This window comes from Elgaria multicarinata, chromosome 22 (assembly GCF_023053635.1).
Source record: "Elgaria multicarinata webbii isolate HBS135686 ecotype San Diego chromosome 22, rElgMul1.1.pri, whole genome shotgun sequence".
Classification (NCBI taxonomy): domain Eukaryota; kingdom Metazoa; phylum Chordata; class Lepidosauria; order Squamata; family Anguidae; genus Elgaria; species Elgaria multicarinata.
In genome coordinates this window covers 5,887,873-6,955,719 of record NC_086192.1, presented here as the reverse complement: position 1 = coordinate 6,955,719, position 1,067,847 = coordinate 5,887,873, and the positions used below count along the sequence as shown (strand labels likewise).

The 1,067,847-nt window shown below is 45.9% G+C and overlaps 6 protein-coding genes, 1 non-coding gene and 1 pseudogene across 25 annotated transcripts; 4 read left to right on the top strand and 4 right to left on the bottom strand.

The window, feature by feature from the left end:
* Nucleotides 1–113,326: 113,326 nt before the first annotated feature.
* Nucleotides 113,327–113,934, bottom strand: LOC134412775 (lipid transferase CIDEC-like; annotated as a pseudogene).
* Nucleotides 113,935–131,299: 17,365 nt separating this feature from the next.
* MSI2 (musashi RNA binding protein 2) lies at nt 131,300–660,477 on the bottom strand. 15 transcript variants are annotated; one of them, XM_063146636.1, is made up of 16 exons: nt 660,339–660,477; nt 659,824–659,864; nt 659,159–659,240; nt 658,405–658,489; nt 653,941–653,982; nt 506,177–506,269; nt 384,086–384,134; nt 267,111–267,193; nt 243,870–243,984; nt 226,827–226,901; nt 201,473–201,511; nt 185,062–185,124; nt 157,126–157,302; nt 138,742–138,950; nt 136,148–136,225; nt 131,300–133,669 (listed from the first exon to the last, which is right to left on the bottom strand). In XM_063146636.1, the coding sequence occupies exons 1-15, from the start codon at nt 660,398–660,400 to the stop codon at nt 136,184–136,186; spliced, it is 1,257 nt and encodes a 418-aa protein (XP_063002706.1). In that variant the 5' UTR covers nt 660,401–660,477; the 3' UTR covers nt 131,300–133,669; nt 136,148–136,183. The 15 variants fall into 15 exon arrangements, with proteins under 15 accessions (XP_063002706.1, XP_063002710.1, XP_063002708.1 ...); XM_063146640.1 differs by having other exon boundaries at nt 138,742–138,896; XM_063146638.1 differs by lacking the exon at nt 136,148–136,225.
* TRNAA-GGC (transfer RNA alanine (anticodon GGC)) lies at nt 541,862–541,930 on the top strand. Its single transcript has one exon. It is a non-coding gene; the product is annotated as a tRNA-Ala (tRNA).
* A 75,932-nt stretch (nt 660,478–736,409) lies between the features above and the next one.
* Nucleotides 736,410–792,041, bottom strand: AKAP1 (A-kinase anchoring protein 1). 2 transcript variants are annotated; one of them, XM_063146833.1, is made up of 11 exons: nt 791,964–792,041; nt 762,039–763,674; nt 758,804–758,937; nt 756,003–756,129; nt 752,453–752,580; nt 749,370–749,547; nt 746,271–746,421; nt 743,227–743,294; nt 741,632–741,705; nt 740,364–740,429; nt 736,410–737,770 (listed from the first exon to the last, which is right to left on the bottom strand). In XM_063146833.1, exons 2-11 carry the CDS (start codon nt 763,648–763,650, stop codon nt 737,708–737,710), a joined length of 2,601 nt encoding a protein of 866 aa, XP_063002903.1. In that variant the 5' UTR covers nt 763,651–763,674; nt 791,964–792,041; the 3' UTR covers nt 736,410–737,707. The 2 variants fall into 2 exon arrangements, with proteins under 2 accessions (XP_063002903.1, XP_063002902.1); XM_063146832.1 differs by lacking the exon at nt 791,964–792,041 and adding an exon at nt 785,368–785,406.
* Nucleotides 792,042–809,496: 17,455 nt separating this feature from the next.
* Nucleotides 809,497–1,056,012, bottom strand: NF1 (neurofibromin 1). Of its 4 annotated transcripts, XM_063146839.1 has the most exons (59): nt 1,055,748–1,056,012; nt 1,040,607–1,040,750; nt 1,037,946–1,038,029; nt 1,034,953–1,035,143; nt 1,027,616–1,027,722; nt 1,024,811–1,024,878; nt 1,023,603–1,023,678; nt 1,023,064–1,023,221; nt 1,020,583–1,020,756; nt 1,018,195–1,018,317; nt 1,017,141–1,017,215; nt 1,014,749–1,014,880; nt 1,009,426–1,009,560; nt 1,005,278–1,005,391; nt 1,001,972–1,002,051; nt 996,846–996,969; nt 994,856–995,011; nt 992,651–992,897; nt 991,759–991,832; nt 991,559–991,642; nt 988,796–989,236; nt 987,269–987,408; nt 986,306–986,428; nt 984,360–984,443; nt 982,277–982,393; nt 980,143–980,324; nt 979,849–980,060; nt 974,049–974,210; nt 971,986–972,089; nt 971,288–971,423; nt 964,086–964,148; nt 959,322–959,480; nt 956,916–957,013; nt 954,426–954,572; nt 950,922–951,068; nt 948,368–948,478; nt 874,468–874,900; nt 873,588–873,928; nt 871,994–872,196; nt 868,695–868,888; nt 866,741–866,881; nt 864,319–864,598; nt 856,142–856,356; nt 854,309–854,370; nt 854,063–854,177; nt 851,760–851,861; nt 848,790–848,930; nt 846,938–847,064; nt 844,098–844,229; nt 841,920–842,037; nt 840,312–840,469; nt 839,142–839,264; nt 838,687–838,814; nt 836,985–837,085; nt 833,550–833,692; nt 831,724–831,770; nt 829,725–829,941; nt 821,748–821,798; nt 809,497–811,965 (listed from the first exon to the last, which is right to left on the bottom strand). In XM_063146839.1, exons 1-59 carry the CDS (start codon nt 1,055,805–1,055,807, stop codon nt 811,823–811,825), a joined length of 8,547 nt encoding a protein of 2,848 aa, XP_063002909.1. In that variant the 5' UTR covers nt 1,055,808–1,056,012; the 3' UTR covers nt 809,497–811,822. The 4 variants fall into 4 exon arrangements, with proteins under 4 accessions (XP_063002909.1, XP_063002908.1, XP_063002910.1 ...); XM_063146838.1 differs by lacking the exon at nt 821,748–821,798; XM_063146840.1 differs by lacking the exons at nt 821,748–821,798; nt 964,086–964,148.
* On the top strand, nt 881,223–886,912 carry EVI2A (ecotropic viral integration site 2A). The gene is made up of 2 exons (XM_063146532.1): nt 881,223–881,312; nt 884,960–886,912. Exon 2 carries the CDS (start codon nt 884,979–884,981, stop codon nt 885,753–885,755), a length of 777 nt encoding a protein of 258 aa, XP_063002602.1. The 5' UTR covers nt 881,223–881,312; nt 884,960–884,978; the 3' UTR covers nt 885,756–886,912.
* EVI2B (ecotropic viral integration site 2B) lies at nt 895,216–899,275 on the top strand. The gene is made up of 2 exons (XM_063146564.1): nt 895,216–895,362; nt 898,006–899,275. Exon 2 carries the CDS (start codon nt 898,035–898,037, stop codon nt 898,905–898,907), a length of 873 nt encoding a protein of 290 aa, XP_063002634.1. The 5' UTR covers nt 895,216–895,362; nt 898,006–898,034; the 3' UTR covers nt 898,908–899,275.
* On the top strand, nt 908,336–910,328 carry OMG (oligodendrocyte myelin glycoprotein). The gene is made up of 2 exons (XM_063146395.1): nt 908,336–908,436; nt 908,578–910,328. Exon 2 carries the CDS (start codon nt 908,584–908,586, stop codon nt 909,913–909,915), a length of 1,332 nt encoding a protein of 443 aa, XP_063002465.1. The 5' UTR covers nt 908,336–908,436; nt 908,578–908,583; the 3' UTR covers nt 909,916–910,328.
* Nucleotides 1,056,013–1,067,847: the final 11,835 nt, after the last annotated feature.

The following is a 1,067,847-nucleotide window of genomic DNA, read 5'->3' as shown; positions in this document are numbered from 1 at the left end:
ACAATAGCTCTAAAAATGCACAGGCCACAATTCAAAGGGCCAAGCATAGTGTGTGTCTCTGTGTGAACTTGAAACAGTTGGTTCTATTACTCATGATACAAAGGGTAGCTGAAAGTTCTCATACGGAGGAGAAGCCGGTGTGAAGTAGCTTGTATAAACCAGTTCTTCTCTATTGGTACTGGTTCCTCTCTATTCGGACCTGGTTAGGCCTCATCTTGAGTATTGTGGCCAGTTCTGGGCTCCACAATTCAAGAAGGACACAGACAAGCTGGAGCGTGTTCAGAGGAGGGCAACCAGGATGATCAGGGGTCTGGAAACAAAGCCCTGTGAGGAGAGACTGAAGGAACTGGGCATGTTTAGCCTGGAGAAGAGAAGATTGAGGGGAGACATGATAGCACTCTTCAAATACTTAAAAGGTTGTCACAGAGGAGGGCGAGGATCTCTTCTCGATCATCCCAGAGTGCAGGACACGGAATAATGGGCTCAAGTTACAGGAAACCAGATTCCAGCTGGACATCAGGAAAAACTTGCTCACTGCTAGAGCAGTATGACAATGGAACCAGTTCCCTAGGGAGGTGGTGGGCTCTCCCACCCTAGAGGCCTTCAAGAGGCAGCTGGACAGCCATCTGTCAGGAATGCTTTAGGGTGGATTCCTGCACTGAGCAGAGTGTTGGACCTGATGGCCTTCTAGGCCCGTTACAACTCTACTATTCTATGATTCTTAAACTGAAGAAGGGAGGTGTGGCCAAATGTACTTGATTTTTGATTGGACAGAGCCCATGGAATCTGATTGGCTCTTGGGCCTATAAGTTAGGGGTCTCCAACCCTTTGGGCACATTTGGAATTTTGAGTGTGTGTCGTGAGCGCTTTCATATAATGGCTGCCATAGGGGCGCCTTGCCCATTTAAAAATGGCTGCCGTGGTGGGCACGGCCAGTCACAGAACACTCATTTCCTAGAAGTCAAAATGGTGAAACTAAAAGAAACATAACTTGACGAAGAACCCATGTACAAAGAAGAGGTGGGCTCTGAGCTCCGAAACATTAAAAAAACCACTCTGTTGAGCCCAAATAAAGGTGACACTGTCGGGCAGAACTTCACTTTGCAGCATGCAAGCTTCACAGTTAAAAAATCAATCAATCAATTTGTTTAAAAGTCTTCAGAAATAAAATTAAAACCAGGAGGGCTACTGGACACCAGGAGAGGTGTCTGTGGGGACATCGGCACCCATAGGCACCATGTGGAAGACTCCAAAGTAGGGGAGAGAGATAGAAGAGCTAGCTTTCTATTCTTCCTCAGTCATGGATTATGTCCTTTTCTACATGTAGCTTTTATCCTACACCTTTAACAGGGCTTTTCTGGATTCTTTGCTGAGTTAAGATCGGCTCTTTTACACATCCTTTTTAAAGGGAGTTTTCTTTCTCTGCCTTTCTATATGTTTCATTATACAATCACTAGATGGCGCTGCGGTGTAGTGGAATTGCACAATTAGACGCTATAAATATAACAACCTTCAGAAAAATACTGCACTTTCCTCAATCTAAAAGCAAAAATGTGATAATAGTTGTAAAGCATGGGATTGGCCCTGGAGGATGACGACGTCATGTAAAGGACCTGCAAACTACCATAAGTGCACAATAAAAGCCTTGTGTAGAAAGCCTCTGAAGAGCCAAGCCTAGTGAATAGCAGAGGCTGAAGGGAACTGTAAAAGACAGTAGACTTTCCTTTCTATATTTTCAAGCTCTTTTTTAAAAAAAAAAAAATCTCAAGGCAAATATACAGCCATCAGAAATGTTTGTGCGCATTTAAAGAGCATGCAGATTTATTTCAATGTCATTGACTAATCTGTGAAAAGGCAGGTGATTAAGTGACTTGCAAAGTGGTTGATGAGCTTTTTAAAAAAGAGATCAGTAATAAAGGATAGAAAATGTTTGAGGTTGTAAACTGCTTTGTGAGAAGGGAAGGCGCTCTGAGAGGTGGGTTAAAAAAATCTGTGGAATAAATAAAACACAGCAATTTCCGGGGAGGCACCACATACGCACTGTGGACCAAACTGGACGTAATAGAAGCAGCCATGTTTATTCATGTGTCTGCCGTCTTCTCAAAAGAGGGGGTGGTGTATCTTGTTCTTGAATCAAATGGAAGGTGTGGGTACTGACCCTTCCACTGCCTTAATTCCCTGTGGCTCCAGGAATGTTTCTCCCAGCTGGGATCGAGTAACAGAAGTAACCCAAGCTGAAGAGAAAAGTTCCTGGAGAATTGTTCAGCTAAAAACAACCAGACCATGTGCTTTGTTCCTGAATGGAGTAGATCAGCATTCCCCAATCTGGTGACCTCCAGATATTCTGGACTACCAAATCCATCAGCCCCAACCAGCATGGCCAATAGTGAGGAAATTTGAGAAACATCTGAAAAGCACCAGGTTGAGGAAGGTGGGAGAAGACTTACGAACTAACAAATATGGCGGCCTCTGTTGTGTCAAGCTTCAAATAAATGCCAGAGAAAACGTAATGGCTTTAGAAGAGTGCTTAAAACTACTGTTGTTGTTACCTGACAAGCTTATTTTGTGGGGTTGGGTTGCAGCTGTGGGAGGGATCACCCTATACCCAGAATCCCCCTCTTCCCAATGCCAAGAGTTGCTGAAGGGAGATTGCAAAAGACGATTGCGTTGAGCAGACAAAATGTTTCCAGCGAGCGACCTGGAAGAGAAGGAAAATCTTGGACTTGATTGTAGTGGCTTGGGAGGAAATTAAAGTTGATCTCTCGGCTCTTCAGAAGAGCTTCCATCTTCCTGATGGGCTCTGATTCCGCATTACCAGAAGGACTCTGTTGTTATTCAGCGCAAATGAGAAATAATTCCACTGAAGCCAGAAGGGCTGCTGATTCAGTTGACTTTGTTGCCAGCGTAGTTAAATAAATGTACGGTGGCGCCTGTTTCCAGTTTACACTACGTATTATTGCCTCCCTTCACTTCAGCGTTTAGCCCCTACCATTTTGCTGCCTGAGGTGAAAGACAAGATGGTGCCCCTTCCCATTTTATGTCCAGAAGCCAATCGGACGGGCAGCTGAATCTTACTTTAACCTTTGAGATGGGATAGCGTCATCCAGCGCACCCGAGGCGGCAGGCTAGTTTAGGTACGGCATAAAATACCGCCTGAAGTGGTTGTATCACTCTACCTAATGGTAGGGCCGTCCTCTTCAGGCAAACAAGCCTGAGTTTGTGTAGATTCCGCCCCCAACTTCTGTTTTCAAAGAATTCAATATAAGATGAGTCTCCACCCCACCTCCCTGACACCTTCGGCCCAAATCCGTACATGCTGATAACGGCATCCTATATTTTGACATTTGCAAACTATAGAATCATTCAATTGGGGAGGAGAAGGATACGGGGGAATCTTGGACATGTTGCCAATTTCACGGATGAAATTCCATCCCCATCCAACTTTGAGTCCTAGTATTTTCAGAGAGAAAAATCAGGGATTCTATGGAGTTTTTATTTGGAATGCCAAAGAGGCAAGTTGCTTTGACAACAGAGGCTACTTGCCTCTTCAGCTTCCTAAGTCGCTGGTGCTCATGTTGTACTGGTTCAGAATATGGCAGGAATTCTGGGAGATTTCGAAGCCACCTTTTCAATGAATCATTTCCTTCTGCTTTTGAGGCTTTTAAATTTCTGTATATTTGTTTTGAATGTTCACTGTTTTTAAACTTTTGTAAACCGCCCAGAGAGCTTCGGCTATGCGGCGGTATATAAATATAATAAATAAAATAAATAAATCCTGGCTTTTCTTTTCTTTGTAAAATTGCAGACAGTTCACCAATGTTCATGTGTGGGTCTTGCCCGTATATCCACTTTCTGTTTGGCTTTTGGCCTATGTTTTTACTCTTATCTTGCTTTTAACTCCCTATCTCCACTTTATATCGCTTTGAGCTCTTCAATATTTGAATATTAAGGAATGCAGTACAAAGATCTTTAAACATACACACACACCCCAGACGGACGGCTCCTCGCCAGTCATAAAACATTGCTCAGCTCTTTTGTTAACCCTTAACGGATTTAAGAACGACGAAAGAGGTGGCAGAAAACACACGAGAGGGTTAAAAATGGAAGGCAAGCATTTCTGGACCCCATAAAATTATGTGAATGGGGCAAAGTGATTGCATAATAAAAAGCCTTCCTTGGAAACACCCATGCTTTGCAGTAAGTAGTGGTTGGCTTTATTTAGGTGAGAAGGAGAAAGAGAGGGATGTAGGGGGGGAGAGGGGAGGGGGAAGACCCTGAGCTTCCACCTTCTTTTCTCTCATTACTTCAAATTTGATTATTTTCTAAACCGAAGAGATTGCCTAAGTCCACGATTTATTCATCAGACACGCATCGGGGTGATGTGATTCCGAATTGCAAGAAGGCAGAGGCACCAAATCAGGATAATTCATTCCTCTCCTACCGACTTCAGGCCTCCTGCTGGAAAATCTGCACAGCGCTATCCCTGCAGAGTAGCTTAATTGTTTCACTGAGGCGGGCTGGGCTGGGTCTGGGGGAGAGAAGCGCCTTTCCTGTCCCTTTTCATGCGAGACCGCTGGCTTTCCCGCAGCTGTCTTTATGAGCCAAAATCTCCGAATCTCTAGTTTGCATGGCAGGTTAAAAAGTTTGGACGTTTGCTTAGCTTCAGTCAGTCGCATAGCGGTTACATGCAAACTGCATTGCTACAATATAACGCTTGCTGTGTGTGGCTGCCTTGGAAGGGGCCTATAAGGCCATCAAGTCCAACCCCCTGCTCAATGCAGGAATCCACCTTAAAGCATCCTTGGCAGATGGCTGTCCAGCTGCCTCTTGAAGGCCTCTAGTGCAGGAGAGCCCACCACCTCCCTAGGTCACTGGTTCCATTGTCGTACTGCTCTAACAGTCAGGAAGTTTTTCCTGATGTCCAGCCGGAATCTGGCTTCCTGTCACTTGAGCCCGTTATTCCAGGGACACTCTGCTCACGCCATCACCATCTATCATAGTAAAAGAGGATGAGTTTGTCTGTCCGTCAGTGCCATAGTGCTACTACTGCGTAACATAGACACTTGAACCTTGACATGCATCCTAAAAGGACCCTAGAGGTGTTCACCTATCCATGTTATTTTGTGTTTTAAAAAAGCATTAATTAATTTTAATAAGTGCCCATGTGGTTGAAGCTTGTAGTAACAACTTTAGCTACTAGGGGGCGACTTACTTAACCAACATGTTGTTTTGCAGGCTGTAGTTTGAAGCCGGAGGAGATTAATAGGCTGAGGGGCAAAGTTAGACACCTGGCCCCTCTCTCCTGCTGTGGGGCAACCCCCTCAGGGGAATGAAATGGGCACACCCTTCCGCCAGGGAGGGGTATAGAGGTGTATCATAGGAAGGGGTGTACCTAGAGGTGCGAGCATGCTTGGCTTCACTCATACTTAGCAGGCACAGTGTGTCCAACTCTGACAGCTGTGTAAGGTTGCTTGAAGGCTTTGTGCTATCAAACTGAGGGCTGTTGCAACCTGCGTGAAGCTCTCTAAAAGCAAACTCGTTCTCTTACTCTAGACCAGCCTTATCCAACCTGATGCCCTCTCAATATTTTGGACAATAAATCATAAGTGTTAAGCTAAAGATAAGCTGACATAAAATCAATGAATAATATTTATTTATAAAGAAAGAAAAAAAACCACCTCAGGGCAAGAAGCTCTTGCCAATGAGGAAAAGCAGGCTGGCATTGGCCGGGATCAGGGTCCTTTTAGTAAGGACGTTGCAAATAATTTAAAATGGGTTCATAAAAGTGAATTCTGCACTTTTAAGTACTCATGAGGAGATGTGGGTTGTGCAGGATATAAGCAGGGAGATTTCTTCCTTTTGCCTGCCCCCTTTGACTTCCACCATTGCTGAGAGCACATGTGTTTGCTCCCTTGTTCCTGCCTGTATAATGGAACACAAAATAGACTGAACAAACTCTCTCGAAACTCTATGCTGTACCTGCATTGTGTATGCAAGATTATTTGTGAGTAAAACGGTTCTTTTCCCTTCACTGACGAAAGATGTGGTCTCCTGTGTTATCATGCTAAGATAGCCTGCATGCATGTCAGACTGGTGAACATTCATTGTTTTGCCTTTTGCTTTTCTTTGCTAATTGCCTTTCTTCATTACTAAACAAAACCATCTATTTCTCACCATGCTCTAGAATGACGCTACATCAGGGGCATTGTGGGAAAATTAAAATGGCTGCTAATCTCAGCAGCTGGGTGCTGCTCTGAGCCCCGGGTGGGTGGTGGCGGGATTAATAAAGAGGCACCCAAGGATTGACCCTGGTAAACGAGCAGTCCAAGTATATGCTGGGGCAGATCCAGCCAGAGGGCTCGCCATGCATTGCCCCTCACCCCTGCCTGAACCTTTAATAATACACTATTTGCCCAGCTGCCACCAGCTTTGCTACAACTGCACTGGAGCTCCAAGCAGTGCAGCAGTTTCAAATCCTCAACTGAGCATGTGCAATCTTTTGCACAGAGCATTCCTGTTGCTCTAGAACCTTTCTTTGCACCAGAAAGGGTTGGGAGTCCTCCAGGCAGTGCAAACTCCTCTAATTAAGAGGGGAAGTGGGGGGAAAAAAAACAGGGTTACCTCAGGCTGGCCCTGTTCAGAATTATTTATTTATTTATTACATTTTTATACCGCTGAATAGCCGGAGCTCTCTGGGCTGTTCAGAAAAATTAAAAACATTCAAAGTAAAAAACAACAGTATAAAACCAGAATATAAAATGCAAAATAAAAGCTCAACCAGATAAAAACAGCAGCAATGCAAAATTACGAATTTAAAACACCAAGTTAAAATTTATTTATACTTTAAACCATGGCGTTAGCTACTTTAAACCAAGACACTTTAAACCATGGCTTTAACCACGGTGGTTAAACCAGAAAGCTGGGCTGTGTTCAGAAGACACCTTAAACTATGGCTTTATAGGGTGACCCTATGAAAAGGAGGACAGGGCTCCTGTATCTTTAACAGTTGCATAGAAAAGGGAATTTCAGCAGGTGTCATTTGTATGTATGGAGAACCTGGTGAAATTCCCTCTTCATCACCACAGTTAAAAGTGCAGGAGCTGTACTAGAGTGACCAGTTTTAAAAGAGGGCAGGGCACCTGCAGCTTTAAATGTTGTGATGAAGAGGAAATTTCACCAGGTTCCCCATATATACGAACGACACCTGCTGAAATTCCCTTTTCAGTACAACTGTTAAAGTACAAGAGCCCTGTCCTTCTTTTCATATGGTCACCCTAACCAACGGTGAATAAAGCAAACAGGCTTCTTCACCATGGTTAAAGCCATGGTTTAAGGTGTCTTCTGAACGGCCCGCTGTTACCTGGAGCTGGCCAGTCACATATGCCCGCTTCCCTCTGCAAGGGAGGGGTCACACAGAGGGAGAAGGTTGGCTGATTGACCGGCCAGGTGAGCCAAAACAGGAGTCGGTGGGTTCTTCTGGCTAGGAGCTACAGTTTGAGAGCGAGAGCACACGCCAGACAGCCAGGTGTAGTAATATGTTCTTTATTTTAAAACCTTTCTCAGTTTTGAGTCTTTGGAAAAACCTCATAGGTGCTGGTGGGGTACAAAATGCAACAAAATCCCTTGTTTCCACCATCTCTCTTCACCCAATGGCTGGGAAAAGCCATTGGGTTGTATGGAAAAAATATATATTTCATTTTGCCCTGTGTTCTGGAGGCTTCCCCCCCACTAAAGAATATCTTCCTGTGTGTTTCTCAAGCCTTCCCCCACCCCCTTCAATTCTGCAAGGGGAATTCACAGAAGTTAAATCTTTAAAAGAAAGAACGAAAGGGGGGAAAGCGTGCTTTGTGTAACTTCTGTAGTTACAGAACCCAAACTCAGCACTGAGTTAGATTGCCTCAGTTTTATTATGTGTGAAATGGGTGTATTGTTCTCTTCCTCCCCCCCCCCCCCCCCGGTTACCATTGCTTGAAATCTTGGAGAAACAAGCTTTTCTACAAATGGTTCTCTCTGTGTTGTTTCTTACTTTTGAGAAACTGGTGTTCCTTTGTGTGTGAGAGAGAAAGGGAGACAAATAGTTTTTCCCCTTTGCGCCCACCCCTCCCAATTGGGTTGTGGGTGGGAGTGGGTGGGTGGGTGGTCTGAATTGCTTTTTAAATTGGGGCCTGTTTTTGTCCTCCATTTTCTTGCTTTAAAAGTAATGAATTGAGGCCTGGGCCCGGCCTCCATTTTGTGGTGGTGCATAATGCTTCTCAGTCTGTTTTTTTTTTTTTAGCCTCTCCTTTCTTTTGGTGGTGCAAAGTAATGCCTTAGTTAGAACATGTATTTCTGGTTAAATTCCTCCTGTTTTCTATTTGCTGGGCAAAATTATTGTTTTAAACCCTAATAATTATGTAACCCAATTTCCTGCTGCCTCAGTTTTCCTGTGTTGAAATGGGTCTCCCCCCCACTTGCTTTCAGTCATTGTGAAGTGACCTCTGTCAGAAATGGCTTCTCTGTGGGTGCTATTCTGGATGAATTTGGGTGGTTGGTCGGTGTTATGAACTGCTTTTAAGTTAAGGCCTGGTTTTGTCCTCCATTTCCTTGCTTTAAGTAATGAACTGCGGCTCATGCCTGGCCTCCATTTTGTGGTACTACATCACGCTTCTCAGTTTGGCTTTTGTTTACTGTTTCCTTTCTTTTGGTGGTGCAAAGTAATGCCTATTAATACATATTCTTGGCTAAATTTCTGACTTGCATGAGCTAGGGTGACCATATGAAAAGGAGGACGGGGCTCCTGTATCTTTAACAGTTGTATTGAAAAGGGAATTTCTGCAGGTCTCATTTGTATATATGGAGAACCTGGTGAAATTTCCTCTTCATCACAGCAGTTAAAGCTGCAGGAGCCCTGCCCGCCTTTAAATCTGGTCACTGTAGTATAGCTCCTGCAGTTTTAACTGTTCTGTTGAAGAGGGAATTTCACCAGATTCTCCATATATACAAATGGCACCTGAAATTCCCTTTCTATGCAACTGTTAAAGAAACAGGAGCCCTGTCCTCCTTTTCATTGGGTCACCCTAGCATGAGAGGAGATATATGTAGCAGTTTACCTGTCCTTGGCTCCGCCCTCCTGGTGACGCGCTTTCCACCCCACCAGTTAGATCGACTATGAGCTTCCATTGAGTATATGGGAACTTACCTGGGTAAAAAGCTATTTGACCTTCCTCAAGATACGAACTCTAATGGTTACAGTCCCCTTTCTTGGACAGATACGTCCTTGTAATTCTTGGGCACCGATAAGAAATGACTTTTCCCTTTGAACTGGCTTTTCTTTTTTCTTTTCTTTTTAATGTTCTTTCCATGCCTGCCTTTTGGACATTGTCGCCGCCACCACAAATATAAGAGTGTGTGTAGATGTGTACACATGCAAGCCAGGGGATGGGGAGTTCGTCGTGGGGGTGTGAGGAGGCAGGTGGATCATGCAGAGGAGCCTTTTGTATGTCCTGTAATTTGTCTTGACAGGTCAATTCTATTGTTGCTGACCTGGAAAAAATTGATTACGGGAGACGCATTAGTTGTTGTTGTCATCTACTTCCCCTGCAAAACCTAGATTAGATTTCTGTTTAATATCATGATAAATTATTATTATTATTATTAACAACAACAACAACAAAACACAGAACCTATCTAGCCACAGAGTGGTTATTCCGTCCTGTTTAAGATATTGATTTCAACCAATCACAAGTATGTTAAACATGGCAATTGACACATGGGGTTTATTGCAGACTGAATTGCCCGGGTTTCAGGGTGGTGTGTGATCTGTGTTGGATGCAGAGGATTAACTGTGGTTAGTTACCCCTTAACACCCTTGTCATTGCTGCCATATCCACAGTCAAGGGGGGTAAAGAGTGGCGAGGCGATGGATTCTAAGCAGAACTAGCTCCAAGTTCTGGAGGGGCCCCGGGGCCCTCAGTGGGTTTCCTCCCCATGTGTAAATGGTCACTACCTGCTTTTGCTCCTTATCTTCTTTCTCATCATTGCTTCTGCTTGCTTGCTTGGCAGGCAAAGAACCAGTGTGTGACTAGGCTGTGGCATCTCCTCATCACTGCTGTTAACTGGGCCAGAGCGAGAGGCAGGTGAACAAGCAGCTTGCAGTGGGGAAGAGTAAGAGCGAGTCCAAAGGGCTCTTATCCGTGGGTCCCTGCTGGAGTGTAGGTCCTCAGCAGCTGCCTGACCATGCCTGTCCTTGGTGCCGACCCTGATTCTAAGCCTGATTCTGTGATGGCGTCTGTATAGGCCTGGGGTACTTCCAGACTGGCACCTCCCAGTCCTACCTAACTGCTGCTCTTCTGCAGTAAACCTCACAGAGAACTACAATGGACTTTCCATAGATAATTTAGTCTGTGTGTACATCCTGATATGTCCGGTCCACACTAGTAAGTCCTGATCCATAGGGAAGGGACAATTCATCTGAGCACACCTTTTAAAAATATATATATTTTGAAGGCATTTTTTAAAATTGTAGCAATTAATTACAATAATGCATGTACTACAACAAACTGTTGCAGTACGGAGTCCTCCGGTTCAAGATACTCCACTGAATTCCCCTTCCTTCCTTCCTTCCTTCCTTCCTTCCTTCCTTCCTTCCTGGTTTTTCACTCTTCCACCATACAATCAGCCAGTTTTTTGTGCACACTAAGAGATTTATTTATTTATTACATTTCTATAGCACTCAATAGCCAAAGCTCTAAGAATGCTCAAGTCTTCATTGGGCCGCTCAATTAGAATTCCCCCCTCCCCAAAGATTTTTTTACTTTTGCAAAATTTGGGATTCTGCTGAGTCTGCTGCTTCGTCCTCCTTGTTTGTGGGTGATGCCATTTTGACCGAATAAGGACTAGCATTGAGAGAACTGAGCAGGGGGGTTGGACTTGATGGCCTTATAGACCCCTTCCAACTCTACTATTCTACGATTCTTGTGGAGGCAAATTTAGCTTTCACATATGCTCAGTAGTAGATCCCAATTCCAGTCCATGCCAATGACTTAACAGAGGTTGATGTTTGGGTTATACTGAAAAGGGAGGTTGTGGGCTCTCCCACGCTAGAGGCATTCAAGAGGCAGCTGGACAGCCATCTGTCAGGTATGCTTTAGGATGGATTCCTGCATTGAGCAAGAGGTTGGACTAGATGGCCTTATAGGCCCCTTCCAACTCTACTATTCTATTAACCTACCTAGTGTTGCCCAGGTCCTTGAATAGCAATGATCTCTGTAGTCCACTCTACTCCCCAACTGACCCAAGAGCATTTTGAAATGAAAAGGCACAACTGGCAATTCAGCTGGAATTCAGAGCATTGTTGTGTAAGCCTGATTGTGACCTCAGAGATTCATACAGGTCTTTATTTTAAAGGGATACACCATTTCCCCCCCCCCCCTCTGCAGTTTACCAACATGAAATAAAAATCTGTCAGGGATGCTTTAGGGTGGATTCCTGCATTGAGCAGGGGGTTGGACTCGATGGCCTTAGAGGCCCCTTCCAACTCCACTATTCTATGATTCTTTGATTTGCCAGTGCTGCGATTGCATTCAACATTGGGGAAATGATCAAGAAGCATTTTCTTTAAAAAGGCGGGAAGACGTTAGAGTGGAGCGGTTTGGCAGGAATATCACCTGGATTCTCTGTGAAAACCTGAATGAGTGAGTGATCTCTTAAGCTGGGGGGGGGGGAATGGGTGCTGTGGAAGCAACGTTTAAAACAAAAAAGGAGGGGGGGAAACCATTTCCCTCAGTAAGGAATGAAAGCCAGAAACCAGCTAAGTACAGAATGTTCTTTCTCTGGTCTTTTTGAGTAAGGATTTCTGGTGTCCTGGGCTAATGTTCAGCAAGAATGATATGAGCTAATGTTGCTGTAAATTAGTCGATCGCTAGACAATGGCTCTTTCTTCTGTCCTTTTCATTTGTACTGCTCGCCTCGGGTGAGTCAACCACGAGTCATCTGAGGCTTTTGGGAAACCGAGCATCTCACAGCATTTTTTGATAGGAAATGATAGGCTGGAAACAAGCAGGACTGGAGGTTTTTTACTTTCGTAACCATCAGAAGTGAAGCGTACTTGTGATACAGAACTAAGTCAGCACATTTTGCCAAAAGAAGAAAAAGCAGCCCGAAAACAAAACATGGTTAAAAGGTAGACGCTATCTAAAAAGTAGGCACTGTGACGCGGTGTAGCACAGTGGCTAAGAAATTAAGCTGCGAAACAGGACATTTCCCCATTCGAATTTTATCAAGGATTATAAATTGAATTTTATTGATTATAAATCAATAAAGGATTGAATTTTATCAAGGATTATCAAGTCACGGGGACAGTGACTTGGGTTTATTTGTGGCCCAATTCAGAGCACCTGTAACACCCTAAAGGGCTTGGGTCTGGGATACATAAAGTGCCACGTTCTTCTGTGTGAGCTTTTTCCACTCATTAAGATATTCTGGTCAGGGCCGCCCCTATCATTAGGTAGGGTGAGGCAACCATCTCAGACTGCAGATTCTGAGGGGCAGGTGTGGAAGTCCCCTGGTGGTTGTTACTATTCTTATTCTTATATTTATATCCTGCCTTTTGCCCAAAGCAGGGCCTCAAGGTGGCATTACAAAACCGAGTCCATGGCTGTTTCCTTCTAAGGCAGCCTTCCTCAACCTGGGGCGCTCCAGATGTGTTGGACTGCATCTCCCAGAATGCCCCAGCCAGCTGGCTGGGGCATTCTGGAAGTTGTAGTCCAACACATCTGGAGCGCCCCAGGTTGAGGAAGGCTGTTCTAAGGGAAGACAGAACCACACAGCCTGTCCCATTACCTTAACTACAGTGGCCATGTGTCCTCTTTTACAGAGGACAGGCCTCTAGTTGAATGGCTGCCAGAGGACTGTCCTCTTATTTTGAAGGCATCCTCTATTTGAAACGCTGCCTAGTCCAAGTCCAGTTTAAAGGTAACGAACCATCAGAAGGGAGAGCTATGCTTTGATGTTGACCATCAACAGCACCTGGACTGTAGACTGAGCAAGCCACTCAGGTAACCGGGACACCGTTTAGACAGGTTGGAGATCACAAGCTGAATATGAGCCAACAGTGTGATGTGGGTGCAAAAAACCCGCAAATGCTATTTTAGGTTGCATTAATAGAAGTATAGCTTCCAAATTGTGTGAGGTACTACGTCCCCTCTATTTGGCACTAGTTAGGCCTCATCTTGAGTATTGCATCTAGTTCTGGGCACCACACTTCAAGAAAGATGCAGACAAGCTGGAGCGTATTCAGAGGAGGGCGATGAGGATGATCAGGGGTCTGGAAACAAAGTCTATGAAGAGAGACAGAAAGAACTGGGCATGTTTAGCCTGGAGAAGAGAAGACTGAGGGGAGACATGATAACACTCTTCAAGTACTTAAAAGGTCGTCACACAGAGGAGGGCCAGGATCTCTTCTCAGAGTGCAGGACACAGAATAATGGGCTTAAGTTACAGGAAGCCAGATTCTGTCTGAACATTAGGAAAAACTTCCTGATTGTTAGAGCAGTATGACAATGGAACCAATGACCTAGGAAGGTCGTGGGCTCCTCCACACTAGAGGTGTTCAAGAGGCAGCTGGACAGCTACCTGTCAGGCATGCCTTAAGGGATTATAGGCCCCTTCCACTTCAATTATTCTATGATTCCACATGACTATTTCTATTTAAATTATAATAATTATTTCTAAATTTGCATCTGTGCATATACATTCATATATGCAAATTTTATGCACATGAGTATCCTCTTTTGTCCTCTTTTTTTGGGCAATATTCACAAGTGGCCACCCTAAGCTAAACTGACCTGCTGCCCTCAGGTAAGGTGGAGGAAGGATGCTGTCCCATCACCAGTTCTGAGGTAAGATTCAACTGGCAGTCCAGATTCAACCGCCATCTTGTCCTTCACCAATTATTTATAAAAATACAACTATGCAGGTGGCCATCTTGTAATAATTAATTCTGTAAGTTTAATTATGTGTTGCTTGAGAAATCATTCCCTTTTAATTTACCTTTGGTCTTGGACCTCCTTCCAATCAGCTTAATTGTGTGATCCCAAGTTCTAGTGTGATGAGAGAGGGAGAAAAATAAATGTCCTCCTTTAATCATCTTTTTTCTAAGTGTGCTTCCAGACAGATTTCTCCTAGAGCTACCAATTGCAGCTATTCTGCCTTTTTATCCTTAATGGATTTTCTGCTGTAAGAAGAGAACGGTGGGAAAACACAGGAGGTTTATGAGCGGAACATGACAAAACAGGACCCCCACATTCTCGTAACATAGAACCTGAGGTGATCCCATGAAGCTGATGGGTGGGAGATTCAGGACACGGAAAAGGAGGTACTTCTTCACACAGCGCAGAGTTAAACTATGGAATTCACTACCACAAGATGTGGTGATGGCCACCGATCTGGGGGGATCAGGACATGGAAAAGGAGGTACTTCTTCACACTACCACAAGATGTGGTGATGGCCACCGATCTGGGGGGATTTAAAAGGGGGCTGGATAAATTCCTAGAGGAGAAGGCTATCAATGGCTACTAGTACAGATGGCTATGCACTACCTCCAGTATCAGAGGTAATATTTATTTATTACATTTTTATACCGCCCAATAGCCGAAGCTCTCTGGGTGGTTCACAAAAATTAAAATCACGAAGCGCATAAAAACAACCAACAATCTAAAAACACAAATACAAAGTACAATATAAAAAGCACAATCCACACAGCAAAAATGGATATGTAGGTTAAAATATGGAATTAAAACAGCAAAGTTTAAATTTAAGTTAAATTAGGTGTTAAAATACTGAGAAAATAAAAGGTCTTCAGCTGGTGACGGAAGGAGTACACTGTAGGCGCCAAGCGAAACTCTCTGGGGAGCTTGTATATACACCATTTGCTGGGGAACATGGGCCAGAGGGTGCTATTACACCATGTCTTGCTTGCGGTTCCCTGGTCGACAGCTGGTTGGCCTCTGAGTGAACAGAATGCTGGTCTAGATGGACTCTTGGTTTGATCCAGCAGGGCTACTCGTATGTTCTTAATATTTTGTGATGGTACAATAAAAGCACCTTAAATTAGTCTCCATCATAATGTGGAAGGAAGGAAGGAAGGAAGGGTGAATCAAGAATGAGGGTGAATCTAGATGAGGCCCTGGTTAGGCCTCATCTAGAGTATTGCGTCCAGTTCTGGGCTCCACAATTCAAGAAGGATGCAGACAAGCTGGAGCGTGTTCAGAGGAGGGCAACCAGGATGATCAGGGGTCTGGAAACAAAGCCCTATGAAGAGAGACTGAAAGAACTGGGCATGTTTAGCCTGGAGAAGAGAAGATTGAGGGGAGACATGATAGCACTCTTCAAATACTTGAAAGGGTGTCACACAGAGGAGGGACAGGATCTCTTTTCGATCCTCCCAGAGTGCAGGACACGGAATAACGGGCTCAAATAAAAGGAAGCCAGATTCCAGCTGGACATCAGGAAAAACTTCCTGACTGTTAGAGCAGTACGACAATGGAATCAGTTACCTAGGGAGGTGGTGGGCTCTCCCGCACGAGAGGCCTTCAAGAGGCAGCTGGACAACCATCTGTCAGGTATGCTTTAGGGTGGATTCCTGCACTGAGCAGGGGGTTGGACTCGATGGCCTTGTAGGCCCCTTCCAACTCTGCTATTCTATGATTCTATGATTCATTTAGGGCAGAAGCAGGGAATCAATTGCCAGCAGTGTGCAGGGCTGAAACGACCAGTGGTGGCCAGGACCAGAATCAAAGCAGAGCCACCCCCTTTTTCACATTCTCTCTCTCTCTCTCTCTCACCCTCACCCTCCGCCCTTTTTCTTCCCTCCCAGTGGGGCTGCTTGAAAAGGGACAGATCACTCTTGGTAGAGCTTTGAACTGGACTGTTCATTTGCAGAGTAAACAGTCCAAACGCCACATAAACTTAGGCGGAGGGTCTCTTGTCACTCTAGAGCCTCAGTTTACCTCCTTAGTTTATGGCTTGCGGCTCTCTAATTTGGCTCATTTCAGTCTTCGGTTCACTCTGTTAAAAAGTGTAAAGAAATCAGACGCTGAAGTGATTTTTTTTAAAAAAACATTTTTTATTATATAATTTCTGCAAAAAAAAAGCAAGCAAATAATGTGGCTACATAGATTTGAATATATCGGTTTGAATGCATATATATAATTCTTGCATTGAGCAGGGGGTTGGACTTGATGGCCTTATAGGCCTCTTCCAACTCTACTATTCTATGATTCTATGATGTATGTTTGTGTGACACACACACACTAAAAACTATACAAAAACTTCAAGAAAAGCTGTCCAAATATCCAAACTATTATCCATTCACAGGTGGTATCCATATATACCACCCATTCAAACGTTGAAAGCGTTGTAAGGTTTTCATTAGAGGAGTTGAGTGTTTATCCTTCCAATGTTGTAATATCAGTCTTTTAGCTGTCAGAAGGGTGCAGAGAATCCATTTGCACTGACCATGCGTTCACTTCCAGGAAGCTGGTAGATAATTTAAGATAGGGTGACCCTATGAAAAGGAGGACAGGGCTCCTTTATCTTTAACAGTTGTATAGAAAAGGGAATTTCAGCAGGTATCATTTGTATATATGGAGAACCTGGTGAAATTTCCTCTTCAACACAACAGTTAAAACTGCAGGTTTCCTTCCTTCTTTTAAATCTGGTCACTCTAGTATAGCTCCTGCAGCTTTAACTGCTGTGATGAAGAGGGAATTTCACCAGGTTCTCCATATATACAAATGACACCTGCTGAAATTCCCTTTCTATGCAACTGTTAAAGGTACAGGAGCCCTGTCCTCCTTTTCATAGGGTCACCCTAATTTAAGAGAGCATGTACATCGGTAAATATTAAGGAGTGTTCCAATACAAAATTTATCTGTATAATGAATGACCTACTCCCCAAAGGTGGCAACTACTGTGCATTGCCAAGACATATGATTCAAATAAGTGTTAGCTGTGTTACACCTCTAACAATCAGAGGCTGAGTTGAGTTGTGACCTCGAAGCAAATTGCATGGGTGTAAACAGCTCCCCGTGTAAAAGAGCTCAGAAGGCAGAGAGAGGTGCAAATTCAATGCAAAAATACTTCTGGCTTTAGAGCAATTATTAATGCAGCTTGGATAATGGGTGCTTTAATGAAAACTGAAATTTGCATGCAATATCCTTGTGATTTTCTTAGAGACACGAAAGGTCGCTCACTGGGTAGCAGAAAAGATTTTAAGCTAATTTTTCTTAATAAAAATCCTTTTACTTCGTATGTGCCTCAGAAACGGATGGTGCTGTGTGTAGCTAGGGTTGCATCAGTGTGTCTCATAAGCCTGATAGGCAAGTGACTCAACATTAGATAATGCTACAGTAATTGGAGGATTATATCGTTGTCAAACGGACTATCCACAGATGGGCCAGAATTTCGTTTGGTTCGCATTTTTGATGCAAACATTCTAATTTGCAGCCCCCAAACCAAACTGCGAATTGGAACGCAGTTGCACTCCGAAATCTGCACCTAGTCCTGCAGTTTTAAAAAAGTACTGAAAACGTGTCTCTGGAGAAAAAGCGTGCACAAACTGTGCACAAAATCGTGTTAGCTGACGGGGTGGAAATGCATGCCTTTCTGAAAATATGAGTTAAAAATGCACACGTTTGGAAAACTGTATCCCCCCCCCCCCCAAATGCAGATATTTGAAGAAATCTGCACCAAAACATGCATGAATTTTCAGGCAGATGTTGGTTTATTTTTATACGGTTTGCAAATCATGATGGAAATGGGATTTTAATTATTTTAACTGCGGAAATCAGATGACCAGGCTGAAAATGAACCTGACAGGTTTGCCTATCCCTCTCAACTATGCAGTAGAGGAAAGGCTGAGATGAAGGGGAATATAGAAGAAATCTCCCCTAGCAAGCGTCCATGATACCAAATCCACCAATCTACTCTGCCCTTTCTACCTTTTGTCCCCTTTACACCTAAATGTCGCCTGCAAAAACCTTGCTGATGCTATATCTCTCTTGCTCCAACCGCAGTAGGCAAACGCAATAGCTAAAACACACACTTTATCTAATAATTCGACTCCTTTGACCATATTTTACAATTCATGCCAGCAGAGGGTACTACACTCATACTTTTAGCAGGTCAGAAAATCTAGAGAAGGAATAGCAATATGGTTGGCATTCTGGGATCGCTGATATGAAAATGAAAATAACAAGACAACTTTATTATGCCACAGGTTTTCTTAATATTATTGTTATTAATATTTTCTTGCTCCCTCGCCAGCTGCTGTGGATCATGATGATATTAGGAATGACAGCTAAGATTTCTTTTTCCACCTGACATGACAAGAGACTTACATTTCACATTTCTGTAATCCGGTGACGAGAAAGATGTCCCCCCTTCCTGACCTCTGCATGAAAACCCAAGGAGAAAAGCATAAGTGTTGGCCAAATCTTGGGATGGCTGGGTGTCATCGCTGAGACACAGGGAGGGAGAATATGCCATATCTCTGCAGGACTCAAACCTAAGAGCAATCACGGGACCAAAATGGACACCCTTCTCAACGTTGTCAGCAGCTTAGAACCTGGAGAAAGTGGGGGAGAAATATCCTGTGATGGAGGGGCACATTTCCTGAGCAAGATGGCAGCCTTGGCCCATTTCTTTGGCCACATCTAGGCCAGAGTCCTGCTTTACACTTTTCTCTTCGCAATTTGGGTTTGTTACCTAAGTAGTTTCTAACTAGCAATGGACACTTTTTCTTCCTAGCAAGTGTTGTGGGGTTTTGTTTTTCGTAAACTCAATGCCAAGCTAAAGCAGTGGTTAATTTGAAACGGTTAATGCTGGTGGACACATTTGGAATTTTGAAGGAGTGTTGTGGGTGCTTCCACAAAATGGTTGCCGTGGTGGGTGTGGCCGGTCACAAAACTCCCCATTTCCCAGAAGGCAAAACAGTGAGGCAGAAAGAAGGGTAACTTGCCCAAGAAAAGTAATAGAAAAGACAGGAGGCCTGTCAGGCACCAAAGAGGCATCTCTAGGCATATGTGGGAACCTGAGGATGAATGAATGCAAATTTATTTTATTTATTCTCAGATGGGCACTCCTGTTGGTCAGTTACGTTACTTGAAGAGGTAGGGACCACACTGTTGATTGAAATAAACGCAAGGATCACTCAGGGTGAAATACTACAATCGGTTTTTTTTTCATGCTGATGACCCATGTTGATTTTCCCAGTGGATGTGGGCGTGTTTCACGGTTGAGACTTGTACACAAGATGTGTCCAACTTAGAACTTGCATTCCAAGGCCCCGTCTCCAGGCCTTTGGGGTAATAGCAAAGGAACCCTACTGAGATATTCGTTCAAGTGGTTGGGATGGTGGTGGAAGAAGTAAGGGCGAGGGCTGTAACGCAGTGGTAAAGCACTTACTTCACACACAGAAGGTCACTGCTTCAGTCCCAGGTTCTCTTCTTTAAAATGAGCAGATGATGAGAAAATCCAGCTGAGGTTCTAGAGCAGGTTCTAGAGCACCTTTTCTGGTCTGGGGCCCGAATTCCCCTTTGGGGAGGATCTTGGGTAGGGTTAAGGGCATGGGGTGGAGACAGAGAAAGCAAAATGGATCCACCCCGATGTGGTTACTACTAATTTGGCTGATTTCCCATGCATACAAGACACAGCGGAATTCTATGCACATCTGCATGTCTACTCAGGAGTAAGTCCCAATGCAACAGCTTTCATGCTTGCAAAAGGGCAGTTCAAATGCCTTTAAATCACGGATCAGAGGTAATTGCAGAAGAAGCTGGATGGGGAAAACGCTGTAGGCCAGATGTTTTCTATCCCACCCCTAGAGAGCCACTTCCAGAATAGACAATATTGGACTAGCTGGATCAATACATGGGCCTGGTATAAGACAGGATCCTAGAAATGCTGCTTTTGTGCTTTCTTGTCTACGCCCACAGTGCTGTTGTTTTTAAGCTGAACATTCAGGGAGGTACCAGGAATAAGGGGCTGGTACTGTTGAACATCTGCAAAGGCCCACACCTCAGCAGAGGGGCTGTTACTGACCTCCAGATCCCTTTGAGTCTGCTGTGTGACTGAGCGAGCTCCACGCACCTCTCCCTCTAGGTTGTTATGCAGATTGGACCCAGAAAGAGAATTGGACAGCTCTGATAATGGCGAAGACAATGGTGGGTCCAGGCACCTGATGATGATGATAATAATAATAATAATAATAATAATAATAATAATAATACAACATAATACAGAATCCACAAATAAATAAAGAATAATAGACAAATGGCTCAGGAAGAGTAAGCTATTTCCAGAAACCGAAGGATTCCTAATAGCCATGCAGGATCAAGTTATAGCAACCAAGAACTACCAAAAATACTTCATAAAAGATAACAGTGTAACAACAGATTTATGTATGAAATGTCATCTGTTCCACGAAACAATAGACCATGTAGCAGGAGGATGTAAAATTCTGGCAGGAAGGGACTATATGGACAGACACAATACAGCTGCAAAAATAATTCACCAACAAATGGCCGTCAAAGAAAAACGCGCGTACCTCATTGACGTAGCTATACCTAATGACAAAGGTGTTGCAGAAAAGGAAGAGGAAAAAAGAGAAAAATATACACCAGTGGCTATGGAAGTTAAAGAACTATGGCAACAGGAAAATGTCAGAATTATTCTGTTAGTCACATCAGTCAGTGGCATCACATCAAAAAACTATACAGAAAACCTTCAGAAACTGGACTTACCAAAATACATCCACACCAACACCCAAAAAGCAGTTCTAAATACTTAGAACATGTTCAATAGTCAGGAAATTCCTGAATCATTAAAAGACAGCATGATTTGGCAAACCCTGTCATGTTCATCTAGAAAAACCGCCATGAGTGAGAAAAGTGAGGTAATAATAAATGTAATTATTATGTCCTACCTTTTTTCCTCTTGCAAGGTCAGTGACTGTCCCAAAGTCAGCCAGTGAGCTTCATGGCTGAGTGGGGACAAGAACTCAGATCTCCCAAGTCATAAACCAACACTCTAACTGCTACACCACACTGTCTGTCCAACTGGAGACATCTTTCCCAAGCACTCCCTAAAACTCCAGCTGTGCACAGCCTGGAATATCTCAGGATGTGGCAAGAATGTCAGCCCTGTTTTGTAGGACACAGTTAAGCATGCTTTCTCTCTCTTTTTCACACATTTGTTATCCGGGCACAAAAGCTACATCCATATGTGCTTCCCTTGATCCCTTTCTGTGGTTGAGTGCAGGTGCTAACGTGTTTTTTGGACAACATACGATGGGTCTTTTTAATATAGTTATTTTACCCGGTCTTGTATTTGGTTGTTTGTTTATTTATTACATTTTTATACCACCCAATAGCTCTCTGTTAATTGTTTTTCAGTTGTTTTAATTTGTTTTACATTCCATATGTTTCATTTTTCGTTGTAAGATGCCTTGCATATTTTATTTTGAGAAAGGCATCTAATAAATTGAAATATAATGATGAGGATGAGGATGATCTGTGGTAATTTTCCAGTGCCCCAAAAGCACAAAGTGCAGAGACATCACCAAAGGAAAATGTATGAATCAAATTGATCCGGAACCATGCATGAAGTTCCTCAAACAGTGTTCAAGGGCAAAGCTTGGGTCAGAAACTCCTAGGGAACTGATTATATTTAGCCGTCTCTCAAATAGTCATTTGATGCAAAATGAGAAGTTATCTTTCTGTGTCATGGATGACATCTTATCGCTCCTGAGCAGCAAAAGCGGGTGTTTTATATAGGTGCTAGGGCGAAACGTAGTGAGTCAAGCTACCTGACCGTAGACACAGTCACAGTAAAGAATTTCACATCTCCTTGCAGTAGCTTGACTCCACTTGGGAGGGAATCTCCGGGAGGCAAATGTCTTTGTAATAGATAATATTTGCAGGTGACTGGCAAAGGAACATGCTGGGTTTGTGTCAGGTTGAAATATATAGCGCTATGCAGGTTTCTTTCTCTGGAGGGTTGTCAGAGAAAATAATACATCAGTTCACTTTGGGGGTGTTTTTCCCCTCCACTACAACCTTGACTATTTTCTTAGTAATACTATTTATGTGAGGTAAGAAATGCATGCAAATGGGCCCTGGAAATTCTCCGCCCGTATATTTGTGAGCAGAGAAATGGCGGTGATGGTGGGGGGACACACAGTTTCACCAAATTTCTCCATGGGGAGGAGAAATTCTCAACAGCTTTTCATGGGTAGGTTCACCCTTGGCTTGTAGCACAACTTCTCTCTGTGTGTTTTGTATTGGTTTTCAGACGTTTTGTGCAGCCACTTCAACTGGCAACACCATCACTTGTGTTGGCAGCCTAGCCGCCATTTTGTGTCCACCATCATTTACGTATGTGTAGGGGGCAGTGTTGTGTTTATGTTCAGGGAAGCGGTGAAACCATTGTCAAAATCTGCCCTCCAAATTCTTGAGTTTTCTTTCCTCATGAAAGAGGCTTCCATTTTTCTGCCTCATTCTTAGGGCATTTTCTAATTTATTTTGAATTCATTTTGGTGGGGTTCTTGAGCTTACCTAATCACTGCAAGGTGGCCGAGGGTGCTGTGTGTATTTTATCTTTCTATTATACATCTCCATTGCTGCCTGCCCAGGTGTGTCTGGCTTTCTGATCTGAAAAAAGCCCAGGGGGAGGAATTACCTGGGCTTTAACTGAATCATGGGAATCCAAACAGGCCACAAGCTGCCAGAGATACGATTGCATCACAGAAGACAGGACAATCACTCCTCGGCCACCTCAGAAGTAAGGTAAACACAAGAATCCTGAACCCAACCCATGAGAATTTCTCTGAATTTTCTCCTCCTTGAATTTCTTTTCTATCAAATTGAATGGAGGAAAAATGAGGGAGGAATTTTCTCCACAGCGCTGAAGAGGACTGGCCCTACCATTGGGCAGAATGAGCCCACCACTTCAGGCAGCAAAGGCCGGGGGGCAGCAGTGGTAGCTTTCCGGTCATCCCTTCTGATCAGTGACAGAGCTGTGCTACTTCACACAGCACTTACTTGAACTATGGAATTCGCTACCGCAAGATGTAGTGATGGCCACTATTTTGGATGGATTTAAAAGGGGATTGGATAAATTCTTGGAGGAGAAGGTTCCTGGAGGAGAAGGCAGGAAGCCTATATACACCAGTTGCTGGGGAACATGGGTGGGATGGTGCTGTTGCACTATGTCCTGCTGGTGGGTCCCTGTTCAACATCTAGTTGGGCCACTTTGGGAACAGAGTGCTGGACTAGATGGATCCTCAGTCTGATTGAGCAGGACTCTACTTATTGCATACACTGAACGTGTGCTCAATTCCTGCACCCCCTAAACTAGCCCTCAGGTCCAGTGGAATCCATTCTGTGTGTCAGTCAGAACTGTAAATGAGCTATCCAAGGTGCTGAACCCTTCCTCCAAAATTGTTCAGCACCTTGGATAAAAAGGTTGCTTTTTACCAAAGTGGCCAGGCAGAAGAAGGATAAATGATTGCTGCACTTCCCAGAGGAAAATATTTTCCTTCCTCCGCAGCTAGTGAGGAAATGAAGCAGACTGGATGAGGCAGGATGGAGCAATTCTGCCTTCCTCTGCTACCCCCGCTCACTCACCTGCCTGGAATTCCTGGTCATCTAAGGCTACCTAAGCAAGACTTTCATTCATTCATTCTTTCATTTATAGTACTTTTATACTGTTTAAGCCATTCACATTAAAATACAACATAATACGCAAACAAGATAAAAATAATTAAAAATTAAAAATTTAGGAACATTTTAAAACTTTGCAACAGCATAACAATAAAACGGTGGTAACAGAGTCCCTTGCTGGTCAGAGAAAACCTGTGAAGGTAGTTGTGTTTTCAGGAGTTTAAAACTTGCCACCGTTTCTGCCTCTCGAACCACATGTGGGAGAGTGTTCCAAGGTGTAGGTGCCAATACTGAGAAGACCCCGCTTACGTACTCCTATCTGGTGACAATTCATTGGCCACGGAACAACCTGTGAGGCCTCCTCAGGGGATCTCAGGAGTTGACTGGCTATATATAAGGGAAACTTGAGTCTATAAATACAAGGTTGTCTTAGCACTACTTTTGCATCATTCCCAAGGAGTGTTTTTAGATGTGTGAGGTGCAATATTGAACCTCTCGTCTTTATTTTTCTGGCTGTCACTTTTCCCGGACATGTTCAAAAAATGTAATCAATCTTTTAATGAGAGCTAAAATGCTTTTCCAGCTATATATATATATATATATATATATATCTTAAAATCACACATTGGTGCTTGAAATGAAAAAAAGGCATTACACTGCTAATTTGAACAATGATTTATTTAAAAACAGCCACTGTACACTGCAGCTTTTCTGGTCACTATTTTAGCAAAGCATTTCTTCCTTTCTCTGATATTCTCTCAAGCACTTTTATAACTTCTTTAAAACAAAACCATTTGAAACCATGCTTGAAAGTAATCAGGAAATAGCACTTGAAGAAGTACTTGAGCGCAAATTAAATAATTGGTTTTAAATGTTTCAAGGAATTTTCATGCAGGTGAATGGTCTCTTTCTCCACCCATACTGCTGTGTGTGTGTAAGGGAAAAATGCGTGTGTGTGCCAGGCCCAACGCGCACGCCATATCTGAAAGACATGCTCCAATTCAAGAGCGCATCAGAAGAGACTCTACATGTGTTCCAATGTATGTGCATAGAACTCATAGGAACATAGGAAGCTGTCTTCCTAACCACGGTGGCTACATAACCACGGTGGCTACATAACCACGGTTAAACCACGCTCACTAACCATTTGCTGCAAAAGTCTTAATAGCCTAACCATGGCTTAGTGTCAAAACAGGCCCATTGCTGTGTTTTCGGTGCCAAGTTAAGTCCTTCCTCTTCTATCAGGCTTTCGGCAGCATACAATGAAGTTTTAATCGAGTCCTTGATTTCTCTTATTGTTGATTGTTTAAAATTGTTTAGATATATGTCTGTGCTGTCTGTTAATGTGTTTGTGTGTAAATTAGGGGTTTTTTTATGTTACGTCTAATGTACTTTTAATTGTTTTTCATCTTTCTATACAGCCCAGAGAGCTTTGTGCTATTGGTCAGCATAGACATGTAATAAATGAAATGAAATCTATGTCTGGCAGGAGGGTGCTAGGATTTGAAGTATAAAGCCCTATATGGTTCGGGTCCAGGTTATTTGAAAGACCGTATTCTCCCTTATGAGCCTGTCCGTGCTTTGAGATCTTCTGGAGAAGCCCTTCTTTCAGTCCCACCTTCTTCACAGGCACACTTGGTGGGAACATGGGAGAGGGCCTTTTCGGTGGCTGCTCCGGTGCTCTGGAACTCTCTTCCCAGGGAAGCTAGGCTGGCTCCCTCCTTGATGGGCTTTCGGAAGCAGGCTAAAACTTTTTTGTTCCAGCAGGCCTTTGGAGAATAATCTGGTCCTCCATCTATGTTATTGTCTTATAATTTTGTTGTGTATTTTAAATGTTTATGGTTTTGTTTCCCCCCCCCCTGTATATTTTAAACTTTGTAAGGCCGCCTTGAGGCCCAGCATTGGGCAAAAGGTGGGATACAAATAAATATAATAATAATAATAATAATAATAATAATAATAATAATAATAATAGACCAATGGCCTAGCTTGGCTTCTTGTATTTGATAGGTGGCCAAAATTGTATTTATCCTTGAAGCCAGCGAGAGCTGAGCCATAGGTAATATACTCCGAGACCATGACAAGTTCTCATCTGCTTCAAAGTTTTGCCTTCGCCTTGACTCCTGCCATATCAGAATAATCTGTGGATTACCACCGGTTGGATTTATCAGCAGCAAAGATAATGTGTGTGTGTGTGTGTGTGTTTTGGTCGTACAGGGGGAAGTGGAGATAAGGGGAGGAGGAGAGCGGGAGGAGAACTTGACGGAGTGACTAAGATAAATTTAGTGTACTACAGGAAATCGAAATGGGAAATAAAGATCTCCTGGCGACTGAAATATTTAAAAAGATAGAGAAGTTGGGCACAGTTGCGAGCGGTTCCGTGCCCGGATCTCTCCAACCAGCTGACCCTTTATCAATCCATCAACCTCGCCAGACAGAATATTATAAAGGTAATAGGATGGATGAAGAATTGAAATAGAAGCCAGACGTTCTATGAAGTGGAATGAGAGAGTCCCTGAAAATTTCCATTATAATTAAGAAAAGATTTTCATCTTTGCCTGTTATTGCTCCACGCCCACTACAGGCCCTTCGCCTACGCTTATCCATATGCAACAAGAATGGCAGTGATGCCTCTGGAGATATGAAGGCCGCACACTTGCTTGGGAGTAAATCCCATTGGTTGGGATATCCAAAAGGCTGCTTTGAGAATGGCCCAAAGATTTGGATTCTCCCATTCTGGTTGGGTTCCCCCCCCTCTTTTACCCCCAATAGTAGAAGGCCACCCTCAAGGCAATTCCTAAAGCAGTTCTAGGGTGTCACATGTCACAGGACGGTCCTCTATTTTGGAGGGCTGGCAGACAACAGGTCTCTGTTTGGAGGTGTCCTCAATTTGAAGGGCTACCCAGTCCGAATGCGATTAAAGTAAAAAAACCATAATCAGCAAGACGTGCGACAGTCTAGAAGCTGTCCATCAGCACTTAGCACCTGGACAGCAGACTGAGTAGACACACAGTTCTCTCCACTACGATGGGATGTCTAGTATTTCTATTTATATGACAGCTACTGTTTCTAAATTATATGCATATGCAAATGCTCTGTAAATGGGCATTGTCTTTGGGAGCCATGCGTAAATGGCTACTCTACAGGGGGTGGGCACGGATGGGGAGCTGGGGGGGGGCTGCTAATTGAAAAAACAACAATTGACTTGTCTATACGCTCTATCTACCTCGTCATTGCTGCGCAGTAGCGCTGCCTTGTTTAAATGATGCAGCCGCTAATTTGCAGCCGCATCGGGCCTTTCCCCCCCAAAACTGCGCTTTTTCGCAGCGTCGTTTTACCGCAGCTTCTTCAATTGCCCCAAAGCATCCCAGGCACCCAGCAAGTGGCAACACGTCCTCGAAGTCACAGCATGCTTCTGCTCTCTGTTCAAAATGGGGCAAAGATTTTAGGAACCTCTGCGCCGCCCCTGTGTCCCCTCTGCTAACTCATTCTCTCCTCCACCGCTGGGTGGGGAGGGGGAAGGAGGAATTAGCTTCCTGCCATGTAAGTCTATTGCTGCTGCAACTGCTGCTTCACAGACGGGATGCTGTGGAGGGAGGGGGTTGGGAAATGGGGTGGCAGAACAGCGTTGTCTAGAACTAATTGCACATCTTCCGGTGTGCTTTTGGATCCTAGCTGTTGAATGCAGTGGAACTGACTACCACATAAACATGGATAGCAGTCTGTTTGCTAGTTTCTGGAGGACGGGGAAGGGCTACTGCCTCTGTGCCCACCTTGTTGGCAGCATCTGATTGGCCGCTGTGGAAAACAGGATGTGGATTAACTGATCCAACAAAGCAGTATCTATGTTCTGAGAAAGATCAGTCATGGCCCACCTCTCTACCAACAGCTTTAGCGAGAATGTAACCTCCCTGCTCAGAGCCAGTGTGCCCCTGCACAGGGTCAGCATGAAAAATTGGCATGGTTGGGCACCTGCTGAGGGCCTACACTACAGCATGCCCCCCCGACAAGAGCCCCCTCCTCCTCTTCATCATTGCAGCCTGCTTGTTCACCTGCTTCTGACCCAGGCAACGATGGTGGTGCGAAAGAGCAGTAGCAGATGTCATTGGCTTATTTGCTCACTACCTGTCAAGCAAGCAGGTGGAGTGATGATGATGATGAGGAGCCGGCACTGCCTCTGAATTTGAATTACTGAAGAGCAAAAAGTGTGGAAGGACTATTGCATTCAGGCCCTGCTTATGGACTCCACAGAGGCAACTAGCTGACCTCTGTTGGAAGCAGAGCACTGGGCTAGATTCACCCACAGTCTGATCCAGCAAGTGACTTACATTTTTTAAGCAGGAGTGCAGACTCAGGATCATTAAACCCCAATGTGTTGTGCCAAGATCCCCACCTGAGGAAGCTCTTTCGCTTTCCAAATTTAAGACCCGTCGGTTGGACCTGTGTATTTTACTGCGAAGCAAATTATGGCAGGGCCACGCTACTGCTTTATAACGGTACTGACAACTGTTGGGGCCCAGGACGTGTTCCATATGCCATTTTCAAACTGCTTTCAAAGTGTTATATCCTGTCTGGTGCAGAGCTGGCCAGAGGAGACAAAAGTAGACTCAGGACTACTTTGGGGCAAATTTACCTTTTGAGCCTCGTGTGGCGCAGAGCAGTAAAGCAGCAGTTACTGCAGCTGAAACTCTCCCCACGGCCTGAGTTCGATCCCAGCGGAAGCTGGTTTCAGGCAGCCGGCTCGGGTCGACTCAGCCTTCCATCCTCCCGAGGTCGGTAAAATGAGCACCCAGTTAGCTGGGGGGAAAGGTAACAATGGCCGGGGAAGGCAATGGCAAACCACCCCGCTATAAGGCCTGCCAAGAAAACGTCAGCGAAAGCTGGCGTCCCTCCAAGAGTCAGCAATGACTCAGTGCTTGCACGAGAGGTTCCTTTCCTTTTCCTTTTCCTGTTGGTAGCATCGCTCCATTTGGAGGGTTAGCAGAGCCATTTTCAGGAATGAACGCTGCAGGGTGTGTGTGTGTGTGTGTGTGAGAGAGAGAGAGAGAGAGAGAGAGATGTTTGTATCAGTTCCATCAGCAAAGCATTAACGAGGTTGGACAAGGCTGGATGTATTCTTGTGAGCCATCTGCTGCTGTGTAGATCAACTTGCGTTTCACACTGTGCTAATTGTGACAATGTTTTGCGAACCATCAGATGGGGCCTCTGCTTTCTTGTTCTTCTTCTTTTAAAATGTGTTCTCATAACATCCCACATCTCCGAAGCGCAGTCTCAAAGGATCAGTGTTCACAGGCGGAAGTTTCAGACAGTGATATCTAAACTGACTTCCTGACTTTAAAAGTCAGGGAAGGAGAACTGGAAAAGGAGAGGTCCGCTTATGCATCAGTCCCTGGTTAAAGAACACAAAACAAAACAAAACCCTTTTTATTTTCTCATGCGTGTTAGTCTTTGAGCTCCATTGTTTTAAATCTATCATTGTATTTTAAATCTCTGCTTCGCTTTGGGGCATCTGGTTGAGAACAGAGTGCTGGAATAGCTCTATGCCTTTGATCTGTAGCCCAAGGAAAGGCCCTTGCCGGAGACAGACCAGACCAGGGGTGTCAAAACCCTTTCACCTGGAGGGCCATATTTAATTTTGGAGAAGTGCTCAGATTCCAGTGGTGGGCGAGGCTGAAGTCCAAAGTGGGTGGTGCCACAAATACCTGCGTATTTCAGCTTAAAGCTCTTACTGCCAATAGCCAGCCCTTGGGAGAGAGGCATTGCAATAGTTTAGAATGCGAAAAGAACCATGCAAAGGGAAAATGCCAAACAAGGCAGCAGAGGCTGGTGGCTCCGATTCTAGTGGGGCTGTGACTCCAATCTAGCCAGGATTCTAAAGTAGTGCTGAACCCTGTTCCCAAAATAGGGTTGCCTGCACCACATTCTCAGAGTTAGGGAAAAAAGTGTTGGAAGCCAAGTTCTTGCCTCTCACGTTATAGAGAATATTGCAGGCCCAGGCTGTATACACTGTTAATTTCCTTCCTATGCAAAGCAGCCGTTAAGGCAGGAGATGGCTGAGATTTTAATCAGAGATCCAAAGGCAGTTCGAAGGAAAAGTGCCTGCCTTCTGCTATGCACACTCATCCTGCTTTTGGTTCTGTTAAACAGGTTTCTCAGTCTAGTCGGAATCTTGATTATTGCAGGCAGTTGGTGTTTCCATAAATACTTCCATACCTTTTAAACAGGATGGGACAGCTTAGTCAAAGAAGTGACTCACGCAGCAGATGTTAATAAAAGTAATACATAGCCATTATACAGCACTTTTTTAAAAAAGTGTTCATAGAGTTTTGCTTACGTTAGGGGTCCCAACTTTTTTGGACCTGTGGGCACTACTACAAAATGGCTTCCATTGGGGACGTGGCTGGTCATATAATGGCTGCCACAAAGGCCTGGTTTGTCAAGAGGGAGGGAGAAATGGAAAGAGATGCTTTCTGGCCCACTCAATCTTTTGTCCGTACAGACCTTTCCCCTTTGCTCTCTTTCTCCCTTGCCTCTAGCCTTGCACTTTCTCGCCCATCTTGCTGTTTTTCTCCCTTCCCTGATCTTAGCATTCTTTCTTTCCTTTCCTATCCTCTGGACGTACTCTTTTTCTCCCACTCACCCCTGTCTCGTGCCGTTATTCTCATACTCTTACAGTCGTAAGAACGGCATAATTTTCTGACGGGATTAGACACTCAGCATTCTGTTTCCATTCTGAGAGTCCCACCAGATGTCTCTAGATCATTTCCCCCAATATCGTATCCTGCAGCAGGGGGTATGATAGTAAATCTTGAAGTGCAGATGCTCATTATGACAGTCTCCATAGCCACGCCCCCAAGGAGAGTCCCAAAATGCAGGCAGTTGTGTTGATCCATATTAATAAAGCACTTCTAGCCATTCTCATCTCAACTGAAACCAGGTCTTTTATAAAGCCAATGTCTTAATGGCCTGGTCAATATCAAACCACCCCAAAATATGATGCATTGTAACAGGGAGAGCTCACAACTATATATTGTTGTTGGAGAAATCCATTCTCCCCCAGGTACGGTGAGGATTCCAGCTAAGCTCAGAGAGAACAAGGAAGTCGGGGGACGTGGGCAGGTGATGTCAGCAACCCTGCTTATCAAAAACTTGTGCTGCATCCTTGTGACAACATAAGAAGAGCTGTGATGAATCAAACCAAGGTCCATCTAGTCGAGCATTTTGTTCACACAGTGGCCAACACTACACCACTGCTGTCCAGATGATTTGCCCTACAATTTCCAGAATTCCTGACTATTGGCCATGCTGGTTGAGCTCATGGGAGTTTGCCCCGAACATGTCGGGAGCACAAGCTTGGGGAAGGGTGCTCTAGATGCTCATATGGAAGACACGAACATAATGGCCATTGTGTTCTTTCTCCCCAGCGTCTCTTACTTCAGAGCCAGCTTGGTGCAGTGGTTATAGTATTGGTCTGGGAGTCAGGAGATCCAGGTTCTAGTCCCCACTCAGCCATGGAAGCTGACTGGGTGTCGTGTACTGTAGCTGCTCCAGCTTCCTCTGGGAGACGAATGAGACAAAGTGCTAGGCGATTTACAAAGCTTTATTACAAGCAATAAACACTTCTGTAATACAAACTAGGTGCCTTCTGTGAAACTCCCCCTTAGGCAAAAACTATGCAAACTAAGTAAGACAATTGACTGTTCAAAGAAAAGGCTTTTCAAAAGTTCATAACTTCAAGGTGGTTGATGCGTGGACGATTTCTCACACAATCTGTCCGCCTGTCTCTTTTCCACTAACCTCGTTGAATGTTTTAGTTTCCGGTGATTCTTAGCATCAAGTAAGGTCTTTGAATGCTCACCCCCGGAAGTTGACTCTCTGTCTCCTGAAAGCATAGAATTTGGCCTTGAAGAGATAGACTCTGGAGGGGGCAGATTTTCAGCTAGAGTCTCTCCCATGTGAACCTCCTCCTCCTCCACTGGCTCTAACTGCCTGGCGTCTAGCTTGGCGTCTTCTGAGTCTAAATCTGTTTCTGATTGATTGCCTACCTCACCTACTTCCAATACAGGAGCAGTAGAGTTATACATGACACTGGGTGACTTTGGGACAGTCACAGACACTCAGCACAACCTACCTCACAGGGTTGTTGTTGTGAAAATAAAATAGAGAGGACGAGTCTTGGGTTCCCTGGAGGAAAAAAAAGCGGGATATAAATACAATAAATAAATATACTGTCTCTGGACATATGATTTCCATTTAGCCATCATGGTTAACAGCCAGCCGATGGTCCTGTCCTCCACGAACCTTTCTGGTTTAACCTCTAGTGGCCAGCACCGCATTCTGTAGTAGCAAATTCCATAAGTTAGCTATGCACGGTGACATACTTTTTGTAGCCTCTCCTGGAACCTAGTTCATACCATACACATCAAGCAAATTTTTGCGCTTCTGGCCCAGCTGTATAAAAACTGGCAAAAAGAAATCCTTGCTGCCAGCCAGCTTAGCGTCTAAGTAAGTTATTTGAAATTGGCTGTTATTAAGCGCCCCCTTGTTTTTCTGCTTGCTTCCATCACGTTGGAGGCAATCAAGAGCTCTGCCCTGTCGGAAGATTGCCTTGTCCGTTCCAATGATCTTTAACTGCCCGTTTTCACGGCAAAAATCACAAACGCTTTTCTCATTGTCCGGTTGCATTGCCACTCGCTTCCCATTTCTCTGCTTTCCAATCCCAGAAATCTGAGCCAGTCACATCCCATCAGGACCTTTCTACATCTCGCCTTCCCCCTCTTTTTTGGGGGCGGGGGTTGCTATCAGTTTTAGCGATGGCTTTACCTTCTAGAAACTTCACTATGAAAATAACCACATGCTATTGGGAAGTTTGGGGCGCTGCTGGTTTTGTTTTTTAGACTAGGTGCCTAAAAACAGGGAATGCATCACCCAACATAAGAAGTCAAAAGTCTCCACCAGTTTGCAAAAAATCTGCATGTGCTAAATTTTTTTTTGTATAGCTGCAAATGTAGAAATAATGATTATAATTTAAATAGGAATACAGTACTTCTCACTGTGCTGGTGAAGACCCTGTCCATGTTACCTGTGCACCTGCCTGTTCAGTCACCTGTCCAGGAGCTAAGTGTGGATGGGCAAATACAGGATCCTTTCAAATAGAGGACTGCTCTCTGTAAAAGAGGGCACATGGCCATTCTACAGCTCCCGCTGAATGGAGACGGAAGTTTCTAATTGTCAGGAATGTGTCAATAATCCAGCTGAACAGTCATGACAGAGTTTAGCCCTTGTTCTATTTTCGTCCTGCCAACAACAGGGAATCACTAAAAGTAGCAAAAAAGTAAAAAAAAAGTAATAGAAGACAAGAACAACTATAAGCTTTCACAAATACATTGCAAACGGTCAAGAAACTTCCCAAATAATGGATAGATTTGCCGTCATCTGAACGCGGAATGACAACCTTTCGTTAAGAGAATTTTAGTGGGCGGTTATGGTTAGCTTGTTTTGTTTTATATGCTTTATACATTTTAACTGGTTCGAAATAAACATACATGTAAGAGTTGTATTTGAGATTTTTCTCATGCTGAAAGTTTGTAATGTATTTGTGAATTCATATAGTTCTGGAGTCTCCAACGTCATCTCCGTGGACACTTTTCTTGGCATCCACCAAGTTCCCTGTCCCATTTTTTTTTTAATGATTTATTTCTTTATCTAACTGGGAATGTGGCATGCTTCAAAACAATGTTCTCCTCTCCAGCCCCATATTTATTATGATTAGGAGGAGTGGTTTTGTGTTTTAGAATTCAGACCCTGCCCCCCAGTCTGCCTTGTACTTAGGTTTGTGAGCAAGTCACTTTCAGTCTCACCAATTTGCCTTCTAGGAAAATGAGGGTTTTGTGACCAGCCTATGCCCACCATGGCAGCCATTTTATGAATGCTTAAGCCCTGCTCCCAATAGCAGCCGTTTTGTGAGAGCACCAACGACACAGTCTCAAAATTCTCATTGATTATTCTATGGTATGTTTTGTGTTGTGTATCCTACGTAGAGGTGGAAAGTGAGTAGAGTTAGCACACCACCACAGCCTGTTTTTGCACATCTGGTCTGTAATTAAACTCAAAGCATTTTATTATTCTCTTCACTTTGCATGTGGCTTTCTCACGCAAATGGGTGTAGAGCAGCTGAGAACAGAAGAAATAAGAGCCCAACACCACCACCACACATCAATACATCATTATAATAATAACAAACCAATAATAGTTCATATTACAGCAAGATGAAGGCAAGAATGCATCTCAAAACATGGATAGTGTTTTTCCCGTAGAGTTGCCAAGGATAGAGCAATGTCAATCTGTGGCTAGCATGGCTTTTCTGATCTGCTTATGTTGCCACAGGTGCTTTCAGTTGTAGTTTTACCCACAAGCTATCAATGGCTACTATCCCTGATGGTTGTGTGCTATCTCCAGTATTCGAAGCAGTAAGCCTGTGTGTGCCAGTTGCTGGGGAACATGGGTGGGAGGGTGCTGTTGCACCATGTCCTGCTTTGTTGATCCCTTGCTGATGGCTGGTTGGCCACTGTGTGAACTGAGTGCTGGACTAGATGGACCCTTGGTTTGATCCATCAGGGCTCTTCTGATGTTCTGATGTTCCTACCGAGAGGTGCATTTTCTCAAGGGTAATGTCAGGAGCCATATTTTAGTGGTGGGTAGGTCATTGTCCAGTGGAGGCTGGTGGCACTTCTTATGTTCTTACATTGCCACAGGTGCTTTCAGTTGTAGTTTCACCCAAGAAGTCCAGGCTCTGTCACTGTAACCCTTTCCTGCCTCTGTGGAGACTCATGCCGGTAGCCATTTTGAGATTAATACTTGCGCAGAGTTTTATAAACTTTTTTGTCCCACACTTCATTTTAAAAGTTCAGCCGCAGCAGCTTGCCTGGTCTGAACTCCCAGTTTGCTGCCTTCCTTATCACCACGTAGACTTGGGGAGGTGGAAGAACAGATATGTGATATATAGGTTGCCAAAATTCTCATTTGTGTTCTTTCGACTAAACCTAAGTCTTCCAATTCCTTGGTTGTTTACTTCCCAAGGTAGCTTCATAACTTCTTTTAAGTGTTTTGGAGGAACTGGTTGCTACTTCAAGTGACTGGATGTGTCCAGTCAAACACCTCATTTATCAAAGGTCGTCTTCTTATTTGGTAAACCTAGAGGTCAGCCCCTTGACACCATAGGTTTCCAGTGCTCTTTGCAGGACTTACGTGTTGTGTTCGTATCAAAGCAATCTATTTTGACTTTCTCTCTCTCACCCCCCCTCCACGGCACCTTCTGTGCATATGGCAGCTAAAGCAAAACAACAAAAAAAGCATGTAATAGAGATAGTTGGATTGTCAGGTTTCATAAAGTAGCCTGGGAATCTTCAAGCCAGCCTCTCTTCCCTAGCCTCGCTCTCCTCCCGTAACTGAGCTAACAAGATATCTCAAGGATATTCCGGTTAAGTGGTTGCAGCATGAGCAATTGGCAAAAGGAATGTTATTGCGTGCGTCTGTATGTATGTGTGTATGTGAGGGCTGGGGGGAATGGGGTGGAGAAATCACACCGTGCTTTTCTGGAGAGAGAGAGAGAGAGAGAGAGAGAGAGAGACAGAGAGAGATTTCTGCCATGTGGCAAAAGGTGAGATTTTGCAACCTCAGTAAAGCAGGTAAACTAAGCAGCAAGATGGAAATGAAGAGGGTCTTTGGCACCACTCAAATTTGGGTCACTCATTTGTATTTATTACATTTGGGTTCTATAGGGGCTTGGACCCCTCAGGGTAAGCCAGACCCCTTCTCTGCATTTTCAGGTGTCATTGAAGGGGTGGATGGGAAGTAAGTCTCTCTAGCCCTTTTATTCGAGTTAAGGAAAAGCATGCAAGCAGAATTCAACCCAGCGGCTCGCTACAAAGCAGTAAAAATAAATAACTTTACATATACTGGGCTATCTGCCTTTATAAGGGTGTGGGAGGAACCTGTGGCCCTCAGCCTACTTTTATGCGGCCTTTGGTCTAATTGCAAAAGCCTTCTGGCAACCTGTCCTTTTCCTGGTAGCCCAGTGCATATGAAAGAAGTGGGAGAAAGAAAAAGGGGTGGGCGACAGAGGAGGGGAAATGGAGGTGGGGAATGACAGTGGAGGCTGGTGGATCCAATGTCAGTGGGTGGTGAATTCGCTCTGGGTTTCAGTCAGATTTGTAAAGGAGCTATCCAAGATGCTACTCGGAGCGGATTCACCACCCCACTGACATTGGCTCCACCAGCCTCCACCAGACAATAACCTACCCACTACTAAAGTGTGGCTCCTGACATTACCCTTGAGAAAATTCACCTCTCGACAGGAAAATAACATCAGAAGAGCCCTGTTGGATCAGACCATGGGCCAACCAGCTGTCGACCAAGGACCAACAAAGCAGGACATGATGCGTTGTCCACCCATGATTTATATTCTGGTTCTACTGCAATTATTTTCTCATCCCCTTAGGCTCCTTCATGGGTGGGAGGGTGCTGTTGCACCATGTCCTGCTTGTTCATCCCTGGCCGATGGCTGGTTGGCCACTGTATGAACAGAGTGCTGGACTAGATGGACCCTTGGTCTGATCCAGCAGGGCTCTTCTGATGTTCTTATGACTTCATGTTTGGCTAGTTGGTGGATTATGTGTGTATCACACCTTTCCTCCTAAATTAACATATATGGATTCATACATTTCATCTTCTATGACGTAGGTTAACCTGAGAGTGAGTGACTAGGCCAAGGTAACTAGATAGTTTTAATGACTGTGCTGGGAATTAAATTCAGGTCACCTTGTTCCAAGTACTACACTCTAATATAACCGCCATATTTATAAGCAGCTCCAAAGGGTTCCGTTATCTCAGTAAATTCTTACAACAGCCCTGTAAAGTAGGTAGGACCATATTATTATCAGAACAAAAGTCCATCTAGTCCACCATATTGTTCTTCTAGTGGCCAAGCAGATGGCTCTCCGAAGCCCAGAGGTGGCCATCATATTCTCTCATGGTTGCCCACCAGGAACTGGTATATTCAGGGGTATACTGTCTTGGGACATGGAGGTTCCATTTAGCTGCTCAAGGATCTATTCTCTTTATATTGGCTAATCCCTATTCAAAATTATCTAAGTCAGTGACCATCATCACATCTTGTGGCAGGAAATTCTATAAAGTAATTATGCCCTGTGTGAAGAAGTACTTTTCTGATGTATCCTGAATCTGCTGCCAATCAGTTGCAGTAGGGATGTTGGAAAATTTGTTCCATTTCACAGATTTTCTGGTGCCTTTCATTCCATTGTCTGCTCATTGATGGAATTGGATTTTTTCCAGTTTCCTGAATTTGTGCAAATTTACAGTTGTTCATATTCATACTTGCGTAATTCCCCCCCCCCCCCCAAATGCGCATTTTCATGCTTTAGCTTATGGAGGAAATGCATATTTTCAGCTCTGTGGGGTTTTTAAAATCTATTTTCTGCTGAAAGCCAGTGTGGTGTAGTGGCTAGAGTGTTGGACTAGGAATCAGGAGATCTGGGTTCTAGTCCCCTCTCGGCCATGGAGGCTCACTGGGTGACTTTGGGCCAGTCGCAGACTCTCAGCCCAACCTACCTCACAGGGTTGTTATAAATAAATAAATAAATATGCGTAAAATTCCAGAAAGAAAAAAAATCTGCAAGTCACCAGAATCTGTGTGAATTGGGAAAAGCTGATCTGCTGAGGAATCTGTGGGTCAGATTCATAAAAATTTGAACTCATTTGATTCCGTTGTGGATTTCTCCTAAGTTCTGATATTATGAGAGAAGGGCGGTAGCCGGAGTGAGGTGCTAGGATGGATTTCTATCCCCTTACTTCACACAATGCATAAATCCTACATGTTGATTGGGGACTCTTGTGGATCCTATTCTTTATGTAGCCCAAAGATTCTCTGTTGAATTATCGTCCGGTTGTTTTTTTTTAAAAAAAACCCGTAAATAGAAATTTGCACAAATTGCAGCTGTAATCTGTGCAAGTTGGAGCCGCAATTTGTGCAAATTTCTATTTACAAAATGTAAAAAAATAAAACCACCAGAAAATCCGCAAGTCGGTCCAAATCAATGCAGAGAAAATGGGGCGAAATTTGGTTGGCCCAGTGGATGGAAACTCAGTAAGCTTCATTCCCTGGACGGATTCCTCTGACTTCTTTAGTTCATTCTGCAGCATAGTACTGTATTCACAATACCAGGTAACTCTCTCTCTAGTTGTCCTCCAGTTCTCTCTTTAAAGCCCACTGAAGAAATTTACCTGACTTCTTGCCACTGAAACTTAAATACCCGCCCAGTCATGGGCATCCATTATTGGGCTTCGTTTATCTTCACGACACATCGACTGAGGTGAATATCCCCTTACAGTTTTTGCTCCGTTGGAGGGTGATAGAACCAAAAAAAGAAAAAGAATGAAAAAAGGAAAAATTGAGGGAAACATCGATATTCTCCATCTCCTAAAACCTTGCAGCTAGCCTTTTGACACTTCATCTCCACAAAGCCCTTGCTCTCTGAAGATTAATTGATGTAGGCCGCTCGGCCTATTTCCAAATCCCTTTTGAGCCACCATTTTAAAACCCTCCTGATTTTTATTTTATTTTTTTAAATAAAGACACCCAGCTTTTCTTTTTTCCTTTTTTTAATGGATTCTAAAAATGATTGTCCGGCTTGACAAATTGGATTCTTAAAGCTGATTCTTGAAAGAAAAGGCTGCGGGTTTGACAAGACAAGAAACAGCTCATCCTCCGAGGCGAAAGGATAAATAAAAATAATAAAAAAGAGAGAAAAGAAATCCCATTCTTCCACTCTCGTGCTACTCAATGGCCACCCTGGCTTGTCGCTGATAATCTTATCTCTTCTATGATAGGCGGCAGAGGGGGACAATGGAGGCCTAAAGCGCGGGTTTGATAGCCCTCTGATTAATAGGACTGTCCAATGAGTACCTCAGCATCCGGGAAGAATGATTAATGGCATTTTATGTGACTTTTGACCCCTCCCTTTTCCCAAGGAAGCATTGGGAAGAGAAGGGTGATAACAGATGGCAAATTCTCTCCGGCTGACAACTGAGATTTGTGCCCATCCTTCCTTTTGTGTGTTGGAAATGGCAGCATTGACTAGAAGTGTGCAGCCCAGTTCCACAAAAATCAATATATTCTTTGCCAGTCCTTCCATTGAGATGTTGGCTTGGTCACGCACCATGAACTTGTTTCCAAAAAAGGCAGCCTTTTTCCAATCAGGTGTCCTTTTCTGCTCAGAAATCTGCTGGCCACCACCTGCAACAGGACTGCTTCACAAGTAATCCATATTATTTGGGCATAAAATGGATATAACATGTAGATCACTGAGGCTAATCTAACTGCATTGAGCCCAAATGAATCGATGCCTCTCTGAGGTCAAGCTCTGAAAACAACAGTTCTATGCGTTTGCAGTATTAGCCGGTTGTGCACAGCACTGAGTGGCTAGTGCTCGTACCATCACCAATAAATCCTCTCCCCCAAAAAACATAGAGCCATTTTGGTCTTTGATTTGATTGACTATCTACATGCAGGGGATTTTTTTCCAGCAGCAAAGCTGAGCTCAAACAATAGCCACCATCAGAAAGATGTAAATAACTTTTAAGTCAATATATCAATAATATATCCACATTGAAGGAAAGGGGCAACAGAGAGAGTTGCCAGTTAGATGAAGCAGCAGTGATCAACTCTCCCTTGCCTCCTTTTCCTGTTCTAGAGCAGGAGAACTCAGTGTGTGTGCGTGCCTGTTTAGCCCTGCCTGGTCAACTTGCTTTCCTCCCAATTTTCAAGCTGGGGAGGTGGTGGGGACCAGAAATGCAAACAGGAACGGCTGTAGCTCAGTGGTAAAACACATGCTTTGAATGCAACCCCCAACATTTCCAGGCTAGGAAAATCTCCTATCTGAAACCTTGAAGAACCACTTAGATGGAGCAATGATATGACAATGTAAGGTAGGGTTCTCAGTGGGGTGGCTATGTGTCCTACTCTACAGGGGGAAGTCCTCTATTTGAAAGTGTCTTCTATTTGAAGGGTTATCCATTCCAAGTCAAGTTTAAATAATAATATCCCACCTTTTTTCCTCTTGCAAGGAACCCATGGTGGCTTACCAAGTCCTCTGGCTCTCAGTTTTATCTTCCCAACAGCCCTGTGAGGTAGGTTAAGCTGAGAGCCAGTGACTGGCCCAAAGTCACCCATATAAGAACATAAGAACAGCCATGCTGTGTGAGACCAAGGATCCATCTAGTCCAGCACTCTGTTCACACAGAGGCTAACCAACTGTCGACCAGGGACCCACAAGCAGGACACAGGTACAACCACACCCTCCTGCCCATGTTCCCCAGCAACTGGTGTATATAGGCTTGCTGCCTCGGATACTGGAGATAGCACATAGCCATCAGGACTAGTAGCGATTGATAGCCTTCTCCAGGAATTTATCTAACCCCCAAACTGGTGGCCATCACCACACTTTGTGGTAGGGAGTTCCATAGTTTAACTGCACTGTTTGAAGAAGTCCTCCCTTTTATCTGTCCTGAATCTCCCACCAATCAGCTTTATGGGATGACCCAGGTTCTAGTATTATGGGAGATTTCCCAAGTTCTTGTCCAACACTCTAACCACTACACCACACTGGCTTTACCCATAAACCCTCCTCCATTTTGGTGATGCATTTCCTCTTTTTTGCATCTCTATTTCTCCCCTCCCAAATATATCACAGACGTCATTGGTGCATGCAGGGAGATTTGTATCTTAGGCAGTGTTTTGCCTTTGCTTATTTCTTAGATCTGGTTTAGCTGTGCAAAGCAAGGAGCCAGGAACCTCTTCTTCAATAAAGAGAATTTTCCATGTTGCTTGCAAAAACTATTAAGCCTTTGCAAACGCTTTGGGTTTTGCATATACACAAAAGCACCCCCCCAAAATCTACAAAAGGCCACCAAGGAAGATGCTGACAGAGGACCTCTAATGCAGAAGGAGCTTGTGAACTTTATGCTGTTACGCCCCCGCACCCCCTTTGCTTTCACTTTTTGAATTGCAAATGGAACTTCGCAGTTGGGAATAAGTCATTTGCTGGCTTGTTAGGCGATGTGTATAAGCAAAGCAGGGAACTACCAGCAGATTCCACTGCTCTTGCTGATCTCAAGGTGTTTACTTGGCTTTTCAGCATAGCTGGTCTTGTGCGAAATCTTCATCCCTGCAGAAATGGAGTGGTCTCCCATTTATGTTGGGTAGCATTTATGCCGGACAGTGTTTGAGTGCTGTTCCTTGGTGCCTTGGAGGGTCATAGAATCTTAAAATTGCAATGGTACCCCAAAGGTCATTTAGTCCAGCCCCCCTGCCAATGCGTAAGTCCTTTACTCACTGCATTCCCATCCTGCTCACTGGAAAAGGAAGTCAGTGGCCTGGTTCAGACAACACACTAAACCATGCTGCTTAACCACAAAATAGTTAAGGGAATGCAGCATGGTTTAGAGTGTTGTCTGAACCAGGCCAGTATCTTGGTATCCTCCGTACTTGGGTACCACCAAGACAGTACTGCAGCTTGCTGGTTCAGCCAGTGGTCAGCTGACAAAAGTAGCCAATGGGGTTTTTCTTGGCCTTATAAATCCTCAGACCAGGGGTTTCCGGTTACTAGGCCCCCAGGGGACCTGTCAGAGTGCCCAAGAAGCTCTCCCACTTCCTGCCTCCTTAAAAAAAAAAATTAAAGCATTGGGAAATGTCAGGACAGTCTTCTTTCTCTCCCTTTCTAGTCTTGTTATTTCTATCCCCCCAACCTCTTTGGCTCACTGTTTTTTCCCCTCGTAGCCTCTAGCCTTGCTCTCCCCCCCCCTCCCCTGGGCTCCTGTTAACCCTTGGCAAGGGCCATGCTCCAGTTAATTGATTTCTGGGACCCAGGAGAAGCTGACCATCAGTCCAAGAAGGCTAGAAGTATGTGGGTACTCCAAAACCCGCAGAGGTCAAGCCCTGAGAAGCAATCAAAGATAGGGGGAGGAAATTGAAACAGTATCCTTTCAGTGGTGGAATCCCATTTATGGAATGCTTTCCCCAAAGAGACTCGCTGGGCACCTGCATTGCGGCCTTTCCAGCTCCGATTAAAGACCTTTTGATTCTCCCAGGCATTTTAAGATCTGTTTTTAGCACTTTTGGTATTTTATTCTGCTTCTAGTTTTAATTGGGTTTCATGTGCTGGGATGGTTTTATTCTTTGCTGCTGTTTTTGTCTTTCGTTTTGTTTGGGACTGGGTTTTCTTTTTGGCTTTCGTGTTTGTATTGTATGTTTTTAATGTATGGTGCACCACCCAGAAAAACTTTGTTATTGGGTGGTTTGCTCAGACTGAGGAGCGAATCCAGAGGCTGGGACTTTATAGGGCCTGGTGGGCCACGATTGGCCCTTGGGATCACCTGATGGAATGTTCAGGCGTGCCGATACTGCAGCCTAGATGGCGCCTGTCCGCTAGGCTCGCCACCGAAATGGTTGGCCAATGGGACAGGAAGTTAGATGCCGGACAATGGGCGCGCTTCCTTTGAAACTCTCACCCCATTGCCGTACAGTTCCTCAAGCCAAACTCTCACCCCAATGCTGTATTGGGAAATGTATCAAGCCATTACCCCTTCTTTTCTCCCCTCCCCGATCTTAGATGAGCAGCCTTCCACGTTGACTCGTATATGACCGTATCAATAGAATCGTCCTTTTAAACAAGTCGTCGTGTAGGCAGGAGAGTGCTAGGTAAAATCAGGTCTCTCTTTATGAGCCTCCCTGAGAATCTGTGCGTGAACTAACCATTGCAGCCTGTGGTCTGTGTATTTCCAGACTCTCCCTTCCTTTTATTATTGTCCTTGTGGATTTATGTGGTATCACGAGCCGCTCACCGAGAACACGACATCCCTCTCGCAGATTACTGCTGTCAGCAGATGAACACAGTCACTCAGAAAATCTATTTATGGCCCTCTAATGCCATTCCCAGATGCTGTTTGTGGTCACTGGTACCACATCTAACTCTGGTGAAAACAAAGCCAAATGACGCAATTTTTGCTGCAAAGGTTTTGCTTCGAATCGCCGGACAAACTGCCCAGAGTTCTATTAATTAGAGGACTTTTTTAAAAAAAATCCTAGCGTGATACAAGCAGATGTTTTCAGTTCCCATGTGGGTCGGCGATGCAGCAGTCTCCGGATTTCTACCGTGGTTCAAACTCCCACAATCTCGGCTCTGGTGATATTGACAAGGAGAGCTGCTTATTTCTCTGAAGGTCGGCCGGCAGCCTCCGACAGCTGTTCAGCATTGCACGACCTCAGGAATGTTCTGAAAATAAGAGGTTTCACTCCCGATTTGCACATAACCGGAGGCTTTTTTCAACTTGATGTCTGGTAATGAAGTCTTTGTTGGATGTGCCTGCCGAACGGAAAGTACGTCAAGTTGACCATATGGCTGGGGAATAATGAAGGCCACAATCGTGACGTGGTGCTAATTAACTGGTATCTTTATCTGCCTGGCCTGCTTTATTTTTAAACATGAAAAGCCTTTAAAAAAAAATTAAGCTCTTATTAAATTGCCACTGCAAACAGGAAAAGAACAACAGAACTAACCCCAATCAAAGATCATGTCTTTTCTTACGTGCTCCCTTCTCAGCCATATGTAGAACAAAACTGCTTAGCTCAAAAGTCAAAAGAACAGGTTCCTGGCTGCCAAGATTACTTGGCATAGCTCAATTTCCTGCGCTCCATGTCGGATTCACCAGGAAAGGGAGTAGTAATAGGGCTTTGAAGGCTTACAGTACAGGGGTGGGTAACTATGGTATAATTTCACGTGGCCCTTGACCTACTTTCAAAAGCTCTCTGTAAGCGACCAGACTGCTCTGGTAAGAGCGTTCTATCCCACTGCTGATAGTCCACTGGATGGGGGAGAAGATAGAGAGAGAAGGGGGTGTCTGAGAGAGAGAGAAAGAGAAAGACAAAAGCTGTGTGTGTGTGTGTGTGTGTGAGAGAGAGAGAGAGAGAGAGAGAGAGAGAGAGAGAGAGAGAGAGAGAGGGGTGTCTGAGAGAGAAGCGGCTGTCTGTGATGGAGAATCAGAGAGAAAAGGGGTGTCCAAGGGAGAGAGAGAAGGGGGTGTCTGAGAGAGAAGGAGCTGTCTGTGATGGAGAATCAGAGAGAAAAGGGGTGTCTGAGGGAGAGAGAGAAAGGGGTGTCTGAGAGAGAAGGGGCTGTCTGTGATGGAGAATCAGAGAGAGAAGGGGTGTCCGAGGGAGAGAGAGAAGGGGGTGTCAGAGAGCGAGGGAGAGAGAAAGGTGGCATCCGAGAGAGAAAGAAATAAGGGGTGGCAGAAGGAGAGAGAAAAGGGGCCGCTTTTTTCTCTGTTCCTTCCACACACTGGCTTTAGCACCACCCACCACTGCCATGTGCCCCCCACAGAAAAAAAGGTTCCTAGTTCTCCCTACAAGAAGCAGCTATATGGATTTCAGAGTATCATTTTAGTCTCATAGAGACATTGGGTAGTGGAGATAAGATGAAGAGATTTGCCCAAAGCCACCTGTTGAGCTTTGCAGGTCTGGCATGATTTGCACCTGGGTTTCCCACATCCAGGCACCACTCACAGGACACACTTACACATTCTTTTCGAATTATGTACACATTATTTTTGTGTGGGTAGGAGAGTTGTGGCTACAGATCCATGAACTTGGGACCTTTGAGGCAAGTAGAATTTCACATACACAGCAGGTGGCATGGGCTAGGAAGAGGACTGATCCTGTGGTGGGCAGTGGACCACAAAAAAACCTTCTTTGTAGATTGAACATAGACCACTACAAGTGAAGCCATATATTTTGTGAGAGGCAGTGTGGCATAATGGTCATAGCACTGGACTATAAGGCTGCTAATGACTACAAGTCCTGATGGCTATATGCTACCTCCAGGATCAGAGGCAGTATGTACACCACTTGCTGGGGAACATGGGCAGGAGGGTGCTGTTACACTCCAGTCCTGCTTCTTACGTTCATGTGACTATAGATTGCTGGGTTCAGATCCCTGCTTGGCCCAGCCATCTCTCAACCCGATCCACCTCACAGGGTAGTTGTGAGGACAAAACAACAACAGACTTTTGTAAACCGCCCAGAGAGCTTCGGCTATGGGGCGGTATATAAATGTAATAAATAAATAAATAGAGGGAGAACCACTATACACACCGCTATACACAACTTGGAGGAAAGGTGGGATTAAAATGTAATGTATAACTTTATAGCTCTCCAGGCGCCGTGCAGAAAGCTCCCAAATTTGAGGTGTGCAGTCTGTAATTACAATTCACGAGCAAGTTTAGTGGACATATCTCGAGCTCTGAAACCAGTACCCTTTGGAACGTGGTGGTTCCTTTCTTTTTTTCTTTTCTTTTTATCAAAAACCACATAATTCACTCTTGGCATCCTGAGAGGAGGCTATTGGCTTCCACTGAGCTACCAGCTAGTTCGACATGCTGTTACGCAGTACAATGTTATAGGCGCTCCAGGCTAGAAAAAGCCTTACCCAAACATTCAGCTCTAACAGCTCTGCTGTCATTACGTTGTCGGCTTCCGGACAGGGCTCCAGCCCTGCCATTAGGCAGAGCGAGGTAGTCGCCTCAGGCAGCTGATTTTGTGTGTCATGAAAGGGCAGCAAATAGTTATTTAATTCATTATCTCATTTTTTAATCTCAGGGAGAAGAGCTTGTGGGATTTCGTCCCCCCAGGTTGTGGGATTTCGTCCACTTAGGGTTGGGTGATAATTTTGTTTCCGTTCATTTTTGACCAGAATTTACCAACATTTGCAAATTTCTTCATATACAGAGCGGGGAAAAACTTGAGGTTTTAAAACAATTGACTGTGAGGAAACGGAAGTAGACAGATTACGTCAGCCAGGGCTTTGAGCGCTTAGCTCTAGGTTTGAATTCCTGTCTATTCTCTATTTTGCTGACAGGCTTTTCATCTTTAACAGCAGGAAAGTACAACACGATTCTCTCTTCTGCTGGGGATAGCTGTACCTATTTAATTTGGCTGGGACAGATGGATGAGAATCCCATTTCATGTTTGGAAACTTAAGTTGGTGCAAAGGGCTGCAGCCAGGCTGTTCTGTGGCTGGTTACAGAGAGCGTTCAACTCCCTTGTTAAAACAGCCCCACTGGCTTCTGATTGGTTTCTGGGTACAATTCAAAGTGCTGGTTTTGACCTATTTTGTTTATTTATTTATTTATTTAAGGATTTTTATGCCGCCATTCAGCCAAAAAAGGCTCTCACGGCAGCTTACAAAAGTATTTCTTGACAGTCCCTGCCCATAGGCTTACAATCTAAAAGACATGACACAAAAGGAAAGGGGATTGGGAGGGAGGAGGAGGAGGGGGAAAAGGAAAGCAAATTCAGGCACTACAATCTTAGTTGCAAAGTTCAGCAGTTACAGTTGACAGCAGGAGGGAGGGGGCTCTGAGCTGGAGCTGGACCCAGGCACGGTGGAGAGATGCTTGGCTGCTGCTTCCTCCCTCACTGGTGGCCTCTCCAGAGACAGTTGGTGTCATATGAAGGCTTGACCTATAAAGCCCTATACGAGTCTGAAAACCTGTATCCTCCCTTATGACCCTGCCTGTGCCCTGAGATCTTCAGGGGAGGCCTTTCTCTCAGTCCCACCAACATCACAGATATGCCTGGTGGGAATGTGGAAGAGGGCCTTCTTGGTGGCTGCTCCAATGCCTCTCCAAGGAGGCTAGACTGGCTCGCTCCTAGCTATACTTCCAGAGGCAGGCAAAAACTTTCTTGTTCTGGCAGACCTTTGGGAATAGTCTGGACCTTTGTTAACGTTCTGGATTTTTTTTTTTTGTCATTTGCGTTTTAATCTTTTAGATATTATAGATGGTTTAATTAAATTTTTAATTTTTGTATATTCATTTATTTAATTTACAATATTTATATACTGCTCCCTGTTCAAGAATTTTGGAGCAGTGGACAAATAGAACAAAAGAATAAAAAACAGAATAAGAACACATGAAAATACATTTTTAAAAGAAGGTCCAGATAAAACCATGACTGCCCATTTCTAGTTATATGTTTCAATTGTATATGTTTAATTTTGTAAAGCCGCCTTGAGTCCCAGTATTGGGGAATACAAAATAAATATAATAATAATAATAATAATAATAATAATAATAATAATAATAATAATGAAGAAAAATAATATCATGCCACTTGCCTGGCCCCATCCTTTTACCCAACCATTTTTTGATTTCCTGGGTTTTGCGCATTTCTGCCCCATTCTAAAATATTAAAGTCCTCCTTCTATGACTAAGTTTCTAGCAGTAAGAGCTTCAAGCTATGAAATGTTTGTAGTTTTCGTCTTTTGACTCCGCCCTTTTGGCCCCACCCACCACTGTAATGTGGCCTCCAAGAGGTTCTCCAAAATGGAGGTTCAACACCCTGTCTTGTATCCCGCCTCGATCCAGAGAGAGAGAGGCGGGTAATAAATAAAATTATTATTATTATTATTATTGACGTGGTTCTACACTGCCCTGAAATCTGATTTGGTGAAGGGCAGAATAGTCATGTTTTCACCCAACAAATAAATACAAAACAAGACCTCTGCTTTGTTGTAAGGCAGCCTTTCTCAACCTGGGGCGCTCCAGATGTGTTGGACTGCATCTCCCAGAATGCCCCAGCCAGCTGGGGCATTCTGGGAGTTGTAGTCCAACACATCTGGAGCGCCTCAGGTTGAGAAAGGCTGTTGTAAGGGGACCTTGTTTCTTTGTTCTCCTCCTTATACGTTATTCTGTTGGCCACCAAATAAAGTTAGTTGAGACCTCTAAGAAAAAGAAAGAAAAAGCACACGTTTGACTGTGTCTCCCACAAGGACACCTTCCCTGTGTTAATTAATAAGGGTGTATTTCTGGATGATGAATGACATCAGTCTTGAATCTGAAAAGCTGCAATTCCCAGGAAAAATGTACAGATTCAGTGACCCCTCCTGTTTCATGATTAGCAGTGGAAAAATTATGAGCTGCTATAGAATAAGAATGGAGGGGAGGGTGGAAGTGTGTGTGTGTGTGTGTGTGTGTGTGTGTGTGTGTGTGAGAGAGAGAGAGAGAGAGAGAGAGAGAGAGAGAGAGATCATAAAGGTGGTGATGGGCATAAAGGCAAATGGTTGTTTGAAAATCTAAAAGGAAACTAGGCCAGGAGGAGAATGTGAGAGATTGAATCCCCCCCAAAAAGGACGATTCAGGTGGCTTTGATATGGATATGTTCACTACCTTGCAGAGACATGGCTCTAGAGAAACTCTTTATCAGTGTCAAATTATGACAAATGACACTGGGGGGAAAGTCACAAGGGCTGTGGAACATTGTCACTGCAGAAACACCTTAGAAATTACACGGGTATTTTTACTGCTCGGTGCCTTTGGGGGACCTTTTTTGTTTTCGTTCTTCCCCATTTCAGTATTAATTAATCAGAAGGAATAAAGGATTGTCTTCTTCTCTATTCATATTTCTTCTGCTCCTTTTAAGCCTAACAAAATGGGGGTGGGTGGGAAGGAAATTGACGCAAAAATGGGACGTTTGGGGAAGATAGCACTTCCCTCCTCGGATCGTACAAAAAGACGTTATTTGCCACTCTGACAGGACAAATTGCAAAATTTGTGACCTGCTGTCATGTCTGGCAGGATTGGGTTGGCAAATGCAGAAATATAAAATAAGTAGCAATTATGGAAAGACAATAAAAGCCAGGAGATTTTCGTTTTCTTCCACCCACCCGAACCGTCGTCTTTCTTTCGGCAGCAGCTTATGAGAAGTAATGTAGCAGAGAAGCTAAGAGCCTGAGCTGTAAACCGGAAGGTTGCTAGTTCAAATCGTACCTTTGCAACTGTATATCTCAGCCTTAGGGCATCTCTACACGAGGCTTTTATTAGGTGCTCATGATCGGTCACTTATGTAAGCTTGTGGGTCCTTTGCATGACATTATCAACCTCTGAGGCCCCTCTGGTACTTTATAACCTTTATCCCATTTTTTGTTAAGTTCAGGGGAAGTCTGGCATTTTTTGATGAAGCGCTGCAATGACTGTGTGTACTTCCGCAATTCCGCTATACCACAGCGTCATCTAATGGCTGCATAGTGAAACATATAGAACTTGCAGAGAAAGGAAATACCTGAAAAAAGCACATGTAAAAGAGCTGATCCTAATCGCACAAAGACTCTGAAAGCAGAAGCCCCGCTAAAGGTGTGGGATAAAACCCTAGTGTGGAGAAGCCCTTAGTCCTTGAATCTGCAATATGGGTATATTAATCCTGACTTGCCGTATAAAGATTGAGGTTATTTCTGAATTGGGGCTTGGACCTGGGCTCATGTACACCTAGAGCCCTTTCGAGGGACGGGGAGGGATTATCGTGAAGTTTTCTGCTTCAGCGATTGTTCCTCGCGAGGAAAGTTTCACGCAAGTAAAGGAGAGCCGTTGCGGGGGGACGTGCGCAGTTCCGAAGGTGCATTGGGAGAAGGGGGCGAGACTAGACAGATGGGTACGGGTCACACCAGCACAAATACACAGCAATGCAGGGGCAGGATAGGTACTGTGTCGAAAATGTGCTCCTGCGCAGAGATACGTTCATGCTAAAAAAATAATAATTTACGTTCGGCGCCAAAACACGCCAATAACCAATCAAAAAATGTGCTGAAAATGGCGGCCGTCCACTCACATCTGAAACAGCGGCCCTGACAGCGGGTTGGCTGTTTGCCGAGCTGGGTGCTTGTGTTGAACAGCAACAACTTTGGGAAGGGCCCCCACACCCACCAGCAGCGGATGTCGGGATTGTAGCAAGAGATCCAGAAAAGCTGTGGCAAAAGCAGTCAGCAGTATTCCTGAATAACTGAAGGGATGACCTGAGATCACTGGTAGGGACGACCTCGATATTATCCTGGAATAAATGGCTGGTGTAGACAAGGGTTTAGTCTGTATCCAAGGCATTATTTTTATCCTGGTTTCCGGCTAAATAAATCATAACCACATCGTCTTTTACTGGAGGACTTCTAGGTCTGATTGGTTCCGAACCCAATCTGAAGTTTGGAGCAATTTTTTGGGGGGGAGGGGATGCCCCATGGGTATCCGGAAAAGTCATCTGTTTACTTCAGATTAATTCCAGAGTGGACTTGGCTAGGTTCACCCATCGCTGCTTTAATACTTCTAATACATGAACTTATGACCTGGTGTGTTTGCAAAAAGGCGTTCAGGATGGGTTGGTGCCTGCATAGTTTCTATATCCCCACCCCACCCCGCAATATTTCACATAGCAGTCACCATTTGATCAGGCTGTTTCCATCCCAGTGTGTTGTTATAAAAATTGTAACATTAAGAATTTGTATCTGAACTTGCCTTCTTCCTCCTCCTGCCGCATCCCCTTTTCCTTTTGTGCAGTATAGGGATTTGTCTTATTCTTATTGATCTGTAAGCCACTTTGGGAGCCTTTTTCACTGAAGAGCAGGACAAAAATGCTACTACTAAATATATCTCTTTAAGTAAAAGGAATGAGTTTGAATTGATCCCATCTTGCATTTGATTCTGGGGCATGTTTAAGGTTGTGGACCAGCAGTTCCTGAGGAGACATCAATGTGGAAAAGATTTTCCGTAGGTGAAAATCACCAGTCTACACCAAGAAGGAAAGATTTCTTAACGTTGTCTCTTTGGTCTGTTTTATGTTTTCTAACAGCTCCCTTGAAGCCTTGTCTATATAAATGCTGAATTATGTGGTCCTTTGAGTCTTTACTAGAAATTGCTCTGTATTACCTTCTTTATGTAATCTGTTTCATTTCCCCCAATATTCTGCTATATCTCACAGAGGAATATCTATAACTGTCAGGAAGCAAGATTTTCCCATCAGTAGACTGCTGTGCCCGTTGCACCTAATAAAGACGTCCCCTCTTCAGCTATGGGGCAGTAATCTCAAATGAAAACGTTGCCAAAATGGGATTGGATTGAAATCTTCTGCATGGGTTTCTTTAGAATTCTGTGTGTGGGTGTGGATGTGCATACACACACACACACACACACACACACTGTGTTGGAGATGAGATAGGACACACACAGCGAGGGAAGATGGTTTATCAACTCGTTATATTTCTGATTTCACCTTCTGCCCCCATTTCTGATGGAGTTCCAGCTGGCTGGATCAGTGTAAAAGGTTTGAAGCTGAACGCTGTGGTGCCACGGCTCACAAGAACACACTCTTCTTGCCTGGTTTATACCACACGAGTGCTCGAACCGTGGTCCCGTGGACACACCACGGGCTCCCTACTGGGTCTGGGGTGGGTGGGGTCAGACCTGAGGGAGTCCATCAGACTCCTGGACCCGGTTGGGCATCTGCGACATCTCTAAGCAGGACTTCCTAGCAAAAGAGCGAGGCAGAAGCTTCCGGGCTGTTGGCAAAGTGCCCAGATAAACCGCGTGAGGTAACCTTGTGTGTGATACCATTCAGGAAGGGGCAGCTCATGGAGCTCAGCCTGCCTGTACTTTAAGATCAGCAAGAGCAGCTGTCCTCATTTGCCCTCCTGTGAGAACAGTGAGATGGGCAACCTCACGAAGGAGGGCCTTTTCTGCAGCGGCCCCACGCCTCTTGAATAAGGGGTCTGCCAAGCCCCATCATTGCAGGCTTTTAAGAAGGCGCTGAAAACATATTATTTCACTTCGACCTTCTCCTGATACATTTGCTGCTGTTGCTGTTCTTAATGTTATTTTTATTGCTGTTTGTTTTAATTGCTAAATTTATCTCTGTTTTTACTGAGTTTTTATTGCATTTCAAGACGGTATCGGGTTTTATTATATATATGTTTATTATTGTACGCTGCCTTGGGAGGGCTTCTGCCTGAAATTCAGCCAAGAAATATTTTAAAATCAATATTTAAAACTGTAGATGCCTCCCTATGGATCATCGCCCAGCTGAGAGCTAGAAAGGGGTGGAACTTTAGTCTCCAATATAGACGCCTCTCCTGAGCTAAACCATTGCTGAAGCAACAGCTCCCTTTAGGATCCCTGGCAAGCTCTTATAATCAGCCAGCTTTGTATCCGCAAACCCCTGCGAATGGACAGCAGAAGGGAAGCAAACTCTGATTTCTGCCATCAGTAAGGGGGCCTAGGAGAGCCACTGGGACACTGCCCCCCGCCCCCGCTTTCCAGGTATGGAGGAGGCCAGCCTGGTCCATCCATCAGACGTGTAAGGAGCAGTTGCAAGGAACTTTTGCAAGAGGCAGCTGGACAACCATCTGTCAGGGATGCTTTAGGGTGGATTCCTGCATTGAGCAGGGGGTTGGACTCGATAGCCTTGTAGGCCCCTTCCAACTCTGCTATTCTATGATTCTATGCTTCCCCCTGCTTGCCTGAAAGAACACACTGCTCTTCCAACTGCCTGTAGCCCTACGGCTTCAGTAAAGGAAATTATTTGGTATTGCTGCCTCTTGTTAAAAAGGCAGTTTGTAGAGAAAGACAAAGGCAGAACAGAATGAGCACTTACCTGTCCCACATGCACACCATGCTGTTGATTAGTGAAGAAAAGTAAAATGGTTTACTCACAGTTTCTTGCATAAAAATGCAGGTACAGCTTATAATTTCAGACAAGGTTTGTTTAGTCCATTTCTTTGCGTTCTATAACACTGACAGGAAAGAGAAAGAGAGAGAGGGAGGGGGAGAGAGAGAGCAAACACAACATGTTCCCAGCAATGGTGGAAGGTCAGAGGGGGGGAAGGCAGGTGAGGAGCAGGAAACCACACTTTAGGCTATAGAGACCTTAAGGCTATCTAGGCCGAAAATCCCCATGCATTAACTAACTGCAACACTGCCCCCTTCCTGTCCCTTGCAAACGAGTGTACAATATTCTCAACAGGGGGAAGAATGCTTTGGCCTCATTAAATAGCAAGCCACCAATTGCTTGCTATTTAAATAAATTAAAAAAATAAATCAAGAAGACCAGTATATCCCCTCAGAGGTTACCATCTTCTTCTGGCCTTGTAAAACTGACCTCTCTCCTCTTCCTCTCCCACCCCCTTCCCTTGTGTGTCTTGTCTTTTACTGCTGTGAGCCGCTTTGGAGACAGTAATTGCCTAAAAAGCTTTTTTTTAAAACATAAAATAAAAAATACAGTAAATAAATAAGCTCTCTCCAAAACCACGGAAACAAGAGGATTTGAACCCAGGTTTCCTCAGTCTAACATTCTGTCTATTGCACCACACAGGGATAGAAAAAAGCCATGCCCCATGAGGGAGTGCATACTTTTGCCACTTGCTCGTTGGCAAGGCTACGACATGGGCCTTGTTTTCCTCAGTGTGTGGAAGGATCAATCAAAATGGAATTAAAATGGTCAGAACACGAGCGCGTTTACTCAGCCTAATGGATCTGTTGATCCGTGGGGAGGGGACATTTCCATTTTAGAACACTGATGTCACCAGGATGCTATATTTAGGAACCTTGATCTACGTCAGGCAGAAAGAAAACTCACACCACCCTGCAGAACTTTCTTCCGAAGCATTTAGTTGCACTCTTGAGTTCAAGATACTATATTTTGAAAGCTCTGTGACCAACGGGTGTCTGCACCTCCAACCCTGCAAGGTCGGACATGTTTTTAAAAATGGTCTGTTTCAGACGTAGCACTGCCACCACTTCCATGATGAATAACTCTTATCCTCAGTTCCAGGTTTTTACGGTCCTTTGGGCAAAACACCCACAATGCAACACCTCCCTCAGTGAGTCTTCCTTCTTGCTGCTATCATCATCATCATCATCATCATCATTTAATACATTATTATTTATTACAATTTCTTGCATAAAAATGCAGGTACAGCTTATAATTTATATACTGCATATAAACTGCCCATAGCCAAAGCTCTCTGGGGCAGTTTACAAAGATTAAAACACTGAACATTTAAGAAAACATATACAAAATTTTAAACCCATAAAAACATAAAACAGATAATAGTCAAAGACAATATCCGTATAAACGATTGTCACCAGCTCCTCCTCCTCCTCTTCCTCGTCATTGTTCCCACTTGCTTGCTCAGCAGGCAGGGAGACCATGAGCAAGTAGGCCGTGGCTTCTCCTACTCTGCTGCTGTCTGGGCCAGAGCGAGAGTCAGGTGAACACACAGGATGCAAGGGTGAAGAGGAGGAGGAAGTCCAGGGGACCTTCGGTATGACAAGGACGCTTGACAGATGCCTAACCATTCCTACCCTTGATGTCGGCCCTGATTTCGGGATCAAACTCCACCTGTGCCTTGAACACAGTTCCTTGGTGAAGTTCTGTATCTCTGAGCCTCCTCCCTTTGCCTTCTGTGATACGGGTGTTGGAGCGGAAAACTGGGTTCCAAGAAGTGGTTTTGTGTACTTAGGTTCTTGAGTGAGCTACTTTTCTTCCAGTCTCACCAGTTTGCCTTCTGGGAAAGGAGTGTTTTGTGACTGGCCGTGCCCACCATGGCAGCCATTTTATGAATGGGCAAGGCAGCACCATGGCAGCCATTTTGTTTGCTTGACAGGCAGGGAGCCAGGGAGCAGGCAGGCCATGGTATCTGTTCCTCCTCCTCTGCACCACTTCCGGTGTCTGGGCCATAGCGAGAGGCAGGTGACAGTGCGGAAGAGGAGCCCCAGCACAAGTTCTCTCATTATCTGAGGCGGGAGAGGACATGGGGCGCTGTGGCATCACACCCCTTCCCTCTCGCTGCATTGCAACCCCTGCTGCTGCTCCTCTGGCTCTGCTACCTCCTGCGGGTGCCTCACCTTGCTTCTGATGGGATTATTTAGTAATGATGCCTCTTGTTAGAAAGGCAATTATCAGAGGAAAACAAAAAGGCAAAACAGAATGAGCATTTACCAGTCCCACGTCTTCTTTAGTGAAGAAGTGGGAAAACAGTTTTAGTCGCAAGTATTCTTGCATATATAATGCAGGTGCAGCCTAGAGTTTCTCAGGAGAGTTTGTTCTCTCTTGAGGAAGGGCAGGAGCTAAAGGAAGAAATCACAGGAAACCATGCTGTAGACTATAGAGATTCCAGGGCTAGCTGTGGCCCAAATTCCTATGAACTAGCTAACTGCAACACTGCCCCCTACCTGTAACTTGCAGACAAGGTTGCAATATTCCCAACAGCTTCATGGGAGGGCTGGAAATGCTATCTGAAACTTTGGCGAACCGCTGTCAGTCAATGTAAATAATTCAGTCAGTATAAGGGAGCTTTCCATGTTTCCATAAAGTTAGGGTTAATTCAAATGTGAACTATGCTTCATGGCACGTCTGTCACCAGATGGCTAAATAGCAAATTCTGGGGAGCTGTGGGTAGATGGAAAGAGAGAGAGAGAGAGAGACCCTTGATTAGATCAAACTATTCCTTCCCAGAAGTCTTTGCGTCTTTCTCTCTCTATTGCCAAAGTGTCCCTAAAGTAGCTGATCAGGCCCCCGGGTATGAAGAAGTTTCTGGAGTCAGACAAAAACTTTGCAAGGACTGCCTCTCACGGAGAAGGGAACTGTGGGGATTAAAGTCTTTCAGGCAGAAGCAAAACTCAGCGTTCCGATTATCCCTCCCACCAACAAGGGAGAAGAATTGCTTAGCGCAATACACAGGGGTATTAGTAGGGCTAATGGGATGAAACAGAAGAAAAGGACCATTTCGGCTTATAGTCTTGTGGAATTCCTGGCGGCAAGGAGAATTAGGCTGCCAAGCAGTCTTCATAGGAGAACAGCACAAGGGCTTTCTCCTCTCTCACACACACCCTCTTTCTCTCGGGACATTTACAATTAAGGAAGGACATTCTGAGGAGAACCCTTAGCTAACACGTACAGGATGGACCGCATTTGTGGGTGGTCCAAACTCACAGGCATTGGCTAACGGGATGTCTTTTTGAAAAGGGAATAATGGCATTGTCAAATTATTGAAAATTTGTTTGCCGATTAAACTGTCAAGCTTTCAACTGATTAATCAATTAAATAATTCTGTCCTTAGTTGACTTGGTTTTTTGGTGGGTGGGTGGGGTGGTTTCTCAGGGAAGGTGACCACCTCCCATTATGCACAATAGGATTTTCCATTAAAAAATGTCTACGCTTTAGGAAGTCCTCTTGTAAGTAGGTTAGATATATGCCCTGGAGGTTCTAATTTTAGTGGGGCTGGGAATCTACTCCAGATTTCAGCCAGAAACAGCCAAAACTCTGAAGGAGTTGTCCAAGGTACTGAAACTGGATGGGGTACAGAGTTCTGGCTGGTTCTCACTGAAACCCAGAATGGAATTCACAGCCCCACCGAAATCGGGCTACTGTTCCACGCCTGACAAAACAGCCTAAACATGATATTTCGGAAAGTAGTACTTATTTATTTATTTATTTATTTAAGGATTTTTTATGCCGCCATTCAGCCAAAAAAGGCTCTCACGGCGGCTTACAAAAGTATTTCTTGACAGTCCCTGCCCACAGGCTTACAATCTAAAAGACATGACACAAAAGGAAAGGGGATTGGGAGGGAGGAGGAGAGGGGGGGGAAAGGAAAGCAAATTCAGGCACTACAATCTTAGTTGGAAAGTTCAGCAGTTACAGTTGACAGCAGGAGGGAGGGGGCTCTCAGCTGGAGCTGGACCCAGGCACGGTGGAGAGGTGCCTGGCTGCTGCTTCCTCCCTCACTGGTGGCCTCTGCAGAGACAGTTGGTAGCAGGAGGGAGGGGGCTCTCAGCTGGAGCTGGACCAGTATATAACAATATAACAATACTTATATTGTTTGGAGTTTTCTTTTCTTGGAGTTTTTCTTTTCTCTTAACCCATATGTAGATAAGGTCATGTGAACACCTGTGTCACATTGTCTTGTCTAACTCTGAGGTCATAATCTCACAGCTCGGGTCCACTTGCCATGGGCTATTAGCCTAGGATGACTCCTAGAGGAGACACAGGCATTGCAGCTGCTGGAGGGTTTTCATTCTTCCTGTCCATGAACTGCCGTTGACGGCCTTCTCACACTTTTAAGATGGAAATTGGGGAGAATGTTGTGCTTCCTGAGAAGGGGGCAGGAACGCAGTCCAAAGGCGTTCCAATGACCATCCCTTCAGAGCCTTCATCTGGGAAAACAATCCTGATTGGCCCTGCTGAAACCACGGTGTATCTCCTTTCCACGTTGACACCTGCTGTGTGCAGTCCACATGCCCTGAATTTAGCAAAGCTGCATTACGAACTGAAGAACGTGGAGAAAGACGTTAAGAGCTTTCAAAAAGGAGTCATGGACACCTTGATCCAGCTAGAGAGAGCTCTCAGTTTCTTGACAGAGGTGGTAGCCCGACTCGAAACCAGAAGCCACGACGTGGAGCTACGACTCAAAGAAGAAGAGGACAGAGGCACCGCTCGGAACAAAGTCCTTGCCTTCCTGCTGCCCAGAGAGAAGGAGCTACGAAAAAAATGTGCGATTCTGGAGAAGATATTTTTCAAGAAGAATTGGCTAGAGGAAATGGTCAAAAGGTGGGCTAATGAATGAACCTCAATCTAGTTGGAACTCACCGTTAAGAAGAGAAAGTGTTATCTTTAAAACATGGGTCTGAGGACAAAGTCTTCAAAGGGGGATTTATGGCGGGACAAGAGAATCAAAATGATGATGAATAATCATAATAAAATTTAAGATACTGGCTTCCCCACCTTAAACACTCTCTGTATTTTATAGTACATCTCAGACCTGTCAACTCTCGGCAGGTTTCTTTCTCTTTCTTTTTTTGGCTCCTTAACTAGTTATCGGTTTCCTAATTATTACTTTTAAGGCGCAAAGAGAACTAGAGCTCGTGCAGAACGCAGCAGCTTGGCTGTTGTTGGGAGCCGCCCCTTTTCAGCATGCAACTCCTTTGCTGAGGGAAGCGGTTAAGCATTTTGCGCTATACTTCATGGCTTAGCGTGTTGTGTGAACCACTCCTAACCATGGCGGCTATATAACCATGGCTTAAACACACTCACTGGGCCTGTTCAGACCGCATGCTAAGCCATGGTTGGACTACTAGCCCTTTTGCAGCAAATAGTTATTGAGCGTGTTTAAACTGTGGTTATGTAGCCACCATGGTTAGTACTGGTTCACATGAAACACTAAATCATGCTTCATGCCATACTGTTTATCTCAAAATGCTTAACCACTAAAGGCTTAGTGTGTTGTCTGTACAGGGTCACTAACCATTTGCTGCAAAAGGGTTAGCGGCCTAACCATTGCTTAGTGTGTTGTCTGAACAGGCCCGGTGTGAAAGAGTGTCACCTGTGTGCCTTGTTTGGTCTACAGTCCAGGTGCGAATTGTTACCACTACTAGGGTGTCCAGCTGTTCCTTCAGACGGTGCGTTCTCTTTAAACCCAACGTGGATTGGACAGCCTTTGAAACAGAGGCCATCTTGAAAACAAAGGACAAGAGACATCCAGAGGATTGCACTGCAAATTCTTCATCAGAGTCCGGGCTAGAAAAGAAAAAAAGAAAAATACACATAGCCACCCCAATAGGAGAGTCACCGTTGAAAAATTTGCAGAGCAATCCTATCTGCTCAGACATCAGTCCCAATAAATTCAATGGGACTCATTCCCAGATAATTTCATATAGGATTGGAGCCTGGATTAAATAATTTCCTGCACCTTTGGGATATCCCTTTTTCTCTTCCTTGTTTTTGTGCGTCATAATTGTGTGTCATAATTGCCACCCACCCCAAATATGATATGTGTGTGTGTTTTTAAAAGACTTGATCATTCATCCCCTGCTGTTCCCCCCCACCCTTTCAGCCCTTTTTGACTAATCACTGATGTCATGGAAAATACTCCGAAGTTGCAGCTGGAATAAAAATAACTTCATGCCCCTCTGTCCCCTCCCCGCTGCTCTCATTAGTGTAGAAACAGACGGATTAAAAATAATAAAAGCGTCAGCATGATGAAATGAATAGTGATTTCCCACTCCTGACACACACGCACACACCCTCACTGCTTCTCTCTCAGGTTTTTCTCTCGGCTGAATATCTCTTCTCCTTTCAGACTCCCTCCCCACCTTACCCTTGTAAGTGTGAATGCCGCTGTAGATCTTATAGATATTGATTTCATCTCACAAAAGGATGTCACTGTAAAGGAAGTTCTCCCCTCTGACCTTCAGCTTTGGTTCTGTTGGGAGATGGTGAAACTTTGGCTCATGGTTAAAGCCACAGTGGACAGAGAGAGAGAGGGAAGTCTTTGTTATGTGTCACATTCAGTGCTGGCTCTAGGTTTTGGAGGATCCTTAGGGAAGACATCTTGAGTTAGTCTACCTTCTCACTACCATTGCTATTTCTATTTATTTGTTTATTTATTTATTAGATTTATATACCGCCCCAAGCCGAAGCTCTCTGGGCGGTTTACAAAAGTTAAAAACAGTGAACATTAAAAACAAATATACAAACATTTAAAAGCATAAAAACAATATCATTTAAAACAGCTATTCTGGGGTCAGTTAAAACAACCCGCAGCATATGTTGTTAACTGCCTGGGAGAAGAGAAAAGTCTTAACCTGGCACCGAAAAGATAACAATTCCATAATTGGGGGGCCACTACTGAAAAGGCCCTCTCCCTTGTTGCCATCCTCCGAGCTTCCCTCGGAGTAGGCACTTGGAGGAGGACCTTAGATGTTGAGCGTAGTGTACGGGTAGGTTCATGTCGGGAGAGGCGTTCCGTCACGTGTTGTGGTCCCAAGCCGTGTAAGGCTTTTCTGTGTTGTAGTGTACATGGTCATCTATTGTGGTATTTTAAATCCTCCATTCTGATAGCACAGGTCACATTTTCTTTAATTGAGTACTCATACTACAACAATAGGGTGGTCACCTCATGATCACTGCCCCTCAATTGTTTTTCGCGAAACCCTATGTTGTGCCATCGTTGTTATTATTTTTACATTTCATGGTGTCTGCACACCTGCGCATGTGCGACTTAATACTGCGCTTCGGTGTGGACTTCTGCGCAGCTGTGAAGGTGTGCAGAGAAAAGCTTTCCTTTCTTTTTTTTAATTAAGCAGCTAGGAAAAGGCTTCCGATCACTGCGGGAAATGGTGGAGACCACACAGAGAACTGCCCTAGCGAGTAAAGGTGAACCTGCCAAAAAAAACCCAAACAGGCCCACTTCACAGCAATTCGCTATTGGAAATACACAGAAGGATAGAACACACCCAAGACAAGTGACGTGAGTGTGCAGAAAGGACACGCACACAAGACAGACGGCACAATTAAAGCAGTAAACAGGCTATGTTCGTTAGAAATTAGGTTTGGGATAATACGGAATCAAAAGCAGAAAATACCACTACAGAAGCAGTGTACAGACAGCATCATGTACTCCCAACAGTTATCACTGCACTTCAATAACAATAAAAGGCACAAGTGTGTGGATCAGACATTGGCCCCGTTCAGAATGGTTAATGGAATGCATTAAGGTTAATAATGCATTCCGTTAAGCAGCATGGTTTAGCGTGTTGTCTGAACGGGGGCCCTGGCTGCATTTGTGTTGACGTTTTTGGGACCACACCATCTTAAACCAAGGATCTCTTTTAAATGAAGCCTAGATAGTTCTGCAACCACCCGTCTTTTCTTAAAAATATATTCTGTATGTACGTATGTAAAGGTTTTGAATTCATCTGAACATCTTAGAGCGCATACATTATACTTATTTTGCAACAAAGAGAAAGGATTATCATGTAGCAGCTAAGAGACTGAGCTAAGAATGAGGACGAAGAAATTCGAAGAAATACGGTAGTTTGAAAACAAAGATGACAACCATTTGCGATCTGATGTATTTTTTCTTCTTCTCGTTGGTTGCTTCCAAGATCTGCTTCCAGTATTTAACACCGGAACAACCCCGCAAATACTGATTAAAAAAATACAATCTTCCTTAATTAATCCTAGTATATTTCTATTCCAACAACCCGATGGGGGATTTTAATTCAGTATTGTACTATCATTTTCACACATTTTGTCTTTAAAGTTTACACTGTGGGGTACTTACCCACCCTGTCCCATAAATATTGGCACAAATTCATAGGAATATCTAAACAGTCCCTTAGTGCTATACAAACACTGTTCCAATTCTGACTTTTGGGGACAGGTGGGGATATCTTTAAACAATTTGTTAGTGTGTGGAAGTCTGTGTGTTTGGAAGGTTGTCTGAATGGAGCCGGAGTTTCATGTAATCTACCACGAGTGGAGGACTGAGTGGACTTGCTCTATCATACCAAGCACCCCCAAAACAGATTAATTCGATGTTCGTGGTTGGATTTGAGGAGGCTAGAAAAGTTGTTAGGAGCAGTGGTGTAGTGAAGTCAGGATTCGCAGGGACAGAGCACCAACACTTTTTTTATTAGCAGGGTTGACAGCATCTGCCATCGCCCTCAGAATTCAGATGACACGCTAATCCACAGTGGTTAAGAATTTTGAGCTAAACATTATAGCTTAGCGTGTCTTGTGAACCATTAATGCAGCCTTCCTCAACCTGGGGCGCTCCAGATGTGTTGGACTGCACCTCCCAGAATGCCCCAGCCAGGGAGTTGTAGTCCAACACATCTGGAGCGCCCCAGGTTGAGGAAGGCTGCATTAGTGTGTTGTGTGAACCATTCCTAACCATAGTGGCTTCATAACTATTGTTTAAAAACGCACACTAACCATTTGCTGCAAAAGGGTTGGCGGTAGGGTTGCCATACATCCTGGAAAACCGGGAATGTCCCGGTTTCCAGGAGATTCTGAAATGTCCCGACTGGCTGGGCAAGAATCCCGGATTCCTGGTCCAGCTGGCCGGAGAAATTCTGACCTCCAAAATGATTTGCTCAGTGAAGCGGCAGCAGCAGAGAAAAAGATGCATCCATCTGGCGCCTTTTCCAGAGCATCACCGCTCCTCCACAGGCTCATCTGAGTCACTCACCGAGACTCACCTTATTGCGCCTGCAGATGCGTAGAAGAGGAACCACAGGGAGGAAAGGCGCACGTGCGCTCCCCTGGTTACCTGAGTCCCATGCCATGTAAAGGAGTTTGGTGAGCTTGGCAGGTTGTGGTCAGACCTTTAGGGTAAGCGTGGGGCGGAGCTGCCGGGTTATTTGTGGGGGAAGAAAGAGAGTTTTGTGGGGGACAGGAGGGAGGGAGCGAGTGGGGCACGAAGGAGAGAGGGGAGAAAGCAAAGAGAAGTTACTCCTTGGATTTGGGTTGCAAGCCTCAAATCTGTTACTTGGAAGTAAGTTGCAGTGAATTTAAGATGTCTGGTTTTATAGTTGTTGATATTTTAATTGAAAAATTGGCTTTCCCTAGACCTTTATATATATTGCTCAGTTTTTTTTAAAAAATCCTACCCCCCCTACCCCCAAAATGTCGCGGTTTTGTGGATTCAGAATATGGCAACCCAGTGGCCTAACTATGGCTTAGCGTGTTGTCTGAAAGAAGTTCCATGGCTGCGATTATACCCTGAAACTGGGTTGCTGGGGCTTATGCAAACTTAGCATTGGCATAACATTGATGGCCATAAATAAACGATAACAATTGTTTAGGATTTAGTTTCGTTGTTCCCCTCATTTAACTAACCCAAGTGTTTGTGGGTGCCATTTTCATAAGGTTCTTTTTGCTCTGCTAAATTAAGGTTTTAAAGGTTATTACAGTGATTTTTGGTGACTTCCTTGATTGCTCAATTCAACTGAGTTGTTGTTGTTTTGGACTAGCCAAAAGGCCCGACGTGAATCCAGCACATTTCATGGCGCAGCAGGGATTTGAACTCTGCACTCTGTCACGCGGACCTTTGGCCTTGCTTCTGTGACCTGATTCACACAAGAGCCCTAAATATAGAACGGCCATGTGGCAGGAAGCCTCTGGGTGACTGTAGCAGCTATTGGTTTTGACAGCTGCTGCTGCATTTCTGTGCAAGAAAGCCTGTATCTGGCTCCCTTTTGATGTCGCTGTCCACATGCCAGCTTGCTAACTCCTCCGCAGGCAGTGTCCAGTTTCTTTCTGAAGCAGCACAGAAGATCAAGGAAGTTTCGGTGCTTTGCTGCAAAATCCTTCCTTATGTTCGTTGCTGCTAAAAGGAGCTAGAAAGGAAGTGCTAAGAGGTGATGCTTCGAACAGGCTAGAAGGGGACTCTGGTGCACGTCAAAGCAGCAGTTCTTGGAACTAATAGCTCCTACAATCATCCAGAGACCTTTTTAAAAAACTGCTATTTTTATTTTATGTATTTATTTATTAAAACATTTGTATCCCGACCTATATCACTGAGACCTCAGGGTGGCGTGCAGATAAAATCAGATCAATGTAAAACAATAAATAATCTACATGGCTAAAAAATGTATTAAATCGTTAACATATTAAAACCACAGTGTGGAGAGAGGAAGAGAGATCTTGTAACTGATGGCTGCTACTGTCAACCGGAGCCTGCAAACCAGGCTTGTGAACGCACCTATGCAACTTATTTGGGCACACCGACAGATCAGTCTGAAAAGAAAACTCCCACCACCATCATTGACAAAGCTTCCTTCCCTGGTCACCTCAAAGCAGTTTCCGCTCGCCCCAGGCGACCAGATGAACAGCCCAGGCGTCCCGATTTCCAGTTGCACACCAGCCGAACTGAACGGCTCCTTTCCGAACGCGATGCGTGTATGCTAAACATCCCATATTAAGGCTCCTGTCAGGCTGATCAATATTTAATGTGGAATTTACAAAGATTGACTCGGGATGCATTTAAAATTGGAGCATTAGCCGCAGGTGGCAATTTCAGAGACACAGCCGAAGCAGTTTGATTATTTAGTGAGCTGGCATTTCGTAAATTTTAAATCATAGGCAGGGCTATGGGGCCTTCTGCAGCCGGCGCGCGTCCCTAAATGTGTTGACTTTTCCGTTGTTTGTTGTTTGTTTGTTCTGGTATTAAACAGAGATGGAGGATTAATTATTTATCTGCCACGTATGATTAGCCTGCCTGATCTCTTGCCGCTTTATTTTATTTTATTTTAAAAACCCAGCTGATAGGGAGAGTCGTTTCTGTGTCAGGTAAGGAGGTGGAGCACAGCTTGGGTGCAGAGCAACGGAGGCTGGTGACTCCGATGTCAGTGGGGTGGCGAATCCGCTCCGGCTGGGTGTCTGTACACCGCTGCGCTAACGGTAGATGGCAGAAGGGAGCGCAGGCTATAAACTGCAGCGCCGGCCGCCGTTCGGCTTCTTAAGCCTGTTTCCTGCCCTGATGAGGAAGCGCTGATCGATCCGCCCACTTGCATAACCCAAACAAGGGCCACCAGTGTAGGGTGACCCTATGGAAAGGAGGACCGGGCTCCTGTGTCTTTAACAGTTGCATAGAAAAGGAAATTTCAGCAGGTGTCATTTGTATACATGCAGAACCTGGTGAAATTCCCCTCTTCATCACAGCAGTTAAAGCTGCAGGAGCCCTGCCCTCTAACGTATACTAGAGTGACCAGATTCAAAGGCCCACGGCAACCCAACTCCAAGCAAACCCTGCAGATGGTTCATCTGCCAGACAAAAAAAGCCCATCTCTCCTTTTGTCTCAGATTCATTTCTTCCGACCCCCTCAGGCTTTGTAGAACAAAAGGTTACTCACTTAGGAATTACAATGTGTGTGTTTGGGGAGGGGGGGAGATCCTCAGTTTCTTTTACTCAGAGACACTGAGTTGTAAGGGATCCCTAGAGGCTATTCGGACTGACCCCCAAACACATAACGATACTTTCCCTTATCGTTTCCCTTTGCTGCTTGCCTCAAATAATCTGACATTGCCCAGTAAGGTCATTGAATACGATGGTTCTTCCTGGCTCCCTGCAAAATGTGCCTCTCATTGGATTGGGCTCGGTCTGCTCTATCCAGATAAAGCTTTTCAGAGGTGGAAGGGAGTCCTTGGAGGAAGATAGAGGCGGATTATGCTAAAAAACAACACCCCCATGTTGTAATTTGTCTAAGACCTCACTTGGCAGCCTCAGGGTCTAAGACCTGACTAGCACTGTTCTGTGATTTCCAAAGTGTGAGATAGATGAGGTGTGAACAATTGCTCGTTGGAGCAAAAAGTTCTAACTTCAAGTATAAGCTGATGGGATCTGAGCTAGCTGTGACCAGTGATCTTAGGTTGCATTTGATTCAGTAAAAACTTTCGTTTCTTATCAAATTGGACACTGCAACATCTCTTTAATAAGGGGTGTATAATTTGGCTAATTGCTGGCGGTGCAATGCAGCTAATTCTTTTAAACAAACGTTTTGACAATGTCCAGTAATTGCTTCGTTTTGGGAGATTATTATATGGATAAATTTTGTATTGGAGCGATCTTTAATATTCACTGCTGTACATGCTCATTAAACTATCTTACCCACTTCTTGGAAATTAATGAACAGTCAGCCTAAATGGATTCTTCACGTCGTTTTGACAGCGTGGTCCACTTTTGTTGAAAGTTGTATTTTCATAAATATATGCATTGCATATGTATTCATTGCTATGGATATATACAAATCTATATATTGGGGTTCGCTGATAAAGGGAGCCAGTGTGCTTTACTCGAGATGGAAAACTAGTTCGGAAAGTTGTACCTAGTATCTTTTCTTCATCCTCTGAAAGTAGCTGTAATGCATTAAATTCCAGGCCTTAAGCTGTAGGTCTTTTGCAGTAATAAAATACAACTTCGACACCCAGAAAAGTGTTTTGCCAAGGGGAGAAAAATGCTGAATTCTGCCACTGTATGCAATATGTAAATTGGGGAATTTGGCACAATCTCTCTCCCCACCCCAACGAAATTTACTGTTTTGCATAATTTGGGCAGCAATTCTATACTCACTTATCTTAGACTTAGAGAAAGCCCCATTAAACTCAATGGAACTTACTGTGGAGGCTAAAGAAAGGGTGAGGGGAAATTAGATTGTAAGCTCACTGAGGCTACTTATTTTCTTGTTGTTTTGTAAAGTGCCATGTGCATTGTTATAAATCATAGAATCATAGAATAGCAGGGTTTGAAGGGGCCTGCAAGGCCATCCAGTCCAACCCCTTGCTCAATGCAGGAATCCACCTTAAAGCATCCCTGACAGATGGTTGTCCAGCTGCCTCTTGAAGGCCTCTAGTGTGGGAGAGCCCACCACCTCCCTAGGGAACTGGTTCCATTGTCATACTGCTCTAACAGTCAGGAAGTTTTTCCTGATGTCCAGCTGGAATCTGGCTTCCTGTCACTTGAGCCCATTATTCCGCGTCCTGTAATCTGGGAGAAATAATTCTTCTCAGCTGAATTTTAGATTTATGAGCACATTCAGTGCTGTCTCTCTCTCTCTCTTGAATATTCCATCATCACATGACGCCACAGAGATCCAACAAGCAGTAAAATTAAATAAAAATTGCATAGGATTTTTTTAAAAAAACGTTTCTTTATTATTTTGTGTTAAACAAACCATAATTGCTGAAAATTAATAGAACAAGTCAGAACTATGCCCCAGGGTGTTTGTAGTTTTACGGTTTGCTATGAATTCCTTCTCTGATATTTTCCGCCTGGTAAATTTATGGCGTTTGCAGTTTTGCCGCTGATGGATAAGGAGATGCGTTTATTTGTTTCATAGGAAGCTGCCACGTATTCAGCCGGGACATTGGTCCATCTAGCTTAGCATTGCTTACACTTAGGGATGTTGAAGAAATCCGTGACCCATTCAAATGAATTTGGATTTCTATGAGCCCTATGACTCTAACTTGCAGATTTTGCAGCAATCTGGCTTTTTCTGTCATGCAGATTGCATGGACTTGCTGACTGTTTTTTTGCTTTGGGGGGGGGATTGTGCAAGTAGAACGAAATTCTGATTTTTAAAAAACCTGGTTCCATCAGCGAGTGGCGGACGGAACGAAAGACGCCTGGCAACCCACGGAACGGAAAAGAGTTCACAAAATCCATACCTCCGGAACTACATTGGCAGCAGCTTTTCAGGGTTTCAAGTAGTGCTCTGTCAAATCCTACTCTTTATTTTCAGAAACCTTTTCTCTCCCTGGGAAAGAGGCATTGTTTTTTCTGCCTCTTTTGCAGGGAGGGGGAGCATTTTCTCCTTGGGGAGGGCGACAGTATTTCCACATACGTTTTAAAAGTGTAGCCGGTTCTTGGTGTGTGAGTGTGTGTGTGTGTGTGTGTGTGTGTGTGTGTCTCCTTTCTATTTTTATTTATTTATTTAAAAAAACAGCCCCAGCACTTGGAGGAGACAAGGTAGTTCTTCCTGTATGCCTGTTGGAGACCATGTGACCTCTCCCTCTCCAGTAGGCATTCAGGAAGAACTCCTGGGCTCCAGCAAGTGTTGGGGGCATTTAAAAAAATATAAACATAAAACGAAGACTCCTCAACAACAGCCTACACTTAAAATGGTATGCTGTCCCCCTCCCCAAGGAGAAAATCCTCCAAAATCCTCTCCCAGTCTCTTTTGCCAGAGTTTTCGTTTCCTCTCCACAAAATGCCAAAAATCGAATAATCGAAATTTTCGGCAAGTACTAGTTTCCCGCAGGGGTTGTTTCCAGCCTTGCACTGCAGTTGAATCTGGGAGCTTACAGGTGCAAAGCAGGTAACGTGGCAGTTTTTCCGGAACGTTGCTCTCAACTTCCTGTGCTTTCCCTACACATCTGGAGAATCGCCATACGCAGGGCCTTGATTTATAATGCCCTTCCATTAATGCACACTTCAAAATGTCCCTGCAATGTATTTGGGGTCTTTTCAAGGGTAGCCTCTAAAACGGTAAAGATAAATGAAAACCAACATTTAAAACACAATAAACAGCTTCCTCTCGAAAGGCCCCAGGTGGCAATTCAACCAAAATGGACGTCTTCTTCTTTTCCTCCCTATATGCGATGCCTGTTGCTTCTACTTATGTTTTTTTTATTGCATTTATAGTTCTCTGCAAAAACACACACAACAAATGCCTGGATTTCCATGTCACACTTAAGCCCAAGGCTTCTTTCTTCAAGAGGAAATTGCATTTATCGCAAATTCCAACGAAAGATTAAAAAATGGAGGCCCGACCTCTTCCTTCGCCATGCTCAGCTTGTGTCTTGCGTATGTTCTTTTGTTTGTGTTCGACTGGGTGGGCGAGGTGGGCTTCTAACCGGTGCTCACTGAGAGGTGGGTGAGCTGCCTGTGGCTGGCATTGGGCTTGTTTGGAATTAAGATGAACTATTTCTCCCCAAAGCGGTGCATTTCTGAGCCAATCCAAATGTTCTCCACTTGCTTAGCCTGTTCAAATCTCCCCCTATTTAACTGCACGGAGTGGCTTCTCTCCAGTTGATTGGTTGAACACCTGGGACCTGCAACAAAATGTTGCAGTCTGTGGAGGCTGGTGGCTCCAATGTCAGTGGGGTGAATCCTGTCTGGGTTTCAGTCAGAACTCTAAGGGAACTATCCAAGGTGCTTTGCACTTAGGACACGTTGCCATGCCCTCATTTGAGGAATCCTCCTTAGAGGAGGAACGAGAGCTTCCAGAAACTAGGGGAACACTAGATCAGTCGCTGGCACCAGACCGGGATACGCCTGGACCTTTGCGGCGGCGGGGGGGAGACCGCTGCAGGTCCTTCCCTGCCAGGGGGAGGGGGCTCGGACTCTGGAGCAGATGCTAAGCAACCCTTGACCCCCCCAGGAGCGTTGTCACCTCAAGCAACAAGCCAGGAGGCCTCCTGTGAGGAGTGCTTGCTTACAAAGAGGGTCTCCTTTGCAGAAAGTGACTTCTCTTGAGTAGGGCTCAGGCCAGAGAGCCCTAATGGACAGCAGCTGAGCCTGGGTGGGGCTTAGACGCTTTTGCCAGAGCTTGCTAGTGGCTGGACGCAGTGTCTCACCAGCTTCTCCTGGTTTCCTGACCCTGTTCTGTGCTTGAACCTCTGTGCTACAGACCTTGGACTCCTGCTTGACTTTCCCATGGAATTGTGTATGTATCTGGCTGCTTAACTATGCTTTGACCCTGTGCCTGTTATCTGGATCACTTCTGCCTGTGCCTGAACTCCCTTGAATTGAAACCTGTCAGCTGGAACATTGGGCTGGGATAATAATAATAATAATAATAATAATAATAATAATAATAATAATAATAATAGTAGTAGTAGTAGTAGTAGTATCCTGGCGTTTTTTCCTCCTAGGAACCCAAGGCAGTGTACATAATCCTCCCCTTCTGCATTTATCCTCACAACAACAACTCTGTGAGGTAGGTTGGTCCCTGCGGAATGTGCGGCAGGGTGTCCTGGTTTGTCCCGGTTCCTTGTGGGGAGGAAGGAAAGGAAAGTAACCTCTTGTGCAAGCACTGAGTCATTACTGACTCTTGGAGGGACGCCAGCTTTCGCTGACGTTTTCTTGGCAGGCCTTATAGCGGGGTGGTTTGCCGTTGCCTTCCCCAGTCGTGGCTACCTTTCCCCCAGCTAGCTGGGTACTCATTTTACCGACCTCGGAAGGATGGAAGGCTCAGTCGACCTGAGCCGCTGCCTGAGAACCAGCTTCTGCTGGGATCGAACTCGGGCTGTGGGGAGAGTTTCGGCTGCAGTAACTGCTGCTTAGCAGGGATTTTTTTTTTTTTTAAAAAAACACCCTTACCTTTTGTGCACGAGCGCTCGTGTGCATCTTCCCCTTTAAGAAAAAAAATGGCGGGCGCGACACCTCTCCCTCTGAGGTTGTCGCACGCCGCGTGTGAACAGACCAGTAGGTTTAGCTAAGGCCCAGGAGCACCTATGGCCCAACACTGGTTCAGCTGCCTCCTGTACCCACGGCAGGAAAACAGGCCGTTGCAGAACTGTCCCAGGGGGAAATGTTTTTGCAGGGACACCTACCCTCCTTCCAAGCCTCACCCGGCAGCATTTGCGGTGCGACCCGTCCTCAATTCTTTTCTGCGTCGCAGGGCAGGAACCCACACAAACATGTTGTTAAGCGAATCCAGGTTTAGGGGAATAAATGAAGTGTGTGGGGAGGGTGGGATTTCCCCCGAAGGGCATCTGAGTTTTAAATAAAACCTCTAATTGCCATTCCATATTCATGAAGCAGGTTCCTGTCAAAATTACACCTGTCATGGGATGTCTCTGCTTTGTTTTCATGCGGGCGAAGAGTGCTGTTCTCCATTATAGGTAGTTTGTTTGTTTCAGCTTTGCTTTCAATATATTTTTTTGGGGGGAAATATACATATAATTTATGAAAAGCGCCATTGTTTGCCATATGTTGTGCTCCATCTCTGTACAGGGAATGAGTAGCCTTTAATCTGTATAATTATAGTAAAGAGGAAAGAATAGCTTAGCAGGGTAATTATATTTAAACTGGGGAAAATAAGATAATTTCCCCACCGGTAAGAAATGCAGTAGTTGTGGCACATTTGGGCCGGTATTTCTTTTCCATTTAGAGTTCACGCGGCAGTGGAAATGGATGGACGTGCTGTTCAAAAACGTGCTAATGTGACTTTTCCTCTGATGTAAGCACAAGCACAATTTTGCACGGCTGCCGTGCCCCTCTGCCCCTCTTCCCCGTGTGAGCCACTGATCAGCTCCTCTTATAATCAAAATTTACCCAAATTAGTCTGCTACGGAGCTCAAGGTCGATCAGTGCCCTCGAAGACTAATCAATCAGACCAAAGAAAATAGAATAATACAAAAATGATAGATACGTTAAAGGCCGTGGTGGGCGACATACAGCCTGCAAGCTGCCCTCCAAGGCATTCACCATACCTTATTGTGATCTGAAACATCTTAAGTTTTAATTATTATTTATTTCGAGCCCTTGTTGTCCTCAGAGTCTGAAAGTTGTGGTGGCCCAAATAGAACAGACTAGATCTAGGGTAGGCCTCATCTAGAGTATTGCGTCCAGTTATGGGCTCCACAATTCAAGAAGGACGCAGACAAACTGGAGCGTGTTCAGAGGAGGGCAACCAGGGTGATCAGGGGTCTGGAAACAAAGCCCTATGAGGAGAGACTGAAAGAACTCAGCATGTTTAGCCAGGAGAAGAGAAGATTGAGGGGAGACATGAGAGCACTCTTCAAAGACTTAACGTCAGTGCTTGCACGAGAGGTTCCTTTCCTTTCCTTGGTCCAGAAAAATGAAAGTGGGTAAATCCTGACCAAACTCAAACTGAAACAAATTTCTCACATATTCCTACGTCATTACCAATTACTAAGCCATTCAGCCCTTTAATACCTCCTTCACTGCCATGATGTACATCTGATACAAACCCAGCATTTGACGGGCTGTGCGGGTGACATCCTTCAAAGAATGTGAATTATACACTGACAAAGACCTATTATTATTATTATTATTATTATTATTATTATTATTATTATTATTATTTTCTCCTTTCTCGCTCGTAGTAGGTTTTTCTAGACAGACATGACGGGCTTTGCCAAGTCATGCTTACTGATTCAGGAATTTCCTGACAATTGAGCATGTTTTAAATATGACTGGTTTCTGGATGCTGGTGTGGATGTGTTTTCGTAGGCCCAGTTTGTGAAGGTTTTCTGTATAGTTTTTTCTTTAATGTGATGCTGGTGACTGATGTGACTAACAGAATAATCACCAGTTTGGTGGCATCCTTCTTTTGGGCAGACCAATTTGTAAGGTATCGGTGTGACGTTTGCATACCGGCAGGGATCTTAGCCTGACCATTTCCTGCTGCAGCATGGCTGCCTGGGGGATTCTGGGAGCTGTAATTCAACACATTTGGAGGGCACCAGGTTGGGGAAGGGCGTAGGGTTTCCTCCTCTCCAGCTATTGTGAATTTGCAGTGTACCCGACACCACAAAGGAGCAAAGCTTTGTGTGTGTTCCGACCAAACATAGAGTGCTTTATAAATTCAAGCAACACCAAAGCGTGATTTGTTCTTGTTCAACATCCCCCAGGCTCCTGTGGGACGCTTTTGGGAACCAGATACAATCTCGTTGAGCTTATTCTGCAGCACTTAAAACGTTAAGCAAAGAGAAATGTTCCACGCGCCGCTGTATATAAAGAGAGCCAGGAATTAGATTTCGATTTGCTCCCTGTACAATGAACTGCCTTCCCTGTTTTTCTGTCTTTAAAATCGGATTTCCCACCGACCCTCTTGCGAGATAGCAGGCTATCTAATGAAAGCTCCAGAAGAATGTGTTTGTGAGGGGTGGGGGGAACTAGTGGAAGGTGCAGGCCAAATCCAGGACCTTTTTCAGCCTCAGGGCTGGCCCCAAACCAAATGGTGCCCTGGCGAATAGCATCTTCAGCATCACTTGTTCAACTTTTGAATACCTTCTCTTTTTATAACATTTGTTGCCTATTTCTCAACTTTGCACAATGTGTGTAAGAACATAAGAGGAGTCATGCTGGATCAGACCTTGGGGGAATCCGCACGTCGTTCTGAGATCGCTTCTAAGCGACCCCAGTGCGGCGTGAAAGCAAGCGTGTAACTTGCCTTTTGAAGAGTCGACGAAGAGACGTCCTTCCCGCCGCCGCCACCCGCAGACCTCCTCGCCGACCAGCGAGGAGAGCTCAGCTGAAGAAGGCGGGGTTGAGAGCGGAAGAAGCTCTCCACCCCGCCTTCTTCCCCCGAGCTCTCTGTCCCAGCTGGCGAGGAGGGAGTTGGGGGGCAGGGGCGGGGGCGGGAAGGACGTCTCTTCGTTGGCTCTTCAAAAGGCAAGTTACACGCTCGCTTTCACACCGCACTGGGGTCGCTTAGAAGCTATCTCAGAACGACGTGCGGATTCCCCCCATGTGTGCCCATGAAGCCCTATGAAGAGAGACTGAAAGAACTGGGCCTGTTTAGCCTGGAGAAGAGAAGATTGAGGGGAGACATGATAACACTCTTCAAATACTTAAAAGGTTGTCACACAGAGGAGGGCCAGGATCTCTTCTCGATCCTTCCAGAGTGCAGGACACGGAATAACGGGCTCAAGTGACAGGAAGCCAGATTCCGGCTGGACATCAGGAAAAACTTCCTGACTGTTAGAGCAATACGACAATGGAACCAGTTACCTAGGGAGATTGTGGTCTCTCCCACACTAGAGGCCTTCAAGAGGCAGCTGGACAAGCATCTGTCGGGGATGCTTTAGGGTGGATTCCTGCATTGAGCAGGGGGTTGGACTCGATGGCCTTATAGGCCCCTTCCAACTCTGCTATTCTATGATTCTATGATCTTGTCCAGAGCTCTGTTCACACAGTGGCGAACCAGCTGTTGCCCAGGAACCCCCAAGCAGGACATGAGTGCAACCAGCACCCTCTCACCCATGTTCCCCAGCAACTGGTGTACATACGCTTACTGACTCTGATACTTCAGGTAGTGTATAGCCATCACGACTAGTACCATCCAAATGGGTGGCTCTCACTACATCTTGCGGTAGTGAATTCCATAGTTTACCTATGTGCTCTACTTCCTTTAATCTGTCTTGAATCTCCCACTAATCAGCTTCATAGGATGATCCCAGGTTCTAGTATTTTGAGAGATAGAGAAATGTCTCCAGTATTCGAGGCAATAAGCCTGTGTGCACCAGTTGCTGGGGTCCATGGGCGGGAGGGTGCTGTTGCACCGTGTCCTGCTTTTTCATCCCTGGACGATGGCTGGTTGTGTGAACAGAGTGCTGGACTAGATGGACCCTTGGTCTGATCCAACATGGCTCTTCTTCCGTTCTTCTGTTCTAATGTCTCCCTCCCCACATTCTCCACACCATGCATGGTTTATTCTTGCAATTTTATCCCTGATTAAACTTTCACTCAAGGGTCTGATCACAGACACTCTCATGCACACCGTTTGCTCTTTTCCTATCTGAAATGCTACCACTGAGCACAGTATGCTTAGGACGGATCTCTGTGGATCTCTTAAGAAAGAAAGGGAGAGAAACCCACGAGGGCTAGAAATGTGACTTAAAAATGAAAACTATGATTTCCACCCCCAGCTATGGCACTTGAGATGTTCGTTATTACAGAAGATGCTATGATGCACAAGGAAAGGTGTTTTTTGCGGTTGCCATTTTGGTTTTGAGCACCTTTCCTGCAGAGGTCAAGCCAGACCTGAGGGGGAGAGGGGTTTGCTATTAATTTGCTTGCTGCCTTAAACTGTCTGATTCTAGTATTGCTTTTTATTGTTAATTTGAACCATTTGTGTTATTTTTTCTATTTTTATTGTGTATGTTAATTGCAGGCCTGGGTTTGGCCTGTATAATCGTATCTGTGAAATTGTCTTCAGCGCGGCTACAATCCTATATCTGCTTAGAATCCTAAAAGAGTTTACTTGGGAGTAAGCCCCAATTAACCCAGTGGGACTTATTTTTGATAAGAATAGGATTTTGCTGTTTGTGTATGATTTCTTTCTTTTTTTATTAAGGGGTGTGTGAGTCACACTTATTTGTTACTCCTTCTCAGCCTTCAAGCATGGTTTCCGGAGTTGTAACTATATGAGTCTGTTGTAGCAAAAATAATAAATGTGTTACTTTCTTTTGGGAATATTGCAACCTTGTCTGCAAGTTACAGGAAGGGGGCAGTGTTGCAGTTAGCTAGTTCATGGGAATTTTGACCACAGCTAGCTCTGGGAACTCTATGGCCTACAGTGTGGTTTCCTGTGATTTCTTCCTTTTGCTCCTCCCCTTCCTCCCCCACCATCTCTCTGGCCTCCTCCATTGCTGGGAGCAGTTCCGTTTGCTCTCTTGCTCCTGCCAGTATAGAACACAAATGGACTGATCAAACTGTTCTTTTGAAACCATTTTACCTTTTCTTCACCAAAGAAGGGTGTGATCTCTCTCTCTCTCTCTCTCTCTCTCTCTCTCTCTCTCTCTCTCTCTTTTAGCCTTGTGTGCTAAAAACAACAACTGGTAAATGCTCATTCTGTTCTGCCTTCTGTTTTTCTCTGCTAACTGTCTTTCTGACAGGAAGCAGCAATACCAAACAATTCCCATCCGTCTCTACGGTGCCACAAGACTCTTCGTATTTATTCAAGACTGATGATCCAAATGAAGCAAATATTGGAGGTTTTGTGGATAAGACAACATTTAGAAATGAACCAAACTTTGGAGGTGGGTGGGTAATCAAAGTCTTCTACTCTCAGGGTCTGTTGGGACATCACACTAAGCCACAATAGTTAAGTGTGTTGTGTTGACTGTGATGGTTTAGTGGTTTTTTTGGGGGGGCGAAGAAAAATGCAACAGCAGTGGTTACTGAATCACTCTGGGGCAGGATCTACACTATTCATTACACCGTTGTTTAAGTGCATTGTTGCGTCCTCCCTTGCTACGTTACAAAATGCAACTTGAGCCCAGTCAATCGAAATACCTTTTCTTCTATCGTTTTACCCGGGCACACTCTTCTTTAGAACGTTCTTCATTATGCTCATACCGGCTCTGAAGTAAACTTCCTTCTTCCGGTGACTCTGAGCTAGACCTGCCGGGATAAGCCGGCAGGGAGGCGGGGTGACGCGTAGGGACGAGGGAAGCCCTGCAGCGTCTTAAAGGGGCCACGTGCGCCCCGAAAGATAAGCGGTTTTTTTAAAAAATTAAGCCTCTGTCCCCTCTTTCACCGCCCTCCCTCCCCCTCCCCCTCCCCCTCCCCCTCGTCGCGTTGTGCCAGCTCTCCCTCCCCTAGAAAAGCCCTCACTTGTCCTAATCAGGAAGCAAAGACCATGGTCACGAGACATGACTTTGAAAGACGGCATTGAATACAACGAAAGGTTGGGGCACATTGTTAGTTTTAAAACGATTTTAACAGAAAGTGGAACGGTTTTAAAAGTCAGAAGAAACGTAACAACAACAGCATCACGTGACTGCTGACGTCATCTCTGCCAACTTGTTACGTTTCATCTAGACAAGTGTAGACGGGCTGTGGGTAACCACCACTCTGCAGTAGGGTTAAGGCCCCCCAGGGGTGGCTTACTGTTACGTGTGGTGGGCTCCCCAGTGGTTAAAACAGGTTCCAGGGTGGTTAAAAAGCTGCTACCACTGAGTCCACTAGGAAAGCAGCGGCCACTTCCAGCGACACTCCTGCCACCGTGGACTTTCTCTGTTTTCCTGCAGCCATTTCCCCCCTCCATTTTTTTTCAACGGAGCAACCGCCACGGGTCCATTCACGCCGCGGAGCACACGGGGGATGGTCAAACCACACGGAGGTATATGCGGTAACTACAGAGGAGGGAAGCGAAACTATGCGGCTCCCGGTCGTGTGGCGGGCCCGCTTGCAGTGGTTTTCCTAACCGCCCCTTCCTCCGTAGTTGCGCTGACCTCCCCCCTCCTCGCACATGGGAATAGAGCCTCAGTCTACTATTACAAGCATTTCTTAACTGTGACTCTGAAGCAGATGCGTTGTTTCTTCAACGCCCCAGAGAACTGCATGTGTCATAAAAAAAAATAAAACCCTCTTTCCCCCACCCCCACCCCAACACCACTGGAGACCTTTTGCAAAAGTCTGAGCGCTTCATAGTCGAGTGGCTAATTTGGATACCATCATGGCCAGCGGAACTGCTCTGCCCCCCCACCGACTCTCCAAGACGCGTTCCTTTCGCTCAGATAAATGTACTCGCAGCTGCATTTCGCAGGGAGAGGCATTGATCTACTGTGGACGGTTACTTTAATCCGAGGTATTGCATTCCCCCCCCCCCCCCCCCCCGTGGAGATTTCCCCTAAGGCTGTCTCCATTACCCACTCCTGACAGCTGAATGTGACAGCTCGAATTACCTCGGTAACACAATCGAAATGGTGACTCTCTCGCCCGGCACCCGGACGCCAACCTACATGCGCCTCCCCGGGTTGTCTCGTTTCTAATTAAGCAGTAATGTCTTCTGTCTGGATTGCTAAATGTCCAGGTCCAGAGACGGGCCGCGAGGAAACGTTATAAACAAACAAGCGGCACCGGTTCCTTTTCCCTAACCTTCACCGCCCCCCCTCTCTCTTCTCCCCCTGTAACATTATTGATCCTGATGATACACAGGCCTGCACAAGAGTGAAACCTGCCCCCGGGCGCTCTTCGCTTATGTCAGAGAGAGCCGAGAGAGCAGAAGGAGGCCAATTCATAAAAAGAAATGAAAAGAAAGGAGAAATATGCCGTATTGCCACATTTTACACTGACCTTGCTACATTCAAAGAGAGCAGCTGGCTCTCTTTGACCTGCCCTTGGTTATTAAGGTAGATGCTTTTGAAAGAGAGGCTGACCCATACACAGTAGTAGAGACCTTTCTGCAGCTTCCCCCCCCCCACACTGCTTTTTTCTTTCCGGGTGGGGGGAAGATAATAAACCACAGCGATGAAATATAGCTTTCATGTTCTGCAAATGAAAGCGAGGGGGCAGGAAGATTAAATTACGCACAGCTTATTGTTGGAGGTGGACAATAGTTTCCGTTTTTCCAGACGGATGTAGACGATCTGAAAGAGGGATCTCCGCTTATGGCAGGTCCGGCCCTATCATCAGGCAGAGTGAGGCAACTGCTTCAGGCAGCAGATGATGCTCAGCTGTTCTTCCTGTTCCCCTTTCTTGGAGGACAGCCTGTCTGGGACCCCCTAAATCAGTCTGTTGCCTGCGGGCAGAGGACTCTATTCTGTCACCAGTGTCAAAGTATGATTCAGTTGCTACTTCAGTTGGCTTCTGTATGTAGAGTGGGGAGGCATCTTCTCCTTTACCTCAGGCAGCAAAATTTCTTGGGCAGGCCCTGGCTCATGGTGCAGGACTCTTGTCCTGGTCTTGGTCAGATAGGTGTGGCAGGTTTTTGTGTTGCTTCAAAGAATCCTGCTAAACCAGTTTGATCAGATATGACAGTGGGTTAAAAGACATGATACTGAATGTATGTCAGAACCGCAAGCTATTACAAACTACTTTCAGATCTCTTGAGAAAAAAAATAAATTGATCAGTATTTCCCAAAATTTGCAAATGTTCTTAATATTTAGGAGAGAAAGACATGGGGCCTTTTCAGATGACATGCTAACTCACCGTGGATTGCTCAAAAATGTGATCCATGTTGAGTTAGTGTGTCGTGTGGGTCACCTATGCCCACTAACCATCTTCTGCAAGATGGTTAGTGGGTATCCATGGTAGTTCCTGTGTCATTTGATGGGAACCTGTGGGTATTTTGACCCGTTTCTGAGGAAAAAGGAGGAAACCTGGGAACTATAGACCATTTAGTCTGACATCAATCCCTGGGAAATTTTTGGAGCAAATTATATAAAAAAAAAAGTTAATCTGTAAGCACCTTGAAAACAATGCAGTGATTACTAGAAGCCAACATGGATTTGTAAGCAGCAAATCCTGCTAGACTAATCTGATCTCATTCTTTGATCGGGTAACTTGTGGACTGCGGGAATGCTGTGGACATAATTTATCTTGATTTCAGCAAAGCTTTTGACAAGGTACCACATGCCATTCTGATCAGCAAACTAGCTAAAAGTGGGCTAGATGGAACAACTATTAAGTGGATCCACAGTTGGCTACATAATCGGACTCAAAGAGTGCTTATCAATGATACCTTCTCAAACTGGGGAGAGGCAACGAGTGGGGTACCGCAGGGATCAGTCCTGGGCCCAGTGCTCTTCAACATTTTTATTAATGATTCAGACGAGGAGTTGCAGGGAACGCTTATCAAATTTGCAGATGACACAAAATTGGGTGGGATAGCTAATACCCTGGAAGACAGAAGGAAACTTCAAAGTGATCTTGATAGGCTGGAGCGCTGGGCTGGAAACAACAGAGTGGAATTTAATAGGGATCAATGCCAAGTTCTACATCTAGGAAAAGAAACCAAATACACAGTAACAAGATGGCGGATACTTGGCTCAGCAATACTACAAGTAAGAAGGATCCTGGAATTGTTGCAGATCACAAGCTGAAGATGAGCCAACAGTGTGATGTGGCTGCAAAAATGCAAATTCTATTTTGGGATGCATTACTAGAAGTATAGCTTCCAAATTGCACAAGGTACTGGTTCCCATGTATTCGGCACTGGTTAGGCATCATCTTGAGTACTGCGTCCAGTTCTGGGCACCACACTTCAAGAAGGATGCAGACAAGCTGGAGGGGGTTCAGAGGAGGGCAACCAGGATGATCAGGGGTCTGGAAACAAAGCCCTAGGAGGAGAGACTAAAAGAACTCAGCATGTTTAGCCAGGAGAAGAGAAGCTTGAGGGGAGACATGATAGCACTCTTCAAATACTTGAGGGCCGGGATCTCTTCTTGATCATCCCAGAGTGCAGAACATGGAATGATGGGCTCAAGTTACAGGAAGCCAGATTCTGGCTGGACATCAGGAAAAACCTTCAATTCCCAGCATTCCCAAGGCAGCCATGATGGCTTGGGAATGCTGGGAGTTGGAGGAACTTTTTCTGTCTAAACATGCATAGGATTGCACCCTTAAACACCCATGTAGGCTGTGACAATAAGACAGAACATGATAGAGGAGCAGAGACACATGGCTAGCTCCCAAATTCCCTTCCCAATCATAGCCTTCTTTTCTTGCAGCCCAGCCATTGCGTGGACCACCTGGTGGCTATCGATGGCTACTAGTCACGATGGCAATATATATTACCTCCACTATGGGTGGCAGTATATGTCTGTATACCTGCTGCTGGGAACACAAGCGGGCGGGTGCGAGTTATTTATTTATTTATTACATTTCCATGTCGCCCAATAGTCGAAGCTCTCTGGGCGGTACATAAAAATTAAAACGACAAAGTACAGCATAAAAAACAGTATAAAATACAAAAGCTTAAAACGACGGTATAAAAATATAACCAGAATAAAACCTCGCAGCAATGCAGAGACTTAAACTACAGTAACGGATTTAAAATAGCAAAATTAGAAGGCTATAATGTTAAAACTTTAACCTGCTGGGAAAATAAAAAGGTCTTCACCAGGCGCCTGAAAGAGTACGACGTAGGTGCCAGGCGAACCTCCCTAGAGAGCTCATTCCACAACCGGGGTGCCACAGCAGAGAAGGCCCTCTGGCTGGTAGCCACCTGCCTCGCTTCCTTTGACAGGGGTTCATGGAGAAGGACCCCTGAAGTTAATCTTAGGGTCTGGGCAGGTGTATATGGAAGGAGACGATCCTTCAGCTATTTCACCCATGCCCTGCTTGTCAGTTTCCCGTGGGCAGCCGGTCTAGATGGACCCCTTGGCCTCATCCAGCAGGGTTCTTCTTGTGACTTCCACTGGGGATGGTTCTGAGACAGCCCTATGTGAGCTGAAATGATGTGTTAGTGTGTACTCTCCTCTATTGGAGCGCCGGCACGTACTTCGGCTGTCGCATCTCTTCTAATGAATGTCATTCACACACCTGCCAAATCCAAGGTGGCTTCCGAGTGTCATTTATAAGCCGGGGAGGGCGAGGGAAAAACCCGGGCCGTTTCTGCTTTGCTCATTTCAATACAAATCTCTCGAGTAACTGTCAGCACGACTTCTCGTTTTCTTTGTCTTTTCCTCCCTCCGTCTTGTAATTCCCGGTTTTCTTCTATGCGGCCAGCCTCTTGTTGTTCAAAACATATTTTAATAGCGTTAAGAAAAGAAAAGGGGGGGGGGAAAGGGGGCCGGGTGGGAGCACTAAAGAAATCGAAGGCTGTTAGTAACTACTGAGAGGGGGCCGATGGTTTTTAATCTCACTTACGTTGTTGCTTATGCAGTAATGAGATTGAAATAACAGCGGGACGCAATGTTGTGTATCATCGCAAGTGCCGCTGTGTTTTTCCCTCCCCATGCAAATAGTCTTGGGTGGTGGCGAAGAATAGCGTGTGCGTCTGTGGGAGGCTGTTGTTGTTGTCTTAACAAAGGGAAGAAATGGAGCATGTAGGTCAACGCTGCGTCGTTGGGTTGGGTAGCACAAGGCAAGCAAATTATTGGGCCTAATAAATATATATACATATACTGTCTTGGTTTTTTCCCCTCTGCCCGCCTGGCCCTGATACTTCTTCCCTGCAGTGATATTTGGGTGTCTTTGAGGGGCTGAATGGGTCGCCCGAAAGCTTCCAGACACTCCCCCCCCGATTTGTCTTGTGGTTAGATATTAGCCACAAAGGGGATCCCCAAGTTTTTGCTGGTCATCTGCTGCTGTGTTAGCCTTAGGGCTACAAAGCCAGCTGGAATAAGAAACTCTCTTGAGCTGCAGAGGACATTGCAAGGTTACATGAGATGGATGTATTTATTTTAAAGGCTGCATTGGGTTTTTTTTCCATTTTGGTTGAACAGTATTGTGTATTCCATTTTGTGTAGACAGTAGGTTCCAAAGTCCAAACTTTGAGTTTGGTGAGGCTTTCATAAGGGTGCCCAGCTGTGGTTCAAAAGGTTGAATGTGCTGCTTCCGGATATTTGATTGCCATGAACACTGGGGCTGTTCACACATTACACTAACCCACGGTTGGTTGAACTGTGGGTTAATGTGTTGTCTAAACCCAGGACATTTTCTTCTGGGTGGCTGGTTAACCAGACAGTGTGGCTTATATTTGTGAACCGCCCAGAGAGCTCCAGCTATTGGGCAGTATAGAAATGTAATTAATAAATAAAATAAATAAATAAATAAATTATATTTCTCGAACAAGCCACCCTGAGAGCCCATAGTTTGTTGTTGGGTTGTTGAAGGTTGTTTCGGATACTTGAAAGGTTGTCACATAGAGGAGTGCCAGGGTCTCTTTTCGATCCTCCCAGAGTGCAGGACATGGAATAATGGGCTTAAGTTACAGGAAGCCAGATTCTGGCTGGACATCAGGAAAAACTTCCTGACCATTAGAGCAGTATGACAATGAAACCAATGGCCTAGGGAGGTCATGGCCTCTCCCACCCTAGAGGCCTTCAAGAGGCAGCTGTCAGGGATGCTTTGGGGTGGATTCCTGCATTGAGCAGGGGGTTGGACTTGATGGACTTATAAGCCCCTTCCAGCTCGACTATTCAATGATTCTAAGCCACACTGAAGAAAATGTCCTGGGTTCAGACAACACACTAACCCACAGTTCAACAAACAACCCGCGGTTCAACAACAACCCACATTCAACCACTGAGCGCATTGTGCGAACAGTCCCTGTATGTGCTGCTTCAGGATATTTGATGGCCATGGTAGACATTGGTAGAGTTCTTCAGTTCAGGTCCCACAATGCTGACCCTGCAGGGCTTTTACAGGCTGCTCAGTCCCCAAAGCTGGGAGGGGCTATTGCTCAGTGGCCAAACACATGTTTTGGGCTTTGGTTTGTCCCTTTCTTACAAGACGTATGTACTCCCTCTCGCAGCCTGCATAACCCAATGATGTAAGGCTGAAGGGAGTGGAGGGCACCATTGTGTGATACTGATTCCTTGTGATGACCTAATCCATATCCCATTGTTTGCTCAATGGCTTTAGAGGACTGTCTGATATTTGCTTATTCCCAGTCGGCCAAGGTGGGAGCTGACACCTGTGTCCTTCCTTCATGTGTGGCTGGAGTACGGATGTACGGATTTTATAAAACCCATTCTATCCGCGTTTCACGGATTGTCAGCTGCACTTTATTCCATCGTCTGTTCATTGGCAGATTCAGGTTGTTATTATTGTTATTATTTATTTATTTATTTATTTATTTATTTATTTATTTATTTATATAGCACCATCAATGTACATGGTGCCGTACAGAGTAAAACAATAAATAGCAAGACCCTGCCGCATAGGCTTACATTCTAATAAAATCATAATAAAACAATAAGGAGGGGAAGAGAATGCACCAAACAGGCAGTATAAAAGTCAGAACAAAATCAAGTTTTAAAAGCTTTAGAAAAAAGAAAAGTTTTTAGCTGAGCTTTAAAAGCTGCGATTGAACTTGTAGTTCTCAAATGTTCTGGAAGAGCGTTCCACGCGAAAGGGGCAGCCGAAGAAAATGGACAAAGCCGAGCAAGGGAAGTAGAGACTCTTGGGCAGGTGAGAAACATGGCATCAGAGGAGGTTTTTTCCAGTTCCCTAACTATGCACAAATTTGCAGTTGCGCAAATCCCCCCCCATGTGCAATTTGTCCCCCAAATCCACAAATCCCCCCCCCCCCAATACCTTTTCATACTGTTGTCTATGGGGGAAATGTGCATTTTCAACCTGTTTTTTTTAATAATTATTTGACATAACTTTCTACAACGAAATTTGTGTAAAATTCCGGAAACTAAAAAAATACCTGGTATATGGAATCTGTATGACTGAGGAAAAGCTGATCTGCTGGGGGAGTTTGTGGGGCAGATTCATAGAAATTCAGACTCATTTGACTCTGTTGTAGATTTCTCCAACATCCTGGGCGAGAAGTCCCAAATTCTTGCAGGCGTCCCAGGGGACTCCAGGGTATGTTTTGCTTTGCGGGAAGTAACGCTGTTAAAGATCTCGCATCGACAATCTAGGTCCTAAGCTGCTCCTTCCTTGCAAATAAGCCGGTATAACAAAGACGCTCCATAAATCCTCTGTGTGTTCTCCTTACAATTCGCTACCACAAGATGTGATGATGGCCACCCATTTGGATGGCTTTAAAAGGAGACCGGACAAATTTCCAGAGGGGAAGGCTATCAATGGCTACTAGTCCTGATGGTTACGTGCTACCTCCAGTATCAGAGGCAGTAAGCCTGAGTGCACCAGTTGCTGGGGAACATGGGCGGGAGGGTGCTGTTGCACCATGTCCTGCTTGTGGGTCCCTGTTCAACATCTAGTTGGGCCACTTTGGGAACAGAGTGCTGGACTAGATGGACCCTTGGTCTGATCCAGCAGGGCTCTTCTAATGTTCTTATAATTGTTTAAAATGTCCGTATGCATTGTTTATTTATTTTAACTTGGAGGCAGGCAGGCTACAAAGTGAAGCTCTGGGTTTGTGCTTTGCCTGAGAATGGGGCTGAGAATGTTATGTGTGGCTTGCCCCCCCCTCTCTTGTGTGTGTGTGGGTGTTGTGGGTATTTCATTGTGCTTTGTATGAACAAAGACGTGTTTTACCAACTGGGGTTCAGACCCGCCTTTACCTTGCGCTGAGTTTCTTGGCCAATTTACTTTTCTTTTAGCCTCACCAATTTGCCTTCTGGAAAATGGGTATTTTGCAGCAGGCCTTGCTCACCATGGTAGCCAGGTTGCAAATGGGGAAGCCCCCATACCATAACAGCCATTTTGTGAGAAAGCCCACATCACTCTCAAAAGATGCCCATTGGCCTAAAAAGGTTGGTCTACCTCCTTCATCATTTTGGGGGGGGGGCTTCCCCAATCACAAAATGGCTGCCACGGCACGCAAGTCCGGTCACAAAATGCCCATTTCCAGAAGGCACATTGATGAGGCTAGAAGTAAATGCTCCTTGCATTGCTTTTATTGTAATTGGAATTGTTTTTAATAGTGTGATTTTTATGTTTTGTTTTAAATGTGATTTTAATATTTATATGTGCATTGCTTAGGCGTTTTATGATATTTTGTGGTATATAAATATCTCAAAATAAATTCCTGCTGCCAAGTAGTGTGGTCAATACTGGGGTCTATGGACCAATGGTACGAACCAATAACTGGCCACTTCCTGTGTTACTAATGTGGACAAGGTCTTCCGTTATGTGACCAACGGAATGTTAGGGCAGCCAATCAGGGGCCGGTATTTAGCAGGCGTGTCACAGTGCCTCTTTCTGGCCGGCAGTTGGAAATGACCTTTGGGATGGGGGTGGTGGGCGAGGAGGCTGGTAGTGTCCTTCGAGGCGAGCGAAGACCTCAGAGTTGAGGAAGAGAACATGATGAAAGCAGGAAGCAATGTGGAAGAGCCGGTGTGGTGTAGTGGCTAAAGTGTTGGACTGGGAGTCGGGAGATCCGGGTTCTAGTCCCCACTCGGCTATGGAAACCCACTGGGTGTCTTTGAGCCAGTCACAGACTCTCAGCCCAGCCTACCTCACAGGGTTGTTGTCTTGAGGATAAAATGGAGAGGAGGAGGATTATGTAGGCCGCCGTGGGTTCCTTGGAGGAAAAAAGGCGGGATATAAATACAATAATGAAGCAGAAATTCAAGGCTGCAAAACAAGGTGAAAGCAGAAATAAAGAAGGCGTATTAAAAGGAGCTAATGGGCGTGGTGGTAAAAGCCGAGCCAACAAGTCAAAGTAGGCAAAGAAGATGGGAAATTGGCACAACGGAAATGGGTCTTTAAATACCGCTGCAGCTTTGAGGGAAGGCTGATTCAAACATGGCACCGAATTCTGGTTTGTGTTCACCTTGGTTTAGAGCCCAGGCCACGAATTTGCAAACACCTGGAATGCCCATGGCTTAAGACGGCATTGTCCGCTTTCCCGTTTGCTGATCCATCTCATCTTTAGCCTCCGTGCCAGAGCAACGTGAGCATTAACTACGGCTTGTCAATTCAGACCTCACACCAAACTCATGGTTAGCTCAAACAACGGTTTACAAGCCTGGCTCCTGATCCTCTTTGGGCACAATTGCAAGGCATAGTTAAAGCTTCCTTAACTAGGGTTGGGTGTGATTTGAATTGTGCCAGTGTCTGGCAGGCTGTGCTGTATTATTTGTTTATTTACAGTATTTGTATACCGTTTTTCCACCAAAAAAAGGCTTACAAAGACTAGTAATGAGACAGTCCCTGCCTTTTTTAAGCTTACCATCTAAAACACATGACGGAAAAGGGATTGGAAGGGAAAAGGAAAGGAAGGAAAACTCAGCCAAGTAAACCTGATATTATGAGGGGCTTCTAAATATGTTGGAGATAACTAAGATACATTATACTTGACACCATTTCGACTTAAATATGTTGGAAGGTCTGGTGTGACTTACAGCAGAGTTGCCTTATACAGAGAAAGCGTGGCAACACAGCATTTAGCATTGCCACGCTTTCTCTGTTTACGTCAACTCTGCTGGAAGTCACACTAGACCTTCCAACGTACTTAAGCTAAAGTGGTTTCAATGACAATGGCTCTTAGTTATCTTGAACGTATTTAGAGTACCCTCATAGACAAGAGGCTTCCTCGATTTGTTCATCATGTCTTAATCCTGCCCTGTCAGGCACCATTCTTAGATTCAAAGTTCTTTCTGGCAGGAAAGGCCGAAACAATACAAGCTCCCTGTGAGCTGTTCTTTCTTAGGGCTAGGTTGGTCACCCGCTTGCCACAATGTTTTTTTTTTTGGTGGGCCTTGGTTGTCAGGCCGATGGATGAGTCCCGTGTTCACAGTGCCAGATAACTGTCTGTTGAACTGTAGTCATTTTGTCTTGCCAACTTTGAGATGATTTGGTGGTGGCGTTGGGGAAACGGTCCTCTCTTTCTCTCTCGCCTGATTAAGCTCAAATTTGTCTTTGCAGTTCCTCTCAGCAAGGAGGTTTTAGAAGGACCAAGAGCAAAAGTTCAGAAACCGGAGGGGAGAAAAAAAAAGCCAAGGGGTAAATGTGGAGGAGAGAGAGAGAGAGAAAAACCTCAGCAAAAACGGCCGCGGAATTTGGGCAGCAGATGGCTGGCATAGAATGATGTTGACTTCTCGGCGTGACCCGCTATATATTGTGGAGTGGTTTTGGAATGTCCCTAAACTTTCAAAGTGGAAAAGAAGGATTACGTGGTGGATTGCTGCCTCAGCGGTTCCTGTGGCAAAGAGCTGAATCCAAAAGCTGCCCCAGCGATGACTAATGGGGACGGAAAGGAATAAATGAAGCCTGCTGGTTTCCTTCGCATCGCGTCGCTTCGCATAGTAAGTGCCCATGTTTCTGCTCGCTCTTTATCTCCGGGAGGAAAGGCTGTGTGAGGAGAAGCTTCGTGCACTCGGTTGAAATAGCAGTGCGTGTCTGATAGGCCTCGCAGGCATTAGGTCTGTTTCCCATTGGGTGCAATCCCCATTGTGATTACAATCGGGGGAACTTGCGGGGCAGGGTCATGCATTTCAGTGGGATTTGTGCAGGAGGCAGGGATAGGATGACGGAAATTGTGGTAGACACAATCAGGCCAGACTTGTTTTTGATGGGATTTTTTTTTTTTTTTTTTTTAGTGATGATGCCTCACTAAAGGCAATTAGCAGAGAAAAACACAAAAGGCAAAACAGAATGAGCATTTACCAGTCCCACAGGCACACAAGGCTATCTTAATAAAAAAAAGGATGCCGCAGCCTTCTTTAGTGGAGAAAAGGCAAAACGGTTTACTCACAATATTCTTGCATATAAAATGCAGGCACAGCGTAGTGTTTCAAAAGCGTTTGTTCAGTCTCTTTCGTGTTCCATTACACTGGCAGGAGTGAAAAAGCACGCACACGTACTCCCAGCAATGGTGGAAGTCGGGGGTGGGGTGGGGTGAGGAAGAGGAGGAGCAAAAGGAAGAAATCACAGGAAGCCACATTGTAGGTTATAAAGAGCCTAAGGCTCTTTTTGTTGTTTATTCGTTCAGTCGCTTCCGACTCTTCGTGACTTCATGGACCAGCCCACGCCAGAGCTTTCTGTTGGCCGTCGCCACCCCTAGCTCCCCCAAGGTCAAGTCTGTCCCCTCCAGAATATCCTCCCTCCATCTTGCCCTTGGTCGGCCCCTCTTCCTTTTGCCTTCCGCTTTCCCTAGCATCAGCCTCTTCTCCAGGGTATCCTGTCTTCTCATTATGTGGCCAAAGTACTTCCGTTTTGCCTTTAATACCATTCCCTCAAGTGAGCAGTCTGGCTTTATTTCCTGGAGTATGGACTGGTTTGATCTTCTTGCAGTCCAAGGCACTCTCAGAATTTTCCTCCAACACCACAGTTCAAAAGCATCTATCTTCCTTCACTCAGCTTTCCTTATGGTCCAGCTCTATTTATTTAACATCTATATGAAGCCGTTGGGAGTGGTCATTAGGGAATTTGGAGCTAAATGCCATCAATACGCTGATGACACACAGCTCTATCTCCCTGTGACAACTGAATCAGGTGAGGCTGTGCAGGTCCTGGACCAGTGTCTAGACTCAGTAATGGGCTGGATGAGGGCCAGTGAACTGAGACTGAATCCTGGCAAGACGGAAGCCCTGTGGGTGAGTGGTTCCCGAGTCCGGGAGACAGGCTCATGGCCTGTTCTGGATGGGGTTGCTCTGCCTCTGAAAGAACAGGTTCGTAGTTTGGGGGTACTCTTAGACCCATTTCTGTTGCTGGAGGCTCAAGTAGCCGCCACGTCTCGGAGTGCCTTTAACCATCTTCGGTTGGTTCGCCAACTACGGCCCCTCCTGGACAGGGATAGCTTGGCCACGGTGGTACAGGCATTGGTAACCTCAAGGCTGGATTACTGCAACGCGCTCTATGTGGGGCTGCCCTTGAAGCTGCTCCGGAAGCTGGAGCTAGTGCAGAACGCTGCAGCTCGGCTGTTGTCTGGAGCTGCCCCTTTCCAGCATGGAACTCCTCTGTTGAGGGAACTGCACTGGCTGCCTATTCGCTACCGGGCCAGGTTGAAGGTTCTTGAACTTGTGTACAAAGCCCTAAACAACTTGGGACCAGGATACCTGAGAGAGCTCTGCCTTCTCCCTTACCAACCTGCCTGGTCACTGAGGTCATCCTGGGGCCTGCTCCTGGTGGTTCCACCTAGATCCATCCTCCGATTGGAATCCACCAGGGGAAGAGCCTTCAGCGTGGTGGCCCCCCTCCTGTGGAACTCCCTGCCTCTGGAGGTCAGGCAGGCTCCAACCTTGTACTCCTTTCGGCGCCTCCTGAAAACATCTTTATTCCAAGAAGCCTTTCTCTAACATGCAGCCTTGGATTACTGTTTATTGCTTCTTTTAAATTTTGTTTTAACTGTTTATATTCTGTTTTTATTTTCATTTTACCTTGTACACCGCTCCAAAAATTTTCAATGGGGAGCGGTATATAAATATTCTAAATAAATAAATAAATAAATAAATATAAGGTCATAATTCCCACAAATTATCTGGCTGCAACACTGTCCCTTCCCTTAACTTACAGATGGGGTTGTAATATTCCCAACAGTTTTAGGGAGTTGAGGCGCAATCCTAGGCATGTTTCGCAGAGCCGGTCAAGACTTTTGGCTACCAAGTCAAATCTTACTTCAATAGTGGCAATGGTATAGCTTCCTCCACCACATCGAAGGACTGCAAGTTAACTTAGGGGGTGTAAGGCAGGCTGTGTAGTCCCCACAGCTCCGCCCTTCAACGCCTCATTGACATCTCACTGCATCTGCTACCTGAGGTAGCCACTTCACTCAGCCCTGATGGCTTAGGCTGGGCCTGGTGTTTAGGCAGGAAAAACCACTACAACTCCCAGCATTCCCTAGCCAGTATGGCTGGTCAGGGAATGCTGGAAACTGTAGGACTTCTTTCTGTCTAAACATACATAGGATTTGCACCCTTTGTATCTCTTGAATGAGGTGCGAACTTGCATGCTGTTACTAGTAACCACGTTAAGAGGTTTCAGAGTGTTTCCCATCTGTCAAACCTCAGCCAACCTGATGCCCTTTAGAACTTTTGGACCACTAATGCCAGGATCCCGAGTAACGCCAAGATCTTCTGAGGGGCCAAATGGCTCTGAAGGTCTGGCTCCTCCTCTGAAGAGGCGCCATGACACCTGGGACCGTGAGAACCAGGTCCTTGTGTGATTTTCAACAATGACATGAGACTCTCGAGAGACCTGAACATGCGAGGCCGTGGCTATGAATTAGGGTTGTGGCGAGCACCCGACTGGGTACGGGAATCTGGTGAACCCCCTCCCCGTGTCCGCCCTCCCCCGGACCCAGTGGGGTGCTCTGGTGCAAATGAGGACCCCGTTTGAGCACCCACGAGGCCCCTAGAGCACTCAGCAGCCGCCCGCCCTTGTACAGAAATTGCGTACTTCCCCTCTATCAATGGCAGCCACCACTGACACAGTGGGGAGGGGGGAATTGCACAGATTCTGGAATTGCGCAAATTCCTCCCTAAATTTCATGCTCCCCCACCACTTGTGTCAGTGGCGGCCGTAAAGGGCCCATTTATGCAAGGGTGAAGGCGCAAATGCAGCATTCGCACTTTTACCCTTGCATAAAGACAGAAACAAACTTCAAAGTGATCTTGATAGGCTGGAGTGCTGGGCTGAAAACCACAGAATGAAATTTAACAGGGATAAATGCCAAGTTCTACATCTAGGAAATGGAAACCAAACGCAAAGTTACAAGATGGGGGATACTTGGCTCAGCAATACTACAAACGAGAAGGATCTTGGAGTTGTTGTAGATCGCAAGCTGAATATGAGCCAACAGTGCGATGTGGCTGCAAGAAAGGCAAATGCTATTTTGGGCTGCATTAATAGAAGTATAGCTTCCAAATCGTGTGAGGTACTGGTTCCTCTCTATTCGGCCCTAGTTAGGCCTCATCTTGAGTATTGCGTCCAGTTCTAGGCTCCACAATTCAAGAAGGACGCAGACAAGCTGAAGCGTGTTCAGAGGAGGGCAACCAGGATGATCAGGGGTCTGGAAACAAAGCCCTATGAAGAGAGACTGAAAGAACTGGACATGTTTGGCCTGGAGAAGAGAAGTACTCTTCAAATACTTAAAAAGTTGTCACACAGAGGAGGGCCAGGATCTCTTCTCGATCCTCCCAGAGTGCAGGACACGGAATAACGAGCTGAAGTTACAGGAAGCCAGATTCCAGCTGGACATCAGGAAAAACTTCCTGATGGTTAGAGCAGTACGACAATGAAACCAGTTACCTAGGAAGGTTGTAGGCTCTCCCACACTAGAGGCATTCAAGAGGCAGCTGGACAACCACCTGTCATGGATGCTTTATGGTGGATTCCTGCATTGAGCAGGGGGTTGGACTTGATGGCCTTGTAGGCCCCTTCCAGCTCTACTATTCTATGATTCTAAATGGGGCTTTCATGGCTCCCCTTGATGCAGGGGAGGAAGTTCACATTTTGAGCCAAGCCACCCATCCCTACTACGAATTTGCTCTATCACCGGCTGCCTCCGTCTCCTTTCCAATCAAGACGGATTCTAATAACAAACCAGGAACCGCTTTTGGCGCCGGCTAGAAAATCTGTGGCCTTGGGAGAGCCAATTCTCTGGTACAACGCGGCCCTTTCCATGTGTCATCTCCGGCGGTGCTGGACGAGCAACTCTTTGAAGGACAACTCCTTACTCCATCTTACAGCCAGGTTCTGCCGCCGTTTCCAGGGCAGGCAAAGTTTATGCGCGTCCCCGTCTGACTTCCGCAAGACAGCAGGAAAGCCAGCTTTCGAAGTCTCCCTTATCTGATGGCTGTGCCCTCTCCCGTGCGTCAGAGCGCTCGGCGTTATAATTGGGGTTCACTTGTTAATCTTCCAGGGCCGGTATCTGCAAGGTGCTGCAAATACGCAGTATTCTGCTTTAATTGAAGGTCAAGTGTCTCTGTGGAATATGTGAGGATTGTAGATGGATCGTTGATGGGCTCTTGAAGCATCTAGATAACTCGGGAGCATTAATCGTTCTCTTCCTCCCTCCCTGGAACATACCAAACACGTCAGAGTCTCTCTTTTGGCCCTTGTGCTTTTACACCTTAGGAATTCTTTGAGACAACAACCAACAGCTAACTTCCAAGGTTCGTACTGCCGTATTTAGTTTACCTATAATAGTTTTGGGGAGGTGTAAGTGCTCATGGGGATTACTCCAGTGCGACAGGTAGCCTTGGATTAATAGATAAACAGGAAGCGAAACAATGATCCTTTTGGGGGGATTCTTGAAGTGCTCCACACGCTGTCTTACAAATGGTGGTTGGCCAACCGGGGCTCAAATTTGGAAATGAAAGGGGCTGAATGCGGCAGTCTTCCCCAATTCTGGCCTTTTGTTGGTTTGGACTACAACTCCTATCAGCCCCAGCCAGCATTACCAATGGCCAGGGATGGTGGGTGCTGTAGTTCAAAACAGCTGGCCCGCTCTGGATCGAATTGTCAGGTTAGCCTCCAAACACAGTACAAGGGCATTCCCCCCCCTCCGCTTTCCCACTACGTAACCCCCAAACCGCTGCTGCTGGTCTGCTCCTCCTGGCAGACCTCTGTTTCCCCGATCTGCCTAGCGACACATCGCGCTTGCCGCCCGGCCCTCCCCTAACTCTTTCCCCGTCAGAGTATTCTGCAAACTCCCCAAGTGTCCAAGTCCTTCTTGGTCAGGTGCCAGCGGCCATGCAGGGTTTGCATTGTGCATCGGGTGCGTTCCTAATAGGGGATGCTGTGTATGAAGTTTTGCCCCGCTCCTGCAAATGCCCAACAATTGACACCCTCCACCTCCTTTTTGGTGAAAAGCTGCTTTCACTTGCGCGGCTTTGTAATCATGCGGGGTTTTCATCGTGCACCGGACGCCTCCATCTAGGGGAAGCTGTGTATGAGACCCTTTTTGGTGCGGGAGGGCACGGGAAAAGCACAGATTTGCCAACTGCTTAACAGAAAAACAGCTTGGCGTGTTCTTATGCATCAAAGCACAGCATGGCATGAACACTCTAATCCGAGTTCATGGACACTGAAAGAAAGTTTACGTTGTACGGATGGCCGTGTGACAGACCACCGTGCTGGTGCAAGGAGAGGCAGGGATGCAGGTTGGCCAGCCTTTAAACCCCTAAATGGTTTGCCTGACCCCTACATTATTATTATTTTTTTGATGCGAGGTGAAGACCCTTTTATTTCCCCAGTATTTTAACATTTTATCATCTTCGTCTTTTAACTTGCTGTTTTAAATCTGTATTTCAAACTTGTATTTTAAATCTCTGCGTTGCTGCTTGGTTTTATTCTGGTTGTACTGTTTTATTGCACATTTTATAACGAAATGCAACCCCAACGCACACACAAAAAAGTAATAAGCCGTAATAAAAGCCAGTAACGAAACAATTTTAAAACAGGTGCAGTGAGAGACATCACAAAACATAATCAAGAGCTGAAGTTAAAACAAAACAGAAAAAATAAAATAAAAAGCCAGAAGAATTGCAGGTAATTACAGTAGGTAAGCTATAAAATCCTGCCTCTAAAGGCCTTCCTATATAGGGATTTCATAACACCGTGAGGCAAGGCCAAAAGATGTAGGGCAAAACCAACCTACCTAAGTAGTTTGAAAGTCTATGGTATAGAGGCAATGGTATAGAATCATGGAATAGCCGAGTTGGAAGGGGCCAAAAGGCCATCGAGTCCAACCCCCTGCTCATTGCAGGAATCCACCCAAAAGCATCCCTGACAGAGGGTTGTCCAGCTGCCTCTTGAATGAACCTTGTTTGCGTTTGGCAGCAGGAAGAGGGTCTTTGATGTAGGAATGTACAGAATTCATAAAATATGTTTGTCTGAGTTTTGAGGATTGTCAGGTGCCTTTCATTCCATCCATTCATTGATGGAATCGAATTTTTCCAATTTCCCAAATTTGTGCAATTTGCATGTGTGCAAATTGGCACTTGCACAAATCTCCCCCCCAATGTCCATTTTCATGCTCTAGCCTATGGAGAAAGTCACATTTTCAGCTGCCATTTTTTTTTAGTTTTATGTACTTTTCTACGACTACATTTGCATAAAATCCTGGAAAATGAAAAAAAAAAAAAGTCCGCAAGTCCACAGAATCCATGCGACTTGGAAAATCCTGGAAAATGTGTGTGTGGGGGGGGAGTCCGCAAGTCTGCGGAATCTAAGCGACTCGGAAAAAGACGGTCCACTACACAATCTACCAGTCAGATTCATAGAAATCTGAATCATAGAATAGCAGTTGGAAGGGGCCTACAAGGCCATCGAGTCCAACCCCCTGCTCAATGCAGGAATCCACCCTAAAGCATCCCTGACAGATGCTTGTCCAGCTGCCTCTTGAAGGCCTCTAGTGTGGGAGAGCCCACAACCTCCCTAGGTAACTGATTCCATTGTTGCACTGCTCTAACAGTCAGGAAGTTTTTCCTGATGTCCAGCTGGAATCTGGCTTCCTGTAACTTGAGCCCGTTATTCCGTGTCCTGCACTCTGGAAGGATCGAGAAGAGATCCTGGCCCTCCCCTGTGTGACAACCTGTTAAGTATTTGAAGAGTGCTATCATGTCTCCCCTCAATCTTCTCTTCTCCATGCTAAACATGCCCAGTTCTTTCAGTCTCTCTTCATAGGGCTTTGTTTCCAGACCCCTGATCATCCTGGTTGCCCTCTTCTGAACACGCTCCAGCTTGTCTGCGTCCTTCTTGAATTGTGGAGCCCAGAACTGGACGCAATACTCTAGATGAGGCCTAACCAGGGCCGAATAGAGAGGAACCAGTACCTCACGTGATTTGGAAGCTACACTTCTCTTAATGCAGCCCAAAATAGCATTTGCCTTTCTTGCAACTCATTTGATTCCGTGTCAGATTTCTCCCGCGTTTCTATATCTGTTGGTGATCGTAACACGTGGACAGACTCATGGGGGTGAAGGGGTTCTGTTGGATATGTACGTTCCTCATGCTCGGACCAACCCCCCTCTAACAAAATCCCCACATTGGGAGGGCCCTAAGTTTATGAAAAAAGCTAGTTCAATCCATCGCTAGACCCAATTTCTGTCTCCAGCAGTCCCTGAACAGAAAAGGGTGTCATGCTATTAATTCTGAGTTGTGAAAACACTGGTGATTGTGGCAGGACTGAATCCCTCAGAGTACCTGACAACATTTCGCACCAGACACAACAGGGCTGGTTCAGAAGTGAGGAGGATTATTTGTGCGAAGTGCTCTCGCTGTTCTTTTTGTCTGTTCTTTTTTTAAAAAACTGCAAGAACGCTGGCAACTGTAACGTGATTATTGAGGAATATGATGTACTGGAAGAAAGGTGAGCGAGAAAGAAAAAGTGTGTGTGTGTGTGTGTGTGTGTGTGTGTGTGTGTGTACATGGGGTGCCACTTAAATCGCAAGCTGCTTTTGAGCCTGAACAATCCAAATGAAAAAATAATTGCACTTCCATTTTTTTTGTTCCTCCGGCTTTTCTTATCCATGACTTTATCACCCTTTTGGTTTTATTTTACACATTATTTAGACTTTACCGTAATCCCTGCTATTCTACCATTGACACCTCCTTAATACCTTGTCTAACGCCTCTGACACGTCTGGAGTACGCCTGTGCCCTTTTATAATAGAGAACAGCTCCGGCAAAGGTGGGCAACAGAGGTGGGGGGGGAAGGATCGGGGGGGAAGGATCGGGGTGGGCGGGGAGGGGGTGTAAATCACAATTTGCTGCTCAGGGTGCGCAAATAATAAAAATTGAGAAGAGAAGCGTGCCGGTGGTGAACTCTTCTCCGTTGAGGCAAACTTTGCCATCTTGTGGTGTCCGTCTGTCTTCAGCCGCCTCCTGCAGTTTGAAGTTTGGGAGGAAGCTGGAGAAAATGGATCATGCGTCGGAAACGGCCCCCTATATGGAGGCCCAGCTTTGTGAACCAAAGCGAATTAACCTGTCTTGCCTAGGTCAGCTGTGCACCATCGTCTTCCGCCCTAGTGATGGGGCTCACCATTTTCTTGGCCCATGCTTACCTTGGTAGTTTTTGATGCCAAGCATCCTCTTCCCTTGTGAATCACCCACTCCTATTTTGTACTGATTTTTCAGCTCCAGATTCTTCCCGGGACAGAACTACGTGTGTAGTGCCCTGAGTGTGTAGTGGGGTGCCCTGAGCGCTCTCATCCTTCTCTTCGGCCACACCATTAGTCAAAGTGGGGCGGTTGTCTCAGGCTGCAAACACTAGGTGGCAGTGGCAAGGTATTGGAGGAGAGAAATGTGTGCCACGTGGCCTTCCCCACGCCCCCTACGCTAGCCTGCTGCCTTCAGGTATGGTGTCCCATCACCGGTGCTGAACAAAGATGTTCGGTCTTGAAGAAAGGCCTCAGATCTCGCCCTGGACTTCCCCTTCTCCAGTGTCGCTCCCGTCCTTTCCTCTCTGTAGCACCAAGGGCTTTTCCTTGTACCAAACAGCGAACGCATGCATGGTAAGAACTGAGAAGCTGCATATCTGCGTGTGCCCTGCAGATTGTGCAGTGATCCATTGTAATAAGCCACAGAGCTGCAGTTTGGAGCATCTCCCAGTGCAGTGAAATCTTCTCAGGCTCTTGACTGGTCCCACCCTGCTCTGTTGGCCATGGGGGCCTCCTACAAGGAAGAGCTACACAGACTTCCTGTTTGGGCTGAGCCTTTGCCTGAGTGACAGCCGTCATCCTGGCTCCGGTTGCTCCAGTGCGCCTCTTGGTTTTGCTTCCTTGTTCCTAGTTCCTGGCTCACCTTGGACAGTTCTCTATGACTCAGCGTTGACTAGGGGTCAGAGAGGAATTTGGGAGTGTCCGCATTCGGGAGCGAATTCGCCTGATCCACATCAAGTCCCATCAAGTACAGCGTGCTGTTTTCCCACTGGTGTCAACCAGTTGGCTCTTGGGAAGCCCATAAGCAGAACGTGAATCAACAGCTTTCCCCCTGTTGATTGCCTCCAGCATCTAGTATTTGAAGGGTATACTGCCTCTGACAATGGAAGGTCCATCTAAGGTGGGACCTCACCCAGAAGGAGGAAAAAAAGATGCCCCCCCCAAACCTCCAGGTAGGTATATCTCTGAGCGCCTTATGTGTTGCCCTAGGCCAGCCTTCCCCAACCTGGGGCCCTCCAGGTGTGTTGGACTGCAACTCCCATCATTCCAAGCCATGGCTGGGGATGATGGGCAATGTAGTCCAACACATCTGGAGGGCAGCGGTTTGAGAAAGGCTGCCAACCAACGTCACATAGGAGACATTTTGAAGCAGTGGAAACGGTTGTTTTCGTTTGCAAAGCCGCACCCCTAGATCGAAAGATATCGGCCACGTCAGAGGCCCCCCCATGAAATGCCTCCCTCCCCATCGCCACCTTTGCTCGGCAGAGAATTTGTGCAAAGTTGGCAAAGTTCGGCCGCTGAAGCGATCAGACGTGTAACCCGGCGAGGTATTGCCCAGATGTGCTGCCTACAATATATACCTGGATCTATTTCCCCAATAAATAAACCACATCTCTAAAGTGGGGACTGTGGCAGCTTTATTGTAAGTTTATTACATGCTAATTCGAGCAAATAAATTTGTCCTGACTGTGGAGCAGAAGTGATTAATAAGCCAAGTGATATATTCAAGATAGTAGAATATATTTGGGGAAGGCGCCAACCCGAAACTAGATGAGTGTACTCTCCCACCCCACCCCACCCCACCCCACCTTTTTAAAAAGCTTTAATTATTAGTGACACTGTGCAAACGTCTTCATATGACTGGAATACGAACTACTTAACTCCCTGACCTGATTATTCAAATAAACACTTCTTATTATAGCAACGTGGCTTCTTCGTCAACATATGAAATCTGCTGTTGCAGCAGTGGGCTTGAATGCCCCCGCTGCGTCAGCAGAGAGCACACGGACTCCGTTAAGAATGGAATGGCTTCTTTAAAAGCACCCCTCCTTCCCCAAACTTTAATTTAAACGCCATTGTGTGTGGCTGAATGTACGGATTAATGTCTTTGGGTTCCTATCTAGGAGGGCAGTTTGGCAAAGGAAGCTTCCCACATTTGTGTGTGTGGCCGTTCAAATACCCCCAAACTGCTGGAATGATGCTTGAAATGGCAGAGGCCAGTGGAGGCTGGTGGCTCCAGGATCAGTGGTCAGTTGGAGAGTATACTCCAATACTCATACAATGGTATTGTCTCTGATGTATTTAGCTATGTATATTCATTAATGAAATAACAATACACATGTATATTTTCTGTTAACTATAGCCCCTGAAGAAGGATTTCTAATATCCGAAACGTTGGGCCATCTGAAATATTTTTTTTAAAAAAAACTTTTTAAATTATTATTATTATTATTATTATTATTATTATTTATTTATTTATTTATATAGCACCATCTATGTACATGGTGCTGTACAGCGTAAAACAGTAAATAGCAAGACCCTGCCGCACAAGATCAATAAATAATAAAAATCTTTCCACCGGCACCAGAGACAGTCTCTCCCTCCAGGGCCAGTGAATTCGGTTCAGGTTTCAGTCAAAACCGGTCAGAAATGTAAAGGAGCTATCCAAGTTGTGAAGCAAAGTTGAAACCTGGAGTGGATTCACTGACCCACTGAGAACGGAACCACCAGCCTCCATTGTATAGCGTCCAAATCGCATGAGGTACTGATTCCCTTGTATTAGGCACTGGTTAGGCCTCATCTTGAGTATTGTGTCCAGATCTGGGCACCACACTCCAAGAAGGATGCAGACAAGCTGCAGCATGCTCAGGGGAGGGCAACCAGGATGATCAGGAGTCTAGAAACAAAGCCCTATGAGGAGAGACTGAAAGGACTGGGCACATTTCGCCGGGAGAAGAGAAGACTGAGGGGAGACATGAGAGCACTCTTCAAATACTTGAAAGGTTGTCACACAGAGGAGGGCCAGGATCTCTTCTCGATCCTCCCAGAGTGCAGGACACGGAATGACGGGCTCAAGTTACAGGAAGCCAGATTCCAGCTGGACATCAGGAAAAACTTCCTGACTTAGAGCAGTATGACAATGGAACTGATGACTTAGGGAGCTTGTGGGCTCTCCCACACTAGAGGCCTTCAAGAGGCAGCTGGATGGCCATCTGTCAGTATGCTTTAAGGTGGATTCCTGCATAGAGCAAGAAGTTGGACTCGATGGCCTTATAGGCCCCTTCCAACTCTTCTATTCTATGATTGGCAGAGGCCCATGGGGACTTTCCTTCACAGAGCACACAGGGTTTGCTAACCACATGATTCCTCCTCCTTTTGGGGTGGCGGTAGGAGGTGTTGATGGCTTTTCATTGCCCAAGGCACTCCCAATTATGGCCTGCTCCTGCTGGTGGCTTCGTCCATAGTCCATGAAAAAAGCCCTAGTGATGTCTCCATGGTCTAACCCCGTCCATACATAATCCTCACCTTTCTAGCAAGCCTCTATGTTACGAGTTTGCTATTGCGTTCAGAATTGCTTGCAAGCTTCGGAACATCCATAGACTGCAACCGAATAATGCCAAATTGTGAATGCATTGAGTGGATTACTTAAACTTTGAATGATCCTGTGCGCCCTCTGCTTCCATTGTCTTTGCCGCCACCACCACAGCTCTGGCTCCCTGAGGAGAGCTCTGCAGGTTCATCTTCTCTCCTCCATATAGCGGTGATTGGCGAGTAAACATCGCATCGTGGAGGCAGGCCACATGAAAATGGCCAATTCTGAAGGTGGCACATCATATAGAAGTAAAAGAGAAACAACCATTTTTTAGCATGCTTTAGGGCCTGTTCAGACGTCACGCTAAGCCATGATAGTTAAGCGTTTCGAGCTAACTATGTTGGCTTAGCATGATGTGCGGAGGAAGGAAAATGTGACAATGATGGTTCCTAAACCACCCTGGCTAACTATCCCCCTGCAACCAGGTTAAGGGCCTGGGGTGGCTCACCGTTTACAGGCCCTGACTATAAAGGCAGTGGCCTAGAGTGTCCCACACTTCCGGCGATGCTCTAGCCACTGCTGACTCCTTCTATGGTTTCCGCAGCCATGCGCCGCATAAGGCGGACGCTGAGAGACTACCTCGCCTCTCTCCGTAGTTACCGTGTGCGAATAGAGGCATAGTTCGCTTTAAACCACAAAATACCGTGAGGATGAATGTTAAAAGCTCAGTTATCTTGCTTGTTACATTTGGAGTGCCGGCTTAGTCCATTGCAATTCTTTGGCTTAATCTCATAGTTACGTTACATTCACCGCTGATAATGTAATGACAGAGGAAGTTTCTAACACCCATGTAACCACCACATTGCTACTTTCAATTTTATGATTTTCTTACACAAAGCATTTAATGGATTTTGATTTGGCTTTTTAGCCTGTGGTGATGTTTGCCTTTTCAGACTTAGCCTGGTTACGCACCAGAGTGTCTTCAACCCAGTTGGCGCAGGTTCTGGGGTTAAAACAGAGCTGAATTAACAATGAAGCGTGATGTCATGCTGAATTACACGATTCCAAACTACAGCTCTCAAGATGCACTTTGATATTGCACGTGCACACGCAAAAACTGTACACAGGCAACGAAATTGCATATGAAAAGACAAGGATTGTGAGGATCTCCAAAGTGGACAGGGAAACATTTTTCTCCTTCTCCCAGAATACTAGAACCCAATGGGGTCATCCCATGAAGCTGATCGGTGGGAGATTCAGGACAAATAAAAGGAAGGACTTCTTCACACAGCGCAGAGTTAAACGATGGAACTCTCTACCACAAGGTGTGGTGATGGCCACCCATTTGGATGGCTTTAGAATGAGGGTTGGATAAATTCCTGGAAGAGAAGGCTGTCAATAGCTACTAGCCCTGATGACTATGTGCTACCTCCAGTATCCGAGGCAGTAAACCTGTGTGCACTAGCTGCTGGGGAACATGGGTGGGAGGTTGGTGTTGCACTGTGTCCTGCTTTGTTGGTCCCTGGTCAACTGCTGGTTGGCCACTGTGTGGACAGAGTGCTGGACTAGATGGACCCTTGGTCTGATCCATCAGGGCTCTTCTTATGTTCTTAGAGCTCTCGTCCAAGCTCACGTGGATGAATTGCTTTCTGAGGAAATAATGAATTTCCTTGGGGTACGTTCTCGCATCACTAGAACACACCAATAAAGAACATTTATTACTGTTCTTTACGTTACTGTTCATTATATATGTACTCCTGAGGTAAGATGAAGTTGCATTAACATAGTTACAAAGCCCCAAACAACTTGGGACCAGGATACCTGAGAGAGGGCCTTCTCCCTTACCAACCAGCCCGATCACTGAGGTCGTTGGAGCGCATGCGCCTGGTGGTTCCACGTGGACCTGTGGCCCGATTGGAATACACCAGGAACAGAGCCTTTAGTGTAGTGGCCCCTTCTGTGTGGCACTCCCTGCCAGGGAGGCTCCAACACTAGGCTTTAGGGTGGATTCCCGCATTGGACTGATCTCCAGTTCCTGATCTGTGGGGCAGCACCCCTTAGCTCTCCAGCCTTGGACCCTGAGTCTCAGGTTCTTAAAATCGGAAAACGTTTTCTTTTCTTTTTTAAGGTAGGGTCTCGGAAGCGATCAATTTTTAACTTGGGTCGTCATCAGAAATTTCCAGTCCTTTCCTGTCTCTAGCCTTCGATCCGAACAAAGGTGATTTCTGTTGTATCTCAGGTGTAACCTGCTTCTTTTCTCTCCCATTTTTTTTAAACAACAAAACCTTGCCCCCCCCACACAAAAAAAGAAAAGAAAAGAAAGAAAAGAAAAAAGAAAACCCAGTGTTAAATTCAGCCTCTGCTGAAGCAGTGAATCAAATCAATTCTCCCTTTCTTCTTTTTGATTCCTCCAGCTTTTACATTTTCAACCCTGTCACAGAAGAACAGGACTGGAGAAGCTATCCCTTTTGTATTCCTATTGACTCAATTATTTTGCCTCTTGATTTTCTATGAAACGGACCAAGAATGGCAGCTGATTGCTAATGGCCATGTATTGTTAAAAGCGATGTGTTTTGAAGGAGCTAAGTAGAATATCTTTTGTCTTTTCTTCCCCCCGCCTCCCTTTTGAAGAAAGAACTTGTCTGCATTAGAGTTTTATTTTGATTGATACAAACCGTGGCGGACAAGGAAGGATATGCAAGATGAGCTTTTAACCATCTGGCGGCGAGCAATACACGCGGCTGCGGCATTAGCGGGTTTCACAATGAAAGGTCACACTTTGTCGGTCCCTGCCTCTGCATTCTGTTGCTGACCTTACTTTTTCTTTGACCCACTTGTACTAATAGACTCAGCCATGTGACATCCCGAAGAGCCAATGAGATTCATCCCCTGCCCGGCTTTGATCGATAGAGGCCTGGCACGGGGCATTCTGTCGATGTTGCATTTATACAGTGTCATTGACTATCAGTATTGACAGCCGAATGGGTGTTCTCAACACGGCAGAGGGAGCCGCTTGTCACAGAATGTTTAACTCAAACAGCGGCTCCTCTGAACAAGAAACCGGGCGTTAGGATCCGTCGAATGTGACAATATGTAATGTGTCTTTGCATCTTTTAAGAGCTCCATCACACCGACGATTGCCTGGTGTGCAGATTTGCCATGCCTGGTGTGCAGATTTGCAGCACGGTACTCACATGACGTCGTGCCTGTCCTACTGACACCCCGCCTTTTCCGTCTTTTCCTAGAACGCCTAAAGTCTGGATTATTTTCCCTGAGCGCGTTTTTCTTTGTTGGGGGCGTGTGCTGTGATAGGAGCCTTGCTGTTGGCTTGAATGGATTGCATCAGGTCCTGGCAGAGAAAAGCCATCTCTCCCAGCAGCTGTCTCCAAGCCTCAGTATAAAACCCAAACCTTGCATCCCAGGCTCAGAAGCATTTTTAATATCATACAACACCCGAATTCTGCAGAGGCAGGATTGTACTCCCTCGATGCCCCCAAAGAGCCAGACTAAAGGGTTGCCCCTTTTTGCCAGGCAGAAAGGCGGTCTGGTTGAAGTACTTATCTGACAGGACCTGTCTTGTTAAAGGGGGAGGGCGGGCGAAGGAGCAACCAATGAATTGGAGGGAGAAAGAGAAGGGGTGGAGCGGAAGAGCTAACAAGCGAAAGCGGGGGGGGGGGTATTACGTGTGATGGAGCCCTAACTACTACACGGGTGGCCTTAAGAGAGAAATTACTTTGCTCAGGTTGAGGGTCGCACAGGATGCAAATTCAATAGGGTGGGCAAACAATGGTCATGGAGCACTTGCAATCCACCACTCCTACGAGCGGCAGACCAACAACCCTACGTTTCCAATCCCTAGAGTAGCAGAGCCGACCTTGAAAATGTGGGGGCGACATTATAAACAGGAATTAAAGAAAACCACAGGGCATTATTGGATGTTCTCTGTTTGCAGCTTGCTGGCTGTGGAGTTGGGGCGAGCATTTAATTCCTCAAAAGAGAGGCGTCTGTCTGTGTGAGATGTACCATCACTCAGTAACCCTTTCTTTAAAACGTTCTCTGTGTATGGGGAACAGAAGGCTTCACTTGCTCAGCGATGAGGGAAAAGCACTTTGAGTATGATCAGATGCACTCTCTTTATTGTTACTTAACTGATACGTCCAGTTCAGTTCTGGGCTCCACAATTCAAGAAGGATGCAGACAAGCTGGAGCGTGTTCAGAGGAGGGCAACCAGGATGATCAGGGGTCTGGAAACAAAGCCCTATGAAGAGAGACTGAAAGAACTGGGCATGTTTAGCCTGGAGAAGAGAAGATTGAGGGGAGACATGATCGCACTCATGATCTTCAAATACTTAAAAGGTTGTCACACAGAGGAGGGCCAGGATCTCTTCTCGATCCTCCCAGAGTGCAGGACACGGAATAACGGACTCAAGTTAAAGGAAGCCAGATTCCAGCTGGACATCAGGAAAAACTTCCTGACTGTTAGAGCAGTACGACAATGGAATCAGTTGCCTGGTGAGGTTGTGGACTCTCCCACACTAGAGGCCTTCAAGAGGCAGCTGGACAACCCTCTGTCAGGGATGCTTTAGGGTGGATTCCTGCATTGAGCAGGGGGTTGGACTCGATGGCCTTGTAGGCCCCTTCCAACTCCGCTATTCTATGATTCTATGATTTGGTGATATTGCTGCTTAAGAGCTCTGTGCCATGGATTCACCTGCTAACCATGGGCTAGTCATTTATTCCTGTGTCTCGACTATAAAATGGGGCCGATGCCGTCCACCTGGTATGAATACAGCATGGCGCAATAATGTATTTATTACTGATCTGGTTGCAAAATTCGCCTTAGCTGCAAGTAAGTTGAAAGCTAGGCCCCAAGACTCCCAGCCAGTTTCATAACAGAGAGCTGGAGATTTCGTTCCGGTATCTGTACTGATCTAGTTTCCCAATCGCGAGTTCTTAATGTATGTTAATGTGAATTTTATCTTTATATTCCATTTGTGTTCATTATTTTCATTTTGCTTTATATTATCCATGTTTAACTTACTTAACTTATTTATTTTAGCTTATCTCTACTTGTTTTTCTTATGTCGAATTGTGACGGCTTATCGCTTTTAGCAATAAAGATTTCATTCATTACATGTAGTTGACATGCCAGATAGTGAGTAGCTTGCCTCAGACTCGGTTTTGCCATCTGGAACCATCTGCCTGCGCCCATTCGTAGTTCCCTCTTTCTGCTTGTAGCTCGTCTAGTGTGGGCATCCTTGGCCACAGGGTTGTACCATTGGGCTGCTGGACTCCGCGCACTCATGCGCAGGATCACCCTTGCTTCTGGTGGAATATCAGAGGATACATATTATGGCATGCTGATGAGCTCCTGATGTGTAGATTCCTTCCTGGTGGACGCCCATCCGACCCTAAAAATTTCAAACATAAATACTGCCGTACGACTTCCGACTTCAGAAAGGCTTCTCACAGGCAGGCATAAATACCTCGGGGGAATTGTGTTTTTTAAACATAGTCTACATTGTGAGTTTGTGTGTGGGGGGGGGGGGGCTGTTTGTGTTGGTATGATTAAGGCTTAAATGCTGAGTGAGTGGACGGTGAGCCCTTCTGAATCCCTTGGTGAAAGGACAAATAAACACTGAGATTTGAGATGCTCAAAATTTAGAGGGCAGGTCTAATGAAATGTTATACACTTTTAATCCCATTGATTTCAATGGGAAAGGCAAAGCACGTGCTGAAATCAATGAGATTTCAATGTGCTTAACATTTGACAGGATTGTGCCTGTAGCCATTTGGGAAATTGTCAGAGTTCAAGTGGCGAAATGCAGACAACATGTGTGCAAAGGAGGTGGGAAAATGCACTTCTTCGAAAGACTTGTGTTCCACTGAAACATCTTCTTTGCATCTTTTTCTTTGGTGGTCCAGTGCAGGAGGGTCCCATGTAACATCTACACGGTCATTATTTGGGTAATATTGTACAATTCAATCTTATGCGGGCCTACTGAGAAGTAAGCTGCACTGAGTTAAATGGCTGGAAAAAACCTTCCATGCAGCTGACGCCCATTGTAAAACAGACATAGACAGTTATACGGACCTCACAGTCTCTTTCTCTCTTGGTGAAAGGTGTCTGGTTGGCCACTTTGCGAACAGAGTGCTGGACTAGATAGACAACATGACTCTTATTATGTTCTTAGGATTTCCTTCAGAGGAAATACGTTCAGGGTGAGTGCACTAAAGTGAAACATCCTGACGTGGTCCGCATGTCATGGTGGCAATTCCTGGCTTGCCTAACCCAGGAATTCCTGGGGATGAATGAAGATGGGAGCATACTGCCTCCCATGTGCTTGTCTTTCCACTTTCAATTAACAACCCAGGAAAACCCAATCCTGGGTTGTTTTATGATGTGCGAACCTGGAACTGTGGTTGTTTATGAGTAAACTAACCCAGACTTAACCTGGCAATTGTCCATGATTTTTTGTTGGGTTAGCTCCGGGTTGTTTAACCCATAAGCAACCCAGAGTTTCTGGGTTTACACGTCATGAAACAATCTAGGAATTGGGGTGTTCTTGGGTTGTTAATTAAAAGCCAAAACGACGGGCATGTGGCTTGTGTGCTTTACTTGTCCTTGCAATTCCCGGGTTAAACAAGCCAGGAATTGCTGCCCTGATGTGCAGACCATTTATTTCTCTTTCTTATTGTTTATTTCTCTTTCAGAAATCTAAGATTTGGGACAAATCTCCCCTCTCCCCCCATTTGAAACGCACTTTGCTCTCTCTGTCCGCTGCCAGTATTATTACTTTTCCTTGATGCTGCCACTGGATTGTTGATGAGGTTTGAAGAGGCGAAAGGGCCGGGTGGCAGCTGGGCCAGAGTGGATATTTACAGCTGTCAATTAATGGTAATATTTTGCATCGCACAGACAAATCTGGCAATTCCGCAAGGCCGTGTTTCCACACACCGCAGCCGGTTGCGATGGCATATTATTCCGGTTATTAATACATGGGGCACAATGGTGGGAGCCATGCTGCCTCAGATAGCCTCGGACGGCCATTCTGTCTGCCGTGCTGACACTTTACTGGCTCTTTTGTCAGCATAAATCAAGGCCTCGTCGTTATTTTGATATCACCTTTTCACGATTACAGTCTCCATAGAGGGAGTGCATAAATCTCTCCGGTCATGGCTGCGGTACATTATAAACCTCAACGGTAATATATTTTCCTGTATATTCTGCACGTGGGCTTCTTTCAAACGGAGCTGGAGGGCTGCGTAGCAAAGACCCTTAGCTTAGCTGTCTTTTGAAAAAAAAAGAATTAGCCAAAACAAGGGAGGTTGATTCTACCAGCAACTATAATTGAGGAGGGGGGGAAGGCGGCGAAACTTTTTGGGGTCGGCGAGCACATTTGGATTTAGGAAAGAGTGTTGTGGGCATTCTCACAATATGGCTGCCATAGGGGCATAAAATGGGTGTCAGGGTGGGCATGACCCGTCGCAAAGCCCTCATTCCCAGATGCCAAACTGGTAATTTGCCCCAAGAAGCTAAGTACAAGTGCGTGTGTGTGCGCGCACTTGCGTCTGACCTCCAAAACACAAAAACCACTCTTTTGAACCCAATAAAGTTAGTGCTGGAAGGCAGAACTTTGCTTTGCAGCATGCAATAACCTATAAAAGATGTCCCACCTTCTTATAATACTATTGCCCTATGGGGTCATCCCTTAAGGCTGATAGTGGGAGATTCAGTACAGATAAAACGAAGCGTTTCTTAAGTACATAGAACTTAAGAAGAGCCCTGCTGGGTGAGTCCAAGGGTCCATCTAGTCCAGCCCTCTGTTCACACAGAGGCCAACCAGCTGTCAGCCAGGAACCCACAAGCAGGAGGGGATCTACACAGCGTCCTGAAGGCGCCTCCAGTGCGCCCCGAAACTCATTGTGTAGATCCTGCCCTACTTTCCGCGCCAGACTCGCCACGTGCCAGCCCCAGGAGCGTACGCGAGGAGCCGCGGAGCCCTTCGCCGCGCGCTCTCCCGCTTGGCCCCCGCTCCTGCTGCCCGCTCAGCCCCGCGCCAGGGCGGCCCACAGGCAAAGCGGGGAAGGCGCGGCGCACGCTCTCCAGCCTCCAAAGTCTCGCCCCACCCCCACCCCGGCCTCTCGTTGCACGCTGTGCTCCGGTCCCCGGGGCCGCCTGCTGCCACGCGCCCCTTCCCGCCGGCCGGGGCCTCTCGCGCACGGCCCTCGCTTCTCGGAGGGAGGTGCGTGCCTGCGCGCTCTCTCCTCCGTCCAGCCTCCGGCCAGCCCCGCCCCGCCGGTTCTTAGGGTGCCTTCAGTCAACTCTGAGTGGCCCGCGTGCATCTGAATGGCTTCTGCTTTCATGCCATTTCCTCTCTTATCTCCCTTTGAAGGGTAAAGAGGTGAAGTCTTATTTCTCATCGTTTGAGATCCCACCCCTCAATGGCCATAATCCTTCCTACATTGATGGTGCTATATAAATAAATAATAATAATAATAATAATAATGTTGTCCTTCTCTGAAGGCTTCCAAAAATGCTCCAGCATCTCATCTGCAGTCAGAAGAGTATTTGGGGAGGTGTGTCCCAGTTTGTGCTGTCCGTTCATTCTTGCATTTATTTATTTTTTACATCTTTACAAATGCCTTGGAAAGGACACACAAGAACCTGAATATGTTTTAAAAAGCTGCCTTGAGTGCCTTCTTCTTCTTCTTCTTCTTCTTATTATTATTATTATTATTGCCTGAAAGGCAGGGTATAAATAAAATAAATAAGTAACACATATTCCATGTAATCATTCCTAGGTATGGGTATTTATTTTCCTGCAGAGAAAAATGTTACAATAGAATTGATTGAATAAGGGATTGTCTTCAGGCAAAACATAGAACAAAACTAAACTGTTTGCCAAAACAAAGAAATGACTCTTTGAGCGGGGAAAAGAAATGTCACTTAAAATAACAAAAAGAAAACAGCATGTGCTTAAGAGTTAAAGGACATGGCATGTCTGTCCTGCATTGACTGGGTTCGTACCACACACTAATCCACAAACACTGAATGTGGCTTGTTGAACCGTAGGTTGTTTGTTGAACCGTGGTTTAGCATGTTGTCTGAACCCAGGACATTTCCCACAGGGTGTCTTGTTAACCAAGCAGTGTGGCTTGTTTTTCTTGAACAAGCCACCTTGAGAACCCATGGTTTGTTGTTGGGTGGTTAACAAGCCACACTGCATGGTTAAGAACCCACTCTGTGGAAAATACCTTGGGTTCAGACAACACGCGAACCCAGGTTCAACAAACAACCCATGGTTTAACAACAACCCACACCCAACCACTGAGTATGGGCTAGCGCGTTATGTGAACAATCTCTGGCGGGTTCACAAGCATGGCCACCGAATAATCCAAGTTGTTTTTCCTGGTCTTGTTAACCACTTTGCGTGTATTTTTAAAACCACCTCGGTGCCCCAAAGACAATGGTGCGCCTACGAGGCATGTGATTGAGCTAGCAGCTTTCGGAGGATTTTGTTCCTTTGAGCAGCCAGAGGAAGTCCACTGCCAGGGGGCTGGGCTGAATCGCCAGCCCAGGGGTCACTCCTGATGGGATCCTTCAGCCAGGTTGAGTGCCTCCAAAGCCGTGTGAGCACTTAGCACAGGCCAACCTAGACATCCTGATTCGCTTTTAACGCAGAGCCAAATGGAAGTCGGCGGCGAATCGCCCTTGTCAAAATAGGCACCAATACATTAACTTCGAGAGAGAATGGTCTCATTTGATCCAATTTGACAAACTGCACAGTACATCCTTTCCGTTTTTTGTCGGCAAATTATAGTGGGAAGAGAGTTGTACTTCTTTTCCAGCAGGGGAGTTTGCTTTCTGTAGTGTCTTTGTTGGACAGCTATCAAATCTCTCTTTATATATATTTTAAGTCTACTCTGGATTATGTTTTCACCGGTACTGTGGCAGCCCTGAGTTAAGCATGAACAGGGGACTATCTTCTGAAGAGCGAAATTGCTATAGTTTTATCATTAGAGCAAGCCGCTCGTCTCTTTGCTTCCCCCCTCCCCAGTATATCAGCTCCAGGCAGGCCTGTTATTGGGGGGAGGGGGTGTGCGTGCAATGGAAAAATGCTCTCCTCCTCATATTCTGAGCGAGTGTGTGTGTAAGTTGAAGTAATGGGAACTGGATATTCTTGGAGCGCAAGTCAATCAATCAGGATGACATGTTTTGCAAGGGGAAAGAGCGTACCAGAGAATGAAGCGTCGCGCGGAGTATCATTTTTGTCCTATAGGGATTTACTAATTGCCCCATTTTCTTTATTAGTACTGGAATTATGTCTCAATCCTGAAGCTAACTCCTTGCATTTCACAGCCTGGAATTCCTTGGAAGGGCCCTCGCTCACCCAGCACCAAACCTCCACACGGTTCGGCCATATATTTTGGTAGCAAAATGCACCGAAATGTCGCTTCTCTGAATTTCATGACATTTCTGTTTGGAAGCTGCAGGGATTTCCCAGTTTTGAGTTGAGCCGATATTTTCCAAGTTCGCATGCTTCTGCGCCTCAGCCGTTTCAAGGACGTGTGCGTATGGATGTGGCGTGCGTGCCGACTGTGCTTTCTGTGCTGCAGAAGAGATGGGCGTTAGCTATAAACCAGGCCGTGGAAATGGCTAGCAACGGATCAGTGGAAAAGGAGTCCATTGCTAACATGATACCTAGCACAGAATAGTGTGTGTGTGTGTGTGTGTGTGTGTGTGTGTTTGGGGGAGAGAGAGAGAGAGAGAGAGAGAGAGAGAGAGAGAGAGAGAAATTAAGTGGCCAAGAAACTTCTGCCTGTCGATTCGGACTTCTTCAGACATAGCTGCATCCAGAAGTACCTCTAAACAGTGTTAGCTCCAGAGAGCTTCGGCTATTGGGTGGTATAAAAATATAATAAATAAATAAATAAATAAATAAATAAATAAATATTTAAGGATCTTTGGGCAAGACATCATCATAGAATTGAGGGGAGACATGATCGCACTCTTCAAAGACTTAAAAGGTTGTCCCACAGAGGAGGGCCAGGATCTCTTCTCGATCATCCCAGAGGGCAGGACATGGAATAATGCGCTCAAATGACAGGAAGCCAGAATCCGGCTGGACATCAGGAAAAACTTCCAGTTCTGGGCTCCACAATTCAAGAAGGACGCAGACAAGCTGGAGCGTGTTCAGAGGAGGGCAACCAGGATGATCAGGGGTCTGGAAACAAAGCCCTGTGAGGAGAGACGGAAAGAACTGGGCATGTTTAGCCTGGAGAAGAGAAGATTGAGGGGAGAGATGATCGCACTCTTCAAATACTTGAAAGGTTGTCACACAGAGGAGGGCCAGGATCTCTTCTCGATCCTCCCAGAGTGCAGGACACGGAATAACGGGCTCAAGTGACAGGAAGCCAGATTCCGGCTGGACATCAGGAAAAAAGTTCCTGAGTGTTAGAGCAGTCCGACAATGGGACCAATGACCTAGGGAGGTGGTGGGCTCTCCAACGTGGGAGGCCTTCAAGAAGCAACCGGACAGCCACCTGTCAGGGATGCTTTAGGGTGGATTCCTGCATTGAGCAGGGGGTTGGACTCGATGGCCTTAGAGGCCCCTTCCAGCTCAACTATTCTATCACCACTATCTAGTCTCTTTTCAGCTAGATGCTTGAAGTAGTCCAGAAATCCAGGTGTGATCCTATGACCCCCTCCGTGCATTCAGTTTAGTCATTCTCCTTGGTGACCTTGATGGCCTTGGATCTGTTTTGGTAGGGCGTTACTCCTGGGGTGAAGTTAGCCCCTCATTATGCCAAGATGAGTCTTCATTCCAGCCGGTGTGGTCTAAACCCCCCTGCATGTTTATTTCGGCTTATATTGATTGCCCACATTGGTACAGGAGGACTCTCTAGGTTTTGTTTGCTGCTGTGTTTTAAATTGGAGGAATAGAAAAGATTGAATGCTTGTCTCAAATCAAGGCACAGAGGTGCCCCAAAGTGACTGCTGAGATAATGACCTCAAATTACCCAGATACTATACACAGAAACACTAAAACTTCCTAAATTATGGAGGAAAAGGGGGGTGGGGTGGATGAGAGACCGGAGAAGGGGGGGAGCAGCTTATTATACCCTTAGCATTAATGAACATTTCACTTGCGGCGAGCAACGCAGAGCGCGCACTGGCTTCCTGGTACATCTCTGAAGTTATTAATTTTGCTACTGGTGTCATTTTCCATTTACAAAACAATGAAGCAAAGGATTTAATTATGCAGGCTTAAAAATAGAAGGCGGTGTATTTTGCGGGCCCGGGGATTCAAGACAGGCATGCCAACAAAGGGGAGGGGCTGCAGGTTCTGCGTTCGAGGGGAAGCGGATGCGTCTCTGGGAGCGCAAGCGGCAGCCCAGGTGAAATTAGCCGCTCTGCTCGTAAATCTCTGGGAAATTCAAACAGCCATTAATGTTTGTAGACATTTTAAGCGATGATTTCATAATCGCGCCCATCTATCTGTGGCTTTGCTATAGATGAGGGTCGTTTGGTTTAATGTACGTTTCAGTCTTCATTGCCTTTTAACTAGTTTTTAATCAGTAATTATTGCCGAGCTGGAATGCGACGCGTAGTTCTTTCTGCCTGCTCCCCGGAAGAGTGCCAGTCAATATGTCATGTCAATTAGCCCGGCGTGCGTGGGCTGGCAGGAAGCGCTGGATCCCTTGCTAGCAAAGGGCGGCTGGATAACTAGCCTGCCTGTCTGATCAACCTTGGAGGGGTGGGTGGGATGGAGAATCCTTCCCCCCCTCCCTCCCAGCACCACTTGCAATTTCCCCCAGGCATTTCAGGGCAGAAACAGCCAGGACTTGCATAAATTAAAGGAATACGATTGCATCTGGATTTGCTTTCAACCAAAGCAAATGAGAAAGCGAACCAAGACTCCCTTCTCGTTTTAGACCACCCTAGTTTGGGTGATAATTTGCGCCGGTTCCAATGTGGCTTTTTGAAAATATAAGCGCCTCACGCACCCGTGTGTCCGTGACGCGCTGCACTGGCCTGGAGTGTCAGCACAACACACGCGTGGGAAGAAATGTCCGTGTTGCTCCCCTTCTAGTTATGCTCAAGCCTGCATTTTCATGTTTTCTTTGTGCCGAGACCTTTCCACATCACGCTACTTTGAGATTAGTTTCCGTGCCCCCTGCTGCTACATTTTTGTTGGTTTGCTCTTTGCAGACATGATTCTGGCTTAAAAATTTCCCTTGAGCGCTGTCACATTAAAATACAAGACTCCCCCAACAAAATTGTTGCACTGCCTCACCTTGTGGAACGGTTTCCTAAGCCTGGGGCCTGGGTTCCACACAGGCTTCTTTGTATGAACTGCCTGTTTCCTTGGTCAACCACAGAAGCCTTGCTCCATATTTCCCTCTAAGGTGGTGATACGGGACAGGTCCTTTTCAGTGGTGGCACCAAGATTCCTTGGTGCAGCTCTGTGAGGCAAGGCTCATCATTTCTTTAATACGTTAAGGTAATAATGTCAGGTGAAGACAGTTTTATTTCAGTTGAGTTTTGGGATCTATTAGTTTATGAACCTCTTGAATGCTGATGCTTTTGTTGGATGTCTATTATAAAGCTGATTTAAATATGGATTTGTACTCCTGTACAGGAATAATAGAATCATAGAATAGCAGAGTTGGAAGGGGCCTACAAGGCCATCGAGTCCAACCCCCTGCTCAAGGCAGGAATCCACCCTAAAGCATCCCTGACAGAGGGTTGTCCAGCTGCCTCTTGAAGGCCTCTAGTGTGGGAGAGCCCACCACCTCCCTAGATCATTGATTCCGTTGTCGTACTGCTCTATCAGTCAGGAAGTTTTTCCTGATGTCCAGCTGGAATCTGGCTTCCTTTAACTTGAGCCCGTTATTCCATGTCCTGCACTCTGGAAGGATCGAGAAGAGATCCTGGCCCTCCTCTGTGTGACAACCTTTCGAGTATTTGAAGAGTGCTATCATGACTCCCCTCAATCTTCTCTTCTGCAGGCTAAACATGCCGAGTTCTTTCAGTCTCTCTTCATAGGGCTTTGTTTCCAGACCCCTGATCAACCTGGTTGCCCTCCTCTGAACATGCTCCAGCTTGTCTGCATCCTTCTTGAATTGTGGAGCCCAGAACTGAACTGGACGTATCAGTTAAGTAACAATAAAGAGAGTGCCCTCCTCTGTGTGACAACCAGGATCGTGAAGAGATCCTGGCCCTCCTCTGTGTGACAACCTTTTAAGTATTTGAAGAGTACTTCTCTTCTCCAGGCTAAACATGCCCAGTTCTTTCAGTCTCTCTTCATAGGGCTTTGTTTCCAGACCCCTGATCATCCTGGTTGCCCTCCTCTGAGCCCCCTCCAGCTTGTCTGCGTCCTTCTTGAATTCTGGAGCCCAGAACTGGACGCAATACTCTAGCTGAGGCCTAACCAGGGCCGAATAGAGAGGAACCAGTACCTCCTGTGATTTGGAAGCTATACTTCTTTTAATGCAGCCCAAAATAGCATTTGCCTGAGTGCATGTTCTGAGTGCATTTGAGCAAGTAGACAAAACCCACCCATCAGTGATGAAGGGTTGAGCTTCCAGATCAGAGGATGCTGTATTCAGGCAGTAAAAGCCTTGGCTTCCCATCTGCTAGAAATTTCAACAATGTTTATATTGATTCTATACTTCTCGAACTGTTAAGCCTTCTCCCAAAGAATCCTACGCATTGTCTTTAGCCAGGGTGCTGAGGACTCTGTCGGAGAGATCCCTAGCCCTGAACTGTAAATGCCCAGGCTTCTTTGAGAGACAGGAATGACTACCAGACCACTTTAGACCTGTCCTGTAAGAACATCAGAAGAGCCCTGCTGGATCAAACCAAGTTTCCATCTAGTCCAGTACTCTGTTCACACGGTGGCCAGCTAGGAACCCACAAGCAGGACATGGTGCAACAGATGCACATAGGATACTGGAGATACATTTACAGCTGGGGAACCAGCAACTGCTGCATGTAACAGGAAGTCCCTAGCAGGGCTGACCGGTCGCTTGCATGGTGAAGAGCATCTAGCGTAAAGCTTCCTTTATTATCCTCTTGGCTCCATAGCATTGCATATCTTAGGACATGCTGTATGTACCCTAGAGTGTGGCCTTGACATTCACGCAGACGATAAAGTCTTGAGGATTGGTCTTGTAGAGGTCAAAGGTGACACAGGCCACATTGATCCTGCACTGGGGCTTGTGGGACAGCGCGAGCTGGTAACCAGCCGACTTTGCTGGGCGCCACACGTCTGTCCCTTGGTCAACACCAGCAGCGCCGTTCCCTCCTCGAGCATCTGGAAGAAGTCCTCCATCTCCACGCTGGTCCTGTCTTCACCCAGGACAACAGATAAGTTGCCTGCTGTGACCAGGGCACTGCGTACCTTCTCATGCAGTTCGCTCAGGCTGTCGGCCATGATCCCCTTGGGCAGGGTGCAATTGCAGTTGCTCACCCGGTAAGGCTGGGTGCGGGGAATGGGGCTGGCCAACAGACGCGCCCTGGGAAAGAGACCGCGGGGAGAGCAGGCACAGTGATGTCTTTGCATCATCCATCCTTGCAAGTGGAGTTTATTTATTTGTTTGTTTATTGCATCTATATACCGCCCCACAGCCGAAGCTCTCTGTTTACAGAAGTTAAAAACAGTGAACATTAAAAAGTATACAAAATTTAAAACCATCAAAAACATAAAAACAACAGTATAAAAACATCGGTATCCATTTTAAAAACAACAGTTCTGGGGTCCGTTAAAAACAAACAAACTTAGCGTTGTTAAATGCTGTTGAATGCCCGGGAGAAGAAAAAAGTCTTGACCTGGCGCCGAAAAGATAACAATGTTGGTGCCAGGCGAGCCTCATCAGGGAGATCGTTCCATAATTGGGGGCCACCACTGAAAAGGCCCTCTCCCTTGTTGCCATCCTCCAAGCTTCCCTTGGAGTAGGCACTCGGAGGAGGACCTTAGATGTTGAGCGCAGTGTACGGGTAGGTTCATGTTGGGAGAGGCGTTCTGTCAGGTATTGTGGTCCCAAGCCATCTAGGGCTTTATAGGTTAAAACCAGCACCTTGAATTGGGCTCGGAAGCGTATAGGTTCTGTGGTCTATCCAAGCGAGCGGTGGCTGCTTCTGCCAGCTCCTTTGCCGACCCAGCTGGGGAACCAAGGTGAATGTTACCTAGGGAGTTACCTAGGAGGTTGTGGGCTCTCCAGCTGCCTTCAAGAGGCAGCTGGACAAGCATCTGTCAGGGATGCTTTAGGGTGGATTCCTGCATTGAGCAGGGGGTTGGACTCCATGGCCTTGTAGGCCCCTTCCAACTCTGCTATTCTATCATTCTATGATTCTATGGTGCCTACCCAAGGTCACCCCTTTTCATGGGTGTGTGTGTGCCCCTCACCAGTTCATCTGACCATCCATCTGCCCGTTGCTGCAGACCTCCTTGCATTTGAGGTATAAGAGAATACCGAAATACTTAGGTCTGGTAGTAAACAAGAGTCCAACGCTGTTTTCTTCCCATGGATGGATAGTTGAAGGGTATTAATGGGCATAATTGTTGCAGGGGTGAGAATGATCGCTCACTCCCGAAAAGCAGATGTTGCGCCAAAGTTGAGTTATACATCATGAAAGCAAAGCGTCGACGGGAGAAATGGGGAATGGAAGCGACGTTTCTCCAGAGCGTAGAGCGTCTCTGAGCGTGGCAAGGATTTGTGGCTCTGCTTCCCCACCCCTACCCCCGCCGCAGATTTGCAATTTGGGGATAACAACTCTGACACAGAACTGATGGGAAAGGTTACTAAAGGAATGTGCATGTGATCTGAAGCCCCTTATTCAGAAGTCCCATCCTGCCCTGGTGCTGTGTACTTTGGCTGGCGTTCATTCTCCACAGTCTCGGACCGAGGGAAACCTTTCCCAGACCCTAGAAGAGATGCCGGAAATTGCAGCTGGGGCCTCCTGCATACGAAGGACACGTTCTGCCATCCTGTCTAACAATACATGGGCAGCAAGTTGGAACTTCTTAAAATGTTACCTAAATGCTCTCATTCAATGCAGGAAACAGATTGCTGATTCTATTGTGAATTCTAAGCCCTCCTGCCAAGATGCGGGACAATAAATAGGTCTGCCGTGCAATCCACAAAGTCTTTATTCAGTAACTGGACATCTCTTCACACCTGAAGGGAGTGTGAAGGCTAGGAGTTCTCCTCTAAGCTTAATTAGCCTAACGAAGCAAGGCAGTTGCCTATAAACTAATTGGGCCATTCCCGACAGTGCCTGATAGGCTTTTACCGAACCCCTCCTTCAGGGAGGGTCTTCAAGTTGAGACCTCTGGTGAGTGGCTAACCTAGCGGATCGCCTCCCACTTCCTCTCAGTTCCACCCACTTGGACCCTGCGGCGGACTCTGGGGTCTGTCAACTCCAATGTTCCCTGCCCCTCCGACAAAGACGGAGTTCCCAGGGGAACCATCTCTGAGCCTGGGCTTCCTGTCCGATAAGCTCCTGGGAAGATTCCTCCTTAACTCTGGGAGATTCTTGGAGAATCTGCTCCCCCGCTTCCTGTCTTGACTGGTGTTCATCTCCTTCTTCTTCTTCTTCTTCTTCAGCTTCCGAGTCCGGCTGAGGCTCTGAAAGCCCGTCCCCTACACTAGGGAGAACAGGCCTGATCCTGACAGTCAGTTGCATCCCGTGCGGATGACGGGGCAGAGTGGCTTGTACTGACCACTACAAGGGGCGTAATGGGCAAGGCAAGAGGGATTGCTTGGTACTTCTCTGTTGCCTTGTTGTAACTTGTTGCAATACGTGGGGGCGTTTTGGGATGCGCGGTCGTACCTGTGGCAGCACAAAGGATGTGCCTGTGTACCTATCGGAGCACAATGAACTAGGAGTTGTTGTCTCACTCTGTGTGTGTCCCTGCTGAAGGGAAGGTTGGTGGAAAACAAACACTCTTTCTCCTCCTCCTTTTCTCCAACATTCCCTTCTTTGGCAGGGGCAGCTCTGGTTTTGAGGGGGCTTTGTAGCAGAAAGTATCCTCTGACGTGCCCCCTTCTACATTGATCGGCTGCAGATGTGGCGGCAGCCACAGAAGTGCTCTGAATTAGCACTGGGCAGTTGGTTGTTTGCATTTGAATGTCCCATGAGCATCCTGGAGCGATGCTGCATCCCTGGGGGTGCCTATATGCTCTATTAAACCCGTAGTGCCTGCGCAGTGGCGCTGCGTTGTTTAAACGCCGCAGCCTCCAACTCGCAGCCGCATCAGGGTTTTACTTTCAGAACTGCCCTTTTTTTCGCGGTGTCCTTTTACCGTGATTTTCCCGTTTGCCGCGATGCCGCCACGTTGTTTTCCCCATCTGTCTGTGGAGGCTTCGGTTTGGGGGGGTTCCTAGAGGCGTTTCCCAGTGCAGGGAGCAGGCTTGAGAAGTGGGGTGGCCTCCGGACAGCCCGCGGTGTCCCCTGCCATCTAGATTTAGCATTCCCGCCCTGCTGCAGCGATGCTGCGGAGTTTTGAGGGGCCGCAACTGCACAGCAGCGGCGTATAGACCCAATGGAGACATCTCCTGTTGCCATTTTCTTCCGCTTGCACAAGGCCAGGGACACGGAGGCCCAGCTCCTGTGAACGCGTCGGCTCCCACCTCTCTCCCAGCACCCGTGCTGAAAGGGGGGCTCCTCCCCAACACGGTCCTGGGTTTATCCGACATCCCGTATTTCTCCATGGCTCTCTGATCCCCTCTGCCACGCACCGGTTTGCCAGCGGAGCTGCGCTACATCTATGGCGTTTGCTTGCATGCTGAGCCTGTGTGCAACATCAAAAGATGGCGAAGGTTGCGTCAGCATTGATCAGTGCTTTATTTTTGGAAATTTTATTTTATTTTTATTCCCCCCCCCCCCAGAGCCACCGAGTTAGAGAGTGTCCTTATGGCGCTGTTTCCACAATATAATGGAAACAAAGTCTGTGAGGATATGACACACACGGCTTTGCTACATTAAAAAAAAAAAAAGGATCTGTTTGCAGCACTGTGTCTATCAACACAAGAGGAACGTCTCCTTCTGGGCTTTGCAGATGGCTTCCCTTTCACACGGTAGCAAATTTACAAGATGCTACGGAAACACACTTCTTTAAATGGCAAATTAACGCAGACCCTGACAAACGGAGGTGCTATTTCGTGAAGAGAGTTGGAGCGCGGGCTAGAATGCCTTCCAAAATTGACCGCGACAAAGACACCGTAGTGTCGAGGGGGAAAGGAAGAGAGCAAATGCTTGTTTTGTTTATTTATAGTATTTATTTTGCGCTATACAAGATAGGATCATTTTATATTTTTTACATATAGTCGATGTGGTCTTCATTTTGCCGTATACGAACTGTGAAAAGGTGGCACGGTATACTAAAAACAAAACGAAACACAGAACAGACGTTGTAACAAGACAGTGCATAGGCAAGGAGCCTGTAATATTTTAGGATTGTAATTTGTACGATTATAAAATGAACCACAGAGAATGATTTAGAACGGGGGGAAACTTTACTTAACAGCGTGCTGCTACAAAACGGAACCTTGGTTCCTTTCCCTGCCAGTCCCACCCAGAACTGTTTCTAAATCACGTTAGTTCTTACACACATTACAGACCCGCTTCACCAGATTTAAATCCTGAGAGATTCCTCATATTGGTATCGGCCGACATCTGTCACTCTTTGTAAAAAGGGCCTGGAAAAGTTCCGCTCCCTGGATGGGCCCTGGAGGTGGAATCAACTGGGTCATAGGGCAGAGTCAATGCAGGTTTGGGATAGATCTAGGGAACTAGGAGCCAAGCCGTTTTTGGTGGAACTGGTTTGGTGCCAGTGGTTTCTGGGTGCATGGGGAGTAGTGTCTATATACCTTAGGTACTGTCTATGTAGTGCTGTCCAGGCTTGGAGGGACCCCTTGAACAAATCTCCTCCTTTGGCATTGCTGCTTCCTGTTAAAAAGGCGGTTAATAGAGGGAAAAACAAAAGGCAGAGCAGAATGAGTGTTTACCAGTCCCTCATGCACACAGAAGGCTAAAAAGGAGACCACGCATTTCTTTAGCGTAGAAAAGGTTAAATGGTTCACTCACAGTTTCTTGCATAAAAATGCAGGTGCCACATATAGTCTCAGAGAAAGTTTGTTCAGTACATTTCTTTGTGTTCTATAACATTGGCAGGAGAAAAAGAGAGAGAGAGAGAACGAGAGAGAGCGCAAACATGTATGCTCCCAGCAATGGTGGAAGGTCAGGGGTGGGCGAAGGAAGAGGAAGTGCAGGAAACCACACTGTAGGCTATAGAGTTCCTAAGGCTAGCCATGCCCCAAATCCCCATTCATTAACTAACTAATTGCAACACTGCCCCCTTCCAGCAACTTGCAGATGAGGTTGCAATATTCCCAATAAACAGGCCCTTTCCCTTCACCAGCATTGTCATCAGCTCCTCCTCCTCCTCCTCCTCCTCGCTCCCACTTGCTTGCTTGACTTCTCCTTCACACCACCACCATTGCCTGGGCCAGAGCATCATTTTGGGGCAGGCAGAGCAGCAGGCTGCAGAGACTCTAGTCAGTGGGCCCACCGTTTAGGCATGGGGCCTTGACAAATGCCCGGCCAAGCCTTGATGAAGTTGTACAGCTTAAAATTGCAGGGAGCAGGGAGAGAACCCCAGTTCTACTGGACCGAAAGCAACAAAAATGAACCAGCCGCTCTTTGGTTAGCAGCCCCACCTCCGTTCCTTCTCAAAAGCTTGCGTCAGTTTTGCAAAAGCACACGCCTGTCGCTCTGCCTTTATGACACAGGATCAGACAGGGGTTTAGGGTTCCTTACCCCATTGGGGGTGTGGGGTGGGGTGGCAAAGATGGCCGTCAGCTCTGAGGGCCCCACCCACCCTTTACCTCTGGACTGTGTGTTTGTTGAAAAGCTTGAATCTGACATTTTTATGACTGTAGCTGACAACAAGGCAAAGCATTTCTAAGCGGATTCATGCTATAATAGCAAAGGGCTTCTGTCTGCCCCAACAGCTGTTGCTAGAAAAAGAAAACAAAGCCAAGGTCTCTTGGAAATAGGCCCGCTTTCCCATCTTTCTTCCAGTAAAAAAGCTTGAAGAAGTGCTTCCCTTTTGAAGACAGTCGGCCCCAGAAATTGCCTGCGAGGGTTCACATTTTTCTCGCAGACCGTAAAAGGTTTTGTGGCAGGAATGGAAAATGATTACAGGGAGCTGGTTCAAGTGCCAGGCAACACTTGAGAATCCCTTGACCCGGGACCTGGGACCGCCTCTTCTTTCGCACTCCGCTTTGCTGGAGGGAGCCTGAATGTTGCCCCTTTCTGCAGATTTTAAGAGGGAGGGTGAATCCTTTAAGTGAGCCCAAACAGTTTATTTATTTATTTATTACAGTTAATAAACAGTTGGCTTTGTTCCATGTATCTCAGGACATAGGACTGAACTGCCATGCTTGTGTCACTGAACATGGGAAAATGTGTTGTACCCAAATGGATGGGGGACCGGTTTAATCCATGGTTATCAGCCTTAAGGGACCTCCATGTTTCAGGTAGTAGACCAGGGAAACAGGATGTGGAGCTGGGTGTACCTTTAATGTGATCCAATAGAGCTGCTCTTATCTCCTTATGGAAAGGGTGCTTAACTATGTCACAGTTAAAATCTTCTTGATTCTCCCAGAGTGCAGGTCACAGAATAAGGGGCCCAAGTTAAAGGAAGCCAGATTCCTGGACAGCAGGAAAAACTTCCTGACTGTTAGAGCAGTATGACAATGGAACCAGTTAGCTAGGGAGGTTGTGGGCTCTCCCACACTAGAGGCGTTTAAGAGGCAGCTGGACAACCATCGGTCAGGTATGCTTTAGTGGATTCCTGCATGGGGGGGGGGGTTGGACTTGATGGCCTTATAGGCCCCTTCCAACTCTACTATTCTATGATCTATGTTTCTATGAAAAGGAGCAACGAGCTGAAATCTTGAAGAAATTGTAGCAAATTGTAGCCACGGTACATTAGGGCTTAGCGTGTCATTTGAATCATTCCTAACCATGGTGGCTACATAACCATGGTTTAAACACGCTCACACCATTTGCTGCAAAAGGTTTAGCGGCCTAACCATGGCTTAGCGTGTCGTCTGAACAGGCCCTATGGTAGGCTAGATTGACCCGTAGTCTGACACGATGCAGCCGTTTCCTACGTGACCTGTGTATTTAGGGAAACGCTTGGTTTTGGGCCAGTCTACCAAGCAAGTGTGATTTATACAACATCTTGGGGCTAATAGCTCAGAAGAAAAGCTATTTAGAAGAAGCGGAAAAGCAGATTCCTGTGCTTGGAGGAGTCAGCCGTTGTTTAGGGCATTACAAAAAGCAAAACAGCCGGTTGATTTTTCCCATGTGTGTGAGTATTGGAAATATATTTTTAATAAATAAATAAATAAATAAAATGAAAGTTCTTTATAGTAATCAATCTGAACTACAGCTCCTAAAGTTAATACCATGCAGGGGAGGCAATAATGTGTGTATTTTATTTTATTTTTTAAATATCTGCACATGTTTTTCTCCCCCCTGTAATCAATACGCTGTATAACGAATGTGCTTTAATAAGCACACTCTGTTTTATTATTCTTGCTAATAATAATGAGGCCCTCCAAAACATCCATGAAAGGAGACACTTAAGTTCATAATTAATAAATGCTGGTTTCGCTTTCCGCTGCCACACAGCTCCTATGAGTGGGCTTGATAGGGGATCGATCTTAATTCTCACAGCAGAGGGGGGCTTAAAATGCGCGCGCGACGTGCAGATTAAGAAGCAAGTGTAGCAGAAAATATTTAACATGCTTAATGCAGTTGGAGTTCATTTCTTTTGTTCTCCAGTCAGGAAACAAGAGGTAAGATGATGTACTCAGCGAAAACGCGGTTAAGAGGGAGAGGGCACCGCTGCCGCTGGGTCAGATCATTTCTCTAACAAAAAGAAAACTTTTTTTAGAAGTGCAATGTCAGTTTGTCTGTCTTACGGCATCCCATTCTGGGCAGCTAAGAACGGAGCATTATAGATAGCGGAAAATGTTAGCAAACTGGCAAGCCCAGCACGGCTCTCTTTTTTGGTTTTCATTTAATTCCTTCATCTGTATAGTTCTGGCCGTGAATTGCCGGGTGAAATGACAGGTCTCGCAGACATTTGGGTAAACCTGCAAGAGAGAAGCCGTGTGGTAGTTGTCAACTACATACCAACAAAGTGCCCAAAGCAATTTGACCCGTCCCTTTCAACAGAGGGCAGCCGGCTTATAAGAGCCCTAAATGACTTGGGCCTTTATATAATTCCCTCTATTTCCGACGTTCAAGTTGTGAGTGCCGTTTCATTTATACCCAAGGTTTGCAACGGGGTGGGTGGGACTCCCCAAACAGCTCAATGAGAACTGGGTATGCTCAGGGGCCGTGAAATGATCGCTAGCTGTACCATTCTGTATAGTACAGAAAAAAAGAGGGAGCTGGTGGAATAGAGCAGGTGGGATCCTGGACGATAGCACTTCACAGTGCAACATTTTGTGGCAGGTCTCCCTTGTACCTTCGATTGGGATTGAACTGGTGCTGGAAGGAGTTGTACTCCCCCTGAAAGATAAGATTCGTAGTTTAGGACTGCTCCTTGAACCTGTGCCGTCCTTGGATTCTCTGGTGGTGATGGTGGCAAAGGGGTGTACTCACACAATTATGCTTAATGCACCGGGTGCGACCTTTCCTGAGTCAGTCTGATTTGGCAGCAGTTTTTGCATTATGTTTAGACTACTGCAATGCCCTCTTCGTGGGGCAACCCTAGAAGAGCGTCTGGAAGCTTTCACCGGCGCAAAATGTGGCAACCAGGTTGCTAGCTGTTGTGCAGTATCAGGACTATGTTCCTCTGATCTCAAACGGGCCGGTTGCCAGTTGGGTTTTGGCTCAATACAAGGTGTTGGATGTAAAGCCCTCAACGACTATGGGCCTGCCCGTCTCCTTATGGATGTGCCCAGTTAAGATCTGTAGGAGAAGCTCTTTGGGCCATGTTGCTACAAGCAGGCCTCTACATGAGAGGGATTTCTCCTGTGGCACTCCCAAATTGTAGAATGCTCTCCCTCTGGAGTGAGGTTCAGCCCTCTCCCGGTCTCCAGTTTGATTTTATCTGTAAGCTGCCCTGAGATCGTTGTGTTATAGGGCGGGATATAAATGTATAAATAAATAACTGAAACAATACCTGATGGAACGCCTCTCCCGACATGAATATACCCGGTCACTACGTTCAACATCTAAGGTCGTCCTCCGGGTGCCTTCTCCGAGAGAGGCTAGGAGTGTGGCAATGAGGGACAGGGCCTTTTCGGTGGTGGCCCCCAGACTATGGAATGATCTCCCTGACGAGGCTCGCCTGGCACCAACGCTGCTATCTTTCCGGTGCCAGGTTAAGACTTTCCTCTTTGCCCAGGCATATGGCTGCACATCTTAATCACCCACATGTTTAGTTTTTTTTAACGGTTTTTAATGCTTTATATGTGTATGTTCTGTGTTTTATAATTGTAAGTTTTGTATACTCGTTCTTATCTTAATTTTAGAATTTCTGTAAACCGCCCAGAGAGCCCTGGCTATGGGAGCGGTATATAAGTGCAATAAATAAATAAATAAATAAATACAGATTACAGATTAGATAATATCCATTTAAAACAACTATACTGGGTCAGTTAAAAACTCAACATATAGAAAGGCCAGTGGAGCTCCATATGTCATGTATCCTCCTAGAAGCTTAGAAGAAACTCTCTGCCACTTGACCATTACATGGTCTACCCATTTGTTCCTCCCTTTTTCCCACGGGGAATGAAGGTTCTGAAAGAGACGTCTATGTTTTTCTCTCCAACAATGAGGTCTAGAAACTTGCTTTGACTGGAGAAAGACACAAAAGCGTCATCGCTTTCTTCTCCCTAGAGCTGATAGTGGGCACGATAAAGGCACGGCCATCGCTTCAAAAAACAACAGATGCTACAATGGGATAAAAGAAACAAATGTGTAAGACAGAAAGGTTCCTTCGTCATGCCAACTTGAGCACACCGAAGGGGAAAAAAAGCCTGTTGTCTGTCTCCAGCCTTTGACCACAGTCCAGCCAAAGCTGAACACTCTGAAGTTTCATGGACTTCTAATTTATAAAAGTGCTCCCCCCGCTCAAAGCCTCATGGATTTCAATTGAAGAGGTTTAAGACCTGGCCCATAGACATTCATGGGTCCTAAGTGCTTAATTTTGGCTAGACTGTGCCTGGTTGATTTTGAAGTGAAATGATTTAATTCCGTGCTTGACTCCATTTCTGAAGAGAGGCGCAGAGTGCGCTCTGTTTAAAATACACTCACATAGGTAACAGTGCAGGCAAGCCCTCCATGCTGAAGACCAATCTAGATAGGATGTCTTCTGCTGAACAAAAAGCCAGGGAACAATCTTTTGAGTTGCACAGAGCTTTTCTTCAGAGACGATTTGCCACAGAATGTGGTGCGACCTGCAAGTTTACTCTCTTGACTATATTTGGTCCAATCAAAGGTCCCTCTGAATAATTTTGGAACCCAGTTATATTCTTTATTTAAAGAAAAGGCACTCCATGTCTATTAGCTAAAAACTAAATACATCTCCCGTTGCACATCTGCAGCTCAGATTATGCACTCAAAGCAGTTCAAAGAGCGTTTTAAACCCATTGTAATCCCCCATAAATGTTTATGGCATGAGGAAAAGGCCGTAAATTGCATTTCTAGGACCTTTTTGCTTTATCAAGGGTAGTAATTCGAAAGGGAAAAATATTTTTTGGGGCTTCATTTATAACGCTGGCTTTGGCTTCCGATTTGATTTTTTTTTTTTTTTCAGAAGCTGAGCGGTGAATCAAGATCTTATTTTGATTAGTATGATTTTTGGGGAGTAGCCTGTTATAATGATAATAAAAAAAACCCCATTTGTCGACACCAAATGCTCACGAGCATATTTTTAGCTGAGATATAGGAGGCCGTTGGGCATTTTGCAAACGCATAACCCAACATGTAACACGCTCATAATTCACTAATGTTTGCTGAATGACAGGGTTAAGTGGCTGTTATTCCCGGCCTCCCTCCACAGTAATGTATTCCAGACCTGCTCTCGTCCTCCTCTGGATGGAAGTCAAATGGTTGCCTGCCTGCCTGCCTGGATACAGCAGCAGCAACAGCCCTCCGCTGCGAAAAAGTCCCACTTCCTAAATGATTTTCATTTGTTTTTCTAATCTAATTTTTCCCTGGGTACCTCACTAATCATCAGTCCCATTAAGGCCTGATGGGTTGACTGCTTTCCAGAGACAGGGCGCTGACCTTCAGCCGCGGAAGCTGGGCGTCCATCTCCTCTTGTTAAGTAGCCTGGGGGCTGAGGTCTCTTTTTCAGCAATGCAGGCGCCCTGTCAGGGGAGAGACCTTCTTTGAGTCGACCCCCCCCCCACCAAATTCTTTTCCTACCTGAATTCTGTTCAAGTCGCCATCTAAGCCGAAGCCAGGGCTTTAGAAGAGTCTGTATTTTTTAAAGCGTCACGTTCCAAAGGTGTAGGAGGGCTATCACGCCCTCCCCTATTTCACTCATCAACTACGGAAGAGATCCTGGTGAGGCTTGTCGAGATGTACAGGGTGTGGGGTAGGGTGAGGTGTGAGAAAACTAAAGGTACTCTGAGGTGGTGGTACAGAGGAAGCAGCCTCAAAGCTGGTCAGACGGTTTGTCTGTCCGTCTGCCTGCCAATGCTAGGGCCAGGCCAGGAGTCCCACGTCACTGTGTGACAGGCAATGACTCTCCAAGGTCTCCTTGCCATCAGCAGCTGATTTAAGAACATCAGAATGTAAGAAGAGCTCGGCTGGATCAGACCAGGGCTTTCGCTAGACCTAAGGTTTATCCCAGGATCGTCCCGGGGTCATCCCTGTTCATGTAAATGACACACAGGATATCCCAGGAGCAGGCAGGGACGACCCCGGGATAAACCTTACGTCTAGCTAAGGCCCAAGGGTCCATCTAGTCCAGCACTCTATTCACACAGCGGCCAACCAGCCATCGGCCAGGGATGAACAAGCAGGACATGGTGCAACAGCACCCTCCCACCCATGTTCCCCAACAACTGGTGCACACAGGCTTATTGCCTCTAATACTGGAGATAGCACTCAACCATCAGCCATGGATGGCCTTCTCCTCCAGGAATTTATCCAACCCCTTTTTGAAGCCATCCAGATTGGTGGCCATCACTACATCTTGTGGTAGTGAGTTCCATAATTTAACGATGTGCTGTGTGAAGAAGGACTTCCTTTTATTTGTCCTGAATCTCATTGCACACTAGTGTGGTTCAGCGTTTGCAGGCACGTCTCCTCCTCCTCCTCCTCCTTTTAAACTAGAGATGCTAGTGGTTGGTAAGAGTCTGGTGGTTCCGCTGTCATTGGGGCAGCGAACCCTTTCCCGGGAACCAGTCAGACCTCTAATGAAGCGGGTTTCAGTCAGAACTCTAAGAATCCCCCAACAACCTGTAAGGATTGCAGCTAAACTCAGACCGAACAGGGAATCCTGCGGGCTGTGGCAGATGGCAACTGCATCCCTACGAATGAAAAGTCCCTGCAAGTAGGAATTGAGAGTGCTTAACTTTCAAAGCATGCCAATGATGTATAAGGCTATATAGGGCGAGGTGGTTGGGTGACGGAGCTCTTCCCATGCCCCGCCTCTCTGGCAGTGGGTAAAAATGGGGGCGTTGCTGCTGCCCCTTTACTTCTCCTTCCTGTTGAATTCCCCCCTTTGGTTTCATTGCCAAGAATTAATTGGTGCAGGTTGTTCCAAGTAGAGATGTGAAGGCCTGGGAAAAACCCGGAAAAATTCAGAAAAAAAAAACCAGTTTCTCCCCCGTTTTTTCCAAAGCCTCTTTTGGTTTTTTTCCTGAAAAATTGGAAAAATTGAAAAAAAAATGAAGGAAAAATGGATTACGGGATGTTTTATTTTAGCATGATGAATAAAATGTTTAAGACAAGGTGTTCAGATATTTACTTCTCCAAATGATTTCTAAAAACTGTACAGTATCAGATTATTACAATGTCTGTGCACCAAGGACAAGCAAGTCCTAGGTTGCAAACTGAGACTACAGCTCTCAAATGCAAGAGCAAGATGCATTACTGCCTCTAGGGGGCAGCACTGCCATGGAAGCAGAAACTGAAACTGATGATAGCTACAGCTCAGAAAATGAGTCTGATTAAATTGCATGCATATTCATTGAATCTTGGTTCCCCCTTTTTTCTCAGTTCTTTTTATGGGAATGGGGGCTTTATGTCTTGACACTGGAGGACTAGCGGAAACATAAATGATTTCCTTTGTTACTAATGTTGGTGGTTTCTTCTGTTATTGTTTTAAATTGATTTTTTGCCTGCTCATAAACTGGCAGAACCAAAGAGGTTCCTTGCAGTTCAGTTCGGGAGCTTGTAGCTCCATTTGTTAACCAAAAAAAGGTTAAAAAAAATGTAATAATTGTTTGAATACACTGTACTTTTAATATACCAAATGTAATAATTTTATGCCAAACCAACTTAGACATAATTACATTTTATGTTGCTAAAGTAACAAAGTGACTTTCAATTTGTAAAAAGTGCTAATATTGCATTATTTCAATTTTTCCGAAAATTTCTGTTTCCCCCCCGAAAAAAACCAGAAAAAAACCGGGTTTTTTCCATGGCTTCAAAATTTCCGGAAATCTTACATCTCTAGTTCCAAGTAGCGGCCACTTTCTCCCTCTGTAGCAGCCACTGGGAATTAACAGGAAGGTAACAACCTCCTTCCCATGGGGCAAAATGCTGATCACGCCTGGTCAGCCAAATCCCCCCCTCCTCTGGGCACTCAAGGTTGCAATGTGGGGCTGAAATAAACATCTGTAGTCCCATCTCCAGTACCGCTCTGGCAGGAGTCATGGTGTGCAACACATTCTATATGAGTTTGGCTTTTGAGGTCCCGTCTAGCAACGAATGACCATAGTTGGAATCCCACACAGTGACAGGCCCTCACCTGGTTCTCTTACTTTGCAATCCTATACCCACTGAGTTCAACAGGGCTTACTCCCAAGGAAGTGTGTAGGATTGCAGCCTTAATGTGCTTCTAGTATCTCTTGTTCAAAAGATGATTGCTAGGTTTAACTCATCAGTGTGGTGGTGCATGTTGCGATGTGTTGGTTTTAAAATTACAGCCAATAATTTTCTTTTCTTCTATTTTTTAATGTAATACACCACCAAACAAGTTGCCCAAAGTGCTAGGCCAGTTATAGATGGGAAGTTCTCAGAAAATTAAAAACTCTTCTTTACCAAAAGCAGAATGGCCAAGCGGGATACTAGTCCTCAATTAATGTTATGTCACTTTGGTTTTTACAGGGTACCACCGGAAGGAGAGGATGAAAAATATCCATGGATCCTGGGAGCTATAATGCCACACACATCTTGCTGAGCTTTGGGCATCTTTCTTGAACTTTCCTTTTCCAAGTTCTGATGCATAGGAGACTCGAATGATTAAAAAACACACACCTGAACATCTCATTATCAAGAGAAGAACTTTCATGCCAGGTAGGTTTTTGTCTCCTCCTTAGCAGATGTGGAAAAACGTAGAACACCTTGTCTGCTGTAACAGAGTAATTAAGAAATGATGGTTGACTACCAGGAGCATATGCGTACCTTTTGAGATGAATGCCGGCAAAGAAACGGAAAAACAGACATTAACAAGTAGGTGTCAAGTGATGGATGCAAATGACACATCACACAACGCTGTTCAAAACAGATTTTTTTTATTTATTTTTTTTCTGAGACAAACACATTGATTTTCTGGACCACAGTAGAGGATGGAAACCTTTCACAAACTTATTTATTTGAAAATACAAATATAAAATTATACTTTCCACATCTGTGATGTGAGAGACCCCCATCCATGTAGTATTTTACAACAGGGCTTCAGAAAGCCGTACACAGAGACCTGAAAGATGCTTGATATATATAGATACACGTATATATATATATGTATGTATATATATATTTATATATGTATATAAAAAGTCACTACCAAAGTTCGCATCAGTTCATACTAAAATATAAAAGGAACGGGCTAGGCCTGGCCACTGTGTCATTGTTGATTAAGTACATTTAGAACCACCTGAAAATGCCGTGATGTTGCATTGGATTACTGATGGAATTCAAAACGTGTACAACATATACAATGAGATTATTTGCTTTCACTAGAATTCAAAATGACACTCGCATCCCACACGTGGTGGTATTGGCATATGTACAGAACACGGGTTATATAGCACGGGTGACTTCTGTGTGTTTGCTTTTATTTTTTTTTGTCTGAAACAAAATTCTGTCAAGACAATACATTCTGATTGTTTGGTAACTGGTGAACAAATAACTTTGATTTTGAACTCCTTTTATTTTTTTTTGGTAAAATTTTTATTACAGTATTAAAGTATTGCTTAGCTGGCAGAATCTCATGTAGTGCTTGCACACCGCGGGGAAATGGATTGGAATTAGATTCTGCGCACTTTATGAAAGTCTACAGTGTATTGATGCAGATTTTGGGGGAAATCTGCGGGTGTGTCTAAGGCCCCCTGTCACTCAAAACATAGTTAGACCAGCTTCAGTTTGCTTTTCCAACTGTTTTGCTTTGCGGAAAGTAACCCAAAGGAAAACGAAAAAGGAAACCTTTCAAAACAAATACACCCAATAGTAAAAAATAAGTAGTTAGTGTTTTTTTTTGTAAACAATTTCATATGCAATATATATATACACACACACACATATATATATTACATAACCATGGCTGACCTTTGAGAAAACATGTAGTAAAACTATATTGCTTTAGTCTTGTATGTTGCATTGAATTAGATGGCAAATGAAACGTAATGCTTTGGGTGGCTGGATTCCCTGGCTCTCATTCACACAGTCAAGATCGAAAGAGACGTACAGGGTTAATAGCCGAGTGGAGAAGAAGAGAAAATAAAAGTCTGTACACCTTTCAGGTCATTATTATTATTATTTACCAACAGTTACCCAATGATTCAACTAGCCTAGCAGGATGTGTAACATTCATCAGCGTGTGTATATACTGCTGTACAAGGGGGGAAAAATTATAGCAACAGAGCCATGCTACCTTAAAGTCCAAGCTACAAATTCAAATCAAAATGAACATTATGCAGAATAGAAAGCCCAAAGGGACAAGTTGCGCTTCATTTTAATCAAGTCAGTTTCAACTTAAGACTGGATGGTGTGCGTGTTCTGTTTTCCCCCCGCTTTGGTAAGAGGAGAAACAAGCAAGGTGTTTTGGTTTTTTAAAAAAAACCTCCAGTATCCTGCGGGAGAAATTCTGGCCCTGTGTTCAAGTCAGTAGCAAAAAGAAAAAATAAAATAAAATAAAAAGACGAGTGTGCCGGCATTTCCGGCAAAAGTTCCAAACTTTTCAATCCAGCACCACGGGAAACAAGCTGAGAATCTCTCATCGAGTTTCCTGGTGCCTGGATTTCACAAGATGTTTTTATCAAGAAGTCACTTCTCTCGAGGCACAAAACAGCATTTTCCAATGCTGTCTACAGAGGTGCTTAGAGGATCCGCTGCTCTACACAAAAGATGCTTTTCAATCCCTTGCCTGCACCATTCAGCTACAATATTTTGGTTTTTTTTCTCACTCCAAGATAATGTTTATAAGGGGATGTTTAGAACAAAATGAGATGGGATGCCTGCTCTCCTTGACTAAAATAAAGTTGCAGTTGAACCTTCTGGGTTAAAATGAATTCCCCTCCCAAAAGGACCCCCAAATAAAACCAAAATTAAAAAGCAAACCAAATCCTTAAAAATGGACTTCTAGATGAGTGAGGGAACTAGAATGACCCTTAGCCTAGGATGCCACTTCAAAAACATACCGGATTCCACATGGGTTGTGCTACGGGCCACAGGTTTTTCACCCCCAAAAGGTATAGAAACATCTAAAACATATTCACACAGGTTATCCATTTTTTCTTCCGAGCGTTCTTTTTTTTAAAAAAATATTTTTTTTTCTCTTAGTAAAATCATTTTATTATACCATGCCTCCCTCTTTTTATTTTAAAAAATAAATTAAAGAAAAATCCAGTTTTGCATATCTAGCGTTAGCATTTAAGGTAGTATGGCACACCCTTTTTATAAAAGTCGAAGGGTGGGGGGAATCTATAGAATGCCGCAGGAGTTTTGCCAGCATTTCTTTTTCTTTCTTTAAACATCGTGAGACCTTTGGTTAGTTGAAACCACATGAGTTCAGCAGAAAGGAAAACTAAAACAAAATTAAACCCCAAAAAACCTGCCCCAAATTATTAGCATTATTTTTTTGCCTTAAATAAGAGAAAGTTCTATCCTTACTGGTCCTAAATTTGAATAACTACATCTATGTATTTAACCTTAATTACAATACAACTACCAATATGTACTAGAAGAGGAAGGAAGAAAAGAGAAAGCAAAGGGTGAGTCACTACACTAGCATCAGGACAGCACTCTTACAAGACAGTCATTTTTATACATTATTAACATACAACAATGATCAACAAAGAATCTTCTATGAGGTGACAAGGACTGAATGAGGAGGAGGAGAAACACATGGTAGCATACAATTCAGGCACACGTCCCCATGAACTGCCCCTGGGGAAACTCCACTGAAATGAATGGGAACTGCGCAGAGCACCTCCCCAATGAAATCTCTCCATCCTTTGAAAGGAGCTTCCACAGAAGTGGTTCCTGATAGCTTGTGCTCTCGTGTCATCTACGTTGATTAAAGAGGATTTTTTTTAAAAAAAAAAATATTCCCTGACGTTTGTTTGTTTGTAAAAACACACTTGACTCTCAGGGAATTTGGTTTGTGACGAATTACGTTTATTAATTAATTAATTAATTATTACTATTATTTTTTAGTGTATTACTTGATCAAGACTCAAATCATTTTAAAAAAGCGTCCAGCATGCTGGGTTTTAAACCTGGATGTTTTCGAAATAAGAAAAATAAAATAATAATTAAAAGACCTAAAACATAATACAACGACACCTTGCTCCCCCCCCCCCACAAACAAAGAAAAAACCTCCAATAAGACAACCCTATGATTTTTGTTGTTTAATTTAAAACAAGGAAAAAAGTAGGATTTTTCCCCCCTCCTCTCTAGTTCGCATTACTGTGCCTTGGTGAGTGATGAACAATGTCTTGCTCTAACTTGTCTATTGAACGTCTACGTTAGCCTACTTGTTAGTAAAATTTTACAAAAATAGGAGTGCAGCAGCTTTTTTTATTCCTCTCTTAACAAATGTCGCGTTCAGTGTCTTATTCTGGCTGTACCTAGAGTACCAAATTTATAAACGTAACAATTTAAAAAAATATTAATAAAACTTGTCAATATTAATGTTTTTTAAAAAAAGAATATATCCACACTACAGTTATGCTTGTAATATCACCTACTGTGTTGTACGTCGAGTTGCTGTTGCCGGCCTATTTGACCCATATTAAAAAAAATTAAATTAAAAAATATCCTTCATAAGTCTCCTCCCCAGCAGAGGACCACAAATATAACAGCCAAAACATTAAACATGTGCAAATTGGAAGTTGTCAGTTTTTCCCTACCAGTCACAGTGCAATGTTGTTTTTATACATTTTTTTTTTCAAATCTGTTCTCATCTACAATAAATTAAACTTCTCCTGCGTCTAGGGTGATAAAACTTGAAGCGCTGAGGTATTCAGAAGAATTTTCTTTTTTAAAAACCTTTGCTTTCCCCTAATTTGTTAATATAGGAAAGAATGGATAAAAGATGAGAAGATGCAAGCCTCGTCTGCCCCGCCCTGCGGCCTGGGAGTGTCCGAGACAAGCCACCACTTGGTCAGAGCGCCGTCGGAAACGTTGCGGCTGCTGAAATGAATGGACAGTCAGGTGATCTAAATAATGGTTAAAAATGTGTGCTTGAAAGTTTAAATACCTTTTTTTTAAATATTAAAATTGTAGCTTTTTCAATCTTGGGAAAAGCGGTTGTTTTTTTAACTTAAAAACGTAACTAGACTGTTACTTTAAAAGCTGTGCACAGATGTCTAGTTAATATGCTGGTATGACACTAGTACAGTTATAAGGTCTAATACCTACAGAGCAAGCTAAACAGTGTTGATCTAACTGCTACGGGCCAGCTCTGGCAGTTGATCTCAAAATGTTAGGGTGCAATCCATCGGGAACCGTGCCCGTGCATGCGCTTGCGAGATGGAGGGGGAGGTGCCGTGGGGGCACGCCCATCCCCTTTGGCTCATCTCCCGTTCAGTGTCCAAGAACATGCAGAAGAGACGGTTCTGGTGGACTGTATCCCCTCAGTCTTTATCTTTTTCTTCCATTCAGTACAGAAACTGCCTTAGTCTGACTCCATCACAAAAATATTATGCATTTCTCTTTTTTAATAGTTTATATGTAAGTTAATGGAGCTGTATTTACAGTATTATTATTATTATTAATATTATTATTATTATTATTAGAATTCACAATTTCAAAAAACCTTATCGCCTCTTTTTTTTAACCAAAAAAATGCACTTATAGAAAAAGGACGCACAAAGCATTGCAGTCCTTACCTTATTGCCGAAAATAGATATAATTAGGTTAACTAATAAAAAGTACTGCTAAAGATCCTGAATCCTATTCCCCATCCAGCATAAAATATAATTATTTCTGCTTGCTTGTCTTGCTTGCTCTACTTCTAAATTCAGTGTGTGCTAAATTCCACCTGAAAAAGGTTTTTTCCAGCTTCAGAATTGGTACCAGTCAACTGAGAATCGTGTTACCATTTCAGCCTCTTTTAAGCGACAAAATACATAAAAAGAAAGAAAGGGTGGGGAGAGAGGATTAAAAAGCAAAGCAAAGAAACCCTTAATATATAAACAGTTATATTATGATTAGGCTTTTTCCTAAATACACAAAGTAGCAGATCTACGTGACTATAAGCCTATGTCAAAATACTACTACCAAAAAAAAAAAAAAACCTGATTAAAATAGATTTCAAAGGGGAAAAAAAAACATCAAGAAAAATAATAAAAGAACAAAATGGATTATATATATACAAGTTTGTTTGTTTGTTTTTAAAAGCTGTTGTTCTATATAGTACAGCAGGTTCATGAGATGATAAAAGATTTTGGACAACCCAATCTGCTGAGTGCCACCTCCAGTTTGTGTGGGTTATTGGTGATGAAGTAATGCTGAAAGTCTGATGGTATATCACCTAAACATGGAACCATTCAGAAACTTCGCCCTGTCTTGCCTGGACATCCAGATATACTCTACAGTGGATTGAGAGAGAAAGAGAGAGAAAGAGAGAGGATAAAAAAACCCATAGTACTCAACCCAGACATATGCACATTCCTTTGTCTGAATGGGGTGAGTTATGGGTATTCAGAAATTACATTTGTATGTGGGGCACCTGGAATGCCATTTCCCTCCCAATAGGTCACCATCCAGTTGCCTCAAAGGGGGATTTGCATATTGTAGCCAGAGCTATGCTTAACTGAATGCGAAGGCTATCGAAATGCCACACCATGGCGACCCAAATTCCGCAACATGGAAAGCAGAATTCTGCGGCCTCCCTGTCGTCTGAACCTTGCAGGGCTGTTTTGAGGATGACTCATAATGCACGTGGAGCACTTCTGTGGGTTCTGATGCGAAGGGCTGACCCTGTTCAAATGACCCGCTAAGCCATGGCGGTTAAGCATTTCACGCTAAACAGGATGGCTTAGCGTGTCGTGTGAACCATGCCTAACCACGGTGGCTACATAACCATGGTTTAAACACACCCACTAACCATTCGCTACAAAAGGGTTAGCGGCCTAATCATGGCTTGGCGTGTCATCTGAACACGCTAAACACGCGTTGTTGTAACCGAATGGCACAAACCCTGCTTTGGTTGGGAATATGTGAGAAAAGGCGATTCCGAGCGCCGTCACGGCCCACCTTCCGCTCCAGGAGGTCTGTCTGCGCGTCTGAAATACCCCAACCAGAAATAACCTCCACGAGGCTGACAGAGGAGGGCCAGCGGTCCCTGAAGCTACAGTGTAAGCTATGTGAATATGGTCCCCTGTGAATTTCAGTTGGGGAAACGTTGCCATAAAATCTGTACACAAGGCGCCCCTGCTTTATAGGAAGCATTTCATTAGTAATAAGCAACGTTAAGGACTCTCACGGCTTCTTGCCTTGCTACGATGGTTATAGCTGCAGCGAGTATGAGACAAATTAATGCATTAAGTTAACCTGGTTAACCCTGTTCTCTTGTTAGCAGCAAGATGCCGTTTTTAACATTCACCTAATTTTCTGTTGAGAGAAACAAGACCCATCTTAAAACCTGCTTGCTCTGACTCACTGTAGCAGGACATACAGTGGAGGCTGGTGGCTCAGATGTCGGGGGCGGTAAATCCACAATGGCTTTGAGTGAGAATTCTAAAGGAGCTTAGTCAAGGTGCGTAATCACCTTTAGAGTTCTGGCTGAAAACTGGGGCAGGTTCATTGCCCCACTGACATTGGAGCCACCAACATTTTGATTACACGCAAAATGTTAGCTCAGACTTGACTCCAAATGGCGTTATACCCGAATTAACCTATGTGTGTGTGTGTGTGTGTGGGATCCCTTTTAACTATACCAATGACAAGTACAGAATGTCCTTTTATGGCTTGCCTTTCCTCCATCATTGAACTCTAGGTGGGACCTCGTTGTGGGTGGGGCTTGGATTCCTGGGCAGTCTCTCACCCAAATACTGACCAGACCCAGATCTGCCTAGCTTCTTCAGCAAGGTGGCTTCATCATGTGCCCTGAGTCTCAAGGGGTACCTCAACCTTGATTGTACATGAATGCTGCATTCATGTGACACCTGCCTGACGAGAGGGAATCACAGGGCGGTTGTGTTATATGTTTCTCAGCGGATACAATAAATGTAACTTCAACACCACTCCTTTGTTCCTGGACCAAAAACGGTTGGGTCACTTAAACCACAGCGTCATACACTTATTTCTCACGCCGCTGACATTAATAAAATCTTCCAGAAATAGCAGGCCAAATTCCATTAATTTCAGCAATTACGATTTTCATTCCGTGCATTGATTTGGAATTTAGAATGCATGTGACAAATCGGGCACGTAGTTACGGTTAGAGCAACATTTACATTTACTGTATTTACCACATTTAGTAGTTATTTAGTCATGTTTTTAAACCTGGTCATTGACTGTTTTGTAGGAGCTGTTTTATTCTCTAGGCTAAAAATTTATAATTGGAAATATGCAAAAGACCTCAACGTTGGGGTGAAAACCAACAGATCAGTTGAAAGGGAAGGAAACAGGCAGGAATCCAGACAGAGCATTAGTTAGTGAATGCTTTTAATTGTGAAACTTGTTCTGCGGACAGCACTGATCGTGCCACAATATTTGGTGTAACACTTAATTGAAGTTTTCATGCAATAAAGCACGGCTCTTTTGAAACAATCCACATTACAGGCCCTTTTCAAGAAAGTTTCCTGCCGCAAGGTTGAGGAACCCTCAACACTTCTCTGAGCTTGGATAATCATCATGATTGCAGAAAAGTGATCAATTAGCTCAGGATCCCTTTCAAGTTTCCATCCCAGAAAACTGGTTATAAACAACAACAAAACTTTTTAAGAAAAGGATGCTTAAAAGACAGGAAGAAATGAAAGGGGGTGAGTATAACAAAACATAAAATAAGCCATGGCAGGAGAGAAAGGACATAGTAGAAATACAAATGCTATATACTGGAATACCTCCGAGTGAGATGGCAACCAACCCTGTGTAACGTTTCAATGGTATCCATTTGTAAAAGCCGTTGCAATCAAGGGTCCCTAAAATTGCACAATTGTTAATGTCATCAGTGCGATACATGGGAAGAGAGGGTGATTTTTATTTATTTCTTTGCATGAAATTATCAAAAGTCTCAAATCTGTGTGTTGCCAGCATGAATATCGCTGCATTAGCATCGTTAGCAGGAATATTCCAGCCTGCTAACAGCTCTGCGGGTTCAATTCTTAGGGGCCCCTTTCTAAAGTGAGGTTCAAAAAGTGAATTTGGGGTAGCATTTCTGAAGCTGCTGTTAGTAAATGGCTGGTGTGAAACGTATTAACAAGGCAGGCAGCTTTCTGCGGAATGTTACTGGACATGAAATTAAGGAGCCAGAAGTGTGCAGGTGTACACAAAATAATTTTAAAGGCCACATTAGTGCAGACAAAGCATAATGTTGAGCGCCGTGTTATTCTTTGGAAACCAGTCCGCAGCAAAGGTCAGCAAAGCGCACACGTTTTTAAGAACCTGATCTTTTTCTTTAGGCGAAAAATGGAAATGTGGGGACGTCGTAAGTGGTGATAGATGGCAGTTTAAATTGATGTAGGTTTTAACAGAATAATAATAATCTGTATTTTACCATACAGCCGATCCTGTGAGATTTGCAAGTTACTCAGGTGACATTACGAAGGGAATGGAACAATAATTCAGTATATCAGATATCAGGGCATTGGGTGGTTTTTTTTTTTTAATGCAGTAAAATAACTTACATGGTGGGAACTTTGTCTGCACTTTGTTAATTAGGTTTTACTGTTATCTATATCTGTGTATACATGGAATCCTCCAAATTAGGCTTAAAATAATTTGTTTAACTGGCCACAAAATAGCATCAGGCATTCATGCTAACACACACAATTTCATCATAGTAGAATTGGAGGAAATAAACTTTGCATGCGATCTGTTAAGCAAAATTTCCACTCCCAAATTAGTAATTTTCTGCTCCTAAATTAGTAATCACACCGCATAAATATTAAAACATCTTCGACTCACTTGAGAAAATTTATGTTAAAAATTTGCTAACATTTCTGCAGATGATCAGATTACAAGGAACAACTTCACTCTCCTTGTGTAAATTGGATACACATGACCATTTCCCCCCTCCACTATACAATATTGTTCAGTTTCTAAACAGAGATTAGATTATGATTTGAACACAAGGCCCCGATGTATATGAACATAAGAACATCAGAAGAGCCCTGCTGGATCAGACCAAGGGTCCATCTAGTCCAGCACTCTGTTCACAGAGTGGACAACCAGCCATCGGCCAGGGACCAACAAAGCAGGACATGGTGCAACAGCACCCTCCCACCCATGTTCCCCAGCAACTAGTGCACACAGGCTTTCTGCCTTGAATACTGCATTTGGATACCTTGCCTTGGGATGGCTGGAGCAGCCTCCTTGTGGAAGGAAATGTTCTAATCTGGTCATGTGAATCCATCCACCCACGGCGTGTTCTATCAATGCTTAATTTCTAGCCTGGCTTAAGATTAAAAGAGGTATTCATCTTGCACAGTGCAATTACAAGACGTTCTTGGCTTCCCATTTTGAAGTCTTAAGAGTGCTCCTAAATCACTCTTGGCTCTATAGTAATACATCGTTTTTGGACCACGGCATGGCTCCTCCCAGATAGCACCTCTTTGATTAACACCCTTCGTAAGATATGCGTGTCACTTGCAGGTGGACTTTGGTGACTTAAAATTAGCTCAGGCCATGACCCACGTTTGTTGGTCCGGCTTGTTTCCTTCCCTCTTTATTGTTTACTACAACTTATTAGATTGTAAGCCTATGCGGCAGGGTCTTGTTATTTACTGTGTTATCTGTACAGCACCATGTACATTGATGGTGCTATATAAATAAATAATAATAATAATAATAATAAAGAAAATCTAAGCGCTCCTGCCCTTCTAGAACAGTGGCATTTGTGGAGGCACTAAAGTAAGTTGAATCACCTGGCTAGAGATTATTTTCTTTTACCAATTTTCCTAAATAGAAGCACACACATGTTGCTGAAAAGATACATTTGGTGTGCTACGCAGACTGATGGATCAGTAGAAATTTCTTTTTGCCCCTCCCTTTTGCAGATATGAATACCTCCGACAAATGGGCCCCTCTCAGCAGCTGATTTTTATCTGAAATAAGGGAACACACAATGCAGGTCCAGTATCGGGCAAAAGATCTAAATATGAGTCAGGCTGAATGAGGTTTTACTCTACTACAAGACAAGAGTAACCGTTTTCTGTTGCTATCAAAATGGGATACTTCAGTTATATGGAATCCACAGATGAGGTCGGTGCCGAGGAAGATGCACACAAATAGATTCAATTTAGCTTCTGATTCACAAGCAAGGTTCCGGAGTGCACTGCTTTAAAAGGCCTATTAGTAAATGGAGTAGCTTATATCCAAGACCCTCGTCTGAGAGCAAAAAGGGGGGGGGGGAGTGCACACCGCCAATGAACTCTGCTCATTCCAGAGCCCAAGACACTGCAGGAGAAGAAATGGGTAAATGAAGAAAGCTACTTACAGCAATTCCATGCCCAAAGCCGGAGCCAGGTTGAGGGCTCGCAGCACTTATGTAGTTACCAACACCGGAATCTTGGCTGGCTGTACCGTAGAGGTCTGCAACTGGACCCGGGCTGTTTGCCCCTGGGAATCCTCCGGGCCGGGCTGGGTTGGAGCCTGCCGGGGAAGCGGGTGCGCCAAAATTCGGTTGAGCACTGTAGCTATTCAAGACTGGTGTGCAGAGAATAAAGCTGGGTATGAGGCCGGAAGCCAAGCATGCACAGTTATTACAAAGCCAAACACTAATAATAATAAAAACAGCCTAGGTCCAACTTGTAACACTTAACCAAGGCCATGCGGTAAGAGAGCGAGTACTCAATAATAGTCAGCCCATACTACTAAGAAGCTTGGAGCTCCAAATATATAGAAATATGTATAAAGAGAGAAGGAGGGGAAATCATTCAACACACTACTGCAACCAGAGACTGTAGGTGCTCAGTTTCACCAAATTATCACAAATATATATATATATATGTATTTTCCGACATCTGATTTGATGCTCATGCAGTAGTAAAACGAGTTTTCTAGCTCTGGGCACGTCGAGACGGCATTCACATCCCATGCAAACTACAAAGGAACTAGTTTTAGACTACACATTGTGTTAATATTGATATTAAACGTTGACAGCAAAGAAAGCAAATCACAGCTAGGAAAACCGTTTTTTTGGTTTTTTTTGGATCCACTGAAAATACAAACCCACCCACCCTTTTTAGTTCTCAAGGTACGTGAAGATTTGGAGGTTTGAAATGTTTTTCTTTAAATAAAAACGAACAAACAAACAAATGATATGCAATGGAATATCGGGGAGTGTTTCAGATACAAAAAGAGGGCTAGATTCCTTTTCCTTCCCCTCTTAATTTAAAGAATTGAAGTGCCTGCCTCCATCTCCAAAACTGTTTGGACCCTGCCAGCATACGTGAAGAAATGAAGGGCTAGATGCAGAAATAATTATCTTAAGTACCATGAATCTTAAATTATTGAGAGAGAGAGAGAGAGAGAGAGAGAGAGACAGACAGACAGACAGACAGACAGACTGAGAGAGAGAGATGTAAATAGCAATCAAGAAGCCAGTTCCTACATCTCAAAGACTTTAAGCACCCTTTTTCTTACGACTATTTGGTGGAATAAGAGATGTTAGGAGATCCGGCAGAGGAAGGCTGAACTAGAAGCAGTTTGCTACAAAGGGGAACACACGCGCACACACATACCCCTTCCTTCAGATCCATATTAAGACAAGCAGTGCTATTTCTTCAGCTGATCATACTTGACCTTTCAAAGTCTATTGCTTAATTACGCTGAACAAGGCGCTCTCAAATCTCTCAAACTATAACCCAGAAACCTGCGTTCTAGCAAGACTGTTATTAAATAAACCTAGGCTATTTGCAATGCCTAGAGATGTTTGATTTGTAAAATAATCAATGGACGTATTTGAAAAAAGGCTTTAAAATAGTGTGTGTGTGTGGGGGGGGGGGGGAGAGAATGGGAATAAATGCTGAAACCCCATGGGCCCAGCCCTCCCTGATAACAGAGCCCTGTTCCGCCAATGTCTCTAGGCAAAGTGAAATTGGAGGTTGCAGAACGGCCTTTCTTGCAGCTTGCAAGTTTCCCCAGAGGTCAAAATGGCCCGTAGCCTGGAGGTACGGCTGGGACCCCTGCCTGCTTTCTTCTCCCCACTCTGCGCCTTTTCCCCTCCCCGGCTGTGTGAGGAACACTGGTGGTGCGTTCTGTGCCTGTGGCGTTTCACATTAGCTTTCTCCCTGCCTCGCGCGGACTCTTCATCTTCTTTAGAGGGACTCTTGAGATCAAGGAGCCATCGCTGCCGAGAAGCCGGGGGCCTCTCGCCAAAGCCCTGCACATCACCTGGGAGTCTTTCCACCTCTTAACAGCCGCCCATGCTAAAAAAGCCAAACACAAAAAGCACTATTGGAAAATCACAGGTAGGGATTTGGTACCGCTTGAGCGGAAGTCCTAAAATAAAGGGCAAACGTCAACCTGCTGCCCTGCAGATGTGTCGGGCCACAACTCCCATCATGCCCCAGCCTGTATAGCATTAGGATGACCCAGTTGCGCAAACATTAGTGTGTTTAGGTCATTTAGCGCTGAATTAGCATCTGAATTATTAATTAATTGTTATTATTAATTATTATTAATTATTATTGCATTTATAACCCGCCTTTTTTCCTCTAAGGAACCCAAGGCGGCATACATAATCCTCTTCCTCTCCATTTTATTTTATTCTCACAACAATAACCCTGTGAGGTAGGTTGGGCTGAGAGTCTGCGACTGGCCCAAAGTCACCAAGTGGGTTTCCGTGGCTGAGCGGAGCCTAGAACCTGGATCTCCAGACTCCCAGTCCAACACTTCAGCCACTATGCCACACTGGCTCTCGTAGCTAAATATCTGAATATCCGTAGCTAAATATTTGAAGTATCCCATCAGACAAAAAGTCTTGCCCGTTCAGTGAAGGGAACAATGATTTTATGTTGGGGAGGGGGATTTGTGCGCCGGCAACACGGAAAGGTGAGCGGGTTCGGTGGTGGTGGTGGGGCGGGGAACAGAGCCCACGAAAGTCAACTCCATCGTGCCAGACTGCATTAGAAAAACAGAGCCCCCTTTTAAAAAAATATTCGAGATGAAATGTCAAGCTAACATTTGGCGCTCTCACTCATGGAGAAAAAACACCCAGCTGAGATATTCAGAGGCCCTTTATTAACTTGATGGAGCAGACTTTTCTTTTTCCAGCTCAGTCAAGTGAAGAGAGAGCGGCCCTGCTGACAGCCCAATTCTGTCGGTAGCCCAATTCTGCAAGAGAGCTCTCTGGAAGGCCCTTTTTCACCCAGGCGAGAGCGACGGACACACAGCCACCTCCTCACGAGCTAACACAGGGCCAATGCGGGGAAAGACGGGGGGCGTCCCAAAGGGCCTCTGTGCGGAGGCCCCCACGGCGGAGCTGCCCTGACAGTGAGCCAAAGGAGGTGACCTGAGGTGACCTGAGGGGCAGGGGTGGCACGAAAGGCAATAGACTGGACAGATAATGGCAATTTATGACCTATTTGTTAATAGGGGTCTTGGGGGGAGGTCACGCTAGCCCCCACAGAAGCCTGGAGGGACCGCAGCCCTCCCTCACTGCCAAAATGGCAGCCATTTTGCTGGGAACCAAAGCACACAGGGCGCATGCGCCTTGATTCCCAGGAGAACGGGGCTCCCGCCAGCCTGCAAAACAGCTGGTTGGCCAGCTGCCGGTAGCCCAATTCTGCAGAGAGCCGGAGCGTGTGAGGGGAGCCCTCTGCACGGACCCTGTTTCTCTGCAGAACCAGGGATGCTCTCTGGGGCACGTGGGGCTCGCACACATTGTTTCCCAGCAGGATACTGGGATTTTAGGTGAGGGCCGGGGCAGGCTGTGTGTTGGAAGGTGACCTTTTGTAATGATGGGGGTGGAGGCGAAAAAACTGTTGAAGCCGGCGCTCGTGGTGGCTGCTGCTTAACTTTGCCCAACGATCTTTAGAAACGGACTTTTCGTTACATCGCTCTTTTGAAACCTAACTGCACCTTTGGTCGTTCGCCTTAAACCCCAAACCTATGGAGGATGAAAATATCAGATCGTTTAATGCTTTCAAAAATACCGAGCGTTATTGGACATGGTTGACCAGTCTTTTTCAGTGGGTCGAAGACTCAACCCTGCTTGAAGAGACGGGAGCCTCACGGGGCTGTGGGCCACCCCCACGACAGAGGAAAAGACGTGCCCAGCCCAGAAGCTTAAGTTGGCCGTTCAGCCGCCACTGGATTTGCGCCAGCAAAGGAGGAACCAGTCAACCACTCTGGGCAGGGAAGCCCTCCTCTTCGAAAGGACCTCCCCTGCCCCCATCGTCACAGGGAGCGAGACCATTTAACTGGTCCCTGCTCTGCTACCTTGAAGATCTAAATAAGATTGCTCAGTCTGTCAGGAGAATGTGGGAAGAGCTTTGAAATGAAAAATCTCTCTCTTGTTAATGGGAACAGCCGCCGCAAAACAGGCGATTTGCAAGAAAGCATGAGCAAACATGTCAGAGTCACGGGTTCTAGCTGTTTTTACTACTCAATGTTTCATCTTATTTTCCACCAGCTCCGATGATTTTTAGTTTAATAATTTTGGATCGCAATGTGCGAATTAATTTTAGATTGCAGTTGGCAAATCTTAGGAAGCAGCTGGTCCCACCTGGTTCCATGTCCCATTCTGCTCTACTTTGGGTCGGGAGTTTCTTTTTCTTGTGTGGTTCGCTTCCTGTCCCACTCAGAACCAAATCAAAACACTCAGAAAAGTAGCCCCGGCGGCTTCCTGCCTGTCTCTGCTGCCCTCCCACTCCCCAAAGGCCCCCTTCCTTTCCCTCGCTGTTGGAGATGGTGAAGGGCAGAAGAAGCAAAAGGAAAGTTTTCCTCTCTCCTCCCTCTGCCCCTTTCTGTCGCCTACAGTAAGTGACGGGTTGCAACAGGTGATGGGGGCCGTGGTTCTTTCACGGTTGGGGTGCAGAACCTCTTTCCGCCTGATGGCCAAATTCCATTTCAGACAGCTTTTTTTGGGTGGGGGGGCACATCCCAGTGAGGGTGGGGGCCAAAGGCAAAATGGGTGCAGCCAAGGCAAAGGGGTGGGGCTGAAAACGCCCCCAATACCAGCCCGTTGTAGCTTAAAGCTCCTACCTGCCAGTAATTAAACTTCGGAGAGGCAAATCAAGCCTATGGCTGCGAGAGCTGGACCATAAGGAAAGCTGAGCGAAGGAAGATAGATGCTTTTGAACTGTGGTGTTGGAGGACAATTCTGAGAGTGCCGTGGACTGCAAGAAGATCAAACCAGTCCATACTCCAGGAAATAAAGCCAGACTGCTCACTTGAGGGAATGGTATTAAAGGCAAAACTGAAGTACTTTGGCCACATAATGAGAAGACAGCATACCCTGGAGAAGAGGCTGATGCTAGGGAAAGTGGAAGGCAAAAGGAAGAGGGGCCGACCAAGGGCAAGATGGAGGGATGATATTCTGGAGGTGACAGACTTGACCTTGGGGGAGCTAGGGGTGGCGACGGCCGACAGAAAGCTCTGGCGTGGGCTGGTCCATGAAGTCACGAAGAGTCGGAAGCGACTGAACGAATAAACAACAACAAATACCACAAAATGATTGGCAGTTGGGGAATGGGGCGGGGCCATGTGGGGAACTGCGGAGGGCCAGATCGGGGTCCGCGGAGGGCCGAGGTTCTGCAGCTGTGTTTTAAACACAGCTACATTATATGCTTTTAGACGCCACCTTTTTATTCTCCCAGCATTTTAACAGTCTATAAATTTTAACATGGTGTTTTCAATTGGTAATTTTGCATTGCTGCTGTTTTGATCTGCTTGAGCTTTTATATTGTATTTTATATGATGGTTTTAGACTGTTGTTTTATACTTTGAATGGTTTTCATTTTTGTGAACCGCCCAGAGAGCTCCGGCTATTGGGTGGTTTAGAAATGCAATAAATAAATAAACAAGTAAAGGGCTTCCACACTGCCAAGAATGAGAGGAGGTGACAGGGGGAACGTGCAGGCCGCAGGGTGACAGAGGGCAGCCGTGGGGTGATGGGCAGCGGCCGAGGTAGGCAGAGAGAACGGCAGCACCTTCCCAAGCCCTTGAATGAATTGTCCTTTTCCCTTGAAAAACCAGGGGGAATTCTGATCCAATCTCAAGAGCGCCTCAGAGGGCTCACCCAGTTCTCGTTTTATCAGGAGCTTCCTTAGCGAAAGATTTGGGGGGGGGGGGAGTGTCCAATGCATTTTAAAGAAACAAATGAATGAACGGTAAAAGCTGCTCAAGCAATTGCAACCCTGCTTTTAGCCCCCCCCCCCGGCAGACTCATCAGACAACTCCCTTCCAAGGCTGTGGTGTCACCCCTCACGGCCTCGTACAGATTTTAAATTCACTTGCCTTGAAATAACTACGGGTTGACGCAATTGCAGCCATGCCAGTTAGCGATGCCTCAGTCAGTACGTTATCAGCAGCCGTCTGACCAGTCTACGTGTGTTGTGTGTGTGCGAGAAAGAGGAGGGGAGGGCCAAGGATGGATGGGCGTGAAATAGCAGGGTTTAACTTCTGCTCACATGTACGCAGGCGGAGAGCAGCGGTGGGCGACGTGTGACCCTCCAGCTACTTGGGCCTCTGAGTCCCATCAGCCCAGCCAGAGTAGAGCTAACGGTGAGTGGTCATGGGCGTGGTAGGCCAAAACAGCTAGAGGGCCACCAGTTGCCCACCCCTAGTTTAAAGAGAGCATATGTTTCAGCACGCCACCGACAAGTCACTGCGTTGCACAATACTCACTGGTGCCATTGTTACCAGCAATATGTATGCCAATTTCAAATGGGCCAGGGCTTTTATTTTTCATAGAATCATAGAATAGTCGAGTTGGAAGGGGCCACTAAGGCCATCAAGTCCAACCCCCTGCTCAATACAGGAATCCACCCTAAAGCATACCTGACGGATGGCTGTCCAGCTGCCTCTTGAAGGCCTCTAGTGTGGAAGAGCCCACCACCTCCCTAGGTCATTGGTTCCATTGTCATACTGCTCTAACAGTCAGGAAGTTTTTCCTGCTGTCCAGCTGGAAAATGGCTTCCTGTAACTTGAGCCCATTATTCCATGTCCTGCACTCTGGGAGGATCGAGAAGAGATCCTGGCCCTCCTCTGTGTGGCAACCTTTTAAGTATTTGAAGAGTGCTCTCATGTCTTCCCTCAGTCTTCTCTCCTACAGGCTAAACATGCCCAGTTCTTTCAGTCTCTCCTCACAGGGCTTTGTTCCCAGACCCCTGATCATCCTCATTGCCCTCCTCTGAATCCCCTCCAGCTTGTCTGCATCCTTCTTGAAGTGTGGTGCCCAGAACCATCCGACTGCTTTAAAACCTGAATAAAGATGTCCTGGTTGGCATCTGGGGCAAACCCAGATTGATGCATCCATTACATTTTATGCCTTGCTTACCCAAACGAGGGACAAGGGATGTGTTTACCACTCTATAGCTATCTCTACGTAGCAGCAATGGGTAATACTACCAGTTGTTGAAAAATCTCCTTTCACGGCCGTTAAACGCGCACACGCACACAGACGCACACACACAGACACACTGTTGTTTGTACATTCCGGATTTGGTTGCAAAGTCTGAACAAATATGGTTGAATATCTAAAGTCACAGGTAATTTCCCACTGTCAGTGTCTCACTTTGATCGTTTGCCGTGATCGCAGAACTAAGACGGTGTGGCAGTTCCAAGAACTATCTTCTTTCATTTATTGGGTCCAGTGTGCAAAATGCACTCTGTACCACTTTCCTCAAGCCCCTGCTGAGAACTGGATTTTAATCAGAATATGCTGATTAATAACACTCACAATACAAGCATCCTAATTCCTCCAAGACCTGAAAAATACTTCCAAGTCGGATGTGAAATAACCACAGAAAGAAAGGGAGTGCTCCTCCGATTTGGGGTGTGCGTGTTTTTCTTCAGTGGTTAGGGGTTAACCCTAAAGAAGCCCCCAAGAGGAGAGGTAAAAATGAGAAAATTCGCTGAATTTAAAAGCTCAAAATCAATTTGAGGCACAAGAGGAAATGTAGATCTTACAAGGAATGTTTTTTGTTTTTTTTAATCTCAACATTCTGGTTTAAACTGGATCACAAGACACGTTGAAACCAGTCAGAGCTGCTTTTGTCCAGAGGAAGTAAGTTCCACTAACTTTGCAACCTGAAGTAAGACAGGCAAGGATGCAGGCCTAATACTGCACGGGGAAGTACGGTCTAGAGTCAGGCACCATCGGAAGGTCTGCCGGTCTTGCAAAGCAAGACCCTAGTCTATGAATTGTAACACATCAGCCAGCAATGGGATATATATAATGCCCTCTTGCTCGCTAGCCACGCGCCTCTGACCGGTTGGCACATCAGCCAACTGACGAGGGCCTTCTCATTGGCTCAGTTTGTACTGGCTCCATTAACACTTTCTGGGAGGCACGTCTTCTTCCCTGGCAACTACGGAGCGTGTCCTGCCCTCCTTGCAAAGGCAGCACTTCTGCCACAGGTCCGACGTATGCGCCTTTGCCATTGGCACTAAAAGGACAGGGATTTGCATAGCCTGCTATTCCTCTTGGATCTTTCAACGGGACGCAGTCGAGGCAGGGCAAAACACTTCTACCTCGAAAAGCTAACAGTTGGGGCCGCCATCGCTCGGGTCCCTGGGAGGGTGACGACATGAAAAATGTTCCTGCCATTACCGACCTGCTTGCTTAGAGCAAGCATTCACTTGATTGCTGAGCTGCAGGCCTTGCCACCGGTGCGTGCCCGATGCCGGTTCGCTATGCAAGACTCACAATCCTTTGTCTACGCTGTGGAGTTTCCCTGCTCTTCCCTTTTGCTGATAAATGACACCTCGAACTCCTGCTAAAGCGAGAAATAACTTCTCCTTGGCTGACTCAGCTTCCCATGCTCCTGTAAGAGGCTGAACGAGCTGTATGATCTCTCCCTTAGGATGCCATTCCCAAAATCTCCAGTGCTGCTGAGAAAGCAGGAGAGTGGGTGGAAATGTGTGTGTGTGTGTGTGTGTGAGAGAGAGAGAGAGAGAGAGAGAGAAACAGACAAACCGACAGACACCTCCCCAAGGAGGCGCATGATGTGCCTGTGGGACTCTGAATGGGAGGGCCAGCCCAAGAATTTTTCCTGCCTGAAGCTAAGGACAAGATGGCAACACCCCCACACCCCCTTCACATCCATAAGCTGACTGGCTGGCAGTTGAACCTTCTCTCTACATTGGCAACAGGCGCGCGTCTTCCACCGCACCTGAGGGCAGCAGGCTTGCCAGGGCACGTGCCACAAACAGCTCTGCCCACCAACCCCTTGCCACCGTTGGCTCACCCTTCCATCCGGTGCCTGCGCAAAACAAATGCGGCAGCGGCAACACCTGCATGTGGCGCATGGGTGGCGTGGCGCATGAAAGTGGACAGCCCATGCCAGAGTGCATGGATGGGAGCCGGCTGCCTCTCTGCCTGAACTCTCGGTCAGGGCCCTCCTGAACTGTGACACGCTCGGAGAAGCTAGCCAGCCACAAGCCAGCATCCAGGCCACCATGGCATCGGAGGACGGGAATGGCTGGAGCAGTCCCCTCGCTTTGCCGAATGGTAGGTCTGACCCTGATGAAGGGACGCACTACAAGGACCAAATTGGCACAGTACTTAACCGGTGGTGTTGGGGACAGAAAGGAACGTATTCAAAGAAGGCTCAACGAGAGTGAGTGAACAAGGCCTATGGACTTGGGAAAGGGAAGGATACGGAAAGAGGAAACTGGGATAGCTACCTTACCTAGGACGCCTGGGCAGCTGGGTGGATGAGGTACAGTCCTTTGGGCATGACAAGCCACAGGGCTAGCAAGAAGAGTAAAAAGTTGCTAAGACCGGAAGCTGCAGGAGAGGAGGGCGGCCATGTTAGTATTCTGGACCAGGTGGATCCCCTGGTTTGAGGTTTACGGATCCCATTACTAATGCTGTCGTGAGCAGCCACAATGGGCTGGGGGCAGGGGGACAGAACCAGAAGCGAGATATTCCTCCAGACGGCGGCCGCGCGACACACCGTCGTCTTCCTCGTTCCCGAGTCGCCCGCTGTCTTGGGCGAACAGCCTTGCCGTGCGACTCGAGATGAAAACACGGCCTCTCTGCACCAGTACGCCAATTCCATTTGGCGGTCATGAAGTTTTATGAAGTACGGGGCAAAGCAATATTTTTGAAACAAGCCCAAACAAAAACGCACCGGCAAAAAGTGATGGATTACTATTTTGGGCTCTTTTTAAATTGGGGTCACGCAGGTTGATGACTGCAGTGGGAGGAGAAACACAATGGTAAAAGCCGCTGTAATCTCCGGGTTTATTGGACGGTGGATCTAACCTTCCTGTCAAAGGCAGCCTGCAGCTCCCAAATGAGTCTCCAGTGGGAAACTAATAAAGTAGTAAAAGTCTGTTTCCCACCTTCCCCTTTTAGGAAACGGCACTGGGCCACAGCCGGAACGGGCGCGGGGAGCTCCAGCCCCGGCTTTGTGCGCCCATTAGCCTAGATTCCACACAGAGGTCCAAGAAGTTCACATTCAATTAGGCGCTGAAAATAATGACACGGACTTGCAACCGTGGCCTTCGCGTCGCCGTCTCGGTATCTCCGACTGCTTAATGGAGAGAGTAAGGCGAACATGAGTCAGCAAAAGCGCGTGATTCAAAAGCAAACTCCCTCGCTCCCCCCCCTCCAACTGAAAGCACAAAAGCGCCGGGGGACACGTTCGTGAAAGTGATGGATCCACGCCATGGAAAATAAGAGCACTGCGCCAGTTGGGTCTCTGATGGCCGGTTTTGTGTTGTGGGGCTACCACAATTTAAGGCAGAGGCAGAACCACAGGAACGGGGAGGTTTTCGAGATATAAGCAAAGGGGGGAGCTGGAAGAACTGATTTCAAAGAGGGGAGCGACTGCCAGCATTCTCAATATCATTTAAGGCCGTTTAAAGCCATTCCGCACGTGACGCAGAGGCAGACCAGGTCCTGCCACTGAGTGGACGCTGGACACTGGCCTGCAGCCAGTCACTGAGACTGGACAAGAATGCCCGGAGGCTACGGGCGCTCACCGCCTTTGCACCTTACATTTTTAGGTGTCCACTTAAAACAGCAACTGCTCATTTAATATATTCATTAATTTGAATTACAGAAAATAGTAGCTATACCCCTCTCCTAAACAGAGGAGACCGGGATTAAGCCCATCAGACGGCAGCAGTTTGCTACCCCGGCCCGTGCATTTTGGGCGATCAAGAGGCTGCGAAGAAGCAAACAAAAACGCAGAGCCGAACGAATGAACGAAGACAAACGGAAAAATAGGAAATTACGAATAAAAGATGGACAAAAGGATGCCTAACTGAAGAGGAAAAACTGAGGAGACACTGAGAAGCTTCCCTCGTGATACTACCGGAGAGAGACTGAGGTAAATGCGGGAACCGTTGGGGCATGCGCAGTGAGCCGTGGGGGTGGGGTTCCCGCCTAAGCCGCCTTTCTTCCTAGCTGTAGAAGTCTCCCAAATGTGGTCTCCACACAGAGACCATATGTGTGATGCCCAGAGACCACGAGGAAGAATAGAAGATTCCCACTGATTTTAGAGATGAGCTAATAAAACACCCAGCCGAGTGCCCAAAAGTGTTTTTGGATGAGCTCAGGGGGCAACCCTAGTCTTCCTGTTGGTAAAAAGAGGCGGCCACCACACAGCCAGTAAATGAACTTTCTCCTTTACATCATGCTACTGCAAACAATTTCTACCTCCCCCCCCCCCCCCAATTTGATATCCCATTTTTCCTCCAACAACCTCACGGACACGCTTCTCCTCCATTTTTATCCTCACAACAACCACCTTGTAAGGCTGAGAGTCCGTGACTGGCCCAAAGTCACCCAGGCAGCTTCATGACTGAGGGCAGACTCGAATCCGGGTCTCCCCAGTCCAAGGCCCGAAGCGCTACCCTGGACCACACGGTTCATAAGAGGAAAAGACAACTACGGTTTCTATGGAGCAGGGGAGTCAGGAAGAGATGGGATAAAACAGAGCATGGTGGGATTGCGGGAGTTTAGGGAGAGAACCGAAGACACAGAGAACACAGGAAGCAGAACTGGCAGCAAAGGCTCCGTGCTCCATTCTTCTCACCACCATCACAGCCCTCAGCCTTCCATTCGTCTACAGATTTACCCGAAATTCTAATTCCTCCCATTCTGACGGGGATAAGAAGGACTTTGAAGGCTATCTGACAATGTGCTTCCAACAGCCCACTGATGGTGTTATATATGCTGCTGGGAATTATTATTATTATTGTTATTGTTATTGTTGTTGTTATTATTATTATCATTTATATACTGCCCCATAGCCAAAGCTCTCTGGGCGGTTTACAAAAGTTAAAAACAGTGAACTTTAAAAACAAATATACAAAATTATGCGAGTTTATTGTGGTACAACTCCCATTTTTTCTCAACTGGGACGTAGCACCACATTTATATGCTCTCTTTTCCCCACTGGGTCAGTTATTGTGCACGTCCAGCCTCCCTCTTTCTGTGAAGGTAGTTTCCCGCAATACAGTCAGCTGGGCGCAATTTCTAAACCCCATTAGGAGTATAATTATTTTAGCATATACATTACAAGCTAACACGTTCTCCATCCCAGAGTCCTTGATCACCTATAAATCCCTACCTACGGCTTTTAAATATTATTTCTCTAGCTATTAAGAGCGGATCTTTTGGGTAAAATAATCCTTTCTCTCACACCCCCAACACTGATTATAAGCTGAGCATCAACTGCAGTTTGGGCTATGGGACAGTATAGAAATAAAATAAATGACATGACATTTACACTCAAGTTGTCTCAAAGGCTTTCCTGGGGATATTTCAAAATAAGGAGCGTGGGAATGACGTCGTCAACGTCGAGGCCGACATCCAAAGAACAGCAGACCCATTCAAGAGCTTTGGTAGAGCGAGCGGGACCAGCAGTCTCATCTCTCTGTAGCCCAACCATTCTCTTGGCACAATGTCACAAGGTGCTGCTGAAATTCCTGTCAGGTTCATGCGCTGGGAAGAGCTGGGCAGTTTGGGGGGCAATGAGGCATTTTTCTTCTTTGGCATTTGAATCAGTAGGGTGATCAATAGGTCTCTCCCACCCTAGAGGCCTTCAAGAGGCAGCTGGACAACCATCTGTCAGGGATGCTTTAGGGTGGATTCCTGCCTTGAGCAGGGGGTTGGACTCGACGGCCTTGTAGGCTCCTTCCAACTCTGCTATTCTATGATTCTATGATTCTATGACTGTTAGAGCAGTATGGCAATGGAACCAGTGACCTAGGGAGGTTGTGGGCTCTCCCACACTAGAGGCCTTCTATGATTCTATGATTCTATGACTGTTAGAGCAGTATGGCAATGGAACCAGTGACCTAGGGAGGTTGTGGGCTCTTCCACACTAGAGGCCTTCAAGAGGCAGCTGGACACCCATCTGTCAGGGAGGCTTTAAGGTGGATTCCTGCATTGAGCAGGGGTTGGACTCGACGGCCTTGTAGGCCCCTTCCAACTCTGCTATTCTATGATTCTATGATTAAAATGCCTCACACTAAATAAGAACTGAGTGAGAAAGAGCAGGGACTCTTCTCTTTGCTACTATCTTTTGGGGTTTTGAGTGGGGTGGGGTGGACACACTGGTACCCAATTCCAACTACATCAAAATGGCGGACTTCTCCACTGAATGTCTAAGGGCAGCTCTCACTTTTATCCTGGGGAACAAAACTGTTCCTCTGTGTGCAGCCACCTTCTAGATCGGCCTTCTAGACCAGCCATCACCATCTAGATCAGCCTTCCCCAATTTGGTTCCCTCCAAATGTTTTGGATCACAATGCCCATCAGCCCCAGCCAACATGGCCGACGGTCACGGGATGACGGACGGTGCGCTGCTTGAGAAACAGATACCCAAAGCAGCAGGTCTGTTGCCGTCATGTTATGCGTGCACGGCCTCCTCCGGGATATTCCACGGCCTCCCCCTAAATGTCGACATTTGTTTTAAAAAGGGAAGTTTCTAGCCCCTTTTGACTTGCGGAGGCAGAATGGAAAGCGAGGGCAGGTGGACTTTTCCCCGACTGCTCACTAAGATATAATGCAATCAAATTATGTAGAAAAAAATAGCAAGCTGCTTGATTTTATATTTCGGGTGTTCTGCAAGGATCTCCTAGCCCTTGCATTACATCAAAGCACCCTTATGCTGGCATCGTTCTGGTTCTGGTCTGAGTATTCCACCTGCTGGTTTTAAACTCCTCCAAGAGTGGGTTTGCATCGAATATACAGTTTGATTGTAGGGCAGCCTCAAAGGGCGCAACCTGATGCATATTTAGACAGAGAAAAAAGTCCTACAATTTCTAGCATCTCCCAGCCATCTTATGCATGTTTAGATAGCAAAAAAGTCCTACAATTCCCAGAATCCCCCAGCCAGCCAAACTGGCTGGGGGATGCTGGGAGTTGTAGGACTTTTTTCCTGTCTAAATATTCATAGGATTGTGCCCAAAGCTAGCCATGTTTAGCTCAAGGCTAAACAAGCATAGGATTGCACCCAAAGCTAGTCAACATGCATAGGATTGCACTCAAAACTAGTCACTGGTGAGTTTGGTTTTTTTGTAAAAACCTTTTGTAAAAACAGACACAAGTGGGAAACAAGATTGGTCTGTCTGTCTCTCCCGGAACGAGGGGTACCGACTGCAGCCCCTCCTCTCCGCCGACGGCACTTTTAGCAAGCAAACGCAGCGCGCGTGCGAGCGGTGAGGTCTTGCACACGCCCGGGCCCGTTTGCATGGCTGCGCGGAAAAAGCCGGGCGCCGACAAGGAAACACGACCGGCTGGCTTATCTGGCACTTTGCCCTATGAACTGGCATGTTCACATAAAGCCCGCCCGCAAATTAATCCCGCGCTGGACAAGAAAAGGTCGCCACCGAAAGATAAACTCGCTTTCGATAAACCGGGAAGAAATTTCCCAGCCATGATTCATTATGACACCCGCCTTGGCGTTGCGACGCTGAGGTGGGGCTGGAAGGCCGGGGGGGGGGGGGGGAATGACGGCCTCCTGCTTCGTCGATTTCCTCAAACGGACCCTCTGTAGAAGTATTTGGGCCTTTCCTTAGAGCGAGGGAAGGAAGGGGGAGAAAATAACACACACCCCTTCTGTGAAGGTATTTTAAGTGAGTATAGGTTCAAAAGGGCGACCCATGCCTACGAGAGCAACGGTAGGGCAGTTCTGTTGTTTGGGGCCCTGCAACAAAATGTTGTAGCACATCCCTGACGCTTAAGTGTGGGAGGGAGCAGGAAAAACAAATATTACAACCGGCATGAAGTGTCCCTGTTCTTCTACTGCATGTACAAAATGAATCTATCAACAGAGCGGATCTCCATGCAAGTCAACAGAGCGTGAGTGTTTGAGTTGACCCAGGAGGGGGCATACGCAAGCGATTCAACTAGTGGGCTCTATTGTGGGGTCTGCTGCAAGCTATGATCTTCCACCACGGCCCTCCGACCTGCAGTCACAGTGGACTACAGTGCCGGATTGTGGCAGACTGCTTCCCCATTGCGAACTTTCTGCAATGTCAGGATAAAAGCATTGGATTATCCTGCGAGGGTTTCGTAAGCGAAACTCTCCGCTTCGGCCCAGCCTCTGCGGGAATGTTGTAAACCACTCAGACCTGCAATATTCAGGGTGAACTACACTGCAGGGCTGTCCTAAGTCACTCTCTCGCACTAACAGCTCCTTGCAACCTGCCGCTTGGGGAGCACTTCTTCGGCGTTTGCATTAATGAGAGCTATTTTCGAAATGTTCCACACTAGGGCCGGACCTACACTACTGCTTTAAAACGCTTTATAACAGTTTTATAGCTCATTAAAGCAGTTAAAGTGCTTTATAACTGTTATAAAGCGCTTTAAAGCAGTAGTGTAGATCCGGCCCAAGTAAGAACTGAGCTAGAAAGAGCAGGGATTCTTCTCTTTGCTACTATCTTTTGGGGTTTTCGGGGTGGGGTGGGGATTGACACACTGGTACCCAATCCTAGCTACATCAAAATAATGGCTTTCTCAACGGCTATCTATGGCCACCCTAACTTCTATCTGTGGGGACGCTGAAAAGCAGTTCCTCAGCGGGCTGTGACCACAAAGCCCATCAGCCCCAGCCAGCAGGGCCAATGGGCATTTCATGATGGATGTTGTGGTCCCAAAAAACCTGGAGGGCACCAGTTTGGGGATGGCTGTTCTAGACAATGTATCTTCCGACCCTCTTCAGCCATACATCTATAACCCTGTTCAGGTGTTTGACTGAACCCAGGAGGACTCAACATGTGTAACGGGCAGGATTGCATACCCAAGCCCACCTTATCGGGAGCGGGGGAAGCTGCTCCACAGACCTTTGCGTGTCGAACGTTTAGGTCCGAAGAGGGTTTCTAACCAGGTTCAGTGGAAATCCTCTTAGAAACCTCATTCAGACCTTCTTATGAGCAAGAGAAGAGTTGAATCAGGATCAGAGATAGCAGGCAACACCATCAGATATTTTGTATCACAGCTGCCATAATCCCGGACTATTGGCTGTCACTTGTGGGAGTTGTCTTCCAAATCATCTGGAGGGCAACAGGCTGCGGTACGGGTTGCCTGCCCCTGATTCCTCCTATCCTACTTAAGGCAAGGAGGGAACCGTTTCACACAGCAAGCAAACCCAAGTTTTCCAAAACCTCTTAAAAATATGTGTGAAGGGGGCCCTCAGAAGACGGTCAGATTCAAGGTAGAGCATGTTAAAAACCCAAATCATGCATACACGTTTGGACCCTTTGCAAGAAACCTTGGTAGGGTTTGGATGCAACTCTAAATCGTAGATTAATGCTACATTTATGAATCCCAAGCTACTGCATATGCATAGACTTTTCCCTCTCCAAAAGAAGTGCACAGATGCAACCATTTCTGTTTTCTTGCTTTGTCCAAACTGCAAATTGTGGTTAGTTTAAACAATAGTTGGTTCAAATAAGCAACAGTCAAACTACACTCTCTTTTCTTTGGTTATTTGGATTGAACCATCATTAAAACTAATAACAGCTCCTAGTTTGGACAAAATGACAGGATTGTTAGATGAAAATGGAAGTGGATAATTTCAGTCTCCTCCTTGAGGCAATGTCAGTTCCAGACAAGCCTGATAGATAAACAAAGGTGCAGTAGAGAAAGCCTTCTAGATTGGATCACTAAGGAAACGGCTCACCACAATTCATAAAGAAATGTCTGAGTTCCAAAGGGCTTTACTACACAAGGCATTTATTGTGTGCTCGACAACTCCCGGTTGTTTACGGCTTCTTTAGACAACGCCGGTGAGTTGTTTAAAGCACGGAAAGTGTGGCATTATTTGTGAAAGCAAAAGAAAATGCTTTTTCCACTTGAGTAATTGCACTATTCTGCTATACCACAGTGCCACCTAGAGGTTACATAGCAGAAAAGCAGGAAAGGAAATGCTCTTCATGTAGTGCAACGAAAATGAAAGTAAATACAGCAGATAAAAGCCTTGTGTAGAAAAGGTCAAAGTCAAAGATTAGCAGAAAGACAAACTCTCTATCCAAAATATGTATCCAGCCTTTTCTCCTCCTCTCCCCTTTTAGATTAACTTCCAGCCTGATGAAGAGTTCTGGAGGACCTGAAAACCTGCTCACTATTCAGTGACATGATGGTTGGTCTTAATAAATGTCTATTATCTATATTAAATCTATATTCAATTTCTATCACGTCTCTCCATAAGCAAACTCAGGGCAACTAAAAGACACTCCTAAGTGAATCTCTTTCACTTCAAACACCTGCACGATAATACTAATCTTCTTCATGCATTTATTTCGATGTTTTGCATCAAATCCTCTGCTGTTAAAAAAAGTCAAGACGGCCTTCAGTGTTCCAAGAAAGCGGCTACATTTTGATCCAAGCCCACGAAGAAGAAGGCTTTCTCGTGAGCCACCTCCACTGACTTGCCCTGCACCTAGGGTTGCCATACATCCCGGAAAACCGGGAATGTCACAGTTTCCAAGCATTTCCAAAACGTCCCGGCCAGTCAGTCAAGAATCCCAGATTCCTGTTCCAGCCGGCCGGAGAAATTCCAACCTCCGAAATGGTGCCTTGAGCCTGCTCAGTGGAGTATAAGTCTCCATACTGAAGTCTCCTCTAGCTTTTCAGAACTAGCGGAGAAATGTAATTTAGTGTCCTTTTTTTCTGTTTGTATGCTTAAACTGCTCTTTGCCTATTATTTATTTGCAGGCGCTTAAGTACTTTAGGCTGCAACTTAATAGGATTTGTTTCTGAGTAGACACACATAGGATTGCAGTGTTAGATAACTAAAACTTAGATAGCTTTCTTTCTTTCCCTAGACCTTTACATATTGCTCTGTTGTTGTTGTTTTTAAAAAAACCTCCTGCCCCCTTCCAAAAAAAAATTGTCCCGGTTTTGTGGATTCAGAATATGGCAACCCTACCTGTACCCCTAGCTTGCTCCCACCCACCCCACCGCCGCAACGGTACTAAATTCCCACTGACATTTCATTCGATCCGCTCTAGACCGGCCCGTGGGGGTGTGGGGGGGAAACGCCGTGCCCTTCAAAATTACAGCAGAGTCGATAAAAAATTCTGGAACGGAGGAAAAGGATGGCGTGAAGTTTGGTAGCCAACCGTGAAGTGGCACCGCATGCAGCCCTCTTTCCGCGCGTCATTAAATACGTGATGCTCTTATCGTAATTTTTTCTCATTTTTTTTTTTTTTTTGCTTCCCCAAAGGAATGAAATTCTATACAAACCTGGGCTTTTAAACTGATCCGGGCTGGGAAGGTGGTGAAGGGGGGAGTTACTCGCTGAAGCAGGGAGCTCGCTACGAAGCATCTGAGCCACCCGTGGCCCCATGGAACCATAGTCTGCGTACGATAATGGAGCCCGTTGCTCACCGGGCGGAGAATAGAAACCGTAATCAGGGAACCCTGGAGATACAGTGACTCTATCATTGTGGATACTGGATTGGTTGTTATTTTCAATATTAAATTGTACTCTCTTTTTTTTCTCTCTCTTTACACTTAGAAATAATGGAAACATAAAAGGGAAAAAAAAATAGAATTTAGAGAAGAGAATGGACCGTGGTTTGATCATACATGCTCCAGGGTCCGTACAGGTACAAAGGCATCAAGCCTGGATTTAAAAAACAAACAAACTGTAGTATTTACTAGATTTACTAGAGGATCTTTTCCGCAGCAGGCATAATAATACATAAATAGGAAATATAGTGCCTGGCTGATTAAAATAACAAGGAATACAGTATATAATGAGAAGTGCAGAGAAAAGCTGAACCAAGGTGGCTGGAGATAGTCTACCTGGATTCATCCACAAAAGAAATCCCCAACCCACAGGTGTATACAAATATATCGTCTGTGCACACGTTTTTATATATACATATATTCACACCAGGTGTGTGTAGGAACCAGAGGTTCTCAACTTTCTCCCTCCCTCTCTTTGCCTTACCTGGATTTTCCTGAAGTTCTGAATTCTCCAAGATCACCTCTCCCCGCACCCTCACCCCCATTTTAGTACTGCATCATTTAAGAATTGCAGTTCGTGGGCCGTTCCGTAATATTCCCCTGGCCACAAGAACTGAAGTCCAGGTGGCCCAAATCAGGCGAGTGAGACTCACCCCACACTGAACTATGGGCCGATTTCAGGCGAGTCCTATCCAATTGGTTTGGGTCATGCAAGAAGTAAAAACAAAGGGATGAAACACACTCACAACCTCCAGATGCCCCTACCCACGGGTTACCAAAATTAAAAAACCCCAACACAATGAGGCAAAGAGCACGAAGTTAAAGTACTCCGCGTTTATCCTGGCAAAATGTAGAGCAGAACCTGCCCCCAAAATGGCGTAGTTCAACATGGTGGGTTGGGATGTGGGCTATTGACTTTGTTCGAATCTCAAAATGCCACATCGCGAGCAGGGAGCATTCTAATGTGTGAAGGACAGCAATCCTCAAGCAGGTTGGCATATTTGCATACATTTGAACAAAACATTTGTTTCCGTCAACCCAAGCAGACTGGAGGTATATTTTAATATCTCTGTGGTCGCTAAGGAGGCAAGGCTGTTTGGTGCAGTGCACGCTGCCCGTGCCTCCTTAGAACACGGCAGCATCTAGAACCCTCGCGGCCCGCAACATTTCTCGTCACCCTCCCAGCTAAAGGAACGAGCAAGTCTGAGCATGCGTGTGAGAAAATACAAAGTTACATTAAAAAAGGAGGGGAAACGAGTTTGGTCCTATATTCTACACCAACCGTATCATCGGAATATATCACACCATTATGAAAACAGAGCCTGCAGATGAAGAACCAAAATTGATCGGGGGGGGGGTAACTCAGAAGAAATAGCTTTCGTACCCCAAACCTCCTTGATTCACCACACTACAGAGTAACTTTTAGGGTCATTTCTTTCTGTTCCTTTCATATCTGATTGCGGCATCAAAGCGCCTGCACTGTCCCCTCTTGTTGGAGGTTGGGTACATACTCTTAAGATGTGTGTTGAGGAGGTGCCCCACGACGCCTTTGTAACCCGGGCAGTGTCAGGCGGCTGCTTATATTAGCTCCCAAACATGCTCTGTGCCACTCCTGCCTGCTTCTCAACCCCCATCTTAACACTGCGCATTGAGAAATGTAGGAAGAGAAGTTAGGGGCACGCCTGGGCGAACTCGTGCAGAATTCATTCCCACGCCGACTTTGATACCAACAAAATTCCCTTTGGTGCCACCTTGTGTTCCTTACGGAACTGACAAGCCTTTGGACTTCTTGGACGGTTCCTCTTCCCAGCTGCTCCCGCCACTGTGAAGCGACCCCAGATCTGCTGGGAGGCTGCTTTCTCTAGGATCGTGCAGCCACATGGGGGAATGCCTGCCTAGGTGGACGTAAATAATTGGTCTCTATTGAGGAGCCGTCCGCATCGGAAGTCTACTTTCAAGCACCTCCAGGGGACACTTAGCGAGTGGGTGGGCCAAGCTGAGCTTAGCATTGTTTCGGCACGTACAAACCCTCCAAGGTTGAGGGGCATTTCTCAGAAGAAGAGTCCTACAGACACGGCCAGGGATTGTGCATGATCTTTTACCTTGCTGAGCCACTGAAAATATGGATGAGCAACGGACCCCACTTTGCCATCGCCAGAGATCCAAGCAAAACTCGAGGAAGACACCGTGTGCTGAAGTTCTCACTGACAACAACCTCCTGACACAGGCTCCTCGTCACTTTCTCTCTCTCTGCCTCCTCTCTTGCCACACGCAATTTGGCAGCCGTTTGCACCATCAGTGTTTATGATAATAACCGTGTGTGCTTGAAAGCAGCAGGAAATTTTCAATATAACTATCATTAAGACAAAACGCTTTAAATCAAAGCCATTACCGCTACTGAGAGTTAAAGCTCACAAGATTAGGCCGCTTTTTATCTTTATGAAAAATTCATAGAACAAGCTGCCAAACATCATCTTCCTGCTCGAGAGAGTAAATGATATAATAATATTTAATGCTGCCGATACAGATGAAAGTGGAGACGGAAGCTGCACGCGGTAATGTGTACATCGGGGAGACACCGTTGAACAAGACGTTCCGACGCCAAGCACATGTAGCGGTGGGCAGGCGTCGCTTTCCCCGGCTTTGACACGTCAGAGACATGTGGTGGCTGCTCTCGGATGTCTTTTACGCTCGGCTGCAACTGGAGACCCAACGCGCAAAAGTGTCGCCACGTCATTCCAAAGTGTGCTTTAGAAGGACCCAACGAAAAACAAATCGGAAGTCGGAAACGCTGAAATGGTTGACGCAGAAGTTATTCCGTTGCACCTTCAGTGGCCGACAAGGAGCCCCGGGGGGGGGGGGGGAGGAGGGCAGGCGCCTACTCCCTCCATTGGCTGGAGGAGAGAACTGCAGACAGTTTGAGCCAAGATACCAATACCACAAACCATCCTCCTGGTTCAGCCTAGGAATCAGGTGGTACTAAAGAGCCAATCCTGTGCCACTCGCTGCTGGAGAGCCGCCAAGGTCCACTGCGCTCCCTCAGTCCTGTCATCTTGTTGCTCAAGGGAGCCCTTGTGCTGCTCCTCTGGGTAGGCGGGTGGCCTTTTGCCTCAGATACTTGTCAACTCTCGCAGCATGGAGGATGGGAGTGGAGGCTGGGGCTTGGCAGAAGCGAACCCGAGCATCTGGCAATGTGTCTCGCAGTTTAGAGAGGTAACAGAACTCCTCTATGATGTCTGATTTCTAAAAAATCTGATGAGCTCAGGGGACCCCAGTCCTTTGCTGGCCTGTGAGCAGATATCTGGAACAAATACCACATTTGCACCATGTGAGCTCCCTGGAGGATGGCCAGGATAATCATAATTTAAAAACTGAAACAAACGAATCTGCATCATCATATGTTGTTATGCATGTCAACTGGAAGGAAATGTTTTGTGGAGAAAAGAGCAGTCCAGGCTACTGCAAGTAACGTTCATTTACCCTTGCAGAAACGCAATCGCCACACTACGCTCCCGAGATGAAATGGAAGAATAAAGGCACTAGATGTGAAGCGACTCGCTCTTTTCTCCCCCCCCCCTTGCTCAAATTCCACGTGGGGCAGGGGAGGAGCGCTGGGGCATTTTATTTAGCAGTCCATGGGGAAAGAGTTGGAAGTTCTGGCACTGCACTCTCGCACTGTGGCCAAGAGTGTGTCCAGCTAGAGAAGTGAGCCCATGTGACAAGGCACAGCAGGTCTTGCGGGGCTTGGCTGCAGGGTGTCAAACTGTCTCCGGAATGCCAACCGGCATTCCAACCTTACAGTCCGAAACCTCACCGTTTTTAGAAAGCACCGTCCTTCAGTTGCATGCCGATGCCTTCTTCTGTTTGAGCGTAGCTTCTCCAGTTACTTAAAGATGCCTGCCGGTTCGTCTTGCGTTCATTCCTCTGAAGCATGGGTTGGTCTGGAGGTAGGTAGACCATGATCCACTGGTGGGCCACTGGCCTAGTTACCTGCTGGTTGCTGGGATTTCTGCAAAGTATGGCGGACTAGGTAGGCCGCAGTCTGATCCAACGAGGTACTTCTTCGCTTCTTAAGTGTGAGTTCCGTACTCCGAATCCAGGAACACAATGAGAGGTGCTCAAATGTGCGTCGCAAACCGCAGAGGCATCCGCGCGGCCACAATTTGTTGTAGACTCTTTCCGTCACCTTCTGGAATGATCCAGAGTTGAATCCAATAGGGATGTGCTCCGCTCCGATTAGGAGCGTAGAAGCAGTAGCGGATTGGCCTGCTCCGCCTTACCCAGAGGCGGAGTAGGAGCGGACCGCGGACCCCCTAGAAGCAAGGCGAAGAGAAGCGACCATTTTTCGGAGCTCCGAGTTCAGTCGGAGCGCTCCGGTCGCCATCTTGAAAACATTTCGCCATAGGATTGCATTGCGGCAAATAATCGCGCATAACTACGTTGTTTTTGAAGCTATCGTTCTGGAAATTCTTGTGCACAGAGAGTCGTGGATGGGGGTCATTTTGAGACCACTCTCACCTCTCTGCGTGCTGTGGTTCACGTGCAATATTTTTTTAAAAATCGGGTCAACCGCGGGGCTCAAACTGCGTTTCGGCTTTTCGCCCATAGGATTGCATTGAGGGAAAGAATCGGGGATAACTGGGGGGGGGTTTAAGCTATCGTTCTGAAAATTCTTGTGCACAGAGAGTCGTGGATGGGGGTCATTTTGAGACCACTCTCAACTTTCTGCGTGCTGTGGTTCACGTGCAATATTTTTTTAAAAATCGGGTCAACCGCAGGGCTCAAACGGCGTTTCGGCTTTTCGCCCATAGGATTGCATTGAGGGAAAGAATCGGGGATAACTGGGGGGGGGGTTAAGCTATCGTTCTGAAAATTCTTGTGCACAGAGAGTCGTGGATGGGGGTCATTTTGAGACCACTCTCAACTTTCTGCGTGCTGTGGTTCACGTGCAATATTTTTTTAAAAATCGGGGTTTGGGTTTTTTTTTTTTATTATTATTATTTTTTTGGAAGCGATGACAGGCACATTCAACTCCCAATCCTGATGAGAATTCATCTCCTCAGAAAGCATCCTCCTCCAATCCCAGCGTTGGAGGGGGGACTAAGGCAGACCCACCCTGAGAACTTTCTGTTTTGTGTCTCTTTGTGGGTTGGCGTTCGTGGAGGGAACACTTACTTAGCTAGTGCTCCTGCTTTGGAGATAGATTAATTTAATATAGGTTTAGTTTGGCGCGTGTGTGTGTTTGTTTGCTTCTTTCTGACTTGTAGCTTAGTTTGCCCTGTGTTTTCCCCTTACTTTGATTTAATATAAACTTTATTTTTGAATTTTGGAGTGTGTGGTTGGGTTGGTTGCCCCCCCCTTCCCTGTATTAAAGCCTGACTGTTCTGCTTTTGTGAAAGCTTTCTTTTGAAAGCATACACACACTTTTTGTCCCATTTCCCTACATTTATTAGTAATATTCTAAAACATATTATTATATTCTTGTAGATATTCTTAGTAGTATATTCTCATACATATTAGTAGTAGTATATTTTATTGTTCTTGTCCCATTTCCCTACATTTAAACATATTATATTCTTCTTATACATATTCTTAGTAGTACCTTATACATAGTATTAGTAGTATTAATATTTTGTTAGTCATCATGAAAAGAGAAAGCAGGCGTGCTGAAAGCAGCAAGGCTCAGTCTGCCAGCAGGGCTTCCTCTCCTCCTGTGAAACTCAAACGGGCAACTCCTTGGCTGACTGCTCCAAAACAGAAGCAGGACAAGCAGCAGGCAGAGCCACTCTCTTCTGCAACTTGTGCCCGGCGTTCTCTTTTTGAGGGTGGGAATGGGAAAAGTGCCCGTTTGCAAGAGGCACGTGGCAGCAGTGCCATTAGAGGAGGAGGAGTATCCCCAACTCCTTCATTCTCCTTTCAGCCCACGAGCCCGCTGATGGACCTAGACGAGGTCCTCAGCACAGTGGAGGGGGGGGAGGAGGAGGAGGCGGTGGGCCTCCAGGATGTGGGGGCTGAGGAGGAGCAGCAGCAGGCCGAGGCTCTCTCCCCAGTCTCATCCCACACCCCTGTTTCTGTGGCAACACCAGAGAGCTCAGGCGGGCAATTGGTGGTGTCACCACAGAAACGAAAGACAAGCATCGTGTGGGACCACTTTGAGTTGGGAGCGGATCCCCGCTTTGCTGTCTGTCGCCACTGCAAACTCAGCCTAAGCAGGGGTTCATCGACAGGGCATTATGGAACCAGCAGCATGAAGATGCATCTTCATAGGCAGCACCAGGCGATCTTGCTGGGGAAAGAGGCGGGCAAGGCGACTGGTTCCAGGGGAAAGCCGAAGGCTGCTGCTGGCACTGCCACTCTAAGCTCTCCATCTCCCATCCCCACAAGGGTTAGGCAGGCAACCCTGCAGGACATGGGGTGGGGGAAGTATTGACCCACAAGATGGCGTTTTCCAATGCCCACCCAGGGTGCTACTGTGTTGGGGCATCTGCCGGGACTGACTCCTCCCCAATACTAGATCTATGACATGTCACTCTGCCTGCCCCTCTGCTAGCCTGTCCTCCTCGGTGACCGACTCGCTGGGATGGTTTGCGTTTGCAATGCGTGACTAACTGCAATGCTGGCTTAGAAACCAGCCATCACTTCCTTGTGCCCCCAGAAATGCCCGCAGCCTGCCTGCCTGCCTGCCCGCCTCCCCCGGGGTGCTGCTGTGGTGGGGCATCTGCCAGGACTGACTCCTCGCCTACTCTGCCTGCCTCTCTGCCCGCCTGGTGCCTGGTTTGCTCCCAATCGTCCTCCTCTGTGCCCCTCAAGGCGTAACTGCTGGCTTAGAAAGAAACAACCAGCCATCTTTGCCTCACTTTGCGCCCACTTATGGGTTGGTTTGCTATGCGTTAGTGCTCAAGCCATCCTTGCGGCACTACAATGCATGCTGCCTGCCTGCTTTCCATTGATGGTGCTATATAAATAAATAATAATAATAATAATAATTCTCCCCTTCCCGCCTTGCAGCGATGGTGTATGTGTCTTGCTTTGACTAAGGGGAGAAGTCCTTCCTGCGCTCACTTAGACTTTATCAAATTCAATAATCCCTTTTTCAAATGTGCCAGAAGATTTAGGGTTATCTCGTGGCATGTTGGGATTGCCTTGGAACTGGCCCCATTGAGCTGTCTGCAATTGCAACTTTAAATCCCTGACATACTGGAGTGTTCAAATTTCAAAAGTTCCCCTAACATCAGGGGATGATGGGATTGCCTTGAAACTTGGTGTCCATGGGGACACATGGGTAAGCTGTCATGGGACCAAAGGATAGGTTTCTAACGTGCAAATTGACGTAGTTGTAGAATGGGACTTGATTTGGGGTGAGTTAAAAAGTTTAAGCCGCGCCAAAAATCAGGGGATGATGGGATTTGCTTGCAACTTGGCGTGCATGTGGACACATGGATAAGCTCTCCTGGTGCCGAGTTTGAGGTTTCTAACATGCAAATTGACGGAGCTATCCCAAGGGGTGTGAATGGGGTGCCCGATTTTCATAAATTCCCCAAAAATCAGGGGATGATGGGATTGCCTTGAAACTTGGCGTGCATGTGGACACGTGGATAAGCTATCATGGTGCTGAGTTTGAGGTTTCTAACGTGCAAATTGACGTAGTTGTAGAATGGGACAATTTGGGGTGAGTTAAGCCATGCCAAAAATCAGGGGATGATGGGATTTGCTTGCAACTTGGCGTGCATGTGGACACATGGATAAGCTCTCCTGGTGCCGAGTTTGAGGTTTCTAACATGCAAATTGACGGAGCTATCCCAAGGGGTGTGAATGGGGTGCCCGATTTTCATAAATTCCCCAAAAATCAGGGGATGATGGGATTGCCTTGAAACTTGGCGTGCATGTGGACACGTGGATAAGCTATCATGGTGCTGAGTTTGAGGTTTCTAACGTGCAAATTGACGGAGCTATCTAAAGGGGTGTGAATTAGGGTTATGGGAGGTGCGTTAGAGGGTAGAGCCGCGCCAAAAATCAGGGGATGATGGGATTTGCTTGCAACTTGGCGTGCATGTGGACACATGGATAAGCTGCCCTGGTGCCGAGTTTGAGGTTTGTAACATGCAAATTGACGGAGCTATCCCAAGGGGTGTGAATGGGGTGCCCGATTTTCAAAAATTCGCCAAAAATCAGGGGATGATGGGATTGCCTTGAAACTTGGCGTGTGTGTGTATACGCCCATGAGGTGTCATGGTGCCAAACGTGAGGTTTCTAACTTCAACGGAAAAAAAGTTGTTTACTTTTTTAGCTTTCAATGCAAGCCTATGGGGGGGCAAAAACGGAGCTCCGGATCCGATCCGGAGCTCCGGGCGGAGCGGAGCGGAAGTGGGCGGAGCGGGGGCGGGGCGGAGCGACCCGCTCCGAAAAATGGCGGATCTGCAAGTGAAGCGGAGCGGGGGGTCCGTGCACACCCCTAGAATCCAATAGTGCTGTGAGCCAAACGTTAAAGCATAGGAAAAACAACAACAAGAAGAAGAACAACAACTAAATTTACAGCATGCAAGGAAAAAAGCAGCTACAAGCCAGGAGGTACCCTGAATATGGCGAAGAAACCAACCTGTGTTTCTCCCAGAGAGTAAGCAAAGAGGAGGCCTTGTATACAGATAGGCTAGAGTAGCTGGCCTCTCACCAAACTGGTAAGCGAATGGCACTGAAACGTTATGTATTTCCCCACTGACTGCAAGAGCTACTAATGACCATAAGCAATATCTAGAGTTTCTTATAACTTATTAAGGTACGGGCGGGTGACTTTTTCAATACTGATGGCCGCACGAGAAGTATGTCACAAGCCGGAAAGATACAACTATGAATCGCTGTATGAATCATTTACATAGCTACTTGCAAATGATTTATAGAATTTGCGTTACAATTCCCATCGACATAGCCGGTGTCAGAAGTACAGCGCCATGACACGTCACACTGATGGGCGGAGAGAAGAGGGGTGTCTTTGCAAACCGAGATTTCATGATCAAAAGTTGATACTTTTGGGGCGGAGCAAGTGAGGAATCTTCACATTTTCAAGTTTACATTTTAAAAATGGAAGCATATACTTGAGGAAGAAAGTCCTTCCCATTCCTGGATGATTTACTCTAGCTGGTAAACCAGCCTTCTCCAATCTGGTGCCCTCCAGATGTGTTGGACTGCAACTCCCATCATCCCCAGTCAACCTGGGATGATGGGAGTTGCAGTCCAACACATCTGGAGGGCACCAAGTTGGAGAAGATTGGCCTGGCTTATAGGGCCAGTGCAATGAACAGCTTCTTCAAATTCCAGACAGGTTCCCTGAATTGAACTGTAAACTATTATTATTATTATTATTATTATTATTATTATTATTATTATTATTATTTTTATTTATTTATTTATTTATTTATTTATATAGCACCATCAATGTACATGGTGCTGTACAGAGTAAAACAGTAAATAGCAAGACCCTGCCGCATAGGCTTACAATCTGTAATAAGTCTGGTGTAAGTGAGGAACTATTGCTAAGTAAGACTCCAGCAACCGCATCAGAGGTTTCCTTGATTAGGACTTAGGAAAACTGCACCATATTTTTTCTCTCGACATCCACTACGAACAATCTGGTCACAACACCCAGAAAACTCCCAGAAGTCACTTATTACGAAGCACTATTCCATGACATGATGTAGGCACTGTTTTTATATTTGAAATGACTTACACACAGACAGGCCTTTCGTCTCTAGGAAGATGCATTCTATACTATCAGGCCTGACGTAAAGAGGGTGCAAGACTGATGGAATGTTATTTATTTCTGACCGTTTTTCTTCAACAGAATGCGGGGAAATTGATGTAGGGTTCCCAGGCAGTCTCCTGTTCAAGCACTGACCAGTCGCAACCTTCCATAGCTTCAGCAATGTCGCTGCATCATGTCTGTTTTCAGACCATAAGCTTGGTCCAAATTTGTATTATTTTGATTTGAGATTGGGTTCATACAGCTTTAGCCAAGTGACCTGCAGAACTGGAATTATAAGCATGAGGCTGGACGGGCGTTCCTAAGCCAGAGGGCTCAGTGTTGTGAAAGGGAAGTTGTAGGTTTGGTGATGCTTTCAATGCAATGATTCTGACCAGAAAGGCTGTGAAGCAATTAATTGCACAATGAAGAGAATCTAAATGTGGAAATAAAACACTGCCCCAAGAGGCAAGACGTCCTTTTTAAAAATAATGAAATGAAAACCTGAAGATGTTTTTCTGGGATTAAGATTGAAACCCGGTCGCTCCCTAAATAGCAGGCAATGCCGTAGCGCACATCACAGGCCTCTGCTAAGTCATTTCTCACACAGGTGTCGTGCAATATCAGAGGATTCCCCACGTTCCACTTCTGAACGCACTCTTTGAAGGTAGTCCACCACCTCTTTGGAAATAGATTTGCTCATCTCGGAGCGGTTTTTCGCAATAGCAATATGAGCCAAACAGCAGCATAAGGTGTTCCGTTAGCACTGCAGGGCAGGGCATCCGAGCAAATCAGAAGAACAAGACTGTGTGCTCAAGCCCTTCTCATATTGCCTTCACTTAAAATCCACCTCCATCATGCCTGCAGCCTCCTGTGACCTCAAATTATTGTGTTACATCCATGGCCCTGATCTTGGGGAAAAGCTATTGGTGCTTTGTACAAGATGAAGATCATACGGATTTCAGAGTCTGCAGAAAAGGTTAGAACATTCCTTTGTAAGCGTTGGAATGTATCGATCACTTTAGGTACCTAAACTGGGTAGCATAATCACCAGGGAGGCGAAATGTAGCTCAGACATCCATTGTGCAGCCAGATTCATGATACATCTCAAGAGATAGTCGGATACGTTTGGAGCGGCCAAATCCCCATGGCAGGTATTAAAAGGAGCTGCAATGTCCTGGCTTCAGCATCCTGTTTTGTGAAATACGGATGCCAGCCAGTGACGGTTCTGCAAGATCAAATCCCACTGAAATCAATGCAACTCAAACGTTCACGGGATGCAGCGGAAATACAATACATCCATTCTGGCACAATATGGTCAGACGGGTGTGTTTTCAGTTGCATTTGTAGCATCAGCAAAAGGATGGATACATGGGACAGAGGGGTGAAGGAACATCTGTGGCGTCTCAATCCAGGACCATGGAATACCCCTGGTGAGCACAGCTCAAAGATATGGCTGACCGGAGGAAAAGTTGTGTAAGGAAAGAGCTAATGAACTGTGGAAATGGCCAACGATAGCCACTTTGCAGGTTGCCCGGTCTTATCAACAGTGATCTACAGGACAGGATGAAGACTTAAGAGAACAAAGAGAAGATGGTTAAAGTCCATGGCTTGTCTAACATGCACCTCTGAACTGGGGCCAAGGCTCATGATATGATAGCACTCTTCAAATACTTAAAAGGTTGTCACACAGAGGAGGGCCAGGATCTCTTCTCGATCCTCCCAGAATGCAGGACACGGAATAACGGGCTCAAGTTAAAGGAAGCCAGATTCCAGCTGGACATCAGGACATCCAGTACGACAATGGAACCAGTTACCTAGGGAGGTTGTGGGCTCTCCCACACTAGAGGCCTTCAAGAGGCAGCTGGATAACCGTCTGTCAGGGATGCTTTAGGGTGGATTCCTGCATTGAGCAGGGGGTTGGACTCGATGGCCTTGTAGGCCCCTTCCAACTCTGCTATTCTATGATTCATAATGATGATAAGTTATTCTCAAGAGACTTTGTCCTAAAATAGAGAACGCTTAGCATTTCCCAAAGCTCTGCTGAGGACAAAGGAATTGCAGTGAAGTGGAGGTTTAAGGAAAATGCTGATTTGCAATGCCAGATAGTTGGAGCACTGGGGTATTAACACACTTTAATCTAGTAAAACTGGGGCATTTCATCTCTAAGTTAGCTGCCATCCCAAGACCATAACTCTATTAGCAACAAGCGCACCATTAACAAAGCTTTTAGCTCAGTGTAAAGGTGACTGTCGACAAGTGATTGTGGACACATTAACGAAATACTTGACATGCGCCAATTATTAAAAAAGAAGAAAAGACGCACGCACCAACCAAAATCTACTGAAATCATCTCTTCAAGCCCTGCAACTGTTCACGGTAGCAAATAAACACATTTCTCATCTGAGCAGCGAGGTTTTGCGAGAGATCAATATTTATAGCGTAATCAAAAATCACGAATTAAACGCAGCGTCGCTCTTGCACGGGGCCGAGGCCGTCACGCACCGGGGGGGGGGGAGGGAGGGATGTGCAAGGCTTCGCCAAGAGAATCTGCAATCAGGGAGCCGTTTCTTCTTGCAGCATTTGACAAAAGAGTTTCCACTTGAGGGGCTCATCTTTAATCATTATAAAAGCACCGAAGTTTAATCCATTTTTGATGTAAGTGCTAATAGCTCTGTGTCCTTGAAGTTCAAAGTGGTCTTCGTGCATGTCACTAATTAGCCAAGCAAGCAGCCCGTCCGCTCCCTCTCATGCTTCTAATTAGATCCTTAACAACAAACAAATGCCGACCTTACGAAGACTGTGCTACATTTTTCTCCTTTTTTAAAATAGTTTTGGAGGGCAGGCACTGTCCTGCCGCCCCTTGGAAAACCCTTTGGTTTTGGAGAATTGGGAGCACACAAATTCTGCTTTGGATGAATGTAGAGGCTGAAGGTTACAAGACAACGTCATGGTGGACTATTCAAATCAGCCTGGTCACCCATATTGGTTCATGGGATAGAAAGGAAAAGTCAACCCAGAATGCCATACCACTTTCTATTAGAACTACTGGGAACTGCTTCAACACAATGGTTAATAACATAAGCAAGGACCTGGGAATTGCACTGAAGAAGACCTCTCCACCCTGTGGGAAATGGTACAACAGAACCTTCTGGGATCTGTAGCACATTCTTTTCTTCTTTGCTGACCCAGTGGGTTAGAGATCCTTTGACCCTGACATCAATCATTGGTTGCCTACCCTCAGTGGTAGAGTGGATGCTTTGCACACAGAAGGTCCTAGGTTCAATCCCAACAACTCCAGGTAGGACTCTTGTCTGAAACCGCTGCCAGTTGACATGGACAATACCGGGCTTGATGGTAAATGGTCTGACAGCACTTCCTACGTTCCCTTCCCTTTTGCCTCCTTAGTCCTTCGGCCGATGTTCTAATCCTTGAACGCTGGGCCTCCCATCTCATTGTGTTACCTTCTCTCTCAACTCTGTAGCATTTTACCGCTTTCCGCTGACAGCAAAGGAAAGCAAGGCTGCTCAACTTAGTGCAGCTCTGTGCGTAGCACTAGTCACCCATCCACTCCCTTGAAGCCACAAAATAGCATCTGCTCCCCACTGACAGACTTTCACTTGGGAGCAACCCAAGTAGCTCTTCCAATGAGTAAAAGAGGAGTAAGGAATACTATCAATATTTGTCCATTGAACAGATGAATATCTCACTGATCAAGATGAAGTCAATAAAGCATCAAGAGACTCCATAATCTTTAACACAGAAGCTTATCACAAATGAGTTGATGGCCTGCAGTAGTATCCAGCAGTGATTAAAAAAAAAAAAGTGGACTTCTGGAGAAAGGCACAACAGATGCTGGGAGAGGCCCAGGCCGCTTCAAAGACGTCTCTTCCCAATTAATGGCTTCACCGGGTCAGCAGGCAGCAAAATACGGTAGTTGGTATGCTCCAGACCTTTGCGAGGTTGATTATTACTGCCAGGTGTCCACAAAGCAATCTGTCTGCTTTTTTTCCTCTACGGGATCCCACCTATGGGAACTCTGAACCATACGGATGGCCACCTGTAGTCCAAGAGTCTCATGACATCACTGTCTTAGTTACATGGAACATTCCATGATCGCTCTGGGAAGGCTCATTATGAGGACATTACAGAACCCTCAAGGCAGAGGATAGTCTTTATGCTCCAGGGTGGAGTCATCGACACACGAGTGGCAGAGGGGACCGGAAGGGCAAAGATGATAACGTGAAGGAAGCTCCGAAAAAGCTACTGAGGAGAGGCTGCTGGTTGATGATGCTATAGGAGAAGCTTTGCAGCTGAACAGCTGGCTGGTTAGTTCAACCAACATGTGACACCCAGCCCTCCTCCCCCACTCTTTTGACTCTCGCTGCCCCTTCAACTTGCCAAGCAAGAATGCTGGAGAGAAGCCACCGAGCAGAGTTCCCTGCTGAGGCCGAAACTCAAGATGGAGCAACCCTATAACCTCTCCAGCCGCCTCGATCTTCCTTCTCCCCAATAAGGCGCAGCCCCTTCTGACCTTCCCTAGGCCTTGTAAGAGCTTTTGCCTCAGTCCTATTTTATCCTCCGTTCCTCCTTTCTTCAACATCATATCTCCATGACTCATTTCACACACACCCAAGTCCTGCTTTTCTTCTCCGTGCCTCTTTGGGCGCACTTCTTTTAACCCTCCTTCCCCTTGACTAGCATGCTCAAATAGCAGGCAGCCCTCTTTGACCTTGACCCATTACATTTCTTGAGAGCCTTTCCTCAATTCCTTGCCTCCTCTGCCATTTCCCTCTCGTCTTCTTCCCAATCTATCCTTCCCTCAGGTTTCTCTTTCTCAGCCCATTGTCTACTCTGAGCTTCCAGGGGCCTCTTCCCAATTCTCAGTCCTGCTACTGATCCCAGCCAAAGTGACAACTATCCCTTCCCACACAGAAGCGGGATTGCAAACTGCTAAACTCCCTTAGTAACTGACCGTTCTGTGATGCCACAGAAGCTTAGCCAATTAGTCCACAAGCACATTACAATAAAAATAATAATAATAATGTTCGCTTTTGGCAAGAATGCAGACTAGGAGAAGGGATTCCTCCCCACAGAACCCCTCTGCAGCGGGAAAAGAACTCAGCACTTCCCTCTAAGATCTTCCTAAAACCTCAGACTAGGTTCCTTTCCTTCAAATGCCAAAATAAATTATCTCCCATTCTAGATAGTGCTCTGCTGTTGATTCCGGTCTAGGAAGATGCATACTTCGCACCTGAATTTTTCTGGGGCTAACTCAAGATTTGCACAACTTCAGAGGTTTGGACTTCAATCTTAACCTTTCTCTTTCCTCACGGACAACTCCACGTCCACCACTTTTCCTATCTCCAGCTATCGCTTCTACTAAAAGCAGAGCGACGAGTCGCCTTACTCCAAGACAGAAACGCTTCTGAATCATTTTGCTTTTTTTTTTAACCGGAAGGAATGAAATCACCTCGCTGACTTTTTTCCGCTCCCCGTTCAGCATAAGGCTTCAGCCGCTACCTTTTCACCACTGGCGACCAGATTTGCATTAATTGTTTACCACAGCCTGGACAGGCCTTTTATTAATATTAATGAGTGAATGGGAAGAAAGGGACCCTTTATTTTTAGCCTGCTCTAATTGCGTAGTAATTATTCATCTACAAAACAAATGAGCCGAACTCCATTGCTATGGCAACTGAAACTCTGGCCTCCCGCTGTAGCACATTAACGGGCCCTCACTCCTGTTCTATTTGAAATTGAGGCCTTTTGTGTAACAACTGGGAAAAAGAGGCAAATTGAAATAAAGCCCAAGACTTAGGACTTAAGTTTAGGTCTCAATGGTCATTATCAGGTCGTGGCTTTAAGAGGCCGTTCACATTTTGAAATACATTGTGATTTATGTATGACGTACCGTTATATATTTATTTAGAATATTCATATACTTTTCAGTGTGAAGTTCTCAAAGCGGTTCACGCAGTCAAAGAGGGCGACAACTGGAAACCATTCTTAATGGAATCATCTCGATTCTAAACTTCCCACTACAGTTTAATGGGTCTTCGAAGGGAAACATTAGGACAACCTGCAATTAAGATTGGCCACTGCAAGGGATTGGGGAGGGGGAGATAATAATGCTGACCTACCTTACAGGGTTGTTGTCAAGATGAGTGAGATAAAGTATGTGATGTGCTTTGAACACTTAATTTATTACATTTGTATCCCACCTTTTTTCCTCCAAGGAACCCAAGGCGGCATACATAATCCTCCTCCTCTCCATGTTTCCCTCACAACAACAACCCTGTGAGGTAGGTTGGGCTGAGAGAGTCTGTGACTGGCCCAAAGTCACCCGGTGGGCTTCCATGGCCGTGTGGGGACTAGAACCCAGATCTCCCGACTCCCAGTCCAACACCTTAGCCACTACACCACACTTCAAGTGGACCAAGTAAGCTTTATTCTGTCAACTGACCAAGTACATTATCTCATATCAAACAGGAAAGGCAGCTGCACCCAGAGACAAATGAAGCACTAAAAATACCCTGGTTTTTGTGGCCGGTTTCCCTGTCATGTGGGTCATTTCAATCCATTAAAACAACTGCAGCAGCAGCAGATATTTATAACGGAGGATAATCTATGCATGGCTACTAGTCATTATGGCTGCAGGTGACTCCTAAGTTCCAAGGCAGCACCCCTCTCATTAGCAAGAGCCGGAAAGGGCTATTTGCCAGTGGGCCTCCTGGGGCCATCTTGTTGGCCACCGTGGGGAACAAGAGGTTGGACTAGATGGACCTTGGGTTCAATCCAGCAAGACTTGGTTCAATCTGCTTTAAGGTGGATTCCTGCACTGAGCAGGGGGTCAGACTCGATGGCCTTAGAGGCCCCTTCCAACTCTACTCTTCTATGATTTTATGATTCTGTGACTCTTCTTACGTTCTTCTAAGCATTTTCTCATGGCAAAGGATAAACAGGAGGGGACCGGGGCTGGAGAAAGGACCGGGACACGCTGTCTTCCCCACTCCCCTGTTGACAGGCCTTTAGCTGGCAGAGGGACCAAACTAATAGTTCCTGAGTGAGAAAAGACCTTCCCGAGGAAGAAAAATACCCTATAAAATGTGTGGGAACCACCAGTGGCTTCAATTAAAAGCTCTAGAATTGCTAGAGTGAAATACACAGAAAAATGAGCAATTGGTCACAGTCAGACAGGCAGCTGTCTGATGCATACTGAGGAGAGCAGAGGACCGTGAGCCGTGCTTCTTGGAGAAATGAGTCGTTGCACACGTAAAACTTTTGAGACGTTTTCTATCCCATCTTTACAGCAAATTCACGAGGGAAGGGCAGCTTATTTTCAACCTAAGGAAACACCAATCTGTGCCTTCATCTATCTACACTTAAAACATAGGAACATACGATTTTTGCCCAGAGAGGACTAGACTGTGGGTTGGTATAAAAATGTAATAAATGAAATGAATGGATGGATGGATGAAGAACGAAAGAGCGCTGCTGGATCAGACCAAGGGTCCATCTCGGAACCCACTAGCTGCCTGTGTGAAGCCCAGAAGTAGGACATGGCCGCAATAGCACCATCCCACTGATGTTCCCTATGTAACTGCTGTACATAGACCTACTACTGGAGGCAGCATGTAGCCATCAGGACTAGTTGTCATTGGTAGCCTTCTCCCACAAGAATTTGTTTAGTCCCTTTTTAAAGTTATCCAAACTAGTGGTCATCACTGCATCCTATGGTAGTGAATTCCATCGTTCCTGCACCAACTTGCTCTTTGAACAACTCAAGGCCACTTCGCCATGGTTTCCAATCTGACCTGCTCAGGTTTCATTTGCAAGTCTTCAGACATCCCGTTGGCCAATCCTTCTGGTAGAGATCCGAATTTGACATCTGGACCCAACACCTGACCTGCTGAATTACCCAGGCTCTCTGCCACTTTGCATCTGTCCACGCCTGTTTCGGGTAGAATCTTCTCTTAAGAAATGCCGGAATAGCTTTTGGGAGGACCAGTGCCCTCTTGGGACGGCTATAAGTGGAAAAACCGGTAACAACGGTAGGAAGGAAGAAGTGAAGACCTCCCTCTTCAGCGCCGTGCTCCACCAAGGGAGAAACGAGTTGTGTCGAGCGGGTGTCCCAAGGTTTGCCAAGGGTGGAGTAAAATTCATTCATGGAGTGAAAGAACCTTCAGTGCATGATTGGTCTGTTTGGCTCAGGGCCATTCAGGAGGATGTGGAGTGCGTGAAATGAGGCACCCTGCAAGTCAGAGCGGGTTCCGCGCAAGAGTGTTTGCCCATCGAAAATGATTCCGCTGATTGAGAAGACCATTAAAAGTTAGCGACTACATTCATTAAAGATTAACTTATACTGTACTTAAGTCTGCACTCCTGAGCTGGTCACTAATTGCGCTGGAGATGATTTATCAAGTGCCCTGGATTTTCTATTACAAAATAAGTGATTAAAAGCTGATATATTTTCCCCACAATAGAATCGAGTGAAATGACTCCAGCTGGGGTCAAAACGTGGCCGTGGCGAGGTCTGACAATTACAGATTTACAGAGAACCTCAGAGTGCTCGGCAGGAGAGACGGCGCTTCAACGGGTCGAAGAAGACAAACGGACGCGGTGCAGCTGGGCATCGTAGGAGACACTCACAGGTACCCAACGTCTGTAATGGGAGCTTTTCAAATGATCATTGATCAATGATGGGCTCCAGAAGGCGGGTGGACATCTTTCTACTTTTAGTCCTTCTTGAAAGAGCGACATAGGAGAGTAATAGTACGTAGCACAGGATGGCGGAGACCAGTAGCTCTAGGAATTTCTGCTCTCTCTGCATCTTTCACAAAGAGCCTAGTGACAACACGAATTTATATTTTTCTCTACCAACATATGCTCAAGGCTTACATTGCCATGCTACCATCCTTTTAAACAGAAGATTGATTGATTGAGGAATGGAATCCATGAACTACTGCACCAGACCAATTCCCCAGAGGTGATTTAGAAATTCTCACACAAGCACCCATCCTTAAAGAAGATTGCCAAAGCTGACTTCCCACGGCACCTTTTTCGGGCACTGAATGGAGGAAGCTGCCTTAGACAGTTCCTTGTAGACTATGTATTATTTAAGGGACCAACCCAATGCAAAGCTTTCTGATCAATGCAGCCCAAAGGACGCCTGTATACATGCATAGCAATGTATTCCATCCCAGCTAAAAGCGTCCTGGGTAGCAGGGCTGGGAAACGTCTCTGCCCAGACCTTGGAAAGCCACTGTCAGGCACAACAGACATCAGAGTCCATGTTCTGCATGCAGAAGCTCCAGGCAGGGTTTGGATAGACCCGTGATTGAAGCCCTGGAGAGCTGCTGCCAGTCTGTGTAGGTCAGCCTCCCCCAACATGGTGCCTTCCAGATGTGTTAGACTGGATGAAGGACGGGAGTTGTAGTCTGCCCTGGCTGGGAATGATAGGAGTTATAGACCAACCCCACTGAAGCAGGCCAGATTTTGAGGGGGCGGGGCTGGAGTAGATTGTAAAGCAGCATCCATTTCTCAGGGCTGCTTAAGACCTTGGAGGACAGGTGCTCGTCAGATGAGGTAGACGGACCAATCAGCTGACTCTGCTTGTTGCAGAGCAAATTACAATGGAAAGTCCTCAATCTCCGCCATTGTCCACTTCAAGGACTTGGAGGCTCTGCCCAAGTGTAGACCAGAGATAGATTCTTTGGACTACAACTCCTACAAGCACTGGGGCCCATGGGAGTTACAGTCCAAAGCACTAGGAGGGCTTCAAGTTGCCTACCCCCACTGCAGCCAGTAATCACGTTAGATGGGCCAGTTATCCAACTCTGTATACAGTAGTTTTGATATGTTTGCATAATATAGGCAGGGAAGTTTGGAAGAAAGCAAGGAGGCTGCTATACCACCAGTGCTAAGCTCTCTGTTTTTAAACACAGCTGTTCCATCCTATCTGCATTAACAGCTACTAGTAATGGCCATATACCATACTAACAGTCTATGTGCTGCACTATGTAGCTCTTGAGTAGCTCTTTCCATTCACAGATGTCAAGCCATATTTTAAAGCATTGGTCTTCGACTGGTGGGTTGAGACCCACTACTGGGTCGCAGCTTGGCCTTACTGGCAGCATCACTGCCACACAAAATTAAGGTGCAAAAATGAAGCCATGTTTCTCGGTCTTCAAAGGTTGAAGACCCCTTTCTTAAAGGTTGTTACTTTAGAGTTAACATGGCCAAAATTAAAAAGGGGACCTCGATTCTGCATGGGAGTTTTATGGCAGAGAGAGGACTGGAGTCTTGGCGCAACAGTCTGTCTAACGGATAACCTGGTTTCTCGGAACCTATAGCCAAAACATGCCTTCCCCAACCTGGCACCTTCTAGATATGTTGGACCATAACTCCCATCTTCCCTGGCCACAGGTGGGGATGATTAAAGTTGTACTTCAACACATCTGAAAGGGTGCCAGGTTCGGGGGGGTGGGGGAGTCGGTGATACAGCCTTTCCGGTTTCACCCTGCCGGCCAGGCAAGCAGGTGTATCAACAGACTACTTCTTTTCGCCACAGTCTAGAGTCAAAATGAGTAGGTGCGTCTCATACATCAGATTTTCACTTTCAGTTGCATCAGCTCTGCAGTTACTGAAATTATCGGCCTTTCCAAAGTCTGGATGGAAGTGCTGCTTGTTACTCTGGCTTTTGAGAGTACAAGACCTAGACAGTTAAGTAATTTATTTTAAGCATTCAAGGTTCCTTCTAGGCAACCACCCTGGAATCCAAGTGGCCATCTAAACTGTTTCAACATGTGGCACCATCACTCCGTGTACACATGCCCAACTGCTGCACCAGTCTTTTCTTTTTAATTGCGGCAATTTGCAAACAAGAGAGGTGCTTAACGGCACAACTAAATATTTGAAAGTACTGGAATTAAGCGTACGGCGCGGATTGTGACTTCCCGTGCAATTTTCCGCTCCGCTAAGTTTTAGATACGTTTCCGATCTAATTTGCCTGCTTCACACATTAAACAGTGGGCCCCATTTCTCGTGGTAGATTGCTACTTAAGGGGGCATGTTATGTATTCATACCTCCAGTGCATAAGATCTATAGATAGCTCCATGGTAGCAATAATGGAAGCAGAACGAAGGAGTGGTATGTGCTTGTCATGTAGGTCAACACATTTTGGAGGTGTGTTAGAAGAGATAGATATACTCATTCTTAATTACACACTGAAATGATGTTGTAGGTATGTTTGTTTCTTTCCGTAACATATGCTGAGTCAAGGGCTCTCATTAACAGTCTAGACCAGCCTTCCTCAACCTGGGGCGCTCCAGATGTGTTGGACTACAACTCCCAGAATGCCCCAGCCGCTGGCTGGGGCATTCTGGGAGATGCAGTCCAACACATCTGGAGCGCCCCAGGTTGAGGAAGGCTGGTCTAGACTGAGCATGCTCAGTAAACTGAATGTGCTCAAAACCAGCAATGCGTCTTGAGGCAAGATGTTGAGGTGGATGGAAGGGGAGCTGTACACTATATATCCCTCAGCAGGATATGCGCTAACAAAACAGCAGCCGCCACCAACCAAACGTAATGTGGCATTCAGGACTTGAATTACCAGCCGCCAACCCTATCCATTGCTACTCATTTGGAAAACGATGTTGAGAAGCTGAGTACGGAAAACTGGGTGCAGAAAAAGAAAAGGAAAGAAAAAAGGAAACAAATGAGAAAAAAAAATTGTAAAAGACGTTTGCTGGCTCAATGGTGGATGATGAAACTCGTCACGGGAAACCTAATATTGGCGGTTAATGAAATGTTCAGCCATACTTTTTAGAAAAAAGAATCTCCTGGAATTCGTCAAGGGGGATCGAATACAAGTTGTGACAAGTGCTGCTTTTATGCGGTCGCCCAATTTGCCTTTCAGGATCTAAAACCAATTCCCTTGTGCCTCAGCGTCATCTGACAGCCACCCAGTGTGCCTTCCCGTGAGCGGCTTTCCTGGTCTGCCGGCCTGGCTTAAGGCCTCCAAAAAGGATGCGGAACGCTAGTGCGGAATATCAAAACGGTTCACGTCTACAGGAAGCCATGATGGTGCAATGCTTGTGGAAATGAAAACTTGGCCTCGAACATTAAGACACTTACATATGAGTAACTCCCATCGACTTCAGGGGGAACTGCTCAAAGGTAAGTGTATTCAGAATTAAAACGCCATCACTTTTTTTCTTTTATAACGAAAGGCAAAATAGAAGAGCCTTTACCCATGGTCAATTGGCCACCGCCACCAGAGCGCAGAGGGCTCTCGCAGAAAGATGTGCCGAGTTGAATTTGTTAGGCCCAAGTTTGGGAATGAATGGACGTTGTACTATGGATCCAGGTATTTAGCACAGCTCTATACAGGTAGGCCTACTCTTCCAATCAAAACACGACTGCACTTTTGACTGCCATGCTCTTTCGAGTCGACAATAACCTATAATATCAACTCAACAATGCATGTTCTACAACTACGTCTACTGCTACCAGTAACGACTACTACAAGTGCATGCATTTAGTTCAGTCCCACAGATACAAAACACTCTAAGAACAGGCAAGGGGGGAATGTGAGATGTTTTACAAACGACAAGTGTTTCGTTTTATCAAGTAAGGGAAAGTAATAGAGAAAACCAAAGAGAGAAAGTGTACTAAAATAAAGCAAACAAAATAAATAATCGTAATAATAATTTAAAAAAAAGAAAGAGAGAGAGAGAGAGAGAGAGAGAGAGAGAGAGAGAGAGACATTTTTCAAGAGTTGGATATGAGTCGTTTCTTGAACCGTTTCATCTGAACAAGCAAAAAAAACATGCAGCCAGCTGCTACTAACAAGAAGCTGGACACAGAGAGAGGATTAATAGTTGTGGACAAACCTTCCCGCTGAGCGTGCTCAGAAGATTGTTTGAGAGGAGTGCACGTCCCAGTGTAAGAGAGGCCGGAAAGGGTGCCTCAGAGACCCCCTCTCTCACAGCAAGAGAGAAAACCAAGCAAGAGAGAAAACAACAAGAACATAACTGCTCACACTCACCATCAGGGTCAGTAGCTCACGTTAGGAGATTCGTTACAGCCGGCAAGTATAAAGGACAGTAAGGAATTGTGGAGCTTGGGATGGAAGAAGGCGTGGCACTGTGGCCAAGGTGACGGGGAGCAAAGGACGGATCCTGTGGTCCCTTCGCTTTCGGGTGTCCCTGCTTTGTGCTGAGCACAGTGGCTCATGGGCTTGGTGCCTCCCTGCAGCCGGGCGGCATCATCTTTGGCCAACTCATGGCGCGTTCTTCAAAATTCCAAATGAAGCCCTACAACTTCGCTTTTCCCCAAGTGAAACAAAGAAGCTAACGGCACTTCCAAGGAAGCGTGCCCCCGCCCCCCCCCCCGGATGCGGTTCATGGAGTGGAGGCGTGGAGATGTGCCACCCACCACCACCCACCTAAGTAACGTGCGAGGTGGGTGCTCCGCGTGGAGGCCTGTATGCATAACAGCCCAACGTGGAAGGATGGAGGCCGTTGTGTTTTACAGAACTCTGCATGGACCACTTGCCCTACACATGACCTTGGATACGTGGGGCAGGAGCAAGTCACGCACCCATTCCACGGACTAGAAGAAACCCCAAAACATTGATGCTTAAAGTATGCCAGGGGAAATCACCACCCCAATAGAATGACATCTTGCCAGGGAAGGGTTCTGAGGCACTCATGGCTCCCTTTTGGAAACATGCCCCCCCCTCCAAAAAAAGTTTATACACAGAGCTGCCACCTCCATCAAACTGAATGGGGAATCTGCCAATCGAGAGGGAAATGTGGCATTGATAGTGAAACTGCCTCGGGGGAGTTTGTTACAAAATGCAGATTGTCATATCAATGTGACTCCAGCCCTGATTCATTAAAAATAGCATCAAGGGTAAGTAAAAATGTTGTGAAGGGGGCCGGAAAGCCTGGCTTGTATGGAGAGCCGTAATTTCCTTACCAACAGTGTCTTGGCTAAAATACCACACACGGTCACTCCTGTAGTATTGATGAGAGACACGACTCAGTTGAGTGGGGGCCAAAAGTATATATATAGGGCCCAACTCGGAGACATCTAATGCTGGGATTTTCATGTCTCTTCACCCACAAGAAAAGCATGGGCTCTGGTCAGAGAGGGGCCATCTGCCTTTGGAAATAGATTTTCACGAATGCACGATTGCCCCTGCATGTGCAAGGCGGTTTGCCATGGCAAGGGGGACAGAATGGTTCTCACTCACAGGAAGTAAGATGGTTTTGACTCCAATCTAGAGATCCATGAACAGGGCATGCACTAAGGCTACACTCAGGGGCATCTCTCCAAGACCCTCCAGGAGTCAAGGAGGAATCTTCCCAGGAGCTTATCAGACAGGAGGCCCAGGCTCAGCAATCAACTTCCCTCTCCTCCCCGCCCCTGAGAAAGTCTTTGTCAGAGGGGAAGGGAGCATCGGGATCGACAGATCCCAGAGTCCACTGCAGGATCAAGCCGGCTTTGTGGAGAGAAGGTCGAAGGCGGTCCGCTAGGCCACTCGCCAGAGGTCACAGCTTGAAGACCCTTCCTGAAGGAGGAGTCCAGTAAAAGCCTGTCGGGGACAGAGGGAAACATCCATTTAGTTGCTTTGTTAGGCTAATTAAGCTTAGAGGATAGTTCCTAGCATTCACACTCCCTTCAGGTGTGAAGAACCCCCTTCCACATGATAATATCCTCTGCAGGGGATATCCTCTCAAAAGCGTTCGCTGAATTGAATGGGTGTCTTTCTGTTCAGATAGTAAACTTTCACACACCTTAGCATACAACTGTGACTTCGCTTAGTAGTCACTTCTGTGACCTTCCATGTGTGCCCGGAGTAATATTGCTCTAATCAACAAAAAATTGAAGGCAATTACTTCCATTTGTCATTTCCCACCTCCTGTAATGAATCAGTCCGGAGCCCCATTAACATGAAGCTGAGAATATTCCATTGCTCCTGAATACACTTCACTATCAATGCTGGTCCCCTTTGGTGGAAATGGTAGCAAATGGACCGCCACCCTGCAGCCAAAGAGGCTTCCTTATAAATGGAAACCACTTCTGTACATCACGGCACACTTTCTTCACCCTCGACAGACTTTTGGGGGTGGGTCTGCGTAGGCCGAGATATTTTGAAAACCCCCGAAGGCTTACGCAGGGCAACCCTACGGCTCTTTAAACTTGCCAGGTACGTCGGTGTTAATCTTGGGTTAGATTTAGTTTTGTATCACGTGTTAATTTGTTCTTTTTAAAACAAAGAAACAAATAAAAAAATTAAGAAATGAAATGAACTAAAAACCAAATGATATCAAGCAGAGAAATTGGCTAATGCTCGGTTCAGTTTCAACGGACACCCGACAGTACTCTAATTAAAACGGGACGTCAAGGAAGGTCAGCGCTAATCTGGTGGAACCCTGAGCTTTTCTATGGGAAAACTCGTCATCTGCGTTTAAAATAAGACTCGAGCCGAATTGGCGGGGGGCGGGGAGGGGGTGGAAGTATGGGGAAAGGACGTGGAAAATTGTCCATTCTTCCTCAAATAATAATAGATGAGATCTTTCTTTTTCTTTTTTTTTAAGGCAGAAAAGGAGAAGGAAAAAAGGGAAAGGAAAAATAATATTCCCGTTGTTACTTAGCGTGTCTCCCGCACCCCAACCGCGCCCTGGATTTCCCTTAAATACCACAACATTCAACTGCTACAGATGATCCTTTGTAGCCCCAGAAACAGTGCCAGTTTGCATGGAACGGAGTTCTCCAAGCGTCTAACTTTGGATCCTAAAGAATCCAGTCTGTTCCCCAAAGTCTGCTGGGGGTGGTTAAGGCTTGCTTGGTAGCCCTTTCCAATTCGGGGAGCTTTTTTTCCCTCTTTTCTTTTCTTTTTCTGGTGTTGGACTGAAGAGGCCTAGCCTAAGTACGCGTGTAGAAGTTCCACCCCAATGGCCATCATCATGAGAGAGCTGAATAAAACAGTTACCGCCAAGTTCTTTGCTATATGTCTCATCGTGTACAAATCTGGCAGGGGGAATTTGGGCTCAAGAGGCTGGTCTCCAATTGTCCCGTCCCCCCATCATCCAATGACCCACTTAAAATGAGCAAGAACAAACGGCCGGATGAACGCACAAGACAGGATACAGAGATGAGCAAGCAAGATAGATTGGGGAGCCGTTAAACCCACTGAAAAGCAGCAAGTCTGCCCTTTGTCCTTGCTCCGGCTTGAGGGTTCAGAGTTGCTAACAAGCAAACACAGCCCAAAAGGAGAGGCACTGGTACGTCTTAACAGCCCACTCATGATTAAATCAAACGCTCAGTTATGCCAAAGTGCAAATTCCACATTTTCCTAAATTGATAAGGTAACGACTTAATTCCCTCCTCTAACAGGAGGAGCTCTGGGGTTTGGAAGGGAGCAGAGCTCTTTATAGGTGGACACAAAAAGAAAAGAATTAATGTTTCTCGTGAAAAACGAGAGTCAAGAGTTTGCAGCAGGTAACAAAAGCTGAAACTATCCTGGCTCAAAGGTGTTGTTGTTTTTAAAAAAGATGCCTGGAAAAGGTTAGGGTCTTTGGCAGAGCCGTTCTGATTTATCCTGGGTGTAATGTTCATTGATTTAGGTTCCAGATTGCACTGTGGGACGGTTTTTACCCTTAAAGCTGGCCTAAAAATGATTGAAAACAAATTTAAAAACCTGCAATTGTCTTCTCACTACAGCACAATTTAAACATGCTGTATGTTTATGCTAGCCAAAGTTAAGAACCCAAACTATGGGTTGAACTTCTAAACAAACAAGCAGACCATGGTTTAGGGTTCCTTGTCTGCTGTCATCTTCAATCCGCTGCACACTCAAATTATAAATTCCTCCCCTCACTTCCATCTCCAGCACGCCACACCCTGTGGGGGTGGAGCAGTGGCCATGGTTTGACAATTCAGTTGTCAGCAAACCATGGTTAGCACAAACCATGGTTTGTAAACCTACTTTGTACTGGGTTGCTGGCCACTTGCAAAATTATGGTTTTGTCAGATCAGGCATAATTTCAAACCATGGTTAGCACAAACCATGGTTTGTAAACCTACATTGTACTGGGTTGCTGGCCGCTTGCAAAATTATGGTTTTGTCAGATAAGGCATCATTTCAAACCATGGTTACGCATCTCTAATTCTCGCTTGGCATGACTGGGGAGAACTATTTCCCTAGGATCCTTGGATATATCTCTGCAGTACCGTTCCTGCTGCCTGATTATGGTGGGTGACAAGGCAAAGCCACATTGGACTCACCCACATTAGCCAGATTTGGACTGCCACAGTTTTAAGTGACAAAGAAAAAACACTCTGCAATTCAGTTTTTCAAAATACTTGTCAAATACATGAATGAGCTATATCAATAACCAAGTCACTGAAAAAAACAGCTGATCTATTATGTTATTTGCTATGGTACCATACACAGATCAAGTCTGGACACAGTGTCTTACAGCCTGGTCCTGAATCCATGATTAGTCATCCTTGCTGATTTTCACAGATTCATGGATTTCTAAATAACTGCGTTTTGGATTGGAGCATCTCTCAGAGTAATGCTACATCCATTCCAAACTTTAAAGCTGGCGATGCAGGCTTTAACCGGGGAGGAAAGATGCATTGTTAGCCTAGTGCAAACTGTTGAGAAATGAAAACGTCGATAGTCCTTCCCAATTTCATTTTAAATAAAAGGTCCACCTTACAGCTCCTTGTGCTTTAAAAAGCTCTTTCGGTCTTACGCCCTTCCTCACTGCACCGAGACTCATGGCCTCTTGCTTGTCGTATTTGGTTTTGTGTCCCACCCAGGGAGAAGTGCGAGGAAAACCAGAGAGCGTGATGGACAGCTGCAGCCACATAGAATCCTGGCAGAGCTTTTACCTGGCCCTGCAATTCTGAGGGTATGCCCTGTAGCCGCCTCTACCACGGCCCCCCCTACCTGATCCTCTTGCTGCCGCCACTGCCGCCGCTGCTACAGGTCCGTAGGCTGCTGCCGGGAAACCTGGCCATGGGGAGAAACAAGAAGGGTAAGAGGAAAGATGCAACGGACAGCCAGCATCACGCCGGCCGCAAGGAGCGGGGCAGGTGAAGGGCGCAACCTGTAGTGGGCGCATGGCAGGCGCAGCGGTGTCCGCCTGGCTTGCGGGTTTTGCATTGGAAGGGGAGGGGTTCTGGGGGTTCTTCGAGTCAAGGTGCTTTCAAGGAGACAGTCCCCCTTCCAAAGAGCAGCTGTGCGCAGCCCATGCTGGACTTGCCGTGGGTTCCTGCCAGCCCTGCAAACTGGAAGGAGGCCATCTAGGACCAAAGCATCTAGGACCAAATGCACTCTAAGAGCCAAGCCACACCATCGGGGAGCCCTAGTCCAGCCTCCCCCCAACCCAGTTTCCTCTAGATGTGTTGGACCACATCTATTATGTCCAACGCATCTAGAGGCAACCAGGTTGGGGAAGGCTGGACTAGGGCTCCAATTCCATCATCTGGAGAGAGGGCTTCCTTGGCTATAGTTGATGCCTCTCCCATCACAAACCAGGGAGTGATGCAGGACGCCAGCACAGCCGTGACTGTACGTGTTCCCCCCTCCCTGCTCCACGGAAGAAGCAGAGGCAGCGCTTCACGTTCTCTTCAACTCAACTCTTGTTTTCCGCGCCCAAAACCAAAGGAGCAGTGGGTTTTCGCGGGAGATGGCGTACGAACGAAGCCCCTGGGTCCAACCGGGAGTCCGTGCGACTCCGGGGCCGCCTTCCCCAGGCCGGTGCCCTCCAGACACGTTGGACCGCAACGCCTATTGTCCCAGGGTTGCGAATGGCCATGCTGGTTGTGAATGATAGGCGTTGAGGTCCAAAACATCTGGACTGAAGCAGCTGGGGGAAGGCTGATGTCGGGGCGGAAAAGCGCCTGGCGTCATGCGTGGGGCAAGCCAAGGCAGGTGAAGGAGCAGGCGTCAACCCTTCTCAAGCTGTACACCCCGTTTATTATAGACGTCGGATCCTCCAACAGCCCCAGTACATAGAGAACATTCAGACAGCTCCTGCCCCACATCAAATGCATTTCTTGCACTCCAATGAGTAGGGGCGCGCGTGCACCACTCACCATTCCAAATGTACACAATGCCCTGGAGTGAGCCTACATCGGGGCATACCAGGAAATTAAAACAATGGTTTGCCCAGACCTGGGCACATGGTGCTCATCAGATGAGGCTGCTAACAGTTAAGCCTACTGGATGGTGGTGGGGTGCTGATGTGGGAGCCCCCCCCCCAAAGAAGGCACAAATCCGGAGTTGATCTTGGTCCCCGCTCTGGGATTTAGGCCTGGACAGGGCAGGCTGGGAGAAAGGGGGCGAAGTTTGTGGCGAGGCCTACACCAAGGGAGGAGTAACGTTCAGAAATGGTGCCCTGCCTCTCCTTTGGGGGCAAAAGCAATAAGGGATGGGCAGCCAAGGATTATCTGTGGCTGCGGAGACAGGGGTCGGGTGGAAAGGCGCTCCGTCCTGCGTTGGTGATGTCCTCTGAGCTCAGAAAGGGAACCTGGCGTCTCAGAAAAGCCCACCTCACACGAGAAGGGAGCTTTTACAGCCCCGACTTTCTTCCCCGGTTCAGATTAAATTCTGAGCAGAAGAAGAACACGCTCCCCCTCCTTTTTAAGGCTGAAACTGCGGCAGGACCAGCGGCAGAGGCGTGCGGGGGTGGTGGGGGTGGAAGCGAGGCGGAACCCCCCACCCCGCATGCAGGCGGTCACCCCGTCCCGATGTGCTGGGTCACAGCATTCTGGGGCACAGAGCAGCGCGGGAGACGCCGTTCTATTGCTTGAAGCATCCAGGCCTTCTATTTCTCCCCTGGAGCAAATTTATAACCACCGTCTTCCATCTAACGGAGCAGCTTTGATTGAATAATGGCAGAAGCAGCCCACTGCAGTACTACGTCCGCCCTGGTCCCCTATTGCCCATCATTTGGGGGAGAAAGAGCGGAAAGGGGGGGACGCGCCTCCGCCTCCTCTTGTCCCCCCATGCCTTTCCGTTGCTGTTCTGGCCCCTGTCGCACCCTCAACATTAAGGAAAGGAAAGCGGGGAGCATGTTTGGCGGACCGAGCAATCCTTTCTCTGAGCTCCAGGTTCGGGAAAATGACTCGGGTTCCTCCGATTTCTCGTCAAAGAATTCGGGTGGTTTCCAAGTTAACCTGAGGTGGGCTGCGGAGACGTTGCCCAGCTCTGCATTGCAACCGCCCATTCCGATCGGGGCGACAAGAGAAAGGGCACACTTCAGAGCGATCGATTCAGCAGCTCATAATCTGGCATTCAGACTACAATATATGAGGACTGGAAATGCAAAAGACGAGAGAGAGAGAGAGAGAGAGAGAGAGAGAGAGAGAGAGAGAGAGAGAGATCCAAAGAACTGAGCCAACTACAAGCCTGCTAACTCTAGTTCTATCACCGTAGCTACATGTATTGCTACCAGGGGGAAATTGGACAGCGGAAGTTAGAGGCTAAAGTGTCTCTAAGCTACTGTAAAATATCAATTAAGAGAGACATACTTGCATTTAAATATGGTAATAAGGCTGTTGGAGAAAAGAAAAAGATTCCAGGTAAATAAATGCAGAGCGACCTCCGGCTGTCCTTTGACACACATGCGCACGCGGGCACCCCGCTGAACATTCCCTCAAAGAGGCTCATCCCATTCCTGCTCTGGGCAAGGGGGATCCGGCCTGCGCTTCAGCACTGGTGGTGACTGGTCACCAAGGTTGGAGGGGCTGGATGGGAAGGAAAGAGGGGCGGGAGCCAAACCGCTTCCAGCGTGTCAACAGGGAACCCTGTGTTGGCTGCAGTGGGGGAGGATTGATTTGATTTGATTTATTACATTTATATACCGCCCCATAGCCGAAGCTCTCTGGGCGGTTTACAGGAGGTCCCCTGTTCTGGCTTTCTCCAACCTGGTGCCTTCCAGATGTATTGGTCTGCAGCTCCCCTCAAGCTGGGAATGATGGGAGTTGAAGTCGTGCTGGCTGAGAACGATGGGGGTCTAACACACCTGGAGGGCACCAGGTTGGGGAAGTGTCCTCTGTCCAATGCGTCCGCTTAGAGACGCGGCCCTACGCTACCAGGTTTTCTTGCCATCGGGATAGGGCCCCAATGGCCGCCTCGGACCACAGAGGAGGTGGGCGAGGGGAAATGAAACAGAGGGTCCTATTGGAGCGAATTTCATGAGCTAAAGGAAGGGGGAGTTGGGGAGATTTTCCCTGGTGCCACTCATCCAGGCCTGCCTGCATGACACCTCTGCCTTCTGGGCGCCACGATGCCAAGTTGGGTCAGCGCAGCGGACGGGGAAACACACGCTTGGACACTTTGAGAGAGGCCAATATTTTTTGACCCTGGCAGCTCTTCTCCAAAGGTTATTGTTTTAACCACCCTAGAGCAGAGGTGCTGAGCCTCTCTCAGCCCGAGGGCCAAATTAAATTTCGGAGCGACTCTCGGGTGGGTGGGTTGCTTTCCTGTGGTGGGTGGTGATTAAGGGCCGGAAGGCCAAAAATACCAGCTTATTTCGGCTTAGAGCTCTTCCGGCCAGCGTCCACGCCTCAGGAGAGGCATTTCAAGGTGTTAGAATGGGGCGGGGGGGGGGGGGCAGGGGAGTGCACAAAAGCACCCAACAACCGATGATCAGGGAAAGGGCGTGCAGCTAGTGGAAGGGGGTGCAGACACCTGGGGAACCTGGGAGGGCTGGATTGGGACCCCAGGTAGTCCAGATTTGACCCCTGGATCTGAGGTTTTGCACCCCTGCCCTGGACAGTACACAGCACGTCCCCTGGGGGCAGCCCAGAACCATTTATTGCTTTCTCACTTTAAAAATAAGTAAATCCTGGCTTTCCTCAAAGGAGATCAGGTCAGCATCCATGGGTCCGATCCCAATTTTGTCCTAACAACCAGCCTGTGAGGTAGGCTGAGCTGAGATACAGCTCAATGTCAACCTGCGACCCTATCCGAGGTCAACCTGCGACTCTGTTTTTATTCTTGCACATCACTTTCTGGGCATTTGCACACCTAACCGTACAGCAGCCGCAAATGATCACAGGAGTTGCTTGAAGGGAGGTCGCCTAGGGTGAAACATAGTCTTGGGGCCCTGGGCAGGCTCCGTGGATAACACAGCGTATTTAAGTATATGGAATACCGACACAAGGCCCCTGTTCTCTGGTTTAGTGCGCCGTATTTAATGTGGATAACTTCATTAATGGTCATGAGCGCCAATTCGCTAAACAGGCAAACTTACTTTAATGGAATGCAAGAGGAACATCTTACAATCTCAGGAAATTACAACCCATCACAGTATCTATAAATGTGATTTACTCTTGCCAAGATTAAGAGCAGAAATAATCAAACACTCATGTAATTCAAACAAAAAGTCCTTTATTACAATATTTAATGAATCATCTAGTACTTAAGCAGGTGGCCTACTCAAATGACATTTCCCTCACTTCCATTTTGGTGTATGTCTTAATTAAATTGTCCAAAAAAAATAAAAAATTAAAAATTACCCGGGAAGCTTACATTCTGCTGGGAGCAAGGCTTTCTTGGCCTCTGGAAGATCTTAGGTGATCCTTTACCAGGTCCGGTCAGCAGAAGGTTCACTCACGTGACGCAACGGATGCTGAGGATGCAAAGTAGCCATCTTGGGCAAATACCTATTTGTGGAAGGAGAACTTCTGAGCCGTTGGCTTCTGTTCGGTTCATGGCAATCAGTGTGGCAGGTTTCCCCCCCCCCCCCTCCATGGCTGTCACACAGTCCTGAATAAATGTAGCTAAGAACAAAGCTCTTCTCTGTGTTGTGTGAAATAAATTCATAGGCAGGATAGACTGCAGCCTGGCCAGGCTTCCTGGGCTGAGTCCTGGGGCCTCTTCTCTCCCACTCAAGGTCCCTGGAGGTGTTTGCCGCTTCTCACAACTTCCTTCATTCTTTCCTTCCTCCGGGACCGTTGGCAGCCATTTGCAAGGCCTTGTTCTGCAGCAGCCAACACGTTTTGAAGCGGGGTGAATGTGCGCAGCAGCGTCTACATTCCCCACTGGAAATTTGAGCTTTGGATGCCCTTGGAAGTCGTCAAGAGTAGCCATCTGGATCTGGGGTACCCCCAAACCACCATCAAAGTTGGGCCTTCCAAAATCACGAGGTCTGGACAGCATATTTATTGGTTGCTGCTTAAGAGGTAGGAAGCCGTTGCCTTTTTACAGACGGTCAAGGCACGGTCTAATACAAGATGGAAGACTATAAGGACAATGTTCAGAGACACCGTTCAGGGATGATGCTTAAAAGACCTAGTCCAGTGCTGTCCAGCTCTTTGCCTTTGCAAAGAGCCCCTGCAAATCCCCCCCTCCTCGGGGTGACTTAAGAGGTTTCTTTTATCAAAATACATTTTGTGACCCCGGCGATGAAAGGCACATTTCAAAGAAGGCCCAGAGCCACCTGCCTCATGCGGCTCAGCTGCTTCAGCTGCCAGGGCCTCCAGGAAAAGAGCGTGCAGTTTGGTCCATGCCACATCCCGTTCCCCAGCCCAGCCGGGGCTCCGGCCGCCACCCCTCGCCTCCAGTTGATCGGCTGCGACGTCCTTCCCAAATGAATGCAAACGCAATGCTGACAACGCAGATGCGGCTTCCTGTTCCAGTGGGTGTTTTGGGCAGATGCGTGAAAAATTCACCCGCAAACTCGAGAGCCGTTCTCTGCCTGGCGCCAAGTTCCAGACAAATGAGATTACTCATATGTGGCGCGGTGCAGCCAGATTTTCCGGCCCATTAGATGTAAGAAGTGGGGGAGGAGGACAGCTGGGCGCAAGGCGGAGAAGGCGCCTCATGTGCTCGTTAAACACCGGTGGCTCACGCAGCAGACGCATCTCACCTTCGATGGCCAGCTTATATTTTCCACTCACTCAAAAAGTAGCATCTTGTTCCTGGGAAAACGCACCTCACCATCAGAGAGAAGCCGTCTGTTGCAGTTGGGCGTTCCGCGTTGTCACAGAAACCTGTTTGGATACATTCCCTAGAGTGCAAGAGCCCTGGAAGGTAGGTTTATTATTATCTCCATATTGTCAGAACAAGCAGATGAGGTAGCTCAAAAGCAGCCCAGTGTGTGCTTGAGCAATAAAAAGAAGATCCCAGGCCCTGACTTCATAGAATCATAGAATAGCAGAGTTGGAAGGGGCCTACAAGGCCATCGAGTCCAACCCCCTGCTCAATGCAAGAATCCACCCTAAAGCATCCCAGACAGATGCTTGTCCAGCTGCCTCTTGAAGGCCTCTAGGGTGGGAAGAGCCCACAACCTCCCTAGGTCACTGGTTCCATTGTCGTACTGCTCTAACAGTCAGAAGTTTTTCCTGATGTCCAGCTGGAATCTGGCTTCCTTTAACTTGAGCCGATTATTCCGTGTCCTGCACTCTGGGAGGATCGAGAAGAGATCCTGGCCCTCCTCTGTGTGACAACCTTTTAAGTATTTGAAGAGTGTGATCACATCTCCGCTCAATCTTCTCTTCGCCAGGCTAAACATGCCCAGTTCTTTCAGTCTCTTTTCATAGGGCTTTGATAGCTGCATTGCTACCCTGCAGATTCCTGAAGTGAGGGAGCTTCCATACAGAAGAGAACTAAGACCTAAGCAGACGGTCAAGAGCTCCAAAAGAAACTCTCCAAACTGGGTGAAGAGGCAACCCAATGGCAAGTCACGGAGTGATGACGCCGTTATACAAATTTATGGCGAGAGCACGCTTAGAACGATGTGTACAGTCCTGGTCGCTCCATCTCAGAAACAATGTCGTAGAGCCGGAGGAGTTGCTGGAAAGGACGACCAAACCCACCCTGCATGGAAAAGCCAATGTGTCTATGGTTCCTCAGTTTTGAAAAGAAAGATGGAATGTGGGGAGGACATGATAAGAGGTTTAGAAAATTATGCAAGGTGTGGAGAAATGGGAAAGAGAGACACGTTTTCTCCCTCTCATAGAATACTAGAACATCACCCGATGGAACTGATTGGCGGGATATTCATTACCGGCAGTAGAAAGGACTTCTAAAGGTAATTGGCTTATAGAATTACGAGAAGATATGGAGATGCGGCTAGCTTAGATGGCTTTCAAAGAGGATGAGACAAAGCCATGAAGAGGTTTATCAACAGGTCAGTCACAAAAGCTAAAGGAGACCCTCACATTCAGAGGTGGCATGCCTCTAAGTACCAGATACTGGGGACATATAACTGGGGAGGGCTGTTGATCCTGTGACCTGCTTGAGGGCTTCCTAGAGGCATCCAGTTGGCCAACGTGGGGAAGAAGATCCTGGGCCTTTGGACCGATCCAGCAGTGCTCTTCTGTGGTTATGCTACAAGAGCAACTACGTATTTATAGAGAGAGCTTTTCCTAAGCATTTAGATGGTTTCACATAATGTCATCTCCATGACAAAGATCACTTGTTCCTTACAAAATGTGACTGTCGTTGCCTTTGGGACTTCCTGCAAATGGCCTCCAAAAATGGTCCAGCCCAGTAACAGGACCAGGAGGCCCTGCATGAGACGGAGCGCAGGCCGCCTCAGGGGACACGGTGACAAATCCCCTGAAGAACCTGCTCATGTGGCAGATGGAGCCAGTAAGCTCAAGTCAAATGGAGGTGAGGACAGATGCCCATTGGACAGGCTTGGCTCCTGGCCCGGAGCCTGCAGGGAGCCTCCACGCGTCGGCCAGCACAACCAGAGTTCCATTCGAGCCTGTGAACGGCGACCCTGGCTTTAACAGATTACAGGCAGACCCTTCCAGGAACGGTACTCTGGTGCCAGGGCAGCTGGGACTCTCTCTTGGTTTTCATGTGTCTCCAAGCACAACCTTGGTGGCCTTTTTCAGGGCTTGGCTGAGGGCCGAACTGGACATCAAGGTGGCAGAGGAGGAACGTTTTGTCCTAATCATGTAGAAAGAGCTGGGGGGGGGGGCATGTAGGGTTCATTATTTTTGTAAAGCACCAAATGGGGTACATCGCTGAGTTCCAAGAGCTTCCGCTGCGCACACATGCACATGTGCACACCAGGCCCTCTCTGCAAATGTTTTCCCCACACCTGAGCACATTTCCACTGTCAGAGCTTGGCTGAGAAAAGTGCCTGGGAAGAAGGGGGGGCAGAGTTGGGCGGGGGGGGCAGGGGGAAAGGGGAAGGAAGGTCCTGGACTCCCCAATGGCATATTCTTTTTTCTGCTAATAAATAAATAAAACATGGAGCCCCATTCCCTACTCCTGTGTCAGGGGTGGGGAAATCCTTTCGCCCCGAGGGCCGAATTTTCGGAGACATTCTCGTGGGCAGCAGGCCAAACACCAAAGCGAATTGTAGCTTCAAGCTCTTAGTGCTGAGGAAAGGCACCTCGTCCTTTTAGAATGGGGGGAAACTGCGCAAAAGACCACACGCCATCAAACCATCGGTAGTTGGGGAGCAAAGGGGTAGGGCCAGGGGAAACCCAGAGGGCCGGATTGGGCCCCAGAGGGGTTGGATTGGGCCCCGGGGGGCCCCACCCGTTCTATGGGGTTGTGGCAAATCCGTGTTTCAGTGCTGCTGCCGTCACTTCTAGGTTGATGAGCAGCACCACTAAGCCCGCAGCTGGGCGTCCCAACCAGGGGGTGGGGAGCACAACCCAACCCGCCGCCGGAAGGAAGTTTTGCTGAGCCAAGGGACGCCGCGGAGGGACCCACGTCGCCCTCATCCAAAGGCCCAGGAGCTCCTGCTCCGGACGGAGAGGGCCCTCCAGCGCTTTGCGTGCCTTGCGCTTCCAATTGCCAAGAGGAAAACAAGCCGGAGCCGTTCAGAAGCACTAAAGTGGATTTAGGCCTTCCAATTAGTGGATATTTTACAATTAGTGTTTTGAATGGGCTCCGGCGCTGCCCGGGAAAGCCCCCAGGATTCTGTTCAATTTCACGCTGCCTTTATTTGTCAGCGAGAGCGAAAGCCCACATTTAAAGTCCAATTTTTCACAGATCATATTCCCCCTCCCCTCCCAGCCCCGGTTCCTGCATCAACAGCCTCCCTAACTACTCAAGCCGCCGTACCGGGGAGAAGGACGCATCTGGTTTTGACGACGATGCCCTAAGGTCCCAATTTATGAGAGCGGCTCTCCACGCGAAAGTGTTCTCCCCAACACACAAACAACCGCACGAGGGGAGAGAGAGGAAAAGAAGGGAAAGCGTGGCCAACAAGCCGTCATAGTCATGGTGTGGGATATATACATGATTAATTCACTTCTGACCTCTCACTAAATTTGACTGATTTAAAATCACCAACTGTTTCCACTCCTGGGCTAGGAGAGCATATGATCTGCCCTTTTAGGAAGCAGCTATGTTCATAAATGCCTAATAATTTTAAAAATAAGTGGTGTAGTGGCTAAGGTGTTGGACTGGGAGTCGGGAGATCCGGGTTCTAGTCCCCACTCGGCCACGGAAACCCACTGGGTGACTTTGGGCCAGTCACAGACATTCAGGCCAACGTACCTCACAGGGTTGTTGTTGTGAGGATAAAATGGAGTGGAGGAGGATTATGTACGCCGCTTTGGGTTTCTTGGAGGAAAAAAGGTGGGATATAAATGTAATTAATTAATTAATTAATTAATCCAAAAGCTAGATTGCTGATTGGTACATCCCACAAAGACCATAACACTGGTCTTAAAGGAATAGTGATGGCTGCCTATATGCTTCCGGTTGGAATTCAAGGTGCTGGTAATGACGTTTAAAGCCCTAAACGGCTTGGGACCTCGATACTTGAGGGAGCGCCTCTCCTTATATATGCCCGCCCGAGACCTGAGATCTGTTGGAGGAGCCCTCCTCCGTGTCCCACAAAGGCGAGACATATGCTACGGCGGGATGTGGGAGAGGGCCTTCTCTGTTGTGGCACCCCGACTGTGGATTGCCCGACTGGCACCGCCGCTGGCCTCATTTCGGTGCCAAGTTAAGACATGGCTTTTTAACAAAGCCTTTGATGGCTAAATTCACACTGTTTTAATTGTTTCTACTGCTTTTAAATTCTATACTGATTTTAGCTGTGTATATTTATAGTTTTATACTGTTTGTATGATTTTATCTGTATGTTGCGCTGAGAGCCCAGTGATGTAGGGTGGGATACAAACGTTTTAATAAATAAAATTTAAAAATACCTTATTACAGTTAAAGCAAAACCTGATCTTCTGAAAATCACATACCGCTAACATTTTGACACCTGTCTTTTCTGTACGTTTTTTGCTTCTATTTGACTTATGTTTAGTCGTAGCTAATAGTTTGCTAGACTGAGCTCCATTGCCAACAAGGTTTGTACTCCAACAAGGTTTAGGTTTTTGTATGTGCAGGAATGAATCAGAAATATGAAGAGAATTTTACTTTTGAGAAGTATGCAGTGAACTGAAGTGACTTGAGTTAAAGTCCATACTAAGCAACTGTTTTCAAATGTTTTGTTTCACTTCTGAAACTTAGCTTTATTTTATAGCCTCTAATAAATCCCCGCTAGGAAGTGTTGCAATTGGTTGTGTCAGTGGCAACTCCTGTGTTCTCCATGAGTATATTTTATCTCCCCAGGATCTCTTCTCGATCCTCCCAGAGAGCAGGACACGGAATAACGGGCTCAAGTTACAGGAAGCCAGATTCCGGCTGGACATCAGGAAAAGCTTCCTGACAGTTAGAGCAGTATGACAATGGAACCAGTGACCTAGGGAGGTTGTGGGCTCTCCCACACTAGAGGCCTTCAAGAGGCAGCTGGACAGCCACCTGTCAGGGCTGCTTTAAGGTGGATTCCTGCATTGAGCGGGGGGTTGGACTCAATGGCCTTATAGGTCTCTTCCAATTCTACTATTCTATGATTCTATATATCAGGCAGTTCAAAATGATCTGCTGTTGGACTCCAGCTCCCATAATCCACTGGCTGTGCTGGCGGGGGCTGTTGGGAGTTGGAGTCTAATGACATCTAGTGGGCCACAAATTTCTCACCCTTGTTCACGAAACCAGTGCTGCCTGCACTGACTGGCAGCAGCTCTGCAAGGGGCAGGAGAGGATCCCTCTTTTTACCTGTTACCTGGTTGTTTTACTGGTGATGCTGAGGCCTTCCGAATGCAAATTAAATGCTCTACAACAGAGCTAGAAACCCTCCCCGCCTGTGAACTTAGCTAAATGGATTTAATTCTATCTTCTGTCGGAGAGTTGACTTAAGCCTGGAGTTCTTTGTGAATCAACACTGGCTATCTAGATGGATGGCTCTGTTTCGGATATCACCTGTTGTTTTAATTATTACTTTGAATCATCGGTCACTTGTGAATCAATCCTATTAGACTGCATTGATTGGAACGTTATCCTTTAGATTTAATTCGAGGCACGGTCCAGCTAAACTTAAGCACTTTCAAGCCCTGTAGTTTCCACTCGGAGAAAGGTAAGCACCCGCTTAACTCTTTCAGCGACTGTCTATTTTTTTTTGGCTGGAATAATTTGTTTGACATCTCTGATGGAATCTAGGGGAACAAACCCGACAGAAAGAAGTCCTGCAACTCCCAGCATCCCCCGCACCAGCATGGGTCCTGGCTGGGGAATGCTGGATGTTGTAGGACTTTTTTTTGTGTCTAAACATGCAAAGAATTGCACCCGAGAATTGATTCTTCTCAAGGCCCAGACCTTTGAGTACAGAAGCCCGAACTTCCAAATCACACACATATAAACCCTTCTATACATTGTTTTTATTTTACGCACACATTCAGATCCCTGCTAGTGGAGCCTGTGAGTGGTACTGGTTCTGTTCCAGTTCAGGGGAAAAAATAAAGGTTAAGCTCACCACCCCCTCAAAATAACGTTTCATTTATTTCAGGTGTTTTTTTAATTAAGAAGGTAAGTTAGTGGGTTTGTTCCTATAAAGTGTTTTTTAATGTCTCCGTGCAAAGGCTTTGGGGGGGGGATTTTTATGGTGAGATGGGTGGCTTAAATGATTACTGCTCTGTTTTTCATGTTAATATTTGTTTAAATATTGTTTAATAGTATCTTGTACGCAGCCTTGGGAGAATATTGCTATTTTAAAAGGCAGTTTCGACAGCTTTCAAATAAATAAATAAATAAATTTGACTGAACGGTGCCTATATTTTGGGGTGGAAATAAAATCACAGATGGGGAAGGGTACCTGAATGTCATCAAGTCCAGCCCCCTGCTCGATCCAGGAAATCCATCCCCAACACATGGCTCACAAGCCCATGCTTGAAGACCTCCAGGGAGGGAAAGCCCACCCACCCACCTTTAAATGTGAGTTATCTTTTCTTTGTTCTGAATATAATTCTTTAAAAGCCCTAGATGCCTCTAAATAGCCAAGGCCAGCTGTATAGCATTAACCTTTACTTTGCCATTGTGCTCCCAAACAGGGATTAAATATGATGGCAAAGGTTTCGAATGGACTTGGGCTTTAAGGGGGGGAAATATCAATAGAGTGAATCGTTTTAGCCCAGGCCTAATTTACATGGCAAGTCCACGGCTTAGAAAGGGTTGCCCTTTAGTGGCCAACAGCCGTGATGGATATGAAGCGAAACAGAATCTGCTGCCTGGAATTCACAGCATAAGACCTTTCATATGTCACAAAAGACGCGGCATGCGGAGAATTCTTTTTCATCGTCTGAAATTTCAGCTATATTTCTTAAAGGGAGATGCAAAAGGATTGGGGGAGCACCAATGTTCTCATCGATTTTATCCTTTTAAATACCGCTTCCCCCTCCCCACACCCCCAACCCCTCTCAGAGAATATGTCATCTTCAAAACATCAGCCAGCGGCTGAGTTCGAACAATATTATCCGCATTAGAAAAATGGTAAAGCAAAGAATTCAAGAATTGGTTGCAGGCTGAACAGAGGGAAAGAAAAACAAAGCCAAAAAAAGAAAGAAAACATCTGATAACCTTTTTCCCCAAACAAAAGTTACTAGTTCTTTTGATCGGCCCAGAAAAGAGTTAAGGGGCTCTCCTCTGTTATTGCAAATGGAGGTGTTCTTTCATGATTCCTTTTATCAGGCTGGGTTAAGGCTACATTTGGAAGAAGCAAAAGCAAACACAGGAAATATCTAGGGTGTGATATTATTACGGGCAATTTACGTTAAAAACCAGTACATTGATTTACAATCCTTGGGCAAACATGAAATACTACTGCTGGTTTTCTTTCTGCCCCAAATCGGTAATCTGCACAGCTCCAGCACAGTTGTAATTTCTCCGGAATGCCATATTAAAATTGCCACTGCAAGAGTTACAACAAATAACCATCTCAGGGCCTGGTGATGTATGAACACCCCAGCAGAAGTTACACGTACTGGTGATGCTGTCTGACAAGGCTGTGACTCCGGTGCATCCCTCCCATCAGATACGTGGTTGTTCACAAGACACAGAAGGAAACCAAGACCAAGAGGGAACGTGTGGTTTGATCACGACCCTCCCGTGAGATCCCAGCTGAGCTAAAATATAAATGTGGTTTTCTCAGGTCCACCTGCAAACATATTGCTGAAAGGGCTTTGCTATGGAGTGGACAGGGATAACCTGGCTTCAGTTGTCCATGCTCTGGTAACCTCCAAATTAGATTACTGCAATGCGCTCTACATGGGGCTGCCTTTGGAGACAGTTCGGAAGCTGCAGCTTGTGCAAAATGCAGCAACCAGATTGATAACCGAAACCAGAAGGTTCGAACATATAAGACCGATTCTGGCCCGCTTGCATTGGCTGCCTATACGTTTCCGAACCCAATTCAAGGTGCTGGTTTTAACCTATAAAGCCTTACACGGTTTGGGACCACAATACCTGACAGAATGCCTCTCCCGACGTGAATATACCCATACACTACGCTCAACATCTAAGGTCCTCCTCTGAGGGAAGCTCAGAGGATGGCAACAAGGGAGAGGGCCTTCTCAGTGGTGGCCCCCCGACTCTGGAATGATCTTCCCGACGAGGCTCGCCTGGCGCCAACATTGTTATCTTTTCAGCGCCAGGTTAAGACTTTTCTCTTCTCTCAGGCAGTTAACAACATATGCTGAATTTTTAATTGACCCCAGAATAGTTGTTTTAAATCGATATTGTTTTGAAATCAATATTCTTTTTTATGCTTTTGATGGTTTTAAAATTTTTGTATATCTGTTTTTAATGTTCACTGTTTTTAGCTGTTGTAAACCGCCCAGAGAGCTTCAGCTATGGGGCGGTATATAAATGTAAATAAATAAATAAATAAATATAGAAATATAAAATGAGAAAATTAATGGATTGCCCTCCGTGGCACCATGCTTGCTCTAGAGTTGCTTTCCACAACCTGGTGTCCTCCAGATGTGTTGGGGCTGCATCTCCCAGCATCCCCTCACCAGTGTGGAGAACATCTGCATGGCCTTTATTCTGGCATGCTCATGCAACATGAAAGATCCTCCCAGTCCACATGTCATAGGCAGCACTAGGGTTTTCCCTGCCGAAGCACATGGCTGACAACAATTCATTTTCATTCATTCATTCATTCATTCATTCATTCATTCATTTACACTGCCTTCCAGCAGGCTTGTTCCCTCTGTTGGTGCTAACTTGCTGCGTGGGAAATGGGACTTGCCTTTTTAAGAGAATCTTCTCTTACGTATTAGAGGTATTTTTAGCTCAGCCCAGTGGGTCTACAAAGCCGCATAGTTTTGACTATTTTTTTTAAAAAAATACAAATTAAAACAAACATAAAATGCAACACAGTATAACAAATGAACAGTATGGGATCAGCCAAAGCACAACCAAGCAGTCTTTCCAAGAGTTGAGAGTCCCAAAGAGGCCCACCATAGCTAACTTGTCTGAAAATCAGGAGGAAGGAAACAGAATGGATTTCTCCTTGGAAGGAGTTCCACTACTTTGGGGCCACTGCCCAAAAAGGCCCTGTCTCCAATTGCCAACCACTGTACTCCAGATATTAAAGATCTTAAGGTACAAGTAGGTAGATTTGGGGGAAGGCAATCTTTAAGGTAACCTGGGCTCAGAAAGATCAAATCAAGGCACTTTCCATTGAGCTAAGAAGCCCAGCATTCCAGTTCTGCTGTTCTTCAACAGTGATGATGACGATGATGATGTTTATTGCTCAATATTAATCTTATTTTGTATGACTACTTTAGTCACTGTTTGTTTTCTTTCGTACGGCGAATTGGTTGTGCATTTGTACACCACCCTAGTGTCCATAAGTATGAAGGGTGGTTTAGAAATATTTTAATGCGTCCATTTATCATCAATGACACTGTTTCAAAATTGGCATCATACATTCCCTAGGGCCAGCTTTGGTCAACATTCTGGAGGCCTGAAAGGCAGACCCACATAGGGCACATTGCAGTAATCCAATCCTGATGTTACCAAAGCATGAATGACCGTCATTCCTCTCCAGGGAAGGGTGCAATCAGAATGCTGAACTTGGTACTGTCTCTATTTTAGCATCCAAGAACAAGGTGGCATCAAAAAACAAACTCTCAGCCTTCTGGGGAAGGGCAACCCCCAGACTGCTAACCCAGTCTTCTCAGGGTTTCTACCATTTCAACCAGTCAATTAAGGCACCTCTTTATGGTTCCTACTGCCTCCCCAGGATTAGATGAAAAGGAGAGACAGAGACTGGGTTCGGACGACACGATAACCCATGATAACGGTGGGTTAACTAGTCAACGGTGGGTTAAACAGTCAGTGGTTGGTTATTGTGTTGCCTGTGTTGACTTTTTCACACCATGGCTGGTTATTTGGCCGAAATAACCAATGTAAATAACCAGTGCTGTGCAGAGTTGATTATTAGAACAACCATTGTTTATCGTGTCACGTGTTGGGCACCATTGACTATTTTGGCACACACAGTTGGCTATTTTCAGGGACCACAGAGTCCCCTGGCAAGAGTGACCAACGCGGTGGCTGCCACTCTAATCAGCCGGCAGAACTTCAAATGGGAGGACTGGGAGGGGGATATGTCATGGGGAGAGTATCCTCTCAATAATCAACCACGGAGTTGACTATTAACCTACCAATGACTAAATGACTATTGTGTTGTTCGCTTCCAGAGTGAAGTGACCAGATCACATCAGAGACCCCACGTAGAAGTTAAATACCACAACAGACAAGAGAGGACCACTACTCATGTTGCAGAAGGGAAGTTTCACTTTGGCCACAACTGAAAAAAAGCGTGATGCTCTAGTGCAAACCTTCCGAGCACCTTGGTGGGTATCGGTTTCCCCACTAACACAAAAGTTCACCCCCGAAAGGGGATCAATGTATAAAGATCATTCAAAGCACAACAGAGATGCCGGTGCTTGCATCGCGAGAGACAGAATTCTACCCAAACGTTCAGTGAAAGAAACAACGCGGTTTTAAAACTTAAGTGGAATGAACTTGCCTGGATAACTGGGTTTGATTGGAGATCCCACGGAAAGCACTAAAAATCCATAGAATCAGATACAGGCATTACTGGGCAGTACAGCAAGCTATAAACTGATTTAAGAAAAAAACCGACGACCTCCCAATTTAATCCATCCCCTCGCCCACCTCTCCAAATAAATAGTTTTACCCTGTGTTTAAAAAGCCAAACTTGAGGTAGACAAACAGGGCAACACACACACACACACACCCCTTGGGAAATGACAAAAGACTTTGGTTCTGCTTCTGATGGATTAATCCTATTAACATTTTTTAACATCTGCCCAAGAGTGCTTTATTTTGACAGCCCCGTTAAGTGTTTCCCTTTGTCTTCAAACGCTGCTTTTAGATCAAGCTTATTAAAATATATTTCACCAGGTCAGGAAATTAGTGCGTTTTCGGGCTCAGTAGTGGCACACATAATGAGGTCGTCATTAAAGCGCCTATTATGGTATTCCAGGCACAGGAACAGAGGCCCTGAAACTAGGGAGAGTACGAGAAAGAATTCCCGGGGGTCTGCGTTGGGGATTTATTAACTCTTGAGCCCTGGTATCATCCCAGCGTCTCACAGGTGGATGGCCTATGGGATGCTGGCCCTGTCAACGGGGCTGGACGCAGGAGTCCTCCTTTCTCAGTCTCAGGAGCAAAATACGGGCTTGAGAAGCATGCAAGCGTTTGGACAGTGCAAATTTTGCAGGGAGGCATCTCAAGACGGCAGGGAATTGACGCAAAGGCAGACGTTCCCCACGAGACAGCCTTTCAGCAAGGCGGCCGGAAGAGAACTGAGAAGAAAGGCGGGAACCCGGAGTCAGTGGACGGCGGGGGAGGGGTTCCCGCCAAAAAACCACGTTTGCCTCAGCTGTAGAAGTTTCCGAAACGCGCTCCGCGCAGGTGCAGAGCCCATAAGTGTGATGTGCAGAGACCACGAAGAAGAACAACATATTTCATTGCATTTGCTTCGTAGTGAGAAGTGGGGTGGGGTGGGGGAGGCCGCCTCAACCTTCCATATCCACTGGAGATGGACTCTTACAGACGCAAACTGAACGTTTTAGGAGTTTAGACTACCTGGCCCCTTCATGACTACATGTGGCTACAACCTTGTGATGAGAGACCACAGCTGCAGCTCCTCAGGGGACGTGCTAAAGCAGAGGATGCAGCGTCTGGCCCTTCCCCAAATAGTACCGCCCCTTCCTCTGGCTCCACCCCCTTTTCCTGGCCACCGATCATTTGGTGATGCCCCAGCTATTGTGCCTTTCCCCCCATTCTAAGAAGCTGAAATGCCTTTCCTAAGGCTTAGTTATTAGCAGTAAGCGCTTTAAGCTACGATATGCTGGTGTTTTTAGCCCCGCCCACCACTGGAATAGGCGCCCCCCAAGAGCAGGGCCAGCGCTACCATCAGGGCCGGTGCTACCATAGATGCCACTCAGGCGGCCGCCTAGAGCGCCAAGGTAAGGGGGGCGCCAAACGCCGCACCCGGAAGCCGCTCTCCCACAGCAGCTCTGAGAGGGCGGCTTCCAGGCACACCGTTCCGAAGCTGCCCGCCTGCCCCAGCGTCCTGGCTTCGCTTCGGCTGGGCACCCACCCACCCAGCCGAAGCGAATCTCCGCCCCGTCCCACTCCAGAGTCCTGGCTTCGGGCAGCTTCAGAATGGCACGCCTGGAAGTCGCTCTCCCAGAGCAGCTTCTGGCCAGGCATGCTGTTCCGAAGCCGTCCACCCCGACCCCAGCATCCTGCCTTCGCTTCGGCTGGGTGGGCGAGATGGTGCCCCGCGCCTAGGTACACTGGGATGGGTGTGGGTGTTGGTGGGTGAAAGCAGCTCACCTGCCTAGGGCGCAAAATAGTCTGGCACCGGCCCTGGCTACCATTAGGCCCACTAGGCAGCCGCCCAGGGCGCAGACCTCACAGGGGCTCAGTACTGCCCTTTAAGGGTCACAGTTTTATACAAATTAGCCGTTTTAAGGGCGGGGGAAACATAAAATATAATAGTTCAGAAACTCTTCTTGAACAGCTGAATCGAAGTTGGCAATTTTTTGAAGGGGGGTCGCAAGTAACTCTCCTTGCCTAGGGCGCAAAATAGTTCTGGCCCCGGCCCTGTCCGAGAGCTGGAATTCGGCCCTCAGGCTGAAAGCGGTTCAACAATAGTGTCAGGCCACACATGGGAATTTCAGCGTGGGACTGGATATGCTTTGCCTCTTTTACGTTCTCCCGCTTTCTAGTCACTCCGTAAATGTGACCAGCTCACTGGCTCACAAAGGCCCGTGTTAGTCATTTGCAGCCTCCAAGGGAAAGGAAAGCACTGACTGGGAACGGGGTGACCAGCTTTCCAGGTGGCTGTAAGCCCACCGTGGGAGGTTGGCGCTTAGCAAATGGTCCCCAGCATCCGCCCACTGGTACATGCTGCCCTCCTTGCAGTGTGCCACTGGGGACGTTTTATGCCCACGCCAGGCTGCAGTGTATTTATTCAGCATCTGTGTGTTTCTAATTCACTTCATTACGGGCAATTCAGGCTTGCCATCAGAATTAGTAAGTTCTGATCCCCCTCCCGTGATGGGGTAATCCCCTCTCTGCTCTCTGCGCATTGGTGTGCTCGCTTTATGCTGCTTTGCTCCAGTGAATGATTGTTTACGTCACATCTGCCGGCAGCTGCGTCTGTAGTCTCTTACACACACAAAAACGGGGGGGGGGGGAATGGGTGAACTGCCCCATTTGGAATGGAAAACGACGACGGCAAAATGGGATGGCAGCACAAACCAGGAAGAAGAGGGAGGAACTCCACAGGCCAGAAGAAGATCGATTTGTAAGCCCAACATGTTCCGGAAATCCTCCCTCAATGACGCGTTTTCAGTGACGACCCACCAGTGAACAGGGCACTGCAGCGACTCCTATGAGCTGGAGTATCGAGGAAGGTAAGTGAGTGAACAGGATGGAGAAGGGGGCGACGAGGAGGCGGAAGGGCTTAAAATTCTTCCCTGGCTTGGATTTTCAGTTTTTGACTTGGATTTTAACTTTTGGGGAGCCGTAGTACTCATCTCAGATTTAAGGTGGGCCTTATGGGCCGACAAATGCAGTCATTCCGAACCAGGAAATAAAGAAATAAAAAGTGGCTTCACAGGTAATTTTTAGATGCCATTTCCTAATTTGAGATGTGGTTTGTTAGAATATCCTTAGGATCTGGCAGGAGACATGAGCTAGGCTTTACGGAGGTCATGTGGGTACCGCAAAGCATAGAAACGCTGCATCTCATAGAATCACAGAATCATAGACTAGTAGAGTTGGAAGGGGCCTATAAGGCCATCAAGTCCAACCCCCTGCTCAATACAATCTCCCTTGCTCCAATCATTGCACTGAGCAACCAGCGGGGGAAATGGACTGAGTGGAGAAACCCTGAGCAGAAGAACCCGATGTTATACATTTTGTGTTAATAAATGTTATGGGGAAAAGGCGGAACAGACACGGGGCTGCTGTTTTCAGCAGCAGCTATGCATCTGCTATAAACATGTATTTACGGCCAGAGATAACCGACGAACCTGACCTAGGACAGATGCTAAGCAGACAGATTTCGGGCCAAGAACAAACCAGGCAAACCAAAGCCTTCCACACAACTGTTTGATTTAGCGTTGAGAATAAGTTATTTTACTGCCACTTTTTATTTCATGATGGCCCTTTATATTATGAGCATTTAATGATGCATTTATGGCTACAGGAAGTTTCCTATCAAGCTGCCAGGCAGCTATAAAGACCTAGCAGAAAATGCTTGTAAAACTCTTATTACCAGCAATGCCTGGCATTTAGGGAAAACTAAACAAGCACTTACATGGTTAGTTGAAGAAAACCATAGAAAATTAATCAGGACCAATAAAGGAAGGGGGGAGGGATTCAAAATTGCTCAGGGTTGCTCAAATCACATTTGAAAGCCACTTGTGAGTTCTTCTATCGTTACCGTAAAACACTCTTTAACTGAATCTTGGCTAGGAGAAACACCCACTTAGCGGGAAATGGCGGATCCTGCCCCCCCCCCCCCCCGTAGCCTCCCTTCAGCTGCACCCCCATTTATCTGAACATTTGGGAAGTTTTCCCCCAAAGGCCCTTCTAGAATAAAGAAGGCACTTAGTTCCAATGCAGCAAGCCTGGAGCGAACCCTGATCTGCAGTCAATGCCAAACAGCAATTATCGGAACAAAGACAACCCGAGAGGTTTACATTATAAAAGCCATTTCATTTATGAAAACACTGACAACATTTATGAATGCAACCAGGCCCGGCTTAAGGCAGCAGTCTGTGCAGCTGTGAACAGCTTGGGGCCAGGATACTCGAGTGGTCACTTGCGAATTGCCAAAAGAGAGGAAGGGCATCACCAAAAAACAAAACAAAAAAACCATTTGCATAAAATTTACATAGGCTAATTTATGTTTGGATTCAATTTTAGAAACCGTTGCTACCATTTAAACAGAAATATGGCACATCTCCCCAAAGTGTGGAAATCTATGTACATGGTGCTGTACAGAGGACTGTCCTCTGTAAAAGAGGACACCCAGTTGCCTTCTCACTTATCATCCTGCTCAACCTCTGAGCTTTTCAGAGAACCACCAGGAAACGGCTGTCACTGTGGCAGCACCCAACCTACGGAACGCCCTTCCTTCCTTCCAAGTGAGATCCAGGGATGCTGAAGACGTTCCTTTTCAGACACGCAGTTGCAGCTCGCTGACTGATCTATTTGCTTTTGCTGCCACTTTTGGCATTTTGCGTTTTATTTTACTGCACACTACGATGATATCTCTCCAGGTGGAGAGGTTCATAAATCCTAAAATAAATAAATAGATTTTATTGTAGTAACTTTTCTTCGTCAAAAAAGGCCAAGTGCCTGTCAATCACCCCAAGTCTTTTGGCCACTATACTGGAAGTCAGGAGTTGGTTTGTTTCTGACTGAGCGATTGACTAGAACAGGGATGGGGAACATGTCACTTGACTGCAACTAATCAGCCCAGCCAGTGGTATGGGATGATAATGCGAACTTCAGCCCAACATCTGGAGAGCCACATGTTCCTCATCCCTGGAATAGAGCGTTGCCTAGCCTGCTATTTTCACAAACGAGTGCAAATCTCATGTAACCACGGGGGCTAGTAGTCTGAGAATGACTGGATAACAATATGTTTGCCTTGCAGCTGGAACAATTTCACACTTTTAAAATAAATGTACTACAAAAAACTGGCAAAGGTGAAAACAAAACAAAAAAGACGTTCTTCTTTAAAAAGTCCATTGACTATTTCTTGGTTTGAGGTCGAAAACAACTGATGTGAGATTTCTCTCTCTCTCTCTCTCTCTCTTCTCCCCCGGCATCCTTTTAGTTCTTTTTCCTCAGCTTCTCTTCCTCCTCCTGTAACTATCACCAACTGACTTTTCTTCAGCCCCTCCCCAACATTCTGTGCCTGTCATTTCATTGTCCCAGCACTCGAAGAGCTCACAGGAGTAAGCATTATGACACGTACAGACACACACTGTGTCACATGTAATAACATGCACAGTGTGGGCCATAAGCACTAACCTCCCTTTGCCTCATTCCTCTCCCTTCTCCCTTTCTGAGCTGCGCAAAGCTTGAGCTTTGAACTTTTTCAAAGTTTAAACATTCTCTGCGAGTCTATACTGCTCAAGCTTCAGTTCAAAACAGAAATGAACAAACTCGGACTGGTAGGTCTCAAGTAATAAGACGTATACCACCGCATTCTTACAGAAGATAGAAGTCTTGCTAGTTTTGTTTCATCATTAAAAATTTTAAAAATAAAAATAAAGCTAAAAACTCCGAAAGGAGGCCTAGAACTCCTTGCGGACCCTAGAGCCCATCAATGCCATAGCTATGACTTTGACTACTCAGGCAGTTTGAAGAGGGCAACCAATCCTGTTCCCAGTTCAACATTTTCAACAGTTCAGCAATTAATACGGTTGCTGTCAAACCTCCGAACTGGCTGGATTGACATCTGTTCAACCGGGTATACACTATTATCCTAATACCACTGGCTGCCTGGGTTAGCCAAGGACATTTCAGGACAGGCTGAAGGTAGCCATGTGGTAAGAGAAGATCTTTTCCTTCTCTATCCTCCTCCCTCCCCCCCCTCCAGATGGGAGAGGGAAACTGGATTTGTCTTTAAGGGTGCAATCCTATGCATGTTTAGACCATGAACTGAGCGCAATCCTATGCATGTTAAGGGCACAATCGTATGTATGTTTAGACCGAGAAATGTCCTACAACTTCCAGTTGTATGACATTGTAGGATGTTTCTTGGTCTAAACATGCATAGGATTGTGACCTTTTTCTGTCTAAACATGCATAGGATTGCAGCCTAAGTGCCTTCGTTTTTATTCATGAATGAGCAGCTGAGTAGGGAAGCCCGAACATCACAGGGCTCGGGAGAAACAGACTTTCCCCAACGATACCACAGAGAGCAGCTACCGAAAGACCTGCTTATGGAATGAGAGGCACCATAGCTCAGAAGAAGAACACCGTCTCTGCGTACCAAAAGCCCCAGGTTCCACTCTTAGCTTCCCCAAGTAGTGCTGGAAAGAGCCCTCTCTGAACCCCGGAGGGCCGAAGAGCTCGACCGGCCAATGGGGAAACCAGCCCCCTCTACCATGCCCGCATCACGGAGCTTCATAAAGTGAAACGGTGCAAGCACGGAGCGCTGCTTTTGTCCGCCTGAACATCAGAAGAGCCCTGCTGGATCGGTCCGAGGGTCCATCCAGTCCAGCACTCTGTTCACACAGTGGCCAACCAGCTGTTGACAAAGCAGGACATGGTGCAGCAGCACCCTCCCACCCATGTTCCCCAGCAACTGCTGCACACAGGCTTACTGCCTGCCTTTCCCCCCCGTCCGCGAGATGCAAACACCATCTGAATGCCCGCCACATCCTGGTTCCATCAGTTTGTGCCAAAGAGAAACAAAGTTTGGGAACTGCTTAAACGACGGGAGAAGGAGGGGGCCCCGCAAAGTGCGTCTGCGCATGTGCGGAAGGAGGGCAAGCAGCCTGCGCCATTTCATTTCACACTGATGGAAATTAAAACGGAAGGGTCTGACGAATTATAATTAAACTCACTCTGGCTGATTTAATGTGCACTTTGAAAAAACCATTTGATGCCATGCAGATGTTGCCAGCACTTCTTAGATAAACAAAAGGGGGGTACGGAGAGGGAAGGATTAGGTCAGCATTTGAACAGCCAGCAATAAACTGGGAAAAGAGGGGGAAGGAACAGCGCGGGCCGGAGAACCCAAGCGAACGGCAAACGTTTGCAAGCCAGAGAAAGGGCTGGAGGCGGCGTTCTCCTGCAAATCAAAGTGGAGGTTCTCCTACATAAACTAGTTTCAACCCACAGAAATCGAGATGGTAGTCCGTTCACGTTGATCTTCAAGCAGGCTTTGTGCAGAACTTTGTTGTGGGCTGAGCGCAGGGACAGTGTCTAAGGGTGGGCATAGTCAAGGGCCCACACTCCAGCAGGGGCTTCACCCTTGCAACCTGCTTGTTCACCTACTGTACATCTCACTCTGGCTCAGAGAATGGTGGAGGCAAGTGAGAGCTATGATGAGCAAGAGGATGAGGCTCAATAGCAGCCGGGGAGGAGGCAGACTCTCAGAGAGAGAGAGAGAGAGAGAGAGAGAGAGAGAGGGCCTATTGAAATGGTCTTGCTGCAGGACCCTCAAAAAACTAGAGCCATTATTGGCTGCATCCGATCTGCTCAGTTTGCAGAGGATAGAGTCATCCTAGGTAGTGTTTCTGCTGTCTGGAAACAGCACAATCCCGGCCGTCAACATTCACTGGGAAAATGGGATTCTTCCTAAGAAGAGCCCTTCCGGATTAGGCCGACACTTTCAGTCAATATGCTTCTGCAAAGCTCACAAGCATGGCTTAGAGGCAGTAGCTATTTGTCCCAAGCATCTGATATTTATTTGTACATCGAGGACATGTGAACCCTAGGATTGCAAATGGGCACGGATAGACCTGTCATCCGGAAATATGCGTAATTTCTTTCTTTTCTAAAGCGAAGTTAATGATGCGCTGTGTGAAGAAGGGCTTCCTTGTGTGTGTCCTGAACCTACTTGTTAGTGGATAAATTCCTGGAGAAGAGGGCTATCAATGGCTACTAGTCCTGGTGGCTAAATGCAACCTCCAGTATCAGAGGCAGTAAGCCTGGGTGTACCAGTTGCTGGGGAACATGGGCGGGAGGGTGCTGTTGCACCATGTCTTGCGTGTGGGTTCCTGGTTGACAGCTGGTTGCCCCCTGTGTGAACAGAGTGTTGGACTAGATCAGCCTTCCTCAACCTGGGGCGCTCCAGATGTGTTGGACTGCATCTCCCAGAATGCCCCAGCTAGTCCAACACATCTGGAGCGCCCCAGGTTGAGGAAGGCTGGACTAGATGGACCCTTGGTCTCACCCAGCAGGGCTCTTCTTACGTTCACAATTCCCTCTCCCCACTTTGTTCGTGATTGTATAAAGCTCTTTATCCTTTGCACATCCTTCATCTTTCCCCCCTCTAAACCAAAAAGCGGAAAAGGCTTTACCCTCCTGCTGTAGAGAATGTGCTGGACCACTCTTTGCCATTTCGGTGGCCCTTTCCCACGTCTAAGATGATATCCCTTTGACATGGGGCAACTAGAATTGCGTGAAGTATTTATTTGGAATGCCAGGGAGGATGCTACTGTGTGTGACAACTGGATAGTATGCCTGTGACCTCTCTGGTATGAACAACACGTTTTCATCTATCATTCTCATCAATGGAAAAAGTTTAATTTCATTTGTGATTATAAGCAGAGGGAACCAAAGGTTTCCTTGGTATATTACTCAATTGCAGGAGTATGCAAGTAGCCATTTAAAGCAGAAACAAGACTTCCTCAAATCCATTACAGGTTCATTACTAGTGGTATTAAAGCACTAATATATATATATATATTTAAAAAAACACAGTATCTTGAAAGGCTCTCATTCTCTCAAAGTTTAACAAAATATAGAAGAAGAATTACTTGTTCGCAAAAACTGTAACTTATTCAGGAAATGTGTGTTCAGGACGGTTTCTGTCCTGCGAATTTTAATTCTTAGTGCAACTGATGCACACACACCCCCTTTGGGGTTGTGATTTCGTTTTGCTGGCAGGACATTCAGAGATCATGTTACCCCTTTGTATGTTCACCTGTCTACATGGTGGAGCGCATGGCACAAACCAAAAAGAAGCCCAAAGCTGTATGCATTAAACTGCCTAATCAAGCTTCCATTCCATTTTTGCTCAGTGCCTTTAACTCAAATTAAAGCTACGTTCGTCAAACTACGCCTTTAAATTAATTTAGGTTTGCTTGATGTAAAAAGAGATCCCTTTTCCTCTGGCACTGACTTAAAGTTCCCTTTTCAGATCTGGTCTGTCCTTTCCAAAAACGAATGTATTTATTTATTATTTATTTATTACATTTATTTATTACATTTTTATACCGCCCAATAGCCGAAGCTCTCTGTGTGAGAAAGTGATGGCAGCAGCACTGATGCAACCTACCTGAGCTTGGGGTGTGGTGCAATTGTAGGTCATGACACAAGTTGAAGACCAATATAATGGAGAACTCCCTAGTCATGCACCAGGTCAGTTTCATGTATCCTCTAAACATTTCTGTTGTTATGGGACTCCTTCTGGGGACAGGAGCTTTACTCAGATAGAACTCCTCAATGTTCTCTTGCACATCACCGTATCACTCCATGGTTTAAGAAGACGCCTTACACCCGCAATTGAGAACATCGCACAAAGTAGGGAATTGCTTTCAGAGATATCGGAGGTGTTGAAAATGTTGTGGACGCAAATGTGAAACTTCAACTGAGCTCTGATCTTTGACACATTTCACAAATTCCTATGAAATCTGCAACCTCCACCCCGATAGAGTGAAGTGAATGGATGAGATCTTACTGAGGGTGGAATACAGCCAGTTTGGCGTGTGGCAATTCCATCTGATCACCATCTTGTTTTCCATTTGCTCATTTTATACACACACACACACACACACAGACACACACAGACACCCCAGCAGTTCCAGCTGGGCCGAACCTGGGCAGACGTTGTGAAGTGTGAAAAAGGAGCATCTTAATGATTTTACGGTCTGCGTCCTCTGAAGTGATTGGTAAAATTCCTGTTAACTTCAGGATGAAACACTATAAACAAAGGTGAGCCGCTCATTCAGTGGCAAAGGAAGATATAATGAGGAGGAGAGAGGCCAGAGCAATTCCACCCTCCACCCCCTGGTAATTAATCTTATTTGGGCATTGTTTTGTTCAAAAGCTAGGAGCCAAACTTCCATGGATGGACAAGCTGCGTGTTTTTTACAGGAAGAAGTTACCTCTCCATGTGTTAAAAGATACACGCAGTCCAAGACACACGGAAGTCACACTTTCAAAAACCGTGTTGAGTGGGCCTGGAAACTACCAGAGTGTGACCACATCTGGTCTGTGTTTTCTTTTGCAGATGACTTTGACATCAATAGGCTTTTGGTCATCCCATTCTCCAAGATATGTCTGTGCCCATGAGGGTTAGAAGCTTATTTTTGTTTAACAATGACAGCTAGGACAATTGGGGTCACCATGGTCCATATGCTACTCCGCTCTCTGCTGGCATAATGAAGGAGGAGAAAACGGGAGAGGCAGGTGAAGGAAACTTCAAAGCCCCCGCCCCCCGCGCTGGCCTTCTCCACCCACTGTCCCCCCGGGCCATCTACCATCAACAGCTCTGTGGGAAGGATTCCAGGAGAGAGGTAGTGGGGTAGGTGAAGAAAATCTCAGGGCCTCCTCCAGAAGAGAGGGAGATGGGTGAGGAGGACACCAGACTGGATTCTCTTTGCCCCCAGGACTATCTTCCACCAACTGCTCTGGGGAGAGGATCCCAATGATTTATTTTAAATTTATTTTTATTTGTTACTACTTTTTTATTGTGGTTTTATCATTTTTATATTGCTGGCATATTACTGGTGTGGATTCCAAATCGGACTCTGAAGAAGAAGACCAGCCGAGACAGGAAGCGGAGGAGGAAATTCTCCAAGACTCTCCAGGAGTCAAGGAGGAATCTTCTCAGGAGCCTATCGAACAGGAGTCATCCTGGGAACTCAAGTCTTTGTTGGAGGGGGAGGGAGCATCAGAATTGACAGATCCCAGAGTCCGCCGCAGGGTCAAGCGGGCAGAGTTGAGAGGAAGTGGGAGGCGGTCTGTTAGGCTAGCCACTTGCCAGAGGTTTCAACTCGAAGACCCTCCCTGAAAGAGGGCATCAATAAAAGCCTGTCCAGATAGTTGATATTTAGTTGATAGGCACCTGTCTTGGTTTGTTAAGCTAATTAAGCTTAGAGGAGAGCTCCTAGCATTCACACTCCCTTCAGGTGTGAAGAGATGTCTAAGGAAAGGAAAGGAACCTCTCGTGCAAGCACTTGAATAATTGCTGACTCCTAGAGGGACGCCTGCTTTCGCTGATGTTTTCTTGGCAGACTTTGTAGCGGGGTGGTTTGCCATGGCCTTCCCCAGTCATGGCTACCTTTCCCCCAGCTAGCTGGTTACTCGTTTTACCCACCTCGGAAGGATGGAAGGCTGAGCCGACCTGAGCCGGCTGCCTGAGAACCAGCTTCCGCTGGGATCGAACTCAGGCCGTGGGGAGAGCTTCGGCTGCAGTAACTGCCGCTTACCGCTCTGCGCCCCACGAGGCTCTGAAGAGAAGTCTAGTTACTGAATTGTGGCTTCCACGGCAGACTTCTTTATTGTTCCACATCTCGCAGGAGGATTTGGAATCACAACAACTTGTAAGCCACCTTGGTAGGATTTGCATCGTAATAAATAAATAAATAAATAAATAAATACATACATAAACAAACAAGCTGATATGCCTCACCATTATTCTTCACGAGCCCATTACTTTTAGAGTGACGTAGACGCATCTGGGACTAAAAGGCACCGTTTGGTCTGTGGCAGAACAGGCGGAAGGGATTGCCACGCATTTTACTACTGATGTATTGTTTCATTACATTGTCATTGGTACTGGTTATCTGGTGTTGCCGAATTGAAAGAGTGAAGCTAAGACACCACGAACACAGCGTGTCTATTGTAACCATTTATTATCATTTTCTCTAACTTGGTTGCTTACAGGATTTTTTTTTTTTCCAAAAAGAAAAGAAAAAGGAAGAAAAGCACAGATGAACTACTTACAAAAAGAAACCAAAAGAAAGAAAGAAAACTCATACAACAGTTAAAATGTCTGCAAAATCATGCACTTTAAGGACAATATCGCAAATGCAAAGCAAATCATAGCAAAAAACCCAATAATAATAATAATAATAATAATAATAATAATAATAATAATAATTAAAAAAAAGCCATACAGGTTTTAAAAGACATAGCTTGCAAAAAAGAAAAGAAAAGAAGGAAAAGCTAAAAGCTAAAATAAAACTAAACAATTATTACATCAAGCACCATCAGTAAATGAACAGCACAGCTCTGTCTGCAGCGACTTTGACATTTTTAACAAGTGAATTAAACAAATATTTTAAAATGCATTACAGTCCTACTGTAAGCATGCAACCAATTTCTCACAAACTTAGAAAATAAGTAAGAGGACTTACATTTTCTTTGCCACTTTTTAAATGCCAGAGTGTGTCCAGTCTTGTCACACAGCCAGAAAACCGGCTCTCCCGGAAGTGCGTCGCACACTACACAGGTCCTCAACCTGGCGTCTTCCAGATGTGCTGGGCTGCAACCCTCATCATCTGCAGCCAGCATAATGGGGGTTGCAGTCTAAACATCTGGAGAGCACCAGGTTAGGGGATGTTGACCTAGGAGCATGGCTAACCGGAGGCATGCGCATGGCATAGGAGTCTCAAAGCTCCAGAGCAGCGAAACTGCGGCCTAGTTTCTCACCCAAGTTGAGCTCATATGTTGGAGATAGAGGATCAGGTGGTAGAACAGTCTTCCGCCCCGCTTCCCCCACCTCAACCACAAATCTCTGCACGTAGAAACCTAGCATGTCAACAAAAAGGCTAGGATCGGACCCTTCTCCCCAGTCACGCTAGCTTTCTATGTGCAGGGAATGCTTTCATGCTGTCTCCACCCTGGGAGAACTGACCTGCAGTCTGAAGGTGGAACAACCCAGGGCACAGGTTGACATGCTCTCCACCCCACCCTGGAAAAACTAGGCCTCAGCCAAACAGGGTGCTAAAGTGGTTCAGCCCAATAAAGATCGGTAGGGCTGGGGGCGCTTTCAGGAGGGGAAAAATACAATGTGATGACATCATAACATGGGGAAGCCCGTCTAAGCATTATGGGGGAGAACCCGCCACCAGGATCCCGCTGTTGGCAGCTGCCAGGCACGCGGTGTCGTCCGGCCTTATGACCAGTGTCCGGGACTTTTGTGTCAAGGTGACCTCACTTTTCAGAGTGGGCACAATTTGGTTTTCTAAACGGAGCTCTCAGTTCTTTCTCCAAACCAGTGTCCTATGATTTCGGGAAGGGGCAGAACAGGAGACTGGAAGAGCTAACCAAAGGAAAAAGAGACCTCTTACAGGTGTGGAAGAGGGGGACTGATCGTTATGCAGTTGCCAGCGATTTGGATTAATTTTCATGATTACTGGATCTAAGACAACTGGACTCATCCTCCTCATTTGTTGAACAGCCCTACCCACCACCATTCTCTAGGGCGGCAGAGATACCTGCTGTTGCACTCAGAGGAGGTACAGCAGCCCGAGACGTCCTTGCAGTTTTTTAATCCGGGCCAAAGTGTATAATTCCAGGAATACTAGTAAATTGTTCCTAAACGTTTGTGAGAAATTGTAATGCTGTCCCGTCCCGTCCCCGTCCCCCGGTGTGTAAGTTACATTCCATGTGGGTATTAAAAATAAACTCATACAAAGCAGAGGAAACAAAAATAAGAAAGCAAAATCAAAAAACAGGAAAAGATATGGAGGTTTCCTTTAAAATAAAAATATAAATAGTCCAGTCAGCCAAAGGAGTCAGTAAGAGCAGTATTTTTTTTTGCTTTCAGTGGATACTGATATTAATTTACGGACCACCCAGTCTTTCTCTCTCTCTCTCTCTCTCTTTCTCTCTCTCTCTCTTTCTCTCTCTCTCATTAGCACTGCAGTAAACCCCGATTAATTTGTTACGCATCTTTAAGAACTAGTTGATAAAAATTATGTCTTGTGAAATCGGCAAATAGTCTGCAAAGTGAAATAAGAAGAGAAATTAATAGATTAAAATGAAAAGATAAGTTCCAGAACTTTTTTTTTTTTTTAGAATTTAAGGGGAAACAGGATTGCAAGCAATTGCAAGTGGTTTCAGAAAACGTAATGGACAATTCAAGTCTGCAAGTTGGGCAAAGGGGATGAAACTTGGGCCGTAGTGAGACCCAAGGTTTATTCCAGGATCATCCCGGGTTTGTCCCTGCCTGAGCGCTGGATGCCCTGTGTGGCACTTAAATGAACAGGTTTGACTCCAGGACAATCCTGGGATAAACCTTAGGTCTAGCTACGGCCCTGGTGAGAGGAGCCCAATCCTATGTGTGTTTACTCAGAAGTAGGTCTCACTGAATACAATGCTTCTTCTTCCAAGGTTAGGTGGACACAGGCTTGAAGCCTTAGCTGCTAAAGCGTGGAACAACTTCCTAGCAAAAGTCTGTCACCAGTTCTAGGGTGAACAGCTGGCATATTTTTTGTATTTATTAAATGTGTATTTCAATTTCGAGGGGGGGAAAAAGTTCTCAAAGCAGCTTACAATTCAAGCAAGCAAACCACAATATAAAACAATTCACCACACAGCATTAAAAATAATAATCAGGCAATAAATTAATTGTGCTTCAGTAAAGTAACGCATTCCAGAAAACAGAGCTGAGCAAGCAACACTTACGGCGTTTGTAAGAAAAACAGTAATTGGAAAAGGATTGCTTTTACACCCCTCTTAAAGGCAGAGAGACACAGGGTATTTGAGGGTTATGTAACCCTCAAACAAGCCGCTACCTGGGTTCACACAACAGGGCAAGACACAGCAAGCTGAGCACCTATGGGTACAGTAAGTCACAGTGGGCTGTCATGTCGTACCGACAAAGGTCAGAGAGAGAGAGCATATGGGGCGCACCACCACCATCAAGTCCCTGCACAGGGAGGTCCAGGGCTATGGCACCACCTCTATGAAGTCCCTGGATTTTGTACCTCAGGTGGGTGGGACATTTGCAACAGGGCCTCCTCCTCTGATCTTGGAACCTGAGTAGGATTGTTTGCGAGAAGCCGTTCCTTCAAGCAACCCGGCTGCAGACCACGTAGGAAAGGGATGTAGAACTAGTTTAAGGTGGTGGGGAGCTGAATTGCCTCTCACCAGGCCCTCGGAAGGCCGGAGGATGTCGGTGGGTGTGGCCATGTCCACGGATGCTGGGAGAGGCACAGAGAAAGGGACTGGGCCAGTGTTGGCAGCAGCGTCTCCTCCCAGCGCCCTAGTTGAGCGCTTCCTTTGTATATCTCTCGCCATCCCCATTGGGGGCAGTGAGAGGCACGCGAGGAAAGATCTGGCTGGCTCTTTCTGTTGCCGGCCAAATCTCCGCCGACCCGTTTCCCTGATGCAAGAGAACAGCAGGAAATCCCTTGTGCACCAGTCCCCCTCCCAATTGAGAAGGGCGGCCATGCAGGAGGATTGGAAGTGATTGGAAGTAATAGGGGATTCCTTCAGGGGGCAGGGCTTGGGGGCCTAGCCCCACCCCCTGGAGGAATCCAAGGGGGCACCATGCACTGCATGCAGAACAATAGCCCATGCTTCCCTGATGTAGGGATTTAAACGTTAAACCAGCACCTTGAATTGTAACCGGTATCCGACTGGTAGCCACCAGCACCACTGCAATACATTCCAGTGACCTGGCCTGGCCACTGCATTGTGGACCACTGGGAGGGCAATCCCATGCACAGCGAATTAGAGTAAGCCCATCTAGAGGTTACCAAGATATGATGGATGGAGGTAAAGTACTGTTTTTCAAGGGGAAAGTGAAACTTCCACACCAGGCAAAACTGGAAGAAGGGGCTTCTGGCCATAGTAACTATAGTTACACTCCAGAAATAAAACTGGGTCTGGAACAATCCCACTGCCTTGCTAGGATTTGAAGAACAGAGGAAGTACAGCTGAACATACTGATGACAGATCTGCACATCTGTTTCCAGTGGTTCATGCAGTTGTTAGCTATCATGGGGGCCAGAATAGAGCCCTGTGGAACCCTACAGGATAAATCATTGGGATGGCACAGGAGTTCCCCCCACCTCCAGACACACACACACACTCTTCCTGGAGTTGACCTGAACGTTGTTTACTAGCACGTGTCCAAGCCTATTTAGTCACAAAGCCAGGCCTGAACCCAGATTAAATGGAGGTAGGGGTGGTGAAATTCGTTCAGTTTTAATGTGAACGTACCTAAGTTTGCACCCTTGAGCCCTCTACGTGAGCTGAAACCGTATTTCTTCGATTCTGAGACGCCATCAATTGTAAGACGCACACTAATTTCAGTACCACCAACAGAGAAAAAGCTTTGATTCGAAGAAATAATAAATGCACCCACGATTCTAAGACGCACCCCGTTTTTAGAGATGTTTATATGGGGGGGGGAAGTGTGTCTTAGAATCGAAGAAATAAGGTACTTCAAAATTCGCACAGGTCCGAATTTTGCAATGGGGTTCACCAGTCAAAAACATGCATGTATAAATGTGGATCTTTGGGAAAACAATGCTCAATTGTGCATTATATTAGGGGAACGAAGTGCAAAAATTTGGGGTGGGGGTGGGGAAAGTACACAAACAGGCTTATAAATTTCCATGCAAGCTTAAAAAATACAATTCTCAAAGTTTGGGATGAACAGAACTTAAAACTGGGGCAATTGTCAAAGTTTGAACTGAGCTAAAGATTGGAAAAACGAAGAGAAAGCGAAATGGACAAATTTGTCCATCCCTACTTGGAGGAGACTCTGCCAGCTTTGACCAAGGAAGGTAGATTGGGGAGATCTCACCAGGGATTGGGGGTCTTCAAAAGCAGCCACACAACTGCTTCCTTAGGAGGACCACACGCCTCTTCTCCCTTCAAAGAGGGTGCCCACGATAACCCTAATGGCTTCAGACCCTCTTTCACAGCAAGCTCATATCCACCATTGACGGAGGAGGACACAGAGTGGTTGGTTGGACATCTCCAAAGACCTTTTCCACAGCCTAAGGCAACCTACCCCATTGGGTGCCCTCCAGCTGTGTTGCATTGCAACTCCCATCATCCCCAGACATCGTGGTCAAAGGGGAAGGCTGTCCTAAGGCATCAATAATGGAAATTCTTCTGAGCAGTAAGAGGCAAGCAGAGATTCTGTCACCCCAGAGAAGCCCAAGTTGGCATGGATCCTGGAGGTTTTATCCGCAAAGCATTTCGCAAACTCGCCACAGCGGGAGACATCATAAAGAAAAGAAAATGGCTTCAGCTAAAAACAAACAAACAAACATCTTCCCCTCTCCCTAAATAATGAGAGCACATGTAAAGGAACAGGTGGATTGTGGCATTGTTTCACCTGACAGGAGTAAATATCACATTGCTAAGCAGTGTCAACTGGCATTTTATTTGCTTACAAAGCAAACAAGCAAAAAGCGAATGCCCTCAATTGAAGGAGAGCAGCTAGAACCGAGTCTGCTGATATTAAAATCTAAAAACCAATGGGTCCTTTGCAAAGCTCACCCCATGGCAGAATATTTCATTATTTCAATGCAAGCAAGAGTATAATTTCCTTGGGGTAAGCTGACTTTTACCATCCTATTTTAGCACAGGCTTCAGAACCATACTATATTTAGGTTCCGTGACACATCTGTACTGTAATAGAAACTGACACCAGGCCGTGCGCTATAATGAACGCTCCTGACACATAGTAATGAGGGTTAAAGAAAGCCACGTCCTAATCAATCCCAAACTTTGGGGGTATAGATACAAAGGTGTGTCCCAGCAATTGCTCTTTCTGAGTGACCCCAATTTACTTCCACGGGGGCTTGGGCAGACTCAGTCCTGAATGAAATGGATCCAGAGAGTTCTTGAGCTCACTCTCCATTATCCCAACGGCTGCTCATAGAATAGGCCTGCAGGTGCCAATTGTGAATTCCTCAAAAGCACGGCAATAAACGGACCACGGGTGGGTGGAAGGAATGAAATAGCCTGCCCTATTCCACTGCTTATGGTGTTAAAGAAGAGGCCCTGCATCATGGCCACCTGTAGTCAGCCAGCCAAAGGCTCCCGAATATGTCCACCCATAATCAGCCAGCCAAAGCATTTGCTGACGCCGTGTTGAACTTCTGAGGCCCTCCACGCACCTCCGAAACCCAACGCGACGATGGGAATGAGCCCCTGCCCTTCGCCCCAGATTTGGGCTGGCAGTAAGTCACCCCTCTGCTTTGCACTACGGACGATCTCCATGGCGCGGGGATTTGTAAGCCCCTGCTGATATGGCCTGCAGCAACCTTGCCCAACCTGGTGCCCTCCAGATGTGCTGCAAGTTGGGGAAGGCTATCCTTCCGGAAGGGGCGTATTATTATTATTATTATTATTATTATTATTATTATTATTATTATTATTATTATTAGTATTCCACCTTTTGCCCAATGCTGGGCCTCAAGGTGGCCTTACAAAGTTTAAAATATACATGGGGGGGGGGAAACAAAACCATAAACATTTAAAATACCCAACAAAATTATAAGACATTAACATAGATGGAGGGCCAGACTATTCTCCAAAGGCCTGCTGGAACAAAAAAGTTTTAGCCTGCTTCCGAAAGCCCATCAAGGAGGGAGCCAGCCTAGCTTCCCTGGGAAGAGAGTTCCAGAGCACCGGAGCAGCCACTGAGAAGGCCCTCTCCCATGTTCCCACCAAGCGCGCCTGTGAAGAAGGTGAGACTGAAAGAAGGGCTTCTCCAGAAGATCTCAAAGCACGGGCAGGCTCATAAGGGAGAACACGTTCTTTCAAATAACCTGGACCCGAACCATATAGAGCTTTATACTTTGAATTGAGCCCGGAAACAGACTGGAAGCCAGTGGAGCTGTTTTAACAGGGGCATTGTCTGCTCCCTGTAACCAGCCCCGGTCAACACTCCGGCTGCAGCTCTTTGAACCAGCTGGAGTTTCCGAACACTCTTCAAAGGCAGCCCCACGTAGAGCGCGTTACAGTAATCCAGTCGGGATGTAACTAAGGCATGTGTCACCGTGGCCAGGTCCGACATCTCTAGGAAGAAGCACAGCTGGTGCACTAGCTTTAACTGTGCAAATGCACTCCTGGCCACCGCCGAAACCTGGGCATCCGGGCTCAGGGCTGAATCCAGAAGGACACCCAAGCTGCGGACCTGCATCTTCAGGGGGAGTGTAACCGCATCCAAACGAGTAGAGAAGAAGATGAATGAAAAGTCATTCATGATACCAACGGCTACAGACAATACGAACAGCAAGGGTAGAAACAGGAATTTTATCCAGCTAGGCCAGGAGGGGCCACAAAGAGCTGGGAGTAGGCTGGTGTAAATGAGAGGAAATTGCAAGAACAATTTCTTGGCGCAAAGGGGTAACTACTTGGGATCTGGGTCATTTAAACATCCATGGCGGTGCCTATGAAGTTAAGTAAAGTCTTACAATGATCAATATCTGCCAGTGAAAGCAACGGTGGCAGAATCTCAATTTATGCTCCCATGCTTTTTTCCCCAAAACGAGTATTTCAGCCTATTTACTTGGGCCACGTTTCTACCGACTGGTGGCTGCCATGGTTACAAACTGCATGCACAAACCAATCACGTGGATTGCCCCCAAATATGGATCCCCAACCACCCTAGGTAGGCTTGCAGGCCAAGCGCTCTATCTGGTCATATTCAGCAGCTGAGGCTTGCAGCCCCCAAATATTACAACCTGAGAAATCTGCACTTGGTGATCAAAGAAGCAAACTGTGGCAATAGCTGTTATGCATCTGCAGCTATGAGCGTAGGCAGGCTTTTAAAGCGGCACCAAAGTCTTGGTCAAACGGAATGAAAAGTCGCGATTTCCCGACGACACAGAGAGCCGAGCTGACTTAGCAACGCAAGTTCACCAAAATGAAATGCTTAAAAAAAAAAAAAACGGAAATGGAACACTGTATGAAATGAACCAGACTGATTATTCCATCCTGAAAATGCCTTAACGCTTCAATTTTTCAACTACTTTGGTTTGGAGATGTTAACCGACTTCCACAGAAGAGCTTCAAAGTAGGCGTTTAAGAGGAACACGGATTCCCAACAACATACAACTGGCACCTTAACTCATCACGCCCTTTGCTACTGCTTTGAAATGTACTGGAAACAGACAATAATACGGTTACTATGGGTTGCCCTTCACAGAATGCTCAGATTTACAACTGGGCTCCAGGGGAACTGATGCTGCTGGACAGCCCCATCCCAGTACTGGACCCACCTACCACCGGCAGCCTGTGGGAAGGATCCTGGCGACTTGCTCTTTGTCAATATTGCTTACTGTGGTTTTTAAAAAAGGTCTTTTGATGTTAGTTGGAAGCTGCCCTGGAAGGATCTATATCATGAAAGGTGGGACATGCATAATTGAAAGTAAGTAATTTTATTTATTTATTTATTTATTACATTTATATCCCGCCTTTTTTCCTCCAAGGAACCCAAGGCGGCGTACATAATCTCCTCTCCATTTTATCCTCACAACCACCACCCTGTGAGGTAGGTTGGGCAGAGAGCCTGTGACTGACCCAGTGAGCTTCCATGGCCGAGTGGGGACTAGAACCCGGATCTCCCGACTCTCAGTCCGACACTCTAGCCACTACACCACACTGGCTCTCAGAAGCATCCTCGGTTAATATCCTTAAGCGTCAGCTAGGCCAGGCGTGGGCAGGAAGTAGATCTCCAGATGTTTCAGAGTCCAACTCCCAGAAACCCGTTCCAGCATGACCTATGCTCAGCAATGCTGGGAGCTGAAGTCCCAACATCTGGAGATTTATTTTCTACGCACCCCTGGGTTGGACTATGCCACATTTGACCAAAGGAGGCAACTGGAAGCTAAATAGACAGATATAAAACAGAAGGGGGAATGTATATAGCCATGAAATTCGATGAGACAACTCTTGAAGCGTTCCTCATGAACTAGTTGAGATAAAGGATGTCATGTTGGCCTTGACATACCAGAACTAATCCTAGGTCACAAAGACTTAGAGTGAGCTGAAAATGTTCTCGTGTTATCAGTTTGGGGAAAGGGAAGGTGCAAATGAGGGTTGAGGCAATGTGACAGTGCCCCTCTCCTCCCAATTTGCCAGGAGGGGAATTAGATTTACTTTGGAGTAAAAGCACTGCTAGACCAACGTATCTGTGGGCAGAGTCCATGACTTAATGTATGTTAATGTGATTTTTATCTGGTTCCAAAGGAATGACTAGTCTTAGAGTAGCACACATTTAGAATTCCATGTAGGCTGGGGGAGCAGCTGGAAGAGACCACCATAGTAGTAGTAAAAATATTATTATTATTATTATTATTATTATTAATATTAATATTATTATTATTAATAATAATAATATAATGAAAGGGTTAAGCACCCCCTTTCTTTTAAAAAAATCACCACCCTCTAAAGAAGGAATGGGATTTGTGTCACATCTGTTTGCGTATCATGTCTTGTTTGCCCCTAAGTTCTAAAGTCCATGATTGCCTAGGCTAACAGAGCTAACGAAAGATTCCACCCAGATCCCCAGTGCAATTTTGAAAATGCCCACGAAGGTCCATTTTATGAACACATCGCTCTGTGGGGCTCCTTTCCCTTTGGAGCAACGTCTTCATTCCAGGCTGACGCCGTCAGTGAAGATGAAGAGGCACCAAAGGTATTTTTCAGCTTATATTATAACAATCTGGTGTACACACATCGCACAATCCTTTTCCTGGGTAATCCTCAGAGTCTATGCTGACCGTTTTGCCTGAGGGTTCAAATATATTCAATGACTGAGCAAGTTTCAAAAAATTTAAATGTAGCTTTCCTGAACAGACCATCCGTGATTCAGGAATGTTGGCTGATCGTATCTTTTATATGCGTGTATCTTTTTAATTCAATTTTTCATATTTATGTATGCCTGTGGTCTGCTAACCGTAAATGAAATATTCAATCGGATTTACGTTGATAGTTCACTGACTCCCTCGGAATGAAGAAGAGGGCTGTAAACTGAAATAAGGGAACCCTGTTCAGAGGAAAAACTGCTCCTGCATATGCTCTAAGCCCATTATGGAGAGTCCTGGGTTTTTGAGCATGGACAAATGCCATTGATGGTCTGTGCTGAGCAGTATGTTTTCCCAGCAAACCTTTGTCTAAAGTAGGGATGGGCAATTTGTCGTCGTCCCCACCCAATGTTTTGGCCTACAACTAGTTGCCCACATCTGGTCTAAAGGAACAAACGAGCTTTTAACAACGTAGAACAGCAGTGGAAGGATTTTAGCCGTGAAGGTAGGGTAGGGTTGCAGCGAGCACAAAAAATCGTCCCCCTTTTAATCTCCAAAGGTTGGAGGGTAAAGGCCAAATTAGACAAAGGCTCAGGTCAGACAATACGTTTCTCAACGGTGGTTTTTGAACTCCACGGTGGAGTTTTTACACCACCGTTGAGAAACATGCTGTCTGGCAGGAAAACTCCATGCAATGATGGAGTTTTTTGAGGGGAAATTCCACGCAGAATATCCACACTGTGTAGAGGAGAGTTCCAGCACAATCGTTGTGTTGCACGATGGGCCCTGTGAAGTTTCCTGTTGCATTGAGTTGACTTTTCCCACTGGCTACCGAGTTTCCTGCCAGGATATATATTTTTTCCGGCAATGGCTGATGAAATACCATTGGGAGGACAGGAGGAGGAGGAGAGAGCAGAAGAACTGTCAATCAAACGTTGCATTGACTTTTACTCAACTCCATGGGAACCTACCATCACACAATGGTTGTGTGGTGAGTACCTCCTACAAACTTAACTGTTGAGTGGAGTTTTCCCACTGCGTAGAGAAACGTGTTGTCTGAACTGAGCCGAGATGCCAGAGATCCGCTGACAGATCTTTCAGCAACTTACATTTTTAGGAAAAGGCAGCCATGCTGGGCCATAACGTTGGCAGAAGGTTGGGGTTGATCCTTCAGTTCAGCGCCGTATGTCTGGATGGAGATCCCTCCCTCCCTTTCTGACACTTGTCTTGTAAGGAGAAACTTCCCTAATCACAGACCTCCGTCATCTCATCTAGTCAGGCCCTAAGTGTTTATGCAGGAATGGTAATAAGGGCAGGGGTGCGGGGTGGCAGCGGCAGTGCAACATTTGTAGCAATGAATGTATCAGGTCTCTGTGGCCTCAGCTAGACCTATGGCTCAAGCGCGATGGAGGGGTGAGGATCTCGCAATATTTTTATGGTGAGATCTCCCCCTCTGTTTACACGCGGTGCGCAACGACCTTGGAGGGAGAGGACATTGCGGCTTCCATTTTTTGTTGTTAAAGAAGGTGAGTTTTTAAAATTTAAAATTAATTTCCCCGCTCACCCCACCCCACCCCCAATGGGCGCAGAGCTCCTGAGGAGCTCTGTGCCCCGTGCGCGGGTCCCGGCTCCTCGCGAGGAACTGGGAAAAACCGCGACGCCCGCATGCATGTTCCGCGGCCTTGGGATCATCCCGAGACCATGGAAAAAGTGGGCTTGAAGGGGAGAGCGAGATCCTGGGGCAAGGAAGGGATCATACCTCCCTGCTCCCGGGATCCCCAGTGCGTCATGTGGACACCCAGGGATCGCCCCGGGATTTTGCCCCGTCTAGCTATGGCCTGTGTGTCAGTAGGCAAAAGCTCAAATACTCTTTAAGGATTTAGCCAGGCCTTATTCTATAAGGATAAAGTGGAATGACCGATCCTGTAGAATTCAGGAATTATTAACCAGGTAAACTCTGCCAATAGTGGAGAGGCCTGCTTTGGCAGTGACGCTCACCCCAGCATAGCTATCCCCTGCCGCGTGTCCTCCAGTTGTGTTGGGACTGCAGCGCCAATAACCCCGGCCAACATGACCAATTAGGAAGACAGGAGCTGTCGTCCAACGTATCTAGAGGCCACCAGGCTGGAGAAGACTGCCTTAAAGGTGGTTTAAGGTCGCACTGGCTTCCTTGAGACCTAAAATATTTCTCCAATAAGGACTAGTTTTCCTTTCTGTTCCTGCTGGGTTTTTTTTCCCCCTTTCTTTTAAATGAAAATGGCTGAACGTAGGTTCCTTAATTAACCCGAGCAAGGTTGTTTCCCTTGTACGCAATCACGGAGGGCAGGGCAAGGTAGCGTCACCTTGCACTTGCGACATGCATTCATGAATTTTAACACACAGAGCAAGAGTCCCCTAGCTGTGGTCTCCAGGTGGGCCTTGCTATTAGCAAGCTCACCAGCCAGAAATCGGCTGCTCAGCCCTCCCCAGAGATCCTGAGGCAGGGAGTGGGGAGGGGTGAGGAAGGAGGAGGGGAGCATCTGCACAGCAAAATCTTTCCGGCATCGCCGTCTTAAGCTTGAAACACTCCTGGCCTAAAACAAAATGCAGGGCGTTTGGTTTCAGTGACTGCCTGTTGATAGCGGCAGAGATGAAATGAAAGGGGCAGCTCATTTATCGGCAGGGGGGCATGTTTAAAAGCCAGCTAGCCTACCATTTCGAAACCTCGGGAGTTCGTAAAGTGACGACTGGCGGGATTAAACTCAGAGCGAATGGAGAGCGGTCAATGCAGCCGGCCTGACAGCTGCGCACAACGGAAGCCAAGGGTTAGGAGAAACACACAAGGGGAAAAGCGTGAGGCTGAAGTCTCGTCCCTACAAAGAGCGCCGGAGCGCTGATCTGCATCACACGACCAATTGACTTGACACCAGAAAATAGATCAAGTTTATAGAGCATATTCTGTACAAAGAGAAGTACAGGGACAACGTTTATTTATTTTTATTTTTAAGAAGGCTGTTTTTTAAAATAACCAGTACCAATTAACACCCAGATTAAAAACATTCTTCCCTGCTCCCACCCCCTCTTCCCAGTAAACTTTGTTTTCAGTTGAAATGGCTACTGGAAAAGAAAATATTTCTTTGTGAGTTACCTGAAAACGAACGGAACTTTTCATCTCAAACGGTCCCTCCTTTTAGAGATCCTTTTGTCTCAAGTTTTTACTCAGAAAGTTTTTACTCTGAAGTAAGTCCTAAAGGGATCACTGCCTAGTAAGTTCTCTTTGGGGTTGTAACCTTAACTGATTGGTTGTTGTTCGGCTTCCCCCCACCCCCTTTTTTTTTTGGATTGTGAAGTTAGAAGTATTAAAGATTCACATACCTGGGAACTGATAACTGTAACTGGGAGCAAATCCAGGATATCCTCGGCCGTAGGTGGCGACAAAATTCGGGTAACCTTGAATGTAGAAGTGGTTTTTTTAAAAAAAAAAAAGAGAGAGAGAGAGAGAGAGAGAGAGGGAAATTGGAGAGAGAGAGAGAGAGAGAGAGAAGATTTTAAATTTTGGTTCTCATGTCACATGCAAACAATTACGCCAAAGATAGGTGAAGAAGAAAATGGATTTCCGTACAAAGCATTAGGTAATTTACTCTTCCTCTACCCAATTAACGCTAAGTAAATGTTTATGGCAGTATCCAAGTCAACACTAGGACTAATGTAAATTATGTACAAAGTGATGGATGGTGTAGAAAAAGTGAAGAGGGAGACATTTTTCTCCCTCTCCCAGAATACTAGAACCCCGACGGGGTCATCTCACGAAGCTGATTGGTGGGAGATTCAGGACAAATAAAAGGAAGGACTTCTTCACACAGTGCATAGCTAAATTATGGAATTGGCCACCACAAGGTGTAGTGAAGCCACCAATTTGGATGGCTTCGAAAGGGGGTTGGATAAATTCCTGGAGGAGAAGACTATCAATGGCTACGAGCCTTGATGGTTGTGTGCTACCTCCAGTACCCAAGGCAGTAAGCTTGTGTGCACCAGTTGCTGGGGAACATGGGTGGGAGGGTGCTGTTGCATCATGTCCTGCTTTGTTGGTCCCTGGTCAATGGCTGGTTGGCCACTTTGTGAACAGAGTGCTGGACTAGATGGACTCTTGGTCTGATCCAGCCTCAGGGCACTTCTGATGTTCTTACGTTTTGCTAGTGTAAGCAACCTTTAGCAGAACACCAACAGTTTTTTGGGAGGGGGGATCCGTTACACTTGCTTACCGGTGTTGCGCTATAGATCCGTTACAGTAGTGTAACGTAATTTACATTAGCACTAGCATTGGCTTGGTTGCTGCCCTTTATATTTACATATGACTTAAGGGTGTTCAAAGTGCTTCACATAAAGTATACTGAATAATCCTTACACTAACAATTATTAATAAAGTCCGTGTCTTAAATCAAAGTCAATACATAGAACTTGTATTGTACAAGTTTAAGAGAACTTGTACAATATAAAATTCAAATGGAGCTGCCACAGGACGAGCTAAAATAAAATGTAATGAAATAACTAATCCATGCTTTTGTTTATTCGTTCAGTCGTTTCCGACTCTTCGTGACTTCATGGACCAGCCCACGCCAGGGCTAAGCATAAAAAGAGATAGTAAAAATTTAATAATTTAATTTTTTTGTTGGCATAAGAAATTGGTCAAAATTATAGCCCAAAACACTGAAAATATTTGTTAATTGTTCCATTCAGACCGGCATTTAGTGCTTTTTAGCTTCTATTTTGGAATAATTTTATGTTACATGTTAAATCACCAAATTTTTAAATTATTAAGCTCCCCAGAGAGGTTCGGCTGGTGCCTACACTGTACTCCTTCTGTCGCCAGCTGAAGACCTTTTTTATTTTCTCAGTATTTTAACACCTAATTTAACTTAAATTTAAACTTTGCTGTTTTAATTCCGTATTTTAATCTATATCTATTTCTGCTGTGTGGTTTTATCCTGGTTGTGCTTCTTATATTGTATTTTGTAGTTGTGTTTTTAGACTGTTGGTGGTTTTCTTGTGCTTTTCATGGTTTTAATTTTTGTGAACTGCCCAGAGAGCTTTGGCTATTGGGCGGTATAAAAATGTAATAAATAAATAAATAAATAAATAAATAAATAATTTTTTTACTATCTCTTTGTATGCCTAGCAGCATGGATGAGTTATTCCATTAGATTTTATTTTAGTCCGTTCAGTGGCAGCTCCAGTTGAATTTTGTACCGTACAAGTTGTCTTGTACCGTACAAGTTGAATTTTGTACTGTACAAGTTGTCTTTAACCCAGTTCGTTCTGCGTAATTCTTACAATAACCCTGTCAGGCGGGTCTGCATGGCATTGATCGTCCTGCCGTTGAGAGACGGAGGCGGCTTTGCCCCTCCGCCAACTGAACTGCGGCAAAAGGCTTCGTTTGCATCCTGAACGCACAGACCTAAAAAATGAACCATCCGGAGTTCGCTCTCGTTGGCTTGACGCTTTCCCCTCTCTCTTCACACCGGAGGCCTGCTACTCATAATTAAAATGCACCCCGGTAGCTCAAGTCCAAGGACTCTGCCTATTTTTCTCAGCTGGGAAGAGTAAATGCCAAACGCTAAGGCTAAGCACATAACACAGGTTTGCTCTGACATTTGAAAAGCTTACAACAAATGTACTTTGCTTCAGAACTATTGACAGTTGGAGATTAAGGTACTAGTAATGCTTCATCCCGAGAGTGTGAAGGACAACTGTTAACGCACCCAGGAGTCGGAGGCAGCAAGATCAAGGAGCCGGGATGACCGAGAGGTTTAATTTTACGGGATGCTAAAACTCAACAGGGGGACCCACAATGGTTTTCCGTGGAGCATCTCAAAAGCATATTCTGGGTTGTTGTTTTTTAGGGTGAAACTAAACCGCCGCAAGAGAAACAGGGGGTTCCTGTGGATCCCTCCTAGCGCTACTCTAGAGGCTGGAGCTGTTTACAATGGTGAATCTGCAAATCTCTCTCCCTCAGGTAGATCTGAGTGGGTTTGGCATCTGCTAAGGAGAAACTGGATGGGGAGAACTGGCAAGTGAAGGGGGTGGTTCCGCACTCTTCCTCCTGACCCGACCTGGCGGTGGGAACACGCCTTTGCAGAGAAAACCTCTAATCCCACTTGAAATCCGCGCGGTATTCGCATGGAAGGGGACATGGAAGCAATCCTTTTTGAGCTGATTAAAGTGTAGCGTAGGCCCTCCCAATATGGTGAGTTGGACTCCCAACTCCAATTATCCCCAGTCGGCATACAGTAGAGCACCCACTTTGCAGGCAGAAGGTCCTCGCATCTCTAGATAGAGTTGGGAAAGACCCCTGCCAGAAACCCTGGAGAGCCGATGCCAGTCAGCGTCGACAATCCTAGGCTAGATGGATCATAGAATCATAGTATAGCAGAGTTGGAAGGGACCTACAAGGCCATCAAGACCAACCCCCTGCTCAATGCAGGAATCCACCCTAAAGCATCCCCGACAGATGGTTGTCCAGCTGCCTCTTGAATGCCTCTAGTGTGGGGGAGCCCACAACCTCTCTAGGTAACTGATTCCATTGTCGTACTGCTCTAACAGTCAGGACGTTTTTCCTGATGTCCAGCTGTCTGACTTGGTAAAAGGCAGGGAGGTCCTCCTCGTTGCAGGCTGTCCTTCTGACGGAGTCTGGCCATTATCTCTGTGCGTGAGACCATGATTCTTATTGCCCTCTTCTTTTTGTTCAAACGTGTTATTAACCTTAGGCGACCCAAGTGCTTCCCTGATACTATGACTTCTGACACCTCACAATTCTCACTTCAGCTGCTGGTCCTCTGCTACTAGCTTCTGCTTTTTTTTTGCTGCTGCTGCTTTTATTCCTTTTGCAATTTCCCTTCGTATTTTGTGACATTTATATATTCTTTTTTGTTAGCTGGCTTGAATTTTTTAAGGATATAAAGAACCGGATGAATCCAGCTATTTCATATGTAGTCGACAGAGCCCTCGGTTTCATGTACCAGGTGTTCCACCATTGCCTACCCTTCTATTTTTATTTTAAATATAACCTGGTTTTCCAGAAAGCAAATGAAAGGGGCGAATAAGAGAAAGGAAGAGATATAAATCTATTTTAGGGTTGAGATTAACACTGGATGCCTTGTTCTGTGTGTCCCACTGCCGTCAGAAGTGCAACAAGCAGTCACCAGAGACAGGGCCTTTCTGGTTATGGCCCCAATGGAGTGCTGGAAGTCTGCTTGGTTCCTCTGCTTCCCATGGCTTTGGCAGGTAGTGAAAACATGACTGCCTCCAGGAGCCTCTGGGGCGATTTTATTTGAAAATGTGCTCCGGACTACTTTTGAGATGTGTTTTTGATAGTACCGGATGTTTATTATTCTGAATGTAGTTTGCCTACATTTGAGCCCGGCAGAGGCTGAATGGAAAGAGGCAAGCACAAAGCAGTGGGTCATAAAGGGAGGCAACGGGCATCCTCCTTTGAGAGTTGGTAAATCTGTGCAAATGCTGCATGGGGAGTGTTTGGAACATGCAACTGGGCCCACTACAGAACTATCTGCCCCCAGCAGTTGTGGTGACAGAGCAGTGAATCATGCAGAGAGACAGTAAGGAACCTCCTCCATTTAAGGGAGGAGGTTTAGCCTCCCAGGAGCCTTTAATCTTCACATTTATTTCTTGTGTTTCACCATGCTCAGCACGCAGTGTGGGCACTTCCAGCCTAGCATAACACACACACACACACAAACACACACCCTAAGAGGAATGTAGCCAACCTCTGTTCCTACAGAGGGCAAGCGCATAATACGAAAGTGCCTTCTGTGTTTTAGCAAGGATCTAATCCAGATCTGGGGGAATCTTTCTATTGATTTTCACCTGACTCAAGCTCTGAGCACACCGTGGCCTAATACAATATTTGTTCTTTTGCCGAGGGTTCATCCCTCCAGTTGCGTTCATTTTATTTTATTTTACAAAGCTGTTGTGCTGCAATGCAACATGCTCAATTATTTTGCCAACATTGCATGTCCCTTCCATTTCAGATGAGATTTAGACGTCCATATTGTTTGCTATTAATCATCATTTAGAGGTGGAACATTAAACGCTTGAATGAATTTTGATTACTAATTATGAAAGGATGGATCGGAGCACCCAACGCAGAACAGCGATGGGCAAACAAGCCGCTGTAGCTTTAAACACAGGCAAACGCTCCGTTTGTCTCCTTACGGTGCGGATTCACAAGGTAGTTCTGCCAGAAATTCATCGGATTGTTCAAAGGTACGTTTTTGCACAACGTTTCTCTTCAAGCAACAATATTGACGAATGCATTTCCAACAGCGGCAGCGACATCCAGCAGGACCGACGGGGTGGGTGGGTGGGGGATCACAATGAAATGCCATTTTGAATCAGATGCTGTTTTGCTCCTTAATAAGGACTCACTTCAGGGTCAGTGGAGTAATGAGTTTGCCAAACTGCATTTGAGATGGTGTTTTCCAACAATTAATAGCTGGATGATCGAACAATACAGTCGCTCCCAAAGTAAAGAGATGGAACATAAGAACATAAGAAGATTCCCTCATGGATCTGGTCCAGCGGTTCCCAAACTTTTTCTAAAGCTGGAGGTGGGCAACTCCCCCCCGCCCCCTTTTCAGGTGTTTTGGCCGACAACTGATGGGAAATGTAGGCCCCAATTTGCCTGCCCCAAGGGATCAAGGCAATTGGAATCATGGCGGTGGGGGTGGCGGGTGGGGGTGTTAACCCTTTCCCTGCTCCAAGGAGCTGCTCCCCAAGTGCCCCCTTCCTGTGGGGAAACACAGGTTTTGCCTCCTCCACAAACTTCTGGAACTCCACAAAGGGGAAAAGCCAAGATGGAAAGGGGAATGTGGAAGGACTGGCTTTCTCTGATCTTGATCCCCTCCCTAGAAATGGATTTCCCCCACTTAAAAGGGGTCACAGGGAGGGGGACATTACATAACCAATATGTTGTTCAGGCTGCAGACATTGCACTTTCTCAGGGTGCAGGACAAAGGCCACCAAGTTTCAGCTCCCAGTTGTGAAAGGGATGAATCATAGAATCATAGGATAGTAGAGCTGGAAGGGGCCTATAAGGCCATCAAGTCCAACCCCCTGCTCAGTGAATCCACCTTAAAGCATACCTCACAGATGGTTGTCCAGCTGCCTCTTGAAGGCCTCTAGTGTGGGAGAGCCCACAACCTCCCTAGGTCACTGCTTCCATTGTCGTACTGCTCTAACTGTCAGGAAGTTTTTCCTGATGTCCAGCCGGAATCTGGCTTCCTGTCACTTGAGCCCGTTATTCCGTGTCCTGCACTCTGGGAGGATCGAGAAGAGATCCTGGCCCTCCTCTTTGTGACAACCTTCCAAGTATTTGAAGAGTGCTCTCCTGTCTCCCCTCAATCTTCTCTTCTCCAGGCTAAACATGCCCAGTTCTTTCAGTCTCTCCTCATAGGGCTTTGAAGAGGACTTTTATCTATTTGGAGTCTTTACGTCGATGAGATAACCAGACTCAGAAGAACCATGGGCCCAGGAAGCACAAATGACAAAACTTTCTTCAATTTAAACGAGGAAGAGAGGCTTGAAGCCAATCAAACAGGATCAGCGAACACAATAAGGACACCTGTGTCACTGCCCCCCCGTGCCCCCACTAACGCGCTCCCCACCGCCTTGAAACTGCATCACTTCCAACAACAAAGACAAAATATACAGTTGAGTGGGCAGTGGTTCTCATCCATATATCCTATCACAGAACATTTCTCGAGGTCAGGCAGATGAAATCATAAATTTATAATACAACATTACTTCAATTTTCCTCTTCATTTGCCGCCGCGATGCCCAGCTCTGCTCTAACGAGTCAGAGCCTGATCTGCACGGGGGGAAATTGGCTGGCTGAATATCAATAGCACATTAACACCATGCCCATGTGGATGCTTCATCAAGCCAAATTATGGGCTGGCCGGCCTATCCGCCATTTCCCATTTAGCCGCCATCCTCGCCTTGCAATGGGTACTGAGCAATTTATTTGCTTCAGTACTTCTGGCGAATGATCAATCTTGCAGTAATTATCTCTTGTCACTAAACTGAAAAATCAAGGCTTTGCCTCGATTACCTCCCTTGAAGAGAGAACTTCCTACCCATGAAAGTACAGGCCTAAACCAACAATCAAACACGCTTTTCACAACATAACTTCTTCCCTCGCTCGGTTCTCCTTTGCTTATCGGGAACAGCCACGCTGGGGCAACCCTGCTCTTCTGTCAGCAGCAAAGGGCCCATGGTTGGCTGTGGTCTGACAGAACGTCCGCAGGTCTCCTGGGGTCACCGTTGGCGCTGATCCCTGGATTACAAAGGCCGTCGACAGACACCCCTGGAAGGCCGAGTCTTCAGATTCAACACCATTTCACTGCGAAGCTGGTGGGTCTTGTTCCTGAGGCCAGTGGGTGAGGCCAACGCGTTCTTTGCCCACGGCAACTGACAGCTGGAGCCAAGCGTCCTTTCTGGCGGGGAGGGGGAAGTGACCTGGTCAGGCTGGCCTCCCCCTTCGCTTGCACTGAGCATTGTGGGAAAACAAAACGGCTCAACCACCGGGCTCTGAGGCCCACCAATGCCTCCCACTGGTGCCAGCAGGTCAGCCTGCCAAGGGGCTCTTTGATATAGGAGGGTGGCACCAGAGGGCATCCCCTCCAACCTGGGGCAGGCCAGGTGCCAATCACCACAATGTCTGAGGTAAAGGCTGAAGGACGAGCCTTCTGAGGGGAATTCCTGGAAATGTTCTAAAGTCCGGGATTGCTCAGCACCGTCCCTGGGCCTACATCAGACCTCATGCCATCGGTTGCTGAAATGACCACAGAATCATAGAATCATAGAATCGCAGAGTTGGAAGGGGCCTACAAGGCCATCAAGTCCAACCCCCTGCTCAAGGCAGGAATCCACCCTAAAGCATCCCATGACCTGAGAGGATTATTGGGGAAGCCTCTCTCCTCCAGCTTCCCTGGGGCCACTTAAGGCTTGTGTGCACCAGTTGCTGGGGAACATGGGCGGGAGGGTGCTGTTGCGCCATGTCCTGCTTTGTTGGTCCCTGGTCGACAGCTGGTTAGCCCCTGTGTGAACAGAAGGCTGGACTAGATGGACCCTTGGCCTGATCCAGCAGGGCTCTCCTGATGTTCTTACGTTTCAGCGTGACTTGGAGAGTTCCGCGTTTGACGCCCCTTCCCGATGCCTCCCTCACCCTTCAGATCACAGATCGCAGCTAAGCAGCCAGGCGCCCGCTCCATTTTGTCGAGGAAGGAATAATTTGCTTGTATCGATTTTGAAATCAAGGATCGGGGAAGCCTGACATGTTCAGACCCTTTGGAACTGAACAGCTGAGTTAGTTTTACCTTTCCGTTCGCCGCAGAGCTGTTTCCCATAACAAGACCACTCGCAGCCTGTGCATGTTTACGTGGATGTACGCCTCGTCAGCGGGAATCACTCCCTAGTTATATGTGCATAAGAGGGCCGCCTTCATTGCTTAGTAAATGCACCGACTGTGAGTCACAGGGTTAGATCCGCCATTGGCAGACTTTACCCAGGAGAAGGGGGAATTCCAAGCAGTGGCAGAGCCGTTCAGCTGCACAGAAACCATTCTTTCATTCTTCTGCTCTGTTTATTTATGGGGCAGAGGAAATGTCCACCATCACCGTGAAGGGAGGGATCTTAGCACAGGTTCAATCCTGCTACATCCAGTTAAAAGGGTCAGGCAGCAAGAGATGGGGAAGACACCCCCCCCCACTACCTGAGAAGGCACCTGCCAATCACAGCAGACGGTCAACTTGGGCTAGCCTGGGGGTGGGGTCTGACCTAGGGGTGTCTTGGCGACGTTGCTTGGCCACTTCTTCCTTCAAAACCCCACGGCATCACAGCTACGGGGTGGGAACAGCAAATCACGGTAGGAGGGGAGTGTGGGCTTTCTGGGCAGCGCTGGTGGCCATTCAACTCAACCACCCCGCTCCCTGCCCGGCCTTGCTGTGTCCCCCCACAACCTATCCTGGGCCTCGAATACCCCTGGAATACCCCCAGCCTCAGTGCAAAGCGAGGCCACCACCAACAGACAGATCAAAGAAGGAGTAAAGGGAAAAGTCGCGGTCAATCAGTGGCTTTTTAAAAGCGTGGTCCTGGGGGAAAAGCCCAGGGTGGCTGCGAGTTTGCGGCTGCGTCGTAGGAGCAACGCAGCGCCACTGCGCAGCCACCATGGGATATACAGGGCATGCAGACAAGCTCCTGGCATGAAGCAGCTTCCTGTGTTCCAAAGGTCCTGGCAACTCTGGCTGAATGCAAGGTTTGCATTTGGTGGATGGGGTGTGGGCTTGCCTTAGGCACTCGCTGAAGAGAAAAGGACCCTCCACACGCAACTCCACCGGGAGGCAACTGCCCGTGTTTGCAAGCTGTTGGAACTCTCAAACTAGCAAAGCCTGACATATTCCTTCCACCGACTTAGAAGTCAAGCGTCGCCTTGTGACCATGCAAAAAAGAAATCACAGGGCCCTATTAACCCATTACGCAGAAGTGAACCTGAATTCCCCACATTCACGTTTTTTGGTGTGTGCATCACACATTCAGTTTCTTAGGGGCCGCAACCCTATGCATGGTTAGACAGAAAAAAAGTTCTACAGCTCCCAGCGTTCCCCAGACAGCATAGGATTAGACCCTTAAAGTTTTAAGCCGGGCCTCCCCGACCTGGTCCTCCCATAATCCTCCAGGAGCCTGGCTGGGGAATTTTGGGAGTTGCTGGCCAATGCATCAAAAGAGCACTACTTTGGGGCAGGCTCTGAAGCTGACCTCAAGAATACATTTTAAACATCTAAGCGCTCCCTCCTTCCCGTCTGAGGCACAGAAACTACACCCCTGGGGGCAGGCCAAGTACGGGAGAGGTTTCCACTTGGATTTTGCCAGCAGATCAGACCAGAACCCTCCGTCCCCCTTGGTCTTGGCTCGAGCGACCTTTCTGTTCCTTGCTCTGCAAAACCCACGATTTGGGTCCCTGAGCTGGTTTCCACTGGCACCCAGTGGAGCCCGTGCTATACCGGTCCCAAGCCCGCCTTCGCCTTTCCTCTGCTCTCGCGCCAGGGACCTCTCCTCTCCGGGGGGGGGGGGGGGGCGGGGAAATGACTTTCTTTGAAGGGCACAAGCCTCTTTTATGCATGAGCGCCGCCCGCACAGACCGGACGTGTGCACCAATGCAGAGCCGGGGCCAGGCTCCCACAGCAATATTAAAAAGCCGGCCAAAGATTTCCTGGAATTAGACACGCACCTCAGGTAGTATTTCAGTGGGTCCGGAGGTATAAATTTCACAGGCTGAGCTTTCTGCAGCCCGGAATGAAGCCGGGGAGTTCAAAGCGCCAGGTATTGTGTTTAAGATGATCACAGCGAAGAGGCCCGCCACTGCACAGAGTCTCACAAAAGGATGAAAAAAGACTTCGGATCAGCGGGGGGTGGCAGAAAGAGAAGCGCACTCTCGAAGAGCTACCTGGAGAATGGGACGGGGGCCCATTACTCAAAGGACGTCCTCCGTGTCGCGCTAGGTCCTCCGCTTCTTGAAGGATTAAGCAAACAGGACGTGCCTTTTGTTGCTCCGTACTCCCCTACAGTGCCGGAGAGGATGCTTAAAAAGCCTTGGGGGAATTTCAGCAAGGTGGGGCTCCAGAAACTAAGGAACGAAGTGGTCTTCCTCTGCATCTCCCAGGTTGGTTACACGACTTTGCGCAGCTGCAAAGCGTGTACGTTCACGGCCCCAAACTGGCCACCTTGCCTGGTTTTGAATTTCCTCGGGGCCAATATGCCAAATACTTTCTGCACTGACATGGTCCTGTATGAATAGTTCATGGTTGGGTGCGGTCGTCCAGAGTTTTGGAGTGCGTTGTCATCAGTACGCTGATGACACACAGCTCTGTTTCTCCTTCTCATCTTCATCAAGTGAAGCTGTGGATGTGCTGAACCAGTGCCTGGCTGCGACAATGGACTGGATGAGGGCTAATAAACTGAAACTCAATCCAGACAAGACTGAGATGCTGCTGGTGGGTGGTTCCTCTGATCGGATGGGGGGCGTTCAACCGGTTCTGGATGGGGTTGCACTCCCCCTGAAGGAGCAGGTTCGTAGCTTGGGGTTTCTCCTGGAACCATCTCTGTCCCTTGAGGTTCAGGTGGCCTCGGTGGCACAGAGTGCCTTCTACCAACTTCGGCTGGTGGCCCAGCTACGCCCCTATCTGGACAGGGATAACCTAGCTTCAGTTGTCCATGTTCTGGTAACCTCCAAATTAGATTACTGCAATGTGCTTTGAAGATGGTTCGGAAGCTTCAGCTTGTGCAAAATGCAGCGGCCAGATTGATAACTGGAACCAGAAGGTTTGAACATATAACACCGATTCTGGCCCGCTTGCATTGGCTGCCTATATGTTTCCGAGCCCAATTCAAGGTGCTGGTTTTTAACCTATAAAACCTTCCACGGCTTGGGACCACAATACCTGACGAAACGCCTCTCCTGACATGAACCTACCCATACACTGTGCTCAGCATCTAAGGTCCTCCTCCGAGTGCCTACTCCGAGGGAAGCTAAGAGGATGGCAACAAGGGAGAGGGCCTTCTCAGTGGTGGCCCCCCAATTATGGAATGATCTCCCCAACGAGGCTCGCCTGGCGCCAGCATTGTTATCTTTTTGGCACCAGGTCAAGACTTTTCTCTTCTCCCAGGCCATTAACAACATTCGCTGAATTTTTAATTGACCCCAGAATAGTTGTTTGAAATCGATATTGTTTTTTAATCGATACTGTTTTTACGCTTTTGATGGTTTTAAATTTTTGTATATCTGTTTTTAACGTTCATTGCTTTTAAACTTTTGTAAACCGCCCAGAGAGCTTCGGCTATGGGGTGGTATAGAAATGTAATAAAATAAATAAATAAATAAATGGTTGTGAGACCAAAAAGGAACCTGTGAAGGCCTAGGGGTCAAACTACATGATGCGCTAAATATATTTAACACAGAGTTTCAAACTGAGTGTGACAACGCTTCGATCCAGAACTGTCACTTGAGGCACAGGTGAACTCAGTGGCAAAGAGCACCTTTTATCAGCTTAGGCTGATATACCAACTGCGCCCTTATCTGGACAGAGATAGCCTAGCTGCAGTTATCCATGCTCTGATAACCTCTCGCTTGGATTACTGCAATGCGTTATACGTGGGGCTGCCTTTGAAAACGGTCCGGAAGCTTCAGCTGGTACAAAACAGGGCAGCACGGTTACTAACAGGGACTGGCTGGCGAGATCACATTACGCCAGTCCTTTTACAACTTCATTGGCTGCCAGTCCAGGTCCGGGCCCGATTCAAAGTGCTGGTATTGACATTTAAAGCCCTAAACGGTTTGGGGCCAGGTTATTTGAAGGAACGCCTCCTCCCATATGTACCTGCCCGGACCTTAAGATCATCTTCAGGGGCCCTTCTCCGTGAGCCCCTGCCAAAGGAAGTGAGGCAGGTGGCTACTAGGAGGAGGGCTTTCTCCGCTGTGGCACCCCGGTTGTGGAATGAGCTCCCCAGAGAGGTCCGCCTGGCGCCTACACTGTACTCCTTTCGTCGCCAGCTGAAGACCTTTTTATTCTCTCAGTATTTTAACACTTAATTTTAACTCAAATTTAAATTATACTGTTTTAACTCTGTATTTTAACCTTATATCAATTGTGCTGCGTGGTTTTATCCTGGTTGTGCTTTTTATATTGTATTTTGTATTTGTATTTTTAACTTGTTGGTTGTTTTATGATGGTTTTAATTTTTGTGAACCGCCCAGAGAGCTTCGGCTATTGAGCGGTATAAAAATGTAATAAATAAATAAATAAATAAATAAAATAAACGCCTAATCTGAACCCAGGTCATTCAGGCATCGACTCACATTGGACCTGCTATTTCACTTCTAAAAGGAGAATTTAACTCACGTTGGCCCTGCTATCAGGCGGTCCATAGAACTATCACGATAGTTCAATAAAATGGCCATTGCATATCCCGACCCTTTCAACAGCGGGAGGTTTCTCAAATCATTGGCCGACGGCTTGGTGTCTACCACATCAACCCCGAATGAGCCATGAGTTTTGTATTTCACAGGGGGGAGTTTTGTTTGGTCAAACAGTTATGCAACTTTGGTGAAAATCTAAACTGGTTTGCCATGATTTCTTTCAAGACACGGACACAAAGCATTGCTCTGAGTGATCTAGGCGGTACAAGGGTCCAGTGGGAGACCATCCAGAGCCAAATGGGGGAAGCCACTGACTGAAGAAAAGCTCAGGCAGCAATACCTCCTCGATAAAGAATCGTAGAACTGTGGAGTTGGAAAGGACCACAGGATCAGGGACCACAAGGCAGAAGGGACCACAAGGCTATCCTGCAGGCAAGCTATCCACAGCCCTTGTGGGCTAGGGCACGGATCAGTCCTTTCCATGGAAATTCCCTTACTTTTTCTATAGGCAACTGCCAGCAAAATGCTTTACGTCAATCATGTGGCTCTCTTGCAACGATTCCCGCAGAAGCAGCCTTGGAGAAGGCCAGAATGGGGATCACCCGGAATGGGTCACATACTCCGTTCCTTGAAAGGAAACCTGGCAACAGACTCTGCTTTTTTACTTGGTTTGTCACGTTAAGGCAATCATCTTTGGCTACGTTGCACGGATGAGCCTCTCTTCCCCTCACCAGCATCTGGAGAAGATGATCTCCAAACCTTGGAGACAAAGGCTTCCAAGGGTCTTTCAAATTCTCCTTGGTTCCCGTTCTCCTAGAATTAGCAATGGAATCGTGCAACGGAAGGTCTTTGGGATCCTGGCGAAATATCAGACCACATCACAGCCTCCCTATGCTAATTCTGCTTGATGAGTTAATTACGCCCTTCTTCTGTTCATGGGTGGGATTTCACCGCTGTGCAGCTGATGGGTCAGGAATGGAAGATTTTGATTGCACGCTGAGAATCCGCTGACAGCCGGCGACCTTGAAGCTGACTTGTTAGAGGCAACTAGGGATACGTGCACATAATGGACCAGACAGGCTTGGGCATATCTGCTGCAACTTGGCTGTTTCGTAACGATGCCACCATCACAGCAACCCAGAGCGCGGAATGGGGCGGAGGGGGCCGGCGAAGAGCTGGAGCAGATAATTAAGCATCTGGCCTTCATCATGAATCAATCACTCATTCAGAGCAAGTCAGGATGATTTAAAATCTAATAAGATCACATTAGGAGTCACCCTGCAAAAACCAGTGGAACAGAACCAATTTGGATCCCTTAATGAATCCGTGCACTCTACATGCACTAACAGGTACCTGTGCGGCAGGAGGAGGTCTGCCAAAACCCACACATGTCACTTCCTTTCAGCCGAGGGAGGCGCCAGCCTGCGGTTGCCACAATCAGCTCAATTTTAATGACTAAAATAATCCAAGAGCTAAATCCAAATGCAACAGAGTCATGAACATGCCCTCGGGGTTAAACTCGTCATTCTGATTAAGAGTGGTGAGTCCTGGCTTTTAACACCCATATTCCAACTGTTTGCCATCAGGGTATGAGATACAGAACAACATCGGGAAAAGGGAAATGTCTCCTGGCTTTCGTGGTGGGCCCTGCCTATAAAGGGTGTTCGTGGAGTTGGCCGAAGAGTTGGGAGAAGCTACAGGTCAGGGCTGCAAGCTTTTATGGAGAAGGGCTCTCAGATCCCTACCGCAGAAACCACATTCAAATCAAAGACAAATAGGGGGGAAATGAACATAAACTGCTACATTTAGGGGCTAATAGAACAGCAGGTTTCAGATCTAGGATAGAACCTCTGAACTATAGTCAGCAATCTTTACTTGCAAAGGCCTTTGTGTTTTTGCATCTGGCGAGACCAGTCTCCTCTCTGCTTCTCAGAAGTCTGGACAATCTCTTTTGTAAGAGAAGACATTTGAAATGGGCAAACCGAGATCAATGGGGCTGGCTGTATAGGAAGCATGGGGAGGTCAGCCTGATGTGTTCTGGACATGTGTAAGCGATCACCCCGTGTGAGAGGAGGGGAAACATCCGTTTTAAACTCACATCTGGAAGGCAGGAGCACAATGCTGTCGTTTTGATCCTGCCCCCCCCCCCGCCCCCCGCAGTGTCAAGGGGATTTAGTCCCCCCGTTTGGTTTTTCTTTGCCCGGTGGTCATCAGGCAAGACGCTTCGTTTGGCGAGGAGAATCCCCTTGGAACCATCTTCCCCACGTTCAAAGTTTGAGGAAAATCAAGCAGACAAATAGGTCTGTGATCTGAGGGGGCATCCTCACGTCGCAGGGCATTTGTGTGAAGCCATCGGCTGCCTAAATCAGAGAACTTTCCTCCCAATGGCGACTGAGCACACACCTTGCACCCAAGACCTCCAAGGCTCCATCCCTGGCGTCACCCTAACAGCAACGATGGGGTGGAAGGAAGCTCTGGCCTGACCTTGGAAAGCGTGTGCTCAGCAGAGCAGGTCACAACACGCTAGAGCAGCCTTCCTCAACCTGGGGCGCTCCAGATGTGTTGGACTACAACTCCCAGAATGCCCCAGCCAGCTCTGCTGGCTGGGGCATTCTGGGAGATGCAGTCCAAAACATCTGGAGCGCCCCAGGTTGAGGAAGGCTGCGCTAGATGGACTAGTAGGCTTCATCCACTCATTCCACGCTTCCAAAAGGAGGCAGCCCTAATGGCCATCTCTGTGGGACGTCCTGCTAAGCTGATCGTAAGCCCGGAGGCCTTAAAATGGGGGTGATCTACGGAAGGAAAGCCACACCTCAAAATGGAAGGGTCTCTCTGTAAAGGGTTATGTCTTTGGGGGAGGGGCCCAAGGACCGGTGCTTTCCCAGTACAGCCCAGCATTGGCTAGAACCACTTTCTGAGTATGACACAGGAATTGCCAAGGAACTAAATCAATGATACGAAGCCAAAAAAAAAAAAGGGGGGGGAGAGGAGAAACAATGAAAGATTTCTAGGGGAAAGAAAGAAAAATAGTGGTGGATAAGCAGCCTCTCAGGTGGGTAGATGTCCCTCTCCATTTTATTTATTTATTTATACAGTACACACACACACACACACACACACACACACACACACACACACACCAAGCAGTTGTCAGGTAATGTAAGAAGAAGAAACAAATGAGAGCCAATTATAACTGAGATGACCTGCCACACAAATAGAATTTCACCATTAAATACCATTTATCCTGTTTAATTAGTGCTTTCTGGACACAACGGTCTGGATTCAAATACCGTCCTTTTCCCTTGGAACTTCTAATTATTGCTACAACCTACGCTATTATGCCTCACTCTGGGCTTTCTCCATCTTGCATGCCATTTAAAGCCACGAAGATTTTTAATTATCTGTGCTGAACTGTCAAAGATACTTTTACGAACGTGTGACTCAATTCTTCTTCTTTTTTTTTAAAAAAAGGGAGAAATGAACATTTTTAACCATAATTCTGTTTTTTGTGTGAATGTGAGTGGAACGGCCTTTTGGAAACATCCATTTAAATGCAAATTTTGATATTCCAAAGGGTGTATGCATATGTGTTTGTCTTTTAACACAGAAAGGATTATTGGGCTCCATCGCCCACACAGTTGTCTCTTGCACAAATCAGGCAATTTTTGAACCTCTGAGTCTCGTTACATGTACCCCAAAGACAGGTATATTCTTGCTAATAGTTCAGTTATTGTACATTACAATTCAGGAATCTCAGATATTAAGAAAAAACTTGCAAGGACCTGCATCCTTACTGTGGCTTTCTGCTTTCGGGTTCTTTGCAGTATTAGAATGGGCTCCTTTATACTGCAGACATGTGGTTTGAATCAACGGGACATGCGCGTGGGTGGGTGGGTTTCTTGTTTTCATTGCTTAACTTGGGCTGCTCTGTTTCTTCCCAGCCCCCAGGAAAGCCAGGACTTACATCTGAGTAGTTGTAAGATTGTGCTGTAAGTCTGCAACCCTAGGAACACTTACTTGGGAGGAAGCCCCATTGAACACAATGGGATTTACTTCTGAATAGACACATGGGGATCAGATCTGCCTCCCTTTGATGTAGGGAGGCATTTTACCCCCTTCTCCCTCCATTTAAAGTCCTTCCTCCCCTCCTTGGCAACTTCATAGCACAATGCAAGTTTTACATGCTGATTTCGCATCGTTAAGGGTTTATTCCGGTTTATCTCCCATCTTTTTGGAAAACGGGATAATGGGGGGAAAGGACAGGAGACATCCTGGCTGTTGACAACATCATGTAATCGACCCACAAACTTCCGTTAGGGGCCAGTCATGCGCGTGCTATAAATCGCTCATTTAGAGAAGGCCAGAGTCTCGGAATATGTACAGAAGACATAAATACATTCTTGCCAGTTGTTCATCTCTTGCACACTTACCCAACATCCCCATCCCTAGCATAAAAGCATCCATGGTATATGGCAACCCACGAGCTCTTCCTCTCGTCCCTGGTGGAAACATCACTTCTTTAGGCTGTGCTTTCTTACACTCCACCTATTAAGCAGAAACACGTACAAATGAGATGCAAATGAATTCATGTAAAATGTCAAACGCTGAACTGATCTTGGTTAAGTTGCGGGGGAGGGGCGGAGTTATTTTTAGCATTGCTCTTCCGTAACATGTGAACTTTAAAAATAGGACAGCAGTGTAAAGTGATTTTCAAAGAGTAAATATGTGTAATGTGACTTCAAAAGGTGTACAGTACAAACCCAGCTAAGGCACAGAGAGTGAGCGTGGATAAGCCAAGCAGCTAAGGAGTTATCATCACAATTCACAAGGAAGGCTGCGTTGGAATTTAGGGCGTCTCTAAGCCCTGGTTTCTTTGCTGAAATAAACCTGCAGCTACTGCTCTCTTGTTGTGCAAGATCCAGGCATCTTTCTATCCGGTAGCAATTCTCCAACTACGATTATATTGATCATTTCTAATGCGACTGTCATATGGAAGGTGTCTGCAAAAATATAACAGCCACCTCCTATAACACCTGTGATATGCAGACCCAGAAAAAACACGGCGAAACAGCAGCAAGGTTACCTTATCTCCCTATACACAGACCCACCAGCAACGTCCTGCCGTCTCCCCAGTTGTTTTGAATGATTATCTGGATGTGCTCTTACACCGAAAACACTTTGGTTATTATGGAGAAGTCGAACGATAATTCCCAACACAACCCCATCGCAAGCAACTAACAGCCGCGGCCTCTCGGCAAAAATGAGCAAACCTTTTATTTTGCATGGGAAGAAAAATCCCATCCCTGCCGCGGAGGGGATGTTTGTGCAATGTACCAATAACGAGTTATTCACTCTACCTTTTAAAGCTTCGTACGATTTTCATCACATTACAAGCCTCTGGCTCTAATAACCTTGGAGGAGTGCACAAAACCAACCTGAACCTAGGGAAAATGGCAGGGTACTTGGTTGAATTGAGAACTCTTTCGAGTTGCACATACTGGCCGCGTCCAGACAATCGTGGGGGCGGAAGAATCCATCGCTGGTTTTCCCCCCGCCCTCCTGCTCCTAATATATGAACTGAAAGGTGCCGGGGTTTCCGTCCTTTTGCCATCCCCAGCCTTTGACACAGACGCTCCTTACCTGGCTTGGTGGGGTGGGAGAAAGGCCATTCATAGCAATGGTATTCCCCGTAGCAACCTTTGGCTGCGAGAGCTGGACCATAAGGAAAGCTGAGCGAAGGAAGAGAGATGCTTTTGAACTGTGGTGTTGGAGGAAAGTTCTGAGAGTGCCTTGGACTGCAAGAAGATCAAACCAGTCCATACTCCAGGGAATAAAGCTAGACTGCTCACTTGAGGGAATGGTATTAAAGGCAAAACGGAAGTACTTTGGCCACATAATGAGAAGTCAGGACACCCTGGAGAAGAGGCTGATGCTAGGGAAAGTGGAAGGCAAAAGGAAGAGGGGCCGACCAAGGGCAAGATGGAGGGATGATATTCTGGAGGGGACAGACTTGACCTTGGGGGAGCTAGGGGTGGCGACGGCCGACAGAAAGTTCTGGCGTGGGCTGGTCCATGAAGTCACGAAGAGTCGGAAGTGACTGAACGAATAAACAAAACAACAAGCTGCCCCGAGGCATTCTCCCTGCTAGCTAGCGGAAAGGTCTTTCTAAACGGGCTTCTCAAAAGGGGGCAGAGGTGCACCTACCACGAGGAACCTGCTTGTGTCTGTTCTCAGCTTGGTCGCAAGACTCAGGGCCACAACGGTGCACCTATTGAGCAGGGATGCACTGACCCGTGGCATAATGCAGCCAGCGGATTCTGGCCCGGCTTCCAGCCTGATCCACAGAAGGGATGGAGGGGCCAAGAGTTCAGCGCCGTCCTCATGAAAAGAATCAAGTCCTGACTCATCCAGACCAAGCTGGTTTTGCCGTTGCCCAAGAGGAATCTCAGGGCAATTCTCCAGAGCAATTCTCCATTCAGCCTAGCATTCTGTTTTGCTTACTAGCCAACCAGATGTCTCTGGAAGCCCGCAAGCAGGAAGGACGCCTGTCCGCTGTGGCTTGCCCCCACCATCTGGTATTCAGGTGTAGGTTGGACCACAGAGTTTCTACTTCTAAATACCACGTGAAAAACATCAGAACGGCCTAGATGGGCCAGAGCAAAATTCCACCTGGTAGTCTAGCATCCTGGCCTTTGGAACCATCAGGTGCATCAGGGCGTGGCGGGAACAGGGGATAACTAGCACAGCAGAGCGCTGAGGTTACCGGAGGTTGTCAAAGGCTTCTTTAAGGCACGCTTGCAACATGCCCGTCATCACGCAAGGCAGGATGCGTGCCTGTGGGTGTACAGACACACACACCAGCGTGGGTCAGCTACCCGCTCATCAGGGGAAGCAGGTGGGCTTTGCTCCCTCTGCAAAGCTATGCCTTGGAGAGCGCGTTCAGAGTTCTGACTGGAACTCGGAGCGGATTCACCACCCCACTGAGATTGGAGCCACCAGCCTCCGTTGCCCCTTCCCATCGGTTTCCCATCCCCTCCACAGTCCAAATAGATGCTCAGCGTTCTGTGACAGTCCTCCCTGGCCTGTTTTCCTTGGGTGGGGGAAGCGGGGGTGACACTTAGATCCCCCACCTCCCCCGGCCCCAAAGATATTCCCTCCTTGAGCTTCCTCCAATCCGTCGCTGTTTCTCAATAGCCCATTCTGGTTACAAGGACATCATAACTGAGCATCCGAATTCGCGACGGGAAGACAGACGCTCCTGCAAATGCATCCCAATTCACCAAAATCGCAGAAGATCTCCCAGATCTCTTACCCCACCACAGATCGGTTTCGCTTTGAGCGCTTGCGCGGCGCGGGAATCTGGCCACCGGAGCGACGAGGGAGGAAAAGTGGGCGTTCTTTGAAGGTGCAAAGCAGGTAATTATACGAGGCAGAACAGGGAACGTAGGATAATGATGCTAACCGGCTCTATTTCTAATAGCCCTATCAGTAACAGCGGATCCATTGTCTTATGGTATCCAGCCACCCGTTCCTAGGCAACTCGTCAGCGAAAATTTCAGGTTTGTGCAATTTTCATTTAGGTAACGTAAAGGTTAACTGACTGTAAATGGGAGTATTTTAAACAAAACCACCCACACTTTCCCCCTCCCCCCCCCCAACCAGCGCTACAAAACCTCACGGCATATCTTATTTATTCAGCTTGCAATATTTCACTGAGCAATAAAGCTTCCATTCTGCCAACAAACTTGTCAAAACACTGGTTTCTCAGAAAGCGCACTGCCAGAAAGCCAAGGCGCGTCAGAACGAAACAGCTCTGAGCGCCACCAATGGCCGTGTTTTGCCAAATAAATACACAGGCGAGAGGGCGCCTTCTGGGTTGGGAAGGCGGTGAACCAGGAGGGAAGGGAGGGGGAATATAAGAGCAGCTGTACTAGGATCCAGGGCCAATGGTCCATCTAGACCAGCATGCTGTTTCCAACAGTGGGCAGCCAGACGGGGGGAAGCCTAGAAGCAGAGCCTGAGAGCAACAGTAGCCCTAATGCTGGTTAGGTGGAATATGGCCTCAGCAGAAGGCAGTTGCATTTCACTATCAAGGACCGACAAGGAGCGTTGGCTTGTGCTGGAGTACCTGAGGGCAGGAAAGCCTAGCAGTGTCATTGTGGTGCACGGGGCAGAGCATCAGACCGTGGACTGAGTTCAAATCCAAACTCAGCTGGAAAGCCCCATCTCTCAGTCTAATTGACCTCACAGAGTCGCGGTGAGGATTTAAAGGGGGGGCGTTTAAGCTGCCCTGAGCATCTCGAAGGAAAGGCGGGATTGAATAATAATAATAATAATAATAATAATAATAATAATTCAAATAAATATAAAGAAAAAAAGGGACTCACAGTAGAGCAGGCTAGGTTTGCACCATCTAGGTCCTCCGGGTTTGAGCGGCCCTCAGCAAAGAGTCCTCCCTGAGCACCCCTCATGTAATGGGGGATGTTCATTATATAGCATGGCAAAGCGGCAGACCTTCTCCCCTTTGAAGCCACTGAAAGGCACAGCAGAGATTCCTCTGGGCAGAAACCGCCTGGCACCCACCATTTTGTCTCCCCCACAATGCCTCGGGCACTGTGTCCGGCTCGGGCATTTAGGGAGAAACAAAATGGCGGCAGCCACGAAAACATGGCAGCCCCCACGGTTTTCCCAGCAATGCCCAACGCCCAGAACGTTGTGAAAAACAGAACGGCACTCACTAGATGAATTTTGGCTGCCAGGGCCCAACACTTCCCGAGGACTGGAAGCCGAGAGCTGCCAGGCCTTAGCCTGGAGAAGAGAAGATTGAAGGAAGACATGACAGCACTCTTCAAATACTTGAAAGGTTGTTCCACAGAGGAGAGCCAGGATCTCTTCTCGATCATCCCAGAGTGCAGGACACGGAATAACGGGCTCAAGTTCCAGGAAGACAGATTCCAGCTGGACATCAGGAAAAACTTCCTGACTGGTAGAGCAATACGACAATGGGACCAGTTACCTAGGGAGGTTGTGGGCTCTCCCACACTAGAGGCCATCAAAAGGAAGCTGTACAACCATCTATCAGGGATGCTTTAAGGTGGATTCCTGCATTGAGCAGGGAGTTGGACTCGATGGCCTTATAGGCCCCTTCCAACTCTACTATTCTATGATTCTATGATCAATATATCAATATACTAGCTGATATACCTTGTGTTACCCTGGTCCCTGAATAACGTGAATATGTGACAGCTAACAATGATCTCCGTAGTCCACTCCACTCCCCAACTGAGAGCATTTTGAAATGAAAAGGAGCAACTGACAATTCAGCTGGAATTCAGAGCATTGTTGCGTAGGCCTGATTGTGACCTCAGAGATTCATACATGTCTTTACTTTAAAGGGATGTACCACTTTTTCCTCTGCAGTTTACCAACATGAAGTAAAAATTACAGCAATAGATGATTTCTGATTTTGGCTGGCTGGTGGACAGCAGGAAAAACTTCCTGACTGTTAGAGCAGTATGACAATGGGACCAGTGACCTGGGGAGGTGGTGGGCTCTCCCACCCTAGGGGCCTTCAAGAGGCAGCTGGACAACCACCTGCCAGGGATGCTTTAGGGTGGATTCCTGCATTGAGCAGGGGGTTGGACTCGATGGCTTTATAGGCCCCTTCCAACTCTACGATTCTATGATTCTATGGTGGGCCTGAAACAATTGCCCAAAGAGGCGGCGTGGAGAGGCCAAGCCCGGTCAGTCCCAGGCAGTTGGTGTCCTCTCTGGCACCTGAAGCTAAACTTTTCCAAAGCCCTCTTTCTTTTCACTGAATTAAAGAGGCATGTTTAGAGTAGCCGGCCAAATTTGTTTTCTTCAAAGAAAATGATGCCCGAACAAGCAGCTGTCTTCTTTTGCATGCCCACCCACCACTGCTTGTATGTCGTGGGGTTCGCCACTTACACCTCACAGGCATTCCTCTTTCAACGGATAAAACCAACCTAGCCTGCCTGGATGTGCAATTAAAGGAGAAATGAAGTCTGGATTAGCACGGTTAAAACAATGAGCTCCACAATTAGCTCCTGCAACCGCAGAAACGGGCTACTGCTGGTATCCGACAGACAAGCTTCATTTATGACGTTCGTGGCACGAGCGGACGACACGACGGGAACGCCAGTGAGCCAAGGAAGAAGTTTTAGGTCGCTTTTCAAACATAAAGCGAAGATGCTGTAAAAAGCTCTGGGTGATGTGGTTCCCCCAAGATAGGCACAATGGAAAAAGCACCCCTCCCTTAGCAAAGGCCGCAAGCTTTCATTTGGGGGAGGGCAGATTTAGCCCCCACCCAAGAAACAGGACTGGAACCTTGGGGCCGAAACGCCTTTGGCTTGTCAAGCCGGCGCACAGCGCAGGGCAGAGCCGTGCGCGCCGTCTCTCTCTGCAATTCTAGCAAACCTCTCGGCGCGCTGCAAGTCTGAGCCTGGGTGGATCACATTTAAGAACGGGACGTGATTAAACACCCTCCTTCCCCATACACAGATTTCAAAGCACTTTAATAACGCACGGGTGCACGTCATTAGCAGTTCTTTTAAACTCGTGGAAGGCTGGGACAGGAAACGGCTTGCCCAGGTGGCAGAGCCGAAAATCCAACTTCCACAATTCATTTTTTCCTCTCTTTCCAAATGACACCCGTCTATGCATTTTAGCTTGTCATTGGGTTCTAGGAGCCATTTATTTATTTAGCTATTTATTTATGAGCCACTCCTATTAGCCCGCCCACACTTTAAGATCAGAAAGAGAGGCCCTTCGCATTGGCCCACCTGTTGGCCTTCTCTGCGGTGGCCCCAAACCACTGGAACTAACTTCCATTGGAGGTCTGCCATGCATCTTCCTTGCAGGCTTTCAAGAAGGCCTTAAAAACATTCTGTTTTACCATGGCCTTCACATGAACGGAACAGCCTTCGTCAACTTAACAGCCTTTTAGCATTTAAGAAAGCTATAAATCTCTTCCGGCAGGCTTATCCAGTCAAATTTTAGGACGCTTTTAAGTATGGAAGTTTTAACAATGTATATTGTGTTTTGATTAATATGTTATGTATTTTATATTTCTTGTTGTTCCCTGCCTCGATCGGGATGGAGAGGCAGGTTAGAAATAAATTTACGATTGATTATTATTATTGTTATTGCTGTTATTGTTATGATTGGTTTAATGTTTTTAATATTTTATTGCTTTTATTATTTTAGGTATTTCATTGTAAGCCGCCTTGTGGGTCTTTGCCCTGAAAGGCGGCCAAGAAATGCTTTAAATAAATAAATAAAGAGCATTTTTACCTAACGCTTTCACTAAAACGGCTCCCAGAGGGGCTTGCAAAGTTCAGTATTAAGACAGTCCCAGCCCAAAAGACAAAGACGCTCTCAGAAAAAGGGGTCAGGGAGGTGCAGATAGGGCTGCGCGGGGATTTCGTTTCTGTTTGGAAATCATGTCCCGTTTGCAATCCCAAAACGTGAGCACTAGCAGGAGTTTGTGATGGCGCTAGAAAAACGGTTGTCTTTTTAAAGCGCAGTTTGGAACGCGCGTTTTCACGCTTTTTATCAATGGGTGGGGGGAAGTGCACACTTTTGGAAAGACATTGCACAGAAAAGGCTCACCCTTCCCTGTTCAAGCTGAAAGTCAAGCTGAAAACGAAAAAGGGAGGGAGACAAAATGAGCTTCAAAGGGTTTGGGGGGAGCGTTTGGGGGAGCTCGAAAACCGCTGGCTCCCCCATCCCTAGATGTAGACTGCAGGCATTTCTTTACACCCGGAGAGGCGCTTCCCTCTCCGTTGGGTTTCTTGAGACAGGCCGTGCAGAAAGAAGTGAGTCCCTTTCTTTCTTCTTTTTCTTCTTCTTCTTCTCGCCTTTTCATGCAGGGCCGGCGCCAGACTATATTGCGCCCTAGGCAGGCGCATTCTGAAGCCTCCACCCCCCCCCCGCTCACTCGCTCCCTCCCCCCTCGCTCGCCCACGCTCGCTCAACCCGCCGCCCTGCCCTGCCCTACCCCTCGCTTGCTCACTGCCCACTCGCCCGCTCCCCGCCCCCCCTGACTCGCCCACTGCTCCCCCCTCGCTTGCCCGCTCCCCGCCCGCTCACTCCCGCTCCCGGCTTTGAAGCCAGGACACTGGGGTTGGGGGGGGCGGGGCGGAGGCTTCGAAGCGGCGCTCCCGGAAGTGGCTTCCTGGCGCGCCGTACTGAAGCCTCTGCCTCCAACCCCAGCATCCTGGCTTCGAAGGAGCCAGGACGCTGGGGTTGGGCAGCAGCCGGGGCAGCGGCTTTGGAACAGCGCGCCCGGAAGCCGCTCTAGGAGAGCAGCTTCCGGGTGCGCTGTTCGGCGCCCTCGTTTGCTTGGCGCTCTAGGCCGCCGCCTGAGTTGCCTCTATGGCAGCGCCGGGCCTGTTTTCACGCAAGAGAAGGATCAGGAGGTGAAGGCCTGGGTCCACTCTGATCCCGTCTTTTGGTCATGCTAGAGTGTGACCAGAGGATGTTAGGGCCCAAGTATGCATACAACAGCCTTTGGGCAAAGAGTTTTACTGTGTCTAATTCAGCTGTGCTCGCTGGCTGCTTCCTATCTCGACCGCATAGATCTGAAAACTGACAGGTAAGGATTTTCAACAAAACTGACTCTCGATTATGAACAGAAGATAGCCCTGGAAATTCATCCCACAGCTGAATTCATCCTACCAAAGCATCAATCCTTTGAAAAAGCAGAAGCTACATTGCATTGGACACAACTGCCCAGCCTGGTATAAAATGGGCAGTTTGTTTGCATCAAGACAGGTCTCCCTTTGCCTTTCCCACTTGTTCCACCCATCAGAGCTTGAAGTCTCCTTTGCATGAAGAATAGTCTTCTGCTTTAAAACGTCCTTTGTTAGGCAGACCTAAGCCTATGGCCAAAACGGAATTGTAGCTAAAATGTTATGTTTCTGTTTAAGTCTGGGGACAAAAATACTCTCAGGTAAAAAAAAAAAAACTCTTCTGCATTGAATTGAAAGAAGAGGGGGGGAATCTTTTGTGGACACAGTTACAAAAAGAACTCTGCATTTATTTTTAGACTGATATCCCGCCAGTCTTCAGGGTGGACTGATTCATCGAATAGTTGGCAAGCATGGTCAGGGACTGCCAGGGCTAGAATTGGGAACCCAGGACTCGGTGCCTGGCTGCTCTCTGTGGCTGTGCGGCCCAAGGCATTTTGCCATCTGAGGCATAGAACAAGCTGACTGGACCAACAGATGAATCTGTCCTCAACACTGGTGCTGGGACAACATCTCACTGCTCCTCAAGGCAGCAGGCGGTGCAAAGCAGGCCACACCGCAAACAGGTCTTTCCTCCAACACCTTACTGCCATCCTCCAGAGTCTGCTGCTTGGGGCAACTGCTTCACCCTGTCTCATGGCAGGGCCGGCCGTCTTGATAAAAAATTCTTGATAAAAAATTCTGATGAACCGGAGTGTCTCTGCCCACTCCGTCTGGGCAGTGGCTCTCCTCACCAGAAGGGCTATAAAGGCTCTTCCCATTCAGGCCGTGGCCTTTCTTGCCTCTTGCCTTAACTTCCCAGCTCCAACCCCTGACTTGCCCTCCCCACCTTTGAATGGTTTTTAAAACTGCAAGCAGAGATTCTCAAGAACCCAAAGTTTAGCACTCCTGGAAGTTAGCCCAGTTTTATCTCGGTGGCCACATTTCCTCCCTTGGAGCAGCTCCGGGTAAGTTGCGATTGCTGGCTGCAAAATGGCGCCGCCTTGGAGCAAAGTTGTATCAGCCAAGGCTTACTCGTATTTCTTTATTTACAGTCAACAGACCAATATAAAACAAGAAGATACACCATTATATAAAACAGTACAAAGTAGGGATAAAAAATAGGGAGTGTTACAAAACCACTAAAGATACTAGATTGTTATTTGTTGGTTTCTGAAAAGGGAACAGAATTGGGTTATTGGGGCCTAGCATAGCGAAAAAGGGAGGGATATATAGATAATAAAATTGCTAATCTGTGGGTTTAAGCGCAATCAACATCCATAAGAGATCTGGTGCGGATGGCCAAATTCAGGAATTTGGCCACCTGCTCAGTGGTAGATTTACTGGAGTCCTGAAGTAGACTAATCAGGAGTGACTCAGGGGATCGTCCAGGGAGACGTTGCATAATAGAACATAATAGGTCTTTCCTTGCCTGTTGGTAAAAATTGCAATGGAAGAGCACATGCAGAATGGATTCCACCTCGATGTTATTACATGGGCAGTAGCTGTTTTTGGATGGAATTTTCTTATATCTGCCCTCCAGCAACTTGGAGGGGAGGACGTTAAATCTTGCTAGGGTGAATGCCTTCCTGACCGAGGCTTACTTACTCCAAAGTAAATCCCACCAGGTTTAATGGGGCTCCAGGTCGTGAGCCTGGGATTAGAGCCTTTAACTGCCATCTTGCTCTCACCTACACACACGATCGGCACACTGACTTGAGCTCAACAGAATACAGGTATCCGGCTGCAAGACTGCAGTCAAGCATTCTGCTCCGTGTCTGGTGCTACATTGCTTACTTCGGGGCCGGTGTCAAAGGCTGGCATGGCCGGGCGACTGCTGAGAGCCCACGCCTTATCAGGGGCCCCTCAGCCCGCTTCTCCTCTTCAGCATTGCAATCTGCTGGTCCACCCACCTCTCGCTCTGGACCAGAGGGAGCAAGCAAGCAAGCAAGCAAGCCAAAGTGGTGGGGAGAAGCCGTGGTCGCTGCCAAGGCCTGGATGCTCAACACCTTTCGGACTGGCAAGCAAGCAGAATGAGGAAGAGCAGCAGCTGGGGACAGCGGCCGCAGGAAAGCAGGTTGACTGAGTGAAGGGGGGATTGAGCAGGTCTTGTCCAAAGGCCCCTCGAAATCCGGAGCTGGCTTTCTTCATACGCATTGTCCGTGAGCATCTCATGCAACTGACTTTATTTAGGGCACAATAATATCCGGATGCCCGTCAGGCTCTAAGCTCAGATGCTGTGGAGCATCCTATGCAGAGCGGGAGGAGTGCGGAGGCGGAGGTATCAGGGAGGGGGAGAGAAGGAGGTTGGGGAGGCTGGAGGGTTCCTCATCCCCTCCCCTTGCCTGGGAACGTGCCCTATGCCTTCCCTCCGAAGTCATTTGGACGACCTCGGAGGTGCAGCCGGCGCGGGTCTCTCTGCGCCAGCTGCAAGGGGGCTGGGACAGGGGGCTGAGGTCAGAGCACTGTCCTTGACCTTGGATCCAGAAGTCCAAACTGTCCTCTGGCTCCCAGGATGTTGTCCCCAATATGTCAACCAGTTCAAAAGAAATAGCAGATGGGAGGGGTTTTATATATAATGTGAAGATGAAGGAAAATAAGATATTTCAGGCAAGTGAACTATGTTGCTCCCAATGAGACACTTCCAAACAGCTGGGTTCCACATTGCCCATCATCCCCTGCCTGCTCACTGTATGGGGGAAAAACCCCTCCATACAGGCCTTGATTTTGTTGACAGCTAGGCAGGATAAGGGAGGCTGAATGCCTTTCCTGGCTGATACTTACAGGCAAGCAGCATCCTCAAGAACAAGGAGGGAGGTCAAAACTTACGGGACACTTTTTGGAAGGATGTACATCTCTTCCTCCGTAAGAGGTGTGGAGGAGACAGGGCCTTGTCAGCAGTAGCCCCAAGATTGTGGAACTCGCTCCATCAGATAGTCTTGTCTTGCCCAGGGAGGCTCATCAGGTGAAGACAGTTTTATTTCAGAGGGGTTTCGGGATGCCCTGAACTTAGTTCAGGTGTTTTGTCCGCTTGTTTTTACTGTTTTTAATCTGCTTGTGTTTTTCTTGCTGCTGCTGATACATATGGACGTTGCGGAGTTTTTAAATAAATGCTTTAAATAGAATAATACATACAGATTCCTGTGGGCCAACAGTGAGAGAGAGAGAGCAGGGCTATTGCCTTCACGTCCTGCCTGTGGTCTTACTGGAAGCATTTGGCTGGCTACTGCGGGAAACAGAACGTTAGACTAGATGGGCTTTTGATCCATCCAGGCTCCTCGGTATTTCACGTCGCCTCCCGGCAGCTGGTATCTTCAGTAGAAAAACGTTTAAAAGCCTTACGTTTTGAAGAGCATCTTGACAACTGAGCACGTGACACTGTTGGGAAGGGTGCAGTCCTGAGCGATACAGCAAGGCCTGGCCTGAGAAGAAAAACACTCAGACGGGAACACTCCAAGGATCTGCAAACGTCCACGAATGCTAATCTTCTACCTTTCCCCCCTGCTCGGAACGATTTCACAGGGAAGCATCAGCCTCCCCCCTTCGCTACACACACAGCGACTGAGTGCCGTTTCTATTTCTGAAACGCCTTCATCTCACAGGAAGGCTATTTTAGGGCGGCTGTTGTGTTTTCTTTCGCGCCCGGCGAGAATCCTTCTTGCTCCCACGCAAATCACGGGTTTCACGTATTAAATGCCGCGCTGGCATTTGCTTTGCCACTTTCCCGATGCTTGTTTAATACGCCATTTGACATTCCGGCTTTATAAATGGTGACAAAGGTGGCACGGAGCCTCTAAAATTAGCTCCGTCGGCAAGAGGGGACGCTAGAAATAGGTCCGCCAACACAGTGGCTCGCAACAGCATCCCTCGCACTTTGGGGAACAATAAACATCTGAGCGGCGTCGAGAGAGAGATTTCGGAATGATGAGCTTCTGCTCAGAAGTCTAAAAAGGGGAAATGTCCCTCTGAGGATGGATTTCTAGCTGTTGCTGCTGTTACTAAGCCCCCTCCAGTGTGTGATAGAGAGAAACGGCTGGGGGCTGCCTCTCCGGCCGTTTTCCCTGCCCACGCGCTGGGCTCAGGCCTCTTGGATAGGCTGGGGAGTACATCCGCACGCACCCCCCAGGGAAGGGATGAGTCACTCCCATGCATGCCTGGACCACACATCCTGACCTCTCGTAGGCAGAAACTGAGATGAGTCTTCCACAGGTGGGAGGGAAAGGAGGAGATTCTTGAACAGAGGAGGCCGGCTGACAGAGGGCCCCTGTGGAGAGGCTGCGTGCACACAGCACGGGCCCGCCTTGGGCTTGCCGGCTCCCCCCATGCGTGGGAACGCTGACGGTCAGCCAGATCTTACATGCGTAGATGCCAGCGTGAGTCACCTCCAGTCAGGGAGGGGCCGTGGCTCAGGGGTAGAGCATCTGTTTTGCACGCAGAAGGTCGCAGGTTCGATCCCTGGCCGCTCCAGGTAGAGCAGGAAAAACACCTGCCTGGAACCCTGGGGAGCCGTTGCTGCCAGTCAGTGTCGATAATACTGGGCTACATGGAGCCAGGGATATGGCAGCTTCCTATGTTGATCTCAGCCGCTGATGCCTTTCCATCGCAAATGGATCACCTGAGCCGGGTCTACTTGCGCAAGTAAAGGTGCCAGATGACATGACGGGCGTAGTTACGCTCATTGGTGGGCCCACCCAAACCCAACGTTTGCTCCCAACTCCCCACATACACATTCTACCCCAGGAGTGAATATTTTTTCCACCCGGGGCCCTGATTCCATTCTGGAGATGCTCTCGGGGGTGGGTGGGTGTGCATTCCAGGGGTGGGCGGGGCTGAAGGGGAAATGGGGCGTGGCCAAAGGCAAAGAGGGCGGGGCAAACGAGAAACAATACGACCGGATTGCAGCTTAAAGGTCTTCCTGCCCGTAACGGAGCCTGGGGAGAACAGAGGGGGAAAAACCCGCATGAAAGCAAATAATTGGTCACCGGGCGCGAGAGTGGTCCTGTTCAGAAGACACCTTAAACCATGGCTTTGACCATGGTGGTTAAGCCAGAAATCCAGGCTGTGTTCAGAAGCCACCTTAAACCATGGCTTTAACCGTGGTGAATAAAGCAAAGGGCCTTATTCACTGTGCTTAAAGTCATGGTTTAAGGTGTTCTCTGGACAGGGCCGCTGTGAACTCCACTGCTGCTATGGACAAACCAGCCCATAGTAACGGATGGGTGCTGTGCTAATCATGAACACCCTCAAGTGACGTTCTCTTGCACGTCTCTCCGGAGCCCTGTCTTTCTTGGCAGAACGAAGACTGAATCTTGCACATGAGAATTGCACACAAGAAGGCGTTCGGCGAATAATTTTCGAGTGAAAGTGGTGCAAAGAAGCCACATCAGAGGAAAGGCAAGTGTTCAGACTTCTTGTCTGGCATGCTAGATTCCACCATTTTTCACACGAGGCCATTTCTTCCCCACGTAAAACTAAGGAGACGCAGCAGTGGGGGAAAGGACCATACGTGTAAACAGACAGTTGCCAGGGCGAAAGCACCTGCCGAAAGAGGGTGTCCTGAGCTGCCCTCCTGTTTCTATGAGCTCCCTAGAGAGGTTCACCTGGCACTGACGTTATACTCTTTTCGACGTTGTTATTTTCCCAGTATTTTAACATTTTTACCGTCTTAGTCTTTTTTTAATGTTCCTGCTTTAAAGCTGTATTTCAAATCTGTGTTTTAAATCTCTGTATTGCTGCTTGGTTTTATTCTGGTTGTACTTTTATAGAGTACTTTTACATTGTGGTTTAAATGTTATCCTTTAAATTGTGCTTTATGGTGTTGATTTTTCTTCGGCTATTGGGCGGTATAGAAACGCAATAAATAAATAAATCTTGCCCAGGCAGATTGTGTGTGTATGTACGTGTGTGTGTGTGTGTGTGTGGCAATGATGTCAGAAAGTAGAGATACAAAGGCAGCCTGGTTATCAGAGTGTGACCACAACTCTGTTCTTGTCCATCACGTCTTCTGCCTTGGTGAGGAATCTCCAAAGGAACAAGATCAGCCAGGCAAGATGGCTCTGCCACTTTCAGCATGCTTTTCTTCTGTTCTTATCCTTTCAGCTTGGCGATATTGTTCTGAAATGCTTCCTCCTCTAGTGCATTGGGCAAATCCTACTGAGAGGGACACAGCATATTCGCTCATGGTGAAACTTTTGCTTAGAACAGGTTCAACTTTTTGGTGGATGTTTTGTCCATCAATAACCAATGTGAAGAAGGAGAAGGAGGAGGGGGAGGAGGAGAGGAGGAGGAGGAGGAGAGGAGGAGGAGGAGGAGGAGGAGAGGAGGAGGAGGAGGAGGAGGAGGAGGAGGAGAAGGAGGAGGAGGAGGAGGAGGAGGAGAAGGAGAAGGAGGAGGAGGAGGAGGAGGGGAGGAGGAGGAAGAGGAGGAGGAGGAGGGGAGGAAGAGGAGGAGGAGGAAGAGGAGGAGGGGAGGAAGAGGAGGAGGAGGAAGAGGAGGAGGAGGAGGGGAGGAGGAGGAGAAGGAGAGGAGGAGGGGAGGAGGAGGAGGAGGAGGAGGAGAAGGAGGAGGAGAGGAGGAGGAGGAGGAGGAGGAGGAGGAGGAGGAGGGGAGGAGGAGGAAGAGGAGGAGGAGGAGGGGAGGAAGAGGAGGAAGAGGAGGAGGAGGAGGGGAGGAAGAGGAGGAGGAGGAAGAGGAGGAGGAGGAGGGGAGGAGGAGGAGAAGGAGAGGAGGAGGGGAGGAGGAGGAGGAGAAGGAGGAGGAGGAGGAGGAGAAGGAGAGGAGGAGGAGGAGAAGGAGGAGAAAAGCAGGCAGGGCTTGAGGTGGATGATTGGTCCATACAAGAGGAGAGAGAGAGCCCTTAGACAAGAACCACAGGAGTAAACTTCTTGGTCTAATTTTGCTTGTGAATCTTCAAGGTAAGGAAATGCCTTCCCTTCCTCCTAGCGATGTGGGAGAAAACCACAACGGAACTAAATGCATTTGAATTTTTATGAATCCAAGCTGAGGATTTCCCAATGGACCAGCTTTCCCCCTGTCGGGCAGATTCTGCTGACTCGCAGACCGTTTTCTAACCTTGGGAATTTCGCACAGATTTTGTTGTAAAAATAATAACACAAGAATAAAAACGAAACGGCCAAAAATGTGCAGGCTAATTCCCCCAAATGTGCATTTGGGGGAATTTGCACATCTAGGTGGAAACTGCACGTTTTTGCAAGTGTAAAACTGCGCAAATTTGCATGTACACGAATCTGGAAACAAACAAAAAATCGGATTCTGTAGGTGAGTGGAGGGCAGAACGAAAGGCCCGTCAATCTGCAAAACACAGACGGGGAGTATTTTATGCAATTCGTACATCCTTACTTCCTCCTAGGAAAGCCACCCCCCACAGAGCAAGGAAATGCACCCTATTGGTGTCTACTTATCTGCACATGCTAACTCATGTCAGTGAATCGAATCTCTCTACCTGTTGACGGAAGTGGAAGCTGAGCTGGAGGAGACGGGGGAGGGAAAATGGCTGCAGGGCGGAACAAAATGACCCAGCCGCAGATGGCAACCCTTCTTTCTGCCCCGAGACGCCAATTGCGCACTCACGTGGATGCACATTTGTTTGAATGTCTACAGCAGCTGTGACATTCACCCCAAAGGGACAGCGCGGTCGAAGTGTCTTGCGCTACAGGTAGCTTCTCGTGCCGCTTTCTGCTAGGCAGCCCAGAAGCCAACGGCGCTCAATATCATCGCATCCCCTCGCCTGCCCAACCCAGCAACCCAAGTTGAGCGCTCTCTCCAAGGACTGGCATCTGTATCAATGGCGCAAAGAAACCGATCAAGATCCAGGAGCCGAACTGCATCACCTACAACTGCTGGGGCTTTTTATGAGTCAAACACATTTCAGCTACGATGGTGTGATTGGCTTGGTCCTGGGACTACACTTGAAGCCTGGCCACATGCCATTCTCCAGGTAGGTAGAGCTTGACGGTAGATGCAGGATGCAGTCAAAGAATCATAGAATCATAGAATAGCAGAGTTGGAAGGGGCCTACAAGGCCATCGAGTCCAACCCCCTGCTCAATGCAGGAATCCACCCTAAAGCATCCCCGACAGATGGTTGTCCAGCTGCCTCTTGAAGGCCTCTACTGTGGGAGAGCCCACAACCACCCTAGGGAACTGGTTCCATTGTCGTACTGCTCTAACAGTCAGGAATTTTTTCCTGATATCCAGCTGGAATCTGGCTTCCTGTCACTTGAGCCCGTTATTCCGTGTTCTGCACTCTGGGACGATCAAGAAGAGATCCTGGCCCTCTTCTGTGGGACAACCCTTTAAGTATTTGAAGAGTGCTCTCATGTCTCCCCTCAATCTTCTCTTCTCCAGGCTAAACAGGCCCAGTTCTTTCAGTCTCTCTTCATAGAGCTTTGTTTCCAGACCCCTGATCACCCTGGTTGCCCTCCTCTGAACACGCTCCAGCTTGTCTGCGTCCTTCTTGAATTGTGGAGCCCAGAACTGGACGCAATACTCTAGATGAGGCATAACCAGAGCCGAATAGAGAGGAACCAGTACCTCACGCAATTTGGAAGCTATACTTCTCTTAATGCAGCCCAAAATAGCATTTGCCTTTCTTGCAGCCACATCGCACTGTTGGCTCCTATTCAGCTTGCAATCTACAACAACTCCAAGATCCTTCTCGTTTGTAGTATTGCTGAGCCAAGTATCCCTTATCGCTCCAGCTTGTCTGCATCCTTCTTGAATTGTGGAGCCCAGAACTGGACACAATACTCTAGATGAGGCCTAACCAGGGCCGAATAGAGAGGAACCAGGACCTCACGTGATTTGGAAGCTATACTTCTCTTAATGCAGCCCAAAATAGCATTGGCCTTTCTTGCAGCCAGTCAAAGACGACAGGCCCAACCGGCTGAGCTCCTTGCAATGAACACAGTCGTCTGGGCCTTCCAGAGCAACCTTCGGCACACAAGGAAAATGGAATGGAGAAGGAAGAGGAAGAACAACTTAAGAGCAACCTCAGGCTGGAGACGGACCACGGTCTTTGAGAGAGCTGAAAGAGGGTTGAGACGCAGCTGCTCCTTGCTTCCCAAATGAAGCCTGGCTGTGCATCAACGTCTGTCGCAGAGGCTCCTCTCTGTGTCCCAACCTCAGAGCCACAAAAGGTCAGGATGGGAGAAAGGGTCTCTTTTGAGGCTATGCCTAGGTTGCAGAACAGCCTGCCTTGCCTTGACGGTATTTTTGCCCCTTTTTTTATTTCAAAAGCCATTTGGCCTCCAGAGCTGCTGATGTTTTTGCTCCAAGGGCTTTCTACACTTTTACCTGCTTTCCCTACCTTCTTTTAAACTGGTTTCCTTTTACCATGTTTTGTTGCTGTTGCATTGTAAGCAGCCTTGGGTGTTTTAAAAACAAACAGAAAGGCAAGGTGTAAATGTTGTTAATATGCACAACATTTCTTTTATCCCATCTTGGCGCAAAGCTTTTGCAGGTTTTAGAAACAATGCAAAACCTGCTGAACCTGTTTACCAAAGGCAAAAGTAGAAAGAATGGACCACAAATGAAGATGCCTCTTCCAAACTACCTTCACCTCATTAGGGTGGATTGAGGAGGGGAGGGGGAGACACACTGGTGTTAGTTCTAGCCTTAGGTTGCAAACCATGAACCGCTTCTCAGTAGCATCCTTGAGTTTGATGGAGTGCCAGTACTTAAGATGAAGGTATTGCCAACCTTGGGGGAACTTCAAGAGTTCCAGAAGTACCAAAAAGCCTTAGGAGAATAAAATCCTCTAGAGGGATACCCCCACCCCTGAAAACAGACCTATAAGAACAGAGTATGCCCAAGGAGCATGAAATCATAGATTCATAGAATAGTAGAGTTGGAAGGGGCCTATAAGGCCATCAAGTCCAACCCCCTGCTCAATGCAGGAATCCACCTTAAAGCATCCCTGACAGATGGCTGTCCAGCTGCCTCTTGAAGGCCTCTTGGGTGGGAGAGCCCTCCACCTCCCTGGGTCACTGTTGATGGGGGAGGGGGCTGGAAATAAAGAATTTTAGCCAGCCAGCCACACAGAGGTTGTCACACAGAGGAGGACCAGGATCTCTTCTCGATCCTCCAAAAGTGCAGGACACAGAATAATGGGCTCAAGTTAAAGGAAGCCAGATTCCAGCTGGACATCAGGAAAAACTTCCTGACAGTTAGAGCAGTACGACAATGGAATCAGTTACCTAGGGCGGTTGTGGGCTCTCCCACACTAGAGTCGTTCAAGAGGCAGCTGGACAACCATCTGTCAGGGATGCTTTAGGGTGGATTCCTGCATTGAGCAGGGGGTTGGACTTGATGGCCTTCTAGGCCCCTTCCAACTCTGCTATTCTATGATTCTATGATTCTATGATAAACATCAACATTTGTCCCTGCAACAATTTGTTGCATATCCCACTTGTAAATTTCCCTATTTTGCATACTTTATTCTGACTAATCAATATGCCAAATAAAGAATTTGGGTATCATTGCGGCAGAAACTTGGTGGCTTGCTTTTTTCTTTCTTTTCTTTAAAGCGCAGGTCATTCTATGCAGCCACGTATTTAATAAAGGAGAAGGGAGGGCACTTAAAATTATAAAGCCTGTATTTGTTTCTAGCTGTGCATCTAAGTATTATTGGAGGCCACACGGGGAAATGTAGTTTGCGGCAAGAAAAATATAAATGAACAAGCCCGTCAGTCATCTCAGAACAGAAACTGTTGCTTGGCACATGGAACTTAATAGGGTCAGTGCATCAGGATTCCTTCCCTTTCGCAGCCGTACCTTTTGAGTCCAGCCTTGACATCTCAACATGGAGCATAAAAATGGGCCTGTTATTTTCATTTCAGCTGCATATTGTGCAGAGAGGAACAATGTGAGGGATATTATTTCAGAGCCCTGGGAAAAATTAGCAAGTCAAATATTGAATCAGCCTCTAGCATATGCTAAGGAGATTGCTTTGATCTTATCCAGCCTAAAAGCCCCATTATTGAATTTAAAGTCTGTGAACACATATCAGACCAATATATAAAGCCTATCCGAATACAAGTTTGAGAAACAGAAGATTGTTTTGACAAAAGGGGAAGGAGAGAATATTTTGCTGGAAATGTCAAAAGTTACTTGCTTAAAATACACATTCCAGTTTTCTGGGCCTAGTGATTCAAGGCAGCGGCTTCACCGAAAGAGCAGCCCATTCCCAAGACGAAAGCACAGAGAAGGGGAGACCATCAAAAAATTATCCCTGGTCCAGGACAGAAAGAAGAGCATGACTTATGAAGTAAAACGGCAGAGGGAAATGTATTCTTTTGTATTATTACCATATTTATTTTTTTATCCTGCCCTTCCTCCAAGGAGTTTAGAGCAGTGGACAACAACCCTGTGAGGTAGGTCAGGCCAAGAGATAATGGCTCAGTTCAGACAACATGTTAGTGAACATTGTGGAAAAACTCCACTCAACGGTTTGCGTTTTTAGGAGGTACTCCCCATGCAACATTTTCTAACTCCAGCACGGTGTGACTGTGGGCTACCATGGAGTTGAGTAAAATCCATTGCAATGTTTGACATTTCCTCCACCCTCTCTCCTCCCCCAGTTCTCCCGAAGGTATCCCATCAGCCATTGCTGCAAAAAACCGACAACCCCAGCGGCTCTCCTAGAGCGGCACTCGCGTCTTTCACTGCTCTTGCCAGGGAACTCTATAGCCAGTGGGGAAAGTCAACCCAACCCAACAGAAACGCCCCAGAGCCCTCCACACAACACAACGGTTATGCAGGAACTCTCCTCTGCAAAATGTGGATATTCTGCGTGGAGTGTTTTCCCCAAAAAAACTCCACCGTGGGGTGGAGTTTCTTCGCCGGACAACATATTTCTCAACGGTGGAGTAAAAACTCCACCATGGAGTTCTAAAACCACCGGTGAGAAACGTGGTGTTTGAACTGAGCCAATGACTTGTCCAAGATCATCCAGTGAGCTTTATGGCTGAGTGGGGCTTCAGTTGAAATCCAGCAGTCTAGTTACTACACAGTCAAGCTTCCCCAACTTGGTGCCCCCTAGATGTCTTGGGACTACAAATCCCATGCCAGCTGCACTACACCTTTGTGGCTCTGTGGACTACATTTGGGGTGTCCCTGGGGTGAATTTAGCGCTACACTTCTTCCTGTGTGCTTTCCAAACAGCAACATTTGGCCTTCCCCAATCAATTAAAAACAGCTTGGAATTTACAAGGGGAGGGCGGGGAAGCATGTGCTCCTCCCAGGACTGTACCACTTCGAAAAAAGCAGGTCTGAATGCTCCCTCAAATAAAACAAAAAAACACCTAGCACAGATAAAAAGTAAAATGTCAGGGGAAAGTCCTAATTAAACTCCTTCTCTCTGGCATGCTAGCTTCCAAATGCAGGTGATTTCATATTTACATGGGCGACCAGTCTGATATGTGAAATGTAATGTGCATCTGAAGTGTGTGTGACGTTGGTATGTTTGAATGAGCTTTTAGTTACACTAGAGAAGGTCAAATGATGTGTTTTCAGATTTGAGAAGACAGACAGACAATCCAAGGCAGGCCTACTCAGAAGTTAAGTCCTATTGAGTTAAGTGGGGCAGGTGTCTATAAGATTGCTGCTACAGCATCTGTGTAGGAGTACACACACACACACACACATGCAGAGAGAGAGAGAGAGAGAGAGAGAGAGAGAGAGAAGGGAACAGGAACTGTCTTGAGGAAATTTGATTTGAGAAGCATGAGGTAGCTTGATCCTACATTCATCCCCTAGTAGACAGAATGGTCTATGCTCTCAGGTATATGGTTCCAATTCTGGCTTAGGCTGCCACAACTCATCTCACCTAGTTGTGCTGGCGGAAGATTTCCTTCATTTTGCAGCCGTGCCCTATTCCAAGAACCAGGGTTAGCCCGAGGCGTTTTGCTGCTCGGTAGAGCCGCAAATGGCGCCCACCCAACGTGCGTAGGAACCACAGCTAGCCAAGTCCTCCGGGCGCCTGAGTCAGAAAACCCTGCAAGCATCATTGCCCCTACCTGACAGTCAACATACAAAGACGATACATTAAATAACCATTTGCTGTCCTCTCTTGGCACCCAAAATCGGCTGCTTGAGGCAGCCACCTCACTCTGCCTAATGGAACAGCCGGCCCTGCCAGGAACTCGACACTGCTCTTTTACACTGGCCAGGTCACAGGTGCCAGGTCAGCTTCACCGGTCCCCTAGATGTTTTGAAGTTCACGGGACAGTACCTCGGAGCCAAACAGGCACTGTTTATACCCCATAGCTTTCTGCAATCCACAGATGAACGGGTGTTTTCCATTCCATTACCTGATCCTTTAAAATCGAGGTAATGGGGATCGAAGCTGTCTTTACTGCTGATATATGGTCCCTCCCCAGGCTACTTCCAGTGCAATCGCCTTCCTTGGGCTGCTTCTCAAGCACGGTGTGTTAGTTAGCTGGGGAACTTAGGAAGGCCACCGGAAGGCTGTACTCCTTGGGGAGGCCTACCTGGCTCATTCATCCGCAAGAGAAGAAGCAGCTGCAGGGAGCTCACTTCCCCTTGCCTGCCAGAAAGAACACTCAGCTCCTCCACGGATTCCTGCTGGACATCAGGAAAAACTTCCTGACTGTTAGAGCAGTACGACAATGGAACCAGTTACCTAGGGAGGTGGTGGCCTCTCCCACACTAGAGGCCTTCAAGAGGCAGCTGGACAACCATCTGTCAGGGATGCTTTAGGGTGGATTCCTGCATTGAGCAGGGGGTTGGATTCAAAGGCCTTATAGGCCCCTTCCAACTCTACTATTCTATGATTCTACGATCCACCTACCCGTAGCCCCTGCGACTGCAGAAGGAAGACGATTCCACCAGCCCTACTGAAAGAATTGTTTTTCCTCTTCCCTCCCCATGCCTTTTTCCTTGTGTGTTGTGCCTTTTTAGATTGCAAGCCTGTTTTACTGATTATATGTAAGCTGCTCCAGGAGCTATTTTGGATGAGGAGCAGGATTATTATTATTATTTTTTTAAAAAACAAACCTCTACAGAAATATAAATAAATAAATAAAAAGTATACCGCCTCCTTTTAAACTGTTTCCGTTTTTAAAACTCAAGCATTTCACAATGTTTAATCTCATGGTCCAGCCAGATGTACTTTATTCTAGCAAAGCTGCCACTTAAATCACATTCAGCAACATGTAATATTCAGGTGGTGGTGGAAGGACAGAAGAGGAGTATGCGTACCTGGGCGTACAATGGCAACGTTTTTTTTTTTTTAAAGGCACTTCATCAGGTCCCCAAAAGGCAAAAACAACACTGATTTATTGGAGACTCCCCTGGTATATATGGTTAGATGAGGCCCGTGGAGACTAGTCGTTCTGATGTCAGTGGGGCGGTTTTAGTTAGAAACAGTCAAAACTCTAAAGAAGCTATCCCTTGGACTGGTTATGGCTGAAACCCAGAGCGGATTCACCACCCCACTGATATCAGAGCCATCAGCTTCTACTGGTTGGTGCCTAAGATGCCGTTGTGCCGTTGAGATTTGTCAACTTAACAGTCTTTTAGCATTTAAGAAAGCTATAAAGACTGGTCTCTTCCGGCAGGCCAATCCAGTGGAATTTTAGGATGCTTTTAGGATGTTTTTAGGAAGTTTTAACAATGTATATTGCGTTTTGATTAATGTTTTATGTGTTCTATGCTGTTGTTGTTCCCCGCTTTGATCAGGATGGATAGGGGTTAGAAACGTTTAAAAATAAATAAAAAATCAATAAAGCATCTGAACAGAATGTTGAGTCACACCACTGATTCATGAATATATGTCACAACACCACCCTCCCATCAAGGGCAAGAGAGAGACACCCCGCTAGGACCATTTAAAAGAGACGGATAGTCCTCGAAAACCGACGGGCCCGCTGGGAAAACTTACCATTTTGTTATTGATTTCATGAAAATGGATTTCGCAGACTTTTTCCACCACATCTTCGTTTTCAAAAGTTACAAACCCAAATCCTGTTTTAAAAAAAAACGAAACAGAGAAAAAGAAATATTAATTATGATCATAAGGGGCTTTTCTTCTTTTGAATGGCTTGCAAAATAAATTACCTTAAGGCACCTCGGTTATAGCATCCTATAAACTTGCATTCACAAATCAATGTGTGTGGGGCGGGTGTTGTTTTTCTGTCAAACCTTTACAGAGAAACTCTTTTAAGATTAATATGGATTAAATCAACAGGGGGTCGCTAGAGCTGAAAATAAGGACTGTATCCGTATTTGCCATTTCCCCCCAACACACACACACACACCCCTCTTCCTATAAATTTAAACAAGACATTGTTTTTTTGAGGGGGGGTTGGAACGGAAGAGATCAAACATGAAATAAAAGGGACATAAATCTTTCTTGCGAACGGTAGGTTCTGAGTAATAATTTTCCTCGTAGCCTTTCCTACTTGTCCATGAAGCCCTATTGGCTTCAGGTAGAGTGAAACCCGATGGGACTTTTCCTATTATGGATGTCTCATTAAGCAGCAAGGGACGGGTGGGAATGGGTCAGTGATACAAGAGATAATCATGAATCATCAGTTACCCATTGCCAGTAAGAGGGCAAACATATCAATAATTCTGCAAGCGCATGGCAGCTCTGAGCGTGGGTATTTGCCTCCAGGAAGACACCCACACACACCCAACACACACCCACTCCCCTCCGCAGCTCAGCTGTTATTGATAAGGGTTCAAAGAGATCAGCTTTGCTCTCCCCAGAAAGCAGTCGGGATAATACGCGCTCCTTGGATCTCCGCAGGTCCCCGGCTGTCCTTTCCGCTCGTTGCTGCGGTTCAGCCCTGCAGGTCAGCCAAGATCCAGAGGCGGTTATTTGTCTCTTTTCTTCCTGAATTACTTCCTCTAATACCTCATCAGGATATCCCGAGGCCTTTAAGGAGCTATGAAAGTCGCAGGTCTCTCATCTGATCGCTCGTCTGTTCTGCACTGCCACTTCAAACGCGGCGTCTGATTCGGGCCAGTTTAAGGTCGTTTGATGCCTGCTGTCTGCCCGTCAGCTATACGCTGTGTTTACCCTGTCAGGTTTCACCATCCTGGGCAAAACCGAGTTGAAGTTTTTTGGCAGCCGGCTCTAGAGCGGCGTAATGATTCAAACGCGTCTCTCTTTGGGGGAGCGGAGGGTGGTGGGGGAGTCTACCATCCCGTTTCTGGCACCCGCTCAATGGATGAATAAATATAGAAACCCATTAAAATAAAGTGACAGCTTTCCAAGTGAACCTATAGAACAGAAGCCGGTTCCCAAAATAGTGTCACAAGAGACTTGGCAGCTTCTAACGGGACAGAAATTCAGCACACATGACAGACGCCCAAACCTTCGCTCCACGCAGCAACGGCAGGCTCAGGAAGTAAAATGCAGGCTACGGCAACAGGAGCCACGTAATTCAAACTACGCACTCAAGCTGGCTGCACGTGGCAGAGTAAACATCGCGTCTACACCGAACCGGGGCCGTATCTGTGTTTAATCACTCTCAGAACAGGAGAAAAGGGCTGAAATAGACAGCCTCACTTGGTGGGTAAATAGACAAACCCGGAAGATCTGGGTTCAAATTCTCAACTCTGCTAAAGCAACATCCATTCCAGCATTCCACAGCAACCAACCAAACGTGTCTGGGGAAACCACAAGCAGGAAATGTTGTCGCTGCCCAGCAGCTGATTAGCTATTACTTTCCTTTCTTTCCTCCTCCTTCCCAAACACTTTTCCTTTTGTGTTGTGACTTTTAGATTGCACAGCTGAGGGCAGGGACATTATTAATTTTTCTTTGCAAACTGCCTTGGGATCTTTTTCGGTTGAGCAACAGAGTAAAAATTCTACAAACACATAACACTGAGGAGCTTTGGCCAATTTGGTGCTTCACATTCTGAATTCTCCACTTTTAAATTACAAAACATTTGTTATTTGCATTTGCAAGGTACGGTAAATGTACAAAAACCTCCCTCTCTTTCTCTCTCTCTCTCTCTCTAATATCCCACACTTGCAAGTCTGCCATCCTCCTCCTCCTGACCCACCATTAAGACATTCAGAGTCCCTAATAATCAGGATTATTAGGGATTCTGAATGCCAAAACCAGGTGCTGTTTTTGATCTATAAAGCCTTACACAACTTGGGACGGAACACCTCTCCCGACATGAACCTCCCCGTACACTGCGCTCTACATCTAAGGTCCACCTCCGAGTGCCTACTCCGAGGGAAGCTCGGAGGATGGCAACAAGGGAGAGGGCCTTTTCAGTGGTGGCCCCTCAATTATGGAATGATCTCCCCAAAGAGGCTCGCCTGGTGCCAACATTGTTATCTTTTCGGCGCCAGGTTAAGACCTTTCTCTTCTCCCAGGCATTTAACAGCATTTAACAACATATGCTGAGTGAATTTGTTTTTAATGGACCCCAGAATAGCTGTTTTTATAAGAATACTGTGTTTTTATGCTTTTTATGTTTTTAAAGTTTGTATATTTGTTTTAATGTTTACTGTTTTTAACTTTTGTAAACCGCCCAGAGAGCTTCGTCTATGGGGCGGTATATAAAATAAAGAAATACCTGTGAGATCTCCCCCCAAATGCTTCCTCCCCTTAGAAAACCATTGCAAGGCATATGCAAACGATACTCGCAAACATCAGCAATCATTGCACCATCCCTCTCTTACTTCTCACACCTATCTGCACAATTACAACACCCAGTACTGTCTAACAAGCAGCTGCTGCAGTCAAGCCCTTACAATGGGGGACCCCTGGAATTAATTACTGTGGCAAATTTCCAGAGGCTTGGACGGATGGGGTCGGGTGCAGGTCTGTGAAGTTTTGAAAATACACGTTTTCTGTTTTGAAAATAAGAGTTTAGGTAAGCAAATTGCATGCAATGCCTGAAGCTTTTGTGTTATGAGAAAGGAAATCTTTGAGATATAGCTTATGCAGCTTGGCTCTCTTACTTGAGCCATCTGAACAGCTATTATAAATATTATTATTTCTATAGCTTCAGCTATTTCTATAGCTTCGGCTATTGGGCGGCACAGAAATGCAGTAAATAAATAGCTTAGTCTCTCTGGGTGGCTTACAACAATTCTTAAAAATACAAAATAATAAAAACATAGCCTAAAAAATTTAATGTGGAAAAATTAAAACAATGTAAACAGCTGAAAACAATTCAAATAAGCAATGATTTCCCTAATAGACCTAAATGCCTCATCATACAGCAGTAAATGCCTGGGAGTTCATGATGGCTTTCACCTGGAATCAAAAAGATGACAGTGTTGGTGCCAGGCAAGCCTCAGTGGGGAGCTCTTTCCACAGTCAGGGGGCCACCTCTGAGAAGGCCCTCTCCCTTCTGAACCTCCTTTGAAGGTGGCACTCGGACGGAGGGGTAGATGTTGATTGTAGTGCCAACGTAGTTTAGGCTTTTCTAAACCATTCTTTGAGGAGGTGGCCTGAGTAGCCATTAAGACTCTCCTAACCCCCCACCCCACCCCCACAATTTCCCCAAAGGGCTGTTTCCATCTGGCATCACCTCCTATCCTCAACTTTTCCCCTTTGTCTGCTCTCTCACCCCCGCCCGTTTAATTCCAACGGCTCGGTTGCCGTCGGAATTCTGCAATTCAGTTGACTCACAATGACATTCCTGGAATTTGGGGACCACAGTGAGTTCAGCCATTAACGGTACGATTAGAATTGCATACCACAGGGACGGGTTTTTTTTCCGCCCAGCCCTAGGAAACTCCATTTCTGCAGGCCATTAATTGCTTGATCGCCAGAAACATCTTCATCATTAGTAACTCATTAGCAAATAACGCAGCAGAGGATTTCAGTTTCGATCCCCCCCCGCCCGCCTTCAGCTGCCAGTAACGAGAAGCAAAAGGGCATTTATAGGAGATTAGCAATAACCATGCTGAACACGCCAGAAAAGCCCGCAACGGTCATGAACACTTCCAAACTTCTGTGTTGCTTGGCCTTTTCCCCCTTTCCCTTCGCCCTGAAGATGAGCCTCTTCAGGGAAACTAGCAGCCTGATTCAAAGGTAGATACAGGCCTTGCTCTATTTAGAGACTACAAGAAAAGGAGTTTGAGGGCGGGGAAGAGAGAAATTGTGCATGTTTTGGAAGATCAGTGCCGTTTCAAACACATCTGGTTGCTTGGTTTGGCAAGGGGGGGGGGAAACTGGACTTGATTTCATCAGAGGATATTTATTTATGGGCTTGGGGAAGAGCCAAGGCTCAAGAAGAAAATATTCTGTTCCTCAACTATGTGATTGGTTTTGCCTGCTGGACATGGGCGTTATCAGACAACGATCCACGATTTGATGACGGTCACTGAGCCCTAGCTCATTACTTGGGCTCTCACTCCGGTCTCCACCTCTGCGTGCGAAAGGAAGACAGTAAAAATGTCCACTTTCGTTTTAGAACAAACCAGTTAGTTAACAAACCAGGATCTGAAATCATAGCTCGTCGGCGATCACCAGAAGTATGGTTTAAGTCGGTGGTTCCCAACTATGGCTCCTTCCAGATCTTGTTGAACTACAACTTGCATTGTATCCCCAGCCAACGTAGTTAATGGTCAGGGATGATGGCAGTTGTAGTCCAATTTCATCCGGGGATTCGGGTTTGGAAACCGCTGGTTAAGTGATTTTTGAATTGGGCCAGTATGTTGGCCAGGGATCATTTTAAGTAAACCGATTTCCCCAGGCAGGGCTGGTGCTACCATAGAGGCCGCTCAGGCGGCCGCCTAGAGTGCCAAGCTAAGGATTCAGCTGGGTCTGGGCGGGCGAGATGGTGTCCCGCGCCCGCCCAGCCGAAGCGAAGTCAGGGACGCTGGGGTGGGGGTGGGGCGGCTCCACGTTCGGACTTCCAGAACACACCCGGAAGAGAGAGAGAGAGAGAGAGAATGTATGGGTGAATGGGGTGCACGGGGTCTTTGAGTGAACGCATGTGTTCATGCGTGTGTTTGTTTGGAGTGAGTGATGCTGAGTGTGTGTGTGCGTGCGTGTGTGTGAGTTGGGAGGGGGATGATTTGGAGGTGATATTCCTATTAAATAATGCATTTTAGACCCATAGACGTTCCTTTCCAATTTGTTTGCTATAATTGGCATGACGTATTTCATGCACTTTAAAATAAATTTAGCAGTTTCAAGTTTTGTGCTTCTTATTTTTTCCAGGAAACATATGTTCTTAAAAATCAAAGTTGGCGTGTGTGTGTGTGTGTGTGTGTGTGTGTGTAAGTAGCTCACCTTGCCTAGGGCGCAAAATAGTCTGGCACCGGCCCTGTCCCCAGGGGTGAGAACTCATTCCCTCCAGCATTTCACAGGTGAAAAAAAGGGCATGTTTATTCTCCTATCAAGGATCACTTTGAAAGCCTTATCCCCGCCCCCACCATGATAGGTTGCCTAGGCTCTATTTGGACTGCTCTGTGCAATATTCATTTACTCTGCCATACTCTGTCCTCCATTGGTTTTAAAAGCCCAAGAGAATGCTTGTTCTGTTGGATAAAATACATACTATAAAAATAGTAATTGTCCCACAGTAGATTACCAATTCGAAATATAGATTAAAAACTGTAGTGTATGAAATAGCAGGCTGTGCACGGGGTAGTCATGTGCAATCACTGACATGCATGTGCGCTAGAGTGGGGATGGGCAGAAGGTGCTTTGGACTTCATCTCCCAGAAGCCCCTGCCAGCATAGCCCAATAGTCAGGAACGCTGGGAGCTGAAGCCAAAAACATCTGGAAATCTATTTTCTGCCCAGTACTAGAGGGGAAAACCCCCACATCTGTTCCTCACTCAGAAGAATCCTAGCAACCCACACAACATTATTATTATTATTATTATTATTTATTTATATAGCACCATCAATGTACATGGTGCTGTACAGATAACACAGTAAATAGCAAGACCCTGCCGCATAGGCTTACAATCTAATAAGTTGTAGTAAACAATAAAGAGGGAAGGAGAATGCAAACAGGCACAGGGAAGTGTAAACAGGCACCGGGTAGGGTGAAGCTAACAGTATAGAGTCAGAACAAACTCAATATTTGAAGGCTATAGGGAAAAGAAAAGTTTTTAGCTGAGTTTTAAAAGCAGTGATTGAGTTTGTAGTTCTCAAGTGTTCTGGAAGAGCGTTCCAGGCGTAAGGGGCAGCAGAAGAAAAAGGACAAAGCCGAGTAAGGGAAGTGGAGGTCCTTGGGCAGGCGAGAAGCATGGCATCAGAGGAGCGGAGAGCACGAGCGGGGCAATAGTGTGAGATGAGAGAGGAGAGATAGGCAGGAGCTAGACCGTGAAGAGCTTTGAAGGTCAGCAGGAGAAGTTTATATTGGATTCTGGAGTGAATTGGAAGCCAATGAAGAGATTTCAGAAGTGGAGTGACATGGTCAGAGCGGCGGGCCAGGAAGATGATCTTAGCGGCAGAGTGGTGGACAGAGACCATCGGACTGATGTGAGACGAAGGAAGGCCAGAGAGAAGAAGGTTGCAGTAGTCCAGCCGAGAGATAACCAGTGCGTGAACGAGAGTCTTGGCAGAAGAGACAGACAAGAATGGTCGAATCCTGGCAATATTATATAGGAAGAAACGACAGGATTTGGGCCTGCTCAACAGGCAAAAGCAGTATTTCCCAGGTACAGAGGAGAGAAAACAGAGGCAAATAGAAACAGCTGGAGCAAAAGAACGCCTTCCTGATTTTCACATTACTTGAGATTGAGACGCACACATTGATCACACTTTTGTGTGCTGCAAATAGACCGAATGGATTCGGAGCAAAGACAGCAGTTGCGAGAACAACAGACTTCTAAATTTGGCTCCTAAAATCTAACTTATTGTAGGCTACACAGCATGCGCGCTGCTCTTGGCTACCCATCCATAGCACGGAACAATCTGTCTCTATTAGCAAAATGCAACCTAGCAGTCTTAAAGGCTGCACAAAGGTCTCGTTCTGTTCCTATTTGTGGCAGCCTTTTAGAGAAAGGGAAGACAAACGTTCCTCGGTAGCAGGGAACAAGTTTTGCTGCCCTTCTAAAGGGAGAGGCACACAGCAATAATTAAAAAGCAAAGGAAAACGTGAAAAAATAGTCCCTGATGTGTCACACACCAACTCGTCGAGCGGTACAGACCCAAAGCTTAGCACCAGCGGGCAGTTTGTGTCTGAAAAGCTACGTTATTTATTTATTTAAAACATTTGTATCCCGCCCTATATCAAGATCTCAGGGCGGCGTACAGATAAAAGCATACAGTATAAAACAATAAATATACACAGCTAAAAACAAATTAAACCATGAACCAAGTTAAAACGATATATAATTTAAAAGCAGTAAAAACAATTAAAACGGTTAAAGCAATGTGCCATCTTAGTGAATTTAACCATTAAAGGCTTTGTTAAAAAAGCCGTGTTTTCGCTTGGTGCCAGAATAAAATCAGCGTTGGCGCCAGTCGGGCCTCCAAGGGGAGGGCATTCCACAGTGGACTGGGGTTTTTTAGTCTCTTACATCAACCTGTTTTTAAAATGCACAGACCATTCTCTAACCCGACTGTCTTCATTCTTTCGAAGTCTGGAACCTCTGCTGATTCTATGATCCACCGGTAGGTGGATCATAGAATCATAGACTAGTAGAGTTGGAAGGGGCCTATAAGGCCATCGAGTCCAACCTCCTGCTCAATGCAGGAATCCACCCTAAAGCATCCCTGACAGATGGTTGTCCAGCTGCCTCTTGAAGGCCTCTAGTGTGGGAGAACCCACCACCTCCCTAGGTAACTGGTTCCATTGTCGTACTGCTCTAACAGTCAGGAAGTTTTTCCTGATGTTCAGTGTCATCCTTCCCCAAGGTGGTGCCCTCCAGATGATGGATGCCACATCTGGAGGGCACCAGGTTGGGTAAGGCTGATCTACATAGCTCATTTCATCAGGAAGAAAACTTCATAACCTGTGATGGGCTTAAGCAAAAAGGGGGCAGAAATCTGTCCAGCTTCTAAAAAATACAATAAAAAAATACAAGTACAATTCATGCCCCAAAATGCATAATTCTTTTTTCCATGCCCCATTAGTCAAGGTAATGAATACACACTCATTTTTAAATTACCTCAAGTCTTAGAAACCTTTCTGGATTAAACAGACAATTGTTTCTTATGAGTGGTACAAAGAATCAACAACCAAAAAAAACGCCATTCCGCTGAAAGTGCACGAGAAAGATTAACACAAAACAAAAGAGGCTGTTTAAAATGGTGACATAAATAGGAATCTGGTTGTCAAGGAGCGCGCATTTTTAAAATGAAATTATACTGCATCCTCCTGAATGAAGCTATTATTGGAAGCTAACAAGCTCTATTTAAGAGATAAGCGTTTCACGGAGTCAAACAGGGTGGCTCCCCCCTCCCTCTTTATTCAAATGAATAAAAACTGCATATAGATTTGAATAATCATTTTTGAGAGAAAAGGGAAAGGGGAAAAAGAAAAGAAAACGGGGGTGTGGGGGGGAGGAGGATAAAACAAAGGGTGGAGGCAGAGAGAAAGAGGCCCTGAAATGTGCAATTTGAGCCAAGAGAGATGACTGAAGGAGAGGCAGGCAGGCAGGAGTGGATGGTTTTGGAGGCTTAAAAAAAAGAGGCAAATACAAGCAAAAATAATTTTGGAAATATATAAAAAGTCATCTCATTCACAGGCAAGTCAATAGTCCCCGAGGGACACTGAAACTCAGTGAATCATCAAGGAAATTGACTGATGTGCTCCACACTATTTTAGCTGCTTATATTGCTTCATGGTCCAAAGGAATTCTGCATCAACCCCATTAGCAGATCAAGTGCCGGGCAAACTTCAGAGCAATCCTTTGAAAGGGGGAATGACTAAAGAACCCCCACGGCACTGCTCCCAGAGACGTCTGTTTGATTTCCCTGGATCTACCCCAATGGAATGCCTTGTAGGTCCAAAAATGACAAAGACACTGTTCAGGCGACACACTAAGCCACAGTGGTTAAGCATTTTGAGCTGAACATGATGGCTTAGCGTGTCGTGTGAACCATTCCTAACCATGGTGGCTACATAACCACGGTTTAAACACGCTCACTCACCGTTTGTCGCAAAAGGGTTAGTGGCCTAACCATGGTTTAGCGTGTCCTCTCAACAGGCCCAAAGAATCAATTTTAATTTTTGTGAACCGCCCAGAGAGCTTCAGCTATTGGGCGGTATAAAAATGTAATAAATAAATAAATATTAACACGTTTCTTATGTAGGGTGACCCTATGAAAAGGAGGACAGGGCTCCTGTATCTTTAACAGTTGTATTGAAAAGGGGAATTTTAGGAGGTGTCATTTGTATATATGGAGAACCTGGTGAAATTCCCTCTGCTTCACAACAGTTAAAGCTGCAGGTGCCCTGCCCTCTTTTAAATCCTGTCACTCTAGTATAGCTCCTGCAGCTTTAACTGTTGTGACGAAGAGGGAATTTCACCAGGTTCCCCATATATACAAATGACACCTGCTGAAATTCCCTTTTCTATGCAACTGTTAAAGATACAGGAGCCCTGTCCTCCTTTTCATATGGTCACCCTATCTTATGGCATAAGTCATTCCAGCCTGGTGTGCTCCAGATGTGTTGGACTAAAACTCCCAGAATCAACCAGCCAGCGGCTGGAAGTTGTCATCTGACACATCTGGAGTGCACCAAGTTTGGGTTTGAGAAGACTGGCGCAAGCTTTCCTGGACCAGAACCAACATCTCAGTCTCGCAGGTCCAATAGTTCCAACTTGTATGTATACAATCTATCCTACCTCCCACTGGGTCTACTTTGTTCACGGGGGTTGCAATCCCTGTGCCCCTGAATACAGCCCTCCCCTTGTACACAACGAGACCTAATTTTGCCTTAACATGCATAGATTGCATGGTGAAATGTGCACACATGTCTGCATTTTGAGGCCTAGACAGGAAAGAACAAGTTTTTTAATTGCTAGCTAGTTGGTTTTATGGGAAAGTTTTTTAAAAAATGTCCGCCTAGTAAAACAGAATCATTGTCAATAGCCACTTCAGAACTGCTCAAGTACGGTGGATCCATTAACATACATACACCCATTTGAAATGTCAAGTAGGTTCAGTTTTCTCTACCAACATTTTGCGCACCTATTTAAAAACAATTTATAGGCTGCCTTTAAGGGTGGAACCTTCTCAATACATGCACATTCCCAAATACTTGATTCCACACTCGAGGTCCAACCCCATTTCATACAAACTCACATTTTCACAGCCCCAGCAGAGTTAAAAGTCAAATTGGAGCTCAAAGGCCCACCAGTGAGAGATATACTGTTCTGGCCGAATGACTGAAACCGTACATGATTAAAACAATTAAAGAAATTGGTAGAAGCCATAAATAAAGTTAACAAGGCGTGCCAGAGGCGCCAAGCAGCAATTGCTTGGAAAAGTTATGCTTCTGCATGCTGAATTTTGGTGGGCTTACCTCTCCCTCCCACCACTCAAAGTAAGCGATATTTCATGCTTGCATTTGCGGCTGGAGAGGCCCTGTGTTAGGTTAGCTGAGATATGGCCCTGACGATACTCGCAGCTATGAAATACTGCAGTGAGTACTTTGAACCTAGCGGAATTTATCTCTGCGCACGCCGATAATTGAACCACACATACAGAGTTCTACTTGGCTGTGTGAGTTGTGGGCAGACACCCATAGACATGTTGGCAGCTAACAGGCCAAATGAGATGTGGCATGGGAAATCCATCAATAGGAGCTCCCTTTTTTAAAAAAAAAGTATTTAAAATATGTACTGCAATAATAAAATAGCAGACAGCGTTAGCAATGCAAACAGATTTCAATAATTCACTCCAAGACCACAATATAAGAGAATACAAAAAAGTTTTCAATATAAAGTATTCAATATAAGAGAATACAAAAAAGGCAGTGCTCCGTAGCGCCCCCTAGTGGAGTGAAAGACTTTATTCCTCCAACAGGAGGGGAGGGGAGAATTCCTCAAGTAATTAAGACAAATAAATACCCAGATTTATATGTTAAAATAGACAACTGTTTCCCCTCAGCAATGAACAGCCAGCATTTCTAGTGCTAAGCATCCACACTTACTTTTATCCAAGGCATGGTAGCAGGCTGATCAGTGGGAGAAGGCCCCCAAGGAGATGGCTGAAGAGTACCATAGTGCAACGGTATTTTCCAAACATTCAATTGGGGAATGCCCCCCCCCTAAAATTGGAGTCCTGCTCCATTTTTAAAAAGAGAGATTCTCAGTTTCCAGACTAGCAACCGGTGATCATCTTGTAACCACAGAGTAGCCCAATGAGGTATAAGCAAAAATGTGTCCCCGTCCCTTTCGTGATTCCATTTGCCGGCCACAAAAGGGGAAGCATTTTGTCCGTTTCTAGGATTGGGGGAATATTTCAATGACAGGAGGCACAAGTTGCCATAGGGCTCCTTCTTGGTGTCAGAGGCCATTTGTTTTCCCTTTTCTAGAATGCCCCACTTGGATTGATGTCACATCGTGACCTAGGCTTCTTGAGAGTGGGAAAGCAGCTGGCAAAAGCAAGAAGCCATGGGTTTCCCCGCGGCCTTGAAATTCACCCCCAAAACATTAAAGTGGAAAAGCGGTTTTGGCCGCATTCACCAACAAATCCACGGAAAATTTATCTTTTCTGAACTTTCAGAAGTGAGAGGCCCAAAGTCACCCAGTGGCAACAGAGTTGGGAAGGGATATGGAAACGACGAGTGTTGAGAAATATGTCTGTGAGGCTAAAAGAAAATTATTATAAGATTGTATGGAGGTGGTACCTAACCCCGGTAAGATTAAATAAAATAAATAAGATGAATTCAGCAAGCTGCTGGAGAGGTTGTCAAAAGAAAGGAACGTATTTACATATGTGGTGGGAATGCGAATTTGTACAAAAATTATGGAAAATGGTGTTTAATGAGATAAAAGAAATTTTAGGAATGGAGATCGAAGAGACACCTATAGTGGCATTGTTATCATTATATGGAGAATTGAATTGTAACAAAGAGACAAAAGAATTGATAACGAATTTGTTAACAGCAGCAAGATTAATGATATCTAGGAACTGGAAGGTTCAAGGGGATTATCATATAGAAGATTGGTATAAAGAAATATGGGATATTGCTATTAAAGATAAATTAACATGTAATATAAAAGTTAGAAGAGGAATGATAAAAATGAATGATTTTGAGGGAATATGGAAACAGTTTCTAGAATTTGTATTATCAAAGGGGAGAGGGAAAACACCTCCAGAGGAAGCAATGAGATTTTGGAAACATGAATAAGATCCCGTGGTTGGGGGGAGCACTTTTATGTTAAGTATGATTATGTTTAGAAAATTAAGTTAGAATATATGTTATCAAATGTTTATTTTATATTATTGTGTATTATGTAGTATTGTTTTATATTGTATCGATGTATTGTTTGAAGTATTAAATAATTATTTTTTTTAAAAAAAGTCACCCAGCGAGCTTCATGGCGAGCATCAGAACCCAGGTATCTCTGAAGTCCCCGTTCAAACGCTACACCACACTGGTTCTCATTACGATTGATATTATGACATGTTGTTTTCTTATATTTTGTTCCGGAGTTCCTGTTCCCCCATAATGTAGTATGTAGTGTAGCCTTTATCAAAACTTTTTCAAACAGAGACATGGGCCTGGTTCATCAGACAACATGCTAAACCATGCTGCTTAACCACAAAATGGTCAATGGAAGGCTATTGGGCGGTATAAAAATGTAATAAAATAAATAAATAAATAAATAAATAAATAAAATTACGGTTAATGTATTCCCTTAACCGTCTTGTGGTTAAACAGCATGGTTTAGCGTGGTGTCTGAACCAGGCCACTGAAAAATAAAGCTGTTTTCACTGATCTGTTACCCTATTTATTTATTTAGAGTATTTTTATCCCGCACCTCAGCCAAAAGGCTCTCAGAGCGGCTTACAGTAGTACACTTTGCCACATAATACAATTTCAAATTGTGAACTGACAATTCTCCTTGCTTTTTCTCAACGTATTGGATAATAGCTTTAAACTCTAGGGAATTTGTTACCATTCCAAATAAACTTTTAACAAAAGTTACTGTCATTTGATAATTTGCTGAGTAGCTATCTTAATGGAAAGAAATTGATTTTCTCCCCAGTAGTAGTGCAATTTTTACTGCAGACATTTTCTCCATAAATCATGAATGCAATTTCTCCCATTGTTTAATTAATGAAAAACTCATTATATAAAGGCTCATAATTATACTTATATAATTTGTTTTCCTTATTTGTTATTTTTATTCCAAGGCACCTAATCGGTTTTGATTTCCAGCTGTAGCTGAACTCATCTCTTATGTGGTTGTGAGTTTGTTTGTTTGTTGCATTATTATTAAAATTGATGCCTAATATTTCAATTTTATCTCTATCCAGTTTGTATTACAACTAATGGTCCATAAATTGCAATAATATTCTCAATCTCTTTCAGAGATTTAAGAGGTTTTGTAACTGTTTATATCATCTGCATAAAATTTAAATTTATTTACATTATTTTTATTTGAACACCATTTATCTAAATATTTCCCCTCATTTTTATTGCAAAAGGTTCCAAAACTAAAACTAACAATAATTGCTGACAGAAATCATCCTTGTCTTGTTCCTTTACTCCAGCAGTGGACAGAAAGTAAACTTTAAGATGTTTTGAATGTCAGTACCCACCATTCCTGACTGGGGTGTCTGGAAGTTGAAGTCCAAAAGCATCTGGCGATCTCTACCTTTGGTCCACCCCAGCAAAGTTTTCTCAGCTCAAACATAAAAGTTATAATCTCATTTGTGCCCGTTTTGCTTTAAGATATATAGTGGGCATCCATTTTCTAAAGCTGGTCAAAGTTAAAAGATAGGTTCACATAAAAACACCCAAGTAGCCAAGGAGGGTTTTGCATATCCCTTAGCAACTGGTTGCATCTCCTCTTCCACCAAGAACTTTGATCTCCAGGAGATGGAAGAAGTAACCTACTGTGAAGCATAGTTTTTTCTGATAGCTACGCACCACAAGGAAGGCACACACATGACAGCACAGCTGGAGGACATGAGATGTCCTTCTCACAGCCCACAGAGTTCTTGTTTTCTGTGCATGGGGCAGGAAGGTGGTGCACATTGCGCTGAGCAACCAAAGAAACATGAGGCCAAAAGAAGGAATACAATAAATTAATCCTGAAGGCGAAGCTGTTACTGAGGCTGCAGTGCAAATCCCTTCGCATCCTTCCTAGACAGCCAAACTAATTAAGCAGCATCCGGCGCTCCCAAGAAGACACACTTTCTGCCGGTTCGCACAGTGCCTCACCTGCTCGGTAGCCAGGGTTGAAGGATGGCTTTCATCCCTAATGAGACCTGAAGCGCAAGACGGGTGTTGTCCTATTCCACACTCAACTCTGATACTCCTGGTCTTAACAAGTAATCCCACCGCCCCATCATCCCACAATGGAGGAAAACAACAGCACACAAATCCTCACAGGGATGCAATTTTACTATCTATTCTAAATTACCCAACTAGCTCTGCCAATATACACAGGTTAAATTTCATACCAGCCCAGCGGGATAAGACAGAGGTGAGACAGACTTCAGGCTTGTGGGATCTACATTGTTTATTTACTAAAGCCTGGAGGTCCATCAACTGTAGCCAGGTGCAGAATAGTGGCTCAGGTGAATGGGCATATGCGAAGTACTGACTAACTATTGAGCGTTCCTCTGAGCACACTCCCAGCTCAGGAATTTGTGATGAGAACCAGAACCAAGCTCCCACGTCCTTTCAAGCACAAATCCACTCCTGGATTTTCTGACGAAGCGTTCTTTTTCAGCAACCTCATTTAAGGTGAGCAAGAATTTTAGCTTAAATAATTGGGAGTCAGAAACCTTTGTTGATCTATTGCAAATAACCCAGAACACTAACACGAGATCCAAAGAACCTAAGAAGAGCCCTGCCGGATCAGATCAAGGGTTCACCTAGTCCAGCATTCAGTTCACATAGTGGCCAAACAGCTGTTGACCAGGGACCCACAAGCACCCTCCCACCCATGTTCCCCAGCAACTGGTATATACCGCCTCTGCGACTGGAGGTAGCACACAGCCATCAGGACTAGAAGCCATTGATAGCCTTCTTCTCCAGGAATTGATCCAGCCCCCTTTTAAAGCCCTCCAAATGGGTGTCCATCACTACTGCAACAGCCTATCCTTCATTGAAGGCCAAACTAGGCATCATATTATGTAAACATAAGAAAGTAAGCAGTAGTTTAACTCTCCCACCCACCGCCGTGGACCTGACACACAAACTGGTATCTACACCAGGAGAGAAACGTTCAAATAGCACCTTTGGGAAGGGGGAACTTTTGTCAGGTTTATGGGTGGGGGGGGGGGGAAGGGAGCATTAACTCTTCGCTCCTTCCCTCCTGTAGTCCTAATGCTGTTCATTCCCCATGCTTTAATGAATGTGGACGCTAATTCACTGCAATCAACATTACATCTACTTTAGCCAACAGGGTGGGTGTTCTTCAGCTAAAGCAGGCATGTTGAACCAAAGGTCTGCGGGCCAATTCCTTTCCACCTCGGGGTCCCAAACTGGCCTTACAGGGTTCCACGGATGACCACGGCCCTTCCCCTGGCTGCATCATTTACCTCTGACTGCTGATGGCTTGATGGCTTCCTGGTTTTGTGCAGTTTTCCCCAATCCTAAGGCCGAAATGTCTCTCCTAGGGTTTAGTTAAAGGCAGGAAGATCTTGAAGCTAAAATGTGCCGCTGATTATGATATTTTCCATCCTGCCCCTTTGGCCTACCCCCTTTTCACCCACCCAACGCTGCAATGCACCTCCCCCCCCCAAGATATTCTTATGTTCTTATTTTTTTGTAGGGGGTGGGTTCCTGCAAATCACACTGCAAGCTCAAAAACATATGGACTTTCACTGGAAGGTGTGAACTGGGTAAATCCCAGAGCGCAGGACATGGAATGATTTGGACAAGGAGGTGCAGGGAACGCTTATCAAATCTACAGATGACACAAAATTAGGTAGGATAGCTAATACCCTGGAAGACAGAAACAAACTTCAAAGTGATCTTGATAGGCTGGAGTGCTGGGCGGAAAACCACAGAATGAAGTTTAATAGGGATAATAAATGCCAAGTTCTACATCTAGGAAATAGAAACCAAAGGCACAGTTACAAGATGGGGGATACTTGGCTCAGCAAGACTACAAACAAGAAGGATCTTGGAGTTGTTGTAGATCACAAGCTGAATATGAGCCAATAGTGTGATATGGCTGCAAGAAAGGCAAATGCTATTTTGGGATGCATTAATAGAAGTATAGCTTCCAAATCACGTGAGATACTGCTTCCTCTCTATTCAGCCATGGTCAGGCCTCATCTAGAGTATTGCATCCAGTTCTGGGCTCCACCATTCAAGAAGGACGCAGACAAGGTGGAGCATGGTCAGAGGAGGGCAACCAGGATGATCAGGGGTCTGGAAACAAAGCCCTATGAAGAGAGACTGAAAGAACTGGGCATGTTTAGCCTGGAGAAGAGAAGATTGAGGGGAGACCTGATAGCACTCTTCAAATACTTAAAAGGTTGTCACACAGAGGAGGGCCAGGATCTCTTCTCGATCCTTCCAGAGTGTAGGACACGGAATAACGGGCTCAAGTTAAAGGAAGCCGGATTCCGCCTGGACATCAAGAAAAACTTCCTGACTGTTGGAGCGGCATGACAATGGAACCAATGACCTAGGGAGGTCATGGGCTCTCCCACACGAGAGGCATTCAAGAGACAGCTGGGCAGCCTCTTCACATCCTTGCAAGTTTGTCCCACAGAGGAGGGCCAGGATCTCTTCTCGATTCTCCCAGTGTGCAGGACACAGAAGAAGGGGGTTAAGTTACAGGAAGCCAGACATCAGGAAAAACTTCCTGACTGTTAGAGCAGTACGACAATGGAACCAATGACATAGGGTAGTGGTGAGCTCTCCCCCACTAGAGGCCTTCAAGAGGCAACTTGACAGCCATCTGTCAGGGATGCTTTAAGGTGGGTTCCTGCACTGAGCAGGGGGTTGGACTCGATGGCCTTATAGGCCCCTTCCAGCTCAGCTATTCTATGATTCTGTGATTCTGTGAGACCCACCAGGAGCAGTCACTGTTCCATTTGCACAACTCTACAACAGTTTGCCGAATCCTCTGGAAAAAACAGGGGCGAAGAAACTCTGGACAACTTCGAGGGGGACCACGACCCATATGGAGCGAACATCTCCGGTTCAGGCTCTCAAGCGCACGGAAAAGCTTTCCTTCCACCGAACCATTTGAAATTCCAAGCCGCTTGCTATTACAACCTTCTTACCCACATCGTCATAATCATATTTTTCTCAGTGTCTAAGCAGCGGGTTGGGAACGGCATCCACAACTTCCCATTTCTCCTCCCCGATATCAATGCAATATGTGGGACTTTTTTTATGATTATTATAAGGTAGCCTGACAGCCTCAGGTGCTAGATAGCTTACTAAGTAACATTTCCCCTCCTGATTATGGGGGATGTGTGAATAAAGCAGAGCCGTATTGATTCACACCAATCTATGCATCAACTGTGCGAAAGCCACTTGCAATTCCCAGCAGCACAAGAAAGCTTTGCAAACGAGGAAGGATATGACCAGGCAAGTTGAGAAAATAAATTAAAAGAGTGTCAACTTTTCTTGTTGCTTCCCTCGTTATTAATGGATGGAACGGGGGCCTCGTTTATTAAGGAGAGGAAAAATTAATTGACGCCGGCTTTAATATTATTATGCCCAGCTTGTCTGGTCACATTTCTTCATATTTTCCCCAAGGCATTTTATTACAGTTTACAGCGGCCAGCTGCCAAAACTAGCGATGTAAACAAGAAAGCAGGTGCATTAATAACGGGGTGGTGGGAACAGAGGATTTCTTTACGGCGTAAGCTCAGCTGACTTAAGTGCAGGCAAAGGGAGGGACAAGTAAATATAGACTTCGAAGAGTTCACCTGGCAAGAAATCACACGAAAGAGCACAGTGACAAGGGACTAATATTTCTTCATTATCTAGCTCAGAAATGCAGAGGGGAGGGCTATAGACGGTGGCGATGATGGGGTAACGCATACGCCTTTGGCCACAGACGGTGATTTTATTCATTTATTTATTACATTTATATACTGCTCCATAACTGAAGCTCTCTGGGCGGTTTAAGGAAAGGAAAGGAACCTCTCGTGCAAGCACTTGAGTCATTGCTGACTCCTAGAGGGACGCCTGCTTTCGCTGACGTTTTCTTGGCAGGCCTTAAAGCGGGGTGGTTTGCCGTTGCCTTCCCCGGCCGTTATTACCTTTCCCCCAGCTAACTGGTACTCATTTTACGGACCTCGGGAGGATGGAAGGCTGAGTCAACCTGAGCCAGCTGCCTGAGAACCAGCTTCCGCTGGTTTCGGCTGCAGTTAAAAACAGTAAACATTAAAAAATATACAAAATTTTAAAACAATCAGAAACATAAAAACAACAGTATAAAAACAACAGTATCCATTTAAAAACAACAGTTCTGGGGTCCGTTAGAAAACAAACTTAGCATTGTTAAATGCTGTTAAATGCCTGGAAGAAGAGAAAAGTCTTGACCTGGTGCCTGAAAGATAACAATGTTGGCACCAGGCGAGCCTCATCAGGGAGATCATTCCACAGTCGGGGGGCCACCACCGAAAAGGCTCTCTCCCTTGTTGCCATCCTCTGAGCTTCCCTTGGAGTAGGGAAGTTTGCTAAATGCCTAGCCGACGACTGGTATTTGGCACAGCGATCACATTTTGAGCCGAGCAAGATCTTGAGGACTAACAACCTTGTCTCCACTCACAGACTCCTTCCAATATATAACAGGAAATGAAAAACACAATTGGATCTGGACACTTTTCATCAGGGCTGGCATCAGCATCCAGTGTTCTTTTACAGATCCTGGAGCACACTTGCTCCTGAAGAACTGAGAACTGAGCTGGGCGCTCTTTTATATATTTATTTGACCTTCTTTTGTTTTTCAGCAGCTTCTAGCCACCATCTTGGTTTTTCCCTTCAGGGCCCCCAAAACTAAATTGTTCCAGGTCACACTTTGTGTGTGTGTGTGTACAAATGTGGGGCATGGCCACCTCCCCCCCTAGCTGCCAGCAGAAAATAGGGGGCTTCTGCCATGAAAGGCAGCCAAGAAATGTTTAAAATAATAAATAAATAATAAATAAAAACACAGTTTTCCCCCTCCGGAATGCCCTGGAACATGAGGGCATAGCGGTGTGGGAAGACCAAACTGGTGGCCAGAAGTCACTCATTGCTCTAGCACCAGGGAATTAAAAGGTTGAAATGTTTTATTTATTTATTTATTTATTTATTTTAAAAAGGGCAGGCATCAGGGTTGGGAGAGAGCACAAGACAGGACTTTGCAAAGGGCTTCTTCAGTTTTGACACCATCCCAGCCAGGCACAACGGGGCCTGGAATATGCTCCGAGAACACGAAGGACGGCGTCTGAAATGCAGACCCCCCACGGCGAACAAAGTTTCATTCTGGGTTGTTGTCAGCCGATGGAGAGGGGGGGAAACACACCTGTGGCCACAGCGAGAAAATACCAACCTCATTTACTTCTAAAGCTCTCTAGCAGCGAGCCTGTGAATGACACTTGTCAAGGGGGAAGATGAGCTCACAGATGCTTTTTGGGTGGGCGCACGAGGGTGTTCGGAGAGGGGGGAGAACACCTTGAGCCTGCTCCTCTCGACAGACACAGGTACGGCTGCCACTAAGATGTGCAAATGCGCTGCCCAGGCCGCGAGAGCACGCTCTCAAAACTGAAATCGGCAGACAAGTGCCTCCGAGCGAGAACTTCACAAAAAGGTGCAAGCATTTCAATACAAACACAGCGGGGATGCGGAGAGCGGAGGTCAGTCACGCAGCGGGATGAAAGGGCAGCAATCTTCTCCGGCTTGCGCACCGGTTCTTTTTGTTCCGATTCTCTCCCCTCTCCCGGATGGCATTTGCAAGAGAGCTCATTCAAAGGTGTGGAGGAGGATGGGGGCGGGCACGCACCCACAGAGAACAGGAGGCGCACTTTCGGCAAGTTCGGGAAACCGAACCGAACAAAACCGTCCAGCTAGACCCTGGCCTCTAATTCCTACGAGGTTTCTGCTTTGTGCGATTGCTGCTTTGCGCTATGAATTTTATTTTATTTTAGACCATTTCCAAATAAAAATGTCCAAAGCAAGGATCTTATATTCATACTGGGATCCGGCAGCCAGATTTTCCAAAATCCAGAGACGTCAATCCAATTTATCTAAAGAAACTGTACAAAACAACACCGTTGCAGACAGGGCAAAGCAAACGCTGACATTTAGGAAACTCCTGTGCCATAAGAATTTCCCCAAACACAGCTTTACTCATCCGTGGTGTTTTTTTTAAAAAAAATTATTTATGCGGCTGCTTGAGTGTTCTATCCCCACCTCCATTACAATCAGCTTAAAAACAAATCTCCCTTAAACTTACAGCACAGGACTTCATTTAAAAAAGATATATGTGAAGCTACGGACACAGCAAGGGTGCAGGAATGCCCTATGTTTTGCACTCAGCAGAATTCATGGGTGCATGCTCTAGTGCAATGAGTTCCTCATTCTAAAGGCAAAGGTGTCGTCCCTTGGGGTTAAAGAGGCTGGCCTAGAGAAACTGTGCGAATGTAGACAAGACATTTAAGGATGTGGTGTCACTCCCAGGCCACCCCAGATCTCCTGCTGGAAGTAGCAGCTGCCATAGAAATCCTAGCAATTCTGCTGGGGGAAAAGGCGCACGGGAAACCTGAGCCTTGTTTCCCAGCAGAATGGGGCCCCCAAAGCCTAGCGAACAGCTGTTCTGTGAGTTTTGGGGAGCCTCATTCTGCAGAGTGTGTAAGGGGAACTGTCCCCCCCTCCCCCCGTGCTCTGTTTCCCAGCAAAATCACACCTGTGACAGCCCACCAAACTACTATTCATTTGGGACCCCAATGCTACTGGGGAACATGGTGTGCGCTCTCTGTGCGCCTTGCTTCCCAGCATAACCACTGGGATTTTGGTGGCGGCGGCAGTGGCAACAGCTGCAGGGGCCAGGGGTGCGTGTGAGAGCCAGTGTGGTGTAGTGGCTAAAGTGTCGGACTGGGAGTTGGGAGATCCAGGTTCTAGTCCCCACTCAGCCGCGGAAACCCACTGGGTGACTATAAAGGACGTTATTTTTATTCATTTATTTATTACACTGTAGACACTGATGCCCTACGCAGCATTCGGCTTGCCTGACCACGGGATGGCCACTGCAGGTGGGGGGAGGGGAATGAGGAGAAATCCCCCCCTCAATTCGGCACTTATTGCTTGAGACATTAGGGTGTGCCTGGGCACACCTGGCACACCCCTTGCGCACACCTATGAATTTAGATGACTTAGAGGATTAGGCCAACTCAGGAAGGAGAAGAGGTTTGTCAATTATTCTCAACCATAATGGGTAAGTAGAACCTCCATGTCTGGCAGCAGTATGCTTTCAAGCTCTGCTTGTGGGCCACCCCAGAAACATCTGGCTAGCTACTGTGGAGATGGTCTGATCTAGCAGGGCCCTTCTTATTACCATGAGCTGGGACATAAACCGTCGAGAGAGCTTCAGCTATGGGGCGGGATATAAATGTAATAAATAAATAAATAAATAAATAAATAAATAAATAAAATTAACATTTGTTCTCCTCTCTGAAGAATCCTAGGAACTATATTCTTGGGAATATTCTTGAATATTCAAGAACTATATTCTTGGGAACCTCTACTTGGGAATGTTCAACCACACCCAGTCAAGCACAGCCATTTCTAGGATTCTTTGGGGTAAGCCAAGTCATCTTAAACTGCTATGAGTCTAATTCAAGTCTGTAGTGTCAGTATCTCCCAGCCTTCCCTGATTTAATGCCCTCCAGACATTTTGGACGACAACTCCCAGCATTCTTGACCATTGGCCATGCTGGCTGGGGCTTATGGGAGTTGAAATCCAGAACATCATGGCCAGGGGGGCGGGGGATGCTTCTATAACTTATGAGTGCTCTTTCTTATCTCAGCGAAGATTAAGCATTCTGGTGAGCTAAGGCTCCAGTTACAAACCCTACTCTGGATTCTGATTAGACATCTCAAACTGACTGTTCACACATCACCAGTTTGTCGCTTCGATTCACTATATGACTGCAGTCACAAGCAACCTCTACACAGTTGCAACCACAATTATCCACGTGCTAATCCAAATTAAGGCACAGAGTACTACTGCAATTGCAAAGGTTTCTTCAAAACTACTGATAAAATACCCGGCCCTCTGATTTAATGCGCAAAACAAAATCTCCAGTGGGGGAAGAAAAAAAAAACCTATACAAACTAAGAAGCTTCTTTGAAATAGCTGTGCATTTTCTGACAGTTTTATCAAAAGGAACAGTTTCTGCTACAATAGATTTCCAGCTCACAGTTCAGAAAGGGGAACCTTGCTCGATGTTGCAAGATGCGCTAATGCAGACAGCACCTGCACTCTGCTTGATGAATTTTTCATGGCAACAAATCTTCATTAATTTTTTATCCTATTGGCATTTCGAACCCAAACCAAAGGACCGAGTAGATAATGGTGCGCCGATCATGGGCCACAAAGCAAAGCAGGAAGACGCTAGCTTCACAGAATTAATTCACAAAGAGAACCGATATGTTCCGAGATCATTTAAAAGCTTGAATGGTGACCCTGGATGATAACCGGGGAAGTGTGTAAGCAAGGTTTGAAACTGCTACGCTTTCTTTTCTCTGTGTTTTTCTTCTTTCCCCTCTTTGGTGTGCGTGTGTTCAATCATCCATTTCACCTGGCATTTCTAGCACATTTAATATGAAATCCAGATCATGGAGACTCCAATCTGAATTAGCAGGACAGTTCCTGAAACAAAGTTATTTGAGGTGCCAACTTCAGTTCAACTCAAGCAGATCTCATTTTACAAGAGCTGAATTGTCGGCAACTGCTGAGTGGGCCGGGGGGGGGGGGGTGTGCGGCTGGGGACACGGTACCACAAGGCAGCCAAGGATCAGAGCGGGGAGGCCAAGACAGGAGGTCAGAACAAGAGAGCAAGCCAATAGACATGGGCCAAGCAAAGTCCCTGCCTAAAGAGAAAGCCTTGATATCTCCTTGTTCCCACAAAACCCTGCAGCATCGCAGCTGTGGGGTGGAGACGCTAAACCCCGATGGCAGGAGGCTAATCGGCTGGGAAAGCCGCAGCACCGGCCAGCATTTGGCTCGGGGAGCCCGCCCCCTGCCCTGACTTCCCACGCTTCCCACAACCTACCCTGGGCTTCGGTCCGCTCCCAGCTCAACCCGAAGCAAGGTCACCACCGGCAGTCGGAGGAAAGAAGGTGGCGACCTCAGAGCAAAGGGGAAAGACGCGGTCAACACTTTTAAAAAGCGTGGTTTCAGTGCAGCTTTTTAAATTAATTAATTAATATTAATTAATTTTAATTAATATTAATTAATTATTGCATTTAAATCCCTCCTTTTTTCCTCTTAAGGAATCCAAGGTGGCCTACATAATCCTCCTCCTCTCCATGTTATCCTTACAACAACAACCCTGTGAGGTAGGCTGAGCGGAGAGTCTGTGACTGGCCCAAAGTCACCCAGTGGGTTTCCATGGCCGAGTGGGGACTAGAACCCGGATCTCCAGACTGCCAGTCCGACACCTTAGCCACTACACCACACTGGCTCTCACACTGCATCATATAAACAACGCAGTGCGACTCACAGCCAGATTGGCCAAAACAGGGCGCATGGGCAAACCCTTTGATGGCTTACCTACCACATAGGGGCAGCAGTGCACAGAGCGCTGGGTTTCCTGTCTAGTACCAGAAGCTTCACACACTGGCCAAGAGTATGACCTCCATGCCTGCAGGGGCTCAATGTTTCATTCCCCCACCTTCTCCAAATGTATTTTACACACCACGTCCTGCATTGCCACCTTCTTCAACCTCTCGCCTAATGGTTCCTTCGAACCTGCCCTATCTCCTCCTTCGCCCTTTATTAAACCCAGCCCTCCATCCTTCACTTCTCCACCCAGTCTGTTTTCAAGCTTGCTACCATCAGGGAACCGTATCAACAGTGAGGTACAGGTCTTCTTTACATTGGCACCATCCACTTGGGGCACCGTCCGATCGCTGTGCAACACAAAGGAGAATTCAGAGTGGTGAGCTTGGTGGTCTTGCTGGAATCACAGAATAGTAGAGTTAGAAGGGTCCTCTAAGGCCATGGAGTCCAACCCCCTGCTCAATGCAGGAAACCATCCTAAGGCACCCCTGACAGATGGCTGTCCAGCTGCCTCTTGAAGGCCTCTCGTGTGGGAGAGCCCACGACCTCGTCCACTGTTACTGATCTTCTCATCCAGTAACACCCCCGCCATACGTTTTCGAATAGGGCTGAAACATTCAGTCAATCAATTACAAATCCTTTGATTAATTAAAAAGTGCCTCCAATTAATCAGGCAGGTTTTAAAATTATTACTTTTAATGTACTTACACATCCATGGGTAGCAGCAACTTTTCCCCCCTCTCTCTCTTATACACACACACACCTCTTCTGAGATGGAAATGTACAAAGAGTGCCTTTTCTTCCTACTGTATTACTGTTTATTCATATGCAAATTCATGCAGATTTAATCCAACAAAATTTGCATGGTTAATCAACTAAGACTTCTTTGATCGAACGATGGCCAGGCTTTTAAGAAATCCCAGGGTTCCTCAGGAAATCGTCTGGAAACAGCTTTCAAATCCCTGGGCGGGGCCGGCGTTGCTTGCGTTGTTTTGCGTAGTAGCGGCCAAACAACAGAGGAGAATGCAGCACTCCTAACGGTGGGCCTGGATTTACATACCTTTATATATATATATATTCTTTGTTATATTTGATACTGAAAGCTTGTCTGACCTCGTGACTTGGATGGCCCAAGCCTGACCCGAAAGGTAACCCAAGCCTGTCAAGAAAAGCTTATAGGACGGTGCAAGTAGGAGGTTACACAAATCAACTAGATCCGTTGTCTGTTACAACCAAAGTATGCTTTAAGTTGCAGCCGCAGTTTGCGAAAGAGATTATGCCATCTAGGGGTAGTAGAATTGCTGATTGAAACCTGCGATGCTTCCTCAAAAGGCACCGAAGCTAGAAGCGCGAGACTGTGGGGTAAGAGGCCTCTCAACTTTGACCTGTGTTTTAATTTAAAGAAATCCAAACCCCACAATTAGGCAGGACGCTTTTAGGACCAACACAAATGCCACAAAAACGTCGAAGCTTTCACATTCTACAGGAGTCAGGCTAGATCATACAAAAAGCAGAGGATGCCGGGGTGGGGGTGGGGAATAGAAATAGTAGACTTTCTTGCGCCAGCCCCTGAATTTTGTACTGTCCAAACTGATGAAGGGTTCTGCAGAACTCGAAAGCTCACGCACTTCTGCGGCATTTGGACCGGTCCTAAGAAAAGTATTGCCCAATTGTGGATTTTGGATTTCTTTGCATTGTGGACCATATGAATTCTCTTTAAATCAGAAATAAAACCATCTAATTTAAATGTACATTGATGGTGCTATATAAATAATAATAATAATAATAATAATAATAATAATAATAATAATTAAAGAGAATTTGATCTATATGGACGGAATATGTCGCCTGTTCAAAAGCAAGAGTGTGTTTGCCCATCACTGGCCAGGGCTTGAGTTACAGGGGAGCCTTTGCAATTTCCATGTTAGTCACCATTCTTTAAAATGCTGCAGGGGAACCATGACTTTGCTAAAACTGGGTGGAGTCAAGAGAGGGGGAGCTGTGGCTATTATTAAGGCCTAGTGGAGGCTGGTGGTTCCGATGTCAGCAGGTCTGCGAATCCGCTTCGGGTTTCAGTCAGAACTCTAAAGGAGCTATCTAAGGTGCACTTTGGATAGCTCCTCTAGAGTTCTGACTGAAACCTGGAGCGGATTCGCTGCCCCGCTGACTTCGGAGCCACCAGCCTCCACCGTTAAAGCCTCATTACCCTTTCTGCCATTAAGTCAAGCGCTGCTCTGCCTTAATCAAAGGCCACCAAGCATTAAAGGCATTTCTTTAACCCCACCCATCAGCTTACAAGAATCCCCAGAGTGGCTTGCATAGACCCAATAAAATTGATCTGAACCCATCAACAGCCTCGGTATGCTTTTCTGGGTGTGCGCCTTTCAAAAAGGAGGAGCCTGGAGGCTCCAACTGGGCAGACCAAGGTCTCTATCTCATGAGAACTTGCCATTTTGCAGGAGAGCTAACACAGGAACTCCAAGGCTCTGGCCTGTAACACAGTTGTATAAACACACACACACACACTGAGTGGATCTGAGTGGACTTTGCCACTTCCCCACCTGTTCTGGACTTACACATTCCTGATACTAAATACCCCCCCCAATGTGCACACACACACCCCATGCAAGATTTTACCTGCACCTTTGTATTTATCTTCTCTGCTCTATACATGCTGGTAGTCCTCAGCCAATGCCTTCAACCAGCCAATGCCGTGAAAAACAGCAGGGTCAAAATGAGGCAGGGACATAAGAGTATAAGAAGAGCCTGGTTGGATCATCAAGGGTCCATCTAGTCCAGCACTCTGTTCGCACAGTGGCCAACCAGCCATCGGCCAAGGACTCATAAGCAAGACACGGGGCAACAGCACTCTCCGCCCGTGTCCCTCTGCAACTGACATATACAGGCTTACTGCCTCTGCTACTGCAATTTGCACATAGCCATCAGGATTAGTAGCCATTGACAGCCTTCTCCTCCAGGAATTATCCAACCCCCTTTTAAAGCCATCCAAATGGTTATCTTGTGGTAGTGAATTCCATAGTTTAACTATGCACTGTCTGAAGAAGTCCTTCCTTTTATCTGTCCTGAATTTTTCCTACCTCAAATGCTAGTAGAGCAAGACCACCAGAGTCTTTGGTCCTTTGACCAAATAGGAAATGTGACGGCACGTTTAGGGTGACCCTATGAAAAGGATGATAGGGCTCCTGTATCTCTAACAGTGGCAGAGAAAAGGGAATTTCAGCAGGTGTCATTTGTATATATGGGGAACCTGGTGAAATTCCCTCTTCATCGCAACAGTTAAAGCTGCAGGAGCTATACTAGAGGGACCAGATTTAAAAGAGGGCAGCTTTAACTGGTGTGATGAAGAGGGAATTTCACCAGGTTCTCCATATATACAAATGACACCTGCTGAAATCCCTTTTTCTATGCAACTGTTAGATACAGGAGCCCTGTCCTCCTTTTCATGTGGTCACCCTGGGCATGTTGTCATTTCTGTTCAGAAGGTGTTGTGGGGGGGGGGGGGGAGAGAGATGCAAAGCGTCTTTGTCACCGTCCCGAGAGAGAGCTCTGCCGCTTCCAAGAATCACTGCTGTCAATTCCTCCACAGTTTATTACCAAATTTCTAAAATATTACATTTTTTTTATTATGGCCAAATTCACTTCATTGCATTTGACAATACAGATAATCACATACCATATGCTCCAGTGTTTTGAAAGCGATGTATGTTGACAGCGGTTTTTATTCATGATGCATAATTCTATTCACGGCTAAGCAAAGAGGCAATGAAGCACCCAGGCTAGGAGTCTTTTTCTTCTTCTTTTTCTTTCTTTCTTTTTTTTTAGTGGCTTAATAACAGATTAACAATATTGCAAGTAGATGACACTTCACTTTCAGACTAAATGGGAAATGTCTCTCAGCTGACAAGAGGGGCTTATCAGAGGAATGCTCGCAAACACATTTCTAATGACTTTCGGCTATTGTAACCCTGGCATCTAAAACCTAATATCGAAAACAAAGGGCAGGGCACCATCCAATCCATGCTTTAATCTCATCGGTGTGCAGCCTGAATGACCTCCTGACCGGCGCACTAAGCTATTAAGATGTTCAAAAATGGGTGCACTGGAGGTAAAACAGCAATATGCGGACTTCTAAAAGGAATGGCTTGAAGCTAGCAATGCGAAGCGAAAGGCAGCTGGGGCCGCGTCCACACGCACGCATGCACGCACGCACCTTTTCTACCCCCAAATATCTCCTTGATGCAAGACTGCCAGGAATGGGGTCTGTCTGTGCGGGAGCTCTGGCACACGCCTGCTGCTTTAGTTAATTTATTTTCAAATCGTCTAGCAGGCAGAGTCATATCTGCGCCAGGTAAGGAGGCGGAGCGCAGCTTGGGTGGAGAGCAATGGAGGCTGGTGACTCCGGTGTCCGCGGGGCGGCCCATCCGTTCCAAGTTTCAGTCAGAACAAGTCAGATCTCTAAAGCAGCTCTCCAACCTTGGAGAGCTCCTTTAGAGATCTGACTGGTTCTGCCTGAAACCCGGGGCGGTTTGACAGCTCCACAGACACCGGAGTCACCAGCCTCCACTGGTTATACTATAGCACCAGACATCTTCTGCCCAGGCTTTCATCCACCCCGAGGGTCACCAAGTAATTGTCCAACTATCCTGAAAGTTTGTAAAAAGGCACGTGTTTGTCTACTGAGTAAGGAAGCAGGAGGTGAGACCTTCTTTTAGTTATATAAGGTCTTTCTGCCAAGGCACTTGACGTTTTGTAATAAAGGCTTACAATCTAAGAGACCGTACGAAAGGAATGGGGGTGGGAACAAGGAACAGGGAGGCAAGAGGAAAATAAGTACTTTCAGGAACCGGCTCTTTCATTATGTTATCTAACGGAATTGCAGGGGACAGTTCTGGAACGCTCCCAGGAGAAATACCGACTGACAGAGGCCATGAGAGGTGGGGGAGCTGGTCCCAGGCTGACAGAGGAGAAGGCCTTGTGCTTTCACTTCACTCTCGGAGGAAACCAGGCGGAATGGCTGCCGAGGGAGGCAATTCTCGGAGGGGAGTAGACAAATGGCCATTAGCCACAGCCAAGCCAACGGAAGGGGTCTCGCTGCCTCACCTCGGACGTCAGTCATGAATGATGTTCGAGATAATGCTATGTGTTTCATTTTGTAAACACAGAGGCATTTGTCACACATGTTCTCCGGCAGGGCATCTTGCATTTAGCAACTCCGCGTGAGGCAGAAATTCAACAGGGGATGCTTTCCCAAACGTTAGCTTTCAATGCTGGCGAAACAGGACTCCAAGTGCATTTCTGCCTGACACAGGAGCTCCAAAGGAGAAGGCAGCAATTCTAGAGATCTTACAGGGACTCCCTTCAGTCGATTTCCCTGAGTACGCCACAAGCCCGAGCCAAACCGTTCGGTTCTCCTGTTCAAAATGACTCCCAGACTACCTATCTATATACTATCTTGGCATATTAATGTCCCAAGTGACATTTTGAGAAAAAATGAAATGCATTATTCCTTCAACAGCAATGCAAAAGGAAGGCCTTATAAAGCGATTTTCTTCTTTTCAGAGAGGAAATAACAACAGCAGCCCCCAAATGGGACTTTCTGTAACCCAAGGATGGATGGCTTACACTTCATTCCAGGGCTGTAGAGTGTCCCTGTTAGAACAATCAAGGCCATTTCATGCTTCTCCTAAGCTTTCTCATTTGCTACAGAGATTTGCTCAGAACAACTGTAAGCCCATTAGATTATGTTGCATTTGGAGTGGAAAGCTAAAGGAAGGCACACGCACACCCACACCCACACACCCAACACACACTCTACTCCATCAGAAACGTTCATGCCTCATCCGGTGTGCTTTTAAATGCTCATAGCTCAGCATAACCCAGGACCTTAACCCAGAACATCACTCAGATAAAAGCGAGGAGGGGGAAATGTTCCTTTTCCCATCTAGCCACGAACAAATAAATATAAAAATGGGACTAGCGGATAAAAGACGTGGCAGACCACAGAGGGATGAGGAATGGAAGAGGGCACCTCTGCCCCTGGGTTCCAGTTCAGGTATGGAAAGGCGTTGGGCCACTTTTGATGACACAAAATATATGGTATTGCCTAGAGATGTAAAATTTCCGGAAATTTGGAGGTCAAGGGGAGAAAAAGTCTCCTCCCCACCCCCCACCCCCAAATTATTATTATTTATTATTATTTATTTATATAGCACCATCAATGTACATGGTGCTGTACAGAGTAAAACAATAAATAGCAAGACCCTGCCGCATAGGCTTACATTCTAATAAAATAATAATAAAATAATAAGGAGGGGAAGAGAATGCAAACAGGCACAGGGTAGGGTAAAACTAACAGTATAAAGTCAGAACAAAATCAAGATTTAAAAGCTTTAGGAAAAAGAAAAGTTTTTAGCTGAGCTTTAAAAGCTGCGGTTGAACTTGTAGTTCTCAAATGTTCTGGAAGAGCGTTCCAGGCGTAAGGGGCAGCAGAAGAAAATGGACGAAGCCGAGCAAGGGAAGTAGAGACCCTTGGGCAAGCGAGAAACATGGCATCAGAGGAGCGAAGAGCACGAGCGGGGCGATAGTGTGAGATGAGAGAGGAGAGATACATTGGGGGGGGGGGAATTGAAAAATAAAGAATACTTTTTTTAGCGCTCTTTACAGAACTAAAGCCACTTTGTTGCTTTAAGACAGCCTTCCCCAACCTGGTGCCCTCCAGATATTTTAGACCTCAGGTCCCATCAACCTCAGGCAACATGGACACTGTAGTCCAAAACATTTGGAGAGCACCAGGTGGGGGAGGGCTGCTTTAGGAACATAAACCAGCCTTTTCCCCCCTCAAGTTATTTATGTTTAACTTAGTTTGCTTATGCAATTATCATTATATTTTAAAAGTTTTAAAAGTAAACTCATTTTATTTTTTTAAATTATTGTCTGAATAGATTAGAACGACAGCATCAAAACACAGAACTCTATAGAACAAAACACAAACTGTCAATAATGCGCTTTCACTGTTAAGAACGCACAATGGTGACTCTACTTACATGTTGGGAAACTGAGCATAAAAGTCTATCAGTAAAATATACTTATTTTAATAAGGAATGGAAGCATAACAATACTGGGAGTCTTACAGAGAGGAGTAAAAAAAACCATTTTTCACCATGGCTTCATTATTATCAGACGTTTTACATTTCTAGTCCTTCTAAAAGGGGAGTAAAGCCTAGGTAGAAGGAAAGGAACCTCTCGTGCAAGCACTGAGTCATTACTGACTCTTGGAGGGATGCCAGCTTTCGCTGACGTTTTCTTGGCAGGACTTATAGCGGGGTGGTTTGCCGTTGCCTTCCCCGGCCGTGATTACCTTTCCCTCAGCTAACTGGGTACTCATTTTACCGACCTCGGGAGGATGGAAGGCTGAGTCGAGGCGGCTGCCTGAAACCAGCTTCCGCTGGGATCGAACTCAGGCCGTGGGGAGAGTTTCAGCTGCAGAAACTACTGCTTTACCGCTCTGCGCCACACGAGGCTCTTAAAGCCTAGGTAACAATATATAAATACGTTGTCTTATATTTCATAATCCAAAGCTGTTCAATTTTTCCATTTTTTTTGGGGGGGGGGAAATACAAAAAAAGGTCCTCCTGGGAGGGAAACCAAAAAATGGGTCATCGTCCGTAATGCCCCCCCATTTCCCCCAGTCCTTTGCATCTCTAGTATCACCAGTAATTGCTTAAACCTTAAGGTTTTCTCACAAAATCCGTGCCCAGATGAGAAGATGCCCCCTGCACCCCTAACATTTTCTCCTCAGACACTAACATATTGTGTAACACACTTCCAGGACCAGGAGGTATTCTCTGGCCTGGCAAAGCAAGAACAGCAAGAGAGGTGGCAAGAGGACATCTCCACTTAGAATCATAGAATCATAGAATAGCAGAGTTGGAAGGGGCCTACAAGGCCATCGAGTCCAACCCCCTGCTCAATGCAGGAATCCACCCTAAAGCATCCCAGACAGAGGGTTGTCCAGCTGCCTCTTGAAGGCCTCTAGTGTGGGAGAGCCCACCACCTCCCCAGGCAACTGATTCCATTGTCTGACTGCTCTAACAGTCAGGAAGTTTTTCCTGATGTCCAGCTGGAATCTGGCTTCCTTCGAAGTGTTCAAAGACACTTCTCCAGCGTTTTCGACCGCCTCTTCCCCGGAGAGGCTTCCAAACCAAGAGCTGCTGATACCATCTGCCCCATGAGGCCCAACCACATCCAAAGAAGCATGCAGCTGCAACTGTCGGGGAACCACTAGAATGGAACTTACATTTATTCTGTCACAGAGGCCTGTCAAAGGAGGAGGATTCTAGTGACAAGGTGAGGAAGGGACCCTAGGCAAACATCAGAGCTGAAAGCCACTAGCAGATCCTCAGCTACAGTCACCAAGCACTTCCTTACCTTCACTGGCCCATCCATCCTCACGTTTCTGTTGCTTTCTTAGTTCCAGCTCCTCACTTGATTCCAGCTAAAACTGTCTCAGAAACTGTCTCAGATGGAAGGAAGATTCCCTTCAAGAATCCATCCCTCTCATTAGCTCAGAGCAAGGCTCAGTTCAGACCACACATTTCTCTGCGGTGGTTTTAGAACTCCACAGTGGAGTTTTTACACCACTGTTGAAAAATGTGCTGTCTGGAGAAAAAACTCCACACTACAATGATTTTTTTTTAAAAAAAAACCACACACCTCTCCACGCTGAATATCCACACTGTGCAGAGGGGAGTTATGATGCAAGATCGTCGCCTGGTCTACACATGGCGTGTGACATCACAGCCGCCATTTTTAATTTATTTTTTGAATGAGAAGGAGCGCACGAGCCGTTGTGCGAAAACTGATTTTTTTTTTAAAAAAAAAAAAACCACTCGCCCTCCCCCACCCCCGATGGGCACAGAGCTCCTGGGGAGCTCTATGCCCCGTGCCTGGCTCCCAGCTTCTAGCAGTTACTCACGAGGAGCTGGCACAACCTGCAACGCCCAGCCACACGTTCCGCGGTCTCGGCATCAGCCTGTGACCGCAGAAAAACTGGGCTAGAAGGGTAGGGCAAAATCCCGGGGAAATGGAGAGATCATCCCTCCCTGCTCCCAGAATGCCCTGTGCATCATGTGAACGCACAGGGACAATCCTGGGGCGATCCCCAGGATATTGCCCCGTCTAGCTACGGCCGGAGAGTCTTTTTGACTAAAGGGCAGGGAATAAATGCTACAAACAAATAAGTAGGATTCACACACTAGATAGATAGATAGATAGATAGATAGATAGATAGATAGATAGATCTAAAGTGCAATTAAAAGCATAAAAGAACAGGATAGACTTTGCCTGGAACATTCCAGGGAGAGAGCACCACACTTTAGGTGCCACCACTCAAAAGGCCCTCTTTTCCAGTAATCATACACCTGAAAGAAGGCAGGGAGAAGGGCCTCTGAAGACAATCTCAACTAATAGGCAAGTTCATGGGGGAATAGATAGTTCTTCGGATGCCCTGGTTTGAGGCTATTTAAAGGCTTTAAAGAACAGGCACTTAAAATTGTGCTTGGAAATGAACTGGAAGCCAATGGATAGCAAACAATTCCCTTTACAAAGAAAACCTCCATGGCAAGAAGAGAGAAAGGAAGTGGGTAATAGCAGAGGGGGAAAGACTTTAGCTTTGATAAAGTGCCCACCTAGAAACCTTTAATAAAAAAGTCACTATCCCAAACCAGATGTTTAAGCCAAACTGTGAGGTTAAGACACAAGACCCTATAGACTCGCTTAACAGTATCTATCAATCATGACTTTAGTCTGTTCTCAGAGGTACTTAATTGAGAGATTGATCGATATAATTCATTTCAGCATATTTCAACGTGACTTCTGGTTGTTGTTTTTTAAATTCTGTTAGAAAGAAAGTAAGGCTCTGAAGTCAAATCCTCCAAGAGAAATGTTAGGCTATATCCTCTGAAAATAGTTTAAATGGTAGTTGAGTAGGTATGAGACTATAAACAAAAAACACAACTCCCAAAACGGAAAGGCACTGGGCACTGCGCAAAAACAAGAGAGAAATTATTCTCAAAGTACCTAAAACATTTATTCTGCCCAACACGTTTCAGAAATACAATCCCTTATTCAGGAGCTTCTAAGACACACCTAAACAGTTTTAAAATATATAAAAGGTTACAACAAGCCATTTTCTATGACACAACCAACTGCAGACACATCTCCTATCACTGATAAATATAATGTGATTATAATATGTCACAGCCCACTGCAAAGGTAACGGGAGACAGTTCTGTGCGAAGAAAATGGCAGCGCAGGAAAGAAAATCTCTGTCAGTAAAATCCAGAGCTTTCCAAAGCTAGAATGGGCTCTAGCATTTCCCGATCTCAGCATTGGGTATTAGAAAGAGCAGGGCACCTTAAAAGATTAGCTGACCTTTTTATAGTGGTTTTATATTGTTTTAGTATGTGCGTATCCTGACCTTGGACGGTAAGGTGAGGGCAGGCTATAAATTTAAATAAACCAACAAACACTATCTTAACTTTTTTTTACATTAATACACATTTCTTAAGGTTGCATCCACCCACCTCTATTCTAATCTGGTGGCTTCTTATTAATAAACCTACTTACACGTATCTCTAAGAGTCAAACCTACTGAACCCCATGGTGAATAATGATTTCCATGTAATGCTTTTGTGTTTACAGAAGCCCTTGAAAAAGGAATTGTATTTCTGAAATGTGTTGGGCAGAATAAATGTGAGAATCATTGCCCTCTTGCTTTTCTACCATAAACAAGACCCCATGTAACAACAACATCCGAACCTGTCTCAACATAAGCTGCTGGCTTAGTTATTAAAGCTGCCCCATGGTTCCAATCATTTTTAGACTTTTTTTTAATCTTTACTGTTTAAGAAATAAATAAATCTGCATTATATTAATTGGTGTCCCTACGATTGAGTTATACTGTTTGTTTTAAGAAGTATGTGCATTTCTAATGACTTAGGATTTTATATATTATTATGTTTTATTGGAGCGTTGTAGACTGCCTTGTGAGGGGTTTAATATTGTGAAAAGGCAATTTAGAAATAGTTTAATAACTAAAAATAAATACATATATAAATACCAGGTGACGACAAAAGCACAGCACAGGAAAACCTTGGCTTACCACCACCACCAACAGCAACAGAGGTGCAACTATAGAAGATCTTACCAGCATTATGGAAGATGCTTGAGCTCATTTATTTATTTATATTTCTAAATTACCCAACAGCTGGAGCTCTTGGGGACGGGCGGTCAAAAGGAGTTCTAGCTCTGGAGCCTCCTTACCTGTTCTCACACAGACAGGATGTTCAAGGGGCTACCGCCAGCTGGCTTCAGAGCAGCCTTCCTCAATCTGGTGCCCTGCAGATGTGTTGGACTACAGCTCCCATCATCCCCAGTCAGCACGGCCATTGGCTGTGCTGGCTGGGATGGTAAGAGCTGACCTGTTAGGGTGCGAGTCTCTTAGATAAGTTGAACATATAAAATAGCACCGTTCAAACGGTGACTACACATCAAAGATGGGGATCGCCATCACGACACATGGCCAAATGCCAGGCAACAATGGTGGTGGCCATGCCCCCTAACACCATCCAGTCTGCAAAGGGACAGGGGGCGGAGTCATTTGCCCTGCATGTACACACCAAAGTTGTTCCCCATCCTTGCCCTAGATTGTAGCTTCACTGCCTGAAGACTCGCCCTTCTTCTGTGTTGAACCAAAGGCGAAAGAGAAAGGCTAGTAACCAGTTAGACAAGCCAGTGGTATCCCTCCCTCTTCCTTCTCCATCCTTTGCAGATCACATTTGCTTCAAATCAAAACACAACCAACAAGCAGCCAGGAACTAACGGCGACACCACGTGTACAGTCACTGCAGGCTAATCCGGCATGAGACGGAGGGAATGCGCAATTGCTTGTTAAAGCAGCTACCTGTTTCTCGAAAGGGATCCTGCGCCTCAAAAGATGGAGGCCCAGCGCATGGCCCACAGGGTTCTATGTCTCAATTAGGATGTAACGGCCTGTTCCAGGGGTCTTTATTAGTCCAGTAATGATCACTTAGAGAAGGTTAGAGTCCTAAGCCAAGGGCACCCAATTCTATTAGATGACTTGTTAAAAGCTGCCAAGCAAGTCATTATTTCTATAACCACTTTCTTCACCTTTAATGATGGTGCTTTTACACCTTTGTTCTTGATGTAAATGACTGCAATTCGCAAAAGCTTGGGGAAGGCGGCGGGGAGAAATTCACCAACTGCCAGAGGTGCAGCTGGGTGAAGTTGGTATATGAGATACATTACCCCAATGGAGACGTGGGCAGACTGTAATGTATGTGGGTGGGTGTGGGGGTGGGGGTGGGGGTGGGTGGGTGGTATGGGAATCTTCAACATTAAAATAAATCAATAAATACAATGGAAGAATTAGCCACGCAGTCTGCACAAGTTACTTTTTTTATCAACTTGGGACTTAACCATTTAAGTCTTCATATCGCTATCTACCGTGCTTACGTCAGTTGTATTTTTCATTTCATACTGCCCACATCCCAGCCACATCTTGAAACGATGGCAAAGAATTTTTTATTTTTTAAAAAGACCAACATCGCCTTCTGCCACCACATATCTATTATGGTAAATTGAAGGTCAGATTTTTGCTGAACATCAGATGGCAAGAAGATATGGTGCGTTATTGCAGCAATGCAGCGTATCTAAAATCTCTCCTTTTTTGTTTTTATTTATTAATCAGTCATCTAGTTGACCTTGCTGTCTTTCAGATTTGAAAGCTTGCAACCTGCGGAAAACGGTCTCATCCTCCCGGTTTTCAGACTATGGCACCACAGTGAAATCTGCGTGATACAGTAACATGGCACGGGAGGAAAATTTACGCTGGTCTCATCCAACCTGTTGCCCTACAGATGGGTTGGACCTCCCAACCGGCCATTGCAAAGCATTGTAAAGCAGAAGTCACAATCATAACTGAATGTTTCCCTGTGTTTTTAGAGTGTTAGTGGTTGATATAGATATTTTCTATATATTTAGCATATTGTAAAGCATTTTTATATGGAATAAAGAAATATTAACATTGAGATCTCCCCCATCGCAAGGAGATTTCTACGCCCAAATCACCCTATGGCAACAAGCAACCCTGGTTGGGTTCACACAATATGACAAGCCGTGCTGTTGAGGGCAATTATGCTAGCCTCTCTCAGCATGCAACTGGTGGTGGTGGTGGTGGGAATGGGTCACCGTGGCTTACTTCCCTTTGCGTGATTGTGCAAACCTGGTCATTGAAGCACAAGGCTTCTGCAAAAACGTTTATCTGAGTTCAAAGAAGAGACCTGGGAGTAACATCAGGCTCAGAGTTGCTGCTTCGTGTTTTGTATGGAAGGCATTGGGATGGAAATGCAGACCAGCTGGAGAGTCCTACTTCATACTACCCATATTATGAGAGAATTACATCACAGGGCTATCAGGTATATAAATATTCTAAATAAATAAATAAATAAATCTTGAGTCTGCCCCTCTCTCTCGTATACAGCCATAGCGCGCGCGCACACACACACACACACACTTTTACAAGTTTGGATAATTGGTTCCATTGACATGCCCATTTGTAATGGTTTTTTTTTTTAAGAAAAAGAAAAGGAAGATAACATTTCCCACATGAAACAAGGCCTGAATTAGAAAAGGGTATGAACTCCTGTCTTTGTTTGATGTCGGGGGCCCTCTGCTATTCAATCACACAGGTTCACAAAAATCCGGGCTTTCTCCATTGTTTTCTGTGGGCAGCTCTCGCGTCTGTCCCCAGGGAGAGAGGGAAAAGAAACCTCAAAAGGAACAGCTTTCTCTGACAATTAAATTGTAACTCTAACTGTGACTTCCTTCACAATGCAAAGTAGGACCCAGCTTGTTTCTCATAAAACAATTGGGCAGAATGCTACCTCCCCCTGCCGCCATTTTGTCTGATATCTCTGGCTCTAAAGGGGGCTAAAGACTTGGAGGGAGAGAGGGAGGGAGGGAGGGAGGGAGGAAGGAAGGAAGGAAGGAAGGAAGGAAGGAAGGCCAACTAATGGGCTGGGCCAGCACCAGACAGCATAGCCAGAATCCAGGCAAAATTTGGCCAACCAAACCAAATGGTAAACCTTGCCATAGGGAAATTCTGTTGTTTGGAAAGAGGAGAAGGGAATGGTGGAGTCTTGTACACAATTAGAGATCTTTGGCTGTAGATATGGCATTCTTAAAGCTATTTGTTCTGGAACTAAGATAGCTTGTTCTCTCATTAGGTGCTTCAGATTCCCACGTGTACCAAAAGCATACCTAATGCTGAAGTATATCTTCCAGTGTGCCTATTCGATCATTAGAATTCAATTCTTCCTTTGGCACCTGGCATAATGTCTTTTCTAGTTTCTGTATTCTGAAATTTAAAGTAACTCGGGGTTTATTTTCTTGGAGAATACACATTTTGATAGTTTATTTTGTTTAATGAGGTGTGCAAGGTGCTGGTCCTCATGGGAGTGGCTTCTTTGTTTCACTCATTGCACTCAAGGAATTTTTGCAATGAGCTGTTCTTTTTTTAAAGCACACTTGCCATTAGCTACTTGAACAGGGTGAGGGAAGAATCCATGCAAGTGAGTAGCTTGCCAGAGAAACCACACGAGGACAGCTCATGCATGCTTTAGGTGTAGGCCAAAAAAAGTCTGAATATAGCTAACTGAATACTAAACGGAGCCGGGGAGGGGGGGCAGAAGTTACATCTCCAGATGTTTTGGACTCCTGGAAGCCAATGCCAGCATTGCCAATGGTCAGGAATGCTGAGAGCTGGCATCCAAAACATCAGGAGGGCACGGAGTTGTGGAAGGCTGTTCTATGACTTTAACCCATAGTAGATTATATGGACCATAGAGCTGAAATGGCGGCCTCTTGTGTTCCCAATCCAAAACATCTGGAGATCCAATTTCTGACCACCTTTGCCATACTGTTCAGCTATGCTTGGTGTCAAATTTGGGTTTGCTGGGGCACAATGTGCAAAACAGTCTTTAGGAACATGCAGGAATGGCTGCACAATTTGTTGGTTTGAGCCGATTCATTTTCGGACATAGGCACAAGCCACGTTGGCTTCATGGGAAGCGGACGTACCTATTTTCATCTGATAAGTATCAGAAAGCATGTCAGCTTGGCACTAGAAATCCGTCGCGGAAGCGCATGGTTGCAATCGAAGGGGCGCACGAAGGTAGAGGGCTGAGCGTGGGATTCTTGGATGAAAACTGGTTGGAGCAGCTGTACTTTACAGTAGCCCAGCATGGCCAATGTTATGAATGACTCATGCAAGCTGCCAAACTCAGAAACGCATAACTGTCAAGGTACAACATGGCGGCCTGCCAGGCCTGGAGCGTTCACATCCACTATGCCAGAACATCTACACACAATTTAATTGCATTATAATTTCAAAAGTGCTTTTCAAACTGGGGGAAAAAGGCATTCACTGATTAACCAGTGAAGAGCAAAATTGTTTATGAAATGGAATACAAAAAGCTACAGAAATGTAATTGGGTCGTTCTAGCACCTAATTTTCAAGCCATTTCCCCACTTATTTAATCACGAGACACAAAAGGAGCGAGCGAATTGACTTCCTACTAATTAGATTACTCCCTGCGATACTCATGGCCCATATTCCAACTGGTTGATAGCAACGTTTTAAAAATGAAACAAAAGCAGGGGGAAATGACAACAGCTTGTCTGTGGGATCCACTTATTTCAAAATTGGCAACTCCGTCGATGGGAACGCCGCGTACAGGCTGCTAAAGGAGACCCGAACCGGCCACAGTTCTTCACTACAAAAGCAGGCCTGGCAACGGGGTGTGAGAACCAAACAGCACCTGAGAGGACGGTTACAAGATCCTTCCGGCCCAACTTATACAGGAATTAGAAATAGAAACATTACGCATAATCACGACGCCTAATGAGTCTCGGTAGAGTCAAGGTTATCACTACATGGCAGCCAATATCCACTTTGTCAAGCACACTAATTGGTGGTGGTGGGGGGTTATTCCTAGTTGCACGATCCACTGGGAAGTTTTGCGACAAAAGACCCAGCGAAAGAAGATGGCTCTCATTCATATCCATAAGTCATATAAAGGGGAAGATCCCAATAGATCGTGTCCACTGTCATTAATTAAAACATTGAAACAGGCAAAGTGAAGCACGCAACATACCGTATTTCATCGATTCTAAGACACACTTCTTTCCCCATATATACATCTCTAAAAACGGGGTGCGTCTTAGAATCACGGGTGCGTTTAGTATTTCTTAGAATCAAAGCTTTTTTTCTGTTGGTGGTACTGAAATTAGTGTGCGTCTTATAATCAATGGCGTCTTAGAATCGAAGAAATACGGTAATAGCTGAGTTTAAGTTGGAATCCAGGTGTTTTTTTTTTAAAAAAGAAAAGAAACAGGCTTCATTTGATTCATTTAGCAAACCTAATTATCTAGATTCACCCTGTGATGCAACCCCACCCCCCAACATCAACCAGAAATCCGATTCAGACAAACCTCAGGTTAATGTTTATTTTTATTAACTGCCTTTTCAAATAATTCATTCACTCAAGATGATTTACATATAAAACATCAATTGGTGAAACACAAGCCCCCCCCCCCAATAAAAATAAGCAGAGCAGTGCAATAAAAGTGGGTCGTAACCCGATTTTTGGCCCTGTGTATGTCGGACGTTGTTTTTCTCCTGGTCACTAAAATGGATGAGATTCCACTTTTCTTTTGTTTGGTTTTTGCTTAGTTATATTGATGAGTCTGTAACTGGTGGCATAATGAGGCTCAGAATTGTTATACGTATATTTTGAACACAGCTGTCATTAAGTATTTGCTGAAACTAGAAATTTAAAATCCATAAAATGTTGGAGAAGCGTCAATTTATTAAGGGTGCAATCCTATGCATGTTTAGATAGAAAACAGTCCTTGCACCCTAAAAAGGCACAATTATGGGAATCAACCAAAGTGATCTAGAAAGCTGGATTACAGCTGAGCACAACCAAGTTGGCTAGCAAAGTCAAGTTTAACAGAAATAACGGGCCAAATCTCTAGCCCAGATAAAGTGTGGAGGACGTGGTGAGAACATGGGGCAGATTCTGCTAAATACCACGGGCTGCAGCCCTGAGGGGAATCTGAGTTGCCTATCTTTGGGGACAGCCTATATGTAAGATAGTTGCAAAGCTTTATATGCAGAGGGTCCCAGTAATTCTCAGCATCTCCAGTTAAAGGACCCTCCCCCCTGCAACCACTGAGACCTTGCTGACGCCCATCAGAGGAGATCGTATTGGGCTACCTGAGGCCTGACTCAACGTAAGGCAGCTGCATAGCTTCAAATGACCAAGAGTGTAGTAGAAGCTTCCAAGTGCTTAGGCCAGGGGTGGGCCATTTGTTTTGGTGGGCTCCCATATGTACCTCTAGCTCTCCCTCTCCCAGAACTGTCTCCATCAGTGGTCATTCCTACCTGGCCATTAAACATTTCTGTAACTTTATAGAGAATTAATGGCTGAATTTGCTCGGAACATAGAAAAACAGAACCCTGCCTTATCCAGGGTGGTCAACTAGTGGGTCGCGACACAAGAGCAGGTCGCGAGGTCAGTCTAGATGGGGTGTGGCAAAGCTGTTGCCACCACATTGGGCAATTGTGAAAGTAGGTCCCGCGTTGCAGGTTGGGAGTCTAAGGTGGGTCTCGGGTCTGGACCAGTTGAAGACCACTGGTCTACCTGAGTCAGTACTGCCTACACATTGACAGGGTGCACGCACACACACACACACACACTAATGTTGAAAAGGAATTCTCTATTCCCTATACCACAACATTCTATTCGACCCAGCAGAGATGGGATAATAAAGACACAAGGATATGCACCTAGCCATGCTTTACCTGATCTCATACAAGCCATGTGTTGTGTTACATCTGAATGTATCTACCTAACTGTTATTTCATTGTCTTACATGGTTATTTTATTTGGTTATTCGGGTTTTAGAATATTATAGTTAATGTTATTCGCATTGTTATTTTTAATATTGTTATAACCCAGCATGGAAATTTGGTACTCCGACTTCTTGCTCAATTGACACACAAAACCATCCTCCTCTTTCTCCCCTCTTGTACCCTCTTTATCTTCTTTTATCCTTATCCTTATCTTGCTACTTCTCTGACTGAAAACAAGAGGCCCAGGACTGTAATGAGACAGGCATCATTTAATGATCAGAAACCGGTTTTCTTCCTGGTAGTTTCATACAGCCCCCCAAAACTTGCATGAAGCCCTGGCCCAGGACATTTGGCTGTCTGAGATGGACTAGGTAGTGCCCCATGCCTTCATTCCACATACTGAAGGGGACTGAACTGAACCTTCCCCCAACACCAGTGACAGAACAGTGTCGTCCCCCGCCCCAAACCTGAGGACAGCAAGGCAGGTAGGGCCATATGGCCCCCACACCTCCATCCTTCAACTTGGGAGAACCAAATCTAACAATTTCAGTTTCCCTCAGTTTCTCATTTTCCCAGTCTTATTTTTGATTCAACTTGAATTTTGAAAACTTCTCCAGACCTATGTTTGCTTCATCCCAAACGCTGAGGGGTTTTTTTTTTAATGTTTGCATGAAAATTCATAAAGCCGTTTTGTACGCATTCCTCCTAATACATGCATTTTGGCGTGCATTTTGCTTAATATACAATTTCTTGCAAGCCACTTCCCTCATATAATGCATATCAGAACATTATTTTGCCTAATATATGCATTTTTATATACTTTTTTTAAAAAATTGGAGAATGCCACTGCAAGATTTGGAAAGGTGCAAATTTCAAAGGTGTGTGCAAAAGGAGAGAGGCGCTAGCTCTGGTGCTGGTGAAAAGATTTTTTATTTTTCTTGTTAAAAAGCCCTTTTTAACAAGAAAAATAAAAAAATAAAGAATCTTTTCACGAGCACCAGAGCCAGTATCTCTCTCCTTTTGCACACACTTTTGGTGCTTCTCCCTCCAACCCATTTTTGCAAATTTCAAAAGACAACTGAATTTTCGTTCACACAGTGGTTTGACAGTTCAAAAGTAGGACAAGTTTGTGTCCAAGAAGGATACGGACAAACTGGAGCTTATTCAGAGGAGGGTAACCAGGATGATCAGGGGTCTGGAAACAAAGCCCTATGAGGAGAGACTGAAAGAACTGGGCAGGTTTAGCCTGGAGCAGAGAAGATTGAGGGGAGACATGATAGCGCTCTTCAAATACTTCGAAGGTTGCCACACAGAGGAGGGCCAGGATCTCTTCTCGATCCTCCCAGAGTGCAGGACACAGAATAACGGGCTCAAGTTACAGGAAGCCAGATTCCGGCTGGACAGCAGGAAAAACTTCCTGACTGTTAGAGCAGTACGACAACGGAACCAGTTACCTAGGGAGGTGGTGGCCTCTCCCACCCTAGAGGCCTTCAAGAGGCAGCTGGACAACCACCTGTCAGGGATGCTTTAGGGTGGATTCCTGCATTGAGCAGGGGGTTGGACTCGATGGCCTTAGAGGCCCCTTCCGACTCTACTATTCCATGGTTCTATGCATTTTTGTTCTAATTTGACGTACCAACCCTCTCCATTTCTGTTCTTCTTATTCTTGTTATTAGAGGCCATTAAAAATCTTAATAGGGAAAAATTACGGAAAGGTGGAGAACACACGCTTTAAATAATTGAATTAAATGCATAAACCAACCCACAAAACATATGTAAACATTCTCCCGGAGATGATGCTAGACCAGTTGGCAACTCTTAATGTGGCAGCTGGAGCATGGAGAGCATCCGGCAGGGCTCCTCCCACCGCACTAGCTGACGCACGCCTAAGGCTGACTCATTTGCGAACGAGGACTCCATGGCTGCTTGAAGACGGGCCAAGAACTCCTGAATGCACCCAAGTGCATCTCTACCTGGCGCAATCTGCTCGCCGCTTTTTTAAACGCATTTGAAATTTTATTAGGTGCAACAAAATTGATTACATAATCAAACAAAGAAGGTACATTATCAAGATATTGTAGCACTTCACGGGACATTTAATCACCCCGGCTGGCGAGGTGCCACAATGAATTAGCCTGCATTAACGCTCAAGCACATCTTAGTCCTCGTATTTGTTTGCATCTTGAGGGAGGAACTTGCTTGTATTTAATAATAATAAAAAAGCTTCTCCAAGCCATCAGCTACACAAGGCTTCTCTTCTACTTGGGCCATTGGATTCTCTAATGTTAAATAAAGACCATTAAATTGCTGGGTTAAAACTAGGGATGGTTGGGTCAGACTATTTCCAGTCTGCGTCCATTCCACATATGTTTCATCCTACATCTGTTCCATCCCATTTTCTGCTATTTTTTAAAGAACAGCATGAAAATCCACATATAAATTGTTCACATTTGCCCCTAAAAGATGCCTTTTTCTTGTACACATTTCCCTTAAAAGACATCTTTTCGTAGGCACTGTTTTGTTTTTTTTAAGCCAAGAACTGCATTGCAGAATTTGGAGAAATGCGCAATCCAAAGGTTCACTAAGTTCCAATTTGTATATTAGTCCGGGAAATGTGAATGAGGTCAGTTTGCTTAAAAATGCAGGCTGGATGAAATGTGTCAGCATCTCTAGGTTCAATTAAGCAGTACTGTTGATAAAGCTGTTGAAGTTCGCTTTTAAGGCCATCTTGGATACGCCTCGGCCTAGAAAGGTGGGGTAAATTATTTCAATTTTTAAAAGCATTTATTTATATTTTGTGCTTTTTACAAGTTGTAGAGTTCTGAAAGCAAAATTTTACAGCCCACAAGGGCTAAAAACACACACACCTAGTTTATTTTAAAAAGAAAAGAAACCCAAGATTTTTAGGACGCTTACATCTGCACCCAACTGATTCCCCGTTTTCCACTGGGATAAAGCTCTTACGGGATATAGCAGAGGCGATAGCTCAGTTTTACGCATATAATTGGCCACGGAAACTGAATCAGACATCACGGTATCTTGGGAATATATCCACACATCATCACACTGCCTCTGTTTACTATATGGAAGCTGCAGCTAATATCACACTACCGCACACTGGACGTCAGAACTAGCCACAGGGGCGGCCCTACCATTAGGCAGAGTGAGGCAACTGCCTCAAGCAGCAGCAGTAACTTCAACCTTCTGGCTATTCCTCCTGAACTGCCAGCCATTCCCCTCTGGTTAGACGAGAGACCTGGGGATGCCATACAGCAGCCTTCCCCAATCCAGTACCCTCCAAATGTGTGGACTACAACACCCAGGCTTGCCATAGGGGCGCCCTGGGCTAGCCTGCTGCCGTGTCGTTGGTGTTAAAGTTAGAGATTCCCAAGCTAGCTTCTGTACACAGAATGGGGAGGAAGGGCGCCGCCGCCTTGATAGCTTTTTAGCAGATACGGCGGTATGTAAATGTTAATAGTAAACACAATAAAGAACAAATTGTCCTTCTCCTCTGGCAGCAAAATAATCGGGCTGGCCGCGGAGACGCCCAACCAGGATTAGCCCTTGAAACTCACTGGCTGCAACTCTCTGTCACTGGAAGAACCAATTCCAACACTGGAACGCCTCTTGGGAATTATTGAGATACAACGCAAGGGAGTCTCCAGTCTGGGGGCAGCAGTGGTGCTCCGGTTTCTAGCAAGAGGAGACGACAAGGGCACTTTGCACTAAGTGCAGCACCGACCTATCCTCGAAGCCAAGGCGGCAAGGGCGCCACTGCCCAGAGCCTCCTTCTTGCCTCTGAAATTACTTAATTCTCATCGCCCGTCACCAGCGAGGCAATCAACAGCTGCAGGACGCAGTGCGAGAGCAACGGCGTGTCTGCAGAGCTCACTTCACATGGGGGAATTTTCTCAACAGCTGAGGCTCAGCGTTCAAGGTGACTCCTAAGTGATTGGTTATTGAGGGAAGAATCAGGGTGGATATTGAAGGAGAAATTCAAGTGTCCTTCTAATCGTGGCAAGACAAGAGAAGAAAACACAGCAACAAACTGTAGCACAGGGTCACTTCGAAGGGTGTGTGTATGTGTGTGTATATATAATTTTAGAGTCCCCGGGGGCCTCGTCTTCCCAAGACACATCAATTGCTGTCATAGCCCAGGAGCACGGACACAGCCATATTCAGCCTGCCTCGCTTGGGGGGAGGGGGGGGGAGAGAACCATATTTCCATGTGGGGCTTCAAAGAATCAAAGGGAGAATCTGCATTTTACATGGAACCAACAGAATCTTCTAGAAGCCCTGTCACCAAGCCCAAGTGTCCAAATTTACTTTCATGTCTATGAATTGTTAGCTCTAGAAATACATAACTGTTTTTAAGTTCAGAAGTACATGGATCATGAAAGTTATCAGCCAGGTGAGGGCAAAATTTGATGACGATATTTATATCCCACCTTTTTCCCAGTACCGGGACTCAAGGCAGTTTACAAGATTAAAACATATACAATTAAAACATATAAATATAAATTTACAAAAGTTTAAATAGAATTAAACCCACAGTAAAAACAGGTCCAGAGTATTTCCAAAGGCCTGCTGGAACAAAAAAGTTTTTGCCTGCCTTCAAAAGTATAACAAGGAGGAAGCCAGTCTAGCCCCCCTGGGAAGGAAATTCCTGAGCATTGGAGCAGCCACTGAGAAGGCCCTCTCCCGCGTACCCATCAGGCATGCCTGTAATGCCAGTAGGATCAAGAGAATATCCATGGCCTAGAGTATCAATTGTTCCCTAGACCAGGTTCAATATCTGGATTCATTCAGAGTAAAAGCAAAGACATTAAGTCCCATACATAAGTTCCTGGGGATAATGCACATTGAACTCAATTGGACTTGATTCTGGGTACATTGCACTCTCAGATAGTTCACACTGCCATATTTTAAAGCAGAAGACTTAACACCTTTTTGGAAGGGGTGCTTTGGTCTAGAACTCAGCTCCGATCAATGCTATTTTGCCTATCCTAATTGCAGATCATATATTGCTTATCCCAATTACATTGAGTAGGAAATGTCAACCAAACAGCACACGTTTCTTAACACTTCAGATGAAGCTAAAACGAGACGACAAGGTGGCAGGAAGAAGATGTTAAAGAGGCCAAACAGAACAGCTTAGAGAGCAACTGGAAGGTCTTAGGAGGAACAAAATGTTACTAGAACAAAAGCAATTTCCGTGGTTCAATCAATGCTGAGAAAAACACATTCGATTTGTTTTCCCAGATTCAAGGAAGTTCCAGCATGGACCACATATACCTCTCCCGTTTCACCCTGTTGTAACGTAACATTCCCATATAATTACAGAGGATTTCAATGATTGCCTAGGCGTTTATAGGGCAGTGAGATTTGCTGAACTTGACGCTGTTTCAAAGGCAAGGCACTGCGGAAGGAACCCTGAAGTTCCTTTCAGCCGTGACTTTCTGTGAAAACCTCTGATCTTCCTCTTCCTCTGCATGGCAGACATCTGGGGGAACCATACGGAGCAGAAAACTCAGCAGTCCACAAAGCAGGTACAATAAAAGCGCCAACTACGGTCAAGAGAAATAAGGGGGGGGGGAAATGACACAACTGACCTTGGGCTAGAATAATTCCATTGATTCTGTAATAACTCTTCCCCTTCAGGCTTTTGCTTCAGGCAGCATTCTATAATCTCAGCAACTTTATTGCTGGGCAGTCAGCAGCTGCCCAATACTTAAGATAAACTGGCATATAACATTAACCTGGGGAAAAGATAATCTCCGTCCCGTCAAAGGTTTTGTCCGGGTGTGAGGCGTCAGGGAGTTGAATGATGAATGTTTTGTGAAGTTCGAAGGAACGGGCTGCTTGTGTCTAGGACTTTCTGAGATTGAAAACATATCTTCATTATGGGCTTTCTACAGGACGGAATACATCACTTGGAAGGATCTGCTCGGTATCACACACACCTGTCCAGCATCTGTCCACTATTCCACATCAAGCCTCGTTCAAGGCAAAGCATGAGATGGCAGCTTGTACAGGCAATAAAACCCCTATCTGATTTTCTGCTTCCCCAAATTCAGTGTTATCCACTGTTTAAAAAGGAAAATGAGGCTGGTAGGCTGATGCTAGGGAAAGTGGAAGGCAAAAGGAAGAGGGGCCGACCAAGGGCAAGATGGAGGGATGATATTCTGGAGGTGACAGACTTGACCTTGGGGGAGCTAGGGGTGGCGACGGCCGACAGAAAGCTCTGGCGTGGGATGGTCCACGAAGTCATGAAGAGTCGGAAGCGACTGAACGAATAAACAACAAATAGATATAGAGCAGGGATAGGTTTTATGTGACCTTCCAAATATTATTAAAGTCAAATTCCTATCAGCCTTCTCCAGTATGGCCAATGACAAAGAATGATGGGAACTGTAGTCCAACAACATCTCGAGGGCCACAGGTTCCCCACTCCTGAAATAGAGGAAAGGGTTGGGATAAAGCATTTGCAGTGGTGCAAAGCTACTGACAGTTATTCTCTACCTGTGGATCCATTAACTTTGGCCTTCCTCCCATGTAAAGGTGGAATGCCCTTTATATTTATATTCCTAAATTCAGAAGGGTTGATCTTGATTTTGGGATATTATGGTTTTAATTGTAAACTGCTCAGAGAGCCTTGGCTGTTGGGCAGTGTAAATATAAATAAATAAATGTACTTTTTTTCTCTCTCAAAAAAAAAATGCAATTTGCAAACACGAATCACAGGTTCCAGGAATATGCAACCTGGAAAATGGCCACCATGCCATCCATCGCAAGGAGTTTGAGGGAGGGACACCAGGAAAGTTTCTGACCCAGAATTCACTATATGGAGGTGCCAACTGCATGAATCAATGTACACCCAGGTGGACCTAGGTGACTTACTGTGATTTGTGTGCGTTCACAATTGCTCAAAAGGCTGCAATAATTGTGCACATTGCAGTGGCCATGTGTATCAATCCCGCCCCCTGCCCCCACATATGGAGATGCCTGTTCAGACAATGGACACCCCCAAATTCAATACCACCTGCGTTGGGAGTGAATTGCCAGCTGTGTGTGCTTCCATGGGCAAAGATGAGGAGGCCAAGAAATGCCTGGAGATGTTGGATATGTCTTAAAAAGGTATCATATGGGATTGGGAAAGCTTTACAAGGGATTATTTAGGCCCTCTGTTGCTCCTGCTTCTTTTATGACTTGTCTGGTTGCCCCTGGCCAAAGAAGAGAAGGGAGCCCGGGCACCTACAATAGTTTTGAATCTTTTCCATAGGATCAGTCTACACAGTCTTATGTGAATCCCAATGGAGGGCCTCATCTGACCCACCTAAGAAAGAGCGTAGCATGTTCTACGATTGGGAATTCCAACAAGGTGCCCGTCGACATCAGTGTGCCCACGGACACCTCTCTCTTGGCAACCACCAGGCTTCCTGGCTCTCTTGATTTTTATTTTATTTCTTGGGGTGTGTTTTTGAATAAGTGGGAGGCTGGCTTGCTGCAAAGCAAAGTGCTGTCCTCGACTGCCATCTTTATTGGGGTTCAAAAGAGTGGTTTTATATTTTCAAGGTCAGATCTTGGGCTTGTTATTTTACTTTTACTCTCACCAATTTGGTGACTGGCCATTTTATGAATGAGCAAGGTGCCCCCATGGCAGCCATTTTGTGAGAATGTCCGTGACACTGTCTAAATGTTTCAGATTAGCCCACCAACCCGTTTTACATGAATGGCAATTCAGCAGAGCCTAAGAGAATGTGTGGATGTCAGACTCTACATAGAAAACCACAACAGAGCTTTGGAAGTTTCAATCTCACTCACTCGCACACATACATGTCTGAAGCAAACCTGCAAACATAGAATCATAGAAGAGTTGGAAGGGGCCCATAAGGCCATTGAGTCCAACCCTCTGCTCAATGCAGGAATCAACATGGCTGTCCAGCTGCCTCTTGAAGGCCTCTAGGGTGGGAGAGCCCTCTACTAGTCATTGGTTCCATTGTCTTACTGCTCTAACAGTCAGGGAGTTTTTCCTGGTGTCCAGACGGAATCTGACTTCCTGTAACTTAAACCCATTATTCTGTGCCCTGCACTCTGGGATGATCAAGAAGGGATCCTCTGTGTGACAATCTTTCAAGTATTTGAAGAGTGCTTTCATGTCTCCCCTCAATCTTCTCTTCTCCAGGCTAAACATGCCCAGTTCTTTCAGTCTCTCCTCATAGGGCTTTGTTTCCAGACCCCTGATCATTCCTGTTGCCCTCCAGCTTGTCTGCATCCTTCTTAAAGTGTGGTGTCCACAACTGGACACAATACTCACGATGAGGTCTAACCAAAGCCGAGTAGAGGGGAACCAGTACCTTGCACGATTTGGAAGCTATACTTCTGTTAATGCAGCCCAGGATGTGTTTGCTCTCCATATTTTCAAAGGAAAACTGAGCTGTTTTAAGGGGTAAGCATGGAACCTCTCATACATCCCATCACATTTGAAGTGTCTGCTTTAATGTTCAAGGCCACAGGCAAGGAGAGAAGGATAACATCAGATCCTTAAATGCATATCAAAGCAAACAGGTTCAGGTTTACTGTGAACGCCAGCAAATGAGGAGTTATATGAAGATAATTATGTTTTACATATATCTTTAAGAACTCAGCTATGGAAAAGAAGGTGGGGAAAACACGTCAATTACACTCACACCCATTTACAAATCCATGTCAGATTGTCAGAAGAAAAGGAAAATCTCCTGTGAGTTTCAACTGATAAGGGAACGCCTTTCAGGCAAGCCCACGAGGTATTAAAAGAGGAGCAACTGGTTAAAATACCAAAAGGGGGGGGGGAAAGGAGAGAGAAAAAGAAGGCAGCTTTTCTCGGCAGCTGTCACAGCAAGTGCAAGAAACGGCATATACCCCTGCTCTAGCAAACAGAAAGCTCAGGCATCTGTGTTGGGGTGACAATCTGTTTGGAACTGGAATGTATGTAAATACAATCAAATCAGAGACGTTGCTGCCGTCTGTGTAGCAGACAGAATCCATCCCAACAGCTTAAAACTAACAGTGCTTGGCTGCTTATTCCTCTGAACAGAGGCAGCACCCTGTTCTACCCCCACCCCCTTCTCACCCATCCAAGTTATGTCTACATCAAAAGCAGACAGAACTAAAGGCCCCTGTGATCATTTTCAAAGGCCTTTTTTGTCACAGAGCACGAGGGCTTGCTTCCAACAGGATGAGCCTCCCTTGTTCCCCTGCAATGGTATTGCATAAAGATGAAACCTTCTGATGAAGAATAAATCTCAGTCTCCGTCCTTTCAGAAGGGACCACAGCAGCTTTCAAAATGGGCCCGGGTGCGCAGCACTTTAATTTCGACACCCCAGCAAAACAGTTCAGGCCGCAAGAATCTGCCCGAGGCATTAATATTAGCACCTACAGGTAAAGCAGCAGTTTCTGCAGCTGAAACTCTCCCCACAGCCTGAGTTCGATCCCAGCGGAAGCTGGTTCTCAGGCAGCCGGTTCGGGACAACTCAGCCTTCCATCCTCCCGAGGTCAGTAAAACGAGTACCCAGTTAGCTGGGGGAAAGGTAATAACGGCCGGGGAAGGCAACGGCAAACCACCCCGCTATAAGGCCTGCCAAGAAAACATCAACGAAAGCTGGCGTCCCTCCAAGAGTCAGTAATGACTCAGTGCTTGCACGAGAGGTTTCTTTCCTTTTACACTGTATTCAGCCTGTGGTTCCTCTGTTGCCCTTGATTCCAAGATTCCTCTGTCTTAACAGAAAACCCTTCTCTTGTGTTCAGACATCACTGATAACAAAGTCATCGTCAGCTCTCTATCCCCTGAGCGTTGGGTTTCCCCACGTGTCAACATCACCACCCCTCCCTTCAACAATAATGCCCAGGTAGCTGCAACGGCCGCTAATCCGTATCAATCAGCGTCAAAAGTAGTCAGGGAGCAAGCAACGTCTTTTCGCTTTTCCATGGTTTGGAAACTGCTGGCCAGATATAACAGCAGCAGTCTTAACATGCTTCTGGCATCATCAGAGCACAAGACAACATTACAAGCCAAGAGAGAACTCTGAGAAACAAACGTGCTTTCCCCCATGCTCATAAAACCGAGCCGATTCCTTTAGGAGCAGATTTTGCCCGCCACTAAGAAAGTGTTGCTTTGCAGTTTAAACTGTGGTGACTTTAAGTCTGCCTTTCCTAAAAAAAAATTTTTTTATCAGTGCTGCTTTGCCTTTCTGTCCACAGATAAGAAATTACATTTGGAAACAAGCAGGACAGCATGGCATGGATGATTGCTATGCGGATGGCCACCTTGCATCTTCAATCAGGCTGAAATGCTGTTGCTTTGACCCAACTCGAACCCGACTCCACTGTCTTTTCCTACCTTGAGCTGTGCCGTCAGGCCTGGAGATGCTTCTTGCTGCTTCAGCTGTCTGTCTTATACAAAGAGCACACATACGACACGTTCACCCTGCCACAACCTCGCAGCAGACAGGGAGCTAACCAATTGCTTCCTCCTTTGATCAACTGCACTATTCCTCCGCTAAGAGGACTACAGCAAACTGAACACATCTAAATCAACCCCATTACCACGAGGTCAGCAAAGGGTAACCAGAGGTGCTAGCAAAGGGCTGGTGCAGGCATCGCACTGCCGACGGCGAGAACTCTTATGTCCACATCTGCCAAGGGAGCTGCCCTGGACACGACCAGCAAAAAGCGTGTGGGGACAGTCTGTTTTGCTCCCTTTAATTTAATAATAATAACAACTAATTAAAACATTTTAAACTAATACGTTATTAAAAGCAGCAAATTATTAAAAAGGCATCTTAAAATTCAACTGGGTAGGCCTGCCGGAAGAGATCAGTCTTTATGGCTTTCTTAAATCCCGGAAGATTGTTAAGTTGACGAATCTCTCCCGGCAAGCCATTCCACAACCTGGGAGCGGCACAAGAGAAGGTCCTCTGGGTAATAGTTGTCAGCCTAATTTTGTTAGCTGGAGTCAATTCTTCCCAGAGGACCTGAGTGTGCGGGGCGGATTGTACAGGAGGAGGCGATCCTGCAGGTAGCCTGGACCCAAACCATGTAGGGCTTTAAAGGTGATAACCAACACATTATACTTCGCCCGGAAACCAGTTGGCAGCCAGTGAAGAGATTTTAAAACTGGTGTAATGTGGTCACCCCTAGATGTACCAGTGACCAACCTGGCTGCCATATTTTGAACTAGTTGAAGTTTCTGCACTAGGCACACGGGTAGCCCTATTGTAAAGCACATTGAAGAAGTCGAGCCTCAAAGTGACCAGCGCGTGCACGACCGTCTTTAGGTCTTCCGACTCTAGGAAGGGGTGCAGCTGCCATATCAGCCGAAGCTGATAATAGGCACTCCTGGCCGTCGCATCTATCTGGGCTGTCATTTGGAAATCCGCATCATCCAAGACTGCTTGGAGTTCCCAGATTATAGTAGGCACTACTGGCATGCTCTCAATATTTCCTCTGAAGCTGTGGGAGACGGCAGGGACGGACAGAAGATGGATCCCTGGATGTTGTATTCTGCATCAGAAGCAGCGGTGCAGGGTAGAAAAAGCTCCAGAACAAAAACTTTCAGGAAAATTGCCACTGCTATTTTCACAAGGAATCTCCCCGAGAAAACTGTTCCCAGTTTTAGAAATGCGCTGTGGCATAAAATGAATTAGTAACATAACAAACAACTAAAGTGTAAGTCAGACTGGGGAGTTGGAATGACGCATTATTGAAAAAAATCGGCCAACATGGCTTTTACATGTGTGTTTTGTTGGCATCGCCCTGTCTGGTATGTTTCAATGCTATGGAAGGCCTTCCTGGGCAAGGGAGTCCTAGCTGCTAGCAGCAAAAGGATCCTGATGGTAAGTTACATGCAACTAGCACCTGGGGTATTTAAAGTTCATAATCTATATGTCCACTAAACGTATTTAATTAGTTGGAGCTGCCATCGTGTGAGGATGCAAACGACAGGAGCTCAGGAGAAATGCAAATGCCTTTCCTGGCTTCCAGATCATTACATTGTTCAAGCAAACCACATCTGGGCAATCTAAAAACCTGGTGGGAAACGTGGTCCAATCCCGAAGCGTGTAAGTATCAAGTCAGATCTCCACCTTAGCCTCGCTGCGGAACTTGCCATGTCCTCCCAACTGAGCACAGGCCTTCAAGCCCCTTATAGTAGCCTCTGTTCTAGGGTTTCTCTTAGCCAAACCAAATTCAGACAAGAAGCTATGAGCCTAATGAAGGTTTCTACACTCCCGAAGCAAAGTGACTGCATCTCCCGTTTGCACCCAGACCAAATACTGCCCGCCATTTCCCTGGCTCTCTCCCCGCCTCTCTCTTTTTTCATGCCCTGTCCTTGTTATTGGGAATCGTAACAGATCTAGTGTGCAGATCTAGTGCTAGGCGTAGTGTACTAATAAATCCCTTCCTTTTGGTAAACACTTGTGATAAAATGAACTAGTACACTTTAAGCTTATCTTTGTCGCTAATTTCCCAAACCGTTTCCTACCGTCTGCTGCGTGCCACTCCACTCCACGCCTCTCCTTTTTTTCACCCTAGGAAGCACATTTTTTTGGCCTATTGGGGAAAAACTTTTAGATATTTGTACCGTGTGCCAAATTAACATGGCTTACCCTTTTTGTTTTGTTCGTTACATAAATCAACCGCGCTAAATCAGATCTTCACTGATTCAGTGGGAAACTTCCTAATTCAAGATTTTCTGGAAAACCCACATCGTGGATCAGAATTTAGATCCTATGCTTCAGTGGAATCAAGTATCAGAGCTGCAGGTGAACATTGAAAAGGTGTGTGCCCTGTTCAAAAGCTCTCCTTTCACCACAACTCTATTCTAACAGATTCCTCATTCCACCTTTATTGAGCATCTTCTGGAAAATAAAACTAAAGAAACCACCTGCTATTTTCAGGGAAGCAGAAAGAGAAGTGAACCAATAATGAGCACAGACAATAATATCCCTCTGGCAGCAGCCTTCTGGGCGCTGTTTGCCCAGGCCCAAACCTATGACCCTGGACTTCTCAGCGTCTCAGACTTGGAAGGGGTCCACAAGACTCCATTTGCACTCACAGCAGAAGCCGGCTGCTCCCTATTGACCCAGGAACGAGGGATATTTCACAGGGCTGAGGCTCAAGGAATTGGATAAAACTAGAGAGGGAGTCAGGGACGCTTGGTTTCACTCACAAACATTTGAAGGCAAAAAGGGAACTCTCCTTACAGACAGTGACTGAGAATTGCAAGATCTCAGATGCTGGCCTAAAATGTCAGGGTTTGAAGCCTCCTTCTCAGTGTCTCCATGAGAAGTAGACTCAATCCAGACAAGACGGAGGTACTCCCTAAAGGATCGGGTCTGTAGTTTGGGGGTGCTCTTGGATCCAGAACTGTCACTTGAGGTACAGGTGAACTCAGTGGCAAAGAGCACCTTTTATCAGCTTAGGTTGATATACCGACTACGCCCTTATCTGGACAGAGATAGCCTAGCTACAGTTATCCATGCTCTGATAATCTCTCGTTTGGATTACTGCAATGCGTTATACGTGGGGCTGCCTTTGAAAACGGTCCGGAAACTTCAACTGGTACAAAACAGGGCAGCCCTTTTACTAACATGGACTGGCCGGCGAGACCACATTACGCCAGTCCTTTTACAACTTCATTGGCTGCCAGTCCAGGTCCGGGCCCGATTCAAAGTGCTGGTATTGACATTGAAAGCCCTAAACGGTTTGGGGCCAGGTTATTTGAAGGAATGCCTCCTCCCATATGTACCTGCCCGGACCTTAAGATCATCTACAGGGGCCCTTCTCCGTGAGCCCCTGCCAAAGGAAGTGAGGCAGGTGGCTACTAGGAGCAGGGCCTTCTCCGCTGTGGCACCCTGGTTGTGGAATGAGCTCCCTAGAGAGGTCCGCCTGGCGCCTACACTGTACTCCTTTCGTCACCAGCTGAAGACCTTTTTATTCTCTCAGTTTTTTAACACTTAATTTTAACTTAAATTTAAATTTTACTGTTCTAACTCTGTATTTTAATCTTATATCAATTTTGCTGCATGGTTTTTATCCTGGTTGTGCTTTTTATACTGTATTTTGTAATTGTGCTTTTAACATGTTGGTTGTTTTATTATGGTTTTAACTTTTGTGAACCGCCCAGAGAGCTTCGGCTATTGGGCGGTATAAAAATGTAATAAAATAAATAAATAAATAAATAAATAAATAGTTAAATCTCAGGCTACAGAGCTACAAGCTGGGGTTGGAAGCTGTTTACCACAGAGCCTGTCCCAAAGCCCATGCTCAGACATAAGCCACCACCCTTTCCTCAGAGTGTTCTTCTATTCTCAGCGCCTCTTTCTGTGTAAAAAAGTGACGAACTAATGGCCACCAATAAAGTCATTTTTTTGCAATTAAGTCACAGTTTTTGTAAAGAACAATAATCAAGCACTGAAGAGGAGTTTTTTTTAAAAAATAACACACACACAGAGGCCCCTCCATTAACACGACGGTTAAATACTGTTTCTACGGCACCGTCCATGTATTAACGGCTTACGGAGTAAAGAGCAAACGTACTTGCAATCTACGTTTCAACAGAGGAGGAGTCAAGGGAGGCAGGGCAGTGCAACGGGGGAAGAATATAGGCACATAAAGCTACAATATGTGCAGTGCATCCCTTTGCATAACAATGCAAAAACGCCACCCAAGGTAGGTGGACCCAGCTCCTGCACCTCTTGGGATGATAGCCGCTATGGGGTGGGGTGTGTGAAGCGCAATTCAGTGCAACCTAATGCTGTGTCATATTGCCACCACCTCCATGTATGATCTCCTTGTATGACAAGCTGAGCTTCTCGGAGGAAAGGTAGGCTGTAGAGGGCATCGAGATTGAAATGTGAACACTCTGTTCAAACGAGCTTACTCTCCAAAAAGGGTGGCAGCCACAGACTTCGTAGAAACTGGCGGTGAGGATTATGCCCCCAGGGGGTTCAGCTAGGGTGACCATATGAAAAGGAGGACTGGGCTCCTTTATTGCATTGAAAAGGGAATTTCAGCAGTGTCATTTGTATATATGGGGAACCTGGTGAAATTCCCTCTTCATCACAACAGTTAAAGCTGCAGGAGCCCTGCCCTCTTTTAAATCTGGTCACTCTAGTATAGCTCCTGCAGCTTTAACTGTGGTGATGAAGGGGGAATTTCACCAGGTTCCCCATATATACAAATGACACCTGCTGAAATTCCCTTTTCTACGCAACTTTTAAAGATATAGGAGCCCTGTCCCTATTTGTTTAAAACTACAAGTCACCACATCTTTAATGAAGTTGCCGGAGGGGGGGGGTAGAGAAACACACATGATCAGCATCATTTCTAAAACATCTCCCCCACATACAAAGCGTTTTACCTTCCAGCGTAAGAGAGGTAATGGCCCAGGTGGACACGCGAGGAACTGTACAACCAGCCTAGCCCCGCCACCACCCCATACGCCACGCTGGCGGTCCGTAGATTACGCCTGGGAAGACCCGTCATTAACTGCATTACCAAGTTCGACGCCATCCAACGCTCAATGCCGTCCAACGATCTGTGTCGTTTTAAAAACTGCCATTCTTCCCGACGGAACGTGATGGACAGCTAATCAGGAGGCAAGCCAAAGTGCTGAATGGGGGTAATTATGTGGTGGTTCAATAGGCTGAGACCACGAGTGCATGGATCTTCCACCGTGAAATGTAAGCGCGCCCTTTCCCTAGGGCTCCTATTTAAATATTGCTCCGTCTCCCATAGCCTTGCACTGGAAGGAGACTGCTCGGCACGCGTCTCATAAAACCGCATAATTATGAATAATGCCTCGCTTTAACAAAATAAATCACCCGGCGTCCTAGAAAAGGCGGCTAATTCTGACATACTTCAGGAGTTTTATGAAAATGCCAAGCGAAATGAGGCAGCTTCCTTCCCTGAAAGGCTGGTGATCTTTGCCAACCTTGCTCATTGCTTCCCCTCCTAACCGGTGAACAAATGTAGCAGGAATCCCGTGGGACAAGAAACAGGGGCCAAACGGGCCCCCAATGGTTTTATCCAAGTCAACATATTTAGCGTGGCGTTCAGGTACAGGACTTCAGCTACTGACATATTTAAGGACCTTGGATTTGAGAAGAAATCTATCAATGGCTGTTGGTCACAACACCTAAAAAGAACCTCCATGTTCAGGGCACTATACCAGGTGCTGCCGACAAACAACTGGTAAGGATGTTGCTTTCACTCCCTGCTTTTGTGGGGGTTCCTGGAGGTATCTGGCTAGATAGGAGAACCCTGTGCTTGACAGCAGTACTCTTCTTCTGTATTGTTTTTCTTTCTGCAATTTTCAACAGCATTACAGTGAAGCTTGGGGTTATGGGTGCGATACTACCTTTTAAAACCCAGATTGAGAACTCTTCACACATGCTGTGCTGGATCAGGTGTACTGTGGTCTCCAGGACCCTAGAGTCCTTCAAGAGGCAGCTGGACAGCCATCTGTCAGGGATGCCTTAGGGTGGATTCCTGCATTGAGCAGGGGGTTGGACTCGATGGCCTTGTAGGCCCCTTCCAACTCTGCTATTCTATGATTCTAAGTTTTAAGTGAAGCACTAATGGGTGAGAGAGTACGCACGTTATGATTCAGGGGTTCTTGGCAGTTCCATGGGGATCTGTGTGTGTGTGTGTGTGTGTGCGCGCGCGTAAGAGAGAGAGAGAGAGAGGGAGAGTTCAAATACACCACTTTGGTGGTAACTCTAGTCTGAGCCTCACTTTTTGTGAACTGAGCACAAGATGGGCTGTGCTGTTTCTCTGCTACACTGTAAGTTGAGGGTGGTCAAGGTTGCAGCTGGGCATCAGGAAAAACTAACTGACTGTTAGAGCAGTATGACAATGGAACCCATGACCTAGGGAGGTTGTGGGCTCTCCTACACTAGAGGCTTTGAAGAGGCAGCTGGACAACCATCTGTCAGGGATGCTTTAAGGTGGATTCCTGATTGAGCAGGGAGTTGGACTTCATGGCCTTATAGGCCCCTTCCACTTTACTATTCTGTGATTCCAGCAAGACCACCAAGCTCACCACTCTGAATTCTCCTTTGTGTTGCACAGCGATCGGACGGTGCCCCAAGTGGATGGTGCCAATGAAAAGGAGCAACTGACAATTCAGCTGGAATTCAGAGCATTGTTGCGTAGGCCTGATTGTGACCTCAGAGATTCATACATGTCTTTACTTTAAAGGGATATACCATTTTTTTCCTCTGCAGTTTACCAACATGAAGTAAAAATTACAGCAATAGATGATTTCTGATTTTGGCTGGCTTGTGGACAGCAGGAAAAACTTCCTGACTGTTAGAGCAGTACAACAATGGAACCCATGACCTAGGGAGGTTGTGGGCTCTCCTACACTATAGGCTTTGAAGAGGCAGCTGGACAACCATCTGTCAGGGATGCTTTAAGGTGGATTCCTGATTGAGCAGGGAGTTGGACTTCATGGCCTTATAGAACCCTTCCAACTCTACTATTCTATGATTCCATGGTAAGGGATGGGGGAGCCTTTTTGTTACTTTTAAATGCTTTGGGAGGAGGGAAAGCAGCAATCATGATTACTTATTGGTGGACAAAGCCTTTGAAAGTCATCTCTTTCCTCTTGCTTGGTGTATACCAATTAGTGTCCAATTTATAGGAGAACTGTTAAGGCCTCATGGGCAGCCTTCCTTCAACTCGGTAGCATCTAGATGTGTTGGAATACAACCCCCATCATCCACAACCATCATGGCCAATGGTCAAGAATTATGGGGTTGGTAGTCCAAAACCCCTGGAAGGCACAAGGCTGGGGAAGCGTGGAAAAGCATAGATTACAAATTAACATGGGCCTGTCACCAAAAACAATCGGTTCTTTTTTTTGGGGGGGGGTGTATTGACTAACAAAACTCCTAACTCACATCTTAAAGGTGGCACAAGTGGGACCGGCAATAAAATGTTCCAGGTATCGCTACCCACAAAGAATAGTGTTCCAACGAACCTGGGACGGGAGCCCTGGAGTGCCTGAACATTATGTAGCAGCAGGCAGCCAATATGTGTATGTGTGGATTCTAGAAAGAGGAACAGGGAAAAGGTGCCCTTTCCTTTCTCCTGAAGGGCCTCATATGGGGAGGGGATGGTTAGGCCTCATGTTAAGTACTGCGCCCAGTTCTGAGCACCACATTTCAAGAAGGATGCAGACAAGCTGGAGGGGGTTCAGAGGAGGGCAACGAGGATGATCAGGGGTCTGGAAACAAAGCCCTATAAAGAGAGACGGAAAGAACTGGGCATGTTTAGCCTGGAGAAGAGAAGGCTGAGAGGAACCAGGATAGCACTCTTCAACTACTTGAAAGATTGCCAGGATCTCTTCTCAGTCATCCCAGAGTGCAGAACACGGAATAATGGGCTCAAGTTACAGGAAGCCAGATTCCTGTAGACAGCAGGAAAAACTTCCTGTTAGAGCAGTACGACAATGGAACCAATGACCTAGGGAGGTTGTGGGCTCTCCCACCCTAGAGGCCTTCAAGATGCAGCCGGACAGCCCATCTGTCAGGCATGCTTTAAGATGGATTCCTGCATTGAGCAGGGGGTTGAACTTGATGGCCTTAGAGGCCCCTTCCAACTCTAGTATTCTTTGATTCTATGATAACAACCTCATGGCACTTAGACCCCTCCCCACCACACACATCAAATTCCTTCCCTCCAAGATACTCACTGCAAGCCGTTAAGAGTGTGAGCAGGCCAATTTCCTCTTTCCTCTCCACTTCATTTTTAGTTCCCTCCCCCACCCCAATTGACAGCTCAACTTTCAATACATATATACTGGTAGCTCACAGGTGTTTCCTAGGCTACTTATAAAAATGTTTTATTTTAACGTAGGAACTGTTATACTTCTGCATAGGGCCGGCCCTTCTATAAGGCAGAAGGAGTCTGTTGCCTCAGGCCTCAGCTTTTGGGTATCATAAAAGGGCAGCAAATTATTATCCTTTTACTTTGTCCTTAGTGTATTGCTACTGTCAGGAATGGGGAGAGGGGCTTATGGGATTCTCTGCCTTTGAGTACTATGTACCTTGACTTGGGTGGAAGGTGCCTTTTGCTGGTCTGCCTCAGGCAGTAAATTGTCTTGGGCCGGCCCTGCTTCTGCACACCAAAGTATTCCCACAAGGATGTAGAAACTGTGGCTTTATTTATTTCGAAACTGATAGTCTTAGAAGCTGGTTCCTCTATCTAGGCCAGTATTGTCGACACTAACTGGAAGCAGCTTTCCAGGGTTCTGTTTTAGGCAGGGTTCTTTTCTAGCCCTACCTGGAGATGCTGGGGATGGAACTTTGGACCCTCTGCATGCAGTTTTCCTACTTTACAGAGTGCAGTCCTCTATTTCAAGGTCTGTCAAAGGATAGTCTTCTATTTGAAGATGTCCTCTACTTGAAAGGCCATCTGGTCCAAGTCTGTGTTAAAGATAAAGGACCTTCAGGAGGACCTTTCACCTGCTCATACCTAGATAGCACAGAGACTATGGAAGTGTTCAGAGGAGGGCAACCAGGATGATCAGAGGTCTGGAAACAAACCCTATGAAGAGAGACTGAAAGAACTGGGCATGTTTAGCCAGGAGAAGAGAAGATTGAGGGGAGACATGATAGCACTCTTCAAATACTTAAAAGGTTGTCACTCAGAGGAGGGCCAGGATCTCTTCTCGATCACCCCAGGACACGGAACAACGGGCTCAAGTTAAAGGAAGCCAGATTCCAGCCGGACATCAGGAAAAACTTCCTGACTGATAGAGCAGTACGACAATGGAATCAGTTACCTAGGGAGGTTGTGGGCTCTCCCACACTAGAGGCCTTCAAGAAGCAGCTGGACAACCATCTGTTAGGGATGCTTTAGGGTGGATTCCTGCATTGAGCAGGGGGGGTTGGACTCGATGGCCTTGTAGGCCCTTTCCAACTCTGCTATTCTATGATTCTATGAAATGTATTGCATTTATATTTAAATTAAATGAGTTATTTCTAAATCTGCATCTGTACATACAAATTAGGATATGCCACTTTTGTGCGACCCTGTGCCCTCTTTTATGGCAACCCGTGTCCTTGGGTGTGTGTTTTTTCCTGCAATGTTTAAGTAGCCATCTTAAACAGATACCAGAAAACAGGGACAGTTAGACCAAATGAGACAGTTGGAATGTGAAGGGACCAGGACCGGCCCCCTTTGCTATCACAGACATCTCATCGCTGTGGAATTGGCCAAGACCCCTTAAATATCCCACTAAATTCAGATGCTTCTCCCTCAAGATGGCTGATGTAAAACTGTGGTGAGATATATATTTGCAAAGAAAGTTTCCAAGCCATCAATCACGGCTGGCCTGAGGCAACAGCCTCACTGTGCTACTTTGACCACACTGCTCTCTTGAGATAAACACGGGACTTTTTTACAATTATCTTTTGCCCACAAGCAATACCAAAGGGGGGGAGGGCGCAAATCTTTCTACTAGTCAATAATGGAAACTTTCAATAGATCACAAAGAGAGATATTTTCGGCATGTTTCAAATCAAGTTCAGAAAGACAGCCGGGGAAGAGTGGGGGGGAAGGCACCTATCTGCAGCTCTTTGCACCTTTGGAAAAAGGTGTTAATTTTCGCAACTTAAAAAGGAAACATCTCTTATTTATTTCAAGAGAGAGAAAAAGATCTCTAACTCTTCCACCAGTTTTCCCCCTCTGCAAAACCACTCGCTTCAGTGGTGTGGTTTTTTGCTGCCAAGGTTGTCTAGCCAGGTCAGGAGGAAGGCGTTTTGCTTTCAGTACTTGGGGACACGTTCTTCTACCAAGAAGGAGGGATGGGGAAAGGCAGTAAGATGTAAAGACGGTCGCGAGTGCTTTACCACGTCAATCTATGGTTGAGGATGTGCATGGGCCCCAAAGTGGCAGGACCTTTGTGTGTGCGTGAGTTGCTTTCCCTTTCTCCCATGAGGGTTCTCGATTTCTGCTGGGTGGTTTTATCCTGGTTGTGCTTTTTGTATTGTATTTTGTATTTGTGTTTTTAGACTGTAGGTGGTTTTATTATGCTTTTTATGGTTTTAATTTTTGTGAACCGCCCACAGAGCTTTGGCTATTGGGCGGTATAAAAATGTAATAAATAAATACATTTAGGAGAAGCCTTGGAAGGGACAGGCTACCATTGCTGTTCAGGACTCCAAGGGCCTTGCTAGACCCAGCCGGATAAGCCGGCAGGGAGGCGGGGCGACGGCACGCTAACTTTAGGGCGCGCCGCCCCGCCTCCTAGACGGCCGACGTGCAGGGACTACAGAAGTCCTGTAGCGTCGGCCATTTTTGTTTTTATTTTAAAGGGGCCATGTGCACCCTGAAGCCGCCGGACAAGGTAAGTGCCTTTTTTAAAAAAATTAAGGGCCCCCCTGCTCCTGATCCCCCCTGCCATCCCCCATGCCTCCCTGCCCACTCTTTCCCCGCCCGTCCTCCCTCTCCCCGATGCCATCCCGGTGCCTGGCCTTCTCCCCCCCCTCCTGCCGGGTCCGGCCTTCCCCCCCCCGGGATCCGCCCCTGGCCCGATGGGCACAGCGCTCTTATGAGCGCTGTGCCCAGTCCGTGGCTTTTCCCGACTACTCGCGAGTAAGTGAGTAGCCGCAAAAAGCCACGGACCTTGCTAGACGTTCCGCAGCCCCGGCCTCAGGCTGGGGCTGCGGAAAAGGCGCGCCATAAGCAACTTCGCTTATGGCGCGTTAAGGGAGGTTTCAGTGCGGCCTGACCCCGGATTCCCCTGTGCGTCATCTGGACGCACAGCAGGGAAACCGGGCCTCACAGCGCGCTAAGGCCTTGTCTAGCAAGGCTCCAAGTCAAAAGCTGATCTGTGGCACATTCCAGGTCAGGATGCCTGCTTGGATGGGGCTAAAGTTGGCTGAACCCTCAGGAAACAAAGTGGGCTTTTGCAGGGATTTCAGTGCAGCCCAAGCACTGACTAAGGTCTACCCCTACAGCTCCTATGCGCCGCCATCTCTACACATATGGGAAGTATTTTAACAGTCTCAGTATTTTAACAGTCTATAAATTGAAACAGTCTATAAATTAATTTTAACTTTGCTGTTTTAAAGTTGTATTTTAAATGTGTATTTCTGCACTGCTGCCGATTTTATCCTGGTTGTGCTTTTATATTGCATTTTATATCATGGTTTTATACTGCTGTTTTATACTTTGAATGGTTTTAATTTTTGCGAACCGCCCAGAGAGCTCCGGCTATTGGGCGGTATAGAAATGCAATAAATAAATAAATAAATAAATAAATGATGATCAGCCCCCTCAAGTGATGATGGGACAAGTGAGAGGGAAGGAAGATTAGAGCCTCAAAGCAAAGCTATTTTGATGCTTGCACGGGAGACGCACATTTTTAAAAAGCACCACGCCGTCTCGAGATCAAACATGTGAGGAAAGTGCTTCATACCAAGTTAGACCGTTGGTCCATCTAGCTCAGTGCTTCCTACACTGACTGGCAGGGGCTGTGCAGGATCCAAGGCAGAGGGATTTTTTCAATCCCTTGCTACCTGAGGACCTTTTAACTAGAGTTTCCGGAGACTGAACCTGGGACGTTGTGCCTGCAAAGCGCGGGTCGTACCACCGAGCTAGAGGGAATACATGATGGCACCTTAGATTCAACCAGACCATGGGCCCATCTAGCCTAATACTGTCCACTCTGTTAGGGAGCAGTCCTCAAAGGTCTGGGCCAAACATCCTGTTTAGCCTGGAGAAGAGAAGGTTGAAGGGAGACATGATAGCACTCTTCAAATACTTAAAAGGTTGTCACACAGAGGAGGGCCAGGATCTCTTCTCGATCCTCCCAGAGTGCAGGACACGGAATAACGGGCTCAAGTTAAAGGAAGCCAGATTCCAGCTGGACATCAGGAAAAACTTCCTGACTGTTAGAGCAGTACGACAATGGAACCAGTTACCTAGGGAAGTTGTGGGCTCTCCCACACTAGAGGCCTTCAAGAGGCAGCTGGACAACCATCCGTCAGGGATGCTTTAGGGTGGATTCCTGCATTGAGCAGGGGGTTGGACTCGACGGCCTTCCAGCTCTACTATTCTATGATCCTTTAGCTGCAGATGCCGGACATTAAGGCGACTCACCAAATTGTTGCTGAGTTGACATTTGGACAACTGGCTTGTATCTCATGCTCTTCGTCACTGAGTTGCACCATCATAACAGGGCAGGAACAAACCAGGTGGTGGAAAGCCAAGGGCAAGTAGACAAAAACGTATCGAAAGCACCCATTTCCCTCTTTTTCAATAAATAAGGCAGTAGGCACCTCCTCCATGTATAAAGTCCAAAGGCCTCGGGGGGGCGGAGGGGAGAGAAAAGAACTTAAATTCACTTAACTGGAAGTTTTGATTATTATATCTCCAGTTGAAATTGCAGTCTTCCCTTTTCCTCCCCATGCCGTGTTTTCCCCTTATATCAGCTGGACCTTGTAGCGTCAACAAGTATCGGGTCCCAGAAGATCTGGAATTCTGTCTTGCTCCACCCAAAGTCAAGGGAGTTTCCAGCAGAAGCAAGCCGACCTATCTTATTTGCAGTCTCTAATGCATCGGAACAGGCGTGAAATGAGGTCCTTTGGGTTCCCACGTGAAGGGTGGGACCTCCGAAATAACCCCCTTCCATCCAGACCGGCCGCGACAACCACAAAGCCACTGAGGTTAATATGAGTGCGGAGTGACTTCGCGCCCCCTCCCCAATAAACGAACGGGGCCAATAATTGCGCTTTGGCAAAGAAGTCATTACTCTGCACTTGGCGGGCGGGGAAGGAGAACAAGAGCCACCAGCTGCTTTCTGGACAGAGCATGGCCTCCTTCATCTCAAAGCAAGGATGATGGGCGGGAGGGGAATACAGTAACTTCTCCGCCTCCCTTCTCATCATTTGCTCTCGCTGTACACAGGACGATGAAGCATCCTTCCAGCTAACCAGTCAGCTGGGATAGCTATTCCTATTAACCTCCACACCTGCGCTCAGCAACGAGGGAGAGCCACGGCAGAGGCAGCAGGTTAAGGAGACGACAAAGGCGTGCCGGTCTGAGAAAGGCAGGAGGCAGCGAGAGGAGAAGATCCAATTTAATTCCTGGCGGATTCCTGTCATCTGGCTACCCACTGCCTTTCCACAACCCAAACTGGCCCTCATGGTGGTCCTGACCCAGGCCATACCGAGGAAGGGGTCCGTTTTCTCCCTGCTCTGCTCTGTTCCCCTTCCTCCAACCTGATCCCCGACCGCGCGCTACAATGCAAGTCTTAGACTTCCCGGTAGATAATTTGACGCTCAAGGCCGACATTAGCAATGCCGGTTTCTCAGCTAATCAGTAGGCAATTAGCTAGGAGAATTCAGGATGGCACATGAGATGGAGAATAAACTCACAGGCGCTAAATTATCATTTCACAGCGATAATACACTGCAGTCTCTTCCTCCCTGCAATTCCGTCTTTCCTTTTACTTCCAGGAACTAACGACAGCATTCAAAAACCACACAGAGGCTTTTGCTTAATCCTACAACTTATTCATCACTGAATTTGAGGACTAAATTGTACTAATGGAATAAAGCAAAGATTTTGGAGCATACAAAATACTCTCTCCTTTGAATGAGCCATCAAGGACAGTGGTGAGGGAGGTGGGGAAATCCATGTTCATTCCATCAGAACGTGCTTGACATTGTTGTTGAATATTGTGAAGTTTTAATTAGTTCTCACACCATCTTCCTGGCAACTTTTTTTTTTTAAAAAAGATCTGATTGCAGGCAGGGGAAGCGTGCTGCAGAGTTGGAATATGGCACATGACAGAAGGGGGGGGAGTAACCTAATGTGTAAGAGTAGAATAATTAACTTAAATGTGTAGAAGGAAAGCAGTTTTTATTCCACAATTAAGGATGCAACCCAATGCATAGTTACATGGAGTAAATTGCACTAATCGCAGTGGGGCATACTTCGGAGTAAATGTGCATAGGATTGCGCCACACAAGATGTTAAGCCATTTACAGCTCATCCCCTAAAGGCGCAACCCTATGCAGGTCTAGACAGAAAAAAAGTCCTACAACTCCCAACATTCCCCAGCCAACAGTGGTGTAGGACTTTTTTCTGTCTAAACACGCATAGGGTTGTTCATGATTCCCATCAGCTTCCAAACTCGGAGGCTGATGGGAATCCTATAAAGAGCGGGAGCAGTGCAAGGAGGCAATCTTTGCCTCCGCACTCCAGGCACCCTGCATTTCTGTTAGATGGGTGATTTCACCCATCTAGCAGCAGCACTTCAGAGGGAGATGGAAGGAGACTGGGGCGACCACAGGAAATGCAACAGCCCCTGGGAACCTCCCCCTTTCCCAAGCACGAAGATGTAGCCGGCATGGTTCTCTCTGCACTGGCTACGAGGAGCAGGGAACGCGGTTTCCTGGCTCTCATCTCAGAGCCCTGTCTCCGAGCTCGGAGCCAGGAAACCAAACTATCTTATCCCCTGCTCCCACATGCTGTCTGTTGGGCATAGGATTGCTCTCTTAGTGTGCTGTCTCAAGGGCCAGGCCTAAGTAAGTGTGCACAGGATTGCAGCGACTTCTCTAATAATTTAAAGCAGAGGTGTGAAGAAGGTAGATCTGAATCTACTAATAGACCTTTGAGTTATTTAATAGAATCATAGAATAGTAGAGCTGGAAGGAGCCTAAAAGGCCATCGAGTCCATCCCCCTGCTCAATGCAGGAATCCACCCTACGGCATACTTGACAGATGGTTGCAATAGATAAAAACTATAAAGAATGGGGACGCTGTCTGTGTACACTATTCCTTGCTAATCACCCTAAAAAGATAGTCGGGCTAATACTTTTAACAAAGGAAATAAACTGAGAAATTGCCTGTGTGCAGCATCAGGAAATGTCCTTTTTCTTCTTCAGAGCTAATGCATTTTTTTAAAAAATAAAGGAAGGATAAACGTAGAAATATCAACCAGATGTTGCGATTCCTGACTGTTACAGCAGTACGACAATGGAACCAGTGACCTAGGGAGGTTGTGGGCTCTCCCACACTGGAGGCATTCAAGAGGCAGCCGGACAGCCATCTGTCAGGTATGCTTTAAAGTGGATTCCTGCACTGAGCAGGGGGTTGGACTCGATGGCCTTAGAGGCCCCTTCCAGCTCTATTGTTCTGCGATTCTATGATTACATGTGCACCGCTGTCACAAAGGCGAGAGTTCCAACAGCAGTTAAGATCAACATGGTGCAAGGTATATTTTGTGAATCGCCCAGAGAGCTTTGGCTATTGAGAGGTATAGAAATAAAACAATAAAATATTCTTACATTGGTTGCATTTGGGGTTACCTTCGGGACAGGTTCCCTCTTATTCCGTGTGCCTAACACACACACACACACACACACACACACACACACACACACTTGTTGTATCCTCTTGCTTCACCTGCACCATCTTCCACACACAGGGCTGGCACTGGATTAAAGGAATTTCCATCAATCCTTCGCCTCTGAGTCAAAGAATTAAATGGCTGAAATGGAATACATTTGCATATGAACAAGACGACTGCTCTCAAGGAAAAGCTGTGCTCATCATTTCCACACCGCGTGTGTGAGTGGTGTGTGGCACAGCTCTCAGAAGAGGTATGCCCTCTTGTGTCGCGTAGAAGCCGGGAATGCCTCTTAAGGCGCTTGCCAATCTTAATATTTACAACCAGATGAAGGTTTCAGTTTTAGAACAACAACTTTTCAGATTAGTTTTACAGTTATATCAAAAATAATAATAATACTGATTTGGTTATACTATTAGAAACACATGATAATATCTTCTAGGTAGAAAAATTGCCCAATAATCTTACAGAAACCTCTGGAAGAGCATGACATTGTGAATGGATTCATGGAATTCATTTACCCCCAAAATTAAACATTGCATGAATATACAGCCTCATGCTACATAATTAAAAACTAATCCTTATTTCATGATGAATAACCTTTGGACTATAACTTATCTTAAACAGAAAACTATTTTTACATAAGATTTTTCCTCAAAAAGCATTTTATTAAAAAAAAAAATCCGATTTAAATAAAAAAAATCTGATTTAAATCTAAAAAAATCTGACTAAAAAAAAAATCCGCTTTTTTATTTTGTTTTTAAAGATCATTGATTTTTATCCATCCTGATCCAAGGCGCATCAAGGCACTGCTTCACCTTCCAACTTATTTAGAAGCCAGATATCCTTCCATAAGAAGCGGGGGGGGGGGGGTTCAGCTGCTGCCCCAGAGATCTGGAAATCCTACACCTAAGTGACAAGCCTTGGGGCCATCATAGAAAAGGCCCTGTCCCAAATAATCTCCAATTATAGCTCAAACAGTGGAGGGTTGGAAGAACTGCCTCCAGAGACAGGAGGGATAGGAGGGGAAGGTTCAGATGGGGGAGCAGTCTTTCAGAACTCCCCCCCCTTTCTTAAAGGGCTCTGGAAGAAATTATATGTGAATTATTCACACATGGTAAAGAGAGGCAGTTCTTTCCCAAGGCAGCGCACATCTGTGGAAGTTGATGCGACATTGTATCCAAACCTTCCCAAACATACTTACCAGGACAGGAACGGGGAGGGGGGCTCATTAGACAGCAGGGTAAAGGGGCACTAGGTAGTTGAGACTGCACATCCATCGTGAAGTGCATCTCTTCACCTCTAGTTGTGACCTTTTTTTCCATCCTCAGGAAAAAGGTTGGTTGGATGCACCAACCTTGAGGTGCATCCAACCAACACATACTCTCTAAAATTCAACAGTGGTACATATTTGGCATTAAATGGAGAAATAATTCACATGACTGTAGACAAAATGCCAAGCGCCCAGACATCTAGTTTGGTTCAGACTCCGCGTAGCAAATAAATCGACTTCCACCAAAGAGGAGGCCTACCATTCCATTAACTCCACTCAACTAGTTCTCCTGGTAACCTGGGGATTGAGAACGTATTGCCAAGGAAGACAAACATGGACAGAAAGGCAACACAGCAATGATGAAGACCTCTGTGTGATTTGGAGATGCTTTATACAACACACAAGTAAAAATGAGGACAGATGGAAACCATGGGAGACATATGATAATTTATGGAAAGATACATTGGGCTGAAAGAAATATAACAACATGATGAGATCAATGCTTTTAAATGATAAGGGATTCACGGGACTGCAATGCAGACTGAACACACTGTCCATTTGATGAGATATTCCACATGTTAATGTTTGTATGTTTTTATCAGTTTAAAATTAATAAAAATGTGTTCATTCCCCAACCACACCCAACCCAATAAAAGGAGATAAAAGGAAACAACAGAAAAAAATTCAATGTTATGGTTTACAGCAGGGGTGGGGGGAGTTGCCGAACACCACGCCTCCCACTAAAGTAGTATGTCCACCCTGTTTTAATTGACCAAACTTACAAGGCCCAAGCGTCGCCCTATACTTGTCTAATAAACATAATCCACAATAGCTCACTGGTGGTGTATAATAAATAATCCCAGTTTATTGAATTAGAAAAGAACAAAATACAGTAGAAAACCAAATGAATGTAAAAGCAAAATAATGTTAAGCATTAAACAAAACAGCCACAGAAGATGCAACCCTTGTCTAAAAAAAGGAAGGTTTTACAACCCTTCCAAATGTGTAACAATATGGAAGCGTCCGTAAACTCTCCTGGGAGGAGGTTCCAGCATTTGGGGCGGGGGGGGGGGAAGTGACCCCCAAAAAAATCCCGGTCCCTAGCTGCTGCTCACACCTGGTTGCCTCAATGCCGTAGACCCAGCAACAGAAACGGCTTTTGAAAGCCACACTCAAGCTTTTCTAAAGTTTACTCGTTGAGTTTACGCCAAGCAGTGCCAGACCACGAAGTTCTTTTTCGACACCAAAGAAGCCAAAAGCCAAGAACTCTTCTGTGTAAACCAGAGCGCCATCTACTGGCACTTTCCTTTGTTCCACATGGTCCCTCGTCCATCGGCGCGCCGTCACTTCCAATCATCTGCCACATTTACGAGCCAGAGCACAAGCATCTTTTTGTCCCAATGTTGGGTTTAGTTTCTTTTTGTTTTGCTTTTATTGATGACTATGCTGAATGATGTAGGAAAAAGGGCTATTTTTAATCTGAGTGAGAACTCATAGAGTTCTAGCTATTTGATTTCAATGAGCTGGAGGGTATATGTCCTTTCAAATGCACCATTTATTTATCTTTAAGTCTTATTTATTGTCTCTTATCCTGGACTTCTCCAAGGACCTCCGACCAGCATGCAAGGTCCCCTGTCCCATTCTCATCTCACACCAACCCGGTGAGGCAGCTTAAATTGAGAGAGAGAATCGCCCAAGGTGACTTAGCAGCCTTCATGGCTGAGCGGGCATCTGAAGCCCGGTTTCCCCAGCCCTGGTCTGACACTCTTACTACTCCGATGACACTCGCTCACATTATCCACTTCTGCTGACTACGTTGGGGGCCTGCTGGGAGTTGTAGTCTGACACATCCGGAACGGACCAGGTTGGGGGGTAGATCGTCAGGGTATGGCAGGTGAATGGGCCAGCAGACAAGATGAGAACACTGTGAACAATTGCATGGAGGGCCTACATGGGCGTAAACCCTTTTCACCTGGTCATCGTCACATTTAATTTGGTCCTGGGGGGTGGGTGGGTGGGATACCCATGTTAATAAAACCCAAGAGGCACACTGTGGGGAGGAGCTGCAGCTCAGTGGCAGAGCACCTGTGCTTTGCATGCCAAAGGTCTCAGGTTCAATCCCCAGCTTCTCCAGGTAGGGCTGGGAAAGAATTGTGCCTGAAACGCTGGAGAGCTGCTGCCAGTCAGTGTCGACCATACTGGGCTAGATGGACACAGGGCCTGACTCCGTATAAGGCAGCTCCCTATGTTCTACTATACCAAGGCAGGTTAGAAAGTAAACTGTGATCTATCAGTGGACCACTGGTTATCTGCTAGTTGCCTGGATGGATTGATGGACTCTAGGTGGACCCTGTCCTGACACAGCAGGGAACGTCATATGTTCTGAAGGAAAGCGTTCCCTTATTCAGAATGACTTAACACAGATACAGTTAGGCCTAAATGGTTAAAGAGATTCTAAATATGCACTTTTGCTCAGTAAATTGAACGCAACACGTGGGCCATGAGGATTCTAGTAAAAAAAAAAAAGGGGGGGGAGATGAAATCTCTCTTGCAAAGCTCATAGCTCGTATCGAGGGAGAAGGACCATAGCTCAGTAGTAAAGCACAGACACAGAAGGTCCCAGGTTCATTCCCAGGCAATTCCACTTAGAAGGACCAGGTAGCAGTGGATGGGAAGGATGAGTTAAAAGGATGAGTTAGCTTTCCCCTGCACTAAACAACAGAAGAATCCAACCACAAGTCCTAAGGGGCTTGAAGGGTCTATGGCACATCACTGGAGCTTAGAAAGTCACTGTCCTGTCCTCTCCTATAAAACCCCCAGGCAGTACGACAATGGAACCAGTTACCTGGGGAGGTTGTGGGCTCTCCCGCACTAGAGGCCTTCAAGAGGCAGCTGGACAACCCTCTGTCAGGGATGCTTTAGGGTGGATTCCTGCATTGAGCAGGGAGATGGACTCGATGGCCTTGTAGGCCCCTTCCAACTCTGCTATTCTATGATTCTATGATTCTATATTACAGGAGCCCTGTTCGGAAAACATCTCTGCACTCCATGAAAGTGTGTGGGATGCCCAATGGTCCTCCAAACTCCACACATTCAGCTAAACCTGTATGCAAAGCTTGCACGTACACAAACTGAACATCAGGAGGGCTGCCGGGCACACGCCTACTCTCCCCCTTCCATGCATTCACCGAACGCGTCTTCTGAACGAGGGGGAAATGTCACAGAAAGATTATCTCCAATTTCATTCCTTAATCTTCACTTCGTGTTTTGCTATGATTTGTTATAGCTAAACAACACAATATAAACAGGCTGACAGACAAGAAGAAAGCAGGGAGATCCAGATCACTCTAGCAAGTGAGCCAAGCAATGCACAAGACAGTGGGGGCACGGGGGCGGGAGCCCCAACCACCCCAGATCACTAGCCATTGTACCTATGCTTGGGCAGCCATTGTACCCAGCCATGTTGGGTACAAAGCAGTGCTTGTTCTTATTCTTCCAGAGAAGGAACCTTTACTGCAGCCTTCCCCAACCTGGTGCCCTCCAGTTGTATTGGACTGCAAGTCCCAGCATCCCCAGGATGCCGGGGGTTGTAGTCCAACACACCTGGAAGGCATCGGGTTCGGGAAGGCTGCTTTACTGGCTACACCGCAGCACACAAACACGCCAAAAAGTGCGGCTCCAACGGAGATCAGCTTGAAGCACAATTTTCTACCTCTAAGAAGATTAATTTTAATATTGATCACCCACATATACACACAAAGAGAGACTTTAAAAAAACAGACACTCAACCAGCTTGCTGTTGATAGCATACTCTAATGCAACTCTTTATTTCACATCACCCCAGTGGACTAAACTGTCCCCACCCACAGCTTCTCCTAGACAAGTTAATAAGATGGAAGGCTCCCTCGAGGCCCGGAGCCAGTGAACATTATCACTTGGAAGCAAGGCAGAAATACTGACATGTCGGAAATGACTCCAAACCTATTAATTACCCTTTCTTCCTTGGCACATCTTTGAGAGAAAGCATGACAAATTGAAAGGCAGGATAGATCAGTCTCTCTCCTGCCCCCCCCCCCGGTTCCCGTGCTAACGAAGGCAAGATCTCCCCTTCCACTTTATTATCAATTAATCCATCACAAATTATCTAAGCACAAAGCGCTTCTTTAGTGACGGACACAGCTGGTCTTTGCCCCCCCCCTTTTACATTTTTATAAGTAACAAGCCAATTTTAGCTGATAAGACGGTACACATTTATTTATGCAGCACAGTGAATACTTTTTTTAAAAAAACACACACACACATACACTTTGGAAATACATGCAATCAATACAAAAAAATTAATCTTGGCTTCTTTTCATCAGAAGTGTAGGCAGGCAAGTGTGTACAAGTTTTCTATTAATTCTAGACAAGGAACTCTCGCTCCAGATTCTGTGTTCACCATACCTAATTCATACATTCATATTTGCACATGCACGCACAAACACACACACACACACACACGAGGCTTCTGACATGCTTCTCACAATGTTCACTGTTTTTAACTTTTGTAAATGGCCCAGAGAGCTTCAGCTACGGGGCGGTAAATAAATAAATAAATAAATAATAATAATAATAATAATAATAATAATAATATCATCATAGAATAGCAGAGTTGGAAGGGGCCTACAAGGCCATCGAGTCCAACCCCCTGCTCAATGCAGGAATCCACCCTAAAGCATCCCCGACAGATGCTTGTCCAGCTGCCTCTTGAAGGCCTCTAGTGTGGGAGAGTCCACAACCTCCCTAGGTAACTGATTCCATTGTCGCACTGCTCTAACAGTCAGGAAGTTTTTCCTGATGTCCAGCCGGAATCTGGCTTCCTTTAACTTGAGTCTGTTATTCCGTGTCCTGCACTCTGGGAAGATCAAGAAGAGATCCTGGCCCTCCTCTGTGTGACAACCTTTTAAGTATTTGAAGAGTGCTATCATGTCTCCTCTCAATCTTCTCCAGGCTAAACATGCCCAGTTCTTTAATAGTGTACCCCTGGTCTTTCCCGCAGGAGTCAGTCAAAGGTTGGGTTGGAGCTTTTACTGAATACAATGCTAGGCTTGATAGGCATCTCCGAGTCAGGGATAATCTGAGTACTGCTTTACTTGTGAGTTTTATATATACAAGACACACAATTATATACCCTGGTTCCATTGTGTGGGTGTATGCACCTACACGCACACAAGCTTGCCGCCCCACGGTGAATTGGGAACAGCCGTTTGGATGTCGTTCCAGATGCCGTAATGACATTCAATAGGTGTGGAGGGAGCACACTCTGGGCAAGGATACGATGGCGGCTGCAGGCACTGATAGAGCCAGGAGCTTTAAAGTGTTACCCCAAAAGAAGGGGTAACTGTGCTGTGCTGCAGTGTAGCCAGTAAGAGGCCCTCTGGTGACATTGTAAGCTCCCCCTGCCCCAAATCAGGCCATCTCCAAAACGGAGAGAAGGGTCGGCCACCTGAATCCACACACACAATAAACTCAGCTTTGCTCTGCAAGGAGAGGTGACACATCCTTCACTGCTTTTGTGTGACGGGGCAGTGGAATCCCCGACGGCCCATCCTTCGTGGCGTTTGGCTTGCCCTGCATGGATCGATCAACTCCTCTACTTCAGTGTAAAACAAATCCCCCAATGATGCTTTTATAGTAAGGAAATCCACTTGGGCTATACACGCACCCAGCGTCTGAGTGGCAGGGAAGTCCTTTGATCATTTTGGGGTGCACTTTAAGCCCCTCTGATTTTTTGTGGGAGAGACGTACAAATGTTAGATTTCTCTCTTAATTAGGATGCCTGAAAACACGTTCTCATGTAGATGTACCCTCAGTATTATTATTATTATTATTATTATTATTATTATTATTATTATTATTATTTATTATTATTATTATTATTTATTTATTTATATAGCACCATCAATGTACATGGTGCTGTACAGATTATACACAGTAAATAGCAAGACCCTGCCACATAGGCTTACAATCTAATAAAGTTGCAGTAAACAATAAGGAGGGAAAGAGAATGCAAACAGGCACAGGGAAGTGTAAACAGGCACCGGGTAGGGTGAAGCTAACAGTATAGAGTCAGAACAAACTCAATATTTAAAAGCTATAGGGAAAAGAAAAGTTTTTAGCTGAGTTTTAAAAGCTGTGATTGAGTTGGTAGTTCTCAAGTGTTCTGGAAGAGCGTTCCAGGCGTAAGGGGCAGCAGAAGAAAAAGGACGAAGCCGAGTAAGGGAAGTGGAGGTCCTTGGGCAGGCGAGAAGCATGGCATCAGAGGAGCGGAGAGCACGAGCGGGGCAATAGTGTGAGATGAGAGAGGAGAGATAGGCAGGAGCTAGACCGTGAAAAGCTTTGAAGGTCAACAGGAGAAGTTTATAGTGGATTCTGGAGTGAATTGGGAGCCAATGAAGAGATTTCAGAAGTGGAGTGACATGGTCAGAGCGGCGGGCCAAGAAGATGATCTTAGCGGCAGAGTGGTGGACAGAGACCAGCGGACTGATGTGAGACGAGGGAAGGCCAGAGAGAAGAAGGTTGCAGTAGTCCAACCGAGAGATAACCAGTGCGTGAACGAGAGTCTTGGCAGAAGAGACAGACAAAAATGGTCGAATCCTGGCAATATTATACAGGAAGAAACGACAGGATTTAGCTACTGCCTCGATAATCTTCTTAATAAGAGGGTTAACTTCAACTATCAGAATAACAGCAAATAGGAACATGGGAAGCTGCCTTGTTTATTTGTTTGTTCATTTATTACATTTTTATACTGCCCATCAGCCGAAGCTCTCTGAGCAGTGCACAATGAAAAACCATAAAACTAGTATAGATAAATTTTAAAACATTAGAAGCTTAAAAAGGTAATATAAAAACCAGCTAAGTTAAAAACCAGGAAATGCCTGTGTAAAAAGTTATGCTATACTGAGTCGGACCGTCAGTCCATCCAGTCCGGTATTGTTGACACTGACTGGCAGCAGCTCTCCAGGGCTTCAGGCAGGATTCCTGCAGAAGCCGGGGATCAAACCTGAGACCTTCTGCATGCAAAGCATGTGCTCTATCACACTGAGCTATGGCCTCAACCTGAATCTACTTTTACCACCATTGAGATTGATGACACGTTTCAATTTCCCTCCACACTTAAATGGAAGATATTCCTTCTTGACCTGCTTCCTTTGTTTTGGTCTGTCATTAAAATAAATGACCATTTCCCAAATTCCTGATAGGTAACGCACACTTTCTTTTCTGAATTAAAATTTAAAACATCACTCTACACCTGGACACGTTTTCCTTCGAGAGCGTGTAAGAGTAAGAATCACTTGCCCTCGGAGAGGAGCCCACCTTGCTGCGGTTCTCTGCGAGTCTGTGCTCTGGGCATGCCTCTTGATTGGAAGGAGGCAAGCCGAGAGCAGAAACTCATCCAGAGATAGAAGAGGAAGCAGGTAATGGTTCCCTCTCTGTATCTAAAGTGATTGAATGATCTAATCACACCCCGCACAAAGAGAGGATGATATTCCCAGCAGAGGCACCTTAGAAGGAATCAAGGGCAGAGTAGAGAATCACAGAGAGATACAACAGATTGGTAATTCACCATGTGCAGTGACTGAATCATCTAATCACACCCGGTGGAGAACTACCTACCACCAGCCGAGTCTGAATCGATGGAAGCAAGGGCACAGCATTGGATCATGCAGAGAGACAGTGGAGAACCTCCTCCAGGGTGGGCCTCATCCAGTGGTGGCACCAGAAAAAAAAATATTAGAAGGGCACAGAAAGGAAATACGCCTTTCAGGCCAGGGTGGACAGGGACAAGTTGGGCCCACATGTTAGATTTCTAAAAGAGAAATTACACAGTGTTTCACATCAACACTCTCATCTGGAACTCATTTTATCTGAAGTAACTCATATTGATATTCATGGAGAAAACTTTCAAGGACGCATGCCTGGTCCGAATCTTTGCTTTAATTTTCAGTTTATGAATCAGTTATCATGTGTTTGTGGAAAGTGCCCGTTCTTTAAGTAGCTTCAGGAGCCCGAGATGGGGATTGTCTGTCCATCCTGCACCACTTATGGGCTCATCAGAGTCTTGAATATTATATATTGTTTTCTCATACTACAGTGCATGGGAATTCCTATTTTAAGGTCACCCCCCCCACCAAAAAAAGGCAACCCAGAATCAATAAACAATAACAAATAATGTCACATTACCCCCCCAACTTTTCCTAAACCCAGCATAAAAAATTCTCAGTGATCTAATTGATCCTAATTACCCAAGCCGAAGATTTAAATACAGCCCAGCTTGCCCTGCAGCTTCTACTGAAGGCTTTATGAAAAGGCCATTGTATAAATAAATGATTGGATTTTCTATTCAACTTCTTCAGATCTGACAGCCTTAATTTTGATGCAAAGCAGCCCCTGCCATAGCGCAGGAAAAGTCACCACCGCCTACCTTGGCTTTATTTTAAAGGTGAATTTGATGGTATCTGGTGTTCCACGGTCTTTTTTTTAGTCTTAAATAAAAATTCAAAGCCCATTTTCCCGGGTCACCATCATTAAATCGTCTGTTCATTCTATTTTATTAGTGTTGCTGTAATTAAAGAGAATCTCATATATATATATATATATATATATATATATATATATATATTTAGCAGCACTTATCAAAACCCATCCCTGCAGCCTATCAATTAGGATTACAATAACCCCACTCCCCTGTTGCCTTGGCTATTAGCATTTTGATTGAATGTCTGTTGAAAAGTGACTGGAAACAGAAGATTTGTGCTCGGAAAGTAATGTCACTTTATTCGCTTTCATTGAAGCTTGTCTAGTTGTCTCTGGGCCCAACTCAAAAGAGACAAGACAGTTCCAAAAAGCAGCAATTTTTTCCCCCCGATGGCGGATTATTTATTCTCCCCAACCTTCTCAAGGTGGGTTTACGGTAGGGGCACAAATGCTATTAAGGCACTTGACAGGAGAGGTCTAGCGCTGCTCCCGACTGGAATCAACTCGGAATGAGCTCGAATGAACACTCAGCTGTCATTTCAGAAGGCACAGAGGGGGAAAGCGCTGTTCTCCTTCACCCCCAAATGCTAACCCCAATAGCGACCTTGGGGAAATGACCTTCCAAGAGACTCAATACTGGCTAGTGGCTAACGGTGTGCACAAGATGCCAGGTTCAGGATTTGGGGGACTGTCAGACAGTCCTTAACCTGGAAAAGAGAGCCCATGCCAACCTGAGAATCTTTCGAAAGTCACAGTCTCTATATTTACCTTAGGCGGATGCCATGTTAAGATAATGTTACTGGGAGATGCTACAGGTTACCATTCAACTCCCACCTGAAGGCGTCTAGAAATTAAATCCCTGAGCAGGTGTGTGGCCAAATCTGGTCTCTCAATTAACACACATAGTAAATGTGCATGACTTTTCACATGCAGGGGAAGCTCATTTTGGCAACATATTATGATCCCCGGGACAACACTTCTTTGGGTTTCTCTGGTGTACGTTTAACGTACAGAACGAAAACTCGCTCTTGGCTTTGAAAACCGTGCAGGATGAACTATTGCAGAATGAATGAATACTGTAACATCGTTAATGCAGTGTGCAGGAGTTGCAAGAAAGCCTTCAGCAACGCACGGGGGGGGGGGGGGGGGAGGCAGAACTTGGGAAGTAATCCTTGGGTCTGAGAACCGGGGTGTTACAAGTATGTCCATATTTTCACCTGTGAAATGTTACAGGCTATGTTAGACTGCCTTGGAACTTCTTGGGTGCAGGGTGAGACTGGCAGCACCATTGGGGCAGAGGGGCCCCATGCTGGTCTTCACACACCCTCTGGCCCAGCACATACATGCACGCACACAGGCACGGAAACAACTAGCAGCACATACATGCAGGCACACAGGCATGGAAACAACAACTAGTAGATCCCCGCTATAATCACGCCCTACCAATGGAGGGCTGACCAGTGGCTGAAGAAAGTGATTACACACACAGAGAGGCCCCCATCCCACCCTGCTGAGAGCCAGGGTGGTTAAGGGATGTTGGCGCATTAGATTAGGATGGGGAGACCCAGGTTTAAATTCCAAATCGGCCATGAGGCTCAGTGGTGAGATCTTGGGTCAGTCTCTCTCTGTCTCTCTCAGCCTAACTTACTAGACAGGGCTGTTAAAAGGATAACATTGGGAGCGAGGGAACAATATACAACACCTTGAACTCCCTAGAGGAAAGGTGAGCAATAAGGGTGGGGTATGTGTGTGTGTTGGGGGGGGGTTAGATACAATAGTGAAAATTGAAGAATGGGCAACAGGAAGAGAAATCTCACATATTCTCTCCCCCCCCCACTCCACTTTCAAAAGCAGATGTGCGTTAAGTGCTGTGTCACTTGCCCTTCTTCAAGTCTATGAGCATATTTTCAAGTAGTTCTCCAATTTTACTCTTGTATTCTCAAAAAAGCCTAGCACCATTTAGTTGTTAAAAGGGGTAAAGATCTCAAAATATACTGAAGAGCTACAAAGGGGGGGGGGGGACCCACGGTGATAGTATCAGTGAGTAATGTCTAAAACCCTGGCGAGAGAGAGAGAGAGAGAGAGAGAAAAAGAAAAAAAATGACATGTTTAATTTTAAAAGAAAGGGGAGACGTGCACCAAAACATATAATTAAAAGGAGTACAAGCCTGGTTTTGTGCTTCTTCTGTAGCCCAACCTCACCCCAGGGAGCTCAGGACAACATACACAGCGTTATCCCATTGCATCCTCACCAAAACGCAGTAGATAGTTAGAGATGTTGGAGAAATCCCCAACGTATTCAAATGAGATCAGTTTCCTATGAATCCAACCTGCAGCTTCCGCAGTGGACCAGAGTCGGCGGACCAGTTTTTCTTTTCTTTTGGGGGGGATCTGCGCAAATACACATTACCCAAACACACACACACACACACATTCTCATACAACCTCCCCACAAAATTCTCATACAAAACCATCTGTTTCTGTCAAAGAGCGGACAACGGAACAAATGACACTTGACACGGAGACAGGAAGGTTTAGCAAAATCTGTACATCTCCAGAGGTCGGTTAGGCTGAGCCACTGTGGAAAAGGCATTTCTGCGCTTCCTGTCTGCGTAGAGAAACTTCAAATACCACCCCCTAGTCTCCTACATCCATGCTGACAACACGAGCTGGAGGCAGGCAATAATTTCCTGATTGTGGTGTGTGTATTCATCCCACCTTCCCCTCTGGCAAAGAGGCTTTGAGCAGGTTGTATCATTTCAAAAACATGCAAAAACTGTTTCGCCCAGGGAGACAAACTAAATTAGGTGAGAGAGGGGTGTGGGGTGTGTGTGTGGGGGTGTGTGAGTGTACACCCCCAGGCCATAGGAAGCTGCCTTGTACCAAGTCAGATCACTGGCCCATCTAGATCAGGATCTTCAGGGGGGTCTTCTACAGCCCTACATAAAAATATCAACACAATCCAGTAGTGTTGAGAACCAGTGGAGGCTGGTGGCTCCAAAGTTAGTGGGGCAATGAATCTGCTACAGGTTTCAGCCAAAAATCTAAAGCAGCTCTCCAATGTGCTTCAGACCTTGGAGAGGTGTTCTGACTGGTTCTGATTGGAACTCGGAGCTGATTTATAGCCCCACTGACCTCAGATCCACCAGCCTCCACTGCTAAGACCCATGATATAATATGCACAAAGAAACAGATGTACAAAGAAACCTGCGTCATGCCAAATCAGACCGTCAGTCTATGTAGTCCAGAACTGTGTCCTGTGACTGGCAGCTAAACTCTGGGGTTTTAGGCATGCTTTTCCCCCCAGCCTCACTGGGAATCGCCAAGCTATGAACCCAAGACCTCCAGCATGCAAACCGTGCGCTCTCCCAATGAGTTACAGCCCTTCTCCAAAAAGAGGCAAACCTCTTTTGACTCCTAAAGACTTCAATCTCCGACTTACTTTTAAGAATATGCAGAAAATTAACTCTAAACTCCTGAGATGAACAAGAGATTCTGATGTGCTTTGATGCGATTGATCCCCTTTCAGGACAAGCGGAGGCAGAAGATGCAGCAGGTGGAGGGCGAAAAATAATATTTTTGTCTGCGAGTAGGAAGAGTAGAAGAGAGAGAGGTGAAGTTGATTTTATTTTTTATTTTGTAATGGAGAATAACGAAGAGAAGTAAGATAACAACAGGGGTGAAGAAAACGGTCCTGAATCCTCAGCAAATACTCAAAAAACAATTCTCAAAGGAGCAGAAGTTCCCCACGTGGCAACCGCTATGGTGGTCGAAAGAGAACTGAAGAAAAGGGCCTGTGGACATGTGCAGTAAGACGGTGGGGGAGGGTTCCCACCAAAAATGTTCCCCAGGTCTAGAAGTTTCCCAAACTGAGGCTCCATGCAGGTGCAGAGCCCCATACACGAGATGCACAGAGACCACGAAGAAGAGCCAAGAAATACGGAGGAGGGAAATGGTCTCTTCGCCCTCCGCTGCCTGTCCGGCACACCAAGAAAGTGTGCGTTTTTCTTTATACTCCTATCTCCTTTGCACCTCCATCCATTTTTCTCTTGTACTTTGGTTCCAGCAATGAACTGAGGAAGACCTGGTGGACGCGACGATCCAAACTGCTCTCAGCATTGCTAAGTCTCTCCACCCCGTTCGCTAAAGTATTAATTCTCTAAGATCTCTCTTTTTCTCTCTGTCCTGCCCTCTTTCACCTCCCGCTAACTTCTCCCATGGCAGACAGCCAAGAGTTTATAACGGTATCAGGTAGCATTTTCTTTCCTTTTTTTAATAATGCATTTATCAAAGATTTAAGGTGAAAGATAAGAAGAGCTTACTAAATCATCGTAGAGGGAAACACGACATAAGTGCATAGTATTTTACAAATCAAAACAGCTATCAAAAATGAGACAGTAGGAATATAAAACATAAACCGAGCCCAGAAAGGAAAGGGGGTGGGAGGTGGGTGGCAGATCTGGATTACGCAGAGAAGCAACTGGGATTTCTTTTGTCATGAGTCCTTCGAGCTCACAAAGACGCAAGTGCCTGATTCAACATTTAAAAGTTGGATAGGAAATTCGGCGCGGTAGTAAAGCAGAAGGAAACTGGGGTCTACGGAGTGTGAAAAAGCTGTAAAGACGGATCTCTTCCAGCAGGCCTACGCAGTCGAATTTTGAAATGCCTTAAAAGGTTTGGAGATGGCCGGGGAAGGCAACAGCAAACCACCCCGCTATAAGGCCTGCCAAGAAAACGTCAACGAAAGCTGGCGTCCCTCCAAGAGTCAGTAATGACTCCGTGCTTGCACGAGAGGTTCCTTTCCTTTTCCTTTATGATTTTAATCAGTTTTATATATTTTATATTTTTGTATTCAGTGCTGTTCTCCACCTTGACCCAGAGTGAGAGGTGGGTACGAAATAATAATAATAATAATAATAATAATAATAATAATAATAATAATAAGGCAGTCACCATCCAAACGAAAAAACAAGGGTCTGCTGGGATCCCTCCAGTGGCAACAGGCCCCGAGAAAAGAAAGCCACGTTCTGCCAGGTCACTGGCCGCACTTGAAGCCAGTCAATTCTCAGTCTCTTTGGGACAGGATGAGAACAGGAGGGAAAACATGTGGCCGCCCATGTCCCCAACACAATCTTGTACTCTGGGCCTTGCCCTTACCTGCTTGAGACTTGGAGCACGTAACAGGTACAATCTGATGCGAGTGAAGCGTAGAGGTGGGATGAATTCCCCCAGTTGGGCTTGGAATTGGGCCCAGAAAACTAAAGTACCCCCCTAACTAAAAAAAAAATAGTAATAATAACTTGGTTTATTGAAAGGGGACTTTGGCAGATTCCATTTTCTCCAGATGGAGAGCGTACAAACACAATGGAAGTCTGCTTTCTTCTCTCACATTTAAATCCCCATTTTCTTTCAGGGAGTTCAGGGCCCCATACACTTCCATCGTAAAATTCCTGTGAGATAGGCCAAGCTTACCCTAATGCAGCCTTCCTAGACTTGGTGCCCTTCAGATGTGTTGGACTACAACTTCCATAAACCCCCACCCATCACTCAAAATCCAAGAGTGGAAATCCAACACGTTAATCCATGACCTCTGGAGAGGGTTTTTTGAAAAAAATGATTTCGCCTTCATACTGTAGAAACACCCCCGGTGGGTCGCCATATTGCCCGATATTGGTGCACGTCTACTTCATTCACGTTTCTATACGTTCAAACAACTGCTTGGTTTGGATATTGAGTTAATGGTACTCTGCATAAAACAAACCCAATGTATTTCAGAGTCTTTGAAAGATTCCAGAACCATATCATCTATCCAGTGACTAAAAAAACAACCCTGCTGCTTTAAGATCAGAGTTAAAGTTTAACGCTGCTTGGTTGAAGCTCCGCAAAGCGAAGAAATCGGAAGCCAGGCCTGATGCCTTCACAGACGTGGCCCACGATCAGTAACGGCGCCTTGCAATGTGACAAACTGGGCTTGTTGACAGCTCCCCGTCTCCATGCACCCACACTTCCCCTTGGTCTTTCAGACCCATATCCAGATGGGGAGGATGGAGTACCTGGGGCGAGCTAAGGTGCCCCACGTTGCCCCAGTCCCACACTGCCTTATGAAGCATCTGAGCCTCACTCCTCCTGTGAGGTGCCTGTCTCCTCCACAGTCTTCTCTAGCTGGTGCTTTTTATTCACTCGCCCTTGCCGCTCTCTTTCCTCTCTCAGAGCTTCCACTCTCCCTCCGAAACCCCTCACATAATACCTCCTAGGCGTCTCTTGCAGCAGCTCCTCCTGCCAAAAAGAGTTGCGCCCCATGCGTCCTGCGGTGTGTATGCGTACTAAAATTCCCCTAGCCTCCCACACTAGGGTCCTGACCCATGAAGGAAGGTCACATCCCATAGCTAAAGGAACAGGTATTGTGAGGTCACATGTCATAACTAACAGAGCAAGGGGATTGCACGGGGAGTTTCCTCGGCAACATAGAATCCCTCTGAAAACATTGGAGTCCTGGCACCATTCTCGCTTCAAAATGAAACTGCAAGCATGGCATAACTTTGCCAACAATTGCTGCTATAGGCTTTAATAGGGCAGGAACCCCTTAGTAACTTACTTCTTAACCGCTACACAGAATGTCACCAAAGCAATGAAGGATTGCCAGCACTGTCCTAGGGTCCATGTCCCAATCATTTGAAGTTGGGATTCGCAACCATCACCCACAGCTCTCTAGTCCTCTCTCTCTCTCTCTGATCTGTCCTTAAGGGCAAACCTTATCATAGAATCATAGAATTGTAGAGTTGGAAGGGACCACAAGGATTGAGCAGGGGGTTGGACTCGATGGCCTTGTAGGCTCCTTCCAACTCTGCTATTCTATGATTCTATGATCATTTAGTCCAACCCTCTGCAATGTGCAGGAAAGAATCAATTAAACCTGCCATGAGAGGTGGCTGTCCAGACTCTACTTAAAAACCTCCAGAGATGGAGAACCCACAACCTCTGTAGGTAGACTGTTCCACTGTTGTACAGATCTTACCGTCAGGATGTTCCCCCTTATATTTAATCGGAATCTCGGTAGCTGTAACTTATCCCCATTATTTCAGGTCCTAATTTCTGTGGCCGTGGAAAATAGTTCTTGACCATCTTCCCTGTGGCAGCCTTTTATGTAACTGAACACTGCTAACATGTCTCCCCTCAGTCTACTTTTCTCCAGACTGAAGATCCCAAGTTCCTTCAACATGTCCTCATAGGGCAGCCTTTCTCAACCTGGGGCGCTCCAGATGTGTTGGACTACAACTCCCAGAATGCCCCAGCTGGCTGGGGCATTCTGGGAGATGCAGTCCAACACATCTGGAGTGCCCCAGGTTGAGAACCACTGTCATAGGGCATATACTCAAACACAACCACCACAGCACTGTGCTGTTTTCACCACTGGTCTGCACTACAGCAACTGCCTCAGCTGACTCCATCTTGGCTGTCTGCCTGAAGGATGGGGAGAAACACAGAGTAGGGGGGAGGAGGGATGGGCAAAGTGGGCAAAAAGGCGGGTAACCACAGCAGGTGATGGATGGCAAGCTGTCCATTAACAAAGCTGGTATAAATATGTTATGAATATAAATTGTATGCACATGCATTTGTGCATACAACTTTTGTGTCACATTAGGGGTCTTCACCTCAACATCTCCACACTTTCAACGACCATGTGGAGGGGTTTGTGGGGCTGCACGGGTTGGCACTGCCCACTGCCAGACCCACACGCCGCCCACCCCCATTCCCTTGATGAATGTCCATAAGATGTTCATGAGAAGGCAATCAATGGCTACTAGTCCTGATGGTTACGTGCTACCTCCAGTATCAGAGGCAGTAAGCCTGAGTGCACCAGTTGCTGGGGAACAAGGGTAGGAGGGTACTGTCGCACCAGGTCCTGCTTTGTGGGTCCCTGGTCAACAGCAGTTTGGCTACTGCGTGAACAGAGTGCTGGACTAGATGGACCCTTGGTCTGATCCAGCAGGGCTCTTCTGATGTTCTTAAGGAGTTCTCCAAACAGACACGCAGAAAGTTGCTACAATTGAGGAGGCACCAGAATAGGGCAGGGTCCCTCCATGAGTGCAGGAATCCTCTGATTGTACAGATGCATAGATCAAGAACTCCTTCTCACAAATGTATGTTTTGGAAGCTCATCAGGGGAGGGTGTGTGTGATTCTGGTAATGGGCAGACCTAGCGCAAGCAGGGCATTCATTGCAGGCATGGAGGTCTCCGTGTAAACACCCCTATTGAGGGAGCAATGCACAAAGAGGCAGGGGATAACCACATAAATCAGCAACACCTGAATCTACCATCTTACGCTCTGGCACAAAAGGCCAAAACAGTTTATACTGCAGTAAAACAAAGGAACCGAACTGTTCGATTTATCACTGGTAAGACATTTGAGCGTAACAATCTGGAAAAGGTTTGGTGAGCTACAAGGACAATACTGGAGTTCCCACAGCCTAGAGAAAAGGAGATTAAAGGGGATATGTTGATTGTTTTCAAGTACTTCCTTGTATGTCAAAAGGAGAACAGCTGCGAATACCATTCAGTGAGAACAGGGTAACAGCAGTGGCTGATTCAGAATGTGGCTTGGGGGGGGGGGGGACTTTATCCAGCAGCCCAGTTCAGCACCAAAACAGGCTGAACTGCAGAACCTTTTTCCATGGAGGCGAGAACTGAGAAGAGCGGAGGATTCACACATATTGCCAGCACAGCAAAAGCAGGGAGTTGCCAAAGGCTTCCAGTTTGGTCCACAGCATCCCAAGGATACACAGGGGCTCCTCTAATAACCCATCCCCACACTTTCTCCCAAGATGAAACACCGCTTCCTCCTGAAGTGTGAAAAGCCACAGCGGTGGTATCACAACTTTCCCCTTTCGGACTTCAGCTGCTTCCTCCTATCTGGACATCTCAAGCAGGACACTGGCAAATGGCTGGCACCCAAAACAGGGATGCAGCCCTCTTCCGTATGTTGCTTGACTACATCTCCCATAATCTCTTCCCATTGCCCATGCTGGCTGGGGCTGATGGGGCCTGGAGTCCATGAACACCTGGAGGGCCACATATTTCCTTTGGGCAGAAGAAGAGTTCTGCCCAGGTCTCTGTCACACTGGAGGGGTGAGGTAAAACAGCCCCTCACCTCCGCTTCAAATTGCATGGGGGTGAGTTATCACCATGGATGGAGGCCAAGGTGGCCGACCCTCCCACGTTTGCTCAGATCAAAGCATATCGTCTATTGGGGGGGGGGAGAATAGTTGATCATTGGGGCCATACGATTTTGTGGGTGAAGTGTTGTTTGATACGGCACGATTCCGTCGGTTGACACAAAATTAAGGTAAATGAAAAAAATAACGTGGAGTACCAGAAAACCTGTTTGCCAAGCCTACAGCATTATGGGAACTCTGGCAAAAACAGGGGATAATCCTGCTTTAGGGATAGGATGTCCAGGATCCAATCATCCATTCAATTCTGCCCTATTGCAATTGTGCAAGGTCATGTGTGCCCATCATATATATCAAGCAACTTTTTGTACATGCGTGGTTGTATGTTGGTAGATATGTAGTTTGCTCAAACAATTACCTGCAATTGTTGGCTACATTTAGACTCATCTGCTGGGGAAAGCATCTGTTGCTAATACCACTATTTTATTATTTATCAAATCCATTTCTTCATAGAATGACTAATTTCAGTCCCACAGCTGCTCTCATCATCTCTGTGCAGCTGCTACTTACCCAGCACAGCCAAACCAGTTTCACATTTCTGTCTCTATCTGTCTGTCTCTTTCCTGGCCCAGAACAGCACTGTTTTAAAAGGACCGATCGCATTGCTCCAGTGCTGTAGGCCCAACGGTTGAAGACGGGGAATAAGGAGCTACTGAAACGCTAAACCCTTATGCACAGTTGCCTCATTTACTTCTGCGGAAACATGATTTACAATTGTGCTGTTTAAAATGTCCGTCCGTTATTTTAAAGGACACAGTAATTTCACATTGGTCAAAATTGGGATGCTTCTGTATTTTCCCACCAAGTTTTGGTGGAACTCTTATTATTTATTTACTTATTTATGTAAAGAAAAAAGAAAAAAAAGAATCAGTAGTGAAAAATGAGAATGGTTCATTTTCAATACAAGTGACTCCCAGCACAGGACATTCTGATTGGTGGGGATCAAGTTATTTGTCATTAAAGCTGGAAGAGAAATCACAAGGCGACCGATCACATTGAAAGTGTCCAAAATCAGTGCTTGATAACAATGGCACAATTCACTAGGTACTTGGCAATCATGACAGAAAACAAGGGCAGCCAAACTAGAAAATAATGGAACTGCAGTGTGAATGTGGGCTCCTTTCTGAGAAGACTGTCCTGGGTGCCCATACCGAATGGGCCCTTTCTCTAATGCAGGGGTGGGCAACTGTGGCTTTCCAGATATTTTGGCCTACAACTCCCATCATGCCTTTCCACTGGCTACGCTGGCTAGGGCAGATGGGAGTTGTAGGCCAAAGCATCTGGAGGGCTGCAAGTTCCCCAACCCTGTGTCTAGAGGTTACCCACCTTACTTCATTTGGCAGAGGCTCGTGGAACAAGTCCTCTGCAGAAACACCTAAGGTTTGGATAGGAACATAAGGGAGAAGGTGGTCTTTAATGTACCCTCGCCCGAGCCACTTAGAGCTTTATTGGTTAGAACCAGCACTTTAAACTGGGCCTGGAAATGGAACGGGCGTCATGTGTCCTAGTTAAAGAGGACAGTCTTCTATTTGAAGGTATTCTTTATTTGAAGGACTGTCTGGTCCAAGTCTGCTTAAACATAAAGAACTATGGGAAGGCCCTCATTATTTATTTATTTCATTTTTATACTGCCCATCAGCTGAAGCTCTCTGGGCAGTGCACAATCAAAAACCAAGTATAGATAAATTTAAAAACATTATGAGTTTAAAAAAGCAATATAAAAACTAGCTAAATTTAAAAACAAACAAACAGGGAAAGCCTGTGTAAAAAGTTACGTTTTCAGAAGGAATTCAAAAAATGTTACGTTTTCCTCCTCCCAAACTGCACGAGGTAGCTATGTGCTACCTCCAGTATCAGAGGCACTAAGTCTATGTACACCAGTTGCTGGGGAACATGGGCAGGAGGGTGCTGTTGCGAGTGACGACCATTATAAACAACGGCACAATCTGATGCATGGAAAAGGCACAGCCTCTTTTTTACTTACACTTTTAAAAAAGAATTATTTTATTTTATTTTATTTTATTTATTTATTTATTGCACTTATATACTGCTCCCATAGCCAGGGCTCTCTGGGCGGTTTACAAAAATTCTAAAATTAAGATAAAAACAAGAATACAAAATTCAAAATTCTAAAACACAGAACATGCACACATAAAGCATTAAAAACTGTTAAAAAAACTAAACATGTGGGTGATTAAGATGAGCCACAACCTGTGGTGGGAATTGGGCTGCGTGACATTACCCCCTGCATGGATTAACATTGACACAGTTATTGATACCTTCCAGATGTTTTCAAATGCGACGCCCATCAGTTTTAAAAGGAAAAGGCGTTCTTCCGTCTTTCTTGCAATTTAACCTTGAAAGTATGCAACAGGGGAGACTTCACTGTACTATCGGAATAAAATCGGAAGCGGTGCCCCTGAACAACAAAGGATTTGCAAGAAACGATGGACGGGGGTTGGGGGGTTGGGGGGGCTTGCAGGCGCACACGTTTTGCAGAATTTGATCCTGCATAGGTGGCGGACAGCATAATAAAGCATAACCGCCCAGAGAGCTTCTGCTATTGGGCAGCAGAGTCATGTGATAAAATAAATAAATAAATATTATACAAAAGCTTCTAAAGAGCGTCGAAATGAGACACTTATACCTGATTAACTTCCAGAGAGGTAGCTAATGCCACTTATGTTTGTTTAAAGAGGTAGTGATAGTTGGAGCAAGGACTGTGCCCTTCCTTTTGTTACAGAGGATTGGTTTCCATTTTCAAAATCCTTCAGTTATTAGAAGCTGCTTTAAAGGAAGGGGGGGGAATGTGTCGCCCTCCGGAAAAAAGTAGCCAGATGTTCTTGCTGCATATATCTATATATATTGCGCACACGTGCACACACACTGTACCAGCAGAATCTGGAATTTATGTCAGTACATATTAATCAACCCAATTAGAAGGGGGGAAATGTATTTCAAATAACACAACAATAATAATTATGGCAAATATAAAGTTGACATGAGGCTGGGATGAGAACAACCAACCTGCAGTTCGTATTTCATATCGTGCTCACTGGGGAGGGATTCCTCCTCAGCCCGCTCCCACCTCCAAAGTGAAGAGATGGGCAAATGTCCATCACGCACAACTTAGATTCTCTAATACTTATGGGAAAGTAGAATCATAGAATAGCAGAGTTGGAAGGGGCCTACAAGGCCATCGAGTCCAACCCCCTGCTCAATGCAGGAATCCACCCTAAAGCATCCCTGACAGATTTTTATTTCATGTTGGTAAACTGCAGAGGGGAAAAAATGGTGTATCCCTTTAAAATAAAGACATGTATGAATCTCTGAGGTCACAATCAGGCTTACACAACAATGCTCTGAATTCCAGCTGAATTGCCAGTTGCTCCTTTTCATTTCAAAATGCTCTTGGGTCAGTTGGGGAGTAGAGTGGACTACAGAGATCATTGCTATTCAAGGACCTGGGCAACACCAGGTAGGTTCATAGAATAGCAGAGTTGGAAGGGGGCTATAAGGCCATCGAGTCCAACCCTTTGCTCAATGCAGGAATCTACCCTAAAGCATACCTGACAGATGGTTGTCCAGCTAGCTGCCTCTTGAAGGCCTCTATGATGGGAGAGCCCATGACCTCCCTAGGTCATTCGTACTGCTCTAACAGTCTGGAAGTTTTTCCTGATGTCCAGCTGGAATCTGGCTTCCTGTCACTTGAGCCCCTTATTCCAGTTAAAGGAAGCCAGATTCCTGCTGGACATCAGGAAAAACTTCCTGACTGTTAGAGCAGTACGACAATGGAATCAGTTACCTAGGGAGGTGGTGGGCTCTCCCACATTAGAGGCCTTCAAGAGGCAGTTGGACAACCATCTATCAGGGATGCTTTAGAGTGGATTCCTGCATTGAGCAGGGGGTTGGACTCGATGGCCTTGTAGGCCCCTTCCAACTCTGCTGTTCTATGATTCTACTTTCCCCCAAGTATTAGAGAGTCTAAGTTGTACGTGATGGACGTTTGCCCATCTCTTCACTTTGGAGGTGGCAGCGGGCTGAGGAGGAATCCCTCCCCAGTGAGTACGATATGAAATACGAACTGCAGGTTCGTAGTTCAAAGAGGTCTTCACCTACAAAGAAGCTGATGAAGGTGGACAGAGTGAAAGCATTTTGGTGTCCCAAGCAGGTGACCCTGCGGTGCTAAAATGACGGTAACCAACCAAGGAAGGGGAGGCTCTTCTCTGTGTCTCAATTATGGCTGAGGGCACCTTGAGACCGTACCCAAACTGTGGAATTCTCTTCCTCAGGAGGGACGTTTGGACCCCTTTCTGCCTGTCGTTTGCAGACTGGTAAAGGGTTGCTGTTATTATTACTTTTTTAAAAAAAAATATATCAGACAAGCTTTTAATTTGACTGGCATGTTTTTAATGGCAGATCCGGATATTTTAGTTGTTTAATATGCTGCTCTTGTATATTTTACTGTAGTTTCCAGGACAGATTGTTATTTTCTTTTCTTTTAAAAAATACTAATAATATGTAAGCCTCCCTGAGTGCTATGGAAGGGGAGTTATTATTATTATTATTTATTATAATTTATTTATATAGCACCATCAATGTACATTTACCTTTACTGTGCAAGGGCAAAATATGCATTTTCTAAAAAAATACTGTAGATGCCTTAATAGTCCACCTGGCCATTAAATGCTGCTTAAGGAAGGCCACCTGCCATAAAAGTGGTCCAGGAAGAGATAGCCCTGTCATTCGTAAGGGAGGATTCCATTCATCCCACTGCAGAATGAAAAAATTGTAGGCAGACACTCCATCCTGCTCTTTAGGGCACTGGTTTTCAACTGGTGTGTCAGAACCCACAACATGGTCACACCAGCATCCCTACCATGTTTGGGTCTATGATTAAAAGAAGAAAAGAAAAGAAAACAAAGGGAGGCGGAAAGAGAGGAGGAGAAAAACCAGACGTATTTGGTCAAAATTAAAAGTGGGTCCCACAATTGCTGAAGATTACTACTTTAGGACCAGCTATAAAGAAGAACTGTCAGAGACGTCCTACCATCTCATAGACTATACTGCTACAGGCAGAGGGTCACATTTTTAAAATACCCCTCTGCATTGAAAAAACACACACGTCCAGATTCCCTGCAAATAGAAAACAAGCTCAGCAGGCAACACACAGGGATGGAATCTTCCTCCCTGATGTGTGGGTTTGATGTGTGAGATTGAGGGGAGAGACATGATAGCGCTCTTCAAATACTTAAAAGCTTGTCACACAGAGGAGGGCCAGGATCTCTTCTCGATCCTCCCAGAGTGCAGGACACGGAATAACGGGCTCAAGTTACAGGAAGCCAGATTCTGGATGGACATCAGAAAAAACGTCCTGACTGTTAGAGCAGTACGACAATGGAACCACTTCCCTAGGGAGGTTGTGGGCTCTCCCACACTAGAGGCCTTCAAGAGGCAGCTGGACAACCATCTGTCAGGGATGCTTTAGGGTGGATTCCTGCATTGAGTAGGGGGTTGGACTTGATGGCCTTCTAGGCTCCTTCCAACTCTGCTATTCTATGATTCTATGCATGAAGCCTATCATGTGGATAAGGATTCACAAATGTTATTCCCCTCCTTCCTCCTGGTAGTCTGAGGTGATACAGTCCATTCTACCACCTCAGGACTCTTCCATCTCAGTCCTCTACTTATGTAGGCAAGGCCTGGTGTTGGCCTAGCGCACCCTCAGGCAGTTGCTGGGCCAACCAGCACCTGGGCAGGGACCACCGTTGTGCTGACGCTTGGCCTGCACCCACTGCACTGGATAGCTGGGACTAAGCCGCCGATGAAGCGTCACTCTGGGGCATTGTCAGAAATTAAAACAGTGGCCTCAGAGGGCCTACCTGGGTCTCTTTATGATTCACAGCCAAAAGGGTGAAGTAAATTTTAAAATAAAGCGAGGAAACCAAAAATTATCACCCCGTTACCAAACATTATTCTCCTTCACTCTTTCAGACCCTTCCCTTATCTCACTCCTTTTGAGTGCCAAAGTCAACAAAATAAGCACAAGGTCGCAACCATCTTCTCCACGGACTTGGTGAGGCTTGTGGGATTAATCCATTCCTTTGGGCCCTGCCACACTGTCCTTCAATCCTGACTATTCTGAGTTAAACGTGACCAGCATTAGCCACACTAATGAAAGTGGCTAACATGGCTCATACTCCAAGCAACAATTTGCTCATTTCTCCCCCCACCCCCCACCCCGGCCTCCTCCTGCTTTCATCTTTTTGCGGATGCAGGAGCCACTTGCATCTCTGCATATACAGGAGGGGGAAGATATTACATGAAGCAGTTAACACTCAAATCTCACCCATAGTCAGATGGGGTGTAACAGAATCCATTTTCGTGGAAGGGGCTGAGCACGGGTGAGATCCATTATGCTTTCACAGGGATGCAAAGGTGTGAGGGACGAGTAGCCTCTCCAATACTCAGGAAAAAGCAAACAATACAAATTGGCTTTCAGCAAAAATGGCGAGAGTCAGGTAAAAATGACCCACTTTTTCAAGGAATGTTTTATTCCAAAACAATGTCGTTGTAAGTATGGTGTTTATCTTGGATCAAGACATCCAAAACAACCAGATGGCATTTTGTTAATATATTCTAGGACGATGCAGCTTGGAATTCTGCACAAAAAAAGCCACAAATGGATCTGGGAACTGTTTTTACCATCTTTATCTTGTTTGTTATTAGAATAGCCCTCCTTGGGAATGGAGAATGACACGCAGCTAACTGGCCAAAGTCTCCTGGGTGAGACCTTGAACAGTTGAGCAAGAATTTAAACCAACCAATCTACCTTTGGTTCTAGGGTGCTTCCAGATAGAGATCTCCTCGCATTAATAAATCACTGCTCTTCTACTATGAGCTGCAAGTGAAATTGCAGTATCCACTCTATGGGCGGATTTTGGCTCAGTTCAGACAACATGTTAGTCAACGGCGGTTTTAGAATTCCATGGTGTTTTTACACTACCGTTGAGAAATGTGTTGTCTGGGGGGTAAACTCCATGCAACGTTGGAGGGCTTTTTTTGGGGGGGGGGGGAATCCATGCAGAATATCCACCCTGTGCAGAGGAGAGTTCCTACACAACTGTTGTGTTGCATGTTGTGTGGCGGGCAAGTTTTCCATTGCATTGACTTTTCCCACTGGCTACAAAGTTCCCCGGCAAGAGTGGTAAAAGGAGTGAATGCCGCTCTAGGAGAGCCGCCGGGATTGTGTGTTTCCCCCCCAGCATTGGCTGATGGGATAACATCGGGAGGACCGGGGAGGGGGGAGAAGAGAGGGCAGAGGAACTGTCAATCAAACCTCATGATGGATTTTACTCAACTCCATGGCAGCCCACAGTCTCACAACGGTGGAGTTACAACATGTTGTGTGGGGAGTACCCCCTAAAAACTCAACCCTTGAGTGAAGTTTTCACACTGTGTTGACTAATGTGTTCTCTGAACTGAGCCATTGTGTTTTTTTCTGAGTACACATGCTACTATCCAGTGCTCTTAAGCCTATGTTCCCATCTTTTTAAAGGAGAGTGGTTTTGAATTGGGTAATCACTTGTGGAACAGTTGACCCCATCATACCTCAGCACACATTCACTTTGTCATTTTTATCACCCTTTATTAAAAACAACAACCATGGCCTGCATTGGGGGTGAGAGAGAGAGAGAAAAAGAAAAGAATTTAATTCATTTTAAAGTTACCTCACCGGCCAAGCACTGGCCTACTACTTTAAGATGATTACCTCACAGACATATATCTTAGGGGGCCCGAGCAACGGCAGGTATATCATCTAGTATTGAATAAAGAGTGAATAAGCTTTGTGCTGAGCTGCTGTTACAGCCCATGTTAAAACTACGCCTCTTTAAAAAAGACAAGAGAGTAGCGTTAAGGGCATCTACACCTGTGAAGATTATGTTACCCTTCTGCCCTTCCCGAAAAGTCAGATTTTCTGTGGTAAGAAAAAGATGGAAGCAGCACAGAGAAAACATAAGAGCATTGCGAACTAATGATGTTATGGTATAGCCCTCCCCTGGCACCCCAATAAAATTGGAGTGAATGAGCTGTGGTGAATATCCAACCAATGTCTCATCTGTAGGGCACCCGCAATTTCTTGTTTCCCCCATGAGGGCTAGAAACTCTCTTTGACAAAAATGAAAGTTTAGAACGTATTTGTTTAAAGCCTGAGGATTCATCCGCCAATTCATCTCTCTGGGGTCTGCCCTGTAAAAGTAGCCGCAAATGCTCAGCCATTCAACCTGGCATGTTTCGGTAAACGTGGCAAATTTAAGCTAGTCTGCAAAAGAGGGTAAGATAGTAAACTTCTGATGGGAGCAGGATCACTCATCTATTTGTGGCTCAAGGATGACGTACCAAACTAAATGGCAGAGTTGGGGAAAGGAAGACATGACTCACAGGCAACCTGACTTAGTGCTCTTGCAAATAAAGCCTTTAGATGCAGCAGGGCTGCTTTTGAATGCAGCTATTTTTAAAGGGGGTGAGCTGGCTGGCCAGGGAGGAATCAACATAAAAAGGTATTAACCCAATTGTTAATTGAGAGCCAAAGTGCTTTTGTGCTCCTTTCAAAAGTAGCCAAATGATGATGACACCGCTCACTCTAGGACTCCGTGCAACTCTATCAAGACAGAAATACACACACGTGTGCACACGTACACACAACATTTCTAAAGCACACATTTGGAAACAGAAATTAGTCAGAATTTAATCCTCAGCCTCCAAAGTTTTCCTTTCACATCATCAGTGGCTCGAGTTATGGGAGCGAGGACTGGCCTTCTTTCAATTCCGTGCTTACTGTATCCCAAATTTATTTTTGGAACATGCAGCAACATCAAGAAAGGTTAAAAAAAAAAAAACCTCTATGTGCCTTTTATAGCATGAATATTGACTGGGAACAAAAGGCTCACTTGTCACAGGCGTATCCCTAAGAGAGAGGGGAGGGGGAGAATGAGTCTTCCTATGTTACATCTGCCACGTGGAAGCCACCGAAAACCCTTCAGTATGGCTGTTATAACATGGATAATCATAATAACAGCACCAGTTCCCCACTGGGGATGTGTGTGTAAGGACAGAGGTGGAAGCAGTTCACACAATAGTGGCAATCTGCGTGGAAAATAGCTTCTGCATGTTATAGCCACTACGTGAATGTAGAACAACTATTAGGTGAATTCACAGCTGGCTACAGAATCGGACTCAAAGTGTACTTATCAGTGGAACCTTCTCAAACTGAAGAGAGGCAACGAGTGGGGTACCGCAGGGCTCAGTCCTGGGCCCAGTGCTCTTCAGCATTTTTATTAATAATTTGGACGAGGAGGTGCAGGGAACGCTGATCAAATTTGCAGATGACACAAAATTGGGTGGGATAGCTAATAACCTGGAAGACAGAAACAAACTTCAAAGTGATCTTGATAGGCTGGAGTGCTGGGCTGAAAACAACAGAGTGGAATTTAATAGGGATAAATGCCAAGTTCTACATCTAGGAAATAGAAACCAAAGGCACAGTTATAAGATGGGGGATACTTGGCTCAGCAATACTACAAACGAGAAGGATCTTGGAATTGTTGTAGATCACAAGCTGAATATGAGCCAACAGTGCGATATGGCTGCAAGAATGCAATTTGGGGCTGCATTAATAGAAGTATAGCTTCCAAATCGCGTGAGGTACTGGTTCCTCTCTATTCGGCCCTGGTTAGGTCTCATCTAGAGTATTGCACCCAGTTCTGGGCTCCACAATTCAAGAAGGACGCAGACAAGCTGGAGCGTGTTCAGAGGAGGGCAACCAGGATGACCAGGGGTCTGGAAACAAAGCCCTATGATGAGAGATGGAAAGAACTGGACATGTTCTTAAATCTTGTAAGGCCGCCTTGAAGGTGGGATACAAATAAATATAATAATAATAATAATAATAATAATAATAATAATAATAATGTTTAGCCTGGAGAAGAGAAGATTGAGGGGAGACATGATAGCACCCTTCAAATATTTGAAAGGTTGTCACACAGAGGAAGGCCAGGATCTCTTCTTGATCCTCCCAGAGGACACGGAATAACGGGCTCAAGTTACAGGAAGCCAGATTCCGGCTGGACATCAGGAAAAAATTCCTGACTATTGGAACAGTACGACAATGGAACCAGTTACCTAGGGAGGTTGTGGGCTCTCCCACACTAGAGGCCTTCAAGAGGCAGCTGGACAACCATCTGTCAGGGATGCTTTAGGGTGGATTCTTGCATTGAGTAGGGGGTTGGACTCGATGGCCTTATAGGCCCCTTCCAACTCTACTATTTTATGATTCTAAGCTGCTCTCATGAGGAAACATCTCCAAAGGCTTCCATGTGGCCTTTACTTTCACTAAGGATCAGTGGCCAGTGACATCTAATGCAGGGACGTTCCTTGCCGCTTTGTGGTCAACGAAATCAACCAAAGGCTTCTATTCTCCTATGACACCTCCTTTAAAAATAAATTTAAAAAAGGAAGGCAGATTCACTACATCTTCATGCAGAACGTAAATACAAGCCGGCTCTCCCTCTTTACCAAACCCATTAAAAACCACACTCAGAAATGACAATGTAGAACAAATTGTTCAGTATGTTAAAATATTTTATGTAACATTTCCCTCAATGCTAGAGGGGATCTGCCTGTTTTCTCAAGGCTGCCTGCTGATTTATTACACTTGGCATCTTTAATACCATTCGCTGCATTAAATCTGTCTATGTAAATGTTGCATTTTGTTCTTCCCCTCCGTGCGCACTTGGATTTCTACCAATTAATGTTTTGAAACTATCCCACATGACTTGAAAATGCAACCTGATAATATCTCTGCTTTTATAGTTCGGAGATTGTATGAACAGCCATAATGCTCCATGAATTAATTCGTAACAGAGAGGAGGAGGAAGAAGAAACATGTCCCAGTTTAAATCCAGAATGCACCACAGGGTTATTCCACATATTTAAGACCTCCAAAATCTTACTTAGATGTAGGATTCTGAGCACATTTTTTCCTGCTAAACCTCTAAGTATAAAGCAAAGGCTGCCCTATTAATGGAAGTTGTAGATCCTTTGCATCTTAAGTAATGAGTCCATCCTTCAGATTTAAAAACCTGGAAGAGATTACATCAAGGCTGTTTATGGACAGCACTTTTTAGTTAACCAAACCACACAATGACAAGTTGAGGCCTTCACTACCGCTTAAAGACAGGTGTACTCACTCCTCCTTTGCCAAAAACAATTCTAGTGTTTCTGTAACCATTCTCTTTTCCCTGGCTCCCTTCTGGAGATTCAAGCTGTTTGCCCTTTCCCCATTTCTGGAAGTGATTTCCCATTACTGATCCAAAATTAAGAAATACAGTATGACAGACAGTACGCAAAAAGACGGGCAATTATTCTGCACCCCAGGTAGTGATGCACAGCACAGGAGAGTGAGGTCAACTAAGTGGAATCACTAAAGATGTTCACTAATTGTTCAGATTACTCTTTGATAGGTTCACACTGCAGGACTTTTCGGGGAAAGAGGAAAATGCAGAGAAGTGGTTTAAGCAGAATATGGTTTTATTACAACAACTTTAGTATCGAACAAGTGCTTAAATTGAAGCCTACCAGACTCTTTCATGGCTGCCTGTCCAAGTCTAGCTTGGGTGGAGAGAAAGAGTGAGCTGGAGCCCTAAATAAAACCTGGGCCAGAACTGCTCCAGAATTTTATGATGCTAGAACTGCTGAAGCACATGGAGCGAGCTTCTAAACATCGCTCACACTAGTGCAGCCGTCCCCTACCTGGTGCCCTCTAGGTGTTGGATACTGAGGGATGCTGCAGTCCAACACATCTGGAGGGCACCAGATTGGGGGAGGCTGCAGTAGGGTCTCTTTTCTCACTCCATTAAAAAAATAACCTTAAGTGTGCCAACCTGGGATTGCTCTCAGGAAGTGCACGGCAACAACCATCTGTCAGGGATGCTTTAGGGTGGATTCCTGCATTGAGCAGGGGGTTGGACTCGATGGCCTTATAGGCCCCTTCCAACTCTGCTATTCTATGATTCTATGACAAGACTATTTCAGCATAAGGTTTATTTTTTTCTGCATTCTCTATGTCTCTGAATATGCCTGATTTCACATGGCCTGCGTGGCACATGCAAAGAAGTTCTGGCAACCCTATTAAGGCGAGTAGCTCAAAGAAACAGTCAACCCAGTGAGTGGCAGCTGTGAAAAGGGCAAATTCTGTGCCAAGATCTGTTAGGGGAACGATTACAGCATGCCATTCTATAATTCTATGGCACAGCCAAATTTGGGAATACTGTGTACAATTCTGGCCATCCCATCTCAAAAAGGATATTGCAGGGTTGGAAAAGGAGCAGGAAAAGACAATAACATTGATCAGGTGGGTTCTCTTTGAAGAAAGACTCTTTCACCCCCTTAAAAAAAGGGGGGGGGGAAAGGAGGACTCCGGTAACTAGCAAGCAGTCAACTTGCTGTCAATACTTAGAAAGGTTCTAGAACAAATGATTAAGCAGTCAGGTTATTTAAAAAGAACAAAAAGCTAGCATGGGTTTCTCAAGAACAAGTTAAGCAGGACCAACCTTATCACCTTTTTTGATGGAGTTACTAGCCTCTAGATATACTAGTAGTGTCTTGATTTCAACTAAACATTCGCCAAGCTTTCCCCCGTGATATTATTGTTGGCAAATCAGTACAATGTGGGCTAGGTGATGCTTCTGTTCATTGGATTTCTAGCTTTGATGAGCCATACTCAAAGAGTACTTGATAAGCTGCAGAGAAGTGACAAGAAGAGCATTGCGTGGTTCTATCCCGGGCCCAGTGGTGTTCAACGTCTTTATAAATGACTTCGACAAAGGAGTAGAGGGGACACTCATCAAATTTGCAATTGACACCAAACTGGCTGGAGTAGCTAATAACTTAGAAAACAGAAACATGATTCAGGATGATCTTGACAGGATGGAGTATGAAAGCGAAAACGAACCAAAAAAAAAATGTATCAGAGGTAATGTAAAGTTCTGCATACGGAATGGGTTATACCTGGCTTGGCAGCAGGACATGTGAAAAGGATCTATATGTTTTACTAAAACACAAGCTAAACATGAGGCATGCTGCGGCTAAAATGCCTAATACAAGCCTAGGCTGAAGATCATAAGAAAATATGAAGAGCCACGCTGGATCAGACCATGTGCCCACCTCTTTCAGCATTCTGTCCACACAGTGTGGGTAGCCCGTAAGCAGGACATGAGTCGGATACTGGAGGTAGCATATAGTAGCCGTTAAGACTAGTAGCCACTGATAGCCTTCTCCTCCAGGAATTTATCCAACTCTCTCTTAAAACCATCCAAATTGGTGGCCATCACTATATCTTGTGGCAGCAAATTCCATAGTTTAACTATGTACTGTGTGAAGATGTCCTTCCTTTCTCTGTCCTGAATTTCCCATCAGTCAGCTTCATGGGATGACCCCAGATTATGGGAGAGGGTAAAAAATGCCCCCCTATCCACTTTCTGCACACCGTGCACATCTTTGTAGAGCTCTATCGTTTCTCCCCTCACTTGTCTTTTTTTCCTAAGCTAAAACGTCCCAGACATTGTAACCTTTCCTCATAGAGGAGTTTCTCCAGCCCCGAGATCATTTTCCAACTCTTCAGTTCAATTCCCAAGCAAAAGGCCTGGGTCTGATACTGGGCAGGTCACCATTAGCACGAGGAGCGAGAACCACTCCTTGCATGGAACGGATGATGCAAGAATGACTACAGTAAAAGCCAGCCGTGTACGAGGGTAAGTGAAAATGAAGATGGAGCAATCTGTTGAATGGGTGGCAGCAATGATGGCTGCTCTAGGTGACATCAAGAAAAGCAAAGGAAGAGAGAGGGCTCCAAGGCTTTCATGAATCCTTGCTTAATTTCCTCCCTTAATTTTCAATTAAATAACATTAATGAAAAGCACCAGGCTTCTCAACCCTGATGGAAAATGAATTAAATGGTGAATTAGATGGGAGAGAACACGAATCGCCAGCCTCACCCAGCAGCTTGTGCAACTGACAGGTGCTATTCAAACGGGAGAGGAGGCGGTCTTGTGCCGATTCTGAGACTGCCATTTCTGATCTGGAAACTGAACTGTTCCCCACGGATCAACAGATCACAAGCCAACTGGGGTACATATAAGCCCATTGCTGGATGAGAGCATTTGTGATTACAGCCATTAAGCACCACGTACATTAGAAGTTCTCGACTACATCAATACTTCGTAATTAATCGTCAAACAGTGCTTAGAGTGCATGTAAATATGTCATGCGGTATAACCCAAAGCTAAGCTCTATAAACCCAGGTAGGATTTATAGTATATCACATCTGCAGTATGAAGGGACCTCACTCAGCAGCTGGCACATAAGCAGAAGTAATGCCAGCCTCTATTCCCATTTTTATTTTAAATTTACATGTTATGAAGGTATTGCCTTATTTTCATTCTTCCCCTCCACCTTTATTAGACTTTTCATTTCCCAAGTTTCTTTATTAGAGAATTCTAACATCACCCCTGTATTCCCTTCTTTACTAACAATCCGTTCCCTTTTATCCTCTCCTAAGAACATAAGAAGAGCCCTGCTGGACTAGACCAAGGGTCCATCTAGTCCAGTGGTTCCCAAAATGGGCGGTACTGCCCCCTTGAGGGTGGTGCAATTGCATATGGCAGCATTAAGAAGGAAGGGGGCGGCAGGGGAGCACTAAGAGGCAAAGGGGCGGCAAGGGGGCGCTCGAGGTAATCTTTTCTGAGAAGCGCCTCTCCAGAAGGTCTTAAAACCCAGGGATATTTTTATGGGAGAAGGTAGTTTGGTCCCAAGCCATATAGGGGAAGAATCCACACAAGTATTAATACAGTTTAAGAAGAGTCCTTTTAACGGTGAATTGAAATGTTTCAAGAGCACCAAAACGCTAATGAAGAGACATACCCTGCTTGGTGTGCCCTGCCACGCCGGCTGCAAAGCAGAGGCATTTGCTCTCTTTTGCCTCCCTCCCTCGGCAAGCCTGCGGCGGGTGCTTCGGATTTTGAATAAATATTCAATTAATTGTTACTGTTTTGAATTTTATTGTTATTATCTTCCTTAGTGGGTTGTTGAAAACAGCTATTCTGAATAATGATTTTTATAGTGAAGGGTAGGGGGCACTGGGCATGAGTTTGTGGAACAAAGGGGGGGGGGGGGTTACCTGAAAAAGTTTGGGAACCATTAATCTAGTCCAGCATTCTGTTCACACAGTGGCCAACCAGCTGTCAACCAGGGACCCACAAGCAGGAAATAGTGCTACAACATCTCCCCAACCATGTTCTTCAGCAACTGGTGTACACAGGCATGCTGCGTCTTGATACTGCAAGTAGCATATAATCACCACCCCCTTTTAAAGCCATCCAAATTGGTGGCCATCACTACATCTCATGGTAGCGAATTCCATAGTTTAACTATGAGCTACATGCATTGGCTTTTTGAGCTTATCCTCATAACCTCAAGTAGCAGGTCCTCCAATACACCACAGATGCTCACTGAGCCCAAGTGTGGTACCATGGCTAGAGACTAGGGTTGGATTTAGATTGCAGAGAACTGGGTTCAAATTCCCTTTCAGTCATGAAGCTTCCTGGACAGCCCTGGTTAAGCAGGGCCTTTTTCGTGGTGGCCCCCAGACTGTGGAACGATCTCCCTGATGAGGCTCGCCTGGCGCCAACGCTGCTATCTTTCCGGCGCCAGGTTGAGACTTTCCTCTTTGTCCAGGCATATGGTGGCACATCTTAATCACCCACATGTTTAGTTTTTTAATGGTTTTTAATGCTTTATGTGTGTATGTTCTGTGTTTTAGAATTTTAAATTTTGTATACTTGTTTTTATCTCAATTTTAGAATTTCTGTAAACCACCCAGAGAGCCCTGGCTATGGGAGCGGTATATAAGTGTAATAAATAAATAAATAAATAAATAAATAAGTCACAGGCCTAATCTATAATCTACACCAAGCAGGATATAGCACTATGAAAGCGGTATATAAAAGGCAGAAGTTAAACCAAGCAGAATATTGCACTATGAAAGTGGCATATGATATGTGTGAATGGGCCCCAACAGTTGTCAGTGCACTTCAATACTGCTATAAAGCAGTCGTGTGGCTCCTGCCTTTTATATACCGCTTTCATTCTGCTATATCCTGCTTAGTGTAGGTGAGGCCACAGTCTCCTACTTCACTGGGTCATTAGAAAGATAATTAAGGGTAATCCCATGTATCTCACCTCCTTGGAGGAAGGTCAACATGCAAAAATGATAACATGTGCAATGTGATTTTAGAGGCAGAAGGGATGAAGGGTCTTGTAAAGGTGTGTGCAAAACCTGGGTTTTAGAAGCAGAAACTGGAAGGCAGGAACTCAGCCCAAAGGAAAAAGAAAGAAAGAAAGCGGCCATCGCCAAATTAGGCAATAGAACTGCCTCTTCTAAATCCATGTTTTGGGAAACTTCTGCAGGATCACACCCCAACCCCAACCCCCAAAACCCCGGTACATGACTTTGTTTTACTTGAGCCAGACAGCCATAAACAAACAACGGCAGCAATTCTTAATCATCTTCATATAGTGTAGATAAAAACGTCAATTAGAATTTCAGAGGTCGGCTACGGAACTGAATTCCTGGCATCCATACAGAACAATGAAAGGCTATTTTTCTCCCTAGAAAAACATTATCCTGAGCCAGGGCTTAGACAATATCTCACCAACAACATCATTCCTGTCTCCTTCAATAAACAAAGTGATTACACCAATTGGCCATACCTACACAATTACTTTTATTTATCAAGATTTGCTGGAAGCCAAATTCCACGTCTTTCTTTAAAAGCAGAATCTAAAGGAGAGAAGGGTGTGTGATGGTGAAGAAAAAAAGATTGCTCAGGGATCATGTCATTGAGCTCTGTCCCCCCCTCCCGGCAAAAAAATCCCTTTTAAGGTCTTTGAGACATCTCTTTCTCTCTCTCCTGCACACGCACCCCACCCCACCCCGATGAACCATCGAAATCAGGTTTGTCTCAACAAGTTTGCTCCCTGGTTTGCTTAAAGCAAAACTTCCAAGAGTGGGCAGAAGATAGGCAGTATCTAGGGTGACCATATGGAAAGGAGGACAGGGCTCCTGTATCTTTAACAGTTGCATAGAAAAGGAAATTACAGCAGGAGTTATTTGTATATATAGAGAACCTGGTGAAGGTCCCTCTTCATCACAACAGTTAAAGCTGCAGGAGCTATACTAGAGTGACCATTTTAAAAGAGGGCAGGACACCTGTAGCTTTAACTGCTGTGATGAAAAGGAAATTTCACCAGGTTCCCCATATATGCAAATGACACCTGCAGAAATTCCCTTTTCAATACAACTGTTAAAGGTACAGGAGCCCGGTCCTCCTTTCCATATGGTCACCCTAGCAGTATCTAGCCAGAAACAGTGCTTGGGTGGGAGTCAACTAGGAGCACGAGGGCACGGAATGGGCCAAACAGATACTGGATTCTTGGATTGCAGACCAGCATTTCAGGGATTAGACTCAAGCCAGTTTGGAACTTCAGGTGAGCTACTTAAGTGGTGAGCCTTGGATCCCCTAGTTATTCCACCCACTGACTCCTTTTTATGTCCACGATGGCCCTAAGGGCTCCATCTGTCATGTATGCAACCAAGTCCTCTCAACTCTTCTCCAAAAGTACATCCCTTTCCTTTCTTGTCTACATTGGTTCAGAGAAGTTGCTACTGCTACTTACTCACTCATGCCCAAATACCAGAAGCGGACTCCATCAAACTCTTAAGTACCTCCTCACACCAAATGGGCCCTTGCAGCATCAGGGTCTCCACTTCCCTTTGCTCTCTGCTGCTCCTGAGAAGTAAGGAGGAACACCTTTGGGCCCAGGACTAACTCCACCCACCCACCGGCTGGCTGTTTCATCCTCCTGGACAGAAAGATTTCCTGTTCCAAGCTACAATATCTTCTGGTAGGTGTTCCAGCATCCTCTGATTGCCCTTTAGTCCAGACGGCTGGCGTATTCTTTGAGCCTGCCTCCTGGTTTGCCGTCTTGGCTTCCGGTTCTTGGCTCCAGGGTCGCTTCAGAGTGCTGCCTGGATATCTTTCCAGCTGGAATGGCAAGAGAGCCATTGAGATGTGGTGGCTGAAGTGCCGATCTTGGACCCGGGGGAGCCAGGTTCAAATCCTTGCTTGGCCAAGGAACGTAACCAGGTAATTTTGGACAAGTTGACGTATCTCATCCGAATATCCCTCACAAGTTTTTGTTTGTTTGTTTGTGAGGATACAGCAGGGTACCATATGCTGCTCCAGGTTCCTTAGAAGAAAATGGATAACAAATCCCAACATGCCAAGGGATGTCTTCTGCAATCACCCATCAGTAAAGCCAGTTCCAAGGCTCTACATACCATTCATAGTCCAAGGATCAACTCATAAAGGTGTGGAAAGCTCCAGCCCAGCTTCACCTGCAGCATCAGCACCAGAGTTTTAGAGGCCCTCGGGGAGGCACCCCAATGAACCCCCTTCCCCAACCTGGAAGAGGCTTAGCAAGAACCCTTCCGTGCTGCCTCCGATCTTCTCACATGCCCCATGCAAGCTGAGAAGAGCTGCTGTGGGGTCAGAGTGCCCTCTGGCCAGCGCTTGTTGCTGGCCCCGCTGGCCTGTTTGGCATGCTTGGCAGATGCCAGCGTGCCTTTTGGAGCTCTCTTACCTAATGAAGTTAGAAGGACATCATCCTGAGAGATCCTTTTCCAGCCTGCGAGATCAATAACCACTGCTAAGTTTAAGATTTTATCTCGGTGGCTGCAAGGATAACAAAATAAACTTTTTCCCCCTTCCAATTACTTAATCCTTTCAAGATTGATCCTGGTATTTTTTTTAAAAAAGGGGGCTCAATCAACTTTCTAGAGAGAGTCGAGCGAACTCTCTTAACACTCTATTTAACCCCACCCCATCCACCGAGTCTTGGGGGAGGGAGGAGGGGTTGAAAAGGAAAAGGCAGCCTAGAAACGCTTTCATTCACTTTATCACACTCTTCCAGAGAATTACCGGCCAGCCTGCCTACGTGTTTCCTAGGTGTCAGGTAGCCATTTGAGGGGTGGGCTTGACAAATGCTTCACCTAGAAGGAATCATTATTTGTTCCAGGTGAGTGGGCAGCTGGAACAACACAGCTGAACTCTGTCCTTAACTCTCAAACTAAGGAGAGTATAAGCCACCGGGCAGTCCTCTTCTATCAGCCCGGATGAAACCCAAAAGGCTAGTGCAGGACATTGGACCGGAGGACTGTGCCCCATGTCAGTACAATGGGGGGATGGCTTTCGTTAGTGACACACCGGAGGACAAGCTGAAGGCCCCAACCCTTCACAGAAATATCCCTGCTCTAGAGGTCTTTGGGGGTGACTTCAACTCCCATCATCCCCATGGTCAAGAATCCTGCCACCCCTGTTGTAGACTAGACCGGTGTTCTGAAATAATCCAGTACTGGTTGAGCAACCAAGAAGGTGCGTCAGGGCAAGCTGACATGTGCATACAACAGTGCCAAAGTAAAGGAGGAGCCAGGGTCCCCCACCCAAAAGGAACTCCTGACATCACACCAATAAAAAAAAATACCAGCGGGTGTGGGTGGGTGTGCAAACACATGGAAGCAGCGGACAGTTGACACTGAGTCACTGTATGCAATAAACTGTCTCCACCAAGGGGGTGATAACTCTGTGCCCAAAATGGATGCCACGGGCCCAAATTTAGCATGTGCCTGGACAAAAGGCATGCGCCTGTGGCAAAAATCCAAGGGGAGGGGGGAGGCGTGTCCTTTTCATGCATCTTGACAGAGCAGTCATATCTGGACCTGCTGATAGGGCCTGGTGGGATGGGTCCAACCCGGTTCCCTAAGCAACAGTTCGATAAAGAGGTCATCTCTCTGGGGGTCTCTGTTGCTCAGACCCGCTAGACCTCTTCCTAGTGGACAGTTCCAGCCCTGCTGAATCTTCAGCATCTCCTGAAAGAATCATTTGTCCTCATTTCTTGGGATCTTTCACATGTGGCTCATGCAAAGACGCTAAGCGTGCACTGAGACGCTGCCGAGATCCGTATTAAACCGAGACTCTGAAACAAATAGGAGCAAGTCAAGCCCCTCAAAATCCACATCTGCTTTGCTTCCAAGGCAAAGCGGCTTTTGCCAGTTTGCCGTAGAGGTCCCCGCAGAAGTCAAAAGTGTCCTCTGCAGATGCAGCCCTAATCGGCAGTCGTTAACTCTACACCAGATAAGATAAACGGAAAGATGTTTTGACAAGAGAATCTGCCCTCTAAGGGCTTGTCATTCACGCTCGCACCTGATAACACCAGGTTTCTCAAACACTGCATTCCCCCTTCCACTGGAGTGTGCAACTGCTGTGGGTTGTCCTTAGGGTTAAACACAGAGCACACCATTTACATGCTACTTATGCAGAGATGTGGCGTTTTGCGACGACGCAGCAGCCCAGCATCATGTGCCTGCAGGCAGATACACAGAGAAAAGGACCGTATTTAGGACCACCTGGAAATCAATAAGGACAAGGCAGTGGCTGACCAGGTTGTAGGAGGCAAAGAAGAACTACCTGGGGGCAGGTAGAGGGGGGCATAGGGGATTGCAACTCAGGAACTGTATCCAGCTTATGAGTCTTTCCAAAAAGAGACCTATGCTTACAGATGCAGAGGGAACCTGGCCTGGATTCCAACTTCTCTTTCAACCACATGGTGGGAGCAAGGGATGCCGGGATGAGAAATATCAGCAAGCAGCGGTAAGGCCTTCAGGGTTCTAATCTCCTGGGCCCTAGAGATGGAGAGAAGTGCCAATGAGGCTGGCCAGGAAGGCCACAGAGGCACCGGAAGAAGCCAGGAGAGGCAGCGGTTATGGCAGGAGCTATAGCTCTTAGCCATGTGAGGTCTTTTGCATTTTATGCCTCCGTAAGATACTGGAAATGTGGTATTTGGTATCTGGCACACGATGCCCAGTTGTTCAGGAAGAGGTGGGGACAACTAGAGAGGACAGTGGCAACCCAGTGTACAGAACTGGGTTTCTGCCAAAGCTGGGAAGGGGGGATTAAAACACAGCATGGTAGAGGGGCACTGAATAATTTTCCTGCCCGTTCTCTCGTCCTCCATGTTTGCAATCCCAGCCATTTTCCCCTGGTGAAGTTCAGGCAAGAGGAAAGCCCTGTCTGGCGTGGCATGGGGGACGATACGAATGGGAGCAGCACAGGCAGGCAAAGGGTTGAGCACCCCTTTCCACCCCTCCATGTCCTGCTTTCAAATTGCCCCCACTGCCGCTTCCTCGCCAATTGGCACGTCTTGCCTTCTGACACATGGGGTCATGCCTCCATTTCTGGTTAATTTGCACACACCTCCAGTGTGCAAAGGAAGCACATGTCCATGCTGCAAAGTGGATCGCAAAACCCGCATTGGTCAGAGAACACGCCCACCTTGCCAATTCTCACAGGAGCAAAACACCAACACGGTTGGCAATACTTGACCGTTTCTGTTGCACCTAATTTGCAATGTACTCAATAATTCTTATCTCATTCTGTCCTTGTCAATTCCACGCGCTCCGGCAGACATGGAGAAGCGATTGCGACTGACCCCCAAACACCACGAAGAAGTTGGGAAGTCGTTTATAAAACAAACTTGAGACTACTGCCAACTATTATTCTGTTACAATTTAATCCTCAAACTTTGGGATATACACCTCTTCTAGTACATTTCCTAGCTCACATCAATACCAGCATCCACTCTTTCTGTAAGTTGACCAGCTCATGTGCTCTATGCACAGTCATATCTGCTTCCCCTCTTCGTTTTCTCTCTCTTCGCTTCTCTCTGCCCCATCTTTTTGCCTTCAACCGCCTCCCGGCTCATCTGTCTTTTTAAACACTCCAAGCCGGTACTTTTACTGGTTCAAGAGAAAGTTCCATTTCAACTCTCAAACTAGGGTATGCATATACAACAACCCTGTGGGGTAAGTCACTATTAGTCCCATTTTATAGGCAAACAAACGAGCAATAACTAATTCTGGATAGTTCCATTTGAAAGAAAAACATCTGAGAGAGAACATTGGGCTGGACATGTTTACTGAAGCCCTCCATCCAGCACCTCCCGGCAGTGTGAGATTGATCTGCACGGGGGTGAGGCGGCCGCAAGCACGGAGCACCGGATTCTACCACGGAGGTGGGAAATGAGGTAAGGCCCTCCTGCCCGCTGTCTGGCATTCTAGGAAATCGGGTTTGGCTGCTGTCCTCGGGCAAAATTTCCAAAGCTTGTAACAGACCCGGATTTTACTCCAAAGCTTTAAACTTTTCTCTGGCAGATTCCCTAAATAAATTCACTACACGCATTACTCCAAGAAGCTGACACATTTGTGGCTTATAAGACAATCAGAGCAGCGGCTGGTGAAGCGCCCACCCCTTCCCAAAGCACAAAAACACACACAGGCCGAAGCAGTTCAAAGCTTGAGAGGCAAATGACGTAAGCCTCCAGGGTTCTGTTTTCAACTGGGGGTAGAAACCGCAAGCCATGTGTTTAAAGGGGAGTGTGTGTGTGTGTGTGTGTGTGTGTGTGAGAGAGAGAGAGAGAGAGAGAGAATAATACATCTACATTATACCAAGAGATAACTGTTATTAAAACAATGCATGTCTTAGGCTCAGTTCTCACTGAGATGGAGTTAATCTATTAACACCTGTGCTGTAGCATTTCAGGCCACATGGTGGAATGCTCCTTCATACTAAATAAATATAACTCCTTGCACATAGAAATCTAGCACATCAGGGAGAAGGCCAGGTTACCTAATACACTAGATGTCATAATGCATGTCTTAGGCTCAGTTCTCACTGAGATGGAGTTAATCTATTAACACCTGTACTGTAGCATTTCAGACCACATGGTGGAATGCTCCTTCATACTAAATAAATATAACTCCTTGCACATAGAAATCTAGCACGTCAGGGAGAAGGCCAGGTTACCTAATACACTAGATGTCTATGTGCAGAGAAAGAAAGACAATGGGTGAGTGGGGGGGCAGGGTACGAGTATTCCATTATGTGAGCCCCCAGCTGCAGTCTGAAGTGTTGCAGCTCCCCCCACCCCCACCCCAGGATTGCCTCACCTCAGTGAGAACTAGGCCCTTGGTGCCACAACACAAGCTTTGAAGCACATCATGCCCTTTGACTTCAGGCAGTCTGCCCGGGTGCCTGAGCCCAGAATAGGACACCGTTTCAGCCCCCTCGCCCCCCACTCCAGCGCCACCGCTGGAAAATACGTGCCTCCTCCCCACAAAGCAGAACAGAGGTAACACTCAGGTTACAACGCAATCTGATCACCGGTGTAAACCGATGCTCTCCTGGTCAGGTAATTGACCTCCGTGGGCTTCAGCTGACCTGTGTTGTATACGAAGCCAACCAGAGGCAACACTGCAAAGACTCTGATATACGGGGCAGGTCAGCCAGAGATCATGCAGCTCAATTGCCGGACCCTCTGGGAGTACATATATAGATAGGCCTGCGCTCCCCTGGCAGGTGCATCACTTGCGAACCAGGTGAGCTGGACGTGTGCCACGAAGATTCATTGCGAAGGCATCCCAGATTCTGCAAAGAGCCAGAGATTTGAACCTCGATCCGACACAGCACTGGCTGTGCAGGCACAAACTTGCAGACTGGTTTCAAAGTGGCCAAGGCCTCGAGTGGGATCTATGCAACAGGCCAGTACGAAAAGTGTGCCGGCACTGGGGCCTTCTGCAAGTTCTTTCTGTCCCAGATGCTCCTTTACCCTACTATCCTGGATTGTTAAAGGCTTTGATCTGCAGTTTGACCATTTGTTGGCTCTCGGCCAAGCTGCAAACATTTGTTTCGTTTTATTTGTTTGGGGGGGGGGGGAATTGTACCGTGCCTTTCCGCCATTTGTGTCGTGCTGAAGGCAGCTAATGTCAATAGTACAGCTACAAAAAATATATTAGGAAACACAATTGAACAGCAATAAGATACAAAGTAAAAACAACAGCAACATAAAAGCAAAGCATCAAGAAAACCAATAAAAACAACCAGTTCAAACCGACGTCAACATATTTACAAATCAGCTTACTTATAATAGGCGTTTATGTATGCTCTCAACGTACATTTTATTTCAGACGTTTCTAATTTATGGCACGGATGGAGGTGAGGTTTACAAAGGCCTTTGGCTATGCAGAATAAAGTTACAACAAAACTAACAACTAACAAGTCGCCTTATAGGCCAAAGGCCTGTCTAAAAAAATATGTCTTTGCCTGCCAGTAGAAGGTCAATGAAAATAGGCTTGCTGGACCCTTCCCGTACCCCAGCCTGGCCACGGGTTCTAGAGCTTGGATGCAGTCACCAAGAAGGCCCACGGAAACATCAGCTCCATGTGGTGCAAACTGGAGGGAACAGCACTGAAGAAAGTGTCAGGATTAAATTCAGAAGTACCATTTTTGCACACACACACACACGCAAGGGCTTATTTCCCTCGCTGCGCATGTTGGGGGCATTTGCATAACTACTCTCACCAGTACAGTTTGCAGTGTGTCGTTTCTGTAAACCGCCCAGAGAGCTTCGGCTATGGGGCGGTATATAAATGCAATAAATAAATAAATAAATGCGAACCTGCCAAGGCTAGCTTGTTGCCTTGGTTAACAAGCCAGCCAGAATCCATGGGCTGTTTTAGCCACGGTGGCTTGTTTCCCCCGCCATGAAGATGCAAATAGGGCCAACGTTTCAGATCACATGCACCTCAGAACTATCAAGTGGCTTCTGGACAACCCGCTGGTTCTAACGGACCTCTGTGTGTGTGTGTGTGTGTGTGTCATATGGTAAAACACTGCCACAGTTACAGAGAATAAAAACTAGTCATTCTTTTAAACTGTGTTAGATTTTCTTTTCTCCCCGCTCCCTCTGCTCTTTCATCTTGAATATATCTCCAACCGCAGACCATTCAACCTTGCTGAGCATCCTACACGCACGCCAAATCAAAAAGACCCTTCTGCTGAAGTTTCCAATTTCCTGAGTCTTCAGCGCCCTACTTCTCACGTGCGTCCACAGAAATGTAAGAGCACTTGATGCCATAGATGTAGAACAGCAAGCCCTGTGGCTCTGCCCACCACCTGGGCTGCTGGTTGAAGGAGGGACCTGCAGGGTCATTCCAGCTAGAAATCGGAACCAGGCACCACGATCCTCCTGGCCTGGCAAGCCAGGTGACGCTGGAGGGCCAATCAGGTGCCACCGAGGGATATTAAGACCACGGAGTTCCCTGCATCTGGGCAACTCTTTGCCGGGTCCTCCCTCTGTGCCTCCAGATTTCTAGCTCCCAGCCAACCTTGCTCCACTATCCAGCCTACCTTCTGCCCACCTGCCTCGGAGGTCCCCACCTATTCTCATCCTGCCTCCACCCACCTGCGTTCGAGGTCCCCCCCATTCTCATCCTGCCTCCACCCACCTGCCTCCAAGGTCCCCCCCATTCTCAGCCTGCCTCCGCCCACCTGCCTCCGAGGTCCCCGCCCATTCTCATCCTGCCTCCGCCCACCTGCCTCCGAGGTCCCCCCCATTCTCAGCCTGCCTCCACCCACCTGCCTCCAAGGTCCCCCCCATTCTCAGCCTGCCTCCGCCCACCTGCCTCCGAGGTCCCCGCCCATTCTCATCCTGCCTCCGCCCACCTGCCTCCGAGGTCCCCCCCATTCTCATCCTGCCTCCACCCACCTGCCTTCGAGGTCCCCCCCATTCTCCTCCTGCCTCCACCCACCTGCCTCCGAGGTCCCCCCCCATTCTCCTCCTGCCTCCGCCCACCTGCCTCGGAGGTCCCCGCCCATTCTCAGCCTGCCTCCGCCCACTTGCCTCCGAGGTCCCCGCCCATTCTCAGCCTGCCTCCGCCCACCTGCCTCCGAGGTCCCCGCCCATTCTCCTCCTGCCTCCGCCCACCTGCCTCCGAGGTCCCCGCCCATTCTCATCCTGCCTCCACCCACCTGCCTCCGAGGTCCCCGCCCATTCTCATCCTGCCTCCGCCCACCTGCCTCCGAGGTCCCCGCCCATTCTCATCCTGCCTCCGCCCACCTGCCTCTGAAGTCCCCCCCATTCTCAGCATGATAAAGAGAAAGAGGGCTCAGCTTGCTGTGTCCCCTTGTTTCTCAACGTATATGCAAGCCCTTCGAAAGAAAAGGGAGGGCGCCCCATGCTTGTATTTTGGAGGGGGTGCGAGGAAGAAAGATGGCCACATTGATGCCCGGTGCTGCCGATCTAATTCCTAATGCAGCCAAGGCAGCTTCACAGGGGAAGGCCACCTCACACTTCCCGACTGGGCCACAGCTTTCAAGCATGCTGCAGCTTGCCTGGAGCTGAGCTGCCAGGAAGTCCAGCGCGAAGTCAACAACAGCCTCATTCCATCTACGGCACCCTTAGCGGTCTTCGCCAGAGGGTGAAACCTGAAGCTCCAACCAGAGCCGGGGGAGTGGGGGGGGGAGAGAGTGGGAAGAGGTGTAAACTGGCTCTGCTCACACCTCCACAAAGCTACAGGTGAGAAAAAGTGCCAGCAAGAAGTTACTGTAGTCTGCCTCAGGGGCATTAATTAATCCTTTTGGAAAATATATATATATGCTCCCTTAACAAGAAAAATCAAGCCCCAGAATTTGACACCAAAGCGCCTTCGCTATTTCCATTCTAAAACCTGTCACCTTTGCACTGCCTGCGGGGAACAGCACATGGAGACCACACAAGGGCTGTTTGGCTGCTTCCCTCCTGAACAGCTTCTCATTAGGTCTTTGCAAGCTGTCAGGCTTTCAGATTTAAAGGGGTGTGTGTGTGTGGAATAAGGAACCCAAGCTTTAAATGGATTCAAGTGTGAGAAACGTTGCACATGGCTGCAGGTCGGCGCTGGAGCGGTGAAAACTGTACCTGTTCAAGCGCTGAGAATCTGACACCACAGAAGGGAGAAAGCCTCGGCCACGCTCCTTCGGCGGGATCAACCGCACCCCGAAAGTTGCCTCAAATCCACTCGGGAAGCACCCTCATTCCTCGCCAAAAAGGCCAACCGGCAAATGTAAAACACAGACTGCCACGGGTCGTCCTTATCCAGGGCAGGCGTCCCCGCTCTTCAAGCCGCTTTCATGCTGAAAATTCCAGGGGAGAAAACAGGCCAAAGAACAGAGGCGAAGAGCAGTCGGGGATTTTGAACGAAGGCAGCCATAAACCCGAGAATGTTTAGGAGGGGAACGCACACAAGCTTCCGCACAAGAGCCAAGGGCTTCATCCAGAGGGCCAAGAGAAGGCAGATGTAAAAAGGCAAAGGACGCGCGTGCAAACTGGCAGCTCCAGAGCAGAGGCCCTTGGCCCAAAGCCTCCTGCAAGAGGCTTGGCCGACACTCCCTTAATTTTATTCATGCGGTCTTCCCCCTCCTGCTTCCATTTCACAGAGCTGCTTCCAAGCCCAGAGTTCCCAACCCTGCCCAAGCGCCATCCCCAGAAACATGAAACCGAGAGTCTTCCCTTCAGCCGTCTTTTGGTAGCTGCATCCGAGCGAAGACGCATCCCGAGGTCCCGCTGTAAATCAGGCAGTCTTCCGACTTCAAAAGTAATCCCACTGACTTATAAACCCTTCATTATCCCATACGCAGCCCGATGATTTCCAGTGGTCTTAAATCAACCGAGGCGGCCAGAAAACAACTTCTTTGGCCAGCCTGCAACAATGCTGGATCCTATTTCATGAGCCCAGAAGCTGGGATTAAACCCTTTATGCATAGCAAAGGCATGGCATGTGCAACACAGACCAATTTTGGGTGCAAGTGTGCAGTGGCATTTTGGTCCGCCACAGAGACGTGTCGGATAAGGCTATGGAAAGAAGCAAAGCTCTCTCCAGTGTCCCCCAACATGGGGAGCGCTTGCTTTCATTTCGAACACAAAGCAAAAGATCTCCCTTCACTTTGCTTTCGTGGCTTTCTTTACAACATCCTTGCGTCCTCATTATGCTCTGCATTTTGTGGTGTTCTGGCAAATGTGGGATGCTCTGACGACACATGGGAATCTATCAGACTGCTGCTTGCAAGAGCCACACGCAGCTTTCAGGCTGTTCAAGGAAAGCTGTGTGCGTGGTTCCAAGAGGGAGAGGCAAGTTTACAGAGATGTCCACTGCGCATGTGAGCTCTGGCGGCGCAGTGTGGACCTGTCCTAACCTTCTCTCCTCCTCCTTGGTCCCTTTGTTGGGACTCAAAATGACAACAACCTTCTCGAGGGCCACCAAGGCAAAGTAGCTCCAAGGATGGAGGGCCAGACTGACCAGGATGTGAAAAGAATGAGGCTGGGGCTGGTGACACATGGCAGCAGTGGGGGATGTTGGGGGGAGAGATGCATGTGAACTCTCACAGCAGCGTGAAGATTCAACATGGAAAAGTGTCCATTTTGTTGCAGACCCAACCAGGCAAAAACGAGACTTCCCGCATCTCTGCTGGAACTGACATGACATTAGCCATCTTGAGGCCTTAAAGCTCAGGAAGCCTATTTATTTATTTATTTAATTAATTAATTATATTTATATACCGCCCCACAGCCGAAGCTCTCTGGGCAGTTTACAACAATTAAAAATGGTAAACATTAAAAGTATACAAAATTTAAAAACCATCAAAAACATAAAAACAGTATAAAAACAACAGTATCCATTTAAAAACAACAATTCTGGGGTCCATTAAAAACAAACTTAACGTTGTTAAATGCTGTTAAAATGCCTGGGAGAAGAGAAAAGTCTTGACCTGGTGCCGAAAAGATAACAATGCTGGCGCCAGGCGAGCCTCATTGGGGAGATCATTCCACAATCAGGGGGCCACCACTGAAAAGGCCCTCTCCCTTGTTGCCATCCTCCGAGCTTCCCTCAGAGTAGGCACTCGGAGGAGGACCTTAGATGTTGAGCGCAGTGTACGGGTAGGTTCATGTCGGGAGAGGCGTTCCATCAGGAACGTTCCATCAGAATCTTATATGTCTAGATTTTTGCAATAGCCATATATGCATGTCCACAAGGATGAGGGATGCGTAAGCCACACCCGTGAGGTTTACATCACCCTCTCTCTCTCACCCTTGCTGGTGAACTAATGTATGAGAGACGACAGCGAGGTTTAATAAGCCAAAGTTTAGTCAAAGTTGGGTCATAGGCAGACGATATCGCAAAGGAGACCTTGTAACCCAAGCAACTGTTCTCTTACTTTTCATCCTCGCCCAAAGCCCAACTGTACCATCACAAAAAACCAAGGCCATGACTCAAAGTTATGACTCGGAAAGCCTCTTTGGACAACAGACACCAAATATTGTTCCCTGTGGGATACTCGCCAGCGAGAAAGAAAGATTCACAATTCACAGCTAGAGCAGTGCTTCCCTTACTGAGGGAGCAACCAACAGACTTTGGCATTTTGGAATCCAGCAACTGATCTCTTCCGTTGACCCATCCATAGCCCACAACACATACACACTCCTTGGGAAGCCAAAGAGTCCTCATTCACTATGAGAAAGACCTGGGGATCATGTCCCCCCTTACCTCTATGTCTGTTGGTGGTCTTGTCAAACATAAGCATGGCGTCCTCTACCTGCAAGACACAAGAAGTCGTCTCGTTTAGAGATCTTTGAAGCTAACACTTAAAATTCAATTAGGAAGCAACTGGAGAGGGGAAAGGTAATAATGGCCGGGGAAGGCAACGGCGAACCACGGCCTGCCAAGAAAGCATCAGCGAAAGCTGGCATCCCTCCAAGAGTCAGTAATGACTCAGTGCTTGCACGAGAGGTTCCTTTCCTTCCAAAGTAATGCTGACCCCCCAAGTGTCTTCTCCTCTGTGTGTTATCAGAAACCTATAGAACTTTGGATATGCAAACACAATTTGGAGTCCAAATACAAGACAGAATTCAAGGCATTTATACATCATGACATCAGCAAAGTGCATATTTACTGGATCTCAGTGTAGATAATATCAAATTCTGGGAGGTTTTCCTTCTGGATCATAAAGGGCTATGAACGTTGTGTCTCAGTATATTCATTGACCTTCGCACACTGTCATACAATTACATGTATGTGAATTATTTATTTATTATATTTATTAAAAACATTTGTATCCCGCCCTATATCATGAGGATCTCAGGGCGGCGTACAGATAAAAAGCATACAGTATAAAACAATAAATATGCACAGCTAAAAACAAATTAAACCATGAACCAAGTTAAAACAATATATAATTTAAAAGCAGTAAAAACAATTTAAAAAGTTAAAACAATGTGCCGTCTTAGTGAATTTAACCATCAAAGGCTTGGTTAAAAAGCCATGTTTTCACTTGGTGTCAAAATGAATGTATCATTCTTTCATTCTAGTGCATTATATTTGCATCCCAGCCAAATAGTTCAATTCAAAGTGACAGCAGCAAAAACAGGAAGGCCCTCAAAACAGGGCATCCTTGCGATCCACAGAGTCCATGTGGTCAAGGGTTTCTCCGTTTTACTCCAGCAATTCTGTGCTGTACACATTAGGCTGATCCCACCCTTGTGAGCTTCATGGCTGAGTCGGAATTGGAACTCAGATCACCCCTGTTCAACTCCAGTCCCTTATCCATTATACTATACTGGCTATCTTCCTCCGTTTAAAAGATCTGTGCGTATTTCATATGTTAGGAAGTTCCTTTAGCAACGGTAGGGCACTCATTTGCCCTAATTAATAAAGAACAGTCCTCTAGTTGGAAATACCCTGTTTGAAGGGCTGTCTGGTTCAAGTCCGCCTGGGAGAGCAAGGACTCTGAATTTGCGCATCGCCACTTGTTAGCCCCCGGACAGCAGACTGAGCAGGCAGGCACATGGGTCATCTTGGTCACAAGTCTTCCCCATGGCAGTAAGACAGATTTATAGGTTTCTGTGTTAGTAACGCCTGCCAAATTTGCGTATCAATTAGCACAGGGGAATCTCATGCAAATCCATGTCCTCTTCTTTGGCGATGCATAAGTGGTCATCCGATCTATCTAGCCAAGTCTCCCAGCCACATGCCTCCAGGAAGCCCAGAAGCAAGGCACAAACACAACAGCCCTCCCCTGGTGATTAGTCCTAGTATCTGGTATTCCGAGGCCTGGGTCCATTCACACTGGGCAAAGACAGGGCATCAAGGCAACCTCACAAAAGCAATATAGCACAAGCAGTTGTGTGACCGTGTGTGCACCTGGAACTCACTGGCTGTGATTAAGGCCAGTAGGACACTCCTTGATTTTTCACTAGGTTGTGGTTTTTTTTTTACATTTCTCATCCTCCAAAGAATTTAAAAAAATATTGGGTCACATGGCTGCCCTCCATCTCCTGATTGCTCTACAGCTAAGCCCTGCTTCCTTGTAGTTTGTATACACACCCACACACCCACACAGAATGCACAATGTCTGGCTGAAGGTTCTTCAAAACTCCCATTTATTTATTTATTTATTTATTTACTACATTTTTATACCACCCAATAGCCGAAGCTCTCTGGGCAGTTCACAAAAATTAAAACCATCATAAAACAACCAACAAGTTAAAGGCAGAAATGGAATGCTTGTGTACGTAGAGGAGGAGGAGGAGGAGGTGGGGCAAGGTGAGCATAAGACTTGCCCCCAAAGACCCGTGAAAAGAAACAGAGGCATGCCTATCAGGAAATTGGGGTTGCAAGATCCAAAGCAACGTGGTGCAGTGGTTATAGTGTTGGGCTAGGACAGTGGAGGCCGAGGTCCAACCCCCCACGCAGTCCAGAAGCTCCCTGGTGACATTGGGCCAATCGCTCAGGGAGGAAGATGGAGATGGAGGAAGGAAGGTACTGTTAGCGGGTGGTTCATCTGTCCGGCGAGGTGATGTTTGCCCTGTCCTGGACGGGGTTGCACTCCCCCTGAAGGATTGGGTCTGTAGTTTGGGGGTGTTCTTGGATCCAGAACTGTCACTTGAGGCACAGGTGGACTCAGTGGCAAAGAGCACCTTTTATCAGCTTAGGCTGATATACCAGCTGCGCCCTTATCTGGACAGAGATAGCTTAGCTACAGTTATCCATGCTCTGATAACCTCTCGTTTGGATTACTGCAATGCGTTATATGTGGGGCTGCCTTTGAAAACAGTCCGGAAGCTTCAGCTGGTACAAAACAGGGCAGCACGGTTACTAACAGGGACTGGCCGGCGAGACCACATTACGCCAGTCCTTTTACAACTTCATTGGCTGCCAGTCCAGGTCCAGGCCCGATTCAAAGTGCTGGTATTGACATTTAAAGCCCTAAACGGTTTGGGGCCAGGTTATTTGAAGGAACGCCTCCTCCCATATGTACCTACCCAGACCTTAAGATCATCTACAGGGGCCCTTCTCCGTGAGCCCCTGCCAAAGGAAGTGAGGCAGGTGGCTACTAGGAGGAAGGCTTTCTCTGCTGTGGCACCCTGGTTGTGGAATGAGCTTCCCAGAGAGGTCCGCCTGGCGCCTACACTGTACTGCTTTTGTCGCCAGCTGAAGACCTTTTTATTCTCCCAGTATTTTAACACTTAATTTTAACTTAAATTTAAATTATACTGTTTTAACTCTGTATTTTAACCTTATATCAATTTTGCTGCATGGTTTTATCCTGGTTGTGCTTTTTATACTGTATTTTGTATTTGTGTTTTTAACCTGTTGGTTGTTTTATGATGGTTTTAATTTTTGTGAACCGCTCAGAGAGCTTCGGCTATTGGGTGGTATAAAAATGTAATAAATAAATAAATAAATAAAGGAAGGAAGGAAGGAAGGAGGAAAGACAAGCCGACAGAAAACAGTTCAATAGGCCGGTTCAGATGCATCCCAAAGAGGTGTGCTACTTTTGTCTAAAGAGCATCTATTTCAGGGAGGAAGTGATGTCCTATCTTCACCGCAGCTGGTACCCAGAAGGGTGGCATCCAGCCCTCCCACCTGGGAGCAGAGACTGCTGCGGAGGCCCTGTTGCTCCCTCCCGCTCAGCTAGGAGGAGATGCTGAACTTTCGAAGCCGTGCTCTGACAGCAGAAAGGCCGGCGGGGAACCAGGATCACTCCCGGCCAGCTGAGCAGGCGCTCGCCTCGCCTGGGAGAGTGGCGAGCCACCGACCTGTGCCTATCTCAGGGGAGGCGGCTGCAGAAAAAGAAGCACACACACACAAATACAACTCTTGGGAAACCGAAACCCTAATACAACGGATATGTACTGCCCCAATCAAAAGCCTCTTTGTGCAAAAAGCCTCTCCTGAAATTGAAGCCATTTCCCCCACCCCCCTCCCCAACCTACTGAGACAGCTGGGGGAAGACAAGATAGATACTATTGAACAGAGAAGAGAGACACCGTTGAAAATTTAAGGACGTGACCTTCTGCGAGCAAAACTGCTGAAGCAAAAGAGGTTCCAACAGGGTGTCCAAGGCAGAAACCTGCTCAGCCACAAAGGTATTCAAAACGGCCTTTGAAAAGCCACAGGAGATGGGCTGTGGGGGGGGGGGGGAGAGGGGAGCGTAGGGGGGGGGGGGAGAGGTTACATTTGCCTTGATTCTGGCATTTCCACTTCAGAGGAGAGAAGGGTCTCGACTGACTAAACGTATCCAAGTGTAACAAAAACTGGCTTTCAAGTCCCGCTGCTATTTGCATGATTTAGTCCACCTCCATGTAATTTGCACAGCCGCGCCTAGATGCAACACTGCTCTTCAGCCGAGATAAAGCAGTGCTCTGGATTCTTTTCAAACACATCCTCCACGCCCACCGCCACCACCAATGCCACTGCCACGGCATGCTGTCCCCGTGGAGCATCCAGGAAATTTCTTTGGCATAAGGTTGAACTCTTAGGAATGTCCAAAGGAATTTGTCTGGAAGTGATGCGAGTCATTGTAATAGTCTTAAGCAAAAGGAGATTTAATAAAGGATTTGTTTTTTTTTCAAAAAATAGGAAGGTGATAAAGAAAGAATAGATGTCATGTTTTCTTTAGCTCTGTAGATTTGTAGTCACTTTGCTTGAACATCAACGGTACTTGAAAGGCTCAGAAAGTGGTGAACTGTGGACCCACAAAACATCTGATCCTCTGAATTTGAAGTAGGCAGGGGAGGGATAGCTCATTCTTTGTTCTTCATCCCTGAAGTGCCTATAATGTATATAAAACTCCACAATGACCGACTGCCATCAATTAGGTATTGTGGCCAACTAATTTTGCCAGCCAGTTTTATAAGCAACTCAGTTGAACCACGCGGCCCATCTGATGTGCGTACTGGATCCTAACAGTGTAACCAGGCTTTCCGGACAAAGTGACCAGAGATCACAGAACCACAAGGAAAACTATCTATGAAGCAGTGGTCACTTGTCTTTGATTGAGGTCGAGTCTCTATGTATGTGTCCCTTAAGTGGTTCCCCAATAAATGGTCTAACGATGCAGCCGAACAAGGTCATGGAATGCCAAAGTGGAAAAGTGGACTATACCATTTCAGGATATATTGGGGGGGGGGGGGTTTGCAACAACTCTGCAAGTAAAAAACAACAACTAGCACATAAGAAAGGTTGTAAACAGCCCACTCCTTGCTCTGCTAGTTTTCTACTTGCAGGAAGTTCTTAACACAGGGGAGTGTAAAGTCTAAAATGGCACTGTCTACTTTACCACCTCCGTAGGGCTCTGCCTCCTCATTCTGCTGCAGGTTGAACCAGGCTTGAGTTACTCCTGTTCCACTCTCACCTCAGTGGGGCTTGGCCAGGAGACAGTCCAGTGGACTGTGCCTGCAACGTTTCTGGTGTGCATGTGTCATGATTTTGTGCAATCTGTGCTTATCATCTAGATTTGAGCAGCCTCCCCTCTCATCTCCAGCCTGTCGACAGATGACTTTGGGGGGCCATGGGGTTCGACTAACGTAGACCAATGTATCTGAGCGGGATGACAGTCGTCATGACAGCAAAAAGTTTCCAGAAGCTCCTGACATCCCAGAAGGTGGCCGCCTTGAAGTCCCTTTGTTCGCGGAGTGGCTTTAAGCTACTCCTGTAGCTAGGGTAACAAACAGCAAGGAACTCAGCCGATAAGGGAGCTGTGCTTTGTCTAAAGGGAAAGCACCGTGACGCAAAGCTGTCTCCCCACCAGCTGTAACCTAGGTGACAGTGCGGCAAGCCAGTGGGCGCATGACCTCACTCCCCAAACTTCGGGCTTCTTGATCAACAGGTTAATAAGATATTTGCAAGAGCACAGGTTGTTTGGGGTGGGGGTGGGGGGACCGTCCGTGGCCCATGCTCCTCACACCCTCCACTGGGAAGTCCATCATTCAAATTTTGTTTGATGGACTAGGGCAGAGATTGGCCGCTGAATGATTTGAAGTAGCTCTGCAAGGATTTTTATTTTTATTTTTTTACTTCCAAATGCTTAATGGTGGCAACCTGAAAGGGAGGGTTCCCCCTGCTCCTCACACTAGGTTGTAAGAATCCCTGACCTGCAGGAACTCAAGATGGAGATCTTTATATGCAAGTCATTCCAGGGTGTGGCTTGTGTGGTTCAGGAGGCAACTGGCCACACTCACCAAGTTACCACTTCGGACCTGGTTCCAGCTGGTGGACCGGGAGGGGGGGGTTCTAGTAAAACAAAACAAAAAACAATGTAGATCCCACCAGCCTGAAGTCTGCCCACACCTTGAGCCTTTCAACAGGTTGAAACATGGCAGTGTTGGGTCCAGGTTTTTGAGGGCTCCTAGCAAGACATCTTCACTGGGACACCCTGCCTCTGTGAGTCTACCTTCTCACCACACTATCTGCTCTTGCTCCTCCTCTTCTTTCTCGTCATGGCTACCACTTGCTTGATTGACAGGCAGAGGAGCCAGCGAGCAACTAGGCAGCGGTATGTTCTGCTCCTCCTTCTCACCATCTCCACTGTCTGGGCCAGAGCAAGAGGCAGTTGAACAAGCTGGTTGCAATGCTGAAGCAGAGGGGCTCGAGAGTGGGACCCTGCTGGGATATGGGCTCCCGGACACTGCCTGACCATGCCTACCTTTGACGGCAGCCCTGGGACAAAGTCCTGCCTAGGCTTTCATTAAAGGAAAACTGTCAGTACTACCACTTTAATGGTTTTAAAGCACAGTCCCAGAGACAGGGGTGCAACGGCCATGACAAGTGGGCTAGAATCCCTCCTTCTATTACGCATCCTTTGAAATTGGGTCTACCCCAGTGCAACTCCACAGACTGGCTCCACATAGAAATCAAATGGGCTGATGTACAGCTCACCACCCACAAAATATACACTGGCACGGGACAACTGAGTAACACACACACACACACACACACACGACCTGCATTTCACATGAGCACCCCAGTGTCATACTGTGAAGTGGAGGGACAGGGTGCAAAAGCAGCTCTCAACCTATTGGTGCTCTTTAAAATGAGCATACCCTATCGTGGGATGGTTCAATTACAATAATGCCAATCTGGTAGAGGCACAAGGTCAGCTTGGAATCCCCAACACATTTTCAGGGAAATAAGTTTCACTGAATTTGATGGGACTCATATTAAAATAAATTTAGGACTGAGGCATTTAAAAAAAAAAAAAACCAACCAACCCAACAGGCAGCACACATGTTTCTCCTCCTTCATTTCATCTTCACAACAACCTTGTGAGGTAGGTTAGGCTGAGCAGTATGGATATGGAAGGAAACTTTATGGCTGAATAAGAATTCGAACTCAGTTCCATTTGGTCATAGGTTGACATTGTCACCACTTCATCACACTGGCAGCCTGTTAACACCTACTTGCTGTTTATGACCCATGGTGCTTTGGATTTTATGGGAGACCCATGTGCTACGGCGCATGGAATAGGTCTAATTACTTTCTGGCTCCTGCCAGAGCTACGATCAACTTGAGAGGGAGAATTTTCTTCCCATTCTTCTCTCATCTCTTTGCATGACTTGAAGGAGATGAGGGGTGGGGTGGGTATTCAGAGTCCTGTATGATTTCTAGCATACAAAGCGGAAGTAAGGGAGTCAAGGATGCCTGGTCGTCTCCGGCTGATGACACTGTGATGAGCTGATGGCAGCATTGTGGCATTTCTCTTCCACCCAAACCAGGAATGGGGGAGAAATGAGTTTAGTTCACATTTCAATGCGAACTTACATAATTTCACACTTTCAAACCACTGTGTGAACCAAGACTCAATAATCCTTCAAAATTCGCACTATTCCCAGCAACAGAACAGCAGTCAAAAGTGCATACAAAAATGTGCATTATATTAGGAAAAGTGCTTGCAAAAATGTATACATCAAGCAAAAAAGCTTCCAGAATTGCATGTATTAGCAGAAAAGTGCACAAATATGCAATTGTTTATTTATTATTTTATTAATTTATTATATTTATATCCCATCTTTTTTCCTCCAAGGAACTCAAGGCAGCATACATAAGCATACAAGGCAGCCTCTCCATTTTATCCTCACAACCACCACCCTGCGAGGTAGGTTGGGCAGAGAGCCTGTGACTGACCCAAAGTCACCCAATGAGCTTGCATGTCTGAATGGGTACTAGAACCCAGATCTCCCGACTCCCAGTCTGACATTCTAGCCACTACACCACACCGAAGTTTCATGCAGACTTTAAAGAAAAATCAGTTTGGGATGATGAACCGAAATTTAAGATGGGAAAAAAACGAGGAACCGAAACTGACAGACCCCGTCCATTTCTAGCCCAAATGGACAGTGGTGGGGAAATAAACAGGTGTCTGTATTTTGGCTCAGACTCCAACACAGCCAAGTAAAAAGAAATGAAGAAGGAAAGGTTTCCGCACACACAGAGAGAGAGACACAGGCCAAGCTGAAACCTGTTAAGATCCAAACGGCTGGGTAGGGCGGGATGAAACTCTCTGAGTGCAGCTTTTTGTTCGCGCCCACCAGCGGGTGATACCTCTGGACGTTTTAAAGCCAGGATGCCCTTTCAAGCCAGGACTAATTGGTTATCTTTTTTTTTGTGTTGTTTTGTTTCCTAAGGTCAGAACATTTTATCTCTGCCTCGGCCCTTTCTACGTTTGCCCCACCCTGGCTGGTTTTTTTTGTAGGGCACCCATTGTCACAGAAGAATAGCCTCTTTCCTCTGCTGCGAGTGACACAATGGCACTACTCAATACCTCCTGAACAGATAAAGTGCAGCGAGGAAAGAGAAATTCTATGAGCGCCTTTGCAAAATAAAACAGACGAGATGACAGGGAGGCGCTGGGAGGGGGAGTCCAGGGGAACAGAGCTGAGTTCTTCGAGGAGGGGGAGAAAACTTTTTAGAACAATCTCACTGCAAGGTAAAGAGGGCTTTTTGGGGGCCCGGGGAGAGAAAGAGGCCATTGATTCATTCAATCAGGCCCATTAATGGCACTGAAATCTAACCAGAAGAGCCTGAAGAGGAGGCAGGAAGCATCTGAATATGCAAAGGCTAAATAGGCCGGCTCCTTTCTCACGGGTCTCTATTCCATCAAGACACAAGGTGTTTGTGCCTCTCCATCAAAGGGGAGAAGTCAGAGGGCCTAGCAGGAAAGCCAGATATTAAGCAAAACTGATCTCTTCTCGACGGGCTCCCACCCACCGCCCCCAAAGCGCTAATGGAACTCTAGCCAGATTTGGAAGCAGCTTCCAAATTACGGTCCAAGAGTTAATCTCGTTCGCCTTGGTGAGATTGATTCCAAGGAGTGTGTAACCAAGGGGAGGGGTGGGCGTGCCTTAAGAGGACGTGGACTAAGTGGCATGTCTTTCAGTGGGCTACCCAAGAGAGTTTTCTCAAGCATGGATGCTCAGAGGAACAAAATATATTTTTTTAAAAAAGGACACACACACACACACACACACACACACACGAAGAGCCCTGCTAGATCAAACCAAAGGCCTATCTAATCCAGCATTCTGCTTTCCACAGTGGTCAACACAAAGATATTTGTTTGTGGTTGGCAAATTTTGAAATCCCCATAGCCATGCCTCCAAGTAGAGTCCAAATGCAGGCGGCTGTGTTGGTCTATATGTAGACACACACCAAAGACCAGCAGTATATAGCATAATATCAAGGGCGTTGGACTTTGGTTGGAAGTCCTGAGATTGCATGAGAAAGGGAAAGAGAAGAACACAACGTGTCCCCAAACGGCGTAAGACAGAAGAACATAAGCAGAGCCATGATGGATCCATCTAGTCCAGCACTCTGTCCACATAGTGGCCAACCAGCTGTCGACCAGGGACCCACAAGCAGGACATGGCGCAACAGCACCCTCCCACCCATGTTCCCCAGCATCTGGTATATACAAGCTTACTGCCTCTGTTACTGGAGGTAGTACATAGCTATTAGGACTAGTAGCCACTGATAGCCTTCTCCTCCAGGAATTTATCCAACCCCCTTTTAAAGCCATCCATATTGGTGGCCATCACCACAATTTGTGGTAGTTTAACTAAGATTATCCAGGATTCCACCCTCCCTCCCCACCCCCCAATTTCTTTTCCCAGCATGATTAGATCTCAAAGTCAACAAACCAATTTCACCTCCATCCAGAACAGGTCTTTTGAAAAGTGAATGGGTCATCATTGCCCATTTTAGGTCAAGTTGTCCACAAATACCTTGCATTACAACAGGGATAGCTCACAACCATATGTTGTTGTTGCTGAGAAACATTCATTTCTTCCCAACTATTGTAAGGACTGCTGCTAAATGCAAGAGGAACAGAGAGGGGGTGGGTGGGTTTGCAGAGGACGCCATCATCCCTGCTAATCAAAAGTCCTGGCACTTCGACCCTGAAAGGCCTGGCTCCACGACAACACTGCTCCCCAGCAATTATTACTCAGTGATGTTCTGCCTCAGAACATGAAGGTACCGTTTAGCTATCATGACTATGACCTATCTTCTCCCACAGTTGTGCTTAATCCCTTCTTAAAGCCATATAAGCTAGTCGGATGTCAAGGCATTTAGATGTTTAAGGTGATAGCCACCAGTCACCTAAACCACCTGGCTGTTCACCTAATTTCAGTTTCAGTTGGTCCTGCCCAGAGGAGGTGGGCTGCACCCAGATTAATCGGCTTTTGAAATCTGAAAAGCAAAAGTAATTCAATGCTGATGGAATTCGGCACACCTCCGTCTCCAGTTCGATCTGGCAGAGAAGGAACGGGTCCCAGGTGGGTAGCCCAATCAAAAGGTATTGTTCCATGACTCGGTCCAGTATGCCTACTAACACCCTTATGATACAGCTGACCCTCTAGATGTAGATTTGTATTTGCAGGTCATCCCATCCTCTACATACGTCTCTCCTTGACACACCTTTTGGGGATCCATCTCTAGCTTTCCTAATATAAGGACTACCGGGCAAGTGTGAGTGGTTTCCCTGCTGCTTCCTGCTTCACAAGGGAGACAGCACTGAATAACGGCTGTTTTTTTTACCTTTTCAAATGGAGACCATCCATTGCCTCTGCCTCCCAGTGGCTTTAGGTCCAATCATAGAGGCCGTTTTTGTACCAAGCCTGGCTAAAACTAATTCAGCCTGTGTAAATTGCTACAAATTTTAAATGGGCAGAACAGATTTTTCTCTCCCCACTGTCATTTTTTGCTTAAACATCCAGTAAAAGTTCTGACAACTGTTCAATGCCTTTGTGGCTTTTTAGTTGGTCGTAATAAAGGGTACCTGACTGTTATTTGGAGATGTCCCCCCACCCTGCCCCCGCAATGGACCAATATGGCTATTTGCAATTTTTGCCCAGCAAGGAGAGGGAACGTGTCTACACAGATCACAGATGTTCTGTAGGGATGACCCAGATGCTCTGTTGACAGGTCTTTCCAGCCTGCTCCCTTGAGCCTCACGTGGAAGCTTTTTTTTGCTGAACAAAATAAAATGCTGTGTGTGTGTATGTATGTGTGTGTGTGTGTGTGTGTGTGTGTGTGTGTGTGTAAAAAGGAAAAATAAAACCAAAACTGGTTATCCCCACATGGTTGGATGTGGCAGCTTACAAGAACTGATTAATCCAAACTAATTAAGAGCCTCAAATAAGAGGGCATTACTAAATGCTTTCAAAGTCTCAGCAGTTTGGAAGGGGAGTGGGGGGAATGAGAAAAACCAGCATTTTATCATCGATAACTTAGAGTTAATAAATAGGTCTCTCTTCCTTCCTCCTCAACCCCCTCTCCCCCGATCAAATAATAGAATTTTCTCCCGAACAGACGAAGTGATGGGCTTTGGTTTATTCCGTACAAAAACGAAACGCACACTCGCACGTTCGCTGAACTGGCTTCGCTCAGCCCCTGGCAAAGGCGAAGTGAAAGTGAGGGCTCAGGGAAGCGCCACTTCGAGAGGTCAGGAGCACCTTGAAGCGGCAGCTCCCCAGCGAGGCGGCTTCACTTGGGACCGTGCGTCTCTTCCCAGCCAGGAAACGCAAGCGGGGAGCAGAGCAGTGCGAGCCGCTGGCTCAAAGACCACTCCGCAAGCAAGCAGCTCAGTCGAAAGCTGGCTTCGCGGGGTGTGGGGGGAACCCTTGCCCTGCCCGGCTGAGAAAGGTGATGGGGAAGCGAAACAGGCAGAATGCTCCTTGAGACCCCAATTCAGTCATGAGTCACTCTCCCTTCTCTAATCAGGGAGGGAGGGGGGCTTCGGGAGGGGGAGGCCTTTGTGGCCCAGATGGAGAGGACCAGCAGGCCAAATTTGAGTAGCAGGGCATCCCAGAGCCTCTCCCTAAAACCCTGCCACCCTTCGGTCAGAAGTGATTGGCTGCTCTATTTGTATTTTTCCACTTTATCTAGTAGACTCCCCACTGAAACATCCTAGGTAGGTTGGGCAAGGGGGGCATGGAATGGGTCTTTGCAAAGTCCCCTCCTCTACTACTGATGGGCAGGGGGAGCGGGAACGGAATAATAACAACAACAACAACAACAACAACAACAACAACAACAACAATTTGTTACCCGCCTCTCCCTCTGGATCGAGGCGGGGTACAACTCAAATAAAAATACCATAAAGTACATAAAACTAATTCAAACATTTAAAACCAGCGCATCATTAAAAGAACGGAGTACCACGGAGAAAAACACACGGTTCAGTGGCCGGCCTCCTGAATAGGAACATGCCACGTGGGAAGGTTTCATTGCAGGTTCCACTGGCTTTTTTAAAATAGCTGTTTACATTTGAAGGGGACCGAAATGAGAGGAGCCAAGTGAAAGAACTCTGGGGTGGTGTCCCAAGAGGGAAAAACACACCTCTTTTTCTATGGCACAAGGATATGAAATCCCTTCCAGAGACGCCAAAATTCTTTTCCTGTCCACGAAGCAACCTAGTAACCTGCGGGTCAGCTTATTGATGGAAGTAATAAAAGAATCGGAGCACCAGTCAGTGGATGAGCACATGGTGGGTGGGCAGAGGATCTTGGTGTCTCTTGTTAAAAGGTCTCCATTATCAGGGAGAGTGATCTCTCTCTCTGCCTGAGACCCTGAAAAGCCACTGCCAGCCGGAACAACAAAGAGCCTTGTGGCACCCTAAAGACTAACCAATTTATTATAGCATAAGCTTTTGTGGGCAGAGTAAATGATACTGATCTAGAGGGACCAACCGTCTGATTTTGGCGAAGGCGGCGTCACACCTTCACTTGCCTCTCGCCTCTGCAGAACCAAAGCAACTCTGACTTTGCAGAGTTTCCCACCTGCTCACTTCCACGGACGTAAAGTTCCCTCTAAAGAACAGCAGGCAATTATGTAGAAATCCCTCTGAAGGGCCCATAATAACGTCGAACATGTATTATCTCGGCAACCCTTACAACTGCCTTGTAAGGTAAGCCAGCTTATCTAGTTTATCATACAACAGGTGGGAGAGACTGGAGGCGGAATCAACCATTACGCTACATTTCACTTAATAGGGACAAGCGGAGCTTAATCGGAAGGCTAGATGTGAAATTTTAAGCCCCATTTGAAAAATAGTAATAAGGAGTGGCAGGGACAGAGCCCTTGCCTTGCGTGCATAAAGTCCTCCCAGCTTCAATCCCCTGGCATCTGCAATGAGCAGAACTTTCCCCAACTGGTTGCCTTCCAGACATGTTAGACTACAACTCTTCTACCAGCTTCGGCTGGCTCGCCAGCTACAGCCTCTCCTAGACAGGGATAGCTTGGCCACAATGGGATAGGTGCTAGTAACCTCAAGACTGGATTACTGCAATGTGCTCCACGTGGGGCTGCCCTCAAGGCTGCTCCGGAAGTTGGAGCTAGTGCAGAAGGCTGCAGCTCAGCTGTTGTCGGGAGCTGCCCCTTTTCAGTGTGCAACTCCTCTGCTGAGGGAACTGCACTGGCTGCCTATTGGCTACCAGGCCAGGTTTAAGGTTCTAGTACTAGTGTACAAAGCCCTAAACAACTTGGGACCAGGCTACCTGAGAGAGAGAAAGCCTTCTGCCTTATCAACCAGACTGGGCCCTGAGGGCATCTGAGGGCATCCTCCCAGTGGTTCCACATGGACTTATGGATTGGCTGGAGTCCACCAGGAGAAGAGCCTTCAGTGTGGTGGCCCCTTCTCTTCAAAACTGCCTGTCCCTGGAGGTCAGGCAGGCACCAATACCGTGTTCCTTCCAGTGCCTCCTGAAAACAGTCCTACTGCAGGAAGCATTCCTTATTTGACTGGCCACAGCTTTCATTGGAATTTTATTGGTACTCTGTTTTAAAAGAGAACAACTTTGACATGGGGTTGTTTATCTTTTTTAATGTTTTACCTTACGGTCACCGCTCTGGAATATGTCTTAGATGTGGAGTGGTATAGAAATGTTGTAAATAAACTCCCATAATTCCTAGCCAGCATCAGGGGCGCACCCAGGTTGGGGAAGACCAAAGTAGTCAACAAAGGAGAACAGTGTTCTTAGCCCGAGACCTTGGAGAGATGGGAAAACGAGGAACAACTGGGACCTGCCCATGACCTCCGGCAAGAACCCACCACTTGAGCTAGGATAGGAAACGGAGTTTCCTGGGTCCCTGTTTCCATGCGTGAAATGCTGGCTTTCTCAAAAGTCACAGCAGGCCTAGCAACCTGGCATCAACCTACACACGAGCCTCGGGGCAGATATATGCATGCAATGTCTGATTACTTTTCTAAACTTGCACTATCATCCGCCACTAAACCCTACACTTAAAATAAGGTGCACGTCAACGGTCCCGCCGTAACCATTCATAAGGATGCCAAAGAGACAAAGCAGGAGAGAGCCCAGAGCACCTCACGATTTACTGTACCTGAGTATATCGGATGGATTTGGAGCAAGTAGGCGTGACCGGGCCGTTATGCCCATATCCTGGCCCGGCAATGTGAGCAGATAGTGGGGCGGGGATACTGTCATCGAGCATGTTCGGTAGGGATAGTTAGGGGGGGAAAGGTGGTAGTTTAGTTAATGGACAGAGAGAAAGAGCTGCGATGGGCAATTACTCAAGTGGAGAGACAAGAGCGCCATCAACCACTTATGGATGGGGAGGAGGAAAAGAGAGAAAGGCAGGCAACCGTTTCTTCTGACAGATGTCATACAGAAGCAGCATTTGATGTTGGCGTGCGGGTCTCCGCTCTCCTCGAATGCGAAGGCCGCTCTTAAAACCCCTGAATACGACTTGCCATCCCTTGCCACCGCAACAGACGACTGATTCTAAGACAGCCGCTTCAACTTGATTTGGCAGGCTTCTCCATCACACACACACCCAAAAAATCAGAGATCAAGCAACTCAGCCCTAAAACTCTGTGTGTGTGTGTGTGTGTGTGTGTGTGTGTGTGTGTGTGTGTTTCCTTTTGGCGGTTATTTGCAATACCTTTACAAGGGATGCTTTAGGGTGGATTCCTGCCTTGAGCAGGGGGTTGGACTCGATGGCCTTGTAGCCCCCTTCCAACTCTACTATTCTATTAACCTACCTGGTGTTGCCCAGGTCCTTGAATAGCAATGATCTCTGTAGTCCACTCTACTCCCCAACTGACCCAAGAGCATTTTGAAATGAAAAGGAGCAACTGGCAATTCAGCTGGAATTCAGAGCATTGTTGTGTAAACCTGATTGTGACCTCAGAGATTCATACAGGTCTTTATTTTAAAGGGATACACCATTTTTCCCCCCTCTGCAGTTTACCAACATGAAATAAAAATCTGTCAGGGATGCTTTAGGGTGGATTCCTGCATTGAGCAAGGGGTTGGACTCGATGGCCCTGTAGGCCCCTTCCAACTCTGTGATTCTATGATTCTATGAAATAGGTGCATGCACACATTTTGTGGAGAAACTTGGTGAGAAATGGGCCTGAAAAACAGAGAGAGGGGGGTTTGTGGCAGTGAAAAGCTAGCGTAAGTAGTCTAAAAGGTTTAAAGTTGTTTTATTAATGCAATTGTTTTATTATGCCCCTTTTAAAAAGAAAAGAAAAAGACAATGGCTTTTGATCTTCCATTTTAAAAGACAGCAGCTGCAAAAAGTAAAAATAAAATCGTGCCCTGGTTTTCGTCTTGAGAGCTTTGGTTCAGCTGTACAACAATCCTGAGAGGCGAGTTTGAGGGGAAAGGGGGCGGAGGGATCTGTTGAGCTTCTATACAGAAGTGGAGGCAACAACAGCCATTTTTTGCAGCCCATACTACCCCTGAATCACTGCTGCAACCCTCCGAAATTGCCCACCCCTAGATTATAGGAGGTATTTCTAGACTGCCCTTCAATGAATGTTTCCTGGGCAGTTAACAATAAAACAGCCAAATGACGTGTTCAAAATTCGTACCAGATTCCACCAAAAAGCATCCGTCCAGACTCACCGGTCCAGAGCTGTCGTTTCCAGGCTTTGCGAATGGAAGGAGGTTCAGCTAAGGCCGTTTTCAAGTTGGCAGGCCAGGCAGGTCTTTGCCCGAGGTCTTTGCCCGAGATTCATCTGCCATTGAGTGTAACATTCACCAGTCACTTGCACCCCCCAATTAATGAACGTTGACCGAGGTGATAATTGTACAGATCTATCCTGGGCTCTGAGGAATCAACAAGTTTATTACTACTGAATCAAGGCGCCTGTCAATAAGCTAATCTTTTCGAATACGTAGAGAACAGATAGTGACAGCCGTGAAATAAGGCACGAGAAAAAACAACTCAAAGCAAACTCCCCGTAGCCTTGATTAAAGCTCGATGCCGAACTGTCAGGGGCGCCAGGCTCTGTTGCTCTTTTGGGGTGGGGGGTGGGGGAGAGACACTAAGCAGCTGGAGAAATCTGGCTCAGCTGAAGCTTGCTGACTCCGAACCATGCAGGGGTTCAAGTATTCAGCTCTGTGGCTACTCAGCAAGAGTGAGTGGGCCCAAATGCACCTGCCAAACATGGGAGGGGGCAGCTTTGCCGGCTGCCATCTAATTCAGCAGAAAACAACAGCAGCAACGGCGTTCCTGTTGAAACAATGAATGCTTAAGCAAATTGGGGGGAACAGAAGAGAAATGATAAAGAGTCCCCACTAGTTCCAGCTGGGAGAAACCCATCGCTGACACCACCTGGCTCAAGGCAGGTCACTGGAGTGTGTATTGGCAGGAGCGATTCCCGGAGTGGATCCCAGTGACTCACTGAAGCAATACCCTCACTATGGACAAATCCACTGACATCTGCTGACAGCGCATGCCGCAAAGGGAACGATGCCCAGCTCGTCTATGATCAGGCGAGCTGTAAGGATGTGCCCTACTTGACAGAGGACAGTCCTTCATTTGAAGGCAAAGGCCCAGTTTGCATGATCACAATGGCTGAAACAAGCTATTGTGGCTTGTTGCAGCCTCCATGTGTGACAGATTTCCTAATTATCAGGGCTGGCCCTACTATTAGGCAGAGTGAGGCAGTCGCCTCAGGCGGCAGATGTTGGGAGGCGGCAGAAAGGCGTTGGAAGAGAGAGCTGGGCGTCATGCGGCCTGCTCAACGCCCCCGAAAGCTAACCTGCTGCATTCAGGTGCGCAGTGGAGGACATTGTCCCAACCACAGTATTGAAGTAAGATTCAACTGCCAGCACATCTGGCTTTCGTACATGAAATGGGAGGGGGTGCCATCTTGTTCTTTGTCTTGGGTCAGCCCTGCTAATTTCCCACACTGGTGCATGGATAATACCCCGTGGGTTATTTGGGGGTTGCTGCCCACCCCCCAAATAAGCCATGCCGTCTGGGTTCGGGTGACACGGCAAGCCACGCTGGTGTGGGTAATTAGGGAAATCAGTCCGGCAAGATTTCAGCTACTGTGGTCATGCGAAGCGGGTCGCTCTCAATTTGAAGGGCAGTTCAGTCCAAGTTCAGTTTAAAGAGAAAGCACCCGAAGCAGGGAAGAGCAGGGGCCTTGCAGGTGTCACTTTGACAGCAGACTGAGCAACATTAGTGATCGCCTGGTCACAAATTACAGCCAATTATATGTATCGACACACGCAAAGTGTTTATGAAAACCTGTGTCTTCTCTTGTCCTCTTTCTTGCCAATTCATAAGTAGCCACCCTAGTTGCCGGCCCCAAAGAATGAGAAGATGGGGAAGAGGCAAGATCTCGCACAGGATCAAACTGCTCTTCCATCATCTTAATATTGACCAATCACAACTCAGAACGGCCAGAGGGCACAGAATCGCCTAGGCCAGCCTTCCCCAACCTGCCGCCCTCCAGACGTGTTGAAGTACAACCCCCACCAACCCAACCCAGCATGGCCATGGCAGCTGGGGATGGTGGGATTATAGTCCCAGAGATCTGGAGGGGGCGTAGGCTGGGGAAGCATAGGGCGTTTTAATTTCGCTGCAGAGGCCACCAGTGAGGGAGGAAGCAGCAGCCAGGCACCTCTCCACCATGCCTGGATCCAGCTCCAGCTGAGAGCCCCCTCCCTCCTGCTACCAACTGTCTCTGGAGAGGCCATCAGTGAGGGAGGAAGCAGAAGCCAGGCACCTCTCCACCGTGCCTGGATCCAGCTCCAGCTGAGAGTCCTCTCCCTCCTGCTGTCACCTGTAACTGCTGAACTTTCCAACTAAGATTGTAGTGCCTGAATTTGCTTTCCTTTTCCCCCTCCTCCCTCCCAGTCCCCTTTCCTTTTGTGTCATGTCTTTTAGATTGTAAGCCTGTGGGCAGGGACTGTCAAGAAATACTTTTGTAAGCCGCCGTGAGAGCCTTTTTTGGCTGAATGGCGGCATAAAAATCCTTAAATAAATAAATAAATAAAGACATTTCACCTGCTCTTGCACAGAGGAGCTGAGCGATGCCCGTATTATAGGGCAGTTGCCATGACCTGTCACACGCAAATCATTCTATCCAGAGAATTTTGGACCAACCCAAAATTACAAACCAGTGTGGCTAAAAACAAGAAGCAGGGTGGTGGGATGGGGGGAGGTGTGAGAGAAAGAGATCATAGAATCATAGAATAGCAGAGTTGGAAGGAGCCTAGAAGGCCATCGAGTCCAACCCCCGCCCCCGCTCAATGCAGGAATCCACCCTAAAGCATCCCTGACAGATGTTTCTGGGTATGTTGAAAGCCGTTTGGTGTTTGTAACTGACTTGTGGTGGATCAGGGAGCATGTTTTGTAGACTGGAATGTGTTCAAGTGTACCAGATACAAAGAAGAAATCAGGTTGGAGCAAGAGCCTTTGCTCGGGCAAAGAGCCTGCATCAGGAACAGCTGAGCAGACCAGGAAAAGGTTTCCATTTCACCAGTTCTAGGTTTCTATGTTGATTTCAGCACCGCTATATGGAGCTATCGAAGATCACATGTGTTTTGACCTCCAGTGACCTGTCTTAGCTCAAGGTTTGTGTATTAAAAAGCTAAAGGGGATTTAATAAATGACACCTCCCTGCACGCACACCAAATATTTTGACGTTTTCGTCTAAGTCCAAAGAGAAGGGAAATTCAACAAGAATGATATCCAGCAGTATGGTCACGTGCTCGGCTCACCCTCCTTGCAAACTTTCATGCTCTTTCATTCTGAAACTGTACCAGGCACTGTTGGCTTAATTCCTCCGATTATTTATACACATTGCACAACTCATACAATATTTTGCTTCCTGAAGCAGAAAAGGGGAAAAGAAAACACCTCTTAACTGCTCGTAAACTGTCAGGTGCTATTATTTTAAATACCCATGTGAAAACCTAAGAGCCAGCAACTCACTCCTGCAGATTCGCTACCTTCCCCTGTATAAATTAACAAAGATAAATGCCTGCTGCAAAGCCAGACTACTGGGGAGGCAGGGAGAATAACGCCCCTTCTATCCAGCCTTGCAGTTTTATTATGGTGGAATTGGACATAAACAAGTATTTTAGCCTCACAGTCACCTCTTTTTCAAGTGCAAGATGACCCCTCTGGGCATCTTTCCCCTTTCCTTCTGGCAATGAAGATAAAGCACAGACTATTTACTCAAAATCCCACAAAGGCTGAGCTGCCTCTTAACATGGCGGACCTTGTCTACAGGGGCTGGATCGTGTTCTTTGACTCTGTGAAAGGGTGGGGGTTGAACCTCTTTCAACCAATAGCCAAAATTAATTTTGGAGAAGCTCTTGTGGGCCACGTGCTAGGGAGGCCAAATGGAGCGGGATGGAAGGGCCTTTTAACCACACCTGGAACCTTCACATTTACTCATTTGGAGACGCGACAGCTTTACTTTTCTCCTGGCCACAACGGCTTCCGCTTGCCCAGAATGCCTTGAACGCTCTGCCGTTCCGGCGCATTGGGCATGAGGGGAGATGGCCGTTGCTACGTTGTGGCCGCGGCCATTGTTTCAAGACCGGAATGTTTTAAATTCACTGCAAGGTCATTCCCCCCACCCCAACCATCTTCCCAAGAGATCCAAGGGCTGGATTGTAAGTTACGGGCCTCCATGCTGCCTTGAATATGAATTAGAAATGGGGAGCCCCAGAATAGAATTCCAAACGACGGCCTCTGCCTGTCCGCTAAGAAAGCCCGAGAGCTCACGTTGGAACTTGAGTGGCAGAGGCGTTCGGTACATTTTGGCACCCTGATCTGAGACGAAAAGCCCTGCCCCAAAAGCCGTTGCTTCCAGGTTGCAATACACAGACCTGTACAAGGATAGATGGGAGAGGGCACAAGTCCCATGGAAAAGAAAGGAACGCAGGGGGTTGGACTCGATGGCTTTGTAGGCCCCTTCCAACTCTGCTATTCTATGATTCTATGATCTCCTACCCTGCAGGATGGAATGTGTTATTTAAGCCAGCATGTCCCCCAAAACAGAGGAGGGGCATGGATTGGCCATGCTAGGAGGGGGAGGGATGTATCTGGAGAACTGTGACAAGGAAAAAGGGGTGGCGTCTCTTAGCCAGGTATGAAACCGGGGGTGGGGACACACACACACACACACAGCAGGCAGTGTCCCTTCAGACTCCTCTCAGCAGAGCAAGGTCACCACTTGGCGACTTCGTCTTCCTCTGAGGAAGGCTTTTCGCTGCGAGGTCAGCCTAGGCAGGTGGACCCTTGCATTTAGGAGGCAGTGAGCGGCCTCTGCATTTCTGACAGGCCTTTGGAATGAGAGGGAGGCACCTATCCATATCCTGCCATGATTATCGGTGACTCTGCGTTCTACACCGCAGCGTACGAATAGGAGAGCAACCCCTGGGGCATCAGACCGAGACTCCAGCTAGTCCACAATGGCCAAGGAGATACCTCTGGGAAGCCGGCAAGCAGAGCATGAAGACACCTGTCCTCTCTTTTTAATAATAATTAATAACATTTACTTATATAGCGCTTTCTAACACAGTCCTATACATGAGATTGTTTCTGCTCCCCAAAAGCTGGTAAGAAGAGGTATGCTGCCTTGGGATCCAGAGGCAGCCGGCAGCCACCATGGCTAATAGCTCCAAAAAGAGCTGTCCTCCATAAGGTCCTCTAATCCTTCACCACCTCTTGCAGCAGTGAGTTCCGTAAGTTGACCATGCATTGAGTGAAGAAGAACTTCCATTGTCCATCTCGAATCTCCTGACAAGCAGTTGCAATGGCTGGTGAGTTCCAGTATTCTGAGAGGCAGGAAGTGTTTGGCCGCAACACAAGTAGACCTAACCTTGGGTTGGGTGGGGGAGGGCAACGTAAGCCCCACCCACCAATGTCCCCATGTGCCTGGCTGTCTTGTAGATCTTTGCACGCTTAGTAAGCGTGTTTTGTAAGCATGTTCGGCTGAACGTGCTTACAAAGCTCCCGCACGTGTGAAACCTGCCTTATCAGACTTCCCGGCTGCAGGAGCTTTGTAAGTAAGTGCATTCAGCTGAACGCACTTACTGGGGCCCTTTTCAAATCTATAGGGCAGCTGGCCCTCTTTACCGCTTCTGCGTATGCCCACATCCTCCCCCCAGTTTAGGTCTACTTCTGTTGCAGACGACCGAGAGAGAAACCCTTTTGGTCTCCATATTCATTGGCAGGATCCACCCACCATTGCAATTCCGTGCAACTCGTTCAATTCAGTGTGATCGCTGGGTTTTTCAAATAGCAACAGCCAACCCCCCATATTGCCTGGCAAACTACATCTGGAATACGGGGACTATCAAACGCAGATTGTGATATGACGTGGGGGGTGAGGAGACAGATTGTCCAAAATATCACTGGGCACCCCTAGGCCCCTGGAGCGGGCTTGAAGTTGCTCTGTGGATCATGGCCACCGTAATTCTGTATCCTTTTATGACTTGATACATATTTTATGGTTACGGATTGTTAACCACTTTGGGGGGCTCCCGGGGGGTTAGGAAGTGGAACAACAGAAGCCCCCCACCCCCACCCCAAGTGGCGAACAATGAATTACTGACAAAATTAAGTTATTCAGACATACAAAAAACACAACGGCTAGAATAAGCTCAAAAGGCAGGGCTGCGTGACAAATCTCGTCCTCTTGTTCTCTGAGCAGCATTGGTTTTAATTTCCAAAATGGCAAATTATTCAGCTAGTGACATTGGAGAGAAGCCTTCACAGCTGTTTTTTTAATGATTATAAATCACCCTCGAATCTATTCTGATGAAAGGGGGTATAGAAATATTCTAAATAGCTACAACAGCTTCACACTCATGTGGGGCCTGTTCAGACAACACACTAAGCCACGGTTGGCCGCAAACCCTTTTTGCAGCAAATGTTTAGTGAGCGTGGTTAAAGCGTGGTTATGTAGCCACCATGGTGAGGAATGGTTCACACGACACTCTAAGCCAGCCTTCCTCAACCTGGGGCGCTCCAGATGTGTTGGACTACAACTCCCAGAATGCCCCAGCCAGCTGGCTGGGGCATTCTGGGAGATGCAGTCCAACACATCTGGAGCGCCCCAGGTTGAGGAAGGCTGCATCTAAGCCCTAATGTTTAGCTGCAAATGCTTAACCACCGTAGCTTGGTGTGTCGTCTGAACAGGGTCACTGTAAGCCCGTCTGACTCCCACAGAGTTGGTACTACATCTTCATCTGGGTTGGGGCACATGCGGACCCCGGGCCATTTTTGCGGCCCCTGCGGCCACCTTGTTTCAGCCTGATTCCCGAACAGAATCTCGTTCCCGGAAGCAAGGTGTGTGTTCTCTGCAAAATGGTGGGATTTCTGATGCCACTGACAGCAGCAAATTCGGCAGAGGTGAGACATAGCCCTCAGTGAGTTCGGGGGGGGGAGGCAATGTGGCTGCCCAATCTCACGGAAGTTGCCCACTTAAAAAGAAGAGGGGAAACACGCTTACTCTAAATCTGGCCAGGATCTCTTCTCGATCGTCCCAGAGTGCAGGACACGGAATAATGGGTTCAAGTGACAGGAAGCCAGATTCCAGCTGGACATCAGGAAAAACTTCCTGACTGTTAGAGCAGTGCGACAATGGAATCAGTTACCTAGGGAGGTTGTGGGCTCTCCCACACTAGAGGCCTTCAAGAGGCAGCTGGACAAGCATCTGTCGGGGATGCTTTAGGGTGTATTCCTGCATTGAGCAGGGGGTTGGACTCGATGGCCTTGCAGGCCCCTTCCAACTCTGCTATTCTATGATTCTATGAAATCCTGAAAAATTCTGGCATAGGCAATGAAGCTGCTCCCTTACGCCATCCCACACCCATCCCACACCCAGCCTAGTATGTCCTCCACTAACTGAGCCATCATCTCTGCAAGGTTTTTCCCTCACAGAGCTCCTTTTTTAACAGGAGATGCCACGGACTGAGCCTTGGACCTTTTGCATGTCGAGCGCATGCCTACACCCCTGACTTCTGCATCCACGCCTCAAAACGGGGATGCCACACACGGCAACAGCCTGCTTAGCAGCTACCCATCTGGCGCATAGCCTGGGCTGACTTCTCCTCCGCCCGTCCGCCCCGTCTTCCTCCTGCGCAGTCACGCCAGTGTGTTTCGACTTAAGCATTTAGAACCGTTGAAGCAACTGTCATGTATACCCTGTACCGCTGTCAGATTAACGGTGATTAAACATCTTCCCAGGCTCTGTTTCAAATTAACGGAATCACAAACATATTTCCATGAAAGTGAAGTCCCAGTCCACGGCAGCGAATGGATTTTGAAGGAACCTATTGATTTATAATGGGGTATTTATTTCAATGGAACTTTTCTCCAAGATGTTAGGCCGACTTCAGTGAAAATGAGTGTGCTCTGTGTGTGTGTGTGTGTGTTTTCTTTTTTTGTCTGCACAGTGTTGGAACAAAAATGTAATGAAAACCATCACTGCTAGGAAGCTACGGTAGCCACCGCACTTCGAAACAAGCCCGGCTTTTCAGTGCAAAAGACCCTGTTCCCTTTCCCTGAGCACAGGTGGGTTCCTGTCAATGCCAAACTCAGGAGGCTCCGAGCCCACTTCCGAAACGGAGTACTCTCTCCAACAACAAAATCTGGAGGATGTTAAACAGCCATCAGTGTCAATATGGCTTTCTTCACAACATAAAACTGACAGAATGTCACGCAATGTACTACTTCCCTCTAATCCTAGCCAAAATGTGTCAGCTTTATGTAAATAAAATGTCGCTGAATTATTCTACTAAACAGGCTGGGCTTGCCGGGGCCCCGGGGGGGGGGGGGGGAGAGGAGACAGACGAAAGATTTCGCAGCATTCCCTTCCGAGAGCTTATTTTCAAAGTTTAATTCCGGTTCCGCAAAGGGCGGTTGAATATTATTGTGAACAATACCGGCTCGCCAAAATACTGAAACCAAAACGCCGGTCTCATTTTCCGCCGGCACGGGGTTCTCAGCTAGGGGCGAGGGGTGGGGGGGAGCACAGTCGTGCGCGGTTCCTGCCTGCTTTGTTGCTAGCGGCCCGACCAGCACACCAGCAGCAATGGCACCCCATTAGGGTTGCCTGCCAACCGGGGGGGGGGGGAAACATAAACAAAGCAAAAAATAGCACAGCCATTTTCCTGCGTAGCTGCCAGCAATCACGATACATAGGTTTCTAAAAAGCCACAATGCTGAGATGCTTCGTGCTTGTCTGTTCTCAAGTTTACCTCTACAATCATGAGTGCTAGAAACTTGAAAGAAAGAAAAAAAGGAAGGAAGGAAGGAAATACCACTTTTGAGTAACCCTTCTGTCGAGGAAATGTGTGAATGGGCTGTTTTGTCTGTGCCCACCCTGTCTGGATGTAAGCCCTGTCTATTAGAAATTAAGTTCTATAGCAATTTGACCCACACTGTAATGGAAAATATATTGAGCAACACTTGCTCAACCAACAAGAAGTGTTGACACATTAGTCAGAGTGTGAACCTCCCAGCGAGGACAGGAAGAGTAGTAACCACAAAAGAACAGATGTTCCAGGATTGCAATACCCATCTATGTGTTGTTTTTCTAGTCTTAGCATTATCTGCACTCTGCACATGCATAAATGCCTTGTTTATCATTGGTTACTGTATTGCAAAACTGTATTATGATTGGTTTATTATATGAGGAAGTTCTGTTGTTGCTTCTGAGGATGTTACCCTATAAGTATCTTAGCGTTGCCTACAACTAGTGGGCAGTCCTTCAGATCCTCTAGGGTTTGCCACCTTGCAGCACTGCAGGCTGCTCGTAATAAAAATTTTCCAAGACAACCATCTGTCAGGGATGCTTTAGGGTGGATTCCTGCACTGAGCAGGGGGTTGGACTAGATGGCCTTGTAAGCCCCTTCCAACTCTGCTATTCTATGATTCTATGATCAGGAAAATCTTCCAGATTGTTGGAGCAGTACGACAATGGAACCAGTGACCTAGGGAGGTTGTGGGCTCTCCCACACTAGAGGCCTTCAAGAGGCAGCTGGACAAGCATCTGTCGGGGATGCTTTAGGGTGGATTCCTGCATTGAGCAGGGGGTTGGACTCGATGGCCTTGTAGGCCCCTTCCAACTCTGCTATTCTATGATTCTATGAGAGAAATGGTGTCTTGAGAGTCTTTGACCGCCACTCAGCGAACCTAGGGAACTCGCCCTTTCGGGTTCCTCCACACCTTTCCAGCAGCGCCATTTTAAGGTGGTACCATGCTTGACCTGTGTAACCCAGGGCGCACAGAGAAGCCAGTTTCCTGAGCTCATGTGCCAGACCTACTGCTACATAAGAGGCTGCCGCGTGTGTGTCTGAGTCAAAGGAATAAGGTTGGAGGGGTCAGGCAAGGAGACTTGGAAGTCACAGTAGCAGCCTGGGATCAAAACTGAAAGCTTTTGCTAGTACTTCTGCTCCCTGCATGTCCCATGCCAGCACAGTTACAATTTTTAAAAAAGATAACTTAGTAATTCTAGTCCCTGTCCAACTCCTCATCCAGGCTGAACTCTCTATGGGGAAAGGTTTGGCAAGGAATATGTTTGAACTCTGTGGAGAGTGAAATCCCAGGCAGTGGTGCACTTAGGTCATTTTAGACTCTGAACTTGATGGTCTAACAGGGTCTCCCCATAAGATGTGTATTACTTCAAATGTGGCAAGCCTGCCATGCAGCGTTTGGGGGCCTCCGTGCTAATTTGGGAGGCAGGGTTGCACTATAATTGTTTTTACTGCTTTTAAATTATATTGTTTTAACTTGGTTCATTGTTTAATTTGTTTTTAGCTGTGTATATTTATTGTTTTATACTGCATGCTTTTATCTGTATGCCGCCCTCAGATCTTAATGATATAGGGCGGGATACAAATGTTTTAAATAATAATAATAAATAAAAATAATATATGTTAAAACAATACTTATCCCTGCACAGAAATACAGGAGGATGAGTCTGGGAGGCCCATCAAGAGCATCTGGATTAAAATAAATGCGGCAAGGAATAAAGGGAGCATGATAGTCGGAGTCTACTACCGACCACCCAATCAAGGAGAAGACGAGGATGAAACTTTTGAAAAGCAAATTGCCAGTGTTTCAAGGAAATCCAATGTAGTAGTAATGGGGGGCTTCAATTACCCAAAACATCTGTTGGGAGACAAATTCTGCCAAAAGTGGCCCCTCCAAGAAATTCCTGACATGTGTGGTTGGGAGGTTGTGGGCTCTCCCACACTAGAGGCCTTCAAGAGGCAGCTGGACAGCCCTCCGTCAGGGATGCTTTAGGGTGGATTCCTGCATTGAGGCAGGGGGTTGGACTCGATGGCCTTATAGGCCCCTTCCTACTCTACGATTCTATGAGTGGAGCCCTGGAACCCAAGAAGCCCACCCCAAAGTTCTGCCCTGATGCTCCTGTTTTTAGTGGCCCCAACACTCTTTAAGGCATTTCTTCTGCTGAGGTAAGTGGCACCTTTTACTCTGGCCTCATTTTTTGGCTAAATGCCCTGGTCAAAAATCTAAGCTAACACACTCGAACTGATAAGCCGTGTCGGTACAATTCAGAAAGTACTTCTCTTAGAGTTAAACAACTTAAGTTGGTCATTGGGGGAAAAAAATACTGATATGTAGAAGATTTGAAAAACTGCAAACTCAGTTGCCTCTCTCAAGCCTATTTTTAAAGTTAAGCTCTGTAATGACGAGGACTAGAAGCATTTGTTTGATTTTTGAACGAGGGAGAGATTCTCAGGATTTTTGTCTTTCAGAGAAGAATAAGAATCAAGAAGAAAACGTTGCACAGAAAAAGCTGAAATACAGACTGCTCCTAATCTGAGCTCTAGCAGATCTGCCTCAGATGAACTCTCCAGCCTATCTGTGAAGGCTTGGGTTGGCTTGCACAAAAGAACAAAAAACACCCCAATTTCCTAGAGAATTTGGGGGGTCACTTCATTGCAGCAACGTGCAATGAAGGTTACCCTGTTAGGAGGCTGGGGTCAGCACTTTGCAAGCTGGCCCATTCTAATCTAGATTGAGCCGAAACAGGAACCAAATGTTCATACCCCCTTTTTGGCAAGCTGGGTGGATGCATTGCCACAATCCTTTGTGGTTATTATTATTATTATTATTATTATTATTATTATTTATATAGCATCATCAATGTACATGGTGCTGTACAGAGTAAAACAGTAAATAGCAAGACCCTGCCGCATAGGCTTACAATCTAATAAAATCATAGTAAAACAATAAGGAGGGGAAGAGAATGCCAACAGGTACAGGGTAGGGTAAGCAGGCACAGGGTAGGGTAAAACTAACAGTAGAAAGTAACAGTAGAAGTCTGCACAACTTCAAGTTTTAAAAGCTTTTTTAGTTGAGCTTTAAAAGCTGCGGTTGAACTGTGGTGATCCTGAATCGCGACACAGCACAGGAGGGGACGGGGGAGTCCACTGGACACCTCGGCAATGCGGAGGTATCCATTTCTTCCAGCTCGGCCCACAGTGTGGGAAAATAAGGAGAATCGTCCCGCTGCACGGACAATTGGTCAACACTTGCAACCAACCCGTGCTGTGCAGGGAGTCACCAGGAAGATGTGGAAGCATCCGCTTGCATTTGCTGCCTTGCTAACAAGGGTTTCGGGGGTATTGCTGCACGACTCCCCCAAAACTCGCACTGAAGTATCATCTCAACAATACTTTGGCGTAGGCTTTATTCAAGGCACAAAGCCCCGAATGGGAGAGGGAAAGTGTGTGAGGGAGAGATTCCTGCCTCCCCCTTAGCAACTGCGTTCAAGAAGGACGCAGACAAGCCGGAGCGTGTTCAGAGGAGGGCAACCAGGATGATCAGGGGTCTGGAAGCAAAGCCCTATGAAGAGAGACTGAAAGAACTCGGCATGCTTAGCCTGGAGAAGAGAAGACGGAGGGGAGACATGATAGCACTCTTCAAATACTTGAAAGGTTGTCACACAGAGGAGGGCCAGGATCTCTTCTCGATCCTCCCAGAGTGCAGGACACGGAATAATGGGCTCAAGTTACAGGAAGCCGGATTCCAGCTGGACATCAGGAAAAACTTCCTGACTGTTAGAGCAGTACGACAATGGAAGCAGTGACCTAGGGAGGTTGTGGGCTCTCCCACACTAGAGGCCTTCAAGAAGCAGCTGGACGACCATCTGTCAGGGATGCTTTAGGGTGGATTCCTGCGTTGAGCAGGGGGTTGGACTCGATGGCCTTGTAGGCCCCTTCCAACTCTGCTATTCTATGATTCTATGAACTGCCCATATGGTCATGCACAGTCATGCAGATGCCACACACACACCCGCCATTTCATATGCTGGAAATACCATCTCTTTAACATCCTCAGCCTAATAGCTGATCCCTCCCTGGTCAGGCCTGTGTGGGGAAGAGGCTGTTGCAGGCAGGAGCGGAAAGGCGAGTTGCTCCTTGGGCCACGAGCTTCGATGACACCGCTACAGAGATCCTGGAGGGAACATTGCTCCTTCAGCACTTTAACAAACCAGGTGCAAAGCAGCTTGCGTTTTTATTTTCATGGAACATTAGCCGTCGTCAGCAGGAATAATTCTTTTTCCCTTCATGGAGCTTGTGTGCAGATTAACGGTATGAGGACTCAGAGATGCAACCTATTTTCTTTTCCAAACAATGCGAAAAATGCAGATTAAAACACACACACACACACAGAGAGAGAGACTTCTTTGGAGGGCAGAAAAAAGTAACTCCTCGATATTAATGGTTATTGGGAGGGGAGGCAGGTCCGTGCCGTAGACCTTTCATCTAGCTGAGGCTCTTGCAGCAAGAAGTCTCTCTCAATCTGAAAGGATGCTATGATTAATGGCAGCTTGGTCTTTACCACTTTGCCTTGCCATGAAGGCAGGATGCTAGCTTCCCGGATCAAGAAGGAGGGCACGGTGTTTTGTAACAAAAAGAGCTTTAACGTTTAAATTTGCATGGTAAAAAAAAAATGTCACACACACACACAGAGAGAGAGAGAGAGAGAGAGAGAGAGAGAGAGAGAGAGAGAGAGAGAGACATATATCATGAAGTTTAATTACTCAGAACTTACACTAACTAGGATTTGCCAGCCTATAAGCTAAATGTGCGAAACAGAACTCGATAATATTAAGCCAGGCAGATGGTCAGAGGTCCTAATTCGTATTTGGGTTTCATTTTCTAAGAGCACACATCTGTTCTTCCTCACCAGTTGCTTACTGGATCCGCACGTACACGGCGCCCAAGCAAAAACGGAAATCCATGTTCTGTGTCAGAATGAACTCTGCATGCGAACAAAATCCGCAGGTGTTAACATCGGAGGAGTCCCTCCTTTTCTTATTTGGCATGGACTGAGGAAGATGAAGATGGGGCTACGGGCAAGGAGCACAGGGGAAGGGGGACACACACCCCGTGAAGCCCCCCAGCCCCTGCCAATGGAAGGCGTGGCTGGCCCCTCTCTCCTGGGTTTCACCAGGCCAGGTGCAGAGGCCTCGGAGGTTTCCAGGGCAGCCCTAAGATTCAGAGGCTTAAAAATCAAGCGCCAGCATCCAACAGCTTTTACCTTCACAGGTTGGAAAAACGACCATATAAAGGGCCAGCATTTTTGCTTTAACCTTCAGGAATATCGTCTGAGTTACTGGGAATACTAGAACACCAGGCCTATTTTTACTGGCTCCGCATTCAGCGTGGATCCCAAGTGACCCAATAGTGGCAGAAGTTGTGAGTCAGGCTTGCCTGAAGATGACCGCTGTGATCTAGACAAAATCAGCTGCCCCGTTAAGTCTCAAGAACGTTAAATCCACCAGACCCAGACCGGGACCTCTCAGTAGGCTTTTCTGAGAAGAAGACTTGGAGGAAACCTATGGGTGGGAGCAGCTCACACCTTTCAGGAGAAGAATCTGAACCAGCTCAGTAATTCCCTCAGATTGTTCACGATGGAGAAGTTTCAGGAGCGCCCCACATCAAGCCTGGGCATTTCCTGTTTGTTTTACTGGAGGGGAGGGACTCTGCTAGTCATCTGATCTTGCTTGGAGGTGGGGAGATAAAAGATTCAGCGGTACTTTGGCCACATAACGAGAAGACAGGATACCCTGGAGAAGAGGCTGATGCTAGGGAAAGTGGAAGGCAAAAGGAAGAGGGGCCGACCAAGAGCAAGATGGAGAGATGATACTCTGGAGGTGACAGACTTGACCTTGGGGGAGCTGGGGGTGGCGACAGCTGACAGAATGCTCTGGTGTGGGCTGGTCCATGAAGTCACGAAGAGTCGGAAGCGACTGAACGAACAAACAACACAAACAACTCCTACTGCCTCTAGAAGCTGTGGTAATTGGGTCTGACCAGTTGCCCACCCTAGCAAGTTGACTGCTACCTGCAGCCTGCTGCTAGTTAACTCCAGCTCCAGTTGGGCACCCTTGGCCCAGGCAGAACAGGGCAACAGGTGTGTATCCAAGTGAACAACTCTTTTCAGTTACCCTGGAAAAACACTCTGGCCTTACGCGATAAGGCTTTGGGCAGAGTTTCAGCCTTTCCCCGAGACTCCAATTGTGAGGGCAGGTGAGACACCGCTCAGAACAAACACTCCAAGCCTGGTTTGAGGACGCACTGCCAGAGCGTCACTGTTTGTGCAGCACTTGGAGGCTTTTTGAGAGAAGCGTAAAAGAACAAGGACAGCCTTTAAAAGAAAAAGAAAGGAAGAAACATCTTTTTTCTCTATGATCAACAGCGCAGAAAAGCAGCCAGGACGAAATGTGCCACACGACTCAGCGAGACAGCCAGAAGGGGCAAAATAAGGGGCAGTTTCCCCCATTCTCTTGCCTTCAGACACATATATGGGAGCACTGTCTGCAAATAATGAGAACCGGGGGGGGGGGTCTGTTAAAAGATATAAATCATTTACAGAGTTCTTGGGGAGAAGGGGAAAGGCAGGAGGGCGATTTGCATCAGGTGATGCGTACAGAAGCAGGAAGATGCGGTGATTCATAGGGATGTAGATTCATTAGCCGTATGTCTGCCCTTAAGATACACCCAAATGAGCCAAACTTAAAACACATATGTAAACTCGGCATTTGGGACAGACATTTTAGGGGGCGTACCGAGGTCCAGAACTTTAGCAGAGGGGCCTTGAGGGAAGGAAGAGCTCGCTGTCTTCAAGCCTGCATAATTGTGAATCCACCCAGAGGCCCTTGGCTATTGGGAGATACAGAAATGTAATAAATAAAGGGAGAAATAAAGAAATAATAAACCAATAGGGGAGCATCAAGGTACATGGGCCACTACCTGCAGCCTGAAATGATACATCCTCGGTACAAGTTCAAGTATCCACACATGCACTCACCAGCTTCCCATTGGGGAGTACACCTTTGGCCCGGGTGAGTGCGTGGAATCAGAGAGCACTTCCCATCTTCCTGTGCCTGAAGAACTTCTGGTAATGCCAGGGTGACTTCAGAAGGAGGGGAGAGTGGCAGGGGCTCTCCCCGAGGCTGCACTGAGCCTCGGACATACTTTGAAAGCTGTGAGCTGTCCTGCTACTCGCTGAGCATCTGAGGTGTAGCGCAATGTGGAGAAGTTCTCTTCCCTCTCCTCTTCCCTGTTGTGCTGGGTCTTGAACTCGACATAGAGTCTGAAGTAGTTGTTCCCTCCTACTGCAGTGGGGGCGGGGGGTTGTGGTGACATGACAACAACCAATTTTGACTACCTATCCAGGTGAGTCAAGACCTGTGAAGCCCTGTACAGGTTTGACACCTCGGATAGTCAAACCGAGAGGAAAGGCAGTCACAGCCTCTCCTTGGGGTCCCTGGGAGGGGAAGTCAAGAGCCTGCCTTCTGGGCCCATCAACACCTGCGCAAAATCTGGGTCAGGCAAGAGAGAGCAACCTCCCTGCAATCACATCCTCCTCTAGACGGGGGTCTCCTTCATACCGCTAGATGCTGAGACATGGGGGATAACTCACAGAGTGGTGCCAGTGGGTAGTTTTGGCCACACTGTAGAAGGGGTGCACCGGTGTGTGCCATTTGCTCAAACACATTTAAGCTGCTAGGGAGACAAGAGATGCACCGGGATAAAGAGAGGAGTTAGAATGACGCCTGAAGTTTAAAACTAAGCACACAAGGGGGGAAAACAGGGCGTGCGGATGGATGAGATTGTTTAGCGATCAACCTGTTTGCTCTACACGATCTACAATCTCACCAACTGAGGGGTCTCTTTCTGCAAGTGTCACCTTCTGAATGCACACCTTGGAGTTATATTGCCAGCGCTTGCTCCCTTCCCATCTGGAGAGCTACCGTTTATAACGTCACTGATTTTGATCTTAGGCTGTAATTTCAAAGGATATTATTTATTGCGGTGTTGGATGCAGCCCAACTGGGAATCAAGTAATTAACTCCTTGTGGCATCTTGTTGTTTCCACAATCAACCACGTGATACATCTGAATTTAGAGCTCTTGTGCGGTTCCTAAATTACTGCCAGCTAATGCTCTGTCCCAGGTGGGGAATCGTATTCAGTTCCACTGTATCACCCTGTGTCATTAAAGTACCCCCAAGCTCAAGTCTACTGGCAGACCCAGTGGGACACAACTAGGAGCAGGGACTCTGAGGCCCAAAAGGCAAGGGAGAAGGTGGCTGGGCAGGAGCTGAAAGGCCTTGTACCACGGGCCACTGCCATGGCAGTCCCTAGACAGAAGCTGAGCTTTCGAAGTAATTGATTCGAACACGCTTTCCTGCTCTTCTAATGGACGGATGCACCAAGCGTTAGCATGGCTGGGCTCCTGCCAACGGCTCACACCCTAGCAGAGGCCAACTTACGAGAGCAACTGGCTCCTCCTCTTCACCCTTGCAACCTTCCTGTTCACCTGTCACTTGCCCTGGCCCAGACAACAGCGGAGGCAAGGAGGAGGAGGAGGAGGAGCACATGCCGCGGCCTACTTGCTCACTGGCTCCTCTGCCTGTCAAGCAAGCAAGTGGTAGCAGTAATAAGAAAGAGGAGGCAGGGCAACAGTAGTGAAAAGGTAGATTCCCTGAGGGAGGGGACGGCACTGCAGGCGTCTTGCCCAGGGGCCCTCCAGGACATGGAGCCGGCACTGGACGCGACACCGGGATCTCACAACCTGCACTGATCACCACACCACTCACAAACCAGGTTTTCATAGAATAGTAGAGCTGGAAGGGGCCTCTAAAGCCATCGAGTCCAACCCCCTGCTCAATGCAGGAATCCACCCTAAAGCATCCCTGACAGATGGTTGTCCAGCTGCCTCTTGAACGCCACCAGTGTGGGAGAGCCCACAACCTCCCTAGGCAGCTGGTTCCATTGTCGCACTGCTCTAACAGTCAGGAAGTTTTTCCTGATGTCCAGCCGGAATCTGGCTTCCCGTCACTTGAGCCCCTTATTCCACGTCCTGCACTCTGGGATGACCGAGAAGACATCCTGGCCCTCCTCTGTGTGACAACCTTTTAAGTATTTGAAGAGTTTTGTTGCTAAGGATCTCAGCTAAGCAGCGAGGAATGGATGAGCTCATGCCGGACTACAGCTGGGGGGGAAGTGGTGGCCCCCGAACCACTTCCACCGTCTCAGAGAGCACAAGACAACAAGAGAGAGTTACAGATCGCTCTTATAAGCTATCGTGTTGTCACAGCTTTTTCATTAGTAGCCCTAAAGACACAGAGTAGCATAAAGTCAATACGGTTCTCCCCAGAAAAGGAAACGCATCGGCTGAAGAAGCAAAGGCTTTCCGAGAGCTGCGCGGCCCCGAGGAAGGACCGACGCAGGTAAGCATATCTGATCCGGACACATCCTGTGCAGAGTTAACAGGATTGAGTTGAAAGACTTTCCCACTGCCCTTTTGTAAATACCTGCTGAGTAAGTGTGAAGATAAGACAAGTATTACATTACGCTGGTTCCTGATGCATGAAGGACTTTTTTTTTTTTAATGCACAAAGTTCTGGCGGAAAAATAATATATATTAAAAAATGAACAATTGCCACAGCCGGTTCCAGAGAAAGGCTCAGGTGCAAAATGAGAGCGTCGTTTATTAGCATAGAGACATTTATCTAGCTTTCCCACAGCTGGAAAGAAAAGGAGGTTACTTATATTTCCTGTTTGAGTTTCCACCACCCCCACACCTCCCTTCCTCTCCCTCAGACTGACTTGCATATTGAAATAATTTTTTCCCCACCTGAGCCAGTCTAGAAACCAAGGCTCAGGGGGTTATCCAAACAAGTTCAGACGCACCCAAAACATTCAAACCATGAGCATTATGATGTTTTGTAAGACAGGAGTACATTTGTATGATTTTATCTGTACGCTTGCCCTGAGATCCTTGTGATATAGGGTGGGATACAGATGTTTTAATAAATAATAAATAAAATAAGATTATAGAGATATAACGAGGGCAGAGGGGTTTGGAGGTATGCAGTACAGCAACCCTGTTGAAGTGAAACAGGTCTGTACCCAGTCAGGATGGGAGACTGCCTAGGAGCTCCACCTGTCATACGCTGCCTTGAGTTCTATGGTGCAAGAAACATGAAACACGAAACACACATGTAACAGGATCCCTGTGGCTAATTAAAGGGAAGGCACTTTTCACGTAAAAATTGTAACTAAATAATACACTGGGCATTAAAGTACGGCTGCAACCCTTTGCATGCTTCCTTGAAAGTTGACTCCATCAAAATCAAAAGGCTTGCTTCATAGGATGGAAGTGTTCAGAGTGAAATATACCATTATTTCCCTTTCAGAAATCTAATACAGGAGATAAAGTTCAACCTCCCCCACAGACATACACTTCGCTCCTTCTGTGCCCCTTCCCACAATTTATTTAGTTACTCAGGGTGCAATCCTATGAGATATGCCTTGGGTAGCCACCCAGTCTCTTCCTTTCCATGTCCCCGTGATCTGTATCTCTTGCCCACCCCTGCACTCTGTTTTCGGACCATGGAGAGGTAGCTGCCATGTTGCTTTCTGCGCCGGTTGGAGGGGGAGGAGGCGGGGAGCATGGTTTCCTGGATCCCAGCTTGGAGCCCTGTCTACGAGCTCAGAGCCAGGGAATGGAACAATCCTACGTCCACTCCCACCCCCCGCGGACTCCATTTAGGGGACACAGGATTGCTCCCTTACTGTACTTTTAAATCATCCAATAAACAAAGTTCCCTGAGTGGTGTACAATCCATTAAAAACATACAGTACAAACATTAAAAAAGTAAGTAAAACAAAGATAAAACCACAACAGCAAAGAATAAAACTGTAACAACTTCATAAAACCAAATTAAAACCAGCAGCTGAACAGAGTACTAAAAGCACTATATTTGTTTCTGCTACACTGAAAAAGTAGAGGGTCTTTAATGAAATCCACAAGTCCCACCAGCTAAGTCCCCCAAATTTAGCCATATCATTCCCTAATAGTCTTCTAAAAACAGGGACTGGATAGGCTGCGTTAGCAGAGGCTGGATAGTTGGACAGATGTAGAGTGAATCAACACTGCCCCAAAAATGACTTATTAGCAAGTTTCACATCCTGCAATGCCCAGTCATGATTGGGCAAGACCGGAATGCTCTTTGCCCAGGTGTTGCCTGCATGTGCAAGCGACACCGAGATCTATGATCTGCACTTATTGGCAAGGCAAGCTGAGTTTTTACATGTCAGCAGCGAAAGAGATCATTATTCCAACAGATAATTTACTATTCACTTCAAAACGCAAAAGGCAACAGGTTTCGGCAATTTTTGTAATTACCCTTTGCTAGCACTGGAGTACCACAAAAGTCACGGTGGCATTTAGATTTTCCTTTTGGTTAAATGGAAGGAGGGCTGCAGCCCGAGAAGTTATTTTTATTTGAAATTTGACGCCCTGAGTTTCCTGTGACTATTTACGTCAGTGACGACCTTCGAAAGTCAGGGTCAGCGATTGTTATTCCTGTTGGCATATCTCCACTAAGAGGCATTAACTACAAGTGCACTGTCGGACAAAAGTCTCCTGAAAACGGAGGATGGTTGTCACCGCTTCAAGAAAGATGAAAGGTAGCCATAAAGGGGACTCGTATCCACGCTCCGGCTGTGCAGAAACACAGGGAGGGGAGACACATGTGTAGAGCCACTGACTTCCCTGACGTTCCCGCAAAGCAACCTGTCTTGATGTTTCTACACCAAAAACTACCAGCCCTGGAGACAGGCAGAAAGAACAGCAGTGCCCCAAAGAAGTTACGCAGCACAGAAATGGGCACGGTGGGAACATGGCAGAGATATGACAGGGGCAGAGATAGAAATGTCCATCTTGGAGTTGAAGCTGCACAGTAAACTGTTTATACAGCAGCACCTCAGCCGGCAGGCAACAGAGCACGAATGGACTTTCTTCCCATGTGATGCGGCTACAGTCAGTCCAGGGGAAAGACAGATGTAACATTTTACAAGTGCAGCAGAAGCCAGCTGTGGACAGGGCTGACTGGCTGGCACCTACAATGTCACCAACAAATTCCCCTGAAGCCACCTGCCCCCACCCCCCACCCCCTGCCCCAAACAGTTTTGGACTTTCCAAAAAAGTAGTTCTGACTAAGGAGAGGAATGAATGGATAGAGATGGAGTGCTTTAATAAATAAAAATGTCCACCTGGTGCACAGGGGTTATGCATTATGTCTGTCAAAAGAACATCAGAAGTGCCCTGATGCTGGATCAGACCAAGGGTCCATCTAGTCCAGAGCTCTGTTCACACAGTGGCCAACCAGCCATCGGCCAGGGATGAACAAGCAGGACATGGTGCAACAGCACCCTCCCGCCCAGGTTCCCCAGCAACTGGTGCACACAGGCTTACTGCCTTGAATACTGGAGGTAGCACATAACCATCAGGGCTAGTAGCCATTGCTAGCCTTCTCCTCCAGGAATTTATCCAACCCCCTTTTAAAGCCATCCAGATTGGTGGCCATCACTACATCTTGTGGTAGTGAGTTGCATAATTTAACTATGCGCTGTGTGAAGAAGTCCTTCCTTTTATTTGTCCTGAATCTTCTCCTTTAGGCTGGTCTAGAATTGTTTTAAAATATATATACATACATACATACATATATATATATATATATATATATATATTAAGAGTCCTCTGGCATGTCTATGGGGATACTTAATATTTATGTAGCATTTTAGAGTGTTTAGATGGCTTCACATCTATTATGCAAGTAATCTTTGCAACAAACCGTTAACAGAAAGAGGAATTACTGTCCCAATTTTGCAGGGATAAAAAACCCAACAATGCCGTGATTTGAACTGGGGCTTCCTAGCTTACAGTTCAAAATTTTAGCAGAATGATGCACACAGCACTATGATCTAAGTAGTGAAACACTTTCATAATACATCTCTCATTCATCTCCATAATACGATGCTAGCTGATTTTAGGAGCACTGCTTTTTCTGAACCTCAATGTTTGAGCTAAGGTCACAGATCAACTTATTCCAATTTCACGGCTTGTCAAAGCAATTAAGCTATTTAGGGAGGTTACGCCCACAGGTGTGAATTGAAAATCTGAAACGGAATGAGATGATCTTTGCTGACACTCACCTGTTTAACTCATTCGATTGTGGTCTGAAATGTGCAGGGAGGGGTGCAGAAACCATAAATACATAAAAAAGAGGGCCAAGAAGCATAGGATGCAACTTATTCAACATCAGGAACTATAGGGCCACAGTTAATCCGTTGGTGCAGTTCAACACTATGACCTTTTGTGTACATAATGCTAAGCCATGGTTTAGCATTATGAGGATGAGCACGTTTTAGCCATGTGCACTCCGCCTTCGCTCTCTTTCTCCAGTGCAGGAGAGGGAGTTCAGAGCATTTTGCTTCCATTTTAGATTAGCCACCGCTTGTTGTGACTTCAGAACTTGGACAAACTTTGATTAAACTTAACTATGATTTGTTGAAAAAACACAACTTCAAATCATGGGTTAAGAAGCTGGCTTAAGAGTAGCCACAGTTTAGGATTCAGACATAATGCTAAAGGGAGGTAAATCTCACTGGAGAAGAGGGGAAGGGAGAAGGTTGCTGTGACGCATCTTATAACTCATGGGTTAAAGTTATGTGCAAGCACCGTCTACCTGCTTATCATTTTTGTGAACCTATTGTTGGTAGACGTTTGATTTAATTTGATACTATTTGATTCTAAAATTAATCCCCTTCAAGTGAGAAAAACCTGGGTTAATAGGTGGAAGAACGGTGGCAATGGGTTGTGGGCATGCCGTTTTTTAAATCTCCCTTGTGGAAGAACGGTGAGGCATCAACTTTACAAACTGGTTTGGCCCCTGACGCTGCCCCTTCCAGTACTTCAGCATTTGTGACTGCCACATTTTCAGCGCCTTCTACTAGATGATTCTCAGGCCTAGTTTACAGATGCAGCGAAAATGAGCTGGCAGAATTCTGAGGTTCTAGAATGGATAGTAAAGTTCAGAGCATAGGGGTAGCAGGGTCCTGCTTTGGAATGCTCCTCTGTGTAAAAACCTCCCCACAAATAGAAAGCTAACATATCAGGGAGAAATGGTCTAACTCAACCTGCTCCCTGATTTACTAGTTTTCTATTTGCAGGGAGTTCACCCCCCCCCCCCATACATGAACATTCAAATACATGAGCTACCCGAGGGTGCAGCACGCTGACTCTGAGCCTCTCTATAGCTGAACTTATACTGCTCACAGCTGGGACACAAACTGAGTTCTGCGTGCCCGTGAGGGCTTCAGGCAGGTCTCTCAAACATCACGCTCCCATGCCAACAACTAACTTTGGAAGCTGAGGGGAGCACCTCCCCGTTGTGGGAAGCTGGTAAAGTTAAAGCACCAATCCGACTAGCTGTCCATTTGCTACTTGTGAGGGGGGGGGGGGGGCAGGAGTCGAGAATGGATCTCTTGACTTCGCTTTATTATATTGAAGGAACACAAGATACCATAATTAAGCCCTGATCTCAGTGGATTGTTCACAATGATAATTCCACCTTTGTAATGCCAGCTTCAAATAAACCCCTTTTGTTCTGTCTTAGAACGCAGATTCTAGTATCGTTCAAATATATTAACTGGAGCCTATTACTGTCACACAGAAATGCTCCCTGAGCCATAGCAAAGAACTCCCCAGACAAAACTTTGTCATGTTAATCCAAGCTTTAATAACTGGGAGAATATATAACTGTATTTTAATTGTGCTTTGTGCTTCTGCACACAACACGCGCACCCCCCCCACCCCCTCACTGAAAGATATCAAACATGACAGAGGCAGCTTTCCTCAAACAAAACACATTAAACTCCCAAATTTGGGTGTTCAGGAGCCTTCATTCCCCATCACCCCCCAATGAAGGACAGTTTATTCAGAACAGGCTAGCATTAAAAAGGTGGTTGACAGCTAATGCCAAATAAAAGGACCAGGCAGACACTGAGGAAAGATAAGTAGGCGCTGAGCACAGCTGCGATTTTGGCAACAGAAGTCAACGCCCTCTAAGACAGCATTTAAACAGGAATCATCAGTATTATGGAAATCTTTCATATTTAATTCTAGAGTGCCGGCTATAAACCTTACCGGATAAAAGGGCTATAACAAGACAGAACATTTTGTTAACTTGATGCTTTGAAAAATAAAGAGCCCGGGCAATTAGCATACCGTATTTCCATATGAACGGCTCAAGCCAAGAAAGCAGTAACAAAAAGCCCTTCTTGAGTGCTTCGCCTTAAGATGGGCTGGCACTAAAACCGCTCCATAGTGCTGTTGATGTGGCTTGGTATAAGGGCTGGGAACTCAACTACTTTTTGGAGAAGCCTTAGCAGAGCCCAATGAAAATGTCAGCCCAGTTGGGCGGCCGCTGTAAAGACGGCAGACTCCATGTTAGGCATTATTAGAATAGGAACTGAGAATCAGACTGCCACTTTCGTACTGCCTTTATACAAATCTATGGCGCGACCACACGAAGAATACTGTGTAGTTTTTTGGTCACCATGCCTAAAAAAAAGATCTTGAAGAGCTGGGAAAAGTGCAGAAAAGGGCAACTAAAATGATCAAGGGGCTGGAGCATCTCCCCTATGAGGGAAGGTTGCAACATAGAATCATAGAATCATAGAATAGCAGAGTTGGAAGGGGCCTACAAGGCCATCGAGTCCAACCCCCTGCTCAATGCAGGAATCCACCCTAAAGCATCCCTGACAGATGGTTGTCCAGCTGCCTCTTGAAGGCCTCTAGTGTGGGAGAGCCCAAAGCCTCCCTAGGTAACTGATTCCACCGTCGCACTGCTCTAACAGTCAGGAAGTTTTTCCTGATGTCCAGCCGGAATCTGGCTTCCTGTAACTTGAGCCCGTTATTCCGTGTCCTGCACTCTGGGAGGATCGAGAAGAGATCCTGGCCCTCCTCTGTGTGACAACCTTTTAAGTATTTGAAGAGTGCTATCATGTCTCCCCTCAATCTTCTCTTCTCCAGGCTAAACATGCCCAGTTCTTTCAGTCTCTCTTCATAGGGCTTTGTTTCTAGACCCCTGATCATCCTGGGATTGTTGGGATTGTTTACCTTGGAAAAAAGGAGGTTAAGGGGAGACATGATAGAGGTGTACAGAATTGAGAAAGTGGATAGGAGGACATTTTTTATCGTCTTCCATAATACTAGAACCTGGGGGTCATCCCACGAAGCAGACTGGTGGGAGATTCAGGACAAATAAAAGGTAGGTATTCTTCACACAGTGCATAGTTAAAACGACGGAATTCACTACCACAAGTTGTAGTGATGGCCACCAATTTGGATAGCTTTAAAAGGGGGTTGAATAAATTCCTGGAGGACGTTATCAGCAGCTGCTACTCCTGATGTTTAAGTGCTACTTCCACTATCAGAGGCAGTTGCTGGGAAACATGGGTGGGTGGGTGCTGTTACACCCATGTCCTGCTGGTGGGTCCCAGGTCAACAGCTGGTTGGCCACTGAGTGAATAGAGTGCTGGACTAGATGGACCCTCGGTCTGATCCAGCATGGCACTTTTTATGTTCTTAAGCCGAGTTCCATAATCAGGCTTGGGAAGGCCTGGATTCAAATCCCACATCAGCTGTGAAAATTTCTGGGTGACCTTGGAACAGGTACTATCTCTCAGAGTTTTGTTGCAAGGATAAACCTACATGAACCTACCCGTACACTGCGCTCAACATCTAAGGTCCTCCTCCGAGTGCCTACTCCAAGGGAAGCTCGGAGGATGGCAACAAGGGAGAGGGCCTTTTCGGTGGTGGCCCCCCGACTGTGGAATGATCTCCCCGATGAGGCTTGCCTGGCGCCAACGTTGTCATCTTTTCGGCGCCAGGTCAAGACTTTTCTCTTCTCCCAGGCATTTTAACAGCATTTAACAACGTTAAGTTTGTTTTTAATGGACCCCAGAATTGTTGTTTTTAAATGGATACTGTTGTTTTATACTGTTTTTATGTTTTTTAAATTTTTGTATACTTTTAATGTTTACTATTTTTAATTGTTGTAAACCACCCAGAGAGCTTCGGCTGTGGGGCGGTAAATGTAATAAAATAAATAAATAAATAAGAGACCTTTGGCTGTTGGGCGATACAGAAATATAATAAATAAATAAGGAGAAGGAATCAGTGTATGTTCCCATAAACTCCTCGGAGGAAGGATTGGATATAAATGAAATATTTCCCCACCATACAGCAATTTTACATATAATCTCCTGCCTCAGCGGAGATCCATGAGAAACTAGATCACAAGCAGAGCACAATTTTAGCAGGTGCAAAGAATATGCAGAACGTTGGAAAACTCTAACTGTTTTTTTTTTAAAAAATTAAAGAGCCAAAGTTTCTTGCTCTTATGGCTGCAAATATACACTAGAAATCATATGGGGATGGGTGGGAACCCTGTGAAGTTTCAGAAGACAAAGTGAATTCTGTTTCTGCTATGCTCATTGCCTCCCCAGCTAAAAGTGGCAGACATCCATTCCAAGTCTATGCATGTTTGCTTAGAAGTACGTCCCACTCTGTACAATAAGGCTTCCTCCCAGTTAAGTGTGTACAAGATTGTAACTTAAGTTTTGCAAGGTGAGCAAAGTCATGGTATATTAAGTTTGTATCCTTAAAACATGTTGTAGAATTCAATTCTCATGGGCAGAGCGAGGCTGCAATAGGAAGGGCAGGAACTCACATTAGCACACATTGCATGCATGTAATTCTGTCGTCACATCGACAATTGCTGCCAAACACCAGGGTTATCCATTGAAATTCAGTATTTTGTTATGTGTTGGTTTAATAGTTAGCAGTAAGAAAACAAACAAAAATTGATTCACCAAGCCCATACTGGCCCACAAAACCAATCCATCTCAGTCCACACCTGTGGACCACTTCCATTAGAGTCTCTGCTGTAAACTTCAGTCCACCTTAACATCCTACAGTAATAAACAAACGTGCGCTCGCTACAATTCACCATCCTAGTATAATAATATAATAATACCTTGCAACCAACCAGGCATAAAAGTTATAGACAAAAAAGAAAACATACTTACCTCACTGATATAGCAATACCTAATGACAAAAATGTTGTAGAAAAGGAAGAGGACAAGAGAAAAATATACACCACTGGCCATCAAATTTAAAAAGCTATGGCAACAGGAAAAGGTTACAATTATTCCGTTAGTCACATGATCAGGCACCAGCATCACATCACTATTTATTTATTTTTTACAGAAAACCCTCAGAAACTCAGCCTACCAAAATACATCCACACCAGAAAGCAGTCATACTTAAAACATGTTCAATAGTCAGGAAATTTCTGAACCAGTAAAAAACAGCATGACTTGGCAAAGCCCGTCATGTCCAGCTAAAAAACCCACCATGATAATAATAACAACAACAACAACAACAACAGGGAGATGATAATAATAATAATAACAACAGCAACAACAATAATAAATACTTGTACAGACCTGCTCTGCAGCACTGTTCTGATCAAGGAGGTAAAAATGACTTCTTGAAAAGGCTCAAACAACACAGGTTAAAGCGGTCAAACACAGCTGTGTCACTTAAGGCTGCAAGTGGGGTCTCTCACGATGGAGAGACATTGGTATGTCATGGAGGAGACAAAGACAGAAATCTTCTCTCTGACATGTTAGCTTTCCATATGCAGGCCTTTTAGAAAATAATAATAAAGCATTGTATCCTATGACTCCCACATTGCAGCCTGAAATAGTACAGTGGCCGATACTGGAATGCCCCATCTCAGTGAGAACCTAGGGGGGCGGGAGTGTGAGCAGGTGAATGCCATTATGCTCATTAAGGACAGTGTGAGCAGGTGAATCTCATTGCTTTTGCAGCAAAGAGGTGATATCATTTGAAACCTAACAAGAAATGCAGCCTGTCAAAGGTTTGTATCAAGAACAGAGTCAGATTATCCATGTCTTCATCGTCCCCCAGCAACACAGGCTTCTTTTGCACCCAGGAACTGAAAACTGTTTTCCTGTTGTGCTCATTGGCTGCTTCAAAAGTTGTTCACAGTGATTAGGTGAAATATTACACACACACACACACACACACACACACACACACACACTTTCTCATCCTCTCACAACCAGGCCCGGAGGGCATTTCCAATGCATTAATGCCATTAAGCAAACAGCTAATGAAAATAAATATTTTACATTATTTACTCATTACTGATTTATGCCAGTTAATCACAATAAAGGCTCACTTTGAAATGCCATGTAAAATGGTCTCTGTATTTTAGCTAAGGAGTACTGACGACCCGACTAATTTTCCCATTCCTCCTTATGAAAGCCTCTGCTGTACAGCAAAGGGCCTTGTTAAAGCAACCAAAATTACTATAAGTGAAGAAATATCACAGGCTCGATGCCATTTAAACCTACAAAAGTAAACTCTGTTTTATACCTTTTTTCAAAAAAAAATTGTACCAGATTGAGTCCAGTCACTCCAACAAATTGCCCTATAAACGCTGTTCTTGAGGGACATTTATGGAGACGCACATTATTTATGGATCAATCTCCGGGAGAGGTTATTTGCTGAAAACAAAAGAACTTGTTACTTTTAAGAGGCTTGTGAAGAGCTTGAATGGACGTTTTCTAGTGCAGTTATGTCCGAGAGATATGGCCCAAATTGTTTATGTTCCAGAGAAGCTACACCTCAGTAACTGGAATTTATCACGAAATGAACTGATATGCTTTTGATATTCTACATGAGGGTTGCTCAAGGCAGCGTGGTGTAGTGGTTAGTGTGTCAGTTTGGGGGACACCCAGGTTCAAATCGCCACTCAACCACAAAGAGATTGGGCTAACTAGGGGGGACACACCGTATCTTAATCTAACCTACTTTCCAAGGTTGTTGTGAGGATAAAATGAGGAGATGGAAGAACAAGGTGTCCTGCTTGGAGGCAGGATTAAACTATAATAATAATAATAACAACAACAACAACATGTTAATATTTTCTTGCATTAGCTATCCCACCTCCACCATTCTGCCCTGCAAAGGTCACACACCAGAGAAGGAGAGAGTGATATGAATGTGTAGTTGTATCCATGGGGAGGGGGCAGAGATTGACCGCCAATAACGAACATCTTTAACACTGTCTATTCACAGGAACATAAGCACTCATTTGAACAGAAGCGCCATATTTCTATGGATCCTCATTTGAATCTTGGGACAGTCCATTTCACATATCGCATGGGTGGTGTTTAACCACACCCAGAAATTCAAGGACACTGCCAGATAAAAAGGATATATATTTTCAGCATTTCCTCTGAAAGCACCCCTTAGCAGTAACATGGGCTAATTCCCTAAACCAGTGGTTTTTAACTTGTGTTTAGGATACCCTTGGATTCCGTGGGAGCTTAGAGTGGATCCTCAAAAGGAAGGTAATGAACAGTGGACCAGCTTCCCAAAAAGATGGCTCACCCACCATTACCCATCTGCCCCTGTAACATGTGGTCACAGTTTTGATGCATTCCAGGGCAACGGTGAGGATTAGAAGGTCTGATTGTCCACACCCTAATGCACACACTGATGGCACATCTCAAAGCAGTCTTCCTCAACTTGGTGCTTTCCAGATGTGGTGGACTGCAATTCCCATAATTTCAGGCTGGGAATGATGGGAGTTGCCATTGATCACATCTGGAGGGCATCAGGCTGGGAAAGACGGCCCTAAATCATTTATTAATTGGGAAGCCGACTACTGGCTGATGGGATCTATAGTCCAAAACACCTGCATGGCACAGATTGCCTACCAATCAGCTAACAGAGCTGTCACAACCCATGCTGAGGAAGGGTCACACAGAGACAGAACATTACATTTTGTTTCTGGCCTCATTGTGTTTTATAGAAAATCTGCAGACATTCTTGAATGACACATAAGATCCTGAGGAAGGAGAGAGGGCTATAAAGATCAAACACACATGCTCGGAGTGTCAGGAAATTTCAGAAACAGCTCCTTAAACTCTCCAGACTCTAATTACAGAGAATCTTCAGAATACTTCCTGCAGTAAATCCAATCATCATAAAACAAGAACGCTGTCTTACTGGGAACAGGTTTTGTTTATTGGCATGAACTAAACTTATACAATTGCAAATTTCACTGGATTTGTTTAGACAAAAGTAAAAAAGGAAAAAAAGGGGGGGGAGATTTAAACAGGATAAGCCAAGGAACAAAAAATGAGTTTCCTGTATCGGGAAGACCAGGAGTAACATTCTATGACAGCAACGCCCAATTAGAACAGAAAGTGTGTCCGCATCTGCTGGCCAGACGCTAAAGGAAGGGTTAATTACAATTACTTGCTTTCTACAAGCTGGCAAAAACAGGCAAATGTAAAAGTGAGGCAAAAGGCTTAGGAGGCTACTTAATACTGAGTCAGACTATCGGTCCCATCTATTATCTCTGCCCCATTGGAAGCATTTCTCCAATGCTTCAGTCTGGAATATTTCCCAACCCTATCTGGGAAATGACTGATTGGCAGATTTCCTTTGACCATTTCTTTACCACACTGGTGTTAAATCTCAGAGGTGAATACTTTTTGTTTCCTATGCCATGTCGGGTGGGTGGGTGGGTGGGGGAACCCACCAGGCCTCGCCGTGCAAAGGTGCCCGCAAAACAAAAACAAAAACATTCACCACACAAAATTAATGTGGTAAAGTCACCTTGCAGAGAGTTCAAGACATTGAAATGTAATAGGAGCATCGTGCATTAAAGAGCTCTAGTCCGCGGTAATGCCAACACTTCCAGAGCAAAGACGCTGAGGTGCATAAAGATAAAATAACCTTTGAATTCAAACAATAGATCTGGGGAAGCTGAAGATTAAAAGAATTTAAGGAAAGGAAAGGAACCTCTCGTGCAAGCACTTGAGTCATTGCTGACTCCTAGAGGGACGCCTGCTTTCACTGACGTTTTCTTGGCAGACTTTGTAGCGGGGTGGTTTGCCATGGCCTTCCCCAGTCGCAGTTACCTTTCCCCCAGCTAGCTGAGTACTCATTTTACCGACCTCGGAAGGATGGAAGGCTCAGTCGACCTGAGCCAGCTGCCTGAGAACCAGCTTCCGCTGGGATCGAACTCAGGCCGTGGGGAGAGTTTCGGCTGCAGTAACTGCCGCTTACCACTCTGCGCCCCACGAGGCTCATTAAAAGAATGTAAAGGGACCCCAAAATAAATAAACGCAAGAGCAAATAATTCCTACCCTCAAAACTGTTCGTTGCATGGGGAAATTAGGGTGATGCACAAGGTAGGGTGTGACCTGACCAAGATGAGCTAGTGAGACCCATGGCTAAGCGGAGATTTGGAAGGAGTTCTGCTTGGTCCAGGTCAGACACAATGACCACTGGGTCACGCTGCCCCTTATAGCTCAAGTTCTTTGTTTTCCAGGATGATCCTATGAGCAGGAGCCTGCATCCTACTTTGTCTTGCTGTAGGTAAACATAAGTACATTGGGTTGTGCCTACAGACATTATAAAACGATAAAGACGGCAGCTAGAATCTTCAGCAGGAAGCAATGGCTGGAGCTGCCAGCTCCCGTATATCAGGAGCTGAACGACTTGTTCAGCGCTGAGGCCCGCTTGAGAAATCGGAGGCAGGAGGGTCACACTCAAGCTGAATGTTTTAATTGCGCACGGTTTGCGTTTTACATGCACTTTTCAAGAAACCCGGCAGATGCAAAATCAGTTAGCAGATGTCCTACACTTATCGTTACACGCTCCGAAATTGTTTGTAATCCAAATGGAAAAAAATGTGCACTGAATTGTACTGATGTAGAGACTTCTTCACTCTACTCCGACGACGCACGCTTAGTGTAGAAGTTCCGCTATAGCAAACAGAATTTATTTCCACAGAGCACAGTTAGGGACTTAGAAAAGGCTAAGTGAAGAAATGGCCCATTGGAGGGAGGAATGCCTGGATGAATACCAAGAAATATCATGAACGTGGTCTTCTAGTTGAATATCTCCTTGATACCAGTCCTTTTCAGAATTTTACATTCATACTGTCAAAAATGTGCCTGCGTTCATGAGGATCAGAAACTTACTTTAAACAAAAGCTCAAATTCTTAGGATTAAAGATGAGAACAGCTCATCAGCTGCCTCCTCTACCACTGGAAACTATTGCAGAATTCCTCTCCTGTTTCCAGTGAGGAGCAGATGGGTGTGGGTGGAATGAACATGCATGTACAGGTTCGCATGCACACTGAGTTGGGTATCCTGAACCTCACACGACGCCATCTAGCAGCTACCATGGACAGACTCCCAGCATTAGGACAGATTTGAAACAACCTATTATTATTATTATTATTTATTTATATAGCACCATCAATGTACATGGTGCTGTACAGATAACACAGTAAATAGCAAGACCCTGCCGCATAGGGTCTGTTACATACCCAAGGGACACTCAACTACAAACGTTCCCTTTCATATGCTTTCTGATTTCGAATACAGGAGTCTCTCCCTTTCATCCACACACGCTTCTGGTTTTGGCAATATAGAAATAGCAATTTCTACACTGACTGCATTTGGATGACACAAAAGTCAACGGTTTTTGTTCTAGGGGATGCTCCCCACACGACATGATAGTGTAGATTAGGATCAGTGTTGAGTTGACTATTAGCCCACGCTGAGTTGACTCAACTTATCCCCCACCCTCTCAGTGCTCCTGCATGGAAGATAATGCTATCAAGGGCAACTAGTCCTGATGGCTCTATGCTACCTCGAGGATCAGAGGCAGTATGATTATGTACACCAGTTGCTGGGGAACATGAGTAGGAGTGTGCTGTTGAACTCATGTCTTGCTTATGGGTTTCCAGTGGGCAGCTAGTTGGCCACTGTGTGAATAGAACACTGGACTAGATGGACTCTTAGGCCACAGCTAGACCTAAGGTTTATCCTGGGATCATCCAGGGTTCGCCCCTGCCTGAGCACTGGATCCCCTGTGTGTCACCTAGGCCATAGCTAGACCTAAGGTTTATCCTGGGATCATCCAGGGTTTGCCCCTGCCTGAGCACTGGATCCCCTGTGTGTCACCTAGATGAACAGGTTTGACCCCTGGACGATCCAGGGATAAACCTTCGGTCTAGCTATGGCCTCAGTCTGATCCAGAAAGGCTCTTCTTATGTTTATATGTTCCAGAGATAACAACATTCCAGAAGTACACATCACAAAAATTAAAAGCATTCAGCAGTACAATTCTATACCTGCTTACTCTGAAGTAAGTCCCAGAGAGTTCAATTGGGCTTAATCCAAGGTAAGTGGGTATCAGATTGCTGCTTAAGTTAGGTAATGACCTTGGCCGTTAACATTATTGTGGGAGAAGTGCCTCTTTAAAATATATTTTTATTGGTTTTTCAAATTTAACAATACATTAAATAAATATCAGTAAGAACATTGCTTTGAACTTTCTTGCTGCCAGGGCATATAGAGGTACCCTACACGTAACAAACGTATCTACATCAGCCAGTAACCATCTGATTTTGAAGTTATCGGACCGACCTGCTTAAAGCCTCTGGAAAGACAAACGAAACCAAGCCCTAGATGAATTATAGAATGGGCAATACAAGATACAGTGCACAACATCTTCTATCTGGCCTGATCTGCATACATAGAGACATCCATTTCTTGGCTGTCACCAGGATATTCTGTAATTTGGAATCTGACGTGGGTAAAGTTTTAAATATAAATATATACACGAACAACCCTCCCTGTACCTGGGAAACCCCCTACTCACCATCTCCAAAATTAAGCATAAGTGCTTGTAGAAAATCCATTGTTTATAAAGAAGGCACCCAGAAATAATTAAGCAATTCATGAGCACTAACATGAATAGTTAAGTTTTAAGGTGACTAATCTCTCTGCCCCTTCCTCCTTTTCAGCTTTGGTGAATATATTTATCTGAACACAGTTAAATATATTGCAAGTCCAAACTCTGATTTTTGGTCCGCTTCCAAAAAAATGTTAGCTGGTGGTGTGAAACATCTCTTTCAATTCTCTGCAGTGGATCTCCCTGGACAACACGAGATAAAGAGGCAATTTATCATTCAGTTGAAGGTTGTGCGTAATGCATTATCTGTCTTCCATGAGGAGCGGCACATTTTGTGCAAGCCCTCTGTTTCTGCAGAATGACCTACAGTCCTCCATTTTGAGATGCCATAGCAACACAAAATTAACACAAGGAGAGAACTCTTAAGCAAACGCGTTTATTGATTGCACAAAATCTTGCCATTCATAATTCTATTATCTTTTACATCCGGCCTTAACTTCTTTGTATCTACAAGGCAGCCGCAATCACAGAGGTCAACAGTGAGAAGAAGGGAAGCCCTGCGGGCATATAAATATACTAATAAAGTACAGATTGACGTGGCCGTGGTGTTCACCATGCATCACTTCCCACTCGGATTTCCTTGTGTGCAAAAGAAAGCAAACAAACAAACCCAGCTTTTGAGTCTATTATGGAGAAACAAATTTCCCCCCACGTTTTATACTGCTTTTCCAGTGCCAAAGGGCCCTGACAGCAGTTCATGAACAAATCAGTACTAGTGAAGGAACAAATGGGAGATCAGGTCAGACACCAGATTTGCGGAATCTATCCTTCCCGGATCCCTTTAGGGTGGAACCTGGACCTCTCAGGAGTTCTGAGCTGCCCCAAAAGAGATCGGATTCTGGCTTGCAGCAATTCCCAAGTGCCCTGTCCTTGCCCCTTCCTCCTCCTCCTCCTCCTCCTCCTCCTCCAACTTGAAAAGGTACTGGGTTTGCATGGCAGGAGGGTTTCAAAGGAATGCCATGGGACAGAAACTTAGTGGGGCCAGATGGATTTGCTTAAAACAGACAGAGTTGGGACATTCTCCAAATTAATCTGTTTCAAACACAAATCCATTCCTAATTATACTAGTGGTGGTTTGTCTACCCATCCATAAGGAGTAGAAATTTCAGTCAAAACTATCCTGTGCATGGAGCAATTCATCCTATCCTTCTAAAGAAGGCTGCTTGCTTTCTCAAATCAATCAAGAGCAACTCAAAAGTATAACAACATGGAAGAAATATCACCATCTCTGATCTACCAGCCATCACTTTGAAATATCTAAAGAAATGTAGTAACGAATGAATGAAAAAGGGAGAAAGATGGGGGGGGGGAGCTAAACATACCATATACCTTCAGTGATAACTGTGAGTGTGAAATGCATTTCAACAGGGCTCCTTCCAATACCATCAACTTGCACATCGCCATTCAGACTCAATTTAAAAGATATTTATAAAGACAATACATTGAAAGATTTCTTCAGACTTATTTATTTCAGTGAAACGGTTTAGATTACTTTTGTCATATGCTCTTCAGCAAAACGGATATTCTTCATTCGATATATTTTCGAGGTTGCAGATTAGTTTCAGCAATGCCCATAGGTTACAGCTGCTCAAGGGAACAGAGTAATTGCCAATGCTAACTGACAATGCTCAAAAGATATTTGGGTTCAGTGTATTAAAAAGTTCCGCTGGCCCAGGCTTCTCTTTCCCCTGCAGCCATCCTTACTTAGCATCTGCATGGAGGACCACCTTACGTACCGAACATGTACAGACACACAGTAGTAAGTAACTAGTAAGTTCAATGGTTAAACACCTAGCACCCCATCCATTTCTTTAATCCTCCTGGCATTTTTAAAGTGGACATTTTTATTGAACACATTTTGCAATATGCAGGAATATGCAGGCTTTGCCCAAAATATTTGCCCAAATATGCGTTCAGATTCAGGGTTGCAAGCAGGGCAAGTTCTAACCTTAAACTAATGCAAATGAAATACTCATAGTAGGGGAGATACAGGTTTAAGTGGCAATGGCAAAAATTACCAATAGGCATCAACAAGTTGTATGGACATGTGCAACTCTCTTTTACCAAGCCAGAACTCTGGTCCAATGGGCTTAGCGCTTTCCGCTCTGACTGTCAGCTATTCTCTAATCCTCCTTTAACTGGAGATACTCGTGACTGAACCGGGGTCCTCCTGCATGCAAACCATGGGATGTACATTGAGCTAATTGTTCACCCATCCTTTCAAGGACACGAATCACTCATCTCACTGGCTCAAATGTGCCTAAAGAGGCAATATTCAGTATGCCTATTTTGAATGCACTGCCTTATGTTCAGGTCTGAAACATACCTAAAAGATCTGTTTTGATTCCAGTTCTTTCTTAAACTCCTGCCAAGTCCAGGCTTCTGAGCTAACTGCCGTCCCACCCGCTTATCTCTTCCACCTCTTTATAAAATCCACAGCACTTGCACTCAAGGCGCGAAGAGTCAAGTCCGGAAGCTCTTTGTCAAAGCTATTGTTATCACCGTAAAAACAGGTTTTTCGGCACTGTTAAAAACAAACAGCCAAGAAGTACAATTGACAACTGACAACTCCAGTTCTCCCCCGCTTTTCTTTTATACTTATTTTGTGCCCGCAGAGGCCCAATCTCTCTCCCCCTCCCCGCCCGCTTCACAGAGAAACGGGTTTCCAACTCTGATATAATGTTGAGGGTGCCGAGGTCACACAGCAAAGGGTGTTTTAAAGCTTTTGCGGTAAATCCATTGCAGCGTTCAGCAGTCATTTTCTTTTGTGCTACCTACGGAATTACAGCCGACCACGATAAACAGCCCTTAGTCCACGCGAGAAGAGTTTCTAACTGCACCGACTTCACCTCACTTTGTGACTTTCACTCAAGTAGCAAAGTCTGACAAACTGAGAACTGAACGGAAAGCAGCAAAGGAGTCTCTTCATTTATTGAACATGGCATCCACTGCTTTCTCAAAGGAATAACCTACAGAGATTTTGTACATTATCTACTACTTGTCTACTTAATGCTCCATATATTTGGAAATATATTGATGATGATGATGATTCCTGCTGAAGCTTGCTTTTATCATTATGTCCCTAACACTTTGGTTCCATCACCTAAGAGCCCATTTCAGATGTTCAATGTATACATGCCGGGGGAGAGGGGTCACAATGGCAGCTTTGACCTATGTGCATTCCCTTGGAAGGTTTGCCTGAAGTCTATGCCACAGCCCTGCATATGTGCAATTGCAGAGATAGACAGATGAGCGCTCATGTCCTACTTGCGGGCATCCCACGAGCAGCGGCTGGCCAAAGTGTGGATGGAATGCTGGATGAGATGGACTTTTGGTCTGATCCAGAAGAGTTCTTCTTAGAGGGCTCTTTCATAGTTCCGATTGCATGTAGAAAGCCGATGTTGTACCTATGCAGACTTCTAAAATGAATGTGTGTAGGGTGGAGGATCATGGGAGCCTGCCCCCGGGAGTCAGCCAGCCTCCCTCCCTCTCTCTTTCACTTTCACACACACACACACACACACACCAATTCTTGATGACTACAGAGGCCATGTTAGCTGTGGGGGGATGGAGGGCATCAAGTTGGGAAGCCTGCTCTACTGGCAAGAGTGATTAGAACTTAAGAAGAGCCATGCTGGATCAGACCAAGGTCCATCTTGTGCACCTTGTCCAGCACTCTGTTCACAGTGGCCAACCAGCTGTTGACCAGGGACCTACAAGTAGGACACGGTGCAACAGCACCCTCCCACCTTTGTTCCTCAGCCACTGGTGTATATCGGCTTACTGCCTCAGATACTGGAGGCAGCACATAGCCATCAGGAGTAGTAGCCATTGAGAGCCTTCTCGTCCTCCAGGAATCTATCCAACCCCCCTTTTAAAGCCATCCAAATGGGTGGCCATCATTACATCTTTTGGTAGTTTAATGGTAGTTTAACTCTGTGCTGGTTATTTTTATTGCCCTCTTCCAAGGCTACTAGCACAACCACACTCCCTTTCCCTAACTCCCTCCTGCCAAATGAATTTCGCGACAAGTCCAATTTTGTTCTTGAGACTGACTTTTTGATTCTCAGCAAGGAAATGATCTCGACACAGTCAGGGCTTTGACTGGTTTGAATTAATAACTTGCATATTATACCGTAATAGTCTAGGCTCCAAATGTTTTGGACGTTGACCCCCATCCGCCCCAGCCAGCATGAATCCTGGGACCTGTAGTCCAAACCATCTGGAGGGCACCAGATTGGAGAAGGGAGTTTTCAATGCTTTGCCGCTACATTTGCCCTTTAGAGAGGAGCAAAATAAGATGCTAGGCCAGAGAAAAGGTGGTAAATAAAAGAAAGATGAAAAGGCAAAGAGAGAGAAAGAGAGAGAAAGAGATGGGCTGGGTGAAGAGAGAGAACTGATTCCAGCTTAACTACTTGTGTATTTGATCAAGGCCGCTTTCAAAGCCGGCACACACAAAGCAACAGATGCATTAAAAGGAAACTCATTCCTGATCAGCAGTGTCAAGTGCTCAAGAGCGGACTGTCTTGTTTGCAGTCAGTTTTTCTACCGCCCTGCCAGACTTTGAATCCATTAACAATCAGTTGTGTCTGGAGGAAGATACACATCAGTGGTAAAGAGGAAAAATAAGAAAGAGAGGGAGGGACGGACGGAGGGATGTCGGTAGCGAGTGAGACCCAATGCACGTTATCGCAGAGACTTACATTCCATATTTACTTGTCAGGAGTCAAAATAAACTTTTGCTGATGACTCTTTCCGAGGGCAGGGGCAAAAGCTTATTACGTTAGATTACCTTTTTTAATTGGCTCCATTTATATGCCCACCCTTCCCCCAAGGATCTTAAAATGGCAGTTGGGCCTTGGAACAACCTTGTATGATAGGGTAGGCTGAAAGATAAAGAGAGAGTATGCAGGGTATGACTGAGTCTCAGGGTTACGTTGCACCACAGCGTAACCCTCTGGACCCGGGATGGACAACCGGTGGACAGTGGCCTCCATATGGTCCTCAGAATAATGGGGGGAATAATGGCTTCTAGTGGGGGAATATGGCTTTTTTATTCTCTTTGTGATTATAGGACTCTGTTATGGGGAAAGGGAATGATACGCAGGACTTGCAACAAATAATCCGTCAAAGTTCCATGGCCACTGAGGAATCTCATTAGCCTGGGTTTTCTTTTGCTGTAGATGGTGTGTGCGTGTGTGTGTGTGTGTGTGTGTGTGTGTGTGTGTGTGTGTGTGTGTGCCTACTTAGGGTTTTTTCCCCCTAAATATTTTTTATACTTTTCCAAACCTTGGTGTTTCCCCAAGCTTGATGAGGATGGTTCCATTTTTGTTAAATAAGCAATAGCACTCATGCCTGAATAGCAGAAACAGATAGGAAAATTATGTATGAGGAAGGATTCATTTAGGGCTATATGTCACACAAGAAGAACATGGATTTTTATTTAGTCCTAAATATCACACCCCCAGAGAGAGAGAGAGAGAGAGAGAGAGAGAGAGAGAGAGAGAGGCAGGCAGGCAGGCAGGCAGGCAGGCAGGCAGGCAGGCAGGCAGGCAGGCAGACTAGCAGGGCAATCCTATGCAAGTTTGTTCAGAATTAAGTCTCACTGTGCTCAGTGGAGGTTAATCCAGGTAAGTGTGCATAGGAATGCACAAAGATGTAGTGATTCTGCCCCATAGATCCACGCCACCTGGTTGTAATTCAGTAGTCAAACCTCTGTCTAAACATACGAAATTGTTTTTGAGGCCATTTGTAACTGAACTTCAGTCCTTTATTCAGGATTCTACTGATTCCACTAATAAATTGTGACAGATTCAAAATGCTTATGATACAGATGTTTTAGTCACATTGGACATTATATACCAATATCCCCCAGCAGGAAACTTTTATATTCTGTTAAAGACTTCAAGGACGAATGTTTCAAAGCCTATATATTCCATCTGTTTCATTGGCATAGAAGGTGTAGAATTTTTAAAAAATGCTTTCCTTTCAACCGACCAGAACATTTTAAGGGGAACTGAAGACGTTGGGATTCCCTTTGCCTCCAGCAATTGCTTCCACGAAGCAAAATGCCTTCTCTACCAGGTTCAGGAAGGAAAGCTAGATGAGCCGTCCTACCTGTGCTAAAGGTTGTCTAAAGTAACCTACACCTGCCACTTTATGCTGGTCTTTAAAGCAGCCTTCTCCAAAATGCCCATGCTGCAGTCCAGAATTTCTCCCCTCAACCTTCTGTATTGCCCTGCATCACGGCACACACCATATCATGATGCAGTCCTGCGACGCTTTAATCTAGGGGTGAAAACATTCATGTAAACGCAACAGCACAGCCGCACCAACTCCTGAACACCCCCACCCCCACCCCGGACATATTTATTCATGATTTAAACACAACTAGAGAGTTTTGAATGACTCCTGTCTAGATTTCATATTAATACAAAGTTGTTTCAAGTTAACTCGGCACTCCCTTCAGGGAGTTTGTTTACTTCACACCTTTAAGCCCAAAATAACTTACCTGGTCTGGAATTGGTGTCGAGAGACTTGGTTTCTATTCCTGACTCTGTCTCCCACTTCAAATCTTCCCCATCTCCTCTTATCTTCCAACAAGTCACTTTGACTTCCTTCACCTCCACCTTGTCTTGTATATTTAGGTGCCAACCTTGCTCAAGGAGAGTTCAGCCCTGCCTCCCCTCTCTCTAGTGCTTTTTTCTATCTAGCTTGGAATCCATGCAGACTTTGATATGCCTTTAGTATGCTTTTAGGATGTTTTTTAACAGTGTGTACTATGTTTTTAATCAGTGTTTTATGTATTTTATGCTTCCGCCTCGATCCAATCAGAGAGGCAGGTAAGAAATAAATTGATGATGATGATGATGATGATGATGATGCAGAAGCAGGCAAATTTGGGGGAAATACAAATTAGCAGGGAGAGGGGAGAAGAAAAGGGATGTTTCAGGATTGAGATGCCTGGGAACAGCATTCAGAAATGCAAATGAAGATTTTGGGTCGACATGACTCAGGACGGGGGCAACACTTGCAATGCAAAACCCAAGGCGGTTGGTTACGTGTGAATGTGTGCAGCATCAGTAACGGATTTCTACCATCAGACACAGTGTTGATCCGGGGCTCTGTAGACGACGCACATTCAGCTCTGCACCCCAGCATGATTAGGAGTGGCAGGCAGCTGAGGGCCGCTTGACAACCCTTCCTTCAGATGCCCTTTGGTGCCAATTAAAGGCTCACCCAAATAGAAAAACTGCAGTGGAATTGGCACCACTGACTGACTCTGTTAATCAAGGCAGCGTTGCTCATTTTGTAGGTTATGACGCAGGTGGTCCTGTTTCCCCTTCTCTTAATTCATCATTTATCATAAATCATGGGTGGGTGTGTATGGATGGGTTTGCTCAGAAGAAGAGAGCATAGCACACACCACCAGAAATGGTAGCTTTTGCAATTACTCTCAGTAGTAAAGGCCAAAGTGTAGAACCCTACTGACTTTTATGCCTAGATTCTCCAACACATTCACCAAGAGAGCATCTTACAGACTTCACGATGCTGCGGCAAGGCAACTAACTTAAGATAAACAGACATTCAAGCCGGAACCAGTTAAGCTCATTCACCATCTGTCAGGGATGCTTTAGGGTGGATTCCTGCATTGAGCAGGGGGTTGGACTCGATGGCCTTGTAGCCCCCTTCCAACTCTACTATTCTATTAACCTACCTGGTGTTGCCCAGGTCCTTGAATAGCAATGATCTCTGTAGTCCGCTCTACTCCCCAACTGACCCAAGAGCATTTTGAAATAAAAAGGAGCAACTGCCAATTCAGCTGGAATTCAGAGCATTGTTGTGTAAGCCTGATTGTGACCTCAGAGATTGATACATGTCTTTATTTTAAAGGGATACACCATTTTCCCCCCTCTGCAGTTTACCAACATGAAATAAAAATCTGTCAGGGATGCTTTAGGGTGGATTCCTGCATTGAGCAGGGGTTGGACTCGATGGCCTTGTAGCCCCCTTCCAACTCTGCTATTCTATGATTCTATAGGGTTGTATCCATGCATATCCAAGGCCACTTTGCCTTTAACATCCCCTTTGTATGCACCATAGTTTGAGTTACATTTTCTTCCACAGAAGAAGATATACAAGAGCAGCTTTCTCCTGCAGCATTGTGACGGTAATACTGCACCTCTGGAACTTCTTCCAGATCCCTAAACTCTTACAGGCACAGGAGCCTTGCCCAGTATAGAGCCTGGGTGGAGATGGGAGCAACATAATGAAGAAGATCTTATTTTAGGAACATGCAGACTGGGGGTTCAGTCCAGTCCTGGGCAGTAGTCTGAGGTAAGCCATGAGCCATCTGACAAGCCAGTAGTCAAGGGGACTGAAGAGTAGGCCAGGACCAAAGGCCAAAGCAGGAGCAAGTCAGAAGCCAGGACCAAAGAACTATCAAGAATACAGAAACACACCAGAGCTCAGGAAGGCCTTGTTGCTTGAGCAAGGCTGGGATTAAACAGGAAGCCCTTTCTGCCTAAAAGGACCAAGCGGACTGGGCAGAGTTAGTCCGGAAGGTTCTCCACTGGGAAGTCTGCCCCTGCAGTTCAGCGGTTCACCCCTCAAGGTGACCACATACAAATCCAGCACCTAACTTGCTGGATTTCTATGGATTTGTATGGATTTGTAACTAACCCTAGCCCATCACCTCAGAGATGCCCTCTGAGGTCTTTTAGCTCCCCTACTTCCTATGTAGGGATAGCAACACAGGCTTTGGCAGACTTCTGTCCTTACTAGGGATGGGTAAGAATTCTGTTCAGTTCAGTGTTTTAAATAAAAGCTTACCAAAATGTGTGAATTTTGTCATAAACAGTACAGAAGTATTTTTTAAAAAATCAGATGTGGAAGAAAGCAAAACTGACAAGTTGATCCATCCAAGAAGAGGACTTGGAGGGCTTACTTCTTGAAAGTCAGGGTTGAAGCCCCCTGGGTAGCAACCTTCCCCAACCTGGAGCCTTCCAGATGTGTTGGACTGCTAGTCCCATAATTCCCAGCGAGGATGGGCATCTACGTGACATAGCTTTACCGACTGAATTTGGCCTGTGTGCAGATGGGTCAGAATTTCATTTCGGATAAGAATTTTACCAGCCTTTCCAAATTTCTTCAGAAACAGGACAGAAAGAATGTGTGACGTTAAAAATTTGGGAGGAAGCAAAACTGATTCGTCTGCCCCTGCCGCTTATGACGCGCTTCAGGCACTCATTCACCAAAAAGCAAAGGGCTCCTTAAGTCCTTCCTCCCCCAGTGAGAACAGCAGAAGAGGCCCTGTCCAATTGTGCGTTGTTTTTTGCACATGGCTTAGCTGCCAACTCTAGAGCAATGTCACAAACAAACGGAGCAAGTTTGTTTGCTGGTTCCTCTCTATTCAGCCCTGGTTAGGCCTCATCTAGAGTATTGCGTCCAGTTCTGGGCTCCACAATTCAAGAAGGACGCAGACAAGCTGGAGCGTATTCAGAGGAGGGCAACCAGGATGATCAGGGGTCTGGAAACAAAGCCCTATGAGGAGAGACTGAAAGTACTCTGCATGCTTAGCCTGGAGAGGAGAAGATTGAGGGGAGACAGGATAGCACTCTTCAAATACTTAAAAGGTTGTCCCACAGAGGAGGGCCAGGATCTCTTCTCGATCCTCCCAGAGTGCAGGACACGGAATAATGGGCTCAAGTTAAAGGAAGCCAGATTCCATCTGGACATCAGGAAAAACTTCCTGACTGTTAGAGCAGTACGACAATGGAATCAGTTCCCTAGTGAGGTTGTGGTCTCTCCCACACTAGAGGCCTTCAAGAGGCAGCTGGACAACCATCTGTCAGGGATGCTTTAGGGTAGATTCCTGCATTGAGCAGGGGGTTGGACTCAATGGCCTTGTAGGCCCCTTCCAACTCTGCTATTCTATGATTGTATGATTCTATAAGCCGCTGAAGTGCGGATGGGGAGAAATCGCACTGGCAGCAACGCATTAAGAACCCAAGGGTCACTTCACACTGGAGCAGTGCAATGGGCACAGCCAACCCTGCTTGCCTGTCAGCCCTGGCTCATTCTAGATATAGCTCCTGTTAAAAATCAGTTGCCAACTAATTAACATTTAAAGCCCTAAACAGCTTGGGGCAATGCTATCTGAAGGAACCCCTCCTCCCATATGTACCTGCCCTGACCCTAAGGTCAGTCTCAGGGGTCCTTCTCTGTGAGCCCCTGCCAAAGGAAATGAGGCAGGTGGTTACCAGGAGAAGGGCCTGTATTTTATACTGTATTTTGTAATTGTGCTTTTAACGTGTTGGTTGTTTTATTATGGTTTTAACTTTTGTGAACCGCCCAGAGAGCTTCAGCTATTGGGCGGTATAAAAATGTAATAAATAAATAAATAAATAAATAAATAAATAAATAAGGGCCTTCTCTGCTGTGGCCCCCCAGCTGTGGAATGAGCTCCCTAAGGAGGTTCGCTTTGCATCTACACTATATTCTTTTAGACACCAGGTGAAGACCTTTTTATTCTCCCAGTATTTTAACGGTCTATAAATTAATTTTAACTTTGCTGTTTTAAATTTGTATTTCTGTACTGCTGCTGATTTTATCCTGATTGTGCTTTTATATTGTATTTTTATTATGGTTTTATACTGTTGTTTTAGACTTTGAATGGTCTTAATTTTTGTGAACCGCCCAGAGAGCTTCAGCTATTGGGCGGTATAGAAATGCAATAAATAAATAAATAAATAAATACACCTGCACTTAAAGAAGACAATAACAGTGCAAGCGGACTGCCTATGGAATCCTTTAGTAGGAAAGAAACCTATTAGGCCTTAGGCCAGCCTTCCTCAACCTGGGGCACTCCAGATGTGTTGGACTGCATCTCCCAGAATGCCCCAGCCAGCTGGCTGGGGCATTCTGGGAGTTGTAGTCCAACACATCTGGAGCGCCCCAGGTTGAGGAAGGCTGCCTTAGGCCAAATGGACCTTTCATGCTGAAGTACTTTTTAAATTGTGAATTTAATGCTGTCATTACAGTGTCGCTGTTTATTTTATTAAAATGAACTGTGGTTAGGAATGGAGTGCTATTATATTAATTATTGAAACGGACTATTCTGTAATGTTATTAGTTTGATTAAATTATTTGTTTTTCATAAAGAGCTTGATTGTTATGGAATGCTGTTCGGAGTGATGCTGTTGCGAATATATTTACGTACGTTGTGAACCACAATTGAATGCAATAACTACAGAAAGGGGGCATAAAAACAAGTCTTGCCTAACATAGGTTACAAGACGTGAGCTTCAAACCAAACCAGAGGCCATGAATTAGAGAAAAGTGTGGCTGTTTAAAGGATCGCCTACTCTAGTCTTCCTCCACCTGGTGCCCTCCAGATGTGTTGGTAAGTTTTGGACACCTTTTTCTTTGGTCAAGTTTATATATATATATATATATATATATATATATATATATATATATATTAAACACGAAATCTGATTTTACTGTTACGATTGTCAACTGTTTCAGTTTTATACTGCTGTCCTGCCTTGAATTACTAGTTTTATCCTCTGCCTGATTGGCATTTTATGCTGCTTTTGTTTTAATATTCTAAAGTTCATTTTTTTAAAAAAAATTATTATCGTATTTGTATTTAGTTTTTAGAAATTGTATTTGGGTTTTAAATTTTCACCACTTTTTAAGGGAAAATCCTTAAAAGGTGTGGGAGGGGGCTCTCACTTTGCATCCTTGCACTGAATTTCCTTCGCATCCCCAGCAACTGTATTTCTGGTGGGAGGACAATTTACATTAATGGACGAAGTGACCAGCCTGAACAGCAGAATGCTTTCCAAAAAGAACACACTTTTAGTGTGGCTGGCTGGTTGTGGTTGGGCACACATGCATCTAGGGAAGATGCTACTGGCTCACACGTTTGTAGGGCTCTGGACTCTGGTTCAACCCAGGGTCCCCTGGGTACTTTAATCCATCCTCTCTTAGGCCATGCTAATGTCTGTAGCCTCTCTGCCAGTCACGAGTGATAACTAGCAGCAAACGACAAGCATTTTTCTTCTGCTTTTGGTTTACACGGTGCAATTGGAGCCACAACTGCAAAACCCAGGCGTGTTTAAACAAAGGGAAGAGGTAAGCACCCCCGCTCCCAAAGCAACCTTTGAGAGAGAACTGAAACGGTTGCGATGCGTTGGTGCCTCCACACAGGGGGTCCTTAGATGCAGCAAATGCAAAGTGCCTTCGACGTGCTGTGCCACCGAGACACGGACGAGGTGACAGATAACGCTGTGCTGGCAGTTTGCAGCTACAACTTCCCCCTGCATTTTCTTCTTTTTAATAATTTCCGTTTGTTTATGTTCAACATTCGAAGAGGCCGCGAAAAACAGCGTGCTCCGAGACGGTGCCTGCGTTTTCTTGAACAACAGAACGCAAACCAAACGAGCAGACAATTTGAGAGCTAAGCAGGAAATTTCAAAACGCGCTGCTCTCCCCCTCGCTGGCATCTGTTTCATTCCATTCCTGCCTAAAAGAGTTTACTGCTCTTTTAAAAAAAAAATATGGCACTTGGGCTTGTGAGGGCAGAAATCTGTCCAAGGTAGAGCCCCGTTTTGGGGAGGCTCTGAAGCCTAGGAAAAAAGCTTACTACTCACCTAAGATCTGCCCTCCCTCTGGCAATGAGCTGGGCTTGTCCCTGGTCGTTGGCTCACATGTGACAAAATGAAAGGGCAACTTTTGGGATGCTCCCTCTGAATTCTGGAATTCTGTCCATCAACCACAATATCCTCCTGAACCATCATGTTGGGACGAGGGGCTTGGGAGGCATCACGCTGTGGTGTCTCCAATCCCTCCCGGACGGATTCCGTTTTTGGGTACTCCTCTCTGAGGGCTTTCCTCCTTTTTGCCTTTGATAGAAATAAACCCTAACGTAATGTAATGTAACTTAACAAATGAGGTGAGGTGGGTGGCTACCAAGGACACGGCCTCTTCAGTGGTGGCACCCTGGCTGTGAATTGCCCTCCCCAGACAGGCTCACCTGATACCTACACTGTGGTCTTTTTGGTGCCAGGTGAAGATCTTCTTATTCTCCCAGCTGTTTTAGAGTTTCAGTTTAAAGACTTTGAACGCTCCTGCTGTCTTTTATTTTGGTTTTTCTTCTAGCTTTATTCTGTTCTAAATTTTACAATGTTTTTACGTTATGCTTTATATAGTATGTTATGGTTTTAAGTCTTGTTTTGTGGAATGCCCAGAGAGCTTTGCTTAATGGGTGGCATTCAAAAAATGAAATTAAATAAAAATAAAACTGCTGCCACATTAATGGGGGCATCTTTTTAATCAACGGAAATTTCGAAGTCAGTTAACATCATGGATTGACAACACTGCATTCCTAAACAAATGAACAAGCCTTTACCAAGGCTTGGACTTTGGTGGGCCTCCAGGAAAAGGGAATTCCAGAGTTGAAGGGGAGCCATCATTCCTCCTATCCTGGTTTGCCGCGGATACTTTTGCATGTGTGAATGCATATGAACTGACCGGGGTCAAAGCTGACCTTTTTTCTTCTTTTATTTAAGGCTACTTTATATAAAAAAGTGGAAATACAAAAGGTTATGAAACTCATTTCCTGACCTTTGCATGACAAAAGCGTCGAGATGGAATTCTTTTACATAACCTTTCGGAAATAAATATATTTTATGTATGTGGATCTATGTTAGGAATTCCACTGTATCGTCCAACAATTAAATTGCTTCAATATTTACACTGCCTTAGGCTGCCAAGTTTGAACTTAGAGTAATGCAATAGTTATTTAAAAGCGGGGGGGAACGAGGAAAATAGCTCCCAACGGCCCTTGGGCGGAAGTGCCCGATGTCAGGAAGCATTTGTTTTTATTTCCTTTGCCGCCAAATGAATTTTACTCGTGGCAGTGGTTTTGAGCTGGACCAAATCCATACAGAAGCTAACCAGAAGCATTTGTTTCTTAAATAAATGCCTCTGCTGGGAACAGGCTATATATAAAAAGGAACCCTCCTCTCCTAACAGCCATATGTTACGCAGCCGGCGTGCGATTTGCAGCCTTTAAAAACGGAGACGGGAGAGTAGTTTTCAGTTCCCATTAAAAAGCATTTTAAACACACACACACTTCTGCGCTTGGATATTTTTATCAAGATGCTACAAAAATAAAGCCAGGTTCACAGCTTCCTGCAGAGTTTAAAGTTTAGCTTTTCGTACCATATGCTCTGAGAGGGAAGGGAAAGGAGGCACATACCTGGAATGGCGCTGGGGCTGCTCTTTTCCACCTTTTCTAGTGAAGCCTTTGGTAAGCATGAACCCCACCCCACCCCGCAAAAAAAACCCACCACCCACACCCACACATACACACAGACAACGCTAGGGTAACTAAGCCCAGGTGTGTGTAACTGCAATAATGGCCGATTCTTCCCATTTATCCCTGCCTCCCATTCCCTTCTATTCCTCTCTTATCATACAATCATAGAATAGTAGAGTTGGAAGGGGCCTATAAGGCCATCGAGTCCAACCCCCCCCCCCCCGCTCAATGCAGGAATCCACCTTAAAGCATATCTGACGGATGGTTGTTCAGCTGCCTCTTGAAGGCCTCTAGTGTAGGAGAACCCACAACCTCCCTAGATCATTGATTCCGTTGTACTGCTCTAACAGTCAGGAAGTTTCTCCTGATGTCAAGCCAGAATCTGGCTTCCTGTAACTTGAGTGCATTATTCCGTGCCCTGCACTCTGGGATAATCGAGGAGAGATCCTGGCCCTCCTCTGTGTGACAACCTTTTAAGTATTTGAAGAGTGCTATCATGTCTCCCCTCAATCTTCTCTTCTCCAGGCTAAACATGCCCAGTTGCTTCAGTCTCTCTTCATAGGGCTTTGTTTCCAGACCCCTGATCATCCTGGTTGCCCTCCTCTGAACACGCTCCAGCTTGTCTGCAGCCTTCTTGAATTGTGGAGCCCAGAACTGGATGCAATACTCTAGATCTGGCCTAACTAGGGCTGAATAGAGAGGAACCAGTACCTCACGTGATTTGGAAGCTATACTTCTATTAATGCAGCCCAAAATAGCATTTGCCTTTCTTGCAGCCATATCGCACTGTTGGCTCATATTCAGCTTGTTCCCCTTGGGTGAGGGGGCTGTTACAAAACGTAAGAGGGTGAGGACCCCGTCTACCCTTTTAATTCAAGCACTGTGCACACGGTGATGAGAGAGGGCCTGGCACTGAGTTCTAATGAGAAATGGAACCTAAGCTCATCCGGAGGTGGAGGGATGGCCTGAGCTTAGAGAGAGGCGGAAAAGAAAGGCTGGGGACAGTACCCTCGCTGGGAACATGGCCGGATGCCTGCAGGAACTAGGGGGCGAAGATGCAGGTAAAGAATGGATGGAGCTCCAGGGTCCAGTGTGGGGCGGTGCCATTTTGCTTCAATCACTAAAACTCAGTTTCCACCACCTCTGCTTGGAGTTGACAGGCCGTGGGTTCATGACAGTCAAAAGGAAGCACCGTTTGCTGCCACAGGGGTGTGGTGATGACTTTAAAGGCGGCTTTAAAAGGGGTTAGACAAATGAATGGAGCCTCCATATGCAGAGGCGATATACCTCTGCACATTCTGGGAAGGAGAATGTTCCAGCCTGCCTGCGAGAAAGTCCTGATTATTCCAGTTCTTCCTACAGCTCTGTAAACGAAGGTTTAACTTTTGATGTCTTAAAATTATGTCATTACTAATCTAGCAATCAGGTGGAGGGGGGGGGGCGGAAACTAGTATAAGAACATCGTGGTACCCAGCCCCAGGCAGGTGCAGGTAGCCTAGGATCACGACCACAGTATGCAACGGAGCTTTAACCCTTTCTCTTCTACGACGGCTTAGGAGAGGTTGAACAAATGAAGGCGCATGGCCCACATTACGCTCATTGGCCCTGCACCCTTTGTCATCTCCAGCTAAACGTAATGGAAAAAATTGACTGTTTGCTTGGTGCAATAGGGCATGACTCTGTTTACACAGAAATAATAGCTAAACAGTGATGGATTCTAAATCTCCATTACGGCAAAAGATTTGAAAGAGTAAAGCAGTTAGGAAAAATAATTAGCTTTCTCGTTTGGGTTTTTAAAGAGCCTTTCACACACTGATGGAGTGGCGTGGCCCTCTTCACCATTGCTGCCCTCCAAAGGGGTGGATGTTTTTAAACGTATCTGAGCTCACATAAGGATAAGTGAAGCAGCTTTCTCTTTGCCGTTAAGCCTGAAGTCCGAGGGACTGTAACGCCCCAGGAGATGCCAGAGATATGTTTCCCAAATGCCGTTGGGACTATTTCATCACAGATTTAGTAATAAATACTGCTACAAAGACTGACTCCTATATTTCACCAACCATTTGTTTAGGCAAAAGGTGGATGGGGTTCATAAGGCTACCCTATCCTGTTTATCTTGTTTGTGTATCCTTGGCAGCCTGTTTGCAGGGGCATGAGGGGGATATGTTCACCCCTATTTCCACCCAAAGAAATCAGGGGAAGGCATCAGTTTCTGTTCCACCCCAATTTTGTCTCTTCCCTATCTGCAGTTTTTAGTGTCCTCAGTTAACAGGTGGTTCAGCAACCCACGGTTCAACAACAACCCAGCCTCAACCACCCTCGCCGGGTTTGGACGTCACAACAACCTGCGCCTGGAAAGCTCTTCCAGAACATTTGAGAACTACAAGTTCAATCGCAGCTTTTAAAGCTCAACTAAAAACTTTTCTTTTTCCTAAAGCTTTTAAAACTTGATGTTGTGCAGACTTTATACTGTTAGTTTTACCCTACCCTGTGCCTGCTTACCCTACCCTGTGCCTGTTTGCTTTCTCTTCCCCTCCTTATTGTTTTATTATGGTTTTATTAGATTGTAAGCCTATGCGGCAGGGTCTTGCTATTTACTGTTTTACTCTGTACAGCACCATGTACATTGATGGTGCTATATAAATAATAATAATAATAATAATAATAATAATAATAATAATAATAATGGTGAGGGTAATCATGCTAATTTGGCTGCTCACAACCAGCACACGCAGGGAGGGGCAAAAAGCCACCACGGCTTATTCTCCCTCCATGATCAAGCAAACCTGGTCAGTAACTTTAACAGGTTCCAAGGTCTCAAAAAGCAGCCTGAATTTGTAAAAGCTCCAAAGATGCTCCTGGTGTACCTTTCCCCAAGCTTGCTAGTCTCAAACTACCCTTTTCCCAAAATGTATGCACACACACACACATACACAGAGAGAGAGAGAGAGGGAGGGAGGGAGGGAGGGAGAGAGAGGGCAGGAGGGAGGGAGAGAGAGAGAGAGATTTTGAAGAAAAAATAGGAAAACGTGCCCAAATCGGTATCATCAGAGCTCTTAAAATTCAAGCTTTTTTCCTCATTAAGGAGGGATTGGAAGCCTTATCATGCGCTCACTGGGGGGGAAATCAATAATAAAGGGGAGGAAGGAAGGAAGGAAGGAAGGATAGATAGATTTCCCCTCTCTATAATGGGAAAAGCATTGGTTCAGAGCCCTGTGGGATGCTTGCAAATATTCTAAAGAAAAAACTGAGGAGACCGGAGTGAGGGGTGGGAAAGAGAAGGTGTCAGTGGGCTGCTGTTTGGTTTCCAAAGGCGAAAGATCCTTTTCTTTTTTCTTGCTCTCCTTTAAATCCCTTTGAGGCAACTTCTAAATAATTTAGCAGTGGCTCTGATTATGTTTTTGTGATGGAGGAAGATGGCAGGAACCAGGGAGCTGGCAAGGGAAGAAGCCCTGCTGGTGACATTTGCGATATCTCCGTGGCGCACTCTGAAAAGCCCAAGTGCGCCTTTTTGAAATTGCACCATCTCCGGCAACAATGGGCCACCGGCTCCCTACATTGCTTTAGGTCATATTTACATACAAAAGCACAGCCACTGTGCAGCTATTGTGCTACAAAGTTCTCATTCGTGACCCAGGGTGGGCTTGGGAGAGGGGAGGTCACTGGCAAGTGTACAAAACCTACTGAGACCCCATTAATTTTTCAGGATTTCTCAGGCTTTGGCCTTTTCAAACTTGGCAGGAGGGGGGGGAGGAAGAGGAAGGGATTCTAGTTATGACTCTCTCTCTCTCTCTCTCCCCCCTAAGCAGTTCACTCCCCCTTTCAAACTGTTTTTGTTGCAACACAGAAATGAATAGAGCTTACCGTGTTTCCTAATTAGAAGAAGAAAAAAATGGATTGCAGATTGAAATAAGCGGTACCTTTCTAGAGGGGGAAGTGAGCGGGCTCCAGACACACTGAAGTTTCTCTCTGTGGCCCAATTTCCGGAAATTTATTCCAGTTGTAAAACATTAGGTGCCAATTTTGCAAATCAATCTTACGATTCAAAAGCACCAAAAGCATTTTCTGCCTAATAGGCTCTGAAAGTCTTTTGCCGATGCGCAGCTGAGCAAATGTTATCTAAAAACATCTTTATAAATCTCCAGCTATTCTTTCAACCTCGCTGCCTGTAAAAGGAGGAGGCCAGCCAAAGGGAAGGTAACCCAGGTGCCGCAGGAAGGAGCGCTAACTGTTCAGAAGGGGGCCACCCACCCCTCAAAGTAAGGCGCCATGGGGTGCAGCCTGGGACCAGGCTGGCGGGAACAGCATGCCCTCAGTCAAGATAAGGGAGCATTGCTACCATCAACAGTGGCTGGACTTGCGCACTGCCTCCTCCTTCCAGTCTGGAACATCACCGCCCTGAAAGCTATGCCCATTGGCAAACGCTGTCAATAGACACCGAGGGGCGGGTAACTCCTCATTTGCCCTGCCACTTTATGAAGCATCTGGGAGAGGCAGATTAAGCGAAGATGAGTTCCTTTTTATTGGGCCAACTCTAGCTGTTCAAAGATGTTCAGCAAGCTTCTGAGCCACAGATGGCTCTTCATCCGGCCTAGGGGTTATAAGCACGGGAACGATAAAAATCAGATTTCGTTTGTAATACACAAAGTATCGCATTGAGTCACAGCTAAAACTTTATGGGGCAACCAAGGAACCAACTCGCCTTGATAGTGAATGCCATTCTGTTTTGAAGCTTTGCCTGGGAAAGGCGTTTGCAGAAGCTATTTATTTATTTATTTAATTACATTTATATACCGCCCCACAGTCGACGCTCTGTGGGCGGTTTACAAAAGTTAAAAACAGTAAACAGTAAAAAAGTATACAAAATTTCAAACCATCAAAAACATAAAAAAAAAGTATAAAAACAAGAGTATCCATTTAAAAACAACAATTCTGGGGTCCGCTAAAAACAAACTTAACGTTGTTAAATGCTGTTAAAATGCCTGGGAGAAGAGAAAAGTCTTGACCTGGCGCCGAAAAGATAACAACGTTGGCGCCAGGCGAGCCTCATCGGGAAGATCATTCCACAGTCGGGGGGCAACCACTGAAAAGGCCCTCTCCCTTGTTGCAATCCTCCGAGCTGAAAACGTTACAGCCACTTGACCTTCCTGGTGCAATCCTGGGTCCAAAAGCACCCCCAAGCTGTGAACCTGATCCCTCAGAGGGGGTGCAACCCTGTCCAGAAAAGGCAGTACCCCTAATCCTGGATGACTTTGTCCATGGAGAAGCTACGTTTTCAAAAAGGCGCCCTCGTCTACCGACCAACAGTACATTCATCTCGTCTGGATTGTGCCTTAGCTTGTTAACCCATGGGACCTCAGACCTAGATACACACAAACAGTTTTCACACATGCACATTGACAAGATGCTGATTGTAGTATCAAGCGACGACTTGCATGAAAGAAAGCGCCATTGGGATGACTGTTGGCTGAACCAAAACACAATAATAAATCATTATAGATTCATTGCCAGAGACAGAAATTTGGCTGTGGAGCAGAGGTGCAAGACGTGTGCCCCCCAAGCCATGTCTGGCAGCCCCCTGGAAAAACAACAAGGAAAACACACACAAGAAACAGACTCCGTGGTTCCTACTACAGAGGCCTTATTCCTCAAGTGAGGTCCATTTACCCTAGATTGCATTCCTACAGTTTGCGTCATCTGTCCTTGGGCGAATGTCATTCTCCCCAAGACAACGTCTACTTCCACCAGAAGACCTTGCATATTTTTAGCATCCTATCCCTCACCAGCACTTACACTTTGGCTTATACCTACCTTGAATGAAACACAGCAATTCCCTATCGATATTACAGTGCGGGGTACAAAGTAATGTGTGAACGACCCCAGGTTCCTGCGTGACCTTGTGTAGGTCACTTTGTTCCATTCTGCTCCTAGAAAAGGAAGAGGAAGCTGCCCAGTGAGTCTCGCAGGGCAGTGAGAAAGAACCAAGTGCTGCCAGAGAGACGTTGGGATGCAATGGAAATGGGGGCCAGATGAAAGTCTAAAGGAAGAGAGATAGCAAATGAGGTCTTTTCTCTGCCACTCACACTTTTTGTTGGCTCCTTGCTTTAAAATTGCACCTCAAGGCAATACTGCGTGCGCATCAGAGAGCAATTTGGGCTTCTTTTGTCAAGTTAAGCTACTGTGGTTTTTATCGAAGTGCCGTGAAAGGAACGAGCAGCCAGAAGTTCTTACATTTGCTCTTGTGCAAATGAAAGGGTTGAATGCTTTTGTGAGGAAAGCTCCAAGTGGAGAGGCTGAAAGCTCGAAGCAGAGTTTCATAATCGAGGGGCTAAAGCCCCCCCCCCCCCCCGGATGGCAAGGGGGGTTGTATTTAGGGTTATGTTAATGCTGACGGATTTAGCATATGTTTTAACACAACTTTTCTCTTGTTCCAAAAGTGCCGCTCTCTCTTATGCAGTCTCTCGACTTATCTCGGCCTCCGGTTCCACTCATACGATATGCTTACAGGAACGGCCAAGGCCAAGCTAGAAAGCACAGTAGAGATTATTAGCAGGGCACGGCTCACCCTCTTCCTGCATAAACTAGTTGCAGCCCCTACTAACTAGAACTTAATGCTGTCCTGCAAACGGCCACCTGAAAATCCTGCAAATGGCCACCTGAAAGTGGAACAGCCATCCCAGGGATCGCCACGGCCTGGGAGACCCAACTATTGGTGGTCGCCAGGGAGGAGGAAAAGCTCTTGAAGCTTTCTCAACACTCCAAAAAAGCCATCCTAGTCTCTTTAGCAGGATTAATTTTTCAGCAGTCAGCACTTTGGGTATTTTTTTTTATGTACTTATTAAAATTTAAGACACTGAGCCGCTGACCCCTGTAATTTTTCAATTGTTCAAACCACGAAGACTAGCTTGGCTAATTACGAATGAGCAGCTGTTGGAAACGACCTTGCGAACAGCAAGAAAAATAGTGATGAAACGTTGCCTGTCTACCGAGATCTGACGAGAGCAATCCCTCCGCCCCGCTCCACATTTAAAGTAAGTTCAGAAGTTAATTACACAGAATCTCTCCGAGGGTTATATATGAGCAAACGATTCCGCGCGCCAAACAAGCAACAGTCCCGAGTAACGCGCGCGGAGACCCTTGGCCAATTTCACCTTCGTTAGAGCCGCTGCTATTGTTGCCATCACGACTTGGCACAGACAGGTTTGACTCGTACTCGGCAAGAAAGGAAAGGGATCATAGCAATGCAGACCCCCCCGCCCCAAAAGCCACGTAAGCTGAGAGCCCTCCCCATTCTGTGTGACATTACAGCTGCCGAAGCAACGCAAAGCAAGGTCTCAGTGGTGGCAAAGTAGAATCAAAAACAGTACTGTGGGTTCTCTAGTCTCAAGATGACCTCTGCACAGGCTCTGGGGAATGAAAACAAATGGTATAAGAGTGACTAGTAGGAGGTCTCTTAATATTTTTATTTAAAAATGGGGCAGTGGGGAAAACCCAAAGTTTAATACGGGGTGTGTTTTTTTTAAAGAGAAAAATTACAAAAATTGTTCTCCATTGTTTGACACTACACTATCAAACAGTTATTTGCAAGTAAGCTTCTTCTTAAAGATTTGAAGAATGGTTCACGATTTGATACAAGTTGGTTCTTAACTTCACAGGCTTGTATCGGAGACGTTAACGAAAATAACAACAGCAGCAGCAATACTTTTATAGCCCTTTTCAAAGTATTTCATTATCTTGCTGTAATCCTTGCAACGGCCCCAAAAGATAGGCTGGTACTATTATCACCATATTGCAGATGGAGACGGAGACTGAGAGAATGGATTACCAAAGGCCATCTAGAGAGCTTATGACAGAGGCAGAACAGGGGCTTATTTGCAGCATGCAGCCCAATCCTGTGTATGTTTAATTAGATGTCCCACTGTACTCAATGGGGTTTACTCCAATTACATGCGCACAGGATTGATGCTATGCTAATACCACCTCAAATTCTTACTTACGTCTGAGTAAAGAGACTTAGGGTTGCACTGCAAGATAATGAATAATACAGCCTTCCTCACCCTGGGGCGCTCCAGATTGTTGGACTACAACTCCCAGAATGCCCCAGCCAGCTCTGCTGGCTGGGGCATTCTGGGAGATGCAGTCCAACACAACTGGAGCACCTCAGGTTGAGGAAGGCTGGAATAATACATAAGACATCCCCCTTCATCACCAAATAATCAACCATGTTGATTTTCCCATGTTGTTTACCTAATGTGTTGAGTGAATTTTTCCTAATGTGTTGAGTGATGAATTTCCCCCTCTCAATCCAGTTCATAATATTGCCTCCCATTCCTCCTTCCCTCCGAGAAGATCAGGCACTCATCTGACCTGGACTTTCCGTTGCAACAATTATTTTGCTGGAACATAATGTCACTCAATTACTTAAGCATAATGAAAGTCAACATTGGCGCCTGGTTCAGGTGCATCTATATTTTGCCTGCTCCAAAAGCTTGGTCACAGTATCAGGATGCAAAAGCAATGCTATTATCGACATGATCCTAAGAAGTTAGGCGCAAATAGATGTGTCAAGATGGGAGCAACTGATTGCTGCATCAGAGCAACATTGCAAATCATGAGGCAAGGCGAATGATGTGACTATTACATCCTTTGCAAAAAAAAATCAACTTTTCTTTAAGACACACCAACTAGCAAAGTGGGAATGCTGAAATCCCACTGGCATTTACAAGGAAGCTGCCATAGTTACCTAAAACCCCAGCAATTGAACACAGCTTCCTAGGAAACAAGCTATCAACAACAGGAGTTCTCTGGGGTGCACGATTATCCCCATGGCAAAATTACTCTGCCTAACTGGAACGGATGGCTCACTCTTTCCAGGAAAACAGCCTGTTAGGCAATTTGTTGGAGCTATAGATGGCCACATCTCTCTCACTAAATGCCATTCCTTTAAAAACTGGAGAGAAAGATGGGTTCTTGAGAATCTAAAGAACAGAAGAATGTGAAGCTGCATTTCCCTGACAAATCAGCAACAAGTTAATATCTATATTTTAGGTTTCTTTTATCATTTATTTACTTTTGGCAAGATTAACCAAATAATCATTTTTTGCAACAGTGAGACTAATTTGGAGTGATGTTTCTTAGGCAACACCTCAGCTGAGCATATGAGGTTTAAAACTGGCAAACTGGAAGACCTCCTTAGGTAGGATGAGAATATGAGAAGGCAGCACACATAGGGACAATATACTCTGGACCTTGTACAGCAAGAGCTCAGGTTCCTCCAAAGCCAAGCAGGGCCAGCCCAAGACATTTTGCTGCCTGAGGCGGAGCGGCAAGTGGTGCTCCACCCCAGCGCAAGTCAAGGTGCATCGTCTTGAAAGCCAGCCAGGTTATTTTGGCACATGAAACAGAAAAATTCCACAAGTACTTCTCCCCATTCCTGGCAGTCACACTACAATGACAAATCACTCACATTTTGCTACCCTTTTACGGCACCCAAATTCTGTTGCCTGAGGAAGATATCCCATTCTGCCTAACGGTAGGGCCTGCCCCGATGCCAATGTCTATACATCCCATCATGGAACTCAAGGCAGCAGAGGCCAGAATCCCAGACTGTTTCCTATCCAGGCAATGACCAGACAATACGATAAGGGTCCTCAATCAAGCAACTGTGGGTTAGTTGGGTTCTGGACCTCTGCAAACCTCTATACAGGCCTACAAATAAATGGCCCATCAGCATATCTGCCTGTGACTCGCAAAGCTGTAAGCTTATCCTTGAATCATAGAATCATAGAATAGTAGAGTTGGAAGGGGCCTATAAGGCCATCAAGTCCAACCCCCTGCTCAGTGCAGGAATCCACCCTAAAGCATCCCTGACAGCATACCTGACATCGAGTGGCAGCAAAGGTTCTCCAGGGTTTCACGCTGGATTCTTTCCTCGCTCTACCTGGAGGAGCTGGGGATCAAATCTGGGCCCTTCTGCATGCAAAGCTTGGCTCTCTCACACTGAGCTATGGGTCTTCCAAGAAGAGCGATCACAGAATTGTGACTCCTGCTAAGATCATATAGCTGTCAGTTTCCCCGATCTTTCTCCTCTGATTTTAAAGGCTTAAGACTTCTTTGGCATTGCAAATTGCATCTAGAATTTTTGCTATTACATATGCCAGCTTAATTCTAATTAGGAGGATGTTTTCTTTAAAATGAGAGCCAAGGTATTTGACATCTGAAAGAACTTTGCTCACCTGTAAAAGATCTGTAAAAGATCTGCCAGACCAGGCGGAAGGGGACAGACACCAATGAGAAGGCTCCCGGCGCCTCCTGAAAACGTTGCTGTGTCAGGACACTTTCCGTGAATGGCCGGCCGTGGTTTTACCAGCACTAGGGTTTTATCAGAACTTTGTTCATTTTAAAATTGTACTTTTGATGGTGTTTTTTTATTCCTTTATGCTATTTTGGGCTGCATTAATAGAAGTATAGCTTCCAAATCACGTGAGGTACTGGTTCCTCTCTATTCGGCCCTGGTTAGGCCTCATCTAGAGTATTGCGTCCGGTTCTGGGCTCCACAATTCAAGACGGACGCAGACAAGCTGGAGCGTGTTCAGAGGAGGGCAACCAGGATGATCAGGGGTCTGGAAACCGCCCTATGAAGAGAGACTGAAAGGACTGGGCATATTTAGCCTGGAGAAGAGAAGACTGAGGGGAGACATGATAGCAGTCTTCAAATACTTAAAAGGTTGTCACACAGAGGAGGGCCAGGATCTCTTCTCGATCCTCCCAGAGTGCAGGACACGAAATAACGGGCTAAAGTTACAGGAAGCCAGTTTCAGACTGGACATCATGAAAAACTTCCTAACTGTTAGAGCACTGCAACGGTGGAACCAGTGATCTAGGGAGGTGGTGGGCTCTCCCTCACTAGAGGCCTTCAAGAGGCAGCTGGACAACCATCTGTCAGGGATGCTTTAAGGTGGATTCCTGCATTGAGCAGGGGGTTGGACTCGATGGCCTTGTAGACCCCTTCCAACTCTGCTATTCTATGATTCTATGATTCATTTGCTCTGAAATCTTTTGGATGGGGATTTCAGTATAGAAATACTGAAAATAAATAAATAAAAATTAAATGAGATTATAACATTGATTTGCCCACTGCTTATAAACAACAGTCCCGAGTTGATAAGGGACCATTTTTAAACACAGACTACCGCTCACGCTACACCAAGATTGAACAGCTGTTTAAAATAAACTGCACAGACAGCATGTGCGAGCAAGAGACAGAAAAGTAACATGACAAGCAGCGTTTTACATGTGCCCTTCTGAACTTTTACCCTGTTCAACACATTGATTTTTTCTTAGGCAACTTTCCCCTTTTCCTGAGTTTTGCACTGGCAGATTTTTTAATATTTTATTTTGGGGGGGGGCGATACACAACTGCACAGGGATGTTCTACCAATTCTTTGCATTGCCCTTCTGGTATACGTAGAAGCACATTTCAGATTCCCAGATTTCCCACAGCTGTCAGCATTGAGACTAGTGGCTTCCTCCCACGTACCTGTTTCCCTCGAATTATCCCTACAGCGCTAAGCTGTAGGCGTTGTTGTTGTTGTTGCTATCCTTTGCATACCAGGAAGTGGGTTTAAGGGGGGAAATGTAAAAAAAATCATAAAAAATCAACGGATGACCCAATCCGATTCAAATTTGGTATGCTTAAAGCTCTACTTAATATTTATTACTGTACCAATTTTGATGTCTTTATCTTTAAAGCTTACGCAGATGTAAGCACTTGTTTAATTTTTCTTCAAATCCTGCTCCTGCGCCCCAGTGGCCGCTCGGATGATACGCTCGAAAACTAGTATCAAAGTACGGCGAGTCTTTTGCTTTTATAGCACTATTAAAGCAGGATGCATGGGAGCACTTCACAATAAAAGCAGATTATAAGATGGAAAACTTCGGAGTCCTTTGCACGCAATTCGCAGTGATTGCACAGTATAACGCTGGTGTGATAAAGCTCTGAGAATGTGCTTCGAAAGGACTGTATACCCGACCATCAGAGCAGAAAAGAAAAGAGTGGAGTTTAGATACAGAATGAACACCGTTATTCTAAACTGTCCCACATGCAAAGTGAACCCCTTGGTGTGGGGAGAGACACCGACGAGCCATTTTGTCTAAGAAAGGAGGAGAGGTTGAGAGACCAGCTGTACAGGAAATGGTGAGCGTGGCATCCGTGTGTGTGATTTGAAAGGTTCCATCATTTGCAAGCGATAGTTTCAGTTCTTCCTTCAAGTCAGGCCCGGCCTCCAGCAATTCCCACAGAGACAACACACCTCCAGCCCACCGCTTTCCTTACAGCTCCCAAAAGTCCTCCAATTATCCCAGTCCTGGCAAACCTAGCGCCCAGTAAGGAGTTAATGGGATTAGCCTCATGGCACCGGCACCATGGCGGCCATGCCAGCCTAATGGTTTCCAAGGGCCGACGCATTGTTTCCTTAAGCTGGGGATGGGAAGCGAGCCGTAGGAGGCGACGATGGCAGAGCTGGAATGAAAAGTATTTTAATGCTGCGTAGCAAAGATGTTTTTAATTTATAGCAAGAATGCCGGCGGAGCACCTGACCAGGGGAAAGGGGGGAGGGCAGGCGGAAGGAAAACAGAGCTGCCCAGTTGCTCATTTCCAAGAACAAAACCCTGCAGCAATGACAAATCTGGGCGAAACAAGCACGCCTGGCACCGGCACCCAAAAAGGCCGGGCAGCTGCCCAGGGCAAGTGGATGCTGAAAGGGCCCAACAAGCTAAGGCCTTGACCCAGCACAATCCCTAATCAATCCTGCCTGTAGCTCTTTGGCGCATGGAAGACCAGCGGGAGGCTGAATGACTGACCACAGAATAGACATGTCTATTCTGCGGTCAGTCATTCAGGTCTCCCAGCGAGACCTGACACTCTCGCTGGGAGAGTGTCAAGTCTCATGCCCAGGAGGTGATGGCCACTGCAGGTTCATTGGCTTGAAATACGGGGTTGAAGGTAGATGGCTGGGAAGGATTCCTGGCTGTGGTCACTCCTTAGGGTGTGGGGTGGTGATTTTCATGGAGGGCAAATGGTGAGGAGGTCTCAAGTCTTTAAAATCAGAGGAGAAAGATTGGGGAAACCGACAGCTATATGGTCTTAGCAGGAGTCAAAATTCTGTGATTGCTCTTCAGGGAAGACCCGTAGCTCAGTGTGAGAGAGCCAATGCTTTACATGCAGAAGGTCCCAGATTTGATCCCCAGCTTCTCCAGGTAGAGCGAGGAAGGAATTCTGCCTGAAACCCTGGCTAGCTGCTGCCAGCCAGTGTCGACAGTACTGGGCTAGAGATGCGCTGACAGTCTGTCCCAGTATAAGGTAGCTTCCTATGTTCCAGGCTGGCATTGTTACTTGAGCTGCAACATCAGCATCTCTGATTGGCCCCCAATAAAGGAGGTCAAGATTGGACAAGTCTAGGATAAATATTGCCAGCCTGGTTGGAGGGTCTTCCCAGGTCAGCAGCTCCCGTAGTTTGACATCTTCCAGGCCTGCCTTCCGTCCAGTCTTCTTCATCTCTGCTGTGCCTGGTTTCCATCCAGACTGGATCAAGGAATGAACATGCACATGATCATTCTAGCCAAAAACAACACTGATTCCTATTCATGTGTTTCAAAGCCGCCAGGGGGCTTCCCGTCCAAAATGAAGAAATCAAAGTATGTTCTACAAAGGTATTTCAATAAACCGAAAAGTTCAATGCTAATCCAGATCCCAAGCTCAAATGTGCAATTACAAGTAGTTAATTCCCAAATTCTTCCAAAGGCCATGTAGCACCTATAGAACTACTGGTACAAACCTACAAGTGTGGGTCTAAGATCACTTGGATTGATAACAGCCTCCTATATTGAAGGGAACAGGTAAAAAGCAAAAAGAAATAACTCCGTTCTTCTAAGGGTACATACATACATACATGCATTGGTTTAGTGGTGAGCCCAGTGCACAGCAGCAATTTATGACATTTGCATTAATCAGAAAACCACCTCCTTCCTTTTTGGGACAGATTTTTAAGTGTAAAAAATTGAGTTATAGAACTTTTTAAAAAAAATGAAAAAAATGAAAGCACTGAACAAATATTTAAAGCAATAACTATACAAGTGTTCAAAAAACAAAATCAGAACATCCTGTCTAAAACAAGCGGGGGTGAGGGGGGGGAGAGACCGATGCATATTAAATCCGGAGCAAATTAAAGGTGTCCTTTGAGGACTGCAGGTGTGGGGCAGCAGAGCCTGTCCCACGGCAAAAAGCAGCATACCTGCTCATGTTTTCACTTACAAAACTTTAATTTGCTTCATTACAACTGATATGGCTAAGTTCTTTACACAGTTTTCTTCCATTCTTGTTCCGACTTCTATGTAAAAAAAGATGTTCTCCTTATGAGTTTGATTTCAAAGGTACACTTTTAAGAAGAGAGCTTCACCGCAAAATAAATATGGAATGAAAGTGAGACATTATTTTGCTCTGATAGTAAACGAAGTTCTTAGAAAGTCTATCACGCTTGTTTGAAGGGCTTTTAATAAGGTGCATTCCATCCAGCTCAGTGCAATACGCTTTTTTGGAACGCACGACCCAGAGTGCCCATTGCAACTGTACTCTCCTCTATTGGGATGCTAAACAGCAATTCCATAGCAGATGCAACCTTTAGTCTAAATTTCAATTAATTGGCACCTGGACCTTGATGGGGAATTTGCAAATGCTGGTGCTTGACGGGCAGATAATAAAATGCATTATCTGCAGAGGCACGGCTGATTGGCTGCAGAGTGCTGCTGTATTTCTGAAGCCAAGGGAGGAACAGGTAACCTGTCCAACAACAAGGGCCACATCAGGAATCCATCACAAGCTTAGAGCTGCAGCTAATTTGCATATTTCCAATTTGAGTACAATTTGCATATGTAGAATGGCAGGGGTGGGGAGACACCACCAATCTCAATTTGATACTTTAGGGCAGGTTTAGGGTGGGTGGTGGAGGACGAACATCATTTATCTAGGAATGGAGCCTGAAGTTCACATCAGAGCAGGGTATATTACACATATCTGATACAAAATGGACCAGAAATATTGAGCAGGCATTTGCTTTTTAAAAATACATACAAAGAAATTGGAAAGAAACATTATTTTATTAACCTCCCAAGCTGCATTCCACCCACAACCAGATTTGAGAATATTTCACAACTGTGAAGGCCGGTTGATGGACAATTCGTCAGGGTGAAGTCAAACTGGCATGAGTTGAATATGAGTCATCTGATCAAGAACACCCAGATTGCAAGGTAAAGCCGCAGGGCTCCATTTATGCTAAGGCCCAGCTGCGGCAGGTTTTCAATGCCAGGGCTCAACCATGGAAACAGATGAAAAATATCTGCTGAGCTGATGCAGAGTGCATTTCTCTCAACACAGAGAGAAGACTCCAGGGTTAGGTAGAAGGTCTTCTAGACCAGGAAAGAGGGGTTCCCCATAGACTTGTAACCAACATCACTTTCTCTAGAAGAGCCTTCTGCAACCTGGTGCCCTCCAGAAGTGTTTGAGTTCAACAAATCTGGAGGAAACCAGGTTGCAGATGGCTGCCCTAGAATTAGGCACTGGTTTTTGCTAGCCGTGTGCACAAAAACACTCTTGATCCAATCAGGTTTCCCATTAAAACGGCACTTTAGGGCACAACTCCCAAGAGTAGTTTAAAGACTTTGGAACCCAAATCTGACTAGAAATTAATAAGACACACACTCAACATCATTTAATGTGGATTAGTTATCCCCTTAACACCTTTTAATGATCAAGCACTATCCACAATCAGAGTGATTAAAGGAGTGGTTTTTTCCCTACCACCACCTTTTCAAGACATGGGCAAAATTGCAACTCTAATTCCTTCGAAATTATGGGCATGGAACCAAGTTTCTCCAGCTTAATTAACATGGCGTACAAGGACGTGATCCTGCATGTGTGGAGGATGCTTAATAAATGGGACTCAGAAGTCTAAGCTGCCTTTTTAAATGCTGTACCCTTCCTGTATCGTCTGGAGGTTTCTAAACCTGTTTAGCAGACCACAAAAGCTTCCCATCCAGCTTTAACAAGGCCTGTGTGCTTTCTTTCCTCCTGTGCTGCTGAAGTCCCCTACATAAGATCAATCAGCCAGATTTGACCAAGGAGAAAGAAAGAAAGAAGAAGAAGAAAAAACCCTGCCTGGTAAGAGGCGCTCTTCATTTTACAAACAATGAAAAAGGCAAGCTTTTGTCCCTAGAAAGTTCACACAAAGTCATACATCACACCGGTTGGCATGTTTACTCCTGAAGCCTCTAAAATGCAGCAGCTGGTCTCAAAGGGTTTCAGAAACTAGGAGCCAACAAGGAATTTTTCATTAACAACTCAGAGCAGAAATCAATGTTCCCCCAGTGTCATGTTATTTCAAGGAAAGGGGGGGGGGGAGTTGAGAAATGCACAATGCAAGTGGCTCCTGGCCCCCTGCCAAGCTATCCCATACACTTGCAGCCTCCTTTTCTTTTCATATCACAAATGACTTTTTCAACGCTTTTAATTGTCCCTAATAAATTACCCACAGATATAGAGGCAGCAAAAGCAATTCTCCTCCCCTCACTTATTTGTTTATCCTGCACCTCTTCCTTAGCAAAGCAGTACCGACAAAGAGATAAAGTCTCCACCTGACCTGAAAGAGATAAACAGGGGAGCCAAGGCAAATCGCAGGTAACAATTCTAAAAACCAATGATCCAGGTCAGTGGTCCCACTATCCAGGTTGGTGGAATTTCTTCTACAGCCTCTTCTCCTGCAGATAATACCTCTGACCTAGGCCAATATTCCATGAACTGGAGAACCCTGGTCTTGCAATATATTGTTTGGGAAGCCACAAAACTATTACAGAGAGAGCCAAGTCATTGATCACCTATGTACCTCCAAACTCCAAGGGTTTAAAATGAAGGGTTGTAGTCTCCTGTGCAGAATAATCAGGAATTCTGTTCTTTACAAACAGAAACAAAGCAATGAGTAGAGGGTTTCTGTAAAATGGAGGGGCCGGAGTAAGAGATTTGCTTTGCGAAACTTTATGGAATTTAGGATTCGATGGAACAGGAGAGTAACGAATAGTGAACCTTCCCTGGAACAGTCTGGGAAGCCTAATTTCATTTCAGCATTTGGTGGATGCTTCAATGGTGTCTGGCTGCTATTACAACTTGTTTCAAGCATTTTGCTTCTCCTAAGCACATGGTGAAAATCAGAAAGATGGCACGGGTAAGAAGGAGCACCTGAAAATGAGCATGTTTAGCCTTGAGAAGAAAAGGCTAATGGGAGACATGATAGCACTCTTCAAATACTTGAAAGGTTGTCACACAGAGGAAGGCCAGGATCTTGTCTCGATCATCCCAGAGTGCAAGACACAGAATAATGGGAAGCCACATTCCAGCTGGACATCAGAAAAAAACTTCCTGACAGTTAGAGCAGTACGACAATGGAACCAATGACCTAGGGAGGTTGAGGGCTCTCCCACAGGAGAGGCCTTCAAGAGGCAGCTGGACAGCCATCTGTCAGGCATGCTTTAAAGTGGATTCCTGCATTGAGCAGGGGGTCGGACTTGATGGCCTTATAGGCCCCATCCAACTCTACTATTCTATGATTCTATGATGATTCTATGAAACGGGGTGAATCCCAACTCATGACATTTCATTCCATTTCTGCTCCTTACTGTCCCAGAACAAATTTTGGGGACCGTATGGATGCAATGCTAAATCATAATTTAGCTTTCTGAGTATGAGCCTAGCCTCCACCCAGGCTGGCTCATTCCTCTCTCCCTCCCACCATTGCGACTGCAGTTTGGAGGTTTTTGCCTCTGCTTTTCATTAACCGCAGCTTGTTCTGTTGTCCAAACTTAGACAAACGGTAGTTCATCTTAACTATGGTTAATGGAAACAAGCCAACTTCAAACCATTGGAATTTGAAGCTGGAATAGTTTTTAAAAATTCTCCCAGGCCTAAGTATTATAAATACTTTGTGCAATCTGCTGCTTTAACTATTGGTTTATTGTATCACATCACATTTTATATTGTTGACTGCATTATATCATTTTAATTCAGCCCTTCCAGATGTGCTGGGTGAATAATTATGGGATTTATAGTCCAACACATTTGTAGGGCAGCCAGGGTGAAGATGGCTGGTTTAAAGTTACTGCCTTGGAATCAATTAATTGATGAAGAGTGATATAGAATTTAAAATAAACGTAAACATATTTATATGCTTATTTTAAGGGGAAATGTTGAATTTGTGCAGGTGCTGCCCCCCCCCCCTGCAAAAGCAGAAGACAATGCAGAGCACATGGATGAGGGGAAAGTCTTTTGTGTGTATTGGAAGTTAGCAAACTATTTATTTATTTATTTATTACATTTCTACACCGCCCAATAGCCGGAGCTCTCTTGGCGGTTCACAAAAATTAAAAACATTCGAAGTATAAAACAACAGTATAAAACCACAGTACAAAATACAATATAAAAGCTACTCCATCTTCATTGCAAATTTGGGGGCCTCTCTAGTCCAAAAGGAAAAAAACCAAGGATGAAGGAGCAACATGCAGAAGCATTCACTGAAATGAGCATTAGTCAATCCTACACTTGGATTACATGACACTTGTTGCGTGTTAATATATGCAGCCTCCACTCTCTAAACTGCTTATGAAGACTATAATTTTCTCCACTAAAAACACTGTCTAATGGCACCACCCCCATTCTAATTATAGGCGGCTTTGTTATGCATTATAATCTTTACACAATTAAACCCACTTAAAAGAGTAACTGATTGAACACCCCTCCCAAAATTAAAGTGTTCAGGGAGCATGAAGGTTGTGATGCAAAATGACAAAAGGCTCAGAAAACTGAAAATTAGGGCATTTCACCCCGTGCATTTATATATCAACGGGTTGGGAAAGCCGCCTCAACTTCTAAACTCCAGCGATCAACAACTCACCCACCCATTATTGTTTCCGTAATGTAAAATTACACCCCTTCTGCAAAGTGTGCGCAGAAAAGCGATCAATCCCCCCCACGCTATACGTTATGTTGAAATAAAGCTGTCTGGTTTCATGTCAAGTGGAAACCTTCTCTATGGAGTGTTTTTGTACTTTAATTAAAGCGAGTCCTTTCAATTAAACACAACGCTGGCAGACACATTGGCCGGAAACAAACCTTTGCCAGAAAGAGTAACAATTGATCCACATCCATAATTGCTATTGTTGAAACAAAACAAGAAAACCCACAATCTTCGTAGGGCCCACCTGGGGCATACCTAAGCACCCCATAAACAAGGAACTCTGCTTTTTCTGATGTGGATATTCAAATCCAAGGGTGACTTTTATAGCATTTTTTAAACACTCAGTGTCTTTCTTTTCTTTTTTACATAACTGTGAATTCAAACATCAACTGCTCCCACTTGCAGCCTGAGTGTACAGATAACACTATATCCCCCATATAACTCTCCCACTGCAAAACATTGTTTCCAAAGCCCCACAATGTAATATATATGTTTTTAAAAAATCCCCCAAAGGAAAACACACACACATCTTTTTCTATCACTCAGGTCATCAGCTTATCCAGTCTCTGCAACCCAACCCAAAACTCCTATGTCCTACTACCTCCAGATTAAAAAAATAACAGAAGTGGAACATTTAGGATAACGGACAGTTGTTACTCCATCAGCCTCTGCAACAGTCTTCTGTAACCTCTGGGTGTTTTGGACTCCAACGCAGAGCGTAAACTCTATTTGTACAATTGTGCTGGTGTCAAGCTTAGGAGGAGAGACTGAAAGGACTGGGCCTGTTTAGCCTGGAGAAGAGAAGATTGAGGGGAGACATGATAGCACTCTTCAGATACTTGAAAGGTTGTCACACAGAGGAGGGCCAGGATCTCTCCTCGATTATCCCAGAGTGCAGGGCACGGAATCATGGGCTCAAGTTACAGGAAGCGAGATTCCAACTGGACATCAGGAAAAACTTCCTGACTGTTAGAGCAGTACGACAACAGAACCAGTTACCTAGGGAGGTGGTGGGCTCTCCCACCCTAGAGGCCTTCAAGAGGCAGCTGAACAGCCATCTGTCAGGTACTCTACTATTCTATGATTCTGAAAAGCCTGTATACATTGTCTTATAGATGCACAGTACTGCTGCAGCCTGATATGTTCTTTATGTGCCTTGCGTGCAAGGTACCACTGAAGTATTTTCCATTCCAGCTGCTCATTATGTGAACTTTGCAACTAAGAACTAATGCTTTTCCACCCTCTTCCCTCCCAGTGCCTTTTCTTTTTGTGTTGTTCATCTTTGTAAGACATTCTGGGACTCTTTTTTGACTGGAGAGCAGGAAAAAACTGCAAGGAAGGAAGGAAGGAAGGAAGGAAGGAAGGAAGGAAGGAGGCTCTGTAGACCTTGGTCACTTCTAACATTCTTAAGTGAGAATTCCATACTCAAGGATCACTTAACACACATTAACTAAGCCATTACCCTACAAAGATCCTGAGTAGGGCACTCTTGCTTTGCAAACACATCAATGGACCGTGGGATTCCAGGCCGCACAAGACTGAAGCCAACCCATGCTTGACTTACAGGGAAGCAAAAAATCATAGAGTTCGAAGGTTAAATTAACACCATTACCATTTCTATGCTGGCACACTAAGTTTGGAGCACAATTCCTGACATAGATGCTGGGTTCCCATGGCCGCTTTTATCCCATCCGGAGATGTGTCTTCAACATTTCATTTCATTTTATTTGCACGTATTCCAAGAAGCTTACTGACGCTCAGCAGGCCTGGATCTGGACAGTGCCTGGGTGGGAGATTCCTGGGAATCCCATGTTTGTCTTGGGATTACCCAGGAAACTATGTGGAGGCATAGGCAACAGGCGAGGAAGACAGGACTGCGCACGCAGTACTGTAGCCAACAATACGGAGACCTGACGCAGAATGGGGTGGGAAGTGGCTGTGCCCATTTTAGAGGATTCCCTAATTACAAACAAACAAAAACTCCCTGCACGTAGGGAAAAAACAGAGGAAGAGGGTTAGAACCTCTTTCCCTGAAGTGGCAATATTCTGGTGTTTTGTAATTTGGGTTTTATTTGCAGGAAATACTGGGGGAGAGTATTCAAAAGTGGCATCGCCCTCTTCAGGACTTGGGGCAGCCCACTCTGCCACCTCGGGATTCTATTCTACCGTATTTCTTCGATTCTAAGACGCCATCGATTCTAAGGCGCACCCCATTTTTAGAGATGTTAATTTGGGGGGGGAAAGGGCATCTTAGAATCAAAGAAATACGGTAGTTTGTTTCCTGTCAAAAGCTGCCTGAATTTCCTGCCTGTGTCTGCCCTCCATCTCGGAGTTTTGTTTCTGCTGCAAAGCAAAGCCCCACCGCCCTCCCTGCGCAAACGCAGGACGAAGCCAGAGCCCTTCTGCCACCCTCCTGCTTCCTCCCCGCTGAGCCCAGGGTGGCGGCAGGAAGGAGCTGCAGGGGCTGCGGGCAGGAGGGGGCCGGCCGAGGGGCAGCCTGAAAGGTTCGGGGGTCCTGAGCACAGAGGGGGAGACGAACCCCGAAAGGCCTCCAGCCGCTCTCCGCTGCATCCAGGGCGGGAAACGCCAGAGTTTGGTTTCGCGCCTAAGAAGGGAGGGAGAAGGGGCGGGGAAGACGCGAATGGCTCCGTTTCCTTTATTGACTCGGAGTGACTTCTGCGCCGCCTCAGGCAAAAGGTCCTCCTAAGTGCCGCCACCCCCCCCCAAACCTTCATATAGGGGGGGTGGATTCAGTCGTTAACCCTCGTTGGAGCTCAGAGGTTAAAGCAGCAGCAGGTTTCCAGGAAGGAAAAGCAACGCCCCTGCAGAGGAACTTAACCACCAGGACTAAATAGCTTGGGATAGCCTTCTCCTCAGAGGATTTATCCAACCCGCTTTTGAGCCATCCAAATCGGTGACGGGACGTACTAAAACGAAGGACAATACCGTATTTCTTCGATTCTAAGACGCCATCGATTCTAAGACGCGGTCCATTTTTAGAGCTGTTAATTTAGGGGGAAAAGTGCGTCTTAGAATCGAAGAAATACGGTATTCCCTCACTCTTCCCCATGGTAGCCTGGACCAAAAAAGACTCGTGAGCCAGGAGAGCCCAAGTGCAGAAATGATGGGAGACTGCCTGGGAATGTTCAGAGGCAGTTCACCTCCAAGAGCCAGCTGCAGGTTGAACCAGAGAGGGATGGCTACAGCATCATATGCCCTGCTTGTGAGCTTGATGGACGAAGAGGGCTGGGACAAAGCAACCCTTGGCTTGATCCATCAAGGCAATTCTTTGGTCCTTAAAGCAAGCTCCTCCAAGCCCAGCGAGTGCGTGAGCGCCGCACGAGAAAACAAGCGACAAGCCAAAGCTTCTCATTAAAGACAAACTTTCGCATACATTAATTTGCTCACATGCCTGTTTTGCATAACATTCGCTTCCCCTGCCTTTTCACCTCCTTTCTGCTGTTGTTTAATTGCGAGCAAAACAAACCAGGTCTCTGATGTTACCTTCTGTCTCTAAATTGGAAGAGTTGCCTGGAAGAGACATGTGGCAATTAAACAAGTGTTTATATTACACCTTGTTCTAGCTGACAGCCACAGAGCAGGAAGGCCACCCACGCACTCGCTGGGCATTTCAGCATCACATGCCGTAAGAACTCGGGTGTGTGTGTGTGGATGATAAGAGAAAAGCCAGGCGCAACGCTTCGGCTGGACAGGAATTAGGAGTCCTCTACTAACGGCGTTGCTCCAAGGTGGATCCACGTTGGAGAGAGCACCCACAAGCTTGCCGCGTTGATCTCAGGGGGGAAAGAGTGGCGTTTTCCACAAAGCAGACCCTCGCTGCCAATCGGCCTGGTGCCTTCACACAGCCTGGCTCCTCGCAGCGCAGCATCCTCACGCAAGCGCCAGAAAGTACAAAGTGCGAGTGTCTGCAGGGTTGGCCATTCATTAAAAACAACACTGGGGCACCCAGCCAACATTATAAATAGCCCAGTTTGTTCTGAAACGGCCCTGCAACACTTCAGCTTTCAGTCCTACAGCGCCAGCTGATATAGGGGATGGGAGGGGCGGGGAAGGAAAAATCTCTCAAGGCCCATTACACAGAAACAGGGTGGGAAGTAACCATTACACTAAGTGCTGAAAAGAGACGGGCTCCAAACGGATTTAGGTCCCTGTTGGGCCGTTATCTAGAAGCAACTTCAAAAACCATATCCACCTTATTAATGTAGTTGGGTTTTTTATCTCCTCCCCTAATATATACTCAACAACAATTCTATTGAACTGTAGATAAATAGATATTTCTCACAAACATGCTGATCAGAGGGAAAGTGACTCATTGGGGTCAGAACTAGGTTTTCCCGCACCCACACGATCTCCTGCATCCCACTGGTTCTTCACACTGACTGACCAAGACTACAATTCACGACCAGTTCAACTGGAGCCAGGCACCTGGCCCAGCTGCACCAGATCCACCTGGGAACCTGGCTCAAATCCTAGACCCCAAAATTAGCCTGGGCTTTCCCTCTGGTGTCAGGTTCTCTGACCTTTTCCGCTCTGGAACCCCAGCTGTGGAATGAGCACCCTAGAGAGGTTCACCTAGTGCCTACGTCGTACTGCTTTATTATTATTATTATTATTATTATTATTATTATTATTATTATTATTATTATTTATTTATATAGCACCATCAATGTACATGGTGCTGTACAGAGTAAAACAGTAAATAGCAAGACCCTGCCGCATAGGCTTACAATCTAATAAAATCATAGTAAAACAATAAGGAGGGGAAGAGAATGCAAACAGGTACAGGGAAGGGTAAGCAGGCACAGGGTAGGGAAAGACTAACAGTAGAAAGTAACAGTAGAAAGTAACGGTAACAACTTTAGGCGTACAATCTATTTCCCCAGTATTTAAGCATTTTATCGTTCCAGTTTTTTTAGCTCTGCTGTTTTAAATCTGTATTTTAAATCTCTGCATTGTTGCTAGGTTTTATTCTGGTTGTCGTTTTAAGCTTTTATATTTTATATAGTTTTACTCTTTTAATTTTGGTGAACAACCCAGTGAGCTTCGGCTATGGGACGGTGTAGCAACATCATAAATAAATAAATAAAATATTTATTTATTTATTTATTTATTTAAGCATTTTTATGCCGCCATTCAGCCAAAAAAGGCTCTCACGGCGGCTTACAAAAGTATTTCTTGACAGTCCCTGCCCACAGGCTTACAATCTAAAAGACATGACACAAAAGGAAAGGGGATTGGGAGGGAATATGAATGATGTCAGAGAATGCGCAAAGCTTGGCACGCTCCCAAGGAGGTAATTGGGGATGTAGTAGAACCTGTAGGCCTACCTGCACCTTGTACCTCCCCCCCAACAAACACAAATGGATCAGGCCCTTTCAACTACTGCTACTCTCCACCTCCAATAAGTAGTGAAAAACTGGTGGGTGGACATCCATGTCTCACCTATGTCAGGAAAGGCACCGCGGAAGCTTATACCCCTCAACGTACTCCTGAAGATGCCAATGGGATCTAGAGGCTTCCCCTGATCTTATATTAATATTTATTGATTATATTTCTACACCGCCCAATAGCTGAAGCTCTCTGGATGGTTCACAACAGATAATATCTTCAGACACCTTCTTAATCAGGGTACTACTGTTGTTGTTTAATTAAATTTGGATCGGAGGAAGTAGGACAATGTACAACTAATAGTTGCTTCTGCTTAATAAATGCTAATGTGCATTTACTCTTTTTCTGTTTGCACTGGAATTTCAGTGAGCTGAGAATAAGGTACCTGCATATATATTTTTAAATTTGCTTTGGTGAGCACAAAGAATTACTCCTCTTTAAGCAGTATATAGCACTACTCATAGAATCATAGAATAGCAGAGTTGGAAGGGGCCTACAAGGCCATTGAGTCCAACTCCCTGCTCAATGCAGGAATCCACCCTGAAGCATCCCTGACAGATGGTTGTCCACCTGCCTCTTGAAGGCCTCTATTGTGGGAGAACCCACAACCTCCCTAAGTCACTGGTTCCATTGTCGTACTGCTCTAACAGTCAGGAAGTTTTTCCTGGTGTCCAGCCGGAATCTGGCTTCCTTTAACTTGAGCTCGTTATTCCGTGTCCTGCACTCTGGGAGGATCGAGAAGAGATCCTGGCCCTCCTCTGTGCGACAACCTTTTAAGTATTTGAATAGGGCTATCATGTCTCCTGAACTGCTTCTTCATAAGGATGTGATGAACATAGGGAGCTGCCTTACACTGAGTCAGACCTTTGGTCCATCTAGCCCAATGTTGTCAACACTGACCGGCAACAAGCCATCAGGGTTTCAAGCTGTTTCCTCCCCCCCAGCCCTACCTGGAGATCCCAGGGTGGAATTTGGGCTTTCTGCATGCAGAGGAAGGGCTCAACCCCTCAGCTATGGGCACTGTTACCAGATGGGGGTCTCTCAGTGCCCGCTATAGGTTCTGGGAGTCCTTTGGCACAATAGCATCAGTGGGGCACTGCTGCCCCATGCCATTAACTCTGTGTGACTATTTGAAGGAAGAGTGCTAGACAGGTGTGACTGTTTCCATGGAAGAGGCAGCAACAGCAAGGAGTAATGACAAGGACAGAAGGCTTTGGAGGTCAGCAGCCTTGGAATCTCCTCTATTTCTTATTGAGGAGCCTCTTTGGACCATCACAAACATTATTATGGCCTCTCTAGAAAGCAGTAGAGAACTCTGGGATACACTCAGATGAATGAGACCCTTGTCATGGGAAAGGGGAGGAGTGCACCCTTCTTTGAGAAGCATGAGTGAACAGTACAGCATTAAGGCACTGATTCACAAACAGCTTGCATATAAGAACCAAACCGTCTTCTGCCTTTGGTCATGTAGAGATGTTTAAGATCAATAGACGCACTCCCAAGCTTGGGAGTGCAGCCAAAGATAGCACACACCTGAGGACTTAATAAGGATTAGATCAACATCAAACCCACCCCCTTCATCAATAGAAAACAGCTTTCCTTTCTAGACAATCAAATTTCACAAGGGGGCAGATGCATATCAATAAAGGAGGGTGTAGTTCAGCAAACCCGAGATCTAAAGGAGTACTCTGTGCTTGGCCTCAAACAATACAGCACAACCACCTGAAAACGAATGGCAAAGGATCCATATTTCTTTCTGGCTAAGGTTACGTGGAAGGGTAATCTTCCTTTCATTATGTGTAATTATCATCATTATGGGCAACTTGAAAGAAATTCAGCCACGGTAGTTATTTACAACTGCACATATGGGGCTGATGGTTATGGCAGGCTACCAAATTCACCGTAAAGCTGGCCAAGTTTGCTTTATTAATTCACATTGCTCCTCTATTATACATGCCTTTCAGAATTAGGCAGGCTTCTAAAAGCTCATCAGATCAGGGCGATTACAGCAATCTGGAAGCTGAAACATTGCACAAGCCTGCCCAGACCTGCCGGGGAAGAGGGTGGTGAAGAGGCAATGGCACCACAGGAAGCAGACTGGAGGTGAAGGATTTAGAGGGCAAGGGGGATTGAGTTGGCCGGGCGTATGGATGCCTTCCGAGGCCTTCCAACATTAAGAGGTTGGACTGGAGGGTTTGCTGCATCTACATTTTGTGCAGTCTGGACTCCTCAAACCAAGAGTCATAAATAACCATGCTTATGGTTTAGCCAGTTTGGCTAAAATTGGTTCCGTTCATTGGATTTTACCCGCTCCTGACATGCCGCGCAGGAATGAATATGAAAGCTGGACTCCAGGGCCAAGTCTATTCCAGCTTTGAGAGCAACCTTCTGGAGAGGCCGGTCAAGTCATTTTGCTTCTCTTTACTCAGGTATTTCTAACAATGCAACGAAAGCAATTATTCTGGCCTTTGCAGTCAGGCATTGTTAGTGATGCAGACACAAACATTTATGTGAAATCACAGCCATATTGCATTCCCATCCCACACAGCAGGGGCACTTTTTATTTCATAGAATCATAGAATCATAGAATAGCAGAGCCGGAAGGGGCCTACAAAGCCATCGAGTCCAACCCCCTGCTCAATGCAGGAATCCACCCTAAAGCATACCGGACAGATGCTTGTCCAGCTGCCTCTTGAATGCTTCTAGTGTGGGAGAGCCCACAACCTCCCTAGGTAACTGGTTCCATTGTCGTACTGCTCTAACAGTTTTTCCTGATGTCCAGCTGGAATCTGGCTTCCTTTAACTTGAGCCCGTTATTCCGTGTCCTGCACTCTGGGAGGATCGAGAAGAGATCCTGGCCCTCCTCTGGGTGACAACCTTTTAAGTATTTGAAGAGTGCTATCATGTCTTCATTGGTAACGACTTCTTTAAATTTGATGGCCAACCCCTTCCCCAAGAGTCCCCCTCCCACTTAAGCAGCCACCGGCCTGCTGCACCTCCAGTACCATTTAGTTCCCCGACCGCCTCCAGCACCGTGGCTACAGCCACAGCCTACAAGGGTATCATGGATAAAGCGAGTGGGGCCACCTGTCATTCTGCAAGCACTTCCACGTCCTCTCAAGCCCCTGGCCTTAAAAAAAGAGAGAGAGAGAGAGAATCAGCAAAAGACGGGGGCGCTTTCATAGCAGTTGGAAGTGTTTGTGAAATGCCTCCCCCCTCCCCAATTTTGGCTCAGCCCTACTTTTCTGCCATCCCTACCCAAAACACAGGGCTTAACGGAGTAGCTAAAAGCAGCTCAGCCCCTGATGAACAGAAGTATTAAGCAGTGTTCCTCAAGCCTGACCACTCCGCAATGCACTGAACTGTAAAGTAGGGAGAGCCCCACTATCCTCACAAGACTCTTCGGAGGACGAAGGCATTTGTTTTGTAAAAAGCACGCGGAAAATGCTAAGGGGATGCTTTCCGCTAAGCAGAATCTACCCAGAAGAACAGCAAACAATTAAATAATGGGGATTTTGGCCGAGCCGGACCTTTTCCGAGGCACCTGAATGAATATCTTTCAAGAGCTATTTATAAAGTGTGGAAACCTTTCCATGTTTTCACCTTAAAGCCCTCACCTATAGAAGGGGACGGGCGCCTCTCTCTCCTTGGGAACAAATCAAAGGACTCCATCGGCCCCAGTGGGAGAGAAACCTTTGCTTCAAAAGGCATCTCAAGCATTTCAGGGCTGGTGCTTTGATTAATAAGCTTTCCCCTCCAGCACAGAGCGATGTCGCCTGCTATCAGCGTTCCTCGGGATATTGCCGTGTTTGTTTTGTCTGCATGAGTTTTTAAAACAAGAAAGTTAACCAAAGGAAAGGATGGAAAGAGAAAGACAGGCTGGGGCCGGGAGGGGGGGGGGGATATCTCGGGCGCATTTATAAACCAAACTGTTTACTCACTAAGTTGCCTTGACCTTCTCTCTTGCCCTCATCCTGCTCCTCCCAGTCCTGAGCAACAGAAATTAAATTGATTCAGTCTATCAGGCCTCTGCATCTAAGTGATTAAAATTCAGCTACCGGGGGTGCGGGGTGGGGGGGTGGGGTGGGGGGAGGCCTAGCTTGTGCTGCGTCTGAGAAATACGAGCCCTTGTCACTGGATGTGATCCTACCAGCGGCACAGAAGGGACGAGGGGAAGGTATAAAACACACCTTGCCATTGTGGGTTTTATCACAGGCATCATCTTTTCACTGAGACGAGGGGCTTGCTTGCTTGCTACAGAGGTTTTAACATTTAGCGGCTTCTTGGCACAGGCGGAGCGGAGCGCTTTAGCCAAAGAACTGCTGCTAACTCAAAAGCATTCCATCAGGAGAGAGTTAGGATTTCACCTTTACTGGGACATCCAAGTTTAATTGCGCTGTTCTTTCCATGCTTTTGTATGCTGTATCTCAGCAATAGATAGATATTGACCAATAGATAGATATTGGCCAGGATCTCTTCTCAATCCTCCCAGAGTGCAGGACACGGAATAACAGGCTCAAGTTAAAGGAAGCCAGATTCCAGCTGGACATCAGAAAAAACTTCCTGACTGTTAGAGCAGTACGACAATGGAATCAGTTACCTGGGGAGGTTGTGGGCTTCCCTACCCTAGAGGCATTCAAGAGGCAGCTGGACAACCATCTGTCAGGGATGCTTTAGGGTGGATTCCTGCATTGAGCAGGGGGTTGGACTTGATGGCCTTATAGGCCCCTTCCAACTCTACTATTCTATGATTCAATGAACCAAGAGGTCATTCAACAGGCCTCTGTCTGTTTCATTTTTGAGGCCCAGATCCACAGCCATCGTACCACCGAGTAGACTAGACACAAATTGCAAGCAAAGCACCCTTTGCACCCTGAGAACTCCTGCAGCAGAAGATGGATCTTTCACCAAGAATCACTCACCCACCAAGGCAATGGGATAACTGGGGGAAGAACGTCACATTTCCTTCCATTTTGTCTGATATCTACTGGATGGAGCAGCAGCTTATTGTCACTTTGCAGCAATAGAGTCCTACACATTGCTAATACACCTACGGATTTTTAAAGGGTTAAAAAGCTGTTGTTTTGACCAGATGAAAACCAGCCTTTCAAAGTTACCAGGCTAGGCCAATTGAAGGACGTGAGAGTAAGACCATGTTAATCCCCTTGGACCTCTTTTTGATAGTATTCTCTCGAAACTATTGACCGTAGCGTAATTCTGGGTGAGCTGTCTGATTTGGGATTGGGAGCAATGCATTGTTATTAAGCGTTACTACCTGGATGGTCAATTCCAGAAGACAGTGCCATAGGGCTACTGTTTAGCACCTTGGCATTTATGCTACGGAGTCCCTCAGGGGTCTACCTTGTCCCCCATGCTCTACATGAAACTGCTATGTGAAGTCATACAGGGTTTTGGATTTGGAAGGCATATGCCAATGACACCCAGCTCTTTCTCATTTACATCAGATTTGGGTGAAGTGCTGAATTGGTGTCAATCTAGTCAAGGCAGAAGCGCTATTGATGGGTGGTATGTTGGTATGGGATCCTGCCTGTCCTACAAGCAGGTCACACTCCATGGCCTTTTAATAGTTCTACTCTATGAAATGGATTTTATGCTTCTTTTACATGCTGATTGTATCTATTATCTAGCTTTAATGTTGTGCTGTTTTATGGATTGTGTTTTATTTATTTTTTAATGTTATAAGCATTCTGGAGAAAATCTTTCTGGAGAGAGAGAGAGAGAGAGAGAGAGAGAGAGAGAGAGAGAGAGAGAATAAACTAAAACCTGAATGGGCATGTGTGCATGTATACACACACACACACCACTTACAAACTCCTCATATGCACGCCTGGACCTTTATGCCCATCCATACACACACACACACACACACACACACACACACACACACACACAGCCTGAAAGCAGTTCAGTTCCTTCAGAAAGCGGTTTCCTTCATTTCTGGCACAGCGAGTATTTTGACCTGGCCTGACCTCACCCAAAGGCATCAAAAGAACTTCAACGGAGCAGGCCATTCCTCACAGAAGGGAGTAAAATCGAGGGGAAGAGGAGATTATTAAGAGCTGCTTTCCCCTCAGCAACACCCTACAGCTGACATAGCAACCTTCTTTATTGTTATCTTTTAATTTAAAAAATAACATCCTCCTGCAATCAGTTGGGTAGATAGAAAATATCTTGGTGAAGAAAGGTACCCCCAACTCCAACTACCAAAGTCAAAAACTTCGGGTACAAGCTGTGTGCTCGAGTGACAAGTTATATTCTAGTAAAAACGGTTTTAAATAACCCACTCCAGGGCAGATCTGAATGGAGGGGCGTGGAGATCCGCCAGCCTTCCCTCCTCATATTTCTGTCCTTGAGCTACCGTTTAAGGACACATGATGTGAGAGCGTCGCTGAAGCTAAGCACACCTTGGTCTGGTCAGTGACAAAATGGAAGTCCATCCGGGACCCCCATGTGCACCACCTTGAGTGCCACGATAGGAGCGAAAAGCAAAATATAGGTGTTACAAATAAATTAAAATGCAAAAGCAAAAGCGAGACTGGCTAACGGAGAGTCTTGATGTTTACTGGAGCAAATGCCAGAATGCTTATGAAACGTAATATGGGGCCACTTTAAGGTCAGGCTAAACCTCCCCTGCAAACATTTTGGCTTTGTATGTACACGGAGTTTTGTTTTAATTATTTTTTCAGTTGGGGAGCAAACATGCAAAACCCCACCTACGTCCTGATGCAGTGCAGTCTCAGAAAAGCTTTACCATTTGATTCTATTATTAGGAACATAGGAAGCTGCCTGAAAGAACTGGGCATGTTTAGCCTGGGGAAGAGAAGATTGAGGGGAGACATGAGAGCACTCTTCAAATACTTCAAAGGTTGTCACACAGAGGAGGGCCAGGATCTCTTCTCGATCCTCCCAGAGTGCAGGACACGGAATAAGGGGCTCAAGTTAAAGGAAGCCAGATTCCAGCTGGACATCAGGAAAATCTTCCTGACTGTTAGAGCAGTACGACAATGGAACCAGTTACCTAGGGAGGTTGTGGGCTCTCCCACACTAGAGGCCTTCAAGAGGCAGCTGGACAACCATCTGTCAGGGACGCTTTAGGGTGGATTCCTGCATTGAGCAGGGCGTTGGACTCGATGGCCTTATAGGCCCCTTCCAACTCTGCTTTTCTATGATTCTATGATTCTATACTGAGTCAGACCCTTGATCCAACTAGCCCAGTATTGTCGACACTGACTGGCAGAAACTCTCCAGGGTTTCAGGCAGGATTCTTCCCTTGCCCTACCTGGAGATGGTGGGGGTCGAACCAAGGACCTTCTGCATGCACACCAGGGGCTCTTATCACATTGAGCTATGGCCCCTCCCACTGAACTGGCCCTAGCAAACATTCAGGGGTCGTAATTTGGGAGCTGCTCATTTAAAAGGAATTGCTGAAGTCAAGTACTACATGGATCAATACCAGCTCCGTGTCGCTCCCCTCTCCAACAGAACTTGATGGTTAGTTCCAGTTATGACCAAGTTACTTGCTCCAGAGATACCCACTAGAGAAGGAAAGAAACTCCTTAGTCTACCTTTTAGGCTCTCTAGCATTTCCACGGGCAAAGTGAATTTACTCTCCCGGAGCTTCAAAGTCTGTACTGTTCATAGCAATCTAATAAATTCTACAAGGGTTTTTTTTCCTCAGGGGAACAAAATTGTTCCGTCATAGTACCCATGAGCAGGAATAATAATAATAAAAAAGCCTCCCTAAAAAGGTACACAATCAAACATTACAAATTCATTTAGGCCAACATCCTTGAAGTTTAAATTACTCAACAACTCAAAGTAATGTAGGCCAGATTAGCCCGTGTTTGGACAGCGTGCTGAAATTGTAAAGTGCTATATAAGTAGCGTTATTATTACAAACAGCCTGCGGAAGATGTCTTTTACATTTGCTATCTGGAGGGGAAACAGATTTAAGCGGCCCTGTTCAGAGGGCCAAGTGCACTTTAATGGTTTCCAAATATCCTCCCAATTAACCACAGATGGTATGAGATTTGAACCTCCTCTCTCCTGTTCATCATAGCCCCCTAGAGAAATTGAAAAAGGGCAAAGAGAGGGAAAGAGAGGAGCAGGACTTTTAACCCATTCCATTCCCAAATCAAAGAACTTCTATAGAAAGTGCATGGAATGCTAGCTGATTCTATAGAATATCACATACTCTGGCCGGAAGCGAATAATCTCTGGGGCTACAGAAGTGCAGACACAGATCTTTAGCAAGCTTGCTTAATATTCTGTTAATCAAAATTCTGATTTTGGGATCCACAATGGCACAGCTTGAACAAAAGCAATCTGCCTTTTTCTCCTTGGCGTAAGCATTTCTTTAAAAATAAAAAAATGGCTTTTTAAAATAAGCAAATAAGAAGAATCTCCCTTTACAAGCCCCTACCAAGTCTAGACAGTGGTGGCCAATAAATGACCCCCAGCCAACCCTTTTACTAGCTGGTTGTTTTATTTTCAGGAGACTGCATTTTACCAGCAGACAAAAGTGCTTTGGTTCTACCTAAAGACCACCTGCTTCTCTAAATAGTATATGGGAAGGCTACACATAGATACATAGACACACACTTAAGACTAAACAGACGCAAGATTTTCCTCCCAAAAGGTAACATTGAACTAGTAATGCTAAGCTGTTTTTTAAGGGCTTCTTTTAAGGGGTGGAAAAGCATAACCTGTAGGAACCCCAAATAAAGATAGCATACCATTCACGCAGTAACAGGCTATTTTATCAATGTTACATGCAACCAGCACAATCAACACAACGTTATTACATTTATATCCTGCCTGTCTTCAGATAAGCTCAAAGTAGTGTACATGGCTCTAATCTACACCAAGCAGGATATTGCACTATGAAAGCGGTATATGAAAGACAGGAGACACACAACTGCTTTATAGCGGTACTGAAGTGCACTGATAACTGTTGGGGCCCATTGGCAAATACCATATACCGCTTTTCATTTTAGGCCATGGTGTCTCCATGCAACCCCAGAGATAAATTTTGTACTGGAACAATCTTTAATATTCACTGATGTACACACCCTTTCAAATGATTTACCTGCTTCATGGAAATCAACAAATAGTCAGCGTAAATGAATCCTCTGTGCCCTTTTGAAAGCTAAAGGACTGATATTACAACACTGGAAGGGCAAACTCTCACCTCCTATAATGCAATGGATTGAGGACCTTATAACAACACTTTCAGAATTTGAATAGATGCCACATTCAAATGGATACTTATCTTTTGCTAAGTGTAAGCCGCTCTGAGAGCCTTTTTTGGCTGAGGAGCGGGGTATAAATATGATGAATAAATAAATAAAATAAAATAAATATTTGGTCCGCTTTGACTTAAGCCAATGTATAATTGCTAGAAAGATGTATGCATTTTAAATGTATTCACTGCTATGGATACATACAAATCCACGTATACTTAAAAATAGGGGGATGATAAATAAATGATTTTTAAAATGTTTTGCGGATGCCCACAGGCACCATGTTGGGGACCCCGTCATGGGAGCCATTGGAGGTACACACAGGGCATCATGCTGGGGACCCTAATTAACCACCATTACACCCTACTGACTCACGCATGTTGAATGGACACAGCCCTTTCTTACTTAACACTAGACAATTCAAAGCTGGATGTGTAAATCACTGAGGTGCAAATGATGATACAAAAGCTGGCTATGTGTGTGTGGAGGGGGGTGTCGTGGGGTTTGGGGTGTTCCCCCCCCAATTTCCTCTTCAAGCAACAATCCCTTGAAATTCATAAAATGCTGCTCCTGGGAGTCCCTCCAACTTTTAATAAGGGGCTAATGGAGGGAGTGGCCTTTAGATCCCGGTCTTCAAGTGATGAACGCACATCTGGAGATGTGCCCTTTGCCACAGACGCAATATAAATGGGGCGCAAGACATTTTGCAGCCTTTCCTTTGTCCTAATTAACACGAAGTCTGGTCCATCAAAAGCTCTCATGTGCAAGCGCCACTGAAATGAAGTGCTCTCCCCTACATGGCTCTTTTTTCATTCCCATGCTGGGGTGGGAGTGGGAGAGGAGAATGTCTTGGGGGGGGGGTTGCTACATGGCTCAGAGCTGCTTATTTTCATCTCAGGTCTTAATATTGCCTCCAACTGCACCGTTCCATATTGTCTCTAGTTAGGGTAGCCTCTGGGTGCCAATGGAAGTGTAAAAAACTCCACAGTGGGAAGAAAACTATTTAACTGTAACTTGCCCTGCCAAAGGAAGTGAGGCAGGTGGCTACTAGAAGGAGGGCTTTCTCCGCTGTGGCACCCCGGTTGTGGAATGAGCTCCCCAGGGAGGTCCGCCTGGCGCCTACACTGTACTCTTTTCGTCGCCAGCTGAAGACCTTTTTATTCACTCAGTATTTTAACACTTAATTTTAACTTAAATTTAAATTATACAGTTTTAACTCTGCATTTTAACCTTATATCAATTTTGCTGCGTGGTTTTATCCTGGTTGTGCTTTTTATACTGTATTTTGTATTTGGTGTTTTTAACCTGTTGGTTGTTTTATGATGGTTTTAATTTTTGTGAACCACCCAGAGAGCTTCGGCTATTGGGCGGTATAAAAATGTAATAAATAAATAAATAGCTAGCACATTTATGAGTTTGGGTTAAGCATTTGTTCAAGAGATACTCTCTTCTCCCTAATTCCCCACCCACAATCTGGGCAAATGCACAGGTCAAAAGTGGGGAGGTAGTTTAGCTGTCACAGTGGAGGAACATGGGCTGTTCTTAAAATAATATATGGAAGACAAATTTTCAGTGGAAGTGTTACTGGTGTGATAGACTATTCTCTTGACATCACGGTTTTAAGATTTCAGGGAGAAATGGAAAGGTTAATTTCACTCTTTGGCAATTACAAGGGCAGAGAGCACGCAAGCACGAGAGAAAATTTAGAACATTAACAAGAGCGAAAGGAATTATATCGCCTCTCACGGCTACTGATATATTTAAGATTAAGGCAGTCGGGATGGTTTCATTATACTTAACTGATGGAAACAAAAACAAGCGTCTCCTAATAACAGCCGAGCTGCAGGAAAGGTAAAAAGAGATGAATGGAAAGAGCACTTAAAAGAATCGATGAGGGCCTTGCACCCTCCCCGTGAAATTCCCTCTGTGGAGAGACCACCAGCATCCGAGGGAATGCACGACCTTCAGCAAGAGTGTCACAAGGTCACAGCAGCGGTGGGAACACACTTCCTTGGGAAAGAGAGACGACGGCTGACAATGTCTCAGGATGACTGATAGTCAGGAGCGAACCGCATCAAAAGACAAGGTCAAATTCCTGAGTGTCAGAAACTGACCTCCACTCCCCACCCGAAAAAAGTGGCCGCCTAGTTGTGGCGATTCAGTTTGCATCCACAACCATGGATCATTTCATCTCTCGCTTCTCTTTCCCTTCAACGCTTCGGGAGCCGGCCAAACAGGAGGGGCCAGTGGAGACCCATCAGAGTAAACGAATCCAGATTTTATGAACTGCTGGCAGCCAAATGCTCCCACAGTACAGCCTATTATTAGCTCACTTGCGTTATGTGGAAGGGGTTTCTTAAACCACCGAGAGAAATAAATGGGCAAATCTAGTATTGGAGTTAAAGGGGAGGACTCACAGCAATAATTCATAATAAGATGCAAAGAGATAAATACAGTAGATCTCCTAAGAATTAAGCACTCTCTCCCAACTTTGCTTAGACCCTGAAAAAAAAATCAAAGTAACTGGGTGAAATTTTCGTTCTGAAGAGTTTGATCACAAGCAAAAAACAAAACAATAAGCAATTTCCTGCTCAAATTGCATAATCCATGCACCAGCCATATATAAATTAAGGGAAGATTTTATTCCATTCAATTGTTTGCCAGTTGCTGTAAGTGATAATGGGCACATACACTAAAACATCACATCCTTCCCCCAAATTAATGTAGGATATCTAACTCTGACGACAGATTTAGAATAGACGTAGGGCTGAGATGGCAAAGACATTATGGTATTGTGCGAGAAGACCTGTTTGAATGCTCCTAACACATCAGAATCAATTTGCTTTAAGTGATTGTACATATTTCAGGAAACGTCTACCTTCTGTTCAAGCGTTCTTGTTATTCCTCTGCCAGTTGTGATGTAGCTGGTGGGAACGGGAGGAGGTCCTTTTTTTATTGTGCTGCCAAAATTATGTAACAGCATCTCAAGGGAGATCGGCCAGTTCTTTTCTGGCTTTTAAGTGGGGTCTTAAGGCTTTTACATTGGTGAGTATTGTTTAATTAGAGCCCCTAGACAAAAGGCCAGTTCGCATGATCACAACAAGCCATGGTGGCTTAGCTGCAATTTTTGCACAATCACAGTCCAATCGCAGCTTAGCATCCAAACTTGGGCAGCATGGCTTGTTGGCGGGTTAAATAGTCCTCAAATAACTCAAGGGCTTTTGTATTTTAGGGTTGTTTATCCCTCCAACAAGCCGTGCCATCTGAGTTTAGGTGACACAAAAAGCGTGGCTGGGTAGTGATTATGCAAATCACGACTGACACACACCACGGCACACAAAAAGCCACAATGGCTTGTTTGATCATGTGAACTGGGCCAAAGTGTTTTTATCCACTGTTCCTGGTGTGTCATATTGTGCTTTTCATTGCCAATGGATTTATTGTTGCTGTTTTTATCATTGTAATTTGCTCTGTTTTTGTTACTGTTTTTAAATTCTCCGTACACCATCTTCAATATGCCTTTAGCATAGGAAGGCGGGATAGATAGGTGTCAATATATACACATACATCCCACAAATGGTGATGTGATCCTTTGGGATCACATCTATTTTCTCAAGTACTGATGTTCCACTTCATCCAAGGCAGGATCTACACTACTGCTTATAACGGTTTATAATGGTTAGGACAACTGTTCAGGCCCAGGACACATTACATAGACAGTTTTTATACCATTTTAGAAGTGTTATATCCTGCTTGGTGTAGATTGGCCCCAAGTGTCTCACCAAAAAGATAAAAGGAATTGACATCAGGATGGGGGATGGGGGGGATCTTCTTCCTGATTACCAACAGCACAGTTGCTTGCTTTTGGATAGTATGAAAACTAGATAGCTACACAGCCGTCTCCAAGTCAATCTTTCTGCACCAATATGCGCTAAAGAAAATCTTGAGGAACTCCACTTGGCTGGCTGTTTGGGAATAGAAAACAAGGAAACTTGGTAGAAACAAGGACACCTGTGTTGAAATGATGGGCCCCAAATATCAATACGTAGGTGGAGTGGGGATATCAAAGCACATTCACTATGATGCAATCTGTCCAAAGGCTGCAACCGCTACGGCCCACTGGAGATATAATTCCACCCAGGATTACAGGACAAAGCCATGGTGCTGACTGCTCTATCAGCCTTTTCCTCTGGAATATAAATTCCCCCCAGTTGACTTCCTGTTGACATGCCATCAACCCCAGCCTAATGAAAATAAATCTGGGGATGCTCCAAACCAGTCTTCCCCAGTCGGGTGCCCTCCAGATGCTGATGGGCCACAACTCCCAGCATCCCTGATCATTGGTCATACTGGCTGGGGTTTGATGGCCATTACAATCCAACATAAACTAGAGGGTGCCTATTTAAATCCAGGTTTTGAATAGGGCTGTCACCCAATTAAAGAAATCTTGGCTGATCATTCATATGAATTTTAGTCGATTGATCAATTAATTGATCGATAACATTCACATATGAGTAAAAACAATAGTTATGAAGCGAAAAGCACACTGTTTTTTACTCCATGCATGCATCACAGAATACATCATCTCAGAAGAGGCATTACCTCCTGTGGGGGAAAGAAGGGGGACTACTTTTTCAAAGACGGCGGTTATTTGCAGGTTTTCTGAGCTGTTACATTAAAAATCATGGTTCCTTTATTTTATTTATTTACAATATTTATATACCGCTCCCTATCCAAAGATTTCAGAGCTGTGAACAAATAGAATAAAAACACCATTAAAAACTATGTTTTTAAAAGAACATGGGTTTGGAGGATGGACTCCCCAACGGGTTTTTGATTGATTAATAATGTAACCAAACAATAAAACAGTGAAATTAGAGTGACCATATGAAAAGGAGGACAGGGCTCCTGTATCTTTAACAGTTGCATAGAAAAGGAAATTTCAGCAGGTGTCATTTGTACATATGGGGAACTTGGTGAAATTTCCTCTTCATCACAACAGTTAAAGGTGCAGGAGCTATACTAGAGTGACCAGATTTAAAAGAGGGCAGGGCACCTGCAGCTTTAACTGTTGTGATGATGAGGAAATTTCACCAGGTTCTCCATATATACAAATGACACCTGTTGAAATGTCCTTTGCAGTACAACTGTTAAAGATACAGGAGCCCTGTCCTCCTTTTCATAGGGTCACCTTAAGTGAAATCCTAAGTTCTGAAATGGAGTTAAGAAGCAGGCCCCAGTTTCATATTAGAAGGGTTAAAATGGTCGAAAGCAATGACGAACCGAATGAGGGGAGGGGGGAGGATCATAATGGCCCACCACCTTAATCCAGAGAAGGGGTTTTTACAGATCTGATGCCAAAAAAATATATGATAAAAAACCTTCTACAGGCCGTTATGCATGCAATTAAAGCACACGGACAACAAGGCCTCATTGCCAACAACCCCTTTGCTTGCTGTGCAGATCTTTGCAGCCAAGGGATGCTCTCTGTTTTCTTGTCAGTGCGTTGCTCACTTTTCAGAAGAAATGAGCAGGGTGGCACCTGGAGTTCAGCACCCCCACTGTGTTAATGGGAAAACACAAAGGAAGTTGGTCACCTTCCAAGAGCACAAGCCTCGGTGCAGAGCAGCTAAGCATCCCTCCCCTTCCAGAGGGGGTGACTTCACCTGGTAAACAATGCATCTATAAATATACCCACAAACACCCTGGCACTTCTGCTAGTTCAAGTTTGCATTATCATCAACCATCTCCTGGGAGTGTCAGGCCACAGAAACAACCAGCTGGTGCACCGCAGAGATTGCCCCTTCAGGAGAAGTCCATAATAAAACCTGAAAGCTGCAATATGAGCTCCACACATACTTGTCCTTTTGGTTTATTCATCAGAAATAATTGTTGGTAACAGACATTCAGAGCAGCATATTCTTTACGATGGGCATTAACGTTTAGCTGGTCTCGATAATGAAAATATTGCATGTCTTGAAAGGAGGAGCAACTGCCTTCCCAATTAAGCCAACACTGCACGGGAAAGAAAAAACATAGCTTCATTCACCTTCTCCAAGACCATGAGAAGGACCTCACAATTATTCCCATGGAGGGAAGCCTTACTTTACAAATCTCACCCCAGTCTTGTAAGCGCTGGACAGCTTTGGGCAGGTCACTGTATCTCAGGCTCAGTCCTGTCATCTTTAATATATAAGAGTTGCCTTTCTTACAGGGTTTTTGTAGGCATTGCTGATACAATGTAAAGCAACTTGGCCTTGCGCAGATGTAACCATCCTGATCTCGAACCACAATTAACAGATTGGGAGCAGCGACAGAATCACGCACTCCCTCACCCAAAGCCCTCCCTTCCTGCAGGTGAATTACCTGCACCTTTGCCCTGAAAATGCTAAAGCGGGGTTAATGCAAACAAGGATTTTCACTATAACCAAGATTTTAAAGTTCTAGTTACAATGGGAAGCCTTGTTAATGTTAACCCTGATTAAGGTAGGGGCATATGCAACCTTTACCATTAAACCTTTATGTGTTTTATATTCGCTGTTGTTCCCCAGCGCGATCCAAGTGGAGAGGTGGGTAAGAAATATATGATGATGATGATGATGATGATGATGATGATGATGATGATGGCCAGGGGGGAATTTTGATCATAAGAGGGAGGGGCTGGCAAAGGGAGCACAGACAATCCTCCCCCAACTTGCAAATTTGCAGCCTGTGAAAATTAGGGCAGGAGTTAGAGCAAGATAGAGGGAAGAGACGAGGGTGGCCATGTGTCCTACTTTACAGAGGGAAGCCCTCCATTTGAAAGGCCATCAGAGAACAGTCCTCTATTTCAAAGGGTCCTTGAATTTGCTGCCATCACCAGTTAGCACCTGGACAGCAGACTGAACAGGCAAACACACAGGTCACCTGTCACAATCTTCCCTACTAGGGTGAGATGTATTACATTGCTATTTAAATTATAGCAATGACTTCACATTTGCATGTGTACATATACATGAGCACAAGTTAATTTTATGCATATCTATGCCCTCTTTTTGGAAGATGCATTCTCTCTCTCTCTTTCTCTCTCTCTCTTTTTTGGTCTATTTCAAAGTGGCCACCCCAGCAGAGACGTCAACAGAGATGAAGGGTGGAGCAACTTACCAGCAGTAGCAATTGTGCTTCCAGCTGCTAGTAGGTGCAGATTTGTTTATTTTGAATCCTCCAGGCTCCATCATGAAGCCAAGTCAGAGTGAAAGCAATGCTTCTTGACTTCACCTGGAGCCTGCAGAGTTTTAAAAAATTGGTGACCACTAGTAGCCAGGTCTCCCAGAAGCACTCTCACCACAGCCGTCAGGAGCATAAAATATGTGGGAGCAGCAAAAAACATTGAGCAGGATGGTGGTATCGAAAAACATCACTTCCACCCAAAGCTTCCACTTTTGAGCAGAAAAAGTTCTGAAAATAATTTCCCACTCAGACTTCATATAAATACTTATCTAAGCGTTATAGAAGAAACCATCTACACATATACAAATGCATAAATATATTTGGGTTGTGCATACAGAGGCATATTCACACTCAGACTAAGATTGACCAAACTGACCGAGGCTTTAGGGCCTTGGGAGGGGGCCTGGATGAAACGTGAAGGACAACGAGACATGCCCAGGCCTTGCAGTTCTCCCTCCCTGATGTATTACAAGGCAAGAATGGTGTCACCAGCTCTTTGGATCAATATCTATTTATGGACCAAGAAATTACATGTATGGTGACCTCGCCATCAGTGACACATTGTTCAGCCGCATCTGAGTCACCCGAGGCCCATAAACGAGCTTCCCAAAATAGGTCCTGTTTACTAGAGCCAAAATCAAGGCACTTGAACAAAAAGCCTGCATTCAAATAAAAAATTAACAACAACAAAAGGCCAAAAAACTCAGATCCCAAAGTGAAGCATTGCTAGATTACTGAGCAGGGCCTATTAGGTGACACCAAACTCCTATCACAGTTTTCGTATGATATAACTCTTAACAAAAACACTTCTCCTGTAGTTGTTAAAGGAGACACGCGTGTTCTTTATAGCCATTACTAAGTTCACACAAAGCCCACTTGTCCATAGGATGGTTCCCAGAGCGTCCTTTGTGATTTACAGGTTGCAAAAATATACACACATATAACCACAGGTCAGAAAGATCGTTCACAGGAGGAGCTGGAAGTAATTGCTTAGAAAGTGGTGTTAAACAAAGGATTGAAACCACAGAATTGCTGAAGAGGGAACATTAAAAATGTCAGCATGGATGAAAGACATTCACCAGTGTTTACTGTCGAAAAACAAGCTACTGGCCTACAGATGTCTTAAGGGGTACTTGGCTAATAGGATCAACATTACCGTTTTGATATAAATTATATCTCAGAAGCCGACAAAACAAAAAAACATATAGCGAAGTGGAACAAGTTCAAACTATTCTTTTATAGTAATAGTCTCCAGTTGAGCATAATCACCCAAGCTACAAGTGATAAGATTGCCAGAACTAAACAAACATCTGTGAGATGAATTCATCTCCGAGGGGAAGCCAACAGCTTGTTATCATTAAGGAGGCGATGCTCTTGCTGCATTTGAACGGCAGGCCCCCCCTTGTTATGGCTTTTGGAAAAGCAACTTCGCCAGATGTTGGCAGCTATCTTCAGATGGACAACAGGCACCTGCTGTGGAGGGTGGAGAACTTCAGCGTTCACTGCCTTTTGTTTGGGGCCTATCCTGGAAAATGTGGCACCAGTTGGGGGCTTATAAAGAAGCCATGGGTTGAAGTTAGAAAGGCAACACCATCCTCCAATCCTGAGCTCAAGCTATTCCACTAGTCTTATCAAGGGAAGCTGACAGAGATGATACTTCCCAGATGTTCTCTACAGAGGAGAAAGATCCAAGTTGCTTAAGAGTTACAATTTTAGTGAAATTGGTCGCGACCCAAGGTGATCTTATATTATTCTGTAAAGCATCACTTGTGTTGGCAGGGCTATAGAAAGAATCGCCACCACTTCAGGATATAGGAACATAGGAAGCTGCCTTAGAGTGAGTCCGACCCTTGGTCCAGTTAGCCCAGTATTGTCGACACTGATTGGCAGAGGTGGTTCTCAAGAGTTTCAAGCCGGATTCTTCCCTTGCCCTACCTGGAGGAGCCGGGGACTGAACCTGGGACCTTCTGCGTGCAGAGCACATGCTCTATGCCACTGAGCTATGGGCCACTGAGCTATGCAGAACCGTCCTCTGCACACACACACACCCTGAAAATTTCACTAGCCTTGTTGGAACACTTTTGGATCCTTCAGATGTTTGACTTGATGAGGAACCCGCAACACTGGCTTCACATTTCGCTTGAGAAGTAATTCCAGTAGGCTCCCTAATACATGCCGGCAGGAATACAGCAAAAATCTCATAGGAAGACCCATTTGTCTCAATGGGGGCATCTGTAGGAATAGTCCCCAGTGGATCATACATATTTTGATCTTTGTCAGCAATTGGAGCAAGAAAGTCAATAGCAAAGGACACAAGTTCCTTTTGCTGTACGCTGTGTCCCAAATTAAGAAAAGGAAAGGGCTTAACCCTTAAACAGATTCTGCTGTATGTGGGAAATTTAGCATTCGCCTCCGGCAAGGAATGCAGCCCTATTAGCTTCAGCTCATCCCAAGATCAAGGGGTTTACAAGGTCTATTTTGAAATAAACATCATGTTTGACAGAAAAATCATGATCTTCACAGTGCTCGCGCAGCTCTGAAATCAAAGCTCTGCTAGTAGGAATAGATATATATTTTTAGCCTCTGCATTATTGTTTCACCTGTGGAACCTTCCTTTCAAGCATCAGGGCAGACTGTAAAATAACCCACTGCAAATCTTCAGCTTGTGAAGGCAGGCAATGTACCAGACTTTAAGTAAGCACGCGGCAAGCAACTTTCAGGCTAGGCCTTTAGGACACACATAGGGCTTTGCTAGACCTACCTGATAATCCGGTGGTGAGGAGGGGCCAGCCTGCGCTAGAAGTAGGGCGGGCTGTCGCTCCTATCCACACGTCAGATGCGACAGACTGCAGGAAAGCCCCGTCGCATCCGCCATTTTTTCTTATGTTTAAAGGAGCCGAATGCGCACAAACGCTCGTGCACTTAGGTACGTTTTTTTAAAAAATCGTTCTCTTTGCTCCCACCCCACCCCCTGGCTCCGATCTCCCCCACCTGCCCCCTGGCTCCGATCCCCCCCCGATTTCCCCACCCTGCCCTGAACTTTCCTCAGAGGAAGGAGAGTGTCCCCACCCCTCCACACGCGCACACCACACAGCTAGCGACCCTGAGGAACTGTCAGTTCCAGATATTGTGGGTTCAGAATTAGAGATCTCCACACTTGGTTTGGGGCTGGCTCTTGGACACCTGTCCTCCATTAGCCCCAGGATTACAGGAGCAAAGGAGATGGAAAGCTCGGCAGGAGGAAGTGGAAGCATGTGGAAGCCCCTGCCAGCATCAGGGCCTGGCTCAAGAAGGGGTGGAGCCTCCAGCTCCTATATCAGCTTTCAGACGGAGCTGAATCACGGTTGAAGCAACAGCTGCCTTGGAGTCCCAGGGCAAAGTCCCCCTGAACTATGGAAATGTTCAGGATGCTGGACTCAGTTATCCTATTTACTGATCCAGCAATGCTGCGCCTACATTCCTAGGAAGAATAAGATCATTTCATGGCATGTGCGTCTACCAGCAGCTGTTAACCACGAAAGCTTATAACGGGACACCTGTGTTCAGAGATAGCACACCTGTGAATACCAGTTACGGAGAGTGGGGGGCGGCAGCCTTTGTGGCCTGCTTGTGGGCTTCCTGGTGACTGTGTGAAGCAGGAGGCTGGACTAGAAGAGGAGTCCTTTCCAATCCACCAGGGCTCTTATTATTTCACTACAGTATAATCCCTGTAACAACCTTGAAAGGTGGGGCAGTGTTATTATCCCACATTGCAGATGTGGGGGCCGAGGCTGGCAGAACACCAATTTGTCCAAGGCCACCTTGGGGTAAGATCTGAACCAAGAACTCCTTGGCTTGCAATTCCCATTCTTCAACATTAGTGCAACCATCCCGAACCAGGTTGCCCTCCAGATGTGTTCAGCTGCAACTCCCATAATTCTCAGCCACAAAAGTCCAACTCATCTCTGGGCGTCACCAGGTGCGGGGAGGCTGCATTAAACACCCCAGCTCACTTTTTTCCTAACCATACTATCAGGGTGGGGTTGGGAATGGGGGAGAGAAAGGAAATGTTAGGGATCCACAATTTTCAGGGGAAATTGATGCATATATTTTGTTAATTATATGCAACTAAATATGCCAGGTCACCCCACCTCTGGCTCAATATTCTCATGTGAACTTGATGATAGAACAAGCTGTCCACCCTCTTCCACCACTGCAAGGAAGATCTCCAAGAGACATTTCAATCTAGCTGCATCATTAATGGCTCTTCAGCCCAAATATAACTTCAGGAAAGGTCACAAGTATTGGTACACTCCAGCACGACCACGTGCATCCCGGACTTGTTTCGGATTAAGAGATAGCTAATCCGCCTTCTGTTTAGATTACCTAAATTGGTTTTCTACCTGAGCTACTTTGTCCTTGTCCCCATTTCAGGGGATTGGTTTTCATTATGGGCATACAACGAATCAGATTTTTTAAAAATGTATACAACATCGCACATGCATTTGTCTCATGTCATTAGAGTAGCTAGCAGCAACATCAGCTCCAGAATTTGGGGGGGGGGACCATTGTGCAAGATGCCCTCTGTGCGACCCTCCCACCCTGAGACTGCCACCCTGAAGATTTGCTTGCCTCTCCCACCGGGCCCAGTTCCACCAGGTCAAGGCAAATGGAGACGGCTGCTCCTTCGCCTTGTCCTTTTCACTGCTCACAAGCTCAGTCAGGTGAGCAACAGGAATGAGGGCGCAGAGCTGTGGGCTCTGGGGGTCAGCAGTGAGCATCCTCGAAAAGCACCTTGCAATACCACCTCCAGGGAATCAGGCCTGACAGGTACACACGTTAACCTTGTCAAAATTAGAATGTTTGTATCTTCCTTTAAAAAAAAAAAAGCCACATGCTTACTTAAAACATAAACTCCTTTGTTTACCACAGAGAAACAAGAAAACTATTTCAATAAAGGACAATCTATTGTTAATCCATTTATACAGGTGGAGAGCCACGTACATTTGTAAATGCTGTTTGTTTGTGTAATACGATCTCTGAATACATTCTTAGAGTTAAAATTATGGAACTCACTACCACAAGATGTGGTGATGGCCATCAATTTGGATGGCTTTAAAAGGGGGTTGGATAAATTCCTGGAGGCGAAGGCTATCCATGGCAACTGGCCCTGATGGTTGTGTGCTATCTCCAGTATTCGAGGCAGTAAGCCTGTGTGCACCAGTTGCTGGGGAACATGGGTGGGAGGGTGCTGTTGCACCATGTCCTGCTTGTTCATCCCTGGCCCATGGCTGGTTGGCCACTGTGTGAACAGAGTCCTGGACTAGATGGAACATAAGCATGGCACTTATGTTCTTACATTCTTATGAATTCACACACACACACCGCCATTCGCAAATATGCCCTCCCTTTCACTTTCACATACACACACACACACACTTAACACTTGCCCAGTATTATAACAGGACTCCTTCCTTCTCTTTGCATCCATGCCCACTAACAGCACCCACCCCTCTATGTGTTGCTAGGCCTTACATGCCGACAGTTTTTTTTTAAAAAAAACTTCTGGAGAGATTAAATGTCAGTAAACATGCCAGAACACCTGAGCCAATGGCTAGGGAAGTCTCCTATCAATCAAATGAAGCCAAGGGTCTTACGGCCAATAACTAACAAAGCATTCAAAACACTGCAGCCTCCATTTATCTCGCCGCCGCCCCCTACACACACAAAAAAACATTCACTAAATCCTGTGTTAAATTTGGAAAGCCTACGATTTTCCTGCAAATCTACGCATTCTCTGCATAAGTTGGATGCCTCTTTCATCTTTCAGTGACCACAGCTGTGCCCAGGCATATTCAGACACAAGGAGAAATAAAAAGAAAAATGATTACATCACAGGGCAAGTGCTGGCAGCTCAAGTCTTCTCAGCCGCTGGTGCCTTTCTTGTCTGACAGATCTTTGGAGGAAACCCCCAAGATCAAGAACCGGAGGCTTCAAATTCACCGAAGTAGCCATGCATGCTTTTGCTCTTACTAACCTACATGTGACGGTGTATGCTGCACATGTCCTGAGTGTCTTACGATAAAACCAGAGAAGACACGACGACATCAAGATACAACAAACACAGAAATGGGGAATGACATTTGTGGTCCGCAAAACGGAGTGAGGTGACTGATGCACAGCATCCTGGGGCCATTGGGAAGGAGATAATGCCTGATGCTGCCTAAATATACACTGGCTGCATATAGAAAGGCAGTTGAACAGGTCATAAGAGACCGATTTTCAGCCATTTGCTTGCACGTAGGAAAAAGTGTCATTATGCCCATTTTCTGCAATACAGCACTTTTCTCCAGATCCTTTCCCTCGCAGCCAAGGAACATATATATATTTTAAATGCTTCTCTGCTCTTCTGAGTATTCAGTCCCAAAATGGATTGCTTAAAAGAAATATGAAGTAGCAACAAGCACTTTACTCAGGATGTTAAAAAGTGTTGTAAGACAACCATAACAACAACGTTTTGCAGCATTATCCCACGCAATGCATTATCTCACAAGATTCTTCGTTCCTTCACCCCTCAAGAAAAAAACGCACACCGCGATGCGTGTGTTTTTCAAGAAGTTCATATCCAAGCAGGATATGTCTGGTTTTATAGCAGGACAGGGCTGGAGAAACTATGGCCCTCTGGATGTCCCCATCATCACCAGTCCTGCTCTAGTGCCTGGTGAAAGAGTGCTATTGGGGAGCTCAGGGGAGATGTGCAACTGCAACTTGTGTCCTCCTGGGATGCCTTTGCATCTCTCAGGCATCCCAACAGGTCAAGGGTGTGCTGAGCTTTTCTAGAGCAGTATCAGGGGACAGCCTCTGTCTGGACTTCATCCTGGTCTTCCATTTGGCCAAAAACCGTCTCTCTGAGATTCCACTTTGCAGCCATAAGCAGGCTTATTTTTGACTGTCTCCTAGTGGCTCAGACCAATGACACTTTTATCGGTGTGAAGAAATATCACCTGATCTGGCCTCTTGGTGTGAGCAGATGTCCTTGGCGGGTCTCCCTGCAGGCTCCATCCTTTGGCCTGTGCTGGGTGGTGATGCACAGCTCGAATCCCAACCTGACATCTTTTATGGCAGCCATTGGCTGAGGACCAAGCACTAACTCCACTCCTGTCAGACAGGTCTCTCGTTGATGCTTTCTGAGGTATTCCTCCCTCTAGCTCCAGTCCACATTAGCCTGCGTTAAGAATTGTACAGACTAGATCCTGGCCTCTTACTGGCTTGTCTGAATTTTAGAAAGACTCTGGATCCACCGACTTTGACCCAATTGCCACTCTTGGCAAGGTCCGTGAGGGTGCTTCTCCTGTCCCAGGAGGCCTCTCAACTACTCCACTTTGGCTACTAAGCTCCAGGGAGGAAGGAAAAGGACTTGCGAGGTGATGGCAGGGCTGCCTTGAAAGCATCCCTAAGGGTTCATGTGTAAATATTGCCTTTTAAAGTTTCGTGGCACAATTCTGGCTTCTAAACAGGTTGCTCTTCAAAGGCAACTGGACAATTTGCATTTCCTACCTCAAAGAAGTAGGATGATAAAACGAGATAGACAGTTATTGTCTCAGGACGGCTTTTGTGTGCACACTGGGTAGATTAGCAACAGCCATGCAAGAAAGCACCGCCAACACATTCTCTCTGTTGTGTATTTAAATCTTTTGGGTACTATGGTTATTGCATATTCAAATTATGAAGTCCAGACCTGACCTTCTATCACTCTGAATGTAACTGATTTACAAATATAGCATTTTGAAAATGCGGCACGGAAAATTGTAACTGGCTAACAAGTAGTCAAAATCTGAAAAATGATTTCTGAATAGAGTAGCATTTTTTTTAAAAAAAAGCTTCAGTGTACTCACTCTGCTGACAAAAAAAATCTACATTTGTAGGAGAAGAAATGCTTCAGCTATGTGCCCAAGGTAGGCTAAACAGTCCCTCACTGTTAGGGGGATCAAAACTCTTCCAATATACAAGCACCTCACTTTTGAGGGGACACTTCCAAATCCCCCAGAAATGAGCCCACGGAGAGAAAGCCTTCTTTTCTCGTGCTAACAATCCTGTTATAATCACATCTTCAGAGGCCCTTGGGGCCTCAGGGAAAAATAAACCTTTCAAGGGTTTAATACTCCAATGGATCATTAACTTGTTCACACCCACGCATCCATGCCTGTCTGGATGGGGTGGTATTTCCACAGCTGTCCAAAGAGAAGGCCTGAAGAAAGGAACTTATAGGGCGTTACTAGACGAGGCTCTAGCGCGCGTTACCTTCCGCAGTCACGTCGAGGCTTCCAGATGACGTTCACGAGGATCCGCCGTTATCCCGCGGTGAAGCCTCTTTCTCCCGACTTTAAAAAAGTGAGTTTTAGGACGCCTTTTCCTGCTGTCCCGCGGTAATTCGGAGTACGTGTGGGAGGATGTGAGGTCACTGCGGTCCGCACTGGGCAGGAAAAGGCGTGCTAAGGGGGAGTGGTCAGCGGCTTCGGTCAAGCCGCCTCCGCCATTTGCGCGCAGTTCGCCAGCTGGGGCAGCGCGGCGGAGCGGCTTTTTTTTTTTATTTCCCCAGTGACAGTTTGCGCAGGACCGGAGGACCGGAAAAGTGGCTGGTGACTCCTTGCGGTGGGCAGCTACCGTGGCCGCATAATGGCGGTGCTGTACGCTGCCTGTTAGTGTGGGTACCAGGCTGGCAGAGGGCAGAGCTGTTTGTGGGCTGCTGCCATGGCTACGGCCAGATGTGGGTTGGCTCCTTGGGATGGGGCACAGGGCACAGAGGCGGTCATCGCCGCCGACACCTCAGAGGCATGATGGGAGATGTAGGCACAGAGTGGCCATGCAGACGATTGACCTCGGGTCATATGACACCCGCCACGACCCCCATCAGGAAGTGAGCGCATCAATGTTGACCCTCAACAGCACCAGCAGCACTTCGGCTGGCACTGGCACTGCCGCCGCTGCCGCCGCCAGGGCCGGCGGCGGCATCGCTGACGGCTGCGCAAGTTTGCGGTCTTTCGGACGTGCGCAAACCGTGCAGCGAGCGAAAAAAAAAGCCGCGGCAATCAGGCCGGTGTGGCTGCGCAACCGTTCTCGCGGCGGCAGCAGCACAACCGGCGCAAACTTCCGCCACAAATCGAAGGCAGGTGTGGATGATGAGGCGTCACGGCTGAACGGGAAAAGCCGCTTTCACCGCTCCTCAACGACGGAACACCCGGTACGTCTAGCAACGCCCAAAGTGTGACTTTTCTCATACTTATGGGACATTCCTCAAGACTCAGGGTTTGAAGATACAATTTAAACACACACAAACACACACTGGATTGAACACTCCAATCGCTTGTGTCTCATTTTTTATTCAAATGTGAGATGTATTAAAAAAAATATTAACCACAGCCTAGCACATCTTTATTTTGGGGGAGAGTTTACGGCACGCTTGGCATTTGTTCTACTATTCTTACAACATAAACCCCACGCTATGTTCAGGCACATGTAAAGCAATAGCAAAAATGCAATCCCTACTCTTTGTCCCCTATCTGTTTAGATTCAGAGCATCCCAAGAGCACCGAGGAGACCAGAGTTCTTTCCTGACCTCTCTGGGGATGTGCTCACACCTCATTCTCCAAACAGCAACAGTTTACTCTTGTATTCACTTCAGCCCAAAGATATTTCGCTTTTGTACTGTTTGCACAGGCAAACCACTTGCCATTCCTGTCTGCTGCAAAGGAAACGTGTGGCTATGCCATATTCTTTTGCACCCAGCAAGACAAAATTGGGGATTATGCCTTTGAAAAGGACATTCTGACCAACTGTTTCTGCCTGGGAGGACAGAAATAGTTACATTCTATGCTCACAAACCAACATGGTCTCTCAAGCAGCCGAGTGAAAGCAAATGGATACTACCAGCGGACAGCGTATCAGAGTGAGAAGAGACCTGTGCTCAACTCTCTACTTGGCCATGAAGCTCACTTGGGGCAAATCACCCAGCCTAACCTACCTCACAGTGTTATTGTGAGAACAAAATGGGATAGCCCCCTGGGTACTGCCAAAGGAAGGGGATACTGATGTATTCAATACACCCATTTAAAACAGAGCTATTGCTGGACAAGCACAAGGAATACACACCCACACACACACCCACACACACACCCACACCTACCTCAGGACTTCAGCATATTTCACAGTGTCCTGAGTTCCATCCAAAAGATTGGCAACCATATACCTTTAATCTCTCACTTTGGGATAAAAAGATTCCCCCCTCCAAAAAAAATAAAAAAGTAACCCCAGACATTGAAAGCCTTGTGCCGCTTGAGGATTATTTTTAATAAAAGCAGACATGTAGCAAACATAACATGCCTTGCCTGGGCTACTTATTATGGGAATGTCTGAAGTCTCAGAATGAGACACAGATGCTTAAGTAGTCTTTAACATGCTCTAGCCATCCTATTCTTAATCTTCTGAGAAAGAATTGTGTGGCATAGATGATATTATTATTATTATTATTATTATTATTATTATTATTATTATTATTGCTGCACACAGGGGATAAAAAGTATATTGCTCTACTAAACTGGTGTGACACAGACGTCACCATCTCCTACTCACCGATATCTCAAAAGTTCAAGCAGCCACAACACACCTTTTACACTCCCACTATGCCTTTTACATTTGGAAAAAAACAATATGGTAAGCCTTGTAATTCGGAAGACTACGGCTGCAAAAGCTGAACACAGCCAGTCTAAGAGGATTTTACAAGACTGGAGCAAAAACAACCACAACTAACCCAAGAAACTTGGAGCCCAGCTACTTTTAAAACAGTGCTGAACCAACACATCTGGAGGGCGCCATCTTGGGGGAACCTGTTTTAACATGTCGACTGTACAACTGCTTAACCTTTGTGTGCCCAAAACAACATTTCTGACCTAAGGATCCTACTGGAGCATCCCAGGGTTCAAAACCAAGTCACTTCGTGGTACTTTTAAAGTGAGATATCAAAAAAGAAAAGTTAATATTTCACAAAGACGTCTGCATCTTGACACAAACCCAGAAGGACGTGGGAAACAGGGCAGCGGAGGTATACAAAGGGCTTGATTGTAGCAGCCCACTGGATTGGAAATGACTCGTAAGCCTAATGAAACAAAACTTTTGGCAGTAAAACAGAATGAAAGGAATGAGACAATAAAAAGACGGGAACAAAGGGAGCAGAGTTGTTTCAGCTTAGCAAAATAAGCTCACTTTGTTGTTGGGAAAAGCCAAAGCCGATTAGGATAAACCGGTGACTAAGCATAAGTCTTCCCAACTAATTACACAGCTCACCATATAAAGTATAAATTGCAAGTCTCCAGAATAAGGACTGAGTTACTTTCACAGGAGTTCTGGGAAGCAAGTAGTACCTAAGAAGAGGGGTGGTGTGGGGGAAAATATCAATCTCTTTTATTAGTAGCAGCTTACAGCTTTGAAAGACGCAGGGACGTTCATGTCACAGAAGAAGCATGTTAACTGTAAGCTACTTGAAAGTTTAATCAAATTTTAAGAGGCTGGAGGCTTTTTAATAGATGTATATTTTCTCTTGCTCTCACACAGACACAGACACACAGACACACACATTCAAATTTCAAGTACCTCTGCATATTCTAGTTGAGGTATAGGGAGGGAAGTGAAAAAGCCCAAGTACAATCAGGGATTCCCAAATTCATTTCCTGACCTTCCACAGATTGGATATAGATCTGGCTTATCTGCAACTCTCAAATAAATTGGAGTAATCCTATTAAAGTCCACAGAATTACTCCAGTTACCTTATCAAACAGAAGGCTAAGTGCATTCTAGTTTCATGCCAATTTCGCTCCCAGACTAGAAGAGCATCAAGAGGAAAACACATGCAATAAAAAAAAATATTGACAAAAAGCTTAAGACAAAAGCCCTGACATTCCATATCAATAAAAAAAGAATGTCTTAAGAGACCTCAACTCAGAGTTCACTGTCCACCTGGTTTCAACAGGACTTACACATGCTTAACTGAGATGTGGATTGAACTCCTAAGAGGATTTGCATTGCAATGTAGAATGTGCTCCTGTTCAGTGTTCCAGCTCCTTACCACCCATGTCCTCTCCCAAGATACTCCATTCCCCTCACAGTTTTCTATTCTCCCCACCACACAACACTCAGTAAGCAATCTGTGCCCACTGAGCATGCTCAGTCCTTACGAGCATATAGGGTGTTGCATACATTACAGTTGAGAATGTTTGCAAATCGTAAAGAACAAGTTCTTGAATCAAGTCAAAATATTGAATTTCTGGACCCCTGGGAGCGGTAGAATACCAACACACAGCCATGTTTAGCTCTTATTAAGGCTATAACATTTAATTGACTAATAGATTAAGCAATTTATTTTTGATAAACTGAAAAAATGGTGCCTAATAAATCAGGGCAGATTTTTTTTAAAAAAATAAAACTATAGTATTTGGTTTTATCCTGGTTGTGCTTTTTATACTGTATTTTGTATTTGTGCTTTTAACCTGTTGGTTGTTTTATTATGGTTTTAATTTTTGTGAACCGCCCAGAGAGCTTCGGCTATTGGACGGTATAAAAATGTAATAAATAAATAAATAAATAAATAAATTTGACAAGACTACTTATTAAAAAACCTGCAGGTGGCAAACACCATCTTAAAAGGAGCATTCTCCTTTCTTATTTTCATCTCTTCTAAGATGATGTTTACATAGAATGTACATGTGCATCATCTAAAAGAAAAGGTGCTCTAGAACTACAGCATTTTACTGATATGCAAAATGTGAAACCAATCCATCTGGATTAACGGGACAATTCTATACATATCTACTCAGATGTAAGACCCATTAACTTCAGTGAGACTTGCTCCCAGATAAGTGTGTACAGAACTGCAGGCTCAGTCAACCAAAACTCATATGACTTCTTAAGATTCTGTATTCAGGCAACAACTCTACCTTTTATTATAAAGCTGGACACTGCATCGAAAAGCAAGATTTAGCAAAGTCTATTGATATGGGATGTGTTCAGTTTTAGGGTAGCATTACAAAACAAGTAGGGCTTTTTTTTTTAAGAGGGGTACAATTTTCAAAAAAGGGGCCTTCTAAAATGTTACACACACACACACACACACACACACACACACACACACACACATCTTAAAGAGGCACCAAAACCCACTAAATCGCTTGGATGATCTCAGCCTGGTTGTCTATTTTTCAGACTCAGCATGAAGCCACCAGATGGCAAAACAAAAATGATTCCTCAAGGGTGCATGCGAGAAACACGGAAACATGCATGCGGCAAAACTGTTATTAACTTCAAAACTAGATGGAGGAGTTTGGCAGATTTGACAATAACTAGGGAAGAAACATTCAAACGCTGCCATAATCCTTTAATAAAGGGCTCAGCAGGCTGTAAACATCATCCTGCCGGAATCGAAGATTATCATTGAAAAATAAAATGAACGGTTTTGCAAAACAACTATCAATCCGGCACAATAACTATTTAGACATCCGCTCACCACAAAAGAGAAGGTGTACACAAAGCAAGGCTTTCAAAGGCTACCCTAAAAATATAGGATATCAGTGGAAGCGTCCCGCCTGTCAAAACGCCCTGGATGGATGACGACGGCACTGGCCGGGCAGGGTCACTTGTTTGCCTAAACATTTGGGTAGCTCATGTTTGGGCCAGCTCTAATCTCAATATAGCCTCCACAAAAGGAGGAGAGTATGACCACCACTGTTGGTGATTCAAATCCAAAATGGCGCCACCAGCCATTAACGGAGCAGGTCCAGGGGTTGGGATGCCTGCTGAGGGCAAACATCCCAACTGGGGCCCACTGATAAGCCCCCCCTCAAATTGCTCTTCACCCTTGTAACCAGCTTGTTCCCCTGCCTCTTGCTCTGGCACAGACCATGATGGTAGTGAGAAGGAGGAGAAGCAGATTTCACGGCCTGCTTGCTCACTGGCTCTCTCTGCCTGTCAAGTAACCAAGTGGAAGCAATGATGAGAAAGAGTATGAGGAACCATACCAGCTGGTGACAATGGCGTTGAGAAGGTAGACTCACTGAGGGAGGGGTGTCTTGCCCAAAGGCCCTCCAAAACCCGGACCTAGCAATGAGTAGATCTCCTAACCAGGCTCCAGTGAAATTAACATAAGCTGGGCAAGCACATGGTAGCTGGTTTTTGCAAGGCTTGTCCAGGAAAACCTCACCCCATCAATCAGATCTGTCAGCCACCAACACCTCTGCCCTGAATCGCATGCCGAGTCCACCACCTCTAGAGAGCATGGCAAGACCACCTCCGACTGAAAGGAATGAGAACTGCAGACGCGCCCAAGGGTTGCCCCCATATTTCTTTTTTTAAATGGAAGATGTCAAAACCGATCTGGCTTCAAGATACTGCTGCATTCTTCTATCACCAGCTATTGTAGGACCAAAAATAAAGGAGGGAACAATAGCTGTGCAACCTATATAGATTTATCTGTTGAACTGGAGGTTTGTTGGATAACATCAGTAGAATGGGAGAAATATTTGATTTCTCAAAGGATCAGCAATAGCTTGCTAGGATGTGGGGTGTGTGTGTATGTGTATATATTTTACACTCACCAGAGTGTAATGTCACTTGAAACAAACCTACAGAAAGGAATTCAGCTCTAAGCATACCACATAAAAAGGCAAGCACGCCACAAGAGTAGTTTCCAATGTACATGTGAAGCCATTGCATACGTAGCCAAGCCAGAATGCCGTAAGAGTGCAGTGGGCGACGGACGCATAGGGATGGGAGAAACAGTGGGTTTTGAGCTTGCCTAAATTCTCTGAAAATCACTTTAAAGCTTGTTCCAGCTTTCTCCCAGTTTCATTTTTGACCTTCTTTTTTTTGGGGTGGTGGTGTTCAAACAGGGCAAGTGTGCATTTTTGGAGCGCACTTTTGTGCACCCTCGAAGTGTGCCTCTTTAAAAATACACATTTTTTCGAACGCAGTCACAAATTCCAAACAATACTAGAGAAAAAGCACCGCTGCTTGCATTTGTGTTCAGGACTGCAAAGGAGACATGCTCACATGATTTGTAAACAGAAACAAAATTCTCATATGTCCCTAGTCATGGGTTGCCTGGTGTTTGGGTGCACGCTTGAAGGTTTGAGGAGTGAGCCATTACACACTGTGCAACAACAGGTTGCAAGAAGCACAGGGTTGCCATAAAAAGCAGCAGCCCGATGTCTAGCTATGTGTAAGAAATTTGTTTCAGTTTGAAAATTACTTGAAAATGCCCCATTGACAACCCCACACACAAATGGGAACTCATGTTATCCCAAAATGTTCTCAAATTCCAGAATTTGTGTTCATGTTCACAAAATATGCACTATCTGGAAAATGTGCAACTTTATATATTCACATATTCATGCCTTAGGGAACTATCCTATGGTCCCTGGCCAACTTTGGAAGGGAGAGTCAGAGCGCTGCCCCCCTCTCCTGCCCCCTTGCAGCTGGCTGCTTCTCCAAGGTCAGAAAAGCCACCTCAGGGAAGGGGGAATGAGGGTGCTCCGGTGAGTGGGGGGCGGGGAGACCAGAGAGCCCAGGATACTAGTTATCCTGAGCCTCATCCAGACTCTTTCTCTCCCCCTCTGAAGTATCCTCGCTAGACATCTAGTGAAAAAGCAAACCACAGAAGACAAGGAGGCAAAGATCACCATCGCTGCTCCTCCTGCCCTGCCGGCTCCAAGTGTTGAGGCTGCAATCCATAGAACTGTGCCCTAAATGGGGCGGTGGGGTGGTTGCACATTGTTAAAAATGCATACTTTTAGCTGTGCATTGATAAAGTTGTGCATTTTCATGCTTTAGTCAATGGAGGGGCAGATAATGTGCACTTAGGGAAAATGCACACTTTCCCATTCAAATGAACCGAAAAAACAGGTTGCAAACATTAAGCGCAGAGCCAAACCAAGGTTTGAAGTAAAGTGGGGGGGGGTTTGGGGGGGGGGAATCAGCAAACCTGAGCATCCCTGGTTCCTTCATGCACATACTTATTTCAAATTCTCCCCCTCTCTAACATTTCATAAGAAGTTGCCCCATATGCTGGTGCCATCATGCTTTCTGTTTCCATGCATGTGGTCCACATCGTTGGCTGCCATGAACAAGAGCAGAGAACATACTCCATGATGACACAGCTTAGGGAGGAGAATGGGGAGCACCCAGCCCGGGGCCCCCACACTTCTTGTAACATGCCACCCTGCCCACAGATGTTATATTCTGCACCATCAGCTCGGAGGACCAAATCCTGCAGAAGAAACCCAACTGGCCACTTTGTGGAGGGCACATGTGATCCGTTTCCAAAAAGTACCCCAGTGATCTTCCTGGTATAGTCTAGACTAGATGTCTGTTCTGGAAAAAGGAATTTCCAGTTAATCTTTAGCAGCTCTCCCACAAAGTCTTCTATGATATGTGTGCTATCGCAGCTATATACCGCCATTGAACAATTTGGAATTCAAGTAAAACAGTAGTGTTAAATACACAGTAGTACTGAATACATACACACCCTACATCTCACACTGCATCATGTACAATTCTTTCTTTCATGCGTGCGCACGCGCGCATACACACACACACTTTACCACTAAAATCTTCATCACCCACCTCTTACATTAGACAAGATAAAAGTGCATCAGTGTGCCTGATGTGGGAATACTAAATTGCTTAACAACATGGCTGGTTTGATGGCTTGCATGAAGAGCATCACTTTGCTAAAAGCATGACATGCTCTTCAGCAACACACAAAGTGGCATTTGTTGATTTATTTCACTGGTAATACATCATAAAACTCCTTCTCTATTTATTCTCACACAGAGGAAGTCCAGAGTACAAGTACGCAAGGCATTCAGACACTGGGCACATACAGCTACATAAGAAATGTTCACCTGCACAACACCGTAGCTGCAGGGTGTGTATTCAGGGCTCCAAATAAAGCCACAGTAAAAAGAATTCAGAGTATGTTGTATTGACCCACGCTGCAACTTACCTTGCCAAACTGTTCAAAATATTGCTTTACATCTTCCACTACCGTATTAGCCGATAATCCACCTACAAATATTTTCTTTGTTCTTGTGACCATCTGCAAGAAATTAGAAAAAAGAAAGGGGAAAAAGAGCATTAGCCCAGATTATTCAAAAACAATGCCTGTCATAGACATAGTTTTCAGATGCTATCCCTAATCCAGTTAACGAAAAACTCTCTGCATGAAAAGGAATGTATATTCAATTCAATTATATGAAGTACAGCTGTTTGGTTAAGAGTGCTTTGATGGCTGAGCTTAGGCATTCACCAACCCCAGTGCCCACTGGGTATTTTCTTTTAATAAGCATTTTCATTTTGAAAAGGCTTCCCACTCCCCCACTCCCTCGCCCTCGTATAAAAACCAAAAATAAGTTGCAGCCAAGCATCAAACATTTCCTTCAGCCTGACCACTATTGCTTCAAAATAAGTCCCTCACACTGTCTGCTTTCAATGGTTTCCATAATTTAGAAACAAATCAATGCTTCTGTTCCTGCCTTCCGCCAAGCGGCTCGGGATGGGGCATGCAAGATAATGACTTGCAAACGTTCGGGTACCTGAGGCAGTTGTCTTCTGCGTTAAACCTGGAGGCGCGCTTTCCTCTCACGATTCAAAAATTTATTTATTTTGTCTATTTAAAAACACTTGATATACTGCCTACTAAGCCCAAAACGATCCCATGACAGCTCACAACAATTATTAAATGACAAATTCACATTTTATTTTCCAATCACCTCAGAGCTATAGGTTAGGGTGACCATATGAAAAGGACAGGGCTCCTGTATCTTTAGCAGTTGTATTGAAACGGGAATTTCAGCAGGTGTCATTTGTATATATGGAGAACCTGGTGAAATTTCCTCTTCATCACAACAGTTAAAGCTGCAGGAGCCCTGCCCTCTTTTAAATCTGGTCACAGTATAGTTCCTGCAGCTTTAACTGTTGTGATGAAGAGGAAATTTCAACAGGTGCGACATGCATACAAATGACACCTGCTGAAATTCCCTTTTCTATGCAACTGTTAAAGACACAGGAGCCCTGTCCTCCTTTTCATATGGTCACCCTACTATAGGTAGGCCTCTTTACAGATAATGGATAGCCTGGTTCATATTGCTTCCCAGCCTACCCCCCCAGCTCAGGGATGAGATCAAACGTTCCTTAACAAAAGGGATGCTTCCAGGTTTCCACCACACATCAACATGGGATGGATCTAGGAATGTACTTCTTCTAGGATATCTAGGATAGCGGGCACATCCAATATGGTGCAGCTTTTCAGCACATATTTCAAGTTCAAGCACACAGCCTGGAATCACCATCCATATCGTTCCCGCAGTTCATGAGGCGCATTTGCATGCTTCGTCACTGAACAGGGATTTGAACCCAGGTCTTCCCAATCTATACCTAATACTCTGGCTACCACACCAAAGTAGTTCTGGTAAAAGGCCTGTTCTACACACGTAGCAGAACCAGGCACTAGGCTGTTTCAGGCTGCAGGTTTGAGAATTACATTTCTGAATATTCCCCATCGCAGAGGGAGCAGGGGGCTTCCTGCAATGAAAAATATGATAGCAAAGTAATGTAAGGGAATGTTTAAAAATGACGCACGCGCCCTACTCATGCTACCTCTGCATTCCTCTGCATGTTCTGGCCAGGTCAAAGAAGTAAGGGAAGCAGTGCATAAGTTACGGGACTTTCTGTTTGAATTCCCTCCATGACACTAGTGACCCACTTCCATAGACTTGAAGACAAATGTTCTAAAATGCCAACAGAACAGCCCCAGAGCTGCACAAGCAATAAAACCTTAGATAAGACATATTTTTAGCAGGTCTTGGAAAGGTCTAAGAAGTTTGTTGCTTAGGCCTGAAAGCCTATATAAAATGACTAGTAGTGCCGATATAGGGTGACCCTACGAAAAGGAGGACAGGGCTCCTGTATCTTTAACAGTTGAATAGAAAAGGGAATTTCTGCAGGTGTCATTTGCATATATGGAGAACCTGGTGAAATTCTCGCTTCATCACCACAGTTAAAGCTGCAGGAGCTATACTAGAGTGACCAGATTTAAAAGAAGGCAGGGCACCTGCAGCTTTAACTGGTGTGATGATGAGGAAATTTCACCAGGTTCCCCATATATACAAATGACACCTGCTGAAATTCCCTTCTCAATACAACTGTTAAAGATACAGGAGCCCTGTCCTCCTTTTCATAGGGTCACCCTATGCCGATACAATATGAGGGTGCATTAAGCTGAGGTAAAAAATATATATTTTGAGGAGTACTTTTGAGGAAAAACTCTGAGTCCTATTCTCTGTTTTGGATGATTGAGGTAAATTACAAGAAAGGGAGATGGAAACTGAGGTAAAATATTTTTTGAGGAATAGTGCTAGAGCAGGGATGGGGAACCATTTTCAGTTGGAGGAGTGGATTGCTGCCACCCCCACCCACAAGGGCCAGATGACATCACGGGCTGGGCGAAACCACTGTCTTATTATTATTATTATTATTATTTATTTATTTATATAGCACCATCAGTGTACATGGTGCTGTACAGAGTAAAACAGTAAATAGCAAGACCCTGCCGCATAGGCTTGCGCTACTCCAATGGGTACCTCAGTCAGGGAGCCTGCTTCGCTTGGCACAGGCTTTACCCCATCCAGAGAAAGCCCAAATGGAGCAAAGTCCACCAAAGTGCTTTGCAGGAAAGGCAATGGAGCAGCAAAGCAGACTCCGCCGGCTTTGCTCATCCACTGACTTGCCCGCTGAGCCTCAGGCACTTTCCTGCCCCCTCTCCCCTTTAAAGGAATGGGGCTTTGGGGAGGGGTCATGCCTGAAGCCCCACAGGTCTGAGGTTCCCCACCTTTACTCTAGAGAGAATTCCTTGTTGTGGTATTCAGGCAATGTTCAAAAAGGAACTGTAGGTAGTGCCTTAGCACTGCCCTGAGGCATGTAGTAGCATGGCGTTTCCCTGCTCGACGGCATGAGCTGCACGGTTCTTCTAAGCTCTAAATGTTTCTGAAAGGAGGGCCAAGATCCCTTCTCAATCATCCCAGAGGGCAGGACACGGACTAATGGGCTCAAGTTACGTGAAGCCGTTTTCCGGCTGGACATCAGGAAAAACTTCCAGACTGTTAGAGCAGTGTGACAATGGAACCAATGACCTAGGGAGGTTGTGGGCTCTCCCACCGTAGAGGCCTTCAAGTGGCAGCTGGACAACCATCTGTAAGGGATGCTTTAAGGTGGATCCTGCATTGAGCAGGGGGTTGGACTTGATGGCCTTAGAGGCCCCTGCCAACTCTACGATTCTATGATTATATGAAATGCTGCTCTGCTCAGGCACAGGCCTCATGTGTATGATTGCACAGAGACTGTGAAAAAGTTTGGGCTTGCTAGCTTCTGTGTATGGGGTGGGGGTGGGGGAAGATTGTGCAGAGTGGAAAGAGCAATAATGAATTCATCCCAAATCACACAAAACGTGTAGCAAAATCTTAACAGGTGTCAAAAACAACTTGAAGCACCTTTTCGGCCCTGGCAGCAAACGCGTTGTGACTTGCGCTGTGTGCAGGAGTTTTCTGTTACTCTAACGATCAATTAAAAACTAATTTTGGTGAGATCATCTTTGTGTCGGGCTCAGGCATCTCAGAGTGGGAGGGATCCAAGAGGAGAAGCCAACAGGGGTGAAATTATTCTTTGGCTGCAAACGGTGCCGTTTGGAAGACATTCGTTTCAACATGCAACACCCTACAACAAGGGCTTGTAAATGACCCTTAGAAGACGCTGTTCACTCAGTTGGATAAGGGCATACAATGGAGGAAAAGAACCCACCACACACACACACACCCCTTGTGCCTAGCTCCTTGGATCCTGAACACAACACCTTTCTGCCATGCACTGTGGAGTCCTGTCTACAAGTTCTACATGTTTCCTTTACTTAGGAATATAGACAGCCCCTTGGGAGGGTCTTTAGCTCAGTTAGAAACTGGTTTGCATGCAAAAAGATGCTTTCAGGTCACTCCAAAACTCGGGTTTGCCTTCTGAGCACTTAAAAGTTGGAGGTAGGTAACAGTTGAAATTGGCATACACAACGAATTTCATTTTTCCCCAAGTGTCATCTCTGGTCAAAAAGGTTTTTGTTTTTGTTTGTTTTTTGTAGTACTGTACAAACCTGCAACACCTAATTAGCAGAGATTACTGTCTACTAGAGAAGACAATAATAAGTCACATATAATGAGCAATAGCATACAGAAGAAAAGAATGTATCGACCCCACCCCTTATACATTTATAGTACTTCAGTCGTCTTTAGAGCCATTCTTTTCCAGCTTATAAATCTTTGCCTGCCTGTCCGGAGGCAATTTTGATTTTCCACACAGGCCCAGGGCAAGGGTCGAGTTACACATCTGGGTTCAAGACAAAATGCAGTTGAGCATTTTGTGTATTTCAAATGGGACGGTACCACCAAATGCTCCCTTCACGTTTATTTTCCACTAAGCAAACACGTACGTTTTCCAAAAATGTACACACACTTGAGTTCACAAAAAAGGTTGCGTGAGAAGTGTCAGAGTCAGGATTCCAGGCTAGTTCTAACCTAACACAGAAAACTCCCAGGAAGAAAAACAGAAAGAATAGCACATGAATGAAGCTGCATTTTTCTTTGATTCATCAGTTAGTTGAATTAAAAATCTCTTTAATGTTTTTAACGTAAGTGCTAATTAAAACCTTAGGTGGCAGGCATCATCTTAGAAGAGGTCTTCCCCCTTTACTCTCACACAGGAGGGAATGCCTCTTCTAACATAGCACCTGCTATGACTAGAAGGTGCGCTTTCTGTCTTCAAGACAATTATTTTAGTCATATGCAAATTTATTCAGATTTGAGTTATTAAAATTAACTTGGTTAATCATAGAATCATAATGTAGCAGTGTTGGAAGGACCTACAAGGTCATCAAGTCCAACCCCCTGCTCAATGCAGGAATCCACCCTAAAGCATCCCTGACAGATGGCTGTCCAGCTGCCTCTTGAAGGCCTCTAATGTGAGAGAGCCCACAACCTCCCTAGCTAACTGGTTCCATTGTCGTACTGCTCTAACAGTCAGGAAGTTTTTCCTGGGGTCCCGCTGGAATCTGGCTTCCTTTAACTTGAGCTCGTTATTCCGTGTCCTGCACTCTGGGAGGATCAAGAAGAGATCCTGGCCCTCCTCTGTGGGACAACCTTTTAAGTATTTGAAGAGTGCTATCATGTCTCCCCTCAATCTTCTCTTCTCCAGACTAAACATGCCCAGTTCTTTCCTGATCATCCTGACCCATGATCATCCTGGTTGCCCTCCTCTGAACACGGTCCAGCTTGTCTGCATCCTTCTTGAATTGTGGAGCCCAGAACTCATCTAAAGGCGCAATCCCATGCTTTAATGCTGGCTAAAGGATGTCAGCAAAAGGCACACCAAGACACCACCAGATGTTCACATGCTCTGCTGGCATGCATGTTTCGCCAGGGGGCTCCAGCGGGCATGTGTGTGTCGGGGGGGGGGGGAATCCCCTAACACACCCAACAAATGTGTAGGACAGGGCTGGCACTGAAAATTCCCCGTTCAATTGCCAATACGGCAGAATCGCTCTGCCAGATTTTGAAACAAAATGAATGACAGCATAAGCCAACATCTTCAGTCAGGCTCCATGCTCACTCTCTAAATACGCTTGGATCCCCCTAATTATATCCCCCCTCAGAACAGGTGGGAGGGGAGAAGAATCAAACAGAGCTAAGGGAAAGGAAAAGAGAGATGTATTTATCAGAAAGCTGCTGACATACCAAGATGTCCTAGAAGACAATTGCTTATTAAAATGAAGTTGTAAGCTCCAGGCACATACAAGTGAAGACAAGAAGGACAGGCACTAACCATTTTTACAAAGAGTGTAGTATGTTGTAACAGTTGGTATCACAGTATACTATTCTGGCCTACTGGAAGACGGAGCTGAAGGCTGTTAGCTGAACTTCCCCTGATCTTCTGGCAGGAAAGGAGATAAATAGATGCTACTGCTTGACTTCTACCTCCCTCCACCCACCCACCCACCCCCACACACAAAGGGGGGGGGAAGGTGTCCACACCTGCTTTCCTGGCAGTAGTTTGATGTTGCTTTCAGAGCAAAGTTCCCCTACCTAGGCAGAGTTTGAATGACACTGGCCATGGGGGAAGAAAATCCGCCAGTTGTTCTAAGTATGTCAAGGAAGCAGTGGGCATAGGGCCAGAAAAGTCGTGGTTGGAGATAATGAGCAATAATTTCCCCTACGCTTAAAAAGGCCATGAATACATATTTGCCACTCAAACAGCGGTCCTTCAGTAGAGAGAGAAAAGTGGAGCAGCCCCAATGGAAGGTGAGGAGACACCAACAGATTATGCTGCTCTAGGTTTCTCATGAAGCGTATTGCGGTCTCAACGGCATCACCAAAGAGGGCAAATAGGATCAGCAAATATGGGTCCTACTATATGGCCCTCCAGATGTTTTAGGCCACAACTCCCAACACTGCTCATCCTTGGCTATGTTGGCTAAGGTTGATGGGAGGTGAAGGCCAAAGCATCTGGAGGGCCATAAGTTGCCTGCTCCTGCTCTATATTGAGGTATCCTCTGTTTGAAGGTCTGTCTGGTTGAAATCCAGGTTCAAGATGAAGAACCATAACAAAGAGAGTAGGGGGCATTGACATTGCCCAACAATGCCCACACCTGCACAGCAGACTGCGTAGACATAGAAGAACATAAGAAGAGCCCTGGTGGATCAGACCAAAGGTCCATCTCGTCCATCATTTTGTTTACACAGTGGTCAATTAGCTGCCCACTGTGGTCAATTAGGGAAACCCACAAGCAGGACATAAGCACAATAGCACCCTTCCGCCCATGTTCCCCAGCAAGTGGTGCACCATAGGCATACTGCCTCTGATACCGGAGGTAGCATACAGCGATCAAGTCTAGTAGCCTTCAATAGCCACATCCTCCATTTGTCCAGTCCCCTTTTGCTGCCATCCAAACATCTTGTGGAAATGAATTCAATCGGTTCTTTGCACCAGTGACAGGAGATTGGCTGTATTTCTATTTAAATGACAGTAATTATTTCTAAATTTGCATCTATGCAGATAAATTAGCACATGTAAATTTTATGCAAACATGTCTCCTCTTTTGTCCTCTTCAGTGGCCAATAGAGTCCCTCTTTTCTGAAGATGCGTTAAGAGGCCACCCTGGTAAGAAATCCCTCACTGGTACTTAAATAGCACAGGGAGAAATGGAGTGCAGCTGGGCAGGTGTGTGGCAAACAAAGTACAAGGCAGGAGCCAGGTGAACAGAGATAAAGCTGTTGGTTCGTTTTTAAGGCGCTCATCAGGTATACCCAGCAGTGTACCAGGGAAAAGGAGGGGATAGAAGACATAGTACCTGCCCTATAATATATAGAGGTGGCGTGTGTGTTTCTAAATTTATATTCTGTCTTATTGCCAAAGCCTCAAGTTGGCTAGCAGTGTGGCATAGTGGTTAGGGTGACCATATCAAAAGGAAGACAGGGCTCCCTGTATCTTAACAGATGCATAGAAAAGAGAATTTCAGCAGGTGTCATTTGTATATATGGAGAACCTGGTGAAATTCCCTCTTCATCGTAACAGTTAAAGGTGCAGGAGCTATACTAGAGGGACCAGATTTAAAAAGGGCAGGGCTCCTGCAGCTTTAACTGTGGTGATGAAGAGGAAATTTTATCAGGTTCCCCATTTATACAAATGACACCTGCTGAAATTCCCTTTCCAAGTCTAGTAACCTTCAATAGCAGCCTTCCTCAACCTGGGGCGCTCCAGATGTGTTGGACTACAACTCCCAGAATGCCCCAGCCAGCTGTTAAAGATACAGGAGCCCTGTCCTCCTTTTCATAGGGTCACCCTAACAGTGGTTACAGTGTCAAACTAGGACTGGGGAGACCCAGGTTTAAGTCCTCACTCACCCATGAAGTTTACTGGGTGACCTTAGATCATTCACTGATTCTCAGCTCAACCTACATCACAAGATTGTTGTGACAATAAAAGGAGAGGGGAAAAGGAACCATGCACCCCACCTTGATCTCCTTGGAGAAGAGAAAGGATAGAAATGTAGTAAATAAATAAATAAACAAAAAGATCGGGGGGATACTAAAACAGCAGCAGATAAAAAGAAGAAAAAAGCAACCAAAAAGAATCATGACTAATAAGTGTATGAGGGTTTGGATATGCTGTATGGCAAAATATTTTTAAAAAATAAATAAAGAATTTGCCTGTGCTATAGCAAGAGGGATGGAAATACAGAGGGAGCCTGGCTACAGGGGGCTAAAAGGGGGTGTTTCAGGAGGTGGGACCCCCTACCTTTCCCTCTTTATTCTGAGCACTGGCAGAAGGTAAATTGTGATGCACTGATGTTTATTCTGAGCACTGGTAGAAGGTAAATTGTGATGCACTGATGTAAATTGTGATGCACTGATGTGCCACTGGCCCATTTCTGGTGGACCACCTAGTTGACTACAGCTTGCAGGAAATGGTGGACAACCAAGAGGACCTTGGCCTGACTCAGCCAGGAACTACTTAAGCAACAGTGCATGCCCAGGATGGCTTAATCCAGATTAGTTATACCTTCACTGTTCAGGGATTGTCTGTCTAGGGGACCCTTGCTTTGTAAATGTAAACACATTGGGAGATCATGGGGGTTACAGCAAAGGGGGGGGCGCGGGGTGGAGGCCACCCAAGACTGATATCGGCCACATCTGTCCTACAGGTTGGCTGCCCTCCAAGGCCAACAGAAATCGAAGAAGCCTCGAGTGAGAACCATCTCACTAGCCAAACACTGCTTCCACCCCTAATACTGAATTGGGAATGCTAGCAGGCACTACTGGACAGCCAAGAACAGAATCACAGGCAGATTCCAAAGCCTATTAGATCTACGCTGTGCTGGGGAAATGGCGGACTCCCCTCCTCTCCCAAAAAAACTCAGGCTGAGCATGGAACAAATTAAACACACCTTCAATTTCTCAAATGCTATTGAAAATTGGTTGGGGTGCATACTACACCCCCCGCCCACACACACCTCACTCCCCAGAACTCCCATCCTAAACCATCTTTCAGAGACTTAATTTTCTCTTTTAAATAAAATCACCTTAAAACCGAGCAGCATTAAAATTCAATTATTCCTCTCCTGGCTGCAATCCACGGCTCTACAATTGAAGTCCAAGCATATATTTTGCTGTAGAAAATTGTCATTTACAAATAAGAACTGGCTGATGCAGCCTTGTAACTAAACCATTTGCAGGCTTGTCAGGGACCTTTTTGCATGCCAGCGGTTGATTTAATACGGGGCCAAGCATTTGATGTCATACAAGAAATAAATAAATAAATAAATAAATAAACGGAAAACACGGGGAAAAGAAGGGGAAGATTTATATAAATATATATGTGATCAATTTGATATGCAATGTCTTTGCGGGGAACAAGAGTAGGAAGAAAACAACCTCTTTTCGAGAAGGAAGGTAAAAGGGGGTGGGATTATTTTGCTTCAGTGGCTTTGGCTAAAGAAATATTGGTAATGACAAGGAAATGCACAGCAACAACACTTTAATGCTTGGAGATGCATTGCAAGGCAGGAAATTGTTTCGGAAAGCAGCTCTTTGGTGCAAAAAATAAAGCACAGAATTAAGTCTCACCATGGCAAGCTATGTTTTCCTGAAAAGACAGCTGAATTGCTTCGTTATACATGTTCCCCTCCCTGGAAGAATACAAGCCTTGCGTTACCTTAGCAATTTCCCCCCACCATGACAGGCTTCAGCAGATGCCACCCACCTCCTTCTACAAGGCACGTAAACCACAGCCACCTAGCCGTGACCTTCGCTCACAGTGGGGCCGCCCAGCCCAACCGTCGGTCCGTGATTTCAGCCTTTTGACAAGCTTGGGTCATGTCTCAAGCCGGGTGTGGAGTGAGGTTATGGTGGTGGTGATCTTCAAATAAGGTCACAATACATGAAATATTATATCTTTAATACCTGCTTTCAATTTTTTTAAAAAGTGTTATTATTAAAAACGTAAAGTGGGAGTACGCATTGCCCTTTTCCTGCGAAGAGATGCCACCAAGACATTGCTGGCCATGGCAAGCCAACACTATAAAAACTCTTCTTATATAATTCAGGGAGCTTTTCTTCCCTCCCAACAAGGTTAAGCCTTGCTGGGCAAGATCAAAGACTGATATCGGGGCAATTTGTCACTGTCCCCCATAATCTGTCAAACTCAGGGGGGGGGAGACATTTGCGGGGCCCTTGAATAGCAGGGCCCTGAACGTTCGCCTTGAGGTTCAACCCTAGCTGCACCACTGTGGATGGTTCATATAACTCTCAAAAATATGGTCATTAAAGCCCCTGCATGTCAAAGAGTACTTATTATTTAGGGCTAGGATCAGGGGGTCCCCAAACTTTGGGGGTTGCAGGGTACATTTGGAATTCTGAGAATGCTGTGAGCATCATCACAAAATGGCTGACAAGGGAGAGGTCTTGCCCATTCGTAAAATGGCTGCCACGGTGGACATGGCCGGTCACAAGTCCCTCACTTCCCAGAAGCAAAACTAAAAGAAAAGTAATTTGGCAAAGAACCTAAGTAGAACTCCAAAACACAAATTTGCTCTTTTGAACCCAAGTAAAGATAGCACACAAGATGGCAGGCAACACTTTGCTATGGATAAAACCAGCCTCCCAAGTTCAATATATAATTTTAAAATAATTGTAAGAAAAGATAATCCTCAGGAGATGCAGAGAGCTTGGCAAATGCCAACAGAGGTGCCCACAGGCAATGTTGGAAAATCCTAGATCCAAATGAACCAATACACATGGTAATCTAAAATGGAGACCCCCATTAAACCATTAAGTCCAGAGTTTAAACTTAACTAGCTGCATCACTGATCTTATGCTTGAATGCTTGATCCAGCCGGGTGGTTCTTCTTAAAGTCTCTGGCAGAAGGCTACCCTCATCAGCGATTCCCTTTTACCTGGACATGCCAAGGACTGAATCTGGGCTCTTCCACAAGCAAACCAGGTGCTCCTACCATTGAGTTCTTGTCCCTCTTTACAGATTCTGGCAACTCTTCCACAGGAACATGAGGAATCTGCTTTACTCAAGTTGGGTTCACACAACACGCTAACCCCCCATGGGTTAATATGTTGTCTGAACACAGTGCGTTTTCCGCAGGGTGGCTTGCTAACCATCCAGTGTGGTTTATTTTTCCTCAAACAAGCCACCTTGAGAACTCACGGCTTGTTGTTGGGTTGCTCAGGGCGGTTCAACTAACAACCCATAGTTCGACCACAACCCACATTCAACCACTGCGTGTTGTGCGAACAGCCCCAGTATAAGGCTCTATGAGCTCCTCACACAGTTACGTCCCAGGAACATTTCCTCCTCCCCATGGTTAGAAGGACTACCAAAGGCCTACCAAGGCAACAGACCCATTGCTTTTAAAACACCAAAATGCATTTCAGCTTCTTGGGGGAGGAACCTCCCACCATTCCTGATTTATTGTCGACACTGACTGGCAGCAGGAGTGCTCTAGAATTTAAAACAGAGGCCTTCCTTACCTGGAGATGCTGGGCATTGAACTTGGGACCTTCTGCATGCAAAGTAAGGGCTCTACCACTGAGCCTTCCCCAGAGGGGTATCCCTTGCGCTCCACCTCCCATCAACCAACTTCTAGCACTTTCCGCTCAACTGTCCTGTCTTGCTCGGCAGTTGGGAAACTATTAACTGACGGAATTTCAAAGTCAAAGCTCCAAGTGGCCCCTAGCAACCCACTATGTGGAAAACAATGGGCTCAGGCAGCTGGAAGGTTCCGGAAGTCCAGGCCCTCTGAAGATGGGGTCCTTGCTCACATTAAAGAGCACAGCCGTAGCATAAAAAGACATCAAACTCTCCTCAAAGGCTTATACCTATTTGTCCAACTCCTCTCCCTCATTAAGATTTTGGGATTGGAACCAGATTTGGTCCTGCTTAGAGTAGGCCCACTGGAACCAATGAGATGTTAGTTATGACTAACTTAGTCCAATAGATTTCCATGGGTCTATTCTTAAGCATCAGAATCCAATCATCTTGTTCCCTATATCAGGCCTAGATCACTTCAGAATGCAAATGGGCGTCTCAAACACTTGATTGCCTCCCCATACAACGTTTCCCCTATATATAGAAAACAAGCATGTCAGGGGAAACCCTTCTTGATCCCTGAAAAGCTAGTATTCTATGTACAGGGGACTCCTGTACCAGTCAGTAGTGGGCAATGGCGAGAAAAACTATAAGGCAGATTCGTATACTCCGTTAAACTAACCCAGCAAGGAGGTGCAGACTCTGAAGTCCCTCTCTGTAGTTCTTTGCTCCTCTTCACCAGCTATACTGGTAAGCATGGGAGCGGAGGCTGCAGAACTGGCCACATGAGGGCTACGTGTTGCCCACTCTGGAGCAATAGCCTCCTGACCAACACTGACTTCAAAGCCAGGTTTTAACTTTTGTGAACCACCCAGAGAGCTTCGGCTATTCGGCGGTATAAAAATGTAATAAATAAATAAATAAATAAATAAATAAATAAAAGCAACATGAACAGTACATATTAGACAAGGGGTGAGACCCATGCCTGTTGGCAGGTTAAAATATTATTTATTTTAAATAATTGTTAAAATACCACTATTATTTTTATCTCGCTTTTCTGTCACGCACACAAACGGTACAGAGTTTACTTGTAAACACAAGCGAAGCTGAGGATTCAGTACAAGTCACAGAACCGGGACGCCCATCATTCCTGCTCAGTCATCCCTGAGTGCAGGACGCGGAATAAGGGCCTCAAGTTACAGGAAGCCAGATTCCGTCTGGACATCAGGAAAAACGTCCTGATGGTTAGAGCAGTACGACAATGGAACCAGTGACCTAGGGAGGCCTTGGAATGCTGTCAGGGATGCTTTAAGGTGGATTCCTGCATTGAGCAGGAGGATGGCCCTATAGACCCCTTCCAACTCTACTATTCTATGATTCCTGCTTAAAATCAGCTTCAAAGTACTTGTGAATCTGCCTACCCCAAAGGGGAGCTGGGACTAAGGAAGAGTCTCAAGGACACTCAAGGACACAGGCAAAGAGGAAAGATGGGGGAACGGTGGCGTCTCATCTGCGCTAACTATGACATTCACCTGGCCTCCCCTTCTCACAGGCGCTTCAATTTGACAGGGCTTGTCTGGAGAACTAAAAAGGTGTAAAGTGCTTTAATCTGCATCGCAAATTGCCCAAAATTAATTTAAAACTTCAGAGGAAACTAATTAGACCCAAAGCTAAAAATGTTCCTCAGAGTGCCTTCCCCTCCATGCAGATCCATAAATATACAAAGATAGATAGATAGATATTAGTGAGAAATATTCTGCATCATTCACCTAATTTCCCACTTCCGACATTTCATCATTCATGGGTGCTTGTAACTTCTAAAATTTATAAGCGATGGGGGGGGGGAGCAAAGAGGGGAGCAGACATAAGCATCTGTATACGCACAGAGTTCGATTTCATACTCCATTGTGCTCTGCATTCAGAATACAACGTTACATCTGATTAAAACACATTTTGCCTAATGGGAAAAGTGAACTTGTAACTGAATTACCGAGGCTACACAAAGAATTGCAAAAGACAGACACTTCCCACGTCTGGAATTCCTTCACCTTGCTGGCAAGATTTCAAAGGTTACTTAACAGTATCCATGGTTGTCGCTCGCTTGCTATGGGCAACTTTTCCGTCCAGTTCTCAAAACTTCCATCAGACCTCACTGAACTAAAAATACCCTGACCTAGTTGAAAACAATGAGGACTGCTAACTTCAAGGCTAGTTAATTTCCATTTAGCATCGGTGTGCCACTCTCTCTATCAGATACAGAACCAACTCCAAGCATGATATCCTAGCTCAGCTAGATGTTGGGGACTTGATGCACAACATTTGAGGATCAATACTTTATTAAAATTTACACACTGCCACCTTACAATGCTGTTTGCAACATTCCTGGATTATTATTTTTTTCCAGATTGCCATGGCCAGTCACTTCACCTTTTAAGGAACATCTTCTATCTCCCCATCCCAATTCCAAGTTTCTAGTCCTTATTTTAATAGCTCTCTACCTCTTTGTATAACCCCTTCTCTTGCAAAGGAAAAAAAATCTTAAGGAAATAAAACACAGCAAAACAGCAAAACAGCAAAAAGCGTGTATCTGAAGAAAGCAAAACTGCAGATTTTGCAAACACATAAAGACTCATGAAACATTTTATAAAAACGAAACTTACACACAATAGCCACTCTAGGACAAATAAACATGGATTACTTCCCATGCAACAAACACCAGAGTGTTTTGACCATATTAGGCTTCAGTGATTCAAAGCTGCAATCCCATACAAACATAAATGGGAACCGCTGGAACCAAATGGCGTTTACTTTGAATAGACAGATATAGGATTGCACTGTACTAGAATATTCTCATATAATACCTAAAAACAGTATTGTGCCTTTGAGCCTAGTTTGCCACCACTACGTATATCAGTGGCGTCACCTACAAAGTAAACAAAAATAATTAAACATTATTAAAAATGATCCCCTCGAGATAATTATACGATTTTGCTGACCTACCAAGAGAAAATAATTTCAGCCTGAAGGTTTTGCAGTTCTCTATTCTATGCATCCTCACTAAATTGGTTGTGTTGAATTGCTTTAATTTTTTTTCAGGCTATGTTTAGACCATATTTATTTTATTGGGGCAGTGTGTGTGTGTGTGTGAACAAAATTAAAAATTAGGTTTTATAAATTATTAAAAGTTACAATCACAAACTAACCAAAACTACTACAGTGGCCATGCGTCCTCTTCGACAGAGGACAATCCTCTGTTTGAAAGGCAATCAAAACAGTCCTCTGGCCAGTCCATGTCTGGTTTAAAGATAATGAACCATGAGGAAAGAGAGCAGGCAGAATGCCTTGAAGTTGGGCATCCATGATTGGCACCTGGTCGGCAAACTGAGCAACGCCCACGGCTTACCCAGGGTGCTTTTCGACAAGTCTTTTAGTGGGCAATCATTCGTGGGTATGTGGCTTTTAGGATGTTTGTTGCCCTTGCTGTTTTTACTGACTTCCACACTACGGTGAAATGTACATTATTTCTATTTAAATTATAATAATTATTTCTAAATTTGCATCTATAAATATAAATTAGCACGTGCAAATGTATGCAAATCGGTGCCCCTTTTAGCCCTCTTTTTTTTTTTTTTTTGGTGGTGCATGCCATCTTTTGCGGCGATTCACAAGTGGACACCCTAGACACCCCCCAAGAACAAAAACCCTAAACGCCGGCAGAGAACATGGCTGTAGGTAGGATTTGCAAAATGATCTTCTTGGATATTTGGTTGAAAGCTGGACTTAGATGGACCCTTGGTCTGATCCAGCATGGCTCCTCTTATGTTCTTATGTCCTCCCATTAAAGGGCACTCACTAAAAATAGATAGAATGACTAATACTGTAAAAAATTTACATGAACCGGCTATAAGAAGACAATATAACAATTCAATGCAACACACACACACACACACACACACACACACACACATAAATCCCTTTGTAGTTCAGGATGGTTTGTGATTACTGTATTTCTTTTTTTCTTTTTTTTTTGAAACGCAGTATGTATTGGTAAATCTCATTTACATTTTTCCAGTCTTCCTTTTACAAATATAGCTTCCAATTGCTTGATCCTTTGCCCTGGTTGAAGATACTGATTGAGTTCGGATGACGCGATAACCCACGATGGGTTTAATAATCCATGGTGGGTTATTTAACCCCCCATGGGTTGTCTTGTCATATGGTGGGATTTTTTTTAACCCACAGTGGGTTATTTTGCCAAAATAACCCACACAAATGACCAATGATGTGCAGAGTGGGTTATTTAACCCACCATTGGTTATCGTGTCATGTGGAGGGAACCGTTGGTTATTTTCACTGACTTCAGAGTCGCTAGGCAAGAGCAGTCAAATTAATGGCTGCCGCTCTACTCAAGCTGGCAGAACTCTATTTTCGGCAGCAAGGGATGATGGGATATAAGTGGGAGGACTGAGAGGAGGAAAGAGGGCAGAGGACAAGTTAGTCAACACACTGTGCAATCCACTCAGTTGCTTATAACCAATTCACAATAGGTTATTTTTCTGACTGCGAGGGGAGTACCCACAAAATAACCAACTGTGAGTTGACTGTTAAACCACTGTTGACTATCATGTTGTCTGAACATGGCCACTATATTAATCTTCTAATGCTGAGCTTGTTCTGGAAATAGATTAGCATCATTTTATAACTTTTAACAATTTTTAATTTTTAATTTTGTTTACTATATAGGTTACATTCTGGATACACCAGTGGTGCTTTATTATATTTTGCAAGTTGAGCTGACAGGTAATAGCTTTTCATATACGATACCAGAACTGGGAATATTAAGATTGTATTAAATCACCGAGGAATTCCAAAATTGTTAGAAACATGTCTGGTTATGTATGAATGGTTATTTGTTATACAGGATGTAATTCATGTTCATTTGCCCTAGAGTAGCTATACTGTGTTTTTAACTTGTGATAAAATGCGTTTCATGGATTTTTATTGTTTGTGTAATTTGCAGTTTTCTATTCTTCAAGTATTTATATATATCCAACATTATTAGTTTATTTATAAGAACATAAGAACATCAGAAGAGTCCTGATGCTGGATCAGACCAAGGGTCCATCTAGTCCAGCACTCTGTTCGCACAGTGGCCAACCAGCCATCGGCCAGGGATGAACAAGCAGAACATGGCGCAACAGCACCCTCCTACCCATGTTCCCCAGCAACTAGTGCACACAGGCTTATTGCCTCGAATACCGGAGATAGCACACAACTATCAGGGCTAGTAGCCATGGATAGCCTTTGCCTCCAGGAATTTATCCAACCCCCTTTTGAAGCCATCCAGATTGGTGGTCATCAATACAACTTGTGTAGTGATTTATCTTCATCCTCTGCTTCATATCACCTTACAAACCATGACGTGCTTACCGGAGTTGTTGGGATTCTCTGCTAGTGATCCTTTCTGTCTGCTGCCTTCAACCTCCAACTCCATTATCTTTGGCCATGTTGCTCCCTGTGCCCAGGACCAACTCCTGCTGTCCATCAAAATGCTTCTTCCTAATCTCTCATGCTTTCCTAAATCATTCTGGCCTCATGCAGTTTGGTTGGACCTCCACTCTTACTGCTGCTCCTTGTGGGAGGAGACCATAGATCCAGGGCCAGCGTCCAGGGGAGCCTTGAGTGGGGAGCTGCAGAGGGGCCACAGCCCAGCATGAGCCTACTGACAAGCGCCCCCTGTAGTTCCTCCTCCTTGCCATTGCCTGTTCACTTGCTTCTTACTCGGCCCCAGACTACAATAATGGTGAGAAAGAGGGGCAGCAGATGCCCCTGCACACTTTGCCCAGTGGATCTCTGCCTGTCAAGCAAGAATGAAGAGGATGAAGAAAAATAGCAGCTAGTGATAACCTCAAGGGCAGGCCACATAAATTACGTAACAGTAGTCCAGAAACTCTATTCTTCCAGGGACGTTGACATTTTCTAACTTCAGGGAACCCTTTTCCACATTGATTTAGCTGGCTCAAAACTTCTAGTGCATCATATGAGAAGGCAAAGCACATTATTGTGGTTATATTACTACTACTACTATTATTATTATTTATTGTAAACCGCCCAGAGAGCTTCGCCTATGGGGCGGTATATAAATGTAATAAAATAAATAAATATTTGGTGTTGAGAAGGTAGATTCACTAAAGGAGAGAACCCACTGAGGGTGTCTTAAGAACCGAGGGACGTAAGAAGAGCCCTGCGGGATCAGACCAAGGGCCCATCTAGCCTAGTGTTCTGTTCACACAGTGGCCAGCCAGCTTCTGACAGCAGACCCACAAGCAGGACGTCAGTGCAATAACACTCCCCTGCATCTGTTCCCCAGGAACTGATGTACGGAAGATACTGGAGGCAGCATACAGGAATCAGGATTAGTAGCTATTCTCCGCCATGAATTTGTCCAATCCTCTTTTAAAGCCACCCAAGTCTTACTCAAGGGCCCTCAAAAACTGGGAGCCAGCACTGCAAAGCTCAGTGGTCAAGCGCCTGCTTTACATGTAGAAGGTTCAAGGTTCAAATCCCACCCTCTCCCAGGTAAGGATCAGTAACAGGTTATAAGGCAACTGCAGGTCAGAGGAAATATTCCAGGATAGATGGACAAACAGCCCGATTCAGTATAAGACAGTTCTTGGTTTCAACCTAACCCCCTCTCCCCCCCCCCCCCAACTCCCTCCCCGACAAAAGCACTGGCGAAGTGCACAGTGTAGCAACTGGACACGTTGAACACCCAGCTCCTTCTAATCATTAAAATGGCACAGACCAACTACGGTTTCATAATGGCCCTGTCCAATCAACGATGCCACAGCTAAGACTCTAGATCCCGTCCTTCTAAGACTGGAAAACTTCAGAAGGGAAGGAAGGAGGTGTGGGAGAGAAATAATGCTTAAAGCAATTTACCTCCCTGCGTAACTACTCCAGCTGATTTCTTAAAAAAAAAAAAAAAAAGGGAAAAAAATCCCAAACCCGAACAAATGGAAAAACTTTAACCCTTAGCCTTGATTAATTTCATCTACATAATACAGGCGCTCGTAGCAATCAGCCACTGATGAGCAAGTCTTTCCTTAATCGCCCAAGAGAAGCCGATGTCTGTGCAACACTCCAATTGGTTTTTTCCCCACAAAGGCGAGCTTTTCATCTGAAGACAAGCACTCAAAAAATGCCCCGGGTTGTGTGTGTTCCCCCCCTTCTTTTGTTATCATGATTTCCTGTAAACTGGCTTGGCTTGGAAATGCCCTCTATCCCTTTGGCATCTAGAAACACGCCCAGACTCCAACCCAGAGTTCTCCTTGGAAAAAGAGGCAAAGGAATCTCAGCACCACCAGCGACCTTGAGGAACGCGCCATTCCTGCGGGGCTCTGGAGCCTAACATTCACGCCTCGGCACCAGAGGTCTCCATCCCGGGAAAGAATGGGCCATGCAGGAGCTCTAGGGCTGTTGGCAAAGTGCCTGGCTAGACACCCAAGGCTACCTGTCGTACAAAACTCTTTGCCAGGAAGGAGAACATGCAAGTACCTGCCTGGAGCAAGGCCTAGCTGAGAGCCATAACAGCTCCCATATAACCTCTCTGTCAGAGCCAGGCAACAGTACCGTCTGGCAAGCTTCACGTTCAATTTTCGACTACTTCTCAGGAACCAGGGGAAATGGGCAATGTCCAAATATGGGGCAGTATCCAACAGCCCACATGCAACTGACATCGTGCTAGTGTAAACGACCTCTAGAGCACAAGCTGATGTGACACGTTTCCCTGGAAACCCGGGGGCGTTGTGATAGAGGTAGCTCACGCTAGTGCTATGTCAACTGCATAAGCCTAATGGCCTAGTGGATACTGCCCAGGGACAGCAGGGCAGAGAACTACAGTTAGCACACGGTATGGTTTGCTTCAGACATGCTAGCCGAACCACGGTTTGTGCTAACTGTAGTTTAGACTTCAAACCACCGTTTGTGTTTGAGACTTACGGGCAAGCCATGGTTTGCATGGTCAGACTCAGCATCAGCACACAGCACCTTTGAGTTGTGCTGTGACCTTTGCACCCCAGCGCTGACATCCGCCCTTGGGAGGGGGGGTCTTTAAAAATTAAACTGGGAGGATCCAGGCTCAAATCCCCATTCAGCTCATTGAGCTCTGATAAATTAATTAATCCCAGCAGAAGGAGGTAAAGAGACATTTCATTTGTGTAGTCATTTCATTTCTACGCTGCCCAACAGTCAAAGCTCTCAGGGCAGTTCACAACATGAGAAAACATAATATAAAACTCATTCATTCAAAAAATGTAAACAGTTTGAAAACAAGTAAACAACAACAACAAAACTACCAGGACCCAATAAAAAATCATAGAATCATAGAATCATCATAGAATAGCAGAGTTGGAAGGGGCCTACAAGGCCATCTAGTCCAACCCCTTGCTCAATGCAGGAATCCACCCTAAAGCATCCCTGACAGAGGGTTGTCCAGCTGCCTCTTGAAGGCCTCTAGTGTGGGAGAGCCCACCACCTCCCCAGGTAACTGATTCCACCGTCGCACTGCTCTAACAGTCAGGAAGTTTTTCCTGATGTCCAGCCAGAATCTGGCTTCCTTTAACTTGAGCCCGTTATTCCGTGTCCTGCACTCTGGGAGGAACAGCTCCATAATAAACAGGTCCATAATATGCCATCAAATGCCTGGCAGTAGTGCAAAGTCTTGCCCTGGCACCAAAAAGATAACAATTATGGCGCAATACAGACCTTATTGGAGAGAACATTCTACAATCGGGGCCACCAACAAAGAGGCCCTCTTCCTTTTTGCCATCCTCCAAGCCTCCCTGGGAGGAGGTTCTCAAATGAGAGCCTCCGATGTTTTACCTAGTGTATGGGTAGGTTTATACTGAGCGAGGTGCCATCAGATTTGGATTTAAGTGGGCAAAGAGGAGCAGCACACCAAGAGTTCGTTCTGAAGGCACCGGGACTGACCAGGAGAGAAACAAACTCAGCTTGGAGATAGCAAGCTTATATGGAGGTGGACTCTGCAAGCCACAAGACCGTATAGGATGGATTTTACAGGTATGCACATTTTAATATTTGCCCTAGTCTTTTTCCCACGAACGGTAGCTCCTCACGAAGAAGCTAAAAGGTTGTCTGGAGGTTTTGTGGGGGAGTGGGATGGGATGGATTTTCTACACCCAGAGATGCCAGATCTCTGCTCAATTAATTGCCAGGAGGTGCAAACTGTACTTATACAGAGTTCTTTGTTGTGGAGGGGGTGGTGTTGGAATTTCTAGACTTTCTGTATAATGTCTCAATAGTAGATATTCTGGAACATTGTTACAGACATTAAAGGAGATGTAAATAAATAAATAGCATTCTTTTCTGGAGAGCCTAGCAAGACTATGACCCTGTTCAGATGACACACTAAGCCACGGTGGTTAAGAGTTTTGAGCTAAACGTGATGGCTTAGCGTGTCGGGTGAACCATTCCTAACCATGGTGGCTACATAACCACGGTTTAAGCATGCTCACTAGCCATTTGCTGCGAAAGGGTTAGCGGACTAACCGTGGCTTAGCATGTTGTCTGAACAGGCCCATTAAATAAGTAAACAGTTCCCCTCTGTTTCACCCTAGCAGCTGAAGGTAGAAGAAGCAACCATCTTGAATCCTAAATCTTCTTTCCTATAAGCTGAACACCCAAGAGCTGTTCCGTCCTGGGACAAGTGACCAAGGAGAGGTTGGGCAGGTGTCAATTAAGTATGGACTTTGAAACAAGATCTCTAAGTTGGACTAGTTGGTTAACTCTGATCCCTTTCAACACAGAGTATCAGTTGTTTCATAGAATCCTAGAATTGGAAGAGGTCTGCTCACTCAATCTTCTGCTGAATTCAGGATCTGCAACAGAAGGTGAAATTACAGCATCTGCGCTAACAAATGGCCATCTAGCCATCTTCCAGTGAAGGAGAGCACATCACCTCCTGAGGCAGCCTGTTCCACTGGTGAACAGCTAGCACCATTTCCACCTCTTGGTTCTACTGGAGCAACAGAGAACAGGGCCTCCTCCGTCTTTCGTAATAACAGCCCTTCGCATATGTGTCTCTCCTTAAGCCTGCATGTTTGCATCCCGTCCCCGGTTAAAACAAAAGCAAAGAAGCAAAAGCATCCTGGATGTAGAAAATTAGCACAACATAGAAAAGGGTTCTAGGCTTGTCTTCTCCCCAGACATGCTAGCAGTCTACATGCAAGGAGTGTGGGAAGCTATTCAAACATGCACCTCCCACTTGTATTACGATAAGGCACGAATGCACCACGTGCTGTTCCGAACTATCTGAAAACGGGCTGCTTATTCATGCTGCTGTTTCAGTGTGACAGATTTTACTTCCTGCACACTTAGAAACCTATCCCCATAAATCCTCCCAGCGAGGAAGTTCAGCTTTCAGAGAAGGTGGTGCTAAGGGGGTGAGGGGAGTGATGGCAGCGAAAATGCCACCAATCAAAACAGCAGTCAAGTCCTGCAGTAACATAACTAAACGTGTAACGTTACAGATGTTATATAGCTACCAACGTCGGTTCTATTTAGATCATTTTTTACAAACCCAGCAAGAAATATTCCCCCACTGCTGGAAACCATGCTAACAGGTTCTCCGGAGCAATTGTTTACTGAAGCACAGACACAGCCGGGGGGCGGGGGGGGGGAGCAAGCAACGTCTAAGCAAAACCCTCAGGGGCTTCTTTTTCAGCTTTATTCCACTGAGTCACGAAGAGACCCCAGGAGACCCCCCCTGCACAGTTGGCCTTCTAACTTGAAATGGCCTACACAGAGGTAGAAAGCAGTCTGAGGACATGCACCCCTTTGCCACAACATTGGCCGTGCTGGCTGAGGATCATGGGAGTGGTGGTCCAAGACATGTGGAGGACACCAGGTTGGCGAAGGCTGTATTAAGGCAGTAAACCAAATGTCTGACCTCTACCACCAACAGGCTGATGACCAGTGGTCAATTAGGAAGGAGCACCATGGCCACACCATGACCACATGGCCCCAGCGTTTAAACCTCACATCCACAACCAAGGCTGGAGCTCTCCTTCCCGGTCCTTACTTAAAATGCAATAAATAAATAACAATTATATTTTATATCATGTTTTTATGCTGTTTGTTTTATACTTTGGTTTTAATTTTTGTGAACCATCTAGGGAGCTTCGGCTATTGGGCGGTATAAAAATGCAATAAGTAAATAAATAAATAAAATAAAATACTTCTGTGTATTTTCTTGCTTCCAAAGTGACTTTTAAAGCTTAGGACCCAAGGAGCACCTTGGACTTCCAACGTCCATGGCACTACAGCTTCTTTAAACTATGGTTTGGAGGTCCAATCTCCCATTTGGATCCTAGTTTGATCTCACTAACCGTAGTTTAAGCCGGGGGTGGGCAGAAAGTAGATCTGGATCCACTGGTAAATGCCTGGTTGATTTGCAGTCGCTCAGCGAGGATTCCTGGCTCCCAGTTGTTTAACAAAAGCAGATACAAAATAATGACTCCCCACACACCTTAAATTATACTGCTGAAATGAAGAAAACTTGAGTGTGGGAGCATTCGAGTTCCATTCTTTTCTGGTACTCAAAACAAATGTCTGGGCTCAGAATTCTTTAAGTTGAAGTGTATGTCTTTTGCACCCACCTCTAGTTGGTGGATCTTGGGAGTATTATTATTATTATAATATTATTATTTATATAGCGCCATCAATTTTCATGGTGCTGTACAGAACAAACAAACACAGAGAGAGAGAGAGAGCCGGTGCTGCAAACCAAAAATCTGCCCAACTCTGGTTTTAAACCAGCTACATTTCGAAGTTGGGACATCACAAACGCTTCTGTCCTCCTCCTCCTCCTCCTCCTCCTCCTCCTCCTCCTCCTCAAAGGCACTAATTAAGGAGAGACAGGAGCATGCAAACTCAAGACTCACTGTGACTTGCTCACTTAGCAGGAAGCCATGGTTTCCTGTTACGTCTGAACGGGTCTCTGTCTGAAGGTGCGCGTCAGCTTGCACATTCTGCTTTCCCTTCAAAGGCTATTAAGGAGGTCTCTGAATGCTGGGAGATTTATTGCTCTGTACTATAACTGCTGCACACCGCTTTGTTTGTTAATTGTGATTAGCTTTGCCTGCAGAAGAGTAGGCGTCTAATAAATCAGTTATCTCCAGGAAGAATTGATTTAAAAAGTTGTTAGCGTTGTAAACTGAAGTACTTGGTAACAGCACACAGTAAAAAAGCCCTGAAGTCTTCTGTTTATATGCTTGTATTAGAAGATTTTTTTTTTCGCCCTTTAGGTTTTAAGACACCGTCACTAAACATGGCATCTTCTGGAGACAAATCACGGAAATTAAAAGCATTTTTCATTTATTTGTTTTTTATCTCATTGGTAGAGCTGTTTTATCTTCATGCCATTAAAAGTGACGGGCCTTGAAAGAATTTTGCCAACTTGGGAAATTAAAAAAACAACTAGCTTGACTCGCGCAGAGAGCATCTGCACGCTAATACTGTATTGCTTAGTATCGTACTTTTCCATGGGCGACTGGAAAAGCCAGGCGCTAGGCGGACTGGGAGTCTATTGGACTTCACCTCTCTCAGCCACTCCACCTCACCATCAACTCACAGGACTTAACTGAGGCCTCTGCGTGTGCTGGCAGGCTGACCGGCCTCCTCTCTGAGCTCCCTGCCCTCCCAGCCACTCCCTTCCAGCCATTCACTCCCCCGCTCCTAGCTATGTTTATATGTCCTGTTGCTTAGCAACAAAAAGTTCTTCTCATAGCTTGGAACGTCCAGTATACAAAGTTCTTCTCATAGCTCGGAACCTCCAGTGTGCCACGCATTGCCGTGGGCCTTGCATTACCTTAGAGTTTTATATATATAGATTATCACACCTATTATTAATATTCTGCACAACCAACACTAGATAGAATTCCACGGTACATAGGAACATAGAAACATAAGGACATCCTCAGGCAAACCTTGGTCCATCTTGTCTAGTACTGTTGATACAGACTGGCAGTAACTCTCCAGGCTTTCAGTCAGGAGCTTTTGCTATGCCAGGAATCGAACTTGGGACCTTCTGCAGATGCTACGGCCTCTCCCCCAGTAGCCAGGGTAAGAGATCTGCCGAATGGGACCCTGGATGTTTAGCTGGTCTCAATGTAGGGGAGCGACAGCATGCACACGTAGAGATGTATGTATTTCTCCCTCTCATATTTTATCCTGGTTGTGTTTTTATATTGCATTTTATATTATGCTTTTATACCGTTTGTTTTATATTTTGAATGGTTTCCATGGTTTTAATTTTTGTAAACCGCCCAGAGAGTTTTGGCTATTGGGCGGTATAAAAATGCAATAAAGAAATAATGAATCACACTAAAACTCATGGGATTTTGGACAGAAAAAAGAAAGCGTTTCTTCACACAACTTATTGCCACAAGACGGAGCAATCACTATGGGCATGAATGGCTTTAAAGTGAAATTAGATCAACGTGTGAAGAAGGAGACGTCTAACAACTGCTATTAAGCATGGTAGCTAAATGACGCCTCCATAAAAGGGGGTTGGATAAATTCCTGGAGGAGAAGGCTATCAATGGCTACTAGCCCTGATGGTTGTGTGCTATCTCCAGTATTTGAGGCAGTAAGCCTATGTGCACCAGTTGCTGGGGAACATGGGTGGGAGGGTGCTGTTGCACCATGTCCTGCTTGTTCATCCCTGGCCCATGGCTGGTTGGCCACTGTGTGTACAGAGGGCTGGACTGGATGGACCCTTGGTCTGATCCAGCATAGCATTTCTTATTTTCTTAAGTACAGCTCTGAAAATCAGTTGTTCAGGGCAAAGAAATGGGAGAGGACTCTTTTATTTATTTATTTATTTATTTACAGTATTTATATACCACTCCATAGCTAAACTAGATTCCAGGGCCGTGAACGTAGGAATAAAACTAAAAAGATTAAAACAGCGTATTAAAATTCTTCCAATTTAAACAATTTACCAATAAAAACAGTGGCTGGTCTCCTGGAAAAGAGCTGTTGTATGACCTCCCAAATGGTTAAGATGGCTGTTTTTATTTTTATTTTTAAATAATAATCTCCCTAGTTCACCTCTGTGTGCTCCCTCCCTCTCTCTGCTATTATTGGATAGGTTTTTTTTCCCCTAGCATATGTAATGTTTGTTACTTTGCAAGCCGCCAGGACTTTGGGTGGAAAAGAGGCAGAGGGGGTGCGGAGTTTGAGGGCGCTGGCTCTTGCGCTTCTACCCGAACGGTCGCTCCGTTCAAAGGCTCCACGAAGCGCTCTGCCCATAGCAAGCCTGCCAGAACGCCAGAACGCCGTCCCTAGCGCCAGGCCAGGCCTCGCTGGCCTGCAAGTCTTGAGCCGACAAACAAGGGCTCCAAAGCCACACGCCAAGCGCTCGCTGCCCATTCCACGGAGGAGGCCGCGCCACGTCTCTGCCTCGCCTAACACGTGCTGGCATCCTGCTAAGCCCAAGAGGAACCGGGGAGGGAAGCTGGCGCGAAGGAGTGGATTAAAAGTCAATTGCTGTCGAGCTGCCAGCTCTCCTCGCTGTTCTCCGGTCCCCAGAGTTATTAAACCTGCAGCGCTCCAGGAGACCCTGAGCGGTGTCACTTCAGTCTTTCGCCTGGAATCACGCCGCGCTTTAAAGGATGTCAGTAGCACAGTCGACGTGACGCCCTTCGCTCATGTCTCGAGACAACGTGGCGCAGCCTGTGAGTAACTTCTCCGCGTCACGGATAATCACGGGCGTGGAGGCCGTCCCGACGCCACAGAAAACCCCACTGCACGAACACTTTGCCACTAGGACAACACCAGCGCCAGCTGCGGTAATGAATCAGGAAGAAGGCAGGCCGTCCCCAGGCCAGCGCAGTTCAAATGCTTTATACTTTATACACCCGTCATCATCTCCAACCATTGGTTAGGCTGATCAGGGATGCTGGGAGTTGTAGTCCAAAACATCCAGACAGCTCCAGGTTGGGGGAGGCTGAGGAGCTCACGTGATGTGGGATCAGGGCCTTCAGGGATCAGGCGACAGAGGAGATGCTAGTTCCCGGGCAAGTCTTCCCTTATACGTAATGCAGGCCCCATGACAATGTGGCCTCATGCTCATGTGTACGGCGCAACCCATATAAAATCATAGAATAGTAGAGTTGGAAGGGGCCTATAAGGCCATTGAGTCCATCCCCCTGCTCAATGCAGGAATCCACCCTAAAGCATCCCTGACAGATGGTTGTCCAGCTGCCTCTTGAAGGCCTCTAGTGTGGGAGAGCCCACCACCTCCCTAGGTAACTGATTCCATTGTCGTACTGCTCTAACAGTCAGGAAGTTTTTCCTGATGTCCAGGTGGAAGCTGGCTTCCTGTAACTTGAGCCCGTTATTCCATGCCCTGCACTCTGGGATGAGCGAGAAGAGATCCTGGCCCTCCTCTGTGTGACAACCTTTTTCATAGAATCATAGAATCACAGAATAGCAGAGTTGGAAGGGGCCTACAAGGCCATCGCGTCCAACCCCCTGCTCAATGCAGGAATCCACCCTAAAGCATCTTTGACAGATGCTTGTCCAGCTGCCTCTTGAATGCCTCTAGTGTGGGAGAGCCCACAACCTCCCTAGCTAACTGATTCCATTGTCGTACTGCTCTAACAGTCTGGAAGTTTTTCCTGATGTCCAACTGGAATCTGGCTTCCTTTAACTTGAGCCCGTTATTCCGTGTCCTGCACTCTGGGAGGATCGAGAAGAGATCCTGGCCCTCCTCTGGGTGACAACCTTTTAAGTATTTGAAGAGTGCTATCATGTCTCCCCTCAATCTTCTCTTCTCCAGGCTAAACATGCCCAGTTCTTTCAGTCTCTCTTCATAGGGCTTTGTTTCCAGACCCTTGATCATCCTGGTTGCCCTCCTCTGAACATGCTCCACCTTGTCTGCATCCTTCTTGAAGTGTGGAGCCCAGAACTGGACGCAATACTCTAGATGAGGCCTAACTAGGGCCGAACAGAGAGGAACCAGTACCTCACGTGATTTGGAAGCTATATTTCTATTAATAAAGCCCAAAATAGCATTTGCCTTTCTTGCAGCTATATCGCACTGTTGGCTCATATTCAGCTTGCAGTCTACAACAATTCCAAGATCCTTCTCGTTCGTAGTATTGCTGAGCCAAGTATCCCCCATCTTGTAACTGTGCATTTGGTTTCTATTTCCTAAATATAGAACTTGGCATTTATCCCTATTAAATTTCACCCTGTTGTTTTCAGCCCAGCACTTCAGCCTATCAAGATCACTTTGAAGTTTGTTTCTGTCTTCCAGGGTATTAGCTATCCCACCCAATTTTGTGTCATCTGCAAATTTGATAAGCGTTTGATAAGCGTTAAGTATTTGAAGAGTGCTATCATGTCTTCCTTCAATCTCCTCTTCTCCAGGCTAAACATGTCCAGTTCTTTCAGTCTCTCTTCATCAGGCTTTGTTTCCAGACCCCTGATCATCCTCGTTGCCCTCCTCTGAATATAATATAATATAATTAAATTATTAATAACAATATTGCACTGAGCATGTGTGCTGGCCCATGCACATTTACCGTTACTATTTAAACATGAGAAAGGGGTTCAAGGGGGTTAAAGCAGAGAGTCAAAGCCTTCTAGAGCCCCGGAGGAATAACTGAGGCAGGGCTCCAGCTTCCATCTCCATCAGACCCAGGAATTTGGGATGCAAAGCACAACTGCATGTCACAACTGCACGCCGCATCCAAATGGGTTTTGGATACGTTACCAACAGATAGCTAATAAGAAAGAGGAGGGGAAGAGGCCACACCAGCCGTCAGCCTAATTGTTCTTCTCCCCTATCAATTCTGTCACTCTCATTTGGGACAAATGATCTGTCTTCGATGAGGCCCGGGGTTTTGCTGCTACTGTTTTTAAAGGGCTTTCCCAAAAATATGAAAGGGCCTTTTTATTCTACCCAAAAAGTTTATTATGCTTTGCCCAAATAGCACACTGATGTTTGGGGTTTGTTTGTTTTTAAAGAAAAGAGACCTAGCCAAGGAAAGAGAGCCCTGTTCAACTACCAGGGGTCTGGAAACAAAGCCCTATGAAGAGAGACTGAAGCAACTGGGCATGTTTAGCCTGGAGAAGAGAAGATAGAGGGGAGACATGAGAGCACTCTTCAAAGACTTGAAAGGTTGTCACACAGGGGAGGACCAGGATCTCTTCTCAATCCTCCCAGAGTGCAGGACACGGAATAACGGGCTCAAGTTACAGGAAGCCAGATTCCGGCTGGACATCAGGAAAAACTTCCAGAATGTCAGAGCAGTACGACAATGGGATGAATGACCTAGGGAGGTGGTGGGCTCTCCCACGCTAGAGGAGTTCAAGAGGCAGCTGGACAACCCTCTGTCAGGGATGCTTTAGGGTGGATTCCTGCATTGAGCAAGGGGTTGGACTCGATGGCCTTGTAGCCCCCTTCCAACTCTACTATTCTATTAACCTACCTGGTGTTGCCCAGGTCCTTGAATAGCAATGATCTCTGTACTCCACTCTGCTCCCCAACTGACCCAAGAGCATTTTGAAATGAAAAGGAGCAACTGGCAATTCAGCTGGAATTCAGAGCATTGTTGTGTAAGCCTGATTGTGACCTCAGAGATTCATACATGTCTTTATTTTAAAGGGATACACCATTTCCCCCCCCTCTGCAGTTTACCAACATGAAATAAAAATCTGTCAGGGATGCTTTAGGGTGGATTCCTGCATTGAGCAGGGGGTTGGACTCGATGGCCTTGTAGGCCCCTTCCAACTCTGCTATTCTATGATTCTATGAAGGGGAGGGGGGTAAAGAAAGTCAAACAGCAGGAAAGGGATGATTTTGCTTTAGTTCACACTAGCGGATGAGATGGTGAATGTAGCGAAGGCTCCGACGGCAGAGGGGTGGTAAATCCGCTCTAGGTTTCAGTCAGTTCACACCCTGGAGAGCTGCTTTAGAGTTCTGGAGGGTTCTGACTGAAACCCGGAGCAGATTCATCGCCCTACTAGCATCGAAGCCACCAGCCCCCTGTTGCATAAACCTGTTCCTGGAGTGTACCACTTCAAATTCAAGGCAGGCACAATTGCATGACAAAATGCCTATTAAAACTCCCTGGGCACAGGACACTCACTATCATAAAATAGGAGTTCCAGCCTTCTTTCCAATTGCTTGGGAGACTTACATGGGGTATTTTCAGATCAGCCCTGTGAAATACATTAAGCAAGGGCTTCTGGGGGAAATTCATTTGTGGGGGGGGCGAAACATAATGGGTTTTCCTAGGCTCGCCCCCGCCCCGGACTTTGTTTCGTTTCCTGCTACAGCGCCCGCCTTGATCTGCAGTGAGTCGGGCCAGTTTGCAGACATTCCGGGAATTCTGCCCCTTTTTTTAAGGTTCTGCAATTTGCGCAAATTACCGAGCAATCATGGCCCAATTTGCGCAAATCATAGCTCAATTTGCACAGGCTGTTCAGAAACTGGCGCAAATTGCAGAACCGTTTCCCCCACCCCCAAAATGTGCAAAAAAAAAAAAGTTCCTGGAGTTTGGGGAACAAGCCGTGGTTTAGCTCGCAGATGCCGCAAAAGTCACACATGCCACAGAACTCCATCAAACCAAAAATGAAACAGATTTCCCGTCGTCGGACACTCCATTAGACTGAGCGACCATCCCCAGATGAACCGATAAGCATTGGCACTGGTTTGAATGTGGAACTCTCCAGTCAAAGTCTAATGCGCTAAACCAGTGGAGGCTGGTGTCTCTGATTTTCGTGGGGCTGCAAATCCATTCCGGGTTCCTGTCAGAACCAGCCGGAACTCTAAAGCAGGTCTCCAAGGTGCTGAACCATATCCCCAAAATAAGTTCTGTGTCTTGGATCGCTCTTTTAGAGTTCTGGCTGTTTCCGATCAAAACCCGTAATGGATTCATATCCCCACCAAAATCAGAGCCTCCACTGCTCTAACCTTACACCACACTGTCTCTGACTGTTCTGAACCGTCCAGCAACAGCCGTACTACCTCCCATGCTGTTGGTGCAAACGAGGTCTCCATCCTATCGAAGTCAAATACAGTGAACGCACAAAGAAGTCAAACTTTAGAAGCACATTCTCCAAGGGGTGTTACTGTGGGAGGCACTTTTCGCAGAAACGCAAGTACTCCTTATCAACAAACTACAGTAAAGAGACAGGATCACTGCCTTATTAATAAAAAAATAAAATCCAGAGAAATAACTTCTCCCGACAGCGTGACAGCTGACATTCTAAACTGAAAAAGCTATTTGCCAAGAATTATCAAGCCTGCCTTCTCTCTCTCTCTGATAGATGACAGAAGAAAGAACAACAAAGGCCACACACATATCATAAATCACAACTTTTATTGAACGCCTAGCCACATAATAGCAACAGTCAAACTGAATAAAGACGCTTTTCAGGGCTCATCTATATGGGGAAAGGAGCAGGGGAGGGTGGGAAAAGAAGGTAAAACTAAAATATTGAAAAGGCCTTTAAAAAAAAAAACATCCCTAGAATGAAAAAAGCAACCTGGAAAGAACAGATATTTAATATCATGCCCAGTTTGTTTATTTATGTATTTATTTATTTAGAATGGTAAAAAGCTCAAGGCTACATAAAACGTAACATATTTAATTTTTAAAAAATTGCTTCTTTTAAAATCTATTTTAAAGTGTTTTATTCTGTTTTTATTTTATTTTGTCTTTTACACCGCTCCGAAATTTTCAATGGGGAGCGGTATATAAATTTTGTAAATAACGAAGTAAAATAAATAAATTAAAAAACAAAATCAAATATTTGTTGAAAGACTCCCTGGCTCAAAACTTCTCTCAGGCTTCTGGACAATATGGAGCAGAGCGATTTCCACCTTGCATATTCATTAAGTAGCCAAAGAAACAACCCAGACAATCTCAGGTTTTGTTTTTGTTTTTTAAAAAAAAACAAGTTTCAAGCCCTCATTGGCTCCATAGTTAATGCCACACTGCTGAATATGCCACTGTGCCAGTGGGGGTTTAGGTAGGGTGACCATATGAAAAGGAGGACAGGGCTCCTGTATCTTTAACAGTTGTATTGAAAAGGGAATTTCAGCAGGTGTCATTTGTACATATGGAGAACCTGGTGAAATTTCCTCTTCATCACAACAGTTAAAGCTGCAGGGTAGAAGGCTGAAAAATATTAAGGCTAAAAGAGTCGTGGAAGCAACAGCTGTTTAAACGGAGATATATAAAGAGAGAAACCAGCAGCTGCACGCGTAATGTGACATTTCGTCTTCTGAGTGCTCTGGCAATTGTTTAAAACTGCATCCCAGTGTTCTCCACCCCAATTTGAGAAGGAACAAGATGATGATGACGATGATGATGATTTATAGCCTGCCTTTTTCCCAATAATGGGACTCAAGGCGGCTTTACAAAATTAAAATTAAAACATATAAAAAGAAATATACAAAAGTTAAAAATAAAATTAAACCTGCTGTAATATTAAATCATTTAAAATACAAATGACAAAAAGCTGAAGCATAAACAGAGGTTCAGATTATTCTCCAAAGCCCTGCCGGAACAAAAACGGTTTTGCCTGCCTTTGGAAACATTGCAAGGAGAGTAGCTGAAAGGATGAGCTGAAAATTGTCATCTTGGGTTCAAATTCCCCTTTTGCCATTCACTCAGTCTTAACCCTCTTTTCTCACCCGCCACACATACGCATCCTTTTTGCTACCTATCTGCCATAACGCCGACCTACTTTGCAAGATGGTTGTAAAGATTCCCGAGAACGTCGCTCAAGGCCAACAGCACACCAAGCCATGGTTTTGACAATGACCATGGTTTTAGATCCCGGCCAGGGCTTAAGTGGCTTCACTGCTTTTGTTGACCATCTTAGTCCTTCAGCAAGCAGCCTCTCTGAATGCAGAGCAAAGAGCCTTAATGATGGTTTATCAAATCCATCCATGAGGCTAACAAGGGTTTGGTACAGATGTCTGAATGGACAAACCAAAGTTACTCCAAAAGGCCTCTGCCGTTATTCTGGCTAAAGGACATATGTGTTTTGCTGCAGGTCCCATGCCATAACGCCTTCTATTTCCAATTTCGTGAATCCCACTGCACCACAAAGGCACAAGAGAGAGATTTGGGGTATTGGTGGGGGGGGACCCTGAAAAAAATTCAAATGAGGACTGATGTATGCAGCGGCTGCGGAAAGCTGGCAACCTGTTCGGCGAGGCGTGCGCAAAGAACAAGGGAATGGAGACTGGAGACCACTTTACCAACAGAACTGGACAGGTCAGCTCAGTTCGCCATATATCTGCGTAGCAGATTCTTATGAAAGCAAAAGCCCAGCCTTCCATGAACGGCCGCGTAAGGCTGCAGATAAACATACTAAATGGTATTTTGCATTTCCATAGTGCCTTTCATCTAAGCAGTTCAAAAGAATCTTGGCACTTTGATTTTCAGAGAATAAAGAAGCAAAATGCATTTGTTTTCATTCTCCTCCCCACCCACCCCCGCCCCAGCCCGCGTTCCCAGTAACAGAGAGAGTTTCTAATAAGAAGTCTCCCAGAAGATAAACCCGAGGACAGCAGTGGCTGTCGCCGGGAGCAGAAGAACTTTTTTTAATAATCAAGGACTTTTCCCCAAAGATCTCTGGTATAGTCTTCCAGATATGCAAAAGGAGGCTGAGTTTTAAGATCTGTCACAGGCGTCCACCCTCAGTTCTATTGGCTTGCCTGCTCTGATGAATGTAATGACATAAAGACTGGGTTCGGATGACCCTATATCCAACGGTGAGTTAAATAGTCTACGGTTAGTGATTGTGTCATCTGTCGGGGTTATTTCACAGCACGGTTGGTTATTCAGCCGAAATAACCAATGCAAATAACCAACACTGTGCAGAGTTGGTTATTTGAACAACTGTTGGTTATCACGTCATGTGTTGGGCACCACTGACTATTTCGTTGCACACAGTTGGTTATTTTTGGCAACTACAGAGTCCCCTGGCAAGAGCGACCAAAGCGGTAGCTGCCACTCTAGTCCAGCCGGCAGCACTCGCAATGGCTGATGGGATACTAGCAGGAGGACTGAGGGGGCGGACGGAGGGGAGGGGCTATGTCAATCAAACACAGCGTGATCGACACTGGCCTTAATCAACACCACAATTGATTATAATCATGTTGTGGGGAGAGTACCCCCTTGATAATCAACCATGGAGTTGACTATTAACCCACCATTGACTATTGTGTTGTCCAAATGCAGCCAAGAGAGCCTGTTGGATCACACCAAATTCAGCATCCTTCATCCCAGAGGCCACCCAAAATGCTTCCAGGAAGTCCATTAGCAAAACAGGACGGCAACCACACACACACCAGCTGCTCTTCCTCAGCAACTGTTATCCACAGGTTTCTTCTGCTGAAAACAGAGGCTCCATTGAATCATAGCTAATCCCCACTGATAGATCTCTCTACCACAAATTTGCCCAATCCACTTTTAGTGCCATCTCCCCTATGGGCCATCACCACATCTTGTGGACGCCAATTTCATAGATTAACTCTGGGCTGTGTAAAGAAGTCCTTATTTTTGCCCGTCCTGGTCTTGTCGGTGTGTCAAAACTCTTTCAGCTCAAGGGCTTGATTCCATTTCAGGGCTGCATTCTACAGCCAAAGGCAAAAGGGCTTGCCACACAGTACCAGCCTATTTCAAGTTAGAACAAGTTAGAACAAGTTCAAAGAGGGCGACAAAGATGACACAGGGACTTGAGGACAGGCTAAAGGAACTTGGGATGTTCAATCTGAGGGGAGACATGTTTGCAGTGTTCCGGTACATAAAAGGGTGCCCCCAGGGAAGATGGTCAAGAACTATTTTCCATGGCAGCAGAAATTAGGTCCCAGAATAATGAGTGGGTGGGAGAAAGGGGCATGGCCATGGGAATGGGGCGTGGTCATCTGGGGAACTGTAGAAGGCTGAACGGGGACCCCCAAACCCAAGATTCTCCACCCATGTGATATTGGGCCTGTTCAGACGACACGCTAAGCCACGGTTAGGCTGCTAACCCTTTTGCAGCAAATGTTCGTTGAGCGGGTTGAAACCGTGATTATGTAGCCACCATAGTTAGGAACGGTTAGGAATGGTTCACACAACACATTAAGCCATAAAACCGTCGTGGCTTTGCGTGTCGTCTGAACAGGGACACTGTGTAACAAGGGGGGAAAACTGTACCTTATCCAAATCATGTAAAACAACAGCAACAATCCTCTATCATGTCACCCATTCAGCCTACGTTTCCCCCTAAATTAAACCTCACTTGTTTTCTTCATAAGAAAATTGCCCCAGCCCCTTTTCCGCACTTGTTCTAGCTCTATAATACCCTTTCTGAGATGGGGTGAACAGAGCTGTACGTGATACAGCGAGCGTGGCAGCAGTCCGGATTTCTAGGAGGGCACTTTCCTTTTTATGTCATCATAAAGAGGCTTTGCAGCCTTGGCTTAGGACTTGCAGAGCTTTTCAGACATTAGACACTGAATTTCATGGTCCATGAGCAACATATGCAAAATTTAGCCTCCTCTTCTATGTCAGTTCTCCGTGCGTTTTTGAATGACACCTTGTTGGTGCACTTTTCAGAGAAACAGACACTCCATGGTTATGCATGTGTTGTTGTTTTAAAGTTACAGTCAATGCCCAAAATCTGATGAATGTTGACATTCCCATGTGAATGCTGACAATTCCAGACGGATCCTGAAATTAGATATATCTATTTCTTCGCTTTTCAGACACAGATCAGTGAACGTCTGATGGTGACATTTAAGTGACAACATTTGAGTTTTCGGACATTTACATGTGAATGTCAAAGGCACGTGCATACACACACACACACACACACACACACGTACACGCTAGATAGATGACTCCAACACCCATATTATAAGATAGTGTGACTGCTCCAAGGTCACTCACACTGGGAAGGGGCCGTGGCTCAGTGGTAGAGAATCTGCTTGGCATGCAGGAGGTCCCAGGTTCGATTCCTGGCATCTCCGATTAGGGATGGAAAAATTCCTGCCTGAAACCCTAGGAAGTTGCTGCCAACCAGTGTCGACAATACTGGGTTAGATAGATCAATGGTCTGACTCAGTACAAGGTGACTTCCTATTTGGCTAGGGTGCCCTGCGGCTTAAGCAGGAATTTGAAACCAGGTCTCCTGCATTCAAGTACAGTGTTTCACTGTGTCATATCAGCTCCCCAAAAGGTAGAATGCCAAGGCTTCTCTCAGTGCTGCAGGCCTCAGACCACCCTGAGGACCCCCAGGGATGGCTGGAAAATCTTCAGTGGATTCAAATGAGTTTGGCTATCTATGAATTTCACAGCAGACCATGTTTTATTATTATTTTACTTTTGGGAGGAGAATTTGCGCAAGTGCGAATTTGCGCAAGTGCACAGAGTAACAATTTTCCCACAGCTCCCTAACAAAAATCCATTTCCATCAATGAGCAATGACAGAATGAAAGACGCCTGACCATCCGCGAAGCACAGAACCCATTTAACAAAAGCTGTACATCCTGATGGACCACTTCAAAACAAAAAAAGCATACAGTTTAATAAGACACTGGCTCAATTCAGACAACGCGTTTCTCAACGGAGGTTTAAAAACTCCACAGTGGTTTGGCTTACACCACCATTGAGAAATGTGTTGTCCATCCCACGGTGGAGTTTTTTTTAAAAAAAAATACTCCACACTGAATATCCGCACTGTGCAGAGGAGAGTGCCTACACAACTGTTGTGTTGTGTGGTGGGCTCTGTGGAGTTTTCCGTTGCGTTATGTTGCCTTTTCCCACAGACTACAGAGTTCCCTGGCAAGAGCAGCGAAAGGAGCAAGTGCCACTCTAGGAGAGCCGCTGAGATAGTTTTTGGTTTTTTTGCAGCAATGGCTAATGGGTTACCATTGGGAGGACAGGGGGAGAAACTGTCAATCAAACATCGCAATGGATTTTACGCAACTCCATGGTAGCCCACCGTCACACGACGGTGGAGTTTGAACATGTTGTGTGTGGAGTACCTCCTAAAAACTCAACCGTTGAGTAACGTATGGTCTGAACTGAGCCACTGAGACATAATGCAGTAGCAACTCTTCCTGTTCAATATATCAAAGACAAAAGGAATAAAGTTTTGAAGAAGCCCCCCTCTCCCAACACACCTATTGCCTAGGTGCCAAGGCCATACATTTCCCCCGTCCCAGCTGCCTACAAGGTAATTCCTCACCCTTCCCAAGACCAATATACACACACCTCTCCCCTCTCACACCAGAACTGGGTACATGAAACTCATTCTCTTGCATTCTTCCAAAGGGCGCCGACATTGCCCTCAAGTGCCACAATTCAAACAGCAATGGAACAGGCAGTGGCCTGCAAAGCCAGGTTATCCCAAGGTGGTGCTGAGCACATCCCCAGGTGTTATCAGTCAGGCGCCATGGTAAATAGAACGTAAGAGAGGAACTTCCCAGGGCCTGCTCCCATTCAGCGCTGGATGGAACTGTTATTCTCCATTTAAAGAAAGGAAAGGAAGTTTCTGCTGTTGTCATGCAGTTCCGAGTGGCTGTTACAAGAAGTCCGACGGTGCACCCATTGCAAAAATAAATATATATTACTTTTTTAAAAAAAATATCCCTCACTAAGGAAGCTTTGGAGCACAAAACACCACACAGAAATCTTGTCGACAAACCCCATCTGTTCCTGCTGTTACTCTAGCCGGAAAACCAGCCTCTCTTACCTTCGAGATACCCTGACAGGTTGCTCTAGAAATAGCTATGTCATCACACAGCCTCTGTTTTTTTTCTGCCCCAGCACGGGAAGGAACAGTAACGACAACGAGAAAAGAGCAGGCATTTCTCCCTTAAGTGTTTCCCTTCCCTCTTCGCTTTTTGCACGGAGGTAAGAAAACCCAACCGAAGGTCAGACCTAAGCAAAATCACTTTTAAAGTGCTGCCGTTGCAAAGTCTCCAACATCGTCAACGAAAGCTCTTTTGACTTTTCCAGGGCGCGGAGGAGGGGGCGGGCACCGGGATCAATAAAAACTCTTAACGTGTCTCTCTATTCACACTAAGGATGTAGTCCTTAGCGGGCATTTTATTATTTTTTTATGAGAAACACAGGAAGCGAGTGGTGGCGGCCGGGGGGGGGGGGGGGGGAGAGAGACGCTGCTTAAAAAGTGCCGCGTCATTCTTTCTGCATATAGATGTATAAGGGCCCATCATTACTAGGCAGTATTTTACTTGCAAGCTTTCTTTCGATGACACTGTTCGAATATATTTTCAGGCTTGGGGAAAACGAGCCAGGAGTTTAGCTCAGCCAGAGCTAACACAATCTGACAGCTCTAGCAGTGATGCCTGCCAGCCCTGATTGACTGGTTGGATATATATAGACCGGAGGGAAGGAAGAAAAATTGGGTGCAGGGAGGGGGAGAAAAATGAGGACGATACTCAGTTATGCTAGTGAACTTGAGCGGGGAAGGGGGGGATACATAGGATATTGTTTGTTAGCAATGGCTAGGGTGACCGTATTTGGGAAACTCAAAGAGAGGACACCCAGAAAAGCACACAGTTCCCTACACACACACTAATGGCAGCCACCATTAGCTTGGCAGGCTTTACGGGTCCTGGAGTGGGGGACGGAAAAGCATATCATTCCCCCATTCCCCCACTGCTCAAGTCGGGTAGGGTGACCATATGAAAAGGAGGACAGGGCTCCTGTCTCTTTAACAGTTATATTGAAAAGGGAATTTCAGCAGGTGTCCTTTGTATGCATGCAGCACCTAGTGAAATTCCCTCTTCATCACAACAGTTAAAGCTGTAGGAGCTATGCTAGAGTGATCAGATACAAAGAGGGCAGGGCTCCTGCAGCTTTAACTGTTGTGATGAAGGGGGAATTTCTCCAGGTGCTGCATGCATACAAAGGACACCTGCTGAAATTCCCTTTTCCATGTAACTGTTAAAGATACAGGAGCCCTGTCCTCCTTTTCATAGGGTCACCCTACAATCGGGGCCTTTTCTATAAAGTCTGGGAATGACACGCTTTTCCTTTTAAGGCCCCGAATGGAGCAGTGGGGGTTTATTTGACGTGCCTCCGGAAAGCATGTCATCCCCCCCCCCAACCCCGCTAATGGCGGCCTTAAAGGGGAAATAGCATCATTCCCGGACATTACAGAAAATTACAGAAAATCCCCAGACACCCAGGACAGAACAAAACTCCGGGGAAATCCTAACAGTTCGTCACCTTAGCAATGGCCAATTACTTTAAAAAGTGTGTGGCATTGCAGAACATCCCTCCAGCACAGTTGTCTCTTTCCTCCCTGTGAACTCACATGCCCGTTTTATACCCAATTTGCAAGTTTTAAATTGAGGAGGGCAGAGCTCTGTGGACCGGCTCTTTCTTTGCATGCAGGAAGCTCCTGGTCCGACCCCCAACGTCAGTTATAACTGGGGTGTTGAACTTCTTTCAGTCCGAGGGCCGAATGTAATTTCAGAGAAGGTCTCAGGGGCCGCATTCAGAAGGGTTAGGTAGGGTCAAAGGCAAAAGGGGGTGGGATGAAGAAACACACCAAAGAATACTAGCCCACTTCAAGCTCTTACTGCCAGGAACTAGCCCTTAGGAGTGGGGCATTCCGACCTTATGGAATGGGGGGAAACTGCACCAAAGGCACGCTGCAATCTGCGGTCGAGGGAAAAGAGATGGGGCCAACTGGGGAATTGCAGAAGGCTGGATCGGGACCACAGGAGGAGCACATTTCATCCCCTGGCCTGAGGTTGCCCACCCCTGAGTTATAACCATCTCAGGAACAGGACTGGCCCAAGATATTTTGCAGCGTGAGGCGAGGAACCAGATTGCTTTCCTCCATTTCTGTGTACAAAAAGCCTACTGGACTGGTAGATGAACCTGTCTTTGCCACTAATGATGGGACAGCATCCCTCACTGCACCTGAAGGCAGCAGCTAATTTGGAGAGGGGGATAGAGCAGACGTCTCTCCTCCAGCCCGTTGCTGCTGGCTCCTAGCATCTGCCTATTAAGCCTAACGGTAGGGCCGGCCCTGGAAAATATCCGTCAGCCAGATAGACCAATGTGGGTGACACAGGGTAAGGGCAGCACTGCATCTTCATGTATGTTGACGTTTGGTTCTGTGGTTCAATCCACAACATCGCTCGCCAATGACAAGAAACATTGTGCTAGATGAAACCTAACAAATGATCCATTCTCTTTCCCACCAGATGCCTCTGGGAAACCCACAAGTCCCCATATAGCTGCCCTCCAGCGAATGCTAGTCAGCGTCATCCAGCCTCTGGCGCAATGGACCAACTCGGTATAAAACATCTTCACAGGCGCTGAAATGTACGGAATTTGGGAACATGTATGAAATTTCAGGCCCGGGTTCTTAATCTGACCATCCGTGGTTCTACAGGTGGCCACTTCTTTTATTTACGATTACATTTATATCCTGCCTTTTGTTGTTGTTGTTGTCATTATATGAACCTCCTCCCTTTCACTATTATCCTCTCAACAACCCTGGAGATTGGTGAGGCCCAAATTCACCTAGTGAGCTTCCATGGCCGAGCTGGGATTAGAACCTGGATCGCCCAACTCTCAGTCCAACACTGTAACCACTACACCACTAACCAATCCAGCTCTCCACTGGCCCCGGACCCTTTCTCCACGACCACCAATGGTTTGGTGCAGCTTCTCCGCCATTCCAAGCGTTTGAAATGCCTCTCCAAAGACTGACAGTAAGAGCTAAGCTAAAATAAGGTGGCCTTTTGGAATGGTCCCTTCTGAGTTCAGCCCACCCACCACTGACATGTGGCCTCCGGGAGCTTCTCTGAAACTGAATCTGGCCCTCAGGCTCAAAGACATAGAATCATAGAATAGTAGAGTTGGAAGGGGCCTATAAGGCCATCGAGACCAACCTTCTGCTCAATGCAAGAATCCACCTTAAAGCATCCCTGACAGGTAGTTGTCCAGCTGCCTCTTGAATGCTTCTAGTGTTGGAGAGCCCACGACTTCCCTAGGTCACTGATTCCATTGTCGCACTGCTCTAACAGTCAGGAAGTTTTTCCTGATGTCCAGCTGGAATCTGGCTTCCTTTAACTTGAGCCCGTTATTCCGTGTCCTGCACTCTGGGAGGATCGAGAAGAGATCCTGGCCCTCCTCTGTGGGACAACCTTTTAAGTATTTGAAAAGTGCTATCATGTCTCCCCTCAATCTTCTCTTCTCCAGGCTAAACACACCCAGTTCTTTCAGTCTCTCTTCATAGGGCTTTGCTTCCAGACCCCTGATCATCCCGGTTGCCCTCCTCTGAACACGCTCCAGCTTGTCTGCATCCTTCTTGAATTGTAGAGCCCAGAACTGGACGCAATACTCTAGATGAGGCCTAACCAGGGCCGAATAGAGAGGAACCAGTACCTCACGTGATTCGGAAGCTATACTTCTATTAATGCAGCACAAAACAGCATTTGCCTTTCTTGCAGCCATATCGCACAGTTGCCTCATATTCAGCTTGCGATCTACAACAATTCCAAGATCCTTCTCGTTGGTAGTATTGCTGAGCCAAGTATCCCCCCCTCTCCGCCATCTGCAGCCCTGCTTTAGATGCTGTCCATTTGCTGTCGTGCGTCCGACGTGGTACTATCGCAGCCACGCTATCCCATCGGCCTGCCCTCTTGGGTCACCTAACAACATATACCAGTGTTTTGTTTCGTTTTTTAAATCCCGCTAACTTAGGGGTCATTCATAAATTCCGTCACACATCGTGCCGCAAGAGGAGGTAAGCGACGTTGTGACAACTGGTAACAAGGTGTGTGGGGGGAGGTATTGCATGCACGAAATGCAAGGCTTCCCCAGCACCATCATTTAGGACATCATTATCTCTCTCGTCGGCATTTGGCACTCTTTGCTCTCCCACTATTTTCTTTCCACCTCCCACTTGGCTCAGTCTTTTCCTGTTCCTGGCGGTTCTGCCATTGCACTTATTACGGGCTATTTTCAATGCCTCTGTGCTTTCCTCCGCTTCTACTCCCTGGCTGCCCTCACTCCTGCATTTTAAGAGCCTAATTTCTTTCCCTGCATAATGTCAGGATCTCTACGCACACACCTCTCTGGCTGGCCGCATGGGAGACATGTACAAATATAAGTATAAGTGTTACTTATTTTTACTGAAGCAGGTGTGTCTGTTAATAAAAAGACCATCCTTGCGTGCCGCAAAAGGACATTTTGGGGTAGTTGTTGTGTACGGGGGCAGAGCACTATGGTGCAGGAGGAGGAAGGAGACGTAAGGATGATCAGGGGTCTGGAAACAAAGCCCTATGAAGAGAGACTGAAAGAACTGGACATGTTTAGCCTGGAGAAGAGAAGATTGAGGGGAGACATGATAGCCCTCTTCAAATACTTAAAAGGTTGTCACTCAAAGGAGGGCCAGGATCTCTTCTCCATCCTCCCAGAGTGCAGGACACGGAATAACAGGCTCAAGTTAAAGGAAGCCAGATTCCGGCTGGACATCAGGAAAAACTTCCTGACTGTTAGAGCAGTACGACAATGGAACCAGTTACCTAGGGAGATTGTGGGCTCTCCCACACTAGAGGCATTCAAGAGGCAGCTGGACAACCATCTGCCAGGGATGCTTTAGGGTGGATTCCTGCACTGAGCAGGGGGTTGGACTCGATGGCCTTGTAGGCCCCTTCCAACTCTACTATTCCATGGTTCTAAAAAGTGCTGCTTTAAGCTGCCAATATATTTAGGGACTTTCTCTCCCACAATAGGAGAGAAACAACCCACCCACCCACACACACACACGCACACACACTCACAATGTAGAATCCAATACCTACACCTGCAATTCATACATTTTGCTCACCATCCTGCACTTTGTTTATAAAGGGAGGCATAGAAATATCTGAAATAAATAAATGGGTTTTGTTCCCCCCCCCCAACTAGTTTGACCACTTTTTAGTAGGTTTGCACCTGGCCTTTGACCACACAGAAGACATTAAAACTGCAGAGCCATGGAGCACATGGAATATTCTCCCACAGAATAGGAGGAGCATTGTATCATTCTATTATTATTATTTAAAATCATTAATACTTATACCAATACTACCAACTGCAATAGTAGTAACTGCATATTTAGAACCTGGCTTCTTTTATAAAGAAAAGCAACGCAGCTTTCAAAAACAGAAACAACCCGATACGCCATATAAAACAGTGGCCCTGTTCAGAAGACACGCTAAGCCACGGTGGTTAACAGTTTTGAGCTAAACGTGATGGCTCAGCGTGTCGGGTGACCCATTCCTAACCATGGTGGCTACATAACCACAGTTTAAGCATGCTCACTAGCCATTTGCTGCGAAAGGGTTAGCGGCCTAACCGTGGCTTAGCATGCTGCCTGAACAGGCCCAATAACAGCCCATTCAACCCAGCATACCGCTATAACCCAAACAAGCAAAGCAGTGTAGAATGAGGAGACGCAAGACCCGTTCCTCAGTTCCTCAGTGGCCTGATTAAAAAGCCAGGTTTCACCATACAGCAAAAAATGACCAACGAAGCCTAGGGAGGGCATCCCATAATACAGATGCCACAACCCAGAAGTCCCCATATTTCACATCCACCCAGTTGCAGAAGGCCTCAGGTCCGATCCCTGGTAGAAAAGAATCCTGCCTAAAACCCTGGAAAGCCACTGCCAGTCAGTGTCGACAATACTGGATTAGATGGACCAATGGTCTGACTCCATATAAGGCTGCTTCCAATGTCTTTGGCATAATGGGCGTCTGGCCAAGGGAAGCAGAAAGAGACCTCCCGACCATCCACAACTGCGTACTGGGGCTCAAGTTTTAATCCAACTTATTGCAAACGTTTTCGCAAGGCGGACGCCAGCTTAAAATGTAAAGATTTCGAAGAAAACAACACACAGTCTTCACACACACTGGCAGATTAGAGCCCGAGAACCTTAATTTATCAATTAGACACCATCTGCAGATTGTGCTCCTTGAAATAATTGTCGAATCTGACAATGCACTGCTGCTTTTAGAAAGTTTCAGCCAGCTTTGCTTCCATTTAATTAAATTTCTGCACTTAACTTTGATTGTGCTGAAGGCACCGCTGCTTTGCCCAGATTGAGTTTCCTCGCCACCTGCTGTGTTCTATCTAGCCACGATTCCACAGTTATGGCAAAAATTATGTTTCATTTCTCCCCGCCCCCCCCCCCCGCAGCAAGAAAACTAGCTTGCCTTTGCTCCCACCCCCACCTCCTTTCATAAAAAAAATACTATGATGGAACAAGTCCAGAGCTCAGGCTTAAGGGTAGAGCAGAAGGTCTGGGTTCAATCCCAGAGGCTTGTGACTCCATTCTGGGTTTTGCAGTCTCAAACAAGCAGCCAAAAAAGGAGATTTATCAAGCACCTCCCAAGCCTTCCCACATGGGTTGTTTCTGCCCCAGACTTTTGACTTTGACCCCCACCCACCACTGAACCGTGGCCGTGAGGGCTCCTTCGAAATTGAACACCCAGGCTTGGAGGGTCTGAATTTGTCTATGGAAGCCTTGTAGCAAGGATAAAGACAGAAATTTTCTCTCCTGAGGAATCTCTGGTGGAAGAAAAGCGGATCTTCATGTTTTCAATATGGTTCAACTTGAAGTAGGAGAAAAGCTGGGTACCTACTGGCCAGTGCCCGTGACATCAACGTTACACTTCTCTTCCTCCACCCTTCTCAAATCTCAAGTATTTAAATGTTTGCGAATGGGTGTTTGGTTGGTTGTTGTAAGAAAAAGAGAGCATCAGCTATGCAGCTGATGATGATGATGATGATACAGAAATGTACACACGTGCCACTTTTTAAAAAAGATAGATGTAAAAGGAATAAAGAAAGATGTAGGGTTAATATGCCATCTTGGCAAGGAGAATGACGCAGTGCTTTAATGTGTAATTTGCAGGTGCTCCTTTCCGTAATGCAATTTGCAAACTTAGTTCATTGAAGAATCCTCATTGGCTAACCCCTGAATTCTACATCTGCCTTCACCCTTAGCCACTCACAGGATGACGATTCCTCTAGGACACACAGGCAAAGCAAGCGCGGGGGCTGATAAACTGTGTTGTATTTATCTGCAAGGTTCACCGAAGAAAGCAAGGCATGCCCTGAAGCAGATATAGCGGATGCTGCTGTATTATATTGCTGAAGCTATGCTTTAAATAAAAGATACACCTTTTGCCGTGGACGGTAGTAACTAGCAAATATTTATGTAGCATTTGACACGCGAAGTTCATGGTTCAAAAGGCAGGAGAGGTTGCCTACGTTTCCAGAATGGTACCGCCATAGGTTGCTTTTAGCTTTATAGGCTGTTTACTGAAGTCAGGTAGTTAAACCGCCCCAAAATCAATAAGCATTTAGGCAAGTTCCTAAAAATAAAATCTGTATTCTAGCCTTTCAGGTATGAGATAGTTCCTTCCCATGGCATACAGCATGAAAAGGACTGGCGGCGAGTTTTTGCATGGAACAAAAGAGCCCCCGCACATTTCTGCAACACTCTCCAAGAAAGCATTATGTGGGCATAACAATGGTGACACATGAAACAAAGAAGGCATTTGGACCACATCCATGGCCGACGGAAGCATACCAGCTCATCGCCAACTCACACAAACCCCTCAACGTGTGAGCAAGAGGCAGGGGTATCCACGCAGAAAGTCCGCAAGCAGATCACCAAACACCTTTTTCTTGTCCTAAAAGCAGTGGGAGAGGGTGGCAGGTTCCCAGTTGACTTGAATCCAGGGGAGACCTCTTTGGAGGAGAAAGACTGGGATTCTCCCACAAACCCAACTCTCAAAGACTCCATGGGGCTGCCTGAAGAGCCCTAAGGATGATTCCCCTGGGACCTCGAAGAACCCCACCGACCCATCCCAAGCCTGCCTGCCTTCCCGACTCTTCCCACAATCCCGTGGCTCTTCAGAGTACCAGCAGAAGTGAACCAGGTAAGCGTCTCAGAGTCACTGTCCATCTAGTCCAGCACTCGGTACACACAGCTGTCGACCAGGAACCAGCAAAGCAGGGCAGAAGTGCAACAGCACCCTTCCACCCATGTTCCCCAGCAACGGGCGCACACAGGCTTACTGACTCAGATACTGAGGTAGCACATAGCCATCAAGACGAGTAGCCATTGATAGCCTTCTCCTCCAGGAATTTTTCCAACCCCCTTTTAAAGCCAACCAAATTGGTGGCCATCACTACCTCTTGTGGTAGTGAATTCCATAGTAGAACTCTGCGCTGTGTGAAGAAGTCCTTCCTTTGATCTGTCCTGAATCTCCCACCAACCAGCTTCGTGGGATTATGACCCTCAGGTAGACCTGAGCCCACTTGGTCAGAAACACAAAGTGGATGTATACATCTAGATACTGCAAGTATATGCAGACGACTCTTTTTGCATAAAAACTGCTGCTCACCAGCAACAGAAATGCAAACATTGGGACCAGACCATGAAAAAGACCCCAAAGTCCTCCTACTTAACCAGGCAACACTAGTACAGGTCCTAGTAAGACCAGCCACGATATTGTTCACCTGCTCGTCTTCCGTTGCGGTGATATATGCTATCATCTGCCAGTAATGCCCTTCTGTGCTCTTCACAAGCGGGGCAGCAGTCTCTGCGCAAAATAATAAATGGGCACTCATCTGACATCAGAAATGGCAATATTCAGAAACTAGAAGGAAAACATTTCAACTGTCCTGTTCTGGGCCAGGCTGAAGTCCACAGGGCTCAAAACCAGGCAGCTAGTAGCAGCACAGCAAGGAGTCAAGGTAGAACATTACAGCACCCAGGAGAGCTCCTATTTATTTATTTATTTATTTATTTATTTATTTATTTCATTTTTATACCACCCAATAGCCGAAGCTCTGTGGGCGGTTCTCCTAGTGAGCAACTTGTTCCCACGAAGTCTGAGGCCAAACTGAAGCCTTTTATGCTATGGTCCCAGACTCCACCCTTTCCCTCAGACTGGAAGTCTGAAAGAGACAGGACTCTGGCCGGTAGCCTAGCGCTCCTCCATCTCTCCAAGAGATTGTGTCTGGCACATTGTCAACTTTGGTGCATTGGATCCCAGGGATGTAGACGAGGGTGCTGGTCCACTCCGGGGGTCTCTGGAGGCTCTGCAGTGGCGCTCGGTCTTGGAGTGTCCTCTGTTGGCAACACTGGAACTTCGGCATCAGAGTCCATGTCACTGCTGGACTCCTGGGTCATGAAATCAACCTCCCAGGACACTTCGTTGGGGACCTAAGGTGGCCATGCCTGAACTCCAGTGTGAAACTGCTGAATCAACTTATCAAGAAGTTCAGTGCCATCACTTGTAGCCTGAATCAAGATAATGTTTTTTTGAACTCACTACACAAGTTAATTAGCTTACCAAGGCCAGGATACTTGTGTTATCATCATCAGTGCATTATGTATTGTATGGTTACTGTCACTGTTTTACATTCATCTAAGCTTTAACACAATTATCAGTCTGTATTTCATTTCTCTGACCTTGCTGCTAACATTCCTCTGGGCATGGCTACACTTCCCAGCGAGCTGGGAGGGAGGGGGGAGGATCTCGTGAGAGATCCTGATAGCGAGATCCTCTCCTGATGTCCAGGGAGGAAGGTGAACGTCGCGCCCGCCTTTTATTTATTTTTTAAGAATACAGGAGTAAAAAAAAAAGGCCCGACCTGGCTCCCCACCCCATCCCTAATGGTCCTCGACTCTTCCCATCCTGGCTCCTTCCCTCATTTGACCCCTGCTACTCGCAGGGAAGAGGGAAGAAGCCGGGACAGCCGGCCACACCACCCGCAGTTCTCGGGATCATCCCGGGACCACTGGAAAAAAAAACGAGAAAAAAGGGTATGGCGATATCTCGGGAAAATGCAGGGATCGTCCCTCCCTACTCCCGGGATCCCCTGTGCATCATGTGGACGCCCAAGGATGATCCTGGGACGATCCCCAGGAAATCGCCCGGTGTAGAACTGCCCTCTGTCTTTCTCTACACCCATGTGTAACCTGTGAACTCAGGTTAACATACCGCAAAACTCATGAAGTGGACTCTAGGCCACAAACACTTCATGCCATAAGAAATATGTTTGTCTTTCAGGTGCCCCAAGACTCCTTTGTTGTTTTTGCAGGAAACGGGACCTTGGGTTAGATGTAACTTTAGTCTAATCCAGGGAGACTCCTCTTATGAGTCTACACACAGGGGAGAAAATAAGAATTGTGGTTGGGGTTTCCTTTTCGTTTTGCTTTTACAGAGAGAGGCCCAACGGTCAAGCAATGCAAGGGATGGCAATAGGGGTGTTGCCTGTACAATGCTGAGCGCAAACGAAGACACGACCCAATCAAACGAAGATGAGCCCCAATCAGCGCAAGGTCTCTGTCTCTTGGGCTCCCAAGCAAACGAAATTCAGGTCTACGATGAGCAGCATGTCCCATCCTCCCAACCAGTGCCCCAAAGTCCTTGGCCCCCAACGGTAGAACTGCCAATCTCGCAGAAGGGTCAATTATATTACAAGAAGGAGAAGCTACAGAGACAGGCACATGTCTTGACTTCCAAACCTGCCCTGAATTAACTTTTAATATGGAACAGAATGTCACATTCGCTTCTCTCCATAATCTAAAAATTTCCTCTTTATGCTGCAGCGATAAAGGGGAGTATTTAAAAATTAAACAGAGCTTAGGGAGGGGTGGTGTGGCGGTGGTGGAATCGTGAGAGGATATATTTCGTGTCCACATGACTCAACACTTTAAAGGCTTTTTTAAAAAATACGTGCTCGCAGGGTAATAGGAGAAGGCGAATAGCGCTTATATGTGGTGGGGGTATTTTATGACGGAAAATACCAGTGGAGGTTGGTGGCTTCTATGTCAGTGGGGCAGTGAATCTAGCCTGGATTTCAGTCGGAACTCTAAAGGAGTTCTCTAAAGTGATAAGCCTATTTCAAGGGCAGAGTTTAACACCTTGGATTGCTCCTTTAGAGTTCTGAGTAAGCCCGGAGCGGATTCACTGCCCCATTAACATCAGAGCCACCAACCTCCACTGGAATATGCTATCTTCCTCTATACTAAGTCAGGCCACTGGCCAGTCTGGCTCTGTATTGTTTGCACCTGGGTTGGGCAATGTGTGTCCTTCCAGATGTTGTTTGGACTGCAGTTCCCATCACATTGGCTCCATGGCTGGGGCTGATCCAACAATATTAACTAATCTTTGCAAACCACTCAGAAAGCTTTGGCTATGGGGTGGTATAGAAATGTAATAAACCGCCATCATCATCATCTGGACAGACACCTGTGGTCTACACTGATTGGAGCAATAGTTTCACAGGTATTTCATCGAATCATAGAACAGCAGAGTTGGAAGGGGCCTACAAGGCCATCGAGTCCAACCCCCTGCTCAATGCAGGAATCCACCCTAAAGCATCCCTGACAGATGGCTGTCCAGCTGCCTCTTGAAGGCCTCTAGTGTGGGGGAGCCCACAACCTCCCTAGGTAACTGATTCCATTGTCATACAGCTCTAACAGTCAGGAAGTTTTTCCTGATGTCCAGCTGGAATCTGGCTTCCTTTAACTTGAGCCCGTTATTCCGCGTCCTGCACTCTGGGAGGATTGAGAAAAGATCCTGGCCCTCCTCTGTGGGACAACCTTTCAAGTATTTGAAGAGTGCTATCATGTCTCCCCTCAATCTTCTCTTCTCCAGGCTAAACATGCCAAGGTCTTTCAGTCTGTCTTCATAGGGCTTTGTTTCCAGACCCCTGATCATCCTGGTTGCCCTCCTCTGAACACGCTATTTAGGCAGGATACTTTCCTAGCCCTACCTGAAGATGACAGGAATCGAACCTGGTACCTTCCACACTCAAACCATGCACTCTGTAACTGAGCTATAGTCCTTGCTATAGCTAGCAAGGCAGGTTGGCTATAGCCTGGTTGGCTAGCACCTGTAGCCAAAGACCTTGCCAGCAAGGCAAGGAATGTTGGAGACTCAAGACACAAGAACTATGAAGAACATGCCAGGAATGTGGGCAGAGTGTGCAGATTTATTTTGGCTCATGGCAAAGTAGTTGTATGTTTGTCCAGCTTACACTAAACTCACCCTTTCCAAACTTTGCAATGGCACAGTAAATCTCTTGACACGTAGGAAGGGAGTGTTGGTGTACAGTGAAACAGTCTCGCCACCACTTTTATTGTGATTCTAAATACTGTGCATCTTTCGTCCTGATGGTTTTATGCTACTTCCTGTATCAGAGGTGGTATGCCAATGTACACCAGCTGCTGGGGAGCATGGGTGGGAGGGTACCGTTGCACTCATGTCCTGCTTGCGGGTTTCCCGTGGGCCCCTGGTTGGCCCCTGTGTGAACAGAGTGCTGGACTAGATGGACCCTTGGTCTGATCCAGCAGGGCTCTTCTGACTGTTAGAGCAGAACGACAATGGAACCAGTTAGCTAGGGAGGTTGTGGGCTCTCCCACACTAGAGGCCTTCAAGAGGCAGCTGGACAACCATCTGTCAGGGATGCTTTAGGGTGGATTCCTGCATTGAGCAGGGGGTTGGACTTGATGGCCTTATAGCCCCCTTTCAACGCTACTATTCTATTAACCTACCTGGTGTTGCCCAGGTCCTTGAATAGCAATGATCTCTGTAGTCCATTCTGCTCCCCAACTGACCCGAGAGCATTTTGAAATGAAAAGGAGCAACTGGCAATTCAGCTGGAATTCAGAGCATTGTTGTGTAAGCCTGATTGTGACCTCAGAGATTCATACATGTCTTTATTTTAAAGGGATACACCATTTCCCCCCCTCTGCAGTTTACCAACATGAAATAAAAATCTGTCAGGGATGCTTTAGGGTGGATTCCTGCACTGAGCAGGGGGTTGGACTCGATGGCCTTGCAGGCCCCTTCCAACTCTGCTATTCTATGATTCTATGTGCTGACGTTAAGGCACTTTTGAAGGTGGGGATTGAGGCACAGGCCTCCCACTCCTCACTCAACATTCCCAAACAGCCCTCTGAGAAAACCAGTCACCGATCAGAGCTCTAACTCTGCCACTTTGCATACTGCGTACCAGTTCTAACTAAGCAAATACCCTCATCCCAAGACGCTAAGCCGCAACGAGCAATTGAATCACACTCGTCTAGAAGCGTGAATGAAAATAAACCCGGCTCGCCAGGGCTAAGCAAGGCGCGTCCTGCTCCCTCCGCGATAGAACCGATTTCGTCAGGCGGCAGGGATCGCCAGCAATGCGCTCAAACGCCACTGCTCTGGCCGAGCTGCCCCCCCCCCCCCCCCGGAACGCCACTCGTGAGCTGTGCATCCTGCGTTTTTCAGCCGCGGCATCTAAATGTGAAGTAAGCCTTTTGTTAATGGGCGTCCTCAGATGGAGCTTGGAGGAAGGTGGCAGCATTAATAATGACCCTTTTGTACAACTCAACACAGCTGCTGCCATCTGCAGCCATCTCTGCAGACTCCAAATTTAATCTGACAAGCTCTTTTCGCTTCCCTCCCACGGCAGTCTGGTTTTATTGTCATGCCCGATTCTGATCGGGGCAGATTGTGAGGAAGAGCTTCGTAGGAGGAAGTGAGAAGAAGGGCACCAGGAAGTCAGGACAACATGCGACACCTATTTTCTATTTACAAGTATGAAGAGACTATTCTTTTTCTCCCCCACAATCCTTTTTTTTTTTTTTTTTTTTTTAAATTTTTTTATTAAACAACATATAACATATCCCCCACAATCCTGAGAGGTTGAATGGATTTCGTTTGTTTCTAGCGAGTTTGTCTAAAAATGTACTTCACTAGGCAGTTTCCTATACTCTAGACCTTAAGTCTGGAAACTTCAGCGGCACAAAACAGGGCAACAATACTGTTAGCAGGGACTGGACAACGAGACCACACTACGCCAGTCCTTTCCCAGTTTCACTGGCTGCCAGTCCAGGTCTGGTCCTGATTCAAAGTGCTGGTATTAACATTTAAAGCCCTAAATGGCAAGGTTATCTGAAGGAATGCCATACGTACCTGCCCAGACTGTAAGATCATTTTCAGGGGTCCTTCTCTGTGAGCCCCTGCCAAAGGAAGTGAGGCAGGTGGCTACCAGGAGCAGGGCCTTCTCTGCTGTGGCACCCCAGGTTTGGAATGAGCTCCCTAGAGACGTTCACCCGACACCTACATTATACTCTTTTCGACACCAGAAGAAAAGAGTATAACATAGTATTTTCCCAGTATTTTAACATATACTGGGCGTATTTTTCCCGGTATTTAAACATTTTATCATCTTAGTCTTTTAACTTTCCTGTTTCAAATCTGTATTTTAAATCTGTATTTTAATTCTTTGTATTGATGTTCGCTTTTATTCTGGTTATACTTTTCTATTGTATTTTGATATTGTGGTGAGTGTTTTTACATTGTTGTTTAATTGTTATGTTTTAAATTGTACGTTATGGTTTTGATTTTCGTGAACCACTCAGGAAGCTTCGGCTATTGGATGGTATAGAAATGCAATAAATAAATAAATGCACAGAATCAAGCAACTCCTTTAGGAGGAAAGATTATACTATTTGGGGCTCATTAGGGTAAGTAAGGGTGAAGATGGGGTGGGGGGACATGAGAAGATGCACAGAAGACTCATGTCCACATGAGGCACAGGGGGATCCCCGGATCAGGGAGGGATGTTCCCTCCCTTGCCCCGGGATCTCACCCTACACTTTGGACCTGTTTTTTCCACGGTCCCTTTGCATGGGGCACAGCGACCCTTGGGAGAGCTGCGACCATTGGGGTCAGGGTGGGGCGAGCAGGGAAACCAAATTAAATTTAAAAAAAGACTTACCTTTAGCGCACGAGCATTAGTGCGCTACGTCCTCTTTTAAAAAAAATTAAAATGCCAAGCGCGACACCTCTCTTCCTGAGGTCGTCGCACCTTACGTGTAAATGGGGCAGAGATCTCGCGTTACTCCCAACGCAAGATCTCCCCTCCTCTGCCCCGGAACAAAAGGTAAGTCTAGCTATGGCCTAAGTCAGACGAAGGTGTGCTACTTAAGTCTTTGAGAAATAACTTCAGCTAAGTAATTTAATGCTTGTCTGGAGTCCTTTATCTGGGACACAGAACAGGCACTAGTAAAAATGACTCAGCCTTTTAAGATCTACTCAGATATGGGAAGTCAAAGGGGGGAAAGGAACTTGAGTCAGAAGAGACTTCACACATTCATCCGGTACAGCCTTTGACTGTCAAGTCAAGAGCTGCCCCAACCTGGTTCCTTCCAGATGTATTGGACTGCAACTCCCATCATTCTGAGCCTGAGGTTCTGCACCTGTGTTTAACTCTGCTTCGGAACGGCCATTCTACTGTTTGCGAATTCCAAAACAACTAGCCGATCAATATAATCTTTTGCCAAAAGAACGGAGTATCTGAATAGGAGCATTTCACGCTGCAACATTTTGTTGCAAGCACTACTTGTGTTCTACGTGCGTGCGTGTGTGTGTGTGTCTGACAAGTGAAAAATAATACCTCAGGTATTTGATGGTGTGGGCTCCAGTCCATGAAAGTTCATGCCACAATAAATCTGTGAGTCTTTACGGAGACATGAGACTCTTCTTTTGTAAAATGACCGTAGTGACCTTTTGTTTTCATTACCTGAGCGATCACAATGCTGTAATTAAATGCTGCTAGTCTTGCAGAGACTTGGGCTTCTGCCTTGCCCTCTCTGACTGCACAGGTTTCATTGCCCATCTGTAACTGGGACAACTTTTAGGACAAGTAAATTGATTTACAACAGTTTTGATCACTTGAATTCAATACCTGTTTGCGTGTTTTAAGCGATAATGACAACTGTAGGAGACAATCCTTAAATAGGACAGAGTACCCCAAATTAATTTCCATCCCAGAATAAGTGAGGTAAATTGTTTTTAGCATGCATTGTCTCTTGAGTTCATCCTATGTTTGACTGAATGGGTTAAATCTGGAGTAAAGGTTTTTTCTTGTTTCTCTTTTTATAAATCATTTTTGTTCGGTGGCCTAAATTTCGCAATAAAAAAAGAATTTTTAAAAAATCTGGCGTAAACTGGGGTTTTAATCAAGTTAGATGGCTAATTCTGATCAATGATTATTTATTAATTACATTTCTGTATCACATCGAGGTGGTGAATGTGGGGTTCCCAAGCGCTCTCCCATCCAGGCACGGACCAGATCCAGTCCTGCTTAGAAACATAGGAAGCTGCCTTCTACTGAGTCAGACCATTGGTCCATCTAGGCCAATATTGTCAACACTGACTGGCAGCAGCTCTCCGGGGTTTCAGACAGGATATTTTCCCAGCCCTACTTGGAGAGGCCGGGCATCGAACCTGGGACCTTATGCATGCCAAGCAGATGTTCTACCACTTGAGCTACAGGCTCGCCCTGTAGCTTTAGTGAGGTGGCTACATTACGGATCTTCAGGCCTGCCTTCCCTAACTTTGTGGCTTTGAGATGTGTTGGACTGCAACTCCCATAATTCCCGGCCAGCATGGCCAAAGGCTGTCCCAGTCCAACACATCTCAAGGGCACCAGGTTGGCCTCAGACCATGTTTTGTGACTGATTATGCCCAACGCCTAGGATTCTGGCATGTTACCATAACACAAATATAAATAACTATTTTCAAATATTAGTGGAGACAAAACACAGAATCAGACATAACATCAATTATGGTGGTGTTGCTGTTTTTACAGAAGATGGTGCGGGTGGAGAGAGATATCAAGGAGCCAGACTCCATCAGAAGAGCCATGAGCCAAGTGGTGAGTGTGTGTGTGTATGAGAGAGAGGCTCAGTTCAGACAACACGTTAATCAACACAGTGTGAAAACTCCACTCAATGGTTGAGTTTTTAGGGGGCGTTCCCCACACAACATGTTCTAACTCCACCATTATGTGACTGGGGGCTACCATAGGGTGACCCTATGAAAAGGAGGACAGGGCTCCTGTATCTTTAAAAGTTGCATAGAAAAGGGAATTTCAGCAGGTATCATTCGTATATATAGGGAACCTGGTGAAATTCCCTCTTCATCACAACAGTTAAAGGTGCAGGAGCCATACCATGTACATTGTACATTGTACATTGTACATGTACATTGATGGTGCTATATAAATAAACAATAATAATAATAACCAGAGTGACCAGTTTTAAAAGAGGGCAGGGCACCTGCAGCTTTAACTATTGTGATAAAGAAGAAATTTCACCAGGTTCCCCATATATACAAATGACACCTGCTGAAATTCCCTTTTCAATACAACTGTTAAAGATACAGGAGCCCTGTCCTCCTTTTCTTAGGGTCACCCTAGGCTACCGTGGAGTTGAGTAAAATCCATTGCGACGTTTGATTGACAGTTCCTCCGCTCGCCCTCTCCTCTCTGGATCCCGGAGGCTCCCCTAGAGTGGCACTCACTCCTTTTGCCGCTCTTGCCAGGGAACTCTGTAGCCAGTGGGAAAAAGTCAACTCAACACAACGGAAAACTCCCCAGAGCCCTCCACACAACACAGAACACAACAGTTGTGCAGGAACTCTCCTCTGCACAGCGGGGATATTCTGCCTGGAGTGTTTTCCCCAAAATTAACTCTACCGTGGCATGGAGTTTTCCTACCAGACAACACCTTCCTCAACGGTGGTGTCAAAACACCACCATGGAGTTCTAAAACCACTGTTGAGAAACGTGTTGTCTGAACTGAGTCGTTCTCTCTCAGGCTTCCACTGTGGCGGCAGCTGTGTGCCAATTAAATGGCTCCCCTTCGCTCTTTCAGCCTTTGCCAAGGCAGGCCTCGCTTCCTCCGCAACACGCCAGGTTCAGTGGGGCGGCCCTCTCCCTCTGCAGCTCCCCTCCGTGGAATAAAGCGGCCCGCTTGCTGCGTCAACCAATTAGTTTTAGAGATGCGGGGAATAAATATTTAAGAGGACCCCTTTCTTCCAGAGCTGCACGCCACCTGGATGTACTTTGCTCTCCTCCTGCTTTCCTGATGGAACCTCCTACTGGTTGCAGGCGAGGTTTAAACAGTTGCGTCAGATCAATGGGTTCGGGAGACCAACCGAGTAAAAATCCTACCTTGCCCTGCTGTTCCTTATAAACTTAGAGCAGCGAGATGGATGAGGAGGGGAGGGAAGAGAGGGAGAGACGGGGGAAATCTGTTCACTCCTTCTAGGAATTTAAAAAGTGGTTTAGAATCCCACATTTTTTGCCCGTTGAGAACTTCTGTCCGTCTCTTCCAAATCTCAATTGAGCATAAAACCCAAATGACGTTGCTAAGGTCAAAGCTACGTTCAGTGTATTGCGCTGCCTATCACAATTCTTACTGTTGCTTCCCCCCCTCCTAAGTACCTCCCCGTACCTTGCAGCAACGGCATAATCTCACTAGCAGTTATTGCTCTCGATGGTATTTAACATAATCACGTTGACCACGATGAGCTTATTCGAAATTAACGTGGAGATAGTGGGTACTTCTGCAGGATCTCTGCAGCAATTCGCCATTAATTACTGCACTGTTATTTTTAAGTGTTAGCTATAAACCAGGCTGCTGCTACATTTGCATTCAGAAGACCAAAAAAAAACCCGATGTAGGGAGGTAAATGAGAAATAAATTAGAACAGAAGCTAAGTGCTGCTTCCAACTTTAATATTCCCCAATTAGTTTATGATCTGGAGGTAAAGCGTTTAACCTCGAGGTCACGATCTCCCTCTAATGCCCATCCCTGCAAAGAACATGAATACATTTTCTCTAATTTCTTACACTTTCATTTACAAAGGAAAACACCAAGATGGGTAAAATATGGCCTCTGGGATCCATGAAGCCTGCTATTACCTTCCTGCAGCCTGTGTAGACGTCGGAAGTTACTTCTCCCCAGAGACTACACACAACCCTCCTAGGATTTGCCAGAGACAGTAGTAACTAGCTAATATTTATGTAAGGTTTAAACATGTGGAAAGATTTGGAAGAGGTTCTGAAATTAGGGGAAATATATCCGTGTTCTTTGCAGGGTACAGCGATGGTAAGAAGACCATAACAAAACACTTTATCTCCAGATCATAAACTAATTGGAGAATACAAGGACAAAATGCAGAATCTGTATTCAAACAACCAAGGCACCTCCGAGTTTCAGATACTCACTTTTACCATGGAGCAACGTATCCCGCCAATTTCATTTCCCTTCAATTCCTTGTTTTTCCAATTTTAATTTTGGTTCATATGATGTTTGGTTTGCAGCAAACATTGTTGTTGTTGTTTTTAAGGTTGTCGTGAAAATTCATACACATTTTTGTATGTGTTTCCTCTAACACAGGCATTTTGGCGTAAACCAATTTAGACAACTAAAAACAGTTTCAATAGAATCTTAGACCGGTTTAGACGGCTGGCCTAAACGCCCATCATATACCGTTCAATGCCTTGGAGTAGAGGACAGTCTTAACCTGGCGCCACAAAAATGACAGTGTCAGAACCAGGCAGGCCTGAGTGCGAAGCCTATTCCACGGTTGGGGGCCACCACTGAGAAGGTTATACTCGGAAGGGGGGGGGGGAAGAGATGTTGATCATAGATGCTCAGGTCAGGAGAGGTGTTCCATCAGGTATTGTAGTCCTGAGACGTGTACGGCTTTATAGGTTAAAACTGGCGCCCTGAATCGGGCTCGGAAGCATACAGGCAGCCAATGCAAGCAACACTCTCTCAAGGTTTCGTTACTGGCAGTAAAGAGCTTTAAGCTACAATATACTGGTAGTTTTTATTGTTTTTGCCCCAGCTTCTGGTTGAAAGAGATTGGTCACCTCTGCTTTAGGCAGATGGATGAATGTGTCATTAACATACAGGGAAACACACCGGGAGAGGTTTTTGCAATATGCTGAGAAGAAAAAGCAGCAGCTCTAGGAGGTATAAAAAGGAGAGTATGAAAACAATTAAGTCCATTAAAACACAGGTCACAGCAATTTCCTTACATGGGAGAGGAAAGTGCCAAGCGTCTGAAACAACTAACTGCTAGCTTTAGAGCAAGTAGCGGCCCCCGGTGAACAACAAACTGGTCATTAACAACAGGTTGGAAGGGAATTACAATCTTAAGAGCTATCATCAGAATAGGTATGCTGTTTAAGAGCTAAGTGGTTCCATATGGTTAATGTACAACATCAGGGCCAGATCTGGATAGCTTCTAAACAGGCAGACTCTGGAGGAAGTGCGTGAAACTCTACACTCCAATGCATGTTAACTTTGGGCAGATTCAAAAGCCGTTTCACGTGGTGCGGCCAACATGTCACATGCAGAATATGATGCATGACCTGAACCGTCCATGCACAGAGCCACACAACTTTTGTAGCTGCGGTGTCACAGCAAGCACCACAATGGCAGGAATTGATTTCAGGAAGCTGCAGTTGTATTGCGAGGAGTTTATGTGCACCAGGCCCATGGTCATGGTTGTGAGATGGGGGAGAAATTAGTTTTGCAAAATAATAATAATAATAATTCTTACCCGCCGCTCCATTTTGATCAAGGCGGGGAATAACAGTAAATATAAAATACATAAAATTGTTAAAACATCCTAAAAGCATCCTAACAGCATCCTAAAATTCCACTGGATAGGCCTGCCAGAAGAAGTGAAATTACCTAAATTTGTACTTTTGAATCAATACACGAGCGAAAATTATTTATCTAATTATTACATTTCAATCCCATCCAATAGCTAAAAATGCCGTTATCGTTCAACAAATGTTGTGATACAGTTCTCCAATAAATAATGCATACAAAACGGATTATTTAAGGGAAACTGCGTATCAAGAAAATAATGCACAAAAATGCTTTGTATGAGGGAAGTTTGCCAAAGTTTAAAGGACGCTGAGTTACCCTGTACCTTCATATAATTGCATATAGTGACCAACAATTCTTGTACGTGCCTGGATATACTGCTCTTAAATAACCATTGGGGATAGACAAATCTGTCAATTTCGGGGGTTTTATCCTCATTTTCTTATTTTTCCAATCTTACATTTAATTCATTTTGATCTCTGAGAATTTCTTCTGTCTTAAGTTTGGCTCATTGAAAGCTCTGAGAATGTTTTTTAAGCTCACATGTTAATTCATAAGCATTTTGCATATATTTCTCCTAATACATGCATTTTGTATGTATTTTTGCTTAATAGGTACATTTTTGCAAGCTGTTTTGCTAATATGCAGCATTTTGGAAAATTAGTTTCCCTAATATAGTCATAGAATCATATAACCATAGAGAGTTGGAAGGGGCCTCTAAGGCCATCGAGTCCAACCCCCTGCTCAATGCAGGAATCCACCCTAAAGCATCCCTGGCAAATGGCTATCTGGTTGCCTCTTGAAGGCCTATAGGGTGGGAGAGCCCACAGCCTCCCTAGGTTATTGGTTCCATTGTTGTACTGCTCTAACAATCAGGAAGTTTTTCCTGATGTCCAGCTGGAATCTGGCGTCCTGTAACTTGAGCCCTCTATTCCGTGTCCTGCCCTCTGGGATGATCGAGAAGAGATCCTGGCCCTCCTCTGTGGGACAATCTTTTAAATATTTGAAAAGTGCTATCATGTCTCCCCTTGGTCTTCTCTTCTTCAGGATAAACAACCCTAGTTCTTTCAGTTTCTCTTCATAGGGCTTTGTTTCCAGACCCCTGATCATTCTCACTTTTGTGTGCTTTATTTTTTTTTAATCGAAGAGCTCAATTGCAAAATTTGGAGAACTGCAAATTTCAAACGGGAACTAAGGTGAACCGCCCAGAGAACTTTGGCTGGTTGGAATAAAAATGAAATAAATAAATAAATAAATAAATAAGGTTGGGTTCAAAAGTGCGAAATTAGGTAAGTCTGCATTAAAATTTGAACTCAACAAATTTCTCTTCCATCCCAAGGTGTAGGGCCAGAGTGCCTACGGCTTTTGGGGAGTGGGTGCAGTGCCTCTGTGTGCTTGGGGCAGTGAAGGGTGTCAAAGTTTCTCTCTACCTCCATTCCTGCCTTAAGATTTGACTGCCCTTTAGCTACTTCTTAATTAAAACAAAATCTTGGATAAGAAGGGGGTAGGCGGGGGGGGGGGGGAAATCTTCAGAAATAATTGGATCATACAGCAACACTTTATTAAGTTCTTAACCTAATCCTGTAAATTTAATGATCAGCGTTCACATTGAAATAATTCATCCATTTCCCTCTCTCTCTCTCTCGCACAGACACACACAAACACACACACGCAGCTACAGGTTCCATCTGGTGGGAATGCACTCAAAAAGGGCCTTACAAGGCCAGTGACATCTATAAAGCAATTTTAAAAAGAAGCTTATGCTTTTGCTTTTTGTACGGAAGTCCAATGGCTGAGGCGTAATTCCCCGCCCTAGTATACCTTTCCCCCTGCTTACATTCCAAAGCGGCATACTCCTGACCCCTCCCCTCTTACACAAAGGAGTAAAACCTCTCTGGCTTCAAAGTAGTGTCTCGCTTGTGTTTCTGTGTGAGTTACTATCCTGGGCCTGCCTCCTTAGAGGATAGGTAATTCTTCTGAGTCTCAGTCCCAAGAGTGACTGGGCCAGTTCAGACAACACACTAAGCCATGGTTAAGCCACTAACCCTTTTGCAGCAAATGGCTGGCGAGCGTGCTTAAACCGGGGTTATGTAGCCACCACAGTTAGGAATGGTTCACACGACATGCTAAGTCATGGTTCACACGACACTCTAAGCCATAATGTTTAGCTCAAAATGCTTAACCACCGTGGCTTAGCGTCTTGTCAGAACAGGGTCACTGAATAATCCAATGCAATTTCATGATCCAATTCAATGGTGCAAATTATTCAGCCGCCGGTGGAGGCTCACTGGAAGGAGGCAAGGCCAGGACAGTGTATCATGCAGAGGTGGACTGGCAGCCTTCCCTGGGAGTGGATGCTCTGACAACTTGGAAATATTTAATTATGTCTCCCCAACCCCGATGGCACAGTGGCAAAATATTTAGGGGGATGTCTGCTTTAATTGAACCCCACTTCTGCCATGGATTATTAAGTGGCCATAGACACCCACCCTTCCTTGGCCTCGCACCCGTTCCATCTGCCGTATGGGCAAAATTGCAATACCTCACCTCATGGCAGGGTCGGGCAACTTGTAGATCAACAGATCTGGAGGTCCACAACCCCCATCAGCTCTAGCTAGTAGAGCCAATGGCGAGGGATGATGGGCATTGTAGGCCAAAGTATCTGGAGAGGCACAAGTTGCTCACCCCTGTCTTACAAGGTGGCTGTGAAGATTGCTGAGATAATATACCCAAAGAGTTTTCAATATTCTTTAAATGCTGCGACACATGTTAAGCACTGAGTCACAACATAAGGCCCTCACAGGCAAAACTGAAACTCCCTCCTAGCCTGGTTGCAATTCGCCGGTGGAAATTCCAAATACGTTTGTGGCAGCAACCAAAGCCTGGCCAAGCTGATCACAGTTTGGAGGCTGGGGGTGAGGAGTGTGTGGCGGGGTGTAGAAGAGAACTAGAACACCGATGTTTCTATTGCTCCAGAGCCTCCCTGGATTCAGACGTGGATGGTGGAGTTGGCGCTCCTTCTTCCAACCTGTTGCAGCCCATGAATTGCTGGGAGAGTGAAAACCTTGTGTGCTGATACTGCCAGACCCGCTAAGGAAAGGGAAGGAGAAGGGAAGGGAGAAGAGAATACAGAAACAAAGAAAAGGGTGACAGAGCTAGGCTGGGGGTGGGTGGGTAGGTCCTGAGCAATATATGGTGGGGAAAGGAGGAAGAACAGGCACAAAGACGGGGGTGCAGAAAGAGTTGTGGTATTGCAGAAATCTCCAGGTAGAGGAAACAGATGGGTAAAGCAGGCTGTGATGGCAGAGAGAGGAAGCTGTGAATAAACTGCCTCTTGAAGGCTTCCCACACTAGAGGCCTTCAAGAGGCAGCTGGACAACCATCTGTCAGGGATGCTTTAGAGAGGATTCCTGCATTGAGCAGGGGGTTGGACTCGATGGCCTTGCAGGCCCCTTCCAATTCTGCTATTCTATGATTCTATGATTCTAAACGACTTCTCCATCTTATCCAGTCTCCTGACCGGCACTCTCCTAGGTATCGGGGTGAAGAAAAGCCTTCCTCATTTTCCGTTAGCTGATCATTTTCACTGGAGGTTGAACCTGAGACTTCCGTCATGCATTGCAGGTGCTCTGCCATGGAGCTATTGCATGTTTTCACACACACACACACACCAGCCCAACCGCAAAGCAGGTGCTCTGGAGCACAGAGAGAAAAGGAGGAAGGATTAACGAAGAGGTTCAAAGGGGCCTGCAGTGTTGCAGAGAGAGGAGGGAGCTTACACTACAGGATCCGGGGTGGGGGGGTCCGAGGAGGGAGACGGTTAATGGAGAATGGGTAAATACAAAAACAGAGCTTTAAAGTTATGCTAAAAATGCCCCTTTCCCCCCACTGTAGTTAACATTGCAATGCAGCCCTCTTTAGTAAAAATGTATTAAAACTAAGTGCCCAGAGGGCTGCGTTCTGCACTGTATTGATCAACCTGTTGCCCTCCAGATGCACTGGGCTACAACTCCAGATGTGCTGGCTGAGAGATGCTTGGAGTTGCAGTCCAACCCATCTGGAGGGCATCAGGTTGGAGAAGGCTGCGCTGTGTATACATCAGGTGCTACTCAATGGGCAGGTACAATATCGCTCACAAAGAAGTTCCCCGCACCCTTAAAACAAAAACACACGCCTAATTCAACTCCGGCAGGAAGCTCGTTGCGAGGCTTCGAAGGGGAGGCGAAACAGCCAGGACTGGGTTCGCTTTAAAAGACGCACAAACACACTTTTCAAAGCAGTGAGAAGCAGCAACAGTTTTAAGTAAAGACAACAGCCATGTGCATTCAAGCTACAGAAAATAAACACAGTTTTAAAAAGAAAAATGTGAGGTGGCAGGGGACAAAAAACTGTCTTCAAGTGCCCATTTCTCTTGGCTAAAAGGGGGCAGGGGGGTGTTACAGGATGCCCATGTTTCGATGAGGTGTTGTGCCAACATCCCTCAGAGAACCACATCAAATATAATTTTCAAACCAATTAGCTTGGAAAAAAGCATCCAAACGAAAGCAATGCCTTCCCCATTCTAATTACTAGGGCATCCTATTCAGTTCCTAATGAGAGCAGAGACAAAAGCGGTATATGCATTAGGGTCTACTTCAAGAATTCTTTTTCTTTTTAGCAAACAGATTCCCTTTTGTTCTGGTTAAACACCAATTACTCCGTTCTCTCTAACATGCAAATCAACTGAAAATAGGACAGGGTATTGGCCATCCCAAGCCAACACAAGTTTTTGAATGATGGGGGGGGGGCAGGAATTGTGGGGAGGGGGGAGGAGAGAAAGAAAAGCAACCCTCTGGGGGTTTTCAATTCCAACTACTTTGTACTCTGATAAACCTCTTTTCAAAGAGCTTTTTTGTATTATCTACAGCAGTTCCCATAAGGAGGGATTTTTGCCATTATCCAGAGAGAGGGGGGGGGAGAAAGGGGGGCTGGAATAGCACATTCTAAAAAGGTGTACAATATAAGCAAGGGAAGCCGAAATAGCCAACAAAGCTGTTTACATGAAGCTCCTAGTCGTGGCGCTCACAGTAGGGACATAACAACTCAGAACATTATGAAAACTATTGTACCTAGGGAAATAGCTAGAGCAGAGAGAGGGGGAGAGAAGGGTGAGGGGGGGGGGAGAGGGGGAGAATGGAACCGGAGCCCAGATTTACAATGTGTTCTTTTGTTCAAGTTCGAGAGCATTCATGAGAGATGCCACATTGACAGCCCTGAGAAGTACAGTACTCCAGCCTTTTCAAGTGGTACACAACCTGAGTTAACAACTCTCGGCACTGTCCACTTGTGCCAAACTTGGCTGGAGCAGGGAAGACCTGGCTTTTCTTCGCCGCTGCTGAGCGTACAGCCTAGTCAACCACAAGAATCCTTCTTAGGAGAACAAGCAACCACAGCAAAGCATCTACCGGGCCCCAGAAGTTGTAGATCAGTTGCAGGAGCTCGGCAGTAGAGCGCAATCCTGTGCAGGGCCAGTTGTGCACGGCTCAGGACCATAATACCTGACGGAACACCTCTCCCGGAAGTGAACCTACCGGTACACTACACTTAGCATCCAAGGACCTCCTCCGGGTGCCTCCTCTGAGGGAAGCTCAGAAGGTGGCAACAAGAGAGAGGGCCTTCTCACTGGTGGCCCCCTCAACTGTGGAATCATCTCCCTCACAAGGCCAGCCTAGCACCAAGATAGTTAATTTTTCAGCGCCAGGTTAGGACATCTCTCTTTTCTCAGGCATCTGGCAGCATATGACGAGTTTTTAATCCGTCTTATGCTTATGGCTGATTGCTCAATATTATTTTCAGATACATGGTTTCTTCGTGTCTACTGTCTACTAATTTCTCGTGTCTACTCATTTTTGTGAACTGCCCAGAGAGCTTCGGCGATTGGGCGGTATAGAAATGAAATGAAGAAAGAAATAATAAATACTGCTTGCTTGTTTTACTGTTGTTTGTAAATGCTTTTAAACTTGCATACTGCATTTTGTTTTGACTGTAATTTAATGTTTAATGTTTTAGTCGTTGTAAATACCCCCAGAGCCTTGGCTACGGGTCAATATAGAGATGATGATGATGATAATGATGTCTGCCCATTCCTGATGCAGGCAATACTTCATATAAGGCAGCTTCCTATGTTTCTCCTCCTCTGTGAATACATCCCATGACACTCCAGCAACATCTAATGTGGGAGGTCATTGCCACGACACAGGCTCTGAACACCAGACCCGGTCGCAGCTACTCCCTGCTCAAGCCAAGCACCACCACTTGATACGCCTGAGGCAAGGGATAAAACCCACCTTCCTCCAAACTATGTGGAGAAAGGGGTTTAAAATGGAGAATGGGTTTTAATATATATAATAATGCGCTGTGAGTTATATCTGCTTAGGTGAATGATTGTCAGAGTGGGTGTTATATGTGTAAACTTAAGATGATAAATGCCAAACAGACACGTGGGCTTTTTGTGGTAGTTTAAAAACAAAACAATCAAAATTTATTTTTAAAAGTTCATAAGCTTTGTTTCAAATAGCAACATTTAAAAACCTTTTTGAAACCTTTCATACAATCCTGTCACTCATTCACATACGCGCTTTCCTTTTTCTCGCACAATCACTCTTGAACTTTCTTTATTCTCAGTATTGATTAATATACATCCACTACGTGCACACCACACTCCAAAGACACCACTCTCTACACTGACCCTCAAATTTCCCAGAACTTAAGTACTCTAAACACAGAGAGCACTAAAGACTCTAAGAGTCCCTAACAAGTCTCCCTGGAAAGCTTTTCTGAAAAGATCCCACAATCCCCTCCGTCATTCCCTTATATATCACTCCTCCCGCTCCCAAGACATTCTAACTCCGCCCACTCAGGCCAACATTCTAAAAACCACAGACTTACAAACTGCAGACATACATTTGGAATTGACTTGTGGGGTGTAACGCCACAGTCATGTTGAAGGGGTTGTTGTCCCATGCTCTCCAATATACATACACCAATTGCTGGGAGACATGGGCGGGAGAGTGCTGTTGCATTCAGGTCCTGCTTGAGGGTTTCCTATGGCTGGCCACCATGTGAACAGAATGCTGGACTAGATGGACCCTTGGTCTGATACAGCAGGGCTCTTCTGATGTTCTGAACTTGTCACTACAGCAGCTCAGCTAGCCCACTCTGCTTCTTCCTCTAGTTCCTCATTCAAAGCTGATACAGGCAGAGACTCCTTGCAGCCTGAGGGCCAAATTCCATTCTCAGGGTCTGCATTCCAGTGGTAGGCGGGGCCCGAGGCAAATGGGCGTTTTGTTTCTAACCGATCTTACGTAAGCTGCTCTAGGAGCCTTGCGGCTGAAGAGCGGGGTAAAAAATGCTTTAAATAACTAAATACTGTGGGAATGTATGAATCAGCCTTCAGTTTGATACTGTGTGCAGCCAAACTATCGAACCAGATCAAGCTGTCCTTGGTAGGCATAATTATGCATCCCACACCCACCCATCCACAGAATAAATTGACTGACCTTGTGTTCCATTTTTATTTTTGCAAAATCTCGCCCAAACCTGTTAGAAAATCAACTTATTTTATTCATTTGGGCATTTCCCAAAAATGCCTCCCCGCTCTTTGAGGCTATCCACAGAGGTCCTTCCCAATTGCCTGCTGCCAGGGGTGATTGATGGTGAGAACAAGGGAGAGGGACTTTTCAGGGGTGGCCCCGCACTTCTGGAATCATCAGGCCCCTTCTTTGCAGGTCGAAGGCTCTGAAGACCCACCTATTTTCGCTGGCCTTCCCCTAATCTGTGGGCCACAGGTTTGATTGGTGTAATCTGTATTTAGAATGGTTTACAGTATTTTATTGTATATTTATTTATTGCCTATTTATATACCTTTTGGGGGGGAGCGTTATCGTGTATGCCGCCTTGAGAGAGTTTTGGCCTTAAAGGCAGCCTAAAAATAATTGCAAATAAATAAATAATTCCACCCCCGGCAGTATGTGGGTTGCCTTTGCATGTCATTTGGGATCGTCTGCTCTGCAGACAATTTGTTAGGAGGTGCCTTGATCAATGTTTATCAGCCTGTAGCAGCCTGTAGTTGGGATTAAAACTGCTTAGTAACTAGGAGTGAAAACTCTTCAGTTTTAAAATTCAAGGAAAACTGGTTTCTATTCTGGAAGGAAATAAATCCCTCTATGATTCTATTATATAGTATTATAGGGATGGTCATCCATCTGGATAACAATATCATATTTCCCAATCATTCCTTGTATTACAAATCTGTGACTTATATCTAAATGTAGATTTAACTTCAGATCAAGGCTAACCACACTGTATTCTCCAACCATAAACCCAGCCAGAGAGAGAGAGAGAGAGAGAGAGAGAGAGAGAGAGAAGTATAGTCAATTCATCGTCACTGCCAAGCATTAAATTATAGCCAATGAGCCTTTCAAAAGTTCCTTATTCTGTTTTGTTGGCCCTTTTAATATATTTCTGATTTATGCCAGCTTGAAGAGGTTTCAATGCAGCTAAGAAGAAGAAAGCGTTCTTTTAATTCCAGATACTGCCTGGCTTTAGAGAGACACCAAAAAATGTAATAAATCTGAAATGTCATGCTACTACTGTATCGTGTGCAAGAGAAAAGGGTTATAGGCACACATAGCTTCCACTTCCGAGGGAAAACCTGATCAGAAACATCAGGTCCCTTTGCACACACTCCCGAGGTACAAAGAGCCTTTTAAAGCTGTGCACAACAAGATTTCAGCATGTTCCCTTCCAAAGCAACAGCAACAACGTACAAATCACTGCTCATTTACCAAAACAGGTCTCCAATGCTTCACGTACCACGCTACAAATGAAAGAAATCCCAACGAAGTACATGAAGCCAGAGGGTGAACAAATACAAACCTACCACCGAAACAATCCACAAAGCAGTTAAAGCAAAGTAATTGGACTTGGGCTGATGTAGTCCTACAGAGCCAGCAGGACAAAAACAGCCCAAAGTGATGTAAATTTGGGCTTAATTGGGGTTTTCCAGAGCAGGCGAAAGATGTTCCACTTGAAAACATAGGCCCGTGGCCAAGAGCTGGGGAGACACTGGCCCTATTTACATGCAACCGTGGCAAGTTGTGGCCCAATCAGAAGTTGATTAACCCATGGTGTCCAAATCCAGACACTATGGGTTAATCATTGGTTAAACAACCCACAGTTAACCTAAGAATTAATCGTTGGTTAACTATGGGTTGTTTAACCCATGATTAACCCAGAGTGTTTGCATGTCATGAATCAACTTCTGTTCGGAGATTGATTATGAAAAGCAGCATACATCAGGCACCATTAATTAACCCATGATTTCACACCGCTACATGCGAACCAGGTCACAGGCTAACAAGAATATCCAAAATACTGATGTGCTACTAAATCCTCAGCACCAGAGCTCGGCATCAGCTGAAGACCTTTTTATTCTCTCAGTATTTTAACACTTAATTTTAACTTAAATTTAAATTTTACTGTTCTAACTCTGTGTTTTAATCTTATATCAATTTTTGCTGTGTGGTTTTATCCTGGCGGTGCTTTTTATACTGTATTTTGTATTTGTGTTTTTAGACTGTTGGTTGTTTTATTATGGTTTTAATTTTTGTGAACCGCCCCAGAGAGCTTCGGCTATTGGGCGGTATAAAAATGTAATAAATAAATAAATAAATAAATAAATAAGGAAGAGGAGGGAGATACGTTCTTCAAGGCCAGAACAAGGTGGTGAACTCTAAGCAGGCATTTAAAGGCGCCTTAGGCCAAGACAGTCTTCCCTTGCTGGTGCTCTTGGCTGAATGGAGCCCTTGTTCCTTAGGTCAATGGATGGGGCCAAAGCGTTCTTTCCCTGGCAGTCCCAGGGCAAATGTTGGCTGGAGGTGAGTTTTCTTTCTGGCTGGAGTTGGGGGAAAGTGAGCTCCTTGTAACTGCTCCTTCTCTGGCTGGTGGATGGACCGAGTTGGTCTCCTCCAATGGCTTGGTATCATTCTTGAGAAGCAAAGGATGCCCTCCTAGGCAGAAGCCAGAGTGTCCTTCCCTTCTCCTCTTCCATCCCAGGGCAACCAGTAGCCATTGATAGCCTTATCCTTTATGAATCTGTCTAATCATCCGAGTTGGCAACCTTCACTCCATCTTGTGGTTACAAATTCCACAGTGCAGCTATGCACTGTATGAAGAACCAGATACTTCCCTGCAAACACAGTTCACGGAGAAAAATCAACTCTAAGGACAGGTCTAACCTAATTAAGAGATTTTTAAAATGTTATTTTGTTAAATTTAACAGCTAGAGGAATAACTAAACTTTGACTGATTTACTTTTAACTGTAGGTGTCTCTTAATCCCTTCATGATTTGTTTACAGGTCGTATGCTATTGGTAAATCATTTTACTGTGATCTGTACCTGTGTTTTATAAAGGCATACAGAGATTGTTTTTCTGTTCATATTTCATTTTGCTCCAATATGCTTTTAAACGCCAGGTGAAGACCTTTTTATTCTCCCAGTATTTTAACTGTCTATAAATAAATTTTAACTTGGTGTTTTAAATTTGTAATTTTGCATTGCTGCTGTTTTTATCTGGTTGAGCTTTTATATTGTATTTTATATTATGGTTTTATACCGTTGTTTTATACTTTGAATGTTTTTAATTTTTGTGAACCGCCCAGAGAGCTCCGGCTATTGGGCGGTATAGAAATGTAATAAATAAATAAATAAATAAATAAATATTTAATTATACTTGACATTTTTGATATTAAAAGTAAAACTTTATAGTAATTGTTATAGAAGCTAGCCTAATTCTTAAAAAAAGCGCTTTATGAACATTAACAAACTCCTGACTTTGAATGATAGTGAAAACCATTGTTGTTCGTGGAATCTGTGTGTCAAGAGCTTCATGAGAATCAACGGAAAGGCAGTGAAAAAGGGATGCACAACTAACTCCTGACTTTGAATTATACATATATCAAATAAGATGGATCATGAAAGCTGAAAGGGGAAAAAATGAATTACTTCCTTTTCACTGAATTGGAAGAGGATTTCCAAAGGTTCCTTCCCAGCTCTGACAAGGGCTAAAACTGGGACCTTTTGCATGGGAAGCATTCACTCTACTTCCAGGCTATGAAAGCCATCCCATCAGGTCATTAGATAACTTGAACGGACCTCAATTTGCTTAGTCGGCTTCTCCCTGATCCTTTTTAGGCGGGCTGCCATCTTTATCAGTCTCTGAACAAATCTGTTAGGGTCTCGCTCATCTATTTTACTTTTTGTACATCCCTTAACCAAACTTTGGTAAGTTAAATAAATTCGTCAGAATAATAAATGCTGCCTTCTCGACTGCATTGCTCCGATTACTGATACCAAAGAAGACCCACCCTTCTCCAAAACTTTGCAGAACAGGCAAAACTCACAGTAACACAAGAGGGGTGTGCTAGAAAGCATTGCAGGCACATTGGCTAGCCTAGAGTTGAAAGAGAAAGAACACAGCCCTGAGCAAAGCTCTATGCCTCCAACTTTAGATATTTTAAATGAGGATATTTCATTATCTTTGCTAGCCCTTTCGACTGGTGTCAGAGGCGGGGAGTGGCTGGTGAAGGACCAGCTTGAAGGCTATAAATCTGCTTGCATGCTCTGGTCTTCATCAGAGGCGGCCTTGTTTTGTATTCCCGCTACTATCTGAGGTTGATGTAAAATCTAGAATGTCCATTTCTCCCTGACACGCAAACATGCATCCTGACATGCAAACATGCATTCAGACATGTGTGTACACACATGTACACACGTGCCCACACACGTGCCCACACATGTGTACACGCAAGCACCCACTCGTACACACACACACACACACACACACACACACCCACACACACACACACGGACACTCTACTGAGAGCTACGTCCATTCCCCTTGACGTTTTCCCCTTCGCAAGCCCCACTTCCCTTCCAGGAACACACACAGGGACACCTAGAAAAGGTAAAGGGGCGCACAAGGCCGGGAGTGGGGAGTGGCCAGATGCCCCCAGTAAGAACTCCATTTACCCCCATGCAAGCAGCACGTAGGCACACATCAAGCCCCTTAGCCTTGTCAGCTCCAGAGGACACTGATTAAGTTAATCCTGCCGAATCCACTCCACCGACATCGCTTAGGTGCACTTTAACACCATAGGTCAGTTTCAAATGACACTGACCAGTTAAACTCAGCCAAGTCCTTACCACTGCTCCCTAGCCACATCACCAATAGGGGAGGGGCTACAGGCGCAAAGCACACCTGGGAACAAGGAAGTAAGGCACATGGCAATGGTGGCTGAGTGTTCTCGGCCACCATTGCATGGAAGTATATAAGCTACCATTGCATGGAAGCTTACATACCTTCTGACCATTGCATGGAAGTATATAAACTATTGTCTTGCCTCGGCGCCATGTGATCCTGCCTTTGCTGCATGAGCACCAGGTCATCACCCTATTCTCGAGAATAAATGTTTGGAGCCCAACGCCTTGCCTGTGATCTTTCGCGAGTGTTTCAATATTGGACTTGGATACACTCGGATTAGGCATAATTTATGCAACAAGGTCAGACATCAGGGCCCTCTCTGAAGTGGCACCCAAGCTATGGAACTCTTTAACACAAGAGATCAACTCTCTATATACACCTTTAGGTGCCAAATAAAACTTTTTTTAATATTTTATTTTTAGTAGTTCTGGATACAGAAGTCAAATGTTACATCATTTATATATACACCTATATCTATACAATCCATATCAATTCAGATACAAATTACAAGTTTCCGCCTTGAGTGGATTCCCCCCCCCCTTAATATTACCATTCTCCTATCCACTCCCAATGTCTGAATATAATAACGGGGGTGTTCTTTTTCTTTAATCACAAAGTCAATAAACTTCTTCCAGACCCCCACAAGTTTATTTTCACCCTTGTGTGAATGCACCTTTGATAAAACTAGGGTGGCCACTCGTAGCTCTTTAGTTTATAAATGTTGACTGGTTTTACAACTGGTGGTCATTTTACTGTAGCTGCAAGCCACCTTGGAGCGTCTATTATAGAGCCAGAAGGCAAAGCAGAAATGCTAAAAAGCATAAATAAAGGCTCAACGTGCCTGTTTGTGGCTTCTGGGGTTTTCCACCTGCTCTTCGCTTATTGCTAGACTGCACAAACTGAACAGAGGACTTGGGGGAAGGTGGAGAGAGATGAGGGGGAATTAAGTATTGAACTAGATGGGGCAGGGAGGGAAAAGGAGGTCAAGGATTCTATAGTAGTTCATTAAAAGTTTAGCACTCCCTGCTTGGGAGGGAAGTTTCAGAGCAGAACAGGTTTTTGGTGCAATACAAGAGTTAAAAAAAAACAATAGAAAAATAGGTGGCCAAGAACTCAGAAACTGCGATAAGCGTGGGGCAATTTTGGTACACATATGAAAACACACACACACACATACACACACTTGTTCAACCAAACCTTTTAGCAGTTAATCCCACAAGAAACCATGGGGTAATTACTGGGTTCTTTAACCCGTAAACAACCCAGCACTTTATTTATTTTATTTATTATTACATTTATATCCCACCTTATTTCCTCCAAGGAACCCAAGGCAGTGTCCACAGTCCTCCTCCTCACCGTTTTATCCTCACAACAACAACAACCCTGTGAGGTAGGTTGGGCTGAGAGTCTGTGACTGGCCCATAGTCACCCGGTGAGCTTCTATAACCAAGTGGGGACTAGAACCCGGATCTCCCAACACCCAGTCCAACACTCTAGACACTACACCACACTACACTTCTAATAAACAGGGATTTTTTTTATGGAGCACTGCATAACGCAATCACTTGTCCACAGTCTGAAGTGGTATAGTCCATGCCAACTGCTGTTTACCAACCACTAGGCCTTATTATTTATTTATAACATTTATATACCACTGAATATAATAGAATCTCTCAGCCGTTCACAACATTAAAATACGATATTAAAACACAGCATTAAAACACAGCACTAAAACATGTCCAACTATAATAAAGGAGCAGTAAAATGGAGTGGCCTAATTAATTAACTTTCAGGCCAGGGAAAGCCTGTGCAAATTAAGTGAGTCTTCCGGAGGCGTTTAAAAGATGCCACGTTTTCTGCCTCCCAAACTACACAAGGGAAGGGTTTTCCAAATGGTGAGTGCCGTTACAGGCCACTAGGCCTTAGTAACAGGTGACATCAAAGCTAATATTCCTTCAATGCCAGCACTGCAGCAGGAAAGCGTTTACTCACGCTGTAATGGAACTTCCTTTTAATACATGCAGCCATGCAACATTTACCCCCCCCTCTCCCCCCACAAAATTCCCGATCAATCCGATGCATTAATCATTCTTGCAAACGACAGGACGGGACCCAGGCACAGTCCACGGTGAGCGTTTTATTTACAGTATTCGCCTCCAGCCGAGTTTACTGCCTACAAGGAACTGGAAACTCTTCACATCCAACCCTCTGAAGTTATTATTCAACAACAAATGAGCACTATATTTAGAACATTTTCCATGCAGTGCCCGTCTCCAAGGGCCATCAAGCCAGGAGGCCGTCAAAGGTTAAATGAGTCTACCGGACACACAAAGGCACAAGTTTTCCAAAATACAAGCCATGTTTCAGCGTGCTCTGCTATACGCCATTTGCAAAAGGCCTTTCCGAGGGACACGGCACCTGCCTTAACACTGCCACTATCAAACTCACAGGATCTTACACATTTTAACAACGCATCAAATGCAGCACAGAGGAAAGGAGGACAGACACGGCCTGCTGGATCCCTCCTCAGGTGGCCATTGGAGTCGCCTGCCTCTTGTCCATAGAAGGCGCTAGATAATAATAATAATAATAATAATAATAATAATAATAATAATTCTTACCCGCCCCTCCATCCATCCTGATCGAGGTGGGGAACAGCAGTAAATATAAAATATATAAGGGGCAAATCAGGAGTTCCTCCCCCCCGCCTGGTTACCTGAAGAAAAGACTCTTTCCACATACAAATTGTAAACTGAATTGTAAATTGGCAATTAAAATAATCCCCCAATCCTAAGTATGGGTCATTGAAAGTTGACTTCATCTCAATCAATAGGATTTACTTTGAAGAAATTACATTAAGGCTGGGAGAACGTGAAATATAGAGGAGGATTTAAAGTATACCAAAAAGTGAAATATACCAATATTTCTCGTTCAGAAATCTGATAGGTAGGACGAAGCTTTCCTCGGCCCAGAACACACCTTGACCCCTCTATGACCTTCTATGATATGTGTTGCCATCTGTCCTCCACCTCCCATGACCAGAGAATGCCCTTCTGCTGCTGCAAACACTCTCAATTCTTGATTCCACACTTTCAAGATGAGAATATTGGCTTCTCCTCTGCAGAGGTGGGGATCAAGTTAAATAACTGTAACTCTCACTCTGCCAACAGCCCGCACCACAAAGCCCACCATAAAGTGGAAAAGATCTTCTCAGATTTCACTGCACATCCCTAAAAACGTTATGTCCATGGTGATTTACAGCATACAAGAGGGAAGTTGGTCCCCACCCCAATCTGTTTACAGCCTCGAGTGGGGAGAAGGTCTCTCATTTTGGGCTGAACAGGAGTTCCTGCCTATGATTCTATGAATGCCCTTCTGCTTGGAAGGGGCCTCTAAGGCCATCGAGTCCAACCCCCTGCTCAATGCAGGAATCCACTTTAAAGTATCCTTGACAGATGGCTGTCCAGCTGCCTCTTGAAGGCCTCTAGCGTGGGAGAGCTCACAACCTCCCTAGGTCATTGGTTCCATTGTTGCACTGCTCTGACAGTCAGGAAGTTTTTTCTGAAGTCCAGCCGGAAAATGGCTTCCTGTAACTTGAGCAGTGTCCTGCCCTCTGGGAGGATCGAGAAGAGATCCTGGCCCTCCTCTGTGTGACAACCTTTCAAGTATTTGAAGAGTACTATCCTGTCTTCCCTCAATCTTCTCTTCTCCAGGCTAAACATGCCCAGTTCTTTCAGTCTCTCCTCACAAGACTTCATTTCCAGACCCCTGATCATCCTGGTTGCCCTCCTCTGAACCCCCTCCAGCTTGTCTGCATCCTTCTTGAAGTGTGGTGTCCAGAACTGGACTCAGTACTCAAGATTAAGCCTAACCAGTGCCAAATAGAAGGGAACCAGTACTTTGCGTGATTTAGAAGCTATACTTCTATTAATGCGTCCCAAAATAGCATTTGCTTTTTTTGCAGCCACATCACACTGTTGGCTCATATTCAGCTCGTGATCTACAATTCCAAGATGCTTCTCGTTTGTAGTATTGCTGAGCCAAGTATCCCCCATCTTGTAAGTGTGCATTTGGTTTCTTTTTCCTAGGTGTAGAACTTGGCATTGATCCCTATTAAAATTCATTCTGTTGTTTTCAGCCCAGAGCTCCAGCCTATCAAGATCACTTTGAAGTTTGCTCCTGTCTTCCAGGGTATTAGCTATCCCACCCAATTTTGTGTCATCTGCAAATTGGATAAGCGTTCCCTGCACCTCCTCATCCAAGTCATTAATAAAAATGTTTTATTTATTTATTTATTACATTTTTATACCGCCCAATAGCCGAAGCTCTCTAGGCGGTTCACAAAAATTAAAACCATAATAAAACAACCAAGAGCACACTGGGACTAGGACTGAGCCCTGCGGTACCCCACTCATTACCTCCCCCCAGTTTGAGAAGGTACCGTTGATTAGCACTCTTTGAGTCTGATTCTGTAGCCAACTGTGGATCCACTCAGATTTGTGCAAAGAACTTGGAAGAGAGTTACTGTGAGCCAAAAGCAGAGAAAGAGATTCTTGCTGTTTCTGAGACCCTTTCTACACCTAAGGATTATCCCAGGAAAATGGAGGGATCGTCCCTGCCTGCTCTCGGGATCCCCTGTGTCATTTTTGCATGCACAGGGATGATCTTGGGATGATCCCTGGGGAAAAAAGCAGGTATAGAAACAGCCTGAATGTCTTCAAAGCCAAGCATGGAGAGGCTGATCCCTTCATGCCTCAATGAAGACCAGAGACAACTAAAGGGTCGGGGAATCAGTTTCAACCACAAATTATGACACAAGTCAGAACAGAAAACCAGCACAGATGGAAAAGAAAAATAAATATGTTAACCCAACTATATATTTAGAATCGCAACTGCCCCCTAAATGCTACCAAAAAAGTACATTCTCTGCAAATCACACTCTGTGTAATCTCACTCCTGGAAGGGGATCACTTGCTCTGTAGCATTTTAACCACCATCACTGTACAGTATGTGTTTTAAGCTGAGGATCTCTCTAAATGGCCAATGGGGTCAGTTAGACACCAGTTCACAAAAATGTGGAGAAAGGGACCATTCACATCCTTGGGACTGGGGCCTAAATAATTCCCACATGATGAAAACTATAATTTAACAACACAATAGATCAGGCTTCTCCAATCTTGGGTGCCCTCCAGATGTGTTGGAGAATAACTCCCATAATGCACCAGTTGCTGGGGAACATGGGCGGGAGGGTGCTGTTGCACCATGTCCTGCTTGTTCATCCCTGGCCGATGGCTGGTTGGGCACTGTGTGAACAGAGTGCTGGACTAGGTGGACCCTGGGTCTGATCCGGCATCAGGGGTTCTTCTTAGGTTTTTATGAATTATTCTCCAACACATCTGGAGAGCACCAAAGTTGTAGAAAACTGCAGTAGATACTTCTAAGTTGTTGAAGCAGTTAATATAAAGAAGTATTACCATTCAGTCCTACTATTACTGTTACTATAATTATTATTTAGTGTTCACAGCTCCAGGAGGTTGGAACTGAAGGGAAAATGCCTAAGTGAAAGGCATCATGGTCTGAGAAACTTCCTGGCAATTAACTGTAGAGGAAATTACAAACCCCAGGTGTCATCCTTGGATAGCTGTACACTTTTACTATCAACAATAATACAATTCCATGGGTTTTTTAACATTAATTTGTCTCGTGTGTGTGTGTGTGTGTGTGAGAGAGAGAGTGTGTCTTAAACTGCAATTTAATTGGTGTCTCCCTGACCCCAACACCAGATTAGCAACGGGTTTTTTCCAAGTGCAGGAGGGTTAATAACAAACAGGGAAAGAAATTATTGGAAACCTTATCTTTCCCGATGTTGCACAAGAGCTACGAAGGATTTTCAGGAGGGGGGAAATATTGTTTTGATAAAGCCATGCCGAAGGCCAGCGCTAGCCTTGCCTTAACCCCATCTCGGGCAACTTTTGCACTCTGAACCGTCCAGTAGGACCTTGCATCCGAACTGGGCGGACTCGGATTTTCCAATGTACGAGGATAAAAGCACCACAAGGCCTGGAAGCAAGAATATTTACACACTGCATGTCATTTCCACAGTCACAATGGGACCCATTCTCTTCCGAGGGGAAAGGATGGGCCATTTATTATTTCAAACACACAGCAAACTGGTTGAACTACGGAAAGAGCCTCACATGCATAATTAAGCTGCATTTCAACTGGCTGAGCTGCTTTTAATGACCTGCATATTACATTATACTCCCTGAGCTTGCAAAACCCTTGTTAGAGAACAGAAGGTAGGAGGGGAACGCAAGATTATGTTTCAAGCGAGGAGGAGCAATATAACCATCCCCTCTCTTCTTTGTAATGGGTAAGGTGCTATTACTGCCTCCCCAAAACTTGTGCCTTGGGCCAGAGAGGAAAAGGGTGTGGCATTAAACGCCTTTCCACACATCGCCATCTGTTATTTTTGCCCAAGTCTCCGAGGATAGGGAACTCGAGAAGTCTCTTGAGAAATCTCCACCCAACTGCATCAGCTCACAGCTAAGACAGGGTGAGAACATTAAAGGAATACAACTTTCCCTATTAAAAGAGAGAGGGTGCAAACTCTCAGCAGTTCAGAGGGCACCCACGCGGCACAATACGCCTCTTAACTCCAACGTTGCTTTTTACGTACTGATTCCCATTTTATCAAAGATGTTTTATCCTCTTTTTCGACCCGCTTACAACAACAGCAACAACAACCGACAATTATCAGCAGTGGCAAATAGAAACAGAGAAAAACAATTTAAAGCACACACACAGGGAGAGAGAGAGAGCAGTAAAGAGAGAAAAAAAGGCTCAGAAGAACAGTCTACACTGCAAGACTAAAGCTGCAATCGTATGCAGGTTTAAACAGAAAAAAGTCCTCCAGCAAAAAGTCCAACAGCTCATAAGAGGAATAAAAGATAGGGTAGAAATGGAATAGAAGATAGGGTAGAAGTGGAATAGAAGATAGGGTAGAAGTGGAATAGAAGATAGGGTAGAAGTGGAATAAAAGATAGGGTAGAAGTGGAATAAAAGATAGGGTAGAAGTGGAATAGAAGATAGGGTAGAAGTGGAATAAAAGATAGGGTAGAAGTAGAATAAAAGATAGGGTAGGGTCGCCTGTGATCTCTCCTGCAAAAGGAAGCCAAACTCAGGTAGCACCACTCGGGGGAAGTGGGAATCATGTAATAAACTCAGAAAGGCCACTTGAACTGCACATCAGCTTGTGTCAGCACATGGGGTGCTCTGCCTTTCTTTTCTGTTGTGTTATTTAAGAGAGGGGTGGTACAGCACAGCTCAGTGGTACAGCATCTGCTTTGCATGCAGAAGGTGCCAGATTCAACTGCCAGCATCACCAGGTAGGGCCAGGAAGACATTCTGCCTGAAACCTTAGGGAGCCCACTGCCAGTCAGTTTCAACCATCCTGGGCGAGACGAATGGTCGGACTCAATGGAAGGCAATTTTCTATGCTCCTGTGCCCTTTTAGAGTTTACAAACCCATCCCCCAGAATGCCGCCAGACTTGGGATTTCTGCAGTGCTCTCCAGAAGAGTTGGGGCAGACATAAAATGTAGAAAAAAGCAACCAACCCTCCCTGCCAGCACCCACCCACCCACCCACAGAATGAGTGACTAATATTAGATGAGGCGTAAGTTATAGTTAAGCCTTTTACTGACAAACCTGACAGCTCCTCGACATGCTGGGCCCCAGAGGCAGCTGGTCAACGAGATGAGAAATCGGGATTTAAGTTAATAAGTCCCAGCTGGCACCGTGTGTGTGCATGTGTGTGTGTGTGTATGTGTGTTTTTAAAGGTAGGAAGCAGGATAGGAAGGAGGACAACATTTGTTTGACATTTTAGACTTCCTTTGATCTGGAGACCAGTTCAAGCATTCTGTTTCACCCCTTTCCCTAAAAATTAGCAGGCTGGTCTGCAACACACACTGATGAGGAAGGGATCTTTTGCGCTGTCAAAGCCCGATGGCCTGGAAAACGAGAAGGCCTCGTCATGGCTAGGTAACAACCAGCAGCAGGGGGAAAAGCAATTCCAGACGCAGACAACTCTAGCTTGGAAAAGTCAGTCGCATGCCAAGCTGTTTGCAATTTTGGAAACTGGAGAGTAGGGCCTTCGCACAGCACTACAGGGCTGGGGAGCCGGGGGCGGTGGGGGCCGGAAAAAGCACAGCGTAACATTTGTTTCTTTAAACCACTCCCAAACATTTTTTTAAAAAAATAAAATTAAACCTGGAAAACCATCTGCAGCTTTGAAAAAGCCCGCTAAAAACCTTCCCAATCTAGCCTGATTTGGTTTGTTTGGGGGGGGGGGTTTGTTTTAAAGAAAGGGTAATATGTAGGATTGCATTGGCAAATCACTAGGTCAAACTTCAATCTGCTCCTTAGACCGAAAAAGAGAAGCAGTATCACCTTAATGACAACAGCCAAATCAAGGAGGAGACATTGTGCTAGCCTCTTCTGCTTGGGAGAAACAGAAAGCCTGGGTCAGAGATGCAACGGGTGTGGGAAAGAGGAATCAAAGTTTGGGGGATGTACTCTGAGGCTCGTTAACCTGGAAGCCAGCGAAGCAACAAACAGCACACTGGAGTAGCCCTCCTCTTCGACGGTGCATTAGAATAGCTCTCACCTGGAACACGCCCCCAAATCCCAGCCGTTTCATGCAGGCAGCCTGCTGGTACGACGTAATCAATGTGGAGTCGCAGGAAGAAAAGAGGAATTTGAGTGGTAAAGTAGCAGTTCCTGCAGCCGAAACTCTCCCCACGGCCTGAGTTCGATCCCAGCGGAAGCTGGTTTCAGGCAGCCGGCTCGGGTCGACTCAGCCTTCCATCCTCCCGAGGTCGGTAAAATGAGTACCCAGCTAGCTGGGGGAAAGGTAATCACGGCCGGGGAAGGCAACGGCAAACCACCCCGCTATAAGGCCTGCCGAGAAAACATCAGCGAAAGCTGGCGTCCCTCCAAGAGTCAGTAATGACTCAGTGCTTGCACGAGAGGTTCCTTTCCTTTCCTTTACTTCACTTTAAATATATATTAGATACCAGGGATGCATGCAGGGCCGGCACTACCATTAGGCCAACTAGGCGGCCGCCTAGGGCACAGACCTCAGAGGGGCGCAGTACTGACCTTTAAGGGTCACAGTTTTATACAAATTAGCTGTTTTAAGAAAAAACCTAATAAATTTAGCAGTTTCAAGTTTTGTGCTTTTTATTTTTTTTGTACAAAACATCTGTTCTTAAAAATCGAAGTTGGCAATTTTGGGGGGGGGGGGTGGCGGCGAGGTGCAAGTAGCTCGCCTTGCCTAGAGCGCAAAATAGTCTGGCACTGGGTGGGCAGAAGGTAGGTTGGAAGCTACTGATACTTCTTTGGGCAATTCGTAGTAGAATCAAATTCAAGGGTTTCCGACTTCCAATTGTTCAACAATGGCAACAACAAATTGATTTCCCCTGCCCTGCCCTGTCCCATGAATTCGGCTTCTGAAATGAAGAAAGCGTGTGAGACTTTTGCAAGGAAGTTGTGGTGCCAAAAGCAAATTCCTCAGCTGAGAATTAGCGATGGGCAAACTCAAAAACTGTTTACTCCGACAGTAATGAATTCATCCGTCTGCGCTCTGGGCGAGAGTTCTCCTTGAATACGGAATCTCTTCTGGGCACGCGGGGCTTTTGCGCATGCATCTTGGGAGATGTTTGGAACGCAGCAGGACATTTTGTATAGCCACATTACGCGGCGTCTTTCTGACGGTTTGTTTCCGTGTGGCTTATGAAAATGTCATGGGCCATTACTCGCCGTCACTGATCATCAGTTTGAATTTGGACCCACAGTGTCCCCATCTCAGAACCAAAGCTGCAGCAGCGACAATAAGGAAAGCAGCTACTGAGACTGTTTCAAGTACCGTTTGGGGCGGGGGGGGTGGCGGTTCCGTGATAGAATGAACTTAAAATTCAGAGGGCGTATCTGTGTACTACTTTATTGCGCCTGCTCAAAGCACACATTCAAGTCCGACTTAATAGTGAATTCATAATTCATCCACCTAGGCTTGCTACAAAGGTGAGCATTACAAATGACCAAGGTTCAACCAATGAGCCAATTAATTACAAAATTACTCTGGATGTACTCAGAGCCACCCTGTTCTATCATTCTACGTGTACGCCTTTTGCACCTGGCTCCTGTTGATAGATCTTGGGTTTCTAGATTCCTGCAAGCCTGAAAACTGCCCGCTCTTGCCTAACAAGAGGAAAAGAGCAATCTAAAGTGACCTTCACTTTTAAAATATACAATATATATCATATAGTATATATTAAACAGTAGGCCTGGATCCGTTCAATTAACCTATTAAACCTGCTAAATTAAAATGGTGGCGCTGACTAATCAGACAGATTTTATTTATTATAATAAATGCTTATAAAAACTGAAGGTGTTAAGTGCCATGTTAAGAGGCATTAAATCCCCTTTCTCTCACGTGGGCAGGAATGCTTCTTCTGACCAGACAATGCCTGTTGTGACATATGCATCATCCGAAAACGAAGTAAGCTTTCTTTGGAACTATTTTTCCCCCTTGCATGACAATTTATGCAGGCTCCATTGACTCACTGATGTGGTTAGAGTTTGTATGCTCTAGGCTTTAATCATGTACACACTTTACCTGGGAGTAAGCCCAACTGAACATAGTGAGAATCACCTCTGAGCAGATTTATACTGACTCTCTACAGATAACACGCTAAGCCACGGTGATTAGCATTTTGAGCTAAACATTATAGCTTAGCGTATCGTGTGAACCACTCCTAGCCATGGTGGCTACATAGCCATGGTTTAAATATGCTCACTAACCATTTGCTGCAAAAGGGTTAGCAACCTATCCGTGGCTTAGCGTGTTGTCTGAACAGGCCCATCCTTAGTAACGTAAGTTAAGGTGTACCGTCGCCTTCCCCAACCTGGTATGTTTCGGACTACAACTCCTAGCATTCCTGACCATTGGCCATGCTGGCTGGGACCAAAGGGAGTCAACGTCCAAAACATCTGGAGGGCGCCAGGTTGGGGAAGGAAGATTTGTACAGAAAGAAAAGAGGAATGGGGCAGAGGGAACTTCCCCTTCCTCCAAAGGTTTTAACCAAGATTTAGACTGAGACCACTTTGCTGCCTTTGTCAGTGGAGACTGGTGGCTCCGAGGTCAGTGGGGCAGTGAATCCACTCCGTGTTTCAGCCAGAACCAGTCAGAACTCGCTCCTTTAGAGTTTCAACTAAAACCCGGAGTGGATTCACTGCCCCACTGACCTCAGAGCCACTCTCCTCCACCAGTCTTGGTCCCCTTGTGTTCTACCAATGCCTGCCTCAACTCTTCTCGCTTGCCACTGATGTCTTGCAAAGGTGCCGTTTGGAGACAGGTGAGCTCAGGAGAGATTAAAGAAATTTTTGCCACATCTAAAGAGGGAAAACAGAACCTCCCTTCCTTTGTCCAGTCTAGGACCAGAGATCAGACGCGCGGCTCCTGCAGGATTTCTATTCTCTGGCGTAATGAAAGGATATTTCCATAACTAATATTTAGGAAGAGGCACTTGAGCATCAGGAGATTACAAGAGCTGAGAGGCGCTTTTGATCTTCCAATTTCAGCCTCCCCACCCCCACCCCCTCCAAACAGAAAATGGGCAAAAATCACTCTGGTTGGTGGATTAAAAGCTGTAAGAACTATGAGAGGCGCAGTCTGGGGATAGGTTACACCGAACATTAGCCAACATGAAGGCATGAATGGAGCCTTTTTCAAGCCCAGCCTCAGCTGAAACCTGAGACACATGAAGGTTGGATTCTGAGACGGTTTTTAGAAAGTCACATTTCACTTGAAAGCATGCAAGCGTTGCTGGATTTCTGACTGAGCCTCACGCTTAAACCACAGTGTTCTGAAAAGCTGTGCGCAAGCAAGACTGCACTGATGTGTTTTGGCCGCGCCCTATGCATGCAATCCGTGCACAAGCATGGTATCAGGTGTATAGTGTGGAGCTGATGCAACTTTGAAAGACTCTAATGTAATGGGGTTGGTAGCCTTGGGCAATTTAATCCTGAATCGCGTGGTGAAAACTTAGGAAGCACGGGGCAGCGCTGTCATCTTCCGGCTGACACACACACACACACAGAGAAAGGCTAGGGTGACACATAGCTTGAGCTTTGGGTAACTACCGCCTCCTGCCATGGACCACAGTTTTCGATGGAGACAAAATGCCACCCCTCTATCAACCAGCATTCCTGTGCTAATCGCCACCTCCCTCTGTGTAATTGAGATAGGCCATAGCGAGAGCAATCCTATGGCGCTTAGACAGCATCTGGGAAGCCATAAGGTTTTTTGGATCCCTGGAGCACTCCAATCTTGGACCCAAGAGTCTGAGTTCCCTTCCCACTCAGTATGGAGACAACCGGACCGGCTGCAAGCTACAAGCTAGCAAACCCAAGCTCGAAAAGGAGGGAAATGGGGAAGGAGACAGGGCAGCCAGCTTACAAAGAATCCTCCAGCCACCCTAGCTGCCTTCCCTCCTGCTCTGCACAGACCCAGCTAGACGGGCAAAATTGCCGTCTAGCAAAAATGCAGAGTGAGAGGAACATGGAGGCGTCAATGGCCTATACAGTGGAATTTTAAGATGTTTTTAAAATGTTTTTAGGATGTTTTTTAGGATGTTTTTAACAATGTATATTATGTTTTAATTGAGTATTATGTATTTTATTGTTTATTGTTATTCCCTGCCTCGATCAGAATGGAGAGGCGGGTAAGTTGTTGTTGTTGTTGTTGTTGTTGTTGTTGTTGTTGTTGTTATTATTATTATTATTATTATTATTGTCCTCTGATAGAATGCCTATTGGCTGATGCAGGCTGTTCAGAGGCTGACAGGCATCCGGGTAGGATTGTGCCCTAAGAGGAGAAAACAAATTAAACTGTATAACAAAACATCAATAAAGACTGTTGCAACCTCCTGTAATTTCATGTCTCTCCCCATTTTGCCATCTCTACACTCATCCACACCGCCCAAAAAACTCAAGGCATTTAGCGGACACCTCTAAAAGCATCACCATTTGAACCATAGATCCACTTCCATGAAGGCTAGAAACTTGAGCTCTAAAAGTGAAATCTCATATTCTCAGTAGTCTTGAAGTGGGGGGCGGGGGGGGGAGGGAGGGAGAATCTCTCAGTCTGTAGTTGGGTTACCATGGCAGGAGCCAATTTCCATGATTGGTAGCATGATTGCAACGGTGCGGTAAATTAGTATCTCTGTTTATGGACCTTTTCATACCCAAATGAGCCAAGAGAAGCAGCTTGTCTACAACAACAGCACTGCCATTGCTTCTGGAGACAACCGGGAGGAGTGCGGGCGGGCAATAAATAAATAAATAATGAAAATACACCAAGACATAATGTCAGGGAACTCCAGATGTTGCCTGAATGTATTACACGAGCGCACAATGCTGACACAGGTACCCTCAATGCCTGACGTGCCAGTAAATGAAGTGTGAGAGACAAATTGATCCAAGTTCTTCCGTTTTCCTCCTGCGACAATTCAGTAAACATTAGGAAAATTTACAACGCTATCTGAATTTTAACTAGACCAGGTGCGTCTCGCCCCGGCAAAGGGGCTTCTTTGGAGGCATGGAGGTGACACCTGAGATCAGGGTCACGGGCGGGGGTTGGGAAAGGCAGGTAAAAAAGTGCATCCATATAGGGGAAGAAGAAGCCCTCGGGCACAGCGAGCAACCCCGGATTTTCATTTCTTCCTCCTTGGCGGCTGTCATGGGAGGAAATATCCGACAGGAGATGAAGTCCTTTTCATTGTGATCCACGTCAAAAGCAAACTGTGGGTGAAGGAACTACAACTGGTGCAGCATTTTAAACCCTGCACTGAATCTCTTCATATGAGGGCCCCTTTAGATGCACATAGAATCATAGAATAGCAGAGTTGGAAGGGGCCTACAAGGCCATCGAGTCCAACCCCCTGCTCAATGCAGGAATCCACCTTAAAGCATCCCTGACAGATGCTTGTCCAGCTGCCTCTAGAAGGCCTCTAGTGTGGGAGAGCCCACAACCTCCCTAGCTAACAGATTCCATTGTCGCACTGCTCTAACAGTCAGGAAGTTTTTCCTGATGTCCAGCTGGAATCTGGCTTCCTGTCACTTGAGCCCGTTATTCCGTGTCCTGCACTCTGGGAGGATCGAGAAGAGATCCCGGCCCTCCTCTGTGTGACAACCTTTTAAGTATTTGAAGAGTGCTCTCATGCCTCCCCTCAATCTTCTCTTCTCCAGGCTAAACATGCCCAGTTCTTTCAGTCTTTCTTCATAGGGCTTTGTTTCTAGACCTCTGATCATCCTGGTTGCCCTCCTCTGAACACATGCACACTACTACACTTGTGAAAGCACGCCGCTAACCATTCTTTTCTTCCCCACCCCAGCTGCTATGCCGTGCTCTACAGCTGCTACTTCATTCCTGATATATTACAACGAACTGTTTTGCTAACCCTGAGAACCTAAGAAGAGCCCTGTTGGATCACTTCAAGCGTTCATCTAGGCCACCATTCCGTTCACACAATGTCCCATGGGAAAACCACAAACAAAACATGAGTTCAACAGCAGCCTCCTGCCCATGTTCCCCAGCAAGTGGTGTACTTGGAATACTGCTTCTGATACTGGAGTTACCATAGAGCCATCAGGATTAGTAGGCATTGATGGCCTTCTCCTGCAGGACTTTATCCACACACACCTTTAAAGCCATCCAAATTGGGGGCCACCATCACATCTTGTGATAGAAAATCCCGTTGTTTAACTATGTGCTGTGTGAAGAAGTCCTTCCTTTTCTCTGTCTTGAATCTCCCACCATTCAGCTCCATCGGTTGTGACCCCTTTGGGTTCTAGTATTATGGGAGAGAGCACGCACAGTTCTGCATTTTAAATCCACTCAAATCTTAGCACCATTACGACGACAGGAATAAAATGGAGTTTGTGTCTGCTGTCCACCTCCTCTGCCACTCCCTGGCGGCTTATTCTGTGAGTCCCTGGTCTGGGATTTGGCCCCAAGATCTAGACCCAGCTGCACCATTTAGTAAAATTGCCATGTGAGCATGGGACAGGATTGCTGGACTTTCAACACCATGGCCTATCTAGAAAGTGCAGACGTCCATAAAGGAGGGAGTGAAGGAGTGAATACAAATCATGCACAGAAACAAGAAAACATGGCTAGCCAGCCCTGCCCCGAGGTCTCCCACGTACCCCCTCCCTCAAAAAGAGCTCTCCCACATATGCTCCCGCTCTACTCTGAGCCAGGTTGGAGGGAGCCCTTGGCAAAGTGCCCTGTGGTGGGCAACGGTGGCAGCACTGGCTGGCAGCACCAGATCTCTGAAGCAGCACCAGCTGGCTGAGAGCAGCCATTTTAAACTTCCCACAATGCCCTTGAGCATGTTTTACAAGGGCAGGGAGGCAGGCTAGGCCGAAGGATGCTGTGCACTGATGGGGGGCCTTCCTTTGAGCCAGGTTAACTCCCCATCTGGCCCAAGCAACTTTTAAAAACGTATTGGTTGAATTTAATGTACTTTCGTTCCGCTCCTTGGCCAAAGCGGCTGCCAGAGCAGCTTACATGCAACCAGTAAAACACAGCAGTCCCCACCTGCAGGCTTACAATCTGAAAAGACATGACACACAAGGAAAGAGGGGTGTGGAGGGAAGATGAAATCATTAAGTAGTCTTTCATCAGGCTGCCCCGACTTTGCCTCTCATCTCCCTCTGTTACAGCATGCTGACGCTGACAGCTGACGCAGGAAGAGCCTTCATCAGGGAAATCTTTCAGTAGGGTTGGCCTGAATGAGTGCGACTGATCCTCAAATGCACCGCTCTATGGTTTTTCCAGCTCTACAAGCAGGGATTGGTGTTTACACAGTCATGCATGGTGTAGAGTAGGGCTGGCATCACCAATGGTTATCATGTTGAGCGGAGGGCACTACTGGTTATTTCCTCGGCCACCGCTGGTTATTTTATCAGCCACAGAGCCTCAAGGCAAGAGCAGTCAAAGCATCGGCTACTGCTCTAGTCCAGCCGGCATGATAGATTTTCAGCAGCAGTGGCTGATGGGATACTAGTGGGAAGACTAGGGAGAGAGGGAGGGAGGGCAGGGCTGAGTGAGTCCACTAAGTGTGGACTAATAGTCAACTTAACAATGATCCTAATCCACACAATGTTATTATCATGTTGTGTGGGGAGTACCCTCTAGATAAACAACTCTCAAGTTGATTTTCCCCCCACGGTTGACGATCATGTTGTCCGAATGCAGCCTAAGAAAGTAAAGCAGCCTCCATCATTTGTGCAAAGTGGGTCCAGAGGGAGAAGTGATGGGCTGTGAGGAGGAGGCAGACCCCTCGTGTAGGGGGCCCATTGAAGGCATCCTGCCCAAGGCGCCCCCTGAAACCTGAAGCCAGTACTTAAGTTGGGAGAGAGGGAGGTTCCCCCCCTTCCCATAAAACTAGAATCCAGGGGTCATTTAATGAAACTCATTGGTGAGGATTCAGGACAAACAATAGGAAGGACGTCTTCACACGACGCATCGTTCTTATGGAACGCACGGCCACAAAATGTGCTGACAGCTGGCCAATGTCTCAGACGGCCAGCAAGGCAGAGAGGTACGTTCACGAAGGATACGTCTACCAATGGCTACACATCAGCATGGCTAGAAGCTTCCTGTTGGTTCCAAAGCAGGATGCTACAACATCACCCTTCCCCAATCTGGTGCATCCTCCAGATATCTGGGACTGCAACTCCCAGATTTCTGACCATTGGCCAGGCTGGCTTGGGATGATGGGATCTGAAGTCCGAAAAAGGATCTGGAGGGCACCAGGCTAGGGAGGGCCGCACTTCCATTAGCAGTTGCTAAGGAACAGCAGAGGAAGATGACCTCGCAACCAGCTTGTGGGATTCCCAGAGACTACTGGCTGGCCAGCCTCTTGGTCTGAAATAGTAGGGTTCTTCCTATGTTCCTACATTCTTAATATCCTTTAACTCAAGACGGCGATTCAATTATGGCTTCTCTGGGGTGCAAACCAAGGACTGCCCGGACTGCCTTTAACATGGATCAACGTTGGGTGAAAGTTCACTCAGCTCTTAGCTGGCCTGCAGCGCCGACTCCAAAAACATCTGGAAATGCATAGGTGATGGCAGACAACCGCTTCTGTTTAGTTCACGTTGCACCTCTTTGAAGTGTGACAGTATTTAATTTCTGAAGAAAGAGGCCCAGGGCCTCCCGTCTATCTTGAAGTAGGACCCTCTGCCCTGAAAGTTAACCCTAATCCCAGATGTGTGGGGGCTGGCTGCAATTAGCAGCAAAAGAAAGAGCTCTGTAAGTCCTCTCCAAGTCAAGAGAACACAGTGTTTTTTACTAATACCATCATGTCTCGTCTTCCAGATTTGAGCCTCAGTAACGAAACTAAGTTCTGCACAAAATTTAATGTGTGGACATGTAAATCTTGAATCAACTCTAGGGTAAACAACCAATGGGATTGCTCAGGCTGCCCTGTGTCATCTGTGGGGATTTAAAGATGATCAGGGGTCTGGAAACAAAGCCCTATGAGGAGAGGCTGAATCATGTTTAGCTTGGAGAAGAGAAGACCAACGGGAGACATGATAGCACTCTTCAAGGACTTGAAAGGTTGTCACACAGAGGAGGGCCAGGATCTCTTCTCGATCCTCCCAGAGTGCAGGACATGAACTAATGGGCTCAAGTTGCAGGAAGCCAGAGTCTGGCTGGACATCAGGAAAAACGTCCTGACTGTTAGAACTGTATGACAATGGAACCAATGACCTAGGGAGGTGGTGGGCTTTCCCACACTAGAGGCCTTCAAGAGGCAGCTGGACAGCCATCTGTCAGGGATGCTTTAAGGTGCAATGAGCAGGGAGTTGGACTCGATGGCCTTATAGAACCCTTCCAATTCTTCTATTCTATTCTATCGTACACTGAGGAATCCCAATGCTTCTCCTCCAAAGAGATCTCCCTTGGGCTTGGGTCAGCCAGGAGCCCTGACACTACATGGGCCAACAGCCAGCCTTTCTGTAGTCCCACTTGAACTAAGATCACAACCGAGAACACACCCAAAACGTTCTTGCAGCTACTCCTTGAAGAAGCTCGGTAGCGGGAGATGAACCCATTCCATTTCTTCTACCAACCTCGCAACACTGCCTTTTGGCCAAGCCGATGAACCAGCACGCAAGCAAACCCCAGGATAAGCCGAGGAAAGCTTTGCACCCAAACAGAATCTCACATGGTGCAATTTGTACCCAATATGTTTGGAACATGTCAATAAAATATTTATGGTTCTACTGTGCCTCGTTCCCAACTGTTGCGATTTGCTCTTGGCAAGAGGTTAAAGCAGTCCTGCCGGCATCCTGCATAACACTTTGCTAGTTTGCAGTAAACCAGCTATAATTGGCAAGTGGTTACTAACCTCTACATGTAGCGTTTTAAACTGACTGAATCCTACAGCAACGTCAGGCCTGATTTATACAGGACATGGGCTACTTGGAAAGTGTGCCTGCTCACACTGAAATGCCGTTACCACACCCGCACCTGGCCCATCTGCACATTAGTGCTCTACCTATCGGCGGCCTCCGTGCCTAGGTATGTGAGTGTGTGCACCACCGGTCTGCCAACTTTACCTGTGGCTGGGCCAGTGTTAAGTGCACATAAATCCAACCACGCAACCCAGTATGATCTATGTCCCAACTCAGAGCCATCTCCAGATTTCGGAGGGTCCTTGGACCATCCAGCCTCAATGGGAACCCTCCCTCAGAGAGTCTACCTCTTGACTACCATTGTCACTATCTGCTATGGCTCCTGCTCTTCTTTCTGATCATTGCTACTACTTGATTGCTTGGCAGGCAGAGATCCAGCAAGCAAACAGGTAGTGGCCTCTCCCACTCCTCCTTCTCAACACCACCGTTGCCTGGGCAAGAGCAAGAGGCAAGAGAACAAGCACGCTGCAATAGCGACGATCAGGAGCAACTCCCGGGAGCTCTTATCATAGAATCATAGAATAGCAGAGTTGGAAGGGGCCTACAAGGCCATCCAGTCCAACCCCCTGCTCAATGCAGGAATCCACCTTAAAGCATATCTGACGGATGGTTGTCCAGCTGCCTCTTGAAGGCCTCTAGTGAGGGAGAGCCCACCACCTCCCTAGGTAACTGGTTCCATTGTCGTACTGCTCTAACAGTCAGGAAGCTTTTCCTGATGTCCAGCTGGAATCTGGCTTCCTTTAACTTGAGCCCATTATTCCGTGTCCTGCACTCTGGGAGGATCGAGAAGAGATCCTGGCCCTCCTCTGTGGGACAACCTTTTACGTTTAAGTTTAAGTGCCACAGCTTTCTCCGCTGTGGCACCCCGGTTGTGGAATGAGCTCCCCAGAGAGGTCCGCCTGGCGCCTACACTGTACTCCTTTCGTCACCAGCTGAAGACCTTTTTATTCACTCAGTATTTTAACATGTAATTTTAACTTAAGTTTAAATCTTACTGTTTTAACTCTGTATTTTAATCTTATATCAATTTTGCTGCGTGGTTTTATCCTGGTTGTGCTTTTTATATTGTATTTTGTATTTGTGCTTTTAACCTGTCGGTTGTTTTATTATGGTTTTAATTTTTGTGAACCGCCCCAGAGAGCTTCGGCTATGGGGTGGTATAAAAATGTAATAAATAAATAAATAAATAAATAAATAAATAAATAAGTAAGTAAATAAGTATTTGAAGAGTGCTATCATGTCTCCCCTCAATCTTCTCTTCTCCAGGCTAAAAATGCCCAGTTCTTTCAGTCTCTCCTCATAGGGCTTTGTTTCCAGACCCCTGATCATCCTGGTTGCCCTCCTCTGAACACACTCCAGCTTGTCTGCATCCTTCTTGAATTGTGGCACCCAGAACTGGACGCAATAATCAGTGGGCCCCTGCTGGGGCGTGGGACCTTGGCAGCTGCCCGTCTATGCTGACCCTTGACGCCAAAGTTGCATTGGCTCTCCAAGGTCTCAGGTGATGGCATTTCCCAGCCTTGTGTCCCAAGATTTGGGAATGGTTATGCCAAGGAGCCTGTTACCTTATCAATGATTGCGCTGTACCAGGCAAGCCCGAGCTAGGTGTCCTCGGAGAATATTACAATGGCACCTCCCATCGCATAATAATTTTGGAGCTGCCACTCCCTGCTAATCCTTGCCCTAGGCCAGGGACAGCCATCTGGCAGCATGTGTCAAGCCGCATGAGGAAATTGGATCTGACTCTTAGCAGCCCCACCAAATTTCAAATCAAGGTACGGTTAAAAAGAATAAAAGGCGGGGGGGTGGGGGGAAGCAGGGGCACACTTCTACGAGCAACGGAAAGAAAAAGGTGTCTCTATGTTGTAAGGAAGAGAAAGAGAGATTCCACTCTTTAACTCTGCATTTCTCCTTTGAATAAAACATGTTCATGCCAGGCAAACGTAACCTCAAATAAATTTGTTATTTCCTCAGTAAGTAAGAAATTCTTCTATATAAACTTAGGTGAAGTTTCTCCTTTAATTTGTGAGATCTCGTTCTGTGCATGCGCGTTTTTGCGCAACATAAAATTGCATCCTGGGAGCTATAGTTTGTAACTGTGTAATGCGTCGTGATATCATGGGTCACGGCATCATGCGTACAAAACAGTACATGATGTATCCCTTCCTGATTGGTTGTTTCCACATGGTCTTCCTACGTAATGTTTGCTCGCCGTTACCAATCGGTATATGGAAGAGAGATGTCAGCACTCCCGACTGGCACCATCACAGGTGCAGAAATACCATAGTCCGGATGGAGATTGTGCACACGCCGAAGTTTGCCATCTATTTCGAAACTAGTAACGAAATCATACGGCAGCGATCCAAGCTCGCTACGAAGGTGAGCATTACCAAGTGCAAGCGTTTCAAGGCAATTAATTACAAAATCCGACAGCATTACTAAAACGTATATGCCAAAGTAAGCACTGTGGTACACGTGGGCACTGGGAATTATGGGAGCTGCAGTCCAACACATCTGGAGTGCATCAGGTGGGCAGGCAAGGCTATTATAGAGCATGGCCACATGTGAGGGAGCTATTTTGTACAAGTAAAAAACACCTTCCAGCTCAAAGAACCAGTGTCTAGCCAAGAGAGTATCCCCTCCACCCTGAACCAAGAATAGACACATCTCTGCCCAAGGCATCCCTCCTAGTGGGATGTTGCTGCCTTAAACTCAGTGGAGTAGAAAAATCCAGTCTACTTTTGTCTTCCTGATTTTCCTTTAAACATATATTAGTGTAGGAGAAGCCCCTTCGGAGGTTAAATGCCAGCACTGCAAATATCAGGCAGAAATCAAATAGTTTACAACCACTTTGGAACTTGATAAGAAACTGGGGCGGGGTGGGGAGAATATTAGCTCCCCAGCAGCTTGTACCAATTAAACTTTATTTTCACTCTCTTTTAAACGTGCTACAATAATGGGTGGAAAGCAAGAAAACGTTTACGCTTTAACACCTAGCACTGAATAGAGAGAGAGAGAGCGAGCGCGCGTGCAGAGCCCAAGGAAGTAGAGGTGGGGAAATCAACAGTTCACCCTGGAGCAAAAGGTGAAGATTACTTCAAAACATTAAAATCTGGGTTGGCCACTTAAACCTTTAAAGAAAGGGGTGAGGGGGGCAGGGGAATGGTAAGCCAGTATTTTGCTCTGCAGGGATTGTCCCTGGAGCTCCTGTGCACCGGCACAGAGGAAGAGAAAAAGAAAATCAGGAATGATAGAAGGTTTGATCTATAGAAAAGGTGGGGAAGCAGCTGATGTTTTATAAAGCCTCAACATACTTGTCTATGACAGATCAATGGAGTTTGAGGCCTAATCTACAGCAAGCATGATATTGCACTGTGGAAGCGCCATATGGTCTGTGCCAATGGGTCCCAACACTTGTCAGTGCACTTCAATACTGCTATAAAGCAGTCGTGTGGCTCCTGCCTCCTATATACCGCTTTCATACTGCTATATCCTGCTTGGTGTAGGTGAGGCCGGAGTCTCAGTTGAGTAAGCGTACATCTAATTTACAAATAAAGGGAAGGAAAATATACAAAAGGCATAAAATCGGAGGCCGTGCCTATACTGGGAACAAGCACAGTTATCAACCCCTAATCTCTCCATGTTCACTATTCCAAACTGGTCCTACTATAACGGATTGGAGAAGAGTTCCATTGAAATGACCTCCGGTATTGTGTCTGTTTGCCAGTGGGTTGGGAAATACGAGCAAAGGGAGTGCTATTACACTCATGTCCTGCTTGTAGACTTCCCCATGGCCTTGGCCATTGTGTGAACACAATGCAGAACTAGATAGGCCTTTAGCCAGCTTCAGTATGGCTGTTCTTAACATTAAAACAATGGGGGTAGCCCCAAAAGTGGGATTTCAGTTAATGCAAGCTATTCAAGCCCAGACTGGTCTGAAAACTCTAGATCAATCTTACCCAACTTGGTGCCATTGGCTATATTGGCTGGGGGCAATGGGAGTGGTAGTGCAAAACATCTAGAAGATGTCAGCTTGGGGAAGGCCGCTTTCACTAGCTGCACCTTTTAACAGGGCAACACATATTTGCAGCAGGAAGCAGGAATTGCCGCCCATTCCTAGTACCCTTGAAGTGCATATGTTTCTACTGCTCAGTACAGCACAGAAAGAAGTCTACATGTAGGGTCTGATGTTATAAAAGAGGACGGATGGACCAGGCAACAGCGATCAAAGCAGCCACATGAGCACGGTGAGGCCAACTGTGATGTGTACAAGTTTGAAGCAGTAGTCCCTCAAGACTCTGGAGCTCACAGAGAGGTGAAAGGCAGGAGCAAACATGCCTGCCACTTGCATTTTACTGTTCCAAACAGTAAAACAGAGTTACGTCGGTTAAACAGCACTTGGGTCGTAAGAGTTGGCCATGTCTGAATTTTGGGACTCCCTGCCCAACGTTCGTGAAGTTGGTTCTGCCTCATGCCCAAGTTTTGGGACCATAGTATACAAGTCTGCATACAATTTACATATGCGATAGATAGATAATTTAGAAATTAATTTATTAGGAATTATTTCTTAGTAAATTAATTTACTAGGAATTATTTACATTTCACAGAAGGCAATAAATTTCCCATCCCAACCACAGTAAGTAAAAAATAATAATTTAATAATTCTGCACCCCACCCCCTAAATCCGTAGCTCCTCTTCAATTACAATTAATTTGCAATGGCTATGAATAACTATGAGGGGGGGAGAATGTACGCAGAAGAGTGGCTGGTGAGTTTTTCAGGAACCCTTTCTTGCACACATCCTATGTGTCTGATGACACCAGTTTCCCACCACCAGCACCACGCTTAATTCCCATGGAGGAGGAATTTGGGGGAGGGGCTGCAGCATGTGGGGAGGGGAAGGGTTAACACACAGGTGCGAACCCCCTTCAAAATTGCCCCCTTGTGCCCATTAAGCTGAAGGGAAAAACTTACACTGATATCAATTGACATCCAGGACTCTGTGGAAAAGTCCCGTCCCCACCGGAAACAGATTCAGTCCTAGCAATGTCCCTGCTTCACGTCATTCATTCTGACTGTTTGAACTTACTTCTACAAACTCCGGTTGGTGGCCCAGCTATGCCCCTATCTGGACAGGGATAAACTAGCTTCTGTTGTCCGTACTTTGGTAACTTCCAAATTAGATTACTGCAATGCCCTCTACATGGCACCCTTTGAAGACTGTCCGGAAGCTGCAGCTTGTGCAAAATGCGGCGGCCAGATTGATAGCTGGAACAGGAAGGTTTGAGCATATAACACCGATTCTGGCCCGCTTGCATTGGCTACCTATGTGTTTCCGAGCCCAATTTAAGGTGCTGGTTTTAACCTATAAAGCCCTACATGGCTTGGGACCGCAATACCTGATGGAACGCCTCTCCCGACATGAACCTTCTCGTACACTGTGCTCAACATCTAAGGTCCTCCTCTGAGGGAAGCTCGGAGGATAGCAACAAGGCAGAGGGCCTTTTCAGTGGTGGCCTCTCAATTATGGAATGACCTCCCCGATGAGGGTTGCCTGGCACCACGTTGTTATCTTTTCGGCGCCAGGTCAAGACTTTTCTCTTCTCCCAGGCATTTTAACAGCATTTAACAACGTTAAGTTTGTTTTTAATGGACCCCAGAATTGTTGTTTTTAAATGGATACTGTTGTTTTTATACTGTTTTTTATGTTTTTGATGGTTTTTAAATTTTGTATACTTTTAATGTTTACCATTTTTAATTGTTGTAAACCGCCCAGAGAGCTTCGGCTGTGGGGCGGTATAGAAATGTAATAAAATAAATTAATTAATTTAAAAAAAGTTGCCAAGGGCACTTATCAACTCTGAAGGGTGGAGCGCTAAATGTGTCCAGAATTCTGTCCTGACCCCACCTTTGGTTTGCCACGTTTTGGGCTCACCTATCTAACCCGGTCCCATCCTGATGGCTCTGCTCCCTTGCTTGAAAAGCAACAGATCCACCAGCAGGGATACCAGTTTCTCTAAGGCTACGGCTGAAGTCATAGAATCATAGAATCATAGAATAGCAGAGTTGGAAGGGGCCTACAAGGCCATCGAGTCCAACCCCCTGCTCTGTGCAGGAATCCACCCTAAAGCATCCCTGACAGATTTTTATTTCATGCTGGTAAACTGCAGAGGGGGGAAAATGGTGTATCCCTTTAAAATAAAGACATGTATGAATCTCTGAGGTCACAATCAGGCTTACACAACAATGCTCTGAATTCCAGCTGAATTGCCAGTTGCTCCTCTTCATTTCAAAATGCTCTTGGGTCAGTTGGGGAGTAGAGTGGACTACAGAGATCATTGCTATTCAAGGACCTGGGCAACACCAGGTAGGTTCATAGAATAGCAGAGTTGGAAGGGGGCTATAAGGCCATCGAGTCCAACCCCCTGCTCAAGGCAGGAATCCACCCTAAAGCATCCCTGACAGATGCTTGTCCAGCCTTTGTATCGAGGCGGGGAACAACATTAGTGCAGGAATCAACACATCTTTAAAATTCTTGATTTTACATTAATCTGAGTAGGCCTGCCGGAAAAGGCTAGTCTTCAAAGCTGCCTTAAAATCACAGAGGGAGTTAATATTATGAATCTCCTCCGGCAGGCCGTTCCATAATCCAGGGGCGACGCACAAATCATTTATTGTGGGACCCAAACGAAGCACAACCTATCCAGGTAGCCTGCAAAAAAAAATTCTAATGGGCACCTTTTGAAGAAAAACACTCTTAATACTTATCACTATGTCAAAAACACACCACTTAATTATTTCCCCACAGCCAACATCACTTCAATTAGACTGCAGAAAGTGCTGCTTGAGTCTTTCCCATTTGCCGAGCCCTCCGGTGGGACCCGGAGAAGCCTGGCTCCGTTGCCAAGCAGGACCATTCCCTGAAGATTAATTTATTAACTCCGCCAGTGTAGCTGTTTGTTTAGAAAGGCCTGAAAGAACCTCCAGGTGAGCAGAAGGATAAAAGAAACTTACAGGCATCACAACAATTGAAGTTTAACACCACATGCATAGCCAGGGCCTCTCCCACAGAAGCCTGTGACAGCCCTGAGAAATAAAACAAAAATTAGAAGCAACTTGTGTACACGCCAAGATCAAACACAAAAGCTATTTCAAGTGGCATCTGCACTCTCGCCACGGAGTTTCCTGCAGCCTCCGGGTCACTGTTAGAGAAAGGCTCGCTTCGACAGCAAAGACACCCCTCATTTTGAGGAGTGGGTACTGTCGACTTTGCAAGAGCCCTCCTTGCACGATCCCTGATTCAGCAAATAAAGACCCTCCTGTGCAGCCAAATCTTCTTTGAGAGATCTCAAGTTCTTAATGTGTTCCCTCACTCCTCTCCCTTCCTCAAATCAACCACGACATTGTGACTTTTTTTTAGTACTGCTAGCAAATATCCTTCTTTTCCTTTTCTCAATTCCAAGTGAATACACGGGAAAGCAGCTTAGTTTATTGCTCCCCCCCATCCCAGAAAAACATTCACAAACTCCAGACACATGGGGGCAGGGAGAAGATATGAACAGTTAAGAAAAATATCGCAGCCGCTAATAATCTATTCTCAATTCAAAAGAAACACTTGATTTAATTTCAGAAGTGCTGCAGGAATCCCGCACATGAGTGCACATCCAGTGAAGGATGCCTAAGAATCTTGTTTCACTTTGGAAATCATCCGAAAATGCCTTCTTCACAACCCCAAATGTGAACAGCAGCGCACATTCTCCAAAAACTTTGCAACCCCCCCGAAAGAAACATCTCTTCCAAGACAATGTCTGCTACATCTCACACCTGCATCATCTAAAAATGAAGTATATATGTATTTACAGCACAATTCTCTATGTGTCTTCTCAAATATTAGTCACACTCAGTTCAATGGAGCTTACTCTCAAGTAGGCAGGTACAGGACAGCAACCTTTCTTATTTATTTTAGAAAACGTATTTCTCATCCTTCCAGCATATTTGTATTGCTCAAGACGGCTTGCAACAATTAAAAACAGAACTATTCTATAAAATAGTTATACCTGGTATACACTTAGTTATCCCTGGTAGACACCTGGTAGACACTTAGCAAGACAAATACAGGCCAGACCAGGGAAGTTTTAACTAGTTGGTGAAAAGCAGAACTACTAGGTGCAGTCTTATGCACACTACTTGAGAGTAAGCCCCATTTGAAGACAAAGAGGCCAAAGTCTTATGTAAACATGTACAGGATAGTGTTGGTTGGTTTTTTTACTTGTACGCAGATTTAAATTTGACTGAAACATGTATCATTAATTAATTAAGCTTCATAAAAATGGGGTGACAGCCTTAATAATACCTTTATGTAGCACTGCAAAACAGTATGACTAGCACAGTTAATGCAAAAACAGAAGAGGCTCTAAAATTCAGGAAAGAAAACTTAGAGAGTCATCTAAACAGGCCCTAAAGCAATCATTTGATGTAGTGGATCTCCCCTTCGAAGGGCGGATTCGGAATTATTACCTTGTAGGAGGAGATCAGACTGTAGATCTCCTTATCCCAACCCAAGCTCCTCCAGATCACCAAAGAAGGCTCCATGATGGTCGGGAGTCCAACTTCAGAAAGGAAGGAAATTGGTGCGTTGTAAGTGAGCCAGTTGATAGGGAAGTAAGAGGCCATGGATCTCCTAGATCAAACGGCCTCTCAGTCTAGCAAAGTGAGTAAGTTAGATGACTCAGGGGTCTATATAACCAAAATAAAATATGCCCAAATGGAGGACACAGAGGCAAAAATAGTGTCCGTCACTGTTCCCAAGAACCCAGTAGGGTTTTGTATGGTCGAAGGTCTCTGAAATCCGTCATTTTGGCTAGATGCACATAGGATTACTCCCTTTAGGGACTGGAGGGGATGGAGTGCCAGATCCACAAAATTGCAGAGGAAAACATACACACAACCTCTAAACACCATACACCTAATTCTTCCCCCACCTTAATTTTAACTGTAAGTTCTTCTCCAGTCATGCACTATTAACTGCTCCAATTTATTACCAGACTGAAAGAAATAAATTAGCTTTGATGAAAAAGCAATGGGGGGAAAAAAGAGAAGAGAAGCCGGAGCATTCAGTCAGCAGACACAACTTTGATGAGTATCCAGGACAAAGAGGGGAGGGGGGGAAACCCTAAATTGGGAGATTAGAAGAAATTAAAACTGCCCTGAACTGTTTTAAGAGAGAGAGAAATCTTCGCCTTTCAGTGGCCTTGCCCGCTTCCAGGCTAGATTATGGAAGCAAAATAACCAACCAATCACCCTGTTTAAAAATTAGAACCATGGTGATGTAATGGCTAGAAGTATTGGACTGAGACCAGCAAGCCCTGGATTCAAATCCCTGCTCAGGTTCATATCGGGTTAGGTTCATGTCGGGAAAGGCTTGCCATCAGCCATTGTGGTCTTGAGGCTTTATAAGTTAGATTAAGTATCTTGAATCGGTCTCGGAAACATCTCGGGGAACCAAAATTGAACCCCGGACCATGCACCAATTCCCACATCATGCACCACTTATAATGCAAGGGTCATCAAACATGCGTGGGCAGCACTGCACACGAAGAAACCAATCCAACCCTCCACCGGCAAACGTGTTGATAATTCTCATTCGCTCTCCCCCAACATATGATCCCTGCCAAAATCTGCTAAAGCCCCAAACCGGAAACTCTAACTGCAACTAACTGAAAAGCTGTACCAAAGCAAACACATAGTTAAGATTTATGACAAAGTCAGCGGCTGGATTTCTGCCCAGTGTAAGGAATAAAAAAGGTCAAATGGATATTTGATTTGTGTCGGTAATGCCCAGACCCTAAAACATGCTCAACTTGGATACAATCCCATGGCAAACACATTTTTTAAAAAAAAACTAATCCAAAAGCAGTTCAGCTATGACATTTCTTCATTTATTTGCCAGATTTCTATTCCACCCTTCAACAGCATTTCCAGAATGGTTTGCGAAAATACATAACAAACAATAAAATTATATCATCATCGTAAAATACATCGCAATCATAAAACAATGATTAAAACAGCAGTTAAAAGGCCTGGGAGAATAAGAGGGTTGCTGCTGCCTGGCGCCAAAAATATTTCAGAGTAGAAACATAAGAAGCTTTCTTATATATCAAGTCAAGACTATTGATCCATGTAAGTCTGTTATTGTCTGCACGGACATGCAGCAGCTCTCCAGCACGGGTTCTGTCTTAGCCCTATCCATAGATGGTGGGAATTGAACCTGAGACTTTTTGCATGCAAAGCAAGATATAAGAAGCTGGCTTATTACTCACAGCGTTCACACAACACTCTAACCCATGATAGTTTATTTTCTGGAACAAACCATGATGGGTTAAGCGTGTTGTCTGTGGGATGTTCCCCTCCACCACTCACAGTGGGTTATTTCCTCCAAATTAGCCACCCTGAGAAACCACGGGCTGCAGTAAGAGTTGTTTTACTTATGGAGGGTTAGCGTGTTGTCTGCCATACAGCGTGGGTTACGGAGATCGTCTACAGAGCTGCTCAGCAAGAGTGGCCCAAAACGCTGCCACCACTCTGCTCCTCTCAAGTGACATCTACACAGTCTTCTGACACCTTCTTACTTAGTAAATCCAAGATTTGTCGTTGTATTGATAGTCTTCAATCTCTCTCTCCTGCATCTTACCCATCTCAATACCTGACGGTATGCCTCTCCTGATATGAACCTACTCAGACTCTATGATCAGAAGGAATGGAAGAGGCAGCCAGGGCCCTCTCCATCCTGCCTGGGTCCAGCTCCAGCGGAGAGCCGCCCCCCTCCTGCTACCAACTGTCACTAATGAGGCCATCAGAGGGAAAGAAAGTGGCAGTCAGGCACCCATCCATCATGAGGCTATTAGAGGGAGAAGGAAAAGAAGCAGCTGCTAAACTTTGCAACTAAGAATCTAGTGCCTGAATTTGTTGTTGTTTTTCCTCCTCCCTCCCAATCTCCTTTCCTTTCATGCCATGTTTTTTAGATTGTAAGCCTGTGGGCAGGGACTGTCTTAAGAAATATTTTTGTAAGCCATCTTGAAAGGCTTTTGTTGGCTAAAAGGCGGGATAAAAGTGCTATAATAAATAAATAAATAAATAAAAGCAATACCTGACCATAGGCCTCCTCAAGGGTAGCCTCTGCAATTGTAGAATACTCCCTGCACTGAGGTCCACCTGGCACCAACATCATCATCTTTTGAATGCCAGGTTAAGACTGTCCTCTTTTCCCAGGCATTTGATGGGATTTTTACTGTCAGCTGTTTTATCAGTTCCCGGTATATTTTGCATGTGCTTTTTAGCAGTTTAATATTATTATTATTATTATTTTGCATGTGAACGTTTTTTTAAAAAATATGCTATTTTGTTTTGTAATGGTTGTGACCCATCCAGAGAGCTTTGGTTATCGGATGGTATAGAAATGAAATAAATGAAATGAAATCTCTTCCCATTTTTAAACACCGTCTGAAACCCCATCTTTTAAAAACCACCTTCCCAAGTTAAGATCTTTTGCTGCCAGCTTTTCCTTTTAGAAGGAACGGGATACTGCCTATCTGTATTAGATTGCAAACCTGCAGGCAGGTTTCCTTTTCACTTTTGTGCAGTAATGAGATCTTAAGTGCTACAGAAATAATAAATATCATCAAAGGCAGAACACTAGATATCGGTTTAAAGAAACACTGACGAGGATGGAGGCAACATTTAAAAATCATTTGGTTAGATTATTTGATTAAAAAAACTTTTGGCTGACTAAGAAGGTACACTAATTAATTGGGGAGCACATATTCTTTAGAAAAAATGTATGCCTTTTGCTTCTACAGTTTGGTCCAGATTACCTGAACTGCTGCCTCCTTCCATCTTCAGAGGTCCTTCTCTTGAGTTCTCTAACCAAATGAGACAAGGCAGATATCTACTAAGGAGAGGGCCTTTTCAGTGGTGGCATCCCAATTGAGGAATTTCCTCCCCAGAAATGCTTGCCTAGCACCTACGCTGCAGTTTTTTCAGAGCCTTAAATTTTTTAAAAAAAATCCTAGGCTTTTTGGTCCTTCAGTTTTAAAAACTGTCTTAGTATTATTATTATTTTTAGGACTTTGCACTTTTATTGGTTTTTACCTTGGTTGTTTTATATTTTCAGCTTAAATGTTTTTATATTATGTTTGACTACGTTATTGTGTTTTACAGTTTTAGGTTTGGTTTTGTGAACAACCCAGAGAGTTTTGGCTATTAGGTGGCATAAAAACGTAATAAATAAATAAATACTAACATGCAAACTTTAGACAGGGTATTGATTAAACTTCTCATCCTTAACCCAATAAGATTTATTTTCAATCAGGCAACAGTCCTATTTAGGAGACTTGTGTTATATAGCTTCTTCTTGGTCAGAATCCTCCCTCCAGAGTAGCCTTCTACAACATGGCGCCCACCCAACGCCAGCTGAGGATTATGGGAATTTTAGCCAGCATTAGAGGGCACCAACTTGGGGAATCCTGCTCTAGAGAGACCAAGCCTATTTTCCTTTACAGAACCGTTCCCCAATAGTCAATGCCACAGCAATACTAGAATTCTTGCATCCTTCCAATCTGAGATTTCATAGCTCTTCTGCTTTTAAGCGTTCACACTGCACAGATGGGACTGCCATGAACACAACAGATAAGCAAGCTGTTTTATTGAAGCTGCCATTACACAATGCTCCAGAGAGGGCATAACTAGCAGCAAGATATTAAATCGGACTTTGTTATAGCATGTATCGACTCAGAGCGGCATTATGTTTACAGGGAAGCTATACGTCTTTCTCCCCCTCCTGAATATGCTAAAGGCTGTGTATCGTGCTTATTTCATTAAAATCCTATTAAGGAATTAGAAGCTGTTGTGCTGTAGTGGGAAGGGTATCTTTACTACTTTAAAGGCCCTGTGTTTTAATTAAATTACTGGCACCTGTATATATAATGTGCAATAAATCAACTATAATTTGCTACTCAAGGTGGCTATTAATCTTCTCCAGGTTATTTATTACCTGAGCTTCGTTAGTACTAGACTTTCCTACATACAAGGAGGGTTGGTCCATATGACCCAACATACCCCATTACTCAGAGTCTTTTGTGGTCACAGTGTGCCAGAATCATGATGGAAGTCTACCACTTACAGCTCACTGGGCTACAAATGTTATGGCCAGGGAAAGGGTCAGGGGTCTACTCCAGGCAGTAGTCTAGGATCCCATGTTCAATAGCTTTTGGAGGCTGGAGCATATCACTATGTTTAGCCATGGGAGGCCTCTGCCCAGCTGATGTGCTATGCGCCTGTGTTAAGTCAGGTGGCCGTGCATTTCGCAGAGTTTCTACTTCCATCAAAGGGTACCTCCCAGATGTAATAATGCCAGGTTTCCTCTTCTGGAGGAGATATCCTGCTAATCTAGTTTCCTCCTATCATGTCACCAGCAGTCACCAGTCAGGCTGGGCATGGTTTTCATTCGTCATACCCTCGCCATGGGCAGGGCTGTCGTCAAACATGGGCATGGTTGGGCCCCAGCAAGAACCCACTGACAAGAGCTGTCTTCATCTGCCACTTATTTGGGTCCAGACAAAAAGTGATGGTGAAAAGGACAAGTCGCAGTTGCTCCTACCGACTTGCTCACTGGCTCTCTGCCTGTCAAGCTAGCAAGTCGTTCCAATGATGAGAACGAGCGAGAATGAGGACCAACAGAGCCTGGTGGCAATGGCTGTGAAAAGGAAGACTCACTGAGGGAGAGAGGCCACTGAGAGCTTCTTGCCCATGGGTCCTCAAAAACCTGGAGCCAAAAGTAGCCATAGGGCTGCTGGGGACATCTCTCCCGTGTCACAGTTAAGTCCAGCAAAATTTACTTTGATCTCATTCAAGCCAAGGAGCCAACGAGGGGAAAGGGTTTCTCAGTACACCCCCATGGGCGTTATGCTCTCGTAAAGCTTCCAAAAGAAGTCTGGCCAAATATTTGGAGGTCACCGAGCATTTATTTACACCGAAGCGCCACCTTTCCAAAACAGATGCTCAAGGCTGCATGCAAAGCTAACCATAACATTTCGCATTCCATACATCCTTGTGTAGGAAATCAGCCTTCCAAATACACCCTCAGACCAGCAAGCCACCTCTCTTTTATTTATATTCATAAATTTCTGCAAGGTTCAGGGGTGGGCATCAAAAGCTCGATGGTCCAGTATTTCTCAGGCCAGATTTAAGCATATGAGCTCTGCAGGATGACATCAAAAACGTCACGTAGTACAGCGCTTTACTTCCGGGAAGTTGACAGGCAAGACAGGAAGACAACAACACTCTCCCGTGGTTGAATATCATGCCTCTGAACAGAGAGGTACCATTAACCATGGCTAATAGTCACAGATCAATCTTCCCTCCATGAACTTGACTAACGGCTATGTGCGATAGCTAGTACAACCTCCAGGTTTTAGCCGGGGGGTGGGGCGGGAACCCCTCCCTCAGTGAGTCTACCTTCTTACCACTGTTATCACCAGCCAATATTGGTCCTCATTCTCCTTCTCATCATAGCTACAACTTGCTTGCCTAACAGAAAGAGAGCCAGTGAGCAAGTAGCACATAGCATCTTAGAATCATAGAATAGCAGAGTTGGAAGGGGCCTACAAGGCCATCGAGTCCAACCCCCTGCTCAATGCAAGAATCCACCCTAAAGCATCCCTGACGGATGGCTGTCCAGCTGCCTCTTGAAGGCCTCTAGTGTGGGAGAGCCCACAACCTCCCTAGGTAACTGGTTCCATTGTCGTACTGCTCTAACAGCCAGGAAGTTTTTCCTGATGTCCAGCCGGAATCTGGCTTCCTGTCACTTGAGCCCGTTATTCCGTGTCCTGCACTCTGGGAGGATCAAGAAGAGATCCTGGCCCTCCTCTGTGTGACAACCTTTTAAGTATTTGAAGAGTGCGATCATGTCTCCCCTCAATCTTCTCTTCTCCGGGCTAAACATGCCCAATTGTTTCAGTCTCTCTTCATAGGGCTTTGTTTCCAGACCCCTGATCATCCTGGTTGCCCTCCTCTGAACACACCCCAGCTTGTCTGCATCTTTCTTGAATTGTGGAGCCCAGAACTGGATGCAACACTCTAGATGAGGCCTAACCAGGGCCGACTAGAGAGGAACCAGTACCTCACGCGATTTGGAAGCTATACTTCTATTAATGCAGCCCAAAACAGCATTTGCCTTTTTTGCAGCCATGTCGCGCTGTTGGCTCATATTCAGCTTGTGATCTACAACAATCCCTAGATCCTTCTCGTTTGTAGTATTGCTGAGCCAAGTATCCCCCATCTTGTAACTGTGCCTTTGGTTTCTATTTCCTAGGTGTAGAACTTGGCATTTATCCCTATTAAATTCCATTCTGTTGTTTTCAGCTCAGCACTCCAGCCTATCAAGATCACTTTGAAGTTTGTTTCTGTCTTCTGCTCCTCCTTCTCACCATCCCCGTTGCCTGGGCCAGAGAGAGAAGCAAGTGAACAAGCAGGTTGCAAGGGTGAAATGGAGAAAATCCAGGAGGCTTTTGTCAGTGGATCTCTGCTGGGATGTGGGCCTCTGCAGGCTGACTGACGCCCGTCCCTGCACGTAGCACAGTGTAATCATGCCTTAGCCACAGCATACACAGGTAAGGCAGCACCGTTTAAATGACAAATCCAATACGAGAAAAGCCACACCATATTTCTTCCCCCTTACGTGCCCAGCCTCCCATTTTATAACAGAGCCTCGGCCACATGTGCCTTATGGAACAAGAGCATAAGGGCATGCCCACATGGGAGCATTAGACACTCGTGCAAAATCAGAAAGGTGGGATGAAGGTGCAGTAAGCACACACACGCAAAATTAAGTGCTATGACGGACAAGGCTGTGTGTGCCAGCATCTGCCCTTCTCTCACATGGACTATGCAGCTGGCAAATAATTCCCCGCACCTGGACGAACGGGAGAATCAGCACAGGACGTGCACCAGGTGCAGTGTGGCTTGGAAGGATCAGGTGTGCCAAATAAGCGACAAGCGCCAGTGAGGATGGTCCCCGAGTGTTTCCAGCTCACGCTCTTCACCTCTGTGCTACTCTAGCGCAGAGGAGTTGGAGGCGGACTGAGCAAGCCTTATCCAAAATGCAAACATCCTCATGTATCAGACAGGAAACCCACACTTTACAAGTTATTTCTTCAATCCAAGTTATGAGCCCTTAGCTTTTAAGGGCAGAAAACTGTACTGGGATCAGAGCTAAAATTGTGTGCGGAACCAAGCCACAAGAGCAGCAGGTTATAAGCTGGCAAAGAATAAGAGCCGGATCTGCAGAAAACTACTTGGCCACATGGTGCTGGCCTCCCATTATGGGTTTCCTGCTGCTTCGCTGCATATAAAAATCAAACGGCAGTGGCTTCCAAGCATACGTAATCATGGCAAAATAGATGCTCACATGGATCTCACAGGTGAATGTGTGTACTATCTGCACACCTTCCCCCCACAGGCGAACACACACTTCCAAGAGCCATAAAGTGTCACACGTGGTGTGGCTCGTGCCTAACAGAACCAGGGACCCATGTGTTGCTGTGCTCAATTGACCGGGAGGCTGGAGGGGGGCAGATTCCCTTACCTTTTATCAGGGGTCCCTGAGCTACTGCTTTAAGAAAGCTATTGGGGAAAGCTATTACGGATGCATGATTTGGCTAAAGTTGGGAGTCAGGAGTGGAGTTTGTGGGTTTCATGAAGGCCCCCTCATATGTCAGGCACTGACTTCAGTTTTCCATATCTTGATCACCTCCCCTTTCTAAACATACGTTTCTAGCCCCCGTGATTTATAGGCACAAGATTAAACACAGTCGCCTGTTCAGGCAATACGCTAAGCCATGGTTAGGCCACTAACCCTTTTTGCAGCAAATAGTTAGTGTGTTTAAGCCATGGTTATTTAGCCACCAAAATTAGGAATGGTTCACACAGCACGCTAAGTCATGGTTAACTTGACACAGTAAGCCATAATGTTTAGCTCAAAATGCTTAACCACTGTGGCTTAGCGTGTTGTCTGAAGAGGGTCAGTGGGTGTGTTTTTTTAAGAAAAGTGAAAGGACTTAAAACCTGAAAAAATGCAAAATATTACATTTGAAAAATCTAACCCACAATTGGAAGGGTAGCGTCTCTACATCTGAAGCAGATAACCCCCATTTCAGACTATGTATACTGTAGAATTACAGTTCACGGATGCTGTAAAAGTATATGCAAATTAAATGTTTACTGCATCACGTAACTAAAAATGCAAACTAGCCATGGACCTCGAGGTCAGGAAGGATTTTTAAACTGCGCCAATTAAGCTGCCAACTTGTCTCCTCAGCCCTGCAAATGTTCGCCACCCTTGCTTCACGTGTAGCATCTATGTGCAAACGCTGTCATTTCTCGAGAGGTACAAATATGAGCCTTTCCAGGGGGCTGCAAGGCTTAGAAAGTGCTCCCTTTCAACTTGGAACTTCCCATATTTCACAGGACTCAAAAGCTGACTGCCAATTCTCTGGCCCTGCACATCAGAAAATAATAACAACAACAACAGGATCTTCAGTTTCTGAGACATTTGCCAACTCTGGCAGGGTGACAGCATAGATCTGAGGGACCGTTTCCCTGTCTCCAGTATTCCTCGACTGGCAGCACAACTGGGCTTGATATCCAAAGGATGTTTTCGGCGGTGGGTCTTCTCAGGCAGAAGCCCTCGCTTCCATCCGCATGTCAGGCATAGCAGGAAGCGTTTCAAAGGAAAACCTCGCAGCAACCTCACTGCAAAAGAGGCCTGATAAATTTACCGAAGTCCACGTATGCCAAGATGGAACACATATGCACAGACAAAACAACGACAACTACAGGAAACTCGCCGTCCCTTAAATCATCGCAGTCCAGCAAGAAATCTTTTTTTTAAAAAAACCAAAAAAACCCAGCAAGGTCACGGGTGTTATGGGCCAGATCAGAAATCACTGGCACCGGATAGGATAAAATGTCTCTGCTTTCATTGGTTCGGGGAGACCCGACGCTAAACCTGAAAGAGATTATGTAACCTCAGCTGCCTAGTGATCGTCTGTTCCTCCAGCTTTGCTTTAAAGCAACAGTGTCTAGCAATCCATTTCGGGCATGAGCCAGGCTGCCGACGGAAAGCAGCCCCGTTCCTGCCTGACAACTCAGTACTGTATGATATATAACGTTATAATATTTTAAGCTGATCACAACAAAACAAATCAACCTTGCTCCCCAAAACCACCTAATAATCGAATGATACTTTCTGCATTTCAAACACAGCTTTAGAGTTCACCCACCCCCACCGCATGTGTGTCTATGAAATCTGCCAATTTGAGGTCAACGCTTCACGCGTGAAGTGGCGAGTGGCCACGGAAGGCAGCGAAGCGCTCCGAAAACTTCAGATTGAGACAATGTAGCCCTTGAAAATGTCAGGACAAATAGAAAAAGTCTTAACCCAGCGTCACAAAGATTGCTCGAATCCGAACTCAGCCATGAACTTAGACGGGCTGAACACTTTCCCGAGTGTAAGCCTCACTGAATACAGTGGGACTCGCTCCCACGTCAACATGCATCAGTTGTGACGTAGGTGCCCTAAGGCAACCCACAAAATCTTTCCGAGTTAGCCTCCGATATGCAATATGAGGATTTTAATATCGACTTCCTCCTTACAGGGTTGTTGCAAAGAATGCTGCAAGATGTGGTGTGCGAAAGACTTTAAACACTCTGAAACACCATGCAAATGCTAAATATTATTGGACCGAACCCCAGTATTAAGGAGAGGGGGGCCCTCATTATTATTATTATTATTATTATTATTATTATTATTATTATTATTAGAATCAGGAGATATTGCGTGTCTACGGTAAAACTGGTGCAAAGCAGAGATAGACACTCAGGAATGTCAGGTCACCTCCCAATTCCTGCCTGGCCCATCTCAACTTTCAAGACTTGCCTGTCGTTTTGGTGGGAAAGGTCAGCAGTATAATAGCCCCTTGTTGATGGAGGCCAAAAAAATATAGCTGTTGCTTACCTCAAAGAAAGGAGATCTTTAAAAGGGAAGCGTGTGCGCACACACACTACTTCAGAGACCACGAAACTCTTGCAAATTCTCCCCTAATTCTTAAAACAGCAGGAAAGACGCGCCCTCTCGGTGTGAGGCGGGCAGCAAAGACTTGATTATCAGCAATTAGCAAATCGATGGTGCCCAGAGACACTGATTTAGGCCAGCAGGCCTTATTAGCAGCACTCAAGGCAAAGGGCAAATGTACAACATAACAGAGCCTTTTTCGGGTGTGGAGGAGGCAGAGCAAAAAACGCCAGCTTCCAAAAGCTGTGCTAGAAGGGTTCAAGAATGTCCCTTTGCCACGGTCACCAGATCAGCCCAATTTCTACCACACAATAATGTGGCCTAGCCCCACAGGATATGAATGTCAAGGAAGGGCACCCCGATTTTCCCTCGTGGGAGAAGGCCCTTACCACCACTTTGGCACCTATAAGGAAACCCCATTATTTACTGAAATCCGCTTCTTTTATTTCTCTACTTTCTACTGGAATGGTACTGTGTATCATTCTTAACAAATCCCATTAAAACTCATGATAAAAAGAGAGAGAGAGAGAGATCTTAAATAAAACAATGCAAAGGGTATAAACGTAAATATAGCCGAACAGTATGCCTCTCAAGTTGTGGCGTTCATGTGTGGCGTTCTGTTTGTGGGTTTCCAATTGGGACATATTGCTGCTGGCCATTGTGGGAACAGGATGCTGGTCCAGATAGGCCTCTGGTCCGATCCAGCAGGGATCTTCTTTGGTTCTTCAACTGCTTGTTGAAACACTAGACCATGTTTTTTCCCAATGTAGCTTCCACAGGGAGGAGAGAAATAGATTTCTTGGCCCTCTTATGAGAAAATGCCCTGGAAGGACACCCAAACAGTATTTGGAATATTTTCTGGCAGGTACAAACAAGTTAACAACAGAGTTAGTGGCTAAGTTCCTCCTCTCCATACAAAGGAATCGCAAATTGATCTTATCTTAATTGTAACTTCTATCCCATGCTGCTGTTGCTTATCTTTTGTACCAGGTGTTCTAACCATGCCTATATATTTTAAATATGTGTATGTTTTAAATAACTCTTTTAGCCTGTTTGTATAATGAACTAATGACTGTGATTTTATGGTTTTAAATTAATGATTGTTGGTATAGTTGGTATAGTTTCTATTGGGTCTGTGACCACATAATAAAATGTATGTAACTCAGTGCTCAGGGTGAAAGAGATTTGACGCACCTGCCCTCAGTGCTCAGAGGCCAGAATATTTCATGTGCTAGTGATCTTCAACTGGTCCAGACCCAGGATCCACCTCGGATTCCCAACCTGCAGCATGGGGCCCACTTTCCCAATTTTACTAACTATGCCTATATATTTTAAATATGTGTATGTTTTAAATAACTCTTTTAGCCTGTTGAACAAAAAACTGTGATTTTATGGCTTTAAATTAATGATTGTTGGTATTGCTTTTATTGGGTCTGTGACCGCATAATAAAAATCTGAAATCTTAGGTTCTTGTATTCTTATAAAGAAGAAGGTTACCCAGTTGAAATCACACACAGCCTACACACATTCCAAGTCTTCAAAGTTCCTGATAGACATATTGTCTTACTAATCCTTACAACAGGGGTATCAGGTAGACCGGCAGTGCTATTCCCACATTAAAGATCAGAAAAAGGAGGGTACAAGAGACCGGTTTGCCCAAGATCACCTAGCTGAGGAGAGGTTTGAAAATCAGGTATTTCCTGACTTAGCCACTACATCTAAAAAGAAAAAGATATCTGATAACAAGAAGACCTTCTAAGAAGAAAAGAAAAGCTTACTACAAAAAAGCCCATTCAGCCTTTTCAAACGTATTTCAAACACTTTATTTATTTATTTATTTATTTATTACATTTCAATGGCCTGGTTCAGACAACACGCTAAACCATGCTGCTTAACCACAAAATGGTTAAGGGAATGCCCTTAACCGTTTTGTGGTTAAGCAGCATGGTTTAGCGTGTTGTCTGAACCAGGCTTTTATCACCCAATAGCTGAAGGCGGAGAGGACAGGGATAGTGTTGAATGCGCAAATACGGGTTGTTTCATATCTGGCGTCACATGGGCAAATGACAAGGGCCCCAGAAAGTCCATCATGACTGACTCTGGTACCCCTTTCATTTAAAAAAACAACCAATGTAGGTAGGCCTCAGCCCTGAGAGAAATGCCAGGCTAGGCGGTCACCATCTTAATTCCCCCATAATGCCTTGGGCTCCAAGGAGAAGAATACTGGAGAGTTGTGAGTCAACGCTCATTTCAGCCTCACCATTTACCCTGCCACCAGTCTGCACTGCCCATAGTTAAGCTTGCTGGGAAGGTGCCGGAAGGGCCAGAGGGCACCTTGCTCAGGATCCTGTCAAACCTGGCGCCAGCTTAATTGGACTGAGGTGTGGATTCCAAGTATAGAGTTGCAACCCCCGTCCCACTCTTTCTTTAACGTAATGGGGCCACAATTCGAACCATACTTACTGAACTCAAAATGGGATGAAAACATATAAAGGATTCCACTGTTATGAGGGAATGGGAGTGGTTCTAACTGAAATAACTGAATAAAAATGCAACACACAGCCAGAACTGCGTACCCCTTTTCCCTGTACATTGGGGTGGGTGGGTGGGATCATTTTCATTCTGTGTGGCTTCCTCTCTGAAACGATCACAGGAATTTTAGCACACACTTCATATTTATAGTTTGCTAATCCCTTCACTTCCAGAGGGGATACTGCACAAAAAAGTATAACCCACTTATTTAAAAAGCAATTAAGCAATTTTTTTAATGCACCAGGAAGTCAGAGAAGCAGTTTGGTTTGTCTATCTATACAGCTTCTTGCAATTGTTATAGTCAAAGTTACTGGCTCAGTTCAGATATCGTGCCAAACCATAGCTTGTCCTAACCATAATTTAGAACTCGGTTGGCGGCTAAATTACATGCAGTTCTCATCATCTGGCTTTCCAGACACTGTGGGCCCAGTCTTGTTTCCATTTTCCGTCTGCTAGCACTACCACCTCTGGATGGAGTGATAGCTGTCACTGTGGCTTGTCAATTCAGACGTTTATTACTTTGCTTACTGTTCCCTTTAAGTGGGATGCTGCTAGCGAAGACATTTTTTTAAAAAAAGAAAAAGCAAGCACCAAAACCCTGCATAGGAATCAAAGTGAGTGGATCCCACAAAAAAAGTTAAGACAAACATAGCTTGGTATAGAATATTCAAAATTCTTCACAACAAAGAGATCTCCAAGGTTTTTAATCTTTAAGGAATGCAAATCCTCCAACCAAGGGTCAGGATCTCTTCTCAATCATCCCAGAGTGCAGGACACGGAATAACAGGCTCAAGTTACAGGAAGCCAGATTCCAGCTGGACATCAGGAAAAACGTCCTGACTGTTAGAGCAGTATGACAATGGAACCGGTTACCTAGGGAGGTTGTGGGCTCTCCCACACTAGAGGTGTTCGAGAGGTAGCTGGACAGCCATCTGTCAGGTATGATTTAGGGTGGATCCTGCATTGAGCTGGGGGTTGGACTCGATGGCCTTAGAGGCCCCTTCCAACTCTACTATTCTATGATTCTATAAGGGCTGTGAATCGAGGTACAGCTAGGAAGGCTGCTACCAGTCAGGTTAAGCAATACTGAGCTAGATGGACCAATGCTTTGATTTGAAATAAGTAAATTTCCCGTGTCCCACACACTTCGGCCCTGCTCAGAAGACACCTTAAACCATGATGGTTAAGGCTTTAACCACCATGGTTTAAGGTGGCTTCTGAACAGGTCCTTTCAAGTGTCTTTGTACTCATAAGGGCTAGCAACCTGGTTTTTATTTTAAAAAGGAAACCAAGAGCAGGGGTAAGCAACATGGTGCCTTCCAAGATATTTTGGGCTACAAGTTTCATTAAGTCCTAGCCAGCATTGGCTAATGGTGAAGGATTATGGGAGTTGCAGTCCAAAACATCTAGAGGGCACCAGCTTGTCTACCCCAGAGGCAACACAGACTGATGCTTTCATGGCTGGGGTAGGCAGAAAATCCCAGATTCGATCCCTGACATCGCCGCAAAGCACTAGTTAAGACGCCTGCCTGAAAGACCATTCAGTATAGTCAGGCAGAATAACTCCCATCATCCCCACACAACTTGGCCAATGGGAGTTGTAGTTCAACACATTGGGACGACGGTAGGTTGGAAAAATCTGGAGTACAAAATATTGAGTGAGACTCAGGGGCACCCGGCAGAACCCCTGAGTACGTCCACCCGACCCCCACCAGCTATTTCTTCCCCGCTTATCTCAGCAGTCCTAATGAAGGAAGAAGTGGAAGTGAGTGTGGTGGCAGTGGGTGGGGGAGGAAATACTGGGGAAATGGCAATTGTGCCCAGAGGCCCAGGAAAAAACATGCGCCCGTGGACCCGAAAAAGCTAGTGATCCCTGAGCTAGACAGACCAATAGTCTTACTTGGAATAAGGCTGCTAGCTTATGTTTTCTGATACATGCCCCAATAAAAATTAATATCCCTATTTCTGATTTTTTTTTTTAAAAAAAACAAAAACCGTTAATGCAACTGCTAGATTTGACATTTGCCCCCTCCCCTATCTGCAGTGGAGGAACGAAAAAAACAATAATAATGGGCTAAGTAAATTTGGAAGAGAGAAGCGTTGTGCAATTTCTAAGAGAGAAACAGTACATTTCACATTAACGCTCCTATCTTAAATGCATTTTCTCTAAAGGAAGTCCTATTGATTTTGATGGAGTTAACCTTTCGTGGAAGCAAGCTCGTTCTTAGGATGGAAACCTTATTTTAATTTCAGTTATAATTCGTGTGCGGAAAGTGGTTTTTCAAGAAACCACGGAGGCCCAACAATGGTGAAAGGGATGAATCAGCCTTACAGACCCTGTTTTTTTTGGACTTCAACTCCCATCAGCCCCTACAAGCTTGGCCAATCATCAAGAATGCTGGGAGTTGCCATTCAAACTAACTGGATGGCACCAGTTTCAGAAGGGTGGGCTAAATTATGTGTTGCAGAAGCATATGGCAGACTACCCCAGAAGTTCAATCTGAGTTGGCAGAAAGATATCATCAAGGGCTTTGTTACAAAGCACTGTACATGAAGTAAAATAGGTCAGCCATTTACAAAATACAATAAATACAATAGTCCTAATAAAAGACCTTAACTGGATTTCAAAGAAAATAACAAAACCTTAAATAAAACCCATAGAATGGAACAACGTGCACGTCCTCCTAAACTACCCACCGGCTTCCTGAAAGTTAACACATGGTCAGAGCAAATGGGGGTCCCAGAGCCCGTACGACAGCTAAAAGACTTATACTACCACGTTGGAAAGGCACATGCTCACCTCCCATAATGCAATGGATTGAGGACTTAATAATGCTATCAACATTTGAACAGGTGTTGGGTGTTACATAGGTGCCACTTGCGAGTGGATAAATACATGGTCGTATGATCTGCTTTCCTTGAAATCTACGCATAACTTTCTCTGAATGATTTACCTGATGGGGAAAAAAACGATGATCTTCCTATATATGTAATGTTTTGTTGTTGTGGGAGATCCAGGACAAATAAAAGGACTTCTTCATACAGTGCATAGTTAAATTATGGAACTCACTACCACAAGATGTAGTGATGGCCACCAATTTGGACGGCTTTAAAAGGGGGTTGCATAAATTCCTGGAGGCAAAGGCTATCAATGGCTACTAGCCCTGATGGTTCTGTGTTACCTCCAGTATTCGAGGCAGCAAGCCTGTGTGCACCAATTGCTGGGGAACATGGGTGGGAGGGTGCTGTTGCACCATGTCCTGCTTGTTCATCCCTGGTCAATGGCTGGTTGGCCACTGTATAAACAGAGTGCTGGAACTAAAAACTTTTCTTTTTCCTAAAGCTTTTAAAACTTGATGTTGTGCAGACTTTATACTGTTAGTTTTACCCTACCCAGTGGCTGTTTACCCTACCCTGTGCCTGTTTGCATTCTCTTCCCCTCCTTATTGTTTTACTATGATTTTATTAGATTGTAAGCCTATGCGGCAGGGCCTTGCTATTTACTGTTTTACTCTGTACAGCACCATGTACATTGATGGTGCTATATAAATAAATAAATAAATAAATAAATAAATAAATAAATAAAAATAAAAATAATAATAATAATAATAATAATAATAATAATAATAATAATAATAATAATAGGTGGACCCTTGGTCTGATCCAGCAGGGCTCCTATGTTGTTCTTTTTTACGATTTACGTTTTTGTTCTGTTTTGTTGATATTTATTTATTTATTTATTTATTACATTTTTATACCGCCCAATAGCCGAAGCTCTCTGGGCGGTTCACAAAAATTAAAATCATCATAAAACAACCAACAAGTTAAAAATACAAATACAAAATACAATATAAAAAGCACAACCAGGATAAAACCACGCAGCAAAATTGATATAAGGTTAAAATACAGAGTTAAAACAGTATAATTTAAATTTAAGTTAAAATTAAGTGTTAAAATACTGAGTGAATAAAAAGGTCTTCAGCTGGCGACGAAAGGAGTACAGTGTAGGCGCCAGGCGGACCTCTCTGGGGAGCTCATTCCACAACCGGGGTGCCACAGCGGAGAAAGCCCTCCTCCTAGTAGCCACCTGCCTCACTTCCTTTGGCAGGGGCTCACGGAGAAGGGCCCCTGTAGATGATCTTAAGGTCCGGGTAGGTACATATGGGAGGAGGCGTTCCTTCAAATAACCTGGCCCCAAACCGTTTAGGGCTTTAAATGTCAATACCAGCACTTTGAATCGGGCCCGGACCTGGACTGGCAGCCAATGAAGTTGTAAAAGGACTGGCGTAATGTGATCTCGCCAGCCAGTCCCTGTTAGAATTGATATTCACAATTTTTTAAAAAAACCCATATAAAGTGTGTATACTTTGCCTCTAATGGGTATGCACATGCATGAACACTAAAGCATGCCCCCATTTTTTTCTGTGGAACAAATGCAGCCACATCTAAGGCTGGGTGAGGGGACCATTTTCCCCATGAGGAGCCGTTGTACAACAAGAAAAGTCAACTGGGGTTGGGGTGGTGGTGGATAGTGGATGGAGCCAGAACCAAAGTGGGTGGAGTTTGCAATATTGTATAGCTTTTTCTTTCTCTCTGTGGCGCTCTATAGCTTCTCTCTCCCACATACATACACAGAACGGGAAAGGAAGCAAATCTAGGAGAGGTGGCCCAGAGAACAGGGCTGCAGCATCCGAAAAGCCAGAAAATGCGGAGGACTGGAGATTCAAGGCCTGGGAGAGGACATCTGAAGAAGCTTCCACCAGACCCTTCCTTAACCTGGAAGAGCAAGCAGCTGCAGATTGCTCAGCTTCCTGGGTAAGGAAAGGCTTCCTCACCCCAAGGACCAAAACTTCTGGTGCTTCTTAGTCCTAGTTGCTAGGCAGCATACATCAGAGGGGAGAGATTGTTCACCATGAAACCTCTAAAGAGCAGCAGCTGAAACAGCTACAACTAGCAGCAGCAACACCGAAGGCCTGGGGAGCGGACATTTTCCATCACTGCCTCCCCAGAGCCTTAATAAGTCACCACGGCCTTTAAAAAACAATGTTGATTGTGTATGTTTTGCATAGCAACATCTGCCAAGGCAGCCTGGCACGAGAGCCAATGTGGTGTAATCATTAAAATGTCAGGCCAGGACTGGGGAGATCCATGTTCAAATCCCTGCTTTCCCATGAAGCTCTCCAGGTGACCAGTCTCCTTCCCTCCCGTATACACACATTGGCTTAGTTCAGACAACGCGTTAGTCAACGCAGTGTGAAAACGCCACTCAACGGTTGGATTTTTCGGGGGCACTCCCCACACAACATGCTCTAACTCCACCCTTGTGTGACTGGGCTACCATAGAGTTGAGTAAAATCCATCGCAATGTTTGATTGACAGTTCCTCTGTTCTCTGTCCTCCCCAGGTCCTCCCGATGGTATCCCATCAGCCATTGCTGCAAAAAAAAACCAATCCTAGAGGGGCACTTGCTCCTTTCGCCGCTCTTGCCAGGGAACTCTGTAGCCAGTGGGAGAAGTCCACTCAACACAACGGGAAACTCCACGGAGCCCTCCACACAACACTCAACACAATGGTTGTGCAGGAACTCTCCTCTGCACAGCGTGGATATACTGCCTGGAGTGCTTTCCAAAAAAACTCCACCATGGGGTGGAGTTTTCCCAATAGTGATGTAAAAATTCCACTGTGGAGTTCTAAACCCACCGCTGAGAAACGTGTTGTCTGAACTGAGCCATTCTCTCTCAGCCAAGCCTACCTCACAGGGTTGTAGAGTGGATAAATGAGGGTAGGGGGAAGAACCTGTGTGGGAAGTTGGATAAAAGAATAATATATTGTAGGTAAGGCTGGAGGCCCCCCATAGAGAACCAGGTGATGGGAAAAGCAGCAACAGCCACGGACTGCAGCATCCTTTCCGTCTTATTTTAAAGAAAAACATTTTATATTCAAGGGCAAGCCGACCTATACATCATTAGAGATGCTCATTTTATTCTTTTTACTTGAAATATATATTATCCCTTCCTACAAGAAAATGGTGCACATTTCCAAGTAAATGGGACTAACATCACAGCAGAAGAAGCAAACGTGATTTTATTCCTGTAGCCACGCTGCTGCTGCTACGATTTAAAGGTGTTTTAAGTGAGACCCTGCACATGGGCAGAGTTCGCTTTTCTACCAAGGTTGGCAATCAGATTTTCTTTTCTAAACCTAACATTTTGGGAATGTAGAAGTCGTTGTAAAGCATGGAGAGGGATGATGGTGATGTGCTTCACAACGAAAGTAATACCCATGGCCATCTACACATGAACCCATTCCCAAATAAGACCAGTAAGTCCAGGTTCTAAAACCTGGTACCCTCTAGATGTTTTGGGCTACAACTCTCCATCAGCTTCAGCTAGCATAGCCAATGGCCATGGAAGATGGGGGTTATAACTCAAAGTAACTGGAGAGCACCAGGTTGGGGAAGGATGTTCTAGAACTACCTGGCTGCATCATTGGGTTGCAGAGGATTCTAGAGGACACGCTCAGCTCAAAATAAGTCCACGGTGAAGCAACTACATAAAGCCTTCTGGTGATATATAGAGATTAGTTGGGCTGAGCCACCAATCCCATTCCTTCTCTCTGAGAAGCTGTAGCCCAGCGGTAGAAGTCCCCGGTTCGACACCCAGCATCTCCAGGAAAAACACCTGCCTGGAACCGTAGAGACACACTGCTGCCAGTCAGTGTCGACAGTACTGGGCTACATGGACACAGTTCACATACCATGGCTGTAACTCCAAACACTGGCAAAGACTGCTGTGCGTCCAACAAGGCCAGCACCCTTTTCTGCACCGTCCCTGAATGACTCACTTTCAAGGGGGTCATGTTGCAGAGCTGCTTGGAGTTCATGGAACACACCAACAGTAAACATCAGAATGATTGCACTGGCCTTGCGCTACAGCCTGTACGCCTCTTGCATGTGTACAGTAATTCCGGACGTCAGCTATTAAATGACAAGGTTTTTATTTTCACACACCCCACTCCTTTAAGCACTTGCTTCCCCCGAGTGTCTGTGTGTGTGTGTGGGGGGGGCACTAGGGTTATATTGTCCACGCTCAAAAAAAATACCGCCCCCCTGTCCAAATTCTGTGCTCAGAACTTTAAAGTGTAATGAGACTTGTAGGGCGCGCTGGATGGATTTAAATGAGAAACAGCCACAGAAAATAGCTGCTAGGGGAGAAGATAAAGGTCCAATCCTGATGTAGCCTGCAACCCTACACACATGTACATAGGAATAAATCCCGCTGAGTTCAATGGGATTTATTTCTGAGGAGACATATATACGATTGTACTGCAAGTGTGCAGCCTAGTATTCTTGGGTTTCTAAAGCCCTGAAACACTCATCCCAAGAATCATGAAAGCTAGCAATATTCTCCTACTTTATACACACATACACACACATACACACAAATAAATAATGTTAATTGCTTTAAACAAGAAGGGAATGGAAACCTCTGCCCAGTAAGTCTAAATTGTGCTTGGAAATGCAGTGTATACATAAAGAGATATTATATTCAAAATGTCAAGAGATTAGGCTGAGATATAAAAACACAACGGAATTAATTAATGGGCAGGGCAGAAAGTCGAAGGAGTTAGGACGACAGAACATTTCTTGCTTCGGACCTTCCGCAGAGCTGTCAATATCGTACATCATGCTATATAATGTCCCTTAATTCAGAAGTGTTCATCTTGCAACCCTAATACATTAAGGTACGTTTTATAAAGGAGCCGTATATACATTTTTCATCTTGTTGCAACAACACTATTGTTGTTGAAACCAGCTACGATCACAGCTAATGCATCAAACAAGTGCTTAGAGACTCTAAGAAACATTACAATATATAAGCAATTCTGAACACCCACATACACGTTCCAGGAAACTAAACACAAAGAAGTAGACTGACTTCCTCAATCAGGGAATTGCACGCTAAAATATTTGTACATGTCTATCTGAACTTACTTCATGTGCATGCTCTTTTCCTTTACAATACGTGGTTTTGTTTTGCGAAACTTTGAATCATACACATTTTTTTGTTGTTTTTGTCAAACAACATATTGGCCCAGTTCGGACAACATGCTAAGCCATGGTTTTTTAGCAAATGGTTAGTGAGCATGTTTAAACTGTGGTTATGTAGCCACCATGGTTAGGAATGGGTCGCACGACACGCTAAGCCTAATGTTTAGCTCAGAGAGGGCCTTCTCTATGGTGGCCCCCCAACTGTGGAACAACCTCTCTGACGAGGCCCGCCTGGCGCCGACATTGTCATCTTTTCGTCGCCAGGTCAAGGCTTTTCTCTTCTCCCAGGCATTTAGCAATATGTAATGACCCCTGGGTCTGTTTTTTGGCTCATTGTTTTTAAAGTTGTTATAGTGGTTTTAAATGTATGTGTATTATGCTTGTTTTTGTGGTTTTTAATCTTTGTATATTGTTTTTAAGTGTTTTTATCTTATGTGAACTGCCCAGAGAGCTTTGGCTATGGGGCGGTATACAAATGCAATAAATAATAACAATAATAATAATAATAATAAGAGCTCCGGCTATTGGGCGGTACAGAAATGTAATAAATAAATAAATAAATAATAAACTACTATGGCTTAGCGTGTCATCTGAACAGGGTCATGTATATTCCCATGTACACCAGTTACTGGGAAACATGGATAGGAGCGTGCACTCATATCCTGCTTGTGGGGCTCCCATGGGCAGCTGGTTGGCCACTAGGTGAACAGAATGCTGGACAAGATACTGGAGGTAGCATATAGCCATCAGAATTAGTAGCCATTGATAGCCTTTTCTCCCAGGAATTTGTTGAATCCCCTATTAAAGCCATCCAAATTGGTGGCCATAGTACATAGTTAAAACTATGTACCTTGTGAAGAAGTACTTCCTTCTCTCCGCTTTCAGTCACCGTGACCTGGATCTTATGTCACACTAAACTTGAATTCCTGCCTTAATAAACCAGGATAGGCACCAACGGTATGCGCCTATATGCAGCCCCTTTCCTGCCACTTCAAAGATCGGCACATAGCTTCTCAATTCATCCAAATCGGGAATTATGGTTAAGTGCTCCCAAAGAAAACAGGATTCATAAATAAGCCAACTTCAAACAATGGTTTTAAGTCGAGTTCCAATCCTGGCTTGTTTAGGAGCACTTCATTATAGTTCTAGTTCACATGTAACGGGAGTTATGTTTCAGTGCAGAATCCTGGCTCTTTTTCCTGTTTGTGTTAAGGGAAGATCGAAGCAGGAGTGAATGTGGTACAACCCCCCATGCATATCCTGGCTTATTAAGCCAGGATTTTGGGGTGCCGGTTACGTGCAAACACGTCAGCGTATTTGTATCAAAGGAAAAAACTTGCTCCCTTAGTAACGGTCATTGCCACCCCTTCACACACTCAAACTAATTTTTCCTGAAGTCAGTCATCCTGTGCGCCAGTTATGGATTATGGGTACCAAGGTTGGGAAAACGCCTTTCTGCCTGGGATGCTGAAGAGGTGCTGCCAATCAGAATAGATTATACTGGGCTTGATGGACCAGTTATGAAGGCAGCTTCATAATTTCAACTACAGCAACATCTGGGCCGCCATCCAAGGTCAGCATAGTTGGGCACTTACTGAGGGCACACACCTTATCAGGGGGCCCCACTGACAAGAACCCCATGAATCTGCTCTTCCTCTTCAGCACTGCATCAAGCTCATTCATCCATTGTTTGTTCTGGCCCAGAGGGAGGGGGCAAACGAGCGAGCAAAGAAACAGAACTGGGGAGAAGAAACAGTGGTAGATGCCATTACCTGCTTGCTCACCAGCTATCTGCTTGGCAGTTAAGCAGAAATGATCAGGAAGAGGTGCAACAGCAGCTGGCCGTAGTGGCATTGAGGGAGTAGGCTGACTGAGGGGGGGGGGGCATGGAAGACATCGTGCTCAAGATCCCCCCAAAACCTGAGCTGGAGGGTGTTCAGAGGAGGGCAATGAGGATGATCAGGGGTCTGGAAACAAAGCCTTATGAGGAGAGACTGAAAGAACTGGGCATGGTTAGCCCAGAGAAGAGAAGATTGAGGGGAGACATGATAGCACTCTTCAAATACTTGAAAGGTTGTCACACAGAGGAGGGCCAGGATCTCTTCTCGATCCTTCCAGAGTGCAGGACACGGACTAATGGGCTCAAGTGACAGGAAGCCAGATTCCAGCTGGATAGCAGGAAAAACTTCCTGGCTGTTAGAGCAGTACGACAATGGAAGCAATGACCTAGGGAGGTGGTGGGCTCTCCCACATTAGAGGCCTTCAAGAGGCAGCTAGACAGCCATCGGTCAGGAATGCTTTAAGGTGGATTCCAACACTGAGCAGGGATTGGACTCGATGGCCTTATAGGCCCCTTCCAACTCTACTATTCTATGATTCTATGAACCAGGTTATCTACAAACGTCACACACTTATACAATGCACACAAGAATCTGGGCTTTTGACATGCATGGCTAGTAGCAGGCCCAGTTCTAACGTCAGTCAGAATTGCAGAACAAGCAAGTGGGCCAATGATTTCGCTGCTCTTTAGAAATAGGTGAAAATATAAGGGGGGAGAGACCTGTTTCCCTCCCACCCGCCCTTAATACTGTCCAGGGGACAGAAGGGTAAGGCCCTTCCAAGTCCCCCCACCTCCAAGACACCAGCCAGGAAATTTCACGGGCTTTTAATTCGTTATTAGAGCGCTTCAGCATTCAACGTGCTTCTTTGCAAACTCTCGCTTCATCTTGCATCTCATGATACCAGCTGGGGTTCTGCAGAAGGGGAAATCAAGACCAGCGGAGAATTGCCAGCCCGGAGACCACCCAGTGAGTCCAAACTGAGCTGGGGTTTAAACTAAGGTCTCCCATGACTCTCTCAATTCTATCCCGTGGACCACACTAGGACTGTCTCCCCTTTCTCTCCCCCCCTATCCTACTTTCCAAGCTAGATTTAAAAGCAATTGACTAGATGAAAACAAGATGCTGTATTGCTTAAAGTAGCAGGGGATATTAAAACATCAAATGAAATGTGACCCTTTTATGAGCTACTTATAGTCCAAAGGGCTGGTTTTTCTTCCCCCGATGCGCACACACACTAAAAACATTTTTAAGGGACCAACGAGAGTCGTTTGAAACAGACAGGAGACACCTTTCTCTCTCTCTCTCTCTCCATGCAAATTTTAAAATACACACAGACCGCCAACGCTTCATTGCTGGTTATTCCCATTTGTAAAACCTTTTCCCGTGTACATATTTTCTTGGGGGGGAAAGGTGGGGGGAGGAAACCTAGGCCCACAAAGGAGTATGAAATAAATTGCTTCAGCGAAGGTTAATAATATCCTGTCGCCGTGGTAAAAGACTCAATTACAAAACCTTCAGAAGCGCTCCCAAGGAAGTCATCTCCCCGCAGTGACAGAGGCTTAAACACGCAAAAATACAGAAGATGGCGAAAGTGTTTCCCCCAAATCAAGAAGTATTGGTGGGGAAGAACCAAGGGAAAGAACAGAAAAGACAGGGGAAAGAGAGGAAGAATGAGAAAGAGAGGGAAGGAGAAGGACTCCACGAAACCGGGGCTCTCAAGGTTATAAAAAGCAGGAGGGGAGAATCCAGACACAGAAAAACTATAAATCACCGAGACACACAATTCGCCATAATCTCAGCAAAGAGTTATGACCCACGGAGACCAGCACTAATTTTAGTATCAGATTTATTATGCAGGAGGGAACAGGAATTAGCAAAGCCCATCTCTCCCTGCTCCTAATGGGCAGATCTAGATCACACTCCAGGAAGGCTCTAGACCAAGAAGGGAAGAAAAGGGGGCAGGGGGGGGAACCACCTTTCAGAAGCACAAAACAAAGACTGGAACTAGCTTTCTGAATAGCAGCAAAAGACCAGCCAATGCCTTCCCCCACCTTGGTGCCTTCCAGATGTGACAACTGCAACTTCCATCATTCCCATCCAACACATCTGGAGGGCAACAGATTGGGGAAATCTGATGTATAGACCATGGACCACACAAAAGCCCGGAAATTAGAATCACCGCACAGGTAAACACACTGAGTGAGAGGCGCTCCAACAACGCTTCCTGCGGAAGAAATCCCCAAACACAAACGTCAGGACATCATAATCCCAAGTGGGGCCTACTCAATGGGTCTTCTTCACCTGGTGCATCAGGGCCAGCGGCTGAGCTGCGGTGTGCGGCAACAGCAGTACCATCACCATGCAAACGTATGATTAAAACAGCAGCAGCAGCACAGCAACATGGGTCCTCCAAGTACAGGTTTAGGCTGACATTGGAGCCAAAGGTTCCAAAAGTTTGAAGACCAATGGACTACTCCGACTGGCGATTCCTTTCCAGGGTCTGATGCAAGCTCCTAGTCCTGCTACTTGAAGCATGGACCTTCTGCACGTTATCAAGGGCTACTAATCCTGTGCTACCTCCAACATCAGAGATAGTATTTATTTATTTATTACATATTTATACTACCCAACAGCCTAAGCTCTTTGGGTAGTTTACAACTAAAACCATAAAATCACATAAAAGCAGAATAAGTCACAGTCCAGGGAAGGCTTGTTCAAAAAGATATGTTGTTAGGTGTTTAAAAGTTACTACATTTTCCGTTTCCCAAACCGCCTGAGGGAGGGTTTTCCAGAGGGTGGGTGCCGCTACAGAGAAGGCCCCGCCGTCAAGGTTCTTCATGGCGACATTCTCTTCGTGTTGGGATGCCGAGCAAGGCCTCCTCTTAAGAGCGTAAATGTCACCTGGGTGTATATAAAGGAAGGGGGTCTGCTAGATATCCTGGTCCCAAGTTGTCTAGGGCTTTGAAAGATAATAGCATAACCTTGTACATAGCTCGGTAGCTAACAGGCAGCTGGGGAACACGGGTGAGAGAGTCCTGTTGCACTCATGTCTTGCTTGCACATTCCCTGCGGGCAGTGGGTGCCTGGCCACTGTGTTCAACATCTAAAGTCCTCCTCCGGGTGCTGACTCCAAGAGAGGCAACGAGGGACAGGGCCTTTTCGGTGGTGGCCCCCAGACTATGGAACGATCTCCCTGACGAGGCTCGCCTGGCGCCAACGCTGCTATCTTTCCGGTGCCAGGTTAAGACTTTCCTCTTTGCCCAGGCATATAGCGGCACATCTTAATTACCCACATGTTTAGTTTTTAACGGCTTTTAATGCTTTGTATGTAAAACACAGTATTTTCTGTGTTTTAGAATTTTAAATTTTGTATACTCGTTTTTATCTTAATTTTTTAGAATTTCTGTAAACCGCCCAGAGAGCCCTGGCTATGGGGACGGAATATAAGTGTAATAAATAAAGGCTAGATGGACTCTTGGTTTGATCCAGCACGGCTCTCCTTACGTCCTTAGGGGAGCAGCCACCATCTGCCTGAAGCATAACCGAGGCACAGTCTGGGGTCAAACCGTTCATCACACAGTAAATGTGTTCCTGGACTGCACCACTTGAGAGTGCAGATGGGTGACAGCACGCTGGAGTCCTCCCCAATGGATGGAGGGGAGGGATATTTGCAATGCAGAAATCTAGCATGTCAGGGAAATACATAGATTTCTTCATGCAAGCAGGTGTGGGTATTTGTTTGTTTGTATAAATCAGGAAAAGTTTCAATCACACAACCCTTCCACTTCCAATAGTACAGCCCGAAAGAAGTTGAATATGAATGTACAACACTACCATAAAGCACGTCAGCAGAACTTCATGAACTCAGGCAGAGACACTTCTCTGCCCAGCTCTTTGACATCTGCCAGCTAGCAATACCACGGCTTGCACTTGGGGCCTTCTATATCTTGGGTGCAGCTTCTCCGGCCTGGGGCCATACGCCCAGCTCTTTCTATTACCCCTCCCTGGCCCTGACCCTTACCCATTTGGTGTTAAGTAGGTTTTCCCAGTTCTACCAGGTCGAAGTGCCTCTCCTAACACTTAGTTATCAGCAGGAAGAACTGTCAGCTAAAATAAGTGGCCCAAAGCAATAGGGCCTTTTCAGTGGTGGTCCCCTGATTATTTATTTATTTTTATTTATTTATTTATTACATTTTTATACCGCCCAATAGCCGAAGCTCTATTATGGAATGATTCCTCTCCACTGAGGCCCGCCCGGCCCCAACGTGGTCATCTTTTTGACACCAAGTTAAGACTGTCCTCTAACCTTAGGCGTTTAATGGGATATGATGGGGCATTTCTGCCAGCTGTTTGAAAAGATCTAGTGTTTTATTGAAATGGTTTTTAAGCCGTTTAAACTGTTCCTAAATTTTGTGTATTTAAATGTGCCTGCAGTACTTTATCTTGTGAATTGTGAACCATACAGAGAACTTTTGCATCTGGTCAAGAGGGCAGAGCGCCTGCAGCTTTCACTGTGGTGATGAAGAAGGAATTTCACCAGGTGCAGCATGCATACAAACGACACCTGCTGAAATTCCCTTTTCAATACAACTGTTAAAGAAGAGACAGAAGCCCTGTCCTCCTTTCCATAGGGTCACTCTATGTGTGTCTCAGTGCTGGAGGTCAGAGAAAATGGGCAAGAAGCCAGAGATGGACCCAACATGGCCATTCGCATTTCATATTCAATGAGCAAAGCCGGAAGGTGCAAAGGCTTTAAGTTTTCTCAGGGCAGAATCCAGATGTTTTATTTTCCCACGTGACCATGCTCAATCCGGCACTCAAAGGCTTCCGTTTCCCATGATTCCTACTCAGATGGAGCCAAAAGGTAAAAAAAAAAAAAAACTAGCAGGTGTTTTGCTGCCATTGGATTCTTTAAAAAAAGAAGGTCCCATAGAAGAAAGTGTAAAAAATAAAAAAGATGTCGCCCACAACAAGAAGAACAGCAGGGCTGCACCTGCCAAACAGTTTTAAGAACATTATGAAACAGTAAAACCTCCTTTGATCTTTCCTGTGTAAAAAAAAAGAGCCCACTCTTGCCAAAAAGCTCCCTGTACTGGGGGGAACAAGGCCTAGGTTTGGTTTCCTTTTTAAAAAAACTGACAGAGAGAAAGAAAGAAACACACACACACACCTTCCAAAGACAAGCACTAATGCAAAATTGCCGATTATTAAGGATACACACGGCAGCCATCCCATTCGATTAAAAGCGTCTGCATCCAGCATCTGTTAGGAATTAGCCACTGCAGGGCCCAGGATCAAATCCAGCCCCCTGAGGACCACCAGGTGGGCTCTCAGTTGCCCACCCAGGAGGCAAGACGTGGTAGTCCGGATTGCACATTGGAGAACAGGGAAACGTGCCCAGTCTCCATTCGGTGATTTGAGAATAAGATGCCGTGCTCTGTAGCCCCTTCTACACATTGTGTGTTCATGGTTCCCAGTGATGACCAAAGCGTCCTGCACATGCTCAGATGCACTCTTACTCACACGGGGGCTTGCACGTTCCCAGTGACGAGCCAAACATACCATGCATGCTCTTCCATCGCTATTTTAGACATCTGGTGTCCGCAAGACATCTTATTTATTTTCACCTGGTCTTCCTCCAAAGAGTTCTGGGAGCAAACATAGTTCTCTGCCATTTAACCACCTGGTCAGGTAGGCTAGGCTGAGGGAGAGAGGCAATGTGTGTGTTTCCCACAAGGTCACCCGGTAAACTTGGTGGCCGGGCACGGATTTGAACTTCAGTACGAGTTCAGTACTGGAGCCGTTACACCATGTTAGCATCATCATCATCATCAGTTTATTGTGCTAGCCGAAGGCCATGACAAATACATCCATAAAAAAGCATACAACTATAAAAGTACACAACAGTTTAAAATAGCCAAGAGAACCATACAGACAAGCTTAAATTTACTGAGACTAAAGCTCTCATTTCGCTCGACACCATGTTAGCGCTCAGCTACAGGCTCAGAATTAATCCAACTCTCCTTTCCCCCTGCTGGCATCACAATCCAAAGACCCCGTTTGTGGCTTCCCACAACAAAATACACCCCTACCCATCCAAATTCAACTTTACAAGCTGACCGCCTTGATCCACTTGAGACGCAAGTGCACGGCATTTTGCCACCCGTGGCCCAATGCTGGCAGGTTTGTCCCACCTACAAATTCAGAGTGTGCACCACCACCCCTCTTCTCCTAGTTAAATTCTAAGTACAGGGCGAGCACCTGAAGGACAAAACAACAATAAAACCACAATGCGTAGGGATGGGGGTTGTTCGTTTTAAATGAAAAGCTGCCCCAGGAGGCTGCAGTGCTAACCAGGGGCGCAACAGAGCTTTGCATAGGTAAGCACCCATCTAGAACACCTTTATTGAATCCCCCTAGAGATGTGAAGGCTTGCGGGGTGGGAAGTAGGAGGAAGGCAGAAACTGGAGGGGGGAAATAAAAATGAGCAGAGAGAAAATAGAAATAGAGGAGGGGAATATTCCCCCCACACACAAATTCGTTGGTGGGGTCAGCATTCCCTGACCCCACCAATGAATTCTCTTTCTCCTGTTCTCCACTCCCTCCCCCAGAAATCTTCATATAGATTGTTTTTCTGTCGCTGCTGCGTGCACGCATCAATCTGCGTACACATATATGTTGAATCTGCGTACGCATAGAGGTGCATGCCCAGCCCTGACCCTCATCCTGCATGAAATACAGTGCTCAAGGCCAAAAAGGCTGTGCATACAGCCTCATGAAGCAAGGCGGCAGGGATTCTGAGCAAGAAAAATGCCCAAAAGAGAAGCGGCCTTTTCCCATGGGACTCCTCTGACAGCCTCCTGAAACCACCTTTTTTAAAAAAAAGCCTGCTTCATTACACAAAATGGTCTGCAACGTATCGTTTGCCCCCGCGACCAGATTTTTTTTAAAGCAGGCACACAATGTCCCCCACTCCCAGGTCTAACCCAGCCCATACAAGAGCCTTCCGTGCTGTGTACGCTCCGTGAGCAGCCAAAATTCCCACCCCAGGATCCGCCGTCAAGCTTGGCTTACTGGGGCTTATGCTATTTTAGATGCTTTATTTGGTTTGGTTTAGATGTATTTAACAAGGTATACCCATGCTCTGCTCTCCGGATTCTAATTGAGGGATGAGAAAGCTGGAAAATGCTGGATTCAATAAACGCTGGTTATTAAAAACAAAAATCCAATAAGCAATGTTTTATTGTGAGCTGTGGGTATCTGGACCAGTTTTTTTTTTGGGGGGGGGGTTCCCTTTTTAAAAATAAACAAACTCCGGACTTCACAGGAGCCAGGCTGTGAGTTCCATGGAGCTGAGGGTACATCTGTTCTTGGCAACAGGAACATTCTCAAAGTTACCTTCGCTACGACTTGTTCAGTCTCATGAAAGAATAAAGTCAGCCTAACGTGGCAGGAGCTTCCTTTCGCTTGGCAAGGCACCACAGCCGCTTCTAGCAGCATCACGATAAGAGATGCGGGCAAATCTTGAACATACAGAGCGAAACATCAAGGGCGCTACAAGAGAGCAGTTCAAGGTGACAGGTTGCAACGAGGAAGGTTAGAAAGACACAGAGGAACTTGAGGTATGGTGTGTAGGCTGAAAACAAGTTTCACCAGCTCCCGGTCCCTTCCCAACATTTCCACAAGTCTTAAGGGCTGGGTTTATTTAACTTTTAAAGCCCTTTACAGTTTGTAGCTCTGGGATCTCAAAGAATCACCTCCTCCCATGCAACTCTGCCTCTCCATTCAATGGAGGGGAGGCTTCTCCAGGTGCCCCCTACAACTAGATGTTCAGGTAGACAATCCACAGAGATACGGAAAGGGCCTGCTCCCCAATTTTGCGACATTCTGCCAGCAGCCAGGGTTAGGAGTGCCAGGCCTTTTTTATTTGGACAGGCTTTTCACATTTAGATTTTATGTTGCACTCCATTGATTCCAACGTCAAGTGGTTATCTATTATTTGTTTATTTTAGAATAGTTGCATATCACTGCCCATTTTTTAAAAATCCCGAAGCGATTCACAACAAATGATAAAACATATAATCATTTCAAATGCACAACATTTAGATAAGTTAATGGCTGGGGAAAGCCAGGTTAAACAAGTAGGTTTTTAATAATCGTCCAAAGCATATGATCACTGGTGCATATCACAGAGCGCAGTTCATTCCAGAGGGAGGGTGCCAACACGGAGAAGGCCTGTTGACGTCTCGTTGCCAGTTGGGACTCTCCAGAATGTGGCACGAACAACAACTCCACCCCTGAAGACTGTTGGGCTCTAACAGGTCTATACAGAGGAAGATGATATTTCACGTATCCTAGGTTGCTTAGGAGATATATATATATATATCAATAATAAGATCTTGAACCTGGATCAGTAGCAAACTGGCAGCTACTGATATTACACTACTGCTATATGAATTGTATTGTTAGGGGGGGAAATTTAAGATCATGTTATCGGTTTGTTTCGAAATAATGCAAGTTTGCTTAAGCATAAAGTGAGAAACACACTTTTAAGCTACACACACAGTTAATTTGTGTGCGCACACACAGATGTAAATGTTTGTGCTATCTCAGTAACATCCACATACAGATGGAGGCTGCACATAGGACCTGCAATACAATTAAAAGTCAGAAGCTTAGATGCCTGGTCTGGTTCTTGAGAGTGACAGTTTTCACACTGTGCCTGTTGGAAATCTGAGGTTCCTTAAAAGCTTCTTGGGGCTTTTTTATGAGAAGATAGAAACACAGAGTGGGACAAGATCTTGGAGAGGTCATCTAGCCCAACCCAATGGAGGGTGATGGCTCCAATATCAGTGGGGTGATGGACAGGGTGGATTTGATTTAAATCATGATTTAAACCACTAATTAAAAAGACTCGATTTAATCATGTGACACCCCCCCCCAAAAAAAGTGCACTCTATTCACTGATTTTTTTGAAACTTAGCACTTCAGAGGTAAGGGGGTTGATTCTGTGTACAGAGATTTGCAAAGGAACAATGGGATTGCAATCTCTGCAGATACAAATTCACAGTTTTGAGAACTGTAAAACCAAGCATCTGTGATAATCTAGATAGAAAAAAAATCCCAATAATCTTACAGAAACCTCTGGAAGAGCATGACATTGTGGATGCATTAATGGAATTCATTTACCAAAAAATTTAAACATTCCATGAATATACAGCCTCATGCTACATAATTAAAAACTAATCCTTATTTCATGATGAATAACCTTTGGACTATAATGTATCTGAAATAGAAAACTACCTTTCCTCAAAAAGCATTTTATTTAAAAAATCCGATTTAAATTTAAAAAATCCAATTTAAATAAAAAAACCTCATTTTTTAATTTTTTTAAAAAAAATAATTGATTTTTATCCACCCTGGTGATGGACTTATCCAAGGTGCTTCTGCACCTTGCATAGCTCCTGTCGGGTTGTGACTGAAACCCAGAGTGGATTTGCCGCCCCACTGACATCGGAGACACCAACCTCTACTGGTCCAACCCTGTGGACAATCCAAGATTAACTGTGCAGGACACAACTACAGCATCTCTGAGAGATAGCCATCCAACCTCCACTTAAATCCTTCAACTGGAGGAAGAACCCACTTCCATTTCTCTCAGCTTATCCTTTTTTCCAGTCTTAAATACAGTTTGTTCCGAACCTCGGGGGGGGGGGGAGAGATTAAAGTCTGCGTGAGAATCCGTAAGAATATACATGCATTTTGTGTGCATTTCTCCTGATACATTTTTGTGCAGAACTCTAATATACACATGCGTTGTAAGCCATTTTCCTAATATAATGTATTTCCGACTACTGTATATATTTTTGTGTGCACTTCTCCCTAACATACGCATTTCTGAATGTGTTTTCCAATTGGAGAGCTCCATTGCAAAATTCGGAGTCTGCGTTTCAGAGCGTGTATTGATCCGAACATCAGAAATCAGGTAAGTTCACGTTACAATGCAAACCAAACCAATTTCTTTCCCATCCCTAGAAACAGCTTGTATGACTAGATAGCTTCTCCTAATGTTTAGACAAAACCTGCTTGCTTGCATCTTACAGAGACCACATAACACCAGTCTTAAAGGAATTTCACTGGCCTCCTCTGCGTCCCACAAACGCGAGACATACGCTATGGCTGGATGTGGGAGAGGGCCTTCTCTGTTGTGGCACCCCGACTGTGGAATGCCCTCCCCTTGGAGGCCCGATTGGCACCAACACTGATTTTATTCCGGCACCAAGTAAAAATAGCCTTTAATGGTTAAATTCACTAAGATGGCACATTGTTTTAACTGTTTAAATTGTTTTTACTGCTTTTAAACTATTTATCGTTTTAACTTGGTTCATGGTTTAATTTGTTTTTAGCGGTGTATATTAATTGTTTTATACTGTATGCTTTTATCTGCACGCCGCCCTGAGATCTTAATGATATAGGGCGGGATAGAAATGTTTTAAATAAATAATAAATAAATTTCCACTCCTGGGTTCTCGTAATTCCTCTGGAGCAACTGAGAACACGTCTCCCCCATCTTCTGCATGGCAGCCGTTCAGATTAAAACTTTTAAAATATAATGATAATTGCATAAGCAAACTAAGTTAAACATAAATAACTTGAGGGGGGAAAAGGCTGGTTTATGTTCCTAAAGCAGCCCTCCCCCACCTGGTGCTCTCCAGATGTTTTGGACTACAGTGTCCATGTTGCCTGAGGCTGATGGGACCTGAGGTCTAAAATATCTGGAGGGCACCAGGTTGGGGAAGGCTGTCTTAAAGCAACAAAGTGGCTTTAGTTCTGTAAAGAGCGCTAAAAAAAGTATTCTTTGTTTTTCAATTCCCACCCCCCCAATGTATCTCTCCTCTCTCATCTCACACTATCGCCCCGCTCGTGCTCGTCGCTCCTCTGATGCCATGTTTCTCGCTTGCCCAAGGGCCTCTACTTCCCTTGCTCGGCTTCGTCCATTTTCTTCTGCTGCCCCTTACGCCTGGAACGCTCTTCCAGAACATTTGAGAACTACAAGTTCAACCGCAGCTTTTAAAGCTCAGCTAAAAACTTTTCTTTTTCCTAAAGCTTTTAAAACTTGATGTTGTGCGGACTTTATACTGTTAGTTTTACCCTACCCTGTGCCTGTTTGCATTCTCTTCCCCCCCTTATTATTTTATTATTATTTTATTAGAATGTAAGCCTATGCAGCAGAGTCTTGCTATTTACTGTTTTACTCTGTACAGCACCATGTATTGATGGTGCTATATAAATAAATAATAATAATAATAATAATAATAATAATAATAATAATAATAATAATATAGAGCTACAGCTACAGAGCTGTAGAAATGATCAGCAAAGGCAGACCAGCTTCTCTGAAAGACAGCTTGCCTGCCACTATGGATCACTGCTGCAACACACAGTCACTGCGGACAGATGGGCATGGTTAAAAGCTAGAATGGAACGGTTCCCCAAAAGCCAAAAGTTTGAAAGCCGCTGCCTTAGGGCAAACCACTGAGGAAACCTGATGAGAGAAGGTTAAAAGAGCTGGGATTGTTTAGCTTTGGAAAAAAAGGCAAGAAAGGGGAGACGTGAGAGAGGTGTACAAAATTATGCCTGGTGTGGAGAATGCGGACAGGGAGACATTTTTCTCCCGCTCCTATCATACTAGAACCGAGCATCATCTCATGAAGCTGGCTGGTGGGAGATTCAAGACAAAGAAAAGGAAGCGCTTCTTCACACAGCGCATAGTTAAAACTATGGGACTGCCTCCCACAAGATGTGGTGATGGCCACCCATTTGGAGGGCTTTAAAAGGGGGTTGGATAAATTCCTGGAGGAGAAGGCCATCAATGGCTACTAGCCCTGGTGGCTATGTGCTACCTCCAGTATCAGAGGCAGTAAGCCTATGTTCACAAGTTGCTGGGGAACATGGGCGGGAGGCACTCAGGTCCTGCTTGTGGGTTTTCCATGGGCGGCTGTTTGGCCACTGTGTGAAAAGAATGCTGGACTACATGAACCTTGGTCTGATGAAGCAGGACTCTTCTTACATCCTTATGATACAGCAGCTTCACGGCTCGACACACGCAGGTAATGTGCAATCACTAAGCAGGCAGCACAGACAGAGGCTGCTTTCGCCATCACCCAAGATATGACGCTCTTCAAACGAAAGGCGGTTCGTATCTGCAGGTGAGACTCCAGGGCTGTTACTAGTCCTCAGTGCCCACTGGTGCCAATGGAAATTTTCCCCCTTGGTTTAATTGCTATGCAAGGGGCAATTTTCAAAGAGGATTGCAGCTGCAGAGGGGAAGGTTTACTTCCTCCTTGCCACACGCTAAGCACAACACGCACACCCCAAATTCTCTCCCTGCATGGAAATTAAGCTTAGGAAAAAACGTTATTCCATTGGCTTGGGAAGATTTGGGGCCGGCTGCAAATTAAATGAAGAATTTATTTTATTTCAGATAATTTGAATGAGTAGTTAATTGCCTGCCTTTGCCTCCTGTGAAACTTAAATAAATCCTCGTAATTATTTCTACACATACATGGAAAGATATAAATCAACATTTGCTCATTTTATGCAGATTTGTGTCCTATGGGCCTGGCCCCAAAATCGTTTTAAGTGCCTAGCAACACCCGTGGCTGACAGCAATCAAATAACACCGAAAGCATGTGTTTGAACCAGCCCACTTGCACAGATCAGAAACGCACAGGAGACCACACTCACTGCGCAGTTTTGACAACTATAACCTAACAAGGTACGTAAATACACACACACACCGCTGAGCATGTATTAGTTGAGCTTGTGTGCAAAAAACAAAAGAAAAACCCCAAGCAAAATCAGCTCTTCAAACACAGCAACATAAAAATCGTTGATTTTAAATTAGACATATTGGGCCAATTCACACGCTACTGAGGAAGGGTGGTTAAGGTAATTATTGAGTGGGGAGTGTTCGGGAAACCACGACGCATTCGCCCGATACACAACAGGGAACCGCGTGGCGCCACGTGGTTTATGTACCACTCTCCGCTCTGTGGTTACTCCACCCTCCTCCCACTGCTGTGGCCGTGGGTATCCCAACGGCTACCGTGGTGGGATTCAGGTCACGCTGGACGCTGTAGCCAGCACATGGTGATCTCAGCCATTGAGGGAGTCCACACAGAGCTAGAGCGCCGCTGGAAGTTGCGGCAGATTCGTTAGTCACTGCATTTTGTGTGTGGAGTGGGTGTAATAATAATAATAATAATAATAATAATAATAATAATAATAATATATTTATTTATTTGTTACCCGCCTCTCCCTCTGGATCGAAGCGGGGTACACCGCAAATAAAAACACCATAAAATACAAAGCTTTTCACAGTCTAGCTCCTTCCTAGCTCTCCTCTCTCATCTCACACTATCGCCCTGCTCGTGCTCTTCGCTCCTCTGATGCCATATTTCTCGCCTGCCCAAGGGTCTCTACTTCCCTTGCTCGGCTTCGTCCATTTTCGTCTGCTGCCCCTTACGCCTGGAACGCTCTTCCAGAACACCTGAGAACTACAAACTCAATCACAGCTTTTAAAACTCAGCTAAAAACTTTTCTTTTCCCTACAGCTTTTAAATATTGAGTTTGTTCTGACTCTATACTGTTAGCTTCACCCTACCCGGTGCCTGTTTACACTTCCCTGTGCCTGTTTGCATTCTCTTTCCCTCCTTATTGTTTTATTATGATTTTATTAGAATGTAAGCCTATGCGGCAGGGTCTTGCTATTTACTGTTTTACTCTGTACAGCACCATGTACATTGATGGTGCTATATAAATAAATAAATAAATAAATAAATAATAATAATAATAATAATAACATGCAACTAATTCAAACATTTAAAACCAGCGCATCATTAAAAGCAGCACACCATTAAAAAAAAGGCACCTTAAAATTCAACTGGGTAGGCCTGCCGGAAGAGATCAGTCTTTATGGCTTTCTTAAATCCCGGAAGACTGTTAAGTTGACGAATCTCTCCTGGCAAGCCATTCCACAAACTGGGAGCGGCATAAGAAAAGGTCCTCTGGGTAATAGTTGTCAGCCTTGTTTTTGTTGGCTGGAGTAAATTCTTCCCAGAGGACCTGAGTGTGCGGGGCGGATTGTACGGGAGAAGGCGATCCCGCAGGTAGCCCGGACCCAAACCACGGCTGACACGGTAAGCCACCTCAGGGCCCCTTAACGCCACTGCAGTGGGAGTGGTTTTATTAGCCATCATTGTTGGGTTATTCTTTCCCCACACGACGCGCTAAGCCACTATGGTTCACCTCAGTGGCTTAGCGTTGTGTGTGAACAGGCCCATTAAAACACTACAAACCAGACGAGAAGTTCGCATCAGAGGATTTCAAACAACAGATATAAGGAGAGAACAACTGGCCATTTGTGATGGCAGCACCTTGGGCTACGGACTTGTTTACTGGGCTTGTTTCCTTGTTTATTTTTGTCAGATCATATTAGCAGATCAGAAGTGGAACTGCGTAATCCTTGTTGGAGAGTGCCCCAGAAGCAGCGGAAGTAATGCAGCTTGGTCAATAACTAGCAATATCCCATCTGAGCATGGCCCCAGGAGGGGGAAAGAATAGAATAAGCAATACAGGTTTCTGTGCATTCCTTTCCTTGTCGGCTTCTCAACGTAACCTTATGAGCAGGCTCAGTTGATCGATACTAGTCAAAGCCCCCAAATTCTCCCAACAAAGAAAGAAAGCCTACAGTGAACAGAATCCATATCAAGATGACCGGGCAAAAAATATTTGGCACCCATCAGGAGAAGAAAAAAAAGATGCAATGCCCTATAGGAAGGCGTGCATCACCCAGCTCCTGCTGTATCGCAGGACTACAGCCAAGACACTCGCTTTACCAGAGATTAGGAAGGAATTGGATTGACAGCAAAGGTTTGCAAACTCATTTTATAATGACCTCCCTAAGTCAAGAAAAACAGAACACCATTTAGGCATCATAAAGGCACAAAGACAGCTCAACTAGCAGCATTTACTTGTCATTCTTGCCCAAGGGCACGGGAGTATTCCTAGCCCAAGGGCACAGAGTAATCCTAACAGAAAAAGTGCATTTTAAGGACCCTAAAGAAGAAATTGGGGAGGGGGCGCGGAACTTCATAGGTTTCCTATCGTGTCAATCTACACAAGTTCAAGAAAGATGCTGCACTGATTGGGGAATGGGGTTGACACTACACTGAATCCAATCCGGTCCGGGCTAAAATGCACAGGGCCGGCCCTACCATTAGGCAGGATGAAGCTGCCTCAGGTGGCCAACGCTAGGAGGCAGCAGCAAGGTGTTCAGAGAGAACTGTTTGCCATGCAGCCTACTCTGGAACGCCCCCCTAACTTAGCCTTTAAATTTTATCTGTACGCTGCCGTGAGATTCTAGTGATATAGGATGGGATGCAAACGTTTTAATAAATTAATAAATAAATCCAGCGGAGAACACTGTCCCATCATTAGTGGGGAGGACGGATTCGTCTGCCAGTGCAGTCAGCATTTGTACATATAATGGGAAGGGGACGCCAACTTTGCCTCAGGTGGCAAAATGTCTTGGTCAGGGGCCTTGCTAAAATGGATTAAGGAGGCAACATGACTGTACTCCTTAAGAACACACTTACTACACTTCAATGCCATCTAGTTTGCTAGTTGGGCGGTAGAGAAGAGACAGAAGAAATCCACGCCCATAGAAACGCCTATGGAATCTTCAAGACATTAACTCTCAATTTCATTTTAAATACCACAGTTCAAAACCAGAAAGAACACCGCACAACCTCTTCATCTCTGAGTGTGAAAATGGATCATAACATGTCCGGATCTGCAAGGTGTAAAACAGACTCTGCTTAAAGATGTGGATCTTCTCGCAAGGGCCTCCTTATTCTTTTTTGGAAGCACTTCCCCCCCAAAAAAAAGAAGAAGAGAAGGAACTTGAGATGACGCTTTCCTTTCCCCTCCAGCACGGGCTCGCTCCACTCGGGTAGCCAACAAGAAAGCCATTTTCGACTGTGTTACGATTTCAAAGCTACAAACCCATCGTAGATGAAGAACCTAGCAAGCTGCCAACGGAAGCAATTAGGGGGTGATTCACAAAAGCAACCCAATGCATTCAGAACACACATGAGGTGGATCCGGGAAGCAGAGCTCAAAACACCCGGAAAACTGCCATGTCTTCACCAAAGAGGCAGGCTCACCCACACTGCCCTCCCATGAGCCCTGCATCCATTCGTGCACAATAAGGATGGCAGAATTCACCTTGGAGACAGTTTTCAGAGATCTCTGCGGGCATTTTTTAGAAATCGTAACCCCCCAGAGAAGGCCCAAATAGCCAGTCCTGGGCCGAGATACGTTCAGCTTCTCCAAGGAATAAAACCTTTCCCCCCCCCTTCAACATCTTGAGAATTTGTCTCTTTTTCCCACCCTGCACCATAAGTTCAGCATACTTCCAAGGAGCAAGGGGCCAAATGGAACAATCAAAGGCAACACATCAGGTTGGCCATGAACGGCTACAAAAGGACCCAAATTCGATACCACAATTATAAACGCATCGGCTTCTGGCTGAGTTCCACATCCCAGATGGGGGATCCACGGCTGCCCCCTCTTAAGTCCCCCTCCTTGCTGCTGCCTATTCATCTTCCCTCTCTGAGTGTGCAAGCCAGAAGAAGAAGCGGCTATCGCTTTTCTTGCCCTTCCTCTGGGCAGCAGTGCCTACCAGGCTTTGAGAGAGAGGGCAAGCAATACTCCTTGGGCAGTATTCCTTCTGTGCTACTCCTGTGGCGTAGCATGGAGCACAGAAGGAATGAGGAGCGTGGAAAGAATACTGCCCAAGGAGCTCCCTAAAATGGAACTGACAGAGTCTTCAAATTACAGAGCGGGTCTAGTTCAGCTTCTCCCAACCTGGCACTTTTAGAATCATAGAACAGTAGAGTTGGAAGGGGCCTATAAGGCCATCGACTCCAACCCCCAGCTCAATGCAGGAATCCACCCTAAAGCATCCCTGACAGATGGTTGTCCAGCTGCCTTTTGAATGCCTCTAGTGTGGGAGAGCCCACGACCTCCCTAGGTCACAGGCTACATTGTTGTACTGCTCTAACAGTCAGGAAGCTTTTCCTGATGTCCATCCAGAATCTGGCTTCCTGTAACTTGAGCCCGTTATTCCGTGTTCTGCACTCTGGGAGGATCGAGAAGAGATCCTGGCCCTCCTCTGTGTGACAACCTTTTAAGTATTTGAAGAATGCTATCATGTCTCCCCTCAATCTTCTCCTCTCCAGGCTAAACAGGCCCAGTTCTTTCAGTCTCTCTTCATAGGGCTTTGTTTCCAGACCCCTGATCACCATCGTTGCCCTCCTCTGAACACGCTCCAGCTTGTCTGCGTCCTTCTTAAAGTGTGGTGCCCCAAACTGGACGCAATACTCAACATGAGGCCTAACCAGAGCCGAATAGAGGGGAACCAGGACATGTGCCGGCCTGGAACGCCCATAATTCCCAGGTAGCATGGCCATCTGGCCAGCACCAGGTCGGGAGAAGCTGGTCCAGTCGCTTTCGCTTGCTTTATAAAAGGCTGGGTAGACATTATTTGGAAACAGGGTTTGTAGATTCTATTAAGCACAGCAACACACACACTTCTCCCTATGTTCCGAACTCATAACCAGCTAATGGTGCCATGTGCCAGATCCAGAGCCTAACGCAGCATCGCTTTTGAGCTCCTGCCAATGCACACACGACCAGGCTGGAAGCCGGCATTTGGAAATCCTTCCTCTCCCATGGCTACCACCCATCCAGCACACTTGCACAGACCTGCCCTGAAAAGTACCAGAGGAACGCCAGGATTTGAGACGGCATCTAGATAAAAATTAGAAACACTTAACTCCCGTTTCCCCTCTGCATGGGCTGTATCGAAGACGCATGCTGTGTTACGCTATTTCCAGCATCTCTGCTAAAAATAAGACATGCGTTTTCTCAGTAATGCCGGTTCTCAGCATATCGGGGGTGAGGAAGGGGAAGAAGAGAGAAGGAATCACGTACGGCAGCAGGCCAAAAGAAGAAGAATCTATTATCATTAACTAGGCTGTCACTAGCAGTGGCAAATAAATGAATTTGATGGGTTTAGATCAGTCATTAGCAGACCTACCCCCGGGCTGACAACAGCCGAGCACTTGGTAGGCAGAGATGCTGAGAAAGTTGAGAAGCAGAGAGAGGAGTGGAAGGACAACACCCACATCTCATGCGGCTTCTTTTCGGCTTTCTTCTGCCCTGCATCCCAACAGCAAAAGGCTAGAGTGCGGGGAGGATACACAGTCAGAGCCAGTGTGGTGCAGTGGCTAAAGTGTCGGACTGGGAGTCGGGAGATCCGGGTTCTAGTCCCCACTCGGCCCTGGAAGCCCACTGGGTGACTTTGGGCCAGTCTCAGACTCTCAGCTCAACCCACCTCACAGGGTTGTTGTTGTGAAGATAAAATGGAGAGAAGGAGGATTATGGATGCCGCCTTGGGTTCCTTGGAGGAAAAAAGGCAGGATATAAATGTAATAATAATAATAATAATAATAATAATAATAATAATATCATCTCCTTTTTAAGAGGGAGGAAATATAAACCCATCCAGAAAGTGGGGACACACACACACACACACACCAACCAGATGCTTATTTCTGGCCAACAAGCGAATTAATCTTGATATTATTATATTCTTAATAATAATTGCTTATAATTTATTAATCACTATTAATCACCAATGTTCATTTACATGCCTTCTTTCTCCCTCCCCCCCTCCCCCAATTCCCCAAATTTATTTATTTATTTATTCTTTATGGGTGCAATCCTACACATGTTTAGACATACTTTGAATGGTTTTAATTTTTGTGAACCGCCCAGAGAGCTCCAGCTATTGGGCGGTATAGAAATGTAATAAATAAATAAATAAGGAAAAAAGTCCTACAATTTCCAGCATGCTGGGAGCTGAAGGGCCTTTTTTATATATATATAAACATGCATAAGATTGCACTTATTGCTGTTCCCACAGCTCCCCAGCGCAGTTTACGCATTGCACAGTTAGAACGCAACGATACAAAAAATTCTACCAAGATTAAAAAAAATAACATGACGCTGTGTCTCCCATCAAGGAGTTGCGCACATTTAATTTTGGAAATCCTACATTCCCTTTCAATTGCATCAGGCTTTTGATGCGGATAGCAACACAATTTAAATCCTTTGCAACTCTTTGCATCCTGCATGTAACCGCAGATTCAAAGCTCTACCACAGTTACCTTTCTACCTTTGCCCACACAACCAAGAATTACACAACCCATACCACAAATTTCTTGGAAGACACAGTTGCCTGGGACAGCATAAATCGCTGCGATTACACGTACTTGTAATCCGATGTAAACAACCAATTGTGCAGACCCTAATTAAGGCTATTTTAAAGAAAAGGGATTGGCAAGGGCAAATAGTTCCCCCCCAGCCATTATGAGCTGCATCTTCTTTCTTTCTAAGCGCTTTGCATCATTACAGAGGCAGCCAAACACTGATGATACCGAATGGACAGGTGCAGACATACTGACGATGATTGCTCAACCTCCTCTTTACGCCTGCAACAGGCCAACGGAGGATAAAAGGAATATTTCTGCACTTACTAAAAAGGGCTAGTTTACATAATGTCTTGGCGAGACTCATAGCTCAGTGGCAGAGTACCTGCTTTTCATGCAGAGAGGATTCCAAGTTCAATCCCAGGCATTTCCAGCTAAAAGGATCAGGGAGCAGTAGATAGGAAAACAGTCTGTCTGTGATCCTGGTGACCCAACTGCCAGTCATAGAGAGAGAGAGAGCACAGAACTGGATGGCCCAGTGGCCGGACTTGGTATAAAACAGCTTCCTATGTCCATACAACCAAGAGCGTCTTAGGATGGCAATTGGCTATTGCCATCCTAAATCAGTAACATGGCACTTCTATAAACAACGGGAAATCCCTCGGCCTTTTCGCCGCTCGCTCTTGCTCACTCAACCAAGACATTGAGGTTGTTGGTACAACACGCTAACCCACACTCAGCGGTGGAGTGCGGGTTGTTGTTGAACTGTGGGTTGTTTGTAAGACCATGGGTTAGCGTGTAGTCTGAACCCAGGACATTTCCCACAAGGTGGCTTGTTAACCATGCTCTGACAACCCCAACAACAAACCATGGCTTGTCAAGGTGGCTTGTTTGAGGGAAAAAAACACTGCATGGTTAACTAGTGTGCCCCACAGCACAAATTCCCAAATGTATCCATGGGCCCAAAAAGGCTTGAAGCTCCTGAGGTAGGCTGAAGAGGCATCTGCCGTCAGGCATTTGTGCTGTACCTCAAATGGCAGCTGCCCTGCCTCCAACACAAGTGTTAATGCTTGGGCATGTTCATACAAGGAACGGTGATTCTTAAGCTATCTTGGTCCTGCACTTTGAATCGATCACAGGAACAATGAAGATGATGCAAGCTCTGAGTTATATGACGTGATCTTGGTGCTCCAGTTAAAAGCCTGGCAGCTACATCTTGAACCGTGTGTGTTGGCAGGCTAACAGCTTCTGAGAACTAACTGGAAAGACTGCACGGAGTACAAAACACATCACAGCCACACAATGGCTGCATTCACACATAACATTAAGCCATGGTTCATGTTATCCATGGTTTGTTGCTTTAGCCATAAATCACCTTGCAGACAATCAAACAAACTACAGCTTGTTTTCCGTATCTCTGGTTTGTTTCTCTCCCCACCACCCAGGCAGCCTTCAGAGCGGTTCCGTTTTCAGAATGCTCTTGCTGGACACGGCCGTTATGCTGAGAACACCGACGCAAACAAGCCAGGGATAAGCCACAGTTCTGGATTCAAACATCACAACAAGCTACGGTTGAAACAAGCCAGATTTCGTAAGCCAACAGCAAACTGTGGCTTTTATTTGCGGTCTGTAGCTGGTTAACAAACCATGGGTTGTTTTTGTAGATCAGTTCAGGCACAAGAACAAGTAAGATTTCAACAAAACAATGTGGCTTAGCGTTACGTGTGAACCAGGCCAATGCAAGAAAAAGGGATGCACACTGTATGCAGAAGAAATAGTGCAGATGAACACAACAAAGTCCAGAAAAATTCTAGTGTCTGCTACCTCCAGTGATTTTTCTTTAAAAAGCATAGACAAGAACTTTGCAGGGGCGGGGATTACCTCCACTATACATTTCATATTACCAACATCTTTACTGCAAACACACACACACACTATCCGCAGCCTTGACTTAAAGCTAAGTACCATGCCCAAAGAGCAGGCTAAGGTCTTTCAGGGTCAAGGTCGGCAGAGTTTGCACACACCTGAGGAGCTATTTCAGCAGCAACCAATTCCTGTAGATCCAACCATCAACTAGCTCAGTTGAACTTTTTGCATTTTGAAAGCAAACACCAGCTATTTAAACTAGGGCAAATTAACTTTTCAGTTCAGAAACTTTATTTAGGCAGGTGATCTTAAAAAAAGAGCCAGCAAACATTTGTGTAGTTAGAAAGTAGGAATGGCACTAAGCAATCACATCCATTCTGCCTTTCTACGTTTTTGTCTGTTCTCCCTATTATAAGCCCTTTTTAAAACACAAACCTTGTCAAATCAGAATGGATTAATAGGAAGAAATATCCAAAAAGCAGGTGCAGGTAAAAATATAGGCTTTCCACCTGGGGAAAGCATATGCTGAACATAGAAGCTGACATATGTTTTAATATTTTCACTGCACCTTTGAGACGTTCACAGGGGGGTGGACTCTATACAAGGAGGATTTAGGTTGTTTGCATTATGAGAAATTCTCATGTTACCAAAACTCCAGACCCTGGGATTCAAGCCTAAAAAAAGGAGTTTCCACTTATCTACAGCAAAGCCATTGCAAGAAACAAAAAAAAATTAGTAGCTACTTTACGAACATTGCAAAAGCTTTTGCGAACTATCCTGAAAGCCAAGATAGCATGAACCTCAGCAAGAGAGAAGCCATGGCTCGGTGGTATTATGTCCGAACCCAGAACTCATTACAATTCTGGCTTGTTGGGCGAGAGATAAGACAAATTTCCAGGTTTGGATGCAACGCTAAACATACCAGTGATGGAGTGTTATTGAGGCTGTTCATACAACATACTAACCCACACTCAGTGGTTTACCATTTCTTGTGAACCGGGACAGAGTGTAAAAACAAAATAATTTATTACAGGGAAACACAGCAGTGTTTCCCTGTGTTAAGAATGAAGAGTACAAACAGCATTCCATCATGTTAAAAGCCATTATTGGGGGGTGGGTCATTCTAGCATCCTAAAATGGAAAATATTTCACCAATCTTTCTGAAACGGAGTCCTGCCAGAAAGAAATGCTGAGAAGTTGTTATGGCAGCACCTAGCTTTGTATGTAAACTGAACATTTCCAAACTTTGGAAAGGGTACCTTTCGGACACAACCCAGTTAAAAGTTAAGCTGTTTTTAAGCCCCGTTGGGTTCAATAGGAAAGTGAAATATGTGCTTTGAAATTTCTTCATTCAAAAGAAAAGCAGTAGATCTTAAGAACTGCTTAAGACTGGCTGGATGCCGCTTTTTATTTACATCAGAGTAGCCTTCTAAATTTGCAGTATATAGAACCTGGGTTGAACGTTGCTCTTCTGGCAGTTGTAAACCTTAGTATGAAAATTTGGGCAGTCACAGCAAATATTGAACAGGCTTTTGAAAAATCAGTTACAGTTTCACTCTGGTTCAGAAAGTTTTAGTCAAGTTGCCACACTTACTACATCAGTGTACATGGTACAGGAATACACAATCAGCATGCTTGCGATTTCTCCAACACTTTTCCCTACCAACTCAGGCCCATCCTTATGGTATCTTAATTTTTCAGGCAAACTCATCACCTGAAATTGCACCACAGCTTGTGGAATTGGAGCAAATGCACAAAGGGCAAGAAAACATAAGGGTTTTTGCTTCTGGTTGTACTGCATCATTGGATTTATAGTCTTCATACCCAGTGTTGCAGCGTAATCTAGAGCAAGAAGCCCACATTGTGAAACTATTCCAGACCTGTAAGTAAACATTACTATAAGGAATGGCAGGAAAAACAAAACCAACCAACACATATGCAGATCGGATTTTACTAGAAATCAGTCCAGAAAAATAGAGCTGAAACCTTCCAGGAATTGCACATCACTATTTTTAACCATTGTAATGGCACAGAACGCAGAAATGCCTCTGAGAAAATGCATACAGCAGGGCCTTTTTAGGGACTCATCCAATGACTGATGAAATTGCTTCTTGACAAGTACCTTGTCAACTCATTAGCTCTGTTGAGACCAGGATGCAGTTATGGAAGCTTAACTATGGTTTGGCGTGATGCCTGAGCTGACAAACCGTGGTTTGCGATCCACCCATGAACCATATGCAGTAGGATTTGCACCAACTTGGTTTTTGCATGATGTCCCGAATTAACAATCCATAGGTACAAGGAAGCAAAAGCAGAGAAGCTACTCTAGGCCAGTTTCTCCATTATATACTTGAAAGCTCAAACCATGGTTTGTGATCCAAACCATGGTTAGGGGAAACCATGGTTAAGTGCGATATTTGAACCAAGCCAGGTAAACCACTCTAGGCCACAGTTTTCTCCATTATATACTTGAAAGCTCAAACCATGGTTTGGGATCTAAACCATGGTTAGGTGCAATATTTGAACCAAGCCAGGTAAGCCGCTCTAGGCCACAATTTTCTCCATTATGTACTTGAAAGCTCAAACCATGGTTTGGGATCTAAACCATGGTTAGGTGCAATATTTGAACCAAGCCAGGTACAGCCTCTTCTAAAACGTGAAAAAAGTGGGGGAAATGAACCCTCTCCTCTGCCTCTTCCTGGGCAGGATCTACACTACTGCCTATAATGGTTTATAATGGTTATGACAACTGTTCAGGCCCAGGACACATTACAAATACCGTTTTCATACCGTTTTTAAAGTGTTATATCCTGCTTGGTGTAAATCAGCCCCTGGTGTATTTCCAGTGGGGAGGGTGTGGGGAGAAATGTTATAGTGTGATGTTTTAATTGAGCCGTACTTGAAATTGCCCTACAGAAGGCAGGCAAGGGTCGGACCCAATTTTAGTCCTATTCGTTTCAGTGGGTCTACTCTACGTACGACTAACTCTAGATACAACCCTAACTGGTGCCCTTTGGCCTTTTATCGTGACTTATTTACAGCTCACATTTACATTCCTCAAGGGCCGTTTGTTCCAGGGGACTTCTCAGCTACATCCCCTGCAACTGTGGAATGCCATCCGCAGAGAAACCAACCAAGTACCTTCACTATTATGCTTTAGAAGACGAGTAAAAACATTCATTCCACTTGGCGTTCCATGTGGCTGATACTGCTGTCCTTTAGCAAACCAACTAATTTTGCCGATTTGATAGACATTATCTAAAGTAGTTTTATATAAACTACTTTATACTTGTATATCTCTTCTGCCTCGTTTTATATTGTAACGCTGGTTCTCTATGATGTTAACTGTATTTTTGGCTAAAACCTACTTTAACAATTAACAATATTAACACATGTAATATGATAACATCAATCCAGGTTTTTTTTCCCAATGAAAATCTAACTTCAGCTGCAATCCTAGTCCTCTTATCTGGAAGTAAGCATCATCGAAATCAATGGGCCTTCCGAGTACAAGGTAGAGGATTCCAGTGTTAATAGCTAAATATACCCTTAGCCACTTTTCTCTCTTGTATTTTAAAAAATCACCAAGATAAGCAAGCTGGTCCACAAAGGGGGGGGGGGGAATCCAAAATGCACAGTTGGGCAATACCTTAAATAGGACCAAGGGACATTCTACCAAAATGTGCGAGCATTCGAGTTCTACAGAACTCTTCGTCAGGCTAGGTGAGTTCTGTAGAACTCAAAAGCTTGCACATTTTGGGGGAATTTTGGTTGGCACTGGATGCCCAACTGTAGATTTTGGGGTTTTAAAAAAGAAATTTGAAAAAGCTTTTATATTTTGACACCATCATCATCCTATATGGGCTTACACATACTGGGAGCAAGGAACTGGACTTCGACAGCTTTGGGGTCTTCCTCCAACCCTCTGCATTGAAGTTTGAAGGTCACCAACATTACGATCATTTTAGCAACACTTCTTGGCCCAGGCATTTTAAGCTGTTATGCGGCTCTGTTTGTTTGCTCTGGGTACTTTTATGCTTGATTTGATATACAGTGATGTTGTTTTACGGTCGTATTGTATTATACTGTGGTATATTTCGGTTTTTATGCCTCTTGTATAACACCCTGATCAACTAGGATGAAAGCGGAATGGGTTAAAAAAAATTAATACATAAATAAACCATTGCTGAAATGGCATTTCCGTTTTAGTCTTTAAAATTCAATATTGTTGAAGGTAGTATACTACTACTTCTTCTGAAGAGCTGCAAAATGTTCTCTGGACGTAAACGTTTAGATTTTATATTATTGTGATGCAGCAGCAATTGAGGAAGTCCCATCTCTCGTGAGGGGTTCCATTTGAACAGTCTCTCCTGATCCACGTTCAGGACTTCCTTCTTCTGAACAAATGGACAAGGCAGCAGCAAAAACAACAAATAACTCTAAGAAAAGCCAGTATAAACTGGGCTTGAAAACCAAGCGAATTAAAACGCTGTTGCAGCAGAGATTCCTCCAAGTCGAACGAAGGAGGCCGGGAGAAAAAGAGTCAAAGAGAACTCTGTCAAAAGTTGGGCCTACTAGGCCAGCTACACTCTAGACTCCAGTAAACAGACCAAATTCATTCACTGCTTGTACACATAAATTCTAAGAAAATAAGGCTGGGTATTCACATATGGCTTTTAAAGGAGGCCACACCAAACCTACCAACGTACTTTACACGCCTGTTCAAACTACCTCACAACTGAGCTGTACTACTGTTTGATACATTTAATTAATCCCACATTTCCCTTGCTTTTCTCCCTAACCAGACTGGACAACAGGAAGCGATCCCATACCCGGTTCCAGACCAATTTTACGTATACGCACACCCCTTCCCTTCCAAGAAAACAGGCAGACGGACACTAGCCATGAGTTTCATGTCCAAGTGGAAAGAACTAATTAGTCCCAACTGCAGGAACACGCGGGGAGAGGTGCTGTTAGGGCAAGATGTCCCTGCGCTCATTGAGAAGAATGATTGCAGCTTGCACTCAAAAAGAAAAGGAAAACATCACAGAGATCCAAGAGTATTTCTTCCACGTTAAGGAGGCGAAAGCAGCAAATGCACACAGCCAATGCCGAAAGCAGGCCCTCGCAGCAACCTTGGTACAGCGTTTTGTTTTCGGAGGTAGCTTTCAGACAAAACCTCTTTCGAACGTGACTGACATGCCCTTGCAAGCAACCGAACGCATTACAACAAGGCAGCCCTAAAAGAAGGAAGGAAGGAAGCAAGCAAGCAAGCAAAAAAAAATACAGGACAAGTCACTTATCCAATCCAACTTAAGTCTCTTTGTTTCGACGCTTCTTTCACACAAGCGCTCGGGAGAGCTCAGGCCTTCCAATACCAGCCAGAGGTTTGCGTGCTCAAAAGACTGCGAGGGAGCTAGCATTTCTCAAAAAGTTACGCACTAGAAAGAGCGGCAGGGAAGCGGCACGAGAGGACTGCCCCCCACCCCACCCCACCCCCATCCGTCAGCGAAACAAAGCTGGAAAGCGCAACCTCAAAACACACAAGCCGTTCACTTTGTCCATGTATCACAGCTGCTCAACAACAAGGTTCTGTTATTAAGACCAGAGTAAGTGGGGAGAATAAAAAAAACCCACAGGTTTCTTCCAACAGATGCACAATGAGGACTCAACAAGGAGATGGTTCTGCTGCAGAGAGGCCTTATTCCAACCAAGGCAACTCTCCTGTGGTTCTGAAGGCCCGGAAGACGCCAGGCACTTAAAGACCTTCTTTGCAAAGTCCTTTGCCAGACCTCTCAGGCCTTCCTTATTTGAGACCTGCACTGCCCAGCAACAGTGAGACTCTCAGTGCGGCTTGAAAAAAACACACACATTATCAATCCTTCTTTCTTACCTTAGGCTGAGCTCTTCGGGGAAATGCAACTTTAGGGTCAATCTGTGCAAGAAGGAAAAAAGAAAGATGGAAAGCAACGTAATTTGCATGTTTTCTTCAGAGAGGCAGAAAAAACAAAACAATTACAGTGAACAAGGAATCCCTCGTTTCTCAGGTACAAGAGTTTTGCAGGGCAACTAGAGGGTAGAGGCTCTAGGGGAGAGAAAATGACTAGAAAGGGAACTTGATGTGCTCTGTGAACTTTAAACAATGTACTCCTAACTCCAATTTTTTTAAAAAAAGTAGAACCAGGAGTTCCCTGGTGCTAATTTGACCATCAAATCTTGGATGCATATTATATATTCTGTAAATTACATGTTGTTGTTGTTGTTTTAAATTGACATTTTAGAAAGAGAAACTGCAATCTACAAACCCTTCTGATTTTCAACATATGCAATCTTCAGGCCGTCTGTTTATTTTCTTTTGGGCTGTTAATGCCTCGACAGTGGAAGAGAACTTTTGCTTGTTTCTTTTTAGAACTGCCAGTTTTAAATGATTTTTACCCCAGCTAAAACGCTTGCAAGAAAACTTTTTTTCATTTTTTTAAACAACTGCAACCCTGATTTAGTTTAACAGTCATCCAGACAAAAAAGTGTAAAGAGACTTTTAAAACACAACTACTGAATGTACAAAAACAAGTCTTCAAAGTCCGATGCTAACTTTCTATGAAAAGGAATCATCTATTTAAGACAGATTTAGCTCTGTGTGTGTGGGTTTTAAACTGGTTTAATCCAATAGCACTTTCTGATTTTTGAAGCTACCTTCACTCTTTCATTTTCAACATGAACAATAAATAAATCGGACAACAAAACTATATACCAAACTAAGATTACATTCTTAACAATGGGCTCCTGTCTCCCAAGGTGTTAAAACCACAGATTTATAGCTGCCACGTAAATAAAAACGCTGACTTGTCAACGGGTATATTTGAAAAAAGGTTAACAAAATATATTCCTAATGCTGCAATCCTAAATTCACTCAATGAGAAACAAGTCCTACAGTTAATTCATTCCCTAGTCAATTTATATGGCACCAAGACATCAGTCTCAAATCTACTTTGTGCGGGACACTGTCTGAAATATTTTGGAATCACTCGAAGTAATCAAAATGCTGCACATACCTGGCATAGTTTTATAACCTTTTGAGTGTCAAATTTAGAAATCAGAGGGGAAGGAAGCAGAGCAGAGGCATGGATACCCACACTGTCATTGCTGCTGATAAAGAATTAACCTTAGACATGATATGAATGGGACTGAAATGGAATACAGGATTGTTTCTAAATGGTTTCTGTATTCCTGGCAACGGGCAATGATGTTGCTAGCTAAATTAATGGGGATGTTAACAGAAGCCTTTCACAGCACAAACCTATACATGATTACTCAAAAGTAAATCCCAAAGTGAGTATAGGACTGCAGCCTCAAAAAAATAAATTTGGCAACCCATTTGCCAGTCACTTCAGATGTTTAAACCCTCACTTCTGCTTGCCATCAAGAACTCAGTCTTAACAGAAACCCAGAATTAGAATCGTTTCAGTAGGTGAAAAAAATATCTTTGCTACTTGGGTAACGCAGGACATTTTCAAGCCACTTGCATTCAACTGGTGCCCCTTGGCTGCCGTACCATTCCGCCGATGATAAAACGGTTTTTTAAAAGAAAAATCATATACCTGAGAAATGAGTGATTATGTACCACTGTAATAGTTCATGAAGCATACAGAGAAAACTCATAAATCCTTCATCTAAAAAGCTAACCCTTTCATAGAGATTAACATCATCTACATATATATTCAGCGCTGGCTAGGTATTTGTCTACCAGAGAAATACAACAGGTGTAGATTCCCCATTGAGTCGTCTAAGCATTTAGGGACTTGGGACGGATCGGGGAAAAGGCATCATGCAATTCTTACATCAATTCCACCCCTCAAAGAAAAGTTCTAGTTGTTGCTTTTTTACAAACAGAAACCAAGAAGTGGGGGAAGAGAAACACAGCAAAGAGAAGGTGTGTTCTCTTTCACAGCGCCCACCCACAATATTGTTCTGCAGTTTTCCAGTGGCCGAGATTTAAGGAAGCCGTAAAAACCCTTACAGAAGTGTGATACACACAGAACAAGAAAACTGGAACGCCAAAACGTGGGCGCTGTTTGCATGGCAGCACTACCGCGTTTCCAGATTGGAGTAAATCTTTTGCCGCCGTCTGCATTTTTAGACTGACACGATCCACATGGCAAATCCATACCTGTTGCATATCCCTGTCAACTATTTAAAGAACAGCCAACAGAAAAAAGGGCTACTAAAAATAAAATTAGTTAGTTAGATACAATGCTACTTACTGTATCTACAAGTCCTCTAGGAAATGACTAATAATAATAATACTATTTCTGATACGAATGGCCATTACCTAAACCAAGCTTTTAACGTAACTGTAAACAAGAGCGGCGACTTCCATGTCAAAACCCACCGAGCTCCTTCCTGTGCTGAATGTTGAAACAGAGTCAAATGCTATGCAGTACTAAAAGTACAAGAATCTATCAGAGGTCTTGCAAGACGATATCTCGTCTTGGCTTATTTTTATTTTATTTTAACTCTGGCGGAACACAGATTTTTAGGACAAATACCCTAAGTCCACTGAGTTTGTACTGCATCGTGATTAAACAGATGCAGTTTCTGTCTTGCTTACATCATAAACAAAATAATGCGGACACACCTCAACCCATGTCCTAGCACTTAGCCATAGTGCCCCTCACTAACCTCAAGTACATGTCACAACATTTGCACACAGCAATTATCAGCCTCATCCTGCCCCCACCTTTCTATCTTTCTCGTTGTCAAATTTTAATTGTAAGCTGACCTGCCTTTTTTTCGTCACTCGGTGAAATGCCACGTAGTTAATGGCACTTTCTAAACAATAATAGTCACAAATGCACTCCAGGAATTCATTTTTAATAAGTGGAAGCATAACCAAAGCGGTGTGCTTTTCGGTACAACTCAGGCACCATTTTGAGCATAGGTCAAAGGCTTTCACCTGCCTGAGCTTTCAAAGAAACTTCTTTAAGTTGTAGGTGTACAATTGATTTCTCAGGAGCACAGATGAATCTTACCTATTGCTGCCCCCACAATTAAATAATTAAGGAATGTTCAAGCATGGGTTACATGCTCAGACATGCCTGGCAGAATTCGTACATAAAGTTATTAGAAATCCCCTCCCCCTCTCCCCCAAATCCACCTGCTTCATGTAAGAGCATTGATGGAAATCAAAATCCTGTTTATTTAAAGCAAGTTAATTACATAACAGATCTTAGTAACATTGGAACATAATCTCTCCAACGCTCACATTAAACACATACGTACTCTACATTTACAAATTGGAATATGTCTATTTTTAAAAAACAAATCAAACACAGCACCCACATAAAAACTAATGATAAAAATGGATTTGGTACACATTAGACACTGGCAACAATTAGACTTTTGCCTTCTCAAAAAAAAATTGCACCCATCCCAAAAGCAAACTGCTGAAACAGAGGTGACCTTTACTGGGGTCCTTTTAATAACAGGTTTGCTCAAAGCTTACTAATGCAGTAAAGTTACTATGGCACAAAACTACCTTTCTGGTACCACAGATGAGTTAGGAACTGATATAGTACTGGATATATGGCAGTGAGTGGGGTGGGCCAACTCATGCACTCTTAAATCAAACTAGTATTTAATTCTTCAAGCAGTTTTCAGCACAGGGCACTGGAATTACTTTAGGTACCACCAACAAACAAACAAACTTTGCATTTCTGTTTTCAAGCTAGTTTTTCCTACCTACTAGTTGCAGAGTTTCAGAACACCCTTTCTTGTTTGGTTACAACCTCACCCGCCAAATAAATGGAAGGGCAATGAGACAAAAGGGACTTATGCAATTTATGCAATGTAAACTCACCTTTAAAACTTATAACCTTTTTTTAAAAAAAAATCTGAACAAAAGATGCATCTTCCTGACTTGTAAACCATCTTAACGGCTGATTTCCACCCCTCAACTTCCCGGTGCCTATCCATCCCACAACTTCGTACATCAACGCATAGTTTCTTAAGCAGAGTAGCTTAAATTGTAATTGGCAGAAGTAAAGCTAGGCACCATAAACCAGTTTAAAATTGAACGTGCCTGGCAAGTTAGCAAACATTTTAATGAGTGCTTTTTAAGAGTTATATAAAGCCAGAATGAACTTGCAAGTTCAGTGACAGCCTGGTGTTTCTTTAAGTAGTAAAAACTGAATTAAAAACTCATCCTCCTGGTACACCTTAAGCAGACCCAACAAAAAAAAAGGGTACTGTCTCTTTAAATGAGCCTGTCACAGTCATAATATTGCAGGAAATAAAGGAGACATTAAACACACACACACACACAGAGTCAGAAATATGAATGCCACATCATATAACATACCGTCTTGGAATCTAATTCATGATGAGGTTGAGCTAATACTTTATCTACACTTGCTGGATCAGCAAATGTAACGAAACCAAAGCCCCTGAAATGAGACAAAGAACAAGAGTGGATGGGAAAAAGGGACAGCGAAAAAAACCCCGGCACTAAAAAAAAAAAGCGGCAAAAATATAAAAACATACACACACTTTCATCTCTATTCTAATTTTGCCCTCTTTCAAAGTACCACCTTCTCCTTAAAATATCCTATGGTTCAGGTGGATGCGAAGACTTTTACATTTCTAAAAATGTTAATCCTGTCTCTTACCTCCCCCCCCCCACGCCTCCCCCTCACTCATCTTTCCACATTCAGTTCATGCTTTGTTTTATCCAGAAGTACAGGGCGGATAGGAAGTAACCCTTTTTCTTAAAAAGGAGGGTTAAGAAACCAAAAACACAGTACCAGCAAGTTTTTGCAAGAGGTACTCTGAAATATAACAGGTTCCCACCAGCCAAAATTAAACCCCCTACCAATGTCAACATTGATAAATAAGACATAGAACTTCAAATCAGGACAAGGAGTACTTTAGAAGTTTTGGGGTTTTTTAAAAAGGAAAAAAAAAGATTTAAAACTCCAAGGAATTCTATCATAAAAACAACAACACTGTTGACACTTGCAAAATAGGCAGAATATTCACAGTTCCATTAAACACACACGCACACACAAAGGGATATCTATGCAAAGAAAACTTTGATTTAAAAGGGGTCTCTTTACCTGGAGCGTTTTGTTGTCGGGTCTCTCATGACCATACATTCTCTAATGTCTCCAAATTTACTAAAATAATCTCTAAGGTTATCTGTGGGATGGAAGAAACAGAGAGAGAAAGAGAGAGAGAGCATGGAAGGAAAAGATGGGGACGAGAGAAGGAGAGAAGGAAACAGAAGCAAATGTTTTAAAAAAATATGCACTCCAAACTGGCCACTGAGAAAAAAAAGAGCGACATTTAATTTTTCTTTCATAGAAGGTGGGGAAGGGGAGACCAGAAAGGATAAACCTCTCCCCACCCACCCCACATCAGCCTGCCACCCCTTAAAAGTGCACGCACGCAAATTTAAGGTCGAATAGAGGACTCGAGAAACAGATCTCTTATTTGGAGCAAATAAAATATCTCATCTTCTTAACCTTCTGCAGGGCACAACCATGTGTCTGTCTGTGGCTGGGTAAGGGAGCGTTGGAAGGGGGGGTGCTGTTGGCGGGGAAGGGGGGCCAACCCAAAGAAAGTGACCTGGGATAACAACAAAGACCTATCAAAGGAGGCAGGGCTGAAGGGCTGCGAGTGGAGTGGGAGATGGGGGCGCCCCCCACCTCCCCCTGCACCCTTGCACACGCACCCTTGCACACGCACGCACACACGCACACACACCCTCGCCCCCTCTTACCTGGTGAGGTTTGCCAACTCAGGCCGCCAATAAACATTTTACTGGAAGAAGAAAACATAACTGAGTTAAGCACAGATGTCAGATCGGCCATTTTGACGTGTAACTTACAAAAGCTAAAAAGAAGGGAGAGGTGGAAAGGGGGAGTTGGGGGGAGGTGAAGGAATCAGAGAGCCTGGTTTGGGGGAAGGGGGGGAGGTGGGGAAGGAGGTGGAGGAGCAAAAGAAGGGGTGAAGCAGGGATGGAGCTGCGGGGGGGGAGGGGAGGGGAGGGGAGGGGGGCAGGTCAACACCACCCACCCAAGGTGAGCAACTCAAGAGAGAAGCAGAGAGAAAGCAATCCACAGGGAACCGGCACCAGAACAGCCATTGGGTTTGTTTCTCTCCCATTTATCCCAGATTTGGGAAAGGGACGGGGGCAGAGGGGCGGGAAAGGGGGTGGGGGTGGGGGCTGAGAAAACGGAATAAAGTCGGCATGCAAAAGGAAACAGAGAGGGGGGCGGAAGAGGTCTAACTTACCCAGGGTCGTGCTGCGAGTCGTTGGGGCTCACAGAAATCGCCTGGCTCCCATCTGCCTCCATGGCTGCAACCGAGAAGGAGACTCAACCCCGTGGAGGGAGAGAAGAGGAGGGAGAGAGAAAGAGAAAGAGAGAGAGAGAGAGAGCGGACCCCCCCTCTTTAGAAACCCCCCCACCCTCCCTCCCCCTGGCTCTTTCTCCCCCTTTCTGCCCCCTCCTCCTCCTCCTCCTCTTCTTCCTCTGCTCACTTCTCTTTCTTATCCTTCTTTCCTTTTCTTTCTCCCTCTCTCTCTTTCTCTCTCCCTCTCTCTCTTTTTCCTTCTCTTTGCCTTGCTACCGGTGAATATTACTGGTTGGAGAGGGGGGGGTGGGGGGAGAGGGAGGGAGGAAGAGAGAGAGAGAGAGAGAGAGAAGCCGGGGAAACAGCCAGATCCTTTCACACGTGGGATCAGCTCAGCTCAGCTCAAGCTCCTTGCTTCTCTCCCTCCCCCCTCGCCTCTCTCCCCCTTCCGCGCACAGCCATCCTCCTTCCCCAGCCAGCCAGCCAGCCTGCTCCCTCCCCCCTTCCTCCTCCTCCCACCCCCCCTTTCCCTAGAACGCACGTGGGGCGGAGTTCTAGAACGTAGAGTAACCAATTCGGGGGACGTCACAATCGCCGCCGAGGCTCCGCCCCCTTCTCCGCTCTGCTTCTTTTCTCTCCCCCCCTCCGGCCCGCTCCTCTCCTGCGCGCACCCACAGGGAAGAAGGAGAAAGCGGGGTGGCGGGGAGCAAAACGCGGCGGCGTTCTTGCCCGGCTTGGCCGTGACCTGGATCCTTCGGCTGGCCTCCATGGTTGTGCGCTGCGCCGAGAGAGGCGGCATGGGAAGGGCCGGGCGATGCCAGCCGCTCACTCAGTCAGCCTGCTCTCTTTTCCTTTCTCTCTCTGACCCGGTTTCCCCATGGAAGCAGGTTTAGCAATGCTTCGGTGCTCAAGTGAGCACCAAAAAAAAAAGGCACACAGAGGAAGGCGAGAGGTGCTGGGGCTTACGGGGGAAATCCGACACACGTCCTACTTCGAGTAGACCCATTGAAATGAATGGGACTAACTTAAAACCCATTTATATCAATGCATCTACTCTAAGTGTGCCCCTTAACTCGGATTTTACCTTAAATCCGCTCCTTATGCCAGGTATTACTATTGGTCAGCCTTTAGCCCTCAACAGCCTGCTCTGACCGGCAGCAACTGAACACTGTATTCATTGCTCTCTTTTTTTTTAAGCAAAACGAGCCAGTGTGGTGTGGTTAGAGTGTTGGACTGGGAATCGGGAGATCCAGTTCTAGTTCCCGCTTGGCCACGGAACCTCAATGGGTGACTCTGGGCCAGTCACAGACTCTTAGCTCAACCTACCTCACAGGGTTGTTGTGAATCATAGAATAGTAGAGTTGGAAGGGGCCTATTAGGCCATCGAGTCCAACCCCCCCCCCCCCGCTCAATGCAGGAAAGACAGAGGATTATGTATGCCGCTTGGGGTCTTTGGAGGACAAAAAACCAGGATATAAATGCAAATAATAATCATAATATAAATGTCAATAATATACCTTCAAGGTGCAATCCTATGCATATATAGACAGAAAAAGTCCAGCAATTACCAGCTTTCCCTATCCAGTCACTACCACAAATTACCCAGTTGAGTTAATTATTATTTTTATCTTGTTTCTATGATATGTGGGTTGTTGTTTTTAATGTCAATCGCTTAAGGTGCAATCTTATGCATGTTTAGACAGACAAACGTCATACAGTCCCAGCATTCCCTGGCTGGGGAATGCTGGGAATTGTAGGACTTTTCCAAACATGCATAGGATTGTGCCCTTGAGAAATGAATTCTTTCCCTTTTTTAAATGTGGAGATGCCAAGGGGCGAGCCGGGCACCTTCTACAAGCAAAGCAGGGGTAGGCCTCCCTCCCGCACTAGAGGCCTTCAAGAGGCAGCTGGACAACCATCTGTCAGGGATGCTTTAGGGTGGATTCCTGCATTGAGCAGGGGGTTGGACTCGATGGCCTTGTAGGCCCCTTCCAACTCTGCTATTCTATGATTCTAAGTGATCTATGTGGAAACATAAGAAGAGCCCTGATGGATCAGACCAAGGGTCCAGCTAGTCCAGCACTCTGTACACACAGTAGCCAACCAGCTGCCAATCAAGGACCCACAAGCAGGACATGAGTGCAACAGCACCTTCCCGCCCATGTTCCCCAGCAACTGGTGTATATTCGCTTACTGCCTCTGAGGCTGGAGGTAGTACAGAGCCATCACGACTAGTAGTCACTGAGAGCCTTCTCCTGCAGGAATTTATCCAACCCCCTTTTAAAGCCATCCAAATTGGTGGCCATCATCACATCTTATGGTAGTGTGAATTCCTCAGTTTAACTATGCACTCAGCCGTTGGAGATCCTTAGAACCGATTCTTCGTGGACTTGTCTAATCCCCCTTTTAAATCTCTCTTAAACTAGCGTCCTCTGTTAGCCGTCAACATTATCAAATCTAGGGCCTGTCTTTTAATCCTGCACTGGCAGTGGACCCAGCTTAAATTATTTTCTGTGTATGTCCATTTGCGGAACTTAGGAAGCCGCCGAGAGCAGGTCAAACGCCTTGCCCGTCAAGCCCGCTATCGTCTCCTCCGGTTTGCAGAGGTTCTACAAAGGGCTCAGGCAGAGAGACGGCCCTTTCCACCACCACCTACCCAATCCTAACTAGAGGTGCCAAGAATTGAACCTGAAACTTTCTGAACTAAAGGCCCCTGTCCTTGAGTTCTCTAGTTTACTCGGATTTGAAAGGGATGCACTTTGCATCTGCTCAGAGGCTCTTTCACCTGGGACCACAATACCTGATGGAACGCCTCTCCCAACATGAACCTACCCGTTCACTGCACTCAACATCTAAGGTCCTCCTCCGAGTGTCTACTCCGAGGGAAGGTCGGAGGATGGCAACAAGGCAGAGGGCCTTTTCAGTGGTGGCCCCCTAATTATGGAATGATCTTCCCGATGAGGCTCGCCTGGCACCAACACAACAGTGTCAAGACTTTTCTCTTCTCCCAGGCACTTAACAGCATTTAACAACGCTAAGTTTGTTTGTTTGTTTGTAACAGACCCCAGAACTTTTGTTTTTGAAATGGATACCGTTGTTTTTATACTGTTGTTTTTATGTTTTTGATGGTTTTAAATTTTGTATACGTTTTAATGTTTTTAACTTTTATAAACCACCCAGAGAGCTTCAGCTATGGGGCGGTATATAAATGTAATAAATAAATAAATAAAAATAAATTCTTAACTTCCTGTACTGCATTCAGAACAGTTCCCCCTGAATTGTGCGGTGAGACCAGGGCCTTTGAGTTTGTTCATGGACACTGTTTTATGACATGTGGATACCAGCCTTCCCCATCTGGGTGCTCTGCATGCTGGGTATTGTAGTTCAACACCCAGCATGCAGGAGGAGGATGGGAGTTGTAGTCCAACACATCTGAAGGGCACCAGGTTGCGGAAAGCTGGTATATAATATTGTTAATTCACGTGTGTCCTTCTGCAAATCACCATGAGCAAATTGTTGGAAAGGGTGTCTAAACAGATTTAAATAATTTAGTTGCCCTCTCTAATGCATTACTGGCTGGTAACCTGATAGGTATCATTTAGGTTAAAGTGTTTTGGCTTTTTATTAATAATAATCCTTTCCTCCAGCCAGACATTTCATTTCGTCCTGCAACTGGTGAACTTCTTCATCAGGCCGTTGGGATCTTTTTGGGCCCAAAGACTTTTTATATTATTTCTTTGAAGTTATGATAAGAGCCCAAAGGCAAAGTTTGGACGTGTCTTTAGCATCGTTTGTAGAGGTGAGAATTCCTTCTTTAACAAGCAGCTTTGAATTGCTGTTCTACAAATCCAGCCTGCAACTACGTCTGTGTTTCTACAGTGAACTCTGAAGCATGCAGATCTGTCTAGGTGGGTCCCCATTTTATGTCTCCCACATCCCATAATCCCCATGTCAGTAGGGGATTATGTGTAACTGAGGGCCAAACTATACACGGGTCTAAATTAGGAATGCATGGCATTTGTTTAATCTGTTCCATCTGTGTTTCGCCAATTGTCAGGTATCTTTTATTCCATTGTCTGCTCATTGACATAATCAGATTTTTCCCCCAGTCGGAAAAGTACGCAGAAAAATTTCCCACAATTTGCATAACTTTTGCTGGCACATAACATTTTACGTACCTTTCTTAGCTCAGTGGACAGCCGATGAGCAGAGCGCACAAAAAAAGCGCTTCACAGTGGAAGCTGAAAAGAGAAGAATAAAACATGGGGTGAGGGTGTTTTAATGGCGTATATAGATTAACATATTTTGCAGTAATATTCGTACTTTTGTACAGCAAAATGTGCGTGCAATTCCAGAAAGTTTTAAAAAAATGGTCTGCAAATCTACAGAATCCATGTGGCACAGAAGATGCAAGAAGATGCAGGTTGTATTCTTAGAAAACTGAAGTCGTTTGAATCCGTTTCAGATTTCTCAAACATCCTAAGTCTAAGGGCTTCTTCACACGAGCGAAACAAGGCATGCTCGTGGCTGGCACTCACAGAAGTTTACAGATCCATTTCACAACATCGACAACCTCCTGCATGTCTCCCACGCCTTTTCTTGGTAATTCCATTTTTAAAAATAATTATAATAATATTGGGATATCCCGATTCTGCTAAAATATCTCGGGATTTCCTACTGTGTGCAGGGGAAGTTGTGCTACAAAGCACCCACTAGAGGGTGCTGTCCCATTCAATACTATGAGAACAGAGAGGAGGGGAAGTTTTCAATTACAGACCACGTGGTCGCCCCTCTCCGGCCATGTAATGCAGTCCCATTACAATTGCTTTAAAGAAGGAGTAAGCGAAGCCCTGGTACGGAAGCGTGATTTGTCCCTTAATCTAAAGAAGCCCGTAGTTTGCTCCTTTGCCACAGATGGAACCAAGTAGCTTAAACTGGGCATGGCTAACAAGAAAATGGGAAGGATAAGACCACAACAGGTTCTCCAGGATATTTCAACTTCAGCTTACACCATGTGGGAAAGAACACCACTGTTTGGATAAGCCTCGGGTTCCCGTTTTGTTTATCTTCACCCTACTATTCATGCCTATCTTCCCCTGTGCCCATGGAACACATACAGGGCCGGTGCTACCATAGAGGCCACTCAGGCGGCCGCCTAGAGCGCCAAGCTAAGAGGGGCGCTGGGTGCCATGCAGCACTCACACACGTTGTTGGCTGTGAGCCGGGCAAGCCCAGCCCGAGGATTCAGCTGGGCCTGGGCAGGCGAGGTGGCGCCCCGCACCTGCCCAGCCGAAGTGAAGCCAGGGTCACTGGGGTGGATGGGTCTCCACGTTCGGACTTCCGCCTGGAAGCCGCCCTCCCAGAGCTGCTCTAGCCGCCCGGAAGCTGCCCTCCCAGAGCCAGGAGGCCACCACCTCTCCACCGTGCCTGGGTCCAGTTCCAGCTCAGAGCCCCCTCCCACCTGCTGTCAACTGCAACTGCTGAACTTTCCAACTAAGATTGTAGTGCCTGAGTTTGCTTTCCTTTCCCCCCTCCTCCTCCTCCCTCCCAATCCCCTTTCCTTTTGTGTCATGTCTTTTAGATTGTAAGCCTGTGGGCAGGGACTGTCAAGAAATACTTTTGTAAGCCGCCGTGAGAGCCTTTTTTGGCTGAATGGCAGCATAAAAATCCTTAAATAAATAAATAAAATAAAGAAATAAGAAAAAACACGTGGCAAGCTCGACCCTGGCCCAAGCCAGCCTCTGCCTTACTCCCGAGGAAAGGGCACCGGGTCGCCTCGCCTCTCTCCTCAAACAGGCTGCAATGTCCAGGCAGGCGGCCCAGCGGGACTCCCTCTCCCTTCCCCCAGGAAAGCCAGGGACTTGTGGACTCCTCACAAGGCAAACTCTCCTGCTTCCCGATCCTGCGCACGTGGGAATTTCATCCAAGAAAGTGTTGCATCGAGAAGCACCAGTGCAGCCTAATCCGCCTATGCCTCCTTACTCGGAAGCCTTATTCCCCCTAGTAAACGTGTGGAGGGGATCGGGACGCATAGCGGGTTGCGTTCGCACGGAAGTAAGTCCCGGTGAATTCCAGATGGCTCGGTCCCAAATCGAAGTGAGCCAGTCCCAGCTCTCCACTCGGTGCACATGTTTGGACTTCCGCGCAATTTTGCATTGGTGCAAGTAGCTCACTTTGCCTAGGGCGCAAAATAGTCTGGCACCGGCCCTGAACACATAGAAAGCAATCCCGCAAATTGCATTATATCACACAACTTCTCTCTGGTCCCCATTTTAAAAATCATCGCATTGGCTGAAATGGTTGGTGGCAGATCACTACCGCTAGAAACGTCTCCCTGAAGACCTGATCCCATATGCCACTCTGCGGGACTGACACTTTATTCTCCACGGGGGCAATTTTGCTTGCAGGTGGTTCTGCAAATGAAGGAAACTTGAAAGACGCCTCTCAGTGCTTTAATCAAAACCCCTCTTTTTGTCTTCTCTTTAAAATCTAATTCTATTCACCTCCTTCCACCACCATTCTGCCAAAATAAAATAAAAAGTAATACTTACCCAGATGAGGACAATTCACTTTTTAAGTGAGCAGTGTGGGGGCAGAGAGAAGAGTGGGTGTTTGTAATGACTCCAATATAATGCCATTTCAAGGTCAAGGGAGGACTTTTTTTAAAAAAATAAATCCTGGATTCTCTCGCTCTCTTGTTGAGATGATACCTGCTGTCCCACACCTCCTGAGCAAACCGCATGGACAATTCCAGACATTATTAATTTGGGGATATATCTTGCAATTAAAATAACACTCTGCCATCCATTAAGGCTAAAATCCTATCCACACTTACCTTGGAGCGATTTCTATTGATCACAGTGGGACTTACTTCTAGTATAGGATTGTGCTGTTAAGGAATTAACATAATGAAGAGTTTGTGGCTACAATCCTAAAACAGACGTACAAGGGAGCAAGCCCCATTGAATTCAGTAGGACTTACATCTGAGTAAATGTTCATCGGCTTTCTCTGCATCTGGTCCGACACAGTGCTTTTAGCTACATACAGATGTGGGTGGGTTTTTTTTTTTGAGACTCTTGAGTTGAGATTGTGCAGACATCACGGCCCATGATTTACACATTCCATTTTTCACGTTCCGTCCTCTAGGATAAGATTATGGAGAGTCCTGCTGCGATGGACAGATAAAATGTTTTTGTGCACCTGTCTCAGGGTGGGTCAAGCACTTAGCTCTCCAAACTACTGAGGATGCTGTTTAAATGAACGTGGCATGATCTTCATGGCCTAGGCCAGCCTTCCCCAACTCAGTTCCCTTTGGTTGTGTTGGACTACAACTCCCATCATCCACAGGTATCATAATCAATGGGGCTTATAGGTCTTGTAGTCCAGCATATCTGGAAAGAACCAGATTAGGGAAGGCTGGTCAGGTGATGTTTAAGAGCCAACTGAGTACTACTGAGAAATAGAAAGGCTGGTGATCGCCAGTCTTTGCTGGGGAAGTCGAATAATCCTTCCTTTTTTCCTCCAAGTTTCCATTTTCACACCCATTTGGACTCTGGCCAGCTTGCAGCTCTTCTGTTCCTTGCCTGTCAGTCTTCATACCTCTGAGATACCTGCCCGTCTTCAACCTAAGCACAGAGTATACAAAACAACAAGTTCACATATCCCCACATGAAAATGTACCACTCCCTCTCTTCAGTTCTTGCCACATAAAACCATCCTTTATAGTTGACCTTTGGAGTAAAATTGACTAGACCAGATTGTGGTCTAGTCAATCGATTTTTCACATTTGGATCTCCACAGGTAGCTCATGATCAAAATAAATAAACAGTAATACATCCTTGATCCTTGATTGAATTTCTTGTTTGCGCATATTGTGCACAGATTTAAAAGAAGTATGAATACATGGTGACTTTTGTGTGATGTATGAAACAAGATGAAACCATTTTCCGAACAAATCTATTTAAGTGCTGGAAATGTCAACACAGGTATGTAGGATTTCCTCATGTTTCATGAAACTGTGTGTTTGCTCAAACGTATCTGATGCAAAGTTGTCGGGTGTAGTTATTAGCAAGTGTTTTGGCTACGGCAAAATTTGCATGAGCTTAGCAGTGAACATTTGTCTTTATCCCAAGAATTATGGAATAAAAGTTTTGGAAATTGTCAAGATTATTGTATTGGCTGATAAAAGTTAGTTGGAGGTGGGGACAGAATGCACACCCCATATTTTGTACAGGAACTCCTTTTACTTGCACGTAACATTGCAAAGACATCTATTTTTATAATTTGTATCTGTAATAATTAAATCCTTAGAACAATGTAAGGTAGCACTATCATATACGGGGCCATTTCACACAACATGGCAGGCCATCAAGGGTTAATTTATCCTCAAGGAGCTGCAGGGCATACTGGCCACCATGAAGAACATGCAGCCCCCAACTCGGGGTTGTGGTGTCATGTGAAACCAACCAGCCGGTGGATGTTATTTGAGGTCTGTGCAACCTACGCAAACCCCTACAACAGACTGTGGGTTGTGCAAGGGTTGTTTAGCCTTCAAATAACCCCCGACGGCTGGGTTCACAGCCTGAGAAAGCCAATAAGGACAGCCTCTCAAAGTCAGTAGCGGGGCTCCTTCTTTATGTTGCTTCACAGTCTCAGAAACCTTGAGGAACAGAAAGGTTTTCACTCATTGTAGTTTAGTTGTTTTTCGTTAATGCAACTTCCCAGAAATCCCATTAGCGTGGGTCTGAGAACCGCCACAATGAAAAAATACAGAGGCAGCACAGAGAAGACCCTGTGCTTTATAACCATCAAATTTTCCTCTGGTAGCAAAAGGACCTGACGCAAGTCCTCACTCAAGGATCTTAACACAGGGGGAATTCATTAGTATGTGGGGAAGCTGCTATAATTAGGAAAACAGAGTTAACACACTTTTCCCACTTGCAACAAGGTCCCAGTACCCCACAATATAGCATATCTAGATTTATCAAGCTAATGATGGAGGAATAAAATCATAGAATAGTAGAGTTGGAAGGAACCTATAAGGCCATTGAGTCCAATCCCTGCTCCGTGCAGGAATCCACCTTAAATACCTGACAGATGGTTGTCCAGCTGACTCTTGAATGCCTCTAGACCACAACCTCCCTAGGTAACTGATTCCATTGTTGTACTGCTCTAACAGTCAGGAAGTTTTTCCTGATGTCCAGCCGGAATCTGGCTTCCTTTAACTTGAGCCTGTTATTCCGTGTCCTGCACTCTGGGAGGATCGAGAAGAGATCCTGGCCCTCCCCTGTGTGACAACCTTTTAAGTATTTGAAGAGTGCTATCATGTCTCCCCTCAATCTTCTCTTCTCCAGGCTAAACATGCCCAGTTATTTCAGACTCTCTTCATAGGGCTGGTACCTGAGTAGCCTACAATTTCACTGGCCATGTGCCCTATTTTACAGAGGACATTGCTCTGTTTTAAGAGAGGGCAGTCCACTATATAAAACACAGGTCCAGTTTAATTATCAGGAGCCGTAAGAAGGGAGAACTGGGAGGGGGCGTTGAAGTTACCCATCCACAGTTAGCACCAGGACAGCAGACTGAGTAAGGCACATGGACCATCTGGACACAGTCCACACTATGGTAAGTTGCTTGTGTTTCTGTTTAGATTGTAGTGATTATTTCTAAATGTGCATCTCTACAGATGAATTGTGCAGGTTGTATGCAAAACAGTATCCTCTTTTGTCCTCTTTTTTGTCTATGCATTTCCTATTTTTTTTGACAATATGTAAGTAGCTACCCTATCCAAAGCCTAGGACATCTACCAGGTGTAAATCCCTGTGCAGCCATGGCTTCCAAAGGTTAGCTGAAGTACTACGCGTGTTTAGACAGAAAAAAGGCCAACACTTCCCAGCATTCCATAACCAGCATGTGAGTTGTAGGGCTTTCCCCCCTGTCTAAACATGCACCCTTAGAAGCTATAACCTCCTATCATCCCTAACCATTGGCCATGCTGGCTGGGGCTGATGGGAGTTGGAGTCCTCATCCCTTATTCAGCATGGCTGGCTGGGGGGATGCTTGTGGTTGTAAGACTTTTTCTGTCTAAATATGCACAGGATTGTAGGACTTTTGGGGCGCGTTCAGACAACACGCTAAACCATGCTGCTTAACCACAAAATGGTTAACAGAATGCATTAACCTTAATGCATTCCATTAACCATTTTGTGGTTAAGCAGCATGATTTAGCATGTTGTCTGAACAGGGCCATTCTGTCTATACATGCATAGGATTGTAGGACTTTTTTTCTGTCTGAACATCCATAGGATTGCACTCTAAGATATCCTCTTTCAGCTATGAATCTAATGAAGGGGTGGGGACTCCAATTCCCATTAGCCCAGTCAGCATGGCCAATGGTGGATGGTAGGAGGTTATAGGTTCTAAGGGCAGAATCCTATGCTGCTGGCTTGGGGATGCTGGGAGTTGTAGTACTTTTTCCAGTCTAAAGCTACAATCCTTTGCACACTTGCTAGGGAGTTAAGCCTTGTTGACCTAAAGTGGTGATTTAATTCTGAACAGACAGACTTAGGCTGCAAGTAAATCAGCGTCTTAGGGAAGCCATTTCTGGTGTCTGATCAATAGGATTGAAGGTCAAGAAAAATTCTCAAGCTCCCCAATTTTTAAACTTTTTTTTTTAAAAAAAATATCCTGCCTTTTCACAGAAAAATAATAATACTTCAAAGTGGCAAAAAACCCAGTAATTAAAACTATCATGAAAGCATTACAAATAAAATGAGTTACAGAAACAATTACCCGGCATCCAGAAAACCACAAAACTACAGCAGAAAAGGCAATCAGGCATCCCTAAATATAAGAAAAAACTCTTACTCAAAAAAACGGAGTCTTCGTTGTGCAATGAAAAGCAAGCAGTATAGCTGCCACATTTGATTGAATAATTGGTTAATCTCTCTTTTAAAACGCACACACACATTTTAATCGATTTTAAAGGTGCTGAAGTCATTTGGGCAGTAGATTTTCCTTAAGATTTTTTTTAAAAAATTGCAAGTGCTTAAAAAACTGCAGGCAGTTCTCTCGCTCCTGTGTAAGGGAAACCCCTTCCAAGCTGCTTCTGCTTTCACACGTCACTCCATCTTCTAAAATCAAAGTATGCTTCTTGCTTCAGAAAGATTGTTTTGACCCAAATGCAAACTGAATGGATAGACTAATAGATTAATGGGCTAATTAATTGATTGCAATGGGTTCAATTAATCAATTGCAATGTCTAAGGTGAGTTGCAGCCTTAGTAAGCAGTGATGGGGCAAGATTCACAGGGAAGGGCATTCCACAATGGTGCCATCACTGAAAAGGCCTTGTCATGAGAGGGGGAGAGCATTCTACAATGGTGCCATCACTGAAAAGGTCCTGTCAAGAGTTAGGGAGAGCATTCCACAAAGCTGCTGTGACTGAAAATCCCCTGCCTGTTGAAGGAAAAAGGAAAGGAACCTCTCGTGCAAGCGCTGAGTCATTACTGACTCTTGGAGGGACGCCAGCTTTCGCTGACGTTTTCTTGGCAGGCCTTATAGCGGGGTGGTTTGCCGTTGCCTTCCCCGGCCATTATTACCTTTCCCCCAGCTAACTGGGTACTCATTTTACCGACCTCGGGAGGAGGGAAGGCTGAGTCGACCCGAGCCGGCTGCCTGAAACCAGCTTCCGCTGGGATCGAACTCAGGCCGTGGGGAGAGTTTCAGCTGCAGAAACTGCTGCTTTACCGCTCTGCGCCACACGAGGCTCGTTCTCCTGCCTGTTGAACCACCTACCAAAGCAGGGCCTCTTATGTTCAGCACCTTGGACAGCTTCTTTAGAGTTCTGCCGAAAACCCAGAGCAGATTCATTGCCCCACTGACATCGGAGCACCACCCTCCACTATCAGCGATGCCAGGAGCTCCATCCCAGCAACATCTGGGATTCCACTGGTTCTCCAACCCTGCATACTAACTATGTGTGCCAAACGTCCAAATGCCTTTTCTTAAGAGCAAACATATAGGAGTACGGAAACTTGCCTGATAGAGTGTCCTTCCATGGCCCCATCTGGCCCCATTGCGATCTCTTTTGACTACCTGTCTAGATTTTACGTACAGGTGTATTCCCAGTCCTGCTATCTTTTGAGTTGGAGATGCTGCTGAGCAAAGGACTCCCCTATTAAGGGCCTTTGCACATCCCAACTTGCTGACACTCAAACCAGGAGCCTCATCCTACCTTTGGAGGTGAGACAGGGCAGAAAGGAAAAGTAGCAGCACAAAGGAGAGAGAAGTCCTTAAAAGTTGGGCATGTGGGGTGTTAGGGTGGCCCCTTGTGAATTACCAAAAGAAGAGGCCAAGCATCACCCCAAAAGGAGGACAAAAAGAGGACGCTGATTTGCATAAAATCTCCATATACTAATTTATAGGCATAGAGGTAAATTTACTTATTTATTTTATTTGTAAACACACACACCCCCGCCCTTTCTACCATTTAAAAAGGCCATTTAGAAATGATTACTATGAGAGAAATAGAAATGCAGTCCATCTCACCAGAAGAAAGTGACCAGGTAACCTGTATGCCTTGCACAGTCTGCTCGCCAGGTGCTAACTATGGATGGACAACGTCCAGGCCCAGCTCTTCCTTCTCATGTTTCTGTATTGTTAAACCAAGCTTGGACTGGAGAGCTCTTCAAACAAAGGACGCCTTCAAAATAGTGGACAGGTGTGTGGCATCAGCCCTTGAAATAGAGGATTGTCCTCTATCTGCACTGGTAACTTCCCGATTAGACGACTGCAATGCACTCTACGTGGGGCTGCCCTTGAAGATGACTCGGGGGGAATCTACACGTCGTACTGAAGGCGTTGGCATGCGCCTCCAGTACGCCCCCAAAACGATGGTGTAGATTCCCTAGCCTACCTGCCCAGAAGAGACGGAGGAGGAGGAGGCTGGGGAATCCGGCCGCATCCTTGCCGCCGCCGCCTCCCCGCCAGGAGGCCGGCGGGGAGGTGGCGGCGGCAGCGGCAAGGACGCGGCCGGTTCCCCAGCCGCCGCCTCCCCGCCTCCCCGCCGGCCTCCTGCTGCCGGGGTAAGAGTGACCCGGGTCGGAGAGCTCGCCAAGCTCTCCGACCCGGGTCGCTCTTACCCCGGCAGCAGGAGGCCGGCGGGGAGGAGGCGGGTGGTGGCAAGGATGCGGCCGGATTCCCCAGCCGCCACCTTCTCCGTCTCTTCTGGGCAGGTAGCTAGGGAATCTACACCATCGTTTTGAGGGTGGACTGGAGGCGCACGCAGGCACCTTCAGTACGACGTGTAGATTCCCTCTCGGAAGTTGCAGCTAGTGCAAAACGCAGCAGCTAGACTGCTGGCGGTACATCTTAGAGACCACATAACACTGGTTTTAAAGGAATTGCACTGGCTGCTATACGCTCCCGGCCAGAATTCAAGGTGTTGGTAATGACGTTTAAAGCCCTAAACGGCTTGGGACCTCGATACTTGAGGGAGCGCCTCTTATATATGTCTGCCCGAGACTTGAGATCTGTCGGAGGAGCCCTTCTCCGCGTCCCACCAGCACAACACATTCGCTATGATGGAACAAGGGGGAGGGCTTTCTCTGTGGTGGCCCCCCGACTGTGGAATGCCCTCCCCTTGGAGGCCCGACTGGCGCCAACGCTGATTTTATTCTGGCACCAAGTGAAAACATGGCTTTTTAACAAAGCCTTTAATGGTTAAATTCACTAAGATGCCACGTTGCTTTAACTGTTTTAATTGCTTTTACTGCTTTTAAATTATATATTGTTTTACCTTGGCTCATAGTTTAATTTGTTTTTAACTGTGTATATTTACTGTTTTATACTGTATGCTTTTATCCGTACGCCGCCCTGAGATCTTAATGATATAGGGCGGGATGTTTTTTGTTGTTTATGCGTTCAGTCGCTTCCGACTCTTCGTGACTTCATGGACCAGCCCACGCCAGAGCTTTCTGTCGGCCGTCGCCACCCCTAGCTCCCCCAAGGATATAAATGTTTTAAATAAGTAATAAATAAATAGATAAAAGAGGGCACATGCCACGCTATCAAAATTAGGCCTCTAAGCCTTGCTGAGAACTCTCCATGCACCCGCATCACGCCCACGGTCTGAAAAGCCACAAACAGTGTCAAATAACTTGCATGGAGTCAGTTCAATCCTGTACGAAAATAATACAGATCCAGCACCGCGCAGGGGGTTGAACTAAATCACCTCCCTACTCTAAGATTCATGTAGCGTTGTTTGAACGGCATGTGCTCAACCCCAGGAGGGTGATCGACCCAAACAGGACGGTGACTCATTGCGCATAAACTTAGGCACATGTGCAACCCGTTGCTCTCAGGGTCTTTCTCCTGCCCACTCGCCTCTGCCACGTTTGGCTCTCTCCACTGGAAGACCTTGTGGGAATTATACATATTTATCATATTAGAGTGATTACATAAGGAAGCAAACATGGACTGTCTAAAAGGAAGAGCTGTTGAATATGAATGTAAAGTACCTACCCTGTGGCACATCCTGTCGCTTGAGGCACCGCGGCCTACATTTTGCAGGAATATTCATTCATTCATGCCAAGTAAACACCTTTACATCTTGGAACAAGCCTCATGGAACAGAAGGGCGAACTGACAGGAGCCACGTGAAGTCTTTTTGTTTGGGAGAGACACCCCATTTCTTCGTTTATTGGTTGTTTGATCTTAATTATCTCAAGTAAAGCTGCTTTAAAAGAAGAAGCAGCAGCACAACTCTGCGTTAAAGATTCTCCAAGGAATATTATAAACCAAGAGTGGGCAAGAAGAAGTCCCAAAGAGGCAATCTGTTTGACCTCCAGGCGCTAATCGAATCCCAAGAGGTCCTGGCCCTCGGTGCTTCAGAGATGAGAAGTAATGTTCTTACAAGGAGATTAAATAAATTCTTGGTGGAAGTTAAATCTCCGGGTTCAGAGGCAGCGCACACCTGAATGCCAGCTGCTTGGGTGCAAATGGCAGAGTAAAAAGGAGACGAGGCTTTCCTAGAGCAGAAAAGAGAGGTGGAATGGCAAAGTCAGAACCCCACAGCTAGAGATTTCAAAATGCCTCTTACCTTAGAATCATAGAATCACAGAATAGTAGAGTTGGAAGGGGCCTCTATGGCCATCGAGTCCAACCCCCTGCTCAATGCAGGAATCCACCCTAAAGCATCCCTGACAGATGGTTGTCCAGCTGCCTCTTGAAGGCCTCTAGTGTGGGAGAGCCCACAACCTCCCTAGGTAACTGATTCCATTGTCGTACTGCTCTAACACTCAGGAAGTTTTTCCTGATGTCCAGCCGGAATCTGGCTTCCTTTAACTTGAGCCCGTTACTCCGTGTCCTGCACTCTGGGAGGATCAAGAAGAGATCCTGGCCCTCCTCTGTGTGACAACCTTCCAAGTATTTGAAGAGTGTTATCATGTCTCCCCTCAATCTTCTCTTCTCCAGGCTAAACATGCCCAGTTGTTTCAGTCTCTCTTCATAGGTGTGCACAGGTAGGGTTTAGACAAAGTCAGTCCTTGAATCTCTCCTCTCAAGGTGTGCTCATCCCGGACAAGTGCCCCCCAAATTGTCAAAGATAAAAATCCACTTTGGTTGTAAGGCAACGCTGTTTTATTGAGCGTAATACAGCTGTATGGAGGAAGTCCTACAGGATGAAGGGAACAGCAGGAGGGGGAGGCACCTAAATGTGCCAAAACAGGAATGAGCTCAGGAGCAGGATAAAAATACTATAAATGAAATAAAATGCTGACTGATTCCCGGGGGTAAAGAATGCAAAACTAGAAATGGCATAGACTATCATAGGGGTGGGCATGGTTAACTGACCCGGGGCCTGTCTATAACTCTATATATACCATCGTGACTGCACAGATGCACCCCGTGGTTTATATGACACAGATCCAACTTGCTTTTCAACATTTGTAGTTCTTAGTTTTAGTAATCTGGGGGGCATCAGGTTTACTTGCTAGACTATCAGTATGCTGATGACACCCTAATATATTTCTCTATGCATTCAACAACAACCTCAGCTAAGGATAGTTTGACTCCTCTGAATGAATTGTGAACCGCCCAGAGAGCTTCGGCTATTGGGCGGTATAAAAATGTAATAAATAAATAAATAAATAAATGCTTAGAGTCGGTAATGGGCTGGAAAAACAAACTGAGGCTGAATCCAGACAAGACGGAGGTGCTTGCTGTCAAAGGCCAGAACCTGGGTTTGTGTGTCAACCAGTTCTGGATGGGGTTACACTCCCCCTGAAAGACTGTGTTTGCAGTTTGGGGGTGCTTGCGGCAGGGTCTTGCTATTTACTGTTTTACTCTGTACAGCACCATGTACATTGATGGTGCTATATAAATAATAATAATAATAATAATAATAATAATAATAATAATAATAATAATAAATGACAGCCCAGATAGATGCGACGGCGAGGCTTGATACACCAGCTGCGGCCCTTCCTAGAGTTAGAAGACCTAAAGACGGTAGTGCAGGCACTGGTAACTTCAAGGCTCAACTTCTGCAATGCGCTCTACATAGGGCTACCTTTGTGACTAGTCCAGAAATTTCAACTAGTTCGGAAACTTCAAAATATGGCAGCCAGGCTGGTCACCGGTACACCTAGGGGTGACCACATTACACCAGTTTTAAAATCTCTTCACTGGCTGCCAATTAGTTTCCGAGCAAAGTATTGGTTTATCACCTTTAAAGCCCTACGTGGTTTGGGTCCAGGCTACCTGCAGGATCGCCTTCTCCCGTACAATCCGCCCCGCACACTCAGGTGCTCTGGGAAAAATCTACTTCAGCTAGCAAAAACTAGATTAACAACTGTTACCCAGAGGACCTTCTCTTCTGCTGCTCCCAGACTGTGGAATGGCCTGCCGGAGGAGATTCGTCAACTTGACAGTCAACTAGCATTCAAAAAAGCTATAAAGACTGATCTCTTCCGGCAGGCCTATCCAGTGGAATTTTAGGATGTTTTTTAGGATGTTTTTAACAATGTATATTATGTTTTAATTGAGAATTATGTATTTCACTGTTTATTGTTGTTCCCCCACCTCAATCAAAATGGAGAGACGGGTAAGAAATATTATTATTATTATTATTATTATTATTATTATTATTATTATTATTATTAATCATTTGTTGATTTTCTTCTGCTTTGTTACTCTTGCAGCCTCCAAGTCCGGGACCTGGCTCTTGGCTGCCCACCCCACCACTCCAAAGTTCAGCAATAAGAGCTGAAATAGTTGGGCTCATCCTGTTCCTAATTGTGGTCCAGTGTTCTAATAATACATTTTGACATTCAGGCCCTAGTTCCTTAGAATTTAATTCCTCAGACGTCTGTGGAGTCAGAAAATGTATTTATTTATTTGATTTATATCCTGCCTTTCTTCACAGAGAGCCCACGGCAGCTTACAACCCATATAAAGCGGAATACACCACATAAACTGCTTTAAAAACATGACTAAAATAACATGTATAAAATACAATAAAATCATCAACACAGTCTGTCAAAACAAACAAAGAGTGCTCTTGCCTATACCCCAAAAGTCTGCACACATAAATGCATCTTTAACACGCACCTAAATGACAACAGCATGGGTGGATAGCCAAATCTCTACTCTGAAAGAGAGTTCCATAGCCATGGGGCCACCAGAGAAAAGACACTGCCGTGTATGGTAGGCCTATACATCACACAAGCAAAGTTTCCTCAGACAATTTTAAACCTTGGGTTGGCTGGTACTGGGGTAGGCAGTCCTTCAAGTGCCTGGCTCCTGAGCCATTTAGGACTGTCTACACTAGTACTAACAACTTCAATAGGGCCTAGTAACTCACCGACAGTCACTATAGAGATTTCAAAATTAGTGTGACATGCTCACATCTCACCGCCCTGTCAATACACAGGCAATAGCATTCTGTCTGCAAAATGATGGTTTGGGTGACATTGACGAAAGGTATCACCCTTCTTTCCAACCAGAAATGGGTTGTGGGGCAAGGCTGATGCAAACTGTGTTAAGCAAAGAAAGGAAGAGGATGCAGATGGAAAATATCCCAGTCTCAGCACTCAGCTTGCATTCAGCTCCTAGCCAATTTGGCTACTGGTCACAGAGTTATTTTCTGCTTCCACAAGTTGGCAGTTAGCATACTGGCACTGTAGGCCGTATTATCAAAGCTGAGGGAATCCTGAGCTAAATTATGTAATGTTCTGTGCCAAGACCATTCAGTTATGCATTTCCTTATTTATTTATTTTTAAAAACATATATAGCTCACCTTTTTTCACAAGTGAATGCAAAATGGCTTACAGTATTAAAACATTATACAATACATAAAACCTATCTACTATAAAATTACCCCCAAAATCAAATATCACAGTACACCGGCCTTAGAGGAATAGTCTTAAAATAACAAAGACAGTGAACTAGTTAAAAGTGGGCTAGACGGAACAACTAATAGGTGGATCCACAGTTGGCTACATAATCGGACTCAAAGAGTGCTTATTAATGGTACCTCAAACTGGGGAGAGGCAACGAGTGGGGTACCACAGGGCTCAGTCCTGGGCCCAGTGCTCTTCAACACTTTTATTAATGATTTGGACGAGGAGGTGCAGGGAACGCTTATCAAATTTGCAGATGACACAAAATTGGGTGGGATAGCTAATACTCTGGAAGACAGAAACAAACTTCAAAGTGATCTTGATGGGCTGGAGCACTGGGCAGAAAACAACAGAATGAAATTTAATAGGGATAAATGACAAGTTCTACATTTAGGAAAAAGAAACCAAATGCACAGTTACAAGATGGGGGACACTTGGCTCAGCGATACTACAAGCGAGAAGGATCTTCAAATTGTTGCAGATCACAAGCTGAATATGAGGCAACAGTGTGTTGTGGCTGCAAAAATAGCAAATGCTATTTTGGGATACATTAATAGAAGTATAGCTTCCAAATCATGCAAAGTACTGGTTCCCCTCTATTTGGCACTGGTCAGGCCTCATCTTGAGTATTGTGTCCAGTTCTGGGCACCACACTTCAAGAAGGACGCAGACAAGCTGGAGAGTGTTCAGAGGAGGGCAATGAGGATGATCAGAGGTCTAGTAACAAAGTCCTATGAGGAGAGACTGAAAGAACTAGGCCTGTTTAGCCTGGAGAAGAGAAGATTGAGGGGAGACATGAGAGCACTCTTCAAGGACTTGAAAGGTTGTCACATAGAGGAGGGCCAGGATCTCTTCTTGATCATCCCAGAGTGCAGGACACAGACTAATGAGCTCAAGTTACAGGAAACCAGATTCCGGCTGGACATCAGAAAAAACTTCCTGACTGTTAGAGCAGTACGACAAAGGGACCAATGACCTAGGGAGGTCATGGGCTCTCCCACCCTAGAGCCCTAGAGGCCTTCAAGAGGCAGCTGGACAACCATCTGTCAGGGAGGCTTTAAGGTGGATTCCTGCATTGAGCAGGGGGTTGGACTCGATGGCCTTAGAGGCCCCTTCCAACTCTACTATTCTACGATTCTATGAACAAGTACCTAAAAGTCATCTGTGTTCTACATTACAAATTCTTTTATAAATTATGCAAATGAGCATATTTCCCCCTCTTTTGCATAATCTAGTCTGCCATATTACTTTGCTAGTCATGGGAAGCCTCATTTTCGAATTACGTACAAGAAATTTTATTCCGCTACCCTCTGGCTTCCAAGATTCAACAAGTGTTACTCACGCACATTCAATCACACATTTTAGCCATGTGGACTAGAAACATGTTCTTTTTAAAGTTAAATAGGAAAGCTGAAATTCTCAGGAAGATGAATCCCACACTTCATACTACGTTCAGTAGGGTTTTTTTTTTAATGCTCCCATGGAATCACAATATACACACAGCCCTGTTACACCATACAATTGTGTTCTGTAATCAATCTGCAATCCTATACCTGGGAGTAAATCCCATTCAATTCAGGGAAGCCTTTTTCTCTGTAGACATGCACAGGTTTGCATTGTAAGAACATCAGAAGAGCCCTGCTGGATCAGACCGAGGGTCGAAGAATCATAGAATAGCAGAGTTGGAAGGGGCCTACAAGGCCATCGAGTCCAACCCCCTGCTCAATGCAGGAATCCACCCTAAAGCATCCCTGACAGATGGTTGTCCACCTTCCTCTTGAATGCCTCTAGTGTGGGAGAGCCCACAACCTCCCTAAGTAACTGATTCCATTGTCGTACTGCTCTAACAGTCAGGAAGTTTTTCCTGATGTCCAGCTGGAATCTGGCTTCCTTTAACTTGAGCCCGTTATTCCGTGTCCTGCACTCTGGGAGGATCGAGAAGAGATCCTGGCCCTCCTCTGTGTGACAACCTTTTAAGTATTTGAAGAATGCTATCATGTCTCCCCTCAATCGTCTCTTCTCCAGGCTAAACATGCCCAGTTCTTTCAGTCTCTCTTCATAGAGCTTTGTTTCCAGACCCCTGATCATCCTGGTTGCCCTCTCTGAACACGCTCCAGCTTGTCTGCATCCTTCCTGAATTGTGGAGCCCAGAACTGGATGCAATACTCTAGATGAGGATAACCAGGGCCGAATAGAGAGGAACCAGTACCTCACGTGATTTGGAAGCTACACTTCCATTAATGCAGCCCAAAATAGCATTGGCCTTTCTTGCAGCCATATCACACTGTTGGCTCCTATTCAGCTTGTGATCTACAACAATTCCAAGATTTCTGCATGCAAAGTCTGGGCTCTCCAAATTATCTAGTGCCGTTCCTAAACATACAAGGCTGCTGTAGGCTGAGTCGGACTGTCGGTTAATCTAACCCAATATTTTCTGCGCTAACTGGCAACAACTATTCAGGTTCTGAGGCAGATAAGGAACTTTTCCATCACCTGCCACTCAACCCCTTTAAGTGGAGATACCAGAGTTTGAACCAGCAACCTTTGGTATGCAAATCAAGGGCTCCGCTGACCTGTGGCCAACCTTACAAGCTGCTGGGTCTGTTCAGAGACAATGCCAAGCCATGGTTAGGCCGCTAACCCCTTCGCAGCAAATGCTTAGCAAGCATGTTTAAACCAAGGTTATGTAGCCACCATGGTTAGGGATGGTTCACCCGACACGCTAAGCCATAATGGACCTGTTCAGACAACATGCTAAGCCATGGTTAGGCCGCTAACCCCTTCGCAGCAAATGCTTAGCAAGCATGTTTAAACCAAGGTTATGTAGCCACCATGGTTAGGGATGGTTCACCCGACACGCTAAGCCATAATGGACCTGTTCAGACAACATGCTAAGCCATGGTTAGGCTGCTTAATCTTTTGCAGCAAATGGTTAGTGAGCATGTTTAAACTGTGGTCATGTAGCCATCATGGTTAGGGATGGTTCACATGACACGCTAACCCATAATGTTTAGCTCAAAATGCTTAACCACCATAGCTTAGTGTGTCATCTGAACAGGATCAACGTTTAGCTCAAAATGCTTAATCGCCATGGCTTTGTGTGTTGTCTGAACAGGGTCTCTCTCATCTTGATTTGCTGAATTTAACCCTGCTTGGTGCTGTTTATTTATGGGCTGATTTTTTTATTTTTAACAGCGTCTCTTTGAGTGCAATCCAAAGCATGTTTAGACATAAAAAAGTCCTATTGTAGGACTTTTTTCTTGCTAAACATGCATAAGATTGCAACTCCAATCATTATAGTTCCTTTGAATTTTTTTAATTTCATTGGTATGCTACCTTGGAGAATCTCTGATCTGCAGAAAGAAAGGTTACTGCCCCATCCTCACAGGCTCAGCAGCTCCCCAAGGAGGACTCAGAATTCAACAAGCCACTGGTCACCCCACTTCTGGGATAACCTCATCCTACTCCATTTACCTTCCAGTCCTGTAGACGTATCCTTCCCCTCAACCTCACACCCTGAGGATGACTCCTCTCCTGTCCCTCGGCCACAAAGGAACACAAGGTTGCAGAAATAACCCTAAGTTCTTTAAGGGCTACAGCTAGCATCCAGCAGGGGCGGAGCCTCTGAATGTTTTGGGCCAGACATCCTCAGTGGTTTGCAGTCCCTTGCTAGGACAACATCTCTCCCTGGGAAGGAGCCCTCTAGTGAATGAGGTGTTGAACCTCTTTCATCCCGAGGACTGAATTCAGTTTCAGAGACGCCCTCAGGGGTCATGTCCCAGTGGTGGCTGGTGCCAAATGAAAAAGGGGTGGACCCAAAATGCAAAAAATACCAGCATGTTTTAGCTTAGTGCCGGTAATTTAGCCTTTGGGTGGGCGTTTCGATCTTTTAGAATAAGGGCAAAACTGTAGAAAAGTCAGACAATAATTAGGGGGAACGCTGAAGGGCCGGACAGAGTTCTTAGGCATGCTGTCCAGGGTCCTGAGAGTCCCTTAACTTGCTGTGAGCCTCCTTTACCAGATGTGATCCTCTCTGCCTGACACTGAACAATTTGCGAATGCATGTGCTGGCCCAGGTTCTAGCCTAACCTGGAGAGGTATGCATTTCTTCTGTAATAAATAAATGTCCATTCAGTGTAGAAGTAAATGTAAATTTTTGTTTGTTTAAATCAGAAAAGATTACAAAATATATATATATATATATATATATATATATATATATATATATATATATGATTCTGTGATGACTGATGCTCCTCAGTGTGACCTCACACTTGAATCTCACCTCATAAGGCAAAACTTTGAATTGATTTGGCCACAGGGCTGCAACAGAATACATCTCTTTGATTTAGCAAACCAGCTTGTGCAGGGGGGACTACTGCCCTCTATTGGCCACCTATGACATAGCGCTTCTGCCCATTCTCTCTCTCTCTCTCTCTCTCTCTGTGTATTTCGGTTCTCTTAGTCGTCCTAATATCTGTCTGTCATTAACTGCATCCTTCTGGGATCCGGAACAAATTTATCTGAAGTGCTGTTTGATGCTTTAAAAACTGTCCGTCTGCCTGTGTGTGTACACGCATGCCCACACACCTATATACCAAGACAGAGACATACATACCTCTAAAATTCCCATTTCTTTCCATCCTGATGCCAGAGATACAAAACTAACCTGGCAGCAAGTGTCACTAATACCGGCAAGCAAGGTCTGCAGCTACATCTTAAGGTAGGAGGGATAGATAGGAGGCCATGAAGGCCAAAGTAATTCTGCGTAATCTAATAAAGGGGAAAGGACAGCACAGCAATTTAAATGTATATTATATATTATATAATACTGATCTGTGTGTGTGTGTGTGTGTGTGTACGTGTGTGCGTACACAGAAGTGCGCATGTAAGGTATATTAATTGTGACACCTGCTTTATCCCAAGAGAAAGCAGAGTTTGTGATGAGTTTCAATTGCTTTTTACATTGGTGGGATCCTGAAAGCGGTGGATGTAAGCAGCTCTCTCTCAGTGGTGGGGTCAGGGCAGGATTTTTTGGAAGAAGTCTGTTGCCCCACTTAGGAGAATGCACAGCAGGGTCCTGAAACAAAGCAGGACTGGTTTACGCCATGTTGAAATGAGTAATGTAAAAGACATTATCCTCTACAGAGGGGACCCCTCATAAGACAATTAAGGGTGCAATCCTGTGCATGTTTAGACAGAGAAAAGTACTACCATTTTCAGCACGCCCTAGCCAGCAGGGCTGACTGGGGCATGCTAGGAATTGCAGAACATTTTTCTGTCTAAACATCATAGAATCGTAGAGTTGGAAGGGCCTATAAGGCCATCAAGTCCAACCTGCTCAATGCAGGAATTCACCTTAATGCATCCCTGACAACCCACAACCTCCCTGGATCATTGCTTCCATTGTTGTACTGCTCTAATGGTCAGGAAGTTTTTCCTGATGTCCAGCCGGAATCTGGCTTCCTGTAACTTGAGCACATTATTCCGTGTCCTGCACTCTGGGATGATCAAGAAGAGATCCTGGCCTTTATTTTGGCCTTTATTTTGGGCTGCATTAATAGAAATATAGCTTCCAAATCACGTGAGGTACTGGTTTCTCTCTATTCGGCCCTCTTTAGGCCTCATCTAGAGTATTGTGTCCAGTTCTGGGCTCCACAATTCAAGAAGGACGCAGACAAGCTGGAGCGTGTTCAGTGGAGGGCAACCAGGATGATCAGGGGTCTGGAAACAAAGCCCTATGAAGAGAGACTGAAAGAACTGGGCGTGTTTAGCCTGGAGAAGAGAAGATTGAGGGGAGACATGATAGCACTCTTCAAATACTTAAAAGGTAGTCACACAGAGGAGGTCCAGGATCTCTTCTCGATCCTCCCAGAGTGCAGGGCACGGAATAACGGGCTCAAGTGACAGGAAGCCAGATTCCATCTGGACATCAGGAAAAACTTCCTGACTGTTAGAGCAGTACGACAATGGAACCAGTGACCTAGGGAGGTCGTGGCCTCTCCCACACAAGAGGCCTTCAAGAGGCAGCTGGACAACCATCTGTCAGGGATGCTTTAGGGTGGATTCCTGCATTGAGCAGGGGGTTGGACTCGATGGCCTTTTAGGCCCCTTCCAACTCTGCTATTCTATGATTGTATGATTCCTGTGGGTGAGAAACTTTTAAGTATTTGAAGAGTGCTCTCATGTCTCTCCTCAGTCTTCTCTTCTCCAGGCCAAACCTGCCCAGTCCTTTCAATCTCTCCACACAGGGCTTTGTTTCCAGACCCCTGATCATCCTTGTTGCCCTCATATGAATGCCCTCCAGCTTGTCTGCATCCTTCTTGAGGATGCAGTACTCAAGAGGAGGCCTAACCAATGCCAAGTAGAGGGGAATTTGGAAGTAAATGCAAAGGGTCTTGTGTTTGAAAAACTATTGCCTCATTTGGAAATAAACAGTCAGAAGTTTCAAAAAGTCTATTGGGGAGGGGGATCAAGGTGGCTATATATATAAAAAAACACCACTCCATAAATTAAAACGTACAGCCTGTCCTCAATGTGTTCTTGTTGGTTGATGTTATGATAGGGAGAGGCTGACATAATGTGAGAAGAGTGATGTATCATCAGAATAGCATTGTTCCGAGGATGTATGACGCTAATACATCACCAGAGCAACGGAGCTTTAATGATGTATGACGCCAAAATGGCCCTGGCCAGGGAGAAAGTATGCAGGAGACTCCGTCCATTTCGATTTATAATCCATGGGGGGGGGGACTTTCAAAATTGGTTGTCTCTTTTCTTTGTCAAAGTTTCATTGATGAAGAAGAAAGTTCAAGGAGAACCACTGTCAAGCGCTTAAGTTTCAAGGCCCCCAGTGGATTCACACAACACTTTTTCTCTTCCCCACCATAAGATTAGCTTATGCATTCAGCCCAGGTCAAAGACACTTAAGCATCATGGTCTTGTGAATGATTCAACATGCATCTGTTGCAGGTCAGCATTCATTTAGCGTACCAGAGTCTTGCTGGACACATGGACCATAGAATCCTAGAATAGTAGAGTTGGAAGGGGCCTACAAGGCCATCGAGTCCAACCCCCTGCTCAATGTAGGAATCCACCCTAAAGCATCCCTGACAGGTGGTTGTCCAGCTGCCTCTTGAAGGCCTCTAGTGTGGGAGAGCCCACAACCTCCCTAGGTCACTGGTTCCATTGTCGTACTGCTCTAACAGTCAGGAAATTTTTCCTGATGTCCAGACGGAATCTGGCTTCCTGTCACTTGAGCCCGTTATTCCGTGTCCTGCACTCTGGAAGGATCGAGAAGAGATCCTGGCCCTCCTCTGTGTGACAACCTTTTAAATATTTGAAGAGTGCTCTCATGTCTCCCCTCAATCGTCTCTTCTCCATGATTGCATGAACTGGCTGCCTCAACAGCATTAACAAAAAATAATCTTCATTGTAATTCCTCCAAATAGTGAACTCAGCTGAGTAAATTAAACGTGTTTTGGGGGCACAATCCCATGCACATATAGACAGAAATAATTGATACAGCTTTCCCCAGCCAGATGTGCTGGCTGGGGAATGCTAGAAGTATGTTTTTTTTCTGTCTAAACATACATAGGATTGCATCTTTAATCAATTAATCTAATCAATTTATTAGTTAAACATTGCAGCCTTGCTATTGATAAATCTTTTTAGTTGTCTTTGGTTTTCTCTCCATTATTTCATACCCACCTTTTTTTTCCTAAGAAGAAATGCCCTCTTTCACTCATATTTTGATGTAACTTTGTAGTTTAAAACTTGCGGTGACTCCTGCCTGAACTCTGGCCTAGATAGACGGGGGGGGGGGGGGGGGGATACACTGTACCCAGTGGTTTAATTGTGTTTACATCTAAATTACTGCTACACATCTTCCCTTTCTGAAGGATGATCTTTTTTCCTATTTAATTTCATAAAACCATATGAAAGAAATAAATCTTCATTAAAGTTTGCTTTGCTTTTTTTCTCCACCTTTCACGAATGCAGCAGGGTTCGCATAATAAGTTGCCCCGTCACTATCAAACCTGGAGGGAACGCTTTCCTTCATCCTGATTGAGGGCTTGGGTTCACTCCAGGGTCTGGCTATTCTCACAACCCGATCTCCCCCTGCCCTGGGTTTGAACCACGCTGCTGCACGCTGAGCCACCCACGTGACTGCTGTCCAAATGCAGACCATCTAACGTAGGCACATTTTCCCAGTACATTGAAAGTGGTTATGTTGGCAAGACATACAATTTCTTTCTGCTCCGGATGTGGGTGGGCGCAATCTGATCTGTACAGCCATCTGTCAGGGATGCTTTAACATGGATTCCTGCATTGAGCATGGGGTTGGACTCAATGGCCTTAGAGGCCCCTTCCAAATCAACTATTCTATGATTCTATGCTGGCTATTTTTTATTTAAAATAATCCAAACAGGCAGGCAGGCCAGAGCTAGACAAAGGGTGAATGTCACATCACCATTGGCCCTGAGCGATAGCAGGGATATGTCTGTTTTAAGCTTCATTGATTTCAATGGGAGAGACTTAAGCACATGCTTAAATCACATATGGAAATCAATGTGTCTTAAAGTGCTTAACTTTGATTGCTTCCTGTGTTCTTGCAAGTGCTAATTAAAGGATATATGTGCATGAAAGCAAATAATCTGTCCCACTGAAACAGCAAAGGCCTACCAAGTTGCTGAAAGCTCCCCTAGCCAAATGGCTTGCGGGGAGAATCGCAAGCGTGCACCTCGGATCACGGGAGGGAAGTGAGGATGTCGGGATCCTTTGCATTCTGAAAGTGTGAAACTGGATTATGTCTTTTGGGTGCTGTGAGGCCCAGCGCCAGTGCTTGGCACCCATGGGGCCTCGGATCCCACATGAATGAAACCCTACCAGCAAGACTACAATGGTAAACACTGGGGTTTTGTCTCGGCAGTGTTCTAATTTCTTATCTAATCTCCATTTTCCTAATGATGTGGTTAGAATTAAATTACGGTGTTCGTCAAATCTAGTTATAAATGCATTTACTGGGCACATTTCATCTTGGGTTACATAGCGCCGGCATTTAGAATAAATGGCCTGTGGCTGTTTTGCAGACTCCTTGCATCCTTTCCATGTTATTTGAGATTGTCTCACCTGTGGCTAAACATTGGGCCAGGTTCACACTCATTGATGGAAAGGAAGCTCAAGTCGATTCCTTGTTCCCAGTTCCTTAAACCTAAAGATGGCGTCGCAGGTGGGAGGGATTCCATGTGAACATATGTTCTACAGAAACGACGAGAGCAGTGGGTTCAAACAACACAATAACCATGCTCAAAGGTTCAGTATGGGTTGCGTGGGGGTTGTTGTTGAAGCATGGCTTATCGTGTTGTCTGAACCCAGCCGTGCAAGCAAACTGTAGTTCGTTAACCATGAACAACCCATGAAGAGAACCCAGTTTTCTCCTCGTGCTCCAGCCGCTTGCTATGATCAGTTTCATTGAATGCAGATCCTTGAGCAGATCCACAAGACAATGAAGGTCGGAGACTTAAAGCTCCATCACACCGGGGGTTAACACGCTTCCTACCTCGCTTCTCTGCCCATGTTTTCCTTCCTCAAGTGACTTCCTCTTTCAAAAGAGGAAGTACAGAATGAGCACGAGGCCCATGGAGTCCGCTGTTCTAATGGCGCTGCTTCTCCTGCACACAGCAGGAGAGAGCAGCAATTCCACGTTTAAAAAACATCGGGCTTAATGAGGGGTTTTTTGTCACGCAAGGAAGGCCGGAAGGGGCGTGGGAGGCACAGCGTCATGTGAGAGATCTGAGCAAACTCCGTGAGTGCCCAGTAACAAGCGTGCAATAAAACGCTTGTCGGATGGAGCTTTTAGAGCAACTAGTAGATGGACGCAGTGTAAAGCCTGAAGACGACTTTGCAAAGGAGTTAAGCTCTTGCAAGGAGCAACATTTCTGTCTTAGCAGAAGCTTGCTTTGCTTATCCTTATTGTCAATGTGACTGTTCAGCAAACATCCATGAAGAAGCAAACACTTGTGGTCTCTGAGGAATCTTATTATAGGTTAACTTAAACTAGATTTGTATTAACATCCGTAAACTAAGCTCTGCAGATCCGTTAGAACTCATGCAAGAGGACCAGAGCAGAAACAAAATAAAAAGTTTCATCTCCTTTTCAGTCTTATTCTTTAGCTGTATGGAAGGTCTTAACGTTCAGCAGTGGGATCGAATGCATCCCTACCAGACCTAGTTCAGGGTCGAGGGGAATTCAGGTTCAGTTCTACTCGGGGAAACCTGGTGACCCCTAACTGGGTCACATCACACATTACAAAGAGGCAAACCTGTGTTTGCTACTAAATGTGCACTCAATGTGGAGCAAGACCCAAACAACAGCTTCTGGACAAGTGTGTAGGATACACAGTGTGTTTGATACTTGCACCTGTGACATTTTTTCAGTATGCTATTAAAACACCTTGAGTGTACACCTGAATGTTTAATATGTGAAGTGGCCCTGAGTGAACGGGGCTGACTAGGTTTGGATAATCTCAGAGCATTTAAGCAGCCCTAACTTACTGTCAAAGTTGAGCTCTTAGGCTACAGATGAGCAAGAGTCAACTACAGGTTCCATTCTCCCTTGCACTGTAATGGAAAATTTCCCTGGTTTATTAAACCAGTTTCCTGTAACATCTGAACTGAGAAACTGCAATTTAATCTCTGACTAAAAACCAGGATATTAAACCATGGTTAGATGATTTCCCAGTTCGGAAATTGTGCTTTACTGAAACCTGGGAACTGTCCGTTACGCTGCAAGAGAGAAGGGAGGAAGGGGATACGACGCATATGAGCCAGCAAACCATGGTTTATTGGATTAAGTTAATAAAATCCAAACCAGCTGACTGTGAATAGCATTGTTGTTACCCAGGCAAAGTCCCACTTACAACAGTAAGCTTCTATCCTCCTTCTGGGATAGGGGTAGGGGAGCTGGGCAGAATCATCCCAGAACCCAGAAACATTTCGCCACCTTTGACCTGTAGCCTTGCTGGCCCATGACATGGGGCAGTGTTACATAGATCTGTGTGTGTGTGTCAAACTTCTTTTAGCCCAGGGGCTAAATCCAGTTTTAGAAAAGATCTCAGGGGTCACATTCCAGTAACAGCAGGGCAAAAGACAAAGGGGACAAAATACCAAAAATACTCACATGTTTTAGTTTAAATCTCTTACTGCCAGTGTCTAAGCTTTAGAAAACACATGTTCACTTTTTAGAAAGGGGAAACCCTCAGACACTGGGAAAACCACCAAGCAATTTTGGGGAAGGAGGTGGTGAAGGAGACATAGCAATCTGGGGCTTACTGAGATTCAATACTCCTAAACAACTTAGGACTTCTCCCCTATCAACCTGCCCAGTCACTGAGGTCATCTGAGGGCATGCTCCTAGTGGTTCCACATGGACCTATGGTCCAACTGGAGTCCACCAAGGGAAGAGCCTTTATTGTGGTGGCTCCCTTCCTATGGAATTCCTTGTCTATGGAGGTCAGGCAGGTGCCAACTTTGTATTTCTTCCAGCACCTCCTGAAAAAACGTTGTTCCAGGAAACTTTCCCTGAACGACCAGTTTTATTTGGTCAGTTTTAAAATGTGTTTTTATTCTGTTTTTATTCTTTTATCCTATTTGCTCACAGCTCCGAAATTCTTGAATTTAATTATTATTATTATTATTATTATTATTATTATTTATTTATTTATATAGCACCATCAATGTACATGGTGCTGTACAGAGTAAAACAGTAAATAGCAAGACCCTGCCGCATAAGTATTGTAAATAAATAAATACCCCTGACATAGATCCATTGGCGACTTGTGCTCTATGGGGTAGAGGAGGGCTGGGCTGATAATCAATATTCTACTGAGATTGTCAGAGGAGGGCAAGAAAAGCACGTGTGTGGCACCCATGCACTGCCGTGCATTGGAGCACATGTACCTGATTGTGTGTGTTGGAGGGGGGGGAAATTTCTCTATCACAAGTGGGTGGAGGAGAGGCAGAGGGTCACCACTCCATTTGCCCCAAATATAGAGACACTTTTGATGGGCTCCCAGTTCTAGCGGCAGGAACTCCCCATTCCCTGTGGGTTATAGACAAAAAACCAGGTAAGGTGCAAGTGATTCATCTCCCGTACAATCCACCCCGCACGCTCAGGTCCTCTGGGAAGAATTTACTCCAGTCATCAAAAACAAGGCTGACAACTATTACCCAGAGGACCTTCTCTTCTGCCGCTCCCAGGTTGTGGAATGGCTTGCCGGGAGAGAGTCGTGAACTTAAGAGTCTTCCAGAATTTAAGAATCTCCGCTGTGGCACCCCGGTTGTGGAATGAGCTCCCCAGAGAGGTCCGTCTGGCACCTACACTGTACTGCTTTTGTCGCCAGCTGAAGACCTTTTTATTCACTCAGTATTTTAACACTTAATTTTAACTTAAATTTAAATTTTACTGTTTTAACTCTGTATTTTAATCTTATATCAACTTTGCTGTGTGGTTTTATCCTGGTTGCGCTTTTTATACTGTATTTCGTAATTGTGTTTTAACCTGTTGGGTGTTTTATTGTGGTTTTAATTTTGTGAACTGCCCAGAGAGCTTCGGCTATTGGGCGGTATAAAAATGTAATAAATAAATAAATAAATAAATAAAATAAGAAAGCCATAAAGACTGATCTCTTCCGGCAGGCCTACCCAGTGGAATTTTAAGATGCTTTTAAATAATGTATTAGTTTTATATGTTTTAATCAATTATATGTATTTTATGGTGTTTTGCATTTGTGTTGTATCCCGCCTCGATCCAGAGGGAGAGCCGGGTAACAAATAAAAATTATTATTATTATTATTATTATTATTATTATTATTATTATTATTCCCTACGTAGGTGAGTTTCCCAGCATGGAAGCGGCCTTCGCAATGAGAATGCTGGATGTTCTAACATCACCGGAATGCAATCCTCATATCCGAAAGTGTCTGGGAATCAACAAACATAAAATTCGCATGGAAGCATTTAATTAACAAAAAGAAAGTAAACAAACCAGTCAAGTCTCCAAGGTCAGTCAATAAACACCAGCAATTATGAGCTGTCATTTGCATAGCGTCAGCGGGAGGCGTCGCTCCTTGCATGCAAAACACCCTGAGCCAAAGAGCCTGCCCTGAGGATCTTACAGATGCAAGACCAAGCAAACAAGGAGGCAGTGCTTTAACGCAGGAGAAACGGGAAGCAAGCAGGGCCTTAAACGTGCCCCAGGCGTCTAAATTAAAATTCTATCATCGTGCTTAGTCACCAGCTTCACCCCGAAGACTCGGTTATTCTGTTATTGGGAGCCACTGATAAATGGGAGCAATTCAAATCGATGAGGCGCCCATTTTGCCGAAGCGAAGACCTTTGCGACTGATGGTCTCGGCTTCGTCATATTGCTACGCTCCAAGTCCTTGCTCGCCCCTTGGTCCGTGACCCTGGGGTGGATGAATTTGGCTCACGGGCCTCTAATCCCACCTTCCCTGATCTGGTGAGCTCCGGATGTTTTGGACTTCAACTCCTAGCATTCTTGACCATTGGCCAAGCTGGCTGGGGATAATGGGAGTTGAAGGCCACAACACCTGGGCGGCATCACGTTGGGGAAGGCGGCTCTGTGCTATGACGCTGCCCAAGACATAGAGAACAAGGGGGGAAACCAGGCTTCCCAGTGGGAGATGCTTCCCCAGAAGACATCAATGTAAACTTCTGTTGCAAGACGTGGGCCTTCCAGCTGCTGGCAGGGTAAGAACTGGTACTCCAAATTCCAGGCATTGGCTCTCTCAGCCCCCAGGGCTGCTGGTCAGGCAAGGGAACTGCTCTTGGGAATATTGCAACCTTGTCTACAAGTTAGAAGAAGGGGGAAGTGCGAAATTCATGGGAATTTAGACCACAGCTAGCTGTAGGATCTCTCTATATAGCCTACAATGTGGTTTCCTCTGATTTCTTCCTTTTGCCCCGTCCCCTTCCTCCCCCCGCCTCTCTCTGACTTCCACCTTTGCTGGGAGCACATGTGTTTTGCTCTCTGACTCCTGCCAGTGTAATGGAACTCAAAATGGACTGAACAAACCCTCTTGAAATGGTATGCTGTACCTGCATTGCATATGCAAGAATATTTGTGAGTAAAACTGTTTTCTTTGCACCACTGAAGAAGAGTGTGGTCTCCTTTTGTTATTCTGAGATAGCCTGTGTGCATGTAGGGCTGGTAAACACTCATTCTGTTTTGCCTTTTGTTTCTTCCTCTGCTAATTTATTTATTTATTACATTTATATACCGCCTCATAGCTGAAGCTCTCTGGGCGGTTTACAAAAGTTGCCTTTCTAACAGGAGGCATCATTACTAGTTAATCCCATCAAATGCAAGCTATTCCAGTTGGGTTGCTGTGGCAAACTCCCATGATCCTCTGAATTTGAGAAGTCAAAGGAAGCTGAAGGGCCATAACACTTGCAAACCTTCTGATTCCCCTTGGTCTGGGCTTGTCTTAGCTGGGGGAAGCCACCTGGTCCTCCCTCTCTGCCATCAGGCTTCCGTTTTCCCGGCCACCTGTCTCTGGCCTGCGGATTTCAGCCTGAGCACCTCTATCAAAGCTGAAACGGAGGCAGCTCTCCAAATAGGATGTCCACTTACGAATTCCCAAAAAACGAGGAAATGCATCTCACCCAAAAAAAGAGGACACCAATTTGTAAAACTTTTGCATATGCTATGCACAGCTGTAAATTTAGAAATAATTATTAAAATTAAAATTTACACCATAGTGCGGAAGACTTTGACCAGCTGACCTGCCTGTTCAGGCTGCTGCTATCCAAGGGAACAGTTCTTATGTTTCCTTAGCTTTAAACCAGAATTGGACTGGAGGGGTCTTTCAAAATGAGGACGCCCCCAAACACAGGACAGTCCTCTGTCAGCCCTTCAAATAGAGGACTGACTTCTGTAAAAGAGGACACGTGGCCACCCTACGGGACCACAAGGCTTAGGACCACAATACTTCCCAACACAAACCTACCCATACACTATGCTCAACATCTAAAGTCTTCCTGCAGATGTCTATTCAAGGGAAGCTTAGAAGATGACAACAGGTGAAAGGGCCTTCGTGGTGGTGGCCCCCCAACTATGGGAAAATCTCCCCGATGAGGCCTGCCTGGCACCAACGTTGCTATCTTTTCAGTGCCAGGTCAAGACTTTTCTCCTTTCCCAGGCACTTAACAGCATATGTTGAGTTTTGAATCAATCCCAGGTCTGTCTTTAGGTTTGCCTGACAGCTCAAGGTTGTTTTTAGATGTATGTTGTCTTTTTCTGTTTTACGTTTCATGGTTTTAAATACTGTATGCTAATTTTAATGCTTTAATCTTTAGTAAGCTGCCCAAAGAATTTTGGCTATGGTGCAGTAGAGAAATGTAAAATAATAATAATAATTCATCAGAGTGGAACTAAGAGTGGTGATGGGAATGGACCTCACTTCTCTGGTCAATGTGACAATCATTAAACGCCCCCTGAAAGCCCTCTTGTGAAATGGAAGAAGGCACACCTGGACATCTGCTCAGAGGAAATGGAAGGTTAATCTTAGCCAAGACCAGAGCTCGGCATTTATTGGGCTCAGGGTGCCCTTGTATCCCGCTTTAGAGAAGGCAGTCCTCTTTTAAAGGGCTCTCTGGTCCAAGTCCAATTTATCTTTAGATAGAGAACAGTAAGAAAGGAGAGCAGAAGGACATCAACAATTATTAGCATCTGAACAGGCAGGTACCCAGCTGACCTGGTCACTGTCTTCCCCACTATGGCAAGATGTATTGTATTTCTATTTAAGTGACCGTAATTCTTTATAAATTTGTATCTATACATATAAATGAAGATGTGCAGATTGTATGCAAATGCACCCTCTCTTTTTTTCATTACACATTTGCTCCTTTTTTAGTGGCTACCCTAACCATACTTTTTTGGTGCTTTAGAAGTTGATTGAGGTCTAACTGATCATCTGTGATCCTTAGGGGCTCTCCATGGTACTGTAGACACGACCGATTACCCACAGGAAGCTGCCTTCCTATGGGTAATCAGTAGTTTCCCCTTCAGACAACACTTTTCTCAATAGTGGTATAACAACTCCATAGTGGAGTTGTTGCACCACCATTGAGAAAAATGTTGTGTGAACTGAGCCACTGACTAGCAGCTGTTCCCACGGTTTCAGGCAGAAATTTTTCCAGCCTACCTAGAGATGTCAGGGATTGAACCCGGAACGTTCTGTACGCAACCACTAAACCACGGCCTTCCCAGTAATCTCCTGTTTGCCTGTTGTAAGCTGCAACCTAATGCCTTGTCCTTGTTGTTTGCTGCTTCTTTTTCATTGGCTTTAAACTTCACTCATCACCAACGCTGGCCTCATGCAGGTTGAAATGGGGCAGGCATAGTCAATCTATGAAGTGGTGTTTTTTTAAAAATTGATAATTGGTTGCCTTTATTGGTTTTGCAACCAAAATGACCAAATGGCTGGAAGAACTCCCCGATGGGGAAAGGTTACAACATTCGGGGGTTTTAACTTAAAGACAAGGTGACTAAGGATGCAATCCTATGCACGTTTAGACAGAAAAATTCCTAAAACTCCTAGCAGTCCCCAGCCAGCACAATAGGACTTTTTTTTTTTTGTCTAGGGGGTAAATGATAGAAAGATGTATCAAATTATGCATTCTGTAGGGGACGTAGACAAGAAAAAGGTTTTCTCCCTCTCTCATGTTACTAGAACATGGGGTTGTACAATGAAGTTGAGTGGTGGGAGATTCAACTTAAATCAACTTTGCTGTGTGGTTTTATCCTGGTTGCGCTTTTTATACTGTATTTCGTAATTGTGTTTTAACTTGTTGGGTGTTTTATTGTGGTTTTAATTTTTGTGAACCGCCCAGAGAGCTTCGGCTATTGGGCGGTATAAAAATGTAATAAATAAATAAATAAATAAATTCAGGACTCATTAAAAAAAAGAGAACTTCACACAGTTAAATTGTGGAACTCACTACCACAAGATGTGGTGATGGCCGTCAATGTAGATGACTTTAAAAGGGGAGTTGACAAATCCATGGAGAAGGCTATAAACGGCTACTGTTCATGACGGCTATATATTACCTCCAATATCAGAGGCAGCATGAGTCTCTGTAACAGTTACTGGAAAACATGAGCAAACGTTACTAGTGTACTCACATCCTGTTTGTGAGCTTCTGTAGATATCTGGTTGGCCAGTGTAAGAAGAGAATTCTAGACTACATAAACCATTGGTCTGATGCAGCACAGCTCTTATTTCCTTATGATATTGATAAGAGCAGTACCTGCCATGAATTTATTAGTGGGGTGTTGTTGTTGTTTTATATTTTATTATATTTAATTGTATTATTGCTGTTAGCTGCCATGTTCACCATTTGGTGGAAAGGTGGAATACAAATGAAACAATAAATAAATAAATAAGCGCATTGAGACAGGAGTTGGAGCAGCTGCAGCAAATACCGTGGGGCTAGCAAACCTTCTACGCTTCTTAACGCAGCAATACTGAGTAGGAAAGTAGAACTGGCTGTTATCTATTTTAAACTCAGTCACAAAAAGGATAATTGAGATGGAGTTTCGTCAAGGAATCCAGGCCAGGTTATATCCACACCATTCATTTTACCCAGCACTTTTAAAAAAAAAGAAAGAAAGAGAACTGTCCATGGAGAGAAAACAAATGCATTATGAAGGAAGCTGCACATTTTCAATATTATGCACATCTCCGGGCCTGGGATTACTAACACCATCCGTCTTTATTTTGGGGTTGTTCCAGCTTAGTTTTATCATCATAATGGATTGAAAGCAATGAAGTAAGCAGTATTAATAGAAGAAAAGAATCCAAGGCAAATAGTTTTCCCTGGGCATATTGAGGCCAATTCAGGATAGAACAGGATTGAAAATTCCCTGCCTGTTTAAAGCTAGCATATCAAGGAAACCACTTCTATCTGTAGAGAAGCTGGAGGGGGTTCAGAGGAGGGCAACAAGGATGATCAGGGGTCTGGAAACAAAGCCCTGTGAGGAGAGACTGAAAGAACTGGGCATGTTTAGACTTGAGAAGATTGAGGGGAGACAGGTTAACAGTCTCCAAGTTATAGAATCATAAAATAGTAGAGTTGGAAGGGACCTATAAGGCCATTGAATCCAACCCCCTGCTCAATGCAGGAATCAACTTAAAAGGTTGTCACATAGAGGAGGGCCAAGATCTCTTCTCAATCATCCCAGAGTGCAGGACCCAGAATAAGGAGCTCAAGTTACAGGAAGCCAGATTATGGCTTGACATCAGGAAAACCTTCCTGATTGTTAGAGCAGTACAACCATGGAACCAGTTACCTAGGCAGGTTGTGGGCTCTCCCACACTAGAGGCCTTCAAGAGGCAGCTGGACAACCATCTGTCAGGGATGCTTTAAGGTGGATTCCTGCATTGAGCAAGGGGATGGACTCCATGGCCTTATAGGCCTCTTCCAACTCTACTATTCTATGTTCTATGATTCTATGATTTATTTATATACTTACGTACATAGGGAAACATTTATACATTTATACATGCCACCCTCCTCCTGAACTGGTACAGCCCCATGAGGACTCCCATCAGGTCTGTACCTAGAGATATTGTAGGAATCTGCAATGGATTCAAGTGAGTTCAGATTTCTAAGAACCTAACCCTGAGATCCCTCAGCAGACCGGCTTTTTCCATGTCATGAGGATTCTGTGGACTTGCAGAGCATTCTTTTAATTTCCCAAACCACACGCAAATTTAGCCATACAAAATATGAAAATATGGAGGGGGAAGAAAATTACCAACTGAAAAGGTGCACTTCCTCCCAAACGCTAAAGTGGCCTTCAGATAGCAGAACCACATGTAATACGGGTGTTGGAAGAGGGCCTGGTGGACTGGGCCCGGAAGGGGCTCCTTCTCACATTAGAGCATTTGTGGGAAATTGCTGTCTGCTGGATACAACCTACAGCTTCTTGGCCCTGCACAGCATTAGGCTTAAGGGGTGGAGGAGGTCTTATTTGGTTGAAAGGGGCCTTTCCCCCTAAACCTAATTGCTGTGTGAGGAGGGTGGAGAGCGCAATTTCAATGGGTGTCACATCTGGGGAGGAAGCAAGAACTACACCTCCTTGCATGCTGCCATTCCACTGCAAAATCACCCCCCACACAGCGGAGACTGGTGGCCCTGATTCTGGTGAGACCTGTGAATCCACGCTGGGTTTCATTCAGAACCAACCGGAACTCCAAGGTGCTGAACCTATTTTGGAGACAGGCTTCGGCACCTTGGACAGCTCATTTAAAGGTCTGACTGGAACTCAAAATGGGTTCACAGCCCCGTCAAAATTGGAGCCACCAGCCTTCACTTTGCCCACGTGGCAATTAAGTTGGGGAGGGGGAGCTCCTATTTGTGTAAATACGAGTTGTTTTTTTAAACTTAATTGCCATGCTGGGGGCACTACCAACCACTACCAAACTAAGAATAAAACCAAATTAAAATGCAATTCAGAAACAAATAAAGAGGGTGGGAACAACAGCACAGCAGCACTAAACAGAGTTAAAAAAAAACCAACTATCAGCAGCCCTCCACAATTAAATAGGTTCTCTCAATTAAAGGGAAACGTTAATGCAGAAACCCAGAGTTCTTGATTTTAGTAAGGTCAAGCTAGTATACCCACTGGGGTGCCAAACACACAAACGCTTCTAAAAGAGGATAAAAACCTTACTTTCTTAGGGGAGATTCACAGGTTACAATTTTAGCACGCGTGTGCTAAAAACGGAATGGAGCACGCCTAAAGAAGAGGCGCTTGTATGGAAAAGATAAAACTCACGGGCAGAAAAACACACGGCTCAGGACGGACAGCTCTTTTTGTAATTACGTCTACCTGCCGAAGGAGGTTTTGGACATTCTTAAATAGCACGCCCACCCACTGAGCCGCAGAGAGAACTGCTCTTGAAATTAAAGGGAAATTAAAAAGCCATTTGCGATATAGGAAAGGGATTCTGCTGTTCAGTACAAAGCATTTTTTAAAAAAAACCATTGGGTGTGCAAGACATGGAGTTTGCCTAAAGTAACACTTGGAGTCGCAGTCACGTTATATAAGGACATTACAACAGCTCTGCTGGATCAGAATAAAAAGCCATTTGTGATATAGGAAGGGTGGTCACCGGTACACCTAGGGGTGACCACATCACACCAGTTTTAAAATCTCTTCACTGGCTGCCAATTAGTTTCCGGGCGAAGTGTAAAGTGTTGGTTATCACCTTTAAAGCCCTCCATGGGTTGGGTCCAGGCTACCTGCAGGATCGCCTTCTCCCATACAATCCGCCCGGCACATTCAGGTCCTCTGGGAAGAATTTACTCCAGTCAACAAAAACAAGGCTGACAACTAGTACCCAGATGACCTCTTCATCTGCCACTCCCAGATTATGGAATGATTCGTCAATTTAATAGTCTTCCGGAATTTAAGAAAGCCATGAAGACTGATCTCTTCCGGCAGGCCTACCCACTTGAATTTTAAATTTGCCTTTTAATGATGTGCTGTTTTTAGTGATGTATTGGTTTTAAATGTTTTAATTAGTTGTATGATGTTGCATTTGTGTTGTGCCCTGCCTCGATCCGGAGGGAGAGGCAGGTAACAAATAAAATTATTATTATTATTATTATTATTATTATTATTATTATTATTAAAGGTTCATCTAATAGTGTTTCCTAAAGTAAGTCGTTCAGACATCTCAGTAAGATTATGAGCACAGCATGAAAGCAACAGACCTCTCTCCTTACTCTCCTTCCAACAACTGGTCTCTAGTTCCTTTTGGTTCCATTTAACTGTTATAGCTGACGAATAACTATTTTAACTGTTGCAGATATTGCAACCTACCTGCAAGTTACTGGAAGGGGGCAGCGTTGCAATTAGTTTATGGGAATTTTGACCATAGCTAGCCCCAGGGCCGGTGCTACCATAGAGGCCACTCAGGCGGCCGCCTAGAGCGTCAAGCTAAGAGGGGCGCTGGGCACAGCGCAGCACTCACACGCGTTGGCTGTGAGCCGGCCCGGCCCGAGGATTCAGCTGGGCCTGGGCGGGCGAGATGGTACACCGTGCCCACCCAACCGAAGCGAAGCCAGGGACGCTGGGGTGGAGGTGGGGCGGCTCCATGTTCGGACTTCCGGAACGAGCCCAAAAGAGAGAGAGAGAGAGAATGTATGGGTGAATGGGGTGCATGGGGTCTTTGAGTGAATGCATGTGTTCATGCGGGTGTTTGTTTGGAGTGAGTGATGCTGAGTGTGTGTGTGCGCACGCATGTGTGAATTGGGGGGGGGATGATTTGGAGGTGATATTCCTATTAAATAATGCATTTTAGACCCATAGACGTTCCTTTCCAATTTGTTTGCTATAATTGGCATGACGTATTTCTTGCACTTTAAAATAAATTTAGCAGTTTCAAGTTTTGTGCTTATATTTTCCAGGAAACATATGTTCTTAAAAATCAAAGTTGGCATTTTTTTGGGGGGGGGGGTGAAAGTAGCTCACCTTGCCTAGGGCACAAAATAGTCTGGCACCGGCCCTGGCTAGCCCTGGGATCTCTATAGTCGACAATGTGGTTTTCTGTGATTTTTCCCCCCTTTTTGCTCCTCCACTTCCTTCCCTCTCCCTCCCGACCTCCTCCATTGCTGGGAGCACATGTGTTTGCTCTCTGAGCCCTGCCGGTGTAATGGAACCCAAAATGGACTGAACAAACTCTCTGAAACTTAAAACCCAATGTCTGAATACAGACCTGGCCCTCATCTATACGACAGCGGGACTACCCCTCATTAAATATAAACCCGATTTTTCGTTGATTCGAATGTAGGTAAAGAATGTCATACTGCAACAGCAACAGCGATTTATCTCCTGTATTTTTTTTGTAGTGCAGTTACACATGCGCACGTGCGCATTGTCGCATTATGGGATATACGATGCTATGGAGACGAGTGAAGTGATATAGTTTATGTGCGGACCTCCACAGATTGATATAACAGCAAAACCGGAGCGGGAGAGGAGGAACGAGGCTGAAGAGGAGGATGGCAGTGAGTTTCTGCCTCTTTGTTTATGCAGAGCTCCGTAGGATCAGATCGTTCAACCTAAACACGGCGTGAAAAAATGAGCCAGCCGATAGGTGGGAAAGCGGGAAAGTGGCCAATCACATTCTCCTACCCTCAAAGCTCCACCCACCTGTCAAAATGCGGTCTAACTCCCCCAATGACACATAACCATAACGAGGAGCAAACTCGGAGATTATCAAAAAGTCGCGGTAAATCGCTGATGCGAACATGCACATTACCGCGGTTAAAACGCGATGTTACTGCGAGCAGACAGCTGACTCGTGTGTCCTAAAATTAGAATATGCACAGCTATGTCGGGGTAAACAGGCTGTATAGACAAACCCTTGCTCCAACACCAACCTGCCAGTGAACAGAGGTCATATTTGGAAGCTCTTTTCCAGGTGCCCCATCTTCAATGGTCAGTTGGGTGCTGACTTGATAGAGAGTCTTCTCAGTGGTGGCACCCAGTGGGGACTGGTGGCTCCGATGTCAGTAAGGCTGTGATTCCGTGCTGCGCTTCAGTCAGAACTCTAAAGGGGCTATCCAAGGTGCTGAAACCCCCTTGGATAGCTCATTTAGAGTTCTGACTGGATCTGGCTGAAACTTGGAGTAGATTCACCCTTCCACTGACATCAGAGCCATGAGTCTCCACTTTTGGCACCCTGTTTGAGGAATTCTCTTCCCACGCTGTCCTGCCTAGCACCAACGCTGTTTCAGTGCCAGGCAAATCCTTTTTTATTCTCACAGGCTTTTAAATGAATTCTTTTGACACGCTGTCATTTATTGTGTTTTATTTTGATTTTTTAAAATGTTACTTGTTTTAAAAACTGCCCTGGAAGCTTTGCTAAACAGCGGTACAGAATGAAAGCATGTACAAACACTTTCATATTGACCAAAGGTTCTCTGCTTATTCTATTTTATTTTGTCCAGTGCCCCGAAATTCTCAATTCTAAGTATTGTAAATAAAATAAATAAATGCAAGTCTTTTGCAAATGGGCGTATGTTTTCTGTACTGGAAAAGCGATCCTAAACATAACAGCAAAAGGCAAAAAATGAGTTAGCTCGCATCTCTGAAGTTAAGTATGGTTCAGAAGACACCATAAATCCTGCTGGGTAAGGCTTTTGGTTAAGCAGCAGGGTTTAAGGTGTCTTGGGCGATGCATTTTGCGAAACCCTGGTCACTCACTAACCCCAGTCGGACCGTCTGCAGCAGGGTTAGCGGCTGTAACCACGGTTTAAAGTGTTGCGTGCGACAGCACGGCTTGTGGTTAGTGCTAAACTACAGTTTCACTAACTAGGGTGACCATATGACCGGATTTGCCCGGATTTGTCCGGGTTTCTGATGACAAATCCGGGAGGGGAAATCCGGATTTTCTCCAAAGAGCAGCTCTAATGGGAATTAACAAAAATGCTTATAACTCCGTCATTTTTTAAGATAAAGACATGAAATTTGGCACGATGGTAGCTCTTAGGAAGGGCTTTAGTCATACCAAATTTGAAACAGATCTGTTCATCCATTGATTTTTTAGGGCTTTTTTAAAAATTGAGGTTTTAAAATTATTATTTTTAAAATCATCATTTTTAAAGATAAAGAGATGAAAGTTGGCACCATGATAGCTTTTAGGTAGAGCTTTAGCCATACCAAATTTGAAACAGATCTGTTCATCCATTGATTTTTAGGAATTCTTTAAAATGTGAGGATTTTTTTAAAAAATTAAATGTTAATTTTAAAGATGAAGAGATGAAACTTGGCACCATGATTGCTCTTAACAAGGACTTTAGCTATGCCAAGTTTGAAACAGATCTGTCCATCCATTGAGTTTTAGGATTTTTTAAAAAAGTTTGAGGTTTTAAAATTATTATTTTTTAAATAATTTTAACATGTCGACCATGTTGTCCTCCTTTTTGGTTTCCAAAATATGGTCACCCTAGCTAACCACAGCACCTGAAATGTTGTCTGAACAGGCCCACTGAATCGTGGACGGGTCTGTCATTCTTGAGAGGAAAGAATGGGAAAATGTTTCTGGAGGAAAAAGTCTGGATAAGGCAAACTCTCCTTGGGGCTGTGATGTTACCCAGCCTTTCAGTTCAGGGGGATTTTGCCACAAATAGAGTTGGTTTGCATCAGACTTTGGCGTCTCCATTATCTACATCAGCATGACCAATTGCTCAGAAAAATCATCATGGCATTTAATAAAATAAAAATATCCCCCCCCCTTCCATTTTCCCCGCAGCTCTTGGCTGCACTTCTCCTTAATAACAGTACTCACTGAACGTTTGTCAGGTGCAAACCGCAGCTGAGTACGAGAGCAGGCAGGCAACAGCTCTGAACTGACGGGCCGGCAGGGCTCTGGAGACGCAGTAGCCAATCAATCTCAAGAACCTGCTAAGTGAGAGATGGGATATAATGTAAGCCATTATTCCTTCCTTATGCATGAAAATGAATTATTCAGTAAAGATTTAGACTCCTTTTTATTACCATGTTGAATTTATGCTGCATACAAACCATAAAGGCAGATTGGAAATTGCTTCTGTGCCTCCTCCGCTAGAGCCGAGGGCTACGGGGCTGGGGAGGCACTTGTTCCTCCATTCTGCCTGGCCTCCTGGAGCGTTGGGTTTCCACACCCAGAGCTGGCCTGCCCCAGATTGGGGTACTCACTTACCCCATCTCCAGTAATCGATTCCTCTGGCTATCCTGCCCTTCAGGCCATGTGGCTGAACCACTGCAGCCTGACACATCTCTATTATTTTCACGTTAGAATCGGATAGTTGAGTCTGAGAGCTTCTCCAGACGAGAATTTTATAGCACACTCGTAACTGGCCACTCATGGTTGTTCACAGGTCATTTCGACGACGCCATGATCCTCCGGCTCCTTTTGCTCTTTTTTCCATCAGAAAATAAGAGCCCCCAAACCCGACTTTTCTGTGCTATTGTGATATTTGTCGCTATTTCCTGCCGCGTGCAGAAGTTGTTCTATAAAACGCCCACTAGAGGGTGCTCTCCCACTAAATGGAACGGGCCACATGGTCACTGCTTTCTTCCCCTTGTGATTCTGCTCGTGGAGCGACGGTAAGGAAATGCGATTTCCCGCCCATCTGAAAATCCTCTAAGATGACTCTGCCTATTAACTATTTAAAGGACACAGCTCTAATGCCAGGGGTGGGGGGCATATCTGGCCCCCCAGGAGGCCATAAACCAATTTTCTAGGGCTCCCCCGAAGGCCTCATCTTCTTTTCCTGGGCCCACTCCCTTTTCCTTGACCACCATTCAACAGAACATAAGGAGAGCCCTGCTAGATAAGACCAAGGGTCCATCTAGTCTAGCATTCTGTTCACACAGTAGCCAACCAGCTGCCCATGGGAAACCCACAAGCAGGACTTACCCTATTTCTTCAATTCTAAGACACACTTTCCCCCCATATAAACATCTCTAAAAATGGGGTATGTCTTAGAATTGCTGGTGTGTCTTAGTTTTTTTTTTTTTTTCCTGTTGGTGGTACTAAAATTAGTGTGCGTCTTACAATCGAAGAAATACGGTAAGTACAACAGAACCCTCCTGCCCGTGTTCCCCAGCAACTGGTGTCCATAGGCATTTGGTGACATCCCACTATTTCCCCCCATTCTAAAAGGTTGAAAGGTCTCTCCTAACATTTAGCTCCTGGCAGTATGAGCTTAAAGTTTCAAAATGTTGGGATTTTTGTATTTCCTTTGGCCTTGTCCTTTTGTCATTCGACCCACCCACCACTGAAATGTCCCCCCCCCAACAGCAGCGGTGTAGTAGTAGTAGCAAATTTTAAAGTGCAGGCTCCCATCATGACAACACCATAGCCATGGCCCCAAGGAGAGTCCACAAATTCAGGCCGCTGCGTTGATCCCAATCAACAAACCAGTTCTAGAAGTTTTATGTCCACGAGGAGCACCTCTTTCTTAAAAGTAATGGGCCTTCATTGCCCAATTAAGACCAAGCCACACCCAAAATATTTTGCATTACAACAGGAAACAACAGGCCGCTTGGAAAATGCATTTCCCGCCCCAACTCCCCAGCTAGTGTGAGAATTGCCACTATGCTCAGAGGGATTTAGGAACAAGTCAAGTAGGGCCTCATATTATAAGAAGCCTCTAAATATGTTGGCGGTAACTAAGATGTATTATAATTGAAATCACTTAGGCTTAAATATGTTGGAATGTTTGGTGTGACTTACAGCAGAGTTGCCTTTTATAGAGAAAGCGTGGCAACACAGCATTTAGTATGAGAGGCAATAAACACAAACTAGAACCAATTTAAAAGAATTTACTTTAAATCAGCTTACTTTATTAGTGATTTTTACACATCTTCAGAGAAACCCCATAAGTCTCCAGTGCCCTCCTTCTAGGAAACTGAAGTTTCAGTAAGTGCTAAAGCCCCTGGGGCTTACCCCTCTTAGGACTATGGTGCAGGAGCATAACAAGTGTATCAGCGGCTACACGTAATGTTTATAAAGATCTCTCCAGTTCCAAGGCATTCCCTAACCTGGTACACCCCACAGGGTATGGAGTACAACTCCCGTCACCCATGACCATAGGTCATGCTGACTGGGGCTGATGGAAGTTGTAGTCTAATGGCTTTATGTGTGCACACATGAATGACGGTCCAGCCACATTCGCTTTGGCACAGTGGTGCTGTCAAGGCAGGACTTTGGGGTGGAAGTCCATTTGTGTTCAGCAGAATGAGCAAAAATGCCCTGAAATGCAACAGGGCTGACTTACTTCAAAGTAAGCGAAGTAATACTGTGGCCCTGTTCAGATGACATGCGAAGCCATGGGTTTTAAGCATTTGGAGCTAAACACTTTGGCTTAAGTGTGTCATGTGAACCATTCCTCACCACGGTGGCTATATAACCACGGTTTAAACACGCGGACTAACCATTTGCTGCAAAAGGGTTAGCGGCCTAATCGTGGCTTGGCGTGTGGTCTGAACAGGCCCACTGATACATTACCATAAAGAGCCCCCCTACACACAGACAAAACCATGCAATCCAGAGTCTAAAATGACCAAACTGTACCCGTGTTTGGGCTTGAGGGCCAGACTAAGGTGTCACGTCACCGTTCTTTGGGTGGCTCTGCAGCATTCATTCCTCAGACTGGCTTGCGTGGGATCCCTGAGGTAGATTCCGATTGACCCACCTCCATAGGGGCCCACTGTGTCTCAAGAACGCTGTCTGAGGCAGCCATATTCTGGTACGCCAAAGGCTTTCTCAAAAACAAAACACACCCTGATTTCTGCGTCTCCTTCCTGTCATCAGGGTAAATTAACCCTGCCGCGTCTTCTTGATAGGCTATTTTAGTTTTAATTTTAGGTTCAGGGGGAAGCTGGCTGGAGAAAGATTCATAATGACAGTCCCACAGAGTTCTTTTAATTTAACATTACTGGATTTCCCTCCGTTTCGCTTACACAAGAGGCCGGCGCACCACCTTGTTGCTACCGGACTGGAATTAGGATATGAGCCTATATACTTGAGCGTCGAAGACTTGGCACAGAAATTACCCCTTTCGATTCTTTTCATCTGCTTCCTCCTGCCTTCGGAATGAAGGGCGCCGCGTAAAGAGGACTTGTGTTATATTGACCCCGTGTGGGGTGCTATCATATCTCATCTCTTTCGGGGCTTTAAAGCCAGCGTAACTGTCTCTGGCGAGAATGTATTTCCGTCACCTGCATGAAGGATGCATTTCAGGCCCATTGAGCTCTGAGTTCACCTCAGCACTCTCCGATCGAAGTCAACAGACTACACCGTATCTGCTTCATAACCTATTTTAGGATTAATATCTTTGAGAAATCTGACCCGGAGAGAGATTGATAATACTATTCCCCTTCCCAGTGTTTTGGTGTGGCCATATGGTTGAACGTACCTCCATGTTGCTTACACAAGCGGCTAGGCCATACACCTGTGGCTACTGAATGAGGAGGGCAAGGGTCAAAAAGTTTGGGCAGTAAATATATAAGTCACTTATTGGAATGGATTCCATTTCACGACAGGAAGTGGCTGGGCTATAGCCCTCAAGGGTATTCTAGTTTTTCCCCCTGAATATATTAGCCTGCCTTACTTTGCCTGGCCCATTTAGCCCACCAGTTACAGTTCTGGTCAGCAAACCAAACAAAAAGAGAGACATTGTAGAGTTCAGAAAAGGGCAACTAAAATTATTAAGGGGGCCAAGCATCTCCCCTATGAGGGAAGGTTACAACAGCTGGGATTGTTTAGCTTGGAAAAAAGGAGGGAAAAGGGAGCCATGATAGAGGTGTGCAAAATTATGTGGATAGGGCGACATTTTTCTCCCACTCCCAGAATACTAGAACCCAGTCGGGTCATCCAACGAAGCTAATTGGTGAAAGATTCAGGACAGATAAAAGGAAGCACTTCTTCACAGAACCCTTAATCAAACTATGGAATTTGCTGGCACCAGATATAGTGATGGCCCCCAATTTGGACGGCTTTAAAATGGGCGGTGGTGGATAAATTCCCGGACAAGAAAGCTACCCAAGGCTACAAGTGTTGATGGCTATGTGCTACCTCTGGTATCAGAGACGGTATCAGAGCAGTTGCTGGGGAACATGGGTGGGAGGGTGCTGTTGCACCGTGACCTGCTTGCGGGACCCTGATCGACAGCTGGTTGACCACTGTGTGGACAAAATGCTGAACTAGATGGACCCTTGGTCTGATCCGGCAGGGCTCTTCTTATGTGCATTATTTATATTAACATTTATACACCACCTTATTTATTTATTGCACTTATATACCGCTCCCATAGCCAGGGCACTCTGGGAGGTTCACAGAAAGTCTAAAATTAAGATAAAAATGAGTATGCAAAATTTAAAATTCTAAAACACAGGACGTACACACATAAAGCATTAAAAACCGTTAAAAAACTAAACATGTGGGTGATTAAGATGTGCTGCTATATGCCTGGGCAAAGAGGAAAGTCTTAACCTGGAGCCGGAAAGATAGCAGCGTTGGTGCCAGGCGAGCCTCGTCAGGGAGATCATTCCACAGTCTGGGGGCCACCACCGAAAAGGCCCTGTCCCTCGTTGCCACACTCTGAGCCTCTCTCGGAGTAGGCACCCAGAGGAGGACCTTAGATGTTGAACGTAGTGACCGGGTATATTCCCATCGGGAGAGGCGTTCCATCAGGTATTGTGGTCCCAAGCCATGTAAGGCTTTATAGGTCAAAACTAGCAACTTGAATTGGGCTCAGAAACATACAGGCAGCCAGTGCAAGCGGACTAGAGCAGGTGTTATATGGTCGAACCTTCTGGTTCCCGAAATCAATCTGGCCGCTTTTTATCTACTAAAAAGCCATCAAAGCAGTGTACAACAATTGGGTGGAACGGGCACAAAACGAAATTATACTTCATAAACTTTCCGCAGGGTAACTTTTCAAAGCCTGGGTTTCTGCTGCCTTTTCATTGCTGTTCATTAATAACCAATTAAAATCCATGGTTGCATCCTGCATTGCAGATTGTCCAATGAACAGGGGGGGTTGAATTAGTTGGCCTCCATGGTCCTTTCCATTGTTACAATTCAGTTTTTGGCTTTGCTTGAATGAAAACAGACAGAAACGTTGTCTTCCCATCCTGCCAACACCAGGTACGAAAAGCTGCTTTTAAAAAAACAGAGCATTCCCCAAAACTACCAGACTTGCGGAAGAAATAAGGTGGTAAACTCAATTAATACTTAATCTGGCTTTACTGCAGAGTAGCAGCTCCTTGTCAGAAACTGTTCCCCACAGCTAAATGGGAAAGCTTAGCTCGTCTGAGGATGTTAGGAAGTATCTAATCCCTTCCGCAGGTGGAGGGAGGCCAGAGGACCTAGATTGTGCCAGAAGAGAGGCAGACAATAGAGAGAGATTTCCATTAGTTCTCCACTCCTGGCTCTTTTCTGTATTCTGTAGCTTTCTAGATCTGTGGCTTAGAAGGGAACAAGTGTGGAGGGACTGGAAGAATCGCTGTTCTTGTTAAAATATGTCTTTAATTACTAGATTAAGGGTGTGGAGCATCCGGGCTGAATAAAAGGCAATTTCCTTTGGCCCAGAGACTCTGAATAAAAGCCTAAACATTTTCAGGGTTGTTTTTTTGGAAGGAAGCTACTATTTTCCCAGTTATGCAAAACATGTTTGCCAAATACCTTCGGGGGCCATGAGACCTGATCCAGCAAAAGCAATCCATGCATTGAATGTGCATGGGGTAAAGTAGGGCTTGGCAGACTTCAGGTTTGCAGAATCTTTGTTTTTATTAAAACTCCAGAACAGGACCAGTTCCAGGTGTTTGAAGTGACCCTCCACTGGCCTCTCTGAGGTAGTGACCTTGCTCCTCCTCCTCTTTCCCGTCATGGCTCCCACTTGCTTGCTTGACAGGCAGAGAGCCGGGGAGCAAGCAGGCCGTGGCGTCTCCTGTTCCTCCTTCTCATCACCACTGTTGTCTGGAACAGAGTGAGAGGCAGGTGAAGAAGCAGGTTGCAAAGAGGAAGCACAATCTCCTGGACAGTAGGGTGACCAGATGCACCGGGAAACCCTGGAGACCTCCGGAAAAATGGAGGTCTCCGGGGCAACTGGGACTGGGCCCCAACTCACCGGGGGAAAGGGCTGGGAGACGCGTTCCTGGAAAGAGCGTTAAATGTTAGGAAAGGTGAGATTATGGTCATCCAGTAAATGACTTGCAGTCAGAAAAGGTATTTCAGGGAAGGGGAGACTGTATCATTTGAAAGACCATATTCTCCCTTATGAGCCTGTCCGTGCTTTGAGATCTTCTGGAGAAGGCCTTCTTTCAGTCCCACCATCTTCATGGGCGTGCTTGGAGGGAACGCGGGAGAGGGCCTTCTTGGTGGCTGCTCCGGTGCTCCGGAACCCTCTTCCCAGGGAAGCTAGGCTGGCTCCCTCCTTGATGGGCTTTCGGAAACAGGCTAAAACTTGTTTGTTCCAGCAGGCCTTTGGAGAATAATCTGTACCTCCTTCTATGTTAATTGACTTATAATTTTGTTGTGTATTTTAAACGTGTTTTTCCTTTTTTCCTTTTCAATGTATGTTTTAAACTTTGTAAGGCCGCCTTGAGGCCCAGTATTGTGCAAAAGGCGGGATACAAATAATAATAATAATAGTAATAATAATAATAATAATAATATCACACCGAGTATAGCAAAAGCTCCAAAATACAGCAAAAGCTACAAAAGTAGGAATGAGTAAAGTTCATTTCAGATACATTGAATATCTCACTTGTTCTTTATTCCAGTGATTTTAACATTAAGATGTTATGTAGAACAGGTTTGTCTTAATTATGTGCTGTGAAATCAGACATGTGACCAAGGCCATGTTTGGGTGGGCACAACCCCCTGGGGGCTGGGCATGTTGTTAGACACGCCCCTCAGGGGCTGGACATGTTGGTGTGCACGCCTCCTTGGGGGCGGCCATGTTATCCTCCTTTTTGGTTTCCTGGGGTTTGGACCTCAGCAGGTATCCAAACACGCCTACCATTGGCACCGGCCCTACCCAAGTTCCACTAATCAGATCCAGGAGCAAAAAGATCTACACTGAGCCTAGGAATTTGTTCTGAGTACCAGAACGGAATGGAAAGCACAAAACCCCACTCTTGGGTGCGCCACGCTTTCTTCATTTCAGTAGTATAATTTAAGGCAGCAGAGGGATGGGAGACATTTTGTTCAGAGTCCGATAAATCCTCACTCATCTCCTGTAAATCCCTCAGAACCTCTTGCTCACCCAGTTAGCACCTGCACAGCAGATTAAGCAAGCAGCGTTCTCCACTATGGTGAGACGTCTCGTATTTCTATTTAAATTATAGCTATTATAATTTAACATCGTTAATTTAAAGATAACATAGTTATCTTTTCGGCGCCAGGTTAAAACCTTTCTCTTCTCTCAGGCATTTAACAACATGAGCTGAATTTGTTTGTTTTTAACGGACCCCAGAATATATATATATATATATATATATATATATATATATATATATATAATATTATATATAGCTGTTTATGCTGTTTTAATAAGGATACTGTTGTTTTTATGCTTTTTATGTTTTTAAATTTTGTATATTTGTTTTTAATGTTTACTGTTTTGAACTTTGTAAACCACCCAGAGAGCTTCGGCTACGGGGCAGTATATAAATTCAATAAATAAATAAATACTAAATTTGCACCCATACATATAAATTTACATCTACAAATGTTATGCCAATTAGTATCCCCTTCTGTCTTATTTTGGGATGCATTTCCTCTGCTTATATTCTTCCAGGATGCTAAATGAGCACCTGCTTGAACTGAGTGGTCCACTTTAACCAATAGGCAAAAAATATATATTTGCCAGTGGCCATCAAGTTTTCATTTACTGCGTGGACAGGTTTTTGTATCTCAATTCCCTCCTGCACCCGCTGGTCAGGTCATCGTTTGGTTTCATCCCTCTTTCCTTTTGATTTCCTTCCTCGCCCCCTTCCTCCATTTCCCAACGTTGCTTCTGGAAAGCATGGGAAAATGCAGAAATGTTCATTCCCCCACACAACACTTGTATTTTAATAACACGAAGCAGGAAAAAAACCCACAGAGAGCCCAGTTTTTGCATTTCAGCACATTATTACAATTTAAAGTGCAGAGATATAAAAATGATTGGCAATTCGGCCTTTCCAGAAATCTTGGGCCACAGTTGTCACGTTTTAAAAAAGGGGGACTATATTATTATTATTATTATTATTATTATTATTATTATTATTATTATCCTTTATCGTCCTTTCGTGAGTCGCTATTTATTCACCTTTGACTTGTAGATTTCACAACCTGGAAATAGCGAGTCCTTGTCACTCCTGATGGACACTTTGCTTCTTGCTGAAAAGAAGTCATTAACTGTTGCAAAGGGCTCAATCTACTAGTGGTTGCTCAGTTTAACTGCGTTTCCCCAGTCTTGCAAAACAACACCACCCACCACCTTCTCCTGGGAGAAAGCATTTTGTTTTGTTTGCAAAATAAAAATAAAACCTTAATCTCCTGCAAACACACCCACACCCACACCCACACACCTATATATATTATAACCCACCTTTCTAGCAGGAAATGACAAAGCAGCTAACAACAATACAAAAACATTTAAAATAAAAAACGTAATTAAAATGCAACTCTCGAACAAATATATTAGAAACACAATTAAACAAGCCCAATAAAAGAATAAATACAACGCTCAGCTCAACAGAGCAGCTTACACACCAAAGGCCTGCATGAATAAAAACATCTTTGCCTGCTGGCAGGAAGACAACAGAAAGGGGAGGCAACCTAGCCTCCCTTCAGAATTCCAAAGTCTGGGAGCAGCCACCGAGAAGGCCCTGTCTTGTGTCCCCACCAGGGATGCTTGTGATGGTGGCAACACTGACAGAAGCCCTCCCTTGCAATGATCTTAAAACCTTGGCAAGCTTCTATGGGAGAAGATGGTCCCAAGCTGCCATTGGCGCAGGTGGGGTGGGGGAGTGAGCAATTTACAGAGGCTCCGGAAATCGCACAATTCCCCTGTTGTGTCAATGGGAAGTGCACGATTTGGCTCGTGTGGCCGGCCAGGGAGCTGTAGCAGCAGGGCAAGTGCAAGTAAGTACACCCACCCCTAGTTCCAGCTGACAGGTTTGAGTTCAAGGGAGTTCAGGCAAAGGCAGAAGAGATCCAGATAACAGGCACAGGGTCAAAGCATAGTTAAGCAGCCAGATACATACACAATCCCATGGCAAAGTCAAGCAGGAGTCCAAGGTCTGTAGCACAGAGGTTCCCAACAGTTGTCAGTGTACTTCAGTACCACTATAAAGCAGTAGTGTAGATCCTGCAGTGCACTTCAATATCACTATAAAGCAGTAGTGTAGATCCTGCAGTGCACTTCAATATCACTATAAAGCAGTAGTGTGGCCTTTTATATCCCGCTTTCATAGTGGAATATCCTGCTTGGTGTAGATGAGCCCTGGGACAAAGGAACTCAGGTATTTCCCATTAAAATACTCCACTGAGCCATTCTTCAGCTATTCGCTTCACCCTACCCGCACCTAGGGTGGCCGCTTCTGAATTGCCCAAAAAGAGGAAAGGCATCACCAAAACAGAGACAAAAGAGGCTACCGACTTGCATAAAATCTGCATATGCAGCTGCAAATTTAGAGTAATACACACGGCTGGGCCCATCTATAAGACCATTACATTCAAGGTCTAAAATCACCTAGATGCACCACGGATTATTATTTCTGCAAATGTAGGAATTGAGAGATAGAAACATCTGGAAAGCCACGCCCTGCTCTTTCTTTTCCCCTTGTTGCCACACCCTTCCTTTCACCCGGTTCCACGGGGCTTTTCTGGGCAAGCCAACCACTCGTTGGGTAGAAACCTTGGCAAACTCTTAGCCTTGTGCCACTTCTTGTGTCTGAGTAAGAGGCATTTTTCTCTCTGAAATAGGCAGCCATTATGCCGCATGACAGGCACATAACTCTTTTTTGGATGAATAGATTCCTTAATCTACGATTTTTACAGCCCTATTTATATATAAATATGCTCCCCTTATAAAAAGGTATACGTATACAAAAACACCGAAAGCTATTTCTTCATAAATGCAATACCCTGCTCTGATAAAGGGCTGAAAACATGATATATGTAGGGGTGGCATGTTGCCCCCCTTCATCTGAAAAATTATCGCATGATTCATTAATCTTCTCCTCTATTCCCACCCAAAGCATTCCCCCTCCTCTCCCAGTCCACCCCCGAACACAGCATCATATAAATAATAATTTATCTATCATCCACTCCAGGTGTCAAAACTTTTGCAAAGTCATCCCAAGAGCACGCCTATCAAGATAAGTCAAGAAGCTGGACAATTGTAGGTAGACATTAACATTTAAGGCTGTAACCCTATACCCACTTACCTGAGCCTAAACCCATTGATATGATTTACATCTGAGTAGACCTGTATATTATCATACTGAAAATCTGCAACATAGAACAACAGGTTTTGCAATTTTGTCAGGGTTCCAGGGAGGAACCCTGAGGGAGAAGGGAGAAAGAATTCTTTTTTGGGAATAATAGATCCCTTAGACCATAATCATATTAGGGTAGCCATGAGTCTACTTTACTTTACAGAGACCATTCCTCTATTTCAGGCTCTCCAGACCAAGTCTACTTGAAAGAAAAAGAATCAGTAGAATGAAGAGCTGGGCTGCCCATCAAATGTTATATTGTATTTCTGTTTAAATTGTAGTAATCCTTTAAAATTTGCAAACAACAGATATAAATGATCATGTGCAAATGTGATGCAAATGTTCCCCCTTCTTTTCTTGATGACACATTTCCTGTTTTTTTGACAATGTGTAAGAGTGTTTCTACAGCAGTGATATATGACATGTTCATGACTGGCCACTCAAGGAAATTTGTGGGTACCTTAGATGATGTCATCAACCTCCTGCACATCTCCTATGCCTTCCCATTCTAAAAAAACCTGGATATCCCAATTCTTCTGAAATATTGCAGGATTTACTAACATGTGCAACTGATGCTGTGCTACAAAGCATCCACTAGAGGCCACTGTCCCATTCAAGGCTATGAGCATGGAAAGGAGGGGAAGTTTTCAATTACAAACCATGTGGTTGGCAACTGAAACCACATAGTCCCCCCTGTCTGCCCATGTAATGGAGCCCATCACAATCACACTAAGGAGCAGCCCTGGTAAGGCAGCGCGATTTCCCCCTAATGTAGAGCCCATCTAATTGGCCACTGTAAATACTATGTATGCTTGATCCAACTCTCTGGCTTCCACAAGAATTCTTGCTACCTCGTTGTCTTACCAGTTGAAGTTTATGAACTATCTTTAAAGACAGCTCTATGCATCTAGCCTATGAGTAAGTCACACTGAAACCATCACATGAGGCTAGATGCATAGAGCTGTCCACTGGTAAGACAATGAGGTAGCAAGAATTCTTGTGGAAGCCAGAGAATCGGAACACATTACACCAAATCCGTACTGGTTACATTGGCTACCTGTGTGCTTCCAGGCCCAGTTTAAAGTTGTGGTTTTGGCTTTTAAATCCAGATGATCTGGTTTTAATCTGTGGTTTTATGTAGTGTAGCAATTTGTGGTGAATTCTTTATATATCCGCCCAGAGATATTGGGCGGTATAAAAATGTAATAAAATAAATAAATAAATAAATAAATATATCGCTTTGAGAAAGTAAAGTGCACTGAAAGGCAGGTTAAAAATATATTTATAAATAAGAGGAAATATTGTAGTGCAGCCCTCTCTTTGGTTTGCTAGTTTCAATATATAGATAGATATAGATAGATAGATTGAACTAAGGTTAAACACTTTTAAAATCCTTTGGATTTTAATAGGAGAGTTTGGGGGGTACCAATGAGAAATGGGAATATAAGAGCTGTGCTGAATCAAACCAAACATCTATTTATTATTATTATTAATTGTATTTCTGTACTATCCAAGAGCCAAAGCTCTTTGGGCAGTTTGCAATTATTCACAAGATAAAATAAAGCATAATTAAAAAAAAAAAAAAACACCAACTAAAAACAAAGACCTAAATTTAAAAACAATTTAAAGAACTAAAAGGATTTTCAATAAAATACTGGACCTGCTCAAAGAGCAGGCATGAATGCCCCATCATATGTCATTGAACACCTGGGAGCAGAGTATGATCTTATCCTGATACTGAAAAAATGACAGTGTTGGCGCTAGGCAGGCCTCAGGAGGGAGAGCATGCCACAAACGGGGCCACTAACAAAAAGGCCCTCTCCCTTGTTGCTGCCACCTTCTGAGCCTAGGCAGTACTCATAGAATCATAGAGTTGGAAGGGGCCTACAAGGCCATCGAGTCCAACCCCTGCTCAATGCAGGAATCCACCCTAAAGCATCCCCGACAGATGGTTGTCCAGCTGCCTCTTGAAGGCCTCTAGTATGGGAGAGCCCATAACCTCCCTAGGGAACTGATTCCATTGTCGTACTGCTCTAACAGTCAGGAAGTTTTTCCTGATGTCCAGCCGGAATCTGACTTCCTGTAACTTATTTATTTATTACATTTTTATACTGCCCAATAGCTGAAGCGCTGTGGGTGGTTCACTTTAACCCGTTATTCCGTGTCCTACAATCTGGGATGATCCAGAAGAGATCCTGGCCCTCTTCTGTGTTACAACCTTTTAAGTATTTGAAGAGTGCTATCATGTCTCCCCTCAATCTTCTCTTCTCCGGGCTAAACATGCCCAGTTCTTTCTCTTCATAGGGCTTTGTTTCCAGACCCCTGATCATCCTGGTTGCCCTCCTCTGAACGCGCTCCAGCTTGTCTGCATCCTTCTTGAACTGTGGAGCCCAGAACTGGACGCAATACACTAGATGAGGCCTAACCAGGGCCAAATAGAGAGGAACCTCACGCGATTTGGAAGCTATACTTCTATTAATGCAGCCCAAAATAGCATTTGCCTTTCTTGCAGCCATATCGCACTATTGGCTCATATTCAGCTTGTTATCTACAACAACTCCAGGATCCTTCTGGTTTGTAGTATTACTGGCCTAAGATGTTGACCATGGTGTTCGGTAGGGCAGGAATCTAGTCCATCATCCTATTTCAGATGCTCAAGCAGGTCATGAGGACAATAGCATCTACCCACTTAAGTTCCTCCAGCAACTGGTATTGAGAGTCACACTACCTCCAATATTGGAGGTAATACACAGCCATCATGACCAGTAGTAATTGATTGCCTTGTCTTCCATTATGAATTTATCTAATCCCTCTTTAAAGCCACCTACTTGGTAGGCCATCACTTCATATCTTGGTAGTCAACTCAATTCCATAGTTTAACTATGTACCTACAACAGCAATAAATAATGAGCAAATCAACAAAACAGGCAATAACTTTGAACACACAGGGCAAGAACAAGGCTGAATAAAACTGCCAACCTATATAAGATAAGCTGTCCATATGTAAACAATGGAACTAATATCATACACGTTTTAGTAAATATCAGATATACAGACCTGAAATGCAGGGATTTAGAGCAAAACAATGCATTTGTATTGTGCCAGTCTCTTATCTCTTTCTTCCCTGTGGATTTGACGAAACATGAAAAACAAGGAATAAAGAGAGATTGCTGCTTGCTCTGACCTCGAGTAGCTCAATGTCCAACCAGTTAGTTTATGTAATCACATATAACTTGACAAAACCTTATTCGTCCAATCTCGATACGACAGTGATCTGTGTTTCCATGTACTCTTAGCCCATGCATTCTTTGTAGCAAAAAACACCAAGCTCAAGATATGTTCCTTGCAGCAGGAGAGGTGGGCTGCCTGCTACCAATGATGCATTCTCATAATGCATAGTTAACCTATGGTACTCACTGACACCAGATGTGGTGGCTTCGAAATGGCATTAGTTAAATCCATGGCAAAGGAAAGTCCTAGTCCTGATGGCTGTCTGCTACCTCCAGTATCAGCAGCATTATGCCTTTGCATGCAAGTTTCTGGGGAACACAAGTGGGAGGGTGCTATTGCAGTGATGTGTTTTCCCATAGGCATCTGCTTGGCTTCTGGGGCAAACAGGATAAGAACATAAGAAGAGCCATGCTGGATCAGATCTAATATACCACTCTGTTCACACGGTGGTCAACCAGGGGACCCACAAGCAGGACACGGTGCAACGGCACCCTCCCACCCAGGTTTCCCAGCAACATCAGATACTGGAGGTTGCACATAGCCATCAGGACTAGTAGCCATTGATAACCTTCTCCTCCAGGAATTTATCCAACCCCTTTTAAAACCCATCCAAATTGGTGGCCATCTTGTGGTGGTGAATTCCAGAGTTTATTCGCTGTGAAGTACTACCTTTGATCTGCCCTGAATCTCCCACCCATCAGCTTCATGGGATGAGCCCATTGGGTTCTAGTATTATGAGGGAGGGAGAAAAATATCTCCACATTCTCCACACCATGCATGATTTTGTACACTTCTGTCATGGTGAGCTAGATGGGCCTTTGGTCTGATCCAGCATGGCTCTTAAGTCCTTATTCTCAGTGAGATCTACCAAGACCACACTGGGATCTTCTCCAACAAACATAACTCAGGCTTTGATCACAGTTATGTAAAATTATGTCCCAATGTAACCTGGTACCATGGGACACTCATGCCAGGTAAGGACAAAGGTTTATTCCAATACGTTGGGCTCTACCTTTCCTGCCCAACTTTCCCCAAACTTGTTGGACAGCAACTCCCATCATTCCCAGCCAGCATGGTCATTACAACAACACAAACCTTCCATCTAGGCCTATGGGCTAATGGAATAGAAGTTTCATCTCATCCAGCTCTAAGCAAAAAACGTGGCCAGTTCAGATGATGGAATAGTCATCAAGCCACTGGAGAAATCCTTCCACTGCCCTGCTGCGGGAGAGATCCTTCCACCCCTCCATCCCGGTAGCCAAAAATGGATATTGGGGTGGGGGTGGAAGGATCTCTCCTGCGGCTGTCAAGCCATGGGAGAGCTCCTTCCACCCCTCCAGATGCAGGAGAGATGCTTCCGTCCCCCCGCTGCAATATCCATTTGTGGCTACTGGGCCGGAGATAAGGAAGGATCTCTCCTGCCGGTTGACAGCCACAGGAGACATCCTTCCACCCCACCTCACCCTGTTCTCCACAAATGGGCTTCCGTTCTGATCATGGCACCCTGCCCCGCCCAGCCCTGCTCTGCTCCTCCTGCTCCACTGCGTGGGACAGCCCGAATCACAGCGCCCCACCCAGGGATGGCACATGCACGTCCCAGGAAGCACAGCCACGCAATAGAGTAGGAGGTAACACATGTCTATGGGCTCTGCTGGGCAAGAGCGGTGGGGGTTTCTGCCTCCCGACTCTGTAGGCCGTGAAATAGTTAGTCCACAGAGCTCGTCACATGACACAATTGTTAGCATAACCACCTCCATTTTCTAAAGGAAGCTATATAGTATCCATTATACACCAGGCGAAATGTCATGTACCGAGGGTGTCTTCAAGGGTGTTTTCTGCGAGGGCGTCTTCAAGGGTGTAATCAACTGTAATCAACAGTTGTGCAAATAGTCAACTCTGCACACCGTTGATTAATTGCGTTGGTTATATCAGAGAAATAACCAACTGTGGTATGGAAAAGGCTTGCCAGACAACACAATAGTTGACTATTTAAGCAATCGTTGGCTACCGTGCCCTCGTCTATACAACAGCGGAATTGCTTCTCATTACATTTTAACCTGATTTTTAGCTGATTCGAATTAGTCAACCACGGTCACACTGCAGCAGCAACGGCGATTTATAATTTTTTTTAGTGTACTTGATGCTGCGCACATTCGCACACACGCAACGAAGGAGGGGCGAGCAAAACAATAGATTTGTATATGCGGAGAGCCGCATAATCATATTGGTGAAAGGAGAGGCCAGTGTGGTGTAGCCCTGCAGGGTCATGCCCCAGGTTGCAGCCCAGCAGCCGAACTACCCCCCAAGGGTCTCTCCCCCCCCTCCCACCAGCTGCAGGTCAAGTCTTGATGTTATCCACGGGAACAGCAGAGCCACCTTGCCTATGTAAAATGTGTGTAACCCTTTTAATAATTGTCACTGAGTCCTGAGAAGATGAGACGAGGAACTGAGCGGGGGACTGCTTGCTCGTTGCCCGTTCGCCATCTTTGTTGTAAAATTGAAAGTGAAAACGGCGGAAAGGAACGAGGCAGCCAATAGGTGGGAAAATAGCCAATCACATCAAAGCTACGCCCACATGTCAAAACGCGATTCAACTCCCCCAAGGACACATAACCATAATGCGATGCAGAGTTGGACGTTAACCGAAAACTCGCGGTAAATCGGAAACGCGAATCTGTGCATTATCGTGCGGCGAATGGACGGCTGCGTCGTGTGGCCTAAAACACGAATCTGCGCATTTACTTCAGTGTAGATGTGCCCCCAGTCACTGTTTTTCTAACCGAAATTACCTTTACTACCAATTTGTTTGCTGGTAAAATCAGAGATTAGAAATCTTCAAAGAGATAGCCCAAGTGAATTCTAAGTGAAAAGCTCCCTCTTTTCTCAGTTTTACAGTTAGTTAGTTATACCTAGGGGTGACCATATTACATCAACCTCTAAAATCACTTCACTGGCTGCCAATAAGTTTCCGGGCGAAGTATAAAGTGTTGGTTATCACCTTTAAAGCCCTACGTGGTTTGGGTCCAGGCTACCTGCGGGATCACCTTCTCCCGTACAGTCCGCCCCACATACTCAGGTCCTCTGGGGAGAACTTACTTCAGTCAGCCAAAACTAGGCTGATGTTACCCAGAGGACCTTTTCTTCTGCTGCTCCCAGACTGTGGAATAGCCTGTGGAATAGAGATTCATCAACTTAATCATCTTTTCGAATTCAAGAAGGCTATAAAGACTGATCTGTTCCGGCAGGCCTATCCAGTCGAATTTTAAGATATTTGAATGTTATTTTAATATTGTATCAGCTTTATATGTTTTTAATCAGTTTTATGTATTTTACGGTATTTGTATCTAATGTTGTTCCCTGCCTCGATCCAGAGGGAGAGGCGGGTAAGAAACTATTATTATTATTATTATTATTATTATTATTATTATTATTATTATTATTATTATTATTTTAAAAATTCAGCTTGCTTTTAAAGTATGATCTTCCATTTGCAATTTTAATTTTGCTATTTAAGAGGGGATTTTTAGATCTTCTGCAACTGTGGTCTTTTGATGCCTTAATTGCTGCCGTTTTTATTGAATCATAGAATAGCAGAGTTGGAAGGGGCCTACAAGGCCATCGAGTCCAACCCCCTGCTCAAGGCAGGAATCCACCCTAAAGCATCCCTGACAGATTTTTATTTCATGTTGGTAAACTGCAGAGGGGGTGGAAATGGTGTATCCCTTTAAAATAAAGACATGTATGAATCTCTGAGGTCACAATCAGGCTTACACAACAATGCTCTGAATTCCAGCTGAATTGCCAGTTGCTCCTTTTCATTTCAAAATGCTCTCGGGTCAGTTGGGGAGCAGAGTGGACTACAGAGATCATTGCTATTCAAGGACCTGGGCAACACCAGGTAGGTTAATAGAATAGCAGAGTTGGAAGGGGCCTATAAGGCCATCGAGTCCAACCCCCTGCTCAATGCAGGAATCCACCCTAAAGCATCCCTGACAGATGGTTGTCCAGCTGCCTCTTGAAGCAACAGACCCATTGTTTTAACATTTGTTAAGTTTTGTTTGATGCTTCGTATATTTTTATTCTTAGCCACTTTGTTTTAAAAGAAAAGCATGATATTAGTAAAGAACAAAAACAAATGAAATTAAGCAGATGGGAAGGGATTCATCTCTAACCCCAAATTCGTTTCAAGATACTGCCAAAACAACAAAAAAGGAGGTGCAAGACAATTGAAAGGTCAGTGTTGAGGGAATGTAACAGAGTCAAGACACACAGGCTGTGAAAATTAACTTTTAAAATAATTCTTAGGAGGAAAGGCTTCAGGCGCAAGATGAAAGGTTCATTTGGGGGAGGCGGGGGGGGGGAACGTGGCGGCATCTCGTCGTCCGCTTCAAAGCCGGCCTGCTTGCGCTCATCAGCGACACGAGACGCAGCCTTGATTTGCTAAGCAGATGAGTGAAATTCTGAATGCGAGGACGGTGCTGATGGAGGAAATATCGAGGGGACGGCAAGAGATGGGAACGCAGAGAAAACAGCTGTGCACAAGGAGAGACGCATGAGGTGTTATGGAAAAGAGAAGGTCATTGTGATCCATGAAAGTCTCGAAAGAAATCGTGGCGATAAGAGAAAAATGGAGGATTGCTGGGGAGACCAGATGTTTCCGTGCCAAGACAATGATAGAACAGTAATTACAGGTAGATAGAGCATCCTTCAGACACACGGAGGTGGGGGGCCATGGCGGGGGCAGGCGGAGAGACACTTGTCTGGAGGCCTGGGTAAAGGATACAGTAATAAGCAGGCGTCCCAGGCTATTTATTACGCAGGCGACAGGCAAACGGTGGGGAAATGGACACTTCTCTACATAAACGAAGACCTAACGGCATTTTTTATGATTACTACGGTGACCAAAGGGCCCCATCAAGTTTGGAGGATGGGTGATGGATGAACGTTTCCAGTCTTTTCTTCATCTGTGCCATCCACAGCATCCTTGCTCTCACAGGACTGTTTGTCCATCTGTATTCTCTCTTCTGACTGGCAATGACTCTCTAAGGCCTCAAGAGAAAAAAGGCCTTTCCTACCACCTGATCCTTTTTGGGTGGAATTATTCCCCTCCCCGCTTTTTTTTGTCCTAATCAGATACATGTTGGCTGAAGGCACAATCGTATGCATGTTTTAGACAGATAAAAAGTTCTACAGCTCCCAGAGTTCCTCAGCCAGCTGGGGAAGGCTGGGAATTTTAGGACTATTTTCTGTCTAAACATGTGCCCTGAGTCTAGGGTGGCCCTATGAAAAGGAGGACAGGGCTCCTGTATCTTTAACAGTTGCATAGAAAAGGGAATTTCAGCAGGTGTCATTTGTATATATGGAGAAGCTGGTGAAATTCCCTCTTCAGTTAAAGTTGCAGGAGCTATACTACCAGATTTAAAAAGAGGGCAGGGCACCTGCAGCTTTAACTGGTGTGACGAAGAGGAAATTTCACCAGGTTCCCCATATATACAAATGATCCCTGCTGTAATTCCCTTTTCAATACAACTGTTAAAGATACAGGAGCCCTGACCTCCTTTTCATAAGGTCACATTATATATCACAGATTCTCTGTGGAACTTCACCAACCAGGGTGGTCACTTCAGTATTGCCCCCCCCCCAAAAAAAAAAGAAAAGAAAAAAAGGGAAATGGATCCCCAAAAAGAACAAAAGAAGATACCAATGTCCATAGGGTGACCATATGGAAAGGAGGACAGGGCTCCTGTATCTTTAACACTTGTATAGGAAAAGGAATTTCAGCAAGGGTTATTTGTATGAATGCATCACCTGGTGAAATTCCCTCTTCATCACCACAGTTAAAGCTGCAGGAGCCCTGCCCTCTTTTGTATCTGTTCAAGGGGTCAGGGGTCAGGGCTCCTGCAGCTTTAACTGTTGTAAGGAAGAGGGAATTTCACCAGGTGCTGCATGCATACAAATAACACCTGCTGAAATTCCCTTTCCTGTTAAAGATACAGGGGGGGGGGGGGGCTGTCCTCCATTCCATATGGTCACCCTACGTAACATCTGCATATGCAAACATATATGTGTAGATACAAATTTAGAAATAATAAGTGGAATTTAAATAGAAATACAATACATCTCACCATAATGGGGAAGATGGTGACCTGTGTGGCTGCTGTCTGCTGTTCACGTAGTAATTGTTCTGATTTTAAACCAGAATTGGACTAAATACCTCTTCAAATAAAGGACTGTCTTCTCCTAGCTCCCCAAAACAGAGGACTGTCCTCTTCTCAAGTGGGACACCTGGCTACCCTAACTCTATAAAATGTTTACACACATGACTATTATTTAAAATATTTTTGGCTACCTTTCAGGGCAGAGACCCTCCCAAGGCAGCGTACAATTTTTTCAAAAGCACATAATAAAAAACAGTATGGTCTTAAACAGCGATAAAAACACTGTAAAAATAGCAACAAGAGCAAACATATCAAGGAAAGGCCAAAGTATAACATTTTGTTTTCAAGTCCTTCTTAAAAGCCTGTAGTGATGGGGCACAAAGGACCCCTGATGGCAATTTAATCCAGAAGCATGGGGCCACTGCGGAAAAGACCCCCCTTTGATTGGTAACTCACCTAACCACAGGAAGGCAAATAAGGAGAGACTCTCTTGCCCTTCTTAAAGTGCAGGGAGGCTGGTATGGGTAAAGACAATGCTTTGGGTAATTTGGTCCCAAACAGTTTAAGGCCTTAAAGGTCAAAAACAACACTTTCAATTTAGCTTGGAAACACACCAATAACCAATGCAGCTGACGCAGTATAAGTATTATATGACTCAATCACCTCACCCCTACCAACACTCGGGTGTGGCTGCGTTCAGCACCAGGTGAAGTTTCTGAACCGTCTTCAAAGGCAGTCCCATGTGCAGCACATTACAGTAATCCAGCCAGGACGTCACTAGTGCATGGATAACGGAGGTGAACTCTGTCTTCTCCAGAGAGAGTTGCGTGTGGTGTACCAGCCTAAGCTGGTAAAACATGCTCATGGACACTGCAGCCACCTGGGCTTCCCTTGGCTGAAAAAGGCATCAAGTCGAACTCCACACGCTTTTAAGATCCCCAACGTGGTGTAGTGGTTCAAGTGTTGGACTGGGAGTCAGGAGATCTGGGTTCTAGTCCCCACTCGGCCATGGTAGCTCACTGAGTGACTTTGGGCCAGTCGCAGACTCTCAGCCCAACCTACCTCACAGGGTTGTTGTTGTGAGAATGATTGTTGTGGGTTCCTTAAGGGAAAAAAATGAGGGACACAAATGTGGGATAAATAAAACGGGGTGTATTGCTTCTGTTTCAGCTCACTTCCAATTTTAAGCTGATGTGAGGCTGGCAGTCAGTGACCAACGCCTGACATTTACTCATTTATTTATTCATTTAAAACATTTGTATCCCGCCCTATATCATTAAGGTCTCAGGGCAACGTACAGATAAAAGCATACAGTATAAAACAATTAATCGACACAGCTCAAAACAAATTAAACCATGAACCAAGTTAAAACAATATAGAATTTAAAAGGAGTAAAAACAATTAAAACAGTTAAAACAATGTGCTTCCTGCTATACAGCAGCTGGGGGGGGGGGGCTTTGATTGTGACTGGAGCAGCAGGGCAACTTTACAAAATAGGCCCTGACTTTGCTATGGGTCCTGATGGGGGCAATTGGGGGAGGAGAGGAGAGAAATGGGTTGGTCCCAGCCAGGCCGATGGAGGGAGCCTCACTGACTCACCTTTTCCCTTGAAGCAGCTGGTGGAGGCAACTCTGGGAGTAGAGGAACCAGCCAGGAGGACGGATGAGGCCTTGATATTGTCACCCGAACAGCTGTGTCTGAAGGTCCCCTCAGTTTCAAAAGAGGTTTGCCCTATGGCTTAGCCGAGGCTGCTGTTTGAGCAACACAGGAAATGCAGGCTGACTAAGGAACGGGGTGGGTGGGTTTGGATATGTGGGGTGACCCAATGGAAAGGAGGGCAGGGCTCCTGAATCTAACAGTTGCATAGAAAAGGGAATTTCAGCAGGTGTCGTTTGTATATATATGGAGAACCTGGTGAAATTCCGTCTTCATCACAACAGTTAAAGGTGTAGGAGCTATACTAGAGTGACCGGATTTAAAAGAGGGCAGGGCACCTGCAGCTTTAACTATTGTGATGAAGAGGACATTTCACCTGGTTCCCCATATATACAAATGACCCCTGCTGAATTTCCCTTTTCTACACAACTGTTAAAGATACAGGAGCCCTGCCCTCCTTTTCATAGGGTCACCCTAGCATACAGTAAGAAACTGAATTTAAAGGAACATATAATGGAGGTGCTTGCCATAAGCTACTACTCTAGGGTGACCCTATGGAAAGGAGGACAGGGCTCCTGTACCTTTAACAGTTGTATTGTAAAGGGAATTTCAGCAGGTGTCATTTGTATATATGGAGAACCTGGTGAAATTTCCTCTTCATCACAACAGTTAAAGCTGCAGGAACCCCTTTTTTGTTTCTGGTCACGCTAGGCAGGGCTCCTGCAGCTTTAACTGTGGTGATGAAGAGGGAATTTCACCAGGTGTGGCATGCATACAAATGACACCTGCTAAAATTCCCTTTTCTATACAAGCGTTAAAGATACAGGAGCCCAGTCCTCCTTTCCATGGGGTCACCCTATCTACTCATATTCAAAAACTTAGCAAGGGTCCCCCCATCCCAAGATGGCTGAGCCACAAGCTGGCCATATTTCCACCTGGAAAGAAAATTATTAAAACTGCTCTTTTTGTCAACATGAGAAGAGGAATACAGGCTGTGGGGCAGAACCCTGTCTAAAATGCTCTTCTAACGCTACAATAAATGCTTGCTTGTACTGCATAAAAGAAACAGTTTCTTCATTTTAAAAAAGCTTTAAAATATCCCTTCTATTGAGCGACTGGAATATTTGTTTTACCTTGGTTAATTAATCGATTAACAGCAAGACACATTCAGCTGAGGAGGGGGGAAACAAGTCCTTTTAATTGGTTGATAGACATAAAACGAAGTCAGGGAAAGTAAGTATTCTCTCCCAGGAATTCGAAATGACACAAAATGGCAAACTGAAGGAAAATATATACAGGATAGAGAGAGTATTTAGATACTTATGGTTTTCCCAGAGTGTATGGGCCAAGCTACACATTACACTTAATACCTAATGTGCAGCTTTACTTTCCAATTTTCTTTTAAGTTAGGGTGACCATATGAAAAGGAGGACAGGGCTCCTGTATCTTTAACAGTTGCATAGAAAAGGGGATTTCAGCAGGTGTCATTTGTATAGATGGAGAACCTGGTGAAATTCCCTCTTCATCACAACAGTTAAAGCTGCAGGTGCCCTGCCCTCTTTTAAATCTGGTCACTCTAGTATAGCTCCTGCAGCTTTAATTTCACCAGGTTCTCCATATATACAAATGACACCTACTGAAATTTCCTTTTCAATACAACTGCTGAAGATACAGGAGCCCTGTCCTCCTTTTCATAGGGTCACCCTATTTAAGTATTTATAGCTTTGAGGGGAATTTGGGTGGGTGGGTGGCTGTTGTCCCAGTGTGTAAGAAGGGGAGCTCTATCTTTTTCCACCTCAGCCGTGCCTCCCCACCCACCCCAAATTGTCCTCCTGCATGGGCCTAGGGTGATCATGTGTCCTCTTTTACTGTATTTCCATTTTAATAATTATTGCAACGTTGAAGCTATGCATAAAAATTAGCATATGGAAATGTAATGCAAATTAGTGTCCTCTTTGGGGCATGATGCATTTCCTCATTTTTAGGCGATTCATACGTGACCATCCTACTACTGCTGCTAGTGGAAACTTTTTACTAATGTTCCTAGTTGCACAGGGAGGCAATTTGGGGTCGGGGGAATAGCTGGGGAGGTAAGGGATACACTCTCCCCACCTCTTCCAAACTCTGGCCTCCTCACCAAAATCCCCCTCACAGTTGTAATTACGTAAAGAAAACTGGAAGGCAAAGTGACACACTATCCCAACCTTTCTCAATGTGATGCCCTTCAGATGTTTTGAACTACAGTTCCCATAATTCCTGATCACTGGCCACGCTGGCTCAGGCAGATGGGAGTTGATGTCCAAAACATCCAGAGGCCACCAAGCTGGGGACAATTTCACCATGCATTAGGCATAAGTTGTAGTTTAGCCCTCAGCCGCAGTATAATTTTGTGAACCGCCCAGAGAGCTTTGGCTATTGGGCGGTATAGAAATGCAATAAATAAATAAATAAATATAAGCTGAACTTGAACTCAGAAATTTGTACGTGCTTCTGATTCTTTCTTTCTTTTTCCCAGGCTAAACGATGCTAAGTTTTAATTTCTTACTTCCTTAGCTGACAAATATAAATCAAACTAACTTGTACATGTCATATCTCAAAGGAGAGAAAACGTTTTGGTGATACATTGCACCTTTAGTTTCCTTGCGAATGGAGATTTTGTCAGTGTCAAAACAATAATGCAAATGTTTTTAGACCCTGTCCTAAGTCTAAGATATAAATAGGTTGGGAATGAACAAAAAAAAAGAAAGAGATACCTTTTAATTTATCATTATGATTTCTCTTATCACACTTTAGAAGCAGAAAAATATAGTTATTGCTGTTTTTAAAAAAGTATAAATACAACTGGATTGTAGGAACGTACATTACTTACAAATACCTTTAAATACGCCTTTAAAACATGAAATTTCATTTAAAAAATCAAGATATTGAACATGGCTCACATAAAAAAAATGGTTATGACTTCTTTAACTGCAATTGCCCGATTGTTGCCGTAACTTGTAAACCATGTTTAAAAATCACTTTTTGTACATTGCAATTCGATGCATGTCTGCTTAGGAGCAAGTCCCACTGAATTCAATGGGGTTTACTCCCAGGTCTGTACATATAGGGTTGCAGCCTTTGGTGGTTTTTTCATTCAGAAGTGTTTTACATGAGAATTGATTTAATTGTAGGGGGTAGGGACTGGCTGGGGGATGCTGGGAGTTGTAGTCCAACACATCTGTGGGCACCAGGTTGGGGAAGGCTGCTTTTGTCTTTTTACCATGCCATTTTCAAAATTACAAAGACTAGATATTTTAAGAAACACAGAATATTCTCAGGCAGTCTCATCTCACAAAACTTCTCTTTGGGACATGGCTTGGTAGCTTGTACTGTATCGCCATCTACTGACAAATACACAGCTATGTCTGTATAAATGGGATTCTTAAAACTGAGGAAATGAATACTGATTTGCACTAACGTAAGTTTGTGCACCAACAGCACAAACGCCCTGTCAGAAACACACACACACCTGCCCAAGCCAAACACATTATTTCTCTTTCATGACTGGACGGATTATCACCAACAACTAGTAGCACCTTAAACTGAAAGACAGATTGACAGGGCCATACGGACACCCAGGAAGGACGACGGACCAAGAGACCTACACCACTGGTTGTCACCTACAGCCCCCAATTGAAACCACTGCAACGGATCATCAGTGAACTCCAACCCATCATCACAGACATTTCTCTCTCACAAGCCTTGGGAGGCAGACCGGTCCTGGCCTACAGACAACCTCCCAACCTGAAGCAGATGCTAACCAGCAATAATACACAGGACAGAGGGACTAGACCATGCAATAGACCCAAATGCCAACTCTGCCCCCACATCTATTCAGGCAACACTGTCACAGGACCCAACAACAGCAGTCACACCATCAAGGGCTTTTTCACCTGCATCCTTATATAATTTGTGTTACTTTGTCTATTGTTAAGTTCTTAATAAACACATACACATAACACGTGTCTTATTTTTCCCCACCACTTTTTTCAACTGCACATTATCAGATTTCCAACTGCACATTTCTTTCCCCAACTGCACATTTTGTGTCCAACTGCACACTAAAAAATAAACCTGGACCAAGGGTCCATCTAGTCCAGCATTCTGTTCACATAGTGGCCCACTAGCTGTCGACCAGGGACCTACAAGCAGGACATGGATGCGACGACACCCTCCCACCCATGTTCCCCAGCAACTAGTGTATACAGGCTTACTGCCTCAGATACTGGAGGTAGCACACAGCCATCAGGACTAGCAGCCATCATGGATAGCCTTTTCCTCCAGAAATTAATCCATCATTGTCACTTGAGGCTCAGGTGACCTCAGTGGCACGGAATGCCTTCTACAAACATTGGTTGGTGGCCCAGATACGCCCCTATCTGGACAGGGTTAACCTGGCTTCAGTTGTCCATGCTCTGGTAACCTCCAAGTTAGATTACTGCAATGCACTCTACGTAGGGCTGCCTTTGAAGACGGTTTGGAAGCTGCAGCTCGTGCAAAATGCAGCAGCCAGATTGATTTCGGGAACCAGAAGGTTTGACCATATAACACCTGCTCTGGTCCACTTGCACTGGCTGCCTGCATGTTTCCGAGCCCAATTCAAGGTGCTGGTTTTAACTTATAAAGCCTTACAATGCTTGGGACCACAATACCTGTCGGAACGCCTCTCCCGATGTGAATATACCGGTCACTACGTTCAACATCTAAGGTCTTCCTCTTTAAAAAGCGCAGTTTCAAGGGAAAAGCCCGCCGTGGATGCAAGTTGGTGGCTGCGTCATAGAAACGCAGCGTCTCTGCACAATCTGAATGGGCTAAAGAGCATGTATAGACAAGCCCCCAATCTCAGAGTTCCCAATGGGGTGGTGGGGGGATGATGGATTTCCAATTGAGAGTGCGCCTGATTGAAAATCTCAGCCATGCAGATGGGTGTGGCGGATCCCATAGATCGGCCCTGCATCTGAGAAGCAGATCAGAGTTTTCACAAGAAGCAGACAAGACAGAACAGCATTAGATTGGATCTCGACTAAGATCCATCCCATTGAAGACAATGGGGCAAGTTAGTCATGACTTTCGCTTGTCATGATTCACAGTTTCCTTCTCTGTGCAACCTGAGTTCTTGCCCGAATTGGAAAACATGGCTCTGAAAAAGAGTACTTCGCATCCTTATCTAGTCCAGTATTGTCAACAATGACAGGTAGCAACGCTCCAGTGCTACAGGCAGGATCTTCAGCGTGAAAAGCATATGCTCCGTCTCTGAGCTGCAGTGGTAAGCATCAGTGGACGTCATATATCTTGACTTCAGCAAAGCTTTTGACAAAGTACCACATGACATCCTGATTAACAAACTAGCTAAAGGTGGGCTAGATGGAACAACTATTAGAATGTAAGCCTATGCGGCAGGGTCTTTCTATTTACTGTTTTACTCTGTACAGCACCATGTACATTGATGGTGCTATATAAATAAATAAATAAATATAATAATAATAATAATAATAATAATAATAATAATAATAATAAGTGGATTCACAGTTGGCTACAGAATCGGACTCAAAGAGTACTTTTCAATGGAACCTTCTCAAACTGGGGAGAGGCAACGAGTGGGGTGCCGCAGGGCTCAGTCCTGGGCCCAGTGCTCTTCAACATTTTTATTAATGATTTGGATGAGGAGGTGCAGGAAGCGCTTATCAGATTTGCAGATGACACAAAATTGGGTGGGATAGCTAATACCCTGGAAGACAGAAACAAACTTCAAAGTGATCTTGATAGGCTGGAGTGCTGGGCTGAAAACAACAGGATGAAATTTAATAGAGATAAATGCCAAGTTCTACATTTAGGAAATAGAAACCAAATGCACAGTTACAAGATGGGGGATACTTGGCTCAGCAATACTACAAACGAGAAGGATCTTGGAATTGTTGTAGATTGCAAGTTCAATATGAGCCAACAGTGCGATATGGCTGCAAGAAAGGCAAAGGCTATTTTGGGCTGCATTAATAGAAGTATAGCTTCCAAATCACATGAGGTACTGGTTCCTGGTTAGGCCTCATCTAGAGTATTGCGTCCAGTTCTAGGCTCCACAATTCAAGAAGGACGCAGACAAGCTGGAGCATGTTCAGAGGAGGGCAACCAGGATGACCAGGGGTCTGGAAACAAAGCCCTATGAAGAGAGACTGAAAAAACTGGGCATGTTTAGCCTGGAGAAGAGAAGATTGAGAGGAGACATGAGAGCACTCTTCAAATACTTAAAAGGTTGTCACACAGAGGAGGGCCAGGATCTCTTCTCGATCCTCCCGGACTGCAGGACATGGAATAACAGGCTCAAGTTACAGGAAGCCTGATTCCGGCTGGACATCAGGAAAAACTTCCTGACTGTTAGAGCAGTACGACAATGGAACCAGTTACCTAGGGAGCTTGTGGTCTCTTCCACCCTAGAGGCCTTCAAGAGGCAGCTGGACAGCCATCTGTCAGGGATGCTTTAGGGTGGATTCCTGCATTGAGCAGGGGGTTGGACTCGATGGCCTTGTAGGCCCCTTCATTTGCGCAACTACGCCTTAGCACAAGCCGGCCCCAAGCCTGCGGAATCCGCATGACTCGGAAAAAGCTGGTTCCGCTGCAGAATCCTTTGGTCAGAGTTGTAGAAATCCAAATCCATTTGAATCTGTTACAAATTTCTTCAACATCCCTACCCCCAAACACTTCCTTACACAAAGTGATCCAGAGGACGCATCCTTGTTGAAACCTCCCTCCTACACTACAATACAGTTTGTACATGTAGCTGGGCCCACGCGCAGCATTCATGGCCCAAGATGCATGCGGTGTGTCCTGCACAATCCCCCCTACCTACTGTCAAATTCCTTCCTGCCTGACCATCGTCGTTTCCGTTCCGCTAATGGAGACATTGAAGAAGCAACGAGAAGCATCGTTGTCAGGGGAAGGAGAGCCTCCCAGCAACTGCACAGAAGCCAGCATTGGTGCTTCTGTGACGCCGTTAGTGGCACAGAAACACTAATTGCTGGTTGAGATCATAACAATGTAAGAAGAGCACTGCTGGTTGGGATCATAACAACTTAAGAAGAGCACTGCTGGTTCGGATCATAACAATGTAAGAGCAGCTCTGCTGGATGAGACCAAGGGTCCATCTAGTCCATCATTCTGTTCACACAGTGGCCGACCAGCTGCCCATGGAAAACATACAAGCAGGGCATGGTGCAACAGCATCCTCCCACCCAAGCTCCCCAGCAACAAGTGTACATAGGCTTACTGCCTCTGCTACTGGAGGTAACACACAGTCATCAAGACGGGTAGCCATTGAGAGCCACTAGGAATTTGTCTACCGCCTTTTAAAGCCATCCAAATTGGTGGCCATCACTATTCTGGCGCTAGCCATCATTTAACTATGGGCTGAGCCCCTGAATGGGGTAAGCCGCGAACGCCTCCTCAACTTGCCGTTGACCCAGAAGCAGGCAGCGTCACTGCTTTTGCGCTGCGAATGGCAGCATAAAAGTAGCTATGCTCGTTGGAGTTCCTGTGGGGGTAGTTTAGCCTCCCCCACCCTCAGTGACCTCAAAGCCCCCCCCCCCCCATCTTCCCTGTGCATGCATGTATGTGCACATGTATACATTGCCCCTATGTCAACTGCTGATGTGGCTTTCTGGGACAAAACAGTGGTGCACCCCTGCCTTGCTTCCAGAAAATGGGGCACTATAAAAGCTGTTTTGGAAGAAAACTCCCCCTTGGTAGCATAGCCGAAGTGTGGCAATTCTTACAGCAGAGGCTATAAAACGAGCTGTTAAACTGTAATACACCATTACAAAGCAGGAGCTCCCCAGGGACCTAAAGCAGCAATGAACTGACATAGTTCCTTCGGAACTCTCTTAAAAAGGTGAGAACTAAGTTGTCGGACAAGGCTCCGATGAATATTAAGTGGATTTGGCATGCAGGTATAAGCTCCCGGGAGAGACATTTTTTCAAGGATTATTTTAGTAATTAAGTGTCCAGCTTACAAGAGAAAATTAGTTCTTGCTTCCGAGGTTCCTGCTAGCGGAGAGAAGCTACACGTTTTCTTGCCTTAAGGTGACACTCGGGTGTCTTTACCCTTACCTGTATTACTGATAACCTCAGCGTCTCCAGGTGAGATCCATGCCCTATTTGAAGATTTGACCTTGCTGCAGGTTGTTTTTATGTATGTATGTTTAAAGGTAATGAGATATTGACATTCAACTAAATCAGCTAGGGTGTTAAGCAGGGCCTTCTCTGTTGTGGCTCCTATTTTATGAACTCCTTTCCCCCTAAGGCCTGCCAGAGCCCAATCATACAGGAAAGGACCAAGGCTTTCCTACTTATAAAACTTCTTTTCGATATAGCATAACAAGTTAGACCTGCAACCAATTGTTGTAGTGTGTTCTTCTTTTCAGCACGTTCCATGTCATTTCCTCTCTTACCCAGTTTCCTAACCCCCATTCCAAACGTCAGTATCATGTGGCAACTACCTGCTTTGGTCTTTCCCCCAAGATATTTGTGTACTTCTGCAAAGCTTGGGGATCCCCTCTTGTGAGTGGACGTAAAGATGAGCAACAGAAGAATTGTCATTGCTACTATGATCACAATGTCATCTCTCTAACCTTTTAACCTCTTCAACCCTCCCTAACCCAACACAAGCCTGTCGGGCACCCCAACTGAGCACAAATCTGTTCCAGAGAGGATAATTCAGATATCACTGTGCACACACAATCGTGTGCATACGTGGCTGGTACCCTAACCCAAGGGGTGAGGAATCATAGAATAGGAGAGTTGGAAGGGGCCTATAAGGCCATCGAGTCCAACCCCCTGCTCAATGCAGGAATCCACCCTAAAGCATCTTTGACAGATGGTTGTCCAGCTGCCTCTTGAAGGCCTCTCATGTGGGAGAGCCCACAACCTCCCTAGGTAACTGATTCCATTGTCGTACTGCTCTAACAGTCATGAAGTTTTTCCTGATGTCCAGCCGGAATCTGGCTTCCTGTAACTTGAGCCTGTTATTCCGTGTCCTGCCCTCTGGGATGTTCAGAGCTGTAGCACTGTTGCTGGACTCTCATTACCCTTGACTATTGACCAAACTGACAGTCTGATGGGAGTTGTAGTTCAGAATTATACATCCCTGCTCTAGTTCGAACACTGACATTACAAGACCTCTCCAAATGACAATACAAGAACTAATGCTGATAGCTCCATGTCCCTATCAAAGCACCCACACACATTAGGAAAGAGCAGCTGGTCTTCCTGCCTCCAAATCAGGTGGGATTGACAGCATATGTGCCGGGTTTGCATCCCCCCCAAATTACACGATCTCCGTTGATGTTTCGTGGGAATGCAATCTTATTAACATCACTCTGATTGTGCGGAGACATGTTATTCCAGGTCTTCTGCCGCAATTAGAGCAAATCTAGCAGTTGAGCATCCACCAGGCATGTTTCGACAACCTCTGGGCACTCCGCCGGGCAAACTACTCAATGGTGAGGGATCATGGGAACTGTAGGCAAAACATCCGGAGGGCTACGAGCAGGGATGCACAGATTTTGTAAAATCCAAACTCATTTGATTCTGTTGAGGATTTCTCCAACCTTCCTAGTCACAAGTTGCTCCCACCTGCATTAGGGATACATAATTTATATCAAGTATCATAGAATGGTAGAGTTGGAAGGTGCCTACAAGGCCATCAAGTCCAACCCCCTGCTCAGTGAATCCACCTTAAAGCATACCTCACAGATGGTTGTCCAGCTGCCTCTTGAAGGCCTCTAGTGTGGGAGAGCCCACAACCTCCCTAGGTAACTGGTTCCATTGTCGTACTGCTCTAACAGTCAGGATGTTTTTCCTGATGTCCAGCCAGAATCTGGCTTCCTGTAACTTGAGCCTGTTAGGATGGAATCATAGAATCGAAGAGTTGGAAGGGGCCTATAAGGCCATTGAGTCCAACCCCCTGCTCAATGCAGGAGCATGGAACGGATACAGATTGTTACGGCAGCTTTACACAAGACAAAAACACCATTGGTAGAAGATTGTCTGAGTTGCCCAAGAGTAAGAAGGTAAGGACATCAGAAGAGCCCTGCTAGATCAGACCGAGGTCCATCTAATGCAGCCCCCTGCTGTTGTCATTTACATTTCTATACCGCCCCATAGGCGAAGCTCCCTGGGCGGTTTACAAAGATTAAAACGTTGAACATTAAAAATCGATATACAAAATTTAAAGCCATAAAAGCGTAAAAACAGACAACATACAAGGAAAAATATACATTTAAAACAACTGTGAACTCTCAGCCAGGCTTAATATAGATCTGGGGTCAATTAAAAAACTCAGCATATGCGGTTAAATTACGTTAAATGCCTGAGAGAAAAGAACAGTTTTGAAAAGATAATAATGTTGGCACCAGGCGGGCCTCATCAGGGAGAGCATTCCATAATTGGGGGGGGCGGGGCAGGGGGCACCACTGAGAAGGCCCTCTCCCTTGTTCCCATCTTCTGAGCTTCCCTCAGAGTAGGCACCCGGAGGCCAACCAGCTGTCGACCAGGGACCAACAAAGCAGGACAAGATGCAACAGCACCCTCCCACCCATGTTCCCCAGCAACTGATGCACACAGGCTTACTGCCTCAGATATTGAAGGTAGCACATAACCATCAGGGCTAGCCTTCTGCTCCAGGAATTTATCCAGCCCCCTTTTAAAGCCATCCAAATTGGTGGCCATCACTACATCTTGCGGCAGTGAATTCCATAATTTAACTCTGCACTGTGTGGAGAAGTCCTTCCTTTTATCTGTTGTAAACTTCCCTCATAGGGGAGATGCTCCAGCCCCTTAATCATTTTAGCTGCCCTTTTTCCTTTCCTTTCCTTATCATGCCTAACGTGGAGTTTGCCTTCTTTACAGCGGCTGGGTGGACGTTTTCATCGAGTTTTTCCACCACAATCCCAAGATCTCTTTCTTGGTCGGCAACTGCCAGCTCAGATCCCATCAGATTATACTTGAAGTGGGGTTTTTTCACCTTACTCTTGCCTACATTGAACTGCATCTGCCATCTGGGTGCCCCCTCTCCTAACTTGGAAAGATCTCTTTGGGATCCTTCACAATCCCTTTGTGTTTTAACAACCTTAAATAACTTGGTGCCTTTTGCAAACTTGGGCCACTTCACTGCTCACTCCTAATTCCAGATCATTTATGAATGATCTGGAATTCTGATGTGATCATGTAAAAACCAGAAACAATTCTGATGACACTCGTTCCTCGCATTTGAAGGCATTTAATAGCTGAAAACTTCAGAGGTTTCATTGTTCACATAAGACTTTTCATCAGCGTCTGTCCCAGGTACATCAAGCTTCACGTGAGAAGGCAAACCTGAAAAACTGTAGTAGTTATGAGTAGATATACACAAGGTATTTTCAAACACCAGTAATAACTCCCAACTCAACGGCCATGTTTAAATTCATTTATATTTTAATAGTATTAAATTAGCTTAAATTACTCAATTTTTTTTTAATTCCACATTTGAAACCAATCTAAAAAGGAGGAAAAAATTGAGACACACCACTGCAATAGTAATTCCAAATGTTGCTTTTTTCCCCCCTTTGAAGTCAGATCTGTACAGCAAAAAAGTAGCAAAGAGTTCGTTGAATACAGTTCCTACCATACAGCAAGCTAGGGGAAAGAAAAACATCCTGTACATGAGAGGTCAGGGAAAAAAACCTCACATCATCTAGCACTTAGCTGTATCGATACACCCCAAACCGTTTCTACCTACAGAGGACATTTTGGTGTGGAAAAAAAATTGATTTTGTTCTGAAGTTCCCTTTTTAGTTCTCCAGTTTTTTTTTCTCTTGTACAAAATATTACAATGATTTTTTTTATATATATTTACACAGGTTTTTGAACAGCTAGAAAACAGTTATGAATTGCAATCAGGTTTGGCAATAGATTTTTGTGTTAGATATGATCTGGGGGTTAAAACGGCTGTAGCAGTAGTGGTTTACTTAATCACATAGTTTAAGGAAGCCTGCAAAGTGGTGATTCTCTACTTCTTACACAAACAAGGAGTACTATCCTTTTACTAACTTTTTCAGCTACTTACAGCCAGAAGTGAACTTGAGCTTAACTTTTGCTGTTTGGAAGCACAGAATTGCCTACAACAGGTCTATGATGAGCTCCCAAGAGTCAAATCTTTTATCATGGTTTTATTTCGATATTTTTGAATGGGAGGGGCCGGGAGGGGGACATCTGAAAGCAATTTTACCTTCCACGTAACTTTAATGTTAAGGCAGCATTTAGGAAGCCGGGGTATGTTCCACTCACAGTTTAGCAAACGGGCAATCCTTTTACTAACTCCTGACAATTTCCTTTTTTCATTCATTCAATTATTGTTGTTTAAACTTCAACTTTGGACCCAGGTCAGGCAGAGGATGGAGTGGGTGGGTGGGTGAAGAGAGCCAGGTTTTAAAGCTGCAGTCTCTTTATGGCTTATGGTTCAACTCCCTGCCTTTCTGCAAAACGAGGTACGGAATCCGAACTGTCGTCTGTCAGGGTGCGAGCATCAATAACAGACCACAAGCATATAAGGTCATTTGCTTTCTGCATATAGGGAGGATGCAGGGAAGGACAAAAGATTGCCAAACCTAATTAGGAAACAGTGCCCCCCAAAAAGGAGAGAAAGATCAAAAGGGATAAAGTGGTGGGGAGAGAAATAGGGACGAGGAGTTCAGAAAACAGCCACGGACTATTAGTAGTTTTCGACCCATTGTGCAAATCCTCTTTCCACCAAGGTTCGGTTTATTGATACCAACTGGAAAAGAGAAAAACACACACAAACAAAAGAGTTAGCCGTGCGGCGACAGAGATGCTGCAGCTCTGTAAGAGAGAGACAGAGACGTATTTATTTATTACTGCATTTATATCCCGCCTTTTTTCCTCCAAGGCACCCAAAGCGGCGTCCATAAACTCCTCCTCTCCATTTTATCCTCACAACAACAACCCTGTGAGGTAGGTTGGGCTGAGAGACTGTGACTGGCCCAAAGTCACTCAGTGGGTTTCCAGGGCCGAGTGGGGACTAGAACCCGGATCGCCTGACTCCCAGTCTGACACTTTAGCCACTACACCACGTTGTGACTGCACCACAAATCATGGAAGGTTATGACCCTGTTCAGATGACATGCTAAGCCATGGTGGCTAAGCATTTTGAGCTAAACGTTATCATGGAATCTTGGAATAGTAGAGTTGGAAGGGGCCTCTAAGGCCATCGAGTCCAACCCCCTGCTCAATGCAGGAATCAACTTGAAAGGTTGCCACACGGAGGAAGGCCAGGATCTCTTCTCAATCATCCCAGAGGGCAGGACACAAAATAACAGGCTCAAGTGACAGGAAGCCAGATTGGACTTCAATGGTCATAGAATCATATAATAGTAGAGTTAGAAGGGGCCTACAAGGCCATCGAGTCCAACCCCCTGCTCAGTGCAAGAATCCACCCTAAAACATCCCTGACAGATGGTTGTCCAGCTGCTTCTTGGAGGCCTCTAGTGTGGGAGAGCCCACCACCTCCCTAGGTAACTGGTTCCATTGTCGTACTGCTCAAACAGTCAGGAAGTTTTTCCTGATGTTCAGTCGCAATCTGGCTTCCTGTAACTTGAGCCCATCATTCCATGGCTTAGTGTGTCGTGTGAAGCATGGCTTAGTGTGTTGTGTGAACCATTCCTAACCATGGTGGCTACATAACCATGGTTTAAACACGCTCACTAACCATTTGCTACAAAAGGGTTAGCGGCCTAACCATGCCTTACTCTGCTGTTTGAACAGGCCCTCTATGAAGGTGGCAATGGCTGTGCTGGCTGTGAGATGGTGGGATTAGTACTCCAATATATCTGAAAGGCACCAAATTGAGGAGAGACGGTCTAATCCGTTAAACAGCTGGATGCACATTTAGACAGAAAAAAGTCCTACAACTCCCAGCATGGCTAAACATGCATAGGATTGAGCTTTTAATCAACTAAAAAGATAGACTCATAGAATAGTAGAGTTGGAAGGGTCCCATAAGGCCATCAAGTCCAACCCCCTGCTCAATGCAGGAATCTATCCTAAAGCATCCCTGACAGATGGTTGTCCAGCTGCCTCTCGAAGGCCTCTAGTGTGGGAGAGCCCACAACCTCCCCAGGCAACTGATTCCATTGTCCTACTGCTCTAACAGTCAGGATGTTTTTCCTGATGTCCAGCTGGAATCTGGCTTCCTTTAACTTGAGCCTGTTATTCCATGTCCTGCACTCTGGGAGGATCAAGAAGCGATCCTGGCCCTCCTCTGTGTGACAACCTTTTAAGTATTTGAAGAGTGCTCTCATGTGTCCCCTCAGCCTTCCCTTCTCTAGGCTGAACAGACCCAGTTCTTTCAGTCTCTTTTCATAGGGCTTTGTTTCCAGACCCCTGGTCATCCCCACTGCCCTCCTCTGAACCCCCCTTCCAGCTTCTCTGCATTCTTCTTGAAGTGTGGTGTCCATATCCACAATCAAGAAGCAGAGTTTTTCTTAAAGGACAAGCAGTTCTCAAAACCTGCAGAAGGCTTGCTCCAATGGGCAGGAGCGGCAGTGCTAAGGACATTGCGCTAGCGTAAACCAACGCTAGCCCAAAGGGGAAGTAACAGCCATGTTAGATGGGGATGATACAAGCTGTTGTTCAACACACCTCACCTGGAGGCCAACAGGTAGAGGAAGGCTGACTAATCTAAGAGATCACACAATGCGCTGAATTTGAGCTTCAATTTCTGGGTTGATTTACATACTAAGGAGCAGTACGACAATGGAGTCAGATACCTAGGGAGGTGGTGGGCTCTCCCACACTAGAGTCATTCAAGAGGCAGCTAGACAACCATCTGTCAGGGATGCTTTAGGGTGGATTCCTGCATTGAGCAGGGGGTTGGACTCGTTGGCCTTGTAGGCCCCTTCCAACTCTGCTATTCTATGATTCTATGAAGGACTCCCCTTTGGCTGATGTTCTATTTCTGGGGTGTCCAACATGGTGGCCCCTGGAAATAGGAGGCTCTCTTGGTGCTCACCAGGCTCCTTTGTCCCTTGTGATTTTACTTTCATTCCTTAAGATTTTTTTTAACATTATTATTACTGAAACTGGGAGGCAGCACCATCAGTCTTTGGTTTCGAAACAGCAGTTTCGTGGACCCTAATTCTGCCTTGTCATTAAATTACTTTCCTTTTAGTCTCACCGGTTTCCCTTCTGGGAAATGGGTGTTTTGTGACCAGCCATGTCCACCACAGAACCCATTTTATGAATGGGCTCCCGCCCCCACCGCACCAGGGCAGCCATTTTGTGAGAGTACCCACAACACTCAAACTTCCAAATGTGCCCACCGACCCAAAAAGCGTTGATAGCACACATACCTCGTCTCCTATCATACTCCACAGCTGTATTAGGGGCAAGCCTGTTGCATTGTCGTAATTTGTAACCTGGAAATAAGAGATGTCTATTAATAGCTAGCAACAGATGAACAGAAGCATGGTTTTTCCCTCACGCACAAAAGCACAATGAAATGTGCCTAAAGAGAGGAGAGGAAACGTTCTCAGATTGTCACTAGTGATGTCACTGAAATTTGCTATCACCAGGCTTGGAAATATGAATCTGTCCCATTCATAATATTCAACTGTATTTACGTGTTGAGCGCTTTTGCATATACAAGTTCTACTATGGCCCAGAATGATATGTAAAGTTCCAGTGCTCTGTTGGCATTCGGCAGACCAGCTGCTTCTTTAATATCAACCCTTGACTTTAAGCAGCACTCAAGGGCCACCGTGACCCACATGAAGACCCGGCTTTTGTTTGGAGTGCTCTCTGGCTCAGTTCAGACAACATGTTTCTCAACGGCGGTTTTGGAACTCCACAGTGGAGTTTTTACACCACCATTGAGAAATGTGTTGTCTGGTGGGAAAAGTCCGCTCCACAGTGGAGGTTTTTTGGGGGAAACACTCCACGCTGAATATCCACGGTTCCTGCACAACCGTTGTGTTGCGTGTTGTGTGGCGGGCTCCGTGGTTCTCCGTTGCGTTGACTTTTCCCACTGGCCACAGAGTTCCCGGGCAAGAGCGGCGAAAGGAGAGAGTGCCACTCCAGGAGAGCTTCCGGGATTGTTTTTTGTTTTATTTTTTGCAGCAATGGCTGATGGGATACCATCGGGAGCACTGGGGGAGCAGAGAGGGAGGAGGATCTGTCGATCTACCGTCACGGTGGATTTTACTCAACTCCACGGTGGCCCACAGTCACACAATGGTGGAGATAGAACATGTGTAGGGAGCGCCCCCTGAAAACTCAACCGTTGAGTGGAGTTTTCATACTGCGTTGACTAACGTATTGTCTGCATGGAGTCTCTCTCTCTTTCTCAACGCTTTCTTGAAAATATTTAATGCAGCTGCTCTCCCCGCATTCAGGTAATATCCTGGGTTCATTTATTGGTGCAATGGCGGGATTCCCAGGTATCATGGCATCTTCCAAGCCGCGAGAGAAAACAGACAAGGCCACCCACCACAAATACTTGCCTAGAGAGCTCGTAAATATTGATCCCAAGCGAGCTGAGATTTCTAGCCATAGACAAAGCCTCCTCTTTCCCAGAACAAAAGGCAGCGTTTAGTGAGCAACCAGCCGGTTTTACACATACCTGCGCAAGCAAGGGTGTACCCCTGGTCATTTCGCTAACAGCTGTGTCTGCTTCAGATGAAAAGTGATCATCATCTTTCGGGAAGGGAAGAAAGAAGAAACGCTCTTAAGTGCTTACCAAACCTAAACACTAAAACATTTCTACGTGCAAAAGACAGAACTTTATCAAATGAGGCACGGTGTTGTGGATAATACTAGAACCCCATGTGCCCGTCCCATGAAGCTGACTGGTGGGAGATTTAGCACAAAGAAAAGGAAGTACTCCTTTAAACAATGCATAGGTGAACTATGGAATTCGCTACCGCAAGATGTAGTGATGGTCACCAACTTGGACAGCTTTATAGAGGGATCAGCCAAATTCAATAGCTACTATTCATGATGGTTTTATATTAGCGCCAGTATCAGGGACGGTATTACCTCTAGGTACCAGTTCCTGGGGACATTAACTGGAGAGTTTTCTTTTGCTCGTATCCTGCTCATGGATCCAAGGGACGAACAGAAAGCTGGACTACATAGGCCGTTGGTCTGATCCAGTATGACTCTCCTTATGTTCTTAACTCGGGAATACTCTCCCCATGACGCCACTCACAGGACCCCATTATAGAGAGGCACAAGAAATGCCTTTCCGTGAACAGCACACAAATTAAGGCATTCCACCTTAATTGCCCCCTACAGACAGAGCTTAATCCTGCTAGCTTTAGTCTCTGTGCATGTAGCGCAACTGACTCCTCTCCACAAGGTCTTCAGTCAGTCTGTGTGGGTGAAGATTTGCTGCTGCAGGTTGCATGAGAGCTTTTGCCCAATCTGAAAGCATCTTTCTATAGCCTCCCCGTTCCATCTCACCCCAGTAAGCGTGAGCCACGTCATATTACCTAGTGAGAACTGCCCGGTACCAACACTGCCATCTTTTTAGCCCGGGCTAAGACTTCCCTCTACTCCCAGGGATTTGGCAGCAAATGATTATAGGGAGACATTTTTCTCCCTTTCTCAAAATACTAGAACCTGGGGTCATCCCATGAAACTGGTGGGAGATCCAGGACAAATAAAAGGAAGGACTTCTTCACACAGCACATAGTTAAGTTATAGAACTCACTACCACAAGATGTGGTGATGGCCACCAATCTGGATGGCTTTAAAAGGGGGTTGGATAAATTCCTGGAGGCGAAGGCTATCCATGGCTACTAGCCCTGATGGTTGTGTGCTATCTCCAGTATTCGAGGCAGTAAGCCTGTGTGCACCAATTGCTGGGGAACATGGGCGGGAGGGTGCTGTTGCACCATGTCCTGCTTGTTCATCCCTGGCCGATGGCTGGTTGGCCACTGTGTGAACGGAGTGCTGGGCTAGGTGGACCCTTGGTCTGATCCAGCAGGGCTCTTCTTATATTCTTTTGAAGGGGTCCTGGCATTCTTATCAATTAAAAGTGGTTAAATATTTTTGTATGTTAATCATTTTCTATTATGTTATCATATTGCCTGTTCAGGCGCCTAATCTTTGTGAGCTGTTCAGAGCTATGGCTAATGGGTGGTATAGAAATGAAATAAATGAATAATATAAACATGCAAGATCTAAATGACTTTCAGCAAGGACGGGCATTACCTGGAAGCGGTACTACATTGTCCAGTAGGACTTCTGCTCCTTGGAAAGGTAGGGTTACGAAGTCAGACCTTTAAAGCAAAACACGCAAGAGTTTATCTAAACACAAGAACGTAAAAAGGAAACTGCTGCTGCAGCACTTTTGACTCGCATAGTCCTGAATTAACCAAAGAGCTGGGGCTTCCTTCCCCAAGATTCACTTGGAAGCACGATCTGGTCAACTGGTCATCACACCAGTCCTTTTCCAGCTTCATTGGCTGCCAGTCCAGGTCCGGGCCCGATTCAAAGTGCTGGTATTATCATTTAAAGCCCTAAACGGCTTGGGGCCAGGCTCTCTGAAGGGACGCCTCCTCCCATATGTACCTGCCCGGACCCTAAGGTCATCCTCAGGGGCCCTTCTCCGTGAGCCCCTGCCAAAGGAAGTGAGGCAGGTGGCTACCAGGAGGAGGGCCTTCTCTGCTGTGGCACCCCGGCTGTGGAATGAGCTCCCTAAGGAGGTCCGCTTGGCACCTACGTTATATGCTTTTAGATGCCAGGTGAAGACCTTTTTATTCTCCCAGCATTTTAACAGTCTATAAATACATTTTAACTTGGTGTTTTAAATTTGTAATTTTGCATTGCTGCTGTTTTTATCTGGTTGAGCTTTTATATTGTATTTTATATTATGGTTTTATACTGTTGTTTTATACTTTGAATGTTTTTAATTTTTGTGAACCGCCCAGAGAGCTTCGGCTATTGGGCGGTATAGAAATGTAATAAATAAATAAATAAATAAATAAACAAAAAAATAACTACTGAAGCAGTGCTTTCTGCACCCAATGAGTTTGCCTACTTGTGGAGCAATCCTCCACCCTCACCTGATCAATGGGGCCTGCTCCCACAAAGAAACATGAACAGGGTTGCGGCCTAAGCCACTCTGCAAAATGGGAACCATGTGCAGGAAAGACAGTGATTGTGTTCAGACAACCCGATATCCAGTGGTGGTTTTAATAGTCAATGGTTGTTTATTTAACCCACCATGGATTATTGTGTTGTGTGGAAGTAGGTTTTTTAACCAACGGTTGTTTGTTTGGCCTAAAGAACCAACACAAATAACCAACGCTGTGCAGAGTTGGCTATTTGAACCACCATTGGTTATCGGGTTGTGTGGAAGGCACCGTTGGGTTATTTCCGCAGCCACCGTTGGGTTATTTCCGCAGCCACAGAGTCGCAAGGCAAGGGCGGTCAAAGCGATGGCGGCCACTCTAGTCCAGCTGGCAGGATAGATTTTTGGAAGCAATGGTTGATGGGATACTAGCAGGAGGACTGAGAGGGGAGAGGAGGCGGGGGATGAGTGAGTCAACCCAGCATGGATTAACAGTTAACTCATCCTAATCCACACCACGGTTGATTATCATCATGTTGGGTGGGGAGCACCCCCTAGATAAACAACTGTCGAGTGGATTATTACCCCACCATTGACTATAGTGTTGTCTGAATGCAGCCAGTGCTTCGAGGAAGGGACAGTAACATCAGGATGGCAGCAAAACTTTCCTGGCTGTAGACGCTAAGGAAACTGCTGTCGGCTTTCTCAGAACACTCCTGCTTTCGATGGGAGATAAATGACGAGCCTTGCTAAGCAATCCACAAAGCTTTTATTAAGCAACAAATGTCTCTTCTACCTGAATAGAGAATAACCTCTTGGAAACGTCCCCCTAGGCAAAACTATACGAACTAAGCAAGACACTTGTCCGCTCAAGAAGAATAGGAAGCAACTTCTTAAACACCTGTAACTTCAGAGCGCCTGGTGCGGAGGCAGGTTCTGGCGTAATCTAACCGACTTTCTCACGCCTTCCTTCCACCCCGTGTGTTTGAGCTTCCGGCGGACCCTAGCATCAGCTAGCTTGTCGGGATGCTCAACTCCGGAAGAAACCTCACTTCCCACCGAGTGTGTAGGATTTGGGCTTGAGGAGATAAGCTCTGGAGAGGGCTGACTCCCAGCTGGGGAATCGCCCGTGAGAGCTTCCTTCCCCACTGGTACATGCTGGCTGGTGTCCGGCGCTGCGTCTTCCAGTTCTGAATCTGATTCTGATTGATTACTTGAAACATCTTCTCCCAAAACAGGGGCAGTAGGGTTAGACATGACAACTGCCACACTCCGCACTCCAGTTCCACTGTTCCTTCACAACTCTTAGCCTTGCATGTTCCACTGGCTGATGGACAATTCTCCGTCAGGTACAACGGAGATCAAATCACTCCCAATGCAAGCATGCACAAGACTGACCCGCCCTACATTTCTCTGGACCCGCTGGCTTGCACCATCCAACAAAACAGGGCAATTCATAGTTTTCTTCATCGGATCACAGAAAAGAACATCATCTTTATGTGGATGATATGTTAATGTTTACTGATGATCCTGAAAACTCTATCCAAGAGCTGATCAGACTAATAGACATATTTGTGTGAATATCAGGACATATGAGCAATTGGGCTAAACCAGAATTTAAGCCCTTGGGTCAGACACCTCCTCTAGATGCCCATTCAAACACTACCCCAACTCTACAGTCTCTCCCTCAGTTGTGCAGTGGTCTGAAGACCTCACAACATTTTGAGAGAATATGTTACCAGCAAGAATTTTGTCTCAATAAACATTCCAACGTTCGATCGCCATACCTCCATCTGTATGCATCACTTGGAAAAGAAGCTTTTAAAATATGGCTTTAAATATTATTTTGTAATTACTGTTTGTACACCTGTTTATGCCCTGTCTCTACTTTGTTTTTTTTAATGAGTGAGTAGCTTTATTTGGAAAAATTAAATGCACATTATGAAGATATATTCCCATTTTGAATAAATATTCCCATTTTACAGATGTGAAAACAGAGGCACTCCAATGAAAAGCACCCATGAGCACCCATAAGGAATGGGTGGGCTGCACAGGGAAAAGCACCACCAGGGCTGAGCAGGGCTTAGGGTGAGGAGGGACCTTACTTCTGCACATTCTCACCGCCCCAAAACAAAGAAATCAGGGTCCCACGGCCTTGGAAAAGAACTCTCGGTCTGCTCACCTGATCTGTCTAAGCGTGTCAATCTTGACTCTCTCGTATCCGCCGTAGTCCACGTATCTGATCTCCACTTCACTGGTGTCTTTGAAGTAGCCGACCACCTGCGCCCGCCACCATGCGCCTTCCACGCCCGGTGCGGCACAGACAACTCCAACTAGAGGGCACAAAAATCGGAAATGGGTCAAACGCAATGCACCAAACTTCCTGTCCAATTAGAAGCTGCACCGTGTTCTCAAGCATTTATTGAGTCACCTAGAACCTTTCCTTGGTCGAGTACCTTTTCAGCAGAGTTGCAGAACCTCAGGTGTGGAGTTCCCAATGCAGCCCTCCAAGGGTGTTCATGTGGCCCCTCCCCCTTTCTCTGGTCCCGCCCTCTTCCCCCTGACCACTAACCATTGGTTGGTTTCCCAGCTTTTGTGCAGTGTTTTCTCCATCCTAGAAGGTTGAAATGCTTGACTGCTGGCAGTAAGAGCTTTAAGCTATAATATGCTGTTAGTTTTGGCTTTGTCCCTTTGCCTCCACCCACCAGTGGAATGCTCCCCCCTCCCCGAAGAGCTCCTCTGAAATCAAATTCAGATTGGTTGAAAGACACCACTGTTTTACAGTTTATCCCTAGACAGATTGCTTTGATTTCTTTTTTTTTTTCAGAGCCAAACAAAGTCGAAAGAATGACTTCATCACGGTCAATTGCTCCTTGGCAAAAGTAGAACCTGAAGTCAAATCTGACATGAACTGGCCGCAATTTGATGGTTGTAAGACGCCCAGAGTTTGCTCCGCTGCCGAAACAGTGAACACTTTCACGACAGCATCTCCACCATATAAACACAGAGCAAAATTGACCACTTTCCATCATCACACACCATAAGTTACAGGGTGGTCTATGGGCCTGCACTATCTGCATTACAAGGGAACTGCTTAAATGATTTTTGTTACCAAGGCATAGGAGATCCTCTCTCTGAAACCCCAGAGAACCAGTGCCACCCAGAGTTGACCAGGGGTGCTGAACCTCTTTCAGCCCAAGGGCCATATTCAAGCTCTCGGGGGCCGCAATGATGGGCAGGACCAAAATACCCAAAATACTTGAGCTTAAAGCTCTTCCACCTTTTGGAATGGGGGGAAATGCACAACCCTCCACCAAATATAAGGCAGCAACCTATGTAACTAAATTCATTTCCAAAAAAGGAATTCTACACACACCCTTAGTGACCGGGGTTATAAGTCACCTTGCTTCTCTGACAACAGAGCAGCTCAACCAATGGAACGGAGTTGACAGGGCAGACAGAGGTCAGAACACAGTGAGTTTTGACAAGCTGGGCTGTAAACATGCAAGTGTTAGGTATCTCTTAGAACAGAACCCAGGAAAGCAAGTGGTTTGTTCCATATATTTATCACTGAAAAGAAGGGCAGGATGTAGGACCTACATTCGGGTTAGCTTTTAAAAACCTGTAAGACCTTAAGAGCAATGTCCTCCAAATCTATGTACTTCCTTTAGTAAAATCCTAGGAAACTGTGCTACATTGGAACATATATCCTACAGTCATCAACATCATTTAGATACATGGACTGCTTATAGTAATGTCATCATCATCAACTTTATTAAGGTCATCAACCAGACTTTACACATACAAGAGAGGAGGGCAAAATTACATACTGACTTGAAAAGTGCGCAGCAGAATCAAGTCTGGAGTGACCTTCTCATAGCATTCAAAAAGAATTTTGCAAAAGCCTCGATTGTGTCTTTGTCCTCTGTGGCCCTGAAGCACTGAAGATGTGCATTAATTTCTAAACTGATATGAACTAGAAGCATTGAATCCTTTTCCCCCTTCCTTCTTTTAATTTTATGGAGGGTGTTGTGAATACCTATTGTGAACAAATAATGCTTTATCCCGAAATTTTATTTCGAAATAAAATTAACAAAATAAAGGCAACGAAAAGAAGAATGTATATAAATCAAAATCATTAAAGAAACATAGGAATTTACTCATTCTAAATCAGCTTTCCTCAACCTGGGGCGCTCCAGATGTGTTGGACTGCATCTCCCAGAATGCCCCAGCCAGCTGGCTGGGGCATTCTGGGAGTTGTAGTCCAACACATCTGGAGCGCCCCTGGTTGAGGAAGGCTGTTCTAAATCCTAGTCTGTAACTGCTCTGCTTATGGAACATTTGTAGTAAAAAAAAAAAACACAGCCTAGGTGGTGGTATTATTATTATTATTATTATTATTATTATTATTACTGCTGTTTTTATCTGGTTGAGCTTTTATATTGTATTTTATATTATGGTTTTATACTGTTGTTTTATACTTTGAATGTTTTTAATTTTTGTGAACTGCCCAGAGAGCTCCGGCTATTGGGCGGTATAGAAAGGCAATAAATAAATAAATATTATTATTATTATTATTATTTGTACCCCTGCCTTTTGCCCAATACTGGGCCTCAAGGTGGCCTTACAAAATTTAAAACATATACATTTTAAAACCTATGAAAAGAAATAAGTAGGAGCTCAGTATCTAATGAAAGTAGATAAAAATGCAAGTTATTCAACATATAAAAGAAGTGTGTATGTATGACTGTATGTCGTTTGGTGTGTATTAATCGGAAAAAAATATAGGCAACTGTACTTGGCTGGAATTTTATCATACGTTTTAAGAGCTTCAACATAGGAAATACATGGAAACTATGGTGGCATAGTATCATTCCTCAAGTTAGTAAGCGCAGCAAGCAAAACATCCTAAGTCTATACATATTCATAGTCTTCCAAATGTTATCAACCTACTGCTCTTTAGTTAGTTGCTTTGGAGACTTCCAATTACAGGCTATACGTGACTTTGCAGCTATATGCCATTGCTTAAGGAAGCCTTTATGCAGGAATCCAGAATCGCTAGGTTTAAAAAGATGGAAACAGCTACCAGTGAACAAATATGCTTTTAGGTCATTTTCTTTCTTTCTATTTCCCTTCCCCTTTTCTCTTTTTGCTTTTGTTATATGTACAGGGTGAGTCCTTGCGGGATTCGTTTATACAGGTTCCAGGCAGAAAGTGCTGTGGAGGATGAAAGCCATGTTGATTCTAGGATGCAAAGGCACAAAGAGACCAAGACACTTACCTTCCACTGGTGTCGGCATGGTTGGGATCCCTGGTTGCGAATAGCACAGATACATCTGCTGGTCTAAACTACGAAGGACGTGGAAGGTGGGGTGCGTGTGCTGCTGGACGAACAGGTGCCCGGCGTTGACTTGGTTCACCACGATCACTTCCACTGTGACCCCATCAGGAAGCATGAGCTGCCACAGAGGGAGAGAGAGAATGCAAGTTCTTCTATGGGAGCGTTTTAATTTTACAGCTACGGAGACAATGAAACAGGAGATTTTATTTTGCCATCTTGAGGAATAGCTGCAGACAGAACCTATTTTTCATCAAGCTGATAAAGGGTAGTGTGGCGTTACCCCCACAATTTAGTATCTTCTTCAGCTTGTTCATAAATGATCTGGAATTAGGAGTGAGCAGGGAAGTGGCCAAGTTTGCTGACGGCACCATATTATTTAAGGTTTTAAAACACAAAGGGATTGTGAAGAGCTCCAATGGGATCTCTCCAAGCTGGGCGAGTGGGCGTCCAAATGGCAGAAGCGGTTCAATGTAAGCAAGTGTAAGGTGATGCACGTTGGGGCAAAAAAAAAAAACCCATTTCAAGTATAACCCAATGGGATCTGAGCTGGTGGTGACCGAACAAGAAAGAGATCTTGGGGTTGTGGTGGAAAAGCTCGATGGAAACGTCCACCCAGTGTGCGGCCGCTGTAAAGAAGGCAAACTCCACGTTAGGCATTATAAGAAAAAGGAAAAAGGGCAGAAAAGGGCAGCTAAAATGATTAAGGGGCTGGAGCAGCTCCCCTATGAGGGAAGGTTACACCAGCTGGGATTATTTAGCTTGGAAAAAAGGAGGGTGAAGGGAACCATGATAGAGGTGTACAAAATCATGCCTGGTGTGGAGAATGTGAATAGGGAGACCTTTTTCTCCCGCTCTCAAAATACTAGAACCTGGTGGGGTCTTCCCATGAAGCTGATTGATGGGAGATTCAGGACAGATAAAAGGAAGGACGTCTCCACACAGCGCAGTGTTAAATTATAGAATTCTCTGCCGCAAGATGTAGTGATGGCCACCAATTTGGATGGCTTTAAAAGGGGGGCTGGATAAATTCCTGGAGCAGAAGGCTAGCCCTGATGGTTATGTGCTACCTCCAATATCCGAGGCAGTAAGCCTGTGTGCACCAGTTGCTGGGGAACATGGGTGGGAGGGTGCTGTTGCATCTTGTCCTGCTTTGTTGGTCCCTGGTCGACAGCTGGTTGGACTCTGGGTGCCTACTCTGAGGGAAGCTCAGAAGATGGGAACAAGGGAGAGGGCCTTCTCAGTGGTGGCCCCCACCCCCCACCCCAATTATGGAATGATCTCCCTGACGAGGCCCGCCTGGCACCAACATTACCGTATTTCTTCGATTCTAAGACGCACTTTTCCCCCCATATAAACATCTCTAAAAACGGGGTGCGTCTCAGAATCGCGGGTGCGTTCATTATTTCTTAGAATCAAAGCTTTTTCTCTGTTGGTGGTACTGAAATGAGTGTGCGTCTTACAATCGATGGCGTCTTACGATCGAAGAAATACGGTACTATCTTTTCAAGACTGTTCTTTTCTCTCAGGCATTTAACAGAATTTAACCGCATATGCTGAGTTAAGCCTCATCTACCAGAAGACGGCAAGAGCCTGAGAAGGGAGAGATCTTTCATGGATCCACTATCTACATAAGAACGTAAGAAGAGCCATTCAGGATCAGGCCAAGGGCCCATCTAGTCCAGCATTCTGTTCAAACACTGACCAAACAGCTTCTGGTGGGAAACCCACAAGTGTAACAGCACCATCCCGCCCATGTTCCCCAGCAATCGGTGTATGTAGGCATGATGGCTCTGATACGGGAGGTAGCTTCAGGACTAGTAGCCTTTGATAGCCTTCTCAGCCAGTAGTTTGCCCAATCCCCTTTTAAAGCCATCCAAATTGGTGGTCATCACTACATCTTGTGGTACCTTATATCCCTGCCTTCATTTTGTTTTTTGAGCGGGGGGGGGGGGGGAGGGTAAGGTCTAAGTCTGTAACAGCACACCAAACTTCAAATTCTACAACTGCCTTTAAAAAAAGATTTCACAACTATGCAAAACGTGAGAGTTTGCACACCTCTCTCCACACCTGCAGCAACGTGCTACGCTTGCAAGACGCAAGTTGTGCGCTCAGAGAATCCAAGACGTTTCAAGTGCCCGAATCACAGAGACCTGTTTTCATAGAATCATAGAATAGCAGAGTTGGAAGGGGCCTACAAGGCCATCGAGTCCAACCCCCTGCTCAATGCAGGAATCCACCCTAAAGTATCCCTGACTGATGGCTGCCCAGCTGCCTCTTGAAGGCCTCTAGGGTGGGAGAGCCCACCACCTCCCTAGGTAACTGATTCCATTGTCATACTGCTCTAACAGTCAGGAAGTTTTTCCTGATCATAGAATCATAGAATAGCAGAGTTGGAAGGGGCCTACAAGGCCATCGAATCCAACCCCCTGCTCAATGCAGGAATCCACCCTAAAGCATCCCTGACTGATGGCTGTCCAGCTGCCTCTTGAAGGCCTCTAGGGTGGGAGAGCCCACCACCTCCCTAGGTAACTGATTCCATTGTCATACTGCTCTAACAGTCAGGAAGTTTTTCCTGATCATAGAATCATAGAATAGCAGAGTTGGAAGGGGCCTACAAGGCCATCGAGTCCAACCCCCTGCTCAATGCAGGAATCCACCCGAAAGCATCCCTGACTGATGGCTGCCCAGCTGCCTCTTGAAGGCCTCTAGGGTGGGAGAGCCCACCACCTCCCTAGGTAACTGATTCCATTGTCATACTGCTCTAACAGTCAGGAAGTTTTTCCTGATCATAGAATCATAGAATAGCAGAGTTGGAAGGGGCCTACAAGGCCATCGAGTCCAACCCCCTGCTCAATGCAGGCATCCGGGCAGGTGGGGTCATCTGACCCCCATCCCATGCTACGTTGGTTCTGCACTGCGTGACGGTGGAGCCCCACGGCCAGTGAGCTTGACTCCTCTGACAGCCAAAGGGTCTTGCAGGGCTCACTTAAGAGGGGCGGCGTCTTCTCAGCGGCCATGCTTACCCAAGAGGTCATGGGGAGAGAATGCAGGGGCAACGGGGGAGGCGGTGGCGCATAGATGTTGGTGAGGCTCAGGTCTTTGAACTTCTTGCCAATCAGGCCCAAAGCTTTGTCAACATTTTGCTGAGAGCCTGGAAGGGGTGGGGAGGAGGAGGAAAACAAAGCAGACCCTGAGATTTTTAGGCACAAACAAGAAATTGAGCTTATCACTACAGAAACAAATTTGCTCAAGGCAGCCACAGATAACGGAAGATCCCTGTTTGATCGGACCAAGAAGCCCAGCTGGTACATAACAGCCAACCAGGAAGCCCAAAGGCAAGACTTGAAAGCGAGATATCCCCCTCTCGGTTCCATCTTGCCAAACCAATTCCTTCTATTTTCGATGTTCAAGTGGTGCGTGCCATTCCTTTCGTAACCGGAACGGCACCGCCCACGTAGAGGAGGATTAGTACTTTGGGGGGACCCCGAGGTTTGCAAATGCACAAAAAAGCTTTAGGGAAATTCTCAATGGGATGCACCAAAGACAGCCCAGTGAGGACTGAAATTTGCACAGTTGTGGGGGAAGAGAATGAAGTGGTTGGAATCCTGAGCTTTCTAGGTGATTTGCAAGCTTTCGGCTCCCAATTTTTCTAACTGCAACCATTCAAAAGCTCCTCACCATCACCATCAAATTAGGTTGCTGAAAATGAACACTTGGGTGGGTGGGGGGAATTAGAATAAGTTGTTGCTGTTGTTGTAGTTGAACGGACTTGTGAACTTGGTTCTGGTACTGATCAGAAATTCCTTGGTTGATTACAGCCTCAGAGGCACGCTGTTCATAGGAACATAGGAAGCTGTCTTATACTGGGTCAGACCCTTGGTCTATCAATGGACTGGATGAAGGCTAATAAACTGAAACTCAATCCAGACAAGACTGAGATGCTGCTGGTGGGTGGTTCCTCTGATCGGATGGGGGACGTTCAACCGGTTCTGGATGGGGTTGCACTCCCCCTGAAGGAGCAGGTTCGTAGCTTGGGGGTTCTCCTAGAACCATCTTTGTCACTTGAGGCTCAGGTGGCCTCGGTGGCACGGAGTGCTTTCTACCAACTCTGGTTGGTGGCCCAGCTACGCCCCTATCTGGACAGGGATAACCTAGCTTCAGTTGCCCATGCTTTGGTAACTTCCAAATTAGATTACTGCAATGCCCTCTACATGGGGCAGCCTTTGAAGACGGTTCGAAAGCTGCAGTTTGTGCAAAATGCAGCGGCCAGATTGATAGGGAGGTCAGAGCATATGACACCGATTCTGGCCCACTTGCATTGGCTGCCTATACGTTTCCGAGCCCAATTCAAGGTGCTGGTTTTAGCCTATAAAGCCCTACATGGCTTGGGACCGCAATACCTGATGGAACGCCTCTCCCGACATGAACCTACCCGTACACTGCACTCAACATCTAAGGTCCTCCTCCGAGTGCCTACTCCGAGGGAAGCTTGGAGGATGGCAACAAGGGAGAGGGCCTTTTCAGTGGTTGCCCCCCCGACTGTGGAATGATCTCCCCGACGAGGCTCGCCTGGCGCCAACATTGTTATCTTTTCGGCGCCAGGTCAAGACTTTTCTCTTCTCCCAGGCATTTTAACAGCATTTAACAACGGTAAGTTTGTTTTTAATGGACCCCAGAATTGTTGTTTTTTAAATGGATACTGTTGTTTTTATACTGTTTTTTAATGTTTTTTAAAAATTTTGTATACTTTTAATGTTTACTATTTTTAATTATTGTAAACCGCCCAGAGAGCTTCGGCTGTGGGGCGGCATATAAATGTAATAAAATAAAATAAATAAATAAATAATAAATCTAGGCCAGTATTGTCGACACTGGCTGGCAGCAGCTAGCTAGGGTTTCAGGCAGGATTCTTCCCTTGCCCTACCTGGAGAAGCCGGGGCTCGAAGCTGGAGCCTTCCGCAAGCGGGTGCTCTATCACACTGAGCTACAGCGCCTTCCTTTAGTTTCAATCTACATCTCCCCTCCTGAACTTTGCACCTAGGCTCTGGTTGGTGAACTTTGGGGATGTCTTTCCCACTCCTGAACCAGCATTTTTCTGAGGAGGGTAGAAGTCCATTACCTCCCAACAGCACATTGATGCTCAACTAACTGTATGGCCACCTCTTTGTGAGGACAGTAGTTGTTCTACTACAACAGAGAGAAAGGAGAGAGGTGTGTGTTGTCAGGCAGCACAGAATTAATCTCAAAGCCTTCGCTTTCTTTTTAAAAAGCAAGCTTCTTGCCTAGGGCTGCAGAACCTCCAGAATGCAAGATAACATAGACTGGAGATAAGAGTGGGGATTACCCAGGGTGGCAGAGAGAAAAATCACCGTTATCTCCAAATACAGACTGGAGATAACAGTGGGGATTACCCAGGGTGGCAGTGAGAGGAATCGCCAACGTTATCTCCAAATATAGACTGGAGATAACAGTGGGGATTACCCAGGGAGGCAGAGAAAGGAATCGCCACTGTTATCTCCAATCACAAATTCCGCTTTGCTGTATATGGGCTTTCCTGGACAGGAAAAGATGGCGGAGTCCCCTCTGCTCCTGTGACAGAGGAATGAAGAGAAAATATCTGGTTTGGCTTCGCCTGCCCTACTTCCCTTCTCAATGGGAAAAGGCAGGGTGGGAGAAGTCTAGGCAGAGCTGGCCAAATCCCCTTTGCTCTTCTCTTGCAGGAGGACTGGGTGGGTGGGGGTCATCTGACCCCCATCCCATGCTACGTTGGTTTTGCACCCTTGTTCTAGCCCATGTGATTGAAGATGTATTTAAAGATATGAGAGTGGAAGTAATGTCTGTGACATCTTGGAGGGGGGTGGAGAAAGACCAAATAACTTGTTTGATAGAGGGCTAATGTTTTACCTGCAACTAAACACTAACAAGGAGCTAAACCCCAGTGCTATTGCATGTTCTTTGCATGCAATAGCTCTCAGGTTCGAGCCCTGGCAACTCCAGTTAAAAAACAGCTCAGGCAGCTAGGCTGGGGAAGATGTTGGAAAGCTTCTGCCAGTCATAACAAGCATGGGGCAAGACATCAGTAGCCCAACTCAGGACACAGCAGCTTCCTAGGCTCATCTTCACAATTTAAATTCCTAACTAACAGGCCAATTTATCTGTGTGCATTTTTTTCAGATTCTCATTTCTAAATATAAATCCAGTTTGTCCTGAATTAAAAAAAAAGTGCATGAAAATCCATAAGCATTTTTATCCACATTCCTCCTCACACATGAAATTTTGTGTGCTTTTTTGAACAATACACACTCTTTTTTTTTTTTTTTTGGACAAGCAATTCTCCTAATAAAATGCATTTCCCCACGTTATTTCCCCCTAACACACACATTTTTGTAAATGTTCTTCGTACTGGAGAATTCCACTGCAATGTTTGGAGAAGTGCGAATTTCAACGGACAACAGAGGTTCAGTTTGGAAGTGCGAAATGAAGGCAGCTCGTTTTAAAACACAAAATGAACTAATTTCTCCCCCATCCGCAACTCCCAGCCTAACATCGAGGATAAACAGGTCATCCACTCACCTTCTATATGGCAGATCTGGAAGTCCTGGGTGTAAGGTAGCGTGGAAATGTAGATTTTGGCACCTGAAGCTTGTTTCAGGAAGCTCACGTACCGCCCCTGTTTGCCGATCAAGCGCCCAACTAAGTGCTGCAGGAAATGAGAAAATGTCAAGATATATTCAGGAGAGTCATGCAGCGCCTTCTGGGGCATTGCCCTGAAGACCAGGAATGACCAAAATGGTCTCTTGACCCAGCAGGTCATTGGTAGTTTCACTTTTTTTATTATTACATTTATACCCCACCATTTTTTCCCCTCTTGCAAGGAACCCAGTTCTCCGCCTCGCCATTTTATCCTCCCTACAACCTTGTGAGGTAGGATAAGCTGGGAGTCAGCAAAAGTCCCCAAACCAGCCGGCGAGCTTCATGGCCAGGCAAAGACTTGAACCCGGATCTCTCGAGTCCCAGTCGAACACTCTAACCACTACACCACACTAGCTCTCCCATTAGCAAGGCATACCATGGTGCAGTCCTGATTGTTAGAAGACCGATACAGAGAAACGCACATGGCTTTAAGACCCTGCCCTTGATACACACAATGGGCCTGTTCAGACAACACGTTAAGCCATGCTTAAGCCATTAACCCTTTTGCAGCAAATGGTTAGTGAGCATGTTTAAACCGTGGTTATGTAGCCACCATGGTTAGGAACGGTTCACACGACATGCTAAGTCAAGCCATAACGTTCAGCTCAAAATGCTTAACTACCGTGACTTAGCGGGTCGTCTGAACAGGGTCACTGTTTTACTATAATTTTTATCAGAGGTCCAGAGCAAAATTGATTTAGCCAATTTGGCTTCCTAGGCTGATCATTCAGATGTGATTCTATTTTTATTATGTCTGCAGGGGCGTAGTATCAACCTCACCTAGAAGGTTGCAATGATTGTAAATACATTTTTAAACGCTGATCCCGGACTTTGCCCGTTTAACGTTAAGCGTACGCCATTGCTGTCCCGATACTGTTACGAGCGTGCAGGGTTTTATTTTTCTCATGTGCATTTTTATTTTATTTTGCAAGACAGGTAAATGATCTGCGGAACAATATTAAATGAACTGTGTGTCATAAGATACTGTGCTAACTGCAGCTCTCGCGCTGAACGGCTCAGGAACTCCGTGTAGTTCTATGTCAGCGGTGAGTTGAACCTCTTTTAGCTGGAGGGCTGAATTTCATTTCAGAGGTCTTGGGGGCCACGTTCTAGAGGTGGGCAGAGCTGGGGGAGGGAACCCTCCAGGGCTTAGCCAAAATACCTACAATGCCAACCTATTTTAGTTCATTGGGGCTTATTGGCAGGAATAGAGCCTTTGGGGGAGTATTTGAACCGTTTAGAATGAGAGAATTCCTATGCAAAAGCTGGTGAAACACCTAACATGGGTGGCTGAGGGAAGGGGGGGTGGGAACAAGGCGTGGCCAACTGGGAAAAGCTGAAGGGCCAGATTGGAACCCCAAGCAGGCCACATCTGGCCCGCGGGCCAAAGTTTCTGCACACCTGCTTTATGTCACCACTATTTGCAGCTGCACTGGCTGCCAGTCCGATTAAAAGTGCTGATCATAGAAGCATAGAATAGTAGAGTTGGAAGGGGCCTATAAGGCCATCGAGTCCAACCCCCTGCTCAGTGCAGGAATCCACCCTAAAGCATCCCTGACAGATGCCTCTTGAAGGCCTCTAGGGTGGGAGAGCCCACAACCTCCCTAGGTAACTGATTCCACTGTCGTACATTCAAAGCCTTAAACAGCTTGTGGCCATGTTTTCTGAAGGATCGCCTCCCGTATGTGCCTGCTCCAACCCTAAAGTCATCCTCAGGGGTCCTTCTCCGTGAGCCCCTGCCAAAGGAAGTGATGCGCGTGGCTATTAGGAGGAGGGCCTTTTTTGCTGTGGCACCCAGCTGTGGAATGAGCTCCCTATACAGGTTCGCCTCGCCCCTACATTGTACTCCTTTCTGTGCCAGGTAAAGACCTTTTTTATTTTCCCAGTCTTTTAGCAATTTACTATCCTAGTCTTTTAACTCTGCTGTTTTTAACCTGTATTTTAAATCTCTGCACTGCTGCACGGTTTTATTCTGTTTGTGGTTTTGTATTGTGGTTCTAAGCTTTCATATTATATTTTATGTTGTATTTACAGTCTTAATTTTTGTGAACCGCCCAGAGAGCTTTGACTATTGGGCAGCATAGAAATGAAAGAATTAAATAAATATTTTGGCCATTCTGTGGACTTGCCATATTCACTGTGTCATTACTGATATGAACGGGAAAACGTGTTTGTTGCGATTCTTCGGGACGCTGCCATTATAATCTGCTCGAGTGGACGGGCCGGTTTGAGCTCTGGAAAGTCCCACGGCGGCGCTCCCAAGAAGAGATGCGAGACCCCATGTATGCGCACGCGTACGCATACACATCACGCAAAAGAAAAACGTGGCCTTTACAACGGGTCAACTGTATGCTCTACCATCCTCAAAAACGGAAGGACGGAACTCCATGAGAAGGAAGACCTTCCTTGTTGCCGCTCCAGTGCGTTGTCTCCCCGAAAGGTTTGTGAGACCTTCACCCCATTTTCTCTTTCTACCCCCCACCCCAACACAGCAAACCAAGTCCTCCATTTTCCTGAGAGTTGCCTGTTTGGTCGAATGCTTGCAGTTCTTTCATACTGAGGATTTTGCATTTCAGTTGGCCTCAACCCTCTGAAGCTGGGCGGCCTGCGATGGACACGCCTATGATGCCAAAGTAGTCATTCAGAACAAAACCGTCAGAGGGCATCATCACGGCCATTACCTTGGGTACCTCTATCTCCCAGATAACCAGCTCTGTCTTGCTAGGGTCTGCTCCTGTCTTAGAGTTTGGACAGCTGCCATTCTTCCGGAGGGCACAGTCACTGTCCACCGAGTCCATGCTATTGACATCGGAGCCTGCCATAGGAGAGAAAGGAGCCACAGCATTGAGCCGTCTCACAAAATGTGAACAGGGAGCAGAAAACAATGTCGTTTTCAGAGGCCGTGACACGACGCGCTGCCTAGGAGACCTGCAACTGGGTCATCCCATGCAGTTTTCCCTCTATAGAAAACGTAGCCATCATAGGTAGATGGGGAAATTGGATCAGGGTGCTGTATGTGATTTGTCCTCCTGTAGCAGAGGGGGGAATTGCACAGGAGTAGAATTCAACTCAAGTCCTACTTAGAACAGAGACCCATTGAAACGAATGGGACTTAACTTAGGCAGGAGTAACTTAAGTCCCATTCATTTCAATGGGTCAACTCTAAGTAGAACTTTAGATGGGTTTTACCCCCACAATGGCCATTTTCTCCCTCTGTAGCTCACAGAATCTCAGCTGGAGCAGTGACTCGGATTGGGCCCAAGGAGGGAAGGGCTCATTCCGCCGACACACTGATCCGAATCCTCCTCACTTCTCCAAGGCTACCGTCAGGGCTGCAGGACACTCTGATAGAAAAGAAGACCCTCAAGTGTCTTCCTGGTCTTGTCGCCCAAGTAGAAAGCAACCTCTCTCCCCAGGACCACAGGCGTTGATCTCAACTGCATCTCTACTTTTAAACTCAAGAGGACCACACTGTTTGGACATCACAACAACTCAGGTTTTCTTTTAAACCCCAGGTTGTTGCGAATGAAGCGTGAGCGAGCTGGGACCCACCACCCAGTCGCTCCTGCTGCAAGTGGGAGGAGTTAAACAAACCACCGTTTGTAACAACCAGGGTTGTTAAGCGTGATGCGGAAAGTGCCAATTCTGGGTTGTTGGGCAGAGAGACAACCCAGAGTTGGGCTGCAGGAACCAGCATGCTCACTCACTCCTTTGTTCACCGCAGTTCAGGTTTTAACCCCCCCCCCCCAAAAAAAACCCTGGTTTTGTGATGTCCAAAGCAAGGGTCCTAGGTGTCATTTCACTCTTAGACAGGATCGAGCGAGTGAGGGGAAAGTGGAGCTCCTCCCTCGCCCAATCACACCCCCACATTTCTGCATTTCCACCAACCCAGGGACTTCCTGCCTGCCTAGTGCTAACACTGGAAGAAAAAGTGGCTACGGTAGATAGAGACGAGCGTATGAATGGATTTAGCTACCTTTGCCTGCACCCCATGCCCACAATCTACTCTCTGTGCAAATGGGGCAAGCCTGTAAAGAACTAAATATTGCACCTTTGTGACACTGTCATCATCTGAAGAGTACAGCACCATGTACATTGATGGTGCTATATAAATAAATAAATAATAATAATAATAATAATAATAATTTCCCCTCTAGCTTCGGTGCATAAAAGGGACCTGCATGTTTCTTTACCCTACGACGAAGGAGCACAGCATGAAATGCACAGTCCTTCTCCCCACTCCAATTTATCCTCACAACCCTGCGAGGTAGGCTGGGCCGATTGATAGCGACTGTTCGCGAATTCTGCCCTGCTCATGACGAAATAGTTATGATGATCAAAATAAGTAGAGTCTAATGCATAAAATGCACGTGCGGTGTTTTTTGGCTCATTTCAGAATTTGTTGTCAAGAGCTTGACATATTTGTGATCCTCTTTTGTCAAGGGAATGGCTGGCATTTTTCACTGCAGCAGATGGGTTTGAAAGTCATGCTGACTGTCAAACATCCACCGGACGTTTGACAGCAGCGATTTATACACAAGCGATCCTGAGTCTATGGCTATGCTCCACCCGGCTCTCTTCTCCAATCCAAAGGGACTCAAAATACCACATCATAAAAAAAAACCAATCTTCTTTGTCACTGGGCCAAACTTATTTGCTTGGCTGTTTATTCACCAGGCTTGTGAATCTTAGGGGCCCCCTTTGTCTAACTGTTGCAACAGCCGATAAAAGGGAACCGACCAGGTTGCCTGTTGAGACAGGAATGTTAATAGCAGCGTTTGCGTCGGGCTTTGGGGCATTCAAAGTGCTTCACACATACACCGCAACCTTGCAAGGTAGATCAAAACAATTATTACTCCTTATGGAAGATGGGGTAGTGGAGGTAGAGAGAGAATGGATGGTGTAACTCCAGTTAAGAACATAAGAGCCCTGCTGGATCAGACCGAGGGTCCATCTAGTCTAGCCTTCCTCAACCTGGGACGCTCCAGATGTGTTGGACTACAACTCCCAGAATGCCCCAGCTGGCTGGGGCATTCTGGGAGATGCAGTCCAACACATCTGGAGCGCCCCAGGTTGAGGAAGGCTGATCTAGTCCACCATTTTGCTCTCCCAGTGGCCAACCAGCTGTCAACCAGGGACCTACAAGCAGGACACCCTCCCACCCATGTTCCCCAGCAACTGGTGCACACAGCCTTACTGCTTCTGATACTGGAGGCACATAGCCATCAGAGAGCACACTGCCCAGTGAGCTTCAGCTAGTGGGCAGTATAAAAATGTAATTAATTAATTAATTAATTAATAAAATCAGGACTAGTAGCCATTGAGAGCCTTCTCCTCCAGGAATTTATCCACCCCCTTTTAAAGCCATCCCAATGGGTGGCCAGCACTACATCTTGTGGTAGTGAGTTCCATAGTTTAACTCTGCGTTGTGTGAAGAAGTTCTTCCTTTTATCTGTCCTGAATTTCCCACCAATCAGCTTCATCGGATGATGCCAGGTTTTAGTATTCTGGGAGAGGGAGAAAAATGTCTCCCTGTCCACATTCTCCACGCCTGGCATAATTTTGTACACCTCTATCAGGTCTCCCCTTAGCCTCCTTTCCCCCAAGCTGAACAATAGGAGAGGTGCTCCAGCCCCTCCCTGATCATTTTAGTTGTTTGACTACAGCTCCCATCATCCCCTCAATAATGATGGATAATGGGAATTGCAATCCAACATTGCCTGGAGGGGTGCACATTCTCCATCGCTTGTAGGCCTTTGCATGACATGAATCTACTGCCAATACATTTTCTTGGCTGGCCCCAAGTTCTAGAATTAATGAAAAACCGCCCCCAAATCTTTCCCTAGAGATGCCCCATGCAAGTTAAATGGAGCAGTTGAAAAGGACGGATGTAAAAAGGGGAAACAGAAACCTTACCTCCCGAGTGATCGCCGTCCATTTCTGCTGGCCATGGCTGCTCAGTCCCCAGGGGCAGGCACCCTTCCTTCACCATCCCGTTGCTATACGGCACCTTGTCTTCCGTTAGTGCTGAGCAGGCGGGTTTTTTGCTCGAGGCCGAGCTGTACTCGGAGTCTTTTATTGCGGGCATGTTTAACAAATCCAGGCGCTGCCCCAAAGCAGGAGACGAAGTGCTTTTCAGGAGTTCCTCTGCGCTCGCCCCATCTTCCGAGGTGCAGGCGCTGCACCCGGAGTCTTCCGTCACTGTGTGAGCGTCTTCAAATTCCTCGTGATTCGCAACCGGGTCGCCGGCCGTCTGCTCGGCGTGTACGGAGTCCCTGGGCTGGCCAAAACTCGGGTTCCCCAACCGGCCGTGGGTCAAGTGACTCGAGAACATTGCGTGACGCTGGACATTCTCTTCTAGCAGGGGGGTCAGTTCTACGGCTGCCACTTTCTCCAAAAGACACTCGCTCCCCTTGCAGGGTTCTGCCGGGTCGACAGCTCCGGCGGACGTCTTCTCCAGTGATTTATCGGCACGGGCGGCCATTTGACACAGCCGGTCCGACACGTCACTGCCCGACCCAGAAAGTACTTCCTCGGTGGCCGCTCGGATGACGTTGGAAATTATATGGATAGCAACCTGCTCGATCTTCTCAACTTCTTCTTTGTCCAAAGTGACGCCTCCTATCCTCTCTTTCTCCGAACCACTCTTGCGTCCGAGATCCCCGAATCCATGATGCATCAACGTACTACCAGTGTTTACACTGGATGCCTCGACTTCCTGACCCAATTCAAAGCTCGCGGGGGCTACACACTTATGAGCCGGCACCCGAAGCTCCACCTCCCCAACGGTGCCGCCGTTCATCTCTTCGATTTCGGTACCACCCAAAGGTGCCACAAGAACAACTTTGTTTGCCACTTCAGAGCAGACGGTGGGCGAAGGAGCAACCTCTGAGGCCACGGGCCCCTGTTCTTCTTTCAAAGACTCCTCCGAAGGATCGTTCTGGAGTGCTGTGTCCTCAACCATAGCCCCCGATTTCTCCAAACAAGGAGACTCCGACAGAGCTGCCGTCGAAGTTGCTGAGGGCACCTGGCTTGTGACTTGAGCGGAACACCGCTTCCCTTGCAGCTGAGGGGATGCCGCTACTTGTGCATCCAGAGGAGAAGCCTCGAGCACAGGGGATGCGAAGACACCAGGACACCCCATCACTTCCAGTTTTTCACTGTCGTCCCGATGTGCGTCAGATCCTATGGTTGCCTTTGCCGCAACAGGCAGGTCTCCTCTTGAGGAAGCCAAGCTCTGCGCGCTGCGCTCCACAGAAACTGCCCGCCGTTCCGCCAACGGCTCGAAGGCCCGGGTTGCTCGCGCGGCTTCCCGAGACGCAGAGAGTTCATTGTCCAACTGGGAGTCTTCTCTAGAACACGGGTCCCTCTTGAGAGAGCCTATCCTTCGCTCTTCCAAGCCGGCCGGGTCTCGTCTGTCGTGATTGCTCGCACGCTCCTTTTTACGCGCAGAAAACCACCACCATCCAATGAGCGCCAGCACTCCGGGGATGGCGAAAGGAAGCAACGTGCGGAAACGCAGCGCCATCTTGTCAATCCTCAACAGTTACACCTAGAGGAGACCCCAAAAAAAGAGGGGGGGAGAGCACGTCACCTCAGGATTTCAGTGTTCTGGCCTATTATGTCTGAGAAAGTTTTATTTATGTATTGCATTTTTATAGCGCCTATTATTATTATATTATTATTCATTACACTTATATCCTGCCTTTTTTCCTCCAAGGAACCCAAGGCGGTGTACAGAATCCTCCTCCTTTCCATGTTATCCTCACAACAACAATTGTGAGGATAACAGGATCTCTTCTCCATCACCCCAGAGTGCAGGACACGGAATAATGGGCTCAAGTTACAGGAAGCCAGATTCCGGCTGGACATCAGGAAAAACTTCCTGACTGTTAGAGCAGTATGACAATGGAACCAGTTACCTAGGGAGGTTGTGGGCTCTCCCACACTGGAGGCCTTCAAGAGGCAGCTGGACAACCACCTGTCAGGGATGCTTTAGGGTGGATTCCTGCATTGAGCAGGGGGTTGGACTTGATGGTGTTATAGGACCCTTCCAACTCGACTATTCTATGATTCTATGAACTCTGTGAGGTAGGTTGGGCTGAGGGTATGTGACTGGCCCAAAGTCACCCAGTGGGTTTCCATGGCCGAGTGGGGACTAGAACCCGGATCTCCCAACTCCCAGTCCAACACCTTAGCCACTACACCACATTGGCTCTCAAGTGTGGTGTAGCTGAAGCTCTCTGGGCAGTTCACAAAAATTAAGTCTTAAGTCTTTACCCACCATTTTGTGCATTCTCCCAAGAAAGCACTTTTTTTTTGGTATTTTAAAGAAAAGGCTCAAGCCTTATCTTGCCTTTCTACCAAGAAGATGGCAATCAAATCAGCTTACAATCATAGGACCTATTTTGTTTAGAAAAAGAAAACTGGATTAAAACTATAATAAAACAAATACAGTAAAAACACAATCAAAAACGCAGCAACAGAATAAAAAGCGCACCCAACGGATGGGTTTCCATGCCAAAGGCCTGCTTGAATAAAAGTGTCATTGCCTGCCAATGGAAGGACGGCAGAAAGGGAGCTGACGTAACTTCTCGCACTAGGGAGTTCCACAAATCAAAGGAAACACAATTCAATAAACTCACGACAAACTTATGGCTCAATTCCGACCCACCGCAGCGAGTATTGTGACCTCTTAACCACATACCTGCTGCCATATGAACCTCTGACTCTTAATTTGTAAACCGCTCTGGGAATTCTAAAGCAAAGCAAACCAAATCGATCAATTACGCCATACAGATCAATAAAGAATAACGGCATTGGAGAAGCTGCTCAGGTTGCAGTCACCTTAAGAAGCAAGGTGAACGAAAACAGGAACTTTTTGGTGGTGGTGGTGGTGGCAGCAGCATCCAAAATTATGGAATGAATACTCTTCCCCAGACGCACCCACCCGGCATCTTTTTAAAACTATCATTAGTGTTTTGCTGCCAGAAGACAATTGTAATTCTCCCAAGCTTTCAATGGAGGATTAATTTGTGTTTTTTGATCTTACTATTTCTCTTTTATGACTATTTTTAATTGTTCTTTGGTTTGGGCTTTGATCGTTTTAATTTAAAATTTTCAGAATTAGCTGCCTCAAAAGCGTCTGCTGAAAGGCAGGATACAAATCTCTCAAATAATACATGAATCATCTCTGGCACAGGGACCAAGAGATTTCAGCTGCAAGTTAAGCATTACCCTACTTTCGTGGGAGTTGCTTTTCAGCAAACAGCTCCTGTGCAACTCAGGTAATTGTTAAATAACCTAGCCAATTGGTTCGGAACCAGTTTTCTAGTTAATTAAATTAATTTACGATTTACTTCTGCCTCCTTAAGAGACAAAGTTATCTACATGCTAGTTTCCAAACAGTGTTTCTATGCAAGTACAGCTGACTAATGCAGTGCCATTAAAATACCCTTTCAATACAAATCAAAAATAAAGTATCAACAGTTGCAACCGTAAAGCAACCTTCCCAAAACCTGGTGTCCGCTAGACGTTGTTGGACATTAACTGCCGTCAGCCCCAGCAAGCATGCCCAATAGGAACTCTGGGAGTTGTAGTCTAAAAGATGTGGAGGGTACCAGGTTCGGGGAAGCTGCTATAAATGGTACGATATGAAATAAGTGCCAGCATCAATTAAGAACTGGCTGAAACTTCCAAGTCTTTAACGCCCGTTCAAAAATAGTTGGGAAGACCTCCTGAGAAAGGGCATTCCAAAAGGATGGGGCAACCACAGAAAAGTCCCTACCCTTTGTGGGTGCAAGGTGGGTAAAGCATTCAAAATGTGCACAAAAAGGGAGAGAAGTCTAAGGATGCTACAGAAAAGTTTATTATACAAAAGCCCGACATGTTTCAGCCTCTTGCTTTTTAGGCCTTCTTCAGGGAGTTGTTATAATGTTTGTAGAAATTATTAACAACAAATTGTCTTGTGATGGTGGCTAGTTAAACAACACACTAAGCAATGCTGGTTAACCTTTTTTGTTTTACCAACCATGAAGGCTTAACGTGTGGTATGTAAGGTGTTTTCCCTAACCACGGTTGCTACATAACCCGCGGGCACCTCAACATAGCTGCCAGCCTCAGTTAGGAAATGGCTGCCCACGGCTGTGGATGCCACAAGGGATGCTGGGAACAGCCCAGTCGGAGAACTGAAACGATCAGCAGAGAGGGACGTGGTTAGGATGTGGTTAGGCAAACCACACAATGGGCTGTGGTTCCAGAGTTGCGTGGCAGCAGCACTAGGTGCAGTTAGTGGTAACCACAGTGAGACGTGGTTAGCATAACCATGTGGCCCATAGTGTCATCTGAACAGGGTCATTGGCAGAGATGTTAGCAGGACCTCGACAGTTAATATGGAGGCCCAACCAGGTTTAGATAGGTGAACTTGTGCCCACAGAATCAGCACCCCAACTGGACAGGAGTTTGACCAGCAATCTCTTCCCTTCACCCACAAGTCCAGTCAATATTCTGTGAAGGTGTGAACAAGGCAGATGTTAAAGGCTATTTGGAGGCACAGGATCAAGGTAAGCAGGAATAGAAAGGGGCAACAACCCTGGCTACCCACACTTGCAAGGTAGAAATTGTGCCATGAGCAGAAATGTCTTTCAGAGACCATCTGAAGAACAATGAGGTACCCAAAGGACCATCTGAAGAACAATGAGGTACCCAAAGATATCTCCAGCATACAACCACAAAATTAAAATGTGGAACTCAGGGTGGACCAAGTTGGGTCATTAAAGTTATCCCTGCAGTTTAGGGTAACCCAGAGATACAGGAGGAAGGCTAGCAAGAATAAACAGAGGCGGCAAGCCTGATGGCCAACCATCATCACGTATCTCAAGGAATGCCTCTCCAGTACCAGCCTGCCAATGCTCTTAGATGTGTGTGGGAAGGTTGTCGCGTTATTCCACCAAAGGGGAAAGTACATCAAGCAGAGACGCACAACAGGGCCTTCTTTGTGGCGGCTTCCCAACTTTGGAATGCCCTCCCACAAGAGGTACACCTGGTATCAATCCTACCATCATTTTGGTCCCAGGCATTTATCATTGGTTAGCTCTGCTGTAGTGGGATTAATTTGTTTATCAGTGTGTGTATGTGAGAAAGAGAGAAATTGGTTTTTGTCAGGGGTTTTAAAGCTACCTGGGATTCCTTTTATTTTAAAAGAGTGGGATATAAATGGAAATAATAAATAAATCTAATAATAATAAAAGAGGTTGTGTGTCTATCTGTCAGCACCAAAATGATGAAAGCGAGACACCTAAAACTTGGCTTGCATACGAATGCACACTTCAAGGTTATGAAGTTTTTTAATGAATTAGCTTTAATTAATTTTAACCAGGGTGGATTTGATTTAAATCAATTTGATTTAAATCATGATTTAAATCACGATTTAAATCTCTACTCAGAAAGACTCGATTTAATCATGTGACTTCCCCCCTCCAAAAGTGCACTCTTCCTCGCTATAAGCTTAATACATATTTTACACAACTCAGAGAACCATTCTTGCTGGTATAATCTTAATATTTACAACCAGACGAAGGTTTCATTTTTAGAATAGCAACTATTCAGATTAGTTTTACAGTTATATAAAAAAGTAATACTGATTTGGTTATACTATTAGAAACACATCGTAGATAGATAATTATGCAATTATTGCGAGGTGAACTATCTCCAGTTTAATAGGTTAATCATTCATATTTGGACAACTTTTCTGCTGTACTTTATTGGAAGGAGAAAAATAATCTTACAGAAACCTCTGGAAGAGCATGACGTGAATGGATTAATGGAATTCGTTTATCAAAAAATTTAAACAGACTCATGCGACATAATTAAAAACTAATCCTTATTTCATGATGAATAACCTTTGGACTATAATGTATCTTAAATAGAAAACTATCTTTAGAGAGATTTTCCTCAAAAAACATTTTATTAAAAAAAATCCAATTTAAATTTTTAAAAATCTGATTTTTTTTTTAAATTCATTTTTATCCACCCTGATTTAACATGTCCATTAGGTAGAAGCCTGCAGTAACACCTTCAGCTACTAGGGGCAGGCTTCCCTAACCAGCACGTCCCTAACTTAGCAACGCGTATTGTTTGAAGCCAAGGGGAATGAGTAGGCCGAGGGACAAAATTGGAGGCCTGCTTCCTCTGAGGGATGCCATGGACAGACGCCTCTTTTAGAGGGCTATAGGGCTGCACCATGGCAGGGGATGTGCCTAGGGGTGCCAGTGGCCATAGCTTCGCTCTAGGCCAGCCTTCCTCAACCTGGGGCGCTCCAGATGTGTTGGACTGCATCTCCCAGAATGCCCCAGCCTGGCTGGGGCATTCTGGGAGATGCAGTCCAACACATCTGGAGCGCCCCAGGTTGAGGAAGGCTGCTCTAGGCACTCTGCCATCCAACAGTGATAGCTGTGCACATGTGTGTGTTTTTAAAAAAAGGTCTCTACGTATATCAAACTAAGGGCTACTCCAACCCATACCAAGATTCATAGACTCATACCATAAAAATGTAGAGAGAGAAAAAGTGTATTACATTACAATAGGAAGGGTGTTAGGTGTCTAGCAACTTAACTTCAACTCTGCTGCTTAAAATTTGTATTTTAAATCATGGATCGATTTCTGCCTTGCTGCTTGATTTTATCACGGTTGTTTTTATATCGCAGTTTATATTACGCTTTTATGTGGCTTGTCTTATATTCTGAACGGTTTTTATGGTTTTAAATTCTGTGAACCGCCCAGAGAGCTTCGGCTATTGGGCAGTATAAAAAATGCAATAAATAACTCAATGAATGAATGAATGAATGCTCCTTGGAGGAGCAAATACGACGTAATACAATAAATCTGCTTCCTTCAAGTCCCTAAGAATGTTTTGAGTGCCCACGGGCAATGTGAAGCCTGCAGCAGCCAAAGCTTCGTGCGGTTAGGAAGTGACAAAGCAAACAGCGTCTAGTCAAAGACAAGGATTAGCTTTGGCACCTTAACAACTTCGAGGTCACATGAGCGGTTTAAGCCACCTTGCATTCTCTGAAAGGTCACGGCACCCGTTAGCCTGAGGCTTCGCTATCATATCCTAAGAGAAAGGGTGCCTAGCCAGGATCAGATCACTGATACTAGAAACGCTAGAGGTAAACTGGCTGGTTGCAACGAGGCAGCCAAGGTACAGGAGGCCTAGATGCCTGGTTTCTGCATCTTGGAAAAATCCAAGTGAGTAAGTTGTTTGTTTATGTTTCTAGTCCTTAAGGCTATGAGGGCAGGGCTGAAGTGTGGGGACAACAATACCTGGTGAAGTTTCAGAACTCTAGAGTATCACAGAATCATAGTCTAGTAGAGCTGGAAGGGGTTTATGAGGCCATCAAGTCCAACCCCCCTGCTCAGTGCAGGAATCCACCTTAAAGCATCGCTGACAGAAGGGCTGTCCAGCTGCCTCTTGAAGGCCTCTAGTGTGGGAGAGCCCACAACCTCCCTAGGTAACGGATTCCATTGTTGTACTGCTCTAACAGTCAGGACGTTTTTCCTGACGTCCAGTCGGGAGAGCCAAGCAGGATTTTGAGGGACTGTGGTGGTGGGTTTTGCCCTCCACTTTGACTAACATTACATTTCAAGTATTTATAGGCCAACCCCCCAGTCAGAGCAGTTCACCCCATGCAAAATGAATCACAACATTGCCCTAAAAATATCCCTTAACAGACAGAAAACAATCAAACATCGCTTGCATTAGCGGCTTTGAAGGCCTACAGGCAGAGAAAAATAATAGGGGTCAAATAGAGAGCCATTCCTTATGATAGCCTGTTCTTAATGGTTTGGAAGCAGACGGTATGCACCTCTCACGTTAAACCATGGAGCGGGCGCCATCAACAACCCTTCCAGATGACTCGCTAAGCCATGGGAGTTAAGCATTTTGAGCTAAACATTATGGCTCAGCGTGTAGTATGAACCATGACTTAAGCATGTTGTGTAAACCATTCCTAAACATGGTGGCTACATAACCACAGTTAAAACATCTTCACTAACCATTTGCTGCAAAAGGGCCACCGACCTAACCATAGCTTAGTGTGTTGTCTGAACAGGCCCAATGTATTAAGCAGAGCCACCGCCCAGTGCAATGGGATTCGCATCTGCAAATCCCCTTTTTGATCTGCCCCCTTTGCTGCTTCTTGTATCCTAGTTTTAAGCCCTACCGAACAAGCGCTCATCAGCTTTCAATCTATGTTTGACCTCTTTGCAAAACCACAGCTGCAATCCACACCGCCTTCAGGAGCAGACATATTTATGTACGATGCAGAGAGGTACCCCGAATATCACAATAAACTTTTACCCTACCCTGTGCCTGTTTGCATTCTCTTCCCCTCCTTATTGTTTTATTATGATTTTATTAGAATGTAAGCCTATGCGGCAGGGTCTTGCTATTTACTGTTTTACTCTGTACAGCACCATGTACATTGATGGTGCTATATCAATAAATAATAATAATAATAACTTCTGAACAGTTATCACGGATCTGCTTTCCCCAACCTGGTGCCCCAAGCATGTGCTGGACTGCAACATCCATCATTCCCAGTGGCCATGTTGGCTGGGAACGATGGGCATTGCAGTCCAACATACTTGGGGGACACCAGATTTGGGGAGACTGTTCTAGATCTGCAACCAAACACAGAATTTTTGTTACAAAAATTGTAATACAACAGCTGTACAGATTGGGGAAGGACGCACAACAGGCGAAGTAGCGCCCGTTGCAATTTAGCCAACAGCTAAATTAAACTCAAAAAAACCCTGGGAGATTTATGTATCTTTTACTTATTTAATTTGCAAATGGTGCTTCAGACACCCAATATCGCTCTTTGCAAAGTAACAATGAAAAATTATGGAAATTGGGGAGGTTACACATATTCCAAGTCAAGATCATGACTTTAACAGAGGCTTACACAGCCCGTCATGTTGGTGGTTCAAGAGCTCCCTTGGAGTTATAAAAAGACACGGCCGGAATTCCTCCGCAGAGGAATGCCAGGGGTAAGCGGCTGCCCATTCAGAGGGCTTCTTACTGCAGAACAGGCTCATAGTTTACGTTGGCAGCAGGCAGAGTTTGAGCGTCTCCAAGGGCATCAAGTTGCACTCTCAAGGTTGGAGGTGGTACTCAGGAACACCAACCCCTACTGGCCTCGCTCTCAGTAAAGCAGAGCAAACCTTTGTCTAGGCTAGGCCACGTCAGGCTTGTGAGTAAGAAGGCTCACATGGCAAGAGAGCTACTCCAGACCAAACAACCCCCATTCCCTGCATGTAGAGAAATAGCAGGTCAGGCTAGGCAAGGTGCTAGTTGTCCAAGAGGCAGGGAATGGAGGGAACGGAGCATCTCTGCTGTGAGGGAAAATTACAACAGCTGGGATTGTTCAGCTTGGGGAAAAAAGGAGGCTGAGAAGAGACCTAACAGAGGTGTACAAAATTATGCATGGTGTGTGGAGAATGTGTACAGGGAGACATTTTTCTCCCTCTCTCCTAATACTAGAACCCAAAGGGGTCATCCCATGAAGCGGATTGGTGGGAGATTCAGGACAAATAAAAGGAAGTCTTCTTCACACAGCGCATGGCTAAAGTATGGAACTCACTTCCACAAGATGATGGCCACCAATTTGGATGGCTTTAAAAGGGGGTTGGATAAATTCCTGGAGAAGGCTACCGTTGGCTACTAGCCGTAATGGCTATGTGCTACCTCCAGTATCAGAGGCAGTAAGCCTGCATACACCAGTTGCTGGGGAACATGGGCAGGAGGGTGCTGTTGCACTTGTGTCCTGCTCATGACCCGCAAAAACAAGTGTAAAATCCCAAGCTCTCAACATTCAAGAGCAAAGTTGTCCCTTTTAGAAGCAGCTGTGGTGGACATGGGGGAGAAAACGTAGCTTTAGATTGATCAGTAGTCTCCATCAAATGGCTTGGGGATGCGTTACAGGAACCTTCCCCAACTTGGCACCCTCCAGTTGTTTTGGACTACAACTTCCATTTTTCCCAGCCAAGGGCCATGCTGGCTGGGGATGCTGGGAGTTGCAGTCCAACACATCTGGAGGACAGCTGGTTGGTGAAGGCTGGCCTAAGCCATTTAGGACATAAGAGGCAGGATTGCAAAAGAAAACCTATTCTGTATCAGCAGAAAGCAAAAAGCAAAAGAAAACCTATTCTGTATCAGGCAAAAGAAGTTACTCTAACCCAGCAAATTTATAACGCATAATAGAAGGCCCCGTTCAGAAGACACCTTAAACCATGGCTTTAACCATGGCGAATAAGGCAAAAAGCCACTGTGGTTAAGCCAGAAAGCCAGGCCATGTTCAGAAGACACTTTAAACCATTGCTTTAACTACAGTGAACAAAGCAAAAAGCCTTATTCATTGTGGTTAAAACCATAGTTTAAGGTGTCTTCTGAATGGGGCCATATTCTAATTCAGGGAGGGCAAAGCACTCAAATACCTCCTTCTCACTCCTATAAACGTATTCAACCACCCCTCCAGAGACGTCAGACCCTGAAAGTTAAGCTTGCAAGCATGTGAATGAGGACTAGGAACTTGAGGTTTTTTTTAAAAAATATATACCCACAAAAAACAACATACCCAGGAAGCACAGGTTTTGCTTAGCACTGCCTGCTATACCAGCTTTCTCCACCCTTGTGCCCTCCAGGTGAATGATGGGAGTTGTAGTCCAACACATCTGGAGGGCATCAGATTGAGGAAGGCTGAGATTGGAACAGGTGGGTATACTGGAACAAACTTTCTTTTGAGGTTGGGAGCGCTCCCCACATTGCTCCTCAACTTGCTGCTGAAAACGCTACTCACTGAACTGCTAAGCCCTCGGCAAGCAAAGCCTTACATGGCCAGAACACAGGGCAGTGTTTTCAAAAGAAAGGGCACAGAGCAGCTCTGCCTAAGATCTGAGAAGGCAAGAAAGCCGGCTGATGTTTACAGCCCGTAGCGCGCACACACTAACACAGAAACACTCAACTTCAGGCACACCACTGAGTTACACACGTCAGTGTTGATTTCAAGCCAGCCAGCAGACGCAAAATACGGTTTTTGGCAAAACGCAGCCATAAGGAACACCCGAAGGAGAGGCACCTCCTGGTGGACCTCTCTCCTGTGGAAGGTGGTCAAGCCTTCCTCTTCTCTAATTCAGTCCTCCTACCCCAAATGTGCTTTTTCAGCTAAACGAAAACTGAAACATTGGGAGATCCTGTTATGGACCTCCTGTACTGTCCGATTCTCATTCTGCACAGCCCACAGAGACGTATAATCCATGCCCTCCACTCTAGAGTTCCAAGGAGGGAAGGAATTTTTGCAAGAGACAGAGGAAGGAAATGGGAACAAACCTAGAAATGGGAATTTGGAGTGGCAAATGACGGAGCGCCAGAAGAATGTGTTTGGATTTGTAACTGCCAAACCAACGTTGTAATATAAATAAAGGTATTTTCCCCCTCCCTCTGGAGTAAATTTCTTTGCATCCTTCCTTCCATCTATGAAAGACTCCAAATTTCTAGTCTATGTGAGCCCAGGCAGATATCACAGGAGGGAAGAACAGAGCTGGAAGGAAAAGGGAGGTCAGACTGGGATGAAAGACTATCAACGGGCCACCCCACGAACATTTCACAACCTTCTCCTCTGAATCGCGTAACGGCAGAATTAGAAAGATGCATTATGCAGCGTCACAGAAGGCAGGCGGCCTTCTGAAGAGGCAGGCTGGATGGGACCCCGCCACGTTAAAAAATGAAGTCACGAGGGCGGGGGAATTTTTTCCATGCTAAAAATAGACAGGAGGGACACAAGAGCTGCCTTATAAGCCCACACAGAAGCTAGAGATTCCAGAAGAGATAAGTCAACTTGGTACCCTAGTAAAAATAAAAATAAAACCAGGATTTTATTTATTTACTTCTCACGCTAGAGATCCTCACATGTGTGCATGGCTCGGCACAAGCCTGCTAGGAATACCCTGGGCAAAATGAAAGCACGAAGCCCAATGATTCTTCTAGGGCACCCAGATTCACAACCATCCAAACTGCCAATCCCGGATTCTGTAGGAAACAATGGTAAATTTAGCTGCGACACATGGTGACGTTGGGGCGGGGCGGGGAGCAAACCCAGGCAGGAAAGAATTACTGGCTACGGCTTAAGACGGGTGTTACAAATGAAAAACCCCTCCTCTAGAATTCTGAGGTTCTGAACAAAAGAAACCTATGATTTCTCCAAAATACAGAAGGGCTGTAGCCCCTGCATTACCTAAACACAAGCAATCCGCTTCTTAAAATCAACGAGGAGCTCTAAGGAAATTGCTAGTTCTCGTTGCTGTAAAGAGCTTGCAAGCAATGCCTGATGGAGGTTTGACAGCGGAGAAAGAAAAGTTGCACTTCGTACAAGATATCTCCTCTAACTAGAAGATGTTCTCCGGGGATCTCAAGTGGAGGTAATTTCACATCATCTGGTAGCTGAACATTTAGGCTCAGTTCAGGCAACACGTTAGTCAAAGCCGTGTGAAAACGCCACTCAACGGTTGAGTTTCTTGAGGAACTCCCTACACAACATGTTCTAACTCCACTGTTGTGGGATTGTGGGCTCCCGTGGAGTTGAGTAAAAGGCAATGCGACATTCACTTGACAGTTCCTCCACCCTCTCTCCTCCTGATGGTATCCCATCAGCCATTGCTGCAAAAAAACCAAACCAATCCCAGTCGCTCCCCTAGAGTGGCACTCGTTCCTTTTGCCGCTCCTGCCAAGGAACTCCGTAGCCAGTGGGAAAAGCCAACGCACCGCAACGGAGAACTTCACAGAACCCATTGCACAACACGTAACACAAGTCATGCAAGAACTCTCCTCCGCACAGCGTGGATATTCCGCCTTGAGTGTTTTCCAAAAGAACTCCACTGTTGTGTGGAGTTTCCCCCACCCACCCCCAGACAAACGCATTTCTCAACGGTGGTGTAAAAACTCCACCATGGAGTTCTAAAACCACCATTAAGAAACATGTCTGAACTATACTCGAGCGTCCAACAGGTCACTCTGAATATGGCGAAGGTATACAGGCGGGGAAGCCAACTTGTGGCCCTCCAGATGTTTTGGCCTACAACTCCCACGATCTGCACTATTGACTATGCTGCCTTGGGCTGATGGGAATTGTAGGCCAGAGATGTGGAAGGTCACAACTTGCCTACTTCTGGTATAGAGCCATGATAGCCAAATGTGCACTGTGGTTATGATGCAGTAAATCAAGGAACAAAAAGTAAATGCCATTAAAAGTGTGTATGAATGATGTAAATTCGGAATTATGTAGTGTGTGATTTCTAGCTGTCTTTCTTAAAGGAGAATGTTCCGGCTAAACAAGGAGATCCAGAACTTTAGGTTCATGGGTGATTTTATATAATTTTATATAGGTTTGTGTAAAAATTACTTTTCAGCTAGAGATGCAGAATTCCAAGTTCATTCTTTATGATTTGGGTTTGTGTAAATATTATCTTTGCATTGCTATCTAGAACTTTTCGTTAAATATTCGTTTCATGATGGTTTGATGACATTGTTATTATTATTTACATTTCTATACCACCCCATAGCCAAAGCTCTCTGGGAGATTTACATAAGATTAAAACATTTCCAAACAAAACAATACATAAAATAAAACCCATAAAAACATACAGTATACACAAAAACCTACATCTAAAAACAACTATAAGCTGTCAGCAGAACCTAAAAACAGTTCCGAGATCACTTAAGCTCATCACATATTGCTAACTGAGTTGGAAAAGAGAAAAGTCTTGACCTGGTGCCGAGAAGATAGCAATGTTGGCGCCAGGCAGGCCTTGTCAGGGAGATCATTCCATAATTCGGGGGTCACCACAGAGAAGGCCCCAATTGTCCCTTGTTGCAGTCTTCCAAGCCTCCCTTGGAGTAGACACTCAGAGGAGGACAAATAAATCAGATCTGAAAATACTTGTCTTGAAGAGACACAAGGAAGGGAGTAACACAGGACATAAGTCGTGCATTCCCTGGAACTCCCAAAGATGTCTAAGACATCTCCCTGGCTTCTGTAACTTAAAAAACATCACCAACACTTTTTCAAGCATATCTCAAGTCATAAGAACTAGAAACTTTATTTACACACAACACCAAAAAGAAAAAGAACAGCCCAGGCTTTTTCATAAGCTGAACTCTAGACCCAGTATCAAAGCTACGAAACTGCAGAACACACAGAGCCCTACCTATATTTGATATATAAAATGTTGTCCCTATATGATGACCTATGCCGGGAGAAAGCCAGGGGGAGCGTGACTCAGCTGATTCTCCTTGATCTCTCAGCGGCTTTCGATACCATCGACCATGGTATCCTTCTGGAACGTCTGGCTGAGTTGGGAGTGGGGGGCACTGCATTGCAGAGGTTCCGCTCCTACTTGGCAGGTCGGCTCCAGAAGATGGTGCTTGGGGGACATTCTCAGCCCCGTGGACTCTCCTCAATCCAGACAAGACTGAGATGCTGTTAGTGGGCGGTTCTGCTGACCGGATGGAGAGTGTCCAACTGGTTCTGGATGGGGTTGCACTCCCTCTGAAGGCGCAGGTTCGTAGCTTGGGGGTTCTCCTAGAACCATCTCTGTCACTTGAGGCCCAGGTGGCCTTGGTGGCACGGAGGGCCTTTTACCAACTTCAGTTGGTGGCCCATCTACGCCCCTATCTGGACAAGGATAACCTGGCTGCAGTTGTCTGCGCTCTGGTAACTTCTAAATTAGATTACTGCAATGTGCTCTACGTGGGGCTGCCTTTGAAGACAGTTCAGAAGCTGCGGCTTGTGTAAAATGCAGCGGCCAGATTGATAACTGGGACTAGAAGGTTTGAGCATATAAGACCCACTCTGGCCTGCTTGCATTGGGTGCCTGTATGTTTCCAAGCCCAATTCAAGGTGCTGGCTTTAACTTACAAAGCCTTACATGGCTTGGGACCGCAATACCTGATGGAACGCCTCTCCCGACATGAACCTACCCAAACACTCCGTTCAACATCCAAAGTCCTCCTCCAGGTGCCTACTCCGAGGGAAGCTTGGAGGGTGGCGACAAGAGAGAGGGCCTTCTCTGTGGTGTCCCCCCAAATGTGGAACAATCTCCCTGACAAGGCCCACCTGGTGCTGACATTGTCATCTTTTCGGCGCCAGGTCAAGACTTTTCTCTTCTCCCAGGCATTTAGCAACATGTAATGACCGCGGGTCTGTTTTTTGGCTCCTTGTTTTTAAAGTTGTTATAATGGTTTTAAATGTATGTGTATTTTGCTTGTTTTTGTGGTTTTTAATCTTTGTATATTGTTTAAGTGTTTTTATCTTATGCGAACCACCCAGAGAGCTTCGGCTATGGGGCAGTATACAAATACAATAAATAACAACAACAACGATAATAATCTAGCCTGCCATCATAATAAATCTGTGACGTAGAATGCATCTATTGCCATTTTACAGAAGGGAACACAGAGGCCGCTGTTTGCCCAAGACCATCCGACAAGTTTATAAGCAGGGTTCTGATGCTAGGATTTTAAAATCTGGCTCTGTACACCACCTTAATCAAAGCCTAAAGGACTGAACCGTTCTCACATGTAACAATACGGCCGGGCGTATCCAAACAGCCCATCTCAGTATCTACAGTATTTTGGGGGCAGAAAATGCAGCTGCAAAGGATGAACGAGGCTAATAAGGCCAGTGAAAAAGTTCCGCTGTTGCCCTGGAAGACAGGCCACTCGGATGCCAAAAAAAAAAAAAAAAAAATGCAAGACGAACCTTTTATTTTTCAAAAAAACACAGTGGATTTTCCACTGAGCTGGTAACCCACTGCTGACAACACGTGGATTTCATGCTGTGCCCGGCAAGCTGCATTGTTTGGCAGCTGAAACGGCGTGTGCACTTTGCCCCAAATGATACAAATAAAGCACTCTGGCACTTAAGCAAACAAGTCAGAGGAGAAGCGGCCGGCTTGAGACGCCGACAGCGAGGGAAGACTGCAAACAGGAAAGCCGCGGCTACCATAAACCCATTATCCACTGGACAAGCCATCCCCAGCCTGCTGCCCTCCAGATGTGCTCGGCTGCATGGAACGCACACCCACGCTTTAAAATTCTGACTTCCGGCAAGAATCTGGGTGGCCGATATAATGATCAATGGAGATTATTATTTATTATTATTATTATTATTATTATTATTATTATTATTTATATCGCACCATCAATGTACATGGTGCTGTACAGAGTAAAACAGTAAATAGCAAGACTCCGCTGCATAGGCTTACAATCTAATAAAATCGTAGTAAAACAATAAGGAGGGGAAGAGAATGCAAACAGGCACAGGGTAGGGTAAGCAGGCACAGGGTAGGGTAAAACTAACAGTAGAAAGTCTGAGGCAATATTGTGTCAAGGAAGCCCAAAACGACCACATTTCTGTTTTTAAAAAGGTACACTAAGGTGGAATTATGGCCTGTGATGACCTGGGACAGCCCTCCTCAATCAGGTGGTCCCCAGATGTGCGGGACTGCATCTCCCATCATTCCCAGCCAGTTATGGGACACGCATTTCAACACATCTGGAAAGCACTAGGTTGAGGACTGATTTATAAGCACAATGCAGGTGGATGAGGCCTCAGGTAAGAGCAGCTCCAACCAGAAGCCAAGTGGCTTTTACAGATTATTATTTTTTATAAATGGGCAACCTTCTTCACTGATCCAGAAGGAAAGGCAACCAACTTAAGCAGTTAATGCCCTTTGAGCAGGGGTACCACAGGGCTCAGTCCTGGGCCCAGGGCTCTTATATCTAGCCTGTTCTCCTCATGCAAGGAACTCAAGGTGTCTTACACGGTCCTCCTCCTCTCTATTTTATCCTCACAACAACCACCCTGCGGGGTAGGTTAGGTTGAGAGTCAACTGACCAGCTCAATGTCACCCAGTGAGCTTCGTGGCCGCAGCAGGGACTGGAACCCAGATCCCCCAAGCCCCAGTCCAACCCTCTAACCCTTCCACTGGCTCTCAATTTGTTTTTGGTGGTAGCAAAGTATGAAGTGACTCACCCAAGATCCTCAAAGTGGCACTACCTATATCAAAGGTTTACCGGTTCAGGAACTCGGCAACAGCTCAGAGCCAGTGTGGTGTAGTGGACAGAGTGTTGGATTGGGACTTGGGAGATCTGGGTTCTAGTCCCGCACAGCCATGAAGCTCACTGGGTGACATTGAGCCAGTCGCTGACTCTCAGCTTAACCCACATCACAGAATTCTTATGAGGATAAAATGAGGAGGACGAACCTGTATGCCCCGCTGGGCTCCTTGGGGGGAAAGCAAGATATATATGTAACAAATGAATCCTTGGTTTCTCCAACTGTGGTATCATCATAATCTCCTCTCTCTTTTCTCACTCATGGCAGTTTTTCTAGATGGACATGGCGGGCTAGGCCAAGTCATGCTGACTTTTTCTGGTTCAGAAATATCCTGACTATTGAACAGGTTTTAAGTATGGCTGCTTTCTGGATGCTGGAGTGGATATATTTTGGGAGGCCCCGTTTCTGAAAGTTTTCTGTACAGTTTTTCGATGTGTTGCTGGTGACTGACGTGACTAACGGAATAACTGTGACCTTTTCCTGTTCATAGAATAGTAGAGTTAGAAGGGACCTATAAGGCCATAGCCCTTTAACTTCCATAGCCAGTGGTGTATATTTTTCTCTCTTTTCCTCTTCTACAACATTTTTGTCATTAGGTATTGCTATGTCTATGAGGTAAGTGTATGCTTTTTTTTGGTCTATAACTCTTACGTCTGGTCAATTGCAAAGTATTGGCTTGTCCTTATGAATTATACTGTTCCAGTATATTTTATGGTCTGAATTTTTCAAGACTGTTTCGGGTGGGTATGTATAGTATGGTGTAGGTTGAATAATAATAATAATAATAATAATAATAATAATAATAATAATAATAATTCCACCTTTTCCCCAATACTGGCACTCAGGGCAGCCTTATAAAATGAGGGGGAGGGCTTCTACCTCGCCATCCAGTATAGAAACCATCACACACTAACTTCATGATCATACAGATTTTCAACAAGTTCTACTAACTTTGCCCTAAGATAGTGCACCCCCCTACTATACAAGACAGAAAAGGGCATGACTACATGCCATCACCTACTGATTCAGTCCCTGGCATGCTCAGGAACATCCCCCACAATGTCATCTTTTATTTGCCTCACTTGGGCAGAAACACAGCCAAGGTTTTCACCTGATCACCTACGGCGAGTAAGAAACTCCCCCCCCGGCGACTACGCAAAGGGTACCTAAAAATGTGAAGGTAATTTATCCTTAATAGTGCTTTGCCTTAAATCCGTGTCTGAGCCAGTTTACAAGGAAACCGTGACGAACAACTTAATACACAAAAACGAAACAGTGTAAACAGAGAGCGATAGCATACTAAATTCAGAGGACAAATGCAAGCAGTTCCAGAAAACCAGCGAAAACGCAGCAGTAAGAACACAAGAGCAATATGCCAGAAGAGAATAGCAAAGGCAATGTGTGTAGGGAAGGAGGTCCTAAGGGTTGCAACACATGCTTTGCACGCGGAAGGTTCAGTCCCAGGCTGGGAAAAAACCAATATGCCAGAAATCCTGGAGAGGCACTGCCAGAGTAGACCAGAGGTGGGCAGAAGGCAAATCTCCAGGTAGTTTGGATTGGATTCCAGCTCCCAGCATTCCTGACCACTGGTCCTGCTGGAAGGGCTTCTGGGAAATGAAGGCAAAAGCATCTAGAGGCCTACCTTCTACCCATTCCTGGTGTAGACTAGCCTTCCCTAACATGGTGCCTTCCAGATGTGCTGTACTCCAACCCCCATCATGCTCAGCCACCACATCTGGCAGTCACTAGATTGGAGAAGACTGGTGTAGAGTAACACTGGCCTAAATGGACCAATGGTCTGAGTTAGAAACTGGGTTTGCACAACAGCTCAGTGATTGCCGTTGAACTGTGGGCTGTTTGTTGAACCATGGGTTGGCGTGTTGTCTGGACCCAGGCCATTTCCCGAAAGGTGGCTTGATAACCATGCAGTGTGGTTCATTTTTCTCCAACAAGCCCCCTTGAGAACCCACAGTTGTTGTTGAGTTGCTCCGGGGCCGTTCAACTAACAACCCATCGTTCAACAACAACCCACTCTCAGCCGCGGAGTGTGGGTTAGCGTGTCTTGAGAACAGGTCCAGTATAAAGCTCTATGAGCTCCTTGCACAGTTACATCCTAGGAACATTTCAAACTCCCTCCTCCCCACAACCCACAGTTAGAAGGGCTACCAAATCTATTTGCCAAGGCAACAGACCCATTGCTTCTAAAACATCAAAATGCATTTCAGCTTCTTGGAGTAGGAGCCTATGGGGAGCCGTGGAATGCGCTGAAACACCACCGCCTCATGGATCACCCTACAGCAGCCTGAGAGTAGATGCTCCCAAACTGCACTGCAACACCCACGCACCCGCCCCGTAAAACCTCCAGAAAATGGCCCCTTCTGCCTTTGAAGTGAACGGTTTAAGCATCTGCACAAATGGGATAAAAGTGGCAAGTTTTGAAGTTTGCCATGCGTTTCCCTACAAAACTCAAGTGGCAGCTTGCAAAACTTCTGGGAAAACTGGCGAGTCTAGACATAGATATTAATTTGTATGCCCTTCCCATGATACAGGGGGGGGTGGGGAGAAGAAAGAAAAGAGAATCCTGTTTTTACTTGCCCAAACGTCTCTTACGGCAAGCAGGCCAATAGAATTCCCAAGGGGGAGCAGGTTTAGCCGCACACACCCTAACAGGGTCTTGCAACACCTTAAAACGAACTGATACATGAATTTAGGGTGTTTTTCTCTTGTCACTCCATCTTCCTGCTACGACGGAGGCTTAGGAATGACAGGAGAGAAACTTGGGCAAAGCTGCAAATCACACATTCATGAAATGTTACAGTTCAGGGACTACAACTCCCATGGGCCAACCTGGCTGAGGATAATGGGATGTGTGGTCTGACCCATCTGGACGACACCGTAGCTGACATAGAACGGACCTTTCCAACAAGGGAGCAGCAATATTTGGGGAGGGACTACGTTCAAAAGGAACGTTTCCTGCTGTTCTAAACACGGATTGCGATCTGACTTAACACATTGGACTTGATTTAGTTGTTATCATCAACAACTTTCATTGCGCTACCTGCTGACCTCGACAACTTTCAAACAGGCTGGCTATACAGAATTTCCATTACAAAAATTGCAAGGACTAAAATAAGGATTTGAAATAAATTGGATAAAAATCGTTGTTGTTGTTGCTTTTAAAAAAGAACTGTTTTAAAAAAACATACTTTTAAATTTCTCACTGAAATAATAGTTACAATTAAATCCCATCACCAGCATGCTAAAACTACACTTGCAGTCTCATACAAAATGAAGTTATCTACCAATCAAACCTCGGCATTCATTTCGGTTTTGCACCTGCCTAGCCTAACTACCAGTTCTTGCGTTGTGGAGGCTCTGCGCGTTAAAGTTTCTCTGTCACATGGGCAAAGACACAGGCCAGACGGCACTGCTGTGGTTCTGTGCTCATGTGATGGTGGAGTTGGGCCAAGAAAGGAGGAAGAGTTAGTTAAGACAGAAAGCCAACACTGCATGGTGGATAAAAATGGATGCTTCTCAAAACAACAACCCAAAAATCTGATTTTAAAAAGGATAAATTGGTGTGTGTGCGTGGTTTGGCCATCAACTATCAAAACTTGCTTTGACTTATCAGCCGCGGGCATTTCGTTTTTGTGACTTTATTTTTGGGAGGGCAAAGTCAAGCCAAGGCAGAGCAAAGCAGACAGGAGAAAGAAAAAGGAGACAGTAACATTGTCCAGTGTGCATCTTCCTGCATTCCCATACTAAGGTTGGAGTCCTCTACCAGCTTACCTGGGAGTAAGCCCCATTGAACTCAATGGAACTTATTTCCGAGGAAACATGTACAGGATTGTGCTATTAACCTCAAACTGGTCACTGGAAAGACCTCTATAGGTGAGTATTTTAAAGACATTCCTTCAGAAGTTAAAAAGGGGAAAGCATGAAAAATATATACAGTGACACAAAGAGACCCAAGGCCTGCCTGAAGGAATGAAACAGTGTAACACTCACTCTGATGTTTACTCTTTGATGCCTGACTTAGTTGAAAATGAGCATGGCTTAGTGGTCAGAACTGCAACACTGTTCAGGAAATACATGAAAATGTTTCAATGGGAAAATGTATTTAAATCAGTGACTTAAATGGCCTCTTTTTCTTGCTGATTTAAATAGCTGTGATTTCTATCGACCCACCCTATCTTTTCCCCAGTACAAGAAAACCTTAACTTAAAACTAAAAAGCTCTGTTGTGTAATGTGGAATCTCCCGCATTAGCCAAAATTTCCTTGAAGTGAAAACATGCAAAGGAGCTTTTTAAGTCACAACAGGGCAAGAATCTTCTAGGAAAAAACCTGAAGATTTCCTAATCTGTGCAGTTTATTAAGTTTTTTAAAAATGTATGCACACTTACGTGGGAGTAAGCCTCCAAAGCAAGTTGAAAGGAAATACACAGTCAGTGTTGACTTGTATTAAAAAAAAAAGTAACGTCTGGAAACTCATTTTTTGCTGGAATACTTGTAAATATAATAGAAGGACACAACAATATTCCCTTACATATAGATCAGGTCCTCCTATAAAAACAACCTAGAGTATGGGTTTGAATCAAAGAGTTGTTCATTATGTGAAAACCCTGCACTATGGTTTAACTATAGGCTGTTAACCCTGAACAACCTAGAGTTCACAACTTAACAACAAACCATGGGTTCTCTTTCTGGGTTGTTCATGGTTAACAACACATAGTTAAGCCCTACTGCAAGATTTACACGTCATGACAACCCATGATTCATCATCAACAACAACCTACGATTCAACAAATAAACAAATATTTATTATATGAAAACCAGGCCATAGTATTAACGGAAGGAAAGGAAGCATTTAACGCTGTTGGCAAATTAATTTTAGCATGCCTAAAGAGCTGCGAAGCTAATTGTCCATGCTTTCGAGATGGACTCATCTGATAAGTTCATTAGAATTTTAATTTTGGATTTACCAGCACTGCATCCATTCAAGCTGCCTGGCTTGTTTTGTACGGCACTCGTTACATTATTTTAATTTTACGAAATTGTGCGGTTGGGGAAAGATTTTTAATTTTGGGAAAGTTTTTTAACCCCATATTACCAACTGCCCTATGCTTTGTGCCTGAACCTGTGTTTAGCTTTAAGATACCCAGGAAAAGGTCCGTATTTGCTGGTGAGAAGAAGACATAATTGTGAGCAACACGGAGCAGCTGCCAAGGAGAAAAAGACATAAAATTCCTCCTCCACTTAAGTCAGGTTAATAAATAACCATTTTTAGTAGATAGATAGCACTTGGATCAAAGGATCTGGAACTTCTAATGCAGGAAATACACACAGCGGACCGTTGGAGACTCCCATATCAGTGAGGTGGTAAATCCACTCTGGGTTTCATCAGAACTCTGAGGAAGCACCTTGGATAGAGACTTCAGAGTTCTGATTGAAACCTGGAATGGATTCACCAGGCTCCACTGCATCAGGCAGAAAGCTACCTAACCTTAGGCATTTGGGTTATAACAACACCCCTGTGGGAAAGACGATGGCGAAAGGGAAACAGGATTAGACAATGGGAGTTGGACTCCCTCCACCCAGAAATGAGGGGGGAAGCAGCCATTCCACCAGCCCAGCTACAGGCCTACTTCATTTTTTCCACTTCCCTCCCCAAACATCCATCTTTTTAGATTGTAAGACTGCAGGCAGGGCTGTCTTGTTTACGGATTGACTGTAAGCCGCTCAGGGAGGCTTTTTGCTTGAGAAATGGAGGGGGGGATACTTTAAATAATTTGGGAGTCATAAGTGTAACTATAAAAGTGTAACTATAAAATATAAAAATCCCCTCCCCAAACCAGTGTCACTTCATATACCATTCATCCTCCTATACAGAAAAGCCATAAAATACAACTTAAGTATAAAATTTAAGCCACAATATGAAACCACAATATAAAAATACAACCAGAATAAAACTGAGTAGCAATGCAGAGATTTAAAACACATATTTAAAACAGCAGAGCTAAAGGCCTAGGATGGTAAAACATTAAAATACTGAAAAAATAAAAAAGTTCTTCACCTGACGTCGGAAAGAGTTGGAATACCACCAGTTTTATCCTCACAACAACCCTGTGAGGTAGGTTAAGTTGAAGGAGTATGACCAGTGCGTAAAGTAATCCAGGGAGCTTCATGGCTGAGTAGGGATTTGAACCTGGGACTCCCTAATCCTAGATCTGACACTCCAGTTTCAGCCCACAATGGACAAACACAGCAGCAATACTACCACCGCTCTGTCTGTGAGATAGAGGGATATATAATATTCCACTTCAACGCTTCTCTGTCAGCTTGCAGAAAGAAACAAAAGTCATAACGTTTAATGGCATCAGAGTTTACCTTTGCCTGATATCAATTTTTTCTTCTTTTCTCCGGCCTCAGCAAGCTTCCAGCGCTTGCTGTTCCGAAAACACATTTCAAAGTTTGTCAGCCATGCATTGCAAAAACTCAGATGCAAAAGGAGTTGCCAAACTAAAAACCCCATTAGCTACGAAGGTGGATATATTGAAGTTTACGGCACACCGGTAACAATGCTTTATCACTCCGCACACACATCTTCTTGCAGATTGAGCCGCTGGGCAGATAGGGGTGCAACGCCCCACGACGCCCCCCGCCACGTCGGGCAGACGGCACAAAATGAGAAGCTGTGGAAAGCCGCAGAAAACCGACAGGTTGCAGAACCCAGCTTCTGCTCTCACAAGAATTTAACTCGCTCACAGCTACGGCGTTAGTTTGTGCGTTCAGTTTACACACGATCAGGAGTCTCACACACATACCCACACAGCACACGTGTTTAATGAAATTTGCAAGATCAAGCAACCGGCCTAAATTTTATCTGCAAAGAGCATGGCGTTGGCAGAGTGTGGTAGACCATGGGCCTACCACACACCTGTCTCAATGCTTCAAAGTATTTCGCTGTGTTTCTTTTATTATTATTATTATTATTAATAATAATAATAATAATTTGTACACTGCCTCCACCCGAAAGGAGGGAGCGGCTCCTTTTCCCAAGCAGGCGGCCTTTGCTACCACTACTAGCCAAACTGCTGATTTGCAGAAGCGAGCCAAGAAGGCACAGAAAATGCCAAGAAGGAATTGTTGTGGCATCAACTTATTTGGACGCAAGATCTTACAAGCGTTTGTGTTAATGTAGGACTCACCCCAAGAGACTCCGTTCCCAGCTATGGGGTAAACCGAGGTCACTCTACACAAAATGTTTTCCTTCGCTTTGGAGATAAATCATGAACTAGACAAGTGTAACAAGTAGAAAGTGTGCTTCAACTTCCCTTTGTAAAATCTTCACCTTTGATTTCTTCTTTGCCCCACCTCTCAATTTCACATTATAGATGGATCAGTCCCAATATTATGAGGCGGGGGGGGGGTAGAAAATTACTTTGCAGACAAACGAACTGCCATGACCTTGCTGAAAAACCTGTGAGCCAATAAGAGCCACCACAGTGTCTCCAGCTCCGATTGGCCCCAGCTTGCTCTGACATCACACAAGGTCAAAACAGCTGCTGTTTTGAGGCCCACAAACAAATATGAACTACAACCAAGTAGCATCACAGTATGTTTTACGTCTTGGGCTTTTGAGCAGCCCTTTGCAGAGAGAGAGAGAGAGAGAGAGAGAGAGAGAGAGAGAGAGAGATCAAAGGAATGGTCTCCAAGCTTTGCACCAGAGGACAAACACTTGTGTGACATAACATTATCTGATTTGTATAGGAGAAACCCTGGTTCAAACCTGCGCTCAGCCATAACAGTCTCTCTCAGTCTAACTTACCTAACACAACCATCAATCAAGGAGGGAAGGAACAGTTTTGAACACTGTTCTGAGAACGCAGGAGGAAGGGAAATACAGAAATGTATCTAACAAGAAAGAAAGATAGCCAACAACCACCTTTCCATACACTACGTTCAGCATCTCCGAGTGCCTCTTCCAAGGGAGACTCAGAAGGCATCAAGGGAGAGGGCCTTCTCGGTGGTGCCCCCCTCTAATTACGGAATGATATCCCAAAAAGGCCTGCCTGACACGAATATTGTTATCTTTTTGGCAGCAGGTTAAGACGTTTCTCTCAGGCCTTCAGGAGTATTTGTTGAGGTTTTAATCAGGAACTGGATTTTCTTATGATTGTTTAAAATTGTTTTTAGATCTGTGTTGTCTGTGTGTATGAAACTATGGACTCCACTACCACAAAATGTGGTAGTGTACCAGTAGCTCCACTTCAATTCCTTTCCCATGTGGACTTGCAAAAATGTAAGAGTTCCATCACTGTCTAGATTAGAAGTGAAATATTTTATTTTTAAACGTGGCTTTATTTTGGTAGGCTGGGGCATGAACGCATCAGTATTTGCTACGTATTCTGCTTTATCGGGATAGATTTTACAAACTTAAAAGTAAACTATTTCCCCAGTGAATGGCCTGAGGGCAGCTCAGGCTGCAGCATCACTGAAGCAAAGCAGGTGTGTGGACCAAATTGGCCATCTGGGTGAAGAACACCAGGAACCCCGTGCAGGACCGGGATGTCCATCTTGTGGTTGGCCACTGTACGGACAGAATGCTGGACTAGATGGACCCTTGGTCTGAACCAGCAGGGCTCTGCTTGCGTTATAGTATGATGTAACCTTTTATAAAATGGTTTAGGAATTTCTTGAAGGCCCCTAACATACATATTAACGTAATATCTATATCCTGTACCAGAACACCCCAAAAGGCACTAATGGATTAATTGGGGGGGATGATTGAATAGCAATAAGTTATACCTAGTGTGCAAAAAGTAGAGACAAATGCTCCACCCATCCTCTCATAAACTAGAATGTGGGCATTGCAGTAAAGCTGGATAATGGGGGACTCAGCACAGACCAAAATACATGGTAAAACTTTCCACAGCACGTGGTTAAACTGTGGGAATTTATTGTCTCAAAATGTGGCAAGGTCCCACAACGTAAGAGAGCCTGGAAATTGGCTGGGACAAGTCCTTGCAAGGCTATCTATGGCTATGTGCCATCTTCAACGTTAGAGGGTCTGTTGTTTCCATGTACTGCTGTGAACCTCTAGAACAGCCTTCCTCAACCTGGGGCGCTCCAGATGTGTTGGACTACAACTCCCAGAATGCACCAGCCAGCTGGGGCATTCTGGGAGATGCAGTCCAACACATCTGGAGCGCCCCAGGTTGAGGAAGGCTGCTCTAGAAGATACTTCGTCGGTTCAACCTGTGGCATCCCTAGTTAAAAGGATGTCAGGCTCAGAAGGACCCATCCCTGCAGATCCTGGAAAGGTATTGCATGAACCAATGCTGCCAAGCTCACAACTAACTTACGGGATTCACTGCTGCAAGAAATTGCAATGCTCTGTAGCTTTGACGGCATTAAAATGGGATGAGAAAAAATTATACCTAAGGAGAAGTCTAGTAATGGCGAAAAATGAAGCCTCCATGGTCGGAAGCAGTATGCTGAGGAACAACGGCAGGGGACAGCTGTTGCCTTCATGCCCTGCTTGGCGGCTTCCTAGAGACACCCGGCTGGCCCCCGAGAGAAGCAGGACGCTGTTTTAGATGGGCATTTTGTCTGATTCACCCAAGCTTCATGACTAATGGTGCAATCCCACGCTTTTTTAAGACAGAGAAGTCCTACAACTCCCAGCTATGCTGGCTGGGGAATGCTGGGAGTTGTAGGAGACTTTTCTTCTGTCTAAAAACGCACCCTAAGAATTCGAGTTGTCAGCCTAGATGCTTCTAGTCCAAATGTCGACCCCCCCCCCCCCATCTATAATACCAGGTGAACAGCCTTGCACGGTGCTGGTAAGCATTGCCCAAGTAACGTTTCCAAGGCACGCTAAAGGGAAATCACGGCCACCAGCAGCTCTGGAGCGGGCCCATTCCTCGAAGCCTCCAGCTACGCAGCAAGAGAACCACAACCGCCCTCGGCCTCAGCACTCCCCCACCTCCAGGCATTCCCAGGAGCGCACCGCCGCTTCCCTTAAAGGCGCCCGGCTCTCCACGCAGTCAGGCGCGCCACATGGCCAGCGGACGGGCCTCACCAAAGGGCATGCTTTAAGATCCACCCACTCGCTCCCCGCTGGGAATGGGGCCCCGTGCCATGGGCAGGGGGTGCGACCGACGGGCGCAGCAAAGCCATGCTCCACCAAGCACCGGGGGGGGGGGCGGGGGGCGCTTCCTTCCTTCTCTCCCCGCCCCTGTTCCGGCTGACGGTAGCTTGCAAGATGAAGGCAGCACATGGTGGAGCCAATGAGGAAAGCAGCGGAGGACCGGCTGGATGAAGCAGCCGGAGAGGGAGTGACATTTCTCAAGTTACCATTCAACAGTAACCCTCCTCCAAAGAGAAAGTGCTACGCTGCAGCGGGGGGGTGACCTCCAGCAGTCACTTACACCAGAGAGACGGAGGACTGTAATCCCTTTCAAGAGGGGAGAGAGAGGGGGGGGGCGTGCACGCACTCGTTTCCCTAATGAGGCCTTGTCCAAGGATCCCTTGGGACCAGCCCAGCACCGGGTGCAAGTGATATTTAAAAGGGAAAGCAAACACACAGGCGCGTTGACCTTGTCCCACGGAAGTTTTAGCTCCGGTCTCCTAAAGCTAGTTAGGCTTGTACAGCGGTGGAGGGCACGGCCGAGAAGCTCTCTGCGGCTCAGAGGCGAAAGCTGGACTCACCGGTGCAGACAGGTCAGGAGACCCTAAACTTGGTCTTTGTTCACAAATCCCTTTTGTTACTATGATCACTGACTTGTATTTATACATCTCCGTCGCTCAAAACCGGCCACGCTGCGGTTGACAGAAAAAGAAATCAAATCAACCCAAACCGGGCAACTCTAGCACTGATTTCAAACGAACGCCAGTTACAGACACCGGGGCTTCATCACCCCTGGACATTCTTCAGCTGCTGTGTTTACAGTGAAGGTGGATATTTCCCAATAAATATTTATATATCCTTAAAGGGGAGGGGTTAAGAGCATCTGCTAATCCACATTCAATAACCGAGGACGGAAGGAGGATGTGGCAATGACTCTAGAGGATTTATCACACTCCATGTGGCTCGAACAAATGTCAATAGCAAACACACCCAAGGTGGTTTTTATTCCTTGCATTTCTTCCGTTTGGGCCAGCATAGGAACTTTTAAACACAGAGGGAACCCTGTTGTTTCAGTTCATGATTTGTGTGCGACTCCACACCACACGCACCTCCAGGTATTCATGCTCACAGCTGAAAACAGATTTTAACCTAACTCGCCCCCACCCAAACCTGTCACACGTTGAGTCCCGCGGCGCAACACACACACACACCCGTCCCCAAAACAGCCACAATTAGCCTCTTGCATCACTCAACACACCACCCGCCACTCAACAACAACCCTGCAGGGCAGGCCAGAATTAAGCATCTACGACAGAGGTGGAGGAAAAGCAACATACAAGCACAAAGCAAGCTAGGTTGTGGTTTTAATTTTTGTGAACCGCCCAGAGAGCTTCGGCTATTGGGCGGTATAAAAATGTAATAAATAAATAAATAAATAAATAGGTTCCAACTGTGCGTTTCTCAATTCGTTACATGGCTTCTTAAGCCTCCAGGCCATCTGAGAGCTCCCTACTGGAGAGGGAAGCAGTGTGCAAGTGTATCAAGGAGGTGGTTACTTTAGGGTTCCTGGAAGGCAAGCAACGCCAACCACTCACACGCGTTTCCTTTAGAGAAGACGCAGATCTCGGGGCCGGGCGGGTTGCTAACCTCCAGGTAGGCCTCGCACCTGTTCCTCCAAGCCTCGACTTCTCTCCACCTCCCAAGTCCCCGGGAAGGTCACCTGCCGGACTACAGAGGATCTGGCCGGATGACCGGGCCGCTTTTTGTGCAGCGCCTGACACGCAACAACACCGCTACTGGCCGTAAGGCGCAAAAGCCCCAACACGCGCCGCGGTACGCTTCCAAGAGAGCAGCGTTAGCCCGGAGACATGCAAAGGAGCCGAGGAAACCGGAGCCCGCGCAACAGGGCGCACGGCGGGCTTCGCCGCGGATCGTGGCAAAAGGCAGGCGAGGCGCAGTCCCAAGTTCAGCGGCACGTGTGGACGCTCCCAAAGCAGGTCAAAAGGCTGCACGCCGGCCAAGAGAAAGGCCCGGGCGGGGCGGCGCTGCACCGGGGTTTAATCCCCCGCCCTCCTGTCCTAGGCCGCCCCGTGTGAACGCCAGCGGGGAAGCCACCCGTAGCCAGAAAGGGCCGGACTGCGGACCACGGGGGGCGGGTGGGGGAGAAGCCAGGGAGGCGCAGGGCTACCCGGGCCTGCTCTCTTGCCACCCCCGGGCCGAAGGCAGGCGGCGCTTCCTTCCCACGGCACGGAGCTGAGCGTCCTCACCTGCTAGCTGCGGAACAAACGCTCGCCCCCATAAGAGGCACAGCTGCAGGGGCGAGTGGGGAAATTGGCAACCGCGTGTATATGTGTGTGTGTGAGAGAGAGGGGGAGGGGGGGAAGCCCACCTAGGAAAGACCGGGCACTGACTCCGCCAGAGGCCCACGCTCTCCCCCAAACCCAGAGCGCTGCCCGCGCCGGCTAACTCGGCTAGAAACTCCGCGCCCGGCCCATGAGGACTACCGCCTTAAGCCTGCAACAAACGCCGCTACTCACGGTCCGTCCGGCGGTGCTCGCCCTCCTCCGCCGCCGCCTTCTCCTCCTGGCTGTCCCACCCTTGGTGCCGGTGCCCAGCCCCCGTGCGCCGCCGCCGCCGCCGTGCCCTGCCCCGCCACCCGCCGCGGGCCGCTCAATCGTCCCCCCACGTGCTGCCCCACCGGGCCTTTCGGAACGCTGAGACATTCGACCGATATACACAACGTTCCATTCGCCCCGCCCACCGCTCGCTCAACGTTCCACTCGCCCCGCCCCCTCTGCCAGCTGCGCCCCCCCCCCCTTCTCGGCCGCGGCTCGCGCGAGACGTCCGTGAAGAAGCCACGCCCCTTTCCTCAGCCGGGGACCGAGGAGGCGTGCGCATGCGCGACCTGGGCACGCTTTGCCTTCTGCAAGCTAATAAGGAGGAGAACTGGGTTCTGACAAGCGCATGATTGATCTGTCACACGTGTAAAGGACCCTGCCAGAGCAGTCTTCTGCGCATGCTTACTCAGAAGTAAACCCCACTTTCTCCCAGGGAGGCTTACTCCCAAGCAAGCAAGCTTTAGACGCCACACATTGGAGAGCAAAAGTCCCATTACAGTGAATAGGGCTTTCTTTCATAGAATCGTAGAATAACAGAGTTGGAAGGGGCCTACAAGGCCATCTAGTCCAACCCCCCTGCTCAATGCAGGAATCCACCTTAAAGCATGTCTGACCGATGGTTGTCCACCTGCCTCTTGAGCAGGAGGGGTGGTGGGCGGTATGATTAAGCGCTTAACATTAACTTCACCTGGTGGCAGCCCGAATAATAACGTCGAGGTTTGCAATAAATTCTGCATCTACAAAAAAGAGAATGAGAAGAATGGTTGCCTCTAGAATTTTGGGGGTTTCTGGAAGGCAGATGGTGGGGAAGCTAAACATTCATGCTCGGTTTTCTGCGTTCTCCTTTGCAACGAGAAACATGGAAGACACCAATTTCCAGAATATTTGCATGTACACATTGTGCTGGTCTCTGACCGTAATAAAGTGATTTGATTTGCATGTACACATTTAAATGTATAGATGCAAATTTTTAAAATGCATATTGTAAAATTGGCTTCACTGAAGATTTTACTTCTGAGGAGCCGTGCATAGGAGAGTACTGTTAAGTCTATGTGCTTTAATCAATTAATAATTCAACTATTAAACCAGCATAAACTTGCATGGATATAACACTATAATATCGCCAAAGAAAAATGCATCAGTCTTTCTTCGTTTTTAGGGGCTGCATGGGAGCATTCCAGCCTGAATGGAAGAGGTGGCCCATGCTTCCTCAGAAAGTGCCCCATCCCAGGCGTTTCTTGCTTTTAAACGGAAAAAAAAATACTGCCCAGTTAATTGGGCACACCTTTTATAAGCAGCCAAAAGCGTTTCAATGTATTAATTTAATGAATTGCAACTCTGCCTGATTGATATTGATCGTAGTTCTTGCCATCCTTGTTAATGACCCATCAGTCCTTGTCATGGATACTAGTATGGTGTTCTTCAAAGCATCCTCGCTCAGTTCTGAAGGTACAACTGACTTTCCTTACAGGATTGTTGAAGGCAACCTTCCCCAGCCTGGTGCCTTCCACATGGGTCAGCCTACAACTTCCATCATCCCCATTCACATGGCCAGTGGCTGGAGATAATGGTACTTGCATTCTAACTTGGCTGAAGGGCAACAGAACGGAGAAAGGTCTTGGAAGGTGTTTGTGCAAGGTAGATTTGGTCTGCCCATTCTGCCTTACACAGTTGTGAGAGCTAATGCTACACTCCTATGCACACTCCGCTTGGGAGCACGTAACTTTCAATCACTACCGTATTTCTTCGATTGTAAGACGCACACTAATTTCAGTACCACCAACAGAAAAAAAACCCCTAAGACACACCCGCGATTCTAAGACGCACCCCGTTTTTAAAGATGTTTATAAGGGGAAAAAGTGTGTCTTAGAACTGAAGAAATACGGCAATTCTTCAGAGTAAAAATGCTTGACATCCGACCTCCTAACTACATCCATGCTAAATTCTGCTAAGCATTTGGAAGCAGGGTGGGAGACAAATTAAAAAAAAGCATCTCTACCTATAAAGCGGAAAGTATGAGTGTGTCACGTATGTCCTGAAACATTTACCCACTTCGACATACGGTACTGCCTTAATGCTGTTCACCCAGACAGGTCTTCACGTACATGGATCAGAAAAAAAAATCTAAAAACATGAATTTTGGGGGTTTAAGTCTTTTTAAAGTCTTTAATTTAAAAAAAAAAACTAGGTTTATGCCTACAATTCCCAGCATGCCTTAGGCGGAACTCCCAGCATGCCTTGGGTGGGAGGCCAGACTTACTAGCCGTGGGTGGTCATTGTGATTCCTAAACTCAGTCTCAAGCAGTCAACCCAATTTCACATAAAAGGAAACAACCCACATAAATGGGCTGCATCCGTTTTCGGTGCCTTCTCCCACCTGCCATGTGTGGTTTTGAAATCATAACTACGTACAACAGCATGACTTTGAGAGGCCAAACTCTGGACATGCTCAAAGGCACCTCGTCCTAATGTAAAAAACTGGGGGTTTCTCAAACACTGAAGGAAGCACATGCGCAGCCTTAACCCTTAAGAGGGAGGGAGGGAAGAAGGAAAGGGAAGCACTCTGTGCATGCCCAGAAACAGGCTTGACAAAGGGGGGCAAGTGCTCAGCCCAGTCCTGGCCCTTCAGTACAGGCTCCTGATGGAGCACTTCATGGGTGAGGCAGTCCCAGCCGGACTTGGCCGGAGTTGTGTGCATCCACTGACAGAATTTTTTGTTTTCTGTGGTGACCGGGAAAATTATGATGACAATGTCAAGATGGTCCTGGCCAGGCATTGAAGGAGGGAGAGGGAGAGAGAAGAAACTAATTTAATTTGTTTAAACTTTGCAGCCTTCCTCAACCTGGGGCGCTCCAGATGTGTTGGACTGCATCTCCCAGAATGCCCCAGCCAGCTTTTTTTGTCTTTTTTGCTAAGTGTAAGCCGCTCCGAGAGCCTTTTTTGGCTGAGGAGCTGGGTATAAGTATGATAAATAAATAAATAAATAAACATTGACTGGATTGGTTTCTTAAATAAGGAATGTTCCAACAGCTGGGATTATTCAGATTGGAAAATTGGAGGCCAAGGGGAGACCTGATAGAGGTGTAGAAAATTATGCCAGGGGTGGAGAACGTGGATAGGGGGACATTTTTCTCCCTCTCCCAGAATACTAGAACCTGTGGAGGCGGGAGTGGGGTCATCCCATGAAGCTGATGGGTGGGAGATTCAGGACCGATCAAAGGAAAGGTCTTCTTCACACAGCACGGAGTTAAACTATGGAATTCACTACCACAAGTTATGGTAATGGCCACCAATCTGGTTGGCTTTAAAAGGGGGTTGGATAAATTCCTGGAGGAGAAGGCTATCAATGGCCAGTAGCCTTCTGATGCTCCCTACACACACACCAGAATTGGTTCCCTGTGGTTGAGAGCCAAAGCATTGTCGGGGGGGGGAAAAGCAAAGCAAAAGCAGGTCAGGTGGATTATTTGTCTGCTGCAGAGAGATTCCTGCTGTGCCCAGCTGTTGCCACATGTGCCAGGGAAATATGGCTGCAATGAGGAGTAACCCCAATCCTGGCCTCGTTCCTTGGAAACATCTGTGATCAGGGCCAGGGCAGGCTGCCTTCCAGCGCTTGAGCAAGCCTTGTTAAAATATTTCCTGTGAAAAGGTTGATTTGGGATTATTATTATTATTATTTGTATACCGCCCCATAGCCGAAGCTCTCTGGGTGGTTTGCATAAGATTAAAACCCTTAAAAACAAAATACAAAATTTAAAAGTACGAAAACATACAACATATACAGAAACATACATTTAAAACAACTATAAACAGGCTTCCAAAACAAATCTAGGATCCGTCAAGCTCATCACATATTGCTAAGTGGCTGGGAAAAGAGAAAAAGTTTTAACCTGGCACCAAAAAGATATGAACGTTGGCGCCAGGCGGTCTGCTAGGCATCCTGGTCCCAAGTTGTTTAGGGCCTTGTAGGATAACAACATAACCTTGTATGTGAGTCCCTGCAAAACACCCCCTCCCCAATATCTGGGGGTGAAGGGAGGTTAAAAAAACCCTGATACATCCACTACTTTCACCCAAACACAACTGAGGCTTTGCCAACCAGTCGTGGGACTGGTTCCTCTACATCAGGGATTCTGAATCTCTTTCAGCCTCATTCAGTTTTGGAGCAGATTTTTTTTTGGGGGGGGGGTTGCCTTTCAGTTGTAGGCGGGGCTGAAGCAAAGTGGGTGGGGTCAATGTATTTTCATTTAACCTGGAGAAGCACCAAGCAATCCAGGCTCAGGGAAATGGGGTAGAGTCAGGGGAAGGAAGTGTGGTTATCTGGGGACCCCTGGAGGGCTGAACTGGAATCCTAGGTAGGCTGGGTTTGGCCTGTGGGCCTGAGGTTGAACATCCCTGTTCTATGTGAATAGGAGAGCCAGTGTATGGGGTGTAGGGAACCTGGGAACCTCGTCTGCAAGTTACTGGAAGGGGGCAGTGTTGTGGTTAGGTAATTCATGGGAATTTAGACCACAGCTAGCCTTAGCATCTCTATAACTTACAATGTGGTTTCCTGTGATTTCTTCCTTTTGCTCCTCCCGTTCCCCCCCCCATCTCGCTGACCTTCACCATAGCTGGGAGCACATGTGTTTGCTCTTGCTCCTGCCTGTGTAATGGAACACAAAATGGACTGAATAAACTCTTTTGCAACTCTATGCTGTACCTGCATTGTATATGCAAGAATAATTGTGAGCCAATTGTTTTCTTTCACTGAAAAGAGTGTGGTCTCCTTTTATAATGCTAAGATAGCCTGTGCGCATGTGGGACTGGAGAATGCTCATTCCATTTTGCCTTTCGTTTTTTTTTCTCTGCTAATTGCTTTTCTAACAGGAGGCACCATTGCTAAACAATCCCATCATGCAGTAGAGAAAGTAACAAGCAAACTTGTAAAGAGAGAGGAGTGTGGGTGGAGCAGCTTGGCAAGGGCTTGGAGGCCACAAAGCGTGGAAGGTGGAGCTTTGAGTATCAACAACTCCAAATTACGGAGTGTGAGAAAAACTAGTCATTGTAGTGGCATTGTGATTAAACCCATTGAACCCAGCCCATTGAACCAGCTGCAGAGAACCTAGAAGTCATGGAGTCTGTATCATAACAGCCCAAACATAACCTGTATCAGGATGCTCCCTTCTCCAAGCCTATTTCCCAAACTGGTACCCTCCAATGGTCAGAGTGATGGGAGTCGCAGTCCGAAACATCTACAGGGCACCAGGTTGGGGAAAGCTGCTATAAGTACTTACCTGGGAGTAAGTCCCATTGAACGCAATGGGATTTGCTTCTGAGTAGACATATATGGGGTTGTGCTGTAAATCTTCAGCCTCTTAGGGAGCAATTCTATGCATGTCTAGATAGAAAAAAAATGCCACCATCTCCCATCCAGCGTGGAGTTGTAGAGCTGCTTTCTGCCAAAACGTGCGGGAGTTTGCATCCTAAGAGGCTGAAGGTTTCTCTGTTCAGGGCTGGTCCAAGGCGTTTTCCTGCCTTGGTTGAAGAATCAAGTGACGCCCCTTCCCTTCCACCTACGGATGTCAACCCAAGAGGTAGTTGGATCTTCCTTCAACCGTGGCAACGGGACGGTGTGCTTCACTGCACCAGAGGACAACCAGGTAGCAGGCTGGGTTGTGCAGCGGCCCTGTGACATCCGCTTCGCTCTGCCTAACAGTAGAGCCGGCCCTGCTCCTATTACAGATAGTTCGTTGTGGTCTTTGTGGTTCTGGCTACAAAAGAAAGCCCAGGGTTAATTGCTTTCGAAAACCTCTCCCCTTTTCTGAAGAGCACAAATTGAGCTTCCCTGATGCCCGTCGCGCTGTGAGCTCCCAGGCGGAAGCCTTGGATTTCATCTACCGTCCCCAAATGAGCATTCGTCTACGGTGCCCGCTTGGCTTCTTTCCACCCCGCCTCACCGGCACACCCTCAAGGTTTGTTAAAGTCAGCAACCTTCGGTCTCAATTAGGGCTTTGTTTTTCTGAGCAGTCGTCTTGCCTGTTCAAACAGGCAGAAGGCTCTCCTCTTGCACAGGAAGCGTCTCCCGAGGGCACGGTTTCACTGCCTGATAAACCAGATCAAGGGGTTTGGCATCCACGCTTCCAACTGGCGGCCCTGTTTTGAATGAGAATCATCCTGGGTGCTCCTTAGCGTGCCAGAGCTTGGTGGTAGAGCACATGGCGGGGCTGGCCCTATCGTTAAGCGGAGTAAAGCAGTCACTTCAGGCGGCAGATGCTGGGAGGTGGCAGCAAGGTGTTGGAGAGGGCAGCATGCCACAGAGCTGGTCCAGCGCCTCCTAAGCTAGCCTGCTGCCTATAGGTGCAATGGAGGATGCTCTCCCATCCAGGGCCGGCCCTATCATTAAGAAGGATGAGGAGTTGCTTCAGGCGGCAGATGCTGGGAGGTGGCAGCAAGGTGTTGGAGAGGGCAGCATGCCACAGAGCTGGTCCAGCGCCTCCTAAGCTAGCTTGCTGCCTATAGGTGCAGTGGAGGATGCTGTCCCATCCGGGGCCGGCCCTATCATTAAGCAGGATGAGGAGTTGCTTCAGGCGGCAGATGCTGGGAGGTGGCAGAAAGGCGTTGGAGAGGGCAGCATGCCACACAGCCGGTCCAGCGCCTCCTAAGCTAGCTTGCTGCCTATAGGTGCAGTGGAGGATGCTGTCCCATCCGGGGCCGGCCCTATCATTAAGCAGGATGAGGAGTTGCTTCAGGCGGCAGATGCTGGGAGGTGGCAGAAAGGCGTTGGAGAGGGCAGCATGCCACACAGCCGGTCCAGCGCCTCCTAAGCTAGCTTGCTGCCTATAGGTGCAGTGGAGGATGCTGTCCCATCCGGGGCCGGCCCTATCATTAAGCAGGATGAGGAGTTGCTTCAGGCGGCAGATGCTGGGAGGTGGCAGAAAGGTGTTGGAGGAGAGACCTGTGTGCCATGCAGCCTGTTTTGCCCCACCCCCATCAGTTAATCGACTCTCTTATCCCCACATGCTGCAACATCTCCCTGCATGGCAATGAATCTTAGGGAGGAAAAACACCTTTCCCTATCGGTTTGGGATGATCTGAGACAGGGTGCAAATTTAAGTGAACAACTTGCTTTATTTGAGATGATTTGATGAGAAATTAATTAGCTGAAAATGTAAGTCAATCCCAATGGTTATTTCTCTGTTTGCCAATGTAAGATCTAAATTAACATATGCAAATATGATTTGTGTGTTGTTGGCCTGGCTCCCATATCCAGTAATGCCTTGTAATGCTCCTGATTCTGGCATTTAGGCTGCAAACCTACACATGCCTGGGAGAAAATCCCACTGAAAAGAAGGGAGCTTAGAATTGAACATCTTTAAACAGCGGTGTTAAAACATACCCTTTCTTTGCTTTCTTTTAAAAAATGCAAAACAAAGCACGGAAAGAATTTGGGATTTGTTTTGGCAAGGACAGGGTCTGCATAACGATAGTTTAAGGACACAAAACTCGGGCAAAAGGATGATTGTGTGGGGGGGTGGCAGATAGAAGAGGCATGTAGGAGGATGTTGCTATTTAAAAGCAGTATGATCATGCACTTGGTAGCAGGAGACCAAGAGCGTTTCAACACGACACTTTTATTGCATACTTGTAATTGGCCACTCACCGGTCCTTTACATGACATCATCAACCTCCAGGACATCTCCCACGCTTTCACCCCTTTATCCCACTTTCAAAAAGATCGGAGATTAGCTAGTAGTAAAAATTAATGGTGCCATATTGGCAATGTGAAATGCCAGCTTTGTGCTCTAATCCAGCCACTAGATGGTGCTGTTTCATTGACCATATAGAGCATTGCCACAAAGGGGAAGCCTTCAATCCCAAATCAGGTGTTCGCCATCTAAAGGATATAGGGAAGTTCTAAGGCACGAGTCCCCAGCTCAGCCATTCCAGAAGCCCGTGGATGGGTTGGCTGGCCATGGCCAGGATATCTTCTCACCTATCCTTACAGGTTGGTGGTAAGAAGATATTAAGGAAGAACATGGAAGAACCTTTAACATGCATGGAGCATGTGGCTAAAGCACCATCATTTTATTTATCATTTATTTATTTATTGCATTTCTATACTGCCCAATAGCCGAAGCTCTCTGGGCAGTTTACAATTGGGAGAAAACAGGTGGGCCCAGTTTATGTGACAAATCTGCAGCTTAATCCACACAGGGACTGTAGCTTAGTGCTAGAGCCCTGCCTTTGCGTGCAGAAGGCCCCAAGTGCGATTCTCGGCATCTCCAGGTAGGGCTGAAGAAACTCCTGCTTGAAACCCTGGAAAGCTACTGCTGCCAGTCAGTGCTGACAACACTAGGTTAGATGGACCCAGGGTCTGACGTTCAGCATAAGGCAGCTTCCGATGTCTCTTAGCAAGTGTCCATAACATTTGAAACGGAGAGCCAGGTCTGTAAATGTGTGGTGGACTGGCCTTCCCTAACCCAGATGTCATAGAATCATAGAATAGTAGAGTTGGAAGGGGCCTACAAGGCCATCGAGTCCAACCCCCTGCTCAATGCAGGAATCTACCCTAAAGCATCCCTGACAGATGGTTGTCCAGCTGCCTCTTGAAGGCCTCTAGTGTGGGAGAGCCCACAACCTCCCTAGGTAACTGATTCCACCGTTGCACTGCTCTAACAGTTAGGAAGTTTTTCCTGATGTCCAGCCGGAATCTGGCTTCCTGTCACTTGAGCCCGTTATTCCATGTCCTGCACTCTGGGAGGATCGAGAAGAGATCCTGGCCCTCCTCTGTGGGACAACCTTTGAAGTATTTGAAGAGTGCTCTCATGTCTCCCCTCAATCTTCTCTTCTCCAGGCTAAACATGCCCAGTTCTTTCAGTCTCTCTTCATAGGGCTTTGTTTCTAGACCTCTGATCATCCTGGTTCATGTCTTGGGACTCATGTCTTGGGACTGCAACTCCCATCATGGCTGGGAACGATGGGTTTTGTAATCCCACCTATCTAGAGGGTGCTAGGTTGGGGGAGGCTCCCATAGACCGCCCCTGGTTGGCATTTATCAGTTGTTAGCGAACACACATTCCAGAATGCCGCCCTTCCACCTCCTCTACTTGCTGAGGTTGACAGTGATCTCCAGTGTGCAGCAGAGGGAGCTCCATGCCTGCTGCTTGTGCTCTGGATGACATTTGCCAAAGGCACCACGACACTGTGCTGTGCTCCAGCTGCCACAGGGTCACTTAACTCAGCTCCTGGCACCTCCAGTAAAGAGTCTCAGGGAGTCGGGTGGGAAAGGAAGACCCCTGCCCGACACTTCGCAGATCTACGGCCAGTCCGGACAGGCAGCGTTTCGACTGCGGCAGCCGTTGGCATGAAATATTCCGAGGGCAGCGTATGTTATGTGCAATTTCCAGACTCGCCACAACTTGTCCAAGTTGCCCTTGGTCAGTTTCATGAACTACATCCAAGAGGTAGAAGCCATCACCACGGACGTGAAAGTGCTAGAAGTCTCCTTGGGAGCCGTTATGATCCAGAGGTGTGCCAGGAAAGCAAACGTACGGAAAAGCAACGACCTTGGTACTGATGTGAAAAATCTCCTCTGTATTTTCACTGCTTTGAATAAATGTATCCTGGTTTTGCTAGCCAAACTTTGTGTGTGTGTGTTTTGGGGTGCGTGGGGGTGGTGGAGCTGCGTGCAGAACATTGAAGCCCCACCTCTAAACACTAAATTTAATCCACCGGCTTCTGAGATTTCAGCTGTATCTTTGCAGCCCACAAGGGTTAGTAATTTGGGTTTAAAAAGAAGAAAAGTTCAAGATTCTTCAGGACCTAAATTGGCCACCTAGGACTAAAGTCTGGGCTTTTTCTACTGTTGCTTGGATATTTCTTTATTTATTACATTTATATCCTGCCCTATTCCCCTCCTGCAAGGAACCCAAAGTGCCTTAAGTGTCTTCCTCCTCTCCATTCCATCCTCACAACAACCCTGTGAGGTAGAATCATAGAATAGCAGAGTTGGAAGGGGCCTACAAGGCCATCGAGTCCAACCCCCTGCTCAATGCAGGAATCCACCCTGGAGGCTGAGAGTCAGAGAGCTGCCCAAAGTCACCCAGTGAGCTTCATGGTTGAATGGGAGTCTAGAACCTGAATCTTCCAAGTCCCAGTCCAATACTCAAGCCACTACACCACCATTTTATTTAGTTATTGGAATCATTTTAATGATGTTATACTGCTGAAAAGGCTCCCAGAGCAGCTCACGTACAATGAATGAAAATAAGACAGTCCTTCCTTAAAGTCTAAAAAGTCATGGCAACAAAGGAAAATGGGACGAGGAGGGAAGAGGAGAAAAGGCAAACTTAGGGGTGCAAGCCTATGCATGTTTAGACAGAAAAAATGTCCTCCAAGTCCCAACATGCTGTGAGCTGAAGGACTTTTTTTTTGTCTAAACATGCATTGGGTAGCACCTTTATTTTATTTAATACGTTCATATACCGCCCCATAGCTGAAGCTCTCTGGGTGGTTTACAAAGATTTTAGACACTAGTTTTTTTTAAAAAAAGTTAAATAGTTCTTATAATGATCAGCTGGAATGGAATTTGTGAACCGCCCAGAGAGCTTCGGCTATTGGGAGGTATAAAAATGTAATAAGTAAAATAAATAAATAAGATAAACATTCAGGTAGAGGAGGAACCTCATGGGAGATCAACTTTCAGCAGCACTGGGGCAATAGTCTGTTTCTTATCCTCCTCATGGTGTATAGGGGGCATGCCTACACCTAAAGGTGTAGTGGGAGGGAGGGAAGGGGGGAGGATCATGGACTTGTCTGCTCCCGCGATCGCCCCCCAGCGTCTATATGGCCGTGAGACGTCCTGGAAGAGAAGAGGGACGTAGCGGGGGCTTTTTTTTTTTTGAAGAGGAGCTGCGCGGTAGGGGCAAAAAAGTAAGTTAAATCCCCCCTGCCAAACTCCACCCCCAACCCAGCCATCCCAGGAATGGCGAAATTGCTGCCATCCCCCCCACCCCATGGGCACGGAGCCACACTGTGCAGCTCTGTGCCTGCTTGAGGACCCAGGGGGCCGTGCCACGCCAGCTGTAGTCTTTGGGGTTGATCCGGGAGTGCGGAAAGCCAGGAAATCCCCGATTTCAATTATCCAGGGGAAAGTCTGTGATCGTCCTCGTTTGACCCCGGGATCCCCTGTGCGCCATTTGGGGACGACCTAGAGAGGACCCCAAGATAAATGAATCATGTCTAGCTCTTATTCTGAGATGTGCAAAAGATGTGTGGTTAATCCCTAGTGTGAAAAGGATTGATTATTATTATTATTATTATTGCTCAAGGCTAAGACTTTACTCATCAGATTGTAGGACTAAACCCTGTACCAATTTTTTTTTTTTCTGAACGGTTTCACGCCCTCTTGAACTCTCTCTTCAAAGTTCTTCTCAACTTTTCCTTACAGTACTTGTTGACTATCGGTCTCGTGCCGGTATTTAGCCTTAGATGGAGTTTACCAAGCGCTTAGGGCTGCATTCTCAAGTAGCCCGACTCGTGCCGGGGGGCGCTACCGTCCATGGGCTCTGCCTCAATCAAAAGGACTTGGGCAATTTTAGGTTTACCCAAAGGATTTGAAACTTCTATCCTTCGGCTGGAAGCCGGCCTTCGTTCAGTGAAGGCTATAGTTCATATACATGCCATTAAATACTGGTTGAAATTGAGAAAAGGAATAGGCTCAGCTTTCGTTTTGGCTGCCTTTGAAGAAATGTCAAGATACAACTGTAAGATAAATCCGCCTTGGAATCAGGAAATTCTGCATCTTATTGATTTGTATGGTCTTTCACTGGATTCTTTAAGTGCTCTAAGTTTTGAGAGAGCAGCACATTACTTGAAGTCTCATATCCTAAAATATGATTTCCAAGCTCATCGCACTTCTGCCTCCTTGTCAAAACTTGCCCCCTGGTATGCTAAATTGCCTATTCATATGCCTTACCCTCAATATTTAAATAGTATAACTAATTCTAAGTGGAGATCTGCATTTACAGCTCTTCGGTGCCAGTCAATGAACTCAGCAGTGATTCAGCGACGCTACCAATGGATCCCCTTGGAGGAGAGTTTGCCCATGTGGATCTAATATAGTTGAAGATTTAACTCACTACCTGCTTGTCTGCCCAATTTATGAAGATGTAAGAACAGCTTTGTTTAAAGACCTAGGTCTCATACCTAATAGTTCTCACTCATACTTGATTAAATTTTTATTGGGGGATACTACTCCATCCATTTCTGAAAAAGTAGGCTGTTTTGCTTTTAAAGCATCAATTTTAAGGAGGAAGTTTTCAAATGATGATGATCAGGTTTTAAGTTGTGACTGAATAGAGTCTATAGAACGATGCTTTTGGATGATTTTAGTCTTGTAATGTAATCTTATATATTTGTAATATATTTGATTATTCTGTTTTATTTGATTATATATATGTTTGTAATGGCTTTGGCTACACAAATAAACTTCTCTTTACTGTACCAATTAAATGCTGAGAAAAGGATTAAAATAATCAAAGACGTGTGCAGGAATGACTACCAGAACAACTCAAAAGCAGGTTGAATTTACTTTTCTTTTTTTACTTCAAAAAAAGGGAAGTCCATACAGCAGGGAAAGTGGAGGATAAACAACAAGTATTTGGAACCATGGTCTCTACAGGTTTTACTTTTATTATTTTTATTTATATATATATATATTTATTTATATTTATATATATACCTCCAATGATCCAACCATAACCATGCAAGGCGGCAGGGTTTATGCCCCGGGTCTTGCATGACAGCTTACAAATATTAACAGGGTTTGTAGACTGGGGGTGGGGGGAAACACCCCAATCTTCAAAGTTGAGGCCCTGATGGGAAGTAATAAGTCTTATAATACACGGCGTTAAGTTTATAGTACACAGCATTGCTTCCTTTAAATGACAGAACGCAACAGCGGGAAAGAAGTAAAGTAGCACGTTAACAATTACTAAACACTAAGATAACCAAATTTTGTTATGTTATACATGTACAGCAACTAACTGCTTTACAAAAAAGCAAAATAATACATTATATTGTCACATGTATTTACAGTATAGTAAATATACTTTTTTTTTCTGTCAAATTTTACACAAAACTATTTACAGGGTGAATATACTGCGTTAAAAAAAATGTGTGGCCGATGCAAAAAGTATCTGTGGTTAAAATCTCTTGCATAACATTAAGACGTGCTTTAATACATTTGGGGGCAAAATTAAACTAGAAACAACGGAGGGGGTTTGGTGGCGGATGAAGCCCTAACCTCCCCCCCCACATATTACGAAAAGTGCGCCAGCTACATCTTCAAATGCTTGTCCTGCAAAATGTTGACTTTCGAATGTTTCTTGGGTTATCGTAAAAACAAACGCATGCGGATTAAACCAGGACCCATCAGGGCCTTTTAACAGGATGTTTTACGCGCAAGGAAAATGCATCAGGCTTTTCAGGGAAAGGTAAAACTGAAAAAGAGAACGAAGTGTTAAAACTTTACAGTGTGTAAGAGCGCGCAGAGGGAACACCGGGGAAGCAAGGAGGATCCTATGTGGACGCTTTCTGGCAGCCTCCCACAACCTGGTGTCCTCTGTTGGGACTACAGCTCCCACCATCCTGACAGTATGCCCAATGGCCATGTGGGCTGGTAATCATGGAGGCTGTAGCCCAAAATATCTGGCGTGCATCAAGTTGAAGAAGGCTGCTTCATGGGCATGAACAACTCTAACCTGCAGGACAAAATTACTTCGCCCTCGTGACGTTGAAATCCTCTAGAATCCGTGTTTCAAATTTTAAGAAATAATCAAGTTTCTAGGCCTCAGCTGAAAGCCTCTTGGTTGGGAGTCCCTGGTTGAGGACCGCGTTTCCACATTGTCAACGTTCCCATGGGTCACTCTCTTGTCTAAACATGTAACGTGAGAAGGCTGTATTCGTGGATCTCTTGGGTAACCACCTACCCGTTCCATTCAGTGACTGCTGTTTTAGACACAGGAGTGCTTTGCGGAAACACTCCCTCGACTCAAAAACGAAAAGGGGAACTTTTAAAGCAGGGATGGGCCGCTTTTGGCCTTCCAGATGTTTTGGGCTTACGAATCCCAGGCAACAGAGATGCCACTGAAGGATGATGGGAATTGCCCGCCCCTGAAACATCCAGTGATGTGGCGGAAGAGGGGTGAAGGAAGAAAGCAAAGCAAGTAAGGTGCAAAGGAAAGAGCTTCACTATGCAACGAAAGCAACATTTAAGGCACTGAGCTAGTCAGTCACGAAAGGCGCAATCCTATGCATGCTTAAACAGAAAGAAGTCCTACAACTTCCGGCCAGTTAAACATGCATAGGATTGCATCTTAAATGGGTTTCTTTCTGGGAGAAGGCGATGAGCTCCTACACTCCTTACACCCACTTTCTTGCATCAGGAACAAGAATGTCCAAATTTCCTCTTCTCTGTCAAAATTTGACAATGCAGCCCAGAAAGGATCCGGTCTGCTGAAAGGACATTAGGTGTTGAAACATTAGGGTTTCTGTTTTTGTTGGTTTCTGGCTAACATGGGTTTTTGCTGCCCCCAAACTGACAGTTTTTTTGGGCGGGAGGGCTCTCAAGAATTGTCCCAAGGGGGAATTTCGATTAGAAAGTACATTTGAACAGGCTTGTTTCCTAGGCAATGTTAGGTTTTCCTGGCCTCTGGTCTTTGGCTTTAACCAGGTGAGATGCCTGCCAGTTATGGCAGTGCCATCCGAGGAACTTTGAACATGTGTTTCATCATACTGTTAGCCTAAACTATTTGAAACACACACACACAGAGAGTGAGTTGTGGCATCTTAAAAACTAACAGATTATGGCAAAAGCTTCTGTGGACTAGATTTCACTTTGTTAGATGCATCAATTGGGGTGTGCAACACACAAACGCACACACACACACCCTTGATCAAGTGGGTTCTACTCCGTCAATGCTCTGCCACGATATCGGATTATGTTTAAGATGCCCCCAAATTGTGTGTGTGTGGGGGGTGTTGTTTGCTTTTCTGTAACAAACCTAAGACCTGGTCCACACAATTAAAAAAAACCCATTTGTTAACCATGGGTTGTTTTGGAGCGCACGGGAGTGAGCTGCCTCGTTCCCACTTGCCCACTTCCACTTTGCTAAACAACCCAGTGATCCCCCATTCCTGGGTTGTTATCTATGACGACTGAACCCAGAATCCTGGGTTGTTGAGGTTGAAACAACCCAACATTTAAACCCATGGGTCTAACATGGCTGTGCCTGTGGAATGGAAAGAAGTGCTCATCTTTTCTTTTCTTAAGTGACTCACAAAGAACATGAGATGCCCCCCACCCACCCACCCTGGCACTCCCATTTCAAAATATCCACGTCAGCCCTCCTCCTTCCAAACATAAAAAATGCACAGGAGTGATGCATGTTGTCGGCAAAACAAAACAAAAGGCTGGAACAAAATTGCGTCTAAAGAGGAAAACAAAAACTCTCGTTACCACTAGCCGGATTTGCATCTCTTCAAAGTCCTGTTGTTGAAGGAAGGGTTAAAACCCATTTCAGAACAGGCTGAGGATCCTGCTTTTTTGTTTTGGGGGCTGGGGGAGAAGGGAATTCTGGCTGAAGGGGAAGAGAAGGAGATTCAGGCTATATCAAAACCGCAGAACTGTGACTGCTTCCCTTCCCATTGCACACACACACCCACACCCACGCCCTGGCAAGCGGTCTCTGCTATTTGCGGTGATGGTCAGTGCCGTCCCAGAGACCACATTCCACGCATGGAGAAAACCAGAAGCTGTGCTTGTACCCGGCAGTCACTGTGAATGCCAGGATGGTGAGGTTGTGGCCTCTCCCACACTAGAGGCTTTCAAGAGGCAGCTGGACAAGCATCTTCAGGGATGCTTTAGGGTGGATTCCTGCGTTGAGCAGGGGGTTGGACTCGATGGCCTTATACACCCCTTCCAACTCTACTATTCTAGGATTCTAGGATTCTATGAAAAAGGTTGTCACACAGAGGAGGGCCAGGATCTCTTCTCGATCCTCCCAGAGTGCAGGACACGGAATAATGGGCTCAAGTTAAAGGAAGCCAGATTCTGGCTGGACATCAGGAACAACTTCCTGACTGTTAGAGCAGTACGACAATGGAATCAGTTACCTAGGGAGGTGGTGGGCTCTCCCACACTAGAGGCCTTCAAGAGGCAGCTGGAAAGCCATCTGTCAGGGATGCTTTAGGGTGGATTCCTGCGTTGAGCAGGGGGTTGGACTCGATGGCCTTGTAGGCTCCTTCCAACTCTGCTATTCTACGATTCTATGACTGTTAAGAGCAGTACGGCAATGGAATCAGTTACCTAGGGAGGTTGTGGGCTCTCCCACACTAGAGGCCTTCAAGAGGCAGCTGGACAAGCATCTGTCGGGGATGCTTTAGGGTGGATTCCTGCGTTGAGCAGGGGGTTGGACTCGATGGCCTTGTAGGCCCCTTCCAACTCTGCTATTCTATGATTCTATGTGGCTCAGGGCCGAAATCGGCTGTACATATGCCACACTAAGCCAGCCCCTGTTCCAGGTCATCACACCTGGCATGAACCATCCTACTGGCTCTCGCTTGGCCCAGCCTCTCTGGCTGTAGTTCGATGGAATAGATGTGCATTCGTGGGCAGAGGGCCAAAGGTTACGGGGGGGGGGTCTGCACGGGCCTTTCTTTGGGAAACCAAAGAGCCCCACCCACCCCATCTCAGCCCACCGGCACCCTGGGCGGTTCATCTGCTTGCCTCCTGCCCATCTACAGAGCTGACCCGGCTTGGGGCTACAAGGTCCATAGAGCATGAGCAGAGAGGGTTCTCCCAAGGCCACACCAAAGTCTGGATTTGGCACTACAGCCCACTGCAATGAGAATGGGCAAGATCCCAAGGGCAGGCATGTCCTGGGGCGATAAGATGGTCTTTCCATTTATTGCAGAAATGGAAATAAACCGTCAGGGTTTCCACTTGTGATCGTTTCTTCAACTCCACTTAAGCCTTCCTTCTCCCAATGGATGAAATTAATTGCTGCTGCAAGTCCTACGTGATCCGAGAGCCCAGCCCACCCCCACCCTGAAAAGCCCATCAAAGATCTTTAACGTTTTCTTCTTGGTTCGGCAGGCGGTCAGCCTCCGAAAGCTCGCGTCCATAGCTTCTCCCCCGCCCAGGAGCGTAACAAAATTAAACTTCTCTGTGTCAGTACAATAAAAGCCATCGTTTTTATATACATAAAATGCATTACATAGGAACTAAATGCTAATCACATGCTCGTTGACAACAAGAAACCTGGAACGCCTTGTTGCACCATCTTCTAAAGCAGCGTTCCTCAACCTGGGGCGCTCCAGATGTGTTGGACTGCAACTCCCAGAATGCCCCAGCCAGCGCGGCAGGGGCATTCTGGGAGTTGCAGTCCAACACATCTGGAGTGCCCCAGGTTGAGGAAGGCTGTTCTAAAGGTTTAGCGATGGAATTTCGCTAATGGAAAGTCAGCATTGAAATTTGACTCGAGGGGCTTTACTCTTAGGCACCCTCCCCCAGCACCAGTTCTCTTTGAAGCCACTGAATAATTTGTTTTTGTCGATATAGGTGGGAGTATTATTTTCAGCAGTAAATATATTTAATTTCCGACAGTCATGCATTGAGTTCATACTTCCGAAGTCTAGGCAAACCGCACACTTTTGGACAGTCAAAGGTAGTATGTGCACAGCATTTTGCTGCCTGGGACTTGGGTAATAGCAGCGTTGAGCCAGTTTAGCGTGGAGGTATAGAGGTCAGACCAGAACCCAGGAGACCCCAGATTCAGTAGCTGACCTGACGCCTGTCTGTTAGCCTAGCCTACCTCGTAGGGTTGTTGTGAGGATAACATGGGCCAGGGGGGAAACACTTTGGAAGCTGACCTTCGTGCGTTCCTTGGAGAGAAGGGTAGGATAAAGACATAATGTAAGAAATGTATTCATTTCATTTATAGCCTGCCTTCCTGCCACGGAACTCAAGATGGCGTACAGCAACTCCAACAACGACCCTGTTAGGTAGGTTGAGAGAGCGCGACTGGCCCATGGTCAGCTCGTGAGCTTCATGGCTGCGTGGGGATTTGAACCTGGGTTTCCTGGTATTAATCCAACATCCTAACCCAGGGATGTTGACCCCCTTTCAGCTTGATGCCAGAATTCAGTTTGGAGAGACTCGGGTGGGTAGGCGGGCTGTATTCCAGGGGTGGGCAAGGCAAAAGGAGCAGGCCCAAAATACAAACCATACCAGCTTATTTTAACTTAAAACTCTTAGGGCCAGGAACCAATTCTTAGGAGAGGCTTTTCAGCCTTTTAGAATGAGAGGGGAAATGCACAAAATGTGGGAGAAATTGCCCATGCAGCATTTTGACAAGGCCTTCCACAGCGAGAGCCATTTGAGTTTACCGTTCTCAAATCCCACCTACGCTTTCCATCGGCAGAGATTCTTGGTCCGTCCAAGCTTCCTTAAACAAGCCAGCCGGGCAGAGTTGGGATGGAAGCGGGTCTGTATTTAAAAATGCAGCTCAGACACCGTTCTGTACAAACGGGGCATCGGTCGCTTTAAAAGCCTGAAAGGCGGCACCAGCGTGAATTTGGGCAAAGGGACATCGGCCAAAAATAATAATAATAATTCCTTCAAGCAACCTTGAAAATCAATGTTTGCGTCCAGACTCTTCGTTTCGCCGATAGGCTGGGAATGACGTGTGACGCAATGAAAATTTGGTGCGGCGGGCACATTGTGTAGAAGAGGGTGTTGGTGGTAAGCATGATATTAAAGCACCTCTCAGAACCTTCCATTCAAGGTGACACAACCTCAACTTTCTTTCGGTGGCGCAAGGAATTGGCTGGGAAAGACGCACACAGTCCACCTTGGCCAACGTGGCTGCAATATTCACCCAGGATGGGACATAGGGGAGCCTCCCAGGCTCCATCCCTAGGTGATAGTTCACACTGATTAGGCAAGTATAAAGCAGTTAAAGTTCAGCCAGAAACGTGAAAGTGTTTGCCCGGCCTGCTCCATGCACACCCCAGAGGTGGTTTCCTCGAGCGTCAACAGATGCACCTTCACCAGCTACGCTCTGAAATATCTGGATCATTACGACACACCTTGACAGAGTGAAGCCTCTCACCTGCTGGTTAAGCTTACAGCTCTGGAGTTGTGCTCAGAAGCCTCCGGAGCCCAGTAAAAGTCCACCGCTAAAGCGATTTGGATGAAAACCAGAGAGCGATACGTGTCCATCGGCCAACCAAACCACAAATGTGCAAATGAGATTGGATATTAACACTTTTTTTCCTCTCCTTTTAAAGTAGTTAAAAAAAACAAGCTGTAAAAAATAAAAGTCAAAGAAAACCCCAACAAGAAAAGACAAAAATGTCCCAAAGTGTGAGAGAGGTGATTTCTGCCTCTCAGCTACCGTAATTTTGACTACTCCCCGCATTCTTCAGGCTCCTTACGTGGTTCCATTCATCAGTTCGGAAATTACAGGCTTAAGAACAAAACCAAAACAAAAAATGGACAGAAGGGATTTTTTTTTTTTTGATGGAGGCGGTTGCGTTAAAACACAATGAAAATCCAAAATAAATTCACACAACTGTTTCAAGAGTTGTTTGTCCGCCCGCCCACCCCAGCTGACCGGACAGTTGCGTGGGAGGTTTTGAAACCAAATGCGGCACGTCTGTTAGCCTGTGGAAGTTGGGGCAGAGTACGTACGTACATCGGGTTTAAAAGAAAAAAAATCTGGACGGAGGACACTTCACACGATCTTTTTAATGCTGTGGCGCTTGAAACTGCCGGTGCTGCGTTGCTTCTGCACCTGGCTGGCTGAGCCGTGGCGCGTCCGGCCGCTGTTGGAGTGTGCCGTGGTCGGGGAGAGTTCCACGTTCTCCTTATCGATGCCTTAGAAAAAAGAAGGGGGGGAAAGGGGAAAAGCCACAAGGGGGCAAGTTAAGGTTAAAACTTCTGACACATCGGGCGATTCTTTTGGAAAGTGATAACGTTTAAGGCCAATCGCTGCCCGCGGTTAAGGTCAGAGAAGCGTTTCAAAAGCAAGGGGAGAGGAAGGAGGTGGAGTCTTTTGTGCCAAGGTTACAGAAAGAAGGAAGGAAGGAAGGAAGGAAGGAAGGAAGGGGAAAAGCTGCAGTTGAAGCCAAAAGCAGCAGATATGGGTTTTGACTGCATTAGAAAGAGATGTTCCAGCACACACCTGACCCCTGGATATCCAGGAACCCGGGGGCAGGGCGGCTCCCATCGGCCAACTACAATGAATGGCTCAGGTCTGCCTGAATTCGACAGTCAAACACACTGAAGCAAAAGCATTGCTACCAAACTTTGCCCAAATCACAGAAAGGTGCAGCCTGTTTAGGAAGAATTCTGCAGCGCAAGATGTGGCCTCTTTTTCCACACCCATATTGTGATCTCCCACCTCCACAGCGTCTGGTCTCTCCTATCTTCCCATTCTTTCCTCTCCCAGTTCCCTTTCCCTTTCCCTTTCCCTCCTCCTCCTCCTCCTCCTCCTCCTCCTCCTCCTCCTCTTTCTTTGCTTGGCCTGCTACTCTACCACTATTCTCTCCCCCGGGCCCTTCCATTTGTCTGCCTGGTTTCGTCTAGGACAACCTTCCCCAACCTAGAGGATTGAACCTCAACTCCCATCATCCCAAGGCAGCACGGGCAATGATCAGCAATGCTGGGAGTTGTAATCCAAGCACCTGGAGGGCTCCAAGTTGGGAAAGGCTGGTCTAGAATCTGGACAGCTCAGCCAACGTCAGCCAGAGACCCCTCCCTCTGCTCCGTTTTCCTGTGACATCAGGCATCTCTCAGCCAATCGCTGCCAGACGCTTCACCACCACCACCACCACCAAGCGCCTTCATGGATAGCGACACGTTGATATTTTTAACCTGGCACAGCAATGGCGGGGGGCTTGGGCAAGGATTCATCTTTCCTTTCTCCTTGGAGTGTCTGGTGTCTTTCTTCATGGAACAGCAAAAGAAGTGGGGTAGACAAAAAAAAGAAGAAGGGATTTTATTCTAAAGCGTTTACCATTCCAGTGGGGTTTCAGACTTTCTTCATTCACACACACACACTGTTCAGATGACACACTAAGCCACAGTGGTTAAGCATTTTGAGCTAAACATTACAGCTTAGTGTGTCATGTAAACCACTCTTAACTATGGTGGTTACATAATCATGGTTTAAACATGCTCACTAACCATTTGCTGCAAAAGGGTTGGTGGCCTAACTGGGGCTTGGCGTGTTGTCTAAACAGGCCCATTATGGCTTAGTGTGTCACATGAACCATTCCTAACCATGGTGGCTACATAGAATCCTAGAATAGTAGAGTTGGAAGGGGCCTCTAAGGCCATCGAGTCCAACCCCCTGCTCAATGCAGGAATCCACCTTAAAGCATATTGGACAGATTTTTATTTCATGTTGGTAAACTGCAGAGGGGGAAAAATGGTGTATCCCTTTAAAATAAAGACATGTATGAATCTCTGAGGTCACAATCAGGCTTACACAACAATGCTCTGAATTCCAGCTGAATTGCCAGTTGCTCCTTTTCATTTCAAAATGCTCTTGGGTCAGTTGGGGAGTAGAGTGGACTACAGAGATCATTGCTATTCAAGGACCTGGGCAACACCAGGTAGGTTAATAGAATAGTAGAGTTGGAAGGGGCCTCTAAGGCCATGGAGTCCAACCCCCTGCTCAATGCAGGAATCCACCCTAAAGCATCCCTGACAGGTGGTTGCCCAGCTGCCTCTTGAAAGCCTCTATGGTGGGAGAGCCCACAACCTCCCTAGATCATTGATTCCGTTGTTGTACTGCTCTAAGTCAGGAAGTATTTCCTGATGTCCAGCCGGAATGTGGCTTCCTGTAACTTCAGCCCATTCATTATTGCTTTCTAACCATTTACTGCAAAAGGGTTAGTGCAAAAAGCTCGTGCAAAATGCAGTGGCCAGATTGATTTCGGAAACCAGAAGGTTCGATCATATAACACCTGCTCTGGTCCGCTTGTACTGGCTGCCTGTATGTTTCCAAGCCCAATTCAAGGTGCTGGTTTTGACCTATAAAGCCTTACACGGCTTGGGACCACAATACCTGATGGAACGCCTCTCCCGACGTGAATATACCCGGTCACTACGTTCAACATCTAAGGTCCTCCTCCGGGTGCCTACTCCGAGAGAGGCTCGGAGTGTGGCAACGAGGGACAGGGCCTTTTTGGTGGTGGTCCCCAGACTACGGAATGATCTCCCTGACGAGGCTCGCCTGGCACCAATGCTGCTATCTTTCCGGCGCCAGGTTAAGACTTTCCTCTTTGCCCAGGCATATGGCGGCACATCTTAATCACCCACATGTTTAGTTTTTTAATGCTTTATGTGTGTATGTTCTGTGTTTTAGAATTTTAAATTTTGTATACTTGTTTTTATCTTAATTTTAGAATTTCTGTAAACTGGCCAGAGAGCCCCGGCTATGGGGGCGGTATAGAAGTGCAATAAATAAATAAATAAATAAATAAATAAATAAATAGTGGCTTACTGAGTCATCTGAACAGGCCCACTACACACACACACACACACACACACACACACACACACACAAATGTGTGTGCCTCTGTGTGTGTTATATCCAAGATGTTTAAAACAATACAACCATTTTTACAAATAAAACTAAAAGCTGAATAAAAAGGAAGGCTCAAAATTCCAAAAACCCTCCCCTTATAAACTGTACAAAACAATAACATACGTTTTTTTAAAACAGTATTTCCCAGGAATGAACATGACCACTGTGGGTAACCCAAATCAGCTCTTCAATCTCCCGTCTCCAGTGGTACGCTGCATCCAGAAGCAGCAGCCAAGCGGACGCGTGTTCAAGTCCTGATTAGAAACAGCTGCATTTCAAAGTAATGTTGCAAGGTCAAGCCACTCATGAAAGGCCAAAAGGAGTCATGGTATTTTAGCCTTAAAATCCACCTGGCTTCTTTCTCCAAAAGTCCCCTATCTATGTGCTTGTTGTAACTTTTCTCTATGGCCAAAAAGATCTTTTACTTGATGGAACAAAATGCTCCCACATTTTGACATTATTAATATGTTCTATCCTGATTTTATGATTTCTTGTAGTTTTACCTATATAGTTTGTTGCAAGGACAAAGTTTGGCGTATTTCACAAATCAGCGTGTTATAAAGTGCTACATGTTATCAAATCTCTTAATGTATATTTCCTTCCCAATGCTATGATTTACACTGTCGCAATCTTAAACAATGTTCACAATGTATATAACATTTACAGGGGAAATTTCCTATTGGAGGCCCTTGGGTCTGGCAAGAGAACGTGATTTTTCCCCCTGTTGTATCGCTTCTAACTCGCAATCCCCTGCATTTCTGGTTCCTTTAAAAGTCATATACAGTTTTGCTTTGCATCCAGCAATGTATTTTACAAAATACCGGTATCTATTGATGATCATCTTAAAGAAACACCGATATTGTTAGAGTCTAAGCTACCTATATCATTGTAGTATTGGAATTCTTTTGCCTAGTCACCAGTAAAGATCTTCTGCTTTATACACCCCTTTTAAAGTTCTCTGTAACAATCTCTCTAGAGAGCCCATTTTGTACAGTTTGTAAAGAGAATGTTTTTGGAATTTTGGAGCCTTCCTTTTTATTAAATTTTTAGTTTTGTTTGTAAAAACGGTTGAACTGTTTTAGGCATGTTAGACGTATCTATGTGCGTATGAGTGGGCATAATCTTTCTATGCGGGCCAAAACACGCTGGAACAGTAAACTTCTTTGGGGCTGTTTCTACACCTGCCTTTCCCCCTGGGATTGTCCCAAGATCATCCCTGTTCATCCAAATGACACACAGGGGATCCAGGGAGCAGGCAGGGATGACCCCTCCATAATCCTTAGGTGTAGGAAGGGCCCGGAATAACACACTTCTTTGGTCTAATCCATTGCTTGTTCAGGTTTTCATTTTTTTTGGTTTTCCTTCATGGGGCAGAAGAGGCAGAAGGAGATCCTTGTTATATGGGATCGACTAGCCCTAGACGGTCCAGATATCAGCGATGGCAGACAGGTTTGTTAATTTGCTCAAGGATCAGACAATCATCAAATCTGGACCAGGGATGATTTCCTTCCACATTTAGATTTGCTAGCAATGGAGATGTGGTGGGCGAAGTTATATTCCTCTGTCGTGCATGCGCTTGGCTCACTCTCTTCTGCCATCTGTATCCTTTTGCTGAATGATTCTTTGCGTAGGACAGGCATCCCTGGGGAAAAGCAGCACGCCCACTCTCTCTCCCTTCTTGAGGCACGCCATCATCTCGATTTGGCAAAAGTGTGCTGTTGATGCAATTTGGGGCTCAAATTGGGTTATCAGGCATCCCTCAGGTTTCTCCCAATCCTATCATATCTACTATAACGCAACTTCTGTTCATTTCATAGTTGCCAGGAAGTCAACTGCTGTTCCTCCCATCAAATGACAGGGTATTTCCAGGGGAAGCAGACCAACTTCCATCTTCACCTGATCACACTCCAGGCCCTTAACATGCTGGGTGTGGACAGAGGAAAGGCAGGCGGTAAAACAACGCACAAGCGCGCAGTCCAAATTGCTACATTCCCTCAACCTTGCAGCATTATTCTTAAAAGGTTCTCTAGAATTTCTGCTCCACAACGCTGAGCGCTCGTTTTCACTGTGAACTTCCTACGGTTTAATTATTATTATTATTATTATTTATTTATTTATTTATATAGCACCATCAATGTACATTATTTGAACATTAAAAATAAACCCTCTGTGACAAAACATGCAAGCTCCGGGTTTTGTTGCCAGACACAACTCAACGTTGCACCACTTTGGACTAAGGCAAGCTGACAAGAGGACGATGCTATTTACACACCTGGGCACAGGTTGTCTCTCATTCTCAACTTCCCCAAATCCGTACTTGGATTTACTAAAAGTCAAAGGCTGCATTCAGACAACACGACAGTCAACGGTGGGGTAATAGACAACTTGACACTTGTTTATCTAGGGAGTGCTCCCCACACAACACGGTAATAATCAACTGTGATGTGGTTTAGGATCAGCGCTGAGTTGACCATTAGTCCATGCTGAGTTGACTCACTCATCCCCTGCCCTCTCGCCTCCCTCAGTCCTCCCACTAGTATCCCATCAGCCATTGCTGATGAAAATCTATCCTGCCAGCTGGGCTAGAGCGGCAGCCACCGCTCTTGTGTTGCAACTCTGTGGCTGACGAAATAACCAATGGTGCCCTCCACACAACACGATCACCAATGGTGGTTATTTGCATTGGTTATTTTGGCCAAATAACAGACCGTTGGTTAAAAAACTCCCACCACACAATATGAAAGAGTGCTCACAGGCCCCTTGTGATGACCCTCTCAAAACCCTCAATCCGTAATTTAGGACAACTTCTATCCCCAGATACACTTATCATTGCAAAACTTACACAGAAACAGACCTACAATGTGGTCCTTGTAGGACATTGGCACCTGTAGTGTAATGAACAGTATCTCCAAATTTCAGCCCCTTAACGTTTCCAGTTTTCTTTCTGTAAACAAAAAAAGCACTTGGGACGTAAAACATCCCAAGAAATTGATTTTTGCCTTTGGGGTGAGTTTTTCTTTTTTCTTTTTCTCCCAGCCACTGGAAAGTATTGGGGTAAAATAAAAAGAAGTCCCATTGGGTTTTTTAAACAAAAGCTGATTCAACAAAACAGACTTTTAAGGGCACCTTTCCAAATCTTAGTGGAGTTTGGTGTGTATTTTTTTTTAAAAAGGAGATTAGAGAAACTGATGGAAGATGGCAAGTTTATCTCTGGCTATTGTTTATGACCTCGTGCCTTCCCCAACCTGGTGCCCTCCAAATGTTTGGAATTACAACTGGAGCAACTCCACTGTTCAGGAAAGGCTACAATGTCTAGCTTGGCTGTTTAACTTAGGAAAAGGGCGAGCAAAAGGGGAGAGGACAGAGGTGCGGACAATTATGTAGAATGTGGAGGAAGACAAACATCAGGGTCATCCCAGGAAGCTGAAGGGTGGTAGATTCAGGACAGATCAAAAGAAGGACTACTTCACACAACGCAGAGTTAAAACTATGGAACTCACCACCACATGATGTGGTGATGGCCACCAATCTGGATGGCTTTAAAAGGGGGTTGGATAAATTCCTGGAGGCGAAGGCTATCCATGGCTACTAGCCCTGATGGTTGTGTGCTATCTCTAGTATTCAAGGCAGTAAGCCTGTGTGCCCCAGTTGCTGGGGAACATGGGCGGGAGGGTGCTGTTGCACCATGTCCTGCTTGTTCATCCCTGGGCAATGGCTGGTTGGCCACTGTGTGAACAGAGTGCTGGACTAGATGGACCCTTGGTCTGATCCAGCAGGGCTCTTCATATACCCTTAGATCTATGATTCAGAAGAGCCAGGAGAGGGAAGTGGTCAGGCAGTCAGGTTGTAGCGCAGCACCAGCCGAGAGCTGGGGAGAGTGAATGAACAACCCTCCCAAGCAAGGCCGGGCACAGCTGGTAACAGGGCCTGGGCCAGATGGGAAATGGAGGCCCCATTTCAAACTGCTCATTAAGTACTTTTAATCAGTTCTAAATACATTATGAACTAGAACGATGTATAAAAAAGGTAATGGCAAGCGCTTTTATTCAAGTTGTATATAAGGCATCACTTCTTCACATTCAGAAATGCTTCTTTACGTGCTTTTCTTTGGGCAAATTCATCAAAAGCAGAAAAATCAAGCAGCTTTGCCCAGGGGGACTCGGAGTAGGCCCCCCCTCAAAATCGTAGGAGCATGCCAACTGGCTCCACTGGGCCCCCCTCTGCTCTGCCTTGCTCCTAAAACCTTGGCTGGCTACCTGGTGTCTCCGTCTCATTGGTATTCTTTCAGCAGCAAAATGAATGTGTACACAGCATGTCCTTGAAAGGTTTTTCTTTCTCCCCCCCATCTTTTTTGGCAGCAATTTTGTTATTTAGCCACTGTTCTGCATGCGGATGAAGCCTGCACTGAGGCAATGATTTTTACTGGTGGCAGGAAGAAAGAGCCAAGCAAACAGGAGAGCAAAACTCAGGCCTACCTGGACCATACAGACCAGGGGCAGGCAACATTCTTTGTATGGGCACCTATATGCCCCCAGGTACCTTTCTTGCCCCCTGCCAAGGTGTCCAACTCCTCCCACATCTATTTTTAAGTTAACACATTTTCTTACTGGAAGCTGGAATTGCTGTGAAATAGGTTTCTGTAGGTGCTGAAAACTGACAGTTCAAAGGAGTCGTTTAGCGTGACGGGGCTCAGACACCCCCTCAGGCTTTTGGGCAGGTGACCTGTCCTTTGCCACGCCTCCAATGGCAACCATTTTGTGGTGGTGCCCAGGGCAGTTTTGTTAAACGTGCCCACAGCCCCCCAAAAGGTTGCCTGCTACTGATATCGAGAAACTAGCAGCTACATAGGGAAGCATAACTCAAGGGGCACCCCTGCCCACAGTTTCTGGTGTAGGCAGGCCTCTGAATCAACTGAACATACACTCCCAGCGTCACCTGAGATACTGCAGGTGGTTCTATGGCCCAAAGGTCATTGACCCAGTGATTTGAGCTGTTGCTGCTGATAAAGGCGGCACAACCTCACATAATAGCAGCCCTGCAAGATGAAAGAAAGGAAGGCTGAAATGTACAGGGCAAAACGAAAAGGATGTTGATGGGAGCCAGGACCGTGCAGCAGTTAAGGACAAGATTTTAAGTCATTTCATCAATCCCAAAGCTTATGGCAACAGGGAGAATTTCTAATTATATTAATAGGCCTTCCATTTCCCATTGATGTAGAAAACCCAACGAGAGAGGAGGCGCGAAGAGGAAGCGGCTCTCTATCACCTTTCACCCTTCCTACTTTGATGCAGAGAAATCTGAGGTGATACACAGAGGTGCTGCTGCTGTGTGTGTTTTAAATATTCAGTCTTTGTGAATATATATATATATATATATATATATATATATATATATATAGCCTTATCCTGCCACTTGAAAAGAAACAAATATTAATTAACTCTTAATTAATATTAAAATATTAACTCTTATTAATAATATATTTTGTGCTTTTTTTCTTTCCCCCCCTCTTCCCTCCCAATCCTCTTTCCTTTTGTGTCATGTTTTTTTAGATTGTAAACCTGCGGGCAGGGACTGTCTTAAGAATTATTTTTGTAGGCCGCCTCGAGAGCCTTCTATGGCTAAGGAAAGGAAGGAAAGGAACCTCTCGTGCAAGCACTGAGTCATTACTGACTCTTGGAGGGACGCCAGCTTTCGCTGACATTTTCTTGGCAGGCCTTATATCATCATCATCATCATCATCATCATCATCATCATCATCTTTATTTGCAGTCTTTTTCTCTTTCTGGCAGGCCTTATAGCGGGGTGGTTTGCCGTTGCCTTCCCCGGCCATTATTACCTTTCCCCCAGTTAACTGGGTACTCATTTTACCGACCTCGGGAGGATGGAAGGCTGAGTCGACCCGAGCCGGCTGCCTGAAACCAGCTTCCGCTGGGATCGAACTCAGGCCGTGGGGAGAGTTTCAGCTGCAGAAACTGCTGCTTTACTGCTCTGCGCCACACGAGGCTCATATTCTATGGCTAAAGGGTGGGATAAAAGTGCTACAATAAATAAATAAATAAATAAATAAATAATGAAGGTCAATGCAAAAGGATCACAGCAAGAACCGCTCATATATAAATCCAGACCAGATCTATAGCTTCTTCAAAAACACAGACAAACATTTTGCAGTGGATGAGGAATGCTTGCAGGGTTTGACTAAGGTGCCATGTGGAGTTGATGGGTGTTGTAGTCCAAAACATTTGGCGAGCCACCGGTTGGGGTTAGGCTGTCTTAATGGATTGATTTCATAAAGTCGGGGTCACTGCGGAGAAGGCTCCGATCTAAGTCCCACCCAATTTCACCCCCTGGAAAGTCCATTTCCCCATTTAGTATCCTTGCTGTCAAAATCTTGTCCAGTTTTAATAGGGGGATAAGACAAAGGCACGGAGAATAGGTTTATGAATGGCTATCGGCCACGATAACAAAATAGACCCCCTACGTTGTGTGCTCCTGAACACAGTTGCTGGTGAAGGAGAAGGCTTTGGCCTTCATGTTCTGGCGGTGGGCTTCCCAGAAGCATCTGGTTGGGCCCTTATGGGATGTAACCGATATTGTAAATGTTACAGGAAATTGGGACCCTGATGGGCTGAAACAGGATGTAGGTCACAGCAGAGTTCTTCTTATGTCCTTAAGCTCCACCCTCCTCAAGGTCTCAAAGTGTGGCTGGACACACTGACATTTCAAGAGACAGCAGTTCGCAGAAGGCCAGCCAGCCAGCCAGCGATCCCACCGGTGAAGCAGGAGCCCAACCCAGGTCCAAAGCTCTGTGTCCCCGAATGCCCTGCCTCCCAACATCCCCCGGCAGCAGAAGCAGCATTATATTTATGCCACTGGAGACATGCTCCCGCCATCCTCCACCTCTCTTTGGCCTACAGTTTTGGACCGTTGTGGGCAAAAAGTAAAAGAAAGACTAACTTCTCCTCTGGTCATGAGCCCCAAGCTCTGGCATGGAACAAAGCAGCAGCCCGTGCAGGTAGAATGAAAAGGAGGGAGAGGGAGGGAGGGAGAAAGAGAGCGTGTGTACCTGGATGAGGAAGTTGCATGAAAACTGCAGATTTAGAGCAAGGCAGAGAAGCTTCACAGACACAGAATGGAAGAGAAAAGATGAGGGATCAACGTTCACGATTGGGAGAAAGACAGAAAACATTTACAGGACAGCGATTATGTACCCCTCTTCTCCCGGGCTTCTCCTTGCTCCCCACCCCACCTCTAGTCATAATTATTTTAGACTTACTTTATATCAATAACATTTGACCACAGGAGAATGCCCAAACCTAGCGGCTGTTCGATCAGTGTGCTTTCCGAGACCAGGCACTCGGTAAATGTGCCTGCTCCGTACGGCCACATGGCCCGTCTCTACGTACAACCTCTTACTCCTGCTCTCTAACCTTACACAACTGAACAAGGCTTTTGCACAAGACATTCGCCGTTGCTTGCGGTCCCCTGCTTTCATATCTTAGCGATGAGATTTCCATTTTACTGGACTTCGGGTTTATCAGGGAGGTCATCATTGGAGGCCCCGCCGTGAGTGACCTTGCCTTCCAAGCTGAGGAACATGGTGCCCCAGTTGACCTTCTCGTGGCACCAATTCAGGTACCAAGTTAACACCACTGTATTCTCTCAAGCTTTGGGGGACTTACACGGTCGTTATTCTGTGGCCTGCCTGTTTTGGTGCTAGTGATTCTGTGAAGCGTTTGTGTGTGTGTGTGTGTAGGGCCATACCTCAGTGGCAGAGTACACACTTTGCATGCAGAAGATCCCAGATTCAATCCCTGTCATGAAGCAGCTTCCTATGTTCCTAACTCAGATACTTGTCATGCCTCCCTCGGATTCTTCCAAGGATGAAGAGGAAGGACAGGAGGAGGTAAAGCTGCTGGAATTCCACAGGACAGCACTGCAGTGCAACATCAGATCAACCCACCGGCGCTCTTTCGCCTGTTCCTAGACCTTGAACACTGTGGACACCGTGATTTTGGACCCTGGACTGGAAAAGGGCCCTTCTCTGCCTCGGTGAATTGGCTTTGAAGAACTGGTTAACTCCCAACCCCTGCTTTGTCTCATCTTGTCCTCCCGTCTCGCCTGGCCTGGACGGGTTTGTTGCCAGTTATCGGCAAGAGGTTTATGGCCATTCCTTGAAAGTCAGCACTGGTCAGTCGACAAAGCCGGACACAGCCAATTTGCCAGAGTAGCATGAACGCCACGTGCACTTTCCAGGCTGTCGTTCTTCTGGAAGACAGTTGGGCTGCCGGCTGCGTGAACAACCGAGACACCGCTGAGAAAAAGGTGTGGATGTTGACGCCACCTTCACAGTTTCCTTTTGGTGCATTTGGTCCTGGCTATTATAGAATCATAGAATAGCAGAGTTGGAAGGGGCCCACAAGGCCATCGAGTCCAACCCCCTGCTCAAGGCAGGAATCCACCCTAAAGCATCCCCGACAGATGCTTGTCCAGCTGCCTCTTGAAGGCCTCTAGTGTGGGAGAGCTGACAACATCCCTAGGTAACTGATTCCACCGTCGCACTGCTCTAACAGTCAGGATGTTTTTCCTGATGTCCAGCTGGAATCTGGCTTCCTTTAACTTGAGCCCGTTATTCCGTGTCCTGCACTCTGGGAGGATCGAGAAGAGATCCTGGCCCTCCTCTGTGGGACAACCTTTTAAGTATTTGAAGAGTGCTCTCATGTCTCCCCTCAATCTTCTCTTCTCCAGGCTAAACATGCCCAGTTCTTTCAGTCTCTCTTCAAAGGGCTTTGTTTCCAGACCCCTGATCATCCTGGTTGCCCTCCTCTGAATACGCTCCAGCTTGTCTGCATCCTTCTTGAATTGTGGAGCCCAGAACTGGATGCAATACTCTAGATGAGGCCTAACCAGGGCCGAATAGAGAGGAAGCAGGACCTCACGTGATCATCCATTAGGGAGGACCGTAGCGCAGTGGTAGAGCATCCAGGCTCAAGCCCAGCGTCTCCAAGTAGGGGTGGAAAAACTCCTGCCTGAAATCCTGGTGGGGGGGGTGGGGGGCTGGCTGCTTTGATGGCACTGGATTGCCCCTGCTTTTATATATGAAAAAACAACCCCACGCTTTTGTTGCTGCGGGGTGGCGTCGGATAATCCTGACGCAAGAGACAGCGCGGGTGGAACAGCCATGCTGACCTCGCTCTGGGGGGGAAGCCCCGACTTTTCCTCTGTGCATCTTCGTATCTTTCCCCCGCTCCGAATCGGTGGCTGCGTCATCTAACCACTGCTTCACAGCCACCGCGGGGCAAAGCTGACGTTTAGACGGCCCCCTGGAGAGCCACAGCTGCCAGTCAGTGTGGACAATATTAAGCGAGATGGACCAACGGTCTGACATACAGCAGCTTCCTAGGTGAGGTGGATTATTTTTAATTTATATGAATTTTTATCAGAAGTTCCTTCTTTTGGATCTTGCACGACGTGCACGCTTAAATAAATAAAGAGCATTTGTCAGTAGGGGCACCAGGAGCATGTGCCCCTCCATTAAATTGGACTACAATCCAACAATTCACGCATTGTATGCGTTGTCCACCCTTGAGTTAAATAACACAAAGCAGAAAAGATACGGTGGTCCCCGGGCTTATAGTGCCAGAGCTTGACAAACTTCCTGCCTTTTATTCGTTGGGGGAGGGGGGAGAATCCCTTGCGGTGTCTCTCCAGGCAGGCGAGGATCTTTGTAGGAAGCACTCTCAGTTTGCACAGGGGACAGGCAAGGCCCGTTTGAGCTAGCTGTCCCACTTTGAGAGCGGAGACCCTGCCCTATGGTTCACCCAGCACTTTCTCCTGGCTCACTGGGGCATGATCAGAAATGGTGGACAAGCTGTCTTTGGTACAACTTACCCATCAATACCGGCATCCCCTCTGAGGAACAGCCGAGTTCCAAAACACAGTTGGCAAACCACTCGCCTCTGGGGGCCGCTGGACTAATTTATGCATTAAACCCGCTCTCCAAGCAGACCTGTGTTGCACGCCCAGCTTCAGCTGCGGCACACAAGAACGGGCAGCGTAACCGACAGCAGTCCTTGTCAAAACACGGCTCTCGGCTTCTCTTTGCAGTACAGGATCTGGTGCCAAAACCTGACTGCAGTGCAAATCATAGCAGGAGAGGAATGCACAGCATACTGCAGACCGTCATCTGAGATGCGCATCTGAAGCAGCGCCTCCTTAATTAAAAGCTTAATTATCTACTTCTCTGTAGGAACTAAACAGCTGGTCCCCGATGCACCCCCTTTAGATTGTGTTCTATGCCGGCAAGTGTTGTTTTACAAAAACGCTGTGATCTGCAGGCCACAGAATGGCCCAGAAATTTATTTCTAAGTTTCGCACTAGCTGGCTGGACACACAACACCTTCCTCCTGGTAGAATCATAGAATAGCAGAGTTGGAAGGGGCCTACAAGGCCATCGAGTCCAACCCCCTGCTCAAGGCAGGAATCCACCCTAAAGCATCCCTGACAGATGCTTATCCAGCTGCCTCTTGGAAGGCCTTTAGTGTGGGAGAGCCCACAACCTCCCTAGGTCACTGGTTCCATTGTCGTACTGCTCTAACAGTCAGGTAGTTTTTCCTGATGTCCAGCTGGAATCTGGCTTCCTTTAACTTGAGCCTGTTATTCCATGTCCTGCACTCTGGGATGATCGAGAAGAGATCCTGGCTCTCCTCTGTGTGACACCCTTTCAAGTATTTGAAGAGTGCTCTCATGTCTCCCCTCAATCTTCTCTTCTCCAGGCTAAACATGCCCAGTTCTTTCAGTCTCTCTTCATAGGGCTTTGTTTCCAGACCCCTGATCAACCTGTTTGCCCTCCTCTGAACACGCTCCAACTTGTCTGCATCCTTCTTGAATTGTGGAGCCCAGAACAACTCAGGGCAGAGCCGAAGAAACAAATAGAAAGAACAGGACGATTCTTCAAGCCGCTAAGGGCATGACCCCTAGTAAAGGAGGACAAAATACTCTCTTGTATTGGGTTACAAAGATGTCACAGCCAAACAACAGCTTGGCTATCTGAATTGTGGCATGGCCTCCCATGCTTCCTTCCCCTGTCTGGCCTTAACTATCGTTTCCAGTGTTATCCAAATTGGGCAAACTGGTGAATTGCAAAGTTCACATGTCATGGTCAATGATGACCAAATCTGCCGGGCAGAGAGGCAAGCTGGATAGGGATAACCTAGCTTTAGTTATCCATGCTCTGGTAACCTCCAAATTAGATTACTGCAATGCGCTCTATGTGGGGCTGCCTTTGAAGACGGTTCAGAAGCTCCAGCTTTTGCAAAATGCAGTGGCCAGATAGATAACTGGAACCAGAAGGTTCGAACATATAACACAAATTCTGGCCCGCTTGCATTGGTTGCCTATACGTTTCCGAGCCCAATTCAAGGTGCTGGTTTTGACCTATAAAGCCTTACACGGTTTGGGACCACAATACCTTACGGAACGCCTCTCCCGACGTGAATATACCCGGTCACTACGTTCAACCTCTAAGGTCCTCCTCCGAGTGCCTACTCCGAGGGAAGCTTGGAGGATGGCAACAAGGGAGAGGGACTTTTCGGTGGTGGCCCCCCAATGATGGAATGATCTCCGCGACGAGGCTCGCCTGGCACCAACGTTGTTATCTTTTCGGCGCCAGGTCAAGACCTTTCTCTTCTCCCAGGCATTGAACAGCATTACCTTTTTATTCTCCCAACATTTTAACACTCTATAAATACATTTTAACATGGTGTTTTAAATTTGTAATTTTGCATTGCTGCTGTTTTTATCTGGTTGAGCTTTTATATTGTATTTTATATTATGGTTTTATACTGTTGTTTGATACTTTGAATGGTTTTAATTTTTGTGAACCGCCCAGAGAGCTCCGGCTATTGGGCGGTATAGAAATGTAATAAATAAATAAATAAATAAATAAAATTTAACAACATGAGCTGAGTTGGTTTGTTTTTAACGGACCCCAGAATAGCTGTTTTTATAAGGATACTGTTGTTTTTATGCTTTTTATGCTTTTAAACTTTGTTTACTGTTTTTAACTTTTGTAAACTGCCCACAGTATATAAATGCAATAAACAAACAAACAAATAAATAAATCTGAGCTAATGAGGGACTTGTTTGCTGCTTCCATCCCATTTCGATCTGTCTGGCAGGGCTCTGCAGACCTCCGAGTGGGTTATAAAGGTCGCACATTTCCACGTATATCAGGATGACTTTATTTTGGAGAATGCCTGTGATGCCCAGCTAGAAGCAGGAACAATATTCTGCGATGCGGCCCCCTTGAAGAGCTGCCATCCATAATGCTATTGGCAACAGACCTAAACCTTTCGTCTCCTTCTCCCCTACAAATGGGCAGCTTCACATTACAGACGCAGCATCACGTTAAAAGGATTTAGCCAGGGACAGTTGCAAGCCTAGTTTTTTAAAGCCTTTATTAACAAACCAGCAGAGGTTACACGGTCCCAAAATAATGGCCTTGGCCTACATCAACCATGGCTTCCACGGAGCAGAAAAAACTCCATGCAGCCACTTCACACGTTCCCGTGCAAAAAGCAAGTTGGTACACACACACACACTCACTTTTTCTGCAACGTGTGACGTAGTCTGAATCTGCTGCCCTTCTCAAAGGCTTTTCCTTACTCTTACACCACGCCCATCTGCATTGTTTTACACACTGGTACAGGCAGTGGCCACAGTAGGGAGCGCTGACTGCAAACGTGTGCTCTTTTGGATGCCGCACACATTCGGGGCACTCAAATGCGGCCGCTGTTTTCTTGCATCTGGAGGCTTTGCAATGCCGCCTATTCCTCCGTACGCGTCAAGTTCACCAGATCCGACATTTGGGCCCTCCTGTAGGTCTGAATACTAACGAAACGACAAGACAGAGGGCCCACCCCCGCCCTGATGCATTTTAAAGATGCAGTGGCCAGCTTTTGAGTCGCAGGCAGTTCCAGACGAACGTGGAATTGCTAGAGGCGGCGAAGTCCGCACAAACACTTCAAGCAGAGAGCTGTGAAGCAGGAACGCCCGTCCCTGGACAAAACGGAGAACCTCCTTTGGGAATGCCATTAAGGCTTTAATCCGATGTGTGTTGACTTGGGATTAAGAGCCATTGGAATCAGCGAGACTCAGAGGACGGCAACGCAAGCGCTGCTTGTGTGAGCTGGCTTAGCACAACGAGGTTCTGATGAAACTCCACCCCAAATCTCAGATGCGGAGATTACCCCAGACACCCCCTCCCCGGATGTTTTGAATCAAGCCCAGTTTTGCGGCAGTGATCCAGGCTTTGAGGGTGCTACACTGCACTGTCACGATATGCAGGGATGACGGCCGCTAGCTTAGATGGCTTTGGAAGGGAATTAGGCAAATAAGTGGAAAGTGACAGATATATCAAAGCTATACTAGCCACGACCACTATACGGAACTGCTATGATCAGAGGCGACATTATCTTTGAATACCGTGTGTGTGTGTGTGGAGACAATGCCTCCATGTTTGGCCACTGTAGAGAGCAGGAGGCTAGAACATATGAACCTTCTAGCAGGGTTGTTTTTTTAAAGTTGCTTAGATCTTTCATGTGTGTGCCGAAGATACTTTTAAAAGAGGCTATGTGACAAGTATGTTTGCGGGCAGGTACACTCATCAGGAAATCGCAAATGTCGTCAAATGCCCTGTTGGGTATACACGGCGGCAAAACCAAGTTTGTTTCTGGGTACTGTGTAGATTGCATCTAAGTTGTTGTGGTTGTTATTATTATTTTTGTAAACTGCCCAGAGAGCTTCGGCTATGGGGCGGTTTATAAATGTTGTTGTTACCTCTTTCTTGCTCGTGGAGGTTTTTCTAGAGCAGCCTTCCTCAACCTGGGGCGCTCCAGATGTGTTGGACTACAACTCCCAGAATGCCCCAGCCAGCTGGCTGGGGCATTCTGGGAGATGCAGTCCAACACATCTGGAGCGCCCCAGGTTGAGGAAGGCTGGTCTAGACGGACAGAAGTTGCTTTGCCAGGTCCTGCTGCCTTTTACAGCTTCAGGAATTTCCTGACAACTGAGCATGCTTGAAGTATGACGGCTTTCTGGATGTTGGTGTGGATGCATTTTGGTAGGCCCAATTTCTGAAGGTTTTCTGTATAGTTTTTTGATGTGATGCCGGTGACTGATGTGACGAACGGAATAATGGTGACCTTTTCCTGTTGCCATAGTCCTTTAACTTCCATGACCGCTGCAAGGGGGATCATTTGATGTGACGGGTTGTAATGGTTTTGTTGGGGGTCATATTTAAATGGTAAATGCATGCTTAGCCCTTTTGTGTTCAGATATATAACCTAGTATATCTCATGATTGTTATTTGTCTGATGTTGGGTTTGTAAAGGCCTTTGTGCTACAGACAAATAAATCTCTTTGACAATTTCCATGACCAGAGGTATATATTTTCTCTTTTCCTCTTCCTTCTCTACAGCATTTTTTGTCCTTAGGTATTGCTATGTCAATGAGGTATTTGTGTTTTCTTTTTTTGACTATGACCATTATGTCTGGTCGGTTGCAAGGTATTGTATAATCATCATCATCAAAGCATGCAAAATAAAAAAAAACCAGGATATATAATTCTACATCCAATGCAAAATTCCGCACTTGTAGAGCGGCTTCCACACTGTCTTGGTTGCGGCTATTTTATGGCTTAGGGGAAATGGAGGGCTGAGCATGCTTTAGTCAAGGCAATTAAGAAGCCACAAGGCTAAGCTAGGGTTTAAACCCAGGCCCAGATCCATCACTGTCCAAATGGCACCACTTCATTGCATGTATGTATGTACGTATGTACTATTTTACCTTAATTTATGTATTATATCCTCACACAGGTGAATGCCTTTAAAATTCAATGCAAGAAACATATAAGGAGAAACGAGCAAAGAACAGAGATTCTCAGCACAACAAGATAGTCTACGAAAAAGGGAGGAATGTGCTCAGAGGAGTTGTAACGGATGCCCCCCTTGACATAAGCAACGAAAAATCACGGCAAACTGACCTGGGGAATGCTGGGAAGTGGCAAGTGAGGTCATTGAATTGGAGAGGTTCAGGTTTGCAGTAATACTAAGCTGACTCTGCACAGCAGGAGGGTAAGGAGACGTTGGCGTCAGGAGGGATTCCTCACTGGTCTCCTCATCAATTCCAGGTAAATAGGTGTCGATCAAGGCATCGAGGAACTTCACTATGAGCTCAGCATAGTCTGGGATTTGTGTTTGCTGGAAAATTGAGAAATACATCCATTGTGAATGTGTAGCCATTCCTTTGGTTAACAAGTCCAGGGCACGGGACTGCATACATGAGACCAGATCCCCTCCTTAAGGGAGAGCAAACCTACAAACAGACACAAAGGTTGGGTTCACACAAAAGGCTAACCCACACTCAGTGATTGTGAGTTGTTGAACCGTGGGTTGTTGCGTTGTCCTGAACGCAGCACATTTTGCGCAGTGCATCTTGTTGACTGTGCAGTGTGACTTGTTAACCACCCCAAACTATCTGACATCAAACCATGGTGGCTTGTTTGAGAAAATAAACAACACTGCATGGTTAACAAGTCACCCTGGCTGCGTTCAGACAACACGATAACCCATCTTGCAGAAAATACGCTGTGTTCAGACGACACGGTGATCCACGGTTCAATAAGCAAACCACAGTTCAAAACTGTGTGGGTTAGTATGTTCTGTGAACCCAGTCAAAGACACGACGTGTTACAAATAAAGTTTGGTCAGCTTTATTCAGAGGGTGCCATGCCAGGCTTCATTCGGAGGACAGAAATGAAGCCAAGACTAGTCATGTCTAATGGAAATCACAGAATCACACAAGTCATTCTTTCAGGCTATGCAGTGTTTTGCCTCATGGGCTATAAAACTTAGAACTGTCTTGGGTCATAAAGCCTAGACCACCACCTCTTTACCCAGGGCCACCTTGCGATAGGCGTGTGCAGATCCAGGGACCCTAACGCCACATTCCTAAATTCATGATTCCTAGATTTCTGTAAAGCATCTGGTTTCCATGGACCCAAAGTCAGGTTACATCCAACTAAGGCTGCCTTCCTCAATCTGGGGCGCTCCAGATGTGTTGGACTGCATCTCCCAGAATGCCCCGGCTGGGGCATTCTGGGAGTTGTAGTCCAACACATCTGGAGCGCCCCAGGTTGAGGAAGGCTGTCTTAGAGTATTTAGTGCTCTCTGTGTTTAGAGTACTTAAGTTCTGGGAAATTTGAGGTTCAGGGTAGAGAGTGGTATCTTTGGAGTGTGGTGTGCACGTAGTGGATGTATATTAATCAATACAGATAATAAAGAAAGCTCAAGAGTGATTGTGTGAGAGAAAGGAAAGCGTGTATGTGAATGAGTGATAGGACTGGATGAAAGGTTTCAAAAAGGTTTCAAATTTTTTTAATTTCAAACAAAGCTTGTGAACTTTTGAAAATAAATTTTGATTGTTTTGTTTTTAACTACCACAAAAACCCCACGTGTCTGTTTGGCATTTATCATCTGAAGTTTACACATTTAGCACCCACTCTGACAATAATTCACCTCAGCACATATAACTCACAGTGTTTTATTTTATATATTGAAATCCTTCTCCATTTAACCCCTTTCTCCACATAGTTTGGAGGAAGGTGGTTTTTATCCCTCGCCTCAGGCGTATCAAGCGGTGGGGCTTGGCTTGAGCAGGGAGTAGCCGCGGCCGGGCCTGGTGTTCAGAGCCTGTGTCATGGCAGGCGCCTCTGGATGAAATTCTCTACAACTTTACAGTTGTAAAGAGGATTTTGTTAAAGAGGATAAGTTTTTAAAAAGTTACTGCCTAGTTAATCTGGGGCAAATTTAAAGTCTCTCAAAACGTGTTTTTTTAAACAAGTTAATCAACTTAAGTGTTGCAGCCCTACTAAAAGCCGGGGGGTGGGTGCCTGTTGTATGACCCTCCAACAGGATTTATGTTGTCGGGTCCACCCAGGCACGACCGAAAATGCCACGCTGAGAGAGGCCCAGATCCCTCACCTTAGAAAATGGTCCCGCAAACCTCCACAAGCCGTTAAATCCGAAACCTGCAACCAGCAACGACAAGAAAAAGAGATTAAGTAGCTTAGTTAGGAAGATGGGGTTAAGATTCAAAGAAGTAGATGAAGATAATTCACAAACGTTTCCTCAGACTCTGCAGTCAAGGCCCGATTCATACTCTCGTGCTGCACACTTGATGACTGTGTCATCCCTTGATAACTTGCATGTGTCAAGGGGCTAGCCCTCAAGGCCACAGGCAGGGTTTCCACACCACCTCAAATGCCGTTGCTTGTCAATGGAACCCATTCAGCCTCTGAACTGCCAGTCACCACAGGCAATAGACTCCAGTGCAAAAAAATTAAGAGATGTAACACGCATGTGCAAACCAGCTCATATAAATGCAGTACACCCGTGTTTAATTATAACGAAGACCTTACGGGTGGTTCAACGTCTTAGAATGCTCCTACCATTAATACATTTGCTATCAAAACCACCACTGTTTCTATACTGGTCTTCTAACTCTTACAAATTGGCATTTGATTTAATACATAATGAAATACAATAATCTGATGCTTAGGGTCATTTCCACAAAAATTAGTAACATGCAACAGTGCAACGTAAAAGCCATTTAAACACACAGGGAGAAGGGCACGATATACTCAAAGGAGGCATCTGCACTCATCCTGTTTGAGAATGATGAGTGAGGGGCTGAGGCTGCGGAAGGCAAGCTCTGGCACAGAGGATGGTCCAATCCAGCCTGAGAAGGGTTGGCCACCCTCCGTAGGCCCCTTCTCCAGCCCCAGCCCCGTGGAGAGGAATCCCCAGGTTATCTCTGATTTCTGACTGGAGATAACAAGAGGATTCCCTTGTGCACTGTAAAGGGAGGTTGGAGATAACGGCGCCCCCCGCATGCAGACTCAGCTTTGCAAGCCCTTGCCAAGTCGCTTTCTCCATGCAGGGGAGGCTCAGAGCTCGGTGCATCCAGCTGCATGGAGGGGGGAAAAAAGCAAAAAAGGGGCGAATTGGGTGACATCATGGGAGAAGGAAGGGCCATGCCAGCTTGCTGTCATCCAGCCCATCAGCTTGGTTTCAGGGAGGATGGGGCCCTGGACCAAATTAGATTCCCCCACCCCACGTGAACGAAGGTGTGTGTCTACAGCAGGATGGAGGAACCTGTGACTCTTCAGATGTTGTTGGATCACAACTCCCATCATCCCTGATCATTGATTTAGTTGGCTCAGGCTGATGGGAGCTAGAATCCAGCAACATCTGGAGGGTCACAGATTCCCCACCAAACGGTCTGCCAGAGGAAAGGCGAATGGAGCAGAGGGTGTGTGGGGGCAGACCTCGGAACAGCACTACCTGGGCTGTAAGACCTTCCGGTCGAACCCTGCTCTAGGCTTCCACCTTTAGGGATCAAAGGATGGCATCAACAAGAGAAGGGCCTTTTCTGACGTGACTCCAGCATCGTGGAATACATAACTGAACTAGGAAGATGATGACGCGCTTGCGTGTGCGTGGGCCACGTCTCTCTCTTCCGCCCCCCTGACAACTTGGTCACACCATCCAGATTCCAGACCCTCCACTCCAGCGGGAGGTATACTCAGGGAACGGCTGACGGGAAAGATGCCACCCCACAGAAGCAGCCCTTTGGCTTTTAAATGGTAAAACCGCTTTGTGGACAGTTTTCTGTTGAACATCTTTTGGAGAAGCAGGGCAGAACAAGAGATATGTGTGGGGTGTGGGGTTAAAAGTCAGCATTTATTCTAGACTGCAGGACAGGAGGGCCTCGTTCACGTGTCAAAGGAGCAGTGCGTGATACATACTTTGCAGATAAGAAGTCTGGTATTGGGGCGGAGATTCTTCATGGTAAACCACACTCTGGACGATGCCATGAATAGGGTTCAATAAATTTGGATCTTGACACTGCGACAACAGCGTGTTTATCTTGAAGTCCAACAAATTGTGCCTAAGGGACAAGACGCACATCAGTGATCATTGTGTACAGCAGTTTTAACAGCAGTGAGTAATTGGGCAGTGAAACTTATTTACTCAACAAACCTATTATACGCGGATGCCATTGACAAACTGACGTTAATGGTTGTCCCCTTTGGCCGAGGAACTAAAGGGGGTCTAGGGATCGCCAACAGAAACTCTCAGCACCTTACCGAAGTAGAATTCTCAGGATCCTTTCGGGGGAAAGCTGTGACAGTTAAATCCCAAATAAACGTACGAAAACAAAGGAAGGGGTCTTGGCCACAAGAACAATGGGGGATGAGCAACTGATGGCTACTTTCTTGTTCCCAGTGGTCCCACAAATCTGAAACCGTCACGTCACGTAGCAGAGCCGTCTGCAAACCCTCCTCTCGTATTAGGACTCTGACTTTCCAGCATCTTGAATGGACCATCCAATCAGCCATTCCCTCCACCTCCTAGCGCCCCCCGTCCTGACCGCCAACCTGCTTTTTGTAATATTTTGCCAGATGAAGACATCTGGAGATCTTGAAAGATGGTGCATTTTTGTGTGTTCTTTGATGCTAACCTGCCAAGATAAACATGTACTTCTCTGGTTACCTGCAACTGGTGGTTGCACGTAGTAGATCGTCCGATTGGAGCCCACCAGGCAAAGAGCCTTCAGCGTGGTGGCCCCCCTCCTGTGGAATTCCCTGCCTCTGGAAGTCAGGCAGGCGCCAACCTTTCGGCGCCTCCTGAAAACATCTTGATTCCAGGAAGCCTTTCCTTAATGTCCAGCCATGAGTGTGTTTGCTTCTTTTAAAATCTGTTTTGAGTGTTTTATTCTAGGGTGGGGGGTTTCTTCCATTTTATCTTGAACACTGCTCCGAAATTTTCAATGGGAAGCGGTATATAAATATTGTAAATAAATAAATAATAAATAAACTGCAACAGCTGCACACTTATTCTCCTGTACTTAGGCATGCTATGTATCAAGCAAGCTGGGAGAAGATTCCCATAAATGTTATGACGAGGTGAGACTGTTCATTCGACACACACCAGCCTTGCATGGAAACCTTGTAAGAAGTTCTCCACGGTTCCTCCTCTCTGCATTGGTTCTCTTTATCCATCACCACCCCTGCCATTTTTGCTAGGTTGGGAGAATAAGATAGGGGCCAACTTACTGAGATCGCAGCAAAAAGTAGGTGGGGAAAATAACTGGTCAGACGGGGTCGGTGAGAGTAATGCACATCTACCTAGAGCGCCCTGGACCCACTCCTCTGCACCCCAAAGACCTGCTCAGTCCCCCTCCCTCTCAAACAGAATACTGAATGCAAACAGAAAATCAGCATATAAAAGTATCTGTAGTTCTGAAGCACTGAAAAGTAAATTAACTGGGTTCAGACAACAGGATAGCCAATGGCGGTTTAAATAGTCCACAGTTGGTTATTTAACCCACCTTGGGTTATCGTGTTGTGTGGAGGGAGTTTTTAAACCAATGTTTGGTTATTTGGCCGCCTTGAGGCCCAGTATTGGGCAAAAGACGGGATACAAATAAATATAATAATAATAATAATAATAATAATAATAATAATAATAATAACAACAACAACACTGTGCAGAGTTGTCTATTGAAACCACCATTGGTTATTACGTTGCATGGAGGGTGCAGTTGGTTATTTCCTTAGCGGCATTGGTTATTTCGTCAGCCACAGAGTCGCAAGGCAAGAGCGGTCAAAGCAGCAGCTGCCACTCTAGCCCAGCTGGCAGGATAGATTTTTTGGCAGCAATGGCTGATGGGATACTAGTGGGAGGACTGAGGGGGGAGAGAGGGCAGGGGATGAGTGAGTCAACTCAGCGTGGACTAATAGTCAACTCAACGCTGATCCTAATCCACATAATAATCCTAATAATCCATGGTTGATTATTATCATGTTGGGTGGGGATAAACAGCTGTTGCATTGATTATCACCCCACCGTTGACTATCATTTTTGTCTCAACGCAGCCTAAGCGGATTCTTCTCAACGGCCACAGGTTCTGCACAAATACAACCAGTGCAAGTTCTTTCTGTAAAAAGCTCATCTTGAACAGGAATGCTCCCTAACCAAACGGTTTGCAAATCCCGGGCTAGTTTTTTTTTATTTATTTTTTTTATTTTTTTTTTAATTTTTTTAATTATTAAAACAACAAACACAAATCAAAATCACTTAATACAAGATATTATCATACCTTACTATCATATATTCAATATTAACCTATTAAACATAATATAATAAACATAACAGTGCTCCCCCCACCTCGGGATCTCATTCTTGTTTCCAAAAACTCATAGTTTCATCTGTTGGTGGAACCCCCCTTCCTTTAGAAAATACAAACTCCAGGAACTTTTTCCATATACTCTCAAAATCATTCGTTTTTACTATGCCTCTTTGCATTTTTATATTACATGTCAATTTATCGTTTATAGCAATGTCCCACACTTCTTTATACCATTCTTCAATACAATAATCTCCTGTAATTTTCCAATTCCTAGTTACTATCAACCTCGCAGCTGTCAGTAGGTTCGTTATCAATTCTTTCATTTCTTTATTACATTTAGGATCATCATGCAGTGAGAGTAATGCAATCCTTGGTGTAACTTCTACTTTAAATCCCACAATCTGTTCAATCTCATAAAACACCATCTTCCATAACTTTTGCACATGTATACAATCCCACCACATATGTAAATACGTTCCCTTTTCTCCACAACCCCTCCAACAATCTGCTGAAAGCTGTTTATTAATCTTATTTAATCTAACCGGAGTTAAGTACCACCTCCATACAAGTTTATAATAATTCTCCTTTATTCTTACTGACATATTTCTCAACACTCTCTGTCTCCATAGTCCATCCCACCTCTGTTGTCCTATTTGTATCTTCAAATCAGTCTCCCAAACCATTTTCCCAGCACTATCCAGCCCTCCTTTCTCAACTAATATATTATATATTTGACTCACTAAATCCCGGGCTAGTTTTGTAAGGACACCTTAAGTTCAATGGTGGGTTCAACCCGTCACCCTTCAGCTACTAAGGGCGTTATGCCGTCCAGAACTTCAGCCAACATCCCACGTGCAGGTACTTGTGTAACACCTGTGTTTCCAAACATGCACATGCTGGTTCTCCACTTTACAGTTTTAGGTCTACGCATGCAGCATTTCTAGTAGACTCCTAAATCACCCAGTGTGCGCCGACAGGCCCAAAGACTGTACCTTACAGATAAGTACTTTACAGGAAGCGAGTTTGTTATGAAAAGCTGAACACTTACACAACAGGAAAGACCTTTGGGAAAACAACACTGGCTTCTGCTAAATACTCATACAGGATTCGCTGGTCAAATTCGTCGGCAGTGTATTTTACTAGCGTTGCCTGCCAGGAAAGGCGGGGCGGGGGAGAGAAAGAGAGAAAGCTCAGTGTGAAAATCCTGGTAAGCTATTAGATTTAACTGCTGTACTTTGCCGCTCAAACATGTTGCAGAAAACAACAACACTCCTATAGGCATGCTGGAACATTCATGCATCAATCCCAGAGGGGCGTCTTCTAACCTTAAGGACTTAGCGTGGTAAAGGTTGATGAACTGGGCTCTAGCCTATGAAAACATTTGCCACAAATAATCTGTTGGTCATTGAGGTGCTATAAGACTTTAAAACCTTTCAGCATTCCTAGGATTCCCCTGAAAGGAATACATCTAACTACAAAACAGAGTCAATAGTCTTTGACGGAAGTAAAAGAGTGGGCAAGTTGTGGCCCTCCTGATTTCTGAACCCTACACCTCCCCTTATCCCTCGCCGCTGGCTACGTTGGCTAGAGCTGATGGGAGTTGTGGGCCTCCAGAAGGTTTGGCCCTACAAAAAACGGAGGCACACTTTCCGTTTTTCCTTACCCCTTCAGTGAAAGGTTCTTGTGCACAAACCCTAGCAGTGAACAGACTTTTGCGCATGCCTACAAAGAACTGCAGTCACCCTCAACGTCCAATCTGAGGCATACATTATTAGAATGTATGCCTCTGTGACAGGGATTTGCTATTTTTTTATATACTGCACAGTGCCATGTGCACTGATGGCACTATATAAAAATCATAGAATCATAGAATAGCAGAGTTGGAAGGGGCCTACAAGGCCATGGAGTCCAACCCCCTGCTCAATGCAGGAATCCACCCTAAAGCATCCCTGACAGGTGGTTGTCCAGCTGCCTCTTGAATACATAAGTAAATAACAATAATCCAGCCTCCCTAAACTCAGTGCTCCCCAGATGTGCTGGACTACAACTCCAATCATTCTGAGCCAGCATGGCCAAACCTAGAGGGGACCTGAAGGCTGGCCTAAACACTGACTAAGACTTGGGTAGAAATAAGCAGAATCTTGATTTTATCATTCAAGAAGAACCGTTTGGATTAGGGTACGGGGTTTGGAACTATATTCCAAACCAGGAAATAACAAACTTTAGTGACATCTAGGATGCCGTGAGCACCCGACTGGGTCCAGGAGTCCGGCAGACCCCCACCCACCCACGGACCCAGTCAGGCGTTCCTGACATGAGCATGGACCCCTGCCCAAGTGCTCGCGAGGCCCTGGCGAGCACTCGGGAGCCACCCACCTATGTGCCAAAAATCACCCACTTCCCCTTCCTGTGTCAATGGCAGACGGGCCAAGCTGAGCCTCAGAAGAGGCTTGTGCGGCTCACTGAGGCCAGGTGAATTTGCTCACCCTTAGTGATATCACTAGAAGGAACAGTACATGACTCTGTCGAGTACCTGACAATACAGCTTAGCATAAGGCGCACGCATCCCCAAATTCCCAGTTGGTCAAGCCACTTTGCCCTTTCCTCAGAATTCACCCAAGAACCTTCCTCGATGAAATCAAAATGGACGCCCTGACCTGTTGAAGAGCGAGCTGCACCTTAAAAAGTGCTGCTGTACATGACCACCGGAGTTACGTCAGCCTGTGACGCGAGACAGAAAGTATACGTACGAGGACAGTCAGCAACAGGGCTTGGATTTTAGGATCAGTGAGGACTTCTTCATCCAGGAGGACGTTGGACTCGGATACCGATACTTTCCGGAGATGTGAATGCTGTTGGGGCGATATCCTTTGTGCTTCTGTAGGAAGGAAGCGACATATTTAACAGGGAGCGCGAGAAAGACCAAGAGATCTATTTACTGTGCTATCCAAACTCAACCTCTTGCAAATGGCATGAAACAGATCCATGCCTCTAGCAAGAGAGCTGGTATGGAGCATCAGGAGAAAAATGGGAGGGCTTGGGTTTAAAGACGATTTACATGTAGCCTCAGGGAAATAATCAATGCCATAATGAGGCTGGAAAGCCAGATTTATTGGGAAGTCCGCCACCACTCCACACCCCAATAACTGTGATCCTTCACCTAGTCATAACAAATGTAACCAGGGCAACGCGTTTGGAGTCTTACCCATTTCATAATCGTTTTCTGCTACTCTCCTCATTTTCGGAGGTGTGGTAATCCCGGATTCCATTTCTTGCCTTTTGGGTGCTTTCGTGTCCGATATCAAGTGGTCAAAACTCTTCCTTGTACCTTTGAAAACAAAAGCACCAAGAAGCAGGGGTGTGGAGATTTATCAGGAAACAAAAACCCAGTAAATCTGCGCACGCTGAGATCCGCTCCGAATCGTGCCTGAACAAAGGTTGCGGATCCTTGTTTGTGGTTGAAAACAGATCTTCATCCACCCCAGGCATACCAGGAAGAAACCTAGAGAGGGTTTCCCCCTTTCTCACTGCAGGATAGGCAGGGCTGTTGAAAGACAGCCTGGACACACCCAGTACAGAACAGATGCCTGAATCTAAAGCTTGATGTAAGTAGCAGGACCACAACTCCACTGTAGACCTCCTCTCCCTCGCCCTGCTAGGCATCTCCCTGGGGAAGCCCTAGGGCAGGTCTGCACATCTCCCTCCCTCCTTCATGGCCAGTCCAAGACGCAGAGAGGGATGACATCATCATCATCATCATCATCATCATCATCATCATCATCATTAATAATAATATTTATTTGTATCCCGCCTTTTGCAAGGCAGCCTTACAAAATTTAAAACATAACACATTTTAAAACCTATGAAAAGAAATACACAGAAGTGAAAAATCTATTAAATATATGACAATATTAAACCATTAAGCAGTTAAAATACGTGACAATTGTAAAAGTCCTTAATATAGACGGAGGCCCAGATTATTCGCCAAAGGCCTGCCGGAACGAAGAGGTTTTTGCCTGCTTTCAAAAGCCCATCAAGGAGGGAGCCGGTCTAGCTTCCCTGGGAAGAGAGTTCCAGAGTACTGGAGCAGCCACCGAGAAGGCCCTCTCCCAGGTTCCCACCAAGCGCACCTGTGAAGATGGTGGGACTGAAAGAAGGCCTTCTCCAGAAGATCTCAAAGCACGGGCAGGATCATAAGGGAGAATACGTTCTTTCAAATAACCTGGACCCGAGCCATATAGGGCTTTATAGGTCATAAGCAGCACTTTGAATTGTGCCCAGAAACAGACTGGAAGCCAGTGGAGCTGTTTCAACAGGGGCATTGTCTGCTCCCTATAACCAGCCCTGGTCAACTATCTGACATTCCCCCGCTGACCTAGTAGCTTCTTAGTGTTGGCTTGAGAAGGCTGCCCCATATCCAGACTCATCGACTTCCTGGTTCGTGGACTGATCTGCCCTACAGTGGGGTAACTGGCGGCAAGGTGTCTGTCAGAGCCCTTGGGCGAAGACCATGGCTGGTTTTCCCTTAGCGTCCTGAAAGAGAGGAGAAACGGCATGTTCATAAAGACAACAAACGAAAAAGCAAGATGAAAAGCGTCATCAAACTCCTCCCTCCCTCAAAAGCAGCCAATCCGTGACTCTCTCGGGACACTCTGTCCAGCGTGGGGAAAAGTCTTGGTGGCCATTTCAGCTGGCTGTCTCAAAAGGAGAGGCGGGACAGCGAGGTTCCCTCCACTGGATTGGCTGAGGAGTCACCAACTCCCATCTGGCTCCTCCCCTCCCACAACTTATCTCCAGCTCTTCCATTTTGTATGTTTATTCGAGCTTCACAGAATTTATTTATTTATACTTATGCCCCATCTTTCCTTGCAAGGATGGCTCCTTGTTGGCAACCCACATAAAAATGAAACACATGACCATCGTTAAAACCTTTACTCTTAAAATTGCAAACACACAACAAAATACAAAGAATCCATCCTGACACCCCAGAAAAAAGTTTTCCTGAGTTTTTCATCAGTTTTTCCTGATGTCCAGTTTTTCCTGGACATCAGGAAAAACTTCCTGACTGTTAGAGCAGTACGACAATGGAACCAGTTACCTATGGAGGTTGTGGGCTCTCCCACACTAGAGGCCTTCAAGAGGCAGCTGGACAACCATCTGTCAGGGATGCTTTAGGGTGGATTCCTGCATTGAGCAGGGGGTTGGACTTGATGGCCTTGTAGGCCCCTTCCAACTCTGCTATTCTATGATTCTATGTGATTCTAAAAAGCCAAAAACACTTGCCTATACGTAGCGATGGGCGAACTCCCCTGAGTACTGTTTGATCTCTGCTCGTGGACTCTCACCGGTTGCCGCCCCCCAGCAAGTGTGCGGAGCAAGCCACCAGGTGCCCAATGAGAGCTTGCATCTTTCCCACACCTTTTTTTGTCCACGCAATGTGATTTGTGCAAATTCACAGCGCAAAATTGCAGCCAGAAACGGTGCGATTCGCGTAAAACCGCTGGCAATTTTGCGCAAATTAAGCTACTTACTGCGGTTTTGCGCAAATCACGATTTCCGTAAATGTTCCTGGCCACAAATTTGCGCAAATTAGGATTTGCACAAATAATAAAAAAAAGTGTTCCGGCTGGACATCAGGAAAAACTTCCTGACAGTTAGAGCAGTATGACAATGGAACCAGTTACCTAAGGAGGTCGTGGGCTCTCCCACACTAGAGGCCTTCAAGAGGCAGCTCGACAACTATCTGTCAGGTATGCATAAAGGTGGATTCCTGCACTGAGCAGGGGGTTGGACTTCATGGCCTTGTAGGCCCCTTCCAACTCTACTATTCTATGATTTTATGAAAGGTGGTATCCTTACTGGCAAGATTCCATCAAAACAACGAAACTAGACATAGGATTCTGAGTTAAATCTACCACCCTGGCAGATTGTGTAACGTTAAACTGGCCGGCTCCCGCAGCGAAAGTTGTAAAAGCTCACTGACCGACAGCTGGCATATGTCTCCATCGGAACGTTTTCCATCGAAACATCTGTCAGCAGGAGAGACTTCCTATGCTTTAGGCTGCACCGGCTTCTGACCTCCTCAGACACAGTTAGCAAAGCTGAAAGGACATAAAGAAGCAAAGAGGCGCTCAAAGCAAGCACTTCACAACAGGACCTTTCAAGCAGGGCAGGATGTGTTCATTCCGCAAGTTTCTGGTCCTTAAGGCCCCAAAGAGAGGCTTGGAAACACACGGACAGGAGCTGGGTTGCGTGAGAAATAGGCTGAGCGGGTTTCCCAGCGCGGCGAAAATCGGGCTTCGGCGGGCTGTATGGCCCTTCGTTCCTCGCGATGTCTAGCAGGAGCAAAACCGAGCCTGCAAGTTAAGCACCACTGTGCTTACTTTGTATCGTCGTTACTGGTTGCTGAGCTCAGTAGAGGGCCCCAGGGCACAGGCTGCAAGCGCACGACACAGCAACCCTGCTGAAGCTAAGCAGACCTGGACTGGGTCAGTACCTGGACGGGAGGCTGCCGTGGAAGCCTCCGGGCGGCTGGCTGCCTTGAGCGCCACGGAGTAAAGGCAAGACAGAAAGGCATAGGTGAAACTCCACCAGGGTGGGGAAGCAGAGTCATTTACTTGTTTATGGTTGGAGTGGGAGGAGGAATCAAATATAAAACCGGGCATCTTCCTACACATTTATATAAATAAGAATCTCCCAAAACATAGGCCTGGTCCACACATCACAGCTACCACAGGTTTAAACAAACCCTGGATAGCCATGAACAAGCAGGAGTGAGTGAGTGAGTCTGCTGGATCCTTGCTGTCTGCCTCTGTTGAGCTAAACAATCCAGAAACACTCCATCTTTGGCGTGTTGTCTGTGATGTCTTAACTTGGAATTGTAGGTTGTCAGGGGGGAAGAACAACTCAGACTTGTCACCCATGGTTTGTTCCTGGGTTACAAGTCTGGGTTGTTAATCCCCCAACAACTTAGAACTCTGGGAGCAGACGTCACAAACAACAAGTCAGGGATAGAGCGTACCTGTGTTGTTTAGCTCGGGGTGTGTGTCTGTGTGTCACTTGCTCCTGCCTCATCTCAACAACCCACAGCTTAACCAACCGTGGGTTGTTGCGACATGTGAACCGAGTCATAGCTACATTGGACTGGGAGCGGTCCAGCCTTGAAAAAGCCACCTTTTCATAGGCACATGTTGGCAGAAGTTCTCCAATTCTGTCATGGGGGGAAAATGCACAGTGTACTTTTAAGAGAATGGCTGGCCAAATTCCGAAAGTAACCACCGAAACTCTATTTGAGCAGGGGGTTGGACTCGATGGCCTTATAGCCCCCTTCCAACTCTACTATTCTATGATTCTATTCATCCTTTTTTTACATTCTTCCAAAGAGCTCAGGCTGGTGTCGATGGTTCTCTCCCTACTCACGTTATGCTAACAACCACCCTGTGAGGTAGGCCAGGCCGAGAGATACTCAAAGGCTGAGTTCACACAACACTTTTCTCAACGGTGGTGTAACAGTTCCACTGTTGTCTGGAGTGAAAACTCCACCCACGGTGGAGTCTTTTTGAAAAACACTCCACCCTGAATCTCCACACTGTGCAGAGGAGAGTTCCTGCACAACCGTTGTGTTGCGTGTTGTGTGGAGGGCTCTGTGGAGTTCCCTGTTGAATTGAGTGGAATTTCCCAATGGCCATAGAGTTCCCTGGCAAGAGTGGCGAAAGGAGGGTGTGCCACTCTAGGAGAGCTGCTGGGATTGTTTTTTTGCAGCCATGGCTGATGGGATACCATTGGAAGGACTGGGGGAGGAGAGAGGGTGGAGGAACTGTCAATCAAACGCTGTGTTGACTTTTACTCCACTCCGCAGAGGGCCACACCCACACAACGGTGGAGTTGGAACACGTTGTGTGGTCGGTACCCCCTACAAACTCCACCACCGAGTGGAGTTTCCCCAGTGAATAGAGAAACGTGTTGTGTGAACTGAGCCAATGACACTCAGTTAATTTTAGGGGTGGGGGGTGGGGTCTCCCCTAATCTAGCATTTAACTACTATGCCACACAACTCCCTCCATTGTGGCCTACATTTTATTAAGAAGAAAGAGAAGTTTATTCAGATCTGTTATCACCAAGCTTGAGTTGGATACAAACCTAGTAGATTTGGTGTTTTTACCTGCAAGGTAAGCCACACTCTGGGTATTCACCTCAAACTTGTCACAGTTCCTGTGTTTGTTAACCAGAGCGAGGAGGGTGTGCAGAATCCTTACTGTCCTTGCAACGATGGTTGGGGAGGGATGCCGGTAGCCTAAATAAAGAAACATGGCATTAAGCGGCCCGTTATCTGCAAGGAAAGAAGAGCACGCTTTGAAAAGGGTTTTACAGAGAGAGAGAGAACACATGAGGCACTGCAGAACCTTTCATGAGAACAGCGGTCAGCTTCGTCAACAGGGACCTTAGGTCCAGGAAAGTTATACACTGATTAAGGACGTGGTGATGGATCGAATGGAAATAATTCAATTGTGGACTGGCTGGAGGTAAGCCACAAAGTGCCCACCGCACTTTCTTAGGCTTGCTCTGCACATGGAGAAAAATGAGTCTAGCCCGTCACAGTCTGCAAGAACGTTACTTTTGAACGTTCCAGTAACGGAGACCCTCCCCACAAGTAGAAAACTAGCACCCCAGGAAGAAACGTTCTAGTCCAGCCTGCTCCCTGCTGTGCTAGCTCTCTTCTTGCGGAGAGGTTTTCCCATAGAAAAGCATTCAAGAAAGGCTACGGTACATTCTACTACCTCGGTGTTCTACTGCGACGCACCCAGATCTCAACTACGGTTGAGGAGAGACAAATTGGCCATCACCCTGGAGTCCAGTGAATACGAAAAATAATTCTTTACCACATCGATTCAACCCACAATCATTTCATTCAACAAAGAAAAGCTAAACCCCCTCCCACCACACACACAAACGAACCATTCCCAAACCAATGTTGTTTTGTGGCAACCGTGTCTTCTTCTCATCACTTCCCATTCCTGTCCCAAAAAGTGTCTCTCAGCCTGTTTCTTCAAATGCGATGTTGCTCTCCAACCCAAGAGTTTCTCTCTCTCTTGCCCGGCTTCGCCCGTTCCCTTCGGCTGCCCCGTTTGCTCAGAACGCTCTCCCAGAGCATCTACGAACTACGAGTTCCATCTTAGATTTTAAAACGCGTTTGAAAACTCATCTGTTTTCCATTAACGTTTGGTATTTTAGCCTGATTTACTGTTCTCATTGCTATGATTATTCCCTTATTTCTGTTTTGTGTAACCCCTTCCCCCCCCTTCATATGTTCTAATGTGATTTTAGACTGTAAGCCTCTAGGCAGGGTATTGCTGTTTTATTTGTATATTCTGTACAGCACCAAGTACATACTTCCAAATTAGATTACTGCAATGCCCTCTACATGGGGCAGCCTTTGAAGACGGTCCAGAAGCTGCAGCTTGTGCAAAATGCGGCGGCCAGATTGATAGCTGGAACAGGGAGGTTTGAGCATATAACACCGATTCTGGCCCGCTTGCATTGGCTGCCTATATGTTTCCGAGCCCAATTCAAGGTGCTGGTTTTAACCTATAAAGCCCAACATGGCTTGGGACCGCAATACCTGATGGAACGCCTCTCCCGACGTGAACCTACCCGTACACTGCACTCAACATCTAAGGTCCTCCTCTGAGTGCCTACTCCAAGGGAAGCTCGGAGGATGGCAACAAGGGAGAGGGCCTTTTCAGTGGTGGCCCCCCGACTGTGGAATGATCTCCCCGATGAGGCTCGCCTGGCGCCAACATTGTCATCTTTTCGGCGCCAGGTCAAGACTTTTCTCTTCTCCCAGGCATTTTAACAGCATTTAACAACGTTAAGTTTGTTTTTAGTGGACCCCAGAATTGTTGTTTTTAAATGGATACTGTTGTTTTTATACTGTTTTTGATGGTTTTTAAAATTTGGTATACTTTTAATGTTTACTATTTTTAATTGTTGTAAACCACCCGGAGAGCTTCGGCTGTGGGGCGGTATAGAAACGTAATAAAATAAATAAATAAATAAATAATAAAAAAATAATAATTTCTCCTGTTGCCCATGGTCCAGTCCTCTTGCCCATTCACTTTCCTCTCTGCTTTTCTTCCTCTTCTCTTCACGATCTGCTCGCATCAGCTTTTCTGCCTCCCGTTGTTACCAACCCCCATTTCACTCTCTTGCTCTTTCCCCGTTCTATCTGCCCCTTCTTTTCCTTGCCCTGCGTTCCATCGGAAGGAAGGAAGGAAGGAAGGAAGGAAGGAAGGAAGGAAGGAAGTCCTTACAATGAATTCCGATTCTTTAGCATCCCTACTGGGCGTTTTGTATTCTATAGCGGCAGGGAAGAATACAAAAATACAGAATGCCTTCAGGGAGTCCTCGATATTTCATTTGGTTTTGCCTTTCTAAGTGAAACAACTTAATTCCCACTTCCCGGCCAAGACTTCAGCTATCGGGTGGTATGGAAAGGCAACTAACAACAACACCGTTATCCTCTGGGCTCTGCACGGCGAATTCAGTTCTTGGCTCATAAATATGCATACAAAAGATGCATATTAAGGAAAACACATTCAATTTGAATGTGGATTTTGGGTTTGGGTTTTTTTGGTATTTTTTTTTTTAATTCCAGACCGAACACATGCAAAACTGACGTAGGCAGGAAATGGACTGACCCGTTTATCCCTTGTCCTAGCAAACAGGAATTCTCAGTAAAAAAAAAAAAAATCCTTTTTATGTGCACATTACAAATAAAATGCCTCTTGGTTTGGATTTGCCAAACAAAGAGGGGTCAGTTATCTGGAAGTCCGACCCGTGAGATTGCCACTCCAGAACCTGATGGAGCAACTAACAGTCAGCCTCCACAGAAACTAGACACTGCTGTAATGAGTGGGGCACCCTTCCTTCCCCACACAACAGAGCCCTCTGCTAGATGGGTCTGAGTTTAGGGTCACAAACCCACTGGGCTGGGCTTCCTACCTTTCAGCAGATGTCCCACGAGTGCAAAGTTGAAGTTTGAGTTGAAATTGAGTCCCACAAAGTGGTCCATCTGCTTGCAGTGCCACTCCAGCGGCCTCCTGATCTCCATGAAGACTTCTTCGGGGCTCTGTTAAGAAGTCAAAGGACAGGCATGGCATTGGAGAAGAGAAGATGGAGGGGAGACCTGAGAGCACTCTTCAAATACTTGAAAGGTTGTCCCACAGAGGAGGGCCAGGATCTCTTCTCGATCCTCCCAGAGTGCAGGACACGGAATAACGGACTCAAGTTAAAAGAAGCCAGATTCCAGCTGGACATCAGGAAAAACTTCCTGACTGTTAGAGCAGTACGACAATGGAATCAGTTACCTGGTGAGGTTGTGGCCTCTCCCACACTAGAGGCCTTCAAGAGGCAGCTGGACAACCATCTGTCAGGGATGCTTTAGGGTGGATTCCTGCATTGAGCAGGGGGTTGGACTTGATGCCCTTATGGGCCCCTTCCAACTCTACTATTCTATGATTCTATGATCAGTATATCAATATACTAGCTGATGTACCTGGTGTTATTCAGGTCCCTGAATAATGTGAATATGTGAAAACTAACAATGATCTCTATAGTTCACTCCATTCACCAACTGAGAGCATTTTGAAATGAAAAGGAGCAACTGACAATTCAGCTGGAATTCAGAGCATTGTTGTGTAGGCCTGATTGTGACCTCAGAGATTCATACATGCCTTTACTTTAAAGGGATATACCATTTTTTCCTCTGCAGTTTACCAACATGAAGTACAAATTACAGCAATAAATAAATGATTTCTGATTTTGGCTGGCTTGTGGACATCAGGAAAAACTTCCTGACTGTAAGAGCAGTATGACAATGGAATCAGTTACCTAGGGAGGTGGTGGGCTCTCCCACCCTAGAGGCCTTCAAGAGGCAGCTGGACATCCATCTGTCAGGGATGCTTTAGGGTGGATTCCTGCCTTGAGCAGGGGGTTGGACTCGATGGCCTTATAAGCCCCTTCCAACTCTACTATTCTATGATTCTATTATTCGCTCGGGAGAGTTTGGGATGGCTGCAATATCATTACATGTTTCATAGGACTGCTGCATTCAATATATCCACCCATTAACAGATTAAAACATCTGACTTAAAACTGTGGTCCCATTTAATTGGGCTGTTTGTCTTTAGATTTAAAATGAACAAACATATTTTTAATACTAGGATTTATTCGGGGGGGACTGGAAGTGGCCAGCAACATCTTAAAAGAGGCATCTCCTCTTGTATGTGTGAGAGAAGGGAGGATGCCTCTTCTATGACGATGCCTTCTGCACGCACGCATCTAAAAATTCAAGTAGGGTTTTTTTCCTTTAGAAAGATGGTGTTTGCTCACAAGGAAACACATGCGCTTCATTGACTCATCCAACCTTTGTATCCTAGACAGTCACACCACTACGGAGTTGAGTTTGGAGGTCAAAGAGAATATTCAAGGAATAGGGCTTAAAGTATGCACTTCCATGATCAAGGTTCCCCTGCCTCCAAGAGTTTTATTTTAGCCTGCAGCACCACTGGACAATCGCAGGATGCATTCTCCAATCTCACAATATGGTTCCTATAACATTTCTTTTACAATCTTTCAGAGCTCTTGGGGGGGTGGAAGGGAAGGCTATTTTCGGACTCTCGGAGGATTTCATGCAGCTTTCAATCTGACTATTCAAGCTATTTGTTCAAGAGGAAAGCCGTGCAGCTCTTCAAATCACTGGTGGTAGGTTACGACTGTCACACCAAGTTTCGCGCTGATGAATAAATGGACAATAAATGAATGGATAGGGGTTTCTGCCAAAGGGCTTGCTTACTTTGTCGTTGAACACGCGAAGGTTGTCCAGGGTGTGGAGGTTTTGTTCAAGCAGCGCTGTGCCCGCTGAATACAGACTGACCTCGTCCAGCTGCAGAACAGCCATGGCCACCCAGAAGAGGGCCTTGTGCATGGGCGAGTCCTGGGCGGGGAAGAAGCGACACAGATCTCTAGGCAAACCTCCCTTCTGCTGAGAAGGAGCCAGATCAGGAAGTTACGCCCTGCATGTCTCGTGCGCATTGGATGCGTTCAGCCCCGTAGCAACCGCAGCAGCCAAGGGCACCAGGAATTGGAATAACGCATGTAAATTGAGTACGTAAATTAAGCTCTAAAGAGAGCTTTGGCTATTGGCCGGTATAGAAATGCAATAAATAAATAAATAAATAAATACACCCACATCCAGGCACATCGGAGGAGTGAGAAAGAACCTCAGGCCCTGTCTGGCCTCAATCCAGCCCTCTGGGTTTCCCCAAGTGTCCCCCCCATTCCCCTAACCCCACCTCCTCTCCCCCAACCGCTATTCTTTCTCAGCTATTATGCAGTCCTCCCCCACTCCCCATTCCCAAAGGCTAAAACGCCTCTCTTAAGGCTTAGTTATTGGCAGCGAGAACTTTAAGCCTTGGCATTTTCTGAGCCTTCGTCCTCCCGCTTTTTGCCTTCGGCTCCACCCACCACTGGAATGCGGCCCCTGAGAGCTGCTCTGAAACGGAATGCGGGCCCCAGGCTGAAAGAGCTTCCCCGCCCCTGATGTACACGTTAACTCACCCCAGACAATAATATTGCAGCTTAATAACTGAGAGGCAAAGGAGCTTTTTGCCCGCAAGCGCAGACCCTTCATTCCTCCCTTTGTGCAAGCAGCGATAAAAACAGCAAGACTCTCTTTAACCAGTTTCCCATTTCATCAGGAGACTACAGTTAGATCCTGGCTTGTTGCAGTGCCGGCAACCACTGTTTCTTGGTTTGGATGAAACAGGAAACTTCGGTTAATTAGAGAGTGCTTGGTTGAATTGTGGTTGGGGCAAAAGGCAGAAAGCTTGTTCGAATCTCATCTTATTAAGCTGAGTCATTATCACATCAATCATTAGGTCCTATGCACAGCCCAATTCTATGCATGCCTAAAGCCCTCAATGGCTTGGGACCTGGGGACTTGAAGGGCTGTCTTCCTTCCCTATACAGATGTCCAAAAACCAGCACGTGGTTCCAAGGTCCTCCTCTGGGTGCTCCCTGCTTTCAAAGATTAGGCAAGTGTGTAAAAAGGGAGAAGGCCTTTATAGTGGTGATGCCCCATTTATGGGACTTCCTCCCCAAGCAGATTTGGGAAGTACAATACTTTTTTTTTTTAAGCTTAGCCAAGTGAAGTAACCTTTTTATTCTCCAAGGTGTTGTTTGCTGCTGCTTTTATTAGTTTGTTGCTGATATTAATTTGTTTCTCTTGCTGGTGCTGACCTTTTGTCTTCTGTTATTTTTATGATTTGAGTGTGTGTGTGTGTGTGTGTAAACTGCTTTGGATAATTCAGTTTAATTGCAGCTGTAATTGAGTGTCAAGATTTGGGTTTTCAGAAACAATTTGGACTATCTTTGGCAAGGAATGCCAAGCAGGAATCAAGGATCTGAGTAAGAGAGAGGCATGAAGGGATTAAAAAAAGGTCACAGTTGAATGTGAAAACTCTAAAACCAACCTGAAAACTTTGAAACAGCAGCAACACTGGAAATTGAGAACAGGGGAGAATTTTAACAACAGAGTGCAGAGCTAAGATATTTAGGGGCCAATCCTATGCATGTTTAGACAGGAAAAAATCCTACAACTCCCAACATTCCCCAACCAGCATGGCTGACTGGGGAATGCTGGGAGTTGTAGGACTTTTTTCCTGTCTAAACATGCATAGGACTGCTTTTTTGATCATTTCACTTTTGGAGCTGTGCCTCAAGGTTGCCCTCTGATTCCCTCACTCACTTCTTGGTTATGCCCTAGTTGTGTAAACTATAGTTAGTGCAAACCATTGTTTACCTCTAAAACAAATTGGAAACCATGGTTTGGACTGGGTTACTGAGATCCAGAGGCAGCAAGGGAGAGAATTGGAGTGTGATAGGGACCACGCACACCCAAAGAATGACACCCACCTACCCTGCAACTGGGCTATGGTGGCTGAGTCAGGTCTTGCTAAACTAGCCTGACCAAATATGTAATCAGCAGGGTTTTAAAATCCCTCCTCGGCAGAAAAGCAACTTGGTGCAATCCTATGCATTTGCTTTTTTTAATCTTTTTTTTTTTTTTACTGTTTATACCGATGTTTACTGCTCTGGAATCTGTGTTAGATAAATGAGCGGTATATAAATATTGTAAATAAAGTAATAAAATAATTTTAAGAAGTCCTACAACTCCCAGAATTCCCCAGTCAGCCATGCCGGCTGAAGGATGCTGGGAGATGTAGGACTTTCTTCTCTCTAAACATGCATAGATAATAATAATAATAATAATAATAATAATAATAATAATAATAATAATTTTATTTGTTACCCACCTCTCCCTCTGGATCGAGGCGGGGTACAACACAAATGCAAATGGCATAAAATACATATAATTGATTAAAACATTTAAAACTAATACATAATAAAAAGCATCACAGTATTAAAAGGCATCTTAAAATTCAACTGGGTAGGCCTGCCGGAAGAGATCAGTCTTTACAGCTTTCTTAAAATCCAGAAGACTGTTAAGTTTTTGTGAACCGCCCAGAGAGCTTCGGCTATTGGGCGGTATAAAAATGTAATAAATAAATAAATAAATAAATTGACGCATCTCTCCCGGCAGGTCATTCCATTGTGCCCTTAGAGAGGAAAGAGAGGTGGCAGAGGCAAACTTCAGCGACTGAACCTCCTCATTTGAACGCTTCAAGAAAACGCTCCAGGCACCCCCTGAAATCACCCCCACAGGGCAATGCAGAAACGGCGGCTGCGGATCACAGCAGTTTACCTTATTGAGGAGCGGCTGCAGCTTGGTGAGGGCGATGACTGTGGCTTCTATGAGAACTTGACTGTTGTAGTTATCAGGACCTTTCAAGCAGCTCTCGAGTCCCTGTTATTGATAAAGGGAAAAGAGCCTTCAGCTTGGGACGGTGAGGGGCGACCCCGTTCCCCACGCTCCAGAGGACTTTTAGTGCCCCCCTGAGGCCCAGGCCTTCTTTCTGAATCTCTTCTGCTCCCCAGTTCCATTTTCACATCACACTCTCAGGTTGAACTTCACCTTCCCTCTTTATTCCCTTATTAACCCTCTTCCCTAATGAATGAAAACCTAGGTGTTTTCCACTGCCCCTTTCTTCTGCTTTTATTCTTTAGACCACAGTTCTCCCCATCTGAGCAAACATTCTGGCCCCACGATGACAATACTGCCCTTTTGAAGGCATTTACTCTGCCCACCCAATCCGGACCTAACACAGTCTCTGTTTCTCTGAATTTGCTGTGCCAGTAGCAAATGTCATAACTCTGGAAGCAAAGAACCAAACAAGAGCGCCTCCAAATTGGAAAAGCAAGCAAACATAAGCAGAACACCACCTGGCTGTATATTACAAGCTCGAGCATGTTAACAATATTCAACACCAATGATTAACAGAGCGATCCAATGCATGCCTACAGCAGTAAGCAACATTGCATTCAATGGTACTTGCTCCCACTTAAGTGCGCATAGGATGGCATTGCTTTTTATGCAGTAGGCTAGCCAAACATTCTCCTACTGTACTAATATCCACCAGCTGGATCATGTTAGGATCAAGTTTGTTCTTTTTAGTGCGGGGAAAGGGGTTTCGGAGTTTGGATTGGATTCAGAATTTAAAGGAGGAGGAGGAATAAAACTAGAAGTATACCAGCTAAAACAGGAAGCGGGGGAGGAGATTCTCCAAGACTCTTTAGGTGTCAAAGATGAATCTTCCCAGGGGCTTATCGGTCAGGATGCTGAAAGCTCAAAGACTATCCTCAGCTTCTGTCAGAGGAGGAGGGGACTTCAGGGTTGACAGTCCACTGCAGTCAAGCAGGAGGAGTTGAGAGGAGGTGGGAGGCAGTCCTTTAGGGTAGCCACTCGCCTGAAGCTTCTCCAAAAAGACCCTCCCTGAAAGTCCAGTGCCAGTTGGATTGTGGGGAAACTCTCTTTATTATCTCGCAACTTGGAAGAAGGGCTTAGAATCACAACAGATCGTCATTTACTCTGGGTCAGGCTCAAGGTACCCCTTTAACGGCCACAGGTGGCTCAAGGGGTGATCGATCCCCGTACAGCCAACACTCCAGTGTGGCAGCTCCACATTTGCCCATGTATATGGTGGTGTCGCCTGTAGGGCCAGTATGGAATGGGGATGTTTCCCCATGCCGGGTTTCTTCTGGCACGTCTCCTTTTAGACAATTGGCTCCTTGGGACTGGGCCAAATGAACAGCCGGCCCCTTTCTTGTTCCAGCCTAATTAGGAGCGGGTGTGTTTGTAATTCATTTGCCCTCCTCTCTTGGCTAGCCCTGTTAAAAGGCTCCTTGGAGATGAGGGTTTTGCTAAATGTGTGAATGTTCTGGACTCTAGCACCCCTCCCAACAAGGAGGATGAGAAGATAAAATCACCAGACATTTCCCGCTGATGGAGCAAGTGTGTAGTTTAAGCAGGATAGCTAGTAGAAGAGCTTCTTTCTAATGTATCCTTGGTTTCCACTCTGTTTTTGTAGATACTCTTTGGTTAATTAATGTGTGTTTATTCCAATTTGCTTAGGAAGCTTTCTGACCTGGATCCCAGGGAGAGGGTTTTCTCTCCCCCTGTGGACTAACCGGTCAGGAATGCTACCAAGGTATTTGCTGTAGACGTTGGAAGAAGGGAATTGCTGCATAAAGGAGCCTGCGTCATCTCCAGGTCTGCTGCAGGCAGCTCCAGGGTTTTGGAGGCCCTTTGCAGGATGTTGCCTTGGCCCCCCTTCTACCTGAGCATCTGGATAGCCGAGTTCCCCGGTGGCTCCAGCATTCTGTTCACACAGAATGCTGGACTACGAGATAAGAAATAATAGGAAATTCCTGAAGAAAGTAAACACACAGTTGCCAGGTAATATGTACAAAGGCTCCGAAGCGACAAGTCTACAGTGCCTGTTACAGCACTTGACAGGCTGATGGCAATTTATAAATATTTCACAGTAGAAGTTGAAAGTTTGCTATTGCTAGGATCCCGCCCAGGGAAATCAGGGCTTAACGCTCCTTAGCTTGCAAGCAGAGCGATGTGAAAACGAAAGCTGCAGAGAAACAAAAACAGGTACACACCTTGCTCAGAATCCGGATTATTTGCTTTATCTGCCCATGCGATACCCGCTTGCTAATGCAACCGAAGACAACAAGGGCTCTTGGTTGCAGGGAGGGATTATACTGGAATGCAAACCTGCAGAGGAAGAAAAGGAGGCATTCGACGGAGGCCTGCGGTGGTGGTGGGAAATGGGATTAAGGGAGAGCAACTGTGACACAGGCGCAGCATCATGAAACAACCTTGTGGTCTGGGGCAGCACAACCTACTTTTGAGCGAGTTCCGTCCACTGGTCCAGCCACTTGCAGGTTGGAATATCTCTCATGCACGCCTACAGAGAAACACAGAAGCGTGTCTGAGCATGTGAGGCCAACAGCGAAACATCCACTCCCATCTATGGGGTGCAGCTTTGTGACATAAGGTACCATCATTGTGGTTGGCATCTTCCCATTCCAGTCTCTGATGGAGGACAGCCCCCTTCCTGTGAAGGTCTGCTTTTTGCCTGCAGTCTTTCATACATATCATGAGCCTCGTATGGCGCAGAGCGGTAAAGCAGCAGTCTCTGCAGCCGAAACTCTCCCCACGGCCTGAGTTCGATCCCAGCGGAAGCTGGTTTCAGGCAGCCGGCTCGGGTCGACTCAGCCTTCCATCCTCCCGAGGTCGGTAAAATGAGTACCCGGTTAGCTGGGGGAAAGGTAATAATGGCCGGGGAAGGCAACGGCAAACCACCCCGCTATAAGGCCTGCCCAGAAAACGTCAGCGAAAGCTGGCATCCCTCCAAGAGTCAGCAATGACTCAGTGCTTGCACGAGAGGTTCCTTTCCTTCCTTTTATACATACTGCTAGGCTTGGCCACAGTTACATATGCAGTAGAGGTGGCCTTTCTGAGATATTGGGTGGTCGTGGAAGGTAATTTAGTCTCCTCCCCCGACCCTCCCTCCACACACACTTACAGGCGGCTGGTCGTCACCTATAGTGGAATGAGCTGGTCCCGTTCTGAGATGGCAGAATGGGCTGTACCACTGTGGGGAGGGGGGGGGGCAGAGTTTTGAATGCTCCACTGCATCGATTCAACACACAAAAATGCGTCAGGGAATGGGCTGGGCTAGAGCGTCTCTCCCGAATGTGCTTTTTGGCTTGTTTTTATTTTCAGGAAGCTTAAAAAAAGAATCAAAGTGGGGGAAGCGTTAAAAAATGGGACCCCTCTCCTGAAGTGGTTCAAACCACATCCCCACCTTATTCCGCTGCACGTGTACACTAGGCGATCATTGTCATCAAGGCCATATTACTTCTTTTTCATTCCCTGTCCCGTGACACATTGGTTTGTGTTCTGAGGCCGTTTTGGTTTCAAAGTGCTCTTAATTCTCTGCCCCAACTGATTCGTATTTGCCTTCTTGAAAAATAATCAATTAAATCAGGGCTCCCCGACCTTTTTGAGTAGGTGGGAACACTGGAGATTTTGAGAGTGCTGTGAGCACCGTCACAAAATGGCTGCCACGGTGGGCATGGCCAGTCGCAAAGCACCCATTCCCCAGAAGGAAAAAGTGGGGAGACTAAAAGAAAAACAACTTGCTCAAGACCCTATGTGGGAGGCAGAGGTGGGGGTCTGAGCCCGCAAACATAAAACTGCCCTTTTGTATCCACAAGTTTTCTGCTCTAATACCCATTTTACAGAAGGCAAACTGACGAAGCTTGGAGACAAGCAACTTGGGAAAGAAACCTGAGTAAAGGGCAGATCCAGAGCCCAGATTTGTTCATAAAGCACAACAAAACAGCCATTTCACAGCGGGCAAAGTGGTGAAACACGCAGAGCACGGCCAACCTCTCCCCCACTGGGTGCTCCTTCCTACCTCTGGCTCACCATGCTCCTTTTGGGCTTTCAGTGGCTGGCATGCTTCAAAACAAAGGGCTGGGCTGCACCCACCTGCCCTTTTAATTTCCTAAGACTGCCTCTGGGTCATCCAGGGTTTCTCGGAAGTCAAGATGGCGGTGGAGGCTGATGCTTCGCACCATGCCAAAGCATTGCAGCCTTCCGGTTCGAGCTCACAGCCCTCGATTTAACCCCCGTGCTCCCATTCGTCGCTTGAGAGCGGCCCGCCCTACCTCCATGATCTCCAGCAGAGCTTCCGTCACCGTCTCCAGGGACGTCAGCGCAAACGTCTCCCTCTCGTAGGAGCCAGGAGAGAAGGACCGGTCCCGATAGCTGGACCGGAAGGCGATGACAGCTGCCGACTTCACTTTGCTGATCCCAAAGAGCAGGTAGAACTTGGGAAGCGAGAACTCCGTCAGGCTCAACCTCAGAACTTGCTTGGTCTCCTCTGTTAAAGGAAGTACAGGCATTCCGTCATTTTAAAATGAATGGCATGTTCTAGGCTCTGACCTAAACTGAAGTCAGCTCCTGAAAACCCTGGTAATGTCTCTATGAGCCCACATTGAAGAATTAATTCCTACAGCCCCTCCTTTCTCTACTTGCCTGGCCCTGAGTGCCATCGAGGCCCCATAGAGTCTTCCAGTTCTGCCATGCATTTTGCCTGGCCTTCCTATACACACACACCTAGACATCCATGTTCCAAGAGGCTGGAGATGCTGCTACACCCATCTCCACATCTTGCTCCAGGCCTATGGGGTTTCTTCTGCCCCTCAGTCCCGCTGGGATCCCTCGGCCTGCCCTTCCTTGTTCCCCTTTTCGCCTCGGGCTGCTCTGCCCCCTCTTCCTTCTGCTCTCCTTCCAAAGCAGCAGAGCCATGGGTCAAGGTGGACGCCTTCTTCTCCGCTGCTAGAAGGGTGATGCCTCAGGATTCTTTGGGGACTAAGATCAGCCCTGTTTCCCAAGCCTCTCTGGGCTAGCCCTGGACCGTTGAATGTTAATACCAGCACTTTGAATCGGGCCCGGACCTGGACTGGCAGCCAATGAAGCTGGAAAAGGACTGGCGTAATGTGGTCTTGTTGGCCAGTCTCTGTTAGTAACTGTGCTGCCCTGTTTTGTACCAGCTGAAGTTTCCGGACCATTTTCAAAGGCAGCCCCACAAATAACGCATTGCAGTAATCCAAACAAGTGGTTATCAGAGCATGGATAACTGTAGCTAGGCTATCTCTGTCCAGGTAAGGGTGCAGTTGGTATATCAGCCTAAGCTGTAAAAACTGAAGAGTTTTACTGTTGGTGATATACCAGGGCAAACGCCTCTCCATACACACATCCGCCTGTGGTTGGAATGTGCATCAACCATCTGCTAGTCAGTGGCGCCAGTTCTATGTCATGTTACTTTCTCTGGCTGCATTAAAGTGAGTGTGAATCTAATAAACCAGATCGGATTGATGCAGTAGGTCATTGATTTGCGTCATTTAATCGGCACGTGGTGGACTTGGCAAATTTGGGATTTGTCAGAGAATATTAGTTTTAACAGACTTCTCCATATGCAGTTTTGCAAAAGAATTAATTGCAGCCTTGCTGGGTTCCCGGCACAACGCAGGTCATGCAAGAGATTGCTTTTCTTAGGTTTTATTCCCCAGTGATCTTTCCCAGACATTCTACATCGGTTAAATTGTAAGAGTGGAGGAGGGAAAGAAAGCTGAACATCCAAAGAGAAAAAAAAACCTCTGCTGGCTAAGGAAAAGTGAAAGCATTTAAGCCATAGCACAGAACCCCAAAGGGATAAAAGCGTTCACTCAATTGTATTCCAAAGAGGGCAACTCCTTTAAACAATTATTTACACAGCTTACATAGTGACTGTTTATTTGTTCTAAAAACGGTTCCAGGCCTCCAAGTTTAGAGCATCTCAGAAGTAACATTTCCTGCCCTTTGAATGGAAGAGTCCGCATTGGCCTTCCTTAAACTTTAATGCATTATATAATACAATGGCATCTGTGTAAGAGAACACCTTGCGAAAGCCTCACTTTGGTTTTCTTGGGGGGGGGGCAGCAGATGTGGCGTTTTCTCTTAAAGGTGGGGTAGAAACTCCTTGACATTTTTTTTTTAAAAATTAACTCATTCTTATGCAGAGGTAGAATGGCAGGACTGAGGCAAAGGCGAACCCAAGATGCCTTATGCAGATAGAATTACAATCTCTCTCGTTGCTTATAGATCCTGTGAGATGGAGCTGCAATGAGTTCTACTTCTTCTGTTTGTTTAAATGAATGTCTATCCAAAAAGGCATCCATTCGCAACAGAGACAGGAAAACATAGGAACCTGGCTTCTGGACGATGCCTCTTAGTCCAGCCTAGAGACAAGTCTTTCCTCAAAGAGCCTACCTCAGGAATGGGGAAACTTTTGGCCCACCAGGCCAGCTCATGGGTTCCTTGTGGAGGAAAAAGGCAGGATATAATGGAAATAAATACGTGCATCCTACAGATGGAGCAGCCAGGTAAGTGAAACTGGCTGTGGCTTCCCAACGTATATTCTGGTTCCTTCTTGGAATGTTCTAGATGTGGCAAGAGGAAGTGTGATTGTCTCGTACTTCCTCCCGTTCCAGTCACGTCCAAAGTGGGGAGAGACGCGTTTTGCAATTGCACATCTCCCTCCTTTGGGCTGGAAAGTGATGCAGAGAAAGCATCGAGTCCCTCACACCTCCTCCTCTCCCTCCACTTCTGGCCAACTTCTGAAGTGGCCCTCGGAGTACGTCACGCAGGGGCCGCTCCCTGGTCAAAGTGGCCCCAGGTTCTCTGTAGTGGCGACGCGGTGACCTCTTAGGACCTGAGCAGACATCGCCTACAGCCTTGACTTGGAAATGTGGGAGGAGCACTGAAGGCTTCGAGCCCCTCCAGCCTGAGCAAGCCACCTCCAAGAGACCAACAGGGAGCCGAAATCCCTTCACCCTGCCTCCTCAGAGCTTGCAACAAGGCGTGGGGCTGGGGGGTCCCACTGCTCCTTAGACAGTTCCACAAGCAGTCTTTACAGCAGGGGTGGGAAACGTGTGGCCCTCCAGATGTTGCTGGGCAGGGACTCCTATCATCTCTTGCTACCGGCTATGCTAGCTAAGGCGGACAGGAATTGCAGCCCATCAACATCTGGAGGGCCACAATTTGCCCACTCCGATAAATAGTTAAGACTAGAGCCCTGCTCTCCCCCACCACCACCACGCTATCAAGTCTAAGCCAGGTGTGTGGATGCTAATTTTATTTATAGGTAAGCTTGCTCCCGAGTGTCCAAGGTGAAACAAAGCCCTATGGAAACAAAGCCCTATGAAGACAGACTGAAAGAACTGGGCATGTTTACGTTGGAGAAGAGAAGATTGAAGGGAGACATGATGATAATGATGATAATGATTATATTTATTTGTAACCCGCCTTTTGCCCAATGCTGGACCTCAAGGCGGCCTTACAAAGTTTATACATGGAGGGGGGGGGGAAACAAAACCATAAACATTTAAAATACACAACAAAATTATAAGACATTAACATAGATGGAGGGCCCAACTATTCTCCAAAGGCCTGCTGGAACAAAAAAGTTTTAGCCTGCTTCCGAAAGCCCATCAAGGAGGGAGCCAGCCTAGCTTCCCCGGGAAGAGAGTTCCAGAGCAGCCACCGAGAAGGCCCTCTCCCATGTTCCCACCAAGTGTGCCTGTGAAGAAGGTGGGACTGAAAGAAGGGCCTCTCCAGAAGATCTCAAAGTACGGGCAGGCTCATAAGGGAGAATACATTCTTTCAAATAACCTGGACCCAAACCATATTTGATAGCACTCTTCAAATACTTAAAAGGTTGTCACACAGAGGAGGGCCAGGATCTCTTCTCGATCCTCCCAGAGTGCAGGACGCAGAATAACGGGCTCAAGTTAAAGGAAGCCAGATTCCAGCTGGACATCAGGAAAAACTTCCTGACTGTTAGAGCAGTATGACAATGGAACCAATGACCTAGGGAGGTTGTGGGCTCTCCCACCCTAGAGGCCTTCAAGAGGCAGCTGGACAACCCTCTGTCAGGGATGCTTTAGGGTGGATTCCTGCATTGAGCAGGGGGTTGGACTCGATGGCCTTGTAGGACCCTTCCAACTCTGCTATTCTATGATTCTATGAAATCGGCCTCAAATTGGCACTGCTGGCCTAGCTTGCTTTGAAAGGGGGTTAAAGGGATGGAGGGGTTTTATTAGCCATGATGGCCAGTTGGAACCTGCACCTTCAGAGGTGGCATGCCACTGAATGCCAGTCGCTGGGGGAAACAGTGGGGGAGAACTATCATTTTCCTGACTTCCCTGGGGGACCTGGCTGGTGACTGTGGTTCACCAGACACTGAAGAAGATCAACTCTCAAGGATGTTCTTTGGGAGAGGGAGCAAAGCTCAGTGGTAGCACATTGGCTTTGCATGAAGGTCTCGGGTTCAATTCCTGTTCCCCGCACCCAATCCCCAAAGGCACATTCTGTGTTAGGGGTTGAGAACAGAACTGCTAATATTGGAACGTTTATTTTCTGTACAGGGGAATGGTGTAACACTGTGCCCACATCTGGTTGCTGCATCTCAAAAATGGACTTTATAACAGGATATTATACAGTATCTTGTGACTGGCCTGGGATAGCTTTGCTATGAAGGGCGGGGTATTAAAAGTTTGATAACTTAGTAAAAAATGAAATTAAAAGGACATCGCAGAGCTCTAAAGGGTGCAGAAAGAGGCTGTGGAATGACTCCCCTATGAGGAAAGGCTACAATGCTTGGGTCTCGTTTTAGCACAGAAGAAAAAGCAACCGACAACAGAGGTTTATAAAGCGATGCACAGAGTGTGGAGATTTTAATACTAGGATCTGAAGTCATCCAATGAAATTGAGTAACGTGACGCTCGGGACAAACACTACGGATTTATTTTATTTATTTGCTGTGCTTTTAACCCACCCAAATAACCCAAGTTTTCTGGGTGGTTGTACAATAAAATGAAAGGACATTCTTCTTCAAGCAGCACATCATTACTAGGGAATTCAGCTACTAAGTTAAGATCGCTAGTAACTTAAGGTGGCATTAAAAGAGGATTTAAACACATTTTGGAAGACGAAAATGAGGAAGATCTCTGCCTGAGATGTTAGAGAAGCAACGCCAGGCAGAGTAAGATGGGTGAACGGTGTAGTGCAGCTTCCTATACATTTTCATCCTTATTAGAAGCTCGCAATGGATGTGTGGAGAAGGAAGGGAGGAGTCTGTGGGTCATACCAGAGCAGCAAAGGCTGAACAAACAGAGCAGGCTTCTTTATTAGGGAACTGTATTCCCATCCATGGAGGAATTCTGTCCCATCGCAAAGCGGCGTTTCCCTCTCACATGGAGACCGCTGTACCCACAATGGGAGATTAGGGACTGATGAAATGCTTCACACTTTCCCCCACGATATTGGTCTCTACAGTAGCACAGGACTGTCCCTTAACCACAAAAGCAGAAGGTTGTCCGAAAATTTATTTTTAAACGCGATGGCAAGCTTACACGCGCCCCAAATTTACGCTCAGGGCGGGGCAATAAATTGTGTTCCACCTTAGTGTGCTGTAGAGCCTTCAGCAGGAGTGGATTGATCTTAACGTTCGTTATAGCTTGTTCAAAGACTTTAAATGCGACACTAAAACCTCACTCTATTAAAAGACAATTACACACACATATATATCACCCGACACTAAACAGGAGATGTATACTGTGACTTCATAGAAACGAGAGGAGAAGTGTGTGTGTGTGTGTGTGTGTGTGTCAACTACGGGGGAAGATTTAAAAGTCAAAGCACGGTCAGCAAATACAGAGCACAGAACCCATTAGCTGTCTTGATATATAATGTACTGAAAATGGTGAGAGCAAATTGTTTTGCTTACCTTAAGGAGCTTCACAACACTGTCTGTAAAGATATAGCTGACCATTCAGGCTAGGATTAAAAGGGGGAGCGCAACTTCGCTCGTTGCATTCAGGTTTTGAGCACCAGCAGTGGACTGAAATAGAGGTCTTTGCTATTTAACTCCCTCCTCCCACAAATATCAGTACCACGTGTCAAGGCCTTTTTGGCTAAGTGGCTGATGAGGCAGCTCAAACGCGATCCATGATTTCTCCGACGCGCTCAGCGGTATCTTTTTAATGCTGGACTGCGCAGTGCCATACTTAATTCATAGTTACTGCCCCGTTGCTCAGAATAACTCAGTGCTGGATAGTCATAACTGCACCTTATCACTAATCATGGTTTTCATGCTGACAGCCTTCCCGAACCTCGCGCCTTCCAGATATTTTTGACTTCAACCCCCATCAGCCCCAGCCTCCACGTCCAACTGTCAGGAATACTGGGCGTTGTTGGTTTTAGCCTAAAACGTCTCAAGGGAGCCATGTTGGAGACGGCTACTTAGTCTTTTGATTCTACCATTTTGAAATATCTTGAGATAAAGTGGCATGTACACGCTGCCAATAAACAAATACAATAAATACCTCTCCACTTTAATGGCATCATTCCACAATCAGCCATGAAGGGATGATAGACTAGAGTCCATTTGTGGGCTCTGGGCATTGGATATATTGTATGAGTGCCTCTGATCCTGCAAATAATGCCTGTGACCCTCAACAGGTAGCTTGTGATCCAGGTAACGCCTCTTAAAGCCTCTCCTTCTACTATTAACGTAGCTCTGGCTTTTCTGGGGAACCACCCTAATCACAGATGCTTTGCGTTCTAGTACTGTGCGCACAGACAGGCTCATGCACAGCACCACAGGAAAACATAAGGTTGGATCTAGACGACGTTAGTTGAACTTAGGCCCCACTGAAATCAACGGTACAAGATAACCTGGTGCACTCCAGATGTTTGGGACAATACCTCCCATCATTCCTAACCCTTGGCCATGCTGGCTGGGGCTGATGAGGGTTGTAGTCCAAAACATCTCCTAGAGAGCATCCGGTTGGGAAAGGCAGGCTTAATTTAATCCCCATCGATTTCAATATTATATTTAGCCCATTTATATCTCACTTTACTTCTATTAAGTAAAGTCCTTCTCCGTGAGCCCCTGCTGAAGGAAGTGGGGCAGGTGGCTACTAGGAGCAGGGCCTTCTCTGCTGTGGCACCCCGGTTGTGGAACGAGCTCCCCAGAGAGGTCCGCTTGGCACCTCCATTGTTTTCTTTCCGTCGCCAGCTGAAGACCTTTTTATTCTCTCAGTATTTTAACACCTAATTTAACTTAAATTTAAACTTTGCTGCTTTAATCTCATATTTTAATCTATATTAATTTTTGCTGTGTGGTTTTATTCTGGTTGTGCTTTTTATATCGTATTTTGTAGGTGTGTTTTAAATTTGTTGGTTGTTTTATTATGCTCTTCACGGTTTTAATTTTTTGTGGACCGCCCAGAGAGCTTCGGCTATTGGGCGGTATAAAAATGTAATAAATAAATAAATAAATAAATATAAATAAAATATGGAATTCAAGGTGGTGTACATGAGGTTTCCAGGTAGTCTCCCATCCCAGCACTGACTGGACCAAGACTTGTTTAGCTTCAGTAACTGGCTGCATCATATGCCCTTAGATATGCCCTGGAATATAGGAACACAGTGAAACTAAGTTTGGATCCAATGCACAGTGCCCAGGACTAGGGGGCCACTGGCAAGACCCTGTGAGCAGCAGAGAAAGAAAAAGTAAAGGCAATAGTGATGGAGAGAAGAGGCAACGGACAGCTGCCCGTAGGGTGGGGGACGGGGAGGGGGACTGGTTCATAATCTGAGCATCACTGATCAAGACGTTCAGCAGAAATACCCCCTTCAGTTATTTATGGACAATGCTGCTAAATTTATGGCAAATCCAAACTTGTCCCGGGTCAGCCGCGAGGAAATCAATGGTACAAGTGTGTTCAGAGGAGGGCAACCAGGATGATCAGGGGTCTGGAAACAAAGCCCTATGAGGAGAGACTGGAACAACTGGGCATGTTTAGCTTGGAGAAGGGAAGATTGAGGGGAGACATGATCGCACTCTTCAAACACTTGAAAGGTTGTCACACAGAGGAGGGCCAGGATCTCTTTTCGATCATCCCAAAGTGCAGGACACGGAATAATGGGCTCAAGTTACAGGAAGCCAGATTCCGGCTGGACATCAGGAAAAACTTCCTGATTGTTAGAGCAGTATGACAATGGAACCAGTGACCTAGGGAGGTTGTGGGCTCTCCCACACTAGAGGCCTTCAAGAGGCAGCTGGACAACCATCTGTCAGGGATGCTTTAGGGTGGATTCCTGCACTGAGAAGGGGGTTGGACTCGATGGCCTTATAGGCCCCTTCCAACTCTACTATTCTATGATTCTAGGAAACAATGCACAAGCAAAAGGAGCCAGCAGCGCTGTCAATAAAACCGTCTCGTAAAGGACTTACCACTAAAGTGGAGTTGTGAACAAGTGCACAGAGAATGAATGATGTTGATGACCAGGCCGTGGGTGGAAGCTCGGAGGGAAAGAGGGCCGGTCGCCACCAACAGAGTAACTACGTGGAAGAGGTAGGGGAGGTGCGCAGCCACGTCGAGCGAATTGTTGAAGGAGAGCATCAGCATGTAACGGGCAAGAATGGCAATATCATCCCACATCAGGTGCTGCTCTAACGTAGGAGTCGGAGACAGACAGGTCTTGTCGATTATTTTGCACATCCTTCCAATGACCTGAAAGGGAGCAACCAAGCGCGGTTAGTTAAGAGCACGCTGCCTTCGGAACAGCGGCAACAACACAAAGCAGCATCGCCGTTTCACCTGAGGAGCGAGGTGCTCCCGAGGGGGCGCTGGAGTGAACGGCCCCAAGTCAAGGGCGGGGGGCGGGCGGGCGGGGAGACATGAGAGCACTCTTCAAATACTTCAAAGGTTGTCACCCAGAGGAGGGCCAGGATCTCTCCTCGATCCTCCCAGAGTGCAGGACACGGAATAAGGGGCTCAAGTTAAAGGAAGCCAGATTCCGGCTGGACATCAGGAAAAACTTCCTGACTGTTAGAGCAGTACGACAATGGAATCAGTGACCTAGGGAGGTTGTGGGCTCTCCCACACTGGAGGACTTCAAGAGGCAGCTGGACAACCATCTGTCGGGGATGCTTTAGGGTGGATTCCTGCATTGAGCAGGGGGTTGGACTCGATGGCCTTGTAGGCCCCTTCCAACTCTGCTATTCTATGATTCTATGATCAGGAAAAACTTCCTGACTGTTAGAGCAGTACGACAATGGAACCAGTGACCTAGGGAGGTGGTGGGCTCTCCCACACTAGAGGCCTTCAAGAGGCAGCTGGACAACCATCTGTCAGGGATGCTGTAGGGTGGATTCCTGCATTGAGCAGGGGGTTGGACTCCATGGCCTTGTAGGCCCCTTCCAACTCTGCTATTCTATGATTCTATGATCAGGAAAAACTTCCTGACTGTTAGAGCAGTACGACAATGGAACCAGTGACCTAGGGAGGTGGTGGGCTCTCCCACACTAGAGGCCTTCAAGAGGCAGCTGGACAACCATCTGTCAGGGATGCTTTAGGGTGGATTCCTGCATTGAGCAGGGGGTTGGACCCCATGGCCTTAGAGACCCCTTCCAACTCTACTATTCTATGATTCTAGTCTCCCCAACGATACAGAATTCTTGGCGTGCTTTGAAGCAAAATTATTCTCTTATTTTTTTTAATCTTGACCTTCAAGTTTCTTTCCCATTATGAATATGGCTGGTACACCTCTGAGATGTCACCTCCCGTTCCTTTCCAATCCCCCTTCTCCCAAGAAGCATTTCGCCTTAACCTGTCCAGCTATGTACGGATGTACCTGCAAAAAGAACCAATGCAGAGCTTTCTGCTGCCAAGCCTGCTCTTCTCCCCCCCCCGCCTGCTTTCATGCCTCAACTGACACGTAGTTGCCAAATGAAGTGTCGTTCCTGCCCCTTCTGTGCGTCAGGCAGCTTGTCTGCTTTGGTTTGAGCACCTCTGTCCCCGTGCCCACTACCAAGGAAGGGTTATCTGCACAGTTATCTGTTCAAATGTTTGTTCAGACATTTGAAAACACTTTATTTTCCCTTTTTGGGAAGGCTTGAAAAACTGCTCTGAAGGGCTGGGGGTTAGGTGGATTTATCACTGGGCATGAGGGCCAACCAATCAGTGCAGTCCTGCTCCAAGGGCTAGCCAATCAGCACTGTGCAAATACAGCTTGTGCTCAAAGGGAAAAATAGGTTCCCCTTGAGCTCACTCCTGGGGGAGAAGGCTGTGTCAGAAATGCACGCGAATGGGCTTCTACAATGGGCTCACCACTGAAATGATGCACATCTGTCTGCACCTTTGGTGTCGATGGACTTGGTTCCATTTGGGGATTGGCACCAAAGGTGCAAGACAGAAGTGCATCGTTTCAGTGGCGAGTCCACTGTAGAAGTGCACAGAAGCTGCGGGTGCTGCTGATGCCTTCAAGTCATGCTTGTGGACTTCCCAGTAGCACATGGCAGCCACTGTTGGGACTGCCATGTGGGCCAGGTGGACCTCTTGTCTGATCAAGCAAGGCCTGTCTTGTTCCTATTCCTTTTTGTGCAACAGCCATCAATATAAACTGAAGAGCACACAGCCAATGATGTTGTGCTGTCTCTGTCAGAATGAGCCAGTGAGGAAGTGCATAGAGGAGCTAAGCCTTTCCTTAGGGACTACCTCCCTTGTGGTTCACAGACCTTATCTGAAGAATAATATAGGGAAGAGTAGAGGGCATGAAGAGATGATATCCACGCTATTGCTGCTTGGACATGGAGAGACAGGGCAAAAACATTTAACTTGTTTAAACTGAAGTTAAGGAACAGAAGCACTTACTTTGCTGGAAACCAACTTTACGTTTCCAGAAGCCAGAGCTACAGCAGTGTCTGCCATAACCTCTGCTTTGATGGATCCCAGTCCCCCCGTAGCACTGGTTTTGATGAAACTGTCCAGCACCACGTCAAGCAGATCCGTTATCTGTTGGAAAAGACAAGAAGCTGTTGGTACTCGTTAACGGAAGTGGGGACGGGCGACTCGTGGCCCTCCACAAGTTTTGGCCTACATCCCCCATCATTCCTCACCACCTGTGATGCTGGCTAGGGCTGATGGGAATTGTAGGCCAGAAGATCTGGAGGGCCTGATAGAAGTACAGCAGCCGAATCTGGTGGAAGGCTGCCCTCAAATGCACCCTTTAAAGCAGTGGTTCTCAACCTTCCTAATGCCGCGACCCTTTAATACAGTTCCTCATGTTGTGGTGACCCCCAACCATAAAATTATTTTCATTCTTCTCTACACGATCCATTGTCATGGGATGGTTTGCTAATGAAAATAATACATAACAATAGCTTTAATAATACAAAAGATGATACATGACATAGTTCAGTCAATACAGATTCCTAAGACCATCGGAAATATGTGTTTCCTGATGGTCTTAGGCGACCCCTGTGAAAGGGTCATTCGACCCCCAAAGGGGTCCCGACCCACAGGTTGAGAACCGCTGCTTTAAAGGAACCAGGTAGGCCAGGCTCGTTTGAGTGCACCCCAGATTCCATCCCTGAAAACAAAATATCTTCTTCAGCTATGCCCTGCAGCACGGTTCCTTTTGACAGATGAATGGGAAGTTTCAGAATGTGAAATACCTCTCCACCGTGCCTGGGTCCTGCTCCAGCTGAGAGCCCCCTCCCTCCTGCTACCAACTGTCTCTGCAGAGGCCACCAGTGAGGGAGGAAGCAGCAGCCAGGCCCCTCTCCACCGTGCCTGGGTCCAGCTCCAGCTGAGAGCCCCCTCCCTCCTGCTATCATCTGTAACTGCTGAACTTTGCAACTAAGATTGCAGTGCCTGAATTTGCTTTCTTTTCCCCCTCCTCCTCCTCCCTCCCAATCCCCTTTCCTTTTGTGTCATGTCCAGCTGAAAGGCCCCTCCCTCCTGCTACCAACTGTCTCTGGAGAGGCCACCAGTGAGGGAGGAAGCAGCAGCCAGGCCCCTCTCCACCGTGCCTGGGTCCAGCTCCAGCTGAGAGCCCCCTCCCTCCTGCTGTCATCTGTAACTGCTGAACTTTGCAACTAAGATTGCAGTGCCTGAATTTGCTTTCTTTTCCCCCTCCTCCTCCTCCCTCCCAATCCCCTTTCCTTTTGTGTCATGTCCAGCTGAAAGGCCCCTCCCTCCTGCTACCAACTGTCTCTGGAGAGGCCACCAGTGAGGGAGGAAGCAGCAGCCAGGCCCCTCTCCACCGTGCCTGGGTCCAGCTCCAGCTGAGAGCCCCCTCCCTCCTGCTGTCATCTGTAACTGCTGAACTTTACAACTAAGATTGTAGTGCCTGAATTTGCTTTCCTTTTCCCCCTCCTCTTCCTCCCTCCCAGTCCCCTTTCCTTTTGTGTCATGTCTTTTAGATTGTAAGCCTGTGGGCAGGGACTGTCAAGAAATACTTTTGTAAGCCGCCGTGAGAGCCTTTTTTGGCTGAATGGCGGCATAAAAATCCTTAAATAAATAAAATAAATAAATAAATTCTGCATCTCTGCCCTACCAGTTGTGAGATAAAAGCACAACTGGCATTTCCTGAATTTCAAGCCCCAATGGAGGCCATAGAGGTGTTCAAAGATGCTAACAGTTTGATATTTAATATGAATAGTAAACACTTGATATACGCATGTGCTCCATCTGTATTGGGTATCTCCAGCAAGACAGGAAGCAAAATGGCTTCCTGTGCTAATACTTAAGTGACCGTGGGGAACATAATACCAATTGCTTCTTCCAAATACATCATAGAGGTGACCCGTCAAAGAAACGGTACCTGGCCCAAGCTTCCCCAGATCTTGGCTTGAATGGAAGGGTACATCTGCTTCTCATTTATGGTCATTGTGATCAGCTTATCAAGAATAGCGGTGACTCGCTGCCGTTTCGCATCATCGTTGTGTTTGCAAAAGCGGACGAGATTCAGTAACCAGGGGGTCATGTATTCCAGACAGAGGTGTTTCAATTCAATGCCTGAAATAAAAAGGTGCTGGTTTCAACCTATAAAGCCTTACACGGATTGGGACCACAATACCTGACGGAACGCCTCTCCCGACATGAACCTACCCGTAGACTGCGCTCAGCATCTAAGGTCCTCCTCCGAGTGCCTACTCCGAGGGAAGCTCGGAGGATAGCAACAAGGGAGAGGGCCTTTTCAGTGGTGGCCCCCCAATTATGGAATGATCTCCCGGATGAGGCTCGCCTGGTGCCAACATTGCTATCTTTTCGGCGCCAGGTCAAGACTTTTCTCTTCTCCCAGGCATTTAACAACATATGCTAAGTTTGTTTGTTTGTTAATGGACCCCAGAACTGTTGTTGTTTAAATGGATACTGTTGTTTTATACTGTGGTTTTCAGATTTTTAATGGTTTTAAATGTTGTATACTTTTTAATGTTCACCGTTTTTAACTTTTGTAAACCGCCCAGAAAGCTTTGGCTATGGGGCAGTATATAAATTTAATAAATAAATAAATAAATAAATAAAATCGTGGTGTGTGAAAAGGGCAGGAGAGGGGATCGCTTTCTTGGAAGAGGCAGAATTCTGTACAAACATTTGCAAGGTTATCATCCTAAAACAAAACATAGACCCTGTTCAGAAGACACCTTAAGCCACGGGGGTCAAGGCTTCTTTGGTAACAAAAAAGCCTTAACCACCGTGGTTTAAGGTGTCTTCTGAACAGGGCCGTAATCACCTAAAAAAGAGCAAAATTGAGATTACTGGGAACTAGGAACCAAGTCCGGGATCCGAAGGAGAGCGAAAAGTACTGATGCATGCCTAAAACGGCTTTGGATTGGTGTTTCTTGGACTGCAGCTGCCCATGCGGAAAGGCAAGCCACCCTGGGAATGGACGGGGCTTTCAAAAGCGCTGTGAGTTACCGAGCTGAATGAAGAAAGGAGCCAACAGTTGCACGAGGCAAGCACGGGTGCTCTGAATGAGCCAAAATAGATCTTTGGAGCATGACCAAAGGCAGGGGCACCTTCAAACACAACCAAACCGGGCACCCTGGATAAGGCTCTCTAAATATTAGCATGCAAGCACACCGGTGACTTTGTTATGTGAGTGCTGGGTCCCTACAACAAGGTCAGGAAGGGAGAAGTCTCCATGGTTGCTTCACAACTGAGGGACTTTGTTTGCCGGGGAACTAGTGATAGGCAAACCCTGCCTGTGCCCTCTATCTAGAGTGAGACTTGAATTGGCTTGGACTAAGCAGGGCTTTTTCCCACCCCCAGGCCCAGGAAATAGATCATCTTCTTTGAAGCCAACTCAAGTCAAATCTCTCCCCCCAATCCCCGCAGGAGCCCCTCCAAAATCATGTTCTCACTATCCAATGTACCCATGTGCCTGTAAAGTCCTTCACTTCTCCTCACCTGCTGTTGGAGCGGCAGCAGCCACATAAATGGGGTGGGAAGGAGTTTTTGAGCTTGCAGGTGGATGGGAGAAGGAATGGAGGTCTTCTCTGGCTGTGATTAAAGTTGTTACGAGAGGAGACGTCGGGGGTTGTAACCCGGAAGGCAAGCGTTACATGTTACCCATGTTCACACTTGCAGCCAACCAATACAAAATTCAGCAATGCTTCTCTTGGAAATTTACCACTTCTCAAAAGACATACAAGAAGTCTAGTTCCACTCCCTGAAATGATAGCATCCTTTTTGCTTCCTTGGGCTCCTTTGCTGAGGGAGCTACACTGTCTGCCTATTTGCTCCCAGGCCAGGTTTAAAGTTTGGGTACTAACGTACAAAGCCCTAAAGGACTTGGGACCAGAAGACCTGAGAGAGGGCCTTCTCCCTTACCAACCTGCCCGGTCACTGAGGTGGTCAGAGGGCATGACCTGGTGGTTCCATATGGACCCATGGCCTGAGTGAAGTCCACCAGGAGAAGAGCCTTCAGTGTGGTGGCCCCTCCTCTTTGGAACTCCCTGCCCCTGGAGGTCAGGCAGGTGCCAACATTGTGTTGTTTCCGGCGCCTCTGCGGTTTTGATGGGCATTGTTTTTTTTAAAGTATGATTTTTAATGGTATTTTTCATTTTTGCATCTTTTACTGTTTTATTTATGTTCACCGCTCTGGAACCTGTTTCAGATATGGAGTGGTATATAAATTTTGTAAATAAATAAATAAGGGCTGCACATGGGCAAAACTGTTGTGACAAAGGAAAGAAGCTTCCCTAAGGGAGTAGCACTGTGTCTCTGTAGTGTGTCCAAAGGTACAATGGACCCATATGAGATCTTTCAATATACAACCTTTTCATTCGCGCATGTGTATGCTAATATATTACAGTATTGTGTACGGAGGACTTCCCTGCACAGGGTTTTTGAAGGGAAGCTATTCTACATGTTCATCAAGGAGGGCCAATTCTCATTGGAGAAATAGGAAGATAGGTTCCACGATTCACCTGAAGGGGCGGTTTTCAAAAGAGTAAAAGAAAAATAGGCCACAATCTACATGTGGTCTGCATAAGCACGGTCAACATCCATGCTCAGGAAGACCCATTTAGCATGAAAGTGAGATGTCTAATACTGTATCCCATAGACTTCATAATCTATACCCTGTGATAAGGAAACACTTCATTCTGGCAAGTTGATCTGCTTGGATTCTAGAACTTGTGCTCTGGAAAAGCAGCACTCTCCTGAATTTCAGAAGGCAGACTGCCAGTTTTTAAAAACAGCTGAATTTTGGATGGCAGGATTTCCCCCAAAATTAGTTCTACCATTTTTTGCGGCTGGTCTTTCCCCCGAAAGCATGAAGCCAGGGAGATATGGTTGATTGCTCAAATGAAATAATCTTGGTGTGGCACTGTTTTCAGCACAAACGGATTGCGGTCTACATGATGACACCGCCTGGCACGGGGACACTCCGCCGTGCCTGCTGATTAGGACACAGATGTGGCTGTTACACTGGGAAAAGGCACCTATGAACTAGCTGTAGATTGTGCTGTTAACTGCTAACATCTGAAGAAGGAAGAACGTGATTAAAATGATATCAATCATGGGACATCACAGTAGATGAGCTTGCCAACAGAGTTTCCAAAACTGAAATTTTCCTCGTTAAAACTAAAGCAAAAGTACAGTATCGCTACTTACTAGATTTGCTAAATCCGGAAATACATTCTTCCAAGAACTCTAAAGTGAGGTGGGGCTCATTAGCTGCCAGAGTCTTACTAATAGAGACAATAAAAAGGGTGTTGTTGGCAGGGATACACAGACCTGAAGTTTCCAGTAACTGGCCTTCAATCTTTAAATTAAAGGTACAGGTTAAGGCACAGAGAAGATTATAGGCCGCAGACCTGCAACAAAGAATAAAGGACACATTTTAAAGACACGTTTTCTCAACAGGGTTTGCTGCAGAGGCTGTACTCAGAAAACAAGCTCTGAACATCGAAATCAACTTTACTCTCTGGTCTCTTACTTCCAAGCTAAGCTGCCTCACAAGAGTCATCAGTGCGTAGGTCCTGAATTTAAGACCCATGTCAACGAAAGGTGTGGGATACACCCAAAGAAATATTAGCCAGTGAGTCATATGAGTGCTGTTGATTAATCAGCCATTTAAATCTATATAAATCAGCATGTGAGAAAACAAAATCATTCTAAAGGAAAAGAGAATACATCGGATTTAGATTAGGGTCGTTGGAGAAATCTACTGGGGGAGTGTAGCTTGAAGTGTTTTCCTAGGCTCAGTCCCTTGGGTTTCATTTTGATTCCTGCTGGAGCGCCTGGCTCAATCTGCAGTGAGTTGGGCCAGTTTGTGGATTTGAAGGGAAATTTGCGCCTTTTGTGGGGAAGCTTCTGCAATTTGTGGAAATTTCCGAGCAATTTGCGCAAACCACGACCAAATTTGAACAAATCCGGCCCAATTTGCATAATCTGCACACGTTTGGCCACTATTTGCGCAAAATGCTTCCCCATAAGAGAAAAACGCGCAAAAAAGGTTCCTGGAGTTCAGGGAATGGCTCGCAGCTTGGCTTGCAGACGCAAATTGAGTTATCCGTGCCCTTGAGGTCCGTCGAGCCCAAAAAGAACGGGATTTCCCAGTGACGGACATCCCTAATTTACTTGACGTACATATGTGCTGATTAAGGCATCATATTAAAAGAGAAGTGTGTGTGAGAGAGAACAAAGAAAGTCCCTTTTAAGTCGTGCTAGCCACTTGCAGTTTCTGTAAATATTTGCATTAAAAAATAATTAAGAAATTTTTATAACATGTGAATGTTTAACCAGGATTCAGTCAAACTGGTTTCAGGTCGATTGGCATAAAATCCAATACATGTTTGGAGTGTACATATGATTCCTAAGCATATTGCCTGGAAATAATTTTCAGTAACCTCAACAGCACTTACATCTTCGTAATGGTACAACACAGAGAACCAGGAGAAAATTGGGCATCAGTGTCGACCAAGGAAGGCAAAGAACTGCTAATAGGTGTCCAACAGTATACAAGGGGAAAGCCCTGGCCACATAACAACACGCTTGCTAAATCTGGAGTCCATATGTTTCAAAGCAGGACAGAAAGAACAGGTTGAGAATAGGGTTGTTGTGACCATCCAACTGGGTCCAGACCAACAGACCCCTGTCCGTGCCTCCACCCTTGCGTCAAGGGGGCCTCAAAAGCTCTCACTGAACACCGTTAAAGAAATCAGGGCCTGTTACAAAATTCTGGCTGAAATTAAGAGGTTCCTACCGTAGGCTTGGGTCTGAGCTCCCTAGATTGAGCAACGCGATATTCAGCAGCGTTCCAGGCACATCCTTGGGGCGGATTTTTGTGTGCTGTGGAATGGAGTCAGGTTGTGATAGCTCCCATCGCGTCCGTATGTGAATGATGGACTGGACAATGGCTTCACACTCCTGGTGCATGAACGTGAGAGGCGTGCCTTGGTTGGCAATGGTTAAGGTGAACTGGTTTTCATCCACAAGGCAGATCTCTTCAATTTCAGAGGCATAGTAAATATCATTCAAGAACACCGTCTGTCCCAGGACTCTTGTGCGCTCAGCTGAAGTGACTTGAACAGCTGTAGAACCAACCTATGGGAAAGTATTTAGTTTGTGCGGGATGGCGGTGGTTAAAACAAAAATCAAGTCACTCAACAATATCAGTTATTGCAATTCCCTTAAAGAGATTAAGGTATTGGGTTTTTTCAACAGTAAGTATTATTTACTCGTGTGGGTTGACAACCAACATCTATGAGAAGATATATATGTATAAGGTACAAGAACTTTAGCCATTTTGAACCCAGATGAGTTCTATTTAGCGGGACAAAACTTTATGAACTTGCTAACCCAGGCCAGGAAAAGGTGGGCTGGCAAGTTAACAGACTGTTTTTCCTACCCTGAATAGCTTTTCTACTTTCAGTCATTTTGGTGCATATCGAAAATATATTATTGCCCTGGAAATGCTGGTCACATTATTGTCTGGCGCCCAGGACAAAACTAAAAGAAAACTAAAAAAGGATGGTCATTTCTGCGCTAGATTTGAGCTTATTATAAATGCAGAATCCTCGTGGCTGTAAATGCACATGGCACAATTATCTGAGGCAGAGATTAGTGTGTTGAAAGAGACCTACTTTAATAGAAACTTTGGTGTCCTTGTGGGCCAACTTGAGTGCATTGTGCGAAACCTTCAGGTCTTCTTCTAAGGCCAAGGTGGCTGCCGGAAGTTTCTGCTGCTCATGTTCAATGTGTTCCGCCAATTTCCCAGGTGAGTCGATGAAGATGAGCCTCTTGCTGCCTTTGAGGCCTGTCAGAAGCCTCTCGTGGTATTTGGTGTACTCCCTCACCCACGAGTTGCAGTTGTAGATGAAAACGGCAAAGACATTTTCATAAGCGAATCCTGGGAAAACAACGAACCACTTGGACAGGAAGTCTGTTTTGAAACGATTGCTGGGCCCAGCGTGAGTGAGATCCACCACAATCTCATATGGCTTTGCGTAGTATGGCTTCAAAGTTAACAAGACGTGATATATCAGCAAATCACCATTGATCTGGCCGGTCTTGAACCTAGAAGGAGAAGAAAATGTTGGATGCAGCTTGGCTGGAGAATTTTTGCTCAGCATTAAAATAAAACCAAGAGATCACCTGCCACTCCCAGAGAAATTAGCTCCACAGTGAAGTTGCTAGCAAGGTAGAAACAGTAGCGATTAGCATTTATACTAGACCCATTCGCCATGTTTGAGGCAAGACGACGGTGAAGTTTTCATCCCCTCTTGAGAAAGAACCCATAAGGAACGCAGTCTATTGTAAACAGAGCCTATCCTTAAGTGGAGCAAGACAGATGTAGAGGCAGTATTATTTTCACCACACAGCTGAATTATCTCCCACCCCCACCGCCTAAATAAAGTTTCTTCCAACTTCTAGGGAAACATATGTGAGCCCTTTGCAAAGAAGCTCTGCAAGGGGAGCAGCCTGTACCCTTAGATCTAGGAACAGCTGTCTTTCAGGGACAACCTTTCTTCCATCAATGCATGAAATCCATGGTAGGGGCACTCATATGAGCTACAAATCAGGATGACCCTGGTTTGAAGCTCGCCTTTGCCGTGTATTCACTCACAGGGGTGTAGACAGGTAGCCTCAGCCCATTGGCCTATTTTGCAGGATCGTTGTAAAGATCACAGCAAAACAACCTATGTGAAGTGCTCTGAACTCTCCCAAGTTCTATATAAATGTAATATACGAATGTTGTACACAAATGTTTGGAAATGTGGGTTTCATATAGGCATATTTAGCAGCATGGGAAAGAAGCCTACGGTCATCTAGAGCCATGGGTGGGCTGAAAGTAGAACTCCAGATGTTTCAGACTTCAGCTCCCAGCATTCCGACCACTGGCCATCCTAGCAAGGGCTTCTGGGAGTTGAAGTCCAAACACCTGGAGTTCTACTTTCTGAGTGTGTGGCTCTTCCTGCAGGAGATGTCCACATGTCTATACTACATGTCAGAAATGTAGGTCACCTCTGGTCCTACAAGCTCCACATTACACAAGGAACATCCAGATTTCATATGATGACAAGTACCAGCATCTGGCCCACAGGAACTCCCTCTACCACCCCACCACTAGGGTGACCCTATGGAAAGGAGGACAGGGCTCCTGTATCTTTAACAGTTGCATAGAAAAGGGAATTTCAACAGGTGTTATTCGCCTGGCGCCTACACTGTACTCCTTTCGTACAGTGAAGACCTTTTTATTCTCTCAGTACTTTAACACTTAATTTTAACTAAAATTTAAATTTTACTGTTTTAACTCGGTATTTTAATTTTATATCTATTTTGCTGCGTGGTTTTTATTCTGGTTGTGCTTTTTATATTGTATTGTGTATTTGTGCTTTTAACCTGTTGATTGTCTTGCTATGATTTTAATTTTTGTGAACCGCCCAGAGAGCTTCAGCTATTGGGCGGTATAGAAATGTAATAAATAAATAAATAAATAAATAAAATATGTGGAGAACCTGGTGAAATTCCCTCTTCATCACCACAGTAAAAGCTGCAGGTGCCCTGCCCTCTTTTAACTCTGGTCACTCTAGTATAGCTCCTGCAGCTTTAACTGTGGTGATGAAGAGGGAATTTCACCAGTTTCTCCATATGACACCTGCTGAAATTCCCTTTTCAATACAGCTGTTAGATACAGGAGCCCTGTCCTCCTTTTCATAGGGTCACCCTACCCACCACCGCACACACACGAGGAAGGTCAGGCTCCAAAGATTACAACTGAAGAAACCACATAAGGGAATAACAGCACATCATTTACTTTAAAATTAGGCTGAGCACTTAAAACAAACTTAAGCGTCTCTCTACTATAAACACCAAACCAGCCACCATATCTCAGCAAGGATTCCTCATCAAATCCCGATTTATTTGCCTTACCCAAACTTCCAAATTACGCCCGCGCTTAAAACACGAAAACAAGGTCATTTATTAGAACAGCGCTGCCCTAATTAAACGGCTGCTGGCATTTCCATTACCAGGCCTTCCGTTGGATGAGATTATAATTCAGACGTTTCATTTGCCAGGAGCTGGAACGTGGCGCCCTGCTGCTTAATTGGCTGTGTCCAAGAGCATACACATGAATAGTAGGAGATGAAGGGACGGAGCAGAGGCGTTTAGTTGCTTTCAGGATACAAAACAAGCCCATTTAAAGCCGTTTTACACTTAATTAAAAGCGTAGCTGTTGTTCCAGGAGGAAAAGACATTCCAGGAGAGGAAATCTTAAAATGCTTTGCACGAGAGGCATACATGCTGAAGATTACTAACCAAGTCTAATTCCTTGGGGGTGGGGGTGACAGGTACACGAACACTGGAAGGGCTGACAATCTCCTGCATTATTTGTTCAGCTGGGAGGCTGGGAAAAAGCACTTCACCCAGAGTCGGAAACCTTCGTAGGATTACAAGTGCGATATTTTCTGGATATCGAGGCGTAACGCTTAAAAGTGTCATTTTGCAACTGCGGTTAAATGGTGTCGATCCCGTTTTAAAGATAAATTATTATCATGACTGGAGCTGGGATGGCTTATTTTACCAAATATATACTTCCTCTCTCTTTTTAAAATAATTTCCCAGTTTTTTTAGAAGTCATTCTTCTATAGTAGCTTAACTTGCACATAGCATCTGCACACTAGTACTTTATTAGTCGGGGGCCCCTCCCATCCACTTCCTGTCCGCTCCCTCTCAGCCGCTCCCCCCCCCCCCCGCTCTCCTACCCTGGGAGCAGTGGCTGGACATTGGGCCGAAAAGGCCCGAAGCGGTTCGGCTGCTTCAGCAATGATCTGTTTCAATGTCAGTTGCATCATTTTTGTTTATATATCCTGTTGCTTAGCAACACTAAGTTCTTCTCATGGAACCTCTAGCATGCCACACACTGCCTTAGTGCTTTTTAGATATTGTTTTTTGTCATGATCTATGCTAGCCTTCCCCAACTTGGTGTCCTCCAGATGTGCGGGACTACAATTCCCACATCCCAGCTAGCATGGTCTTTGCTGGTTGGGATGATGGAAGTTGCAGTCCAACGCACCTGGAGGGCATCAGGTTAGAGAAGGCTCATCCTCCCATATGTACCTGCCCGGACCTTGAGATCATCCACAGGGGCCCTTCTCCGTGAGCCCCTGCCAAAGGAAGTGAGGCAGGTGGCTACTAGGAGCAGGGCCTTCTCCGCTGTGGCACCCCGGTTGTGGAACGAGCTCCCCAGAGAGGTCCGCCTGGCGCCTACACTGTACTCTTTCCGTCACCAGCTGAAGACCTTTTTATTCTCTCAGCATTTTAACACTTAATTTTAACTTAAATTTAAATTTTACAGTTCTAAGTCTGTATTTTAATCTTATATCAATTTCTGCTGCGTGGTTTTATCCTGGTTGTGCTTTTTTATACTGTATTTTGTATTTGTGTTTTTAACCTGTTGGTTGTTTTATTATGGCTTTAATTTTTGTGAACCACCCAGAGAGCTTCGGCTATTGGGCGGTATAAAAATGTAATAAATAAATAAATGTGTCAAGGATGATTTCTCTAATGTGTTTGTTTGGCAAAAGGAAAACACACCCTTTGAATGTCTGCAGCTCGCTCGCCCGCCTTTCATTTCTGTATTTCACTGGCCTAGGTGACATAGCAAGGAATTTGGAAGATGACCATGGCTACAATAAGGGTACACATAGTCACGGCTGCCTTTGCCAACCTGGCCAAGCTGGGTCGAAATTCTGAGAGCTGCAGTCCAACACATCTGGAGGTGCAAGGTTGGGGAAGGCTGAATGACGGTAGTATTCTGGACGTGTAAGAATTCCCACAGTTTGCGCTGAAAACGCAACGGTAGACCTCAACTCATGTTCTCCTGGGCAAACCTTTATACACTGGCAGCAACGCAGCCAGTGTAGAAAAATGTAACCTCTTGATTTTGCTCTTCCTTCTTGCCAGGAGTAAGGTATTCAACAGTGGCCACTGATGATGCGTTTTCAACCTGCAGCCCTGTTTCACCTCATTTCCAATGCTGGTCTTCCTGGCTCTGCCCACCTGTGCTGGTGTTATCAGTGCTTCAAGCCAGCTTCCCCCTCCCCCCCAAATAGTGTCCACATTCCTAGAAATGAGGCAGCAAGAGTTCAGTCCTCTGCGTTAATAGCCTCTATTTGCCTGCTGCCCTTTTCTGATCGCTACGGCAGGTTTTCAAGTGACTCTACCCAAAACGTCCTTCTTTTGCGGATTCCTTTCTGAGCGACATGCGGGCATGGAGCTCTCTGGTATTATACGACTGGGTATCGGCCCATAAATTATATTTTCCTTTGGCAAGATCAATTCCACTATGGTTTGGGAAAATGGGAAGCTTTCGATTTAACAGCAAAAGTGGAAACAACTTAGGACCAGGATACATGAGAGAGCGCATTCTCCCTTACCAACCTGCCCGGTCACTGAGGTCATCCGAGGGCCTGCTCCTGGTGGTTCCACCTAGATCCATCCTCCAATTGGAATCCACCAGGGGAAGAGCCTTCAGCGTGGTGGCCCCCCTCCTGTGGAATTCCCTGCCTCTGGAGGTCAGGCAGGCTCTGACCTTGTACTCCTTTCGGCGCCTCCTGAAAACATCTTTATTCCAAGAAGCCTTTCTTTAACATGCAGCCTTGGATTTCTGATTTTTGCTTCTTTTTAAATTTTGTTTTAACTGTTTTATTCTGTTTTTATTTTCATTTTACCTTGTACACCGCTCCGAAATTTTTCAATGGGAAGCGGTATATAAATATTCTAAATAAATAATAAATAATAAACAAAAGACACCAAGCATTGTGGTTTGAATGTCACATAGAGCTCCATAAAGTTTACAACACTTCTTTGCCTCCAATCCTGGACTGACTCAACATGCAGACGACAGCAGGTTGAAATAACTCATCCAGCCTTTTTTTTTTTAAAAAAGGTTGACCATGATGGTGTACTCAGCTGCTTGGAAATACAACAGCAAAGGAGAAAGGGTCTGGGCTAAAAGCAAGCACAGTCATGGTGGAGGAAAAGGAGGTTCTCCATCTTCAAGACCAGTTAGGCTTTTGTGCTTTGTCTAGGGTGACCATACGACAAGGAGGACAGGGCTCCTGGATCTTTAACAGTTACAAAGAAACTTCACACAGCGCATAGTTAAATTATGGAACTCACTACCACAAGATGTAGTGGTGGCCACCCATCTTGGATGGCTTCAAAAGGGGGTTGGATAAATTCCTGGAGGCAAAGGCTATCCATGGCTACTAGCCCAGATGGTTGTGTGCTATCTCCAGTATTCGGGGCACTAAGTCTGGTGCACCAGTTGCTGGGGAACATGGGTGGGAGGGTTAGACTTTTGAAGTCTAACCCCTATTTGCATTTTATTTCTAGACCGCCATCAGAGGATGTGGCACTTTGCAGAATACAATTTATTTATTTATTTATTTATTTATTACATTTCTATACCGCCCAATACCCGGAGCTCTCTGGGCGGTTCACAAAAATTAAAACCATTCAAAGTATAAAACAACAGTATAAAACCATAATATAAAATACAATATAAAAGCTCAACCAGATAAAATACAAGATGACAGGTCCCTGCCCCGAAGAACTTCCAGTCTACATTTTGATACCCAGAGGAAGGGAAAGGAAGCAGAGGCCATGGCTTCAAAAGGGGGTTGGATAAATTCCTGGAGGCGAAGGCTATCCATGGCTACTAGCCCTGATGGTTGTGTGCTACCTCCAGTATTCGAGGCAGTCAGCCTGTGTGCACCAGTTGCTGGGGAACATGGGTGGGAGGGTGCTGTTGCACCATGTCCTGCTTGTTCATCCCTGGCCCATGGCTGGTTGGCCACTGTGTGAACAGAGCTCTGGACTAGATGGACCCTTGGTCTGATCCAGCAGGGCTCTTCTTATGTTCTTAAAAGGGAATTTCAGCAGGTGTCATTTGTATCTATGCTGAACCTGGTGAAATTCCCTCTTCATCACAGCAGTGAAAGCTGCACATCCTGCCCTCTTTTGCATCTGGTCAATAGGGCAGGGCTCCTGCAGCTTTCACTGTTGTGATGAAGAGGGAATTTCACCAGGTTCTGCATAGATACAAATGACACCTGCTGAAATTCCCTTTTCTGTTCAACTGTTAAAGATACAGGAGCCCGGTCCTCCTTTTCGTAGGGTCACCCTAGCTTTGTCCTGCAATCTGGAGGGCTAATTTAGGCAAAACAGTGGCTCTCCCCCTTCTTTTTCTAGCACGTCATGGTATACTTACACCAGAAAGGAAATGTGTCATCCTTGTGGTTTAGTTCTCTAAATGGAGAACTAAACACCATGTTTCAGATGCACATTCACTTCTAATGTATAAAAAACATCCCCAGCTTCGAGAGTTTGCCACACTCCAAGCAGAGCAAAGCCATCAAGGCGCCCTTGGCTAGCGTATCGCAGAAGTTGAAAGCCAAACTCTGCCGGCCTCTCCCTCCAGGTAAGCCTGCATTTACCTATTCCTTAGGTTTCGTTTCGGCATTTCCTCCTTGTAATGTGTCTCGGATTGCGACTTACAACACAAAAGCAGCCGGGCTCTCTTGTTCAGTTTAGCTTGGGCTAAGGGCAGGAAACGTACTGAAAGAAAACAGGACCTGCTGGTTATGAAGCTTGTTTTTTTTTCAGAATAAAGGTTATTTGCAGATGAGAGAAGAGATGCTGGGAAGACAGAAAGATAACCAGGAAGCTATCAAGGTGGTTGGGGCGAATCCAACACACACTTTCCCAACAAAACAGCCATTTAGCTGGACTGAGCGAAGGTGGATAAAGAGCCCTTAATGGGAAGTTCCTTTGCTTTTGTCTGCTTAAGTAAAATCCTCCACATTTACAATCAATTAACACTGGGTGCTTTGTGCTGGCTGTGGAAGCCAACAGGCAGCACTGTAGCAATCAGAGCATGGCCATGACTGGCTTCTCTGTGGATGCTTTCAACGCAACGTTGATGGCAGAGCACAAGACAATCTAAAGATATTATGAATCTCTGACGGGGGTAATAGGGAAAGCCCAACTACCAGGAGAGTCACCAGGCATCAATAAAGATGAGGATCCGTACCGTAAGAAAACAGGTCTTGCGTTAAAAAAAAATGGGGCATTGCGTTTACTGTGCAACATTCTTCTGGTTCCTCATTCTGGGAGTAAAAAGTGGGGGAGAGGCAGGCTTTTCACTCAGGGGAAGAGGCTACGCTCTGCCTGCGGAAGGCCCCAGGTTCAATCCCGGTGTCTTCAGTAGAAGGATGATGGGTAGGAGAGCATGGGAAGACCTCCATCCGGGCTCCTGGGGAGCCACTGCAAGTAGACTATTTTGGGCGAGATGGACCCGTGGTCAGACAGTGCACGGCAGCACCTCTGAAGTTCAGTTCTGTTCGAGTGAAAGGAAAGGGCAAATGTCCAGGGGGTAAGCAGAGGGGAAAGGTTAGGAGATGTAGCCGCAGCATTGCTGGACAGGGCAGTGAGGGCCTGTCGCCAGACTACACGCGGAGCTTGACTCGGTGCCCAAACGCTTGCTCAGCCATCAGCGGGTTCAGTCCGTGTGGTCATAAGGGGTCACCGCTGTCCAACGCTGATTTATATATTCGGCAGGACAGATGGCACGAACTGCAGAAGGCAGGTTGCGGTGGGGTGGAGGGGGGGTTCGCGTTGGGAGGGACCCCTACACACGCAAAAGCTGGGACACCAAAGCTTTGACAGTCATCCTTGCCCGTGTGCGTTAGACGCTGCAATACAGAGGGTGGCCTGTACCCCGTTTTATGTTGAATTTGCTTTACGAACAAGGATGATCAGGGGTCTAGAAACAAAGCCCTATGAAGAGAGACTGAAAGAACTGGGCATGTTTAGCCTGGAGAAGAGAAGATTGAGGGGAGACATGAGAGCACTCTTCAAATACTTGAAAGGTTGTCCCACAGAGGAGGGCCAGGATCTCTTCTCGATCCTCCCAGAGTGCAGGACACGGAATAACGGGCTCAAGTTAAAGGAAGCCAGATTCCAGCTGGACATCAGGAAAAACTTCCTGACTGTTAGAGCAGTACGACAATGGAATCAGTTGCCTGGTGAGGTGGTGGGCTCTCCCACACTAGAGGCCTTCAAGAGGCAGCTGGAGAACCATCTGTCAGGGATGCTTTAGGGTGGATTCCTGCATTGAGCAAGGGGTTGGACTCGATGGCCTTGTAGGCCCCTTCCAACTCTACTATTCTATTAACCTACCTGGTGTTGCCCAGGTCCTTGAATAGCAATGATCTCTGTAGTCCACTCTGCGCCCCAACTGACCCAAGAGCATTTTGAAATGAAAAGGAGCAACTGGCAATTCAGCTGGAATTCAGAGCATTGTTGTGTAAGCCTGATTGTGACCTCAGAGATTCATACATGTCTTTATTTTAAAGGGATACACCATTTTTTCCCCCTCTGCAGTTTACCAACATGAAATAAAAATCTGTCAGGGATGCTTTAGGGTGGATTCCTGCATTGAGCAGGGTGTTGGACTCGATGGCCTTGTAGGCCCCTTCCAACTCTGCTATTCTATGATTCTATGATACCAAACGCCCTGCTGGGTGTCCAGGTCTCATTTGACTTGCGTGTCCATAGACCCACAGCCGGCCCCAAATCATTACCTGTTTGTGTTGTACGATATGTCACTCACAAAGAAGTACCATGCAGGGATCACGTGCACAATAAGATGCACCCTCACTGACCACTCAAGGAAGATGTAACGTTACAAGACTCGCCTTCCAGATCAAGGGGGTCTTTTAGAGCTCTCTTTTATACGTACAGATTTGCCTTGGGCTCTTTATTCATGATCCCAGGCAGACCAGGCCCTGTTCCCCTTTGTCTCGCTGGAACCCCCTCACATATATGAAGGATATCACTGACACAGCAAAGATGTGAAAGTAGCTCAAGCAGCCCAAAGTGATTTCAGAGGACTTTGTGATGAACGAATTAAATATTTTGACCATGATACTAAAGCCTATTCTACAGCCTATCTGCAAGCCCTGGTGGCTTCTGGAATAATCTTTTGTAGAAACAGTTTTAAATTTCAGCACAGATGGGAAAACAGCCACGGCATTTATTCATTCCAATTTTAACAGAACACATAAGACACTATAAATAACGAAAAGAAACTATTATTTTCCAAATATCTACAAGACAGAAGATGACTTATGAGTGATCGCCTCCAATCTGTGTTTAGTTGACAAGATGGAACCCTTTATAACTGAGACCAGCCTTCCCCAACCTAGTCCCCTCCAGATGTTTTCGACCAACTCCCATCAGCCCCAGGCAGCATGGCCAAGGAAGGATCAGGGATCGTGGGAGTTGCAGTCCAAAACATATGGAGGGCACCAGGTTGGGGAAGGCTGTCTTAGACCTAAAGTCAGATTCCAACTTTAATCCATTTTCATCTGCTATATTGAGCATGTTGGTTTTATGTGCTTTAAAACGATGTGTATAATTTACCTTAAAGCATAGAGAAACAGTAGGATAAAAATGAACAAACAAACAAACCAGGCCAAACATGATAGTTAAAAGTTAACTTCAGGAAAAACGCTTCTAACAACTGAAAGAGGTGATCCTATATGAGTGGGCGGGGCCAGAGCCAAATCTGGGTGGGTCACCCCTTTTCTCTTTTTCTACCACCCCCTTTTCTCTCTCTTTCTGCCACCTCCTTTTCTCCCTCTTTCTGCCACCCCTTCTCTCTCTCTCTCTGCCACCCCCTTTTCTCTTTCTGCCACCCCCTTTCTCACTCTTTCTCTCTTTCTGCCACCTCCTTTTCTCCCTCTTTCTGCCACCCCTTCTCTCTCTCTCTCTGCCACCCCTTTCTCACTCTTTCTCTCTTTCTGCCACCTCCTTTTTTCCCTCTTTCTGCCACCCCCCTCTCTCTCTGCCACCCCCTTTTCTCTCTCTTTCTGCCACCCCTTTCTCTCTCTCTTCCTCTTCCTTCCCTCTATCAAAGAAGAAAAAGACGGCGCTTGTCAAAGGCCTAAACTGATGGCATGCGCAGGCCTCATGGAACCACGTTTGGCCCTTGAGCCTTAGGGTGCCCATCCCTGTTGCAGGCGTAAAGCCGATTTTAACCACCTCACTTTGCTATTCTTGCAGGTGACATACGCCCATAAACATGAAATCGACTGGTAAATCGTGCATGTATTTGGGTTTCCTTTTGGGGACCATCGTACTATTTTGTTTAGAAGTAAGAGCAGACACCACCATGAGTCCCGTGACGACAGCTGGAAGTCCCTCGGTTCCCACTGTTCAAAATCCGGCAAGCCAAAACCCAACAGACACAAGCATTGCCCCTACTACACCGGCTTCCCAGGAGACAACTACTTCTACAACGCAGACAACCACCATCAGAGCCACGCCTCTAACGTCCCCCTTCCCGGAGACATCAGCCCCTCCGGCATTAGCCTCAGCCCTGCCGACGGAAGGGCCGACATCTTCCTACACTGTCGCGGGCAAGGATCAAGAACTTGTGACCCTTGGCAAAGCCCAGACTGAAGCGGAACTCTGTGAAGAAAACAGTAAAAGACTGGTGCTCATTTGCCTCATCGTAATAGGTGCGCTCGTCTTCCTTTGCGTGTGCCTACTCTTGGCCACGGTTGTAATGGCAACCAAACTGTCCTATTTCAAGAGAAGACAGCCAAGCAAGCGCCTTCCCAGAAGCAACGGGGACTTCCTGAGTGCTAATAGCTTGTGGCCGGCTGGATTAGAGACGCTACAGCGGATGGCCGTCGAGACGTCGGAAACAGACTCAGTGACCCAACGTTCGGGATCAAAGAGAATGGCTGCAGGGCAGGGGAAGACCGCAGAAGAGGCTAGCAAGAAGCTAGCTAGTGAAATATCAGACAGGCAGAAGCACAAGGAGACGTCAGCAAAGGAGACCCCAGTACCATAAGCAAGGCTGAGATTTAAGCATCATTCCGATATCCAAAGGGGAGGGGGGAAGCTTGAAACCTGTGCGCCACTAGTCCAGATGTATTGGGTCCCAGGGTTTTTCATGACACCGGCAATTTTGGGGGGTGGTAGAGATCATACGTTACTTCAGGATTCCACCCGTCTTGACAGCTAGTCAAATGGGGATGACTTTTAAGGGAGTTCCGAACGTTGTGTGTGCAAGAAGAAAGCAAACATTGAGGGAGGGGGACAGAACAGATAGAAGGCTGGAAAAAGACCCACACACGCACCCAGTGGCAAGGATAGCTGAGAAGTGCAGCTGGGCTTTGTAAGCATGCACTACTACGCCCATCCTCACTTTCCCTGCAGTGGGTCTCAGCGCATGAAAGCAGGGGCACAGGGGAGGTGCAAGCTCTTGCCAGCCAGCCCGGCCGGCCCCTGCTTGGATTAACAGAACTGTTTCATCTGTTCATCCCAAGCCTTTGGGATGCTGATCAGCATGGTGGGGTCATTCTCTGGCGGACTTCCCAAAAGGTGTCCTCCTTTTACGGAGGCTCTACTCCCTTCTCATTTCTCTCAGTTGATGGGAATGTTTGTGCACCAGCAAGAGAGAGGAATTCCAGATCAATTCCCTTTGTTCTGTCATGTGCTTAGGGAAGAAGCCGATAAGGGCCAGCAAAACACCCGCTTAATTGCTTTGCTTAATCTACATGGCATTCTCCCCCCACCTGCATAGGGCAGGAGCCACCTGGAATTCTTCCACTCAAGGCCCACTGAAATGAACTTATCGCAGTCAAGATATGTTTTTCAGCTTCTGTAATACTGTTTCTTGTAAGTAACTTAAAACAAAGCAAGCAGGTGGAGTTTTGCATTCCTGAAGGGGGAAAAAAGGGGGGGTATTTCCTTTTAAAATAGGGTCACAGTAAAGCTTTCAATAATAAAAGTTTTACGGGAGGCTCTAGAACAGCCTACTTGAACACATACAAGGTTGCTCATTGAAATGAACCATCTTGTGGAACGCACAGTTTGTTCTGAACGGAAGTTCTCATTTAAACAAGTGTTTCCACCATCCTTGTACTTCTGCATTTATAAGCTTGAAAGTGAAACCTTAATCTCTGACATGAACCGAGCAATGGATTCATTGCAAAGAATTTCAAAGCGACCAAAAATTATTATTAGTGATCGGGGCGGATTTGGAACTGGGAGGAACTGAGAATATGAATTCCCCACTGACCCTTTCCCCCACAATTTAACTGCTGATGGAGGCAAAACAGTGGCAAAGTCTCTCCGGAGACCATCTGCACAAATTCCTCCGGGAAGACAACAGGCCTGTTCAGATGATACGCCAAGCCATGGTTAGATAGTTAGGCCGCTAACCCTTTTGCAGCAAATGGTTAGTGAGCATGTTTAAACCATGGTTATGCCGCCACCATGGTTAGGAATGGTTCACATGACACGGTACGCCATAATGTTTAGCTCAAATGCTTAATTGCCATGGCATAGCGTGTCGTCTGAACAGGATCATTAATGCTGCTGGCTGACCAGGGTAGATGTGCCTTTAGTCTGATCCATCAGGACTCTTCTTATCATAGAATCATAGAATCATAGAATAGCAGAGTTGGAAGGGGCCTACAAGGCCATCGAGTCCACCCCCCTGCTCAGTGCAGGAATCCACCCTAAAGCATCCCTGACAGGTGCCACCAAGTAAGTTTGGAGGGGAAAGACACTGGCTTTAGAGCTTCATGGTGGGTCAGGACATGGGATCTGGTGCTTCCATTTTTAGTCTGAGTTTTTAAAAAACAAGCTCCTAGTCCTTAGAGCTGCAAGATCAGCTTAAAGCCATGGAAACAGTGTCTGCTGAAACCAAGGAGGGAATGGGCAGGAGGTCCAGCACAGGACCAGGAATTCAGCGCCATAACTGGGAGATGGCCCAATCCATTCAACTCACAGAATTTAGCTTTCATTTTTAAAGGAGTATATAGGAGCACATTAAGGGCTCATCTACACCAAGCAGGATATTCCACTATGAAAGCAGTATGAAAGCGGAATATAAAAGGCAGGAGCCACACGACTGCTTTATAGTGGTATTGAAGTGCACTGCAGGATCTACACTACTGCTTTATAGTGGTAATGAAGTGCACTGACAACTGTTGGGGCCCATTGACACATCTCTACACCAAGCAGGATATAATACTATGAAAGTAGTATATGGTATGGGTCATGGATCCCAATAGTTGTCAGTGCACTTCAATACCACTATAAAGCAGCCGTGTGGCTCCTGCCTTTTATATACCGCTTTCATACCACTTTCATAGTGGAATATCTGCTTGGTGTAGATGAAACCTAAGTCTTGGATGCAAGCAGATTGAGGAGTAATGGTCCATCTAGCAGCTAAACACTATTTATAGCAGGTATGAGATCTTTATTGCTCCAGTACTTTTATAATAAAAATAATTTCACAGTCTTTTCTTGGTTTTCACCTATGTGAGGTAGGCCATTTCCCCCCATTTGGCTGATAAGGCACCAGGGTGAATAGAAATTAGCCAAAGGGCACCCCAGAAAATAACTCATGGCTGGAGACAGATTTAAGTTCATGTGTCCATGCCATCCAGTGCTTCTTCTGTCCCTTAATTACCCTGGCAAGGGGTTAGGTTCACAAAGCTCACTGGGCGACCTTGGAACAGGTGTGTGTGTATGCACACACAGAGCCTAACCTACCTCGCAGGGTTGTTGAGAGGATATAATGGGGTTGTGGAAATACTTACACCACCTTGACCTCCTTAAAGGCAGCACAACAACACATGAGGCTCTTTAGCATACAATTTGGTCCCCCAAGGCACTTCAGTGTGTGACTTTTAGTGCCTATAGTTGGCAGCAACTGTCCCCCCGCCCACACACCATTTGTCAGGTGTCTTTGGCCCACTTCAAATATTACTGGAGCAGTATAGAAGAACTATGATTCTATTATGCTTTAGGGTGGATTCCTGCATTGAGAAGGGGGGTGGACTCAATGGCCTTGTAGGCCCCTTCCAACTCTACTATTCTATGACTCTCTTCTCCCCAGGGCTTCCTTCCACTCCAATCTGGTAATATCCCAACGGAGAAACTATGTGGAGTCAGCACACTTCAAATACTTAAAAGGTTGTCACACAGAGGAGGGCCAGGATCTCTTCTCGATCCTCCCAGAGTGCAGGACACAGAGTAACGGGCTCAAGTTACAGGAAGCCAGATTCCAGCTGGACATCAGGAAAAACTTCCTGACTGTTAGAGCAGTACGACAATGGAACCAGTGACCTAGGGAGGTTGTGGCCTCTCCCACACTAGAGGCCTTCAAGAGGCAGCTGGACAACCCTCTGTCAGGGATGCTTTAGGGTGGATTCCTGCATTGAGCAGGGGGTTGGACTCGATGGCCTTATAGGCCCCTTCCAACTCTGCTATTCTATGATTCTATGTCACACGGTCTTTGTTGGGGGGTGGGTGTCCACAGGTGACCCACAGAGCCTGCTTTCTGCTTTGCCAGCACTCGTTCACTAGAGGAGACCCACCCAAGCTCAGCGATTGCCTCACTCCCATCTGCTTCTTCCTGTCTCACGCCTAAGACATTCTGCAGCGTACAAAGTGTTTTCTTGGCCCCCCCATGCTGCTTGAGCTCTCCTCTTTGAAGATTCCCCCCCCCCCGCAGTGTGGTCACTTGTTCCCTCTAACAAGGAGGGAGGAGCTGCTATTCCCTCGCTGAAAACCAGGTTTGCAACAGAGCAACGAACGAAGGGCTGGAGACACGGGCTGTGCCCAGTCCCTCACCCCCCACCCCACCCCCTAGGCCCCCTCAAGCCCCCAATGGGAATAGTAAGAGGGGCTTTAGCAAATTCCTCCCATTATGTATTGCAGTTGCTCCACTCATGGTTGCTCCTTGAGGAGACGAAGTGAGGTCAGTGTGATCAGAGGCTAAAATCCTAAGGGCTGAGACCCCGGTTTGCCCACTGTCCCTCTCTGTGCTGTTTGGAATTTTAAAAAGAAGAACTTAATTCAAGGGACAAGCAGAAGTTTTCACACATCAGGGGAGTGGAAGGAACATATGGATAATGGCACGTAGCTAATCGGGCTGGGACCTTATGGTGTTGCATACTGACTCTAATGATTAATCCATCCCAAGAATGCACTTGGCACGCCGTGACAAGAGGTTCCACGGTGCAACGCAATCACACCGAGACATTTCCGGTCAAGACATAAGGCACGCGGCTCCGTGTTGGGTCTATTCCCCCTTCCTCTTCTAAGAGGACTCTTAACATGATTTCCGAATCATCAAGCTGCCAAGTCACTGACACATTTATTCCCCAAAATAGCAAAAGATCTCATCTCCCCTCTCCCACAAGAAATAAGGGTTTTGACTGGAGGGACGCCTATATCCGCCTTCTTTTCAACCCTTCAGATGTGCTGGACTAGAACTCCTGCCAACTGGCTGGGGATGGTGGGAGTTGTCAGACACATCTGGAGGGCACCAAGTTGGGGAAGGCTGCTCTATATTTTAATAGCAAGCTTCCCGAGTTGTTAACGGACATGTTCTTAAACACTATCCAGGGTCGCACAGGGGCTTTAAAAATATGGCATATTGCAGATGTGCAGGAAATAACGCTTTCATCAAAATGTGCCTTCACGGTCCAGTACAGACCAAACTTTCTCCCTAAAGGGCGGAGACGTCCAAGCTTGCCGCTTCAGGCAAATCTAGACAATTCCCACGTGAAGGACGAGGCTGTAGCTCAGCGATAATATGCCTGCTTTGCAGGCAGTAGAGTCCACCACGTGTTCAGTCCTCTGCATCTCCAGATAAGGCTGGGAGAAACCCCATCTGAAGCCCTGGAGAGCCACTGCTGTCCCAAACCTTGGATTACAGCTCCCATCATCCCCAGAAAACATGGCCACCCGGAGGGCAGTGAAAGCTGCAGGAGGGCAGGGCTCCTGCAGCTTTCACTGTTGTGATGGAGAGGGGATTTCACCAGGTGAAATCTTGGAATTGTTGTAGATCACAAGCTGAATACGAGCCAACAGTGCGGTATGGCTGCAAGAAAGGCAAATGCTATTTTGGGCTGCATTAATAGAAGTATAGCTTCCAAAACACGCGAAGTACTGGTTCCCCTCTATTCAGCCCTGGTTAGGCCTCATCTAGAGTATTGCGTCCGGTTCTGGGCTCCACAATTCAAGAAGGACGCAGACAAGCTGGAGCATGTTCAGAGGAGGGCAACCAGGATGATCAGGGGTCTGGAAACAAAGCCCTGTGAGGAGAGACGGAAAGAACTGGGCCTGTTTAGCCTGGAGAAGAGAAGATTGAGGGGACGCATGATAGCACTCTTCAAATTCGGGCTGGACATCAGGAAGAACTTCCTGACTATGGAACCAGTGACCCAGGGAAGTTGTGGGCTCTCCCACACTAGAGGCCTTCAAGAGGCAGCTGGACAACCATCTGTCAGGGATGCTTTAGGGTGGATTCCTGCCTTGAGCAGGGGGTTGGACTCGATGGCCTTATAGGCCCCTTCCAACTCTACTATTCTATGATTCTATGACACCTGCAGAAATTCCCTTTTCTATACAACTGTTAAAGATACAGGAGCCCTGTCCTCCTTTCCATAGGGTCACCCTAACCACGCCTCTTGGTCGGAGGCACTTGAAGGCTTGCACTCCTCTGGCAAGCAAGCTCAGTTGTAAGCCTAGCCTAGGGCTGTGGAACCTCAAGAGCGGAATTCCATTTCAGAGAAGCACTTGGGCTGCATTCCAGCAGCGGGTGGGACAAAAAGTATCAGCATACTTTCGTTGAAAGCTCTCCTTGCCAGTAACTAAGCCCGGGGAGCGGCATTTCAACCTTTAGAATGGGGGAAAAGGAACCAAAAACTACAAAACCAAACGATTGGCAGTTGGAAGGAAAGGGGCGGGGCCACGGGAGGGAGTGGTGCCACCTGGGGACCTAGGAAGGCCAGGTTGGGACCCCCCCCCACCATGGGCGGGATTTGGACCCTGGATCTGAGATGCTGCAGCCCTGCCTCACCATTTTCAACACTCCCAAGCAGTTTGGCAGCTGCTCCTTCGACGAGGAGCGAAGCAGAAAGCAGAGAAGCAAAATCTCCTTGGAAGCAAAACAGCACCTTTGCTCAGCGAGGAGGAGGAGGAAGAACTCTGAGCTACGCAACACCCACTTGCAACCGCAAAGGAACACGGCGCTTCCTGTTCACAGTTATTTCGGATGCCATCAGCCACTACAGAAATCGCTCAGATGGAAACCCATCCAGGCGAGCCCTTCGTGGGGACTTTCAGTGCTCCCTTAATGCAACTTAGCAGCTGAGAACGCGGAAGAAAAAACTAAGCCCCACAGAACCACTCCGCTCCCTGTGAGAAGGATGAGCTGGCGTAGGCTTAACAAACTGAGCTGTGGGATTTGTTAACTCCCATTCGTTTCAGGGAATCTACACGAAGTAGGACTAACATTGGCTATAACCCTATAGCAGACTTTTCCCAACTTGTTGGCTGGCTGGGGCATGCTGGGAGTTTGTAGTGCAACACAGCTGGAAAGCAACAGGTTGGGGAAGGTTGCCCTATACATTCATAGAATCACAGAATAGTAGAGCTAGAAGGGGCCTATAAGGCCACTGAGTCCAACCCCCTGCTCAAGGCAGGAATCCACCTTAAAGCATCCCTGACAGATGGTTGTCCAGCTGCCTCTTGAAGGCCTCTAGAGTGGGAGAGCCCACAACCTCCCTAGGTCACTGGTTCCATTGTCATACTGCTCTAACAGTCAGGAAGTTTTTCATGATGTCCAGTCTGAAACTGGCTTCCTGTAACTTGAGCCCGTTATTCCGTGTCCTGCACTCTGGGAGGATCGAGAAGAGATCCTGGCCCTCTTCTGTGTGACAACCTTTTAAGTATTTGAAGAGGGCTATCATGTCTCCCCTCAATCTTCTCTTCTCCAGGCTAAACAGGCCTAGTTCTTTCAGTCTCTCTTCATAGGGCTTTGTTTCCAGACCCCTGATCATCCTGGTTGTTGTCCTCTGAACCACCTTCCAGCTGAAATCTCTTCATTGGCTTCCAATTCACTCCAGAATCCAATATAAACTTCTCCTGCTGACCTTCAAAGCTCTTCACGGTCTAGCTCCTGCCTATCTCTCCTCTCTCATCTCACACTATCGCCCCGCTCGTGCTCTCCGCTCCTCTGATGCCATGCTTCTCGCCTGCCCAAGGACCTCCACTTCCCTTACTCGGCTTCGTCCTTTTTCTTCTGCTGCCCCTTACGCCTGGAACACTCTTCCAGAACACTTGAGAACTACAAACTCAATCACTGCTTTTAAAACTCAGCTAAAAACTTTTCTTTTCCCTATAGCCTTCAAATATTGAGTTTGTTCTGACTCTATACTGTTAGCTTCACCCTACCCGGCGCCTGTTTACAATTCCCTGTGCCTGTTTGCATTCTCCTTCCCTCTTTATTGTTTACTACAACTTATTAGATTGTAAGCCTATGCGGCAGGGTCTTGCTATTTACTGTGTTATCTGTACAGCACCATGTACATTGATGGTGCTATATAAATAATAATAATAATAATAATAATAATAATAATAATAATAATAATAATAATAATAATTGTCTGCATCCTTCTTGAAGTGTGGTGCCCAGAACCGGAAACTGTACTCAAGATGAGGCCTAACCAGTGCCCAAAAGAGAGAGACCAGTATCTTGCGCGATTTCAAAGCCATACTTCTATCAATGCAGCCCAAAGTAGTATTTGCTTTTGTTGCAGCCACATCACACTGTTGGCTCACATTCAGATTGTGATCTACAATTCCAAGATCCTTCTTTCTTGTAGTATTGCTGAGCCGAGTATCCCCCATCTTGTAACTGTGCATTTGGTTTCTTTTTCCTAGGTGTCGAACTTGGCACTTATCCCCAATCAAATTCATTCTGTGCCCAGCGCTGCAGCCTATCAAGATCACTTTGAACTTTATTTTATTCGTAGTGCAAGGAGCGGTCTGTCTGGAAGAACCCATGCCAAGGGGAATGGGCTCATGCTTGTGCGTTGGGGCATTTTGCAGAGAGAGGTACTCAGTGTTCTAGGAAAGCTATTTTCGGGTGACTAATGCAAGGAGAAGCTCTGCTTTTAACTATACTTAAGCAATCAGGAACTGCCTCTCTTCTCTCTCCAGTGCTAATTCCTCCACCCTTCCACTGACAGCCTTAAATGCTGTTACTGCTAAGTAGGGCTTGCTTCTCTATTTATTACATTTATGTTAGGTCTTTCCTCTAAGGAGCCCAGAGCATACACAATTCTCCCTCTCCCCTACCCCAATCCCTAAATTATCCTTGCAACAACCCTGCAATGTGGGTTTTGGCTGAGAACATAACTGGGCCAAGCTTCATGGCTGAGTGGAGATTTGAACCTGCGTTGCCCTAATTTAAAACTCTCCCTGTTGCACCACTCTGGGTTTGCAGCTTCACCAGGCACAGAAGGCGGTCTGAGAGCCCCGACTAAAAGGGAACCTGGTTAGCATAAACCATGGTGAAAGTCTATGACTATGTTTGGATGATCAAATCCTAGCTTAGGAAACAAGGATATTCATGAACTTTGGGCACCAGTATGCAACCCCATTTGCACCCACTTCACCCCTCCCTTCACATGAGCATGTGAACAACCCTGGAAATTGAAATTGTGTCCAAGCAGGAAGCTATGGCTAACGGACTCCAAATAAGCCAGGATTCAGAAGTCAACTTTAAAATGTGGCTTCATATCCTGGCTTGCTTGGACGCCATTTACTATACTTTCCTAGGTTGGATGTAATGGGAAGCTATCTTTGGTTATTTGTGGCTTCCTGGCTTGCCTCCCTGCTCAGATGGAGCAGAGAGGCTGCCTGCCCCTCATAGAAATCCTGGCTTACTAAGCCAGGTTTTCTGTCCAAACCAGATCAAAGTAGACATAACTCTTAACTATGGTTAAGATGATTGGGGGAAAGACTGGAGGGAACTCACATGCAAGAGGGAAGAGGTTGTGTGGGGGGAGAATGCACATTCTCACACCCCGCTCCTAATTTTTAATCATAGTGAAGAGACAGACCACCAAGAGATCTTTAGGTCATAAGAACGTAAGAAGAGCCAACCTGGATCAGACCAAGGGTCCATCTAGTTCACACAGGCCTAAAATCACTTTGCAGTTATACGTCTCCAAGCATTTCTAATCCTTGCCTTCCATCAGAAAAAGCAATTTTAACTATTTTAACATATTTTTTACCCACTATAATAACCTTTTGATTACTCTTTACACAGAGAGAGGCAAAACGCACCTCCCCCTAATTTTCATCTGCTTCCCAACAGCTTCTGAAAGACTGATGCTCTAACTATAGCCTTTTGCCTGGGCATAGACAAGCGTCCACATTCTTAATCACTTCTCAGTTTTTGGGTGCTTCCTGCATCGAGTGTTGATAAACTTCCTCTTTATGTCAAAAGACGATCCTTTTGCAACAGGCGAACCACCAACCCTTTAAAACTCTTTGCTGCATTTCACTTCCCTGTGCTGGTAACATTAAAATGCGAGCCTATAAACAAGAAGCTGGTTAGTACAGAAAACAATATCGAACAGGTAAGACACACTTAATTATGCTCCTTTCGGTTAAAGAACAAAAAACCAAAACCAAAACAGCTATCAGAAAGAGCCGTTATAGAATATTCTGGATCTTAGAACTGTGTGCTTTATTGCTTTAGAATAGTTCATTTCTTATACAGGTGTCGCACTCCTGACCATGTGCAAATTATATTAAAATTGAGGGGAGGGGTGTCTCTCAAAGCCTCTTGTTAAGAGTTCAATACTGTGACCTGGACTTTTCTTTAGTGAGTTACTACCACTGGAATCCAAATTAAAACAACTGGATATATGCAGGGCTCTGGAAAAAAAAGAGTCAACCCTCTGATTGAACGATGTTTAGTTTCAAGAAGAAATGGGATCAGCTTAATACAAACTGGTGGAAACCCAATCATTTTTAAACACAGCCACCTCCTTGCAGATTTTAACCTACTGGATGGATACAGCTACAAATGCATGCATTTCTTTCTTTTTTTTCTACTTGGGGTTGTCCACTACTACTTTATCTTTAGCAAAATTTCTGGGTGCAACTTTTGCATGTAAGAGTAAAAAACATGCACACACCCTAAAATGATTTGCTTTGGCATCTTCTACATGCTTACACAGAAGTGAGTTCCACTGAGTTTAATGGGGCTTACTCCGAAGTATGTGTATATCATATATTTCCAGGCTTCATCGAATGTATTGTTTGGAGTTGCTAGCATGGGAAAGTTGTTGACAGATTTAGATGTTTCGAACTGCCACAAAGCAGTGACGAGATTTCATGTGGATATGCTCTGCTGTGATCCCAAAAAAAGCGTTGGGTTTGCGAGATTCTATTTGGAGCAAAAGAAGTAGGCAGTATTTTTAGAATTCTACTTCCATCCCCTCAGCTACTGGGGGCGGGCGGATATTTTTAAAACGCCATTCCCTTAAAATGTGCAGGCAGGCAATTTTGCCAAAGGGAGCCATAATTAAGATTGGCCTCAGAGGCCCAGCGCCCTGTTCCCGGGGGCAAGCGTCAGCATCGGACATCCATGGTCCACAACACCCCAGCCAAGTTCACTGCCTCCCTTGCCCCCACCCCTTTTAAAAAGAGCCTGGCTTGGCACTCTGGGCAGCGTCAGGTGGCGGAGTCTAGCTGCCCCTTTAATTTCCCACAATTCCTCTGGATGTGGCGTCGTTCCAGGGGATTGTGGGAAATGTTAATGTCGGCTAGCTACACCCAGCCGCTTGGCGCTGCTTGCAATGTGACCGCTGCCTGCTCCCCCTGAGTAAGGCCGCCAGGACCTAATGGTCAAAGAGTAGGCCCCACAGAATCCGCTTTGCCCGGGGGGGGGGGAGGGGGCTCAAATTGGAACTGGTCCTGCATATTCCCCTGCCCATTGAAGAGAGGAGAGCGGCGACCAGAGAAGGAGCCTTTCCAGTGTGCCATGCTGTCTCCAGAATACCTTTTCTTTTCTTTTCGGCCCCAGGTGAAAATTTCTCTTTATTAGTTTGCACAGGACTTTTATTTTTAAAATGTTTGTTCATGCTAGCCTTTAAATTGCTGCTGCAATTTGTGCCTTATACTCTTCTCTATTCTGGGTACCAAGGCTGACGTAATGCTTTAATAAATAGCAAATAAATAAATAGGTAATGTCTTCCCCCATGGTACAATAAGTGCAAAACATCTATCTCAATCTTTGCTCAAGGACCCTCTTTCCCTTACGCCAGCCTTCCCCAACCTGGTGGACTCCAGTTGTTTTGGACTACAGCTCCCAGTATTCCTGATCACTGGCCATGCTGGCTGGGGCAGATGGAAGTCCAAAACTTCTAAAACACCAGGTTACGGAAGGCTGTCTTATTTAACATAGCAATTCCCAAACCTATGCCACCATCACCCCACCACCACCCCACACAAAACATCATGTCAAGGTTCCTGAGCCCAAAAGACCCACCCCGAGAGGAAGCTGCCTGTTGCATCTCTGCATGACTCTCTGCTACGGCCTCATCTCTTTTCAATCAGGCCTGTTTTGGGAGGGCGAATTCCTCCACGTTTCTGCTTTGGTTGGTTGTGAATGGATCAATCACCCCCAACATACACAGATGGAGGCTACCCATTCTGCCCCTGCATGGGTCAGTGTTCCGGGCTTGCCTCTTTCCAATCCAGACTCACACTCCAGGCAGGGGCTGGTATACAAATTCCACTGGTTTCCTCTGAAGCCATTTCTTTCTTATCCTTTCACACTTCCTGGAGGGTGCTGGCAGAGAAAACTTCTAAGAAACAAGTCAATAATAAATACAATGCTCTGAAAGGCAGTTTAGAAACCTTTTCATGAAAATAAAGAAAAATAAACCTAAAATCATAGAATCATAGAATAGCAGAGTTGGAAGAGGCCTACAAGGCCATGGAGTCCAACCCCCTGCTCAATGCAGGAATCTGCCCTAAAGCATCCCCGACAGATGCTTGTCCAGCTGCCTCTTGAAGGCCTCTAGTGTGGGAGAGCCCACAACCTCCCTAGGTAACTGATTCCATTGTCGCACTGCTCTAACAGTCAGGAAGTTTTTCCTGATGTCCTGATGTGCTTCACCATCTGGCTATCGGGTTTGTTACCATGCTTTTGAAAAGCAAAATGTGGCAGTCAGAGGAACTAACTGCCTTTTATTCCCTTTGCGCTGCAGAAGAGAGCACTAGCATTAAGACGACGACAATGGACACCCCTCCCATCGTCCTCGTTTTCTTCTACGGACAGCTGTGGTGGAACTATGTCTCCGCAAATCCTACACCTCCAAACCCTCGTCCGGCAGTAATTGGGCCCCCAGCTCGTTTGCAGCAAACCAGCACATCGGGTGACCCAGTCAAAGATGGAAGGCAAACGCCCACCACAAAGCCCGGGCTCCCTCCAGGAGAAGAGCCCAAGCCTTACGACGGACACACGATCGCTGCAGTTCTCATTGGGGTCATCCTGACTGTCATGATCATAGTGATTGTTGGCATTTTCCTGTGGAGGCGGTGGAGAAAGGCGTCGTCGTCGCCTCTTCCCCACTGGGCAGGCCGCTCCCCATTTGCAGACGGAGATATCCCAGATGTCGGAGCAGAGAAAGAGCCTGCGCCCGGTGTGAAGCGCACGTCTGTCCTCTCCCTTCTGCCTTGGAAATTTAACAAGGATACGCAGCTGCTGGAAAGCGTGGGCGGAGAAGCGTCTGAACCGGAGCAAAATCTGGAGGCTTCATCTAAATGCGGTGCCGAAGAAACAGGGAAAAGGTCTAGCCTAGCGACAACAGGGAACTCCGTTTCTTCCACAAGCCTGGAAACGGGCGTCTCTGAGGGGTCGAGCATCTTGACCCACGTTCCGCTTCAGGCTGATGACCCAGATCCGCTTGAGCTGCCTCCTCCACCCAACTGGCTCGGTGAAGTCAACGGAGATCTCTCTCCCAATCACCCCGAGACCCTTTCAGTTCAAGCAAGTACAGAGAACCAGTGTGCTGTTCCCGTAGATCAACTCTCCTCTCAGAATCCAGGTGAAGCAATGCTCCTCCCTCCACCACCCGAAGATTTCTGCGTAACTGAATTAAATGGATAACCAGGTGGCAAATCCTGCAAGATTAAAGGTCCATCTAGTCCAGTATCTCATGTTCCCAACAGTGACCCGCCAGATTCTTCCAGGAAGACCACAAGCAGGGCGTTAAAGAAAGGTCCGCTCCTGCTGTTTGTTCCTCAGTATTCAGACGAACACTGCCTTGGCACATGGAGGCTCCACCGATAACGTATCCTCCATGAATTTGTGCTTCTGTTTGTTTTTCTTAGTTGCCCAAGGCTTCTACTTCTATGGGACGCCTTCTTGCCTGATCACACTGGGACCCTCTTGGACGTGTTTTACCTTGTCTCACCATGATGTAACATTTAATGTGAGCTTTTATTGCAGAGTTTTTAAATAATCTTAATTTTTGTGAACCGCCCAGAGAGCTCCGGCTATTGGGCGGTATAGAAATGTAATAAATAAATAAATAAATAATCTCCCAGCGCCTTAAAGAGATTAGGCCCTCTCTTATAGTTTCCTTTTAAATAATTCCTTCCCTTTTGAAATGAAGTTTCCTCTTTTGAAATGAAATTGTGGCCGGGCTAGACTTCTTCCACTTACAGTTTGACAGCGCTGCAGCCATTGCTCCCAAGAGGACCGAAAAGGCACGCATCTCAAACCAGGTCCTGGGCTGCAGTTACGGTTAAGGGTAAGGTTGTTTCCTCTCTAGTTCGCTCATGAACTTGTTAAAGGAGCTTGCCCCAACTTGGTGACCTCCAAAGGTATTGGACGACTGGGTGGGTGATTCTAGCAGCTGTAGTCTAATACATCTGGAAGGCACCAGGTTGGAGTAGGCTTTATCAAGTCATGGTCACCTTTCCTATTTATACATTTTGCTTCTTTTTCTCGACCAGAAAGGACATTTACCCAGTCAATGGGTGAGCCGTCATTACCACCAGTTCTCTTTTGGCTGACTCCCAGAGTTTTAGCCTATTTTATCCACCCTAGTTGAGATTCTGCTACACACTAGCTGGGAATGACAACGGACACTCCGTGGCTTCTGTGGAAGTAAAATCAAGTGGAGGTGGGTGCTGTACATCACAAGCCACCACCACCCCCGGACGTATGCTGGCATGCAATGCAACTCTGTGTGTGCACAGAGAACCGTGGCAATCGGCTTTGGATTCACATATTAGAGGGTGTCAGAAGCCCAAGGCAGGCTTTCCTTATTATTATTATTATTATTATTTATTTATATAGCACCATCAATGTACATGGTCCTTAACCACAACACTGCTCTCAAATGCTACGCTTGATTCCCCATAGGAGTTAATCCCTGCTATTTCTTTACATGGGAGAAAGGAAGTGGATACACTTGAGCACACCAATGAGGTTTAAACTAAGCCTGCTCCCTGCTCCCGGTGAACCTGGGTCTGGGATAAAAGGTGGGATTCGTCCCTCTGGAGCTGCATCCCCGGTTACAGCCCACGTGCTCTGTCCCAAGGGGAACCACAGCGATCCTCTCTCGACTTCCTGGCCACATGGCATGGATAGCTCCAGTCTGGATTCCACTTCTTGGGCCTGCTACTGTGGAGGAACACCCGCGGAACCAGAGAGACGCACAAGAAAACGCACATGGTTCTGCTCTCTTGAAAGACAGAAGTGCTTCTACAGTTGTTTGCTACCTGTATAACCTGCCTTCCTCCCAACACGGAGCTCGAGGAGGCATTAGGTGTTACGTTTCCTTCTGAAGGCTGTATATCCTGAATTAGGAGACTGAAAGAGAGTATATATTTTCCTTGACATTTGATTTCAACAAAATGGTAGAATCATAGAATAGTAGAGTTGGGAGGGGCCTAGAAGGCCATCGAGTCCAACCCCCTGCTCAAGGCAGGAATCCGGCTGTCCGGCTGCCTCTTGAAGGCCTCTAGGGTGGGAGAGCCCACAACCTCCCTAGGTTACTGGCTCTATTGTCGTATTGCTGTAACAGTCAAGCTCTTCCCCACTAGAAGCCTTGAAGAGGCAGCTGGACAACCCTCTGTCAGGGATGCTTTAGGGTGGATTCCTGCATTGAGCAGGGGGTTGGACTCCATGGCCTTAAGAGGACCCTCCCAACTCTACTATTCTATGATTCTATGACATTGCTTTGGCACTGTATATGGAAAGGAAGCATTGGTGAACATGGCCCATGGCCTGGGGAATAAAGAACTACTGGCTGAATCCCAGCAATGCAAGGAAGCAAGGCAATGAACTCACCACTCTTAGCTTCTCCAATCTGATGCGCTCCAGCTGTTTTGGACTACAGCCCCCATCATCCTTGACCCTGGCCGGGATGAACAGCTGGAGAGCCCTACGCTGGGCTCTGACTCTTCTCTCTTCCCTCGGGCTCAGCCCCCTGACCAATCCCCCCGGGGACACATCCTGCAAGGCCTGGCGGCTTTCTCCTCTTCGGGAGGAGAGGACCGCTCCCATAGTTCTGCACACAGCTGTGCAAAGGAAAGAAATCCAAGGCATCCCTCAGCCCGTGGAGGGAGCGGCTGCCCTGTCTCAGCAAGGGCAGCTTATGTATGCAGAAGAGATCCCTGGATAAGGCTTGCGTTGCCTTGTGCAAAGCTTTGCTGCAGAGCGTATTTGTGAGGATTAAGAGCTGTACTCTGAGACCTGGCTGGAGCTGACTGGGATGGGCGTTGGGGGAATCAGTTCTTCTGGATTCTGATGCTAAACTAAGCACTCTTCAACACTGAAAAGGCCATAGCGATTTCAGTTTCCTGGCTCTTTTATATATGTAGATACAGCTAGAGGTAAGCGCCAAGAATTGCTAATCTAAGCAGAAGTGACCATGTACTGCAGACTCTTCATAAAGACTGTTTAGATTTTCCTATGTCCCCGGCCTCCAAAAGGCTCAAGAAGAACTACAACATTTTGTCAACCAGTGAGACAGATTAGGCCATCCGTCTCCAACTTGATGCCCTCCAAATGTGTGGGGCAGCAAGTCCCATCATTCCAGGCAGCCAGGGGATTTGAACCTGTATCACCAACGCCCACACTATCCACTGTGCTGTAGAAATTCAGGCTACAACTGGACATGGGTGACGCAGACAAATTTGATCTAAGCCATTCAAGCAGCCCACGCACGCAAGATTCGGGTGGGTGGGTGTGTTTCTGGCGGCGATACTCCTCTTCACATTTCCTAGAACAGACATGGGGCCTTCCAGAAGTTGTTGGTACTCCAACTCCCATCAGCCCTAGTCAGAGATGCTGAAGGGTAATGGGAGTTGCAGTCAAATGTCATGTGGAGGGTTCCTGGCTTTGAGAGACCTGCTGTTAAGCGGCTGCTCCTTATTGACAAGTCTGAGAAATGGGTACATTGGCATTCATCATGGAGGCTGTCTTGTCAAACGTGCAACTAGAGGAGTAAAATTTCCAGTAATTTTGAAGTCATGGGGGGGGGGGGAACCCTCTCCCCCCGGAGGGTAGTAGTGGAAAAACTCCTGAAACTTTGCAGAAAAATGAAAATATGCAATGCTTATTTTTTAGCACCCTTTACAGATCTAAAATCACTTTGTTGCTTTACGACAGCTTTCCCCAACCTGATGCCCTCCAGATGCTTTGGACGTCAGCTCCCATCAGCCTCAGGCAGCATGGCCAATGGTCAGGGATGTCTGGGGTTGTTGTCTAAAACACCTGGAGGGCACCAGGTTAGGAAAGCCTGCTTTAGAAAATTCAGCAAGTAGTCCTTGGAACATCTGAATCATCCTGGTAGCCCGAAGAAGCAGGAAGAGCTGGAGGCAGAGGAAAACTGCTATACAGCACCTGTTCCTTATAGTAAGAAAGCTTAGGGGAAATCCTAAACCTGATCCTGTTTGTGGGTAGAGTTTAGGAAAATCTGGTCTGAAGGAAAAAGTTATTGAGATTTTATTTATCTGGGAACAACTCTGTCACTATTATTATTATTATTATTATTATTATTATTATTATTATTATTATTTATTTATTTATTTATATAGCACCATCAATGTACATGGTGCTGTACAGATAACACAATAAATAGCAGGACCCTGCCGCGTAGGCTTACAATCTAATAAGTTGTAGTAAACAATAACTGGTTCCATTGTCATACTGCTCTAACAGTCAGGAAGTTTTTCCTGATGTCCAGCCGGAATCTGGCTTCCTTTAACTTGAGTCCATTATTCCGTGTCCTGCACTCTGGGAGGATCGAGAAGAGATCCTGGCCCTCCTCTGTGTGACAACCTTTTAAGTAGTGCTATCATATCTCCCCTCAATCTTCTCTTCTCCAGGCTCAACATGCCCAGTTCTTTCAGTCTCTCTTCATAGGGCTTTGTTTCCAGGCCCCTGATCATCCTGGTTGCCCTCCTCTGAACACGCTCCAGCTTTACAGTGCCTCCTTAACATAGGCAGAGTCAGAGGAGAATGTGTAAAGATGTAAATCTTGGGTCTATCACAGCCTGGCCATGTTTTTTGTTCAGATGGAAGGAGTGGATTCCTCAGATTTCCAAATCTTGGGCTTCCCTCAAGCTTACTGATACCTGTGCATAGATGGTGCTAGTTTGGCTACATACCCAACGGCACTCACAGCCCAGACATCGGAATTAGAGGGAAGGATACCACAGTATGTCCTCAGTTACTCCCAAGGAATGTCTTTTTTCAATCAATCAGCCATTTGTCCAGAGGAAACTAAGGACAGAAGCTGGGATTGCAACTGGAGCCTGATTAACTATTTTATTGCAACTCTATATGCCAGAACAGATCTCAGCAATGCAGAGTCCGTGGCAGCCAAGAAGAGTAAAATCACTATTACCATTAATGCTGCACAAGTAAAATCAAGCACACTGGAAGCTATGGGGAGATTTTTGCTAGTTTAACTAGGTAAAAAACTCTTTAAACACACACACACACACCTCCCCTTTAACAGAAGATCTAAACACCTTATTTGCAAGCTGTTAAGAACTCAATACCACGTATGTGAGCAATTTTCAGTTTTCAGTTTAAAGATGAAGAAATTAGCAGGGGAAAAGTCCTCAAATCAATTTCTAAAAATTACCGAACGCCCACTTTTGTGTTGAACTGTCTTCATAGAGAATGATGTGCACATTTTTTTAGCAGCCCCATCTGAGAGGATACATTCATTCGAGCCACAATGAAACATTTCGTTGTGGGAGCGTGAGCAGTTCACAGGTGAACGGATGCCCTTAGCAAGATGCTTAGTACTATTTCACATTTTATTGCAATGGCAGCCTGGTCGGGATGGTGCAGGAGAGAGAGGGGGGGGGGCTGCAATCACAGACAACCTATGGGAAGTTTGCCATGGATTTCAAATGGGAGCTGGACTGCAGTGCATCCAAGGTGATCTCAGTCCCTGTGCCAGCCTTGGTTGGTGTGGGAATATGCACACTCCGCACTTTACACTTCAGCTTGCCGACTCCTGCACCAAAACCCTTGGATAATCACCTGCACAGGATAAACCACTGCCACGTTTCCTCTAGACCAGCAGTCTTCAACTTTCAGACTAGGGTGAGCCTCTGAAAAGGAGGACAGGGCTCCTGTATCTTTAACAGTTGTATTGAAAAGGGAATTTCAGCAGGTGTCATTTGTATATATGGAGAACCTGGTGAAATTTCATTTTCATCACAACAGTTAAAGCTGCAGGTGCCCTGCCCTCTTTTAAATCTGGTCCCTCTAGTATAGCTCCTGCAGCTTTAACTGTGGTGATGAAGAGGGAATTTCACCAGGTTCTCCATATATACAAATGACACCTGCTGAAATTCTCTTTTCTAAGCAAGTGTTAAAGATACAGGAGCCCTGTCCTCCTTTTCATAGGGTCACCCTATTTCAGACTGAAGACTCACCTTTAACCACAACATGGGACCTAGTTTTATTTTTTTTAAAAAAAAAATCCACCTGTACATCTGTTCCTCCTCCTCCTCCTCCTCCTCCTCTCTCCCTTTCAGAGAGATTTGTCTCAGGCCTGGTCTATACATGCAGCAGAATGAGCTGCTAGTTGCTAGAAGTTGCATCCCTTCAGATGGCAGGCGTGGGCACTATTTAAAATGCTCCCCCCATGTAAAAAGCTGCCTCTGTCAGTTCTGCTGGGTTTTAAGTGTAGAAAGGGTTCCCCTCTACATAAGTGGGCATTCATAAGTGCTCCATGTACATTGATGGTGCTATATAAATAATAATAATAATAATAATAATAATAATAATAATAATAATAATAATTCACAAGAAACATCCTCCTATCTGGGCATCCCAGCAGCAGCACTCAGCACCCTCTGGCAGTCGCCGGAGACCCCCATTAGCCCACCCTCTTTCCATGCCCCCTCTCGAGACATGTAGCAAGGAGCTGTCCACCATCTGACATGTTCTGCAACGCCCTGTAGCAACGCTCCGTCTAAGTGTTGCAAGAATTGGCGGCCAGCTCGGCACAGATCATGGCGTTGTCACTGCTGTGCACTGCCAGCAAATCTTGGTTTACCCTGGATTCTACCAACTCAGTCCCACCCTATGCATGCCACAGATGTGGGTCTAATTTCATGCTCCCTCTCACCCTTCTCTTACAAGACAAGAGCCCGTAACACAACAAAATGGCAGCGCTGCCTCAAGAGCATCCCCAAATAGGATGGGGGCGTGATCCAGATGTGGGTCTCAACACAGAAGAGGATGATCAATGCTCCAGATCAGGGTGAAATAGGTGGGATGCTTTGGAACTCAGGTGTGCAGGAAGACAATTAATTGGAGGGGGCTAAATAGAGGGGGGTTGGTTGTTTCCCCCAATCCTGCGCGTGCCGTTCATGCGACTACGATTACACTAATTCCTTGCCCTACATCGCAGGTTGCTATGTCGTCTGAATCCGGTGCGCAGCAAAGCTGTGGTTATTTTTCACCCACCCTACAACCCTTACTGCCAGCCATGAGTGAAAAGTCAACACAGCCACAGTACACATCGGGTTCGGATGACGTGGGCAACCCGCAACCCAGAGTGGGTAATTAGAATAACCCAAGCTGAGTGACCGGCACACGCAGGGGCAAAGGAAACAGCCAATGCTGCAACGTTTCCCCTGTTGACTGTCTGAACCCAGTCAGACTATCTCTCTGGGTAGGTCTGTAAAAAGAGCAAAAGGTGGTAGACTACTGAAGTAATGCGTACCAAGTCAGGAGTACATTTCTGAATACTTGCTTATCCTGCACGTAGAAAACCAGCAGATCAGGGAGCAGCATCGGAGCCTGGTAGGCTATTCTTCTATTTGTAGGAAGTTGGGTTTTCTTTCAAAAGTGGAAAAGCATTTGAAAAGTTGGAGTGTGCTGTGGTGCCGTCCACTGGACCACCGTTCTCTGCTGAACGTGTCAGACTAGTATCAGAAAAATGCATGTGGCATGCGCCAAACCAAACCGTAAATGCTACTAATGCAACTTATTTTTTAAAAAATATGAAGTCACAATTCACTGGAAAGTTCTACTGTACAAGCTGAAATGAAAAGGGGCAGCCAAAGCAGATGGCAGGATAGAGATCATAGAATCATAGAATAGCAGAGTTGGAAGGGGCCCACAAGGCCATCGAGTCCAACCCCCTGCTCAATGCAGGAATCCACCCTAAAGCATCCCTGACAGATGTAGCAAGAGGCAAGAAATACCATCCCAAGATCTGTAGAGTGGGGCAGCCAGGTGGGACTGGGAGAATGCGGGGGGGGGGGGAGGAGAAGACAAAAGTCCGTGTTTGGGACTGACCAGCTGTTTAAGCAGCTATTGGGATTACTTGATGAAAGAAAACATGTCTGGCGGCGGGGTAGTGATTTACAGTATGTTGTTTAAGTTCATGCTGATATGATCCACGTGCACCAACCACCAATTCTCAGTGTGGCTCTATGACACCGCAACTGGCAAGTCATTAGCACTGACTGCAGCACTGAGGACAGCATGCTCTGATAAATGGTTTCTTCAGTAAGGCAGACAATTCCAGCGCAAGGCACCTTGTGTGTGTGTGTGTGTTGCTTCTCCCCCCCACCCGAAGCACAGGACACTTAGGACAATGGGAGGGGGTGTCATTGGGGATGAACCACTCGTAGGGGTGTGAGTTTGGGCAGGCACAAGGAGGTCTCACCTTAGAGCCAGGGGCTGGTCTAAGTGATCTTCAGTCTCCCTTGCAGCACTGTGGAATAAATTCTCTTTAGCACCCCCAGAGAGTTGAAGAGCTGCACATTTTAGGAATGCAGAAGGAGGATTTTGGAAAGATGGAAGGTGGTTAAAAATGAAGGCAGAAAGAGAGAGAGAGAGAGGAAGAAAACAGCCAAACACTGAAGCCGACTGATGACTAACAAAAATACCAAAAACCTGAGACTGGATGCTATTTGCACAGTTAAAACGATGCGTGCTGCATCCTAATGCACTGAGACATGTCCCAGGGGGAGGGCGGGGGGAAGAGATATACGGAGAGAAGTTTGGAAACTTGGGTTTACCAAAAAAAAAAAAAAGGAAAAAAAGAGCGTCCGTTTTGTTGAGTATGCACCCCTTGCAATAAATTTGAGTCAGCACCAAAACGAGAGCTCTGCAGTCCTCCGACGGAGCGCTGATCAGGTGGTTGCAGAGACCCTGGAAACGGCAGTACGATGCAGCGGAGGAGGCAAAGCACAACTCACAGGCAAACGGTGGCTGCCCACGAGAGCGAGCTGACCTCCGCGTCCCAGCCTCCCAGGGAAACGATGCACTGATACTGCAGCAGGGAATAGAGTAAGTTACCTTTCCGCTTTTCTCCTCGCATTTGCTTTTAAGGCCTGATCCTGCCACAAGGTTAGCCGTGTGTGTGTGTGTGTGTGTGTGTGTGACACAGACACACACACACAGAGAGTATTTGTGCGGGTGTGTATGTATAAAGTAAAAGAGAGAGAGAAAGAGAGAGAAGAAAAAAATTACAGGCTAACTCGGTAGATCTATGCACCTCTAGTCTGCTGCAGTGACAGCTATAGAATCTCAACCCAGCATTAAAATTTGGCTTTGAAAATGGACACGTTGCCAGGCTTGGGAGAAATGGGAATAATGTTACGGCAGAGAGTGTGTATGTGTATGTGTGTGTGTGGGGGGGGTAGTTTGTAGCGTAACACAGGTAGATTGCCCTGTCTTCGATTCTTCTGAATTGTCAGAAATACGCTTTTTGATCCGGTGTGCCTTATTTACAGCGAAGACAACAGAATTTGCTATGCTACTACAGGGATTTTAAGATACTGATTCTGTAGCCGATCCTTTCTCTCACCACCACGCATTCACCCCTCCATCCTTTATGAAATAATAATAATAATAATAATAATAATAATAATAATAATGGATGTCCAAAAGATAAACACGAGAACGGAGTTGCTGTACACAGAAAGCAGACATTGTATAACATTTGGAAGAGACTAGCAGTTTAGGAAGAATGCTGCCATTGGGAGCTGGAGGCGGACTGAGGGTGGGGGAGAGAGATGAGGAGCGAGATGGAAATAGACGAGCCTCTTTCTGCCAGACACCAAGACAGAAGGATGAAGAGATCCTTTGTAAATAACCGTGCTTTTGCACCAACGAGGGCGATGCCACAGCGCTGTAGGTATGTGTGGTCTTTTCCTTGAAAGGCAACTCCTTCGGAAAGGTGTCTCGGCTTAAAAATAACCGTGATCTCAAGCTTCTGAATTGCGTTTGCAACGTGTATGATAGAAACTGGGTGTTTTCTGTATACGTTTGCTTCTAGGCTACCATGGAGAACCGGGGGTTGAAGGCGTTGCCCTGCGTTTCCCTGGCTCTTCTCGTCTTCATACCAGCTGTCCGGGGTCTTTGCCCTGCTGTGTGTTCGTGCTCAGGAAACGACAGAAACGTGGACTGTTCCGGCAGAAACCTGACCACGCTGCCATACGGACTTCAGGACAACGTTACCTATTTAAACCTGTCGTATAACCACTTTGTTGACCTCGACCACCAGCTCACACGGTTTGCCAATTTGAGGACCCTGGACCTTGGCCACAATTGGCTCCAGAACCTCCCTTCCCATCTGCCCAGGTCGCTGTGGGAAATCTATGCTGCACACAACAACATCAAGGTCCTTCAAAAGCTCGACACGGCTTACCAGTGGAATCTAAAAGTCCTCGACGTCTCCAGGAATATGGTGGAAAGGGCTGTTCTTATCAACAACACCATGAGCAGCCTCAAGTCCCTCAACCTCAGTAGTAACAAGCTGTGGACCGTCCCCACCAACATTCCTTCCAACATGGAGACGGTGGATCTATCCAACAACTTCTTGACACAAATACTACCAGGCACGCTGGTGAGGCTCGGCCACCTTTCCAAACTTTACTTGCACAACAACAAGTTCACCTATATTCCCGACAAAGCTTTCGACCAGCTCGCTCAACTCCAGCTAATAACACTGTACAACAACCCCTGGTCGTGCGGGGATAACAAGCCAGCCCTCTCCTACTTGCAGAAATGGATGGCAGAAACCAGCGCTGCCGTCCTAGGGCCGCCATGCTCAGATGTGGCCACCACACCCTGGAAGACCGCCACGCCGTACTCAGCTGCTCCCACGGTTACAGAGAACCATCTCCTTGTGAAAGCCATGAAGGCAGCGGGCTCTCCGACGGCAATTGAACAAACCAAACTCGTGCAGCAACAGTTTAGAATGAAGGATGTCAGTCTCGGCGGGACCGTTGGCCAAACGCTCACGTTCACAAGTACGGACAGGCCCCTGGTCTTCTACCCGGAAGATCTGAGCACGGAGAAGCTGAGTTCTTACGAGGCAGCGGCCGCCCCACACACAATCTACATTCAAGATACCACCTCTGTGAATTCAAGCACAATGGGTCTGGCAGGATCGCCCACTACTCCTATGACCTTGAGCATCACCAGCGGGGTGCCGCCAAACTATTCAAAGAGGCCTCAAAGCACAACAGCAACTGCAAAGAGAGAGGAATCTACCACGAAAATTAACCCCCGTGCACCCTCCCGAGCAAATGTTTGCAAGGGCTATTTGTTCGTCATTGTAATGCTTGCCACGCTGGCCCTGGCAAGTGGCTTTGGATTTGTGCTTAAGTGAATAAATTGCTTCATTATTCCATATTAATGAAACATTTGGGGGGGGGAAGAAACGCTCGTGTTCCACAACGATTCAGCTGCAAGAAGAAATGCCCATTTAAATTCTGAAATATGACCGTAAAGAACGCAACTCCTCCTAAACGAAATGACTGCACAAAATTATGTCTTGATAACCAAGCTGCTACTTACTCTATGTCTTACCGAGTTAAGGAAAAAAGAAGCCTAATTCTGTCAAATAGTATAATTGTTTTTACAAAACGTGCTTATTTTGTATTTACATTTTTAATTTTCTTCACACAAAAATATGAAAAAAAAATGTCAGTATTTTATGTATTGATTATGAATAGTTTTGTCATTAAACATCTGGAAAGAAAAATATGAAAGGGCTGTACCATATATATATATATATATATATATATATATATATAGTGTCTTGCTTGACTTGCTGGTCAGAGGGTCCTGTAATATAAAAGTGCTGGTCCTTTATAAAAGATGACATTAAAAAAGGGAAAAATAAAGAAATCTAAAACTTAATTGCTTCTTATTTTGAGGCATATGGCTGCTGCATACATATATGTATGTGCACAGTTAAAATTTATATTAGAGAATATTTTATTTATCTATTTAAAACATTTGTATCCCGCCCTATATCACTATGATCTCAGGGTAAAATCATACAATATAAAACAACATATACAACTAAAAACAAATTAAACCATGGATCAAGTTAAAACCAGTTTATAATTTAAGTAAAAACAATTAAAACAGTTAAAACAATGTGCAAACTTGGTGAATTTAACCATTAAAGGCTTTGTTAAAAAGCCGTGTTTTCACTTGGCGCTGGAATAAAATCAGGGATGGTGCCAGTCGGGCCTCCAAGGGGAGGGCATTCCACAGTCGGGGGGCCACCACAGAGAAAGCCCTCTCCCATGTCCCACTATGTGTTGTGCTGGTGGGATGCGGAGAAGGGCTCCTCCAACAGACCTCAAGTCTCGGGCAGGCATATATGATGGAATCATTTTTAAAATGTCTATTTAAAGATGTGTACAATTAATTGCAATGCATAACCAGGCTTAGTGCTAACCATGGTTTGTTCCTTTAACTTAAGTTCCCAAATGTGCAGTAAAGCCATGGCTTAACCCTGCAGAGCTGGACCTTGGTATATCGGGAGATATTGGCAAGACTCGATTGTTACCTGGCAGGCAGGTAGGTGGGCGGGGAAACCACCTCTGTTATGGCAGATGTGACAGGACACACTGGCTGACCCAAACTACGCTTGGCAAACGCACTACAAACAATGGTTTTACCTCTTGGTTTGCAGTCCATACTTCACTGTGGTTTAGATTTTCAGGAGTAACACAGACCCTGTTCTAAACACACTAAACCATGGTTGTTAAGTATTTTGAGCGAAGGGTGTAGTGTAAACCATAACTTAGGCCGTAGCTAGACCTAAGGTTTATCCCAGGATCATCCTGGGTTTGTCCCTGCCTGAGCGCTGGATGCCCTGTGTGGCACTTGCATGAACAGGTTTGACCCCAGGACAATCCTGGGATAAACCTTAGGTCTAGCTACAGCCTTAGTGTGTTGTGTGCACCATTCCTAATCATTGTGGCTATGTAACCACAGTTTAAACGCGATCACTAACCATTTGCTCCGAAAGGGTTATCGGCCTAACCATGGCTTACCGTGTTGTCTGAACAGGCCCACTGACTACCAAAGTTAAGGAAAACACACCATGGGCTAAGCATTAATGTATCAACCTGGCACCCTCCAGAAGTGTTGGACTTCAACTCCCATCATGCTGTCTGGGATTGATGGGAATTGCAGTCCAACACATCTGGTAGATGCCTGGTTGGAGAAGCTTACATTAATGTCTGTACGAGACCTTAGTATCTAGCACTCTGGAAACTGACGGGGTTGGGGTTGGTTTTGTACCTTGGGGGGCGGACTTCAGATAGTGGTCTGGGATCCTAAACGTCATCACAATGTAAGATTTCATAAGGAAGGAGGTCCATAAATATGCTCACTGGGTGATTATATGTTTTAATCTGGCGTACACCTGCCCCCAGCACATGGTGTGGGTGTGGAACTGTCCTTGATATTCCACTGGGCTCCAAGGGGGAACTGCCCCTTCATCTTTACCTGTTGGCAGAGAGGGGATAGCATGATCCCAACCCCCTTGCAATAGGTAGCCTTGAGGGACTGCACGGAGCTCAAGGCTTTCCTGGATAACCGTAACACAAGAAAGGACAAAATGCCTATGGGGGGAAATTGGATCTTGAGGCTCTACTGGACAGAGACAGCAGCCCTCAGCGGTACAGCACCGGCTTTCCATGCCCAAGGCCCCAAATTCAATTCCCAACACCTTCCGTTAAAAGAAGGACTAAGTAGCACGTGAAGGCGAAAGCACTCCTGGAGAGTTGTTGCCAGTCAGACGAGACAAACATTGGGCTAGATGGGCAAACAGCTCTGCCGGGTCAGAAGCCAGCTTCCTACGGTCCTAACGCCAAGCCCCAAAGCAGTGCCCCACTTTCCCTTCCAGGCACACCCTGGCCATCATCTTTAACGCCTCTTCCAAACGCCGTGATCTGAAAACCGTGCTGCGTGCCGACAGCCACGCCTAAGACTGGTTTGCTTGGAAAAGAGAGCGCCGGGCAAAAAAGCCATTGTTCTGCTAGCAGGGGACGGAAGAGCCACCAGGCACGTGCGCGGTGCAGCTGCTGAACCGTTCCGCTCAACCCAAGCTGCAGGTGGGGCTTGTGCCAGTTCACTGGCTCTGGGTAAACGTGGCGGCGGGGGGTGCCACCCCACAGAGAAGCTGGCACGGGGACGCGCTGCCTTACGCCAGTTTTAAAAGATGGAGGCTGCCCAAAACCCCCAGCCTGCCTCTCCCTGCGAGAGGCTGCAGCAGCCACAGCCCTGTTTGGAATGCAAATATCCCGAGCTAGATGCTAAGGCAGAACGGGGCAGGACTGGAGCAGCACAACCCCGGCACGCTCCGGATTCCTGCTTTGCAGCTCCCACAACAGGTTACGTATTGCAGCGGCCATTTCCATGGTTACCAGAAAGAGAGGATTTTTAAAAAAGGGGGGGGGGGACGGGCGAACTCTACATGGTTTTTAAAAACAACAACACTACAACACTGTTGAACGGCAAAGGAACAAGCCAACTTGCTTGCCTAATAAGAAAAATATTTAGTGGCAATTTCGTGAGATGAATGGTCAGCTCCCGGAAACCCAGGGATCAAACTGGCCCACTGGTTGCCGACAGTGTTCTGGGGCCCAAACAGACCTTTACATTCAGCCAGCCTTCCAAGACACAGGGCAAACTCTGAGAGCCATGCAAGAGGCACCCCGTACAGTATTTCCTCCAGTCGCCCTGACCCCATCCAGGAATGGCCGTGCCTGCCGTCTCAGCCAGATATTACTTGGTGAGCGTTCAATATTCCTTACGTTTCTTCCCTGCATCCTCGGAGCCTAACAGGGCTATGAGCAAATCGGCAGCAGCAAATAAAAGGGAGGAAGGCAGGCGAATGGTTTTGACCCCTCGGCTCTTTGTGCTGCAACTACTGCATGGACTCCGCTGGCCGGACGTAGTCGCTGACCATTGCAAAAGGCACTTTTGAAGTCTAACCCCTATTTGCGTTTTATTTCTAGACCGCCATCAGAGGATGTGGCACTTTGCAGATTACAAGATGACAGGTCCCTGCCCCGAAGAACTTCCAGTCTACATTTTGATACCCAGAGGAAGGGAAAGGAAGCAGAGGCCATGGCTTCAAAAGGGGGTTGGATAAATTCCTGGAGGCGAAGGCTATCCATGGCTACTAGCCCTGATGGTTGTGTGCTATCTCCAGTATTCGAGGCAGTCAGCCTGTGTGCACCAGATGCTGGGGAACATGGGTGGGAGGGTGCTGTTGCACCATGCCCTGCTTGTTCATCCCTGGTCGATGGCTGGTTGGCCACTGTGCGAACAGAGTGCTGGACTAGATGGACCCTTGGTCTGATCCAGCATCAGGGCACTTCTGATGTTCTTATGTTCTAAAAAGGGGAAGAATAGGCACTTGCTTCAGTCACATCTGCTTTGGCCTGAATACAGGTATAGTTGCAACAGGACACCATCTCCCATCAGCCCCAGCCAGAATAGCCAATGGCTGTACAAATGGTAGAATATAATATAACATTTTCAAACTACAAAATAAAAATAAGCAGCAGCTAGCAAAATCAACTAAAAAGCCTGGGAAAATAAAACGCTTCCCATCTGCCAAGCTGGTACATGTTAACTTTCTCAGGGTGTCATCAGACGAGTGTTTTATTCCACGCTCTTTACTGGGCGCACTCGGATTTTTCGCGGGTCCTATCCATGACATCGTTTGCACCCCGTGTACCTACTTGCCCCTTCTAGCCTTCTTCGTGTGACAAAAAAAGACCCCCAGTAAATCCAAATTATTTTTTGAGATGGAACTTGCTATCTCCTGCTGCGTGCAGGAGAAGCACCGCGATCGAACGGCCTACTGAATGGGCCACGTACACGTTGTTTACTTCCTCTTTCGAAAGAGGAAGTAATGAGGGACAAACACACTGGCGGGGTAAGGAAACGTGATCCCCCCCTCCCCATGTGATGACACTCTAAGTGTGGGCAGGTTTTGATATGGAAAAAGGAAAGGAACCTCTCGTGCAAGCACTGAGTCATGACTGACTCTTGGAGGGACGCCAGCTTTCGCTGACGTTTTCTTGGCAGGCTTTATAGCGGGGTGGTTTGCCGTTGCCTTCCCCAGCTGTGATTACCTTTCCCCCAGCTAGCTGGGTACTTATTTTACCGACCTCGGGAGGATGGAAGGCTGAGTCGACCCAAGCCGGCTGCCTGAAACCAGCTTCCGCTGGGATTGAACTCAGGCCGTGGAGAGAGTTTCAGCTGCTTTACCGCTCTGCGCCACACGAGGCTCTTGCCTTTTGATATGGAGGGCAACCCCACAAAAGAGCAAAATTGCAGTAGTCTAATCGCGAGATTAGCGGTGCATAGATCATTGTGGCTAGGCTATCCTTATCCCAAAATGGGAGTACGGTAGTTGGTAAAAGGAAGCTCCATGCCATTGAGCTCAGCTGGGCCTCTAGGGACAAACATGTATCCAAGAGAACACCTGACCCCACCCCAACCCATGGACCTGCTCCTTCCGAAGGAGTGCAACCCCATTCAGAACAAGCAAACTGCCCAATTCCTGGACTTGGGACCTGCCAACTCCTAGGGTCTCGGGTTTCAGCCTCAGTTTACTGGCCCTCATACAAGCCGTAACTGCATCTAGGTGCTGGTTCAGCACGGGCATGGCCTCTCCGGAGCAAGATGTGGCAGGGAAACAGAGCTGGGTGTCATCAGCATACTGCTGACACTTTGCCCCAAGTCGCCTGATGACCGCTCCCAACGGCTTCATGTAGATATTGAATAACATTGTGGACATGATGGTGTTCTGTGGCACCCACAGTTCCAACTGCCACGGGACTGAGGCGCAGTCTGGAACCACCAACCCCGCAAGTATGAGCTGAACCTCTGTAGAACGGTGCTTCCAATTCCCCGCTCATGGAGGCGGTCCAAAAGGATAACGAGGTCAACGGGATCAAAAGCCACTGAGAGAGCAAGAAGCCGAAACAGGGTTGCACCCCACCCCACCCCGGTCTCTCTCCCGAAGAAGGTGCCATCGCTACCACTGTCTAAAGCACTTGGGAATGGGGTGGTTGTGACCAGATAAAAGTTAGCACAGATCTCTGGATCAAGGGTGGTGTCGTGATTCCAAGCCCTCCGGCTGAGATGCAAAAACGGTAACGAGGTCTGCCTCATTCAGCAAATAAACGTAACTTCACACCTGAAGGGAGTGTGAATGCTAAGAGCTTTCCTCTAACCTTAATTAGGATAATTAAGGCAGTTGCCCTTTTAACTAAAAGGGAGAGCTTCCGTGCAGTCCAAGAGCCACTTTAGCTCAGGGAGGGTCTTTTTTGGAGAAATCTTTGGCGTGTGGCCAGCCTGGCAGACCGGCTTTCACCTGCTCTCAACTCCACCCACTTGACCCCATGGCAGACTCTGGGATGGTCAAGTCTGGACTCCCCTCCCCCTCCAACAGAGGCTGAGCTCCCAGAGAGTGGGGTAGGATGGGCTCTGAGTTGTAGGTGTTCTCTCTGATAAGCTTCTTGATTCCTGAAAAGTCTTGGGAGGGTCTCCTCCCTTGCTTACTGTCTGGGCTGGTAAATTTCTAGTCCTCCACCTCCTTCAGATTCTGACTGACCTCCTGAAACCCCTTCCTCCGCATTAGGGATAACAGGCCTGATCCTGACAGGTAGGGGGTTTCAGGAGTGGTCGCACCACTGCCTCTTTCAAGGCAGCAGGGGCCACACCATCAGGTAATGATGTGTTCATCACTCCCCGATCCATCTCGTCAGCTTCCTATGGCTAGTTTGAATAAGCCATGGCAGACTAGGGCTAAATGAGAGGGCTTGTGGTGGTGGGTCGTACAGAGGCGTCTTTGTCCATACCTTCAGGCTCCAAAAACTGAAATTGATACAAAAATTGAAACTGACGAAGGCCAACATTTGTATGAAACTAAAAAGTTCTCCTCTAGTCCTCAGAAAACTGGTTTTCAAATGAGTGCTGCGCCTCCAAGCATGGAGGCTCCATGAAATTGTGCGTTGATAGTCAAATTTTGTACTAAGTGACCAATTTCATACAGGTACTGTAAACCTGCAGGTAAACGAAATATACCGGGCCCAAGATGAAGCTTGTGTTTCTGGACGCTAGTTAGTACAAGTTTCACATCACCTTAGATGTCAGAGGTTCAGGGCAATATGGAATTCTCACTCAGTTAACAAAATCCTAGTTGATTAATCATACTAGCTTTAATTCATTCATTATTTGACTCTATCTGCAAGTTTGCATATGAACTATATATTGTGAAGAGACAGTATGCTTCGTTCTTAAGTGATGTATGCTCACACCACCTGGAGGCGCTCTGAAGAACATAAGAAGAGCCCTGCTGGATCAGACCAAGGGTCCATCCAGTCCAGCACTCTGTTCACACAGTGGCCAACCAGCCATCGGCCAGGGATGAACAAGCAGGACACAGTGCAACAGCACCCTCCCACCCATGTTCCCCAGCAACTGGTGCACACAGACTTATTGCCTCGAATACTGGAGATAGCACACATCAAGGCTAGTAGCCATGGACAGCCTTTGCCTCTAGGAATTTATCCAACCCCCTTTTGAAGCCATCCAGATGGGTGGCCATCACTACATCTTGTGGTAGTGAGTTCCATAATTTGACTATGTGCTGTGAAGAAGTACTTCCTTTGATTTGTCCTGCATCTCCCACCAATCAGTTTCATGGGATGACCCCAGGTTCTAGTATTTTGGGAGAGGGAGAAAAATGTCTCCCTATCCACATTCTCCATACCATGCATAATTTTGCACACCTCTATCATGTCTCCCCTTAGCCTCCTTTTTTCCAAGCTAAGCAATCCCAGTTGATGGAACCTTCTCTCATAGGGGAGATGCTCCCGCCCCTTAATAATTTTAAATTTTTATTTATTTTATTTATTGCATTTGTATACCGCCCCATAGCCGAAGCTCTCCGAGCGGTTCACATTTGAGTTGCTCTTTTCTGCACTTTTTCCAGCTCTATAATATCCTTTTTTAGGTGTGGTGACCAGAACTGTACACAGTATTCTAAGTGTGGTCGCACCACAGATTTGTATAAGGGCAGCAATTCCCTTGCGCATATGAGAGAAGGGAGAATGGCTCTTGTAAGACTTTGGTTGAGTACCCAGTTAGCTGGGGGAAAGGTAATAATGGCCGGGGAAGGCAACGGCAAACCACCCCGCTATAAGGCCTGCCAAGAAAATGTCAGCGAAAGCAGGCGTCCCTCTAGGAGTCAGCAATGACTCAAGTGCTTTGCACGAGAGGTTCCTTTCCTTTCCTTATATTAAAAACTGTTAACCATTTTAAAAACACCTTTTCCTTTTGATCAGGATCACCTTTTTAGCTCATGAAGCTGCTTTTAACTGACTCATCTAACTAATCCATTAATTAAGTATTGCAACTGTAGTCTGCAAAATATGCCATTACAGACAATGAAGGTTGAAAACGCAGCATTTTAAAAAATTGTATTTCCTGATACCTATTTTTATTTAAAACAATATTTACTTTGGATTAGGTTTCGCAAACAAGGAAGTGAGCCCTTTGTTAGCGGTATGATTACATCATTCTTAAGTTTGACATAAATTGCAGTCCCTGATGTTTCTGCACAGCTGTTTCAACGTCTGGTGTGGTGGATAAGCTAAGGACCTGTATTTGATCTCCCAGGAGAAGGATCCAAGGAAGAAATAGAGGTATGGAATTTGACACGGAGATACAATTGCCTCATGCTGTAAATGATAGTACCTGGAGGTTTTTCGGTCTGATTTCCAATTTTATTCCAAGGGCATAATAAGCATGTGTCTGGTGATGGTGTATTAAATCAAGGTTTCTCAAGCTGTTGGGCAGCTCTATCACCAGTGGCCAAGCATTCAAAGTTTTGCCTTGGCTATGTGGCTGGAGATGTGAAGGCCCGGGGGGGGGGGGGGGGGAATGGAACGGAGGGCTTCTTTCTCCAAGGACCATTTTTGGTTTTTTCCAAAACACTGAACATCTTTGGATTATGGATTATTATTTTTTACAATTTAAGACATGGTGTTTATATATTGTAATTTGACCCTTACTCCCCCCCCAAATAATTTCTACAAACTATGTAATAAGAAGACTTTTATATAAAGACTAGAGATGTAAAAGTTTTAGAAATGCTGAAACCATGGAATTTTTTTTTTAAATTCCTCTCTGTAGTATAGTTACGTAGTATAGTTATTTCTTCCATTCCTTATTAAAATTATTCTTCTAATGTATCTTTTACTGATAGACATTTAGGAATACTCCGTATCATAATATGGAAGAAAACGTGCATTTCTGATATTTTGTTCTACCAAGTCCTGTGTTCCTGGGCTTGTTCTGGTTAGATGCTGTAGCAGTCAATTAACGTATTTCTAATCTAAAACCCAAATGTGGGGAAAAAAACCTGTCGGTATTCCGCCACTGTCACTAGATCCGGCTTATGTTGTTGTATGTTTTTTAAAATTAACTTTGAGGCTTGGATCTCTAAGAACTCGCTGAAACATAATTTAATAAATATCTCAATTAGACTTCACCACTAGGGAATGCTGCTCCAGCTATAAAACATTTTAACTGCTGCCACTGGAATAAACCCTCTCTATCTAAACGAAACTCTGTGGCCTGGTTCCTATGGCACGGACACCGAATTATGCAAGACGAAGTCCCCAATGATACCTCAAAACACACACATAAGCTGCAAGAGACTTAACAGAATTGACCTAGGCCAATAAGATTTTTGGATATTTCATCTGATCGACCAGTGCACCATTGAAAAAATAATTTATTCAGGAAGTAAAACAACCTTTCAACAATATCAGTTGTTATTAAGAGTTTGTTATTGGAGTGTGCTGTATACCTTAAGAATTGTCTATAGGCGCTATATTATATTAATGCCATAACCATAAAAGTCTGTGGAACTCCGTAATATTCTTGTTTGGACTGTACATAGTTGTCATCAGAAACAAGAATATTATGGAGTTCCACAGACTTTTATGGTTATGGCATTAAAATAATTGTTTGCATACCATCAAGTACTTTATTTATATACAACTTATAGTCATGGGATTGAGACAGCTTTCAAAATGAACCAAAAAAAAGATGTTCATTAACGGAAATTATTTACAGAAGTGAATAAAATATCACTCTTCAAATAATGGATTGAAATTGCTTAAAGGTTTTTAAATAAAACACGGTCGCTCGCCATTCCTAAGTGGAGTCTTTCCCAGCTAATTCTATTATAATAAAATCACAATAGCTTTTCCTTCAGGTCAGATTTCCCTAATCTCCACACCACAAAAAGAATATGTTTAGGATTTTTCCTAAATTTTCTTAGAAACAGATGCTGTTCACCAGACTTCCTCTGCTTCTTCTGGCTTCTAGGGTGATTCAGATGTTTCAGGGACTACTTGCTAAGTTCCCTCTGGTCAGGCATAAAATAGGAACTAAAATCTGTTACGCATAACTTGGCTTGTTCATAAAATTATCAGATTATCAGAAAAGGAAAAGACTAGCTGGGATTATTGGGCAGGGATGGGACTTGGGTTTATCCTGCAGTGCACAGACCTGGGTCCTTTTCAGATTTTGATTAATTGTGAGAGTCTGTAAAAAACAATAATTAAGTTGTGAAAAATCAAGAGTTAGGATCCAATGAACATAAAAAGAGCCCTGCTGGATTAGGCCCAAGGTCCATTGTTCACACAGTGGCTGACCAGCTGTCATCCAGGAACCCACAGACAGAACCTAAGTGCAACAGCACCCTCCCGCCCATGTTCCCCAGCAACTGGTGTACATAAGCAAACCGTCTCTGATGCTGGAGGCAGCATAGAGCCATCAGGACTAGTAGCCGTTGATGGGCTTCTCCTCCAGGAATTTGTCTACCCCCCCCCCTTTTAAAGCCATGCAAATTGGTGGTCAGCATTACAACTTGGGCTAGCGAATTCAACAGTTTCGATTATGCACGGTGTGAAGAAGTCCTTCCTTTTATCTGTCCTGAATCTTTCACCCATCAGCTTCATGGGATGACCCCATTGGGTTCCAGTATTTCGAGAGAGGAAGAAAAATGTCTCCCTGTCCACATTCCCCACCCCAGGCATAATTTTGTACACCTCTATCCTGTCTCCCCTTAGCCTCCTTTTTTCCAAGCCAAACAATCCCAGCTGTCGTAACCTTCCCTCACAGAAGATGCTCCAGTCCCTTGATCGTTTTAATTGCCCCTTTCTGTACTTTTTCCAGCTCTACCGTATCTTTTTTTAGGTGTGGTGACCAAAACTGTACACAGTATTCCAAGTGTGATGGCACCACAGATTTATATAAAGGCAGTGTGACACTGGCAGTCTTATTCTCAATTCCTTTTCCTAATTATGCCCAACATGGGAGTTTTCCTTTTTCGTGGCAGCCACCTTTTCATCGAGTTGTCCTTCACAACCCCAAGATCTCTTTCTTGGTCAGTCACTGCTAGCTTAGATCCCATCAGGCTGTCCTTGAAGTTGGGAATTTTTTGTCCCAACGACCATCACTGTACTCTTGCTTACATTGAATCACATTTAAATGCCCATTCTCCCAGGTTGGCGAGATCCTTTTGGAGCTCCTCACAATCTCTTTTCTTTTAACCACCCTAAATAACTTGGTGTAAAAAACAACAACCAAGTACCTAAACCCAAACTCTTCCATGTCTGTACAGGGACTTGTAAGATTTTCCCCTTCCAATAACGCTCTTTGGATCTCTCCCAAAACTGGGGCTAAGACCCAAATGTCTTGAGAAACAGTATATTAAAATAACCCCTACTATTAGACTACACAAAATTATTTCATTTGCCATTTTTAAGGCCTTCCAATTATGATGTTGGGACTTTTAATTAATATATTTGTTACTGCTATGCTTTAATATCAGGGACAACCTGAAGCACTCCAGAAGTTTTGGACTACCAGTCCTATAAGACCCAGCCAACAGGGTTAGGAATTGTGAGTTCTAGTCTAAAACATCTGGATGGCATTGGTTGCCTACCCCCTAAAATAGAGACTAAAGACTACAGGCTACAAAAAGCAGAAATAGTAGCAGAAAGACTAAGAGGTCAACTACCTACTTCCTGGCTCAGATCTGGTCTCTGCCTTGAACTAACTAGATGACCTAATAGACCCATGTACATTGATGGTGCTATATAAATAAATAATAATAATAATAATAATAGAAGCCTCAGTCGCCCCATCTTAATAATGGGAATAAAACTGACTTATCTTACAAAGTTGTTTTAAGGCAGGGATGGGCAATATGGTTTCTGTGGGCATCAATGTGCCAACAGACACATTTCTTGGAACCCCACCCCCCTCCCAAGGTGCTCAATCTCTTCCACATACTTTTAAATATTTTAAAAAATATCTTACTGCCAGCTGAAATTACTGTAAAATAGGTTTTGGTTGGTGCTGAAAATGGTGGGTTCAAAGGAGCTGTTTAGTGTGTAGAGGACTCAGACACCACCTCTGCCATACTCAGTCTTTGGGGCAGGTGACCTGTCTGTTGCCACGCCTCCAATGACAGCCATTTTGTGGTGGTGCCTAAGACTGCTTCTCAACTTGTTAAATGTGCCCAAAAGGCTGCCTACCACTGTTTTAAGGATTATTAAGATATTCTCTGCACACTGGGAAGTGTCATAGAAATGGCACAAATTATCGTTACGATTACGGGTGATCCTTCCCAACTTTTTGTTAGAGTCTTCAAGGCTCACCTTCATTTTAAACGTCCTAAATATCTCACAAGTTCAGCCAGGACTTTCTCACTGCCAGTCCTTTGATCGTGTTAGTGCCCGCCTTCTATGGGCAAGAAAGGGACCCATTGTGTGCAGGTCCTATTTGTTGAAAAGGGAATGGCAAGAACTGGATGCCACTGAAGTAAGATGGCAGGAATTGTTCGGGATGGGGACACAGAAGGTATGCAGATTATCTCTGGAATCTCCCTTTAAAAAGGATCGGGTAGCAGGAGACAGGAAGTACCACCCCGTCAGAGACCCTTGACAGCCAATGCCAGAGGAAGCAATACATGGCTAGAGGGACGAAATAGTCTTGTATAAGACAGAGTAACACAGGAAGCTGCTTTATACTGAGTCAGACCACTGGCCCACCAGCAATGGCTCCCCAGGGTTTCAGGGAAGAGTTTTTCCTGCCCTACCTGGAGATGCCAGGGACTGAACCTGAGACTTTCTGCATGCAAAAGCAGGGGCTCTCCCATTCAGCAGCCACTGCCAAGGGAGCATCCTAGGTTCACGAAGGTATCCGCCTCCCTTGATTTATTTATTTATTTTATTTATTTATTACATTTCTATACCGCCCAATAGCCGGAGCTCTCTGGGCGGTTCACAAAAATTAAAACCATTCAAAGTATAACACAACAGTATAAAACCATAATATAAAATACAATATAAAAGCTCAACCAGATGAAAACAGCAGCAATGCAAAATTACAAATTTAAAACACCACGTTAAAATGTATTTATAGACTGTTAAAATGCTGGGAGAATTAAAAGGTCTTCACCTGGCGTCTAAAAGCATATAATGTCGGTGCCAAGTGAACCTCCTTAGGGAGCTCATTTCACCACTAGCAGCTGAATTGGAGGCATTTTACTGAATTTAAAATAGTAGCACCCCACTTTTCAGCTTTAAGTTCTCTAAGCAACTTACAAAAACAAACAAAATCTAAAACCAGCCAACGTTTTTTTAAAAATACCATACAAAGCCTATGTTAGCATAAACCAAGACAGGAGAATTAATAAAACAGGCAGGAGTATTTCAACTACCCCTCTGGCAACTGCATGAGAAAGTTAAAAGAGCTTCGTGCCACCCCAGGGGTCTCTGGGGAAGGAGATCCGTACACACAGTGCTACCTGCCCCCCTCAGAAAGCAGGGGTACCTGGAAGAGAGCCTCAGAGAAAATGCAGGTTCAGACGGGAGCAGGTAGGTTTCCCAGTGCCTTGATCCCATGCTGTTTAAGACTTTATAGACCCAAACCAGCACTCAGCTGAGGAAAAACTGACAGACAACCCAAGGGCAAAGGCACGTTAATACTTTTAAGCAACAAGGTGACCCTTAGGTTTGCCACCTCACTGGCAGAGATCTTGGCTAGAGGGAAAGACAGTGGGGTGGGTTTGTCCTCAGCACCGAGCCTGCTGTTACAAGTTCACTGTCACTTTTAAATGAATTCTGTTTTCTTTTCTAGGTGTACAATGAAGTTCAATTCATACTCCGTCTTTGCTCTGCTGCTTAGTGGACTTCATTTTAGTTGTCAGCAAACAACAACAACAATCACACCCGTTGAATCTGAGAGGTCTGGCACCAGCACAGCTAGAGCCACCACATCTGAAGCCGCCACGGACCGGGACGCCACCACGGCTGGAGCCACCCTGCCCCGGAATACCACCACGGCTGGAGCCACTCCGCCCCGGAACACCACCACGGCTGGAGCCACCCCGCCCCAAAACACCACCACGGCTGGAGCCACCCCGCCCTGGAACACCACCACGGCTGGAGCCACTCCGCCCTGGAACACCACCACGGCTGGAGCCACCCTGCCCCGGAATACCACCACGGCTGGAGCCACTCCGCCCCGGAACACCACCACGGCTGGAGCCACCCCGCCCCGGAACACCACCACAGCTGGAGCCACCCTGCCCCGGAACACCACCACGGCTGGAGCCATCCTGCCCTGGAACACCACTACGGCTGGAGCCACCCCGCCCCGGAACACCACCACGGCTGGAGCCACCCCACCCCGGAACACCACCACGGCTGGAGCCACCCCGCCCCGGAACACCACCACGGCTGGAGCCACCCCGCCCCGGAACACCACCACGGCTGGAACCACCCAGCCCCGGAACACCACCACGGCTGGAGCCACCCCACCCTGGAACACCACCACGGCTGGAGCCACCCCACCCCGGAACACCACCCCGGCTGGCGCCACCCCCGCCCCAAAACACCACCCCGCCTGGAACCACCCCGCCCCGGAATGCCACAACTACTCCCAGCCTGACCAATGCCACTACAATAAGTGTGTCGGCTGCTAAAACCACCAGGAACAGAATTGCTGCATTTCCAGTTCCTTCATTTTTTGCCGTGGCATTGCTTGCCCTTTGTGCACTCTACTTGTAAAGAGCTATTTCTCTGTTGTCCACTGCTATTCTGGAGGGCAGGGTGGAGGGTGCTTTCCTCTTTTCAATTCTTCATCTTCTCAGTTGTTTGTTGAGCTCTGCAATACCCTACCAAGATGCCAGCCTTTAACCGAAAGATCGTCCAAATCCCAACATTTAAACTAAAGGGCGGTATGATGATGCTTCTAACATGCAAGACTGGGGTGGGACGAATCTAAATCAAGGAACATAATTATTAAAGAATGTAAGCGTTCGGGAGGTTGGATTGACAACCTATTGGTAGTATTAGATATGTGAATAACAGTTCATCTTCAGTCATGGTTTTCAATGTACCCAATGACGCCCTCCCTAATGGGATAAGAGCAAATGTCCTCCTGTTCCTAAGGCAGACAATGCCTTCCTGGTGCCCCCTCACCTTACTTCTATATTCTGATTCAGGTAGCAGGAGGCAAGTACCTAACTGAACCCCCTTCCTTCTACCTTCCAAGCAGAGGTGCATGGGAGCCTGTTAGGGCCATTACATGCCCTGTTATGGAAGGTGGAAAGAATGGGAAAACTCCTTGAACCCCCTGGGGTTCCCTAGTACCTTGGAGACTCCTATGAGCTTAAGCAATCTTGCTCTCCGCGTTCATGCCGAGGACAACGTTGTTCCGTCTCACGGCATGCCTGCCCCATCACATGCTGTACCACCCAACCAGGAAGCAGACCAAGCTATGTCCTAGGAAACGGGCAGGATTCCACCAGAAGCGCTGGTAGAAGCATGCCATGGAGACGGTGTGCCCTGCCTGGCCCAATCGTGAAATGGGAGAGGGGACTGAAAGACCACTATGCACCAGGAGTGCAAGAACAGCGCTGCACGGATAGCCAGCCAAAGACTCGAGATGTTTTACTTTATTTTACTTTGGAAAAGTCCAAAATTCCAAGATCTCAAGCTGGAAATATAACGTATTTTTATCACTTCACGGTTCTTAATGTGTTCTATTACAACGTGTTTCTTCAAAGCAGATATGAATTAGGGTAGAGTGGGGTGGTTGGGTGAGAGGCGGCAGCCAGGAGGCATCGCAGCCATGGCGGAATGAAATGGATTTTAAAGAATTGTAATAAAAATCCAGGCCACCCTTTGAATTAGGGACAAAAGTTGTCTCTATAAGAGCAATTAGTCTTCTTAGACCTACATGTGCTGTCTGGGGAGAAGAAGGAATGGAAGTCATGTATAAAACCCATGATAGAGCCACCAGCCCAATGACGCTCGGCATTCAGTTGAAGGGCAGCAGGTGGCAGGCCAGTCCCTGAATAGCAAAAATTAAAAAAAAAAAACCCTAACAAGTGTGGTGTTCTTCAGTATTGATCCTTGGAGGGAAGCGGGCCAGCAAGCTGAGGCATGGAGCACGTGATGGCTGGTGGGGAGAATTCAATGTACGGTTGCTTTGGTGCCACCGTGGAACGGAGGCTGCATTGTATCGCTCCTTTTCACAACCAGGCAGGTGCGGCTATTGAAGGCGGTGTGCTCTACACGCTGAAGATGAATTGCAGAGTTCCTGAGCTGAGGCGCTGCCTTTCGACATATTTGCTCAGCTAAAAGGAACAACACGCTGCCGTTCAGGAGAAACCGGTCAATATGTAACGGCAGGCTTTATTTGCTGCTCTCAACCGTGACCAAAGTAGATGTGTTTGTTTCTGTGCTTCTAAACTTGGGACTAAGCTTACACGTCCACGTAGCCGCGTGTAAGGCAACGTTCTGAGCTATGCTCCGCATGAGATGGTGTAAAAGCTTTTCCCGACAAAGGAAGTCTCTCTGTTGGGAAAAAATATCACACGTAAACAATTTCCAGAGGGGAGTCGTGTTAGTATGTTGCAGGAAAAACAACAGAGCCTTGTGGCACCTTAAAGGCGAACGAATTTATTCCGGCATTCATCAGATGCACAGAGTATTATGGAGAGTTTCAGGTTTATATACCATACCTTTTGGAGAAGGGGAGAGAGCGGTAAATAGTGAGGCCAGAGGGAAATTAAATGCAAGATGTGATAACCACATTGTTACGTATTGCAACAACTGCATTGCGAATGGCCACTGTTAATAGGATCATCACTTTCTGCATTTAATCGCAATTTGAAGTGGGCCTCCGCTGTTCAGTGGCAGTAGCTGCCCTCAAAAGTACGAGGCAAACTTTCCTCGGCTGACTGGAGAGGAGCAATCACATCCCTGAACCCGTCCCCTCCTTTCCTTACAGACCAAAGAGGGCTTCAGTTTTGCATGCTTTCTCCCGTGTTCTCTGAGGAGAGAAAAGGAAATTCTTACCGTAAATTCCTGTTTCCAGGACTCCCAGTGGGTATTCAATATTCTTATCCTTCAGGATAGCCCCTTTTCTCCTGTCAGTAGGAAGGACCAACCTCTTGCTGGTTTCTTCCAGATGGAGGGATATCCCTGGAAAAAAAACCCTCCCCAAAACGCCCCCTACTACCTCCGAAAAGCCAGATTCTGGCTGGGCAGGAAGCCAGATTCCAGCTGGACATCAGGAAAAACTTCCTGACTGTTAGAGCAGTATGACAATGGAGCCAATGACCTAGGGAGGTGGCGGGCTCTCCTACACTAGAGGCATTCAAGAGGCAGCTGGATAACCATCTGTCAGGGATGCTTTAGGGTGGATTCCTGCACAGAGCGGGGGGTTGGACTCGATGGCCTTATAGGCCCCTTCCAACTCTATTATTCTATAGTTCTATGAAAAAAACCCATTATAGAATCAGACTACCAACTCAACTCCTGGCCAAAAAAGCAACAAACACCAGTTTGATAATCCAAGCATGTTAACATCACAGTTTGAGAATTAAAATACTAAAGTTGAAAATGGGAATTGCCCCAGGAAAACGGCCTACCACCCCAACACATGCGGTGGAGGCAGAAGCCCTAAAACCCCGCCCAGCTCAAAAACTGGACTGAAGAGGCGAGCAAAGGCCTTCAGGGAGTCCTGGAAACAGGAATTCACGGTAAGAATTTGCTTTTTCTCAAAACTCACAGAGGGCTTTCAATATTCTTATCCTTCAGGATGTACAAGACCAATTCTATCCCTGGGTGGGAGTCCAATTGGTTTAAGCTCAGGCCCAGACAACCCGCTGCAAAATGCTCCTCACAAAAGCTGCATTGGCAGAAGAGTATTTGTCCACCTTGTAATGTTAAGAAAACATATGTATGCATGGAGGCCCATGGAGATTTCTACAGATTTCTTCTGTGGAAGACCTAGCCCACAGGGCAGCCAACATAGCGGCTCCCCGGACAGAATGAGTGCTCACCCTTTAAGGAGGCTGTTTCCCAAAGCTAACATATGTCATTTGAATGCAGTCCTTGAGTCATCTCGAAATGGTGGTCCTGGACACCATTTCCCCCCAGGGACATATCCACGAAGGACACAAACAAGGACTCAGATTTTCTATACGCCAGTCATGTCCAAACAGAAATGCAGAGCCCTCCACACATGAAACATATGCCAATTCTTCTCTTGCAGTGTTTGGGTCTGGGACCTATGGAAGACCAAGTTTACCTTGGGAATAACTGAAAGATCAGGGCGAAGCAACACTTTGTGGACTACACTGAACTGAGGATTAGAGGAAATAGCCCCCAACTCTGAGCGGACGTAACAGTCACTAAAGAATACCGTTTTTAATTAAAGAACTCTGAGGAGAATTTTCCCCATCGGCTCAAAGGGATCCCTCATAAGAGAATCCAATTTAAGTTCCATGAAGGAAACCTATATACATGGGTAGAGGGTTCAATACCATCGTCCCTTTAAGTAACTGGCAGACATGGGGATGTTAAGACAGCCCCTGTCCACTCTTGCACCCCGGGACACTGTTCAAGGCTGCAACCTGCCATTTCAGGGTATCATGGCTTAAGCCTTTTGAAAGGCCTGCCTCTAAAGAATATCCTGCCTCCCATTTCAGGATTCTTTTCCCTTTCTCTTGCACCAGAACAAAAACGCCTTCCAAGTGTTGAGAGTATAGCTGATGGACAGAGGTCTTGCAAGGTGATTAAGAGAGCTGTAAGGACCTGTGACAAATAACTAAAGGGCATGTCTACACCAGCCCTATGTCCCGGGATTGTCCCGGGATCATTCCTGTGCATCCAAATGTCAGGGATGCTTTAGGGTGTCAGGGATGCTTTAGGGTGGATTCCTGCATTGAGCAGGGGGGTGGCCTTGTAGGCCCCTTCCAACTCTGCTATTCTATGATTCTATGATTCCCCAGAGCAGGCAGGGATGATCCCTCCACTTTCCTGGGATAACCCTTAGGTGTAGAAAGGGCCTTAGCCAGCCCCCCCCCCACACCCACCCAACGAATTCCGCTCAACCACCAAGCTGTCAGATTAGACATTTGGGGCTGAGGAAGTGTCACTGGACCTTGTGTCAACAGATCCGCTTGGCTGGGAAGACTGGGTTGAGATGCGGACTAGATCTGCGTGGCCCAAAAAAGGCGCCACTGAGTCATATCTGCTCTTAGCTCCCTTAACCTTCGAAGTACCTGCAGTAGCAACGGCAACAGTGGTGGAAAAGCACAGAGGAGTCCTTGAGGCCATCGCTTCTCCAATGCATTGTTTTTCACCGCTTCTGAAGAAGTGTCTCTTATCATGAACTGGGTTTTTCTTTTTCTTTTTTGGGACAATCTGATGAAAAACCTCCGGATCCAATGCCCATCCTGCTTCTTGCACCACTTCGTGGCTGAGCTCATTGGCCCAGAGGTTGGATTCCCCCGCCAAGAGCTCAGCCTTTTCCTGATGTCTAGTTCCAGCAGGACATCAGGAAAAACATCCTGACTGTTAGAGCAGTACAACAATGGAATCAGTTACCTAAGGAGGTTGTGGGCTCTCCCACCCTAGAGGCCTTCAAGAGGCAGCTGGACAACCATCTGTCAGGGATGCTTTAGGGTGGATTCCTGCATTGAGCAGGGGGTTGGACTCGATGGCCTTATAGCCCTCTTTCAACGCTACTATTCTATTAACCTACCTGGTGTTGCCCAGGTCCTTGAATAGCAATGATCTCTGTAGTCCACTCTACTCCCCAACTGACCCGAGAGCATTTTGAAATGAAAAGGAGCAACTGGCAATTCAGCTGGAATTCAGAGCATTGTTGTGTAAGCTTCATTGTGACCTCAGAGATTCATACATGTCTTTATTTTAAAGGGATACACCATTTTCCCCCTCTGCAGTTTACCAGCATGAAATAAAAAGGTTGGATTCCCCCGCCAAGAGCTCAGCCTTTTCCTGATGTCTAGTTCCAGCAGTACATCAGGAAAAACTTCCTGACTGTTAGAACAGTACGACAATGGAATCAGTTACCTAAGGAGGTTGTGGGCTCTCCCACCCTAGAGGCCTTCAAGAGGCAGCTGGAAAACCACCTGTCAGGGATGCTTTAGGGTGGATTCCTGCATTGAGCAGGGGGTTGAACTCGATGGCCTTGTAGGCCCCTTCCAACTCTGCTATTCTATGATTCTATGATGTCAGGTTGTGTTGCACACCTAGCTTAGAATCACACTCACCACCTCCAAGTGTAATGCCTCCAATCTTGTTTCTCCCTGTCGGTTGACATACGCTTTCGCAGCTTCATCGTCTGTGTGGATAAGAACAGTTCCACCAGCTTTATGCTTCTTCTTTTTTACCTCCCTTGCTGATCATGTTCCCTGAGCCACCAGTATCCCTGTGTGAACGCCCCCAGCCTAACAGGCTGGCATCTGTGATGACGCTGTTATGGATTGCGAGTGACGTCCTGTGAATCAGCTGGAAGGACACCCTCCACCAATTTGCACCTCCATGGAAACCTCTACCTGCAGGTGTTCCCTGCACACTACGTGGCCGTGGAAGGGACAGAGTAAGTGCTGCAGAGGTCAAGTAGGAAAATGCAACAAACTCACTATCACCTGGCAGGACACCACCAGGCCTAGGACAGCAAATCCATGTGATTTTTCTGCTCTGCCTCCTCCAACATCTGAAGAAACTTGCATTTCCTGTCCTCTATGAGGCATATCCCGTATTTGTGTCCAGGATTACCCCTAGGTGCTCCAAGCGCTGTGTTGCCACTAATGAGCTCTTCTGTATGTTTATAACAAAGCCATGAGTCTGAAGACAGTCCAGAATAGTCTGTACATCCCGCATCCCCTTTTCTCTGGTTGCAGAGTGACCTAAGATGATGTCTAGATATAGCTACAGATGTAGAATCATAGAATAGTAGAGTTGGAAGGGGCGTATCGAGTCCAACCCCCTGCTCAATGCAGGAATCCACCCTAAAGCATCCCTGACATGTGGTTGTCCAGCTGCCTCTTGAAGTCCTCTAGTGTGGGAGAGTCCACAACCTCCCTAGGTAACCAGTTCCATTGTTATACTGCTCTAACAGTCAGGAAGTTTTTCCTGATGTCCAGCCGGAATCTGGCTTCCTGTCACTTGAGCCCATTATTCTGTGTCCTGCACTCTGGGAGGATCGAGAAGAGATCCTGGCCCTCCTCTGTGTGACAACCATTTAAGTATTTGAAGAGTGCTATCATGTCTCCCCTCAATCGTCTCTTTTCCAGGCTAAACATGCCCAGTTGTTTCAGTCATAGGGCTTTATTTCCAGACCCCTGATCATCCTAGTTGTTGTCCTCTGAACACGCTCCAGCTTGTCTACATCCTTCTTGAAGTGTGGTGCCCAGAACTGGACACAATACTCAAGATGAGTCCTAACCAGGGCTGAATACAGAGGAACCAGTTACCTTCCTGTCTCAGATGTGCCACCAACAATGCCAGGATTTTCATAAACACCCTTGGGGCTGATGCCAGACCCAAAGGCATCATCCCTGTATTGGTAATGCTTGTGGGGGTATACAAAACGCAGGAACCTCTAGTGGCTGGGCCTGACTGGCATATGTAGACAGGCCTCTGACAAAGGCGACTGATGTCAGAAAATCATTCTCTGCCAAGGTTGCCACTATCAACTACAAGGTCTCCATTTTGAAGTTCCATTTCCAGATGAATTTGTCATTTCCAGATGAATTCAATAGAACTCTTGTATCCCCATTTTTCTTGGCAACTAAAAAAAACTTTCCTGCTCCCATGGATCAGGCTTAATTGCATAAGAACATAAGAAGAGCCACGGTGGATCAGAGATAAGGGACCCAACTAGTCCAGCATTCCGTTCACACAGCAGGGTACAAGTGCAACAGCATCCTCCCACCCATGTTCCCCAACAACTGGTGTATATAGGCACACTGCCTCTAATACCGGAGAACTAGTAGCCACAGATTGCCTGAATGTCCAGAAGGTATTGAATGGCTAGAATGAACAGCAGATGTTTGTTCAAATTCTTGGACTTGGGAGTCACCCAATATCTGTTGCTGGGGTGGGGAGAAAATTCCAGTAAGTAGCCCAAGTCATGGACTCCAGTGCCTGTGCGTCCGTCGGTGCTGATGACCATCAATGGGCAAAGTAAACAAGTCTGCCCCCAACGGAGGCTCTGGCATCTGGAGGTATGTGACTTCTTTGTCCTTTTGCCTGTCTTTGCTGATCTGTTGGTGGTCTGTGCCCACTTTTTGTAAAGTCTCTGGCTCGTAGCCACTTGGTCTTGTGGTTTAAAAAATCTTAGAACCTGTTGAAGTTTTGTAGGGTCAAAAGTATTCTAAACTCTGGCTTGTTGATCTAGCCTAGGAGCCCAGGTCTATGTCTCAACAGCTCAGCCATAAGTTTCTGGGAGCTACCATAGTTCTAAATTGAGCCTGGACTGTAAAATGCTGCCATGTGTATAATCTTATGTGACTTTTACAGGTCTGGAAATGGATTCCAGCTCGGCCAAATCACATGCCCAAATGTAAACTGTCCTGGGAAACACGGAGTTTGTGACAGCTGCTCAAATATCCAATGCTGAGGCTTCGAAGTCTTTGCGGGGTGCTGCCTCCATCAGTTTGTCGCATGGGTCTCATAGAATCATAGAATAGTAGAGTTGGAAGGGGCCTACAAGGCCATCGACTCCCTACTCAACGCAGGAATCCACCTTAAAGCATCCCTGACAGACGGTTGTCCAGCTGCCTCTTGAAGGCCTCTAGTATGGGAGAGCCCATGACCTCCCTAGGGAACTGGTTCCATTCTCACACTGCTCTAATGGAACCAGTCATGGGGAGTGGCAAGTATAACACAGCCCCAGTTCACAGACTGGAGCATCCTTACAGTGCAAAGAACAAATAACCGTCTTAACCCATTTTCATGGCCCACCTTCTCCATCTGCGGAAAGAGACATGGTTGCATCCACTAGTAGCACCTTGAGCCGATCCATGCCTTCCTGGGGAAGTGTGTCCACCTCGTTAGCAAACTGGTTGGAAGGCCTAGTTCAGCTATACAAAGCATTCTGAAAGGAGGAAAAGAGAACTGACATAGGCTTTTCCTCCCCTTGGGGGAATACCACCTTAGCTTTTGACTGAGATGAGATATTTCCCCCTCTGATTTCTTATCTCCAGGGAGCTGGATGGCCCAATGGGCTTTGGCTAGCAAGATAGGAATCACTTCTGGCTGGAAAAGCCTTGTAACTTTGGAAGCCATCTGAGTCAGACCTTCCTCTGATAATTCTCCCTCCTTCCTGTGCTCAGAGTCAGATTGAGCATCAAAGCCATTAGGAGAGAGCAGAGAAAGGACCCGAGAAACAACCTTGCTGTGCCCCACCATAGGAAGAGATGAAGGCTTAAGTGCCTTGCGGCTTGGAGCAGTTGTGTTTCCCTGCACGGCTGTAGGCGTCTTGTGCAACCATCCTGCGCTTCCCTTCCCTGCTAGACCTTGAGTCGGATGAGGAGGACCATTTCAGAGAAGACCTCTGAGAAGAGGAGGAGGGAGAAGATCTATTATTATTATTATTATTATTATTATTATTATTATTATTATTATTATTATTATTATTATTTATTTATATAGCACCATCAATGTACATGGTGCTGTACAGATAACACAGTACATAGCAAGACCATCTATGTTCTTATGTTTGTGACAAGACCTGCCTTTAGAACGGCTATGTCTGCATCTTCTCTTTCCCTTTCGAGCCTTCTTGGCTGGGCAAGGTGATCTCTTGGAGGATTCCCTGCACGCTGCCCAAGGAGGCGTCATAGCCTGCTGCACTTCCTTGAGGATTAGGGCTCGCATCACTGTATGCACTCAGGGTGTGCCCGATCCCCACTTAAATCTGGTGGTTTGGGGAAGGAGCGGGGAAAGCAGCTCTACTCACCCCCTGGGCTTCCATGCTGTGGCCCTGGAGCAGCCCGTGGTCTCAGCTGCTGATGCTGGTGAGATTGCTGTGGGATTGCTCGGTCCCCATCTCCGTCCCGCTCAGTGGGGAGGGAGAGAGACGCAGAGTCTGGCTCCTGTCCACCTGTGCTGCCAGGGGAGGAGGCTGCCGGGGGAGGTGGCAGCAGGGCCCACATCCTCCTGTCCGACTGCGCTGCGAAGAGCAGTGGTGTGGGGCCTATCAGAAAAGGTGTGAAAACACACACCCTGCTGTAGCCTCGACAGCCCCCTGGGCTAAGGGAGCAGGTAGAAAGTGCAGCAGAATTCAACAAGCGCTCCCTTCCCCTTTGTTGGGTGATGCTCCCTAACAAATCGTCAGGGGCGGGAGCAGAGAAGACAAAATAATACGGTGGGGACGGAGCTCACCTGAGGTCTTGTTGTGCTGCCAACAGGCAGGGCCAGTCTGGGAGACCAGGGACATCCCTCCCTCTGGAGGACACTGGCAAGAGGTTGGCCCTGCCTACTGACAGAAGAGGAGGGGCTCTCCTGAAGAGTAAGAATACTGAATGCCCTCCGTGAGTCCCGGGAAAAGGCAGGCTGCTTTCACGATCTTCAAAACAGCCTGAGCTAATGGGTCTGTTAATTCAAGGAATGAATTTTCCCTGCTTGAAAGGGGCGTTCCAAGAAAGCCTCCACAGATGCTGGACTTTGACTGAAGTCAATCCAGCCCAGCCCATCAGAGCACGGTAACGTTTTGTAGACGAGAGAATGCGGGATTTGTGAGCCAGCGAAATCAGCGCCAGCATCTGAACAAAGACAGGAAGATCCCAAAAGCACCGATAAAACAGAACTAAACAACACTTCCGCTTCCAACACAAGTGAAAGTGGCACGTAGCCTTAAGATAGTAATCAGCCTGACCTGGCTGGGAAAATTATACAGCCACAAGAAGGGTTGAAAAGCAAAAATAGAACTTAACTGTTCTATGCGAAGCAACAGTTTTACATACCTTAAACTTCAGACAGGCTTAGCTCTACTTCGATTGCACGGACTTTGAAAGCAGCGGGATTATGACAGCGGTCCTTCAGACACACTTCACATCGTTTATTAACTTCAAAAAGTGTTCTCTCCTCCGGGAAGAGCCAATTCACACATTATTTCTTTTTTTAAGAGCACAAAGATGTTGCCAGTGCATGCTTGAAACTATTGTGTGTGAGTATGTCTGTTTGCCAACAAGCGCGCCCTGCAAAACAGGGATGGGTGATATGTGATCCTCCAGATATTGTTGGACTGCAACTCTCGCCACTGGGCAGATGGGAATTGCAGTCCAATACCTAAACGTCCACATACCACCCCCCATCCTCCCCAATCTGGTGTCTTCCAGAAGTTATGGACTACAACTCCCAGCATTCCCAACCATTTGCCACGCTGGCTGGGTCTGATGTGAGCTGACATCCAACAACGTCTGGGAGGCATGAAGTTGGGGAAAGGTGCTCTCAGGTACAGATGGATTGCAAGCATAAATTCAGAGGTGGTTTTGGTTCTTAGCAGAACTTCTGGATTTACAGATCCCAAAAGATGCAATGCCAGCCCAACAAAAGTTCCACTTTGGGAACTGTAGCTTCCAAAAAGGAAGAGCAGTTTACTGGAACGTTAGGGAACATAGCAGAAGCAGCCCAGTGGAAGGCCTTTGGGGCTATGTGTTAGAGCAGCCTTTCTCAACCTGGGGTGCTCCAGATGTGTTGGACTACAACTCCCAGAATGCCCCAGCCAGCTCTGCTGGCTGGGGCATTCTGGGAGATGCAGTCCAACACATCTGGAGTGCCCCAGGTTGAGAACCACTGTGTTAGAGGTAGAAGTTTCATAGTGCTGCACAATTCTAAATTTATGTCTTCTCGTGCCAGCTGGAAAGATAGGAGATTTTAGGTCAGCATTTCCCAACCTGATGCCCCCCAGATGTGCTAGTCCAACACAACTGGAGGGCACCAGGTTGGGGAAGGCAATTTTAAATAGATGCACCCTCTTGTGGTCATATCATCTGTGAGATATAGCAGAAAAGGAGCAAGCACATCCACAGTGCAACTTCTAATTTTAAGCACTAATTCGCTCTTTCACTTTGTTCTACTTTTCCTAATACTACCATACAGAGGTCATAGAAAGTTTAAAGAGTTCTTAAAATAGACTGGAGCCCAACCAAACCAAACTATACCATTTTGTGCACAAGGTTTGAACATCGAGACACACAGGCTGTGGCACCTCCCAACTTGCATTTCAAAAGCAGTGCAAGGGCTTTCTGTTCAGGGATGCATTTTGTGGTGGTGGTGGTGGTGGGGAGTAGTATTGAACTATTTCAGGTTTCTAATACATCAAGCATGTTACTACCTGCCCTGCATCACCTGGACAGGGAGGAGTGTCAGCTCAGCGAATCTGCGTCATACATGCATTGAAATGGCCACATTCTTGCACAGAATACACCGAATCACTTGGGCACCTGACAACTGGAAAGAGCCAAAGCAGACACATACTTCTCTATTTTATTACTAGGGTTTCTGCACCGCAAGCCTTTTTACCATCTATAACGCAGAGTGTTGGACGCAACTGGTCCATGATTCGAGCCCAAGTATTTATGGTCCAAGCCCATCAGCAGTAGCTCTTAATGACTGGGTTCACACGACACGCCAACCCACGATGGGTTGTTTTCCGACACTCTCTCAAGACTCTTGGAAGCTGAACAGGAGCTCAACTAGTCCCGTTCCCCCACGTCACCAGCTGAACCATGTCTCTTCAGCGGTCTCAGGGTTTCCCCTCTCTTGACTCTGCAATTCCCTACAACGGCATGGCAGATACTGACTCTATTTACCGGCTCAGATTTGACCAACAAATGAGAACGGCTTAAAGGCATGCCTTGAGTTTAAATTGTGGTTGCCTTGGGAGAAGGTGAGACACCAAGGATTCTTTTTGAAGAAAGAAAAGCAAAATGGTATAGTGTTACAAATTGTAGGCGGGTTTCGTAGGAGTGTTACACTGAGTCAAAGACAAGAGATACCATAGCTACTGACGCGTTTGAAAAGTCATCAATGCCTTTTCACCTTAAGGGTGAAGCCGCAAAGCTCAAAATCAACTTGTGTTTCCCAGTCCGGGTAGGGATAGAATACCTGCACTATTGTGCCATGTCTGGTAGCATGTTGTTCCTGGAAAGGTCATACTCAACTGTGTACATAATACTCCTTGGAAACAGAGATGCACGCACTATCGTTGCCACTGGTAAAGTTTTTTAAAAGATTGACAACTACTTTTGTAACAACCACCTTAAGAACCTAGGACTAAGCATGGTGGATGAGACCAAGGGTCCCTCCAGTGTTGGCTCACCAGCTGCTTCCACGAAGCCCTGAAACAGGGCATGAAGGCAAATAGCTCTCCTCTGGTCCCCAGAAAATAGTTTTCAAGAGAATACTGCCTCCAAACATGAGGGCTCCATTTAGCCATCCTGACTAGTAGTAGCCACTGACAGACCTCCCCTGCTCTATGAACTTGCCCAATCCTCTTTTAAAACCATCTCGGCCAGTCCCCATCACCGCATTTTGTACCAGGGGATTCCCTAAACCAATGATGTTAGAAACAGGCAATTTGTGGCTCTCCAGGTGTATTGGTTTACAAGTCCCAGCAACCTTAGCCAGCACGGTCAAGGGCAAGGCATGATGGGAGTGTTATGCCAATGCATCTCAAAGATTGGAGACATAATAGCACTCTTCAAATACTTGAAAGGTTGCCACACAGAGGAGGGCCAGGATCTCTTCTCAATCCTCCAGAGTGCAGGACACAGAATAATGGACTCAAGTGACAGGAAGCCAGATTCCAGCTGGACATCAGGAAAAACTTCCTGACTATTAGAGCAGTACGACAATGGAACCAGTTACCTAGGGAGGTGGTGGGCTCTCCCACACTAGAGGCATTCAAGAGGCAGCCGGACAGCCATCTGTCAGGGATGCATTAAAGTGGATGCCTGCATTGAGAGGGAGTTAGATTCAATGGCCTTTAGGCCCCTTCCAACTCTACTATTCTATGATTCTGTGATCACTCGTTATCCACCCCTGGATCATGGGATTTGTGAAGAGGTACTTGCTTTAGTCTGTCCTGAATCTCCTGCCAATCCGTTTCATTAGAAGTCCCTAAGTTCTAGAGTGGCTATTAGGCAATATAGAATGAATAAATAAAATTCTCCTACACTTCTATCACAGCCTTCTTCACACCCATCGTTCCGAGCCAGTGCCAGGTTGGGGGAGGCTGCTCTATCGTATCCCTCCTTTCAACCTCCCATGGCCTAGGTTTCCAAACTGTGGATTGGGACTCTTCCGTCGCAGGGGAGAATGGAGAAAAAGATCATGAATACTGGAGCGTTGTGGGGGAACGGTGCTGGAGGATGAAGTTCCTGCTCTTCAGGTCAGGGTTTCCTCTGCTGAGGGAGCTGCACTGGCTGCCTATTCACTACCGGGCCAGGTTTAAGGTTCTTGTACTTGTGTACAAAGCCCTAAACAACTTGGGACCAGGATACCTGAGAGAGCCCCTTCTCCCTTACCAACCTGCCCGGTCACTGAGGTCATCCGAGGGCCTGCTCCTGGTGGTTCCACCTAGATCCATCCTCCGATTGGAATCCACCAGGGGAAGAGCCTTCAGCGTGGTGGCCCCCCTCCTGTGGAACTCCCTGCCTCTGGAGGTCAGGCAGGCTCCGACCTTATACTCCTTTCGGCACCTCCTGAAAACATCTTTATTCCAAGAAGCCTTTCCTTAACATGCAGCCTTGGATTTCTGTTTTTGCTTCTTTTTAAATTTTGTTTTAACTGTTTTATTCTGTTTTTATTTTCGTTTTACCTTGTACACCGCTCCGAAACTTTTCAATGGGGAGCGGTATATAAATATTCTAAATAAATAAAATAATAAATAAATAAATAAATAAATAAATAAATAAAGCAGCCAGGCAAACCGGAGAAGAGTTTAAGCCAGGACTAGGGATGGTGAGAGGAAGAGGATATAGTAATTTGTACTAAAGGCTTTAATCCCCAGCACAGAGGAGATGAGGATCATTTACAAGTCTTTTTTTAAGCTTGCCTAAGGTGGGGTCTCCAACATGGAGCCCCATGTGGGCGGGGTGCTCCCCCTGTCCCTTTCCGGTGAGAATGATCAGGAGGAAATGTGCAACTCCAACTCCACTCAGTCAGGAGCAACTCTGGGCGCTCCTGTGGTGTGTTCCAACGTCAGGGGTAAATGGGGCTGGATTCTGTACTCCAGCAACCTTAAAAGGCACCAGGGCTCAAGTGATCACTGCTCCCAAAGATCCGTTTGCACCCAGGCTGAACGGGGTGGGTGGGGGGGGAGGTTATCTCTAGCTGCTGGGGAGGCCAAAAGAGCCAGTGTGGTGTAGTGGCTAGAGCGTCAGACTGGGAGTCAGGAGACCCAGGTTCTACTCTCCACATGGCCATAGAACCCCCTGGGTGACTTTGGGCCAGTCACAGGCTCTCAGCCCAACCTACCTCACAGGGTTGCTGTTGTGAGGGAAACATGGAGAGGATTGTGTACAGTGCCTCGGGTTCCTTGGAGGAAAAAGGCAGGATATAGAATCATAGAATAGCAGAGTTGGAAGGGGCCTACAAGGCCATCGAGTCCAACCCCCTGCTCAATGCAGGAATCCACCCTAAAGCATCCCCGACAGATGCTTGTCCAGCTGCCTCTTGAAGGCCTCTAGTGTGGGAGAGCCCACAACCTCCCTAGGTAACTGATTCCATTGTTGTACTGCTCTAACAGTCAGGAAGTTTTTCCTGATGTCCAGCCGGAATCTGGCTTCCTTTAACTTGAACCCGTTATTCCATGTCCTGCACTCTGGGAGGATCGAGAAGAGATCCTGGCCCTCCTCTGTGTGGCAACCTTTTAAGTATTTGAAGAGTGCTCTCATGTCTCCCCTCCATCTTATCTTCTCCAGGCTCAACATGCCCAGTTCTTTCAGTCTCTCTTCATAGGGCTTTGTTTCCAGACCCCTGATCATCCTGGTTGCCCTCCTCTGAACACACTCCAGCTTGTCTGTGTCCTTCTTGAATTGTGGAGCCCAGAACTGGACGCAATACTCTAGATGAGGCCTAACCAGGGCTGAATAGAGAGGAACCAGGGCTTTCTCGAATATGGGGGAAATTGCCCTGCAGTCTTGTATTAAACCAAGACATCGTGGTCAGCAAGTGGAGTGCTTCTAAAGGTGGGCCCAGCGGAACCATTTACTCCCCACATTGTGAGACGAGTCTTGAAACATCGTCTCCTCCACCCTTCTCCTTTTCAAGGTATAGACTTTGAAAAGGCTTCAAGGAAACACGCACACTTACTTCCTCCATGAAATGCTGAGGGAAAATCATTTCATGTTTGTGTTCGTTGCCCTGGAAAAAGTGACAGTGAGGCATTCACAAGCCCCGGGAGCCAATCGTTTTGAGGCTTGCATTTACATAAACATTCTGGAATGATATTTAAATGGCAGAAATGAGCAGGACAATCATCAGCTGAACACAAGGGAACCCCTCAGAGGTGTCTGCGCTATTCTCTCATCGAAAGCACCTGAGACTGAGAACAGGTATGGAACAATGAATTAAGGAATTAACTGAGCATATGCGTATTTTAGAAAGGTAATTCATAGGCCAGGTTTGCACGAACAGCAGGGGAAACCATGCAGCGTGGGTTGTTTCTCCTGCCCCCTTCCTGCTATTTGTATACTTACCTGGGGTGCATCACGGGTTGCTATGTCATCCGAATCCGGTGCGTGGTGTAACATAGAATCATAGAAGAGTAGAGTTGGAAGGGGCCTACAAGGCCATGGAGTCCAACCCCCTGCTCAATGCAGGAATCCACCCTAAAGCATCCCTGACAGATGGTTGTCCAGCTGCCTCTTGAAGGCCTCCAGGGTGGGAGAGCCCACAACCTCCCTAGGTCACTGGTTCCATTGCCATACTGCTCTAACAGTCATAGAATCATAGAATCATAGAATAGCAGAGTTGGAAGGGGCCTACAAGGCCATCGACTCCAACCCCCTGTTCAATGCAGGAATCCACCCTAAAGCATCCCTGATAGATGGTTGTCCAGCTGCCTCTTGAAGGCCTTTAGTGTGGGAGAGCCCACAACCTCCCTAGGTAACTGATTCCACCGACACCCCAGGGGGTCTTCTAACCCATTCACAACCTATGGTTTGCAGCAGGGGTTGTGGGTGGGTTAGAAGCGTGCTGCCGCATGCTGGGTGCGGATGATACCCTATTTCTTCGATTCTAAGACGCACTTTTTTCCCCATATAAACTTCTTTAAAAATGGGGTGCGTCTTAGAATCACGGGTGTGTCTTAGGTGGGTTTTTTTTTCCTGTTGGTGGTACTGAAATTAGTGTGCATCTTACAATCGATGGTGTCTTACAATCAAAGAAATACAGTACTACAAGCCATGATGCGGCACGGGTAATTAAACAAATGCCAGGCATACGAGCAGCACATTCAGGGAAACAAGCCATCATGGGTGCTTTCTGCCTGCGATTGTGCCAACCCAGCCATAGCCTCAAATTAAGAGCTGATGTTTTGATTTTGAAAAATATGCAGCCACTGGATTGCGCCACTATGATTCCACCGGGTTGCGGTGGAATCAGATCTGCGAGTTTTGTTCCTACAAATATCCGTATGTGATTTTGGAGCAGTGGCATTTTCAAAGATTAAAAGCTATGAATCTTGTCACCTGGCCAAGGTTGGATTCACAGAACCAGCTACAAAATAAGGTAACTCGACACAGAACAAGATACAGCTTGCAGAAACCAGAGAGTCACAGTTAATTTAATGTATATCTACTAAAGCAAATACACCTACTTAAAATAGAGTGAAGAACCCCAGCCTAAAAATAATAATTAAAAACCTGAAAATTAAAAATGCTCCCAGTTCTCTCAGTTACTCAGGAAAAAAACGTCAACATGTAGGCAGGTGTTACCTAGCACCGAGGGCGGATCCCGACAACACAAAGTCCAAGAATGATTTCAAATCCTGTGCTGAAAGAATCATCACTGGCAGACAGCCTGTTCTGCTGGGTTCATCCCAAGTGCATGAATCCGTGGAATGGCTTCAAAGTCATCAAGGGTTAAGCATCTGCAGTCAGTGGTGTCTTGGCTGAGGCTTTCAGCTCTAAACCCAGGAAAGTTTCCAGGTCCACCCAAAAGTTCCAGTCTCCATTTTTCAAAGCCTCTCTCACTCCACTGTACTTCCGTCCTTAGCAACAAACCAACCCACACATTAATGTACAAAGGAACTCTAAAAAACAGTGAAGCATCCAGTTTAAGGTTCAGAGATCCAAGGGAACAGATGGACAACCCTCTGTCGGGGATGCTTTAGGGTGGATTCCTGCATTGAGCAGGGGGTTGGACTCGATGGCCTTGTAGGCCCCTTCCAACTCTGCTATGATTCTATGATATATTCTATATGATTCTATGATTCTTGCTTAAGTTCTGCCGCTCCGATCAAAGGAAGAGCAGCTGATGTGTAATCTGGAAGGCTGCAGTCCTATGCACACTTACCTGGAAGTAAGTCCCAGTGAAGTCAATGGCAATGACTTCTGAGTACACAGGCGTAGGATTGCAGCATTAAGCCTTCAGGGGTAAACTTGGCTTCAGAACAAGACACGACCTCATTTCTGGCATTGCACAGAGTTACGGGATTAGATTAGGAAGCCCTCAGTTTGCATCTTGCTTTTGCTATGAATTCACTTCGGAGCCAGAGGCCATCCAGCCTCTCTCAGTATTAGCCTCTTCTCTACAAGGGGAAGAGGTCCCTTCACAGACGCCTTCTCAAAAGGCCTTTGGCCTCTATGAGATCTTGCCTGCTAAACAGATTTTTGTTCTGGGTTTTGTTTCAATTGTCTCCGTTTTTTGAGAGGCAAAAGGCAGGATACCCATGATTTCATAAAGAAAGATATTTAAATGCTGAAGTATGACGTATAAGGCTTTGGAATCTTGTTTGAGAAGCAAGTCATAAATCTTTTAATAAAATTGAAAACATTTATATTCTTGTTCATTTTAGTGTTTGGGGTAGGCCATTCCCCCCCCCCCAATTCTCTGCAAGCTCCAGAGATCTACACCTAAAAAAAATGATTCTGTAGATTAGAACTAAGCCAAATGTGGTGGAGAAAATAACTTGGAAATTAGATCATTTTGCTAATGGTGAACTCATTCTCCAACTGTAGATAGTTATGCTGCCAAAACGGAAGCATCACTGAAGAGTATCAGCAGGCTTGGGGGGACCCCGCAAGTAGCAGAAGTTCAAAACACCCAAACTACTCAATGAGGGCTGAGCAAGCTCAGTAGGCGATAGGGTTCTGACTGGGGAGACCGATCACACGGTGGGGTGCAGGGATGGAACAGAGTAACCTGGAAGAGGGCATGGCTGGCCAGAAACTTGAACAGGAGAAATGTTCAACCCAGAAATGATTTGCTGCAGCCCCCACTTGTAATCAATGTTCTTGCGTGTGTAGATCTGAGGACGACCCCCCCAAAGTTTACATTTTAGACATTTGAACTTGTTTCTGATTCGAAGACACTAAGGTTAGAGCAGCTCAAATAAGTCTGAAATCCTGAACTCCAATAGGGAGTTGTCCAGCAGAAGTCAGTGGGGCTTTTGAGTAAATGTTTGTTTGTTTGTTTATTTATTTATTTATTTCATTTTTATACCGCCCAACGGCCGAAGCTCTCTGGGCGGTTTGCTTTGCATCAGGGATAGCCAATCTTTGCTGACCCGTGGGCACACTTGGGGATTTGAGAAACTGCTGTGGGCGCCACCACAAAATGGCTCCCACGTTGGGTGTAGCTAGTCAGAGAATGGCTGCCGTGGGGGCCTGCCTAGTCAAGAATGAACTAAGCAGGGGGCAGGGAGAAATAGTGAGGCTAGAAGCTGGGAGGCAGGAGGAAATAGCAAGGCAAAGGGGGAGAGGGGAAGAGAAAGAGCAAAGCTAGAGGCTAGAAAGGGAAAGAAAGAAAAGCGCCCTAACATTGTCAATTTTTTTCCTAAAACATTTTTTAAGAGGGCAGGGAGAGTTTGGAGGGTACCCCTGGAGGTCCCCGTGGGCACTTTTACTCCCTTGGGTGCCGCGTTGGGGACCCCTACTTTGGATCACGCTACAAGGACAGATAACGAGGAAAGTCCATTCTTGTAGAAACCCGCACATTGTTAACTAATGTTCCATGTTAAAAATGCAGGATGAAGAGGCTGTCGAAATGGCTTTGGCTCACACTGGTGCTCGCGATTTTGTACGAATGCCATTTAGTTTCCGCTCAAGTATCATCTACCGCTGCAGCTACCAAAGCAAATGCCACAGCGCACACCACAAAGGCCAACTCCCACGGCAGCGTTCCTGGGGCCGCAGTCCCGCTCCTCTTCACTTTATTTGCCTTTGTGTCTTTTCTTTGTGAATATACACTTTAAGTTACCCTGTTTGTCACCTGTATTGTAAGCAAAATTCAGGAAAATTGAATCTCACTCAAATCAATGACCCTTTACCATCATCACTGTGTGTTTCTAGCAAGCGTGCATTCTGTTAGCAAATCCGCGGGTTTCAAATGTTCACGTCCCAATTTTTCTTTGCAATGTTAAATTTCTCAGATGGCAAATCTAGACCTGCAAGTGCTACGGTTGGTCAAGGCATATTAATTCTCCCTTGGTTTCCCTCTGTAACGCAAGCCAAGCTGATTGTCAATGATGATGGAATGTCAACAACGATGGAATATTCTTAACAGGGTAAAATGCATTTAAGCAAGTTTCTGTATTAAAGAGGCCTTACGTGGTAAAACAAAAAGTGGAAGTTGGCCGCAGAAACGGACTACAGACTGCAGAAACGAAGACATATTTAAAAGCCAAGGGGCTCAAGACACAAGTGGACTATTCCGGAAAAGCAGTCAAAAGGCAGACCAGGAAGTTATGTCTCGTGCCTCGTATTAAAATGAAATTCACTTTATCATAAATGGCTGGAGGCCTTAATAAATTATGAAATTACAACAGGCGTGTCTCTCGTAAAAAAAAAAAAAAACACGTTCCAGGTGACTAAGCACCTGCTTTTACTGAGCTATGCACACACAATTTCAGGAAAGCCATCTTCATTCTAAATCCAGAAAAAGAGGTCATTTTCTGATGGGTAACCTGCAGCCAAAAGACTTGGGGGCTCCCAATCGTGGACAGTCACCTACCTGAATGATACACGGGAGAAAGAAAGGATGTTGTCCTATACCAGGTCAGACTATGGGTTCATCTAACCCATTACTGCCACCTCTAAGTGGCGGGCTGCAGCTCTCCAGGTTATCAGGCAGAGAACTGTTTTTGCCACTGCCCGAAACCTGCCCCCTTTTAACTAGAAAGTGTGCCCAGGAGCGAACCCAGGGCTTTCGGCAGGCCAGGCAGGGGTTGCGCAATTGAGCTATGGTCCCTCCCCGCATGGCCACTCTGCCATGAAGTCAGGGCATCCAAGTCTACACGGCCAGGACTCATTTCAGCCAAAACTGAATGTCACAAGGGATCTATAATCTTGACTCAGGGAAGCAAGGCGCCTGGCATCTATTTCATATTTTTACATAACCGAACACTACGGGCTACTTTTTACAGCTTCTTTTCTTTAACTCCCCCTCTGCCCTCCCCGGGTCACAAATTCCACGGACGCTCATCCCCTGCGTTGCAACCAGTGCGCAAGAAAAGCTGTACGTCTCGACACACCCAGCATTCGTTTCTTGTCCTCAGTAGTGCCCAACTTCACTGATCAGCAAGACTATTTCATGGAGAACCTTAAGTCCCAGGGGCTACCATCCAGACCTCTGGGGGTTCCCAGAAGGCAACACTCTCTGGCCCCGCCCCTTTCCAAACACAGATAGTTTGGTGATTTCCCAGCTTTTGTGCAGTTTCCCCAGAATTGTAAAATCCCTTATTGCTGCTTTGCTGGGTGTTTGCTTTATTAAAATGCCCCCGCGCCTTTTGCCTTCAGCCCCGCCCACCACTGGAAGGCAGCCCCCCCCTCCCGGAGCATCTTGGGAATTGAATTTGGCCCTTGGGCTGAAAGAAGTTGAACATAGGAAGTTGTCTGAGAAAGAGTCACCTTTTTACACCTTAAACCATAAAGGATGTGGGCAGCAGAAAAGGGAGACCATGTAGGGGAGGGGGAAGGGTTAATTCAAAACAAATGTCACAGGGGGAAAAGAAAGGAGTCAAAAGAACGAATGCCAGTGCACCTAGGGCCACTATGCAAGTCAGCACAACTGCACAGCTGTGATTTCCCATTTCAATTCAACGAACGTCCCCGCTCCCTCCCTCGTCAAAAGGGCCCAAAGCCTTGCATCTTTTCTGTCCCCTTGACACAGGGCGACACAGCCAATTGTGTAGCAAAACATGTTCTTGACAAACATCTCACTTAGCTCAAGAACAAATATGTGTACTGAACAGTTCGCAGAAGCAATGAAGAACAAACAGTGACACAGATGTGCGCGCAATACAGTCTTTGGTGTACACACTAGCAGTGACCAAAGTTATTTTGTTATCAGTTCAGGGTCAGGAGAGTGAAGTTCCTAGTTTCTGCAACTGTTGATAAAAGGTTTATAAATACATATATGCCCGTACAGCAGTATCAATTTGCTCTCTCATTGTATGCTTCACGGTCAAATACAAAAAATACAATTGAATTCTCACTTAGAGCTGTGCACAGGTAGGAGCTATTCGCTCTGTACATCGAATGTAACAACAGCTGTACTGGATCAGACCAATGGCTTATCCCACCCAGTATTGTCTTCTCACAGTGGCCAAACCAATGCCTATGGAAAGTCCACAAACAAAGCAAAAGCACAACAGCACCCTCCTGTTTGTGTACTGCCTCTGATAACGGAGGAAATATATGTCCTTGAGGACTAGTAGCAATTGATAGCCTTGTCTTCCATGAATTTGTCTAATCTCTTCTCAAGCCTTCCAAGTTGGTGGCCATCACTAATTGTGTGGTAGCAAATTCTATGGGCAAGCTTAGCGCACGGTCCTGACTCTCTCACCATTTAGCTTCACTGGACGACTCCGGGTTTTAGTATTATACAAGAGGGAGGAAAAGCAACGCCTCTTGGAAGTCTCCACACCACGCAACATTTTATGCATCTTCTATCATGCATGATACGCATAGATATCATGCATAGATAGGTCTCTAAGCTAAAGAGACCCAAACATTGTGAACTTTCCCCATAGTGAAAGCGCTCCAGTCCCTTGATCATTCTGGCTGCCCTTTTCGGCACCTTTTACAGCTCTACAATAACCCTTTTGAAGCACAGCAAGCAGAACTCTACATAGTATTCCAAATTTGTACAAAGGCCGCTTTCATTTTCCAAAAGAGAACGCAAAGCAGAGGGTGTCTTAAAAAAACAAAACCCTGCACAATTTAAGCTTCCTGCTTGTAAGACTTGAGGCTGCTTCACCCATGACAATCTGCCTATAGAGAAATAGATCTCATTGTACAAGGATCCCCTCCCCACAATATATACCACTTCACTTATGAAGTTCTTTTGGGCACCTTTATCAGGAAAGGCCTACACCATGGCCATGTTGGCTGGGAGTAATGAGAATTACAGTCCAACACATGTGGTGGTGAGTTGAAAGCAATGGCTTTCCTAATGGCCCCCAACATGGGATTTGCCTTGTTCACAGCAGCCACACACTGACTGGGTTCACACAGCAAGGCTGAGTGTGGGTTGTTGTGTTATCTGAACCCAGACACAATAATAAACCATGCTTTGTTAACCACAAGCAACCCATGAAGAGAACCCATGGTTTGTTGTTGGGTTGGGAACTATGGGTTGTTTGTGGTTACCAAACCAAGGTTTATTATCACGGCTGGGTTCAGACCACACAACAGCCCATGTTTCAACAACCCACACTCAACCTTGAGTTTACGTTATTGTGTGAACGAAGTTACTGGTGTGACACCTCTACTGAGCTATGCAACACAACCTGATGATCCCTTTCCTGATCATCAAATCCTGATCGTTCAAATCCCATCGACATCTATGTGAATTTAGGGCTCCTAACTTGGGGAACAGTTAGAAATAGCTTTCCCCAACTCTGAAAAGACTATAAGGCAAGCCCCGCAGACACAAAGGACTTGCCTGCATAAAGCGCCAGTTAAGATTATGGTAAAAATCCCTATTTACAGTTCTTTTAAAGTTAGCACTAGAGACATTTGATGGCATATTTTTGCATGTACTCACACCCCATATTGCCAGCGTTTTCATAATACAATGAAAATAATTGAAAAGACTGATGAGTCATAGTTTGAGAAGCAGCAAAATGCACTTGTTTCCTCCTTCATATAAACATTCAGCTTTGAATTGTAAATATTAGAGGAGAATGAGAAGTTGTCTTACCGGCGGGCAATGTAATAGAAAACAGGATTGCCGGCTTTTGATGTTCCAGCTTGGTAGAAAATATTTAGTGTTTTCAGGGCCTTGAACTCCTCCTTTTCATGCACCTGATGCCTACAAATGTAATAGAAGCATAAAGACATCAGTTCACATTCCCCACAAAACAGAAACTGCTTGCCATCTGTTTCAGGTTTACCCAGAACACTTCCATCACACAGGGGAACATTTATTTATTTATTTATTTATTTTATTACATTTCTATACCGCCCAATAGCCGGAGCTCTCTGGGCGGTTCACAAAAATTAAAAACATTCAAAGTATAAAACAACAGTATAAAACCATAATATAAAATACAATATAAAGAGTATTTACACAAATACTCTTGAGATACAGCTAAACCCTGAAATCTCAGTGTGCGAGACGTTGTGGGAGCAGAGACATCATCAATATTCAAAATGGAGGGAAAACGTGGAAAGGCCTGTTCTGTTCAGTCTTGCAACAGATTCATGCTTAAATTAAGAAAGAATAATTTTGACACAAATTCATCATCTCTGTTACTGAAGCCCAGGTGACCTCGGTGACTCGGAGTGCACACTGCCAACTTTGGTTGGTGTGACAGCTACACCCGTTCCTGGAGAGAGCGAGAACCTAGCCACTGTGGTTCAAGCACGGGCAAGCTTGGAACTAGATTATTGTAATGCATCCTGTGTGGGGCTACCATTAGGCCTGGTTCAGAAGCGGCAGCTAGGCTGCTCCATGAGACACCGAGCAATGTTCATATTACCCTTGTGCTAAAAGATCCACACTGGCTGCCTATTAACTATGGAGCTATGATCAAGGTTATGTTCTTGACATACAAAACCGTAAACAACTTGGGACCAGGATACCTGGCAGAGTGCTTGTTCTAGTACCCCACTGTGGAGCTCTTAACTTATGTAAATGTGATTTTGTATTTTCATACTCTTGTATTTTTGTTTAGCTTTTTTATTGTATTTTAAATTATCTCTTTTTATTCCATTTACATACAGCTCATCTTTTCACTTGTATTTTGTTTTTCTAACTATGTTAAATTGTGACGGCTTATCGCTCTTAGCAATAAAGATTTCATTCATTCATAACCACAGCTATCTATTAAGATCTTCAGAGGAGGCCTTGCTGGTTAGACCAAGACCAAGACTGTCGCCACGTGATATCTGAAAAGCAGACCTTCTCGGCAATGGCACCTATAACCCTCTGAAACACCCTCCCTATGCGGCTCAGGAGGCAGAAAATGTGGCGCATTTTAAAGGCCTCCTGAAAACGCAGCTGATGACACAAGCTCACAGGTTTATAATGCATCGTAATTAAACATGTTGATGCTCCATTATACTGGCTTCTGTAATGACTTTTTATTATTGTAAATGTTCTTTAATAGTGTATTTTAAACAACGAATTTTACTATTGTTATATGTCAACTGCTTAGATATTATATTTATTGGTATATAAGTGCCATCTATCTATCTATTTATCTATCTAAAGCTGAGCGTATGTGTGTGGGTTTGTATGTCTGGAAATGAGAACCATCTCACCCCCAGCTGCAACATCTTTTTGGGACTGGGAGCTTAAGAGGCAGGCTCCTGCGACCTGGGATCGTGTCCGTCTGATCCAACCAGGAGAGGAAGCCTAAAAAGCAAGGGGCCAATCAGGGGCTGCTGTTGTCCTGCCTTGGGGGTTTGCCTAGTCTGAGGAACCTTCCAGCTGCCTCCTAGCAGACTCAGGCTCCCAGCACAGAACCATCTCACCCCCAGCTGCAACATCTTCTTGGGACTGGGAGCTTAAGAGGCAGGTGCCTTTGGGGGTGGGTCCGCCACCAGCGGGGTCACCTCCGAAGGGGGCGACACCAAGGCGAGGGCCTGTCCCCTTATTTGTTTGTTTTATTTTCTCCCCCTACTGACTTATAATTTTGTTGTGTATTTTAAACTTTTTTTTTTAACATTTCTTTTCCTAAGTTTTAAAACGTATGTTTTAAACTTTGTAATACCGCCTTGAGGCCCAGTATTGGGCAAAAGGCGGGATACAAATAAATATAATAAATAATAATAAATATAAATAAATGTTTACCCCCTTCTAGATGAGCTACAAACCTGAAATTTGGGGTGCTGAATGGTCTTCCTGTACAATGTACCCCCCCCAAATCCTAAAAACCGTTGTCGTTTTGCAGTTTAACTATTTTAAATAACTTTAAACAAATCCTACACTGATGCCTACAAGTCCCAGCAACTGCCAAGGAAGCACCTCTCAGAGGATGGGGCCACCTGGAAAACACTGAAGCCACGCTGGGAGGTATGGGCATTTCAGAGGTCTCGGGGGATCGCCCACGTTCTCTGAAACGGCTACACATCCCAGCATGCCTTGCCCAGTGCTGCCCGTGTCCACTGAGAGCCACTTCCCTCCTCCTCGAGAGAGAGTGGTGAAGAACAGAATCAGAAACAAGCAGAAGGATTAACGTTATTCTGCGAGTTAACAAATAAAATAATAAATAAATAAACAAGCCACGCAAGTATTCACTGGCTATTACCGAGTCATAAATTCCTCAAACTTGGAACTGGTGAGATTTATGCTGGACCACTGGGTGTCGGCCACGGGCTTGTGCTCAGGAGGACCAAGGTAAGCAAGCAAAGTCGCCATCTTGTCAAACGGACGCCTTCCAACAGCTTTGTGGTCCCTAGAAGACAACGATATTTTAGCAATACACTCCTACAGAAATTGGAAACAGATGGGCTTCTTATTTCCTTCGCTTTTGCTCTGAAGTGGTCGCTGGTAGTCAGTCACATACCTATTTAGCACTTTTAGTGTGTAAACCACTTGGCTCTATTTACATCAGGAAACCCAGTTTGCTCCCTGCAAGCGCAGAGAACACTTCTGGTCTCAAAGAGCAACCCTCCCCCCTGCAATCCAAGGTTTATTAAAATATGTGAACCGAGGAGTCCCATTCTGTGCAGATGTATGTCCCCAACTGCAATTCTTCTCTTCCCCAATCTAAGACGGATTTGAAGCTCCCACAACTCCCCTCCCCTTCTCTCATATCTGATCTTTGGCTTGCTCTATGCTGAAGTATTGGCTGGGTTCGGACAACCACAGAGGAAAAAGAAACCACCGTGGCTTCTTTTCCCCGCCTTGCGCAACCGCTATTTCCCTAATTAACCGCAATGCAGCTTGGGTTATTATGTCAGCCAAACCCAGTGAAGCACGCAGCAGGGTTAGCTTCTAAAATACCCCACAGTCCCTACCACAAGCCGTGGGTTGTGGGGTGGTTTAGAGGCCACCTCCTCTGCACACCTCAGCGACACAATCAGACGACACGTTAACCTGCACTGCGTCTCAGGTAATTCGAGAAATGGCGGTAGTGTGAGCAGCACATGCAGGCAGGGAAAAGAAGTGGCTTCATTTCCCCCCGGGGATTGTTTGAACCCAGCCACCGACTGCTTTTACAAGGAAAACTTTATAGCCAATCTTTCAAAAAGAAAAGTGCAGAAATGCCCGATTTCCCTAACAACGGAGGTGCATTGTACTAGGCCCTTGCACAACTGCAGCTATGCAGGGGTAGAAGTACCACCAACACTTTGAGGCTGTGGTCAATCAGCGAGGCCGAAGCATCCCCTCGTGTACTCGAGAAAGGAGCTGCCTACAAGCAGGTCCATATGGCTCTGGACGTGCAATGTCAAGGAGCAGTCCGGTTCTCAGGCTTCGCCTTTCTAACCCTGGCACCTGAAATCAACTACGGGGAGAGGCGGAAGGGAGAAGCACCACTAAAGCTGGGCGAGGAAGAAGAGGCGAGGCTCTGGTGCTAGTTTCAATAGTGAAACTGGCTTTAATATGGTGTTGTTGTTTTTAAAAAAGACGTTTTTCTTGACAACGTATAAAAGATGCGCTCGACGTTTCGGATGACTGAGAATCCTTGCTCCTGAAGAAGGATTCTCAGTCATCCGAAACGTCGAGCGCATCTTTTATACGTTGTCAAGAAAAACATCTAAAAAAAAAAAACCATATTAAAGCCAGTTTCACTATTGAAACTAGCACCAGAGCCTCGCCTCTTCTTCCTCGCCCACCTGAAATCAATTAAACAGAAAGAGTGGAGCTTGAACCCGGAGCTTCAGGTGCAAGCTGTTGTGTTTCTCAGAACACTCCTGCTTTGGATGGGAGGCAAATGACGAGGCTTGCTAAGTAATCCACAAAGCTTTTATTAAGCAACAAACGTCTCTTCTACCTGAAGGGAGTCTAACCTCTTGGAAACGTCCTCCTAGGTAAAACTATGAAAACTAAAGCAAGACAATTGTCCGCTCAAGAAGAACAGGAAGCCACTTCCCAAACGCCTGTAACTTCAGAGAGCCTGGTGCGGAGGCAGGTTCTGGCATAATCAAACTGACTTTCTCACACCTTCCTTCCGCCCCATGCGTTTGAGCTTCCGGCGGACCCTAGCATCAGCTAACTTGTTGGGATGCTCACCCCCGGAAGAAATCTCACTTCCCACTGAGTGCGTAGGATTTGGCCTTGAGGTGATAAGCTCTGGAGAGGGCTGACTCCCAGCTGGGGAATGGCCCGTGAGAGCTTCTTCCCCCACTGGTACAGGCTGGCTGGTGCCTGGCGCTGCGTCTTCTAGTTCTGAATCTGATTCTGATTGGTTACCTGAAACATCTTCTCCCAAAACAGGGGCAGTAGGGTTTGACATGACACAAGCGGCATATATTCTATCATGGCGTTGTGTCCTTACTGGTGAAATCCAGGCAGAACCCACAGAGCCAGACACTGAAGCGCTGTTACTGGAGGAGTAGGGTTTGACTATCTATCGCCTCTAGTGCCCGCTTCCAGAGAATTGCCTTCAGCCTGTCCGACCTGTGACGGCGGGTTTGTCTTGAGAAGGCTTGGCAACTCGAACCCGAGTCAACTACGTGCCCCTCTCCCAGACAGAGAAGGCAACAAGTGTGTTTGTTTGTTCGTCTGAGGGCGGCAACTTGCTGCCGCAACGAGCACACTTTCTTAATGGCTCTTGCAGGGCCAGACGCCCCGAAGGGGGCGATCGAATGACCGCGAAATATAAAGAAAAACCGGAAACCAGAGAAAAGATAGAAGAAAACTAAAGAAAATATAGAAAAGAAATGCCAAACTATATACAGAATATTGATTTCAATAGCCAGAAGCTTGCCTCAACAAGGTCACCACTATGGCGGTTGAAGAGGGACTGAAGGGAAGGCGGGGACCGCTGGGATGTGGGGGAGGGGTTCCTGCCTAAAAACACCATTAGCTAGAGAAGTTTTCCCGAGCCAGGTCCCCGCGCAGGCACAGAGCCTTCTCACTGGCCTTCCTTCTTCTCACATCAGTCCATTGGTTTCTGTTCACCACTCTGCTGCTAAGATCATCTTCTTGGCTCGCCGCTCTGACCATGTCACTCCACTTCTGAAATCTCTTCATTGGCTTCCAATTCACCTCAGAATCCAATATAAACTTCTCCTGTTGACCTTCAAAGCTTTTCACAGTCTAGCTCCTTCCTATCTTTCCTCTCTCATCTCACACTATTGCCCCGCTCGTGCTCTTCGCTCCTCTGATGCCATGTTTCTCGCCTGCCCAAGGGTCTCTACTTCCCTTGCTCGGCTTCGTCCATTTTGTTCCGCTGCCCCTTACGCCTGGAACGCTCTTCCAGAACATTTGCGAACTACAAGTTCAATCGCAGCTTTTAAAGCTCAGCTAAAAACTTTTCTTTTCCCTAAAGCTTTTAAAACTTGATTTTGTTCTGACTCTTATACTGCCTGTTTGGTGCATTCTCTTCCCCTCCTTATTGTTTTATTATGACTTTATTAGAATGTAAGCCTATGTGGCAGGGTCCTGCTATTTATTGTTTTACTCTGTACAGCACCATGTACATTGATGGTGCTATATAAATAAATAATAATAATAACGGTGTGAATTAGAGGTAGAAGGTAGAGCCAGTACAAAATAAAGGCCTTGTCCACATGGATAAAAGACTACTTAGTGAAAAGGTAAATCCCCCTCTAACTACTTCTGGCCACTGGTCAGTTACTTCTACCTGTTGCTGGAAAGGTATTGGCCGATCTTCTCCTGATTGTTCCAGAGCAGACGATGCAGAGCAAGGACATTGCCATCGCTGATGAAAGACAGGCTATGATTGACCGTGTCGCTGGCTGGGCAATCGGATGCAATGTCAAGGAAAAACCTGCAGCGAGAGGGAAGCCGGCAAAGTGTTCAGCAAGGGCGTCAAAGTCTCCCACGACAACAAAAGTGGTGCGGATTTGTTCTGCGGCAGGTAAATTGCGGTTGGATGGTAAGACGTTCACGGCCAGACCTCTGAAATGACCAGCACACAGTGCAGGAACATCCACATTCCCCCGCCCCCCCACCAAGGAAGGGATGCTGGTTGCTCAGGCCGTAGACTGTAGTCTATCTCGCCAGCTCAATAAAGGCTTACACAAAGTCCTGTGGGCAGCAAGCTTCAAGGTTTTCCCCAGCACAGCACAGCACAGCACATGCGCCCCCCGTTCAGAGCTGCTTAGCAGGAGGGAAGCTGCCAGAGCCACGATGCTTGGCACTGATTTCTGTACTCTCCTTCTAGTCCAGCCTTCCCCAATGTGGTGCCCTCCTGATGTGTTGGACTACAACTCCCAGCATCCCCCAGCAGACTGGTGACGCTGGAAATCGTAATCTGGAGGGCTCCACGTTAGGGAAAGCCAGACAAGCCTACACGTGTTTTACCTCCTTGCTTTGGGCCTCCGCAACAGCCGCGACACACCACATGTGAGCAATGTAAGCTAACCGTCACCTCCAGCTTCTTTTTAGAACCCAGAAGAAAAGCTCTGCTGGAGCACACCAAGCTACCCATCTAGTAGTCCAAAAGAATGCATCAGGGAAACAGACAGCGAATTTGGATGTTTACGACTGCCCCAGAAGGAGGAGGAGACCCCCTCGTTCGCAAACATGTGGGGCTGCAATACATGTTTCATCACCGGCATCTTTTGAGAAGCGGGCCCTCTTTTCGCATCCTTTCGGGTTTTGGTGCCTTCGTTCTGTTTTTTGCTTGCTCCACCTAAGAGCCCACAATCCCCCTCCCTGTAATGGTCAGCCCAATGGCTCCAGGAAGCCCACCGGCGGGACAGGAAAGTGATCGCTCTTCCCAGTATTTGGCCTTCAGTGACACACTGTTCCTGGCCCTGGAAATCCCCCATTGAGATATCGTGGCCATTGACAAAACCTCTTCTCTTTCAGGTATTTGTCTGATTCCTCCGCCCCCACGCCCTTCAAATCCTTCTAAGCTTGAAGGCGCATGTGCAGGATCAGTCATAGAATCATAGAATAGCAGAGTTGGAAGGGGCCTCCAAGGCCATTGAGTCCAACCCCCTGCTCAATGCAGGAATCTACCCTAAAGCATCCTTGACAGATGCTTGTCCAGCTGCTTCTTGAAGGCCTCTAGTGTGGGAGAGCCCACCACCTCCCTAGGTAACTGATTCCATTGTCGTGCTGCTCTAATAGTCAGGAAGTTTTTCCTGATGTCCAGCTGGAATCTGGCTTCCTTTAACTTGAGCCCGTTATTCCGTGTTCTGCACTCTGGGACGATCGAGAAGAGATCCTGGCCCTCTTCTGTGGGACAACCCTTTAAGTATTTGAAGAGTGCTCTCATGTCTCCCCTCAACCTTCTCTTCTCCAGGCTAAACATGCCCAGTTCTTTCAGTCTCACTTCACAGGGCTTTGTTTCCAGACCCCTGATCATCCTGGTTGCCCTCCTCTGAACACGCTCCAGCTTGTCTACCTCCTTCTTGAATTGTGGAGCCCAGAACTGGATGCAATACTCTAGATGAGGCCTAACCAGGGCTGAATAGAGAGGAACCAGTACCTCACGTGATTTGGAAGCTATACTTCTATTAATGCAGCCCAAAATAGCATTTGCCTTTCTTGCAGCCACATCGCACTGTTGGCTCATTTTCAGCTTGTGATCTACAACAATTCCAAGATCCTTCTCGTTTGTAGTATTGCTGAGCCAAGTATCCCCCATCTTGTAACTGTGCTTTTGGTTTCTATTTCCTAGATGTAGAACTTGGCATTTATCCCTATTAAATTTCATCCTGTTATTTTCAGCCCAGCACTCCAGCCTATCAAGATCACTTTGAAGTTTGTTTCTGTCTTCCAGGGTATTAGCTATCCCACCCAATTTTGTGTCATCTGCAGATTTGATAAGTGTTCCCTGCACCTCCTCGTCCAAATCATTAATAAAAATATTGAAGAGCACTGGGCCCAGGACACATGCTCTGGGTCTGAACATACTGCATTACACCTCCAGCCAAGGGCATTTGCTGCCTTTGGGATTTAACTACTTGCCAGCTTTCCACAAGCTCTCTACCCCTGGGTCTATTTAACTGTTGCCTCTGGGGGGGGAAAAAAAAACCCATGCCTGCTCTAGACATGCTCTTTGCCTCTGGCTCCTCCAACTCCCCTCTAACCCCTCTTGGCCCCAGCGGACTGTAAAGGCAAAACTTCCCGTTAAAACTCAGCATTCAGACCGGCTTACCTTCGTGCTGCGTCAAAGTTGCTTTTTACAAAGTCATTAAAAGGCCGCATATGTTCTTCCTTTGTAAACAAGACGTGGTTGGCAATGCTTTGTAGTACCTAAATAATTTAAAAAAAGGGCTGAAGCAACCTAAGTCAAGCTGGCATTAACAAAGAACACATGCTAATCTGAGACGATGGAACATTTGGTGGCGTGAATGCGGCCTACGGTGAACATGCCAAAGAATTGCCGGCTGCCTGTTTTACTTGAAACGCCTCAAGGCCAGCACAGCTTACAGCGCTTAAAGCTTTAATCCGGGCTGCAAGACTCAAAATGTAGCTAAGCCTTTGCCAGACTTTAGGACTGGTCTACACTGTAAGCAGAATCAGGTAGTATAATAGGCTATACAAGCAGATTGTAGGAACGGGTGGGTAACACTTTTTTTTTAAAAAAAATAAAATGCTCCCCCACATTAAAAAAAAAACAACTCCCTGCAAGTTAAAAGAAATAAACCCAAACACATTAATATATTAAGCAGAATGTTTCTAGCCTGGCCTCCCTCTTGTGAAAGTTTTCCATTCAGAGGGAATGATGAATTTATTTATTTATTTATTGCATTTAGATGCCGCCCCATACCCGAAGCTCTCTGGGCGGTTTACAGAAGATAAAAACAGTAAACATTGAAAACAAATATACAAAGTTTAAAAACATAAAAAGCATAAAAACAACAGTATCCTTATAAAAACAGCTATTCTGGGGTCCGTTAAAAACAGACAAATTCAGCTCATGTTGTTAAATGCTGATAACTGCCTGGGAGAAGAGAAAGGTCTTAACCTGGTGCCGAAAAGATAACAATGTTGGCACCAGGAGGGCATCGTCGGGGAGATCATTTCACAATTGGGGGGCCGCTACTGAAAAGGCCCTCTCCCTTGTTGCCATCCTCCAAGCTTCCCTTGGAGTAGGCACTCGGAGGAGGACCTTAGATGTACATAGGGGAAGACACACAAATGCATAGTCCGAAGTGCTTCAGTTAAATTTAGCACCTTGAAATGCTACCACCTCATCCCCTCGTTCTGCTGCGTGTGTAGAGACCAGGCCTAAATAGTGCCAGGGTGGGTAACACGCAGCCTGTGGGCTGAATGCAGCTCCCTGGCGTTTTTCGTGCACCCCTCAGCCAAAATTCGACAGCGCAGCAGCAAAGCCAGGATGACTTTTCCTTCAACACACAGGAAACAAACTGTGGTTGGCCGCCGAAATGGAGCAGCGCAGCAGTGTTTTGCTGACTCACCACCGAATTTTGGCAGCAAGTCAAAGTTGCCCACCCCTGGTTTAAATGCTCAGAAAACAATTATTTGTAAGAAAAGCTACAGCAGTGTTTCCAGAGCTATGAATAATCAGGGTGGGGGAGAGAAAAGATTGCTGTTGTTCACAAAGTAAGGTGCTTTCCAGTTTTTTTTCCACTCTGGAAAAACACACACCCAGGTTTTCCCCAAATAAATGGAAGTTTTCTAAATCTTTCTGGGCAAAGGCCCTCAGAGCAAAGACACACCTGTGGTGTTACACACCACAAGTCAGTTCCCTAATGTATGTCTGAAATTGGTACGTCTGTGGTGCTTAAAATGTTGACCTGAGTGGGTGGTTAGAATGTCTGAGGAGGGGGGAGGCGTGATATATAAGGGAATGACTGAGGGGATTGTGAGGGACATTTTAGGTACCCTTAGAGTCTTTAGCCTTTAGCGCTTGAGCTCTTGGTGTGTATAGAGTACTTGTGTTCTGGAGAGTTTGAGGATCAGTGTAGAGAGAGTGGGGTCTTTTGAGTGGGGTGTGCAGATAGACAGTTTGTGTAAAACAAACAATACTGACAATAAAATTCAAGAGTGAATGTGCGTGTGACAGGAAAGCATGTATGTGAATGGGTGAAAGGACTGGATGAGAGGTTTCAAACAGGTTTTTAAACGTTTTAGTTGGAAACAAAGCTTGTGAACTTTTAAAAATAAATTTCAATCGTTTTGTTTTAACTACCACAAAAATCCCACGTGTCTGTTTGGCATTTATCATCCGAAGTTTATTCATTTGGCACCCACTCTGACAATGATTCACCTCAGCACACATAATGCACAGCGCATTATTTTATAATTGAAATCCTTCTCCATTCTAACCCCTTTCTCCACATAGTTTGGAGAAAGGCGGTGGTTGTCCCTCGCCTCAGGCGTATCAAGCGGTGGTGCTTGGCTTGAGCAGGGAGTGTCCACGGCCGGGCCTGTTGTTCAGAGCCTGTGTCGTGGTAACACACTATTAATTTTTCCACAAATTGTGCTTTTATACCTTAAGAGAATGTTTATTCCCCAAACCATTCATTATTCCTTGCGGGATTTCACCAAGCCCGCGCTCCCCACAAACGCGCGCAAAACCAATGGAGTGCTTCACCTTCGACATTAACTTCAGTCCCCTTTCGATTCTCGGCGGCGGCTTCTTATCCAAAATCCCAGCCTCATACGGAGAGACAATTGCAGGATTGATGAACCTCAGGAACATGGCGCTCCCGACGGCTCCAATGCTGTTCTGAGGAAACCGCTGACTGACCACCTAAATAGCGTAAGCGGAAATTGGAGAAACACACGATTTACACAGGCGGGGGAAACAAGCAAGGACAAGAAAGTGTGAAAACCTTCCAACTCCCTAATCACTGCTAATCCTTCTACATGTACAGGACTGCAAAAAGATAGGGGGACAAATGGTTCTATTTAAACAGACTCCAGAGGCGAGGGCCAAATTGTTATTAGAAGACAGGGAAGAAAGAAAAGGGTTATTGATAATAGTATAGACAAGGCATGGTTTCATTCCACAGTTTCTCTCTCTCGTCTCAACACACGCAGACATTGGCGAAGTGAGCAAATCAGTATAATCCAAAATAAAAACAAGAGAAGCCACTTTAAAATACGCTAACCTAAAGGAAGCCAGAGAGTGTCTTTACACCTAGGCTGTAATTCCCAAATCCTGGAGTAACACTTGGCTAATGCAACCACGATGCTCATTTGTACAATTCAAAACACTCGCCAAAACACAACAGAGAAATGACATTTTTGATTCATGCATCCATTAGCAGCAACTTTCAACAAAACGTAAGTGAAAATAGGACATTCATCTCACTCCTAGGTGTTACCTCTGGCAAGAATCAGCCAAAAAAAAAAAAAAAAACCCTTGCAAGTACCTACATAGGGAAAGTAATGGAGTATTTGTAGTATTTACTATGGAGATAGAACTTCAAAGTGCTGGTATTGACATTTAAAGCCCTAAACGGTTTGGGGCCAGGTTATTTGAAGGAACGCCTCCTCCCATATGTACCTGCCTGGACCTTAAGATCATCTACAGGGGCCCTTCTCCGTGAGCCCCTGCCAAAGGAAGTGAGGCAGGTGGCTACTAGGAACAGGGCCTTCTCCGCTGTGGCACCCCGGTTGTGGAATGAGCTCCCCAGAGAGGTCCGCCTGGCGCCTACACTGTACTCCTTTCGTCGCCAGCTGAAGACCTTTTTATTCTCTCAGCATTTTAACACTTAATTTTAACTTACATTTAAATTTTACTGTTTTAACTCTGTATTTTAATTTTATATCAATTTTGCTGCGTGGTTTTTATCCCGGTTGTGCTTTTCATACTGTATTTTGTATTTGTGCTTTTAACCTGTTGGTTGTTTTATTATGGTCTTAATTTTTGTGAACCGCCCAGAGAGCTTCGGCTATTGGGCGGTATAAAAATGTAATAAATAAATAAATAAATAAATAAAGCATCTCGTAGAACTCCATGTAGTTATCCCAAGGAAGAAAAAAAAACACCCAGAATTAATTTGTTCACACACTTTCCCCCCTGGAATCTTTGCACTTTCTGGCCCAGCTATGATGTAATGGGACTGTTCCGACAAACCGCTGTTAGGCCATGAATGAGCAACAAGCTTGACACTCAAGCCTACTCACCCAGGACTGAACCTTGGTTTGTGATCCTGGCTTCCAGGTGGGGGATCAGGGTCATGCTTCCAACCCTTTCCACATCTGCCGGGTGCACCAACCATTTATGTTGCAGAGGGTCTGTATGCGCGTTGAACCCACATGTAGGACCCTCCGGAAAAACTGGCATCCAACACATGGACCTTAGGTGAGCTCAGAGGAAGCGCAAGCAAGCTGCAGTCCCAATGGCCCAAGGCACAAAGAGTTGACCGCGTTCATCCTGGGCAACCAGGATGATCATGGGTCTGGAAACAAAGCCCTATGAAGAGAGACTGAAAGAACTGGGCATGTTTAGCCTGGAGAAGAGAAGATTTAGGGGAGAATGATAGCACTCTTCAAAGACTTAAAAGGTTGTCACACAGAGGAGGGCCAGGATCTCTTCTTGATCCTCCCAGAGTGCAGGACATGGAATAACGGGCTCAAGTTACAGGAAGCCAGATTCCAGTTGGACATCAGGAAAAACTTCCTGACTGTTAGAGCAGTAGGACAGTGGAATCAGTTGCCTGGTGAGGTTGTGGGCTCTCCCACACTAGAGGCCTTCAAGAGGCAGCTGGAGAACCATCTGTCAGGGATGCTTTAGGGTGGATTCCTGCATCGAGCAGGGGGTTGGACTCGATGGCCTTGTAGGCCCCTTCCAGCTCTGCTATACTATGATTCTATGATTTCCACACATCATGCCTTTCTTCCATTAAGGAATCCAAGGTGGCACGAGTCGGGGGGTTCCAGGCAATCTCCCATCCCGAAGAGGCTGACGAACATCCAAAGAAGGTTTTCGTGTCAATTTATAGAACAAACAAAATTGGCTGCATAACTCTAGGTCCGCCTTTCGCCAGCTGGGTGCCAGCCAAGTGTGCTGGACTACAACTGCCATCATCCCCAGCTAGGGGATGACAGAAATGATAGTTCCAACACTTCCGGATGGCGTTGGGTTGGGGAAGGATGGTCTGGACACTTGCAACCGGAGGGGTCTTGAGGCAGTATCCAATATTAGAGCTACTTAAGAGCACACCACTAAAATGAACGGGGCTTGAGGTAGTCACGATAAAGCCCCATTAATTTCAGTGGGTCTACTCTAAGTAGGACTACCACTGAATTCTCCCCTTGGAATTTCACCCTAGAGTGCACTGCTTTGTTAGTTAAAAGAAAATGATGCCAGGTCCTAAAAAGGATGCACTCTGTATTTAGAGCACCTCCTGGGGTCCACCATCCTTATGTGGTGGTGGAGAAGACGCCTCCTGCCATGGCTCAAGGCCCTGCTTCCCCGGGACAGGCCAACAAGCAGGTTGTGTGCCTAGCTGTGGCCACCAAGTGTCTTTGCTGAGCAGGCATGCTGTGATAACTCCTTTCGCACCTTGACCGAATAAACTGGGGGACAGGTAGGAGCACAGAGGGGAAACTGGAAGCTCATCAGAGCAAGAGCTGCAAAGGTGCCTTCTGGCAATGTGGTTGGGTAAGATAGGGTGACCCTATGGAAAGGAGGACATGGCTCCCGTATCTTTAACGGTTGCACAGAAAAGGGAATTTCAGCAGGTGTCATTTATATATATGGGGAAATTCCCTCTTCATCACAACAGTTAAAGGTGCAGGAGCTATCCTAGAGTGACCAGATTTAAAAGAGGGCAGGGCTCCCGCAGCTTTAACTGTTGTGATGAAGAGGAAATTTCACCAGGTTCCCCATATGTACAAATGACACCTGCTGAAATTCCCTTTTCAATACAACTGTTAAAGATACAGGGGCCCTGTCCGCCTTTTCATAGGGTCACCCTAGGTAAGACCTCCATGGGAAAGGTCCGAACGTAAGAAGTCACGAGTAGCCCTGCTGGACCAGACCAAAGGCCTATCTAGGTCAGCATCCTGTTTCGCACAGGGGCCTATTAGGTGCCTCTGAGAAGCCCACGAGCAGGCCATGAGTGCAAGAGCACCCTGTGTTCCCCAGCAACTGGTATTCAGAAGCCAACTGCCCCTGATACCAGAAGTAATATATACCCATCATGACTAGTAGCCTTAGCCTCTATGAAACAAAACCTCCGGTCAATTTGCACAGCACTGTCCTTGGAGCGAGTGGAAGAACCCTGGCCGTTTTCCTCCACTGATGGAGAACAAGGGGTTGAGCAATCAACTAAGACGTGTTTCCAGGCCTAAAATACACACAAACTGCAACCTTGAGTACCAGCAAAACAAACGAACGTTCCAACCTAACTAAAGCTCGCTGGAATACATTTGTTTTGAGTAAGCAAATGCTCCGTTTCATTGCGCAGTAGGAAAGACTCATGGGGTTAAAAATACAGTAAAATACAGAAGTAACAAGCGTCTCCCTCCCACCGCCCCATATAGCATTGTGGTTAGCAAATGTTTTGTTGAAGATCTACGCAAAGCCAAACCAGCGCCTATCCCGAGGGTCTCGGGTTCACCGCCCTTTCATACTCAGGTGGGAAAGTTGGAAAAATAAGGCCAATCCATTTGTGCGCACCGCTTGAACTCCACCTCCAAATAGTGATGGATGGGTGAATAACTGAAAACAGTGATGCTCTTCCCTTGCCAGTTTTGAAAGTTTGGTTTCATATGGATGGGTTGTCTTAGAAGCATGCAGCTCATTCAGTACGTTCTCATCCACACCGTGGTCACAATAAAAACCTCTATGTCCAACGCTTGTTTTGTGATCAACGTCCCAACTCCTCACTTGCTGCTACTCGTAGTTTTGATGTCACCTCTCACACCCCTGTTGCTTCCGCTGCCGTCTCTGCCTCGAAGGAGAAGTGGAAAGGGATTCCGACTTCTCTCTAGCTAGGTCTTTTTGTTTTCTGGCGGGCCCTGCAAATACCAGTGCAAACAGATGCCTTGCCCTTATTTTCGGACTTTCCCCTTGTTATTCAGCATGGCAAGTGGTGACAAAGAGAGGATCATCAGAATGCTAGTGCAGCGTTGCAGAGGTTCCAAAAAATGGAAACTGAAAGAGGCATTCAGAATTTTTGTGGATTTTTTTTTTAAAAAAAAAAGACAGGCGTGACTTCAGTCCAGTGTTAATTAAAATGAAAGCTCTTTTGTGCCAGAATTAGTAGAATGATTTTATAAGGAGAGTCTAAGAAGGTTGGAAGCGAAGAGTTGTTGGAACAAAGAGCAAACACAGAAATTGGGGAAAGGGGTGTTTGTGTGCTTTGAAAGAAATGGCTAATAAAACTTCTCCAAAACTTACTGCTTTTTTGTTTTCCTTTTTTTCTTTTACGGTAGCTTTATTCAGGAGAGAGTGGCAAGTTGCCTACAGAACAGAGATTAGCACAAACAAGTCACAGCACCAACCACATACAGCAACAACAGCACAAAACCCAAATGTCGATCTGTACACAAAATTACACGATCAAATGTCACAAAAACAGAACGGGGAAAATGAAACACACACACTAATGTTCGATGGAGTTTGCGTTTCAGGGGGATGATTGCAATTTGTTCACGAGTACAAAGAAAGCAGATGTCAGGGTTCCAATCATTTCTACTATTTCTGGCGAGGTTAAGTGTTTTAAAGGGTATCGTACACAACAATCCATTATAGGCGGCCTTCAGAATGTCTTCTGCAAGGGTCCAAATAGATTTCCCAGCCCCGGGTTAGATGCGGGCCAGTGAATGTCTTACCAAGACTTGTGCAGGATTTCCCCCCAAATGAATCAGCTGCAGATTCACGGCCCACCTGCAGAGCCATGTTTTTCATTAGAAGAGTTCATGCACAATATGATAGATAAGGTCCCCATCCTGCAAAGGATGATAGAGGTGTCTTCCCCTGCCCGCCTCTCCACCTACACAAAACCTTGTCCAACAGTGCTTGCGGGATATCCCAAATCGCCGGTTACCCCAAGCGCTGCGGCCATGCAATCCCTTTCATTCTCACCTAAACCAACCATTGAGACACTGAGATTGCCTGATTAACAACCAAAGGAAGTGAGAGCTGTATCAATTCATTCTCTACCCTGTTACAAAGCCAGCTAAGGATCTCAAGGTATCTGCCAATCCCTGGGGACAGTCTTGGAACTGAAAGGCTGGTCTTCTAGGGATGGCCATTCCCCTAAGTCAGATCTCTGCAGATTCTCCTCTGGAGCAGAGGTGGGTAACCTTCGGCTTGGGGGCCAACCCTGGCCCTCCACAGTCCTCCTGAAAGCTACACCCCCTTCCCCCGCCTTTACCCCCTTTTACCCAAGCACCAATTATTTGGTGGCTTTCCAGTGTCTGTGAGTTCTAAAAGATTTCCTCCCTGCAGGTAGAACATTCATGTTTCTGGTAGTGACTATCAACCATACTGTGAGATCACAAGCCTAGCGACTCTCTAGTGAGATGGCTGTAATTAGGGGAGGACCACATTCTTGAACCTCTACCCACCCCACACCCATACCATACTGTTTTAGGATGCTGCGTGGGGTTCTTCCAATCCAAGAGGAACGTGGCAGGATTGGCATGTAAGGCAGTTAGCAGGAGGCACATGCCAATACAGCCACGGCCTTCTTGGATTGGAAGGACTCCCTACAGCATCCTAAAACAGCATGGTATGGGTGTAGGGTGAGTAGAGGTTCATGAATGTGGTCCTCCCCTAAGAAGAGGAGAAACAGGACTCTGGGCAATGCACAGGCTCCCCTGAAGCTGGTGCACAGATTCTGAACACTTCCCCCCCTGCAATAGCATAAGCAGTCACGCCCCCAATTATCAGGGGAGATCCTGAATTCCTTCTGTTCTAGCCAATCATGAGTGACTAGCAAACTCTCCTAGCTCACCTTGTAATTAATTCTTTTTCCTGAGCTTTCTCAGAGCGTCATCAGGAAAGAATACAAGTCGGTATCCTTTTCCAAGAGAGCTGCAAAAGCAATGGCTTGAGGAGGGGGACCCTCGCCTCCCTGAGCAACTCTCCCCGATTTCCAAGCAAGCATCCTTGGCGAGACGGCAGCTGGGATCATATCATAGAATCATAGAATAGTAGAGTTGGAAGGGGCCTATAAGGCCATCGAGTCCAACCCCCTGCTCAATGCAGGAATCCACCCTATGACTGGCCGCCTTTGATACTGCAGAGCAGGCGCAGTGCGTCTTGTCAGGGAGCATGGGCTTTGTAGTTTCACAGGCCTCAGATTCAATTAATTGGGCTGGGAGGCAGAGAAAAGTCCAAACCCCATGTGCCCTGGCAGGAATTCTCTGATTCTATGGAAGGATGCTTAAGTTTTACAGACGCCTGCAAGACCTGTTGTCTCCAACCAACCCTCCACATTGCCTGCCCCCCTTTTGCTTTTGTGGGGAGAAACCGGCAGGGTGGCAAAAGTAAAGCAAGATGGGCACCAAATTTGGAGGGGGCTCAGGCAAGTTCGAAAACACCCGCCAGACAAATCAATTCTGAATTTGTCCCATCACTACCAATAACGCACGGAAAGATATTTACAACATCAGAATGACCCTTTTCAGATGACACGCTAAGCCGCGGTGGTTAAGCACTTTGAGCTAAACATTATGGCTTAGCGTGTCATCTGAGCCATGGCTTAGCGTGTCGCGTGAACCATTCCTAACCATGGTGGCTACATAACCACGGTTTAAATGCAGGCACTAACCATTTGCTGCAAAAGGGTTAGCGGCCTCACCAACCATGGCTTGGCGTGTCGTCTGAACAGGCCCAATCAAACACACCACAATGCTCCAAAAACGCATTCTGTTTATGCCTTGTGATGGTGTAAGTCACCCATCTAGTAAATAAGGAAGGAACTGGTTCAGTGTGGTAGCAGTTCTTTAACAGCCCATCTTCAATACTGCTTGGCAATTCTGCTTGTAGGAGCCAGGCAGCTCATACAACCACTGCGTATGCAGCCGGCCTCTTTCTCCCCTGCCTGCCCCCAAGCAGGATTACAGTTTGCTTGAAACAAACAGGTACTGTCACACCCAATTGCAAACAAACTGCGACCAGCTTCGTTCAAGTAGCCAGATATTGAAGTAGCCACCTGGCTACTAGAAAGAAACTGACTGCAGTTCGTTTGCAATTGGGTGCGACAGCACAAATCTTCCAAAACCGGTTTGAGTGCTGGAGTGGCCGGCCATGGTCAGGATCTATGGACCAAGCCTCACAGGCCCATCTTCAAGGAAGAACTAACCTTAATCATGTATTGCTTTCTATGGCATTTTGAACTTCGCCATAAGATTAATTCCACGTTCTGAAATACAGCTTAAGGTCTGTAGCTTAAAATGGAAACTGCAGAGTCAGCTATCTTTCCAAATATCGGAATCCCAGATATTTGCTGGTCAGATCTGACTTTTATTTGGCAAAGAGAGTACCTATATACTTTGCCCAAAGAATGACATTAGCATGCAAAGTCGTCTTATTTTTAAGGGGTAGGTTTCCCTTTAGTTTACAAAAAACACAGGTAACACATACCTCCAGCAAATGAGAAATGTGGACATATTCACAGAACTCTCCAGCCCTTCCCATCAACACCCCAGTAATTCTATTAAAAGGAACAGTGCAAAGCGGCTTTAAAGAAAAGGCCAGCGATACAGATACAATTCTCGTTTCACCCAAGTTATTGTAGATGGGATTTCTCAGTTGGAGAGAGGAACAAGTAATGTTGGTATTTCAAAATGCCAAGAAAGGAGGTCAATGTGATGGTGGAAGGTATCTCACGGCTCCAAATGCCTCATCTCATTGCCTCCAACCCAGACAATATATTTTCATATTTCAAGGCATTTCCTGCTCTCTCTCCTATGCGCAAACTCATCAGTTCTTGGCCATCTGAGTTTGCTCCTCCCATTTCTACCTTCATGCCCATATCATGCTGATACCTACGGTCCGCACCAGCCAGGGGCAGGGGGTGAGGAGGGAGGGAGACCGTGGAAACAGGGGTGACTAGGTTCAAAGTCCAAAGAAGCTATTTTGACCAAGACATGTTCTCTTCCTTCCTCTTTGTCCTCGCTTCATCGTGTTGAGAAGAATCGTGTGATTCTGCTTGACACTGGCTCAGTTCAGATAACACATTTCTCAACGTTGGTTTTAGAACTCCACGGGGCAGAGTTTTTTTTAGAAAACACTCCACGCTGAATCTCCACACTGTGCAGAGGGGAGAGTTCCTGCACAACCGTTGTGTTGTGTGGAGGGATTTGTGGCGTTTTCTGTCGCACTGAGTTGACTTCTCCTACTGGCTACAGAGTTCCTTGGCAAGAGCAGCGAAAGGAGTGAGTGCCGCTCTAGGAGAGCCAATGGGATTGTTTTTTTCGCTGCAATGGCTGATGGGATATCATCAGGAGGACTGGGGGAGGAGAGAGGGAGGGGGAATTGTCAATCAGATGTTGTGTTGCCTTTTACTCAAATCCACAGGAGCCCACAGTCACACGATGGTGGAGTTAGAATATGTTGCATGGGGAGCACCTCCTAAAATCTCAACTGCTGAGTGGAGCTTTCCACTGAGTTGAGAAATGTGTTGTCTGAACTGAGCCACTGTGTTTCTTCAGAATGCAGGAGGGACCTAGATGATTAAATCCCTGCTGTGTTCCAGCCTACACCTTGACGTACTGATTTTCTATATGTAGGAAAGCTTTTGTGCAGAGGGGTATTCAAAAAGACCATCTCTCACTCGCATTCTCAAACAGGACAGTCCCAAGAAGGTGATCGTCCTGTGCTTCTCACGAAAAGGTGGCTGGTCTTCCAGGCACAGAAGCATTTTGGGTAGGGTGAAGCATTCGCAACACCCACGCCTCGTACAACGCAGAGAGCCCACAGGTGGTGCTCTGCAAAGCGTTACTGTAAGCTGCCTTATATATAACCACGCACAATGAAAACAACATGAATGCATTACTACTGCAGGGTTACCTTGAAGCTGAAACGGCTCTTTCCTGGGGCATCAATGATTAAGAGCAGACAAAACTATGATCATACTTTCCATTAGGGTCCCTGCATAGGCACCCTGCCACAATTTGTGCTAGCCATGCCCCCCATTCCTGAGCCCAAGGTGTTCCCCCAACCCGGTGCTCTCCAGGTGGGTTGGACAACGGTTGGCCATGCTGCAATCCAACACCTGGTTGGGGAAAGCCAGGCTAGGGTCTTGCTATCTGCCAGCACTCAAAGCCCGGCAAGCTGTACCAAGTCTCAGAAAGATTCAGAGTGCAGCTAGAAGTCTCACTTCTTCCCAAGTGTCTCCAAGGCCTATGCAATGTCAGGGAGAATGGAGGGGATTTCTTCGGAACCTGCCGGGAACGCTCCTTGACACCACACTGACCTCAGAAACACTCTAAAGCACGGCCACGTCTCACGGCTTTCTGAGCAGACCTGAAGATCAAGCCACAGTGTCACAGAGGGTCTCCACTTTTCTCCAGAAGCTAAACAAGGGCCGGGTGTGGACTTCAGAAGCATTTCTGGGCGCTTCCCAAGTCAGCACGTGTGAGCACCGGATCACAACTGCATCTACGCAGCAGCAATCGGCTGGCTAGTTGCACAGAACACAAGGGGGCGTGGGGAGTTTTATTAGGCAAGCCAGAAAGGTCAGAGACTGGCACTGAATACTGGGTGGGTGGGTTAAGGAGAGCCCAAGAAACGCCCCCACTTCTTGGCCACATTCACCAGTATGAATGAGAAGCTCTCACACTTGGCTTCCAAGGCTGAAACCAGGCGTGACAACATTTGGCTTGAGAAGCAGGAGGACTCCAAGGCCAAGACGGGGCAGGGAGGGATACACCTTCAAAGGTTATTCTCCGAAGCAGAGACCCATGTGGTGCTCGCACACCCCACAGCTCAAAAGGTGGGCAGATCATGTGAAAGGGAGGTGGAAGGAAGAGTGGGGAGGGACGGAGGGAGGAGCCAGGAGCTGCTGCTGCTGCCGCCTGACACAAGTCAAACCACTGGCCCACCCAGATCTGCCTTCCCTAACCTGGGGCCTCTGTTGGACCACAACACCCAACATCTCCAGCCAGCATAGGATAGGAGTTATACTCCAATTTGTCTGGAGGACACCAGGCTAGGGGAGGCAGGGCTAGCCGGTAAGATTTGCTGCAACTGAAAGTGGGAATCCAAAGTCTTTGGAAATCCGCCGTGATGCGGCAGCGAGTGTCTTATTTATTATTTTATTTATTTACAACACATGTAGACAGATTTCAGAGCAATGAACAATAAACATACAAGTAAAAAGAATAAAACATATTAAAATAATTACTATTTTTTTTTTAAAAAAGAAAGAAACAGAATTCTGATAAAACCGTGGCTGGTCAACGAAGGAAAATTTCCTGGAATAAAGAAGTTTTCAGGAGGCGCCGGAAACAACACAGTCTTGGTGCCTGCCTGACCTCCAAAAGCAGAGAGTTCCATAGGAAGGGGGCCACCACACTGAAGGCTCTTCTCCAGGTGGACCCTAATATGGCCATAAGTCCATGTTGAACCACCAAGAGTATGTATATTGAACCCAAACCAGGGAAACTTGGGTTCAAATCCCCATTTGGCCCTGAAACTCACTGGGTAATTTTGTGACAGTTGGCATCTATAGACCTAACCTACTTTACAGGGGCGCTACGGAGCAGGAAGAGAACCACACACAGCACTCTGAGCTCAGTGGAGGAAGGCTGGGATAAACATGAAATTATATGTTCACAGGCTGGGGCGATTCCCAGCCCTGCTACTTGAAAACCTTTAACTCAGGGTGTGTTGAACCTCTTTCAGCCCGGGGGCTGCTCGGGGGTGTGTGTGTGTCCCATTCCAGTGGTGGGCGGGGCTGATGGGAAAAGGGGCCGTGGCCCAAAACAGGAAATCCCAGCACAGTTTAGCTTAAAGCTCCAGCTGGCAGTAACTAAGCCTTAGGAGAGAGGCCTTTCAATCTTTTAAAATGGGGAAAGAACAGCGTGCACAAAAGCCAGGAAACCACCCAACCGTTGGTGGGAAAGGGGGTGGGGCCAGGGGGAGGCGGCATGGACATCCAGGAAACCCTGGAGGGCCAGGTTTGGCCCCCGGGCCCGAGGTTCACCACCCCTGTTTTAACTGGAGGGGACACAGATTGAACCATGGACCTTCTGCAGACGAAGTCCGTGCTCTGCAATTGACCTGGGGGCCCTCCTCCGTGATCTGCCCTGAAGTCCCTCCCAAGGCAGTCAGAGAGTTGACCCATTCGTCCTCAGCCCTGCCAGTCAATAGATTGGGGAGGGAACGCAGGCCTCAGCACTGCCTTGATCAGACAAGACAACAGTGAATCTGGGGAGAGGGAGAGGAGTTCCTGTCTCCAGCCGCTCATTGGTCTCCTTTAAGGAGACCTGCCTCATCTGCTCAAAAGTGGGATGTGGCGGGACCCCACAAAATGCTCCTGTCTCCCCAATGCTTCCACAGGCGATGTGGCTGTAACAAGGGGGATACTCATCTTTCTAACACCCTCTGGGGAGATGGAAAACCGACGTCGCCAGGCTCAGGCGTACCTGATAGAGGCAGTGGCACACACTCCGAAGCTGGGGCGGGAATTCCACCGAGGAGTTGATGATGGCGTGGAAGAACTTCTCGGTCATCTGGAGAAGGCTGCGCTGGTTATCCTCCAGGCTTTCACTGGATTCCAACCTACAAGACACAACTGTCACGGCTTCACCAAGCTAACGGGCTTGATTTTGTAAGAGCCGCCCAGGTCGCCCCTGCACATTCAAAACTATGGCTCTGGTTCCCCTTCTGGCTTCTAAGTAGCAAGAGTGGAGATGCTCCCAAGGAATAGAGGGGACTGGCATAGATTTCGCTCCCGGAGCCTGGCACTTGCGCTGCATCACCAATTGGCAGGAGCCTGAAGAGGACTGAGCCAACCACATGCACTGGCATACCCCTAATGACTTGGTACCTTCAAGGTGCACAGTTTGATTGTAAGCTATTTTAGGAGCCAAGCTTGGCTGAAATGCCACTATAATAAATCAATGAGTCCTGAGCAACCATCCCCAATAGGGTCTTCAGCAAACTCCAGAGGGAAGAGTGGAGAGGAGAGAGAAGAAAGCAACCAGTGAAATAAGAACTCCAGATCCCGAGGATCGAAAATCAAAACTGAGCTTCATTTTCCTCCTCCCCCAATAAGTACTGTGGGCAGGAGACCCAGAATATTGTGGATTTTATCTCCCTCCCCGTCACCCCAAATTCAAACCTTGTGGGGTCCACCTCAAAGCTAACGTGCTGCCATTCGGAAGATGTAATTACAGTCCTTAATAATGGCTCCAAAAGCTTCTGGAGATACGTTGCACCGTAGACCTGCGTGAGAGAGTTTGTCAGATCAGCCCAGTATGTCACATCAAGTCCTCGCCATTAAAAAAAAATATCACTGTATTATTATTTCTATCCATAACTTAATCAGTCAGAGAAGCTTCTTAACAGATCACACATGATGAAAAATGGCATGTCCACATGAAATTTTCCTCCTTTCCCTTTGTAAACAGGTGTCATGTCTAACCCTACTGCCCCTGTTTTGGGAGAAGGTGTTTCAGATAATCAATCAGAATCAGATTCGGACCTAGAGGAGGCGGCACCAGACACCAGGCAGCCTGTACTAGTGGGAGAGGAAGCTCTCACAGGCGATTCCCCAGCTGGGAGTCAGCCCTCTCCAGAGCTCATTTCCTCAAGGCCAAATCCTACACACTCAGTGGGAAGTGAGGTTTGTTCCAGAGGAGAGCATCCCGACAAGCTAGCTGGTGCTAGGGTCCGCCGGAAGCTCAAACACACGGGGCGGAAGGAAGGCGTGAGAAAGTCAGTTCGATTACGCCAGAACCTGCCTCCGCACCAGGCTCTCTGAAGTCACGGGTGTTTGGGAAGTGGCTTCCTATTCTTCTTGAGCGGACAATTGTCTTGCTTAGTTTGCATAGTTTTGCCTAGCAGGATATTTCCAAGAAGTTAGACTCTCTTCAGGTAGAAGAGACGTTTGTTGCTTAATAAAAGCTTTGTGGATTACTTAGCAAGCCTCGTCATTTGCCTCCCATCGAAAGCAGGAGTGTTCTGAGAAACACGACAACAGGTGGGAAGTCTTACCTCCTGTCCTGGCATGGCCATATTGCATTTCCCCCTGCCCAGCTCCATACCCCTGGCTGCCATTGCACAGTGGGCGTTGGGGGGAGAATTACATGATGATCGCAGGCACACGGTGGTAATATAAGCTTATTGTGGTGATAGCCCTACGCTTCAACATCCCATATAATTTGGCCCTTTTTAAAAACAAACACACACCACCCTGTCTTCTCTCAATTAACACCCAATCTAGGGAGTTCGAATTTCAAACAAAGCCCTGAATCAGGAACGTTTCACAGTCATGTTCAATTATACCCATTGGTTCCATGTCTGAAACCAAACTGTGCATCAATACGGCAGAGTTGTGCAGTGCTGATTGATCCAAAAGCACATTGTCCCATGTGAAAGGTTATTTGACGGATGGGGACCTTCCTGCATGCATAGCCAAGAGTTGTTGTGGTGGTGGTTTTAAAAAAAATTATGTAATTAATTGTAACTTCATGACTCAAATCTATCTATGAGTAAACACAATGTTCTAAAGCAAGAGGTGGTTACACGTTTTGTTTTTACACGTCTTAGAAGAGGCATTCTCTCTCTGAGAGAAAAGCAGAAGTGTACATTTCAACGTCCCAGGCGGAAGCTCTTCCATTTCATGGCCTTTTGGTCTCAAATGTTAACATTTGTTTTCCTGTATCCTTGGGTGCGTGCATCTACTCAGGGCCAGTGAGACGGTTTTCTGGCTCCTGCTACTCTACACTGTCATTTGATCACTCGCCCATCCTTTCCCTCTAGCACGCACTCACTTGGCCAGCTTGCTCACTGACAAGCGAGCAGACAACAGTGGTGAACAAGACAGCAAGGAGGAGGGGGACACGTGGAAGGAGGGGGGTCGCAGAGAGCGACAGACTGATAGCTATTTTTTAAAAAATAATTATAAAAGTTTTTCATGTGCTGTCCTATTACAAAGATGCATCTAAAAAACCCAACTCCCTTTGTCGCTTCGATAACCCTTCTACTAGATTGCAGCGATGGCATCTAGAGACAGTCTGTGCTGCTGCGATTTTAATCTGAAGACAGGACAACTGCAAGAGGACACGTGAAAAGTGGATAATGAGCATCTTTGAAGTCCATCTGGGTTTTGTGTTCCGAGTTCACATTCTGCCCCATTCCCCTCCCTCCTCTTCAGGCAGGTTTTATTAAGATCAAACATACCTTAAAACAGAACGTCATTATCTTGCTAGCTAGGCTGTTTCCCCTGAAGAGCGTCTGCATTGAGTCTGCCAGTTCGACTTCTTTAGAAAACATGTTCCAAAGCAGCTGGTAGAGCAAGTGTCTGGAGTCAAAGAGGGTGACGAGGACACGAGCCAGCTCGTCCTTCCAGGAAACAAACACAATAAAACACGTAAGACGCAACAGTGTTAAATGTGCTTCTCCACATGAGCATCAGTCTTAAAATCTCTTCGCTGGCTGCCAATTAGTTTCCAGGCGAAGTATAAAGTGTTGGTTTATCACCTTTAAAGCCCTACGTGGTTTGGGTCCAGGCTACCTGCGGGATCGCCTTCTCCCGTACAATCCGCCCCACATACTCAGGTCCTCTGGGAAGAATCTACTTCAGTCAGCAAAGACTAGGCTGACAACCATTACCCAGAGGACCTTCTCTTCTCCTGCTCCCAAACTGTGGAATAGCCTGCCAGAGGAGACTCATCAGCTTGACAGTCTTTTAGCATTCAAGAAAGCTATCATAGCATCATAGCATAGTAGAGTTGGAAGGGGCCTACAAGGCCATCGAGTCCAATCCCCTGCTCAATGCAGGAATCCACCTTAAAGCATCCCTGACAGATGGGTGTCCAGCTGCCTCTTGAAGACCTCTAGTGTGGAAGAGCCCACCACCTGCCTAGGTCACTGGTTCCATTGTTGTACTGCTCTAACAGTCATAGAATCATAGAATCATAGAACAGCAGAGTTGGAAGGGGCCTACAAGGCCATCGAGTCCAACCCCCTGCTCAATGCAGGAATCCACCCTAAAGCATCCCTGACAGATGGTTGTCCAGTTGCCTCTTGATCTCTTCTGGCAGGCCTATCCAGTGGAATTTTAGGATACTTTTAGTAAGCTTTTAGGATGTTTTTAACAGTGCATAATATGTTTTTAATCAGCATTTTATGTATTTTATGCTTGCTGTTGTTCCCTGCCTCGATCCAATCGGAGAGGCGGGTAAGAATTTATTATTATTATTGTTATTGTTATTATTCAAGACAGAAGCCAGGAAATGGGGAAAAAATCATGGCTGAACTGTGAAATGCCTGAAACTACCTCCAACACCACCTATTTGTTATTAATTCGAAGCATTTTTACCCAGTTCTTCAGCTGAAAAAGGCTCCCAGAGTAGCTTTACAAATGTCAATAATCAGATGGACCCTGCCCTCAGGGGTACAAGCTAAAAGTTATGACAAAAAATGGGAAAGGTGTTCAGACGGAACAGGAAAAAGGAAATTCAGGTAAACTATGTAGCCATCTTTCGGGAACTAAGCAGATCTGGGTCGGGTCTGTGCCTGGATGGGAGACCACCTGGGAACTCCTTTATGACGAAACCAATTGTTGTGAAGTAAAAATGTATTGTATTCAACTGTTATGTTTTGTTACAAGGATAGAAGATGAAGCGGTTATCAGTACCAGGAAATGAAACAGTGATTGTATAACAGGCTGCGCCCAGGAGATCATATTCCTCGTTTGTTACATATGCAATAAACTCTCACTCACTGGATCCTGCAGTTCACCTGCCAAGAAACTGCCCACAGCTTACTGATAACTTGGCCAGCACAGAGGGCACGCAATCGGTCCCAATACGTATCAAGAGAAGGCTCACTAGCCTGCTCCTCACCACCTCTTGTATTGATGCCAAACTTAGCGCCCACCAGCCTTTAACCCCTGGTTGAGGGACAACCATTTCTGGCGACCACCACGAAGGGATGGCTTTGCTGAGTTCCGCTTAGTCTCCTCCAGTCCACCTTGCCGGCTCCTGTGTCCTTTTGGGAAGACGTGAAAGGCCAGCGCGCACCAGGATGTTGAACCGGAGGTTAATCCTTCAGTCCATTTCCGTGCTGGGGCTGCCAAGGGGTACGAAAGGCGTATGCAGGAGAATTAGCTTAATCCAGCCAGGCATGGTGGGGCACGCCCTGTAATCCCAGCTACTCGGGAGGCTGAAGCTAGCGGATCGCTTGAGCTCAGGAGTTCTGGGCTGCAGAGGGCTATGCTGATTCGGTGTCCACACTAAGTTCGGCATCAGCAGGATCCTCGCTTCCTGGGAACATTGATTCCCCTCCTCTTCAAACGAGCTGCAAATCCTAGCTCCACCAGGAAGCCAGGCACTTCCGCCCACCCGCTTAAGCACGAGAGGAGCTACAGCCATCGCTGCCAATACCGGCCAGGCCCGGCCTCTGAGGCAGCCATTTTAGTCTGCTCAGCCCTACTGCACATTCAGTCCCTTGCGAACCCACAAATGTCTTCCACAGCTGCCAGCAGCTTTTCATAAAGCAGTTTCTTGTCATTTGTTGATGTTACTCTGGAAAGCATCGTGCAGGCATGTGAGCAACACTACAGAGGAGCCAAAGGGCGATGAGCAACGTTCCGCCAATGCCACCCAGACTCCTTTCTACACCCCTTCCTTCGCCTCCTGTAGAAAAAGTGTCTCTATAATAGCTATTGTGCTTCTGCAAGATGCACTTTGTGGGGCCTCTGTAAGTTACAGCATATCTGAGTAAGCTTGAGGCCTTGGTGGTTTTTTTTTTTCATAGAATCATAGAATAGCAGAGTTGGAAGGGGCCTACAAAGCCATCCAGTCCAACCCCCTGCTCAATGCAGGAATCCACCCTAAAGCATCCCTGACAGATGGTTGTCCAGCTGCCTCTTGAAGGCCTCTAGTGTGGGAGAGCCCACCACCTCCCTAGGTCACTGCTTCCATTGTCGTACTGCTCCAACAGTCAGGAAGTTTTTCCTGATGTCTAGCCAGATTCTGCCTTCCTGTAACTTGAGCCCGTTATTCCGTGTCCTGCACTCTGGGAGGATCGAGAAGAGATCCTGGCCCTCCTCTGTGTGACAACCTTTTAAGTATTTGAAGAGTGCTATCATGTCTCCCCTCAATCTTCTCGTCTCCAGGCTAAACATGCCCAATTCTTTCAGCCTCTCCTCATAGGGCTTTGTTTCCAGACCCCTGGTCATCCTGGTTGCCCTCCTCTGAACACGCTCCAGCTTGTCTGCGTCCTTCTTGAATTGTGAAGCCCAGAACTGGACACAATACTCTAGATGAGGCCTAACCAGGGCCGAATAGAGAGGAACCAGGACCTCATGTGATTTGGAAGCTATACTTCTATTAATGCAGCCCAAAATAGCATTTGCCTTTCTTGCAGCCATATCACACTGTTGGCTCATATTCAGCTTGCGATCTACAACAATTCCAAGATCCTTTTCTGTTAAAGGCCTGTGCAGTAGTCGCTGAGTGACATTTCAAAGTGGGTGAGAGATACTTACTTTGAATGTTACTAGATGGGGCCTAAATCAGGTTCGGATTGGCTGGGGGCTCTACTTAAGTGGAAAAGAACGGTTGGGAAATGACAGTTAAGGAATGACAGTTACAGGTTAGTCAGTGTCAGTCTGTGGTAGTCAAGAGAGGAGGAAGGAGGTCTGCTAGTTGGTATGTGGTGTTTGAGGAGGACAGGGAGAAAATCAAATAGCTTCTCAATTTCTGAGGAGAAATTGAATAGTTAAGGCTTGAATATTAAGCTATTCTTTCTCTGCGGGATAACCTTGGGTGACCGGTGAGGAGCAGGTGGATGTGTTACGCCAGGAAGCTGCCCAAAGATGTTGCCAGAGGACAGTGAAAGAAGCAGGCAGTAAAAACCCCAACAAACTACCCAATCAGACAGTGATACAACAGGAGGAGCTTGTGAGTCAGAGGAAAACTGTTCCCAGAAGCTGGACTTGGTTGTAAGGGTATTTGCTAGGGTAAATTAAAAAAAAAGTTCTTAGAGGTATGGAACAGGAACGATGGGCCTGTTCAGACAACACACTAAGCCATAGTTTGGCCACTAACACTTTTGCAGCAAGTGGTTAGTGAGGCGTGTTTAAAACATGGTTATGTAGCCACCACGGTTAGGAATGGTTCACATGACACACTAAGTCACAAACCAGACAACATGCTAAGCTATAACGTTTAGCTCAAAATGCTTAACCACTGTGGCTTAAGTGTGTCATGTGAATAGGTTCAATGTCTATGTAAATATTAGTAATCCCTTGTGTACAGAATATCCCTTTAATTAAGTCCATATTTAATGGTTCATTTGAGCTCTAGTGTTGATTCCCATCTCATGCCTTAAGCCTCTTATACCAGCTTCTAGGAAGTTTTAAAGTCATCTAACAGAATTGGTGGCAACAGAAAAAGTTCATCTTGTGGAACTCTTGAGTTATAGTGGCAGAGTGTTCCTTAGGCCCCAAAGTATAAGAAACCCCATAGGTGGGACTGCCCAGTGAAGGAGCAGCTTCCCCGTAGGTGGAGACAGTCATGGGGAGAGGAAATCCCCCACACCTCCCCAAAAAGTCACTTCTGCACACTGATGATCCTCTGGAACATGGCTCAATGCAGCGTGAAAATAAGACCTCAATAGGAAAGTCAATGTGCAGCTCCCACGCCCCACATTAGCAGAATGCTTTGACCCTGTTCAGGTGACACACTAAGCCATGATGGTTAAGCATTTTTAGCTAAACATTATGGCTTACCGTGTCGTGTGAACCATACACAGGGTTCCCTGAATGCCTACTAAACCGAAACAACAAACAGATGCCTCAAGTACTTCTGGTCATATCCGCTGATGGTTTGTCAGTAGGTCTATCAGAACTCTCAGCAGATCCATCTGCCAGGGATGCTTTAGGGTGGATTTCTGCATTGAGCAGGGGGTTGGACTCGATGGCCTTGTAGGCCCCTTCCAACTCTGCTATTCTATGATTCTATGATCAGGAAAAACTTCTTGACTGTTAGAGCAGTGCAACAATGGAACCAGCTACCTAGGGAGGTTGTGGGCTCTCCCACACTAGAGGCCTTCAAGAGGCAGCTGGACAACCATCTGTCAGGGATGCTTTAGGGTGGATTCCTGCATTGAGCAGGGGGTTGGACTCGATGGCCTTGTAGGCCCCTTCCAACTCTGCTATTCTATGATTCTATGATCAGGAAAAACTTCTTGACTGTTAGAGCAGTGCAACAATGGAACCAATTACCTAGGGAGGTTGTGGGCTCTCCCACACTAGAGGCCTTCAAGAGGCAGCTGGACAACCATCTGTCAGGGATGCTTTAGGGTGGATTCCTGCATTGAGCAGGGAGTTGGACTCGATGGCCTTGTAGGCCCCTTCCAACTCTGCTATTCTATGATCCCAATCTACTTTTTCACCTGCCCCCTTTGTACATGAACCAACTAATTAATTTTTTTTATTTACACCACTCCATATCCGAAACAGATTCCAGGGTGGTGAACACAGGAATAAAATAAAACAGCATATTAAAATTCTTCAATTTAAAACAGAATACTAATAAAAATGATGGCCGGTCAGTTGAGGAATGCTTCCTAGAAAAGAGCTGTAGGAAGCAGCACAGCGTTGGCGCCTGCCTGACCTCTAGGGGCACAGAGCTCCAAAGAGAAGGGGCCACCACACTGAAGGCTCTTCTCCTGGTGGACTCCAACTGGGCCTTCGCTGCATCCCCAGCAATGGCAGGTTGATAGGGGAGAAGGCGCTCTCTCGGGCATCCTGATCCCTAGTTGTTTAGGGCTTTGTACATTAGCACCAAAAACTTAAACCTGGCCTGGTAGCGAATAGGCAGCCAGTGCAGTTCGCTCAGAAAAGGAGTTACATGCTGAAAAGGGGCAGATCCTGACAACAGCCGAGCTGCTGCGTTCTGCACTAGCTCCAGCTTCCGGCATTCACCCATTTAAACCACACATGAGCCGCCGGCAATGCAGTTCATCTTACCCACTGTGAACAAGGCACCACGTTCGCCAAAGCCATAGCAATGGGCAGCTCTCCTTGGTCACCCATCATGGTGACCAGTTCCACCAATCTCTCAAACCGGTCGGCCAGCACCGTTTCCGCCAGGGTGTCAAACTCCGTGCCCTGCTGCAGAATTTTGGTGAGGACCTCCATGAACGTCGCTCGCGTCTGGAGGTCTTTGTGATACCCCAAGCCTGCCAACAAACAGAAAGATTCAGCCCCAACGGGTCGCCTGCCGCGCCGCGTTGCCAAGTCTTCACTGATCGCCCACTTTACCTATTGAGTGCATGAGGCCACTGTCCACGTTTGCATTGAGCAGGTTCGACATGGCCAGGACGGTGCAGTGTCGCAACGACGCCAGCCTTCGGGACATCCCACGTTTCCTGCCGCCCGCTTGTGCACTCTCATCTTCAACTTCACTGCAGTCATTGAGGAGGTTCATAAACAGGGTAAAGTACCTAAAGGCAAAAATAACCGTTGGCCTATCGCGAGGAGAACCATTTTATTTTATCACCTGCCCAAGGGTCCCCACTTCCCTTGCTCGGCTTCGTCCATTTTCTTCCGCTGCCCCTTACGCCTGGAACGCTCTTCCAGAACATCTGAGATCCACAAGTTCAATCGCAGCTTTTAAAGCTCAGCTAAAAACTTTTCTTTTTCCTAAAGCTTTTACAACTTGATTTTGCTCTGACTTTTATACTGCCTGTTTGGTGCATTCTCTTCCCCTCCTTATTGCTTTATTATGATTTTATTAGAATGTAAGCCTATGCGGCAGGGTCCTGCTATTTATTGTTTTACTCTGTACAGCACCATGTACATTGATGGTGCTATATAAATAAATAATAATAATAATATTTTATTTTATTTATTTATTTATTTATTACATTTTTATACCGTCCAATAGCCGAAGCTCTCTGGGCGGTTCACAAAAATTAAAACCATCATAAAACAACCAACATTTTGGCCCAACAATTTGGCCTCCCCGGCACAAACGCAAACCGACTCACTCCAAGATATGCTCCACTTGCAGAACCGTCTCCCCAAGAAGGCTCACCCGGCACCAAGTCTCACGTTACTTTTTTGGCATAAGGAAAAGACCTTTTTAATATTCCGGGGGGCTTTTATCACTCAATTTTATATGTGCTGTTTTATGTTGCTTTTATCTACTGGTCTTAAGCAATATTTTATTGTTGCTTTTCAATAAACTAGAATCTGAACTATGCGCAAGAGAAGAACCCAACGAAAGTTTCATTTGCGTATGCGTGGTTGCGTAACTCTTGGACAATCTGTTGGGCGGGGCCTTAGGCATTCCCGTTGCTGTGCCGAAAATGTTGACCATTCCATTTTCAGCATTTCATGGGGCAGGGGGAATGAAAACTCGGGCGAAAGAGGCTGGGAGAAGTGAGAATTTTGGAGAATTTTCTCTTTATGGAGGGGGATAGGATTTCCAAATACCTTTTTAAATGTAGCCAGTTGAGAGGTTTTCTTTCTTTCTTTTTAAAACTCCCCCAGCATTTTCAGGAGCCCAGGAGTTCTTCCTGAATTTTTATTGGAGAGGGTGAGGTCACATGAACTCCAATAGTTGTTCACTAACTGCTGGGCTCCTCCAAATGCCGAGGGAAAGGGGCGGGTGTTTTTTGAAAAACTTAAAAACAGGAAGAAGGGCCCTCAGCAATCGGCTACACTTAGAAAAGGTATGTGGAAACCCTGCCCCCCTCCCCAAGGAGAAAATTCTCCGAATTTCCCCCCTCCCTGCGAAAGAGGCAAACCCCGCTCCAAAACAACATCAATGCCTCTTTCACAGGGAGAGAGGAAGTTCCCAAAAATAGAGGGGCAAGATTTGGCCCAGTACTAGTTGTTATGAAAGGTGGTACGGCAGCTATCTGCTGAAGCAACTCCCTGGGCAGTGAAAGGGTTCGCCCACTCAAGCTAGCCACTGGCTCTTCTCAACAGGAAAGATTATAATGAACTCCCTGTTCAGGCTGGGAGAATAGTGTTTACCGGTTCTTGCTTCTGCTCAATTGCTGCCTACAGTCTATGATCCTTTGTATTTCTAAAGTCTTCTCCCTAAACCCGTCAATAGAAGCATAAACTGCTTTGTTGTCAGATCAAGAAACTTAAGGGCTGATTTAAAGAAAAAGAAATAAGGCTCAGGTTAGCTCCCCCACCCCCAATGCAAGAAGATATAAAACAAGTCATATGGGAGATCCTGCAATTATTTGGATGTGGGATCTCCTATGCAATAAATCTTTTTAGAACGATCCATGGAAGCTATGCTCAGAACTCTTACAGATAATAAGCCGATGTCCGAATTATTTCCACAACGACTACATGCCTGCACTGCCCAAGCGCAATAGAATTCTAGCTGCTTTCATCAATAGGATGCGACAAAAAATAAAATAAGGGGCTTTACTTTAGGAACAATTGGGATTTCGCTTCCATCAGTTCAACTCCATCTCCTTCTTCGGGTTGCAATGGAAGTCCGGCAAGAAGAGACACCACGGCTTCCATGCTCGCCTGGTCCAAATCCCTGAACAAAACAGTAAACAGAGCAGAGTTTGAATGGAAAAGTGCACCTCTCACACCATTTCCACCAGCAAAATGCACCCCACCAATTCTGCGAGGGTCCCAGGCTGCAGGAAGCCTTTGACTGATCCTTCTGGCAACTGGAACTAGAGCTTTGCTCCCTTATACCACGTCCTGTCTATTGCCTTGTGCGCAGCTCCTGGGCATGCACGGCCTTCTTTACCTTGCTAGACAATTAGTCTCATCTCACCTCCTCTGTAACTTCCTCTTCCTGCTTGTGACCTGAGCCTGTGCAACCCAGCAGATTGCATATGCATCTGTACTGCATGACTTTGTTTGCTTGTCTTCTTCTCTGCCATTTTATACATGCCACTAGAAATGGGCTGAGCGGACCAGCAATCCATGCCTAGACATGCTGATGCTGTGCTCACGGCCAGCTTTCCTCTCTCTCCCTACCCTGGAACGGAACGGGAAGAGCAGACCTTTCGTTGGGATTGGGTCCAGGCTCCCTGCAGAGACCGTGGAATTGGGAGTCAGAGTCAGAAGACGAGATGGACGGGGAAGGAAATTCCTCAAAGAGCTCAAGGACCCAGGGAAGAATCTTCTCAAAGGCAAGCGAATCAGTTAGAGCAAGGTCCAATCCCCCCCTTCTCTTTCTGTAGGAACTCAGCAACTCACAGAAGAGGGAGGTGAGTCTGGGAGATGCATGGATCGGACGTAGAACTAAGAGGGTGGGGCAAATTAAGGAATTACGGCAGTCTACCAGGTTGGCCCATCACAGGAGGTCTTTAGGGGAAGACCGAAAAAGCACAGGCTTGAGAAAGCATTTCAGGTTCTGTGCGGAAGCGTAACACTGGATTTGCAATAACTTTCTATCCTACTGAAGTGCATCTATCAAATAGATCTTTAAGTAAGCTAGTTAGTTTGGGGGCATCTGAGTCAAAGAACTAGAATCGGTATTGCTGAAAGACCGGCTGCGTTCAGACAATACGATAGTCAACAGTGAAGTAATAATCAACTCAACAGTTGTTTATCTAGAGGTGCTCCCACACAACATGCCAATAACCAATCGTGGTGTGGATTAGGATCAGTGCGGAGTTGGCTATTAGTCCACGCTGAGTTGACTCACTAATCCCCCGCCCTCTCCCCACCCCACTAGTATCCCATCAGCCATTGCTGCCCAAAATCTGTCCTGCCAGCTGGACTAAAGCAGCAGCCACTATTTTGACCTCTCTTGCCTTGCGACTCTGTGGCTGACGAAATAACCAACAGTGGCTGAGGAAATAACCAATGGCGCCCTGCACACAACACAATAACCAACGATGGTTCAAATAGCCAACTCTGCACATCATTGGTTATTTGCGTTATTTCATCCAAAGAACCAACCGTTGGTTAAAAAACTCCCTCCACACTTCTCAATCCTCCCAGAGTGCACGGAATAACGGGCTCAAGTTAAAGGAAGCCAGATTCCAGCTGGACATCAGGAAAAACTTCCTGACTGTTAGAGCAGTACGACAATGGAATCAGTTACCTAGGGAGGTTGTGGGCTCTCCCACACTAGAGTCCTTCAAGAGGCAGCTGGACAGCCATCGGTCAGGGATGCTTTAGGGTGGATTCCTGCATTGAGCAGGGGGTTGCACTCGATGGCCTTATAGGCCCCTTCCAACTCTGCTATTCTATGATTCTATGATAATCCATGGTGGGTTAAATAACCAACCATCAACTATTTAAACCACCATTGATTCTTGTGTTGTCTGAACCTAGTCACTGACTGCATAATAAAGACTATAGTTTGGAAATCGACTCTTTATTTGATGACTACACCCTGGTAGGGCTCACCACTTGAAACCCAGCCAATTCCCATTTGTTGGTAACAAAGTGCACCAGAAGCCATCTTTAACTATCTTGTGTATCGTTGTTGTAGAAAATGCATTGGACCGTTCCAAGTTGGCATTTTGGCCGCTTCTTACCTTGTTAAACATTTCACATCCTCATCTGTTGCCTGGTTGGATGTTCCCATCACCCAATCTGTCAGATATTCTACCATCTTGTTCCTAAAATTTGGTAATACAGAACAGATGATTTGGGGCAGGAAAAACAAAATTCTGCCCAACGCAAATTAAAGCAGCAACATGCACGATATTTTTGAAATGCACCCACAAATCACCCAGCTCAAAACCACTGTCCTGTTTCATGGCAACCGAGTCTCTCATCCAACAGCAGTAGAACAGCTCTCAGTTCCTGTTCCAAAACGCTTTTGGCCTATTCATTCTGTTGACAGTGTTCCCTGCTCCTCTACTTTCTGATGCCTATTTACTTGATTGTCTCTTCTTCCTCTTTATCGTACGTCTCTCATCAGTATCTTCCTTCCTCATGAGGGTTTAATAGTTGTGGCAATCATAAATGGGGAGAGTTTTGTGTTCTGTTCTTCCACCAATATTTTGGTATTCCAGCTATCACTGTTTACACGGTTTGATTGAACTTCTCTTTTTGTTTTCATTTATTTAGGGCACGATCCTATCTGGATGCCTGTCAGCCTCTGAACTGGAGGGCTCACATCGGGAAAGGTGTGGGGTGATCGTTGCCTTTGTGTTCCCCCTGCTCTGCATTTTGTTTTTACCCATCTAGCTCTGCATTTCGTTTTCCCCCATCTAGCTCTGCATTTCTTTTTCCCCCATCTAGCTCTGCATTTCTTTTTCCCCCATCTAGCTCTGCATTTCGTTTTCCCCCATCTAGCTCTGCATTTCATTTTCCCCCATCTAGCTCTGCATTTCATTTTCACCCATCTAGCTCTGCATTTCCTTTTCACCCATCTAGCTCTGCATTTCCTTTTCACCCATCTAGCTCTGCATTTCCTTTTCATCCATCTAGCTCTGCATTTCCTTTTCACCCATCTAGCTCTGCATTTCGTTTTCACCCATCTAGCTCTGCATTTCGTTTTCACCCATCTAGCTCTGCATTTCGTTTTCACCCATCTAGCTCTGCATTTCATTTTCGTCCATCAAGCTTAGGCATCGAGGAGCAAGAGGGAAGGAGGCGGAGGCAGCCGGAGGAGTGTTCATAGCCAGCCGCCACGGTCTCCTCCCCGCTCCCCATCCATAGAACCACTCCTTTCCTCCCGCTCCAAGTTCGTGTTTGTAAGCTTGTAGAGGTAGCTGGTGTTGCCCTCCATGTGCTGGCTGCGAGGGGGAGCTCAGACTCCAGGGTCCAAAGTCGGAGCACTGTGTCCACCCTCGGATCCAGAAATCTGAACTATTCTACAGCCCCCAAGGGCTACAGATTGGATCTCTTACTTATTTTGTGCTCCCCACCCCCATTATTCATGTGTTATAGTTTTTAACATTGTATAAGGAACTAGATATATATTGGTGATTGAAATGAATTATGTTAGTCTTAATTATATTCTAAACTGCGTATTCTCTGGCTTCCCATGGGCATCTGGTTGGCCACTGTGGTAAAGAGGATGCACGACTAGGGTCCAGCAAGGCAATCCCTTGGTCCCTAAGCTACGAGAAAAGTTATTCACTCCAATCTGCCATAACCAGTGTGGTGTAGTGGTTAGAGTGCTGGACTAAGACCAGGACCAGGGAGAGCCAAGTGAAAAACTCCAGTCCGTCAGGAAGCTCACTGAATGAGCTCGGGCCAGTCATTATTTTTTTGGCCTACTCTACCTCACAGAGTTGTTGCTACGAGGATAAATATGGAGGAGCGACATCTCGGAGGAAGGCCAGGACAACCATTCAAAGAAAGAAGCAAGCAAGCAAGCAAGCAAGCAAACGACTCCCCGCAAATAGCTATTTCCAAGGAAATCACCAGGAAATTCCAAGGAGGAAACCATTTCCACACAATGCGAAAAAATTTAGGAAGCGTTTTCTTTTCTAAGGGAACACAGTGAAGCTGCTCAACTGACGCTCACCTGAACTTCATCTCTTGGCAGAAGGAAAGGTCATCGCGCCTCTCCATCATAACCTTCACGAGCTGACAGAGCTTGGTTTTTATCTGAATCGCATGTACCAGATTCCCAAGGACACGCACATATCTGTGGGGAGGCAGACAGCAGGGACAAGCCTCGAGATTAAATTAGCTTCCATTCCACGGACATCGTCTTCAAAGCACATCCATGCGAACACACTGCTTGGCAGGTTCGTTTCTGATTAATGCATAGGCTGATCTCAATGCTGGGAGTGAGCCACCTTAATATGGCTATATAAATATGGGTCACAGAGCACAATGCAGAAAGTCAGGACTCGAGTCTAAAATGGCTTCTCTGGAACAACGATGATCAGGGGTCTGGAAACAAAGCCCTGTGAGGAGAGACTGAAAGAACTGGGCATGTTTAGCCTTGGGAAGAGAAGATTGAGGGGAGACAGAATAGCAGTCTTCAAATACTTGAAAGGTTGTCACACCGAGGAGGGCCAGGATCTTTTCTCAATCATCCCAGAGCGCAGGACACGGAATAACGGGCTCAAGTTAAAGGAAGCCAGATTCCAGCTGGACATCAGGAAAAACTTCCTGACGGTTAGAGCAGTAGGACAATGGAACCAGTTACCTAGGGAGGTGGTGGGCTCTCCCACCCTAGAGGCCTTCAAGAGGCAGCTGGACAACCGTCTGTCAGGGATGCTGTAGGGTGGATTCCTGCATTGAGCAGGGGGTTGGACTCGATGGCCTTAGAGGCCCCTTCCAACTCTACTATTGTATGATTCTATGAACTAGGAGATGTCAGATGAGGATTCAGCCTGTGCCAATTGGGGATAGTGGGCTCTACTACAGCCCTTGACTGAATCTCTCTTCAGAGAATCAGCCTCCCAAGAGACACAGAAGCATCCTGCCGCATTTGGATCGCTGGGAGGCAAGGGGCCGGGAGAATAGATTGACTTGCCTGACGAGATTCAGCATCATGGTCTCAATGCTGGCTTGTCCCAGGTGCTCCGAGCTCCCTTCGGTATGATTATCAAGCAGGTTCTTCATGATGGCAATGGTCTGCTCCACAAACTGGGTGTTGGTGTCATTCAACAAGACCTGCACAGGAGCAAACTGTGCTGTGGTTAAGTTTTCTGGATGACACAGAAACAAGCCGTGAACGCTGGACTGACGTCGAAGCACTCGGCATCGTCAAACCGACGCGGAGTTCACAGAATGCCAGTGACGCGAGTCAAGTCATGATTGGCTGAATAGCCTGTCTGTCTGAAACAGGTAATATCAGGCAGCTAAACTTGCCGCTGGTGACTACCTTGGATAATGCTCCCCAAACAGGAGCCAACCTTGAAAGAGGAAACGGCTGATTACTTAAAAGACCTGGGCGCCCTGAGAGGGAAGGCAGAAGAGGGGACGTCCCAGCCAGGAATATCTCATTCCATCAGTCCCGGAAGAGACCAGCAACAGACCACCTGATAGAATTATGCTGATTTATGGTTCCTCTCTCTCTCTTTTTTTTTCTTTTTAGTACTTTGAAATTGTACTGAGTGTATTGGCAAAAATGTTACACAGTAATGCAATCAAACAATGACTCAGGTGGGCTAATAAGATGAACCGGGCACGCATGTTAAATAGAGATGTGAAGGCCTGGAGAAAACTGGAAAAATTGAGAAAAAGGTCCCCCCCGCCCCACTGGACTTTTTTTTATTTCTGAAACACTGAAAAAATTCAGGTTATTTATTTATTTATTACATTTTTATACCGCCCAATAGCCAAAGCTCTCTGGGCGGTTCACAAAAATGAAGGTAATGAAATAGTTTGCATCTCTGGTTTTACACTGATTTGGTTTGAGCGACACAATAACCAACGGTGGGTTAAATAGTCAACAGTTGGTTATTATGTTGTCTCTCGGGACTTTTACACTATAGTTGGTTATTGTGTAATCCAGACAGCAGAACTCACAATGGCTGATGGGATACCAGCGGGTGGACTGAGGAGGTGAGAGAGAGCGGGGGATGTGTCAATCAAAGACACTCTTGACTAATAGTCAACTCAACACCGGCCTTAATCCACACCACAGTTGATTATAATCGTGTCATGTGGGGAGTTCCCCCTCAATAATCAACCATGGAGTCGCCTATTAACCCACCATTGACTGTTGTCACTATGTAGTTCTTAATAATCATTACAGGGGACTAAAAAGTTGGTTAGCAATATATGAACATCCTGTCTTAAGCATTTTATTAACCGCGTGAAAAGAAAGTATTCTGTTATCCAAAAATGTTTAGTTTTTTTGGAGAGGGGGGAAACATTTTTCCTATTTTTCCCCCCTATTTTTCTTGGGAAAAATAGGGGGGAAAAACTGTTCCCCCACCCCTGGCCTGCCCATTCCCAGCCCCGGAAAAATCTCTAAGAAGTGGTGGTGGTGGGAATCTTGTATGCCGCATTCGTTTTGCAAAATAATTCAATTAAAACAAAAACAAAAAATTACCTGCCCTTGAGAGTCAAAGAACTTGCTGATGTTGTTCTTCAGTTTGTTAAAGAGCATTGGATAAAGGGCTGGGCTGAGCTCTAGGCCCATGAGTTCCTTGATATTAGTCCGTATCTGCAGGCCCACTTTCTCATGGGTACAGACCATTAAAGACAGCAAACGATCCATGAACTTGCTAACGGGCGTCTCCGTGTTGCCGTCGTTCGACAGCATGGATATCATGGAGCCTTTGCGCTCGCTCACGGGGCCCATGGGGGGGCTGTAGGATGGAAACGGCGCGCTGCCACGATGCTGCAGGCACACCCCGCCGAGAGCGCACAGGAAGCCGGTCATGTTGATCCACTCTTGCAGAGAATCCGTGTCCGAGAGGTCTATGGAACCTCCCCCGCTGACGTGAGACATTCGCCTCTTGACTATCGTCTTGTGGAGGCTTTCGGCGACCTGGAAAAAGAGGCACACCGGGTGGAAGGAGAATGCAATGGTGGTGAATTTGAAACATTCCCATGCATTTGGTTATTCACTCCAGAGAGCCAAGGGCCTTCTGGCAGTTTCAATTCTTCCTCGAGAAATCCTAGAATATCAGAAGTCCTATTTTACAGAAAGGAGCCGAGGCCCGAGCGAGTTCACCACCCAAGCCAAAATTTGAAATTGGGTATCTCTGGCCCAATATTCAACCCAAAGTTCATAATCATGCTTTAAAATGACTTCCCACGGGAAGGCTCGAGCGGCCCCACTTTTAAGTGACTTCCTGGAAGCGTGGTTAAAAAAAAGGGGGATTGTTGCCCCTTCAGAAATGGATTTGTTCCTCAGTGCTTCTGCTATCCTGTTTTATGTTATTATCCTGCTAGCTTTGTTACTTTTAATTTGTAAGTTGCTTTGGGAATCTCATTGAAAAGCAGAATACTTATTTTCAAAACAAAGCAAAACAATTATTATTATTATTATTATTATTATTATTATTATTATTATTATTTTGCCCAATGCTGGGCCTCAAGGCGGCCTTACAAAGTTTAAAATATACATGGGAAACAAAACCATAAACAATTAAAAAATACACAGCAAAATTATAAGACATTAATATAGATGGAGGGCTGGATTATTCTCCAAAGGCCTGCTTGAACAAAAAAGTTTTAGCCTGCTTCCGAAAGCCCATCAAGGAGGGAGCCAGCCTAGCTTCCCTGGGAAGAGAGTTCCAGAGCACCGGAGCAGCCACCGAGAAGGCCCTCTCCCATGTTCCCACCGAGCGTGCCTGTGAAGAAGGTGGGACTGAAAGAAGGGCTTCTCCAGAAGATCTCAAAGCCCGGGCAGGCTCATAAGGGAGAATACGTTCTTTCAAATAACCTGGACCCGAACCATATAGAGCTTTATAGGTCATAAGCAGCACTTTGAATTGTGCCCGGAAACAGACTGGAAGCCAGTGGAGCTGTTTTAACAGGGGAGTTGTGTGCTCCCTGTAACCAGCCCCGGTCAACACTCCGGCTGCAACAAGGCTACATTTAGCACAGCATCCTCGCAAGGCAGACTACTGTCGCCCTCCTGAAAAGGTGGCATGCCAGAGGGGGCCACAGGGTGCTCTAAGGCTGAAGAAGTGGGAACAGCAGGGAGTACTGAAGGAAAAAGGAAAAGGATTCCCTGGCTTTTTCCAAAGCACCACAGGCCTGGCTGATGGCACAAGAGCACACCGGACAACATGAGGAAGCAAAGATGCTTTTCTGAAGGGCAACGTTGCATGGAAAGCCAGTGTGGCGTAGTGGTTAAAACGTTGGGACTGGGACTCAGAAGACCTGGGTTCTAGTCCTCACTCGGCCACGGAAGCTCACTGGGTGACTTTTGGCCAGTCGCTGCCTCTCAGCCTGACCTACCTCACAGGGTTGTTGTGAGGATAAAATGGAGAGGACGATGACCATGTACACTGCCTTGGCTTCCTTGCAAAAGATGGTTCGGAAGCTGCAGCTCTTGCAAAATGCAGCAGCCAGATTGATTTCAGGAACCAGAAGGTTCGACCGTATAACACCTGCTCTGGTCCGCTTGCACTGGCTGCCTGCATGTTTCCGAGCCCAATTCAAGGTGCTGGTTTTGACCTATAAAGCCTTACACGGCTTGGGACCACAATACCTGACGGAACGCCTCTCCCGACGTGAATATACCCGGTCACTACATTCAACATCTAAGGTCCTCCTCCAGGTGCCTACTCCGAGAGAGGCTCGGAGTGTGGCAACGAGGGATAAGGCCTTTTCAGTGGTGGCCCCCAGACTGTGGAATGATCTCCCTGACGAGGCTCACCTGGCACCAATGCTGCTATCTTTCCGGCACCAGGTTAAGACTTTCCTTTGCCCAGGCATAAAGCGGCACATCTTAATCACCCACATGTTTAGTTTTTAACGGTTTTTAATGCTTTATGTGTGTATGTTCTGCGTTTTAGAGTTTTAAATTTTGTATACTCGTTTTTATCTTAATTTTAGAATTTCTGTAAACCGCCCAGAGAGCTCTGGCTATGGGGGCGGTATATAAGCGCAATAAATAAATAAATAAATAAATAAAGGTGGGATATAAATGTAATAATAAGTAACCATTTAAAAATGCATTAGACCAGCGTCCCCCAATGCTGGCGGCCTTCAGATCTGTAGACCATGCCAGCTGGGGATGATGGGAGTTGTAGTCCAACGCATCTGGAGGGCGAAAGGTTGGGGAAGGCTGCATTAGACACTAAAGAGAAATGGAGAAAAGGGTCTGGGAGATACTTCCAAGCGGCCCCCGTCTCACCTGGCCGTCTTCCATTTTCGTCTTTGGATAGTTGAGGATCAATTTCGTCGCTATCTCCCATTTTAAATGTGTGTCTTCCCAAGCCTAAAACACAACGAAAGGAGCACAGTTCTACGAGACGGCATAAATGGGACTAATGCAAATTCTGTCGACTGCCGAAGAGGAATGCTTTTGCATGGGGCGGAAATGTAAGAACATACCTCGGTGTTACCTGCCGTGGGATGCTCAATCCGCCTTAACAATGCCATCACTCGTTTCTGGAGAGCAGCTCTTCCTAAGGAGAGGTGATCAAAACTCAGTACATGTTCGACTTACTGAAAGGTCATTCTCATTCCATCAGTGGTGGCATAGAATTGTAGAATGGTAGAGTTGGAAGGGCCCTACAAGGCCATCGAGTCCAACCCCCTGCTCAAGGCAGGAATCCACCCTAAAGCATCCCTGACAGATGCTTGTCCAGCTGCCTCTTGAACGCCTCTAGTGTGGAAGAGCCCACGACCTCCCTAGGTCACTGGTACCATTGTTGTACTGCTCTAACAGTCTGGAAGTTTTTCCTGATGGCCAGCCAGAATCCGGCTTCCTGTAACTTGAGTCCATTCGTCCGTGTCCTCCACTGGTTCCAAAAGGTGGGGGAAAGACCGATGCTGGCCTGAGGCCAAGAGAGGGGAATGGTCCAATCCTGAGGTCTGGTTGCATCCAAGGCCACTTCTGCCCTGCCTCCGCCCCCTTTCAGGGCCTACACACTAGCGGCCCCTTTCAGGGCCTACACACTAGTGGAATAAACACCTGCTCCTCTTCCCGCTCCCACCAACTGCTCTGAGGGAAGGAGAGAGGGAAGCAAGTGAGGACGCCACACACCTGCTCCTCTTCCCGCCCCCACAGGGCCAGCTCCCACCAACTGCTCTGAGGGAAGAAGGATCCCAATTTAAAAAAAAAAGTTCACAGCGTTTATCAAGATTTTATTATTTCTACGTTACTCATAAACTACCCTGGCAAGATTTGTATCCTGAATGGTGTCATATAAACAATAGTAACAAATAAATGAAATAAAACAACGAGGGGGCTCTTAGCCTCCCCGCCCCCGCCACGCCTTACCTGTTGACAACACGTTGCTCACGGAAGCAAACTCCATAAAGGTGTTGTAGTTGGGCAAGAAGTTGTGAACCGACACCTCGTCTACTCCGCACCTGATATCCGCTTCCTCGCACAGATGTCGGAAGCAGGACATCGCCACCAGCACTGCCTCGATGTCAGGACTCCAAAGAGACATGTACAAGGCGACTTCCAGCTTGGTCTGGGCTTGGCGACATATCGGCGTCCCGCTGCAGCCTGCCGCGCTTTCCTTAGGAGACAGGACATTGGCGACGCTCATTATTCTTCCACGCAACAGAAGTTGCTCTTCAAGCACACATTTGGGGCAAGCTGTGGTACGTCAGGGCCCTCTGAAGAGCCCAAGCGAATACAGGTCTCGGTCGCATTACAGGCTTCATTTTTTCTCCTTCCCAAGTAAATTTGTATCAAAAATGGAGAACCCCCCCCCCGAAGCCAAAAAGAGAAGGGTCTGTTACCGAGGGTTTTATATGCTACCAAACCGGATTCTTCCTTGTATATCACCCATAACTCATTGCCTCTTCCCTGCAAAGGTCCAAGAACTGAGGGCTGCCAAGGACCTCAGGGTGGCACACGTGGCATGTCGGTCCCACGCCACACATTTTATCCTCGTGGGCCACCTAGTGAGATAGGCTCAGCTCGGAAATGGTGACTGGTACAGGATCCCTCAGTGAACTGCATAGTCAAGTGGAGGGTTGAACCTGGGTCTCCAAGGTACTCACCCAGCACTCGCTACACACCGATTCTCAATGGCCTTAGGCCGTTCTGGGACAGGTTGCGTCCTGTCCTTTCCTCATGCAACCTCAGGCCTCTCCAGCCGAAGTCCAGCCTGCAATCTACTGCCCCGTCCTTTGCCTATTCTATGACAGCCAGCTGATGCTAATAAACTGGGCATTATGCTATGTATTGCTCCTCTTTGAGGCGAACACACATACATAGATCAAGACTGCTGCCCATATTTTGGAATCTCCCGAGGGCAGAGTGGCTATGGGGACTGTCACTGTGAGCCCCTGCATTTCACCATTTACCGCTACACCACTGCTGATAGCTCACCACATGCAGCAGCCACGATCTAGCTCTGGCAGCTCCTGAAAGCCTGGGAGAAACTCAACAGTGAACCGCAAACCCATAGAAGGCCTTTTTTCTCCCTCTCCCATAATACTAGAACCCGGGATCATCCCATGGAGCTGATGGGTGGGACATTCAGGACAGATCAAAGGAAGGGCTTCTTCACATAGCGCAGAGTTAAACTATGGAACTCACTTCCACAAGATGTAGTGATGGCCACCCATTTGGATGTCTTTAAAAGGGGGTTGGATAAATTCCTGGAGGCGAAGGCTATCAACGGCTACTAGCTGTGATGGCTATGTGCTACCTCCAGTATGAGAGACAGTAAGCCTACATACACCAGTTGCTGGGGAACATGGGTGGGAGGGTGCTGTTGCACAGTGTCCTGCTTGTGGGTTCCTGGTCCATAGCTGTTTAGCCACTGTGTGAAAAGAGTGATGGACTAGATGGACTCTTGGTCTGATCCAGCAGGGATCCTCTTATGGAATAACCTTGCTTCCGCCTACTTGAACATCAGCAATGGTATTCCCCGTAGTAACCTATGGCTGCGAGAGCTGGACCATAAGGAAAGCTGAGCGAAGGAAGATAGATGCTTTTGAACTGTGGTGTTGGAGGAAAATTCTGAGAGTGCCTTGGACTGCAAGAAGATCAAACCAGTCCATACTCCAGGAAATAAAGCCAGACTGCTCACTTGAGGGAATGATATTAAAGGCAAAACTGAAGTACTTTGGCCACAGAATGAGAAGACAGGATACCCTGGAGAAGAGGCTGATGCTAGGGAAAGTGGAAGGCAAAAGGAAGAGGGGCCGACCAAGGGCAAGATGGAGGGAGGATATTCTGGAGGTGACAGACTTGACCTTGGGGGAGCTAGGGGTGGCAACGGCCGACAGAAAGCTCTGGCGTGGGCTGGTCCATGAAGTCACGAAGAGTCGGAAGCGACTGAATGAATAAACAACAAAACTTGAACATCAGGAGGACACTTTGTTTGTTCTGATCAATCAGGGACTGAAATGGGATGGCCCAGCCAGACACAGGCTCAGAGCCCAGGGAGACGTAGGCCATCAAACCCAACCGGATGACCACCGCCCTCAGCATGGCCCCACTCGCATGGCGTTTACTCACCATGGCGAAACTCCCTTTGCCCTTCCTGAGCGTAGCTCCTGGAATACAGCGCATCATCTCTTCATGGTCAAGAGAAATTTGATTAGCTCCACCCCCAGAGACATCACATCCTACCCCATAAAGGAAGAGAAAGGGGCAGGAACTCCTATCTGATTGCTACAGAGAGAGGGAAGAAAAATAATTAAAAAGTCACCCAACTTCTGTAAGGGAAGAAGGGCTTTTTAAAAAAAATGACAAGAGAGATATGGGGTTACCGGAGCTATATTTATGAGGAGAGAAAATGAAAACACTTTAGGGAAGACCACTTTTAGCCCAAAGAATCTTGAACCTTAAAATTAAAGAGTATACATGCATAAAAATTTGACTTGTTCACGACAGAAAAGCCATCATTGTCTGAGATGGAGCAGTGGAGGACAGAACATTAATACCAATCCTAGCAGGCAGTTTATTAAACCTAGCATTGGGTTTAATGTCTGGCTGCTGTGTCTGTGCAGGTTTTCTGTTGAAACTAATTTACCATCAAACCCTCTGTGTCTGTATTGAAATATGCATCTTCTTTCTCCACGTATTCACACAAGCCTGGTTCGACCACAATGCTAAGCCATGGTGTCTGGCTCGTCGTTGTGTCTGAACCCATCCTCGCAAACACACCATGATTCGTTCGTCAGCTGCAAACCACAAACAGAAGTCATGGTTTGTTATTGGCTTACGAAGTCTGGCTTGTTTAAACCATGGCTTGCTGTGGTATCTGAACCCCAATGTGGCTTATCTCCAGCTTGTTTGCACCCTGGAACCCAGGAAGAGAAGCCTGAAAATTAAACTGCTCTGAAATGGCCAGGAGAAGAACAAACCAAAAATATGAAACAAGCCATGGCTAAATTAACAAACCATGGTTAACATAAACCATGGCTTAGTGTTATGTGATAAGGCAGCCAGTACCTAATCTATTACTAAATCTGGGCAATGACAATGCAGGTTTGGCCTGCATAGGTCCTACACCAAATATGCGGACACCTGACAGGATTCAGATGTGTTACACATGCACCCACTTTCCCCTGTGAGCCTGTTCAGACGACACGCTAAACCATGGTTAGGCCGCTAACCCTTTTACTGCAAATGGTTAGTGAGCGTCTTTAAACCATGGTTATGTAGCCACCACGGTTAGGAATGGTTCACATGACACGCTAAGCCATCATGTTTAGCTCAAAGTGCTTAACCACCGTGGCTTAGAACGTTGTCTGAACGGGGTCACTGCGTGTAGAGACCCATCTGAATCAGCCCCTGTTCACTACTAACGGTAAGTATTATTCCAACCTTTCTCCAAGGCGCTCACGGAGGCACACGTGGTTTGTCGGTCCGACACCACACGTGATCCTCATCACTGCCCAGTGAGATAGGCTAGGCTAGGAGACGGTGACTGGTGCAGGATCCCTCAGGGTTTGAATCTGGGTCTGCAAGGTACTCATCCAGCACTCACTACACTTTGATTCTCAATGGCCGTTTGCAGAGTGCCAACTCCGAAGCTAGTAGTCGGACTGTCTTCACATGACACAAGCCTAGATGGGCAAGACCTATGCAGTTGTTGCCTCCAAAGTGTGGGTCCCCAGTAGGCCCAGACGCAGTACAAGCTTACCCAATGGGCATGGTGGACACCTGCCCCCACAACGCATGTAAGTTATGCACAGTTTGAGCTCACCCAACATGGCCATTTTAGGAGAAGGTGGGACAGTAGCAACACTGGGGTGGCGGATCTTATGTTCCCCTGGCAGGCAAGGGGACCTAGCTCATAACATTGAGAAAACCTTTGTGTTACATTTTTCACTTCCTTTACTGAGCAGAAACATTACATACAGTTGGAGCTAGTCAAATTCTCTTTCCGTCCACAAACTAGCCAATACAACGAGAGAAGGGGCAAGCCAGGAGTAAAACAGCAAGCCCCACATGAAGGCTCCCCACCCCACCCCGCCCCACGGTTCAGGCCGTCACTTACTTTGTTTTTCAGAAGGAATTTGTTCCTGCAGATCAAAATCTCCCGTAGCCACTTGAGGATTTCTGTGCTGCTGAGAATCTGATTGCTGGTTAGTCTCTTGCATATACAAAACAGCATTTGTGAACTGCAGGAGCAAGAAGTTAAGAAAATGACCTCGTTAGCAATATACTGAAGTGTTTTCCATAAGCTCAACGGTCATATCAGCAAGGAGCAGTTTGTTAAGAGCGTCTTTAATGACAGATGCACCGGTACATCTGGATACTTTTAGGATGCTTTTAGGATGTTTTTTAATAGTGTATACTATGTTTTTAATCACTATTTTCTGTATTTTATGCTTGCTGTTTTCCCCCGCCTCGATCCAATCGGAGAGGCGGGTAAGAAATTTATTATTATTATTATTGAGGATCCCTTTGAGTCCTGCCCTCTCCCCGCAACAAACACCACTCCCTCATTTTAATAAACTCTCTAGTGTGCTCAACACCCCTTTGCAGGTCCACAGAGAATGCGCCCAGTTCTGAGCGGAAGAAAATCCACACGTTAAATCGTTGGGGTGCATATCAAGGACAGAAGAAAACAAAACCTTCGAATAAATGAAGCAATTCCATCCATGAGTTTACACGTATATACACTAAGAACTGAGAATGCACTCTGGATGAGTTGGGAGGGGAAAGGCAGGACTCAAATCCACTCACTCTAGCAGTGCTAGAGTATTGGAAGTAGAGATGTAAAATTTCTGGAAATTTTGAAGCCATGGGGGGGGGAACGTCCCCCCCCCCCGTTTTTTTGGGGGGGGAATGGGATTTTTTGGAAAAAATGATATATATTTTTTGCAATATTAGCACTTTTTTTACAGATTGAAAGTCACTTTAGGAACATAAAATGCAATTATGTACAAGTTGATTTGGCATAAAATTATCAAATTTGGTATATTAAAAGTACAGTGTATTCAAACAATTATTACAATTATTTACTTTTTAAAATTTCCCCCTTTTTGCTAACAAATGGAGCTACAAGCTCCTGAACTGTAAGGAACCTCTTTGGTTTTGCCACGTCATGGGGAACAGGCAAATTTTTTAAAAAAAAAAACCCCAGAAGAAACCAACATTAGTAACAAAGAATTTTTTTTTTTATGTCTTACACATTTTATTCATCATGCAAAAATAAAACATTCCATAATGCATATTTTCTTAATTTTTTCCATTTTTCGGGAAAAAAAACAAAAAAGGCTTTGGGAAAACACAAGGGGGAACATTTTGTTCCGAATTTTTCCGGGGGTTTTCCGGGCCTTCACATCTCTAGTTGGAAGGGCATCCAAACGTAGTTCAGCCCAGGGTGGGCAGAATGTAGATCTTCTGATGTTTGGGACTTCAGCTCCCAGCATTCCTGCCAACCAACCCCAGTAGCAGGGGCTTCTGGGAACTGAAGTCTAACACACCTGGAAATCGACCCTCTGGTCTAGATTAGCAACAAGATAAGCAGGGGAAGCAACCAACGGTGCAGACCTCCTCCACCACAAACCCACGCCCTGCCTAGCATCTGCTTTGAAGGCAAGTCCCGCAGAGACCTTGACAAAAGCATGTGAGTAGAGTCAAGGAAAGGTCGGCAAATCTTTTCTTTGCTCTGCCCCCTCCACACACACTGTGAGGATCTGTCCTGTACTGCAGCACCATCGGGTGGCAGCTTTCCATATAACCAGCTGCAGGGCTTCGCAGGATGCGAGCCTTGGCTGGTAAAGCCTTGCAGGGTTTAGGCCCAGACCAGCAGGCACTCCCAGGTGGGCTCATACAGAATGGCTGGGAGCTGCCAGGAAAGGCCTATATAAGAGCTGCATTTCACTTTCAGCCTTTGCCACAGCAACATGGTCTCTTGTGCTCGCTGCAGCTGGTTCCTGACCATTTGCTACCGCAGATCTTGCCTTGCCTCGCTGGACCTTTTGCTCATCTCAACCACACCTCTGCCCCCTTTGCCACCTGGTACATGCCTGAACCTTGCTTTGCCTTTGACCATCGACTTTTGCCTGTGGGCCTTGTTTGGACTCTGTTCCTCGCCTTGATCCCTGCCTGCTTGTTGACTGGACCTTGCCTGCTTGTTGACTGGACTTCTCTTCTGCCTCTGGCCCCACATGGACTCTGAACCTGTGTCTGACCTTGTGCCTGTTTCCTGGATCTGCCTCCTGTCTCTGGCCCTCTGTCGGACTCTGTCACCCAAGACCTGTGCCTCATCCCCAGCTTGCTCCACCAGTATTCCAACCGCCCAAGCCAGTTCTGTCTCTGTCCGTCCCCGGCGTTCTTGCCGAAGGATCCTGCCGCCCACGCCCCGGATCATAATACACACACACACACACACACTAGAAGTGCTCATACATGCACAACGGTTGCCAAGCACTACACGGCAGTCCTCATAACACAACTGCACAGCACTGAGACCCATGTCCCCCAGCTAAAAGATGGCTCACTCTTTGCAGGGGTACTCTTGGAGACAGTGCAAAAAGAAAATCAGAGGTGGAACAGAATGTTGATGGGGCTAGATCAGCGAGAACACGCTACGCCCCTTCTAAAATACCTGCATTGGTTACCAGTTGTTTCCAGGCCCAATTCAAGGTGCTGGTTTTAATGATAGAAGGCCCTACTTGTTCTGGATCTCAAGTCCTTCAAGAGGTGCTTTCTCCCGTACAATCCCACCACCCACCTAAGATCTACTTGGATGAGACTGATGATCTGGATCCATCTCAGTTGGGTTTCAGGCCTGGGTTTGGCACAGAAACTGGCTTCCCATAACTTGAGCCCATTATTCCGTGTCCTGCACTCTGGGATGATGTTAACATAGTTAACATTGCTTTTTCTGATGGAAAGCAAGGAATAGAAATGCTTGGAGAGGTATTATTATTATTATTATTATTATTATTATTATTATTATTATTAATTTATTTATATAGCACCATCAATGTACATGGTATAAATGCAAAGTGATTTTATTCTGTGTTCTATACTCTGGGATGATTGAGACTGACATGAGATCCTGGCCCTCCTCCGGGTAACAACCGTTCAAATACTTCCGCTCTCCCTTCTCCCTTCCTAAGCTGCCCAAGGCTCAAGCTCCGGACTTTTTTGAAGTTTCAAAATTTTCTGCACTTCTCCACCGCTCAAGCTTTATTTTAAAACAGATATGAGCAACATTGGCCTGGTAGATCTTGAGTAATAAGCCTTACACCACCGTATCCTTATATAAAGTTTTTAATTGTTGGAAGCCATACTTCTCAATTTTTCCCTGTAAGGCATTCTATAAATGAGGTAAAAACAAAAAAACTAACCCCAGCTTCATCTCTCTCTAGGCATAACTTCCCCAAATGCAGGGGAAGCCCCATGTGTGTTTAACAGATTTAGTTCTGCCTCTGATTAAAATGTGCTTCTAGTTAGGTGAGAGAGCGGGGACCTTGGACAAGAATTCAGCCTGTTTTGGATGGAGTCATGGTTCCCTCGAAGAAACAGTTTCACAGTCTGGGGGGTGCTCCTGGTTTGGCTTGGCAATTGGAAGCTCAGGAGACATCTGTGGCCAGGACAGGTTTTGGCCAGCTTAGGTTGGTGCGGCAACTGTCTCTGTCCCTGACAAGGTCCAGCCTGGTCACAGTGACACATGCTTTAGTTACATCTAGATTGGATAGTTGCAGTGTGCTCTCTATATGGGAGCTACCCCTTGAAGGGTCTTCAGAAGCTTCAACTGGTCCAGCGTGCAACAGTGCAGCTGTTAACGGGCATTCACTCGCGGGACTGCACCTGTCCCACAAGAGCTAAACCAATTCCCAATCTGTTTCCGGGTACAATTCAAAGACTGGGTTCGGACAACACAATAGTCAATGGTAGGTTAATAAGTCAACTCCAGGGTTGATTATAGAGGGGGTATTCCCCACACAATATGTTCCTACACAACTGTGGAGTGGTTGGGGCTGGCGTTGAGTGGACTAATAGTCAACCCGGTGTTTGACTGACACAGCCCCCGCCCCTCTCCCTGCTATCCCAGCAGCCTCTGTGTGGCAAAATCCATAGTGGCCGCCATTGTCAAACAGGAAACGACACCACTCCTACCCCATTGGCTTCTGCATGACTGCGAGCGCACCATCGAGTGCTTGTTGGGGGGGAACTGAGGGCGGGGGCAGCTGCCAGCAGCCGATACTCTGTCACACGCTCTGAGGGCAGGATGGAGAGGCGGGCGTCATCTGCTGCCAGGCAGATTTCGGAAGCGAGTTGTGCCGGCTGTAGCAGAGCAGCTGGCACAGTTTTGGCCACTCTTGCCTGGGAACTCTGTAGCCAGCCGAGACAGTCCACTCAACCCTGCAAAACAGTCCACTGAGCCCAACAGACAACACACTAACCAACGGTTGTGCAGATAGTCAACTCTTGGTTATTTTGAGGAAATAGTGAACCATGGGGTGGTTCCCCCCCCCCGACAGACAACACAATAACCAAGCGTTGACTATTTAACCAATGGTTGACTACTTAAACCACCATTGGTTATCATGTTGTCCAAGCTGAGTCAAAGTGTTGGCAATTGCCATTAACAGCCACTTAGGAACCACCTGTCCGCAGCCTAAGATGTAGCGGAGAGGCCTTTCTCCATGTCCCAGCTATAGGGGAGGCTCAGTTGATAGGGACGAAGGAAATGGTCGTGCTTTGCCCATTGAGGCTCAGGTGCTCCCCTCTCTTGCTTTATTTTGCCAGATGGCAACAACTTTAAAAACACACACCCAGAAGGCCTTTGTTTCGCTGGACAGACAATCTTCTGTTCAATGTCTTTGCTTTACCTGCTGAACCTATTTGTCTTATCATACTGTTCTGTTTATGAAATGCCATTGTTTTTTTATCATTGGTTTTAGATAATATAAGACCCCATGAATGGTGTGTAAGCACTACAACTGTGGGATGTACATTATTTTTATTATTTATTACATTTTTATACTGCCCCATATCTGAAGCTCTGTGGGCAGTTTACAAAACAGTAAAACATTAAAAACAGTGTTTTTAAAACGCAGGTATTTATTTATACAACTTTTAGCTATGATACAGAGGCCAGGAAAGGGAGTCAAGGAGAGAGAGACCATTTTACAAGGCCAAGACAGCAGATGTACTTACCTGATCTCCCAGAATGTTTCAATGGGTGCATCTGGATTCCACAAGTCAATACTGTCTAACTGATGAAGCACAAGCAAGGCCTAAACACAAACACAGAGAAACCTCTTAACATAGCACTGAATAAAAGATCACTACATAAATTCAGCCATTCATTCCATCCAGCTCTCTGGGTGGTTCACAAAGATGAAAAGCCTAAAAACACAGCAATAATGTAATAAAACCGACATACAATCAACACTTTAACAGGACCCATTAAAAACCCTTATCATATGTTGTCAAATGCCTGGGAGTAAAGTCTTAGGAAGGAAAGGAACCTCTCATGCAAGCACTGAGTCATTACTGACTCTTGGAGGGATGCCAGCTTTATAGCGGGTTGGTTTGCCGTTGCCTTCCCCAGTCACAGTTACCTTTCCCTCAGCTAACTGGGTACTCATTTTACCGACCTCGGGAGGATGGAAGGCTGAGTCGACCCGAGCCAGCTGACTGAAACCAGCTTCCGCTGGGATCGAACTCAGGCCGTGGGGAGAGTTTCAGCTGCAGAAACTGCTGCTTTACCTGTAGGTGCTAATATTAATGCCTCGGGCAGATTCTTGTGGCCTCTTTCCTTGAACTGTTTTGCTGGGGTGTCGAAATTAAATAATTGGGGGGGCACCACTGAAAAGGCCTTCTCCCTTGTTGCTCCATGTGGAGCTTCTCCCTATAATATTTAGGCTTGCCTATCCTGCCCCATTGCGTCTTATCATGCATTTTGCTGTCTCTATCAGTAGAAGGAAAGGAAAGGAAGGAAAGGAACCTCTTGTGCAAGCACTGAGTCATTACTGACTCTTGGAGGGACGCCAGCTTTCGCTGACGTTTTCTTGGCAGGCCTTATAGCGGGGTGGTTTGCCGTTGCCTTCCCCGGCCCTTATTACCTTTCCCCCAGCTACCTGGGTACTCATTTTACCGACCTCGGGAGGATGGAAGGCTGAGTCGACCCGAGCCGGCTGCCTGAAACCAGCTTCCGCTGGGATCGAACTCAGGCCGTGGGGAGAGTTTCAGCTGCAGAAACTGCTGCTTTACCGCTCTGCGCCACACGAGGCTCACGAAAAAGATGAGAACGTTGGCACCAGGGAGACTATTCCATAATTGCCCGGGGGAGGGGGGGGGGAGAAACACCGCCGAAAAGGCCTCTCCTCTATTGCCATCCTCAAAGCCAAGTGGCATTTATTACCAAAATGACATCTTCTGTGTGAAGACTGCCTTACTGTGCTACAGCTACCAAGGACTATGGTTGCAATTCTTCATCTTTAACTAAAGATGTCAGGAGTAACACAACACAGTGTTGATGGGTGTGTGCAAAGAACAAGACTGTAAAAACATGGCACCAAACACAGAAGTGGGGAATGTGAAACTGCGACGTGTCCAAATTAAAGAAACCCAGCGAAGGTTTTGCCAATTCCAGCACAGCTCACAGCTATTTCCCCACGGCGGTCCATGTTCGGTTTTATCAGCCCCGTATAATAAAGGACTGGACAGGAAGCTCAGACAAAGACACAAAGTTATGGAGATCACATTCCAAGGTAGACTTTATTCAGGTCCTGCTTCAAAACATGCTGCCCTTCCTTCAAAAACGCAGTAAAGCCGTCGCACCCTAAAGTCTTGGCTTTAAAATGGACTAGCATCAATTCTGGCACAAGGGAGATGTGATAAGGGAGAGGCTTGGGGAACACATTCAAATCTTATTTCCCCCTCTATCCAGGGATGAGCAACCTGTGGCCCTCAAGATGATGCTGGACCAACTCCCACGATCCACAACCAGCACGGCCAATGGTCAGGGAAGATGGGAACTGCAGCCCAAAACCATCTGGACCACAGGCTGCCCACCTCTGCTCTAAACTATTGGGGGGGGGGGGTGCCACGACACAGGCTCTGAACAACAGACCCGGCCGCAGCTACTCCCTGCTCAAGCCAAGCACCACCGCTTGATACGCCTGAAGCAAGGGATAAAAACCACCTTCCTCCAAACTATGTGGAGAAAGGGGTTTAAATGGAGAAGGATTTTTATATATAAAATAAAACACTGAGAGTTATATGTGCTGAGGTGAATGATTGTCAGAGTGGGTGTTAAATGAGTAAACTTTAGATGATAAGAGCCTCGTGTGGTGCAGAGCGGTAAAGCAGCAGTTTCTGCAGCCGGAACTCTCCCCACGGCCTGAGTTCGATCCCAGCGGAAGCTGGTTTCAGGCAGCCGGCTCGGGTCGACTCAGCCTTCCATCCTCCCGAGGTCGGTAAAATGAGTACCCAGTTAGCTGGGGGAAAGGTAATAATGGCCGGGGAAGGCAACGGCAAACCACCCCGCTATAAGGCCTGCCAAGGAAACGTCAGCGAAAGCTGGCGTCCCTCCAAGGGTCAGTAATGACCCAGTGCTTGCACGAGAGGTTCCTTTCCTTTCTTCCTTAGATGATAAATACCAAACAGACACATGGGATTTTTGTGGTAGTTTAAAAACAAAACAATCAAAATTTATTTTCAAAAGTACACAAGCTTTGTTTCAAATAAACCATTTAAAAACCTTTTTGAAACCTGTCATACAATCCTGTCACTCATTCACATACGCACTTTCCTTTCTCTCACACAATCACTCTTGAACTTTCTTTATTCTCAGTATTGATTAATATACATCCACTACGTGCACACCACACTCCAAAGACACCACTCTCTACACTGACCCTCAAGTTTCCCAGAACTTAAGTACCCTAAACACAGAGAGCACTAAAGACTCTAAACCAGTGGTTCTCAACCTTCCTAATGCCGCGACCCTTTAATACAGTTCCTCATGTTGTGGTGACCCCCAACCATAAAATTATTTTCGTTCTTCTCTACACGATCCATTGTCATGGGATGGTTTGCTAATGAAAATAATACATAACAATAGCTTTAATACAAAAGATGATACATGACATAGTTCAGTCAATACAGTTTCCTAAGACCATCGGAAATATGTGTTTTCCAATGGTCTTAGGCGACCCCTGTGAAAGGGTCGTTTGACCCCCAAAGGGGTTCCGACCCACAGGTTGAGAACCGCTGCAAGTCTAAGAGTACCTAACAAGTCTCCCACAATCCCCTCCGTCCTCCCCTTATATATCACTCCTCCCGCTCCCAAGACATTCTAACTCCGCCCACTCAGGCCAACATTCTAAAACCCACAGACTTACAAACCCCAGACATACCTTTGGGAACTGACTTGTGGGGTGTAACGCCACAGGGGGGGTTGGTCCCATCGAAGTGATGGGCTTGGTTGTCAATGCTCAGGAGCTAGACCCTTACCTCCATGGCTTCTTGTGCTATTTCAGGCATGCTGGACTGTGGCACCAGTTGGACCAGCCCTGTAATGAGTTCAGCCGTGCTGCCCTGTGTCTCAGGCCCCTGTTTCCTGGGATTCTGCACATGAAGGTAGAGGCATGTCAGCTTGTGCTTACAGATGTGGGTTTAGTGACATTTATATTCCAAATACATGGCAATCTGAGTTCCAAAGAGCGACTTTGGGTGTATCTCGAATGGGTCTGTCATATACTACAACATAAATCTGTAGCATCTCCCCGATGAGGGAAGGCTACAACAGCTGGAATTGTTTAGCTTGGAAAATAAGAGGCTAATGAGAGACATGATAAAGGTGTGCAAAATCATGCCTGGTGCGGAGAATGTGGAGAGGGAGACCTTTTCCTCCCTCTCCCATAATACTAGAACCCAGTGGGGTCATCCCACGAAGCTGATGGGTGGGAGATTCAGGACAAATAAAAGGAAGGACTTCTTCACGCAGCGCAGAGTTAAACGATGAAATTCGCTACCACAAGGTGTAGTGATGGCTACCAATTGGGATGGCTTTAAAAGGGGGTTGGATAAATTCCTGGAGGAGAACGCTATCAATGGCCACGAGTCCTGATGGCTATGTGCTACCTCCAGTATCAGAGGCAGTAAGCCTATACACACCAGCTGCTGGGGAACATGGGCGGGAGGGTGCTGTTGCACTGTGTCGTGCTTGTGGCTCCCTGGTCGACAGCTGGTCGGCCACTGTTGGACTAGATGGACCCTTGGCTTTTCTTATGTTCTTCATGCCAACGTGATCTCAGTTTGACGTAACCCTACACCTGAATTCTAGTGAGTGGGAGCCTACAGCCTGATAGGAACCTAAGAGTCCTGGATGTAGGGAGTTCGAACCGGGGATCCCAGGGTCTGCATGGATGGTTATACAAGTTATAGCCCAACACATCTGGAAGACCCCGGGGGTTGGGAGACCTGGCTTAAGAGAAATGAGCCTTTTTCTCATGGAGGCAGTTCTAGAGAGGTTTTTTTTTTTTGGAGGGGGACTCTCTTCAGTTTCAAAAGTTCTCTGCCATGTGGTATGGGGGAGGGCAGCACATTCTTTTCAAGAAGCACAAACCCAAACCACCAGAAACTTGGGAGTCAAGCACAAGGAAACTGGAGAGCGAAGTGGCACAGATGCTGGACGTTACGTGCTGCATTACGTTCTCCCGATTCCATCATTGGCAAGCAGTAATTGCGAGTCTGGTCAATGAATCAAAAGGAACGGATGGGCTAGCCGACTTGCTTCGAGTGAATTTAATCATCTTTGGGTAGAGCACAACATAAGGGAACGACCTTACGCCAAGTTGGACTGTTTGTCCATCTAGGCCTGCTGTGTCACCTCTGACTGGCAGCATCTCTCCGGGGCCTCAGCCATGCCTGCCTGATGTCTTTCTTTGAGTGTTGCTGCCAGGGATCGAATCAGCCTCCTTCTGCATGCAAAGCAGGTAGTTTATCACTTAGCTGGGGTCCCTCCCCAAAGAACAGTCGGGGCAAGGCTGAAGGAGTCAATGAGGGAAGCAGAATGAGACCCTCTGCCCCGTGTGCCTAGAGCAAGACACAGCATCTTCACTGTTATGAAGAATCATAGAATAGCAGAGTTGGAAGGGGCCTTTAAGGCCATCGAGTCCAACCCCCTGCTCAATGCAGGAATCCACCCTAAAGCATCCCTGACAGATTTTTATTTCATGTTGGTAAACTGCAGAGGGGGAAAAAGGTGTACCCCTTTAAAATAAAGACCTGTATGAATCTCTGAGGTCACAATCAGGCTTACACAACAATGCTCTGAATTCCAGCTGAATTGCCAGTTGCTCCTTTTCATTTCAAAATGCTCTTGGGTCAGTTGGGGAGTAGAGTGGACTACAGAGATCATTGCTATTCAAGGACCTGGGCAACACCAGGTAGGTTAATAGAATAGTAGAGTTGGAAGGGGCCTATAAGGCCATCGAGTCCAACCCCCTGCTCAATGCAGGAATCCACCCTAAAGCATCCCTGACAGATGGTTGTCCAGCTGCCTCTTGAAGGCCTCTAGTGTGGGAGAGCCCACAACCTCCCTAGGGAACTGGTTCCATTGTCGTACTGCTCTAACAGTCAGGATGGTTTTCCTAATGTCCAGCCGGAATCTGGCTTCCTTTAACTTGAGCCCGTTATTCCGTGTCCTGCACTCTGGGAGGATCGAGAAGAGATCCTGGCCCTCCTCTGTGTGACAACCTTTTTCATAGAATCCTAGAATCCTAGAATAGTAGAGTTGGAAGGGGGCCTACAAGGCCATCGAGTCCAACCCCCTGCTCAATGCAGGAATCCACCCTAAAGCATCCCTGACAGATGGCTGTCCAGCTGCCTCTTGAAGGCCTCAAGTGTGGGAGAGCCCACAACCTCCCTAGGTCACTGGTTCCATTGTCGTACTGATCACACACAGGCAAGTCCATCTTCTCAGCCATGAGGGATAGGAACTTGCTTTGTGGGTTGTTGTGGGTTTTTTTTAAAAAAAAGCTGCAGTTATTAGGATGTCCCATTCTCTGCCTGAACTCCACACTCGGGCAGTGCAAACATGCCATGGGACTGGCTACGATTCAACATTCTTCGTGACATAGAGGGCCATTCCACCTACATTGTGTAAGCTTTTGTTTCACGTGACTTGCCCTTATCCGCTCCTTCTCAGATTCCCCTAACCTGATGTGTCTTGTTCTTTTCTTCTCTCCAAGGTTGTTGGAATAGAACTAGGGCTGCTATCCCTCGTGATTCATGGCCTGGGGTTTCTTCAAAGATCCACAAATGGAATCGCCTGCTCGCCTTTGGCGAGTACACTTTTTGCTCTGGCGAAAGGCATGGAATCAAACCCGCCTCCCTGCCCTCCTTCAGGGCTTCAGATCGAATGAGGCCTCTCTGAGATGCCAGGCTGAATTCTCAGGGCTTCTCCCCAACGCTGCAATGGGCCTTGGAAATACTTGGAAAGTCATGAGACTCCCGGAGAATCTGAGGCTCAGCGCAAAGTGGACAAACTCCCACTCAGCTGAAAAGGAGGGCAGGGGCGCCTTCCCCAGTTGTTCTAGGTCTCAATATCTTCTCCTGTAAGAAGACATTGTCCCTGCCCAGAAGCAGGGTCATGGCGACAGCAAGTTTTCGGCTGGCTATTAATTTGATCAAGATTTGTTAATCCCCATTCTAACCTAGTGCAGCCATGGACCAACTGGTGTTATTCAAAAGATGCTCACTTGTAAAGGAAGCATCTACCAATACCAGCTGGGTCTCAGTACCAATCTGAACAATCCACAGGAATTAAATGTTAATGGTTCATAAAGAGGCATGCTTCTGGGGACAGCTATTTATTTATTATTGAATTTATATCCTGCCTTTTTTCTTGCAAGGAACCCAAGGCGGCGTACATAATCCTCCTCCTCTCCAATTTATCCTTACAACAACCACCCTGTGAGGTGGGTTGGGCTGAGAGGCTGTGACTGGCCCAAAGTCACCCAGTGGGTTTCCATGGTCAAGTGAGGACCAGAACCCGGATCTCCCGACTCCAAATCTAACACTTTAGCCACTAAGCCACACTGGCTATTGCCTTGATGTCCTGTCTGTGGGCTTCCTGGAGGGACCTCGCCAGACCCTTTACCGGCCCTTTGAAGGGCTGAAAAATGGCATATAAATAAAGGATGTTATAAATCAATACATACAGTTGCACATTTTGTATGTGCACGGAAGGATGTTTTTAGATTGGGGGGAGATTTAAATGTGCAATTCCTTTTCCTGCAATATAAAGTTCTACAGTCCAGGAAAGGCTTTAACAACTTGATTATGCTGAGTGCATTAGGGGATTCCAGGCTTTTCAATCACTTCTTATATAAGAGCGCTACTAATGCTGTTGTTTTAATTTTGTTTTGTTTTTAAGTGTGAGGAATACTTTGGACCTTTCCTTTTTGGATGCGGTGCAAGCAGCAACAAAATGACATCCTAAAACAAGGGTCAGAGGGTTCCACTGTTACTTGCCGTGGTTTCACATCTGCACGTTCTATCGTCCTGTTAGAAAGCCAGCATGCATTTTTGGTTGAAAGATTATTAGAAAAGAAACCCAGACTGTGTGTTTTTATTTTAAAGGGACTTTTACTTACACAAAGCAAGAGTTTTGGGTCAGCGTGGATCAGTTTTACCATGGACAACAACAAGACCTTATAACTTCTGGTTTCAACGTCTGTAGGCTTTTCTTTGAACTTAAGGCTTGTCATTTTCTCTTTAAAAGTAAGACTCTAAAAGGGAGAGGAAAAAAACACATTACATGACTGTCAATGAGTCACTGATTACTCAAAATTCAAAAGGTATTATGTGTACAAAGAATGCCATATAGTACAGCAGACTTCCCCAACCTCATGTCCTCCAGATGTGTAGGACTGCAACTCCCATCATTCCCAGCCAGCATGGAGAGGCAGTCCAAAACATCTGGAGGGCACAAGGTTGGGGGAAGAGCACGCCTGAGAATACGGATTTAAATACGAACTGCGTAACCAGCTTTTATCAGTCAATCTCTTCTTCGTTGTCCATTCAGGATGCTCCGGCAGCTACTTTCACGGAGCCTTCCACTACGATCCCAAGATCTATTTTGTGAGCAGTTAGAGCCAATTCAGAACCCACCACTGCCACTATTCCGGGTGGGTGGAAGAAAGAGATCCCGGGGTCACAGTCGACAACTCACTAAAGATGTCAACTTAGTGTGCAGCAGCAGCAGAAACAGGGAAATGCAGTGTTTGGCATTATTAGGAACACAAGACCAAAAATATATCTGCACGTGGAATACCGGGTACAGTTCTGGTCACTCCTTCTCAAAAGAGGTGATTTTTGCAGAACAGGAAAGAAGGGTACAAAATGAGGCCAGGAGATGCATCAATGCGAGAGACGTTACCATCCTGCCATGATACCCTAAGAGCGCCCTCTACTGGGTCAAACCAAAGCTCCATCTAGCCCTGCATCCTTCCTCTCATAGTGGCTAACCAGGTGCCTCTGGGAAGCTCATAAGCCAGACAGGAAGTCAAGAGCCCTCCCCAGCCTGGTCACCCAAGCAACTGGCATCCAGTGGCAGGCTGCCTCTGAACGGCCCCTGCTTCGCACACAGAAAGTCCCAGGGTCAGCCTCTAGCATCTCCAGGTAGGGCTGGAAAAGCTGCTGCCAGAAATCCTGATGCCAGCCAGCATCAACACTACTAGACTAGATGAGCCAATGGTCTGACGCAAGAGTCAGCTTCCTCTGGTCCTAACATGAAGGTTCCATGTAGCCAACAAGGCTAGAAGCGGTTTGTAGACTTCTCCTCCTCCTACGCTGGATCAATACAATGAAGATCCAATGGAAGGCACTAAAGGAAGGACAGTTTTCAGATAAATCAAGCTACAATTACTATCTGTAGCGAACTAGCCGCTCCTAGTTTCTATTGAGCCCGACTCAAATCATGTCAATAAATTCCTTCTTGGCAGCTTCACACCTTGAAATCTTTTCTCTGATGTATAGCGACTTTCAGGCTTGCTGTTGAATGTCCAGGGAGACTGAAATGTGGTCAATAGGGCCATGTGCTCCATGAGGAACTGGCCTCCCCATTCAACAAACTACAACCCCATTAACTTGCTAAAAAATAAAAACATATGTAAGCTATAGTCTCAGATCCTGATTTGGCAGCTGTTTACAAACTATGCCCGTTCAGATGTCAGACCAAATCACAGTTTGGCTTTACATCCATACCATCTTTTCCTCCCCAATGAAAAAAGACAAAGCAAACAGCCCAGCCCAACACTTTGTAGGAAACGTCTCTCTTCTAAGGAAGGGAAGGAAAGGAACCTCTCGTGCAAGCATGGAGTCATTACTGACTCTTGGAGGGATGCCAGCTTTCGCTGACGTTTTCTTGGCAGGCCTTATAGCGGGGTGGTTTGCCGTTGCCTTCCCCGGCCGTTATTACCTTTCCCCCAGCTAACTGGGTACTCATTTTACCGACCACTGGAGAATGGAAGGCTGAGTCGACCTGAGCCGGCTGCCTGAAACCAGCTTCCGCTGGGATCGAACTCAGGCCTGGGGAGAGTTTCACTTGCAAAAACTGCTGCTTTACCGCTCTGTGCCACATGAGGCTCTTTTAAACACCTCTGCAAATGTGTTAGCTAGCTAAAATACTCTTATAAGGAACTTGGGTGCTTTTATCTAAATCTGGAACATTTTAAAGAAGGCGTTTCTTCCCTGAGTCGTCTGCAATTAAGCAAAAGACATATAAGCAAGAGGCAACTTGGGGTTGCATGCATGTTGGAGGTACTCTAGGCAAAAGCAGGGCATGGGACATCAATTGGACATTCCAGGTTTTCTTTCTTGAATAAAATTTCCAGAGCTCATGGCTGCGGAGAAACACTTGCAACCTTGGCTCACATCAGCCCTTGACAGAAGATTTTGAAATCTTTAAAATCCTGAACCATAGAAGCAGAATTGCGTAAATATAGATATAGGCACATTTATTCTATCTTATCCTTCACACAGAGTGATTTTGGTAACCAGGCAGACAGAGCCCCAAATCAATTTGAAAATAATATCTATATCCATTCATCTGTATATAGATATAAATATTATAACGGAAGAAACATCCAAGATATTTTCATGTTAATGAATCATTTGCTATTTCCACACACAAGACACCCAACAGCAGGACTAGAAATAATGTTCATTAACATTCTGAAAACAAAATACCTAAAAGGATTGGGGGGGGGGGAATGAGTCATCACACTTTGGAGGTAAATCCTCCAAAACCTTATCAATGAAAACGCAGGCTTTTAAAGACCTTAACATGCTTCTTTAATCACTCTGAAATAATAAAAAAGTAAAGTGTATATTCACGAATTGGCATTCAAGTCTGATATTTTATAGCGGATATTACAGCTGCACACCATTTTGATAAAGGAATCTAAGGGCAGTGAGACTTAATCCTGGTCACCTCTTGACCACAGTTAAGAGTCAGGGATCTGGACCCCCCCACACACACCCTTCAGAAGTAAATTCCCTCCCCTGTTTTAACTGCCATCAAGCCATGCATCAGCACTGTCCTCGCCTGTGGTGAAGGCCAACCAGGATTTCCATTTAACTACGGTTTGAAATCATAGCTAAACCATGTTCTAATACTGGTTAGCCCTAACCATGGGTATGGCCAGTGGAGATTATGCTTCTAAATATGGTTGAGTCAGGGAAAGGAAAAGGCGAAAAGCTGGGGAAAACACGCTCCTATGAGCTGGTTGCCAAACGCCTAGTCATGGTTAAATTTGCACCAGCCCCAAGAAAAAAGGTTTATGGTTAACATTGAGCCTGTTCAGACAACACACTAAGCCATGGTTAAGCCGCTAACCCTTTTGCAGAAAATGGTTGAGTGTGTTTAAACCATGGTTATGTAGCCACCATGGTTAGGAGTGGTTCATATGTTTGGATTACTGCAATACGTGGGGCTGCCTTTGAAAACGGTCCAGAACTTTCAACTGGTACAAAACAGGGCAGCACAGTTACTAACAGGGACTGGCCGACGAGACCACATCACGCCAGTCCTTTTACAACTTCATTGGCTGCCAGTCCAGGTCCGGGCCCGATTCAAAGTGCTGGTATTAACATTTAAAGCCCTCAACGGCTTGGGGCCAGGCTCTCTGAAGGAACGCCTCCTCCCGTATGTACCTGCCTAAGGGCATCCTCAGGGGTCCTTCTCCGCGAGCCCCTGCCAAAGGAAGTGAGGCAGGCAGCTACCAGGAGGAGGGCCTTCTCTGCTGTGGCACCCCGGCTGTGGAATGAGCTCCCTAAGGAGGTTCGCTTGGCACCAACATTATATGCTTTTAGACGCCAGGTGAAGACCTTTTTATTCTCCCAGCATTTTAACAGCCTATACATTTGGTGTTTTCAATTTGTAATTTTGCATTGCTGCTCTTTTTATCTGGTTGAGCTTTTATATTGTATTTTATATTATGGTTTTATATCGTTGTTTTATACTTTGAATGGTTTTCATTTTTGTGAACCGCCCAGAGAGCTCCAGCTATTGGGCGGTGTAGAAATGTAATAAATAAATAAATAAATGTGATGCCAAGTCATCGTTCATATGACACACGAAGACATCGTGTTTAGCTCAAAATGCACAACTGCTGTGGCATAGTGTGTTGTCTGAACAGGGTCATGTTAATCAAAGAAAATGGCAAGAAGGAAATGCTTCATTTTAGAAACCCACCTGTTGTGGGTAGGTGCAGGGGGAACGGCAGAGAATAAAATGGCTCAAGAGATGTACGGCAGGGGCTAATACCGCTCATATCACCTGCTCTGCAAACTGAGTTTCAGTTTGCTTCGTTACAGCCAACAGGTGAACAACGCATGCTACATATTCAATCACTGAAATGGGAGTGACATGACTCTAGCCGTAACTACACACAGAAAAGTAAAAAAGAAAAAGAAAAATCCAAACCAAAAATAAATAAATAGAGAAAGCTTTTCTGTGGTAGTTAACAATGGGGTCATATACTTACAGCCACAGAAGCCCACTGCAATGCAAAGCAGTGACTGGTTGGAATCTGACCATGTGAGCGACAGCAGCCAATAAGAACAGAAAATAAGAAGCAGAAGACAAAGCACGGCCAATCAGTGTCAAGCGTTGCAACGCATAACTGCCGTCGTGTTTTTTCCCCCCCTCTCCACCTATGAATGCACAGATTCATAAGCTTCCAAAGAAAGGACTCGGCTAAGCTGCGGGGAGGTGTCCCAGCTGCGCGTCAGGGAGGGGGCCGCCTGCGTCTGACAGAAGCCTGTGACCGCTCGGGGCGCGACTTTCTCACAGCCCAACTCGCTTCCCGGGGTTGCTGCGAGTGAGAAGGAGATCCTGCAAAGCCATGTTGCTCATTCAAAGAAGAAAATGGACGGGTGGCAAATAAAGAAGCAAAGTTGTAATGTAAAGCTACCGCCCGGCAAGACAGAGGGGGCATTTGTTAAAATGAGGGCCAGGACAGCCTCAAAACCTGTTTGAACATAGTTCTGTGCAGTTGGCAAAGAATCTGGGAGGACCTGATGCTGCAGCCCTGCGGAGTCGAAAGCGGGCTCGGACGTCATTCTCGTCATCGTGTTTGGTTTTTACACAGTGGATCTTGAGAGCCTAATGGATGAGCCAGCCAACGGCTCGTCACCGGTGATTTCAGGAAGGGGGGGGAGGGCCCAGATGGCTGGGGATGCTGAGAGTTGTAGTCCAACACATCTGGAGGGCACCAGGTTGGGGGAAAGCTGTTCTAGAACACAGGAAGGGTCAGTGGGAAAAGATTTAGGGCCCTTCTGCTTCACCGGCTGCGGCATTTGTACCACCTTCTAGAACAAGGGAGCACCAAGAACGAAATTGACACGCTTTTTTAAAAACCATAACCACTGGAAGAAGAAGAAAGGGGGGGGGAAGGTCTGTCGGGGTCTTACCGGCGTCATGCGGATCGGAGTGTGGACGCCAGAGCCCTGCAGTGCTTTGTTGAGGGTTTCACTGAACATGGTGCGGAGTTCCACGGAATGACAGTACACGGCATCGATCTTGGGCCACCAGTCCAGGGCAGACTGAGGGAAGGAAGTGGACAAAGCCCCAAGTGAGCGTTAGGGAGGACTCAATGGAGCACATAACCCAGCAGCCCAATCTTAGCGGTCCCTCGAAAGCCTCCAGGGAAGAGAAGGCTGAGGGGAGACAGGAGAGCGCTCTTCAAATACTTGAAAGGTTGTCACACAGAGGAGGGCCAGGATCCCTTCTCGATCGTCCCAAAGTGCAGGACGCGGAATAATGGGCTCAAGTGACAGGAAGCCAGATTCCGGCTGGACAGCAGGAAAAACTTCCTGCTGGCTGGGGCATTCTGGGAGATGCAGTCCAACACCTCTGGAGCGTCCCAGGTTGAGGAAGGCTGGACTAGTCCAACCCTCTGCAACATGCAGGAAAACCAATTAAACCAGCCATGAGAGGTGTCTGTCCAGCATTTTATCCCCTCCGCAAAGCTTTGGCCTAGGCCTCCCTCTACAGAACAAGTATGAAGTCAGAATACCAAAAAGAGAAGGCGCGAAATTGGGGCTGAACAAAGGGAGTCTGCAAAAGGATGCTCCCAATTTCTAGCCGGGGGGGGGGAGGGGGAGAGGAGCTCTGACCTGATTGGGAGCTTAAAGAAACTTTTTGTTGGTGGTAGCTGCCCGCAGTGTTAGGTTATTTTTATTTTCAGGCTCCTCATAGCAATAGCTAGCCGGACTCCTCCTCCACCCGTGGTGATGGTGAAATCAGCTCTGCTGAGCAATGCAGCTCCTTCCCAGCTGGTGATCCTCAACCCACAGCCAAAGACATTTCACAGCTGGGAGAGGAGGGCTGGGAAGCGCCACTGCAGACTTAGACTCCCGGGTTCTACGGCGCTTTGGGCTGGGAGCCCCAAGATCCACCAGCTAGAGCCAGGCGCAAAAGGCAGACACTTAGGATGAAAGGACACAATGCCTCTGAGCGTACGTCGAGCCAAAGACTTTGAGTCCAGTATCAGAACTGAATGGAGCTTGCAGTCCTTTCAAAGAGAAGTTTACCCCAGGCCAAGGGTTCCCCCGCAAATCAGGATGGTCCCCCTACTCTTGATTTTCCTAATTTAGGGGGTGGGGGAGGTTGGTTACTTAGGACAGGGCTCCTGTATCTTTAACAGTTGTACTGAGAAGGGAATTTCATTTGTACACACACAGCACCTGGTGAAATTCCCTCTTCATCACAGCAGTTAAAGCTGCAGGAGTCCTGCCCTCTTTTGTATCTGGTCACTCTAGTACAGAGTGCAGCTTTAACTATTGGGATGAAGAGGGAATTTCTCCAGGTGCTGCAGGCGTACAAATGACACCTGCTGAAATTCCCTTTTCAATACAACTGTTAAAGATTCAGGAGCCCTGTCTTCCTTTCCATAGGGTCACCCTAGGTTACTGCCACCGTTGGGTGATTGCGAGTCAGAAATCCTTGCTGTTCTACTGCGAATCAACGGAAGATCTATCAGAAGATCTCAATCTACCTTCTGCCCATGCCTGTGCCAGACAGCCCTCAGCTATTATTAAGGGACTGAGATCACAAGCAACCTTCTCCAGTTCCTCCCATCTGGATTCTCCCCAAGTTGCTCATCCATCGCTTGTCATTACGTCTGCATGAGTATTAACCAGGATTCATGCTGACCACGAAGCGTTCCTTAACCCAGGATTTGAAACGCTCTTTCGGAGCTGGTTCCAAATCTTATGGAAGGGTTGCATCCTCGCTTGTGTTAACTGTGGTTAACTTCCACCCAGGCATAAATGCTAAAGGATTCAGAATCATTTCATACATTTCATTTATTACATTTATATACTGCCCCGCAGCCGAAGCTCTCTGGGCGGTTCTCAAAAGTTAAAAATAATAAACATTAAAAAGGTATGCAAAATTTAAAAACCATCAAAAACTTAAAAAACAACAGTATAAAAAATGATGGAGGAATGTGCACATCGGAAAGGAGGAAGGGCCCAATCCTGACCCCCTCAACCATTCGACGCACCTGCTTAGTGTTACGTTTGCGCGAGTCCTAAAAATGACAAACATTTGACATCTACTACTGTTGATGGAATCGCAAGAGATTAACTAACCGCCATTAAAAATGGCCCCAATATGTGCAAACTAAGAGGGTGGGTTTCAGGCGGCTGAACCACTTCGCTTGCCCAGAAAGTCAACGCAGTGCCCACAAGCCCACTCCACGCCCCACTCTGCTCACATCCTGCTTCCGCAGTTCAAGTCAAATCTCTGCCACCTTGAGAAGTCAATTATTTAGTCTTTTCAAGCACTGTAAGAACTTACATTCGTGATTATACGGTGGAGTGAATTTACCAGCACATAATGAAATGTTGATGGAGAGTTCTGTGCCAGGCAGGTCTAGAAGAAATGGGGGAGAATATATATTTTAGAAGCTTTCCACTTGGAAATCAAAGGGTACAAACCCTACAGGACTTTGTCCAGCACAAGGTAAACCGAAACAAACAGGATTTGTTAAAGGGCACTTCTGCGCCCACATAGGTCTGCGAGTAACACGTTCCTTTAAGCAGGGTTGCACAGGACTGGATGGTTGGGCCCAAAGCCAATTAAAGAACAGCAGAGCTTCTCCAGTTAATTCAAATAAAATGGTTACTAAAAGGCAGTTGGAAAGGCAGAGATGGCAAAACTCACAGCGATAATGAGAGGAAGATCACCAACTAGGTCTATGTTGGAATGGAAACCTTTGATAGAATATTTGCAAGAGACAGAGAAAAATGATGTATTCGTTTGTGGATTTTAGTATTAAGATGGGGAAAGAAAAAAAAGCGAAGAAATAAATGTGATTGATGTATTAATTGTAATTAAAGAATTAGAGAGAAATGAAGTATGATTCTGTGAATCCAATGTATGAGATTCAGATAAGTCATAAAAAAGAACTGAATTTGATTAACATATTAATAGTAATTCAGAAATTAGTTAGCATTTCTGGCATGAAGAGGGTCAAAATATACTTTAACTTCATCCTTAAATTTTTTTATTGTATCTTACTGTAAGTGTCGTTGTTTTGTGTATACATTTGTTTGTATGTATTATATGTAGTGTAAAGATTTTGTGTTTGTGATGTTTAAAATTAAAAAAAATCAGTCCAGCACTGCAAATTCTTAAACCACCAAATCCCACCCTCCCAAAAAAAGGGGAAAAAAAGGGCAGTTGGAAATGCATCTTGAAAGCTACCTAAAAATAGACTTCTAGAAAACACTCAAAACAGTAATGGCTGAGAAACAAATTGTCTATTATTCATGAATCCCCGGGCGCTGCTGGCCCATCCATCATATCCAGTCACTCAAAAATATCTTCAAGGATAGAAAGCGCGTCTCACCTTGAAGTGCTGGTTATTGTGTGGGTTGATGCGGAAGCAGGACACTAAGCAGTCAATCATGAGGTCTATGTCGGCATTCTGGTTGCTTCTCGAAAAAGGCTTGCTGGGGTTGAAGAGCAGGTTCTATGAAACACCCAATGTGCGCCCCGGTTATTTTAGTCAGTGGTAAAAAATAATATTAATAATAAAAAATTAGAATATTTTCAAAATGTCAAGGAAGGTATCTGTAGAAGGGCTGTTTTTTAGCAAAAGAACATGAATAGCAAGGTTTCAGGGATGCATTTTATTTGTCCAGAAGCCCTTGCCGCCTTGCAGGTTGAGCAGGAAGAATTCCTGCCTCAACAGCAGTTCAGTTTTAAGCTAGATTGCAATCAATCCTACTGAGCGGCCTTAAGCCTGACCACTCGTCTCAATTGCCAATGTTAGGCAAGCAAGAAGACAACCAATGTGAGATCCTTTTGAAGCCCTAAGACCCATCCCACAGAGTGACCTGATTCACACATTAAAAGAACACCCATCAGCTGTCATGGATGAGCCGGAGAGAACGCTCCGGCCGCTTGGAGTGTGCTCGTTATTTCTGCTTTTACTCAACAATCCGCAAGTGTTTGCCGACCCTGGATAGGGCAACAATCTTCATAGATTGCTGAGTGCGTCATCCGAACCCAGACCACTGGGATGTTTAGGATGCGAACAACCCAGCAGTTAACCCAACAACAAGCAATAGGTTAAGCTCTGACCTGTTTAAGCTCCCGGTTCAGATGACACATTCGAGAACCCAAAGAAGCCGCCGCACATGAATTGCTGAATAAAAACAGAAATGGTGGACACGCTGCAGGCAGCCCACCTGCTCTCGCCTACCTGTCCCCAAGAGCCGCAGGGTTGTTTAACTCATGGGCTGTTGTTAAATGTGAAATGGCCCATAAATGTGAAATGGTCCTGTTGACGTACAAAGCTTTTCACTGTCTAGCTCCTTCCTATATTTCCTCTCTCATCTCACACTATTGCCCCGCTCGTGCTCTTCACTCTTCTGGTGCCATGTTTCTCACCTGCCCAAGGGTCTCCACTTCCCTTGCTCGGCTTCGTCCATTTTCTTCTGCTGCCCCTTACGCCTGGAACGCTCTTCCAGAACATTTGAGAACTACAAGTTCAATCGCAGCTTTTAAAGCTCAGCTAAAAACTTTTCTTTTTCCTAAAGCTTTTAAAACTTAATTTTGTTCTGACTTTTATACTGCCTGTTTGGTGCATTCTCTTCCCCTCCTTATTGTTTTACTATGATTTTATTAGATTGTAAGCCTATGTGGCAGGGTCTTGCTATTTATTGTTTTACTCTGTACAGCACCATGTACGTTGATGGTGCTATATAAATAAATAAATAAATAAATAAATAATAATAATAATAATAATAATAATCATCATCTATTCCTCGGACCACCTAGTAAAGGACAAGGAGGTTCCCCAGTGAGCCACAACCACCCACCTATTTATACATGGAGAAACTTTTATCAACAGGGAAACAATTTGCCATGCTTTGTCTTACAAAAGTCCTGGATGCATAAAACCGCTGACCCTAATAAAGAAAGCGGCTCAATTCAGTCGACACACCAAGCCGCGATTTCCTCTCTTGGGATGGGGGAGAATTTGTGCGGCTCCTATTTTAATGTGGATCAACCAAACAGGTGCTTCACACACCGAAACGCAGTTATCCGAATTGAGGGGTTTGGCTCTCTGATCAAAAAAGGCATACGAAATATGTGTATTGCTGAAAATAACATACAAAAAGGCATCGCATTAGGGGAAATTGTTCAAAAGAAAATGTGTATGTTAGGGAAACCTGCATACGAAAAAGGACCTTTTAACAGAAATGCACACGGAAACAAGTACAAATTCCTCAACTTGTGGCAACTATAATTTATAGCTCACATGATAGGCTGAGATTCCAGGTCTATGCCAAGAGCACTAGGACTTAAAGCAGTTTCTCTGTGTTTGTTTTCTACCCGCAGCTTCAAGCTCACTCTACCTGTATCCCAAATGCCTTTCCGGCACTCAGGTATGTAAAGCGGCTGGGCTTTTTTTTTATTGCTGTTGCTGAATGCGTCTGCAAAACAACCCATGAACCACCCACAATTCTGGATTCACATGTGAAACCAACTAACAGTTTAAACAACCTAATTCACAACCCAACAACAAACTATGGTTTCCCTTCGTGGGTTGTTCGTGGGTTCATACATAACGACAACACATGATTCAACAAACCATGGATAATTAAACCATGGTTTGTCATTATATGTGAACCAAGTCATGAAGTGTTTCAGTTCACAGTTCAAAATCATTACGATAAATACACAGAGCAGTACATAACTCTCGTGTTTTCTTCTGTTCTTTTTTTACCTTGAGATCTACCACCATGGACTGCACTAGAAGGAAAATGACAGAATTGTCTTCCCAGCTGATGTAGGTTGATGCTTTGCACAGCTTAACACAAGCAATGGCGGCACTTTCAGTCAGTTGCCTACTTCCACTGTGGCCCGCAAGAGCCTTCTTGAGGTTGTCCAGAAACAGCTTCTGCAAGATTCAAAACACATAAAACAGAAAAGTTTTAACCCTATCCTGGGCAACTTGGATTCAAATTCCAGATCAAACACTAATCCGCTTGCAAGACATTACTAATAGTTTTTGGTGTGCAGTGTGCTCTTTAACATTAAACTCACCCTTCAGAACCACGTACCCCAGTAGTAAATACAATAGTCCTAAACTTTTTTTTAACCTAAAACTGATCCCAGTATATAAGACCTAGTTCTCACTAGATGGTAAACTTTACTTGGACTGTACCACTTCTGATTTCCGGGGAGAGGGGGGTTAAATGTTCCTACATTGGCGGGGGGGGGGGGGGAAATCACTGCACATGAAAAGCTAGCATGACAGTGAGAACATAGAGCCAGAGTGATACAGCAGGCACAGCTTTAAGAGAACCCCCACTTGAACGCTGTTGAGAAAATGGGCTCAGCTGCAGATCCCATGAGCAAGGCACACATAATGCTGCCCTTCCCAGGTAAGGAGGTAGAGGAGAGATTTTATGGTGCAGCGGCATCAAGGCCATATTGCACCACACACAAGGTTCCAACTGGTGCCTCTTGTGACCCTTCACGTCACGTACAAAACTGTCTCCTTTCAGCAGCAAGGTCCCACCAGCTCCAAGGTCTTAAGGATGGATGGCAACAAGGGAGAGGGCCTTTTCAGTGGTGGCCCCCAATTTTGGAATGATCTCCCCGACGAGGCTTGCCTGGCGCCAGCATTGTTATCTTTTTGGCGCCAAGTCAAGACTTTTCTCTTCTCCCAGACATTTAACAGCATTTAACAACATACGCTGTTTTTAACGGACCCCAGAACGGTTGTTTTTAAATGGATATTGTTGCTTTTATGCTTTTGATAGTTTAAAACTTTGTATCCTTTTTAATGTTCACTGTTTTTAACTTTTGTAAACCGCCCAGAGAGCTTCGGCTATGGGGCGGTATATAAATGTAATAAATAAATAAATATAAAGAAAGAAAGAAAAAAGAAAAGAGGACAACCAGCCCCTTTATCTTAGTACCGTAATTTCTGATCTTCATGCTATGAATACCATTACTTATGAAGCCCAAAACAGCATGCACACGCACACACACAGAAGAGGGGAGTATCAACAGGCACAGGGGAACCCCAAGATATACAGAGGCACAGAAACTGCAGTTCTTCCAGCAGGCTGTACAGAGGGAGATGGGTGGGGAAACAGAAGCATTCCACCAGCCCTGCTGAAAGACAATTTCATTATTTTCCACTGCCTTTCCCAACCCTTTTTCCTTGGCTGCTGCGTCTTTTTAGATTGCAAGGGACTGGCTTGTTTTACTGATGGCACGGAAGCCAGTGCAGAAGCCTTTTGGGTTCAGGAGCAGAACGGAAATGTTTAAAATAAATAATACTTAAAAAAAAAAAGAGTCCTAAGGGAAGTGAAATCCAAAATCAGTCCCAACATGCCCAGGACACTGAATGCCTGTTGCAGGTAAAAATGTAAAGCCGGAAGAGAAGGTGAGGGAGTAGCTGGAACACTCCGCACTGCAACATTTTGTTGCAGGTCCCGTTTGAAGGCAAAGAAAGTGTGCGGGTTTTTGTCGGCCCCCAGAGTGGAAGTAAGGCCCTCCACTAGCACAGATCAGGCAGCCGGGTTCACAGGAAAGGTTTGACAAACGTTTAGAAAATGTGGACACTCGAGCAAGAAGTGTTTAAGCAGGATCAGAACAATGCAAAGAACTTTGGGGGGATCCTGACACTTCAGCAGGTGAGCTTGGGACCACACTGCTTCAAAGCACACGTGGGAGGACCGTATTTGCATGCTTCTCCCATATACAAATTTAGGAAAGCAACATGTCAGACAACAAGCTAACCCAAGTTCAGTGGCTGAGAGTGGACTGTTTTGAATCACAGGTGGTTTCTTGAACCATGGGTTAGCTTGTTGTCTGAACACAGCCAGGGTGGCTTGTTAACCATGCAGTGTGGCTTATTTTCTTGAACAAGCCACCTTAAGAACGCATAGTTTGTCGTTGCATTGTTCAAGGTAGTTAACAAGCCACCCTGGCTGAGTCCAGACAACACAATAACCCACCCTGTGGAAAATGTGCTGCGTTCCGACAAACAAACCATGGGTCAAAACAACCCACACCCAACCACTGAGTGTGGGTTAGCGTGTTGCGTGAACAGCCCCCAAGAGAGAGGTTGCAGCCCAATCTTCTCACCAACACGCAATTCCATTCGATAAAAAAAAAAAAAATGCAATTGCCTGCATATACAAAAGACTGGCTAACACAGGCCATAGAAGACATTTTCAGCTTTCTTCACCTTGTTTATTTTGTTTTCCTCCACCACGTCCTTGGCAATGTCTTGGATGATTTCCGGACACAAGACAAGGAGGATGATTTGCAAGGGCCAAACGGCCGCTTTGCGTTTCGTGCTTTCAGCAAATCCATCCACCAAATCAAACAGCTTCTCTGCACAACCTGCAAGGAAGAGACAAGGGAAAAAGACAACAGACACAATTAGCTCCAAATGCAGCCGAGGGGTAAAATTTTTAACACAGCATCAATATTTATAAGTGCTGCTACAACACTCCCCTTGGAAGGAAAAACGCTCTTAAGCTATAGCCTTCAAGCAAACACACTCCAGCACAGCCCAAATGTTAAATTTATGTGTGTGTGTGTGTGTTTTTTGGGGGGGAGACATTTTCAGGAAAGCGTAGGCTGAAAGTCTTGAAAAATACAAGCTTACTCACTCCCCGCCACCAACCAAATACTCATTGGGAAAGTTCATCAGCTCATGCCCTACGTGTCTGAAAACAGCATTCAGGTTTACATAATACACAACTGTTAGTGATGCCTTACCCGCCAAATCCGTCTGTGGCGTCTGGTACAGCTTAGTAAACTCATCCGGATAGTTTTCCACCCAGTTCCAAAATGCCTGCACAACATTACAACACGGGTCACAAGGCGCAGTCAGTTCAGAGAGCCTGTTTCATGCATGAGCAATGTGAGGTGGTTGGTTTTTTAAGGTATGTTTCGTTTTTGATCAACGCCACCTTCTTATGGGAATTAAAGGCAACAAGGAAATGTCACAAACTTTGGGGCTTTTTGGCTTAGAAAAACGGTGAATTAGGGGCAGGGGATTTTAAAGGTGTATTAAAATAAGCACGATGTGGGGAAGATGGAAAGGAAGAGAGAGATTTTCTTCCCGCTCTCATAATACTACAACTCGGAGCCACGGTGGAAGATTCAGGATAGATAAAAGGAAGGGTGACTTCACACAGCCTGTATTTAAACTACAGAATTCACTATTATAGGATGTAGCAGTGGCCATCAACTCAGACTGCTTGAGAAGCAGATTAGAGGAATTCATGGGGAACAAAGCTACCAAGCTATTATACATTAGCTATATAAATTGCCAGTATCAGAGGTAGTGCCCATGTTCAGACAACACGCCATGGCTTGCCATGAGTTATTTAACCCATGATGAGCCCTGGCACATGTGGGCTCCAGGTTGAATATCCAACCCCCACACGAGGGCTGCTGTGTGATGTAAACCCAGCTAGTGTGGTTAATGCCAGGGTTAACCAAGAGACCTAAAACAAGCTAACCTTTGCATATCCCAGTTTTGCTGGGTTCGCAGAACACGACAACCCTTGAGCAGGGTTTGCGTATTCAAAATGGCGGCTGCACAAGCCCTACACAGCTCACGGGGAAACAGCTCCCCTGTGCCTCAGAATCCCAGTTACTGGGGAATAACCACAGGATGGACTTCCAGCCCTGCCTGTGGGCTTCCTATAGGCATCTGACTGGGAAATAGTGGGATGCAGTGGGAAATAGGATACTGCACTAGCTGGGCCTTCGGTCTGATCCAGTAGCCCTCTCCTTATGAGAAACACAGAGAAAGGGTGTCCTTGCATGACCTCACTGCACTTTTTGGAGAAAAGGCATTGGGTATGCACTCCAGTAAAAAGAAAAGCACGTGAAGTTTTTCTAATTTCCTGGGTTCGGAAACCGGACATCTTTACCGAAGTACCTGTGGAGAAATTGCAAACGAGGAAGAAACTTGCCTTTTCAAGACTATTGATAACTGCCAGCTGTGCAAGTTTCTTGAGGGCTTTAAATTTAAAGGCCGTCTCTGTAAAAAAAGAAGATAAAAGTGGCACTGATTCAACGGGTGGGATGACAGCAACTTGAAGAAACTGCCCCAGCCCCTCCCAAGCCGTCACTCTAAGTAGCACCACTAAGTAGCAATTCTTGCAGCATGACCCATATTTTACACTTTCAAGCAATAACCCCAATTATCACAAAAGCTTAACAATATGAGGAAAACCAGCGTAGCAGATTGGGCAGTGTTCACTCGCTAAGATCTTCTAGGTAAACTCTTCTTCACAGCCCACCAACATCCGACTTGCAGTTGGTGGGCTGTGGAGGATGGCCTCTTCTGTGGCCGGCTCTAGGTTATGGACCTCCCCTTCCTGGAGAAACCTATATTCCATCGCTATGCAAAGACTTTCCTTTTTTGGCAAACCTTTGCCCTTAAGAGCCTCGTGTGGCACAGAGTGGTAAGCGGCAATTACCGCAGCCAAAACTTTCCCCACGGCCTGAGTTCGATCCCAGCGGAAGCTGGTTCTCAGGCAGCCGGCTCAGGTCGACTCAGCCTTCCATCCTTCCGAGGTCGGTAAAATGAGTAACCAGCTAGCTGGGGGAAAGGTAACCGCGACTGGGGAAGGCAACGGCAAACCACCCCGTTACAAAGTCTGCCAAGAAAACGTCAGCGAAAGTAGGCGTCCCTCTAGGAGTCAGCAATGACTCAAGTTCCTTTCCTTTCCTTCACCCTTAAACATTTTTTGGTTTCCATTGCATTTTAGGCTGAAAATGTTTTATCTGCCCTTCCCCCCCCCATGTATTTATTATGAACTGTATAGGATCATCATCATCATCATCTTCATTTCTATACTGCCCAATAGCTGAAATTCTCTGGGCGGTTTACAACAATTCATAAAATCTAAATGTACAAAATGTAAAACAATTTAGACAGCTAAAAAGAGTTTTTCGATAAGACCTGTTTAGATGGCTGGCATGAATTCCCCACAATATGCCATTAAATGTCTCAGGAGTAGAGAACAGTCTTAACCTGGTGCCAAGTGGGCCTGAGTGGGGAGCTCATAGTTTGGGGGCCACCACTGAAAAGCCCTAAAAAAAATCCCTGCTCAATGCAGGAATCCACCCTAAAGCATACCTGGCAGGTGGTTGTCTAGCTGCCTCTTAAATGCCTCTAGTGTGGGAGAGCCCATGACCTCCCTAGGTAACTGATTCCATTGTCGTACTGCTCTAACAGTCAGGAAGCTTTTCCTGATGTCCAGCCGGAATCTGGCTTCCTGTAACTTGAGCCTGTTATTCCGTGTCCTGCACTCTGGGAGGATCGAGAAGAGATCCTGGCCCTCTTCTGTGTGGCAACCTTTTAAGTATCTGAAGTGCTCTCATGTCTCCCCCTCAATCTTCTCTTCTCCAGGCTACACAGGCCCAGTTCTTTCAGTCTCTCTTCATAGGGCTTTGTTTCCAGACCCCTGATCATTCTGGTTGCCCTCCTCTGAACACGCTCCAGCTTGTCTGTGTCTTTCTTGAATTTTGGAGCCCAGAACTGGACACAATACTCTAGATGAGGCCTAACCAGGGCCGAATAGAGAGGAACCAGTACCTCATGCGATTTGGAAGCTATACTATTAATGCAGCCCAAAATAACCTTTGCCTTTCTTGCAGCCATATCGCACTGTTGGCTCATATTCAGCATTCCATTATTGGGGAACCAACCTTGAAAAGTCAGTTCCCCGACTTTTCAATGATTGCCACCCAACATATTTATGATGGAGCGGGAGCACTCAAAGGAGGGTCTCAGACATGGAGCTCAGGAAACTGGCAAGCTCATGTAGAGCTAGGTGGTTAAAAGCCCTCTACCCTAGCAACCTGGGACCCAGCAGGGCTTGCGCCCCGCTGTTGCTTACGTCTTGGTGTACCTCCCATGCCATGTCTAACTTGGCCCTTAACGGGAGAAGGTATTTGAAAAACTCTTGCACAATTAGGGGAAATGTTATTAAGAAAAAGGGCTATATAAATACCATTCTTAATAATTTATTATTAGACTATTTCTTTGCACAAGCAATATTTCAATAAGCTACAGACTGGGCTCAGACAACACGATAACCAATGTTGGGTTAAATAGTCAACAATTGTTATTGTGTCATCTGTCAGGACTTTTTCACACCACGGTCGGTTATTTGGCTGAAATAACCAACGCCAAGAACCAATGCTGTGCAGAGTTGATTATTTGAACAACCATTGGTTATCAAGTCGTGTGTTGGGCACCATTGACTAATTCGTTGCAGACAGTTGGTTTTTCCCAGCAACTACAGAGTTCCCTGGCAAGAGTGACCAAAGCGGCAGCTGCCACTCCAGTCCAGCCGGCAGAACTCACAATGGCTGATGAGAGACCAGTGGGAGGACTGAGTGGGGAGAGAGGGCAGAAGCTGTGTCAATCAAACACACCGTTGACTGATAGTCAACTCGACACTGGGCTTAGACCACACCACGGTTGATTATAATGTCGTGTGGGGAGTACCCCCTCAATAATCAACCATGGAGTTGAATATTAACCCACCACTGACTATTGTATTCTCCGAACACAGCCACTGACAAGTAATGCAACATCTAGAAAATGCTAATGCATAGGCAATCCTTAGTTAGGTTAGATCAGCATCCTGTTCTTAAGCATGCACACTTTGAAATGAGGCCCAGTGTCAGTAGGACATCCTTCCGGGTCAATGCGGTTAGCATCACAGCTCTAACCAGGAACAGGGAAGAGCACCACCACTTACCTTGCAGAATACGCTTCAGCTTAGCGCAGTCCACACTGATGTACTGCAAGAGTTCAATGTCGTGGACGTCAGCATTGTCTTCAGAGCAAACAGTCAATTCCTGCAATCTGGAAGAAGAAATACCAATTTCTCAAAATGGAGGTAGACGGGCACCCTCAACGTAAAGCAGGGTGGGAAGAGAGATAAAGAGATGGTGCATCCATGGACATAAAGCAGGCGTAGGCAATTGCTTTCATTTCTTTTTTCCTTATGTGACATTATTTATAGGCCACCCTACAACAGGATTCTCAGGGTGGCACACCTGAAAGAAAGACATGTACTACACCAATTTGACTTTTGCGTGCAGGAGGAGCAAGCAGGGCACACATTTCAACCTACATACGTAAATCTCAAGGCCCACATCCTCCCCTGCCCCTTCAAGCGCAAGAAGCATGCAACTCCCCTGTTAAAACAGCTCCACTGGCTTCCAGTCGGTTTCCAGGCACAATTCAAAGTGCTGGTCATGACCTATAAAGACCTATATGGGTCGGGTCCAGGTTATCTGAAAGACCGTATTATTATTATTATTACTACATTTATATACCACCCTACAGCCGAAGCTCCCTTATGAGCCTGCCTGTGCTTTGAGATCTTCTGGAGAGGCCCTTCTTTCAGTCCCACCTTCTTCACAGGCACACTTGGTGGGAACATGGCCGAGGGCCTTCTCGGTGGCTGCACCGGAAATCCCTTCCCGGGGAAGCTAGGCTGGCTCCCTCCTTGCTGGGCTTTTGGAAGCAGGCTAAAACTTTTTTGTTCCAGCAGGCCTTTGGAGAATAATCTGATCCTCCATCTATCTGAAGGATTTGTAAAGTTGTTTATGTTTTAATACTGTATTTTTTTTGTACATTTCTTTTCCTAGGTTTAAAATGTATATATTTTAAATTTTGTAAGGCTGCCTTGAGGCCCAGTATTGGGCAAAAGGTGGGATATAAATAAATAAATAAATAAATAAATAAAAATTAGGCCTCCAGAAGGAGCACTTTATGTGTAGGGCACATTTCCGCTCCTCTACCTTGCAAAAAAAAAAAAAAAAAGGCCATCAATGCACCAGGCCCCTGAACCAGAATTCCATTTCATGAAGGGGCTGGGCAGGGGAAATCAGCAACCACACATAAGCCCTTCTTTCAGTCCCACCATCTTCACAGGCACGCTTGGTGGGAACACGGGAGAGGGCCTTCTCGGTGGCTGCTCCGGTGCTCTGGAACTCTCTTCCTGGGGAAGCTAGGCTGGCTCCCTCCTTGATGGGCTTTCGGAAGCAAGCTAAAACTTTTTTGTTCAAGCAGGCCTTTGGAGGATAATCCAGCCCTCCATCTATGTTAATGTCTTATAATTTTGTTGTGTATTTTAAACGTTTATGGTTTTGTTTCCTCCACACACACCCCATGTATGTTTTAAACTTTGTAAGGCCGCCTTGAGGCCCAGCATTGGGCAAAAGGCGGGATACAAATAAATATAATAATAATAATAATAATAATAATAATAATAATAATAATAATAACAAGAAGAAAGAAGAAGACGACGACCAGAAGAGCCATACTGAAACAGACCAAGGGTCCATGTAGTCCAGCATTCTACTCACACCGTGGCCGACCAGCTGGCCATAGAAAACCCACAAGCAGGACAGCAGTGCGACAGCACCCTCTTGCCCATGTTCCCCAGCAACTGGCGTATATAGACATACTGCCTCTGATACTGGAGGTAGAGTATGCGGTAGATAATGGTGTTATTAATGTACATGCATTTGTCCTCCAAGATTTTTGTATACATGCGGTGGAGGATTCAATGTCGTGCTAACGTTGAATCCAAGCCAATGATGCGGGTATTTGCAGACATGCAGCCAACTCTAAAAAATAAATAAATCTGAGCTGCCCATGCCCACCCCTCTCGCCTTGACCCTAATGAATTCAGTTAGGCTTAAGATTAAATGTGCCTCAATCCCTCTCCCACCCACACCACTTTCTAGGTAATCCAGTGTACTGGTCCACATGGCTCTAAGAAACTAAATCGTGTGTTCTGTGCAAGCTGAGAACCTGCCCCAAATCTACAAATTCGTACTTGACACAACTTCTAACACCAACCACCAAGGGAGCTCTTCATTTCATCTATATGGAGGAAAGCTTAACAGATGTGGCTGGACGGAGAAAAGTCCCCCCCCAAAAAAAAAAACCCTTTGCAGGGCCCTAAATCAGAAGCACGTGTTACAGAACCAACACTACCAAATGCTGAAAAGAGGTGGGGAACTACTGTATGGCCAAATGAAAAAAGTGGTTGTGCTAGAGATGTAAAATTTCCAGAAATTTTGAAGCCATGGGAAAAAACCGGGTTTTTTCCAGGGGGTTTCGGAAAAAAACAGAAATTTTCAGAAAAATTTAAATAATGCAATATTAGTGCTATTTACAGATTGAAAGTTACTTTGTTACTTTAGTAACATAAAATGTAATTATGTCCAAGTTGGTTTGGCATAAAATTATTACATTTGGTACATTAAAAGTACAATGTATTCAAACAACTATTACAAATTTAATTTACTATTTTACGTCTTTTTGGTAACAAATGGAGCTACAAGCTCCTGAACTGTTAGGAACACCTGAACTGTAAGGAACCTCTTTGGTTCTGCCAGTTTATGAGGAGCAGGCAAAAAAAATCAATTAAAAAAAACCATAACAGAAGAAACCACCAACATTAGTAACAAAGAAAATTATTTATGTTTCCGCTAGTCCTCCAGTGTCAAGACATAAAGCCCCCATTCCCATAAAAAAACTGAGAAAAAAAGGAGAACCAATGAATATGCATGAAATGTAATCAGTCTCATTTTCTGACCTATAGCTGTCACGATTAGTTTCAGTCTCTGCGACAATGGCAGTGCTGCCCCCTAGAGGCGGAAATGCATCTTGCTCTTGCAATTGAGAGTTATAGTCTCAGTTTGCAACCTAGGACTTGCTTGTCCTTGGTGCACAGACATTGTAATAATCTGATACTGTACAGTTTTTAGAAATCATTTGGAGAAGTAAATATCTGAACACCTTGTCTTAAACGTTTTATTCATCATGCTGAAATAAAACATCCCGTAATCCGTTTTTCCTTCATTTTTTTCCAATTTTTCGGGAACAAACCAAACGGGAACAAACCCGTTTCCCCCCCTAATTTTTCTGGTTTTTTCCCAGGCCTTCACATCTCTAGCTCCCACTCACCAACACCACGACCAGGCACTCTACCTATGTTGCCTTTCTTGGTGCTCGAAGTCCCAGGGGTCTCCCAGCACTAAGAAAGGGACTCAAGCCTATGCCAAGAGAACCAGCTCTTCCCAGCGCTGTCTGGGTCAGCCTCCCTCCTCCTCCAGCAGGGAATCACGGGGGGGGGGGATTTCCCTGCATACCGCTCACTCTCCCAATCACAGATCACAGACAACAGACCAGAGAATCCACTGATGGTGGATTTTCGGACTTGCCCGATCGAGATGAGCAACAACTGGCAAACTGTTTCGTTTCTACTCAACCTACATTAAAAACCAGAAGCATAATCTGAAACCAACCTTTTCCTTATGATTCCTTCCACCCCATCTCCCCACAAGTCTATATCACCAAGACCAGGAAAGTGGGAAGCCAACCAAGGCCGAGAACTTGGGTTCAATTCATTCACTTCATTTCTAGATTTCTAGTTCAAGAAGAGCTTTCACTTCATTGTCTCTGCCTCTCCCCATAAAAGAAATGCAGCGTCTCCCATGCGCAACTACTCTCCATCAAGCCATTTAGCACAAAGACAACGAAAACCCACATCCTCTGAAGCTAGCTGCCAAGAATAACTCCTTGGAACAGAGGTTATTAAAGGGCCTTTGAAGCTCAGTTGAGGTACCCTTTAATCAAAGAACTTTCTACCTGCTGTCTGGAGACTGAAGCTCCTCCTAGCTAATGCCCTCCTCTTTATCATATGAAGGTTATTACAGTAGAAATGACAACTCAGAGAATAGCCTAATCCCCAACTGTCCAACTACAAGGAAGAGTAGGATACGTTTACTTTCACCAAATACAGACAGCTAGATGAGTGATGTCAGCTGCTCGTCATTCTAACCATATTTGCACTCTTCTCTTCATTGGCTTCCTATCACTTCAAGCTTCTTGCAGTTACTTATTTCATAGAATCATAGAATAGTGGAGTTGGAAGGGGGACATAAGGCCATCAAGTCCAACCCCCTGCTCAGTGCAGGAATCCGCCTTAAAGCATCCCTGACAGATGGTTGTCCAGCTGCCTCTTGAAGGCCTCTAGGGTGGGAGAGCCCACAACCTCCCTAGGTCATTGGTTCCATTGTTGTACTGCTCTAACAGTCAGGAAGTTTTCCCTGATGTCCAGCTGGAATCTGGCTTCCTGTAACTTGAGCCCGTAATTCCGTGTCCTGCCCTCTGGGAGGACTGAAAAGAGATCCTGGCCCTCCTCTGTGTGACAACCTTTCAAGTATTTGAAGAGTGCTGTCATGTCTCCCCTCAATCTTCTCTTCTCCAGGCTAAACATGCCCAGTTCTTTCAGTCTCTCCTCATAGGACTTTGTTTCCAGACCCCTGATCATTTGCCAATTTCTTCCTGGTCTTGTTCCTCTATATCTTCTCTTAAGTGCTCCTCCTTGGACCCGTCACTCTATAGCCAGGGTGAGGAACGTGTAGCCTTCCAGATGTCATCGGACTGCAGCCCCCGTCAGCCCTGCCCAGCATAGCCACTGGTGAGGGATGATGGGAGTTGCAGGGTCCCACATTCCTCATCTCTGCTCTATAGGTACCAATCCTTCTAAGTGAAGCCTAATGCTGCCTTCTTTCTCCACTGGCCGGGTTCCTTTCCACTGCAGCTGCCTATCCCTGAAATCTCCTTCCACTTAACATTCAACTCTCTTCCCTCAGTTTTCACATCAAGTGCCTCTTGTTCACTCACTGCCCTCCTTCCCTTTTACTCTCACCTTCCCTCCCTCACTAAGGTGTCTTGTCTTTATCCCTAGACTATAAACATGTAGGGAAGGGCTGTGCTTTGGTTCAGCACCTGGAAATTTTACGAACTGTTATAAACTTCAATAGGGAAATCCAAAAACAGTGACCCTAGTTGGGAAGTCAGGCTTGGAAGTCTACCTGCAGCGTAGACGAACTCCTTAGAGACACACACAGGGATCTAAACACAGTGTTCTCTGCCCTTGTGACTGAATGCAACGCCCAGTCATACAAAAGCACATCCTTCCCCACTGCTGGGCTCAGCAGGGGAAGCAGCCGGCGTTCTGTTGCGACAATGCCGCATTAGAGCACAGAGGAACTGAGCCCCGGCTTCTTTGCCTACATAATGTCAATTCAACTATTGATTTATTACATTTATATCCCACCACTTTTCCGGCAAAGAAGCCAAAGCTGCTTTACATGGTCCTCCAACTCCTCTCCATGTTACCTTCACATCAACCCTGTGAGGTAGGTTAGGCTGAGAGTCCATCATAGGTGGCCCAAAGTCATCCAGTAAGGTTCATAGCTGAAAAGGGACTTGAACCAGGGTCTCCCGAATCCCAATCCAACGCTCTAACCACTATGCCACACCTGCTCTCTCGCCTTGTCTTGATACAATGCCCAATCCTCATTAGCAATCCCCAAACTAGCTCAATTACAAAACACTCTGAACTGCAGGAACCAAAAGGTCCACAGAGGAAGACAGGAAGCAGCCTGCTAACAAGCCGGCCTCTTTGTCCATCTAGCCCAAGAGGGTCCACTCCAGCCTTCCCCAACCCAGTGCCCTCCACATGTTTTGGACCACCAGTGAGGGAGGAAGCAGCAGCCAGGCACCTCTCCATCGTGCCTGGGTCCAGCTCCAGCTGAGAGCCCCCTCCCTCCTCCTACGAACTGTCTCTGCAGAGGCCACCAGTGAGGGAGGAAGCAGCAGCCAGACACCTCTCTATTGTGCCTGGGTCCAGCTCCAGCTGAGAGCCCCCTCCCTCCTGCTACCAACTGCCTCTGCAGAGGCCACCAGTGAGGGAGGAAGCAGCAGCCAGGCACCTCTCCACCGTGCCTAGGTCCAGCTCCAGCTGAGAGCCCCCTCCCTCCTGCTACCAACTGTCTCTGCAGAGGCCACCAGTGAGGGAGGAAGCAGCAGCCAGACACCTCTCCATTGTGCCTGGGTCCAGCTCCAGCTGAGAGCCCCCTCCCTCCTCCTACCAACTGTCTCTGCAGAGGCCACCATTGAGGGAGGAAGCAGCAGCCAGGCACCTCTCCACCGTGCCTGGGTCCAGCTCCAGATGAGAGCCCCCCCCTCCTGCTACCAACTGTCTCTGCAGAGGCCACCAGTGAGGGAGGAAGCAGCAGCCAGACACCTCTCCATTGTGCCTGGGTCCAGCTCCAGCTGAGAGCCCCCTCCCTCCTCCTACCAACTGTCTCTGCAGAGGCCACCAGTGAGGGAGGAAGCAGCAGCCAGGCACCTCTCCACCGTGCCTGGGTCCAGCTCCAGCTGAGAGCCCCCTCCCTTCTGCTGTCAACTGTAACTGCTGAACTTTGCAACTAAGATTGTAGTGCCTGAATTTGCTTTCCTTTTCCTCCTCCTCCTCCCCCTCCCAATCCTCTTTCCTTTTGTGTCATGTCTTTTAGATTGTAAGCCTGTGGGCAGGGACTGTCAAGAAATACTTTTGTAAGCCGCCGTGAGAGCCTTTTTTGGCTGAATGGCGGCGTAAAAATCCTTAAATAAAAAAATAAAGAACTCTCAGCATGCCTGACCTCTGGCCATGCTGGCTAAAGCTGATGGGAGGTGGAGTCTGAAACACCTGGAGGGCACCAGAGTGGGGAAGGCTGGCGTTCTCTGACTGGCAGCAATTTTCAGGCACAAAACCTTCCCAACATTTGCTCCCTGATCCTTTTGACTGGGGATTCCAAGGGTTGAACCTGAGACCTCATACAAAACAAAGCCCATGAGCTACGGGTCTCTCCCCTAGGAAACACTCCTTCTAGTGAGATCTCTACTTATTCCATTTTCTGCATGTCCAGTTCTTTCTATCCATCTTCATTCGAGTGCTTTTAACTGAATGGATGTTATTAACATACACTTGCATTCAGAGATGACCTAACAGTCTCCAAGTTGAGGGAAGCAATTAAAATAAGAAACCGGGACAGAGGAGACTGGACTAAAACAGCAAAAGGATTCAGAGCCTCTTAATAACTTTCGGCTCAATCAACCACAGTGCGATTTCAACCTTCCTACCTCATCATCCAGCTTGAGCAGGGCCAAGAGATGTCAACGAGATTTAAATGAGCCTTCCGAGGATGATGGACAAGCCACATCTTTCCACGCACTCACCTGGTGGAGATACGGCTGAAGACGGCATTGAAGTTGTTGCAGCTGAGAGAAAAGAGAACCCCAGAAGCAGAATTGCGGAGCTCTGCGGCGTGTTGATTCCCTTCCCGGTAGGTGTGGATAAAATGACAGATCTCCGGCAGCAACTGTTTGACCAGCATCGTCTCGTCGAGCCTCATGGTGTCTTTGGGTTGCTAAGAGGATACGATGTAATTGGATGTAATTGCCCTGGAGTGATTTCATGGTTATGCATCCCCCAAAGTCTGCAACCCAGGAAATGCTTTACAAGTACAAGCCATCGAGAGCACTTTCCACAAACAAAATGTGTGCGTTTGAACTATTGGGACAGATCCAGCCAGCCTATGGGAAAGTACTGGGTCTCAGCAAGCCACATCAGTCGTAACCATTTGCTGCTAGGGTTTAGGCTAGCTCTTCAGGAACCTTTCATGCAGCTGGGAAGAAGGAGATAGGGTTGCTTCTCTCGTCTGGTTGGAGAGCATTCCGTTGTAGAAGCAACTCAGCGTTCTCCCCCACTCCTTTCTCGTGAGCCTGCCCAGGCCTCAAGACAGCATGGAGAACCTCCAAACGTGGACCCATCCCTTCCAGACCAAGGCACGGTCCCCAAGTCCTGCTCTGTGTAACTGTCCCAGAGGCAAACATGGGAGCACCATGGTCAGCGTTCTGGTGTTTGCCCACCCACTTGCATCCCAGTCAGAGTCTCTGCCGTCTCCCAGGGGAGACAGACAACACTGATAGGGGGGCCGGCAATGCAAGGGCAGCTGCCCACCAGCGTCTCTTGGGGGACTAAGACAGACAGATGCTAACCAGGAAAGAGACAGGCTGGTGCAGACACAACCATAGAACTCCCAACATTTGCCTGTCTTTCTCTCGTTCTCCACACTTTGGCAGAGAATGACAGAACGGGAGACTGGAGGCAGACAGGTGCACATGCAAACGTGTGTTGTAGAGGATGTGTGAATATGCCCCAGCCCCTGCAGGATTTGGCCCTGTCCACTGCTGGAATGCAAACACACCCCGACAGTTTCCAACTGAGATAATGTGGACCTTGACATGAAAAAAGTCCCCCACCCCTCCCTTCGGATCTACATCAGAAGCCCTTCTCCAGGTGTCACTCCCGTGCGTCATAGATTAGGTGGGTGGCAACCAGGGAAAGTGCCTTTTTGGTGATGGCACCCCAAAAGTGGAACACCATCATCAGAGCTGCTCATCTGGTGTCTAGCCCGGCTGATTTAGCCACCAAGCCAAGACATTTTTTTATTTTTTAATTTTTGGCATGCAGGTTTTCACAGTGCTGCTTTTTAGTGGAAGTGAAATGTAGCTCATCAACTCTAGTTGTATCGTGTTTTTTAATTGTTTTATTGTCGTTTTATTTTTGTCTGTAAACCCCTTTGGGAATTCGGATTTAAAAGCAGGATAAATATGTTCTTGAATTTAATTCATTAATTCACGGGAGCTCTTAAGTACGGCAAGTTGTGCCGCTCCACAGTCCAACGGGCAGAGCCAGGCTGAATGACCGGCGCAAGAGAATCACACGGCCCTGGGACCAGGAGCCGACCGCTGGATCCTATTTCTTTATTGTTCAGAGAAGGCTACGAACAGGCTGTGAGTCTCACGACTGCATTTGCAGATTGTCTATAATATGTTTATACAGGTGTCAAATGGCAAACCATGAACTCTACTGTCTGCCGTGGCTTGGAAAGCAATCTTTCAAAACCAGTATGGGGAATCGCAAGCAGCTTAAAGATGATCTCATTACGCTAAGCTTGGAACTGTGTTAAAGAAACCCTCAGGCATAAACACAGAGTCTTAGATTTCACCCAAGTTCAAGTTTGGCTTTTCAGCTACACAGCTTTGCAGAAGGCACTGAACCACCAACTGCATTCCCAAGGTAGCAAAAGGTGGGGGAAAGGGGGGAAGGCAGACAGACTCCGAGAACAGAGTTAAGTGAAAATAGGAACGTTTTTCTGGAAACTTCAGGACTACATTCCCCCTGGAAGTTTAGACAAAGCTAACTAATGTAAACTAGGAAGCACCTGCAAAAGCCATCCTTAGCAGCAGGAGAGAAAGCGTCATTATCTTTGTACAGCACTGTGCCAAATCGAAATAAAACCACCAAGTCAACGAAGATCTCCAGTTGACTTACTACATCAAGACGTCTACCGTTTAAACGTTCGCTACAAATTCAAAATGCCTTTCTTGCACTGGCTGGATCCAAAGCAAAGAAAGTAGCACTTTCTTCTTCTTTTTACTTGTTAGCACGTAAGGCCGTTTCAAATCTCAAGATACGGTATATGTTCTTTGGATCCAAACATACCAAAATCTGTACGTCTTCTTTCCAAGTGTACATGTGATTTTCTTTTCCTGAGCCACAGACATTTAAAACACACACACACACACACACACACACACACACACACACACACGTACGTATATACAGGAATTAGTCATAAAGAACTTGCAGCAAGCAGGCAAAAGGACATGAGGAACCTGCTACAGAGTCCGACTCACCAGCTGCCTTTGACTGACCGCTTCCAGACGATCAGTGGGGGAAACCATGCACAACCTTGGTCACACAACCAGGATTACCTTCATTACCAACACTGCATCATTGAAGTACGCCCACACCAGCGACCCGCAATGCAGCGCAGGTAGCTAGGCTCACCTCGGTCGTGAAACCAGTGCGCACAGGGGCAAGGGAAACAGCTGACGCAGTGCAGTTCCTTCCACTGACTGTCTTTGGAGTGACTCTCCCACGAAGTCAGTCCCGTGGTCCATCTAGCCCAGTATTGCTGGACACTGACTGACAGCGGCTCCTTAGGCAGGAGTTTTTCCAGCCCTACTTGCTGCGAATTGAACCGGGGGGTCTTCTGCATGCAAAGCAGGTGTTCTCCCACTGAGCTGAGGTCCCTCACTTCACAGTTAACTTGCCCACATACAAGTCACGAGGAAAACTGCTAATCAGACAGACCACTCACCCCAGCAAGACATTTTTCCAGTGTATCCAAAATAATCAGCTGAGAGAGATACAAGTTCTTTTCAGCAGCTTCTCCAAATATCCTCTAGAAAAAAAGAAGAAGAAAACCAGTAGACCAATTTAGTTCTCAGCAAGGAAATGGGTTTGTCGCCCATCACCACACAATGCTTCACATCTTGCCATCAGGAGAAGGGCTAATATCTTGGCTTCCGGGGAACTTCAGCAAGTTCCCAAGAAAGGAGCCTCACAGTTACAGAGCAATGTTTGTGGAAGGCCCCCAAAACAAAGGGAACTTGAGTCACAGTTAGGATTCATGGCCCCTTCTATGGCTTACAGACTTTATTCCCTTTCCACGCCATACAACTGCTCCTCTCCTCTCCCATCCCAATCTAGTGCCCCTGGCCGCTGGTGCTTAAATAAATAAATAAATAAATACAGCCAACCAAGCCCATCACTTTCGGGGGAAAGTTTTAAATGTCTCGGGCAAGGAGTGGACCAATGAGCACTTATAATCATAGAATCATAGAATAGTAGAGTTGGAAGGGGCCTACAAGGCCACTGAGTCCAAACCCCTGCTCAATGCAGGAATCCACCCTAAAGCATCCCTGACAGATGGTTGTCCAGCTGCCTCTTGAAGGCCTCTAGTGTGGGAGAGCCCACCACCTCCCTAGGTAACTGGTTCCATTGTCGTACTGCTCTAACAGTCAGGACGTTTTTCCTGATGTCCAGCCGGAATCTGGCTTCCTGTCACTTGAGCCCGTTATCCCGTGTCCTGCACTCTGGGAGGATCAAGAAGAGATCCTGGCCCTCCTCTGTGTGACAACCTTTTAAGTATTTGAAGAGTGCTATCATGTCTCCCCTCAGACTACTCTTCTCCAGGCTAAAAATGCCCAGTTCTTTCAGTCTCTCCTCCAAGGGCTTTGTTTCCAGATCCCTGATCGTCCTGGTTGCCCTCCTCTGAACAGGCTCCAGCTTGTCTGCACCCTTCTTGAAGTGTGGTGCCCAGAACTGGACACAATACTCTAGATGAGGCCTAACCAGGGCTGAATAGAGAGGAACTACTTCATGCAATTTGGAAGATATACTTCTATTAATGCAGCCCGAAATAGCATTTGCCTTTCTTGCAGCCATATCACACTGTTGGTTCATATTCAGCTTGTGATCTACAACAATTCTAAGATCCCTCTCGTTTGTAGTATTGCTGAGCCAAGTATCCCCCCATTAATGTTCCATGCAAGAACACTCCCCCTCCCCATTTGCAGTGTAAAATAACACTTTGAAGTCTAAGGGGTGAACAGAGACTGGGGCAGGGGGGTGGGGCAGGGGAAGACATGGGATGGCAACAAACATTGGCTTCCTCGAGGTTCTTCCCCCAACAGAAGCACAATGCTGAACTTTGAGCTACAGCCCTGATGAGGGAAGGAGACCAATTCCCACCTGATTTCAGATTAAACGTAAGGAGAGCCAGCAGTCCTACCACCACCAGGCCCACATATTTCTCCATGCCCCTTAACGCGTGCCAGGATGGCCTGTGTTGCCAATTCACACAGCCAAGAGCAAGCAATGCCTTTTTGTACTGGCGACATGCAGGCGCCTTCTCATATCGGAGGTTAGCGATCATTACAGCTATTTTTGGCTTTGTTGCCGCTGCTCGAAATACTTGTATAGAAATAATTCCCTCAAGTTCTTTTGCCATGATGTTCGCCTTCTTCCCACTGATATTTTTCCTTCAATTTTCCCTTGTTTAATAAGTTGGGAGAAAGATGTATTTTTCTCCTCGAATAATATGACCACGATATTGCAGTTTTCTTCTTTTGAAGGCCTTTATTAATTCTGTTTGTTTGTTTACCCGGCGTAGTACGTCTGCATTTGTTATTCAGTCAGTCCATGGTATCGTCAACACACATTGGCATATCCACATTTCAAAAGATTAGATTTTGCTCAAATTGTTTTTCTTACGTGTCCAAGCCTCCACTCCATAAAATAATAGTGAAAACACGTAGCATCTTACCATCCGAGTCCTTAGCGTAAGATTAACGTCCTGATTGCATAGCAGTTGTTTCATTTTGACAAACGCCGTTCTTGCCATCTCAATTCTTGCATTTGTGAAGCCTTCATTGAGCCACGTTCCTGGGTATTCATATTGTGTGACACGCTCGCTTGGCACATTGCTGATAGTAACATTAGGCACGGTGGAAAACTTTTTGCTTACCGCCATATATTTTATTTTCTTGATATTCATTTCGAGTCCATAATCGTTACTCACATAGGACTGGATTGATCTTATGTTAAGGCAGCTCATTATGGCAAACTTAGGGGTGGGTGTTTTTAAAAGATGCTATCAGTCACAGGAAACAAATCCACCAGATTGCTCAACAGAACCAACGGGACCCAATACTCACCAAAGGCTGGGCAAAGGGAAGGAAAGGAACCTCTCGTGTAAGCACTGAGTCATTACTGACTCTTGGAGGGATGCCAGCTTTCGCTGACGTTTTCTTGGCAGGCCTTATAGCGGGGTGGTTCGCCGTTGCCTTCCCCGACCGTTATTCCCTTTCCCCCAGCTAACTGGGTACTCATTTTACCTTCCTCGCCTTAAACTGCCTTCATCTCCCTCTTGTCCCCCATCCACGTAAACATGCAACAGCGAGAGCAGATAGCTTACCATATTGTTAACATTTTTCAAGATATTGGTGAGGCCGCTGATAACCAGGGAAAACTTGTACTTGGAAATGTTGATGAGACATTCCTTGTTATGTTCTGTGCTGACTTTGGTGTGGGTATTCTGCTGGCCGGCTTTGATTGGAAGCTGCGGTAAAAAGGAAGACTGGTAAGAAAACTTGCACTGCTGCTGTTTGTTGCATTAAAGGCTTTCTTATCCCTTCACTCTTCATACAGATCTCTTTGGGCAGGCTAGCGCTCAACACGTTAAGCATTTCCAGCACCCTCATTCCCCATTTTTATTTATGCTACTGCGTTTCAAGTATTCTAATAAAAAATAACGTTCCAGTAAAGCTTATTCCCAGGTAAGCGTGTATAGGATTGCAGTCTAAGTGTGCTTTACTGACTCCCCCATTTCAGCACCCCCAAATACCAACAGTTCAATTCAATTACAAGGGAGTCGCCCAATGATCCCCCTTCCCCATCCCCAGCACTAAGATTGGACAAAAGATGGAGATTGTGTGACCGTTTTGCCTTGGTCAGGCAATGGCTAAACAAGTGGAGTGCATGAGCCTTCCTGGATTGTTTTGTGATGGCCGAACCCAGAAACTCTAGGTTGTTTAGGGGTTGAAATACCCAGAGTTAAACCAACAACTGGCCATGGTTTGTTGTTGGGTTAACTCTGGGTTTTTTAACCCCTAAACAAGCCAGAGTTTTCAGGTTCGGAGATCAGGAAATACAGCATCCCAGGGTTGTTAACTGAAAATGGAAATAGCTCACATGCTTTGCTCATAACCGCAAATTTTTGGTTAATCAACCCAGGAATTGCTAGCATTGTGTGTAAACCGGGTCAGAGAAAGATTACGATGCAATGAACTCAATGGAACTTCTGAGTAAACATCTCGGATTGTGCTGTACATGAGATGCAAACCTATTGTGGGGCAGTAGAATTTTTGCAGATTCAAATCTTCTCAAAAAACCCTTATCACTGGACTCTACCTGAGACTTGGGAAGGCTGCTACCAGTCAGATTAGGCAATACTAGCTCTGATTCAGGGTAAGACAGTTTCATGTGTTCAGCTTTTTCAGATCCAAGACCCACCTTGAACCCCAACCTGCAAAATGGGATGCACTTCCCACCTTTCTCCACCTCTCTGAGTACGGTATGAAAGCAATGCTGTTCTAATGAGGAAGCTAGAGCAAATCTGGTCCTGTCAGCTGCCTGGATGGGAGACCACCTGGGAACTGTATCTCAGTTGCTCTGAGCTCACCACAGGAAGAGCGGGGAACATATTTAAACGATATTTCATACTGTATACTCATTTTATAAAGCAATTCATTTTCTTTGCCCTTCCACCTGCCTCCTTGCTGTTTAGGGACAGGGGAAAGAATCCTAAGGAAAAGAAAATGGTGACAGTGATGCTGGACAGTGATACCACCCTGAGCTGAAGAGCAACCCACCAGCTGGAGACCAATGCCCCAAAGAGTGTTCAGCATCCCACAGAGAGCAGTACAGGGGGCAAAAATGGCCCATGCCCCCCCCCAAGTTGCCCACTCTATGGCTAGAGGATAATCCAGCTTGGCAGTTAATGAATATGTTCACCCAGGACTAATTCCAGTTTTCTGTAGGTCCAGAATAAGCAACCAGGTTTCTGTGGGCCCAGAATAAGTTCTGGATGCCACACTCCAAGAAGGATTCAGAGACATTTGAATGAGTTCAGATAAGGGCAACAAAGATCAAGGGACTAGAAACTAAGCCCTACAAGGAAAGACTGAAAGTGTGTGTGTTTATTCTTGAGAAAAGAAGACTGAGGGGGGGGGGGATAGGAAAGCACTTCTTTCAATACCTAATGGATTGTCATACAGAACAGGACCGTTACTTGTTCTCTATCATACAAGACTGTAGGACACAAAATAACGGGCTTATGTTACAGGAAGGCAGGTTTCTGCTGAACATCAGGAAAAACTTCCTAATGGTCAGAGCAGACAATGGAACCAACTACCTCAAAATCTAAAATCTTACCCAGACTTTTCTGATGCGTTTTGGGGAGCGATTAAAATTGCACTTCACAAGTATTTCTAAAATGGGAAGGGAGAGCTTTGAAACAAACAAGTGACCCTGTAGTATAGTGGAAATCTTGGGGTTTGGGGGTCTCTCTGTAAAGTGAGGCGATGAAGAGAGTGCAGTGCAGAGTGTATGTGTACAAAAGAAAACTCATCCCAGTAACAGAACGTCAAGCTATTAAAGAGAAACGGCCATTTAAAAAAAGAGAGAGAGAGAGACTTGGTTGCTGATGCTCCATAAATTATGAAGCGCCATGACTCTAATTGACAGGCATGATTGAAAATTATGGGGAGACACTGGGCTGGGCACTCTGTCCTTAACAGGTTTCCCAACCAATTTAGCCATTTGGGAGGACAGGTCACAGAAGGGGAGTTAATTTTAGGCATCAGTAACAAAGATTCAGCACCAATGTCAAGTCGTCATTGTTCTGAAAGAGGGGACAGAGACTCTAAGAGCCCTGGGATCAAATCAAGGGTTCATCTAGTCCAGCGTTTAGCTTCCAACAGGGGACAGCCTGAAAGGCCACAAGCCGGGCATGAAAGCAACAACCTGCCTCCCTGCTCCCCTTCAGTGTGATCCCTGGATGCTATCTTGCCCCCCCCCAAAAAAAAGGCTAAATGGCCTCCTCAACAGACCCAGCTATGACTGTCGCCAACTGACTTTGGAGCACAACATGCAGGCCAACCAACTGCTATAGCCAGTCATAAACAGAACTCTGCAATGACTTGGAGTGCAGACTATGGGGCGACTCGACATGCTGAAGAAAAATGTTCAGTATAGCCTCTTGCAACTGTAGCATTTCAGAATGCAGGCAGAGGAAACTCCGTATGAGAATGCTACCTATGGCAAGGTAACATGGAAGCTTAATCTTCTGCCGGGCATACTGGTATCTAATGTCCTTTCTACATATGGCAGCATTCAAACATATGGCATTCTGAAGTTGTATAGAACTGAACCATGTGCTTTTTATACACAAGTAGTTACACTCTGTTTGTTTAGGTGGTTCCCCCCCTCTCCCACAAAAAACAACAACACGTCCATTCAAACCAACTCCCTATCTTGAGAAGGAGTGGAAGACGACAGGCTAGAAGAACTGGGAGATGTAACCCTCCCACGTGACTACTTACTGTGCGCACTGACCAAACAGCCTTCAAACAGACTGCTTCCCCACTCTGCATTAAACCAGTTTGGTCATTAATTCTCCACCCACATGCATCGAGATCAAGAACAGCCCTTGGGCTTGCAAGTTTCATAGAATCATAGAATAGTAGAGTTGGAAGGGGCCTCTAAGGCCATTGTGTCCAACCCCCTGCTTAATGCAGGAATCCACCCTAAAGCATCCCTGACAGATGGTTGTCCAGCTGCCTCTTGAAGGCCTCTAGTGTGGGAGAGCCCACAACCTCCCTAGGTCATTGGTTCCATTTCATCCCTGCTCTTGCCATGCATACAAACACAACGCCCTAACTGAACATTGATCCCCTTTACTCATAACCACAGAGTCCCCCAGTTCCCTTCGAGGGAGAGGGAGAATGTGCCAACCCAAGTGCCACTCCTGATCTCACTATGGGACACAACTAGCGTGACACATCTAAGCATCTGTTCTTTGGAAGACCATCACTGTCTACTGCCCCAATCTGTATAGGGCTGAACTACACATTACATGATTCTCCTCCCAAGACTGGTGGCAGCCGCTTTGTTCTTTAAAGGAAAGCCACCCATGGGAGGCTAAGATCCTGAGGAGAGGACCAGTGGGGAGGATGGAGTTGACACTTTCCTTGCTAGGTGTTTTTCAACTCAAAACCTACATGTAGAAGAAGACTTAGAACTTCTGTTCTCAAAGCAACATGTCCTTGTTCGATACCTTCTCCCATAATTCCTGCCCCCACAAAGGGAGTCAAGTACCCAAGTTCAACATACAGAAGAGGGGAGAAGGGTGGGGGGGAACAGAAGTAAAGTTCAGTGTAAAATTCTCTGGTCAAAATAACCACCAACAGGTTCCACTGAGATGCAGAAATGTCCTGGCACCTTAACAAAGTTAGCACCTCTGTTTAATCAATGCGCCAAGCAATATTTCATCACGACAAGAATAAGCTACAGCAAGCTTCGGGCTCACATGGCCCACCTTCCCCTTCTCTCCTCCAGCACAGCCAGTGTGGTGTAGTGGTTAGCGTGTCGGACTGGGAATCGAGAGATATCTGGGCTTTGGTCCCCATTTGGCCACGAACCTCACTGGGTGACTTTGGGCCAGTCACTGACTTTTAGCCTCACCTACCTCACAGGGTTGTTGTGAGGATAAAGTGGAGAGGAGGAGGACCATGTATACTGCCTTGGATTCCTTGCAAGACGTAAGAGAGAAGGGACAAAAATGTAAAATAAATAAATAAGGAGTTTGGAAAGTTTCACTTCTATTTTAGCTTAGAACAGCTTTCTATCCAACCACTAAACTGTGGTTAATATTAACTATGGTTTGCTAGAAACAAGTGAATTTCAAAACCCAGTTTTAGTAAAAATAAATAAATGGAGGCTTTAATAAGAATTATCGTTTAGCATGACATCGGAACCCAGCTACTGTGTCCTGAGATATCCAAAGCAGAAGCCAAAAGATGCATTTCATCACTAAATTACATGAAAAGATTAACTCTTAGTTACATTTCATCAATTCATCTTTTGTACCAGACAAGCTACTGCAGAAGCCTTCAATGAAAAGTGTTTTAACCAACATTTATTCAGTAAGGCGACTGACGGAGGATTTTTAACTAGGAAAGTTAAAACTCAACTTCTGAGCTCCAAGCAGCAGCACAGATAAGGCTTGAGACATCTTCACAAATCCAAGATATTAATCCTCCTCCATGAACACTAGACACTTTGTTTCAAGCTGTATCCATGAATTCTTCAAAAGGTCACAGACCAATCATTTCCCTCATGCGTCATTTACCAGTCAGTTGGTTGCAAGCAATGCTCAAGGGTGGAACGAAATCTTGTAAAAAATAAATAAATCAAAAATCCACTTTGAGGAAGTTCTACTCTTGATCAAAGTCAATGTACGACATAGCCTAGCGGCACTTTAAAAAAAACACAAATACTTGACATGAAATAAGGATGAAGTGGCAGACATAATGCAATTATTCTTTTCTCTGGTTTCTTACCAAAAAAAAAAAACAACTCTAAAAACTACCAACAAAACGGCCATGCCGTAATTAACTCCTTGTATAATCAGTATCTCCAATTATCACCAATGCTAATCATCATCAGCGTTCTCAATCGGCACTTTTGCTAGCATTTAAATTCCAAAGCTGCTATTCCCAAACTAAGATTTGCGCATTTCTACAAGACTGAAGGAAGTACCTCAAATTGCAAGCTTCTGTTAGCCTATTTAAACGAGCAATCCTGTGCATGTTTCAACAAGAAAAAGACAGGACAAAAAAAATTAGGCCTACAACTGCCAGCATATCCCAGCCAGCATGCTGGGAGTTCTAGGACTTCTTTTTTCCTTTCTAAATATGCATAAGGATTGCACCCTTGTCCGTTTTTCCAATGAAGTCTCACTATTAGTCCAAGTAGCCTTCACATCATTTTATTCATCCACAAGCAGACGAAGCCAACCATCACCTAGTATGGGGTGGGCAGAGTGTACATCAGGATGTACCAGTAGACCTCTGGGAGATTTGCAGTAGATTGGCAAGGTTGTCTGATTCCCAAATGATTGACAATAGCAACAATCCAACCCACCTCCATCCCCAAAAAACAGCTTCTGAAAGCAAGCTTGGGGGGGAAACCAGGAGTGGATTTTTGTCCTGAGCTGAGCCACTGCTCAGAGGCACCCTTGCCTTAATTCTTAGTGTATGACCACCCCACTGATTCACTATTTTGCAGTTGGCTCTGGTTTGTGGACCAACTGGCACGCCTCAGGGTTCAAGTAAAAAATAAAATAGATTCAACAAGTCTAAAGTCTTTCCACCCATGGACTAGTTTATTGCTGACCTTTTTAAGTTCACTGAAAAAAAAGCTGAATGTCCCAAAAATATGGATTTGAATGAATATCTGAAGCTGCTTTATATAGAGCCCAACTATTTGTCCCTCTAGCTTAGAACTATTTTCTGCTCTGATTTGCTTTTCCAGGTCTCAGACAGAGGCCTTCCCTGCTATCTGAGGTCTTTAAAAAAATAAATGCCAGCGATTGAATCTGGGATCTATTGCATGCAAAACATGTACAGTACCACTGAGGTACGTCCCCACTCCGTAGTTGTGTAGTACAATAACATAGATATAAACTTTACCGGGTTTATTAAATGTTCGCCACATTCGCACAAAACACTACGCCAGAATCCTGGCGTATCGTTCGTGAGCAAGCGTGCTGGTTCACACTGCTTGATCTCTCCTCCTGTTAGCAGGAGTGACTTCAGTAACAAGGAACTCAACAGGAGGAAAAACCTTAGCACTGGGTCCAAACTGGGACTCCAGCTTTGCCACTCCCTGAACTTAGGTTACAATTCCTGGCTTGTTTGAGAGCGACAAGCCCAGAAGTCAGAGACATATCCCCAGTGGGCAGAGGCCTCTAATTCATCTGCAGGCAGCTCCTCCTCCACAGAGGAGGGCCAGGATCTCTTCTCGATCATCCCAGAGTGCAGGACACACGGAATAATGGGCTCAAGTTACAGGAAGCCAGATTCTGGCTGGACATCAGGAAAAACTTCCTGATTATTAGAGCAGTACGACAATGGAACCAATGACCTAGGGAAGTGGTGGGCTCTCCCACCCTAAAGGCCTTCAAGAGGCAGCTGGACAGCCATCTGTCAGGGATGCTTTAAGGCGGATTCCTGCATTGAGCAGGGGGTTGGACTCGATGGCCTTAGAGGCCCCTTCCAGCTCAACTATTCTATGATTTTATTGATTCAACAGTAGCTGATTCGGTTCTGCATTCTTGTGTTTAGGTTCTTCTATGTTACTCAGATACATCCTTGTTCCTTAATTTCATGTTGCTCCCCTTATAGGCCCCTTCCAACTCTACTATTCTATGATTCTATGATTTCACTGGCCTAGTGATAGGCACCAAAAGTTGCTATTAGAGTGAATGCCAAAATGGGGCTGGGGAAGTTAACACTGCCAATTCAAGCTTGGATTTTTGGGACAGGGCATTTTTAAAAATACAAAGAATCATATATCTATGCTTAGTGAATGCAATAAAGCACGCTTCTATTATTTTTATTATATATGCATGTTTATTTAAAATGAAAATTGATGGCACTATATAAATAAATATTTATAATAATAAATAATAAAATACTTAATATATTAAATTAACATTCTCAGGTTCATTCAAAGCGCTAGGCTACTTCTGGAGAAGCTACAGCCCCTAGGTCTCATACATGTGTAGTCATAGATACTGTAACTGCTAGAAAAATCTGGACATAGGACATTTGTATACTTATCACCCAAATGGGAGACTAAACTGTACCCACAGGTGATTAAAGTACTCCCAGGCTACCCAGAAAGCTGAAACGGAACATGCACATATAATCCCAAGAAATGTTGATTTATTATTTAAGAGACTAAAAGGAAGGTATTTATACAACTCTTCCAAGAAATGGTAAGTGGGGCAGGGTGGAGAGAGATATCCCCAATTTTTTAAAGTCCTTCTAGAAAACCGAACTTAGTAATCACTGTGACACACTGATTACTAAAAGGGGAACTTTTGTTAATCACTTAGAAACTGGGGTGGAGAAGTGAATCCCCAAAGGATTAAATCACAGGCCAACCAGAAAGATGGAATCTGACTAACACCCCCACCCCCAGTTTTACTGATCACCCCCGAAATTGGACATTTCTACATCCAAGTGTTAAAATGTGGGGCATACAATTTGCCTCATAAAGAGGGGGCATGTTCAAGCTATTCCAGCAGGCTGTAGCATAGAATCCTAGAATAGTAGAGTTGGAAGGGGCCTACAAGGCCATCTAGTTCAACCCCCTGCTCAATGCAGGAATCCACCTTAAAGCATACCTAACAGATGGTTGTCCAACCGCATCTTGAATGCCCCTAGTGTGGGAGAGCCCATGACCTCCCTAGGTCATTGCTTCCATTGTCGTACTGCTCTAACCATCAGGAAGTTTTTCCTGGTGTCCAGACGGAATCTGGCTTCCTGTAACTTGAGCCCATGATTCCGTGTCCTGCACTCTGGGCGGATCGAGAAGAGATCATGGCCCTCATCTGTGTGACAACCTGTTAAGTATTTAAAGAGTGCTCTCATGTCTCCCCTCAATCTTCTCTTCTCCAGGCTAAACACGCCCAGTTCTTTCAGTCTCTCCTCACAGGGCTTTGCTTCCAGCCCCCTGATCATCCTCGTTGCCCTCCTCTGAACATGCTCCAGCTTGTCTGCATCCTTCTTGAAGTGTGGAGCCCAGAACTGGATGCAATACTCAAGATGAGGCCTAACCAGGGCTGAATAGAGGGGAACCAGTACCTCACGCGATTTGGAAGCTATACTTCTATTAATGTAGCCCAAAATAGCATTTGCTTTTTTTGCAGACACATCACACTACTGGCTCATATTCAGCTTGTGATCTACAACAATTCCAAGATCCTTCTCGCTTGTAGTATTGCTGAGCCAAGTATCCCCCATCTTGTAACTGCGCATTTGGTTTCTTTTTCCTAGGTGTAGAACTTGGCATTTATCCCTATTAAATTTCATTCCGTTGTTTTCAGCCCAGCGCTCCAGCCTATCAAGATAACTTATTTATTTTTATTTATTTATTTATTACATTTTTATACCGCCCAATAGCCGAAGCTCTCTGGGCGGTTCACAAAAATTAAAATCATCATAAAACAACCAACAAGTTAAAAATACAAATACAAAATACAATATAAAAACTTACTAGTTTTTTCTGTCTTCCGGGGTATTAACTATCCCACCCAGAGGGAGAGGAGGTGGAAAGTAGGGCTATTCCATCAGCCCTGCTGAAAGTTGAGTTTCAACAGACCCACCTCCCTGAAGTGTTTACTCTCCAGCTGTTGATACTGAAACTAAAATCTGGTGCCTGAGTTTGCTGTTTCCCTCTTCCATCCCTATCCCTTTTTCCTTCTGTGTTGCATCCTTTAGATTATAAGCCTGCAGGCAGGGACTCTCTTGTTTTCACTGACAGTGCATAAGCCACACTGGAACCCTTTTAGGATGAAGACGGTGTAAAAATGCTTTACATGAATGATTGAATGAAAATGGGACAGAACGCTGGGTTCTGGAATTTCCATTACTGCTACATGCAGGGGTGGACAGAAGGTAGATCTCCAGATGTTCTGGACTTCAACTCCCAGCATTCCTGACCTTTGGCCATGCTGGCAGGGACTTGTGGGAGTTGAAGTCCAAAACATCTGGAGAACTACCTTCTGCCCACCCCTGTGCTACAAGGCATACAAAAGCAACGTAAGACTATTTCCAAGATGAGCAACTACTTAAGCAGACATAAAAGCCCAACTAAAGACAGCTGCCGATTTCTGCAACATTATCAATCAGTCGCTCTATTCTCCACGGCCTGTAATTAGCTGGTTAAATCTGCACAAACAACCCACAAAGGCTGTTAAACTTAGCCCACTCTGAATTCTTCTTTTATTCTTCTATACTCATAATGGTCATAATTATCCCCATTTGTACAGATGACGAACTAAGGCTACAAGGAAATACCTTGCCAAAGCAAGGCATTGAGTATCTATGGCAGAGAGGTTATTTCAAGTTGGGTCTCCAGGATTTCACGTTGAAACTCTATATCCACACAAATGGCAGATGGCTTACAAGCTAATGAGAAGGGGAAGAAACTCATTTCCCCACATTTTAGTAAGTTTTATCAAGAAGAGATCATTCTTCTCTGTCAAATCCTTTAAAATCAGTGCAATTTATTTCCAAGGAAACAACTTAGGCTCAAGTGAAAGCAAACTTTGATCCTCCCAAGTTTCCAACAACTTCTGTAAAAAAAGAATCACCAATAGTCCCTGAATTTATCTTTATAAATGTATAACGTTGGCTGAAGAGTTGATAATGCATACCTTAAATAACATTAAAAAAAACTTTGGGGGAAGTTAATTTCTCATGTCAGTTACTCATCTCTAAAAATCTCCACTCTTTCCAATTTGGAAGCATTTTTTTCTGAATATGTGTTACTTTAGAGATGGCATTATAGTGCCTAAGAGAAGATGCTGAACTCACTGAAGTTCTTAACTCCCTTAGGGTAGTCAGATGCAAAAGATGACAGGGCTCCTGTATTTTTAACAGTCGTGCAGAAGAGTGAATTTCAGCAGGTCTGGCTTGTCATGGAAACCATACTTTCTGAAATTTCTTTTAAAGGTGCAGGAGCCCTATCCTCTTTTGCATCTTATGACCCTACTCCTAATGAGTAAGCTAGTTCAATTCTACAAGTTTGCAAATGCTAAATCTTAAGGCATTTTCTCTCTCTCTCTCTCTCTCTCTCTCTCTCTCACTCACTCACACACACACACACACAGAGGAAAAAGAGAAGAGAGAGAATCTCAGAGATGCATTAAAATTTAATTTATTCAGCCCAATGAGTTTTTGAGTAGACTCTTTGTTAAAGAAAAAATATGTATGTCATCCAGAAAATTTCAGTTATGGGGTGGCAGAAAAATGTAGACTTATCCATGGTTTGACTAAACCCATTTAAATAAGTAGATATGACTAACTTAAGTTCCAGTGAACGCAACAGGTCTACTCTAAGTGGGACTAAGGCTGCATCCAACCCACTGTAAACACAAAGCAACAAATTATTACAAATACTGTGTTGGGCTGAATGAATGAAATCCCTCTCAATCCCACATTGGTGCCTGTCTTGTCTTTCCTCCTCCTTCTTTCTTCATTCATTCATTCTCTCTCCCTCTCTCTCTCACACACACACTTATTGTCTTTCTAATATTGAAAGCATAATGAATATCACTTCTTTTTACATTAATGAAACTACATAATTCAATAGATAAACCCAAAGTAATTTGAACATTCACAGTTATAGGACCTTTATATGGCATGTGGCACTCAAAAGTAATTTTGGGAGACACTGTGAAAGGCCAGATCCATTTTTAGAAAAATCTGCACACAATTATTAAGAATAAATGTGAACTATGCTCTGACACTGCTTTATGCCTGCACAAGCCTCCACTAACATTTCAGAACACTAATATTGCTAACACATTTAAGTATATGGTATATACTTAATCTATACAGAAGGTGGGCAGAATGTATACTTCGATCCACTGGTAAATCTCTGGGTGATTTCCAATGGATTGGTGAAGATTACTAGCTCTCAACTGTTTAACAATAGCAGCAACAAAATGACTCCCCTATCCTACCTTAAGTTATACTGCTGAAATGAAGAAAGCTGGGAGGTTGGTGTAACCAGAAATGGATTTATGTGTGGAAGGACTGTGAGTGCCAATTTCTGGACTCAGGATTTTTTAATTCTAAATGTATGTCTTTTGCACTGGCTCTGGTTGGTGGATCATTGAATCATAGAACAGCAGAGTTGGAAGGGGCCTATAAGGCCATCGAATCCAACCCCCTGCTCAATCAGGAACCCACCTTAAAGCATCCCTGACAGATGGCTGTCCAGCTGCCTCTTGAATGCCTCTAGGGTGGGAGAGCCCACAACCTCCCTAGGCCACTGGTTCTATTGTTGTACTGCTGTAACAACAGGGTTCTAGTACAGAAAAACACAGTAGTTCCCACAAACCTGAACTGTGCCCACTCTGTAGTGCCCACTACAGAGCCACCCATTAGAACAAAATTAAGAGAACACATCCTATTTCTCCTCAGCTCTCAAAAGTCACTGGGGAAAGATGTACCCCACGGGGGTTCTAAACAACTATTCTGCAGTTTCTAAACTTTCAGAGCCCCAGGTCCAGAAATGGTTCCTGCTTCTGTCCAGAAAGTCATACATGAATATCACTTTCAATGGCTTCCTTTAAAAAATGAAGTGTTCTTGCGGGCCAATCAGAAGGGGCAGTTCCTCAATTCTCTTAGGTCAGCAAATCCACAGAATTCCCTGCTTCCAATTCCAGCCCACAAGAAGCAAGTCCCAGATGAAGGAATGATCCCTCAGTTCTCCCCATTCACAGTCAAAAAATCCAGTTCCTAAGCCACAAAATGATATCGCAGCATCGAAAGGACCCCTCCTCCAATGATCTGCAGTATATCCACTTGTTGCTCCAATCCCACCCTAAACAGTCAACGTCTCATTTCCCCCCACAAAAGGCAGAGAGACGGAACTTGAATATACCCACAGCTACATCCTTCATTTCACAGGACTTCCAATTTCTACATACCACCAGAGATTAGTTGCAGTGAGCCCACACTACTTTCCTTCATCTTATGCTTCTAAGGCCCCAAATTTTGCAAGCCCCAGCATTATACATTCCAAAGCCACAAGGATTAAGTTCTTTTACACAGTTCTCTAGGAGGGAGCCCAGAATGGCCAGTTCCTTCATATTCTCCATTAAGAGGAACTCCCATTGCCATATTGCATCCAACTGCTTCCCTAAACTATTCAAGGAAGACCTAGTTTAGTGGCAGTGCACATGCTTTTCATGCAGAAGGTCCCCAATTCAATCGCCAGCATCTCCAAGCACAGCTGGGAAAGAATCCTGACTGAATGCCTGAAGAGCCATTGCTGTCAGCCAGTGTCGACAATACTGGGCTAGATGGACCAATATTCTGACTCAGTATAAGGCAGTTTCCTATATTCTTAGGACTTTAACACCCACTGAGTCCGTCCCCCACAAAGTAGAATCCAACTGGACTAGCTACTACCATCTCATGCAATTTCAAGAGAAAAGCACTGCAGTAATCCTTAGGGACGCCCATGAGACGTTTCCCACAAGAACAACTAAATGTCTTGCGGAACCTTAGAGACTAACAGGTTTACTACGGCCAAAGCTTTCGTGGACCAAGAGCCCACTTTGTCAGATGCAAGGTGTGCACTTCAATCCACAAAAGCATTCTAGAACGCCACCCCTGATGTACAAAGCAATCCTATACTCAGAAATAAGTGCCAGTGAATTACATAGAACTTACTCCCAGGTGAAGACACTTCAAGATGCCCCAAGGATCTTTGTTGTAAAAGCGCTCATCTAGACCTCCTCCCCTTAGAGCAGCCTTTCTCAACCTGGGGCGCTCCAGATGTGTTGGACTACAACTCCCAGAATGCCCCAGCCAGCTCTGCTGGCTGGGGCATTCTGGGAGATGCAGTCCAACACATCTGGAGCGCCCCAGGTTGAGAACCACTGCCTTAGAGGCAAGCTGCACAGCATCACTCATCTGATCTCTAATGCCCACATCTCTCCCTAATACCCACACTGTCCACTCCACTCCTGACGCCTTATACCAAGGCAGACTATTGATCCATCTAGCCCAGTACTGTCAACACTGACTGACAGTGGCTCTCCAAGGTTCTCACTAGACCTCTGCTTTCCTTCATGCGATGGTATTTAACTCACTGCTTGGTATTCCCACAGCAAAGAACTCCAGTTCATCCTTAGCAGGGCAGAGGGGGTGGAAAGAGTGGATTCATCCATTAGCATCATCTAGCGGTATTTCTTCTCACGCCCCCCAAAAGTCCTCCCACCAACTCATTCAGGCCCCTAAATGGCTAAAGCCAGGTTTCATTCCCCCCACCCCATAAAAGACCACAAAGACCCATACACAATTCACTCCCACAGGTTGACCACCCCATCATTTCATCCACCCCAAAACTGCAAGACAATCTCCAGCCCCTCCTTATCTCTCCCACCCGAAACTCCACTCAGAAGAGTGAAGACCATCTGGTCTGCGCATTTCCTTTCCATCTCAGGTCCCAAGGTGGTGCACAGCTGGCCTTTTTCAAAGAAAGGGGGGGCTCTAGCACATCCTCAGGAGGGGTGGTAGATGGAGCAACCCCACAAAAGCAATCCTCCAGCTGTTTTCATCCTCACTTGATCACAAACCGATAAAAAACGGGAAGTCCCTAAACAGCAAAGCAGAGTCAACTATATTGATTTGGGGCAGGCCGACTGGTGGTGGGAGATCTGAAAGGTTAATTATGGATTTCTATCATTTCTGTGTGTGTCGGCCACTTCAAGACTTCTGATGGTGGGAAGCAGTTGAGGAATCATATTAATAATCTAAAGAACTTCAACTATAGGGCAGCATAGAAATGTATTAATTAAATAAATAAGGATCTGTAAGGTTCATTATGGATTTCTATCATTGCTGTGTGTGTCGGCCGCTTCAAGGCTTTTGACGGTGGGAAGCAGTTGAGGAATCCTATTAATAATCTAAAGAACTTCAACTATAGGGCAGCATAGAAATGTATTAAGTAAATAAATAAGGATCTGTAAGGTTCATTATGGATTTCTATCATTTCTCTGTGTGTCGGCCGTTTCAAGGCTTTTGACGGTGGGAAGCAGTTCAGGAATCATCACCCTAATCTAGAGAGCTTCGGATATTAGACATTATTATAAAAATGTAATCCGTAGAGTGTCACGCTTTGCTCTGCAGGAGGGACCACAAACAGGGCACGGGCCCTCAGAGGCCTGGCCCCACAACTCCTCACTCCCACACACACCCCTCTCTCCTGCAAGAGCCCAGCGCCCCCCACCACGCCTCCCCCAGGGGCAAAAAAAACCCTGCCCAAAGCAGCATCCTCAACTTGGCCTCAAACCCCCCCAACCCAGCTGACCTGCACGGCATCCTCCAGCTGCTTCCCATCCCTTCCCACCCGAGAGAGAGAGAGAGAGAGAGAGAGAGAGAGAGAGAGAGAGAGAGAGAGAGAACGACGCACGAAGGCTCAGGGGCCCTCTCCCCCCTCCCCCTCCCTCAGCGAAGGCTCCCCGCTTCCTCATAATTAAGCCCCCCCCAGTTGCGACCCCCTCCCCCACCCCTCCCCTCCCCACCCCTCAGCGAAGACTCCCCGCTTCCTCATAATTAAGCCCCCGTTGCAACCCCTCCCCCTCCCCCACCCCCTCTCCTCCCCCCTCCCTCAGCGAAGGCTCCCCGCTTCCTCATAATTAAGCCCCCCCAGTTGCGACCCCCTCCCCCACCCCCAGGGCCGTTACCTGCTCGTCGAAGCGGTTCACCACGGCCTGCACCCACTCCACCGGCTTGTGGGCCGCCATGTCCCGCCGCCCGGGCAGGCGACGGACGCGGGGAAGGGGGCTCCCGCCGCCCCCTCCTCTCCCCTGGGCGCGATCCGGCCGCGACGCTCAGCTCTCGCCCTCCTCCTCCTCCTCCTCAGCCATCAGAGCCCACAGGCCACCATGACACCACACCGGAAGCGGGAAGCCGAGCCCGCCCCCAACGCCAGCCCGGGCCGCCGGGAGAGACAGACAGACAGGCAGGCAGGCAGGCAGACGAGGGGGGAGGAGAGGGAGGGAGAGGCAGCAGCGCATGCGCGACGGGCCAAGCCAGAGGCGGCCGCGGCGGAGCGCATGCGCGAGAGAGCAACGCGCATCGGGAAGCCAGAGAGCGGCCGCGGCGGAGCGAAAGGCAAGGCGGAGAGGCGCATGCGCGACGGGCGAGTGCCCCTCGGAGGGCGTGCGGGAGGCGGCCACTGCGCGTGCGCATTAAAGGCACCGGGCAAAAGTCACATCTGCCTTGCGCCGCAGGGAGGAGAGGCGAAGCGCAGGGCGCGCGTGCGCAGTGATCGCGGCGTTCGACAGGCTCGGTCGTCGGCTGAGCCGCTCTGCTTCGGAGTCCCGCTCGGCGTTTAACTCCTCCGCCTCCTCGTGGCCGTTCTCTTTGTCGAGAGGCGGCTGGGTTCGTCCTCCGCGTGGAGGCAGGGAAGGCGGGCGGGCGGGCGGGACGCTGTCCTTCCCGGGCGCTCCATGCCTGCCTTCCACCATCCCCCCGGGGCTTCACAGTCTTCCCTTGAAGCAGCCTGCTTTTAAATGGGGACGTCTCGGGCTGCAGCGATCCTGTACCCCTCTCCCTTTACCTGGGAGTAAGCGCTATCGAAATCAATGGCATTGGACTTCTGAGTAGACAGGATTGCCTTTTCACTCAGGCCCTGGAAGCCTGCAGCCTTACAGGTGATGGTGGACTACAGCTCCCATCATCCCTGGCTGCACTGATGGGGTTTGGAGCCCAACTCCATCTGTGTGTTCCAGTTATGACAAAGAGGTTAAGGGTGCAACCCTATGCCTGTTTAGACAGAAGGAAAAGAGACCCAAATGCCAAAGCATCCCTGCTGTGTGGGGCGTGCTAGGAATTGTAGGACTTTTTTCCTGTCTAAACCAGGGCTAATCTCGTGTTGACGTTGAAAAATAGATGTTTGCCCGTTTCTCTTGCAAGTGGAACAACTTTAAACTTCTAAAATTTAAACTGGCAAAGGATTTTAAATTTAAACTGGGGGGAAAATACGTTTGTAAAAAAACTTGTTTACCATTTCATGAAGGTTTGAGGGCGAAAACATGTGATGTAAGATTTCTCTCTTCTCCCTCTGGTGTCTGTCCAGATCTTTCTCTTCTGCTTCTCTTCCTCCTCCTCTAACTGTCACCAACTGACTCTCCTTCAGTCCCTTTCACAAAGTTCTGTGCTTGTCCTTCAATTTGTCCCAGTGCTCTAAGAGCTCACAGGAGTAAGCATTATGACACGTGCAGACACACACTGTGTCTCATGTTACATTAACTGCACAGCGTGAGACCTAGGCAATTATTAACCTCCCTCTTTGCCTTTCCTGAGCTGCGCAAAGCTCGAGCTCTGAACTTTTTCAACGTTTCAACATGTTCTGCATGACAGCACAGCTCAAGCTTCATTTTAAAACAACAATGAGCAAAATCCGTCTGGTAGATCCCTAGTAAAAAGCCTTAAATTATAGGGATAATCTATACATTCATCCAAATGTGCCCTTTTTGTTCCCATGGGTATTTGGTGCTCTTCCACTTGCCCGTCCTAAGGCAGCTATCGTCAAAATGATGAGGGCGGTTTCCACTGCTCAGTTGTTTTGTTTACTTTTCTGCTTGGGCCATTGTCTGTTAGCCCATCACAGAGACAAAATGAAACAATAAAAAGGGTAGCCATGTGGGCCGTGAAATCCCCCAAATCCATGCTGCAGTAAATAGGTCGAATTGATTTATAAGTCAATTTTGTAGGTCAAATAGGCCAAATTGATTTATGTATCTCCAGTTGGTGAAATTGAGGTGGTGTTTTACTGCTATGGAGCAGTAAATAGGTCAAAATTATGGGTCAATTTTATAGGTCAAATAGGTCACGTTTATTTATTCATTTATTTCTTTACTATTTTGCATATGAGGTTCTAGTTGGGAGAGGCCGCTAACCCTTTTGCAGCAAATGCTTAGTGAGAGTGTTTAAACTCAGGTTATGTAGCAGCCATAGTTAAGTTATGGAACTCACTACCACAAGATGTAGTGAGGGCCACCAATTTGGATGACTTTAAAAGGGGGTTGGAGAAATTCCTGGAGGAAAAGGCTATCAATGGCTACTAGCCCTGATGGTTATGTGCTACCTCCAGTGTCAGAGGTAGTAAGCCTATGTATACCAGTTGCTGGGGAACATGGGCGGGAGAGTGCTGTTGCACCGTGTCCTGCTTTGTTGGTAACTGGTTGGCCTCTGTGTGAACAGAGTGCTGGACGAGACAGACCCTGGGTCTGATCCAGCAGGGCTCTTCCTGTGTTCTTCTGGTTCACACGACATGCTAAGCCATAATGTTTAGCTCAAAATGCTTAACCACAATGTGTCATCTGAACACGGTCCAAGGGTTTATCTAGTCCAGCCCTCTGTTGACACAGACGCCAACCAGCTGTCGACCAGGGACCCACAAGCAGGACACGGTGCAACAGTACCCTCCCACCCATGTTCCCTGGCAACTGGTGTATATAGGCTTATTGCCTCTGATACTGGAGGTAGTGAGTTGTGGGTCGTGCAGAAGTGTGTTGTGTTGTCTTGTCTAGGCTAGAATAGAGCTTCAGCAAACATAATAGAATGTTAACTTTGCCATCTTCACATTTGTTCTGTAAAGCTTATTGGTCGCTCTTATATTCTTAGAAGAGAATAACTGCGTTGCAGGCTCTTGCTAGAGGTCTTGATTGTCAACTGACTAAGATACAGGTGATGTCCAAATCTCAGGTAAGGCTTTTCATGTTTGGAAAATATTTATTTATTTATTACATTTTTATACCGCCCAATAGCCGAAGCTCTCTGGGCGGTTCACAGAAATTAAAACCACAATAAAACAACCAACAGGTTAAAAGCACAATGACAAAATACAGTATCAAAAGCACAACCAGGATAAAACCACGCAGCAGAAATTGATATAAGATTAAAATACAGAGTTAGAACAGTCAAATTTAAATTTAAGTTAAAATTAAGTGTTAAAATACTGAGAGAATAAAAAGGTCTTCAGCTGGCGACGAAAGCAGTATAGTGTACTTTCTCACTGTTGTTTTTGTCATCCATTCTTCTAGATTTTATAGATTGCATCCATGCATTGTCAGGTTAGCACAAATACTTAAAAGGTTGTCACACAGAGGAGGGCCAGGATCTCTTCTTGATCCTCCCAGAGTGCAGGACACGGAATAACAGGCTCAAGTTAAAGGAAGCCAGATTCCGGCTGGACATCAGGAAAAACTTCCTGACTGTTAGAGCAGTGCGACAATGGAATCAGCTACCTAGGGAGGTGGTGGGCTCTCCCACACTAGAGGCCTTCAAGAGGCAGCTGGACAACCCTCTGTCAGGGATGCTTTAGGGTGGATTCCTGCATTGAGCAGGGGGTTGGACTCGATGGCCTTGTAGGCCCCTTCCAACTCTGCTATTCTATGATTCTATGAAAGCTAGTTATCTGGGCCTTATTACTTGAGGTCTGCATTGGAATAATGCTTTTACAGAATTCCGATATAACATTAGGCCCTCTGCTTTTGTAGAAGGATATTATAAGAAATTACCATTGGAACAGCGTTCTTGTATAAAATTGTTACTGAGGTTACTGTGCATTATGTTACACAATGTCCCCTTTCTAAAGATCCATATGAAAAAAATTGTCTGAATTTAGGTTTAGGAAGTACTTTGTTACACCTTGTGAATTTGCAGGTTTCCTTATTTGTACTGGTGGCCAAAATATTGAGAACTACATTTGTTGCTCATCTCTTTTTGCATTATGGTTTATTATAGCTAATCAGTAAAACTCATACTATAGCTCTGTCACTCACATCCATTAAAATATAACTTGAAACTGATCTCCTTTTTAAAAAATAAATAAATAAAACACTTTTGGACTAACATATGTTCAAGTTGGCTTTCAATCAACTTATAAGTCAGGCATTCTTGACCCTGATGCTTCTGCTATTGAGTAACAAATTTCTCAAGTCAAATTGTCCACTAGGGGACACTCAAGGCTAAAACTTTTTCATGCTAGAAATCATCAGAGGAATAAGGGAAAGAGAAGTATGCTTTAGTAAAACTTTAGACTGAAAGAACTGGGCATGTTTAGCCTGGATAAGAGAAGATTGAAGGGAGACATGATAGCACACTTCAAGGACTTAAAAGGTTGTCACACAGAGGAGGGCCAGGAACTCTTCCTGATCATCCCAGAGTGTAGATCATGGACTAATGGGCTCAAGTTACAGGAATCCAGATTCCATCTGGACATCAGGAAAAACTTCCTGATCGTTAGAGCAGTACGACAATGGAACCAGTTACCTAGGGAGGTCGTGTGCTCTCCCACCCTAGAGGCCTTCAAGAGGCAGCTGGACAGCCATCTGTCAGGGGTGCTTTAAGGCGGATTCCTGCATTGAGCAGGGGGTTGGACTTGATGGCCTTAGAGGCCCCTTCCAGCTCAACTATTCTATGATTTTATTGATTCAACAGGAGCTGATTCGGTTCTGCATTCTTGTGTTTAGTTTCTTCTATGTTACTCAGATACATCCTTGTTCCTTAATTACATGTTGCTCCCCTTCCTAATCCACTGTTTTGCGTCTGGGCCCCAGTTGATAGATCTTGGAAACTTATGTATATAATTAATATACAATTATGTATATAATTTGTATAATTATATACGAATATTATATTATTCGTATATAATTATGTCATCCTTTTTTGACTGCCTTCACTTTGACCGGTTTTATTTATTTATTTAAAATATTTATATCCCGCCCTATATCACTAAGATCTCAGGGCGTACAGATAAAAACATACAGTATAAAACAATATTAACAGTTAAATACAAATTAAACCATGAAACACATTGGCAAGCTCTTGACATGCAGATTCCACGAATAACAATGGCTTTCACTATAATTCAAAGTTGGGAGTTTATTTATGTCCATAAAGCTTTTTAAAAAAATTAAAAGTAGGCTGTCTTCTATAACAGTGTATTATAAAGTTTTATTCCTAATATAAAAAAAATGTTAACTATAATTAAACAAACATAATTCAGTGCAAATTGGAGCAAAATGAAATCTGAACACAAAAAAAGCTTCTGTACACCTTTAGAAAAACAGGGGCAAGCCAAAGTACATCAATATGCCAGTAAAGTACGTCCTGTAAACAAATCGTGAAGGAATTAAGAGACACCTACAGTTAAAAGTAACCCAGTCAAAGTTTAGTTATTGCTCAAGGGAAGTCTGAAACTCTTAAATTTAACAAAACATTTAAAAGTCTCTTTACACCTTTAGTTAAGTCAGGCCTGTCCTTAGATTTCATTTTTCTCCATGAACTGTGTTTGCAGGGAAGTAGATCTCACAAGCCTGGAGTTTTCTGCGCCTGCCATGAAAGTTTAAAGTATGATTTTTCTTGCATTAGAATTTGATTCCTTTATGTTTATGGGTGTGTAGCCTAGGACAAGGGTGGGCAGAAGGTAGAACTCCAGACTGTGCCAGTTCGCATATAATTAGAAGTCAACTTTAAATTAACCCATGGTTTTTTGGTTTTTACCTTACCCAGAGTTAACCCACAATTTGCCTACCAGACAATCGAGCAAACCACTTATTGTTGTCAGTTCCTGTGCTGTTTGGTTCCTGCTCCCTTTGCCCACTCCCTCCTTGTATCCCCCATGTCTTTGCGGCACAGTAGTACTGGCATCAAGAGCGGCTGTTTGGTTTCATTTACCGCTCTTGCCTGCCACCTCTGTAGCCTGGCAAAACCAGCCATGAACAACCCACAGTTCTGGGTTTGCACATAATGACAATCCAGAATTCACAACCCAACAACAAACCATGGGTTCTGTTTGTGAGCTATTCATGGTGAACAACCCACAGTTAACCAGTAGTTCTGGATTCACATGTAACAACAACCCACGATTCATCACCCTACAGTATGGGTCGTTGTTACATGCAAACCAGATCACTGTGCATTTTAGTGCTGACTTTTACCACTCCTGCTGTCTGAAAAAGCTATCTCACACACCCTCCTTCTCCTATTTATTTATTTATTTATTTATTGCATTTATATACCGCCCCATAGCCAAAGCTCCCTGGGCGGTTTACAAAAATTACATCTGACTTAACCTGACATGCAATCAGATGCCTTTTAATAATGTGCTGCGTTTTAATAACGTATTAGTTTTAAATGTTTTAATTAGTTATATGTATTTTATGGTGTTTGCATCTGTGTTGTACCTTGCCTCAATCCAGAGGGAGAGGCAGGTAAATAAATAAATATATTATTATTATTACTGTTGTTATTTTTACCTCGGAACATTGCCAGGTCTAAAGAGACGATGGGTGTGTATATGCTGGTGCAGATCCTGTCGCTCAAAAGTACATCCAGAGTGGCGCCATGTGCCTGGCAGAGGCAAAAAGCAATGAACAGGGAGAGAGGAATGCTTTTCCTATTTCATTTGAAAACCAGCCAGGTCTTGTGATCACAGAGCCTTGTGACCTCACCATTGCATCACAAACCCCTTGATGCTGCTGTCTCATCATATGATGTCATGGCATTAGGATAATATTATTGTGATTCTAGCTCTACGACATGAACGTTTGACAAAGACAGACCAACTGTCTCTGAATACCAGTTGCTGGGGAACATGGGTATGAGGGTGCTATTGCACTCATTTCCTACTTCTGAGGTTCCCATTGAGGCATCTTGTTGACCACTGTGGGGACAGAATGCTGGACTAGAGAAACCTTTGGTCTCATCCAGAACGGCTCTTCTTATGTTCTTTACTGGATGGACAACTTTCTGCTTCCACATTGGCGGAAGGAAATGAAATGGATCAAAATTATGTCAAGCTCCAGGGCATTAAACTCCCTGTTAACCTTCAAAGCTTTTCACGGTCTAGCTCCTTCCTATCTCTCCTCTCTCATCTCACACTATTGCCCCGCTCGTGCTCTTCGCTCCTCTGATGCCATGTTTCTCGCCTGCCCAAGGGCCTCTACTTCCCTTGCTCGGCTTCGTCCATTTTCTTCTGCTGCCCCTTATGCCTGGAACGCTCTTCCAGAACATTTGAGAACTACAAGTTCAATCGCAGCTTTTAAAGCTCAACTAAAAACTTTTCTTTTTCCTAAAGCTTTTAAAACTTGATTTTGTTCTGACTTTATACTGTTCGTTTTACCCTACCCAGTGCCTGTTTACCCTACCCTGTGCCTGTTGGCATTCTCTTCCCCTCCTTATTGTTTTATTATGATTTTATTAGAATGTAAGCCTATGCGGCAGGGCCTTGCTATTTACTGTTTTACTCTGTACAGCACCATGTACATTGATGGTGCTATATAAATAAATAATAATAATAATAATAATGTTTCTAAGCATGAGTCAGTACCACAGAGACTCACGTAGCATCCAACCAGCATATTGAAATACAAATGTGACGTACAGCCACTGCTTCATGTAAATGTTGAACAGCATAGGGGATAAAATAGAGCCCTGTGGAACCCTATTATTATTATTATTATTATTATTATTATTATTATTATTATTATTATTACCTGCCTCTCCCTCTGGATTGAGGCAGGGTACAACACAAATACAAACACCATAAAATACATATAACTAATTAAAACATTTGAAACTAATACATTATTAAAAGCAGCACATTATTAAAAATGCCACGGCACAGAGCAATAATCCCCTCGCACCACCTTCTGGAATCGGCCGTCCACGTAGGAGCGGAACCACTGCAACGCAGTACCTCCAACTCCCAGCCTAACACCCTCCCTGTGAGATCTGTTGGCCCCAATCCTCACTTTCGCCCAGGGTTAGTATCTGTCCTGTAAAAGGTGCTCTTTTAACTGCGAGTAGATCTGCTAACACATGAGATTCTTTCCTCCTGCTTCCAGCCACACCTGTCTGCAGACTTTGTTTGCAATTCCAGACTGGGATCCCAGCGTGCATTCTAAGCAGAGGGTGAGGCTGATTCTCTCCGCCAAGACCTGCTTAGTCCAGGCAGATCTGTCTGACTGTTTGTATTGCAAAGTGGGGAGGATCCTCCTTGCAATTTCTGGGGGGTGGGGGTTAAAGAAATGCAGGAGGAACAAACAGCCTGTTTTTCCTGAGATTCTCGAATCTCGGCTACCATGTGATTGCCTGGCCTGTAGAAAGGGTGTACAAAGTTTAGCTTAACCATTCCAGTTTTCAGTTGCTGGAGTTGTCATCCTTCAGGTCTCTGGCAGGATGTGCTTGGGGATGTCACAGCAATTCATCCAGGGGGGTTGGAGTTTGCCATGCTTTCATCAGCTCGTGTCCCCCTCTCTTCCCCGACCAGATGTGTATCGAGTCAAGCCAACTCGCGGGCTTCGTTTTTCTTGTAAACAGAACGTTGCAAAAATTGCAGTTATTTGTGCAAATTTCAGCCGAGGCTTGCGCATATTACAGCTGGAATTATGCAACTTTCTATTTACACGGGCGCAATTTGTATAACTTTCTGTTTACAGGGAAAAACAACCCCTAAAAGGTCCCTGGATTTCGGGGAAACCCTGCAGCTCGGGTTGCGAATGGAAGCTGAACCGGGCAGGCAGCAGGAATCCATCTGTCCCCAAAAGGGGCAGATTTTCAAACGACGGGCATCCCAACATGTGCTAGGTCTCCACTGGTCTCCATTCATCATTCAACAGCTAGGATTATTGTCTTGGCTCGTCGTTTTGATCACGTCACCCCGCTTCTAAAATCCCTCCGCTGGCTTCCTATCTCTTATAGAATCCAATACAAGCTTCTTCTTCTCACTTTTAAAGCCTGTCATGATCTGGCTTCTCTTTACCTCTCGTCCCTTATTTCACTTTTCCGTCCTGCTCGTGCCCTTCGCACCGATAACACCGTGTCTCTCACCTGCCCAAGAGTTTCCACTTCTCTCGCTCGTCTTCGCCTGTTCTCGCTCGCTGCCCCTTATGCCTGGAATTCTCTTCCAGTGCATTTGCGGACTGCGACGTCAATTTCAGTTTTGAAATCTCGCTTGAAAACGTTTCTTTTCTCGAAAGCTTTTCAATCGTAGCGTGATCATACCAGCCTATATTTTAGTTTTAATGCCCCCTACCCCGGCTGGTTCTTCCCCTCCCTCCCCTGTCTGTTACTGTGATTTTAGATTGTAAGCCATATGGCAGGTGGTCATTGACTAAGGCCCCTTGTGCGTGAGTTGCCACTACACGCCCTGGAGTTGGTGCAGTTTATTTTTCAGTTTTGATAACACTGTAGGGCCATTTCTGCCCCTGCCTAGTATATTTTTAATCCAAAAAAAAAACCTTCTTTAAAATTAGCAGGGGGAAAAGCTGTTGCAGAGTAATTTAATCCAGATAGGGTGGGGAACCTGTGCTCTGCCAGATGTTTACATTTATAAATACCGCTCCACATCTAAACGGACTCCAACTCCCATCAGCCCCAGCCAGCATGGCTAATGGTCAGTGATTATGGCTGAAGTCCAGCAACATCTGGAGGGCCATAGATACTCCAACTCTGGAATACAGCATACAGAAGGGCGGAGCAGTAATTCCATAATGTGTAACAAACAGATCCAACCCAGGATCAGCGAATCTAAAGGAATGTCTCTTCCTGTATATACCTGCTTGTACCCTTACATCATCTTTGCAGGTCCTTCTCTGGGCGCCCCCGCAGAAGGAAGCTAGGTGTGTGGCTATAAGGGACAGTGCCTTCTCTGTTGTGGCACCCCGCTTATGGAATAATCTCCCCAAAGAGTTTCGCCTGGTGCCTACCTTGTTATCTTTCCAGTGCAAGGCAAAAATACTTCTTTTTCCCCAAGCCCTGTTTATTATTTTGTATCGTATTGTGTTCTTTTAAATACTAGTGCAAATCCCATGTCGCCATGAGGGGCTAGTAGTCTGAGAATGATTAGATAAAAATATATTTGCCTGTTTTCCCTTGCAACTGGAACAACTTCACACTGTTTAAAAAAATGTACTACAAAAAAACTGGCAAAGGTGAAAAGGAAAAAAATGGTTTTGTGTTTTTTTTTTAAAATGATGTTTACTGTTTCTTGGTTTGAGGTCGAAAACATGTGATGTAAGATGTTTTTCTCTCTTCTCCCTCCGGTGTATTTTCAGCATTTCTCAGCTTCTCTTCCTCCTCTTCTAACTATCACAAGCTGGCTTTTCTTCAGCCCTTTTCCCAACATTCTGTGCCTGTCCTTTCATTGGCTCAGCACTCTAAGAGCTCACAAGAGTAGACATTATTACACGAGCATACATACTCAGGTTACATTGAAATTGCTTCAACTTTTGCAATGGGATAGTGTCCTCTGCTATACCTGAGGCAGCAGGCTAATTTAGGTTTAGGAGGCCCAGGACAGTTTGTGTTGCATACACAGCTCTGTCTTCCAACAAAGGGGAAGAGACAGGACATTTATTTATTTGGTTTAATTATTTGCTGCATTTTTATCTTGCTTTTCGGACAATTATTGTCTCCCAAACCAGTTCACGTTAATCAAAAAAAAGACAGGCCTTGCCATCTGGCTTGCAAACTAAAAAGACAAGACACACAAGGGAAGGGGTGTGAAGGGAGATCAGAATGAATAGCTGCCGTCCACTAGCATCTGCCACCTGAGGTAAACATCTCACCCTGCCTAATGGTAGGGCCGGTCCTGGAAATATAATTCTAGCAACTTGAATTTCTGAATTCCAAGGCATTGCTTCTTTTGCCTGGAACACTCAAAATGGCTGGAAAAAAATGAAACCAGGGGATGGGCACCAGGAACATGTAGCACACGGCTGCATAATGTGCTGTCACTCTGTGATAAATATTTGACTCGCCCATTAGGTGAGCCAGATTTATTGCTGAGTTTCTTAACTCTCTCCAAGGTGAAGGAATATGTTCTAGGATGTAATTCTGTGAAGTATCTGTACAAATATGACTTTTTAAAAGGTGAGTCATACAAAGCAAAGCATTTCAGCTGTCAAGTGAGATTTGTGGGGAGACACTGCATACTGAATGCGCTGGGACCCTTCCTAGGCACACCTTTGATGCAAGCCATGAATACATTCCTTGCCTAGCATGGCCACTTACATGTTCCCAAAAAAGAGGACACAGATTGGAATAAAATGTGCAAATGCTAATCAACATGTAAAGATGTAAGTTTAAAAAGAATTATCATCTAAATAGACACATCTTACCAAAAGAGAGAGAACACTTAGGATCAGGGTAAATGTTTGCTGGTCAGGCTTAATCAAACGTAAGTTAAGTCAAAACACCTTTAATGAAATTAATCAAATATTTAAGTGAATTGGATGGGACAGCTAATGCCCTGGAAGAGAGAAACAAACTTCAAAGTGATCATAATAGGCTGACTAGGCTGAAAACAACGGAATGAAATTTAATAGAGATAAATGTCAAGTTCTCCAGCTAGGAAAATGCACAGTTACAAGATGAGGGATACTTGGCTCAGCGAGAAGAATCTTGGAATTGTTGTAGATCACAAGCTGAATATGAGTCAACAGTCTGATGGGGCTGTAAAAAATGCAAATGCTATTCTGGGCTGCATTAATAGAAGTATAGCTTCCAAATTGCATGAGGCACTGATTCCCCTGTATTCAGCCCTGGTTAGGCCTCATCTAGAGTATTGCGTCCAATTCTGGGCACCACACTTCAAGAAGGACACAGACAAGCTGGAGCGTGTTCAGGGGAGGGCAACCAGGATGATCAGGGGTCTGGAAACAAAGCCCTATGAAGAGAGACGGAAAGAACTGGGCATGTTTAGCCTTGAAAACAGAAGACTGAGAGGAGACATGATAGCACTCTTCAAATACTTAACAGGTTGTCCCA

Excerpts from the sequence above, each read along its gene's own strand:
- MSI2 (XM_063146636.1), bottom strand. The coding sequence starts at position 660,400 with ATGGAGGCAGATGGGAGCCAGGCGATTTCTGTGAGCCCCAACGACTCG. Across the intron at positions 658,490-659,158 it reads CCGACAACAAAACGCTCCAG|GGGCTTTGGTTTCGTTACAT; the intron begins GTAAAGAGACCC and ends GTCTCATTTCAG. Across the intron at positions 267,194-384,085 it reads GACCACCAACAGACATAGAG|GATTTGGGTTTGTAACTTTT; the intron begins GTAAGGGGGGAC and ends TTTTTAAAACAG.
- AKAP1 (XM_063146833.1), bottom strand. The coding sequence starts at position 763,650 with ATGGCGCTGCGTTTCCGCACGTTGCTTCCTTTCGCCATCCCCGGAGTG. Across the intron at positions 752,581-756,002 it reads CCAGATCTGCCATATAGAAG|GCTCTCAGCAAAATGTTGAC; the intron begins GTGAGTGGATGA and ends CACCCCTTCCAG. Across the intron at positions 737,771-740,363 it reads GGAGTATGATAGGAGACGAG|TTGGTATCAATAAACCGAAC; the intron begins GTATGTGTGCTA and ends TCTCTTTTCCAG.
- EVI2A (XM_063146532.1), top strand. The coding sequence starts at position 884,979 with ATGAAATCGACTGGTAAATCGTGCATGTATTTGGGTTTCCTTTTGGGG.
- EVI2B (XM_063146564.1), top strand. The coding sequence starts at position 898,035 with ATGGACACCCCTCCCATCGTCCTCGTTTTCTTCTACGGACAGCTGTGG.
- OMG (XM_063146395.1), top strand. The coding sequence starts at position 908,584 with ATGGAGAACCGGGGGTTGAAGGCGTTGCCCTGCGTTTCCCTGGCTCTT.
- NF1 (XM_063146839.1), bottom strand. The coding sequence starts at position 1,055,807 with ATGGCGGCCCACAAGCCGGTGGAGTGGGTGCAGGCCGTGGTGAACCGC. Across the intron at positions 982,394-984,359 it reads GATGTGAAATGTTTAACAAG|GGATTTGGACCAGGCGAGCA; the intron begins GTAAGAAGCGGC and ends TGTTTTGTTCAG. Across the intron at positions 972,090-974,048 it reads TAATGACGTTCTGTTTTAAG|GTCTACGGTGCAACGTATCT; the intron begins GTATGTTTGATC and ends TCTCTCACGCAG.